Source organism: Carcharodon carcharias, chromosome 32 (assembly GCF_017639515.1).
Source record: "Carcharodon carcharias isolate sCarCar2 chromosome 32, sCarCar2.pri, whole genome shotgun sequence".
NCBI lineage: Eukaryota > Metazoa > Chordata > Chondrichthyes > Lamniformes > Lamnidae > Carcharodon > Carcharodon carcharias.
In genome coordinates this window covers 20,718,897-21,708,439 of record NC_054498.1, presented here as the reverse complement: position 1 = coordinate 21,708,439, position 989,543 = coordinate 20,718,897, and the positions used below count along the sequence as shown (strand labels likewise).

At 42.9% G+C, this 989,543-nt stretch overlaps 3 protein-coding genes and 1 pseudogene across 3 annotated transcripts; 1 reads left to right on the top strand and 3 right to left on the bottom strand.

The window, feature by feature from the left end:
* Positions 1-106,705: 106,705 nt before the first annotated feature.
* On the bottom strand, positions 106,706-745,793 carry LOC121272136 (fibrillin-1-like). Its single transcript, XM_041178628.1, has 65 exons — positions 745,203-745,793; positions 741,265-741,347; positions 740,968-741,066; positions 727,455-727,550; positions 712,543-712,638; positions 612,166-612,363; positions 577,578-577,703; positions 561,336-561,461; positions 479,686-479,838; positions 470,392-470,619; positions 470,163-470,300; positions 469,741-469,860; positions 466,529-466,654; positions 466,157-466,279; positions 445,092-445,214; positions 427,879-428,031; positions 368,318-368,371; positions 367,995-368,120; positions 358,181-358,306; positions 337,740-337,859; positions 336,001-336,138; positions 303,237-303,287; positions 301,734-301,859; positions 297,170-297,394; positions 289,116-289,241; positions 287,558-287,686; positions 283,346-283,471; positions 282,757-282,882; positions 273,723-273,845; positions 264,146-264,271; positions 263,801-263,926; positions 229,377-229,499; positions 228,536-228,658; positions 226,982-227,107; positions 226,583-226,705; positions 226,323-226,445; positions 223,489-223,650; positions 221,793-221,861; positions 221,560-221,685; positions 218,774-218,899; positions 218,487-218,645; positions 218,320-218,388; positions 206,826-206,951; positions 201,195-201,317; positions 199,313-199,438; positions 192,290-192,406; positions 189,525-189,653; positions 179,502-179,621; positions 163,892-164,017; positions 154,892-155,044; positions 150,018-150,086; positions 149,298-149,423; positions 148,360-148,479; positions 147,637-147,759; positions 146,260-146,391; positions 146,027-146,152; positions 141,687-141,893; positions 134,637-134,762; positions 132,576-132,698; positions 126,504-126,620; positions 119,863-119,991; positions 118,612-118,731; positions 110,960-111,191; positions 110,286-110,463; positions 106,706-108,122 (listed from the first exon to the last, which is right to left on the bottom strand). The coding sequence occupies exons 1-65, from the start codon at positions 745,397-745,399 to the stop codon at positions 107,733-107,735; spliced, it is 8,700 nt and encodes a 2,899-aa protein (XP_041034562.1). The 5' UTR covers positions 745,400-745,793; the 3' UTR covers positions 106,706-107,732.
* Positions 416,222-416,372, bottom strand: LOC121272169 (annotated as a pseudogene).
* LOC121272137 (dolichyl-diphosphooligosaccharide--protein glycosyltransferase subunit DAD1-like) lies at positions 695,155-695,613 on the bottom strand. Its single transcript, XM_041178629.1, has one exon. The coding sequence runs from the start codon at positions 695,611-695,613 to the stop codon at positions 695,272-695,274; it is 342 nt and encodes a 113-aa protein (XP_041034563.1). The 3' UTR covers positions 695,155-695,271.
* A 120,590-nt stretch (positions 745,794-866,383) lies between the features above and the next one.
* Positions 866,384-895,333, top strand: LOC121272014 (histone H2A-beta, sperm-like). Its single transcript, XM_041178373.1, has 2 exons — positions 866,384-866,678; positions 895,305-895,333. The coding sequence occupies exons 1-2, from the start codon at positions 866,384-866,386 to the stop codon at positions 895,331-895,333; spliced, it is 324 nt and encodes a 107-aa protein (XP_041034307.1).
* Positions 895,334-989,543: the final 94,210 nt, after the last annotated feature.

Genomic DNA, 989,543 nt, shown 5'->3' with positions numbered 1-989,543 from the left:
TTCCTTTGTGCTTGGCATGACTTCAGACAGTGGACAGTTTTCCCCCGATTCCTATTCACTTGAATTTTGATGAGGCTCCTTGATGTCAAGGGAAATCCCTCTCGCCTCACTTCTGGAATTCAGCTTTTTGTCCCTGTTTGGACTAAAGCTGTTTTGAGGTCTGGAGCCAAGTGGTCCTGGAAAATCTCAAACCAAGAATCTGTGAGCAGATTATTTGGAACATTGGAGTAGGTCTTTCAGTCCTTTGAGCCTGCTGTGCCATTCTACTAGATCATGGCTGATTGTCTACCTCAACACCATTTTTCCATGGGCTGGTTCTAGACTGCCCCTGGTTCTCCACCCAGCCAGGGCAAATATCTTTCCTGCATCTACCCTGTCTAGCCCCTTAAGCATTTTGTAAATTTCAATAAGATCACCTCATTCTTCTAAACTCTAGAGACTACAGCTCTAGTTGCCTCAATCTGTCTTGTAGGACATTCCCACCATCCCAGGAATTAGCCTGATGAACCTCTGCTGCACTCCCTCTATGGCAAGTATATCCTCCCTATGGTAAGGGGACCAAAACTGTACACACTACTCCAGGTGCAGTCTAACCAAGGTTCTAGGCGATTGAAGCAAGACATCTTTACTCCTGTACTCAAGTCCTCTTGCAATAAAGGCCAACATACATTTGCCTTTCTAATTGCTTGCTGCACCTGCATGTTAGCTTTCAGCGCCCTATGAACAAGGACACCCAAGAAGAGTCATACAGACTTGAAACGTTAACTCTGTTTATCTTTCCACTGATGCTGCCAGACCTGCTGAGATTTTCCAGCATTTTCTGCTTTTATTTCAGATTTCCAGCATCTGCAGTATTTTGCTTTAATTATAGCAGTGGAGGCTGGGTCATTAAATATATTCAAGGCTGAGTTATAGATTTTTGATCTACAAGGGAGTGGAGGGTTATGGGGAACGGGCAGGAAAGTGGATTTAAGGGCGTGATCTTACTGAATGGTGGAGCAGGCTCAAGGGGTCAGATGATCTATGTCTTCTTTTTTTCTTATGTTCTTAATTAAAGGCAGCTAATTTACATAAACTTTGTGGATGGGCAGCTACTAGAGGAGTCTGTGGTCATTATATGGAATAAAATTGAATACATTTACAAAGTGTTTACAATGTTGTTTTACCTAAAGGCCAAAATAATTCTTCCCAAATTCAGAGTATTCCACAAGGTGGCAGTGGATGCTTGCAGTAATCCTAGCTCAGTGTGTTGGAGAGAAGACATTTTGTGATCATGTTTTAGATTAAGTTGTATCTAAAATGGTATTAGCTTAATATAAATATGGCATAACTATCTAATGAAGCTTTAACAGTATCCTGTGAAATGCACAATTTGTAATAATGCAGAATCTTTACATTTTCAAGTTTTTTAAATTTCAAAAGGTTTATTTTGGTGAGATTCAATGTTGCCAACTCCAGTTTACATGCCTGCCTGCCTTCACCCACCTTGCCCCATTGAGTGGCCAACCTGTCCATGCTCACCCATGAGAGTTGGAAAGTAAACAGACTCTTCGTTGCACAGTTGAATAACTCCTGACAGTTGGTTAAAGAACACTTTTCCCTGTGTCCAATATTTTTCTAACTAGTTGAGGAAGATGTTCAAAGAAAATTTTTACTTGTGATTTCCCCCACACCTCCCACCCCCACCCTAGATTGCTCACAGCAGCAGTGTCTTGGAGATTCCAGGGTAACTCTATAGGGAGACATTATAAAGCAATGAGCCATAACCTTGCTCTTGAAATTTCAGAGTTAGAGCTGGGTTGATTGGGATCTTGCACCATAGCCAGGTGCCGAATTCTTTGGTTGGGGCAACTGGATATTGCAGATGGCAATTTTTAGTGCCACGGGTACCTGTCTTGGCTGCGGATCAGGCACTGGGTCACCTTGCCACTGTACTTTTTATCTTTTACTGAAACTGGCCTCTTGTAACTTGTCCTATTCACACCAATATCCTTGTGCCCAGCAATATGGAGGCACAGATGATGTAGTGTAATAAATGCCCACCCATTTGGCAAAAACTAGGGAATCGAATACTAATGTAGGCATACATAAAGTGTGCAAGATAATGGCAGGTTCAGATAAGGTAGACACAGAAAAAATTCTTTCCTATTACCTGATGGTAAAAGGACTAGGGGAAATCTGAGGAACAATGTTTTTATTCAGTGAGTATTCATGATCTGGAACTCACTATCTACAAGGAAGGTAGAAGTGGAGATTATCAATGTTTTTGAAAGGAAATTGGACAGGAACTTGAGTCAAATAAACCTACAGGGCTATGGGGATAGAGCAGGGGAATAGGATTGATTGGATTGTTACAGAGAGCTAGCCACTCTAAGCTGAATGGTCTCCTGTGCTATTATAACACGTAACGGAGAGAACTAAACTAAGTTTTGCATGAATGGTGATAAATTTGTTAATTCGAACATATGACTGTTAGTGTAGGGGATAAGTATGTTGGGGAGATGGTAAAGGAAAGGAGAAATTAACCCAGCATGCTAATGTTTGGCAAGCACAATAAAAAAGGCTCATAAAGCTTGTTCATGGGGCAGAAGATTTTGCATTGAAAGTATGGTTGGTCAGACCTTTACTACAACATTAGCTTAAATGGTGGGAGTTCTTCAACATACAGCTTACAGGCCTGTAGTTACCTAATCTGTGAGGATGCTTGTCAACTTGAGACTGCACTGTTAAAGACTCGGGAAACCCACAATGGGAGCAATTTATATTCGTATGTGTATATGCTGACTACATTACATTTGATACAACTGTCACCAGCAGTGATTTGAAATTAGCCAATTACATTAAAAAAATTCAACGTGTTGTCATTACTTGTAGCCAGTGGATCATTTGCAGGCCATGCTACAGTATATGGTAGTGCTTAGCAGCTGCTTCACTGCTGAACAGTAGTTGGTGAAGTTAGGGTTCTTGCAAAATGCCCAAGTTGTTGGGCTTAGGTCATATGATAAAATAAATAGGGTCTGGTCATGTAGTGGAGTTCAGGATGTTACTATACTTGTATCTAGAAAAAAAAGAGTTCATAATTCCAACTGTGGGCTGTGAGAATTTGAAGTCAAAAGCTGGTGCCAGTAAGAAGTGACCAAAAATTAACTGGATTGTTATAACAACTCAAGTGCTATATGTTGTCCTTAACTGTGCTGGTCCAAATGTGATTTCAGCGGTTAGTTCTTCACTGCCCTTTGAAGTGACTTAGAATATACTTCTTTGGAGCTGGTAAGAATTTAAATCCCCCTTCCACACACAATGCTGAACCTAGAAACACACATCCACCAAAACAATACAGTAAACGTTGCCAATTATTTGTGCCCGTGTCAGCCCTGGCACATTTGGTAGCATTGGTGTCTCAGAGTCAGAAGGCTGTGGGTTCAAGGTCCACTCCAAAAATTTAGGCTCGGAATGCTGCACTTTTGGAGGTGTCATATTTTGGATGAGACATTAAATCTAGGCTCTGACTGGTTGCTAAGGGACAAACAATCCCACTGGCTATTTGGAAGAAGCTCAGAGGGTTCTCAAATATTTATTCCTCAATCAACATCACAAAAACAGATATATGGTCATTATCACATTGCTATTTGTCAGAGATTGTGGTACAATGCCTGCTGTGTTTCATAGATCACAATTACACTTTCATACACTGTAAAGTGCTGTAGGACATCCTGAGGTCATGAAAGGTGTTTTATAAATGCAAGTTTTTTTTATTTTAATACAACATATTTGAACTCTGTTATAAAGTTAGAATAATCAACATTCACAGATTCCGGATCAGCTGTGGCTCAGTGGGTAGCACTCTCACATCTTGAATTAGAAGGTTATGGATTCAAGTTCCACTCCAGAGATTTGAGTATAAAATCTAGGCTGACACTCCCGTGCTGCATTGGAGGATTGTTACCCTGTCAGAAGTTCTGGGTAATAATGATACATTAATTGCTGGAGGACTTGAAAGATCCAATAGCAGTACTCAAGAGCAGGGGAGTTCTTCTCAGTGTACTACCTAATATTTACCCTTCATTCACACCAATAACAGATTAATAAGTGAAGAGGGCACTCAATAAAGCCACATTATTACAATTACGCAGTCCTTCCTTCAAGCCTTTCCCTGCTCTGTAACTACAAAATTGAAAAAAAGATCTTTTTATTAACAGCATCCATCTCACTGAGAAGGCTTCAGGCCAATCTACATTCAACAATCTGCTCAGAAAACACTGCTCACGTTTTGACAGCTGTGACAAATTCCACCACAGTAGCTGAGACAATCCACAACATTCTAAAACAATCAACAACATTCTTTTTAAAAAGTCAATTCTGCTATCTCCCAATGCTAAGGGATTCCTTTAAAAATTCCAGGATCTGGATAAGGATCCACTAGATCGACTTCACTAGAAACTAACCTTTTCTTCCTTTGGCCATAACCTATCTATATACAAAATGTTGTTGAAATCCATCCATTCATTTTTGAAATATATTGTTAACAGACTAACAAACGGGAGCTAAAGTGTTACTGTCACCAAGCTTCAGCAGAGGTAAAAACACAAAATGCTGGAATTACTTTGCGAGTCTGGCAGCATTCTGTGGATAGAGAAACAATTAATACTTTGGGTCGATGACCCTTTACAGATGCTGCCAGACCTGAGTATCTACAACATCTTCTATTTTTATTTCAGATTGCCAGCATCTGCAATATTTTGCTGTTCCATCAACAACAGATTAATTGATTCGTTACCTGATTGGTGTTTGTGAGACCTTGTTGCGCTCAAATTGGTTGGTGTGTTTCCAACATTTTGAGAATGACTAAACTTCTAAAATCCTTAATTGGCTGTAAAGTACTTTGGGACGTCCTGAGGTCGTGAAAGGCGCTATATAAACTTAAGCCTTTCACATCCTGTACAGCTCACATTTTATTGTTTTGCTCAGAATAAATTGATGAACCCAAGTGATCCTGAAAATCCCCAGGCTTCTTTGGCAAGAAACTGGCAGAACTCCCAGGAGTGTGGTGGAGACTCAGGTTATGCCAGGTGTCTGTTCTTTCCCATTGGATTACACCGGCAGAGCTCCCACAGAATTTAAGAACCAGTGTTGGAAGAAAATCCTAGGGACCGGTGATTGGAAAGGCCCTTTGCCCAAATTCCTGCATCCACTTACTGAACTTATACTGGGGAACCAGAGCAAAACCTGCCATTTAAGATTTGAGCCCGAATAACAATCAGAAATCGTTTCCAAAAATTAGCTCATTGAGCAATTCACAGCAGCCTCGATCTGTACAATTTGAGGTAGCAATTGCAACTGTTCCATCTCGTATTGTCCATTTTAGCTGTTCACCTTTATTCCACAGAACTTTGCCCAATGGGGAATGTGTAGAATGAACGCGGAATAGTAGAATGTGATCAATTTAATAGAAGAAGTCTTGGCTATGATGGTGCGCAGGACACAAAAGTGATGTGTGTGCATAATCACTTGCTGACATTTTCATAAATGTGCTGTGCCTTTGTTGTAGGGTGGCTGAGTTGTGCTATTAATGATAGAGTTGATCTGCAGACACTTCTTGGTGGAAACTTTTAAGTTTATTTACAATATACTCAGCAGCAACTACATGTGTGCTTTCAACTCCAACTCTATCTCTGCACTGACTCCTGAGGTAGCCCATGCTACTCCAATTGGTTACTACAGATCATGTGATCTTCCTTACGCATTATTCTTAAAGGTATATGGCACATTAAATAAAACCATAATGATTACATTCCTCCCCCTTTAACTCGGCAATGTATATTATATTTACAAGTACATATTTTTCAAGAAAGCATAATATTTACATTGGTTAAGGAATTTATAAGTTCAGTCTTTCAGGCAGTTTCCTGGCACATGTGGAATGTCGCAGCTCCACAACTTCAGATTCTTTGTCGGGAACCTCCATTTCTGGAGTTGCCTGAACATCAGGTGCTTCGGTGGGCACTTGCAGTTCTGTATCCTCAACTCTTCCAGAAACAACAGACATTTCAGTCCTAGGTTGAGTATCCTCAACAGGAAACGAGACCCGGTCATGATTACTGGTGGAACCATATCTTGATGATTTCTCTCACTCTTCCTTAAATGGTCCACATGTTTACAAATGATCTGGGCTTCCACCTCTACATGATAACATAGAGATCCAGTCACTGCTCTTATTTCACCCGGTAAACACCTTGGTCCTTCTCCGAAGTTTTTCACATATTCCGGCTCTCCCATAGTAAATTTCCTCTCATGACTATACCAGTCATGCCTAGTTTTCTGGCTTTCCTGACTCCTTTCACCTTCCCTCTAAATTCGGCATTAGTAAGTTCAATCTCATCCTGAGACAGTGTTTCAACAATAACCCTGTAGGTGTGGCACCTGTTGCTGTATGAGAGGGCCTGTAATGAAAAAGAAAGCATGCTAGCTTGATTGTTAGTTAGCTTATTCATGCCTGTCTTGAATGTTTGAACCACTATTTCGCCCAGTCCATTTGAGGAAGATGGTACGGTGCAATTTTCACGTGTGATACCGTTGAGGCAGATAAACAGTTGAAACTCAGCACTTATAAATGCTGTGCCGTTATCGGAAACGACTACTTCTGGTAATCCAGAATGGCAAAACTCTGACGTAATTTCTCAATTGTAGCAGCCGACATTGGTGACTTCACCTCATATATGTCCAACTATTTTGAATGGGCATCGACAGTTGCCAGGTTTCCAGGAAAGGTCCAATGTAGCCAATGTAACCGCACCCAGGGTCTACCTGGCCACTCCCATGGCTGTAATGGAGCTGTCACTGGCAACTTTTGCAGTTGCTGATATTGCACACAGTGCTTTACTAAACTCTCTATTTTGCCATCCATCCCAGGCCACCATAGATAACTGCGTGCTATGGTCTTCATCTGGGAAATTCTTGGATGGGCACTGTGTAGTTCAATTAAAAGTGGCTCCCTTCCCTTTGAAAGAACCATCACTTGTGCTCCCCAGAATAAAATGCCATCCTGGCTGGTTATTTCATGTCTTCTCTTGAAGCACAGTTTCATTTCATCAGATACAGGCTCCTGTGACCAACCATGTAGCACTTATTCTTGTAACTGAGATAGGACTGGGTCACGACTTGTCCAGTCACTGATCTTCGAGCACATATCAGTGAGGAATCTAAGAAATTTAACAGTAAAACAAGTTCCTGTGGAACTGGGACATGCTCATCATTTTCTTGTAAAGGCAAATGACTAAGGGCATCGGCATTTGCAATTTGATTGCCAGACCTATGTATGAAATGCTGCCAGAATTAAAGCCCATCATTGCATTCTTGCAGAGACTATGGATGGTACAGCCTTGTCCTCATTAAACAATCCTAGCATGGTTTGTGGTCTGAAACGACTGTAAAATGGCAGTCATGTACATACTGGTGAAATTTCTTGACACCAAAGATGACGGACGCCTTCTTTTTCTATCTGTGAATATCCCTTTTCCGCTGTGGTCAGCGTTCTTGTTACGTTACCTATTGGCCGTTCCGAGCCATCGTCCGTCCGATGAAAGAGCACTGTTCCCACTCTAGGGAGATGTGTCACATGTCTGCACCAATTCTTTTGTCTGGTCATAATGTACCGATAGATTGGACGAGTGCAGCAATTATTTAACCTTTATGAGAGCTTCTTTCTGGGGTGCCTCCTAAGATCAATGTTGGTTCTTTTTGAGTAGAGAATGCAAGGGGGCCAGTATTGTAGAAAAATTGGGTAAGAATTGCCCATAATATTTGATCATTCCTAGGAATGATTTGAGCTCTGAGGCGTTCTTTGGTACAGGTGCCTCACTTATGGCTCTCACTTTCTCCTCAACTGAGTGGAGACCCTGTGAATTTACCCAGTAACCCAAATAGACTACCTCCCTTGCTTGGAATATGCACTTTTCTTTTTTAAAAGCACTCCAGCCTGCAAGAAACAATTTAAGACTTCTAAGTTTTCCAAATGCTCTTTTTCAGTGAATCCGGTCGCCTATACATCATCTAAATAGACTTCAACCTGGGCCAGCCCCTGCAGTAAGCTTTCCATTGTTCTCTGAAACATGGCACAAGCAGAGGAGACACTGAAAGGCAATCGTGTCTATTGGTACAACCCTTTGTGGGTATTAATTGAGACAAATTCCTGGGAGGCATTATCCAACTCTTATGTCAAGCTTAGCGTGCGTTGGCCCCCCTGCCAGCCTGGCACACAGGTCTTCGATTTTTGGAATGAGATGCCTGGTCTAACTTAGCTACTTTATTAACCATCAGTTTGTAGTCTCCACAAATTTGGACACTTTGGTCGTGTTAAGGACGGGGACAATGGGCGCTGCCCATTCTGAAAACTGAACAGGTTGTATAACACCCAGTTTCCCTAGTCTCTTCAGCTCTGTCGACTTTTTCTCACAGGGCATACGGTACTGGTCTCAATTTCATGAAGCGAGGGGTTGCTTCCCGATCCACATGAACCTTGGCCTGCAGGCCCTGGATTTTCCCCAGTTCATCCTTGAAGACAGCGGTGTACTTTCTAGCTCTGGTAGCCCACTTGCTCTCAACTGCAAAATTTCAGCCTATTCTAACTTAATCTCCTTTGACCAATTTGGCCCCAGGAGGCTTGGTCCTTCACCTGCTACCACCATCAAAGGTAGTTTTGCTGATTGGCTTCCATAATAGACAGTTACTCTGCTTATGCCTTTTACTTTGTCTTCCCCGTATACGTTTTTAGCTTGGCATCTGTTTCTCCTAAACTTAATGTTCACTATTATTCAAATATCTGAAGGTATGTTCCCAATTACTGTTGTGGAAGCTCCGGTGTCCCCTTCTATTCTAACAGGTTTGCCATTCACTGTGTCAAATTGGTTCTGTCTTTCCAACTTTCAGATTAATAATGAGTAAATGCTTGAATTTGTTGTTTCAGGCTCTTCTACATTGTAGATTTCATTGGGCATCTTCTTTTGGGGGCTTTTTCTCTTGTTTACAAGCCCCCTTGAATCTTTCCTTGCCTCATCATATAGTAGTATTTGATATTTTTTTAAACTGCCAATCGCTAAAAGACTGATTGTTTGCACCTGTATTAAAATTATTCTTTGATTTAGCTGCTAGGTTATTTTTTGACTAACAGAGGCTATGTTCCGCTTCTCAGCAGAGTCTCAATTTTTTGCACCTCTTACGGCTGAGTTTTCCGGCCCAATGTGGAGGATGGCGCCATTTTGCGCACCCTGTATTGCTTTTGAATCTCTTAGCACTGGCCATGGAAAGCAGTATCTCTAGTGCCTTTTTGAAATCCAGATTCACTTTGGACAATAATGTTCTAGACCCAACCATCTTCAGCTGCTTCATTAATGACCTTCCTTCCATCATAAGGTCAGAAGTGGGGATATTTGCTGATGATTGCACAATGTTCAGCACCATTCGTGACTCCTCAGATACTGAAACAGTCCATGTCCAAATGCAGCAAGACCTGGACAATATCCAGGCTTGGGCTGACAAGTGGCAAGTAACATTCGTGCCACACAAATGTCAAACAATGACCATCTCCAACAAGAGAAAATCCAACCATCGCCCCTTGACGTTCACTAGCATTACCATCACTGAATCCCCACTATCAACATCCTGGGGGTTACCATTGACCAGAAACTGAACTGGACTAGCCATTTAAATACTGTGGCTACAAGAGCAGGCCAAAGGCTAGGAATCCTGCGACGAATAATTCACCTCCTGATTCCCCAAAGCGTATTCGCCATCTACAAGGCACAAGTCAGGAATGTGATGGAATACTTCCCACTTGCCTGAACGAATGCAGCTCCTACAACACTCAAGAAACTGGACGCCATCCAGGACAAAGCAGTCCGCTTGATTGGCGCCACATCCATAAACATTCACTCCCTCCACACTGACGCACAGTGGAAGCAGTGTGTACCAACTACAAGATGCACTACAGGAATTCACCAAGGCTCCTTTGACAGCACCTTCCAAACTCACGACCACTACCACCTAGAAGGACAAGGGCAGTAGAGAGATGGGAACACCATCACCTGGAAGTTCCCCTCCAAGTCACTCACCATCCTGAGTTGGAAATAGACCGCTGTTCCTTCGCTATCACTGGGTCAAAATCCTGGAACTCCCTTCCTAACAGCACCTTGGGTGTATCTACACCACTTGGACTACAGAGTTTCAAGAAAGCAGCTCACCACCACCTTCTCAAGGGCAACTAGGGATGGACAATAAATGCTGGCCCAGCCAGCAAAACCCACATCCTGTGACTGAATAAATTTTTAAAAATCTTTTCTGAATAGTGTCCTCTTTTACACCACCCACTAAACAATCCCAGAGCATGTCGTTCAGAGTCGTTCCAAATTCTCAGTGTTCCATTAGCTGCTTCATATTTGCAACATAGCATGCAACTGTCTCACCCGGGGCTCTATTTCGCAAATTAAACCTGAACCTCTGCATTGTGACTAAGGGCTTGGGTTAAAAATGACCCTTCACGAGTTCCACCAATTCATCGAAATTCTTTGAATTTGGTGCACTGGGTGCCGTCAAACTTCAAATCAGTCTGTAGATTTTGCTCCCACTAGTACTCAAGAGGATCGTTCACCTCTTCCCTCGTAATCTCATTCGCTTGAGAAAAGAACGTGAGGCATTCTATGTATTGAGACCAATTGTCTGTGGCAGGTTCGAAAGGGTCAATTCTCCCAAATTGTGGCATTTTGAGAGGGGATAACTTCTTCAATTCTAACAGAGCTTGCTTCTTAACAATCACTGGGTGAGGTACAGTGTCGATTTCTTGCTAACTTGATTTCTTCTGTTCAATCTTATCCCATCCTCGTTGCCAGTTTATTGTAGGGTGGCTGAGATGTGCTATTAATGATAGAGTTGATCTGCAGACACTTCTTGGGTGGAAACTTTAAGTTTATTTACAATATACTCAGCAGCAACTACACGTGTACTTTCAACTCGATTTCTATCTCCACTGACTCCTGAAGTAGCCCACGCTACTCTCCTATTGGTTACTACAGATCATGTGATCTTCCTTAACAAGTATTATTCTTAAAGGTGCATTGCACTCTAAAAATAAAACCATAATTACTACAACATCGAAAGATGGACCAGCTCTATTCCAGCAGCTCAGGTGAGGAGATACTTGCGCTCTACAAACCTGAATCCACAGAGGATGCTGGTGAGGATGAATTTGGGAGGGGTAAATTCACTATGAGTGATAGCATAAAAAGGGTGATGTTGAGCCTGTTATACACATCTCTGTTTTTATTTCTGTTGAAGCCTGGTAGCACTAAAAGCATTTCTCCACAGACTGGTATGGTCTGTACATTTGGGTCCTGCAGTTTCACCAATAATTTAAATAGTTCCTAATGTACTGTTGCAGCTCAAGGTGGTGGATCCCTAATGAACTTGTTCTTATATCTGGACCACAAATGTCAACATCAGCAAAAAGGACTCAATAAAATAGAGGCAAAATAAAAGTGCAGGATGTAAAATGTAGCAAAAGTGGGAGGATTAACTACAAAACCTCAAAAATTGCAAAACCAAATCCAACAATTCAGCTTTGAGAGAATCTCCCCAGCAGTCTAGGACCTGTTCCAACAGTGGTGTCCATGGGTGGGGAATGCACTCAGTAAAGGCTAAACTCCAGAAATTTGGCTTGAAATCCAAATGTCATAATTTAAATATTGAACAATAAGTTATGCTGATCTAACTTTTACCACCAAGATTGTGCCTCAGAAAATCTGGCAAACACACTGCTCTAATTTCACAAACCCTGTCCAGAGAGCCTCAAAATATGCATTCTCATTGGTCTCAATTCATACTGGCACCTCCAAAACCCAATCTTTGTTAACTCTAAATACTTTAGTTGTAGTTTTTTCTCATTTTAACATTATTTGTTACTTTATCTCCGGCAACAAGACGACTTTTTGGGCAAGCAAAATATTTTTTTCCCTGACCCTACTCAAAGTTCATCTTGAGATCTGTGGTGTGGCTTTGAATTAAGCAATTTCTAGGAATAAACAGTTGGGTGCAGGGATTGATCTTCGTTGCCAGACACTTTATACAAAAGCGCTGCATTACTGGAAAGCAGCAGCCATTTCGTAGCGCCCCTAAAACTGTGAATGTACCTTCCTCTTTGCTTAGCCGCATATGTTTTTGCTATTCCTTTTATTCTGAAGTGTTTCCCTTTTTCCCCCATTTACATTCCTGGCCTTTGTTTATGTATGGGTCCAGAGACAGTTGCAGCCCTTTGCTACCTTTTCTAAGTTGGCATCTTTCACCTGCGAGCATTTATTGCTGACAGGCTATTCATCCATGGGTGGCATCACTGTAAAGCTCGATCCTGATCTCATTGATTGCTTACACATGTGCATTTGCAAGCAGGAATTAGAGAACAACATTCAGGAGTGGAAACCTAACTCATTTCACCCACCCCTCCTCCTGCCCGCCTTCCCCAGCCCAAAGACAGGTTGTCTTATGAGGAAAAGTTAGACAGACTGGGCTTGTTTCCACTGGAGTTTAGAAGGGTGAGGGGTGACTTTATTGAAGTATGTAGGATCCTGGACAGTATTGACAAGGTGAACGTGGAAAGGATATTTCCTCTTGTGGGTGAGCCCAGAACTAGGGGGCATTGTTTTAAAATTAGGGGTTGCCCTTTTAGGACAGAGATGAGGAGAAATCTTTTCTCTCGGAGGGTTTTGCGACTTTGGAACTCTCTGCCTCAGAAGGCAGTGGAGGCGGGGTCAGTGAATACTTTTAAAGTGGAGGTAGATAGATTCTTGTTAGACAAAGGAATCAAAGATTATATGTGACATTCAAAACATAAACAGATCAGCCATGATCTTAATGAATGGTGGAGCAGGCTCGAGGGGCCAAATGGCCTACTTCTGCTCCTATTTTGCATGTTCGTATGTAAGCTTACCCGAGATCAGCTGATTGAGGCCAACCAGGAATCCAATCAAGCTTCTACCTCTTTCTCATTTTCTCCCTTGCTATCCCTGAAGGTTTTCTGAGGTACAGTTAAATGCATGGACTATGGCTGTTTCCCATGTGGCGATTATTCATGCTTGAGATTTGTCAGCAGTGTATTGAACCATGGAGAGCGAGAGTGGGAATGGACTGTCACATTCAAGACTGGTCCTGGTCTTAGTTGATCCCCCCATTTCACTTTTAACAATGTTGCCGAGTAATGATTAGGAGCAGCAACTCTGCTCGGTTTCCTCCTCCTCAACTAGGATGCGCGGAGCAGTTGTCAGTCCCTCTCCTCCCTACCGCCAATCAAACTGACGACAGAAAACTTAGCAGAAACCAGGAATCTTTCTTTTCTGTGAGGCTCAGTAACTTGCTGGTTCCAGGAAGCATAACTGGCCAGGTTCATAAGTGTAGTTTGTTTCAAAGACAAGAGCTAGCCTCTTGTCAAGAGGTTGCTAAAGGGTCTTCCCCAAGGTTTAGTAGCCGATTTTTTTTGGGTACAAGCTGTAACCTGATCTATATGAGCTGTCAAAACCTGTGAAGCTGCGACCAAATTACCCCCAATGAAACGGCAGCTGATCCAATAAAACATCTGCATTGTGATTTTACATATGGCTGACTAACTAATAACCGGAGAACAGATTAAAAACCGAGTAGCTTCAGACCCGGAGAAAAATGGAATTTTCGATCCAATTACTTTGAATGGTAAATGACCTTGTTACTTTAGATCGTTCATATGCTTTGCAGACAGATTATTGGGCTGTTTTTTTGAACAATATCAAATTTGTTCTAAAATCCATTAACAAGGAACACATGGTCAGAATTAACCAAACTATATATGGATAGTCTGAGCATTGGCATGAGAATGTAAGTCTGTGACTGAACTTTAATTCATTTCAAACCCCCTCGGAAAAATAGGAAATTGATGACTCATATGTGCAAACAACTTAAGTGGGAACTGATGTTGAAATAATAAATATCAGGCTTTGGATATATCTTCCCAGCTGGGAAAGGAACATTCATCATTTAGTGGTTCTCAGTGTTATGAGGCAATTGACTTTCAGTGTAGAGGGGCTGCTTCAGTGAGCCAGTTAAACCTATGGTTTCACAAATAGGAACATGGCCAGACTATGCAAATATATTCTGTTCTTAATTGTAGTTAGTAAGGTGAGGGGGAGTGGCCTAGATAGGTAACTTGATGTAATTTAGCCAATTTAGTTTGACGGAACAAGTACCGTAAATCGTAGTGTATAAGTCAGCCCAGCATATATAAGGCAATTCCATTTTTCGGCCCCCAAAAATCATGTTTTTTCATATATTTAACCCTCCCTGCCTTTTCAGCCTCAACATGCCTTATTCACATTTGTAGTTGGCCTCAATTTTTCATCCCACAAATGCATGTTTTACTTATTGGTACCTTATAACTGGGAACAAGGGATCAGGCAGATGATACAGGCTGTGTTGTGAAGATGCATAGGACCTATCCACTCTTTGCATTGGGATGCTATTTCAAAATGGCAGCTACCCACACCCACGTGGCGGTTCACTTTTATACTTGGCGTATAAGTCGAACCCTGTTCTTGGAGCGATTTTACAAGGCTTCAAAGGTCGACTTGTACACCGACATCTACGGTGTATTACATTTGCTGGTACTAATACATCTTTCAAATTTATATATTTCATGGTCAACTTATCTCTTTACACAGCAAACCACAGACTAGTGACCGCACAATTTCTATCTGACATCCCACAGCAGATGGTTTGTATTGTAGCGATGCAATCTAATCCCATGAACTGGCTGGAATGAATGTTATTTGGAACATGTCTGGAAGTGTGATGGAAAGGAAGTTAGCGTGGGTCTGGTTTAATATTTTGCAACATATCATCGGCAGTGCTTTGAATTTAAAAGTATTTATTGTTTGTTGTTCTTGGCCCATGTACAAGACTGCAAACATGATCACAGTCTTCTCACATGCTATGCACTGTGTTCTTCTAGTCTGTAATGTTTTAGGGAGCATAGCAACTTTTTGGAATAATAGGTCAAACAAATGAGTTTGAGCTGTCTGTAAGTGCAAGTGTACTGTCTGTAGGGACACCTGTTTTCTCATGTTCTGTGTAATCTGGAGTTGAGTCTCATCCCACCAGTTGCAACAGAGGGTCACAACAACCATTCGTTGAAAGTCAACAAGTCACAGTTCCAGCAGGAACAAACAGTAAGTCAGAAACTTACTAGGTTTGATGAAAGCAACCATTACAGCATAGGGGATTTTTACTTGGACAATTGTGTTCACAGTTTGGTGTCACAACTATTTACCCAATGCTGAAGCTGTTTAGCAAAAATAACCTTGAGATTCCCCTTCTAACCCTAAGTAAATGAGAAAAATAAGATCATCTTCATCTCATCGTGCCCGTGTCAAAAGAACAACCTAATTAGTCCCACTCCTCTGCACTTCCATAGCACTGCAATTCTTCCCCTTTTCAAATACTGATCCAATTCCTTTTTGGAGGTTATTCTTGAATCTTTTCTACTTTAATCTCCAGAAACTAGAACTACCGGTTGCTGTGAAGTGTAGTAATGTGGTGCCTTGTGCTTTAAATGTAAAGTATAAGTTAGATTTTTTTAAAGTTTCACTTAACTCTTATTAACTTCCATTTCTGATAAAGGGTAAGCTGGTGCTCTCTAAATTCAGCAATTGCTGCTGTTAATGTATGTGGCAACATCAGGTAAGCGCAGAGTCAGGATCAGGCACTGGTTCAGCTATAAACCTGATGCTGTTGACTTGCCTTCTGACTGTTCCTGTCAAGGATAATATATGAAAAACTAGATGAATGGGGGAGGGTGCTCTCCGCTGTGGTTTTGTATTCAAATAATTCCCAATACTTAATTGTAATGAAAATATAATAACTTTCATAATGTTATTCGGATTTATGGTAACGTAGGAACAGTGGGGTCTGGATAGTGAGTGTGTGTATGTGTATGTGTGTGTGTGTGTGTGTGTGTGGCTTTGATGTATCACAAGAGAGATTAGGTTTGAAATGCTAAATAAATGTGGCTGAAGTTTTAGAATATGAGGTGTAAAGGAAAATATGCTTTTTTAGATAAACTAGAGTAGTTAAATTTCAAAAGAGGTGAAATGTTACACTTAGCTAGAAGAAGCCAAACTGTGTGTTTATTTTTCGCAAGGCTTACAGATAAAATTGGTACTACAAAATATTTTTATTATTAGAAAGGTAAAGTCTAAAGACATATTGGAACGATGGGATTTACATTTAAAAAGGTGCAACATGTATAAAGAGATGAGGTTATGAAGAGAAGGCATTCTAAGATCTAATAAATGTGAAAAGCCTCCAGCCTTTATGTACCAAGATGCTGCCTATAGGAACTGAAGATAAAAGACTTCACTGTGAATATCCCCATCCAGGGTGTCATGTGCTTTGCCTGGGTCTGTTAAAATCTATTTTGCTTTTACTGATGCCTTATCGGGGGCGTAACTGGGAGTCAGATTAATTAGAGGAGCTAGGAGTTATCATAGTAGTAATTTGTACGCCTACATATGTGCTTAAAATGATTTCTTTTATTATATAAATGTTTAATTTTGTTTTGTAAAAAACCTCTAAGACTTGGTGGAATTATTACCATTGAATTCAAGGCTCGCATCTCGAAATAAAAATACAAATTGCAAAACAGTCGTGGCAGTTGTTTCAAGTTTTCCTCTGGGATTTGAGCAGCTTAGCATTTACCGTCTGCTGTGCCATAACACAATATAATAAATTGGCTGCATCCCTAAGAGTACTGGGTGCTTGAGTCGCTGCACCTAAATGATGCCCAGTGCCCCATTGGCTATAGTCAAAGGTGTTCAAGGTACTTTACACAGCTCAGAGGAGCTCAGTGTCTCTCATGCTGTATCTCAGAAAGGGAGAGAAAATAAGTGAGAAAAACGCATTTGGCTGGTGGTTAAAGAGTGGGATTCTGCCCTAACGTCATGAACCCATGCCTTCATTCAAATAATTTGAAAGATAGCACGTGGTTAGGAAAGAAACTCAGCCTGCCAACTGAATGGTACCTGGATATTGGCAAATAATGTGCGCAACTGCCTGCCAATATAGTTAAGTAAAGTTTTAAGTATAGGTAAAATATAGTTAAGTTTTTAAAACCCAATAACCAGATTCTATTCTGTATTTAAAATGCAGCAGATTGTGTTGTAAGGTGGCTCCGTATTAGGTAATTTTAATCACTGGCTCCTGATTCCAAAGATATCTATGTGCACTGTGACTCATCACTGAAAAATTCAGTTTATTTTAAAACCATGAATACACTCTAACCGCTAATTTAAAAATATCATACGTTGTTTTAGAACACTGAAATCCATCAGACAGTTCATGACAGTGAAGCTTAATAAGCTCCCAGTACTTTCAGATTTGATGCAAAAAGTTTAGATATCAGTGAGAACGGTCAATAGAATTGGGTTGAACATATTAAAGTTTACTAAAATACAACCAGACTTAGTTAGTATTCACCGGAAATGCTGAGAAGTCTAACATGATTTATTTAATCAGGACAATCTCTATTAATTGGTATTTGAACATGAGCTCTTATAGTACAATTAGATTAAAACTATATTATTAAAACATTTATAATATACCTTTATGCCACTTTCAGAACCTTCTCTACTCTTCACCACTACCATTAACACTCCCTTTGTCTTGTGTTCATGACATCTTTGTCAATCTTTCCTTAGCTGTCACCTATCCCTAACCTTCTACCTCCTCTTAAACAGAATAAAATCCATCATATTTTTATTTCTCTTTAGCTCTGAAGAAGAGTCATATGGACTGGAAACGTTAACTCTTGTTTCTCTCTCCACAGGTACTGCCAGACCTGCTGAGTTTTTCCAGCATTTTCTGATTTTATTTCAGATTTCCAGCTTCCTCAATATTTTGCTTTTATATTATTTATTATTAAAACATTTCTGTGTTGCTTCTTTTGAGTGTGCCATTTATCAATGGGAACCATGTAGTATTATCAGTCCTATGTTTCAGACGACAGAGCCACAGCAAAGCATTAAATGGCTGTGCATGTGCTTCCTTCCTGGTTGACATCCACACTCCTGAATCCATCCCAGAGCCAACCTCTCCATTCTGGACAAGGCTGACACTCCTGCACCTCACATAGCATACGTTGACTTCAACAGTCATCACGGCAAGGTTTTAATGTTGGACTGCTCTGTAACTTGTTTACAATTACACCTAAATCTAAGTTTGCCCCTTCATGTTTTGCCTGAAATTTCTCAACCTCCTGTGCATAAGCCTTAGTAAAGGCTTTTCATTGGTTAAGATGGCCCTTAAAACGTTCCAAAAGCTTTATACATTTTTATCAAGATTGACATACTCACAATTCCTTTACATTTCACTTGGACACAGTTCTCTTCCATCACTCACGTCAACCCTGCACTGATTGCTGTGAATAATTATTCAAATAAGATTAGACTAGAAAATTATGCAGAATTTTCACTTGATCTGTCAGGACTTACATCAGTTCTAAAGTATTTAGAACTTAAACCTGAAGATGAAAATTGCTGACAGAGTTTAAAACAAAACAGTTACAGTCAGAATCTTTGTCCCAGCCTAAACCAATACCAATATTACAAGGACAGTTCTGTCTGGTTTTCTAAGCTGTTGGGATAAATTAAGCAACGTTTAAACAAACACATCCTGTGTGATTTTCTCGGTCTGGCTGACAATTATTCAAATTTACAAAGCCCCAAGCAAAGGACCGTTGCGGAGGAGACAAAGAATGTTGGAGATGTGAAGTGGAGAAAGCTATTTGAGATATAAATTAATAATGTTGAAACAACAGATCAGGCAGCATCTGTGCAGGAAGTAACAGAGTTAATAGGTTGGATTTTTGTCTCGAGTTTGGGAAATGCGAGTCACCAACCCGAAGCCATCACCTCGTCTCATGCCTGTTATTTTATCATCTCCTAGAGAGTTGGGTGGGCAAGGTTCGGGTCTGCTTCTTCCCTAGGTAGGCTCGAAGTAGTATGGAGGAGTGTGTGTGCCAAATGGGCTGCTTACAAGGCCCACCTTGGTTCTCGGGGGCATTGACCCAGCTCTTAAAGCTCTTATGCCCCCTGTCATCCCCATGCCCTCTCATATCCTCAGTGCCCACTTATGCTGCCTCCATGCCCCCTCAAAACCCCCCCCCAATGTCTCCTCCATGACTAATTACCCAATATCCATTATGGACGGACCTCAGCAGTCATGCAATAGCAATTGAAGCCCTTGAAATGCACTAGAAAAAAATAAACATCAAACAATTGAGTAAAACTATCAAACACACAGTGATTCATATTGCAGTCCTATTGAGAAAAGTAGTCATTTCTGTTCAGAAACTACATCAAAACTCTATTATAAACTCTTAAAACTGCCAATCATGTTCTCAGTCCTCTGAATAAATGTGTAAAAAAACCGTGCTAAGTTCTTCATAGCTTTTGAAACTCAGACAAGCATTCATAGTGAGCTCAGCTGTCAGAACAAACCATTGCAGTTCAATAGAGCCTAGTGAAACTGAAAGACCAGTTTGTTTTCTATTTCAAAGTAGGTGTCATTAAAAAGAGTGCAGCATGTGGCTGTTATTTCCAGCAACAGGCCAATTTTTTTCTAAGGTAAAGCACTCTAGGCATTTAAATCATTGTTCAGATCATGGCAAGATGGCTCCCATGCACTGTTGTCTTCAATTTTGTATAGATAATAGCACATTTTCCAATGGGAAAAGTACTCTAAAGCTTCTTAATACTTACACAACGCTGATCAATATAATGGACACAGCCCCATGATCAATCACTGTAGTAAAAAACATATCCAAATTATAAGGCAGCATCTAACAATGTCAACTGAAGTTGTCAAAACATTCAACACTTTCCTATCAGAATGTTCCCAATTCCTCAGCATACTTCGCCCAAGGTTCCCGAATCCTCTCACCTGGCGGGTTTTCCAAAGGCTTCCAAAACCGGCCTGATATGACAGAAGTATTATGGGACATGAAAAACAAATTTCTTCCAGGCCTGTGGTTGGCAATCCCATGTGTGCAGGGTCATAACCCAAACCTAACCTGAACATGGACCCACCAATGGGAAATTTATGTGAGGCTCTTTTTGTAGGGGAAATCCAAATCTGTCAAATTTGCCAATCGCTGCACCCTTTCCTGACTTTACTGGAACACAAAAACCCAGCCCAATGACTCTGATATTTTCATGGAAATTTTGTGGAGTACCTGCTGAATTTAATGACAGGACCTGAGTTAAAATTCCTGGCTGTAGATTGAGAGGCTTGCTAGCTGTCCGGCGGGTAGGCCTGTGCCACCAGGCCACAGTCAAGGAGTGGAACAGTGGGAGAAGTTGGGGGTTGGACGCAGGGAAGAAAGGGGGTGGGATTAACATTTTATAAAAAAGGGAAAGCTGATCCCAAGCCAACTACTTCCGAATATAACAGAAGGAGATTGGGGGATAAATGACTAATCTGCTATCCAGTGGCAGGCCTGTCAATAAAATATTTTAATGGGACTATGTCCCTCTAATTTTACCTCCTTTTCAGATTTAATGCTCTCCAGCTGGGTTTCCCAGGGTTCGTGAAGCCTGCCGAGAACGGAGGCAAGAACAGCTGGATTGTATGGGGTGAGTATCTTTCCATCATTGCTTGTGTGCCAGGAGGAGCATTTGTGCTTCCTCTAAGCTAACCTGCTTCCCTTGCTGTTTACGCCCATCCTCTCCCACTTGATTGGACCCCTCCTCCAACCTGCAACCTCTCCTTCCCTCAACTCCACAGCTTTTATTTCAGATTTCCAGCATCTGCAATATTTTGTCTTGGTTCAAGGTATTGGATGAGTTGAAACTGAGTTGAGCTAATTGGCTGGAATTTTCGAGGCAAGATTAGTTGCTGAGATGGACATGCCCAGGACCTGTGTGCAGACTCCTTGTAAGCTTGAGGATGGTCACTTCATTTACATGGTGATGCTGAGTACCTGTGCCATATCTTTGGTGCTCACCAGTAGGTGCAGGCTGGGGTGATTACTCCGAGGTGAGTCCTTGCTTTCCATAGTCTTGAAGGAATAAGTGGCGGCCATTCAGCCCATTGAACCTGTTCCACCATTCAGTAGATGATGACTATTCTGCACCATTACACCATCTATCTACCTTGGTTCTGTAACCCTTAATACCCCTGTATGACCAAAATCTATCATTTTGAGTTTCGAAATTTCCTATTGATCAATCTCAACATATTTTTGGGGGAGAGTTCCAGATTTTAACTATTCTTTTTGTACAAAAAAGCTTTGTGACCGGGCCTCTGAATGTCCTAGTTTTAATTTTAAGTTCATGCCCCTTGTTCTGGACTCTCTCTATCTATTCTATCAAATCATCTTAAAAGCTTCAATTAGATCACTCTTTAATCTTCTAAACTTAAGGGAATACAAGCCTTGTCTGTCTAATCTGCCATCATAATTTAACCCTTTGAGCTCTGGTATCATTCTGGTGAATCTGTACTACCCCACTCCATGGCCAGCATACTTCTCTGGAGGTAGCTTCATGGACTTGAGGTCATGAGAGTTTCTTCACTGGCCCTGACATCTGCCTAAGTTTCTGATGGGATGCTTTTTACAGTAACTTAGTTACTTTTCACTATCTAGGGGTTTTTGGATTGGTTGAGATATTAAAATTTGAAAAATTTCACGCCATCTCGTTTGAATGGAGGTGGAGCAGGGTGCAGCCAGGTGCTCCGTCTGCTACCAGAAGGCAGCTCAGTTAAAAGCTTTTAAGGAAGGTTGTGTTCCAGCATTTTAAGATGCTTTTTAATCTTTGTCCATTTTGGCTTGGTTTCCCATGGTTTGGGAAACCCGCCAGGTAAAAGGAGGCGAGAAGGACCAGCTAGCTTCCTCCAACTCCAACAAGTTTTCCTGCTTCTCTCCCCCACGATTGGCTGACCACTTACCTCCACAATCTCCAACTGTCTTGCCCCTGATATCCCTGTCCCCCTGGATTTCCTGTCCCAAACTTGTTGTCTCTGCTCCCTCACCACCTCCCCATACATACAGGGATAAGGATCACTTCTGTGCCTCCAAATAAATTTTCTTCCACCTTTAAAGTGACAGAGCATCACACCTGACCTTGTTCTTGGATTTTTAATGATGAAGGGAATTTGTTGAATTATATATACACCCCTTCCAGTCCAATCCTACCGGAGCAGGCTCAAGGGGTGGAATGGCCTACTTCTGCTCCTATTTCGTATGTTCGTAATCCAGCAGGAGTTTAGGGCACAAATGTAGTCTGGGCCTTAGGCTTCCATTGGACCTTTGGCTTGTAGGAATTCCATAAAATGTCTTTTCAGTGGTGCTTCTTAGATATGACATTGGAACACACTGGTGACTTGATGTCTTGATGTTTCCTTCACAGTCCTTAGCAGATAGGGAGTAACAACTGATGGTGTTAGATTGCTTCCATCGGCCGGTGAGACAGTGCAAATTTAAGATTATGACACAAAGAATTAGAAAAAAAAATGAGCTGGCTCTTCCTCTTGCTAGGGGTGGCAATGATTTCCATCCACTCCTGTAATAAAGGGTTGTTAAGGTTGAAGGGGCGCCTTCCTACAAGAAGGAGATAATACGACGTTATAGAGAATGAAAATTGTAGACTTTGCAGGTGGGGTGGGGGTGGAGGTTGTGGTGTGTGGTGGGGGTGCATTGCAGCAGCAGAAGAGGTGGAAATGTTCTTAAGGAAGTCGGAAAGTTGTTTTACCAAAGGTCCCGGACAGGACTGAGGCAGTTTGACGCCAATTCCTTAGGTTCAGCCTTTTCCTGTTGAAACTAAATCATTCAGGGGCTTGGCTCCACATCCCTGCCATCTGGTAGGAAAAAGGCAGCTGGCAAACTGCCTGGTGCTATCTTGAGGAGGGAGATTAAGACCAGGGGAGAACATGATGGTTGCCCTCAATGATGTTGCCTACATTTTGGGTGGAATAGTAAAAGAAACCATAGCCCAATTTGTCTACCGAGGGTGGCTAGTGAAGATACTTGTGAATGTCATGAGCAGGGACTCACTGAGATTGGATATAAAATCTAAAGAATGACTTGCATTTGTATGGTGCATTAAATTGAGAAGATTAAGGAGTGACCTAATTGAAGCTTTTAAGATGATTAAAGGATTTGATAGATTAGATAAAGAGAGTCCAGAACAAGGAGCATGTGATTCAAACTGATGGGAACCAGAAGACATGACATGGTGGCAGCCTGTGGATAAGACTCAAATATTTTACATTGATTTGATGTTGAATTAGATTGAGAAAGATCAGTCTAATTGATTTTTATTATTTTATTTTATTATTTAGAAAATTAATACACTTTGAATTAGTGCCAGAGAGAGAGAAAGGGAGAAAAGCTGAGTGTATCATGTGAAAACAAAGTGTCCACTGCTGGAGAAATAAATGCAGTTACAGCTGATAATGAATTGGGAAGCTGATGATGCCTTTTGGCATTAGAGAAATTTACACAAAAGTGCAGACTGACATTTAGTGGCTTTTTTAAAAGGCACTAGTGAAAAGGGCCAGCTACAGGAGAGTAGGAGTTAAATTTGTTTACTAGCTGGGAGATGAGTGAGGACAACTGCAAAAACCCAGACAAATTTTTTTAAAGCCGAAGTCAAATCACCAGGTTCCACCGATATAAATTTCCAAGCCTGAGGCAGGAACCATGTGAACCTGGGTGAGCACAGGGCAACATCGTCCTGCTCAGACTATACCAGAAGATCTTTCCCACAAATTTAAAAGAAAATACCTAAGGAAGGATGCTGTGAAACTGAGCAGCATCATGCTAATAGCATTATGGAGGAACTGACATTCAGCACCTAGGAACAACACAAATTAGAGGGATACACAAAGGAAAAAATGTTAATTGTATGTTTTATTGTATTGTATGTCACTGAAACAGATGGTCCTGCTATCCTGGGGTTGAGCAGTTTCAAAGAGCTGCAAGTAATCTCATTAAACTGTGAATAAAGAAGGAGACACTGAGGGTCGATGGTAGGACACCCATTGAAAAGCGACCCCCAATCAGATGCAAGGAAGATCTGGTAGAAGCGTATCCAGAGTGTTTTGATGAGATCGTTGGATGCTTCGAAGATTTTGAGTATCAATGAGTCCCAATGATCCATCCCCACTGGAAAGCTGGGATCAAGCTAAACTCAGACAAATGTATTATGAAGGTGACAGAATGCCAGTTGTTCGGAATGTCATACACACATGACGGAGTCATGTCGAGTCCTTAAAACAGCATAGCTATCTCTCAGATGGAAGCTCCAAGGAACAAGGGAGAGTTGAGAAGTTTCCTTGGCTCTTTGAAACTGCTCAGCCAGTGCATGAGTCCATTCATGCTTCAGGGCACAGAGCAAACCTACTAGAGCTGATGAGAAGATGTTGAGTACCACTGGTCAGAGTGGACACTCAACAAACTCAAAGAGGTAGTATGCAAGGAGACAAGTCTGTAATACTACAGGGAGAAACCTGTCACTCTGCAAATAGATGCTTCTATAAAAGGCCTGGGAGCAACACTGGTACAAGAAGGAAAGTATTTACAACCAAAGCTCTAACATTAGCTAAGACCAGGTATACCAACATAGACAAAGAGTTCTTGGCAGCCATGTATGAATGTAAGAAACTTCATACTCTATGGGAGAAAGTTCATAGTGGGGAATGATCATCATCCTCTGGAGATCTACAAGAAAAATCTGTCTAGAGCAAGAGCAAGACTGCAGAGGTTACTCTTGATGTTTCAGAGTTACGATTTCGCTCTGAAGTAAAAGCCGCAAAGAGAAATGGTGCTGGCATATACCCTATCTCAGTTGTTGCCTGAGGAGAAACATGAGATAAACGATCATGGTATAAAGATCCATCACCTAGTGAACGTAATACACCAAAGCTGAGTCGAATTAGAGATGGGACCAGCAAAGACAAAGGGTTACAAATGCTGTCTTAGCAAATGATCAAAGGATGCCCTGATACAGCAAACATAGCCTGCAACAAAGCAGCATTGGTCTGTTAAAGATGGCATCTCACTGGAAGATGGTGTTCTGCTAGCCAGATCCAGAATAATCATACCCAAAATGTTGCAGAAAGAACTTCTCCAGAAGAAACATGAAGGCCATATGGGAATGGAGAAGTGTAAGCTCAAAGCCAGATCAGCCATATACTGGTTAGGCATCTACAAAGACATCGGAAGAATGGTGACTACATACAATGTATGCCAGCAGTACAGAAATACACAGCAGAAAGAGGAGGTGATAACTACTGAAGTACCACCCAAACCATGGAAAATTATTTATTCACACAGTATCAAGAATGGTGTCACATAGTTGCAGACTGCTACTTAAAGTTCCCTTTTATCCAAGAGGTGAAAAATTTGAGAGCTGCACCTCAACAATACGAATCCTGTTTTCTGAGCAAGGGATTCCTGAAAGAGTAATATGTGACAATGGAACCCAATTCACCTCCAAAAAATTTAAGGAATTCAATGAACGTATGTATTCGACATTATCACGTTGTCACCACATTACCCAGAGGGAGACAGGTTTATAGAAAGACACATCCAGAGAAGTCAGAAGAACCCTCACTAAATGCCAAGAGACAAAGGAAAAGTCAAACCTGGCCTTATTGTCACTCTGATCTACACCTCTCAAGGCTGACATGAAATCACCTGCAGAGCTGTTGAATGGAAGAAAGTATAAAACAACTCAGCCAAGCAAGATACTCCCTCACAGTGCACAAGAAGAATTAAGTCAACAAATCACTGATTCAGAGGAAGCAGGAGATCAACACTTAAACAAGCATGCCAAATACTTACCTGAACTGTTGAAAGAACAAGTTTTCCATGTATAGGACGCAAGCATGAAAGCCTGAACCCAGCAAAAATTGTTGGTGAAGCTGAGAGTATAAGATCATACATCATTGAGACTGAAATTGATAAGCAAATGAAAAGGAACAGGGTCCATATTTGGCCTACATCTGTTGTGTGATGTTTTCTGTGTCTGCATGCCATTGTAATATAAAGGTGCTCGGCAGAGCAAGGGTTAATGTGAGACTTGAGTAAAGCACTGCCCGCAGTATGATGCATAGAGTTACATGGTAATAGACTCAGAGAGAACAGCCTAGAACTCTGGAATCAGCCTGCATGGAGGTAACAGCACCATGCATGACAGTAACCTGGGATCTGTAAATGGTTAAAGCTTAACAATAAAGGGTTCATGTTTAAATATACAAGTCTCAAGATCTCATCGTTGAGACACCACAGCTGGCACCATATTACAACATGGTTGGCAGTGGTGGGATATCAACCCTATCACCATAATACAACACATCTGGGCTGGGAAAGCAGAAAAGATCATCAGCAACAGCAGGAACATCACTAACCAGCAAGACAGCATCAACAGCATCACCGACGAGAGGAAAAACATCAACAACATCACCAGCAAGTGACACAACATTGGCAACATCAAGCACGACTCCTACAACATCAGGAGCAACACAAACAATATCGCCTGGGCAGTGCGCCAACATCTCTAAGAGCGATGAATGCCAAACCTACAAGATGGAGGCACAGCATCCTACAACCTAAGTGATACTGTTATAATATTTTGAGAAAAGAAAACTTATAACAGATTCTAAAGGTGTTCAGTTTAATTATAAAAATCAATTGTTAATCTCCTTTTAGTTAGATTCACATAAAAAAAAGTTAATGATTGGAACAGTTATATTGATATGGAGGCATATTTTCTAAAGAAGGCGGGATAATATTGTTTTATTATCCATAAAGAACTAGGAATGAATGTGAATGTACATATCAGGTGCCACTTTTACCGGTGCGCTGCACTCAGGCCCTGAGCAACAATGGCCCAGATTTTCTGGTCTTCAGTTCATTGGAGACTGAACATACAACCCAGCTAGGTGTTGGGACCCTGTGGAAGTCCAAATGCACTGACTTCATGGGAAGTACCTCAGAAGTTTGAACTATGAATAGGCAATTCCCTGCTCCCAGGGACCCTCCAAAAAAAATCTCAGAATCTGAGTTAGAGTCAGAGACTTCAGGTGGTTCCACAGTACTTACCTGGATACTCACCCAGGAAATGTTAGAAAGGAAAACTCCTTGGGCAACTATATAACTGACCCCCTCAATCACACACTGACCCCCTTGTAAAAGCACCTTACCCACCTGCCACCGACCACCCTAGCCACCTACTACCTCACTCACCTACCAATTCACTAACATTCATGCTGGACATTTAAACTTACCTTAGCTGGTACTGTAAAAAGGGTGCATGGTTTCTGCACTGATTCTCTTCACTGTTCTCTGCAAGGATTCCTCCGCTGAGGGAGTCCTTCTGCATCGTGGATTGGAAGTTAGGCCTTTTCAAATGTATCCAGGTAAGTGGGTAGTTTTCGGTCTGATCAGTGTTGGATGCAGCGGTTCTAGAACATTTAGGCCAATGCATCAGTCCACCAACCACATGGAGAACTGTAAGAAATGCGCTCAAAGCTGCAGCATATTGAGTCTAAAAGTGTGATTATTTTGAAATTATGGGAATCAGAAAACATAACAGCTTCTGCGCTGTAACATTTAATGATTCTGGATGAAATGGCTGCCCTCAACCTGCCTCTTACCTGCAATAGAAACGCTAAAACTATGGAGTATTGAAAAACTGTCTAGGTATCTCCTTTTAAAACACAATGTCAAATATATTTTCTGTTTAAATGTTATTATAAAAGCATTTGGCAGATAATTTTAATCAGGCCCTAGACCATATTGCTGTTTGTAAGGAGTTTAACTTCCCTTTCCTCTGAGATTATTGAACAGGGCAGCTGCTGTTTGGATTTGGACAGACAGCGAATTTTTTAAAAGGTAAGAATTTTGTATTTTGTGCCATCCTGCACCCCTGATGCACACAATCCCCTACAAGGAAATTTCCTTCTCCAGGGTTCTCCTAATTTGGACCTGATTATTTTGAGAAATATGTGCTGCATTTCTTTCTCCCATTAACCTTTGGAGGCTGTTACATTCACTTATAGGAACTAGAAACATGTGCATGGCAGTCTTTCCCCTGCCATAGAAGATGAGAGACCTCCAGGAATGCTGCATTCTGGCAGATAAAGTAAAAAAAAACTGTAATGATAGTCTTGTAAAACTTCCAAATCTTCAAATCTTTGTAACAAATTTTACAGAGTGTAACAGTAACTGTTAGATTTATTATAAAATGGAGTTTACTGGTTACATCTGGCCAGTCTTTGCTGACACTGCACCATGTTCAAAAATATGGTGATTTATGCAACATCTGAGCTACACAGCTGCAACAAGTCTTGTACACATGGATTAGCCCTTAATCTAATCTTAGAATTTGACTGTAATAAGCAGGTTGAGTTATCAGAAGCCCTCTCCTAAGCTCCTTGATGAAGTCTTATTCTTACTTCTTTCCTAATGTTTTAATTTTTCAATCATTATATTTGTCTCAGCCAGCCCTCTACATAAGTGCACCACTGAGGTTTCTCTTCCCCCCACAATGAGCATATTGACTATTGCTAAGGCATAGCTTTGAGTTTCTGAAGAGCTTCCTGTAACTCATTCAATTGGCCGTAATTCAGGGGTGAGGCCAGACAGTATGGCTTCAATTTTAACTCCCCTTGTCTGTCGAAAACCAGGCTGTTTCTTATTCATCATCCATACATTCTTACCAGAAATGGTCACAAGGTAAAAATAAAGAGCTAGTAATTCTATAGCACCTTTCAACATGCTTTACAGCCAATGAAGTACATTTGGAGTATAGTCACTGTTGTAATGTAGAAAACATGATAGCCAATTTGTGTATAGTAAGATCCCTCAAGCAGCAATGTGGTAACGACAAAATAATTTCTCTTTTTAAGTGAGGTTAGTTGAGAGATAATTATGAACTAGGACGCTGGGGAGAACTCCCCTGCCCGTCCATATTGCCATAGGATCTTTTACATCCACCTGAGACAGCAGACACAGCCTTGATTTATAGTCTCATCCAATAGGCAACATCTTCAACAGTGCAGCACTCCCTCTGTCCTGCACTGGAGGGTCAGCCTAGATTTTGTGCTCAAGTCTCTGGAGTGGGACTTGAACCCACAATCATTTGACTCTGAGGGGAGATTGGTACCTGCTGAGGCATGACCAGCACAATCAGGAATAGGGTCCCTCTCTAGTTCATTTCTTCTTTCCTGAATTCTTTGCTGGGGTCAGGTTCCATGGGCTCAGGTCACCTGGCTCAAGTGATCAATACTCTTAATGGAAGCCTTGGTGGTATGTGATCAGGCTATTCAATTTCTGAGCCAGAAACTGATTTCCACATACATGCATTTTCAGCATAGACTGCGCAGCAGTGCTCAGGGGCAGGAATATGGGCCAAATTTGCCCAGGGTCCTTGGGTGAATTCGAGAGACCCCACTGCTATCCTGGCTAACATCAGCTTACTCAGCTGAGACGGGTCAATCCTGGAACCCCACTCTTGCCCCTTCCTGTGTGACTCAGTAACATACAAAGCCATACATATATTCATTGTTAAAAAGCAGCTATGAAGAGAAGCATTTAAAGATTCTAGTAATGACAGTTTGAGTATATCAGGGGTCAGAATCACAAAATAGGCACTGCTAATCAGTGGGGAATCATCCAATTCTATTCCATCTGAATCCTAGAAGATTTAGGATATAACATAAAGTAAGTCAAATCACATGTTTTATTAAACTATTTTAATATATTTTTTATTCATTCATGGGATGTGCATGTCACTGGCTAAGCCAGCATTTATTGCCCATCCTAATAGCCCTTGTTCAGAGGGCATTTAAGAGTCAATCACATTGCTGTGGGTCTGGAGTCACGTGTAGGCCAGACCAGATAGGACGTCAGATTTCTTTCCCTAAAGTTACGTTTAACACAAATGCAAAATACTGTGGGGGTGCTGGAGATATGGAAATACATCTTTGTGGAAGTCAGGATTGGTTGACACTTGTGCATGGTGACCAGCCAAAGAACCAGATCCCAGTGAAGACCCAACGCCTTCAAGAGAGGAGAGAAAGACGAAAGGTCATTGACCTGAAACATTAAGTCTTTCCGTCTCCACAGATGCTGCCTAACCTGCCGAGTGCTCCCACCATCTTCTGATTTTATTTTATGCTTTCAATATTGCCTCTTTCTGCCCTTCTCCAGTTTTAATATTCGCTGTTACTACCATAGTATAGCAATTTTTGTTTCACGTACAGAGAATACAAGTAGGGTCTAATTTTTATTCCAGACTTTTGTTAATTTGACAGCTGTAATGTGATAATTTAATTCTTCCCTATTTTTTGGATAGATGGACAATGACTTATGATCTACACTGGATTTAGAGGTAAGGACCTAGGCTGAACAGTTGGGTATTTATTTATGGGTTAAGAAAAGAACATAAGCTCCTACATCACAATGCATTTTTGATCCTTTGTCAGGTTTCTTAAATGGAAGCAGTGATGTGCAGCCATTCAGTTCTTATGCTCAGCCTCCAACATCTCTGAGTCTTTTGTTGTTTAAGTACATACCCTGGAGCCCCAGAGGGTCACTTATAAAATTTAGATCTTTATTCTCATTAATTTGCGCATATGTCAAATAACTGTTGCTGACAGACCTTCATCTTCTGATTTAGAATTTATTCACCAGCCCTTTGCTGAATTACAGCCCCACCAAATTCAAACCGAACAAACAACAAGTAAGAGATATAAGCACATGTAGCGCTGATTTGTCCGAGATTTGTGATCTGGATTTCCAAAGCAGGACCCATACTCCAAAAAGCTTCTGGTTCAGGAGGCTGGAGACTTACGCCTCAACAGCCACTCTGAGAAATGGGCGGAAGGTCCAGATAGGAGGCCAGCCACTGTGAGATAATAGAAGCAAATTTGGGATTTTTTTTGGGTGAATATTAGAAGAAAAAAAAGAATGGCCGGGATTCTGGTCCTGGGAATCAGCATGGGCAGGATTGGAAAGTTTGTAAAGCAAATTTGTTGACTTTGGGTAGGAATTTCCGGTCCCGCCGTTGTTTCTTTAAGAGAAAGCTAAATTCCACCAGTAGAGATTCACTTTCCCTTGTATTATTTTGAAGGTTTTCCAACTTTCCTCCCTCCACTGGTTAAGAGCACAGTGTTCCCAGCTGAATGAGATGTTCTTCATTTTGTGAGGAACCTGTTGTGAGATGGTAAAAGATGCCAGTGAAAACCAAATGCAAAATGCCATCACTATGCACAATGTACAGAGCATAGATTTAAAAAATACATTAATAAATGAGGAGCAATATGGAAAACGCCCAAACGGTAAATGGCAGACTGGAATAAAGTTGGAGTATCTGTGTTCTGTAACTCCCAGGCGGCTGGATTGGGACAGACCACAATACCTGTCTCATTGAATTCCCAGAATGCAGGAGATGGGACAGAACTTTGAATAAGAACAGGCTATGTAGTCTCTCGAGCCTGTTTTGCCATTCAACGAGAAAATGGCTGACCTGTGACCAAACCTACCCTTGTCCCACTGACTGCATGCCCATGGTCCTGTACTCCCAGAATGTAAGGGACAGAAACAGACCAGGACAAACGTGTCTAAGGCAATCAAAACTATATTGATAACACCATCCCTGGGATTTAAGGCAGCATTTGCATCATTATCTGTGGGCAGATGGAATTCCTGTTTCTGCCATCAGTAACGACAGGAGCCTGGAATTCTGAAAGCTCAGTTGCAAAAATAGTTGGGGGATTGTGTTGGAAGAGGGGAATAACAAACTGAGGGATTTTTCTGACTTCTGTGTCTGGCAAGGACCCTTGCCCTAGTAGGACTGCCCATCAGAAATTGGGGCTTCCAATGCACAATTTTCCAACCATTAATCTAAACTGAAATGGCTGGAAAATTACTTGTAATGTACAAATAAATTTTTGATATTTCCAAACAGCAAGTTTTCAAGCCACGAACACAAAGTTAGAACGTTAGCCTCAGCTTTTTATTTGTGACCCATGTGGAAATAATCACTTTTCAAATAATGTTCCTTGAGGAAGGAAATCTGCCATCTTTATCTGGTCTGGCCCACATGTGACCCCAGACCCACAGTGATGTGGTTGACTCTTAAGTGCCCTCTGAAAAGGCCTAACAAGCCACTTAGTTGTATAACACTGCTAGAATGTCAATAAGAAATGAAACTGGATGGACCACCCGACATTGACCTGGACACCGGAAATTACAACGGCAAACTCAGCCCTGTCAACGCTTCAAAGTCCTCCTTACTAACATCTGAGGGCTTGTGTCAAAATTGGGAGAGCTCTCTCACAGACTAGTCAAGCAACAGCAACTCATGGAATCATACCTTACAGATAATGCCCCAGACACCACCTTCACCATCCCTGCGTATGCCCTGTCCCACTGGCAGGACAACTCAACAGAGGTAATGGCACAGTGGTATACAGTCAGGAGGGTGTTGCCTTGAGAGTCCTCAACATTGACTCCAGACCCCATGAAGTCTCGTAGCATCAGGTCAAACATGGGCAGGGGAACATCCTGCTGATTACCATGTACTGCCCTCCCTCAGTTGATGAATCAGTGCTGCTCCATGTTGAACACAACTTGGAGGAAGCACTGAGGGTGGCAAGGGTGCAGAATGTACTCTGGGTGGGGGACTTCAATGTCCATCACCAAGAGTGGCTCGGTAGCAGCACTAATGACTGAGCTGGCCGAGTCCTAAAGGAAATAGCTGCTGCAGGTAGTGAGGGAACCAACAAGAGGGGAAAAACATACTTGACTTCATCCTCACCAACCTGCCTGCTGCAGATACATCTGTCCAAGACAGTATTGGTAGGAGTGACCACTGCACAGTAATTGTGGAGACGAAGTCCTGTCTTCACAATGAAGACACCCTCCATTGTGTTGTGTGGCACCACCACCGTGCTAAGTTGGTTCTAACAACTCAAGACTGGGCAACCATCAGGTGCTGTGGGCCATCAGCAGCAACAGAATTGTACTCAACCACAACATATAACTTCATGGTCCAGCATATCCCCTACCATTATCACCAAGCCAGGCGATTGACCCTGGTTCAATGAAGAGTGCAGGGGAGCACATCAGGTGCAGCACCAGGCATACCTAAAATGAGGTGTCAACCTGGTCAATATACAACACAGGACTACTTGCGTGCCAAACAACATAAGCAGCAAGTGATAGACAGAGCTAAGCAATTCCACAACCAACGGATCAGACCTAAGCTTTGCAGTTCTGCCACATTCATTTGTGAATGGTGGAGGCCAACTAAACAACTCACTGGAGGAGGAGGCTCCACAACTATCCCTATCCTCAAAGATGGAGGAGCCCAGCACATCAGTGCAAAAGATAAGGCTGAAACATTTGCAACTATCTTCAGCCAGAAGTGCCGAGTGGATGATCCATCTTGACCTTCTCCACAGCTCCCCAGCATCACAGATGCCAGTCTTCAGCCTATTCGATTCACTCCACATGATATCAAGAAATGGCTGAAGGCACTGGATACTGCAAAGGCTATGGGCCCTGATAGTGTTTCAGCAATAGTATTGAAGACTTATGCTCCAGAATTTGACACGCCCCTAGCCAAGCTGTTCCAGTAGAGCTACAACGCATCACCCAGCAATGTGAAAAATTGCCCAGGTATGTCCTGTACACAAAAAGCAGGACAAATCCAAATTGGCCAGTTAGCGCCCCTCAACCTACTCTTGATCAACAGTAAAGTGATGGAAGGGGTCATCAACAGAGCTATCAAGCGGCACTTGCTTAGCAATAACCTGCTCACTGATGCTCAGTTTGGGATCCACCAGGCCCATTCAGCTCCTGACCTCATTACAGCCTTGGTTCAAACATGGCCAACAGAGTTGAGTTCCAGAAGTGAGGTGAGAGTGACTGCATTTAACAACAAAGCAGCATTTGACTGAGTGTGGCATCAAGGTAGCAAAACTGGAGTCAATGGGAATCAGGAGGAATACTCTCCGCTGGTTGGAGTCATACCTTGCACAAAGGATTATGGTTGTGGTTGTTGGAGGTCAATCATCTCAGTTCCAGGACTTCACTGCAGCAGTACCTCAGGGTAGTGTCCTCGGCCCTACCATCTTCAGCTGCTTCATCAATGACTTCCTTCCATAATAAGGTCAGAAGTGGGGATGTTCACTAATGATTGCACAACGTTCAGCACCATTCGCGACTCCTCAGATACTGAAGCAGTCCATGTCCAAATGCAGCAAGACCTGGACAATATCCAGGCTTGGGCTGACAAGTGGCAAGTAACATTCATGCCACACAAGTGCCAGGCAATGAACATCTCCAACAAAAGAGAATCTAACCATTGCCCCTTGACATTCAATGGCATTACCATCACTGAATCCCCGACTATCAACATCCTGGGGGCTTACCATTGACCAGAAACTGAACTGGACTAGCCATATAAATACTGTGGCTACAAGAGCAGGTCAGAGGCTAGGAATCCTGCAGTGAGTAACTCACCTCCTGACTCTCCAAAGCCTGTCTACCATCTACAAGGCACAAGACAGGATTGTTATGGAATACTCCCCACTTACCTGGATGAGTGCAGCTCCAACACTCAAGAAGCTTGATATCAAGGACAAAGCAGTCCGTTTGATTGGCACTCCATCCGCAAACATTCACTCCCTTCACGAATGATGCAGAAACGAACCAGGGCTTATTGGACAGCACCTTCCAAACCCATGATTGCTACCATCTAGAAGGACTGGGCAGCAGATGCATGGGAACACCACCACCTGGAAGCTCCCCTTCAAGCCACTCACCATCCTGATTTGGAAATATATCGTCGTTCCTTCACTGTCATTGGGTCAAACTCCTGGAACTCCCTCCCTAACAGCAATGTGGATGTACTTACACTAATTGGCCTGCAGCGGTTCAAGAAGGCAGCTCAACGCCACCTTCTCAAGGGCAACCAGGGATGGGCAATAAACACTGGCCTAGCCAGCAACACCCACATGGCATGTGTGAATAAAAAAAAACTGATACCCAGATGCAATCTAAATCACAGCTTATAGAACAATCTCCCAAAAATTGAGAAGTGTGGGTAGCTCAACCTCCTTTAGTGTGTGGCTCTCAACCTGCAGCAGCGGTGAACTGAATTCCGAAGAGACACAAGTCAAAGGTGAGTACAGTGGTTCTGGAGAAGTCAACTTATTCTAATTACTAGCAGGTGTTCCACACAGAATCCCATCCTTTCTTAGGATAAGACGTGATTAAGAGACACTGTGAAGACTCTTTAAGGATATGGGACAAGTCAGCAGACTATAGAGGCCCTATAAGGTAATTCTGAAGCCGTAGCCTCCTGTTTACTCCATCTAATTCAGTAATTACATCCCCTCCAGGGAGCTGGGCAGCTACTGGCTCCAGCAGCATCAATTACTTCTGAGCACTTGGGATCCTATCTGTGCTCTGCAAAGGACTGTTTGTCACTGGCCAATTTGTTCATAGAATGTAGTTTAACTTCGTTTGATTGCATTGATTGCAGATTTGTACCAGCGCCTGCTCAAGGCCAGTTGAGGATAGGCAATATATGCTGGCCTTACCACTGATGCCCACATCCTATGAAAAAATAACAAAAAGGATCAGCAAAATACATACATTTGCACTTTTGAGTAATTCTTCATCTATAAAACCTTCCTCTTTATGATCCTCCTATGATTGACAGATGAGCAAGCTTTGGATCTGTTCCTTGTCTATTTGTGTAGAGAATGCCATTTTGCAGACAGGCTGCATGTTTGGTGTGGAGGCCAATCACACTTTTTGGGCATTGCTCACATTAGGATATTAAAATAGTGATCTAGTGTCCATGGGCGCATTTACATCTGAACAATTTTGCTGGGTAGATCCGCCCTCACTGATCATGTTTCGATAGGGAGGCAGCATGGAAATTTTCCATTTCCTCAAGCCAGACAAACTTCAGGAGCGGGACAGCTCTGCCAGTGGACATCTACGCCAAATTTCAGAAGCAGCAGGCATACTGCTGTGTGACAGATACCTTGTACATCAAGGTAACTCCTTCATCATTAAAGCAGAATACTGGGGATGTTGGAGATCTACAATAGAGATAGAAAGTGCTGGAAAAACTCAGCGGGGAGAATTTTCCCCCTGTTTGGGGGGGTGGGTTGTGCTGGGGTGGGCACGAACCCGATTGGCGCCGCCATTTTACGTGGGCTGGCCAATTAAGGCCTGCCCAGCATGACGCATGCCCGCAAGTGCTGAGCGGACAGGGGGGCAGGATTCGCTGAGTCGGGGCCTGCGTTCTCTCGTGCATGTACACGAAAGAGCGCAGAAACCCCTGTGCCTCAGGGAGGTCACTTTAAGTTTCAAAAATTTAAATAAAGAAAAGAAAAACATTTAGGACATGTCCCCTCATGTGACAGTGCCACATGAGCTGGGACATGTCAACGAAAATTAATGAGAAACTTTATTTAACTAATAAACCCTTCATGAAACCTCGTCCCGTCCGTAGATGAGGTTCCATGAAAAATGCGAAGGCCGCCTGAGCTCTTCACCTGCCACCCGCCACCCCCCCCCGCCCCCTCCAACCCACCCCACCAGCCTTAAGGTTGGACGGGCAGACCAGTTCATTACTTTAATCAATTTTTAAACGGCCTTAACGGGCCTTTGACAGTTCGGCAGGCGTGCTGCCGGTCGGCTGCTTGCCCGCCGACCTGAAAATCTAAACGACGCGCGGTGATGTTGGGACACCTGCCCGGCGTCACCACGCATCAATTTACGCCTCGGCAAACGGGCCCCGCAGCAACGCCCTCCACCTCGCCGAGAAAAAAATTCAGGCCAGCGGGTCTGGCAGCATCTGTGGGGGAGAAAAACAAGAGTCAACGTTTCGAGTCAACGACTCTTCTTCGGAACTCCAAAGTTGACTCTGAAATGCTCGGTGCTGCCAGACTGAGAGCGGGCGCCGGTGTAACCGAGGGTGCGGGTGAGCGTCTTGAGAGAAATCCCTGAATGCAGACCTCATAAAAAGGACCAGAACCCACACATCTCTTATTCTATTTACCTACGTAGGTTTCATCCCACCCTGGATTGAGGTTTGAGCAAAAATGTGAATGCTGCCTGGTAACTGTAAGTCTGGACGGGTCACTTGAAATCGCTGTTGATTGCATCGTTAATGGGCTTAATTGTCCACTTAATTGTTGGCGGGTGCGTCTCTGACTGCTGCGTGTGCCTGCCGAGCGAGATATCAGCCGAGCGCACGCCCGACATCATCTCGCGCCCTTTCACGTCTGTTCAGGTTGGGCGCGCACCCACCCGCTGGACGTAAAATTCTGGCCTTTGTGATTTAAAAAGTTTTCCAGAAAGGCTATTTGTTAAACGTCTACAGAAATCCTAGAAACACAACAGCCGTGAAATGACCACATCTGCTACATCCTCAATATAGCTGTTAGACATGACCTGGCTTTCGTACAGCCACTTTGGCTTGGGGTTCAGCCTGTACTCATTAAACGGTCTTGAATTACTTCCTTTATAACAGACTGCAATATAGTCGCTGCTGCAGATATCAAGCTGACAGACCAATAATATGCTGGATGAAGCTGCTGACCTTGTTTAAAAAAATTGGAAAATAAGCCACTTTCCAATCATCTGGTCCTGTCTACTTTTCTAATGACCTGTAAAACGTTTCAGCCCAATTTTCCCCTTATTTCCACCTGGCTCTGTTTCCGGATGAATATTTTCATTTTTTAATTGGCAGCTCATTACTAACCACTGTTTTGTCCAGGAGATCGATCATATGTGCCTCTTACCCGCCTAATGATCAGAAAGTAGATCATTTTAAGCGATAATGTCATTAAAAATAAATTCAGGAACTCCACATCTTTTTATACTTTTTTCTACATCTAAACATCCCTTTTTCACCCCCAACGTTTCATGAGAATTTATCTTGCTAATTTTAAATTTTTATTCTGGATGATTTGTTTGAATGGTTTAAACAATAGATTTATATGCTTTCTTAATTGAAAACTATTTATCCTTTCTTAAATCTTTTAAGAGATTTATATTTTTAGCTTAGGCTGTGTTTAAATTTCTAATTTAATACTCTGTTCCTCCATAGCTAAGGCTGCACTTTTTGCAATGGGTTGTATGGAGTTTGGAGACACTGCCGAAATAAATCACTGTCTCCTAAAGTCAATGTAAAACTTTATAAATTTGTTGATTTATTTCCTGGAAAGTGAGGGTGACTCATTGGGAACCAGAGGAACAGTTCCATGCCTGATTTGCCGCTCATTCCCACCACAGATTCACCCCAGAGTGGATGGATTTCTAGTGAAAATCTGGGCTTGTTGTCAACTATTTAATTTTATTAGGAAAATGTAATTACAGACACCCTTTTAAACGCAACATCTTGCAATTAATCCAACCCTGGAGTTAGAATGTCTTTTGCAGACTCCACTTATTTAAGACTGCAAAGGGCCAATGTTCTTAATGTGCGCATGTCAGTCATTTTTTAGTCTGTTTAGAGTGGAGGAAAGTTATGAGCAGAACACCAGCAACTTTCGACTGTGCACTGCCAGAGGGCGAGGCTCCACTCTGGGAGCGCACATTCAGAAAACTGTACCCTAGTCTTGTGGATAGGTTTAACTTTCAATATAAATAATGGATTTTTCATGGCATTGCCTACTTTAAATCAGAGCCTATTTTGCTTTGGAAAGAGTAGGTGCCAAAAATATGCACAGCATACAATATCATACAAAACAGCTCATCACCTGTGGAATTCCTCGGGAGTAACACCAACTCTAAATCCCTCATTTTCTAATTATTTCCATATTTGTTTCACTTTCATATTTTCTCTCTCCCCCTCTGTTTGCTTCTATACATTTTCAATATCCATCTATGTCTAAATTCATCTGATCCACTCTCCCTTTTACACATCTCTCCTTAGAACTATGGAAAAGTTACGGCACAGAAAGAGGCCATTCAGCCCATCGTGTCTGCGCCGGCCATAAAAAGAGAAAAAAAGCTAGCCACTCATTTTAATCCCACTTTCCCACACCTGGTCCATAGCCTTGCAGGTTACTGCACTTCAGGTGCATATCCAGGTACCTTTAAAATGTGTTGAGCATTTCAGCCTCAACCACCAATTTAGATAATGAATTCCAGATGCCCATCAGCTTCTGGGTGAAAAAGATTTTTCCTCATGTCCCCTCTAATCCTTCTACCAATCATCTTAAATCTATCTCCTTTCCTCAGTATACTGTCACAGACAGCGTTGGAAGAGAACTGAAACCCTTATCCTCTTATCTTTACTGTCCATAATCTGTGTGATTTTGGAGATTTGATTTTGTGTGTATTTATTAGCCTCCAGAGTGTTTGCAGCAAGCTTTCGTGCATTTAAATGAAGAGGACTATTTATTCACGCATTGACCTTGAAAGTCTAAATGTTACATCACTCACATACATGCTCGAGAAAGATACAGTTCAAGAGAATAGTGCAAGTTGTAAAGTTTTACAACTCGTGAAAAGAATAGTTAATAGTTCACGTATTTGGCTTGTTGTAGGAAAAACAATCATCGCAGGCCTGGTGAAGGCAGTGTTTTCAATCGAAAAGGGTAGCTTAGGTGGTTTCAATAACTGTAGTTGCAAATCAGGGTTTATGGTAGGATTCCCTAGAAGAGATGGATGTTCAGCAGGTTGCTAAATAAGTCACTTGCGGTTTCTTCTTACCAGCAGATCAAGTTTCTTTACAGGTGGGCTTGGAATAGGAATCAGGCTGGGAGACTTTTTGAATGTAACAGTCTCCAAGTTTTAAAAGGTGTGAGTCTACTACTGCCTTTGGTACTGCTGATGTCCTCTGCATGTAGTGTCCTTGTGTAGACTGACAGACCAGTTTCTCTCTGGTTCTTTAAGTCATAAAGGATTTGGTATTGGAAGCTAGTTTCGGTCACATGATGGCAAGTTACAGTGTCTTCCAATGTCTACATAATGGGTTGGAGCCAGGGTGATTGATACACAAGGGGGGAATGATTGGTAACCCATCAACATACCAGCTAGCTCACTGAAGCCTTTATTTGATGTACGATCCTCATGGATCCGACACATCTAGCAGTCTTTGTTTGTTAAGTCTCTTCCATTGAGCTGGCAAGGGTGGTCTCTTCGCACCGGAGAAACCCATTTGCATTTGAGAACTTCTCAGAGCCATTCTCAGACATGAGTTAATCGTTCGTCTGTGCCGAAATTGCAGAAGGACCTTTGGCAGCCTTCTCAACAGTCTTCTTGGTATCCTTTTTTTTAAAAGAAGACAGTCCAAAAAATGATGTACTGACTGAAATCCATGTTAAGTTATGAATAGGACATGCTCTCACTGGGCATGGATGTCTTTCAGACAATATTGCTCTGTCTCTTCATATTCCTTTCTCTCTTTTTATATCTGGTAGTTTCATACTTGCTCACTATACATAATTATTCTGAGCTTTTTATTCTCTCTCACGTGGAGATCTAGGGCCAGATTCAAAACACAAACTTCTGATAATTGTTTCACTCAGTCTCTGGCATTTGGTCTGGGGCTAATATGTGTCATCTTGTTGAAGTTGTCGGAAGAGAGTGGGATGGTTGAGCCTGAGATTAGGCTGGAAACGTTGTTGCTGTATGCTATCTTATCTATATTATTAACACAGTACTGTGCTGTAGCCGTGGTTGTTTTATATAGTGGGCCTGCATTCACTAAAAAATAATAGCATGTGAATGACACATGCTGTTGTTAATGTGCCATTAGGTCAGCAACTTCTGGCAAGGAAGAGCTACCCTGCAAATGGCAATCCCTGGACATTTGCTGGACATTTTGCACCACTCTGCCCTTAGCTTTGTGAAAATGGCATCTCACACTTAACCTTCCCATGACTTTCACTAAACTGCTGCTGCATTTTTACTTTAGTTGCCCATTAACCTTCCCACAGAAAGTTTAAGTCTCGTAGTTAACGGTGTAATGATGTGTTAATTGTTAATGACTACGAGTCAACCTCTGGCCAAGAAAGTGAACAATTAAAAGTGTGGCATATCATTATTTCAAGTAATGAATTGTTGTTGGAGATTTTAAATTAATTTTTTACTTTACCCGTGTGTTTTATTTTTCTTTGTTACTCCAATTATTTCTCTTTTCGTAATTTGACATTGGATTCACCCATTGTAATTCACCCTCTTCTGCTTATTTCTCAATCTCTAAATCTCATTGGTTAAGGAAGTACATTGTTGATCCTTTTGTTCACCATGGTTCCAGCTTCAGCAAATCTCAGTTTATTATTAGTGTGTTTGTATTTCTAAAGTTAATGTACACTGATATTTTTAATAGATACAATTTTACTTATATTTATTATTGCAGTGGATATTTTGCATTATTATCCAGGATCTTGAATGGTCTGCTTGGGTCTAGTGACTGGGAAGCCAGTGAGAAGCAAGAGGGTTGGAAACCAGGAGGCAACAAGGTTGTTGCTAGATTTAAAAAAGTTAAGGAGTCAAAGGAAAAAAAGGCTGAATTTTTAGGTCAACGGGCGGGCGCAATTGGTGGGCCCAGGATCGACCGGGAATGGACCGCTGACTGCAATCGACACCCGACTGCAATTTCATGCTGGTTAGCCAATTAACGGCCAGACAACGTGAAGCGCACGCCGAAATGCTCAGAGCTGCCAGGGTGGGGGGCGGGTTTGGGGGGGTGGGGGGGTGGGGTGTGTGTGCTTGTGTGTGTGTGTGTGTGTGTGTGTGGGGACGGTGAGCGCTGATGTCAGCGAGGTCATGGGTGAACGCTGACAGAAAGCTCCCTGAAGGCAGACAGCTGCCTCGGGGAGGCTCCCGACCCGAAACCAATTAGCTCAAGTTTGTAAAATCAGAAATAAAATGTCCAAGCATCACAATCAATCGGTCACCTGAACATATACATGATAAAAATGTGGTCCACAGATTTTTCATTTAATAACAGAAACCTCCTCGTGCCCTTGGATGAGGCTTCACGAAAAATGCAACTATTAAGGTTGGATGGACCACGAAAAATCAGAGACAATTGCACCTTTAATTACACTGATTGGCCCCTTAATTGTCGGCTGGCGCGCTTCCGACTTCTGCGCAAGCCCGCTGATCGAAATATCGCGCAAGCGCAGGATGATGTTGGGACACTCGCTCAATGTCATCTCGCACGATATCGCATCTGATTGGGCTGGATGCGCATCCGTCCGCTGAGCTAAAAATTCTGGCCAAGGGACATTCTGCCATTCAGTGAGTTCACAGTTGACCTGTGACCTAACTCCAGATGCCCTCCTTTGCCTTATTTCCACTTAACAGAAATCTAATCAATCTCAGATTCTAAATTAATAATTAACCCTGCATCAAAGAGAGTTTCCAAACTCCTCCTGTTCCTTCATGTAGAAGTATTTCCTAACTTCACTCCTGAAAAGGGCTGGCTCTAAATCTTCAGGCTATGTGTCTAGTGCCTAGATTCCCCAACAGGTAAATCTCTATATACCGTTTCAGTTCTTCTTATAATCTTGAAAACTTTAATTAAAATCACCCTTACTCATCTAAATTCCATAAAATTCAATCCACTTTGTGTCATAAAAACAGAAAATGCTGGAAAAATTCAGCAGGTCTGTCAGCATCTGTGGAGAGAGAAACAGAGCTAAGATCTAAAAGCTTTGAAGGAGAGTCATACGGACTTGAAAGGTTTACTCTGTTTCTCGCTCCACAGATGCTGCCAGACCTGCTGCATTTTTCCAGCATTTTCTGTTTTTATTTCGGATTTCCAGCATCCCAATCTCGCCTTACATTTGGAATCTAGGTATCACTCTATGCTGCAACATTTCAAAGACAATATATCCTTCCTTGAACTGAACACTGTAGTCCAGAGATGGTCCAGTCTAACCAGGACTCATGCTTATGTATAGCTTGCTTTGGAACGATTGTAGAATAATTATAAAAAATAATTGGGGAGAATTTTCTCCCTGTTTGGGGGGTGGGGGGGGGGGGCGGGGTTGGGCGGGCGTGGGCAGTGCGCAGCCGATCGCTGCCCGCGATTGGCTGGGTGCCGCCGTTTTACGTGGGCGGGCCAATTAAGGCCCGCCCAGCATGACGTTCGCCTGGAAGCGCTGAGCACTCCCTGTGCAGGCAGGGGTGGGGGGGTGGGGGGGGGGGGGGGGGGGGTGGTGTGGTTGCCTTTGTCAGGGAGTGCGCTCTTTCATGCATGCACGCGAAGGAGTGCACAAATCTCCCTGAGGCACAGAGCTGTCTCAGGGAGCTTAGTTGAAGTTCTGGAAATTTTAGTAAAAAGAAATTAAGACATGTCCCCTCATGTGACAGTGTCTATGCATGTCATTAAAAAATTTTTCTAAAACTTTAAATACCTCCATGAAACCTCATCCCGCCCGTGGATGAGGCTGGATTATAAATGTGAAGGCTGCCTGGGCTCTTTCGACTGCCCGCCAACCTTAAGATTGGATGGGCAGCTCCATTAAGTGTTTTAATTGATATTCAAATGTGGGCAGCTGACTGGGGTGCACGCCCACCGAACTGAAAGAAATTCTGAGTGACGCGCGGTGACCTTGGGACACACGCCCGACATCATCCCACATCATTTACCGTGTCAGCGAGCGGCCCCACCTCCACTCACCAGCCTGAAAATTCAGGCCATTGTTTAGTTAGGGCAGTCAAGAGCCCAGTTAGATTGCCCATTACAGCTACTAAACATGGCCCAAGAAACTCATCAGGCAGGTTCCATCTTAGTAGACTAAACACCAAACATTTCCTACTGGTCCATTTTTACAATGGAAATTTCCAAGATAAAGCTAATTTAGGTGAACCCCTAATTTTATTCATATATTGCAGCAGTAGGGAGTGAGATTTTGCCAGCCATACAAATGGTACTCTCTTAATTATCACAGGGTTGTCTGCAGCACATTCTCAAGTGCCTAAAATATTTTGCCAGGAAAGCCCATTACAACCAAGCCCATTAAAGCCCATTAGGAACCAAGTCGCACTTCCAGCCCAAGTCACACAGGCGGGGTCAGACATGTATAGAGGGAAATTTGTATAGGGATTTCTAAAATAAAACTTAAGATTTCTTTCAGCATCATTAATTATATTATAGATTTAATTTATTGATATATGGAACTGATGTGGTGAAAGCTATGTGGCACTGTTGAAACAAATTATTTTACACAATCTAATTGGTTGGTTTTGTTTTAGAACTATCCTTAGAACCATACACAGGGTACATTTGGGAGAGGCTGGTTCCATATCTTTGTATGTAACACAGAGTGTGCAAGTGTAAAAGTGCTGTATGTACTCCACCAGTCAGTGAAAAACACTGCTGATGAATCCAACGATTGCACCTAATGACCACACCTTGATTATAGGGCTGTCAGTTATGAATGGGTACTTTGAAATATATTCATTACCTGATTTTATGCTCCCTATTTGTCTTTGTTGGTGTGTGCTGCTACATGGAGTGAATGGAACGGCTTTTCATTCATTCTCATTTAGTGAGCAGACATCTAGACGATTGGCAACTTTAATAATAATTTAAGCTTATCATATTTTTGTTCTATGAATGTTTCATTTGTGAGTTGTGTTGCCAGGAGGTACAATAGTTTTGAATTGTGGTGCTTTTTGAGATGCCACCTTAGGACATGCTGTATTTTGAAGTTCTATCTTTTGTGAACCTTGTGAAAGGTGTGTTGCAATGTATACATGCTAAACTTAGAACATTTCATTACATCGATGTAAGTTTTTTGTCCACTTATCACTTTGGCGGGTGCAGGGGGTGTGCTTAAACTTATCCTTGTTCAATGATACCTGCAATGTTGAGTAATGCAGAGCTTCATTCGTTTCTTTGGCAAACAAGACTTAGACCAGATGCTGCCTAGCTCTTCAGCGTTGCTAGAAAGTGTAAAATGAGAAAGCAATTTAACTTGTGACTGAGAGCTCAGTACAGGAGGATCCAAGCACAAAATTAACAAGTCTCAAATGAGGTTAGAATTTGGAATATCTTCCAAATAACGTAATAAATGGTTGGAACTGTCTCCCAGAAAAAGCAATTAACACTTTTAAAAAGAGTCAGATAAACATCAGATCGGGAATGAGAATTGACACCTGGCTTGTGGAACATGATGGTTTTGGAATGATTGGGACACTGGATCTTTCAAATCAAGGGAAATACCCAGTCAACATAAAATAATGATGCAGCTTATATGTAAGTATTCTGGACATAACCTCAGGGGATAGGAAGAAATTTTATACAGCTGTTCCTCAGGAGATTGTATAAATTGAGTGCAACTTATTATACAGCAAGTTGTATGTATTTGGAATTAACGCCTGCCCTTAAAAACCTGAATTTGCATTACAGTGGACCAAATGGCTTTTGCATGTGCCATGCCTCCTTACACTGGTATGACACTAAATATTAATCACTTCTTGTGTCACACTTCCTTTAAGCTTTTCCCGTTATGTTTTGCTGGTCGTCATCGCCCTGTCGTCATTCACCTGTTCACAATCTGCACTGATCCTTGTGGTACCCCACTAGAGACAGCCTGCCATCCTGAGAATGACCCGCTTATTCCTACTCTCTGCTTTCTGTCTGTTAACCAATTCTCAATCCATACTCATATATTACCCACAACCCCATGGGCTCTAATCTTGTTTACTAACCTCCTGTGTGGGACCTTAACAAAAGCCTTCTGAAAAACCAAATACACCACATCCACTGGTTCTCCTTTATCTATCTTTATCTACAAGTAACATCCTCAAAAAACTCCAATAGGTTTCTTAAACATGGTTTTCCTTTCATAAATCCATGTTGACCCTGCCCAATTTTACCATTATTTTCTAAGTGTTCAGATATCATATTCTTTATCGTAGATTCTAACATTTTCCCTAGTACCAAACTACCAGGGCCAGGATTTTGCCCTCATTGGGCAGACTTGACGGGGGTGAGCGGGAGTGGCCGGGAAGCTGACCGCCGCCCGTGATTGGGCTGTAACTGTGATTTCAAGCTAGCGTGGAAGTTCACGCATGCACGTAGGTGTGCGCAGGAAAAGCTCCCTGAGGCACAGAGCTGCCGCGGGGAGATGAACAGTTTTCAAAATAAAAAAGAAAGAATTTAAAAATGTTAAAAACATGCCCCCTCATGCGACTGTCACATGAGCAGGGACACGTGATGAATGAAATTTAAACATTTTTATTTAATTTTTATTTGCTATTGGAAACCCCATCCCGCCCGTGGATGAGGCCAATCCAAAGGCCACTTGGCCTTTTCAATTGGCCACCAACTGTAAGGTTGGACGGCAGTGAAAGATTGAACTTAATTATTACTTTAATGGTCTTAAAAGGCCTTTTGATTGTCGGCGTGCGCACTGCTGACTCCCGCACGTGCCAACTGAGTGAAATATCACGTGGGTGCGCGATGATGTCGGGACGCTTGCCCAATGTCATCGCACGTCATTTTATGCTCATTCAGGTTGGGCACACGCCCGCCCGACGAACGGAAAATTCTGCCAACGTCTCCATTCTCCCCCTCCCTCCCTGGTTAAGTAGTGGGGTTACGTTTGCTACATTCCAGTCTGCAGGAACCTGTCCAGAAGATTAGCTCCACGTGTGTCTGTATCACAGACCCTGGGGGAGAGTTGCTTGGATGGAATGAGATGGAACTGAGCTCTGATACCGGATACAATTGGAGTAAAGGGACACTTATCACATTCTTCAACTGCTCTCTGAACTTAGTCTATGTCAAGGCATAAATGCAAGTGTGCATCCAGCAGCTCAAAAGCTGGAGCATGAAGTCAGTTTCTTGTACATTCGTTGGCATCCATGAGTACCCTAACTCCATAAATATCAGTCAATTATTGACAGAATACACCATAATCTTTGACCATAACAGTATGAAATTCCCTGTGATAACAGTAAAATGATGGATTTCCTTCAGCTTTTAATCTTTGGGATTCTACCTACTGCTGCATGGAGTCTCTTGTGGTCTCCGCTCCTCACTAAAATGTGACTGATGGTAAAAGCAGCAGAATCACAACAAGTGGGACCACTGGGGTTAGAATATAATGAAGAAGCTTAATTGATGCCCAAGTCCTAGAGAACTCATTATACTGTATTATCCCTCAAAACTAGGGTGTGTTCGACAACTAATGTCATCCTGTTAACATAAAATGCCAGAAAACATTCTTTAGACAGCCTAGCATGGTCACTGTTCCCAGAAGCACAGCCACTGTTTCCTCAGTGCAATATTTCCTTTTCAACTTCTGGCAAGGGATGGCCATGAGTCAATCAAAGGTCAAAGTGATGATGAACCAGATAGAACAGTCAGTGACTGTATCAAGTAGGATGGTGTACATATTACACACATGGGCGGACCAAAAGGAAAACAATTGGAATAAACAACAGGAATGTGCCCCAATATCACCTTAAGGGTAATGATCAGGAGATCTGCCAATGCCATGTTCACCTGGTAGCAAATTATACATTTGGAGAGACTGCACTTTCCCTGATTAATGATCACAATTGTCACTAAATTAGTTGTGAGAAGGATAATAAACAGGAAAATTACAGTGGGGAGCAAAGTTACCAGCTTGACTGAGTACTTATTGAAATTTTCAAATGTGTTTTTGTATCCAGTGAATTATTGAAATGATTTTACTTAAAATAAAAAAAATGGGAAGGCCTTTGATAGGGCAGAAGGCAGGAGAAATAAACAATATCGAAATTGTTGAACTCAATGGTTATCATAATCCTCCTTGCTCTCTTTTCCCTGTCTGGCTTAAAAACTGTTACATCTGGGGGGATGGTGACATAATGGTAATGTTACTGGACTAGTAATCCAGAGGCCAGGCTAATTCTCTGGGGACGTATGTTCAAATCCTACAATGGCAGTTGGTGGAATTTAAATTCAACTAATTAATAGACCCAGAATTAAAAGCTAGTCTCAGTAATCGTGACCCCGAAACTATAAAAAAAACCCACCTAGTTAATTCATGTCCTTTAGGGGAGGAAACCTTCCATCCTTACCAGATCTGGCCTATATTTAACTCCAGACTCATAGCAATGTGGTTGACTTTATCTGCCTTCTGAAATGGCCTAGCAAGTCAATCACTTGTAACAAACAGCTACAGAAAAGTCAAAAAGGAATAAAACTGAATGGAGTGACAGCATCAACCTCAGCACCAGAAATGACAATGGCTCACCCAGCCTTGCTGACCCTGCAAAATCTTCCTTACTAACATCTGCGGTCTTGTGCAAAAATTGGGAGAGCTGTCCCACAGAATAATCAAACACAGCCTGACATAGTCATACTCACCAAATCACACCTTGCAGTCAATTTCCCAGACACCACCATCACCATTCTAGGTATGTCCTGTCCCACCGGCAGGACTACCTAGCAGAAGTGACAGCGCAGCTGCAAGTGAGTTGTTTGGGAGCCCCCAAATTTGACTCCAAACCCCGTGAAGTCATATGACATCAGTTCAAACATGGGCAAGGAAACTTCCTGCTGATTACCAACCACCACCCTCCCTCAGCTGATGAATAAGTTTTCCTCCATATTGAACACTGCCTGGAAGAAACACTGAGGGTAGCATGGGCACTTCAATTCCCATCACCAACAGTGACTTGGTACCACCACTATTGACCAAGCTGGCTGAGTTCTGAAGAATGTACTTGTCAGACTGGGCTGTGGCAGGTGGTGAAAGAACCAACAAGAGGAAAAACCCACTTGACCTCACCCTCACTCTCACCAATCTATCTGTCACAAATGCATCTGTCCGTGACTATCGTAGGAGTGACCACTACAAAGACCTTGTGGCAATGTCCCATCTTCACACTGAGGGCACTGTCCATCCTGTTGTGTGGTACTACACTGTGCTAAATGGGGTATATTTGGTTTCAGCAGCTCAAAACTGAGCTCCATGAGGTGCTGTGTGCCATCAGCAGCAGTAGAACTGCATTTAATCACAATCTATAACCTAATGGTCCTTCATATCCCTCACTCTACCATTACCAACAAGCCAAGGGATCAACCATGGTTCAATGAGGAGTGTAGGACAGCATGCTAAGAGGCATAACTAAGAATGAGGTATCAGCCTGATGAAGTTACAACACAGGACAACCGTGGAAGCATCATGCATTTGACAGAGATGAGTGATCCCACAAAGAACAAATAAAAGCTTGCTAGTTGTGAATGGTGACGGATAATTAAACAACTAAGCAGAGCAGGGGGCTCCACAAATAACCCCATCCTCAATGATTGGGGAGCCCAGCACATCAGTGCAAAGACAAGGCTGAAACATTTGCAACAACCTTCAGCCAGAGATGCTGAGTGAATGATCCATCTCGGCCTCCTCCTGAGGTCTGGCATCACAGATGCCAACCTTCAGGCATTCTGAATCACTCTATGTGATATCAAGAAACAGCTGAAGACACTTGACAACATTCCCACAATAGTACTGAAAACCTGTTGTCCAGAACTTGCCGCGCCCCTATCCAAGCTGTTCTAGCACAGCTACAACACTGGCATCTACCCGGCAATGTGGAAAATTTCCCAGGTATGTCCTGTCCACAAAAAGGACAAATCCAACCTGTGCAATTTTCATCCCATCAGTCTACTCTTGTTCATCAGCAAAGTGATGGAAGGTATCGCCAACAGTGCTATCAAGCGACACCTACACAGCAATAACAGGGTCACTAATGCTCAGTTTGGGTCCCACCCAGAGACACATGACTCCTGACCTCATTGTCAAACATGGACAAAAGAAGTGAGGTGAGAATGACTGCCCTGGACATCATTGCAGTATTTGACAGAGTGCGGCATCAAGGAGCCATGGCAAAACTGAAGTCATTGGGAATCAGGGGGAACACCTTCCACTGGTGTCATACATAGCACAAAGAAAATGGTTGTAGTTTGTTGGAGGCCAATCATCTTACCCCCAAGACATTGCTGCAGGAGTTCCTTAGGGTAGTGTCCAAGGCCCACCCATCTTCAGCTGCTTCATCCATTCGGCCTTCCTTCCAGTGTAAGGTCCAAAGTGGGGATATTCACTAATGATTGTACAGTGTTCAGTAACATTAGCAGCTCTTCAGATACTGAAGCGGTCCATGTCCATTTGCAGCAAGACCTGGACAACATTTAGGCTTGGGCTGATAAGTAACAAGTAACATTTGCGCCACACAAGTGCCAGGCAATGAGCACCTCCAACAAGATCGAATCTAACCATATCCCCTTAACATTCAACAACAATACCATCACTGAATTCCCCACCATCAATAACCAGGAAAGGTGGGGGTTGGGGGGATTATCATTGTCTAGAAACTGACCTGGACTAACCATATAAATTCTGCAGCTACAAGAGCAGGTCAAAGGGAACACTGCAGTGAGTATTTCACCTTCTGACTCCCCGAAGCCTGTCCACCATCTACAAGGCACAAGCCAGGAGTGTGATGGAATACCCTCCACTTACCTGGATGAGTGTGGCATCCAGGACAAAGTAGCCTACTTGATTGTTTGCTTGACTATGACTGATTCAGGAACAGAAAGCAGAGAGAAATGGTGAACGGTTATTGTTCAGATTGAAGGGAATTTTATACATTGCTGTCTCTCAGGGGGCAGCAATAGAACCACTGCCCTTTTATAATATTTACTCATCGAAACTTAGAAACTAGGAGCAGGAGTAGACCATTCGGCCCGTCAAGCCTGCTCCACCATTCATTATGATCATGGCTGATCATCCAACTCAATAGCCTGCTCCTGCTTTCTCCCCATACCCTTTGATCCCTTTCACCCCAAGAGCTATATCTAACTCCTTCTTGGAAACATACAATGTTTTGGTCTCAACTACTTTCTGTGGTAATGAATTCCACAGGCTCACCACTCTCTGGGTGAAGAAATTTCTCCTCATCTCATGACATTGACTTGTACATATAAAGGGTGTAATTTCAATATGTGTAGATGACATGAAACTCAGAAATGTAGTGATCAATGTAAGGATTGTGGTAGGCTTCAGGAAGACATAGACAGACTGATGGTTAAATAGACAGACATATGGCAAATGAAATTTAACGCAGTGACTCATTTTGGAGGGGATAATGAGGTTATTGAATATAAACTGAACTGCAACATTTAAAAGGTGGTAAAGGAGCACAGAGACCTGGATGTGCATGTACAAGATCTTTCAGGAAAAAAGGAAAGGTTGTTAAAAAGGCATATGGAATTGCTTAGATTTATAAATAGAGGCATAAAGTAAAAGGGCAAGAAAGATACGCTAAAATTATACAAATTACTGGTTTGGCCTCAGCTGGAGTAATGTGTTCCATTCTGGGCAGCATGCTTTGGGAAGGATGTCAAGGCCTTGGAGGCATGGAGGAGATTTAAATGAGGTGCTCAAAATCATGAGGGGTTTTGACAGGTTAACGAAAGAGAATTTGGTTCCACGAGAAGGAGGATCAGTAATCAGAAGAAACAGTTTTAAGGTGATTGGCAAACAACTGGAGGGGAGATGATGAGAAATTTTGATTACACAGCCAGTTGTTGCATTTTGGAAGGTTGGTGGAAGCAATTTTTCAAAAAAATTAATTAATACCGATAGGGATGATTTGCTGGATTGTGGGAAAAGAACATGGGACAGGGAGCAATAGGAAGAGTCGGCACACACATGATGGGCCAAATAGCCTCACCCTATGCTGTATGATCCTATGACAACAGCAACAATTGAATAAAAGCAAAATACTGCGGATGCTGGAAATCTGAAACAAAAACAAAAATGGCTGGAAAAACTCAGCAGGTCTGAGAGCATCTGTGGATAGGAAGACAGAGTTAACTCTTCATCAGTCACAAGGACTTGAAATGTTAACTCTGTCTTCCTCTCTACAGATACTGTCAGACCTGCTAAGTTTTTCCAGCAATTTTTGTTTTAGCAACAACTGAATCTTTATCTCGTCTGAACAATTGATGTTCAGCAGTTTTTGAGCCAGATTATTTGTTACTTCTACTCTGATAAAGGCAACAGAAGAACAGCAAACACAAGAGGTTGCAGAGCCAAGTTATGTTGACAATCACTTATTGGAACATGAGACCCTGCTCTGATCACAGGCCTCCCTTGGTTTCAATCAGTGAATTATAAAAAGCATGGTTTTTATTCATATACAAAAGCTGAGTATTTTCAGTATTTTCTGTTTTTATTTTGATTTTATTCCTATTTCATTTAATATCTATTTGTTTTCAGAATATGGGTGGATGCAGGCTGAGCCAGCATTACTTGCCCATCCCTAGTTACCCATGAGAAAATGATGGGCCATTATCTTGAACCGTTGCAGTTCAAGTGGTGAATTTGCTCTCACAATACTGTTGCAGCAAGTATTTCAGGCTTTTGACCCAGTGTAATGTGTGTCCAAGTCAGGGTGGTGTTTGGCTTGGAGGAGGGGAACTTGGAATTGCTAGAGTCAAAACTAAATTCTAACCTCCCTCCTCTGTGCCTCCTGTTCACTTGATGCCTGTTTATAGGAATCTAAATGCCACCCTGGGAACAGAAAGTACTTACAGTGAAATATTAAACACAAACAAACTAACATTTGGAATTCTGAGGATTAAGTTCCTTTAAAGGGCACTTTTTAATGAGTTGAACTCAAAAATTAGAATTTTAAAATCCAAGTATTTACCTGATTGGGAGCCAATGTGGGCAGTGAGCACAGGGGCGATGGGTGAACAAGACTTGGTGCAAGTTAATGTATGGGCAGCAGAGATTTGGATGAGCTGAAGTTTATGGAGGGAGGATGCTAGCTGGGAGCCAAATAAGGAAAATGTTGTAATAATCAAGCCCAGAGCTAACAAAGGCATGGATGAGTGTTTCAGCAGCACAGGATCTGACGCAGGGACAGAGACAAGAGAAGTACAGGAAGTGGAAGTAGGTGGTCTTCATGGTGGGGAGAATATGGGGCCGGAAGCCAGTTTGTGGGTCAAATAGGATGCTGTAGTTGTGAATGGTCTAGTTCAGCCTCATACACTGATTGGGAGAGGGATGGAGTCATTGGTTTGGGCACAATGGACACTGGCTATGATGTCACTCATGGTTCAACAGCAACACTCAGCACTGACTCGTGAAGGAGCTCCCATGGGAGTCTGAGCTCAGACAGAAGCAGTAACAGGAAAGTTTTATCATTACTGACCAACCTAAACAATGTCTCAGAATTTAATGGTCAGGAATATGATATGGGAACAGCAGCTATTTTAGTTTAATCTGTTCCCAGGGCAGATACAGCACTAAAGAGAGAGATTATTTCCCCTGGCTGGGGAATCTGCAACATGGAGGCACAGTCTCAGGATAAGGGGTTAATAAAACTGAGGTAAGGAGAAATTTCTTCACGCAAAGGGTGTGAATCTTTGGAATTCTCTATGCCAGAGGATTACGGATGCTCCATTGTTAAATATATTCAAGGCTGACTTAGATTTTTGGTCTTTCAGGAAATCAAGGAATGGGGTAGTGGGTAGGAAAGAGGAGTTGATGCCAAAGATCAGCCACGGTTATATTGAATGGCGGAGCAGGCTCGATGGGCTGTATGGTCTAATCCTGCTCCTATTGTATATCTGTTCCAGGGAGGCCTTTCTGTAAATCAGGAGTAAGCATTTGATGTGTTACCTCGCTGTATAAACAGTAGTCTTGAGTTGTTGGAAACCGAAGGAGCTCATGCACAGCCTAACTTAGTCTGGAATGGAAATTATCCAGCAGAACACTGACTCTGAGATTGGAGTGAAGCTATAGTAACTCTCGTTTGGTGTTCATTTTTTAATGTAATGCTTTGTCATTTGTTTACAACTTATTGGTATCTGTACCATCTGCAACGCAATATAATCAGAAAAACATATCTGCTACTCACGTAGCTACCAGAACAGTATTTTGAAATTGTGCCAACCAGCTATCGTACATTGAAGAGCAACGCAGTATTTATTCCATGCCAATTTTTGAAAATGAAATAGATTCAATAATTGGAACAATATGTTTTCAGAACAATGAAGAATGGTTTGATCCTAACTCTTTTGGCCAGTGATATTTTGGACGGGTGCTGATATCTAAAGGGAAAAGGAAAGGACTTGCATTTATACAGTGCTTTTCCTGAATTCAGGATTTCCCAAAACACAGCACAGCCAAAGAATTACCTTTGAAGTGCAGTCTCCATTGTATTGTAGGGAAATGCAGCAAGGTTCCACCAAAGGTAACAAGATAAATGAACGGAGAGTCTGTTTTCTTTAAGGAGGGATACACATTGGCCAGTCACTAGGAGAATCCTCCTGCTCTTCTTTAAACAATATCATGTTATCTTTTATATTCACTGAGGAGGTAGACTTGGCCGAAGTTTTACATCTCACCAAGACAGCCTTTGGTGACTTTATTAACACAGTATTGACAGTATAACTTTGGTTACCATGCAAGTATCTGTGAAATAGACACAGATATTTAGCAGTAATGACTTAAGACTTTGTGATGCAGTACACGATGAGATAACTAACTCATGGATAAAGTCAAACTATTTTAAAAAACATTAAATCCAGTCATTGTGTTTGTTAAAGTACAATTATCACCTGTATTAGGAATAAAAGCATGGAACAATGACTCTAACCTGTATTAATATTCTGAATTAAGGATGAGATATTTTTTGTGATTTTATTAGTTAGAATTAAGTTTTAGAGGTTGTTGTTTCCTTGTTACAAACGGAAATCCTGCATTTATACTCTGTTTTGGTTTTAAACGTTATTACTCCTGCCAACTAGATAATTCAATCCATGAGAATTTTAAAATATATATAATGCTACCAGCTGCTAAATAAGTCACACGATAAGGGCATTCAAATCTCTGCAGGGCATTAGGTATCATATTACTGCAAATGTGAACATCTTCCATTCAGACTTGCTATGAACATGAACTAATGGATCACTCTTCACTCCACTATATGTATTGAGGTCAAACATCTGAAGAATTTTTATTTAGATGGTCACTGGTTCTGAAAATGGAAGGCTAAAGAGGCAGAGTTAGATATGCCCTGAAAGTTTGAAAGATTTGGGATATTTAATAATTTGTCAGAAATTGAGCATTAACTTGAGTTACCCAACACTTGAAGCGCTGCTTCGAGACACTGGGCGGAATTGTCCGATTTGCATTAAGTGGGGTAGCGGGTGGGGAGAAAAGACGTTTTACCCACCGGCCAGATGGGTGGCTTCTCAGGCCGTATCATCCCAAACCCGCTGCGTTAATTATGCATTCCCGGGAAACCTGCCATTTCAATGGCGGGCGGGCTCTCATTCACCCACCACGTCATCACCCCACTGCTTCATCACACCAGGCGCCATTTTTAAAGTGCAGCCATGGGCACACCTCCCACTGCTTCCAGCCCAGGACAGCTGCACAGAAGAAATGGCACCAAAAGGCAAAAAGACTGCAGCCCCCAGGTTTAATGATGCGTCCCTCGAGTGCCTTTTGGATGCCATGGAGACCAACCATGATGCCTCTACCCCCAGCTCTAGCAGCAGGATGGGCAGCAACATCACCAGTCTGATTTGGGAGGTGGTGACAACGATGGTTCTTGCCAACGCTCTGCAAAAGAGGACAGCCACCCAGTGCCGCAAGAGGATGAATGATCACCTCCATTCCATCAGGGTAAGTCACTCTTCTCAACACTCTTAATTCCCACACTCACAAACCCATCAGACATCAACAGGACCCTCACTCACTGAGAGTTCAAGGGACATCACCATTCACTCTCCCACATACACCATCATTGTCCTCATCCTGTCCATGGGACCACTCACCACTCACAAATGCCAGGCATATTAACATATCTGGCCGGACAGGCGTCCTGCTTACACCCTTTCCATCTCTATTCAGCAGGACAAGCTGGCACACAAGATGGAGAGGTTGCACACCAGTGGATTAATGCCTGAATCCAGCAGTGCAACATCCATCAGACAACCTTGCTGTGAGTGATGTGTCCTGTTTCACAGGCCATAGGGGCATAGCAGTCAGCAGGCTGTCTCCACCTCTGCTGTGGATGTCCAAGGAGCGGCAGGGTTAGGAAGGTGAAGAAGATGTAGTTGCACAGCCTGGGCACAGCCTGTATCACTTGTATATACTGTTCACTATTGTAATAAACTCCCAAGGATGTCTCCCTGCCTGTGGCTCCTTGTTCTGATGAGTAGTGTTCGTGTCACTCAGATGTGAAACCTTTCTGCACAAGATAAAGGCAGGTGTCTCAGTCCAGGGCCTCTTCCCTGTGCGTTGTGTAGCCTTCAGACCACACTCCCTGGACACATTAGTTGATGCCTGCACCTCAGTGGTGCTTGTCATTGCTGCCAGAATGTCATGGGCAGGTGTCACAGAGTTCCTTCATTCTCTTTGTATGTTCTCAGCACTTTTAAGGTGGGGCTGGTCCCCATCTCATCAGCCTTCGTGACCAGTGATGCCGTGCTCCTGAAGGGGTCAGGTGCTAAAGGCAGACAAAGGATCAGATACTTTTAATGTTTCATGGCAGTATCACCATGATATGACCCTGATCACAGAGCGCAAGCGTGCTGCCTTCGGCCAGACAGGAGTCAGACAGTCTCAGATGCTTTGTGAAGATCTATGGAGTGTCCTCACTGCATGTTGTCATCCTCCTCCTGCAATTGAGCGGCTATTAGGGCCACCATTGCGTCTCCATGACAGGAGGATTCTCACAGAGGATATGTGCGCTGCCATAAGCTAGACTGGAGTCAAACATTCATAGATGCAATGTGAGGATCTATGGTGTCTCCTCACTGCATGTTGTCATCCTCCTCCTGCAATTGAGCGGCTATTAGGGCCACCATTGCGTCTCCATGACAGGAGGATTCTCACAGAGGATATGTGCGCTGCCATAAGCTAGACTGGAGTCAAACATTCATAGATGCAATGTGAGGATCTATGGTGTCTCCTCACTGCATGTTGTCATCATCCTCCAGCAATTGAGCAGCTATGAGGGCCTCCTGAGTGTGCCTGCCTCGTCTGGCCAGTGGAAGGGCCTCATCGCTGTCATTGGCGCCTGTTTCCATGCCAGTTTATAAAGGTGACGACGATGCGTGACACTCTCTGTGGACCACATTGCAAGGCTTCACCAGACCGGTCCAGGCACCGGAACCTCATGTTCAGCATCCTGGTTTGCTCCACCAAGTTGCGAGTTGCAGCATGAGCCTCATTATACCTTCGGTCTGCTGCAGTCTAAGGCCACTGCACAGGTGTCATCAGCCATGTCCTCTGCGGGTAGCCCTTGTCCCCTATGAGCCAACCCTGCAGCCTTTGTGAACCCTGAAAGACATCAAGGATCTGTGACCGGCTGAGAATGTAGGAGTCATGGACATTCCATGGAAACCGTGCGTAAACCTGCAGGATGCAGGTCGCACCCCAGCTGCACGTCCAGCCCTTGCAATTGACATAGTTGACCCTTGTTGTGACAGAGATCTGAGCGCCATGTGAGTGCAGTCGATCACACCCTGCACCTATGGGAAACCCAAGATCTGGGCAAATCCAATCGCTCTTGAATCCTGGCTCTCTTGGTCCTGGGCGAAATGCACAAAGTTGTGTGGCCCACGCAAAGATGGCACCTGTGACCTCATGGATGCATTTGTGGATGGAGGCTTGTGATATCCCACAGAGGTCACCTGTGGAGCCCTGAAAGGAGCCACTGCCATAGAAAGTGAGTGCCAGGGTCACTTTCACGGCCACTGCCAGTGGATACCCTCCATGTCCCCTCAGCCCCAAATCCTGCAGTAGCTGTCAGATGTGACCGACCAGTTCCCTAGACATTTGGAGTCTTCTGTGACACTCGTTGTTGGTCATCTGCAGAAATGAAATGTGGTGTTGATAGATCCTGGGTCTCGCTAGGCGCTGCCCAACGACAGCTCACTGTGGCTCTTCAGCAGCATGTGCAGGATCCCCAGCCACCCCTTCTTCATGAAGGTGTTGCTCCTCCCTCTGCGCAGCCTCCATTGCTCTCTTCTCCGTGGTCTCGACTCTCCCATGAGGCATACAGCTAGTTCACCAGGCTCCATGCTCCTGATGTACTTCTCCTGCAGGATGAAAGAGAGAGACACGTGGGATAGTATGGGTCGACTAAGAATCTCTCTTGGTTAAGTCTGAGGGCCCCTTATCGCATCCCGGAGAGTGCAGGCCACCACTTGGATGGTCAGAGTTTAGTGTGCTGTATGGCTGCCCAAAATTCCACCCACCTCTGCCCCACTCCACCTGACCGATTGGCAGCAGCTTTGCCCATTGGGCTGCAGGCTGTGCTCTCAGCTCAGGCACAGGCATTCTCCTAACCCAAGGCTTCAAGGCTGAACTGTTAGCTTGAACCATGCGGGAGAATGGTCCAAACCGGGATTCGGACATTGCAAGGGGCTGTGAGGGTTTCCACCAGTGACTGCTCCATGGCCAGCTTTAGCAAGGAGATTGTACAACATGCCCAGTTGTCCAACTGTTCCGCAGTCCACTAAAATGCTCATTAGTTTGAAGTCTGTGCCTGAGGGGTAAAAATCTCTGGAGCACTTGGTGGCACTTTGATGCCTCTGCGTTGCTAGAGTGGGCAGATAAGCTAGAGGCCTGGCTCCATGCATATCAACGTGGCTGCACCTGAACTGTCTCAGCTGCAGAGGAACGGTCACTTTATACAAGGTTTCCCGAATGCGGGGCTGCTTCCCTCCCCCATAACCCCGCATGTACTTTTGCACCACCTTCAACCACAGAGCAGCCCTTGCCCCCATGCCTCGACCTTGAAGTCCAACAGACGACCCTCACGAATGCTGCGCAACATTACTATGCACTCACCTCATAGTTTCCCTCAAAGTGCAGCCCGCCAAGTGCACGCCTTATATATGCTGTTGTGAAACACCTCGGTGTGAGTGGACAGATGATCCGGCACGAGGGGATGATTTCAGGGGGCCAGCCTCATGCAGACGTATTACAATGAGGTTTCCGATGTCCAATGGACCCACCAACGATGTGCTGAGCGGACAATTGCAACAATGTGAAACCGATTTCTGGTCTTCTCGCCATATTGTCCACTCATGCCGCCAAGGACTCCCAACGCCAACGAGTATGGAAAATTCCATCCACTGTGTCCTGGTAACCGTAGCAACTGTGTTCACCTGCTGGTGGATGGTAAAAGAGTGTCATTAGCCAGAGATGAACAGTAGCTTTTTTCTGTGTATAAAAGACTAATTATACTGGGGCCTTTTAGAAAGTTTCCTAAAAGCTGCAATTTAGTTTAAAGGCTAGCTTATCAATGCTCCTCTCTCCTTATGTTTGTTGAAACAGAAAATAGAAGATCAGATGTGCAAGGTCTTTGTATCAAAGATGAACTACTTACAGTCACCATCATGCAAGAAACAAGCCCCAATCAGCTGAGTGAAAGGAGCCTCTTTAAACATCCAGGCTTCATTTAAATATAGCAGGTTCAATGATTGCCTGAACCCAACATCAGTGACTTGTTGCTGGTGTGAGTGCATCAGGTGAGCACAGCTGGATGCTGCAGCAGAGTGAAGTCCACAAAGGGAAAACATTGACTGCCTGTCACTACACAGGTGCTGATAGACCTGATGTACATGGGTCATGCTCAGGAAGGCAGGTGGGGCAGGGAGGACTAAAGTGTCCCTGTACGTTTTGGAAGAAAACTTCTGTTCCTCTTTGCCCACAAGGAAACTAATTTTTAAAAAAATTAACTCAACTTCTTAGCCTTCTCCTGGGTCTGTTCCTCTGTGACGATGTTTCCTTGGCAAGGCATGCATCAACAGGTGCCTTGCTGCCAATATTTTAAACCTAACCTCCTACAAAACTCTCCTCATAACAATCTTAAAACAATGATCCTTTCTCATTGCTTCACCCACTAGAAGGACAATTTCCTCATTTTAAAAATTACTCTTAAATCTCTTCTTGCCTTCTCTGTTTCACTGGTAATAGTATCAGTGTCTCAAGTCTGCTCACAGTTCTGGTTTCTTACTCCTAGTATCATTGTGGTGACTCTATACTAGATGCCCTCCATGGTTTTAATGTTCTCCCTGTAATGGTATAACCAAACTGAACACAGCACTCGAAGGCCTAACCATTGCTGTGATAAATTTATTGTTGAATCCTTGTCAGTTTGTTGGATCCTGTTTACACACTTGTTGTAAGGGGTGGCCAATTTGATACTAATGATAGAGTTGAGTGGCAGATATTTCGTAGGTAGAAACTCTGTGTTTATTTACAAAGATACTCAGCAGTAATTAAACATGTGCTAACACTTCAAACTCTATCTCTATACTACCGCTGCAACTAGCCATTGACTACAGACTACAAACTATAGGGGTAGCCCACGCTATTCTGCTATTGGATACTAAGATCATGTGATAATCCATATGTCTCCATATGACTCGGCCTTGCACCTTCATGTGGTAACGTAGAAGTCCAGTCACTGCACTTATTTCACCTGGTAATCACTTTGGTCCTTCTCCAAATTTCTTCACATATACTGTTTCTCCCACGATAAATTTCTTCTCGCGACTATGCCAGTCGTGTCTAGCTTTCTGACTTCCCTGACTCCTTTCCACCTTGCCCCTTAAATTTGGCATTATTAAGCTTAATCTTGTCCTGAGATGGCGTTTCATCAATAATTCCACAGGTGTGACACCTGTTGTTGTGTGTGAGGTGGTCCTGTAATGGAAAAGAACGTATACCACCTTGGTTGTAAAGGAATCTCCAGTTAATTTATTCATCCCTGTCTTGAATGTTTCAACTGCCCTTTTGGCCAGTCTATTTGAGGAAGGGCGATGCAGTGAAATTTTTACATGAGTGATACCGTTGAGGCTGATAAACAATTGAAATTCAGCACTCATACATGCCGTGCCGTTATCTGTTAATGGCAAAACTTTGATGTAACTTCTCAATTGTAGCAGAAGACATTGGTGACTTCACCTCATATATGTCCATCCATTTTGAATGGGCATCAACAATGAGCAGAAACACTGTTCCCATGAAAGGTCCCACAGTCAATGTGTAACCGCACCCAGTGTCTTCCTGGCCACTCCCATGGGTGTAATGGAGCTGTTGAAGGTAACTTTTGCAATTGCTGACAATGCACACAATTCTTCACTAAACTCTCTATTTCACCATCCATCCCAGGCCACCATAGATAGCTGCACGCTATGGTCTTCATTCAGGACATTCCTGGATATGCGCTGTGTAGTTCAATTAGCAATGGCTCTCTGCCCTTTGGAGGTACTATCACTTATGCTCCCCACAATAAGATACCATCCTGGCTGGTTATTTCACACCTTCTGTTGAAGTATGGTTTCATTTCGGCAGATACAGGCTCTTGTAACCAACCATGAAGTACTTGTTCTTGTACTTGTGATAGGATTGGGTCCCGACTAGTCCAGCCTCTGATCTGTCGAACACATACTGGTGATGAATCTAAGAAATGTAACAACAAAATAAGTTCTTGTAAAGGCAAATGACTAAGTGCATCAGTGTTTGCAATTTGACTACCAGGCCTATGAAAGTATATTCGTATCCTGCCAGGATTAAAGCCTTATATGTGTTTCTGTGTCTTCTTTCTTGAGCTTACTTTAATCTCAATCTTCTTTTCGACTTCAATATTGGCCTGATTAATCTCAGATGCAAGCTCCGCTTAAGTGAACTCAGTGGTTGAGTCTCCCAGAATTTCATCATCTGTCTGCTTCTTAGAAAATTCTGAGACTTTTGCCTCCAAAGCCTCTTTGGCTTCATTTAGCTGACTCTTCAGCTCTTCCCTCTCTTTTTTGTATTTGTTTGCTGCCTCCTGGAAAATTAAGCATTGTTGTGTCTTCTCTGCCAACTCATCCTTCATTTTGGTCTGAGGGGTGCTGAATTCTTTCCTTTCCTCTTCGTAATTTTCCAGTAGCACAAACTTTGACCTGAGGGAACCTTATAGTCTGCAAAGGTCTGTCAGCAGGTTTCTTTTTTTCTTTCAGAGGTTGCTCACCTCGTCTCGAACTAAGCATGGTCTCTACGAGTTCCTTCTGTTTTTCCATGTTTCGACTCAAGACAGCCTGTTGAACGTTTACACACTCCTTTTCCAAAGTAGAAATGCTCCCTGCTTCCTTTTGGAATCTTAGTGATCCCTCAAGGTTGATTTCCCATAGCCAGTTTTGCCCTTGGAGGCTTGGTCCTGTGCCTCTCAATACCAACACTGGTAGCTTTACCGATTGGCTCCCATAATGAACAGTTACACTACTTGTGTCTTTGACCTGAATGTCTTCACCCGTGTTTGTTTTTAGTTGGGCAGTTACTTCTTACAAATTTAATTGATGCTCCCCATTACCCAGATATCTGTAGTTTTGTTCCCCAATTACTGTAGTGGAAGCTTGTGTCCATTTCCAATCGAAAGTCTACCATTCACTTCCACTGTTACATAGATTGGTTCTGTTCTTCCAACCTTCAAGTTATACAATGGATAAATATCTGAATCTGTTGCTTCAGCCTCATCTACATTGTAGATCTCCCTGTTTAATTTCTTTTGTTTAAAAGTCTGTTTGACTCTTTCCTTACACTGTCTCATTATGTGACCGTTTTCTGACAATAAAAACATTCCACTTTTTTAAACTGCTGATCATTAAGGGATTGTTTATTTCCACCTCTGCTGCTATTACTCCTGGGGCAGTAATTGACACTGTACCGCGATTTTACGCAGGCGTGCCAATTAAGACCCAACCAACGTGGAACGTGAGCAGCAGCACTGAACAAAACTACAGATATCTGGATAATGGGGAACATCAATTAAATTTGGAAGAAATAACTGCCGAATTAAAAACAAACACAGGTGAAGACATTCAGGTCAAAGGCACAAGTAGAGTAACTGTTCATTATGGGAGCCAATTGGTAAAGCTACCAGTGTGGGTATTGAGAGGCAGAGAACCAAGCCTCTTAGGGCGAAATTGAGCTTGGCGGGCAGATGCATGTCCGACCCGGCCAAGCGTAAAATGACGCGCGATATCGGGCGAGCATCATGTTGTCCTGCGATATTTCGTTCGGCGGGCACACACCGGAATCGGCAGTGCGCCACCAACGATTAAAAGGCTTATTAAGGCCATTAAAAAGGTAATTAAATTCAAATTTATGCTGCCCGTCCAACCTTACGATTGGCCGGCGGGCGAAGGCGCCAAGCGGCCTTTGCACATTTTAGGAAACATCATCCATGGGCGGTATGAGGTTTCCTAAAGCAAATAAAAATGGAATAAAAATTTTGCGCTTGAATTAAAAACATGTCCCTGCTCATGCGACAGAGTGTCATCAGACTTCGAATCAAGCCATAACTCTTATTCCCACATGTACTTGAGGACCGCCCGCTTCTTCTCTTCCCCCGAAATCTCATTCGCTAGGAAAAAGAACAAGAGATGCTCAAGATGGTGGGACCAAATCAGCTCCATGCCTCAGGGAGATTGAAGTGCTCTTTTGCACGCATGCTCCCCCTCTCCTTCCTTCCTACCTCTGCACAGGCAGCGCTCAGCGCTGAGCGGGCCTTAATCGGTGGCAATCACGGGCAGCAGTTGTTTTCCCATAAAGCAGCAGGGGTTTGGAGAGAGAGAGAGAGAGTGCCCATAAATCTGCAGGAGTTCGGAGAGAGAGAACCCATAAAACAGTGGGTGTTCGGAGAGAGAGAGAGAACCCATAAAGCAGCAGGAGTTCGGAGAGAGAGAACACATAAAACATCAGGAGTTCGGAGCGAGAGAACCCATAAAGCAGCAGGAGTTCGGAGAGAGAGAACCCATAAAGCAGCAGGAGTTCGGAGAGAGAGAACCCATAAAGCAGCAGGAGTTCGGAGAGAGAGAACCCATAAAGCAGCAGGAGTTCGGAGCGAGAGAACCCATAAAGCAGCAGGAGTTCGGAGCGAGAGAACCCATAAAGCAGCAGGAGTTCGGAGAGAGAGAACCCATAAAGCAGCAGGAGTTCGGAGAGAGAGAACCCATAAAGCAGCAGGAGTTCGGAGAGAGAGAACCCATAAAGCAGCAGGAGTTCGGAGAGAGAGAACCCATAAAGCAGCAGGAGTTCGAGAGAGAGAACCCATAAAGCAGCAGGAGTTCGGAGCGAGAGAACCCATAAAGCAGCAGGAGTTCAGAGAGAGAGAACCTATAAAGCAGCAGGAGTTCGGAGAGAGAGAACCCATAAAGCAGCAGGAGTTTGGAGAGAGAGAGAGTGTCCATAAAGCTGCATGAGTTCAAAGAAAGCGAGATCCCATAAAGCAGTGAGAGTTGAGAGAGAGAGAGGACCCATAAAGCAGTGAGAGTTGAGAGAGAGAGAGAGAGAACCCATAAAGCAGCGGGAATTTGGAGAGAGAGAGAGTGCTCATAAAGCAGCAGGAGTTCGGAGAGAGAGAGACCCATAAAGCAGCAGGAGTTCAGAGAGGGCGAGAGAAAGTCCATGAAGCAGCAGGAGTGGAGAGAGAGAGAGCCTAAAAAGCAGCACAAAGTTCAGAGAGAGAGAACACATAAAGCAGTGGGAGTTCAGAGAGAGAGAGAGAGAGCCCATAAAGCAGCGGGAGGTCAGAGAGAGAGAGCCCATAAAGCAGCGGAAGTAGAGAGAGAGAGAGAGCTCATAAAATACAGGAGTTCAGAGAGAGAGAGAGAGAGCCCATAAAGCAGCGGGAGGTCAGAGAGAGAAAGAGAGAGAGAGCCCATAAAGCTGTGGGAGTAGCGAGAGAGAGAAAGCCCATAAAGCAGTGAGAATTCAGAAAGAGAGAGAACCCATAAAGCAGTGGGAGTTCAGAGACAGAGAGAGAGAGTCCATAAAGCAGCGCAGAGTTCGAAGAGAGGAAGAGAGCCCATAAATCAGCAGGAGTTTGGAGGGAGGGGGAGCCCATAAAGCAGTGGGAGTTCAGAAAGAGAGCCCATAAAACAGCACAGAGTTCAAAGAGAGAGAGAGAAAGAGCCCATAAAGCAGCAGTAGAGAGAGCAAGAGAGAGAGAGAGAGCCCATAAGGCAGCAGGAGTTGAGAGAGAGCCCATAAAACACAGTTCGGTGAGAGAGAGAGCCCATAAAGCAGCAAGAGTTCAGAGAGAGAGAAAGAGCCCATAAAGCAGCAGTAGAGAGAGTAAGAGAGAGAGAGAGAGCCTATAAAGCAGCAGGAGGGCAGAGAGAGAGTCCATAAAGTTTTGGGAGTAGCGAGAGAGAGAGACAGAAAGCCCATAAAGCAGCTGGACTTCAGAGTGCGAGAGTCCATAAAGCAGTGCAGAGTTCGAAGAGAGGGAGAGAGCCCATAAATCAGCAGGATTTTGGAGAGAGGGGAGCCCATAAGGAAGTGGGAGTTCAGAGAGAGAGAGAGAGAGAAAGGGCCCATAAAGCAACATGTTTGAAGAGAGAGAGAGCGCCCATAAAGTAGCACAGAGTTCAAAGAGAGAATGAATGCCTATAAAGCAGCGGGAGTTCAGAGAGAGAGAAAACCCATAAAGCAGCGTGGGCTCACCTAGTATGTTGATTGGCTAGTAAGTGCTTGGTGTAAGGAATAGTATGTAGTCAGCTTAGGATACCAGAGTTAAGGTAGATCTACAAATATAAAGAACTAATACTTTAAAATAAAATAAACAAAAGATAAAATAATTTAAATATTTACCTAAGACACAGCTGTGCAACTAAGAAAAGTATAACTTTTAGTTTTAGGTAGTATTAGCATTTAATAAGCCCAGTAAATTGTAGTATACATAGGAATTATTCTAAGTTAATTAAGAAAATGAATAAATTTAATTAACTAAATATCAAAAGTAACAATGGCAGGACAAGTGTAATGTTGCAGCTGTGGAATGTGGGGTGTTTTGGACGCCAAGGCAATCCCTGACAAACACAATTGCAGAAAGTGTAAGCAGCTAGAGGAATTCTGGATCAGGATTACTGACCTGGAAGCCAAACTGCAGACAATGTGCAACATGAGGGACGGGGAGAAATACTTGGACACTTTGTTCCAGAAGACGGTCACACCTTTTAGATTAGGGTCGTGTGTTCTTTTCAGTGGTGAGAGACAGGAGGATGTGACCATGAGTGAGGCAGGTAAAGGAGCCAAGCAGACAGGAGTGCAGGAGCCTTAGGCTTTGCAATTGTCAAACATGGCCATGGCACTATGTTACAGAAAGCCATTCAAGTGGGGGGAGCAGACAGGAATATAGTGGTAGTAGCGGACACTATAGGGAAGGCGATTGACACTGTTCTCTAAAGCAGAGCGAGAGTCTAGAAGGCTGTGTTGCCTGCCTGGTGCCAGGGTTTGGGACATCTGCTCAGGGCTGGAGTGAAACTTGCAGTGGGAGGGGGAGGATCCAGTTGTCATGGTCCATGTAAGTATCAATGACATAGGGCAGGACAAGGAAGGAGGCTCTGCATAGTCAGTATGAGGATCTTGGAACCAAATTAAGAAGCAGAACCTCAAAGGTAATAATCTCTGGATTATTATCTGAGCCACATGCAAATTGGCATAGGACAAGTAAGACTGGAGAAATGAATGCATGACTCAAAGACTGGTGTGGGAGAAGTGGGTTCCAGTTTGTGGGGCACTGGCACTAGTACTGGGGAAAGTGGAGCCTGTACCATTGGAACACTCCACACCTGAACTGTGCTGGGATAGGTGTTTTTGTGAATTGCATAACTAGGGAAGCCAAAAGGGTTTTAAACTAAATAGTGGGGGCAAGGGAGCAAATGTGGGAAGATCTGGTATATCATAGATGTGGTATATCAAATGCATATGGCAGATACTGAGGGCTCAATTCAGCAGAGACCCTAGAGGAGTATAAAAAGTGCAGGAGGGAACTTAAAAAGGAAATTAGGAAAGCTAAGAGAGTACATGAGAAAGCATTGGTGCATAGAATAAAGGAAAACCCAAAGGGGTTTTTTAAATATATAAAGAGCAAGAGAATAACTAGGGAAAGAGTGGGGCCAATTTGGGACCATAGAGGTAATGTGTGTGTGGACCCGGAAGACATGGGTACAGTCCTCAATAAATATTTTGTGTCTGTTTTCACAATGGAAAAGGACGATGCAGGTATAGACATCAGGGCGGAGGACTGAAATATTAGAAGAAATTAACATAGAGAGAGGAGGTACTAATGGGTTTAGCGGCCTTGGCCCGGATGAGATGTATCCCAGGCTGTTGAGGGAGGCAAGGGAAGAGATATCAGGAACCCTAGCAGTAATTTTCAAATCCTCTCTGGTCACAGGTGAGTTGTCAGAGGATTGGGGGACTGCTAATGCTGTCCCATTATTTAAAAACAGGAGGAAGAGATAGACCAGGAAATTACAGGCCAGTCAGTCTAACCTTGGTGGTGAGGAAGTTATTAGAAAGAATTCTGAGGGACAGAATATATCTGCACTTGGAGAGACATGGATTAACCAGGGATAGGCAGCATGGATTTAATAGAAGGTCATGTTTGACAAATTTGATCACATTTTTTGAGGAGGTAACCAGGAGTGTTGATGAGGGTAATGCATTTGATGTGGTCTACATGGACTTTAGCAAGGCTTTTGATTAGTTCCCTCATTACAGACTGGTCAAGGAAGTAAGAGCCCATGGGATCCAAGGCAAAGTGGCACATTGGATCTAAAATTGGCTGAGAGGCAGGAAGCAGAGAGTGATGGTAGAGGGATGTTTCTGTGACTAGAAGTCTGTTTCCCGTGGGGTTTCGCAAGGCTCAGTGCTGTATGTAAATGATTCGGACTTAAATGCAGGGGGTATGATCAAGAAGTTTGCGGATGACACAAAAATTGTGGTAGGGTGGCAAATAGTGAGGAGGATAGCCGTAAACTGCAGGAAGATATCAGTGGACTGGTCAGGTGGGCAGAGCAGTGGCAAATGGAATTCAACCTGAAAAAGTGTGAGGTAATGCACTTGGGGAGGGCTAACAAGGCAAGGAATTACATTATGAATGGCAGGACACTGGGAAGTACTGAAGATCAGAGGAACCTTGGTGTTCATATCCACAGATCCTTGATGGTAGCAGGGCAGGTAGATAAAGGTGGTTAAGAAGGCATATGGGATACTTGCCTTTATTAGCCGAGGCATAGAATACAAGAGCAGGGAGGTTATGTTGGAACTGTATGGTTAGACCACAACTGGAGTACTGCATGCAGTTCTGGAAACCATATTATAGGAAGGATGTGATTGCACTGGAGATGGTGCAGAGGAGCTTTTCCAGGACGCTGCCTGGCCTGGAGGATCTGAGCTATGAGGAAAGATTGGATAGGCTAGGGTTGTTTTCCTTGGAGCAGCGATGGTTGAGAGGGGACCTGATGGAGGTGTATAAGATTACTGGGACCAGGAGAGCCAGGATGCAAGAGTGATTGGATTTAGCCAGATCTCGGGTTTCCCACAGGTTCAGGGTGCGATCCACTGCACTCAAGTGGCACTCAGGTCTCCGTCTCAACACGCTCAAAGGCCCTAATAGCTGCTAGATTTGTGGAGGATGATGACGACATGCAGTGAGGAGACACTATAGATCCTCACATTGCATCTATGAACATTTGACTCCAGTCATGGGGATGCAGTGGAGGCCCTAATAGTCCCTCAATTGCAGGAGGACGATGATGACATGCAGTGAGGACACTCCATAGATCCTCACATGGCCTCTGAGAATGTCTGACAACTGTCTGTCCAGAGCAACTCGCTTGCACTCTGTGATCAGGGTCATATCATAGAGATGCAGCCATGAAACTTTAAAAGCATCTGATCCTTCATCCACCTTCAGCACCTGAGCCCTTCATGAGCACAGCATCACTGGTTACAGATGCTGAAGAGATGGGGGCCAGCCCCACCTTAAAGGTGCTGGGAGCACACAGAGAGAATGAGGGAACTTTGTGACACCTGCCCACTACAGTCTGACAGCAATGACCAGCACCATCGAGGTGCAGGCATCAGTAACGTGTCCATGGAGTGAGAGGCCGGACCATCACTTTGGTCTGAAGGCTGCACAAAGCACAGGGAAGAGGCCCTGGACTGAGACACCTGCTTTTGTCTTTTGCAGAAATGTTCCACATCTGAGCTGACACGAACACTGCTCATCAGAACAAGGAGCCATTAGCAGGGAGGCATTCCTGGGAGTTTATTGACAATCGTGAACATTATGTACAAGTGATTAACACCCGTGCCCAGGCTGTGCAACTACATCTTCTTCATCTTCCTAACCCTGCCTTGGTGCTCCCTGGACATCCATAGAGGAGGTGGAGGCAGCCTGCTGACTGTTACGTCTTGTCTGTGATGACCTTGGCGCGTGTCCTCTGCTTTTAGGGTTCTTGCTGTGTGGCAGTGCATCCTCCTCGGCCTGTGGAGCTGGAGCTGGAGCTGCTGAGGTCACAGGAAGAGGGGATTCGGATGGGCTGGACACTCTTGGTCATCTGGATGGATGGTCCCGGGCTGTGCACCTGCTGATTCTCCTCCCTATGGGTGCCTGGGGGGCTGACTCCTTGAGGAGAAGAGATAGCTGGAGTGAGATTGGGCTGCCCCACACCCCTCTTGTGTACACAATGTTAGAAGCCAACTATGGCGTCAGTGATGGAATTCAGTCCGCAGGAGCGATGTCCTGGACCAAGGTCTCCACGGCGACCACCAGCCTACCAGTGTTGATCTCAGTACCTTGGCATGCCGGCTCAATCAACGCAGCCTGAAGGAGGATGGACTCTTCCATTGTGCCTTTCAATCTGAGAATTACAGCCGACATCCCTTCCTGATATTCCTGAGCTTGCATTTGCGGCTCCAGCAACTGGGACATGACCAAATCCAGAGGCTTGTCATCTGACTCAGACCCAGCAAACTTCTGGCCTTTAGCAGATCTCTGAGTGCCGCAAACCTGGGAAATCCCTGTCGCTGCCTGCTGTGGATCAGAAAGTGCAATGTGCTCAACTGATTGTGATCCTGAGGCTACTGTAAAGTTAGGTCCCATTGAGTTATGTGTCTCTGCGCTGGTGGAGGGTGTGGGTGAGCGCTGTGACAGGACTTCAAGGAGGTTGCCTCCAGATTCCTCTTCAAAGGTTCCTTCGGGGCCTGATTGCAGGCCCTGGGTCATGGACTCTGTTGGCTGTTTGGCAGATGTACCTGTGAAAGCAAGGGGAGATAATTAGTGCATGACAGTGGCCTGTGAAACAGGACACATCACTCACAGCCTGGTTGTCTGGTGGATGTTGCACTGCTGGATCCTCACTTGGTAGAGCAGCACTGACCTCACTGTCAGCACAGGACCGGTCCCGGTCATCACCAGCCAACTGGATGGCTCTGTTTCAAATTCCGTGAGGATTTTGATTTCAGGCTTTCCTCCAGCAATCTGCAACCTCTGCCTCTTGCTGTGTGCCAGCTCGTCCTGCATGAATTGTTTTGACACAGCTGATGGAAAATGCCAAGCTGTTCAAGAGAGAAACTTAAAACAACTGTCACAAATAATTTTCAATTTGTATAGATTGTATAATTTGTGCCTTGAATTCAGTATTAATAAGGCCAAGTCTTATAGGTTTTTATGGAACTAGATTAAACATTTATTAATAAGAGAAATGATTTTAAATACATATAGGTCTACCAATGCCTACTATAATAACTTCTAAGCCCCCTAAGCAATCTAACTCCCAGTTGCACTTTCATTAAGGCAACAGTAAGACATGTAGATTTTAAAAGACCCAGGCAAAGGAATGTGATACCCTGAACAAGTGGCTTTCCAAGTGAATTTTCTTAACTTCAGTCCTTTGAAATCAGTAGCTTGAGGCATAAATGCTGAAGGCTTTTTCACGTAATATCTTAAAAATGCCTTCACCTACACACAGCCCTTGCTCCTTCTTTATATATCTTCCTCTTTGAATGCAAATACCCATTGTTTCACTGTCTCTTTGGACTTTATCTCCCCGATAATAAAACCCTCTCATAGCACTGTATTTTACCAGTAATCTTGGGGAAAAATAAACATGCTGTTTCAAAACTTCACCTGACTAGGTGACACATTTTACCCCTCCTTTGAAAACAATATAGTCTAGTTTATTTCAAAATGCAAATGATCCCTTGATACCTATATTTCTAAACTTCTCCATGTTTATCTAATTAACATTTCAAACCTAACCTCTCTTCTTAAGTCAAAGCACTTAAACTAACTGCCTCTAATTCAATTAAATCTCTCACACACACATAGACACATCCCACTATTATTCTATTTTATAATAAATTCCAATAACATATCTTCTTGACATGAATAGAGATGGAGAGACTGTAAGCAGGATGCCTGCCAGTCTTAGAGCCACATGTTCATCTCTCTAATTTTATGTACCCTATGCCAATTTGCACATGGCTCAGGTAATAATCCAGAGATTATAACTTTTGAAGTTTTGCTTTTCAATTTAGTACCTTAGCTGCTCAAACTCTCTGTGAAGAACCTCTTTCTTAGTTTTACCTATGTTGTTGGTACCTACATGGACCACGACAACTGGATCTTCCCTCTCCCATTGCAAGTTCCTCTCCAGCCCTGGACAGATGCCCTGAACCCTGGCACCGGGCAGGCAATACAGCCGCCTGGACTCTTGCTCTTTGATGCATGTGTGGGTGGTGAGTGGTCCCATGGATGGGATGAGGACAATAAAGGTGTGTGTGAGAGAGTGAACGGTGATGTCCCTGGAACTGGCAGTGAGTGAGGGCCCTGTGGATGTGTGATGGGTTTGTGAGTGTTTGAGTTGTGAGTGATGAGAAGAGTGACTTACCCTGGCAGAACAGAAGAGATCATTCAAGCACTTGTGGCACCGGGTGGCTGTCCTATTTTGCAGGGCATTGGCATTGACCACCACTGCCACCACCGCCCAAGCTAGATTGGTGGTGTTGCTGCCCATCCTGCGGCCAGAGCAGGAGGAGAGGACATCACAGTGAGCCCCCACAGTGTCCAAAAGGCGTTTGAATGATGCGTCACTGAACCTGGGGGCTGCAGTCTTTTTGCATTTTAGGGTCATTTCTTCCCTGCAGCAGTCATGGGCTGGAAGCACTGAGCATGTGAGTGCATGGCTGCATGTTAAGTATGTTGCCCAGCATAATGAAGTGGCAAGATGATGGCGTGGTGCGTGAATGAGAGCTCGTCGTCCGTGGAAACAGCGTGTTTCCCAGGAATACGTAATGAATGTGGCGGGTTTGGGACAATAGGGCGTGAAAAGCAGGCGGGTAAGACGTTGTTTTACCCGTCTTCCAACACACAGTGCAAATCTGGGAGGATTCTGCCCCTAGTTTCGATTCTTGGTGCTTTATTAGATTTTTTTCTTTTTGTCCCTTCCTGGCATTCTCTGACCTCACTTCCCATTTTACTATTCTCCACTTTCCCCAGTACTGCTGCCAGTGCCCCACAAACCAGAAACCACTTCTCCCACACCAGTCTTTGAGCTACATATTCATCTCTCTAATTTTATGTACCCTATGCCAATTTACACATGGCTCAGGTAATAATCCAGAGATTAGAACCTTTGAAGTTTTGCTTTTCAATTTAGTACCTGGCTGCTCATACTCTCCATGCAGAACTCCTTTCCTAGTTCAACCTATGTCGTTCATACCTACATGGACCACGACAACCAGATCCTTTCCCTCCCACTGCAAGTTCCTCTCCAGACCTGAGCAGATGTCCCGAACACTGGCACCTCTTTGCTACAGAGAACTGTATCAATCCCTTCACTATATCGTCCCCTAATACCACTCCATTCCTTTTTGCTCCCCGCACTTGTAAGGCTTCCTGTATCACGGTGCCATGGTCAGTCAGCTCATCCACCCTGCAAACCCACTCTCATCCAAATGAGCTAAGAGAACCTCAAACCTGTTGGACAATTGCAAAGGCTGAAGCTTCTGCACTCCTGCCCTCTGGTTCCCCTTACCTGCCTCAGCTACAGTCACACCCTCCTGTCCCTGACCACTGACCAAATCAGAAGACTCTATCCTACGGGGTGTGACTGCCTCCTGGTATAAAACATCCAGGTAACTTTCCCCCTCCTTGATGTGTCACAGTGTCTGCAGCTCAGCCTCCAGCTCAATCACTCTGAGCTGAAGTTCCTCAGGCCACAAACACTTACTGCAGACGTTTGCCTGGATCACAATGTTATCCAGGAACGACCACATGCTGCAGTCTTGACACATCACCGGCCTTGCCATCCTTAATGTCTTTTAAATAATTACTTATTTATATTATTCACTTATTTATGTTGCTTTTTCATATATTTTGCTAACTGTACCACCAAATTGTGTACTATTTTAAACCTTAGGAATAGAATAGAACACTTACCAGATACTCACCAGTTAGCTCCTTTCCCTGTAGTAGAGCAGGAACTGATTCCTTCAGAGTGAGAAAGATAGAAAAAGGAAACAAATAGCTCCTTCCCCATCCTCTTCACCAAACCCACCACCCTCCCCTTCCAACTCACCTAACACCAAGTTTGCACTCAGCTTGCCTTAGCTGCACTAATATATATTATATATTTTAACATTTGCTGTGATTACAACAATAACTCTGTGAGTGCATAACTCTAGTATCTGCACAGATACTGAGAGTCCTCTGTATATTTACAATCATCAGCACACACCATAACATCTCAAACTTGCTTAGTGAACTGGACTGGGGCTGAAGTAACTAGATTCAACCAGTTAGCTAATTAACTACTCAGCTCTCACAGCAGAGAGTGTGTTTACCCTGTTTAAGTTGCATGAACAAAAAAACTCAGCCCGCTTGCACAGTATTTTCCAGTTACTGCTAATTATAGACTAGATTAGATTTTAAAAGCAAAATTTAAGAGCTAAATTAACACTTTAAACTCCCGCACTCACCAAACCCCAAGTCTGCATTCAGTATCCTCAGCTGCACTCCATTTTGTGGAGCCTTCTCCTCCAAATGGTTGTTTAATTGCCCACCAACCATTCATGACTGGATGTAGCAGAGCTACAGAGCTTAGATCTGATTGGTTGGCTGTGGGATTGCTCCATTGATTGACAGACATTTTGAAATGGAAATGGGACACCATTTTGATTAGAGGTTGCCTAGGAGTAGATTTTCTGTTGACCTCCCCTTCTCGCTCTCCTCAGTATATTTCTGACAGAATGAACAATTTGGGTTGCCCTCAGCTCCGTGTTCACTGTCACAGAATGTGACTTTCTTAAGCAATAACAAATAAAGCCATTATCAGACTGAAGAAGGCATAGGCGTGGATAGAGAAGGAATCATTGATGGGTCCATTTTTGTTCTCAATTTAAATAGATCATTTGGTCTTGGGGATAAGAATTATGAAATTAAAATTTACTGATGCCACAAAGGTAGGAGGTTTGATAAAAGGAACAGTATTGTAACAGTCTTCAGGAGAAATTAGTCAGGTTAATAGACTGGTCTGCTACGTTAAACTAGTCTGAAAGCCACTTGGTGAAGGAGGAGACAAAAGGCCAGACCTCCTATCCCCCATGGTTGTCTATGCTCAATCCAATCTTCCACCTCCCCTATTTCTTGATTCCCCCAGGAAGGAACATATGCTACCACAGCTATATACTGTACAACTAGGACTATAGTGAGATAAAAATAAAATAAATAGAGTTCAGACGGGGAAGATTTAGAGAGTTAAAGAGAAAGGACAAGATAATAGTACAGGGTAGCAATATGGATAATGGTAATCAGAGTGTGACAGGAAGGGACAGAGCATACAAATGTAAGAGTGCAGAAGCAAATAGGGCCAGAGTAGGGAAAAATGCTAAAAAGATAGAATTAGAAACTCTTTGTCTGAATACATAATTCACAACATGATGGATCAATTGATGGCACAAATAAAAATACACGTGTGATATGATAGCCATTACAGATGCATGTTGCAAAGTGATCAAGGCTGGGAACTGAATGTTCTAGGGAATCTGGCATTTAGAAAGGATAGGAAAAGAGGAAACTGAGGTCAACTAGCTCTGTTCATAATGGATGAGATCAATATAGTAGTGAGAAATAATCTTGGCTTGGAAGATCAAGATGGAGAATCATTTTGAGTGGAGGTAAGAAATAGCAAAGGAAAACATGGGAATAGCTTATATGCCCCCTAACAGTAGCTACACTGTAGGACAGAATATACAGAAAGAAATAATGGGAGCTTGAAAGAAAGATACTGCAATAATCATGGGCAATTTTAATCTTCATATTGGACAAATCAAATTGGTAGCCTCGAGGACAAGCTAATAAGTGTGTGTTCGGAACAGTGTCTTAGAACAATAGGTTTTGAAACCAACTGGGGAACAGACCATTTTATACCTAGTGGTAGGCATAAGATTGAGAAAAATTTATAAACCAGCAAAGGATGATTTAAAAAAAGACTGATAAATTAGCCTATGAGAACAGACTAACAATAAATATAAAAAGAGACATTAATAGCTTCTACAAGTATATAAAAAGGGAATAGCTAAAATAAATGTTGGTCTCTTAGAAAATGAACTGGGGAATTTACAACAGGAAACAAGGAAATGGCAGAGAATGTGAATCAGAATTTTGTATGTCTTCATGGTGGAAGACACAAAAAGCATCCCAATAATAACAGCAACTTGTATTTATGTAGCATCTTTGAAACATTCCAAGGTGCTCCCCAGGGGCACTGTAAAACAAAGTATGACACTGAGCCACATAAGGAGGTTTGAGATCAGATGACTAAAAGCTTGGTCAAATTGATAGGTTTTAAGTAATGCCTCAAAGCAAGAAAGGCATAGGGAGTTATTCCAGAGCTTGGGGCTGATGTAACTGAAGGCAAGGCTGGCAGGTCCCTGGATGGTCTGCATCCTAGGGTCTTAAAAGAGTTGGCTGCAGAGATAGTGGATTCATTGGTTGTAATCTTCCAAAATCCCTTAAATTTTGCAAAGGTCCCAGCAAATTGGAAAACTGCAAGTATAGTGCCCATATTCAAGAAAGAAGGGAGGCAGAAAGCAGGAAACTATAAGCCAGTTGGCCTAATATCTGTCATTAGGAAAATGCTGAAATCCATTATTAAGGAAGTAGTCACTGTTGTGAGCTGTCTTTAAGGGATATTAACATGCCATGACCAGTAGGGAAGCGTGTCCTGTAAGCCAATCTCAGTTTTACTTTTTGCCTATGAGCAGAACGCAGCCCATCTCTGATGTCTTCAAGTTTTGTATCCATGTATATATATGTGCTCATGTACCTAGTTTAAAAAAATGAACCCACAACGTGTTCATTCAATCCCTTATGAGTGATTGGTGCCTTAAGATCATTATAAAAACACGTCATGGTGTGTAATGGTGGTCAAACAGCACGGCAGCAAGATTAAGTACAGATACGACATGGTGAACAGCTTTAGCTCATGCTGATGGCACGAGACCACCCTCAATGTTTTGGTCAGACCACAATGAAGCTTCAGCGTCAGAAAGTGTTGAAATCACAGAGTAGTGACTACACATAAAAGCTTTGAAAACACAAGCCAGGGGTAGTGTTCAAGTAAAGGGCTGGTAAGCAGATGGATCCCTCAGGTGAGATTGCGATCCATAGCCTGGTCAGTTCAGTGAGTGGGATAGCACACTGAGATGACCAGCACTGGGTTAGCTCAGCCAGGAAAGACGAGTGACCGTGGTGTGAGCCGGATCGATAGGGAGGAAGGGAAAGAGAGTCAAACAAAAAAAACAAACAAAACCATCACAGAAAACACATTCCTCAACCAGTAGGCAACTTCTCCCTCTTGTGTGCCAGCTTGTCCTGCATGAATAGAGATGGAGAGAGTGTAAGCAAGAATCCTGCCAAGCCAGATGGTAAGTATGCCTGGAGAGTGGCAGGCGAAAAGGCCAAGCGGCCTTTGCATTTTTTGCGAACCCTCATCCACAGGCGGCACGAGGTTCCAATCTGTCATTAAAAAAAAATCATGCCAAATTCTAACATGTCCCCGCTCCTGTGACAGAGTCACATGAAGGGACATGTTTTCTAACATCTTAAAAAGCTTTTTTAAATTTTTCATATCTTCATTTTGCTGAGGCAGCTCTGCACTCTTGCCCTCCTCCTGCCCCCACCCCCCCTAGTGGGGGTGGGGTGGGGGGAAGGAATCGAAATAGGCTAAAAGGCAGAGATAAAACAATGGATGGAAATACATTTAAAAATAATGGAAATATATAGCCCACTAGGGCTATCTGTACCTTGCTTGTCCTGCTTTCCACCCTTATTTAGCACATTCCTCAGATAATATCATCACCTTCAACACCTCTTTGTGCTTTTGTCTGTGACATCTTTTGGTTATCTCCACCTATAACTGCCCCTCTATCCAGCTCTACCTGTCCCACCCCCCACCCTTAAACCAGCTTATATCTCACCTCTCTTCTATTTTTACTTAGTTCTGTGGAAGAGTCATACAGACTCGAAATGTTAACTGTGTTCTTTCCTCTCCACAGATGCTGCCAGACCTGCTGAGTTTTTCCAAACTTATATTGAGTTTGAACGAGTAAAACAAAGTAATTTTGACCGGTGGATACGGGCATTAAAAATAAAGACAACATATGCAGCCCTTAGGGAAGTAATTCTTTTGGCAGAATTTAAAATAAATAAAATGGTAAGACAAGCAGCATAGTGCATAGAGCTAAACCTTTTTATCACCACCCTGTCCAATCGGAAAAGGATAGAAAGTGTGAAGGTGAAAGGAAGGTGGGTAGTGAGGGAAGAGGAGTAGTAGCTGGAAATTCCCAGGAATTTGTTTTCTCAGAATAAAATGGAAGGTGCTGAGGGTAGAAATGACATTCAAAAGTTGAGGTGTTTTCATTGTAATAAAGTGGGGCACACAAAGTCAATGTGTTGGAGATTGCAGGGAAAATCTGTTGGAATTATTGGGGTGCAGAAAAGTTCTGAAAGTAAAAGGACTGGGTTTTGAGGTTCAGGTACAGGAAAAACCAATGGGTTGTGTACAAGTCAAACAGGGAGAATCAATGATAGGTAAAGAAGTGGGAATGAGTTCACAGTTTATCCAAGAGAATTCTGAGGAGCAGGTTTCAGAAATGTTTAGAGATTTTGTGTGTGAAGGGAAAGTCTTTCCACATGCACAGGGTGGAGCAGGTAAAGATGTTAAAATTTTAAGAGACACAGGGGCTAGTTAATCCTTAATGTTGTGGGATAGTGACATTTGTTGTTCAGACAGAGTATTGCAGGAACAGGTGATAATAAGTGGTGTTCATGGTGATGCTAAAGATGCTTGTAGAAGGTAAATTTAAAAAGTAAGTGGAAAACTGACGAAGTGACTGTTGGGGTGGTGGAAAAATTGTCAATTGCAGGAGTTTAATTTATTCTGGGTAATGATATTGCTGGATCGCAAATGTGGGTGATGCCTACAGTAGTTGAGCAGCCTACAGAAGTGTTTTCAACAGAGATGTTACAGAGAGAGCATCCTGGATTGTTTCCAGATTGTGTGATAAGAAGATCACAGGCACACAGGTTGAAGCAAGAAAAACAAGGAGAAGAGGCAGTTCAAAGGCATGAAGAAGGCATTGAAATCCAATTAGCAGGCACAGTGTTTGATAACATTGTTCAGAAAGACACAGGAGAGGACAATTCGGCTGGAGTGTTTAACTCAAGGCAGTTAATTGAGTTGCAGCAAAAGGATTTGCAATTAACAGTTATATCAGACAGCTTGCTCAGAGACAAAATGTATACCAGAATGTTATTACTTTATAGGTGATATTTTAATGAGAAAATGGAGGCTGGATCATGGGCAGGTTTTTCCAGTCAGCAAGTAGGGGCGGGGCCTACTCGCCAATGCGTCAAATGACATGGGGATACATTGGGCGGGTGTCCTGATGTCACCTTGCGTCATTTAGATTTTCAGTTCAAACTGTCAATGGCCTATTAGGGCCATTTAAAAAACCAATTAACTGGATTGATGGACTGCCCATCCAGCCTTAAGGTTGTCGGGCATGCCAGGAGCCCAGGCAGGCCTCGGAAAAAGCATCAAACCTCATCCAAGGGCAGGATGAGGTTTCATCAGGGCTTTTAAATGTTTATCAAATGTTTAAATAAAAGTTAAGGATACATCCCAACCCATGTGACAGTGTCACTTGAGGGGACATGTCAGGGAAATTTTTTTTATTACCTTTCTGCCAACGTTTTATTTGGAGCCAATCTCCCTGAGGCAGCACTTTGCCTCAGGGAGATCTGTGCGCTCTTTTGCGCGCATGCACGAAAGAGCACACGCCTGGCTGCGGGAATCCCCCCCCCACCCCTGCCTGCACAGGATAGCACTCCCTGGTGGATGTCATGCTGGGTGGGCCTGAATCAGAAGCTGATTGCCACCCACAATCGGCTCTGCACCGCGATTTCACGCAGGTGAGCCAATTAAGGCCCGCCCTGCGTGGATCATGAGTAGCAGCGCTGAGCGCTGCCTGTGCGGGCAAGCAGAGGAGGGAGAGCCAGGCCTCGCGCGCAGTTCACGCATGTGCGAGAAAGAGCGCTTTGATCTCCCTGAGGCACGGAGCTGTCTCAGGGACATTGAAGCGTGTGTAGAAAAAAAAATGAAGAGAATAACCACTTAATAAAACATGTCCCCTCATGTGACTGTCACATGAGCTGGGACATGTTTTTAATTCAAAAATAAAAAGTTTTTGTTTAATGTTTATTTGCTTTAGAAAACCTCATCCCGCTCATGGATGAGGTTTCCTAAAAAATATAAAGGCCACTTGGCCTTTTCGCCTGCCCACCAACTGTTAGGTTTGACGGGCAGCATAAATTTGAAATTTAATTAGATTGTTAATGGCCTTAATAGGCCTTTTAATTATCAATGGGCATGCAGCTGACTCCAGTGCCCACCGGCCGAATGAAATATTGCGAGATTGCATGATGATGTTGGTACGCATGCCCAACATCATCGCGCATTATTTTACATTCGGGCGTGCTGGGCGCATGCCAAGCATAATATTCTGCCCATGATTTTCTTAAGGAAATACATTCAGATCAGGGTTCAAATTTTATGTCATAGCTGTTTAAGGAAGTAATGAACAGTTTTGGGATAAAACAGTTTAAATCAACAGTTTATCATCCGGAGTCACAAGGAGCATTGGAAAGATGGCATCAAACTTTAAAAACTATGACGAGAGCGCACTGTCAGGATTATCCATAGGATTGGGATAGGGGAATTCCATCTGTGTTATTTGCTATTAGAGACGCTCCTAATGCATGGACTAGTTTTAGTCCTTTTGAACTAGCTTATGGTCATGAGGTAAGGGGACCACTTAAATTGATTTATGAGAAATTGGTGGGTCAAAATACAGAAACTACTCTCCTGGATTATGTATCAAACTTCAGAGAGAGAAGTTTTGGCAGTACCCAATTACACCAATAAATTTATGTTGGCTGTTGACCCAAGGGACATAGGCGTTGGGGCCATACTGTTACAAGATGACACTGGAATTGAAAAACCGATAAGGTCTTTTTCACTGTTGAATGCACAACAGAGAAAATATTCAATGATTGAAAAGGAGACGTTGGGTTTGGTGTTAGCATTGCAGCGTTTTGAAATTGATGTGGCAAACAATTCGTCAAAAACAATTGTTTATACAGACTACAATCTTTCAAGGTTCTAGGCAAATTTTGAGACAAAAGTGCAAGGCTATTCAGGTACTCAGGCTATTAATGCAACCATTTACAGAATCATGCAGTGCAGAAAAGATCCTTTGGCCCATCGAGTCTGCACTGACACGTGAAAAACACCTGACCTACCTACCTAATCCCATTTACCAGCACTTGGCCCATAGCCTTGAATGTTATGACGTGCCAAGTGCTCAACTTAATCTACAGATAATACATATTGCTGGATGAGAGAATCTGATGCAGGTGCTTTATCAAGAGTTTGAAGCTTAAAGGGAAAATTGGACATTTTTAAAATCTGGACACTGAACTAGAATTATTTCTGCTGATACCAAAGATTTGTGTATATATATATATATTGTTAATGCATGCATCTGGTAATGTAATAGTGTAAGTATATAGTGAAGTATAGGAGATAGTGTAAGATGGGTTAATAACAAATGAAGCCATCTTTTAGAATTATGACAGTTCATTTTTCAATAAGGAGGGGGATGTCAAGAAGATATAATAATGTTATTGGAAATTATTTTAAAAAAGTTCTGAGGGGTCTGTTTCTACGTGTGTGTCTTAATTGGATTAAAACCAGCAAGCCTGGGTGTTTTGATTTATAGTAGTTTTGAGATGTTAACTAGGTCGATGTAAGGAGAAGAGAAGGTAAAGTGTAAAATTGCATTTGTTAAAAGAAACCATTCAAGACTATAGGTGAAATCTTGCACCTAGCTAGAAGACATCAAGCAATGTGTTTACTTTTTTTAGTTTTCTAATAAAATTGGTGGGATGAAAGGATGTTATTGTTAGAAGAGGCAAAGTTAAAAGCCTAGCGATACGATGGAAAATTTATGTTTAAAGAGAAAGATATGTATAAAGGAAAAGGAGATTGTGTGTAAGATAGAGCCATTGTAAGATCCAACAAATGTGAGAAGCCTCCAGCCTATAAGCCTCAAGTCTGTCCAAAAGGACCCAGAGCTGTAAGAAACTCATTTTGAATGCGACTGTGTGCTCTGCCAGGGGTTTGTTAAATCCATGAGTTTTACTGTTGCCTTAATGGGGGTGTAACTGAGAGTCAGATTAATTAAGGGATTTTTGTAGTTATTATAGCAGTAATTTTGTAGACGTATGTTTGGCCAGAATTTTTCTCTTGTTGGGTGGGTTCAGCGGGAGCGAGTCGGAGCGGTCAAGAAGCTGAATGCTGCCCGCGATTAGGCTGCGACTATGATTTCACACTGGCGGGCCAATTAGAACCCACCCAGCGTGAAATGTGTGCTGCAGCACTCAATGCTGCCTGTGGTTGGGGGTGGGGGTGGGAGGAGGGCGAGTGGGCAATTTCGCACATGCACGCAGGAATAGCTCCCTGAGGCACAGAGCTGCCTCAGGGAGATGAATATTTATGAAAATAAAAAAATAAAGAATTTGGAAATATTAAAAAACATATCCTGACTCTGTCCCATGAGCAGGGACATGTTATTAATGAAAAGTTAAAATTTTTATTTTATTTTTAATCGCTGTGGAAACCTCATCCCACCCATGGATGGGGTTTTCTATAAAATGCAAAGGCCGCTTGGACTTTTCACCTGCCCGCCAACCATAAGGCAGTGAAAAGTTGCATTTAATTGTACTTCAATTGTCAGCGGTCACACTGCTAACCGAAATGTCGCGTGTTGTTTCACGCTTGTTCGGGTCAGGCATGTGCCTGCCCAATGAGTGTAAAATTCTGGCCTATGTGTTCACAATCTTTCTTGTATTAATGTTTAATCTAGTTTTATAAAACCTCTTGAGATTTGGTGGTCTTATTACTACTGAATTCAAAACCTGCATTTCAAAACATACAAATTGCAAAAATGGGTTGTGACAGTTGTTTCAAGTTTCTTTCTGGGATTTGAACAACTCAGCCTTTACCATTGGCTGCGTCATAATAGCCGATTTCATCTGGGGACATCAATATCACTGTAAAAGCAAATCTTAGACCACCAGGCTTCAGCCAGCTGGACTCTGTGAAAGAATTCCTTATGGGACTTTGATTCTGGACACTGGACTCATGTGAAACCATAATTCTTATTTGTATCATGGTCTTTACCCTGAACCCCTTTCTTTCCCTTAGATCTCTTTTACTGTATGAATGGGGAGGACGTTGTGAAATCCCTGCTCACATTTTGTGTGCGTGTGAAATAAACCAACCCTCTTATTTTACCTTATGTCGAGTTTGCTGTGGGGTTATTAATATAGGATTGGATCACTCCAAGCTGAAGGGTTGGGGAACATATGCCACCACTTATAAAAGGGGGAAATCAAAAACACCTCCACAGGCGGGTAGAGAGTGGAGAAATCAGAGCCGGGGAAATCAAAAACACCTCCACAGGCGGGTAGAGAGTGGAGAAATCAGAGCCGGGGAAATCAAAAACACCTCCACAGGCGGGTAGACAGTGGAGAAATCAGAGCCGGGGAAATCAAAAACACCTCCACAGGCGGGTAGAGAGTGGAGAAATCAGAGCCGTTCTAAATTAAGCCCCCGTCTTGCTTGTAACAGTATGTACTGTGATTTTTCAAATGCAGAGCTGGCAGTCAGAATTGTTGAGTTGATGATCGCATCCACTCCCATATACGTTCCAGGAACATCTGCTAAGTAAGCCCAAAACAGATAGCATCAAAGAGCTACTCAAGGATGGACCTAAGTATGAAGCGACCCTCACAGGTCAATGAAGCTTACAGGTCCTATGTACAACCCAATTGTTCACACACTCACTAGAACACATAAACCTAGCAAGACATATGGAAGGTGTGGCCTTCTGCATGCATCAAGGAAATGCCCAGCTTTCCAATAATTCTGAAAGGCACATGACAGAAAGGGCCATTGGCAGTGGCCGTGTACTAGAACAAAGGCTGAAGCAGTTACAAGAGCTGTAAACTGATCCAAACAGATCGTACACAACAGATATTTTCAAGCAATAAGAATAACCATCCAATATCCCATCAGAAACATATAGGTGAGGTGACTGACAAACCAGGAAATGACAACAATGTACATAACGAGACAAAGACCAGTGAACACAGGTTTCACGCCATCAATCTCATGGAAAATGTAAATACTGCCGCACCATCCAAAGTGTTTGCCAAGATTCGAATTATCTGTCCTAAGAAAGTTCATAGCTATTCGTTATTGGCCAAGATTGACACAGGGGCAAGTGCCAACATATTGCCCCTGTGAATTCTAAAAGGCATGTATCCACAGAAATGAAAGGCCATGGTGAAACCTACTGATGTGCAGTTTTCAGCGTACAGTGGTTCACTAATTCCATACCAGGATCCATAGTCCTGGAGTGTAAGTAGAATCAATCCTCCTGCATGTACAGATGTTCTACATCATGGAGGCTAAAGACCCAGTGATCACAGGTCTACTGGCATGCCCTGACCTCGCACTAGTGACCATCCATTGAATCAGTCAGATCACAGACGGCAGATCAACCTCAAAAGCTACTCCTATCACCTTAGTTCATGACCTAACATTGAAATACCCAGAATGTTTCAACAAAATTGGCAGCTTTAAGGAAGCTGCAACATTACGCTTGCAGGAGAATGCAGGTCCAACAACTGATCTGGTACATTTTGCGCAATGTAAAAGCCAACAGCTACAAGAAGAAATGGCTAGAGATTCCACATCACAAAAACTGTTGAAAACCATCATTGAAGGATGGCCTGATTCAATTCAGCACGTCCATGAACACATGTACCCATTTTGGCCTTATTGGGATGAGTTAGACATCTCATGGGGAGGCATTCTTAAGGGCAGGCAAGTCACCATAATGGAATCTCTGTGACTTGATATTCTTCAACAACTTCATCACTCACACATGGACATAGATCAGATGAGATAACTCACAAGGGAGACAGTCTGATGGCTGGGTATGAACAATGACATTGAAGTCACCGTCAAGAAGTGTAAGGCATGTGAAGAGCATATGCCAAGTCAGCACAAAGAACCACTGATTCCACATGAAGTTCCTACCCTTCCTTGGTCCAAAATCAACCTCTTTCATGTCCATGGCACTGACTTCATTGTCATCATTGACTACCTTACCAAGTACCCCATTATTCAACAATTGCACAGTATGTCAAGCACAACTGTTGTGTACACTTGTTTCAGTTTATTTGGTGTGCCTAGATAGATCATTACAGATAAAAGTCCACAATTTATTGATAAGCTATTTCAGGATATACGTGAGAAGTGAAATATCAATCCCATTACTTCTCCTCATTACCCTAGATCTAACAGTCAAGCTGAATGAATGGTTTGCATGTGTAGACAGACTATGCAAGATCTGCACATTGCAATGTCACATTGAGAGTGACACCTTTAAGTACAACTATTCCATCGCTGGCAGGGCTCATATTCAGACCAGTCCATACCAATTTACCTACACTTACCCATTATTCTACTCTCTCAGAAACTAGAGATCAACTTTTAAAACTGCAAGAGGTGATGACCAACGTGCACAATAAAATTGCCGGTACAGAAATGCCAAGTTTACAGTTTGGACAACAAGTTCGCATCCAGGATCCCAAAGAAAGTACATGGCAACCAACTGAGGTTTCCAGAACCATGGAACTATGAAGTGATTGCACACAAAGGGACAATGGTGAAGCATAACCAAGGGCAAATCAGATCTATCCCAGCTCCTCAACCACCGTACTGTCCTATTCCATCTAGGACAAGATCCCCAATGCAACCAGCCAAGAATGACAATCCCACAGATCACTGTGAGCAATTAAAGAAAACTCCAGACAAGGTTACCATTACATGATCCAGGCATACTAGCAGAATTACCTCTATGTTTTAGAGACTTGTAGATTCGCCAGTTCTATACACTTATGTAATGGTCACTAAACATGACATGTATTATAAATAGTTACACTCCTTTGGAAGGGGAGAAATATATTTAAAAAGTAAGGGGGATGTTGTAATATGCCTTTAAGGCATAGTAGCATGCCATCACTAGATGGGAAGTGTCATATGATCCAATCTCAGTTTCTCTTTTTCCTGTGAGCAGAACGTAGCATAGCTCTGATGTTTTCAATCCACATATATATGTTCTCAAGTGCCTAGTTAAAATAAATGAACCCACAACATGTTTACACAATCCTTAACGAGTGCTTAATGGTGCTTTTATTTTATTATAAAAACATGACTGTCACAGACCAGTTAGAAAATCATAATACAATGAAGTAGAGTCAACATGATTTTATGAAAGGGAAATCATGTTTGATGAATATATTAGTTCTTTGAGGATGTAACGAGCAGTGTGGATAAAAGGTAACCAGTAGCTGTAGTGTATTTGAATTTCCAAAAGGCATAAGATGCCACATAAAAGATTAGGACACAAGATATCAGCTCATGGTGGCTCTGAAGAAGTCATATGGACTTGTAATGTTAAGCGTGTTTCTCTCTCCACAGATACTGCCAGACCTGCTGAGATCTTCCAGCATTTTCTGTTTTTATTTCAGATTTCCAGTATCTGCAGTATTTTGTTTTTGTTATAAGAGCCCATGGTGTTGGGGTAATATGTCAGCAGCATGGATACAGGGATAAATAGGTCATTTTCAGGTTGCACACTGTAACTAGTGGAGTGTTAGAGGGATCAGTGCTGGGGCCTCAACTATTTACAATCTATATTAATAACTTGGATGAAAGGACATAGCGTATCGTAGTCGAATTTTCTGATGATACAAAAATAGATGGGAAAACAAGATGTGAGGAAGACACAAAGAGTCTGCAAAGGGTTATAGAAAGGTTAAATGAGTAGGAAAAAAATTGGCAGATGGAAAATAATGTGGAAAATATGAGGCTATCCACTTTGGTAAGACTTGAAAAGCAAAATATTATTTAAATGTAAAGAGAATGTTGAGGTACAGAGAGATTTAGTTGCCCTCGTACATGAATCTCAAATAGCATGCAAGTATGAGTAATTAGGAAGGCAAAGGGAATGTTATTGGCCTTTATTGCAAGGAGATGGAGCACATAAGTAGGGAAGTCTTGCTACTACTGTACAGGGTGTTGATGTGACCACACCTAGACTGTGTACAGTTTTGGTCTCCCTATTTAAGGAAGAGTGTACTTGCATTGGAGGCAGTTCAGAGAAGGTTCAGTTGGTTGATTCCTGGGATGACAATGTTCTTTTATGAGGAAAGCTTGAGCAGACTGGGCCTATACTCATTGGAGGTCGAAGAATGGAAGGTGATCTTATTGAAACATATTATTGAAATGGAGTGATGTCATGAACCACAACATGACGCACGAGTGCAGGGAACGCAGCTGATTGGTGAGCAGGATTGGTGAGCATTCCCAGTCTTTAAAGTAAAAGTAAGGTCTTTAGTTTGTGTTTAGGTCTCAAGCCTTTTTTTCTCTATTTTTCTTAAAAATAGCTTGTTAAGTATAAGATCGATATTAGTGTAAAAAAAAAATTACAATAACATGTAAAGAGTGAGGGATTCTTCAAGTGTAAAGAGCAGGGATACTACAGTAATTAAATAAAATACAATCGTGATGACAGGATGGGTGATGTGTTGCTGCTGCAGCATGTGGGAGCTGCAGGACACCAAGATGATCCAGATTGAACACATCTGTACTAGGTGTTTGCAGCTCGAGGAGCTTTGAATCAGAGTTGAGGAGCTGGAGTCCGAGCTGCAGACATTGTGCCACATCAGGGAGGGAGAAAGTTACCTGGATACTTTACTCCAGGAGGTGGTAATACCCCTAAGATTAGGTCATTCCAATTTGGTCTGTGATCAGGGACAGGAGGGTGTGACTGCAGGTGAGGCAGGTATGGGGACCCAGGGGGTAGCGTTCGAGGAGCCTCAGCCCCTGCAAATGTCCAACAGTTATGAGATTCTTGCAAGCTTTGTGGACGAGAGTGGGGACTGCACGGAGGATGAGCGAACTGATTACGGCACCATGGTATAGGGAGACATTCAAGTTGGTGGGTGGGGGGGGTGGGGTTTGAAATAAGAATGTAGTCATGGCGGGAGACAGTATAATTAGGCGGATAGATACTGTTCGCTGCAGCTGTGAGCATGAGTCCCGAAGGCTGTGTTGCCTGCCCGGTGCCAAGTTAAGGGCATCTCCTTGGGGCTGGAGAGGAACTTGGAGTGAGAGGGGAGGGATCCAGTTGTCCACATTGGTACCAATGACATTGATAGGACTAGAAAGGAGATTCTGCAGAAAGAATTTGAACAGTTAGGAGCTAGATTAAAAAGTGGAACCTCCTAGGTAATAATCTTGGGATTACTCCTGAACCACCGGCAAATTGGCATCGGGTAAATAAAGTTAAATGTGTGGCTCAAAGATTGGTGTGAGAAGAATGGGTTTCAGTTCATGGGGCACTGGCACCAGTGCTGGGGTAGAAGGGAGCTGCTCCGACGGGACGGGCTTCACTTGAACTGTGGACAGTGTTCGAGCGAATCAAATAGCTAGGGCTGTAGGAAGGGCTTTAAACTAAAGGGGGGGGGGTTGGGTGGTGGGGAGGGTTCTGGAAAGGGGATACGTAGGCTTACAAAGCAAAAGGATATGGCAGCCTTGCGGAGCAGCTATTTAGATAATGACACCCAGAGTGTGACAAGAAGGGACAGGGTGTACAAACATAAACAAAACAATAGCAAATAGAGTCAAGGGGGGAAAATGGTAAAAAGGCGAAATCAATTAAGTTCCGAGTAGTATTCGGAACAAAATAAATGAGTTAACATCACAAATAGAGGTTAACGGGTATGATCTTATAGCATTACAGAGACATGGGCCTAAATTTTCTGTTAGGTGGGCGGGCGGAACTGATGCTGACGTGGGCAGCCATGGACCCGATCGCCGGGCACCACCAGTTTGCGCGGGCGGGCCAATTAAGGCCCACCCAGAGTATTTCCCACTCCCGTGGGGAGCGAGTGTCTTAAATTTGCAGTGGGCATGTACAGACCGCCGGGTCCAATGGCGACCTGACAGGCTGTATAAAAAAAGGCCAAGAAGCCTCCTTTAGGCTGTTCACCATGGCCAGCTACAGGTGGCACCGCAGGGGGTCTGCACAGCGGGCTGATGTAGAGGGAAGGCCAGAGGAGCAGGGCAAGCTGCAGGGTGTGGGTCAGGAGCAGGGCAGGCTGCAGGGTAGGCCAGCGGGGGGACAATGTACCCTTCGCTTTTCCAATGACTGCCTTGCGGCCCTTGTGGAGGAGGTGGCAGCACGGCCGGGGGGGGGGCGTGGGGCGGGGGGGAGGGTGCTGTTTTGCCAGGATGAGAGGAGGAAGGCCCCCACATGACGAAGAGTGCCTGGGAGGAGGTGGTGGAGGTGGTGCAGCGAACCTGGATTCAGTGCCATAGGTGGTTCAACGATTTGTTGCGCTCTGGAAGGGTGAGCACCATGTTGGCCTTGGGCATTTAACCCAGCAAGTAGCCTTAGCCTTTGAGGGCCCCCCCAGTAAGTCTTAGTGTTGTGACTGCATTGACTCATGTTGGGCATTTGTTGCATGCTGGGTGGGCAAGCAGATAGTGACCATGCTAACATCAACCGGAGTGGTTCATGAGAAGATGGATTCTCCCTGCACCATGTGTTGGTCTTAGTCGCACGTGAGTAGTCTGGGGGCAACCTACAGAAGATGCAGCTAGGCGCATACTCATAACTCCAACACATGTCCTATTCATGGTGATGAGATGGTGGAAAGGGAGCCTCAAGGCCAAGAGCCATCTGGTGCTGTTGGCGCCGCACCTAGTTGCGCCTCCTTGCCATGGAGGCTAAGACCATGTGTTTCTGAAAGTGACGGACGCAAAATGTGTCCAAGGTGGCCGTTAGGTGGGTGGTTGGGAGCAGCCGTACTATATTTTTGTGACTGATCACCAGTAGCGTGGACAGGAGGCACTGGAGGCACCCCACCTTGGGTGGGGTGCAGCGTGTGAGTGCAGAGTCCATGTGCGATTAGCCCCAATGAATGGTCTTCTCTGTTTTGCAGGAGAAAAATACACATAATGCACACGAACGTTCATGCACTGGAGGAGGCCTGGCCCAGCTCGTCATCTTGACCTGTTTTGATCAGGAGGCCCTGGAGCTAGAAACGCACCATGTGCCCAGGTCCACAGGTGTCAGTGAGGCTGGGAAGCAGCGGCCAGGTATTTGAGGCCCACAGTCCCATCCGCTCTGTCTTGCCCCCATCCAAAGCACTGCTCATTCACAGGCTGATAGAGTCAGACGTGTGGGTCATAGACAAAGGTCCCTTGGCCTTTCAAAGATGCGCTTGTCTAACACCTTCCAAAGTTGTCTTATCCCATTTCTGACCACTATCCCCATGGTCTTGTATGCCATGGCATCGCTACTGCACATCCAAATACTTATGACATCTTAGGAGGGATTGTGCCTCCACCACCCTTTCAGCCAGTGCGTCCCACATTAATCTGTCCAAAAGTTCTTCATCACCTCACCTGTCAACCTCATGCCCCTTTACCTTAAAACTATGCAACCAGGTTGGTCATCCCTTTGCCAAGGGGAAACGTTGCTTTCTGTCCACCCGATCTATGTCCCTCATAATGTTATGAAGCTCAATAATGTCACCCGAATCTCCTATGCTCTGCGGCAAATTTCATCAGTCTATGCTATGTTTCCTCATAACTCCAACTCTCCAGGCCAGCATGCATCCCGCTCACAAACCTCTGCCCTCCCTCCACTCCAATCACATCCCTCCCATGAAGCACTGATCACAACTGAATGCAGAACTATAGCTGTGGCCTCGACAGCGTTTTCTGCACTTGCAACATGACTTCCCTGTTCCTTTATTCTATTCCTCGGCTAATAAAGGCAAGTATGGTTTTTACCTCCTTAAACGCCTTATGTTTCTGTCCCGCTACCTTAACGGGCCTGTCGATATGCCCAGCGAGGTCCCTCTGATCCTCCTTACTTTCCACGGTCCTACCATTCCTCATGTATTCCCGTACCTTGTTTGTCCTGCCCAAGTGCATCACCTCACACTTATCCACATAACATTCCATGTGGCATTCATTAGGCCATCTGACCAGCCCATCGTATCCACCTGTAATGTTTGGGCCTCCTCCTGACTATTTGCCACCCCACCAATGTTTGTCTTGTTAGGTTCTGGAAGGTTGAGCACACAATGAGCCTGGGGGAAAGAGATGAAGTGTGTCATTGTGTGCACGCTAACTGATCCACTGTCCTTGTTGTTAATTTCAGCATCATCAGAGCATGGCCGCCAGGAGGAAGTGCAGATGCCCCTCTCACACCTGAGGGGCCTGAACTGTCACCTGCATCACACCATTTCAGCGAGGCAGGCACCAGCGCAGAGACTAGCACATCAGTGGGAATTGTTACAACAGCTAGTGTCCTGGGGTACAGCGGAGAGGGCACTTCACAATCACTGGAGCAGATGGCAGAGACAGAAAGTGTCGATGACGCCAGCAGCCGGAGGACTCCAGGGGACCAGGCACATGCTGAATTGGGGCAGTGATGAAGTGCCTCTGGAGTCGTCCGCCACCCAGCAGCTGCAGGAAATGCAGCCGGGTGCGCGGGACCATCTGGGAGTGTTGCATGAGAGTGTGCTTCACTTGGTCTCCATGGTGGAAGAATTCACACGGAGTGTCAGTGATGCCATGAGCCTCATGTCAGAGCCTCAGGCTTCCTCCATGGAGAGTTTGGCGACTCTCCTGGAGAGGGGCTTGCAGCGGAACAACCAGCTTCTACTGGGGATATGTTTGGACCTGCAAGTCCTCACAGCGCCAGTGGCCACCGCTGGTCATTGGCAAAATGGGAAAAGATCTGGGCACCAAGTGTCCTAGCTCGGTGCCTATCCATCTACAGTGAGTGGGGAGGTCTGAAGTGACCTCAGGTCAGCACAGCAGCTGCCTGTCGTCTCTGTGGGCTCCTCTCAGGGCTCTCCAGATGAGGGCAGCAGCTTCTCCTGCCCCTCTGCCAGTGACTGTTGCATCCATTGAGGCTGCGACAACTGGGGAGGTGCCAGCTGTGGAATTAGCCACCCATCCCAGGCAGGGCCAGCACAGGCTCCATGGGCCAGAGGACCTCCGCCAAGGTCATTGAGGCCAATAGGATAGCAGAGACAGCAGCTGTTTTTGAAGCCACTCCGAGCGATGGGGTGGCACCAAGATGCAGCACCCGTAAATGTAAACCTAAGCCACCTTAGGCACACCACAGGTTTCTCACTGGTGCTTTTGTGTTGGCCCGAGATTAGGGAATTTTTATTTTTTGACGTTCTAACAACTTTAGGAATTAATTTTGTTGGACCAAAATTAAATCCACATGTTACCATGGCTGAGGGTGGCTCCTTTGTGCTGCATTTGTATGTTTCACAGACACATCATGAGTGTTTGAGTGGACATTGAGGTTTATGTACAAAGCCCTTAGTTGCAGCTGATGAGGTGGCAGGTGTAGCACTTAACTGCGTATGGATGCGCCAGGCAATGCTGGTCCTGCAGATCCATATGTGTGAGGCTAGCTGAAGGTTCGTTGGATTAAAGTCTCCCAGGTGTCCCTGCTTCCTTGATGTAGTTGCGGGTCAGCGTTCAGCCCCTCATCATTCCCCTGTGCTTCCTCATCCTCCGAATCAGTGCTGGAGTCGTCGTGTGTAGTTGCATCCACTGCGTCAAGGTCTCCATCGTCCACTGTGTCCCCCCTTTCCAGCGCAAGATTGTGGAGAGTGCAGCATGCTACCACTATCACAGAGACGCGATCTGGAGGGTACTGGAGTGCGCCCCCTGAGCAGTCCAGGCATTGGAAGCGCACCTTGAGAAGACCGATGGCTCTGTCCACCACAGCCCTTGTGGAGCCGTGGCTCCTATTGTACCGCTGCTCAGCTTCTGTTCTTGGATGGGGAGAGGCGTCATGAGCCACCTTCTGAGGGGATAGCCCTTGTCACCCAGCAGCCGTCCATCCAGCCGGGCTGGAGCACTGAACAGCCCCGGCACCTGGGAGTGTCAGAGGATGTAGGTGTCGTGGGAGCTGCCTGGGTACCTTGCACAGACTTGTAGAATCAGCATCCTGTGATCACACACTATCTGCACATTCATGGAGTGGAAGCCCTTCCTGATGACGAAGGCACCGGGTTCACCTGCTGGTGCCTTGATGGCCACATGTGTACAGTCTATAGCACCCTGGACACGGGGGAAGCCAGCAATGGCCGCGAAGCCTCTGGCTCACTGTGTCTGGCTTGCCTGGTCGGAGCAGAAGTGTGTGAAGGTCAATGCCCATTTGAACAGAGCGTCCGTGACCTGCTTGACACAAGTGTGGACAGCTGATTGGGAGACACTGCAAAGATCACCCACCGAGCCCTGGAAGGAGCCAGAGGCGTAGAGGTGGAGGGCAGCTGTAACCTTCAGAGCTGCTGGCATGGGGTGTCCACCCACACAGTTAGGGGAGATCTCAGGCCCAATCATCTGACAGATATAGTTGACTGTCTCCCTTGACAGTTGGAGCCTCCTTTGGCACTGCACCTCAGTCAGATTGAGATAGCTGCTTCTCTGACTGTATATCCTGGCAGCAGGATAGTGGCGACTTCTGTGGCCCCTTCCAACTTGGACAACCTCTTGGCCCTCTGCCCCTTGTGTCTGCACCTGTCCTCCCAAAGGTGGCTCCCCTGGAGGCTGATTGTCCAGTCCTGGCCTCCTCCTCATTCTAGCCCTCTCTTCCTCCTCAGAGGAGCTGCTACCAGTGGAGATGTCAGAACCCATACCCAGGCTAAAGGGAGGCCTCCAGAAAGCTGCAGGCCCGATAAAGATTACTGACTGCAGAGAGCTGAGCTGAAGGTTCAAAATACACAGAACGCTGCTGGAATTTGTATAGATCACACAGGCAAATTTAAAACACTTGCTGCAATATATACTTCACAGAACAGATTGACAGCTCCACCGTGCCCCCATATCCCATCCGTGGATGAATTTTTTTAAAAAGTCACTTATCCGCCTGCCTGTTGGGCCTGTGCGCCAAGCCGAAGATCGCATGGGGGCCTGAAAATCGGCGTTGATTGCTGAGTTAAGGGCCTTAACTAGTCCTTTAATTAATGGCGGGTGCACCCGCCCAATGAAATATCGTGATGGCGCGCAGTGATGGCGGGATGCTTGCCTGACACCATTGTGCTGACATACAGGCCCCTCCCCCGCACGTCACCCTGAACATTCTGCCCATGGTTACAAGGAGATCAAAACTGGGAACTAAATATTCAGGGGCATGTGACTTTTCAAACGGACAGGCAAGAAGGAAAGGGTGGTGGGTTGGCTTTGTTAGTACGAGATGGAATAAGCACGAAAGCGATAAATGATCTTGGATGAGAAGATGTAGAATTCATATGGCTGGAGGTAAGAAATAACAAGAGGTAGAAGATGCTGGTGGGACTAGTCTATAAGCCCCCTAACAGCAGCTATACTGTAGGGCAGAGGATCAGCAGATAATGAGGTCAAATAAAAAAGGCAGTAATTAATCGTGGGTGACTTGAGACTTCATATAGATTGGGAAAATCAAATTTGCAGAGGTAGCCAATAGCAAGGATTCATAGAGTGTATTCGGGACAGTTTCCTAGAACAATATGTTGTGGATCCAACCAGGGAGCAGGCTATATTGGATCTGGTAATGTGTAATGAGGCAGGTTTAATAAAAAATCTCAGAGTAGAAGATCCCCTAGGAAACAATGACCATAACATGGTAGGATTTAGCATTCAGTTTGCGAGTGAGAAATTTGGGTTGGAAACAAATGTGCTAAATTAAATAAGGGTAATTACAAAGGAACGAGGGCAGAGTTGGCTGGAGTGGATTGGGAAAAGAGTCTAGCAGAAAAGACAGTTGATGAACAATGGCAGACATTTAAGAAAATAGTTCATGGGCAGGATCTTCTGCCTGTCGGGCGGCCGGTTGGGAGCGGGCCCGGAACCTGCGATTGCTGCCTGCGATCGGCTGCGTGCCGCCATTTTACATGGGCGGGCCAATCAAGGCCAGCTCAGCGTGATGCGTGCCCAGTAGCACTCAGTGCTACCTATGAGGGTGGGGGGAAGGAGGGAGAGTTGGAGCCTGCGCTCGTTTATGCATGCGCGTGAAAGAGCACAGAAATCTCCCTGAGGCACAGGGCCGCCTCAGGGAGATTAAGTTCAGTTTTAAAGTTTGAAAAAAAGAAAAATGAAAATTATTCAGACGTTCCCTTCATGTGACAGTGTCACAAGAGCTGGGATATGTTTATGAATTGTCAAAAAATTAAAAATAAATTTAATAAAACATTCATGAAACCTCATCCCGCCCATGGATGAGGTTTCATGAAAAACGCAAAGGCTACTTGGGCTCTTTGCCTGCCCACCAACCTTAAGGTTGGACGGGCAGCATTGAGAATTCGCTTAATTAGTTTATTAATGGCCTTAACAGGCCTTTGACAGTTCGGTGGGCATGTAGCTGCCTTTGGCATGCGCCCGCCAAAGGGAAGATCTGAATGAAATGCGGTGACGTTGAGACACATGCCCGACGTCACCGCGCATCATTTTACGCATCAGCGTGCGGGGCCTGGCCCCGTATGACAATGGCAAAATTCTCCCTCATGACTCGCAACAAAGATATAGCTCAGTGAGGAAGGAGGACTCTAGGAAGGGGATAAACCAACAATGGTTAACCAAGGAAGCTAAGGATAGTATCACATTGACAGAAAAATCATACAACGTGGCAAAGATTAGTGGTAAGCCAGAGGATTGGGAAAGTTTTAAAAGCCAACAAAGGATGACCAAAAGATAATAAAGAAGGAGAAAATAAACTTTGAAGGTAAACTAGCAAGTTATATAAAAATGGACAGTGAGAGCTTCTTTAAATATATAAAAAGGAAGAGAGAGGCCAAAGTGAACTTAGGCCCCTTAGACAATGAGGCTGGGGAAATAATAATGGGGAACCAGGAAATGGCAGAGGAGTTGAATAAATACTTTCCAACAGTCTTCATGGTAGAAGACACTAATAGTATTCCAAAAATACTAAATAATTGAGGGGCAAAAGGTGGGGGGAGGGGAGAGGAAATAAATACAATAACAATCACTAGAGAAGTACTAGGGAAACTTATGGGGCTAAAGGGTGATACATCCCCTGGACCTGATGGGTTGCATCTTAGGATATTAAAGGAAGTAGCTACAGAGATAATGGATACACTTGGATTCTTCCAAGAATCCCTAGATTCTGGAAAAGTCCCAGAGGATTGGAAAACTGCCAATGTAACACCCTTATTCAAAAAGGGAGACAAAAAACTATAGGCCAGTTAGCTTAACATCTGTTATTGGGAAAACGTTAAGAGTCAATTATAAAGAATTTAATAGCAGAGCATTTAGAATTATATAATCTAATCAAGCACAGTCAGCATAGCTTCATGAAGGGAAAATCATGCCTGACAAATTTATTAGGGTTCTTTGAGGAGGTAACAAGCAAGATAGATAAAGGGGAACCAGTAAATGTAATATATTTGGATTTCCAAAAGACGTTTGATAAGGTATCACACATAAGACTACTTAATAAGAGCCCATGGTGTTGGGGGTAGTATATCAGCATGGATAGAGGATTAGCTAACTAATAGAAGACAGAGTGTTGGGATAAGGGGGGTACTTTCAGGATGGCAACCTGTAGCTAGTGGAATGCCACAGAGATCAGTGCTGGGGCCACAATTATTTACAATATATGTTAATGACTTGGATGAGGGAAGTGAACGTTTGCAGATGACACAAAAATCGGTGGGAAGGTGAATGGTGAGGATGACACAAAGAGCCTACAGAGGGATATAGACAGGTTAAGTGAGTGGGCAAAAACTTGGCAGATGGAATGTGGGAAATTTGAGGTTATGCACTTTGGCAAGAAGAAGAGGAGCTGAACATTATTTAAATGGAGAAAGACTGCAGAAAGCTACAGCACAGAGGGATTTGGGGGTCCTCGAGCATGAATCCCAAAAAGTTAACACCCAAGTTCAGCAGGTACTAGGGAAGGCAAATGGAATGCTAGCCTTTATTTCAAAGGGAATAGAGTATGAAAATAGGGAAGCCTTGCTAAAACTATACAAGGGCACAAGTTAGAATACTGTGAACAGTTTTGGTCCCCTTATCTAAAAAAAGATGTACTGGTATTGGAGGTCGTCCAGAGAAGGTTCACGAGGTTGATCCCGGGTATGGAGGGATTTTCTTATGAGGAGAGGTTGAGTAGGTTGGGCCTGTCCTCATTGGAGTTTAGAAGGTTGAGGGCGACCTTATTGAAACATAAAAGTTTCTTAGGGGGCTTGACAGGGTAGATGCTGAGAGGTTGTTTCCCCTTGTGGGAGAGTCTAGGACCAGAAGGCATAATCTCAGAGTAAGGGGTCACCCATTTAAGATAGAGATGAGGAGGAATTTCTTCAGAGGGTAATGAATCTATGGAATTCTTTACAGCAGAGGGCTGTAGAGGCTGTGTCATTAAGTATATTCAAGGCTGAGATAGACATTTTTAATCAGTAAGGAAATCAAGGGTTATGGGGAAAAGAAAGGAAAGTGGAATCGAGGATTATCAGATCAGTCATGATCTCATTGAATGGTGGAGCAGACTTGATGAGCCGAATGGCCTACTTCTGTTCCCACGTCTTATGGTCAAATCCTTCCATGGCTTTGCTCTACACTACATCTGGTAGCCTGGTAGTGTCTCCGATCCTGTGTCCCTGCTCATACATTTCCCTCAACAGTGACTGCACTTCAAAAGCACTTCATTAGCTCTAAAGTACTTTGGGATGTCCTCAGATCATGAGGGGCACTATATAAATGCAAATCCTTTATTTTCTTCCAGTTCTGGCCAACTATGCATCTATGCATCCTCTAGCCATCAACCGCCAAGATTCTGTACTTTGGAATTCTCTCCATAACTCTTGTCCCTGGCCTCCTTCACTTTTCCCATGCCACTGCAGTGTCCAATGGTCTTTTTGCAAAGCACCTTGGGTTGCTATCTAGATGTTGCTATAAGAATATAAGAACTTGCTCCATGCTTCTCAAGTATCTAACAACTTAATTTTTGTAAAGGCCCTAAATTCAGCTGTGTACTGTGCAATGTATTAATAAGCTTAAAAAGCAGAAAACACAGATTTAATCAAGAAATACTGCATTGCCAGACAGACATCTGTTATCTTGTAAACTGAGTCAAATATGAGCATTCACATTCCCCTCTTGATAAACAATGCATTCCTCCTAATCCTCAAAAATGCACTCGCCACAAAAATTATTTCTTTTTTCATTTTATAGGAATTTTACCACCACATATATACATACATCATGAAGGCTTATCTTTATGGAAAAGCTGCACAATGTTGGCATGGAACACTGTCGTAACTTTAAGAACACCCTTTTCCCATGGTGAAGTAAGTCTAAAAGCAATGGGGGTATTAAGTGGGAAAATGCAAAATGTTTTTGCTTATAAATTGTGGTGACATTGAGGTAGAACTTCCCCCTGCTGCTTTGTACAAATACACAGGGCATTGAATAATTAGGGTTGGGCTAAGAGAAGTATTTGACACATAGGGCAGAATTCTCCCTTCGGCAAGCGGGAGTGGGGCCCGCTCGCCGATGCGTAAAATGACGCACGGTGATGTCGGGTGGGTGTCCCAACGTCACCATGCGTCATTTAGATAGTCAAAGGCCTATTAAGGCCAGTTAACAAGCAATTAAAACAATTGCTGCCTGTCCAACCAACCCAGGCGGCCTTCAGAAAAAACATGAAACTTCATCCACTGGTGGGGGGGGAGGGGGGATGAGGCTTCAGGAGGGTTTTAAAATTTGTATACAATGCTTAAATAAAAGAAATTGACATGTCCCAGCTCACGTGACAGTGTCACATGAGGAGACCTGTCAGGAATATTTTTTTCTGCCCTTGACTAACTTTTGAATCTTGAGCCGATCTCCCTGAGGCAGCACTTTGCCTCAGGGAGATCTGTGCGCTCTTTTGTGCGCATGCTCAGGGAATCCACCTCCGCCCGCACAGGGAGCGCACAGTGCTTCCAGGTGGACCGCCCACGAAAAATGGTTGCGCACCCCCAACTGGGGGCGCTGATCGGGAACCTGCCCGCTCACACACAACCCTCCCCTCGATGGGGGAAAATGCTGCCCATAGTGCTTGAATAACCTCAGAGTGATTGCTATGGCCAAAAAGTACAAAGGTGGACAAGAGTTTTTACACTTTTTCTTTCCAATGATGTATGATCCTGAACATAATGCCAATCAGAAGGATTGACTTCCATTTCCCTTTGTACTTGTTGGGCCCCATGTAGAGCCCACTTGTTGAGCTCTAGATCAGAATTGATACCTGCTCTCAGTGGGGATTAAGAGCATGTGATTAAGAATGTGCACGATGGGATTCATGGTAGTCAATATGCCTGCACTCCTTGATTGTGATTTTGTGAATGAGGCAGAATCACACCCCATTCTGTTTCCCAGCTTGTGCAATTTCTACTTATTTATGTTTCTCATTTGTACTGTCCTACAATACATTTAAGAATGGAGAAAATTATGGGTTTCCTGCTTTACCATTACATAAAGCTAAGTAAAGGCACCAATTTGGTCTGTTGGTTTGTTCTTCCTGGAATAGCCCATTAAAACCAACAGGATTTTAGCCTAGAATGCAATCCAAGTCCAAAATTTGCTTTATACTATTTGGAACCAGTGTCTTGCCTTCACTTTAGGCTGAAATAATTTTCTGAAATTACCTTTGTTCTTGTCTATAGGGTGGACCCTCATTTGCTTCCTTTCAAGGCTGAAATGTTTAAATAATCTATAGGAAATTGTGTGGTACGCCCTGACCTTTGCTTAGTGTGGCCTGTTTCATCTCATAATACAAGATTTTGTACTGCTGATCTTTTGGCTGGTTTTTAACTTTTTTGCCCATAATTTCTTAGGTTCCAGGACTTTGTCTTATTCCAGTCCAGCATTTTGTCTTTGATTCTTTGTTATCCATCCCTAACCTTATACTGAATCTATTTCCATTTTTCAATTGTTCTCCTACTTTCACATCAGTTATTTGTCTCACTTCATTTCCCAGAACTTTTACTCATACACATTATTGTGCAGTTCCAAGTGTGTGAGCCACAAATATCCATCTAGCACATAAACATGACAAAGGTTAAGTTCTTGGCTTCTTCTCAAACCTGCGGGTTATCATCTTCTTCCTGCACACATTATGGTCATTGAAGAAGGGAGGGCGTATCAAGTACAGATGGCTGTGAAAAACTCCTATTTATATCAGAAACATTCTGTTCCTCCAGCCTTAAAGTTACCCTGATACATCAGCATATTTCCGTATGTTTGTCCAAGTCGATGTTGTCCCTACAGATAAAAGATCAGAAGGGTTCTCTACTGCCACCTTTAATGGCCTTGGTGTTGGAACAGGTCTACCATCAACCTGTGTTTCTACCAGTAAAATCCAGCTGTTGTCTCACGTCTTAAATGGGTTAAGGCTCCAGCAGCTGCAGTGAGGGCATCTAAGCTGGACAGACACCATGCTGATGGTTCAGCACTCTACTCAAAAGAGGAAAATTTAAGGCCTTTTTCATAGACATGACTGGAGAGATTGAGCATCTCTGATCCTTTCCAAAGACTCTTTGGGTACAGTCAATCACCAATAACGCTGTTACCTTTGTTAAATGAATTCTGCTGTAACTTGCTGTCTTATGAATTTCACCCACAAGATATTTGGAAAGGGGCATACTCCCCTTGTTACTGGGATGCACCATGTGCTGGACTTCTGAACTCTTTCCCTGTGAAGAGAGCACAGCAGAATGCAATTGAGTATAAAAGTTCAGTTGTGGCAGCTGTATGAACGTACAAGATTGAACTTCCCTGGGGGAACATCTGGGAGAACACCATGGAAATCTAGAGGGCTATCTTCAGTACCTTGATGATATGACACATGCCACCGCAGTATTTTGTTTCATACATGGCAAGTTCATAGTAGTCAAGCACACACTTCAGAGCATCTGTGGCCAATAAACTCAACCAAGTACAATTTCTTTCTTTGACCTCTTCCGCCTAGTGTTGCCTCTCGTTTTCTGTTGGTAAACCAGCCTGTCATAGAACAAACAAGTTATTTACTCATGTTGTTAGCAAAGGAAGGTGGGTAGATGCAGCTGTTTTATCTGCCCGAGTGTGTCAGAGAAAGCACATATCTATCATTTATATTGAGGCAAGTTATCTGTAAGAGATATGAATTTATTTACACTATTTCAGGAAAAGAATGCCAGTTAGTGTACATTTATCTTCCTTATGTCATCATTTCCAGAGTCACCTGTCTTTACTGGACAGTATGTGCTTTTCTTACAAACACAAATTAATTAAACCAGTCAGATTACTAGTCAAAATAGGATTTTCACTATTTGTAGCTCATTAATTTCAATGGCATGGTTGTGATGGTAACAGTGCATGGAGACACAGCTTTTATACATGGGGCACTGTAATCTGGTCTTGTTGATGTTAACTCTTGAGAAATGATATAGCCATACTCATGTAAATGCAGTACAAATATCAGTCTGAGGAGACTCTTACCTCATCACATTAGGCTGGATTCAAACCTGCATTCCAAAGAGGAAAAGTTTATATACTTATCCAGTGCATACACATGCTCTTTTCTGGTACCTATCAATAAGTTTCCTGCATCAAGGGGAAGGGATTCAGTTTATTGCAAGCATTTGTTGCAATTTTTTTCCGTGACAGAGTAAATTATCCTCAAGTAGGTGTTGTGAACTTAATGGGACGTAAGGACCTGTACAAGTTGTGGGGTAGAAATTCATTTTGGGGAATACCATAGAACGGATGATGTTGTATTGGCTGTCTGTTACATGCACCACTTGATTTTGAAATAAATGGACCTGAATATTGAGAGGGTGTATAATGGGCACCTATCCATACTATCCATATTGTGCGATCAACCAAAATAAATTTTTACTCCTATTTATTTGGCTATGAAAATAAGAACGTTCCTTGAAGATTTGCTTGTATTACTTTTAGGATATAACAAAGGTGTAACCTTTAGTATTCTTGCATATGATTTGTAATCCCTCTTTTACTTTTTCTTACTGCATCAATGAGGCAGTTTTTGATATTGCTGAAAAAAGAGACATGGCCAAGTTTTTTGTCTTGCACTCATCAGGACACCTTGCAAGAATACCAATATAAGGGGAAAAACAACAATTTATACTGTATGTGAAGAGATTGCTGATTGGTTGGCAAGTGGTGTTGCCATGGAGAATGCACCACTGATGATGACGTGCCTGTTTCAGCTAAACAAAATAAATGACAGCCATTTGCTGATTCATTCCTTAGGGCAATGCCTTGACCAATCAGAGTCACACTGTTTGGCTTAAATTTCAACAATGCTTGGCAGTTAACTGTCAGTCACCATCACTGGGCATTCTCCATGGCCACTTGCCAACAATCCACTCTTTTTACATACAGTATAAATTGTTAATTTTCCCCTTATATTGGTTGTGAGATGTCCTGATGAGTGCAAGACAAAAAGCTTAGACATGTCTCTTTTTTCAGCAATACTCAAGTTCAGTACTACCAAAGGCAGTTTTTCTTTTCGCATGAAAGAGTGTGAGTAGGTGATTGGGCTGTAGAGGCTGAGTCATTAAGTATATTCAAGGCAGAGATAGACAGATTTTTAATCAGTAAAGGAATCAATGGGGAAAAGGCAGTAAAGTAGAGTTGAGGATTATCAGATCAGCCATGATCTCATTGAATTGTGGAGCAGACTCAATGGGCTGAATGGCCTAATTCTGCTCCTACGTCTTATGGTCTTATCTGTAGTTTCATACAATGTCTTTGGTTATGAATCCCTTTTCAAGATTTAACAGCAAGCAAAATTTTTCACGTGGTGCAATAACTGGGTTCCAATATTCTACTGTGGATCACAGTACATGTCTTTAAGGCACCAAATTTATACTTACTATATTCCCCATGTGTGAAGGAGCAGAGAGATGTCAGGCATCTCTAAATACAGAGGGTCAGAGATAAAACCAATGGGAGATAAATCCATTGGTTTTACAGCAATATTGGAGGTCATCACCTAACTCTTGGCTAGTGATGCTGTGTGGTTTGAGAAAATTAAGACAGCGGAGGATGAAATAATTACTTTAAAGTGTGCTGAACAAAGCCTCTTTTAAATGACAGTGTTGGTTTTGTTTATTCAGCATTTAAAAAAGTAATTTTAAAATGTTTTAGAAAGAAGTGTGGACAGGGTTAAACCTAGTCACAGTTATGTTTAAGTAGGACACAGTTTAAAAATAAGGCATCTCCCATTTAAGATGATGAGGAGGAATTTTTTCTCTGAGGGTCATGAGTCTGTGAAACTCACTACTTCAGAGAATGGTGGAGGCAGTGTCATTGAATATTTTTATGACTGAGTTAGATAGATTCTTGATTAACAAGGGAATCAAAGGGCATAGGAGTAGGAAGGAAAGTGGAGTTGAGGCACAATCAGATGAGCCATGATCAGGCTCGAGGGGCCGAACTCTGCTCCTAATTCGTATGTTCGTACATTAGGTGGAATGATTTATAGTCTCATACATTACCTACTTTCATGAATTTCCATTCATGAGATTTAATAGTGAACAAAATTCTTCAAGTAGCACAAAATGGGTAATTTGAGCAAATAGAATTGATGGAAATAAAACAAGGAAATAAATCAATGCAAAGAATCACCCATGGTGAAAATATTTTGTTATTTATCTTATTAATGGGCACAAATATAGGGTTATAATATCTGTGGAGTGGCAATCACAATTGGATTGCCACTCCACTCCTATTTACTTACACTAAAAGGCAGCCTTTCTTGCCAGACCTTCCGACTTGGGCTGGGTGAGAAAATGCAGTGCAGTTGTCCAGGAATCCTCTCAGTTGAGTGCAGGGGATTCAGACGAAAGAAAAACATGCCCCCATTTTTACGGCACTAGCTGTTCATAAAGCAGGTAAATTTAAAGGTCCAGCCACTTTGAGAAGCCGGGGAGAAGGCGAGTATTAGGTAAGTGGGTGGGGTGGGGGAGTTTGGGGAGGGGGGGGGAAATGATGGTCGGGGGAGGTAGGATGGGAGGAGTGGGAGAGTTGGTAGGATGGTGGTGGCAGTGGATGGGTTGGGTGGTCATGGGGGCGGAGGGGTGGGGGCATAGTGTAGCTGGTTGGGGGCGTGCACAGAGGGTCGTGGTCGATTTGGGTAGCCGAGGGGTGGAGGGTACTCGGGAAGGCAGTAGGGGGTAGGGATGTGTAGTCAGGGTGGGGGTTCAGTGGCGATTGGGAGGACTGTCAGGGGGTTGGGATTATTCAGGAGGGGGTCTCGGGGCAGTAGGGGGTGGGGGGGGGAGGTGGTCAGTACTATAGTTACCCAGGAGTTAGAAATGCATTAATTCTTCTAACTTTGACTGTAAGACAGTTGGAACCATCTGAAGACTGTGATTTAAATTGGAGTATCAGTTCCCAGTGCAGGGTAATTGCCCAACGATAGTTTGAACTTAACAGGCAATTGCCACGCACTCCTCACAGAGGGGTTCTTCTGGGGGGAAGGGTGGAACCCCTCAAACCCACCAAAGTACAACATCCTGGAGATCAGAAGTTATGGGCCATAATGAAAGGCTTTATTGCTTTAGAGGGTGTGTGGGATAATGATCTAAGATCATCAACAATGCTATTAATCATGCTTTAGCACTGAAAGGCTGCCCTCTTCAATGGAAAAGTTGTGGTCTTACCAAGATGAAGAGTGGAATCCTTGTGAACTACCTCATCCAGCACTTGTTTAACTGCTAAAATAAGTGTCCCTTTAGGGAAAAGGTTGGAAGGACTTGAGGTTAAATGTTGTGCCTCCCTTACTTTATGAAAAAAGAAAATGACTTGCATTTATATAGCACTTATCACATCCTCATGATGCCCCAAAATACTTCAAGGTCAATAAACTATGTGTAGTGATTGTTGTTAGCAGGCAGACTTTATCAAATATGTGCACCAGAGGCCCAGAGATAGGTAATGAGATAAATTACCAGTTAGGCTGTCTTTACGATGTTGCTTGAGGAATAAGTGCTAGACAAGAATACTGAAGTTTAATAATGAGTAATGCACAATTGAGACCTTATAAAGTTGAAGTTATTAATCTTGCTTTGCAAATCATAGTTAATAATCTTTAATCACCATTTTGTGTTCAATGTAAAGTGAACATAGTAACCAGGTGGAATCTATATAATTGCTTACTGCGCTTAAAGGAACAGTAATGAACATTAAATTAAATTAGAGCAATACTCAGAAACAGGTACTGAAAGGGCCTTTTCCTCAAATATCCATTTGAAATCCACTCCTGATTTTAAATCATTAAAACATGGCAGCTGTGACCCATACAGCATTAATGCCCAACACCTTGGAGTGGGAAGGCACAGGTTTAATTCCAAACCCTGTTCATTTCCAATCTGAACTGTGTCAGACAGTAATACCAGAGGGCAAAAAAAAACAGGCAACAATATTCTGCTTGGGTAGTATTTCGTAGTTCCTGGTCAAAAGAGGAACTGATGGGGAAAGGCACACACCCACCCCGTTAAATTACATGATTCAAACTGACCCAGAGTAGGCACACAAATCATCAACCTCTACAGCAGGTTTCAGTATGCTAATCAGTAATATTGCATCTGCAACCTATTCCCCCAGCACAGAATGAAAAGACATTTAACAGCCTTCTCAAAATTAGACAATGATGTATTTCTGCTGGTGTTCTGACACTGAGTTTGCGTATATTTGATCAATGTGTACCTACAACTTTGGTTACTTACCTCAATATAGTTCTCTTACTAACTTATTCATTTGAGCTTCATATATTTAACTTAGATGTCTGCTTGCTGCTGGATAAATCTAGTACTGTACTGTTCAGTATATGCTCAAGTATTAATCCAGAATTGCAGTAGCTTTTCATCCTGTCAATTCCAAATAAGTACTATAAAATAGATTCTGACAAAATATTGTTTAAACATAGCCAGCTTCCTTAAAGGATATGAATAAGGTAATGTTAACAGCAAAGTCTCAGGAAAAACACTAAACTGAAGACTACTATAGTTAGCAAACATAATGCACAGACATACCTTAGGAGTTGTAATAACTGATTGCATTCATGTAGATTCCCAGTGAGTAGATAAAAATAATCAAAGTCTCCGGAATTCCCTCCCTAAACTTATTTGATTCATATTAGTATCTTTTCCTTTAAGTTGCCCTTTAACCTGTTTATTAACTGTCATTCTAGTACTTATGCAGCTCAGTGTCAAATTTTATTTGATAATGCTACTGGAAAGCACTTTGAGATGTTTTACCACGTTAAATGCACTATATAGATACAAGCTGGGCTGTTTATTGCGAAATATATATCCAGGAATAGCTACCACAAGTGACTGTATAGAATGCCACATACCAGTGTGAGGCATAAGTGCTCACACTGCTGACAGATGAGTGGCAGAGAAGACACGTCATAACCAAGAGGAATATGGTCTAATTTCCAAAATTTAGATCTATGGCAATTCTAAAGACTCCACCGGAAAAGATTTCCTCTGGTTGCTTTTTGTTAGCAGCATCCTAAACAGCAGGAAGATCTACTATGATTAAGAGTAGTTAGTTTATAACATGATTTTATTAGAAATAACAAATAAGAAATCTCTCTGCTTTTTCTAGTATTGTTTGTTGTGTATGGTGCACATTTTATAGTGTGGGAGAGGTTTTCTTTTTTGCATATGAACATAGAGTGCGAAAATTGATGTCACATATTCAAAGAAACATGGGAATAATAAACATGACAGACATTTCTATGCCACAGTATCAGTCTTTTCTTCTGGACATGATTCCTACTCCAGCTTTTTCCCATACCAGACATTTGAGCTTACATGACCATTTGTTTGCTTGAAAGTCACAAAAGAGAAGTTACATTTCCAAATATACTGTGAGATGGTAAGGGATGTCAGGCAGCGGAAAAATTAGAGACAGTAAATTAACCCTTGTCCATATGGAATCATAACAGTTAACACAGTGAGGTATTAAAACTGAAAATACTGTTTTATTGTGGAATTACTGACATTGAAAATCTAAACACTTGTTGACAGTGAACTGCATAAAAATACTGGTACTGTTATATGTTGTTTTACATGAGACTGTGTTTGACAGTTTGATTGTCTCGCTTTAGAGAGTGCTATAAATCCTATGACCTGATTGGTTCCTGTTCATTAAGTCCTCAATGTGTGTTTTATTATTCACAGAGGGATATTGCATCTAATTTTTAGAAGTAGTTGTTCTTAAAGCACCATTACAACACCCTCACTCAGGGTTGGAATGAAAACACACACAGACACACACACACACAGACACACGCACACATACACGCACACATACAAGAAAAATCTGGTATACAAAATTTTCCATGATAAAAAGTAGCATAGTTGCAGTATACACACACTTAATTTACATGAGTGAAAAATGCATAATTGAGATAAGCTATTGAACTAACTTTGGTTCTTTGTAAAGTAATGGAACAAACATCTGGTAATACTTAGACTGAGTAATTGCATTTTTGGCTACCAAGTTTGTAAAATATTACAGTGCAGTCACAATCTAGGTTGACATGTTACTAGCACCAGGTACATATATAAATGTTTGCTCTAGTGAAATGTAACTTGAAAAGTAAAATTTAAAAGATCAAAAATATGAAGTGTCTTTCAATGCAGAGCGAGATCTTATTACTCTGCGAAAAACAATGGAAATTCGTGGCATCAGTGGTCCAACAAGTGGATTGGAAGGTCCATGCATGTATTTTTCAAGATTCAACATATCATCATACAACATCTAAAGCTAGTCATACTGAAATAGCAGCGCTGCATTTATACAAAGCCTGAGTAAGTGGTTTAGAGCTATGGTATGCATCCCCGACTTTACTTTTCTAACATTAGATGTAAGCAGTGCTCAGTCATATTACAATTAATAAGAGATTGTATCCATGATATGTAGAATCTGTTTGGCAATAAAAGAATCCATCTTTTGGCTGAAGCAGTGTGATCTTCTGTTTCTGTATTAATGAAGCACAATCTGAATTTTCATTTGGAGGATTCCACCAAGCTCACCAGTGAGGTAGTCTTTATCATACTTATCTTCAAGACGATCAAGTTCCTTCCTTTTAAAGAGGGGCATACTACTTATTTCTATTGAGTAGGCTCCAGGTACTGGCTTCTTCTTGGTCAGATGCAGATAGCTTATACCATCCTTTTGGTTAATTTTGAAGAGACCCTTTTCATTGCCAAGGTCAATCAAGTAACGTACATGATTTGTCAAGGTAGAAATTGCTGGAATAAACTGTAGGATATGGTCTTTATTGCTGAGTTCAGAAATGTTGAAATTGAAGGTAAATTGATTTTCTGTACTTAAACTGGCAAGGCTCATTGGCAAATCATCTGTACTTTTCTCCTGAAAACAAAAGAATTGGAATGCAAATTTGTTTAATGTGATGAATTATGCATCTGAAAACTACTTTAGGACTTGCAGCATATTTCCAATATGGACCATTTGTTTATTAAACAAGGACCTAATATCTGTGTGTTGCCAAAAGAAAATAGTCCGACTGAATGTTTGGGCAGACATCTTTCAGGTGTCATTTGGGAGCAGGACATTGGTCACAAAATTTACATCACTGCAAATAAAAAATGGGAGCAATGGCCAATTCCTTTTTTACTAAGTCATGTCTGTAAACAAGTGGTGTCTCTTTGATGGTATACTATTCATAGTATTTTGATTTGTGATTATAAACAGAGAAGAGTATTAGTGTTCTGGGGATTTTGGCATTAAAATATTGATATTTTGAATTTTCAATTCAGAAAAAAATTCAAAGAAATAATAATTCCTGTAATAATGAAAGGATGTTACTTCCATGAAGAACTAAATATTTCATAGATACAACATACATGATACAATTCACAATTTATAATAAAATATAAATTGAAGCATTAACTTTTATTCATAAAATATTCTACAAACATGATTAACTCCACTTCTAACACTTGTGCTTTTCTATGTGCAGATTGGTGAGTAATTTTTAAAGTTCTTAAACTTAAAACTATTTTTAATCTTTCAAAGTTTTCTAATTGCTTTCCTCATTACTTCTAAGTTTGTTAAACTTTTATTGTAATGTAACTAAATGTAGGAAAGTCTTGATATGAATTTAAAAAGTACTTAAAATGAAATAAATGGTATAAAATACATTTTACAGTACTGTAAGTGCAACCTAGTAAAATAAGTAACAACTTCTATTTTTTATAAAAACACTCAATTTTGCTTTTATATGTTCTGAGCTTGGACAGCTGCTGATAATAGGACTTGTGCGTTCAAAATGTTTATAGTGAGGATAATAGACTTTTGGATTCATTCCAATTTTCATAATAGATCTTGAGAGTTCAAAATGCTTATACAGTGGATAATAGGTGGGAGTGGGTGGAGTGGTGTTGATTGTTCTGCAAGTTTATTTGCTTATACATTTTGTGTGAGAAAAAGGCTTTCCCAATACAGCTTCCACTGTAAATTACTTCCCACCCTAGTCCTGCACCTGTGATTAAAAGTTCTAGACATTCTGGTGTAAAGTTCTGGCAACTTCAGGGGCACCTAGCCCAAACCTCTGACAGCAAGGTGAGTATCAGGGGCACCCACAGAGGGGTCTGGGCAGTGTACCTCTCCCTGGGTCCTGAAGCTCTTCAACAACAAATGCCTGAATGTTCGCCGCTACTCCAATCGGAAGATCTGGGGTATGATATTTCTAAGAATCACTGCTGTGAGTATGATGTTCTTAAAGAGCCCCAATCTACAATTCAAGGCAAGAGAATTGTGTAAGATCAATTTAAAAGAAAATGCCCTTAGATACAATTTTATTGAAACAAATCTTAGATTTTTTTGCTGCATTCCATTCATGGAAAGTTAAAAGGAAATCAATGAGAAATATATCCTGGCTCTACTTTCCTTTTGTAAGTAAAATCAATTTGACTATAGGGTTACTTTTGCTGAAATAAATTAAAAATGTTTTAGTAATTTAACCAGAGAGGGGCTATGGGAACTGCATCGTTTAGCAAGAATGCATTCCATTAATTGTAATAGGTTCAAAGTACCTTCAGTGAATTACATAGTATCAAAGTAAATCTCTTTTAACCCTTAACCTTTCCTACTCTCCCCATCTCACAAAGTACTCACATCTAACATGAAAGATGGGGTGGGAAGACTGCTAGACCCCTGCTAAAGCAGTTCTGAACTCTACAAGCATAGGCCAACAAACACATATTGATTCTGCTTTTCCCTTTTTCTCTCTGTAAACACCTCCCCTTAACTTGACATTCCTCCCAAAGGAACACGCCAAATATTAAAAATTTGTTGCTGAGAATTAGGGTTGTGGGCCAAATCCACATTACAATATTTCAAGTTATCATATGTTACTAAAATGAGTCATTGTGGCAATGTTCATGATGCCACATGAAGTTTAATGTTGAAGTGAGCACTTTTAAATGTCCAGAACACCACCTGCTAAGTATGTTCTCTTCTGACATACAATGGCAACCATTGCTAACCAACATAAAATTAAGCAGCACTTACCTCTGCATCATTTGAAATCATAGCTTCTTTCTCATTTGTTGTTCTTCGTGTTCGTCCCTTTGGGTAGCCATTAATTTTGCAGTCATAGCACACCTCAGGTGACAGACTGTTGTCCTCTGTGTCGCCTCCTATTGGAAACATCTGGCCTTTGCTGAATCCTACTCCAGAGACACAGTGCCTAGTGAGATGTTAAATACAAAGTAATTTATAGATTACTGCAAATTATTGAAGGTATGGAGTCAATTTTTATCTTCACCACCTGGATGGTAATTCCTGCCTGGTGTTGAATCCTCTCATTTTATTGAAATCAATGCACTGAAAATCAGGTAGGTTATTTGTTTCTCCTGATTACTTTCCAGATGAAGGTGAAGAAAATGTACCCCATGGAAACTACAATTAAAGGTACAAAAATTCACTTTCATACAAATCTAGGCTCATTATCTACCTTATCTTACAAAACGCAATTGAACATTGCTTCCAAATTTGAGGTATAATTTGGTATTAGAAATCTGTAAATAATTGCCGAGCACTTATCGTTGACACTGTAGCTCATATCATATGTCTATATTAAAAAATAAAATTATTGCTTAGAGTTACATTAAGGAAATGATTAGGAAGTCAGTGAAGGAGTTAGTTTTAAGTTGCAATAGTTTTATAATGTTATCTGCTTTTACCCTTGGCCAACTCGGTAGTATCCAGGTGGGCAGCCACATAAGTAACCTCCATCAGTGTTTGAACAGCCATAGTTGCATGGATTTTTGGAGGATGAACACTCATTTACATCATGACAAGACCCAGTAAGCTGCTCAAAGGAGAAGCCTGTTGGACAAAGACACTTGTAGCTTCCCAGTGTATTGTGGCATGAAGCTCCTCCACAAACCTGAGAATTCATGCATTCATTTTCATCTGTTGGACAAGAAAATATTGAAAGAATTATTTAAACAATTTGAGGATTCAAATTTAGATGTTTTTAAAATTTGTTTTTTTTTGTTTCTACTACCAGCTTGTCGTATATATTAGGAAAAAATAAAACATTCAACGCAAATATAAATATTCAATACTTAAATTGCCCATGGTGTTACATTCATCAACTGACTGTGGACAATTCCATAAACTATAACTGCACAGAAACACGAGAATCATTCAAAAGGATCTTTCTGGAAATGAGGGAATAGTAATGCACATCCCTGTGTGTTTAAATTCTCAGGCCTCACACTTGATACTAACACTTTATTTCCCTGGCACAAATTTTGGTCATTTTTCTATCAACGTTTAAATTACCATGTCAACATTTCCCATCCAATTTCGCTATGCAAATATCACAATTTCGTTGCAAGCTCTGGGCATTATGAAACCCTGTGGAGATAGGATAGCTACTTCAGAAACACACTGCACAGGGCTACATAATGCTCAGACCTTGCAACTATATGAGAGCCACGCATGCAGAAGACAGTCAATAGTGGCCCAGAGGTGACTATCATTTATCTCTTTCTGCTTGGCATCTTGACACCTCAGACAATTGATGTTAGCAATAACAAGCCATGAGGGATCAACTCTGCATGTTGGATTCCAATGTATTGCAATGTTGTCCCTTCCCCACCACCCCAAGTTAACTTGAAAATGAAAAGCAGGCCCCTATAAGAAAAGTAATGCTGAAATTCCAACCCAAACAGAAAATTTAATTCAGATAAACTACTTTGCTGGTAGATTTTAAATATTAGTTACTGCTGTTAAATTTCTCAAATATTATTGGAAGAATTTTCTCCTTGTCAGGGGGGAAATGCAGGAGCTAGCATGCCTCCGATTGGCGCCCCCAATCAGATGCGTGCCGCCATTTAATATGGCCTGCCCAGCATGACATCCACCGGGAAGTGCTATGCACTCCCTGTGCGGGCGGGCTGGGGGGGGGGGGGAGACACGACGACTCCCTCAGTCGAGAGTGCGCTCTTTCCCGCATGTGCGCGAAAGAGCGCACTCATCTCTCTGAGGCTAAATGCTGTCTCAGGGAGATCGGCACCAAATTTAAAAATCGTCAAGGTGCACAAAATTTCCGTCATCTCCCCTCGTGTGACACTGTCACATGAGTTGGGACATGTCCATTACTTTTAACCAAACATTTATTAAATTTTTAAAAACCCTCATGAAATCTCATCCTGCCCGTGGATGAGGTTTCATGGTTTTTCAGAAGCCCACCAGGGCTCCCGGCCTGCCCGCCAACCTTAAGGTTGGACGGGCAGGTCCATTAATTATTAATTACTTTATAAATGACCTCAATAGACCGTTGACAGGTTGGCAGGTGCACAGCTGATTCAGCTACACCCACACCGACCTGAAAATCGAAATGACATGGGGTGGTGTTGGGACTTCCGCCCGACGTCATCCCGCGTCATTTTACGCATTGGCAAGCAGGTCGCGCCTCCTGCTCACCGACCTAAAGATCCTGGCCTAAATGTAGCACATTGCCAAAGCCTTTGGGGTAGCAATTTGACTCAAAGTGGCATCTAGTGGGAGGTATAGGATTGGCTGCCCACTATATGCAGTGCCTGATACACGGTTCCATTGACTGCAATGAATTTGAATATCAAGTGCTGAATATAACGGACAGCCAATCCAATATTGACTTTTGCGCTACCATCCGAGACAAATTTCTACCACTCACACACTAAAATGCACTGAAACTAAATTGGTCTACTAGATCGATACTCTAAAATCTATAGTCAGTGTGCTTAGCAAAGACTCTTTCACATAGATTTGGGAAAATATATCTATTTATATTTAAGTCAGCTCACTGCAGTACAGTGAAAACATCAATGCTCCATATGTGTATATTTTCTCCATTCTTTTAATATTTCAAGTGATGTTCATGATATTATCAAGAGTCTGCTGGTGGACTACAGGAAGACAGTTTATGCAATAAATCAAGAAATCTTGCTTAATAAATACATTGTACATATATTTTTTGAGCAGGAATTGATTGATGGCTTATTTTAAAAACCTTGAACATACTCTCATACTCTTTTCACACTGCGCCATTTATAGTCAATGACACTCACCATCTTACCTACTATGTATCTTTGCCTCATTTTCCCCATTTCCTCAATCCTTCTTCCATCCATTTCTTTTGGACTTGCTTGGATTGTACTGATCTCTGTCCCAGAGTTTGCCTGCATTTTTTCATGAACTTGTATTTCTCCCCATACCAGATTAACTTACATGCTTCCTACACAGGAAATCTTTCTTGTTCTTTTTATTAACTTCCATCATCCTCCCCTTTATATCTTGGCCTATTTCTCATTGTTATCCATTCTTCCTTATCAGATTTCTTGATTTGAACATTGGAAGCACTGAACAGTCCAAATTTCTATAATGCCTCAGTATCTTGCATTATGAATATATTAAGAAGTAATTTATTTAACCTTTGTAAAAAATGGTTGTAAAAACTCAGCCATGGATTATACTGGCATTGAACAGATGAGAGTAATGATCTCAAAAGCTGATAATTAAGTAATCATTATGATTATGACCATTAAATGCAATTTATTGTAATGCAAAAGCTGAAATCAGTAGGGCTTTTTGCAAGGGTGTGTATATGGCAATAATTAGATGTTGCACAGAACACTTACATTGAAAGGAAAACTTGAGATGTGGGGAAGTAATTTCAGTGTAAACAACTCACCCTCACAAAGAGTGTAAGGCAACATTCTTAAATATACTTCTTGTCTGACAAAAAAATATTCTGGCTTGTCCAAATCCACTAGCATGTTGTATGAAATGCCCTGGGTAGAAAACACAGACTCTTTACAACATCACCCCTCCCCCCCAGATCCACCCTGCCAAGAGATGTTTAAGTTTGGCACACTGGCTCATCAAACAAAAAAATAAAGCACTGCTGGTCTCCAGAGGATGAAAATCATAAAAATCTTTTAAAAGTAAAGTGAGGCATACATTACAAATATTGAAATTATCAGTTGGTTAAGCAGCAAGGACAGTGGCAACCTTTCTGAGGGTCATCCTCCCTCTCCCTTTTAAAATTTTAGAGTGAGCAGTTATTTTGCCAAATCAATTTTGTTTTATGGCCAGAATCATTTGTGTATTCCTAAAATGCTGAAAACACATGTCAGATCATTCATGGTTTTGAAGAAGTATCCCAAAATGTTCACTTGTATATTCTATCTGCAGATGTTAACTGATCTATTTGTCTCCAGAATCTTGTGCTTTCCTGCATCTGCCGCCAGCATTTTGCCTTTTTATAATGTTTGTCCACTATTCATTTCTCTTTTATTGGTTAATTTGCTTTTTTGCAATTATTATTTTGCTAAAAAGTCAGACATGTTGCTGAAGCTTTTCATCTTGCTCTCATCAAGAAAAATGCAAGAATGCCAAATGTTAAATGGTCACAGTAATTTATGCTACAGGTGAAAAGGGTGCTGACTGGTTGGCAATTCGACTCTGGCTGAGTGTTGCCATGGAGAAAGCAATAGGCTCCCCACACTTCCAGATAATGCAAAATAGGTGCAAGGCTTGAACATATTCCTTTCGCAGAGAACGGGTTCCTGCATATGAATGTATGTTGCTTCTATCAAGCATGAATGACTCACATTACAAACTTGATTATCTTAAATTGGTTCTTAGTGCAGTCCCTGTGCAAGTGCTGCCCAATCATGGAATCATATCTAACTGTAGGTGTTTTCTTTTGGGTTTTGCAAATGCCGGCAGGTTGATTATGGACTGTAAACTGCCTATTATGAATAACCAAAGAGCCATGCAGTTTGATTCGATCAGCCAATCATAACTGGCATCGTACCGGCACTGAAGTTATATATTTAATAGCATTGCTGAGCCATTCTGCAACTACTTTACTCTGCAACTTATTAATTCCCAGGCTCCACTGCAATTCTCATAAAACATTTTCGGGAGGATTGGAAAAATTTGCAAGATATAACTTCAGTGTTGACAATATTGCTAAGAATTTAGAGAAGAATACAGAGATGGCCTAAGAGATGCTTCACAACATGAAATTGCTCAGATAACCAAGTTACACAAGACTTGTGAGTAAATATCATGAGAATGCAAGTAACCACAAATGCTGACATGTGCCTGTTGAGCCGAATGACCTGTTTCTGTTCTGTAAATACTATACAATACTATGCGATAAAAGTAGATAGCTCTGAAATAAGTTCTGAGGACAAAAAACCATCCTATTAGCTGCCAAAATAAGATTACATCATTAAGAACTCAGCTGTCAGGTGTATTTCCTGTTGTAAACATGCCTTAGTGGAGATATCCTCATATAAATGACAACTTGCCAGTGAAGGATGCAGGTCCCTAGTTATTCACTGAGTCAAAGAAATACTTGGGAAATAATTAGTACTGGTCTTATGAGAGATCACATGTGTTTGCTGATTTGGCACTGGAGCAATTATCATATAACTATCAAGATTTAATTAAGTGCCTTGCTTTATCTGCTCTCATCACCTTTGTTGAGAACATTTTATTATTATGATCTCCCTCCATTTTTCCTCCTATTCACTCATCACCCAAAGACCAGCTTCGAACTCTAGCCTTATGGGCGAGTATAACTTGTTTCCAAGCTAAAGTCAATAAAATTTCCTAACTGGCTACCGAAGTATGGCATAGAGGTTAGTTTCTTTTGCTCCAATTTTGCTTGCGTTCATTGTGTCAAGCAGCTTCCACTCACCATTTCAGCAGCAGTGGGACTTGAGCCAGGAATTCACCACTGTGTGGCTGCACACATTACTTGATGGTCTTCTGTGCTGCCTTTCTAACTAGCTTTGACTTTTTAAAATTCTTGCATTATCTCCTGTTTGAAAGAGGCTCATTTTTGAACACTTTTTGGGAATGTTTATTATTGGATATCCTGGAGAGTTATTTGCTGGCTATCTTGGGGAGTTAAGGCTTAATAATCAAATTTTCTATATCTTGGAATTACAGGTTTTCTGCTTTATACATGATGACTCAGGATACCACAGGGGAAAACATAGCTTGCCTTCTGCTTTCGTTATCTGAGCATTACCTATAACAAATGCTTGTACAATGAAATGTGACTAGGAAGACATCAACCATGGGTGATTAAAGTATAATTTTACTGCCTAATGTAATAGATCTGGGTAGGGGGATTCATTTGCTATAATATGGAAAGGTAGTCAATAAAACATATTCTTAAAAGAATTTGAGAACAATTAACGCAGCAAGTCTTGTTTGGAAGAGGGAGCTTTGGAGTAAACAAGCATAATTGTTTACATGAATGGAATTTCTTCAAAGGACTCAGGATATGTCATGAGGTCTTAAGACAATAAGATGTAGGAGCAGAAGTAGGCCATTTAGCTAATCAGGTCTGCTCTGCCATTCAATGAGATCATGGCTGATCTGATAATCCTCAACTCCACTTTCCTGCCTTTTCACCTGATGAAATGGTGCCCACATGTGCCCGCATGGTGGTCTCCATGGGAAAGATGGCGGATGCCATGGAGACCCTGGTCCAGCAGAACGCAGAGATGCACGCAGACCTGCACTCATCATGGTAGCCATGGGTATGTTCCTGCAGTGGCAATGCTAGAGGGAAACGGGGCACCTTGACAACCCTCCAGGTGCTCCTTCTCCTCAAGGAGTCAAGCTGGGTGCCTTGGGTACCCAAATGGAGGAGGGTCTGCAGCTGGACACCCCTTGGTCATCCACTCAGGAATCTCAGAAGCTGTCCCCTTTGTCTCTGAGTCCCCTTTGCTAGTGACCCCCTCAACTTTGTCCTCAGTCACTGCAGAGGGAGCAGCTGGCCCACAGGAGGAAAGCCAACGCCAAAGCCAGGTGGGGCCCCCAAGGCCTCAGCCCTCCAGAAGACCTGTGCCGAAGTCATCAGAGGCAACAGGGCCAACCATTGTTCAGGCTGTCTCCATTCCTGCTGTGGGTGTCAGGGCAGCACCTAGCAGTGTTAGGCCTAGAAAAGTTAGGAAATTCTGATCACAATTGGTTGCATGGGTGAATGCATTTTATCACTTTATAACCTCAAAATATGTTCTCTTTCACTGAATAATGTGTAATGGTGTCTTTCAGCTTCATTGACAGGCTTCACGAGTCCTCCCACTGCAGCCCCCACCCCAACTAGCAGTCCAGTTGCACACACCCACCTCCAGCCTCTTCACCAACACCATATCCCCCCTGCCTAGCCCCCGCCACCTGGGGCTCACCTCCCCTCCCTGAGACCCCCAAAATTTACCTGTTCCTGGACTCCATTAGACTCTGGGACTGCTTGCAGTCCCAGTCCTGTCCACTGCAGCTTCTAGCACTGTTGGGACTACAGAGCTACCAGCCAATCAGATTGGCTGGTAGCCCTCTCAGTCAGGACTTCCTACTGAGCGAGGGACGGAAGTCACGCCTCCAGGCAGTTAATGAATGGCTGCAGGGCAGCCAGTATCTGTGGTGATTTGTTCAGCGCTAACCCTCGGCAGGAAGGGGGACTCACCAACCTGAAAAATCCTGGCCTAGATCTGGAAAATGATGTTGTTAAAGTAATGTGGAGCTCAGATTTTTCTATTTGCAACTCTCTGTTTAGTTGAAAGTAGGATTTCTCTTATTGCCAAACTGTAAACTGACTCTAAAAGCACTTTTAAAACTATCATATACTTTGTTTTGGCTATTTTAATAGTTGCCTTTGTGCTTTGCAAGGAACTATTACAACTTTGGCAATTACAGTATCAAACAGTGATATGGATCCTCAGAGAAGTCTGTTTTCAATAATTTGTCAGCAGATATATGGATACAATAATCACAAAGTGAGTGCAGTTCTTTCTAAACTCCAATTTTTTTAAAATGCGAAAATGAATCTTTTGGTGTTAAACTTTCCTAGACCCTGAACAAAGAGAATTATTTACAGCATCATGCCTTCTACAGTCCTAAATATATTTGAACTTACATGGAATGGGAGCCAAGTAGCTTTAGTGGTAGTATTGGATTACTTGTCAGAAACTGTGCATTCAAAGTTCAAACCCTTTGCTCCCTTAGATGGTTGTTTTGGTTGTTCCTTTGGACTGCCACATAGAACATCCTCCAGTAAGAGAGTGTTCCATCTTTGGCAGAGGCATGATGATACATAGTCAGAGACTGCTAATCTGTCCAACTGAAATAGTAAATTGTGGGCAGCATTGACAGTGTTCATATAAGTATCTCACTGTCCTAAGTAGGGAGGTGGGAGTGCTGAGAAGGAAATTAAAACTGAGCGGAAATAGTTATATATTGTTAACAAAATTATCATAAAGACTCTTCGTTTGAAACATTTATCTTCCTAACATTATTTTAATGGCGAGTTACTTGCCAACGCATTGATTCCATTGATAGTGCTGTAGATAGCCATGTGGACAGCCACATCGATATCCACCAACCAGGTTCTGACAGCCATGTTGGCAACGATGGCTTCCTTCACATTCATCAATATCTAACAAGTGATAAAAAAATACACATATTTAACAACTAAACTCCAAAGTTAATATACACACTGAACAGGAAGTTTTTTTTATGGGATTGTGATTACAATTACAATTACTTTGTATGGTTTTATATGCACAACTTTTCTGTGTGTTTTTTAAATTTTCCATTGCTGCAGACCTCTAGTGAATGCCCTGTTGAGTATTTATGAGCTAACATAGCAAACAATAAAGTTCAGATTGGTCACCAAGATTCAGCTGTTATGTGGGTTATTTTGGCTGTACTTTTATGAGACCAGTATAATAAGATTTATTCCCAAGTGATGTTAGTTGGAATCAGCTGTTGTAACTTCTCCTTGATTCTGGCCAACACAAAACAGTCTGTTCTGAGGATGGTGTCTAACCTAGGCAAAACATAACACACAGCCTGACAATGGTAGTCTTGGTAACAAACTCAACTAAATTAAACAAAGTATTTACACTGATGAATGAAAACTGCCATAGATAAAACTTGCCTGACGGTATTGTAATAGATATAATCCTCAGGGCTCTTATAGACATTAGCAAGCGCATTCTTGGCTTGACAGATAAGTGCCCTGTATAGCATTCACATACTGCACAGTATGGTTTGGAATGTCAAGTCCTTCAATGGCAACGATAAGGTTTTTGATTGTTGAGAAGAGCTTGTGAAATACAGATTCTACAACTGTCAGTAATATTTACAGCTTCATTTGAATCAAGGACTGAATCCTACCAACTGCAGTACCTGGTTACAATTTGTATTAATGTGCAAAGAAAAAAAACTGAAGCCAAAATAACAAAAAAAAAATTTTAACATGAAATTTATATTAATGCAAATGTGTAAATTTTCCCATATAATCTGAATGTGATTTAATAGCTTACAATTGAAACCCTAGTGGCCTCATATTTCTTGCAACTAGAGTTAACTGGTTATGTTGCATCGTTATACAACTGTAAAACATTATTTTTTTTAATAATAATTACAGTTTATTATGCTGGCTTTGGATCTCAACCTATATTTAATGACATTTTAGTACTTAAGATTTTTGACAAAAGGCACAAAATTATTTGAAATGATTGCTATCCAGGATATTTTTTTTCTGGTTCTATTCAAACTCTACCTTCACAGCTGTGGCCAGTTTGATCCAGTGAAAATCCACGTTGGCATTCACAGAGAAAGCTGCCTGGGGTATTCTGGCACACTCCTTTAGTTCCACACACATTTGTTTCAGCGATACATTCATTGTTATCTGCAAAAGGGCATCAATCAAGGCATTTGGTTAGCCAGTGAAGACATTTTTTTGCTGTGACTTAAAGGAAAACTCCAAATTTCAGGTAACTAATACTTGACAAACACAACATCACCTCACTCTTTAGTGATTAAATTGTTTAAGCTACTTTAAGATTATATGAATTGTCTTGATTTTACCTTCTCAAGCGCTAAGATGCTCTATTTTTAATTCATCTGAACAGGCTCCCAAGTTTTAGCAAATAATGGCCCAGCTCTTTTAGTCTCCAGATCATTGGAAACCAGATGTACGACCCAAGATGCTCGTTGGGACCTCGCAACGTCCTGACACACTGACCTCCGTGCGAATTTCTTGGGAACTTCCAATGGGCAATTCCCCTGCTCCCTGGGACCCTCTGCAAATGTCTCCAACTCTTAGTTAGAGTCAAAGACTTCAGACAGCTACACAGTACTTACCTGGATAGTTACCCAGGAAATGTCAGGGCAGAAAAATCCTAGCCTAACTCCCAGATAACAATATAACTGACCCCCGACAGTAATATAGTTGAGGGAGTAGGCCATTCAGCCCATTGAGCCTGCTCTGCCATTCAATCGGATCATGGCTGATCATCCACTTCAAAGCCTTTTTCCCCCACACTACTTTACATCATTGTTATTTAGTATTTTATCACATACACTGATCCCCTAACTCCCTTGACCACCCGACTACCCACCTGGATTACTCCCCCAACCTGACCACTCCACTGACTTAACCTGACTACTCCTGCTGCCCACCCTACCCATGCCACCTCACATACCTGCCACCCTATCCACTCACCACCTCACCCATCTACCTACTTACCTCATCCACCTACCCCTGCTACCACCCTGTCCATTCAATCATTCATCCACTCAACCATTCACTTTCATCCATTTACACATTCACTAACATTCACACTGGACATTTAAACTTTCCTTAGGGCAGCTAGTGCCATAAAAAGGGGGCATGCCTTGTCTTCCCCCTGACACTACAGCTGATATAGAGTTCTTTGTGTGACCATATGCTCTGCATTTCTAAAGAAGGAAGCTCAGAAGACCTGGCCAGGAATACAGAGCGCTATTGGGGTGTTGAAAACTTTGAGCTGAGCAGCAATAGGATGATGACTGCCACTTTGTGGAAGATCTGGGCTAATACTTTAAGTGAAATGTTTCATACAAAAACTGTATTCTACCTCTTGTGAAGAGACTAAGGTAATATTTTAAATAGCTGGAATACCATCACTAATTGTTCATGATTTATGTGGTGACATCACAGTTTGTTACAAATGCAAGTTAAAAAGAAAGCCACCTCTTAATCAGGCTGGGCGTTTTGAACCTTGGGGCTAAAATTCCCCAAGAATTTCCAGAGCGCTAAGTTTCCTCACCAAGCAACAATTAAACTTTGATTGATCTGAAGCTATGTTATTTGAGAACCAGTGGGGCTTGTGGCCTCAAAGGGGCACAGCTGTATCATAACAGCAGAATAATACATTGCGTTACATGCTATATAGCAGTCTTTATGAATCAATGCATCATCAGAATACAATGAGCAATGCCATAGAAAATTTGCTTGCTTTATTTATACAGGGAAACAGTTTTAAATAAATAAAGATATTTTAAATAAAGTTATTTTCTGCAACTTTCTCAAATTGACCACTGAGTGCAAGCGTTATCTATAACTAAAGGTGATATTTAGACAACTTACTCTCAGGCATTTGCCAATGAAGCTCTAAAATTGTGGGCAGAATGCCCTCTCCTCCCATGGCGAGCTTGGTGGTGGGGGATGTAACGAAACTATAATAAGTTTCATAATATTACTGCGGTTTATTGTAAAGTAGGTTTATAGGTGTGAGTGTAGATGGTTCTATCTGTGTGATTTAATTAAATTAGAGTCAGATAGGCTGCAAGCTGGAAATTATCAAAAGAACTTAGGGGTAAAAGACATTTGAAATGCTAATGAGCAAACATGGAGGAGGTCTTAGCTTGTAGGGTGCGAAGGAAATTTGCATTTTTAGATAAGTGAAGGAGTTGTTTGGGTTTCAAAGGGATGGTAGGATGTTTAACAACTAACAAGATAAATAGGGCAAGGTTAGTATGCTAATTTTTCCTAAAAGGAAGTGACCATATTGGTAACATGAAAGATTTTTTATATTATTGGGAAAAATAGATTTCCAAAGACATATAGAACAATGGAATTTACAGATTAAAGAGAGAGAAACGTATATAAAGGAGAAAGGAAGAAAGGTGATGTTGGGGGGCCAAATAAGAACTAAAAGGGGTGTTTTTTTATTCATTCACAGGATATGGGCTTCGCTGGCTGAGCCAGCATTTATTGCCCATCCTTAGTTGCCCTTGAGAAGGTGGTGGTTGAGCTGCCTTTTTGAACCGCTGCAGTCCATGTGGTATAGATACACCCACAGTACTGTTAGGAAGGGTGTTCCAGGATTTTGACCCAGCGACAGTGAAGAAATGGTGATATATTTCCAAGTCAGGATGGTGAGTGACTTGGAGGGGAACTTCTAGGTGGTGGCATTCCCATCTATCTGCTGCCCTTGTCCTTCTAGATGATGGAGGTTGTGGGTTTGGAAGGTGCTGTCAAAGGAGCCTTGGTGAATTATTGCAGTGCATCTTGTAGATGGTACACACTGCTCCTACTGTGCATCGATGGTGGAGGGAGTGAATGTTTGTGGATGTGGTGCCAATCAAGCGGGCTGCTTTGTCTTGGATGGTGTCAAGCTTCTTGAGTATTGTTGGAGCTGCACTCATCCTTGCAAATGGAGAGTATTCCTTGTTGTAAAATAGCCTTGGGGAAGCCTCCAGCCATGTTTGCAAAAGTCTGCTGTGTCCAATAACTAAAGCTGGAGAAAAGCCTTTGGAATTCCACTGTTGAGTGGGTGCTGTGGTAAATTTGCTGGCTTCCTATTTACATTTAAAATCTATATTGGACTGTTGCCTCAAAGTGGGTGTGTAGTTGGGAGTCAGTTTAATTATGAATTTAGGGATTTGCAATAATATTAAGTAACTATAAACTTATGTAAATGCTTGAAATCTTTTTTGTTAATAAATGTTTTAATTTAGTTTTTAAAATATCTAAAGGTGTTAGTGTACTTATTACTTCTGAATTCAGTGCCCAAATCTTCTCGTAATAAATACAAATTTCAAAACCGTTGTGATAGTGTGGCCACGTTTCCCTTGTGGATTTGGTCCGCCTGGCACACATCACCTGCTACTTCTTGCCAGGGTATTTAATCAGGCAGGAGGGTCCTGGGTCTTCACCCTGATTATGTTGGTGGCCAGAAGGTCCATGGATGGCCTTCCTGCCCCACAGGAAATTGAGGCCCTTAAGTGGGCAATTAATGACCACTTAAGGGCCTTATCCTGCCACCTCTGGTACTATCCCAATGGCTTGTAGGGCTCACCATGCGAGAAGCAAACCAAAGGCTCAGTGTCTGAGTCAGGGACTTGTCATTATGAAAGGGAGGGGGGGGGGGGGGGGGGGGGGGGGTGCCCAGTGAGAGCCACACCCTTGCCCTTGCTGCCGACCACCCCCTTCCCACCCTGCAAAACCCCTCCCACCATCACCTGCAGCTCTCAGCAGGTGGGACTTCTGTCCTCAGGGTTCCTGATCCCGGGGAAGGTCCACCACTGACTTTTAAGTGCCTTAGTGGCATTTAATTTGGCAGGTCTTCACTAAAAGAGAGGACTTGAGGCTCCTGCCAGCTCTCTATCGCCTCCATTAAATCCAGCCCTGTATGTGGAGGTACATGATTTTATCTCTGATTTTCCTGCTCTCTCTTACATTGTTCTGAGCCAATAAAAGTAAAATGATTCTGTGTGATAGGTTATAGTTTTACCAATCAAAAGAAATGTAACTAATAACTTAACATAAGTAGTCTAAGAATAAATTATTGAGGAATCATTGCATCTTTATAAAGAAAGGATAAGTGAATCCGAAATGTGTCTATGAAAACTACAGTATATTGCATGTAAAATACATTTGCCAGAATTGGATCCCTTTAAAATCAGAAGACCTATCATTTGATAAAGATACTTTCAGATACTTCAAATCAGCAGTTACAACCATAGCTCTCTATGATGTCACCTCAATCTTGTAACCAGTAACTCCGCATTTCTACAGGATAATGGCAAGCAAAATGTTAAAATGTTGCATGTAGAACATAAAATGAAAAAGAGTCAAAGAACTAATCAAGGGGTGGAATTTAATCCTAGAATCCCAATGATACGAACACTCTTTACTTCCTAAACTCTGTACTTTGTAGCTTTCTCCAGGTATATATTATCTTGATTTATAATCTGTTCTCAGCAAATAACAGTGTTTATAAGTTTTAATGCAATATGACCCCTCCTCAGCACAATTGGCTCTACACTGGCAATGAATCATTGTGAGTCACTACATTTTTGCTTGAGACAAATAACAAATTTGGTACAGTCACTAATTATTATTGGAACAAACATAAATTCAGCAAAGTTAAGGCTAATCATGCTAATTGTTTAAAAATATTAACTACAAGATGCAGCCATTGTTCCTACATTTCTAAGCTTATAATTAAATTTATTATTATGTTGAGAGTTATGGCAAAACTAAATTGGAGTAGTGAATTTAATCCTGGACAACATTAATAAGTTAATGCCATTATGACTGCATTTTTATTCATGCACTGCTCCATTTTAGACACATAATATAGTCCATTTACCAATATTTAGATGATTTTAACATCTTAACAAAAGAGAGAAATGCACAGCTATCATGATCATGTCTTAATGGCAATAAGCCTATGAATGTTTTATATATTCCTATGAGACATATTCTAAACAGGTATAGGTGTATATCACATGTATGTGTGTAGAGATAGAGTTGCTAGCAATTTCAGAAGAAACCATATAGTGTGTATTAAAGAGGTGCAAGCCACTCTCCAACTTTCCAGTTTCTTGATCTATCTCTGGGGTTAGGCTCGCAAGAGGAAAGGTGAATGAAGGGCATGGTAGTATCCTTATTTTTATTCTGGAGATTAGTTCCATCTTTTTTATAGTTTATTAAACATAATCAAACATAATATATTTCACAATAATGAATTGGAGTAACCAGCTTACAACCAATGCCTCAGAATTTTCAATAATATTAACAGTGAGGCTGTAGGCACTTGCCACTATTATTAGGTAAATCTGACGGCAACTTCTGGATCTGCACATGTGCAGTTCATTGGGGAAATCGGAAACTGCTGTCAGAGATGTCCTGGTCCTCCACAGGGTGTGCTGTTGCAATCTTCGCTGATGGAATCAATATAGAATCACTGACGGACGTTAACTTAAACTAGTTGTTTCTGATGGCATACTAAGTCATAAATACTGCTGCACAATCTCCCTGGCCCTAAAAATATAATTTATAAATGTGGTGTCTCATTTTCTCAGAAGAAAATTTAAATGCTGCAGATTTAATATTTTTTAAGTTTGTGTTTTCTTATTTAAATTTCTCCCTTAATCTCATGTGTATCTTTATTTTGCTTTCTGAACAATAATTTAAACATAATTTCTATTTGCTGCTTTTTAATTTGTGCTTTGCAACCTGTGAAAATTCTTCAATCTGATTGGTTGATCAGTTTCCCTAATGCCTGGCTTGTTCACAGACTAAACAGATCCCCTGCAGAAGTTCCCAAATTCAAACTGACTTTGGGAAAGATGTCTGCACTCTCGAGTCTGCTAAAACTTTGGGGGAAGTTATTTTGCAGGTGAACAGCAAGAGCTGTTCCTTTACAGCTGACCACAAAATCTGGGCCATAATGTTTGTGCATAACAGAAATTCCTGGTTTTGGATGTTAATAAATGGCTATTCATGAAAACAAAGTTGCTTTTTGCATTGAAAAATTGATTTCAGCAACATAACTAACACAAAAGTGCAATAAAAATGAAATCATCCAATAATTTGAATTCAGTGGCTTTGGCTTAAGAGAGGTAAACTCCTATATGTAATTATGTTTGTGAGGAATAAATGCAGAATAAAAGGATATATTACTATAATGCCAAATGCATGTGTTATTTGAGCATGCTGCTGTAAAATAAGGCAAAATATTGCCTTCAAATAAATCTCTAAGCAGCTGCAGCTTCCAGCATGCAAATCTTCTTCTCATTTTCCCAATATCTGGTTTGGCTGTAGATTCAACATTGATCACATCATAATGCAAATGGGATTTAAATTTCAGTGAAGGATTTGTTGTAATTAAAGATGACTGGAAATAACAAGCATTACATTGATATGAATATGACAATCGGGTATAGTGTAAATAATTGAGAAGCAATATCAATGCTGTTCTATCAAAGGTATAGCTATTTCTGTGCACTATGCTTAGCATCTACTACTGTGCTGAGGCACAAAATTTATCACACACACTTTGCTTTTAGCACAAAACTTATCTGTGGTTTAACTTTTCCACCACACTCCCTTCCTTGCCTCCTCTCCATCCCCAGTCAGTGACTTACCAATACATGCTGTATGATGCTGTGTGAATCCAGGAGGACACTTGCACGTAAATCCACCAATTGTATTGACACAAAGGAACTGACAATTGTGCTGCTTTGTAGCACATTCATCCAAATCTATAAAAAAGAAAGCAATAGCTTAATCCATAATGGAGTTAAACAGAAAGACAAAGCTTTTTGTTTTTTACTACAGCTTCCCCTTCCCAAGCCCAAAGTATATATCAATGCTATGACGACAATTTCAAGACTTAGCTGCCCTATTATTGATAGTGAGCAGGCAGTCACTACTTGCACCATTTTGTGATTGAAACCCACAGGCCTAATTGTTCTGTAGCCATTTCATTTACATAAGAGATGGGTCAGCAGTAATCACCACTTGCTATGTTTAAACCAGCACTGTTGAAACCAAATTAAAACATATGTTACAACATTGTTTTAGTCGATGAAATTATTTTTAAAATAAATCTTAAAAGCAGATCTAGAGCTCTAGTTCTACATTTACTACAAGAGGGGTTTGGGAGACAGGGCGAGGAGGGGGAGAGGAAAACAAAAAATCCAGTCCATATGGTCCAACTGGACCAAATGCTTCTACTCACCATTACCATCATTGGGAATCTTGATTTCAGATGGACATTGTTTAATTCCAGCCAGTAGTAAATTTAAACCCTTAAGCTAATCAGTTGGACTGCCCAGTGGAAAATAGTCCAAACAAATGCCCAGCTTAATAGACCATGGGCTAGATTTCCTTCTTTCCCCCTTACAGCATCAGGGTGGAACTTAGGCTGGTCACCATAATCTCTTCATAACTCCAATCCATTTACATCAATCAGAGATCATTAGATATTCATAGCAAGTTTCCAGTGGTAATCTGGCCAGTGACCCCAGGAAAGAATCAATAGTGCTGCGGTAAGACTCCTTCTGCAGCACTTTAAGTGCCAGGAACAGTGTTAAAAAGGCAGAAGAGCCCTGAGGAAATCAAATAATTTCTGCCTGAAGGCCTTGACTACAAGGCCCTCTTCTGTCCCTCTTTCTGGAGCCTTCACATTGCTACCCTAGCAAGTACTGCCAGAATTCACCTGGCGGTTCCGTGGAACAGTGCACACAGGGACAAACTGGAGCAAGTTGGGCTTGGAACCAGAACATGGCATTTCTGCCAGAAATTGGGTGCGTCAGGGAAGGAGTGGCCAAATGGTCCTTGGCTGGGACTATGGCAGGAATTGTGAATTCAGAATAGTGTGGAGAGGCAGTGGTAGACCTTGCTGCCCAATTCTGTCACTAATCCATCTAATTTTGGATGGGATGCGGAAGGGGGATTCCAGTCCCATGTGCCTATCAATTACAATGCAAGTTTCATAATCTAAAATGAATTCAGATTTGAAAACTAGATAATAAAAATTGCTGAATATGGAATGGATATGCTAATTCTTCTTAATTCATTAATTATTATTAGAGATTTTCAGTAAAAACATTTAATTCTACATGGTCTATACTTGCATAGAAATTACACAGATTAATACAGTGCCAAAACAAGCCATTTAGCCCTATTAGTTTATGCTGATGTTAACATTCTCCACAAAACTCTTCCCATTGAGAACGAGGAGCTGTTAGAAAGGCTATCTTTACTTAAAATAGATAAGGTACCAAGATGGGATGAGATGCATCCAAGGGTACTGAGGGAAGTGAGAGTGGAAATTGCAGAGGCACTAGCGATAACCTTCTGGTCTTCCTTGGACACAGGGGTGGTGACAGAGGACTGGAGAATTGAGAAAGTTACACCCTTGTTCAAAAAGGGGTGCAAGGATAAAGCCAGCAACTACAGGCCAATCAGTTTAGCCTCAGTGGTAGGGAAACTTCTGGAAACTATAGTTCTGGACCAGACAACAGACTTGTGAGCAAAGTTTTAGCTCATGGGATACAAAGAAAAGTAGGCACTTAGGTAAGAAATTGACTGAGTGACAGGAAACAGAGTGGTGATTACTTGGTGTCTTTCAGATTGGAGGAAAGTTTGTACTGGAGTTACCCAAGGTCAGTGTTGGGACTCTTGCTCTTCCTGATATATTTTAATGACCTAGATTGTGGTATTCAGGACATTGTTTCAAAATTTTCAGATGATACGAAGATTGGAAATTTGTCAACTGTGATGAGGATAGTTTTGAACTTCAAAAGGACATAGATATGTTGGTGTATTGGGCAGACAAGTGGCAGATGAGGTTCAATGCAGAGAAGTGTGGGGTGATTTATTTTGGCAGGAAGAATATGGAGAAACAGTATAAAATAAAATGAGATGCTCTAATAGAGGTGCCGGAACAGAGGGGGATCTCAGTGTATATGTACATAAGTCATTAAAGATGGCAGGGCATGTTAGAGAGCAATTAATAAAGCACATAGTATCTTAGGCTTTATTAATAGGGGCATTGAGTACAAGACTAAGAGGGTCATGTTGAATTTGTATAGGTACTAATTAGGCCTCATCCTGTTTTTTATTCATTCATGGGATGAGGGCATTGCTGGCTAGGCCAGCATTTATTGTCCATCCCTAATTGCCCTTGAGAAGGTGATGGTGAGCTGCCTTCTTGAACTGCTGCAGTCCATGTGGTGTAGGTACACTCACAGTTCTATTAGGGAACAAATTCCAGGATTTTGACCAATGTGGAGTCCAGTTCTGGATGCCATACTTGAGCAAGGATGTGAAGGTATTGAGAGAGTACAGAGGAGATTCATAAGAATGATTCCAGGAATAAAGAACCGTAGCACTGTAAATGTGAGGATAGATTGGAGAGGTTAGAACTGTTTTCCTTGGCGAAAAGAAGGCCGAGAGGAGACTTGATAGAGGTGTTCAAGATCCTGAGATGTATGGGCAGGGTAAATAGTGAGAAACTGTTCCCACTCAAGACAGCATCAAGAACTAGAGGGCACAGATTCAAAATAATTGGCAAAAAGAGTAATCGTGATGCGAGGAAAAATACTTTGACCCAGAGGATTGTTGGAGTCGGGAATGAACTTCCTGAGAGGGTGGTGGACGCAAAAGGGAATTGGATTGCTATCTGAAAAGAAGGAATGTGCAAAGCTATAGGGATAAGGCAGGGTAGTGGGACTCAGTAGAATGCTCTTTCAGAGAGCCAGTGCAAACTTGATGGGCCAAATGGCCTACTTCTGCACTGTAAAGATTCTGTGATTCATTCCATCTACCTCAGTTCGGCCTTTCAGTATATCTTTCTATCCCCTTTCCTCTCATGTACTCATCTTGTTTCCTGTTGAAAGCATCTAAGCTTTTTCCTTCAAACATTTTGTGTAGTACCATGTACAGTCCTGATCTCAATGTTGAAAAAAGGACAAAGAAGCACTGGAGAAAGGCTGGCACCAGAGCAGAAAGGTTACAGCTATCAGGAAAGATTGAACAGGTTGGGCCTTTCTTCTTTAGCAAAGGGAAGACTTCAAGGAGACCTGATAGAGGTGTTTACAAATATGAATGGGTTGGACAGGATAGGTTCTAACTGCTCTCCAAGTAAAGAAATTGTCCCTTATTTCCCTATTGGATTTACACGTTAATATGGCTCCTAGTTTTGGATTCTCCCAGAAGTAGAAACATTCTCTCCACATCTATCCACTCAAAACAAAAATAAGAGAAAAGCAAAAATAAGCAAAGAAAAGGAAAAAAAAAGGGGGCAGAGATTATGGTCTGAAATTGTTGAACTCAATGTTTAGTCTGGAAAGCTGTAAAGTGCTTAATTAAAAGATGAGGTGCAATTCCTAAAGTTTACATTGAGTTTCACTGGAACAGTGTAGTAGACTGAGGACAGAGATGTCAGCATGAAAGTTGGGGATTAAATGACAAGCCACCAGAATGTCATGCTTGTGGACTGAATGGAGGTGTTCTGCAAAGCGGCCACCCAGTCTGCGTATGGTCTCTCCAGTGCAGAGAAGAGCACATTGTGAGCAATGAATACAGTAGGCTAGATTGAAAAAAGTACATGTACATTTCTAAAATGAGTTGAAGGAGAAATTGTTCAATGAGAGAACAAATTCAGCCAGGAGGAGGAGAGTGGTGGTCAATGGGAACTGGTTGAACTTCTGTTCAAGAAAGAAGTGGACAGCCCTCAGACCATCCTGGTGGTGAACAGAAGTGTAGTGAGATTGGACGTCCATGGTAAAGAAGAGATGGCTAGGGCCAGGAAATTGGAAACAGAAAATTGGAGAGCATCAGAAGGTTCACAGATGAAGGTAGGGATAGACTGGACAAGGGGAGAAAAAATAGAATCAAGGTAGGGAGAAATCAATTCAGTTGGACTGGAAGAGGCCGAAATGATAGGTCTACCAGGGCATGTCCTTTTTAGGGATCTTGGGAAGAGGTAGAAGCGAGCTGTTTATGGTTGAAGAACTATGAGGTGGGAAGCCCTGGGAGGAAGATCACCGAAGGAGATGAGGTCAATTATTGTACTGGAAACAATGGCTTGATCTTCAGTGGTAGGGTCATGGTCCAAAGGGAAGTGGGAGGAAGTTTCAGAGAGTTGGGATTCAGCCTCTGCAAGATAGAGGTCAGTTTGCCAGACCTACTGTCTACTTTTAGCTAATTTGCTATCCATTCAGCTATTTGTCTTCTGAAATTAGCAATGCGTGGAATAAAAGGGGAGAAAAAGTCCAGGTCCAGTGGATTGCTTATAGAAATTTAAATATATTTTTTTAAGAGTCCATTTCTCTTAGATGTCTCTAAGCAGAGTAAACATGAGGGAAGTCTGTTCCCCATCTATAAGGAGAAGTATCATAAGCTTAGCCTTTAAAAAAAAAGGAGACTGCCAGGATTTAAAGAATTGGAGGCCTGTCCCATTACTGAACGAGGATTAAAAGATTTTGACAAGTGTTATCGAAAACTTTATGAAGCATGTAGATGCCACTGATAGTTTTTATCCATTTTCTGTGGTGTCGTGAACTAGGGCTCATGGAGTCTGAATAAATGGTCAGCCATTTTGGACTGATATAGGGAGAAATTTATTCACACAAAAAGTTGTGAATCGTTGGAACACTCAACCGCGGGGGATTGTGGATTATCAGTCATTGAGTATATTCAAGACAGACAGATACATTTTTGGATACTAAAGAACAGTGCGGTTAAGGTAGAAGGACAATCAATCATGATCTTAATGAATGGTGTGGCAGGCTTGTAGGACTGAGGTGCCTACTCCTTCTCCTATTTCTTATGTTCTCAGTCCTATGGAGTCATAGGCCAGGATATTGCAGACAGTGCAGACAGAGTGGCCTCGATCAGAAACGCATTAGAGCTCATGAAAGAGAGTTGGAGATGGCCTATCTTTTGCACTTAAGGTTAAGAAAAGGCCTTTGATCGGGTCCCTCATGTGTTTTTTAATATTTTTGGAAGCATTTGGGTTTGTGAAATTTTTATTCAGTGTACTGGAATATTTATTAATGAATTTTTAGCTGTGTTATAGAACTTATTTAATTATAGGTTCTAAATAACTGGAAAACAGCATTTTTACATGTCAGAACACTGAAAATGTCTAGTAATGTCCTCTGTAAATTACCAACTGAAACATCATCAGAAAAAGTAATTATTTTTGGTAACTTCCCCATATTTTCCCACACCATTTCTTCTTGGACTTCATCTGCAGCTGCCTTAACTTTTTTCTTGAATTAATTGTCTACAACTGAGGAAATGGGCGTCCTATTACATGTCAAACCTTGCCCAATCTTGAGTCCAAAAAGCTGTTAGGAGGTGCCATGGAACGAATGTCCTCCTGGAGTTACATAGTTAAGTTCAGCAACTGATAAGGAACTGGCCATCGGAAATTTGACGTTAATTCTCAAAAGCAGCAACCCTGCCATTATTGTTACCACTTACATGATAACTTTGAGTTTAACCATTCTTCGCTGATAAATTGGCCTGCCTTTTAGATGATTAAATTGTGGTGTTTAAATGAAATAAAGCAATAATAGTTGCTGTTTTCAGTAGCTAAAAACGATCAATTTACTCATTTAGGTCAGTTGAACGTAAGTATAGAGACAAATAATCTTTAGATCAGGATAAGTTGTGATGCAAGAACTTAATATTGTATTCACCTTTGCAACTTTTTCCATTTTCTTGCAACAAGTATCCTCTAGGACATGCACATTGGTAACTCCCTTCTGTGTTCTTGCAGATGAAATTACAGGGTTTTGGTGCTTGTACACATTCATCAAGATCTAGAATTTAAGGAAATTATGAATGATAAACTTGCTGATATGTATCATGTGTGTCATGGTTGTTATAGAAAATAGAAGAAAGTATTTTTGGAAAGTTTCAAAGCGAGACTTGCAACTATTAAGAAATTCAAATTAAAGTATAATTTATTGGAATGTCCTGCGGGGAACACACACCATATAAAAACTGATGATACACATACAACAGTTATATGTGCTTTGCTCAACAGATGCATGGTATCTAAGATTCGGATATCTATTGATGTCAGCTTGCCTTCCTCTTAAACGCCAACAATTCTAAGGAAGGGAGAATACTTACCCAGTTTACTGCAGTCGAGGCTTCCATTTCTCTAAGGCAGGATGTCCCTCGATCAAGAGCTGCAGCCCAATCAGAGGACCGGCAGCTCTTCAGTTCCAGCAGTAGCCACCACTCCCAGGGCACCACTGGGCAGCAGGCTCCAGACTAGCAGCCATCTAGGAGGCCTAGAATCCAGGTAAATGGGGTTTGCACTCACCAGCACCAATAAGGCATACCCTAAGGGGGGACACGGCTGATCATTAGGACACAGAGTGTCTGCCAGCATGGACGGCACTTGCTGGTGGAGTGGGGCCCTCCATGGACCATAGGGAGCAAAGGCCCCCTCACATGAGCCTGCAGGAAGGCTGCATCCCGACTATTATCTATAACTTCACTCTATTTCCTTTTCTAGCTGCTGCCTACTCAGGCTGAACCTAAAGATCCTTGGTTGAGCTCAAAAGTGCCTATCCTATACATGACAGAGACTGTCAATCACTCAACTCTGCCTTTATTTAATTTTCATTGCTATTCAAACCCCACCCTTATCCCCATCACTTAGAGGCTCAACTTCTTGTCACTGTCCTGCCGACTCCACCATTCATAAACTCTATCACCACATTCTATTCTCTTTACCCCTCACCCATGTCTTTGCCAGCTTTCATGGCCACCCTATCTTCCAACTTATTGAGTTGAACATCTTTGTTCTCGTTCACAAATCTTACTATGGCAACACCTTGGTCACCTCCTTAACTCTATTGGGACACTGAAGGATGGGGGAGGTCGGCGGGGAGGGTAGGATTTTCAACTTAAAGTCAATGTCACAATAAGTGCTCCAGCTAGCTCTCTGAAAATATTTTTTCGAACTATCTCCATTGGTTAAGCAACTTAGCGCTTAGTACAATTGGGACCTCCTGCGGAGTACATGCTTCACCCATTCATACCCTAAAATTGTCAAGGGAGTCCTACAAAGGCCAAGGACCACAACTTGTATATCTAAATAGCTCCTTACCTCTTTTGTGTTGCAATCCTGAGCATCTATTCAAAGGTTTCTCTGAAAATTGAATTAGATGGACAATCTTTCTCCCCTGGTTTCATTTTTTTCAGGTGAGAATTGAGTAGTTAGCAGTTCAAACCTTCCCTCACTATCTTGTTACTATTTTCTGTACATAACTTTCGACCATCAGTGGCACTGCCTCCAGCCTCTCAGCAGTATTCTCTCTGGAACTCCCTCTCCCCGAATGTCCCTGCATTGCTGCTTCTCACCTTCAAACATTTTCCCTACAATCATGTTCTTTGTTATACAGTAGCATCTAATTTTTCTCCTAATGTTGCTGACATAGGTTTCTCTTCTGTGAAGTATTTTGGGACATTTACTACATTAAAGCTACCTAAATGCATGTTTTTGTGTGTTTGAAAATAGTGTACCTATATACGTTATATACAAATTGGATTAACTATCAAACATGTTTGGATCCTGACTACTAGCTGACATCAGATTTAATGTGTTCAAAAATGAACGGTTACAATTTTCCACATGCATTAAGTTGGTGATTACTTGCATTTGTTATTTTCTTAATGTATCCTAACAACTCTGTATGTATGATCTATCTCCTAGTACCTACAAACATTTTTTAAATACTTGCCCACACAAGATACGCCAGATAGGTCTGTGGTGTAACCAGTCTTGCATAGACATCGATATGATCCTACAGTATTAATACATTGTCCATTCTGACACAGGTTTGCAAGAACTCGACATTCATCAATATCTGAAACAAAATAAAATATTGGTTAAAGGTAGGCCAGATGCAATAAAACTGGGTTAAAAGAATTTTCTGCCCTTTTCTCCTGAAGGTACTGATTGATGCGGTAGAATTCCCACAGCACAATTGCCTATATTACCTTTCCCAATCGGTTATTTCTCCTGTGTTCCCAGACAGTAACTATGAAGTATGTCAAACTGAAATTGGAATTCTCCTTTGCATGACGATGAGGCCAAATATAGCATCTATAACACTCTTCAGCCAAGATCAGAAAACTCAACACAACTCAAGGACTAAAACAAAAGCAAAATAGTGTGGATGCTGGAAACCTGAAATAAAAGCAGAAAGTGCTGGAAAAACTCAGCAGATCTGACAGCATCTGTGCAGAGAGAAACAGAGTTCGCACTTCGAGTTGAATTTGACTCTTCTTAAGAACTCTGTTTCTCTCTCCACAGATGCTGCCTGACCTGTTCAGTTTTTCCAGCATTTTTTTGTTTTTATTATAAATCAAGGACTAATCAGGGACCATTCTAATTGGTGTTATTGGGTTTGTGTGCACACAGACACAAAAATGTGTTTTTATATAAATTATATATTCATTAGAAAAGTCAATGACCTGAAACATTAATTCTGTTTCTCTCTCCACATATAGTTGCCTGACTTACTAAGGACTTCCAGCATTTTCTGTTTTTATTCCAGATTTCCAGCATCTGCAGTATTTAGCTTTTGCCCCAAAATGGTATGCTTGGTATAATCCTGTGGTATAGAAACGAGCACAAACATCTATCCGAAGTTTACCCTTACAGGACTGAATTTAGGACTGCTGCTATATGGTGTCTACATTTAAAGATACATAGCAGTTTTTAATCTTAAGGTAAAACAGTAGTAGAGCTAGCAACATTTTTACTTTGCAAGATAAAACGAGTGAGGAATTTGACAGTGCAGTAAAAGTAAACAAGGGGAGTGTCAAAGCCGAAGACCTTCAAATTCTATTATATCAACAGGTCTGCTGCATGAAATAGGTCCAAACAGGACTGTTCCATTCGTTACTCCACAGCACATATGCCAAAGTACACTTATGAGCAGTGCCTGAGAGCAGGTTGTCACAAGAATTAATATTGCCTCCAGAACCTGAATTCAGAGGAGGAAGAATATATTAGATTTGAAGACAGTAGCGAATGCAAGATGATTCAAAGATGTCACTAACCAAGTAGCTGTGTTGACCACGTATCCCTTAGATTGTTTCCTCACAATTATATGTGCAAGACTGCCTTATGAATTCATTTGGACAAACTAACAACCTTTCCAATTCTTTCATTGCCATACAATAAGGTATAGCTTACTATTCTCACAGTCAAAACTCTCCAAGGGAATGTTGCACCAAATACCCTTGCAACACAATGTAACAGTACAATGTATGTCATACATACATACATACATCACATACATGGAATGCAGGATGGTCAGTTGTGTGAGATTAGGTATGTTTTTCACACTTGCAACTTCTCAATGCTACGTTTTTGTTTGGAGGGCAAATGGGCTCATAAAATGATGGGGCAAACCTGCCCCAGAGAATGACCAACACCTAACACCAATTACATGATTTCATGGGCCCACATTGAACATATTTTTTATTTGTTCATGTGATGTCAGCATTATTTGCAAGGCCAACATTTGTTGTCAACTCTAACTGCTCTTCAGAAGGTGAAGAACTGCTTTCTTGAACCGTCTACAGTCCATGTGGTGTAGGTGTACCCACAGTGCTGTTAGGGTGGGAGTTCCAGGGTTTTGAACCAGTGACAAGGAAAGATCAGCGATACAGTTCCAAGTCAGGATGGTGTGTGGCTTAGAGGGAACTCACAAGTGGTAGTGTTCACATGCATCTCCTGCCCTTGTCCTTCTAGGTGGTAGAGGTTGCAAGTTTGGAAAGCTCTGTTGAAGAAGCCTTGGCGAGTTGCTGCAGTGCATCTTGTATTTGCTGCTGCCACTGTCTACTGGTTTAATTTGATGGATGTGGTGTAAATCAAGCGGGCTGCTTCATCCTGAATAGTGTCGACCTTCTTGAGTGTTGTTGGAGCTGCAATCATCCAGGCAAATGGAGAGTGTTCCATCAAATTCCTGGCTTGTATCTTACAGATGGTGGACAGGATTTGAGGAATCATGAGGTGAGTTAGTCGCCACAGAATTCCCAGCCCCTTATTTGCTCTTAACGCTCCAATATTTATGTGGCTTGTTCTGTTAAGTTTATGGTCAATGGTAACTCCCAAGATGTTGATGGTGGGTCACATTCAGTGATGTAATGCCATTCAATGTCGGGGGAGATGGTTAGATTATCTCTTGTTGGGCATGGTCATTGCCTGGCACCTGCATGGCGCGAATCATCAGCTATGAGCGGATAAACAAAATAATACAATGCGAGGCTAGATTCCTTACCCTAACTCAGAGCTAACAGCATGCTTCTTTCGCTAAGTCCTGCAAATGCTGCTCAGTGACTTATTGTTCCAAAAAGAAGCACTGAGCACAACTGCATGTCAGAAAGTATATTGCCACTGAAACATGTTTGAAGGTTTGTCTTGCAAACAGAATTCCAACATTTCTTCTTCTCTTGTTTCTCTAGGTATATCACTAGAACTAGCTAGAACTTCAAGGACAATTAAAAATAATAGGCCTCACAGCATATTACCTTTATTCAAATCACCGACGGTGAGGTCGGCGGCGAACACCCACCTGATGATCCTGCAACACATCATCCCTCTCTCAATGCAAATGTGAGTGCTCTCTCTCCTGCTTTTGACTCTGCTGCCATTTACTAATGATCTCTACGTTGGTTCACAGGGAGCTCTGCCAAGGGACCGACACCTTCAGCCAGCCAGTTCCTCAGCTCAGTCCACATCCTCATCTGCTGCCAAGAGGACACTTCCTCCAGTGATGAGGTGGAAATAAGCAGCCTGGAATTCCCGTCACAGCGCTTACACACACCCTTCACCAGTGCAGAGAGACACAGCTTGGTGGGACTTAGATCTAGAGAAGGCTCAGGTTCACAATCTGGTGGTCACCACACGGACACATGTCCACAGCAGGAGGAGGCAGGGTCAGCAGAGCTCCCCAGCACTTGGAGAACTGCTGGGGAGGTGGCATCTGTGAGGTCTGAGTCAGATCATGAACCTCTGGGTTTGGCCTTCCAACTCATTCTGGAGAGTCAGCAGAAGGTGGGGAAACATCATGCAGAGCTGTTGAAAGCCCACAACAGAGTGACATGTGAGTTGGAGGAGTGCATCTGCCTGCTCTCTAATGCAATGTTGCCCACATGTGTGTACATGGAGGTCTCCATTGGAAGAATGGCGGATGCCATGGAGGCCCTGGTCCAGCAGAATTCTGAGATGTGCGCAGACCTACACTCCATTGTGGTAGCCATGGGTGAGTTCCTGCAATGGCAACGTGAGAAGGAAAAAGGGCACCTCGATGTGCCTACACGTGGTCTTTCTCCTCAAGGAGGCTGGCCAGGGCCCTCAGGCACCTGAGGGGAGGAAGGGTGACACTGGATACCCTTGGGTCATCCACTGAGGAATCTGAAGCTGTCCTCTCCCTCAGAGTCCCCTTTGCCTGTGGCACCCTCATCCTCTGTCACTGCAAAGGGAGCTGCTGGCCCACGAGTGATTCTGGGAGGAAAAGTGTATGCGTGTGGCAGGGCCTTTCAGAGCCTTGTGCAAGCACTTCCACACGCACGCGGATCCTTCATGTTTCACATTCATCTCAATGTCCTGAGCATTTTGAACGCTGCCTGCTGGGGTTCACTTTCAGTTGTCCAATTGAGCTGACCTGCATCTCCATCCACACAATGATCACACGCACATGCAGCACCTGACCTTGCCTAACAGGACTCTTGTTTCGTTTTCGATTTAGCAAGCATGGTCTGGTTTCACTGCATTGTGCGCTACCCCGTCTTTTCCTCTCCCCCAATCACCTATTTCCCATCCCCATCACAGTTGACCCCCGCCAGCATCAACTTCCACCTCCCCTCCGTTACCTACCAGCACGACCCTTTTACTTTGGGGATGTCCAGGTGAACATGCATGTTCCCTTCCTTCCTGAAAATCCCACCCTCATCCACATTCACCTTCTTCCCACCCCCAGGATCCATGTCTGCCTCCAGGCCACCACCAACCACCCTCGCCGTCCCTTCTGTTACTACTGTTGAACCCTCACCCTGCTACCCCACTCTGCCCTCAGTCATATTCATCCTTCCTCCATACCATGCCTAGCCTCAGTTCGCTCCCCAGGAGGAAGACATGGACCTATCCGACCCTGCTGTTCGTGTTCACCTGAACATCCCCCTTCCTGCACCCCTTCCCCTCCTTCACACACCTTCTCTCCTCTGCACTCCTTCCCCCACGGAACCCCTCCCCTCCCCAGTACTTCCACACCCCCAGACTCCCCCAGCTTAGTCCCTCTCCCTTCCTGACTCCTTCCTCCACCCTCACCTCTTCCCCAGCCTTGCTTCTTCCTCCAGCCTTACTCCTTCCTCCACTCTTACTCCCTCCTCTCTCCCTGCCCCTTCCTCTCCCTGGATACCCTCCCCTCTCCACGCCCCTTCCTCCCCCTGGTCATGCCACCGAGCATGCCCAATGCTGGCGGGCACAGAAAATGATAGCCCATGTGTGCCCAAATAGATGGCATTGCCATGGGATTCCCTTCTAGGCCCAGCTCTCGCAAACATCTTTGTTGGGTTCCATGAGAAATGTGTCTTTGAAGGAATAACACCTAACCATCTACCCCTTGCATATTTCCGATATGTGGAAGATACGTTTGCTATATTTAAATCTGCAGTTGCATGTAATAATTTCCTTACATGTCTCACTGGACTCCATCCTGTGCTCATATTCATCTTTGAAATGGAGCAGTCAAATGAACTAGCTTCCCCTGATGTACTAATTGAGAAATATCACGGTCTATTGCAAGCCTACTATAAATCAATATATGCTTTGAGATTCTTACAGTTCCACAAGATTGGCCTATTGGCAACCTGATAAATAGGGTCCCAGCCATTTGCTCATCATACAAGCTTGATGCCGAAATAGGGCATGCCAAAGGCATCCTGCGAGATAATGGCTACTCTGATCAGATCATTTCGTGTGTATACCATGCAAACTCATGAATGGACCTAAGACCTTGAAAATTGCCCAGGCTACCTCAGATTACCCTGGAAAGGCAAGGTATCTCAAAAATTTGAGCAACAGGCAAAGCAGTAGCAACACGAGTGGTATTCACCACTAACAGGATGCTGCCATTAAGCCAAAAAGACATTCTGCCTATTACACAAATGGGTAATGCGGAGCTGAATTTCAATGCCAGTGTGTTGCTTGGTATGTAGGCCATAGGTCCCAAAGGCAGGCAGATCATATCAAACAGCATGTCCCTTCTGCCGTTCACAACGGGCAAGGTACAGACTGTACCCAACCAACCTGTGTTTGCAAAACTCAAAACAATGTGTCCAAAATGTGATTCCACAATTGGACAACATTTGTTAAACAATCCTCACTGTGCTAAGAATTATGCTGACAACCAATTTAAGGTTGTCAATCAGGCTCACAGTGTGGCACATCTGCGTGTACTGGAAGCTATGTATATTAATACACAGGGCCCTGTTCTTTGCAGACAGAAAGAACATGTACACACATTGCACCAGTTTCAGCTAAACAAAATAACTGACAGCCATTCGCTGGTTCATTCCTCAGGGCAATGCCTTGATCAATCAGAGTCAAGCTTCCGGTTTAAATTTCAAACAATGTTTGTCAGTTAACTGTCAATCACCATCAACTGGTGCATTCTCCATGGCATCACCTGTACCAGAGTTCACTTGCCAACCAATCAGCATTCTCTTCTCATACAGTTTAAATTGTTGTTCCCTTTACATTTGGTATTCTTGCGAATTCAATTGGAGTGTAAGATGAAAAGCTTTGACAAAAAATATCGCCCTTTTCAGCAATATTCAAGTGCTGTATTACCAAATGACTATTTGCTTGTATTTCAGCATTTTCACTTTTTTTTCTTATCTCTTCTTATTTGCTTGCAATAAAATATACATAAACTTATCAAGCAAATGATTTTTTAGTACAATATCTATGCATGTTAAATAGTATCGATAACAACAGATAACATACTGTGAAAGAATACATTGAAGTATTTAACAAGAAAAGATATTAATAAGAAAATATTCCTTAAAAATATTTATATATAGAAATAGATATTAGTTACAACACAGGAACAGTTAAGTCAGACCAACTAGTCTCAACTTCAACGACTGCACTCCCATCCATCCTTAATTTGGAATTTTTACAGTTTCTGCCTAAAGCCAACCTACCACTTTTTATTGCAGTGAAGAGGAACTATATAGATCAGCAGCCAAATGTGAGGAACAATGTTAGAAAAGCATTGTTTTCAATATTAGCTTATGCTTAAATTCATTCATGGCCTTGCCCCTCCCTATCCCTGTAGCCTCCTCCAGTCAAACTCTGTGTTTCTGTCTCTTGTGCATCCCCCATTGCCTTCTATACTCCCAAAATCATTCTACCTTTCTATCATCTTCTCCTTCCCTTAAAGTCCACTACAGTGGCCTCAGCCCTGCTACTACCTCCTCCTTTGACTGAGCATTTATTTTTCCTTTTGTCCTGTGAAGCAACTTGGGACTTTTCTATAGTAAAGGAGCTTTATAGATGCACATTGTTATTGCTCATTTTTCTTCCAAATATCAGAAAATATTTGCAAAATAGAAAACACTAAATTGTTTCAAATTTTAAAACTACTTTTATCTAAAAGCATTAATGCATGGATCATTCAATATATGATATGAAGTGTATTATCCCATATATAAACATTAGCCAAACAATGAAAACATCATGCAGTATCTTTAATCAGCAGGTGATAAATTACCTTTTCCATCTGTGGTGTAACCAGGTCCAAGCGGACAGAGTTTCTTAAAGGGGCCTGTTCCTGGAAATGGGCAGATTTCACATTGTGTGCCCCAGCCACGTCCACCATCACAGCAGCACTCTGATTTTGTAACAAGATTTCTACTACTGGAGGCCATCTGACACATAGTCTGTAGCACTTCCGCAAAACAAAAGCCTTTGCGGTTGTCTGCAATAAATCAAGTGTATCAATATGCAATGGAATCATCATGAATTACATTCCTTTAATAATGCTGTGGATTTTTTTTTAGCCATCATATCTTAGTTAAATCTACCAGTTACCCTCATCCATCTCATTAGATTTATATTTGCATTGAGACCTACATAAAATGGGCAACATTCACTGTTGCTGCTTTCATTTCCCCAAGGTTTTGAACATCATTGCTAATATTGCATTTGAAACAGTTCATAACAATTACTGAAATGGTTTATGAATTTACAAAGCACTGATTCCTTTAAAATTGTACACCAACATACAACCAATACCTACCACTTAGAAACTCACCTCCTCAGGTGGTAATTTAATTAAAATTAACATTAATAGCTAGTAATAATTCATGTTAACATCAACTACAGTTGCCTTCCCCATAAAGGGCTGGATATAAAAACTCCATTTAGGCAGCTGTCACACTATTTTCTGATAAATGTATCCACCTATTACAGGTTTTTTTTTAAACAAAGGAACCATTCAGTTTTTAAATTGCTTCCTAATGCTGTTTAATTTATTTCAAAAGTTGCAAATAAGCAATCCACCAGCTACACAAATAGAACAATGATGGAAGTAATGAACCAGTATAATTTGAACTTTTTCACTTAGGTTAGCATTTATGTATGATAGCTACCTGACAGTTTTGCCTTGTTGAAAGAATTGTGTAGCAGGTTAGTATACTGTCCTTTCACCTTGAGCAGTGAAGCTGCAATCTAGGTTAAAGTGAGAGGAAAAAACTCCTCTTCCCTTTGAGAGTTGTAGATCCCCGAAGTAAATTAGGTTTGTATAGGCCTGGATTTTGCAGTAAAAATGCTAGTGAGACTATCAGCACTATTAAAGAGTAAATCAGATAGCAACTTCAAGCAGCCACACATGCGCAGTTAAATGCAGAAGTCAGGAAGTTGCTGTCCAAGTAGCTCTTTCCTCCAGAAACTTTGTTTTAACAGTGTACTGCTGTATTGGCACTGAAACATGGATGCCATGAAGTTGCAGTACTTGCATGATAGATATACACTCAACTCAACCTTAGGACTTGTCCATTGAAGTATAAATGAATGTTTAATGGCGGGCTATGTCTTAATTACTGACAACTTCTCTGGTACTGAAAATTAATGTTTACAAGTGTAGAGTTTCATTGTTTCAGGCTGTAGCACAAGAATGCAAAAAATCGGAGCAGGAATAGGCTATTTGGCCCCTTGAACCTGCTTCGCCATACAATGAGATCATGGTTGATCCAACGATGGCCTAAACTCCACTTTCCTGCCAATCCCACATAAACATTGATTGCCTTGCAGATCAAAAATCTGTCTAACCCAGCCTTTAATATATTCAATGACCCAGCCTCCACTGCTCTCTGGGCAGAGAATTCTAAAGATTAACAATCTCCTGAGAGGAGAAATTTCTTTGCATCTCATTCTTAAAAAAGCATAGTATGACTAGAGCAAATCAACACGTTTTAATGAAAGGGAAATCCTGTTTAACAAATTTACTAGAGTTCTTGAGGATGTAACTAGCAGGGTAGATAAAGGAGAACCAGTAAATGTACTATACTTGGATTTCCAAAATGTATTCAATAAGGTGCCACACTAAAGGTTAACACATGAGTTAAAGGCTCATGGAGTTGGGGTAATTTATGGATAGAGGATTGGTTAATGGACAGGATGCAAAGAGTAGAGATAAATGGGGTATCTTCAATTTGGCAGGCTGTGTGACTGGTGGACTGTCACAAAGATCAGTGCTGGGACCTCATCTATTTACAATCTAATGACTTAAACAAAGACAAAGGATAACGTATTGAAGTTCACTTAATATACAAAGCTAGGTGGGAAGGCAAGCTGTGAGGAGGACACAATGAGGCTGTAAAGAGATATAGACTAGTTAAGTGGATGGGCAATAAGATGGCAGATGGAGTATAATGTAGTTAAGTGTGACATTATTCACTTTGGTTGGAAAAATAGAAACACAGAATATTTTTTAAAGGTGTGAAACTTGTAAATGTTGTTTAGAGCGACTTGGTGCACTTGCACAAGGAACACAAAAAGTTAGCATGCCAGTACAGTGAGCAATTAGGAAGCAAATGGCATGTTGACCTTTAGTACAAGAATAAAATAGTCTTGCTGCAATTGTATGGGGCTTTGGTGAGCTCACTCCTGGAATAGTGTGTGCAATTTTGCTGTCCATATTTAAGGAAGGATATACTTGCATTGGAGGCAGTACAGTGAAGGTTCACTAGATTGGTCCTTGGATGAGGGAGTTTTCCTACGATGAGAGGCTGAGTAAATTGAGTCTATATTCTCTGGAGTTTAGAAGAATGAGTAGTTGATCTCACTGAAACATTCAAAATTATGAAGAGGCCTGAGAGGGTAGATAATGAGACATTGTTTTCCCTGGCTGGGGAATCTAGAACAAGGAGGCACAGTTTCAGGATGAGGGGCCAATCATTTAGGACTGAGATGAGGAGAAATTTCTTCACTCAAAGGGTTCTGAGTCTTTGGAATTCTCTACCCTAGAGGTTTGTGAATGTGCCATTATTGAATATATTTAAGATTGCGATAGGCAGATTTTTAGTCTCTCGGGATCGAGGGGTATGGGGACTGGGCATGAAAGTGGAGTTGAAGCTCAAGCTCAGCAGAGCAGACTTGACGGACCAAATTGTTTTCTCCTGCTCCTTATTGTTATGTTTTTATCAATGCCTCACAATGACTGTTGGTACTTTGTATAATTTTCCCCTAATCTCACTGAGCATCTTTGGGTATATGCTAAGATAAAAGCAAAAAACTGCGGATGCTGGAAATCCAGAACAAAAACAAAAATAAAAATACCTGGAAAAACTCAGCAGGTCTGACAGCATCTGTGGAGAGGAACACAGTTAACGTTTCGAGTCCGTATGACTCTTCAACAGAACTGAGGAAAAATAGAAGAGAGGTGAGATATAAGCTGGTTGGGGTGGGGGGGGGGGGGGGGCGCGCTGGAACAGGTAGAACTGGATAGAGGGCCAGTGATAGGTGGAGATAACCAAAAGATGTCATAGACAAAAGGACAAAGAGGTGTTGACAGTGGTGATATTAGCTAAGAAATGTGCTGACAGGTGACATTAAGGGTAGAAAGCAGGACGAGAAAGGTACAGATAGCCAGATAGCCCAAGTGGGGGTGGGATGGGGGGAAGGGATCGAAATAGGCTAAAAGGTAGAGATAAAACAATGGATGGAAATACATTTAAAAATAATGGAAATAGGTGGGAAAAGAAAAATCTATATAAATTATTGGAAAAAAAGGGGATTGGAAAGGGGGAGGAGGAAAGAGTTCATGATCTAAAGTTGTTGAACTCAATACTCAGTTCAGAAGGCTGTAAAGTGCCTAGTTGGAAGATGAGGTGCTGTTCCTCCAGTTTGCGTTGAGCTTCACTGGAACATTGCAGCAGATCAAGGACGGACATGTGGGCAAGAGCAGGGTGGAGTGTTGAAATGGCAAGCAATAGGGAGGACTGAAGGTGTTCCGCAAAGCAGTCACCCAGTCTGCGTTTGGTCTCTCCAATGTAGAGGAAACCACATTGGGAGCAGCAAATGCAGTAGACTAAATTGAGGGAAGTGCAAGTGAAATGCTGCTTCACTTGTAAGGAGTGTTTGGGCCCTTGGATGGTGAGGAGGGGGGAAGTAAAGGGGCAGGTGTTGCACCTTCTGCGGTTGCATGGGAAGGTGCTGTGGGAGGGTGTTGAAGTGTAGCGGGTGATGGAGGAGTGGACCAGGGTGTCCCCGAGGGAACGATATACTGTCTGTCTCTGTTAATTTTTGAGCATATTAAGCCTATTTAGACCCTTTTTGTAAATTAAGTTGAAAGTAATTTTGTTTACTTGCATAATCTTCTTGTAACTAGTCTCTCTCTTGTGGTGCATACTTTACCTCATTAAGAAGCCCTCCTTCTGCCCACTCCCCTATCAAAATGTGTAAGTGGGGTTTCCACTGCATTTCCAGTGAAGTTATGGCAGAGCAACAACAAATATTAATGAAATTCAGGCCATAGTATTCCTATTAAAATTACATTTTCCACTAAAACTAATGACGCTTATCATTTAATTAAAAAAAAATCAAACTCACCAAGACATTCAGTTTGCGTGGAACTGGCTGTGAATCCTTCATTGCAATCACACTTGTAACTTCCAGGGGTATTAATGCACCGCCCATTTTGACAGATGCCAGGTTTGGTGCGACATTCATTTTCATCTGGATAAAATAGTTATGGCAATTATTTATTATGGCATGTTGCAAAAATGAACTCAAATATGTTATAAGCTGAAGAGTAAGTTATTTATAAAGACTTATTTCATTACCAATGCATCCTTCACCATCTAATGCGTGCACTAATCCAGTTGGGCAGATACACATGAAAGTTCCAATCAGATTCTTGCAAATCATTCCTCTTGATGCACAGCCATCAAGTTGTTCCTCACATTCATTTTGATCTGTAAAAGTATGAAGCATTTGGTTATTTTCATTAACATTACATGTACTAACTTAAAAAAAATTAAACAAGAACGTCAAGAGTGAAGGAATCTACAACTCAGGATATAAACTTGTATTATGCTTGCTGTGAATTGTCAGTACTTACTACTTAATTGTGTCAGTTTGGGTCAGCTGTTAATGTTCTTGCCTGAGTCAGAACGTTTTGGCTTTAAAACTAAATTAACAACTTGAGCACGTAATCTAGATTGACATAGAGAAAACGCTGCATTTCTTTGGAGTGTCATTCTTTCAATGAGATGCTAAAGTAAAGGTTCCATTTACCTGCACAGCTGGACACTATTCATAGCACTATTCAGAGAAGGAAAACTAGTTTTCTTGGAGTCCTGGCCAGCATTCTTCCCTTAACCAAAATAGTTTTAAGGCCATCCTTCTCTCTGCTGATGGTGGATACTAGCTGTATTTAAATTACTTCAGTGTTTGATAATTTGTTGCATGTAAAGTGCCTTAGAATAGATCTAATAAGGTACTATATAAATGCAAATCTTTCTTTAAATTTGTTGTATATTAAATTATTAATATTCACATTTCTCCTTTTTAAAATCAATGGTGAGATTATTGTAAAATCTTCAAAAAGAGAGTTCAAAAACTAAAATGTTATTTTTTGACTATTTTTGAACAACACTATCAATGGAGCTATCAAAATTATTATATTGAGTATAAGAAAATTAAGTATAGAATTTACAGTCAGTTTTAGTACAAAGTAGTAACTTGTAAATCCTGGGGTTGGATGTTTCATGAGTTGCATTGTCTTTAACCTCCATGGTTTTGGTTCAAATACGACACAATTATTTCACATTAGTCAACACAAGGTCAATGAAAATTGAGAGACATGTAAAGCGAGCTATTAACTATCTATCACCCATTTTAAACTATTGCACAAAATCAATATCTACCCTATGGGTGAAGTCTTGTGACTATAAAGTGGATATATCCTATGGCAAGGCAATATAGATAATTGATGCAGGAAAAATTGCACTGGAACAGATGAACACAGAAAAGTTCATTGAAAGCTGGAATTTTGTCCTAGGTTTAAAGAAAATAGATTGTTTTATTCTATATAAAATCCAAGCAATCCAGGCTTGGTGTTAGCACAAAGTTCAAAATGGAAAATTGTTTTGCTTTCCACAATAAGATGAGCTCAAGACAGAAAGTCATCAAATATTAAAATGGAAATTTGTACTAACCTCGGCACATCTTCCCATCTTGTCTCAGAACATAGCCAGCAGGACATTTACATTCATATCCTCCTATGGTATTAACACAACGGAATGCACAAAGCAAAGGATTTTGCGCACATTCATTGATGTCTGGTAGTGGAAAGAAAAAAAAAGATTATTTTTCTCCTCAAACACTAAAATTGGATATCATTCATGCTGTTCAATTTATGTATCCTTTACTACCTATACCAATTCCTTTCTGTTGAAAGCGTTGACTAACATTGGGGCATAGATTTAAAAGTACTTGCACTTGCTATCCACTATGGCAACCAATGATTGACAATGAGTGGCACTTTAACTGAATGTAACTCCATCTCACTTGCTCTCGAGACATATGCACTATCCAACATGCTAACTGGACAACGATTAAAAGTAGCAACCCTGACTAATGTTTCTGCTCCCAATATCACAGTATTGTTACAGTGCAGGAGGCGGCCATTCGGCTATCGAGTCTGCACTGGCTCTCTGAAAGAGCATTCCACCTACTCCCCACCTCAAAATGCCCATACCACTTGTATTGTTCCCTACAACTGTCATGGTTTACATAAATTGAGGCAAGGCACATCAGGGATTAAACTCAGGACCTCCCTGATCAATGTAGCTCAGTGCCACAAGTTTACTCGTTATGTCAGTTGAAAATCTTAGTTTTATCATGTGTGTATGCAAGTAATATGGAATAAAAGAGCTTACCTTCACAAGTAATCATTGGTCCTGGTTCAAAGCCTTCTTCACATGCGCACTCAAACCCTCCAATCACATTAGTACATGTCCCATTGCCGCAGGGATTACCAACAGAACATTCATCCGTGTCTGTTTAAGCAAAACAAAATAGTAAAAATGAACTGCCATCCTGAAATTTCTGGAGCTCCACTACATTGGAAAAGTGCAGTGGGATGGAATTTTCACTCACCAGTCTTCTCCAACTCTGAACTAGTCCTGAAGCCAAGGGATGGGGTTATTTGTTTAACAGGGTGGGCATCCATGCAATTTATGGCACTTCCTGTATGTTTGCCCATAGTAGGCTAGGAATTTTGAAGAAACAGCTTGCTGTTCTTTTGATTGTGGATGGAGGTAGACCAGGACAACCATAGCCCTTCAATTGTGATGATGAAACTAGCATTCTGATTTCCTCTTCTGCTAGATGTCATCAAAGCACCTGGCTCGCCTCACACAGGCACGCTGTACACTGGAGTCAAAGATGGCAGAACTGATAGGATTTCTGGCAGGTGACTTCATATTGCCAGTTCTGACTGTTCTTTGATCAGTGTGAAAATATTGCCGGGGTTGGGGGGGGGGGGGGGGTGGAGGCGGGGGGGGGGGGGGGGGGGGGGGGGGGGGGGGGGGAAGAGGTGGATACAGGAAGTGTCTGGTCCCAGGAATTCAGAGCAACACATTAAAATTGCTAAAAATTAATGAAAATTGTGTATATATTTTTATTCTCCCCCAGTGAAATCCAAATTATTGTTTACATAGCGCAAACTAGTGTGAATGATGTTGGAGGCAGGTGCAATTAGTCCCTATTGCCTCAAATCCCAAACTAGTTGGGAATTGTCCCTTTCCTATACAAAAGTGACAGGTTAAAGAATGTTGATTGTGCCACTTATTTTTTGTGTTTCAAGAGAACTTACCTACACAGTTGATTCCACTGTAATCGATACTGAAGCCAAATGGACATTCGCAACGGAAAGAACCATCAGTGTTGATGCACTGTCCATTTTTACACATTCCTGGGTCTATAGCACATTCATCCGTATCTTTCATCAAGAAAAAGATGTAGGAAAACGTTTATATTTTAAACTACTGGAATTATTGGAAATATAATCATGTCAATTATAACTGATTCATATTTAAAATAACTCTATAACTAACAAGGAAAGCCTAATATTACAAAGATGATAAAACAGTGAAATTTGCTTACAGCAATATTGGGTATAATGTAACTAGTTAAAATTCACTTTCTATGTAACTGATGGATTAATCTTTCCTTCGAGCGAAATTAACACCCCATTTACAATGACAATTTAAGAGGTCGTTTACTACCGGTCAGCCACAAGGCACGGTGAAGAACCTTGCATTGATTTAGGAGAATCAGTTGTTTCTATCAGCATACAGAAAAATCCCTCAACTTATGAATCATTCATTTTGTTATAGAAAATTCTCTCAGAACAATAACTCTTTTCCCAGTTAGGTTTACAACCACAAGAATAAGAATATGTTAACATTGAGAATGAAGCAATTTCATGTTTAATGTACAGCTTCCAATATTTACATTTATTATTTGTCAATTGCTGGCACTCAGACAATTATTTTGATCTCATAGTATATAAAAAGATGAAGTCAGGCCTTACCTACATGCGAACCATCCATGTCAATGCTGGTTCCAACTAAGCCACCGGGGCACAGTTTTCCAAATGCTTCTAGAATAGAATTGAACAAGGCTAAATAAACTCAGTTTTCTGAACTGATTTATAAATAATTTATAGTTTCTCATACTAACCAAAATAAATTAAAAGTGCATTATATAGCATATTATTTGTTTGTTTTAATTGCTGATAAGTTTATTGGTACTGTGTTTTTCAATTATAGTAGATACTAGATTATTCATACAATTGTGTAAAGAAAACTAAAATGGAAAACCCAAGCAAATGTGTTCCAGATATAACATACTGACTTGGTTATACGGGATAGAAATAATAATTTGTTGAGACATTTTAGGTATATTCTAGACTATTCTGGAAAATTCCAGACCCTTGTGTTTTAGTCACGCTGGTGCTAAGCACTATCCTGTTAAATGTGCAAAATGCTAACCATCATTCTTCACTTCTGCTCCTCCAGAAATGAAAAGGCCTTCCACTTACAATTAAACTAGGCATTATTTTTAGCTTTGGGAAATGCAGGTCCCTGTCTTTCATTGGACTTTGATTGGAATGATAGCAGGAAGTAAAATAAATGGGCAAATTAGGTACATGGAGGTCACAGGTCTCTAGTTGAGCATTGAAATAAAAACAAGTGCTGGAAATACAAAGCAGGTCAGCATCTGTAAAGAGAAAAGGCAGATAAATGACACTTCAGATGCATTCAGATGATTATGTTCAAAAGATTGAAGGTACAGATCCGAAGGATAATAACTTTTTTTTTACAACCTCTGGTTTATCATTAGTGTATTAAATTTGAGCTCTGTTCTCTTCTTTTTGCATTGGCAACTAAAATAATGACCTAGGTTTTCCAATTGTCATTATGTTAATAAAACATAACATTTATTTTTACTTGTAAGAATAAGTAAGTCCCCATTTTAATTTGCCTCATTCAGGGTCATTCTGCTTTAACATCGCAGATATAATTGGGCGGTATGCGCACTTAGGATTGGGATTTCGTCTTTAGTATCAGTTGAGCTGGGAAACCAATGGAGGGTCATGTGACCCGATTGACACCATTTTGCAGCAAGTGCAAGGAGAGGTCTCTCCTTGCACATGAAACAATAGTGACTTTTTCTTTAAACTGTAGTATAGCTTTATGTGAAGGATATCTATATCAGCTGGATTCATTACAGGGCCCGTACTTGCCTTTCCTGCAGCCTGTTCAATGACCCCTCCTCACTTGCTGCCTCTCTCTTGCTCATTGATCCACCTGCTCACTGTCTGTTATACTTGCCTTCTCCCTCTTGCTCTCCACCTCTTTCCTACTCGCCGACCCTCCCGCTTGCCTCTTCTCTCCTGGACCCTCCTGCTCGCTGACTCTCCCACTCGCTGACCTCTCCTCTGCTCACTGTCTGTTCCCTGCTTGCCACTTCCTTCCCTGACCTTCCCACTCACAGTTTCTCTCACTTCCTTGCTTGCTATCTTCCTCTTGTAGCTCTTGCTCACAGCGAGGGTTTGGGAGAGGGAAATGGTAAGCGAGAGGGAGAGTCAAGGAGGAGGGGTGGTGAACAGAAAGGATAGCAAACAGGAGAGGTGGTGAGCAGGAGGTGAATGGAAAGAGCTTGCATATTTTTTAATTTTTTAAATTCTTATTCTAAAGCTATTTCATTTACAAATATTTAGGAATTTAGGAATATAGATTACTTTAACTTGCAGGATATAATTTTTTTCTAAGGAAGGTTCTACAGAATCTAACTACAGCTTTTACATTGGTTGTAATGAGAAAATCTGATTTACTTAACATTGTTTTACTTTAAGTTGCACTTTACAGGAATGCAACTACAATGTTAAGTGAGGAATTGCTGTAAGGGTCAAAATATAATGGAGATATCAGTTGATCATGATCAGTCTATTATAAGTAATGCATGTGTGAATAAATGGAAATATTTCTAAAATTGCATTTTTAATGGAGAACAAAGTCAAAAGCATAGTAATTGAGTCAAATTTACCAATAATACATATATTATCTTGTTGACAGATAAGTTTTACCTCACTTTAAGATTAGATAAATGACACAAGTTCAGTTCTGTTCAGTATCAGAGTGGAAGTAACTAGTTGAAAACTTAACATAAGGAATATCTTCTTCAGATTTACCTTAAGGAACAGATTACGACTGAGTGTTATAAATACTAAATCTGTTGAAGTATTTACAAACGAATTGGTTTGACTTTTGGTTAAGCAGTAAATATAGCAATTTGTATTTATACAAAGCTGTAGTAAAATATCCCAAGACCCTTTGCAAGAGCACTATCAAACAAAATTTGACATATTGACTGTAGTGAGTGTCACACTGACTGTAGGTGGGAATAGTATAATTTACTTTGGCAAGAAACAGATGTGTACCATACAATACTTAAGCTTAGAATTTAGGTAATGGGATATTATCATGCAAATACTTATCCATTACTTTAATAGAAGTATTGACTCATTTAAAATACATAGGTTTTTTGCTTCCAATAAAGTAGCAGAAAGAAAAATTTAATATGAACATGATGATAGGGTAACTTGCACAATGGAATTTCAAAGATTAAACAAATATAACAGTTTTATAGATGAGATTGTGTAGCTAGAAATGTGTGTGGTTGCACTGTTGTCTTGTTGCGAGGGTCTTGATAAGCCTATAGATCTTCTGGTATATGAAATATTGGCTGTTATGAAACTTTTTTAAAAACAGTATGTTCATCAGTTTTTTATAATCTCCAATGGAATAAAGATCCAAAGCTTGATGTGAACAATTTAGTACTGATCACTTCCATCTCCTTGTGTGTAAATCAACATAGGCTGGAGAAGGATTACTTAATCCATGTCACAGCCTATAAGAATGAGATAGCTAGCCAATTCTCTAGCACTAAATTGTCAGCATTAAGACAGACCTCTCTGCTTATTCCAAAAATACAAGAACTGCAGCAACTGTGCCTCAACATTTTTCATAAATCCTGAAACTCTTGCAGAATACCACTGGTGAGACCTCACACATCAATCTGCTGCACACAGCATTTCCTTCTAGTGAGTGCTGTTACCAAAAAGTTTTGATACCTTGCAGGCAGAAGTTCAAAGGCAGAGTTAATAACCACTTGCTAACTAATGAATGTTGAAAATTGCATCAGTCCATAAGAAATCTGAGTCTTGTTGTTGGTACTCATTAGAAGTTCTTCTAGCAATCAGCAGGGTCAAATGCATGAGCCTTTGTTATTTGCCTCCTGTATCTTGTTAATCCACTTAAGTTTTTGATAAAGTAGAATGTAAATTAGAAATCACAAGTTACGGTTCTCTCTGGATTCATTCTATGGGAGAATTAAGGGAGAAAGGCTAACAGCCCTCTAGATAGTTCCAAATGTGGTATTGTTCTGAATCTAATTTTTTGTTCAAAGAACAAAAGCTGTTGGTTATTGCAACTCTGTAGAGCAAGAAAAATCCAGACAATTTCTACACAAATAGATGCAAGCTGATTTGGAAGAATGTGAACTTCACACACTGAGCAGGTAGTCTGGAATTAAGCAGTTCAAAGTTTAAGTATTTATCTCTTTCAAAAAAGCTTGTGATGTTGGTTCCTGCTTGAGGCTTAGGTCAAGATTGATCGGTGTGGTATTAAGAAAGAAACAGTACTGAAGACATTTTTAAAAAGTGCTTTTGAAGTCCTAAACATGACAGTTCACAAGGAATTAATGATACACTGAAGCGTGTCTATGACTGCTCAAGCTACTCGGCAAAATCACAGTAAAAAATACAAGGAACTGTTTTTACCCAGTTCATATATATGGAAAAAAATAGTTCAGCCCAGCATTCTTATTTCCCAGTTTTTACTGTTTTTCATTCTGGGATGGTTCTTTCTCCATAAGTCCACTGACATTAATGATTATGCACCATTTTTACAGCTGGAAAGTGTCCTTGTATTTTGGTGACCAGGATTTGAAGTTTGATCTGCTCGCAACATATATATTTAGAACATAACTTCTTTCTATCTGTATTCTCCTATTTTGACAGCATAGTTCAACAATATTTTCTTTTTTGACTGCTGTTCTCAATGTCCAAAACTATATCGTTTCTTTCAACCTCATCTTTCGCATTAATGGAATATTAATGTCATTATTTCTTATTTGCAGCAAATCACGCTTGTCTGTTACATTGTCATCTACCAATCTTCAAACCATTTAAATATTTTGTTAAGCTTATATTCTAGTTCCTGAACTGTCTCCTCAGATTCAACAGTTTGAAAGTGTCTGTATAACAGAGGCAGTGAGCAGGAAAAGAAGCATTGAGCTTCTGAGTTTAAATCATGAATGCAGATTAGCAATTATAGAGATCACAATATGCATTCACTCAGCACTCATCTTATCCTGACACGAATCGGAAAATAACTCCGTTGCTTTTTATTCTTCAGCCATTTTTTTACCCATTCCGAGAAAGTCTACGTACATTGTGATGTTGGATTTTCCACAGTTCACCATAGGATGTAACTACTCAAGAAAGTTAGAGGTTGGTAAGATAGGAATCTTTTTCTGAATTTACAGTGGCTGCTATTTACTTGGTTGTCATACAGTCTGTTTATGATAATTGATTTTCAGATTATTGTACAAATAAACTGCATATGTACTCTTTATAACTGATTCCATTATTTATCCACTATTAGTACAAAACTAATAGATTAAAAGTTGCCTCATCTATTTATATAGAATAAATGTAATACATTATTCAAAACATTAATATGGATACTCAAAACTTCATCCTAGGGGTTGTGTGCACTTCTGTTACCTTGCCTTGGGTCAATTGTGTAAATGAATTTATTGCACCATTATTTGGCTCACCTGCTCCCTCTTTGGGACAGATCTCGCACGGGGAACCCCATCCTTCTCCAGGCATTAAACTGCAACAGCACGTTGCTTTTGTAATGTTCTTGTACTTGGGTGCGGAGCACACACCATTTTCAAATTTAGAGAAGCAAAAGCTCTCCCTGATATCTACAAATAACATAGAAAATACAAGTATTAGCATAAGATAAGTTAGTTCTGTAACACTTTTACAAAAGCATGCAACTTTCATTATGGTAAAATCACTGAAGATATAATTTTATTTGAACACGATGTTTTAACCTACATTTAGTAAAGTGGATAATAGTTTTTAAAGCAGTATTTCTTTTAATGTGAAAATTATCAATATAAAGATATAACCTATTTTAATACTGATTGCAGCATTCAAAATATACACATCTAGCATCTACAGGCTTGTACATTTGTCAAAGATTTTTTCTGAAGTTTCACCTTCTTTGCATAAAGGGAATGAATTTCATAGGTTATGCACCATTGTGCAGAAGAACTTTGCTTGTGAAAGCTATAAAAGGGGAACTTTTGTTTCCTCCTTCATTTGGGTTGTTTGCAACTAAAAAGGCAGCCGATGCTATAGTATGGTCAGTATGGCACAGTAGAGTAATTCTAGATGCTTTGAGTTTTGTTACAGGTAGAAATTCTGATAAATTCTGCTAACAGTGACAATCTATCTGCAACTCAACAAGTTGTGCTCTTTTTAGTTTTTCTTTTTCAGGTCAGCTGATGAATTTTCGCTGGTTTTAGAATAGAATTCGTAGCAAGTTTGGTTTCTTAGGGACCTTCTGATTGATTGGGTTTGTGCAACTTGCAAAGGCCATGAAAAACTGACAATCCAATTCATTTTAACACTTACAACAATGATCTCATTAAGTGAATCAGGCATAACAAAGTTAAATCTAAAATGTTCTTTGAAGAGAACTGTTGCTTTAATGAAGAAAAGTAACTAAAACATGATCAGTCTTGTTAAAAACATCCGGAAAATTCCTGTGTGTGTCAATGTCTGACAGGAACTTTTGTAACAGTACATAATTGTCCTTTAGTTAAATTTAGGGACAAGAACACTAAGCAGCAGGTATAACAGATTCAAATTTCCAATAAGGACTTGCAGTGGGGTGATGCTAACTGCTGGGAATGCACTTTTGTGAAATCAGCTAGTATGCTTTAGCAATGGCCAAGGAGTCAGCAGTCATCCAAAGTTGGAGCTAAAACTTGTTGACAAGCAACATAACAGAAGGGAGTGTTTTGAAAGTTAAATGAGTTGAAAAGCAAGCATTCCATAATTAATGAAAAAAAGTCATTCATATATTGCTTGAACCAAAAAAAGGGAACTCTTTGCTTTGAATCTCAGAGTAAGAGAACTTCAGTTTAACCTGTGTAATTGTTTACTTATCTAGCAGCTGTAGTTGTTATTGGTGCTACTGAAATCTTAATTGGATAGATGGGTTAAGAAAGATCATCTGGAGAAGAAAGAGAGAAGGAGGATACAAGAGGACAAATAGGATCTTGAACAGCAGTAATGTATCAAGAATACAATGTGCAGGAAATTAATTCAATAGTTCTCAAAGTAGTTGTTTGGAAGTACAGACTGCTGAAAAAATGAGACATGCTATTAAAGCTTTTTGTCTTGCACTCATCAGGATAGCTCAAATGAAGTTACCAACAGTAAAAGTGGAACAACAATTTATACTGCATGAGAAGAGAGTACTGATTGATTGGTGGAGGCACTGCTATCGAGAATGCAGCATGGAACAGTTAACTGCCCAGCTTTGTTCAAATTCAAACTGGATAGGTTGACTCTGATGATCAAGGCATTGCCCTGGAGAATGAACCAGGGAATGATAGTTAAAAGCAAAAAACTGCAGATGCTGGAAATCCAAAACAAAAACAAAAATACCTGGAAAAACTCAGCAGGTCTGGCAGCATCTGCAGAGAGGAACATAGTTAACGTTTCGAGTCCGAATGACCCTTCAACAGAACAGGGAATGATAGTCCCTGTTTAGGTGTTTAGTTGAAAAATGCACAATGTGTGGACATGTTCCTTCTGTCTGCAAAGTACAGGGTCCAGTGTGTGAATATTTGTGGCTTCTAGCATGCGGGTGGTGACCCTGCCATTTTCCAGCCTCCATCCTTACTAAGCTCGGAAAGGGAAGGCCCATAGTTGGCCTACCCATCCTGATGCCAATTGATGTCCTTAAGTGGCCAATAAGGGGGAAGAAGGGAGGTCCCTTGTTGTAAGGCACTCAGTGCCTGATTGAGGGACCTGCCATCGGAAAGGAAGAGCCCTTGCTATCAACTCCCCTAAATAACCCCATCCCTCGTGACCCCCTAATTCCATGAACTCCCTCCCACCTTTACTTACTTGTGACCTGGGTCGAGTGTTTGTTTTTCCGGCAGCAGCCACTGTCTCCACAGTGGCACTGCTGTTCACAAGGGCTTCTGGCTCCGATTGGCTGGTTTGGTAGGCGGGCGTTTCTGCTGGCGTTAAAAAAAGGATTGCAATTTTCCGCTCCTTTTATGGTGGATCGGGTTGCCTGTCGTGTCATGTCGGGAACCGTAATTGCATGCCTTTGCGTCTCGTAAAGGCACATTGAAAACACAGCCCGCTGGTATCACGCTCCCATTCCAAATCAAACAACCACGCTGGCAGCTAATTAGAATCACGACCGGATATAATTGACATGCACCTGGTGAACTGCACTTCATTTGCGACTTCGAAGTTTGTGCACACAATGTTCTCCTACCTTTCACTGTGCTGAACTTGTGGCTGCTCCAACTCTGTGCCAGGGCTGCTCAGGCAGGACCAGTGGGAAGGGAAGGGATAAGGGAAGGGACTGGAAGGTACAGGCTTGACTAGGGTGGGGGAGTTGACTGGTGCCCAGGAAGGAAGAGTGGACACATGAACGTGGGGGTGCGGGGCTGGAGCACAGGAGGGAAGGGGTGACAGAGACCCAGGACTGGGGAGGGTTGGGGGTTGTGGTTAAAAGAGAGGGCATAAGTCTGAGGCAGTCCTGGGGCAGTGTGCACCATATAGTCAGGGCCAGAAAGCAAAGTCAGCCCGGGGCACTGCGCACCAATCTACAAGGCTCTGCCTAGCATGCATGTCCTGGTTCCAGTCCAGAGGGGTGGAGGCCCTGTCTATGCTGTGTCAGTCATGAACAGCATGGTGTGCAGGGTGTGGTTAGTTCCTCACACATTTGGGTCCTGGGATTTGGTGACTTGGTACTGGCTGCAGGTAGCACAATCACAGTTAGGGGAGGCATCTGCAGCCTGTAAACAGGGAACTAAAAGGAGGGCACTCGATGGTCTTGGGTGGGGTGGGGGGGAAGTGGTGGGTGGTGGTTCTTGGTAGGCCACTGTGCATAGGGCCTCAAGGTAGGGAGGGGTGAGGTCAACATGAGGCATCGGAACATCCACAGAAAATGGTTCGGGGGAGGACAGGGATATCTACAAGAATTATGATGGGCTCCAGGATTAATGGGGGAGCCGGGAGAGTGATCAGAGGGAGGGAAACTTGCACACAATGTTCTTCCAGGACAACAGGAGGGACTTGAACGTGACGGGATTTTGGGGGGGGCGGTGGTGAGGGAAGAGATTGAATGCTGGTCTCACAGTAGAAGCAGAGCAGTACCATTTCAGCAGCGGTAGAAAAATAACCTTGGAAAAAATCACCAGGGAGGGTCTGGGGGCTTGTGGTAGGAGTCGACTACTGCAATTTTGGTCCGATTGAATAATAATTACTGCTTCAGGACATGGAGAACAAAGCTCAGCTGAGACATGTTAGGAAGACTCAAATGCCAATTGGAGGATTTGGGCACTTTAACTCAGGGTGCACATTCTTGCACATTACAGCTTGGGGCCAAATGTTGAATGGGTGTGAATGATAATTTTTCCTTCCCATAGAAATATGCAAAGGTCACAAGGGTCCAACTGTAAAGGGGCCACAGCTAAAGTAAATATGCAAAATGCTCCAAAGACCTCTCCACAATGCAGCTGAGAGGTTCAGGCTTTACATGGCTCAATGATTACAGTTATTATGTTAGAGCAAGGCTGGGCTCTAGTCTAATCCAAAGGAGGCAGGCTGATAGTGCCCTCATTGAAGCTTTTAATGTTTGGCTGTGCTCATCCAGGTCCAAACCCTTTTATGAAAACACAGTCATGCCTGGGGCATAGGGGACCAGCGGCAGCTTCCAATGACCCTTAAGGCTACAACCGCAAGGATCTGGGGATGGAATGCCTGGAATGAGGGCAGCCCAATAACTTCACAATGACTTTTTAACTTGGCGATGGAAGGCGATTATTGCAGGGTAATGTTCAATCATGTCTCTTCAATTTTTCCACAGACATGAGTACTGCAGAATGGAGGCAGCAGCCCAAGCTGCCTTTTTCATGGCTCTCATGCAACTGAGGAGGAGAAAGGCCTATTTATTGTCTTCAGACAGGGCAAAGGGAAGAGCCTCACCTTAAGAACATCAGCCACGGAGCCCAATGAAGACCCAAAAGCTGAGCCGGAGAGATCAATTTCATGGAGGCATTTGGCACCACCCAGGCTGTACCGAAGATGCCTCCTATACTTGAAGATGAATGGGTGATAGTGTGAAGACACCTTCACTTGTCAAGGGATGTGGCGGCTCACATCTGTCAAATTCTTCAGGGGGATCTGACACCACACGACCTGGGAGACCATCCATTGCCAGTGGGTCTAAAGGTGACCACTGCACTCAACCTTTTTGCAAGTGGCTCATCCCAGGGCTCCACTGGGGTCCTCCATGGAATATCACATCCCTCCATTCACAAATGCACCTGAGAGATCACTGATGCCCTATTCGGTAAGGCACACAATTATGTTTCCCCTGGATGAAGCCAGCCAGGCTGCCAGAGCAGTGGGATTTGCAGCGATCTGCAGCTTTCCCACAGGTGCAGGGTGCCATTGACTACACACGTGGCCTTAAGAGCCCCCTGGCAGCAGCCACTAAGATTTATCAATAGAAAAGACTTCCATTCTCTCAACATGCAGCTGATCTGTGGTCACTGAAAGCAGATTATGCAGGTTTGTGTGAGGTACCCGCGGAGCTCATGTGACTCTTACATCTTGAGTCACGTCCAGGTGCCACAGATCTTTGAGGGCCCTCAATGCATTTACAGTTGGCTCAAAGACTTGGCTAATGATGCCTGTTCTGTAGCCACAGAGTGCTTCAGAGGAGTAGTACAAAGCAGCTCATTCTGCAACACTCAATCCTTGATTGAACAGACCATTAGCATGTTGAAGATGCCTTTCAGATGTCTGGACTGATCAGGCAGTGCTCTCCAGTACAGGGGGTGTCCTGCATCATATGGTTTGCTGCGCTCTACACAACCTGGCATTCTAAAGGGGGATTGAGTTGCCACATGGAGAGATGGAGAAGCTGCACATCTCCTCCGATGAGGAAGCTGCCGAAAGGGATGACATTGAAGAGCGTGAGGATGTTGACGTCCCACTGTAAGAGGCCATTTCATGGGCCAGATGCAGCAGACATGGCTGTGAGACCCAAGGTTCCATGGCGATGAAGACAACTAGTCATATGAACCAATTTTACCTGTTCCTTCGATGCAGGGTAGGCATTAACAACTTCTTTGCTAACCTCAACATCTTAATGAAGGATATCAATCCCAGAATGAGTAGTATCAACCCTTGCGTGATGATGGCCTCATCCTTAGATGGCTAGGCAGCCTATGAATCATATGGCCATTCTGTAAAGGGATAAGATATCTGAAGTAAACAGACAAGATGCAGTCTTGTCAAGCATTGTGCCAACATTTCACTGTCTATGGCAGTCTTCAAGAGGCAGGAACAGCACTGTGACATCAGTGCACTTATGGAAGTATGTCTGGAGTGTTGCAAGGCGCCTCAAGGCAGCCAATCAGCTTGGTTGTCTGAGGGCTGATCTGAATCCGGACAGCAGCATCTCTCCAAAGGCCATCCCTCATGCATGAATAATGTTCCAGCCTCATCCACATACTGAATTAAGTTGCCAAGATGAGATTGCTCTCCAGGCTGCTGTGATCTGTCACTTCCAGTCATGGATGTGAGCCTGCGAGTCAGGTTACCTTTCTGTGCACAGAAAGAGCTTCAGCAGCACCATCGTCTGAACACTGACAAACGCTCATCATGCTGCTTTCATCGGATGCTTCCCAAGTTCACGTTCAGCATTGCCTTAGCATTTGGGAATGACATGGCCCAGTCAGTCTTGACACTGTATTTAAGGATCGCTTAGTAAAAACCACACAGATGTACTGTTGCTCTCATCGCATTATAGGCCTCCACATTTTCATTCTAGCAGACTGAGATGTGCACGAGGAAGCCTAGGACACTGATGACACTGTCACGATCAGATAACCATGTTGATTGCCTTTATGAGAGCCATGTTAGCCAGATCTTTTGCTGCAAACCAGCATCCTCACATATGTAGGTGGCATCATGAGGCTAGGAACACACCTATAACATTGCAACAGTTGAGGCTGTCCAGCAGACATTTAAAGAGTCATCAAGTGCTAACTAGGTCCATTGGTCTGCTTCATGCAGGTAGAAAGTGGGAACTAATATAGGGGTGAGGTTTAGCCATAAACGCAGTCACGACTTAATGCTGCAGGCCAACATGATAGGCTAAGGTCCACGATGATTACATAAATTGTAACCCACACCCAAACCTGACAGTCATTACATGGAGGCCATTGAAAAGTTCACTTGGTTGAGATGCATGATTGCACCTTACTCTGCAATGATCACCTTCCATTGCCAAGCTACGGAATCACTGTGAAGCCCTTGGGTTGACCTAATTCCAGACATTCCATCTCCAGGCCTTCTCTTGCAGCTGAAGCACATCCTGAAAGATCACAAATAACTGAGCTTCCCCTCCCCATCCCTCACCCTCCAACACCCAAGGCATGACAGCGCATTCACAAAGGGGAATCTGGATGAGTACAGCCAGGGACTATTAACCTCAGTTAGGGCACAATCAGGCTGCCTCCTTTGCAGTAGACTAGAGCCCAGCCTTGCACTAATGCAATATCTGTAACCACAGAGCCATGTAAACCCTGAACCTCCCAACTGTAGGGTTGTATGGAGCATCTTGCATATGTACTGTAGCTGTAGCCCCTTAATAGTTTGATCCTTCTGACCTTTTCATGTTCCTCTGAGGGACAAATGATCAATCATACCAAATCTACATTTTGTCCAAGCCCTAATGGATTCTCGCAAGAATGAGCACCATGAGTTAAGGTGCCCAAATCCTTCAATTGGCATTTCAGTCTTCCTAACAGGTCTCAGCTGAGCCTTGCTCTCCATGTCCTGGACTGATAATTAATAGGGTGTCCCTTCAATCATCCAAAAAGTGTAGTAGTCAACTCCTCCCATTAGCCCTCAGACCTCTCCTCTAATGTTTTCTTCCAATGTTATTTTTCAACTGTGTTATTCAGTCATCCATTGAAATGGTGCTGTTACAATTCTATTTTGAGACCAGCTTCCAATCCAAGTCTCTCCAATAGTCCTAGAAACTCATCATGTACAAGTTTCCCTCCCTCCAATCACTATCCTGCCTCCTCCTTTAATCCTGGAGCCCATCGTTATTGTAGTCAGTAACAGCGTCCTCCCACCGAACCTTTATCTGTGGGTGTCCCCATGCCCCATGTTGACCTCACCCCTCCCATTTTAAGGCACTATGCACAGTTATCTACTGGGAACCCTTCCTCCATGAATCCATCGAATACTTACTCTTACTTACCAATTACCCATTTACAGGCTACAGATGTTTCTCCTGATGGCGAATGAGCCAAGTACCACCCAGTACCAAGCCACCGATCCAGAAGCCAAGTGTGTGAGGCACCGACCATGCCCTGCACACCATGCTATGCACTATGCACGACTGACACAGTAGACAGGCTCTCCCCTTCCCTGGATGAGAAGCAAGACATGCATGCCAGGCATAGCCCTGTAGCATGGTCTGCACTGCCAATGACTGCCTTTAATTTCTGGCCCATGACACTGTGCTGTCCTCTGGCCTCGGACTGCCTCACACTGATCCCTCCTCTTCCTTTAACTGTCTGAGCACCCCACCGCCCCCAGTCATGTGTCTCCATCCACCCCTTTCCTCCTGTGCTCCAGTCACCCACCCCTACAGTCATGTGTCACTATCTACTTCCCTCCTGTGCCCCAGTGACCCCTACCTTCCCTCCTAGGCTCCAGACTCCTCCACCACCCCTCCAAGTCATATGTCTCTGTCCACCCATTACCTTGCCTTTGTCCAGTCACCACCCACCCAATCAGTCAATCTTGGGCCTTCCACCCCTTGCCCCTGTCCAGTCACCCAACCAAACACCAACCTCACCATCACGGTGTGCCTTCCACCCCCTTCCCTTCCCACTGGTCTTGCCTGAGCAGCCTTGGCATGGAATCGGAGCAGCCATGAGAGCAGTGCAGTGAAGGCTAGGCGAAAGCTGCATGTACAAACCCTGAAGTCGTGAGTCGGGTGCAAGTCACCAGGTGCATGCCACTTATAGTCAGTTGTGAATCAGACTAATTATCTGTTGGTGGGGCAATTAGATTTGGAGTGTGAATATGATTCCGGTGTGCTGGGTTTTTAATGAGCATTCATGAGATCCAAAGGAATGCAAATGCAGTTCCTGACATGGAGCAGCGAGAAACTCGACTCTCCATGAACGTTGGGAGGGGAAAACTCTAACTTATTTTCTCACCAGTGAGAAACTGGCTTTTGCCATCACTTCAAATTTTGTGCCCCTACCCACCATAATTTCCACTGCTGGCAAGATTGGAAAATCCAGCCCGGCAAAACTAAGATACTTAAGGCTGGAAGCTTAGGAGAGAAACCAAATCTGTGTTCTACTATTGTGTGAGAGTGCTGTTATGCTGAACAAAAAATTGTTACATTTATAGTTCTGGTGTTGAGATTGTTCTGTAGTAATTGTGGGTGGTTGTGACCACAGACTCACCAATGCACCTTCTTCCACCTGATGACAGTACAGATCCTGGAGGACAGATGCATGTGTAGCTTCCTTCAGTATTACTACATGTACCAGACACGCACAATCCAGGGTCTGAAGCGCATTCATCGATATCTGAGAAATGAAATGAGATAAGATTACATACAATACAGCAATATTAATCTTTTGTTTGGGGAAAACTTAGTAGCGTGTGAGTTTGAAACACTAATCCTGGAACTCTAGCTGCAACATCTACAGGGAGACAGGGACAGTATGGGGAAGTCTAAAATGAACAGCCTGGTAAGGCTGGGGACAGGAAAATCCTCATGATATTAACGACAGGTCCGCATTATTGCATTTTTCTTCTGTTTCCTGCCTTGCATCTGGCCGAATTGACATCCTAGCCAGTTGTCACTGCTACGGCAGGAGGCTGAAGATGGGGATCCTCAAGTTCAGTCCCTGGAAATTCAGGCCAGGATGTGAGGCGCCATTCTGACATGGAAAGGTTGTGATTGGACATGGTGATCCTAGGTGGTGACAAAGGCGATTGTGTGGTGGTGCAGGCGGGTAGGGTGTAAAGGCCATGATTGATATGGGAAATCTGAAGGAGTGTTAGAAAAGGCAAGTATTTTGTGAGGCTGGCAAGTTCCACTTCCCTTTCACTGCCAGGTTTCTCAAGCCTATGGCATCTGTAAAATTTAAATCTGCCTCCAATAGCATTGAGTTTGATTTTAAGTATGTTGATGAAGTGCTCCACTCTTTATGCCAATACACTCAAATGGCTTGTTATCTGTTACCATGAAAGCAAAAAAGGCACATACACACCAGTTTGGAGTTGCATTGCCCGACTTTTTTCATTTTTAACCACCTTTTGCCCATTGTGGTCGAGGTGAATATTGAGGTTCATGAATCTGCTGTTGTTGTGGAGTCTTGCTTAGAAAAACTGCAAATCGAAGAATTGAACACAAAGGTTTGTGCATCTGATTCACTTCTGTGGAGTGAGACTTCAAAATTTCAGTGAAACTGTCCACCAATATAAACATAGCACTTAGAACCAGGAGTAGGCCATTTGGCCCTTCGAGCCTACTCCACCATTCAATATGATAATGGCTGATCTGGTTGTGGTCTCAGCTCCATCTGCACCCCCCCGAAAACCCTTGACTCCCTTGTCTATCAAAAATCTGTCTAACTCAGCCTTGAATAAATTTAAAGATCCAGGGTGGGATTTTTCACACCCACCCACTGCCATGATCCTCTGGTCCCGCTGTAAATCAATGGACTTCTGGCTGGGGCGCCGCTTCGCCCGCGGCAGGTCCCACCTGTGGTGGGGCTGGCCTCCACTACTTTCTGGGGAAGAGAATTCCATAGACTAAAGGCCCTCTTGAGAGAAAAAAAAATTCTCCTCATCTCTGTCTTAAAATTGAGAACTCTTATTCTTAAGCTATGTCCCCTAGTTTTATTCCCCCCCACAACAGGAAACATCCTCCGGGTATCCACCCTTTCAAGTCCTCTCAAGATCTTATATGTTTCAATAAGATCACCTCTCATTATTCTAAACTCTAATGGGTATAGGCTCAACCTGTTCAACCTTTCTTCATAGGATAAGCTCCTTATCTCAGATATTAGTTGAGTAAATCTTTTCCGAACTGTTTCTACCGCATTTATTTTTTTCAAATAAGGAAACCAAAACTATACACAGTACTCCTGATGTGGCCTCAGCAAGGCCCTGTACAGCTGCAGTAAAACTTCCTTACATTTATATTCCATTCCTCTTGCAATAAATGCCAACATTCCATATGCCTTCCTAATCACTTGCTGTACCTGCATACCAACTTCATGTGGTTCATGTACCAGGACATGCAGATCCTTCTGTACCACCGACTTCTGCAATCTTTCTCTATTTAAATTGTATACTCCTTTTCTATTCTTCCTGCCAAAGTGAAGAAGTTCACATTCACCCATGTTATATTCCTTCTGCCAAAATTTTGCCCACTCATTTAACCTGTCTATATCCCTTTGCAAAAAAGCAAAATACTGCGGATGCTGGAAATCTGAAAAAAAAACTGAAAATGCTTAGCTCTGAAGAAGAGACATATGGATTCGAACCGTTAACTCTGCTTCTCTCTCCACGGATGCTGCCAGACCTGCTGAGTTTTTCCAGCATTTTCTATATATTTTTATATTCCTTTGCATACTTGCTACCTCCTCTTGATAACTTACTTTCCTACCTATCTTGCTGTCATTTGTAAATTTAGCCACCATAGGTTCGGCCCCTTCATCCAAAGCATTAACATAGATTGTAAAAAGTTGAGGGCCCTGCATCACTCCACTAGTTACAACTTGTCAATCCGAAAAAGACCCATTCATCCCTAATCTCTGCTTCCTGTTTGCTAACCAATCCTTTATCCATGCTAATATGTTACCCCTTACACCATGTGCTCTTATCTTGTGTAGTAGCCTTTGATGTGGTACCTTATCAAATGCCTTTTGAAAAATCTAAGTACACCACATCTAGCGGTTCCCCTTTATCCAACTTGAATGTCCAAAAACTCTGATAGACCAGTTAAACACGACTCACTTAACCTACATCCCTTTGCAGCCTTAACCTATGCCCCTATGCTCCTTATGACCACAACTTACTTTTCTACCTATCTGCATCACCAGCAAATTTAGCAACCGCGCCTTTGATCTCTTCATCTAAGTCATTTATATAAGTTGTAAAAAGTTGAAGGCCCAGCATTGATCCCTGTGGCACACCACTAGTTACATCGCTGTACCTTTCTGACAAGTTCCCACTGTCTCTTCCTTAATACTCTATCCTACCATGTAGTTGCAATTAGGGGGCCTGTACATCACTTCCACAAGTGACTTTTTGCCTTTATCATTTCTCATCTCGACCCACACTGCTTCTACATCCTGGTTTCCTGAGCTTAGGTCGCTCCTTTCTACTGCACTAATGCCATCATTAATTAGCAGAGCCACCCTTCCGCTTTTTCCTAGCTTCCTGTGCTTCCGAAAAGCCATACACCCTTCAATATTCAGAGCCTGATCTATGTCATCCTATGGCCATGTCTCTGTGGTGGCTATCAGATCGTGCCCACTTATTTCTACTTGCGCTACCCGTTCATCTGTTTTGTTTTGAATGCTACATGCATTCAGAGTCAGAGCCTTTAGTTTTGTCCTTTTATTATTTTTAGAACTTCTAGCTTTTAGTTTTACTCTTAAGATTTGTACTTGCTATCCCTTGCTGTCTTGTTTATCATTTCCCATATTAATACCTTTCTCCCTTGCCTTGTCTCTGCTCTTTGATTTACCACACCTTCTCAAATTTGATTCCTTGTTCCCACTATTTAGTTTAAAACCTTCTTTACTTCCCTAGTTATGTGGCTCGCTAGAACACCAGTCCCAGCACAGTTTAGGTGTAGACTATCCCAGTGGTACAGATCCTATTTTCTCCAGTACTGGTGCCAGTGCCTCAAGAACTGGAACCCACTTCTCTTTGACCCACGCCTTCATTTCCCTAATCTTATTTGTCCTATGCCAATTTGCACATGGCTCAGATAATAACCCAGAAATGATCACCTTTAAGGCTCTGCTTTTTAATTTAGTGTCTAGCACCTCATATTGACTATGCAAAACTTCTTTTCTAGTTCTACCTATGTTGTTGATACCCTCGTGGATCATGACAACTGGATCTTCTCCCTCCCACTGCAAGTTCCTCTCTAGACCCGTGCAGATAACCCGAACCCTGGCACTGGCAGGTAACACAGCTGACTGGATTTTCGCTGTTTGCTGCAGACAAGAGTGTTAATCCCCCTCATTATGCTGTCCCCTACTACTACTACTAAATTCCTTTTTGTTCCCCCCATTTGAATAGCTTCCTGTATCATGGTGGGTCAGATCATCCATCTTGCAGCATCCACTCTCACCCAAACAAACTGAGAGAACCTCAAACCTGTAGGACAATTGCAAAGGATGAGGCTTCTGCACTCCTGCCTTCTGGTTCCCCTTACCTGCCTCAGTTGAAGTCAAACCCTCCTGTCCCTAACCACTGACCAAATCAGAAGATCCTATGCTAAGTGGCGTGACTGCCTCCTGGTACAAAGAATCCAGGTAACTTTCCCCCTCCCTGATGTGTTGCAGTGTCTGCAGCTCAGCCTCAAGTTCAATGACACTGAGCCGAAGCTCCTTGAGTCACAACACTTACTGCAGACATGTTTGCCCTGGATCACAGTAGCATCCAGGAGTCCCCACATGCTGCAGCAGCCTTGACACATCACCTGTCCTGCCACCCTTAATGTGTTTTAATGAATTACTTAATTATATTATTCACTTATTTATTTTCCTTTTTTAAAATATATTTTATTAACCAGACCACCAGTTCGTATTCTTTTTAAACCTTCAGAATAGAGTACACTTTAACCACTTACTAGATACTCGCCAAACAGTTAGCTTCTACTCCTATCGAGCAAGAACCAATTCCTACAGGGTGGAAAAGTTAGAAAGGCAAAAGCAAAGGAGAACCAGCTTCCCCTCCTCTCTGAACTCTGTAATCACCCAGCTCCCTGCAGTCAGTTCAAAGCTTTTATTAACTGAATTCAAATTCAACAGCTGCTGTGGTGGGAAAGTCATACTCCGTGCTAAATCGCACTGAAGTGGCTGTTTACATATCCTGCTCAGATTAAGCAGTTAGCTGACCCCAGTTACAGAAAAACTGATTTAAACTGCTTTCCTTAATTAGCTAACTTCAACTACTCCTGCAGTGGAGTCCTGAAAACTTTGCTTAAAGTTGGGAAACTTGGAAATAAGACAGCAAATTTAAATTAAATGCTAAATACAAACAAAAATGTGATTTTTACAAGGAGATTAACACTCCCTTGCTCACCCAAACCACTCGCAATCATTGCAGATTCATAGTGTTTCTTTTAATTTAATACTGATGCATCTTTCTCAGAGCCTTTTTTTCTCGCTAGGATAAATCTTTGCTAGAATTATTAAATATCTCCTTAAAAGTCTGCCACTGTAATTCAACTGTCCTACCTTTTAATCTACTTTCCCAGAGCACTTTAGCTGCATTCATACCCTTAGTTACCTTTATTTGCGTTTTATACGCTAGTCATGGACCCACACTTCTCCCTTTCAAACTGAACATGAAACTCTATCATGCTGTGATCGCTATCACCTAGAGGCTCCTTTACCATGAGGTTATTGATTAATCTTGACTCATTGCACATTACCAGGTCTAGGATAGCCTGCTCCCTGGTTGGCTCTAGAACATGCTGCTTCAAGAAATCGTCCTGAAAACACTCCATGAACTCATTTTCCAGGCTACCTTTGCCAATTTGATTTGCCCAATCTACACGTAGATTAAAGTCATCCATGATTATTGCTGTACTTTTCTTACACACCTGCTCATTTTCACTGTTTTCAGCCATCTATTCAATTCACTGGAGGCGGTCACCTCCCTGCCACCCAACCCAACAACATCCATCCTCCATCCCCACAAACCCCCATCACTCCCCAATTAGCTGCTTCCCAGCCTCTCTTTCTCCATTCCCATCCCCTAGCCCTCGCCATATCTTTCCTCTCATCTCCAGCCCTTTTATCTCACCATCTCCCTCTTACCTAATCTGCTCTTTCATTCTCGACCCTCAGTTCCTAACTATCCTCTATCCTTTTTCTCTCCAAACCCTTTTTTCACTATCTGCATTTTCACATCCTTTCTCTTCAATCTCCATTTTTATCAATTTTCTTCCACATCTATATATTTACACCTTCATCTTCTCTCCCACATTCCCTCTTCTCTCATCCATCTCCTCAAACCAAATGCTCTTCAATCTCCACATTCCCTCTTTTCCATATCCTAATCTACTCTGTCACATCTACTATAGGGAAAGGTGCTAGCTGTTTGGTGAGTATCTGTTAAGTGGTTAAGGTCTAATCCAGTCCCAAGGTTTAAAATAGTTTTATGAACTGGTGTAAAATTTAATAAAATATACAGAAAAGGGAAAAAAGGAAATAAATAATATAATTAAGTAATTAATTAAAACACATTAAGGATGGCAGGCCAGGTGATGTGGGACCTCCTGGATGCCAGTATGAACCAGGGCAAACATGTCTGCAGTAAGTGTTTGCTGCTCAAGGAGCCTCAGCTCAGAGTCACTGAGCTGGAGGCTGAGCTTCAGACACTGCAACACATCAAGGAGGGGAAAGTTACCTGGATGCTTTGTACCAGGAGGCAGTCACACCTCTTAAGATAGAGCCTTCTGATTTGGTCAGGAAGGTGTGACTGCAAGTGAGGCAGGCAAGGGGATCCAGACAGCAGGAATGCAGAAGCCTCAGCCTTTGCAGTTGTCCAATAGGTTTGAGGTTCTTTCAGCTTGTTTGGATGAGAGTGGCAGTTGCAGGGTGCACGAGCAAACTGACCATGGCACTGTGGTACAAGAAGCCATTCAAGCGGGGGAAGCAAAAATGTTTGTAGTGGTAGTAGGGGACGGTGTAGTGAGAGGGATTGACCTGTTCTCTGCAGCAAAGAGTAAGAGTCCAGGCGGCTGTGTTGCCTGCCCGGTGCCAGGGTTTGATACATCTGCTCAGGGCTGGAGAGAATTTGCAGTGAGGGGGGAGGATCCAGTTGTCATGGTCAATGTAGGTACCAATGACATAGGAAGAACTAGGAAAAAGGTTCTGCATAGACAATGTGAGGAGCGAGGCACTAAATTAAAAATGGAACCTCAAAGTTAATAAACTTTGAGCAACATGCAAATTGGCATAGGGTACATAAAATTAGAGGTGAATACATGGCTCAAAGACTAGTCTGGGACAAGTGGGTTCTGGTTTGTGGGGTATTGGCAGCAGGACTGCAGAAACTGACGGCAGTATCATTGGGATGGTCTACACCTGAACCGTGCTGGGACCAATGTTCTAGCGAGCTGCATAACTAGGGAAGTAGAAAGAGTTTTGAACTAAATAGTGGGGACATGGGATCAAATTTGGGAAGATGTAGTAACTAAAAGAATAGAGAAAAGGCAAGAGAGAAAGGTATTAATGTGGGAAATGATAAACAGATTGTTGCAGGAAGGAACAGAGAGCACAGGGAGTACAAATCTAAGAGTAAATCAGCAGATAAGGCTAGAGGTTACAAGAATAATAAAAGGACAAAACTAAAGTCTCTGTATCTGAATGCATGTAGCATTTAAAACAAAACAGATGAGCTGAGAGCGCAAATAGAAATAAATAAGTACGATCTGATAGCAATTATAGAGACATGGCAGCAGGATGACATAGAGATGATATACTAAATGGGTCAACAAACGAGGCTTTATGGATTGAGCTTAGAAATAAAAAAGGGGCAGTTACACTACTGGGAATATACTGCAGACCCCCAAATAGTGAAAGGGAGATAGAAGAACAAATATGTAGGCAAATTTCTGCTTGTAAGAACAAGAGGACAATAATAGTAGGAGACTTCAACTATCCTAATATCAACTGGGATTCAAACAATATAAGGGGCACTGAGGGAGAAAAATTCTTGCAGTGTGACCAGGAAAATTTTTTCAACCAATTAGTGACAAGCCCAACGAGAGGAGATGCAATTCTAGACCTAGTCTTGGGGAACGAAGAAGGGCAAGTGGGTGAAGTGACAGTTGGCGACCATATCGGGGCCAGTGATCACAATTCAGTTAGATTTAGCATTACCATGGAAAAGGACAGAGATAAGGTCTTGAACTGGGGAAGGCAAATTTTGCAGAAATGAGAAAGGACTTGGCTGAGGTGGACTGGACAGCACTGCTGGAGGATAAAACAGTGGAAAACACCAAAAAGTGAGATCCTAATTGTACAAAGTAGGCATGTCCCCTACAAAAATAAGAGTGGTACTGCCAAATCTAGACCTCCCTGGTTGTCTAGAGGAATACAGGGGAAGATCAAACAGAAATAGAAAGCGTACGATAGGCACAAATAACTAAGCACTGCAGATAGCCTAGACGAATATAGGAAGTGCAGGGACAAAGTAAAAAAGGAAATAAGGAAATCAAAGAGAGGGCATGAAAAAAGATTAAGCAAGTAAAGTTAAAGATAACCCAAAGATGTTTTGCCAATACATTAATGCTAAAAGGTTAGCTAAGGAAAAAGTGGGACCTATCAGAGATGAAGATGGAAACTTGTGTGTCGATGCAGAGGCTGTGGGAAGGGTTTTGAATGAATATTTTGTCTCTGTGTTTACAAAGGAAAGGGAGGATGTAGATATAGCAGTCTAGGAGGAACACTGCAAGATAATCATAAAGAGAGAGGGCTGAAATCCTTGAAAGTGGATAAGTCACCAGGGCCAGATGGATTGTTTCTGAGGCTGCTGAAGGAAGTCAGGGAGGAGATAGCAGATGCTCTGAGGATGATTTTTCAATCTTCACTAGATACAGGGGAGGTACCGGAGGACTGGAGAAATGCAAACATAGTTCCATTGTTTAAAAAGGGATCAAAGGAAATGCCTAACAATTATAGGCCAGTTAGTCTTACATCGGTGGTGAGCAAATTAGTAGATCAATCATGAGAGATAGGATTAACTGTCATGTGGAAAGGCATGGACTAGTCAGGGATGGTCAGCATGGATTTGTTAAAGGAAGGTCTTGCCTCACAAATTTGATTGAATTCTTTGAGGAAGTGACAAGAAGGGTTGATGAAGGTAGTGCAGTAAATGTTGTGTACATGGATTTTAGCAAGGCATTTGACAAGGTCCCACATGGCAGATTGGTCAGGAAAGTAAAAGCCCATGGGATTCAGGGTAATATGGCAAACTGGATAAAAGGTTGGCTTTGTAAAAGGAAACAAAGGGTAATGGTTGATGGATGCCCTTTCGAATGGAAAGTTCCACAGGGCTCGGTGTGGGACCCTTGCTGTTTATGGCATATATTAATGATTTGAACATGAACGTGGGGGGCACAATTGGGAAATTTGCGGACGACACAAAGATTGGCCGAGTAATGGATAGTGTAGATGATAGCCAAAATCTCCAAAACGATATAGATGGGTTGGTGGAGTGGGCAGTAAAGTGGCAGATGGATTTTGACATAGAGAAGTGTGAGGTCATACATTTAGGGAGGCCAAACAGTTTCAGGGATTACACAATAAATGGGAATATACCAAGAGGGGTAGATGAAGTGAGATCTCTTGGCATACAAGTACACAGGTCCCTGAAGGCAGCAGTTCAAGTAGACAAGAAGGCATATGGAATGCTTTCCTCCATTGGCAAAGGTATAGAATATAAAAGTAAGGATATAATGTTGGAATTGTATAAAACACTGGTGAGGCCACAACTGGAGTATTGTGTGCAGTTCAGGTCACCACATTACAGGAAGGACGTAATAGCTCTGGAGAGAGTGCACAGGATGTTTACAAGAATGTTGTCAAGGTTAGAAAAGTGCAGTTATGAGGAGAGACTGGATGATTGGGGTTATTTTCCTTAGAACAAAGAAGGCTGAGAGGTGACTTGATTGAGGTGTACAAAATCATGGGGGGAGTAGATAGAGTGGACAGGATAAAATTGTTTCCCTTGATGGAGAATTCTAGAACCAGGGGCCATAGATTCAAGATAAGTGGCAGAAGGTGTAGGGGGGACATGAAGAAGAACTTTTTTACGCAGAGGGTAGTGGGTGTCTGGAATTCGCTGCCCAAGTTGGTGGTGGAGGCAGAAACTTTAAACTCTTTTAAAAAGTACCTGGATCTGCACCTTAAGTGCTGTAAGCTGCAGGGCTATGGGCCGGATGCAGGAAGGTGAGATTAGAAAAGGCACCTGGGTGTCCTCGGGCTGGCATGGACAAGATGGGATGAATGGCCTCCTTGTGTGCTGTAACTTTTCTATGGTTCTTCAATGGTTCTATTGGGACCTGAATATTGAAGAGTATGTGACATTTACGAAGGACAAGGAGCTAGGAAAAGGTAGAGGGTTGACTCTAGTAATTAATGATGGTACTAGCACAATATAGAGGGATGACCTAAGTTTAGGAAACCACGGTGTAGAAGTGCTTTGGGTAGAGATGAGAAATAATGAAGGGCAGAATTTTACATTTGGCAAGCGGGGCTGGGCCCGACATGCCAGAACGTAAAATGACGCGCGATGATATCAGGCGTGTGTCCCTACGTCATCACAATATTTCATTCGGCAGGCGCGCGCCAGAGTCACCTGCGTGCCCGTCGATAATTGAAAGGCCTATTAAGGCCAATAAGGTACTAATTAACTCCAATTTTACACTGCTCGTCCAACCTAACAGTTGGCGGGCAAGGCTAAAAGGCCAAGTGGCCTTTACGGTTTTTTAGGAAACCTCATCCATGAGCGGGATGAGGTTTCCTAAAGCTAATACTGATTATATAAGGACTTCATTTTGAAAATAAAAACACATCCCATCTCATGTGATACAGTCACATGAGATGGGACATGTTTCATTACATTTTTAATGTTTTTAATAATTGCTTTAAAAAGCGCTTCAATCTCCTCAGGGAGACTGAAGTGCTCTTTTGCGCACATGCACAAAAGAGCACTGGACCCGACTCTCCCTCCTCCCGCACAGGTAGCGGTCAGTGCTACCGCTTAATTGGCCAGCCCACATGAAATCGCGGTGCCGAGCTGATAACGGGTAGCGGTCGGCTCCGTGACCGCTCACTCCCACCGAGCCCGCTTGACTAATGTAAAATCCTGGCCAAAGGCAAGAAGTCACTTGTGGGAGTGGTGTACAACAGTAACCATATGGTAGGGCAGGATATAAAGGAAGAAATAATGGGGCTTGTCGGAAAGGTACTGCGATAACCATGGGGGATTTTAATCTGCATATAGACTGGGAAAATCAGATGGGCAAAAGGTGCCTAGATGAGGAATGCATAGAATGTTTTCTGGATAGTTTCTAAGAACAGCACATACTGTCACCAACCAGATAGCACACTACACTAGACCTGGTACTGTGCAATGTTATAGGGTTAATTAATGACCTCATAGTGAAGGTGCCCCTAGGTAGCAGTGTTCATAATATGATTGAATTTTACATTCAGTTTGAGGGAGAAGAATAGGTCCAAGACTAGTAGATTGAACTGAAAAAAGGGCAATTAGAAGGCATGAAAACAGTGAACTAAAGTGAACTGGCAAATGAGGTTAAAGGATAGGTCCACAGAGATGCAGAAATGGACACTTAAGGGGATATTTCAGAATACACGTAATAGATTCATTCTAACGAGAAAGAAAAATTCCAAGGGGAGGACCCACCATCTGTGGTTAACTAAAAAAATTAAAGATAATATCAAACTTAATGAAAGAGCATATAATTGTGCAAAGATGGGTGACAGAATAGTGGGCAGAATATAAAAAACCGCAAAGTATGACCAAAAGATTGATAAGGAAAGAAAAATTTGAGTACGAGAGAAAGCCAGCTAGAAATATAAAGACAAGATAGTAAGAGTTTCTACAGATATTTAAAAAAGAGTTAACCAAGTGAGCACTGGTCCTATAGAAAGTGAGTCTGGGGAATTAATAATGGAAAATAAGGTGATGGCAGATGAATTGAACCGACATTTCGCATTGATCTTCAATATAGAGAATACAAGTCACATCCTAGAAATAGCTGTAAATCAGGAAATGGAAGGGAGAGAGGACCTCGAGGAAAATTACAGTCACCAGGGAAGTGGTACTGAGCAAATTGTTGGAACTGTGGGCTGACAAGACTCTGGGTCCTGATGGACTTCATCCTAGGGTTTTAAAAGAAGTGGTCAGTGAGATAGTTGATGAGTTGGTTTTAATTTCTAAAATTCCCAAGATTCGGGGAAGGTTCCATTAGATTGGAAAATAGCGAATGTAACTCCTTTATTCAAAAAGGTAGACAGAAAGCAGGAAACTACAGAAACTAAGCCAGTTAGCTTAACATCTGTCAAAGGAAAAATATTAGAAGCTATTATTAAAGATGTTATAGCAACTTGGAAAAATTCAGGGTAATCAGGCAGAGTTAACATGGTTTTGTGAAAGAAAAATCATGGGCAGGATTCTTCGCTGAATGGATGGTCGTGCGCCTGACCCGCTCAAGCATAAAATGATGTATGATGACATCAGGCGAACATCCTGATGTCATTTGCGTGATATTTTGGTCAGCGGGAGTTGGCAGCGCGCCTGCCAACAATTAACAGGCCCAGTAAGGACATTTAAGTAACAACTGAATTAAATTTTTCACTGCCTGTCCAACCTCATGGTTGGTAGGCAGGCGAAAAGGCCAAGAGGAAACCTCATCCACAGATGGGATGAGATTTCCAACAGCAATTAAAAATTAAATAAAACTTTTTAAATTTCATTCATAAGATGTCCCTGCTCATGTGACAGAGTCACATGAGGGGGCATGTTTTTAACAGTGGTAACTTTTGTATTTTTGAAGTTTTAAATCTTTAGCTCCCTGAAGCAGCTCTGTGCCTCAGGGAGCTTTCATTGTGTGTGCCATCTTGCCCTTCTCCCACCCTGCCCCAGCAACACTGAGCGCTGCAGCATGCCTTTCACGCTGGCTGGCCGTTAATTGGCCAGCCAGTGTGAAATTGATGTCGGGGCCTGATTGTGGGTGGCGGTCAGCTTTGCAGCCTCTCCCAGGCCTGCCCACTGCGCCCGCCCGACAATGTAAAAAATTTGCCCCATGTTCAACCAATTTATTGGAGTTCTTTGAAGAAGTAACATATGGTATGGATAAAGGGGAACTGGTGGATGTACTGTATTTAGATTTCCAGGAGGCATTTGATAAGGAACTACATCAAAGGCTATTGCAAAAAATAAAATCTCATGGGTGGTGGTAAAATATTGGCATGGATAGAAGATTGGCTATCTAACAGGGAACAGAGTGTAGGCATAAATGGATCTTTTTCTGGTTGGCAAGATGTAACGAGTGGTGTGCCACAGGGATCAATGTGTTGGGCCTCAACTTTTTACAATTTATGTAAATGACTTGGATGAAGGGACCCAAGGCATGGTTGCTAAAGTTGCTAATGACACAAAGATAGGGAGGATAGTAAGATGTGAAGAGGATATAAGGACACTTTGGCTACAAAGTGACAAAGATAAGTTAAGTGAGTGAGCAAAGACCTTGCAAATGGAGTATAATGTGGGAAAGTGAGAAATTGTTCATTTTGGCTGGAAAAATAAAAAAGAAGCATGTTAACTGAATGGTGACAGATTGCAGAGCTCTGAAATACAAAGGGATCTAGGTGTCCTAGTGCATGAATCACAAAAGGCTAGTATGCAGGTACAGCAAGTAATTAGGAAAGCTCATAGGATGTTATCATTTATTGTGAGGGGAATTGAATATATAAGTAGGGAGGTTATGCTTCAGTTCTGCATGGCATTGGTGAGACCATATCTGGAGTACTATGTACAGTATTGGTCTCCTTATTTAAGGAAGGATGTAAATGTGTTGGAAGCAGTTCAGAGAAGGTTTACAAACACATATCTGGATTGGGCGAAATGTCTTATGAGGAAAGGTTAGACAGGCTAGGCTTGTAGCTGCTGGAATTTAGAAGAGTAAGAGTCGACTTGATTGAAATGTATAAGATCCTGAGGGATCTTGACAGGGTCAACGTGGAGAGGATGTTTCCTGTTGTGGGGAAATCTAGTCCTAGGGACCATTGTCGCCCATTTAGGACAGAGATGAGGAGAATTCTTTTTTCTTCAATGGGTTGGGAGTCTTTGGAACTCTTCCTCAAAAGGCAGTGGAAGCAGAGTCCTTTAATATTTTTAAGGAAGAGGTAGATAGATTCTTGATAAGCAAGAGGTTGAAAGTTATTCGGGGTCGGTGGGAATATGGGGTTGAGGTTAAAACCAGATCAGCTATGATCTTATTGAATGGCGGAGCAGGCTCGAAGGGCTGAGTGGCCCACTCCTGCTCCTAATTCATATGTAAGTACCCATTTATTTCTTCATGTATGCATTGTCCTGCAGTGTAACTACTGTAGCAGGCCTATAAACTACTCCCACAATGGGAGTTAAGCAGATTCAGCCTAAACTGATGGTTTGAAAGTCTCCAATTTTGGCTGGTTGTGAAGGACAATAATGAAATGCTTTTTGTGTGTCCTCCATCCAGCAGCTGTGAGTCAACAATACAAAATTGTTCAAGATTCAATCCTAATAAGCACAGTCTGAATATGAACGTTGATTGTAAGGTCAGCCACACACTGGAATTTCACACAATTTCTTTCTGGGTTATTTTCTGAAGATTAATTACGTTCAATAGATAAATTGTACATCCACTGAAATGGCTTTGCTGGGTCTTTACTCATTCCATGCTTTCTTTCTGCCAATGTAACTCAAGGGTGAACTGGTGAATTCATGTACATGGTTGGAGTAGTGTGTAGGGAGCTTTTCTCTGAATGACAACAACAAGCACAAGGGATAACTGAAAAAAAAACATACTTTAAATTAAAATAGTATAATCTTTCAAATTTAAATTTCTGTAAACCTTTGATTGGGGACAGGGTGCCACAACGGGGTTATCTTTCACTTTTGGAGTGCTGGGTTCAAGTGTTGATTGGTTGAAACTCTCCTCAATATGCTGAATGTAAGGATCCTATCTTCAAGAGCTAGGGTCATCCTAATCTAGGTCCTAGCGGGCATGTGGCACATGATATAAACGCTATTTTAAGATAAATTGCAAATCTTGCTCAGAGATGACAGACTGGTGGGAAAAAAATGGTACAATATTGAGTGAAACACTTTGTTGGTGCAAAGTAGAACAAGCTTTACTCTGTACCTAGCCATGTTGTAGGGAATCTGAGCATGCTCAGCACCAAAATCACATTCCTAAAATAGAAGTATGACCTAGAAATTTGGGTACAGGAATCTGCCATTTGCTGGAGCAGGTCGGCATTTGGCAACCCAATAGGCCTCTAACTTTGTTTAGGTGAGACTCAGCTGCAGACACCTGCAGAACATCAATGAGCAGTTTGGTAGCAAAGAAGATTTCAATTTCATGCATGTGCGTGACCAGCATCGTTACTCAGGCGGGTCCTGGAAGATGAAGGAAATCAAAAAGATTGGTGAAATGATTGGAAAGAACAGAGATGTGAATGGGAGAAGGGGGAAAGCAATCAAGTGGGTAAGGAGGGGAGGGTGGGTTGAATGATCAGGATGGAAGTGAGACTGGAAACTGAGAGTGGAGGGGACAGCTCTTATACATTGCAGCAGTCCTGACAGGCAGATCTCTGCTCTTCTTAGCTCCAGCTTCAGAAAAGTATTTCAAAAGTTACACACCCTTCTTTGACAATGGTCTTGTGTAGTCCGTATAAGTACCACTTGTTAGGCTGAATGTTGACCTCACCTCAGCTTTGTCCAGGGTAGTCCAATTATGTGAATATGGCATCAAGCTGGCATCTGGATCCCTATTTGCATATGCAAAGGTACCAATGTTGTATGAAGAGTGGGCATTGACTGTGTCGTTTTCTGCCTCTACCAATATGGCAGGTGGAGCACTTTTGGTTGCAATTGCATGTGTGCTCCCTGCCCCAATCCAACTTAGTAGATATTTAGGCAGCTGATTCATACCTGAAAAATGGGCACAGGACCATTGAATTTCTTGGCCACTATCCCTCACCTTGATTAACACTAAATAAAACTCCTTACCAATACACTTGTCATCAACCAGTGAGTATCCAGGAGGGCAGATACATCTGTAAGAACCATCCAGGTTTTGACACGTGCCTGGTGTACAAGGGCGGGGTACTGTTAAACACTCATTGACATCTGTTGAAAAAGTGAAACAGTAAGGGAAATGTTAATATAATCACAGAAATCCCACTAGTTAGTAAATTGAAAAAATGACTCATTTTTCTTCCTTAGTACCATGATAAATTTCATTAATTCTTTTATGCAATTTGGAATACCAGTTCCTAACACATACACAGTTTAAAAAGTCCTCCTCTTCCTGATTGTAAGCCAGTTGTTACATCTTTGATATGTTTGTCATCTTTAAAAAAAAGTATTCTCTAAAATTAATTGAAAATCAGAATAAACTATTTTAATTTATTTTTAACATTATATGTGTGATCAATTTATGTAACATCTGACACTTAAATACATGTAATCCTCATTTCAAAAGTGGAAAGGTGCCTTTAAGCCTGAAGTGACCAATTCTGAAATACTGATATATATATATATATATATATATAAAACACATGATATTGGGAAACAATTCAAAACCAGTATAAACAGTAGATTTAACAATTTGATAAAAATTCAGCAGACTCTGATCCGAATTGCTGATACATCTGGTGCAAGAAGTTTCACCTTGGAAGCGTGAATGTGACAATTTCTATTCTTATATTTCCTCAATACATTCTAGGTGTAGTAAACATCCAAACTTATCAGCAAAATACATTATAGAATAACATTTGTCGAATTAAAGTTGAAAGTTGACAGAGGCATCTCAGCTGTAGCTCTCTTGGTAGCACTCTTACCTCTGTGTTGGACGGTTGTGGGTTCAAAGCCCAATTCCAGAGACTTGAGTACAAAATCCATATGGCACTGAGGGAATGGTGTACTGCTGGGAGATGCTGTCTTTCAGTGAGGATGCCTCTCAAGTGGACATAAGATCCCATACCACTTTTTAATGCAAATTGTTGCATTTCCTACATTATAGCAGTGATTACAGTTCAACAGTATTTCACTGGCTGTGAGAAAGGTACAAGAGGAGGAACTAGGAACTTTAGGTCAGTTAATCTAATATTTGGTGTCAAGAATTTACTAGAGGCTACTATTAAGGACTGAGCGAATGAACACCTTGGAAATTTTATCTGATCAGAGAGCTAGCATGGATTTTAAAGGGTAGGTCATGCCTGATGAACCTGGTGGAATTTTTTTGAAGAGGTGACTAAAGTAGTGGGCAGGGGAATATCCATACATGTTATTTATGTGGACTTCCAGAAGGCATTTGATAAAGTTCCACTGAGACTTAGCTAAAGTCAAAGCTTATGGAATTTAAATTATTGAGCTGGTTAGAAAATTAATTGAGTGGCAGATACTCTAATTGACAAGGTGTGACTTGCGGAATTCTGCAAGAATCTGTTTGGGCCTCAACTATTCTCAACATTTATTAATGATTTAGATGGGACAGAAAGCCACACATTCAAATTTGTTGATTACACAACGGTAAGCAGCATTGTCAGCAATGTAGATAGAAGAGTACATTTACAAAAGGATATCAATACATTAAGTGAATGGGCAAAATTGTGGCAAATAGATTTCAATATGCAGGCAAAGTGAGGTCATCCACTTAGGGCCTAAAAAGGATAGATAAAAGTACTTTCTAAATAGTCATAAGCTGAAAACAGTGGAGGTTCAAAGAAACTTGGGGATCCAAGTACACCAAACATAAGAATGTAAGAAATAGGAGTAGGAATAGGAATCAGCCCCTCAGGTCTGCTCTGCCATTCAAAATGATTATGGCTCATCTGATAATGGCCTCAACTCCACTTTCCTCCCTGTCCCTCATAACCCTCAGCTCCCTTGTAGATAAAAGTTCTATCTAACTCAGCTCAAGTATATTCAATGGCCCATCATCCACTGCTCTCTTGATAGAGATTTCCAAAAATTAAGGACTCTGAGAAAAGAAATTCTCTCTCATTTCTATCTTAAATGGGAGACCTCTTATTCTGAAACTATACTTCCTTATTCTTGATTTCTCCATGTGAAGCATCCTGTCAGCATCTATCCTGTCAAGTTCCCTCAGAATCTTTTATATTTCCATAAGATCACCTCTCATTCTTCTAAACGCCAATGAGTATAGGCCCAGTCTGCTCAACCTTCCCTCATAAGACAATCAGTTGATCTCAGGAATCAACCTACTGAACCTTATCTAAATTCCCTCCAATTCAAATATATCCCTGCTTAAATGAGGTGACCATAACTGTACACAGTGGTCCAGGTACAATCTTACCAACGCCCTGTACAGTTATAACAAGACTTATCCACTTTTACATTCATTACATCCCCACGCAATAAAGACCACTATTCTATTTGCCTTCCTAATTACTTGCTATACTTGCATGTTAACTTTTTGTGATTCATGTATGAGAACACTGATCTCTCTGTACCACAGCATTCTGTAGTCTCTTTCCATTTAAATAATATTCTGCTTTTCTACTCTTCCTATCTAAGCAGATGACCTCACATTTTCCCACATTATACTTCATCTGCCAAATTTTTGCCCAATCACTTAACCTACCTATAACCTTTTGCAGTCTCCTTTTGTTGGCCTTACAACTTGTTTTCCCATTTATCTTTTTATTATCAGCAAATTTGGTTACAATACACTCTGTCCTTTCATCCAATTAATATTGATTTTAAATAGTTGAGGCCCCAACTGTGGCAGTTATAGTTGCTAACCTGAAAATGACCCATTTATACCAACCTTTGTTTCCTGTCATTTAGCCAATCCTCTATCCATTACCTCCGGCACCATGAGGTCTTAACCTGTCCTGTAACCTTTTAAGTGGCACCTTATCGATTGCCTTTTGGAAATCCTTTTGCTTTTATCTATCCTTGTTACATCCCCAAAGATGTTACATCCCCAAAGAACTCTAATAAATTTATCAAACATTATTTCCCCTTTATAAAATCACGTTGACATTGCTAATTGTAACATGATCTTCCAAATGTCCTGCTACTACTACCTTAATAATGGATTCCATAATTTCTCCAATGACAGAAGTTAGGTTAACTGGCCTACAGTTTCTTGCTTTCTATCTTCCTCCTTTCTTGAACAGGGGCTTTACATTTGTTGTTTTGTAATTTGCCGGGACCTTTCCAGAATCTAGAGAATTCTGAAAGATTACAACTAATGCATCCACCATCTCTGTAGCCACTTCGTTTAAGACCCAGATTTGCACTATGTGTGGTAGCGGGTGGGTAAACATGCTGTATCATCCCAAACTCGCCGCATTAATTATGCATTTCTGGGAAACACGTTGTTTCCGTGGCAGGTGGGCTCTCATTTGCCCGCTACGCCATCACCTCGCCACTTCATCATGCCGGGAGCCATATTTAAAGTTCAGCTGCGCGCACACTTCTCAGTGCTTCCAGCCCAAGACTGCCGCACTGAAGACAGGATGACCCCAAAAGACAAAATGACTGCAGGCCCTGCTTCAATGATGTTTCCCTCCAGCACCTTTTGAACGCTGTGGAGGCTCGCCAAGATGTCCCCCACCCCTGCTCTGGCCGCAGGATGGGCAGCTGCATTATCAATCCAGCATGGCAGGCGGTGGTTCTTTGCCAAAACCCTGGAAAAGGGGATAGCCACCCAGTGCCCCTATAGGATGAGTGGTCTCATCCTTTCCACCAGGGTAACTCACTTTTCTCATCACTCTCAACTCTCACAGTCACAAATCCAACACACATCCACAGGGATCTCACACCTCAAGGGATAACACCACTAACTCCTACACATACCCTCACATCTCCATCAGGCTCATAAGCTCGATAGCTTACATCCACATCCTATCCTCTGCTCACCACACCAACATTCCACCAAGTGCCATGTGTCCTGCTCACATTCTCTCCATCTGTTCCTACGCAGGAGAAGCCCGCTCAATAAGCAGGGAGAGGTCCCACATCAGGCCCCTCACTCACTTTGAGGAGCGTGCCATTGCGCTGACTGGTGAGGACATGGACCGTGCCTATGGTGATGGTGAGGTCGGTGGTGAACACCCTCGTAAGGATCCTGCACCACATCATCCCCCTCTCAACACAAATTGCTCTCTCTCTTGCTTTTTAGTGTGCTTCCATGCACTATTTATCTCTACTTTGGTTCACAAGTAGCCAACACACTCAGCTAGCCAGTCCCTCAGCTCCATCCAGGTCCTCATCTCCTGCTGGAAATAAGCAGCCTGGTAGACCTGTCACAGCGCTCACCCACACCCTCCACCAGCACAGAGGCACACGCCTCAGTGGGACTTCAATCTAGAGCAGGCTCAGGGTCACAATCTGGTGATCACTGCACAGACACATTTGCAACAGGAGGAGGCAGGTTCAGCTGAGCTCCCCGGCACTCTGAGGACTGCTGGGGAAGAGGCATATGTGAGGTCTCAGTCAGATGACGAGCCTGGAGAGTCAGCAGAAGGCAGGGGAACACCACACAGAGCTGTTGAAAGCCCTCAACAGAGTGGCATGTGAGTAGGAGGAGTGCATTCACCTGCTCTCTGATGAAGTAGTTCCCACATGTGCATGTATAGAGATCTCCATGGGGAGGACGGTGGATGCCATGGAGACCCTGGTCCAACAGAACACGGAGATGTGTGCAGTCCTGCGCTCCATCATGGGAGCCATGGTGAGTTCCTGCAGTGGCAAAGGGAGAGGAAAATGGGGCATCTTGATGTCCCTTCGGGCACTCCTTCCCCTCAAGGAGTCAGATCGGGGTCCCCGGGCACCTGAAGGGAGGAGTGGCAGTTGGACACCCTGGGTCTTCCACTCAGGAATCTCAGAGGTTGTCTTCTCCTTCTGAGTCTCCTTTGCCTGTGAGCCCCTCAACCTCGTCCTCTGTCACCGCAGAGGGAGCAGTTGACCAATGAGTGATTCTGGAGGGACAAGTGTGTGTGTGTGGCAGGGCCTTTCGGAACCTTGTGCAAGCACTCTTCCACACATGTGATCCTTCACATTTCACACACACCTCAATGTCCTGAGCGTTTTCAATGCTAACTGCTGGGGTTTGTTTTCAGTCGTCCATCTGAGCTGACCTGCAACTCTGCCCACCCAATGATCACATTCCCATGCAGCACCTGCTCTCGCCCACCATGACTCTCGTTTCACTTTCGATTTAGACAGAATGTTCTTGATCCGGACTTTTGTGCGCTCCCCCATTCTTTTCCCCTTCCCCAGTCACCCATTTCCTTTCCCCATCACTGTTGACTCGCCTGGCATCACCTTCCACCTCCCCTTTGTAACCTACCAGCCACAACCCTTTTCCTTTGGGGATGTCCAGGTGGCACACGTTCCCTTCCATCCCAGAAGTCCCACCACCATCTATATTCGCCTACACAACCTCCTCCTTCCCACCCCCAGGGTCCGTGTTTGCCTCTGAGTCCCAACCAATCACCCTTGCTGTCCCTTCCACCGTTAACTTCGAATCTTCACCCTCCCACCCTACCGCCTCACTCTGCCCTCTGTCATTCTCATCATTCCCTTGTTCCACGCCCACCCTCAATTCACTCCCCAGGAGGCAGTCATCAGTCCTCCCTTGCTTGTTCATGTGGACATCCCCCCTTCCGGACCTCTTCCCTCCCTTGGAACCCCTTCCCCCACCCTGGATTCCCCCCACCCCCCGGGCTCCACACTGCTTAGTCCTTCCCCCTTCCTGACTCCTTCAGACACTGTACTTCTTCCGCCACCCTTAGTCCTTCCCCCCACACCCCGAATATTTTCCCCAGCCTTACCTCTTTCTCCTGTCTTACTCCCTCTCCTCTCCTCACTCCTTCCTCCCCCGGACTCCCAGCTCTCTCCTTCCCCCACTGAACTCCTTCCATTACACCTTCCACCTACTTCCCTGGTGGCTGTCTTCTCCCGTTACCCCCTCCTCCCCTGTACTCCCTCCCCCCTCTCAACCTCTGCCTGACAGCTACATTACCCCCCTCAACCTCACCCCATCCTGACACCTCCATTCTACCCCCCCTAACCTCACCCCATCCTAACACCTCTTCCTCTCCCAATTGATCCTAGACCTTCCTCTCCCACCCCCAAAGTACATCTTACTCTCCCAAACCCAGCTGGACCTTCCTCTCCAGCTTCTCGATCATCAACTGCTGTGACCAGACCCGCAATGGCGACTTTCCAACTTCTGTGGACTGCTTCGCAGCAGAGTCATGTCCATGAGAATCCACCCAGCATGCCATGGATGTTCCTCCGTTGCTGTCAGGCTCCAGCATTTTTTGCTCCTCTAACATCCATGATGTGGGCAAGGCCCCGTCTGTAAGTCCCGACTTCTGCACGTCTCACTTGTCAAGATGTGTTCTGCACTGGCTTGCAATCATGCTGACGTGGACGGATGATCCAGCAGGGGAGATGATTCTGGCGGCTGGCTTATAATGATTTGCAGATGTGTTACAATGAGGTTCCTGACGTCTGATGGCAGGGAACGCGGCCCACCATCAATGGGTTGAGCAGATGATTGCAAACTGGTTTCACGATGTTGTGAAACCGATTTCTGGCCTTCTCGCCACATAGTCCGCTCACGCCACCAAGCAAGCCCGACACTAGCGGGCACTAAATATTCTGCCTAAGGATGCAGTCCATCAGGTCCAGGGACTTGTCAGCTATTAGTCCCATTAGTTTCCATGACAGCTATAAAAATACCCTGGTTAGACCATACCTGTAGTACAGTGAACAGTTTTGGACATCACACCTTAGAAAGGATATATTGGACAAGGACATATGGATACAGGATATACCGGTCTTGAAGGGACCACAGTGTAGAATTTACCAGGTTACCTGGACTCCAAGGATTAAATTAAATTATGAGGAGAGATTATGCCATTGTGGGTTGCATTCCCTGGTATTTAGAAGGTTAAGGGGTAATTTGATCAATGTTTCCAAGATATTAAGGAGAGAAAATTAAGTAGATAGAAACTATTTTCGCTTGTTAGGGAGGCAAGGACTAGGGGGCATAATTTAAAAATTAGAGTCAGATGTTTCAGGAGTGAAATTAGGAAACACTTCTATATACAAAGGAAGTTGAAGCTTGAAACTCTCTTCCACAAATAACTATTGATGCTCAATCAATTGTTAATTTTAGATCTGAGCAGGATTGGTTTTGTTAACCAATGGTATTAAGGGGTATGGATAAAAGTGAGTATATGGAGTTAAACCACATGCCAGCCATAATCTCACTGATTGGCAGAAAGGCAAGAGGGGCTAAATGGCTTAACCTTGTTCCTGTGTAAAGCACTAGGGACATCTCGAGGTCATGAAAAATGTTATATAATTGTAAGTCTTTCTTACAAAAATCAGTGAAAATGCAGGTGATTCCCCTAAATCTTCTGAAGAACATCATATGGACCTCAGAAAGCAATTTTAAATATGGGAGTATGTGGCCAAATATTGAATTTTATCTGGTATGTGTACTTTATCCTGATTGTCAGCCCAGGGTAATTGAAATATTTACTGAATCCAGTGCCCCCAGAAGAGAAGAAGGTAATGTTCATCCCTGTTATCGATCCCTTTCAGTATCCCTAATATTGGTTTGGATTGTGTGTTAAGCGATTGCATTAGAATGTTTGTTCTGGGCAGGGGAGATCCAGTGCATTTTTGCACATCATCTTGAACACTGGAATAATTGGGATGGAAAGTGCCTTGACTGCTTTGCACATCTCAGTATGGATTCTCAAAGTTAGCGATTGCAAGCCATCTTCTTAAACCCCTCTTTTTTGCATCCTCCACCCTCACCTCCAACAAGTGGGAGGAGCTCATCCAATCAGCTGCCTCTGCCAGCTGCCTCCCTTCACAAGTTCATCATCCCAAAGTTCTTTTAAAATTCCACCCTAACCTAGCCTTGAACTTGCATCTTTCTCTAGTCTCTCTTTCCTATCTCCCCTTGTGCCCTTTCTGAGCTCATCATGAGACCCACATCCTGCTCCTTTGACCCTACTCCCATTAAACTGTTGACCACCCAATTTACCCTCCTGGTCCCCATGTTACTTGATATTTTTAAAAGTTCACTCTCTTTGCATTTTATTCATCTCTCCTTTAAATCTGCCATAATCTTTCCTCTCTTCAAAAAAATCAACCCTTGACCCCACTGTCTTTGCAGACTATCGTCCCATCTCCGACCTCCCTTTTCACTCCAAAACCTTTGAACATGTTTCAGCCTCCCATAACTGTTCCCATCTTTTCCAGAACTTCATTTTTGAATCCCTCCAATTGGGTATCTGCTACAGTACTGAAAAGGCACTTGTGAAAGTCTCAAATGACATCCTTAGGTGACTGTGACAAAGATAAACTAACCCTTCTCAACCTTCTTGACCTGTTTTCAAACTTAGACATGGTTGACCACAGCATCCACCTGGTCGTCTATCTGGGTAGAAGTGCTCTTCCCTGCTTTCATTCTTATCTTTATAATCAAAGCCAGAGTATCACTTAATGATCCTCTTGCTGGTCGACTCTCTTGCTTGCCACCTCTCCAGCTTGTGGCTTACTACAGCAACCCTGAAACTCGAAGATGCTCTCACTTTCTGGCTTGCTTCCTGCCTCTTGCCGCTCATCTCGCGGGCCTTCACTCATAGCGATTTAGAGGGTCAATAAGTGGGAGAGTGAGAGATAAGTGGAAAGTTAGTATATTTCATGTTTTAAAATTTATTTTATTTTAAAAGTTAACAGCTGCTAGCAGGGGAGGCAAAGAATGGAAGAGGCGGTGAGCGGGAGAGACAGCAAGTGGGAGGTAAGTAAAAAGTTAGCATATTTTATATTTTTAAATTTATTTTATTTTTAAATTTTTTAAATTTACAAATATGGTAATTTAGCAATGTACAGAATTTAAATGTATAGGCTTTTAATTTTTTCATGACAGAAAGATCCTATGGAATTTAACTAAAGCTTTTATACTGGTTGTAATGGGCAAATCTAATTCGATTAACATCATTTCATTTAAAATTGCGCTTTTCAGGAATGCAACTAAAATGTTAAGAGAGCAATTAATGTACTGGGCCAGCAATCAGCGAAGGCTCCCATGAAATCATTTCTGACAAACTGCAAGTTCAGGGTTTCAGCATAAACTGGCTCCCCTGAACTTGCAATACTGTTGTGCCTCTGAATAGCAGCAAACATTGACCACTGTTGGGATCAGATGATCTGGGCCTTTGTGTCTGTCCTCATAAAAGACACAAATTACATACCAGAAATAAAGGGTAACCAAGAAGCTAACAAAAGTGAGGAACTTCAGATAATTATTATCAGCAGAGAAGTACTACTAGAGAAGTGTAAGGAACTAAAAGCCAGCAATCCCCAGGATCTGATAGCCTACAAGTTAGGGTTCTAAAAGATATAGTTGCAGAGATAGTGGATGTGCTGCTCATGATTTTTCAAAATTCCCTAGATTTTAAAATGGTCCCAGCAGTTTGGAAGTTGGTAAATGTAATAACACTTTTCAAGAAAGGTGGGAGAGAGAAAACAGGGTACAGGCCAGTCGTCTTGAGATCAGTTGGGAAAATGCTGGAATCTATTGGGAAGGAAATTTTATCAATGCACTTAGAAAATCATTGTAAGATCGTATAAAGTCAACATGGATTTACAAAAGGAAAACTTGATAAATTTGTTAGGGTTTTTCAAGGTTGAAACCAGTAAGATAGATAAAGAGGAGCCAGTAGATGTAGTATAATTGGATTTCCAAAAGGCATTCGATAAGGTGCCACACAAAAGGGTTAATACGCATGATAAGAGCTCATGGTATTGAATCTAATATATTAGCATAGATGGAGGTTAAGATGTAGCACTGTATAATGCTGTGAAATCTTATGAAAAATAGGAAAGCGTGATCACGTGCCACAAAGTAGTGGCTTTTACAACAAGCGTTCACAGCTTTGATGTTAAAATACATATGTAAGTATGAAAATATTAAGTCAAGATGTCTTACAACTTTTTTCCCTTCAATTCATTAGCTTTGCTTACCGACACAACTTCTTCTATCAGCTGTAAGTTCATAGCCTTCACGGCAGAGGCACTGGAATGTTCCAATGGTATTGATGCACTGTCCATTTCTACAGAGTGCACCATTCAAGGAAGTGCACTCATCAACATCTAAAAAAACCACAAAATTATAGTCACGTTTATAGTTTTAGTATTTTGCTTTATTTCATACTGTCACAGGATTGTCTTATTCGATCTGCTTTAATATGATCCTCTATTTTTAATTTTGAACACTTGCTCATTTGCAAAATTGAACCCAATTTTCTACAACATAAAAGAATTAAAGTAATTCAGTGGGAATTATTAACCTATGATTGGTTGTATATTTTGTGTCAACATTTTTAAGTTTTATTCATTCATGGGATGTAGGTGCTGTCATGAAGATATTAATGTACATAATGTTATTAGAAATTATTTTAAAGTGGATTTGTAGTAGGGTCTGTGCCTGTGGATGTGAGCATGTGTGTCTTAATTGGATTAAAGCCAGCTAGTCTGGATGCTTTGATGTTTAGTAGCTTTAAGATGTTAAACAGTAAGGAAGTTAAGGTAAAGAGTACATTTGCATATTGTTGAATAAACCATTCAAAGACTGGGGGCAAAATCTTGCATCTAGCTAGGAGACGCCAAGCAATATGTTTATATTACTAATAAAATTGGTACTATGAAAGGGGTTTTATTGTTAGAAGAGATGGAATTCAAAGGGCCTGGTGATACAATGAGAATTTACACCATCAAAGGGAAGGCTAGGTATATGCAGAAAAGAGTTGTGTGTGTGAGTCAGAGGCACGTAATAACTGTGCCACCTGTAAGCCTACAAACTGTGCAAAGGAACCAGATTGAAAGTAACCTCATTTTGAATTCGTAAGATATAATGTGCTTTGCCTGGCGTCTGTTTAAATCTATGGGTTATTGTTGCCTTGATGAAGATTTTAGGGGTGATTAATTTGGGGATTTGCTTAAAAGTTATTATGGTAGTAATTTGTAGACATGTATATGTGTTTAAATTTGTTGTTAAATTAATAAATGTTTAATTTAATTTATATAAAAAAACCTCTCGAGGACTGGGTGGTTTTATTCCTGAATTCAGAGTTGCATCTCAAACATGCCAATTGAAAATATAGGTTATGACAGTTGTTCAAAGTTTCCTTCAGGGATTTTAAATAACTTAGCCTTTAGCAACTGTGTGTCATAACAGTGTTGTTGGCAAGACAAAATTAATTGTCTTTCCCAAATTGCCCTTAATGTAGTGATGAGCCACATTCTTGAACCCCTGAAACCTGTGGTGAAAGTACTTTCACAGTCTGTTGGGTAGGGAGTTCTAAGTGACAACGAAGGGACAGCAAAATATTTCCAGTTCAGGGTGATGTGTGATTTGGAGGGAAACTTGAGCTGGTGGTCTTCCCACATGCCTACTGTTCTTGTCCTTTTAGGCAGTAACGGTTGTGGGTTTAGGAGCTGGAGTCGAAGAAGTCTTGGGGAGCTGGTAGATAGTGCAGACTACATCCACAGTGTGCTGGTGGTGGAGGAATACCAATAAAGAGGGCTGCTTGTTCTGAATGATGTTGAGCAGCTCTCATCCAAGTAAGTGGAAAGAATTCTATCACACTCCTGATTTGTGCCTTGCAGATGATAGAAAGGCTTTGTGGAGTCAAGAGGTGGGTCACTTGCCACAGAATACCCAATTTTTGAGCTGCAGTCACAATATTTACATGGCCGATCCAGTCAAGTTTCTCATTAATAGTGACTTCAAGGATATTGATGGTGGGGAATTCAGTAATGGTAATGCTGTTGAATTTCAAGAGTTTGGGGGCGGGGGGTTAGACCCTTTCTTGTTGATGATGGTCATTGCCTCGCACTTGTGTGGCACAAATGTTTCTTGCCACTGATATTGTACTCGACTTGTGTTTTTTTAAAATGATACTGGTCTAGCAATTCAGAGATTGTGAATTCAAATCCCATTATGACAATTCAATAAACCTTGCTAATTTGTGGACTAGGGCCAGAAAAAATATCATATTTGTATGGTAAACAATGCCTTGATTGTGTAATTGAATTTTATTTATGTCACAGTGGTTCACATAAAGGTACAACATTAAGAACACAAACTAAAGCTATATAAGCAGTGAATAAGTAGAAGAGTCATACGGACTCAAAACTTTAACTCCGTTTCTCTCTCCACAGATGCTGTCAGACCTGCTGAATTTTTCCAGCATTTTCTATTTTTATTTCAGATTTCCAGCATTCGCAGTATTTTGCTTTTATTTAAGCAGAGAATATGTTCAATATTTAAAAGAAATAAAGTATGACTGTTTGAAAACCACACTTCTACACCTACAGCTTTCTTTAAAGTCCTATTTTATGATTAATATTATGTTTACAGACTTTATCCCTAACTTGATCCAGGTCATGAACTACTTTGTTTAGTATCAATCCACAGGGAGCAATTCAGGGCACAGGAGGGGCATAGGGCGACAACTGGGAGGTTTCAGTTTCCTAAGTGGTGTTCCCAGTGAGTGCAGCTCCCCCTTAGGAACGTGGGTTCCTTTCTTATGTTTTTCTCAATATAAAATAGAGAAATCACTTTAACAGAAAGGATACCCCTATAACTTTCCTTCATCTTACAAAACGAGAAGTAAGAAGAGAGTTAATTATGAGGTACATGGAGCATATCAGATATAAAGCATTTCAATTTGTTTCCTTGTAGACTTCAACATTTGCTTAGCTCAGGAAACACATGATTAACTTACCAATGCAATCATTGTTATGTGAGAGCATGAATCCAGGGAAGCACAAACAACTATAGGAGCCAACCGTGTTCTTACAGGTTCCATTGCCACATGGCTGCCGTTCGCATTCATCAATATCTACACAAATGAAAGGGAAATATCAATGTCTTTTCATTGGGAAAAAAGTTTTATTTAATATCTGAATTTATACAAATCAAAAATGAGCATTCAAGTAAGTAATCAGACCAACAGGCATACATTCATTTGATGTGGCTTTGCTATTGATTGGAGTTCCTTTGCAATATATATATGTGCCACTTTTAGCTGACCTAGTGCCAATGCGAGTCTGAAATTAATTGGTAGAAGGCATACAAGAGCAGTATGGGCTGACTCTCTCACTGACTTTCCCTCCACCTCTGGAACCTCTGCTTAGGACCTCTTTGTGTGACCATAATAAGAGTGGTGGAGTAAATCCATAACCTGTTCCTCAGTGGCATGACATATGGATTAAACCCATGACTCACAAATCAGTGGCTATGTGCAGTCATGATTCAATAGACTGGTCCATCATGTTATCTTTTCTGTTGATTTACTAAGCTCTCTGATTGATTCAGGTCTTTACTCAGGTGCAGAATGCCTCTGATCTTGCTTTATGTACTGTAATGGAGCAATCAGGGCACAATATTCAGATGCACAACGTGCTTTTTATAAGTTCAATTTTTCAATTATGTAATTGTTGTTACTTTGTACCCACCGAGTCATAATTTTCCCCCCATGTCAGTAACAGCGACTGGCAGTACCATCATTAACTTTATGGTCCATCTCATGTTAATGGTGAAGATTAACTGCTACTAAATTTCCAATTTTCATCATCTCTCTAGTGCAGAGTACAAGAAAGGAGGTACCTTGTCATACTCTTAATGTGCTACCATATGGTGTTGTAACCAGTAGTGAAGATTAGACAGGAGAGAGAAGCTTGTCTCATGCCTACGTTACTTTCTATACAACAGCAAAAGCTTGTATTTATACAATGCCTTTAAAAGAGCAAAACATCCCAAAACACTTCACAGCAACATTTTCAAACAAGATTGACAGTAAGTTATATAAAGAGATATTAGGTCAAGTGACCAAAAGCTTGGTCTAAGAACTAAGTTTTAAGGAACATCTTAAAGTAAAATAGAAAGAGAGAGGTGAAGAGGGAATTCCAGAGCTTAGGGCTTAAACAACTGAAGGTATGGCTAGCAATGGTGGAGCAATTAAAATCAGTGATGTGCAAGAGAGCATTACTGCAGGAGGGCAGGGATCTTGGAGGGTTGTAGAGGAGGTTACAGAGATATAGGAGGGGCAAGACCCTGGATGGACTTGAAAACAAGGATGAGCATTTTTAAATCAAAATCTTTCCGGACTGGAAACTATTGTAGGACTGGGACTGATGTCCTTGGGGGAACATTTGCTAGGGTGATTGGGGAGGGTTTAAACTAAAATGGCAGGGGATGAGAATCTATGCATGGAGTCAGAGGAAGGGGAATCAAAGACAAGAACAGAAGACTGAAAGCGGAATAAGAAAAGTGATAGAGAAATCAAGGGCGAGAATCAAACAGAGCCTCAGTGAAAAATAGTGGGAATAGGACAAGTAATGTTAAAAAGACAAGCCTAAAGGCTTTGTGCCTTAACGCGAGGAGCATTTGCAATAATGTGGATGAACTAACTGCGCAAATAGATGTAAACAGGTATGATATAGTTGGGATTACAGAGACATGGCTGCAGGGTGACCAGGGATGGGAACTGAACATCCAGGGGTATTCAGTATTTAGGAAGGACAGACAAAAAGGAAAAGGCAGTGGAGTTGCATTGCTGGTTAAAGAGGAAATTAACGCAATAGTGAGGAAAGATATTAGCTTCGACGATGTGGAATCTGTATGGGTAGAGCTGAGAAGCACTAAGGGGCAAAAAGAAATTAGTGGGGGGTTGTGTATAGACCCCCAAACTGTAATGGTGATGTTGGGAATGGCATTAAACAGGAAATTAGAGATGCATGCAATAAAGGAACATCTGTAATTATGGGTGGCTTTAATCTGCATATAAATTCGGCAAATCAAATTAGTAACAATGCCGTAGAGGAGGAATTCCTGGAGTGTAAACGGGATGTTTTTCTGGACTAATACATTGAGGAACCAACGAGAGAACAGGCAATCCTTGACTGGGTATTGTGTAATGAGAAAGGAATAATTGGCAATCTAGTTGTGCGAGGCCCCTTGGGGATGAGCGACCATACTTTGATAGAATTCTTCATCAAGATGGAGAGTGACGTAGTTGATTCTGAGACTTGGGTCCTGAATCTTAATAAAGGAAACTATAATGGTATGAGGTGCAAGTTGGCTATGATGGATTGGGAAACGTTACTTAAAGGGATGACGGTGGATAGGCAATGGCTAACATTCAAAGAGTGCATGGTTGAACTGCAACAATTGTTTATTCCTGTCTGGCGCAAAAGTAAAACAGGAAAGGTGGCCAAACCATGGCTTACAAGGGAAATTAGAGATAGTACTAGATGCAAGGAAGAGGCATACAAATTGGCTAAAAAAATAACAGCCCTGAGGATTGGGAGCAGTTTAGAATTCAGCAAAGGAGGACCAAGGGATTGATTAAGAAGGGGAAAATAGAGTATGAGAGTAACCTTGCAGGCAACATAAAAACTGACTGTAAAAGTTTCTATAGGTATGTGAAGAGAAAAAGATTGGTGAAGACAAATGTAGGTCCTGTACAGTCAGAAACAAGGGAATTTATAATGGGGAACAAAGAAATGGCTGACCAACTAAACACATACTGTGGTTCTGTCTTCACCAATAACATACCAGAAACGTTGGGGACCACGGGGTTTAGTGAGAGGGAGGAACTGAAAGAAATCATTATTAGTAGGGAAATGGTGTTGGGGAAACTGGTGATGGGATTGAAGGCTGATAAATCCCCGGGGCCTGATAATCTACATCCCAGAGTACTTAAGGAAGTGGCCCTAGAAATAGTGGTGCATTGGTGGTCATCTTCCGAGATTCTATAGATTGTGGAACAGTTCCTACAGATTGGAAGGTAGCTAATGTAACCCCACTATTTAAAAAGGGAGGCAGAGAGAAAACAGGGAATTATAGACCAGTCAGCCTGATGTCGGTAGTGGGGAAAATTCTAGGGTCCATTATAAAAGATTTAATAGCCGATCACGTGGAAAACAGTGGCAGAATTGGACGGAGGCAGCATGGATTTATGAAAGGGAAATCATGCTTGACAAATCTACTAGAATTTTTCAAGGATGTAACTAGAAGAGTTGATGAGGGGGAGCCAGTGGATGTGGTGGTTTATTTGGACTTTCAAAAGGCTTTCGACAAAGTCCCACCTAGAGATTGGTGTGTAAAATTAAAGCGCATGGGATTGGGGGTAGTGTATTGAGATGGAGAGAAAACTGGTTGGCAGACAGGAAACAAAGAGTAGGAATAAACGGGTCTTTTTCCGGATGGCAGGCAGTGACTAGTGGGGTACCGCAGGGATTGGTGCTGGGACCCCAGTTATTCACAATATATATTAATGATTTAGATGAGGGAATTAAATGGAATATCTCCAAATTTTCAGATGACACAAAGGTGGGTGGGAGGGTGAGCTGTGAGGAGGATGCAGAGATGCTTCAGTGTGATTTGGACAAGCTGAGTGATTGGGCAAATGCATGGCAATTGCAGTATAATGTAGATAAATGTGAGGTTATCCATTTTGGTAGCAAAAACAGGAAGGCAGATTATTACCTGAATGGCTATAAATTGAGAGAGGGGAATGTGCAACGAGACCTGGGTGTCCTTGCATACCTGTCGCTGAAGGTAAGCATGCAGGTGCAGCATGCGGTAAAGAAGCAAATGGTATGTTGGCCTTCATAGCCAGAGGATTCGAGTACAGGAACAAGGATGTCTTGCTGCAATTGTACAGGGCCTTGGTGAGATACCTGGAATACTGTGTGCAGTTTTGGTCTCCTTATCTGAAAAAGGATGTACTTGCTATAGAGGGAGTGCAGCGAAGGTTTACCCAACTGATTCCTGGGATGGCAGGACTGACATATGAGGAGAGATTGAGTCGATTAGGATTATATCCGCTGGAGTTCAGAAGAATGAGGAGGGATCTCATAGAAACCTATAAAATCCTAACAGGACTAGACAGGGTAGATGCAGGAAGGATGTTCCCGAAGGTGGGGGAGTCCAGAACCAGGGGTCACAGTCTGAGGATATGGGGTAGACCATTTACGACTGAAAGGAGGAGAAATTTCTTCACCCACATTAGTGAGCCTGTGGAATTCGTTACCACAGAAAGTAGTTGAGACCAAAACATTGTATGCTTTCAAGAAGGAGTTAGATATAGCTCTTGGGGCGAAAGGGATCAAAGGGTATGGGGAGAAAGCGGGAGCAGACTATTGAGTTGGATGATCAGCCATGATCATAATGAATGGTGGAGCAGGCTTGAAGGGCCGAACGGCCTACTCCTGCTCCTAGTTTCTATGTAGGTCAGTGAACACAGGGATGATAGGCGAAAGGACCTGTTAGGATATAGACAGCAGAGTTTTGGATGAGGCAAGTTTACAGAGGTGCAAAGGTTGTTCAAGAGAATTGCAATGGTTGAATTTAGAGGTAAAAAAGACATGGATAAAAGTTTCAGCAGCAGACAAGCTGAAGAATGGGTGGAGATGGGAAATGTTACAGAGATAGAAGTAGGTGGTCTTGAGTGATTGTGAGGCTTTGGGGTCAGAAGCTCAGCTTAAGGTCAAATAAGACACCAAGGTTATAAACAATCTGGTTCAACCATAGACAATGGCCAAGGAGAAGGATGGCATTCAGTAGCTAGGAGATGAATAGAAGTTGTGATAGGCGGGAAGACAACAGCTCAGTATTCCCAATATTTAGTTGAAGGAAATTCTGCTCATCCAATACTGGATGTTGGACAAGCAGTATGACAAATCTGAGGCTGTGGAAAGGTCGAGAAGGGTGGTATTCAAGTAGAGCTAGATGTTAGCATATGTGTGGAGTTTGATGTTACTGAGTGGCATCATATAGGTGAGAAATGGGAGGCAGGGTACAATATAATGCCATAAGGCCTCTTAGGTCATTCAGCTGGAGTTCTTACCCCAAAATGTTTATGACTACAACTGTTAGATCTAATTGGGTGTTAGTTGGGTATTAGTGATGCGCAATTAGTGATGATAGTGCCTCATTTTGCAGGACAACCTCTTCATAATATGGGGGATGTAGGCCATACTGGGAATTCTATTTTTAGGTTATTAGAGGAGGCAAGAAATTAGATATAAGCAATGTAAAAGTTGCTTAATTAAATGGAAAAAATTATGCCCACACATAGGGACAAAAACGCTTGTATCCTTTATAGAGGGTCATAATAATTTCCATGTATATTGATTCGTGCAAAAGCTGTTTAGGTAACAAAAATATCGAGCAATGTCTTTCAGCTAATATAATAAATGCAGAGGGAGGAAAATAAAGTGACCAAATGATGGCATGGTGCAAGGCTCAAATCCTATTTGACAGCAGGCAAAGTGAGGATAGTGCAGAATGAGGTGATCCTACTTTGCACCTTCCACAGAAAAACATAACAGGATGCCTATAAAGATGGAAAGGAAGTTGATTTGATGACACAGCTGACCACTACTAATACTTAACAATATTAACCGTACAAAAATAACTTGCATTTATAAAGTGCCTTTAATGTAATAAAATATTCCAGAACACTTTCACAGGAATGTTATGAAGGAAAATCAGACAGAATGTTCCCCTTGGTGGAATGATCCAGAACCCGAGGACACCAAATTAAAGTGATGAGCAAAAGAAGCAATGGCGACATGAGGAATAACATTTTTATGCAGCACATGGATCTGGAATGCACTGCCTGACAGTGTGGTGGAGGTAGATTCAATCAAGGCCTTCAAAAGAGAATTGGATAATTATCCATGTTGTAACTATTCTATGACTCTTTTCTATGATAAGGCGATATCAGAGCAGATCACAAAAAGCTTGGTCCAAGTGGCAGGTTATAAGGTGTATCTTAAAAGGAAAAAGAGAAGCAGAGAGGCAGAATCCCTGAGCTTAGGGCCGAGGCAGCTGCAGTTATAGCCATCCATGATGCAGCAATTAAAACTGGGAATGCTCAAGAGGCCAAAATTAGAGGAGCAGTGAGGCCATGGAGGGACATGAAAAAAAGGGATGAAAATTTTATAATTGAGGTGTTGGCTTCTGCAGTCAAGCAATGTAGGTCAACGAGCAAAGTGGTGATTAGCAACTAGCAGAAGGACATGATGGCAGAGTTTTGGATGAACTCAAATTCAGCTGGGAGTATATGGAACAGTGCATATTAGCTGAAGTGTCATGGAGCAGGTGGCAGTCCTGAATTTGGTCGTCTGCTATTCCAAAAACTGCATAGCCTATTCCACAAAGCAATTATCAAATTAGATGGACATCTGACTGCAAATGTGTGTTAGGATCTCATAGATGGTCACAGCTTACCTCTGGCATAGCCTAGCCTGTTTGGCATCCCCCCCCCTCTATTTCTCCTCCTTTAGAAAACATAAGTAATAGTGAAAATTCATCAATCTGATATCATTGAATAAATGGCAGACCTACATCTGAAAACAATAGATGCAAAAAGAGAAGTCAGTTTTGGAGAAGACTCGAAGCACAATCTAGAAGCCCTAAACATACATTTTATATGGGCAAGTAGGTCGCTATACAGATGTAAACACTGAACAAATACACAAACAACCAAATAAGGATGAATTTAATATAATTAATTGCTGACTTTTGGCTTATGACCCAAAAGGAAAACCGGATGGACACAAACTCAAAGGAAATCTGGTGTAAGTGATCTTCATCCATTTTACTGACTGGTTATGGCCATGAATGAAGGTACCCAATTGGATTTTAATGGAAGGAATATCATGGACTAGGAGTGTGTAATTTCTTGCCATGCGCTTACAGTGTGTTAGAAGTGCATGACTGGTTGCTTACTTACCCATACACATTGTCTTATCTGGTGTTGCTTTGAAGCCATTGCGACAAGTGCAGTAGTAGCTTCCTACAGTGTCAGTGCATTGACCATGACTGCAAACATTAGGGATATCATGACATTCATTACGATCTGTAGGCAAAAGAAACAGAATTTCCAAAATAGTATCAGAGGAAGTACATATGCAACAATGAGCAGCAATCTTTTACTCATAAAAATGAAGAATGGCTTTAACAGCTAAAAATTAAACAACTGAATACTAAAAATCTGGAATAAAACTGAAAAAAGCTAAAAATGCTGGAATATACAAGTTTGTCAGTATTTGAAAAGAGAAAAGAAGATGGCAATCTTTTAGGCGGAGACCAATTTTGCTGAAGGTTCCTGCCTCATGCATTAATCTGCCTGTTTCCTTTTCAAATTTGATGGATATGCATTCCCAATGTTTTCTGTTTTGCTACACACATTACGTATAGGGTATCACTGGTAAACATCAGAAACTGAATTACTGTAATGTATATGAATTACATATTAATTGAATGCAGGTGGTGGGCATCCACTGGGGATTCACTTGAGCCCTATAAATAAACACAAACTAAAATGATGATTATTGGGGTTAGGAGGCATATCCGTGTAATGCGTGACTCTGTAAATAAATATAAAGGTGTGTAAAAAATTGGTGCAATTCTCTCCTTCACAAACTGGTTTTCTGGAATAGAACAATATATTACATATAGCATAATAAGTACCTCTCCTGTTGCTGCTTGCTGTGAAATCTTAAACATGTGCATGAAGGACACATTTACAATTTAACTACAAGTAGCAAGTGGAGGAAAGCTTCCCCATTATGTACACTGTCTTACTAGGAAAGATCTTGAATTTGGAACAGAATAAGGATTCCAAAGGAAAAAAGCTCAGTTAATTCTAGCTCAATGCTGACATGTGCTACTGGTATGGAACAAATTTCAGAGTATGCTATTCTAAATAATCAAAGTAATCTTAGCTGGCAGGGATATCTTGACATATGTCACACAGCAAATGAGGCAGTCGTATGATTTCATCAAGTGATCTCAATATTAGTGTTATGGATAAAGAAGAATATCATAGTTTCTACTTACTGTGGTACTTGTGACTAAAGAGATGATGATTCTCAACTTAGGGGTAAATATTTTCTTTCCTGGTCCTTGAATGTATATTCCAAAATTGCAAACTTCCAGACCATGATTTTCCCTTCATTAACTTTAATGGATGGAAAATTACAGGTTGGGAATTTGTAAATTAGTGATGTACACTCCTAGTGAAAGTCTGTACCCAATTACAGGCACATCAGAAATTTTCTGTTTTTCTAAGTTAGTTAAATTTATATGAGATAAGAATAATGATATTTACTAGTTTATTGTTTTAACAAGGCCTCAGCTGTTCTATAGAAACATTCTTTAGAGTGTATATTCGGAATAGCCAATATGTCAGTAGGATCTTAATGTGTTAAATCAGTTTTCCTTGGATACTTTCTTGCAATGTTTTAATAGTCTCATTTAAAGCATTCCGATCTGTCCACTGATATGTTAGAATTACTATACACATATCTCTACCCAAAATTCAGCAATGAAAATAATTGCAGGAAATTAATATTTCCTTTTAATTAAAAATGGGTATTGTGGTTCACATTCAATTTTTTTTGCTTTTGTTAATTCTGCCCGACAATCACACACCAGGTTTTTAATGATAAGGTTATATAGCAACCAATCTACATATAACTCAGGGTTCCAAACGTTTATCAAAACTAGGACTTCCATTTTAGAAAATAAGGAAGTCAACCTGATATGCAGGGAAAGCTTTTTCATAGCTGAAAACACACAGCTACATTTAGATTTTAACAGAGATGACCTACCAATACAATGTCCTGTTATTGTGAGCCGGTAACCTGGTAAACATTCACAGCGATAGCTCCCAGGGGTGTTAATGCAATTAGCATTCTGTTGACATAGAGGTCCATTCTGACATTCATCCATATCTGGGTGAACAAAACACCATTAACAAATTAAAATGACTTTGTAACTATGGTCCAACTCAGGGTTTTTAGAATCAATTATTAATTTTAATGACAAATGGGTCTCATCGTCAAAACCCTAACAAAAAAATCAAACAGCTACAAAAAATTATGACACACACCCTTTATTACCTGTGGCTTTTGTTTTGGATATTTTGTTTACCAAGTGTATGTTGGGATGGTGGCCTGAAACTTGAATTCTGCAGAAGCTAACAGTGTCAGTGAGTGGAATTAATGCCATAGAATAACTTTTACACAAATGTACCGCCATTTAAAAAATGGAATTTAGAACATAAACAAACATTGTGGCAGTATTTATACTGCCATGTTCTGACATGTGTAACATTCACTATTCTGATGGGCTAAATGGACCACCTTAATTACTGTGGTGGGAGGGGCGAGAACTATCAACCTAGTTTTCAAAATAGTCACAGTCTGCATATATGGAGCTGTAAGTCACTCTCTACGGTTACAGGAACAAAACAAGGAGTGAGTAAAAGTACCACTTGCACATGGGATGAAGGAGAGCTACAGGAATGTGGAGATGAAATTAATTTGGAAGAAGGCTTGGGGTAGAGGGAATGGAAGAGATGGTTCAATCAAGCAAGTTGATTCAATTTGAGAATTAGTGGCAAGATCTGAAGCTAAAAAACTGCTGCTCTTGAGGGCTCAGCACTTTTGAGTGGGGCTTATACAGATGAGAAGCAATGCTCACCTATTGACCAGCAGTTGACCATAGCTGCCACCAACTTACCTGAGAAGATAGCTGAAGATGGATAAAGTCAGAGCAACCTTCACTCAAGGTTATTTCCAAACTTTCTTCAAGGCTATCTGGTCCTGACCACAGGACTTCTTGGATTCTAACCTTGGGCTGGATTTTCCCTTTAAGAGTTAGGAACCATGAGTCATGCCATTTCCTGGTGTGTATTCCCGGCTTCTGAAAGTTGGTGAACTCCCATGAGATTTTGTTTTCTGGTGTCAGCGTTGGGGTGGAGTGAGGAACGCCGCCCCTCGAAACAGGCCGAATGCAGCAATGGAGCTGTGCAGATGGTGAGGTGGGTTGGCTGGAAGGCCCATTTTGGTTTGCTGGGATATCATTTCAGTAGTGCACATGTTTGCCCTTTAGCTCTCATCAACCTCTCAAGCCCCCTCATATCCCTCATGTCCTCTCATATCCCCACGCCCCCTCATATTCCCTCCATACCATCATGCCCTCTCCACACTGATGCCCCTTTCGTTTACCCGCATGCTCCTTCCATACCAACCACCCCCATGCATCCTTCATGCCCACTCTCCTAGTATCTACCATGTACAGAACCAATGACCCATTGGCAAGCCTGGCAAGTCTTTGAAATGCTCCTGAAACTGATAATCTCCTTTGTAAAGAACTGCTATCTTGCAACCTCATAAAAGTGTCAGTCAATGACAGCCATTCATAGCATGAATGAATAAAGCTTTAATCCTCTTAACACCTCTTAATCTCGTCCAGAAAAACAGGCATTGAAAAACTACAACGAAGGGATTACTTATTACAACCTCATAAAGCTACTAATCAAACACAGCTAGCACTGTCCTTTGTAACTGTGTAAAGAGATCTCTGCTGAGTTGAATCTATTAGCCCCATTGTTGGAGCTCAATCAACCATTCATAATGAGGCAATCCGGAAACTGCTTCTATTGGTGCAGTTACCATATGGCCACATTATCAATGTTTAGCTGAGCTTTCAGACTGATTAATGGACTTAGCCCTCTAGGAAATATTGACACAGCTTGAAGGGAAGTGCTACCTTTCTTTAATTGACACTTGTATGAAGCTTTAATGTTAATCTTTCTTTTATGTGGTTTCTCAATGGCTATTTATTTATTTAGACAAGAGTAATATGTTAAGAGAATTAAAGCTTTACTTATTAAAGGGATAGCTACCAGACTAAAACAGCATAATTATTTCATTTTTGTCACAGGTTGACTGAAGTCAAATTGTGGTGCTACACATGACATAATGGGCTGGATTGTCATCCCCCTGTACCTGCCTGGAACTCATTCGGGAATAGGTAAAATGAGGCCCACGGCCAGCATTTCAAACCTATTGCTCCATCTCCAACCCACGCCATCTTCCTCTAGTCGGGAAACATTTTGAGTCACAATCTTGCCTGTCCTGTAACATTAGTGTTGCCAATTATGGTTGATTGACACCTTTAAGGTCATGGGATAACTTTTTTTCCCAAAGAGGTTCTCCCTAAATGTATTGTGTCAGTTTCAGCAACATTTCAAAAATTTGCTAGAGTTATTATATGGCTCATTAGTTCTGTACATAGTGAATACTGGAAAACTGGGCATGGAGGATGCATAGGGGCATTGGGTAATGAAAAGGGTATGGAAGGGGCATGGGGGTTGAAGGGCCATAGGGATATGGAAGGGATGTGAGGGGCATAGAAGGGCATGGGAGATATGGGGGGCATAGAGGTTGAGGGGACATGAGGTTTAAGTTTCCCTCCAACATTGAGAGGCCCCTGTGTCCTGGAGCAGTACAATAGATTTGCTCACATTTTGGGTTGGGTAGGGGGACACTGTTCCTGATAGGACAAAACTTCAGAAGCTCTCTGGGAGCTTGTCCAGCTCAGGCACACATAGTGTCACTCAAAAGGTCCTTCAAAGGGTCAGTCTAGTAGCAAGAGTCTTTGCCTGCTCAGCTGCATTACCCATTGGGGCGTCCTTCCGGCGACTACTCATCTGGAGTTCTATTAGGCCAACAGGCTTTCCATGCACTCAGGTCTGGAATGGCCTATTTTGTTGTAATGGGAACACACCAGTCACTGGGGGTTTTCCTTTCAGGCTGCAGGAGGGTTTCTTGCACCCTTTTTCGTGGTTTCTTTTCTGGGTGGGATGCCTCTCCCATCTAGATCACCCTACTTATCTTTCCAATGTTCATGGGAATAGTTTTAAAGGGTCTGCCTGAGTTTACAGGCCTATGGGTGAGATCATAGATGCCTACTGTGACTGCTGCATCCTTGGCTGTGAGGATTCTCTGCTCCTCCAAGTGTATTTGCAGGTTGGAGTGTAGCCAATTTTTGAATTCTTCCAACAATACCAACTCACATCCCTTCATAGGTGTGTGACATTCTTAGGGATCTTATCTATTGGTTGAACCCGATTTGCTTCAGCCATTCAAACTTAATGTCAGTTTGGGTTGGCTTCTTACGAACGTTCTGAAATTGTTGGCGAAATGCCTCCAGGACTAACTCGTAGCCACTTAGGATGGCAGCCTTGATCTGCTCATAATTCATGCGCTCATGAGGAGTCAGCATAGACTAGACTCTTGGGCTCACCCTGACAACTGCCCTTGAATTAAAAATCTCCAGATCACCGATGGCAATTTTAGCTGTCCTGCTATTTTCTCAAAAGTGGCAAAGAAAATAATTCCACTCACTCTCTTGCATATTGGAGGGCCTCAGAGAGTGGTTCTGGGTTAGAGAGATAGGGGGTGCTACCAGGTAGATAGAGATTTTCCCTGGCAGCCTCCAGATGTCTGGTCTCTCTATCTCATTAAGCTGCTAGCTCCATTTCCAATTTTTGGAGCTGGAATTCTTCTCTATCCCTTTCTCTCTCTTATTCCCTTGCTCTCTCTTTCCTTTCTCTCTCCTGAAATTCTAGCTGCAATCTGAGCTTTTCCAGCTTGACATTGGCAAGGGGAGGGGATTCAGAGTCATGGCTGAGCTCTACATGTAACCTTTCTACCAGTAACATGAGGTCCAAATGTTCTAACAACAACTAGAATAGTTCATTTCTCTTCACTTCACTGGGCAATTTTAACTGTACCTCCCTAACTACAACTTTCAGCTGTTCTGTGCTAAGTGCTAAGGGCTGCCAAAGTTTCACGGTTCAAATTTCTTTGTTTGATCCACAGACGGGCATCAAAAATTGCCATTTTCATAGTGTTAGGGAAAAGGAAATTGCTGTGTTAAAAAAAGCATTCCAGCCACTGAGATTTCTCCTTCTGCCTTCCAATTGACTCTCATCAGATCTGGTTCATCTCTTAACTTGGACTCTGGTCAAATTCAAATGGGTTATCCCAGACCTGAGCTCCCAATTTCTATTATGGGCAGGATTGATTTCTCCTCTCACCACCTATCCGTAAACAGAAACATGATTTGATTTTAATTTCCCCCTTTATAAATTGTGGCATATTTCCCAACTCCTCAGTTTTGGTGTGATCCAATTGCTATTAATGACCCCACAGCAAACTCGAGATGGGGTATGCTTAGAGGGTTAGTTTATTGGCACACACTCAAAACATGTGGTGGGAAGGGGGTGTCACAACATAGTCTTGTGTGCATTCATACAATAAAAGATGGATAAAGGAAAAAAGATTTACAGGGCAAAGACCACAGAATAAAGAATTATTGTTTCACGTGAGTCCAGAATCAAAGTCCAGTGGTGTATTTTTTCACAGAGCTCAGCAGGCTGAAGATTGATGCTAGATAATTCACTTTTGCAGTAGGGATGACTTCCACGATGGGATAAGCATGTAAAGATGAATTAGTCTTATAAGCGCTGGTACAGCAGTCAGAGGTTCCAGTAGAAACAATGTAGATGGGGGCCAGGCATTCACCTGGACTGAGCCCTTGTTCTGAGCTGCTGCTTGCTAGATGGAAAATGGTGGACTGATTGGCAGTACAGAAAAACAGTGTACCTGGTTCCTCCAGCTAGGGGGTCATGTCACATGACTCCCACCCTGTTTACTTTGGCTTTGACAAAGGATGTATATTCCTTTGTCTAGACTCTTGAGATTGTTAATGTTCCAACCATTAAGATTTTCAAAGGAGGTTGCTATGTTCTTTGTCCTAGCAGATTGGTAGGTTCCAGTGGCTTATGAAATGTAGATGGCCTTTGTAGAATTCACTGTGAATTTGATCTCTGCAGCCAAAGGGGTCATTAGCATCTCTTCAGAGATAACGAGGTGTCAGCTTCTCTGAGGCTGCCAGAAAGTTCATTTTGTTCAGGGATACAGGCTTCAGCCTTTTAAATGTCTTTGTCCAGCTTTTAAAATTTTAGGAAGTAGCCACGTTGATATGTGTGCGTATATATATATATATATATATATATATACATATATATATATATATATATATATATTCATTTCATAAAAATATAGTCTGAGGTCTTAGCTCCGTCACAGCCAACATGGCAGGAATATATCCGATTCAGTTTATTGTATTTTTTAGAAAATAAATCAGTAAGAAAATGACCAATCCACTTTAATAGTTACAAATCATTAAACTGTGCAGTTTTAAAAAACTTTCTTCTATGCCATGCTGAGATATAGATCTAACAAGTACTGTGGTACACGTGTGCCTCATAACCAAAGAGCAGGCATTAAAAAAAGACTATTTACTTCTCTATATATTTTTAAATAAATTGAAGGAATCTATTGTTAACAGATCATTTTACAAATTAAGAAATAGTTCCATAATACCTTCACAGCTGATCAGTTGATCATTATATTGAAACCCCATGGGACATTCACATCGGAAGCTTCCAAGTTGATTAATGCACACACCATTAGCACAAATACCAGGAATCCAACGGCATTCGTCAATGTCTGCAAGGAAGTATATGTACAGATTAAATTTGTAAACATGTTTATATATAACATATCTAGCTATATTTTTCTCTGTTCGCTAACATTAGCAAAATGTTGGTGCAACTTTGTACAGGACATTAACTCCAGGGTGAGTTAGAATGCTTTGAATATTCCAGTACCAGCTTCAATGGAGATGACGACAGATTTAGAAAATGAATTGGAAATTCTTCCAGTCACAATGGCAGAATTATGAAATTGCCACAGAGTTAAACAAGAATCCTGAACAAATAAGAGTAGCAACTCTGTTATTAGCGCTGGGGAAATACAGCTACAAGCTGTATTGCACCCTAGACCTCAATGAGGAGCAGAAAAGGCAGTCTTGTGAAATTTTTGAGGTTTTGAAGACTCACTTTTAACCCTCTACTAACGTTATTTATGAACATTACATGTTCAACACTGGAATTCAGGAAGGGGGGAGAATATTGATCAGTACGTGACTGTACTAATCTAGCTGAATCTTGTGAGTTTAAGCAACTGAACCATGATCCGATTAGAGATAGGATTGTCTTAGGAACAAGAGATCTTGCTGCGAGAGCATGTCTGTTGAGAAAAGAGAAACTGACTCTTAAGAAAGTAACTGACATGCAGAAACTCTGAAGAGGTCAATTATCAACTGAAGAGTGCTAATGGGAGAACTGACGAGGGCTTTGCACAATGCTGAAAGGCAGTTCAGGCCATCCAAGCACTAGAAAATGTAGGAAAGGAAGAACTATTTACAGAATGCCAGTAGAAAGGTCAAAGCCAGAGAGTACTGCATGTAAATGTTGCAGAGGACACTACAAAAGAGAAAAGGAAGCATGTCCAGCATGAGGAAAGCAGTGCTCTAACTGCAAGAAGCTGAATCACCTTGCATGCAAGTGCTGGAAAGAATAAAAGCAAGCCTGTAAAGATGGTTGTTGGAGAGATGTTGGACGATGATTCTGATGAATCATTCCACATCCTAGAACAGGATGGCACCATCAAATATCAAAGTAAAAAAGTGTTTGTGGCTATTGGAATGATGACTGAAGGAGAGCATCAAGTTAATGTGAAATGTCAGATAGACACCGGTGCTACATGGAACATTATGGAATATTTGCAGACCTGTGTGACGATGTTCAAGATGGTGACCTGAAAATGAAGTCCTCGAAGGTAAAGTTGAGGCTTTATAATGAAATGATGCTCACCCAAGAGAACAAACTAAGCTGATAGTCCAATGCAATAAGAACGAAGATGAACTACAGTTCCAGACAGTAGACAATAAACAAAAGCCCCTCATCTCAGCTGAAACAAGTCAAGAGCCTGGGCTGGTAACCCTGCATGTACCAGAAGAGATTTGCAGTATTTCGCATGACGCCAAGCCATTGACTGCTGAACAGTCCTTGACAAATTAAAATATGTTTTCAGATGTTTTGGATGTCTTTCTGATGAATGTCATCTTGAAGTAGTTGGGAGTATGAGAACAATGCAGTATCTTCCAAGGAGAGTTCCAGCTGTCCTAAAGTCCAGCCTTAAAGACAAGATAGAGGAGCTTGAATAGATGGGAGTAAATTGTCTTATGAGGAAAGGCTACACAGATTGGACTGGTTTCCAATGGAGTTTAGAAGTGTGTGGGGTGACTTAATTGAAGTATATAAGATCCTGAAAGGTATTGACAAGGTGGATGTGGAAAGGATGTTTCCTCTTATGTCCAGAACTAGGGGGCACTGTTTTAAAATTAGGGGTTGCCCTTTTAGGACAGATGTGAGGAGAATTTTTTTCTCTCAGAGGGTTGTGCGACTTTAGAACTCTCTGCCTTTGAAGGCGCTGGAGGCAAGGTCATTGAATTTTTTTAAGGCAGAGGTAGATAGATTCTTGTTAGGCAAGGGAATCAAACGTTATCAGGGGTAGATGGGAATGTGGAATTCAAAATACAAAGAGATCAGCCATAATCTTATTTGAATGGCGGAGCAGGCTTGAGGGGCTGAATGGCCTACTTCGACTCCTATTTTGTATTTTCATAAGAAAGTAACAACTCCTACATACTGGATTAGCAGCATGTTAAGCTGAGAGTGTGCATATATCCAAAAGACCTTAATAAAGCTTTGAAGAGAACTCACTACCACATGTCAGTCATTGAAGAAACGTTGCTGCAACTTACCAAGAAAAAGATCTTTACCACCCTAGATGAGAAGGATGGATACTGGCAAGTGAAGTTGGATGAAAGCAGCAGATTTCTGACTACGTGCTGGATGGCATCTGGGAGTACAGGTGGTGCATGCCATTCAGCATTTCTACAGTTCCAGAAGAGTGTCAACACAGACAGCATGAGATAGTCAACGATCTTCCAGGAATGGAAGCAATCATGCATGATCTGCTAGTTTATGGATGTGGGGATAGGATGGAAGAAGCCATCGCAGACCATATTCAGAATCTAGTGAGACTGCTAGACAGAGCTTGACAGTTGAATCTGAAGCTGAACAAGAAAAATTTGCAACTGAAGATCACTTAAATCAAGTACAAAGGTCATGTACTGACAGTGAAAGGGCTTCGCCATAATCCTGATAATGTGTGAGCTGTAGCAGCGATGCAGCAATCAAGAGACATGAAGGCAGTAGACAATGATTTGTTGGATTTGTGAACTGCTTAGCAAAATTCTTGCCCTATTTGCCATCAGGGTGTGAACTTCTATGCAAGTTCACTGCAAAGGATGTTCAGTGGTATTGGCGCACAGAAGCAGCAGCAGCCTTCACTCACTTCAAACATCTAGTGATGACAATGCCAGTGCTGAGGTATTGAAATGCCAGGGAAACAGGACTTGGAGCCGTATACCGCAAGGACAATCAGCTGCATTTACATCCAGAGTGTTAACGAAAACCGAATGATGCTTCACACAGATTGAGAAAGAGTGCCTGTCTGCTCGTGAACATTTTCATCAGTACCTGTTTGGGAGACAAAAAGTGATGGTAGAGTCTGACCACAAGCCACTTCAAAGCAGTTTCTCAAACCGCTTCTATATTCTCCGAAGCACCTGTAAAGGATGTTACTTAATTTGCAGAGATATCATTTGGAAGTGAAATACAAGCAAGGAAAGCAGATGTACATCACTGGCATGCTGTCAAGAGCTACACTCTCTTTGAAGGAAATTGATGATGCTACTTGTCAGGAAGATGTACTTTATGCCAAATAATGTTTTTGAATTCACTGGCTGGAAAGCTGAATTGAACTTTTAAACAGACTTTTAAAAACAAAGACACTAAAGTGATCTGAGCTCAGCTCAAAATGGCTAATTCCAATTTGCATTACTATACGTTCCACATTCCAATTCATTGGAATGGAGTCAGTCTGTCTGCAAAAAACCATCAAAGACTCATGTGAAGGACTCGCAACTCTTGTCTCATTAGCAACACGTCAATAGCAATCATCTGAGGTATTCAACTTCTGGAAACCAACATTAAGACTAATCGCTTGGACAATGGGACCTGGGCTAAATCAGCTTCCAGACATGAACTAATCAAGTCCCCTTTGGAATACATGGACAATGTCTTTTCTTTGAATTATCCCGGCAATTGGAGAAGGAAGGTCAAATGACAAATCAACTCTTTGGATGTTTTAAGCACATGTTTTCTCAGCAGAACTGATGTCAAGCAGTTTAGGGAGAAGACCCACGTGGGGTCCCTGCTGGCTCCTTTTTCACTAATCCACCTGGTAAGCTTCAAGTCCGGTTTGCTGACTGATCATCCAGGGATGCCTTGCTACAGACAGAGATTCCTTAAAAGAATCCAACTAAGCACTACCATCTCCCAAAGAACAACCAACTCAGTCACCTACATCTTAAATTGAAAGCCTCAAGACCATCGATTTCAACCTGAAGCCAGCCAAACTACAGACTGTATATTCTTTCACTTTTTTATGGGCTCTAATTTGGCCAACCTATCCTTCCCCACCCTGTAATCTTTATGCATATGGACTTAAAAGTATGCGAGAGCTGGGGAAAAGAGGTCCTGGAGGCAGTGACCACCATCTAGAACAGTGGGCGAAAAGAGGACCAGGAGGCATTCAACAGCACCTAGAAGAGCTGGCAAAAAGAGGACCCAGAGCAGTAACCATCACCTAGAAGAGCTATCCAATCCATTGCAGTCTGTGGCTTGAGAGTGGAGTGGCCACGTTCAGAGAGAAAGCAAAGCGTGACATCACAAAAAAACAGATAAGGGATTGGTTGGTGAACATTTTGCACGTTGATCTTCAAAACTCACGTAATTTATAAATAATTGCATGGTTTTATTAGTTGTAACATTTACTAGCCGTAGTAAAGATTATTGGGAGTAGCAGTGATTATTAATTATAAATTAATTATGAATACACTAATTAACACATAATAAAGATGGCAGGGCAGGTGATGTGTTGTGACTGCAGAATGTGAGAGTTCCTGGACACTGGGGTGATCCAGCGCAAACAGGTCTGCAGTAAGTCTCTGTGGGTTGAGGTGCTTCAACTCAGAGTCATTGAGCTGGAGGCTGAGCTGCAGACACTGATGCATCAGGGAGGGGGAAAGTTACCTGGATATTTTGTACCAGGAGGCAGTCACATTCCTTATGATAGGGCCTTCTGAATTGGTCAGTGGTCGGGGAAAGGAGGGTGTGATTGTGAGTGAGAGAGGTATGTGACCCAGAATATAGATGTGGAGGAGTCTCAGCCCTTGCAATTGTCCAACAGGTTCGAGATTCTTGCACTTTTATGAACGAAAGTGGCAGCTATAGGGTGGATAAGCAAACTGACCATGGCATTATGGAATAAGAAGCCATTCAAACAGGGGGAGTTAATAGGAATGTAGTCATATTTGGGGAGAGTGTAGTCAGAGGAATAAACACAGTTTTCTGCAGCCGAAGCAGGAGTCCAGATGGCTGTGTTGCCTGCCCAGTGCCAGGGTTTGGGACATCTGCTCTGGGCTGGATAGGAACTTGCAGTGGGAGGGGGAGGATCCAGTGATCGTGGTTCATGTAGGTATCAACACATAGGCAGAACTAGGAAAGAGATTCTGCTGAGTGAGTATGAACAGCTAGAGGTTAAATTAAAAAGCAGAACCTCAAAGGTAATAATCTCTGGATTACTACCTGAGCCACGAGCAAATTGGCGTAAGGTACATCCGATTAGAGTTAAATGAGTGGCTCAAAGATTGGTGTGGAAGAAGTGGGTTTCGACTCTAGGGAAAGGACACACCATTTGTGGCTAACTAGAGAAATTAAAGATAATTGAAACAAAAAGCGTATAATTCCGCAGGTATGATTGGCAGGTCAGAAGATTAGACAGAATATAAAGTACAGCAAAGAATGGCTAAAAGATTAATAAGGAGGGAGAAATTAGAGTATATGAGAAAGCTAGCTAGAAATTATGGGCAGAAAGTAAGAGTTTCTTAAGGTATTTAAAAAGGGAAAGTGTAAGGAAAGTGAGCATTGGGCCTCTTGAGAGTGAGAATAGGGAATTAATAATGGAAAATAAGGAAATGGCAAATGAATTGAAAAGATATTTTGAGTCTGTCTTCACTGCAGAGGATACAAATAACATCCCAGAAATAATTGTAAATCAGGAGGTGAAAGGTAGAGAGGATATTAAAACCATTAAAATCAACAGGGAAAGGGTACTGATAAAATTATTAGAGCTAAAAGCTAACATGTCCTGATGGACTTCATCCTAGAGTCTTAAAAGTGGTTTTAATTTTCCAAAATTCCCTAGATTCGGAAAGGGTCCATCAGATTGGAAAATAGCGAATGTGATTCCTCTATTCAAGAAAGGAATGAGACAGAAAGCAGGAAACTTCAGGCCAATTGGCTTAACATCTGTCATAGGAAATCACTAAGGAGGTTATAGTGGCTCACTTAGAAAATCTCAATGTAATCAAGTAAAGTCAATGAAGTAGAGTGGTTTTGTGAAAAGGAAATCATGTTTGACTAATTTATTGGAATTCCTTGAGGAAGTAACAAGCAATGTGGATAAAGGGGAACCTCTGGATGTGCTGTGCTTAGATTTCCAGAAGGCATTTGACAAGGCTCCACATCAAAGTTTACTGTGCAAAATAAAAGTTCATGGTCTCGGTGGTAACACAATAGCAGGGATAGAGGATTGATTAGCTAACAGGAAGCAGAGAATCTTTTTAAATGCATCTTTTTTGGGTTGGCAAGATGTGATGAGTGGAGTGCCACAGATATTAATGCTGGGCCTTCAACTATTTACAATTTATATTAATGACTTAGATGAAGGGACCGAATGTATGGTTGCTAAATATGCTGATGACATAAAGATAGTAGGAAAGTAAGTTGTGAAGGGGACATAAGGATTCTGCAAAGGGACATTGATAGGTTAAGTGAGTGGTAAAAAAAAAAATGATCAGATGGAGTATAATGTGGGAAAATGTGAATTTTCCCACTTTGGCAGGAAGAATAGAAAAGCAGGAAATTATTTAAATGGAGACAGATTGCCGAACTCTGAGGTACAGGGGGATCACAGAAAGTCAGCAAGTGATTAGGAAGGCAAATGGAATGTTGTCGTTTATTGCAAAAGGAATGGAATATAAAAGGATACAAATACGTTAGAAGTTAGAAGGTTCATTCAACTGATATTTGGTATGGGGAGGTTATCTTATGAAGAAAGATTGGACAGGCTGGGCCTGTATCCTTTGGAGTTTAGAAGACTGAGAGGTGATCTCACTGAAACATACAATATCTTGAAAGTGGGGATGCTGAAAGGCTGCTTCGCCTTGTGGGAAAGGCTAGAACCAGGGGACACAGTTTAAAAATAAGGGGTCTCCCATTTAGTTCAGAGATGAGAAGAATTTTTTCTCTCAGTGGTCCGTGATTCTTTGGAACTCTTCCCCAGAGAGCAGTGGAGGAAAGGTCAATGAATATTTTTAAGGCAGAGGTAGATAGATTCTTGACTAACAAGGGAATCAAAGATTATCGGGGGTAGGCGGAATGAGGGGTTGAGGCCACAATCAGATCAGCCATGATATTACTAGATGGCAGAATAGGTTTGATGGGCCAAATGGCTTACTTCTGGTTCTAATTCGTATGTTTGTATGCAAGTTGGTGCATATTTTATTATTCTACTTAGATTGCTTTAAGTATAATTAACCTCTTTCTTTGCTAAACTCAAGAAAACCTGCCTTATTGGTTATTTTATGATTGCAGCGCATAAACAGTTAAGTACTAACTGAATTGGCAAGTATAGCCTCTCCAAACCAATAAAAAACCTTTTGTGGTCAAAGAAGAAAAGGGCAAAGAGGAGAGCCATTCAACCCCTCCCCACCTGGTTGTAGCATAGTACAGTATGTGAAATCTTCTAGATTTAACGAGAAGGAACAGCACGATATGCTCTGGAAGTCACCAATCCAGCAGAGACACATTAGGCGGAATTTTCCTATCGCACCCGCGGCGGGTTTTGTGGCGGCTGGAGCAGAGAATCCAGGGTAGGCAAAAAGTCGGAAATCCACCAGTGTAAAAACAGTTTGTAATTCTCCAGATGGCGGGTTGGTTATCCCACTGGCCAGTGATGTGAATGCATTTACATTCATTAAAATCTCATGAATGCTTATTAAAACAGCTGGTAACCGGAATCTTGTCAAGCCTTCTAATCTTGCTTCAAGCTAGCGGGAAATTACGTCAGCCTCAAACCCGTTTGAAAAGGAGAGTATGCACAAGTCGGACTTCAGTTTGCCTGTAACTTTGAGGTGAGTATAACATACATAGCCTATCTGCCATAGTGCTGCACCGGTCTTGTTGAGATGAATGCCATAAAGGTGGGGCTTTAGGGTTAGTCTGTCCTGCTCTTTGGCTATGTTGTCCCAGAGAACACGACTGTGCTGTGGTACTCATGCAGGCCTCTACTTTCAGACAGTGGTCAGTACTGCGGTGGGGTTAGACAGTGCAAGGGTCTTCTACTCCGGTGGCTGAGACTGTTGTCCACAAGGGCATCACTGTGTAGTGGTAGTCAGGCAGAACTGCACTTTCATCCAGGGGTGGGCTGTGAGGCAAGGGTGGGGATGATGAACACAAGGTGGGCAATGGAGAAGGAAGGCTGTGGAATGGCAGTGAGGGGGGGAAGGGTGAACATGAGTGGGCCTTTCTGGGGTCACTCTCTAACTTGTTGCTGCAAGAGTGAACAGGAGTCTGCCCAGAAAGAAAGGAGGAAGACCTCCTTGCGATGAAAGCCACTGAAAAAGGCCAACGGCTTCGTTTACATCACAGTTGCTGCATCTCAAGAGTAATGCGTAGGAATTTAGAATTTGGGAATGCAGCAGTAGTGAAGGAGGCATAGCTGCATCATATATGGCATTCCATCAATGAAGGCCTGTCACGTGTTCACCAGATTTGATGTTCCTAATGGGCCAAAGAGCATCCACTCATTGACCCTGAGTATCTGATTGGTCATTAATACATCATATTGGAGATTGGAGCACAGAGCTAAGTTGGGTCACTCATCATAATTAAATCTTAGCATCCCATGCAGGGCTCAAGACGTTACATATCTGTGATACCATCTCAGCCACCTCGATGTGTATGCTAGTGTCTCAGGGACAATGCAGCATCAGCCACCATGCAAGTAGAGCAGGAAAAACTATGGACCCTTACAGTTTCCATACATTTCATCTTCTGAGCTTCACTTTCTTTCCCCTTGAATCATTAATCCCTTCAATGTTTTCTTTCAGAGAGGAGGCCAAAGCACATATGGATCCAGGGCTCAATGTTGCCTTTGTCAGGGTCCTAAATGCAATGGAGGAGACGAAGGAGGGAAAGGAGATGCTGCACTCAGCTCCAGCAGGAGGCCACACTTGATGGACACAGTCAAGCAGAGCCAGAGCGTGAACAGGAATATCAGGAGAAGCCCAGGCAACGGAGGTGAATCGCCAGACTTAGGGTTTATTGTAGAAGAGTATCCTATTTACAAATGAGTAAGAGGCAATGCCATGCACATCTGCGCTTGTCCCGAGCTCTGGTAAAACACATATGCCACATTCTTCGTGAAGACCTGATGCCACGTAGAATTGGAGGGCATCCCCTGCCAGTGGCCTTGAAGGTGACTGCAGCGCTCGATTTCTTTGCCTCTGGGTCTATCCATGGATCAACAGGGGACGTGTGCGGCATCTCTCAGTCTGCAACACATGATGCATAAAGGAAGTTACAGATGTCCTTGACAAGAAGGTCCATCATTATGTCAGGTATTCTCTGGACAGAGGTAGCCAGGCTGCGAGATTCACTGGCTTTGCTGCCATCTCAGGCTTTCTAAGGGTACAGGGTGCAATAGACTGCACCCATGTAGCTATAACAGGCTCAATGGCAGCAGCCCCTAATGTTTATAAACTGCAAAGGCCACCATTCCATCGATGTACAACTGGTGCGTGATCATCAGAAGCACATATTGCATGTTTGTGCATGATACCCTGGGAGCTGCTGTGACTCTTATATCTTGAGTCACCCCCTGGTACCTGAGATTTTCAAGGAGCCATTACCTCTGCAGGGGTGGCTGTTTGGGGATAAGGGGTACCCACTGAAACGTTGGCTGACGACACCGGTGCGTGCCCTCAGAATTGTTCTGAGAGAGGTACAACGCTGTTCACTGCTCCACATGCTCCCTTATAGAGCGGACCATAAGGCTTCTGAAGATGTGCTCTGGTGGCTCACTACAATACACTCCTGATAGGGTTTCCCACATCATCGCAGTGTGTAGTGCCCTTCGCAATCCAGAAATGCAAAGGGGTGAACCCCTGGCAGAGGATGAACTGGGGGAGGATGAGAGATCATCGGAGAATGAAGAGCCAGAGGCCCAGGAACCTCAGGAGGTGGCTGAGGGTCGGTATGAGCACAATGATGCCATGGAGGAAGGAAGATGTGGGAGACATGTCCATGATACAGTAATTGCTGACAGGTTCCAGGAAGAGTAAGGTTAAGTGGCCACATCTCTCCTAGCCCTCAATGTCATTCCCTTTCATCTCAGCCACTTGCAAACGAGAATGAGTCCTGCATCCACACTTGTGCATTCTGGCCTCATGAATCGCCAGCCATGATCTCTGCTTTGGTCAGTGATGCCCTGTGAGTGAGCACATTCTGAGAACTGAAAGTAAACAGAGGAACAAGAGTGATGTGGGAGAAGACTTTGCCGCCATCTAATGATGCAAACACTTATGCGATTCAAGTGTGGATATGCCTGGGAATTTCCTCCCCCCAGTGCATGTCTTGTCTTCTGCCACTACCACTGAGGAGACACAAATGCTGCTAGAATATCAATGCTGATAAGCTGCCCTCACTCAATGCTGTTCCTTGAGGAAAAAAAGGTTAGAAACGCTTATATTACACACTACAAATAAAGATTTAAACACATCACCTTGACATCACACAAGGGTGTGGAGACGAGTTATATTGAGGTTGACATCACAGGAATATTAATCTCACTGTGGGACACTATCACTGAGTGGCAGGATGGCTAAACCTCAAAAGAAGAAGATGCCAAAGTACAAACTAACAATGTCTTCAGTTGTCCAAAACATTCACAAAAACATCAAATATATTCACAAAAGTGCAATTTCTTTACATGTATAGCACACCTGTGACCCAAAAGTAACATCAATTTTCCTAACCCTACCACTATGCCTGGGTGCAGCCCCGACATCAGCAGCAGAGGTGGAGGCAGCCTGCTGACTGCTAGGACCTGATGTCTGCGATGACCTTGGCAGACGTTCTCTGGTGGCCCAAGGCCTGGAGGGCCCCAGCCTGATAAGGGTCACCTGCTCAAGGGCAGAAGTACCCTTGGTGGCCTGAGAAGCTGGAGTGGAATGGAGGTTTCCTAGAGCAAATAAACATTAAATAAAAGCTTTATTTTGGGATTAAAACATATCCCATCTCATGTGACAGTCACATGAGATGGGACATGTTTTTAAATTTTTTTTTATTGTCTTTATTAATTTTTTTCAAAAAGCGCTTCAATCTCCCTGAGGCAGCTCGGTGCCTCAGAGAGATCGAAGTGCTCTTTTGCGCACATGCTCGAACTGTGCGCCAGGTCCATTCTCCCTCCTCCCCCTGCCCGCACAGGTAGTGCTGGGCGCTGCCGCTCGCAATCCACGCAGGGCGGGCCTTAATTGGCCTGTCTGCGTGAAATTGCGGTTTGGAGCCGATTGCGGGTGGCAGTCGGCTTCCCGACAGCCCCCGCCCGCTCCCGCTGAGACTGCCTGATGAGGGAAAAATTCTGGCCATTATTTTTGCTGGAAGCAGTGAACACAGGAAATTTTGCTATGTTTATTCTGTCACCGATACCAATTAAATCTTTCAATGTAACTCATTATAAACTTCTTCTGAATTTCAAACACAAAAAAATCTCTTACCAACTGGTTGTCCACTTATGTCAATAATATAGCCAGGGGTCCGACTCCCGCAGAGAAACATAAATTCATCTGAAACATGATTCAGCATAGATATTGTCAATATACTATACACATCATGAATTCTAATTCTAGTTGTAAATGCCTTAACTTGATACATACAACCATACCTGTGACAGGAAGAGGACACTGTTCACATGGCCTGTTCCAAGCTTTCCCAATCATGTATGAACAGCAGCACAGCTTCTTTGTCATATTAAAGGCCAACTCGCCATCACATGTACCATTTTTAGTGTCAAAATACTTGAAGCAGAAGCTCTTTCTATTATCTGTAGATTAAAAGGATAAAACGTGTCACTAAGCTAAAAGGTTATAGTTAAACACAACTGAACTCAGTTGACTGAAAAAAATGTTTGCAGCTTCTTAATATCCTCCTGACTGGTTGATGAATGCTTACCCATACAGTTGTTTCCACCATTAACCTGCATATAATCTGGTGGACAAATGCAGGTATAATTTCCTACCGTGTTGAAACAAGTACCAGGACCACAAATGCCAGGTGAAGTACTGCACTCATTAAGATCTGGAACAAAGCAGATAAACAAAAGTTTTGGAAGATAACAGTAAGATTTTCTTTCTTGAAAAAATAGCAAATTGAGATCAGTGCTATAGATTTTCTCATTTCTAGCATTTCATTTTATTTAACATTACAAATACCCTAAAATGCGAATGGAATACAAATACCCTGATCTCAATGGAAAGGTTATATCTGGGCAGCGTATACCATGGATCAACTGCTGAAAGATCCATCCCCAGTGTCAAAATTAACTGCTCAGATCAGAATAAACCTTGTGCTACTCCGACCTTAACTCCAACTTCTGTTGGGTCAGTGTAAATTTTTCCACTCCCAAAGCAAAATTGATAGTTTGGCGTCAGTTGTGAGAAGTCGTGTGTGAGCAGCTTACACACATAGTGGGTTTACAGTATCCAATTTCATTTCATGAAGGGTCCTTACATGTTGTTGAAAGTGAGTTTATCCATGTTATTGTGTAAAGAAGGGTTTCTTAAAGGGGCAGGTCAAGCATTTATCTGAACATAATTTGGATAAATGCCTGACACAGTAATATTCCTGGCTACATGAGTATTTGAAATTAACAATAATCAGTATCCTCTTGTTCTGGTTCTGATGTTGACACTGGGGATGGATTTTTCAATGGTTCTCCACTATGAGTAGTTATCATTGCAAAGTGTCAATAGTCATGGCAGAAGAGAGTTGCCCCGGTCCCTGGGAAGCCATCCTTCTAGTCACCAGTTGTCTTCAAATATGCCTGGCACTGGCTGATATATGTTTCTGCCTGAAAGTAGCACTTGACCGCATGATGTGCTCATCGCAGTCACACATTATATGTTCTGAAGAAGTCATACAGACTCGAAAGGTTAATTCTGTTTCTATCTCCACATATGCTGCCAGACCTGCTGAGTTTTTCCAGCATTTTCTGTTTTTATTTCAGATGTTCAGCATCTGCAATATTTTGCTTTTACATTATGTGTATATTTGTGGTAGAACCCTGTACTATTCATGTGACCCATTGCATTATGGCTGATCCACATGTGTGTGTCAATCAATTCTAATGCTTTAGGGGAGTCAATTGTCTGCAGAATTGCACATGCTTGTCATGTTGCTGATCAGTGGGAAAGGAGATCAAGGTGTTGGTCTTCCTGATGAAGGTAGCAGTCACTTTTTCAGGCAACTATAGCTAGTAAACTGGCTGAACTGGTAGCCATACTCTGCTTCCTCTTAAATGACATGATAGCAGTGTATTTGCTGTGTGCTGTGTTTGCTGTCAGCAGCAGTTTTCCTTTGGATTTTAAGGTGTAAGATTAGCTGTGTTTTTTTTTATTCTTCATGGTAAGTGGGTGTTGCTGGCAAGGCCAACATTTGTTGCCCATCTCTAATTGCCCTTGAACTGAGTAGTTTGCCAGGCAGTTTCAGAGGCCAGTTAAGAGTCAACCACATTGCTGTGGCATCTGCCATACGTAGGCCAGACCATGTAAGGATGGCTGATTTCCTTCCCTAAAGGGCATTATTAGTGAACCAGGTGGATTTTTACAACAATTGTTAGTTTTAGATAATTGATAATTTCATGGTCACCATCACTGAGGCTAGCATTCAATTCCAAATTTATTAAATGAATTTAAATTCCACCAGATGACATGGTGCGATTTGAACCTATGTTCCCATTAGCCTGTGATTCTGGATTACTAGTCGAATAAGATTATCATGAGACCACTGTCTCCCCGTCTATTTCATGTGGGTGCTAGGAGTGCACTGCCTGTGTGATATGTGGAGATTGAAAATTTGAGAGCTTTCCTCAATATAATGGCCCATGTATTACTGGCCAACCACTGATATTTGTTATAATGCCAATAGCAATTTCCACACTGTGAATATCTCCTTAAAAACTAAATAAAGCATATTAAGGATATAGTAAAATCTTCTCAGCAATTTTAACTTTTAACACCCTACCGTTTTTCTTTTGGTCATAGGAACTCTCAACTTTCACTTCAGTGTGGAGACCAACTGTGACCTACCTGTTTCCAGGAATCTGCCATTGTCAACATTAAGTTGTCAACCTTTGCTTGAAAGCAACCTTTCTTTGGCTTACCCCACTCTGCCGCTGAAATACACAATGCTTTATTCAATGATCTTCTGCTTCCAGTGCTGAGTCTTGCTGCATACGGTGCAGCTAGAGACAGTGCTTGCAATTTTCCAATCCGTGCGCCTATCTGGAAAAGCGCTGGGTTGGGAGTGTTGGAATGCAGAAATTACCTTATGGCCTCAAGTTAAAAGGTTCTTGCAGCTGCACAGCTGAGATCAGGAGCTCAGTGCAGCTGGGCATACCGAACCAGCTATTGGCAATGCATGCTGATGTTCCAGTGTAGTGCATTATCACGTTGTCAGTCATTTCCATCTACAAAATCCTACATCAGCCTCTTAACTTTGAAGAAGAGCCAGTTGGAATGCACTAACCAAGCACTATTTATTCTACATCTACTCCTACAACTTCTTCTCAAGGTTCAGATTCTGTTTGTGATCTATTTCATCCGAGAAGCATCAAACAGAAAATGGATTTATGTGATCCACAAGTACACTACCAAAGATTGTTTATAAATAAAGAATAATGAACCATAAGGAAAACATTAAAAATTATAAGTATGAATGTCAGGCTTCAATAAATATACCTTCACATACTCTGGTTTCTTCATTCAAATAGAAACCACGTGGACATTCACACTGGAAGCTCCCGAAAGTGTTGACACATGTTCCTCCTTGACAGAGCCCAGGTAATTCTTTACATTCATCAATATCTGTAGAAAGTAGTAACAGATAATGGATGTGCTGTTAACAACACCAAGAGACTGTTCACATTATGTAATATTCAAAATGTCAGTTACAAAAAGGCATGAGTAGTTACCTTCCAATATAACTGTGATTGGGTTAGGACGAAAGCCTTCTCCTCCAGGACAAAGAGTTCTGTACTCAGCTGTTGAAAAAAGGGTTCAATGTGTTATAACAATTCAAACATAAATAGAAACTATCATTTATAAAGCTAAAGTTAACAACATGCATTAAATTGGGAGCAAATAAAACAATTTATATAAGTGGGCGAATAATTTGAATCCTGGTCACCTATCTTAAGCTTTGAACTATTACTATCAGGTTCAGGAAAATTTCTGTCTCTGAAAAAGATACTAATTATATTATAATGAAGTTATGTAACCATAGATGGCTTCACTACTGATCACATACTATGCTTTCATCCACCATTCTTTATTTGCTTCTATGCTCTCAATTCTTTGCTGATAAATATATTCTATTGTATTTACTCTGTCTTGAGTTTAAAAGTATGCTTTTGTTTTAATTCTGCTTTCATGCTTCTACTGTCTATTTTTGGGGTGGAAATGGGATATTCCGCCAATTGGAAGCCTACATTTTTTAGACACTGAGGACAAAATCATCCGTGCCCGCGGGAGTAGAGCGTGCTTGGATCCATGCTGGACAATATGGCAAGAAGGCCAAAAAGTGGTTTCACGACGTCATGAAACCAGTCTGCGATTGTCTGCTCAGCCTGTTGATGGCGGGCCATGTTTCCCGCCATCGGATATTGGGAACCTCATTGTAATATATCTGCATATCATTATAAGGTTAGCCCACTGGACTCATACCCCCCATGCTGGATCGTCCGCCCACATTGTTTCACAACTGCACATAAGTGACATGCGCCTGGCGAGCTGCATCTGGCTCGGGCCTTCAAGGTTTGTTTGCCTATCTTGCTTCGGGCAGCACTCGCAGTCATCAGCACCAGGCTTCGCAGACAGCACCACAGCATTTTTAGGGGGGCTCATGGGCAAGTCTCTACCTACCAGACCAGCTATAAGGTGGGAGTGGATTTGTACAGCTCTCCCCCTTCCCCAAGCAAACCCAAGCCCTTTTCTTTCAGCGCCATGTCTTATTTGCAGCGGCCGTGGGCTGGAAGCACTGAGAGGTGTGCGCTCGGCTGTACTTTAAATGTGGCACCCATGGTGATGAAGCAGTGAGGTGATGATGTGGCAGATGAGTCCAAACCTGCCCGCCATGGAAACGACATGTTTTCCGGTAATGCATAATTAATGAGGTGGGCTTGGGATCATACGGCATGATAAACTGCCACTGCGGCCAGCAGGCAAAACGTTGTTTTACCTGCCTGCCACCGCACTTAGTGCAAATCTGGGACGATTCTACCCTGACGTTTTTATATCTAGATCATGAACGTGTAAAAACAAACTAAAAGGAATTTTATTATGGGTCATTGTGATCATCTCTGGATGAGTAAACACATTTGTAGGACTCAATCCTTGTAGCTTGACCTTTTAAAAATGTAACTATGTTCTAAAGATTGGGTTCATAAAGCTTGTCACTATTTGGAACCCCAACAAGGAAATTAAATCTCATGGATACTCTCCATTACATAAGTCCTTGCAATTATAATGAGAAAACTCATACATCAAAACGGTGATAGATTTTTAAAATTATCTCAATAAAATTATACCATATTAATATTAAATCCAATAATGACATTTCTCAAATAAAGTAGATAGAAAATAGCTTTAAAGCATTTTCTGAACTCTTACATGAATTGATAGAGGGACACAGTTCACATGGAAAGCCCCAGGCTCTGCCCAAAGAACAGCAACAAGATGCTCTTGAAACTCCTACACCAATCTCATTGCTGCAAGAAAGGGTGTTATCTCCACGCAATGAATATTCCAAGAAGCACTTGCCCAAGCGAGGATCTATGTAATAAAATGCATAATTTACAAACATTAATCGATTCTGCTACTGAAAACATTAAGTAGTTTTATAAGGGAAATGCCTTTGAAACACATTCTGCATATTTCTCCATAGGCATTTCTAAGGTTAGCTGTGGTCCTTGAACATTATATTAGAATTGTGTTAGTTAATTGCATTACCTGGCTAATTGGTTCTTCTAGAATTGTATTTATAAATCTAATCGGGGAAATCTAATTTGAGGACTCGAAACGTCAACTCTTTTCTTCTCTGCCGATGCTGCCAGACCTGCTGAGTTTTTCCAGGTATTTCTGTTTTTGTTTTGGATTTCCAGCATCCGCAGTTTTTTGTTTTTATATATGATAAATAAATACATAGCTTTAATTTCTCTTTTTCAATTTTATATTCTCTATGCCATGAAAATGGCTTTTGGGGTCTAATGATGCACCCCAGGATCTCAATCTATGACAAGCTATATTGTTCCCAAATAAGTGACCTGAAAAATATATTTTTCACTTATTCTATTGTCTTGGTTCTATATGCAGTGTATTATTCCTGGCTGAGAGCTTGGGTTAATTGCCTGCTCCCAGGCTAATGGTAGCGTTGCTATGAAATCTGTGTAATACCCTACCTGAGGGGTTTGACATAATTTGTGTTCAACAGCATTCATTTGCACTCATTTTATATCAATTGTGCTCAAAAGCGATTGTTTAGCCATCATTTAACACAATAGCACTCAAAACCAATCATTTAAACATTATTTGGCATCAATTGCACTCAAAACCAATTATTTAGCTATCATTTAATATTACATGTACCAAAACTGACAATGTCATTAATTTCCCCAAACCACAGCACTCAAACATTTGTGATTAATAACATTACTTATTCCGACACCAAAAATGATCATAGAGTTTATTTTCCATATTTCTGAATTACGATAGCTTTAAACATCATAAAACTGAGCTAACTTTAGAAAAAGCAGACCCTATTTTGATTAGGTACTTTTATGTTTTTCTTTATAACCTATAACTTGTGCAGCACAACCCTGCCCACAACCCCCGCCACATCACCCACCATCTTTCCCCTCCACCCCCCACCATGCTGACCCACCACCCTCACCCCCACAACCACTGCCCCCACAACCTTTCCCGTCCACCACCACCCCAAACCCACCAACACCCCCCAGCCCTGCCAACATCTCCCCATCACCCAACCCCCATATTGCCCCCATCCTCCCCACCCCCTCTTATTCCCCTTCCCCCTTCTCCTCTTTCCCCTCTCTCTTCTAACCCCCTCTCCCCCTCCTTCTTCTCCCCATACCCCCTCCCCTTTCTCCCATTCCCCTATTCCATCCCTCCCCTCTTCTGCGCCCCTTTCTCCCCCACTTACGTCCCTTTGCCCTCTTTCCCCTACCCTCTTCTATCGCCCTTCCCCCCTCCCCACTCCAGTCTTCCTTTCCCCTCCCCTCTTCAATCCCTCTTACTCCTCCCCTCTTGAGTTCTTCCCCTCCCTCCCCTCCTCTTCCCACTCCCTTTTTGCACCCAAGGCCTCTCCCCTCTTTTGTCTCCCACTTCTTCCCTTCCTTACCACCCCACCGTGGAGTTTTCTGTTCACAAGGATGGTTAGAAACTGGAAGTGATGCTTTCTGGCCAGCCCTGGTGCAGATTTGAAGTTGGCGCGGGAACAGTGAGGACTGTGGCAATAGGGTAACTATTGGGGAAGTCGTGGGAGATTGAGAGAGGTTGGTGGGGGGTTGGGGGGGTTTGGAAGGCCCGTGGCCTGGAAGGTTGGCGAGGCCTGAGACCTGGAGATTGGTGGATGGGGAGGGGCTGGATTTGAGGGTTGAGTTTGGACACAAGAAGGATAGAGGGGAGAGTTTAGAATCTGTAGGGAGGAGAGAGAGTTTGGAGGCTGGAGGGATGGGAGGAAGAGTTTGGAGGCTGGAGGGATGGGGGGAGAGTTTAGACCCTGAGATTTTGGAGAGTTTGGACCCTGAGACCTGGGGGTGGGGGGTGGTGGTGAATGGGTGTAAATTACAGACCCTGAGATTAAAATGAATTAAGAACTGTTGGAAATCAGGTGGTACTCTCAAACATGTATAGTGGAACCAATTTTTGGACAAAATGAAAAACTGAATGAATTCAGTTGTTATTTAAATAATTAATTTCCTTATATTTTTCAATGCAGATTGTTGAGCGCATTTGATAGCTTTGAGCATGCTGGACAATTTTTAGCACACTGGGCAGCTTTGAGCACATTGGATATAGGTTTGAGTGCACTGGATATCCTTGAATGCACTAATTTGATGTCAAATTCATTCCAAGTTAGAACTTTTGATGTCAAATTGTAATTGAGAGCATTGAATACACTTGAAAGCAAAATTTATGTTAAAATTTTCAGGTAGGGAAGTGTGTCTCAGTCTAACTCTCCCTCCCTGTGGGTATGAATCCATCTTTGCTTGAAATGTCCTAAAAACATGCAAGAAATTAGTAACTATTAACTACACATACATTTAAATCCACATTCAATGCTCTGAAGTATTAAAGTTTGCTGATAATTTTCTTGTAGTGAACAGCTTTCCCATGTTTATTTTAGGTAACTTTGGGGTTATTGCTAAATTATCATCACAATCCAACCATTTAATGCAATCTGTTTAACATGAATTGTAACGTACCAACACAGCCCACACCAGTTGGGTTCAACTCAAATTCAGATGGGCAATTGCAAACGTAGCTTCCAGGGGTGTTAACACAAATTCCATTGATACAATTAACTGGATCTGCACACTCATTGACATCTGTTAAAAAATTTCCAAAATATATTAGATAATGCTTTTTAGTCATGCTCTAAATCATTTTGAAACTTTAATTGCTTGCTCTAAATATGAGAAATAATATGACTGATGTTATTGACCAAAAGAAAGCAACATGTTACCTGTGCAGTTGCCGCCACTCCTATCTAGCTCGTAACCCAAATCACATTCGCATCTGAAGAGTCCTGGAAGATTCTGGCACCTTCCAAACACACAAATGTCAGCGAATGAGCATTCGTCAATATCTGGAAAAGAATTATAAAGAGCTCACTGAAAACAACCTTTTAAAATATATTCAAGTGTTCGTTGTAGTCTTAAACGCACAAATTCTATTTATGCTATCATAAAAAACTTTTGAGAGATACAGAAGAGGACACTCTGGAAAATCTTTTACTTAATTTGCATTAACGGGGTAGGGCAAAACAGGCTTTAACACCATAGCTGTAAAACCTTTATTTCAGGTATGATCAATATATTAGAGAGAAGAGAATCACAATCATAAATAGATAGGTGACCCGTACCTTGACATGCCCTGCCATCCACAGTCGGTGTGAAGCCCATATCACATTCACAACGGTAACCTCCAGGTGCATTTAAACAATGGCCATTCTCACAAAAGTTTACATTTTCAGCACATTCGTCAATATCTAGTACATAGGGGAAAAATGAAAACACACTGAAAACAATGAATTCCTATATCGTATAAAAAAGTTTGAAGATTACATTTTATTCTGATAGAGATGGAGGGAAAATAAAAACAGCACCCACAGGTCGATCACTTTTTACACACAAATTAGGGCTTTTTGGAGGTGCTGCTTATTGTTCAGCTTCATCTATTTTAAGCACATGTTGCGGGTAGTCATCAGGACTGGGAACATGTACAATTTTCTCCTTGCACTGAGGCCAATTTTAGTGTCCTTAATGCTTCCCAGTTAGATCAGATTATTCAGCACAGATCATGGATCAAGCTGAAACGTTCCTGGTCTCTGCATAACAGCTATTCACTGAGGGAATAGGGAGTCAATGGTGAATTAAAAAAAAGATGTCAATACACAATAAATATCAACCATGTTTTCAAGTTGTGCCCCAAGGCTTTCAGCACAACTTTTCAGGGTCAATAATTTGTCCGAGTACTGGAATTTTAAGAATAACAATGATAGAGATTTTGAAAAGATTCAAGAATGGTTCTATAGATTGAGCATTTTAACAGCTGGTACTAAGAAGAAATCAAATAATCTATTATAATTTATTGATCCTAATATTGACTCTGATGAGGAAATGGATGGTCATCAGTCAACATTAATGTTCATTTTTATGACAAAGAAAAATCACACCTACTGCAACATCACTTGCTTCTGCCCTACAATAACTCCTACCACTGTTGGCAAAGCTCTTATCAATAGGACTGTTACTTCCAGGCTCAGCCATTCGAACTTTGCTGCCCTTACGAGATCAATCTTACATAATCCATAATACATCCAAAACTACAACTACACTGCATTCTGCCATCTCATCATCCTTGCCTTTGTGAATATCCTTGGTCCCACAACACACCAAATTCATATTTCTTGTACATATCTACAGTCATATCTCTACCTGCATCTCCAACCTTCTATCGCTCTATGTATTTCTATGAGTTTGGAGTTTTCTGCTTTTGTTTCATCACTGAGTTTTTAAACTACCGTGAACCACATTCTGAACCCACCCCACCCCAAGCCCTCCACTTTGCTAACTCTTTTATTTTGTTTAAACATCTCCTCAAACTTGAATCTTTAACTACATTTTTGATCACTTTCCTTCAAATTTCCTCCCACCACTGTTTAGTTTCAGGTCTGTGACATGCTTTCAATCAATTATCACACTAAAGGTGCTATTTAAGTGAAAGTGACTGCATTAATAACTCTGATGGACAAGAAACCTTCATTTGTCTACTTTAATGTTAAGTCTTAAGAAATAAGAAAACTTCCATCTTGAGTATTAAGGGATAAACACATGAATGACTTGTGTAAATAAATGTTGAAATCATGCATGATAATGAGTAAAAAATAAAAGAAGTATTTCATCTTTGGACTTACCGGTACAAAACAAGCCATCACCTTTGTAACCCTCTTTACAAGTACATTGGTACGATCCATCTGTGTTCATGCATTCAGCACTGGGGCTGCAGTTATGGGTTCCATTTGAACACTCATCTACATCTTTGAAAATAAAATGATACATAGTCAGTGCAAAGAGCATTCACAACAATGAAACTGTTTAAGAATTCCTCGAATTATGTGCAACATTCATTCTGATATAATTCAGTTCAGATAATATTCAGCTCCAATTGTCATCAAATGTAAAATTAATCTTTGGAGAGATCTGACCTCATTTGGAATTGAGTTGAGCATTGAAGTTGTCTGGAGTTTCACAATAGTTTAAAGATAAGGATCAAGGCCAATAATGATACTACACCCTTGTGTGACATGAAAAATATTCATGCTCTATGCTGCATGTGATACTATTAAAGTATAACTGATCCATGATTGTAATGATACCATAAATATTGTACAAAGAAGATACTATTTGAGGTAAGATGCATGACTACTCCATGAAGGGAAGCTTTCAATACAAAATATTTCCTTTGAGTTAGAAATACCTCTGGTGGGAATAACTAGAATCTTGGCCTCATATGATGTGGCACCAGTTGCATGATTCTTTATTCACTTCTGGTAGGGTTGGGATAATGGCCTTTATATATAAGTGGGCAGTAACTCTTGGAAATATTCAAATGCATTTTTTTAAAAACAAGGCCAACTGTTAAAAAATTGAAAATCTGAAAGTAAATCATCAAGAGTTTGAATTCTTCCCACCCCCACCCGGCCCTCCACTTGTTCATAATTAAAACTTACTTGTCCTTCAACAAAACATTCTTACCAGAACACTTGATGCCATTTCCTGACCAGCCATCTGCACAGGCACACTTGAAGCTTCCTGGAGTATTTGTACATATGGCATATTTGTCACAATTATGTGCACTGATCTCACATTCATTAATATCTATAACAGAAAAAAAGTTCATTTAAAATAAAAGGATAAGGCAACGGGTTGTGTTAAAGCCTTCTCATTTAGTGGAATGCAACCTTATACATAGTCCTAGATCATTCTTAATTAAAGAGGTGCTGCTTTATGAAATCATTTTTGCTTTTTGAAAAGGAAACAACTTGAGCTGATTTTTGTTAAGCCGTCATACCCAAAAGAAATGATAAATTGTTTCGAAAGGTTTGTCACTGTTCTGGTAAATAAGTGCCGATAAATAAATGCTAAAAAGCTTGCCAAACACTTTTCATAATGGTGATACCCTTCTAAAATAAGTTAGATTACATTCTTAAATGTATTGTAATAAACCAATAATGACGTTAATACATACAGTAACAAATTTCTTCAATGTTATTTTTAAGCATAATTTTATCACTATTACTGACTGACTCTTACTCAGTTGCTATATATTCAGTAGTTTTACTACACTTCAGTATTAGTATTTTACTTTTGTCTTGCTCTTGTTTAAATATCAACTTGCCTCCATGCAAGGAAAGATAAATAGGTCTCACAGTATTCTTGTACTTTCAGGTACATGACACGTATTATCAGTTTAAGAACAGGCAAAAGGCCACTTTTTCATCTTCCAGATCTGTCCACTATTGTTAGTTGCTAGAGTAAGCAATTTTATCCTTCACACATATTTATCATTTGTGCTATTCAGCACTTAAGGTCTTATATCTGCTGATCTCATGGGAAGAAATTTCTGGTCAGCGAGCAGGGGTAGGCCCCCTCGATGACACGTAAAATGACGTGTGGTGAGGTTGGGCGGGCGTCCCCACGTTACCGTGCGTCATTTAGATTTTCAGGTCGATGGGGGCACAGCCGAGTTGGCTGCACGCCCGCCGAACTGTCAAAGGCCTATTAAGGCCGGTTAAAAACTAGTTAAACAGTTAAATGAGCTGCTCTTCCAACCTTAAGGTTGGTGGGCAGGCGAAGAGGCCAGGCGGCCTTCGCATTTTTCATAATATGATAGAATTCTTCATCAAGATGGAGAGTGACGTAGTTGATTCTGAGACTTGGGTCCTGAATCTTAATAAAGGAAACTAAGATGGTATGAGGCGCGAGTTGGCTATGATGGATTGGGAAACGTTACTTAAAGGGATGACGGTGGATAGGCAATGGCTAACATTCAAAGAGTGCATGGGTGAACTGTGACAATTGTTTATTCCTGTCTGGCGCAAAAATAAAACAGGAAAGGTGGCCAAACCATGGCTTACAAGGGAAATTAGAGATAGTATTAGAGCCAAGGAAGAGGCATATAAATTGGCCAGAAAAAACAACAGACCTGAGGATTGGGAGCATTTTATAATTCAGCAAAGGAGGACCAAGGGATTGATTAAAAAGGGGAAATTGAGTACAAGAGTAAGCTTGCAGGGAACATAAAAACTGACTGTAAAAGTTTCTGTAGGTATGTGAAGAGAAAAAGATTGGCGAAGACAAATGTAGGTCCCTTACAGTCAGAAACAGGGGAATTTATAATGGGGAATAAAGAAATGACTAACCAACTAACTACATACTTTGGTTCTGTCTTCACAGAGGAGGACACAAATAACATACCAGAGATGTTGGGGAACACAGGGTTTAGTGAGAGGGAGGAACTGAAAGAAATCAGTATTAGTAGGGAAATGGTGTTGGGGAAATTGATGGGATTGAAGGCCGATAAATTCCCAGGGCCTGATAATCTACATCACTGAGTACTTAAGGAAATGACCCTAGAAATAGTGGATGCATTGGTGGTCATCTTCCGAGATTCTATAGACTCAGGAACAGTTCCTACAAATTGGAGGGTAGCTAATGTAACCCCACTATTTAAAAAGGGAGGTAGAGAGAAAACAGAGAATTGTAGACCAGTCAGCCTGACGTCTGTAGTGGGGAAAATTCTAGAGTCCATTATAAAAGATTTAATAGCTGGGAACGTGGAAAACAGTGGCAGAATCGGCCAGAGTCACCTGGATTTATGAAAGGGAAATCATGCTTGACAAATCTACTGGAATTTTTCGAGGATGTAACTAGTAGAGTTGATGAGGGGGAGCCAGTGGATGTGGTTTATATGGACTTTCAGAATGCTTTCAACAATGTCCCACATAAGAGATTGGCGTGTAAAATTAAAGCGCATGGGATTGGGTGTAGTGTATTGAGCTCGTTAGAAAACTGGTTGGCAGACAGGAAACAAAGGGTAGGAATAAACGGGTCTTTTTCTGAATGGCAGGCAGTGACTAGTGGGGTACCGCAGGGATCGGTGCTGGGACCCCAGTTATTCACAATATATATTAATGATTTAGATGAAGGAATTTAATGTAATATCTCCAAATTTGCAGATGATACAAAGCTGGGTGGGAGGATGAGCTGTGAGGAGGATGCAGAGATGCTTCAGTGTGATTTGGACAAGCTGAGTGAGTGGGCAAATGCATGGCAGATGCAGTATAATGTGAATAAATGTGAGGTTATCCATTTTGGTAGCAAAAACAGGAAGGCAGATTATTATCTGAATGGCTATAAATTGAGAGAGGGGAATGTGCAACGAGACCTGGGTGTCCTTGTACACCAGTCGCTGAAGGTAAGCATGCAGGTGCAACAGGCGGTAAAGAAGGCAAATGGTATGTTGACCTTCATAGCCAGAGGATTCGAGTACAGGAACAGGGATGTCTTGCTGCAATTGTACAGGGCCTTGGTGAGACCACACCTGGAATACTGTGTGCAGTTTTGATCTCTTTATCTAAGGAAGAATGTACTTGCTATAGAGGGAGTGCAGCGAAGGCTTACCCGTCTGATTCCTGGGATGGTGGGACTGACATATGAGAAGAGATTGAGTCGATTAGGATTATAGTTGCTGGAGTTCAGAAGAATGAGGAGGGATCTCTTGGAAACCTATAAAATTCTAACAGAACTAGACAGGGTGGATGCAGGAAGGATGTTCTCAATGGTGGGGGGGTCCAGAACAAGGGGTCACAGTCTGAGGATACAGGGTAGACCATTTAGGACTGAGATGAGGAGAAATTTCTTCACCCAGAGAGTGGTGTGCCTGTGGAATTCATTACCACAGAAGGTAGTTGAGACCAAAACATTGTATATTTTCAAGAAGGAGTTAGATATAGTTCTTGGGGCGAAAGGAATCAAAGGATATGGGGAGAAAGCAGGAGCAGACTATTGAGTTGGATGATCATAATGAATAGCAGAGCAGGTTCGAAGGGCCGAATGGCTTACCTCTGCTCCTAGTTTCACCTCATTCATGGGTGGGATGAGGTTTCATGAACTATTTTAAAATCTAATAAACATTTATACATTTATTCTTTGACACGTCCCAGCTCATGTGATAGTGTCACATGAGGTGACATGTTTTATAAGCTGAAAAATTCTTTATTTAAAAGTTGAAGACTGAAACAAATCTCCCCTGACACACCTCCATGCCTCAGGGAGATCTCTGCGCTCTTTCGCGCACATGCACAATAGAGCGCAGGGAACCACTCAGGGAATCCGTCCCCTGCCCACAAAACCCAAGAGTTAAAATTACAGTTTGAAATGGATCAAACACAGCGAGTTCCAGTAGTCAATATCACTTTAATTGTAATATTTTCTTGCTGTCAGTAGGTTTTGACAAGCATATATCAATACTTAATTTCAAACAATGCAGCAGTTGCTCTGAAGCGGATCTAAAGTTCCTTTGGGACTAAAAGTGTTAAATGGTGCACTAAGAATCCAAAATTCTAGCATCTGTGGTAGCAAACACAAAAAAACTCCATGTTTCTTTTTTGATTGAAACCTTATCTTAAGAAATATAATTTTATTTTGTATCACTTAGTGAAATAAAGGTACATTTCGAGAAAGTTTTAGAATTGACAGCTCTGACCATGTTCTGTTTAAATGCATTCTGGAACCAAGTTAATATCCTTTATCCTATATCATTGTTTAAAATTTCAAAAGCATCAATATGTTAAAGGAACTATTTTAAACAGAGACTTGCTCTCCGTTATAGATTACAAACAGCAAAAACTTGTAAGTGAACCTAAAGCAGTTTTGTCATCTCAATATTCAATGTTGAATCTCCACGGCAGTATTTACAGTGCCACTACTGAAGCTCACTGATTTTAATTCACTTGCATCAATGATTTTGGGTGTGTCCTTGGATAGTAATAACAAGTCTGTGCATTAACACATGGTTCAAATCTACAATCTTCCATTAATGCCACAACTCTCACAAGTGATTGTTTCACAATTAAGAAATGCCATTCTGATGAAAGGTCATCAGCCTGAAACGCTAACTCGGTTTTTCTTTCCACCAATACAGCCTGACCTTTTGAGTATTGCCAACATTTTCTGTTTCACTTAAGAATTATAGTCTTCAATCTATTCAATGTTATTGTGTTCTAGTGTGCAGGGAACTTCTGGGGTTACACAAGCAGCAGAACTGTGATACAAACATGAAAGTCACAGGTGTTAACAGGCTGAAACTGCTTAATTGCTTGGGGACACACAACAGGGTGCAGCTTCAGCACAGACTGATATTACAACACTGCAATGAGAGAGTAATTCAACCTGAGAAGCTTCAAACTGCAGATACTGGAATTTGACACAGAAACATTAACACAGCAACTAATAGTTTCAGCATTTGTAATCAAATTTTAAAGTGGCAAGAAACAGAGTTTTGGTATTATATAAACTTTGCAATTTGCCACAGCAGATCAGCAGGGGCACCATACTAACAGACTATGATGATAAAGTTGCGAGGTATCACAAGAGTGACTAGGCACAAAGTTGTGTAGAAATTTAAGCATCTGTTTTGACTAAATCTAAAATTACGCAAAATGCGGTGAAACTGAGAAGTAGCAAACAGCAACAAGGTTTAAGATAATTGCATGGCCTGGAGTCCAACCTGTGGTCCGTGGGCTGGATTGTGGCCCCCAGAGCCACTGTTCAAAATGCCAGTAAGTGAAACTGAATATTCTGCAAGCGGCGGCTCTCCCAATCACAGGCCATTCCGCTCCCGCATTTGCTGGTGAGTCTATCAGCAGCAAAGGTGGCAGGGAACAGGCTGTGATTTGAGGAGTGGTCAATACTAGCAACTGTGAATATGCAGAGGGAAAAGGATACAATTTCAGGAGGGGGAGAGACAGAGACACTGCGGCGCACGTGGGGCCCAACAGACTGTCGGGGGGGGGGGGGCATTGGGGTGGAGAGACAGGCTGCCAAGGCTCATGGGAAAAGAGGGTCTGCCCAGGCACGTGGGGGAGACAGAGAAGCTGCCAGGGCACGTGCAGAGCGGTAGAGACTGCTGGAGTCTGAGTGGGGGTGGGGTGACAAGACTCATTGCCGCAGTCTGTGTGTGTGTGAGAGAGATAGGGAGAGCGAGAATGAGAGTGTGTGTGTTTGTGTGCGAGTGAAAAAGGGGGAGAGAGAGAATGTATGCATGTGTGTGTGTAAGAGAGAGAGATAGATAAGAAGGTAGAGAGAGGGTGTGTGTGTATATGTATGTGTGAGAGAGACTGTGTGTGCGTGTGTAAGGGACAGGGGGAGGAGGGGGGAGAGAGAGAGTGTGGGCGTGCGTGTGTGTTAGAGAGAGGGGGCACGTGTGTATGTGTGAGAGAGAGAAAAAGAATGTGTGTGTGAGAGTGAGAGTGTGTATGTGTTTATGTGAGAGAGGGAGTGTGTGTGTGTTTGAGTGTGTGTGTGATAGTGTGTGTGTGATAGTGTGTGTCTGATAGTGTGTGTCTGGCTCACTCCAAGTCTCAGGATTCTCGATCACTTGCACCCCCACTCACCAACACATAACGGTCACACACTCTCACCTTCTCACATTCTAATGGTCATCTTCACCAATTATTTTTTTTTAAATTGTCAATGTATTGGTTTGGCATTGCTTTATTTTTGCTCAGCAAGTTGTTTTTTTGTTCATGCCTCCACATTTCTTTTTTAGAAATTCATGTTTAATGTTGTGCCAAACCCTTACCTTTCTGAAATTTGCTCATCAGTCCCTTGAGTGAAAAATTGGAAATGTGACCTGCAGTTTCCACATTGAAATTGATACAAATCCAGACATCATCCTCTTCTCAGACAAGGGTTGATGCCCATCAGGCTTTTCTTGAGAGAGATGGCCAGAGGAGAGGGTAAAAATGTACTATTTCAGCCAGCTGCAGGACAACTCACTGCTAACCCTATGCATATGACTGTAAGTAAATCAGCAAGCTTATGTTGAAAGGGCAGGCATTCAGTAAAGAAGAAATACTACATTTTGAGAAATTAGACTTGTGCAGAAAACATGTTCCAATTTAAAATATTTGTTCACGAAATGTTCTACTTACATTTTGTCTTTTGAATAACATTTTAAGTTCCTCTTCGAATTTGTATGAATTTTGATATAATGCAGAGCTGTGTGGCTTATAGCAATCTATGGTGAGTCCTTAACTGCTGTAATGATGCTCTTTTTAACATAGAAACTAGGAGCAGGAGTAGGCCATTTGGCCCTTTGAGCCTGCTCCGCCATTCATTATGATCATGGCAGATCATCCAACTCAATAGCCTGCTCCCGCTTTCTCCCCATACCCTTTGATCCCTTTTGCCCCAAGAGCTATATCTAACTCCTTCTTGAAAGCATACAATGTTTTGGTTTCAGCTACTTTCTGTGGGAATGAATTCCACAGGCTCACCACTCTCTGGGTGAAGAAATTTCTCCTCATCTCAGTCTTAAATGGTCTACCCCATATCCTCAGACTGACCCCTGGTTCTGGACTCCCCCACCATTGGGAACATCTTTCGTGCATCTACCCTGTCTAGTTCTGTTAGAATTTTATAGGTTTCCAAGAGATCCCTCCTCATTCTTCTGAACTCCAGCAAATATAATCCTAATCGACTCAATCTCTCCTCATATGTCAATCCCACCATCCCAGGAATCAGTCGGGTAAACCTTTGCTGCACTCCCTCTATAGCAAGTACATCCTTCCTTAGATAAAGAGACCAAAACTGCACACAATATTCTAGGTGTGGTCTCACCAAGGCCCAGTGCAATTGCAGCAAGACATCCCTGTTCCTGTACTCGAATCCTCTGGCTATGAAGGCCAACATACCATTTGCCTTCTTTACCGCCTGCTGTACTAGCATGCTTACCTTCAGCAACTGGTGTACAAGGACACCCAGGTCTCGTTGCACATTCCCCACTCTCAATTTATAGCCATTCAGATAATAATCTGCCTTCCTGTTTTCTTGCTACCAAAATGGATAATCTCACATTTATTCACATTATACTGCATCTGCCATGCATTTGCCCACTCACTCAGCTTGTCCAAATCACACTGAAGCATCTCTGCATCCTCCTCACAGCTCACCCTCCCACCCAGCTTTGTATCATCTGCAAATTTGGAGATATTACATTTAATTCCCTCATCTAAATCATTGATATATATTGTGAATAACTGGGGTCTCAGCACCGATCCCTGCGGTCCCCATTAGTCACTGCCTGCCATTTGGAAAAGACCCGTCTATTCATACTCTTTGTTTCCTGTCTGCCAACCAGTTTCCTATCCACTACACTACAATACACTATCAATACACTACCCCCAATCCCATGCGCTTTAATTTTACACGCCAATCTCTCATGTGGGACTTTGTTGAAAGCCTTCTGAAAGTCCAAATAAACCACATCCACTGGCTCCCCCTCATCAACTCTACTAGTTACATCCTCGAAAAATTCCAGTAGATTTGTCAAGCATGATTTCCCTTTCATAAATCCATGCTGACTCTGTCCAATTCTGCCACTGTTTTCCACATGCTCAGTTATTAAATCTTTTATAATGGACTCTAGAATTTTCCCCACTAATATTCCCAATATATTGCTTTTGTTGACTTGGAAGTGGTAGAGCGGTGCAAGAATTCAGAAAGGAAACAAAGGCTTTTATCCAGACATAGTGAGTCAACTATGGTTGACTGGTTCTTGTGAAATAGTGCAGCAAATCCTGGAGGAAGCTGCAGAAGCCATGATCCTGTTTTACAACACAAGTGGCTGTATTCTGGTAAGAAGAGTTTAAGTGTTCCAAAGCTTTGAAAAGCCACGGAGAGAAAGTATGCATGTAAGGTGAGGGGGTAGGGTGCATAAGGGAGGGTAGGGCATGTGAGGAGAGTAGAGTGTGTGAGGCGAGTGGGGTGCGTGATGGGGCTAAGATGGGTGAGGGGGGGTAGGGTGCGTGAGGGGTAAGGGTACGTGAGGGGGTAAGGGTGCGTGAGGGTAAGGGTGCGTGAGGGTAAGGGTGCGTAAGGGGGGTAAGGTGCATGGGGGTAGGGCACGTGAGGGGTATTGGGCGCATGAGGGGGGTAGGATGCATGGAGGGGTAGGGTGGTGAAGGGGTAGGGTAATGGGCGGGAATAGGATGCGTAAAGGTGTAGGGTGCGTAAAAGGGTATGGTGCCTAAGGGAATAGGGCATCTAAAAGAGTAGGGTGCTTAAGGGAGGTAGGGTGCTTGAGTTAAGGTGTTAGAGTGGAAAATGGGTGAGGTGGGTAGGGGGCTAGTCTGATCGGGTTGGGGAATAGTTGAGTTGGGAAGGGTTGTTGGGTTGGGGGCTAGTCAGGTCGGGTTGGGCGAGTGATTGGGGGATCAATTGTATAGTTATCCAGGATTTAGACTTTTTTTTTCCCTGTCAAATATTTCCATAATTATTATCCAGGCAATTGAGACAGAGCTGTCTGAAGTTGGAGACTTCGGACATTTGTGGGGAGCCTGCGAATTGACTATGGAGGTTCAAATTTCCCAGACAATTCCCTCAGAGTCCTAGAGTTGGGAATTCCAAGGGGTCCCGTGGCGCACTTCTGGGATATGTCTGGTCTCTGAGCATCCAGAGACAAACACCTCTCTCACGATTTACTGTTCGGGTTAAAATATTAAACAGTTGAATGCCTCTTTTTAAATAGAGGAGGGAAAATTGAAAGAATGATAAAGCATATAGTTCGCAGTCATTTTCAAATGTTTGCAACTGTTCCAAAATAAAGAGCTAGATATTGTTTCTGAACCCTGATCACCTCAAGCATGCCTTTCTGTAGAGTCAAGTAATTAGATCATTAACAACAAATTACATTGGAAGTGTGGCATCATTAACTTTTTTTTAATTATTCATGGGCTGTGGGCGTCACTAGCTAGGCCAGCATTTACTGTCTATACCTAACTAACTATCCTTGAGAAGGTGATGATGTGCTGCCTTCTTGAACTGCTGCAGTCCATGTGTTGTCGGAACACCCACAGTGCTGTTAGGAAGAGCACTCCAGGATTTTGACTCAGCCGCAGTGAAGGAACACTCAATAGGAAAAAACAGCTCAGACCAGCACTCTTATTTCCCAATTTTTACTGGTGTTCTATTTTATGGCGTATAAGACCAGTTCGGATTAGCATTCTTATTTCCCAGTTGTTACTGTTTTTTCATTCTGGGCAATGATATAGTTCCAAGTCAGATGGTGTGTGGCTTGGAGGGGAACTTGAAGGTGGTGATGTTCCCATACATCTACTATCTTTGTCCTTCTAGGTGGTAGAGGTCATAGGTTTCAAAGGTGCTTTCGAAGGAGCCTTGGTGTGTTGCTGCAGTGTATCTTGTAGATGGTACACACTGTTGCCACTGTATGTTGGTGGTGAAGGGAGTGAATGCTGAAGGTGAATGGGGTGCCAATCAAGAGGGCTGCTTTGCCTTGGATGGTGTCTTTGACCTGTTGTTGTAGCCACAGTATTTATATGGCTGGGATCAGTTCAGTTTCTGGTCAATGGTAACTCCCAGGATGTTGATAGTGAAATTTAATTCAGTGAAGTATGAAGTGATATATTTTGGCAGGAAGAGCATGGAGAAGCAATATAATTTAAATGGTACAATTTTAAAGGAGATGCAGGAACAGAGACCTGGAAGTATATGTGCAGAAATCGTTAAATGTTGGAGGACAGGTTAGAAAGTGGTTAAAAAGGCAAATTGGATCCTAGGCTTTAAAAATCGATACATAGAGTACAAAAGCAAGGAAGTTATGATGAACCTTTATTTTATAAAACATTGGTTTGACTTTATTGGAGTATTGTGTCTAATTCTGGGTACTGCACTTTAGGAAGGATATGAAGGCTTTAGAGGGGGAGCAGAAAAGGTTTATGAGAATGGTTCCAGGGATAAAAGTTCAGTTATCAGAGTAGACTGGAGAGGCTGGGCTTGTTCTATTTGTGAACAGAAGGTTGAGAGGAGATTTGATAGAAGTGTTCAAAATAATGAGGGGTCTAAACAGGGTATAGGGAGAACCATTCCTATTGGCAGAAGGGCTGAGAACCAGAGGGCACCAATTTAAGGAAATTGGCAAAAAAAAGCAAAGGTAACATGAGGAAAAACTTTTTTTTAAGCAGCATGTGGTTAGGATCTGGAATGCACTGACTGAGAGTGTGTTAGAGGCAGCTTCAATTGTGGCTTTCAAAATAAAATTGGATAAACACCTGAAGAGAAGAAAATTGCTGGGCTGTGGAGAAAGGTTGGGGGAACTTGAACTAGCTAACTTGCTCTTACAGAGAGTCAGCAGAGACACAATAGGCTTATGATCTCCTTCTGTGCTGCAAGAGCACTATAATTCTATTAGCCCAGCCTGGGGTGCAGGATAAGTTGTTATCTAATTTTCATGCCCTAGAAATAGACCTCTAACTGTCATAGGTTGATAAAAATCAGAAAGGGTGATGTCCTAAAGCCACAAGAGCAAATGGGAAAAGAAAGGAGCAGATGTACACCAGTGGAACAATTTTAAGCGAGAGCTTCAACTATCAATTTATATCGGTGTCAGCAAGAAAGCCCCAGAGCATTAGATTTTAAATCTGGTTAAGATGACATTCATTATGAGATACCTTTTTAGCCCTGGACTGTTGGTGGCCTGCTTTACTTTAGGCTGTGCTTAAAACTAATCAGATAATTACATATTTAAAATGTAATGATGAGGAGGAGAGCTCTGTACATGCCTGTTAGAAGTTTAGTGTCTTGCTTTAGATATTCTCTCTGGTACAATGGTGCTAGTCACTTCCATAAGTGATCTAAGTGTAGGGATGTGTCCATACTGCCCAATGCCTGATTATTCAATAGCAAACCCTAGGATTGTAAGAATAGTTTTCCTATGTGATTTGAATTAGATATTCAAATCTTTTGGATGTATGTTTCTTCAATGCCTTCAAAGGTGGACCATGACACTTGAAAAGATGAGACTGGAAATGAATTGTTGCTCAAATTTTAGAGATAGCTTAAATTTCCCGGGGTATTTTGAGGTAGATTGGGCAGCTTACAGGTGTTGAAGTGGTGGCCTTAGGCTCATTCGCAAACATGTGCAATGTACAGTGAGCAACGGGCAACAGGTGAAGCAAGCTGTTTCACTCTGGTGCTATGCAGCAGCAACACAAGTGGTGTTTTCCACTAACAAGATACTGCCAACAAGCCAAAAAGACATTCTGTTTACCACACAAATGAGTAATGTGGTATATGAATTTCAGTACCAGTGCTATGCCAGGTACATTGGCCATATGTTCCAATGACTGTTGGAGCTTAGCAAACTGCATGTCCCTTCGGCTGCTCGAATAGGCAGAGTACTGGCTGTACTCAACTAGCCCGTGCTTGCAAAACTCAAAAAATAATGTCCAACATTAGATATGATTCCATGACTGAACAGCACTTGCTAAACCGTCTTGGGCAGACTAAGAACGACACTAACAAACAATTTAAGATTATCAGATAGTTCCCAATGTTCCCACTTACGCTTGCAGGCAAAAGGAACATGTTCAGGCATTATGCCATTTTTGAATTAAACAAGATCATGGGGGACAATAGTTCCCTGATGCATTCTCCATGGCACTACCTTGACTAAAGAGCTGACTTGCCAGCATTCTTTTCTCATGCAGTATAAATTGTCGCTCCCTTTAAATTTTGGCGTTCTTTCGTTTGTCTTGATGAGTGCAAGATGACAATCTTCGGCAGCATGTCTGTTTGCTCAGCAATACTCAAATTATTAAAGGATTTATACGGAAAATAATTCTGTGTAACTTAACCCACTTAAGTAATTTTAGATTTCTATGGCTGTGACATTTTCAATAGGAGAGAGCTCTTTCCAAGAATGAGCAGCTGTTTCCTCCTCATTGTGACTTGCTATAATACAATCTTGAATGTTGTAAAAATGTTGTTGGAAAAATACTCTGGAAACTGTTGAGTTGATGTCAGCTAATAGTATGCTAATTTCTACTGCATGGTAATTGGACAGTAGTGTGACAGTCAGGAAAAATTGAACAGGTAGATTAAAGTCAAACTTTTAAGCTATTCTTTAAACAAATCCTGATTGGCAATTGTCATACTTTCCATAATTGAGACGGTGTTATTAGATATTGTGATTCTGAAGTATTTGGTTAGTAAAAAGATTTTGCTTTATGATAAGTGGCAAGAAGCGCATATCTTGAAGACAAGAGCTCCTTCTACAACGACCCTTGTGAAAGATGTTTCAAATCATATACCTTTAATTCAAGAAAGGCACGTTTAATGAAGTGTCTTAACAGATAAGGCAAGAGCCTAAATCATAACTGTGATCATAATGACTTATGGGACTTCAAAAGTTTAAAATTAAATCTAAAAGGCTCAATGGGACTTCTCACAGTACCCTACTCAGAACATGAAAACATTATTATATGAATGCTTTTTAAGGTGCCTTTGTCAAGTCATCAGCATTGGCTATTAAAAATATTTAATTAATAATTGTAAGAAACTGGCTAGTAAACAATGAATTTTGCATTTTGCTTTTGGCATTAAGTTTCTATTGAACCAATGACCAACTCTAATGATTACTGAAAGACATATTAAGAGCTAGTTATGCTCATTATAAAAGGGAATAACTGCAGGAAGCATGCCCAGTTTTAAAAAAAAAATCATTCATGGGACGTGGGCATCGCTGGCTAGGCCAGCATTTATTGTGCATCCCTAATTGCCCTTGAGAAGGTGGTGGTGAGCTGTAGTAGCAGTTTGATATAACTAAGTGGCATTTAAGAGTAAACCACATTGCTATTGGTCTTGTGTCACATGTAGGTCAAACCAGGCAAGGACAGCAAATTTCCTTCCCTAAAGGACATGAGTGAACCAGAAGGGTTTTTAACAATAATCAACATTAGACTTTTAATTCCAGATCTTTATTGAATTCAAACTCCATCATTTGCCGTGGCAGGATTCGAAACCGGATGCCCAGAGAATTACCCTGGGTTTCTAGATTACTAGTTCAGTGACAATACTGCTATGCCACTGCCTCCTCAATTTGCAATGTTAAGTTAAACATTTAATTGTGGCATTATTCAGTCCAGCTTAAAACTGACAATAAAGGAGTAATATGCCATAATTAAAACAACTAAGTATTTAAGTAATTTGATAACCCCCTGTTTGTACAGGTCTTACAAATACATTTTTACTTCATCTTGCTATTTTCAAAAGTTGCTTTTATTGATCTTGCCTGACCCAAACATTGGAATCCTGATTCTAATGTGGTAGCCCCTGGTAACTAGTTAATTAATTCCATTATACATATATTTCACTCATAGCACTAAGTAACCTTTATTTTTGTTTTTTAAAAGTATTTTACAAGGTTGTTGAAAAAATAGATCCTGGTCTACAAAATACCACAGTATACATTTCTGACAATATACTGAATTTAAAAAGACAATCAGATTACATTTACAACAAATTACTACAGAACATTATTACCTAGCACAATGGAAAATGGTTGTTGTTGCTGAAGGTCAATCACCTCAGTCCCAAGATATCGCTGCAGGAGTTCCTCAGGGTAGTGTCCTCGGCCCAATCATCTTCAGCTATTTCATCAATGAACTTCCCTCAATCATAAGATCAGAAGTGGGGATGTTCGTGGATGATTTCATAATGTTCAGATGCTGAAGCAGTCTGTAATCATGTGCAGCAAGACCTGGATAATATTCAGGCTTGGGCTGATAATTGGCAAGTAACATTCGTGTCACACATGTGCCAGGCAATAACCAGCTCCAACAAGAGAGAATCAAACCATCTCCCCTTGACATTTAATGGCATTATCATCACTGAATGCTCCACTATCAACATCCTGGGGTTACCATTGACCAGAAACTGAACTGGACCAGCTTTATAAATACTGTGGCTACAAGAACAGGTCAGAGGCTAGGAATTCTGCAGCAAGTAACTCACCTCCTGACTCCCCAAAGCCTGTCTACCATCTACAAGGCACAAGTCAGAAGTGTGATGGAATACTCTCCACTTGCATGGATGAGTGCAGCTCCAACATCACTCAAAAAGCTCAACACCATCCAGGACAAAGCAGCCTGCTTGATTGGCACACCATCCACTACTTTAAACAATCACTCCCTCCATCATCGGCACAGTGGCAGCATTGTGCACCATCTACAAGATGCATTGCCTCGTCAAGGTTCTTTCCACAGCACCTTCCAAACCCGCAAACTCTACCACTGAGATGGGCAGGGAAGCAGATGCATGGAAATACCACTACCTGCAAGTTCTTCTCCAGGCTACACACCATCCTGAGTTGGAATTATGTCACCATTCCTTCACTGTCACTGGATCAAAATCCTGGAACTCTCTTCCTAGCAGCACTGTGAGTATACCTACTCCACATGGACTGTAGTGGTTCAAGAAGGTGGCTCATCATGACCTTCTCAAGGGTTGGGCAATAAATGCTGGCCTAGCCAGTGGTGTGTGGATCCCGTGAACAAATAAAAAAGAAACAAAATTGCCACATGACTGCCTGTTCCATCAGACTGTGTTGAATCTATCACTATCCTTCTTATAATTGACAATACTTCTATATTTTGTGTTCTCTGCAAACTTTGAAATTGTGCCCCTGTACACGCAAGTCTGGGGGCAGAATCTCCTGGCTGGCATGTGGGTGGCGGAGCCCGCACGTCAGCGCTTAAAATGTCGTGTGAGCGTCCTGACGTCAGCGCACGGCATCGTGATATTTCGGTCGGCGGGTGCTATGCAGTGGCCGCACGCCTGTCATTAATTAAAGGCCTCGTTAAGGCCCTTAACTTGCCAATCATCAACGATTTTGAGGGGCCCGTGCGAACTTCGGCTCGGCGCACGGGCCCAATGGACAGGCAGGTAGGTGTTTTTTTTTACAAACCTCATCCAGTGGCGGGATGAGGTTTGATAGCAGTTTTAAGAACGTTTAATAAAGTTTTTATTTAGTTCATTAACATGTCCCATCTCGTGTGACATTTTCACTTGAGGGGGACGTGTTAATGAATTTTTTTAATCTATTTTTTATATTTGCCAGCCTTTCAGCGACCTCCCTGAGACAGCACTTTGCCTCAGGGAGATGTACGCTCCTTCGCGCGAAAGAGCGCACTCTGACAGTTGGGGAATCCCCCCTCCCTCCCGCACAGGAAACCCTATGTGCTTCCTGTCGGGCGGGCCTTAATTGGCCCACCCACTTAAAATGGTGGCAGGGCCCATTTCAGCGGCGGGGATCGGCTGCCTGCCCGCTGCCGAGCCAGTGGGGCCCGCCCACTCATCAAGGGCAAAATTCTGCCCCAATTCATTTATATATATTATGAACAGCAGTGATCCTTGTACCGACCCCTGGGGACCTCCATTGTATACCTTCCCTTGGTTTGAAAACCATCATTCACCATTATTACGCATTCTCTGTCACTCAGCCAATGTCATATCCAACCTGCCACTGTACCTTTTATTTCATGGGCCTAAACTTTGCTGACATGTCTATTATGTGGCACTCTATCAACAGCCATTCGGAAGTCCATGTAACCACATCGACTGCATTACCCTCATCAACCTTCTCTGTAATCTCATCAAAAGATTTAATCAAGTAAATACGGTTTGCCTTTAACAAATCTGTGCTGGCCTTCTCTAATTGATATTTGTCCAAGTGACTGTTAATTTTGCCCCAGATTATTGTTTCTAAAAGTTTTCCCACCACCACTACTGGTCTGTAGTTGCTGGATTTATTCTTAGAACCTTTTTGAACAAGGGTGTAACATTTGCAATTCTCTAATCCTTTGACACTACCCCTGTAACTAAGGAGGATTGGAAGATTATGGCCAGTACCTCCACAAGAGCTACTGTTACATCCCACAGAATCCACATATGCATCCCATTGGGTCCTGGTGACTTATCAATTTTAAGTATAGCTAGCCTTTCTAATATGTACTCTTTATCAATTGTTAGCCCATCCAGTATCTCAATTACTTCCCCTTTCATTATGACTTTGGCAGTACTTCCTTCCTTGACAAAGATAAATGCAAAGTACTCATTTATGCAAAGTCTCACTTTCTGCCTCCATGCATATGCCCTCTTTTTGGTCCCTTATTGAACCTATTCTTCCCCTTGCTACTCTTTTACTATTTATATTCCTATAGAAGACTTTTGGATTTCCTTTTATATTAGCTGTCTGTCTCTTCTCAAACCCCCCAATGCTTCTTTTTTTTAACATATGTCTGCTGAATCCAGAAACAACTTATTTGAAGGAACACAGTAGTGGAACACAGTGAGCTCTCTCAAGAGCCACCAACAACCAGTTTTTTTTAGTAAATACAATTCAGTCCCTCACTCCATGTTGTGATTTTAACCATCTGAAAGGAGTATTGTTTCCTATTCCTGGGCACACCATACATAAACACAATTTTTGGCTCACAATGCTATTTCTTCAGTCTCCTGACCATCCATGACATCATCTGCTAATATCCCTCTGTTAGTTTGATAATGCTTTCAACATGTAGTTGGAATTTATCCATATGACAAATAACTCCAAAACTGCACAAAGTCTCAGTCAGTTAATAATTCTAGATCCTTCACTATAATTATATTCATATGAATTATATTGTTGACTACTCTGTGTGTATGTGTTCAACTAATTAATGCAGAATAGAGTGTAGACTATTCCACTTTTGAACAGGAAGGTGCCAGGATGACAGATTGGATTTGAAATTACTTAGAATGGTACATCTAAAATAAAAAAGTGCTGGCAGGGCCCAGGAGAGGGGTATACACATGGAGCTAATTACTGGTGCCCATGCCTTCGTGGGAGCTGGAGGCGGTGAGCCGGGCTTGTGCAACATCGCACCTTCTCTCAAGTGGCTGCCTCACCCTACAACGTACTTGTATATAAGCCTGTTGTGGGCGTTCTGCTCTGGGACAAAGTTCCAGTGTTCGAGATCCAATTGTCCTGGATTGAAAGCCTGAGTCCATGTGGCTATTTGTTTTGACAGCCAGAGTGCATTCTGGGTGATGTAGCCCGCATTTGCCCTTGGCTGCACTCTTGCCATCCCACACAGTCACCAGCCCACTAAAGGACCCCATGTGATATTTTCAGAGCAAGTTCTCCCCCCATGGGCAATTCAAATGTCTTCACCAGAGCTTGGTAGAGCGAAGATGCAGGTGCTTCCTGTACAATTTCCTCCAATTTATTATAATGGTGTTAGCATTGTTCTAGTTGTTTATTCATACATGACAGGTTACACATAACTAGTAGATCATTACCATTGGATCATTACTCTTATTTCTTTCCTGCTCTCACTTTATTATTTCTTTGATTAACTGCTGATTGGCTAATACCTTAATTACTACCATGAGTCATTTTAATAATCCATTCTTCATTAGCTTTATATTTCTTAACTACTAGCTTTCTTTATAATTTATAAAATCATTTTCCCTGTTTTGACTACTAAAGTTAAATGCCATTGCCATATATCTGTGATATATACGGAATGTTCTTTGCAACTGCATTTCCAGTTCAATTATCTAACTCCTTTCTAAATTACTTTTTCATTTGAAATGGTCATATGCACATTATTTCAAAACAAAATAAGACCAAAATCAAAAATAAATCTTGATGGTGTGTAGCACTGGGCTTGGCCACCTACTTCTCGATGCTGTGGTGTGAGTGTGAATGAGTGCATGTGTGGTCGATGTTAGTTAAATCCAACTTCTTAGCTTGGCTCCGGTCCCTCCCCTTACCTGGTGACCAGGACTTAGGGCCTAGTCTGTTTCTCTCTAGCGCTGCTTCTTAAGCAAAAAGACAAAGAAGGTTTTATTCATTAGTTCTGCTACTTGGCACCATTTAATCATTACTTTTATTAATTACTCACCTTTTTTATTTATCAATTTATTGCTTTGACATTGTTTTTTTTTTGGTCAGCAAGTTGCTTATGTCTTCTTCATATCTTAACGAGAGGCTCAAAAGGCCCATGTTTTTTTGGAGGGTTGGCAAAAAGGGTTATTTTTGCTCCAAAATAAATGGAAAGTATGGGAAATGCTCACTACATCTGGCAGCATCTGTGCAGAGAGAAACAGAGGTCAATGATCCTTCTGCAAAATTAGAGAAGGTTGTGGACCCGAAGGGCTGACTCTGTTTCTCCCTTCACAGATGCTGTGTGGCCTGCTGAGTATTTCCAGCATTTTCTGTTTATATTTAAGATCCCCAGCATCTGTGTACTTTGCTCTCTTATTGTGTGCTCCACACTGGGCATTTATAAGTGCGGTTAGTTTCAATTTAAAATGAAAAAATATTTATCACTCAATGCAAAGTGCAATTTTTCTGTTAACAAAGTCCACTTGTGTGGATAGAAATAGTACATTATTGCAGGTTAATTTATTGCTAATCTACTGAAAGGTTTTGCCATTTTTACACTTGAAAATGAAACCAGGGGTCATGCACCGATAGAATGTGTCACTGTTAGGTCAAGATGTTCTCATTTGTAGATAGGATTGTTGTTTGCCATGCTTGTGAGGTTCAGATCTCTTGGATGATGCAGTCCAGATATTGTATAGGGCCGGATTCAACGAAGATAAGCTGGCTGCGTAATATGGATGACCAAGTTGTATGCAATTGTCAATGCCATGATTGTCAAGTGCATCATACTGAAACTTGAGCTTTCGATGGGATTTATAAATTGACGCATAGAGTAGAAAAGTCAAGAAGTTTTGCTAAACCTATATAAAACGGTTCAACGCCACCTAAAACTATGGTTCCCAATTTTGGGCACCTGAGGGATGAGAAGGAGAGGGTTTGGTTCAGGGTGTGGGCGTGAAAATAAGAGGCTTGGACAGAGACACAAAGGATTGAATTTGACATCTGCCTTATATGCAGTATCACTGAGTTCAATGAACTGAATATCGATAGGGCGCATAACAGGCGGCAGACAATATCACCTCACCCTAGTCAATTTCACCCCCAAGTCACCTTCAGGCAAAGAAAAGATATGGTACAGCAAGTCACAGTTTCTTAACAGACTGTAGACATACAAATTACTCTGCTATCATTAACTGTTGAATTATTTTATACTATATCCACTGGCAATATACAATAATTAGATTCAAGTCAGTTTTTGATTTCTTTATATAAATCCCCTTTACACTTTTGCTAGACTTACTCTGGGATGTGTATGTGGTAGACCTTCAACTGGGTCTTTCCAATTTCGCATATATCAGTAACTAGAAGGCACAAGACCATCCCAGGATGATTCGCCCTCAGAGATTAGTGCACCTTTTATGAAGAAGCAATTACTCATCATTTTTTTAACACAATGCCATTGTAACATTGAAACGAATGGCTTACTATTGACAATACAATGGAGAATCTTAAGCTCTAAACACTTTTCAGTAATTCCCCACATTGATACTGTTGTGATTGGTAACTTAGTAGCATGGGAATTGACATGTAGCACATGGGCCTGGATTTTCATTGATTTGAGTTGACTCAGGAGCCCTTTAAAAATGGTGGGTGGATCCTGATTCTTGGATTTCAACCCCATTATTGAGCTGTCAAATTTTCAGGAGTGCCTTTAAAGGATCTGGTCTAGTTCCTGTCAAAAGTCTGCATCCAGCATTCTTGACCTGGCCCGGTGCATTGCAGGGATAGGCATCTCTTACTCCTCTGTAATTTTCATGGAGTCTGGCCAGGTTTTTAAACAGTTGTGGTTCACAGCCCTTCAGAGGAGTCGTGAACCCAAGTCTGCATGAGGGGACCTTTTAAAAGGTAAGTTCAAAATGTCCCCATCATTCCCCTTTTGCCAAGCTATGGCAAGTTGATGCCCATTGAGCCACTGCACACTTTCTAGAAACAATGAACACTACATGTCCCCTACGCCAAATGCTGAGAGCCCAAATAGTTATTAAAATACCAGAACATCTACTTCCCAGAGCAAACATTGTTTGATTGATAGCTCAGGCTCTCTGATCTCTGCTGTCAATTTCGCAATGTTTGGTTACACTAGCTAAGTGGTTTCAAGGGTTTGTGGTTTTTGTGGCTTTAAAAGGGCCTGGATGATTGGCACTTCTATTAGCTTGTAGTGCAGACTCTTTTTTTCAAACATAGGAGAAAGTTATCAATGGATTACTTCTTTCAAAGCTTTTTTTTACACATACACTATACCTTTCATTGGTTCTAGAAAGTATACAGTGGGTCAATGAGCATTGAAGTGCCACAGCTTGGCATAGGGAGAATGAGAGGCCATAGGGGGTGGATGGAAGGGCAGAGCTTGACATAGGGAGCATGAGGGGCCATAGGAGGTGGGTGTAAAGGCAGAGCTTGGCAAATGGGGGCTTGAGGAGACTTGGGGTTGGGTGAAGGGTAGAGCTTGGCATAGGTGGTGAGAGGAGTCATAGGGTGGGTGGGGGGCATGAGATGAGATCGATAGGGCAAGGTAGTGTTTTGAGGGTGAAGGGGGTGTGAGGAGTGAGGGTTGGAGAGCCTCTGTGTTTTCATTTTAACTAGGACAAAGTCCCACAGCATTGAGGTGGGTCTTTTAAATAGGCCACCTCCATAACTGGCAACAACTGTGGCTCCCTCTGCACTTCTTCCTAGGTTGGCTGGTCTGGCTCCAGCTAGCCCCCCAATCCCCAGCAATGAAGATCCTGCCTTTGCGGGCACATTCTCCTGAGGCGGGTGGGCCGAGCCGGGAATTTTCCTAACTCCCACCACAAGGAAGAAAATCCAGGCCATGGTGTCAGTGCTTCAATATAATTTCTCACTCTGTTGCCTGGTATTTTTTAAACTCTTCCTATATATCTTGACAAAAATTATTGCCACAAGTGGTCATTACCTTGTTAAATGGCCTTGTTTAATGCATGAAATTTTGATCAAATGAGAAAAGTTGTTTAACTAGAAGTCATTAATATGTAACAAATACTAAGAAGGGGTAATTGATCATACAACACAAAATTGTCGTAGTGGAAAGGTGTTTCTGTGTGCCTTGTTAATTGAAGTTAAATGTTTGCCATGTACTAAGCCAAGCTTTGCTTAAACTTTAATGGTTTGACACAGGATGAATGGCAAATTACCATTCACATGGTTTATAGCCTCCACTAAGATTTCTATATGATCTCCCTGTTATTATGATGCAAGTTTGCACAGTTCACCAGAGATTGTTAAGGCTATTCATTTCAAAACAGTTACATACAGCAATTAAAAATACATAAGTGAAAACTGTAGTAATGATACTCTCACTCTTCACAGGAAACAATATTTAGATCTTCTGTGAGATCAAGAGGGCCAGCTTTGGCCCAAAGTTAGAGAGTGATTAACAGAAATTGAGTGAGGTCATGTTTACTCAGCTTAAAGTGGAAAACAAGAAGGAAATGCAAATAGGACAATTTCTTAAAACATCAAGAAAGTATTTAAGATACCAGAAATATAAACCATGATCTGTGTTTAACTGAATAATATATGGGAAACATTTATGTTCTCATATTTCCTTTATTGTTTTTATGAAAACAAAAGAGCACAAAATCCAATTGATGCCAATAACTAAATGCCAAAACTTCCTAAACCAGAAATAAAGTGCAGACATGAAGTCCCTGTATCCAATGCTTATTGAATGAGTCACTGAAGTTTATGACTGTGCCATATTTACAATTAAATAAATACAGCATGCAACAAAAATGTAACACAAGTACGTTTTGAAGGAAAGTGTGTCTGCATTTAATTATGTCCAATAAACTACTTGGGAATGAAATAATGCTTGATTAATGCAAATTGAAGGCTCTATGATGCTTGCCTTAAGTCCAACTAACGTTCCCTTGATTGTGCTTCCTTGTTGGGAGTACAGGATTGGTGGATATATTCTACAAAGAACTATGCAATATGGCAACAAACACTGAATAGCAGGCCTCAATAACCAATAATTCTTAAATACAAAGGCAGCTCAAATGTTTATATTCCTGAATCTCCCGCAGGTGTGCATGGGTTGGAGTCCCAGACCTACTGGTCTGCAAACCTGTTTTGTCCTACTTGAGTTTTGCCAGTTTTCAACTGGGAAGAGCAAGCCATTATTTTCAATAGAGAGAATAAGGAACACAATTTAATTTACCTTTCTAGAACTATATCTCTTAGTGGCCCATCACAGAGCATCACTTCTGGCAGCTTTACATAGATCCCCACTCTGATCAGACTACCCTTCATTCAGAAAATATATATTTGCAAGCATTCTACAATGCTACACAACAAAAAGTAAATTCCAGAATACAGAAATTTCAAAATGTTCTATTTGTATTAATTGTTACTTGTATCAATTAAGTACATACAGGTGGAGGGCATTGATTGGCTGGTTACTTGAATTCACATACACATATATAGGGGGCTTGGCCTAAATAGCCAAGTGGTTATGGTACTGGGCTTGTAACCCCAAGATCAAGAGTTCAAATCTCACAATGGCAAACTATGAAACAATGTAACTTCATCTGAATAGGAACAGATGGAAAAAACGTGTTTGTACTCGAAAGAGTTACACATATATAGGGGGCTTGGCCTAAATAGCCAAGTGGTTATGGTACTGGGTTTGTAACCCCAAGATCAAGAGTTCAAATCTCACAATGGCAAACTATGAAACAATATAACTTCATCTGAATAGGAACAGATGGAAACATGTTTGTACTCGAAAGAGTTACTGGGTTTGTAACCCCAAGATCAAGAGTTCAAATCTCTCAACGGCAAACTATGAAACAATGTAACTTCATCTGAAATAGATGGAAACGGGTTTGTACTTGAAAGAGTTACAACTCCAATCACATTTCCTGACACATCTGTTGCAACATAATTTACGCTTGGCCTAAATAGCCAAGTGGTTATGGTACTGGGTTTGTAACCCCAAGATCAAGAGTTCAAATCTCACAATGACAAACTATGAAACAATGTAACTTCATCTGAAACAGATGGAAACGGGTTTGTACTCGAAAGAGTTACACATATAAAGAATAATTGGTTTAACTCCAAAAGAGTATAAAGAGCAACTGACATGAGTTAGTGGAGTCAGGAAATCTATACCTGCAATGTTTCACTCTGTGAAAAAATCTATTCCGTGTAAAAACTGGCTTTGGTTTCTTCCATCACCAACTGAATATCTGCAGTATAACATTCATTTCCATTTTATTATTACTTTTATTTTTAAACCACTATCTTTGGATCATTCTGGATTGCAAAGATAATGCCTGTCTTCATTTCTCTACTGCAAACCAGCTTCTTTAATCTCTCTCCACGGTCTTCTGCACCCTCATCTCCAACAAGAATTATGAGATGCTCATGGAATTCTTTGCAACATAGGATGAAACAATCCATTCAGCTGCCTCTGCCACTTCCCTCCCTTCCCCTATCCCACTAGGCCAAAATCTCTCTAGAGTTCCACCTTGCCCTAACACTAACTCACATTTTTTGCTAGTTTTTCCCTACTTCTCCTCATGCCTTCTCCAAGCTCATTTTGTCCATAAGACCTATTTCCTGCTCCCTTGACCCTACTCCTACTAAAATACTGACCACACAACTATCCTTCATAATTCCCATGTTAGATGATGGTGTTAACAGTTCTCTTTCTTCAGGTATTATTCCTCTGTCCTTCATGCCTGTTGTCATGACACCTCTTATGAACAAAACAGAGTCCACTGTCTTTGCAAACTACCACCTCTTCTCCAACCTCCGTTTCCTCTCCTTGAATGCATTACCAGCTACCAATCAGTGTTCATCTTTCCTGGAATGTCATGTTTGAATCCATCTTAATAGGTTTTTATCGCTGCCACAGTACCGAAAATGGCTCTTATCAAAAAACACTAGGCTAGATCCTATGTTACTGTGACAAAGGTGAACTATATCAATGTATAAATAATTACACTGCATGGCAATCACCTTGTTAAAGACAATTTCTAGTTAAACAAGTGATGGACATTGATTATCCCATCTAAACAGAATAAAAAGATACGGTTGGAACACTTTGTGTGGAAGCTACTTGGAAGTCAGTAGCACTAAGGAGCTGTCTTGAAAATAAATCAGCTTGAACAAAAAGAACAGCCTGGGTAATTCTTCTACAACCACTTATTGAGAGAAACACAGTGGAAGAGGATGAACTTTTAGCTTTGCTGATTGATTGCTGTATATGAAGTTTTTTGTCTCAATCCTCTGAGGGAAAAGAAGCGTAATGTTGCTGACAATTTAAGTTACGGAATGGCGGTGCAAAATTGCAAGCTTTGACTATCCACCGTTTTTTTCTGACTCTGAACCTTATCAGCAATGGAATCCTGAAGTTGAAATGTGGTCCTGGGTTTCTTCCATACTCTGGGAGAAGCAAGGTTTGGCTTTGGTGTTATCATTACCAGCCAAAACAAAAATAAAGAGTAAGGTATTTTCAGAGTGAAAAGCGGATGATTTGGATCATGAAGAGGGATTGAACATTTTGTTACAATTTTTGGATAAGTTTTACTAAAAGGTGAGCTATTGGAAGCATATGACGCTTGGACGATCTTTGATAGGTTTAGGAAATCAGATGATCAGTCCATGGAAGAATATATCATGGATTTTGATAAATGGTACAGGAGACTAGAGAGGTTTGAACTTGAAATTCCAGAATCTGTATTGGTGCTTAAATTACTGGACTGTACTCTCATTTCCCATGTTGATTGTCTTTTAGTACTAACAGGGATTCAATTCCAGGGGAAAGAATCTCTCCTATGAGAGATATGGCTGCTGCCCTAAAAAAAACGGGTAAACATTCATTCCCTGCCACTTTCTCAGCAAATGCAAACAACTATGCTATGAAGCGAAGGATAGAGGATTCAACGGTGGCTGAATTTCAAGGTCGACCAAATATTAGATGAAGATTCCAATACAAAGATGGGGTTAATGACAAGAGGTCTGAAAATGGTCGTAATCCTAGCCAGTTTGAGAGTCGGGACAAAAAGTGTGTCAGGGATGGTGACCGTAGGCATTTAAACCCAAAAAATGCATGGGGAATGGTTAATCGATGTCTTCAGTGTGATCCCCAGTATCATTACTGGATAACTGCCCATGGTGAAGGAGTCGCGTTTTTGAAGTGACCCACGAGACCGATTCATCTGAAATTGAAAATGATGATTGTGACTTCCATGATGGGATTGTATTGATCATTGAGAGTTTGAGACCAGTGATGAGTATCTTGATGGTAGATTCCTTCAACTGTGCAGTTCTGGACAATGGTTGCACTTCTATGGTGTGTGGCATGGACTGGCTTGGCTGCTTTCTGGAGTCTCTAATGAGGCAGACTAACGAAAGATCAAGGAGTATGGAAGCTCTACCTGCTTCAGGTTCGGAGATGACAATACATCAACATCCTCCAAACTGGCGGTCCTCCCTTGTAAGATAGCAGGGATCAATCTGTTTATCAGTACTAGCGAGATATCGCTACTGTTAAGTTGATCTGCGATGAAGGAGGCTCAGATGGCACTAGATATGAAGAATGATAGAGCAGTCGTGTTTGGAAAAAATGTGGATCTACATTTTACTCAGTGAGGCCATTATTCCTTGCCACTAAGGAAGCCAGAGATTTCTTATCAAAAAGTTCATGAAGTTTTGTTAACTGCTGAGAAAAATTTGGTGGACGAAAAGAAGATCAATTGGAAATTACACAGACAGTTTGCACATCCGGCACCACAGAAATGGAAGAATCTACTTCAAGACACAGGAGTGGTCGATAAAGGATACGATGACCTTAATGAACAAATCACTGCTCAGTGTGAAATTTGTCTTAAATATCGCAAGACACTACCGCATCCTGTTGCGAGTTGCCACTAGTCAGGGAGTTTAGATGCAGTGGCAATGGACTTGAAAGTTTGAGGCAAGGATAAGGGTATTTTTTTTACTACACTTAATAGATATGGCAACTAGATTTAGCCTATCCACTGTGATACACAGTAAAGACAAAGGGACCATTGTCGATAAGGTCATAGAGAAACGGGTAGGAACAGGATTAGGAACACCAATGAAGTTCCTCACAGATAATGGTGGGGAATTTGCCAATGAGAAATTTCGAGATATGTACAAAAATTTAAACATCATAGTTATGCACACTGCAGCTGAGAGCCCGTTTAGTAATGGTCTTTGTGAAAGAAGCCATGTTGTAATAGACGACGTTACATAAAATATTGGCTGATCAACCAGATTGCAGATTGCAAACGATGCTAGCCTGAATGGTGCAGGCAAAGAGCTCTTTGCAAATGGTTGGGGGGTGCAGTCTGTACCAGTTGGCGTATGGAAGAAATCTGAAGTTGCCTTCGGTGTTATTGGTTGCTGCCCCTACTCTGGAAGGCACTAGCATTAGCTCCACATTTTCTGCTCATCTGAACGCTTTGCATGTGGGCAGAAAAGCTTTCATTAAAGTAGAAGTTTCAGAGAAAATTCGGTGAGCCCTACAGCACCGCATAAGACCATCAGGAATTCAGTTTAGACAAGGAGATATGTTATATTATAAAAGGGAAGGCTGGAAAGAGTGAAAAGTACCTGGCAAGGTAATAGAGAGTGATGGGAAAGTAGTAATTGTGCAACACAGCAATCAAACTGTTAGGGTACATTCTTTGCGGTTAATTGGTACTGACTATACCTTTTCAGGTTCTGAACAGACATAGAATGTGAGGAGGCACCATGCACTTCACATACACACACATTTGGTAGTTATAAGGAGCAGATGATGGCCGAAACAGGATTAACTGACTATGAACAAAGTAACACTGAGGTACGGGATAACGCTATTCGTGCAAAAGGGCAGCTACCCAAAGTAGGAACAAAGGTAACATACATGCCAGAAAGGACAAGTGTGTGGAGGGGTGCCACTATCATTGGGAGAGTAGGAAAGGCTACTGGTAAATACAAACATTGGCTAAATGTGCAGGGTGAAGGATAGGAGACAAGACCCATGGATTGGCAAACTGAGGTAAAGACATGGAAACCCAGAAAGTGCACTATGAATTCTGACAATAGACCAGAAGGTGGTTGTGACCTAGAACAAAATCACGCACTTGTGAACAGGGTTCTGCTCGCATGGGAGAAAGATCCTATAGTAGTAGTCCAGAAGGGGAGGGGTATGTGAGTAGAGGCCATACCTTAAGAATGAGGACTAGCGAGCAAGCTAGGAATCTCAACAGAAGTAGAAGTCGTTATGGCTGAGAGATTTTAGTAGCTGCTAATAAATTAGAAAATAAGCTGATAAAGGAAGCCAAGCAGAAAGAGTTGGAAAGTTGGAAGGAATTTGGGGTATATTCTGAAATACCTGACAGAGGACAGCCAGCTTTATCTCACAGATGGATCTGTACAGAAAAGGTACTCCCAGATGGCACATATAAGGCCAAAGCGAGGTTAGTAGCCTGAGGCTTTGAAAGGAGACTACGAGATCAGGATGTCCAAGTGGACTTGCCTACTGCGGGGAAAGTGAGTTTGAAAGTTAGTTTTTTTTTTAAGCTATTCTGGCATCCTATTCCTGGGAGGGCAAATCGATTGATATAAAGGCTGCCATTTTACAGGGAGAGAAGTTTCAAAGGGAAGTTTTTTGAAACTGCCCAAAGAAACCGGTGATGTAGAAGGAAAGCTATGGAAATTGAGCAAGTGTGCTTATGGACTGAATGATGCGTCAAGAGTATGGTATTTTTCTGTGAGGTCTGTCCAGTTGAAAGCAGGTTGCATTCAGTTAAAGGCAGACCCTGCGATGTTCTACTGGTACCATAAGGAGAAACTAGCTGGAATATTTATCATGCATGTTGATGATTTCTTGTAGGGAGGTTCTGTAGAATTTGAACAATGGGTAATCGAGAAGATAAAGAAGGAATTCAAGGTTGGAAGTCAGGCTTCAGGGGCCTTTAAATACATAGGTCTAGACAATAAGCAGAGCAAGTTAGGAGTGACACTGAATCAACAATCTTATCTAGAATATGTAAATCATATGCCAATAACTTGGGTTAGATCCTCATAAAAAGAGGATCCTGCTATCAAGGAAGAAACGGAACAGTTAAGAAGCTTGATTGGGCAGTATGCACTCAGACTAGGCCTGACGCTAGTTATGATGTGTTGGAGCTGTGTACCATGATGAAACATGCTACAGTTGAGGAAGTTCTGAGAGCAAATAAAACACTACAAAAATTAAATTTGGAGAGGTGTGTGCTCAAGTTTCCAGCCATGGGTGATCCAGGAGATATGAGGTTGGTCATTTTTAGCGATGCTTCACATGCCAATCTTCCAGATGGGTACTCTAGCACAGCAGAGTTTATAATATTCTTGGTGGGAAAGAATGATGGATGTTGCCCGCTGGCTTGGGAAGCTAAGAAAATAAAAAGGGTGGTGAAAAGCACCTTAACTGCTGAAATGCTGGCCTTAGTAGAAGTGCTAGATATGGGGGTTTACTTATCCAATATACTGACAGAAATATTATGTAAGGGGCAATATGAGAAAAGTTTACCCATAGAATGTTATGTTAATAACCGGTCCCTTTGGGATAATGTTCATTTGATGAAAAGTGTCACTGAAAAAAGACTAAGAATAGACCTAGCCAGCATAAAAATGTTAGAGAGAAGAGAGATCTCTAAGATACAATGGGTTGACATAAGTCACCAACTATCAGACATTTACAAGAAGAAGTGCCTGCTCTAAGAAATTATTAAACATATTGGAAGAGGGGTGTATTATGTTATAATGATGAAATGGGGAAAAAATGTTTTGTAATTGTTTATATATATTTGGTAAAGGAAATAAGGATATAAATGTGGAAATACGTACATTATTCCCTTCTGTTTGTTTCAAAAAGAATTTTCTTTAATTTTTTTTCAATTTAAACAAGAAAAGAGGGGAATCTGTCAATGTAAAAATAATCACACTGCATGGCAATCACCTTGCTGAAGACAATTACTAGTTAAACAGGTGATGGGCACTGATTATCCCATCTAAACAGAATAAAAAGATAAAGCTGGAACACTTTGTGTGGAAGCTACTTGGAAATCAGTAGCACTGAGGAGCTGTCATGAAAATGAACCAGCTTGAACCAAAATACCAGCCTGGATTAATTCTTCTACAACCACTTATTGAGAGTAACAAGCTATCGTTCCTTGTCCTTCTCAACCTGTATACAGTCTTTGACACGGTTGGCAACACCATCCCCCTCCAAAGAATTGCCATTATTAGCCATCTGAGTAGGGCTGCACTTGCTTGGTTCCATTCTTATCTATCTAATCATAACTGGAGAATCACCTGTAATAGTTTCTCCTCCCACTCTTGCACCATATTTCTGCAAAAGATCTATCCTTGACTCCTGCCTATTTCTCATCTATACTCTAACTTTGAAGACATAGCCCGAAAACACAGCATTACATTTCACAAAGATAAAAACCTCTCTCTCCCCCGCCCCCCCACACACCTTAAACCAGCTTATATTTCAACTCCTTCTTGGACTCGAACTCAAGTTCTGTCGATGGGTCATGAGGACTCGAAACGTCAACTCTCTTCTTCTCCGCCGATGCTGCCAGACCTGCTGAGTTTTTCCAGGTAATTCTGTTTTTGTATTACATTTCACAAGTTCATTGATGATCCCAGCTCTACCTCCCCACCACCATGCTCAACTTCTCCAGTGTTCTCTAAATTCTCAGACTGCTTGTCCGACTTCCAGTACTGACTAAGCAGAAATTTCCTCCAATTAAATATTGGGAAGACCAAAACTATTATATTTGATCCCCACTATAAACTCTTTTCTCTAGCCATCAAATCCATCCCTCTCCCTGGCAACTGACTAAAGCTGAGCCAGGCTGTTAGCAACTTTGGTGTCATATTTGATGCAGATATGAGCTTCTGATCACATATCCATACCATCGCTAAGAATGCCTATTTCTACTTCTGTAACTTGCCTGACTTCACCCCTGCCTCAACTCATCTGTTACTGAAACCCTTATTCATGCCTTTGTTACTTTTAGTCTTGACTGTTCAATGATCTCCTGGCTGGCCTCCCACATTCGTCCCTCCATAAACTTGAGGTAATCTAAAATGCTGCTGCTTGTGTCTACCAATCAATATTGTGCTCATTGACCTGCATTGATTCCCAGTCAAGCAACATCTCGATGTTAAAATTCTCAGCCTTGTTTTCAATCCTTCCATGGCTTTGACCCTCCTCATCTTTGTCACTCTGAGATTAGCTAACAGATCGAGGATCAAACTGAGGATCTTCCTCAGCTGCTTATCTCAACTATTAACTCAAAGACTTACTCAGTCTTCAGAGTGACTGATTTTAATTCCATCTACAAACACTTGTAAGACAGTTGGCTAGAACAACAAAGAAAAGCACAGCACAGGAACAGGCCCTTCGGCCCTCCAAGCCTGCACCGATCACACTGCCTGTCAAACTAAAACATTTTGCAATTCCAGGGTCCGTATCCCTCTATTTCCATCCTATTCATGTATTTGTCAAGCTGCCTCTTAAACACTACTATCGTACCTGCTTCCACCACCTCCTCTGGTAGTGAGTTCCAGACACTCACTACCCTCTGCGTAAAGAACTTCCCCGCACATCTCCTCTAAAGTTTTCTCCTCTCACCTTAAATCTATGTCCCCTAGTAATTGATTCTTCCACCCAGACTCTTCCAGAAAAAGCTTCTATCTACTCTGTCCACGCCACTCATAATTTTGTAAACTTCTATCAAGTTGCCCTTCAATCTCCGCCCGCCGACCTGTCAATGGCCAATTGAGGCCATTGACAGGATAATTAAGATCATTAAAGACCCTGCTCGTCCAACCTTAAGGCTGGTGGGCAGGCCAAGAGCCCCAGCGGGCTTCTGTTAAACATGAAACCTCATCCACTGGCGGGATGATGTTTCATGTTCATGTTTAAAAACTTTAATAAAACTTCAGTGCTTCTTATTAACATGTCCCATCTCATGTGACATTGTCACATGAGGGGGACATGTTAATAATGTTTTTATTTTTAGAGTTTTTTTTAACCTGTCACTTTTCTCCCTGAGAAAGCACTTAGTCTCAGGGAGAAGTGCGCTCTTTTGCATGCATGCGTGAAAGAACACACTTTGACAGTTGGGGATTCCCTCCCCCCCTGCCTCACAGGAAGCGCAAAGTGCTTCCCGTTGGCCAGGCCGCTGGGTGGGCCTTAAATGGCCTACCCACTCAAAATGGCGGCAGGCCCCGTTTCGGTGGCAGGAGTTGGCTGCCCGCCCGCCCACCAAGGGCAAAATTCTGCCCAAAGTAATTTTTTAAAAATTCATTCATGGGATGTGGGCATCACTGGCTAGGGCAGCATTTAATGCCCATCCCTAATTACCCTTTTTCAGAGGACATTTAAGAGTCAACCACACTGCTGTGAGTCTGGAGTCAGATGTAGGCCAGACCAGGTAAGGGTGGCAGATTTCCTTCACTAAAGGACATTAGTGAACCAGATGGGTTTTTACAACAATTGACAATGATTTTGTGGTCATCATCAGATTTTTAATTCCAGATTTTTATTGAATTCAAATTTCACCATCTGCTGTGGTGGGATTCGAACCAGGGTCCCCAGAGCGTTACCCTGGGTCTCTGGAATACCAGTCCAGTGACAATACCACAATAATATCCATCAAGAATATGAGGCCAGATACAAACAATGCTGATTCTATGCAGTCAATCTAAGTTTAGATGGCCAAGATTGCCCATTGTAAAAATAGGGTATATCTGTAGAGAAAACTCAATTTCTTTTTTGTCAGAAAAAAGCTATATCAAAATATTCAGAAACATGACAAATAGGGAGCAGAAGTGGTTGCCAGAATTACAGAAATTTCAGGTTGAAGCTGGCAAATCCTTTCACAAAATAAGCCATGCCAAGTAATACACATTATGGCAAGAGAAATTGGCAGCAGTAATTTATACATTTTTGCAACAGTTGGTCAATAATTGCCTGTAGTTACATATTTACACAATGATAGCAGTTACATTTTTCATTTACGTTCATAAGTAAATGTGGAATTCTGCTTGTCAGCTCATTTTATGCATACACTGGCTTATGTGGATATTAAAAAATATTCTTGCAGATCTTACGGAAATTGCATTTTTATACATATCCATGGAATTTACTTAATTGAAGTAAAAAGGAAGTTGGAATTTTGTAAGTTGTAGTGCACTATAAAATAGCTGCCAAATCAATCAAGGTGGCCATTTAACCTGTGTGCATAAATCAAAATTGAGAATAAAGTTTTACTAAGTCTCCTGATCATCTCTGCAGTACCACAGATATTATATCCCTCACAACAGGTTTGAACACAATAGGCCAGTGGCATCAATCGTATTGGGCAGAGAATTTACAGGTGTAGTTTTGTCACTATATTGTAAAATCTTAACACCGATGATTAGAATCCACGCGAGTCAAACACCACCTGATTGAAAAATAACATTCAGCCCAATTTACCCCAACATTTCAATAATTATGCAGCCAGGTCAAGGGTAAATCAACAGAAAGTACTTTGATAACTCCTGAAAGCAGTAACACTTAACACAAGTCCTAATTGCCTCATGAGTGTCCATTTGCTTTGGAAAACTGCCTTTGGATTTCTGGCTGATAGAACATGGGTGAATTTGTGACAGATTTCATAAAATACTCCCTCTTCAAAGTTTTACAGATTACTATTGACATTGGAATAACTAAAATCATTTAAATCTATCAGATTAATTTGAGGTAAGCAGATACTAATATCAATTTCAAGAAAATTAATTTATCTCCATCATGAATTAAAAATCCAAAGATCAAAGTCAAAACAAACTTTATTTATTAATTATGTAACTTGACTGGGAAGGAATTCTATGAAAGAGACCACCATAAAAGTTTACAGACTGCCATTATGTTCTGATCTTTAATTAAATTGAGAGCAGGCTCTGATGAATTTTATAGGTCACATAAACTGTAACACAACCTGAAAGATGCTCTGTCTCTTGTTTCTTCATCATATCATGAAACATTCGTTACAAGTTCAGATTTAATCTTACAATAACTGAGGAAATGACAGCATTTACACATTGCATTGATATATTTTATATATAATTTTTGCTGTATTGTATTACAATTGTTCTTTGATAACAAAATTTGTTTAGAATGTACAAGGTATGGTATACCTGAAACACTGGGGTAGATTTTAAGGGGAGGCGGTAGGGGGAAGGCGGGTGGAGGGGAGGACTGGGGTTGGTGGGTCTATTCCCTGCCCCACCGACAGAAAGGTCTCTGGTCAGGCTGCTCACCTGAAACCCAGCTTCCTCTGGGATATTACGCTTGGGAAGCATTAATTGAGTCAGAGTGGAACTTCTGCCTCTATCTGGCCAATCTGGCTGCCAGCTCTGTAGTCCAGGTAGTACCAAGATTGAGTAGTGGCCACTGCTGGGGCTAAAAGCAGTCCCTGAAGAAGACGACTGATGGATTCTGGACTTCAGTTAGTCTGGGGAATTAGGACCTAAGTGATGTGGTGGGGTAAGCAGGGGTAGGGGCCATGTTTTAGAGGTTGGGGAGGCTTAAAAGTGGAGTACAATCTTGGGGGATGCATTTTATGAGCTCAGGGGACACCACAAAGGATGTTCCCCCTATTTCTGCAGTAAAAGCTGCTGTGACATTCACCTTCCTTCTGCCTTCCCCTGCTGCACGTATTGTAGCAGTAGAAGCGGAAAGGGCCTCAATAGGCCCAAGGCAGGTAGGTGGGCTGACGGTAATATAGGAGAAGGCCTGAAGTGGATGGGAAAGCAGTGGGCAGGACACCTGTTTTATTTTAATTCCCTCTTCAAATATGCTGGCAGGGAGGCGATAAAATTCAGCCCACTGTGGCGATGTGTGGGCTTTGCTAATTTATTTTCCACTTGACTGATTCTAGAGAATGGAGGCCATTTTTTAAATGATTTAAAAAAAAATACTGTGCAAATGAATGTTCACAAAGGGGTAATTCTTGTAACAATTATACATTTAAATGCCAGATTTAAATGGAGAATATACTGTGCTCGTGAAAGATTTGTTTACCTGTACAACCAGTTGTTCCTTTCTTAACAGAGTAGCCCAATTCACAGTGACAAATGAATGATCCTTTAGTGTTCTCGCAGGAGCCACTGAGACATATATTTGGATTAAGTTCACATTCATTGACATCTGTGGATCAAGGTTAAAACTAAGTTACAGTATCCACTGCTCCAGTATATTGTGCAACTGCTAATTGTTTAAGTAGGTTCAATACAGCTCGAGTGATGCTCTTCTAAACATTACACAATTCTTGACATTGTTTTTAATATATTCTCATGTTATATACTCAGCTTAACACTTGAACAATAATGCTTGAATATTAGTAAGAAAATTACAACCAAGTCTAACCTAGACAAGTCCTCATGTCCTCAGAAGCCATAAATCCATCATAACATAGACATCGATATTCTCCAGGTACATTGGCACATTGCCCTCCATCACAAATATCAGGATTGTCCTCACATTCATCAATATCTGGAAGAAAAAGATTAGTTTATATGATCATTAAATTTTAATCTACATAGCAATATACACTGAAAATATTATTTTGTAAAGTATGCTAACAGAGTTATTACTTAATACACACTGGGGACATGGTGGCAGAGTGGTAATGTCAAGAGACCAGTAATCCAGAGGCCTAGGCTAAATACCGTGGGGATACAGATTTATATCCTATCATGGCAGCCGGAAGAATTTAAATGCAATTAATAAAATCTGGAACTGAAAGCTAATCTCAGTAAGAGTGACCACAAAACTGTCATCGAGTGTCGTAAAAAGCCTCTGGTTCACTCATTTATTTATTATCCTTTTCCCCCAAACTCCCTGCCCCCCCTCAACAGGACCATCTGTCACTTGTTTTTATGTTTTGTTTTCACAAAGCGCTGACCCTTTTTCTGCTATTAACACATTCTGCTATCTTACCTTTATGCCACCAACAGCACCTTCTTTAGTCTTTAACACTACCGTTAACACTCCCTTCGTTCTGTGTCCATGATATCTTTGTCAAATTTCTCCTTAGCTCCCACCTTCTATTCTGTTCCACTTGCTCCACCCCTATATAAAATCCTTCACATTTGTACTTCTTTGAAGAGTCATATTGACTCAAAACATTAACTCTTGTTTCTCTCTCACAGATGCTGTCAGACCTGCTGAGTCTTTCCAGCATTTTCTGTTATTTCTGGTTCACTCATTTTCTTTAGGGGAGGAAATCTGCCATTCTTACCCAGTCTGACCTACATGTGACTCCTGACCCACAGCAATGTGGTTGACTCTTTAATTGCCCTTTGAAATAGCCTAGCAAGCCACTCAGTTCAACAGCAGTTAGGGATGGGCAACAAATGTTAGCCTTGCCAGCAACACCCACATCCCATGGAAGAATAAAAGCAAAACTATTAGAGATGTCATGTTTCAGGTAAGATGTGAAATTGAGGTTACTTTCACCTGTTCAGGAAAAACTTAAAGAACCCATGGAACTATTCAAGCGCATCATCATTTCTCCTTATGCCAACATCACTAAAAATATGAAGGGGTTTGAGACAATTCTCAGGTGTAAGAAGCCAGCATATAAATGACATTCTCATTTAGTATATATAGATGATTGGGGCACAGCAATAAGAACAGCTCTTTCCAAAACTCTAGGTCAACTAAACTTAAAATAGAAATAGAAATGTAGGGTGGAATTTTCCACCCCTGCCAGTGGCGGGAATCGTGGTAAGCTGGGACACTTAATTTGGCAGGAGGCAAAAAATATGTTTCCCAATGGCGGGATAAACTGCAAGTTTTATTCTCCCGATTTTCAAGGTGGGTTAAAGGTGGGTCAAGTTTCCAAACGAACAATGTCAGGAATCTTATTGGCATTCATTAGTATCTCGTGCAAGCTAATTAAAAGGCCACCTCACTGGAATTAAGTGCCCCCTCCAAATTAAGTTCCTCACCAATGAGAATTTCGAACGTTCAGTTTTATGACTACATTTAAGTAGCACGCACCTGACGAGCTTCACCTCTTCACAACTTTGAGGTCAGTAGATGTTGCTTTCTCCTTCCTAGGGACCTCGCATAAATTCACTTGAGAGCCTGTGCCAAGGCAGGATGGAAGGGTGGAGTGCAGGCTGGATCGGGAAGGCAGGCCTACTGAAAGGGTGGGGGAGTGTGTCCGGGGCAGGGTGGGAAGGTGGGGAGAGTGTCTGGGGAATTACAGGGGAGAGAGTGTGTAGGGAAGGGTGAGGAATGCCTGGGAAATGGGGAAAGGGGGATGGCAGAGTGTCTGGGGAAGAGGGAGTGAGGAGAGACTATCCAGGTGAGGATCTGGGAATGGTGTGTGTTTGGGGGCGATGCCCGAGGGAGGAATGTGTCTTAGAGGGTGTGGTCAGTGGTGGGTGCACTCAGGATTCTTGTGACAGGAGGAAACAATCACAGTCAGAGGGCAGAGTGGGATGCAGTCGGGTGGCAGGTACAGGGTGAAAGTCTGGAGGTGAAGGTCTCATCGTGGGGGTGGGTCACAGAGGAGGGCAAGACAGGTGGCTCAGATAACGGGAGAGAGCAGAGAGCACAGGGATCACTCAATAGCGGGTGTCAGCTCTGAGGGGAGGGAAGGCATGTCGAGGCTAATTATGATCAGGTCCAGGTTACCAGGGAGGGGTTCAAGATGACAGAGCGGAGAGGATTGGTGTTTTCTCTTTAGTTTAGATACCTCTTTGCAGAGGATGTGGAGCGAGCTTGAAAGGTAAAGCGCACTTAAAAAAAATCAAATCTGAAGTTGACCACGCAGTTCGTCAGTCAGCGAGATCCCTCAAGCTGGGAGGAGGATCTTTTCGGGTGGATGAAGTTCAAGGTCAGCACAACTAGCTGACTAAAGTAACACCCTAATAATTAAGGCAACTGGATGTCAACCATGCTCAGCTGTGCTCTCCTCTCTGTGGTGAAGCCTGTATTGCAGCAGGTTTGTTCCCAACACATGGGTCTCATAACATTGAGATTCTAGTAAGGTCTGGAGCTGCCATTTTTGTGCCATTTGCCATCAGCTGCAATCAAAGGCAGGGATGAAGGGAGGGAGGGAGGTGGAAGTCTCCAAGGGGCATGACTGGTGGAGGGCAGCCAACTCACAACTCCAAACTATTGTGAGGATTTGTTCAGTAGAACTCACTAAGAGGTTCAGAGGCTTGTAAGGTTGAATAGGGGTGTTTATTGGTAACACAATTAATTACTTATGTACAAAGTACAACCCAAACTAGGAGCTAACTCCATGCTGGTTTTTGCTAGACTGCTATTGTACTCAGTCCACTATCATATGACTCTCTATATCATATTGTGGGTGGTACTGTTTCTCCAATCCCACATTAAGCCTTGCCATACCAAACACCATTATACTACACCTCCCTCCTAGTCTTTACCCAAACATATTTATAATATAATCTTCCTTCATGTGCTACCCCTTCTCCCCTCTCTCAAGTCTCTGGCTTTTTAAATTCAGGTAGTGCGGAGACTTGACAATTCTTCCAGATCTCATTCTGGTCACATCTGGAGGCATGCTAGGCTCATTGCTTTGGGAAAGCTTTTTTGGTTTGGAGTTGAAATTGTGGTACTCTGCTGTTTCAGGCACTTGATTGTCTCCATCTGATTCGCTTTTTGCGCTCCTTGGAGGTGAATTTCTCCTTATTGACAATCCATCCTATTTGTTTAGACTCCGTAGGTTTGTTCCAATCCTTCCAAAGGGAATGTTCACTCCATTCATTCATAGAGTGGAATCAGGTTGGATTTTCTTGTGGGGTCCGCCATGTTCTTCTTAGAAGTTGACGTTTCATAAATGGAACCTCCACTGCCACTTGTTTTGTAATTTCACGAAAATAGTTGTTTATAATTTGTTTTAAAGGTTATTAATCTTTTCATCCAGCTCAGCAACGACTCTGGATGAATTCAGTTGTCTTTGTTCCAGAGTTATTTGCGGAATCCTTACACAAACTTAACAACTGCACCTGGGCATTCAACTCCTATCGGAATCTTTCTTCCATGGTTACTGACTGCTCTGTAGTTTCATTTAGTTCACTCATTAGATCCTCAAAACGTTTCTTAGAATTTTCCTTTTCTGCTTTTAAAGTCTGGATTTGCTCTTTCATGACGCACATCTCATCTTTCACATTCTTCAGATTGGATCAAAGTTCAGGAATTTAATCAGTTTTGGCTGTTAATTCCACATTCAACCAACTGTTCTGATTTATCAGCAATTCCATCTAGCTCACGTCTGTAACTTTACTTCTCCTAATTGTTTCTGAGACTCTTCATACTCCTTCGTGAGAACTTCTACTTTCTCGTGCACCTGTTCAACCTTTTCTTGACATTCTATGTTCTTGATTTTCATTTCAGCCATTTCATCCTTCAGCAACCCAATGGTTCTCAGTAAATTTGAGGCATCCAGTGCTTACTCTTCTTGTTCTTTGATCTTCAGCTTTAGATTTATATTTTCTGATTTTATTTCTGCCTTTTCTTTCTCCACCTGCTGCAGAGCTTTGACCTTGTCTTTCATTTTAGTTTCATTGTTAGGCAGGTCTGTCTCCGGCAAAGCCTTAATTTGTTTCAGTTCTGCAACTGTGCTATTCGTGACTTTATTACCTGCTTGCAGCTTGGAATGCTCTGCGGTTTTCCCTTCAATCAGAGTCATGTGGCTCAGCACTTACACCTGCTGTTGCAGTTTGGGTAACGTTTTCAGTAATATCTTTTCAAAAAATCTATGTTTAAGCCTTCTGGCTGGTTCTCAGCCTCCTCTTTCTTCTGCATTAAACTCTTCAGCTCATGCAATTCATTGCGGTGACATGGTATGCCACTGTCATGTGGTTTGCTTGGATATTGTCTTTTGCCTTTTTGTTGCTTTATTGGGGTTGTTCTGTCCCCCTTTGCAAGCTTTGTGTGCTCCACAACTTGAAGATTAAATTATTTGTCAAAGGGTTTTGATATCGCATCAAAGCGAGCTGAGGATTCATCAATGCATTACATTAGAATCACTTAATCCACAAATACTCCAAACAGGTATAAAGACGTATTGATCCGGTCTTTGCCTGATTTCCTACTTAACCCTGATGTACTCATTCACTTAAAAATTTTCTTCTCCAACTTTGCATCTGGTTTGGCCTGATATCAACCCAAATTCATCTGGTGGAGTTGATTTACTATCTACCTGTTTTTCAGCTCAGCAGAGTACAGCTTTAAATCTTGTTTCTCTTTTAAGGATGGTGCTGCAGTAACGTTTTCTTAATGCTTCTTCCTGCACTTAACAGATTTTGGTGAGCTTCCACAGTAATCATGGACCCCACTTCAAAGGGATTGATTTCTCGCAGTGAATTTTTTGATCAAGGATTTGGGCCCTTCAGAACACTTTTGGAGTATGTTAGGCATGATTAAAAGACAATTCTTGGTTTTGGCTGAGTTTTTAAAAAGTACTTTTTCTTACAATGGAGCTCAGCCGTTGCATAGTATGGCAGTCTCTGTACCTGGGTTGGCCACTGTGATTAATGAAACAGACTGCTGAAAATTGATTAATAGCCTGAAGCATTTTAAAGGCTAGTTCAGCCTTAGAACTGATTTTTTGCCCACGCCTCCTAAGTCCTTTGGCTCTGCAATCGATGGGGACTTACCATGAACCTCCACGAGTTCTTTTACTGCAAGGTGGATTTTTATTCTGCCCTTCAGCATCCACGCCTGCACTGGAACTTTTTATTAAGCAATCTCCAGCTACTCTTCAGTTCAGGTGCACTTCAGTTAGATCAGGATGCTGGTCCTTTAGTTTTATCAGACTCCGAGCTCCTTACCAGCTTCTCCGGTTCTAGGTTCACTCATGAGCTGCCACCATGTTGTGACGGTATGTTTAGTAGGTCTCAATAAGAGGTTCAGAGGTTTGTAAAGTTGAACAGTAGAGTTTATTGCTAACACATAACTATTTACCTATGTACAAAGTATAGCCCAAACTAAGAGCTAACTCCATGCTAGCTTCTACTAGACTACTACTGTAATCAATCCACTTTCATGTGACTCTCTACAGCATACTGTGAGTGGTACTGTTTCCCCAGTCCCCCTTGAACCTTGCTATGTGAACACCCTTATACTACACAAAGCTCCATCCTCCAGGGTGAATGGTCATGGTTGACAAAGGCTCATGCGGTTAGTCTTTCTATGCTGCCAAGGCAATGGTCTCTCTTTAAAGCTTCAAGGGAAGTGGAGACAAGTGGAATAGTGTCAGAGTGAAGCTTCTTGCACATGGCTCTCATCGCCCTGTTCAAAGAGCATGTATCCATATGCATTCATGTATGAACAGAAGGAACACCCACCTCTGGTCCTCCAGGATGTTCTTTACCAGGAAGGGGTGGGGTGGGAATGTCATGTCTAGATGGAGGCCAGCTGAAGGGCTTAGCACTGATTTTCTGGCTTTGGGATGGAGGGAAACCTGTAAAGGACATGTTCACTAAATGTATCACTTCAATTTGTTCACACATCACTGAGATGTGGATGATGCATGCTGCAGGCACCCCTGCCTTGGTAATGGCTCTCATCCAAATGAGGTGGAGGGCATAGGGCCAGGCTGAGCAAGGGCCTAACCAGTAAGAGGCAGTGGGCCTTTAGAAGGTAAGATGTTGGCGAACATGGACAATGCAATGGTGAGCACTGGCCCAACCATTGGTATATTACAGGCAGTGCTCTTATCTAGAGATGAGCGAAAGGCAATGCTGGAGGCACCCTTGTATGCCCCAGGGTGTGGTTGCTCACATCTGTTTCTCTAGTATGAGCTGCAGCCACAAGGACTCTGGAGGAGCTCCTGGCCTCCACTGAGTGAATGTCTGTCTGGTACCCTTTAAATATGGCACAATGACTTTCAACCCCATGAGTTCTTGCCCACCCTGCCACAAGATTCTCCTCACTGATGCATAATGAGTGAGGTAAAAAGTAGAAGATCGCATGTGTTCATCCGCCCCACTGTCCAATGGGAATTACGCCGACTTTCACATCGGACTTAAGTCTCCAGAACAGAAAATTCCATCCATAGACAGAAATAGGTAGTTTGAGCTTCAATGTCTCCAGGGTTTAGTAGTTGTTCTGTGGCTAATCACAATGTGGTCTCCTCTGCACTGGGGAGACGGGACAAACGTTCTGAAGAACACCTCCATTCGGTCCACAAGCATGACCCTGACCTTCCTATTGCTTGTCACTTCAATTCTTCACCTCGCTCCCACTCTGATCTTTCTATCCATTGGTCTGATACAACCTTCCACTGAAGCTCAATCCATGTTGGAAGAACAGCATCTCATCTTTCAAATTGGCTCTCTACAGCCATCTAAGATCAATATTGAGTTTAACAATTTGAACCTCTGTCTCCATTTTGTCTCATTTCTTTCTTCATTTGTTCACTTTACATTTAGATGGCTGCGGTCCAGGCATTCACAGTCCATCTGGACACATATTTAGTCTCTACTTTATCCATTATCATGAAACCTTTTGTCATTTAATCTCTCCTGCTCTTCACCCTATAACAGGCCATCCCTTTTGTTCCCACCCCACATTCACCCTCTTACACTTGCTCAAAACCTATTACATTTCTATCTTTCTTCAGTTCTGATAAAAGATCATCATAAATCTGAAACATTAATTCTGCTTCTTACCATAGATGCTGCCGCTCTTGCTGAATATTTCCAGCCTTTTAGTTTTTATTTCAGTAACTGGGGACTGCTTGTAGTTTTGACATCCCTGCTTTAGCTGAGTAGATACTTAATGTAACAATCAATGTGTTTCAAAAATAACTAGAAGTTGTCAATGTAGTAGCAATTATATTGTCAAGGTCCAATAACAATCATCTTGCTAACTGGCAGTTACTTGCATTGTTAAAACAGGTGATGGGCATTGGCTCACCCATAAATGCGTACAGCTGTAACACAGGGTGGGACTGGGGGTCTGTTACTCTGTTGAGCTGGCTGAAGAATAAACCTTCTTGAGGTAAAAGACCAGCTTCAGACTCATTCTTCCCTTAAATACAATTATTGGAGTTAACCGAAGTGTGCAACACTCAGATGTATTGTTGCCTTAATATACTGCATAGCTTGAAGTGTAAGGAAACATTTTTGTTGAATTACTGTTTACAGACAGTAAATTTTGAAGGAAAATCAGAATGGCTCGTAACTTCTGGTGGAGTGGCAAACGAGTCAGATTGCCACGCTGCTCATAATTACTTACCATAAAATGTAGTTGCTTCTATGTCGCCTTACCTTCTTACTCAGGCCGAGTGAGATCTGTGTAATGTATTGGGTTCCCAAAGCCTACTGTCGAGGGAAGCTCAGTCAAAAGTAAGTAAGCCGCACCCTCTTTTTTTACAGCACTAGCATGGGTGGTCGTGGGACTGGGGGAAGCCCATTTGTTGGCGGGGGGGTCAGTACAATAGTTACCCAGAGGCTAGATGTGGTTTTAATTCTGTTAAGTTTTTCTGGGTAATTATTGCTGTATGACTGTCGGAACCATCTGAAGTTTGTGATTTAAATGGCATTTTTGAATGATTCCTAGTGCAGAGCAATTGCCTGAAGGAGTTTGAAATTCCTGGGCAATTTCCATGCAATCCTCCAGGGGGCAGGGGGAGTTCTGAGTGCATCTCTGGGATAGCCCCCAGATACACTGTCCTGGGGTTTATAAGTTACGGCCCAACATTTCTGTGATATGCTGGTGGCCATAACTCAGCTCCAGCTTCCCAATTGTCTTGATAGGCATTGGGAACATTTTTCTCCAACAGAGCTGTCACTCTTTATTATTGATTGTATCTGGAGTAAGAGCTACTGGCACTGCATGCTACAATCATGGTTCTTCCCCTGCTTTTCAAAGTACAATAACTGCTTTTCTTGGCATTACAATACCATTAATGTTGAACAGCAGTGTTAGTCAGGTCAGTAGCTGATATTTGAAGAAAGCCACATTTATTCTTAGTACAACATATTCTGCTAAATTGATTTACAATCACTAACTGTTAGAAAATGAGGTACCAGACTTTCTAAAGGATCAGTTGTGCTATGTAAGGCTATGGAGCTTGCTGTGAATTAGCTGCACCCATAGATCTGATCTCAATTGGGATGGTGGTAAGGGGGTATTACAATTGGCTGCAGCATCCATGAACTGGGAAACTGAAAATTGGCCAATATTCTATCTCCCAATGGCCCCTGCTGGAATTGCACATGCAGATATTAGGTAAGGATAGGGTTGAGTTTGGCTATGATGCCCCTGTGATAGTCACACACAAAGATCAAGTGAGGTGTCAAAGGGTGCACATTTTTCAGCAAGTAGTCAACATCTTCAGGAAGGGAGTAAAAATACTGCCAGGAAAATAAAAATGGGAGGTATTTATATTTTAAATTAATTTATATTTCAATGAACTCCTTATTAACATTTTATAGTTAGATGTTACATTTTTATCTGAACACAGTTCGTATGGAATGACCCTGATACAACATTATAAAACTGAGAATCTAAGAAAGGGAATGAATGCAGTAGGCCTCACCTATACTCATGACACCATATCAAAATGTCAGACTCTAGCCATTTGTTTTAAAGGAAGGGTTATAATTAGCAAAGAATGATTGAGAGACATCTCAATAATTGGGAGACATTCAGCAGAATATATTTTTCTTTTAAGCTCAGTCCAATTGGTTATATTACATTTCTTACTATAATTGACTTTACTGGGGCACAGCAGAACATTTAGATATTAGCAAGATAATTTCCAATTTCAACATTTTTCATACAGTTAAAAAGCATACCAAAGAATCAATTATAATATCCTTCAATAATATTTCAATGTGAAAAAGCAAATATTCTGAATAGATCAATATATTTGGAAAGCAAGTTATTCCTAAAACTACTTAAAAGTCTGTATTTATACCTAAGTGATATCTGAACAATTATGTTTTACCTGTACAAGATCGCTGGTCTGGGAGCAGAGCATAGCCACTACGACAGCTGCATTCGTAACTACCTTCAGAATTTGTGCAGTAAGTCTCACATCCTCCATTCACAATTGTGCATTCATCAATGTCTGTAATAAAAAGCAACTGGTCTATGAGTTTTACAGTTTAGAACAGATAATGATGACAGTTTCAAATCTGAATTAATGGCAGGTGAGGTGAGTAAAATAATAAGTTAAAGCTTGTAGCATAAGATCTGTTAGCACCACTGACAAAGACTTGAAAGCAATGACTTTGCAATCCAGAAACAGCATGTTTAATGTCAAGAACCCCCAAACGCTATTTCTGCCAGCTTTAATTGCTACAAGGCAGGGTCCTGGTGTACCCATTCATTTGTTCATATGTTTTGATGAATGAAGCAACAAAAATAAAATTTAAAAAAATTAGCAAGTACTCCAGGGTAGTGAAGTAAACTTATACAACCCTTTGTTCCTTTTTTATAGTCAATTAGATTTTGAGTATGAGGTTGATATGCATTTTTCACCTTGCCCCCAGTGGGGAAAAAAAACAAAATTATTAATTTGATGGTTGTAGTGTTTGCCTTTTACATGACCTTTTTTGGTGTCTATACATTGATTTTCCAGAATTTGCTCTGACATTGACTAGGCAGGACTTTCACCAACCACATTGATCCTGTGACTATACATCCCCAGATTAAGTGCCAGGGATTTATTCGCTTCGTAGTAGATTCACTATCAGTATGTGGGAGCCTACCATCAGCTCCGATAAATTCAAGGTAGTGGCATATTGCAAATTTTATGACAGCATGTGAAGATTTGGAATTAAGAAGGACATTAAGGGTGTAAGAAAAAGGAGCAAGATTTGGGCATTCAGTCACTTGAGCCTGCACCATCATTCAATAAGATCTGATGTGGCCTCAACTCCATTTTCCTGCCTGTCCCCTTTAACCCTCGACTTCCTCGTAGATCAAAAATCTGACTATTTTGGATGAATATATTCAATGACCCAGCTTCCACTGCTCTCTGGAGCAAAGAATTCCAAAGATCAAAGGCCTTCAGAGAGGAGGATGCCCCTGGGGGTGGAAGTCCTGTATGGTGAGAGCTGCTAGCCAATCAGAGGCTGGCAGCTCTTTTGAATGGCAGCAAGTAGTCAACACTTTCAGCAAGGAAGGAGAAAAATTGCCATTGTAACACCCACCCACCCAAAGTCAAGGATCATAGCAGGACCCAGGCTAGAAGGGAGTGATGGCAGGAGGAGGCCGTGAGCTGGCAGCAAGGGCAGGGGTTTGGGTCTCAGTGAGAACCCACACTCCCCCTCTTCCAATTCTGGGTCCCCTCTTCCAATTCTGGGTCCCCTATCAGACATAGAGTACCTTTGAAAGTGGGATACACCCTGGGAGCCTGCAAATAATTCCACTACTTGCTAGTCGGGCCCACCACATGCTGAGCCCCCTACCCTGCTTCTGGGTCAATACCAGCAACAGATGGGATGAAGCCCTTAAATGACATTAATGGCTGCCCAGCGTCTTACTGCCATGGACTAAATTGGAGTGGAAGCAGGAGGGTGACAGGGTCCTAACCTGCTACACTCACGCCTGATTAAATGACCCCTGCTACCAAGCTTACCTTGGAGGAAGGCACCAGATTCCACATTTTGTATCCTCCTCACAACTTGCTCTCCCACCTATCTTAGTATTGTTAGCAAGTATGGCAACAAGAAATCTGTCCCTTCATCTAAGGCATTAATATAGATTGCAAATAGTTGAGGATCCCTGTAGCACCCCACTAGTTACAGTTTGCCAACCAGAAGATGACTCATTTATCCTGATCTGTTTTCTGCTAGTTAGCCAATCCTCTATCTATGCTAAAATATTACGCCCAACACTATAAGCTCTTATTTTGTGCACTAATATTTATGTGATATCTTATCGAATGCCATTTGGAACTCCAAACATGCTACATCTACTGGTTTCCCTTTATCCATTCTGCTTGTTACATCCTCAAAAAACTAATAAATTTGTCAAACACAATTTCCCTGTTATAAAACCATGTTAACTCTGCTTGTTTATATTATGGTTTTCTAAGTATCCTGTTAATATTTCCTTAATAATAGATTCCAGCATTTTCCCAATGGCAGGTGTTAGGCTAATGGGCCTATAATTTTCTGATTTCTGTCTCATTTGTGGTTTTACAACCTCTTGGAACTTTTTCCAAACCTAAGGAATTTTGTAAGATTACAACTAATGCATCCACTATCTCTGCAGCCACTTTTTAAAAAACCCTAGAATGCAAGTCATCAGGTCTAAGAGACTAAGAGACAAGAGTGGGGAGTATTCCATCACATTCCTGACTTGTGCCTTGTAGATGATGGACAGGTTTTGGGGAGTCAGGAGGTGAGTTACTCGTTGCATGATTCATAGCCTCTGACCTGCTCTTGTAGTCACAAGTAGCTCTTGTAGCCACCTGCTCTGAGCCTAAGTTCCTTGAGCTGCAGATGTGGTTGATGTGGATCACACTATTGCCCACCAGTTCCCACATGCTACAGCATAGCACCTGCCCTGCCATCTCTATTATATTTTAACTAATTAGGGTTTCAAGTTTTGAATTATCACTCAACTATTAACTGTAGTTTAATTAAGTAGTTTTACCCATTAAACTATAAATTTAATACAATACTTATTTCTCCCAGGTCCGAGTTAAACTATAAAAAAACCAACCAATCGCCTACTTGCTCTCCTAAATAACGCTTCAGGTGTCGCTATCTCTCAGCTGGCATCTACTGGTCCTATTCTTTCACTTGACACATATGGGCTATACCATTCCTACCCCAAGGCTTACTAATTTGATTCATCTGGTGGTTCCAGAGAGTGGTGGAAAAAGACCAGATAAGAAGGGAATGGGTATCTGGGCTCTGTTCTCCTTCATTTCCCCACTGGCATTTGCATGCTATAAACAGGCAAGGAGTGGCCAGCAGTGATCCAGCAAGAAGAATATTTAAGTAGCAACGTGTGGGGCAGCAAAGTCTTCACTGCTGAAATTCATCCTGCTTTCAAACACCCCGAGAGTGACCTTGCTCATCATATTGTAAAGCTGGAAAGCCATGAAACTGTGGTTCTCACGAGACTGAATCAACTGAAAATTTGCTGCAAATCTGTATCAAAATCCACTATATGTATAATCCATCAACAGACTGTGGAGCGCTTATTGCCAGATATCCACATCCAGCTAACTATGATTAAAATAATTATAAAACTATTATTAAATGCACACTACTTGTATTATTTCTCAATGAAATGGATGATCTCAGTCACCAAATTAGTTTTCCCTCAACTATTGCTTACTAACATAATCCATGATGCTATATGGGATCTCAAAAACCAATAACGGCATTCCCCATGCAATGGAATTGGTGCAATTCAGGTGCTGTATGCACTTGCACATAAACTAACTTCTCCCATCTGACAATGCAAGGTCAGCTCATTCAAATGTGTTTTTCTAGCACTCTCAGCACAAGGCTCAAATTTTAGTTACCAGCAACTACTGAAGGACTTTTGGCTGCCTGTGAGCATTTATGTTATTTTTCTGGCAAAGGAGGGCTTGAAATGGGGCCTGGCAAGGAAAATGTCACATTTTAACAAGGCCTGTGCTTCAGCTCTCATTCCAACAGAACTTTATGCCTGGAGCACTGCTCAGGCACTTCAGTGCTTTACGGCGAGCTATAGCTGCAACCATGTTGATGCTTTCTTACCTAAAATAGAAACCCTTTCAAATAAAATCTCACATTATAAACTTCTTATTACTGCTTTTTTAGGTTTGCCTTTTGTCCAAGCCATAAAATTGAAATAGCCCATATCAAAGTTAGAAATGACATTCTATAACTATGACCATGGTAACCCATTACAAATTATTCTTCTTAACCTACCTGCAGTCTTCAACACAACTGATCGTGCCATCCTTCTCCTTCTCCAATGCCTAGACTCTGTCGTCAAGCTGGATGGAACTGCCTTTGCCTGCTTCAATTCTTATCCATTGAATCATAGCTAGAAAATCACCTGTAATGGGTTCTCTTCCCACTCCCCCATGTTAGTCCGGGAGTCCCCCAAAGATTCATCCCTGGCCCCTTCTACTTTTCATCTATGTGCTACACTTTAATGACATCATCGGAAAATATCAAATTCCACACATACACTGATATCACTCAGCTCTCTTAACCTCTCTTGATCCTGCCTCCATCTTTAGTTTGTAACATTGTTTGTCTGGTATCCAGCATTGGATGAGCAGAAATTTTTCTAACTAATTATTGGGAAGACTGAACCCATGTCTTTGGGTCTGCCACAGCCTCCCTTTCCCTGACCATCATTTCTATTCCTCTCCATGGCAACTGTTTGTAGTTGAGCCAGGCCGTTTGTAGCAATGGTGTTGTGTTGGACTCAGAGATGAGCTTCCAAACGCGTAATCGCTCTAAGGATTGCTTACTTCCACTCCGTAACACTGATAAACTTCAACCCTGCCTCAGCTTATCTGCTGTTGAAATTTTGATCCATACTATTTTAGACCTGGTAATGTGTAATGAGACAGGATTAATTAATGACCTCATAGTAAAGGTAAGAATGGTAAGAATGATCAAAGCATTATGAATTTCACATTCCATTTGAGGTGAGGAATTTGAGTCTGACACTAGTGCCTTAAACTTAAATAAAGATAATTGTAAGGGTATGAAGAGAGAGTTGGCTAAAGTGGAATGGAAAATAGATTTAAAGGTAAGATGGAAGAGAAGCAGTTGCCGACATTTAATGAGGTATTTCATAACTCTCAACAATGATGTATTCCATTGAGAAGGAGAGACTCTAGGAGAAGGGTGGACCATCCATGGCTAACTAAGAAAATTAAGGATGTATGAAAAAATATAGTTCATGGTTCATGCTAATATTTTAGAGGTAATGCTTAGCTCTGGGAAGGTTAATATTTACCTGTAGATAATTGAATAAAGCAGCTTGGAGTCTATTACACTTAAAAGGTTGGGGGCATGTTGACTGAAGGGGTTAACAGCTAGGAAAACAAGAGCCATAAAACTGCAAATGGGCTTACTCAGCTGGAGAACTGGAGGCGTGGTGCCTATACTGCTTGAATGCAGTCTAGAGAGATGTTTTGTTTTGGGCACTGGGGCTAAGTTAGTTTAAAAGCATTTAGTGAAGCCTGAAAGGTTACGAGTTCATGGAGATAGGTGGAGCTTAAGAAGGTTCTCTGGTTTTAATTTATCTGACTGTTCTACAGCAGGGGAAGAGGATACTGAAAATGTGCTGCTGTAAGCAGGCTCCAGGCAGTTGGGGTTCAGAGAAGTCCTGGGGAGCCGAGAAGGTGTCTGGTTCCATGCTGGAGGCAGTTAGGGCTCAGGATAAGCCCTGGGAGACATTTATATCTCTGTGCAGCCAGGAGACTGGAGTTCAGAGAAAGCCAGGGGCTGTGCCAGGTTAGTGAAGCCAGCGATCTGCAAGAGTTGGAAGTGTGCCAGTAATTAGAGGCGAGAGTGCAGCTTTGTGATTCCCTTGGAACACAGTCTCAGGAGGAGATTGAACCATCAGTCTTTGGGGCAGTCCAGGTCGGAGGCAGCTTTTGAGAGAATTTAGAGGCCAGATCTTTGAAAGTGAGGAGTTGAAATCCCTTGTGAGGGAAACAGAAGTTTAATGAGATTTTGTGACTCAGGCTGGTCACTGATGCCTGGGTGGGTTGCTGAGTTTGGTCACATCTGCCATTTAATGTGCAGTGTGGTGTGTTTGAGCATAGTTTGTCTGTTAATTCATATTTATCTCATGTTAATTCTGAATGTTAGAGTATAAGATAGATATTGTAGATTGTTTTACTTTTCTGACTTTGTATACTAAGGTTTATTTTGTTTTTTTTTTTAAAAACCATGGAATCTTGTGGCTTTATTCTCCTGGTGCATAACTTGGATTTCAAACCTTGTCTACATTAAACAAAGCGATGCTGGTCCCTAGCTGGATTGTAACAGATGGTATCAAATAAAAGTGAAGATGTACAATGTTGTAAAGATGAGTGGTAGGCCAGAAGATTGGGAAAGTTTCAGAAACCAGAAAGGATGATTTAAAAAAAGAGGAAGAAATTGGACGACGAGAGAAAACTAGCAATAAATATAAAAACAGTAACAAGTTCTATAAGTATATAAAAAGAGAGTAGCTAAAGAAACCATTGGTCCCTTAGAAAGTAAGGCTGGGAAATTAATAAGAGGAAACAAGAAAATGGCACAAACTTTGAACAAGTATTTTATTAGTATACACAATGGAAGACACAGAAAGAATAGGAGAAAAGTAGGGCGCAAAAAGGAGGCAAGAACTTGAAACAATCACAATCATGAGAAAAAAGTACTAGGAAAACTAATGAGATAAAAGGCTGATAGGTTCACTGGATCTGCTTTTTTAAAAATTTATTTACAGCACGTGAGCATAGCTTGCTATGCCAGTATTACCCATCTCTAATTACCCTTGAGAAGGTGGTGGTGAGCTGCCTTCTTGAACAGTTGCAGTCCCTGTGGTGTAGGTACACTCACAGTGCTGTTAGGGAGGGAGTTCCAGGATTTTGACCCAGTGACAGTGAAGGAACAATGATATATTTCCAAGGTTAAAGTTTGGGAATTCTGTGGTGAGTAACTCACCTCCTGCCTCCCCAAAGCCTGCCCACCATCTACAAGGCACAAATCAGGAGTGTGATGAAATACTCTCTGTTTGCCTGGATGAGTGGAGCTCCAACAACACTTAAGAAGCTTGACACCATCCAGGACAAAGCAGCCCACTTGATTGGCACACTTCCACAAATATTCATTCCATCCACCACTGGTGAACAGTGGCAGCAGTGTGCACCATCTACCAGATGCACCTTCTCACCAAAGCTCCTTAGGCAGCACCTTCCAAACTAACGACCACTACCATCTATAAAGATAAGGGCAGCAGATACATGGGGACACCGCCACCTGGAAGTTCCCCTCCATGCCACTCACCATCCTGACTTGGAAATGTATCAGAGAAGATTCACTTGGTTTATTCCTGAGATGAAGGGGTTGTCTTTGAGAAAAAGTGAAGAAAGTTGTGTCTGTATTCATTGGAGTTTAGAAGAATGAGAGGTGACCTTAGTGAAACATCTAAGATTCTGGGCAAGCTTGACAGATGTTGAAAGAATGTTTCTTCTCGTGGGGGAATTTAGAACTAGGAGGCAAAATAAGGGGTTTCCCAATTAAGACAGAGATGAGGAGAATTTTCTCTCAAGAGGGTCATTAGTCTTTGAAATTCTCATCCACAGAAAGCAGTGAAAGCTGGGTCACTGAATATATTCAAGGCTGAGTTAGACAGATTTTTGATTGACAATGGAGACAAGGGTCATGGGGACAGGCAGGAAAGTGGAGTTAAGGCTACAATCAGATCAGCCATGAGCTTATCAAATGATATAGCAGGCTCAATGGGTCAAATGGCCCGCTCCTGCTCATATTTCTTATGATCTTATGAACTCTAGACATTGCTACTCCAATGATCTTTTCACTGTCTTCCCATCTTATCCCCAACATAAACTTGTGCTCATATAAAACTTTGTTGCCTCTAACTTGCACCAAGTCTCATTCATCCATTATTCCTGTGATTTCAGGCCGACACTGCCTCCTGGCCTGACAAGCCTCAATTTTAAACTCCTCATCACTGTTTACCAATTCTTCTATGGCCACAATCCTCCACATTTCTGTAATTTTCTCTAGCCCTATAAGGTTTCAAACTTTGTGTGCTCCTTCAATTCTGGCATCTTGTGCATCTTTGATATTAATTGCTCGATGATTGGCAGCTGTGCTTTCAGTGGTCTTGGCCCTATGCTCTGAAATTCCCTCTCTAAATCTCTCTCTTTTAATTTAAGATGCTCCTTAAAACCTACCTCTTTGATTAAGCTTTTGATTATCTGTCCTGATATCTCATTCTACGGCTCAGTGTCAATTTAAAAAAAAAATAAGGTTCTTAATGCCTTGGGATGTTTGTAATGTAAAAGTATTACATTCATGCAAGTTATTGTTTTCTTCCTTCAATGAACCTCTCCACCCCCAACCCATGCCATCATGAAGCTGGAAACTTAGTATTGACAATACTGATACTGGCTAGCTGCCAGGATGTGCTCACATCTGTGAAGAATTTCCATCTAATTTTGCTTTTTTTCTGATAGATGGAAGGGGTGCCTAACTTGTGCTAAGCACTCCACACAAATGTGGTCTTTAATTTTGTGGGAACAAAGGGTACAAATCACTGTCCCACCAATTAGCAGCACTGCACACTGCTGCTTCAAGGGACTGAACTCCATGGGCTGGATTTTACCATCGGTGAGTGGGGGCAAAATCAGTTGCGTGCCCACCAACCAGTCAATGGCCAATTGAGGCCATTGACAGAGCAATTAAAGTAATTAGTGGACCTGCCCATCCAACCTTAAGGTTGGTGGGCGGGCCAGGAGCCCCGGCGTGCAATAGAAAAAAACATGAAACCTCATCCACGGGCGGGATGGGGTTTCGTGTAGGGTTTAAAAAATTTTAATAATGTTTTTTTGGAAATTATGAACATGTCCCAATTCATGTGACATTGTCACATGTGGGGACATGTTAGGGAAATTTTATTTTTCTATTTTGAGCTTTTTCACATTTAGAGCTGAACTCCCTGAGGCTGTACCTAGCCTCAGGGAGATGAGTACACTCTTTCATGCGCATGTGTGAAAGAGCGCACTCTCGATTTTGGGAAACCACCCCCCCCCTCCGCCCGCATAGGGAGCGCATAACTCTTCTCTGTGGACGTCAAGCTGGGCGGGCCTTAATTGGCCCGCCCATGTAAAATGGCACTGCGCCTCCGATCAGGGGTGCCGACTGGAAGTGCGCCTGTATGCACCCACCCATCAACCTTCCCCCCCGACGGGGGGCAAATTCAGCCCCATGGAAAGTGAATTCCTGTAATTTAGTTAATTTAGTAATTTAATAATTTGAAAGAGTACTTACCAACACAACCTTGTCTGTCAGGTGTTGCTTGGTATCCAGTATTACAGGCACATTGGTATCGTCCAATCATGTTGACACAACGTCCATTTTTACAAAGGTTGTCACTCAACTCACATTCATTAATATCTATAAAAGTGATTGAAATATTTAAACTGGACAATAAGTTTTTTAAAAAAAATTTAAAAGTAAAATGCATTCTGATCTGAAGGATAACTTAGATTCATTAATGTAATACATTTTTTTCACCTTTGGAAATGAAAGGGGTTACTAATTCCAATAAAAAGGTAAATTGCCAAGGGCAAGTTACGCACAAACTGCACCCAATCTGATGTAAAGAATTATCCTCCTGCATTGTGAATAAACACAAACTTTGCCAAATGCTTTATCATGAAATCACTGACTCTCTTTTCACCAAACAAAACCATTAAAACAACAAGCAGGTACCTTTGTTTCCTTTGAAATTTGTGAAATTAGTCAGCCTTTCTATTTCCAAATATGCAAAACTGGGCTGCTTTAATGAGCTGAAATTATCTTTCAATAGCACAACTTGGATTAAGGTTCTCTTCCTAAATCACTCATTGCTGCTTACCTATACATGACGTTCCATCTACAGACACTTCGTGGCCATGAGGACAGGCACACTGGAAGCTTCCATCTGTATTCTCACAGGTACCACCACGACACAGAAGAGGATTTCGTTCACATTCATTAATGTCTGAAATTATAGAAGATTTTTGAGGTTTACAACGTGACACCATATCAGCACTGTAAAGAAAGGATAGCATAACTACATCCCTATATGTGCATACATTTGAAGCATATTATGTTTAAGATCCAGCTTTAATCTCCAGTGTGTTTTTCTTGGAAAAAAATTGCTTTATATGTACACCATTGTAAATACATTTTTCTTTAATGTACTTACATGCTATTACCCAAATGATCAGAAAAAAATCCTCTGTGACATGAACTTTTCTTTTAAAGTGATTACCATGATAAGTGCCCCAACTTTGACACATTTCCAAGGTTACTCTAGACGTCAACTCGCACTACCACATGACACCAACAGCTCAATGTTTTTAGGGGAGCAATGGGGTTATTTGACAATTGAGGCAACAGAAGCCATCATGTGCTATATAACTGCCAGGCAATGACCATCTCCAACAAGACAGAATCTAATCACCCCCCCTTGACAGTCAAAAGCATTACCATCACTGAATAAGAACATAAAAAACAGAAGCAGGAGTAGGCCATTCAGCCCTTCGAGTCCGCTCCACCATTCAATGAGGTCATGGCTGATCTACTTCAACACCATTTTCCTGCACTATCCCTGTATCCCTTGATGTTTTTAATATGTAGAAACCTATCGATCTCAGTCTTAAACATACTTAATGCTCGGGCCTCCACAACTATCTGGGGCAGAGAGTTCCAAAGATTCACCACCCTCTGGGTGAAGAAATTCCTCCACATCTCAGTCCCAAATGTACTTATTCTGAGACTGTGTCCCCTGGTTCTAGATATCCCAGCCAGGGGAAACATCCTTCCTGAATCTATCCCTGTTGAGCCCTGTAAAAATTTTATATGTTTGAATTAGATTACTTCTCATTCTTCTTAACTTCATGGAATAAAAGCCCAGTCTATTTGATTGTTCCTCACAGGACAATCCCTCCATCCCAGGAATTAATTCAGCAGACCTTCACTGCACTCCCTCTATTGCAAGTATATCTTTCCTTAGGTATGGAGACCAAAACTACACACAATACTCCAGGTGAGCTCTCTTCCTCCTTTCTTAAATAGCGGGATTATATTTGCCACCTTCCAATCTGCAGGAACCATTCAAGAGTATGTCGAATTTTGAAAGATGATCACCAATGCATCTACTACTTCTGTAGCCACCTCTTTCAACATCAGGTCCAGGAGATGCGTCTTTTTTTGGAGTCCCATTAATTTTTCTAGTGCTTTTTTTTTTAACTAAAATTGATAACTTTCAGTTCCTCGTTTACACTAGTCCTTTGATTCTCCATTATATCTGGGAGGTTTTTAGTATTTTCCTTTGTGCGTGGGCCGGGGGGGAGCAGGTGCGGAGCTGATCACCATGCGCGATGGGCTCCGTATCGCCATTTTACATGGGTGGGCTAATTAAGGCCCACTCAGTGTAATACACGGCTGGTAGTGCTCAGCATTAGCTATGTGGGTGGGGGGAGGAGGGAGAGTTGGGGCCAGCACTCTTTTGCGCGTGTGCAAAAGAGCATAGCAATCTCCGATGCAGCTCTGTGCCTCAGGGAAATTGAATGGCTATTAAAATAACTTAAAAATTGATTTTAAAATTTATTTAAACATGTCCCCTCATGTGACTGTGTCACATGAGTGGGGACATGTTTTTATATTTATGAAAAATTTTTTTTTTTTAATAAAAGCTTCAGGAAACCTCATCCCGCTCGTGGATGAACTTTCCTGAAAAACGCAAAGGCCACTTGGCTTTCCGCCTGCCCGCCAACCTTTAAGTTGGACGGACAGCATTCTCATGTGGCTCAATTGATTTCTTAATGGCTTAATAGGCTGTTTACATTTCGGCGGACATGCAGTTGACTCTGGTGTGTGCCCGCCGAACAAAATATCATGATGACATCGGGATGCACGCCCGACATCATAGCACGTCATTTTATGTGTTGGCGTGTTGGACCCGCCTCCGCATGCCAACCAGAAAATTCTGCCCAAAGAAGTTTAGTTTCTCTGCCATTTCCTTATTCCCCATTATAAATTCTCCTGACTCCGCTTGCTACGGACCCACATTTGTTTTTGCTAGTCTTTTCCTTTTTACATACCTATAGAAGCTTTCCTAGTCTGTCTTTATGGTAGAATTTTCAGGTCAGCAGGCGACCGTGACCAGCTCCGATTTCACGCTGGCTGGCCAATTAACGGCCAGCCAGCATGAAAGGCATGCTGAATGGCTCAGCGCCACCGGGGCGGGAAGAGGGCAAGTGCTGATGTCAGCACGGATGCGGGGGAGAGCAGAGAGCTGCCCCAGGGAGCCGACGAATTTGAAGTCAATAACGACAGAATCTAAGGTCTGGGAAAAATATCCATGCATCAGAATGAGTCATGGACGTTATAAAAATTCTGTGCAGAGATTTAAAAAAAAATTTTAATTCTGGAAACCTCATTCTGCCCTTGCATGTGGTTTCCTGAAAAATGCAAAGGCCGCCTGATTTGCCCGCCCGCCAACCATAACGGTGGATAGGCAGCGAAAAATCCCTGTTAATTAATACCTTAACGGTCTTAATAGGCCTCTTAACTTTTGGCAGGCATGCTGCCAACTCTTGTGCGCGCCCGCTAACTGAAATACCAGGTGAGTGCACGATGACATCAGGACAGCTTGCTCGACATCATCACGCGCTATTTCACGCTCAAGTATGTTGGATGGGTGCCTGCATGCCAAGTGGAAAATTCTGCCCTATGTTCCTTGCATATTCTATTTCCCCTTTCTCAATCTTTTTACTTGGTCCTCCTTTGCAGAATTCTAAAATGCTCCCAATTCTCACCTTTTTTTTGGCAACTTTATTTGCCTTTTCCTTTGATCTAATGCAATCCTTAATTTCTTTCATAAGCCAAGGTTGGAACACTTTCCTTGCTGGATTTTTATGCATTAAAGGAATGTATTTTTGTTGTAAACTATGCATTAGTTCTTTAAATGTTAGCCAGTGCCTGTCTACCATCATACCTTTTAACATAGTTTCCCAATCAACCAAAGCCAATTTACTCCTTAAACCCTCATAATTTCCTTTGTTTAGATTTAAGGCTCTAGTCTCTGATTGAACTACAAAACTTCCAGCATTTATCATGCCCTTATTATAATCCTGGCTGGGACAAGATAACAAATGGGGAAACAAATACATACACATATACAGAGAAGGGATAAGGAAAATGTGCACAAATGGAAAATGACACAAACAAAGATGAGGGAGAGACAACTGGGTAAATAGATTGGCACATAGACCATATCTCAGGCAAAAACAAACTGACCAATAATAAAGACATAGGACATGTTTAGTAGCACTTAAAGGTCAAACAATACTCAAATCTTTCCAGAGCTATGAAAATGCTGGCCAGTGAAATACATCATACTTTCTTTCGCCTTTGAGAAACGTTTCATCTTATTGTTTGATATTATGCACCAGCTGTAGCAAAACAATGATGTAAACTTGATAATTATCAATTAAAGTAACCTGACCAGTAGTGTTAATCTGCTTGCTATTTGCCCAAGAGAAAATTAGGCTATTGCACGGAACACAGAGTGGACCAACTCTTTTTTAAAAATTATTTCCCCTTTGCTTCACCAAGCCATAAGTCATTTGCAGATAAAGGCTTACTCCAAAGTAGCCTATCAATGGTGCTCCAAAAACAGGCCCTTAGAAATACACAAGATTGATATAAGGTAACAGACACTCTCAACTTGTGGGTAAACAACACACGTCTATTCAAAGTCTCCTCATAGTTTCAGGGATTAGGTAAGGACGCAACAAGTGGGATTGTGTCTTCAATCCTTATTGTTTACTAAATGGACCATGCCACTGATACAGTGGCTAACTAGAACAGCACCACTTCAGTCAACAAAGGAATGTGTATATATAACAAATATATATTACACTATTAGAAGCAGAAATTAAATACAAAATTGATATTACATTTTTGGGTGTTTAAAAGTATATACAAATCCCATGGGCATTCGGTGGCACACTATAGTTTCCTGAAACAGATATATAACTGATCAATTATGTTGCTGTTTCTTTCATTAGTAACATACCCATGCAGTTCTTCATCATCATAAATCCGCTTTCATATCCTTCAAAGCATTCACAATCAAAACTTCCAGGTGTGTTAACACAAGTTCCAGGGCCACATAAATCAGGTGAGATACGACACTCATTAATATCTATAATCAAAAAAAAATTTAGTCAAGGATAAAATGTAATTTTATTTTTTAAAACTAGGCAGTAGGAATACTTTCTTTTAAAGCAGGGATAAATTCAGTAAATATTGTCGCTTGCTGAGGCTTCTTGATTAATATTTTGATTTCAGCTTTTGAGAATTAAAGTCCCTCTTTGTAGTTATATTTAATACAGCACAGGTAAGATCTTAAAACAAATGCATCAGCCAGTGGCAACAGAGCAATTTTCCAAATCCATGTTACAATGAGCAACCTTGCTTGTCAGAGAAGTATGGTGGTGAACATTTCACCTGCAGTTTTACGATATGTGCTGGCAGCAGAGATGTGGCTGCTTGCTGCTAGCATTGGCTTAAAAATGTAACTTTTAGCACATTCATATTGAATTCCTTTCTTTGCTATTTTAACAGATACCTACTCATTTTAAATAATGGAGGAAGGAATTTCATAATACTCTTGAGACCTCACTTATTTTCCTCAGCTGCAAGTTCTTTGAACTAGAACGGTGAAGTCCAAGAACCATTAAATATTGGGCTGGTGGGGGGCAGGGGAGGGTGATGGTGAGAAGGGCAACTAGGAGAGTGTTGATTGTAATGACAGGGGTATGACTGGGAGATAGGGATATGAATAGCAGTTTTTTTCCACCTATACCAATGTGGCCAGTGGCATATCTTGTGCTTGTGGGCTGATGAGATTGCTTCCTGTCCACCTTTTCTATACCTAAGCAGGGAATTCTAACTTAACAAAAAAGTTAATTTGGATCAGGTGTTGGAGTGGGAGTGGGCGCTGTTGAAGTCCGAGAGTCCAGTTTCCTAACCCACGCCCACTTCAAACTTGCCTATTTCCAACTTTAACTTAGGCCAGAAGGAGGGTAAGTGACAAATCTGCTCCAAGGAGGCTGGCTGGTTGGAACTTAAAATGTTGTCATTCTTGTTTTCAACTTTAACTGTTGTCAAGAAATCTAGCTCCATCAAAGTGAGGAATTGGCTAATTCAGGAAGTAAGTGCCTTTATACCTCCTTCCAGCATCCAGGTACCTGCCTGAGGAGACTTTGTGATTGGGCATGTTCTCATGGACTGCTAAAATTATTAATCAGGCTGGTCTCCTGGTGGGGAACAGATCAGTAACGTGATGGATGTGCTGTGGAGTTACAACTCCAGAGTGTGAAGAAATCCTGAATTACGGGTTCCCTACAACTTTCTGACTGACCCATTTCTTGCACGCTATATTTTCAACGCTAGAATATTCTAACAAAATAAAGTGATCTAAAGGCAATATTAAAAAAAATACACCGAGGATTCTACCATGGCTTCAGTTTGTATCAGGTTTCACTTTGTGCAAAAACAATCTTTTGTGAGGTATTCCCCCTCTAAACTAGTTATTATTTCCAGAGGTGATAGGTGAATAAGTGACATACCTGTACAGTTTCTTTCTTCTGAATCAAGGGCGAAGCCACTGTTACATTTGCATCTAAAGCTCCCAATAGTGTTTCTGCACTTCCCATTACTACAGATACCTGGTATTGTCCTGCATTCATTGATATCTGGAAAAAAAGAGATCTGTAATTTTTATTTTGAATGACATCAATTTCAACTGATACACAAAGGTTATTCAAATATGCAGCATTGTACTTTGAAGTCTGATGTTGCAGCAAAAGATTATTTTCCCCTCTTTTCATATACAAGCCGACATGAATGAGCAGTTTATATTTCCAACTGACATCAACTTTTCAATGTCACTAACTTCCACATAAGCCCAGGATCTGTTTCTGCACCCTTTTACTCTCAGTAAAACAAAATGCTAGATAATGTTGAGATGAGGGTTAGGGGGCTGCATTTTGCTCTGCAGGAGAAGTATAATGTGTTGGATTATTTATATACTTTTTTTATTGTGTTGGTAATGGTACTGTCTAAAGTTCCTATCTGCAACTTCTAAAAAATTCAACACAGATGCTGGGCTAATGCATTTTTTTTAAGTAGTATAATGCAATTATATACAAATATCTTAATTAATGTGCAAGAATGCTCAGCAGAGTGAAAACCCTATTGTTTTTAAACAATACTTACAGTGTGAAAAGCAGTCATATCACATAAAAAGAAAACTCAGACTTACATGTTAATTTCTTTGTAGGATGTGTCCAGTATCTCTGTGTTTTACATGGCTTTTATCCAGTTATTTGCTCTTTTAATATCTTCATAATTATTTGATAGATTTTTTTTTAATGTTAATCTTAAACTAATTTATCAAGGGAAACAGAGGGGGATTGGATCAGCTACACATTTTACTTTCAATTGAAGTGAATGGACAGTAATACCAGGCATGGTGAAAATGGGTAACCGATCTGATCCACTGAGTGCATTAGGTTAAAATTACCATCCCACTATCACGTGAAAAAGTATACTGCACAGTGTCAACTTTGCATATCTCATGAGTATTGCAAAAGTACTGGATCTTAACTGATAGTGAAAGACCTTCCCCTCATCTGAATCTCTCTATACCATGAGGAAATGATGTTCCCTGGATCCATGCAATGTTGGTCGAAAACTGGCTGTCTGGAGGTGAGTTTTTCTCCCTCTCTCCCCTTCTGATTTTCTTTTCATTTCTTTCTATGAGGAAGTACTTAACTGTTGCCTAGCAATATTTCAACACGACAGCTACAACAATTGTGATGGAATGTGGCCTTCATGACATGTGGATGTTTGGGTTTTGGATGGAACATTCCTTTTTGGCAATCAGTGATAATATCTACTGCTGTAAACAGGACAATTTACAGTGAAAATAATGTAATAAATAGAGACAATATTTACTGTCATTTGTAAATATTTTAACATTAAAAATTCCTAATCTGCTTGAAAAATTCAAATGCATTTCACTTCATGTGCCCAATGCCCTGCCCCATCACCTTGGCCAGGAAAAGCATACTGATAAAGTAAAATATTACTGTAGTCTTTGTCACTGCAAATGACTCCACTCCCTGGTTTCAATTTTACATTGCTGTTTGTTTACCTCAGATTCTGGGAGAACAGCTTTAGGCTGATAGGCAGCATAAACAACGGTACAAACCAGTTGGGTCAAATGGCCTGCGTCTTGATGTAAGTGCAAATTCAACTCTCATCCTGTTGATAGGTTTTTACAAGATTACAATTCAGCTCAAGTAAGGGAGTCTTTTATGAACATATGAATTAGGACCAATAGGCCATTCGGTCCCTTTGAGCCTGCTTCATCATTTAATTATTTGATTATGGCTGAACTGATTGCAGCCTCAACTCCTCATTCCCACCTCCCCCCAGTACCGTTTGACTCCAATGTTAGTCCAGAATTTATCTACCTATGTCTTAAAATATTCAATGATTCTGTCTCCACCACTCTCTGGGGAAGAGAGTTCCAAAGACTGACAAACCTTGGAAAAAAAATTCTCATTTCCAATTTAAATGGGTGACCCATTATTTTAAAATGTGTCCCCTAGTTCTAGTCTCTCCCACAAGGGGAAATATCCTTTCAGCATCCACCCTGTCAAGTCCCCTCAGGGTCTTATATGTTTTAATAAGGTCACTTCTCATTCTTCTGAACTCCAATGGATACATGCCCAGCCTGTCCTACCTTTCTTAATAAGATAACTGCCTCATCCCAGGTATCAATCGAGTAAACCTTCTCTGAGCTGCCTCTAATGCATTTATATCCTTTCTTAAATAAGGAGACCAAAGCTGTACACAGTACTTCCAATGTAGTCTCACCAATACCTTATACAACTGTAGCAAACCATCCTTATTTTATATTCTATTCCCCTTGCAATAAGCAACAACTCTCCATTCGCCTTCCTAATCACTTGCCGTATTCGCATACCAACTTATGATTCACATACCAGGACACCCAGATCCCTCTGTACCTCAGACCTCTGCAATCTCTCTCCATTTAAATAATATTCTGCTTTTCTATTCATCCTGCCAAAGCGGATAGAGTTTACATTTTCCTTCATTTGCCAAATTTCTGCCCACTCACTTAACCTATCTATATCCCTTTGCAGACTCTATGTCCTCTTCACAACTTACTTTCTTACCCATTTTTGTGTCATCAGCAAATTTGGCAATCATACATTCGGTCCCTTCATTCAAGTCATTGATATAAATTGTAAATAGTTGTGGTCCCAGCATTGATCCCTTTGGTACTCCGCTTGTCACGTCTTACCATCCAGAAAATGACCCATTTATGTCTATTCTCTGTTTCCTTTTAGCTAACCAATCCTCTGTCCATGCTAATGTATCACCCCCAACACCATCAACTCTTATTTTGTGTAGCAACCTTTGATGTGGCACCTTGTCAAATGCCTTCTGGAAATCTAAGTATAGCACATCCACAGGTTCCCCTTTATCCATGTTATTTGTACTTTCTCAAAGAACTGCAATAAATTAGTGAAGCATGATTTTCCTTTCATAAAACCATGTTAACTCTGCTTGATTACAATATGATTTTCTAAGTGCCCCCCTATAACATCCTTAATAATACGTTCCGGCATTTTTTTTCTATGACAGGTGTTAAGCTAACAGTTTCCTGTTTTCTGTCTCTTCCTTTTTTGAATAGGGGAGTCACATTCACTATTTTCCAATCTAATGGGACTTTTCCAAAAACTAGAGAGTTTTGGAAAAATAAAACCAAAGCATCTATATTTTCAGCAGCCAATAATGTAAATGTTCTAGGTTTGGTCACAAACACTGAGTTCTCACAATTCAATCTAAACTATCTAAAAATTTTAACTACTTCTTGATCTAGTCCTATTTTACAAGATAACTCCCAGTAATATGCGTTTTGCATCTTGAGTCAACCCACTGCCAAATTTCAGAGCATTTGAAAATCCAATTATTTTGGATGTACGTGCTTTATTCGTTCAGATTTAATTAAATGAACTGGTTGTAGTATAAATGTTTACTAATTGAATATGTTGTTCGCACTTCACAAAAATCTCAATTTGTGTGGAATCCAGATAGAACCATAAAATAGAAAAGTTACACTGAAGAAAGAGGCCATTCAACCCACCATCTCTGTGCCTGCCAATAAAAGAGGAAAAAGAAACTAGCTGCTCATCTTTAATTCTACTTTCCAGCGCCTGGTCCAAGGCCTTGCAGTTACAGCACTTCAAGTGCAGATCCAGGTACTTATTAAACGAGTTGATGGTTTCAGCCTTAACCATCAATTTAGGCAATGAATTCTAGATGCCCACTACCCTTTACGTGAAAAAGGTTTTTCCTCATGGCACCTCTGATCCTTCTACCAATCACCTTAAATCTGTACCCCCTGAATTGACTGCTCAGCTTGGGGAAACAGGTCTTTCCTGTCTACTCTCTCATGGTCCCTCATAATTTTGTACATTTCAATTAGGTCACCCCTAAGCCTCCTCTGTTCTAAGGCAAATAACCCAAGCCTATCCAATCTTTCCTAGTAACTGCAATTTTCAAGCCCTGGCAACATTCTTGTAAATCTCCTCTGTACTATTTTCAGAGCAATTATGTCCTTCCTGTTATGTGGTGACAAGAACTGTATTCAAAATTCCAGCTGTGGTCTAACAAGCATTTTATACAGTTCCATCATTACATCCCTGCTTTTATATTCAATACCTAATCCAATAAAGAAAAGCATCCCATATGCTTTCTTTACCACCTTATTCACCTGTCCTGCCACCTTCAGTGACCTGTGGATATCCACTCCAAGGTCCCTCACTTCCTCAGCCCCTCTCAATATCCTCCTGTTCATTGAGTATCCCTTGCTTTGTTTGCCCTCCCCAACTGCATTATCTCATACTTTCCTGGATTGAATTCCATTTGCCACTTTACCACCCACTCAACAAAGCCATTGATACAATTCTGGAGACAACAGCTATCCTCTTCACAATCAACTACATGGCCAATTTTTGTGTCATCTGCAAATTTCCCAATCATGCCTCCCACATTTAAGTCCAACTCATTACTATATACAACAAACAGCAAGAACCCCAGCACTGAGCCCCGTGTAATGCCACTGGAAACTGCCTTCCATTTGCAAAAAATCCATCAGCCATTACCCTTTGTTTCATGTTGCTGAGCCAATTTTGCATCCAACTCACCACCTTCCCCTGTATCCCATGCGATCTCACCTTTTTGACCAGTCTGTCACGTGGGACCTTGTCAAATGCCTTCCTAAAATTCATGTAGACAACATCCACTACACTACCCTCATCAATCCTCCTTGTTACTTTCTCAAAAAATTCTATTAAGTTAGTGAGACATGATCTTTCCCTTACAAAACCATGCTGACTATCCCTGATCAATCCATGCCTAAGTGACAGTTTATCCTGTGTCTTAGAATTGATTCCAATAATTTGCCCACCACCGGAGTCAGACTGACTGGCCTATAATTTTTTGGCCTCTCCCTCGCACCCTCTTTAAATATTGCTACAACATTTACAGACCTCCAATTCTCTGGTACCTCACCTGTATCAGAGCATCCTCTAGTTCCTCCCTGGCTTCCTTTAACAACCTGGGATACAATCCATTTGGCCCTGGTGATTTAAGCTTCAAGGATGTCAGTCCCTCAAGTACTTCCTCTCTCATTATGATTATATCTAATATTTCACACTCATCCTCTTTAACTAGAATGTCTGCATCAACCCTCTCCTTAAGTGAAAACAGAGACAAAATATCCATTGAGAACCCTGCCCACATCTTCAGCACAAGTTATCATGTACATTTCTGATAAGCCCTACCCTTTGTCTTAATGTACTGGTAAAACATCTTTGGGTTTTCTTTGATTTCACCTGCCAATATTTTTTGTATCCTCTCTTTGCTTTCCTAATTTTCTATTTTACTTCATCCCTGTACTTTCTATACTCCCTACCCTTTCCTTAGTTATTCTCTTGGTCTTAATGTACCAGTAAAACATCTTTGAGTTTTTTTTTGATTTCACCTGCCAATATTTTTTCGTATCCTTTCTTTGCTTTCCTAATTTCCTTTTTTACTTCATCCCTGTACTTTCTATACTCCTCTAGGCTTTCTACAGTATTTAGCTTTTTGTGACTGTCATAAGCTTTCTTTTACTGTTTTATCTTACTTTGTATGCTTCCGAATAACCAGTGGGTTCTAGATTTGGCAGTACCACTCTTTTTCCTTGTGGGGAAACGTTTACACTGTGCTCATAGGATATCGCTTTTGAATGCCTCTCACTGATTTGACACCAATTTCCCTTCCAGTAGCTGTATCCAGTCCATTTGCGCCAGTTCGCTTCTCAGCTTTGTAAGATTTGTCGTCCCCCAACTTAGAACTTTTACCCTTGTTCTATTTTTGTCCTTGTCCATAGTGATGTTAAATCTAAATGTATTATGGTCACTATCTCTAAATTGGTCACACAGTGCTACTTCATCCACTCGCCCAGCTTCTTTTCCTAAGCCCCCTTTCGTTGGGCTTGTTATGTGCTGGTTAAAATGTTCTCTTGAATGCAGTTCAAGAATTTTGTGCCTTCTGTGCCCTTCACACTATTCATATCCCAATTCATATTAGGGTAGTTGAAGTCCCCAACTATTGCTGCCCCATTGTTTTTGCACTCGGAAATTTGTCTACATATTTGCTCTTTTAACTTGCTTACACTATTTGGGGGTCTATAGTACACTCCTAACAATGTGGCTGCTCCTTTTTTATTTCTGAGCTTAACCCATATGGCCTCATTTGATGCTTCATTTAGTACATCATCCCTCCCCGCAGCTGTAATTGATTCTTTAACCAATAATGCTAAATCCCCCACCTTTCTTTATCTCCCTCTCTATCCTGCCCAAAAACTATATCCAGCGATATTGAGCTGCCATTTTTGCCCTCTTTAGGCCAAGTTTCCATTATAGCGATATCATGCTGCCATGTATTTATTTGTGCCCTCAGGTCATCAGCTTTATTTGCTATACTCCTTGCATTTTCATATACACCTTTTAACACTTTCAAATTCCCGTGCTGTTCACTTTTTAATCTGTGCTTCTGTCTTTCAGAGTTACTCACTAATTCGCCATCTCCTGCTCTGAATTTGCCCTCAGGTTTCCAGCCCCATGCCAATCTAGTCTAAACAGCCCCCCAACAGCACAAGCAAATCTCCCTGTGAGGATATATGTCCCAGTCCTGTTCAGGTGTAGACCGTCTGGCTTGTGCAAGTCCCAACTTCCCCAGAACCAGACCCAATGCCTCAGAAATCTGATGCCTGTTCCCTACACCAACTTTCTAGCCATGTGTTTAATCGCCCAATTCTCCTATTTCTATACCCTATTGCACGTGGACTGGGAGTAATCCTGAAATTACTGCTTTAGAGGTCCTGCTATTCAATCTCCTTCTTAGCTCCCTAAAATCTGCTTTCAGGACCACATCCTCTTTCATACCTAAGTCATCAGTTCCAACATGGACCACAACTGTAGGTGATCACCTTCCCCCAGGAGAATGTCCTGCTGCTGCTCCCCGACATCCCTGACCCTGGCACTAGGGAGGCAACATACCATCCTGGGGTCACGTCTATGGCCACAGAAATGCCTATTTGTTCCCCTTACTAACAATCTGTTATCGCTACTGCTCTTCCCCTCTTCCTCCCCTCCTGTACAGCACAGCCACCTGTGATGCCACAAACCTGGCCCTGACTGCACTCCTCTGAGGAACCAATGCCCTCATCAGTATCCAAAACGGAAAACTGACTGGCAAGCAGGACCCCAGGGGACTCCTGCACTACCTGCCACATTCTCTTAGACAGCCTGGTGGTCACCCATTCCCTTTCTGCCTCCAGGCTCCAAAGCTGCAGTGTGATGACCTCTCTGAACGTGTTATCCACATAGCTGTCAGCCTTGCAGATGCGCCACAGTGACTCCAGCCATCGCTCAAGCTCTGAAATCTGAAGCTCAAGGTTCTGCAGCTGGTGATATTTCCGTATGTGGTCACCTAGGACACCGGTAGCGTCCACGACTTTCCACATATTATAGGACATGCATTCCACATGACCGAGCTGTCCTGCTATGGCTTCAATTTACTTCCCAGATCCTAGTGTAGCTTTTCTTTAAAGCTAATTCTGCATTAATCAGAATTCAGAATTAACAGCAATAGGATTATGGATGTAGAAGTATAAATTCTGTCACATTAAATCATCAGTATCTACAGCATCATTGTTTCTTTCAATTTGTTTTCCTCCTCTCTGTTAGTATTGAGATGGCCAGTTTCGACGTTAAGTCTAGATAACCAAATAATTATTAAACTATGGAGAAGTCTAATATTACCCACATCCAGGGTTGAGGTAGCACTTTTTAAGAACAGGTATTTACCTACCAAACAAGAACAAGAATGTTGCCCAATCTACCGATTAACTGCCCATTCCTCATTTCCTTGAGAAAAGTTTGTATGGCTTATACCATAATATAGTGTATTCATTCCACTTAAGGTTAGAAACATTAAAGTTGCTTTATTAGCTTTTTTTTTGAAACACATTTACCTTTTAACAAAGGTTTCCCATTGGGCTCTCCTCTGCTAGAAAATCCTGATCCACGTGGGCAAAGAGCTTTGTAATCACTTGTGCCTTCCTCAGGACATCTTTCGCAATCTGGTCCCCAAGCAGCACCGACAGAACAGCAGCAAGCATCAACGCGTAATCGGACTGCTAAAGGTTGTGTACATTCATCTTCATCATATTTCAAATAGCATTGCTCCAAACGAATATCTGACAAAATTGAATGTCAATAAAGGTTAACATTAAAGTAAAATACTATGGATACTGCAAATCTGAAATAAAAAGTGAAAATTCTGGAAATATTCAGCAGGGTTAGCAGCTTCTGGGGAGAGAGAAATAAAGCTAATGTTTCAGGTGAATGGCCTTTCATAGAGGCACACATATCTCCGAGCCAAAAAAGTGCAGTTCTGCACTGTTGGGAGGCACCATCTTTCTGACATGGGCTTGATGGGCTGAATGGCCTCCTTCTGTGTCACAATGACTCTATAAAGTGATTGACGAGTTTATATGGATAATTAGGAGAGATTGAGATTAACATGACTATATCTTCATGTCTCCATGTTACTTAAAGCCTGTCTGTCTTTCAATTTACTACGGTTTAGTGTTAGTAGGCACAGAATGTAGAGATCAATGGTAGAATTGTATATGTTTTTAGTACCTCACTGTTTGCTGTAATTAGGCTGGAATTATGATGCATGAGTTTTTATAGTGCATCATGAACTATAGAATCATATTGTATGACAGAGTTATCATGTTGGATTGTGTAATATAAGCTCATTAAAGAGTAAGATCTGATTCTGCAGTTGTGACAACTGAAGTCCGGTTTAAAGTAACAAAAGAAAATAGAACAGAAAATCTGGCAGTCCAACAGTGGGGAGACCACCACTGCTTCACCTTTTAGGCCTCAGTTTAAACTAGCAGTTTGGGTCTCAGTGACATAATCGAAGACTAATCTGCATATTTAAAGATAGCCATCATTGGAATGGGTGCCCTAGCTGCCTATAATTTAATTTTGCATTTGGCTAAATTGCAGCCTAAAGGGAATGGCTAAATTTCTCATTTCATTTTCACCCTTGCTGTGCTTGGTGGAAACTAGGCAGGTGGCTGGCGTTAAAATTAACCCTTTTATCTTAGCTATCTAAGTTCTTAGTGATGTAGTCAAGCCAGGCTGAACATGGCACAATCAAGATGGGGAAGAAAGTGACACATTCTGGACCTAAATAACTTAAACCATGCCTCCTTTCCACAAAAACACCTTGGAGCAGCTTCAACATCAGTTACAAAACTGGAGTCAATGGGAATCAGGGGGAAAACTTTCCACTGGTTGGAGCCATACCTAGCACAAAGGAAGGTGGTTGTGGTTGTTGAAGGTCAGTCATCTCAGCTCCAGGGCATCACTGCAGGAGTTCCTCAGGGTAATGTCCTTGGCCCAACCACTTTCAGCTGTTTCATCAATGACCTTCCTTCCATCATAAGATCAGAAGTGGGGATATTCACTAATGATTGCACAATGTTCAGCACCATTCGCGACTCCTCAGATAGTGAAGCACTCCATGTCCAAATGCAGCAAGACCTGCACAATATCGAGGCTTGGGCTGACAAGTGGCAAAAAACATTCACACCACTCAAGTGTCAAGCAATTACCATCTCCAACAAGAGAAAATCCAGCCATCGCCCCTTGATGTTCAATGGTGTTACCATCACTGAATCCCCCACTAACAAAATCCTTGGAGTTATCATTGACCAGAAACTGAACTGGATTAGCCATATAAATAGCATGGCTACAAGAACAGGTCAGAGGCTAGGGATCCTGCGACAAGTAACTGACCTCCAGACTCTCCAAAGTCTGTCCACATCTACAAGGCACAAGTCAGGAGTGTGATGGAATACTCTCCATTTACCTGGATGAGTGCAGCTCCCACAACACTCAAAAAGCTTGACACCGTACAGGACAAAGCAGCCCGCTTGATTGGCACCACATCCACAAACATTCACTGTCTCCACCACCGATGCACAGTAGCAGCAGTGTATACCATCTACAAGGTGCACTGCAGGAATTCACCAAGACTCCTTCGACAACACCTTCCAAACCCACAAACATTACTATCTAGAAGTACAAGGGCAGCAGGTAGATGGGAACACCACCACCTGTAAGTACCCCTCCAATTCACTCACTATCCTGACTTGGAAATATATTGTCGTTCCTTAACTGTCGCTGGGTTAAAATCCTGGAACTCCCTCCCTAACAGCACTGTGGGTGTACCTACAGCATATGGACTGCAGCGGTTCAAGAAGGCAGCTCACCACCACCTTCTCAAGGGCAACTAGGGATGGGCAATAAATGCTGGCCTAGCCAGCGATGCCCACATCCTATGAATGAATAAAAAAGAAAAATCAGTTACAAAAGATCTGTGATCTCTGCTTTCAGTCTAGTGAACAGTGTATAGTGATAATTAGATAACATTGGAAGAGAAATTAAAACAACTTAAAATGAGGAGAAGTAGTTATATATCTTTTGAAATGTCTATAATTGAAATACTAAATGAATGCTTAAGGACATATCTTGACTAAAGAGTTGAGAGATGATACCATTTTGCACATTATGAAAAACTGCAATGAAAAGCTGAAACAAAAACAGTAAGTGCTGGAAAAATTAAGCAGGTCACCTGTGGAGAGAGCAGACAACTTTCAGGCATGGCCCCTTCATTAGGACTCAATGGGCAGGTTTTACATCCCGTGGGCGGGCACGCACCCAACCTGATCGGGAGTAAAATAGAGCGCAACAACATCAGGCAAGCGTATCAACATCATCGTGCACTTGTGCAATATTTTGGTCAGCGGGCACACTGGAGAGTCAGCAGTGTGTCCGCCAACAATTAAGTGGCCTATTAAGGTCATTAATCAATTTAAACTTATTTTTCACTGCCCGTCCAACCTTACGGTTTGCGGGTGAATGAATCGCCAGGCAGCCTGTGGACTTTTTAGGAAACCTCATCCACGGGTGGGATGATGTTTCCAACATTAATTAAAAAAAATAATTAGGTGAGTGAGTCCTATGTGGGGATATGTTTTGCACATTTTCAGAATCTTTATTTTTGATTTTAATATTTTTCAGCTCCCTGAGGCAGCTCCCTACCTTCAGGGAGTTTTCAGTGCGCACTCCCCCTCGCATGTGCAGACTTTTGCACTCATACTCCTCCACACCAGCAGTGCTGAGCTTCTCAGCAAGCCTTTCATGCTGGCTGGCTGTTAATTGGTCAACCAGTGTGAAATTGCCATTAGGAGCTGATCACGGGTGGCGGACCATTTCCCGGCCGCTCGCGGGCCCACCCGCCCTATGACCTGAAAATCCTGCCCAATGTTTCAGTCCGTTAAGTTGTGTCAGCCAGGCAGTTAGTTTAGACTGTACCTGAAGCAATTTGGACATGGAAAGAAAACGTTTTGAAGGGTCCGTTCCTGAAAAATTTACTTATCTGTCCTCTTCACAAATGATGCCTGATCTGCTGAATATCTCTAGCATTTCCTGTTTTTGTTTCAGATTTCCAACATCTGCAGTAGTTTGCTTTTTGCTCACGGATGAAAACTTGACTCTTTCACCAGTGTTATTGGTGTATCTGATCAAAACTCAGTTATTCTGGTTCTCTCATTGAAAGTGGGTCTGATTGTTTGAGTTGTACTGTTTCCATATTTGTAAGAAATTAAAACTAAATTTGTTTGGTAATGATTATGCACATTGCAGACAGACTTTTATTACTGGACCTATTAAAAAGCTCCCTTATAAAAACACAGCTAACATGGAACAGCTATGTCAAAAGGTTTGGAGGGGTCAATCATTCAGATGGATGATTGTCCATTGGCAATTTAGATATTGGTTCATGCCTTTAAGTCAAGGTTTACGTTTCACAGAACACAAGTAATTCACTATCTTACTTTTTGTTTTCAACTTAAGTAATCACTAAAATTAACATACACAGAATGAGAAAATGCTATTCTTCCCATCAAGATCATATCGTGGGATATTCAATTTTTAAGTTCTTGACAACTAGCAGCTGCATAAATTAAATTAAGTTCAACAAGAAAAACAAATTTGTCTGTTCAGTAAACTATTTCCTGCAGTTTTTTCCAGCAAAATTACAACATTTAATTGAACAGGTTGAAAGGTCTCTCAGTTTAGACATGTTGCAATGCTGATAGATCGCCAAATACAATTTAATAATCCACCCACTGTGCATAATTAAGTAGAATTTCCATTCTGCGTATTACACTTAAATTGACTATTCCACCACCAGGGATGGTTAAGGAGCTCCCTGCAAGTGTAAGGGCACTGAAAACTTTCAGGTATTATGGGGAAATTAATTGGAATGCATTTATATTAAAAATATATTGATTAATGAAAAAATCCCCAGTTTTATTAAGCATAACAATGCTTCAATTTAATTTATAGCACCATTCTAAAAAAAAATCATAATAGATGTTGAAACAAACATGCAATATTTGAATATAGTTGTGATACCAACATATCTGGCTGAAAAATATGGCATATACTTACCAATACATGTGCGTCCACTGCTGTCCAGGGTCATACCATTCGAACAGACACACTTAAATGATCCAGGTGTATTCACACACTCAGCATTGGTGCACACCCCAGGGAACACTGTACACTCATTTACATCTTTAAAGAATTACAAAAAGGATTGCGATTAAAAATGTAATGGTTTGAAAAAAAACACAAGCAGACGCAATACTACACAATTTAATAAATGTTTTACATTATGAAAGTACAAACATTCAAATCCAAGCAGATTAAAAAGTATAACCTGGACTAAATAATCAACAATCTGAAATTATTTCTGGAGTAGCACTATTCTAACTGGATAGAGAAAATTAAAATACTATATTTAGGTGACCACAAAGCTTCCAAACTCATGAGCAATGTCTATTTATGATGCCAATCACAATATAATATGTTTCTCTTTGAGCGAGTGAAGTTATTATTTAAGTGCTCTGTGATCTTAAAGTGATGTCAAATCCATGGCAAATGGCCACTTGCTGGGACTAATCATGAATATACTTGCATTCTGGATAAATGTCCTGTTCTATGAAGAGCACTCCATCCCTCAGATCCAGCCCTAATATAGTCATCAAACTAGCTGACAAGGGTGATGCCGTTGTTGTCTGGCATATCGACCTAGCAGTGGCCGAAAGCCAACTCTCCGAAACTTGTTCCTACTGCCCCTAGACCATGGCCTCACCATGGAACATCAAGCCATTGTATCCAGGACTGTCACTAACCCATCTCCTCTGCAGATCATTCCTCCACATCCTTCAGCCTCAAAGCCCCTAAACCCAAACAGCCTATTTCTACCTCACTCCCAAAATCCATAGCAGGATTGCCCTGGTAGATCCATTGTTTCAGGCTGCTCTTATCCCACTGAACTGATTTCTTCCTATTGTGCTTCTATTTTATCTCCCGTTACCTAGCCTGTTCCTACCCACATCTGTGACCATTCCAATGCCTGTTGTCACTTCAACAGTTTCCGTTATCTGTCTCCAATATTCTCCCTTCACTTGGATCCCTCCCTCAGGCCTCATAACTTCTCTAGATCTTTTCATTGAGAACAACTGGCATGACATCGGCTGTTTCAATTTCTCTGCTCCCGTCACTTACCCTAACCTATCTTCCTCTGAACTGGCAGTGCTTAGTCTTCTCAGGTCCAAACCTAACAATGTCATCAAACCTGCTAGCAAGGTTGTTGACCTGAAGCATTAACTCTTTTTCTCTCTCCACGGATACTCTGCCCAACCTGTTGAGTATTTCCATTATTTTCTGTTTTTATTGCATTAATACAAATGTTCATCCTATTCTTGAGTTTTTAGATGTTACCTGATCAGGCATTTATTTTTATATGCTTTATTTAAATTTCCACAAGTCTGTAGAGTATATTTGTTGTTACTGATGAACTTATATCACATTCTAGTAATTGGATTCGAGAGATAGCAACTAGTGGGCAGAGACACAGAAATATAACAAGATTCAGGAGTAACTTACCCTCACAGATTGTTCCATTAACTCTTGTGTATCCTCTAGGACAAACACTGTCTAAAAACAAAACAAAATTACTTCAATAATCATTTTTAAATGGAAAATGTAACAAAGACATGTAACTAGCTTAAATTAGAGGGAACTGTTGTCCTTTTGGTTAGGCAGAAGTTTGAAGGGTGCAATAGTGTCATCTCAATATTTTTGTGAAATGCAAGTTACCTTTTGCGTTGCAATTTACAAACTTAGCAGGAAAGCCATCAAACTACGATTGGCAACAATCCCTTCTTTTAAAATAATAATTTTTGCATACGTTAAATGAAATTGACAATGAAAAATAACTTTCAGATCAAAGGTATTTCTTATTAATACACCAGCTTAAAGTTAATTTATACTGCTGTGGTACTACAACTAAAAATATAAGATCGAAATACCATGTTAGTTAGCTACATCACCATGTAGGCAATTAAAATCTGTATGAAGATGCAGCTAATAGTTTTACCATTTTATTTTGTAAAACTAAACACATTTTGGTGTGAATCCCCTATTGAATTTACAAGGTACTATCTCATATTTATGGACCTCAATTTTATTCTCCTACTCAAATAGATCCCAAGTCTTTAATGAATTTCTAAGTGACAGTAGTATTTTATTGCCTAATTTTGGTCTCTTCCACAAATACATAATAAGTCCTTATTGAATGTAGCAATTAAAGTTCATCAAAGTTAAACCATATAAAAGATGTATTTTTCTGCTTTTGCAATTATCAGTTTCTGGTACAATTCAAGCCCACCATTAAGTCTTTGCTAATGTTTTATTACAGTGAGCTGAGTTTCTGCCTAAATAGAGGTCAGTTTTCTCACAAGTCATCTAGACAGAAATAACTAGAATTCTTTTAGAAAAACCCAGCTGTTTTTGTAAAGTGACAACCACAAATTTAATTATGTTAAAGCAGCATGAAGAGGGAGAAGACTGGAATGGATTCACATCAATTTTATCATGATGAATTAATGTTTAAGTGGTGTAATGTTTACACCAGGCTTGTGCAACCCTTTTCACATGTGGGGGCACATTTCAATTTTTCTCACACTCGAGAGGCTGAGGGGCAAATTTCAGAAAGATAAGGTTTGGCATAACGTTAAACATGAATTTCAAAAACAAAAGCTGATGTTTGAAAAGAAACAGCTTCCTGAGCAAAAAAAATCACAAACATAAATAATTTATTTATTATTCATTTCTTTTAAATTAAGACAACCATTCGAGTGTTAAAGGTTGAGTTTGTATGTCCAGCTCACTCCCAGTCTCAAGATGCTCACTTACTCATCCTCACTACTGAGTGGGTGAGAGTGCCTGTTGGTGTCTGGGGTGAGGGTGAATGAGAATCCTGAGACTGGGAGTGAGCCAAGACACACACTCTCCTCCCTCCCTATCACCAAGACACACACACAGAATCGCCCTCTCTCTGTCTCAGACACACACACCCACTCACACAAACTCACCCTCTCCTCTCCCACACACTCTCCTCTCCCTCTCCCCCACACACTCTCCTCTCCCTCTCCCCCACACACTCTCCTCTCCCTCTCTCACTCACACACACCCATCCTCTGTCTCTCTCACATCCACACACTCACCCTCACTCTCTCCCACACGTTAACTGTCTCTATATCTCACATGGACAATTCTCTCTCTCTCACACAGGCAGGAGCCCTCTCTCGTATACACACTCCCCCCCCACTCTCTCTCACGCACACATACACACACACACAGGCACACACAACCCCTCCTCTCACACACTCATTGGCACAAACACCCCCTCTCTCACACACACACACACCCTGTTTTTCTCTCTCATGCACATTCACCTTCTGTCTCACTCTTTCTCATGTACATTCACCCTCTGTCTCTTTCTTTCTTACGCGCATTCGCCCTCTCTCTCTTTCACACGTGCATTCACCCTCCCTCTCTCCTTCTCACGTGCATTCACCCTCTCTCTCTCTCTTACGCGCACTCACCCCCTCTCTTTCTCACACACACGCACCCTCACCCACCCTCACCCCCTCTCACCCACCCTCACCCCCTCTCACACACACACTCACCCTCTCACACACACACTCACCCTCTCTCACACACACACTCACCCTCTCTCACACACACTCTCACCCGCTCTCACACACACACTCACCCTCTCTCACACACACTCTCACCCTCTCTCACACACACACGCGCCTTCTCTCTCACACACACGCGCCTTCTCTCTCATGCAGACATGCGCCTTCTCTCTCACACGCACACACGTGCCTTCTCTCTCACACACACACACGCGCCTTCTCTCTCTCTCACACATACGCGCCCTCTCTCTCTCTGACACACGCGCCCTCTCTCTCTGACACACGCGCCCTCTCTCTCTGATACACGCGCCCTCTCTCTCTGACACACGCGCCCTCTCTCTCTGACACACGCGCCCTCTCTCTCTGACACACGCGCCCTCTCTCTCTCACAGACACACGGGCCCTCTCTCTCTCACAGACACACGGGCCCTCTCTCTCTCTCACACACACGCGCCCTCTCTCTCTCTCACACACACACGTGCCCTCTCTCTCTCTCACACACACGCGCCCTCTCTCTCTCTCACACACACACACACGCACCCACTCTCTCGCACACACACACTCACCCTCTCTCACACACACACTCACCCTCTCTCACACACACACTCACCCTCTCTCACACACACACTCACCCTCTCTCACACACACACTCACCCTCTCACACACACACACTCACCCTCTCACACACACACACTCACCCTCTCACACACACACTCACCCTCTCACACACACTCACCCTCTCTCCCATACACACTCACCCTCTCTCACACATACTCACCCTCTCACACACACACACACATGCACCCTCTCTCTCTCTCACACACACGCGCCCTCTCTCCCACACAAACACGCGCCCTCTCTCTCTCTCTCACACACACGCGCCCTCTCTCTCTCTCACACACACGCACCCTCTCTCTCTCTCTCACACACACGCGCCCTCTCTCTCACTCACACACACGCGCCCTCTCTCTCTCTCACACACACGCGCCCTCTCTCTCTCTCACACACACGCACCCTCTCTCTCTCCCTCACACACGCCCTCTCTCTCTCCCACACACACGCGCCCTCTCTCTCTCCCTCACACACGCGCCCTCTCTCTCTCTCACACACACGCGCCCTCTCTCTCTCTCACACACACGCGCCCTCTCTCTCTTTCTCACACACACGCGCCCTCTCTCTCTCACACACACGCGCCCTCTCTCTCTCACACACGCGCCCTCTCTCTCTCACACACACGCGCCCTCTCTCTCTCTCACACACACGCGCCCTCTCTCTCTCACACACACACGCGCCCTCTCTCTCTCTCACACACACGCGCCCTCTCTCTCACACACACGCGCCCTCTCTCTCTCACACACACACGCGCCCTCTCTCTCTCTCACACACACGCGCCCTCTCTCTCTCTCACACACACGCGCCCTCTCTCTCTCTCACACACACGCGCCCTCTCTCTCTCTCTCACACACACATGCGCCCTCTCTCTCTCACACACACGCGCCCTCTCTCTCTCTCTCACACGCGCCCTCTCTCTCTCTCTCTCTCACACGCGCCCTCTCTCTCTCACACACACGCGCCCTCTCTCTCTCACACACGCGCCCTTTCTCTCTCTCACACACGCGCCCTCTCTCTCTCTCACACACGCGCCCTCTCTCTCTCTCACACACGCGCCCTCTCTCTCTCTCACACACGCGCCCTCTCTCCCACACAAACACGCGCCCTCTCTCTCTCTCTCACACACACGCGCCCTCTCTCTCTCACACACACGCGCCCTCTCTCTCTCTCTCACACACACGCGCCCTCTCTCTCACTCACACACACGCGCCCTCTCTCTCTCTCACACACACGCACCCTCTCTCTCTCTCACACACACGCACCCTCTCTCTCTCCCTCACACACGCCCTCTCTCTCTCCCACACACACGCGCCCTCTCTCTCTCCCTCACACACGCGCCCTCTCTCTCTCACACGCGCCCTCTCTCTCTCTCACACGCGCCCTCTCTCTCTCTCACACACACGCGCCCTCTCTCTCACACACACGCGCCCTCTCTCTCTCTCTCACACGCGCCCTCTCTCTCTCACACACACGCGCCCTCTCTCTCTCTCACACACACGCGCCCTCTCTCTCTCACACACACACGCGCCCTCTCTCTCTCTCACACACACGCGCCCTCTCTCTCTCTCACACACACGCGCCCTCTCTCTCTCACACACACACGCGCCCTCTCTCTCTCTCACACACACGCGCCCTCTCTCTCTCTCACACACACGCGCCCTCTCTCTCTCTCACACACACGCGCCCTCTCTCTCTCTCTCACACACACATGCGCCCTCTCTCTCTCTCACACACACATGCGCCCTCTCTCTCTCTCACACACACGCGCCCTCTCTCTCTCTCACACACGCGCCCTCTCTCTCTCTCACACACACGCGCCCTCTCTCTCTCTCACACACACGCGCCCTCTCTCTCTCACACACGCGCCCTCTCTCTCTCTCACACACGCGCCCTCTCTCTCTCTCACACACGCGCCCTCTCTCTCTCTCACACACGCGCCCACTCTCTCTCTCACACACGCGCCCTCTCTCTCTCTCACACACGCGCCCTCTCTCTCTCTCACACACACGCGCCCTCTCTCTCTCACACACACATGCGCCCTCTCTCTCTCTCACACACGCGCCCTCTCTCTCTCTCACACACACGCGCCCTCTCTCTCTCTCACACACACGCGCCCTCTCTCTCTCACACACACGCGCCCTCTCTCTCTCTCACACACACGCGCCCTCTCTCTCTCTCACACACACGCGCCCTCTCTCTCTCTCACACACGCGCCATCTCCCTCTCTCTCACACATATGCACCCTCTCTCTCTCACACACACGCGACCTCTCTCTCTCACACACGCGACTCTCTCTCTCACACACGTGACTCTCTCTCTCACACACGTGACCTCTCTCACACACGCGACCTCACTCTCTCACACACACACGACCTCACTCAACACACCCTCTCTCTCTCTCACACACGCGCCCTCTCTCTCTCTCACACACACGCGCCCTCTCTCTCTCACACACGCGCCCTCTCTCTCTCACACACGCGCCCTCTCTCTCTCTCACACACGCGCCCTCTCTCTCTCTCTCACACACGCGCCCTCTGTCTCTCACACACGCGCCCTCTCTCTCTCACACACACGCGCCCTCTCTCTCTCTCACACGCACGCGCCCTCTCTCTCTCACACGCACGCGCCCTCTCTCTCACACACACACGCGCCCTCTCTCTCTCACACACACACGCGCCCTCTCTCTCTCTCACACACACACACGCCCTCTCTCTCTCTCTCACACACACGTGACCTCTCTCTCTCACACACACGCGACCTCTCTCTCTCACACACGTGACTCTCTCTCTCACACGCGACCTCTCTCTCACACACACGCGACCTCGCTCAACACACCCTCTCTCTCACACACACGTGCCCTCTCTCTCTCTCACACACACGCACCCTCTCTCTCACACACACGTGCCCTCTCTCTCACACACACGTGCCCTCTCTCTCACACACACGTGCCCTCTCACTCTCTCACACACACGCACCCTCTCTCTCACATACACGCGCCCTCTCTCTCTCTCACATACACGCGACCTCTCTCTCTCTCACACACACGCGACCTCGCTCACACACGCGACTCTCTCACACGCGACTCTCTCTCACACGCGACTCTCTCTCACACGCGACCTCTCTCTCTCACACACACACGACCTCGCTCAACACACCCTCTCTCTCTCTCACACACGCGCCCTCTCTCTCTCTCACACACACGCGACCTCTCTCTCTCTCACACACACGCGACCTCTCTCACACACGCGCCCTCTCTCTCTCACACACGCGCCCTCTCTCTCTCACACACGCGCCCTCTCTCTCTCACACACGCGCCCTCTCTCTCTCTCACACACACGCGCCATCTCTCTCTCTCTCACACACACGCGCCATCTCTCTCTCTCTCACACACGCGACCCCCCTCTCTCACACACGCGACCCCCCTCTCTCACACACGCGACCCACCTCTCTCACACACGCGACCTCTCTCTCTCACACACGCGATCTCTCTCTCTCACACACGCGACCTCTCTCTCTCACACACGCGACCTCTCTCTCTCACACACGCGACCTCTCTCACACACACGACCGCTCTCACACACGGAACCTCCCTCACTCACACACGCGCCCTCTCTCTCTCTCACACACACGCGCCCTCTCTCTCTCTCACACACACACGCCCTCTCTCTCTCACACACACGCGACCTCTCTCTCTCTCACACACACGCGCCCTCTCTCTCTCTCTCACACACACATGCGCCCTCTCTCTCTCACACACACGCGCCCTCTCTCTCTCTCACACACGCGCCCTCTCTCTCTCTCTCACACACACGCGCCCTCTCTCTCTCTCACACACACGCGCCCTCTCTCTCTCACACACGCGCCCTTTCTCTCTCTCACACACGCGCCCTCTCTCTCTCTCACACACGCGCCCTCTCTCTCTCTCACACACGCGCCCTCTCTCTCTCTCACACACGCGCCCTCTCTCCCACACAAACACGCGCCCTCTCTCTCTCTCTCACACACACGCGCCCTCTCTCTCTCACACACACGCGCCCTCTCTCTCTCTCTCACACACACGCGCCCTCTCTCTCACTCACACACACGCGCCCTCTCTCTCTCTCACACACACGCACCCTCTCTCTCTCTCACACACACGCACCCTCTCTCTCTCCCTCACACACGCCCTCTCTCTCTCCCACACACACGCGCCCTCTCTCTCTCCCTCACACACGCGCCCTCTCTCTCTCTCACACACACGCGCCCTCTCTCTCTCTCACACACACGCGCCCTCTCTCTCTCTCACACACACGCGCCCTCTCTCACACACACGCGCCCTCTCTCTCTCACACACACGCGCCCTCTCTCTCTCACACACACGCGCCCTCTCTCTCTCTCACACACACGCGCCCTCTCTCTCTCACACACACACGCGCCCTCTCTCTCTCTCACACACACGCGCCCTCTCTCTCTCTCACACACACGCGCCCTCTCTCTCTCACACACACACGCGCCCTCTCTCTCTCTCACACACACGCGCCCTCTCTCTCTCTCACACACACGCGCCCTCTCTCTCTCTCACACACACGCGCCCTCTCTCTCTCTCTCTCACACACACATGCGCCCTCTCTCTCTCTCACACACACATGCGCCCTCTCTCTCTCTCACACACACGCGCCCTCTCTCTCTCTCACACACGCGCCCTCTCTCTCTCTCACACACACGCGCCCTCTCTCTCTCTCACACACACGCGCCCTCTCTCTCTCTCACACGCGCCCTCTCTCTCTCTCTCACACGCGCCCTCTCTCTCTCTCACACACGCGCCCTCTCTCTCTCTCTCACACGCGCCCTCTCTCTCTCTCACACACGCGCCCTCTCTCTCTCTCTCACACGCGCCCTCTCTCTCTCTCTCTCACACGCGCCCTCTCTCTCTCACACACACGCGCCCTCTCTCTCTCTCACACACGCGCCCTCTCTCTCTCTCACACACACGCGCCCTCTCTCTCTCTCTCACACACGCGCCCTCTCTCTCTCACACACACGCGCCCTCTCTCTCTCTCACACACACGCGCCCTCTCTCTCTCTCACACACACGCGCCCTCTCTCTCTCTCACACACGCGCCATCTCCCTCTCTCTCACACATATGCACCCTCTCTCTCTCACACACACGCGACCTCTCTCTCTCACACACGCGACTCTCTCTCTCACACACGTGACTCTCTCTCTCACACACGTGACCTCTCTCACACACGCGACCTCACTCTCTCACACACACACGACCTCACTCAACACACCCTCTCTCTCTCTCACACACGCGCCCTCTCTCTCTCTCACACACACGCGCCCTCTCTCTCTCACACACGCGCCCTCTCTCTCTCACACACGCGCCCTCTCTCTCTCTCACACACGCGCCCTCTCTCTCTCTCTCACACACGCGCCCTCTGTCTCTCACACACGCGCCCTCTCTCTCTCACACACACGCGCCCTCTCTCTCTCTCACACGCACGCGCCCTCTCTCTCTCACACGCACGCGCCCTCTCTCTCACACACACACGCGCCCTCTCTCTCTCACACACACACGCGCCCTCTCTCTCTCTCACACACACACACGCCCTCTCTCTCTCTCTCACACACACGTGACCTCTCTCTCTCACACACACGCGACCTCTCTCTCTCACACACGTGACTCTCTCTCTCACACGCGACCTCTCTCTCACACACACGCGACCTCGCTCAACACACCCTCTCTCTCACACACACGTGCCCTCTCTCTCTCTCACACACACGCACCCTCTCTCTCACACACACGTGCCCTCTCTCTCACACACACGTGCCCTCTCTCTCACACACACGTGCCCTCTCACTCTCTCACACACACGCACCCTCTCTCTCACATACACGCGCCCTCTCTCTCTCTCACATACACGCGACCTCTCTCTCTCTCACACACACGCGACCTCGCTCACACACGCGACTCTCTCACACGCGACTCTCTCTCACACGCGACTCTCTCTCACACGCGACCTCTCTCTCTCACACACACACGACCTCGCTCAACACACCCTCTCTCTCTCTCACACACGCGCCCTCTCTCTCTCTCACACACACGCGACCTCTCTCTCTCTCACACACACGCGACCTCTCTCACACACGCGCCCTCTCTCTCTCACACACGCGCCCTCTCTCTCTCACACACGCGCCCTCTCTCTCTCACACACGCGCCCTCTCTCTCTCTCACACACACGCGCCATCTCTCTCTCTCTCACACACACGCGCCATCTCTCTCTCTCTCACACACGCGACCCCCCTCTCTCACACACGCGACCCCCCTCTCTCACACACGCGACCCACCTCTCTCACACACGCGACCTCTCTCTCTCACACACGCGATCTCTCTCTCTCACACACGCGACCTCTCTCTCTCACACACGCGACCTCTCTCTCTCACACACGCGACCTCTCTCACACACACGACCGCTCTCACACACGGAACCTCCCTCACTCACACACGCGCCCTCTCTCTCTCTCACACACACGCGCCCTCTCTCTCTCTCACACACACACGCCCTCTCTCTCTCACACACACGCGACCTCTCTCTCTCTCACACACACGCGACCTCTCTCTCTCTCACACACACGCGACCTCTCTCTCTCTCACACACACGCGACCTCTCTCTCTCACACACGCGACTCCCTCTCTCACCCACGCGACCTCTCTCACCCACGCGACCTCTCTCTCTCACACACACACGACCTCGCTCAACACACCCTCTCTCTCTCTCACACACGCGCCCTCTCTCTCTCACACGCACGCGCCCTCTCTCGCTCTCACACGCACGCGCCCTCTCTCTCTCTCACACACGCGCCCTCTCTCTCTCTCACACACGCGCCCTCTCTCTCTCTCACACACACACACGACCTCTCTCTCTCTCACACACACACGACCTCTCTCTCTCACACACGCGACCTCTCTCTCTCACACGCGACCTCGCTCTCTCACACACGGGACCTCCCTCTCTCACACACGCGACCTCTCTCTCTCACACGGGACCCCTCTCTCTCACACAGGGGACCTCTCTCTCTCACACACACGACCTCGCTCAACACACCCTCTCTCTCTCACACACGCGCCCTCTCTCTCTCACACACACGCGCCCTCTCTCTCTCTCACACACACGCGCCCTCTCTCTCTCTCTCACACACGCGCCCTCTCTCTCACACACACGCGCTCTCTCTCTCTCACACACACGCGCCCTCTCTCTCTCTCACACACACGCGCCCTCTCACTCTCTCACACACACGCGCCCTCTCACTCTCTCACACACACGCGCCCTCTCTCTCTCACACACACGCGCCCTCTCTCTCTCACACATGCGCCCTCTCTCTCTGACACATGCGCCCTCTCTCTCTCACACACACACGCGCCCTCTCTCCCTCATACACACACGCGCCCTCTCTCTCTCTCACACACACGCGCCCTCTCTCTCTCTCTCACACACACGCGCCCTCTCTCTCTCTCACACACACGCGCCCTCTCTCTCTCTCACACACACGCGCCCTCTCTCTCTCTCACACACACGCGCCCTCTCTCTCTCTCACACACACGCGCCCTCTCTCTCTCTCACACACACGCGCCCTCTCTCTCTCTCACACACACGCGCCCTCTCTCTCTCACACACACGCGCCCTCTCTCTCTCACACACACGCGCCCTCTCTCTCTCACACACGCGCCATCTCTCTCTCACACACGCGCCCTCTCTCTCTCTCACACACACGCGCCCTCTCTCTCTCTCACACACACGCGCCCTCTCTCTCTCCCTCACACACGCGCCCTCTCTCTCACACACGCGCCCTCTCTCTCTCACACACGCGCCCTCTCTCTCTCACACACGCGCCCTCTCTCTCTCACACACGCGCCCTCTCTCTCTCTCACACACACACGCGCCCTCTCTCTCTCACACACACGCGCCCTCTCTCTCTCTCACACACACGCGCCCTCTCTCTCTCTCACACACACGCGCCCTCTCTCTCTCACACACACGCGCCCTCTCTCTCTCTCTCACACACACGCGCCCTCTCTCTCTCTCTCACACACACGCGCCCTCTCTCTCTCACACACACGCGCCCTCTCTCTCTCTCACACACACGCGCCCTCTCTCTCTCTCACACACACGCGCCCTCTCTCTCTCTCACACACACACGCCCTCTCTCTCTCACACACACGCGCCATCTCCCTCTCTCTCACACACATGCACCCTCTCTCACACACACGCGACCTCTCTCTCTCTCACACACACGCGACCTCTCTCTCTCTCACACACACGCGACCTCTCTCTCACACACGCGACTCTCTCTCTCACACACGTGACCTCTCTCACACACGCGACCTCTCTCACACACACACGACCTCGCTCAACACACCCTCTCTCTCTCACACACGCGCCCTCTCTCTCTCTCACACACACGCGCCCTCTCTCTCTCACACACGCGCCCTCTCTCTCTCTCTCACACACGCGCCCTCTCTCTCTCTCTCACACACGCGCCCTCTCTCTCTCTCTCTCACACACGTGCCCTCTCTCTCTCACACACGCGCCCTCTCTCTCTCTCACACGCACGCGCCCTCTCTCTCTCTCACACGCACGCGCCCTCTCTCTCACACGCACGCGCCCTCTCTCTCTCACACGCACGCGCCCTCTCTCTCTCTCACACGCACGCGCCCTCTCTCTCTCTCACACGCACGCGCCCTCTCTCTCTCTCACACACACATGCGCCCTCTCTCTCTCACACACACGCGACCTCTCTCTCTCTCACACACACGCGACCTCTCTCTCTCACACACGTGACTCTCTCTCTCACACGCGACCTCTCTCTCACACACACGCGACCTCGCTCAACACACCCTCTCTCTCACACACGCGCCCTCTCTCTCTCTCACACACACGCGCCCTCTCACTCTCTCACACACACGCGCCCTCTCACTCTCTCACACACACGCGCCCTCTCTCTCACATACACGCGCCCTCTCTCTCTCTCACACACACGCGACCTCTCTCTCTCTCACACACACGCGACCTCTCTCTCTCACACACGCGACTCTCTCTCTCACACGCGACCTCTCTCTCTCACACACACACGACCTCGCTCAACACACCCTCTCTCTCTCTCACACACGCGCCCTCTCTCTCTCGCTCTCATACACACGCGCCCTCTCTCTCACACATGCGCCCTCTCTCTCTCTCACACACACGCGCCCTCTCTCTCTCTCACACACACGCGCCCTCTCTCTCACACACATGCGCCCTCTCTCTCTCACACACACACGCCCTCTCTCTCTCTCACACACACGCGCCCTCTCTCTCTCTCACACACACGCGCCCTCTCTCTCTCACACACACGTGCCCTCTCTCTCTCTCACACACACACACGACCTCGCTCAACACACCCTCTCTCTCTCTCACACACGCGCCCTCTCTCTCTCTCACACACACGCACCCTCTCTCTCACACACACGCGCCCTCTCTCTCACACACACGCGCCCTCTCTCTCTCTCACACACACGCGCCCTCTCTCTCACACACACGCGCCCTCTCTCTCACACACACGCGCCCTCTCTCTCTCACACACGCGCCCTCTCTCTCTCACACACGCGCCCTCTCTCACACACGCGCCCTCTCTCTCTCACACACGCGCCCTCTCTCTCTCACACACATGCGCCATCTCTCTCTCTCACACACACGCGCCATCTCTCTCTCTCACACACACGCGCCATCTCTCTCTCACACACGCGACCCCCCTCTCTCACACACGCGACCCCCCTCTCTCACACACGCGACCCCCCTCTCTCACACACGCGACCCCCCTCTCTCACACACGCGACCTCTCTCTCTCACACACGCGACCTCTCTCTCACACACGCGACCTCTCTCTCTCACACACGCGACCTCTCTCTCACACACGCGACCTCTCTCACACACGGAACCTCCCTCTCTCACACACGCGCCCTCTCTCTCTCTCACACACACGCGCCCTCTCTCTCTCTCTCACACACACACGCCCTCTCTCTCTCTCACACACACGCGCCATCTCTCTCTCTCTCACATACATGCACCCTCTCTCTCACACACACGCGACCTGTCTCTCTCTCTCACACACACGCGACCTCTCTCTCTCACACACGCGACTCTCTCTCACACACGCGACTCTCTCTCACACACGCGACTCTCTCTCACACACGTGACCTCTCTCACCCACGCGACCTCTCTCTCTCACACACACACGACCTCGCTCAACACACCCTCTCTCTCTCTCACACACGCGCCCTCTCTCTCTCACACAGACGCGCCCTCTCTCTCTCTCACACACGCGCCCTCTCTCTCTCTCTCACACACGCGCCCTCTCTCTCTCTCTCACACACGCGCCCTCTCTCTCTCTCACACACACGCGCCCTCTCTCTCTCTCACACACACGCGCCCTCTATCTCTCTCACACGCACGCGCCCTCTCTCTCTCACACGCACGCGCCCTCTCTCTCTCACACGCACGCGCCCTCACTCTCTCACACGCACGCGCCCTCTCTCTCTCTCACACGCACGCGCCCTCTCTCTCTCTCACACACACACGACCTCTCTCTCTCTCACACACACACACGACCTCTCTCTCACACACGCGACCTCTCTCTCTCACACGCGACCTCCCTCTCTCACACACGCGACCTCTCTCTCTCACACACGGGACCCCTCTCTCTCACACACGCGACCTCTCTCTCACACACGCGACCTCGCTCAACACACCCTCTCTCTCTCTCAAACACGCGCCCTCTCTCTCTCTCTCACACACACGCGCCCTCTCTTCTCTCACACACACGCGCCCTCTCTCTCTCTCTCACACACACGCGCCCTCTCTCTCACACACACACACGCGCCCTCTCTCTCTCACACACATGCGCCCTCTCACACACGCGCCCTCTCTCTCTCACACACACACGCGCCCTCTCTCTCACACACACGTGCCCACTCTCTCTCTCACACACACGCGACCTCTCTCACACACACGCGCCCTCTCTCACACACACGCGCCCTCTCTCACACACACGCGCCCTCTCTCTCTCACACACACGCGCCCTCTCTCTCTCACACACACGCGCCCTCTCTCTCTCACACACATGCACCCTCTCTCTCACACACACGCGCCCTCTCTCACACACACGCGCCCCCTCTCTCACACACGCGACCTCTCTCTCTCACACACGCGACCTCTCTCACACACGCGACCTCTCTCACACACGCGACCTCTCTCTCACACACGCGACCTCTCTCTCTCACACACGCGACCTCTCTCTCACACACACGCGCGCTCTCTCTCACACTCACGCGCCCTCTCTCTCTCACACACACGCGCCCTCTCTCTCACACACACACGCGCCCTCTCTCTCACACACACACGCCCTCTCTCTCACACACACGCGCCCTCTTTCTCTCTCTCACACACACGCGCCCTCTTTCTCTCTCTCACATACACGCGACCTCTCTCTCTCACACACACACGCGACCTCTCTCTCACACACACACGCGACCTCTCTCTCTCACACACACACGCGACCTCTCTCTCTCACACACACACGCGACCTCTCTCTCTCACACACACACGCGACCTCTCTCTCTCACACACACACGCGACCTCTCTCACACACGCGACCTCTCTCCCTCACACGCGCCCCCTCTCTCACACACGCGACCCCCCTCACACACGCGACCTCTCTCTCTCACACACGCGACCTCTCTCTCTCACACACACGACCTCTCTCTCTCACACACGCGACCTCTCTCTCTCACACACGCGACCTCTCTCTCTCACACACGCGACCTCTCTCTCTCACACGCGCGACCTCTCTCTCTCACACACGGGACCTCCCTCTCTCACACACGCGACCTCTCTCTCTCACACACGCGACCTCTCTCTCTCACACACGGGACCCCTCTCTCTCACACAGGGGACCTCTCTCTCTCACACACACACACGACCTCGCTCAACACACCCTCTCTCTGTCACACACACGCCCTCTCTCTCTCACACACACGCGCCCTCTCTCTCTCACACACACGCGCCCTCTCTCTCTCACTCACACGCGCCCTCTCTCTCTCACTCACACGCGCCCTCTCTCTCACACACACGCGACCTCTCTCTCTCACACACACACGCGACCTCTCTCACACACGCGCCCTCTCTCTCTCACACACACGCGCCCTCTCTCTCTCACTCACACGCGACCTCTCTCTCTCACACACACACGCAACCTCTCTCTCTCACACACACACGCGACCTCTCTCACACACGCGACCTCTCTCACACACGCGACCTCTCTCACACACGCGACCTCTCTCACACACGCGACCTCTCTCCCTCACACACGCCCCCTCTCTCACACACGCGACCCCCCTCACACACGCGACCTCTCTCTCTCACACACGCGACCTCTCTCTCTCACACACACGACTTCTCTCTCTCACACACGCGACCTCTCTCTCTCACACGCGCGACCTCTCTCTCTCACACGCGCGACCTCTCTCTCTCACACGCGCGACCTCTCTCTCTCACACACGGGACCTCCCTCTCTCACACACGCGACCTCTCTCTCTCACACACGCGACCTCTCTCACACACGCGACCTCTCTCTCTCACACACGGGACCCCTCTCTCTCACACAGGGGACCTCTCTCTCTCACACACACACACGACCTCGCTCAACACACCCTCTCTCTCTCACACACGCGCCCTCTCTCTCTCACACACACGCGCCCTCTCTCTCTCACTCACACGCGCCCTCTCTCTCTCACACACACGCGACCTCTCTCTCTCACACACACACGCGACCTCTCTCACACACGCGCCCTCTCTCTCTCACACACACACGCCCTCTCTCTCTCTCACACGCGCCCTCTCTCTCTCACACACACACGCGACCTCTCTCTCTCACACACACACGCGACCTCTCTCACACACGCCACCTCTCACACACGCGACCTCTCACACACGCGACCTCTCTCCCTCACACACGCCCCCTCTCTCACACACGCGACCCCCCTCACACGCGACCTCTCTCTCTCACACACGCGACCTCTCTCTCTCACACACGCGACCTCTCTCTCTCACACACGCGACCTCTCTCTCTCACACGCGCGACCTCTCTCTCTCACACGCGCGACCTCTCTCTCTCACACACGGGACCTCCCTCTCTCACACACGCGACCTCTCTCTCTCACACACGGGACCCCTCTCTCTCACACAGGGGACCTCTCTCTCTCACACACACACACGACCTCGCTCAACACACCCTCTCTCTCTCACACACGCGCCCTCTCTCTCTCACACACACGCGCCCTCTCTCTCACACACACGCGCCCTCTCTCTCTCACACACACACGCGCCCTCTCTCTCTCTCACACACACGCGCCCTCTTTCTCTCTCACACACACGCGCCCTCCCTCTCTCACACACACGCGCCCTCTCTCTCACACACACGCGCCCTCTCTCTCTCACACACCTGCGCCCTCTTCACACACACACACGCGCCCTTTCTCTCTCTCACACAGGCGCCCTCTCTCTCTCACACACGCGCCCTCTCTCTCACACACGCGACCTCTCTCTCTCTCTCACACACGCGACCTCTCTCTCTCACACACGCGACCCCCCTCTCTCACAGACGCGACCTCTCTCTCTCACACACGCGACCTCTCTCTCTCACACACGCGACCTCTCTCTCTCACACACGCGACCTCTCTCTCTCACACACGCGACCTCTCTCTCTCACACACACGTGCCCTCTCTCTCTCTCACACACGCGACCTCTCTCTCACACACACGCGACCTCTCTCTCACACACGCGACCTCTCTCACACACGCGACTTCGCTCAACACACCCTCTCTCTCTCTCAAACACGCGCCCTCTCTCTCTCTCACACACACGCGCCCTCTCTTCTCTCACACACACGCGCCCTCTCTCTCTCTCACACACACGCGCCCTCTCTCTCACACACACACGCCCTCTCTCTCACACACAGGCGCCCTCTCTCTCACACACACGCGCCCTCTCTCTCTCACACACACACGCGCCCTCTCTCACACACACGTGCCCACTCTCTCTCTCACACACACGCGACCTCTCTCTCTCACACACACGCGACCTCTCTCTCTCACACACACACGTGCCCTCTCTCTCACACACACAGGCCCTCTCTCTCTCACACACACGCGCCCTCTCTCTCACACACGCGCCCTCTCTCTCACACACGCGCCCTCTCTCTCTCTCACACACACGCGCCCTCTCTCTCTCTCACACACACGCGCCCTCTCTCTCTCTCACACACACGCGCCCTCTCTCTCTCTCACACACACGCGCCCTGTCTCTCACACACACGCGCCCCCTCTCTCACACACACGCGCCCCCTCTCTCACACACACACGCGCCCTCTCTCTCTCACACACACACGCCCTCTCTCTCACACACACACGCCCTCTCTCTCACACACACGCGCCCTCTTTCTCTCTCTCACACACACGCGCCCTCTTTCTCTCTCTCACACACACGCGCCCTCTCTCTCACACACACACGCGACCTCTCTCTCTCTCACGCGACCTCTCTCACACACGCGACCTCTCTCTCTCAGACACGCGACCTCTCTCACACACACGACCTCTCTCTCTCACACACACCTCTCTCTCTCACACACGCGACCCCTCTCTCTCACACACACGCGCCATCTCTCTCACACACACGTGCCCTCTCTCACACACACGCGCCCTCTCTCTCTCACACACATGCGCCCTCTCTCTCTCACACACACGCGCCCTCTCTCTCACACACACGCGCCCTCTCTCTCTCACACACACGCGCCCTCTCTCTCACACACACGCGCCCTCTCTCTCACACACACACGCGCCCTCTCTCTCTCACACACACACACGCCCTCTCTCTCACACACACGCGCCCTCTTTCTCTCTCTCACACACACGCGACCTCTCTCTCTCACACACACACGCGACCTCTCTCTCTCACACACACACGCGACCTCTCTCTCTCACACACACACGCCACCTCTCTCTCTCTCACACACACGCGACCTCTCTCTCACACACGCGACCTCTCTCACACACGCGACCCCCCTCTCTCACACACGCGACCTCTCTCACACACGCGACCTCTCTCTCTCTCACACGCGACCTCGCTCTCTCACACACGGGACCTCCCTCTCTCACACACGCGACCTCTCTCTCTCACACACAGGGCCCCTCTCTCTCACACAGGGGACCTCTCTCTCTCACACACACACACACACGACCTCGCTCAACACACCCTCTCTCTCTCACACACGCGCCCTCTCTCTCACACACACGCGCCCTCTCTCTCTCTCACACACACGCGCCCTCTCTCTCTCTCACACACACGCGCCCTCTCTCTCTCTCACACACACGCGCCCTCTCTCTCTCTCACACACACGCGCCCTCCCTCTCTCACACACACGCGCCCTCTCTCTCTCTCTCTCTCACACACACGCGCCCTCTCTCTCTCTCACACATCTGCGCCCTCTCTCACACACACACGCGCCCTCTCTCACACACAGGCGCCCTCTCTCTCTCACACACGCGCCCTCTCTCTCTCACACACGCGCCATCTCTCTCTCTCACACACGCGCCCTCTCTCTCTCACACACGCGACCACCCTCTCTCACAGACGCGACCTCTCTCTCTCACACACGTGACCTCTTTCTCTCACACACGCGACCTCTCTCTCACACACGCGACCTCTCTCTCACACACGCGACCTCTCTCTCTCACACACACGTGCCCTCTCTCTCTCACACACGCGACCTCTCTCTCACACACACGCGCCCTCCCTCTCTCACACACACGCGCCCTCTCTCTCTCTCTCACACACACGCGCCCTCTCTCTCTCTCACACATCTGCGCCCTCTCTCACACACACACGCGCCCTCTCTCTCTCACACACAGGCGCCCTCTCTCTCTCACACACGCGCCCTCTCTCTCTCACACACGCGCCCTCTCTCTCTCACACACGCGCCCTCTCTCTCTCTCTCACACACGCGCCCTCTCTCTCTCACACACGCGACCCCCCTCTCTCACAGACGCGACCTCTCTCTCTCACACACGTGACCTCTTTCTCTCACACACGCGACCTCTCTCTCACACACGCGACCTCTCTCTCTCACACACACGTGCCCTCTCTCTCTCACACACGCGACCTCTCTCTCACACACACGCGACCTCTCTCTCACACACGCGACCTCTCTCTCTCACACACGCGACCTCTCTCACACACGCGACCTCGCTCAACACACCCTCTCTCTCTCTCACACACGTGCCCTCTCTCTCTCTCTCTCACACACACGCGCCCTCTCTTCTCTCACACACACGCGCCCTCTCTCTCTCTCACACACACGCGCCCTCTCTCTCTCACACACACGCGCCCTCTCTCTCTCACACACGCGCCCTCTCTCACACACACGCGCCCTCTCTCTCTCACACACACACGCGCCCTCTCTCTCTCACACACGTGCCCACTCTCTCACACACACGCGACCTCTCTCTCACACACGCGCCCTCTCTCTCACACACACAGGCCCTCTCTCACACACACACAGGCCCTCTCTCTCTCTCACACACACGCGACCTCTCTCACACACACGCGCCCTCTCTCACACACACGCGCCCTCTCTCTCTCTCACACACACGCGCCCTCTCTCACACACACGCGCCATCTCTCTCTCACACACACGCGCCTCTCTCTCACACATGCGCCATCTCTCTCTCACATACGCGCCCTCTCTCTCACACGCGCCCTCTCTCTCTCACACACGCGCCCTCTCTCTCTCACACACGCGCCCTCTCTCTCACACACGCGCCCTCTCTCTCTCACACACGCGCCATCTCTCTCTCTCACACACACGCGCCCTCTCTCTCTCTCTCACACACACGCGCCCTCTCTCTTTCACACACGCGACCTCTCTCTTACACACGCGACCCCCCTCTCTCACACACGCGACCCCCCTCTCTCACACACGCGACCTCTCTCTCTCACACACGCGACCTCTTTCACACACACACACGTGCCCTCTCACACACGCGCCCTCTCTCTCACACACACAGGCCCTCTCTCTCACACACACAGGCCCTCTCTCTCACACACACAGGCCCTCCCTCTCTCTCACACACACGCGCCCTCTCACACACACGCGCCCTCTCTCTCTCACACACACGCGCCCTCTCTCTCTCACACACACGCGCCCTCTCTCTCTCACACACACGCGCCCTCTCTCTCTCACACACACGCGCCCTCTCTCTCTCACACACACGCGCCCTCTTTCTCTCACACACGTGCCCTCTCTCTCTCACACACGCGCCATCTCTCTCTCACACACACGCGCCATCTCTCTCTCTCTCACACACACGCGCCTTCTCTTTCACACATGCGACCTCTCTCACACACGCGACCTCTCTCTCACACACGCGACCTCTCACACACGCGACCTCTCTCTCACACACGCGACCTCTTTCTCTCACACACACGTGACCTCGCTCAACACACCCTCTCTCTCTCTCACACACGCGCCCTCTCTCTCTCTCACACACACGTGCCCTCTCTCTCACACACACGCGCCCTCTCTCTCTCACACACACGCGCCCTCTCTCTCACACACACGCGCCCTCTCTCACACACACGCGCCCTCTCTCTCTCACACACACGCGCCCTCTCTCTCTCACACACACGCGCCCTCTCTCACACACACGCGCCCTCTCTCTCTCACACACACGCCCTCTCTCTCTCACACACACGCGCCCTCTCTCTCTCACACACACGCGCCCTCTCTCTCACACACACGCGCCATCTCTCTCACACACACGCGCCCTCTCTCTCACACACGCGCCATCTCTCTCACACACGCGCCCTCTCTCTCACACACGCGCCCTCTTTCTCTCACACACGCGCCCTCTCTCTCTCACACACGCGCCATCTCTCTCACACACACGCGCCATCTCTCTCTCTCTCTCACACAGACGCGCCCTCTCTCTCACACAGACGCACCCTCTCACTCTCTCACACACACGCACCCTCTCTCTCACACACACGCGACCTCTCTCTCTCACACACGCGACCTCTCTCTCTCACACACGCGACCTCTCTCTCTCACACACGCGACCTCTCTCTCACACACGCGACCTCTCTCTCTCACACACGCGACCTCTCTCTCTCACACACGCGACCTCTCTCACACACGCGACCTCTCTCTCTCACACACAGGACCTCCCTCTCTCACACATACACGACCTCGCTCAACACACCCTCTCTCTCTCTCACACACACGCGCCCTCTCTCTCTCACACACACGCGCTCTCTCTCTCTCACATACACGCGCTCTCTCTCTCTCACATACACGCGACCTCTCCCTCTCACACACACACGTGCCCTCTCTCTCACACACGCGTCCTCTCTCTCACACACAGGCCCTCTCTCTCACACACACGTGCCCTCTCTCTCTCTCACACACACGCGCCCTCTCTCACACACACGCGCCCTCTCACACACACACACACGCGCCCTCTCTCACACACACACACGCGCCCTCTCTCACACACACACACGCGCCCTCTCTCACACACACACACGCGCCCTCTCTCACACACACACACGCGCCCTCTCTCTCACACACACGCGCCCTCTCTCTCTCTCACACACGCGCCATCTCTCTCTCACACACGCGCCATCTCTCTCTCACACACGCGCCATCTCTCTCTCACACACGCGCCCTCTCTCTCACACACGCGCCCTCTCACACACGCGCCATCTCTCTCTCTCACACACACGCGCCATCTCTCTCTCTCTCACACACGCGACCTCTCTCTCTCACACACGCGACTTCTCTCTCTCACACGACCCCCTTCTCTCACACACGCGACCTCTCTCTCACACACGCGACCTCTCTCTCTCACACACGCGACCTCTCTCTCTCACACACGCGACCTCTCTCTCTCACACACGCGACCTCTCTCTCACACACGCGACCTCTCTCTCTCACACACACACGACCTCGCTCAACACACCCTCTCTCTCTCTCTCATACACGCGCCCTCTCTCACACACACGTGCCCTCTCTCTCTCTCACACACACACGCGCTCTCTCTCTCACACACACACGCGCCCTCTCTCACACACACGCGCCCTCTCTCTCTCACACAGACGCGCCCTCTCTCTCACACAGACGCGCCCTCTCTCTCACACACATACACGACCTCGCTCAACACAACCTCTCTCTCTCTCACACACACGCGCCCTCTCTCACTCACACACACGCGCCCTCTCTCACTCACACACACGCGCCCTCTCTCACTCACACACACGCGCCCTCTCTCACAAACACGCGCCCTCTCTCTCACAAACACGCGCCCTCTCTCTCTCTCACACACACGCGCCCTCTCTCTCTCTCACACACACACGCGCCCTCTCTCTCTCACACACACGCGCCCTCTCTCTCTCACACACACGCGCCCTCTCTCTCTCACACACACGCGCCCTCTCTCTCTCTCACACACACACGCGCCCTCTCTCTCTCACACACACGCGCCCTCTCTCTCTCACACACACGCGCCCTCTCTCTCTCACTCACACGCGCCCTCTCTCTCTCTCACACACACGCGCCCTCTCTCTCTCTCACACACACGCGCCCTCCCTCTCTCACACACACGCGCCCTCTCTCTCTCTCTCACACACACGCGCCCTCTCTCTCTCTCACACATCTGCGCCCTCTCTCACACACACACGCACCCTCTCTCTCTCTCACACACGTGCCCTCTCTCTCTCTCTCTCACACACACGCGCCCTCTCTTTTCTCACACACACGCGCCCTCTCTCTCTCTCACACACACGCGCCCTCTCTCTCACACACACACGCCCTCTCTCTCTCACACACACGCGCCCTCTCTCTCACACACACGCGCCCTCTCTCACACACACGCGCCCTCTCTCTCTCACACACACACGCGCCCTCTCTCTCTCACACACGTGCCCACTCTCTCTCTCACACACACGCGACCTCTCTCTCACACACGCGCCCTCTCTCTCACACACACAGGCCCTCTCTCTCACACACACAGGCCCTCTCTCTCTCTCACACACACGCGACCTCTCTCACACACACGCGCCCTCTCTCACACACACGCGCCCTCTCTCTCTCTCACACACACGCGCCCTCTCTCACACACACGCGCCATCTCTCTCACACACACGCGCCCTCTCTCTCACACATGCGCCATCTCTCTCTCACATACGCGCCCTCTCTCTCACACGCGCCCTCTCTCTCTCACACACGCGCCCTCTCTCTCTCACACGCGCCATCTCTCTCTCTCTCACACACACGCGCCCTCTCTCTCTCTCACACACACGCGCCCTCTCTCTTTCACACACGCGACCTCTCTCTCTTACACACGCGACCCCCCTCTCTCACACACGCGACCCCCCTCTCTCACACACGCGACCTCTCTCTCTCACACACGCGACCTCTTTCTCTCACACACACACACGTGCCCTCTCACACACGCGCCCTCTCTCTCACACACACAGGCCCTCTCTCTCACACACACAGGCCCACTCTCTCACACACACAGGCCCTCTCTCTCACACACACAGGCCCTCTCTCTCTCTCTCTCACACACACGCGCCCTCTCTCTCACACACACGCGCCCTCTCTCTCTCACACACACGCGCCCTCTCTCTCTCACACACACGCGCCCTCTCTCTCTCACACACACGCGCCATCTCTCTCACACACACGCGCCCTCTCTCTCACACACGCGCCATCTCTCTCACACACGCGCCCTCTCTCTCACACACGCGCCCTCTTTCTCTCACACACGCGCCCTCTCTCTCTCACACACGCGCCATCTCTCTCTCACACACACACGCGCCATCTCTCTCTCTCTCACACACACGCGCCTTCTCTTTCACACATGCGACCTCTCTCACACACGCGACCTCTCTCTCACACACGCGACCTCTCTCTCACACACGCGACCTCTTTCTCTCACACACACGTGACCTCGCTCAACACACCCTATCTCTCTCTCACACACGCGCCCTCTCTCTCTCTCACACACACGTGCCCTCTCTCTCACACACACGCGCGCTCTCTCTCACACACACGCGCCCTCTCTCTCACACACACGCGCCCTCTCTCTCACACACACGCGCCCTCTCTCTCACACACACGCGCCCTCTCTCTCTCACACACACGCGCCCTCTCTCTCTCACACACACGCGCCCTCTCTCTCTCACACACACGCGCCCTCTCTCTCTCACACACACGCGCCCTCTCTCACACACACGCGCCCTCTCTCTCTCACACACACGCCCTCTCTCTCTCACACACACGCGCCCTCTCTCTCTCACACACACGCGCCCTCTCTCTCTCACACACACGCGCCATCTCTCTCACACACACGCGCCCTCTCTCTCACACACGCGCCATCTCTCTCACACACGCGCCCTCTCTCTCACACACGCGCCCTCTTTCTCTCACACACGCGCCATCTCTCTCTCACACACACGCGCCATCTCTCTCTCTCTCTCACACACACGCACCTTCTCTTTCACACATGCGACCTCTCTCACACACGCGACCTCTCTCTCACACACGCGACCTCTCTCTCACACACGCGACCTCTCTCTCACACACGCGACCTCTTTCTCTCACACACACGTGACCTCGCTCAACACACCCTCTCTCTCTCTCACACACGCGCCCTCTCTCTCACACACACGTGCCCTCTCTCTCACACACACGCGCGCTCTCTCTCACACACAAGCGCGCTCTCTCTCACACACACACGCCCTCTCTCTCACACACACGCGCCCTCTCTCTCACACAGACGCGCCCTCTCTCTCACACAGACGCACCCTCTCTCTCTCTCACACACACGCGACCTCTCTCTCTCACACACGCGACCTCTCTCTCTCACACACGCGACCTCTCTCTCTCACACACGCGACCTCTCTCACACACGCGACCTCTCTCTCTCACACACGCGACCTCTCTCTCTCACACACGCGACCTCTCTCTCTCACACACGCGACCTCTCTCTCTCACACACGCGACCTCTCTCTCTCACACACAGGACCTCCCTCTCTCACACATACACGACCTCGCTCAACACACCCTCTCTCTCTCTCACACACACGCGCCCTCTCTCTCTCTCACACACACGCGCCCTCTCTCTCTCTCACACACACGCGCTCTCTCTCTCTCACACACACGCGACCTCTCTCTCTCACACACACACGTGCCCTCTCTCTCACACACGCGCCCTCTCTCTCACACACAGGCCCTCTCACACACACGTGCCCTCTCTCTCTCTCACACACACGCGCCCTCTCTCACACACACGCGCCCTCTCACACACACACACACGCGCCCTCTCTCACACACACACACGCGCCCTCTCTCACACACACACACGCGCCCTCTCTCACACACACACACGCGCCCTCTCTCACACACACACACGCGCCCTCTCTCACACACACGCGCCCTCTCTCTCTCACACACGCGCCATCTCTCTCTCACACACGCGCCATCTCTCTCTCACACACGCGCCATCTCTCTCTCACACACACGCGCCCTCTCTCACACACGCGCCCTCTCTCTCACACACGCGCCATCTCTCTCTCTCACACACGCGCCATCTCTCTCTCTCACACACACGCGCCATCTCTCTCTCTCTCACACACACGCGCCCTCTCTCTCTCACACACGCGACCTCTCTCTCTCACACACGCGACCTCTCTCTCTCACACGACCCCCTTCTCTCACACACGCGACCTCTCTCTCTCACACACGCGACCTCTCTCTCTCACACACGCGACCTCTCTCTCACACACGCGACCTCTCTCTCTCACACACACACGACCTCGCTCAACACACCCTCTCTCTCTCTCTCATACACGCGCCCTCTCTCACACACACGTGCCCTCTCTCTCTCTCACACACACACGCGCTCTCTCTCTCACACACACACGCGCCCTCTCACACACACACACGCGCCCTCTCTCACACACACGCGCCCTCTCTCTCTCACACAGACGCGCCCTCTCTCTCACACAGACGCGCCCTCTCTCTCACACATACACGACCTCGCTCAACACACCCTCTCTCTCTCTCACACACACGCGCCCTCTCTCACTCACACACACGCGCCCTCTCTCACTCACACACACGCGCCCTCTCTCACTCACACACACGCGCCCTCTCTCACTCACACACACGCGCCCTCTCTCTCACAAACACGCGCCCTCTCTCTCACAAACACGCGCCCTCTCTCTCACAAACACGCGCCCTCTCTCTCACAAACACGCGTCCTCTCTCTCTCTCACACACACGCGCCCTCTCTCTCTCACACACACGCGCCCTCTCTCTCTCTCACACACACGCGCCCTCTCTCTCTCTCACACACACACGCGCCCTCTCTCTCTCACACACACGCGCCCTCTCTCTCTCTCACACACACGCGACCTCTCTCTCACACACGCGACCTCTCTCACACACGCGACTTCGCTCAACACACCCTCTCTCTCTCTCAAACACGCGCCCTCTCTCTCTCTCACACACACGCGCCCTGTCTCTCACACACACGCGCCCCCTCTCTCACACACACACGCGCCCCCTCTCTCACACACACACGCGCCCTCTCTCTCTCACACACACACGCCCTCTCTCTCACACACACGCGCCCTCTTTCTCTCTCTCACACACACGCGCCCTCTCTCTCACACACACACGCGACCTCTCTCTCTCTCACACACACGCGACCTCTCTCTCACACACGCGACCTCTCTCACACACGCGACCTCTCTCTCTCAGACACGCGACCTCTCTCACACACATGACCTCACTCTCACACACCTCTCTCTCTCACACACGCGACCCCTCTCTCTCACACACACGCGCCATCTCTCTCACACACACGCGCCCCCTCTCTCTCACACACACGCGCCCTCTCTCTCACACACACGCGCCCTCTCTCTCACACACACGCGCCCTCTCTCTCACACACACACGCGCCCACTCTCTCTCACACACACACACGCCCTCTCTCTCACACACACGCGCCCTCTCTCTCTCACACACACGCGACCTCTCTCTCTCACACACACACGCGACCTCTCTCTCACACACACACGCCACCTCTCTCTCTCTCACACACACGCGACCTCTCTCACACACGCGACCTCTCTCACACACGCGACCCCCCTCTCTCACACACGCGACCTCTCTCTCTCTCACACGCGACCTCGCTCTCTCTCACACGCGACCTCGCTCTCTCTCACACGCGACCTCGCTCTCTCTCACACGCGACCTCGCTCTCTCACACACGGGACCTCCCTCTCTCACACACGCGACCTCTCTCTCTCACACACGGGGCCCCTCTCTCTCACACAGGGGACCTCTCTCTCTCACACACACACACACACGACCTCGCTCAACACACCCTCTCTCTCTCACACACGTGCCCTCTCTCTCTCACACACACGCGCCCTCTCTCACTCACACGTGCCCTCTCTCTCTCACACACACGCGCCCTCTCTCTCTCTCACACACACGCGCCCTCTCTCTCTCTCACACACACGCGCCCTCTCTCTCTCTCACACACACGCGCCCTCCCTCTCTCACACACACGCGCCCTCTCTCTCTCTCTCTCTCTCACACACACGCGCCCTCTCTCTCTCTCACACATCTGCGCCCTCTCTCACACACACACGCGCCCTCTCTCTCTCTCACACACAGGCGCCCTCTCTCTCTCACACACGCGCCCTCTCTCTCTCACACACGCGCCCTCTCTCTCTCCCTCACACATGCGCCATCTCTCTTTCACACACGCGACCTCTCTCACACACGCGACCTCTCTCTCTCACACACGCGACCCCCCTCTCTCACAGACGCGACCTCTCTCTCTCACACACGTGACCTCTTTCTCTCACACACGCGACCTCTCTCTCTCACACACGCGACCTCTCTCTCTCACACACACGTGCCCTCTCTCTCTCTCACACACGCGACCTCTCTCTCTCACACACACGCGACCTCTCTCTCACACACGCGACCTCTCTCTCTCACACACGCGACCTCGCTCAACACACCCTCTCTCTCTCTCACACACGTGCCCTCTCTCTCTCTCTCTCACACACACGCGCCCTCTCTTCTCTCACACACACGCGCCCTCTCTCTCTCTCACACACACGCGCCCTCTCTCTCACACACACGCGCCCTCTCTCTCTCACACACACGCGCCCTCTCTCTCTCACACACACGCGCCCTCTCTCACACACACGCGCCCTCTCTCACACACACGCGCCCTCTCTCTCTCACACACACACGCGCCCTCTCTCTCTCACACACGTGCCCACTCTCTCACACACACGCGACCTCTCTCTCACACACGCGCCCTCTCTCTCACACACACAGGCCCTCTCTCACACACACACAGGCCCTCTCTCTCTCTCACACACACGCGACCTCACACACACACGTGCCCTCTCCCACACACACGCGCCCTCTCTCTCTCTCACACACACACGCGCCCTCTCTCACACACACGCGCCATCTCTCTCTCACACACACGCGCCCTCTCTCTCACACATGCGCCATCTCTCTCTCACATACGCGCCCTCTCTCTCACACGCGCCCTCTCTCTCTCACACACGCGCCCTCTCTCTCTCACACACGCGCCCTCTCTCACACACGCGCCCTCTCTCTCTCACACACGCGCCATCTCTCTCTCTCTCACACACACGCGCCCTCTCTCTCTCTCTCACACACACGCGCCCTCTCTCTTTCACACACGCGACCTCTCTCTCTTACACACGCGACCCCCCTCTCTCACACACGCGAGCCCCCTCTCTCACACACGCGACCTCTCTCTCTCACACACACGCGCCCTCTCTCTCTCACACACACGCGCCCTCTCTCTCTCACACACACGCGCCCTCTCTCTCTCACACACACGCGCCCTCTCTCTCTCACACACACGCGAGCCCCCTCTCTCACACACGCGACCTCTCTCTCTCACACACACGCGCCCTCTCTCTCTCACACACACGCGCCCTCTCTCTCTCACACACACGCGCCCTCTCTCTCTCACACACACGCGCCCTCTCTCTCTCACACACACGCGCCATCTCTCTCACACACACGCGCCCTCTCTCTCACACACGCGCCATCTCTCTCACACACGCGCCCTCTCTCTCACACACGCGCCCTCTCTCTCACACACGCGCCCTCTTTCTCTCACACACGCGCCATCTCTCTCTCACACACACGCGCCATCTCTCTCTCTCTCACACACACGCGCCTTCTCTTTCACACATGCGACCTCTCTCACACACGCGACCTCTCTCTCACACACGCGACCTCTTTCTCTCACACACACGTGACCTCGCTCAACACACCCTCTCTCTCTCTCACACACGCGCCCTCTCTCTCTCTCTCACACACACGTGCCCTCTCTCTCACACACACGTGCTCTCTCTCTCACACACACGCGCTCTCTCTCTCACACACACGCGCTCTCTCTCACACACACGCGCCCTCTCTCTCACACACACGCGCCCTCTCTCTCTCACACAGACGCGCCCTCTCTCTCACACAGACGCACCCTCTCTCTCACACACACGCGACCTCTCTCTCACACACGCGACCTCTCTCTCTCACACACGCGACCTCTCTCTCTCACACACGCGACCTCTCTCTCTCACACACGCGACCTCTCTCTCTCACACACGCGACCTCTCTCTCTCACACACGCGACCTCTCTCTCTCACACACGCGACCTCTCTCTCTCACACACAGGACCTCCCTCTCTCACACTCAGGACCTCCCTCTCTCACACATACACGACCTCGCTCAACACACCCTCTCTCTCTCTCACACACACGCGCCCTCTCTCTCTCTCACACACACGCGCTCTCTCTCTCACACACACACGTGCCCTCTCTCTCACACACGCGCCCTCTCTCTCACACACAGGCCCTCTCTCTCTCTCACACACACGCGCCCTCTCTCTCACACACGCGCCCTCTCTCTCACACACAGGCCCTCTCTCTCTCTCACACACACGCGCCCTCTCTCACACACACGCGCCCTCTCTCACACACACGCGCCCTCTCTCACACACACACACGCGCCCTCTCTCACACACACACACGCGCCCTCTCTCACACACACACACGCGCCCTCTCTCACACACACACACGCGCCCTCTCTCACACACACACACGCGCCCTCTCTCTCTCTCACACACACGCGCCCTCTCTCTCTCTCACACACACGCGCCCTCTCTCTCTCTCACACACACGCGCCCTCTCTCTCTCTCACACACACGCGCCCTCTCTCTCTCTCACACACGCGCCATCTCTCTCTCACACACGCGCCATCTCTCTCTCACACACGCGCCATCTCTCTCTCACACACGCGCCCTCTCTCTCTCTCACACGCGCCCTCTCTCTCACACACGCGCCATCTCTCTCTCTCACACACACGCGCCATCTCTCTCTCTCACACACACGCGCCATCTCTCTCTCTCACACACACGCGCCATCTCTCTCTCTCACACACACGCGCCATCTCTCTCTCTCACACACACGCGCCATCTCTCTCTCTCTCACACACACGCGCCCTCTCTCTCTCACACACGCGCCCTCTCTCTCTCACACACGCGACCTCTCTCACACACGCGACCTCTCTCTCTCACACGACCCCCTTCTCTCACACACGCGACCTCTCTCACACACGCGACCTCTCTCTCTCACACACGCGACCTCTCTCACACACGCGACCTCTCTCTCTCACACACGCGACCTCTCTCTCTCACACACGCGACCTCTCTCTCTCACACACGCGACCTCTCTCTCTCACACACACACACGACCTCGCTCAACACACCCTCTCTCTCTCATACACGCGCCCTCTCTCACACACACGTGCCCTCTCTCACACACACGTGCCCTCTCTCTCTCACACACACACGCGCTCTCTCTCTCACACACACACGCGCCCTCTCTCACACACACGCGCCCTCTCTCTCTCACACAGACGCGCCCTCTCTCTCACACAGACGCGCCCTCTCTCTCTCTCACCCATACACGACCTCGCTCAACACACCCTCTCTCTCTCTCACACACACGCGCCCTCTCTCACTCACACACACGCGCCCTCTCTCACTCACACACACGCGCCCTCTCTCACTCACACACACGCGCCCTCTCTCACTCACACACACGCGCCCTCTCTCTCACAAACACGCGCCCTCTCTCTCACAAACACGCGCCCTCTCTCTCACAAACACGCGCCCTCTCTCTCTCTCACACACACGCGCCCTCTCTCTCTCTCACACACACGCGCCCTCTCTCTCTCTCACACACACGCGCCCTCTCTCTCTCTCACACACACGCGCCCTCTCTCTCTCTCACACACACGCGCCCTCTCTCTCTCTCACACACACGCGCCCTCTCTCTCTCTCACACACACGCGCCCTCTCTCTCTCTCACACACACGCGCCCTCTCTCTCACACACACGCGCCTTCTCTCTCTCTCACACACACGCGCCCTCTCTCTCTCACACACACGCGCCCTCTCTCTCTCTCACATACACGTGCCTCTCTCTCACACACGCGCCCTCTCTCTCTCTCACACACAGGCCCTCTCTCTCTCACACACACGCGCCCTCTCTCACACACACGCGCCCTCTCTCTCACACACACGCGCCCTCTCTCTCACACACACGCGCCCTCTCTCTCTCTCACACACACGCGCCCTCTCTCTCTCTCACACACGACCTTGCTCAACACACCCTCTCTCTCTCTCACACACACGACCTCGCTCAACACACCCTCTCTCTCTCTCACACACACGACCTCGCTCAACACACCCTCTCTCTCACACGCACACTCTCTCACACGCACACTCTCTCACACGCACACTCTCTCTCACACGCACACTCTCACACGCACATCTTCACCCTCCCTCTTACACACACTCACCCCCTCTTTCACACATACACACTCACCTCTCTCTCACACACACACTCAACCTCTCCCTCTCACACACACACTCACCCTCTCTCTCACACACACACTCACCCTCTCTCTCACACACACACTCACCCTCTCTCTCACACACACACACTCACCCTCTCTCTCACACACACACACTCACCCTCTCTCTCACACACACACACTCACCCTCTCTCTCACACACACACACTCACCCTCTCTCTCACACACACACACTCACCCTCTCTCTCACACACACACACACTCACCCTCTCTCTCACACACACACTCACCCTCTCTCTCACACACACACTCACCCTCTCTCTCTCACACACACACTCACCCCCTTTCTCTCTCACACACACATACTCACACTCTAGTAGCTAGGGCTTCCTAATTCTCTGACCAAAGTAAATCCCGTGCTGAAAACTGTTAATGAAGCAAATGTGCTGCTGTAAGCATTAAGTAATCAAAATTTACCAAGTCTGCCTGAGATATGTGAATGTCAACTGTAGATGGCATAACTTAAAAAACAGATGTGGATCATGAGTTGTAATCCAATAGCCTTATCTTTGTTCCCCCCCCACCCCTCCACTCCCACCTTGCTTTTGTTTTATCATTTATTTAGGTGTTCTTTCTCTCAATAGTCTATCATTTAATTAAAGAAAGTTCAAGTATCTGACCAATTCCCATGTGCCTTTGCTTTAGTGACCTTATCATTTTTCTTGCATTCCTACGTGAATGTAATTTCTCTGCTTGCTGTCTTCTCCTGTTTTTTTGTCTAGAAATGGGGGTAATAGGAATTATCTGTACCTTAACAACGTATGTGACATAGTACTACAGTATAAACTCCCAGAAAAAAGTTCAAGATTCCGGTGATGACACTATTAACACGAGTGGAATATAAATAATCTCAATGCAAAGTAAACTATTCTAATCGAATGGTGTCTATTAGAAACATGATTACCTATTTTACAAGGAATACATGGACTTCCCCATGCAGCACCCAATGTTGAGCAGCACTGGGACTTTAATGTGGCACCATTGATGTTTATTTCGCATTGTCCACCAATGTGTTGCAACCAGCAGGTACCCTTAACCGTTTCTGTAGGGAAAAAAGCATATTTCTAAATCAAAATATTGGCTTGGTAGAATTTCTTTCAGTTAATGCCAGTGGCAGAGACCTGAAAGTTTCCTTAACTTCAGAAATGTACATCAACAGGAAAAACCAGCATGCATATAAAACTTCCTTACAACTGCATTCATGAATGGATGCTTTATTAAGGGACTTCCGCTATCTTATGCATTACAATATGACAACACAAAATGGACAACTCAAAGATCTTAGTTCATTACATTTGCCATGATCCAAATTCCAAATTGTAGTTCTGAAATTTCATTTCTTTTAGTAGCAACTTTGTTTATTTATGGCTCAAATAGTAATCCACTTACGCAACAATTATTTTACGTGGGCTGATTTCAATTTTCTACAAAATGATACAAATTATTTCAAAAAAAGCATGTTTTACATATTATTCTTATTTTGTTGTTATGAATCTTTTTATGTAATATTATAACATGTTTTCTTCTCTTTTATAGGTAATTGCCTGGAAGTTCTCTCCTGGGCTCAAAACAGCACCTCTCAAATCCACAACCTCCACCGCTTAGGACAAGGGCATTACCTTCAAGCTCCCAGGTCATCTTTAGGGCAGATAGTTCATCTGAACCAGTTACTTGAGCAGTTTATAGGTTGGGTATTCTGTAGTGAATGGCTCACCTCCCAACTCCCTAAAATGTTTCTGCCGCCTACAAGGCTTGTCACAAGTGTTACGGAATACACTTTTCTGGATGCATGCAGCTCTAACAACACTACCCAGGACAAAGCAGTCTACTTGATTGGTTCCTCATCCATTAACCTAAACATTCACCTTCACCATTGCTGTACCGTGCTACAATATGTACTATCTACCCAATGCACAGAAGCAAGGCACCAAGGCTTCTTCAGCAGCACCTCTCAAATCCACAACCTCCAACGCTTAGGACAAGGCCATTACTTTCAAGCTCCCAGGTCATTCATCATGCCAGAAATCCGAAACTCCTTAGCAGCATTGTGGGAGTACCTTCATCACACAGTCTATAGTGATTTAACAGGCTGGCTAGGGCCTGGTATCCCTCATTTCGGCGCATTTCCCGGCCTTCTGCACCACAGTCCCAGCATGTTAGGGGCCAGAGTTTCAATTTTAACTTTAACATTTTTAATTTTTTCATTTGCACCTTAATAAAAAGTTGTTAACAACTAATAAATACATTAGTTCAAATTCATTTGAGCAGCGCCAAAAGTGAAATTTCTAGTCATGATAAACATAACATTTACATGCCAGTTTTATTTCTCATTCATAGTAGTTTAATGGTATTATAACTTTCAATTTAGTAAGAATGTATAGGAAATTTTACTCTTAGTAGTACAAGCTCAAAGTAAAAGCTGCTGCCAAGGCCAAACTTAGCAAGTGCAACTAAACAATAATCTGGAGAATTGATTTTGTTTTCTATAGGTAGCTCTATATTGCTTTTACTTTTACGAAAAAAGGTTTGCTAGAGCTTCTCTATGTCCAACAACCAGTAGTTATTTTCACATTTGAGTAACAGGTTCAACTGAAGGAGGCTTTTTCGCATGGTAATAAAAGGTAAAGATTTAAATGGACATACCAATGCAACGAGTTCTTGATGCATCAAGAGTACTTCCTGGGAAACACTGACATGAATAGCTGCCGGGTACATTCTTACAATCTCCATTGATGCACGGATTGGTCTCACATTCATTGATATCTGGGAGGAAAATACATGCATGTTATCTAGCTGGTAAGTCACATTTAAGTAAAGAATTGTCTCTAAATATCTTTGTTAATTTTTTTCAGTTAAACTTACACTTTCAGTATAGTTACCTGTCATTTTAAGGGAGGTGCTAATTTGTTATGAATAAGTTAATATGTTTACATTTGAATATCGCACGGTATGATTTCACTTCATTAATCTAATTTTTGGACCCTCACTCTTTTTAATACTTCCCTAAATCAGGATGGCCAGGACAGCATGACATGTGGAATTGTATTTTCAAAATCCATAACTCCTCAGCCAATTTGTAAACCTTAATTAGTCAGAGGTGCAAGTGGCCCTAGCACCTATGTGTTTGGTGGGAAAGAACAATTGCCAGAGCTGATATAAACCACAGGTATGCTCAGCATTATGGAATCTATCCTCAAATGAGGACAGGTTGCACGGACTAGGTTTGCATTCCCTTGTGTATAGGAGATTAGGTGCTGATCTAACTGATGTGTTCAAGATGCTTACAGAATTTGATGGGTATATAGAGAGAAACTATTTCTTCCAGTGGGACAGTCCAGAATAAGGGCATAATCTGAAAATTGGATATTGGCCACTCAGGGAGGATGTCACAAACACTTAAGCAAAAAGGGTAGTTTAAACCTGGAACTCTCCTGCGAAAAGATGTTGAGGGATCAATTGGAAATTTCAAAACTGGGATCAATAGATTTTTGTTAGGCTAGGGTATTGTTGGATAAGGAATCAAGATGTGTAGCTCAGCCAACTTCTGAACCTGTTTGCTCGCAAGTTTTTGAATTTTTCCTTTGCATGTGAACATAGGGATTCTATCATATAAGTACAGACAATAATCCAAAAAACATCCACACAGCATTTTCCAGCAGCACAAATTCACGTGGTTACACATGTCTCTAACATACAGGAGTATAAGTCTCCAGTTACATGCAATTGAAGCTTTGACTACTTTAGAAATGACCACAAAACAACCCATCTATTTCTGTATTGAATTAAATGGGAGTGAGGTGCTTATTGATCAGTGTTACTAGCAGTAGTAGTGTTGATCCTCCAATTGTTCGGTTTCTGTTCACTAGGCTTTGGTATAGGACACCTGGCTGTCATCCTGAGAATAGAAGTTCTCACAATAGCCGATCGCTAGCTGTAGCACGTTGTACAGGAGATACGTTAGATTATCGAGATTGGATATTTGCTCTTTTTATTATTTGAAAACACTAGAGATACTCAGAGCCATAAACTAAGAAAGATAATACCATTGACCTTTCTGTCAAAATTGTAAGTGAAACTTTGACACAATCTACAGAGAATTTTTAAAGAATCGCAGAATACTGTGTTCACCTGCTCATTAATAAGGACGTCTTAGAGTACATTCAGGAATGCCCTGGGTATGGTCACAGTCTATGCTGAATGGTTACTCTCAAGCAAGGTGGGAGGAGAAGGAGTGGTATAAATATTACAATTGACCTAAGTGTCTCCAGGCTGGGGGCAATTCAGCCAATGTTTGGCTCCTGATTGCCATTTAGTCAACATCTGAAGGAGCATTTGTGTGTGTAATGCCATCTGCAGTAGAATTGCCTATTGACATTCAATTTCTTGGTTCACATGTTAAAAATGGTTACTTGGGCCTTGTGCCTAAGAATATTCTTGGCAACGGCATCAGAGTAGCATTCTTAAGATGCTTGAGAACAGAATGTTTCTTGACCTCTTTTTCCATACGTAGTTTTTTATTTTCTAGAACAAGAAAGTTCTAATTCTCAACTTTTATTTTAAAAGAAGATTTCTTGCACTGAATACAGATTTAAGTGGTAAGATGTTTGCTTATTTATCTTAAAAATAATCAATGGATTTTCACCAGTGAGGAGGGAAAAGAGCTGCATGACATAGCCATCATATTAAAATTATTCACAAAGTGACATGATATTTTTGCAATGCAATCTAATAAGATATCTCGTACGTTATGGTTTAGCAAAAGAATAAAATTTGGCAATTATTTTGTGAAGACTGTGTTTCTTTACAATAAAGGATCCCTGAGGAATAACATCAGTGTGTTTTGCTACTAGTTCAAATGAGACACAAAATGTGGAAGAAATAAAGGATTTAGGATTCAAGGATAGGCTTTGGATGCTTTTCTGGGATCCGTAAATGTGTTGCGTGCCTAAACATTAGTTAGAGCAAAATAAAGTAAAACATTTGAATTACTTTGCAATATTGTGGCCAGCGGAAGAAAAACAGTTCGTAAGCGCATTCCACCACAGCAGAGCAAAAATGCTACAAGGCATTTTTTCATAATCTAGTAAAACAACTATAAAATTTTCTACGGATATTTGTTTCAAAAATCTGTAGAGATCAAAATTGTATGTTTCCTTAGAGCTTTGCAGAATTCTAGTTATTCTTGTAAAATAGTAACCCTACATTCAGATATTCACACATTATTTTTTGGTTTAAAATTCATTTCTCAATGATTTTGTATTGAAATATAAGTAATTCTAGTTTTTTTTGGAGGAAATTTTGATGACAAGGCAGGTCTATGGATGTTGTCTGTTTGGACTTCTAGAAGACAAATTATAAAGTTCCATTTAAGAGATTATTAGAAAAATTGAGTGTGTGCAGAATTGGAGGTAACCTTGGGATTATGGGTTATTAATTGGTTGGGAAGTAGGAGGCAGAGCACGGATAAAAGGAATATTCTCTGGTGGGATGTCAAAAATGGTATTCTACAAGGATCTGTGCTACGCTACCAGTTTTTCATCATGTATGTTAATAAATTGGTGAAAAAAAGCAACTTATTTATTCACACTTGCAGCTGACACTAAATTAGGAGATAGTTTGTTGTGCACAAGGAAGCAGGAAGTTACAAAGGGACAGATTAAGCCTGTATACTTGGAAAATGTGATCATGCAGTAGGAATGAGGGTGAAACCATCAGAATTCACTGCCATCATGCTTTGAAACTGACAGCAACTCCTGGAATCCATGGTGGTAATCTTTCAAGAGTCCTTAGACTCTGGAAAAGTCCCAGAGGATTGGAAAACTGCCAATGTTATTCAAAAGGGGAGGGAGACAAAAACAGGTAAGAAGAGGCCAGTTAGCTTAACATCTGTCATTGGGAAAATGTTAGTATCTATTATAAAGGATATAAAAGCAGAACATTTAGAAATGCATAATCTAATCAAGCAGAGTCAGCATGGCTTCATGAAGGGGAAATCATGCCTGACAAATTTATTAGAATTCTTTAAAGAGGTAACAAGCAAGATAAAGGGGAACTGGTAGATGTAATATATTTGGATTTCCAAAAGGCATTTGATAAGGTACCACACATAAAGCTACTTAATAAGTTAAGAGCCAATGGTGTTGTGGGTAGTATATTAGCATGTTTAGAGGACTGGCTAACTAATAGATGACAGAGAATTGGGATGGTGGGGGGCATTTTCAGGATGGCAACCTGTAACTAGTGGAGTGCCACAGGGATCAGTGCTGGGGCCACAATTATTTACAATATATATTAATGACTTGGATGAGGGAACGGAATGTACTCTCATCAATTTGTGGATGACACAAAAATAAGTGGGAAGGCAAGTGGTGAGGATGACACAAGGATCCTACAGAGGGATATAGGCAGGTTAAATGATGGGCAAAAACTTGGTAGATGGAATATAATGTGGGAAAATGTGAGGTTATGCACTTTGGCAAGAAGAATAGAGGATCTGAATATTATTTAAATGGTGAAAGACTGCAGAAGGCTGCAGCATGAGGGGTTTGGGAGTCCTTGTACATGAATCCCAAAAAGCTAACATACAAGTTCAACAGGTAATAGGGAAGGCTAATGGAATGTTGGCCTTTATTTCAAAGGGAATGGAAATAGGGAAGTCTTGCTAAAACTATATAAGGCACTACTTAGACCACACCTAGAATACTGTAAACACTTTTGGTCCCCTTATCTCAGGAGAGATATTCTGGCATTGGAGGCAGTCCAGAGAAAGTTCACTAGGTTGATCCTGGGGATGGAGGGATTTTCTTATGAGGAGAGGTTGAGTAGGTTGGGCCTGTACTCATTGGAGTTTAGAAGAATGAGAGGCGACCTTATTGAAACATATAACATAATTAGGGGGCTTGACAGGGTAGATGCTGAGAGGTTGTTTTCCCTTGAGGGAGAGTCCAGGTCCAGAGGGCATAATCTCAGAGTAAGAGGGCGCCCATTTAAAACAGAGATGAAGAGGAATTTCTTCTCTCAGAAGGTAGTGAATCGGTGGAATTCTTTAATGCAGAGGGCTGAAGAGGCTGGGTTGTTAAATATATTCAAGGTTGAGATAGGTAGATCTTTAATCAGTAAAGGAAACAAGGGTTATGCGGAAAAGGCAGGGAAGTGGAGTTGAGGATTATCAGATCAGCCATGATCTCATCGAATGGCAGAGCAGACTCGATGGGCCGAATGGCCTACTTCTGCTCCTACATCTTATGGTCTAAGGCTCATTTAAACGTGAAAATCCAGAAGTTGCAGTCAGTGGATCTCTGCTTCCCGGTAGGGTACACCATACCCACCCTCCACCTTCCACAGGCTGCAGTCAAGTAAAAATCATTGAATTGATAAGAACTTCCACTTTTACACTATTGGTCTTATTGTAACAACTGATGAAAAAGCTATTCCTTCTTGAATGAGACGCAACTGGGTTTTTAATGGCATACTAAACTATAATTAATGCTGACAGTCTCACTGGCCTTGAAAAAAATATATATATTTGTGGAATGCCAAATTTCTCCATTTATGATAAAACAGATTTTTAAAATAAAAAAAAATGTTTACTCAGCTTCACAAAAAGCAAAATGATGGCCAGAATTTTCCCGTCGGCGAGTTGGGGGCAGGGCCCACTCGCCGACGCGGGATGATGTCAGGGTCCATTTAAATCTTTAGGAAGGCGGGGGGACAACGAAATCAGCTGTCCACCCACCAACCTGTCAATGGCCAACTGAGGCCATTGACAGGATAATTAAGATAATTAAAGGCCCTGCCTGTCCAAGCTTAAGGTTGATGGGCAGGCCAAGAGCCCCAGCGGGCTTCTGAAAAAACATGAAACCTCATCCACTAGCGGGATGAGGTTTCATGTCCATTTTAAAAAACTTTAATAAAGTTTCTGTGCTTCTTATTAACAAATCCCATCTCGTGTGACATTGTCACATGAGGGGGACATGTTAATAATTTTTTTATTTTTCTATTTTTAAAGTTTTTGAGACTGTCAGTAATCTCCCTGAGACAGCACAGTCTCAGGGAGATGTGCGCTCTTTTGCACGCATGCAAAACAGCACACTTTGACAGTTGGGGAATCCCTCCCCCCCCCCACAAAGGAAATGCATAGCGCTTCCTGTCAGGTAGCCTGCCCACTCAAAATGGCAGCGGGACCTGTTTTGAGGTGGGGGTCGGCTGCCTGCCTGCTGCCAAGCCGGTGGGGCCCGCCTGCCCACCAAGGGCAAAATTTTGCCCGATGCTTCAGCTTCCATCTTAATCTCATGTACATGTTCCAATCATTTATTTTACTCTATAATATTTTAATTAAAAGTGAATGATCCAGTGCATTTTACTTCCTGGTTTGCTGTCTGTGACAATACATCAACGCGATTGATTTCTTAATGACATCACTGTTGCTGGTCAGCTGGATATTCCCTTGACTTGGCGTCAGATTCAAACTGATGTCAGGAAAGGGGAAATCTGCACCAGAGATTGCTAGATCTTTGTGGGTAGCTTTCTTTGAGGTCAGCAGCGAGCGCTGTTACTTTGTTACTGACTGCGAAATGTGAGGTTTAGAGTTAAATTTGGGGAAGTATAAAATCAAAATAAAATAAAATTAAGAAAGAAAAATCTGAATTTTTTTTTTAAATGATGGGAGACTAGGAGCAAAGGGATAGATTTGAGTGACCTTGTGCACAGGTCATTATTATGCTCTGCACAGGTACAGAAAATAATCAAAAAGTGACATCTTGACTGTGTTTACCTTTATCTTAGGAGGGGGGTTCAGAATACAGAAATAAGGAAATTATGCTTCAATTCTATGGAGCGTTTGTCAGACTCCTCCATCTGAAATATTGAGTTCAATTTGTTTTCTTCATTCTTCCATGGAATGTGGGCAATGCTGGCAAGGCCAGTATTTATTGCCCATCCCTAATTGTGCTTGAACTGAGTGGCCTGCCAGGCCATTTCAGAAGGCATTTAACAATCAACCACATTGCTGTGGGTCTGGTCGGCCAGACTGGTAAGGATGGCAGATTTCCTTCCCAAAAGGATATAGTGAACAACTGTAACGCACCTCAGGAAAGATATATATGGCTTTGAGAGGAATACAGTGCCGATCTGCCAAAATGATACCAGCACTTAAAGGGATCAATTATGAGTACAGGTTTTAACACTTAGTTTGTGTTCCCTTGGGATTAGAAGATTGAGGGGCAATCTCATCAAGGTTTTTCAAATTTTAAAGGGATTTTAATAAGGTAGATACAGAGAAACTATTTTTTCTGGTGGGGTGCATAATCATACAATTAAAGCCAGGCATTCAGGAGTGAAATAATGAAACGCAGCGTCCACATAAGGTAGATATCTAGAACTCTTACCCCAAAAAGGCTATGAATGCTGGTTGAATTTACATTTTCAAACCCCAGATGGTTCAATTTATATTTTCAAATGCAAAATTTTGCTAGGTAAGTGATATGGAGGTAAATAGAGTTGAGGTACAGATCCTTCAACCATAAAGAAAATACCTGGTAGAAGAGGTCCAATGACTTGAATGGCCTATCCCTCTTTCTATATTTTATTAGGCAGTATGGTTTCCAGAGTTATTTTGTGACTCTCATAAGCAGCTCTTGACCTGGTACTGACTCAAGTTGTCCTTTCTCAAATAAATGGCAGTACCAGAGTTCATTATAGCAGAAGCTTCATAGCAATATCCTAGCTGATATTAAGTTTCTCCATACTTTGAGAGATTTACTATACCTTTTAACATAAAGTGAAGCATTTTAATCCCCTATGGCATTAAAACATAGATCCAATTTTCAGCTATTTGTGGTTTACACTGCAAACTGTAATAACAAAAGCATGCAGTTTAGAGGAACCTAAACGTTAGGTGTGAGTGTAATCTTATTCAAATAAGTCACAACTAAACAAAGAATGCACCAGATTGACTGTTCCACAATGTGACAGTGTATAGCATATAAATCGCTAAAAGGAAATTACATAAACCCGGTTAAACCATTTCATTCAGAGACGTGAACCAGTAGTACAATGTTATAATTATTTTCTTTTGTTCGATGACTACGGATTTGAAACTATGAAGGAAAAAGAGGATGCTAGGCTTCTGTTATATTGGAATATAAGTTTGGATACTGTACATATACACCAAAGTTACAAAGTTTTGATTTAAAAACGTTAGATTTTCTTAGTAGTGTGTACCATAGCAACATCATGCCTTGCTGGGCTAAGTTACTATCCTATAATCCTATATATATTGGCTCAGTGTGCTTTATTACACAGTTTGGCTTATCACAGAACAATAGCATAGAATTATATGTAGTGGATTTGCATCTGTAGGACTATAATCACTGAGTCATCCATTTAACTGTAAGGCTGTAACCCATAAGGTGTCTTGATCACTTCTGAGTCACTCATTTCAGAATAATATTGGTGGAATCTGAGAACAAGTTATTGTGCTTTGTACAGTGCAGTGGGAAGATCTAGCTGACAATTGAGGAAGAACTAATAATTAAAAAATATACCCATCTCTTCCTGATTGGGAAGTGAGGAGCAGAAAATAACTATGTGCAATTTTAAATTCTACCTATAATATGTCATATTAAAGATGGTGGTTTGCACAATCTCTCTCATTTTTAAATACCTGTGACTACTTATAAAAGAAGAGTACAGGATAACATATCAAGTTCTTCAGTCCATTTCAGGTAAAGCAACAGGAGTTACATCACTATGTACTCCTTTACATTGAGGATGCCCTCCATCATGTTAGGTGGCACTACTCCCATGCTAAATGGGATAGATTCAGAATAGACTTAGCAGCTCAAAACTGGGCATCCATGAGGTGCTATGGGCAACAGAACTGTACTCAATCACAATTTGTAACCTAATGGCCTGGCATATTCTCCACTCTACTGTAACCAACAAGCCAGGGGATTAACCTTGGTTCAATGAGGGGCCCTAGCTGAAAGGTTTGACATCATTTCCATTCAACAGCATTCATTTGCACTTATTTGATATCAACTGCACTCAGAATAAAACATTTAGCTATCATTTGACATCAGTTGTACTCAAAACCAATTATTTAGCTATCATTTAACATTACAAGTACCGTAACTGACATCAATGTTATCAACTGCCCCAAACCACAGTGCTCAAAAACTTGTGATTAGCAAAATCACAAGCATTCGGACACCAAAAACGATCAGTTTATTTTCCATATTTATGAATTTTGAAAACAGAGCTAACTTTAGAAAAAGCAGGCCCTGTTTTGATGAGGTACTTATGATTTTCTTTATATCTTCATAACCTATTACTCGTGTAGCACAACCTACATAACATCCATCACTGCCCACCTCCCCCTGGATTGAAGCAGTTCTTTCCCGATCAATCCGCCACCCGGAGCAATTTTCTCCCCCGCTTTTGCATGCCGAGCAATTTTCTACCCTACTTGCCCTGGAGCAATTTTCTTCCACTCCTCCGCCTCCAAACTTTTCAGGTAGGGTGAGCCAACATAAGGCAGTATTAAATCATATGACCAAAGTTTGGTAAAAGACGTTAAATGGGTTTTAAAGATTCAGGGAAAATCACAGACCACTTTTCCACAATGCAGGCTTCTGATGCCTATTTAACATTGACATTGGTATCCTGAAACCTTTGGGAAAAATCCTAACCTAGGTGTTTGAAAAGTAGGGTGGGATTTTCTGGTCCTGCCAGCGGTGGACCCAGAAAATTCCAGTAGGAAGGTCTTTCAGTCTTTTGCATTTACTTGATAAGTGTAAAAATCCAAACCAGAAAAAAAGCCCCAATCCCTACGCCCCCCAGATTGCAGCAGTTCTCTTCTTCCCTCCCTCCCCCACCCACCTTATTCTACTCCCACTCTCTCCACCCCCTCTTACTCCCCTCCCCCTCTTCCCCATTTTCCCTCCCCTCTCCTCTTACCCCACCTCCCCCTCCCTCTTTTTCCCCTACCCCATTTCTGCTCACCCTTCCTGCTCTTCCCCCCTCCTCTACTTCACCCTCTCCCCTTCACCCCCCAACCCCTTTCCCCATTGCACCCCCTTCCTCCTCCCTCCTCTCTTTCTCCCCCCGCACCCATTCCCTACTTTCCCCTTTTCCACCCCCTTCACTTCCCAACGCCCCCACTCCCCCACCAAACAGAGATCTCCATTTACAGGGCCAGCTGGAAAATTGATATGACCTTTTCCGAGCAGCCCTGCAGAAGATTTGAAGTCGGCGCAAGAGCAGTGAAGGGGAATATTGGGGAGGGCGGGGAGAGAGAGGCACCTTGGAACATCGGTGAGAAAGTGAGGCACCCTGGGACATTGGGGGGAGAGAGAGAGAGAGATGCCCTGGAACATTGGGGAGAGAGAGAGAGAGAGATATGCCCTGGAACATTGTGGGGGGGGGGGGGGGGGGGGGGGGGAGAGAGAGAAGAGAGAGAGAGAGAGAGATATGCCCTGGAACATTGGGGGGAGAGAGAGAGAGGGAAGCTCTGGAACATCAGGGAGGCCTGGAATTTGGCGGCTTCGTTGGGGGCCCAAGACCTGGAGGCTGAAGGGAAGGGAGTGGGGGAGAGTTTGGAGACTGAAGGAAGAGGGGGTGAGTTTGGAGGCTGGAGGGAGGGGAGGATTTTGAAGGCTGGAGGGAGAGGGGTACAATTTGGAGGCTGGAGGGGGAGGGGTTGAGTGTGGAAGCTGGAGGGAGACGGGGAGAGTTTGGAAGCTGGATGGCGGGGGAGAAAAGTCGAACTGGAGGGAGAGAGGGGGAGAGTTTGGAGACTGGTTGGAGAGGGGGGGAAAGTTTGGAGGCTGGAGGCAGAGGAGGGGATAGTTTGGAGGATGGAGGGAGAGGAAGGGAGAGTTTGGAGCCTGCAGGGTGGGGAGGAGAGTTTAGAGGATGGAGGATGAGAGTTTAGAGGCTGGAGGGAGAGGAGGGGAGAGTTTGGAGGCTGGAGGGAGATGGCAGAGGTCTTGGAGGCTGAAGGGAGGATTTGGAGCCTGCAGGTGGGGAGGGGGAGTTTGGAGGCTGGAGGGAGATGAAGGAGAATTTGGAAGCTGGAGGGAGATGGGGAAAGTTTGGAGGCTGGAGGGGGACAGGGAGATATTGGAGGCTGGAGGGAGAGGGGGAGATTTTGGAGGCTGGAGGGAGAGGGGGAGAGTTTGGAGGCTGGAGAGGAGGGGATAATTTGGAGGCTGATGGGAGAGGAGGGGACAGTTTGGAGCCTGCAGGGTGGGGAGGGGGAGAGTTTGGAGGCTGGAGGGAGATAGAAGAGAGTTTGGAGACTAGAGGGAGATGGGGGGAGTGGGTTGTGACTGGAGGGTGACTGGGAGCAAGAGTTTGAAGGCTGGAGGGAGAAGGGGAGAGTTTGGAGGTTGGAGGGGGATGAGGAGAGTTTGGAGGCTGGAGAGAGACTGGAGAGATTGGCAGGAGAGAGTCAAGACTGGAGGGAGGGACTTGAGACTGGAGGAGAAGAGGGGAGAGTTGGGAGGCTGGAGGCTGAGGGGGAGAGTTTGGAGGCTACAGGGGGTGGGGTGGGTAGTTTGGAGACTGGAGGAGAGTTTAGAGACTGGAGAGAGGAGGAGAGTTCGGAGGCTGCGGGGTGAGAGGGGAGAGAGTTTGGAAACTGGAGGGAGAGATGGGGGAAGAGTTTAAAGACTGGAGGGAGAGCAGTGGGGTAGAGAGTCGAGTCTGGAAGGGGAGAGAGGGAGAGTTTAGATCCGGAGACTGAAGGTAGAGTTTTGGTGGAGGGACGGGGGAGGAGGAGGGGTTGCGGTGGAGAGAGAAGTGTTTGGACCCTGAGTTTGGGGCAGGGGGAGAGTTTAGATCCTGAGACTTGAGGGGTTGGGTGGGTGGGTGGCAAGTATAGACCCTGAGACTAAAATGAATTAAGAACTGATGGGGATCAGGTGGTACTGTACTTAGATTTGCAGAAGGCATTTGATAAAGTGCCACATCAAAAATTGTTGTGGAAGTTAAGAATACATGGTACAGTGGGTAACATATTGGCATGGATAGAAGATTGGCTGGCTAACAGGAAGTAGAGAGTAGGCATAAATGGGTCCTTTTCAGGTTGGCAAGATGTAATGAGTGGCGTGCCACAGGGATCAGTGCTGGGACCTCAACTGTTTACAATTGATATAAATGACTTGGATGAAGGGATTGAAGGAATGGTTGCCAAACTTGCTGATGACACAAAGGTAGGTAGGAAAGTAAGCTGTGAAGAAGACCAGGAGAAGGGTGGAGGATCAGAGTTTGGAGGCTACAGAGAGGAGAGTCTGGAGACTGGAGGGTGAGAGGAGAGAGGTTAGGAGGCTACAAACAGACATAGATAAGGTAAGTGAGTGGGCAAAGATCTGGCAGATGGAGTAAAATGTGGGAAATGTAAAATTGTCCATTTTGCTGGGAAGAATAAAAGAGAAGCATATTATCTAAATAGTGAGAGACTGCAGAGCTCTGAGGTGCAGAGGGATCTGGGTGTCCTAGTACATGAATCACAAAAGGCTAGTATGCACATACATCAAGTAATCAGGAAAGCTAATAGAATGTTTTCATTTATTGTGAGGGGAATTGAATACAAAAGTAGGGAGGTTATGCTTCAGTTATACAGGGCACTATTGAGACCACATTTGGAGTACAGTATTGGTCACTTTATTTAAGGAAGGATGTAAATGCATTGGAAACAGTTCAGAGAATGTTTACCAGACTAATACCTGGAATGGGTGGGTTGTCTTATTAGGAAAGGTTGGGCAGACTAGGCTTGTATCCACTGGAGTTTAGAAGAGTAAGAGGTGACTTGATTGAAACATAAGATCCTGAGACGTCTTGACAGGGTGGATGTGGAGAGGATGTTTCCTCTTGTGGGAGAATCTAGAACTAGGGGTCACTGTTTAAAAATAAGAGGTCACCCATTTAAGACAGGGATGAGGTGAAATCTTTTCACTCAGAGGGTTGTGAGTCTTTGGAACTCTCTTCCTGAAAAGGTGGTGGAAGCAGAGTCTTTGAATATTTTTAAGGCAGAGTGGATAGATTCTTGGTAAGCAAAGGGTGATAGGTTATTGGCAGTAGGTGGGATGCTGATTTCAGGTTACTATCATATCAGCCATGATCTTATTAAATGGCGGAGCAGGCTCAAGGGGCTGAATGGCTTACTCCTGCTCCTTGTTCGTATGTTCCTTGTTTGTATGCTCTCAAGAATGGACAACTTTTTTTGGACTAAATGAAAAACTGAATCAATTCAGATATTATTTAAGTAATTAATTTCCTTATATTTTTCAATGCAGGTTGCTGAGCGCATTTGATAGCTTTGACCACACTGGGAATAGCTTTGAGCATGTTGGGGAGATTTGAGCGCACTGGATAGCTTTTGAGCACATTGGATAGCTTTCAGTGCACAAACAAATTTGATGTCAAATTCATTCCAAATTAGAATTTTTGATGACAAATTGTAACTGAATGCTGAGCATACTCGAACGCAAAAATTATGTTAAAATTTTAGGGTAGGGGCTGCAGGAGAGCATGTCAGGGCCAGCAGCAAGAATATATAAAAACGAGGCACCAACCTGGCAAAGCTACAACACAGACCACATGCATGCCAAACAGTGAAAGCAGCATGTAATAAGAGCTAAGCAATCTCACAACCAACGAATCAGATCAAAGCTCTGCATTCCTTCCACATCTAATGGTGGTGGACAATTAAACAATTAACCAGAGGCGACTCCTCCACAAATATCCCAATCCTCAATGATGGAGGAGCCCAGCACATCTGTGCAAAAGACAAGGCTAAATTTGCAACCATCTTCAGCCAGCACCACCGAGTGGACGATTCAAGTTAGCATCCGCCTGAGGCCCCCAACATCACCGATGCCGGTCTTCAGCCAATTCAAACTCAATCCCATGATAAAAAATGATAAATGGCTTTGTTTGTGGATGATATGCTGTGGACTTTAACTGTTTTATACCCAAACTACTCATTATGTTCTGAAAAATTTTAGACATAAAATTGGAACCTTGGTCTGGCTGGATCTTTACCGGTAATCCAAATCAAATAAAAAATTGGATTAACTTCTCTACCACTACTTCAGCAGTAATGGTCCTTAAAGGGATGGCCTTAGAAATTGAGTTGTTGTTAATTGTCAATGATATACTAGCGTCCTGCTTTCGTTTTTGGTAATGTTCCCACACGGTCCACTAACACCGTACTGAATGGTCTTCAAAATTCGGTATAGGAATTAAGGGTGCGGGTTTTATTGCATGTTGTGGTTTTCCTACCATTTGGCATATGTGGCACATTTTACAAAACTGTACCACCTTCTTATGAAGACCAGGCCAATAAAACTGCCGGTTTATCCATGCTTGCGTTTTCTGTATCTGTACATGTCCTGCCATAGGAATTTCATGTGCTATCCATAATATCTCTTTACCTTACTTGGGCAGTACCAGTACATGAACAAGCATCCACTCTTCATCTGCAAGTCTGTGAGGAGGTCTCCACTTCCTCATTACAATTACATTTCTAATATAATAACATTCTGGAACTCCCTTAGCCTCATCTTCAGTTTGGGCTGATAGTGCTATCTTGCTTAACTCTGGATTAGCTTGTTGAGCCTCAACTTGAGAAGATTTGTTAAACATCTCTTTCGGATGATCTAAGTCTGTAAAGAAAGTTTCAGCCAGCCAAGTATCTGTCTGTGGTATCACTTTGATGATGGACTTTGCTTAGCCATTATTCGGGTATCATAACGAAGGAAAAATTCCTGGAACCTTTTTCCTGCAACTGCTCTGTCTCTTTAACCTCACTTGGGCTTTCTGTAATTATGGGAGAAGCTAATACTTTCCCTTCAGCTAAATCATTTCCCAGGAGTAAATCAACTTCATCTACGGGTAACTTCCGAACAACCCCTACCGTCACTGTCCCAGACAATAGGTTGCATTCCAAGTGCACCCAGTACAAAGATACAGGTGTATACTCCCCACCATTGACTAAAACTTTGGCTTTTAATGCACTCGCTGGTGGAAAAGTTATGTCTTTCCCCAGCAAAAGTATTTGAGTGGTTCCTGTATCTCTAAGTATGATTTTAGGTTTAGCTGTCTCATTTGGGGGATAAAGGGTTACTTTTCCCCTCAACTCACAGCAGTGTGCACACTTGATTTCACAGCTGCAGTTTACATTACAACTTGATTTTTTGTACTTTCAGTCAGTGCTCTTTTTCCTGAATCACCCTTATGTACCCCAGTAAGTCCCATGGATTTCCAACGCAACTTCCAGCAGTCAGCATGAACATGTCCCACCTTGTTACAATGGAAACACTTAGGTGTTTGAATATCACTTCCACCCTCAGCACCCTCCTTTCTGGCCTGGGGAGGAGTTTCCAGGGTATTCCCAGCTGTCCCTTCTCTTCCCTGGCTATTTGCCTTCCTTTAACCATCCCATCTTCTATCCTTCTCGGGCTTGTGGGGATGATGGAAAAAGGGTTTAGATTTATGGACCAGTCATTTCCGCTGCCTGTCTGGCTGTTTTAACCCACTGGTCTTCAACATGGGTTCTAACTACAGGAGGAAACTAATTTTTAAATTCTTCTTTTAAATTCTTCCAAGAGAATTATTTCTCTAAGAGCTTCATATCTCTATCTTTAATGCCCATTTCGAACAGTCAAAATTACTTTGCTTTATCCACTCAAACTCAATATAGGTCTGCCCAGGCTGTTGCCTTATATTCCAAAATTTTTGCCTGTATGCCTCAGGGACTAACTCATATGCACTAAGAATAGCCTTTTTACTGTATCATACCTGTGCCGATACCTCTTCTGAAAGTGAAGCATAGCCCTCATGAACTCTACCCCATCAACCTACTCTGTAAGAGCAATGTCCAGATTACTTTTGGCCACTTCATTTACTTAGCCACCTTCTCAAACAAAATAAAAATGCCTCTACATCCCTTTCCTCAAACTTTGGGAGGGCTTGCACAAATTTAAACATCTCCCCACTTGGCTTTGGGTTGGAGGTTTTTCATCATCAGAATCTTTCGCAGCATCCGAAGCCTCTTTTTTCAAGGCCTAGGCTTTTAAGCTGGCATTCCCTTTCTCATTCCTTCTTGTAGGAAGGGGGATAAAACCAACCAAGGAAGTTAAGGATAAATATCAAATTGAAAGAAAAAAACATACAATGTAGCAAAGATTAGTGGTAAGCCAGAGGATTGGGAAAGTTTTAAAAACCAAAAGCTGATGACCAAAAAAATAATAAAGAGGGAGAAAATAAACTTTGAGGGTAAACAAGCAAGTAAAAACAGACCGTAAGAGCCTCGTTAAATATTTAAAAAGGAAGAGAGAGGCGAAGGTCAAAACAGGCTCCATAGAGAGTGAGGCTGGGGAAATAATAATGGGGAACCAGGAAATAGCAGAGGAGTTGAATAAATACTTTGCATCAGTCTTCAAGGTAGAAGACACCAATTGTTTACCAAAAATACTAAATAATCATGGGGCAAAAGGGGGGCAGAAATAAATACAATAACTATCACTAGAGAAAAAGTACCAGGGAAACTAATGGGGCTAATAAGTCACCTGGACCTGATGGGTTGCATTCTAGGATGTTAAAGGAAATAGCTGCAGAAATAGCGGATGCACTGGTAGTAATCTTCCAAGAATCCTTAGATTCTGGAAAAGTCCCAGAGGATTGGAAAACTGCCAATATAACACCCTTATTCAAAGAGGGAGGGACACAAAAACAGGTAACCAAAAGCCAGCTAGCTTAACATCTGTCATTGTGAAATGTTAGAGTCTATTATAAAGGACGTAATAGCAGAGCATTTAGAAATGCATAATCTAATCAAGCAGAGTCAACATGGCTTCATGAAGGGGAAATCATGCCTAACAAATTTATTAGAATTCTTTGACGAGGTAACAAGCAGGGTAGATAAAGGGAAACCAGTAGATGTAATATATTTGGATTTCCAAAAGGTCGATAAGGTACCACACATAAAGCTACTTAATAATATAAGGGCCCATGGTGTTGGGAGTAGTATATTAGCATGGACAGGGGACTGGCTAACTGATAAACAACAGAGCGTTGGGATACAGGGGAGCATTTTCAGGATGGCAACCTGTAATTAATGGAGTGCCACAGGGATTGGTGCTGGGGCCACAATTATTTACAATATATATTAATGACTTGGATGAGGGAAATGAATGTACTATCACTAAGTTTGTGAATGATGCAAAAATAGGTGGGAAGGCAAGTGGTGAAGATGACACAAAGAGTCTACAGAGGGATATAGACAGGTTAAGTGAGTGGGCAAAAACTTGGCAGATGGAATATAATATGGGAAAATGCGAGGTTATGCACTTTGGCAGGAAGAATAGAGGTACTGAATATTACTAAAATGGAGAAAGACTGAAGAAAGCTGCAGCACAGAGGGATTTGGGAGTCCCCATGCATGAATCTCAAAAAGCTAGCATATAGGAAGGCAAATAGAATGTTGGCCTCTATTTCAAGGGGAATGGAGTATAAAAATAGGGAAGTCCTACTAAAACTATACAAGGAACTAGTTAGGCTATACCTAGCATACTGTGAACAGTTTTGGTCCCCTTATCTGAGGGAAGATGTACTGGCATTGGAGGCAGTCCAGAGAAGGTTCACTAGGTTGATCCTGGGTATGGAGGGATTTTATGAGGACAGGTTGAGTAGGTTGGGCCTGTACTAATTGGAGTTTAGAAGAATGAGAGGCGACCTTAATGAAATATATAAGACTCTTAGGGGGCTTGAAAGGGTAGATGCTGAGAGATTGTTTTCCCTTGTGGGAGAGCATAATCTCAGAGTAAGGGGTTACCCATTTAAGACAGAGATGAGGAGTAATTTCTTCTCCCAGGGGGTTGTTAATCTGTGGAATTCTTTACCACAGAGGGCTGTAGAGGCTGGGTCATTAAGTATATTCATGACTGAGATAGACAGATTTTTAACCAGTAAGGGAATCAAAGGTTATGGGAAAAGGCAGTAAAGTGGAATTGAGGATTATCAGGTCAGCCATGATCTCATTGAGTGGCGTAGCAGACACGATGGGTTGAATGGTCTACTTCTGCTCCTACGTCTGATGATCTTTCCTTTGCCTCTCTTTCTTTATCCTTCTCACTTGCCTGAAATTCCAGTTCCAGCTTCCTAAATGCTCTTTCTTTTTCTGCCCTTTCTCTTTCCTTTTCTTCTCTTTCTCTCTCCTTTATCATTTGCTTCCAGCCTTTTCAATTCCAATTCTCTTTCTTTGACTTCTAATTCAAGTTTTTTCAGTTCCTTTCCATGTTCAAGTTGCTTCATTTGCAACTGGATCTTAGCTAACTCAATTGACTCACCCCCTGGAGAGAGTGCTCCCTCTGTTATCCTTTCCAGTTTCAAATGCTGTGCTATTATTTCAATTATGTCTGCTTTCCTCACCCCTTTCAGGTAATTCTAACTCCAGTTTATCCGCCAATTCCATTAGCTTATTCTTGGTTAATTTCTGTAAACCAGTCATGGTTACCTTTTCCATCTGCAACTTCCAACACCATTTTAGTTTATCAATGTGTAAGAAACCTGGTCTCTGTCCTTTAACCCTTACCAATTATTATTCCGTATCCAATCACCCACTGTCCACGTTCCAAATCCTGCAACAGCCCAAAGTTTATGTTACAACCGAATGGGAGGAGTGTGTGAATTATCAAGCCCCACTACTCCACAGGCAACAACATTAATTTAAATGTTTAATTTTCCTACCACAATGACCAATTGTGTACATATACTTCTAGTACCCAGAAGAAAAGAGACTCTGACCAGGCCTCTTTCAAAAATTCAGAATGATTAATTTATTTTAAAACAAAGCTTCTTTTAACAAATTGCAAGTACTAGTTAACACACAATTGTAATCGGGAAATATAGCTATCTATCTCTTCCTAAAGAATTCCCCCAGCACACACACAGACAAAGGACAGATAGAGTGTCTCTGCACAGATAGGCTTTGGAGGATGGGCGTTATAAAATAAAGGATAAAGTTCAGAGGGTCTTGACGCTGTCGACCTGGAGTTCTCTTGTGTAAGCTGGTCTCGGTGGATTTGAAGAAGTCATATGGACACAAAATGTTAACTCTGTTTCTCTCTCCACAGATGCTGTGGAGAGATCATTTTCTGTTTCTATTTCAGATTTCCAGAATCTGCAGTATTTTGCTTTTATTTATAAAATTAATGCATGTTTTACTTACAGCATCACTACTGGGAACAGAGAGTATTCCCATTGGGAACTCTGCAGTTTGACATTTTTAAAAGAAGGGTCCAGGCACATCAGGCTGCAGAAGAGCTTCTCTGTGCCCATACCTGCTTCAGACAGAACTGAATAATTTCAATGGGGCATAGGATTACTGCATGTGTGGGTTTCTATTCCAAAGTGACCTTGGATTGCAGGCCTAATGGCATCAAGAGTATGTGACTAACCATTCTGTGGTATGCTTTCTCAGAAGCACCCCAATTACAGATTTTCCTTCTGCATGAAAGAAGGCATACCATGGTGCTCAATTTCTAGTGTACTTGTCAAGATCCCACCAACCACTTCTGCATACCCTGGCATACTTATCTGCCAATGACCATGGGGGAATGTGTTCTCAGGGTTTCAGGAGAGAGGCAGATAGAAACCTGAACCAATCTACCTTGAGAAAAGCACCAGCACAGGGGTCAGCAACCTTTCAGGAGTGGCGTGATGAGTTTTCATTTATCCACTATAATTTAAGGTTTTGTGCACCAGTAATACATTTTAATGCTTATAAGGCCTCTATGTATAACTATAATATATAATTATGGTATTTAATCTCCCCTTCAACCTCCCCCCAACACCCCATCCCCCCCTCCTCCTCTCCCCACCCCATCCCCTCCTCTCCCTCACCCACCACCCTCCCTACACAGCATCCAATTGGTTCTAAAATTGCAGAGATTTCACCTACCACTTCACCTACCAAGAGCTCTCTCCTGACAGTTGCTGTGCTGCCGCTAACCTTTGGGTACTTTCGGCTTTCTGGCGGGCTTTTCAAAAAAAGTTGTAGCCATACTGTTGCCCAAAGGTTGGAAGCAGCAGTGCAGCAACTCAGTGAAATTGACACTGACAGACCGACTTTAAAAAGTTTGGAACTCTCCGGTTCTGATTTTATTAAGGTGGTCTGTCAGGTGTGTGGCTCGGGATGCTCAGACTGGACAATTATCTCGCGTGCCACCTTTGGCAAGCGTGCCAAAGCTTGTCGACCCCTGCTCTAGATATCCAATGAAATTAATGATCAATTGCAGACTTAAGTATGCTTTCAATCTCCTTATAAGCAATTTGCAACACTGAGCTATGGGGTTCTTGTTGTAGATTGTCAACGAGGTCTACCATCCTTGAAACTTCCTCATGCAGTACCATCTTCACGTCAGTGTAGCCATCAGGCAAGGTGTTAGGTGCGGGGAGGTGCACCATCATTTACCTGCCGACTTGTGCTGATACCCTGGTTTCCTTTCTTTTCATTTCTTAGTCCTTCAGCTTGGCATATGCTGTAAATGGGTTGAAGTACATTTTCAAATCTGGACTTGAAGCTATAATGAGTTGACAGAAAATTTGCTGGGATCAGCTAATTTCTATTTGAGCCTGTCTAAAACAGGGTGGTAACATTGTGTATATGCTGCTGGACTAGTAATCCAGGTGCTTGATCTAGCCACATAGGTGCAAATCACATCACAGCAGCCAGGGAACTTTTACTCTGGACTAAAAAGTTAGTATAAATAATGGTGACCACAAAACCACTGGACTGTCATAATTGCCTATCTGGTAGCATTGCATTATATAGAACTACCCAAATAGTACTTGAAATAGGGAAATTTGTATATTGTCTAATTTAACAGAACTTGCATAGTCATAGCTCCTGAATTAGCACTAAAGGTTGGTTCCGTGGTAGATATAACCATGTTAGCTTCATCCACAGCATTTATCCAGTATCTCAGTTACAATGAGGCATTCACTACAAACCTGATATGAAAACAAGCAAGTTAACTAGTATTCCTGCAGGGGCTTTTTAAAACAATAGATTTTACCTTCGCATGTTTCAGATTCAGGTCTAAATACATATCCCTTTGGGCAGGAACAAGTAAAACTCCCGGGTGTGTTTCTGCACAGGCCATTGTCACACAACAGACTATTAATGAAACACTCATCGATATCTGAAAAAAAAAATAAAGATTCTTTAGTAAGCATCAAACAAGAAATGAATTTCCATTTTATTGTTGAAAAATTAGCAAGAAATTATCTTTCACATACTGTGAAATTAAACTGATCTTAAAGCAATACAGTCACCCATTGAGGTGGGGCCTCCTACACAGCATCAAATAATGGCCTCTACAAAGAGGTACACAGGTGTGATTCCAATCTCTGTCTCACTACTCTAACAAGGTGCTGGATAGAGGCTAAGCATTTCCTAACTACATGACTTTAGGTCTGTGTAGTAGTGGGGTCTGGTATATACAGGATTAATGTGGGACTGAGTAGAGTATTGCCCACACAGTGATGTACAAAGACACATGACCCAGAGTCAGTTTAGAGATGGACGTAGGTGTGTAAAGACCTAGGATTTATTCAACTTCATACCTGTACCTTTACTGTATATATCTATATAGTTATGAGCTGTTAATAATACTATGAAGCCAACTTCCTGGTGTCCGAAGCAGGATCTCCGGTGGGTTTATTGGGAGCTTATAACACTAGAATCTTAGTGAGTGGCCAAGAGAACCCAGGGAGTAGATGTCCTCGTCCACCATCTTGGCCACAAGAGATACATAGTTTATGATATACTGGTGCGGCTGGATTGAGGTATACATGGAACTCAGGGCTTCAGGATATGTCACAATATTCAGAAAGACTGAATGGAGTGCTGTTTGAAAAGGTAGAGTTGACAGACTGGATCTAATATTTTATAATTTGGATGTGAAGTTGAACATGCCTGTTGCATGCATAGGAATCTTGCATTGTATTGATACAAAAGGTTTTAAACATGCATTACCTGCACAACAATAAATGTGTGGTGTGAATTGAACACTCAATAACTGTGAATCTCAGTGAAAGCAGAAATATTAAGCGTATATTTCAGTCAATAATTTTACTGGTATTTGTTTTTGGAATTGCGTAAGGTAGCATAGTGGTTATGTTACTGCACTAGTAATTTTAAATCCATGGATTAATGATCCAGAGACAAGAATTCAATCCCCCAAGTCATCCGGGTGATTTAAATTCAGTTTCTGGTAATTAAATAAAACTGGAATAAAAAGCTTTATCAGAAGTGGTGATCACAAAACTATTGGAAAGTCTTCAAAAACTACCTGGTTCATTAATATTCTTTAGGGAGGGAAATCTACTATCTTTACGCAGTCTTGCCTATATGGAGGGCTTGTGCCAAAATTGGCACCGCTGTCCCACTAATCAAGCAACAGCCTGACAAAGTCATACTCATCAAATTATAATTCACAGCCAATGTCACAGACACCACCATCGCCATCCCTGGGTATGTCCTGTCCATTTGACGGGTGCTGAGGGAGAATTTCCTTTAAAGTCCTCAACACTGAACCCATGAAGTCTCAAGGCATCAGATCAAACATGGGCAATGAAACCTATGCCTTCCCTCAGCTGATAAATCAGTAGTCCTCCATACTGAACACCACTGAATAAGCACAGAGGTTGGCAAGAGCACAGAATATACTCTGTGTGCTGTTGTCATTTTGTTTACTTCAAGAACATCAAACACCATTCAATAACTTAAGAAGTCAAACTCTCATGACGATCAAAATACACTCGCACACTTTAGTTTTACCAACAATTGTACAAAAACATTCATGTACACAAACGTAAGTCATGTGGATATAGATATTGAGATGACAAGGCCAATGACTGAGCATATTACTCAATTTTTTCTTTATTAATCAAATGATATTAGATACAGCTGGATTCCTAATTAGCCACATGCAGGTAGTGGCTGATGCATTGGATAACGCTGGCAAATATGGCAGCAAAATTCACAAACATCAGATGAACAGTTAATTTGTCTTATTTTGAGGGAAGAATGTCAGGGATGCTAGAAGAACTTTCAATTAAAAACAGAAAATATTGGAAATATTTTGCAGGTCATGCAGCATCTGCGGAGACGGATACAGTGTTGACATTTCAGGCCGATGACTTTTCATCAGAACTGGAAAAGGCTTGAGATCCAACAGGTTTTAAGCAAGTACAAAGGCAGGGAAAAGTAGGTGGGGGAGGAACAACAAAAGAGAAAGTCTGAGATAGGGTGGAAAACAGAAAAGGTTAAGTAACAAAAGGGATGGTGGTGCAAGGCAAAAGATGATGATAATGGGACAAGTAAAGAAATATATGATGGATCTAGAGGAAGTGTAATTGGAAAAGCAGTATCATTACCAAAAGCTTCAAAAAATGGGGCAGAAGTTAGATGTGAAATTGTTTTGGATTCTGTGTAAAGTGTTGAAGGTGAAGAAGTGTCCAAATGAAGGATGGGATGCTGTTCCTCATCTTACATTGAGCTTTATTGGAAATAGGGAATTGGAAAGTGGTCACTCAATCTGCATTTGGGCTCCCCAAAATGGGGAGACCACATCATGTGCAATGAAAACAGTATGGCAAATTGAAAGTAGTACAGTTAAATTGCTGTTTCTCTCAGAAGGAGTATCTGAGGTCCTGGACAATGAGAAGGAAGGAAGTAAACAGACAGTAATTGCATCTCCTGAGCTTGAGTGAAAGGGGAAGGGAGGTGAAAATGCATTTGGTGGTGGTGACATCATGCAGGCGGTGGTGGAAATAGAGATAATTCACTAAAGAATGATCCACCAGGTGAATCAATGTCCTTCTTTAACTAGTGCCTTGATACCTTCCATTTTTACCTAAACAGGCACAGCTTCACTAAGGTCATATCTGAAAGACTAGAGTTCTTATAGACTTTCTTTTCAATGCTGTTCCTCCCTTTTCTGATAGTGCAGTCTATTGTCTGGGGTACCAACAGCTCTCTGGAATATTGTGCAAGTGACCATTCTTAAATGTGAGCTTATACAGGTTATTCAACCATAGATCATTACTACCAAGCTGCTCTTTTCTAACATCCATGCATTGTTTCAGATCAGAGTAAATAACTCTGTTAAAATTGTGAAGAGTCAGTGAAAGATAGGGACAGGATGAGAAGGGCTTTCCCTTTCCCCCCCACATTTACCCTCGTACCACTGAAACCTCTTTGCATGGGGGGTGGTGGAATAGTGATATTGTCACTGGATTGTGATCCAGAGACCCAGGGTAATGTTCTGGGGACCTGGGTTCAAATCCCACCATGGCAGATGGAATTTGAATTCAATAAAAATCTGGAATTAAAAGTCTGATGATGACCATGAAATCATTGCCAATTGTTGTAAAAATTCATCTGGTTCACTAATGCCCTTTAGGGAAGGAGGTCTGCTGTCCTTACCTGGTCTGGCCTATATGTGACTCCAGACCCACAGCAATATGCTGGACTCTTAAATGCCCTCTGAACAAGGGCAATTAGGCAATTAAATGTCATGAGATAATGGTTTGCACCTTGGTGGTCAACTCTGTGTAAAGACAGTGGGCTCAGAAAATGCAGGATTTGCTGGCCTCTGTTTACTCTAGGCCCTCTTCTCAGTCAGTTGAGCTTTTAGTTTCTCCTCGCCTCTTCTAATGGCCCTCCAAACAGTCAGCCTCCAGAAGTCATGGCCATCAGCAACTGGCTCCCAGTTGTCTGTGTCTATGTCCAGCATCATCATATCTCATATGCACAAGATCTGTTTTGAATTTATTCATTCATGGGATGTGGCCATTGCTGGCTAGATCAGCACTTATTGCCCATCACTAATTGCCCTTGAGAAGGTTGTGGTGAGCTGCCTTGTTGAACCTCTGCAGTCCATGTGTCGTATAAGCACCCTCGGTGCTGTTAGGAAGAGTTTTGACCCAACGACAGTGAAGGAATGGTGATATAGTTCTCAATCAGGATAGTGTGCAGCTTGGAGGGGAACTTGAAATTGGTGGTGTTCCTACGCATCTGCTGCCTTTGTCCTTCTAGGTGGTGGAGTTTGTGGGTTTGGAAGTTACTGTTGAAGGAACCTTGATGAGTTGCTGAAGTGTATCTAATAGATCATACACACTGCTGGCACTGAACCAGCTGAAGATGGTTGCAAATACGTTGGTGGCGGAGGGAGTAAATGTTTAAGGTGGTGGATGGGGTGCCAATCCCAATCCTGAATGGTGTTGAGCTTCTTGAGTGTTGTTGGAGATGTATTCTAACCAAGTGGAGAGTGTTCCACCACACTCCTGACTTGTGCCTTGTGGACAGGTTTTGGGGAGTCGGGAGGTGAGGTACTTGCCACGCAATTCCCAGCCTCTGACCTGCTCTCGCAGTCATTGTATTTATATAGCTGGTCCAGTTCAGTCCCTGATAAATGGTAACTCCAAGATTGTTGATAGTGGGGGATTCAGTGATGGTAATGCCATTGAATGTTAAGGGGAGATAGTTAGATTCTCTCCTGTTGGAGAAGGTCATTGCCTGGCCTTGTGTGGCATGAATGTTACTTGCCACTTATCAGCCCAAGTCTGAATATTGTCCAGGTCTTACTGTGTATGGACACCGACTGCTTCAGTATCTGAGGAGTCACAAATGAAACTGAAGATTGTGCAATCATCAGTGAATATCCCCACTCCTGATGTGATGATGGAGGGAAGGTCATTGATGAAGCAGCTGTAGCTTGTTGGGCCTAGGACAGTACCCTGAAGAATATCTGCAGCAATATTCTGGGGCTTAGATGATTGACCTCTAACAACCACAACCATCTTCCTTTGTGCTAGGTTTGACTCCAACCAGAGTCATGTTTGGACTAAGGCTGTAATGAGGTCAGGAGCTGAGCGACCCTAGCAGAATGCAACCTGTCAGTGAGCAGGTTATTGCTGTGTAAGTGCCACTTGATAACACTGTTGACGACACCTTACATCACTTTGCTGATGATTGGGAGTAGACTGATGGGACGGTGATTAGCTGGGTTGGACTTGTCCTGCTTTTTGTGGACAGGACACATCTGGGCAGTTTTTCACATTGACAGGGAGATGCCAGTGTTGTAGCTGTATTGGAACAGTTTGGCTAGGGGCATGGCTAGTTCTGGAGCCCAAGTTCTCAGGACTATCACCAGAATGTTGTCAGGTCCCAAAGCCTTTGCAGCATCCAGTGCCTTTAGCCATTTCTTCATATCATGTGGAGTTAATTGAATTGGCTGATGACTGGCTTTTGTGATGCTGGGAACCTTAGAAGGAGGCACAGATGAAGTACTTACTTGGCACTTCAAGCTGAAGATGGTTGCAAGTGCTTCAGCCTTGTCTTTTGAACTGATGTGCTGGGCTTCCCCATCATTGAGATGGGGATATTTATGGAGCCACCCCCTCCAGTTAATTGTTTAATTGTCCACCACCATTCACAACTGGATGTTACATGACTGCAGAGCTTAGATTAGTTATGGGATCGCTTAGATCTGTCTATCGCATGCTGCTTCTGCTGTTTGGCATGCAAGTAGTCCTGTGTTGCAGCTTCACCAGGTTGACACCTCATTTTTAGGTATGCCTGATGCATCTCCTAGCATGCCTTCCTGTACACATCATTGAACCAGGGTTGATTCTCCAGCTTGATGTAATGGTAGAGTGGGGGATATGCCGTGCCATGAGGTTACAGATTGTGTTCGAATACAATTTTGCCACTGCTGATGGCCCACAGTGCCTCATGTATGCCCAGTTTTGACCTAATTCTATTTGAAATGTATCCCATCTAGCATGGGGGTAGTACCACACAATGCAATGCACTATATCCTCAACGTGAAGGAGGGACTTCATCTCCACATGGCCTGTGGGGTGGTCACTCCTACCAATAATGTCACGGACAGATACATCAGCGACAGGGTAGATTGGCGATGATGAGGTCAAGTATGTTTTTCCCTCTTGTTGGTTCCCTCACCACTTGCCGTAGACCCAGTCTAGCACCTATGTCCTTTAGGGCTCAGTCAGCTTGGTCAGCAGTGGTGTTACTGAGCCACTCTTGGTGAAAGTTCATGTAACAAAGGCATGAACATTAAGCAGATTATGACCCAGTGGCCAGTTCATCATGCAGATGGTCTTTGGCCACTTAGCCATCATTCAGCTCATGCATATGGCCAAGGCAGTGCAGATTTTGTTGGTTTAGTAGAGAGTCTGCTGATGGAATTATTACGCCCCAGATTTTCCAGGTTGGAGACCTTGTCCTACCAAGAGATTCCAAAGATACATCTGAGACAGTGAAGGTGGGAACCATTTAGCCTTTTCTCCTGCCTGGCATATATTGTCCAGGTCTCACTACTATAAAAGAGTAGCAGAGTGTATTAAGGACGCAGGCTTGACAGACTCACAGTTTGGTATTCTTGGTCAGGCTGCTGCTGTTCCACATTGTTTTATTCAACCCGGACATAACAGCTTCAACTTTTGGAATCTGTTTGTTGATTTCAGCATCACATAAACTTGTTTGTGATTGTGGAGACTAGATATCTGAAGCTATCAGAACTTCCAGCATCACATTATCTGATCTCAGCATGACAGTATCTTTCCATTTTTTGCTAAAGGTGTTCCTATATATAAAATGCCTCGATCCATTCAGTATTTTTCTGCTCTTGCATCCGATATGTTGAGTGCACTGTATTGTAAATGGTTTCTCAAAGTACGTTTCATTTTGCTTCTGCACTTTGTGTGGGAATGCTGAAGAATGCCTGTTCAATTGAGTCAAGGAGTTCTTATCCGAGTAGGCAGTTTAGCTGAAGTTGATACGTGAGTAGCCTTTCTGCTTTGAATAAAAAAAGCTTCAAGGGTTGCAACCTAACCCTGGGAGTGATCTGTATCGCAGTCAGCAACATGGTAGCTGTGTGTGTTGAGAATGCTGCTGAAAGTATCATGTCTGGCGATGATCAGGTCCATCTGGTGCTAATGTCCTGATCTTGATTGTCTCCAGGAAACCTTGTGACTTGGTTTGCTCTGAAATAAAATGTTAGTTACACAAAACTCGCAGCAGCAGCAAAGCTCAAGTGGTTTCTGTCTGTTCTCATTTATTTTTCTCATACCATGATGCCCAAGGCAGGAGAGCCATGCCTCATGGCCTGTGCCCATTCTTGCGTTGAAATCCCCCAATAGGAAAATGTGTTCTGACTTAAGGAACCCACTGATAGCAGTGTCAAGCTTCTCATAGAACTGGCCTTTGTAGCGGAACACAGTGTTGGAACAGAGATACTCATTTTCCACCAGTTAAGACACTCCTTACAACTTCCCTCTTTGACTAAGCTTTTCTTCATTTGGTGTAATGTTTCCTTATGTGGCTTGGTATAACATTTATAATGCTCTTGGGTAGCCCCTTGGGACGTTTTATTACATTATAAGTGCTAAATAAATATACGTTGTTGTTGTTAGCTGGCCCTGTTTCAGTTGACAGGTGGATAGAGAGAACATGCTCTGAAACATTTTGGGTGGTGGGGGTGGGGCGTGTGCACTTTCATCAAGAGCAGCGGTTTCCTGAAGCGAAGCCTACACCCTGTTCATGCTTTTCCTCTGAACTCTTCCCCTGCCAGATGAACGTAATGTTTTCCTCTGTAATTCACTCTCGGCGATTCTTGTCTTTGTCGGGAGGCTATATTACTGTTCAGCCTATCAAGTTCCATGTCGATCACAGCTATCTTGTGTACATTATTAACCGGCTGTAAATCGTCTGTCGGTCTCATGCGCATAGTCCTGACATTTTTGCTTGCCATTCGAAGAGTTGGCATCTTCTTTCATTTGTTTGCCTGATGGAATGAATGTGCTCCACTAGTTGAGTATAGATGCTAAGGTCTAAGCATCCATTGAAGCAGGTGGACTGTGGCAGGTCAGCAACTTACTAATTTGAGGCTGTCTGACTTGAGGTGGGTGGTGGCTGACCAGTGTGACAAGTTGATCCTTCACACTGCTGGAAACAGCCCCTAGAATTTGTTTTCTACAGAAATCAAGTTAGACTGATCACTTTGAGCAAGAAAATATTACAGGATAGGACATTGAGGGGTAAGAGGAAGTAAGCTAAGAAAATAGCCAGTTGTCCCGTAGCCTACCGAAACCCACCACAGACAAGGAGGAAGACATGAAATGTTAACAATGCTGACTACATTTAACTTGTACCTTATGTACGTGCAGATAAATGTTAAAATGAAATTGTAAGCTTTGTGTGAAAACCAGGAAAGTGTTCTTGGAGAACAAAAACAGAATTACCTGGAAAAACTCAGCAGGTCTGGCAGCATCGGCGGAGAAGAAAAGAGTTGACGTTTCGAGTCCTCATGACCCTTCGACAGAACTTGGAGCATAGCCAGAATAAAATGAACTTTGTGTGCGATTAATTATATAAGTATGGTGGCCAGATTGTTTTTTTAACTTCCCTGTTCTTTGTATTCTATGTCTCATAGGCTGTTGATTGTGATCTAATTTTATGCAACATGTCTTGTAAACTGTCTGTCTTTATAAAACTGTCTGTCTTGCATCTGATGTAATTACTTAGTTAACTTACCGTTTACCTGACATATTGTGAGATATAAATGCGTGCACTGATAACGGTTGATGTATAACTACCTGATTGTTACATGGTTACAACTCAGATAAAAAGGATCAGATGTTGACTCATGGAATGAATAGTACATTGTTAGAAGAGATAAGGGACAATAAAGAAATTGTATGGGTAAGCTAAATCAATTATAAGAGAATAAAGAAGGGCAAGTTAATGAGATCACTCAAGTTAATAGGATTACTGTGTGAATATGCTGGAACCACTGTATAAATACTGCTTGTTGAACACTAACTTCGAGTAGATCCATTGTGATCTGCTCCCAATGGTCATTGTATGGTTCAGCACTTAATAAATCATACTCTTTCCTGAAGTAATGTGCATTTGCTGTATTTATTCTTTGACAGCTTGTACCTGCTGTTTTCCATATTGTGTCAATGCTCTGCACAAGACTGGAGTATCCTCTCCAGGGTACAAGTCTGGGCTGCCCAAACATCAGGGTCCAACCTCCACCCCGCCGAATGGATCCAAAGGAATGTAGAGCACTACTTTTAGCACTAACTTGGCTGCAGGACTTGCTGGAAAGTTGACATATTTAGACATTAGTCCGCCTTTGGGCTCCACTCCAGATTTTTTTGGCAGGGTTTACACCCTTAGCCTTCAACTCTCCCAAGGTACCCCCAAGGCAATGGAGCTATGGCTGAAAGTTTGGTTTGAGTGCCTCACTTTGGTGGGTCTTCACACTGCATTTCTGAGAATCAAACTTCCTCCGAGCTCCTCAGAAGCTTTAACCTGGGGTCATGAGGGACCCAGTTTCTGTAAGTTATCACAAGGAGGATGGGCAGAAGACTTGCTATGTACTGACAGGGCAAGGCTTACACATTTAGCTCTCCTTTTTGCATTGATGCTAGCCAGCAGTGTGGGCTGAAAATAAGAAGCAAGCAAGCACACAAACGTGGGAAGCACACTAACTTTCTTCACCCACACACTAGACCCATCATAATGACCTGAAACCAGGGCAATGAAATTAAAAGTTCAGAAATAAATGAGAGAAAAATACTTTAATATTTAAATGCCAAATTGTAAACTATGTATTTCTATCATTCTTTGGGTTATGGTTATATAAGTGAAGTTGGCTAATTTTAGCTCTTACTAAGTGAAAGCATAGAACTTCATCGATATAGAAGAATCAAGATCAATACATACACTAACTGACATTTTAATTTAATAACTTTGACTGAATTTCTAGTGTCCACTTTTAATATACATACCAATACATTTTTTCCCAGATATGTCAACTTCGTAACCAGAATTGCAAACACATCGGTAACTGCCACGAGTGTTCTCACACACTCCATTAGGACAAATATCAGGATCCAATGCACATTCGTTGATGTCTGTGAAAACAAAGGATTTATCACAAGAGAACTTGCTTTATTTTTACAAGAATAAATTAACCTTAATGCTGTCAGAAGATAATAAAGTAAATAAAGTATAACACAAAAATTTACATTTTTCATACATTGAGTATTATAGTATAGTTTATATGAATAAATGTTTTTCTTTAATAGGAGTTAATTTATTGAACAGTTACCTCTCCCATCACTTGTTATACCAGGTCCACTACTGCAAAGTGCATGATATTCAGCTGTGGGAAAATAAGAAAAATCTTATATTTTCTAGACAAGCATATGCACAGTTACGTTACCTTCCAGGACAAAATGGCATATCCAAACATTGAATTAAGTTCCTATTACTTTGCCTAACACACCTCAACTTCAAATTCCAAACAGCCCCCCTCCGTCTCCTGTACTACTGTGATATTCCCATTTCCTACACAAGCTGTCCTCTAGTTTCACTGGGTGAAACAACCAAATTTTATTGAGACCTTGGGATTTTTGTGTTGTGGACCTATTGCTTTCGAAAAATAAGTCAAAATTCCCAAACTCATTTCACATTTGGCGATTACAACTGAGAGATAGAGAAGTCTTTTAGCTCACCAAATTGAGCTGGAGGAATTTGAGGAAGTAAAAGGAAAGCACAATAGCCTATTGAATGATTTAAGTCAACTTGTTGCCTTTAAAAAAGGGAAATTAATAATGCATTGCATTATTACAAATATTACAAATAATTGAAGGGATAAGATACAACAAAACTTTGACAATGCCCTCACAGAAAAATATGGGTGAGGATAAATAGCAAGTAAAGCAAACATGTATCAAAAGAGTGAAAACAATGGTCATTTACCCTTTAAGATATTATAATGGGCTGGATTTTGCCACCAGAGCATTTGTCCATGACTTTTTATGAGATTTTTCATAGTAAGTGCCTGCCATCCAATGATCTAAAAAGAGCAGTGCCCTCTACAGAGCATCTAGAGCCTGACTAAACAGAGCAAACAACTGCCTTAACCAATCAGATTGAAGAACCGTTAATGAGCTGCACATGATCTGATTCAGGAAGGCTTAGTTAGAATATTTAACTCAATGTTAAATTGAAAACAGAAAATGAAATACACAGAATTGCATTGAATATACGGCTCAGAAATAATTTATTTTGCTCAACTGATCCCATGCCAGTATTGATGCTCCACACGAACCTCCTCTCCTACCCCACTTGATTTAATCCCTTCAGCACAACTTACTATTCTTTTCTTCTTTCTGTTTACTCTAGCCTCTCCGTAATGGATCTCTATGCTATTTGCCTCCAACAACAATTTGTATTTACATAGCATCTTTGACATAATAGAACATCCCAAGGCACTTCATAGGAGAATTATAAAGCAAAGTTTTACACTGAACCATGTAAAGCGACATTAAGACTGATGATCAACAGATTGGTTAAAGAGATAGATTTAATACAAACATAGGAAATAAAAATAGGAGTCGGCCATTCGGCCCCTTGAACCTGCTCTACCTTTGATAAAATCACGGCTAATCTGATTATGGCCCTTGCTTTCCTATAACTTTTGACTTCCTTAGAGGAGGAAAGAAAGGTGGACAAGTTTAGGGAGGAACTTTCAGATCTTAGGGCTTGGGCAGTTAAAGGCACAAAACTAATGGTGAAGTAATTAAAATGAAGAGGCCAGAAAAATATGAGCACAGATATCTCAGAGAGTTATGGGGCTAGTTACAGAGGGTTGAGGCAATGGAGGGATTGAAAACAAGCATGAGAATTTTAAAATCAAGGCATTTTTTGATTGGCAGTCAATGCCAGTCAGTGAGCATAATAGTGACTGGTAGACAGGACTTGGTGTAAATTAAGGGACAGGGAATGCAGAGTTTTGTAAGACCTCAAGTTTATAGAAGGTAGAATGTAGGAGGTTGACCAGAAGTGAGCTGGATAGTCATTTGAGCCATAGAAAAGTTACGGCACAGAAAGAAGCCATTCATCCCATTGTGTCTGTGCCAGCTGAAAAATAAAAAATAAAAAAAACTAGCCATCCATTCTAATCCCACCTTTCAGTACCTGGTCTGCACCTTGCAGGTTACAGCACTTCAGGTGCTGAAACAGGTACCTTTTAAATGAATTGAGGGTTTCTGCCTCCAACACCAAACCAGGCATCGAATTTCAGACAACCACCACCTTCTGGATGAAGAAGTTTTTGCTCATGTCCCCTCTAATCCATCTACCAATCATCTTAAATCTGTGCCCCCTGGTAATTGACTTCTCCGCTAGGGGAAACAGGTTTTTCCTGTCTAGTCTATCCAGACCCCTCATAATCTTGTACACCTCAATCAGGTCACTCCTCAGCCTCATCTGTTCCAAGGAAAACAACCCTAGCCTATCCAATCATTCTTCATAGCTGCAATTTTCAAGCCCTGGCAACATTCTTGTAAATCTCCTCTGTACTCTCTCCAGAGCAATTATGTCCTTCTTGTAATGTGGCGACCAGAGCTGGACACAAAATTCCAGCTGTGGCCTAACCAACATTTTATGCAGTTCGAACATTACGACCCTGCTTTTGTATTCTATGGCCAGAATTTTATGCCCGACCCGAATGGGTGTGAAATTGCGCGAGATGACATTGGGCGAGCGTCCCAATGTCATTGCGCACTTGTACAATATTTCGCTCGACGGGTGCGCGCAAAAGTCAGAAGAGCGCCTGCCAACAATCAAGAGGGTAATTAAGCCCATTAATGGCCCAATTGTCAGCGATTGTTCATGGCCCGTCCAACCTTATGGTTGGCGGATGGGCCAACTGGCCAGGCGGGCTTTATATTTTTGATGAATCCTCATCCAAGGGCAGGATGAAATCTCTGTTAGGATTTAAAATTAAAATAAATATCTGGGGACATTTTTTTTATGAGGTCTGTTTTCAAGTGCTTGATTGTGCTGCATGGACATTTTTTGCAGAGTTTTTGGGCTTTGTTATATTATTTGGAGGTCTGCAGCTCCCTGAGACATCTGTCTACCTTTAGGGAGCTCACTGGAGCGCTCACTAGCACCCGTGGTGACTTTGGCACCCACCCTCTTCCCACCCGCAACAGCAGTGCTGAGCCTTTCTCCAGGCGCGTTTCATGCTGGCTGGTCGTTAATTGGCTAATCAGCATAAGGTCACGGTTGGGGGCTGATCACAGGCGGAAGCGGATTTTGCGTCTGCTTCTGGACTCGTCGATCGCTTGCGCCCAACAGTGCAAAATTCCAGCCGATAATTCATCCAATAAAGGAAAGCATTCCATATGCTTTCTTTCCCACCTTATCCATCTGTCTTACCACCTTCAGGGATCTGTGGACATGCACTTCAACGTCTCTCGCTTCCGCTTTCCCTCTCAATATCTTCCCAGCTATTGTGTATCCCCTTGCTTTGTTTGCCCTCCCCAAATGCATCACCTTACACTTCTCTGGATCGAATTCCATTTGCCACTTTTCCACCCACTCAACCAAACTATTGATATAATTCTGGAGCTGACAGCTATCCTCTTCACAACCAACTACACGGCCAATTTTTGTGTCATCTGCAAATTTCCCAATCATGCTTCCCACATTTAAGTTCAAATAGTTGATATGTACCAAAGGATCCAACACTGAGCCCTGTGGAAAGTCACTGCAAATTACTTTCCATTCATATCAACATCCATTGACCATTACCATTTGTTTGCTGTTGCTGATCCAATTTTGGATCCAACTTGCCACATTTCCCTGTATCCCATGGGCTTTCACTTTTCTGCCATGTGGGACCTTGTAAAATGTCTTACTAAAATCCATGTAGGAAACTTCTACTGCATTACCCTCAATTCTTCTTACTTCCTCAAAAAATTCTATTAAATTAATAAGACACAACATTCCCCTAACAAAACCATGTTTGACTCTCCCTGATTAATCTGTTCCTTTCTAAGAGACAGTTTTTCCTGTGTCTCAGAATTGGTTCTAATAAATTGCCCAACACCGAAGTCAGACTGACTAGCCTATAATTATGTGGCCTATCTCTTGCACCCTTTTTAAATAACAGTACAACATTTACAGACCTCCAATCCTCCAGTACCTTGCCTATTACTAGCGAAGATGGGAAAATGATCTGCAGAGAATCCACTATTTCCTCCCTGGCTTCCTTTTTCAGCTAGGGATACAATCTACCTGGCCCTAGTGATTTATCCATCTTTAAGGATGACAGTCCCTCTAGTACAACCTCTCACATTATGCTTATTGTATCTCATTTTCAAAACCTCCTCTTTAACTAGAATGTCTGCATCATCCCTCTCTGTGAAGACAGAGACAAAGTACTCATCAAGAACCCTGCCCACATTTTCTGCATCCACGCATAAGTTGCCATGTACATCCCTAGAAATCCCTATCCTTTCCTTAGTTATCCTCTTGCTCTTAATGTACTGATAAAACATCCTTGGTTTTTCCTTGATTTTACCTGCCAATATACTTTCATATCCTCTCTTTGCTTTCCTAGTTTCCTTTGTTTATTTCACCCATGTACTTTATATACTCCTCTAGGCTTTCTACAGTATTAGATATTTTGTGACTGTCATAAGCTTTTTTTTTCTGCTTTATCTTACTCTGTATACTTCTGGATAGCCAGAGGGCGCTAGATTTGGCAGTACCACCCTTTGTCTTTGTGGGAACATGTTTACACTGTACCTGTAGAATCTCACTTTTGAATGCCTCCCACTGATTTGTCGCTGATTTTCCTTCAGTAGCCATATCCAATCCACTTTCGCCAGATCAATTCTCAGCTTCATAAAATTTATCTTCCCCCAACTTAGAACTTAGAATCGGCCGGCCGGCTTCTACCTCCTACCCAAAATCCACAAACAGGACTGTCCCGGCAGACTGATTGTGTCAGCCTGTTCCTGTCCCATGGAACTCATTTCTTGCTATCTTGACTCCATTCTCTCTCCCCTTGTCCAGTCCCTTCCCACCTACATCTGTGATTCCTCTGACACCCTACATCACATCAACAATTTCCAGTTCCCTGGCCCCAGCCGCCTCTTCACCATGGACGTCCAATCCCTCTACACCTCCATCTCCTACCGGAATGGTCTGATGGCACTCCGCTTCTTCCTCGAACAGAGGCCCGAACAATCCCCATCTACCACTACTCTCTTCCGTCTGGCTGAACTTGTTTTCACACTGAACAATTTCTCCTTAAATTCCTCTCACTTTCTCCAAAAAAAAAAGATGTGGCTATGGGTACCTGCATGGGCCCCAGTTATGCCTGTCTCTTTATGGGGTATGTGGAACATTCCTTGTTCCAGTCCTACTCCGGCCCCCTCCCACAACTCTTTCTCCAGTACATGGATGATTACTTCGGTGCTGCTTCATGCTCTCGTCTGGACGTGGAAAAAAGGATTAATTTTGCTTCCAATTTCCACCCCTCCGTCATTTTCACATGGTCCTTCTCTGACACTTCCCTTCCCTTCCATGACCTCTCTGTCTCAATCTCTGGTGGTAGACTGTCCACCAATATTCATTACAAGCCTACCAACTCCCACAGCTACCTCGACTACAGGTCCTCACACCCCACTTCCTGTAAGGTCTCCATCCCATTCTCTCAGTTCCTTCGCCTCCGTCACATCTGTTCTGATGATGCCACTTTCAAAAACAGTTCCTTTGACACGCTTTCCTTCTTCCTTAACCGAGGTTTCCCACCCACGACGGTTGACAGGGCCCTCAACCGTGTCCGGCCCATCTCCAACGCATCCGCCCTCACACCTTCCTCTCCCTCCCAGAACCATGATGGGGTCCCCCTTGTCCTCACTTATCACCCCACCAGCCTCCGCATTCAAAGGATCGATCTCTGCCATTTCCGCCAACTCCAGCATGATGCCACCACCAAACATATCTTCCCTTCAGCCCCCGGCGGCATTCCGCAAGGATCATTCCCTCTGGGACACCCTGGTCTACTCCTCCATCACCCCCTACATTTCAGCCGCCTCCCAGGCACCTTCCCATACAACCGCAGAAGGTGCAACACCCCTTTACTTCCCCTCTCCTCACTGTCCAAGGGCCCAAACACTCCTTTCAAGTGAAGCAGCATTTCACTTGCACTTCCCTCAACTTAGTCTACTGCATTCATTGTCCCCAATGTGGTTTCCTCTACATTGGAGAGAACAAACACAGAACACCTTCGGTCTGTCCGCAAGCATGACCCACACCTCCCTGTCGCTTGCCATTTCAACACTCCACCCTGGTCTCATGCCCACACATCCGTTCATGGCATTGTTCCAATGAAGCTCAACGCAAACTGGAGGAACGGCACCTCATCTTCCGACTAGACACTTTACAACCTTCCGGACTGAATATTGAGTTCAACAATTTTAGATCATGAACTCTCTCCTCCATCTCCACCCTCTTTCCGATCCCCCCTTTTTCCCCAATAATTTATATAGATTTTTCTTTTTCCACCTATTTCCATTATTTTTAAATGTATTTCCATCCACTGTTTTATCTCTACCTTTTAGCCTATTTCGATCCCTTCCCTTCACCCCACCCCACCCCCGCTAGGGCTATCTGTACCTTGCTTGTCCTGCTTTCTACCCTTAATTAGCACATTCCTTAGATAATATCACCACCTGCAACACCTCTTTGTCCTTTTGTCTATGACTTCTTTTGGCTATCTCCACCTATCACTAGCCCTCTATCCAGCTCTACCTGTATCACCGACCCCCTTTAAACCAGCTTATATTTCACCTCTTTTCTATTTTAACTTAGTTCTGTTAAAGAGTCATACGGACTCGAAATGTTAACTGCGTTCCTCTCCGCAGATGCTGCCAGACCTGCTGAGTTTTCCCAGGTATTTTTATTTTTGTTTTAGAATTTTTACTCTTGTTCTATCTTTGTCCTTGTCCATAATGATGCTAAATCTAACTGTATTATGGTCACTATCTCCAAATTGGTTTCACGTATTACTTTATCCACTTGCCCTGCTTCATTTTCTAAGACTAAATCTAGAACTGTGCTCCCTCTCATTGGGTGTTACGTCTGGCTAAAGCGTTCTCTCGAATGCAGTTCAAACCTTTTTGGTCCTCTGTGCCTTTCATACTGTTCAGATCCCAGTTGATACTAAGGTAGTTGAAGTCTCCAACTATTATTGCCCTATTGTTTTTGCACCCAGAAATTTGTCTACATATTTGCTTTTCTATCTCCCGCTCATTATTTGAGATTATACAGTACACTCCTAGCACTGTAGCACTCCCATTTTTTATTTTTTGAGCTCAACCCATATGGCCTCATTTGATGATTCATTTAGTATATCATCCCTCCTCACAGCTGTAATTGATTCCTTAATCATTAATGCTACACCCCTACCTTTTTTATTTCCCTCTCTATCCTGCCTGAAGACTCTATATCCAGGGATGTTGAGCTGCCATTTTTTGTTAGAGCAATGATATCATGTTGCCATGTGTCAATCTGTGCCCCCAGCCCACTGGCTTTATTTGCTATGCTCCTTGCATTTTTTAACACTGCCAAAGTCCTGTGCTGTACATGTTTTAATCTTTGCTCTGTCCCTTGTTCAGAGTCACTCACTAATTTTCTGTCTCCTGTTCCCTGCTCTGCATCTGTCCTTCTCAAACTGCCCTTTGGTTCCCAACCTCTGCCAATCTCTGCAAACCCTCCCCAACTGCTCTAGCAAACCTCCCTGTGAGGATTTTCTTCTCGGTCCTGTTCAGGTGTAGGCTTGTACAGATCCCACCTCCCCCAGGAACAGTCTCAATGCTTCAATAATCTGATGCCCTCCCTCCTAAGCCAACTTTCTAGCCCAGTGTTCAATCGCTTAATTTTCCTATTTCTATGCTCACTAGCATGTGGGACTGGGAGTAATCCTGAGATTACTGCTTTAAAGGTCCTGCCATTTAATCTCCTTCCTAGCTCCTTAAAATTAGTTTTCAGGACTTCATCTCCTTTCCTACCTACCTAAGTCATTGGTACCAATGTGGACATGACCTCTGGCTGTTCACCCTCCCCCAGAAGAACGTTCCGCAGCTGCTCCATAACGTCTTTGACCCTGGTAGCAGGGAGGCAACATACCATCCTGGAGTCTATGGCCACAGAAACGCCTGTCTGTTCCCCATACCAACAAATCCCCTATTATTACTGCTCTTCCTTTCTTCTTCCCTTCTGTACAGCTAGGCCACCCATGACTGTGCTCCTCTGAGGGACCAATGCCCTCACCAGTATCCAAAATGGAAAACCGACTAGTGAGCAGGACCATATGGGACATATACTACCTGCCTGGTCCTCTTGGACTGCCTGATGCTCATCCATTCCTTTTCTGCCTCTGGGCTCCTAAGCTGCTTTATGACCACCTCTCTGAATGTGTTATCCATGTAGCTCTCAGCCTCGTGGATGCGCTACAGTGACTCCAGCTTCTGCTTGAGCTCCAAAATCTGAAGCTCAAGTTTTCGCAGCTAGTGACAATTACTCACATGTGGTCATCTAGGTCACTGGGAGCATCCAAAACTTCCCACATACGACAGGATGCACATTCTACACAACCGAGCTGCCCTGCCATGCCTAAACTTTACTTCACTTACTGATGCTGACTGCCTCTGGGTCTTCCTTTCTGCCATTCTTCCAACTGATGCTGACTGTCTCAGGATCTTCCTTTTTGCCGCTCTTCTAACTGATGCTGACTGCCTCTGGATCTTCCTTTCCTCCACTACCACCGCTTTGGAAGTACAGAACTTGAGTATTGCTGAAAAAAGAGACATACTATGAAAGCTTTTTGTCTTACACTCATTAGGACGGCTATGCATGATAAACCAATAGTAAAGGGAATAACAATTTATACTGCATGAGAAGAGAATGCTGATTGGTTGGCAAGTGGACTCTGATTGGCAGAGGCGTTGCCATAGAGAATGCGTGCAGCTGTTCTCTGCTGTATAAAATGTTATTTCCTTCACTATTGGTTAATCTTGCATAGCTGTCCTGATGAATGCAAGACAAAAATCTTTGATAGTATGTCTCAGCAATACTGAGTTGGAATATTCAATTCTAGAGTTAACAAAGAATGAATCAGTCTTCCAGCAGCAGAGATGGGGTAAGGCAGGGGAGCAGCTGGCCAATGTAACAGAGGTAGAAATAGGTGTTCTTAGTAATGCCATATGTGGTTGGAAGCTTGTCTTGGGGTCAGATATGCCACCAAGGTTATGAACAGTCTTTCAGTCTCAGTCAGGGAGAGGGTGTAAGATTTTGATAATACTACTAATTTTTAGGGTGCATTGTTGGATTGAAGTAACATCTATGGATTTTATTTTTAGCCTTTTTTTTAAATAGTTCAGTTTGAATTTCTGCTAGTAAGGACACTTCACAGGATGACAGCTGTTGCTTGTGAGAAATTACACTTAATGGATATAAATTGCCTGAGAGTCTGAGTTTGAGCAGTTGTACGTTGTCTTAATTGTACTGTGGGTAATTAAGAGTCTTTTTATCAGCTTTGCATGAATGGCTGAAAGGGAGCTTACTTAGGATGACACTACCTTTAAACAAAACATAGGCATTGATTTAACTGGCTAACCATGTTTGTAGGGCAAAGCAATTGTATTAGAGGGAAGCTTTCTTTCAGTTTTGACATTATGGTAGGAAGTGTTATTAACATTTGCTCTTATTGGCTTTATTATTTGTGTATCTTGGGTTAAAATATATTGAAGAGGATGTGACATTCTGTATCTGAAGGAAATGTGTAATTTGTTCACAATGAAATGTAAACTCTGGGGCCCCAGGGAACAAGGGATGGACATTTTTCTTCAGGTCTACATGACTTTGCTTACAGAGGTGGAGTGGTACCAGGTGACCCACACCCTAAACCAATGAAAGAGTAGCGAAAAGTGGAGATAACATTTGGAAAATTGGAGTCTTTGTTGGTAGTTTTACCATGGCTTCTATGGCATGATTCTTCTGAGACACAGTTTGATATCATTTCAGAGACAGAAGAAGAGAAAGACATTGATTGTGCTGGCAATGCTCAAGGAATCCTGGAAACATGAGTGATGTTTAATGAATTCTATTTGATTCATAAATACTAGCTATTCATACCTTGTTAGGTCAAGCACAACTGAGGACCCTAGTGTTCAAAATTAAGAACTCAGAACTTAGAGATTTTAATTAGAAGGGTTTTTTTATCTTGAAACCCCAAAATCGTACAATTGGTGCCCAATGTGGGGCCTGACATTGAGAAAGGCTAAAACTGAATGACTGGCAATGAATTTAAGTGGGGACCTTGGTCTAATTTGACTGATCGACTCTTTAGATTCAGGGAAGGGAACCCATAAGGGGAGCACTGGACATAAGTCCACTAGGCCAGTGAATAAGATGTAATTTGAAATACGACGTAACAATTTGGACAGAAGCATAGGAGTAATGTCAGAGGATAAGAGGAAATATTTAGTGTTTTTAACTTTCCAGGAAAAGCTGCACATGACGTGCAAAGTTGAAGAAGTCAAGGAATTACTGAGTGTATGTGCTACCTGCTTAGACTTCAAAGTGAGAATCCTTTTGGAGGGTGTTCATTCAGAGCAGAGTAGAGCAAAAAGAGTTAACGGTTCACTAAATGCTTAAATTTATCAATTATATAGCTGTAGCTATTTATGTGTACAAAGAGAATGTGAAAGATATAAATTTGAGGTTGAAGAAAATGGTTAGGAGAAATTATGTTGGGAGACTCACAGGAAAGCTAAAATGCTGTGTGAAAAGGAAAACTTGTGTTTGAGTAAATTTCTGTTGGTGCAATTTTTATTTCAGTCCTGCTTGATTTTTTATTGATAAGTCAGTGTCTAGTGTGTGTCACTGAATTAAATTAGTTAATCGTCTGTAGTCTGGCTCTGTTAGTTGTCCTAATTTTTGTGCTGTTTAATGTGTGCATGTAGTTGCATTTTAAATTGGTGTAAGCGAGGAAGAGGATATATTACAATAAAATGATAGAGATGGATATTTAAGTTGTTAAATCAATTGTTTTGTTCTGGCAGGAGAGGAGTGCTTCCAGGGAAATGATGGGTAATGACACTCTGGGGCAAAGAAAATGTGAGCTTTGTCAATTTGGTTTTCCTTCTAAGTAAACCTCAAAGGCCCCCTATGGCAGTGAAAGGCTGTTGTTTAGTTTACAAACTTTTGGAATAGAAAGTTTTCTTGTGAGAATTCATCTTTCTCTTTTAGTTTTACTTACAGTGTTTGAAGAAAGAAGAATCAAGACTGCTGACTGACTCTATTTCCTTTGTTTTCTTTGAAAAGCACATGCTATTATATTTTGATTTCAGTTTTAAATTGTTAAGATTGAATGAAAGCAAAGCCAAATACTGCGGAAATGTGTGCAAATATTGAAAGCTTCCAATGTGTGTGTTTGTGTAATAAAGAACTTATGTGGATTTTTTTTTGCATGAGTTTCAAGTTTTAAATTTTTTTTCTAAACTGATTTTTGTGGTAGTAGTTTCTACACTGAGTTAAAAAATGAGAATTGTGAGCTGGATTGAAAGTGTAATTTAAAACATGATAAATGTTTTAAATTATTTAATCTCGAGTTATGGTTGCTGACCACAATCACTGTTGGAGCATATTTATGATGATAACATTTGGGAACTTTACTTTAAATACAATTCTCATAAAAAAAAGGGGATTTATTTTAAGGTCAAAGAATATTAATGGGCATTTGGAAATAGTAGTTTGGGGTTGGAATATATCTCGGGTGCTCTTAATTTAAACTGTCAAAAGAAAATCTAAAACTTGGAATTTGGAAGAGCAGTTTAAAGTTTTGCTTTGTTTAAGGAGCAACTATGTGGTTCTTTGCCCTCACTTCTTTTTAAAAAAAGGTGAGGCGGTGATGTAATTTTGTCCAGTTGAAAACTTTTGTTCCATCCCTTTTTAAAACTAACAGAAATTTAACTATTTACGCTTAGCAATTTAGCTCACCACACATCTAGGTTGCTGAATAAAAATTTATATATATTGGAGATTATGAATTTTAAGTTTTTAATTGACAGATGTATGTAGATCAAATTAACTAATTTGGCTTTAAGCCAAATAGGCCTCGAGTACTTTCTTTTTTAAAATAGGTGGACCATGCGATTACAGAAAACAAGCAATTCTAGCAGCTTCAAGAATTTAAGATTGTTTATCACAGCATAGTGATAATTGGGACTAAAGGCTTTGCTTTCTTTAAAAAAGAGTTGGCCTAAAGTCATTCAGACTCATTTGTTATGATGTTATTTTTTGAGCTAACGGGGAGAAGTAGTAATGGGACATTTGGAAAGACAAAATGCAATCCATCAGAGTCAGCATGGTTTTATGAAGAGTAAATCGTGTTTGACTAATTTGCTAGAGCTCTTTGAAGACGTGACAAGCAAAGTGGATAATGGGGATCCTGTAGGAGTGGTATATCTGGACTTCCAGAAGGCCTTTGATAAGGTGCCGCACAAAAGTTTAATACACAAGATAAGTTCACATGGAGTTAAGGGTAATATATTAGCTTGGATAGAGGATTGGCTAACCAACAGAAAGCAGAGTCTGGATAAATGGGTCTTTTTCTAGATGGCAAGCTGTAACTAGTGGGGTGCCACAGGGTTCGGTCCTTGGGCCCCAACTATTTACGATCTATATTAATGACTTGGATTCCGGGGGAGAAGGTACTATAGCTAAATTTGCAGATGACACCAAAATAGGTGGGAAACTAAGTTGTAATGAAGAAATAAAAAATTCACAAATGGATATGGACAGGTTAGGTGAATGGGCCAAAATTTGGCAGATGGAGTTTAACGTGGATAAGTGTGAGGCTATCCATTTTGGTCGGAAGAATAAAAAGGCGACTTATTATTTAAATGGAGAGAAACTTCAGAATGCTTCAGTTGCAGAGAGATCTGGGTGTCCTCGTGCATGAATTGCTGAAAGCTAGTATGCAGGTACAGCAGGTAATAAGGAAGGCAAATGGAATTTTGGCATTTATTGCTAAAAGAATAGAGCATAAAAATAGGGTAGTGTTGTTACAACTGTACAAGACATTGGTGAGACAGCACCTGGAGTACTGTGCACAGTTTTGGTCCCCTTACTTGAAGAAGGATATAGTTGCACTGGAGGCAGTTCAGAGGAGGTTCACTAGATTGATTCCAGAGATGCGGGGCTTGTCTTATGAGGAGAGGTTGAGCAGTTTAGGCCTATGCTCGCTAGAATTTAGAAGGATGAGAGGAGATCTAATTGAGGTTTATAAGATGCTAAAGGAGATAGACAAAGTAGACGTGGTGCGGATGTTTCCCCTTCTGGGGCTCTCTCGAATGAGAGGCCATAGTTTTAGGATAAGGGGTGGCAGATTTAAATCAGAGATACATAATAATTACTTTTCTCAAAGGGTCGTGAATCTGTGAATTCACTACCTCAGAGTGCAGTGAATGCCAGGATGCTGAATAAATTTAAGGAGGAGATTTTTAATTAGTAATGGGTTGAAAGGTTATAGGCCAAAATGAGATCAGCCATGATGGTAAAGAATGGCGAGGCAGGCTTGTAGGGCTGAATTGCCTACTCCTGCTCCTAGTTCTTATGTTCTCCCGGTTGGGGGGTTTCGGTGGAAGCGCAGCCGATTGCCACCCGCGATCGGCTGCGTGCTGCCATTTTATGTAGGAGGGCCCGGCATGACGCACGCCCAGAAGTGCTGAGTGCTCCCTGTGCAGGCGGGGGGGAAGTAGACTGAGTCAGGGCCTGCACTCTTTTGTGCATGTGTGCCTCAGGGATATCAGTTTGAAATGTAAAAATTTAAATAAAGGGGAAAAAAAAATTTCAATGCATGTTCACTCATGTGACAGTGTCTATAACATGTCAATGAATTTTTTTGAAAATTTTAGTTAAAATTTAAAAACCCTCATGAAACCTCATCCCACTTGTGGATGAGGTTTCATGATAAATGGAAAGGCCACCTGGGCTCTTTGCCTGCTCACCAGGTTTGACGAGCAGTTCAGTTTATTAGTTTATTTGCTGTTTAAGTAGCCTTAATAGGCTTTTGACAGTTCGGTGGGTGCGCAGCCGACTCCAGTGTGCACTTGCCCAACTCAAGATCTGAATGACGCGCCGTGATGTCGGGACGCATGCCTGACGTCACCGCGTGTCATTTTACGCATCGGCGAGCGGGCCCCGCTCCTGCTTGCTGACCTGAAGACTCTGCCCAAAGTGTTTGTAATTGGTTGTAATCAACTTCTATACCAACTGTAGGCACTACTGTTTCTGATAACTTGATTTTAAAACCACCATGTCTGGTTGTGATTGCTCCTGATTTTGAATTGATATGCTATTCCATGCACTTAAAGGGAAAGTTACCTGAAGTTTAAAGGGATAAATACATTTTAATTTTTGAAAAATAAATTGTAATAGAAAGACAGCATGGGCGGTTTCTGAGTATCAGGGAAGAAGTTTATTGTTGTCTGAACAGAGATAAGTTGAATATATTCTCAGCCTATGGTGTCACTATTTGAATTTGGGATAATTTAGGTGAAAGCAATATTTATCTTTTGGTAGATTATCTATAACAAGTAAAATGTTATCTCAGGTAACACATGCGAACATGTATAATCTGTTCTTTTAATTCTATGTACTGATATGCCAATAGTTTAGGAACTATTAACACTCTTGTAGAAGGATAAGGAATGTTATATGCTTATAAGTGAGGGGATCTGCAGGTGGGAAGTGTGTATTAAATCTGGAGAGTATCAAAAAAGTTGCAACAGATAATAGGATTTTCCATCATCAGTTACCTGTGGTTATGGAACGGGAACCGAAATTTTAGGAGGATAAAAGGTAAAATTTGTGCAGATCATGCTACTCATGAACTAGGAAAAAGAATGGTCAAGGACAATGGAGGAGTTTCTTCCACAATATGCATGTGTAAAGGTGGGGTAAAAATTGGTTGAGCTACCTTTTATTAAGGTATTTGAGCTTTAAGGGGACATAGTTTCTGTTTTAAACTAACTTAGATCATGCTAATAGGAGACAAAATTTTGGGCCCTGACTATTGGGAATTTAGAATTACAATGACAGCTGAGACATTGAGACAAAGAAAAAGAAATGTAAGGAATTAAATGAATAAAAAAGACATGTTAAGTGGCCGTATGACCTTTCTTCAGAGCTAAAGAGAAGTAGAGTTGTGATGGATTTTATACTGTTTAAGAGGGTTGGAGCAGGTGGAGCGAAATAGAAGGTCAGGGATAAGTGGGAGCTAAGGAGAAATTTGTATAAAATCCATCACATTCCTACTTCTCTTTAGCTCTGAAGAAGAGTTGTATGGACTTGAACTTTAACTCTGATTCTCTCCACAGATGCTACCAGACTTGCTGAGTTCTTCCAGAATTTTCTGTTTTTATTTAAGATTTCCAGAATCCACAGTATTTTGTTTTTAAAACACATTGACACATACTCTCTAAAGAAGCTGATTTAACGATGATTGGTTAGAGGGAATAAAACAAAATAAAATGAATTTGTGTAAGGCAACTGAAGGGATAGGAAAATAATAGTACGGAATATCCACAAGATAGATTCAAAGGAAGAACTGTAGAATTGAGAACAGAAATTAGGTTTTAGAACAGATTGGAAAGAGATTGTGAAGAGTTATAGAAAAGATTATTATCTTTAAGGGTAAAAGACAGGTACCTAAGGGCTTGTTCATTTATCAATTCGCTATAAATGTTTGTATATTTAAGGGTTTAGCACGGGTCTAACTAGTATAACATGTCTGGGAAACAATTGTCACACTGGAAAAGTAATCAAAGAATTTGTTATTTCTGGTTAGCAAATATCCCTTGCATGCGAAGGTTTTAAGGCACTAGCTTCCACAACTAAAGTCTTAGTCAAAAACAAAAATACCTGGAAAAACTCAGCAGGTCTGGCAGCATCTGCGGAGGGGAGCACAGTTAATGTTTCGAGTCCGTATGACTCTTCAACAGAACTAAGGAAAAATAGAAAAGAGGTGAAATATAAGCTAGTTTAAGGGGAGGGGGGGGGGGGGGGGGGGGGGGGAGAGAGGGTGGGACAAGAAGAGCTGGATAGAGGGCCAGTGATCGGTGGAGATAACCAAAAGATGTCACAGACAAAAGGACAAAGAGGTGTTGAAGGTGGTGATGTTATCTGAGGAATGTGCTAATTAAGGGTAGAAAGCAGGACGAGCAAGGTACAGATAGCCCTTGTGGGGGTGGGGTAGGGGGAAGCGATCGAAATAGGCTAAAAGGTAGAGATAAAACAATGGATGGAAATACATTTAAAAATAATGAAAATAGGTGGGAAAAGAAAAATCTATATAAATTATTGGAAAAAACAAAGAGGGGGAAATTTGGAAAGGGGGTGGGGATGGAGGAGAGAGTTCATGATCTATAGTTGTTGAACTCAATATTCAGTCCAGAAGGCTGTAAAGTGCCTAGTTGGAAGATGAGGTGCTGTTCCTCCAGTTTGCGTTGAACTTCACTGGAACAATGCAGCAAGCCAAGGACAGACATGTGGGCATGAGAGCAGGGTGGAGTGTTGAAATGGCAAGCGACAGGGAGGTCTGGGTCATGCTTGCGGACAGACCGAAGGTGCTCTGCAAAGCAGTCACCCAGTCTACGTTTGGTCTCTCCATTGTAGAGGAAACCACAATGGGAGCAACGAATGCAGTAGACTAAGTTGAGGGAAGTGCAAGTGAAATGCTGCTTCACTTGAAAGGAGTGTTTAGGCCTTTGGACGGTGAGGAGAGGGGAAGTAAAGGGGCAGGCATTGCATCTTCTGTGGTTGCATGGGAAGGTGCCATGGGAGGGGGTTGAGGTGTAGTTTGGTGGTGGCATCATGCTGGAGTTGGCGGAAATGGCGGAGGATGATCCTTTGAATGCGGAGGCTGATGGGGTGAAAAGTGAGATGGGCCGGACACGGTTGAGGGCCCTGTCAACCACCATGGGTGGAAAACCTCGGTTAAGGAAGGAGGAGGACATGTCAGAGGAACTGTTTTTGAAAGTGGCATCATCAGAACAGATGCCACAAAGGCGAAGGAACTGAGAGAATGGGATGGAATCCTTACAGGAAGCGGGATGTGAAGAGCTGTATTCGAGGTAGCTGTGGGAGTCGGTAGGCTTGGAATGGATATTAGTGGACAGTCTTTCACCAGAAATTGAGACAGAGAGGTCAAGGAAGGGAAGGGAAGTGTCAGAGATGGACCATGTGAAGATGATGGAGGGATGGAAATTGGAAGCAAAATTAATAAATTTATCCAGGTCCAGACGAGAGCATGAAGCAGCACTGAAGTAATCATCGATGTACCAGAGAAAGAGTTGTGGGAGGGGGCTGGAGTAGGACTGGAACAAGGAATATTCCACATACCCCATAAAGAGACAGGCATAGCTGGGGCCCATCTCCCGCGCATCCGCCCTCACATCTTCTTCTCCCTCCCAGAAACATGATAGGGTCCCCCTTGTCCTCACTTAGCACCCCACCAGCCTCTGCATTCAAAGGATCATCCTCTGCCATTTTCTCCAACTCCAGCATGATGCCATCACCAAACATATCTTCCCTTCACCCCCCCCGGTGGCATTCCGCAGGGATAGTTCCCTCCGGGATATCCTGGTCTACTTCTCCATCACCCCCTACACCTCAACCCCCTCCCACGACACCTTCCCATGCAACCGCAGAAGATGCAACACCTGTCCCTTTACTTCCCCTCTCCTCACCGTCCAAGGGCCTAAACACTCCTTTCAAGTGAAGCAGCATTTCACTTGCACTTTCCTCAACACTGGGTGACTGCTTTGCAGAACACCTTCGGTCTGTCCGCATGACCCAGACCTCCCTGTCGCTTGCCATTTCAACACTCCACCCTGCTCTCATGCCCACATGTCTGTCCTTGGCTTGTTGCATTGTTCCAGTGAAGCTCAACGCAAACTGGAGGAACAGCACCTCATCTTCCAACTAGGCACTTTACAGCCTTCCAGACTGAATATTGAGTTCAACAATTTTAGATCATGAACTCTCTCCTCCATCCCCACCCCCTTTCCGATTTTCCCCCTCCTTTTTGTTTTTTTCAATAATTTATATAGATTTTTCTTTTCCCACCTTTTTCCATTATTTTTAAATGTATTTCCATCCATTGTTTTATCTCTACCTTTTAGCCTATTTCGATCGCTTCCCCCTACCCCACCCCCACAAGGGCTATCTGTACCTTGCTCGTCCTGCTTTCTACCCTTAATTAGCACATTCCTCAGATAATATCACCACCTTCAACACCTCTTTGACCTTTTGTCTGTGACATCTTTTGGTTATCTCCAACGATCACTGGCCCTCTATCCAGCTCTTCTTGTCCCATCACCCCCCCACCCCCAACTTAAACTAGCTTATATTTCATCTCTTTTCTATTTTTCCTTAGTTCTGTTGAAGAGTCATACGGACTCGAAACATTAACTGTGCTCCTCTCCGCAGATGCTGCCAGACCTGCTGAGTTTTTCCAGGTATTTTTGTTATTGTTTTAGATTTCCAGCATCCACAGTTTTTCGCTTTCATCTTAAAGTCTTGGTCAATCTGACTGACTTATAGCAAAGTTTTTAGTACTGCCCTAGTTTAGCACAGGGAGGTCTAACACGATGTTTCAGTACTAATGTAAAGAATTGGATATTTCCAACAAACATTCAATTTTAAGTGGATACTGTGAAGTTAAATATAGGTTAAGCGAGGAACCAGTGTCAGTACACTTTCTTCCTTGAGGTGGGGACTGTTAAGATTTTGATAATGCTACTAATTTTTAGGGTTTATTGTTGAACGGAAGTAACATCTATGAATTGTATTTTTAACCATTTTTTAGATAGTTCAGTTTGAATTTCTGCTAGTCGGGACATTTTACAGGATGGCAGCTGTTGCTTGTATGAAACTACACTTAATGGATTTATGACTTTAAGTTGCCTGAGAGTCTGGGTTGGAGCAGTTGTATGTTGTCTTAATTGTATTGTGGGCAACTAGAGTCTTCATCAGCTTTGAAGAAATAGCTGAAAGGTAGCTCACTTAGGATGACACAATCTTTATTGATTTAATTGATTAATCATATTTGTAAGGCAGAGCATCTGTTTTAGGGGGAAAACTTTTATTTCTGTTTTGACATAATGGTAGGAAGTGCTATTAACATGTGTTCTTAATGGCTTTAGTATCTGTGGGACTTGGGTTAAAATATGTTGAAGAGGGTGTGACATTGTTTGTAACTTCTGTATCTAAAGGAAATGTGTCATTTGTTCACAATGAAACGTAAACTCTGGGGCCCTAGGGAACAAGGGATGGACATTTCTCTTCAGTCTACATGACCCTTGTTACAGAGGTGGGGTGACACTAGATGACCCAAATCCTTAGCCAATGAGAAGTGGGTATAAAGTTGGAAAATTGAGTGTTTGTTACCATAGCTTTACCATGGCTTCTGTGGTATGATTCCTCTGAGACACAGCTCAATATCACTTCAGAGACAGAAGAGAAAGACACTGATTATGCTGGCAATGCTCAAGGAATCCCAGGAACTTGAGGGATGAGGGACTTCCATGTTGTCTTCACTGTGGTGAAGCAGAACTCGGTGTCATCTGCGCACATGTGAAAACTTACCCTGCATTTTTAGATGATGTCACCGAGGAGTAGCATGTAGATGAAAAAATAAGAGGAGGTCAAGGATACATCCTTGGAAGACACTAGAAGTAACAGTGCGAACAGGCAAAGGAGCCATTACAAGTGATACTTTGGCGATGATTAGATGGAAAAGAATGGAACCAGGCACATGCAGTCCCACCCAGCTGGATGACAGTGGAATGACATGAAAACCAATAGTGTGGTAAGCTGTGTCAAAGGCTGCTGGCAGATTGAGAAGAATGAGTTAGGATAGTTTATCTTTGCCAAAGTCACATTGGGTGTTCTTAATGACTTTGATAAGAGCAGTTTTAGTATTGTAGCAGAGCCAGAAATCTGTCTGGAGGGTTTCAAATCTGGAGTTCCATGAAGGATGGGCATTGATTTGGAAGGTGACGAAATGCTTAAGCACCTTGAAGAAGAAAAGCAATTAGAAATAGGGTAATAGTTTTCAGGTCAATAGGGTCAGGGTTGGCTTTTTTGAGGAAAGGAATGGTGAAGGCAGAATTAAAGGAGAGGGAGAGAGAGAGAGAGTGAGGGAGAGTACCTGAGGAGAGCAACTGTGAACAAAATCAGTTAATATGGAGACAAGGAAGAAAGGTTGACCGTTGCCTAGTGGTAATGTCACTAGGATAGTAATTCAGAGGCCCAGGCTAACAGCCTGGGGACATGGGTTCAAATCCCACTATAGCAGCTAGTGGAATTAAAATTCAATTAACAAAATCTGGAATTATAAAGCTTAGTGTCAGTAATGGTGACTATGAAACTATAATTGATTATCATGAAAGCCCATCTGGTTGACTAATGCCCTTTAGGAAAGGAAGTCTGCCATTCTTACCTGGTCTAGCCTACATGTGACTCCAGACCCATAGCAACGTAGTTGACTTTTAACTGCCCTCTAAAATCGTCTAGCAAACCACTCATTTCAAGGGCAATTAGGGATGGCCTTTCCAGTGACGTCCACATCCCATGAAGGAATAAAGAAGTTACTTCGTTAGCAGTTCAGTGGGTTTAAGGTCCAGGGAGCAGAAAGTGGGTCACATGAAAAAGATGAGGTTGGAGAAGGTAGGAAACTGGAGAAAGATGCAAATTCAGGGCTAGGGCAGGGGGAAACCTAAAATGAAGTACGATCTAGTGGAAGACAGAGATGACGCAGAGGCTGCTGATCAGATGGTCTCAGTCTTACAGACAGAGAAGTCCATGAGCTCCTTGCACTTATTGTTGGAGGTGAGAGTGGAGGAGATAGGGAAGAGGGGTTTAAGAAGATGATTTACGGAAGAGAAGAAGCCAGGGTTATCTTTGTATTCCAAGCTGTTCCTGGAATAGTGAACAGTTGTAGCAGGTGACAGAAAGATCCAACAGCTCTATGTGGATCAATCAGATCAGGTGGTGAATGGCTAAACCCGCTGTTCATGATATTCATTCAAGTCTGTGTCCTTTGGACTTAAGGGAGCAAGAATGAGGGGTACACCAGGGCGAAGTGCCATGTGAGAAAAAGTAATGGTTTTGTTGGCAACTAATGCATCAAAGGTAGAGCTGAGGATCTGGTTGATAAAATCAGGAGCTGCAGAAATATTGTGGCAAACAGAGTCCAAGACAATTGTGAATTTGAAATGCAATTAAGTGAATTGAGGGATAGTTGTTTTTTAGGATGGACACAGGAAGAGGTAGGGTTGGGAAGGGAATGTGGGTGGTGAGTGATACACAAGGGGCAGGATTTTTTCTGCCGACTTTAGAATGCCAGCATCATGGTCAAATTAGCCAATTAATGACCAGTGGGTAAGCTCAAAGTCCAATGAGGTTGCCAGGAAGGTCTTGAAACTGGAGGAGCAATAGAAGGTCCTCCAGTACTAAAGAAACAGCAGGCTTCCCTTTCAGCTCAGTAAAAGAGAGAGCACTCCAAGGCAATTTTAATTTGAAAAATAACTATTAAGGCCTGTGGCAGTAGCTGAAGCCAGGCAGACAAGCAGAACCTCTAAGCCTGTCTGGAGTGCTGGACTCTTGGTCTGTCGTTAGGAGGCCACCTCCAGACAGCTACATTGTTTCACAATACCCCAGGGACCTGAAGGCCATCTGGAAAATTTCAGTTTGCCTCAACACTAGGACTTAATAAGCCTTAAACTAGATTAATTGCCTAGTGACTGCTTGTGGGTGGCTGGCCCTGCTGCCAACCCCCATCCTGCTACTAGGAAGATGTTCTGGGAGTGGGATGCCCCAGGGAAGCAGCATACTGGCCAGCAGCGCGAATTTCACATCTGCCCCATGCCAACCTCTACTAAGATCTAAATATTCATCCCAAGAGATCAGAGATGGCCTTACTGTGATTGAATGATGGAAGCAGCAAGATGATGTTAGATATGAAGGTCGAGGAGGAGTCTGGGAGTATAAGTTGGGGAGTTTATACAGAGGGAAAAATTAAAGGGAGATAAGGGAGCAGTAAACTCAGTGGAGAGAGAACGATGAGATGAGGTGAATGGTGAAATCGAGGAGAAGTTGATGGTGCAGAGACACAGGGAGGACAGCAGTGAAGATATCTTGGTGAGATATTTTACTGTTAACATCAACCCTTGTAGCAAGTCCTGCTCTCTGTTTAAAGAAGTTTCTCCTGAATTCCCTATTGAATTTAAAAGTGGCTATCTTACATTTATTGCCCCTAGTTTTGGTCCCATTCACAAATAGATACCAAGCGCGGAATCGTCCATGCCCACTGGCGTTGGGCCTGCTCTGCGGAGTGAGCAGATAATATGGTGAGAAGGCCAAAAGTCGGTTTCACAATGTCGTGAAACCAGTTCGTGATCATCCACTCAGCCCATTGATGGTGGGCCACGTTTCCCGCCTTCAGACGTCAGGAATCTCGTTGTAATAGATCTGCATATCATTATAAGGCTGGCCTACCAGACTCATCCCACCTCCCTCACCCCGCTGGATCATCTGCCTCCCAGTCACGCTAATGTGTTTCACAACAGCATATATATGGCACGCACTTAGCTGGCTGCACTTTGAGGGGAACTTGGGGGTGTGTACACAGTAACGTTGCGCAGTGCTCGTGAGGGTCGCCTGTTCGACTTCAAGGTTGAGGTGCGTTGGAGGGGGGGTAAGGGCTGCCCTGTGGTTGAAGGTAGTGAGACAGCTCAGGTGCAGCCACATTGACATGCATGGAGTTGGGTCTCTAGCTTATCTGCCCACTTAAGCAATGTGGAGGAATGAAAGTGCTCCCAAGTGCTCCAGAGCTTTTCACCCCTCAGGCACAGACTGAAAACTAATGAGTGTTTTAGTGGACTGCAGAACAGTTCGACGATTGGGCATGTTGTACAACCTCCTTGCTAAAGCTGGCCATGGAGCAGTCACTGATGGAAGCACTCACAGCTCCTTGCAATGTCATCATCCTTGTTTGGACCAGTCTCCCCATGGTTGAAGCTAACAATGAAGCCTTGCAATGTGGGTTAGAAGAATGCCTGCGCCTGAGCTGAGAGCACAGCATGCAGTCAAGTGAGCAAAGCTGTGGTCACCTGGAGTGGGGTGGAGAAAGGTGGGGTCTCGGGCAGCCATGCACTAATCTCTGGTCATCCAAGTGGTGGCCAGCACTTTCTGGGATGTGTTAAGGGGCTCTTAACCAAAAGAGGTTCCTAGTACACGCACGCTACCCATGCATCTCTCTCTTTCATCCTACAGGAGCTAGGTGAACTAGCTGTATGCCTTGTGGCATATAGAGTGCAAAGGTGATGGAAAAGAGAGCAACTGAGGCACCTGGCTGCACAGAGGGAGGGGCAGCACACTCTGGAAGAAGGGGTGGCTGGGGCTCCTGCACACACCACCAAAGAGCCACAGTGAGCCGTTGATGATATGTGCCAAGCTAGACCCAGGGTCTATAGACGCCACCTTTCATTCCTGCAAATGACTGAAAACCAGTGTCACTGAAGACTGGGCATGTCTAGAGAACTGGCAGTCATACCTGCCAGCTACTGGAAGATTTGGCACCATGTGGGCATGGAGGGCATTCACTGCCAGTAGCCGTGACAGCGATGCTCAATTCTTACGCCAGTGGCTCCTTTAGGGCTCCACAGGTGACCTATAGCACAATCCTCCACCCACAAATGCATCCGAGATCATGTGCCATTTTCGTGAGGGCACACAAATTTGTCCATTTCGCCCGGGACTAAGAGAGCCAGGATGCAAGAGCAATTGGATTTTTCCAGATCCCGGGTTTCCCACAGGTGCAGGGTGCGACCAACTGCACTCACGTGGCACTTAGATCTCCATCACAACAAGGCATCAACCATATCAACCCCAAGGGCTTCCATTCGCTGAATGTGCAGCTGGTGTGCGACCACCACAAATGCATCCTGCAGGTCTGTATGGTTTCCAGGGAATGTCCATGACTCCTACATTCTGAGTCGATCACAGATCCCTAATGCCTTCCAGGGTCCATAGATGCTGCAGATTTGGCTCCTAGGGGACGTGGTTAATGACACCTGTGCTGTGGCCTCAGACTGCAGCAGAGCGAAGGTATAATGAGGCTCATGCTGCAACTTGCAACTTGGTGGAGCAAACCATTGAGATGCTGAAAATAAGGTTCCAGTGCTTGGACTGGTCTGGTGGAGCCCTGCAGCATAGTCCACAGAGGGTTCCACGCATCGTCATTGCCTGCTGCGCCTTTTACAACTTGGTGCTGCAACGGGGAGAGAAGCTGGCTGAGGAGCTGCAGCAACATCTGGAAGTCTCCTCCGATGAGGAGGATGGTGATAAGAGTGAGGAGGTCCTCGAAGGTGACGATGATGGTGATGAGACTCTCACACTGGCCAGATGAGGCAGGTGCACTCGGGAGGCACTCATTGCTGCTAGATTTGCAGACGATGATAACAACATGCAGTGAGGAGACACCATACATCCTCATATTGCATCTGTGAGCGTTTGACTCCACTCTGGTTTATGGCAGTGCAAATACCCTCAGTGATAATGCTCCTGTCATGGAGATGCAGTGTCGGCCCTAATAGTCCCTCAGTTGCAGGAGGATGATGACGACATGCAGTGAGGACACTCCATAGATCTTCACATAGTTTCTCAGAGGGTCTGACTCCTGTCTGGCCGAGGGCGGCATGCTTGTGCTCTGTAACCAGGGTCATATCATGGAGATGCAGCCATGAACATTTAGAAGCATCTGATCCTTTGTCTGCCTTCAACACCTGACTCCAGGAGCACAGCATCATTGGTCACAGATGCTGAAGAGATGGGGGCCAGTCCCACCTTAAAGGTGCTGAGAGTACAATGAGAGAACAATGGAACTCTGTGATGCCTGCCCATGACATTCTGATAGCAATGACAAGCACCATCGAGATGCAGGCATAACCAATATATCCAGGGAGTGTGAGGCCGGACCGTCACTTTGTTCTGAAGGCTGCACAACACACAGGGAAGAGGCCCTGGACTGAGATACCTGCCTTTATCTTGTAGAGAAAGGTTTCATATCTGTGTGACATGAATGCTGCTCATCAGAACAAGGAGCCATAGGCAGGGAGGCATTCTGGGGAGTTTATTTACAATACTGGACATTATGTACAAATGATTAACACCCGTACCCAGGCTGTCCAACTACATCTTCTCAACGCTTGGCCTAAGTAGCCAAGTGGTTATGGTACTGGGCTTGCAACCCCAAGATCGAGAGTTCAAATCTCACAATGGCAAACTATGAAACAATGTAACTTCATCTGAATAGGAACAGACGGAAACATGTTTGTACTCGAAAGAGTTACAGCTCATTAAGTTTTCGTCCTCGGGGGGGATTTTAATTGCACCCTCAAGGCCTGGGACCATCACGGTACCCAGCACCGCGCGCTAGGTGTGAGTAAGTTGCGGCACCTCGTCAGGTCCTTCGACTTGGTGGACGTCTGGCGAAATCTCCATCCTGACTCCAGCGTGTTCACCTTTGTGTCACCTGGAGTCGGAGTGTCCAGACTCGACCGCCTTTACGTTTCGAAGGCGTACGTGTCCTGCATTCCGGCTGCTTCTATACAGCAGGTTCCGTGCACGGACCACTGTCTGGTGTGGGCGGAGCTCACTTCGTTCTGCGCTGGGACGGGGTCCGCGTACTGGCATTTTAATAACCTGTTGTTGGAGGACCAGCGGTTCCTGGACTCGTTCCGTCGTTTCTGGGCCGGCTGGAAAAGGAAGTGGGGAGGCTTCCCCTCCTTGAGGCTATGGTGGGACGTGGGCAAGACTCACGTCCGAGTTTTCTGTCAAGAGTACGCAAAGGGGTCGACAAAGAGACGCAAATCCAGGGTCGAGGAGTTGGAGAAGGAGGTGCTCGACCTGGAGGCACGTCTCCATCAGCCCGACGCGGACCCGGCCCTGCGGTCGGTGTATGATGAGAAGAAGGGCGCGCTGCGGGACCTGCAACTGATCGGGTCTCGGGGCGCGCTAGTGAGGTCGCGGATCCGGTTCCTCAAGGAGATGGACCGCGGCTCCCCCTTCTTCTACTCGCTGGAAAAAAGGCACGGGGTCTGTCAGCAGCTCTTTACGCTGCTGGCCGACGACGGATCCCTTGTCTCGGATCCGGAGGGCATCAGGGCCATCGCCCGAGATTACTACACTGCCCTGTTCTCTCCGGATCCGTCCAGCGAGGACACTTGCAGAGTTTTGTGGGAGGACCTGCCGCAGGTCGGCCCGGAGTGCGCCGGAAAGCTTGACTCCCCTATAAGTCTGGGGGAGCTGACTGGCGCACTCGACCGTCTTTCTAGGGGCAAATCCCCAGGACTAGACGGGCTGACCGTGGAGTTCTTCAGGGCGTTCTGGGATGTCTTGGGGAGCGACTTCGCAGTGGTCCTGGGGGAGAGCATTGCTACCGGGGAGATGCCCCTTTCGTGGCGCAGGGCCGTGATTGCCCTGCTGCCGAAGAAGGGAACTCCGCCTTCTTAAAAACTGGCTCCCGGTCTCCCTCCTCAGCACTGACTACAAAATCTTCGCCCGAGCCATGTCTTCTCGGCTCGGCACCGTGCTGGACCACATGATCCACCGTGACCAGTCCTACACCGTCCCGGACCGAACCATTTGTGATAACATCCATCTGGTCCGGGACATCATCCACCATTCCCAGAGGGCTGGTCTGTCGAGCGCCTTCCTGTCTCTTGATCAGGAGAAGGCGTTCGACAGGGTGGATCACGGATACTTACTCGGAACTCTGCGAGCGTTCGGGTTCGGGACTTCTGTACACCGCCGCGGAGTGTCTAGTGAAGGTTAACGGGTCCCTGACAGCATCCCTTCGCTTTGGGAGAGGGGTACGTCAGGGCTGCCCCCTATCTGGCCAGTTGTATTCTATTTGCGTGGAGCCTTTCCTGCGCCTCTTGCGGAGGAGGTTGTCGGGATTGGTTCTGCGCGGGCCGGGCATCGGGGTGGTCCTTTCGGCTTACGCCGATGACGTGCTCCTTATGTTTAGTGACCCGGCTGACCTGCGGAAGATGCGCGAGTGCCAGGAGGTCTACTTTGCCGCTTCTTCTGCCAGGATCAACTGGGGTAAATGTTCTGGACTCTTGGTCGGTCCGTGGCAGATGGATCCCCTACCCGAGGAGCTCAGGCCTTTCACCTGGAGCAGGACCAGCCTCCTCTACCTGGGGGTCCATCTCTGCCCTGCTGAGGAATCCTGGCCGGCGAACTGGCAGGAACTGGAGACGAAAGTCACCGCTCGCCTGCGGCGCTGGACAGGACTGCTCCGAGTGCTATCTTACCGAGGTCGAGTTCTGGTCATAAACCAGCTGATCGCAGCCATGTTGTGGTATCGGCTGGTCACTTTGACCCCTCCCCCGGACTTTGTCACAAGAATCCAGAAATTGTTAGTTGACTTCTTCTGGGACAAAAGATTGCATTGGGTCGCTGCTGAGGTTCTGAGTCTCCCGATTAGGGAGGGTGGTCAGGCGCTAGTGTGCCTACGCACACAGGTGGCGACTTTCCGCCTTCAGACCCTGCAGCGATACCTCTACGTCGAGCCTCCTCCTAGATGGTGTGCCCTGATGACGTATTTCTTCCGTCAGGTGCACGGCCTGAATTATGACGTGCAGCTCCTGTTTATAGAACAGAGGGGCCTCGGTGGCTCCTTGCAGGCGTTGCCCGTCTTTTACCAGGACCTGATCAAAGCCTGGAACATGGTCGCCTCGCGACGCAGCTCTCCTCCGTCAGGAGTAGCGGCTATTGTCAGAGAGCCGCTGCTCAGGAATCCGCCCCTCCGTCCCTTTCAGTGGTTGGCGGAGAGGAGGGCTGTGGCCGCAGGGGTGACTAGGATCGGGGACGTGCTGGGTGGCGGAGGACTGGGCTGGATGCTCCCGCAGGAGTTGGCGCATCACGCGTCTGAGTGTCCAGGTCACAGCCGATGCCATCCAAGACCTGAGAACGGTCGTGCTCGGACCCGATGTAATTTTAGACCTTGAGGTGGCCCAGGTGCGCGGTGGTCTTCCGTCTGAGCGTTCCCCTGTTTGGACGGAATTCCACATTGGCCCCAAGCCCCGAACCCTCCCTCGGGTGCTGGTGCCCCGCAATATGAGCCGCCTCGGGGACCTGCCCTCTGTGCCTTTTGGCACGGCAAAGAGGAGCTTTTTGTATGGACTGCTGCTGCACACCTTTTCTCGCCCTCGTCCGCCGCCCGGACACGCCCTGGCGTGCCTTGTTGCCGTCCGGCGGGGGAGGCCCCCTACGAAAGTGTCCTCCCCCTTTCTATCGGGGACCTGGGTTGGAGGGTGTTGCATGCAGCAGTCCCCTATAATAGGAGAATGCATAGGTTCACAGACCCTCAGGACACATGCCCTTTTTGCGGTCTTGTGGAGTCCGTGGACCATGTATATATAGGGTGTGGTAGGCTGCACTCCCTTTTTAGTTATTTGAAAAACCTTTTATTGATGTTTTGTTTGCACTTCAGCCCCACGCTCCTGATCTATGGGCACCCGGTGCGGAAGGGGGTCGGGAAGGAGGAGGACCTCCTCGTGAACCTGCTCCTGGCCTTGGCCAAGTTGGCCATTAACAGGTCCAGGCAGCGGGCGATCGACAGGGGAGTCCCGCCCGATTGTTTATCCCTCTTCCGCGGCTACGTTCGCGGCCAGATGTCTTTGGAGAGGGAGCACGCGGTGTCTGCTGGCACTCTCGAGGCTTTCCGTGCCCGGTGGGCACCGCGGGGACTGGGGTGTTTTGTTGACCCCTTTAATCACATTTTGATTTAAAGTTTGTAGGTTTCCTTTAAACTTTGTTCTTGGTTTTCCAGCTGACCTGAATTAGGGGCTGTGCCTGATTTATCCCAATTTTGTTAATTTGTTTTTATTGGTTTTAACTCAAAAGAGTTACATCTTCTCAACGCTTGGCCTAAATAGCCAAGTGGTTATGGTACTGGGTTTGTAACCCCAAGATCAAGAGTTCAAATCTCACAATAGCAAACTATGAAACAATGTAACTTCATCTGAAACAGATGGAAACGGGTTTGTACTCGAAAGAGTTACATCTTCTCAACATTCCTAACACTGCCATTACGTCTTGGCGCTCCCCTGACATCCACAAAGGAGAGGGAGGCAGCGTGCAGACTGCCACACCCTGTGATGACACTGGTGGGGAATCCTCTGGAGGGCTGTGGCTTGAAGAGCCCCGGCCTGCTTTGGGGTCCTGTGTGTGGCATTGGCACCTTCCTCGACCTGGAGCTGCTGAGGAAGAGGGAATTCAGATGGGCCGGACACTCCCGGAGTCGCCTGGATGGATGATCCTGGGTGAGGCACCTTCTGATCCTTCTCCCTATGGGTGCCTGGTTGACACCTTGAGGAGAAGGGGTTTGCTGGAGTGAGGTTGGGCTGCCCCACAACCCCCTCGCTGTTGGAGGCCAACTTTGGAGCAATGTCCTGAACCAAGGTCTCCATGGCGGCCGCCATCCCACCAGTATTGATCATGGTGCGGTGGCATGCCAGCGCTATCACCTCAACCTGAAGGCAGACCGACACCTCCATCGTGCCTTGTAATCTGAGGTGTGCAGCAGACCCCTTCCTGATATTCTCGAGTTTTCCTTTCCAGCTCCTGCAACTGTGACATGACCGAGTCCAGATGCTCGTCATCTGACTCAGACTCAGCAAATTTCTAGTCCCCAGGAGTCCTCCAACTGCTGGATAAATGGGAAGACCCTGCCACTGGCTGCTGTGGATGAGAAAGTGTGATGTGCACATTAGATTGTGATCCCGAGGCTACTCTAAAGCTAGGTCCCACCGAGGTGTGTGTTTCTGCAATGGTGGAGGATGTGGGTGAGTGCTGAGATGGTTTTCAGCAGGGAGAGTTTCAGCAGATTCCTCTACTGAGCTTCCCTGAGCTTTATGGCAGGCCCTGGGTCGTGGAGTCTCTTGGCAGTTTCCCAGGTGTGCCTGCAAAATCAAGGAGAGATAATCAGTGCACGGCAGTGGCCTGTGAAACAGGACACGACACTCACAGCATGATTGTCTGATGGATGTTGCACTGCTGCCCCCTCACTTGGTAGTGCTCCACCGACCTCACTGTCAGTACAGTAATGGTCCAGATCCGTGCTGGCCAGATGGATGGCTGTGTTTTCAAGGTCCATGAGGACCTTGATTTCAAGCGTTCCTCCACCAGGCTGTGATCGCCCCTCCTTTTGTTGTATGTCAGCTTGTTCTGCGTGAATAGAGTTGGAGAGAGTGTAAGCTGGATGCTTGCCAGGCGATAAGTATGTCTGGCATGTGTGGGTGGTGAGTGGTCCCATGGATGGGATGAGGACAATGAAGGTGTGTGTGAGAGTGTGAATGGTGATGTCCCTTGAACTGGCAGTGAGTGAGGGCTCTGTGGATGTGTGATGGGTTTGTGAGCATGTGATTCAGAGTGATGAAAAGAGTGACTTACCCTGGCAGAACCGGGGGAGGGGGGAGGATCATTCATCCTCTGTCAGCACTGGGTGGCTGTCCTCTTTTGCAGGGCATTGGTGCTGACCACCGCTGCTACCACCTCCCAAGCGAGATTAGTAATTTTGCTGGCCATCCTGTGGCCAGAATGGGGGGGGGGGGGGGGGGGGACATCACGGCAGGCCTTCCACTGCTTCCAAAAGGTGTTTGAGGGATGGGTCATTGATCTTGGAGGCTGCAGTCTCCTTGCCTTTGAGGACCATGTCTTCTATGCAGCAGTCCTGGGTTGGAATGACTGAGAGGTGTGCATGCGGCTACACTTTGAATATCGCACCCGGTGTGATGATGAACGAATGAGAGCTTGCCTGCCATGGAAATGGCGTGTTTCCCAGGAATGTATAATTAATGCAGCAGGTTTGGGACGATATGGCATGAAAAGCCACCATTGAGGCAAGCTAGTAAAATGTCATTTTACCTGCCTGCTACCACATTTAATGCAAATCTGGAATGATTCCACCCCTCTTCTTCATTGAATTTAGAAATTAAAGTTTATCTCACAACTGCCCAGGATTCTTTTTTCCGATTGATCCTTAAAGTTATTTCACAATTGCCAGTTTCTGGTATAATTTAAGCTCTATCCATTAAGCCTTCACAAACATTTACTTTAAATGTCAAAATATAGATCAACATTTGCAAGACATTTTGACAGCAACCGTAAGTGTTCAATTAGAAAAGCCCAGCTGCATTTATACAGAATGGGGAAGAAAGTTTGAATTAAGAGGGTGATAAAAAAGACATTAAAAAATTTAAACCTCCAACAATACTTAATCTGAAAGAACACGTCTCCATTAAATTATAAGCGCTTGACACCTCTGAATCTTTGAAAATAAACATCGAAACATTGACGAGAAAGATCACCAAAAACATAACTTATTGTAACTTAACAGAGATGTCAGTCAAGCTAAGTCAACACAAGATTAAGATACAAGATAAGATCACACGGAGTTAGGGGTAATATATTAGCTTGGATAGAGGATTGGCTAACCAACAGAAAGCAGAGAGTCGGGATAAATGGGTCTTTTTCTGGATGGCAAGCTGTAACTAGTGGGGTGCCACTGGGTTACGTCATTGGGCCCCAACTATTTACAATCTATATTAATGACTTGGTTTCAGGGATAGAAAGTACTATAGCTAAGTTTGCAGATGACACCAAAATAGGTGGGAAACTAAGTTGTAATGAAGAAATAAGAAATTTACAAATGGATATGGACAGGTTAGGTGAATGGGCCAAAATTTGGCAGATGGAGTTCAATGTGGATAAATGTGACGTTATCCATTTTGGTCGGAAGAATAAAAAGGCGACTTGTTATTTAAACGGTGTGAAACTTCAGAATGCTTCAGTGCAGAGGGATCTGGGTGTCCTTGTGCATGAATCGCTGAAAGCTAGTATGCAGGTACAGCAGGTAATAAGGAAGGCAAATGGAATTTTGGCTAAAGGAATAGAGTATAAAAATAGGGAAGTGTTGTTGCAATAGTACAAGGCATTGGTGAGACAGCACCTGGAGTACTGTGCACAGTTTTGGTCCCCTTACTTGAGGAAGGATGTAGTTGCACTGGAGGCGGTTCAGAGGAGGTTCATTAGATTGATTCCAGAGATGCGGGACTTGTCTTATGAGGAGAGATTGAGCAGTTTAGGTCTATACTCGCTAGAGTTTAGAAGGATGAGAGGAGATCTGATTGAGGTATATAAGTTGCTAAAGAGGATAGACAAAGTAGATGTGGAGCGGATGTTTCCCCTTCTGGGGCATTATAGAATGAGAGGCCATAGTTTTAGGATAAGGGGTGGTAGATTTAAATCAGAGATACGGAGGAATTACTTTTCTCAAAGGGTCGTGAATCTGTGGAATTCACTACCTCAGAGTGTAGTGGATGCCGGGACACTGAATAAATTTAAGGAGGAGATAGAGAGATTTTTAATTAGTAATGGGTTGAAAGGTTATGAAGAGAGGGCAGGAAATTGGGTGTGAGGCCGAAATGAGAGCAGCCATGATCGTAATGAATGGTGGGGCAAGCTCGAGGGGCTGAATTGCTTATTCCTGCTCCTAGTTCTTATGTTCTCTGCACCTGTGTGAACAGAGTTTGGACTTTGAGAGGTGTCAAGTTAAGTTCCAAAGAGAGTCATATTGGACTTGAAACATTAACTCTGTTTCTCTCTCGATGCTGTTATGATACAGTAGGTGGTATTTGCCAGGCTGACCATATCTACAAGGGAAACTTGGTCACGCTATCACAATGGTTCTGCAGTTTGCATTTATTACAAGAAGGTTGTGCATTGAATTCAGAGGTAATGGGTCCACTAATACCTTTAGAGGTTTAAAAAATAAAAACATTTATTAGCAAAAGAATTGAATTAAAACACATACACATCTTTTATTTCTTGAATTGTCCCCTTCCATCTCTCTATGCCTAGACTCACACAAACAGCAGAGTCAATCCTCATTCCTCCAAAGAGGAAAGGCATTGAATTAAGAAATGAACATTATATATCTACAAGAGCCCAGCAAGATCAACGAAAGTTGCTAAGTTCACAAGATGCATAAATCATCTAAAATTATTTATTTTAATAGATTTTTACCTGCACGTTATCAGTTGCTAAATCTGAACATATCAAACATGAAAGTTGTTGGTAGAAATCACTTTCTGGATATAATTTCTATTATACGTGCATGCCATTGTGTTGTGTGGGTGTATTATCTTAAAATGTATAGATGTATAGAAATGTATAGTTTTTTTATGTTAACAGAGCAGTACTCTTTTTTTCTTTGTCTTAGGTATTTTCATGAAAATTTCTTGTGTTGTTATAACTGGCTAGATGTTACTTAGCAAAACATTTGCAGAAAAAGCTTGTTCAATGGTAATGTATGTTAATATTAATCCTTAGAAAGTAAGCAGGCCCAGGGAATTTCAGTCTCCCTGGGTAGTCTGAAATGAAAACAAAAAATGCTGGAAAAACTCAGCAGCATCTGTGGAGAGAGAGACAGAGATAACGTTTCGAGTCCGTATGACTCTTCTTCAGATCTAAAGGGCATTTTTTGTTTTCATTTCAGATTTTCGGCATCTGCAGTATTTTGCCTTTATCCCTGGGTAGTCTATTTATTTTCTTGTTAAGTTTTCAGCTTTTACACTGATGCTCAAGTATCTCATTTTGGATGATGAGTATACATTGATGGGCACCCATACCATTGGAATGCAAATGTAGTGCTGTCCTCAGGCAGGGAGTGTAAATTTGCTGCATTATCTTAGGCATCCTAAATGAGTCACCTGTCATGCCTCATCAATTTAAAATTTCAAAATAGGCTCTGAAAATGGGCCAGGTTTTGAACCATAATAAAAGGCAGATTGGGAAGCCAGCTTTAAAATGTGCGCCTCCATCAACCACCCCCCCGTCCCTTCACCGATTTTCATAACAATGCTGGTGGATTTCAATGACACAATGGTGTATTACAATGTCATGCCATTGAGGGAATTACTTTCTTAATCTGCATGGCATAATATATGCACCCATTAATATAGGGCGATACTATGGACTCAGCCCCAAAGCTGTGGTGAATCCACAACCACATGAAAATATTCTGTGAACACATACATCAGAAGACAGAACGGCTAATGTCTGTTATAAATCTAGTTGATCCACCTGTAATTTATAAACAGCTTTGTTAAATTGAACTAAAATTAAAACAATATGTTACAAGAACTTTCAGGTCATTCCAGATTTATTTATTTGGGTTTAGCCATCCTTTACCTGAATAGTTTTCCATTATTTATGGCCCACTTTTTATAGCTGATTTTGGAGGGATTAGCATAATAGAAACTAAATGTTCCAGTCTTTTGACAAAGATCCACAATTGTTTCCCGGCAAAACAAAGGAGGGTTGAATCACAAAAATTAGTTTAACAAAGGAGTGATGTTTACACTGAATTGTGTTTTCTCCAAAAATTCTCCAAAATGTGAAGTACTTTTTTTTTAACCAATTAAGAATGTGAAATCATCAAATCGTCAAATCATAGAATGGTTACAGCATGGAAGCTATTCACCCATTGTGCCTGTGCTGGATTTTTGCATGAGCAACTCACCTAGTCCCATAACCCTGCCTTTTCCCAGTAGCTCTCCAAATTTTTTCTCTTCACATTCAATTCTCTTGAAAGCCACGATTGAATCAGCCTCTATCACACTCTCAGACAGTATATTTCACTTCCTAACCACTCGCTGTGTAAATTTTTTTTATGTCGTCCCTAGTTCTTTTGTCAACCGCCTTAGGTTAGTGTCCTCTGTCCTCAATCCTTCTACCAACAAGATCCAACCCCCATGATTTTGGGCAACTCTATCAAATTTCCTCTTAATCTTCTGTTCTCCAAGGAAAACAGTCCCAGGTTTTCCAATCTATCCATGTAACTGAAGCTCCTTGTTTCTCGAACCATTTTCATGATCTTTTCTGCACCTGCTCTAAAGCCTTTATATACTCCCTAACTGGGCGCAATACTCCAGTTGAGGCCGGATCAGTATTTAATACAAGCTTATCATAACTTCCTTGCTTTTGTACTCTATGCTCCCACTTAAGCCTAGGATCCCGTATGCTTTATTCACTGCTTTCTCAACCTGCCCATTCACTTTCAGTGATGTCTGCACATATATCCCACAGGTCCCTCTGCTCCTGCATTCTCTTTAAAACTGTACTTTTTATTTTATAGTGTCCCTGTACATCCAAGTCTAGGTCATTACTACATATCAGGAAAAGCAGGGTTCCTAACACTGATCCCAGGAAACTCTACTGTATACCTTCCTCCAGTTTCCTGTCACTCAATCAATTTCATATCCATACTGCCACTGTCTGTTTTATTCCACAGGCTTCAACTTTGCTGGCAAGCCAATTATACAGCACATTATCAAATGCCTTTTGGAAGTCCATATACACTACATCAACCGCATTACCTTCATTAGCTGTCTCTGCTTCCACATCAAAAAACTTAAGCTAGTTGGTCCTGATGACTTATCAACTTAAAGTACAAATATCTAATCTCTATCAATTGTTAGCCCATCCAGTGTCTCAACTACCTCCTCTTTCACTATGACTTGGGAAGCATCTAGTTCCTTGGTAAAGCCAGATGCAAATTACTCATTTAGCACCTCAGCCATGCTTCTGTCGCCATGTGTATATCCCTTTTCAGTCCCTAACGATCCCTTTTCAGTCCCTAACTATCCCCATGCTTCTATTTACTATTTATATGTCGATAGAAGACTTTTGGATTCTCTTTGATGTTAGTTACCTGTCTATTTTCATACTCTCGCTTTGCCTCTCTTTTGTTTTTTCACTTCTGATCTCAACCATCTATATTCGGCATGGCTTTCACTTGTATTATATATCTGACATCTGTTATATGCACCATTTTCTGCTTCATCTTACTATATATTTCTTTTGTCATCCAGGGAGCTCTCTGGATTGATTGCCCTAGCTTTCTCTCTCTCTTAGGAATATACCTCACCGTACCTGAACTATCTCCTCTTTAAAGGCAGCCCATTTTTCCAACGGTCAGTTTTCCCTGCCAATCTTTGATTCCAAGTTATCTGGGCCGGATCCATTCTTACCCCATGGAATTTTCCCTCCTTGCGATACTATGATCATGGTCCCCTAAATGTTCCCGTACTACTCTTGATCCACATGATCCATCTCATTCTCCTGAACATACTCAAAGAACTGTTACCCCTCTCTGTCTTTTCTCTATTACTTTCACAGTCTATATTCAGATAATTAAAGTGGCCTAGAAGCTTTAGTGGCTTACTGGTATAGAATATACCCAGCATCGTAATGGTATCTCTACTGTCTCTTAGCTCTGACCCATAGATCCGGTCCATGATCCCGCCAGGCCAATCTGGAGATTACTACCTTTGTGGTTTTGTTTACTCATTTCTTTCTTAACTCCCTGAAGTCTGTCTGCAGGATCTCATCCTACTTTCTACCTATGTAACTGGTATCAATATAGACCTCGACTTCTGGCTGTTCAGCCTCCCCCATCCACCTCCTCAGAGTGCTCTGCAGCCACTCAGTGACATTCTTGATCCTGGCATCAGTGGGGAAATACACCATGCCAGATCCATGTATGCAGCTGTACAAACTCGTGTCTGATGCCTCAGTATTGAATCCCCTATCACTATTGCTTTTCCAATCTTCCTCCTGCTCTCTCTGTACAGCTGGTGCCATGCATGGTGCAGTGGACTAGGCTCCGGCTGCACTCCCCAGAGGAACCATCGCTCTCACCAGTATTCAGAACAGAATACTGGTTGGAGGGTAAGATGCATTCAATGGACTCCTGCACCACCTGCCTGGCCATGCTTGATTACTTGGCAATCATCCGTTCTTTTCTTGTCTATCCTTAAGCTGCAGAGTGACCACATCTATGAACATGTCATCCACAAAACTTTCATTCTTGAAGATGCAACACAGTGATACCAGATGCTGCCCAAGATCTGCCAACAGGAGTTGCAGCTCCTCTAGCTGGTGACAGATGTTCTGAAGTTCCCACGTGCAACAGGATTCTAAATAGATAGTAAATACTTTCCAGCTACTCCTCCTGTGCTGATGTCACTTTATTTTATAGGGAGGTTAACTGTTTTTATTTAAATTTTATTTAAAAACCTAAGATTTTAATTCACTGAAAAATCCAGACTTTAGTTTTCCTATCCCCTATTATTTAATTTTAACTTTATCATCTCGATCTGATTGAATGCTGACTTTAATTATACATTAAATTATCAAATTGGCTTTAGTATTAATTAACTGATCAAGTCTTACTTTATATTTGATTAATTTAGATTAAATTATAAGCTTACAAATGCCTCCCTGTCCTGTGATGTCACTTGCAATAATTTTTTTATTTTATCCTTTCTTGTTTGGTTCAAATTCATAGATCACAACCGGATCAGCTCTCAATCTGCTTTATACTTCTCCCAGCCTGTTTCACACTACTCTCGACCAGGTTTACACTGTTCTGATTCTGGTCTGCTTCACACTGCCCGGCTTGCTTCACAGGTGTTAAGAGCTTGATAATTGAATGTCTTTCATATCCGATCTCCAGTTTCAGTTTAAAGCACTCTCATGTCAGATACAGTTAGATAAAAAGAAAATTCCCTCTCAACTAAACTAGAATACCACCTTTGATTTCAGTAGTTTTTTGTCCATTTCCTGTATCAGCCATCCTGTGGCCCCTACTTGTAATTGCTAATTCCTGACAAATTAGGTGACATTTTCTCGAGAATCATTCCCGTTACTGGATTAAGATTGCCCTGAAGAAATTTTAACTCTCCTTTTCTCTCCACAGATGCTGCCAGATCTGCTGAGTATTTCCAGCATTTTTTGTTTTTATTTCAGATTTCCAGCATCCACAGTATTCTGTTTTTGTTAAGATTACTCAAGCTCCTTTCACATTGTAACAGAAGACATAGGAGTTTTCATTACATCGATGAGAGTGCCCCAAGATTCCAGTAGCATGAAAGCTGAGGACAGTGGAGGACTTCACTGCAAGATAAATGCCCATGCCTCCCTGATTTGTCACGATCTCTTCGTGCACTACTCTGCTGCCAAACCCATTGAATTCCCATTTAATTGACATTGTGCCAATACCTTCAAAGTGGGGCAGTATGTTTTCATACTCAACAGCATTTATCTTACCTTATTAAGCAAAAAAAGACATTTTTATCGTTTTTCACTTGGCTTTTTTCTTTTATGGATGAGCATATATAGTCACATCATCACAAATCATATTGGCCCTAACGTCGGAGCTCCCCAGAGTCGGATTTGGGGGGTACTCCAGAGATGCACTGGGGAGTCCCTCTGGGAAATTCCCAGTAAGGTTTTGTACAGCAATATCCCAGAAGTGCACACTTCCTCAGATAATTGTGCTGCGCTGCGAACCATTCGAAAATGTAGTTTAAATTGTAAGTTTTGGATGGTTCCACTGCAGTTATACCAATGGTTACCTGGAGAAAGTTGCCCTACTTGAAGCTATTGGCACATGGAAATTCAATGAAAAAGGGGTGCGGCCTCCTTGAATAAGCTGGAGATAGAATTCGCTGGGGCCTGCTAGGAGTCTTTTGATGCAGGCTCCAAGCAGCTCCGGTGAACAGAAGTGTTAATGTTATTTTCAAGGCCAGGTAAGCAGGTATTTATTTCTTCTAATTTCTGCGGGCCAGCACTTTCTGATGCTAGTCAGAGGTTACGGCCCAATGTTTTCTCTCAAAACCTTTGGTTCTCTTTCACTAATATTAGTGATGAGAAAGTGAAAAGAAAATATCATGTATTTGTAGGTGCTTTTAATGAACTTAGGACATTACATTACAGGCAAGGACTTCTTTTCAGTATAGCCACCGTAAGAATAAGTTGCAGCCCATTTTTACAGCAAAGTCCCACAAACAACAATATAATCACAAGATGCCTTCTTATGTTGGTTGAGAGATAATTACTGGCCAGGACACAGGAGTACCTACTCTGTTTGCATTCTCTTTCTATTGTAATGCACCTTAACCTCTTTTTTGCAAGCCCATGTATACAGCTTTATGAGTTCTCGAAGTAAAATCAGTAGAATTGGGAGATTCTACAGCATCACATGGCAATTTTGTGATGTGAACTCATACAAACTGGGAACTAAAATGGAAATAGCATTGATTTTGATTTATGCTTCTTTGGATTTAGCTAAAGTAGATTTTCCTTCCACCCATCCAGTCACAATTCAAATTTCTGAGTTGAAAAAAAACGCTGTAATTTACTAAAACACTCAGTCTGTCTGAAGCTGTTATGCTATTTACTAAGAATAGAATTAAAAAATAATCCAGCTGTGAAGCTTTGTAGTAAACCTCCCAGCAGAGGGCACCAAGTCATGTGTTTTCTTACGATTCCCAGACAGAGAATTTTGTCTTTTATGTTAATCACATTTCCTCTCACAGCCTGTGCAGGATGACCACATAAGCTTTTAAAAGATCTCTATTCGGAAGACTGGTTTTACTAGCTTCGAGGTGAGTTATTAAATCTTTAGTGTTACTAAATTTGATTATTTAACATGAACTGTTGCAAACAGTGACTAGCAACTCTGCTAGTCCACTTTCCTAAAGAAAGGGCAGGAGAGCTGAGTTCTTCTTGAAGAGAACCAGCATGGTGAAGATGGACCAAATCGTCACCTTCTATGCTGTGACCATTCTATGATTCTATGAAATAGTATTAAAATTTTAAACAGGATAAAAGGCAGAAAGAAGCAAAAAGTGATAAGTAGAAAAAACTACATCTGTGGGAATGACCGGCTGTCTGCTGTGTCCCGTCTGCTGATAATGTTTGCATAATCTAGACGAGAACACCTTTACAAGAGGGTGCACGTTCAGAGGAGTGGCAATCACCGTTGGATTGTCACTCCGCTACAATTTTTTTACTCAGCGCCAGAGCTCCACATTTCTGGCCCAGACTTCCGAATCAGGCATTGGAGCGTACCTGTTCTCCGAGTCCTTCTTCATAAAGCAGGATCATCGGGGGAAGCCAAACCACACCCCCTTTTTAAAGTACTAGCTGTTGTATTTTGCTCCATCTTCATTCAGTGGACTTTGGGACATTTAAATAGCTTTTCACTCTTTTAGTCAAAGTGTGTGAATGAGGGAAATGGGTAGGCTGGTATGCAGGTGGCAGAGTGGGCTGGGTGGAGAGTGGTAGGTGGCAGTGTAGGTAGGATGGCAGGCTGGATGTGCCAGCTGGGTAGGGTGGTGAGGTCCAGGGGAGTCATAGAGTCGGGAGGAGTCAGAGGATTGGGGCGGTGGGGGTAGTGGTTTTGGAGTCTCGGCCGGTGGTGGTAGCGTGCAGGAAGGGAGTCAGTGTGAGTGATTATGTACAATTATCCAGCAGTTAGAACTGCTTTTTTTTCTGTCTAACATTTCCTGGGTAACTATCCAGGAAAGTAAGTCAGAGAACCAACTGAAGTCTCTGACTCTATAAATTGGAGATTTTTTTTTGGAGGGTTCTAGATGGAGGTGAATTGCCCATCAGAAGCCCAAACTTCCCAGGCAATTCCTGTGCAGTCAGTGCGTTGGGACTTCTGAGAGGTCCCGTAATGCATCTAGGAGGGGTATGACCATTGGAGATCCGAAGTTCTCTGCCAATGTTTTCTAGGAATATTAAGCTCTGTGGCCACCTGAGAAGTTTAAGGCAGATTATATAGATTAAATATATCGGAGCAACTGGTAATTTTTTTTGACACACAGAGTTATTTTGTAATCTTTTGATATTGTTACCTCAGTTTCAGACTCAGCTTGTGAATATGTGTAACTCTGCAACAAGCTGGAATGAAATGTATTTCTGCCACCGGAAAACTGCTGAGTCAAACTAGACTTTTAAAAAAAACATAATCCTCAACTTGTCATCAGCAAAACTGTTTACGTCTAGCCAGCACTATTCAGCACTGCAACAGCAAACATTTAAAGTGAAATCATGAGGAGCATCTTTTTTTTGTAAGTTTTGGTTAGAGCCACATCAAGGCAACTACTTATAACGCAATTTACAAAATAATGATGCTGCAGTGCAGTTTCAAAAAAAAAAAAACGAAGTCTAGATAACTCTTGGGAGACCTATTTTTTTATAAATTGCTGTAAGTGAAGATTTCTTTAAAAGTGAAAAATGTCACCATCTATGGGTCACTGCATCACTAGCTTTATAATTTGCTAATTTGGTATTAACGTAGGAGAGCGTAAACATTTATTCCAAAGCAGTTAGTTCACTAAATTACAGAGAAGTTGAAGCTTTAAGAATTGCTTTTAAGTTATCTCAGCTTTTCTGCAATGGTGAAAATGCTTTTTATTTCAGCTTCTTGAGAGCTCACTTCTTTTCAGCCAAGTCAAAGGTGTAGGCAATTTAAATTGTGTAAATAAATACTGTGAATAACAAAAACACACAGGAATGTAATTTTTTGAATAATTATGACAAATTAGCACCACAAAAACGTCAACAACTTGTCAATCAACAATAGATTAAAAAGATACACTTGCTGCTGGTTTCACAGCAGGAGGACTGGAATTAAACATTTCACTTTATTACTGTAGTTTCTGTAACATCCAAAATGTCATAGACCACACAAGTTACTTTGTTCTCAGTAATTAACTCCTGAGATAAAAAAAAATGAAATCGGCCTGTTATTTTAAAAGCTGCAGGCCTAGTTAAACTAGAATAGAATTTCTTATCCAAATCATTCCAGATGACAGAATATTTCTGAATATCTAAATCCCTAATCTCTCTCAATTCACTCAATCCAATCTCTTGTCCAACTCTTCTCTCTCCACTTCCCAAAGTGTATGTATCTTTCTCTCTCCCCTTATTGTACTATTTTATCAAAGGGTGAAAACAGACACTACGAGGATCCTGTGTCCTCTTAAAAGTCAGAATTTAGATTGCAATTTTTGGGCTAATAATGGTTATCATGATTCCAACACGCCTGCACAGAGTGAAGTTGATTATAAGCAATTTTCCTGGAGCTGTATATGTAGCCTGCACTCATCTACTTCCCCTGAAGGGTGCTGGCTGGGAGTGGATGAATGGTTCAAGGAACAAGACAGAGGTTGTCCAGGTTCTCTGATGTAACCCTGAAGGTCTGAGTGGAGGAATTAGAGAAGAGAAGAGATGTCCTCTACCTGCCGTGGAAAGGAGGCCACAAAGGCAGCTGATTTGCCACATGAGGGACCAGATCAGCCAGAAGGTCACAGCCAGAAGCCCTCGCCCCAGGACATGGCTCGTTACGGGTGGCCAAAGCCAAATCCCATCAGTCAAGTATATTTCTCAATTATTACACCATTACCACCACCAGCATCACAACCTCAACACAATTCATTCACCATCTAACAATACACAGACATCCCTACTTTTTCCTGCCTCTCTACCTCACTTTCCTCATTTTCTCATGTCACCTTTGATTCTTTTGTCAATCACCTTAAATCAGTATCCTCCTGTTCTTGATTCTTATGGCAATGTGGATAATTTCTCCCTGTCCAGACCCCTCATAATTTGAGCACTTCTACTAAATCCCTTTTCAACCCTCTCTTTTTGAAAGAGAATAGTCTCAGCTTCAACAATCCATAATTGAAATCTTATCCCTGGAGCCATTCTTCCCAAAGTATGGTGCCCAAAGTTAGACACAACACTCTGGTTGAGATCGAACCAATGTTTTAAACTGATTCATCATAACTTCCTTGCTTTTGTTCTCTACGCTTCTATTTGTAAAGCCCAGAATCCCGTAGGCATTGTTAATCACTTGCTCATCCTGCCCTACCAACTTCAACAATTTGTGAACCTTACAGCTCTTTGATGTGGGGCATCACACACGAACAAATACACTTGAAAATACCCTCATTCACAATCACCAATTTTTCTCCTCCAGGAAAAAAATAACACATAACAGGCAGCAACAGGACCTGACTTGGGGAGGTCAACCATGTCTGCATGACATCACTCCCCTTGAAAAGGCAATTTAGGCAGTGATCAGAGGGGAGTGGAGGTGCTATGGCCAGAGACAGAGTAGGGACCATCATGCCTAGAGGTAGGTGGGCATTCAGGCTTCCTTACAGATGTAGAACTATTCATGATATTAAAGCACCCAAAGTTATTCTTACTCCCAAGCTCCATATGGTCTTGTCACACAAATCCTTCTCTATGCACCCTAACCCTTCCAGCTTTATCATGGCAGGCTCCCAGGAGTAAAATCCACCTTGCCCACTAGCAAGTTCAATATGAATAAACCTACCTAGCCCTTTTGAGGAGGAGAGTGAGGCACTGTGTCAATGGCTACCACTATCACAGGTACCAGCTCAGAAATCAGCACCATGTGTAACTTAGAGGCTAGCTTAGAAGAGGGAAGCTCACAGTAGGGTGGACAGAGCACTCCTGAGCAGCAGTCATACAGAGTGAAAAGGACACTAGAGGTGCTACCTTTCCGGCAGCAGGAGCTGAAGGTGGGACCAAAGTCACATAGGACCTCAAAGGACCAAACTTCAGAAGAATGTTGATTGGTGTGACAAACCAAATGTTTAATGGAATTGTGAGCCTGCCAGAAAATTACAAGTCATTGCTGAGAGGGAATAAAGGATCCTCTGCATGCATCTTGGTCTGTAGATGCAGAACCTGGGATTCATCTGCATTAGAGAGGCTGATCACTTCCAGTCTGCGACCTGAGGAGCCTGACATCATTCAGTACCTGAGGTTGCAGTTTCGGCTGCAGTTTGCATGGTGTGGAAAACTGCTGCAATGAGAGTTCAGGCTGCTGCTACGATAGCATGATGGCTCTGGGCTCCTCGGATGAAAGATGTCTGACATCCACAGATCTGTCCTCCACCAGATCACTGGGCAAGCTGAACAAAGGACCTGAGGTAGAGGCATGAGAATCATTGAGGAAGAACCTACTGGCCTCTGTCTGGATGCCAGCATTGCTGTTTCCACCCCACCATTGCCCATGCCCCAGGGTGCTGAAGCTCATGCTGTGATTGTGCAGTCTGAAGTGAGGCTATCATGGCTCACAGCCTCTTGAGGGCAACACAGGAGAGCATCTGAACTGCCCTCTTCAGATTCTCAGCAGCCATGCTGCAGCTGTTACCAGGGTTGCACTTTGTAGAAGCACTAGGTTACGCAAGAACATTTTTGATAGCCGCTATCTATCTATAGTGATAGTTTAATATTCGTATCATGTTTGCATTGTTTGTATTAGATATACACAAATAGTTATTAAGGTAACTGCACAGTGGTAGAATCAGTGGTCCTTTTTGTGATCTTTCTGGAAAAGGGAATGGAAGGACTACGTGCAGATGAATCTCCTAATTTTTTTAATTCTATCACGTGACGTGGGCATTGCTGATTAGGATAGCATTTTCGTTGCCCATCCCTAATTGTGCTTGGAGGTGATGGTATGCTGCCTTCTTGAACCACTGCAGTCCATGTGGTGTAGGTACACCCTGTTAGGGAGGGAGTTCCAGAATTTTGACCCAGTGAAGGAACGGCGATATATTTCCAAATCAGGATGGTGAGTGGCTTGGAGGGGAGCTTCCAGTGGTGGTGTTCCCACGTGTCTGCTGTCCTTGCCCTTCTGTGTCAGGCTTGCCCACCCATGACATGCAGGCTGCATGTGGCTCCCTGAATGATTGTTGAAAATTTTGGTAAGAGGGGTCAGAGAGTTTGAAGATTTCTGCAGGGGACTGTTGCTCTAATCACAGTCTGCTTCTCTCCCATGTTTGCTGCTGATAAGCTCAATAGTGAGCCTATCAGCAGCAAGCATGGAAGAGAAACAGACTGTGATTGGAGAATCAGTGTACACCGGCAGCTGAGAGTTTGTGCAGATAGAGCGGGAGGCTCTGGAGCACGCAGGGCCCCACTCAGCAAGCTTTCCCGTGGCTCTGGGTGCTTCCCCCCAACTTCCGGTGTTCTGGCCCGGCTGCAGCCGCATTCCCCTGACTGTCCCCGGTTCTCCATGCGTTCCCCTGGCTGTCCCCCACATTTCCCATGACTGGCTCTGGTTCTCCCCACATTCCTCTGGTTCTCAGCCCTCCCTCGGTGGGCACTGGCACTTGGATGCCGCTTGGCCTCAGGTCTCGCTCCAGGTCTCTCCGCCACTCTCATTGCACCCACCCTCCACCTCCCCTCCCCCAATGAGAGCCGATTTGGTGAGGGAGGGTGAGTGAGTGAGTGTGTGAGGGTGGCTCAGTGAGAGGTGAGATGGCTGAGTGAGTGAGGGTAAGAGTGAGAGTGGCTTGGTAAGTGAGGGGGGGTGGCTGGGTGAGTAAGGGGGGTGGCTGGGTGATTGAGAGAGGGTAGCTAGGTGAGTGAGAGGTGCATATGGGGAGTAGGGGCAGCGTGTGAGAAGGAGGGGAAAATATATGTCTGGCTCAGTGCCAGTTTCCAGGTTCTGCTTTGTCTTGGACAGTGTCAAGTGTCTTGAGTGTTGTGCGAGCTGCACTCATCCAGGCAAGTGGAGAGTACTCCATCACACTCTTGACTTATGCCTTGTAGATGGTAGACAGGCTTTGGGAGACAGGAGGTGAGTTACTCGCCACAGAATTCTCAGCCTCTGATCTGCTCTTGTAGCCACAGTGTTTATATGGCTGGTCTAGTTCAGTTTTTGGTCAATGTAATCCCCAGGATGTTGACAATAGGGATTCAGTGATGGTAACGCCTTTGAATGTCAAGGGGTGATGGTTAGATTCTCTCTTGCTGGAGATGGCCTTTGCCTGGCGAATGTTACTTGCCACTTATCAGCCCAAGTTCCAGACCTTGCTGCATATGGACACGGACTGCTTCAGTACCTGAGGAATTGGGAATGGTGCTGAACATCATGACTTCTGACCTTATGATGGCAGGAAGGTCATTGATGATGCAGATGAAGCTGGTTGGGCCTAGGACACTACCCTGAGGAACTCCTGCAGTCCTGGGACTGAGATGATTGACTTATAACAATCACAATCATTGTCCTTTGTGTTGGGTATGATTCCAACCAGTGAAGAGTTTTCCCTCTGATTTCCATTAACTCCAATATAGCTGGGACTCCTTGATGCCACACTTGATCAAATGCTGCCTTGCTGTCAAGGGCAGTCACTCTCACCTGACCTCCTCAGTTCAGCTCTTTTGTCCATGTTTGGGCCAAGGCTGTAATGAGGTCAGAAGCTGAGTGGCCCTGGCGGAATCCAAACTAAGCATCAGTGAGCAGGTTATTGCTGAGTAAATGCCGCTTGATAGCATTGTCAATGACACTGGTGATCAAGAGTTGACTGATGGGGCACTAATTGATCGGGTTGGATTTGTGCTGCTTTTTGTGGACAGGACATACCTGGGGAAAGTTTTCCACATTGCCAGGTGGATACCAGTGTTGCAGCTGTACTGGAACGGTTGGCTAAAGGCATAGCTGGTTCTAGAGCACCAGTCTCGAGCAGTATAGTTGGAATGCTTTCGGGGCCCACAGCCTTTGCAGTACCCAGTGTCTTCAGCCATTTCTTGATATCATGTGGAAGTAATTGAATTGGCTGAAGACTGGCATCTATGTTGTTTGGGACCTCAGCAGGAAGCCACAACTTCAAGCTGAAGACTGTTGCAAATGCTTCAGCCTTGTCTTTTGCACCGATGTGCTGGGCTCCCCTATCCTTGAGGATGGGGATATTTGTGCAGCATCCTCCTCCAGTGAGTTGTTTAATTGTCCACCACCATTCATGATTGGATATGGCAGGACTGCAGAGCTTAGATCTGATCCTTTGGTTGTGGGATCGCTTAGCTCAGTCTATTGCATGATGCTTTCACTGTTTGGCATGCAAGTAGTCTTGTGCTGTAGCTTCAGTGGGTTGACACCTCATTTTTAGTTATAAGCTAAGATAAAAGCAAAATACTGTGGATGCTAGAAATCTGAAATGAAAACAGAAAATGCTGGAAAAACTCAGCAGGTCTAACAGCAACTGTGAAGAGAAAAACAGAGTTATCGTTTTGAGTCTGTATGACCTTTCTTCAGAGCTAAAGGGAAGTAGAAATGTAACCTACTAAAATATGACTATGTCAGGATGCTGCTTGACTGTTCTGTGGGACAGCTCTCCCAATTTTAGCACAAGCCCCCAGATGTTCGTAAGGAGGACTTGGCAGAGTTCACAGGACTGAGTTTTCTGATGTCATTTTCCAGTGCTTACATCGATTCCCGGTGATCCGTCCAGTTTCATTCCTTTTTCAGGGTTTGTAGCAGTTTGATACAATCAAATGGTTTGCTAGGCCATTTCGGAGGGCTTTAAAAGTCACCCACATTGCTGTGGGTCTGGAATCACATGTAGGACAGCAGATTTCTTTCCCTAAAGGACATCAATGAACGAGATGGGGTTTTATGACAATGAACACTGATTTCATAGTCACCATTACTAGCTTTTTAATTCCAGTTCCACCAGCTGCCGTGGCGGGATTTGAACAGATGCCCCCAGAGCACTAGCCCGGGCCTCTGGATTACTAGTCTGGTGATAGTACCACCATACAACCGCCTCCTCTTCCATAAGCCATGGAAGATACATCATGTGGCAACAGTGCGCCTCCAGAGTCTGATGATGGAGCACATATCTTGCAAAAGCGTGCTTCAGTTATATAGTAGTTTGTGTCTCCTGCAGGCCATCCTGGTTCCCCCTTTCCTCTTCTTCAAACTCCTCTTCCTCTTGTGGCTTCTGAGCTTGACCTTCTTGTAGAATTGCTTGAGGTAACAGCCAGTCAGTCATGAACGTCAGATTGTGGAGGATACAGCAAATTGCAACAAATCCTGCCTCGGTTTGGTACTGCAGGGCATGTCATGGCTGATCAAGGCATGTAGACCTCTGTTTTAAGACCCCAAGATTCTGCTCAATGATACTCTTAGTGGGTCTCATTGTACCTGTGCTCAGCTGGTGTCTGGGGAATTCACAAGGGAATCATAAATTATGGATGCGAAGGATCAATAGCTGTTTGGCAATAAAGACTGAGACCAAGGCTGGCTTCTTCAAACAGAGTTTTACTTTTAGGACATGAAACTCTTGTCTCACCCGTTATCCCTTTTATATTATTTTTTTTAGAACACGACGCAGTCCCCCGCTACCACAAATTTTGCGGTCGGCATTTGGGAACATTGCAGGCATCAACACAGCCGAAATGCAATGGGCTAGCCTCGTCCTGGGAGAACCATCTTCATGATCATGGTCTCTCCTCTGTCAGGTAAGTATATACAACGAAATGGGTACTTAGGTTGTTCACTAATAATTAGCAATTGAACTATTTTAACTGTTTCCTTCTCCAACAGATTCCCCTCTTCTTAAAAAGAAAGTAATCCTTAAGTTTATATAATCACAAAAAAAATATATTTTTCATTCAATAAATTCACCTTATTCCCCTCCTTAAAAAATACACGTGAATAGATGCGTCCACACAAAAGGAGTATTCTTCCTTTTTTTCTTAAAGAAAAAGTCGTTCCTCTTTGAGGATCTCTAACAACTTCTTGGAATTTGCTCCTCTTTTGGTGAAGCAGCCAGATAATTGGAAGCTGCTAACTATCCATTTGACCTTGGCAATCTCCTTATTCTCAAGCATCTGTTTTAAGCTTGCAATGACAATTTGCAATCTCTTCTCATTAATGCACTTCATAGAGTGAACATTTTCCCACAGTGACTTATTATCTGTAAGACATTTGATACGTACTGTTCCCGAATACTCTTTCTCATTTAACATTTCTGTCAGTATCTTTGATATAAAGAATGCCATTTCTACCGCCTCAACAAGGACAAGAGTCTCCGCTGCCAACGTACTTTTTACAACTCTTCATATCTTTTTAGATTCCCATGTCAAATAGCAGCATTTGCCTTTTTCCCCCATGAGAAATATTCTAAATCCTCCTGCACTCGAAAATCCATCACGTACATTTGCATAAGATGCATCACTAAACACAATCAGTTTCATTTTTCTAAGATCACCTAAATATGGGAATTTCAAAACTCACTGCCTCATTTATAATTTTGACACTGTTTTGTTTGCCCAAATAATTCTTCAACCTTGGGATCATTCATTTTATTGCTCAATTCCAAAATATCAAAACTGACATCTGGCCTTGTTTGTTTGCCTAGCCAATCGAGTTGCCTAACTAGACTTCTGAGTTTCTCTTTTTCTCTTTCAGAAGCCACTGTATCTTTCAGGGAAGCCCTATCACGACTAATTGCAATGGGATTGATGTTCTCCAAGTAGGATTGCTGATGTAAAAGGATGTGTGATCTGCTCTGCCTGATTTCCAATCCAATGTACTTAAACGCACCAGAAGCCTGACTTCCAATTTTAGACTCCGTTCTGTGCCCATTAATGACAACCATTTCATATTTGCTACTACCAACCCACAAAAATCATCTACACGCATCATAAAGCCTGCAAGATTCTCTCCATGGTGCCAATAAAACATTGCCGGGTCAGCTTCCAACTGAAGACAGCCCAACTTTAACAAAACTGATCTCACTGAAAAATACCAAACTCTGGAGGCGCCATTTAAGCCTGATACACATTTATTTTTTATTATTTAGCTTTCCAAGAGTCCCCTCTGCGTTTGGCGCCTCTTTTGGTGGACGGAGAAAAACTTCCCTTTGAAGTTGATGTCCCTGCAAAAAGACAGCTTTAGTATCAATGGAATAACAGTCCCAGGCATTTGTAGTCAATAGAGCCAAGGAGATCTTCAGTATAACTTGTCCTGCTGTAGGTGAATCTACTTTTATATCCTGGTCACCCAATTTTTCTTCAAACTCTCGTGCCACTAACCTGGCTTTAGCTTTATAAGTCCCATCAAGAAGCACCTTTTCCTTGCATATCCATCTATGAGATAGAGCTGGGTTGTCCCCTATCTACCACCTCTGTGTATACCCCAAACTCTTTCCAACTATATAATCATTGTTTGGCATCCATTATTAACTTATCATCTAATCTGTTTGAAGTTACTAAGACTTCTCGATCACATGGACTTCTGCTCCTTGTAGCATTACCAGTCTACGCCATTGTCCTTGACCTTGTTAAGCTACATCCTCTATCCTGCCTTCTATCACACTCTGGACTGTTTCTGTTTCATCTCCTTCTCCCATTTATAGATGTTCTTTCAACAGTCTGCGATCTCTTCCTAGAGGCATGTTCACTCCCAGACCCACTGTCTGAATGATGCTGTGTTTCCGTGCCTTCTATTTTTGTACTTCATGTTCCCAATCAATAGATCCAATCTCCTGTCCTTTATCTCAATACATTTAAACAGTTTTTTACATTTTCCAGTGGCCTTCCCTGCTCTGCCTACAATCGTTGTATTCGGCCACTGACTAGCCCCTTCTGGCAAGTATGTAACATTAGTGATAACTTTCGGCAGTTGTCCTCTGGGACAAATCACCTCATCTTGTTTGTCTGAATTACTGTCCCGATCTTCAGATACCCTGTCAACTTCAGCTACCTGGTCCTCACAATCATGCAACATATGGGTATGAGATGTACATGGTTCCTTGTCCCTTCCTACAACACTTTCCGAATCTGCAAATTTGTAGTCCGCACCAACTAATCTTGATGAGTGCACCCTAATAGTCTGATTCCCATGTTGTAAAATGACTGATTTACCATCTTTACCTATAACCTTTCCCGGGCCTTTCCACTCGTTAAGTCCTTCTCTTTTATAGTATGCCATATCTCCCTGATTGAAAATAGTTTCCGATGGTCGTACATTATGTCTTAGAGCTCGCCGAAATCTTTCTGAAACTTCGGCTTTAACAAACGCTCTTCTACCGCCTGTAGTGCAATTAAATACTCAGAAAAGGTAGAACTAATTGTAGTTCCCTCCCAAGCTGGGGGATGATTATTCAGGACTAAAGGAATTTTCGGGCTCTACCAAAAACCAACTGATATGGGCTATAGCTCCCAACCATCTGCAGTGAATTCTTGGCACGGACAGCCCATGCTAGAGCTGATGTTAATTTACAGCTTGGTCTATTTCCTAATATTTTACCAAGCATCTCATCTATCACCTTTCACACACACTGTTACTAAAGGGACTTTCTGCTGCTGTATTCATAACCATTTTATTCATGTTTTCACACATATCCCGAAAGTCATTGTTATCAAAGTCCCCCTCAATTATCAGTGAGGAATTTCGCTGGTGGCCCCAATCTGGTCCCTATCCACTTCTTCATTACCTGGTCCACAATTATTTTCTTTACTGTATATGATTGTCGACTGGATAATCCTTATTGCCAAATCTACGAAATGTAAAATAAAAATGTTCTTTTCTTTATCCTACACCTTTAAATCCTTTGCCACAACTTCATTGAAACCTCTTGCTAAGGGCAAACTCATTATTGGCTGTGATGGTGTCCTTCAGTATTTCTTACACATATCACATCCATCGCTTATCTCCTCCTCTCTAAGTTTTGTGTACTCTCCATCCCTTATTCCTGCAACCCTTAGCAAAATTTTTAATCTTTGCGAAGAAGGTTGGGCAAATTGCTGATGCAGTTTTAACAGTTTGCTTTTTGTCTTCTAAATTCCTATCCCCTGACGCTAATAACACTTCTTTAATCTCCTTAGTAGAAAAGTTAGGTTTTATTAAAGGAATATTGTCCAGATTGTGTAAATTGTAAATCCCCAGGTTTTCCAAATACAATAGCCTTGTTATTTTCCATGATAAGCTTCATTTGCGCTTTCTTCATCGATGGCCTGGCCAACAGTAATGGTATTTCGCTGAACACTACATGTGTGCTGATGAAATGATTGACTCCATCTTACAGGGAATCACTACCCTTTTTAAAGATTTCAGGATATTATCATCTCCAAATCTAAAACTGGTGGAACTCTCAAATTCTTTAACCTTATTCCGGTCCTTGGTCATTTAAGGAGTCTAGGTAGCATTTTAACCAGTCTATTCCACAGACTGTAGATGTGCATCCACTATCTAGCGCCGCACAGTTGAAGGACTCTGCAACCAAGACATTCATCACCAGGGTGAAACTTCTTGTAACAAATACAATGCCCCCTTTTTGGTCAATATCTCCATCATCTTCTTCTGAGTCTTCTATTCTCACATTTAATATTGACCATCTCATTATATCATTTAAGACAGTTCATTGCATAAGGATATTTTGAATCACATCTAAAACATCAATTGACCACAACCTGGCGTTTCTGGGGTTCATTCTTTTGTTGTAATTCCCTAATTTTTTTCTCCTGCCTTAATTGTCAAAGGTGTTTCTGTCCTCATTGTTTCTAGTTACAAATCTCCTTTCGTACTGATGTCTGCGTCCTGTTTCTAAACGATCTCACCATCCTGTTAACATTGTATCCTCCATTTTCTGTCTTACTGCCAAATGGCTCATTTGTGCCATGAAAGCTGCTGGAAAGGAAGGTTTTCTGAGGAATTTTTTTAGATCTTCTGACATTTGTTCCAGTAGTGTGTCTTTCTGCAAGTTTAACTCCTGTCAGAACTAGAAGCTGTCCATATTCAATACTCTGGCACAGTCTAGTAACTTAAATGCCAGCGTTGATTGGGGAATTTCCAGATGGAACCTCTGCAATCTTGCATACAGTCTACTGAAGTCCGTTATGTAATCTTCTATGGAACTATCCTCCAATTTTCTAATTTCGTCAAAATCTGACCACACTTCGTAAGCACTTAATAAGTCATCCTTCTGGTTGATTTTATCCACAAAATCTAATAATGTTTCCAAACCATCATCTGTGTTCAAATGCTCAGGCTCCAACTCCAAAAATACTTTGCATCTTCTTTTGCTTTTGTATGCTAACGAAGGTGCCAATGCCAATCCTTGTTTTTTTCTTCGGCAAGGACATAACCAGTGTCCACATAGTTACTTCTATGTGCCCTAGTTACTATGTGCCCTAGTTCGAGATTCCCCCACCAGTGGAAACATCTTCTCAACATCTACCCTGTCAAGCCCTCTCAGAATCTTGTATGTTGCAATAAGATCATCCCTCATTCTTCTAAACTCTACTGAATAAAGGCCTAACCTGTTTAGACGATCTTGATAAGTCAACCCCTTCATCACAGGAATCAGCCTTGTGAATCTCTTTTGAACTGCCTCCAATGTCAGTATATCCTTTCTTAAATACGGGGACCAAAACTGTACACAGTAGTCCAGGTGCAGCCTCACCAACACCCTGTACAGTTGTAACAAGACTTCCCTATTTTTAAACTCCAACCCCCTAGCATTCCATTTGCCTTCTTAATTACTTGCTGCAATTGCATGCTAACCTTTTGTGTTTCATGCACAAGAACACCCAGATCCCTCTGTGCTGCACTTTTTTGGAGTCTCTCCCCATTTAAATAATAATCTGCCTTTTGATTCTTCCTACCAAAGTACATGACCTCACACTCCCCTATATTAATTCCATCTGCCAAGTTTTTGCCCACTCACTCAACCTATCTATATCCCCTTGCAGATTCCTTATGTCCTCATCACAACATGCCCACCCATCTTTTTTTGTATCATCAACAGATTTGGATACATTATACTCTGCACCCTCCTCCAAGTCATTAATATAGATAGAAAATAATTAAGGCTCCAGGACTGATCCTTGTGGCACTCCACTAGTACATCTTTCCAACCTGAAAAAGAGCCATTAATCCCAACACTCTGTCTTTTATGTGTTAACAAATCCTCAATTCATGCTAAAAATACATTACCTCCAATATCATGAGCTACTATCTTGTGCAATACCGTTTTTGTGGCACCTTTTCGAATGCCTTCTGGAAATCCAAATACACTACATCTACCGGTTCTCCTTTATCAACTCTGCTTGTTATATCCTCAAAGAGCTCTAGCAAATTTGCCAAACATGATTTTCCTTTCACAAAACCATATTGACTCTATTTGATTGTGTTAAGCTTTTCTAAATGTCCTGTTATTTCTTCCTTAATAATGGACTCTAGCATTTTCCCAACGACAGATGTTAAGCTGACTGGCCTATAGTTTCCTGCTTTTCGTCTCTCCCACTTCTTGAATAGGGGCATCGCATTAGCGGTTTTCCAATTCGCTGGGACCCTCCCTGAATCCAGTGAGTTCTGGAATATTTCAACCAATGCCTCCACTATGTCTGCAGCCACTTCCCTTAAAATCCTTGGGTGCAGTTCATCAGGTCCTGGTAGCTTGTCTGACTTTGGTCCCTTTAGTTTGTCGAATACATTGTCCCTCATGATAGGGACTGTTACAAGATCTTTCCTCCCATTAGCTCCTTGCTTATCTGATATATTTGGGATGTTTATAGTGTCCTCCACCATGAAGACCAATGCAAAATATTGGTTTAAATTATTTGCCATTTCCCTGTTCCCCGTTATCAATTCTCCAGTCACATCCTCCAAGGGTCCCACGTTCACTTTAGCCACTGTCTTTTTACATTCCCGTAGAAGGTCTTGCTGTTTGTTTTTATATTTCTTGCCAATTTACTTTCATAATCAATATTCTCCCTCTTTATTAGCTTTTCAGTCAAGTGCTGCTGGTTCCTAAAAATTCCCAATCCTCTGGCCGACCATTAGCTTTTGCTACTTTGTATGCCTTAGTTTTTGATTGGATACTCTCCTTGACCACCTTTATTAACCATGGGTGGTTCATCCTTCTCATCAAGTCCTTCTTTTTGACCTGAGTAAATTTTTGCTGAGCGTAATGAAATATCTGCTTAAATGTCTGCCACTGCTCATCCACTGACCTTCCCCTTAGTCTATTTTCCCAACCCGCTTTAGACAAGTCTCTCTTCATAATGCTGTAATTACCCTAATTTTAAGTTGAGGACACTGGTTTGAGACTCAAGTTGCTCACCCTCAAACTGAATTTGAAATTCTACCATGTTGTGATCACTACTCCTTAGAGGATCCTTAACTATGATATCTCTTATTAATCCCACCTTATTACACATTACTAGATCTAAAATAGCCTATTCCCGGGTAGGTTCTGCAACATATTGCTGTAACAAACAATCTCTGATGCACTCTACAAGTTCGTCTTCCATGTTACCCCTGCCAATCTGATTTGTCCAGTCAATATGTAGATTAAAATCACCCGTGATAATTGTAGTGCCCTTCTTACATGCTCCATTATTTACCGATTTATACTTTGTTCGACGTTGAGGCAACTCTTCGGGGACCTATAGATGACTCCCACCCGTGACTTCTTCCCCTTGTTATTCCTTATTTCCACCCAAACTGATTCCACATCATAATCTATTACACCTATATCATTACTCACCACTGCATTGATACCTTCCTTTATTAACAAAGCTACCGCACCTCCTTTTCCTTTTTGCCTATTTTTCTGGAATGTCAAATACCCTTGAATATTGAGTTCCCAGTCTTGGCCACCCTGCAACCACGTCTCTGTAATAGCTATCAAGTCATATCCATTTATTTCTATTTGTGCCATCAACTCATCTATCTTGTTACAAATGCTGCGTGCATTCAGATAAATAGCCTTAAGCTTTGACTCTTTACCATTATTACTCATTCTAATTCTGTTGTATTCTTCTGCTTATATTTTGTGCCCCTTCCTGTCACACTTTGGTTATCGTTTGCCTCTTCACTACCCTGCACCTCTGCCGTCTCATTTTTTTTTGATTTTTTTAAACTTCACTTCAATTGAATGACGCCCCCCCCCCCCACCCCCCGCCCCCCCAAACTAATTAGTTTAAACTCCTATCTACAACCCTAGTTATATGATTCGCCAGGACACTGGTCCCAGCATGGTTCAAATGAAGCCTGTCTCAACAGAACAGCTCTCTTCTTCCTCAGTACTGGAGCCAGTGCCCAATGAATTGGAACCCATTTCTCCCACACCAATCTTTGAGCCACGCATATACCTCTCCAATGTTATTTACACCAATTTGCACTTTTTAAATCATTCTTGGGATGTGGAAATCGCAGGCATATCCAGCATTTATTGCCCATCCCTAAGTGCCCTTGAGAAGGTGGTGGCAAACTGCATTCTTGAACCGTTGCAATCCTTATGGTTTAAGTACACCCACAATGTGATTGAGTACTAGGATTTTTACCCAGCTACAGTGAAGGAATGAGGGCAATATAGTCCAAGCTTTGGAGCGACTTGGAGGGGAGCTTGCAGGGGTAGTGTTTCCATGCCTCTGCTGCTCTTGCAGGTGGCAGAGGTCGTGGGTTTGGAAGATGCTGTTGAAGGAGGCTCAGTGGGTTGCATTGGTGCATCTTGCTGGACGCTGGTGTTGGAGGGAGTGAACATTTAAATGACAGATCCCATGCCAATTAAAAAGGTTGCTTTGTCTTAGATGGTGTCGAGCAGCTCGAGCATTACTGGAGCTGCATTCAACCAACAAGGGGCGGACATTCCATCAGGCTCCTCATTAGTGCCTTGTCGATGGTGGGACAGGCTTTGGAGAGTCAAGGAGTGAGTTACTCGCTAGAGAATCCCCAGCCTTTGGCCTGATCTATAGCCACAGTATTTATATGGCTGATATAAAAGCAAAATACTGTGGATGCTGGAAATCTGAAACAAAAACAAAAATTGCTAGAAAAACTCAGCAGGTCTGACCAGCCATATAATTAACAAAAACAAAAATAGCTGGAAAAGCTCAGCAAGTCCGACAGCATCTGTGGAGAGGTAGGCAGAGTTAACATTTCGAGTCCGTATGACTCTTCATACGGATGCTGTCAGGCCTGCTGAGTTTTTCCAGCAATTTTTGTTTTTGTTATTTATATGGCTGGCTCAGTTGAGTTTCTGGTCAATTGTTGTTGTCTGGTGCCTTGGGGCCCCAAGCTTCCAGTTGCTCACCATTTTAATTTATCACCTTGCTCTCCTGCTCACATTTATATCCTTAGTCTGCTGCTGTATTCCAGTGAAGCTCAACACAAGCTTAAGGAACAGCACCTCATCTTTCAATTAGGCATTTTACAGTCTTTTGGATTCAACATTGACTTCAACAATTTCATAGTTACTCTATCCCCCATTTTGATTATTTTTTTGCCATACACCAGCCTGATTCTTGTTTTTCCAAGCTTTTGCTTTTGGACCGGGGTGTTCGTAATTCTGCCATTAACCTTAACTCTGAAAAAATGCATTGTCTCCTTGCTACATCCATTTCCACTCCTTTAGTTTTTTGTTCTGTGACATCTTTGTAATTTAATCTTTTTCGACCTATACTCTATTCATGACCTATCCTCTTGTTCTTCCCCTCCCTACTTACAATGACATAAAACTCATCATGTTTCTACTTTCCTTCAGTTCTGGGCAGGTGTTTCAAGCCCTATCTTCAACACCTTTACCAAGATGATGTCTTGGGCTAAATGTGAGCTAAGCTGATGTTCCAGCTTAAGACTGCACCTTGGTCACCTCTATAGCACCTAAAGTATTTGGCCAAAATGTCTCAGATTCTCATTTTTCTTCTATGTTTCAGATATCCTGATAAAAATCTCACTCATGCATTGATTTTCCTCTTTATTGCACCCCAACATCCAATTCTTAGCTGTAGCTTCAATGCCACCTGTACAAGTACAAAAGTGACCCGGGTGCGCTTGCACCAAGTGTGTGTCCAAACTATGCAAACGTTTGACAGTCTGCCCCTCAGATGCAGCATGCATCTTTCGTATGCTGTACTCGTCAGTGCATAGCAAGAAAAATCAGTTTCTATGTTCTAAGATATTCACTGGCTTGCTGAATAGCTCAGATTTCTCATTTCCTTCTGCCAAGAACTTCCCTGTTGCTGTTCCTTTGCCTGCTCAATTTCCAACTCCGATTTCTCCTATCCAATCCTTACTTCCCTTCCACTGATTCTGTTAACAACTCGAATTAATGTCACAATGACAATGGAGGTATTGTAGATGGTGAAGCTATGCTGGCCGGTTGAGCCCAAATCAGTTACGCTTAGCCTTAATTTCCATTAAAATTTCCTAGATTACAAACTTCCTTGCAACGCTTCCTTTCTTGCTGTACAATGAGCTGAGAGCAGTCATAGTGAAGCTGGCAGCAACAATAGAGGAAATGACAAATGGGCTGCTGTACAGTCTGAGAAATTTCCATCTAAGATCCACTGTGAGCTTCTCTGTGAGCTACTTTCAGTATACTGGTGAACAAATCTGCATCAAGTTGTGTGCGTTATTTAGCTAAATTTATTTGAAATCTATTTGAATTCTAACTTATTTAAAACATCACCTACATGAATCTCACTCACTTTTCCAAAACTGCTTCATCCAATTCAGGGTCGCAGGGAATTGGAGCCTATCCTGACAGGCAATGGGCACTAGGCAGGGTACACCCAGTACAGGATGCCAGTCCATCACAGGGCACACACTCACACAACACACAGACACAGACACACACACTAAGGGGCAATTTTACCTTAGCCAATCCACCTAACCAACTCATCTTTGGATGGTGGAAGGAAACCCATGCGGACATGGGGAGAACATACAAACTGCACACAGACAGACACCGGAGGTCAGAATCGAACCCGGGTCCCTGGAGCTGTGAGGGACTCACATAAATCTGGCATGCACTAAAAAAGAAATTGAACCTCAGGTGAAAAAATGGCTACATCAACACAACACTGCTATCAAACAATCGAACAGCTTGTCTTTTAAGGATAGCTAATGATTTCTGACACATTATAACATAAACAATGCATTCATAAGGGCAGCAATTATAACAAAGATCACTAAGTAAAATAATTTTGTCATAATGTTTTCAAATTCAGTACAATTCTTTAATTGATTTTCCATTCGTACAATGTATTAAATAATAGAGCAAAACCTCTATTATGAAAATAAATCACCACTATAATAGGGCTATTAATGTTGTAGAGCTTGCCAAGTTTGACTGCTCTGCTTTTGTCTAACATTTGAAGAATGTTACTGGTGAGAATGTAAAGCAGGAGATGAACACTAGGATGTCAGTATAGCCCGTTCTTCTGAAGTCACAATGCCAAAGTGGAAGTTTCTTTTCAAGATGTGCCTTTTGGATTTCCTGAGTATGCATTCTTTAACATATGAAGACAGTGTAGAACATCTGCAGCCATAGGATTAAAGAATTTATGTAGGGTCTGGATGTAAGCAACTCTACCACTGCTAGGGATTGAATGGGCCATGGATTTGGGCATTTCCCTTCTCACTGGAAAGTGGTTCTGATAGCTGACAAAAGGCTTCAGACATTGCGCCATATACAATAAGGATTGTGACTGCACACGGTTTTACAATATTTCTGCACTAAACATTTACACTATGATTGCTCATAAATAAGCAGCTCAATAACTCTGTGCAAACTCCAACTCAAGGCAGATGTATTATTTTTGTTCTCTAAAGCCTATTTTGTCAAGGATTCAGCACAAAATCTTTCTTTTTTAACAACTGGATTATGCATTTGTACTGGGATTCAAGCTGTGCCCCACATATTGCTATCAATTGTCTTAATTAAGTTTTTCTGTTTACTTTGGTTTAGATTTAGTAATACCCAACTGGTAAAGCTGAAAGAACTGACTGAGCAGAAATTTGCTTTTTCAATGTTTTAAAATGTAAACGTATATGGGTTCGAGAAATAAGTAACTGGTATTAATGATTTACTTTGTAAATCAGTATGTTACAGTTGCTTTTTCTTCTTTGAAATTTTAAAACTATATTCAGGCTTTTACATTTTGTCTTACTAATTACTGATCAACATAATAAATTAACATAGTTTTTTTGTCAACAGTTTCACCCAGCAAAGTACTCACCAGAATTTATTGCCGGACAAGGTTGACAAGGCTCTCCAAAGGCGTGATCAGTATTGGCACAGCAGCAGTGAGATTTGGTGAAGGCTCCTGGTAATGGCCGATCACACTGGCCTCTCTTGTATCCACCATAGCAGGTGCTTCTCATATGAGTATCTGTAGATCAAAATAAATATTAAAAAAGTAATCATTTACTGTGGGTGAGGAAAGGCCATAAAACAAATCAAGATTTAGGAAAGCGAAATGGAGCAAGTAAGGCAAAAAAATATTGTACTCAGCGAGGAATGGTTAAATAGACACATGAAAGATTATGGTTTTAAAAGCCTAGAGAGAAATTTGGGTTGTTAAGACATAAAGGAGACCTTCAAGCACTTAACAGAGGCAATGCAAAGAGCCAGAGGAACTGAGATTCCAATGGCACTTAGGTGCCACCAACAGTGGGACAGGGCAGGTCTTCTGTTTTCAACTATGTCTTGGCGCTATGTTGTAAACTGCAGAGTTAGATAGTTTGTATTCCAAACGTCAGGTAGGCTCTGTAAATCTAATCTGAAATGTCCAAGAGCTATTGAGATGGTTCTGGTGCTAGTGGGAGGAGGGAATGGGGAAACATAGAAATTTGGTAGAGATGGGAAATAGGCCACAAAGATGAATGATTGTCATGTAGGTGAAGACTGAAAATAGACCAAAAATCTGCAAAAGCTGGAAATCAGGAAAACAAACATGTTGGAACCACTCATTTGGTCAGTCCACATCAGTGGAGGTAACAGTAAGTTAATATTTCAGGGGTAGACCCTTTGTCAGAAAAACTAGCTATTTAAAAATGCAATGGCAGCAGTGCAGCAAGCAGGCAATATCGGCAAGAAGAATAGCAGCTAGATCAAAGAAGCAAGCGGCAAATTTTGAGAGTCCAACCTAGATCTTTTCGTAATAGACATATGGTGCATGAAGAACAAATGGGGCCTAGGAGGCTGGAGAACTGCCAGGCATGTCATCAGCAGTCTGTAGATGGAAGTGATTTTGCAATGAATGCCAGCACCTCGGAGTCCTTTGCAGTACAGGAAGAATTAAGGATCTCACTGTTACAGCCAAGGTAAGCAGTTTCTTTCCACTTGTAGTCCCTTTACATAACTTAAGAACGTAAGATATAGGTGTAGGAAAAGGTTATACGGCCTGATTAGCCTACTCCACCATTGAGAATAATTATGGTTGATCCTGGGCTTCAACTCCAGTGTCCCAACTACTCCCCATTTCCCTTGATTCCCTGAGACCAAAAATCTGCCTATCTCAACCTTAAATATATTCAATCATGACACATCCACAACCCTTAAGGGTAGAGAATGCCAAAGATTCAGAACCCTTTGAGTGAAGATATTTCTCCTGATCTTGTCCTAAATGATTGGAACCTTATCCTGAAACTTTGTCCCCTTGTTCTAGATTCCCCAATAGGAACAATATCTCAATCCCCTTCAGAATCTTGAATGTTTCAATGAGGTCACCAGGCATTCCTCTAAACTCGAGAGAATCTAGACAAAATTTACTCAGGAGCTCCCTCTCATCCCAGGAACCAAGCCAGTGTGTTTTCACTACACCACCTCCAATGCAATTATATCCTTCCTTAAGTATAGAGACCAAAATTGCACAGGAGTGGTCTCACCAAAGCCCTGCACAATGGAGCAAGACTTCTTTTTCCTGTACTCCAATCCACCTTGTAATAAAGACCAAGGTGCCACTTGATTTCCTAATTGCTTGCTGCGCCTGCATGCTAACTTTGTGTTCTTTGTACCAGTACACCCAAGACTCTATGAACATCAACACTTACAATTTTCACACTTTTTGAACAATGTTCTGGTTTTCTATCCTTATGACCAAAGTGAACAACCTCTCACTTATCCACATTAAACTCCGTCTTCTGCCTTGTTGCCCACTCAACCAGTATATACCTCTTTGCATTCCCTGTATCCTCCTGACAGCTTGCATTCCCACTTAGCTTTGTATCATCAGCAAACTTAGATACATTAGCATCTGAATCGTCATTTAAGTCATTTATATAGGTTGTAAATAACTGAGGCCCCTGCACTTATCCTTGCCACATTCCATTAGTTACAGCTTGCCAACTTGAAAATGCTCTATTCATCCCTACACTCTGCTTCCAGTCCATTATCTATCCATGCAAATACATCACCCCCAACTCCCTGAGGCCTATCTGATAAGCTGTCCAGGCCAAGTTTTCTTTCACCCATGCCACATTTAAAATTAGAGTCTCCCAAATCTGAATAATATCTTATAAACCACAAGTTGCAATCCTAAAACATATTAATCTTTAAATTATGCAAGCTCAGTGACATAGCCATATTTTAAATTAACCTTACACAAAGGAATGGGTAAATGATTTTTAAAAAAAAACAACAACCTGTATCAATACTACTTTAGCCAGTTAACTTCTTGGACAGAGTTTTATGTCATCTGCCACCATCAGTGACTATGTTGCTCCTCTATCGCTAAGGAAGACTGCCTCACCAGATACTGTGACTAATGGAGTGCTGCAAGGATAGGTGCAGGGGCCTCAGCTATTTTCAATCTATATAAATGATTTAGATGAGGATTCAGATACTAATGTATCTAAGCACTTCACCCTTAGACAGAAAACTTCTAGAATTTCTTGCACCCTGATTTACTCCATCAGTAAACATAGGAGAACCTACTGGTTTCTCTTTAGCTAGGCCTTCTAGGATATTTTCTGGAAGGACATCGTACAACTGTACTGAGGCTGCAGGCTTGCTTTTCCATTTCCAACATTTTGCCTTTACATGTCCTCTTTTATGACAAGAATAACAGATCTGTCCCTTCAAATCAAACTTATCCTCTGGACTTTCTCTGTCATTAACCTCAGAAGGGCAGGTCTTTTCACTCTGGCATTCTTCCTCACCAGAGCCAGACTTCTTTTCACTATCAATTGCTTGATCTGTCTAGTTCTCCGCAAGTTTCCAAACTGGGACCTTTTACTAATATGCCTGTGAGTCAATTTGTTAATCATCCCCTATTTCTGCAGTATCTTTTATTTTACAAATTTAACATTCGTCTAGGTGGGACTTTATTCCCAAATGACACAATTTTTAAATTCTTAAATGAGAATTAATTGTCTAAAGTTCTCACAGTCTTCCTCAACCTTCATCCACCCATCAAACACCAATTGCTTCTCTTTAGAAAATTTATCGAAAGTCTGACTCTGTTTTCTTTTCAAATTTCTGCATGTAGGCTCCTGGTACTAACTCATAGGCATTGAGAACAGCATTATTTACTCTGGCATTGTTACTTGATTGCTCTTCTGAAAGAGATGAGTATACCTTCAAAGCTTTTCCTATGAAAATACTCTGTAGGAGCACTGTCCATTTTTCTCAAATTATACAAAGTACAGTTATACTCCTTCCTCACAAGCACTAGGCAAATATTCTTCGCTAAATAAGGTGTTGGCATTGGGCCATCCTCAGTGCTCCCTTCCAGTGCACAAGCTTTAATCCATTTGTTTTCCAATTCAATTTCAAGTTTTTTCATTTCTCTTTCACTTTTTAGCTTTTTCCTTACTAATTTTTCTCTCACATTCCTTTTCTCTTTTGAATTCAAGTTTTTGCATTTCTCCTTCTCTCTTGTTTGAATTTCATTCTCTCTTTTTCTAATTTTGACCTGAACAGTAGCAGGCTAGTCCTTTCCTTCCTTAAGTTTCAAGTGCCAGTACTTCAACAATCTCCGCTTTCCCAACTCCTGATTTCAATTCAACCCCTAATTCCTCTGCTATAGCCTTCAAATTAACTTTCATTAAATATTTTAAGGCACTAACAGGCAAATCATCTCTCCCCAAAAATGCCTGAGCAATAGAAGTAGACAAGTTGATTTCTTACTGAATATGGCAAAAGTAAATGTGAAATCTAGTTTGTTTAAGTTCTGGAAAACTCCAGCATATCTATTTTCCTGTTTTCAAAATCCTGGATGAGCCTCCAATTAGCTACGAGCCCTGTAGAAACTGATAGCTTGTTTAAAGTAAGAAATCCCCATGACACCAACAGAAATAAAACCTGTGGACAAGATTTTACTTTTTAAAACTTTTAAACCAACTAAAATCAACATAGGTCAAACATTAATTAACAGATGAAAGATATTTCAAATAAAAATTTCACTTTAAATAGTCCATACAATAAAGATGCGCCACCTGTTGTTATATGTACTCGCATTACTTCCTGCACAAACATGGCATCATGTGCAATCTCATACGTTTTATAACTTAGCTTCCATTATGTAGAATCTCTCACTTCCCAATTGTTTCAGCCTGAGTCACGTTCACCAGCAGCCGTATTTCATCCAAAGTCCCTGCACATGGTTACAATGAACAAGACACATATCTACATATCCTCTCTCACTTGAGTCTCCCAGAGACTCCCTTCTCTGATCCCTTTATGTGGTCTGGCAACACTGAAACAGAGTGGGTCTTGTCCAGTGCACCATATCTTGCTCTTCTGATCTTAAGCTCTCTGTTCTTTTCAACTGTTAAAACACACAGTAACATAATTTCTGCTATATTTTCAGAGCTCTGCTTCAATACCTGGATCTATGCTGAAATACAGGTTCTGTGCTGAACTGCAGGTTCTCTGCTATATTTTCAAAGCTCTGCTTCAACATCTGGACCAATGCTGAAATACAGGTTCTGTGCTGAACTGCAGGCTCTGTTCTGAACAGTCTGCTGCAAGACAGACTGGATGTCAGGAAGGTATAATAATTTTCATAATGTTATTGGAATTTATTACAAAGTAAATTAATAGTGGAGTCTGTGTTTGTGCGTGTCTGTGGAGGGGGCGAACTTAATTAAATTAAAGGCAGCTGCCTGAAGGCTTTGATGTATCAGAAGATAAGCTAGGTTTGAAATGTTATTTAGGTAAACATGGGGGATGTTCAGAATAAAATGTGTAAAGGGAACACTTGCATTTTTAAATAAACCACTCAAAAGACGGAGTGAAATGTTACACTTAACCAGGAGAGGTTAAGAAACTGTGTGTTTATTTTTCCCGAAGACTGCTGGTAAAATTGGTACTATGATAGATTTTATTATTAGAGAGGTAAAAGTCCAAAGACTTAGTGAAGCAATGGGAATTTGCATTCAAAGGAGGAAATATACATAAAAGGTAGAGAAGGTTTTGTGTAAAGGAGGGAATTCTAAGATCTAACCAATATGAAAAGCCTCCAGCATCTAAGCCTCAAGCTGCTGTTTATAAGGAACTGAAGCTGAGAAAAACTCACTTTGAATTTGACTGTTCAGGGTATTGTATGTTACTTTGCCTGGGTCTTTTAAAATCTGTGTGTTTCACTATTGCCTTAACAGAGGTGTAACTGGGGTTTAGTTTAATTGGGGTATTTAGGAGTTATCATAGCAGTAACTTGTAGATCTATATATGTGTTTAAAATCATCTCTTCTATTATTAAAGATTTAATTTAGTTTTGTAAGAAACCTATAAGGCTTGGTGGCCTTCTTTTACTGAATTCAAAGCCTGCATCTCGAAATAGGTACAAATTGCAAAAATAGTTGTGGCAGCAGCTCCAAGTTTCCCTCTGGGATTTGGGCAGCTTGACATTTGCCATCCGCCTGCCATAACACTGAAATCCAACACCACCGCAATTAGCTTTCTATTTACCTTTTCCTTCGTAGCTTTCTTTCACAAAACTCCCCAGTTAGTTACCTTTGGTCCTAAAGGACACATCATACAGAAAGAAAATACAGGCTTTTCTCAAAGCACACAAGTCATCATAACTGATAAATTTGTAGTACAGAACTTGAATATTGCTGAAAAGAGAAATATGTTGTTAAAGCTTTTCATCTTGTACTCAGGACAAATGGAAGAGAGCCAAATGTCAAATGATCATAACAATTTATACGACAGGAGAAAAGGGTGCTGCTTGGTTGGCAAGTTGATTCTGATTGGTTGAGGCGTTGTCATGGAGAAGACAAAAGTAACATATCTATATGCATCCCCACCCCTTTCATGATATTACACCCCCTTCCTTCCATGCCGTCTGCCTGACAGAAGATGCCATCCCCACCCCATGCTGTGATCCTGCCTCACCATAAAACCTCGAGACTTACCTTCTCAGTGCAGCCATGTTCCTCTAATTAATGCCTTTGTACACTCACCAGCTACTGCAGACTTAAAAGAGGTATAAAAAGCACTTTCTGCCATCCCCTCCATATTGAGTTCCCATCTGCATCAAATTCCCCAGTTAGCACTCATTCTTCATCATCTCCATTCTGTGCTCCCACTGTTTATATGTGTGGTACTCTTTTTATTTATTATATTTACAGTATTGGAGGCTCAGAGGTTAGTAAATGGAAAATGGCTTCCAAAAGCTTTGGGACACCCTCTGTCAGGTCTGCAGATCAAAATACTAGCAGCGTGTCTTCCCTGCCGATTCTCAGTGGAAACTCATTTCTAGGATCCAATACAATTGGCATGCCTAAGACCTGCCTTTCTGCTACCTACTCTCTGCCAATCCTAGAAAAGAATCATAGAATGGGGTTAAAGCATAGGTGGCGGCATTCAGCCCGAAATGGAACTTGTACGCACCTACCCTTTCCCCATCATAGTGCAAATATTTTCTCCTCAGGTGCTTATCCAATTCCTTTTTTAAAGCCATAATTAAATCTTCCTCTGCCACAACCTGAGGTAGTGCATTTCAGATCCTAAACCGCCTAGAAAGAGCTTGCCCTCCCGTCATCATTGCTTCTTTTGCCATTCACCTAAGATCAGCATCCTCTGGTCCTCGACCCATCTGTCAATGGGGACAGTTTCTCCCCATTTACTCTTTCTAGACATCTTAATACCTTTACACATCTTTCAAAACTCCACTCAATTCTCTTGGAGTTTTCCCTCTTGATGCTGAGTGAATCTACATTAGGAGGCCAAAGCCTGAGGTGTGAGAGGTTACAAACATATGAAATCGGAGGAGTAGGCCATTCGGCCCCTTGAGCCTGCTCCATCATTCAATAAGATCATGACTGAGCTGTTTGTGTTTCGAATTCCACATTCCTATCTACCCCCGATAACCTTTGATTCCCTTGCCTAACAAGAATCTATCTACCTCTGCCTTAAAAATATTCAATGACTCTGCTTCCAATGCCTTCTGAGGCAGAGAGTTCCAAAATTGCATAACCCTCAGAGAGAAAGTTTCTCCTCATCTCTGTCCTAAAAGGGCAACCCCTAATTTTAAAACAGTGCCTCCTAGTCCTGGACTCACTCACAAGAGGAAACATCCTTTCCACGTCCACCTTGTCAAGACCATTCAGGATCTTATATACTTTAATCAAGTCACCCCTCACTCTTCTAAACTCCAGCGAAAAAGGCCTAGCCTGTCCAACCAACCACATAAGACAACCCACTCAATCCAGGTGTCAATCTAGTAAACCTCCTCTGAACCGCTTCCAAAGCATTTACATCCTTCCTTAATAGGAAGGCCAAAACTGGACACAATATTTGAGATGTGGTCCCACCAATGCAAAGGAAGCAGGGTTAATCATGATTTCCCTTTCATAAATCCATGCTGACTCTTCCTGATTACCTTGAGTTTTCTAAGTGCCCAGCTACAATATCTTTAATGATCGATTCTAACACCTTCCCCACAACAGACGTCAAGCTAACTGGCTTATAGTTCCCTGCTTTCTGCCTTCCTCCCTTCTTGAACACTTGTTACTTTCCATTCTGATGGAACTTTTCCAGAATCTAAGGAATTTTGGAAAATTAACGCCAATGCGTCTACTACCTTATCAGCCACCTCTTTTAAGACCCTAAGAAGAAGTCCATCTTGACCTGGAGACTTCTCAGCCCACAGCTCCATCAGTTTGCTCAGTACCGCTTCCCTAGTGATTGTAATTTCACCAAGTTCCTCTCTCCCTTCCACCTCTTGATATACAGCTATTACTGGAATGTTTTTTGTATCCTCTGTAGTGAAAACAGAAGCAAAAAATTTGTTCATTTCATCCACCATTTCCTTATTAACTATTAACTCCCCATTCTCTCTCTCTAGAGGATCAATACTCACTTTATTTACTCTTCTTTTTTATACTTGTAGAAACTCTTGCTATCTGTTTTTACATTTCTAGCTAGCTTCCTCTCATACTCTAATTTCTTTCTCTTGATGAACCTTTTAGTCATTCTCTATTATTTATATTCTAACCAATATTCTGAGCTGTCATTCAACTTTACGCAGTTGTATGTTTTTTCCTTATGTTTGATGCTTAAGTTTAAAATACCAGTATTAGACCCACTCTTCTTCATTTCAAACTGGATATAAAATTCAATCATATTGTGGTTGCGGCTATCTAGGGGTACCTTTACCCTGAGGTCATTAATTATTCCTGTCATAATACACAATAGCAAGTCCAATGCAACCTGCTCTCTGGTTGGTTCCAGAATGTGCTGCTCTAAGAAACATCTTGAAAGCATTCTATGAAACTCCTCACCCAGGCTATGACTGCCAATCTGATTTTTCCAGTTTACATATAAATTAAAGTCACTTATGATCCCATCCTTTTATCACATGCACCGAATATTTCTTCTTGTATGCTTTGTTCTACATTGTGGTTACTGTTAGGGGCCTGTACACCACTCCCACCAGTGACTTCTTTCCTCTGCTATTCCTCATCTCCACCTGATCTCCTGAACCAAGGCCATCTCTAACTATTGTACAAATGCCATCCAGACCACTCCAGTGGTCTGCACTGGAGCACTGCTTTGGGCTGCAATAGAGTGCTTAAGTTGGAGTTTGGTGAACGAGGGAATTTATGGGTTAATTTCCATCTAAAGTCTAGTCTTTCATTAATTTAGTAATTAACTAAAAATTGTTGTTTGGGTTGGAAGAAAGTGAGTTTTAGGCCAGCTTTAAAACAGGGTTTATACAGGCTCTGCTTGCAGCTATAACTAGTTAATTAGATAACTGGCTTAAACAGGGGTTTGGAGGCTAGATTCAGAGAGTATAAAAACAGGCCATCTTACAGTGCTGACTTTGTCTGCACTGGAGTGCTGCTTTGAGCTGCAGTAGAGTGCTTAAGTTAGAGTTTGGTGACTGAGGGAGTTCGGTGAGGAGGGAACGAGGTGATCCTTTGAGTACCATGAGTACGGTCGGGTAAGTATTTACTACTTTTATCGCTTATAGTTTTTAAGGTCTTATTTTGTGGTTCAGCGTTTGTAAGGGCTATATTCAGTGACAATGAGGAGCAGGGAAGAAGGGCCCTAGAATAATTGATATTATTTGATATTAAGTATCTTCCAAAAGGTTTAATTTAATTGGGTAGGTCATGCCAGGAGAGCTCAAAGCTGTGGTGTGCACCACCTGCTCTATGTGGGTAGCCGGGAAAATTTCCAGTGCCCAGGGCCAGCATGTGTGCGGGAAGTGTCTCCAGCTGCAGCTCCTGGAAGCCCGGGTTTCGGAGCTGGAGCGGCAACTGGGGACACTGTGGAGCATCCGTGAGGTGGAGAGTATCGTGGATAGCACGTATAGAGAGGTGGTCACACTGCAGGCTAAGAGTCCACAGGCAGGAAGCGAATGGGTAACCACCAGGCAGAGCAAGAGGACTAGGCAGGCAGTGCAGGAATCTCTTGTGGCTATTCCCCTGCAAAACAGATATACTTCTCTGGATTCTGTTGAGGGGAACGGCCTCTCAGGGGAAAGCAGCAACAGCCAAATTCATTGCACCACCGTTGGCTCTGCTGCACAGGGGAGGAATAATAAGTGTGGGAATGCAATAGTTATAGGGGATTCAATTGTAAGGGGAATAAATGTGACATAACATAATAGATATAACATACCAGGATGGTATGTTGCCTCCCTGGTGCTAGGGTCAAGGATGTCTCAGAGCGGCTACAGGACATTCTGAAGTAAGAGGGTGAACAGCCAGTGGTTGTCTTACACATTGGTACAAACGACATAGGTAAAAAAGGGATAAGATCCTAAAAGCAGAATATAGGGAGTTAGGAAGTAAGCTGAAAAGGAGGATCTCAAAGGTAGTGATCTCAGGATTACTATCAGTGCCACGTGCTAGTCAGAGTAGAAATAGCAGGGTATATCGGATGAACACGTGGCTGAAGAGATGGTGTGAGGGGGAGGGTTTCAGATTCCTGGGACATTGGGACCGGTTCTGGGGGAGGTGGGACCAGTACAAACTGGACGGGTTACACTTGGGCAGGACCGGGACTGATGTCCTGGGGGAATATTTGCTAGAGTGGTTGGGGAGGGTTTAAACTAAAATGGCAGAGGGATGGGAACCTATGCAAGGAGTCAGAGGAGGGAGAATCAAGGACAAGAACAAAAGACAGAAAAGGGAATATGACAAGTGATAGGCAGAGAAATCAAGGGCAAGAATCAAACTGGGCCTCAGTGAAAAATAGTGGGAACGGGACAAGTAATGTTAAAAAGACAAGCCTTAAGGCTTTGTGCCTTAACACGAGGAGCAGCTGCAATGAAGTGGATGAATTAACCACGCAAATAGATGTAAATAGGTATGATATAGTCGGGATTACAGAGGCATGGCTGCAGGGTGACCAGGGATGGGACCTGAACATCTAGGGGTATTCAGTATTTAGGAAGGACAGCCAAAAAAGAACAGATGGTGGAGTTACATTGCTGGTTAAAGAGGAAATTAATGCAATAATGAGGAAAGATATTAGCTCAGACGATGTGGAATCTGCATGGGTAGAGCTGAGAAACACTAAGGGGCAAAAAATGTTAGTGGGGGTTGTATATAGACCCCTGAACTGTAGTGGTGATGTTGGGAATGGCATTAAACAGGAAATTAGAGATGCATGCAATAAAGGAACATCTGTATTTATGGGTGACTTTAACCTGCATATAGATTGGGCAAATCAAATTAGTAAATGCCGTGGAGGAGGAATTCATGAAGTGTATACAGGATGGTTTACTGGACCAATATGTTGAGGAACCAACTAGAGAACAGGCCATCCTAGACTGGGTATTGCGTAACGAGAAAGGAATAATTGGCAATCTAGTTGTGAGGGGCCCCTTGGGGATGAGTGACCATTATATGATAGAATTCTTCATCAAGATGGAGAGTGATGTAATTGATTCTGAGCCTAGGGTCCTGAAACTTAATAAAGGAAACTATGATGGTATGAGGCGTGAGTTGGCTATGATGGATTGGGAAACGTTACTTAAAGGGATGATGGTGGATAGGCAATGGCAAACATTCAAAGAGCGTATGGGTGAACTGCAACAATTGTTTATTCCTGTCCGGCGCAAAAGTAAAACAGGAAAGATGGCCAAACCACGCTTACAAGGGAAATTAGTGATAGTATTAGATCCAAGGAAGAGGCATACAAATTGGCCAGAAAAAACAACAGACCTGAGGATTGGGTGCAGTTTAGAATTCAGCAAAGGAGGACCAAGGGATTTATATAAGGGGAAAATAGAGTATGAGAGTAAGCTTACGAGGAACATAAAAACTAACTGTAAAAGTTTCTATAAGTATGTAAAGAGAAAAAGATTGGTGAAGACAAATGTAGGTCCCTTACAGTCTGAAACAGGGGAATTAATAATAGGGAACAAAGAAATAGCTGACTAACTAAATACATATTTTGGTTCTGTCTTCACAAAGGAGGACGCAAATAACATACTAGAAATGTTGGGGACCACAGGGTTTAGTGAGAGGGAGGAACTGAAAGAAATCAGTATTAGTAGGGAAATGGTGTTGGGGAAATTGATGGGATTGAAGGCTGATAAATCCCCAGGGCCTGATAATCTACATCCCAGAGTACTTAAGGAAGTGGCCCTAGAAATAGTGGATGCATTGGTGATCATCTTCCGAGATTCTATAAACTCTGGAACAGCTCCTACAGATTGGAGGGCAGCTAATATAACCCCATTATTTAAAAAGGGAAGTAGAGAGAAAACAGGAATTATACACCACTCAGCCTGATGTCGGTAGTGGGGAAAATCCTAAAGTCCATTATAAAAGATTTAATAGCTGAGCATGTGGAAAACAGTGGCGGAATCGGATAGAGTCAGCATGGATTTATGAAAGGGAAATCATGCTTGACAAATCTACTGGAATTTTTTGAGAATGTAATTAGTAGAGTTGATGAGGAGGAGCCAGTGGATATGGTTTATTTGGACTTTCAGAAGGCTTTCGACAAAGTTCCACAAAAGAGATTAGCACATAAAATTAAAACGCATGGGATTGGGGGTAGTGTATTGAGATGGATAGAAAACTGGTTGGCAGACAGGAGGTAAAGAGTGAGAATAAACGGGTCTTTTTCTGAATGGCAGGCAGTGACTAGTGGGGTACCGCAGGGATCAGTGCTGGGACCCCAGTTATTCACAATATATATTAATGATTTAGATGAGGGAACTAAATGTAGTATCTCCAAATTTGCAGATGACACAAAGCTGGGTGGTAGGGTGAGCTGTGAGAAGGATGCAGGGATGCTTCAGTGTGATTTGGACAAGCTGAATGAGTGGACAAACGCATGGCAGATGCAGTATATTGTGGATAAATGTATAGTTATCCACTTTGGTAGCAAAAACAGGAAGGCAGATTATTATTTGAATGGCTATAAATTGAGAGAGGGGAATGTGCAACGAGACCTGGGTGTCCTCGTACACCAGTCGCTGAAGGTAAGCATGCAGGTGCAGCAGGCAGTAAAGAAGGCATATGGTATGTTGGCCTTCATTGAGAGAGGATTTGAGTACAGGAGCAGGGATGTCTTACTGCAATTGTACAGGGTCTTGGTGAAACCACACCTGGAATATTGTGTGCAGTTTTGGTCTTCTTACCTGAGGAAGGACGTTCTTGCTATAGAGGGAGTGCAGCGAAGCTTTACCAGACTGATTCCTGGGATGGCGGGACATATGAGGAGAGATTGAGTCAGTTAGGATTATATTCGTGGAATTCAGAAGAATGAGGGGGGATCTCATGGAAACCTATAAAATTCTAACAGGACTAGACAGAGTAGATGCAGGAAGGATGTTCCTGATGGTGGGGGAGCCCAGACCCAGAACCAGGGGTCACAGTCTGACGATAGGGGGTATACCATTTAGGACTGAGCTTAGGAGAAATTTCTTCACCCAGAGAGTGGTGAATCTGTGGAATTCGCTACCACAGAAAGTAGTTGGGGACAAAACACTATGTTTTCAAGGAGTTAGATATAGCTCTTGGGGTGGAAGGGGTCAAAGGATACGGGGAGAAAGCGGGAGCAGGCTATTGAATTGGATGATCAGCCATGATCATAATGAATGGCGGAGCAGGCTCGAAGGACCGAATGGCCTACTCCCCTCCTATTTTTTATGTTGAATAACAGTGCTGCCCCGCCACCTTTACCTATCTTCCTATTCTTCTTGAATGTCATATACCCCTCAATATTCAGGACCCAATCCTTGTCAACCTGCAGCTGTGTCTCTGTAATGGCTATCAAATAATATTTATTACTTCAATGTGCACTACCAATTCGTTTACTTTGTTATGAATGCTCAGAGCATTCAGGTACTAAGCCTTTAGTTTTGTCTTTTTATCATCTTTGTAACATATAGTCTTGATCACTGATGCATTCTTAGGCTTTTTCTCTGTCCCTTCCTGCCATTCTTTGAACCCTCATTTCCCATATTACTATTCTCCTCTCTTGCTTTATCTCTACTATTTGATTTACCATATCTTTGCATATTTGATCCCTTGCCCCCACTATGTAGTTTAAAACTCTGTCTACCTTCCTTGTTATGTGGCTCACAAGAACACTGGTCCCAGCACGATTCAGGTGTAGACTGTCCCAATGGTACTGCCCCCATTTTCCCCAGTACTGGTGCCAGTGCCCCACAAACCTGAATGCACTTCTCCCACACCAGTCTTTCAACCATGTAGTCATCTCTCTAATTTTATTTACCCCATGCCAATTTGCACGTGGCTCAGGTAATAATTACCTTTAAGGTTCTGCTTTTTAATTTAGTGCCTAGCTCCTCATACTCCTTATGCAGAACTTCTTTCCTTGTTCTACCAATGCCATTGGTACCTAGATGGACCTTGACAACCAGATCCTCCCCCTCCCACTGCAAGTTCTTCTCTAGCCCTGAACAGATGTCCCAAACCCTGGAACCGGGCAGGCGACACAGCTGTCTGGATTCTGACTCTTTGCTGCAGAGAACAGTGTGAATCCCCCTCACTATACTGCCGCCTACTATCACTGCATTCCTTTTTGCTCCCCGCAGCTTGAATGGTTTCCTGTACCATGTTGCCATTGTCAGTTTGTTCATCCACCTTGCAGCCCCTGCTGATCCTCCGGCCGTCTGGGTCTCCTTACCTGCCTCACTCGCAGACACACGCTCCTGTCCTTGAGCACTGACTAAATCAAAAGACCCTATCCTAAATGGTGTTGTAATTTCCAAGTTGCCATCTGGCAAGTATATCCACAGATCCAGGTCGAGCAGATGGCTAGACATTTGTTTGTTCAGACTGCCTTATTATGAATGCTTAACTGAGCTCTAAGAATGGTTGAAAGACCCAGCTCAGCAAAAGTCTGTTTACACCTTTGCAAAGGGGAGTGCTAACTTTGTTTGATTCATTGCTTTGAGGTTCTTATAAATTATTCTGTTTTTGATTCGGGTTTTCAATGCCCATTAGTTTATTTGGACAAGATTAAGAGGTGTTAAGAAGATTAAACCTCTTGTCATTGATAGCAGGCTGTGTTTGAATAATACTTCTATATGGTTGTAAGATGAGAAGTTTTTTTCTAAGAGATTTCCAAAGCTTATTTTGTCAATTTCAGGAATATTTCAAAGATTTGCTAGGCTTACCAATGGCTCATTAGTTTTATACGTAGTGGATACTGGAAGAGTGGGTATGGAGGATGCACGGGGACACGGAAGGGACTTGGGGATATAAGAGGACAAACACTAATGGAAATGCTATGGAAGCAGCATGGATGATATGAGGAGGAAATGAAAGGCCATGGAGGATAAGGAGGGAGCATGGAGCTAACACGGGGGATATGAGGGGGTATGTTAGTGGGTGGGTGAGGAGTAAGTACTAAGGGACCTAAAAACCACAGGCAGAACTTGGATGATGCCCCAGTACATTGAGGCAGACCTTCTAGCCAGCCCACCTTACAACCCGCACAACTCTGTCGCTGCCTCAGGCCTGCTTCTGGGAGTGGAGTTTCCGACTCCAGCCGAACCCCAACTCCCAGGGACCAAAATCTCGTGGGATTTACCCAACTTTTAGAAGTCAGGAATGTGAAATCAGAAAATAGCCCAATCCATGGTTCCTGAATCCACGGGGAAAACCCAGTCCCTCATCTCTAAGGAAAACAATCCAGCAAGTCCCTCCTTTCTGGAATAATTCCTATAAATCTTTTCTGCACCATCTCCAAAGCCTTCACATCCTTCCTAAAATGTGGTGCCCAAAATTGGACACAAAATTCCAGTTGAGGCTGAACCAGTGTTTTATAAAGGTTCATCATAATTCCTTATTTTGTACTCTATATCTCGATTTATAATTGTCAGTAAAGAGGGTCAGACTGTCCATGTATTTGAAGTGGTGACACAGATTGTTAAAGAATCCTCTTGGGACTCAGAAGCTCTGAGACGAAGGCCAGTTTAGTCCTAAAAGGATTGTGATATTCTACTAAAACCGAGCAGCACTAGCATCTCTCACCTCTGACATCATTTCAGTAGAGCATGAGCGTAGCCTTAAAACAGCACACAGAAATTCAGGGAGAGTGAGAAAAAGCATGCTGTGAAAATACATGTATAAAAACAGTTTGTGTTATGAAGTCTACTGTTGCTAGGTATGCCTGTCCCTTGATTGTTTTTTGCGTTTGATGGTCTGAGTGCAATGCCTCTGCTGAGAGACTTCTCAAGTAGACTTCTTCTAAAAAATGCTCAAAATGGTTGACTTCTTCTTTGGTGCAGGTTTACACTACATACCTCTCCGATCTGCTCATCATATATACATATATGACAAAGTTCTTAGCGAGCCCCATGATAAGGGTTCATGGAAGGAGGGCAGAAATAAAAAGATCTCTTTGCTGAAATTGTTGAAGGCAGCTTGGAGAATATATTCTTAGCACAACCAAGAAGACAGTTTTTACTAATTGATTCGTCAAAGCTGATATTCTAGACAAAATTTTTAAGTTACTCCTTTTATTTACTAATTTTAGTTAAGTCAAAGGCGTAATTCTGAATTAAATGTCAGCTTTTCTGAAACAGCAGTTTTACCCTCATAATTCTAACATTTGTATACATCCACCATTTTGGACGTCAATTGCAGATGCATCTTTTGCCAGTAAGCAATTTCACTATAACTTAGCATGCATTTAAGAATGGGCATATCAAACATAACACAAATTCCAACCATTATGCCAGAACTACCCTACTTCTGCCCATCCAAAAATCACGTAATTTTGAGCGGCTACTGTCAAAGCTCAAAGTTGAGTTCTCCCTCTGTAGATGTGAGCAGACCTACTGAGTATTTCCAGCCTTTTCTGTATTTATTTCAGGTTTCCAACATCTGCAGTACTTTATTCTTGTCAAAGTTATGAAGTCAGATTGGGGAAACTTGGCCTTGGCACGGAAGCCTTGGAGAGGTGATCTTATAATGGTACAGTTAACCGAATAGACAAAATAAATCTGGAATATTAGTTCCAATTATTAAAATTTTAAAAACACAACCTGAAACAAGCATAACTGTTTATGCTAAAACAGTTAGCATAAAGCCTAACTGTATCTAAAAACAACAAATAACATCAACGGTAGCTAATAGACAAAAATGTGAAAATAAACCCCATCAGGGAACAAATAATGTAAGCTGTGGTTTATAAAAGTAAAAATATGAGCTGTACCCAATTCCCAATACTAGTCAAAACTGTTAAATATTATAGTGAATTACATTCGGTGTAGCTAATATTACCTTATATTTGTTGTCACACGCAGCAAATTAAATTACTTTAAGAGAAAAACCATTTTTGATTCTACAGAATGTGACTAATGGTTAACCCCCTCAAAAGAAAAATGTAACTACATATGTTGAAATTTAAAATAGACTTGACCAGGAAAACATGAACATTTTGGAATCTTGTTTATGCAAAGCAGATTTAAACAGTACAATGCACTTTTTATGAATGTTTAGGTAGTTTATGCTCTTTTTAAAAGTTTGATCACTGCGTATATTTCAATTTCCTTACCAACGCAGACTCGCCCATCAATTCCAATAGCCAAGCCAGGAGGACATTCACATCTGTAGGAGCCATCCGTGTTGACACACCGCCCATTCATACAAATTCCTGGTGTAAGGCACTCATCAATGTCTGTTGAAAAGCAAAAGATACACTCATTAAGACAAAATATAAATCATGGAAACATGCATTCCTGTAAGTAAGGTTGGGTGAATCTGGGTTACAGGCAAATCTTCTAAATGATTTACTGGCACCTTGAATGTTACAAGTTGTCTGTACTTCAGAACTCATTCCTAGTACAAGCCATAAGCCCTCTGTGTGTTGTATTTCCTCACAGTACAACTTCATTCTTTGAAGTAGAAAGCATTTCTTGCCTAATTTTTTTTCTGGATATAAACACTAAATAATCAAAATTGGCAATCTGCTGCAATGTTCCAGTGAAGCTCAACGCAAACTGGAGGAACAGCACCTCATCTTCCGACTAGGCACTTTGTTTAATATTGAGTTCAACAACTTCAGATCATGATCTCTCTCCTCCATCCAATACCCCCTTTTCCAATATTTTATAATTTTTAATATATATTTTTCTTTTCCCACCTATTTCCATTATTTTTAAAAGTATTTCCATCCATTTTTTTATCTCTATCTTTTAGCCAATTTCAATCCCTTCCCCCCACCCCACCCCCACTAGGGCTATCTGTCACTTGCTCATCCTGCTTTCTACCCTTAATGTCATCATTAGCACATTCCTCAGCTAATATCACCACCATCAACACCCCTTTGTCCTTTTGACTATGACATCTTTGGCAATCTCTTCTTTGCCTCCACCTATCACTGGCCCTCTATCCAGCTCTACCTGTCCCACCCCCCTCAACCAGCTTATATTCCACCTCATTTCTATACTTCTTAGTTCTGATGAAGAGTCATATGGACTCAAAATGTTAACTGTATTCCTCTCCGCAGATGCTGTCAGACCTGCTGAGTTTTTCCAGCTATTTTTGTTTTTGTTTGCAATTATCTAGTCTTGCTGAAAAAATAGACATGTCTAAGTTTTTACTCATCAAGATACTGCAAGGTTACCAATATAACAACAATTTATACTGTATGTGAAGAGTGCTGATTGGTTGGCAAGTGGCATTGCCATGGAGAATGTACCATTGATGCTGACTGACAGTTAACTGCCAAGCATTGTTTGAAATGTAAATCAGGCAGATTGACCCTGACTGGTCAAAGCATTTCCCTGAAGAATAAGTCAGCGGATGGCTGTCACTTATTTTGTTTAGCTGAAACAGGAGCAATGTATGCACATATTCTTTCTGTGAACAGGGCTCTGTGTATTAATATATGTTGCTCCTAGTACACGCAGCTGCACCACAATGCAAACTTGACTGACAATATTAAATTGGTTGCTAAGAATTACCCCTATGAATCATCCAATGTGGTACTTTTGGAGAGGATACTCCAAGATAGCAAAGTTGAGGGATGTTTTGTTGATTGTGACTATGGCGTCTTGGGAGTTTGTGTCCAGGGAAAAGTTGGTACAAGATCTCCTTCTTTTTCAGATTTATCACAAGGCTGAAGCATTCTGAGGCTTGGGCACCCCAATGGTATCGTCGCACTCTGTGGATTGTTCGTTCAGGAGATTGTTGCAGTGCTTTGCGTTACAAGAGAGAATCTCATATGTTTCCGATAGGAACTGATTGCTGTCCGTGAGAGGATAGGTGTCACACTGTTGGTTTTGGGGCTATAGACAGATCACATACGTTTATGGAAAGCCTTCAGATCATGCTTATCAGCATATTCTAAAACTCTTCCATCATCATGTTAGACTTCACCTTGTTGGCACAGTTGCATCATCAGTCAACCTTAAATTATTAAATAATACTGTACATAAGTTTAGTGATTAAAAGCCCTAATTTGTATGTATTATTGGGATCTTGTTAAGAAGTCTTAAAGTTGGCATCTCTTTAAGTGCCAGGTGCTGTTATGTAGCTTTAATGGGGAAAAAAATCCACAGGAGTGAACTGAGGTTGTAGTTGGGCTCCAGTGAGTCACAGAATTGTTATGGTGCAGAAGGAGGCCATTCGGCCCATCGTGTTTGCACTGACTCTCTGAATGAGCATTATGACTCAGTGCCATTCTCCTACTTTTTCTCCATAACCCTGCATGTTGCTTTCTATTCAAATTATCATCTAATGCCCTCTTGAATGCCTCGATTGAAGCTGCCTCCATCACACTTCCAGGCAGTGCATTCTAACTCTGAATGACTCGCTGTATGAAAAACTTTTTTCTCACATCGCATTTGCTTTTTTTTGTAAATCACTTTAAATCTCATTCTCGATCCTTTTACAAGCAGGAACAGTTTCTCCCTCTCTACTATCTCCAGCCCCTCATGATTTTGAACACCTCTGTCTAATCTCATCTTAGCCTTTTCCTCTCCAAGTAGAACAGTATCAACTTCTCCAATCTATCTTCATAACTGAAGGTTCTCATCCCTAAAACCATTCTTCTAAATCTCTTCTGAACTCTCTCCAATACCTTCACATCCTTCTTTAAATGTGGCACACAGAACTGTAAAGAATACTCTAGCTGAGGTCTAACTATTGTCTTATACAAGGTGAGCATAATCTCCTTACTCTTGTACTCTATGCCACTATTAATAAGGCCTAGGACACTGTATACTTTATTAACTGCTATCTCCTCCTGTCCTGTCACCTTTAATGACTTATGCATATACGCACCCAAGTACCTCTGCTCCTGCACACCCTTTAGAGTTCTATCTCTTATTTTATATTATCTATCCAGGTTCTTCCTACCAAAATAAATCACCTCACACTTCTCTGCATTGAACTTCATCTGCCACCTATCCCTCCACGCCACCAACTTGTCAATGGTCTTTTGAAGTTCTACACTGTTCTCCTCACAGTTTACAATGTACAAACTTTGAAATTGTCCCCTTCACACCAAGATCTAGATCATTAATATATATCAGGAAAAGCAAAGGTCCCAACACCGACCCCTAGGGATCTCCACTACAAACCTTCCTCCAGCTGAAAAAATATCCATTAACTATTACTCACTGTTTTCTATTACTCAGCTAATTTTGTATCCACGTTGTTACTGTCCCTTTTATTCCATGAACTATTACTTTTCTTTCAAGTCTGTTGTGTGACACTGCAGCGAATGCCTTTTAGAAGTCCATGTACACCACATCAACAACATTTCCCTCATCGACCCTTCCTGTTAATTCTTCAAAAAACTCCAGCAAGTTAGTTAAACACGATTTCCCTTAAGTATTCCATGCTGGCTCTTCCTAATCAACCCACATTTTTCCATCTATTAATTCTAACTTGAATAATTGTTTCGAGAAACTTCTCCACCACCAAAGTTAAACTGACTGGTCTGTAATTGTTGGGTTTATCCTTACAACCTTTTTTGGATAAGAGCATAATGTTTGCAATTCTCCAGTGCTCTGGCACCTCCCCTAAGTCTAGGGAAGACTGAAAGATTATGGACAGTGCCCCTGCAATTGCCACTCTCACTTCCTTTAATATCCTTGGGTGCATCTCATTTGGTCCAGGTGCCTTGTCAACTTTAAGTACCGACAGTTTATCCAATAACTCCTCCTTAACAATTTTGAACCGTTTTAGTGACAGAGCTTCCTCTGTGTCACCATGGCCTTGGTAGCATCTGGTTCCTTGGTAAAGACAGATGCAAAGTATTCATTTAACACCTCAGCCATGACACCCCCCCCCACCCCATCTGTAAGTCCCCTTGTTAGTCCCCAATAAGCCCTAGTCCTCATTTTACCACCCTTTCACTATTTAAGTGCCCATAAGACTCTGGGATTCCCCTTTATGATGGTTGCCAGTCTTTTCTTATAATCCCTCTTTGCTTCTCTTATTTGCTTCTACACCTCCCCTCTAAACATTCTGCTTTCAGCTTGGTTTTGAATTGTATTTTCTACTTGTCATAAGCACCCTTTTTCTTCTTTATCTTAAATTCCATCTCCTTTTTCATCTACGGAGCTCAGGGTTTGTTTACCCTACCTTTCCCTTTTGAGGGAATATACCGAACCATTTCTTCTTTGAAGGTAGCCCATTGTTCAGCTACAGTTTTCCCTGCCAACTTTTGGTTCCAGTCTATCCGGCCCAGCACCATCTTGGCTCATTAAAGTTGGCTCTCCTCAAGTTAATTATTCTTATTCTGGATTGCCCATTGTCCTTTTCTACCATCATCCTAAACCTTACGATACAATGATCACTGTCTCCTAAATGTTCCCCAATTGCCACTTGATTTAATTGGCCCACTTCATTTCCAAAGACCAGGTCTAGCAGTGCCTCCTTTCTTGTTGGACTGAATACATACTGCTGTAGATAATTGTCCTTAACACAATCTAGCAATGCGTGCCCCTCTCAGCTCTTTACACTACCACTATCCCAGTCTATATTCAGGTAATTGAAGTCCCCAAGTCCCTAAGTGATCAATAATATTTGTTGTATCTCTGTATTTTCCCTGCAGATTTGTTCCTCTACATCCTTCCCACTAGTTGGTGGTCTACAGACTACACAGAGCACCATAATTGTACCCTTTGTGTTCCTTAGCTCTAGCCAAATTGGTTCTGTCCTTGAACCCTCTAGGACATCCTCTTTCTCCAGCACTGCAATGCTCTCCTTAGCCAATACCACCACCACCCCTCCTCCTTTTCTTCCTTTCCTATCTTTTCTGAACACCTTGTACCCAGGAATATTTAACACCTTGTCCTGCCCTTCCTTGAGCCAGGGCTCTGTTATTCACATAATTATTCCACATGGCAAGGAGACAGAGGGTGATGGTGGAAGGTTGTTTTTCTGATTGGAAGCCTGTGATAAGTGGTGTATTGCACGGATCAGTGCTGGGACCTTACTGTTTTTAGTGTACATTATTGATTTGGCCATGAATATAGGAGGTACGATCAGTAAGTTTGCAGATGACATGAAAATTGGTGGTGTCATAAATAGTGAGGAGGATGATATAGACGGGCTGGTAAGATGGGCAGAGCAGTGGCAAATGGAATTTAATCCTGAGAAGTGTGAGGTGATGCATTTTGGGAGGACTAAGATGGCAAGGGAATACACTATGAATGATAGGATCCTAGGAAGTACAGAGCATCAGAGGGACCTTGGTGTACATGCCCAAAGATCCCTGAAGGCAGTAGCACAGGTAGATAAAGTAGTTAAGAAGGCATATGGGATACTTGCCAAGGCTTAGAATATAACAGCAGGGAGGTTATGTTGGAGCTATATAAAATGCTAGTTAGGCCACAGCTGGAGTACTGTGTGCAGTTCTGGTTGCACACTATAAGGAGGATGTGATTGCACTGGAGAGGGTGCAGGGGAGATTCACCAGGATGCTGCCTGGCTGGAACGTTTCAGCTATGAAGAGAGACTGAATAGGCTAGGTTTATTTTCCTTGGAGCAGAGAAGGCTGAGGGGCATAAATAGAGGCATACAAAATTATGAGGAGCATAAATAGAGTAGATAGGAAGAAACGTTTCCCCTTAGCAGAGGTGTCAATAACCAGGGGGCATAGATTTAAGGTCAGGATCAGGAGGTTAGAGGGAATTTGAGGAAAAAAGATTTTCACCCAGAGGATGGTTGGAATCTAGAATACACTGCCTGAGGGGGTGGTAGAAGCAGGAACCCTCACAACATTTAAGAAGTATTTAGATGAGCACTGGAAACGCCATAGCATACAGGGCTTTGGGCCAAGTGCTGGAAAATGGGATTAGAATAGATAGGTGCTTGATGGCTGGCACGGACACAATGGGCCTGTTTCTGTGCTGTATAACTATGACTTTAACACTCACTAGCTTAGATACAGATTCACATAGATACAGTATAATCTTGATTTAGACTTTGTTACTTTCTCCCTCACTCATACTCCACCTATTAGTTTACTATTCCCTATTCTAGTGCTACCTGTCTTTCCCAGTATCTTGTGCATCCTGGTATTACTTTCTAATATTATCTCCATTCCCATGCCCCTGCCAACTCAGTTTAAGCTCTCTTCAACAGCACCAGCAAAATGCTCTGCAAGGAACTCAGTCCCGGCTCTGCTCAGGTGCAACCCGTCCGGCTTGTGCAGGTGCCATCTCCTCCAGAGCTAGTCCCAGTGTCCCAGGAATCTAAAGTCCTTCCCTCTTGCACCATCTTTCCAGCCACGCATTCATCTGCTTTATCCTCCTATTTCTGTACTCACTTGCACGTAACACTTGGAGTAATCTAGCGGGCACTACTTTTGAGGTCCTGCTTGTTAATTTGCTACCCACTCCCTAAATTCTGACTACAGGACCATATCCCCCTTCCTATCTAAGTCATTGGTATCAATGTGGACCACGACCCCTGGCTGTTTACCCTTGCCCAGAAGAATGTCCTCCAGCTGCTCTGTGACATCCTTGACCCTGGAACCAGGGAGGCAATATAACATCCTGGAGTCACATTTACAGCTGCAGAAACCCTGTCTGTTCCACCAACTAATGAATCTCCGACACTATTGCTCTTCCTTTCTTCTCCCTCCTCTCCTGTACATCCTAGTTAGTCTAGTTTAGCAGGAAACAGAAGCCAAAGATACAATGTTGATTGACCAGGTAGATGGTCTGAGGACTAGATGTTCAGAGGACCTCCAGTTAAGAGATACAAGTTAAGGTTAGATCGTTGTGGGGAGGCCAGGAGCACCCTGCCCTTTGATCATGTGCTGCAAATATTGGGTTAAAAGTTGTGTTGACACAGTTGCACATACTTGGGCTAAATGCTGCAAGGTTACCTTCAAAAATGGCATAAAAATCCAGTCTGTGCATTAATAAGCACTTTGAACTTGCCAAGGGATAGCATTTGTCACAGAACATTGGCTGGGGGACAGTTGTCAGGAGAGTTAGCAGTAGGCATTTACAGCACATTAACATTTGTGTAGGACATTATCGAACCATTTCTTCTTTGAAGGTAGCCCATTGTTCAGCTACAGTTTTCCCCACCAACCTTTGGTTCCAGTCTAACAGGCCCAGTACCGTTCTTGCCCCATTAAAGTCAATGAATTTTTGTCACAGGTTGAGGGGTTGCTGTAAGAACCTAGTATTCAGTTTAGTGACAAAAGTGATCGTCACAGGTTGAGGGTTTGCCGTAAGAACCCAGCATCAGGCTTAGTTAGTGGCTAAAGTAATTGTCACAGGACTAAGGGTTGCTATAAGAATCCAGTGTTAGAGATCAGTTAGTTAAAGACTAACTTGGGAGAATCAGTATTAAATATAGTGTTAGTCATTTTGGGAAGGCTACAGTTTTTTTAGGAAGCTATTTCCATTAGAGAGAGAGAACACTCAACAGCAGGCAGCCATGAAGCATATAGTTTCAACAATTAAGCATATAGTTTCAACAATTAAGGTGGACTGGAAGCTTCAGCGGCTAATGTAGACTGGGAAGTTGTGGGTTGAAAAAGGATCTACGAGAGTTGAAGTTTTAAAGCTGCAAATGGATTTGTATGTATGTTAGAGTTAGGTTGACCAAACAAAATTCTCGAAGGATTTCACAAGTCTGGAGACTAGGTTCAAGGAACCAAGAAGATGCCAGAAGCAGAGAAGTCTCGGGATCCACGGGAAAGATAGCCCGACACGCGATGAACGTGTGTACTGTGCCATGCCTCGACTAGTGAGATATTAAATGTCATAGAAACATAGAAAATAGGAGTAGGAGTAGGTCATTCGGTCCCTCGATCCTGCTCCGCCATTCAATATGATCATGGCTGTCCACTATCTCAATGTCATACTCCCACTCTCTCCCCATTCTCCTTGACGCCTTTAGTGTCTAGAAATCTATCTATTTACTTAAATACATTCAGTGACTTGGCCTTCACAGCCTTCTGTGGTACAGATTTTCACAGGATCACCACCCTCTGAGTGAAGACGTTTCTCCTCATCTCAGTCCTAAATGGCCTAACCCGTATCCAAGTGACCCCTTGTCTAGACACCCCAGCCAGGGGAAACATTATCACTGCATCGAGTCTGTCCAGCCCTGTTAGAATTTTATATGTTTCAATGAGATCCCCTTTCATTCTTCTGAACTCCAGTGAATACAGACTTTGTTGACCCAATCTCTCCTTACATAACAATCCTGCCATCCCAGGAATTAGTTTGGTGTACCTGAAGTGACTAGTGGGACGCCACCACGATCAGTGCTTGGGCCGGAGTATATATCAACGATCTGGATGAGGGAACTAAATGTAATATTTCTAAATTTTCTGACGACACCAAATTTGATGGGAATTTGAGTGGTGAGGAGGATGTTAAGAAGCTTCAAGACGATTTAGGCAAGTTGAGCGAGTGGGCAAATACATGGCAGATGCAGTATAATGTGGATAAGTGTAAAGTTATCCACCTCCGTAGGAAAAACAGAATGGCAGAGTATTATTTATATAGTGCGAGATTGGGAAATTATGATGTACAAAGGGATAAAAGCAAAATACTGCAGATACTGGGAATCTGAAACAAAAACAGAAAATGCTGGAAAAACTCAGCAGGTCTGACAGCATCTGTGGAGAGAGAAACAGAGTTGACCTTTGACATGTGATCCTTCTTCAGAGCTGAGACAGGCTTTGAAGAAGGGTCATACAGACTCGAAACGTCAACTCTGTTTCTCTCTCCACATGTGTGTCAGACCTGCTGAGTTTTTCCAGAATTTTATGTTTTTGTTTTAGATGTACAAAAGGACCTGGGTGTCCTTGTACACCAATCACTGAAACCAGGAATGTAGATGCAGTAAGCAGTTAAGAAGGCAAATGGCATGCTGGCTTTCATTGCGAGAGGACTTGAGTACAGGAGCAAGGATGTCTTACTGCAGCTGTACAGGGCCTTGATGAGACCACATCTGGACTGCTGTGTGCAGTTTTGGTCTCCTTACCTAAAAAAGGACATACTTGCTAGAGGAAGTGCAGTGAAGGTTCATCAAACTGATTCCTGGGATGGCAGGATTGTCATATGAGGAGAGATTGGGTCGAATAGGCCTATATTCACTGTCGTTTAGAAGAGTGAGAGGAGTTCTCATTAAAACATATAAAATCTGACACGACTGGACAGGCTGGAGCCAGGGATGACGTTTTCTCTGGCTGGAGGGTCTAGAACAAGGGGTCACAGCCTCAGGATACGGGGTAGGCCATTTAGGACTGAAATGAGGAGAAACGTCTTCACTCAGAGGGTGGTAAGCCTGTGAAATTCTCTACCACAGGAGGCTGTGGAGGGCAAGTCACTGAATATATTTAAGGAGGGAACAGATAAATTTCTAGACTCTAAAAGTGTCAAGGAGTATGGGGAGAGAGCAGGAGTATGGCGTTGAGCTAGAGGATCAGCCATGATCATATTGAATGGTGGAGGCTCGAAGAATGACCTACTCCTGCTCCTATTTTCTATCTTTTTCTATGTTTCTATCTCATGCCTTTTATTGAAGTTCCCCAATCTATCATAGCCACCTCACCCCTCATACCTTCATAGTTTGCTTTATTTAGATTTAGGACTGTAGTTTCAGATTGGACTACTTCGCTTTCCATCCTAATGGAAAATTCTATCATGTTTTGGTCACCCATGATTACTGTAGCACCCTTGTTACATGCATCTCTAATTTCCTGCTACAATTTGAAGGCCTATATCAACCTTTATTGTCCAATAAACCTTGTTAGTTTGCATTCCAAATTAGTGATTGTCTTTTTTGCCAACAAAGGTATTCCTAAACAAGAATTTTCTTAGTCTGGGGTTTAGTACAGAGTCCAAATCCCTACAATCAGTTCTTCATCTCTCTTAGTTTGGCCAGCAGTATGTGCTTTGCTTGGTGGTATCTGGTTTCTCTTGCTGGTGGTTTTTTGTCAGATATGTAGGATCTGAGAGCATAGGCTATATCTTGGTCGTTATTGTCAAACCAATCTTAGCACTTCTGTTTGACAAATCCAAGGACCTCAGATGGCCTGCTATGAGTGCCTTCCTTTAACAACTTCTGAGAACGCTCAATATCTAAGTTTTTTTCTGGAATACCAGCAAGATTTATGGCTAATTTTTGTTGCACTTTCTGTCTTTTGGCCAAGTCTTTTTAGTTATGGCATAGTTCTTTAAGAGATATCTTCAAGGACATGACGTGTATGTACAAGGTTCTTGCATGCTGTGGATGAGAGCGGGGACTGCAGGGAGGACGAGCAAACTGACCACAGCACTGTGGTACAGGGAGCCATTCAAGTGGAAAGAGGAAATGGGAGCACAGTAGTGGTAGGGGACTGTATAATTAGGGGGATAGATACTGTTCTCTGCAGCCGTGAGTATGAATCCTAAAGGCTGTGTTGCCTGCCCGGTGCCAGGGTTAAGGAACATCTCCTCAGTGCTAGAGAGCAACTTTGAGTTGGAGGGGAAGGTTCCAGTTGTTGTCATCCATATTGGTACAAACGACATTGATAGGACTAGAAGGGAGGTTCTGCTGAAAGAATTTAAACAGTTAGGAGCTAAATTAAAAAGCAGAACCTCTAAGGTAATAATCTCAGGATTGCTACCTGAGCCACAGGCAAACTGGCATAGGGTAAGTAAAGTCAAGGAATTAAATGCATGGCTCAAAGATTGGTGTGGGAGGAATGGGTTTTAGTTCATGGAGTACTGGGATAGAAGGGAGCTGTTCCAGTGGGACAGGCTTCACTTGAACCGTGCTGGGACCAGTGTCCTGGTTAACTGAACAACTAGGGCTGTAGAGTGGGCTTTAAACTAAATAGAGGTGGGGAGGGTTCTGGAAAGGGGATATGTAGGCTTACAAAGCAAAAGGATATGGCAGCCTTGGAGAGCAGCTAATTAGGTAATGATACCCAGAGTGTGACAGGAAGGGATAGAGTGCACAAACATGAAAAAACAGTAGCAAATAGGATCAAAGGGGAAAAAATTGGTAAAAAGGCAAAATTAATGGCCCTTTACTTAAATGTATGTAGTATTCGGAACAAAATAAATGAATTAATGGTACAAAAATAAGTTAAGGTAAATCCACTTTTCATTCTTCTAAACTCCAATGAGTAGAGGCCCACTGTAGAAATCATAAAATGGTTACAGCACAGGGACCATGATGAAAGTGGGCAAGTGCAAGTTGTGGAAATGAGAGTTCTAACTACCTGTGTACCTTGATGTTCTGGGCTGTTTGTGGCGCACAATGAAGCTTGAGATGTGTTGAGCTGTATAAGCAGGCCTGCAATTTGTAAGTGAGCCTAGGAAAGAGTATCTTCTTAGATTGAGAGCCAGAGAAATGTGTGAAATTCACTCATTCATGTCTTTGATGGTCTGGAAGGTGTTTATTATAAATACAAGCAACCAAATTATGAACTGATTGAAGAATTTGTGAGGAAAGAATAACCATAGACCTCAAGAGGGTAACATAACCATTGTAACAGAATGATTAGAGGAGACTGAGAAGACTTAAGTGTGTTGTGCTTGCTCCATGTTATTCTAATGTCACTTTTTGTGCATCTCAGATTTCTGTGATTTTGTGGTAGTATGCATAGAATGTACAGATCAAAGGTAGAATTAGCAATAAGAGTTGCAAGTGAACAACTGAATGCTACATTCATACTAGATTGCAGAGTCTGGAGTACTGATACACTGGAATTGTGAAATAAAATGTAACTAAGCACACACACTGGATTGTGAAGTGTGATGTCTCATTAAAGGCCCAATCCAGCATTGCTAAAGATGCGTATCCATGCACTCCAGCGTTTACAGTAGTGAGGTGAATTTGAATGAGAAAGTGAAACATAAGTCATTTCACCATACTGAAAGCAGATAGCAGCTGAGTAGCCAATTCCTGTGTAGGAAATAATGTGACTTAGTTTGACAGTTGCTAGAAGGTATAACCTGGGAACAGAGATGAAAATACATGCTCATGTATCCAGGGTTTGCTGCCTACCATAAGTGTCACAGAAAGGCAAAAAGATGCTGAGGTTCCACACCTCCAACTGGTGGAACTACTAATTGGATATTGTCAGGAAGAGGTATTAGTGTGTATAATGTTATTGGAATTTTTTTTTTAAAATATAGTTTGTGTGTGTATTAATTGGATTAAAGCCAGCTAGTCTGGGTGCTTTGATGTATAGTAGTTTTGAGATGTAAACAAAGGTAGAGGGTTTGCATTTTGTTGAATAAAGTATTTAAAGACTGGGGGTGAAATCTTGCACTTAGCTAGGAGACACCAAGCAATGTTTATATTACTAATAAAATTGGTACTGTGAAAGGGGTTTTATTGTTCGAAGAGGTGGAGTTCAAAGGGCCTAGTGATACAATGAGAATTTGCATTCAAAAGGGACAGCTAGGTATAACCTGAGCGGAGTTTGTGTGTGCCGATCAGAGGCATGTAAGATCTAAGCCTGTAAGCCTACAACTTGCAAAGGAACCAAATTGAAAGGGACCTCATTTTGAATTCGTAAGGTGAAGATGCTTTGTGGTGTCTGGTTAAGTCTATGGGTTATTGTTGCCTTAGTGGAGATTAATTTGGGAATTTGTTAAAAGTTATGATAGTAGTAATTTGTAGCCATGTGTATGTGTTGAATTCATTGTAAATTAATAAATGTCTCATTTAGTTTGATATAAAACCTCTCGAGAGCAGGTGGTCTTATTCCTGAATTTAGAGCTGCAACTCAAACCACACTAATTGAAAATATAGGTTATGACAGTTGTTTAAATTTTCCCTCTGGGATTATAAATAACTCAGCCTTTACAAACCATGGTGTCATAACAGGTATGGCACGTATAAGGGAGACTTTCTGGAGAATAGACACATATATACAGTTATGCTGCTTATTATGTTACTTGTGGGGTATTCCTGATGTCTACTGTCTGCTTAGTGAGAATTCAAACCTCCATTCATCCTGTGTTCAACATTTTTATGTGCATTTTATAGCTCAGGCATTATTGAGTTGTCCCCAATTTAAATAAACAGCTTGTTCACAGGTTAACTGTTCTCCAGCAACTTGCTTACTCCATTAAGGCATGCTACTGCAAAGGCAAATAGCAAGTTACAACTGACTTGTTATGATTATTTTTCTGTAAATGAGAGAGCGAGAGTACGAGCCAAACGGAAAACAGTACCAGAAAACAAGTGAAGAACAGCGGCAGAAGTCAATGAGAGTCAGAGACAGCGAGTCTGAAGGTAAAAAGTGCCGGAGACCAACAGGTACAGGCAGCAGCAGGGAGTCAGTGAGAGTGGATATAGTAAGCCTGAGAGAAAACAGTGCCGGACACCAAGGGGTAAAGAGCGCTAATTTGAAATAGTTGTGGCCAAAGAGAAGAGGGTGTAATTTTTAAAATAAACTAAAAATGATATTAGCATAAAGTGCTGACTAGTGAGTAGATTGTGTTCTTTTTATATAGGTCCTGAATAAGTCTTCATTTTATTTTGGCTAAGTTTAGTCAGTCTAACACAGTAGGGTAAGCAACCTCAGTACCATGGAGTGCATCTTATGCGCCATGTCAAAACTCAGGATGTTTTTCATGTCCTGGGCAACCACATGTGCAGAACGTGTCATCAACTAGAGAAGTTTGAGTTGTGGGTAAGCTTGAGTAATTGCTGGTGTCACTGTGGTGCATCTGCAAGGCTTACAGCTTTGTGGATAGCACGTCGCTGGATGTGGTCACCCTGCAGCTTAAGAGAGTTCAGGCAGAGAGGGAATGGGTGACTGCTAGAAAGTCAAGGAGGACCAGGCAGTTAGACTCCCTTGAATGTATCTCACTCTCCAGCTAGCATTTAGTTCTAAATACTGGTTTAATGGGGAGTGCAGCCAGGTTCAGGTCCATGGCACCACAGGTGGCTCAGCTGTACAGAGAGGACACAAGAACTATTAGGAAAGCAATAGTAATAGGGGATCTTATAGTTATGGTAACAGAAAGGCTGTTCTTCACTTGTTGTTTTCTGGTACTGTTTTCCCTAAACATTCTTGGATATAAGGTGTTCAAGAAAGACACAGAAGGAAAGAAAGGAAGAGGGGTGGCTGTAATGATTGAGGAGAATATTGCAGCGCTGGAGAGAGAGAGAGAGAGAGAGAGAGAGAGGGGTCAAGGACTGAATCTATTTGGTTAGAGTTAAGAAATAATAGAGGTACCATTACACTACACTACTGGGTATATTCTACAGGCCAACAACTAGTGGAAAAGATATAAATTTGTAGGGAAATAATAGAGGTGCAAAACGTTCATAGGAGTTATAATGGGGGACTTCAATTGTCCTAATATTGACTGGGGTAGTAATAATGTAAAGGGCAGATGGGGGAAGAGTTTCTAAGGAGTATTAAGAAGAAATTCATTGACCTTAACGTTTCCCAGTCCAACAAGGAAGGAGACATTGCTGGATCTGATTCTGCTGGAATGATGTGGATCAAGTATCAGTGTTTTAGGGAACAGTGACCACAGTTTCATATGTCTCTGAAGAAGAGTCATACGGACTCGAAACATTAACTGTTTCTCTCTCCACAGATGCTGTCAGACCTGCTGAGTTTTTCCAGCATTTTCCGTTTTTATTTCAGATCTACAGCATCCGCAGTATTTTGCTTCTTCACAGTTTTGTAAGGTTTAGATTAGTCATGGAAAGGACAAAGCGCAACTTAAAATAAAGATACTAAATTAGAGAATGGCTAATTTCAGTGGAGAGAGAATGGAAGTCTTGATTTTAAAATTCTCATCCTTGATTACAAATCCCTGGCAATTGTACCCAATTCTGGACACTGGACTTTAGGAAGAATGTGAATGCCTTACAAAGGGTGTAGAAAAGATTAACTAGATTGGCTTCAGCAAATAGGTACTTCAGTTACAGGCAAGGACTGGAGAAGCTGGGCTTGTTCTCCTTCAAGAAGGAGAGGTTGATAGGAATTTGATAGAGGTGCTCAAAATCATAAGGGATCTAGACAGAGGAAATAGAGAGAAACTATCCCCATTAGCGGAAGGGCCATGAACTAGAATCAAAGATTGGCAGGCAAAACTTTAATGGAACAATGGGCTGTCTTTAAAAAGATGGCTTGGATACAGCCGAGACACATTCCCAGGAACGGGAAAGGTAAGGGAGCTAACACCAGAGCTCCTTGGATGATGAGAGAGATAGAAAGTGAAGATGAAGCAGGATAAGGGGCCATACAACAGATATCAGGTTGCTACTACAAATGTGAACCCGGCTGAATATAGAAAGTTCAGGGGGTAAGTGAGAAAGGAAATCAGAGAGGCAAAGAGGGCGAGTCTGAGAAGAGCCAACAAAAAGGGAATCAAAGCATTTTCTACAGGCATAAAAACAGCATAAGAGGAAGAGTGGGACCAACTAGGGACCAAAAAACAGATTGTGCATGGAGGCAGAGGGCAAAGTCAGTACCTTGCATCTGGTTTTACTAAGGAAGAAGATCCTACCAAAGTCATCGTGAAAGAGGAGGTAGCTGAAATACTGGATGGGATAAAAAAATTAATAAACAGGAGGCGTTTACAAGGCTGGCTGTACTTAAAAGTTAATAAGTCACCAGAACCAGAAAAGATGTATCTGAGAATGCTGAGGGAAGGAAGGGTAGAAATTGTAGAGGTACTAGTGATAATTTTCTGATCCTTCTTAGATATAGGGGTAGGAGAACTGCAAATGTTACACCATTGTTCAAATACGGATGTAAGGATAAAACAGCAGCTATAAACCAGCCAGTTTAACCTCGATGGTGGGAAAGCTTTTAGAAATAATAATTTGAGACAAAATTAACAGTCATTTGAACAAGTGTGGATTAATTATGGAAAGCCAGCATAGATCTGTTAAAGGCAAATAGTGTTTCACAAGTTTGATTTGAGTTTTCTGGCAATATAGCAGAGATGGTTAATGTGGATAATATGGTTGATGTGGTGTATAAGGACTCCCAAATGATGTTTGATAAAATGCCACATAATAGACTCGCCAGCAAAGCTGAAGCCCATTGAATAAAAAGGAAAGAGGCTGCATAGATACACAGTTGACTAAGTGACAGAAAACAGATTAATGGTGAACAAATATTCAGAATGAAGGAAGGTATGAAGATGGGATCCATAGGCTTCGGTACTTGGACCACTGCTCTTCTTGATATATATTAATGATCCAGAACCTGGCGTGCAGGTTAGATTGGAGAAGCTAGGATAATCTTCCTTAGCGAAGAGAAGGAGGTTTAGTAGACGGGTTCAAAATCATGAGGGGTCTAGACAAAGTAGAAAGAGAGAAACTTCCCATGGTGGAAGGGTTGAGAACGAGGGGATCCCGATTCAAGATGTTTGGACAGACCCAAAAGTGGAATGAGGAAATACTATTTTATGCAGTGAGTGATTCGGATCTGGAATGCTCTAACAGAGAGTGTGGTGGAGGCAGATACAATCGGTGCTTTCAAAGGGAATTGAAGAAACATCTGAAGAGAAAATTTGCAGAGGAATGGTGTGAGATGGAGATAAAGTAAATTGGCAGGGGATCGGCACCAGCACACAGAAGTAGAAAAAAAGTATAAGGTGCACAAAGAAGTCAGAGTTTTGGATAGTACTAAAGAAGGTAGTAGTACCATATTAGATAGGAGCAGACTAAGGACTACAAGGAATACAAAGACATGCTCCTAATGCATGCATGTAAACACAAAGTGGTGTGAATAAGGTTGGTAAGCTACAAGTTAAAAGTAGCCATGTGGGAATATGATGTAGTGGAAATGAAAGAAAAGTGGATGGGGAGAAAATTAATATAATGGACATACTGAAAAAGCTGGTTCTGTTTAGAGTGGATAAGTAGCCTGGTCTAGGTGGCTTGCATCTCAGGTTGCTGAAGGAAGTTAAGAGTGGAGATAGTGAAAGGGCTTGCCAATAATCTTTCAATCTTCCCTAGATATGAAGTAGGTGCCAGAGGATTCGAGAGTGGCAGCTGTGACAGCCTCATTCAAGAAAAGTTCAAAGACATTCCTAAGGGCAGAATATTCTGCTCTCACTGGTGAACTTGGAGGTGGGATGCGCACGTAGTTAAGTTGAATGGTGGCATACCGGAATCCTGCCGCCTTCCCGCCTCTGCCAGAATTAAGTTCTTGACGGGAAGGCCCATAGTTGACCTTCCTGCCTGCTGTTTATTGAGGCCTTTAAGTGGCCAATTAATGACCATTTAAGAGCCTCATTCCACCACTGTTGGTATTAACCCAGCTGCAGGTCGGCCTGTCGACATGCAACATATATGACAAATAAAACTGCGCGAGCTTGCTTGTCATCTCCGGGGTTGGGGGGGGTTGGGGGGGGGGCGTGGTCAGGCTCCCTAGATTAAAGGATCTCAGTGCCTGATCGAGCTACACCACATCAGGAAGTGGGATACTGCTCAGAGCCACCCCCGCTATCCTTGCTGTTGACCCCCCTACACCCTTTTCCCTGCCATCCCCAACCCATTAGTTAACTGTGGTGTGGGTTCCTCTGCGATCCTAGGACTCTGGTGCCTCTCCTTCTGGCAGCAGCCACAGCCTCCACAGTGGCTCTGCGGAGCACAAGTGCTCCTGGCCTCTGATTGGCCAGGAGTCCTTGGGAGTGAGACATCTGTCCCCAGGGTCTTGATTCCAGGGGAAAGCCACCATTCGCTTATGGACCTTCCCGAAAAGCAGCAGCATGGGTCTCTTGCCATCTCTCCAATCAGCAGGCGCGAGATGCCAACACCTCAACAAGATTCTACCCCTGGTAACTACAGGCTGGTCAGTTTAATATTAATGGTGAGTAAGGTTTTAGAAACAATGGGCAGAATCTAATGCCCCCCCCCCACTAGAAGTGGGCTGGGAGACAGGGAGTGGTTGAGCTACCAAATTGGTAGGGAAGGCGTGGGGTGCAGAGGCTGTTACTTTCTGACTCCCACCCCCAATTAAGTGCAGTCTGGGAAAATTGAGGTTAGCCTTCCTGCCTTTAGTCCAATTAATAGCCATTTAAGGCCTCACCCCCTGTTGACGTTGGTATTCTACAAGCAGCACAAGGCGGGCGGGCGGGGGGTGGGGGGGTGCGCGCGGGGAAGCCCATACCATGTGGGCAGGTCAGCCAGTAAAAGGTGGCTGCCTGTCTGTGGACAGGTGGGGGTGTGGGTGAGGCATGGTGAGAGGACCCTCTTGATTGGGAATCCTGTGTCTGAGGGAGGGCTCCACCAGTGCCAAGGGCTGCCCCCAGGGGATGAATACCCCCCCCTCACCTGGGCCTGCCTGACTGGCCCTAGTGGGGCCCTCCTACTTCACTGTGTTCTGGAGCCTCCAGTGGTTCTCCACTTCACAGGTTGCCTGCAGTGCTAGCAATGGCCATTGTTCTCAGTGGCATTGCACCTACTAAGAGCTGCCACCCTCTGATTCGCCAGCAGCTCTTGGAGGCAGGGCATCTGTCCTAGAGAACTGGGGTATCCCAACGACAGGAAGGATAAGTACCTAAATTGAGTCAGGGCATTCAAAAATGGCTGCAGTGGGGTTGCCACCAGCTCTCCAGCTGGTGGGCAGGCTTACCACTGCAACCATTAAATCCAGTCCAATAAGAGGGATGAAAACAGGAACTTGGAGAGGTTTGAGTTAAGTAAGGAAAGCCAGCACGGATTTATAAACGGCAGACTGTGTTTGAATAATCTACAGGCTAAAGTAATAGAGAAGGTTGATGAAGGGAAAGCAATGGATGTTGCCCATATGGATTTTAAGAAAGCATTTAACAAAGTACCACATAAAAGGCTGGTTAACAAAATTGGAACTTCCTGATGGAATAGGAGGATCCATGTCAACTTGATAAAAAATTTGTCTTAAGGCCAGCTAACAGCAAGTTGCAGTAAATAGTTAGTTTTCAGAATGGAGGATAATAGACAAGGTTCAGTACCACGACCACAGCTTTTTTTTGATATATACAAATGACTTGGATATTGAAATACAGAGCAAAATTTCAAAAATTGCCAATGATTCCAAACTTGATGATGCAGCAGTGTTAGGAATACTTAGTTCATAATTTATATGTTTTAGAATATACCTTGTGGTTTAGGAATTTAAGTTTAACTGTAGAGAACCGGGAGAAAATCTAAATTTAAAACTGGTAAATATCTGATGTAAATACGACTCAAAGAATGGGTAGTGTTTATCGAAAGGCTGGGCCATGTTGACTTAAAATGTCAGAGTAGAAGGGTAAGAGTCATAAAATAGCAGATGGAGAAACTTAAACTATGGATGCCTGTGGACCTTTTGGTGGAGACATAACATCTACAATCAGTTCAGTAAGGGCAGTTCAGAGGGTGGTTTTATTTTGGGAGTTATAACTAAATTAGCTTAAAAGCATTTTGTAAACCCTGAAAGGTTGTAGAATCTATTTATTTCTCCAAATCAAAGAAATTGTAAATAATGTACATTTAACCTAAAGGTCAGTTTGAGGACATCCCAGAGCATGCCACATCGTCATGGAGATGAGGAAGGAGATTCTCTGGTTTCAATTTATCTGGCTGTTTGCTGAGAGTTTTGGTCATAGCTTGGATTTTGTGTGGCGCAGCTCACTGAGAGAAGTCAGTCAAATTAAGACAGTTAGTTAAACCTGCAGTTTAAGCAGAGAAAATGCAATTTAAGCAGGGAAAATGGTAACTTCATCATCATGGAATGTGGGTGAAGCTTAATTTCAGTTTGGATTTTGTGAGGAAGCAGAAATTATAGGATTTGTTCTAGCAGCTAGTGGAAATCTACAATGATCTACAATGGTCTTCACTGAGTCTTGTGGCAAAAGAAAGCAACTAGCATGTTAGCTTGGAAGTATTGAGAAAATAATCAGAACTGAGTTGTCCATAGTCAACAGATAGTAAAAGAAAGTTTTAACTCTGAGAATAGCTGGAACTGAGGATAGTTGAAGTAATTCCAAAAGACTGTGGCACACTTATGGGTTGTCCTTACAGAAGTAAATAACTTTAAGATTGATGTGTCTTATAAGGACAAAGCTTGAGGGGGGGCAAGTAAGGAGTGAAACTGAATGCATAACATACATAATTATAACCTACAGTGTTAAGGCTGCTTGTTTTGTTTAATTCTTTTTTAAGTACAATAAAGTTTGTGTTTTGTTTGCAAACATGGAAATCTTGTGCTGTAGTTCTGTTGATAATATTGTGGGTTTCTCTTTAAGTGTTAACAATTTCTAACAGGGTTGTAAGAGCAGACAGTGAGGATGATATCCAAGTGACTGTGACAAATGGCAGATGGAATTGAAGGCAGAGAAATGTGAAGTGATGCATTTTGGCAGAAGGGTAGGGAGAGGCACAGTTCTAAAGTGTGCATAGGGACAGGGGGACCTTGGGATTCATGTGCACAAAACTTTGAAGGTGGAAGGACATATTGAAAGAGCAGTCAGCAAAGCATGATGATCTTGGGTTTCATAGATAGAGGAATGGAGTACAAAAGCAGGGAAGTTATATTGAACTTTTATATAGCTCTGGTTAGGGTCAGGATTATTGTATTGCATCCAGTTCTGGTCACCACACTTTAGGATGGATGTAAGGATCTTTGAGTTGCAGAGGAGATGACCAGGTTCGAGGGATGAGGGATCTTAACTACAAGGTTAGGTTAGAGAAGCTGGTGTCATTCTACTTGGACCAATGGTGATTTGATACAGGCAAATAACAGTATGGTTTCCTATTAGCTGATGTACAAGGACTAGGTGATATAGATTTAAGGTTTTGAGAAAGAGGTGCAAGGAACTTAAGGAAGGACTTTTATTTTTACGCAACAAGTGTTAATACCTGGAACATGCAGCCTACATGAATGGTAGAAGCAGAGATGAATAATTGTTTCAAAAGGAAGTTGGTTGGGCACTTGAAAGAAATAAACTTGCAGGGCTTTAGGGATAGAGAAGGGAAATGGTACTGATTGGATTCGTTAACAGAGAGCCAGTAAGGTCTCATTGGGCTGTATGGCCTCTTTCTATGCTGTAATGATTCTATGCATGGACTAGCTGAATTGTTCTTGCACATAACTGGCAAACAGTATGGCCTAAATGGTCTCCTTTTCTGCTGTAGCCATTCCAAGTACAATTCTTAGAATACAGATAAGTTGTATTAAAAACTTACCAATGCATACACGTCCATTAGATGCTAACTCAAAGCCAGGCTTACAGATGCACTTGAAGCTGCCATCTTCATTGATGCACATTCCATTCATACACATGTTTCTCTGGGAACATTCATCCTGGTCTGAAATCGCAGGTTACAGTAATAAATTGCATGCTTTATAAATATTAACATGTTGAGAGCACTTATATTTTATCTAAAAATTAATCTTACAATAAATAAGTAAACAAAAATGTCTTAATTTACTAGATAGCTCCAAAGGCAAGCTTTAACAGCTTAAAAAATTATTAGAAGTCAAATACTAAAGTTCAAATACCAACATTCTTCATTTTTTGTTTGTACAATTTTATTGCATCTATATGTGTTACATACCCATGCAATTTTTCCCATCTGGTGTCAGCTGAAACCCAGCATTACAAATACATTGGAAACTGCCTTCTGTATTCACACAACGACCATTTTTACAGATTTGACCATTCTGAACACATTCATCAATGTCTGAAAAACAACAAAATCCATCCATGTTAAAGTAATAAGTAACATTATATTAGTGTATTTGAAAAACAGTTAATTTTGAGCAACTGTCCAATTTGATAACTCTTATTTCAAACACCAGATCTGCCATCAGTTGTGGTTAACTATCACTGCTAAATGGATATTATAAGTACAGCATAATCTGACACCATTACTTATTTATAATTATAATGCATTTTGAGCAGAAAAATAATCATTCTATCTAGCCTGCCTATGAATTAACTCTTTCTTCCATTGAGGTGTCTATATTATTCATGAAATTAAACAACCATGACTTCCTTCAGATGTTAGAAGCTTCATTACTAAAAGCCCTGGAAATCTCCTCTTCACCCAGTGTTTTAATCCCGTAGAGATCAATAGCTTTAAAAAGAAATTCAAACTTCCAGTTAAAAGCTGAAAGGATGACGCATGGGTTCACGTTTTAAGACTTTTACTGGAACAAGTAAAATCCAGCCCTATGAGTCTCCATAGTCCAAGAAAAATGTTCAGAATGTCGGGTTATAACCAGTTGTACTTTGAACTGTCCAGTTACTTCCAAGATAAAATTTGGAGTCTCAAGGCAGCTAATCAGCATTTCTATCTGGATACAAGGTCCATGTGATTCACATTACCGTGGAGATCGGCTTTGAGAAGGAAAGGTTTTCTAAGTTATTCATGTAACTTTCAAACAAATTAGTCTGTCAAGATTTGGGAGAGGAAGGGCATCATAGTTCACCACATAGGAATACAGGTTGGAGCTCACAATCAGATTGAAAAGGTCAGATTCATGAGGAGTTAAAATGAGGCTGGAAGATTTGCTTAACTTGCGCTAGAGGAAGAACCTCTGGGTGGTAGGAGGTGGGGAAGTCTCATTGAAAGATACTTCTGAGATTGAATTTTCCCAGGCTAAGAAAGGAAAAGAACAGAAATAAACACTTGGGAGGTAAGAATCACCTTGGACTGGGAGAATTAAATGTCTACTTAAAGGACAGTGTAAAATATATCTATGAAGTTATCTGTTCAAATCTTATGTTATATCATGCTATTGAAGTATTTCTGTTTTGCCTCAGACAGTGTCAGGGAGAGGAAGGACTCCATAGCTAGGGAACAAAGTTTGTAGTGTGGGAGGGAAGATAATGCTTTGAGGCTTCCCAATAGTTAGTTGGAAGAAATTTCTGCTCATCTAGTATTAGGTGTCAAACAAGCAGTCTGACAATCTAGAGGGAGTGAGGAGGGCCGAGAAAGGTGGTGAAGAGGTAAATCTGGGTGTCACCAACATGCATGTAGAAATGGGGGATATTGTAGTTTCAGATGTCACTGGTGGTGAGATTATGCTAGGAATTAATAAATCACTAGTTAGGCCTCAGCTAGACATTATGGACAACTCTGGGCACCACATCTCAGGAGACAAATAAGAAGAACTTAGAAAGAGTACAGAAGAGCTCTACCATTATGTTACAAGGATGAGGAGAGGCTTCAAATATTAGGAGTGTTCTCCTTGGAACAGGAAGGTGACCTAATAGAGATTTTCAAGATAAGAGGTTTTGCTAAAGTAGAGAGAAAAATGTTTGCTCTGTTGAGTGAGTTATTAACTAGAGGTCATAATTCAAGATCATTGGCAAAAGATCTAGAGGGGAGATGAGGAGAAATGTCAGTCAGAAAAGGTGGTAGAAGTTGTTTCCATAACTAGTTTTAAAAGGGATTTGGACGACGATCCTTACAGTTGGGTATAAAACAGAAATATGGAACTAAGCATGACTTCTTTTTCCAAGAGTCAGCATAGGCCCACTGAGCTGAAAGGCCTACTTCTGTGCTGTATGTTTCTATGATTATATAAATAGACCACACATCAATTCTGTATCACTTAATCAATAAACAAAATGGATGTTAGTCTATTAACTATTATTTGTTTTCTTTCAACAAACTATTCCTAAATTCAATTCAATACATTGCTATCTATTCAGTGGGTCTGAAATTTAAGCAGGGAGCTTTTATGTGGGACATGGTTAAATACCTTTATAAAACCTAGGGGTGTATCATCCACTCTCTTACCCTTATCCACAAATAATGACTTCTTAAAAAACACTAAAGGGTGTGTCAAAAATAACTTCCCACTCCAGAAACCAGCCTACTGATATCCCAGCAATCCTCCCTCAAAGTAATTCTTTAAGCTCTTTTTTTGTATTGTTTGAAGCAATTTTCTCAGAATTGATGTGAGACTTACGATCTATAATTAGCTCCACAATCCCCCTAATTGTCTGAGATCTGCCCTGAGTCCAGTGAGCTGCAGAAAATATCCCAACGCATATGCAAAATCACCTATCTCAACACCTTTAAAATCCTTAGATATTACCTAACAGTAGAAAATGAAATCATACATCAGTTGCTAAAAGTAATACCACAATCAAACTATGGTCATCAATAGGAAAACAGTTAAATTGTGTTGTAAATCTCAGACTCAGTTTTCTAAATCAGGGTCAAATTTTGATCGAAGACATTAGTGAATAGAATGATAACAGAACTGAGCGGTTATAACTATCATTAAAGAATGAACAGACTGAGCTTGTTTTCCCTCTAGAAAAGCGAAGGCAAAAGAGGGTAGTAGAGATCTTTAAAATTCTGATGGGGTTTAATAGGATGGATGTATTTCTACATGTGGAAGAGTCCTAAATTAGAAATCACAAATAATAAGATAGTCCAGAATAAAACTAAAAAGAAATTCAGGACCAACTTCTTTATCAGGATTAGAAATTAGAACTTGCTACCACATGGAGTAGTTGAGGCAAGTAGTATAAATGCATTTAAGAGGAAGTTAGCTAAGTATGAGGAAGAAAGGAATAGGAGGATGTGCTGATGGGTTTAGAAGAAGTAGGATGGGAGGAGGCTTGACTGGAGCATAAACGCCAGCACAGAGACTAGTTGGACCTGTTAGTGTGTTGTAAATCCTACGTAATATTGGGCACTTGGACAAAGTATTGAAAAGCAATAATTTTTCCAAAATTAAACCATTGTTCCAATTTAAAGTATAAAAAGCAAAATGGAGTACTGATAATCATAGAACTATAACGTACCCACACATGTAATTTTAGTAGCAGTGCTCTGAAAGCCAGGATTACAACGGCAAAAGTATGAGCCTTGCGTGTTCTCACATTTTCCATGCATACAGGGGTTGCTTATACATTCATCCGTATCTGTTGAAGGAAAATATCACAATTATACAGAAGTACACTGTTTAGATATTAAAATGACTGTTCAGAGATGGTACTTAAAAATGTAACAAACAGCACACAGTTACATATAGCTACTTTAACTGGTAACAAATTTTGATATTTTTGTCCAAGAAACAATTAAAAGACCGACTATGACAGAAACACTGGCATTACACATCCTTTAATGTAAAGACACTCCATCTTCATATTGGGAATAATAAACCCATCCCAACATCACAATGGGATCAACATAATATACTCTAACACAGTGATGTGAATCATACCAACACATTCTCCTCTTGCATCAAGTTTATAACCCATATAACACTCGCAGCGATAACTAGGCCCAGGGAGTGGGATGCAACGTCCATATAAACAGAGGTTTCGATAAATCTGGCAGTAATCAGTTACATTTAAAGGTCCTGAAAAAGAAATGGTGAAAAATTCATAATGAAGTAATGGAGGTAGCTAATAAATATTTAAACAAATCTTCTGAATGATAATAAGTCTTACGAGGTCTATAGTGAGGATGACCCCCATTAGGCCAATAATCAGGTCCACCATCAGGCCTAGGTCCGCCATCAGGCCTGGGTCTAGGTCCAATATCAGGCCCGGGTCTAGGTCCAACATCAGGCCCAGGTCTAGGTACAACATCAGGCCCAGGTCTAGGTACAACATCAGGCCCGGGTCTAGGTCCACCATCAGTCCAAGAAACATCAATGCATAATTTAAGATATTCATCTGAAAGTGCACAGATATAGTTATGTCATTATGTTTAGATAAAGCACAAATAAAACAAAAATCTTTCAACTGATTGAACTTTACAGTGATTTAGTTATGAAGTAACTTTATAAATATATTGGCAATACAAAATAATTTTAAAACTCATCAACAATTTCAAGGCTCTTGCAGCTTGTTTGGACATGAGCAACAGCTGAAGTGTGGATGCGCTGGCTGACCATAGCGCCATGTTACAGGAAGCTATTCAAGTGGGGTGAGTTCAAAGGAATATTGTGGTAGTAGCAGACAATATTGTCAGGGGGATAGACACTGTTCTCCGCAACTGACAGTGAGAATCCAGAAGGCTGTGTTGTCTGCTGGTGTCAGGGTTCAGGATTTCTGCTCAGGGCTGGAGAGGAACTTACACTGGGAGGTGGAGGATCCAGTTATTGTAGTCGATGTAGGCAACAACATAGGTAGAAGAAGGAATGAGGCTCTGCACAGACAGTATGAGGAGTTAGGCACTAAAGAACTTCAAAGATAATAAACTCTGGGTGATCATCTGAGCCGTGTGCGAATTGGCAAAAGGTAGATAAAATTAGAGAGATCAATGCATGGCTCAAAGACTGATGTGGGGGAAGTGGGTTCTGGGGGAATTGGCACCAGTTCTGGGGAAAGCGGAGGCAGTACCACTGGGATGGATTTCACATGAACCGTGCTGGGACCGGTGCTCTGCCGAGTTGTATAACTAGGGAAGTAGAGAGGGCTTTAAACTCAAATTGTGGGGAAGGGATCATGTAGGGGAAGATTAGTAAGTTAAAGGGAAATAACAAGGCAATAGATCAAGGTAGCAATAAGGGTGATGATAATTAGACTATGGCAGGAAGGGACAGTGATTGTAAACTTAAGAGTGTGTCAACGTATCAAGCCAGAGTTTACAAAAACAATAAAAGAAAACTGAATTAAAGTCTCTGTATCTGAATGCCCACAGCATTCGCAATAAAACAGATAAATTGTCAGATGAAATAGAAATTTACGTATGACCTGATAGCCAAAAAAGAGATGTAGCTACAAGGAAATTAAAGCTGGGACCTGAACATCCAAGGAAGGACATTCAGGAAGGATAGAAAGCTGGGAAAAGGCAGTGGGGTAACTCTATTAATTTAAGAGGGCATTAATGTGGTAGTGAGAGATGACGTTAGTTCCAAAGCTCAAGACATAGTTCCACCCAAAGTGACTCTAAGTGTTATGGACAGGTGGGGTTTAATTTTATACAGCTCTGATGTCTCCACTTGCCGTCCATCCATAAACAGAAAGATGTTTTTTGATATTCTGATTTGCCCTTTTGGGCGGAATCGTTCATGTTTGCTGGCGTCAGGCGTGTTCAGTGGAGAGTGGACAATATGGTGAGAAGGCCCAAAATCGGTTTCATGATGTTGTGAAGCTGGTTTGCAATCGTCCACTCAACCCGTCAAGGGTGGGCCGCAGTTCCCGCCATCAGGCGTCAGGAACCTCATTGTAACACATCAGCATATAATTATAAGGCTAGCCCACCAGACTCATTCCCCCCCAACCCCCGATGGATCATCTGCCCATGTTGGTGCGATTGCAGGCCGATGTATTCCACAACAGCACGTAAAAGGTGGGCTGCACTTTGCGGGAAACTTGGAGGTGAGTGCATAGTAATGGGAGCACTCATGAGGGACGCCTGTTGGACTTAAAGGTTGAGGCACATTCGGGGGTGCAAAGGTTGCCTTGCACGGTTGAGGCAACTTAGGGGGGGTAGGGGGGGAAGGCATAGGTTGCCTGTTGATTGAGGTGACTTTATCAGGGGGGGGGGGGGGGGGCAAATGCTGCCCTGCAGTTGATGATAGCACACAAGGATGTGCTGAGATCACAGCATGGGGAAAGCTGCTGCCAATCCGTCAGGTGTATTGGGACGGAGAAAGGTGGGGTTTTGGGCAGTCATACAGCGCGCTAATCTCTGGCCATCCAAGTGGTGGCCAGCACTCTCCGGGATGTGTTAAGGGGCCTTTAGACTTAACCAAGAGAAGTTCTAAGTCCACCTATGCTAACCCACACATCTCTCTCTTTCATCCTGCAGGAGGGGTACATCAGGATCAGGAAGCCTAGTGAACTAGCTACATGCTCTGTGGTGTACAGAACGAAGACGACAGAGAAGAGAGCAACTGAGGTGCCTGGCTGCGCAGAGGGGGGAGGAGCAACCTCTGGAAGAAGGGGCTGCGGGGGTCCCGCATATGCCACCAAAGAGCCACAGCAAGCTGTCGCTGGTCAGCGCCTAGCTAGACGCAGGTTATACAGGCGCTGCCTTTCATTCCAGCAGGTGACCGAGCACCAGTGTTGCTCAAGACTGCACATGTCTAGGGAACTGGTTGGTCACATCTGCCAGCTACTGCAGGATCTGGCACCACGTGGACATGGAGGGCATCCGCTGCCAGTCGCCCTGCAAGTGACAGCAGCACTCAATTTCTATGTCAGTGGCTCCTTTCAGGGCTCCACAGGTGACCTCTGTGGGATATCACCAAGCCTCCACCCACAAATGCATCCGAGGTCTCAGATGCCATCTTTGCAAGGGCACACCACTTTGTGCATTTTACCCGGGACCAGGAGAGCCAGGATGCAAGAACGATTGGATTTGCCTAGATTTCAAGTTTCCCACAGATGCAGGGTGCCATTGATTGCACTCACATGATGCTCAGATCACCGTCGCAACACGAGGTGAACCATGTCAACCGCAAGGGATTCCATTGCTCAAGGTGCAGCTGGTGTGTGACAACCACAAATGCATCCTGCAGGTCTGCGCATGTTTTCCAGGGAGTGTGCATGACTCCTACATTCTCAGTTAGTCACAGATCCCTGATGTCTTTCACAGTCCACAGAGTCTGCAGGGGTGGCTCCTCAGGGACAAGGCCTACCCGCAGAGGATTTGGCTGATGACACCTGTGCAGCGGCCTCAGATTGCAGCAGAGCGAAGGTATAACGAGGCTCATGTTGCAAACTGGCAACTTGGTGGAGTAAACCATTGGGATGCTGAAAATGAGGTTCTGGTACCTGGATCAGTTTGGTGGAGCCCTGCAATATAGTCCACAGAGGATGTCACGCTTCGGCATTGCCTGCTGCGCCATTTATATGATGGTGCACTGGTCAGACGAGGCAGGCATGTTCGGGAGGCCCTCATAGCTGTTAGATTTGTGGAGGATGATGATGACATGCAGTGAGGAGACACCATAAGATCCTCACATTGTATCTATGAACCTTTGACTCCAGTCTGGCTTATGGTAGCGCACATTCCCCTGTGATAATTCTTCTGTCATGGAGGCGCAGTGGAGGCTCAAATAGTCACTTAATTGCAGGAGGATGATGATGATATTCAGTGAGGACACTCCATAGATCTTCACATAGCTTCTGAGAATGTCTGACTCACGTCTGGCCAATGGCAGATCGCTTGCACTCTGTGATCAGGGTCATATCATAGAAAAGCAGCCATGAAACTTTAAAAACATCTGATCCTTTGTCCGCCTTCAGCACCTGAGCCCTTCAGGAGCACAGCTTCACTGGTAACAAATGCTGAAGAGATGGGGGCCAGTCCCACTTTAAAGGTGCTGAGAGGAGAGAGAATGACAAAACTCCGTGGTGCCTGCCCACGACATTCTGGCAGCAATGACAAGCAACATTGAGGTGCAGGAATCAGTAACGTGTCCAGGGAGTGAGAGGCCGGACCATCACTTTGGTCTGAAGGCTGCACAAAGCACAGGGAAGAGGCCCTGGACTGAGACACCAGCGTGTATCTTGTGCAGAAAGGCTTCACATCTGAGTGACACGAGCACTGCTGATCAGAACAAGGAGCCACAGGCAGGGAGACATTCTTGGGAGTTTATTTACAATAGTGAACATTATTTACAAGTGACTAACGCCCATGCCTAGACTGTGCAACTACATCTTCTTAACGTTCCCAATTCTGCCGCTACGTCTTGGTGCTCCCTGGACATCCACAGCGGAGGTGGAGGAACCTGCTGACTGTTATGCCTTGTCAGTGATGACCTTGATGCGCATCCTCTGGAGGACCAAAACCTGGAGGGCCTCAACCTGGAGGGCCTCGGCCTGCTTTAGAAGACCTGGTATGTGGTAGTGGCATCCTCCTTGAGCTGTAGAGCTAAAGCTGCTGGGGTCACAGGAAGAGGGGATTTGGATGAGCTGGACACTCCCGGAGTCACCTGGGTGGATGGCCCCGGAGTGTGCACCTGCTGATCCTCATCCCTGTGAATGCCCTGGCTGACCCATAGGGTCCTTGAGGAGAAGGGGTGGCTGGAATGAGATCGAGCTGCCCGGCTCCCCTATTGTGTACACACTGTTTGAGGCCAACTATGGCATCAGCGATGGAGTTTAGCCTGAGCAGTAGTGCAGGAGCGACGTCCTGGACCAAGGTATCCTTGGCGGCCGCCATCCTACCAGTGCTGACTTCGGTGCATTGGCATGCCGGCATTATCTCGTCGGCCTGAAGGCGGATGGATACTCCATTATGCCTTGCAATCTGAGGGATGCAGCGGACATCCCTTCTTGATGTTCTCAAGCTTGCTCCAGCAACTTCAGCAACTGTGACATAACCAAGCCCAGAGGCTCGTTATCTGACTCGGACTCAGCAAATTTCTGGCCTCCAGGAGTCCTCTGAGTGCCAGGAACCTGGGAAGTCCCTGCCACTGCCTTCTGTGAATCAGAAGGTGTAATGTGCTCCCCAGATTGTGATCCTGTGGCTACCCTAAAGCTACATCCCACCAAGGTGTATTTCTCTGCACTGGTGGAGGGTGTGGAAGCGCTATCACGGGTCTTCAATGAGGGTGCATTCAGATTCCTCTTCAGAGGTTTCTTCGGGGCTTGATTGCAAGCCCTGGGTTATGGACTCCATAGGCTGTTTGGCAGATATGCCTGCAAAAGCATTGAGAGATAATTAGTGCATGGCAGTGGCCCGTGAAACAGAGGACATCACTCACAGCATGGTTGTCTGATGGATGTGGCACTGCTGGATCCTCACTTGTTAGAGCACCACCAACCTCACCATCAGCACAGGAAAGGTCCAGATCCACATCGGCTAGCTAGATGGCTCTGTTTCAAAGTCCATGAGGACCTTGATTTCAGGCATTCCTCCACCGATAAGCAACCTCTCCCTCTTGTTGTCTGCCAGCTTGTCCTGCATATATAGAGATGGAGCGAGCATAAGCAGGATACCTGCCAAGCCAGGTGATAAGTATGCCTGACATGTGTGGGTGTTGAGTACTCCCATGGACGGGATGAGGACAATGAAGGTGTGCTTGAGAGAGTGAATGGTGATGTTCCTTGAACTGGCAGTGAGTGAGGCCCTGTGGACGTGTGGTGGGTTTGTGAGTTGAGAGTGATGAGAAGAGTGACTTATCCTGGCAGAAGGAGCTCATTCATCCTCTTGCAGCACTGGATCACTGTCCTCTTTTGCAGGACATTGACACTGACTACTGCTACAACCACCTCCCAAATTGCTTTAGTGAGGTTGCTGCTCATCCTACGGCCAGAGCGGGAGTAGAGGACATCACACTGAGCATCCACTGTGTCCAAAAGGAACTCGAAGGGCATGTCATATAACCTGGGGATTGCAGTCTTTTGGCCTTTCAGGGCCATGTCTTCTTTGCAGCAGTCATGGGCTGGGAGCACTGAGAGGTGTGCATGTAGCTGCACTTTAAATATGGGGTCTGGCGTGATGAAGCGGTGAAATTATGCCGTGGTGGGCGAATGAGAGTCTGCCCACCTTGGAAACAGCATGTTTCCTGGGAATGCATAATTAATGCAGCGGGAAAAACCTCAATTGCGGCCAGTGGGTAAAAGGTCATTTTATCTGCCCGCCACTGCACTTAGTGCAAATCTGAGACAATTCCGCCCTTTATAAGCAGTGGTGTATTTTCCCCAACCCCTTGGTTTTGGAGTGACTCAATCCTCTACTAATAATCCCACAGCAAAGTTGAGAGAGAGTAAAATCAGAGGATTAGTTTATTTTCCATACATTCAAAATGCAGGGAGGGGTTGTCGTTACGTCACATTGGTACATTCACACAATAAAAGAGGGATAAGGGAAGAAAGAGGTACAAGGAAAAGATCACAGACAAAATAAGAATTATTGTTTCGTGTGAGTCCAGAGTACAGAATCAAAATTCCAATGATGCATTCTTTAACCGGGTTAGCTGGCTGAAACTGATGCAGAGTGATCTACTTTTCCAGTAGCGTTGACTTCCACGATAGGAGAAGCATGTAGAAATGAATCAGTTTTGCACTAGGCACGCTCCAATAGAAAACAGTGTAGATGAGGGCCAGGCAATTTAAACCTGGACTCTGTTTCTGCAGTTGCCTCAATGATGGAAGATGGCAGACTGCCTAGATTCTGCTCTACAAGTAGACTGGCAATGGCTAACATTTAAAGAGCTCATATATAGTTGACAACAAAAATATATTTTTCTAATGCACAAAAACCCAGCAAGGAAAGTGTTTTAACCATGGCTAACGAAATATATCAGGTGCATTAGTTCAAAGGAAGAGACGTATAAAGTTGGCAAAAAAAATGGTTAGCCTGAGAATTGGGAGCATTTTAGAATTCTGCAAAGGAGGACCAAGAAAACGATTAAGGGAGGGAAAACAGAAAATTAGAGTAAACTAGCAGGGAACATAAAAATGGACTGTAAAAGCTTCTATAGGTATGAAGAAAGAAAAAGATTAGCAAAAACAAATGTAGGTTCATTACAAGTGGAGTCAGGAGAATTTATAATGGGGAATGAGGAAATGGCTGGGAAATTAAACTTCTGTGTATCTGTTTTCACAGAGGTAAATACTAAAAACCTCCCAGGAATAATAGTATAGACTAGTAAAAACAAGGAACTGCACGACATTAATATTGGTAAAATGTGCTAGAGAAATTAATGAGACTTAAAGTAGATAAATCCTGATGATCTACATCCCAGGCTGTTAAAAGAGGTGGCTGCAGAGGTAGTAGATACATTGATGGTCATCTTTCAAAATTCTATAGACTCTGGAATGGTTCCTGCAGATTGGAAGGTGGTAAATGTAACCCCGCTATTTAAAAAAGGAGGGAGAAAATGAGGAGATATAGACCCATCAGTCTGACATCCGTAGTATGGAAAATGCTAGAATCTGTAATAAAGAATGTGATAACAGGACATTTAGAAAATAATGGTAGAATTGGGAAGAGTCAACATGGATTTAATAAAGGGAAATCGTGTTTAACATACCTGTTGGGAGTTTTTTGAGGATGTAATGAGCAGAATAGTTAAGGCAGTAGATGTGGTATGCTTAGATTTTCAGAAAGCTTTTGAAAGGTTCCACACAAGGTTGGTAAAGAAAATTAAGAGTACATGGGATTGCAGGAGTACACTGGTATGGATTAAGAACTGGTTAATGGACAGAAAAATGAGAGTAGGAATAAATGGGTCATTTTCAGGTCGGCAAGCTGTGACTCATGGGGTTCCACCAGGATCAGTGCTTGGGCTCCAGCTATTCACAGTCTACATCAATGATGTAGGGATTAAAGTTAATATTTCCAAGTTTGCAGATGACACAAAGCTAGGCGGGAGTTCTGAGGACAATACAAAGACACATCAAGGGGATTTGGAGAAGCTAGGCAAGTGGGCAACATTTGGTAGATGGAATACAATATGGAGAAATGTAACGTTATACTTTGGTAGGAAAAACAGAAAACAGGGCATTTCTTAAATGGTGAAAGGCTGGGAAGTGTTGAACTTCAAAGGTGTCCTTGTTCTTGAGTCACTGAAAACTAACATGTAGGTATAGCAAGCAATTAAGAAGGCAAATGGTATGTTGGCCTTTATTGCAAAAGGATTTGAGTATAGGAGTAAAGATGTCTAATTGCAATTATATAGAACCTTGGTGAGACTGCACCTGGAGTATTGCGTGCAACTTTGGCCTCCTTAAGGAAAGACCTGGTTGCCATAGAGGGAGTGCAATGAAGGCTCACTTAATTAATTCCTGGCATGGAGGGATTGTCTTTGAGGAACGATTAAATAGACTGGGCCTTTATTCTCTTGAGTTTAGAAGGAGGAGAGGTGATTTCATTCAAACATACAAAATTCTGAAAGGCCTGACAGGGTAGATGCACGAAGAATATTTCCCCTGGTTGGGGTGTCTTGCCTAACAAGAATCTAAGGTTATCGGGAGTAGATGGGAATGTGGAATTCGAAATACAGATTAGTTATGATCTTATTAAATGGCAGAGCAGGATCGAGGGGCCGAATGGCCTACTTCTGCTCCTATTACCTATGTTTGCATGTATGTTCGTAATTGGCTCTGAGGCCTGCCTCTGCCCATCACACCATCCAACTCCGCCTCCCACCACCCCTTCAAGGATATCCACCTCAATAACTAATATGTGGCCGGAGCCCCTTACTTCTTTGGCATTGAGTGGCCAATAATGGCAGTATTTTTGCCCAGACTTTTGTTGGCACATGCCAAAGGATTGCAATAACCAGCCATTTTCCATAAGTACAGTACAGGGGGAAAAGGGCTCTGGGGGCTCAGAACTTGGTGCCGTTGGCCACTCCTGTTTCCACTGGCTCCCAGTGCGTAGGCTTATTCCCTTTTATTTTAAAGTGCCTTTCTCTCTCTTTTTTTGCTTCATTTGTGTGAGTGTGCCATTGTTCAGCTTAAACCAAAGCTTGGCCAACAAGCCCAGGTTCTGAAAAAAAACTTGTAGCTACTTCTTGCAATATATACCATAGTTCAATGTAACTATATGAATGAACCAGATTTTGCTGGAGCAGGACATCTTGCAACATAAAATCATAGAATAATACTGCACTAAAGGAGGTAATTTGGCCCATTGTGCTTGTATTCAGTAGAGCTTTCTGATTAATCGCACTATCCTACACTTTCCCCAATGTCCTATAAATGTTTTCCCTTGAAATATTTTTCAATTTTTCTCAGAAAGAACACCTGAGAACAGCTGCAGCGGGCAGTGAACTATGCACACATCTTTAAAAATTACAGTGATGATTATAAAAAGACACAAACAAGACATACCAGTTCCACGCATTGGACACATCTCTGGAATCGTACCAGCTGACCAACACCGACCACTGTCACAACAGCACTGCAATTTGGTGAAAGGTCTTGGAAGTTGATTGGCACAACGACCATTAACCAGACTGGAATAACAAATTCCAGTACGTCCATCTGTTGAAATGGAAATTCAGTTATATTTTTATGCAAAGTAACGCAAAGCTACTAAGAATTTTGCTACGTTTTCAATAAATGTTAGTAATAGCCATTTAACATTATACAATTAGCAATAACTAGGCCACGATAAGTTTTTCTAATTTGCAACTTGTATTCATTTACTGCCAAGACAGTAAACGTAATGGATTTATATTTTGGTAATCTGCTATTAACCAATTATAGCAACAAACTGTCCCTTTTATTTGTCTGATTTTATTTAAAGCATAATATAACAGCCAAAAAATGTCAAGTGATCTAGTTTCTTTAATTTATCAGTATGTACAGGACTTGTGCTTTCATCTCCCTCTTGTCTCAGAGGCACAAGAGGAGTATATTTTACGAGTTGATGCATCTGGCTTAGAACTTCATCCACTGGGAGTGCATTCTGTGAACATGGGTGTATGCCAACCACAATTCTCTGTTCCTTTAATTCAATAGATGAAAATTGCAGAGTGGTTTGGGGTGTCTGAGTGTGATGTGCCTAAATTCCCAATGCTCCAAAGATGGGTAAGGTTCCCATGGGAACATGAACTTGTGAAATTATCCATTCTATTCCTTCACTCCACTGAATCAGGGTTTCCTTCAGTATCACAGGACATGCAGGGGTCCCTTTACTCAAATTATAATCATTCACACTGAAATTAACAAAACTCGAATTTTAAAAAATTTGGAAATCTGAATATGCTATTTTTTTATATCTCTGGCAGACCTCTAGGTGTTTCTCTGTTGGATTTACTATTGTTAACTGGGTAGCTATTAGCCAATCAGCAAATCCAACTATGAAATAAAGTGGAGCTTCTGAAACAGAAGGTCTCCACAGAACATTCAATAAAATGCAGTTTTGAAACTTCCAAATTTCCAGATTGCAACCAGTTTCACAACTTCCTCCCTAAATAAAGGCAGTTTCAGAATCCCAAAAAGCTAGCACACAAGTTCAACTGGTAATAGGGAAGGCAAATGGAATTTTGGCCTTTATTTCAAAGGGAATGGGGTATAAAAATAGGGTATTGCTAAAACTACTCAAGGCACTAATTTGACCACATCTAGAATACTATGAACAGTTTTGATCCCCTCATCTAAGGAAAGATGTACTGGCATTGGAGGCAGACCAGAGAAGGTTCACTAGGTTGATCCCACGTATGGAGGGATTTTCTTATGAGAAGAGGTTGAGTAGGCTGAGCCTGTACTCATTGGAGTATAGAAGAATGAGAGGCGACCTTATTGCAACATATAAAATTCTTAGCGGGCTTGACAGGGTGGATGCTGAGAGGTTGTTTTCCCTTGTGGGAGAGTCTAGGACCAGAGGGCATAATCTCAGAGTAAGGGGTCACCCATTTAAGGCAGAGATGAGGAGGAATTTCTTCTCTCAGAGGGTAGCTAATCTGTGGAATTCTTTAGCGCAGAGGGCTGTAGAGACTGGGTCATTAAGTATATTCAAGGCTGAGATAGACAGATTTTTAATCAGTAAGAGAATCAAAGGTTATGGGGAAAAGGCAGGAAAGTGGAGTTGAGCATTATCAAATCAGCCATGATCTCATTGAATGACGGAGCTGACTCGGTGGGCCGAATGGCCTACTTCTGCTCCTATGTCTTATGGGGTGAGTGGCAGAACATGGGAGGGCAGAATGGGGTATGTGGATGGGATAGCATAGGATGGATAGTATGGGGGATGGGGTGGCAAGGGAGGGATAGAATGGAGGATGGGATGGCACAGGAAGAAAGGGTGGGTTGGAGGATGGAATGGGAATGATATAAGACGGATGAAAGGAATGGTATGAGAGAGATAGCATGGGAAGGATGAAATGGCATAAGATGGGATTTAAAGAAGTTTGTTGCAATAAAGATACTAATTTCACCACAAGTATTTGTGGGTCTCTGCTAATTACTGAATATTTTGCTTTTCTTTCCTTGGCATTCTCATTTTTAAATTATCATAACTTGCACCCAGTCCCATTTATCTATCACACCTGTGTTGCTGCTGACCTACGTTTGCTCCCAGTCAAGTAACTTCTTAATGTTGAAACTCTCATCCATATTTTCAAGTCCTTTCATATATAGCCTCATCCTCTCTAACTTTGTAATTTCCTCCAGCCCCCAGCTTTCCAAGATATCTGTGCTCATCTAATTTTGGCCTCATAAGCATTCCTGATTTTAATGGCTCTACCTTTGGTAGTCATGGCTTTAGTTGTCTAGGCCCTAAGTCCTGGGATTCCCTCCTTACAGCTCTCAGCCTCTCTACCTCACTATCACGTTTTAAGAAACTCCTTAAAACCCAACTCTTTGACCAAGCTTTTGTAGTGCAGTGACATGCTTCTGTGAGGCACTTTGGGACATTTTATTATGTTAAAGGTGCTATATAAATAGAAGTTGTTGTTAAATTGTCATTTTTTTTTTTCTTTTGTGGCAACAAAGTGAGTATTGGGGAAGTTGGAAGGGTGGTCGAGAGAGGTCAGAGGGTCAGGTGCAGTCAGGATGGAAGAAAAGGAGGAGTTTGAGAGTTTAGGGAAAGAGAAGGTTCAGGAGACCTTGTCCTGGATTGTCGATGTGGCCCTGTCCTGGGTCGGCGAAGCCCACAGCCTTGAGACTGAAGGGTAAGGGAAGGGTGGGATGAGAGTTTGGACACTGGAGAGATAGAGGAGGAGAGATTGGAGGGAAAGGGGAAGAGTTTGGAGGCCAGAAGGAGACGGGGGTGAGTTTGGAGGCTGAATGGCGATGAAGGAGGAATTTGCAGGCTGGAAGGAGAGGGGTGAGAAGTTTGTAGGCCAGAAGGAGGGGTGTATGTTTCAAGGTTGGAGGGAAGGGGAGAGTTTGGAGGCTGGAGGGAGGGGGGCTGTTTTGAGGCTGGAGGGAGGGGAACAGTTTGTTGGCTGGAGGGAGGGGAGGGAGGAGTTTGCAGGCTTGAGGGAGAGGGGTGAGAAATTTGGAGACTGGAGGGAGGGGGGACAGTTGGAGGCTAGAGAGAGGGGAGGACATTTGGAGGTTGTACGGAGAGGGGGGAAGTTTAGAGGTTGTAGGGAGAGAAGACACAGTTTGGAGATTGGAGGGAGAGTTTGGAGGCTGGAAGGAGGGGGGAACTGATTGGAACCTGAAGGGCAAGAGGGGGTGAGTTTGAAGACTGGAGAGAAAGAGAGAGGATAGATTGGAGAGATGGGTAAGAATTTGGAGACGAGCGGGAAGAGTTTGGAGGCTGGAGGCAGGATGGACAGTTTGGACCCAGAGCGAGGGGGAACAGTTTAGAGGCTGGAGGGTGGGGGGCAAGTTTGGAGGTTCAAGGGAGGGTGAGAGTTTGGAGGTTAGAGGGAGAGGTGGAGAATTCGGAGTTTGGAGGGAGAATTTGGAGGCTGGAAGGAGAGACAGTGGAGAGTTTGGGGGTTGGAGAGAGGGAGAGTTTGGAGGCTGAAAGGAGGGGGTCTGTTTGGAAGCTAGAGGGCAAGAGGGGGTGAGTTTGGAGACTGGAGACAGAGAGACAGGATAGATTGGAGACTGGATGGAGAGATGAGTAAGAGTTTGGAGACTGGAGGGAGGATGGACAGTTTGGAGCCAGATTGAGGGGGAACCGTTTGGAGGCTGTGGGGAGGGGGGCTGAGTTTGGAGGCTGGATGGAGAGGGGGGGAGTTTTGAATTTGGAGGGAAAGGAGATTTTGGAGACTGGAAGGAGGAGTGAGAGTTTGAAGGCTGGAGGGAGGAGCAAGGGTTTGGAGGCTGGAGAGAGAATCTGGCAGCTGGAAGGAGAGATAGTGGTGTGTTTGGAGGTTGGAGGGTGAGGGAGGAGAGTTTGGTGACTGGAGGGAGAGAGGGTGGGGAGTTTGGAGACTAGATGAAGAGAGGGGTAGAGTTTGGAGACTGGAGGGAGAGAGTTGAGACTGGAGGGGGAGAGAGTGGAGAGAGTTTAGGCCCTGATGCTAGAGGCATGGAGGGGAGGGGAAGGGAAGTGGGGTTTATGAGTTTAGAGACTGGGGGAGAGAGTGTATTTAGATCCTGACACTGGGCTGGGGGCAGTAAAGTGTTTAGGTCCCGAGACCAGGGGAGTGGGTGGGTGAAAAATATGGACACTGAGACTAAAATGAATTAAGAACTGATGGGGATTAGGCGGTGCTCTCAAGCATGTACAGTAGTGGAATTATTTTTCTATACTAAATCAAAAACCAAATAAATTCAATTATCATTTAAGCAATTAATTTCTTTGTATTTTTCAACGCAGATTGCCAAGGGCATTTAATAGCTTTGAGCGCACTGGATAGTTTTGAGCACATTGGATAGCTTTGAGCACATTGGATATAAGTTTGAGTGTAGTGGATAGCTTCGAGCGCACTATCAAATTTGAGGTCAGATTGGATTCATTCCAAATTCGAACTTCTGATGTCAAACTGTAATTGAGTGCAATGGGCACACTTGAACACAAAAATATTTTTAAAATTTTCCAGTAGGGATAGCAATGCCGGCCGCCCTACTCCATAGATTATGATTTTACCAGTTGTAGTTGCAGAACTTCTATAGCATTTGTATGTTTTAGGCAACCAATGTTTCAATATGAGGCTGAATATTTTTCCACATAATTCTTGTGCACTAAGTACTCTTACATCAATTATAATATTTTAAAATGGATCTTAACTACAACATTTCTCCTGCACCAATTTCCATTTTTTTTGCCAATTTCCCCTTCTGACCTATAGGTAAAAATGCCAATTTCTTACTAATTTTGAACAACCCCACTGAAACCGGTAAAACAAATTTACTTTGGGCTTACGGCTGGCAGAGAAAGACAGGCAACTTTAACTCCATCAATCTGTGCTACATTAAAATTGAGATAACACATTCTAATCTACTACAATGCCTACTCCTGAAATCTTACCTGAATTTTGCACATTTGAATTTGAGTATGAAAGATTTTCTAGGTGTCAGAAACCAATTCTTTGACATGAAAAGCAAGAAACATGTTGCCTATATTTTTTTTCGTTCAAGAGCAATGTCGTCAAGTATCAACATATTGAATCTAGCCATCCAGGTGAGCAAGGGTTAAAAACCTATTTACACTCAACTCTGGTGAGGTCCAAGATTTATTTGACTTTGAGTTGCGTGCTTGTGCTTGATTCCAGATTTCCATCAATACAACCCAGGGTCTGGAGGCTCACTCTTGGTACATAGAGGGCACTGTAACGCAAAGCCATCCAACTTGAGATAACATTCTCGAATTTGTATTGCTTATTTTGTGTCCATTTGAAGAAATGAGATGGTACTTGCGATCTTCATGCTAAATCAGGTAACCACAGCTAGAGTACTTCATATAATTCTGGTCAATGCATTAGAGGAAGGATGTGATTTGCACTAGACAGGGTATAGAGGAGGTTTACGAGGATGTTGCCAGAAGTGGAGAATTTTAGCTATGAGGAAAGATTAAACATGTTGGGGTTGTTCTCTTTGGGACAGAGGAAGCTGACAGGGGATTTATTTGGGGTGTACAAAATTATGAGGAGCCTAGATAGAGTCAATAGGAAGGGCTTATTTTCCTTAGTAGAGAGATCAATAACAAGAAGGCATAGATTTAAAGTAATTGGTAAAAGAATCAGAGGAGAGTTGAGGATTTACTTTTCACCAGGGCCAGGACTTTGTTAGGCCGACAAGGCTCTCGCTTACCAGTCAAAGAACTTGGGGCGGTGGGGGTGTGTGTGTGTGTGTGTGTGTGTGTGTAGCGTGGTAGTGGTGGTGAGTGCCAGACGGAACTAAGTGATTTTCAGTCACTTAAGTGGTCATCCCCACAATTGAGGCCCCTATCAAGACCTGTCACCCACAGACCAGCAATTTCTTGTGCCACTGGTGCCAGTACTCATCAGAGACCCAGGGTCATTGTGGGACCCCAAACCAAAGGTGAGTAAAAGTGGGATGGGAATCACAGTGTGGATGTCATAGGCATTAGAAGGGAGTTTGGAGCCCAGGGCAGGGGGTGGCTTTCAGTGGCCACCCCACTACCTGATGCCAGATCCCTTGATTGGGCACAGAGTACGTGACAGGTAGGAAAACCCCTGGGAGACCACCAGCAAACCTGCCAGGCCTCTCCCACAATTACGCTGGCATAGTCGCCATGTTTCCCGCCACTGTGGAGTGCATTAAATCCAGTCCCCAGAGGATAGTGGGTACCTGGTACTCACTGCTGAAATGGTAGTAGAGGAAGAAATCCTCATTGCATTGGATATGTGCTTGAAGTGTTGTAATCTATATGGCTACAGACCAAAAGCTGGAAAGTGACATTAGGCTGAATAGCTCTTTTTTGGTTTGCATAGACATGATGGGACAAAAAGCCTTATTCTGTGCATTAAATTTCTATGATTTGATGATAACAAAAGTGCAGACTCTGATCATCATTACTTGGAAATGTCCTGTGACAGTAATTACAATTCTTGAAGCTCAATAAAGGGCCAAAGAAGCATTTTTATCTAGACAGAAAATGGTTTTAAAAAATGAGAGTGCTCAAATAAAGGAGAATCAGTGATAGAAGAGGAATTCAAAGGAAGGAGAAGGGATACTTGCCTTTATTAGCTGAGGCATAGAATACAAGAGGTTAAGCTGGGACTGTATAAAACGCTGGTTAGGCCGCAACTGGTGTACTGTGTGAAGTTCTGGTCACCACAATATAGGAAGGATGTGATTGCACTGGGGAGAGCGCAGAGGAGATTTACCAGGATGCTGCTTGGGCTGGAGAGTCTGAACTATGAGGAAAGATTGGACAGGCTGGGGTTGTTTTCCTTGGAGCAGTGAAGGTTGAGAGGGGACCTGTTGGAGGTGTATAAGATAGAGGGGTATAGAAAGGGTGGATAGGAAGGCTCTTTTTCCATTAGCAGAGGGGTCAATAACCAGGGGGCACAGATTTAAGGTAAGAGGTAGAAGGTTAAGAGGGGAGTTGCGGAGAAATCTTTTCACCCAGGGGGTGGTGGGACTCTGGAATTCACTGCCTCAAAGGGTACATAACATTTAAAAAGTATTTAGATATTCAACTTGCGTTGTCATGGCCTCCAGGACTATGGGCCAAGCGCTAGAAAATGGGATTAGTGTTGTCAGATCCTTGTTGACCAGCACAGACACGATGGGCTCAATGGCCTCCTTCTGTGCGGTAAAAGTCTGAGTCCATAAAAACACATGATATCTGCATGACTACTACATACAGAAATCTTGAAGTGACCATGACCTTGTGGTTTCTGCTGTTGGACTAATACACCAATAGATGGTGGACAAACAAATGAATATCCTTTCTTGATTACAGTAATAATACGCAACACCTTGGACAGAATTTTCACCTCGGCTGGCAGGCACACGCCTGACCCGCTCGAGCGTGAAATGACATATGCTGACGAGGGCAAGCGCCCTGCCATCAACGCACACTAGTTCGGTCGGCAGGTGTGCATGGGAATCGGCAGCGCGCCTGCCAACAATTAAAAGGCCTGTTAAGGCCATTAAGGTATCTATTAAGTTAAATTTTTCGCTGCCCGTCCAATCTTACAAAAATAGTTGCATCTTGCAGGAGTTCATAGATAAACAAGCAGTGGGGATACCATAAAAGCAAGACACCGGGGATGCTGGAAATCTAAAACAAAAACAGGAAATGCTGGAAAAACTCAGCAGGTCTGACAACATCTGTGGAGAGAGAAACAAAGTGAATGTTTCGAATCTGTATGACCCTTCTCCAAGGGACTCGAAATGTTAACTTTGTTTCGCTCTCCACAGAGGCTGTCAGTTTGGCTGAGCGGGGATGTCATGTATTCTTGACCCAAAAGCAAAGCCAAGATATAATCATGAAAGATGTTTAAATTCTGGGAAAAGTAACTTCAAAACAAAGGTTATTCAGTGGGGTTTAAAGATCAAGAAGGGAGAAAATATATTTAAGGAAAGATTGAAAGCTGTATAGAAGTGGCTATGTGAGATCTTGAAAGGAGGACTGTGTGAAGACAGACTGGTGAAGAAGCAACCTCTAGCCACCCCATAGAAGCATTTGCTTGTTCCAGAAAACAAGGTTTTGTTAACAGCCTTGGATTTCCAATGTTGATTGAGAGGGGGTGGGGGGGGGGGGGGGGGGGGGGGGGGGTGGTGAGAAGCTGTGAAATACCTTCCTTTTAGCAACAGTGGGTACCTTGCAGTAATATTACTGGATGTTTTATATATTAAGAATCTATTTGGGCTGTTGCCTGGAAATTCTTGTTAAGTAGGATTCTCTTGGGAAATGTAAGACTAAATTTAATTGTGTAACTGTAATCTTGTGTGTTTAAGTTTTATTTTCATTTGTTAATAAATATTTTAATTTAATCCTTTAAATTTCCATAAATGGTAGTGGACTCTTTACTTCTGACTTCAATGCACATATCTTCTCATAATAAGAATATAAATTGCAAATCATTGTGATATCTTGGCCAAGTTTCCATTTGGGGTTTGGTCAGCCTGGCAATTACCACCTGCCATATCATAGCACAATTAATAAAGTTACATAGTTTAATAGATCAAGGGTGCCACCAATTTTTCTTCCACTTTAGGCAAACAATCAAATCACTACAGCTGACACTACATTCAATAAGGTTCCCATTTGTGGTTGCCACACATTTGGCATTTTATATTCGCAGGACATTGGTTAAATTCAAGAGCATCTAATGCCACCATTGGGTATGACATGCACACTATATTACAATCTTGTGGAGCACTTGGATTTCAAAAAGGCATTTGATAAGGTATCACATCAAAGGTTACTACATGAAATAATACTCCCTACTTCATGAGCTCTTATGTTAGCATAGATAGAAGATTGGTTAGCTATCAGAAATTAGACAGTAGGGATAAATGGCGCAGTTATGGATTGGCAAGCTATAACTAATGGCGTGCCACAGGGATTAGTGCTGGTTCCTCTATTTACAATCAATATCAATGAGCTGGATGAAGGGACCGCATGTACGATTATTAAATTTGCTAATGACACAAAGATAGGTAGGAGTGTTGTGAAGAGAACATAAGGAGTAAGTGAGTGTGCAAAAATTTGGCAGATGGAGTACTCGTGGTAAAACGTGAACTTATCCACTTTGGCAAGAATAAAGAAAACTATAAAATTATTTAAATGGAGAGAGGTTGCAGAACTCTATAGCACAAAGGGATCTGGGTGTCCTAGTGCATGAATCACAAAAAGCTAGTATCCAGGCACAGCAAGTGATTAGGAAGGCACATGGAATGTTGTTGTTTATTGCAAGGGGAATGGAATATAGAAGTAGGGAAGTTTTGCTGCAGTTACACAGGGAATTGATGAAACCACGCATGGATGTCCAGTTTTGGTCTCCTTACTTAAGAAAGGATATAATTGTATTAGCAGTTCAGAGAAGGTTCACTTGACTGATTTCTGGGATGAAAGAAAGGTTGGACAAGTTGGGCCTCTATCCAACCATTAGAGTTTAAAATAATGAGAGGTAATCTAATGGAAACATATAAGATCCTGAGGGGATTTAAGAGGGTGGGTGCTGAGTGGATGTTTCCCTTTACGGGAAATCTAGAACTGGGGGAAATAGTTTAAAAATAAGGGGTCTCCCAAGGTGAGGTGGAATTTCTTCTCTCAGAGTTAATCTGTGGAATTCTCTTTCCTAGAGAGCAGTAGAGACACAGTCATTGAATATTTTTTAAGACTGAGTTGGATATATTCTTGATTGACAAGATGGTCACAGAGGGTGTGGGGGTAAACAGGAAAGCAGAGTTGAGGCCACAATCAGATCAGCTACAATTTTATCAAATGTTGGAGCAGGCTCAAGGGGCCAAACGGCACACTCCTGCTGCTAAATTCATACATTTATATGTTTAGAAACTTGAGAAAACAACAAAAGTCCAATGCCAAGATATCTGATTTCAGTTTGGACACTGGAATACTTCAATAGGCTTCAAAGATCATGGAATAATGAGCTTAAAAATAAATTGGCACCAGGAGACGACACCAGGAACACCTCACCTTCAATGAAGGCAAAGCCCAACATGTGAGTGCAAAGACAACTGAACTGTTTACAACCATCTTCAACCAGAAATATCAATTGGATGTTCAATCTTGGCCTCCTCCCAAGGCCCCCACTATTGCAGAAGCCAGTCTTTAGCCAAATCAATTCAACTTAAGATATAATTTCATTAGAAACAGTTCAGAGAAGGTTCACTTGACTGACTCCTGGGATGAAGGGGTTATCATATGAGGAAAGATTGGACAGGTTGGGCCTGTATCCATTAGAGGTTAGAAGAATGAGAGGTGATCTTATTGAAACATAAAAGATCCTGAGGGGAATTGATAGGTTGCATGCTGAGAGGATGTTTCTCCTCGTGCGAAAGACTAGAACCAGGGGACACAGTTTAAAAATAAGGGTTCTCCTGAGGCGAGAAAGAATTCCTTCTCTCAGAGCGTTGTTAGCCTGTGGAATTCTCATATGATATCAAGAACAGCTAACAACACTGGATGCAACAAAGCATGTGGGCTCTGAAAATATGCTGGCAGTACAGTTGAAGACTTGTGCTCCAGAACTAGCTGTGACTCTAGCCAAGTTGCTCCAGTCCAGCTACAATACTGGTATCTATCAGACAATGCAGAAAATTGCCCAGATGTGTCCAGTCTACAAAAAGCAGAACAAATCCAAGCCAGTAAATTAGCCTACTTTCAATCATCGTCAAAGTACTGGACGGTGTCATAACACTGTTATCAAGTGGCACTTATCACCAATAACATGCTCACTGAGACCCAATTTGGGTTCTGCAAGGGCCATTCAGCTCCAAGACCTTAACACAGCCTTGGTTCAAACAGGGACAAAAGAGCTGAATTCTGGAGTTAAAGTGAAATTTCCTGCCCTTGACATCAAGGCAGCATTTGACAGAGTGTGACATCCAGGAGCCCTAGAAAAAACAGAAGTCAATGGGAATCAGGGGAAACTCTGCAATGGTTGAACTCATATTTTGCACCATGGACTGTGATGGAATACTCTTTGCTTGCTCAGGTGGGTGCACTCAAGAAGGTCAAAATCTTTAAAGACAAAGTAACCCACTTGACTGGCACCCATTCTAAAACATTCATGCCCTCCATCAACAATGCTGCCATCTACAAGGTGTACTGCAGCAATGCACTAAGGCTTCTGCAATAACACCTTCTAAACCTATGACTTCTGCCACCTAGAAGAAAAATGGCAACAGCTGAATGGGAACTCCAATACCTGCAAGTTTTCCTCCAATCCATTCTGACTTGGAACTATGTACAGTTCCTTCATCGTCTTTGAGTCAAAATCCTAGAAATCTAGCAGCGCTGTGGATGTATCGCCATCACATGGACTGCAGCAGTTCAATAAGGCAGCTCAGCTCCGCCTTCTCAAGGGCAATTAAAGATAGACATAAATACTAGCCTTTCCAGTGACACCCATAAGTGAATTTAAAAACATTAGGAACTTGGAAAAGGTGTCAGAGAAGATCCATTGTCCGGGGACCTGTAATCTAGCATAGGCAATCATCTTCCAGGTAACAGAAAATGGGCAATCATCTTCCAGGTCCTTGAAGGTGTTCAGCTTCTAGAGTGCTGTTGGAGTACCCAATCTGGGCAAGTGGAGAGTATTCAATCATGACCCTGACATGTACCTTGTAGATGATGGATAGACTTTGGGGATTCAGAAGATGAGTTACTTACTGCAGACCTGCTCTTGTAACCATAGTATTTATATGGCTGGTCCAGTTAAGTCTCTGCACAAAAAAAAACTAAAAAAAAACCCTTACAGGTATGATGTAGTTCCAATTCCTCTAGACATTAACATAATATTTCTAAATGTACAAAACCTACATTCAACACCACTAATCAAAGCTGAAACTCCAGTGCAGTAATGAGGGAATGATGCACTCTCTTTCCGATGAGACGTTAAAACTGAAGCTCATCTTCCCTCTCAAATGGGCATAAAAGGCAATATTAAAAGAGAAGGGACATTCTCTCTGAGTCCTGGCCATTATGTATCTCTTGACTAACACCACTAAAAAAAAAGAAAAGCAAAGAAGGGAAGAGAGGTAGGGGGGCAGAGTGGTTTTTGTGAGAGTTCTAGAGCTTCAGGAGTTGGCAGCTGAAAGCATGTCCACTAATGGTTGAGTGAATAAACTTGCGGATGTTCATTAGGCCAGAATTAGAGGAAATATCTCACAGGGTTTTGGGGCTGGGGATAACAGAGATAGGAAAGGGCAAGGCCATGAAGGCATTTGAAAACAAGGATAGGAATTTTAACATTGAAACGTTACTTAACCAGAAGACATTGTAGATTAGCAATGACAGAGATGATGGGTGGATGAGACTTGGTGCGAGTTACAGGTTGAGAGTAGCTGAAGACAGAAAGGTCTGAATTTTCTGTATGACAAGGAATTATGTCATTATAGCACTTTTTATGATATGTAGTGAAATGCAAATGTTTCAAGGCTGCTTCAAGCAGGTGGAATTATTAGACTTCAAGTGGGTAGAAGCATGAGTTTTCCCTCGTTTACCTTCTACTACCATCAAAATAGTGGACCAATGTATGTGCACCAAATCACCATGTGACCTCAGCATTTCAGCATTCAATGCAATTAGTGCATGTAATGAAGGATGAAGTTCACACTAATAATAGAACATGGCCTTGCTAGATTATGTGAAGTGATGCAAAGGCAGTGCTTCACAAGCTATTTTCCAATGTGACGCCATTTTAACCCACCAACACCACCTTCTCAAGGGCAATTAGGCATAGTCAACAAATGCTGGCTTTGCCAATGACACCCACAACCCAAATTACATATTATAATACATCATATAGATATGAAAATCTGTGCTTTTAAAGTACTTCGTAATATTATTTTATGCACTCCTGTAGCGTTTCAGTGAAGCTGTCCATATTCACTGGTGACAGAAGGCTTGGTGAAGACCTCCCCCAGCCCCACCATACATACATTGTAATCAGCCCCTCTCCCTCCACTCCATGCATATGCCCTTATCCCAACCCATTCTTCCCCCACTCACTCAGCAGACCCTATTTCCCCCACAGTGGAACCCTGGAGTCTCAGGCTCCACTGCTCCCCCCTCCCAACATCAGGCTTGCCAAATCCTGCGAAGACCTGGGCTAATACTGGGCCTGCCAAACCCCGCCGTCACCCTGACTCCGCAGCTCCAACCAACCCCTCCAGCCCTGCCTCCACAGGCCTGCTGAGCACAGTGGCTCTACTAATCAGCCAGCAGCAGAGCATGCCCTTCCAGTGGGATGAGTGATGGCAGCCAGGTCCTAGCTGGTGCAAGGCTGAGCGGCGGCTTCCCCAGGTTGTGCTTCTGGCCTTGTTACTGGAAGAGATTTTCCAGGCTGAGACTCTCTCCTCCCAGTATTGACTATGTTGGAGGCAGTGGTTGGAAAAAAAGTTAAAAGGGAGGAATTCCATTTTGCAGAAGCCTAAATTCTGACAAACGGTGCAAATTTCTCATCCTTGGAATTAGGACAGGGCCGCAGAGTTTTGGATGACCTCAAGTTTACAGAGGATGGAGTGTGGGAGGCTGACACCAGGAGCGCTTTGGGATAACCAAGTCTAGAGATTTCTTTACTACATGCTTCTTTGCATTGTGTGATGAAATACGCAGTTTGTGGGACCAGGGGGAAGCTTGTGCATGCTGTTGCCTGCATGGGCAGCTTGTCAAATGTTCTAATGAGTGCACTGTGTTTGGCTTCAAAGCCTGTATTTTTTTTTAAACAGTCCCTAACTGAAAGATAAACTAAAACTTCAAGGTTTCTGGGAAAGTGGGCTGTGACTGTAGGGGCTGAATTTTCCCCCCGTTAGGGGGGAAGTTGATGGTGGGCACATGCGGGCACACTTCCGATTGGCGCCCCTGATCAGAGGCGCAGTGCCATTTTACATGGGCGGGCCATTTAAGGCCTGCCCAGCGTGACGTCCGCAGGGAAGTGCTATGCTCTCCCTCTGCAGGTGGGGGGGTGGGGGGAATGCCTAAAATCGAGAGTGTGCTCTTTCGCGCATGCGCACAAAAGAGTGCACTCATCTCCCTGAGGCTAAGTGCAGCCTCGGGGGATTGCCTCTACTTTCAAAAATATTAATAGAAAAACAAAAATCCCTTAAATGGCCCCTCACGTGACAACATCGCATGAGTTGGGCCATGTTCACAAATTCCAAAAAAGCTTTATTAAAATTCTGCATTAAACCTCATCCCACCTATGGATGTAGTTTCATGTTTTTCTACTTCCCGCCGGGGCTCCTGGCCTGCTCGCCAACCTTAAGGTTGGACAGGCAGGTCCACTAATTACTTTAATTGCTCTATCAATGGCCTCAATTGACCATAGACAGGTCGGTGGGCGTGCAGCTGATTTTGCTGCGCCTCCGCCTTCCTGAAAATTTAAATGGTGTGCGGTGCCATCGGGAGTTCTGCCCGATGTCATGGCATGTCATTTTACACGTTGGCAAGTGGGCCCCGCCCCTGCTTGCCAACAGTAAAATCCAGCCCTTGGTTTCTGGCAGTGAAATCAGATTTCTGGGAAATCAGAATTACTTCAGGCTTCTAAGGAAATGGGGACTTATTGAAGTTCAAAAACACACAGACCTCTCAGAGTTCAGATTTTAGCAGTACAACAGTGCAGGCTGGCTGTGAACAGTATGTGGGGGACAGCTGAAAAGAAAGAATGGCAGTGACAATAACTAAAGCTACTGTTGCTGGTTCAGTTATTTTGAAGGGAGTGATTAGCCAGAGCTGGTCATTTTGGTAAAGATAGTGACCTTGGGACTTGGGTTAGTTGGGAGAGGTTGTTTCAGGAGAATTGGTGATTCAAGGATTTGTAGAGGTAAGAGCTAAAAGTTTACCACAGGAAGACAGAGATTTGAAGGACTTCGTGGCTAACTTTCCAATGTCATATGAACGAGGAGGACTGCCAGTAAATCCACAAGATATACCTTAGTTCTATCAGCTATTTAAAATGCAATTTATGGTTTCCATTGATTACAATTTGCCTGATAATTCATGTTTACGTTGATTTTGGTTAAAGTTAAAAAAAAGAGAAACCTTACCCACTAGTTTCTTCTGATGGGGTCGTTTGGCAAGTTCAATTCTTCTTTTATTTTATTGGTTTCCACAGGGATCATATCAGTTCAGTATTCAAACTATATTTATTGGGATTTTGTTGCTTTTTAAATTCTGTCTGCACATAAGTAAAATTTTCTTTTAATATTAAGAGAAGCTCAAAGGAAGAGAGAGACCAGACAGTTGGAAGCTGTAAGGGAAATTCTCTCTCTACCTGGTAGCACACCCTAACCCAGAACCACTCTGGGGCCCTCAAGTATGCTAGATTTATTTCCAAATTCGAAGACAGTGATATGGAGTCATTTTTTTTGCCACTTTTGAGAAGTAGCAGGACAGCTAAAATTGCCACCTGGACCTTTTTAATTCAAGGGCAGTTGTCAGGGAGAGCCCAAGAGGTCTACACCATGCTGACCTCTGATGTATCCATGAATGATCAAACTTTCTTTCCAAATTTGAGAAGGGACCAAGGGAGTCCCCAAACAGACAAGCAGGCAGGGAGTAAGATGCTTCTCCCAATTGAAAAGTCACAAAGGAGTGTAGCCAGAGCTGCAGCCCCACTTGACGGCAGTGGTGTTCCAGGGTATATAGAACAAGTTAGGAGAGTGCCAACTCCCAATCCGAAAGTACCAGCTAAGAAGCCAGTGATTGGTCTAGCCGGTAGCTTTATGGCAAATTTAAGTGAGGACCAGGAATGTTCCCAGATTGGCACAGAAAGAGTGAGGGTGATGCCTCACTTAATTGAAAAGCCATAGGGAGATACAGCAAGAGCTGATCATCCACCAGAGGACAATAATGTTCCAAAAGACATGGAGCCTACCACACATCTTAGCAGCAGAGAGGTTCCAACTAGATTGGATCTCATACCCAACCACCTTGGTGTAGAATCACGAGGCAACCTGACAGGGCTGGCCATGACATTTAAAATGATCCATAACTGTATGGGTGTAGGCACAGAAGACGTCTTCCTATTATCCAGGCCCAGAAAAGCTGACTACACTCCTTTGTGGCTTTTTGTGCCAGCGATATCAGGAATAGGAGAACAGACCAGATGAATGCAGATAGTAGGAGGGAAGGATTTAGATTTCCGAGGCATTGGGACCGATTCTGGGGAAGATGGGACCTGTACAAGTTGGATGGGTTGCAGCCCAGCAGGACCAGGACCAGTATCCTTGCAGGAGTATTCTCTAGCAATGTTTGGAAGTGTTTAAACTAGAGTGGTGGGGGATGAGAGCCTGAGCAGGGAGCTACAAGAGAGGGAAACAAAGATAGGAATGAAAGATAGAAACGTAGAAAGCAAAAGTAGAAGGTAGAGGAAACAAGGGCCAGCAAACAGGACCATAGTGCTAAAAAAGATGTGAGAAAATTTTAAAAAGACAAGTCTAAAGGCACTGTATCAGAATGAACAGAGCATTCACAATAAGATAGACAAATTAACAGCATAAATAGATGTAAATGGGTACGAAGTGATTCCGATTACAGAGACATGGCTGCAGGGTGACCAAGGCTGGGAACTGAATATCCAAGGGTGCTCGATATTTAGGACAGACAGGTGAAAAGGAGGTGGGGTGGCAATTTTAGTTTAGGATGAAATTAGTGCAACAAGTGAGAGAGGATTGAGAGCAGTTTAGAATTCAGCAAAGGAAGATCAAGAGATAGATTAAAGGGGAAAAGTAGAGTATGAGAGTAAACTTGCAACGGACATAAAAGTGGACTGTAAAAGCTTCTATAGGTGTGGAAAAAGAAAAAGATTGGTGAAGACAAATGCAGGTCCCTTACAGCCTGAAATGGGAGAATCATAATACAGAACAAGGAAATGGCAGAGCAATTAAACAACTACCTTAGTTCTGTCTTTATGGAGGAAGACATAAATGACTTCACAGAAATTCTAGGGAACCAAGGGTCTAGTGAGAAGGAGGAATTGAAGGAAATTAGCATTACTTAAACAAATAGTGCTGGAGAAGGTAATGGGCCTGAAAGCCGATAATCTAGACCCCAGGGTACTAAAGGAGGCGGTTACGGAAATAGTGGATGCATTGGTTGTCATCTTCCAAAATTCTATAGATTCTGGAACAGTCCCAGCATATTGGAGGGTGGCAAATGTAACCCCATTATTAAAAAAGGAGGGAGAAAACAGGGAATTATAGACCGGTTAGCAGAACATTAGTAGTTGGGAAAATGCTAGAGTCTATTATAAAGGACGTGATAACTGGACACTTAGAAAATATCAACGGGATTATACAAAGTCAACATGGATTTATGAAAGGAAAATCATGTTTGACAAACCTACTGGAGTTTTTTTGAGGACATAACTAGTAGAATAGACAAGGGAGAACCAGTGGACATGGAGTATTTGGATTTTCTGAAAGCTTTTGTTAAAGTCCCATGTAAGGGACTTATAAAAGTGTGTAAAAGTAAGGTGCCAGCTACTCACAATATATATCAATGATTTGGATAAAGGAACCAAATGTAATATTTCCAAGTTTGCTGATGACATGAAACTTAGTGGGAATGTGAGTGGCGAGGAGAGTGTTAAGAGGCCTCAAGGCTATTTGGACAAGTTGAGTGAGTGGGCAAGTACATGGCAGATGCAGTATAAAGTGGATAAATGTAAAGTTATCCACTTCTGTAGGAAAAACAGAACGGCAGAGTACTATTTAAATAATGATAGATTGGGAAATGTTGATCTACAAAGGGACCTGGATGTCCTTGTACATCAGTCACTGAAAGCAAGCATACTGGTGTAGCAAGTAGTTAAGAAAGCAAGTGGTATGATGGTCTTCATTACGAGAGGATTTGAGTACAGAAGCAAGGATATCTTACTGCAGCTGTACGGGGCCTTGGTGAGACCACACCTGGAGTATTGTGTGCAGTTCTGGTTTCCTTACCTAACAAAGAATATACTTGCTACAGAGGGAGTGCAGCAAAGGTTCACCAGACTGATCCCTGGATTGGCAGGATTGTCATATGAAGAGAGATTGGGTCGACTAGGCCTGTATTCACTGGAGTTTAGAAGAATCAGAGGAGATCTCATTGAAATGTATAAAATTCTAACATGGCTGGACAGATTGGATGCAGGGATGATGTTTCCTCTGGCTGGGAGGGGATCTAGAACAAGGGGTCACAATGTCAGGATACGGGGTAGGCCATTCAAGACTGAGATGAGGAAAAACGTCTTCACTCAGAGGGTGGTGGACCTGTGGAATTCTTTATCACAGGAGGCTGTGGAGGCCAAGTCACTGAATATATTTAAGGAAGAAATAGATAGATTTCTGGACACTAAAGCCATCAAGGGGAAAGAGTGTCATGAAGGTACAACAAAAGAATATAAGAACTAGGAGCAGGAGTAGGCAATTCAGCCCCTCGAGCCTGCCCCGCCATTCAATACGATCATGGCTGATCTCATTTCGGCCTCAACTCCAATTTCCCACCCTCTCCCCATAACCTTTCAACCCGTTACTAATTAAATCCGTCTATCTCCTCCTCAAATTTATTCAGCGCCCCGGCATCTACTGCACTCTGAGGTAGTGAATTCCACAGATTCATGACCCTTTGAAAAAAGTAATTCCTCTTAATCTCTGAATTAAATCTACCACCCCTTAGCCTAAAACTGTGGTCTCTCGTTCTAGAATGCCCCACAAGGAGAAACATCCGCTCCACATCTACTTTGTCTATCCCCTTTAGCATCTTATATACCTCAGTTAGATCTCCTCTCATTCTTCTAAACTCTGATATTAATGTTATTGGAAATTATTTTAAATTGGACTTGTAGTAGGGTCTGTGTCTGTAGGTGTGAGTGTGTGTGTTTTAATTGGATTAAAGCCAGCTAGTCTGGGTGTTTCGGTGTATGGTAGTTTTGAGATGTTAAACAGTAAAGTATAGGGCACACTTGCATTTTGTTAAATAAGCCATTCAAAGACTGGGAATGAAATCTTGCACCTAGCTAGGAGACACCAAGCAATGTATTTATACTAGTAATGAAATTGATACTATGAAAGGGGTTTTATTATTAGAAGAGGTGGAGTTCAAAGGACCTGGTGATACAATGAGAATTTTCATTCAAAGGGAAGGCTAGGTATATACAGAAAAGAGTTTTATGTGTGTAGTCAGAGGCATGCTGCCTGTAAGCCTACAACTGTGCGAAGGAACCAAATTGAAAGCAACCTCATTTTGAATTCGTAACATAAAATGTGCTTTGCTTGGTGTCTGTTTTAAGTCTATGGGTTATTGATGTCTTGGTGGAGATTTATATAGGACTGATTAATTTGGGGATTTGTTTAAAAGTTATTACGGTAGTAATTTGTAGACATATGTATGTGCTTAGTTCCTTGTTAAATTAATAAATATTCAATTTAATTTATATAAAAAAACCTCTAGAGGCTCGGTGGTTTCATTTCTGAATTCAGAGCTGCATCTCAAAAATACCAATTGAAAATATAAGTTATGACAGTTGATTAAAGTTTCCCTCTGGGTTTTAAATAAGTCAGCCTTTACCAACTGCTACCTCACAACAGAAGGCATGAGTATGATGTTGAGATAGAGGATCAGCCATTATCATGATGGATGGTGCAGCAAGCTTAAGGGGCCGAATGGGCCACACCGGCTCCTATTTTTTATGTTTCAACTGGGGGAGGCATCTCATTCCCCACCTGCTCATCTAGTTTAATAACTTGCCTTTCTTTAGGCTCTTTGGCTATGTGAGGCATCACCCTCATTATCTCTTTCCCTGCTATGGGGCTTCTCTGGTCCCTGTTTAATTCTGGGCTATTCTGAGAATCTGTTTTAAATTCTATTGGCCCTTCCTGGACCTCTTAACTTTACTGGCTTGACTTTGGCCTTGTTCCATTCAAGCATGTCTTGCTTAATTGTTAGGGGTTTTATTTAATCCTTTTAGGCCTCTAAACATTCCCCGGTCTTCTGCACTCCTGCAGATTGGGTCACCTGTTGCTGTGCCAACCCAACATCCATAGTAACTGGAAAACGCAATTGTGCTCACATCCATGCTGGATGTGACTTCCTGAACTGGACTCCCTGAAAGTGGCCAAAGTCCCCTTAAAACACTCCAATCTCCTAACAATAAACCTAACCACAGTCCCTGTATTTGAACAGCTCAACACACAGGTTACCAAGGTAGACAGGAAGGGGTTAAGCTGGACCAGAGCCGCTCAGCACTTTGATCAAAGGTCCTGGCACTCAGAGTGAGATACGTGGCATTCCCCTGCAGTTGGCCCTGAGCAGCACTATTACTAACCCCGTGTGCTAACTACCCTATAAAACCCCCACACCCTTTAGAGGATACTTAATCAGGAGCTGGACAGGTAGAGTTCTCAAACCAATAGCTTTGCTAATGCCTGATCCCCAAGAGAGGAAAATTCAGAACTCCAATCCTGACAAGAAGTTCCATAAAGACAGTTTTGAATCTTCCCAGGATAGGATAATGTCCTTTGGATGCGCTAACAGATTTAAACCCAAAAAAATGCAGAAGAGAACTGCCATTGCTCCTGCTAGCCGTGTGTTTGACGTGCCAGTGTGAACGAGAGTGAATACATACTTCTTTACCTCCTGTTCTTCCTTCATAAAACAATATTAAAAGAATGAAATATAATTCATTTTTTCCCCCAATGCTGCGAGGTCTATGAGGAACTAAAACCTCACACCATATATTTTTATAAAATATATATAGATATCCACATGGCTATGAACAAAGGTTCTTAAAATGGCGGAGAGTGTGTCTGTGACCGCAGAACAAAAGGAGCCACTTTGCAGTTTCAGAAATCTCACACCTCATTATCGCTGAGCAGCCACTAATGGCCCCATATGGACTGTACAGCCCAATTTCAAAGAGAACTATACAAAGGCCATCTGCATTTAATAACCAAGGCTGGCCAGAAGGAGATGGATCATCTGTTAAAGCAAAGGCCCCTCAATCTTCCTTTCAATTCCTAATGAGTAAGACTCTTTGGAATCCAGATGATGGATACACATTCTTTGTCAAAGATGACGAAGTGGGAGTTATGTGACATGAGCCTCTGGCTTGTGGAACAAGTAATATTGCCTTGATAGATGCATAGCTCAGTCTGCTGTTTACCATCTGACTAGTAACCTCAGAGAAAAGTAGCTTTGCCCAGGTTTAACACCTGGCCCCATCTACACTGGTTCTGTTGGAAGTTCTGTGCTGTTACCTACAAGACTGATTCATCTCTGTGTGCCTATCTCATTGTGTGAAGTCAACACCACTGGAAAAGTGAATTATATAGCATTGGTTTTCAGTCCACCGACCTCTGTGAAGGAATACCTCATTGGATTTTGATTCTGGATACCACATGAACCAACATTTATTTTCTCTGTGGTCTCCGTACTGTAGATCCTTCTTTTCTCTTTCCCTCTCTTTCTTGTCTGAGTGTGGAGGCAATATTGCAAACCTCATCTGTTTTGACCGTGTGCAAATAAACTAACTCTTTGACTTCACCGTATCTCAAGTTTGCTGTGGGGTTATCACTAGAAAATTGAATCACACAAAAACCGAGGGGCGGGGGAAATACACCACTGCTTTTAAAGAGGGAAACAAATCAAAACACCTTTCTGTTTACAGATGGCTGGTGAAAGGAGAAAATAGTGCTTTTTAAATGAGCCCTCCTCCTGTCTGTAACAGTGTATACACTTTTCACTTTTGTAAATATATTTCGCTTTTATCCTTCTACATGTCTCAGGTATTGAATGACTCATGGATGTGATACAATGTCTTGCGTTCATTCAAGGGCACCAAATACATCCCCCCCTCACAAAATTATCTTCCATCTTGGCCCTCAGTTCCAAGAGGCCTCACTCAATCTCATCACAGTCCATTGCCTATAGTTCCACATAAGCGACATGAAGGAGGACATTTCCTACATGAAAATGATGGCTGGAGAATGCATCCATAACCCCTGCATTTGAGGCTCATATTCAGTGACCGCTGAGAATTGTTCATGGAAGTTAATGATTATCCTGATGTCGCCGCACTGAAGGGTGTTCTTTGTGTATGTTATAATGTTTGATGGCGACCCATGTTGAAGTTTTTTCACCTAAGTGCACTTTACAATGGCCTTTATTTTCACTGTGAGATTTTGGTAAAAAAGTTAATCATTATGGAGCACCATAGCCTTTCCTGTCTCCCTGCAGTGTTATTTTATCTCCACTTCGAAGGCTCAATATTAGTCCTTTATTAGTTTCCACTCTCCCCATGCATATTGCTGAGTGATGCAAGTTGGTTCTGCTCAGTGATATTTTAAATGTCTGCTAGATGGGCATGAGTGTGTGATGTCAAAGATACGTGCTCATGCTGATCAATCTGTCCAATTAATTGTGAGGATGTTACTTTGCTCCTGAACGGCTGCCTAGCGTTGCCTGATGGAATTCCTCTAAGATAACAGAATGCCAATCGATATGGAATTTCATTAAATGACTGTGCAATGTTTTAGGGTTCATAGTAAGGATTGCTCTTCTTGAGATGGACAATGTCAAGGACTATAATGGGATGAAAGCAATGTTCCGGCACATCTCCTGAGTGCTCTTCGGTGCCTACAAAAGAACTAAGTTATCATTGACTGCTGTGTCAAAACTGACTGGGTCACATTTTTCCCAGATGCTAAAGCAATGCAGGATGTAAACTTGGCAGGCTTCCAATGAACGTAGGGTCATGAGTGATTGATAGTAATCACACAATGGTCCTGCTGGACTACTCTGAGAACAATGCTAACATAACTTGCAGGTTTGTGTCCATGCTGTCGTGTTACAGATCGCTGCGTTGTGATATCCGATGGCATCTTGTGGCTTTATATCAAGATGCGGTCTCTGCATTATTCATGCATGAGAGCTGGTGCTGTCCAGATGTAGGTCAGTCTTCAGATGGTCAAGTAATAACGATCGACGGGTGTTTGTCTGCTTAGAGCTGCCTTGCTAAGCTCCTGTCACACTTGCATGAGTGCATCAACATGTATACTAGAGTTTCTGCCCCTTGAAGGCTGCCACGGCCATTGACTTTTGCGTGTTATGGTTTAAAGGACTGCACCATGTATAGTTGCTTAACGAGGTGCGCCAGTGATGTGCTTATTGCATTACACAGCGGCCACAAGCTCCATAGGCTACTGAGCCTTCCAAGGATGCTCCCTAGGGTTCAAGGTGGCTTATGCTTCCTCCGTTATCATATTCAGATTGATGATCTTTCATGAGATGTTGAGGATGACACTGAAGGCCTTATTGTCTCCCCTACACTGAAGCATGAGGAGAACTGCACTTATATCAATTGGTCTTCACCTTATTCATCCTGGAATTTTATAGCCATGAGGTTGTCACATGCATGCCTTTTTCGTTGTGTGATGTCCATCCTCACGTGGGTCGTCTGAATACTCATCCTCTTCAAATTCATTACCTTCAACGCCCTCCTCGATCGAGGAGATGTTTAGCTCCTCCATGTCTCCCTCTGGCAAAGTATCCCCCATTTTGTAGCAGTAGGCTGTGCATGGGCTCAGCAAACAATGATGATGCAGGACACCCTCTGTGGTGAATACTGGACAGCCCGGCCTGATCAGTCCAAACATCTGAAACGTATCTTTAAAGAGATCTTTAATAGACTGCTATTCAAGGACAGCATGGCTGAATGTGCAGAATTGTATCTCTCATCAGATGCATTCTGTGGACAACGAATAGGTGTCAGTAGCCACGTAGGGGGTACTTATCACCGAGGACCGAACCCTCTATGCACCGAAGGCCCTCAAAGATCTGTGGTACCTGCGAGTAACTCAAGACATAAGAGTTGTGAGAGCTCCCTGGGTACCTAGCACAAACATGCATGATCTGCTGTTTGTGATCATAGATAAGCTGGATGTTTAGAATGAAATCCTCTCCAATTAATGAACCTCAAAGGCTGCTGCCAGGGAGCTCTCAAGGCCACATCTGTGCAGTCAATGGCCCTGCACTTGCAGGAAGCCTGAGATTGCTGCAAATCCCTGAGCTCTGGCAGTCTGGCTTGCTTCATCCTCCGTAATGGTGAGCTTTATTAAAAAGGTCACCTCCCTTAAACATTTATGTGTCGCGATTAAGAGATTCTGCAGCGATCCCCAGTGGAGCCCTAGGAGAATCCACTGGCAAAAAAGTTGAGTGCAGCGGTAACCTTAAGGGCAACCAGCATTGGATGCCCTCCAAGTCTGCAGGCCGTGAGTTCGTTACAGAGATCATGGCAAATATGAGCTATCACATCCCTAGACAAATGAAAATATCTGCGGCAATGTCTTCCGTTCATCTCCATGTATGAGCACTTCTTTTGTAGGCCCTTGGTCACGCCAAGCATCTTTGTGGCTTTGGTTCCTCCTCATCAGCATCTGGTTCTTCCTGGGGCCCTGCTGACTCTTGTTCCTCAGTTTGATGGTCTTCCACGAGCTGTGCCAAACAGCGATGGCCTCTTCCTGTCCTCATTCGCATCAAGGCTATCATGAAGGCAGTGTTGCCTTCAGCCTGCACTCTCAACTCCTCCTTGTTTCTGCAAACTGATACAATTGAGCAATCAATGTTATTTTCTGTTGATTCTTGTTCCTCAAGGCAGCTTTGTATTCTCCAGCCTTTGACTTTCCCTTAGTCTGCACAGTGCACACCAAGGCCATCCCTTGTGGAATAATATCACCCTGTGTCAGGAAAACAAGAAATAGTAATATTTTTCTTTTGTTAATAACCCTGTCATATATCTTATGTACTGGAAGAGAGGCTGTTGGGGGTGTAAATTGGATTAAGAGCCACAGTGATTGCAAGAGTCTAAAGCCAACTGTAAGACATGGTTTTAATATGTTAATAAACCAAGAGGAGCTTCATTCAGAGTTTCACATAAAAAATTAATAGGAGTAATTTTGAATTAAGTAGTTTTAGTTCAAAGGGGGATATATGCAGGTTGTAAAAGGTGTACTTAAGGTAAAGATATGGTAAGTTTGTCTTTACAAGTCTAAGGACTAGGGTAATGAAATAAATTTAATCAATTCTGGGAAGAAAGCATTTCTGAAGAGACTGGTTGAGGCAATGGAGAGATCAAAAGGAAGGCTTTAAGGAAATACTGATGCCTAGGTGGGGGTAACTGGTCAGATATCCCAGAAGACAGCAGGGTAGCTGCTTAAATCTCCAAGACAGCAGGATAGCTGGGCAGAACTCCCAGAAGACAGTGTGAACAAGGCCAGGCCTGAAGACCCAGTTGCTGTCAGCCTTAGAGGACAGCTCAAGGAATAAGGTACTATGTGGTAAAATAATTACTGGAATTCTATAGATTTTAGAATCTATAAGGATAGTTGCTGAACAGGAAAGGGGATGGTTAGTTCTGAGGGTAGTTCAGTTAGGATCTTGTGAAATTGTTTTAAAGTACTGTTTACTGTGTAAAGCCATTCTTGTGTTTGAGTGTAATTGTGTTTTCTTTCCCTTGATTCTTTTAATAAATGTTTAATTTACTATAAAATCACCACAAGTAGTCGGGGAATCATTTCCTGATTTCAGAGCCTCCCCTTGTACTATACACCCCCTTAGCGGAGGAGTCAACAACTAGGGGGCATAGGTTTAGAAGGGATTTGAGGAAATTTTTTTTAACCCAGTGGGTGTTTGGAATCTGGAACACACTGCCTAAGTGGGTGGTGGACGCAGGAATCCTCACAACATTTAAGAAATATTTAGATGAGCACTTGAAACACCATAGAATACAGGGCTATGGGCCAAGTGCTGGAAAATAGGATTAGGATAGATGCTTGATGGTCGGCATGGACACGATAGGCTGAAGGGCCTGTTTCTGTGCTGTATGACTCGAAATTGCGAAATCCATTTTGACAGCTGTTTCCAAGTTTCCATCTGGGGTTTGGGCAGCTCAGCATTTAACATCAGCCATGCCATAATACCTGAGGACAACATGTGGCTGATCCTTCCCCTCAGATGTGAATGCACATTCACAATGAGGGTGTTCATTAGGGTCAAAAGGGCCAAGTCCTAGGAGCCACAGTCACCCTTGTGTTGTTTGTACTCCAGTGGCCTTTACAACAACTATGGATACCCAATCCTCGTACTTCTGCCCTGACTACAAGCATGGCGCTGTGAATGCAATGACCAATGTGCTGGGAAGGAGGCCCATGCTGCCTCTGTGCATCAGCTGTGCCCACTGATTCTTGAAGTCTGCATTTATTCTAACATGCCTCTTTGAGGATCAGATGCCAATTAAGACCATATGCACGGCAGTACCTAAACTTAATGGATTGTTGTCTGAGAGCACACCATTAGAAAAAAAGGCAAGCTCATTCATTCTGCATGAGACCCTCGAGTCCAGCACTCAACTGAACCAGGGTCTCCATGGTTTGAGCAAGACAGTTACAAGGTGCCCCTTCAATTGGTTCAAAAGACTGGTGCACAACACCCCCCACGTGCCTTGAGACCTCTCCCATATTATTTTTTCAAACTGCCTTTCCAACAGTGTTGTTGATCACTGAGGGCAAATATGGTGCTCATTAGATTTGCGAGTCCGACCAGCTTCCAAACCCCCCAACACCCACCAAGTTCCTTCCATCTTCCACCACAGTCACCACTTTCTAATTCCCATTACTATCCAGCCTACCCGTTACCTTTGACCCCATACTGTGTATGTTAATATTCCTGTCCTCCCCCGAATGTTGCTGCTCCCCATGCCCTTTGTTGATTTACATACTCCGCTTCTCGAGGCCACATGCATCTTGACCCACCATGAGACCACCAACACCCCAATATGACTTTTCAGCTCCTGACTTAGGATGCAGATGCATCCCCTGACTGTAACTGTGACTGTGCCATCTGCCTCATGGTGCCATGCTTCTAGCCCCCAGGACCAAATCACTGTGTAAAGGAATTTTCTTTTCCCTAATATTATTGTGGGATACTGAAGCAAGCTTATGGAGTCTGTGTGTATGTATGTTTGTGTGTATCTAGTTTAATTAAACTGCAGACAATCAGACTGCAAGGTTTGAATCATAAAAGAGATTAGGAGTTAAAACAGGCATTTGAAATGGAGTTGGGTAAGCCAGGATGAAGTCTCAGCAGATACGATGTGAATGGAATTTGCATTTTTAGATAAGTTGAGAGGTCATTTGATTTTCAAAGGGACATGGTAAGATGTTTACAACTGGCAAGGTAAATAGATCAAAGTTATTAAATTTATTTTTTTTCGAAAGTAGTGGCCAAACTAACAACATGGAAGATGTTTATATTCTGGGATAAGTAGCTTCCAAAGCAAGGATGAAACAATGGGATTTACAGATCAAAAGGGAGAAAATATATTTAAAGAAAGATGGAAAGCTGTATGAGATGTGGCTGTGTGAGATCTTGAAAGGTGCACTGTGTGAAACAGACTTGTGGAAAAGCTTCTAGCCAGCCTGGAGAAGTTTGCTGTTCCAGTAACCAAGGCTATGTTAAAAGCCTTTGGAGTTCCATTGTTGAGAGAGAGGGAGAGAGAAGCTATGAAATACCTCTCTGAGAGCAGCAGTGGGTGCTAGTGGTAATATTGATAGATTTTTTTTTATAGATTAAGAATCTATTTGGACTGTTGCCTGGAAGGAGTATGTAGTTGGGAGTCTAGCTCAGTAGAATTCCTGAGAGAACTGTTATAAAACTAAATGTAACTATGTAACTGTAGTTTTGTGAGTTTAAGTTTTCTTTTATTTAAAATCTCTAAAGTTGGTAATGGATTCATCATATCTGACCTCAGTGCACAAACCTTCTCGCAATTAATAGAAATTGCAAAATCGTTGTGATAGCTTGGACAAGTTTCCCTTTGGGATTTAGTCAGCTTGGCAAATTCCATCTGCCATATCATAACAATGGGATTTTTAAAATTCCTTGATTGGCTTGGAGTGGTGAATTTCAAGGCTACAAGTATGAGAAGAGCATTAAACTCAGGAGTTGGTGTTGAGGGATTTTAAAGTAGTTAACTGCAAATATGACTTTAACAATTGCTAAAGGCTTTTCTGGGAGTAGAAGGCATAGCCCTGATTTGTTTACAAAAAAGTAACCAAGGCTCAGTTAACAGAATTAGCGGATAAGTTGCAGTTAGCAGACATATTAAGTAATAGCACAGCATTTGAAATTGAAAGGGATGCATGAAACAAGTGAGTCACAGCTGGAGCTAGTGAGATTTCAGTTACAAATGAAGAAGCTTGAACTTGAACAAACAATGGTAATGAAAAAACTTGCATTACAGGAAAAAGAAAAAGAAAGGGAACGAGAATGAGCATTTCAAAGGGAGCAAGCAGAAGGTCAGGAGAGAGAAAGAAAACAGGAAAGGGAATTGGAACTGGAGAAGTTAGCAATGGAAGAAACAGACAAAGAGAGAGAAAATGAATACTTGTTTAAAAAGCTGGACCTTAAAAAAGAGACTTCAGAGGCTAAGTGAGGTTCTGATGTGGAAACAACTACTTTCAACCCAAAACCGAGTGGCAGATGTTTAAATTTGTGCAGACTCTTCCAAAGTTTGAGGAAAGTGATTCTGAGGCATTCTTTGTTTCCTTTGAGAAGATAGATAAGCAAATGAAATGGTCATAAGAAATCTTGACATTGCTTTTACAGTCTAGGTTGGTAGGTAGAGCTCATGAGGTGTATACATCGCTGTCAGAAGACGTATCTGTGTATTATGATACAGTAAAAAAGGTTATTTTGAGTTGGCTCCTGAGGCTTACAGGCAGAAATTTAGGAATGTAAGGAAACAGCCTGGGCACACTTATATTGAATTTGAGAGAATAAAACAAAGTAATTTTGACCAGTGGATACAGGCATTAAAGATAGAGACGACAAATGCAGCTATTAGAGAAGTAATTCTTTTGGAAGAATTCCCAACTTCGGTAGTTAGGACTCATATAGAACAGAGGGGAGAGATAGCTGATGATTATGAGCTAGACCATAGAACAAAACATTTTTTCCATCACCCTTTTAAATCTGAGAGGGATAGGAAGTGGAAAGGTGAAAGGAAAATAGGTAGTCGGGGAAGAGAAGGAGCAGTTGGAAATACTCAGGAAGCTTCTCCTCAAAACAGAAAGGACGCTGCTGAGGGTAGAAGTGACACTCGAAAACTTAAATGTTTCCATTGTAATAAGGTTGGACACACAAAGTCAATGTGTTGGAGGCTACAGGAAAAACCTATTGCAGTAATTGAAACACAAAAAAGTTCTGGAAATAAGAGTACTGTGGGCTCTGAGATCCAGAAGCAAGAAAAACAGTAGTTTGTGTACAGGTAAAATAGGAAGAATCACTGGTAGGTAAAGAAGTGGGAATGTGTTCACATTTTACCCAAGTGAGTTCTGAAAGACAGGTTACAGAAATGTTTAAAGATTTGTTTGTGAAGAGAAAGTCTTTCTATGTTTACAGATTGGAGCAGGCAAAGATATTAAAATTTTAAGGGACTAAAAAGGGACAGGGGCTAGTGAGTCCTTAATGTTATGGGGTAGTGTTATTTGTTGTCTGGGGGGACGGGGCACTGCAGGAAAGAGTGGTAATGAGTGGGATTCATGGAGATGTTAAATCTATTCCATTGCAGAAGGTAAATTTAAGAAGTTGAAAACAGGCAAGGGGCGTTGGGGTAGTGGAAAAATCGCCCATTGCATGGGTTCAATTTATTCTAGGTAATGATATAGCTAGGTAACAGATGTTGGTAATGCCTACTGTAGTGGAGCAGCCTATGAGATGCTTTCAACAGAGGTGTTGCAGAAAGAGCATTCTGGATTATTTCCAGATTATGCAGGGGAAGGATGCTGACACCCATGTAGCTGGACTTGTCTTTGAAAAGTTGTGCAGGAGGAAAAGGTTGAAGAGAATGAGGTAGAAATGTTTAGCTCAGTAAAACTGGTAGAGTTACAGCAGGATTCACAAATAAATAAATGATGTCAGACAGCTTAAACAGACAGCTCAGATATAAAACTGTTAGAGCAGTGGGAAGCATTGAAGGAGATAATAGCGAGTACAGGGCAAATATGTTCCTGTAAAGTCAAAGCGGGGGTCCAAGTCTGGAGAATCCTGGATATCAAGGGACATAAAGGTTAGGATTAAGAAAAAAAGAGAAGCTTATAGCAGATACAAAGGGCTCAATACGGCAGAGTCCCTAGAGGAGTATAAAAAGTGCAGGGGAGAACTTAAAAAAGGAAATTAGGAAAGCTAAGAGAGTACATGAGGAAGCATTAGCGGCTAGAATAAAGGAAAACCCAAAGGGGCTTTTTAAATATATAAAGAGCAAGAAAATAACCAGGGAAAGAGCAGGGCCAATTAGGGACCATAGAGGACGAAGGTACAGTCCTCAATTAATACTTTGCGTCAGTCTTCACGATGGAAAAGGATGACGCAGGCATAGATATCAGGGTGGAGGACTGTGAAATATTAGAGGAAATTAACATAGGCAGAGAGGGGTTACTAGTGGGTTTAGCGGCCTTGAAAGTGGATAAATCCACAGGCCTCGATGAGATGTACCCCAGGCTGTTGAGGGAGGCAAGGGAAGAGATATCAGGAACCCTGCCAGTAATTTTCAAACCGTCTCTGGCCACAGGTGAGGTGCCAGAGGACTGCTAGCATTGTACCATTATTAAAAAAGGGAGGAAGGGATAGGCCAGGGAATTACAGGCCAGTCAGTCTAACTTCGGTGGTGGGGGAGTTACTGGAAAGAATTCTGAGGGACAGAATACTGCACTTGGAGAAACATGGGTTAATCAGGGATAGTCAGCATTGATTTGTTGAGGGAAGGTCATGTTTGACAAATTTGAGCGAATTGTTTGAGGGGGTGACCAAGAGTGTTGATGAGGGTAATGCATTTGATATGGTCTACATGAACTTTAGGCAAGGCTTTTAATAAGGTCCCTCTAGGCAGACTGGTCAAGGAAGTAAGAGCCCATGGGATCTAAGGTAAAGTGACACATTGGATCCAAAATTGGCTGAGAGGCAGGAAGCAGAGGGTGATGGTAGAGGGATGTTTCTGTGACTGGAAGTCTGTTTCCCGTGGGGTTCCACAGGGCTCGGTGCTAGGGACTTTGTTGTTTGTGGTGTACATAAATAACTTGGGCTTAGATGTAGGGAGTACGGTCAAGAGGTTTGCTGATGACACAAAAATTGGTAGGGTGGTAAATGGTGAGGAGGATAGCCATAAATTGCAGGAGGATATCAATGGAATGGTCAGGTGGGCAATGCAGTGGCAAATGGAATTCAACCTGGGAAAGTGTGAGGTAATGCACTTGGGGAGGGCTAACATGGCAAGGGATTATCCTATGAATGGTTGGACCCTGGGAAGTACTGAAGATCAAAGGTTCCTTGATGTGTACATCCACAGATTCCTGAAGGTAGCAAGGCAGATAGATGAGGTAGTTAAGAAGGCATATGGGATACTTGCTTTTATTAGCCAAGGCATAGAATACAAGAGCAGGGAGATTATGCTGTAACTGTATAAAATGTTGGTTACGCCACAAGTTGAATACTGCTTGCAGTTCTGGTCACCACATTATAGAAAGGATGTGATCACATTGGAGAGGGTGCAGAGGAAATTCACCAGGACGTTGCCTGGCTGGAAGGTCCGAGCCATGAGGGAAGACTGGATAGGCTGGGGTTGTTTTCCTTGGAGCAGCGAAAGTTGAGAGGGGACCTGATAAGATTAGGAGGGACATAGAGAGAATGGATAGGAAGGCACTTTTTCCATTAGCAGCAGGGTCAATAATCAGTGAGCACAGATTTAAGGTGAGAGGTAGAAGGCTAAGTGGGCGGGGGGGGGAGTTGAGGGGAAATGTTTTCACCCAGAGGGTGGTGGGAGTCTACAGCTCACTGCCTGAAAGAATGGTTGAGTCAGAAACTCTCGTAACATTTAAGAAGTATTTAGATATTTGCTTGCGTTGCCGTAGCCTCCAGGGCTATGGGCCAAGTGCTGGAAAATGGGATTAGTGTAGTCAGATCTTTGTTGATTGGCACAGATATAATAGGCCGAATGGCCTCCTTCTGTGCTGTAAATGTCTATGAGTCTATAAGCCTATTTGAAAACAGAGGCAGGATGTATTCCAAAATGTTATTACTTTAAAGATAATGTGTTAATGAGGAAATGGGGACCATCTCATATCCCAGCAGATGAGATGTGAGCAGTAGTACATCAAATAATTATGCCATCTGGATACAGAAATGAAATATTGAGAGTGGCTCATGAAATTCCAATAGCTGGATATTTAGGAATTAGGAAAGCTCAGGCAAAAATACAAAAAAATTTCTATTGGCCTGGACCTCATAAAGACGTAGTCAAATTCTGTAGAACATGTCACACACGTCAGGTGACAGGAAAATATCAAGCAGTGATTGAACCTGCACCTTTAATTCCAATTCCAGCATTTGAGGAATCTGATTGATTGTGTAGGGCCTCTTCCTAAGACCAAAAGTAGAAATCAATACTTGCTGACAATCATGGATGTGTCTACGAGATTTTGCAGAAGCAATATCTTTACTAAATATTACAACGAAGAGGATTGTAGAGGGGTTTACCAAATTCTTTACAAGATATAGGTTACTAAAAGAAATACAGTCTGATCAGGGTTCAAATTTCATGTCTTAGCTATTTAAGGAAGTAATGAGCAGCTTGGGGATAAAACAGTTTAAGTCATCAGCTTATCACCCTGAATCACAAGGTGCTTTAGAGAAATGGCATCAAACTTTAAAAACTATGATGAGAATTTTTAGCCAAGACTACCCACAGGACTGGGATTGAGGGATTCTATTCTTATTATTTGCTATTAGGGATGCCCCTAACAAATCAACAGGGTTTAGTCCTTTTGAATTATTCTATGGTCATGAGGTAAGGGGACCACTTAAATTGATTCTGGAGAAACTAGTGGGTCAAAGTTCGAAAACTACTCTCCTGGATTATGTGACAAAATTCAGAGAAAGATTGAACAGAGCATGTGAGTTAGCTAAGGAACATTTAAAGATATCACAGCAGATGAAGACGACAAGCGCAGATAAGAGGGCAAAAGCTTGTAGTTTTGTTGCTGGAGAGAAGGTTTTAGCATTGATGTCAGTGTCAGGTGAACCATTAAAGGCAAGGTTTAGTGGGCTTTACAGTATTGAAAAGAGACTGAGTGAAGTGAGTTATTTAATAAATACTCCAGATAGAAGAAAGAAGCAGAGGGTTTGTCATGTAAATATGCTTAACAAGTACACTGACAGAAGGAGGTATTAGTGGTGATAGATAAGGAGAAAGAGGTAGAAATGAAAGATTCTGAAATTGACTTTCCTCTAATTAAATTGAACAATGAGGGGATACTTAAAAATTTAAATATAATACCGAGTTACCTTCCAGACAGGTGTCAAAGTGATTTGGAAAAGCTATTGCAGTCACACAAAGCTATTTGTGGGAATAAGTTGGGCAAAACAAATTTGGCTGTACATGATGTAGATGTGGGAGATCCAGTTTCAATAAGGCAGCATCCTTATAGACTAAATTCAGTAAAATTAGCTCAAATGCAAAAAGAAATTGATTTCATGCTTCAGAATGACATCATTGGGTTTAGTTGCAGTAACTGGAGTTCACCTATTGTGATGGTGCTAAAATCGGATGGAACACAAAGACTGTGTGTGGATTATCGAAAAGTAAATGCAGTGACAAAAGCAGATTCATATTCTATTCCACTGTTGGAAGATTGTATTGAGAAAGAGGGATAGAGTTTATCACAAAGATTGACACGCTGCAAGGGTATTGGCAAGTACCGTTATTGGAAAGAGCAAAAGAGATATCGGCTTTTGTAATGCCAGATGGATGATATCAGTTTAAAGTTATGCCATTTGGTATGAAGAGGGCACCAGCAACATTTCAAAGACTGACAAACAAAGTAATTGCAGGACTGAGCAATTGTGCTGTTTATATTGATGACTTGGTATTTTTCAGTTAAACATGGGAAGAGCATTTACAACATTTGAAAGAGCTGTTTGATCGACTGCAAGAAGTTAATTTGGTGGTGAGCTTGGCTAAGGGTGAATTTGCAAAAGTGTAAGTTACATATTTAGGCCAGACCGTTAGATGTGGTCAGGTAGCCCCACAAGTTGTGAAAGTGAAAGCCATCGTGAATTTCCCAGTGCCTACAACAAAACAGAAAGTTCTGAGATTTCTAGGCATGAGTGGATTTTATCAGAAGTTTGTACCAAATTTTAGCAATGTGGTTGCTCCATTGACTGAGCTACTAAAAAAGAACAAGAAATTTCAATGGACATAGGGGTGTCAGGATGCATTTGACAGTTTAAAAACTGTGTTGATCACTATATCAGTTTTGGCAGCACCTAATTACGCCAAGCAGTTTAAGTGGGCAATTGATGCAAGTGACTTGGGTATTGTGTTGTTACAAGAAGATGAAAAAGGAATTGAAATGCCGGTAGGATATTTTTCACAGAAGCTCAATGTACATCAGAAAAGATACTCAGCCATCTAGAAAGAGACACTAGGTCTGGTGTTAGCATTTTCAGGTTTATATTGTAAGCAATTCTTCAGAAACAATTGTTTATACAGACCACAATCCTTTAAAATTTCGAGACTGGAATGCAAGACTGTTCAAATGGAGCTTATTACTGTAACCATTTAAGTTACAGATTATACATGTAGCTGGGCAAGAAAAATTTAATTGCAGATGTGTTGTCAAGAGTTTAAAGTTCAAAGGAAATTGGACATTTAAAACATGGACAATGGGCTGAAATGACCTCTGTTGATACAAAGGCTTTGTATATATTGTCATGTCAATGCATGTACTTAGTAGTGTAATTGTTTGCATATATAGATAAGTATAGTTATTAATGTGAAAAGTGTTGAGAAAATGAAACTATCTTTTAGAATGGACGTGTAAAGGAAATATGTTTTTTTTCCTAATATTACTGTGGGATATTGAAGCAGGCTAATGGGGACTGTGTGTATGTATGTTTACATCTGTGCGTGTCTAGTTTAATTAAACTAAAGACAGTTAGACTGCAAGGTTTGAATCATAAAAGGGATAAGGTGTAAAAACAGGCATTTGAAATGGAGTTGGGTAAGCCAAGATGAAGTCTCAGCAGATATGGTGTGAATGGAATTTGCATTTTTAGATAAGTTGAGAGGTTGTTTGACTTTCAGAGGGACATGATAAGACATTTACAAGATAAATAAGGCATTAAGTTTATTTTTCTCAGAAGTGCTGGCCACAATGACAACACGAAAGATTTTTATATCCTGGGATAAGTAACTTCCAAAGCAAGGATGAAACAATGGAAACAATGGTGAAACAGACTTGTGGAAAAGCCACTAGCCAGCTTGGAGAAGTTTGTTGTTCCATTGTTGAGTGAGAGAGAGAGAAACTATGAAATACCTCCCTTATAGCAACAAGGGTGCTTGCGGTAATAATGTCGGATGTTTCATAGATTAAGAATCTATTTGGACTGTTGCCTGGAAGAGATGTTTAGTTGGGAGTCTAGTTAAGTAGAATTCTGGTGAGAACTGTTATAAAACTAAATGTAACTGTGTAACTGTAGTCTTGTGAGTTGAAGTTTTCTTTTAGTTTGTTAATAAAAGTTTTAATGTAATATTTAAAATCTCTGAAGACGGTAGTGAACTCATTACTTCTGACTTCAGTATACAAACTTGCAAAATACAGACTGCAAAATCATGATACTGTGGTCAAGTTTCCTTTTGGGATTTTGTCAGCCCGGCAAATACCACCTACCACATCACAACAACTAACCATGCTCCGCACACCATAATGCGCATGACCGCCAGTGCCCAGAGGGGTCTTCATAGCACCCCACCATCCTCTAAAATGGCCCGTGCAACCCCAGGACAGTCTGTTCAATATGCCCCGGCAGCATGGTCTCAGCCTAGGACAGTCTTCGACTCCTCCTTGGGCAATTTTAGGAGTCTTCCCCCAGGATAGTCTTTCACCATTCATTCTGGGGGGGGTTGTAGAACACGGAAGGGAAGGGGAAGACAGGGGCAGGAGTGTTTGGGGGAGGGGGGGGGGGGGGGGGTGGTGGCGGCAAGGAACAGAGTTGAGCGGTGAAAGGCTGTCCTGGGGGAAGAATTTTAAAATTGTCCAAGGAGGAGTCAGAGACTGCGCTGCGCTGAGATCATGTTGCTGGGGCATATTGAACAGGCTGTCCTGGGGCTGAGGCCACGGTGTGGAAGGACATATTAAACAGGCTGTCCTGGGGCTGCACGGGCCATTTTAGAGGGTTAAAGGTAGGTGACAAAAGCATCTACATACCTCAAAGTTGTTGATGAAGTGAAGCTTGCCAGATGCACGCCACCTTTATATGGTTGGGAAATAGACCATTCTAATTATCCATTAGCGTTGCACTTAATTTGGAGGGGAACATAATTCAAGCAATTTGGCTTTCTGATATGCATTCGTGAAATGGAAATGAAAACAAAGGTAGTACCCAATATAGATCAGCAGAAAATCTGACCCGCCAAAGTTGGTAGAACAAAATTCCAAACTAATTTCCTGCTGGTGGGAAACTGACTTTTCTTATCAAGCCAAAATTTGCATCCCTACCCGCCACGATTTCCGCCGCTGGCGGAAGCGGAAAATTCCGCCCTAAATATGCAAATATATATTTTTAAAATTTCTATTGTCTTCCTGTGCAAGACTGTCAGAACATTCATCAGAAATATCCTAGTCTAGTAACATGAAGGAAAACTCTAGGCAAATAATAAGTATTCTGTTAATGTTAAATGTAAAGAGTAATAAATAGTTGAGCTCATTATATGCTATTATAAGTTGCAATGGAAGGATTTAACACCAAATTGGGCTCAGTTTTCTGATTTAAAACAGCTGACTTATCTTTAGCTCACTCAGCACAGACATCTGATGTCAACTTGTCTGCAGAATTATTAATTTAATTAAGATTTCATTCAGCTGTAAAGCAGGAAAATAATAGTTGCTGTATTGAGTGTAGAAAAGGGCCATTTTCCTGAGACCATTTACTAACGCTTTCTGAAAACTTCTAACTTACTAACTTTCATTCATCTATCAGGAAAAATCCTTAAGATATGTGCTATTCCTACCCACATTCAACTTATTTTGAATCTGAGTTCATGAAGCTAGGCGTTACTGTAATATAGTAGCATGTTGGGAACTGCCTTTGCTTTAAATTGGTCGACAGTGTGATTTCTATTGCAAAAAAGTATTACTTGTTTTAACTTTTTATTTCAATAGTCAACCACAGTATACAGAATGTGTGCTAAATAGACAATCAATCAGAGGAATTTTAATTATTTTACGAGTAGTCTATAAGGCAACAGGCAGATCAAATGTTCTAGCTTGTAAAAAGCATCTTTTATAGGCCATATCAGGTAATTATATTTGATAAAATTCAATTCCTTGCTGTTCAGTTGGTGCTTGTAAAGATAAATTTGGCATTCCCAATGCAGAATCTCACTCAAAGGTAGTGCAAATTGGTAATTGAACAATAACTCCTGACTTGTGGTGCTCTGTATTTTCATTTCTGATGGGTGAAGAATCAACATCAACTCCAAAAAGATATAAAGTAGACTATGTAAAAACTGAAACATTGGACAGAACTTTAATGGAGCTGACCCATTTGTAGCTGGGGGGCAGATATTGGGTTGGGAATCTGATTACTGCAGAAGCAGGCCTTGCAGTTGCTATTTAACTCAGCAACAGGAGTAGAATCTTGCTTCCAGGTTCCCTAACCAATCACAGGGTACCTGATGATGACGGCTTGCACTGTCAATAAAGACTCTGTATTTAAGGAGATCCTGGTGGAGGTCTGAATAGCTGCAGCAAATTTTGCTGGTGAAACATTCAGAAAGGAGGAAAATGCAAGATGTGGGAAGGATACCTCCTCCCACCACCCCAGTTCTCTGACTCTTTTCTGGAGGAGGTAAGGGCCAGGAGAGAAGTCTTCTTCCCGCCCTCAGAGAGGAGAAGGCCAGCTAGCTAAACAAAGCAGGTGTGGTTAGAAAAAGCAGAGGGTGCCAGCAGGAATATGGTTTCCTGGACCTGAATATGGTGCTGCAAAAGTTTAATGGCCTCATTACATCTGGAAAGATGAATGCCATACCACTTGCAGATGGCATCCATCAAACTCTGATCTTCCTAGCAGTCTGCTGCACAGTGCTCCTCTAACTGACACATCTTGTAGTTGCACACTTTCTCTCTAGGCACCTCTTCAAATCTCCATTTCAACAGCCAACACGTGCCCTTATCCTATTGCCCTCTGATATCCATCCCTCACAGGTACAGGTGGGGCAGTCTCTGGCATGGCTCTCATGGGCTCCATGAGTATCTCATGTCTCAGAGCAAGGGACCAGGCCTGCCTCCAGCTCAGGTAAAGCCACAGGGGTTGCACCATGTAGCAGTAAGAGGAATCAGATGAGAAGGACATTTTAATTTCACACAGGAATTTCACTTGGGAGGTTAAACCAATGTTACTTGAGTTATAATATTTATTTTAATGAATGCAATTCTAATTCTCATGGCTTCTACATTTTGTATCCCTCAATCACTCTGCCAAGTGCATTCTTTTGCTAAGTGTTATAATCAACCCTTATGAGGAGGAAAAGGTTTTGAAACTGATAATTGACTGGCTGTCTGTTGGAATAAGGTGCATCTTTGGTGAGGACAGGGTTTCTGAAGGCACTCTCAAATGGCTTTACGCACTCATATTAAATGGAGTTTGCCAGGATCAATTTGCTGGTAGCAGGCACCCAGGCTACATTTGGCTCCTACTCCTCTTCTTTGCCATTTTGCAGCCTCCTTTTGTTGCAGCTCACTCCTCTCTGCAGCACAATGTTATGAAAGGCACAGCAGACTACTTCAATACTGGAGACCTTTAATGGGGCATATTGAAGGGCACCAGATCTATCCAGATAACTGAACTGCATCTTGAGTAACCCACTGACTTGTCCTATTATTACCCTGGTGGTGATGTGGCTCCTGTTATATTTATATTTTGGCTTACTATTAAGATTCCTCATAGGAATCAGCAGCCAGGTCTTCAGAGCCTAGCCCTTGTCTCCCAGAAGCCAGCTGGTGAGGCGGAGGTGAAAAAAACCTGTAGATGTGATTGCTGTAGAATGAATGAGTCGTGGCAGCTCCTTGGATATCTAGTACAGAAATGCATGATCACCTTCCAGTGGTCACAAACTAGCAGAACAATAAGGGAATGGAATTCCTTTTAATTCATGAAGATCCCTGGATGTTCTGAGGGCAACTTGATCACCACATTTGTGTAATCAATGACAACCTGCACATGTGGGCATTTAGCTAATGCAATGAAGCCAACAACCCTCTGAGTTTGACTGGTCTCATCTGTGGCAAGTCCAAATAATTGGAAATTAGAATTGTATAACAAGGTAGTGGTGATCTGGGTGATGCACTTATGTCCAGCAAACTGAGAGATCTTGGAGATGTCTGCAGCAGGTTCCTGCACGAATCTGGAGGAAAGGAAATTCAGGGCTGTAGTGACTTTGATAATCACTGGCAATTCATGACTACCTGATCCTCTTGGGAAGAGGTCTTGTTCCAGGGGCTGAAGAGGTCTTGTTCCAGGAGCTGCAGATGTCTGTCGCTAATTATGGCCTCTTGAGCATCTTCAATTTTACTCGGCCTACCATTGGTGGCTATGCCTTCAGCTGCCTGTGCCTTAAGCTCTGGAATTCCCTCCCAGCGCCTCCCTCCCTTGCTTTCCTCCTTTAAGACATTCCTTAAAACCTATCTTTTTGCCCAAGCATATGGCGATCTGACCTAATTCCTCTTTACATGGCTCAATGTCATATTTTGGTTTATAATGAGCCTTTGAAATGTCCTGGGACATTTTATTATGTTAAAGGTTAAAGGCACAAGTTGCTGTTATTGTTAACAAAAAAAATCAATCCACGATTTAAAATTAACAATTGATCTAGCATTAATTGTCATTTGACGAAAAGTGTTCCAAACTTCTACCATACTTTGTGTGTAGAAGTTTTCCTATTTCACTTCTGAAATGTCTGGGTCTAATTTTCAGACCATGCTCCCTGGTCCTAGACTTTCCAACTACCCGCAATAGTTTCCCTCCATTTACCCTATCTGTTTCCCTTAATGTCTTGAGAACTTAGGCCAATTCACCATTCAAACTTCTAAATTCCGAGTTTGTTTAATCTCTCCTTTCAGCTTAACTCTTGGAGCCCAGATATCATTCTTATAGATTTATAGTTGCATGCCCTCCAAGGCCAATATATACTTCCCAGACTGCTCACAGTTTTCCAGCTGTCGTCAAACCAGAGTTTTGTACCGCTGAAGCATGACTTCTATACCCCTGTATTCTAATTCTCTAGATATAAGAGCCAGCATTCCATTTGTCTTTCTGATTACTTTCTGTATTTGTTTATAACATTTTAATGATTTATGTACCTGGACTCCCAACTCTCTTTGGACTGCAACTGCAACTGATTTAGAAAACACTCTGTTCTAGCCTTCTATTTGCCTTCATTGAAATCCATTTGCCACAGTTGTACCTATTCACTTAATCCATCAATATCTCTTTGCAATTTTATACTTCCCACAATGCCACCTAACTTTGTGTCATCATTTGTGCCATCAGCAAATCTAAATACAAGAGATTCTATCCCATCATTTAAGTCATTAATAAATAGTGACAGTTGAGGCCCCAACACAGATCCTTGTGACACATAAACAGTCACATCTTGCCCATTACTCGTACTCGTCTCCTGCCAGTCAGCCAATCTTCTAGCCCAGGTCAACACTTTTCTTTCAATTCCATGAGCACTCATCACAGTATACAAGGCTCAAATCTGAAGTATGATGGAATACTTAACCCTTACCTGGATTGCTGCAGCAACACTTGAAGCTTGACACCATCTTGTATAGCACAATTCATTTGGCCAGTATCATGTCACTGAAGTCAATATTCACCCTTTCCTTCCATCATTAGTATATTGGGCTACAGTATGAACAAGCTATAGGATGTACTCCAGAAACTCAGCAAGGTTACTTTAACAGCAGGTGTCTTTCCCTATTCTCACTAAGAAAGATGAACTAGAATGTCATGGGAACACAATCAAATCCAGGTAGCACACCAACTTAATGCTGGCAAGGCTTTGTGGAAGGTACACTGCTCATGGCAAATTTCCAGCCTTTGTCTTGGATACATCCACTGTGTTGATACCCAGTTACTTTTCTAGCTTCTAGCCACCAAGGTAAAGGTGATCTTCAATAATTTAAATCAAATTAGTGGAGATGAGAATCTATCAATGAGGTTAAATTGGCTGATCTCCGAAAACGAGCATGGAAGTCGTGGTATGCAATTAACATGCGCTGACTCATTGTGGTGCAGGCAGCACATTAAATTTGTGCTGCCTGCTGTGTTAAATGATTGCTTTGTGCGGCCAGTGCTAATGAAAGTATAACAAACTGCTAGCACTGTTTAAAAGCACCTCTCAACCTCTAACACTCAAAGGGGAGGTGCATCGTGGTTGCAAGTTGTGGTGGGATTTTTTAAAAAGCAACTCTGCACTATAATACTTTAGGAAATGGCTGAACATGCGAGAAAGCAAGCACAAATTGTTTCTGACAAAACACTTGGAGGTCTTGGTGCAAGATGTGGATAGGAGATGCATACTATATCCGGAGGACAGTATATGTTGCAGCACTGCAGAAGAACCTTGTATGAGCACTAGGATAGGCAAAAGCACATGGAAGACAGACACCAACGGACTGCACAAGGGTAATTAGTTTATTTTTGCATGCAGTATGTTATAATTGGATTATAAAATTGGATTGGAATGTGTATTTTCTGGTGGCTTTTGTTTTCATGTTAGAAAACGTGATGATCAGTAATAGAGGTGTGTAGAATTGTTGTTGAGTGGGGAGGTGTGATTAAGTTTACTGGTATTGCTCACAAATTATTTGATTGCTAGAACCCAAGCAAAAAAGAGGTTGTCTATGTTGTCTCCCTTCCTATTCCTGTTGCATTTCTTCCCCTCATGCTCCTACTCTTTGCCAGATATGTGGCGGTACATTAAGGTGAGGTTCAGCAGCTTACAACTGCAAATCTTAACACCCACTCAGCTTGGTACTGTAGGCTCCTCTCAAGTAGTCTAGGCAGCAGAAGCATTGTTTCAAGATGCCAAATGTTTGCACTCTATAATGTTCATTGGAGCAGCATGGCTCTCATTGCATGCCTGCTGTGCATATGTGTGGTTGTTCTTGCAGTATAAGGATCTGGCACATACAGGGATAATGTGGATCTGAGTGCAGAACTGCCCAGGCCTCAGGCCAGTATGGCGTTGAGCAGAGACAAGCAAGACCTAGAAAAGGAGATAGCTCCTTGCTTGTACTCTTTACTGTATATATGTATATACTTACAAGTACTTAATAAAGACTTGTTGTTAACATACAGAAGATAACGAAGATTTCTGTAACAAACATGTTCTGTAACTAACACCATCCCAAGATGGTGGCATCTCGGGATCAAAAACCCTCAGCCTCACAGAAATACTGAAAGACTAAGAAAACGAAAACCTTCAGCAGAAATTCTGATTGAAAGATGCTCCCAGCTGAAGCTAAAGACAAATAAAATTCACCAAAAAAGTTCCAGAGAAAAGAGCATGGAAGCTAAAGGCAGGGTTTTTACTGCAGCAGAAGATTCCATGGAACCCCCTAGGAAATCCAGTTTCAACTCAGAGTCCAGAGCCTCCAAGCGTGAGCCAAATCTTTTTAAGTTCCATGCTGCAGCTAGTCCTGAGGACCCCTTTTACTCATCCAGAGTTAGAAGCACTGTTTGAACGAAACTTTTTGCTAAACCTAATCCCCGACTCTGAGCCGCAACACGTAGCTTCCAAGTTCAAAAAAGAAAGTTGTGACCGTCCAATTAATAAAACAGCAAGCCTGGGTTAAATTTGAACGCCTTGCTACTCACAACAGTAAATCGCTGAATTAAATAAGTCAGCTGACAGCCGACCCATGCAGCCATTGCTAAATTTTTTTTCCCAGAGGCACCGCTGTCATCTTGTGGAGCTTGCCAAACCGACAGTTGAGGGAAATGCTTTGTACTGCAGTGAACAGTGATGCTATCTTGAAAGCCCATGAGCTCTTAAAGTTGTACCCATAATTTAAATATCTTTAACATGGATTACAAATCCACACCTTGGACTCACCCAAGGCCCAGACTAGTCACAAAATTGGGGTCTTTGGAGGAAAATATTTTAAAATGACAGCATTGCTCCAGACTTCGGCAAAAGGTTTGCAGACCTGCAAGCAAAAGATTACCTAACCCCAGACAGGCAATCTGAATAGTTAGACTTGTCTGAGTTAAGCGAGCAACTCAGGAAAATCCTAAAGGGGGAGAATACAACATGGAACAGAAGCCAACCCTCAGTCCAGCTTATCAAGTCACAAAGATGCAGTGTCAATCCAAGTCAGGGAAAGCAATTCCTGAACCACCCAGCAGAGCAACCTTGCCCGCAATGCATGCAAAGCGCCCTCACAGAAGCGAGTACAACCCAATGTTTTCACAGCAACATACAGGGGCACTTTGGCAAATTGAGCATGGCAAAACCCTAGCACTGCACAGACAGCCCAAAAACCCAGAAGAGAGACAGCCATGCTTCATGGGTGAGGTCAAAGATTGTGGTCCTTCATTTTGGAATGGTGACATCCTGGTAAATGGTCATCCAACGAATTTTACATTATATTCAGGTGACAGCATGACAGTCCTGTGGAGGAGACTCCACTTCATGCCACAGGAAGAACCTGCCTTCCAGTGAAGGGCACCCTGCAGGCGAAACTGAGCTATAAGGAAAAAACGATCTAAACAACCCTCTTCGTCGTCCACAACCAGGACTACTCTCTATTAAACCATAACGCATGTATCAAATTCAACCTCCTGCAATGGATGGGTGAGGTCAGCCGACAAGAGCCTGGCTCCAGATAAAGATGAGAGGTCCCAAAGCTCTTCGCAGGACTTAGCCACCTGAAAAATGCATACAGGATTATGCTCAGGGATGACATAGTGTGCCTTTTCACTCCACGGAAAGTCCCCACCCCCTTATTAAAAAAGTACAGCGGCAGCCGGGGGAGATGATGAACATGGGAATCATCTCCACAGTCAAACAACCTACAATATAGTGCTCCAGGATGGCCCCAGTCCAAAAAGTGAACACGTCCCTTCACATCTGCCTCAGTCTGACACAGCTTAACAAGACTGTAGCGAGGGGGTCCATCCCATGTCCTGAGTGGACAGAGGGCAGGAGTGTACCACAAAGATGTGGGGGGGTACCCAAAAGATGGGGGGTGGGGGGGGGGGGGGGGGGTATTCCAAAGATGTGTTTGGAGGAGTGTATCCCAAAGATGCGTGAGAGGGTTCCCGAAAAATGCATGAGGGGGTGTAACCTCAAAGATGCAAGTGAGGATGTAACCCCAAAGATGCACAAGGGGAGGGGTAACCCCAAAGATGCACGAGGGGAGGGGTAACCCCAAAGATGCATGAGGGGAGGGGTAACCCCAAAGATGCACGAGGGGAGGGGTAACCCCAAAGATGCACGAGGGGAGGGGTAACCCCAAAGATGCACGAGGGGAGGGGTAACCCCAAAGATGCACGAGGGGAGGGGTAACCCCAAAGATGCACGAGGGGAGGGGTAACCCCAAAGATGCACGAGGGGAGGGGTAACCCCAAAGATGCACGAGCGGAGGGGTAACCCCAAAGATGCACGAGCGGAGGGGTAACCCCAAAGATGCACGAGCGGAGGGGTAACCCCAAAGATGCACGAGCGGAGGGGTAACCCCAAAGATGCACAAGGGTAGGGGTAACCCCAAAGATGCACGAGGGGAGGGGTAACCCCAAAGATGCACGAGCGGAGGGGTAACCCCAAAGATGCACGAGCGGAGGGGTAACCCCAAAGATGCACGAGCGGAGGGGTAACCCCAAAGATGCACGAGCGGAGGGGTAACCCCAAAGATGCACAAGGGTAGGGGTAACCCCAAAGATGCACAAGGGTAGGGGTAACCCCAAAGATGCACAAGGGGAGGGGTAACCCCAAAGATGCACAAGGGGAGGGGTAACCCCAAAGATGCACAAGGGGAGGGGTAACCCCAAAGAGGAATGGGAGGGGTAATCCCAAAAAGGGATGGGAGGGGTAACCCCAAATGTGCATGGGACAGAGGGGTAACCCCAAAGATGCACTGAGCAGGGTGGGGGAGTGGGTAACCTCAAAGATGCACGAGGCAGGGGGGACAGCCCCAAAGATGCAAGGGGCCGGGGGCTACCCTAAAGATGCACGGGGAATCCCCCTTGGAAGTTCACAGATAAGGTTTGCATGGCAATTGCCCAGAAGTGCAAACTTTCCCTGGGCAATTGCCCTGCACCGGGATTCATCCGAAATTGCGATTTAAATTGCAAACTTCAGATGGTTCCAACGGGGTTACATCAATAGTTACCCAGAAAATGTTTGAAAGAACCACTTCTAACTTCTGGGTAACTGTTGTACAGACCCAGACTGATCCTCTCCCACAATGGGACTCCCTCCGACATCTCCACCTCCAACTATCCCACTGCCAACCCCTCAGGGATCTCTCCCTCCACGGCATGGGATTCCTCCCACCCACACGGCAATCCTCCTCCCCCGAGTGCCTGACTCTAACACCCATCAACCCCCAGACCTGAACGGGCCCAAGTCCCACCCTGAGGCCCAAAACCACTCCCCCCCCCCCCCCCCCCACCCCTGACCCCAACCCAGGTCCAAACTCCCCACCCCGAACTCTGACCCCACCGACCTCTGATCCCCACTACCTCCGATCACACCCCTTGACTTCCAATTGGTCCTCCCGACCTCCGATCGATCTCCCTCAACCTCTGACCAATCCCCCGTCCTCCAATCCACATCACAACCAAATCCTATCGACTCACCTTAGGTACTTACTTTCCCCTGGCTGTCAAGGACCTTTAAATTTCACTGGACCTTTAAACTTAGCTGGTTTATGGCAGGTAGTTCTGTAAAAAAAAAGGGGCATGACCTTCTTTACTTCAACTCTCCTACATTTGGATGCTGGGCACCAGGGATGGGCTGCACTGCCTGGATCTCGCCCGGCCTGAGTCATACGAATAAATGAAATAGGACTAGAAGTAGTCCATTCGGCCCCTTGAGCCTGCTCCGCCATTCAATAAGATCATGGCTAATCTGTTTGTGTTTCAAATTCCACATTTTATCTATCCCCAATAACCTTTGATTCCCTTGCCTAACAAGAATCTGCCTACCTCCGCCTCAAAAATATTCAATGACCCCACCTCCTGAGGCATTTCTAGGGTCAGGCGAGATAGGATGGATGAAATATTGAGGTAAGTAATTGGGCGACACTAACTGCCACTCTGAGGAAGTTCAGGCCGTGAATTTACCAAGAGCACCATTCAGCTCCTGGGCCACATCGTCAGCAACAAAGGCATCACAGCGGACTCACAAAAAAAGCAAGGTGATTACTGACTTCCCCACCCCTTCCTCCATCCGCAAACTCCAGTGACTCCTGGGGACAGTGAACTAGCTGGCAAAGTTTTTACCTAACTTGGTACAAGTCATAGAACTGTTGAGACACCTGCTCAAGAAAGACCAAGCAAGAAATTCCCAGCAACAGCAAGCGTTCACTCACATCAAGACGATGCTGCTCTTCACTGACATTCTGGCCCACTACGGCCTAGCCTTGTCCACCACCATAACGACTGATGCTTCATTCATAGACCCCAGGGCGGTCCTCTTTCAGAAGCAATTGGATGAGCCATCTACTGCACTTCCAAAGGAACGTTGGACATGGAGACAAGATACACCTTAATTGAGAAGGACGCTCTTGCGGTCATGTGGGCATGTGAGAAGTTTTCTGACTACATCATCAGCCTCAAGGTCACAATCTAGACAGACTTAAACCGCTGGTCTCCTTATTGAATGAGGAGGAGCTCGCAAAGATGCCTCATAGAATCCAGAGATTTCGCTATACCTCATGAGTTTCACCTATGAAACTGTCCATGTCCAAGGAAATCAGACGACAGAAGGCACATTTTCAAGGGCCTTCCCAACAAAACAGGATGTCAACTTTGTCGCAGAGTTTGAGGCCTACTCCCAAGCCATTAGCTGGCATCTGTAGGAAACCACAACCAGGTTCCAACAGATCCGTCAGAGGCAACACCACAATGAAGAATGCACACATATCCACACCTATTGCATCAAGGGTGAGGGTGACCTCGACAGAGGCAAAACAGAGGGGCAGCTAAAGCGTGGTTCAAACAGCAAAGTACTTTACAGTAATAAATGACCAGATCTATGATGGCCTCCTGACCTATAACGACCAGCTGGTCATCCCAGCCTCCCTGTGGGCAGACAGACTTCAAAAGATATATCAGCAACATCTGGGCATCACTAAGTGCCAGGCATCTCCAAAGAGATAGAAGAGACCATCTTGAACTGCCAGGTTTTAGCGCAGCATCGCCAGGACCAAAGGGAGCCATGCAATTCACCAATAGGCCTTACAAGGGACTGGGCACAGGCCTGTTTGTCTACAATGGCAAACCTTCCTGATAGTGGTGGTTTACTCTCCTCCAAATGGGTGGAGATAAAACAACTTTATATGACCACCAGAGAGAAGGTCATCAAAGCACTAAAAGAGATGTATACAAGAAATGGCATCCCAGACATGCTCATATCTGATAACGGCCCACAATTCTCGAACACATACTTTGCAGCCATAGCAGGCTTCTGCCACTGCACCAGCTGCCCAAGATACCCACAGTCAAATGGTGAAGCAAACGAGGGGTCTTTTCGGTGAAAGCCTGAAGAAAAGTGGGGACTTCTTCATTGCAATTCTCGCTTACTGGTCTACCCCCTTACAGTGCAGCCTGTCCCCATCTGAGCTCCTGATAGACAGGAAACAACTTCCAATCCTGCTGGAAAAAACTCATGTCAGGGTAGGTAGTCAAGGGCTACCGGGGCACCCAAGCAAATGAACAGTCAGACAGAAGCAAGTTTCTGTCTACAACAGAAGCAAGATTTTGCCTACAACAGGAAGCACCACACTGCAAGGTCTGGATCCCGGACATCAGGAGGCAAGGAATGATCCTCCAACAGAGCAAGCACCAACACCGGTCCTATCAGATTGGCATGGCAGAGGGCACAGTCCAACAAAATAGGAGTCTCCTCCCTCTCCCTAGACTAGCCCCTCGCAGTGCACAGTGGAGGGCCATTGATGATGATACTTAAATGCCAGTCCAATCTTGAAGCCAACAGCAAGAATCTGAACCAACAGAGCCAACCACTCCACCGAAAGAATGGCAAAAGAGATGTGGAAGGGTTATAAGGCCTCCAGAGCACCTGAACCTCGAACTTCAAGGACTTGAAGGGGGAAATGGGGTACTGAGAATATTGTAATAATGTTAATACAATAATAGCAATAATGTTGGAATAGCTATAAGACAGTAACAACAAGGTAAACGCATCAGGCTAATAACAATGTAAGACATGAAATAAACTAGTGTAACTCCGTGTCCATGGGATAAAGACTTGGGGGGAGGCAGTGTAGTATAACTATCTGGCACATACAGGGTTAATGTGGGACTGAGTACAGTACTGCTCACACGGTGATGTAAGACGACACATGACCCAGACGTGGGGTCAATGTGGTGTTGAGTAGAGACATTTTAAGACCTAAACATGGAGATAACTCTTTGCCTGTACCCTTTATTGTAAATATGTATATAGTTACAAGTAGTTAATAAAGACTTGCTGTTAACACACAGAAGACTCCTTTAACAGACGCGTTCTGTAACCAACATCATCCAAAAGTTCTGGCCCAAAGTCATGAGCCATGCAATGAGTGGATAACCCTTGTTACCCAGCAGCCAGGCTTTGACTTTCTATGGTCAGTCAAACAAAGGTGGCAAAGAGGTGGCACAGAAAATTATCATAGTAGAACTGTAACTACTGACAGGTTAATAGGCATTCACCTATACGATGTGCTGCCTGTGGTCACACAAAAGCTTCACATATTGAAGGAGTGAAATTCCTCTTGTTCATAAAAATGGATCTGTTCACATGATACACACAAGCCAATGTGCATGCAGTCATGGATGGACCATGGTAAAACCCACAATCCATGTAAACTTTTGTGCTCACTCTGCTTGCTTGCCTCTGGCAAGAGGGAATGAGAATAAACCATTTCTCTGCGTTTAGAGAGTCTCAGTGATTTTCCTTATGCAGCAGTGCACTGCAAACAGCGAGACCTCCAGCAACAGCCCAGAAGGAGCCAAATTCATTGAAGTTAAGAGTCAGTGTTGTCTAGATAGTCACAGGCAATATTACCGCTGCCCTGCTTTGAGGTTGCAGTTATGGCTACAGCAGTTGGTAGATTTCAGCAACTATCTTTTTTGTGAAGAGAAGGCATTTCATGCAATCTTCCTCACTGAAGATAAAGCGAATTGCTCCCTGAAGACCTTTGATGGATATGGTCTCCTTTCTCCTTCTCACAGCTTCTCTGATCTAGGTGTCCTATCTTCATTCTGCCAGTCAAGTTCAATTACTAGATGAAGCCCTACCAAGTCATCCATGTCTGGAAGCAACTTCTTTCAGCAAAATACATTTAAATGAACAAAAAAGTATGTCAACAACATCTAGACCACTCCTAGTAAACTATTTAAGTGTAACCTAGTGTAGAAAGTTCTAAAATTCAGACAACTGCACCAACAGTCAGAAGAAATAATCCAGCAACTAATCTGTTAGTAGAATATGATCCCTTTATATAGCTGTGGTGGGTGGGGGTAGGGGTGTTGGGGTGGCCTTCATTAAGTTTATCATGTTCGGCTGTGCAAGTTAAGACAGGTAATATGCTGGAATGTAAAGTTGGAAAACGGCAATGCTAGCAACAAATCAGTGCTGCACACTGATTCACATCATGATCCGCTTTCTCTACAGTCAACAATAGTGTGTCCAAGTGTGTGCATCCATCAGGGGCATTAGGTGGTTGTGTAGTGTCTAAAATATAGGCAGTACACAGCCAATTTAGCCCCTAGTGAGGTAGAATAAGATACATGTTCCCGTGAGCAGCATGACACGATACTATCCTTGCTTATATATTTACTATCATGAGGGCATGCTTTCCTCTGTGTAAGGGGTTCCCAAAATAATGTGGTTGGAAATAGTAACAAGGTGACCCATTGCACAAAAATGTACCAACAACATCCTAGCGCACAGATATGAACACCAAAACATCCAGTTTTCATGGTCCTTGAAATTGGGCGGGAACTGTGAACTGGTACAAGATAAAGGCATTGCCTCATGAAAGAGACAGAGTTTCAGGGAGATTGGTTGACACAGAATAACTAACATCTGGGTGGGTTACTGAGAAATCCATCGAATCTGTTTTGGTCTCATCTGTCATTTATTGTGTAATGTGGTGTATCCGACCACAGTTTGCCTGTTAATTCTTATATACTTCATACTTACCCTGAATGTTAGAGTATAACATAGATATTGTAAATTGTTTCATCTTTCTGACCTTGTACAATAAAGTTTATTTTTGTTCGTTCAAAACCCGTGGAATCTTGTGGCTTTCTTCACTGAGCAAGTATCTTAAATTTCATACTTTGTCTACTTTAAACAAAACGTTATTGGTTCCTAACTGGATCCTAACAATAACTTGGGGGTCTGGCCAAGGGTCATAAAAACCGCAAGACATTTTTAAATACATTTTAAAAAAAATTTCAGGCTGTAATGAGGTTCCTGTATACTTATGGCACAGCCTCACAAAAATTCTTTGGCTGTCAAATCCACGCAGGGGCAAATACCTGCCTGATTCTGCAAGGGGTTGTTCCAAGAGTGATGCTCTGGCATCAAACTAAAGATAACAAAGCTTCTGTCACCAGAAAAATGTAAATGCTCGGATATAACCCACAAACTTAATTGTTATTATGAGAAATTCATAAATTGATTTATAGTATCTGGTAGAAAAACTTAAACTCTTGTGAAACCTAAGTGCGTTGACACAGTAACAATTATGTAGAAAAGTCTTAAATCATATGCTGCAGAAAATAAACCCCTCTCCCCATGATTCAGGTGCTATATTATTAAAATTCAAAACAGGAACTATCAACCATGCTCTTATTTAAATTAATTTGAAACCTTGGAGAATACAGTCTAAATTTTCTGGTTGGCATTAACACATTTAAAATGAATGAGTTAAATCTTAGGCTACCGGGTTATGTGATCCTGAACTAGGTCAAACGAATCAAAAAAGTTATGGATTCTAATACTAATGTTCTCCATCTTAGTCTGTCATTAGCTTCAATTCATCCAGAATGCTTCTACCCATGTCCTGACCCATACCAGGTCCCACCCCAAGATGCAATGGTTGCCTTTTCCCCAGCAAGTTATTTTAAAAATTCTCATCTTCTGTTTCAAATGTCCCCATCCCTCCACTCAATCATCCCACCCTATCTTAGTGGTCTTTCTCTGCCTTAGGCAAACACCCTTCTTTCTACCACCAGGCTTTTCCTTGGCCCTATTATGTCTGCTCTGCCGGCAATTGCTGTTCATTTAGTCACAACACTTTGCTCTCTGGAACTCTCTATCTAGTTTCTTCTGTTCTACCAACTCAGTCCGTTTTTAAAAAATCTCCCCAGAACATTTTTTCTTCAATCAAGCCTTTGGTCTCCCACCATAACCACCCCTATTTTCCCCTCCTGCTCTACTGTTTTTCTTTTCTTTATGTCATGTTCTTGTACGGGTTGCGCACTGCAGAAATGTAAACTCCTATTACAATTTTCATCATTATAACATCACATATTAGATATAGTACACAGTGAGTTGTATGTTTGTAGAAAAAAAGTTCCACAAGTTTAAAAGTCCTACCACAACTTTCTTTGGGCATTTAGATATCCCATGTACTTGCACAAGAGAATCCAATGTAGAAACAATGTAATGCTCCTCCTACCTTATTTCACTAGGAACCAAGTTAATCATTTAGTAAAGCCCTGGAAATCCTGTGGCAATGTTACATGGATGGAGATTGTTTTCTCCCTCCAACATATTTTGGAATTGAGCATTCCACAGGTGATTTGAAGATGAATGTTAGCCCCCTGAGTTTGTGTTCATTAATCTCTAAATAGAAATGAAATCTGTAGAAAAGTCTGCATTTAAAACATTGTGCTATGTGAAAGCATGCATGTCATATGGCACGGACAACAGCTTACTAACACAAGAACAATGTCTTAAGTATGCCAAACAATAATTAGAAACAGATCCTTTGTTCTCTTTTGCAGACGTCAAGGTCATTACGGATTTCTGCAACAAACATTGGATATAATTTTGCATTTATATAAGTGCTGGTTTGTTGAAGTTTTATTTGTAAATGTTGTGAAGACCCTAGTATCTTATCTCTACATTTTATTGTTTGTACAGAGAACGACCTGGGTTGGGTATTACCAACTACTTCTTTGTGATAGTGATTTGAGATTCTCCAATTTCCTCATGATAGAATAATTGAATGTTAATGCACAGCCACAGCTATTTTTTTCTCCACAAGGTACCTAGTCTAATTCCACTTTGCTACTTAGTCACCATATCCTTTAATATTCCTTCTTTTTGAGCAACGATGAATTTCATTAAAATAATTTATGAACTCTTCTTCAATAACAATTTATAGCAAATAATTCCACACATTATCGACTGTAGAAATACATTTTTTCCAACCTAGCCTTTTTTTGTTACAATTAGCCAGTCCAAAGTTTGAATAAATTATTACTGTTACACAGAGAATTTCAGCTCTTTCTGAACTTTCTACATCAATTCCTTCCGAAGTTTTTCACTGATTTATAATATACTGTGAAAGAGTAAGAGTGCAATATCTAAAACAGAAATGCTGCTTTGCTTTCAACTTCAGTACTTAATCACAGATTTTTAGAATCCAATTTCTCTCTCTCTCAGACATCTGATGTTCACAGCTCTGCATGAACTACTTATTTATAATGCTGCCTCTATTTTGACCCAGTTTCTGATGGATGATCTTGGCCTGCAAGGTCAGCAAAGATGTGATCCCGGCAGTCATGTCATTTACAGGATATGCCAAGGCTCCTTCAACAACGTCTCCCAAACCCACAACCTCAGCCACCCAGAAGGACAAGAGGTGCCACATGTGGGAATACAAGCTGTTCCAAGTTTCATTCCAAGTTACAGACCATCCTGCCTTAAAAGTATATCTACATTTCTACATTATCATTTGGTCAAAATCCTGGAATTCCCTCCCTAACCTTTATCACATGGACCACAACGTTTCAAGAAGGTGACTCACCACCACATTCTCAAGGGTAATTAGGGATAGACAATAAATGGTGGCCTTGCCAGTGGTGCCCAAATTCAATAAATGAATAAAAATTTCAGTAGGGACGGTCTAAGGGAGCACAAAGAGGGTTTCACATGATGAGCTTGGAGAGAGAATGGGGGAGAGGGTAGAGTAACTGCAAAATGGTAAGAGTCACAGGATAGAGTGAGTAGAAGACCATACACCATGACCAGCTTCTGTAATGGAAGTGAACTTCTTTAAAATGTTCTCACTTTTGTACCCTCCAGTACCAGATGCAAATGGCTGCCTAATGTCATAAATTTCTGCACCCCCCCACACCGAATGGATGTCACAGCTGTGTCAACATTCATAGAGGCAACCAGTCTCTATATGTTAATTGCCCATTCCCCCAAGTATTCCAACAATATCAGGAATGTAAGTCAGAGGTACCATTCTTGCATTATTATATAGCAGCAGAATGGGATTGCAATTTGTAGGGCTAAAAATCCAAGCTTTCCAAAGGCGAATAAATGAAAATCTGATTTATATGATGTCTCCTCTGAGTGCCCGAAAGCTCTCTGTAGTCAATCTAGAAAATCTCAGTGCCATAAAAGCTGAAGGCAGAGGTAACCTACAATGTCACCAATCATGCCTGACAGATGGTCAATTTACTTTTGGGGTATGTGGCACACTTCACTTACACTCTTTTTTCGAAACCCGAGTTTCTGCTCATACACTGATCTTCCATTTGGTGCTGTTGCAGTATGCCAAATGCCTAGTGTAGTTTTCACTGTGATCTGTGACCCTCCAATACCCTCTGCATTCCTAAGATATCTTCTCCTGAATCTCCTATTGAACTGAAGCAATCAACAATGGTCGCTGTGCCAATGCTAGAATGATACTTCTGCATAACTTACAGAATTTCATTTTAATTTCTACTCCTCTTTGCACCACAACTCTGCCACAATCTGATCCAGCACAGACAGTGACACAGTAGTATATAATCAGGAGGGAGTTTGCCCTGGGAGTCCTGAACATTGATTCCATTAAGTCTCATGGCATCAGGTCAAATATGGGCAAGGAAACCTCCGGCTGATAACCGCCTACAACCCTCCCTCAGCTGATGAATCAGCATTCCTCCATATTGAACACCACTTGGAAGAAGCAGTGAGGGCAACAGGGCACAAATATGCTCTAGAAAGGGTTGGGTGGGGGGGGATTTGATGTCCATTACCGACAGTGGCTTGACAGTACCACTTCCAATCGAGATGGCTGAGTCCTCAAGGACTATCTGCCACAGTGGACCTACGGTAGGTAGTGAGGGAACCAACAAGTGGAAAAAACCTACTTGAGTTCACACTCACAAATTTACAGATCACTGATGCATTTGTCCATGACATTTTTGTAAGGAGTGACAACCGCTCAGACCTTGTGGAGATGAAGTCAAGCTTCACACTGAGGATATCATCCATTATGTTGTGTGGCACTACCACCATTCTAAATGGCACAGGTGCAGAATAGATCTAGCAACTCAAAATTGGGCATCCATGAGGTGGTAGGCCATCAGCAGCAGCAGAATTGCATTCAGTCACAATCTATAACTCATGGCTCACATATCCCTCACTCTACCAGTACCATCAACCCAGAGGATCAACAATAGTTCAATGAGGAATGCAGACAGCATGCCAGGAACAGCCGCAAGCATACGAACCTTATGAAGCTATACCACAGGAGTATATGCATGCTAAACAGCAGAAACAGCTTACAATACAGAGCTAAGCGATCCCACAACCAATGCATCAGGTCAAAGTTCTGCAGTCTGGTCATATCCAGTCATGAATATTTTTTTCTTTCATTCTTTCATGGGTTGAGGGTGTCACTGGCAAGGTCAGCATTTGCTGCCCATCCCTAACTGCCCTTGAATTGAGTGGCTTGCCACGTTGCTGTGGGTCTGGAGTCACATGTAGGCCAGAATGGGTAAGGATGGCAGATTTCCTTCCCTTTAAAGAGCATTAGTGAACCAGGTGGGCTTTTACAATGATCGTGATAGCTATCATGATCACAATTACTGAGGTTAGCTTCATATCCCAGATTTATTAATTGAATTTAAATACCACCAGCTAACATGGCCCTCTAGATTACTAGTCCATGATGCCACCATCACCACGCAAAGCAGATAATTAAATAATTAACAAGTAGAAGCAGGTCCAGAAATATTCTGACAACATCCTGGCTGTAGTACTGAAGACTTGAACTCAAGAACTAGCCGTGTCTCCAACCAAGCTGTGCCAATATAGCTACAATGCTAGCATCTACTCAATGCTGTGGCAAATTGCCCAAGAATGTCCTGTCCACAAAAAAAGGGACAAATCCACAGCCATTATTGCAACATCAATTGTCTCTTGATCATCAACAAAACACGAAGTTTGAGTTATCAAGCAGCACTTACACAGCAATAACCTGCTCACTGATGCCCATTTTGAGTATTGCCAGGGCCACACGACTTTTGACTTTATTACAGCCTTGGTCCAAACATAGACTAAAGAGCTGAATTCAAAAGGGAAAATGAGAGCGACTACCCTTGACATCAAGGCAGCATTTGACCCAGTGTACATCAAGGAGACCAGGCAAAAAATAAAGCCAAGAGGAATCAGGGAGAAACTAGTGGAAACTCCACTAGATGGAGTCATATCAAGCACAACAGAAAATGGTTGTGGTTGTTGGAAGCCAATCATCTCAGCCTCAGGGCATCGCTTCAGGAGTTCCCAAGGGTTGTGTCCTAGGCCCAAACATCTTCAGCTGCTTTATCAATAATCTTCCCTCAGCACTCAGTACCATCCACAATTCCTCAGATACTGAAGCAATCCATGGCTATATGCAGCAAGACCTGGACAACATTCATTCTTGGGCTGATAAGTGGCAAGTTGCATTTACAACACACAAGTGTCAGGCAATGACCAACTCCAACAAGAGAGAATCTCAACATTCAACAGCATTACCATCATTGAGTCCCCCATCACCAACATCCTGGGGGTTACTACTGACCAGAAAATTAAATGGACTAGCCATAGAATGCATTAATATATTTTCTGCATGAACAAGCACAAAATTGGATTTTGTCCAGTTTTTCGGTGGGTTGAACCATCTGAGTTATTATATGGGATTCATTTGAGCATGTTTCCTGAGTGGATAGAAATCTGCCAATTATTCAAAGAAATTAACATATATCTTGTTAGGATCAGCCACGAAGGCTAATCTCCACTCAATGGTGGAGTCAAGATCTAATCAGGAGGTTACTTCAATCTCCACAATCTTACAGTCAATTCCACCTTTCTTCCCTGTGGCAATGAAATATATAGCTACCTTAAATCTTGCTGTGGAGTCTTTTCAAATGCCTGAAAGAGATTGAAGTGGTATTACACAAAGAACAGCGTCTAATTTTGTTTAAGGTTCCTGTCTTACATGGTACCTCTCCACATTTCATTCATTTCTCCGAACGAGAACAATTCTCAGAACATTAGAAGCTTTGTTTTATTGCAATGTTAAGCAGGTGTCATTTGAATTTTCAGCTTCAGCCTAATTCTAATAAAGGTGGCAAAACCCTACCCTTTTTTGGTTTGCCGCTGAGGCTGAATGGGATGGGGTATTATATATCAGCAATCATTAAATTGATGGGGCTTAAAGAAATATGGCCATACTTGGGGGCAAAAACTTTGCTAGCCTTTCAAGAAATTTTAAGTATTTCAAATTGCACATTTTGACTTTCCCAAATACTCAGGGCAAAATATTTGTTAACACTATCCAATGCCTACTATTACAAATAAAGATCCAAGTGATGGAGTCTGTGTGCTAATGACGGAGTGGCAATGCACTCAGATTTCTGCTTGATGAGTGACAAAGTGGAGGTGATGCTGTATGAGTTGGATGTTGGCCTGTTCATTCTAGAGAAGTGTTGTCCAATAGGATTTCGATGCTTGTCATACTTGTGACAAACAGATCACTATATTCGCCATATGGTGCAAAATATATGCTATATTAAAACAAAATGCACAATCTTTTGAAAATAGGTTTCAGGTTTCAAAATGTCAGCAATCAAGACGAATACACTCACTGCCAGAGCCAGGAGAGCAGCTTCAAAGAGGCTTTGCAATCTAACTGGTCCACAAACCAAGCCTGCTTTATAATCTCTCAAAGAGTGGTGACAATCTGTTAACTGAAGTGTTGTGTTTCTGAGTGTGCCCTAGTTTATTTAAAAAGAAACAAATTTCTTCAAGAATACACTGTCTATTTTATCGGAAATGTTGTGTTAGGATACTCAGAGAGAAAAGAATTGACAAATCTCCGCGTATTGGCTTCTGCAACATGACTCTTGACCTTCTTAACGGTCTGTTGCCTGCCGTTTCTGAACACATCATCCAAGCAGTTGGTAGGCCATTGGCTCATGAATTTGTTCCTTTTATGTAAATAGCATCCTATTCCTTTCAATCATTTATTTCAACAAATGTAGTAAGATGAAGGCTGAACATATTTGGATGCTGCTGCACTGCCCCAACTTATCAAAATTGCACATTTCAACCCTCAGTGACAGCCATGCAGCACTGTCCATCGCTTATACAACCTTGACTGTTTTGGAAAAACTGCCAACTGCCAGCTAAATAAAACCAAGTTCTTTAGTTAGCAACTCCTGGCTCACTAGATGCCCCAAGAAAATTTCAAAAGCAGTTGGATCACTGTCCATCTGAAGGCTGGTTTTGCTTTCACAGTGCTTCTCAGAGTGGTCCCACAGATCTAAATGCAACATCATATAGAGGCACCCAGACAGAACAGGAACAGAGAAGACTACAAACGGCAGACTGTTTTCTTTGTTTCTTTGAGCAAATGGCCCTTCAGCTTCCTGGTCACTAGAAGGCCAGCACCTAAATTATATTCTGATAAACCTACTCGCAGGCTGACTGATATGTGGCTCCTGTCCAACAACAAATTGGTTGATTCTTCCTTGTTCAACTAGGTGCGTATAACAAATAGCAAGTGAGTGACACACATACTCATAACCATTACTGCAACTTTAACAGAACTCATTAATTTGTAGTTCAAAAAATGAACAGCATCGATTTACCAATGTGGCAAGTAGTGATATATTGGACAATACTGCTCTGGAACACTATCCTCAAAAAATATGCCCCAGTTTGGTTGGGGGTTGGGGGGTGGGGGGGGTGCGTGGGTGGAGAGAGTTGAAGAGCAGCCTCGTGGAGGCGCGCCGCCATTTTACATGGGCAGGCCAATTAAGTGCTGCCTCAGGGAGATCGGCTGTACATTAAAAAATATTAAAAATAGAAAAAAAAAGTTCTCTGAAATGTCCCCTCATGTGACACTGTCAACATGAGTTGGGACATGTCCATAACTTTTAAAAACACTTCAATTAAATTTTTAAAAACTTACATGAAACCTCATCCTGCCCGTGGATGAGGTTTCATGCTTTTTCTAATGCCTGCTAGGGCTCCTGGCCTGCCCTCCAACCTTAGGGGTGGATGGGCAGGTCTATTAATTACTTTAATGACTCTGTCAATGGTCTCAATCGGCAGGCGCACCGTTGATTTTGCTGAGCCCCTGCCTACCTGAAAATTTTAATGGGCCGTGGTGACGTCGGGAGTTCCGCCTGACGTTACCGCGCGCCATTTTACGTGTCGGCGAGTGGACCCCGCACTCCCCCCCCCCCCACCCCCAGCTCGCTGATGGGAAAATCCTGGCCCATGACAATCTACCTAACAGGAGGCAGAGTCCAGGTTCAACAGTGCATGCTCTACCTGCAAGACCTGGGAATAGATGGGGAAGAAGGTGGTAGATTTTAAGGAAGATGCCCCTCCAATGATTTTATTTACTATATTGCATATTTACAAAACATATTTACTCACATTCCAAATATTGATTAAACATTGTAGCTCCCTCATTGCTGAATATTAGTACATAAAACATCATGATGTTTGCAATTTAATATCCTGGCCCATTTACAACTTTAATAGGTTTCACACATGAAAACATATCAGCAGCAACTCATACTTATACAGTGCTTTTAACGTAATAAAACCAAGAACTTCACAGAAGCGTCATAAAAACATGACACCACATATGGAAATATTATGTCAGATCACCAAAAGCTTTGTCAAAAAGTTTAGGGCCTAGGCAATGAAGTCATGGCTAACAATGGTGGATTAATTGAAATTAAGGATGCTCAAGAGACTTAGAGGAGCATAGATATCTTGGAGAGATGGGGGTTGGTGGGAATTTAAGGAATGAAGAGGGGTGAGGCCATGGAGGGGTTTCAAAACAAGGATGATAATTTTAAAATTAAGATGTTACTCGACTGGGAGCCAATTTATGTCAGTGAGGACAGGGGTGATAGGTGAACGGGACTTGTTTCAAGTTAAGCCACAGGCAGAAGAGTTTTGAATGACCTCAAGTTTAGGAAGAGTGGTTTATAGGAGACCAGCCAGGACTGCATTGTAATAGTCAAGTCTAGGGGCAACAGAGGATTGAATGAAGGTTTCCGCAGCAGATGAGCTGAGACGGGGCAAAGTTGGGCAATGTACTAAGATGCATATCGGTAGTCTTAGTGATGGCGCAAGTGATCAGAATCTCATCTTGGGGCCAAATATGACACCAAGGCTGCAAACAGACTGGTTAAGTCTCAGACCGTTTCCAGGGACAGGGATGGATGGAGTCTGTTGCTAGGGAACAGAGATCGAGTGGGGACTGAAAAAGCACTGTAAGACAGCCTAACTGTTCAATGCATGGTAATCTAAAAACATCCAGAAAGGGCTGCAGTTGGACACCTGTTTGCCATAGTGGACTTGCTGATTCAACTTACATGTTAAGTTTATTACTCTATTTACACAAAATGCCACCTATTAAAAGGCAAAAAAACCCAAAATGGAAGAAAGCACCCTGGACATATAGAAGGTTTCCGCAGCAGATGAGCTGAGACGGGGCAAAGTTGGGCAATGTACTAAAATGCATATCGGCAGTCTTAGTGATGGCGCAAGTGATCAGAATCTCATCTTGGGGCCAAATATGACACCAAGGCTGCAAACAGACTGGTTATTGAAGTGATCAGAAAAGGTGAAGCTTCTGGCTTCCCGAAAGCTACAGGCCAGGACTAGGTAAAAGCACTGAAAACAACAGCAAATTATTATACTACTTTAGCAGCAGGAGGACATAAGAACATAAGAAATAGGAACAGGAGTAGTCCATTTGGCCCCTCGAACCTGCTCCGCCATTCAATAACATCATGGTTGATTTTCTTGTGTTTCGATTTCCACATTCCCATCGAACCCTGATAATCTTTGATTCCCTTGCCTAACAAGAATCTTTCTACCCCTGCCTTAAAAATATTCAATGATGCCGCCTCCACCACTTTCTGAGGCAGACTGTTCCAAAGTCGCACAACCCTCTGAGAGAAAAAAATTCTCCTCAGCTCTGTCCTAAAAGGGCGACCCCTAATTTTAAAACAGTGCCCCCTAGTTCTGGACTCACCCACAAGAGGAAACAAGGGGTGTTAAGGAAGAGATAAGATCATTCAGGAAACTAAACAGGCTGAAATTGGGCATGAACAGAGAATAATGAAAATAATGACTGATTCCTTGAAGCATTCATTGCAGATGACATCAGTTCCGTGTCTTGCATAATTGGAGATAACCTCACATGCGGTAATAATCCATTTATTTTTGGGGAGCTAATTTATGTTGGGGGAGGGGAAGGGTAATATCCTGAGCATACACTAGCAGAGAATACAATATTGCCAAGAATTCCTGCTGGTAGCAGGGAATTGCAAAATTATAGACTATGGTTTTTGACCGTCACTCAAAACAAAATACCTTTGTATATAGTAGCCTAGGAACTCAAGAGGAACAAAGTCATCACAAAAACCACTAAATGCTGATAAGATCCCAGTTGGTTGAATAATAGCTAAGATAATGACCATGTTAAAAAAGAGTGACAACTTAATTCAGGAAACTACAGGTTAATTAAGCTTATATTGATAGAGGCTAAAATAAAGGAACCGATCAACTAGAAAATTATTTATAAAATAGTAAACTATAAAATAGTAGCTAAAACAGCTTCAGAAGTGGAAGGTTTGCCAATCTCACTGACACTTTTCAAAGAGATGGCGTATTAACAGGACTAAATAAATCTTGCACTTGGCGACTTTGCTTATAAAATGTTATATCAACGTATACAAGTGGGCATTCATTGTAAAACATGTTAAAAGTGAATGGAATGCTCCATAGTTAAGTTACAACATGCCAACTGTATCTAATTCACATTAGAATTCAATTTAAAATCTTGATCCAAACCAGTCAGATGTTGGCACCACAGCAGAACCTAAGGAAGCAGCCAGTGTATCTATAAAATTAGTTAGATGAGAAAACAAAAATGTTTGGAAAAATGGTAGATGGAAACATAAAGGTATACCACAAATGACTGAAGTTTCTATTGCGAACGTTGAAAATGATCTTGAAGTATTTGCAGACTCCATGGGGGGAATGTTAACTCAAGGGTGGGATGCAAAAAAGTATAACATTTCAAAACCGACCCAACCTACCTACTTCTGATTTTAGTGGAAGCAGGTTGGGGATGGGGAACCATCTACTCTTAGGAGGCAGATCAGTCATTGAAATCTTTTAAGGAGGGTACGTGTATATTATTGTATTGTTGGGTTGGAGCAATTTCAATTAATTCTCGCAGACTGCTGGCTGCAAACACTGTTAACTTTAGTGTAATCTATTTGCAGTTATGAGAACACTCCCCTACACTAGCATCTTTCCATGTTACTTTCTCCACGATACTCAGATCACATGACTACATGCCACTTCCTTCTATGACATCACAGATTATTACAGTTAACCCTTTGTAGGACTTAGTCTAACATATTCCACTATACTACAACGTGATTCAATTTTCACAGGTTTGTTACTTTTAACTCATGTCAAATATGTTTCCCATTGCTTCAGGATCACAGCAGGTATAGGATGCGAGAAGGACTGGATCAATAAGGTGAATTAATTTACAGAATTGCTTATAGGCAAGAAGGAGCAGAGGTGTTTCCTTCAGGCCTAACAAACTTACAACTGTGCCTCACCTATGTGCTTTGAGAAAACCCTATATTTCTTTTTGTGTGATGTCCCCTTCAAGACCAAAGTGGAACTGGAAAGTATTCTGAGAGAGGGGCTATTGGTGTCTTGGTTATGACATCATTAGGTTCCAAGACATCATTAGATTCTAAGAAATACCCATGTGACCTGAGATTGCGATGGAAATAAAAGTTGAAGCAAAATGCAAATAGAAAGCTAATTGAAGTGGTGTCAGGTTCCAGCTTGTCTTGTGGCAGGCTGTTCAGAACAAAGAATTTGTGTGAAAGGAGTAAGTCAAGCTTTCTTTGAATAGATCAATTTTCTCTAAAAAGAAAATACAACTCCAGACATTCTTAGCGAGGCAATACGAGAACCGGACCATGAACTGGGTGTATTGGTTGGTCGGTTTAAAAGGAACTCTAGATAGCTACGCCATCACAACTGTCAGGACCTGAGTGAGAAAGGGTTCACAGCCATGCGCCTTGTCGGTGTTAACCACGTCCAGGGGCTTTGCATGGAATACTGCTGCTGGTGTATGCAACTCAAGGGCCAAAACAATTGAATGGGAATTGAGAGATCCTATATAACAGAGCCAAGTAGAAAGATTGCACATGGTGCCAAATCTGTGCAGGAAGCAATGCAGGAGCTTGTAACTACATTAGAAGTATCCCTGCTTTATTGGCTATTTAAAGTGAAATTTACCTTTCTATTTGAAACATCCATTGCCTCTTAATTAACGTTTGAATTCTGTAGATTTTACTTGGTTTGTTACAGTAAAAGTTCAAAAAAGTAAAACCTTGGTCGATGGCTTTCTTTCTGTTGGTGTCATGGGGATTCCTTTCTTCTAAAAAATGATCATTCTCTACAGGGATTGAAACAAATTGGCAGCTTGCACAGGATCTCGAAAAGCAGAGGCAGTAAACAGGTGCACTGGAATTTCCCAGAATTTAAGTGGACACTGGCCCGTAACTTCCGAGCTCCCCAATGTTGAATTTGGGGGGTACACTTCCTCTGGGCAATTGCACTACACTGGGAGCCATCCAAAAATGTGGTTTAAACTGCAAACTTTGGATGGTTCCACCTGAGTTATGCCAATAGTTACTCAGAAAAGGTTAGAAGAATTAAAATCTCTACTAACTTCTAAGTAACTATTGTAAAGACCCAGACTGACCGCACAGGGCTTCATCCAAACCCCAACCCCCATCCACCCCATTACCCCTCAACCCCACACTGGAATGCTGACTAACCACCTGCCTACGCAGAGACCTCTGTTGCCCCCACCCCCGATCAACCCCCTACCCTGGACCTCAGGCTGACCTCCCACACCCCTGACCGACAGCCCCAGCCCCCTCAGACCTCTGATCCAAACCCCCCTCCCCCCCACCCCAGAACACTCCCGGACATCCTGACCCCCCAAATCCTATCCACTTACCTTCTCCCTAGCCTGTCACTTTCCCTGGCCCTTTAAACTTACCTGCTTTACAGCAGCAAGTGCCATATAAAAGGGGGCATGGCCTCCTTGAATACGCTGGAGTTACACTTCGCTGGGACCTGCGAGGAGTCTTTCGGTGCGGACACTAAGCAGCTCCAGTGAACCGAAGTGGCAACGTAATTTTCAAGACTAGGTATTTGTTTCTTCTAATTCCTGCGGGCTAGCAGTTTCCGACGCCAATCGGAGATTACAGCCCAATATTTTGCATTTACTTTTGCCGTCTTCAGTGAAAAATCGATATTGCTCAGGCGTTTTTGGACAGGGGTGATTTGTCTGCAAGTGCCTTGGAACAGCTGACAAGATTAATTTGAACGGTGTAGCAGAGAAATTAGTAGTCAATTTAAGATCAGGAGCTAGTAAATTGCTGAAGTACTGGCTCAGCGCTTGAAGCTTATGGAAAAAGAGGACTGCTTTACTAAGGTTCAGTTTGAATTATAAAAAATTGACTTGGAAAAAGAGAAATTTGAAAGAGGCAGAAATGCAAAAATCTAATTAAGTTCTTAAAGCAGCGAAAGAGGACTTCACTTGGCAGAAAAACAAACTGCTTGCATATAGGAGGCAGCATTATTCATGCTTCTCTTAGAAAAGAATAACAAAGAGTCTGATTATGGAAAAGGATTTAAAGTTGAAAACAGGAAGGGGTGAATTCAATTGTATTTCACAACAATGCAGATGTTTAATTGGATGATACTTTTTTCAAAGACTTGGACATTAAAATACCTGCAAATAGGGAAGAAAATGAAGATCAGGTGTTATAACCTAAGCAGAATGGCTCAGAGCCCGTTTTAGAAGGCACTAAAGGAAGCCCGGTGGTAGTCTGATGTCCAGTTTTGAAGAAAAGCAGGGGAAATTTCCAAATTCAAAGGGGAAGAGGCAGTATGACAGGGAACTTCTTCTTAAGTTCCAATTTATAACAGTCAATGTCCAAAAGCTGAATGAATTGCCAGCAATTTTGCTCATAATAAAGTTAACCAAACCGAACAAATTGTACAGCCTTTGGATCCATCACAAATGCTATCCCCTAGGTCCAGTCTGTACACAATCCTATATAGATTTTAAAAAATAACATAAGGAACACAAAGTTAATGAATAACCTTTTAACCAAGACAAAGAAACACTGGAAAGATTATATGGAATGGGAAAGGAGACAAAGAACAAAGAAAGAACAAAGAAAAGTACAGCACAGGAACAGGCCCTTCGGCCCTCCAAGCCTGCGCCGATCATATTGCCTGTCAAACTAAAACATTTTGCACTTCCGGGGTCCATACCCCTCTATTCCCATCCTATTCATGTATTTGTCAAGCTGCCTCTTAAACACCACTATCATACCTGCTTCCGCCACCTCCTCTGGCAGCAAATTCCAGACACTCACTACCCTCTGCATAAAAAACCTGCCCCGCACATCTCTAAAGTTTTCTCCTCTCACCTTAAATTTATGTCCCCTAGTAATTGACTCGTCCATCCTGGGAAAAAGCTTCTGACTATCTACTCTGTCCATGCCACTCATAATTTTGTAAACTTCTATCAAGTCGCCCCTGAGTCTCCGTCGGTCTAATGAGAACAATCTGAGTTTCTCCCACCTCTCCTCATAGCTAATAACCCCCAGACCAGGCAGCATCCTGGTAAACCTCCTCTGCACCCTCTCCAACGTCTCCATATCCTTCTGATAATGTGGTGACCAGAATTGCACGCAATATTCCAAGTGTGGCCTAACCAATGTTCTATACAGCTGCAGCATGACTTCCCAGATTTTATACTCAATACCCCTGCCAATGAAGGCAAGCATGCCATATGCCTTCCTGACTACCTTACCCACCTGCGTTGCCTCTTTCAGTGACCTGTGGACCTGTACACCCAGATCCCTCTGCCCATCAATGCACTTAAGGGTTCTGCCATTTACTGTATAATTCCTGCCTGTATTAGACCTTCCAAAATGCATTACCTCGCATTTGTCCGGATTAAACTCCATCTGCCATTTCTCCGCCCAAGTCTCCAATCGATCTATATCATCCCATTGTATCCTTTGACAATCCTCTTCACTTTCTGCAACTCCTCCAGCCTTAGTGTCATCTGCAAACTTACTAATTAGCCCAGTTACATTTTCCTCCAAATCATTTATGTATACTACAAACAGCAAAGATCCCAGCACTGATCCCTGCGGAACTCCACTAGTCACAGCTCTCCATTCAGAAAAGCACCTTTCCACTGTTACCCTCTGTCTTCTATGACCAAGCTAATTCTGTATCCATCTTGCCAGCTCACCTCTGATCCCGTGCAACTTTACCTTCTGTACCAGTCTGCCATGAGGGATCATGTCAAAGGCCTTACTGAAATCCATGTATATAACATCCACTGCCCTTCCATCGTTAATGAGACACAACCTCCCCTTCACAAAACCATGCTGCCTCTCACTAATATGCCCATTTGCTTTCAAACGGTAGTAAATCCTGTCACAAAGAATCTTCTCAATAAATTCCCTACCACTGACATAAGGCTCACCAGCCTGTAATTTCCTGGATTATCCCTGCTACCCTTCTTAAACAATGGAACAACATTGGCATTCTCCAGTCCTCTGGGACCTCACGGTAGCCAGCGAGGATACAAAGATTTCTGTCAAGGCCCCAGTAATCTCCTCCCTTACCTCGCTCAGTACTCTGGGGTAGATCCCATCTGGCCCTGGGGACTTATCCACCTTAATATTCTTCAAGATGCCTAATACCTCCTCTTTTTTGATCTCAACATGATCCAGGCTACCTACACACTCTTCCCTAGACAAATCGACCGCTAAGTCCTTCTCTTTGGTGAATACAGATGAGAAGGATTCATTTAGTATTTCTCCCATTTCTTCTGGCTCCACACACAGATTCCCACCTCTGGCCCTGAGTGGGCCTACTCTTTCCCTGGCTACCCTCTTGCTTTTTACATATGTATAAAAGGCCTTGGGATTTTCCTTAATCCTGGTTGCCAGTGACTTTTCATGACCCCTTTTAGCCCTCCTGACTTGCTTAAGTTTCTTCCTACTTTCTTTATATTCTCCACAGGCTTCATCTGTTCCCAGCCTTCTAGCTCTTATAAATGCTTCCCTTTTCTTTTTGACTAATCTCACAATATCCTTCGTTATCCAAGGTTCCTGAGACCTTTAGAGAAGGTTAAAATAAAGTGAATCAACCAGTAGTAGAAAAAAACTTTTGTTTGCAAGAGCATTGGAACTCTTAAGAAGTCATGAAAGTTGAACTTTGACGCCTAATTGTCATGTCCAGTTGATTTTCCTACAGGTTGAACCTTATAGTGTTGCCAATGCTATATCTTTAATTGTAAAATGTGACAAAGGGAAAAATGGTATATGTACAGTGTATAATAAGGCAGTTGTTAAAGTGTTATAATGTTAAAATGTGTAATGAAAAAATCCTGACTTCAGTAAGGTTTTTTGTTTTTGGGGAACATGTAATCAGCCACATGCTTTGGGAAAAGATGATATTTTCTTTGTGTGCGTCAAGAAGATATAATAATTCTCAGAATGTTATTGGAATTTATTGTAAAATAGAGTAATTGTGGGATGTATGTGTATGTGTACATGTGTGTGTTTATGAATGAGATTTAATCGAATTAGAGGCAGCTAGTCTGGGTGCTTTGACTTAAGAAGAGGTTAGGTTTGAAATGTTAATTAGATAAACCTGGGAAACTTTTTAAACATAGGTGTCAATCTGCATTTTGAAATCAAACAGACTAGATATTTTCAAAGGAGGGGTGAAATGTGTCACCTAGCCAGATGAAGTTTAGAAATGGTATGTTTATTTTTCCCAAAGATTACTGGTAAAACTTAGTGCCACGAGAGGGTTTTATTATCAGGGAAATAAAGTCCAAAGACATTTTGAAACAATGGGTATTTGCATTCAAAGAGAAAGATGTGTATAAAGAAGGAGCAAGGGCTACGTGTAAGGTAAGGCATTTTTAAGGTCTTACAAGTGTGTGAAAAAGCCATCAGCATCTATGCCTCAAAGCTGCTTTCTTCAAAGGACTGAAGTGAAGAAAACTCACTTGGATGTCGCTTTGTTCAGGGTATCATGTTTCTTTGCCTGGGTCTCTTAAAATCTGTGCGTCTTGCTGTTGCCTTAATGAAAGTGTAACTGGGAGTTAGACTGATTAGGGGATTTAAAATTATCATAGTGGTAATTTGTAGATATTTGCATCTATTTAAAATAATTTATTCTATTAATAAATGTTTAACCTAGAGTTGTGGAAACCTATACGGTTTGGTGGTCTTATTACTACTGAATTCAGGGCAGGCATCTCAAAATTTATACAAATTGCAAAACAAGTTGTGGCAGTTGTTTCAAGTTTCCCTTTGGGATTTGAACAACTCAGAATTTACCTTCGGCTTTGCCATAAAGTTGGGGGCTCTTGCGGGATATATTTGAAATTCCTTGATTTTTTTGAAGTTGGTGAATCTTAAGGTTACGAGCATGAGAAGCACTTTGAATTCAGAAGACGGGGTGAGGTTTTTTTGTAGTGGTGAGATTGCAATATAGCCTTGGCAGTTGCTTTGGCTTGTTTGGGAGTGAAGTTATAACATTGGCTGGTTTACTAAAGGTAACTAAAGTTAAGTTACTGGAATTAGTGGATAAATTACAATTGGGGTTACCTGCAGGGGTGAAGAAAGCATATATAATTGAAGGTATAGCACAGCATTTAAAGTTGGAAGTGATACCTGACACTAGTGAGTCACAGCTGGAGATAGTGAGACTTTAGTTAGAAATGAAGAGGCTGGAATTTGAACAAGCAAATGAAATGAGAAAACTTGAATTGGAGGCAAAGGAAAGGGAAAAAGAATTGAAAATGAAAAAACTGGAAATAGAGGGCAGCCGAAAAAGAGAAATTATTTCAAAAAGAAATATAATTGTGAAAACTTGATCTCCAGAGGGAAAAGTTAGCAATGGAAGAGAGAATGAAGGAAAGAGACAGAGAATATCAGCTTAAAAGGCTGGAAGTTAAAAAAGAGACCTCAGATGCTGAGGGAAGTTCGGATGATGAAAAAACCTTTAAATTAAAATCCAATGGGAAGATGTTTAAATTTGTACAAGCTCTTCCAAAGTTTGAGCGAAAAAGATGTTGAAGCATTCTTTATTTCATTTGAGAAGATAGCTAGACAGATGAAATGGCCACAGGAAAATTGAACATTATTGTAGCAATCCAGGTTGGTGGGTAGTTGGTGGGTAGGGCACATGAGGTATGTGCTTCGCTGTCAGAAGATATGTCGGTGAATTATGATGTGGTAAAAAAGACTATTTTGAGTGTACATGAGTTGGCTCCTGAAGCATACAGGCAGAAATTTAGGAATATGAGAAAACAGCCTGGGTAAACTTATATTGAGTTTGAAAGAGTAAAACAAAGTAATTTTGACAAGTGAAAATGGGCACTAAAAGTAGAGACAACATATGCAGCTATTAGATAAATAATTCTTTTGGAAGAATTTAAAGATCCACTTCCTTCGGTAGTTAGAACTCATGTGGAAGAACAGAGGGTTAAAGCGGTTAGGCAGGCAGCAAAGATAACTGATGATTATGGGTTAGTTCATAAAGCGAAACCTTTTCTTTGTCACCCTTTCAAAATGGAAAAGGATGGAAAGTGGGAAGGTGAAAGGTAGGTGGGTAGTCAGGGAAGAGACAGAGTAGGTGGAAATTCCTAGGAAGTTTTTCCTCAGAATAAAAAGGAAGGTGCTGAGGGTACAAGTGGCATCCGAAAATTAAGATGTTTTCATTGTAATAAAGTTGGGCATCCAAAGTCAATGTGCTAGAAATTGCAGGGAAAATCTGTTGGAATTTTAGGGGTAAAGAAAAGTTCTGGAAGTTAGAATACTGCGGGTTCTGAGGTTCAGGCACAGGAATAAACAGTGGTTTGTGTACAGATAAAACAGGAAGAATCAGTGATAGGTAAAGAAGTGGGAACATGTTCACAATTTACCCACAAGATTCAAAGGAGCAGGTTGCAGAAATGTTTAGAGATTTTGTATGTGTAGGGAAAGTCTTTCCATGTGTAAGGGTGGAGTTCGTAAAAGTGTTAAAATTTTAAGAGACACAGGGGCTAGTCAATCCTTAATGTTGTGGGATAGTGACATTTGTTGTTCACAGGGAGTATTGCAAGAACAGATGATAATAAGTGGGATTCAAGGAGATGCTAAACCTATTCCATTGTGGAAGGTAAATGTAAAGAGTAAGTGGAAAAGAGATGATGTGACTGTTGCAGTGGTGGAAAAATTGCCCATTGCAGGGGTTCAATTTATTCTGGGTAATAATATTGCTGGATCACAAATGTGGGTGATGCCTATGGTAGTTGAGCAGCCTGTAGAAGTGTCTTCAACAGAAGTGTTAGAGAGCATCCTGCATTGTTTCCAGATTGTGTGATAACGAGATCACAGGTTCATAGGTTGAAGCAAGGAAACAGGAAGGCCAGGCAGTTCAAAGGCAGAAAGAAGGTGTTGAAATCCAATTAGCTGACACTGTGTTTGATAGCACTGTTCAGGTGGAATGTTTAACTCAAGATAGTTAGTGGAGTTACAGAAAAAAAATTTGCAAATACGATATTTATATCAAGCAGCTTACTCAGAAAGAGAGGCAAAATGTATTCCAGAATGTTATAATCTTAAGAGTAATATTTTAATGAGAAAATGGAGACCATATCATGTTTCAGCAATTGAAAGCTGAAGGGAGGTACATCAGATTGTTATCCCATTTGAGTATAGAAATGAAATTCTTAGGATAGCTCATGAAATTCCAATGAGGGGACAGTTAATAATTAGAAAGGCACAGGCGAAGATACAGAAACATTTTTATTGAACTGGATTGCATAGGGATGTAGTCAAGTTCTGTAGAACATGTCACACATGTCAGATGATAGGGAAACCACAAGCAGTGATTAAGCTGGCACCTTTAATTCCAATTCTAGCATTTGAGGAATCTTTTACTAGGGCCATAACTGATTGTGTAGGACCCCTCCTTAAGACTAAAAGTGGAAATCAGTATTTACTGACAATAATGGATGTGTCTACCTGATTTCTTGAAGCAATACCTTTGAGAAACATTACAACAAAAAAGATTGTTGAAGAGTTAACAAAAATCTTTACAAGATATGGTTTACCATTCAGATCAGAGTTCAAGTTTTATGTCACAGCTGTTTAAGGAAATAATGAACAGCTTGGGGATAAAACAATTTCAGTTAACAGCTTATCATCCTGAGTCACAAGAGGCTTTGGAAAGATGGCATCAAACTCTCAAAACTATGATGAGAGCATATAGTCAGGATTATCCATAGGATTGGGATGGGGAATTCCATTCTTGTTATTTGCTATTAGGGATGTTCCTAATGCATCAGCTGGTTTTAGTCCTTTCAAACTAGTCTACGGTCATGAGGTAAGAGTACCACTGAAATTGATTTATGAGAAATTGGTGGGTCAAAATTCAGGAACTCCTCTCCTGGATTATGTCTCAAACTTCAGAGAGAGATTAGACAAAGTATGTGAGTTGGATAGGGAACATTTAAAGATATCACAGCAAGTGATGAAAATGAAAGTATATAGGAAGGCTACAGCTCAGAATTTTGTTGCTGGAGAGAGAGCGCTAATTCTGTTACCAGTACTAGGTGACTCATTAAAGGTGAGGTTTAGTGGGCCTTACAGGATTGAAAAGAAATTGAGTGAAGTGAATTATTTAATAAATTCTCCAGAAAGAAGAAAGAAGCAGAGGGTGTGTCATGTAAATATGTTTAAAAATATCTTGACAGGGAGGAGGGCCATCTATTAGTGATAATAGATAAAGAGAAAGAAGTAGAAATGTAGGATTTTGAAACTGATTTTCCTCTAATCAAATTGGATAATGAAGTGGTACTTGAAAATTTAAATGCGACATTGACACTTGTCTGGAAGTTGTTTGGAAAAGCTACTGCAGTCATACAAAGCTATTTGTGGAAATAAGTTGTGGAGGACAGGTCTAGCTATGCATGATGTGTCTGTAGAAGTTTTATCTTCAATATGGCAACATCCTTATACGTTAAATCCAGCAAAGTTACACAAGAACAGAAAGAAATTGATTTTGTGCTTCAAAATGATATCATTGTATCTAGCTGCAGTAACTGGAGTTCGCCTATTATATTGTTAACAAAACCAAATAGAACACAAAAACTGCGTGTGGGCTATCGAAAGGTGAATGCAGTGACAAAAGCAGATTCATATCCTATGCCATAGTTGGAGGATTGTATTGAGAAAGTGGGACAATCAAAATTTATTACAAAGATTGACTTGCTAAAAGGGTAGTGGCAAGTATCATTATCAGAGAGAGCACAGGAGATATCAACTTTTGTGATGCCAAATGGACCATATCAGTTTAAAGTCATGCCATTTGGTATGAAGAACGCACCTGCGACATTTCAAAGACTGACAAACAAGGTAATTGCACGTCTAATCAATTGTGCTGTTTATATTGATGATTTGATAGTTTCAGTCCTACATGGGATGAGCATTTACAACATCTGGAAGAATTATTTACTCGATTACAGGAAGCTAATTTGGCTAAAAGTGAATTTGCAAAAGCACAAGTTATGTATGTAGGCCATAGTATTGGACTTGGTAAGGTGGCTGCAAGAGATGTGAAAGTCAAAGCTATTGTGGATTTCTCTGTGCCTACAACAAAACGAGAAGTTTTGACATTTCTGGGCATGAGTAGATTTTATCGGAAATTTGTACCAAATTTTAGCAGTGTGGTTGCTCCACTGACTGAACTATTAAAAAAAGAACAAGAAATTTCAATGGTCCTAGGAGCGTTGGAAGCATTTGACAGTTTGAAAACTGTAATTAACTACGACACCAGTTTTGACAGTACCCAATTACGCCAAGCAATTTAAGTTGACCATTGACGCAAGTGATATAGGCATTCAGGCCGTACTGTTACAAGAAGATAACACTGTAATTGAAAAACCAATAGGGTATTTTTCACAGAAGTTGAATGCACAACAGCGAAGATATTCAACGATCGAAAACGAGACTTTGGGCTTGGTGTTAGTAGTTTGAAATCTATGTGGCAAACAATTCGTCAGAAACAATTGTTTATAAAGGCCACAATCCTTTAGCTTCTGGTCAAATTTCAAGACAGAAGTGCAAGGCTATTCAGATGGAGTTTATTACTGCAACCATTTAATCTACAGATTATACATGTTGCCACTAGGAGAAAATCCGATGGCAGATGTTTTATCAAGAGTTTGAAGCTTAAAGGGAAAATTGGACATTAAAAACTTGGACTCTGAACTGGAATAATTTCTGTTGATGCAAAGGATTTGTATAAGTATATTGTTATGTTAATGTATGCTCATCTTGAAATGTAATAGCGTAAATACGTAGATAAGTATAGGGGAGAAGTGAAGATGGGTTAATAGAAATGAAGCCGTCTTTTTAAATTGTGACGGTTTATTTTTCAGTCTGGAGGGGGGTGTCAAGAAGATATAATTCTCACAATGTTATTGGAATTTATTGTACAATAGAGTAATAGTGGGGTGTGTGTGTTTGTGTGTGAGATTTAATTGAATTAGAGGCAGCTAGTCTGGGTGCTTTGATCCAAGAAGAGAGGTTAGGCTTGAAATGTTAATTAGAAAAACATGGGCAAGTTTAGAAACATGGGTGTCAAGGAAACATTTGCATTTTGAAATAAACCAGACTAGATTGTTTTCAAAAGAGGGGTGAAATGTGTCACCTAGCCAGGTGAAGTTTAGAAACAGCATGGTTATTTTTCCCAAAGTTTACTGGTAAAACTTAGCGCTATGAGAGGGTTTTATTATCAGGGAGATAAAGTCCAAAGAGATAGTGAAACAATAGGTATTTGCATTCAAAGAGAAAGATGTGTATAAAGAAGAAGCAAGCGCTGTGTGTAAGGGAAGGCATTTTTAAGCTCTTAAAAGTGTGTGAAAAAGCCTTCGGCATCCAAGCCTCAAGCTGCTGACTTCAAATAACTAAAGTGAAGAAAACTTACTTGAAAGTCAACTTGTTCAGGGTATCGTGTTTCTTTGCCTGGGTCTCTTAAAATCTGTGTGTCTTACCGTTGCCTTAGCAAAAGTGTAACTGGGAGTTAGATTGATTAGGGGATTTAGAAATTATTTTGGTAGTAATTTGTAGATCTATGTGTGTATTTAAGGTCATTTCTTCTATTAATAAATGTTTAATCTAGTTTTGTATAAAAAACTATAAGGCTTGGTGGTCTTATTACTACTGAATTCAGGGCAGGCATGGCAAAATTTACACAAATTACAAAACAAGTTGTGGCAGTTGTTTCAAGTTTCCCCATGGGATTTGAACAACTCAATATTTACCATTGGCTGTGCCATAACATGTGCAGTGTTCCCTTTAGGACCAAAATGAAACTGGGGAGTATTCTGAGAGAGGGGTAATTGGTTTCCTGGCTATGGTATCATTAGGTTCCAAGAAATGCCCATGTGACCTGAGGTTGCTTTGGGAATGAAAGTTGAAGCAAAAAGTAAATAGAAAGCTGGTTGCAGTGATGTCAGGTTGCAGCTTGTTTTGTGGAAGGCAGTTCAGAAAACAGAATTTGTGTGAGAGCAGCAAGCCAAGCTTACTTTCAATCGATCAGTTTTCTGTTTGGTAGTAAGAAGGAAATAGAACTCCGAACAGTCTTGGTGAAACAACCTGTGAGCGAGCTGAGTGCCTGTATCAGAGTGTTGGTTGGTTGGTTAAAGAGGAACACTGAGTAGCTACGCTATCAGCAGAGTCATGCCCTGAGTGAAAGGGGGTTCGTAGTTGTGCGCTTTGTTGGTGTTAATTGTATCCGGAGATTGTGCATGGAATATGGCTGCTGGTGAATGTGAATGTGAGTGAGAAGTGAGAGATCCTATATAACAGAGGCTGAATTGGAAAGACTATGAGATTGCAAGTGGTGTCACCTTTGGGAAGGAAGTAATGCCAGAGCCTGTAACTCCGTGAGGCATATCTTTGTATTTTTTTAAAATTTACCTTTTTATTTGAAATATCCTTTGTTAAGTAATGTTCAATTGAGATGGTTTGTTATAGTAAAGTTTTAAAAAGTGAAATGTTGTCCATGGATTTTCCTTTAGTTAGGGATTCCTTTCTTTTAAATGTTACTGGTCTCTAGAAAGTTTGTAACACAGCATTCCCAAATGCTCCTGACACTGCCCCATTCTCCCCAGTGTCTGCAACTGCTTTACTCTCCTCACCATCTCTAACACTCCCATTAACCTGGCATATGCACATCTAATTTCCTACCTGAAAGGCAGCCAACTAACAGGTGGGAAACATGCTGAAAAATCCTACAGGTAAATGCTGCAAGTCGTTCAAGAAATTTTTACTTTTGGGTTTCACACCTGGAATCTTTTCTCTGCGACCTTGAGTAAGTCAGCCATTGTTTGTGTTAGGAAACAGAGACAGTTTAAGTAAGTTTTATTGGTAATTGTGGGTGTTAGAAATGATTTTAAGCTTTAATATTTAAGTTTGATTTGTATTTCTGTATCTGTGTATTGAGAAAAGGTCAAATTGAGTCTTAGTTTCACTTTAAAAAGGTGTCTAAATTTCTAATGAGTATTATGACTCCTAAAGAGAAGTTAAGCAAACAGAAGTAGAAGAATTGGGCTGTTGCCTAACTACAAGGGTCCAGAGAGGCAGGTCCCTCCCACTGATATACAGAAAAACTAAAGAAACAGCAGTTTTAAGTTCAGTTTGAAGCCAAGACCCCAGAGAGACTGGACACTGCGGGAGAGAGAGCTACAGATTTCCCAAAAGAACCAAAAGGCTAAACAAGTAAGAAGGAAACAGGGGAAAGTTTCAAGAAGACCTTCTAGTCAAAGGAAGGACAGGAACCTGGAAAAGGTCCTGTTAAGTTAAGATAAGAGTGAGGGGCAGAGAGAAAGGCTCCAAGCTTCAGATTTAAAGAGACAAAAGCTGCAGAATGCAGATTTAAAGTGAGAACAGCTTGCAAGAGGCCAGAAGGTCCAGAAAGATGGGTGAAGGTTTGTAACTCTTTGCTATGGGCATGTAAAACAGTGGCGTACTGTTGATGGCTGAGTCAGATAGTGTCGGTTTGGGAGAAGATTCCAAAATTAGTTCTTCAAGAGTGGTGATTGGAAACCTTCACATGAAAGACGGAGTTCAGTGTGACAGGCATCAGGCGAGAGATGAGGAAAGATCCATAGCATCCGGTTGAGGTGGCTTCTGTGACTTCGTTTCAAAGTGTGGTGTGTCTAACCACAGGATGCCTATTGGTTTACATGGACTGTGTGCTTACTGAGAACATTAGAGTGTAAGATAGCTTTGTAACTTGTGTTATCCTTACAAATCTGTATATATCTATAAAAGGTATAGTAGTGGGTGAAGGAGTATTGTTAATATAGTTCACCTTTTCTTGCTGAATAAATGTTTTATTCTTTTGTTAAAAGTTCATCAGCTGACTCCTGTGACTCTGTTCAATAGCTACTCGCCATGTATCTAAACAAACAAATTAAAAATTAGGATCCATCAAGCTGGTTTCCAATCTGGGATCAGACTTGACCAGGGATAACCTCAGCTGGGAATCATAGCACTTGAAATATTCAATAACTGCAAATAATTAATGAACAAAGCAAATAGAGCTCTGAACTGTATAGACAAAACAGAATACAGATCACAGGAAATTTTGCTTTAAGAGATAATCGTGCAGTCCCATTAGAATACCGGTAGGACTGCATCACACGATATACATGGGGTGCCCAAAAATCGAGGAAAGCTGACCACTTAAGTGTGAGGGTGGCTCATACTGGTCCTAAATAGTTTAAACATGCTTCCTGCACTCAGTGCTGCACATACAAGATAGCTGGTCAGATGTAAATACTTGTTCAAGTACAAAATAGCAAGTATATATATCAAAAAAGTTGCCTAGGAAAATTTAAACTGGTGCAAACACTTAAATGTAAGTAATAGTACAAGACATCAAAAATAAATTCAGAATTCAAAGGCTGTAAATAGCATTTAAATATTTGTAAGCCTTTCTGTAGGTCATACAATGTTAAGAAGGAAGCAGCTCAAAGTTTGATAGCTGGCAAACTGATTTCCAAAAGGCATTCAGTAAGATGTCACTCAAAAATTTAATACACAATATAAGAGCTTATGCAGTTGGGGGCAATATATTAGCAAAGATAAAAGATTATTTAAAAGACTGGAAGCAAAAGAGTAGGCGTGTAAATGGGGCATTTTCAAGTTGGCAGACCTCAACTATTTATGATCCATATCAATGATTTAGGTGAAGAGTTAGTAAGCAATGTATCTAAGTTTGCTGATGATACAAAGGTAGGTAGAAATGTAAGCTGTGAGGCGAATAGTGAGGCTGAACAGAGATATAGACAGGTTAAGTGAGTAAATAAGATGGCAGATGGACTATAATGTGGAGAAGTGAGAGGCTATTCACTTTGGTCAAAAGAATAGAAAAGCAGAATATTTTTTAAAAGACATGAAACTTGTAAATACTGATGTTCATAGGGATTTTTGCTCATACAAGGATCACGGAAAGTTAGCATGTCAGTACAGCAAGCAATTAGGAAGGTAAATGGCATGTTGGTTTTTATTTCAAGGGTATTATTGTACAAGGGTAAAGGAGTATTGCCACAAAAATACTGTGTACAATTTTGGTCTCCATACTTAAGGAAGGATATACTGCACTGGAGTTGGTAGAGCAAAGATTCGCTAGATTGGCCCCTGGGAGGAAAGAGGGGTTTAAGGCCTATGATGAGAGGCTGAGTAACTTGGGCTTATATTCTCTCTTAAAAGTCTAATGATGACCATGAAACCATTGTCGATTGTTGTAAAACCCATATGGTTCACTAATGTCCTTTAGGGAAGGAGGTCCATCATCCAGACAAGTGACTCCAGACACACAGCAATGTGGCTGACTCTTAAATGCCCTCTGAAATGGCCTAGCAAGCCACTCAGTTGTATCAAACCGCTACAAAGTCACAACAAAGGAATGAAACTGGACAGATCACCCGGCATTGACCTAGGCACCGGAAACGACAATGGCAAACTAGCACAGTCATTGTGGAGACAAAGCCCTGCCTTCACAATGAGGATGCCCTCCATCATGTTGCATAGAACTACCACCGTACTAAATGGGATAGATTTCGAACAGGTCTAGTAACTAGCATCCATCAGGTGCTTGAGATATCAGCAGCAGCAGAATTTTATTCAAATACAATCTGTAACCTCTTGGCCCAGCATAAAACCCACTCTACCATTACCATCAAGCCAGGGGATCAACCCTGGTTCAATGAAGAGTGCAGGAGCACATGTCAGGAGCAGCACCAGGCATACCTAAAAATGAGGTGTCAACCTGGCGAAGCTATAACACAAGACCAATTGTGTGCCAAACAGCATAAGCAGCAAGTGATAGATTGGGCTAAGGGATCCCACAACCAATGGATCAGATCTAAGCTCTGCAGATCTGCCACATCCAGTCGTGAATGTTGGTGGACAATTAAACAACTCATTGGTCGCGAAGGCTCCACAAATGATGGAGGAGACCAGCACATCGGTGCAAAAGCTAAGGCTGAAGCATTTGCCGACTGGGTAATCCATCTCGGCCTCCTCCAGAGGTCTCCAGAATCACAGATGCTAGTCTTCAGCCAATTCGATTCACTCCACGTGAAATCAAGAAACGGCTGAAGGCACTGGGTACTGCAAAGGCCCTGACAATATTCTGGCAATAGTACTGTTAAATCTTGTGCTCCAGAACTTGCCGCAGCCCTAGCCAAGCTCTTCCAGTACAGCTACAACACTGGCATCCACCCAGCTATGTGGATTGCCCAGGTATGTCATGTACACAAAAAGCAGAACAAATCCAACCTGGCAAATTACTGCCCCATCAGTCTACTCTCGATCATAAGTAAAGTAATGGAAGGGGTCATCAACAACACTATCAAGCGGCACTTGCTTAGCAAAAACCTGCTCACTGATGCCCAGTTTAGGTTCCACCAGGGCCCTTCAGCTCCTGACATCATTACATTCTTTGTTCAAAAGAACTGAACTCCGGAGGTGAAGTGACAGTGATAGTCCGTGACATCAAGGCAGCATTTGACCAAGTGTGTCATCAAGGAGTCCTAGCAAAACTGGAGTTAATGGGAATCAGGGCAAAAACTGGCTGCTGGTTGGAGTCATACCTAGCACAAAGGAAGGTTGTGGCTGTTGGAGGTCAGTCAGCTCAGCTCCAGGACATTACTGCAGGAATTCCTCAGCCCAACCATCTTCAGCTGCTTCATTAATGATCTTCCTTCCATCACAAGTTCAGAAGTGGGAATGTTCACTGGTGATTGCACAGTGTTCATCACCATTTGCGACTCCTCAGATAACGAAGCAGTCCACGTCCAAATACAGCAAGACCTGGACAATATCCGGGCTTGGGCTGACAAGTGTAAGTAACATTTGCGCGACACAAGTGCCAGGCAATGACTATCTCCAACAAAAGAGAATCTAACCATGCTGCATGATGTTCAAGTGCATTACTATTACTTAATCCCCCACTAACAACATCCTGGGGGTTACCATTGACCAGAAACTGAACTGGACTAGCCATATAAATACTCTGGTTACAAGGGTAGGTCAGAGGCTCGCAAACATGTGACAACTCACCTCCCGACTCCCCAAAGCCTGTCCGCCATCTACAAGGCGCAACTCAGGAGCATGATGGGTTACTCTGCACTTGCCTAGATGAGTGCAGCTGCCACAACATTCAAGAAGCTTGACACCATTCAGAACAAAGCAGCCCGCTTGATTGGCACCACATCCACAAACATTCAATCCCTCCACTACCAATGCACAGTAGTAGCAGTGTGTACCATCTACAAGGTGCACTGGAGGAATTCACCAAGGCTCCTTAGACAACACCTTCCAAGCCCACGACTGCTACTATCTAGGAGGACAAGGGCAGCCGATAGATGGGAACACCACCATCTGGAAGCTCCCCTCCAAATCACTCACCATGCGGACTTGGAAATATATCGTCGTTCCTTCACTGTCGCTGGGTCAAAATCCTGGAACTCCCTACCTAACATCACTGTGGGTGAACCTACACCACATGGACTGCAGCGGTTCAAGAAGGCAACTCACCACCACCTTCTCAAGAGCAACTAGGGATGGGCAAAAAATGCTGGCCCAGCCAGCGAACTCCACATCTTGTGAACGAATGAAAAAAATCATAATACTACATCTGGAGATGTCTGTGCATGATATATGTGAAATATGCAACTTTAATACTATGTTTCTTTTAGCACATTTAACTCATTGGTTTCTGGTCACACTGGGCCTTTCCTAAGTCATCTAAGTGTTGATGATGGTAAGATTAGCAGTTAATATCCTGCATGCTCAGAAAATAAGAGCAAGATATTGGCCCAATTTGCATGCTGCTAGCTAAAACAAAATTTTAGTAATAAAATTAATAAAGGATAACAATGCCTGTAAAACATATTGGAGGATAGGCATGATGTGAAATTTTTTATTTTACAATTAAGTCTTTTTTCCAAACTACTTAAAAAAATTCAAAATCCAAATGGTAAAAACTCAAAGAATTCTAAAATAATTGAAACATATAGAAAGAGTTGAAAAATACAAGATATTTAGGCATTTAGATGCTCTGAGGTCATTCGAATTGGGCACTTTGCCATCTTTTGTGTTAAAATAATTATTGTTTAGCAACTAACATAAATCAAAGGTGACTAACAAAGTAAATTCCAATCTATTACATATATTTATACCAGAGCACTTCACACCAGTCGAATTAGGTTGCAGTTCTGAGTGTTTGTCAAACAGCTAAACAATTCTGACATAACTCTTTACTTATGTTATCTATGTGGTCATTTGTTTATTCTGGTAATTTCTGCTATGATCTTTACATTCATTCTTCAAGCTCCAGTTACTATCTCTTACGATACTTTCAGCTCTCCTAAGTTAAGACCATGATCTACCCCAACATTTCTTACTCCAAATCATTCCCTCCATTGCCTCTAAAATATTGAATATCTTCCTCAGTCTTGCCCACCTACGAGAATCTCAAGCTTTTGAAATCCAAACTTGACAGTTTAATGACTATTTTTAAAATTAATTTGGCCCTGAAATCACACCACAAAATAATAATGAATCAGTTTGAAATTCCTTCTTCTGCTAATTAACCCAATCTATCCCATGGTACAAGCTTGAGGCCTTTTGATTCTCTCAAATTTTCTTCAATCTCAGTCGTGTCCGGCATTTCAAGCTTTGGGTTTCTCATTCTTTTTAAAAAAAGGATTGATTATTCAAGCTAATTTATAAATGAAAAGATTCATTTCATCATCAAAATTTAATTTGATTTACTGACAATCCAATAACAATATCTGAGTAACATGATTGAAAAATGGTATTTATTGCTCCAATCTGACTTGGCCTGACTCCTTATTCCATTTATTTCCCCTTTACTTACCTATGCATCTTGAACCATCTGCAGTGGGTAGGTACCCATGATGACACTTGCAAAAGTAACTGCCAATTGTGTTGGAGCATTCACCTCCATGACATATGCCAGGAATAGTAGCACACTCATCAACATCTAAACAATAAAAGAGTTCAAAGTTAGTAAAATAAATGAAATTTTAACCTGCTGCATCATTTAAATATCTAGTTTTTTTAAAACAAAAACAGAATTACCTGGAAAAACTCAGCAGGTCTGGCAGCATCGGCGGAGAAGAAAAGAGTTGACGTTTCGAGTCCTCATGACCCTTCGACAGTTCTGTCGAAGGGTCATGAGGACTCGAAACGTCAACTCTTTTCTTCTCCGCCGATGCTGCCAGACCTGCTGAGTTTTTCCAGGTAATTCTGTTTTTGTTTTGGATTTCCAGCATCCGCAGTTTTTTTGTTTTTATCTAGTTTTTTTACCCTGTTGATAACAACTGGAGTAATTGTCACTGATATAATTCATCCAGTCTCCAACTATTCTTACTCAATCCTCATCAAAAACAGCCAACCCTTAAGCATATCCACATTCTTATGCATCAAAACTTAACTTTACTAATATAGTGAATAGGATGTAGAAAACCTGAAAGCTAATGAGCTCCCCTTATGGTTTAAACTGAAAATAACAGAGAATACAAACAACGGACGGGATTTTCCATACCCACCCACCGCAAGTCAATGGACTTCTGGTTGGGGCTCTGCCTCGCCCACAGTGGGTGCCGCCCGCAATGGGGCCAGAAAATCCCAACCTATATATTCCTGGTGCCAATCAAGCCAGTTTTGAAACTAGATTTACATAGGTGATCTCAAATGACACTCAGCCTTGGGGCACAAGCACATGATTACTTAACAATAGAGTTTGTGTTTGAATTCTCGTACTGAATTTTATTGAATATTTGACATTCCCTTAGATATTAATGACTTATATATTTGACACTCCCTTATATATTAACACCACAGAATCATCTAGAGTTATTTAAATTGGCAGCCTGTTCAACATTACTAAATATTTCTACTTTGAAAGCAGGCTCAGTTTTCTCCTAATCCCCACTCTCCACCATGTTGCCCCCAAAATCCTCCACCCTCCCCGCCAACCCCACAGTTTGGAAGTTTCAATATTAAGGTTGCCAATTCAAATAAAGTTCAAATGCAAAATACATAAAATCATTAGAATTATTGTTACCATATCATATTAGGCAATTACATGAGAACCATTGCAATACTTTGGTAAATCTGATCTCTAGCAATAATTCAAAGAACTTTTCAGCTATTATATGAAGCTTTCCAGGCAGGTTACAAAACCAAATACAATGATATTCACAGCACACTTTCTATCTGCATAGCAAGATTTAGTTTTAACACTTATAACGCGAATAATTTTATAGCACAGCTCTAAAGATGAAAATAGACATAGCTAATACTTGGCCAGAATTACTATCTTCTTTAAACAGTTGTTTGGCAGTACAGAACTCAAACATTGCTGAAAAAAGAGACGTTCTGTGCTTTTCATCTTGCACGCATCAGGACACTTCACAAGAATACCACTATAAGGGGAAAAAAACAATTTACAATGTACTTGAAGAGAGTGCTGATTGGTTGGCAAGTGGACTCTGATTGGCAGAAGTGTTACCATGGAGAACGCATGGTGACTAACAGTTAACTGCCAAGCATTGTATAAAATTTAAACCAGGCAGCTTGACTCTGAATGGTCAAGGCATTGCCCTGAGGAATGAATCAGCGAATGGCTGTCATTTATTTTATTTAGCTGAAACAGATGCAATATGTGTACATGTTCTTGTTACCTGCAAAGAACAGGGCCCTGTGCATTAAGTTATGTAGCTTCCGGTATATGCAAATGCATCACACTGCGAGCCTGACTGACAATCTTAAATTGGTTGTCAGCGTAATTTTTAGCAGAATGAGGATTATTTAGCGAATATTGTTCAATCGCAGAACCACATCTAATGTTGGACACTGTGTTTTGAGTTTTGCAAGCATGGGTAAAACGGGTATGTTCTGTTCGTTGCTCGTTGCAAGCAGCGGCTAAGGCATGATGTTTGATGTGATCTGCCAGTCGTTGGGACGTACGGCCTACATAGCATCACACTGGCACTGAAATTCATATACCACATTATTCATTTGTACGATGGGCAGAACATATTTTTGGCTTGACAGCAGCATCCTGATAGTGGCGGATTACACTCATGTTGCTACTACATAGTAGCAGCGTGAAATAGCCAGCTTCACCTGTTGTTCAAATTTTTGAGATACTTTGCCCCTCCAGGGTAATCTAACGTGGACTGGGCACTTTTCAGAGCTGAAGCTGATGGCCTTAGGCCCGTTCATGAATTTCTGTGATACATAGCACAAAATGATCTGAGCAGGGTAGCCATTATCCTATAGGATGCTTTTGACGTGCCCTATTTCAATATCAAGCTTGTATGGTGACCAAATATCTCAGGCCCTATTTACAGGGCTGCCGATAAGACTAATCTTATAGCAAGTGGAACTGCAAGAATCCCAACACATATATTGACCATTCAAGGGAGGCTCACAGTAGACTTTGGTAGAAGGCCCCATGGCAGATTTCTCAACTAGCATCCAACCAGACCATACCTGCAAAACCCAAAACACAGTGTCCAACATTATATGTGATTCCACAATGTTTGCTAATTTAATAAAAAAATCATTCAAGGGATGTGGGGTTCACTGGCTTGGCCAGCATTTATTGCTCATCCCTAACTGCCCTTGAGAAATGGTTTCTTGAACCACTGTAATCCAGGCTGTGTAGGTACACCCACAGTGCTGTTAGGGAGTTCCAGGATTTTGACCCAGCGACAGTGAAAGAACGGCGATAAATTTCCAAATCAGGATGTTAGAGGTCAGTCATCTCGATTCCAGGACAACACTGTATGAGTTCCTCAGGGCAGTACCCTAGGCCCAACTATCTTCAGTTGCTTCATCAATGACCTTGGTGAATGGCTTGGAGGGGAACTTCCAGGTGGTGGTGTTCCCATGTATCTGCTGCCCTTGTCTTTCTAGATGGTAATGATCATGGGTTTGGAAAGTGCTGCCTAAGGAGATTTGGTGTGTTTCTGCAGTGCATCTTGTAGATGGTACACACTGCTGCCACTGTGTGTCAATGGTGGAGGGGGTGAATGTTTGTGGATGGGGTGCCAATCAAGCTGGCTGCTTTGTCCTGGGTGGTGTCAAGCTTCTTGAGTATTGTTGGAGCTGCATTCAACCAGGAGAGAGTATTCCATCACACTCCTGACTTGTGCCTTATAAATTGTGGACAGGCTTTGGGGAGTCAGGAGGTGAATTACACACCACAGGATTCCTAGCCTCTGACCTGCTCGTATAGCCACAGTATTTATATGGCTAGTCCAGTTCAGTTTCTGGTCAACAGTATACCCCAGCATGTTGATACTGAGGGACTCAGCTATGGTAATGCCATTGAATGCCAAGGGGCGATGGTTAGATTCTCTCTTGTTAGAGATGGTCATTGCCTGGCACAGGTGCAGCGCAAATGTTACTTGCTGCTTGTCAGCCCGAGCCTGGATATTGTCCAGGTCTTGCTGCATTTGGACATGGACTGCTTCGGTATCTGAGTCGTCGCAAATGGTGCTGAACATTGTGCAATCATTAGTGAACATCCCCACTTCTGACCTTATGATGGAAGGAAGGTCATTGATGAAGCAGCTGAAGATAGTTGGGCCTAGGGTACTGCCCTGGGGAACTCATACAGTGATGTCCTGGAATCGAGATGACTGACCTCTAACAACCACAACCATCTTCCTTTGTGCTAGGTATGACTCCAACCAGCGGAGAGTTTTCCCCTTGATTCCCACTGACTCCAGTTTTGCTAGAGCTCCTTGATGCCATACTTGAGTCAAATGCTGCCCTGATGTCAAGGGCAGTCACTCTCACCTCATGATTTCAGCTCTTTTGTCCATGTTTGGACCAAGGCTGTAATCAGGTCAGGAGCTGAGGGGCCTGATACAACTGTGTGGCTCATTTCAGAGGGTGTTTAAGAGTCAACCAGGTAAGGACAGCAGATTTCCTTCCCTAAAGGGCTTGGTGAAACAGATGGGTTTTTATGACAAAGAACAACGGTTTCATGGTCATCATTAGACTTTTAATTCCAGATTTTTACTGAATTCAAATTTTGGGAATTCGAACATTACCCTAGGTCTCTGGATTACTGGTCCAGAGACAATACCACTAGGCCACCGCCTCCCCCCAATCAGTGTGCTAAGAATTACGCTGACAACCAATTTAAGATTGTCAGTCAGGCTTGCAGTGTGGCACATTTGCATGTACTGGAACCTACATATATTCTACACAGGACCCTGGTTTTTACAGTCAAAAAGGATGTGTACACACATTGTGCCTGTTTCAGTAAACAAAATAAGTAATAGCCATTTGCTGACTCATTCCTCAGGGCAATGCCTTGACCAATCAGGGTCAAGTTGCCTGATTTAAATGTCAAACGATGCTTGGCAGTTAACTGTCAGTAACCATCACTGGTGCATTCTCCATGGCAAGGCCTCAACCAATGAAAGTCCACTTGCCAACCAATTAGTACTCGCTTCATTTACAGTACAAATTGTTGTTTTCCCCTTATATTGGTATTCTTGCAAGTGTCCTGATGGGCACAAAATGAAAAGCTTCAACAGATCTCTTTATTCAGCAATATCTTAATCAATTTATGTTAAATATTTGACATTCTCAAGGGAAAGCTACACAATTGTGGAACACTACCATTTGTAGGTTCCAGTTGCCAGCACATATTTTTCCCTAAAAGCATTGCAGTGAGTTAATTATGCATTAACCCAAAATGGAAAGTTTCAGTGTCATTTTCTTTTAATTGTATTCCAGGGTCAGAAATGCTTTAATTACAACTTACAACAAAATCTGCTGATATGGAAGTCTGAAGCAAGTAAATCCTGGACTCAAGCACAGCAGTATACATGCTTATGAAGGCTCAACTTTATGCAGAATTTGCAGGACAGAAGCCGGTCATTTAGCTCAATATCAATGTAGCTCCAGTTAACAGTAGCCTAGCCATTGCAGTGCTAGAAGGAGTAACACCACACTGTTCATTTAATGATGCTCTGGGTCATTGCATTCTTAACTCAACTCTTTATAAACATGAGTTTCCCGAAGTTCAAATGAAATCAAAGCATATCTCTGGAGGAAGAGACGGAGGGGATGAAAGGAAATCTAGGGTTGAATGAACCTACAAGATGGTCCAATCTTTTATCTTTTCATTATGGCCTGATCTAAAACCAGACTAGTTACAAAACTTAACTACTGTATGTCATTAGGTGCTGTTTAAATAAAAAATCGGTAAATCAAAAATGCACAGGATTTTTTAAATCTTTTCTGGAAGGTGAACATTGCTGACATAGCCAGCATTTGTTGCCTATCCCTAATTGACCTTGAGAAGGTGGTGGTAAGTCACGTTCTTAAACCACAGCAGTCTATCTGATGTAGGTACACCCACAGTGCTATAAGGAAGAGACTTTGACCCAACAACAGTGAAAGGTTAGTTCCAAGTCAGGGTGGTGTGCAGCTTGGAGGGGAACTTGCAGGTGGTGTTCACATACATCTGTTACCCCTGTCCTTCTAGTGGTAGAGGTCACAGATTTGAAAGATGCTGTGAAAGGAGCCGTGGGGAGTTGCTGCTGTGATATTGATTGAGGGATGCCTTAGCTGCTTTTCTTCAAAATAGTTCTATGGGATCTTTAACGTCCACCTGATGGGGCAGACAGGGCTTCTGTTTAACAGAAGATAAAGAATGATTAATCCTACTCCCATTTCTTATGTTCAAAATACAGTACTCTATTTCATAGTGGCAGTTCTTTTAAAATTAAAAAAAAAAATGTTAAGTTCTCCCTCATTATTCAGGCTGCTCCAGTGACACCAAAGAGGAACATTTTAAAATAATTTCAACACTAAAGACTGCATATTGAATTTAGTTTATTTAATGCAGAAAAATGCTCTGGTTTATATGAATTCCATCTGTCCCATATAATTGCCTTAACTTTGCTTTTATCAACATCCATATTTTGTTAAAGCAATTTCCTGGAATACAGAATACCAGTAATTATCACTAACAACTATAACAGACAATAATATTGTTATGTATAGGCTTATCTAGGTAGTTTATTTTAATAAGGGAGATTCAACATTATCATTCCCTTTAAAATCAGTTATAAAGAACTCTTCCCATGTTAAGTATATCATAATTTTTGCTTTTAAAGTTCAATAATGAGTACTGATGACAAAGGGTAACAATTTAGATACTAAGTTGCAAAGTGCAAGAAACCTGATTTACTATTAATTAAACAAGCCTATTTTTATATGGTTTGATCATCATTTATGCTATTTACCCATTATACACCCAATTCACAGAAGGGTATTACATAAATCAGGGATTATGGGTTACAGATCCCTGCACTGGCTAATTGAGATATATGGCAAGTGATAGGAATCACTATCCCTTATGACTTCTTTAACAAAATTATACTTGCATTTATAAAATGCCCTTTCAAGTCAAAATGCCTCAAAGCACTCCAATTAATTTCTTTGGAATGCAGTGACTGCTGTATAGACAAAATGTATAAGATAGGCAGTAGCTTTCAGGACTACTTTGACAATTTAATTTTAAAATTTATTTTATGAATAAAATAACTTGCATTTATATAAAGTCTTTAACATAGTGAAATGTCACAAAGTGATTCGCAGGAACATTATCAAATAACATTTGACACTGATCATACAATGAAATATTCGGGCAGCTGGACTGAACAAAGCGGTAGGTTTTAAGGAGCATCTTAAAGGAGGAGGGAAATATAAAGCAATGATGGAAAACAGGACTTTGTGTGAATCAGGATACAGGCAGCAGATTTTTGGCTGCACTCAAGTTTATGTAGTTTGGAGGATAGGAGGCCAGCCCAGGGAGGCACTGGCACATTCAAGTTGAGATCAATAAAGACATGGATGAGGTTGGATCAGCAGCAAATGAACTACGGCAGATTTGAGTGATGTTGTGGAGGTGCAAGTGCCAGAAATGACTGATATCTATTCCTCAGCAGGACAGGATCCCAGCTGTATCAAATTGCAGAAACCTGGTAGACTCTTTTAACATGTTTTTATGCATATGTCCATTATCAAACGGAAAAAAACAAAATTCAAATGAAAAACAAGACAATGATTATAGGACTGAATAACAAATCAAGAGCAATGGTGTCACAATAAACTAGAAACCACAACAGCCAACAATCAAGAAAAGGAAAATATGTTAATGACGTACATATGAAATATCCACTCTCAGAGAGCATCCTCCAATAAAAGCACTGAGACTAAGAGTTCTGTTTTCAAAGCTTGTGGCTAACCTTTTACTAATCTTGTGCCAGTTATTCATTTGGTTGTTAAACACTGGAATGTCATCATCAGTAAATATGAAAATATAATAAAAGCCTCATTGTCAGGACCAAAAGCAGCTGGAGATATTTCACAAGCATTAAACACTTAGGGCAGAATTCTATCAGTGGCTCACCATTCCTGATGGCTGAACTGGAAGTGTGTGCCACTTCTGCTCTCTTGCTTTCTCCTGTTTCCTTTGTGATTACAATTAAAATTTAAAGTGCCGGTGCCACACATGGGAGACACGTGCGATTCCAGAATTTTTCAGTGGTGCCGTCATCTGACAATGCTGCATCTATGAGCAAGCTATAAAAGAGCCTCCTGGCCAACAAGGCAGCTCTGCACCATAGCCACAATTTTCTGCCCAACTCGATGCCATTAACATAACACTTATTGAGAGCAAAAAGGTGTTTTTTTTTCCAAATTTAAATTTCATTTGTAAAAGTTTCCCATTACATTAGTTTCACTTTATTCATGTTTGCATCATCGTTATTTGTTGTGACTTGCTTAGTCAGAGAGCTGAATGCACTGGCATGTCTCATGGTTGTCACACACTGGTGGTTATAGGGGAATTAGGGAATTTTTTTTTATTGTGGATGAAACAATGTTTTTTTTTGGTCAGTCTCTATTGAATGTTCATGTTAGTGTCAAGTGCTGTACTCACTATTCTGTGGGAAATGACTGAACTTGCAAACTAAGCTGGCACTCCCTTCTATGCATTTCAATGGACATTGTTCAAGATTACTCTCAGCAGCACTAATTTAAATGTTGTAGGGAAGAACTGTAAAGATCTGCCTGCCAACACCCTGAGATGGACCCTCATTTTCTTACCTTGACAGATTGCCCATTACACCCAAGATGCCAGGCCCTTCCTACTTCACTCCTCCATGCACCCAAGCTCATCCTCTCTCCTTCCTTGGATCCCTCTTCCACTCCACCTTGCACCTGAATCCCAACTTTCAAGCCCATCCCCCTCATCCCAACACACTTTTCAGTCCCAAGCCTTCATGCAAGCTGCTATTCTCCTGCTCCCCTTCCTTACAAGTAAAACAAAAATCTTCCTTGCAATATTAAATCATTGCAATAGGGTAAAAGTTCCACCCTGCAGTAAAAGTCCCTATGTTCACACATGATCCCTGAGTGAAGGAGTGTTCTGGAGTGCACTGACAGTGGCAGGAAAGAACTGAAAAGGTGGCTAGTTCTGGTATGTCTATGCAGTACAAAAGAGCCCAGAGACAAGGGTTTTGTAGATTTTATTAAGTAAATTTAACCTGGTCCCTATATATTCCCTTTCCATCAAAGGAAAGTGGCAACTGATGCTAGAAAGTTGCTCCTGGTGATGCTGCTTGCAAACAGGCCAACCTGTGAAGCATAATTATATCTCCATATTCTGGTCCCTGAATCGATTAAGTCTGTTATGGGAGTTTATGGCAATAGGCAGCATTTAGTCTAAAAGGGAACTATATTCGATCTTATTGATAGTTTGTATTCCATTGCCACTGTCCAACAGACCAAGTAACATCTGGTTACAGCTTCGGAGAACATATGCTAAGCAACACTGCTAAGACATTTATTTTATCATCCTAGGGACAGAGAGTTGGCATACTGAGAAGGTAGTTTCCCACTGGCAGCAATAAATTAGGGATTACAGGGAAGGTAGCACAGTGATAATGTTACTATACTAGAACCCATAGGCTTGGACTATTGCTCCAGGGATGCGAATCCAAACCCCATCATGGCAGGTGGGCAAAGTTAAATTCAATTATTTAATAAATCTGGAACAAAAAGCTAGTCTCAGTAATGACGATTGTGAAACGAGCAGACGGTCATAAAAAACCTAACTGGTTCCCTAACGTCCTTTATGGAAGGAAATCTGCCATTCTGACCTGGTCTAGGTTAAACAGCAGTGTGGCTCACTCTTAGCTGCCTTTGAAATAGCCTAGCAAATCGCTTAATTGTAGCAAACCAAAACAGAAAGGTTGCAGTTCAAGGCAGCTCACCGTCATCTTCAAGAGGAATTAGGGTTAGCCAATAAATGCTGGCTTTGCCAGCCATGTTCACATCCCAACAGAGAATTAAAAAATTACTTTGAAATCTGTAATTGAATTAATTACAATAACAGAGTAGTGACTTTTATACCTTACAATCCTTGATTACTTGGGAAGTAAAGACTAATTGCTTGCATATTTTCCAGAACTGTGGGTATGTTATACCAGAGGGAGATGTTTTTTTATTCATTCATTCATGGGATGCGAGCATCACTGGCTAGGCCAACAGCAGGGAATTGAGAAGGCACTTCTGTACCTAGAGAGCAGTAAGAACGTAGAACAGGAGCGATTGAAGCAAACAGTATAGATGTATCTGCATGGAAGCAAGAAAAGTATTTGAAAGAGAAGGGAATAGAGGGGTATATGCTGATAACAGTTAGGTAAGGAAAGATGAGAAGAAGCTCAAGTGGAGCCTAAGCACCAGCATGCATTAGTTGGGCCATTTGGCCTGATTCTTTGCTGTGTATTCTATGTAAAAGAGCCAATGGCAAGTGGTACGTTATTGCTATCATATTCCACAACTTTTTAATATCCATCTATATTACTAAGAATGTTTTTGTAGCAGTTGAAATCCTTCCCAACCAGCAATGGATTTTAAATCGTGCTCATCTTTCTTAATTCTTATTTTTTATCTTATTTTATTGCGAAAAGAGCAAGCCAAGCTGTATTTTTTAATAAAGGAGAACATTTTCACAATTTCAAGGATTGGAGAATTTATTGATACTAATAGGTGCAAATTCAAACTAGAGATGAAAAGAACACAATTGCTGCATGATTTTTGTAAGGAGTAGACAAAAAGGTTACATGTTGACAACAGTACAGATGACATCATGATTGTTTTTTTTTAAACAAGACCAGTATTTATTCCCCAGAAATCAATCAGATGGAGTTCAACCTCTTCGTGTGGAGTGAATGTGTAATGGAGAAGAATTTACACCAGTTAATAATTTAAAAATATTGGCTAAACATCTTAACATTTAAAATGCTATCTTAAAGCTTTCCCTTGATTAAAACCAGAGTGTTATTTGAAATGTCAAGTCATCCTTATTGCCAGACTCAGCAGGAGTAACCTTAGTTAAATAATATACCATTACTTTTTTTAATCTAACAATTCCAAGACAGTAAACTATCTCTTCTAACGATTATCTGTTTCATTCAATTCTTTAATGTTAAGTGGCAAATGTTCCAATTATAACAACTTTGAGTTTTCAACTTGAAGCAAACAGTTCAAATGTTCCACTTCGAAGCATTAGACTTTAATAAATGCAGTTACAAAGCCAAGAATTCTAATCTAGAGAGGAAAAGAATTAATCTATCTTCCACTATTTGCATCCACTAAAGGCTTTTAATTTAATTCTCAGTTAACAATGGCTAATCAGCACATGAAATTCATTGGTATGTATGGGTTATATAATAGAATATTGCTTACATACATGGCAATTTGTTATGTGCTCAATTATACTGATGGTCTGCCTTTCTGGAACTGCTCTTGACCATCCCAACCACCTTCACCACCATCACAGTCAATCCGCACTTTTAAGAACTCCTGAATTTGTCAGGTTTGAAGCAATAAATTCTGAATTAACATGTGATAGCACTGAAACAAACCATCAATGGGTGAGGGGGAATAGCGTCGATTTGCACAATTATACAATCTGCACACCAGATAAGAACAGTGGAAGAGAGAGTTTACTTAATTGATAATAACATGTTTTTGTAACCAGACAGAAATGTTTGTGATGTACAATGTTTACTGCAGTATAAAGCTATTTATACAGCTGCTGTATCTCCCAAGATAACGGACAAATCACTGAAGGACTGACTGTTCCATCACAATCAAAGCTTGTACTTCTTTTAAGTATTAGACTTCTGCAATGGTAGCATTCATGATATTTGCAATCACACTCAATGTATTGAATAAACCACTCATCATCATAATATAGTCAAATATTCTACTAATAATAATAGGATCTTAATTTTAATACAAGCTTTATACGCACGGTACGGAAGATGAGACACTCTTATACCTAATTACAATTGACTAACTTTATTCTGCTGGAGGCAAATAATTTTGGCATGCAGGTATGTACATAAACAGAACAGAAATACTTAGGATTGATAAGATGGACAGTGTGATTGATGCAGGAGGAGCCTGTTATTGAGACAATTGTGTTGATTATATTCAAAAGTTATATATCCCTCCAAAGTGCCACATGCACTATTAAAATGCATTATTAAATAATAATCTAATCAGATCAGTGTGGGGAGGAGAGGAGGAGGTTACATAAATAGCTGAAGATTGCAAAACACAGGGAAAACTGGAGGAGGAGAAAGGCAAATATATCTAGAATTCTGAAACAACATTGAAGCCAATGATGGCTAAACTGAATAAACATTGAGCGAGCAGGCCAGAAGCAGGACACTCAAAGAAACTCATGAGGTTTAGAACCAATTAGAAATTGCTTTTTTGATATTAGTAAAATAACTGACAAATTCAAATGATTGGTAACCTGCTGGCATTGAACAAGAATACTGAATTACAAGAGGCTAAGCAAAGGGGAGCTAAAGCATGAAAGACAAAGAACAATTAATCCAAATACACAAATTAGCACAGGGCAGAACAGTTGACAACAGCTTGTAATAGGTTAACAAGGCCTAAAGGGGCCAGAGGACACCAACCCAACTCCTGCATCCTCAGGCATCCTTTGATACTCTCCCTCACCCCTCCACATTGGGTTTTCTTTGACCTCTAATTCTCTTCTATCTTCCCACCAACCTCTAACCCTGCTCTACCTCCCTGCTTCCTTCCCTTCCCAACATCTAATCTACTCTGTCTCCTCTGCCTCTTACCCCTGACTTCTAACCTTAATCTTTCTTTTGTCTTTAATCCAGCGGTGCCCATCCCACCCTATGATATCCTGTTCTGACCTCTGGCATTGCAGTCACCCTTTGTACAATTACTTCCTGGGGTGGAATTGTGGTGGTAGAGAATACAATTTGGATATAATCCAGGTACACAGGGTTTCAGCCTCACTTAAACTGCATCTCCAGAATACAAATGTTTCTAACGTTTACACTATTCAGGTCAAGTCAGCACTGTGGCTATCCTGAGAATTCCAGCAAAAGTGCCCAATAGCCCCAATGGAATATACATCTGCTGAGAGCCAGAATAGGTCTTATTTCAGGTATAGTGATGGCCATAATAGGGAACAATCCATTTGAAGTCCACATCCTGGCCTTTCTTTTCCACCAAACCTCTAACCCCAGCTCATTATATTTTGATGACCCTTGAAACTGAGTGAAAAAAATCATACCTCAGTCTTCAACCAATCTAGATCTGAGGCTCTCTTCCAAGTAGTGTGTTGCTCTGTGTTTCTGATAGTCTGCAGGGCAACCACTGTGCCAATACAGAAATGGGTGCCTCTCCCCATTATTTAAACAACACTCTCCCTAGGCTGCTGGATAGGGTAATTAGCAGGTGAAAGCAACACGCAGGAGTTCCATTACCACACTTTCACTGGGGCAACAATGCTTCGGCATTTTTAGACGAAAACTATTTTTTTTAAAATCCCCTGAAATTTAGAGTTCTAAAGAGTTATGTTTGACTCAAGACATTAACTCTGTTTTTCTCTTCACAGGTGCTGCCAGGCTAGCTAAGTATTCCCGGCACTGTCTGTCTTTATTTCAGATGCCCAGCATCTGCGGTATTTTGCTTTTATACCCCTAAAATTTCTTTGGTACAGAGATGAACTTCTGCTGAGTACAGTCTATACCAAGTAGCCATCTCTCATGTATGAGGTTTAAGAGGGAACAGCAGATTTTTTAACAGAATAGGGGCCTTAAAGCCAAGCAGTAACCAGTCCTTAACCAGCATCCATATATGGTCTTTCGATTATAGGCAATTTAAGGGAGGCAGTTGAGAGATAGTTGGGGAAAGCAAGCGGAACAAGTGGGAAAGTACTAAAAAGAATATTCTACAAATATATCATTAGAGAGGTTTTAAATGTGAGATTGGACATGAGAAACATTGTACTACACAAAAGGCAAGTATCAGAATAGTTAGTTAAGCAACAGAAAGTAGGGCAAAAATATTGGGGTCTGATAGAATAAATCAAGAATCCTAAGGAAAGAAACTGAAAAAATAAAGGAGGCTTTAGAAATGGTAGCCTGTATTTCTGCTGAATCAGGCCGAGTCTGGAGGTCTTTAAAAACGGGGGGCAGGACAAGGTTCCAGATTTCCGCTCCCATTCCCATTCCTGGAAATTTTCACCAATGCAGGATAATGGTGCGGGTAGTGAACCAACATGTTGCACTCCCACTTTTGCTGGCTCCTTGCAAGGGTGGACATTTTAAACCACGCCCCACCCCCACCTACAACTTTAGTGAAGTCATTCTCGGGCCACTTTTGTAAGCAGACGTGGTCCATGGTCTCTCTGAGACGTTGTGAACCACAGGGAATGCCAGTCCTGAGTCTTCAACCCAAAAAAAACAGGAATTCAACATACTTATTGAAATACACTGACAGCTTTATAAGAAGGTAAGAGGGACAATCAATCACAGCCATTCATAGTTTCAATGTCAGAAGCTTTTATCCATTCTAAGGCTCTTAATAGTGTGTAAATAAACACATAAGCCACAAAGAAAAAAATAACTTATTAGATATGTCAATTAAATAAAGTTCTCACTTCCTTGCAGGTTGTATAAATATTGCCTGTTGAACGAATTCCGTACTTCATTCTTGGAGGTCATTCAAAAATTCATAATGAAGTCATATAGCAAATGCATGGACAGGAGTAGACATTTGTTTTTCCAGATGGCCTAATTATGAATGCTTGACTGAGCTCCAAGAAAGACTAATGCACATGGCTCAACAAGCAATGTTTACACAGCCTGCAAAAGAGTGAGAGCTTTGTTTGACAGCTGTAGTGGTTCAAGAAGGCAGCTCACCACCACCTTCTCAAGAGCAATTGAGGATGGGCAATAAAAGCTGGCCTAGCCAGCAATGCCCACATCCCATGAATGAATAAAGAAAAAAAATCTAATACCCTCAAATAAGATTTCAGAAATGAATATCACACTTGAAAAAACCTGATATGATGCTTAGAGGAGATGAAAGATGTGGCAGATGGCTAAAATGCTTTTGTTGCAATGTTGGTGGAATGCAGGAGATGTGGGACACACAGACTAATAGAAAGCCTTTGACAAGACACAAAAGATTATTTTTAAAAAAAGACTTGCATTTGCAGAGTGCCTTTCATGAACACTGAACATCCCAAAGCATTTTACTGCCAATGAAGTACTGTTGTAATGTAGGAAACAACTGGAGACAATTAAGGGTATGGAATTAGGAAAAGTGCAGAAAATTGGATTTAAAACTGGTTAGATTAGAGGAAACAGGGTTGGATTTAAGGGCAGTTTTTCAGAGCTGTTGCAAGTTGGGTAGTGAGACTGCATCTGTTCATTGTTTATACCAATGATTTGGATAAAAGACTAGAGGTTGTCCAAAATTGAAAACTTTTCAAAATAAGAGAAATAGTAATTAATCCTGAGCATCAAAAGAAACTACAAGGTGATATTGATAAGATGATGAAATAGGCAAAGAAGTGGCAGATGGAATTCAATGTCATTAAATGTGAGGTGTTATATTTTAGTTAAAATAATGAAATAATTGTACAACGAACGGGAGAAAGCTGGATAATGAAGAATAACAGGAATATTTTTAGGGAATCAAACATGCAAGACATTAAAAGCAGTACTTCAAATGGATATGGCCATATAAAAGTTAATGGAATACTGGGTTAAATGACAAGTGGAATAAAATATAAATGTTGAGATGTACCGGTGAATCGATATAAAACCTTAGTAATGCCACTGTTGGAAGGACTGCTTACAGCTCTGGGTTTCACACCAGGCGAAGGGTGTTGAGGCAATTGGGACGGTATACAGATTCACTAGGATGGAAGTGTGTAAAATTATGGTGGGATGGGAGAAGTAAATAGAAAGAGGCTATTTCCAGTATTTGCACATTCTAGTACAGGAGGACATAAATAGATGATTAAATATATGAGATTTCAGGCAGAAAATGAGAATTTTTTTTGCACAAGTGAGCATGAGGCTGTGAAATGCACTGCTGGAATTTGTGACTAAATGAGAGTGCGTGCAATACTGAACAGGTTAGCTAAGTTGTTGAAGAAAGGGAGAAACATGGGATATGGGAACAGAGTGGCACCTGAGGATAAACACCACAGACTGGTTAGACCAAATGTTCTGCCACCATGTAGTAATTTCTGCAGAATTTTAGGATGAGGCAAACTTTTCAACAACAAAATCATAAACTCTTGTGAGCACCTAACAAAAAATTCACAGCTGCAATGGAGATGATTCATAGCTGTTGTAAAGATGAAATGGTGAAGAGAAAATTAGTAACTTCAAAAGGCTGGCACACTGTCAACTGACGTGATGAAGAGCGAAAGGACTCTGGTTGGGAAGCAGGGAACAATGTTAATTTAGTTTACACCAATAGATACCTTCTAGGATAGAATTTATTTAACATGTTTCATTATGGTCTTTGTTTTCGAAATGAGTGAGAAAATGAATGAAGGCAGAATGATTTATTTAGTAATTTGTTTTTGTTGTTATCCATGTGTAAAATTACAGAATGCATGTAGTTTATAACATTAAAATCAGTGGTTCTTAAACACGTGCTGATCCATAACATGCCTTTGTCTTACCTTCACATTTTTGAGTTACTTCACTAAACCTGTGTCCAGCTGGGCATTTGCATTCAAAGGAGCCTACAGTGTTTATGCAATTTCCCCCATTACAGCTTCCTGGAATAGCTTGGCATTCATCCACATCTGTCAAAGGAAGTGAAAATATTTTATTAGATTATCCTTTTATTTTCAACAATTGGACCATCTTAGTGTTACTCAACAACAATTCATCCATAATTATCATCTGTCTATTCACTATCCTCATTGAAACTGGAAATTTTATTAGCAAATTTAAAGGGGTCCAATTTTCAAAGCTCCTCTAGCAGAAATACATCAGCCTAAGAAACCATTATTTACATTTCCCCCCCCCACCCCCACTTCCACTCCATCAACTCCAGCCCATTTCCTGGAATCAGGGGCAATTAGGTTTCTCCAATTACTGCTGGCACCTTTTACCAAGCTACCTCGTAAACTGAAGAGATTAGGACCACCAGTTCCTTCTCTGATCTGATGCCGAAGTGCAAAGGATGATTTTTTTAAAATCCTTTCTTAATTAGTAAAGCTGTCCCACATCCAAATACTTTCTTCAGTGGTAGACGATAGGCAAATGGAATCCATAAATGTAAACAACTGCTAGCAACACTGAATCTCACCAAACAAGATTTGACTGACTTAAATTCAGACTCGGGCACTATTTTTGTAGACTTTCCACAAACTCAACCCAGTCAATCTTTAACAATTCAGCTAATGAAGCCAATTTGAACTCATCATTTACATAGAATATTTTCGGAGTCAAACACTTTATTTGCTTTCTCTCAAACTGAGGAAAAGGAACACAGTTTCTAAAGTCACGGCCTACACATACAAGTTTCGGTGTCCAAGGCAAGCTATAAATTCATACAGAAAACATAGAAGATAGAATTAAGCTACAAATTGAAATTGGACATCTGTTAGGATCCAAGAGGCTTAGCACCTTTGATAAACTCAAGTCACCCCATTTTCATCATGCCTTCATACTTTTGATGTACTGGCCATAATGATCTTATCCATTTAAAAAGCTAATATGGAATGCAATTTAAGCCTGAAGAACCAGTCAGGCTGTTTTTATTGCAAGCAGCTTGATTGGCAATTAGAAGCCTGGAATTCATTTGTGAGACCCAATCTAAAAGGGATACATCGTACATAATACTCAAAGAGGATTGAAGTGTGAAAACAGACCCAAAAGGATTTTCTTATTGTTGCTCCACCACTAAAGAGTCAGAACCATAAACTTCAGTCAATAAATTTTAAATGTATAGGATGGCGTTGAAACAAATTCAGCTGAAAGGGTTATATGAAGTCTCCTTACTGCTCCATCAGTTCCAGGGCTCTAAGGGTAAGTTCTAACTAAGATTCTACTGCTCATTTTTAGAACTATTAGGTGATTTATTTTTAATTTTGAGATTGGTTGCATGACAAGATGGTTATATCTGTTCCAATTTAGAACCTAGCATTGATGAAAATATTATGCTCAATATCAATTCTTCAGGCACATCTTCCAATAAATCTTTGGTAGAAACCTAAGCCATAACTTTTGCTTTCCCTTCACAATACCTGGGTACGAGTCAGAAAAAGTGCACTGCACAATCTGATCTCCATCAAATTCATTTGCAGATTTAGGCCACATAAATTGTCCTGACATAACCCAGGCGCATACTGTTTGAGAAGACCTAGTTTCTGTATGGAGGGTCGAAAGTGAAGATTGCACTCCCTAAGTCAAGATAAATAAGGTGTTATGTCAATAAGACATGAAAAGAAATCAAAACTGTGTGTATCAAAACTATCCTTAAAATGGACTTCTGCTGAACCACAAGGTGGCTGCTACAGGTCACATGACTCAAGGTTGGCCATCTGTCTGGAAGCTTCTAAAAGAGATTACAAAAACAAGAGTTCCACGCTCATCCTTTTGGAATCTCACACTGCATTGTAAGGCTACAGTGTAATCACAAAACTAGACATCTAACAGACTAACTGACTTCCCCCCAGTTGGGGCAATAAGAGAGAGAGAGACATTGAAACTCATTATACCTGAAGAAGTATGAACAGACGCCATTTGGCTCCCATGGGAAACAATGAATTTTGGTCAGAAGCACAGGGACTGCTTGCGAGGCTGCAATTAACTCATTAATGGGCCACATCACATACCCCATGCTTTTAATCTTTTGGATCATTTTACATACGAACACATGAATTAGGAGCAGGAGTAGGCCACGGCACCTCGAGCCTGCTCCACCATTCAATAAGATCATGGCTGATCTGAATGTAACTTCAACCCCACATTCCTGTCTTTCCCCGATAACCTTTTATCCCCTTGTTAATCAAGGATCTCTCTAGCTCTGCCTTAAAAATATTCAAATAATCTGCTTCTACCACCTTTTCAGGAAGAGAGTTCCAAAGACTCTCAACCCTCAGAGAAAACATTTCTCATCTCTGTTTTAAATGAGCGGCCACTTATTTTTAAGCTTTGACCTATAGATCTTGATTCTTCCATAAGAGGAAACATCCTCTCCACATCCATCCTGTCAAGACCCCTCAGGATCTTAAAGGTTTCAATTCAGTCGCCTCTTATTCTTCTAAATTTCAGTGGACGCAAGCTTAAACTGTTCAGCCTTTCCTCGTAAAATAACCTGCCCATTCCGAGTATTAGTCTAGTAAGCCTTTTCTGAACTGTCTAGTTAGGCATCTCGCGAGGACACCAGCCCCAGCACGGTTCAGGTGTAGACCATCCCAAAGATACATATCCCACTTTCACCAATACTGATGCCAGTGCCCCACAAATCGGAACCCATTCCTCCAACACCAGTCTTTCAGCCACACATTAATTTCCCAAATCTTATTTGTCCTATGCCAATTTGCATGTGGCTCAGGTAATAATCTAGTAATTATTAGCTTTGAGGTTCTGCTTCTTAATTTGGTGCCTAGCGCATCATACTGACTATGAAGAGTCTCCTTCCTCATTCTGCCTAAGTCATTGGTACATACATGGACCACGACCACTGGATTCTCCCCTTGCCACTGCAAGTTCCTCTCCAGCCCTGAGCAGATGTCCTGAACCCTGGTACCAGGCAGGCAACAAAGCTGTCTAAACTCTCGCTCTTTGCTACAGAGAACAGTTGTCAATCCCCATTACTATGCTATCCTCTAATACTACCACATTCCTTTTTGCTCCCCTCACTTAGATGGCTTCCTGTACCACGGTGCCATGGTCAGTTTGCTCATCTACCCTGCAACCTCCACGCTCATCCAAACAAGCTGAGAGAACCTCAAACCTGTTGGACAATTGCAGAGGCTCACACTCCTGCCCTCTGGGTCCCCTTACCTGCCTCAATCACACCATCCTGTCCCTGGCCACTGACCAAACCAGATGACCCTGTCCTAAGGGGTGTGACTGCATCCTGGTACAAAGCATCCAGGTAACTTTACCCCTCCCTGATGTGTCTTAGAGTCTGCTGCTCAGCCTCCAGCTCAATGACTCTGATCCGAAGTTCCTCAAGCCGCAAACACTTACTGCAGATGTGTTTGCCCTGGATCACGTTATCCCAGAGTTCCTACATGCTGCAGCCTTGACACGTCACCTGTGCTGCCATTTTTAATGTGTTTTAAATAATTACTTAATTATATTAATCACTTATTCATGTTGCTTTCTTATATATTTGATTAACTTTACCACTAAATTGTGTGCTATTTAAAACTATTTCAGGGATAGAATAGAACTTACCCACTTACTGGATACTCACCAAACAGACAGCTCCTTTCCCTGCAGTAGAGCAAGAACCAATTTCTATGAGGTGAGAAAGATAAAAAGAGGAAACGGACAACTCCTTCTCCCCCTTCATCGAACTCTCCTCTCACCAAAGTTCAAGTCTTCACTCAGTCAGTCAGCTGCACTCCATTTGTCAAGGCTACACTAAAGAACCTTGAATTTATAGTAAAATGAGCTGGGGCTACAGTAACCAGATTCAACCAGTTAGCTAATTGACTACTCAGCTACTACACCAGTTTACCCTGTCTAAACTGAGAGAAAAAATTTAAGCTGCTTACACAGTACTTCTCAGTTACTGCTAATTACAGGCTAAATTAGATTATAAGAGCAAAATTTAAGAACAAAATTAACAATTAGAAGTACTCTCTCAAATTCCCACTCAGTTAGTCAGCTGCACTCTGTTTTAATATTAATTTCTAGCCTCACAGCTCAGTCTGCTGATTTAACATCAACTAAAAAGAACTCCAGCAGATCTCCTGGCAGACCAACAGCCGGCCAGCATCTCTCGAGGCCTCAAAGCTGGTTTGATTTTAGAAGCTTTATCACTCATTTCAAGGATTTTGTGCTGCTGTCTCCAAATCCGCCACAAATGAAACACACACTGGATTTTGACTTCTCAGACTCTGAAAATTGCTTGCCCTAATTTACATTTCCTTGGTTCTTTTACTGTTGTTGTCCATAGTTATAAGTGTGTGTGTGTGAGTGTGTGTGCATGTGTGTGAGTGAGTGTGAGAATGTTCTCGCATGTGTGCATGCATGTGTATGTGAGAGAGAAAGAGAAAAAGAGGTTATGAACACTCTCTCCCCACCCCAGGTTTGAATGTGAACAAATTAATCTTCTGAGTTCATCATAATGCAAGTTTGCTGTGAATTATTTTTAAATTAGATCAAATCAGCAGAGGGTCTGGGGAAACACACCGCAGTCTACCTTAAAAATAATTCAAAAACAGCTCTGCTTATGGACAGACGGGGAGAGGATAAAGAAGTTTGTTTTCTCTCTCCTATCTGTAACAAAGGTCTCATTTGGGATGCAGCTACAGAAATAGCCAAAGCACAGTTCAGTGAGATGGCTCTGACAGTAGGTGCCACCTCACAAAGCAATTCAGTGTTAGAAGGTTAATGATCAGATCTAGGTCTGACCTGGAAATAAGAATACACCTTCCAAGAACTCACTACGCTTGACACTAGCAACTTATTTACCCTTATTACGTTGAAGATTTGCCAAGAGCTTAAACATTAGTATCCAGGAGATTTTACACGGTATTTTATACTCCTAACCTGTCTGCAAGTGTACTTCCACTCACAGCTTGACATAAAACACCAAAGAAAGTGTTTTTAAATTAATTCATGGAATGCGGATGCCAATGGGTAGACCAGCATTTATTGCCCATCTCTAATTGTCCTTAAGGGGGTGGTGGTCTGCTTTCTTGAACCGCTGCAGTCCATATGGTGTAGGTACACCCACAGTGCTGTTAGGGAGGGAGTTCCAGGGTTTTGACACAGTGACACTAAAGTAACGGCGATATACTTCCAAGTCAGGATGGTGATTGGCTTGGAGGGGAACATCCAGCTGGTGGAGGTCCCAACCTCTGCTGCCTTTGTTGTCCTTCTAGATGGTAGAGGTCATGGGTTTGGAGGATGCTGCCTAAGGAGCCTTGGTGACTTCCTGCAGTGCATCTTGAAGATTGTACACACTGCTGCCACCGTGCATCCGTGGTGGAGGGAGTGAATGTTTGTGGATGGGGTGCCAATCAAGAGGGCTGCTCTGTCCTGTATGATGTCAAGCTTCTTAAGTGTTGTTGGAGCTGCACTCAAGTGGAAAGAATTCTATCACACTCCTGACTTGTGCCTTGAAGATTGTGGAAAGGCTTCAAGGAGTCAGGAGGTGAATTACTCCCACAGGACTCCTAGCCTCCGACCTGCTCTTGTCACCACAGTATTTATATGGCTAGTCCAGTTCCGTTTCTGGTCAATGGTAACTCTCAGGGTGTTGATAACGGGGGATTAAGCGATGGTAATGCCATTGTCAAGAGGCAATAGTTAGATTCTCTCCTGTTGGAGATGGTCATTGTCTGGCACTTGTGCAGCGCGAATGTTACTTGCCACTTGTTAGCCCAAGCCTGGATATTGTCCAGGTCTTGCTGCATTTGGACATGAATTGCTTCATTATCTGAGGAGTCGTGAATGGTGCTGAACATTGTGCAATCATCAGCAAACATCCCCATTTCTGATCTTATGATGGAAGGAAAGTCATTGATGAAGCAGCTGAAGGTGGTCAGGCCTTGGACACTACCCTGAGGAACTCCTGCAGTGATGTCCTGGAACTAGGATGATTGACTTCCAATAGTGGTATTGTCACTGGACTCGTATTCCAGAGACCTAGGGTCTCTGGGAACCTGGCTTCGAATCCCACCATGGCAGATGGTGAAATTTGAATTCAATAAAAATCTAGAAATAAAAGTCAGATGATGGCCGTGAAACCATTGCACTAAGATAAAAGCAAAATACTGCTGATGAAGAGGAGTCATACTTGGCTGTTTTGCTCTCCGCAGATGCTGTTAGACCTGCTAAGTTTTTCTAGCACTTTCCGTTTTAGGTTCATGAAACATTGCAGATTGTCTGAAAAACCCATCTGGTTCATTAATGTCCTTTAGGGAAGGAAATCTGCTGTCCTCACCAGGTCTGCCCTACTTCAGACTTCAGACCCATCAGCAATGTGTTTGACTCTTAAATGCTTTCTGAACAAGGGAAATTAGGGATGGGCAATAAATGCTAGCCTAGCCAGCGACACACACATCCCATGAACAATTTTTAAAAAGTGTCGCTGGACATCACTGTTCCATCACTTTGCTAATGATCAAGAGTAGACTGATGGAACAGTAACTTTGCTTTTTGTGTACAGGACATACCTGGGCAATTTTCCACATTGCTGAGTAGATGCCAGTGTGTAGCTATACTGGAACAACTTGGCTAAGGTGCATCATATTCTGGAGCACATCTTCAGTACTATTGTCAGAATACTGTCAGGGCCCATAGTCTTTGCAGTATCCAGTGATATCACGTGGAGTGAATCGAATTGGCTGAAGTCTAGCATCTGTGATGCTGAGGATCTCCAAAGGGGGCCAAGATGGATCATCCATTTGGCAGTCCTGGCAGAAGATTTTGCAAACGCTTCAGCCTTATCTTTTGTACTGATGTGCTGGACACCCCCATCATTGAGGATGGGGATGTTTGTGGTGCCTCCTCCTCCAGACTGGGTATGGCAGGACTGCAGAGCTTGATCCGTTGTGTGTGGAATCACTTAGCTCTGTCTATCACTTGCTGATTATGCTGCTAGGCACACAAGTAGTCCCGTGTTGTAGCTTCACCAGGCTGATACCTCAATTTTTTTTTGAGGTATGCCTGGTGCTGCTCCTGACATGCCCCTCTGCACTTTTCTTTGAACCAGGGTTGATCCCCTGGCTTGGTGGTAATGGTCGGGTGAGGCATATGCTGGACATGAGGTTACAGATTGTGTTGAATACAATTCTGCTGCTGCTGATGGCCCACAGCGCCTCATGGTTGCCCAGTCTTGAGTTGTTAGATCCCATTTAGCATGATGGTAGCATCACACAACACAGTGGAGGGTATCTTCAATGTGAGGACAGGACTTTGTCTCCACAAGGACTGTGCGGTGGTCACTCCTACCGATACTGTCATGGACAAATGCATCTGCGGCAGGCAGGTTGGTGAGGATGAGGTCAAGTATGTTTTTCCCTCACCATTTTCTGCAGACCCAGTCTCGCAGCTATGTCCTTTAGGTCTCGGCCAGCTCAGTCTGTAGTGAAGCCCTTCACCCAGAGTACTTTCTGCACCCTTGCCACCCTCAATGCTTCCTCCAAGTGGTGCTCAACATAGAAGAGTACTGATTCATCAGTTGATGGGAATGTCAGTACTGTTAATCAGCAGAGGTTTACTTGCCCATGTTTGACCTGATGCCATGAGACTTCATGGTGTCCATTGATGATGTTGTGGACTCCCAAGGCAACTCCCTCCTGTCCGTATACCTCTGTGCTGCCGCCTCTGCTAGGTCTGTCCTGCCAATGGGATAAGGCAAACCCAGGGATGGTGATGGTGGTGTCTACGACATAGTCATACTCAAGGAATCATACCTTACAGGATCTTTGCTTGACTAGTCTGTGAGAAAGCTCCCCCAATTTTGTACCTAGGCCTCAGATGTTAGTAAGGAGGACTTTGCAGTGTTGACAGGGCTGAGTTTGCCATTGTTGTTTCCAGTCCTTAGGTTGATGCCTAGTGGTCCATCCAGCTTCATTTCTTTTTGACTTCCTAGCGACAGTTCAGAGGCCATTTAAGAGTCAACTACATTTCTGTGGAGCTGGAGTCACATGTAGGCCAGACCAGGTAAGGACTGCAGATTTTCTTCTCTAAAGAACATTAGTGAACCAAAGGGATTTTTACGACAATGGTTTCACGGTCATCATCAGACATTTAATTCCATATTTTTATTGAATTCAAATTTCACCAACTGCCATGGTGGAATTTGAACCAGGGTCCCCAGAGCATTATCCTGGGTCTCTGGATTACTAGTCCAATGACAATGGGCTAGTGAAGGTGGCGGTGAGCTCCCTTCTTGAACCGCTGCAGTGCATGTGTTGTAGGAACACCCATAGTGCTGTTAGGAAGGGAGTTCCCAGATTGTGACCCACTGATAGTGAAGGAACAGTGATATAGTTCCAAGTCTGGATGGTGTGTGGTTTGGAGAGGAACTTGAAGGTGGTGGTGTTCCAATGCATATGCCTTGCCCTTCTAGGTGGTAGAGGTCATAGGTTTGGAAGGTACTATTGAAGGAGCCTTGGTGAGTTGCTGCAGTGCACATTGTAGTTGGTACGCACCACTGCCACGGTGCATCAGTAGTGGAGGCAGTGAATGTTGAAGGTGGCGGATGGAGTGCCAATAAAGCATGAGTTACTGGCCACAGAATTCTCAGCCTCTAACCTGTTCTTGTAGCCACAATATTTATATGGCTGGTCCAGTTTAGTTTCTGGTCAATGATAACCCCTAGGATGTTCATAGTCTCAAATCATATACAACTGCTTGTTTCATGCACCTTTAATCATATCATAACACTGTGCCCACCGACATAAGAGTTAAGCTGCATCTCATGACAACCAGAAAGCATCACCACTGTCTACATTTTTCATTGCAGAGAATACCATCCTGAAAGAAAAAGGAAGAAAGACTATATACTCTGCAGCTCCAATACTCACCCAGACAAAAGGCATGAGAGCAAATGGGGAGGTAGTCAGTAGGAGGGGGAAAAATATCAGAGGTCAGGTGCTAACTACAGGTTTATCATCACCATTCTGCTTCTCTTTCTTATGCTACATAACCATACCTAAACTGTTAGCAAATTTGATTATGATACCTTCACGTAACTATCTACTCAAGTTAAATGAACTCTCCTGCTCTGAAACGCATTTTTAATTCTGTTCTAGGTGTCACATAGTAGGAAGCATTAGAGGTTCATCGTTTAATCTTTCCCTGCAGTTACTAGCTAAAAGATAGCCACCTAAACTAATGAACAGAACAGGAGTGGCCAGGAAGAGTAGGGGATGGGAGTTGAAATCTCTCAACTTCTTGACTGGTGGAACAGGAGACTTACTGAAGAGCTTTGAGACAAAAATCATGAGATTATCTACTTAAAGGTAGAATGCTTGCAGAGTATTATACACGTGCATGCAACGGGGATGGTCTTCCAGAAAATGCAGATGACAGAGTACCTGGAGCAGTCCACCTATAGCATCAGCCACCCCACATCAGAAGGTGTTGCAGCATTGTAGGCCATTCTGAAACGTGGTAGTTCCATGCAGGTCTGCAGTAAACAAGCTCATTATACAGCATAAAAACAGTCTATGTTCATGTTGATGAACACTGCCAGTTAGTATAGCAGTACCCTGTCCTGCAGCTGCTGATTATTTATAGAGAAGGTGATGAGCTGTTTTTTTTTTACTAACCAAACAATGCATCTCTGACTGTTTGATGGAACCTTGCATAGCCAGTTGAGAAATGTCACTGATGTCCCACAAGGACATCTGGAATGACTCTGTTGCGTAAAAATTTAAATTGGTGGAAACTCTGACAATCATTGACAATGCAGTGCATACTATGATGTTGGAGTAGAGGCCAGATAGCAGCATATGGAATAATACATTAGTGGTTTCCTTGCAAAATTCACCTCCGCATACACTGATTCTGGGCCAACTAGAGGCATGAATGATACGATCTGTATATTCTGCATATTGGCGAGTGAAGACACCTTCAATGGTGTCTGGTCTCTCTCTGTTATGCTCCTCTACTTCCTTCAAAAAGCAGATAGCAAGGTATTCCCCATGGAAATCCCAGTTGTGGCCTCAATAGAATTGATGAGAGATGGTTCCACAGCAAAAGGCAACAAAGATGTCAAAGTAATAGCAAGGGGAAAATAAATGAAAATTGATGGAAATATTTTGCCAATTGCCTGTGACAATTCAAATCGACTTCCATCTTTTCTATGCACAGGACACCGCTTTACGTGGGCATTAGAAGCATCGGGTGTAAATTAAAGCAGTGATGATGAAAAATGGAACATGGTGTTGGCAGGCTTAAAAGTGGACAAATCTCCAGGTCCGGATGATTTGTGTCCCAGGCTGCTGAGGGACGCAAGGGAAGAGATCGCAGGGGCTCTGACCCAAATTTTTTAATTCCTCTCAGGCCACAGGGGAGGTGCCAGAGGACTGGAGAACAGCTAAAGTGGGTCTGCTATTTAAGAAGGGTTGTAGACATAAGCCAGGGAACTACAGGCCAGTGAGTCTCACGTCAATGGTAGGGAAACTATTGGAGAAAATTCTGAAGGAGAGAGTCTATCTCCACTTGGAGAGGCAAGGTTTGATCAAGGATAGTCAGCATGGCTTTGTCAGAGGGAGGTCATGCTGAACAAATTTGATTGAATTTTTTGAGGAGGTGACTAGGTGTGTAGATGAGGGTAGTGCAGTTGATGTAGTTTACATGGATTTCAGCAAAGCCTTTGGCAAGTTCCCACATGGGAAACTTATAAAGAAGGCAAATGCACATGAGATACAGGTAATTTGATAAGGTGGATTCAAAATTGGCTTAGTTGTAGGAGGCAGAGGGTGATGACAGAAGGCTGCTTTAGTGACTGGAAGCCAGTGTCCAGTGGTGTACCACAGGGATCTGTGCTGGGTCCCCTATTACTTGTCATTTATATAAATTAAATAGATGACTATGTGGGGGGTAGGATTAGTAAGTTGGCGGATGACACAAAGATTGGCCGGGTGGTTAACAGTGAGGTTGAGTGGCTTGGGCTACAGGAAGATATAGATGGAATGGTTAAATGGGCAGATAAGTGGCAGATGGAATTTAACCCTGAAAAGTGAGAGGTGATACACTTTGGAAGGAGTAATTTGACAAGGAAGTATTCAATGAACAGCATGGCACTAGGAAGTCCTGAGGAACAAAGGGATCTTGGCGTGTGTGTCTATAGATCTCTGAAGGTGGAGGGGCACATTAGTGGAATGGTGAAAAAGGCATCTGGGACACTTGCCTTTATCAATCAAGGCATAGATTACAAAAGTAGGGAGGTCACGTTGGAGTTTTATAGAACCTTAGCGAGGTCACAGCTGGAGTACTGTGTGCAGTCCTGGTCGCCATATTATAGGAAGCATGTGATTGCATTGGAGGGGGTGCAGAGGAGATTCACCAGGATGTTGCCTGGGATGAAACATTTTAGTTATGAAGAGAGATTGGATAGACTTGGATTGTTTTCGTTGGAGCAGAGAAGACTGAGGGGCGACCCTGATTGAGGTGTACAAGATTATGAGGGGCATGGACAGGGTGGATAGGGAGCAACTGTTCCCCTTAGTTGAAGGGTTAGTCACAAGGGGGCATAAGTTCAAGGTGAGGGGCAGGAGGTTTGGGGGGGGATGTGAAGAAAAACTTTTTTACCCAGAGGGTGGTGACGGTCTGGAATGCACTGCCTTGGAGGCGGGTTGCCTCACATCCTTTAAAAAGTACCTAGATGAGCACTTGGCATGTCATAACATTCAAGGCTATGGGCCAAGTGCTGGTAAATGGGATTAGGTAGGTAGGTAGGTCAGATGTTTTTCATGTGTCGGTGCAGACTCTATGGGCTGAAGGGCCTGTTCTGCACTGTGATTCTGTGATATTACAATGCAATTACTGCCTCATTTAAAACATTCCAGCCATTTATAGATGGTTTCAAGGAGCAGCAGTGAACTTGGGGGAAAAAGTTGGAAGGAATAGGTCCCTCCTCAATTTTTCACTATTCAAGAAGGATTTTGGGTGAGATTTACATAATTTTTTAAGAGGCAGATAAGTGTGTGGAAATTCATGAATTTGTACTCTTGTGCTTTAGATTTTATGATGATATGAATGTTGATTATTCTGTATTTGAAGTTTAACTCCATTACTAATTTTCATCTGATTCAATACTCTAACTTTACTTTCATTTCAGCGAGCATGCTTCTTTATTTTAATTGTAAGAATTACTTGTTCACTAGTTTTGGACATAAATATTTGCAATTTATCTATTTTGTGCATCATCTGAAGGAAACCAAATCTAAAATTTCTGTGTGATGTTTCTTGATGAACTGGCAGCTGCTAAATGTAACTTCAAATCTGCTTCATTGTACTGAATAAGTTATATTAAAACACGCTGTTTGAATATAGACATAGCTCTTTAAGCGACTACACCATTTTCCAAATTCAAATGCATTATATCTGTAAATATATCAGTCCAGGAAAACTCCCCTTTAATCTCCTCGTATTTCCTATCAGACAAACAGGCAATGCAAGAATTTATAAAGCTGGACGAATTAGAATGGAAGCCAAATGTAGCACGGAATCTTTCCAAAGCATGTAGTGAGGCAAGCTGGGATAGGACTAATCAGCAACACAGCTTATACTGAGTGGGCCTCAGTTCAGACAGAGGTTGAAGACTTTTGTTGGAGATAATATAGATTTAAACTCAAGTTTTTGACAATGAAAGTGATAAGACATTTTCCACCCAGATTTTGTATGTCATGTTCACACAAAGCCTAACTTTACATGGTTTCATTATTTTAGATTTCAAATCTCTCATACTATGTCATATTTTGATTTAGATTTTTCATAGCCTTTACATGAATCAAATTTTTAATAAACAAATTCACTGCAATACAAATGTTTCTGGCCAATTTTTGCCAAAAGTCAACTCAATTTAAAATTTATATTAATATGGAAAAGGAAATTAGACACTTTCTTCATTTCAATACAAATTTACAGAAATAGAGATAATGACTTTAGCCTTTGCTGCCTGGGGTTTTGCATCTGTGTGGAGAGAAGGAAATCTGCCAGGTAGGGCCAACACCGTAACACAACTCATCTGATTTCCTTCTCTTTAAATAAGAGGTATGAAAATCCACTGGGTTCTGTAGCACTTGCAATAATCTCCACTAAATTTTCCTTCCTGTCCTCTGCCCAAGTAATGCTTAACATCCAAGTGATGAAAAAGAAAATTCACTCTAAGTGAGAATTCCGAGGAACCTAAATTACAATCCATTTTTATTTTTAAATTTATATTCAATTCAGTAATTACATTCCTTCATGGGTTATGGCATAAATAAGATTTCTCAAATGGTCTTAGAGTGTAGTATATGTGATAGGTGAGGTGAGAGTGACTGCCCTTGACATCAAGGCAGCACTTGACCGAGTGTGGCATCAAGGAGCCCTAGCAAAACTGTAATCAAAGGGAATCGGGGGAAAACTCTCTGCTGGTCGGAGTCACAAAGCAAGATAGTTGTGGTTGTTGAAGATCTATCATCTCAGTTCCAGGACATCGCTGCAGGAGTTCCTCAGGATAGTGTCCTAGTTCCAACCATCTTCAACTGCTTCATCAATGACCTTCCTTCCACCATAAGGTTGGAAGTTGGGATGTTCGCTGATGATTGCACAATGTTCAGCATAATCCACAACTCCTCAGATACTGAAACAGTCCATGTCCAAACACAGCAAGACCTGGACAATATCCAGGCTTGGGCTGACAAGTGGCAAGTAACATTTGCATCACACAAGTGCCAAGCACCAGGCAATAACTATCTCCAATAAGAGAGAATCTAACCATCATCCCTTGACATTCAATGGCATTACCATCACTGAATCCCCCACTAACAACATCCTGGTGGGGTTACAATTGACTAGAAACTGAACTGGGCTAGGCAGATAAATATTGTTACTACAAGAGCAGGTCAGAGGCTAGGAAACTTGCAGCGAGTAACTCACGTTCTGACTCCCTAAAGCCCGTCCACCATCTATAAGACACATGTCAGGTGCGTGATGGAATACTTTCCGCTTGCCTGGATGAATGCAGCTCCAAGAACACTCCAGAAGCTCAGCACCACCTAGGACAAAGCAGCCCGTTTGACTGGCACCCCATCCACAAACATTCACTCCCTCTACCACCCACATACAGTAGCAGCAATGTGTACCATTTACAAGATGCACTGCAGGAACTCACCAAGGCTCCTTAGACAGCACCTTCCAAACCTTCGACCACTACCATCTAGAAGGACAAGGGCGGCAGACACATGGGATAGACAATAAATGCTGACTTAGCCAGCAATACCCACATTCTATGAATGAATAAAATAAAAGACACTGAAGGTGTCATCTTCTGGGTTTTCCATAATTTGAACTAAAAAGATAGTTTTAAGTATTTATATAAATCAGAATGAAAATCTTTGATTGCTTTCAGAATAGTATTTCAATGTTCATGCTGCAGTGAATTTAATTTCCTGCCAGAGGCAAAATTCCTGGATACGTATGGTAAAGACTGAGATTGGAAATAGATGGAGCTCTTTCTGAAGCAGTACGTGTAGGCCCAGAAGGAAGTTGCATGCTGACTTTTCCATTTTCTGAGTAATGAGCTGGGAGTGGAAGTGGAAGGTACAGTCGCAGGTAGGATGTCTGACTGTAATAGGCTGATAGTTTATTTTGTAGCATCCCAGCCCATTCTCATTTGTTCTAGCATTGAGATTGTTCAGCTCATTGTTGGATAGTCCAGTCAATAAAACAATTGGGACTTAACCTACTATAAAAGTAACACTTTTGGCAATACAAGGACTTCAAATAAGGGTATATAAACTTGGGATCAACACAAATTATTAACTTATTTTTAAAAGAAAATTTTCAACTGTTTAAAGCAGGCTGAAGGAAGTTTACCAAATTTGGCAAATGTAATGCTACCACTGACAATTCATATAATAAAACATATAATCTACTTCATTCTAAGGTAGTACTTATGTAGCCCATCAAATCTACACCAGTTTCTTTCCTACTTTTAGGTCAACTTGGAAGTTAAGGTTGGTATTTAATTCAATATTGGGTGTTTGAGAAAATTAAGAACTATAGGTGATCCTATGAAAATGAATTTGGGCAATCTCAAGTTACTCCAACGGCGAGTAGAAGATGGCATTTCTTACAAATACTATCCTGCACTCTCACACTTCAAACCCATAGGATACAAACATCAATTGGACTTCTTGTAGCCACACAGTTTAGAAGTTAAAGAAGAGGTAGCAGAGGTACTATTATACAAAAAATCATTAGAGAAGGGGGAGTCAGGGATTGGCAGTCATCTATTGACGTTCCTATATTTAAAAAGGGAGAGAGAACAAGTCCAGGGAATTGTAGAACCAATAGCTTAATGTTGATGGTAGAACATATAATTCTTATTCAAAGAAATAACAGAAAAAACATTTCAAAACCAAAAATACATTAAGTATGGATTTCAAAAGGAAATATACCTGACTAAATTTAATGAATTCTTGAAAAAGTAACAGAAGAATGGAAAAGACAAGGCAGCAGAAATTTGGATTTTCTAAAGGCCTTTGGTAAGTTACCACATAGTAGACAGGAGGCTAATGTCAGAGTGTGGAGTCAGGGCAACTGGCAGTATACTAAGCTGGTTACAAAACAGGAAACAGAGTGTAAGTGCAAATAGTGGTAAAACATGGAAAGCGGTGTTCCACAAGGATGAGTGCCGGGATCACTGTTGTTCACCATTTATATAAATGATTTGGAGTCGGGAATCATAACTACAATTTCAAACTTGGGCTGACAACGAATTAAGGATCTAGTTAATACTAAGGAAGATGGTGACAAAGCACAAGAAAACCAGGGTGGTATATTTCGGTAGGGCATCCACATACTCCTTCAAAAACAAGACTCTAAATGAGGTACGGGAGCAGAGGGATCTAGGGTTACAGATACATAAAGCAGTTGCAGGTTAATAAGACCATTAATAAATCAGTTCACTGAGGTTCATTTCTAGATGGATTGAACTGAAAAGATTAGAAGTTATGTGAAACTTGTGTAGGACCTTAGTTAGACTAGAGAGCACTATAAACAGTTCTGATCTTCATATTATAAAAATGATATACAGGCAATGGAGAAGGTGCAAAAAAGATTACATGGATGAAAACAGAACTGAGGAATTGAACCTATCAGAAAAGACTGTGAACAGGCTGGGGCTCTTTTCTTGAGTAAAAGGGCTGGGCATGAGGCTTAATTGGGGTCTTTAAGATTATGAAATGGTTTGATAGGGTAGACTTAGAAAAAATGCTTTCACATGTGGAGGAGAACAAAACTAAGGGCCATATAAAATAGTCACTAATACATCTAATAACGGATTCAGAAGAACTGCATTATCTATAGAATGGTAATAATGAGGATCTCACAAACAAAAGACATAGTTGATGAGAATATCTGATGTAATTAAGAGATGAGGGAGACATAAATAGCATGTTTTGCCAATAGGGTTAAATGAAGTAGGGAGGGAGGAGGTTGGTATGGAGCATAAGCACTGGCATGGACCAATTAGGTTGAATAGACTGTTTCTGCTTTATGTTCGATGTACATCTACCGGAAATTAAACTCAACAATACTGGTGTAACGCAATGAAAGCTGTGCACTGCTTAATCCACCTTACAACTAAGGAATATCTGTAGCTGTCATTGAAGAACAGCTTGATTTCACTGTTGTCTATGGATATGATGATGGCTCGTGAACACAAAAACACACACATTGAAGTTTTTTTTTAAATTACTTGGGCCACTATCTCAGAGTTAATTAGCTGTTGGTTTGATTAATTATAAACGATGTAGGAGTTAAATCAAGTGTTTTGGAGACTGGATGGCACAAGCCCAACACAATAAATCACAGAGCTTTGAGCAGGGTATCACTTCCATGATTCTCCATACTGAGTTTTACTGGATAGACTTCTATATGTGGAAGTAGTATCCATCAAGGGTACTAGGATTCATCAGAAGAGTTAGCCTTTATAGAGTACAGAATAATTTAAAAATTCAGTAGGCCCCTAATTTACTTCCTGAATATCGTACTAATGCAACTTTACAACTTTAAGGATACCTTGAACTAATTGCCATTCTTCACGTGAAAAAAGGCAGAGAGTGCTGACAAAATACTTACCCATGGTGTGTGTGTGTGTGGGGGGTGGGGGGGGGACACGACATCACAGCCATTCCCCATCATTCATAAACATGCAGTTAAAGTGGACAACTATCAAATCTAAGCTCCCCTTCCTCCTCTCTTATTGGGGTCAATGTGACGAAAGCAGTGGCCATAGAATCAAGAATCACGAACCAAGAATTCAGCTAGGGATCTTCAAGGTCTGTTTTGCTCAATAACATACTAGATTACATGTTCTCATTGTACCACATGGGATACACTTTTTTTTTAATTGTATGATTCTTACAACAACTAATAGCCATTAGAAATCTGTGAGAAGCAGTACTTTGGAACAGTATTTTTTTTAAAAAAACCTGTCAAATATAACAGTTTTAACGATCAACATTTCAATAATTCTGTTCAACTGGTTAAAATTAATTCATGGAATCTGTGACGACAAATATATTTTTGTGATCCAAATTTTAACTTTATAAAGAAAGCTGTTATTTGAAGTTTTGGTGGGCGGTAGCCTACTGGTATTGTCACTGGACTAGTAATCCAGAGACCATGGTAATGCTCTGGGGACTCTGGTTCGAATCCCACCATGGCAGATGGTAAAATTTGAATTCGACAAAAAAAATCTTGGGTTAAGACTGCTAATGACCATGAAACCATTGTCGATTGTAAAAACCAATCTGCTTCACTAATAACTCTTAAATTCCCTTTGAAATGACCTAGCAAACCACTCAGTTGTATCAAACCCCTACAAAGACGCCAAACCACCCAGCATCGACTTAGGCAGCAGAAACGACAATGTCAAACTCAGTCTTGTCGATCCCGCAAAGGCTTCCTTCCTAACATCTGACAACTAATGCCAAAATTGGGACAGCTGTCTCTCAAACTAGTCAAGCAACAGCTTGACATAGTCATACTTGAGGAATCATACAGAGAATGTCCCAAACATTACAATCATCATCCCTGGGTATGCAGTTGAGAGGCGTTTGCCCTGGGAGTCCTCAACATCAACTATGGACACCATGAGCTCTTATGGCATCAGGTCAAACACGGGCAAGGAAACCTGCTGATTATCACGTACCGCATCCCCACCCTCCAAATGGCGCAGAATGTACACTGGGTGGAGGACGTCAATATCCATCACCAAGAGTGGCTCAGCCAAGCCCTAAAGCACATAGGTGGTGAGGGAACCAACAAGAGGGAAAAACATACTTGAATTCATCCTCACCAAACTGCCTGCCACAGATGCATTGTCCATGATGGTATCGGTAGGAGTGACCACTGCACGGTCCTTCTGGAGACAAAGCCCCTTTTCACATTGAGGATAACATCCATCATGTCCCATGGCACTATCACCGTGCTAAATGGGATAGATTTTGAGCAGATCTAGCAACTCAAGACTGGGCAAACATAGGCTGCTGTTGACCATCAGCTTTAGCAGAATTGTACTCAACCACAATCTGTAACCTCATAATCAGGCATCCTCCCCGCTCTACCATTACCACCAAACCACTGGATCAACCCTGGTTCAATGAAGAATGCAGAAGGGCATGCCAGGAATAGCACCAGGCATATCAAAAATGAAGTGTCAACCTGGTGAAGCTATAACACAGGACTGCTTGTGTGCCAAACAGCATAAGCAGAAAGTGATAGACAGAGTTAAGCCATTCCACAAGCAATGGATCAGATCTAAGCACTGCAGCCCTGTTACATCCAGTTGTGAATGGTGGTGGGCGATTAAACAATTCACTGGAAGAAGAGGCTCCACAAATATCCCCATCATCCCAGCACAACAGTGCAAAAGGCTGAAGCATTTGCAAGAATCTTCAGCCAGAAGTGCCGAGTGGATGATCCATCTTGGCCTGTTCCGGAGGTCCTCAGTCTTCAGTCAATTCAATTCACTCCATGTGATATGAATAAATGGCTGAAGGCACTGGATACTGGAAAGGCTATGGGCCCTGACAATATTTCGGCAATAGTACTGAAGACATGTACTCCAGAGCATGCTGCGCCCCTAGCCAAGCTACTCCAGTACTGCCATAACACTGGCATTTATCCAGCAATGTGGAAAATTGCCCAGGTATGTCCTGCACACAAAAGCAGGACAAATCCAAACCAGCCAATTACCACCTGATTAGTCTACTCTCGATCATTAGTAAAGCGATGGAAGAGGTCATCAGCAGGGCTATCAAGTGGCACTTACGTAGCAATAACCAGTTCACTGAGCCCAGTTTGGGTTCCGCCAGTGTCACACAGCTCCTGACCTCATTATAGCCTTGGTTCAAACATGGGCAAAAGAACTGAACTCCAGAAGTGAGGTGACAGTGACTGTATGTGTGTCAATCGAAGCAGTATTTGTGGCATCAAGGACCCCTAGCAATGGGAATCAGGGGAAAACTCTCCAATGGTTGCAATCACACCTAGCACAAGGGAAGATGGTTATGGTTGTTGGGGGTCAATCACCTCAGTTCCAGTACATCACTGCAAGGGTTCCTCAGGGAAGTGTCCTAGGCCCAACATATTTAATGGCTTCAACAATAGCCTTCCTTCCATCATAAAGTCAGAAGCGAAGATGTTCGCTGATGATTGTACAATGTTCAGCAACATCCACGACTCACACGAATATACATACGTACGGACATACAAATTAGGAGTAGGCCACAAGATACTGAAGCAGTCCATGTCCAAATGGAGGAACACTGGACAACATCCAGGCTTGGACTGACAAGTAGTAAGTACCATTCACGCCACACAAGCGCTAGGCAATAACTATCTCCAACAAGTGAGAATCTAACCATCATCCTTTGACATTCAATGGCATTGCCATCACTGAATACCCCACTATCAATATCCTTTGTGGGGGGAGGGGGGGGGGTTAACCATTGACCAGAAACTGAACTGGGCTAGCCATATAAATACTGTGGCTACAAGAGCACGTCAGAGGCTAGAAATCCTGTGGTGAGCAACTCACCTCCTGACTCATACAAACCTACAAATTGGAGAAGTAGGCCATTCAGTCCTTTGAGCCTGCTCCGCCATTCAATAAGATCATGGTTTATCTGTTTGTGTCGAGTTCCATATACCCATCTACCCCTGATAAAATTTGGTTCCCTTGCCTAACAAGGATCTATCTGCCTCTGCCTTAAAAATATTAGTGACCCTGCCTCCACCGCCTTCTGAGGCAGGGTTCCAAAGTTGCACAAACCTCAGAAAAAATTTCTCTTCATCCCTGTCCTATAAGGGAGACCCCTAATTTGAAAACAGTGGCCCCAAGTTTTGGGCTCACTCACACGAGGCAACATCCTTTCCACATCCACTTTGTCAAGACCATTCAGGAACTTACATATTTCAATCAAGTCACCCCTCAGTCTTCTAAATTCCAGTAGAAACAAGCTCTGCCTGTCCAATCTATCCTCATAAGACAGCCCACTCATTCCAGGTATCAATCTAGTAAACCTCCTCTGAACTGCCTCCCAAATATTTACATCCTTCCTTACATAAAGAGACCAAAATTGCACACAGTATTCGAGATGCAGTCTCACCAATGCCCTAAATAACTGAAGCATAACATCCTTACTTTTGTAATTAAAACAAAAATAGCTGGAAAAGCTCAGCAGGTCTGACAGCAGCTGTGGAGAGGAAGACAGAGTTAACATTTTGAGTCCGTATGACTCTTCATCAGAACTCAACTCACTTACTTTTGTGTTCAATTCCTCTCGTAATAAGGGTAGCATTCCATTAGCCTTCTCGATGGCATGCTGTACCTGCATACTAACTTTTTGTGACTCATGCACTCAAACACGTAGATCCCGCTGCACCTCAGAATTCTGCAGCCGTTCTCCGTTTAAGTAATACTACGTTTTTCATTCTTTCAGTGATAGCGACCACAACATGGTACAATTTAAACTTCTTATGGGCAAAGAAATAGACAAGCTGCAAAAAAATGTTTGGAATTGGGGGAGAGCGGATTTTAGTAAAATAAGGCAGGATCTGGCCAAAGTAGAGTGGGAATAACTACTTGTGGGGAAATCTACAGAAGACCAGTGGGGGGTGGGGGAAGTTCAAAAAGGAAATGGGGAGGGTACAGGTTCAACATGTTCCCTCTAGGGTGATAGGAAGGAGTAACAAGCCCAGAGAACCATGCTTGACCAGAGATATTCAGGATACGATGATAAGAAAAAGAGAGGCTTTTAGCAGGTACAAGGGGAGCAAATCAGCAGAGGCAGTTTCGCACATTTGTGGTTTCCTCTACAATGGAGACACCAAACGCAGACTGGGTGACTGCTTTGCAGAATACCTTCAGTCTGTCCGCAAGCGTTACCCAGACCTCCCTGTCGCTTGCCATTTCAACACTCCACCCTGCTCTCATGCCCACATGTCCATCCTTGGCCTGCTGCATTGCTCCAGTGAAGCTCAACGCAAACCAGAGAAACAGCACCTCATCTTCCGACTAGGCACTTTACAGCCTTCCGGACTGAATATTGAGTTCAACAATTTTAGATCATGAACTCTCTCCTCCATCCCCACCCCCTTTCCGTTTCCCCCCCCCCCTTTTTTTCCCAATAATTTATATAGATTTTTATTTTCCCACCTATTTCCATTATTTTAAATGTATTTCCATCCATTGTTTTATCTCTACCTTTTAGCCTTTTTTGATCCCTTCACCCCACCCCAACCCCACTAGGGTTATCTGTACCTTGCTCGTCCTGCTTTCTACCCTTAATTAGCACATTCCTTTATCACCACCTTCAACACCTCTTTGTCCTTTTGTCTGTGACATCTTTTGGTTATCTCCACCTATCACTGGCCCTCTATCCAGCTCTACTTGTCCCACCCCGCCTTAAACCAGTTTATATTTCACCTCTCTTCTATTTTTGCTTAGTTCTGTTGAAGGGTCATTCGGATTCGAAACGTTAACTGTGTTCCTCTCCGCAGATGCTGCCAGACCTGCTGAGTTTTTCCAGGTATTTTTGTTTTTTTGTCAGCAAAGGCATTAGTGGAATACAGAAAGTGCAGGGTGGAGCTTAAGAAAGCAATTAGGAGAGCAAAGAGGGGATATGAGAAAGCTCTGGCTGGTAAAAATAGAGAAAATCCCAAGATATTCTATAAGTATAGCAATGGGAAGAGGATAACCAGGGAAAGAGTAGGGCCCACTAGGGACCAAGGGGACAATCTATGGGTGGAGCCAGAGGACATTGCTAGAGGGTTGAATGAATACTTCACATCCATCTTCACCCAAGAGAATGAGGGTGAAGGTATGGAACTCGGGGAGAGAGACTGCGAAGTTCTGGAGCAAATTAATATAGGGAGTGACAAGGTATTGGAGGTGGTGGCAGGCTTAAAAGTGGACAAATCTCCAGGTCCGGATGATTTGTGTCCCAGGCTGCTGAGGGACGCAAGGGAGGAGATTGCAGGGGCTCTGACCTGAATTTTTAATTTCTCTCTGGCCACGGGGGAGATGCCAGAGGACTGGAGAACAGCTAAAGTGGTTCTGCTATTTAAGAAGGGTTGTAGACATAAGCCAGGGAACTACAGTCCAGTGAGTCTCACGTCAGTGGTAGGGAAACTATTGGAGAAAATTCTGAAGGAGAGGGTCTATCTCCACTTGGAGAGGCAAGGTTTGATCAGGGATAGTCAGCATGGCTTTGTCAGAGGGAGGTCATGCTGAACAAATTTGATTAAATTCTTTGAGGTGACCAGGTGTGTAGATGAGGGTAATGCAGTTAATGTAGTTTATATGGATTTCAGCAAAGCCTTTGACAAGGTCCCACATGGGAGGCTTATAAAGAAGGCAAATGCACATGGAATACAGGGTAATTTGATAAGGTGGATTCGAAATTGGCTTAGTTGTAGGAGACAGAGGGTGATGACAGAAGGATGTTTTAGTGACTGGAAGCCAGTGTCCAGTGGCATACCACAGGGGTCTGTGCTGGGTCCCCTATTATTTATCATTTATATAAACGACATAGATGATTATATGGGGGGTAGGATTAATAAGTTTGCGGATGACAAAGATTGGCCAGGTGGTTAACAGTGAGGTTGAGTGTCTTGGGAAGATATAGATGGGATGGTCAAATGGGCAGATAAGTGGCAGATGTGGTTGAACCCTGAAAAGTGAGAGGTGATACACTTTGGAAGGAGTAATTTGACAAGGAAGTATTCAATGAACGGCATGACAGTAGGAAGTTCTGAGGAACAAAGGGACCTTGCCGTGTGTCCATAGATCTCTGAAGGCGGAGGGGCATGTTAGTGGGGCGGTGAAAATGGCATATGGGACATTTGCCTTTATCAATCGAGGCATAGATTACAAAAGTAGGGAGGTCATGTTGGAGTTGTATAGAACCTTGGTGAGGCCACAGCTGAAGTACTGCGTGCCGTTCTGGTCGCCGCATTATAGGAAGGATGTGATTGCACTGGAGAGGGTGCAGGGGAGATTCACCAGGATGTTGCCTGGGATGAAACATTTAAGTTATGAAGAGAGATTGGATAGACTCGGAACAAAAACAAAAATAGCTGGAAAAACTCAGCAGGTCTGACAGCATCTGCAAAGAGGAATACAGTTAACGTTTCAAGTCCGTTAAACGTTAAACATTAACTGTATTCCTCTCTGCAGATGCTGTCAGACCTGCTGAGTTTTTCCAGCTATTTTTGTTTTTGTTTCAGATTTCCAGCATCAGCAGTATTTTGCTTTTATCTTTGGATAGACTTGGGTTGTTTTCATTGGAGCAGAGAAGACTGAAGGGCGACCTGATCGAGGTGTACAAGATTATGAAGGGCATGAGCAGGGTGGATAGGGAGCAGCTGTTCCCCTTAGTAGAAGGGTCAGTCACAAGGGGACACAAGTTCAAGATGAGGGACAGGACGTTTAGAGGGGATATGAGGAAAAACTTTTTTACCCAGAGGGTGGTGACGGTCTGCAATGCGCTGCCTGGGAGGGTGGTGGAGGCGGGTTGCTTCGCATCCTTTAAACAGTACCTGGTTGAGCACTTGGCATGTGATAACATTCAAGGCTATGGGCCAAGTGCTGGTAAATGGGATTAGGTAGGTAGGGCAGGTGTTTTTCACGTGTCGGTGTGGACTCGATGGGCTGAAGGGCCTCTCCTGCACCGTGAGATTCTGTGATTCTTCCAGCCAAAGTGAACATCTTCACATTTTCCCACATTATACTCCATCTGCCAGATTTTTGCCTGCTCACTCAACTTATCTTTATCAGTCTGCAAACTCCTTATGTTTATTTCACAACATACTTTCCCACCTATCTTTGTCTCATCTGCAAATTTAGCTACTATGCCTTCACTCCCCTCATCTAAGTCATTGATGTAAATTGTAAAAATTTGAGGCCCCTGCACAGACCCCTGTGGGACTCCACTCGTCATATCCTGCTAATCTGAAAAAGAACCATTTATGCATACTCTCTGTTTTTTGCCAGCCAGCCAATCTTCTATCCAGGCTAATATGTTATGCCCTACACCATGAGTTTTTATTTTCTGCAATAACCTTTGATGTGGCACCTTATCAAATGTTTTTTGGAAATCCAAGTACAGTACTTCTACATGCTCCCCTCTATCCACTGCACATGCTACTCCTTCAAAGAACTCTAATAAATTGGTTAAACACGATTGCCCTTTCATAAAAACATACCAACTCTTCCCGATTACCTTGTGTTTTTCTAAGTGCCCAGCTATAACCTCTTTAATAATTGCCCCTAACACCTTCCCCATGACAGATATCAAGATAACTGGCCTACAGTTTCCTGTTACTGCCTCCGTCCCTTGTTAAATAGAGGGATTATAGTTGCTATTTTCTAGCCTGATGGAGTTTTTCCAGAATCTAGCCAATCTTGGAAAATTAACACCAATACATCTGCCACCTCTTTTAAGACCCTAGGGTGAAGCGTCCATCTGGATCCGGAGACTTGTCAGCCCACAACCCAATCAGTTTTCTCAGTACTGCTTCCCTAGTGATTGCAATTTCACCAAGTTCCTCTCTCCCCTCCACCTCCTGATTTACAGCTAACACTGGAATGTTTTTGTATCCCCTATAGTGAAGACAGAAGCAAAATATTTGTTCATTTCATCCACCGTTTCCTTATTATCTAGTATTAACTCCCCATTCTCACTCTCTAGAGGACCAACACTCACTTTACCTACTCTTTTCCTGTTCAAATACCTGTACAAACTCTTGCTGCCTGTTTTTACATTTCTAACTAGCTTCCTCTAATACTCCAGTTTCTTTCTCCTGATTAACCTTTTAGTCATTCTCTGCTGTTCTTTATATTCTGACCAATCATCCAACCTGTGCAGTTATATGCTTTTTCCTTATGTTTGATGCTTTCCCTAACTTCTGTAGCTAACCATGGATGGTGCGTCGCCCCTTTAGAATATTTCTTTATAGTATGAATATACTTATTCTGAATATTCTGAAATATCTCCTGAAATGTCTGCCATTGCTTCTCTATTGATCTATCCCCTAGCTAGTATCCCAGTTCACTTCAGCTAGTTCAGCTTTCATACCCACATAGTTGCCATTATTTAAGTTTAAAGTACTAGTCTTAGACCCGCTCTCTTCCCCTTCAAACTGGATGTAAAATTCAACCATATTGCAGTCTCTGCTAGCTAGGGGTGCCTTCACTCTGAGGTCATTAATTAATCTTGTCATATTACACAATACCAAGTCTAATATAACCTGCTCTCTGGTTGGTTCCAGAATGTGTTGCTCTAAGAACCTATCTCAAAAGCATTCTATGAACTCCTCATCCAGGCTACTACTGCCAATCTGATCTTCCCAGTTTATATGGAGATTAAAGTCACCCATGATTATTGCCATTCCTTTATCACAAGCATGCAATATTTATTCTTGTATACTTTGTCCTACATTGTGGTTACTGTTAGGGGGGCTGTAGACCACTACCACTAGTGACTTCTTTCCCCTACTATTCCTCATCTCCACCCATACAGATTCTACATCCTGATCTCCTGAACCAAGGTCTTCTCTAACTATTGCACAAATGCCATCCTTGGGTTAACAGTGCTACCCTTCCACCTTTAGCTAGCTTCCTATCCTTCTTGAAGGTCATATACCCTTCAATATTCAGAACCCAATCCCTGTTATCTTCCAGCCAGATCTCTGTAATGGCTATCAGATCATACTTATTTACTTCTCCTTTTAATGTGCGCTGTCAAATCATTTACTTTATTATGAATGCTATGTGAATTCAGATAGAGCCTTTAGTTTAGCATTCAGATAGAGTCTTTAGTTTAGTCTTTGTTATTTTTGCAACATCTAGTCTTGATGCTTTGTGTATTCTTAGGTTTTTTGCTCTATGTCACTTCCTGCCATTCTCCGACCTTCATTTCCCATATTGCTGTTTTCCTCTCTTACTTTGTGTCTACTCTTTGATATATCACATCTCTCCACTTCCGTTATACAATTCCCTAGAACTCTGGTCCCAGCCAGGTTCAGGCATAGACGGTCCCAATGGTACAGCCCCCACTTTCCCTTAACTGGTGCCAGTGTCCCACAAGCCAGGACCCACTTCTCCCATACCAGTCTTTGAGTCATGTATTCATCTCTCTAATTTGCAAAGGCTCAGGTAGTAATCCAGAGATTATAACCTTTGAGGTTCTGCTTTTCAATTTAGTGCCTAGCACCTCATACTCTATGCAGAGCCTCTTTCCTAGTCCTACCTAGGTCATTGGTATCTTTATGGACCACAACAACTGGATCCTCCCCCTCCCATTACAAGTTCATCTCCATCACTGAGCAGATATCCTAAACCCTAACACCGGGCAGGCAACACAGCCTTCTGGACTTTCGCTCTTTGCTACAGAGAACACTGTCTTCCTTTTTGCTCTGAAGAAGCTCTTTAGCTCTGAGGAAGTCATATGGACTCAAAACGTTAACTCTATTTCTCTCTCCACAAATGCTGACAGACCTGCTGAGTTTTACCAGTTTTTATTCACCCATTTGAATGGCTTTCTGTACCACGATGCCATGGTCAGTTCGTTCATCCACCCTATAGTGCCTATCTGGGTTTGGAAGATGCTCTCAAACGAATACAGCAGGCAATGAACTGATCAGGGTAGCCATTATCTAGCAGGATGGCTTTGAAGTGCCCTATTTCAGCATCAAGCTTGCATGGTGAGCAAATGGTTCAGGCCCCATTTACAAGGTTGCTGATAAGGCCAATCTTATAAGAACAGTAGGAATCCCAAAGCATATATTGACCCATGAAGGTAGGCTTGTGGTAGGTACACGTAGAGAACCCCCTGGCAGATTTCTCAACTAGCACATCAAGGGATCTAACTGCTCCATTTCTAAGGTGAATTTTAGTGCAGATGGAGTCCAGTAAGGTGTGCAAGCAAATTTTTACATGCAGCTGCAGATTCAAATATAGCAAATGCATCATCTACATACTGGAAATACATAAGGGGTAGGTGGATGGGTGTTATTCCATCGAAAACATGTTTCTCATGGAACCCAACAAAGATGTTTGCAAGAGCTGGGCTAGATGGGATCTCATGGCAACACCATCTATTTGGGTACACATGGTGTTGTTAAAACTGAGCTCAACCGCGCGAGTTGCTCAGTTCATAAGTTCAATTAACATTGATTCACACAACGGTAGTGGATCTAGATTGCGGTGATATAGTGCTGCAGTGCAAGTGTCTGTGGCTTCCCTGAATGGTACATTGATGAGTAAGCCAGGAATGTCAAATGAGCACACGGACACGGCTTTGCTATTGGTATGCAAGTCCTGTATGGTCTTCACAAATATGAAGGAATCCTTCACCATGTATGTAGAAAACTTGCTCAAAATTGGTTATAGCAATTCATCCGACCACTTGACCAATTCATGCTGTGCAGAACCAGTCATAGATAAGATAGGGTATAAAGGGACACTTTTGTGTGTCTTGGGTTGCCTATACAGCAGGGAATTTGAGCCCTGTGGAAATGGAAAATTCAACTTTTTAAAAAAAACTTACCATTTCTTTATCGCTCAAGCCACTTGCCCCAACATTCTTTAATGAGACCCACTTATGCCCATCTGGAGGCCAGAAAGCCTCACCTTAGCATATCAGCTTCCCTCAATCCCTCAACTGAGCCAGAGAAACAAGCGCTCACTTCAATGGAAATACCTGCTCCTGGGCTGCATTCTTACATCTTTGGGCTTAAGGGGAGTGGGTGCAGGTTCCATACTTTACAAGGCTGACTGTGAAATCCTGAATTCAGCAGCAACCAAAGATATCTGAACTCTTGACATTGTCTGATGGATTCTACAGATGAAAATTTCAAAGGATTATAATTTAAACTAAATAATCAACAGCCACAACATTTTCTAGAACTTTTCTTACTAGGTTAAGATGATTGCCAAAACCCCAACTGATAAGGATGCATGGCATCACTAGTCAGGTAATCCGAAAAGGTTTCATGGATCATGGACTGGCTTACCTCACTGAAGTATTAACTGCAGCTTAGCACATTGAGTTTTGCCTATTTCCCTATTAATGTCTATTATCAGAATTTAATTGGTGCAGAATGTGACAAAAACAGAAAAAATCTCTTTTCATATTATGTGGATGAAGGAAATGTTTTGCTACGTACATAGCCAGGTGGTTTCCTGCCTGCTGCAGTAGTTGGATTCTCAGTTCCCTAAATTAGCTTGATTGCTTCCGATGGGTGCTTATGAATCATAGAATGGTTACAGCACAGTTGGAGGCCATACAACCTGTCAAGCCCATGCCGGCACTCTGCAAGAATAATTTAGCTAGTCCCACTCCCCTATCATTTTCCCATTTGTCCTGCAAATCTTTCCCCTTCAAATGCATATCCAATTTCCTTTTGAAAACCATGATTGAGTCAGACATTGCATTCCAAATTCTAACCACTCATTGCATAAAAAAGGTTCTCCCTTCACGGCTGTTGCTTCTGCTGCCAGTCACTTTAAATTGGCGTCCTCTGGTTCTCAACCCTTCTGCCAATAGGGACAGTTTCTCTCTATTTACTCTGTCCAGACTCATTATTTTGAACACCCATGTCACATGTCTTCTTTCAGAACCCCTGCCTCTCCAATCTATCCATTTTCCTGATGTCCCTTATCCCTGAAAACATGCTCAGAAATCTTTTTGGCACCCTCTCTAAAGCTTTCAGATCCTTCCTAATGTGTGGTGTCATCGTACACCGGGAACTTCATGGTAATACATCAGCATATCATTAAGGCCAGTTCGCTGGGCTCATTCCCGTTTGCCCCCACTGGATCACCGCCCACGTCAGTGCAGAACATGTCTTGACAACTGTGACGTGCAGAAGTCAGGACTTGCCGCTGGGGCCATGCTCACATTGCGGACATCCGAGGAGCAGAAGACACTGGAGCCCCACAGCAACGGCACACTGGGGGGACATCCATAATATGCTGGGTGGATTCTCATGGACATGGCTCTGCTGCAAAGCAGCTCACGGGAAGTTGGAAAGTCACCGCTGATGCTCACAATGCATGATGGTCAAGGGGTTGGGAGAGAAAGGTCTAGGATCAAATGGAAGAGGAAGATGTGTCGGTGGAGAGGGCAGGGAATGGGTGATGTTGGGAGAGGGGAATAAAGGTGACAGGGGGGAATAAAGGTGTTGCGGGGAATGAAGTTGTCAGGAGGAGGGAGTACGGTGTGGTGGGTAATGGGGAAGATGATGGCAACTGGGGAGGGAGGTGGAAAGTGTAAGGGAAGCAGCTCAAAGGGGAAAGAGTCCAGGGAGGAAGGAGTGCAAAGAGGGGAGGGAATAAGGGTGGAGGGAGTAAGGGTGGGGGAAGAAGTAAGGGTAGGGGAAGGAGTCAGGGAGGGGGAAGGTGTAAAACTGGAGGAAGAAGCAAGTGTGTCTGAGGGAGTCAGGAAGGGAGAAGGAGTTGGGAGGGTAGGAAGGACTAAGGGTGGCAGAGTTAGTAAGGGTGTCTAAGGAAGTCAGGAAGCAGGAGGGACTAAACAGGGGTTGGAGTCCTGAGGTGTGTGGGGGGTGAAGGACTGAGGGGAAGGGGTCTTGGGGGGGGGAATGGGGAGAAGGTGTTCTGGGGGAAAGAGGTTTGGGGGTGGAAGGGGTTTGGGAGTGGAGGGCATCGGAAGTGGTTCGGGGGTGGGGGGGTGCAATGGAAGGGGTTCTGGGGTGGAAGGTGTTCTGGGGTGGAAGGGTTCCAGGGGCAGATGTCCAGGTGAATGTGCAAGGGAGGTATCTGATGGATCCATGACTGCCTCATGGGGAGAAAACTGAGGATGGGAGTGGTATGAGGGAATGGTGAGAATGACCTGGGGCAGAGTGAGACAGTAGGGTGCTGCCGCACTTACTGTCCTCTTGATGTTTATCACTATCCTCCACACAGTTCACTATACCTTCAAGTCTTGTGGCATCTGCAAATTTAAAAATTGTTTACAAATTGATTTTGATCTTGCACAATATTCAGCACCATTCACGTCTCCTTAGATACTGAAGCAGTCCATGTCAAATGCAGCAAGACCTGGGAAATATTCAGGCTTGGGTTGACAAGTGGCAAGTAACATTCATGCCACACAAGTGTCAGGCAATGACCATTTACAACAAGAGAGAATCTAAGCATCACCCCTTGACATTCAATGGCCATCAACGAATCCCTCACTATCAATACCATGGGGGCTAGCATTGACCGGAAATTGAACTGGACTAGCCATATAAATACTGTGGCCACAAGAGCAGGTCAGAGGCTAGGAATCCTGTGGCGAATAACTCACCTCCTCGAGTCCCCAAAGCCTGTCCACCACCCACGAGGCATAAGTCAGAAGCGAGATGGAATGCTCTCTACTTGCCTGGATGAATGCAGCTCCAACAATACTCAAGAAGCTCAACACCATCTAGGATAAATCAACCCGCTTGATTGGCACCCCATCCACAAACACTCACTCCCTCCACCACCAACACAGAGTGGCAGCAGTGTGTACCATCTACAAGATACAAGATGCACTGCGAGAACTCACCAAGCCTCCTTAGACAGCACCTTCTAAACCCACGATCTTAACCATCTAGCAGGACAAGGACAGCAGACAGATGGTATCATCACCACCTGGAAATTCCCCTCCAAATCACTCACCATCCTGACTTGGAAATATACCACCATTCCTTCACGGTCACTGGGTCAAAATCCTGGAACTGCCTCCCTAACAGATGGTTGTACCTACACCACATGGACTGCAGCCGTTCAAGAAAGTAGTTCACCACCACCTTCTCAAGGGATGGGCAATAAATGCTGGCCTAGCCTGCGACACTCACATTCCGTGAACAAATAAAAAGAAATTTTGAAATTGTGCCCTATACGCCTAAGTTCAAAAAAAGCAGTGGTCTTCGTACTGATTGCTGGGGATCCCCACTGCATACCTTCTTCCAGTCTGCAAAAACAACAGTTCAGCCACAACTCTGTTTGCTGACACTTAGTGAATTTTGTACCAATTCTGCCACTGTCCCTTTTATTCCATGGGCTTTCACTATGCTGGCAAGCCAATTATATAGCACTTTACCAACACTTTTTGGAAATTTATATATACCACACCAACCGCATTATCCTCATCAACCTTCTGTTATCTTATCCAAAATCTCAATCAAATTAGTTAAACATGATTTTCTTTTAACAAATCTACACTTGTCCAAGTGACTGCTAGTTTTGTCCCAGATTACTGTTTCTAAAAGCTTTCCCACCACCAAGGTTAAACTGACCTGCCTGTAGTTTCTGAGCTTATCCTTACACTGCTTTTTGAACAAGGCTGTAACATTTGCAATTCTCCCGTCTTCTGGCACCAGCTGCCTATCAAAGGATTGGAAAATTATGGACAACATGCAATTTTCCCTCTTACTTCCCTCAGCATTCTCGGATGTATCCTATCTAATCCTGGCAATCGGTTTTTGTAGCACCTCCTCTTTAGCAGTTTTTAGCCTATCCAGTATTTTAGCGACCTTCTCTTTCATATTGACTGTAGCAGCATCTTCTTGCTTGGTAAAGACAGATGCAAAGCAATCATTTAGTATCTTAAGTCATGTCTTCTGCCTCTATGCAAACGTGTCCTTTTTTTAGGTCCCTAATCAACTGCACCCTTCCTCTCACTACCTGACTTGGAAATATATTGCCATTCCTTCACTGTCGCTGGGTCAAAATCCTGGAACTCCCTTCCTCACAGCACTGTATGTGTACCTACACCACATAGACTGCAGCATTCAAGAGGGATAAGCAATAAATGCTGGCTCAGCCAGCGAAGCCTACATCCTAAAAAAAAATGTACATGCCGAGAGACGACTTTCGAATTCCCTTAAAGTTAGCTGCCAGTCTCTTTTCTCATAATTTCTCTTTGCCCCTCCTTTTGCCTTTTCCAACTCCTCTTTGAATTTTCTATTTTCAGCAAGGTTCTCACTTGTATTATCAACCTGATATCTGTCATGCACTTCCTTTTTCCGATTCATCTCATCCAGGGAGCCCTGGCTTTGGTGGCTCTAACGTTCACCCCCATGGGATTGTACCTTGACTCTATCCAAACAGTCTGCTCTTGAAAGACAGCTTATTGCTCCATTACAGTTTTTCCTGTCAGTCTGATTCCAGGTTACTTGTAATAATGCTGTTCTTGATCTACTGAAATTTCCCTCTTCCAATTAAGTATTTTCATTCTAGATTGTTTCTTTCCTCTTTCCATGGTTAATACTATAATCACTGTGTGCTAAATACTGTATTCCCCTGTTGACACTTAACTTACTTGACCTACCTCATTCCCCCAAACCAGCTGCAGATTTGCCGCCAAACTTGTTGGGCCGGCAAAGAGCTAATCAAGAAAATTTCCCTAAACACACCTTAGAAATTCTTCTCCCTCTCTGCCCTTTAGACTATTAGTATCCAAATATATTCTCAAAAAAATTGAAGTCTTTCATTATCACTACTCCATAACTTTTACACCTGACAGTAATTTCCCTGAAAATTTGCTCCTCTATATCTTTCACACCTATCGGTGGCCTATAGAATGCCCTCGTAGTGTAATGGTACCTCTATTGTTTCTTGATGCTAACAAAATAGATTCTGTCCTTGACTCCTCTAGGACATCCTCTCTCTCCAGCAGTATAATATTCTCCTTGATCAATAATGTTACCCCTCCTCCTTTCTTCCCTTCTTTATCTTCCATGAACACCTTGTGCAAACAAGTATTTCGTGTCTAGTCTTGCCCATTTTGAGCCAGGTCTCCAGTATCACCATAACATAATACTCCCATATGGCTATTTGCACCTGCAGCTCACCTTGTTTTGTGCTTTTACACATGCATTGTAAATCTAGTTTAGACTTCACTGGCTTGAGTCCACCTAATACCTTACTATTACATTGTCTAGTACTATTGGTCTCTCCTAATCCTTTGCTCACCTTGTTCATCCTTTCTAATGCTACACCCTGCTTCCCATCTCCCTGCCAATTTAGTTTAAACCCTCTCCATCAACACCAACAAACAGCCACAGAAGGTAATCCGATCTCTACAGGTCCCACCTCCCACAGAACCAGTCCCAGTAGCTCAGGAATTGAAAGCCTTCCCATCTGCACCATCTCTCCAACCATGCATTCACCTGCTCTATCCTCTTTTTTTCTATACATTAGCGCAATCCCTTCCTATACATATAAAAACTTGCCAGTTTTCCTGACCAAGATATGCAAAATGTGCTGTCACTAGAACCGCTTCAAAGAATTATTCTCCAAGAGATGGCTATTCCATACTTAGCTCCTCTGGAGGAATTTCATTTTTGGCCTTCAACTTGTTACTATGGTTAATCAGTTAGTACTGTTAGTTCTGTTTATATTATTTCTAGTTTCATGAGTTTCTGTTCTCAAAATGCGAAAGATGTTATATTTAAAGTACTTATTTGATATTTTACATAAATTACAATTTAAAAATGTATTCTTTTTGGCCAAGTGTCTGCAAATAAAATAAAATCAGTCCAATCAAAAGAGGTCTCTTTCAGCTTGTTGTTAATGAATGAGCACTAAAATGATCATAAAATAAGTATTGGCAAAAGTTGATTATTAAGATATTAGCTACAGTCAGACATTACAATTAAGCAGTCATTGCTCATTACTCCAGCTCAAAACTGTGACTCTTTTGCAAGTTTAGTGAACCATGCAGTAAGGATAATGACCTCCCAAAGATTGTTTTCAGTTAGCAATGTAATGTATTTCATTTAAACTTAATGCTTGGTTACAGTTCAAAAATTTCTGCACATGATTAATGCATCTCTTACCTTGACAAGCTCCGGTTCGGATATTGGGAATAAAGCCACGACGACATGGTTGTGGCTGGGCAGGACACATTTCACAAGGATGCCCCCAGGCTCGCCCAACTGTTGCACAGCAAAGGATTTTGGTGCAGACAATGCCGGTCAGTTGCCCTTGGCACATCTGGTTCTCTACTGATGTGAAACATGGTCCAGTTCTGTAATCTAAAATAAAAAATATAACATTAGAATATACCACCATGGTAAAATGGCAATTTTAAGAAACAAGTTCCCAAAAATTTATTGCTTAATAGCTGCAGTATTTACACATAAGTTCAATTCTTTTTTTTGGTAAGCGCATTGTTTAATTTAACAAACACAAACAGCCATCAACAAGGAACCATTAAAATAATGTCCACCTGGCTATATAATACGATAACATCAATGTAGCAATAGATTATGCTGCTGATACACTTGGCCACTTGTGGGCCTAGCCAAAAAGAAATCAAGTAACCTCGGTGACGTGTCGCATTGACTAATAATACTCACTGAAGCATACTTTATAGTTATTGTCCCGGTTTTCTTCATCACCACCCCAGGCTAGTTCCGGCCCCCTCAATTGCACAGACTGAACAGAAGTGGGGGAATAGTGGTATGTAGTCAGGAGGGATTGGCCCTGGGAGACCCCAACATTTGATCTGGACCACATTAAGTCTCGTAGCATCAGGTCAAACACAGGAAAGGAAACCTCCCGCTGATCACCACCTACGGTCCTACATTTACTTCAACAAATCAGTGCTCTTCCTTGTTGAACACAACTTGGAAGAAGCACTGAGGATAGCAAGGGCACAGAATGTACTCTGGGGTCAACCTGGTGAAGCTACAACACTACTTGCATGTAAACAGCAGAAGCAGAACGTGATAGACAGATCTAAGCAATCCCACAACCAAAGGATCTGATCAAAGCTCTGCAGTCCTGCCACATCCAGTTGGCGGTGGACAGTGAAACAACTAACAAGAGGAGTAGGCTCCACAAATATCCCCACTCTCAATGATGAGGGAGCCCAGCACATCAACAAAAGACAAGACTAAAGCATTTGTAACCATCTTCAGTGAAAGTGCCAAGTGGGTGACCCATCTTGGCCTTCTCCCGAGTTTCCCTAGTATCACAGATGCCAATCAACAGCCAGTTCAATTCACTCCACATGATATCAAGAAATAGCTGAATACTGCAAAGGCTATGGGTCCTGACAACATCCTGGTTGCAGTACTGAGGACCTCAGTCATGTTCCCTAGCCAAGCTGTTCTCATACAGCTACAACACTGGCATCTATCCGACAATGTGGAAAATTACCCAGGTACGTCCTGTCCACAAAATGCAGGGCGAATTTAATTCAGCCATTTACCACCCCCTCAATCATCAGCAAAGTGATAAAAGGTGTCGTTGACAGTGTTATCAAGTGGCATTACTGATGCTAAGTTTTCTCCTCCAAAAGGTGCGGTGAGAGTGGCTTCCTTTGACATCAAGCCAGCATATGACTGAGTGTGGTATTAAGGAGCCTAGCAAAATTGAAGTAATTAAGAATCAGGGGAAAACTCTCTACTGGTTGGAGTCATACGTAGCACAAAGGAAGGCTAGTTGTTGGAAGCCAATCATCTCAGACCTAGGACATCGCTGCAAGAATTCCTCAGGGTAGTGCCCTAGGCCCAGCCATTTTCAGTTGCTTCATCAATGACCTTCCTTCCATCATAAGGTCAGAAATGGGAATGTTCACTGATGATTTCACAATATTCATCACCATTCACAACTCCTCAAATACTGAAATAATCTATGCCAATATGCAGCAAGACCTGGGCAACATTCAGGCTTGGATTGATAAGTGGCAAGTAACATTCACATCACACAAGTGTCAGGCAATGACATCTCCAACAAGAGAGAATCTAACCATCTCCCTTTGACATTCAGTGGCATTACCATCATTGAATTCCCCACTGTCAAAATCCTGGTGGTTACCATTGACCAGAAACTGAACTAGACCAGCCATTATAGCCACTGTGGCTACAGGTCAGGGGCTGGGAATTTTGAGGTAAATAACTCAACTCCTGACTCCCCAAAGCCTGTCCACCATCTACAAGGCCTAAGTCAGGATTGTGATGCCTGTATGAGTGTGGCTCGAACAACCTCAAGAACCTCAACATCATCCAGGACAAAGCAGCCCACTAGATTGGTACCCCGTCCATCACCTTAAAGATTCACTCCCTCCACTACTGATGTACAGTGGCAGCAGTGAGTACCATATACAAGATGCATTGCAACAATTCACCAAGGCTCCTTCACCAGCAACTCCCAAACCCGTGACCTCTACCACCTATAAGGAAAAGGGCAGCGGATACTTAGGAGCACTATAGCCTGCAAGTTCCCCTCTAAGTGGCATATCATTCTGCCTTGGAATTCATTGTTGTGGTATCAAAATCCTGGAACTCCCTTCCCAGGAGCACTTGCACCAGATGTACTGCAGTGGTTCAAGAAGTGGCTCATCATCATCTTCTCAAGGGTAATAAGGAATGGGCAAATGCTGGCCCAGTCAGTGGCACCCACATCAAGTAAAATAATTTAAAAAAAAAAATTCTGGGTGCAGGGCTTGAATGCCCATCACCAAGAGTGGCATGGCAGGACAACAACTGACTGAGCTGGCCAAATCCTGAAGAATATCTCTACCAAACTTGGCTTACAGCAGGTGGTGAGGGAGCCAACAAGGGGGAAAAACCTACTTGACTCATCCTCATCAATTAACCTGTTAATGATGCATCTGACCATTACAGCATTGGTAGGAATAACCACCCCACAGTCCTTGAGGGGACAAAGCCCTGTCTTCACAACAAGGATACCCTCCAATGTAGCATTACCACTGTGCTAAATGGATGGATTCAGAACAGGTCTAGCAGTTCAAAACTGGATATCTGAGAGGCAGTAGGCCACCAACAACAGCAGACTTGTATTCAACCCCAATCTGTTACTGCATAGCCCAACATCTCTCACTCAAGCTATTCACTTGGCTTGAAAGAACAGAAGAGATAAAAAGGAGAGAAACTTAAATGTTGATGTTCAAAGAGGCTTGGGTGCACTCGTACAAGGAACACAAAGTTAACATACAGATACAGCAAACAATTAAGACGACAAATAACATGTTGGCTGTTATTGCAAGGAGATTGGAGAACAGGAATAAAGAAGTCTTGCTAGAATTGTACAGGATTTTGGTGAGGCCACATTCAGAGTAGTGTGCGCCGTTTTGGCCTCCTCATTTAAGAAAAGATATACTTGCATTGGAAGTGATACCGTGAAGGTCCAATAAATTGGATGAGGGGTTGTCCTATTGTCAGAAGCTGAGCAAATTGGGTCTATTTTCTCTGGAGTTTAGAAGAATGAGAGGCAATCTCATTGAAACGTACAAGATTCTGAAGGGACTTGCTAGGGTAGGTACTGAGAGATTTTTTTCCGCTGGTCGGGGAATCTGAAACATGGAGGCACAGTCTCAGGATAAGGGGTCGATCATTTAGGAATGAGGTTACTTCATTCAGAGGGTTGTGAATCTTTGGAATTCTCTGCCCCAGAGGATTGTGCTCCATAAGGCTGGGATAGGCATATTTTTGGTCTGTCAGGGAATTGAGGGATATGGGGAATGGACAGGGAAGCGGAGTTGAAGCCCAAGATCAGCCATGAGCATATCAAGTGGCGGAAAAGGCTCGACAGGCAATATGGTCTACACCTGCTTCTATTTCTTGTGTTTTTGTGTTCAACATCATTACCATCAAGTCATGGGACCAACCCTGGTTCAATGAGAAGTATTGGAGCAGCACCAACATGCCTAAAAAGAGATGCCAACCTGGTGAAGCCACAACACATGCATGCTATTTAGCGGAACCACCATGCTGTAGACAGAGATCATTGATCCCACAACCAATTCATCAGATCAATGCTCTGCAGTTCTGCCACATCAAGTCATGAATGGTGGTGTACAATTTAAAAAAAAAACTAACTCAAGGAGCAGCTCCACAAACATTCCCATCCTCAAAAATAGGTCAACCCAGCATATCAGTGGAAGAAACTAGGCTGAAGGGTTTGCAACCATGTTCAACCAGAAGTGAAGAGTCAATGACCCAGCTCAGTCTCAAGTTCCACTCAGCTCCTGACCTCATTACAACCTTGGTCCAATTATGCATAAAAGAACCAAACTCCAGGGGAGAGGTGAGAGTGACTATCCTTGACATCAAGGTAGCCTTTGACCGAGTGCGGCATCAAGGGCCCCTAGCAAAATTGACGTTAATGGAAATCAGGAGAAGATTCTCCTCTGGTTGGAGTCATACACAACACAAGGGAAAATGGTTCTGATTGTTGGCAGCCAATTATCTCAGACCTAGGAATTGCTGCAGGACTTCCTCAGAGTAGTTTCCAGGGCCCCACAATCTTCAGTTGCTTCACCAATGACCTTCTCTTCCAACAGGTGGTCAGAATTGGGGATGTTCGCTGATTATTGTACTGTGTTCAGCACCATTTGCAACTCCTTAGTTACTGAGCAGTCTGTGCCCACATGCAGCACAAGTTGGACAACATTTGGGCTTAGATTGATAAGCAGAAGTAACATTTGCTCCACACAACTGCTAGGCAATGACCATCTCCAAAAGAGAGAATCTAACCACCTCCTCCAGGAATTCAATGGCACCGCCTTTGCTGAATACCCACCGTCAACATCATGGGGTTTACAATTGGCCAGGAATTTAATTGGACCAGCCATATAAATACTGTTTATTACAAGAACCAGTCAGAGGCTGGGGATTCTGCAACAAGTAACACACTTCCTGATTCCTAAAAGCCAGTCCACCATCAATAAGACAGAAGTCAGGAGTGTGGTGGAATACACTTCACTTGTATGGATGAGTGCAGCTCCAAAAACAATCAGGAAGCTTGACACCATCCAGAACAAAGCAACTCACTTGATCAGCACCCCATCCACCATCAGCACACAGTGGCAGCAGTGTGTACCATATGCAAGCTGCACTGCAACAACTCACCAAAGCTACTTCGGCAGCACCTTTTAAACACAGGACCCATACCATCCAGGAGAACAGGAGCAACACATGCATGTGAAAATAGCCACCTTCAAGTTTTCCTCCAAGTTACATCCTATATCACTGTTCCTTCATTGCCACTGGATCAAAATTCTGGAAATCCTTCCCTGACAGTACTGCAGGCATACCTATACCATATGGACTGCAGCAATTCAAGGAGGCTGCTAACCACCATCTTCTCAAGGGCAGTTAGGGATGGGCAATAAATGCTGGCTTTGCCAGTGATGTCCACATCCCATGAATGAATAAAAATTCTGTGGCTATTTTCAGTCCCACCAAAAATAACCCACACAAACCACTTTAATATGTGCTCTGGATAGAGGTTTACTTCAAGCCAGTTATTTTCTCAGATAGCTACATATTGGATTAACTACTAATAGGCAGACACAGAGATGATTTACTTGCGGGATAATCAGTTGTTTTGCATAGATTTTTGTTCATTGCTCAAGCAATTTACAATAACTGATCACTCAGGACAACGTCTAGCAGCTCAGAGTTGATAACTTTTTTTTATTCATTCAGGGGATGTGGGCTTCGCTGGCTGGGCCAGCATTTTTTGCCCAACCTTAGTTGCCCTTGAGAAGGTGGTGGTGAGCTGCCTTCTTGAACTGCTGCAGTCCATGCGGTGTAGGGACACCCACAGTGCTGTGAGGATGGGAGTTCCAGGATTTTGACTCAGCGACAGTGAAGGAACGGTGATATATTTCCAAATCAGGATGGTGAGTTACTTGAAGGGGAACTTCCAGGTGGTGGTGTTCCCATCTATCTGCTACCCTTGTCCTTTTAAATGGTAGTGATCGTGGGTCTGGAAGGTGCTGTGTAAGGAGCCTTGGTGAATTCCTGCAGTGCATCTTGTAGATGGTACTCATTGCTGCTACTGTGCATCAGTGGTGGAGGGAGTGAATTTTTGTGGATGTTTTTGCAGAGGCTCTGGAAGTTTCTAAAGCGCTACATATTAGGAGTCAGCACAGATAGCAGAAGTAGTCAAGGCAGCAAAAGAATTAAAACAGCAGAAAATCTGCACATGAATTTGATGGCAGTTTAAAAACCACAAAAGAGAAATAAAACTTTATTGTTATGAGAAGGACAGATAACAGCATAAATCTGTTTTTCTATGAAGTAAGTAGGGCATAAAGCATTGCCTTCTTTTATAAGCATAAGTTATTGATGCACTGAAATTGTGTACATAGCTGTCCCAGAAATGCATATGTGCAAATGAGCAAACAGGAAATGAAAAACAATGTCTGAAGAATTAGAGGTGTGAATACAAGGGCAAAATTGATATCTAAACTACAAAAGTGCAAGACAGTTCTTAAATTGAACATGTTGAAAAATATATAAAAGTTATGTTTCAAATTGATCAGGATTAAAATTTAGGCCAAAGAGAAAACAGAGAGAAGGAGAAAAGAATGGATGATACAATCTTAGAAGGATAAAGTGTTTATTGAAATATATTTTGACAGAACATGTAGTATTAAATGTAAAATGTGACCATTAAATAGTAGAAGCTCCTTCAATGATTTATTGCGTCCTACTGAGTCCTACTGACAAGGAAAGTCTCACAACCATTCAATGCTTGCTCCTACAAGTTCACTATATTGGGCACAGAAACCGTTATTAGGGATGATAACTGAAATAAAATGGTGATGTGCAACAAGATGGGGATTGGATTGAAGAAAGGGACAAGAAGGAAATGCAGTAGCCGATTTGAATACATAAAATTCTGCAAATAGCATTGAAATAAATGAGTAGATCATCTGTTTTAGGTGTTTGCTGAAGGGTAAGTGTTGACCAGTAAACTGGGAGCTTTCCTTGATCTTCGTCAAGTAGTTTTGCTGGACCTTTTGCATCGATCTGAGAGGGCAAGCAAGGCCATGCTGTGAAGCCAAAAGATAGCACTCCGACCATGCACTCCCTGAGCACTGCATTGAAGTGATGGGCTTAGATAGATTAAGTATTCAAGTCTCTGAATTGAGGACTTGAACCCATGACCTGCTGCCTCAGGTGTTAGAGTACTACCACTGAGCTAAAGCTGACATTTTTAGATAATATCACCACTGTGAACACCCCTTTGTCCTTTTGTCTATGACATCTTTGGTAGTCTCTTCTTGGCCTCCACCTATCATTGGCCCCCTATCGAGCTCTCCTGTCCCACCCCCTTCTACCAGCTTATGTTTCATCTAATTTTTATATGTCTTATTCTGATGAAGGGTCATACAGACTCGAAACGTCAACTGTATCCCTCTCCACAGATGCTGTCAGACCTGCTGAGTTTTTCCAGGTATTTTTGTTTTTGCTCTAGATTTACAGCATCTGCAGTATTTTGCTTTTATCTAGGAAATAAGGCAAGTTTCAAATTTAATTTTACTTTTTTGAAATGTTATTTACCTCAGAGAAGGGAGTTCACACTTGATCAGTGTCCCATAGAGATCAGTTTTATATGTACACAAAAACTGCAGTGTAAAACATTACAGTAGTTGTATTTTTTACACCTTAAAATTGTTCTAATGGGAAAATCAGATTTAACAATGGAATTATTAGTAACAGTAGAATCAGGATTGGTGGGAGGGAATGTGATGGCAACTGGCACTCATAATAATATTGGGAATGGCAGTAGGAAAAACAGATATCTACCACCACAGCCATGAAGGTACATAGGCACTGTTATTGACACATAATGGTAAGCTGAAACTTAATTTAATAAATGGTCACTTGGGCAAATTATCACATGGTTGCTGACACTCTCAAAGACATTACTCAGTTTTCTGAAGAGCAGGGGAAGTAACTTGTAAGGAAAATATTTGGGTTAGCGAATTATTTTAGAATTAGTGTCTCTGAAATAATGCATATGTAATATTAAATAAAAACGGAAAATGCTGGAAAAACTCAGCAGGTCTGGCAGCATCTGGTGGGAAGAGAAAGAGAGTTAACGAGTTTGTATGAGGGAGAGTTTTTCCAGCATTATCTGTTTTTATTTCAAATTTCCAGCATCCGCAGAATTTTGCTTTTACACATGTAATATTGTTAAATTGGGGTAATTTCACAATACCATGAATCAGTAAAGGGCCATATTTGAAGAAAGCAGTTTAAAACAATATAGCCATGATTCTCTGATTCACACTCCTGACAAGCACAATGCTCCACTTGAAGTGAGAGATTGTAGAATCACCCTTATTTATTCTTCAATTAGCAATATTATATCTTTTGCAGTAATAGACGGAATACTTTGAGCAGAAAGTAGAATTACAAATTACAATTACAATCAACTGATTACAACTGACATTGTCTGTAATAAGAAAATACTACTTATAGTTAGTAAGAGCTCTTTTTCAACATTGATAAAAGCATTACTACATTCCAAGGTTATAAAATTCAGGCAAATAAAATATGAAAGCTAGCTAGCTATAGACCATAGATATAGACTATGGTCTTTGGTACTATTAAAAAAACACAATATCTCACGGATACACTACAAAATATTGCTATTATCAAAATACAGAGTGACATTTAAACAGTCAGCTATGTAATAAAAACTGAACAGTTGCCAAACAAAGGTGTATATTAATCTTGCATGTAATTTTGGTTAAACCACACTCGGAGTGAACAGAACAAAAACAGAATTACCTTGAAAAACTCAGCAGGTCTGGCAGCATCAGCGGAGAAGAAAAGAGTTGACATTTCGAGTCCTCATGACCCTTCAACAGAACTAGGTGAATCCAAGGAGAGGGGTGAAATATAAGCTGGTTTAAGGTGGGGGGGGGGTGGGTGGGTGTGTGTGTGTGTGTGTGTGTGTGTGTGTGTGTGTGAGAGAGAGAGAGAGAAGTGGGGGGGGGGTGGTGTGGTTGTAGGGACAAGCAAGCAGTGATAGGAGCAGATAATCAAAAAATGTCACAGAGAAAAGAACAAAAGAACACAGAGGTATTGAAGTTGGTGATATTATCTAAATGAATGTGCTAATTAAGAATGTAATCAGTTCTGTTGAAGGGTCATGAGGACTCGAAACATCAATTCTTTTCTTCTCCGCCAATGCTGCCAGACCTGCTGAGTTTTTCCAGGTAATTCTGTTTTTGTTTTGGATTTCCAGCATCCGCAGTTTTTTGTTTTTATCTTGGAGTGAACAGGTCTGGTTTCCATGTTATAAAGAAGTATATAGAGACACCAGAGAAAGTGAAAATAAATATACTGGGATAATACCAGAACTGAGAGTTTATGTCTCTTAGAAAAGTTTAAACAAGCTAGAGATTCTTTCTCTAGAAAAGAGAAGACTGAGAGGTGATCTGATAGAGTTATTCAAGAAAATGAAAGGGTTTGATCAGGTAAAACTATCAAAGATGCTTTCCACTGGGGCAACCAGAACTAGAAACCATCAATATAAGATGGTCACAAATAAATCCAAAAAGGAATTCAGGAGAAAATTTGTTACTCGAGAGTATGGTCAGAATGTGAAAATCCCCAGAAGTAACTGAAACGACTACTGTAACTCTTTCGAGTACAAACACGTTTCCATCTGTTTCAGATGAAGTTACATTGTTTCATAGTTTGCCATTGTGAGATTTGAACTCTTGATCTTGGGGTTACAAACCCAGTACCATAACCACTTGGCTATTTAGGCCAAGCGAAGTTACATTGTTTCATAGTTTGCCATTGTGAGATTTGAACTCTTGATCTTGGGGTTACAAGCCCAGTACCATAACCACTTGGCTACTTAGGCCAAGCTCTTTTAGATGTAACTCTTTCGAGTACAAACCCGTTTCCATCTGTTTCAGATGAAGTTACATTGTTTCATAGTTTGCCATTGTGAGATTTGAACTCTTGATCTTGGGGTTACAAACCCAGGAGATAGGAACAGAAGATACACTGTTGAGATTAGATAAGGAAGGGTGGGAGGAGACTCATGTGAAGCATTAACACTGATGGATCTGCTGAACTGAATGGCTTGTTTCTGTGCTCATATACTGTGCACTGTTGGAAACAGTACACTAAGAAATTGCCTTCTTGCTTTTCGGCTCACTTTTTTGTGTAATTAGCCTAAACATTGTTCAACATTTTCCATATCAGCAATAAAAATGACTTCGCTCACATTAACTCAACATGGCATTGCAGCGAAGTGCACATATTTCAACAGGAAGCTACACTATTCATGCTCTAAAGTCATCAAGTAATTTCAATTAATTACTATTCTGTAAATATCATCAATTTGCATGTATGCATATTTGCAAAGCAAGTTCCATAAGTAAATGTAATTTAATTTCTAAGAAAATATACTGTACTGTGTGTGTATGTATGGAAAGCAAATGGCTTCTTGCCCAGGAAAAACTTGTCAAAGCTTTATATTAATTGTACAGTAATTAATATAACAAATCCAACATTGAAACATGCTAACCATTCTTAATTTTCCTACATGACATAAAAATTACAAGTAGCTGCAAATAATTAATTTAACACAACTTTCTCTTATGTAATTCTAAGCATTATTCCAAGTTTCAAAGCCATTCATATTGTTCATCAGACACTACTTCATTCAAAATTATTTCTAGCTAGCCTTCATAATGTTTGCAATAAGTAAACAATATTTTTATAATAGCTGATTGCTGTTTACAGCAAGTCTATTAGGGGTTGTTTCATTATTCTGCATGGCTTGCAAAATACTGCACAGGAATTGTGTCACTTTAACTTTAAAGCAAATCTGATTATTAAGCATCTTGTGCTCATTTTAAAACAGACTGAATGTTCCACCTTACAGACATGTTGGCTCCAGCTGAATACAGGATCTCCATTTCAAAAATCTCTGACAAAAGTGCCACGTTGAAGCAAACTTGAACCATGCACTAAAGAAAAAAAACAGGAACTTCTGATATTAGGGATGACAGTTAGACCTGTGTTTAAATTTGGCCAGAATAAAGCCTTACATCTTAGCTGGAGTTCTGATGCAAGTATTTCCTCTCATCATGCACTTATGCAAACTAATCAGAAACACAACTTCAAATAAAGTTGAACATAGGCTCAGGCACCACCAAACACGTCCAGAAGTTCGTAAATATAGATACAGCGAATCAAAAAAGTCACTGATGTGCTCATTTCTAAAGAGGCACACTTCAAGGTTGTTCAATACTTATCATAGTGGCAATGTTTGCTAGGCCAGTACTAAAATCCATCAATATCTATTTCATAACGGCATAGAATAACAAAGTAATGCCAAGTGTAAAGGGTCAAACTAGCATAAATTACTATTGACGAAAACTATCATGGTTATTGACGCTGATATGATAAAATAACTAAGTTATTCATATGAGACAACTTCTTGTAAAGGGATGGTCTAATAATTAACAAAGCCTCAATACCCTGGTTTGGATCAGAACAAAATTTAATAGGCCAGTCAAAACATGTTTGCTACAGTTCTAAGAAGAAAAGCTTCATTTTTATACACATTCACAATGCTTTCCTTGTTTCAAAATCATACAACAAATACTCTTTGTACAGCTGCCATCACTGTCAGTATGTTACAAACTTTGGTCATAATTCTCCCAGAAACACCACACTCTAACCCCTCATCCATGATTTCCTGCAATTTGAGGAACAGCTGTGTTCACTCCAGTTGCCTTTCCTACATATTCCATCTGGACAGCTCTCAGGTCACGTTGATTGCTTCTGCAACATCTGGAAGCAATCATGCTTTGTGATGCCTTAAAGAGAGCTAATAACGCCTACAAACAATAGCAGTCTCTCACCTAGTCTTTTTCATTGCCTTCTTAATATGAATATTGATGTTTTAAATGCAAAATTGCACTTATAACTGTAACTCTCCATGTTATAATGGATCACTTATCAACCATTAAATTCAGCTCTAATGTCACCTCCTGCGGGCAGGTGAACTGCCTGCTTTTTAAAATTCATTCATGGGATGTTGGCTTCGCTGGCTGGGCCAGCATTTATTGCCCATCCCTAACTGCCGTTGAGATGGTAGTGGTGAGCTACATTCTTGAACTGCTGCAGTACAAATGGTATAGGTACACCCACAGTGCTGTTAGGCAGGGAGTTCCAGGATTTTGACCCAGGGCTCTGTCAATTCCTCCATAAGCCCTACCTTGTGCCTTTTAAAAATTTCCTTCCTGGTTAAATTTAGTGCGTATTTCAAGTTGTGGGTCATCGATTTTACAAATTTAAAACTTTTTAAAATGCTTTTATTTGTCAGTTCTGATGAAAGGCCACTAATCTGAAATGTTAACTATGTTTCTTTCTCCACAGATGCTGCCAGATCAACTATTTCAAGTATTTTCTGCGTTTATTTCAGATGTCCAGCAACTGCAGCATTTTGCTTTTGTATTCACATTAATAAATGCTGAAAAGTAGGTATTTTTCTGTTATAGGTCTATTTCCGATATGAGCTGAGCCAATCCATGAACATAGGAACATAGGAGAAGGGTAGGCCAGTTAACCTACTCTGCCATTCAATATGATCATGGCTGATCATCCAATTCGATGTCTTTTTCCCCCACTGCCCGCATTTCCCTTTACGTCATTGGTATTCAGAAATCTGTCAATTCTCCTTTAAACATACTCAACGACTGAGCTTCCACAGCCTTTTGGGGTAGAGAATTCCAATAATTAACAACCTTCTGAGTAAAAACATTTCTTCCCATCTCAGTCCTAATTGGCTTCCCCCTTATTTTGAAATTGCATCCCCTGGTTCTAGACTCCCCAACCAGGGAAACACCTTACCTGCATCTATCCAATCTATCGCTTTAAGTATTTTGTAGGTTTCAATGAGGTCATCTCTCATTCTTCGAAACTCTAAAGAATACAGGCCCAGTTTCTCCAATCTCTTCATAGGACAGTCCCACAATTCTGGGAACGAGTCTGGTGAACCTTTGCCGCACTCCCTCTATGATAATATTCTTCCTAAGGTTAGAGGACCAAAACTATACACAGTACTCCAGGTGCAGTCTAGCCAAGATTCTATACAATTCTTGCAATACTTCACTACTCTTGTACTCAAATCCTCTTGTGATAAGAGCTAACATACCATTAGCCGTCCTAATTAATTGCTGCATCTGCATTTTAGCTTTCAGTGACTTATTGACGAGGACACCCAGATTCCTCTGTACTCTTTCGAATCTCTCACCATTTAAGAAATACTCTGCACATCTGTTCCTCTTACCAAAGTGGATAATGTCACATTTTTGCACATTATATTCCATCTGCCAGGATTCTTGCCCACTCATAGATCTGTCCGAATCCCCTTGCAGCCATTTTGCATCATCTTCACAATACACATTCCCAACTAGCTTTATGTCATCTGTGAACTCGGAAATATTACAATTGGTCGGCACATCCAAATCATTGATATAGATTTGTAAACAGCTGGGCCCCAAGTATTGATCCTTGAGGTGCCCTACTATTCGCAACCTGTTGAGAATGACTTATTTATTCCTACTCTCTGTTTTCTGCCTGTTAATTAATCCTTAATCCATGCCAGTATATTACCTCCTATCCCAAGTGCTTTAATTTTGCTAAGCAACCTCCTGTGGGGGACTTTATTGGAAGCCTTCTGAAAATCCAAGGACACTACGTTAACCAAATCTCCTTTATCAATTCTGTTAGTAACATCCTCAAAAAAACTCCAACAGGTACATCAAACATGATTTCCCATTCATAAATCCATGTTGACTATGTCCAATCAGATCATTATTATCTAAGTGTCAATTAATTGCATCCTTCATAACAGATTCCTGCATTTTCCCTACTGCTGATGTAAGGCTAACGGGTCTGTAAGTTCCCCATTTTCTCTCTCCCTCCCTTCTTAAATAGTGGATTGACATTTGCTACCTTCCTATCTGCAAGAAATGTTCTAGAATCTATAGCATTTTGAAAGATGATCACCAATGCATCCATAGCTACCTCTTTCAGCACTCTTGGATATAGAATATCAGGTCCTGGAGACTTATCAACCTTCAGTCCCAATAATTTCTCCAATACAACCTTCTCACTAATTTCCTTCAACTCCTCATTCACCCTCGTCCCTTAGATCTCTAATTATGGGAGTTTTCTTGTATTTTCCTCAGAGAAAACAGACACCAAGTAAGTTCAGCTTCTCTGCCATTTCTCTAGTCCCCATTATAAATTCTCATGACTCTCCCTGTAATGGACCCACATTTTCCTCAGCTAAACGTTTCCTTTTTACATGCCTATAAAAGCTTTTACATTCTGTTTTTATGTTTTCTGCTATTTTACATGCATATTCTATTCTCCCTTTCTTTGTCCTCCTTTCCTGTATTCTAAAATGTTCCCAATTCTCAGGTTTACTACTATTTCTGGCAACTTTATAGGCCTTTCCTTTTAATCATATAAAATCCTTAACTTTCTTTTTTTAGTTACAATTGACTGACATTTCTTTTTGGGTTTTCATACCTTGAAGGAGTCTATAATTGCTGGAAACTATGTAATAATTCTTTAAAGACTATCCGTTGCTTGTGTACTGTCATAACTTCTAACGTATTTTCCCAATCTACCTCAGCCCCTCATACCTTCATAATTTCCTTTGTTCAGATTTAACACCCTGGCTTCAGATTGAATTTGGAAGCTGAAGCAAAGGTGTTAAATTTGAACAAGAGGAATTATGGAAGTATTAGGGACAAATTGGCTGAGGTGGATTGGGAAAATACATTAAATGGTATGCCGGTACACAAGCAATGGATAGTCTTTAATGAATTAGTACATAGTTTACAGCAATTTTTTACTATACATTTATATTATATATGTACATACACACATTACATATTTTATACATTATATACTGTCAAGGAGCTATCGTATTTTTCCTAATATTATTGTGGGATACTTTAAAGCAGGCTTATGTGTGTGTGTATTATTCTGTGTGTGTGGCTAATTTAATTAAACTAGAGAAAGTTAGACCACAAGGTTTAAATTATCGAGGAAGTGAGGTGTAAAATAGGCATTTGAAATTGAGATAGGTAAACAAGAGTGAGGTCTCAGCAGAGATGGTGTGAATGAAATTTGCATTTTTAGGTAAGTGGGAGAGTTGTTTGATTTTCAAAGGGCCATGAAAAATGTTTACAACTGGCAGGATAAATAAGGAAAAGTGACTGTGGATTTTTCCCAAAAGTGCTAGCCATAATGATAACATGAAAGGTGTTTATATTCTGGGAAAAGTAACTTCTAAAGACCAATTGAAACAAGAGGATTTGCAGATCAAAAAGGGAGAAATATATTTAAAGAAGGATGGAAGGCTGTGAGAGGTGAGGCAATGTGAGATCTTGAAAGGTGACTGTGAAACAGACTTGGAGAAAAGCCTCTAGCCACTCTGAAAGAGTTTTGCTGTTCCAGTAACCAAAGTTGTGTTAAAAACCTTTGGAATTTCATTGTCCAGTGGGTGTTTGTGGAAATATTGCTGGATGGCTTTATAAATTTGGAATCTATTTGGACTGTTGCTTTAAAGCGGTTGTGTAGCTGGGAGTCTGGTTAAGTAGAAATTTTGGGAACGATTATAACTATGTAACTGTAATCTTATGTATGTTTAAATTTTTTTCTTCTTTTGTTAATAAATATTTTAATTTAATCTTTAAAATCTCTAAGGGTGGTAGTGGACTCATTACTTCTGACTTCCTGTAATAAATTTCAAATTTCAAAAGCATTGTGATAGCGTGGCCAAGTTTCCCCCGTGGATTTGGTCAGCCTGGCAAATACCACTTGCCATATCATAACAAAATAACCTATATATACTATATCCACATGAACACAAGAACAAGGTTATGAGCAAGATATAAAAATAATAAATTGTGCAATAAAGCTCAGGTCTAAGCTTGATGATACAAAGCTAGGTGTGAAAGTATGCTTTGTTAAATTCTTCCATTTGCTACCAACCCTAATTGCCCCTAAAATGAGTGGCATGCTTTCAGAGGGTAGTTAAGAGTCAACCATATTACTATGAGTGTGGAGTCACATGTAGACTAAATCAGGATTTGATGGCAGATTTCCTTCCCCAAAGGACATTAGTGAACCAGGTAGGTTTTTAGATCAATCAATGAGAGTTGTTATGGTCACCATTACCGAGACTAGCTTTATATCCTAGGTTTATTATTGAATTTCAATTTTGGCAGCTGCCATGGTAGGATTTCAAACTATGTTCCCTTGGCATTAGCTTGAACCTCTGGATTACTAGTCCAGCGGCATTACCACTACACTCCCCAAGCTGTGAGAAGAACACAAAGGACTGGATTTAATGTTCCTGAAATGGGTCCTGATCATGAGGAGGATTAAGAATGGAGGCAGTGGGCATGGATGAGGTATTCAGTAAATACTTTGCATTTGTCTTTACCAAGGAACGAGATGCTGCACAGGTCACGATGAAAGGATAGGTAATTCGGACACTTGAAGGCTTTAAAGTTGATGATGAGGTACTGGATAGGCTGTCTGTACTTAAAGTTGATAAGGCACCGGGACTGGATGGGATGCATTCAGGGATATTAAAGGAATTGAGCATGGAAATTGCAGAGTCACTAGCCATAATTTTCCAGTCTGTCTTAGATTCAGGGATGGTGCCAGAGGACTGGAGAATTGCAAATGCTACACCCTTGTTCAAAAAAGAATGTAAAGATGAGCCCAGCAATTACAGGCCAGTCAGTTTAACTTTGGTGATGAGGAATCTTCTGGAAACAATAATTCGGGACAAAATTAATTGTCACTTGGGCAAATGTGGATTCATTAAGGAAAACTAGCACTGATTTGTTAACGGTAAATGCATTAGAAATAGCTCAGAGAAGGTTCACTTGACTGATATCTGGGATGGGGTCAAGTTGGTGGGGGGTGGGTATTACCTTATGTGGAAAGATCCTGTATCCACTGGAGTTTAGAAGATTGAGAAGTGATAGTACTGAAACAAATAAGATTCTGCGGGAACTGGATGGATGTTGAAAGGAGGTTTTCCCTATGGGAGAGACTAAAACTACAGAACACCGTTTAAAAACTAAAGGGTCTTCCACTTAAGATGAAAAGGAGAAGAATTTTTTTCCCTCAGAGGGTCGTGAATCTTTGGGGCAGTGGAGGCCAGGTCAATGAATATTTTTAAAGCAGAGGTAGATAAATTTTGACTAACAAGAGAGTCAAAGGTTATTGGGGGTAGGCTGAATGTGAAGCAGAGGCCACAATCAGATTAGTCATGATTCCTATCTCGTGGAAGGCCTCTCACCAGCCATGATCTGATTGAATAGCAGAGCAGGCTCAAGGGACTAAGTGGCCTACTCCTGCTCCTAATTCATATGTTCAATTAGCAGCAAGGTGCAAAGGTTGTCCATGGATCTTCCCACCATGGGTTTAATCGGGGTAGGGGTGGGAAGGTAATGGACTCCCAAACTTTTTTAAATTACTCATTTACGGAATGTGGGCATCACTGGCTAGGTCAGTATTTATTGTCCATCCCTAAATGCCCTTGAGGTGTGGTGGTGAGCTGCCTTCTTGAGCTGCTGTAGTCCATGTGATGTGTGCTGTTGGGGAGGGAGTTCCAGGATTTTGACCTAGTGGCAGTGAAGGAACAGCGATATATTTCCAGGTCAGGGTGTTGTGTGACTTGGAGGGGAACTTCCAGTTGGTGATGTTCCCATGCATCTGCTGCCCTTATCCTTCTAGATCATAGCAGTCATAGGTTTGGAAGGTGCCGCCCAAGGAGTCTTGGTGAGTTTCTGCAATGCATCTTGTAGATGGTACACACTGCTGCCACTGTTCGTCGGTGGTGGAGGGAGTGACTGTTTATGGAAGGGGTGCAAATCAAGCGGGCTACTTTGTTATCAGTGTTGTTACAGCAGCACTCATTCCATCACATTCCTGACGTGTGCCTTGTAGATCATGGACAGGCTTTGGGGAGTCAGGAGGTGAGTTACTCACCGCAGGACTCCTAGCCTCTGACCTGCTCTTGTAGCCACAATATTTATATGGCTAGTCCAGTTCAGTTTCTGGTCAATGGTAACCCTCAGGATATTGATAGTGGGGGATTCAGCGATGGTAAGGCCATTGAAAGTCAAGTGATGATGGTTAGATTCTCTCTTGTTGGAGATGGTCATTGCTTGGCACTTATGCGGCATGAATGTTACTTGCCTCTTGTTAGCCCAAGCCTGGATATTTTCCAGTTCTTGCGCATTTGGACATGGACTGCTTCAGTATCTAAGTAGTCACAAATGGTGCTGAACATTGCACAATCATCAGTGAAAATCCCCACTTCTGAGCTTCTGATGAAAGGAAGGTCATTGATGAAGCAGCTGAAGATGTTTGGGCCTAGGACACTACCCTTAGAAACACCTGCAGTGATGTCCTGCTACCTTCCAGCCCAATTAAATGCCCTCCCCACCTCCAAACGCACCAAAGGAGAGAGCATAAAATACCGCCTTCTCCCTTTGCTTCTCTTGTATTCTTTCTCAACTTCCCTTTGAACTTTCTATATTCAGCCTGGTTCTTAACTGTACTGTCAGCCTGGCATCCATCATAAGCACACTTTTTCTTCATCTTAATCTTTATCTCTTTGTTCATCTAGGGAGTTCTGGATTTGTTTGCCCTTCCTTTCCACCACGGAAATATATCTTGTATGAGCCCAGAACTCTTTCTTCTCTAAAGACAGTTCATTGTTCAGATACCATTTTGCCTGTCAACCCTTTATTACAATTGATCTGGGCCAGATCCATTCTCACCCTGCTGAAGTTGGCTTTCCCCCAGTTAATTATCCTTACTATGGATTGTTCCTTGTCCTTTTCCATAACCATCCTAAACCAAATGATACAACGATTACTGTCCCCTAAATGTTCCCCTTCTGACACTTGATCCACTGGGCCTACCTCATTCCCAAGAAGCAGGTCCAGCAGTGTCTCCTTTTTTCATTGGATTGGAAACATATTGCTGTAGAAAATTTTCTTGAATAAAATCGAGGAACTTTTGCTCATCCTTGCCCTTTACACTGCTACTATCCCAATCTATATTCAGATAATTGAAGTCTCCTATGATACCTACTTTATAACTCTTGCACCTCTCTAATTGCTTTGCAAATCTGTTCCTCTAAAGTTTCCCCACTGAATGGTGGCCTATAGACTACACCAAGCTATGTAACTGCATCTTTTTTTCTCCTTAGTTCTGACTCCTCTGGGATATCTTCTCTCTCCAGCATTGAAATGTTATCCTTGATCAATACTGCTTCCCCCCCTTCCTTTTCCCACCTTTCCTGAACACCTTGTATCTATAAATATTTAATACCCAAGCATGCCTTTATTTCAAAGATCGCTGTTATCCCACTCCACACATTCACATATATGCACAACTCTAATTTTGACTTTACTATTTTATCCATTATTCTGAACCACCTAACAAATAACTTACTATTTCCCCTTGGTCTGCTCCTATTTAATAGGAAACTATTCCCTTCTCTAACAGGCAAAGATGAAAAGCAAGAAATGAGCGTATGACAGATGTCAGGTAGAAAATACAATGGAGAATCAGGCTGAATATAGAAGAACCAGAGGGGAAGTGAAGAAACTAATAAGGCAAGCACGGAGAGAGCATGAAAAGAGGCTGACAACGAACATAAAAGGGAATCCTGAGGTCTTCTATGAACATGTAAATTGTAAAAGGGTAGTTAAAGAAAGAGTCAGGCCAATTAGGGACAAAAAAGGGGATTTACATGTGGAGGCTGCAGAAATAGCAGAGGTGTTGAACGAGTACTTTGCATCTATCTTTACAAAGGAATGTCTTGCTACCCAGGCCGAGGTGAGAGAGGAGGTAACTTGTACACTAGAAGAACTTACAATTGAGAGGAAGGTGGAAAGGCTATCATTACTTAAAATAGATAAGTTATCAGGACCAGATGAGGTGCATCCAAGGATACTTTGGTAAGTGAGGGTGGAAATTGCAGAGGTACTAGTGATAATCTTCCAGTCTCCCATAGACACAAGGTGGGGGATGGGGGGCTGCCAGAGGACTGGAGAACTGTGAATGTTACAGCCTTGTTCAAAAAGGGGTGCAAGGATAAAGCTAGCAACTGCAAGCCAATCAGTTTGACCTTAGTGGTAGGGAAACTTCTGGAAACTATAAACGGGATAAAATCAATAATCACTTAGATAAGTGCAGGATAATTAAGGAAAGCCAGCATGACTCATCAAGGGAAAATCATGTTTAACTAGCCTGCTGGACTTTTTTGAGGAGGTAACAGAAAAGGAAAATACTGTTGATGTGGTGTATATGGATTTTCAAAAGGCATTTGATACAGTGCCACATAACAGACTTGTGAGCAAAACTCTAGGTCATAGAATAAAAGGAAAAGTATACATTTGGATAAGAAATTAACTGAGTGACAGCAAACAGAGTACTGATAAATGGTTATTTTTCAGATTGGAGGAAGGTTTGTAGTGGAGTTCCTCAGGGATCAGTGTTGGGACCTTTGCTCTTGCTATTCTAATGACCTAGACTGTGGTGTGCAGGGCATGATTTCAAAATTTGCAGATTATACCAAGGTTGGAAATGTCAACTGTGAAGGGGGATAGTCTTGAACTTCAAAAGGACATAGACATGTTGATGGATTGGGCAGACAAATGGCAGATGAAGTTCAATGCAGAGTGTGAGAGGTGATTCATTTTGGCAGAAAAGATATGGTGAGACAGTATAAAATAAAGGGAGAGTCTCTAAAAGAGGTGCAGGAACAGGAAGACCTCAGTGTATGCATACATACACTGAAAATGGCAGGGCACGCTTTATTTGTAGGGGCATTGAGTATAAGAGTAAGGAGGTCATGTTGAACTTGTATAAGGCACAAGTTAGGCCTCATCTGGAGTACTGCATCCAGTTCTGGGTGCCATACTTGATGAAGGATGTGAAGGCTTTGGAGAGAATACAGAGACGATTCACAAGAATGATGCCCGGGATGAAGAACTGTAGCTGTGAGGATAGATTGGAGAGATTGGGACTCTTTTCCTTGGAGAAAAGGCTGAGGGGAGACTTGATAGGGGTATTCAAGATCCTGAGGGGTATGGGCAGGGTAAATAGTGAGAAACTGCTTCCACTCAAGAGAACATCAAGAACTAGAGGGCACAGAGTCAAAATAATTGGCAGAAGGAGTAAATGTGATATGAGGAAAAAAAATTTCACCCAAAGGGTGGTTGGAGTCTTGAACAAGCTTCCTTGAAAGGATGGTGGAGGCAGGTTCGATTGAGGTATTCAAAAGGGAATTGGATTGCTACCTGCAAAGAGGGAATGTGAAAGTTACGAGGATAAGGCAGGGGAGTAAAGATACTGTAAAGATACTGTGGAGGCAGCCAAGTATTCTAACTTTATGCACCTTATTCATCTTTTCTACTTCTATATGCTGGTGCCTATACACTTGTGAATTTAGTTTAAACCCTTACCAACCACACTAGTGAACCTCACCCAGAGGACACACATCCCAGTCCTGTTGAGATGAAACCTGTCTCTTTTGAATAGGTATTTTCTTCCCCAGAACTGCTCCCAATGCCCCAGGAACTTAAGCCCTCCCTCCTGCACCATGCTTCAAGCCATGAATTGACCCTTGCCATCTACTCTACATTTCTACTCTTGCTTGCGTGTGGGACTGGGAGTAATCCAGCTATCTTTGAAATCTTTTCTAATTTCCCCACTACCTCCTGAATATCTCACTGTAGGACCTTGATGCCTGCCCTCTCTACATTGTTGGTAGCAACCTGTACAACAACCTTCCCCCTTCAGAATATTCTGCACTCTCTCTTTGATGTCCTTTACCAGGGAGACAATCGGCGATGTGGGGTTCACAATGGCGGTTACAGAAATGCCTATCTATCGCCAGACTATGGAATCTCCATATAATAACCACAGTTCTACACTTTGCTGTTCCCATCTATACAGTCTCTTGACAACTGGTGCCATAGTCTGGACTGCACTCCTTCAATTTATTGTCACTCTGAACAATCTCCAAAACTGAGTGTCTGTTTGCGAGTGGTGCACGGACTGAAGACTCCTGTACTTCCTGCATTTTCTTATTCTTCCTGATGATGATTTGTCTACTATTCTGAACGCTTACTGCCTATGGGGGTGGCCACCTCCTGGAATGTACGATCCAGGAAACTCTCATCCTGAGCCTGAGCATAAGCAGCTGGAGGCACTTTCTATACTCCTGGTATAGTGTCCTGAAGTTCCCACATGGCACAGGAATTGCAGCCAACAAATTGCAGGTGCCCATCTGTGATGAAAAAAAACCCTCTATTTCCTCTTTAACAATTTAGCTAGTGCCTGCTTGAATTATTAATTTCAATTTATATCTTTGGACCTGCTCTGGGCTTTCTAACCTTATTAATTTACTTACTATGAGTAAACCAATTTAAATTCTTAATTCCCTAGCTCCTAATTTGAAACGATTACCCGAGTTGACAGAAAAGAGAAAAATGCTCATCTACCACTTATCCAGTTTCCTGTGAAGTCACACTTGAATTTTCTTTGGAGGCCTCCCACTGGCTCTCTCACACTCTCCACTGCTCCTTTTATCCCCACTGTGCTCTTGCCTCTCCCACTGATTTCGCAGTGAATCACCCACTCTCTCCACCGTACTTTTATCCTCACTCTGTTCTCGCCTCTCCCAATGGTCTTGCAGTAACTCTCTTGCCGCTACTCCTTCTATCCCCGCTGTGCTCTCGCCTCTCCCAATGGTCTCGCAGTGACTTCCTCATTCTTTCTGCTACTCCTTTTATCCCCACTGCGCTCTCACCTCTCCCACTGGTCTCAGTGACTCCCTCGTACTCTTTGCTGTTCCTTTTATCCCCACTGTTCACTTGCCTCTCCTGCTGGTCTCACAGTGAATTTTGAAGTGTCTTATGATTTTAGGATGTCCCAAATTGTTTTACAACATTAATTACTTTTGATATGGAGTCACTTTTTGACAGGCAAATATAACAGCTAATTTTAAGGGGAAAACAGTTTTGGAAATATAACTGAGCCCAGCAGAGTGCAGAGTGGAAACTTGAGAGGTGCAGTTTTTAGAATTTTGCCAAAAATTCCCAATTCCCTTGGCCACCCTCCCATTTCTCAATAACATGCTGTAGCTCAGCAACATTATCCAAAAAGTGGCCAGTTCTACATTACCACTACCTCTTTCGATGATTCCACTGCTTGTGTTATCAACTACTTTTCCAACATACAGTCCTGGATGAGCTGAAATTTCCTCCAATTAAACATTGGGAAGACTGATGCCATTGTCTCTGTCCCTGTCAAAAACCCAGTTTCCTTAGTCATCTGACTAGATTCCATCTTCCTATTTTTTCAAACTGAACTAGGCTGCTCGCAACTTCAGTGTCCTTTATCAGATTGATCAGAGTTTCTGACCCATTATATTTCCATTACAAATATTGTCTACTTCCACCTCCATAATATCACTTGTCTCCACTTGCCTCAGCCCACCTGCTTCTGAAATTATCAGCCATTCTTCTGTTACCTGCAGACTTGACCATTCAAATGGTCTCCTGGCCTGCCTCCCACTTTCCAGAAACTTAAGCTCATTTGTAACTCTGCTGTATGTATCCTAATTCACATTAAGTTCCATTCACCCCTAGGCCTTCTACTCACTGAAATACATTGCCTACTCATCCAGCAAGGCCTTCCTTTTAAAATTCTCAACCTCATGTTTAAAATCTCTCCATGGCCTCACTTCCACCTCTAACCTCCTTCAGCCCTACAATGCTCCAAAAATTGTGAACTCTTTGATTTTTGTACAGCTCCCACTTTCTACGTCCAAACCATTAGCACTGAGTGTCAAGCCATCTCATCTCTAAATCCTTTATTTTAACTACTTGTTCCTGGGAAATAAGCATCACAGGCAAGGCCAATATTTATTGCCCATTCCTAACTACCCTCGAGTAGGTGTTGGTGAGCCTCCTTTTTGAACTGCTGCAGTCCATGTTGTGTAACAGCCACAGAGCTGTTAGGGAGGGAGTGTCAGGTCTTTGAGCCTGTAACAGTGAAGTAACAATGATATAGTTCAAAGTCAGGATGGTCTGTGACTTGTAGAGGAACTTGCTGGTGGTGATGTTCCCATACAGCTGCGGCTCTTATTCTTCGACATGGTACAGGTCACGGGTTTGCTGTCAAAGGAGGCCTGGTGAGTTCTTGCAGTGCATCTTGTAGTTGGTACACACTACTGCCACTGTGCGTGGAGGGAGTAAATGTTCAAGGTGGTGGAGGGAGTGCTGATCAACTGGGCTGCTTTGTCTTGGATAGAATCAAGCATCTGGACTGTTGTTGGAGTTGCAGTTTTCTAGGCAAGCAAAGATTTTTTGTCACACACCTGACTTATGCCTTGTAGATTGTGGGAAGTCTGGCGTCAAGAGGTTAGTTACTCGTAGCAGAATTCCCAGATTCCAACATGCTCTTGTCAGCCACAATTCAATGTCTGGCCAATGGTAACCCCCAGGGTGTTGATAGTAAGAGATTTGGTGATTGTGATGCCATTGAGCATCAAAACTGGGGAGAGGGGGCAGGGTTGGTTAGATTCTCTCTTGTTGGAGATGATCAAAGCTTGTGTGACACAAATGTTACTTGCCACTTATCAGACCGAGCCTGAATGTTGTCAAGGTCTTGCTACATGAAGACTGATTCAGTTTCTGAATAGTTATGAAGAATAGTGAACACTGCAATCATTCGCAAACATTCTCACTTCTAACCTTATGATTTGAGAGAAGATAATTGATGCAGCAGCTGAAGATGGTTGGATCTAGGAAACTAATCTGAGAAACTCCTGCAGTGATGTCCTGCAAATGAGACGATTGGCTTCCAAAAACCACAACCATCTTCCTTTGTGCTAAGTATAATTCCAACCAATGGAGAGTTTCCTCCAATTCCCATCAACTTCAGTTTCTCTAGGACTGGGTGAAATGCTGCCTTGACGTCAAGGGCAGTCACTCTCACCTACAGTTGCCAACCCTACAGGGTTGCCCTGGATTCTCCATTAATTGAAGATTAATTGCCATGACACTGAAAATGGTGTGGCTATTTTTAATTTCTTTAAACATTGGTTATCAAAGTTGTTGAGATAAGGAGAAAACTTGTTTGAATTGCCAGGGCAATTTGGAGACAGGAATTAATTGGATGAAATCTCTGGGAATATATCCAGCTAGAGTTGGCGATCCTACTCTCATCACACCTGTGGAGTACAGCCCTTTTGTCCATGTCTGCACCAAGGCTGGAATGAGATCTGGCATCGAGTGGCCCTGACAGAACGAAAACTGAGCATCAGTGAGTAGGTTATTGCTGAGCAAGTGCCACTCGTCAATGACACGTTCCATTTCCCTGCTGGTAATTAAGATTAGACTAATGAAATGGTAATCGGCCAGATTGGATTTGTCCTTTTTTTTGTAGAAGGGACATGCCTGGGCAATTTTCCACATTGTTGGTTAGATGTTTGTGTTGGAGGGAGTCAGCTGTTACAGCCGGGATCGTGTCAGATCCATAACCTTTGCTGTATCTAGGAGCTTCAGCTGTTTCTTGATAGTGCATTGAAAGAATCACACTGGCTGAAGACAGGCATCTGTGGTGCTGGGGGACTCAGGAGGGAGGAGAGATCAATCATCCACTTGGCATCCTGGTGCAGGTGGTTACAAACCTTTCAGCCTGGTTTTTTTCACTGACATGCTGGGCTGTCCCAACATTGAGGATGTTTCTGGAGCCTACTCCTCAGTTAGTAGTTTAACTGTCCATTACCATTCACAACTCGATGTGATAGGTCTGCAGAGCTTTGATCTGATTCGTTGCTTATGGGATCATTTTGCCCCATCTATACATGCCACTTTCACTGCTTAAAATGCATGTAGCCCCATGTTGTAGCTTCACCAGGCTGGAGCCTCATTTTTAAGTTTGCCTGCTGTTGCTGAGGAACATTCTCCTGCTCTCTTCTCCTCCCCTTAAAACCCATTTCTTGGCCAAGTTCTCATGACTCCTCTTTTCAGATTAGTGTCAATTTTGCTCTGATTATGCTTCTGTGCGGCACCTTCAGATTTTTTACTCTGTTAAAAATACCATATAAATGTAAGCTGCTTTATTATTTAAATACTTAGATGCAATGCTACAAATAATTTAAAAATATATTGCATCATAAAAATGTCTACATATCTTCTTTTGTGATACCTCCCAAAAAAATATTGTATACGACAGCTCTCTCAGCCAGTATTGCCTCTTTTACATATTTAATGTTGTTGGATTCTTGAAGTTATTTATGGCTGTATCTCCAAAGATACTTCAGCTCTTAAGTAAGTCCCAGTAGCCTTTTCAAGCCAATATTTCCTAAGCAAACCAAATAAAAGTTGTCAAATGGAAAGAAAACAAAATTATACTAATGCTAATTATGATTTTGTTGTTTTAGAAGAGGTGATGGTGAAACTGCTTCACATGCCAATTTGAGCTTTAAGGGTCAGCAATGGCTCAATGATAACATGCATGTCAGATGGTTCTGTGTTTAAGTCCGGCCCTGCAGATTTGAACAGATAATCTAGACTGACACTTCAATGCAGTATTGATAGATTTAAGTGGAGGCTAGCTATTCACATGAGAGAGAAAAGAACACAAGTAAATAAGTAGCATTAAGTCCGGCTCAACTGAGTAATTCTACACAGAACATTTGCTTAAGCTGTGGAATTTAGAGAGTGAGGGAATTCAACACATAGAGGGAAGAGGTGCTCTTCTTGAGTAGTCTCAGAGAGAAAGCGAGAGACAGAAAGACCTGACAGCCAAGTCTTGGGGCATTAATTACGGAAGAAGATACAGTAGCTGATTGGTTGGTGAGTTTTAAGGTTTCTTTTTCCCTCTAAACTGTGGCCATAGTTCAAACTAGTACTGGAGAGATACAAATAATCTATTAAATTTATAGCTTGGGTAGTTAAGCTACTTGATAAAACTGCAAATAATCATTGAGTGATTTTCCAAACTTGAAAACATAATTAGTTAAACAAAATACAATAGAGATGGCAGGGCAGGTGATGTGTTGCAGATGTAACATGTGGGAGCTGGTGGACACCAGTAAGATCCACAGCAACCACATATACAGTAAGTGTCTGCAGCTCGAGGAATCCTTGGCTTAGAGTTGATGAGCTGGAGTACGAGCTTTGGACACTGCAATGCATCAGGGAGGAGGAAAGTTACCTGGACATTTCGTCTGAGGGCAGTCATGCATCAGATTTGGTCCTTGGTCAGGGACAGGAAGATGTAACTATGAGTAAGGTAAGAATGGGGATCCAGAAGGAAGCACTGGAGAAGCCACAGCCCCCACAATTGTCTAACAAGTGCAAGGATTACAGGGAGGATGAGAAAACTGACCACAGCACTGTGGTAAAAGGGGTCATTCAAGTGGCAGGAGTAAAAAAGATTGTAGTAGTGTTAGTTGGGGACAATAAAGTTAGGCGATAGACATGTTCAATGCAGCTGACAGCATCGAGTCCCAAAGGCTGCACTGCCTGCCCGATGCTAAGTTAAAGGACATCGCCCTCAGGGCTGGAAAGGAACGGAGTGAGAGCAGAGGATCCACTTGCCATGTTCCATGTGCGTACAAACAACATAGTCAGGACTAAGAAAGAGATTCTGCTAATTAAGTATGATTAGCTAGCTGCTAAATTAAATTGCAAAACCACAATCTCTGGATTACTACCTGAGCCATGACCACATGGAATAGGGCAAATAAGTTCAGAGAGTTGAATGCATGTCTCAAAGATTGGTGAGGAAGAAATAGGTTTTGATTCATGGGCCACTGGCACCAGTACTGGGGAAAGATGGAGCTGTATAAGACAATATAAGGAATGATAACCAGACTGTTACAGGAAGGGACAGAGCATACAAATATAAGAGTGCACCAGCAAATAAGGTCAGAGTAGGGAAAAGTGGTAAAAAGACAAAATAAAGGCTCTCCATCTGAATTCATACAGCGTTCATAACAGGGCAGATGAATTGATAGCACAAATTGAAATAACTTGTATAATATGATAGCCATTACAGCGACATTGGTTGCAAGTTGACCAAGTCTGGGAGCTAAACACTCACGGGGATTTCACATTTTAAGGAAGAAAGTAAAAGATGATGGCTGGCTCTCCTAATAAAGGATCAGATTATTACAGTCATGAGAAGTGATCTTGGCTCAAAAGATCAAGACATAGAATCAGTTTGGGGGAATAAGAAATAGCAAGGGAAAGACATCACTGCTGGGAGCAGTTTATAGGCCCCCAACAGTAGTTACACTGTAGGACAGTATCAATCAAGAAATAATGTGGGCTTGTAAGAAAGGTATTGCAATAACTGTGGGAGATTTTTATCTTCATCTCGATTGAAAAAAATCAAATTGGTAAAGGGAGCCGTGAGGATGAGTTCATAGAATGTATTCAGGACAGCTTGTTAGAACAATACCTTCTGGAATGACCCTGAGAACAAGCCATTTTAGATTAGGTAATGTGTAATGAGTCAGGATCATTTAATGATCTCATAGTAAAGGATCCTCTAGGCAAGATAGAATTTCACATTCAGATCGAGGGTGAAAAGTTTGGGTCTGAGATTAGTGCCTTAAACTGAAGTGAAGGCAATTACAAAGGTATAATGATAGTGGTCTGGGGCAACAGGTCAGATCATAGAGAACCAGTAGTAGGCAATAAGAATATATTTCATAATTCTCAATAAAGATATATTCTATTGAGAAAGAAAGACCCTACAAGAAGGATGCACTATCCGTGGCTACCTAAGGACATTAAAGATTATGTCAATTTGTAAAAGGTGTACAATGCTCCAAAGATTAGTGATCGGCCAGAAGATTAGGAAAAGTTGTGAAACCAGCTAAGGATGACTAAAAATAATAGAGGGAGAACTTAGAATGTGAGAGTAGACTAGCAAGAAATATAAAAGCAGACAGCAAGAGCTTCTACAAGGATATAAGCAGAGTAGTTAATGCATTGGTTCCTTAGAGGAAACAACAACGGAATTAACAATGGGAAACAAGAAATTGCCAAAGCTTTTGAACAAATATTTTGTACCTGTTTTCACAGTAGTAGATACAAAAAGTATCCCAATAATTATAACAGGAGAAAATTCTAACCTCTAGTTTACATAAAAGTAATTTTCCTCATGTCGCCTCTGGTTCTTTTGCCAATCACCCTAAATCTGTGCCTTCTGTATATTGAACCTTCAGCAATTGGATTTTTTTTTATTTACTCTATATATAAACCCTTCATGATTTTAAACATTTCAATCTAACCTCATCTCAACCTTGACTGCTCTAAGAAGAACCATCTCAGCTTCTCCAGTCCATCCCTTAACTGTAATCCTTCATTCCTGGATTTATTCAAGCAAATCTCTTGTGTACCCTCTCCAAAGCCTTTGCATCCTTCCTAGAACGTGGCACCTTTATTGGACTTACTCCAGCATGTTAGAAGGTGTTATGCTCAGTATTTGACCTTTTCCTTGGGTTGATACGCAGCCTCATTTAGTTTGTGATGTTAATAATGCTAATAAAGGTTGTTTGTTGTGAAGATCCTTCTCAGAACCATTTCTCAGTATTGTACTGTTCTGTATTAAACATGCAGGACTTTTGAAAGCAACTGTTCTTTCTGACTAGATTCACTATTCCTAAAACGCTGAAAATAACAAAGTATGGTGATCACTAATGCAAAACAAATGCAACATGATGTAATATGAATGTATTAGTTACATATCTGAGCCAAAAGGTGATTTTGAAAGAAAATCTTTACTGCCAATTAAGTATTATTGAAGCGTGATCACTTTTTGACAGTCAATTTGTGCAGAGAAAACAGGAGCAAAATAATAAACCACATCAAATGTTTTAGCTGTTGGTTGAGGTACGAATATTAAACAGGATAAACACACCTGCTCCTTTTCGATTAGTGATGTGGGAACTTCTATATCTATCTGGAAGGGCAGACAAGACATCAGTCAAGTGACAGTTCTGATGAAAGGTAATCACTATCATCATTGTTTTTAAAAAAATATTATGGATAATGATCAAACAGTAAACTTGAGGCCCGATGAAGAGTCATATTAGACTCAAAACGTTAACTAGGGTCGCGAGCTCCAAGACAGCAATGGCTGCTGTGGAGATCGGACTGATTTCTGGCAGTCGCAAGGCTCCTTTAAATGCTTGTGTTTTTTTGATGCTAGGCATGACCTAACGGACTACTCTCTGAGACCCGATTGCTGCTGCTGCAAAAAAGCATGTGAATAGTAGGTGTTTGGGTATTTTTTGGAGAAACCCTACCATTTTACCAGCTTCCCCCCACACTCAGCTCTTTTCCCATCCCTGCTCAACAACTGAAGCCACCCCCAAAATGGGGTCACACCAGGAAAAAGTTTGAAAAATATTGTTGTGGAATGCTTTCATGACAGTTTCCTGAAATAATGTGTTGTGAAATCAACCAGGGCTTAAGCTATTTTAGATGTAACATTATGTAATGAGACAAATTAATTTAGTAATTTAATAGTTAAAGGTCCTTTGGGGAAAAAGTGATCATAATACATTTGAATTTTATATTAAATTTGAAAGCGACATACTCCAATCCCAAACAACAATCTTAAATCTTAAAGCTAATTACTTAGAGTTAGGAATTAGAGGTAAGTTATATTTGTAATTGTGGGTGTTAGGAATGAGTTTCAGCTTTAAGTTTAATTTGTTTTTCTGTATTTTGGTGTTAAGAAAAGGGGGAACTTGGGTTTTGGTTTCACTTTAAAAGGTGCCTGCATTCTAATGACGTTTTATGACTCTTGAAAGGAAGTTACAACAAACATGTCAAAAAACTGTGCTGTTGCCTAGCTGAGGTGTCCAGAGAGTAGTTATAGCTCAGTTGAAACCAGGACTCAGGAGGAGCTGGACAGGAGAGGGAAATGCAGAAAGCAGATTTCCTATAAGAACAGTAGGTGGTCTCAGAAACCAGGGAGTAGGACAAAAAAGAAAGTCCCAAGAAAGTCTTCCAGTCAAAGGAAGGACAGGAATCTGGAAAAGGCTCTGTTAAGTGAAGTCAAGAAGGAGAAGCAGAGGAAGGCTCCACGCTTTAAGGGAGAAAGATGCAGGACACAGACTTAAAGCAAAATAGGCTAGCAAGAAGCCAGAGGATCCAAGGAAACAGCCAAAGGTTGGTGACTCCTTACTGTGGACATGTGAAGCAGCTGTATTCTCTAGGCATGGCCGAGTGTCTGAGAGAGAATGCATGGAAGGCAAAGCTTGAATACACACGATGATCCTGGAGAGAGGAACATGGGAAGGAGAGTTCAAAATCCCTTGTGGAAGGGATCCGAGAGAAAGCACAGTTTGGGAGAAGATTCTCAAGTGAGTTCTTCAAGAGTGGACATTGGAAGCCCTCATGTGTTCAGTTCAGTGAGACAGGTTGGCTTACAATGAGACAGGCCTCTGGGGGAAGTTAATGAGGGATCCTTGGCATCTGTTTGGGGTGGCATCTGACACTTGGTTTCAGAGTGTGGTGTGCCTGACCATAGGTTGTCTATTGGTTTACATGGACTGAGTACTTACTGTGAACATCAGAGTATAAGATAGCTTTTATAACTTGTGTTATCCATACAAATCTATATATATCTATAAAGGTATAGATGGGTGAAGGAATATTGTAATATAGCTAATATTTTCTTGTTTAATAGATGTTTTATTCTTTTGTTAAAAGTTCATCAGCTGACTCCTGTGACTCTGTTCAGTAGCCACCCTCCACATTTCAAAACAAAAAATAAAGTTAGTATCCATCAAGCCGAGTTCCACCCTGAGATCTGGCTTGTCCAGTAGTAACATCAGCTGGCATCATAACAGTAGGTATAAGGAAGGAGCTACGGGTGATTGCGCAAATGTGACCATTGTCAATTGTTTTAAAAACACATCTGGTTCACTAATGGCCTTACGGGAAGGAAATCTGTCATCCTTACCTGGTCTGGCCTACATGTGACTCCAGACTCTCAGTAATGTGGTTGACTCTTAAATTCCCCCGAAATGGCCTAGCAAGCCGCTCAGTTGTATCAAACCACCACAAAGTTACAAAAAGAGAACGAAACCAGACGAACCACCCGGCATCAACCTAGGCACTGGAAACGACAACAGCAATCTCAGCCCTGTCAACCCTGCAAAGTCCTCCTTACTAACATCTGGGGGTAGTGCCAAAATTGGGAGACCTGTCTTACAGACTAGTCAAGCAACAGCCTGACATAGTCATCCTCACAGAATCATGTCTTACAAATAATTTCCCAGACACCACCATCACCATCCCTGGGTATGTCTTGTCCCATCCCACCAACAGGGCAGACCCAGCAGAGGTGGCAGCACAGTGCTATACAGTCGGGCAGGAATTGCCCGGGGAGTCCTCAGCATCGACTCTGGACCCCATGAAGTCTTATGGTATCAGGTCAAACATGGGCAAGGAATACTCCTGCTGATTACCACAGACTGCTTTCCTTCAGCTGATGAATCAGTGCTCTTCCATTTGGAACACCTCTTGGAGGAAGCACTGAAGGTGACAGAATGTACTCTGGGTGGGCCACTTCAATGTCCATCACCAAGAGTGGCTCGGTAGCACCACCACTGACCGAGCTGGCTGAGTCCCAAACGGCATAGCTGCTAGACTGGGGCTGCAGCAGGTGGTGAGGGAGCCAACAAGAGGGAAAAAAATACTTGACCTCATTCTCACCAACCTGCCTGCCGCAGATGCATCTGTCCATAACAGTATCTGCAGGAGTGACCACCGCACAGTTGTTGTGGAGACAAAGTCCCAGCTTCACATTGAGGATACCCTATATCATGTGTGGCACTACCACTGTGCTAAATGGGACAGATGAGATGTCAACCTGGTGAAGCTATAACACAGGACTACTTGCGTGCCAAACAGTATAAGTTGCAAGTGATAGACAGAGCTAAGCAATCCCACAACCAACGGATTAGATCTAAACTCTGCAGTCCTGCCACACCCTTCATGAATGATAGTGGACAATTAAACAATTCGCTGGAGGAGGAAGCTCCACAAATATCCCCATCCTCAAAGATGGAGGAGCCCAGCACATCACTGCAAATGATAATGCATTTGCTACAATCTTCAGCCAAAAGTGCCGCGTGGATGATCCATCTCGGCCTCCTCCAGAGGTCCCCAACATCACAGGTGCTAGTCTTCAGCCAATTTCACTCCACATGAAATCAAGAAACAGCTGAAGACACTGCATACTGCAAAGGCTATGGACCCTGACAATATTCCGGCAATAGTACTGAAGGTTTCTGCTCCAGAACTTGCCGCGCCCCTAGCCAAGCTCTTCCAGTACAGCTACAATACTGGCATCTACCCGGCTATATGGAAAATTACCCAGGTATGTCCTGTACACAAAAAGGACAAATCCACCCCAGACAATTACCACCCCATCAATGTACTCTCGATCATCAGTAAAGTAATGGAAGGGGTCACCTACAATGCTATCAAGTGGCACTTGCTTAGCAATAACCTGCTCACTGACGCTCAGTTTGGGTTCCGCCAAGGCCACTCAGCTCCTGACGTCATTACAGCCTTGGTTCAACATGGACAAAAGAGCTGAGCTCCTGAGGTGAGTTGAGAGTAATTGCCCTTGACATCAAGACCTCATTTGAGTGTGGCATCAAGAAGCCCTAGCAAAACTGGAATCAATGGGAATATGGGTGAAAGTTCTCTACCGGTTGGAGTCATACCTAACACAAAGGAAGGTAGCTGTGGTTGTTGAAGGTCAGTCATCTCAGCTCCAAGACATCACTGCAGGAGTTCCTCAGGGTAGTGCCCTTGGCCCAACCATCTTCAGCTGCTTCATCAATGACCTTCCTTCCATCACAAGGTCAGAAGTGGGGATGTTCGCTAATGACTGCATAACATTCAGCATCATTCATGACTCCTCAGAATCAGTCCATGTCCAAGTGCAGCAAGACCTGGACAATATCCAGGCTTGGACTGACAAGTAGCAAGTAACATTTGCGCCACACAAGTGTTAGGCAATGACCATCTCCAACATGAGAGAATCAAACCATCGCCCCTTGATGTTCAATGGCATTACCATCACTGAATCCTCCACTAACATCCTGGGGGTTACCATTGACCAAAGACTGAACTGGACTAGCCAAATAAATACTGTGGCTACAAGAGGTCAGAGGCTAGGAATCCTGTGACTAGTAACTCACCTCCTGACTCCCCAAAGCCTGCCCATCATCTACAAGGTATAAGTCAGGAGCGTGATGGAATATTCCCCACTTGTCTGGATGAGTGCAGCTCCCACAACACTCGAGAAGCTTGACACCGTCCAGGACAAAGCAATCCGCTTGATTGGCACCACAACCACAAACGTTCACTCCCTCCACTACCAACGCACAGCGGCAGCAGTGTGTACCATCTACAAGAAGAACTGCAGGAATTCACCAAGGATCCTTCCAAACCCAAAACCATGACCATCTAGAAGAACAAGGGCAGCAGATAAATGAGAACACCAGCACCTGGAATTTCCCCTCCAAGTCACTCACCATTCTGACTTGGAAATATATCGTCATTCCTTCACAGTTGCTGGGTCAAAATCCTGGAACTCTTTTGCTAACAGCACCATAGGTGTGCCTACACCACATGGACTGCAGTGATTCAAGAAGGCAGCTCACCACCACCATCTCAGGGGCAACTGGGGATGAGCAATAAATGCTGGCCCAGCCAGCAAAGCCCACATCCCGTGCATGAATAAAAAAGGCTAAAAGGTATATCAGTAAAACAGTGGGAAACATTTAAATAAACAATTCAAAATGTTTAATAAAAATACATACCATTAAGAAACAAAAACTCAGCAGCTTTACTACTGGATTGCTAAATTTCTCATTGCACAAATGCTGGATTAAAAAAATAAAGCTTATGATGTTGCAAGTCTGAAGATTAGGAGTGTTTTAGAAACTAGCATAAGGCAACCAAAGGGTTGATGATAAGAAAAAAGGACAGTAAGTAGCTAGGAATATAAAAACAGATTGTAAAATTTTTACGAGCATATAAAAAGGAGAATAGCTAAAAGTAAATGTTGATCTCTTGAAAGCTGAGAGGGGCAAAATTAACATGGGGAATGAAGAAATGGCAGAGTGGTTAAATAAATAACTTTGTGTCTATCTTTTTATGAGAAGACACAAATTACAGAAATACAGAGTAACCAAGAGGCTAATAAGAGTGAAGAACTTAAGGTAATTAATATCAGCAAAGAAAAACTATTGGAGAAACTTAAGAGTCTAAAAGCCAACTAATATCCAGAACCTGATGGCATACATGGTCACAGAGGCTGTTTCCGCTCGTTGGGGAATGTAGGATACAGGGACAAAGCCTCAGGATAAGGGATTAATAGTTTAGGACTGTTACGAGGAGAAATTTCTTCACTCAGAGGATTGTGAATCTTTGTAATTGTCTACCCAAGAGCGTTGTGGATGCTGCAACACTGAGTATGTTCAAGACTGAGACTGATAGATTTTTGATCTCTCAGGGAATCAAAGGATATAGAGAGCGAGCAAGGAAGTCAAGTTCAGGTAGAAAAAGGAACCATGATTGTATTGAATGACAGGCAAGCAGTTCGACAAATCAGTGGGAAGGAGGTGGCAAGAGAGGTAGTGAAGTAAAATTGTGCAATATCAACTTACGAGTAGAACCTGAAGTTGTGTTTTCTGATGACGTCATCAAAGAGCAGCATGGGGATGAGAAATACAATGGGGGCAAGGACAGATCCTAGGGGTACTCCTGAGGTAACAATGCATGAATGGAAAAAGAAGCCAATGCAGTTGATTCACTGGCTACGACTGGATAAATAAAGTAGTCAACTGTGTCAAAGGCTATAGATGGGTCAAAAAGGATGAGGAGGGATAGTTTAACTTGCTCACAGTCACACAACTTTGGTTAAGGTCATATCAGTACTATAATGGTGTGGAAACTTGCTGGAGGGATTCAAACAGAAATGCGTTGTTCTGATGGTGTCACTTCCCCTTTCTGACCCTACGTTCAAATACTTTGGACAGAAGAGAAAAGGGAGGTTGGCGATGTACAGTAGTACAAGGATTTGCAAGACTAGAGGAGTCATAAACATGAAAGAAAACATCATTACAGCACTGAAAACCTTAGGTACAACTTGAAACAACTGATCATGGGGATAAAATATTGAAGAGTCTCTTCATCTATGTTTCCTTTTGAAAACGGAAATAAAAAAGATTTCATTCTTCTGGTTTCTTTGAATATATTTTTATACAGAGAGCAAATGTAACATATGCTGCTCAGCCTTACGGTTTGACAGACTAAGTTGATATTAATTTCCTAGTGTGCATAACTGATTGAGATTTCAACTGGCAATTTCTAGCACCCTCATACAATTGGGCTCCACTGTGAATTTATTGATCACTACAGTAACTCAAACATTTCAGTGGGCTATTATTAATATGACAATCAGCAGACTTGGGAAAATGCCTCACAATAATCATTGGCCTGAGTGACCATTTAAAAATATTGCCCAAAAATCAAAAACTGTTGAACTTATTAATTTGTAAATGTTTACTCTTCTAGGATTCTGATGACCAGACTCCATGTTCAATCTTAAGTGATAAATATTACTATGAATTTAAAAATAATTTCAAAGCACTTCCATTGCAATTGAGTTATTAACACTAACCAAAGGAGGTTTTCTTATTCTTCCTACTCAAGTAGTTTCTGAATGCCAAAAGGAAATCACAATCATTGTAACAGGCATGGCAAAACCTATTAAAGGCAGAGAGGGTAAGTCATTTGTCATACAAATCAAGGGACATTTGTAGAGTAAAGTGGAAGATGAGAAGGAACAGAGAATTCCCACCTATAAAACACATATGATTTATAAATTATAATAGCATGATTTTTTTTAAGCAGTTGGAGGTCAGTGAAGATACTGTTTCTTTCATTCTCATTCATGCTCAACTCAGTGGTCTGCCTGGCATGATATGATGTAAGCGCAAACTGATCCCACAATGTGGATGCCTTGCAATGAAATCTTGATGCAACAATACTTAGGGGGTAATTTTAAACATGAACAGGTAGACTGGAAACAGGTGGAATCTTAAAATTTTAAAATTCTCACAATCCAACCCCAAACCACCTTCAAGCTACTCACTTCCAGTTTTAATAGATGTGGGCAACCATCCTGCTCCCAAATGTGGTGTTGAGGCTGCATGCCTCATATTTAACCTACCTTTCGGGCTTAATTCTGCCCTCAAGCTTATCCCCCACCCTACCCCTCTAGGAATTGGTGACCACCCCCACTCCCCAAGATCTGGAAGCCCCCTCCACCACACTTCTGCTAACCCAGCTTCAGGCTCCCTATCTGTTCCTGGGCAGCAGCCTCCGCCAGAGCATTCCCTACCCGACAAGGAGTCAAGCCTGTCAGTTAGGCTGGAATCTGGACGAAAAGCCTGCTTGAATAAAAGAACTGTAGAATCAAAACTCCATTGCCCCCCACCACCCTGCCCCATCACCCCACTCATCAGATATGCCCCAGCAAATGTCAGGCCCGCCCCAGCAAATATCAGGCCATCATGTTTACACCTCAAACTAACCTAGCATTTCATTGTCCAGATACACATATCACAGGAACAGATGAGTGAGCATGGCACATTTTTTCAAAATTCAGAGTGAAACTGCCTCAGCATAAACAAGAATCAAAAACTAACATTTTTTGCTAATTTCAAGATGTCTTCAGGGTCACATTACTTGGGAACACTAAAAATTATGACACTTGTCAAGATTTAATGCCATGATAAATCAAAAAAGAGCATATTATAAATGTTTATTGTAAAATATTGTCACTGTTAAAAGAACTTAAAAGATGAGATCATTCCCAAATGACCTACAAAAGCAGCAGCAAGCTGCATTTACTCAGCTAAGCCAAATATGCAGATAAAGAAATGAAAGATTGCCAAAAGGAAACAAAGTGCCAGAACACCAGGTGCAATGAGCTTTGAATGTCACTTTCTTTTTACTCAAGTGCCTAGTAAAGCAGAAGGAAGCAATGAAGGTAGAACAGGAGGAAGAATGATTCCAATGAACTAAGACAAAAATAGCTAATAACGTGATGTTCTTATACAAGATTATTCGGTAGATAAGCTGCAGGCAGGCCTTACTAAAATTAATTTATAGTACATGTATTATCAACCCAGGACTGTACACCTGATGCCCTGAGCCGACAGCGTCCAACTCCACCCTCGACCAACCCAAATTCAGTTCTTCTCATGATTACAAGGCATAATGATTTATTTAAAATGCATTGACAAGGACAACAGAAACTGCATTTTTATAGCATCTTTAACATGTTAAAGCATCCTGTAACGGCACAGCCGATGATAAATGCTGAGTTGCTCAAATCCCAAGGGGAAACTTGAAACAACTGCTTGTTTTGCAATTTGTATAAATTTTGAGATGTGTGCCTTGAATTCAGTCGTAACAAGACCAAGTCTTATAGGTATTTAGAAAACTAGATTAAACACTTATTAATAAGAGAAATGATTTTAAACATAGATCTACAAATTACTATGATGACTTCTAAATCCCCTACCTAATCTGACTCCCAGTTACACTTTCGTTAAGGCAACAGTAAGACACGTAGACTTTAAAAGACCAGGCAAAGTGACACACAATACCCTGAACCAGTCAAATTCAAAGTGAGTTTTCTTAACTTCAGTTCTTTGAAAACAGCAGCTTGAGGCATAGATGCTAAAGGTTTTTCACCCTTGTTAGATCTTAAAATTGCCTACCCTTACACACACCCTTCGCTCCTTTATACATATTTCCCCTTTGAATGCAAATTCCCATTCTTTCACTGTGTCTTTGGACTTTATGGGCAGAATTTCACTCATATAATATAAAATCAAAATACTGCAGATGCTGGAAATCTGAAACAAAAACAAAAATAGCTGGAAAACCTCAGCAAGTCTGACAGCATCTGCGGAGAGGAACACAGTTGACATTTCAAGTCCACATGGCTCTTCATCAGAACTCAGGAAATAGGCTAAAGGGTGGTAGATTTAAATCAGAGATGAGAAGGAATTACTTTTTTCAAAGGGTTGTGAATCTGTGGAATTCACTACCTCAAGAGTGCAGTGGATGCCAGGATGCTGAATAAATTTGAGGAGGAGGTAGACAGATTTTTAATTAGTATTGGGTTGAAAGGTTATGGAAAGAGGGCGGGAAATTGGAGTTGAGGCTGAAATGAGATCAGCCATGATTGTTATGAATGGCGGGGCAGGCTTGAGGGGCTGAATAGCCTACTCCTGCTAGTTCTTATGTTCTTATGTAAATGGTTGACAGAAAATGTAGAGCTGGATAGAGCGCCAGCGATAGATGGAGGCAAAGAAGAGATTGCCAAAGATGTCATAGACAAAAGGACAAAGGGATGTTGACAAAGAAGTGTCAGGCAGGCCCGATGGGGGTGGGCGGGAAGCCAACCGCAATCGGGGCTGGGAGGCAATTTCACCCGGCGTCAAACGCGAGCGGCAGCGCTTGGCATGGCCTGAATGGGTGGGGGGGAGGAGTGCAAGCGTGGTGAATGCGAACTTCGCACATGAGTGCGCTTCATATCACCCTGAGGCACAGAGCTATCTCAGAGAGATGAAGTGTTTTTTTAAAAAAAAATAAAAATGTAATGTAACATGTCCTCTCATGTGACTCTATCACATGAGCAGGGACAAGTTTTAGAATTTTTATTTGTTTTAGGAAACCTCATCCCACCAGTGAATGAGGTTTCCTAAAAAGTGCAAAGGCTGCTTGGCCTTTTCGTCGGCTGCCCACCAACTGTAAGGTTCGACAGGCAGCGAAAAATTCAAGTTAACTTATCATTTAATGTCCTTAACAGACCTTTTAATTGTTGGCGGGCATGCTGCCGACCTCGGCGCGCGCCCGCTGACCGAAATATCGTATGAGTGTGTGATGGCATTGGGATGCTCGCCTGACTTCATCGGGCATCATTTTACACTTGGTTGGGTCAAGAGCTTGCCCAACTGCCAAGCTAAAAATTTTACCCTATCTTTCTGAGAATAAATATCTCTCATAGCACTAAGTTTTACTAGTAATCTTTGGGAAAAATAAACACACTATTTCTAAACTTCACCTGGCTAGGTGACACATTTCACCCCTCCTTTGAAAACAATCTAGTCTAGTTGATTTAAAAATGCAAATGTCCTTATATTCTAAGCTTCCCCCATGTTTACCATGTTTACATCAAAGCCTTCAGACCAGCTGCCTTTAATCCAATTAAGTCTCTCCCACATACACACAGACACCACTGTTTTACAATAAATTCCAATAACATTATGAGAATTATTATACCTTCCTGACAGAAGAGTCAGGAATCATATTGCTTTGTGCATGTATACTTAAGTATACAGGATACCACAACACTCAGTGCTGCACTACAGTCTGTTCACTGAACTAACAATGTTACATTTCAACATCCACATGGAGAGCGTGATCATTTCGAACTTCTGGGAACCACAAGACTTGATTTGCTGGCAGCAGGAAAAACCCAAAAAAATTAAATGGATTTAATACTAAATTAGGTTGAGAAAAATCAACCCGAGTTATTCCCAGGGAGGGGGAGGGAGAGAGAGAGAGAGAGAGAGAAAGAGAGAAAAATTGGGTGAATCATACCTAAACAAAATGGCCACCACCACAGCAATGATCCTGTAACTTCAGCCCAGAGTGAATAGGGAAGCTGATGACGTCAGAGAGGCATTTGAGAAGTTTAAACAAAAGTGTAGATTGACATTCAGTAGTTTTCTAAAAGGTACTAGTGAAGCAGAAAGTGTTGGTTAGATCTTTTTGTGGGCAGGAAAGAAATGTTTACATCTTTTCAATAGCTGGGAGATCTCAATAACAACAGTAAAAACACAGACAATATTTTTGAGAAGTTCAGCACACATCTGCAGCCAAAGTCAAACCATTGGATCCACCAATGTGAATTTCAAAGCATGAGGCAGGAACCAGGTGAGCCTGTTGTCAATTTCTTAGCAAGATTGAGAAATGTAGCCAGCATGTGTAAATTCACAGGAATGAATAAAAGGCTGGTAGATCAACTCATTTGGGGAGCTGCACAACCTAATCTACAAAAAGCTCTGACTAGAAAGGACAAGCCTTTAATATTGCAGGCTGTTGAAACTGCTAGAGCACATGAAGCCACAAGTGACAAATGAAGACACTGACTACTCAAAAGGCTAGCATTAAGTTAAGTCAAGGGAAAAGTAGCACGATTGATGCAGTGAAACAGCAACAAAAGAATGCACACCGACAGAAAGATATGCAAGAGCTGTGGACATGAGCTCACAGGGAGCAGGAAATTTCCCATAATGGGATCAAACTGTTGAGCTTGTGGAAAGCCCAAAACTGGGAAAAGATACACAGAACAAAGAATGAAGATGGCAAAGGAGTTCCCAGTGGCAGAGGAACAAGACGAATGAGAAGGGAAAGAAACCAAAACATGATACCCTGTAAGATGATGATGAGTTTGCATACAAACTAGAAATAAGAACCATGCATGAAATGGCTGGATGTGACAGTTTCTAGAGAAAAGAAGTTCACACAACCATTCATATCAGGAAGGCGGTGAGAAATAAGCCCACAATATAAATTTTAAGCTGGAGCATGACATCGGAGCACAGAGTATCATCCATTCAAACCATCCCAGATAATCTTTTATGAGCATTTGAAAGAAAATGCCTACCCAAAAAGAGATGCTCTGAAACTGAGCAACGTTATGCTGATTACATACAATGTGAGATTCAACAGATTGGAATGACCTAAATAGAAGACAGACAGACACACACACACACAAACACATAGAGAGAAAAAGGAAAATACATTAACAGCAGGTTCTACATCACTGAAACAGATGGTCCTGCTATCCTCAGCTTGAGCTGCTACCAAGTGTTGCACCTGATCTCAGCGAACCAAAGATGAAAGAGGTGTCACCCAGAGTTGAAGGTAGTATACCCTGAATTCAGAAGCAGGAAAAGTCTGGTCCAAATGTATCCAGAGTGTTTTGATGAGATGTTTGGGTGCTTTGGAGATTTTTGAGTATCACATCACTATTGGTCCAGGGAGGAAACCAATCATTCATCCCCCATGTAAAGTACCAACAGAGTTTAAGAAAAAATAGCTTGAAAGAGAGCTCCAAGAGATGGGAGAAAATAAAGTGATTGTCAGAGTCACAGAGGCTACAGATTGGGTAAATTCCATCATGTTAGAGAGAAGTCAAATGGACAATAAAGAATTTGCCTGGATCCCAAAGATCTTAATCAAGCAATAAAGAGGAAGCGCTACCATATTTCAACACTGGAAGAGATCCTTTTTTTATTAATTTATGGGGTGTGGGTGTCACTGGCAAGGCCAGCATTTATTGTCCATCCCTAACTGCCCTTGAGAAGGTGGTGGTGAGCTGCCTTCTTGAATCGCTGCAGCCCCTGTGGTGTAGGTACACTCACAGTGCTGTTAGCGAGGGAGTGCCAGGATTTTGACCCAATGACAATGAAGGAACGGTGAGATATTTCCAAGTCAGGATGGTGAGGGGAACTTGCAGGTGGCGGTGTTTGCTTGTATCTGCTGTCCTTTTCTTTCTAGATGGAAGTGGTGGTGCTTTCAGAAGGTTCTGCCTTAAAAGCCTTGGTTAATTCCTACAGTGCATCTTGTAGATGGTATACACTGCTGTCACTGTGTGTCGGTGGCGGAGGGAATGAATGTTTGTGGCTGGGGTGCCAATCAAGTGTGTTGCTTTGTCCTGGATGGTGTCAAGCTTCTTGAATGCTGTTGAAGCTGCACTCATCCAGGCAAGTATTCCCCAATTCCCAAAGACTCCAGTTTTGCTAGGCTCCTTGATGTCACACTCGGTCAAATGCTGCTTTGATGTCAAGGGCGGTCACTCTGACCTCACCTCCGGAGTTCAGCTTTTTTCTCCATGTTTTAACCAAGGCTGTATTGAGGTCAGAAGCTGAATGCCCCTGGCAAAACCCAAACTGAGTGTCAGTGGGCAGGTTTATCACTAAGCAAGTGCCGCTTGATAGCATTGTTGATTACCCCTTCCATGACTTTACTGATGATCAAGAGTAGACTGATGGGATGGTAATTGTCCAAGTTGGATTTGTCTTGCTTTTTGTGTACAGGGCATACCTGGGCAATTTTCCATATAGCCGGGTAGATGCCAGTGTTGTAACTGTACTGGAAGAGCTTGGCTAGAAGCATGGTAAGTTCTGGAGCACAAGTCTTCAGTACTATTGTCAGAATAAAGTCAGGATCCATAGCCTTTGCAATATCCAGTGCCTTCAGCCATTTCTTGATATCACCTGGAGTGAATTGAACTGGCTGAAGACTGGCATCTGTGATGCTGGGGATCTCTAGAGGAGGACAAGATGGGTCATCAACACAGCACTTCTAGGTGAAGAATGTTGCGAACACCACAGCCTTATCATTGTACTATGTGCTGGGCTCCTCCATCATTGAGGATGGGGATATTTGTGGAGCCTCCTCCTCCAGTGAGTTGTTTAATTGTCCACCACCATTCACGACCGGATGTTACATGACTGCAGAGCTTAGACCTGATCTATTGGTTGTGGAATTGCTTAGCTCTATCACTTGCTGCTTATGCTGGTTGGCACACAAATAGTCCTGTGTTGTAGCTTCGCCAGGTTGACACCTTATTGTTATGTATGCCTGGTGCTGCTCCTGGCGTGCCCTCCTGCACTCTTCATTGCCTTTGCCAGCACTGGCAGAGTCAAAGGTTTTCAGGAAGCTTGATGCCAGAAATGACTACTGGAATGTGAAGCTTGAGGAGACATCTTTGCTGTTCATAACATTCAATGCGTTCTTTGGTCAGTACAAGTCCTGCGCCTACTTTTTGGCATTAAAGTGAGCCAGGATGTGTTCCAGCAGAAAATAGATGAGGCATTCAGACGACTTAAAGGAATAGTCAGCATAGCTGGTGATACCCAGATCGATGATATACATGGAAAATATCATGACTATCATGTAAACTAAACCATGGAGAGAGCCAGGAAAACTGGGCTCAAGCTAAATGCACACAAATGCATTGCGAAGGTGACAGGATGACAGGCCTGATGGAGTCAAGCCAAGTCCTGAAGAAGTCTCAGCTATCTGAGGTGGATGCTCCAAGAGTCAAGAGCTAAGAAGTTTCCTTGGCTTAATCCAGTAGGAATTCTTTTATACTCCACACGTCAGACACACAAAAAAGCTATGAGCTGATGAGAGAATACCAATGGTCAGTCACAAGAGGAATTTCAACAAACTCTAAGTAGGAGTATGAAGGTGGCAATACTGTCAGTCCGCAAGTAGATGCTTCTCCAAAAGGATTAGGACCGGCACTGGTACAAGCAGGGAGGCCAACAGTATTCACATCTAAAATTCAGTTGAGACCAAATACGTCAACATAGAAGAGGAGCTTTTGGCTGTCACGTATGGATTTGAGAAACTCCATACATATTTCTATGTGAAAAAGTTTATCGTAGAGAGTGGTCTTTGTTCAATAGAGCAGATGTATAAGAAAAATCTGGGCAGAGCATGAGCAATACCGCAGTGATTACTCTTGAGGCCTCAGAGTTACAATTTCACTCTGAAATACATGCCAGGAAGAGAAATGTTGCTTGAAAATGTGATATATCATTTGTCGTCACGTGAGCAACACGAGATACAAGATCCAGTTGAAAATATCTAGTGAACGGAACACTGCCAAAACTGAGTCAACTTCGAGATGAGACCAGCAAAGACAAATGTTACAGATGCTCTCTCAGCAAGTGATCCAGGGATTGCCTGATAGGATATGGCAGACACAACCAGCAGTACAGCAGTATTAGTCAATCAGAGATGACATGTCAATAGAAGATGATCTTTTGCTGACCAGATGCAGAATCATCAAAACGAAATACAGAAAACTTCTTCAAAAGGTGCACGAATGCCACATGGGAATGAAGAAGTGTAAGCTCGGAGTCAGATCAGCTATGTGCTGGATAGGCATTTACAAAGACATTGAAAAGGGGATCTACATGAAAATACACAACATGCTGAGCATATATCAAGCAATACACTGATATTTTAAAAAATAATAATTAATAAAAATGACCAGAGTGAGAGAGGGTCAGTGTGTGCCTGGCTCACTCCCAGTCTCAGGGTGCTCAATCACTCAACCTCACCCACTATGTTGGTATGTGGTGTTGAGAGTGAGTGAGAAACTTGAGACTGGGAGTAAGGGGACACACACATACACTCACTAGCACGCCCACTCATTCACTTCCACAGACACAGTCATACACGCACTCACGCATACTCTCACACACGCACACCTGCTCTCACACTCATTCCTTCACACACACACACACACACACACACCCCGTTGCCTTTTCAAAGTAGAACTCATGCCTTGGACTAAAAATGAGAGGTGCTGGTCAGGATGCTGATGTGCTGTTGTTCAAAGTGGCATTCCATATGCACTAGCGTGAACGGATGCATTTATTCAGAACACTAAGTATGATATTTGTTGTTGCACTGCACTACTCAACTGAAATTTGCATTCACTTCATTCCATTATAAAGAGGAAAATCGTATAATCATTTATGTGCAAAATCATATAATATTCAACTATCTAAATTCCCATTCTAGAGGAATTGTTTCTAGGATATTGGTTGGGGAGATGTGATGAATTGTTTTTTTTGTTATATGTTAGCAGCATGACATAACTGATTCAACTTAAAAGCTAGTAAGCATATACTGAGTGGCCCGAAATATTGTTTAAAATTAACCCTTGTTCAGTTGCCCTAATACATCAGGATAGATTTTGGAAAGGGCAGTAGTACCCCAAAAAGATTGGGAAATTGACTTACCACCTCCTTTCCACCATCACTTGTGACCACAGCAAACTCCTTTCATGCCTCCCAAATGAGCTGTTGTTGTTACTGGTTCTCTGCCGCGAGTTCTGTCCGTCTACCCTTCAACACCCCTCTCTTCAAAAAGAACCCTGACTCTTCCATCCTTGCAAATTACTGCCCAATTTCTAACCTCAGTTTCCTTTCCAAAGTCCATGAACATATTGACACCTCCAAAATTCATGCCCTTCTTTCCCAGAACTCTATATTTTAATCCCTCAACAGATTTCCACCCCTGCCACAGAACCAAAACAGCACTTATCCTATGTCACAGTGACAAAGGCAAACTATTCCTCTTCATCCTTCTTGAACTGTTTGCAGCTTCTGACACAGTTAATCACACCATCATCCTCCAGGTCCTCTCCAGTTCAATGGGGCTGCACTCATCTAATTCCATTCTTATCTAATTAATCATAGCCAGGGAATCGCCATTGATGGCTTTCTTCCCATTCTCGCTCGGTTACCTTTAGTATCCCCCAAGGTTCTATCCTCAGCCCCTTCCAATTTCTCAATTATATATTACCCCTCGGTGACATCATCCAAAAACAAGTCAATTTTCACATCTACACTGACAACATCCTGCTTTACCTCACCATCACCTCTCTTGGCTCCTTCAAATTGTCTAAGTACTGGGAAGACTGAAGATCAAGATGAACTTTCAAATATCCACTGACACGAAGACTGGCTATTTCCAGTTTGCCCATCTCCACCCCGCCGCAGTTCACCTGCTGCTGAAATCCTTATGCATGCCCTTGTTACCTTCAGACTTGGCTATTCCTGGCTGGCCTCCCATATTCTCCCCACCATAAACATGAGGTCATTAAAAACTCTGCTGCGCATGTCCTAACTTGCAGAAATTCCTGTGTTCCCTGACCTACACTGGATCCCGGTTAAAGCAATGCTTCAATTTTAAAATTCCCATTCTTGTTTTCAAATCCTTCCATGGCCTGGACCCTTTCCATTTCTAGAACGTTCTCCACAACCCTTTAAGATACTTACAATCTCCAATTTCAGCCTCTTGAGCATCCCAAATTTTAATTGCTCCACCATTGGTTGTTCAGCCTTCAGCTGCCAAAGGCCCAAACTGTGGAATTTTCTCCCTAAACCTCTCTGCTTCTCTACCACATTCTCCTCCTTTAAGATACTCCTTAAAAGCTACATTTACAACAAGATTTTGGTCATCTGTCTGAATATTTCCTTATGTGGTTTGGTGTTATATTTTGTTTAATAACACCTTTGTGAAGCACCTTGGGCTGTTTCATTACATTAAAGATGCTATACAAATACAAGTTGTTGTTGTAGGACTCACTAAATACTGGAGTGGTGTCTGGAGACTCAACAAAAGCAGTGTTGTTCCAGTTTTAAAAAGAAATTATAGCAGCATTGACCCAGGAAACTACGTTAGTGAGTTTAATGCCTATTCTGGATAAAGTTATGGAAGTACTTACAGATAAGATCATGGAACATCTGGATAGAAATGAAATCATAAAAGATAGTTAATATGGGTTCATGAAAGGGAAATCGGTGATCCGGAATAACAATAAAAAGCTGTAGGAACAATGCCTGGTGACAGTAATTAAAGCAAATCAAAATTTGGGAAGTATTAAAAGATCGATATGAAACTGATGCAGTGAGGTAATCCTGCCACCTCATATTATCAGTGCAGCTGTACATTGGAAATGCTATGTACGGTTCTAGTCGCCACAGTCAAAAAAAGGTATTGCAGTTATTAAAAGGACACACGAGAGGGCAAGCCAAATGATTGAAGGAATGATGAGACTATTGTGTGTATCTATTACATGAAATGGACATGGTTTCACTGGAGGGGAAGGTTGAGAGGTAATATGGTTACTGTCCTTGAGATGCTAAATGAACTAGATGATGTGGATCATGACAAGCCGTTTCAGCTGTTGGGTAGAACGGTAGAAGCAGGCAACACATTCTGTACTTGAAGGGAAGCAAATGCAAAATATCTCTCTGGAAACATTATTCCATTGAGCGGGTGATTAATCTAGGAACAAGCTCCCTAAATAGACAGTGGAAGCAAGAAGTGTTGATTCTATTGTTTTCGGGTTATGAGAAAGAATCAAAGGATTGGAAGTGCAATGAGTCATGATTTCTTATAGCAATGATTTGGATACAAAAGTAAATATGCAAAGTAGGATCCTTGACCTTATAAGACAGAAAGGAAAATTCCGAGAACAAGAAATGAAAGTTCAAATAACAACTGCAGAAGCAATAAACTATGGAGAGGGAACGAGTTCCAATGGAGAAAATTTGAAGGCTGGAGACAAAAGAAGAATCAAGCAGCTGCGACAAGCATTTCTTGAAATGTGTCCATAGATTTGAAGGTGGTGTAAGAGTGTCGCTAAGTACAAGAGCAGTTTTGGACTTTATAGGAAGTTAAGCCCCTGTTAAGGGAAAAGAGAGCATGAAGAACTTTAACCATCCCCTCCATCCTAAAGTTTGAAAAAATTTATATCAAAAAGTATTTAATAATTAATGAAGAATTTTATCCAATAAGATAAATGGAGGTGTTATTTAGCTGCATATTATGCAATTAAAACATTTCACTTTCACAATGTTAATGAACAGTATACTCCAATGGCAGTGAACATTTGTTTGTCAGATCTCCTACTTTACCAAAGGGACTGCTGCCTAGAGGAGAAACACATGGCTGCAAAGAGTTAATTCAATATCAGTCATTTTTACTTAAACAAAAATTACACTTCATGCCGTGATTGCATAAATTACAGTATTTCTATGTACAAAACTGTCTGCCATGTTTCCTATACTACAATGGGGACAACCTGTACCGAATTTAATATGTCCTTGAAAGCTTTTTTTCCTTAAACGAAAGCAAAGTACTGCGCATACTTGATCTCTGAAATAAAATAGAATATAAAACTACTTAAAAAAAATGTTACTGGCTGTTAAGGAATTTTGGGGTGTGCTAAGATTGTGAAAAGTTTTATATAAATGCAAGCTACTTTTTTTTTTATACGTAAACATATGCTCAGCCGCTTCTTAAAATAGCCATTCAAAATGAAAAAAGATGTAATTTGTGCAAGCTTGCAACTTCACAGGTTTGGCTAAATTGGGTACATTCAGTCAAAGCTCTTTCCCCATTCATTCTTCAGTGAATATATATGTCATTTGTATCTATGCAGCAGCTAGCACCTTGCCAAATAGAAGTGCTTACATTTATTTATTTTCGTGTTCTATAGCACACTATTCATTAACCTGAAATGCTGCATGCCTAAACTTTCAACTGCTTAAAAAGATTATATACAAAATGTCTGCCTCACTTCCTAAATTTACTGTTCCCTTAAAATACGAAAAACATACACAGTAAGAGAGGTGCAATTAAGAACCCAAAATGAAGCATTTGTCTACACTTTATTTTGAAGAAGGTCTGATTGGTTCACATTAATGTGTTTCTGGGGTAACATGCACCTTAACATCAAAATCATAATATTTCAAATAAAAACTTTACATTTTTCCCACATCCTCCACTCTACCCATTGGTAGTTTTATGACCATGGCCGATGTTAATTGCTGCCCAAACCAACTCCCAGAGGGAAACTTGGCTTACGGGCCATGCCCCTTTTTTTTGCATTCTGAAAATGAGAAGAAAACAAACTGATCTCAGCAGCGAGAAGTCCAGTAACACCATTGGGATTTTAAAAGTTAAATGCAAAAGTTTTAGTAAGAAGAATAAAATAAAACTTAAGCACACAATATTAAAGTTACACAATGAAAAATTAGTCTTATGAAACATTCCCCCAAAAGGCTCCCTACTTGGTCACAGCCACATGTAAAGACCTTCCAGACAATAAAGGTTTAACTATAAAAATCCAGTAATATTACCCAAGGAAAACTGCTGTAACTTTAATAAAAGCATACCACATACCTCTAACTCTCTTCCACTCTGCTGTGAAACATAAAAAAAGGAACAGGAGTAGGCTATTCTGCCCCTCGAGCCTGCTCCGCCATTTAATAAGTTCATGGCTGAAATCTGTATGCCGCTTACTACCGATAATCTATCACCCCCTTGTTTACCAAGAATCTATCCACCTCTGCCTTAAAAATATTCAAAGACTCTGCTTCTACCACTTTTTCAGGAAGAGAGTTCCAAAAACTCACGACACTCATTGAAAAAATATCGCTTCATCTTTGTTTTAAATGGGCAATCCCTTATTTTCAAACAGTGAGCCCTAGTTCTAGATTCTTCCACTAAAAGTAATATCCTCTTCACAACCACCAGTCAAAGCCCCTCAGGATCTTATAAGTTTCAATCAAGTCGCCTCTTACTCTCTGAACTCCAGTAGATACAAGCTTGTTCTGTCCCATCCTTCCTCATAAGACAGCCCACCCAGTCCAGGTATTAGTTTAGTAAACCTTCTCTGAACTGCTTCCAACACATTTACATCCTTCCTTAAATAAAGTGACCAATCTTGTACACAGTATTCCAAATGTGGTCTCAGAAATGCCCTGTACAACTCAAGCATAACTTCCCTACTTTTATATTCAAGTCCCCTCACAATAAATGATAACATTCTATTAGCTTTCCTAATTACTTTGTGATTCATGCACTAGGACACCCAGATCCCTCTGCACCTCAGAGCTCTGCAATCTCTCACCATTTAGATAATATGCTTCTCTTTTATTCTCCCTGCCAAAATGGACAAGTTCACATTTTCCAACAGTAAACTCCATCTGCCAGTCTTTACCCACTCACTTAACCTATTTGTAGCCACCTTACGTCCTCTTCACAACGTACTTCCTACTTATCCTTGCATCATCAGCAAATTTGGCAACCATCCCTTCATCCATGTTATTTATATAAATTGTAAACAGCTGAGGTCCCAGCACTGATCCCTGTGGCATGCCACTCCTTACGTCCTGCCAACCTGAAAAATACCCATTTATGCCTAATCTCTGTTTCCTGTCAACCAGCCAATCTTCTATCCATGTCAATATGTTACCACCTATACTATGACCTTTTATTTTCTGCAATAACCTTTGATGTGGCACACTACCAAATGCCTTCTGGAAATCTAAGTACAGTAAGTCCACTGGTTCTTATCCACAGCACATGTTACGTCCTCAAAGTACTGCAATAAGCAGATTAAACATGATTTCACGTTCACAAAATTATACTGACTCTGCCTTATGACCTTCAGCATATCCAAGTACCCTACTATAACTTCTTTAACAATAGCTTCTAACACTTCCCCTATGGTAGGTAGAGAGAGAGGGAGGGCAGAAGGTGGGAGGGAGAAAGGGGGCAGGGAGGAAGGGAAGAAAGGAGGGTGGGAGGGAAGCAGGGAGGGCAAGAGGGAGGGCCGGGGGAGGGAGGGAGGGAGGGCGGGCGGCAGGGAGGGAGGGAGGGAGGGCGGGCGGCAGGGAGGGAGGGAGGGAGGGCGGGCGGCAGGGATGGAGGGAGGGCAGGAGGGAGGGCGGGAGGGCGGGCGGCAGGGAGGGAGGGAGGGAGGGAGGAAGGGAGGGCGGGCGGCAGGGAGGGAGTGAGGGCGGGCGGGTGGCAGGGAGGGAGGGAGGGCGGGCAGGCAGGCAGGCGGGTGGCAGGGAGGAAGGGCGGGCAGGCGGCAGGGAGGGAGGGAGGGCGGGCAGGCGGCAGGGAGGGAGGGAGGGCGGGCGGGCGGCAGGGAGGGAGGGAGGGCGGGCGGGCGGCAGGGAGGGAGGGAGGGCGGGTGGCAGGGAGGGCGGGAGGGAGGGCGGGCGGGCGGCAGGGAGGGTGGGAGGGCAGGCGGGAGGGAGGTAGGGCGGGCGGCAGGGAGGGAGGGAGGGAGGGAGGGCGGGCGACAGGGAGGGAGGGAGGGAGGGAGGGCGGGAGGGAGGGTGGCAGGGAGGGCGGGAGGGAGGGAGGGAGGGCGGGCAGGCGGGAGGGACGGCGGCCGTGGGGAGAGGGAGGGCGGCCAGAGGAGGGATTGAGGGGAGGGAGGGATTGAGCGAGGAAGGGCAGCTGGGAGGGAGGGAGAGAAGGAGAGAAGGAAAGGAGAGAGGGCGGGAGGGAGGGAAGGAGAGAGGGAGAGAGGGAAGGAAGGAGAGAGGGAGGGAGGGAAGGAAGGAGAGAGGGAGGGAGGGAAGGAGAGAGGGAGGGAGGGAAGTAGAGAGGGAGGGAGGGAAAGAGAGAGGGAGGGAGGGAGGGAAGGAAGGAAGGAGAGAGGGAGGGAGGGAGGGAGTGAGGGTGGCCGGGGGAAGGAGGGAGGGCAGCTGGGGAAGGAGGGAGGGTGGCCGGCGGAAGTAGGGAGGGCGGCCGGGGGAAGGAGGGGGAGCACGGGAGGTCGGCCGGGGGAAAGAGGAAGGGGGGAAGGGCGGCCGGGGGAAGGGGGGAGGGCGGGAGGGCGGCCGGGGGAAGGAGGGAGGGCGGGAGGGCGGGAGGGCGGCCGGGGGAAGGAGGGAGGGCGGGAGGGCGGGAGGGCGGCCGGGGGAAGGAGGGAGGGCGGGCGGGAGGGCGGCCGGGGGAAGGAGGGAGGGCGGGAGGGGGAAGAAGGGAGGGCGGGAGGGCGGCCGGGGGAAGGGGGGAGGGCGGAACGGCGGCCGGGGGAAGGGGGGAGGGCGGAACGGCGGCCGGGGGAAGGAGGGTGGGCGGAAGGGCAGCCGGGGGAGGCGGGATGGCTGCCGGGGGAAGCAGGGAGGGCGGCCGAGGGGAAGGAGGGGGGCGCGGGAGGGCGGCCGGGGGGAAGGAGGGGGACGCAGGAGGGCAGCCGGGTGAAGGAGGGACGGCGGGAGACGGCCGGGGGGAAGGAGCGAGGGCGGGAGGGTGGCTGGGGGAAGGAGGGAGGGCGGCCGGGAGAAGGCAGGAGCGCAGCTGAGGGAAGGAAGGAGGCTTGCAGGGCAGGTGGGGGAAGGAGGGACGGTGGGAGGGCTGGAGGGATGGAGGGGAGGGGAGGCAGTGGAGGGTGGCAGGGATGGGGGGGGTGCGAAGGGAGGAGTTGGAGTGGGAGGGGAGCAGGAAAGGCCGCCAGGGTAGGGAGGGCAGGCTGGTGGGAGTGGGAGGGAGGGCGGGAGGGGCAGGCGGCTGGAGGGCGAAATGGGCGGATGGCTGGGTGGGGGGAGCGAGCGAGCGGAGCATGGGCGGGCGGGCAGCCAGCCAGAGGTGGGAGGGAGGCGAGGGGAGGGGAGGAAGGTAGGGGTTGGAGGACGTCCAGCCAGATGAGGGGGGTGGGAGGCCAGAGGAGAGAGGGCGGGAGGGGATGGCGGGCAGGCGGCCGGAGGAGGGCGGGTGGGCGGAGGAGGGCGCGTAGGCGGGCGGCTGGAGGAGGGCAGGTGCCGGAGTAGGGCAGCAGGGCAGGCGGCTTGAGGGCAGGCGAGTGGCCAGAGGAGGGAGGGAGGTGTGGGCAGTTAGATATCAAGCCAGCGAGAGGAAGCATGAGAAAGAGCGAGCAAGAGAAAGCACAAGAGCAAGAGCGAGCATGAAATGGTGCGAGCGTGAAAAAGTGTGCGCGGCAGAGAGAGGGGTGAGAGAGAATGTGTGTGTGCATGTGAGGGAGAGAGGGTCTGTGTGTTTATGTGCCCATGTGAAAGACAGAGAGAGAGAGTGTGTGTGTGTGTGTGTGTGTGTGTGTGTGTGTGTGTGTGTGTGTGTGTGTGTGTGTGTGTGTGTGTGTGTGTGCTTGTTTGAGAGAGAGGGGTGTGTGCATGTATGTGTGTGTGAGAGAGTGTGAAAGAGAGAGACGGCGGGGGGGTGGAGGGGAGGGAGATAGAACGAGGTCCGAGTGTGCGTATGTGAGAGCTCTTGCTTCCTGTTTGTTGAAAGTGCAGTATTGTAGATGGTGTCTCGAAGTTTGTTCCATTTCACTTCTGCATTGTGTGGGAACGCCATATGTGACTCACGAGGCTGATTATTCTATGAAGCTCATACTCTGTTGCACCTGGCCTTTTAGAAGTATTCAACTAACAAACAGACTATTAACAACATCATCAATCAGATTAAGTTTCTCCTTTGGTCACACTCAACAGCTTCTCCTTTATATCTAATTAATTTAGTTAGAATAGGTGGAAAATAGAAATACAGTAATTCCTCACTTAACATCTAAGGTCTACACTTTAAGCAAAACAATGTTACGTGAATCAGGTTTTCCCATAAGAATTAATGCATAAACTGGAAATAGATTCCACAGCAATTCCCTCCCCTTCTGAAACTTAACTCAGCAGATAACAACTGATGCTAGATCAATTGTTAATTTTAAAATTGATAGATTTTGCTAACAAGAGGTGCTAAGGGATGGGGGGGATGGGCAAGGATGGTATTGGAATTAGGACACAGATTAGTCATGACCCCATTGAATGGCGGGACGCCTTCCGTGCCCGGTGGGCACCGCGGGGACTGGGGTGTTGTGTTGACCCCTTTAATCATATTTTGGTTTGAAGTTTGTAAGGTTCGTATAAACTTTGTTCTTGGTTTTACAACTGACCTGAATTAGGGGCTGTGCTTGATTTGACCTCATTTTGTTGATTTGGTTTAATTGGTTTCACCTGAAAGATTATTGAATGGCAGGACGGGACAAGGGCTAATAAATGGCCTACTCCTATTCCCATGCTTTCTTCATTGGGATAACTGAAGGCACCATTATCACTATTCTGTAGTTCTTGCATCTTTCTGTAATTGGCATCAAATTTCTTCCTTAATTTCCTTCCCACTAACTGATGGGCAGTAGCATTTGCCTAATAGCATAATAGTTCCTCTGTTTTTCCTTAATTCTAACCAAATAGAATCTAGCTCCTCACCATCTATCTCCAAAGATATAATACTTTATTTGAACAATACTGTCATCCCCTCTCCTAAATAACTTGCAGCCAGGAATATTAAGTACCCAATCATGCCATTCTTTGAGCCAGTTCTGTTCTCACTGCTGTATCAAAGACTTATGTGAACTTGTACTTGCAACTCAACAATCAGTCATGAATGATGGTGGATAATTAAACAACTAACAGGAGAAGGAGGAGGCCATTGTCATGCCCAATTTTGGAATTGAACCACAAATTTAAGTTCTAAATTTGGATTCCACGTGCTTGCAACCAAAGTTTTTCATAGAATTCCACAAAAGAAATGCCACCATTTAAATGAAATAAAATATTCCAGTCTGGGCTGATTTAGTTAATCACATCCCATACAAAAGTTACACTTAGTTTTAGTATCCTTGATTAGCGCTTGGACAATTAGTGAGATCACAATCCAGCAGGTCCTGCTGGAATGTGTGCAAGTATGGGATTCAGGTGAAGACAAGATTCAGTTCAGTTCACGGTAACCCTCACAAAAGTATTATTAAAGTATCCCTATAAAGTATCAAGCATAAATAAGAATAAAACTGGATGGAGCATCTGACATCAACCTAGACAAATCCTGCCCAATCAACCTTGCAAAGTCATGAAGTCTGGTGAATTGTGCCAAAACTGGAAGAGCTATCCCACAGACTAGTCAATGAGGTGTCAACCTGGTGAAGCTACACAGGAGTACATGCATACTAAACAGCAGCATGCTACAGATACAGTTAAACAATCCTACAACCAACGGATCAGATCAAAGCTCTGCAGTCCTTCTGCATCCAGATATGAATGGTGGTGGACAATTCAAAACCTCATCAGAGGAGGCAGCTCCACAAACAGCCCCACTCTCAATGATGGGGTAGCCTAGCACGAGTGCAAAAGGCAAGGCTGAAGCATTTACAACCATCTTCCAGCTGGAAACCTGAATTGATGATCCAGCTCAGCCTTCTTCTGATGTCCCCAGCATCAGAGATGCCAGTTTCCATTAGATTCAATTCAATAGCATTACTATTGCTGAATTTGCCACCATCAACATCTTGGGAGTTAACATTGACCAGAAACTTAACTGGACCAGTCACATAAATACTGTGGCTAAAACAGCAGGTCAAAAATCCATCCGTGCAAAAAGAAAATTAAAAATTATCTGGGGTGGAGTTTCTTCCCATATCATTTACATATCCTCCTGAACAGTTAACTATTGCTGGAGCACATTGTCCAAACAATAATAGAAAATAAGATGATCAGACTTTGAGGCAAAGACACCATTTGCAAATATAGTGGGAATGTGCACAAAAGGCAACAGGCATATAAAGGCACACAACAGCAACTTCCATTTAGATAGCAGCTTAAACGCAGTAAAATGTTCCCTGACCTACAGTGATACCTGGTCTAGCAACAGCTCAATTTTAAAATTCTCATCCCAGCTTTCAAATCTCTTCAGCACCTCACAGTTTCCTTTCTCTCTAACCACTTCTAGCCCTACAACCCTCCAAAATCTGAGCTTCTTCAATGTATGGCCTCTTGCACTTACATGATTTGCATCTTCTAACCGAATGGTATCCATACCTTCAGCTCCCTAAGCCCCAAGCTCTGCAATTCCCTCCATAAACCTCTCCGCCTCCTTTAAAATGCTCATTAAAACCTATCACCTTGACCAAAATTGGCCACGTTGTGGTCCAGTGTCAAATTTTATTTGGTAATATTTGTGAAGGGAGTGGGCTATTTTATGATATGAAACACCTTATATAAATGCTATCTGCTGTTATTGTAACAGAACTACTTCCTTTGTTTATTTCTAGCAAAACCATAGACGTTAGAAAATATGCTTATGCTCTACCGAAAAACAAATAAATATTTTCTTTCTTTAAATGTTGCTGACACTTAAAGAAATCTTCTTCTCATGACAAAAGCTCACAAAGAAAACAAAGGCAAATTTAATTTTTAAAATTGTACAAAGACGTTTCTAAACTAGGTTTCTTAATAGTTGTTAGCCAGCATTTCATTTTGGATTGCACCATCAGTAAATGACTAATTCCTGCCAAGTTTATCGAATACAGTAAAAAGCTTTGCATAGAAGAGGACAGTACAAACTTAGCAAATCATAAACATCTTTATATACTATTGGTATTCTCAGGGCATGTTACTGCCTACAGTAGGTAAATACATCTTAAATGTGTTCTTCACAAACCTCAGTGACAGGAATATATTGAACCTTTATGTGTAACATACTGTAATTACATAGACAAATAAATAAAACGATTTACACATTGCAGTGAAAGGAATAAATAAAATTAGTAGACTGATATTTACAGGACAAAGATGACACCTTGAGGCAGCCTGGAATGTGGGAAATGATACCAATGGCAATCTGGATGGGCAGCGACAGGGACGGCAGGGGGGCGGGCAGTGACATAGACTGAGTGGGGGCAGGCAGCGACAGGGGAGGCCGGGGGCGGGGGGGGGGGGGGGGTGTTGGCAGCAACACAGACGGCTTGAGGGGGGTGGGGGGGTCGGGCAGCGACAGGGCGACAGGACCGGTTGGGGGGGCAGGCAGCGACAGAGCCAGCAGGGCTCTTAAATCTAAGCAAAAAAAAAATTATGTTGCAGTAGAACATACAAACATTCAAAATAGGAGCAGGAGTTGGCTATTCGGCCCTTCGAACCTGCTCCACCATCAATAAGATCATGGCTGATCTGTTGTTTCGAATTCCACATTCCCATCTACCTCCGATAACCTTTGATTCCCTTTCCTAACAAGAATCTATCTATCTCTGCCTTAAAAATATTCAGTAACTCCGCCTTCACCACCTTCTGAGGCAAAGTTCCAAAGTCGCACAGCCCTCAGAAAAAAATTCTCCTCATCTCTGTCCTAAAAGGGCAACCCCCTCTTTTAAAACAGATAGAGGATTGGCTGGTTGGCAGAAAACATAGAGTATGCATAAATGGGTCACTGTATAATTGGCAAGCTGTGACGAGTGGAGTCTTGCAGGAGTCTGTGCTGGGGCCTCAACTTGTTACAATTTATATCATAAGAGGAGTGAAGACATGGTAGCAAAATTTGCAAATGACACAAGAGTAGGAAAGTATGTTGTGAAGAGGACGTAAGGAGGATGCAGATGGATATAAATAGGTTGAGTGACTGGGTAAAAGTCTGGCAGATAGAGTATAATATAGGAAAATGTGAAGTTTTTCACTTGGGCAGGAAGAGTGAAAAAGCAGAGTATTGCTTAAACGGACTCCGGCTGCAGAATTCCTAGATGTGGACTCACTCACAAAAGGAAACAACCGTTCCATGACCAACTTGTCAATACCATTCAGGATCTTATGTACCTCAATCAAGTTACCCCTCACTCTTCTAAACTCCAGTGGAAACAAGCCCAATCTGTCTAACATTTCCTTATAAGACAACCCGCTCATTCCAGGTATCAATCTAGTAAACCTCCTCTGAGCCACCTCCAACACGTTTACATCTTTCCTTAAATAAGGAGATCAAAATTGCACACAATATTCAAGGCGTGCTCTCACCAATGGACTGTATAAAAGTAAGGGTGTTATGCTTCAGTTATGTTCAATCCTCTCATAATAAAAGGTAGCATTCCACTATCCTCCTTAATTACTTGCTGTACCTGCACACTAGCTTTTTTGCAACTCATGCACGAGAACTACTAGATCCCTCGGCACCTTGGAATTCTGCAGCCGGAGTCCGTTTAAGCAATACTCTGCTTTTTCACTCTTCCTGCCCAAGTGAAAAACTTCACATTTTCCTACATTATACGCTATCTGCCAGACTTTTACCCAGTCGCTCAACCTATTTATATCCATCTGCATTCTTCACAACATACTTTCCTATTCTTGTGTCATTAGCAAATTTTGCTACCATGTCTTCACTCCTCTTATGATATAAATTGTAACAAGTTGAGGCCCCAGCACAGACTCCTGCAAGACTCCACTCGTCACAGCCTGCCAATTATACAGTGACCCATTTATGCATACTCTATGTTTTCTGCCAACCAGCCAATCCTCTATCCATGCTAATATGTTATCCCCTACACCATGAGCTTTTATTTTCTGCAAAAAACATTGATGTGGCATCTAATCAAAAGCCTCCTGGAAGGCCAAATACAGCACATCTACAGGCTCCCCTTTATCACACGTTACTTCTTCAAAGAACTCCAAAAGATTGGTTAAACATGATTTCCCTTTCACAAAACCATGCTGACTCTTCCCAATTATCTTGAGTTTCTCTAAGTGCTCAGCTATAACCTCCTTAGTGATCAATTCTAACACCTTCCCCATGGTAGACTTAAAGCTAACTGGCCTATAGTTCCCTTTTTCTGCCTCCCTCCCTTCTTGAATAGAAGGGTTATATTTGCTACTTTCCAGTAGAAATTATGGAACCTTTCCAGAATCTAGTGAATTTTGAAAATTAACACCAATGCATCAACTACCTCATTAGTCACCTCTTTTAAGATCCTAGGACGGAGTCTATCAGGACCCAGAGTCTTGTCAGCCTGTAGCTCCATTAGTATGCAATTTCACCAAGTTCCCCTCTCCCTCCCACTTCCTCAGTTACAGCTATTAATGGAATTTTTTTAATATCCTCTATAGTGAAGACAGCTATGATCTCATTGAATGGCAGGGCAGGCTCAAAGGGCTGAATGGCATACTCCTGCTCTTATTTCTTATGGGTTCAAAAGTTCTTGTCTCCGCTTCTCAATCCAGGAGTCCATTCTAGTTATTGATAATGCTTAGTTGAATAAGAATTTCCAGTTATCAGCCTTAAACCCACCTTTTTCTAATCTGAACTACTGTCTCAGTCCTAATTCCACAATTTTATTTAAAAGTAATATTCCACAAACACCTTTTTCATACCCTTAACTATAGAATAGAAGGGTTATAGCATAAGAAGCTAAGCGGCACATTGTGCCAACGCCAGCTCTCTGCAAGCAACTCAGAAAGTTCCACTGCTCCATCTTTTCCCCATAGTTCTGCAATTTTTTTATATTCAGCTAAGTATCCAATTCCCTTCTGAAAACCACATTCAAATCTGCCTCCACCACAATCTCAGGCAGTGCATTCCAGATCCTAACCAACTATTACGTAAAAACATTTTTCCTCATAACACTTTTGGTTCTTAAATTGGTATCCTCTGGTCCTCAGCCCTTCCACCAATGGGAACACTTCTTATCTACTCTGTCCAGGCCAGTCACAATTCTGAACACCTCTATCAAAGCTCCTCTTGAACCTCTCAGTTCTCTAAGGGGAACAAGAGTATACTTCTACAGAATACTAAACTTGGGAATGTAGTGAGTGAGGTAATTCAACCAAGTGATGGAAGAGATGCTGTTCCGGTCTTTTACAAAGCAAGGAGCAGTCAGAGAGGTAGTGGGGGTCAGCGAGACCTGAGAGCTGAGGTCTAGGGGCATTAATTAGGTGAACAGGTCAGTGATTGGTTAGTGAGTTGTATTTTTTTCTCTAAACTAGGGTAGTAGTTTACATTAGGATTGGGGAGATGTTAGTACTGTGTCAAATTTATAGCTTAACTAGTTAAACTTAATATAACTACAATTAGACACAGTGCTTTTTCAAAATTTGAAAACCTAATCAGTTAAATAAAACACAATAAAGATGGCAGAATGATGAGTTGCAGCTATAGTGTGTGGAAGCTGTTGGACACCAGTGTGATCCACAGCAACCGCATCTGCAGGAAGTGTCTGTAATTCGTGGAACTTTGGCTCAGAGTTGATGAGTTTGACTCCGAGCTTCAGGCACTACAATGCTATAAGGGAGGGAGAAAATTACTTGGACACTGTTTCAAGAAGCAGTCACACCCATTAAGTGGTCAGGGACAGGCGGGCGTGACTACAAGTGAGGTAGGTAGATGGTATGTAGTAGCATGGTAGTAGATATGGGGATGCAGAAAGTAGGACTAGAGGACCCTCAGCCCTTACATTGTCCAATAGGTATGTGGTTCTTGTAGCCTGTGCGTGGACAAGAGCAGGAACTGAAGAAAGGATGAGCAAACTGACCACAATATAATAGTACAGCGGAGCACTCAACTTGGGGGAGTAAAAAAACGTAATAGGATTAGGGGGCAGTATAGTTAGGGGAATATATACCATTCTTTGCAGTGATTAAAAGATTCCCAAAGGCTGTGTTGTCTGCCTGATGCCAGAGTTAAGCACATCTTTTCAAAGGTGAAGAGGAACTTGGGAGTGGGAGGAAAAGGATGCAGTTGTCATGGTCCAGACAGGTACCAACAATATATGTAGAACTCAAAGAGATTCTAATCAAGTTGTCTGAGCAGCTAGAGGATAAATTAAGAAACCGAATAACAAAAATAATAATCTCTGGATTACTACCTGAGCCTAGAGCAAATTGGCATGGGGTCTATAAGATCAGAGAGTTGAAAGGCTCAAAGACTGCTGTAAGCAAAATGGGTTTCAATACATGGGCCACTGGAACCAGTACTGGGGAAAGAAGGAGCTCTTGCGTTGGGCTGAGCTTCACTTAAACTACACTGGGACCAGTCCTGGCGAAATGAATAACGAGGGCTTTAAACTAAATATTTGAGGGGGGATGGGGAGAGGAGGGTTCAGGTAAGGGGGAACATAGAAAGTTAAAAAGAAAGCCTGAGGCAATAGTGCAGCCATCATTTTGAAACAATAGGGTTCCTATGCTCACATCACCGGCATCAGTTGCCATTTTGAATGGTTTGTTCAACTTTGGCGCATCCAACACAGGCTCATTTAGTAAGGCAGCATCTAATCTCTCAAGTGCAGTCTTACAAGATTCTGTCTAGTCATATTTGACTTTTCCTTCAATAAGTTTGTTAATGGAGCAGCTACTGTGTTGAAATTCAGGATAAACTTCCTGTAAAATGCACTCATTTCAAGGAACCACAATTCTCTCATTTGGTTTTAGGAATAGGAAAGTCCATAATCGCTTGAACTTTAGTTTCTCTTAGCAATATTCGACCTTTCCCTACATAAGTGACCTGGGCCTTGGCAAATACACTTTTCAGAAAATTTATCAGTCAGCTTTTAGTACTCTCTTGAATAGCACGTTGTAGTGTTTGACATGGTCTTCACAAGAGTCACTTTAGACCAATGCATCGATTTAGACAGCACAGTCGATAGTGCATTAATAATTGATTTGTTAGCCTTTGAAAAGTAGCTGGTGCATTCTTCAGTCCGAATGGCACCACTTTACATTGATACAAAAACAGAGGTTTCCTTGGATTAATCTGTTAGTGGCACTTGCCAGTTTTTAATCAGTGAACATTCATCTGGCAAAGGAAGAAGCTGGACTCAGACTGTCTTCAACATGTTTTTACTAGATTTTGTGAATAAACCTAAGTACAGACTATTTTTGTCTTCCACACCATTCCCACCAAAGGTGGAAACAGGTTATTATATGTGTCCTAATCTTTCCCCAATTAGTTTCAGCTGCTCTTAATCACATGAACACAATTGTCACAACATTTACAATATTAACACCAATATGCCTTTAAAGAGTTTCCACCTCTACTGATGCAATCTTCAATTTGTGGTATAGTGTAAGAATCAGTTTGTTACGGCATTCACTTTATGAAAAGCAATGCAAAATCTTCAAGTTCTGTCAGGTTTTGGTACCAACACAACTAGTGAACTTCAACTGCTTTGGCTCAGTTCCATTGATAGGTTTCTACATATTAAAAACATCAAGGGAAATGGGAATAGTGCAGGAAAATGATGTTGAGTAGAAGTTGAGCCATGATCTCACTGAATGGTGGAGCAGGCTCGAAGGACTGAAAGGCCTGCTCCTGCTCCTACTTTTTATGTTCTTATATCATGAACCAACATGAAGGTGAATTTTTTTCTGACTTGAGCCAATTTCTTAGTGTTAATTCTATAAGGCAAATGTGTAGGAAGTATTCCACTCATCTTACATAGTTAAAGAAGTTCATAAGAGCAAAAGAAATAGGGGGAGTAGGCCCTTTGAGTCTGCTCTGCCATTCAATCAGATCATGGTTGATCTTCTACTTCAATACCATTTTCCTGCACAATACCCATATCCCTTGATATTTTTAATATGAAGAAATCCATCAATCTCAGTCTTGAGCCTACTCAACGACTGTGCCTGCACAGCCCTCAGGGGCAGAGAGTTCCAAAGATTCACCACCCTAAGTGAAGAAATTCCTCCTCATCTCAGTCCTAAGCGGGGTGCCGTTTATTTTGAGACTGTGTCCCCTGGTTTTAGAGCTCCCAGACACGCAAACAGCCTTCCTGCATCTACTGTATCGAGCCCTGTAAGAATTTTGTATGCTTAAATGACATTACTTCTCATTCCACTAGACTCCAAAGGATAAAGGCCCAGTCTATTTAATCTTTTCTCAAAGGACAATCGCTCAATACCAGGAATTAATTTAGTGAACCTTTGTTGCACTCCCTCTATGGCAAGTACATCCTTCCTTCAGTAAGGTGACCAAATCTGCACACAATACAGTGCGGTCTCACCAAGGCTCTATGTAATTGCAGTAAGACATCTTTACTCCTATACTTAAATCGTCTTGTAATAATTGCTAACATACCATTTGCCTTCCCAAAAATGCTAGCTGTACCTACATGTTAGCTTTCAGTGACTTATGAACAAGGACACCCAAATCCCTTTGAAAAACAATACTTCCCAGCCTCTCACAATTTAAAAAATACTGTGTGTCTGTATTTCCTACCCTGCATTTCCCCACATTGTATTCCATCTGCCAAATTCTTGCCCACTTGCTTAGCCTGTCTAAATCCCTTGAAGCATCTTTGCATCCTCCTCACAACTCACACTTCCACCTAGCTTTGTATCATCTGCAAACTTGGAAATATTATATTTAATCCCCACATCCAAATCATTGATATAGATTGTGAACAGCTGGGGCCAAAGCACTGATCCTTGCAGTACCCAACCAGTCACAGCCTGCCAACCTGAAAATGATCCATTTATTCCTACTATGTTTTCTATCCGTTAACCAGTTCTCAATCCATGCCAGTATATTAACCCCAATCCTAAGTGCTCTAATTTTGTTTACCTCCTGTGTGGGACCTCATCAAAAGCTTTCTGAAAATCTAAATATACTACATCCACCAGCTCCTCCTTAACTATTTTACTAATTACATCCTCAAAAGAATCCAACTGGTTTGTTAAACATGATTTCGCTTTCATAAATCCATGTTATCTCTGCCCAATCTGACCATTATTTTCTAAGTGTCCTGTTATCACATCTTTTGCAATAGATTCTAGCACTTTCCCTATCATTGATATCAGGCTGACAGTTCTGTAGTTCCCCATTTTCTCTCTCCCTTCGTTCTTAAATAGTGGGTTTTATTTACCATCTTCCAATCTGCAGGAACTATTCTAGAGTTCATAGATTTTTGAAAGATGACCATCAATGTATCTACTATCTTTGCAGCCACCTTTTTCAACACTCTGGGGTGTAGATCATCAGGTCCAGGAAATTTATCTACTTTAAGTCCCATTAATTTCTCTAACACTTTTTAAAAAACTGATATTAATAACTTGCATTTCCTCATTTACAGTAATCCCTTAATTCTCCATTATTTCTAGGAGGTTTTCCTCTGTAAAGCCAGACACAAGGGGCGGTATTTTGCAGTAAAGGGACTAAGTGCAGCGGTGGGCGGTTTCAGCAGCGCCTGCCCTGCTGGCCGGAATAGTGGGAACTCGCGCCTAATTCCACGCTTGGAGGGTCATTAATTATGTAAAGGTGTGTATTGATCCGAATCACTTGGCAAGTCGGGAGAAGATTTGCCCGCCCACCATCAGGTGGTGGGTTCAAAGGTCCAAGCGCCATATTCAAAGGCCAGTCCAACATAATCTCTCTCTCTCCAGCCCACCAGAGATGTCTTGCAGCCAGAAGGCAGCAGCCAAGGGCCTCAACAAGAAGGCAGCACCCTGCTTCACCCACCAGGCCTTGATCAGAACCAGCAGATTCACAGGCAAGTGCTCTATCCCAGGGATGGCTGCAGGAAGCGCAGCTGCCTCACCTCTCCGGTCTGGGAGGCCGTCGTGGAGCAGATCTGGCGAAGCTGGCGACTGAGCCCAAAATGACATCCAGTGCAGGAAGTGGATGAATGATCTCATCCATTCCGCCGTGGTAAGTCATTCTTCAACTCCCTCCAATATCAAACTCTCATCATGGCATCATGCACTCAAATGGCTACTCCCTTCAGGGATCTCATGCAACCATTAGTGGGAGACACATATCAACACACATTCTCTCACCAAGACTTTCACATCACCACCATCCCATCTATCCTGTTGCACACACTCCATCCTTTGGCCCTTCTGGGGAGGGCTCACCACCCACAAGGGACATGCATCTCACCCAAACTCTGCTGCATCCCTTCTCATCACATGCCTTTCGTTCTTCATGCAGGCCAAGCTGGTGTACAACAGACACAAGAGAGCACAGACCGGGAGGTGGGGGGAGGGACAGCCAACATCATTGCCCTCAGTGAGTTTGAGAAGGCTGCAGCCCAGATGGCTGGGGAGGATAGGGATCGCTCCTGTGGGGAAGGGGAGATCGGCCTCTCCCAGCAACCTAGTATGGATCACAACTCCATCATTTCATCAAATCCTGACAGTAAGTCACATGCAGTCGTAGCTAGCTCATGCTCATTTAACTGAAACTATTTTTTATTTATTAGGCACTAGCAGATTGAGGCCCCCAAGCTAATCCAGCAACAGTGAAAGCCCCCAGACTACATCCAAAGAGGAAACTCCAGAGGAACCGTCACAGCGCTCACATGCACCCTCCACCAACTCAGAGACATACATGTTGTTGGAGCACAGCTGTAGATTAGGCTCGGGCTCACTTTCTGGGGAATACCTCACTGACACGTTCCCACAGCAATCAGAGGCAGGGATAGCCCATGTCTCCGGCATGTGGAGGGCTGCTGGAGACCAGCCACCTGCTCAGTCCAAGTCAGGTGCTGAGCCCCTGGAAACAGCCGCCAAATTAATGCTGGAAATGCAATGACAGGCAGCGGAATGTCAGGCAGAGATTTGACAATCACTCAGCAGACCAGGGCAAACGATGGAGAAGTCTGTCTGCGTTCTGTCTGACGCCATGGCTTTGACATGCGAGCACCCTGAGGTCACCACAGGAAGGCTGGTGACCACCATGAAGGCCTTGGTCCCGCAGGTTGCCGTTTTTGCACTCAACCCTGCACTCAATGGCCACACACCCTGGTGGGCATCATCAAATGTAAGTGACATGGGGACAAGGCACCTTGACTTCTCTCCAGGTGCTCCATCTCCTGCAGGAATCAGGGTGGAGCCCTTGGGAAGCCACAGAAAGGATAAGCGTCAGCCAGACACCCCAGGGGCCTGTTCTCTGAACACACCAAGGGTGTGCAGCCATGCTCAGCCCCCTCTACCTGGGACCCCATCCACTCCAGCTTCTCAGGCCGCCGAGGGCGCTTCTGCCCCTGAACAGGTGATCTTTATCAGGCCAGGGCCCTCCAGGCTTTTGGGCCACCAGAGGACACTCGCCAAGGTCTTCATAGACATCAGGACATAGCAGTCAGCAGGCTACCTCCACCTCTGCTGCTAGTGTCCAGGCTGCACCCAGGCATAGCAGTAGGGTTAGGAAAGTTAAGAAAAATTGATGTCAATTTTGTATCATGGGTGTGCTATACATGTAGAAAAATTGGACTTTTGTGAATACACTTGATGGTTATGTGTAAGTTCTTGGAAAATGAAGGCGTTGTGATTTTGTACTTTGGAATCCTCTTATTTTGAGGTTTAGCCATCCTCCCACTCAGTGTCTTCCCTGTGAGATTCACTTTCCTGTGATGTCAACCTCAGTTGAATTAGTCTCCATACCCTTGTGTGATGTCAGGGTGGTGAGCTTAAATCTTTATTTGAAGTGTGCGATGTAAGCGTTTCGAACCCATCTTCCTTAAGGAACACCATTCAGCTCATCAGCATTGATATTCTAGTAGCATTTGTGTCTCCTCAGTAGCAATGGCAGAATTAAAGACATACACAGGAGGAGAAGATCCCTAGGCATGTCCACATCTCAGTCGCAGCAGCGTTTACATCATTAGATGATGGCAATGGCTTCAAGTCTTCTCTCACGTCGCTCTTGTTCCTAAGTAGACTCTCAGTTCCCAGAGTGAGCTCACTCACAGGGCCCTATGGACCAAAGCAAAGATCATGGCCTGGCTATTCATGAGGCCAGAATGTGCAAGCATGAATGCAGGACTCGTTCTCACTGCAAATGGCAGGACATCCCCTGAAATGAAAGAAAATGGCATTGAGGGCTAGCAGAGATGTGGCCATATTCCCTCACTTTACTTTTCCTGGAACCTGTCAGCAATTAACATATCAAGGGAGTGTCTCCCACGTCTTCCTTCTTCCAGGGTGTGATGCGTTCATGCTGACCCTCAGCAGCCTCCTGAGATCCCTGGGCCTCCGGATCTTCATCCTCCGATGAGCTCTCATCCTCCGATGAGCTCTCATCCTCCGATGAGCTCTCATCCTCCGATGAGCTCTCATCCTCCGATGAGCTCTCATCCTCCGATGAGCTCTCATCCTCCGATGAGCTCTCATCCTCCAGCAGGGGTTCACTTCTTAATATTGCCAGATTCTGAAGGGCACAACACATTACAATGATGCGAAAAACCCTCTCAGCAGTATATTGGAGTGAGCCACTGAGTGATCTAAGCATCTGAAGCTCATCTTCAGAAGTCCTATGGTCTGTTCTATAAAGGGGCATGTGAAGCTGTGAGCAGCATTGTATCGTTCCTCGGACGGACTCCTAGGCAACGCACCGATGTCTTCAGCCAGCGTTTCAGTGGGTAACCCTTATCCCCAAGCAGCCATCCCTGCAGATGTAATGGCCCCTCAAAAATGTCAGGTACCTAGGAGTGACTCAGGATGTAGGAGTCATGGCAACTCCCAGGATACTATGCACAAACGTGCAGTATGTGCTCCCAGTGATCATATACCAGTTGTACATTGATGGTAGCCCTTGCAGTTTATAAACATTAGGACCTGCGGCCTTGGAGCCCGAATAGTCACACAGGTGCAGTCTATTGCACCCTGCACTCTTGGGAAGCCTGAGATGGCGATGAAACCATCCAGAGAAAACCTGACATAGTGATGGGCCTTCCTGTAAGGGGCATCTGTGACCTCCTTTATGCATCAATGTGTTGCAGACTGACAGATGCTGCACAAGTCCCCTGTTGTTCTTTGGAATGAACCAGAGGCCAAGAAATTGAATGCTGTGGTCACCTTCAAAGCCACTGGCAGGGTATGCCCTCCAACTACATGTGGCGTCATGTCTTCACAAAGAATGTGGCATGTGACGTACCAGGGCTCAGGACAAGCACAGACTTTCATGGCATTGCCTTCTTCTCATTTGTAAATACAAGTACGATAAACCCTAGGTCTGGCAAGTCACCCCCATTGTCTGGGTCTCTCTTCCTGACCTCCTGTTCATGCTCTAGTTCCGCTTGACCATGTCCCTCCTGCTGGAGCTGCATGCCAAGTCGCCTCTCCCTCCTTTGCCTCCTCCATTGCATTAGGACCCTGACAAAGGCAGCATTGAGCCCTGGATCCATATGTGCTTTTGCCTTCTCTCTAAAAGGAAACATTGAAGACATTAATGATTCAAGGGGCAAGAGTGAAGCTCAGAAGATGACACATTTGTAAACTGTAAGGATCCATAGATTTTCCCGCCCTACTTGCATGGTGGCTGATGCCACCTTGTTCCTGAGACACAAGCACACACATCAAGGTAACCAAGATGGCCTCGCAGATATGTAACATCTTGAGCCCTGCGTGGGATGCTAAAGGTTAATTGAGATGAGTGCCTAACCTAGCTCTGTGCTCCAATTTCTGATGTGGTATATTATGTCATATATGCCCAATCATATACTCTTAGTCAATGCGTGGACGCCCTTTGGCCCATTAGGAGTATCAAATCTGGTAAACACATGACAGACCTTCATTGATGGAATGTCATATATGGTACAGCTGAGCCTCCTTCACTATTACCTGCACTCTCAAATTCAACATTCCTATGCATTACTCTTGAGATGCAGCGACTGTGATGTAAAGCCAGAGTTCTGAGTAGCTCTTTAACAGTGCCAATGAAGCCTCTGGCTTTCGTCCCAAGGAGGTCTTCCTCCTTTCTTTCTAAACAGACTCCTGCGGCAACAAGAGGTTAGACTGCAACCCCAGAAAGGCCTTCCCTTGTGTTCACCCTTTCCCCAACTGCCATTCCACAGCCTTCCTTTCCCATTGCCACCCCTCCTCGCCTCACAGCCCACTCCTGGTTGAAGTGTTTCTGAAAGTGGAGGCCTGCATGTGTACCACAGCACAGTTGTGTTCTTCAGGACAATGTAGGCAAAGAGCAGGAGCAGACCAACTCTACAGTCCTAGCAATCTGGTATTCATCACAAGACCAGTGCAGCGCTATGGCAGGTAGGCTATGTATGTTCCACTCACCTCAAAGTTACCAGCGAACTGCAGTCCGACTTAAACACGCCATCCCTTTCCGAACAGGTCTGAGGCTGATGTAATTTCCCACTTGAGTGACGCAAGATTGGAAAGCCTGACCAGATTCCAGCAAGCAACTGTTTTAATGAGCATTCATGACATGTTGATGAACACAAATGGCGTTCACACCACTAGTCGGCCGAATGACTGACCTGCCGTAAACCCACCATTGAGAAAATTGCAAGCTGTTTTTGCGCCAGCGGATTTCCAATTTTTTGCCTGCTGCTGCATTCTCCGCTCCTGCCCGCCACGAAACCCGCCATGGGTGGGATGGGAAAATTCCGCCCAAACTAATTGTTTCGTTTTTCTGCCCTTTCCTTATTCCCTTTTATCAATTCTCCTGACCCCGCTTGTAATGGACCTAGGTATGTTTTTGCTAATTTCTCCCTTTTTACATACCTATAGAAGCATTTACAGTCCATTTTTATGTTTCTTGCTAGTTTACTCTAATATTCTGTTTTCCCTTCCCTAATCTTTCTCTTGGTCCTTCTTTGTAGAATTATAAAATGCTCCCAATTCTCAGGCTTAATTTTTTTGGCAACTTTATAAGCTTCTTCCTTTGATCTAGTGCAATGCTTGATTTCTTTCATTAGCTACGATTGGAACACTTTTCCTTGCTGGATTTTTGTCATTAAAGGAATATATTTTTGATGTAAACTATGTATTAGTTCTTTAAGTGTTATCCATTGCCTGTCTACCACCATACTTCTAACAGTTTCCCAATCTACCATAGCCAATTTGTCCCTCATACCTTCATGTTTTCCTTTGTTTACAATTAAGACCCTGGTCTCTGACAGAACTACATCACTTCCAAACTTAATGCAAAATTCCATCACATTATAGTCACTCTTCCCTAAAGGCTCCTTTACAAGAAGATTATTAAATCAGTCATTTTTCATTGAACAATACTAGATCTAAGTTAGCCCTTTCCTTAGTTGGTTCCTCAATGTGCTGCTCTAGAAAACCCTCTTGCATGCATTCTAAGAATTGTTCTCCACAACATCAGTACTAACTAGATTTACCCAGTCTATATGCAGATTGAAAATCTCCAGGATCATTGTATTACCCCTGTTACACGCATCTCTAAATTTCTGATTTATACTGAGACTTACATTAACACTGCTGTTTGGTGGCCTTTAAACAACTCCAACCAATGCTTTATGCCCCTTGCTGTTTCTTAGTTCCACTCAAACTGATTCTATATCTTGATTTTTAGAACTAAGGTAATCTGTCATGACAGTACAAATGTCCTCTAATTAACAGAGCTCCCCACCACTTTTTCCCAGATTCCTGTCCTTCCTGAATGTCACATGCCCTACATGTGACTCCAGTTCCACAGCAATGTGGTTGATTCTTAACTGCTCTCTGAAGTGGCCTAGCAAGCCATTCAATAGTATCAAATCACTAAAAAGTCAATAAAAAGGAATTAAACCAGATGGACCACTCAGCATCAACCTAGGCACCAGAAACGACAATGGCAAACCCAGCCCTGTTTGCCCTGCAAATCTAGGGGCATGTGCCAAAATTGAGAGAGCTGTCTCACAGGCTAGTCAAGCAACAGCCTGACATAGTCATACTCACAGAACCATACCATAGAGATAATGTTCCAGGCACCACCATTACCATCCCTGGGTATGTCTTGTCCCTCTGGCAGGACAGACCCAGCAGAGGTGGAAGCACAGTGGTATGCAATTGGGAGAGAGGTTCCCTGGGAATCCTCAGCATCGACTCCAGACCCCATGAAGTCTCATGGTATCATGGGCAAGGGAACCTCCTGCTGATTACTACATACCACCTCTCCCCCCCCACCACCCCACCCACCCACCCACCAACCCCTGCTGTGGGCCATCCACAGCAACAGAACTGTACTCGACCACAATCTGTAACCTCATGGCCTAACATATCCCCCACTCTACCAGTCACACCAAGCCAGGGAATCAACACTGGTTCGATGAAGAGTGCAGGAGGACATGTCAACCTGGTGAAGCTATAACACAGGGCTACTTATGTGCCAAACAACATAAGCAGCAAGCGATGGACATAGTTAAATGATTCCACAACTAACGGATCAGATCTAAGCTCTGCAGCCCCGCCACATGGAGTCATGAATGGTGGTGGACAATTAAACAACTTACTGGAAGAGGCGGCTCCACAAATATCCCCATCCTCAATGATGGAGGACCAGCACGTCAGTGCAAAATATCAGACTTAACATTTGCAAGAATCTTCAGCCGGAAGTGCCGAGTGGATGATCCATCGCGGCCTCCTCCAGAGTTCTCCAGCATCACAGATGTCAGTCTTCAGCCAATTCAATTCACTCCATGTGAAATCAAGAAATGGCTGAAAGCACTGGATACTGCAAAAGCTCAGAGCCCTGACAACATTCCAGCAATAGTAGTGAAGACTTGTACTCCAGAACTTGCCACATCCCTGGCCAAACTGCTCCAGTACAGCTACAACACTGGCATCTACCCGGCAACTTGGAAAATTGCCCAGGTATGTCCTGTACACAAAATGTAGGACATATCCAACCAGGCCAATTACCGCCCTATCAGTCTACTCTCGATCATCAGCAAATTGATGAAGATGTCATCAACAGCGCTATCAAGCGACACTTGCTTAGCAATAACCTGTTCACTGACGCTCAGTTTGTGTCCTGCCTAGGTCACTCAGCTTCTGACTTCATTATAGCCTTTGTTCAAACAAGGACAAAACCCGAGGTGAGGTGAGAGTGACTGCCCTTGACATCAAGGCAGCATTTGACCAAATGTGGCATCAAGGAACCCAAGCAAAATTGGAGTTAATGGGAATCAAAGGGGAAAGCCCTACGGTGGTTGGAGCCATATTTAGCACAAAGGAAGGTGGTTGTGGTTGTTGGAGATCAATCATCTTTGTTCCAGGACATCATTGCAGGAGTTCCTCTGGTAGTGTCCTACGTCCAACCATCTTCAGCTGCTTCATCAATGGCCCTTCTTCCATCGTAGGGTCAGAAGTGGGGATGCTTGTGGATGATTGCACAATGTTTAGCAGAATTTGCAACTCCTCAGATACTGAGCAGTCCATGCCCAAATGCAGCATGACCTGGATAACATTCAGACTTGGGCTGACAAGCAGCAAGTAACATTCGCACCACACAAATGCCAGGCAATGACTATCACCAACAAGAGAGAATCTAACCAACCCCGCTTGACATTCAATGACATTATCATCGCTGAATCCCCCACTATCAACATCCTGGGGGGTTACCATTGACAGGAACTGAAGTGGACTAGCCATATAAATACTGTGGCCACAAATAGCAAGTAAGGGGCTGGGAGTCCTGCAGCGAGTAACTCACTTCTTGACTCTTCATAGGCTGTCCACCATCTACAAGGCATATGTCAGAAGTGTGATGGAATACTCTCCATTTGCCTGGATGAGTTTAGCTCCTGCAACACACGCAGCTTGACACCATTCAGTACAAAGCAGCCCACTTGATTGGCACCCCATCCACAAACATTCACTCCCTCCATCACAGTCGCACAGTGGCAGAAGTGTGTACCTTCTACAAGATGCACCGCAGCAACTCTCCAACTCTACTGAGACAACACCTTCCAGAGCCACGGCCGCTGACATGTAGAAGGACAAGGGCAGCAGGCACATGGGAACGCCAACACCTGCAATTACCCTCCAAGTCATTCACTATCTTGACTTGAAAATATATTGCCTTTCCTTCAGCATCGCTGGGTCAAAACCCTGGACTCCCTCCTTAACAGCACTGTGGGTGTACCTAAACCACATGGACTGCAGCGGTTCAAGGAGGAGCTCACTATCTTCTCAAGGGCAATGAGAGATGGGCAATAAATGCTGGCCTAGCCAGCAATTCCTGCATCCCATGAATGAATCAAAAAAATGAATAATTTCCACAGCTGAGTAATAGAAAGTTGCACTCACCTAGCTAGGAGGAAAAGGAAACTCAATAATCACTGGACACTGAAAAAATGTAGCAAAAACAGCACTCTTTTCCTCCTGTGCACCAATTTCCACCTCACTCAATCTGCACCCCACTCAGGTTTAGTCTGGTGTCCGTGCACCCCTTTCTGCGTGCGGGATTAAAATCTCCATTTATATAGAGCCCCTGATGACTCACTAGCTAGTTTAGCTTTCTTCCACAGTAATTAACAGCTATTGAGAGAAACTACTTTCAGCTGTTTGACAGAAAAAAATGTTACACTATCTTCCAGAGGAGTCTCAGGGTGGCATAGTAAAATTGCGAAAAGAATATGAGTCACTGTGTAGACAGAGACCAGGATGGGCAGAAAGGGGATTACGGACAGCACTGTGGGTGTACTAAACTACATGGGCTACAGTGCTTCAATAAAGCAACTCCCTGTTTAACTAGGCTATTCAACTAATAATATTTGAGAGTAAGACCTTAACTCTTAATCTAAATTTAAAGTTAAGAAAATCTTACTAGAAATTCTCACCTAAACCAAATTCCCAACTCCTTACTCAATCTACATCTTACTCATGCGTAGTCTTTTTTTGTTCATTCATGGAATGGCGAGGCCAGCATTTATTGTCCATCCCTAATTGCCCTTCAGAACATGGTGGTGAGCTGTCTTCATGAACCACTGCAGTCCATGTGGTGTAGGTGCACCCATAGTGCTGTGCGTGCTCCCCTTTCTGCCATGCTGGTCTTTGTCGACACAGTGACTCATATTCTTTTAGCAATTTTACTATGTCATCCTGAGATTCCTCTGGAAGACAGTGTAGCATTTTTTCTAACTTTTTAACATCTCTATATTGGTTTATCTTATTACTGGGAATTAGATTTCAAAGCTTTCAATCTCGGTCTCATCATCTGAAACCTCAGATATAGTCATATCATTCTCTTCCTTCTTTACTACTTGAAGAACGCTCATTCGTTGATTATCCTCCCTGTCAAAATTCTGTTTCAGCATACCTATGTGACATACTCCTTCTATGTTACTAATAACATAGCCCTTTTTGAATTATCCAGGCACTTGGGAGCTTATAGTTCCCTGCTGCTTTCTCCACAATAACATTTCAGCAAACCAGAGTTGACTTGACAATCATCATCCTTTCTCACCTGTAATATAAATTATTGTATCATTTGAAATGTGGCTTTCTTGCATTTGTCCTGATGAGCACGAGGGGAAAAGTCTCTCTTTTCAGCAACAACATCGTCTACCTCATTAAGTTCCTTTTTAACAGAGTACAGTCCACTAAATCTAGCCAGCAGTTGTCCGCTCTGCATAAGTAACAGAACCCAGTATCTTATTCGCAGTTTTAAAAGTGCATTCTCCAGCTGTCACAGTAATTTTACAGTGCAGGTGGTGGCCATTTGGCCCATGGCCCATCGAGTCTGCACTGGCTTTCTAAAAAAGAGCATTCCACCTAGTCCCATTCCCCTGCATTATCTGTCTTATCAACTTGTTTTTTCATTACCTGTTGGGAAAACCTGAAGTGTTCTCACGCGACTGAACATGCTTTTGACAGACTCTCTCAGAACTTGGACACAGTCTTAGAGACTGATTTCTTCTTTATGATCCACAAATTTCTCTTAAAAAAGTTAAGTGTTCCTCTTGCTTCATACCCCAATACTTACTCAGGGAGACTGAAAACCTGTTAATTCATTAGGTGCATTCCCACTTACAAACAATATGAGATTCCTCTACCCCAGCCTTTTGGCTATCCAAGGCAATAGACATTGATCATTGTCTTTTAAGTTTCGATGGCACCTTCCCAATGTCCCTTGCAACTGTAGGTGATATACAGATGATTGAAGTTATTTTATTCATACATTGCACAATTTCCTAGAATACCCGTGACATAAAATTTGACGATTGGTCAGATTAAACTTCTCAGGACAATTCATACCTAGGGAAAAACTGAATTAGCCCTTCAGTTACCATCTTTGCAGCAATCTTTCTTAAGGGAATGGGCCCTGGGAACCTCAAACAAATCCATGCTAGTTCAAAGATATACTCCGATTTGGTTTTAGGTGAGGGTCCCACACAATCCACTTGAACCCTACTAAACTGTTCATCAAAAGCGGGTATAGGAATCAACTGAGCTGGTTTAATTGACAGCTGGAGTTTTGCAGAGTTCAACCACATCCCTGTGCAATCTCAGCCAGTAAAAATGTTTTGTTATTTTAGCCCGAGTCTTCCTTATTCCTAAATAACCTATCGAAATCTCACATGAAATCCTCAAAATTTCCCTGTGATAATCAGGAGGGACAATTTGATGGACAATGGGCCATTCCTCATCCACTGGTCTTTGAGGTCTCCATTTCCTTTTAATGTATCATCTTTTAGTTAATAACATTCAGGAACCTTTATGGACTCTTCTTCAGAATACACTGTCTGGGATAATCCCCACAAATCAGGATCTACCTGCTGGGCTTCAATTAAAGAAGATTGGCTAAATAAGTCAATAAGTTAATAATAAATAAGCTGAGTTCTTTTCAAGGTCTTTATCCTCATCCAACTTCTTGAAACAAGTCCTGCTAATTGAACACCAGAACCATTCTCCTTTGCAGTTGATGTTCCTCCATCCTATCTTGCCTTACAAGCCTGAGACCACATTACTATGCAATATGGGGAACAATCCAGGATGTTGCTCCTGCAAAATTTTAGTTCCTCACACTTCAGCCGGCTCACTTGAACCTCTTGGAGATGTTAATACCATGTCACATGCCAAATCATTTACCAATGAGAAAGTGACCCCTTCAATAGACAAAAGAGGAACAACAACTACAGTAACGCCTCGAGGAACAACAACTACAGTAACGTCTCTGTGTACTGAGTCACTTCTGTAATTTAATTTTATATAAGGGAATAGGGTGCCTATCTCCTATGAACACCCCTTATTATTAACGTTTCTTTCACCAGATTATCTGCAAGACAAATTGTATCATCAGCTATCATCAATGGCTGAACAGATCTGAAATCTCAAAATATTAATCTGTTTACTTATTTCATTAGCGGAATAAGGGAATGCTTCTCCCTTAGAAACAAAACCTTTATAAACTTCAGTAACCTGACTCACTTCATCAGTGCACATAGAAGAATCCCCTTGACTATCCTAAGCAATCACATCCACCACCGTAGTATGTTCTAAGGGAACACTGTGCAACTGTACTATTGCTATGGTTTTATTACTCATTTCTTTTACTGATACAGTCTTATGACTCCTTGGACATTCCTAATACTGCAACTTGTTTTCCTTTAAGCTTCAACAATTCACTTTTACATGCCCTAGCTAACCACAATGAAAACATACATATTTCTTACACCACTTTTATCTTCGATATTATCATCTTTATGAAAGATAGCCTCAGCCTTCCTCTAAAGTCATAACCTTTTCCAAATTTCTGATTCCTCCAGTTTCCTTGAAGGTTTATAAATGGAGATTTACTACCACCTAGCTGCCTGTGTGTCATATTGTACCTATCAGCTGAAATAGTAGCTTCCCTTATTATACAAACCTCATGGCATTCTAAATGTGTTCTAACAGCTAATGGCTGGCTGTTTTAAATTCATTGATCAAAACCACCAGTCAAACAACATTTATTTCTCCCCAGCAAGTTCCACAAATACTTCAACTATCTTTTCTTCAAAATCCGAAATTTTAATTAAGATGCTTTGGGAACTAGCTCATACGTGTTAAGTATTACATTTTTAACGGTCTCATAATCGGAGGATTGTTCTCCTGAAAGACTGGAATAAACATCTATGGCTTTTGCAATTAAGACAGTTTGTAAAATAAGAGTCCCTATGTTCTGTGGCCATCCTAACTTGGTAGCAATTTACTCAGATGAGACAAAATATCTCTCGACTCGTCCTCAGTGAATTTAGGCACCAGGTGAATGTCATCTGAACTAGTTAGTTTCTCTTTCGCCCTGTAATTTAAGCTTTACTTTAGCCAGTTCACGCTTCCTGACTTCCATCTCTCTCTTTGAAACCCTGTCCCTTTCCGTATTTTTCCTTAAAATCATGAGGGGTCTGGACAGGGTAGATAGGGAAAAACTCCCATTGGTGTAAGGATCGAGAACAAGAGGGAACAAGTAAAAAAAGGAAGACAATAGCTAAAGTAAATGTTGCTGCAAGATGAAACTGGGGAGTTAATAATGGGCAACAAGAATTAGGTAGAGGCTTTGAACATGTATTTTGTATCTGTCTTTAAGATAGAAAACACAAAAATCAAGGGGCAAAAGGGGGAGAGGAACTTAAAACAAGAACTATCATTAAAGAAAACATACTAAGAAAGCTAATGGAACTCCAAGACCCTTGGACTACATGACTTGCATCCTAGGTTATTAAAAGAAGTTGTTATAGAGATAGTGGATGCATTGGTTGTAATCTTCCAAAATTCCCTAGATCCTGGAAAGGTTCTAGCGGATTGGAAAACTGTCAATGTAACATCCCTAATCAAGAAAGCAGGGAGACAGAAATCAGTAAAGTTGAAGAACTTCTTTAAATTGTCCCACTGCACTTAATTGTCAGCCAGAACAGATAGAAAAAGCACTTGTTTAACCCCTCATTCAAATTGCAGCATTTGACAATGCAGCACTCCCTTCGAACTGCACTGGAGTTTGTTTATTTATTCATTCTTGATATGTGAGCAATGTTGGCAAGGCTGCATTTATTGGCCATCACTAGTTGCCTTCAGGTACTGGTGATGCATCTTCTTTCCTAGTTGCATTCCTTGCAATGACGCTGCTCTGACAAATGTTAACTAGGGAATTCTAAGACTCCGATCTACTGACAATGAAGGAACAACAATAGCATTTACATCACATCAGTGCTAGTTTATACTATGAACTAAAATTCCTGTCCAGCCACAAGTTGCTGACCCAAGACATGATTGCTACCATGTCAAATATAAAACAAAGCATATAGGTTTACAGTTAATTCACTGGGCAGATTACATACTACACTGTATCATGTGGACATTGTTTCAACAAAGTAAGCTTTTCATTAAATTCTGCTTTAACTTGATTTTTTTTTAAAAACTGTTGTGTACTTTGTCGTTAATACGTTTAGTCATTTACTGTATTTGAAAGCATGTTTACACTTGTTCTTAAACAATAGTTTTTGTCGTTTCTGGTTTATAATTACATGCATTTCAGAATCAGGGCTATTTCAGAGTTGCAATCATTCTATTTCCAAGGTTTCCAGATATCTAAAATCTAAAATGAAATAAAATATTCCCTGTAGCCTATATTATGAAATTTCAAAACATTAACTTGGTTTCAGGAGTAGTACCACCTGGTAATGACTTTTCAGCAATCACTGAACATTTTTCACCTGCCACATTCTGTAATGTTACATTAAATACTACTAAACCATTTGGAAGTTGCTTCAAATCATACATACATGGTAACTTACTTTCCACATATACTAATATGATAAAGTACGGTACAAGGAAGGGAACTAGCTTCTGTATAAAGAAACATAGTGCTAAATTTATATGATTTTGTGAAATAACTTCAGTAGATAGAACCCTAAGTACATTCATTTATTTTCGTTTGGCACTAGAGAACTTGAGTATTGCTGAAAAAGGAGACATACTATCAAAGCTTTTTGTCTTGCACTCATCAGAACACCTTGTAAGAAATTACCAATAGTAAAGGGGAACAACAATTTATACTTCTACAATTCTATACTCTATATACATGAGAAGAGAGTGCTGACTGGTTGGTAAGTAGACTCTAGTGGAGGCATGGCCATGGAGAATGAAGCATGGAACAGTTAATGCCCAGCTTTGTTCAAGTTCAAATTGGGCAGGCTGACACTGATTGGTCAAGGCAACGCACTCTTCCCAAAGCCTTTGTTTAGCTGAAAAAGGGGCAATGTGTGGACGTGTTTCTTCTGTCTGCAAAGGATAGGGCGCTGTGTGTGAATACACATTGCTTCTAGCATGATTAAGTGAGCCACACTGACAGCCCAGCTGACAATCTTAAACTAATTTTCAGTGAAATTCATAGTTTAGCAAGTGTTTATTTAGGAATGCTTAGCAAGTGTTATCCAATTGTGGAATCACATCTAATGTTGGATGCTATGTTTTGAGTTTCGCAAGCACAGACTGGTTGGGTACAGTCAGTGCTTTGCCTATTGCAAACAGCCGAAGGGATGTGCTGTTTGATATGACCTGCCATCTTTAGGATGTATGGCCTGTATAACTGGTTTCACACTGGCACTGGAATTCATATGCCACATTACTCATCTGTGCCATAGGCAGAGCATCTTTCTGGCTTAATGGCAACATTCTGTTAGGGGAGAATGCCACTTGTGTTGCTATGGCATAGTAACAGCATTCAATGGCTAGCTTCACCTGTTGCTCAAATTTTTGAGACAGCTTACCCTCCCAGGGTAACCGGAGGTAGACTGGGCACTTTGCAGGACCAAAAGTAGCGGCCTTAGGCTGATTCATGAAAACGGTCTTAGAAATGGAATTTAGGACTTCAAAAGGCATAGACAAGTTGGTGAAACGGGTGGGCAGGTGGCACATGAAGTGCAATGTGCAGAAATGTGAAACAATTCATTTTGGTAGGAAGAACACGGAGAGACAAATGTAACATAAAGGTACAATTCTAAAGGGATTGTAGAAGCAAAGGAAACTGGGTGTATATGTGCATAAACCACTGGAGGTGGCCGGACAGGTTGAGAGCGCAGTTAATAATGCATCCAGCATCCTGGGCTTTATCATAGAAGCACAGAGTACAAAGCAAGGAAATTACTTTAAACCTATATAAAACACTGGTTCAGCCTCAACTAGAGTATTGTGTCAAGTTCTGGGCACAATACTTTAGGATGGATGTGAATGCCTTCGAGGGTGCAAAAAAGATTCATGAAAATGGTTCCAAGGATAAGGAACTTCAGTTATGTAGAAAGATTGGAGAAGTCAGGACTGTTCTCCTTGGAGGAGACAGTTTACAGGAGATTTAATAGAAGTATTCAAAATCATGAAGGGTCTGGACAGAGTAGATAGGGAGAAACTATTCCCACTGGTGGAAGGATGGAGAACCAGAGGGCACAGATTTTAGCTAATTGTCAAAAGAAGCAATGATGATATTAGGAAAAACATTTTTTTAATGCAGCAAGTGGTTAGAATCTGGACAGCACTGCCTGAGAGTGCGGAGGAGGTAGGTTCAATCAAGACATTCAAGAAGAAATTGATTATCTGAAAAGGAAGGATGCACAGGGCTATGGGGAGAAGGCAGGAGAGTGGCACTAGGTGAATTGCTCCTTCAGAGAGCCAGCACAAACATGCTGGGCTGAATGGCCTTCATCTGTGCTGTACCATTGTATGATTCTATTAGTATTTGAAGGAATATTATGAGAATTACTCATAAATCAAGACAACCTTAGTGCAAGGCTCTTAAGTCCATGTACCTCAACTACAAAATGACTCAAACTAAAACCAAAGCAAAGTATTTTGGCCCCCTCACAATATGATTCAGCTTAATGGAGATTTTTGAGACCCTTCCTTTCAGTATTCCTTTATTGCAACTTTTTCTTGTAGCATGCAGCTTGATAATTGGTGCATCCAAATCATAGTCTGGGCAGAAAACGCTAACAATTAGTAAACCATGTGTAACATAAGTAACAGATTTCAAATGGCAACAAGGCAAGTGGCAATTTTCCCACATGTGGTGAGAATATTTTTCTGGCATTTAAGTCATTGCTGGTAACACCCATACAATTAGCAGCTATCATCATCAAATCTAACTAAATTTACGAGATAGATTTCTAAAAAGTAAAAATGCTTTAGTTGTATATCGCAGTAGTACACGCGTAGTTAAACTCCTATAAAAACAGCTTTAAAAATACTAAATAAGGTAAGATGAGGTGCACCAAAACAATACAAAAATACATGAACTCTGTGTACAAATAAATATTCCACTGAACCATTAGAAAATTGATAAAAGGGTTGAAGGGTCATGAGGACTCAAAAGGTCAACTCTTTTCTTCTCTGCCGATGCTGCCAGACCTGCTGAGTTTTTCCAGGTAATTCTGTTTTTGTATTAGAAAATTGACCTCATCAACAAAGATACAGCAGAGTCCAATCTAACTGTCAACAGGGAATTACAATGACTTGCATTTATATAGCACTTTTAATACATTAAAACTTCAAGGCACTTTGCTAAAATCTAGCCCAATGGCCAAAAATATTTTTCAGCGCTATTTGTCACAAGGCTATGCCCCTTTAATTTTGAAAATATGATTTTCAAACTTTCAACTGACTTGAAATTTTGCAATTTGAAATGAGACAGAACAAACTGCTTAAAAATGCAAGGCCATCTTTCAAGGTGAAGATGAAAAACAAGCAAGTCCAGAGACCCATCAAAACTCATCACTGTCTAAGGGAGAGACTTTAAAATGCAATGTGCTGGATATTGAAACAATGGCTGTCACAGACAGGCACACCCAAAACCTCCAGGATACACACAATGGGTGAAGCATAATAGGCCAGTCTGCAGCCACTACTGAGAGATTGCAAAAAAGACTTTAGCAGGAGAGCCAGACTGGAAGATCTCACTCTCTCCGTTGGAACAAGTGTATTACCCAGTTCAGAAGTCAACTTTCTACCAGTGAACCAAGATCTCGTAATAATTGTAACATCTACATCTGATTGCATCCACAAAATCAGCTAACCCATATCAGTCACAACTTTTAAAAATCTACACCTCCAAGACAATCAAAGGACACTTAGCTTACATTCTCTTAATTTTTTTTTCTTGGACTCTAATCTCCGTAATTTCTGATACCTGTGTGTGAGACATCGTGATTTTATTTTTTTTTTTGCCTCGGGCTTAATGGTTAATAAAATTTCTCTTTCTTTAACTCAAAGAAAACCTGTTTAATTGACTCCTTATTGCTCACTGCATAAATAGGTCAATACATTCTAATTTCAAAAAGGCATATCCTCGTGAAAAGGAAACTTAAATCTTTGTTGTGCCCAACCTAGGAGGATGAATAGAGGAGAGCCATTTCAACCCTCTCACCTGGTCATAACATATTCCAGTACAACTGAAATTTGCAAATACTACATCATGTAAAAAAGGACAATCCCCTACATTACTCCAAACGTAAAATAGCAAAGCAAATAAAATCTCTCAAGATTTCAGTGGATGTGCTAAAACATGCACTTTTACACCTGAACAGCAGGGAGACATTTAAATTAATTGAGCAGCAGTTCATTGTGATGAACTAACAAACATAGCACAAGGGAGACCAGACGAACCGTTATTGCAACTATTTTGGTGAAGAATGCAACGAGTCAAAATCTACTTCACAGATGACTGCAGGGAACGTTTGCTTGAAGGAATGAGGGAGAAACAAGTGGCACTTGACTGCACAGATGGGCATTCACAACCCCCTGCTTTAAATCACCTGATTACAGCATTCATAGGAACAAATTGCAGAAAAGGGTCAATGTCGTTTGTTCTACTCCAGAAAGGTAGTTAGTGAGGGCTAGTACTAGAGCCAATCTTTATTCAGCCTTACACTTATATGCAGAATTAAACATTAGAAGCTTACATCGCCTAACTCAACCACACTAGTTGCAATAAGTGTTTATTATATGTATATACGGAACAAAACAAAATGTGTAAACAAAGTTCAAACAGATCCATTGCAGCGGCAATACGAGCTTCGGTTCCTCTCATTATTTCTGCTGCATGACAATGTGTACACTCAACCTATGAAGTTGATCACCACTAGATGAAGAATGGTGCTGGCAAAGAGGAAGTCTGCAAATGCTCGCTCAGGTGAGATGCCAATGAAATCTCCTTTGTTCTGAGGGTTGATCTGTATCCGCAAGCAAACTGCCAGCACGAAGACCCCCACACAAGCGATGAATCCGGACAGGAAGGAGTTGAAGGGGAAAGTACCGACCAGCACGCAGTAAAGGAACTGAGCTACTCCGCTCAGCGCCATGTACAGCAGGTACGAGTCCAGCAGCTCGAGCCGGAGCGGAGTCCCCGCCGCGTACTCCTGAGAGAAGCGGCTGAGCACCGACAACACCGACCCACGCATCGATACAGGGAGGCCGAGCTGCAATAAGTGTTTATTTGTGCACAAGTGAAACTCCAGTTAATGCCCACCACCTGCACATAATGAATGTACAATTAACACTGTGTCCCCCATCACCAAGGTATAGAAAGTGCCAAAAGGTTTGAACTGAAAACATTTACAAACTTGACCCTATAGCAGTATAGTCTGAAATATATACTGTTTAAGGGGGGTGGGATAGGTGAAGCTGGATAGAAGGCCAGTGATAGGTGGAGGCAAAGGGGAGATTGCAAAAGATGTCATAAACAATAGGTCGAAGGGGTGTTGATGGAGGTGATACTGGCTAAAGGAGGTGCTAATGGTGACATTAAGAGTAGAAAGAAGAATGAGGAAGTGACAGATGGCCTAGTTGGTGGGGGGGGGGGGGTGGTTGAGAGAACAGCATGGGGGAAAAATATCAAAACAGGCTAAAAGATGGGGATAAAACAATGAATAAAAATGGAAATAAATTTGAAAAGAATAAAAATAGGTGGGAAAAATATACATAGAAAAATTAATAAACGTTTGAAAAAGGGGATCAAAAAGGGGTGAGGATGGAGGAGAGAGTTCATGGTCTGAAGTTGTTGACCTCAATGTTAAGTCCGGAATGCTGTAAAGTGCCTAATCGGAAGATGAGGTGTTGTTCCTCCAGTTTGCGTTGAGCTTCACTGGAACATTGCAGCAGGCCAAGGACGAACATGTGGGCATGAGAGCAGGGTGGCATATTGAAATGGCAAGGGACAGGAAAGTCTGTGTCATGCTTGCAGACAGATCGAAGGTGTTCTGCAAAGTGGTCACCCAGTCTGCATTTGGTCTCTTCAATGCAGAGGAGACCACACTGGGAGCAGCGAATGGAGTAGACCAAATCGAGGAAGTGTGTTTGGGCCCTTGGATGGTGAGGAGCGCGGAAGTAGAGGGGCAGGTGTTGCACCTTCTGCAATTGCTTGGGAAGGTGCCGTGGAAGGGTGTTGGGGGTGATGGAGGAGTGGACCAGGATGTCCTGGAGGTAACAGTTCCTACAGAATGCCGACAAGGGGTGTAAAGGAAAGATATGTTTGCAGGTGGCATTCATGCTGGAGTTGGCAGAAATGGCGGAGGATGACCCTTGAATGTGGAGGCTGGTGGGATGAAAAGTGAGGACAAGAGGGGCCCTATCATAGTTCTGGGAGGGAGAAGGTGGTATGAGGGCAGAGGTGCAGGAGATAGGTCGGACACGGTTGAGGGCCCTATCAACCACCGTGGGTGGGGAACCTCGGTTAAGGAAGAAGGAAAACATGTCAGAAGCACTGTTTTCAAAAGTGGCGGACTGGAAAACCACTAATGTGACGCCCCTGCTCAAGAAGGGAGGGAGACAAAAAGCAGGATATTATAGGCCAATCAGCCTAACATCTGTCATTGAGAAAATGCTAGAGTCCCTTATTAAGGGAGAAATAGCAGGACATTTAGAAAAGCTTAACACAATCAAACAGAGTCAACATGGTTTTGTGAAAGGGAAATCATGTTTGACAAATTTGCTAGAGCTCTTTGAGGATATAACAAGCAGAGTTGATAACGGGGAACCAGTAGATGTAGTGTATTTGGATTTCCAGAAGGCATTCAATAAGGTGCCATATAAAAGGTAAGATAAGAGCACAAGATAAGAGCTCATGGTAGTGGGGGCAATATATTTGCATGGGTTGGGGATTCGTTAACGGACAGAAGACAGAGTCAGGACTAATGGGTCTTTTTTTTTCAGGTTGGAAAGACATAACTAATGGAGTGCCACAAGGAGCAGTTCTAGGGCCTCAATTATTTACTATCTGTTTTAATGACTTGGAGGAGGGGGCAGAATGTAATGTACCCAAATTTGCTGACAATACAAAAATAGGTGGGTGGGCATGTTGTGATGAGGACATAAGGAATCTGCAAGGGAATATAAATAGGTTGAGTGAGTGGGCAAAAAACTTGGCAGATGGAGTTTAATGTAGGAAAATGTGAGGTCACGCACTTTGGTAGGAAGAATCAAAAGGCAGACTATTATTTAAATGGAGACACATTCCAAAAAAGTACAGCACAGAGGGAACTGGGTGTTCTTGTGCATGAAAAACAAAAGGTTAGCAAGCAGATGCAGCAAATAATTAAGGCGACAAATGGAATTATAGCCTGTATTGCTCGGGGGTTAGAGTTTAAAAATAGGGAGGTCTTGTTACAACTGTACGGGTGTTGGTGAGGTCACACCTGGAGTGCTGTATACAGTTTTGGTCCCCATATTTAAGAAAGGATATACTGGCATTGGAGGCAGTTCAAAAGAGATTCACTAGGCTGATTCCTGTGATGAAGGGGGTGACTTATCAAGAACGGCTAAACAGCTTAGGCCTTTATTCATTAGAGTTTAGAAGAATGAGAGGTAATCTTATTGAAACGTATAAGATCCTGAGGGGCCTTGACAGGGTAAATGTCGAGTAGATGTTTTCATTAGTGGGGGAATCTCGAACTAAGGGACATAGTTACAGAATAAGGGGACACTCATTTAAAATTGAGATGCAAAGGAATTTCTTCTCTCAGAGGGTGGTGAATATCTGGTATTCTCTACCCCATAGAATTGTGGAGGCTAGATCACTGAAAGTATTTAAAGAGGAGATAGATAGATTTTTAAAATATCAGAGTATTGAGGGCTATGAATAGCTGTCACAACAGAGGAGTTGAGGTCTGGAGCAGATCAGCCATGATCTTATTGAATGGTGGGGCAGGCTTGAGGGGCCGAATGGCCTACTCCTGCTCCTATTTCTTATGTTCTTATAAAGAATACAGATGTATTTCACAAATTTGTCACATTGTTCTAGGTGCTTTCATTGGACCAGATTTTGTAGTTAACAGTGAACAAATGACATCAGCTATTCGTTACTCACCCATAGACCTTTGTACTAACAGTAACACAGGTAGGTATATAACTTTAGTTTACTAGGATCACAGAAAGTTTCATTCAAAGGAAATTGTACCTAACTGTGATCACAGGCACCAGGGTGATATTTTGTTTCCTTTCATTTTTGGGGGTAATCGATTCCTTCCAGCTAATCTCTGAGCAATTCAGTATCATCTTAAATGAAATTTAGGGATCAGCCATGATTCAGTTAGTAATAATCTCACTTGAGTCAGAAGGTTGTGATTTCAAGCCCACTCCGGATCTGAACACAACAATCTAGGCTGACACCCCAGTGCAGTACTGAGGAAAGTGCAGTCTTTCAGATGAGATGTTAAACCAGGGCCCTCCCAGATGTACATAAAAGATCCCATAATCACTATTTCAGAGGAGCAGGGGAGCTATCCCCAGTTTTCTGACAAATATTTATCCCTCAATCAACTTCACAAAATAGATTATCTGATTATCACACTGCTGTTTATTAGAGTTTTCCATGTGCAAATAGCTGCTGCATTCCTTACATTACAACAGTGACTATAATTCAAAAAAGTATTTCATTGGTTGCAAAGCACTTTGGGCCGTCTGGTGGTCATGAAAGGTGCTACAGTATATGAATTTAAGTCCTTTTATTCAAGCACTTTTAATGTAGAAATAACATTCCTAGATGCTTGGGATCTCTCAGTGCTTCATCAAACACCAGGACAGTTACACAAGGTACAGAAGATCTACATACCAAGGCTGAGGAAATAGCATAAGATGAGTCACAGTGTGTGTCTGATGAGAAGCAAATGGAAGTGGCTACCCAAGGCCATGTGCCAACTGTTTAGAGGTCCAGCAGTTTTCTGGTCACTGTTGCACTGCCTAAGGATTCTAACCTCATATAACCTGCATATAAATGTTGCTGCTGGCCAAGCCAGGCAACCTATGAGTCACTTATGTCCATGTAAAATACACTGCAAGATCTGGAAAATATTAAGGAACAGGCCAGATGTATGCTGCCATGAATGAGCAGCTGTCTGTATTGTAGTCTGCCAAGAAGCATGTGGCAATCCCTGTGGCACTAGTGACAGAGGCTATAGATGCCATGGGAGCATGTCCAACAAATGATCACACTGCTGCTATGGAGCCCTTCAGCTTCAGTCTTAAAGAGACACCCTTGGCTTGTTTAACACACAAGGGAATTACAGAGTCAACTTTGATGCACAGATTCCCAAACCTAATAGGTGCATAAAATTATTTTTTTTAGCCAGGGAATACCTGCATCTAGGTGGCCAACTCTCAACACCACAACTGACTCATCAAGTGTCTGGAAACAACTAACAGCAGATGTGCCAGAACATTATCAGAACTAATCAGCCACAAACAAAGTTTGACAGGCTTAGATGCAGCATCACTGTAATGCATAGCATAAGGAAAAGTAAAGCCATCAGAATTCTACAGGCTGTCGATGAAAGCATGCAAACCTCTTGCTTCTTCTAGGAATCACATAGGAGTAATAGTTCAGGTGTCACATCTCAAAAAAAAACAAGCAGAAAGGGAAAGCACTCCAACAAGAAATGGCTGAAGGCACTGGATACTGTGAAGGTTATGGGGCTTGACAATATTCCAGCAATAGTACTGAAGACTTGTGCTCCAGAATTTGACATCTCCATAATTTGCTGCACCCCTAACCAAGCTGCTCCAGTACAGCTACAACATTGGCATCTCCCCGGCTATGTGGAAAATTGCCCAGGTATGTCCTGTACACAAAAAAGACAAATCCAACCCGGCCAATTAATGCCCCATCAGTCTACTCTCGCTCATCAGTAAAGTGATGGAAGGGCTTATTAACTGTGCTATCAAGCGGCATTTGCTTAGCAATAACATGCTCAGTAACACTCAGTTTGGGTTCTGTCTGGGTCACTCAGCTTCTGAACTCATTACAGCCTTGGTTCAAACATGAGGTGAGGTGAGATTAACTGCCTTTGACATCAAGGCAGCATTTGACCAAGTGTGGTATCAAGGAGCCCTAGCAAAACTGGACTCAATGGGAATCAGGGGGAATATGCTCAACTGGTTGGAGTCAAACCTAGCACAAAGGAAGATGGTTGTGATTGTTGGAGGTCAATCATCTCAGATCCAGGACATTACTGCAGGAGTTCCTCTGGGTAGTGTCTGAGGCCCAGCCATCTTCAGCTGCTTCATCAGTGATCTTCCTTCCATCATAAAAAAATTCTGAGGGACAGAATTAATCCCCATTTGGAGAGGCAAGGATTAATCAAGGTTAGACAGCATGGCTTTGTCAGGGGGAGATCATGTGTAACAAATTTGATTGAATTTTTCAAGGAAGTGACTAGGTCTGTAGATGAGGGTAGTGCAGCTGATGTAGTCTACATGGACTTCAGTAAGGCTTTTAACAAAGTCTCGCATGGGAGACTGGTGAAGAAGCTAAGAGCCCGTGGGATCCAGGGAAATTTGGCAAATTGGATTCAAAATTGGCTTAGTGGCAGGAGACAGAGGGTGATGGTCGAAGGCTGTTTTTGTGACTGGAAGCCGATGGTACAGTGGCATGGCACAGGGTTCGGTGTTGGGTCCCTTGCTGTTTGTAGTGTACATTAATGGTCTAGACTTGAATGTAGAAGGTATGAACAGTAAGTTCGCAGATGATACGAAAATTGGTGGTGTGGTAAATAGCGAGGAAGAAAACTTTAGACAACAGGATGATTATAGACAGGCTGGTCAGATGGGCAAAACAGTGGTAAATGGAGTTTAATCCTGAAAACTGTGAGGTGATGCATTTTGGGAGGGCTAACAAGGCAAGGGAGTGCATGATGAATGGTAGGACCACAAGAAGTACAGAGAATCAGAGGGACCTTGGTGTACATGTCCATAGATCCTTGAAAGCAGCAAGACAGGTAGATAAGGTGGTTAAGGAGGCATATGGGATACTTGCCTTTATTAGTTGAGGCACTGAATACAAGAGCAGGGAAGATATGATGGAGCTGTATAAAATGTTAGTTAGGCCACATCTGGAGTACTGTGTATAGTTCTGGTCGCCACATTACAGGAAGGATATGATTGCACTAGAAAGGGTGCAGAGGAGATTCACCAGGATGTTGCCTGGGCTGGAACGTTGCAGCTATGGAGAGTTGTTGAAATAGACTGGAGCTGTTTTCCTTGGAGCAAAGAAGATTGAGGGAGGATCTGATTGAGGTGTACAAGATAATTAGGGGCATAGATAGGGTGGATGGGAGGAAACTTTTCCCTTTGGTGGAGGGGTCAATAACCAGGGGGCATAGATTTAAGATAAAAGGCTAGAGGTTTAGAGGAAAAAAAACTTTCATCCAGAGGGTGTGGAGTATATGGAACTCACTGCCTGAAAAGGCAATAGAGGCGGCAATCCTCACAACATTTAGGTAGTATTTAGATGAACATTTGAAACACCATAGCATTTAAGGCTACGGGCCAAGTGCTGGAAAATGGAATTAGAGTAGACAGGGGAATGATGACTGGCGTGGACACGATGGGCTGAAGGGCGTCTTTCCATGCTGTAAATTTTTATGACACTATAAGGTCACACAACACAATGGAGGGTATCCTCAATGTGAAGGCAGGACTTCATTTCCACAACGACTGCGCGGTATTGATACTACCATGGATAAATGCATCTGTGGCAGGTGGGTTGGTGAGGGTGAGGTCAAGTATGTTTTTCCCTCTTGTTGGTTCCCTCACCACCTGCCGCAGACCCAGCCTAGCAGCTATGTCATTTAGGACTGGGCCAGCTCGGTCAGTAGTGGTGCTACCAAGCCACTCTTGGTGATGGACATTGAAGTCCCCCGCCCTGAGTACATTCTGTGCCCTTGCCACCCTCAATGCTTCCTCCGAGTGGTGTTCAACATGAAGGAGCATTGATTCATCAGTACGTGGTAACCAGCAAGAGGTTTCCTTGCCCATGTTTGACCTGATGCCATGAGCCTTCATGGGGTCCAGAGACAATGTTGAGGGCTCCCAGGGCAACTACTTCCCGACTGTATACTACTGTGCCGCTTCCTCTGCTGGGCTTGTCCTGCTGGTGGGACAGGACATACCCAGAGATGGCAATGGTGATGTATGGGACATTATCTGTAAAGTATGATTCCATGGGGATGACCATGTCAGGCTGTTGCTTGACTAAGTCTGTGAAACAGCTCTCCTAGATGTTAGTAAGGATGTGGGTAAGTAAGTGTGGGTGTACCTACACCACATGGACTGCAGCAGTTCAAGAAGGCAGCTCACCACCACCTTCTCAAGGGTATTTAGGGGTGGGCAACAAATGCTGGCCTAGCCAGCGACACCCACATCCCATAAATGAATAAAAACGAACATTCTTAAAATTGACAAAATAGATTAAATAAAAGACGGCACTGTCACAGAATTGATTTCCCAATCACAGAGAAAATGATCATGAGATCTCCACTCCTATGCTGCAAGAGCTGGGGAGGTGATGGCATAGTGATATTGTCACTGGGCTAGTAATCCAGAGACCCAGGGTAATGCTCTGGGGACTCGGGTTCGAATCCCGCCACAGCAGTTGATGGAGTTTGAATCCAATAAATACCTGGAATTAAGGGTCTAATGATGACCATGAAACCATTATCAATTGTTGTGAAAACCCATCTGGTTCACTAACGTCCTTTAGGGAAGGAAATCTGGCCTACATGTGACTCCAGACACACAGCAATTTAGCTGACTCTTAAAATGCCCTCTGAAACTTTGCCCATCCCTAAATACCCTTGAGGAGGTGGTGGTGAGCTGCCTTCTTGGTGGTGTAAGTACATTCACACTTACTTACCCACATCCCTACTAACATCTAGGGGCTAGTGCCACTCAGTTTTATCAAATCACTATGAAGTCTCTAAAAAGGAGGGAAACCAGAGGAACCACTCGGCATCAACCAAGGCACCGGAAACAACAATGGCAAACTCGCCCCGTGGACCCTGCAAAGTCCTCCTTATAACATCTGGGGGCTAGTACCAAAATCAGAAGAGCTGTCTCACAGACTAGTCAAGCAACAGCCTGTCACAGTCGTCCTCACGGAATCATATCTTACGGATAATGTCCCAGACACCACCATCACCGTCCCATGGTATGTCCTGTCCCACCTGCAGGACAGACCCACCAGATGTGGCAGCACAGTGGTATACAGTCAGGAGGGAGTTGACCTGGGAGTCCGCAACATTGACTCTGGATCCCATGAAGTCTCAAGGCATCAGCCCAAACATAGGCAAGGAAACCTCCTGTTGATTACCACGTACCGCTGATGAATAAGTGCTCCTCCATGTTGACCACCACATGGAGAAAGCACTGAGGGTGGCAAGGGACTTGATCATAGAGTTATACAGCATGGAAACAGGCCCTTCAGCCCATCATGTCCGTGTCGGCCATCAAGCACCTATCTATTCTAATCCCATTTTCCAGCACTTGACCCGTAGCCCTGTAATGCTATGGCGTTTCAAGTGCTCATCTAAATACTTCTTAAATGTTGTGAGGTTCCTGCCTCTACCACCCCCTTAGGCAGCATGTTCCAGATTCCAACCATCCTCTAGGTGACAAGATTTTTCCTCAAATCCCCTCTAAACCTCTTGCCCCTTGCCTTAAATCAATGCCCCCTGGTTTTTGACACCTTCTCTAAGGGGAAATGTTTTTTCCTATCTATCCTATCCATGCCCCTCATAATTTTGTATACCTCTATCAGGTCCCCCCCTAAGCCTTCCCTGCTCTAAGGAAACCAACCCTAGCCCATCCAATCTCTCTTCAAAGCTGAAACATTCCAGTCTAGGCAACATCCTGGTGAATCTCCTCTACATCGTCTCCAGTGCAATTATATCCTTTCTATAGTGTGGCAACCAGAATTGCACATAGTAGTCCAGCTTTGACCTAACTAGCGTTTTATACAGCTCCAACATAACCTCCCTGCTCTTATATTTTATGCTTTGACTAATTAAGGCAAATATCCCATATGCCTTCTTAACCACCTTATCTACCTGTGCTGCTGCCTTTAGTGATCTATGGACATGTACACCAAGGTCCCTCTGATCCTTTGTACTTCCTAGGGTCAGGCAATTCAACGTGTATTCCCTTGCTGTGTTAATTCTCCCAAAATACATCACCTCACACTTCAATGTCCATCACCAAGAGTGACTCGATAGCACCACCACAGATCAAGCTTGCCAAGTCCTAAAGGAACATAGTCGCTAGACTGGCTCTGCAGCAGGTGGTGAGGGAACCAACAAGAGGGAAAAACATACTTGACCTCATTCTCACCAACCTGCCTGCCGCAGATGCATCTGTCCATGACAGTATTGGTAGGAGTGGCCACCGCATAATCCTTGTGGAGATAAAGTCCCACCTTCACATTGAGGATACCCTCCACTGTGTTGTGTAGCACTACCACCATGCTACACGGGATAGATTTCGAACAGATCTAGCAACTCAAGACTGGGCATCCATGAGGCGCTGTGGGCCATCAGCAGCAGCAGCAATGTACTCGAACACAACCAGTAATCTCATGGCCCGACATATCCCCCACTCTACTATTACCATCAAGCCAGGAGATCAACCCTGGTTCAATGAAGAGTGCAGGAGGGCATGCCAGGAGCAGCATCAGGCATACCTAAAAAAGGTGTCAACCTGGTGAAGCTACAACACAGGACTACTTGTGTGCCAAACAGGATAAGCAGCAAGTGATAAACAGAACTACGCAATTCCACAACAATGGATCAGATCTAAGCTCTGCAGTCCTGCTACATTCAGTCGTGAATGGTGGTGAACAATTAAACAACTCATTGGAGGAGGAGGCTCCACAAATATCTCCATCCTCAATGATGGGGGAGCCAAGCACAACAGTGACAAGACAACAAAAGATAAGATTGAAACATTTTCTACAGTCTTCAGCCAGAAGTGCCAAGTGGATGATCCATCTCTGCCTCCTCCAGAGGTCCCCCAGCATGACAGATGCCAGTCTTCAGTCAATTTGATTCACTCCGTGTGATATCAAGAAACTGCTGAAGGCACTGGATGCTGCAAAGGCTATGAGCCCTGACAGTGTACTTGCAATAGTACAGAAGTCTTGTGCACCCCTTGCCAAGCTGTTCCAGTACACCCTTCCTAACAGCACTGTGGGTGTATCTACAACACATGGACAGCAGCAGTTCAAGAAGGCAGCTCACCACCACCTTGTCAAGGGCAACTAAGGATGGGCCATAAATGCTGGCCCAGCCAGTGAAACACACATCCCGTAAATAATTTAAAAAAGCTACAACACTGGCATCTACCTGGCTATGTGGAAAATTTCCCAGGTGTACCCTGTACACAAAAAGCAGGACAAATCCAACCCAGCCAATTACTGCCCCATCAGTCTACTCTCGCTCATCAGTAAATTGAAGGAGTCTTCAACGGTGCTATCAAGCATCACTTGCTTAACAATAACCTGCTCATGACATCTAGTTTGGGTTCCGCCAGGGCCACGCAGCTCCTGACCTCACTACAGCCTTGGTTCAAACATGGACAAAAGATCTGAACTCCTGAGGTGAGGTGAGGTGAGAGTGACTGCCCTTCACATCAAGGCTGCATTTGACAGAGTGTGGCATCAAGGAGCCCAAGCAAAACTGGACTCAATAGGAATCAAGGGGAAACCTCTCCACTGGTTGGAGTCATACCTAGCACAAAGGAAGATGGTTGCGGTTGTTGGAGGCCAGTCATCTCAGTTCCAGGATATCACTGCAGGATTTCCTCAGGGTAGTGTCTTAGGCCCAACCATCTTCAGCTGCTTCATCAATGACTTTCCTTCCATCATAAGGTCAGAAGTGAGGATGTTCGCTGATGATTGTGCAATGTTCAGCACCATTTGCGACTCCTCAGATACTGAAGCAGTGCATGTCCAAATGCAGCAAGAGCTGGAGAGCATCCAGGCTTGGGCTGACAAGTGGCAAATAACGTTCGCGCCACACAAGTGCCAGCAATGACCATCTCCGAGAGAATCTAACCATCACCCCTTGACATTCAATGGCATTACCACTGAATCCCCCACTATCAACATCCTGTGGGTTACCATTGACCAGAAACTGAACTGGACTAGCCATATAAATACTGTGGCTACAGCAGGCAGGTTAGAGGCTAGGAATCCTGTGACATGTAACTCACCTCCTGTTTCTCCAAAGCCTGTCCCATCTACAAGGCACAGGTCAGGAATGTGATGGAATACTCCCCACTTGCCTGGATCAGTGTAGCTCCAACAACACAAGAAGCTTGACATAATCCAGGACAAAGTTGATTGGCGCCAAATCCACAATCATAATTGTTTTGTCAAAAAGTCATATGATATTTTAGATCATGTTATCACTAGCCACATGTGGGTATTCGAGAATGCAGATGCCATTAATTGCATTTTTTTGTAAATGAAATGGAGGAATAGGTACCTTTGCTGGGCATGGTTATTTCAGCTCAATTGCAAAGTGTATGCACATGTACTTTAACATTTGCTTTTCTTCTGACCAACTAAAAAATCAAAAATGTGCATGTTTTTGGATTGTTATGTACATTTCCTTGCTTGTTGCTCATTGGTTATCTGCTAAAATTATTTGCAACAGGACTGAAAATACTAGAGAAATAGGTATGGAGATGGCAGTTGTAACTGTAGTCAACTCAACTAATCAGAATGACCTTTCAGACCAGCAGAAGCAAGCAAATATTTTAAAATAAGCAAAGCAGATAGTTTCAACAAAAGGCTGTACACAATTGGTGTCAGCCCAGCCAAACCATGGCCACCACCAGGTGTTCATCCTAAAAATCATCAGGTGGCGGCGAAAGAGAAAGAAAATAAAGAGCTAGCATTTATACTATACTTCAACACTTTTCAGAACCTCAAGATGTCCCAATTTACTTTACAGCCAATGAAGTGCTCTTTGAAGCATAGCCACTTTTGAAATGTAGCCAATTTGCACTCAACAATGTCCCAAAACATCAAAGAAATAATGTTTTTTAGTCATTTTGGTTGAGGAGTGAATATTGACCAAGACACTGAGGAAAACACCAATACTCTTCAAATAGTGCCACAGGATCTTTTATGTAATCTGAGGGAACAGATGGGGCATTAGTTTAATGGCTCATCTAAAACCTGGCATCTCTGATAATCCAGCACTCCTTGAGAAGATTATTAAAGTGTCAGACTAGATTGTGTGATCAAGCCTGAAGTGAAATTTGAATCTGCAATCTTCTGACCCAGGCTACTCAGTCACCAAAAAAACCTTAGGGCGAAAGGATACACAAAAAAAAGGAAAGAAATCACTGGACTAACTAAACTTAATTTGTATGTAATATGGTGCTATAACAAGTCTACATCACTCAGCAGTGTCTACGACTTTTGAAAATTTATCTTAAAACTTGGAGCACAACAGTATCAGCACGTAAACCTGACTCAATTCTGCAACATATACCCAGGCAGAATGCATGAGTGTGCCAACAACCAAGAAGCCAATTACTTATCAAAGTGTATACATTTCAATTAAGCCTCCCCTGAAATGCCAACTCAATAGGAGAGCTAGCTGCACACACATTTGCTACACAGTAGCACTGGAATATTGTGTACACTCCTCTCAACTACCTAATATGCCAGCAAATTTCATATGCCAGCAATAAGAAGCTTAATTACTGTACATACATCCACAGTACTGTTTTATACAGAACAAACTCTCTGTATAACAACTTGGAAGCATGCAAAAATAGTTAGAAAGTACAGGCTAACTGCACTCAAAATTAGTGCTCAGTAACTCAATGCGCAGAAACTTGACTTCGCTCCAGCAGCAATTTTCAGGTTTCTCTTAGAATTGAAGTAGCTTTGGTATAACAGTGGGCAGAGCTCGGTACTGACAGTGCTACTTATGGATCTCTGGATGTACCATGTATTTGAAAATGTCCAGAAGATTACATTTTTTTTATTCATTCCTGGGATGTTGGCATCACTGGCTAAGCCAGCATTTATTGCTCATCCCTAATAACCCTTGAGAAGGTGGTGGTAAGCTGCCTCCTTGAACCATTGTAGTCTATGTGGTGTAGGTACACCCACAGTGCTGTTAATGAGAGAGATTTCACTTCTGGGTGAAACAACCTTGGCTAAAATGATTTTAACTCATTGTTCTTGATGACACCACTTGCTTAGAGATTTATAACTGGTTGCTAATTACTGACACAGGACAGAGTGTGGGTTTGTTAGCACTGATAACTCTCATCTTGATGTACGCAAATAGTTGACACGTGATGGTCAACTTTACTTCTTCACTTTTCCTTCTTTGGTAAAAATTTAGAACACCTTTATCATTTTTGTACAAAAGTAAGTTGGAAATACAACCTCACAGGAGTATATACTGGTCATAAAAATAACTGTTGTGAAAAGTAGTAACACTGATGAAATAAGGTGTACTCTTCTAAAATTAGGATTAAGGTCTATTTTGAGGTAGGTTGTTAAATCAGACATAGAAGTAGTTGATGTTATTGTCAGGAAGGTGTTCCAACTCCCACCATTGGCACAAATCACCTTGATAAGGTCAGCAATTTACCACAAAACATACATTCAAAAAACATACTTACATACTTCAAATCATTCATTAGACACTTTTTGAAAAACAAAATGTTTTAACTATGTCACTTCTAATTGGCAATGCTAAACAGAATTTAAATAGTTCCACATAGGATACAGCTCTTATGTAAGAAGGCACTGCACTCATGGAGTCATTGGAAGCAAAGATCAATTACTGTCCCATTGTGGGAGAAACAATCAATCAGTCATCCATCACTCCAGATATTTTCATGTCCTGGAATGCATGACATGCTCAGGTATTGGGCAGCATTCTCAGAGACTTTGGAGCAAGTCATCTGTCCGCTCGTTGGATAGAATGGAAAAAGTGAAAAGTTATATCTTTTTTAGATATTAGCCCAAAAGTGGTAATTCTATTATAATAGCTTGAAATAATAGTGATACTTTAACAGCTAATTTAAAAAAGACATTAACCACTTCAAAATAAACAGACCAACATGTGTACTTAAATGGAAATGTAGTTCAACATAAAATCATATAAAACATTCACATGTTAATATATCACGCTATAATTTCCAGGCTAGTCAATGAAACAAACTCAGGACAGAAAAACAGAAAATGCTGAAAAAAACTCAGCAGGTCTGGCAGTATCTGTGGAGAGAAGAAACAGAGTTAACATTTGAGTCCAATTGACTCTTCAGCTCTGAAGAAGAGGCATATGGACTCGAAATGTTAACTCTGTTTCTCTCTCCACAGATGCTGCCAGGCCTGCTGAGTTTTTCCAGCATTCTCTGTTTTTATTTCAGATTTCCAGCATCTGCAGTATTTTGCTTTTATTGATGCAGAACTGAATTTGGTATTATAAATATAACCTATGCCAGACTGTTGGCACCTTTATGATTAATTTATCCAAGATTTGGGCTGAATTTAAGACAGGCCTGTCTTGTTTTTTTATCATCACACAGCCCAAAAAAGGAAGTCAAATCATCCTTATACTTGTGGTTAAGTACTGCTTATTTTAGGTTCATTAGATGCTGTTTCCTAATTAAAGAATTATCAAAATTGAGAACACTCAAACTTCTTATACAGTTGCTCACACATACATTACCACATCTGAAAATATATTAATAAATTGACAATTTCTGCCATTAGGCTTATTGCATAATAACAACTTGTATTTATAAAGCAGCTTTAACATAATAAAACATTCAAAGTCACTTCACAGAAGCATTGTAAAAATAATACACTGAGTTACATAAGGAGATATTAAGGCAGATGACCAAAAGCTTGGAGAAAATAGAAGTAGAGAGGAAGGTAGGTTTAGGGAGCGAATTCCAGAGCTTACGGCTAGGCAGCTGAAGAACGGCCACCAATGGTACAGCGATTATAACTGGGTGATGCCTAGAAGCTTGAACTAGAGGAGTACAGGTATCTCAGAGGGTTGTAGGGCTGAAGGAGATTATAAAGATAGGGAGGAACCAGGCGATGGAGGGATTTGAGAGACGGGCAATGTTACGGAGGTGGAAATAGACAGTCTTAGTGACAGCACAATGTGTGGTTGAAAGCAAATATGGCACGAGGGTTGCAAATAATCTGGTTCAGCCTCAGACTGTTGTTAGGGAGAGATATGGAAGCAGTGATGAGGAAACAGAATTGGTGGCAGAGTCCAAAGATAATGGCTACAATCTTCTGAAACTTAGCTGGAGGAAATTTCTGCACATCCAGTACTGGATGTTGAATAAGCATTCTGACAATTTAGAGACCATGGAGGAGTCCGGAGAGGTGAATCTGAGATGGAGCTGATTCTGTCAGTGTATATGTAGAAACTGACATGTTTTTAGATGACGTCACCAAGGGGCAGCACATAGATAAAAAATAGAAGGCTGCCAAGTATAGATCTTTTGGGGACACCAGAGGTAACTGTGAGGAAACGGAAAGAGATGATATCGATGGTGATTCTCTGGCTATGATTAGATTCATAAGAATGGAACAGGGCGAGTGCAGCCCCATCCAGCTGGACAATAACGGATAGGCATTGGATCAACAGGCTGTAGACAGGTCAAGAAGGATGGGGAAGGGTGGGGGGGTGATAGTTTGTCTTTGTTAGTCATATAGGATATGTGACTTTGATAAGAGTTGTTTCGGTACTGCACCAAATTCCAGTGGAAATTTCAAAAGGCAATCCTATACTAGATGACCAGCTTGCAGGAAAAAGGATCAGCATGCAGGGCAAACTTCTTTCAAAGAGTTGGCACAGGAATGACAAGCCTTTTGTACTATAAGATTCAACGAAAAATGGTCAAGATCTACCTAATTTGTCTACTACCATCCTGACAGTTGCATGGTACAACAAAACTGGAGTTAACTAATCATAACAATCAAACTCTATCCAATCTGTAACAGCAGGCCCAGGCATGAAAAGCAGAAAACCTAGTAGTTGAGTACTTTGGAAATCAAAATTCACCTGTTTCTCCCAAAAAATAATACACTTACCATAGTGTGTCTCAAATTATTCATGTACTGTTTCCCAAATATCTAATTTGCATTTAATTCAATACAAACTGCTTCCACCATCACCCTGAGATTGACCACTTTATCACTGAGATATTACTTCCACAGATTAGGGTTTGAATTTACCTCTTTGAAACACAAGTTGTTCTGGGCAAGATGAAATAGCTTGATATGGTCTGCACTAACTATCCGCTTTAGAATCCTAAAATCAGCCATCATATCAGCCTTCAGTGTTCTGTTTCAATGTACATAATCACTCTTCATATTCAAATCCTTCCATCCCCTAAATCATTCCCTTTTGTATCTTTCAGTAGCTACAATATGTTTTTAGTACGGTGGTAACCAGGATCGTAAAAACCAAAATAGGTAAACAGTACAATTGCTGACAACTACAAGGCAACAACAAATAAAACGGGAAATAGATCTTATGTTAAGATAGTACTCTGACTATGAGCACAAGAACAGAAGAATGAGGAGTAGGCCATTTGGCCCCTCAAGCCTGTTCTGCCATTCGATAATATCATGGCTAATCTGATTGTGGTTTCAATTCCACTTTCCTGCCTGTCCCCTCATAACCCTCAACTCCCTTGTCAATCAAAAATCTAACTCTACCTTGAATATATTCAGTGACCAAATCTCATTGCTCCCTGGGGAAGAGAATTCCAGGGTAATGATTCTCAAGAGAAATAAATTCTCTTCATCTTAGTCTTAAGTTGGAGATCCCTAGTTTTTAAAACTGTGTCCCCTAGTTCTAGACTCCCCCACAAGGGGAACATCCTCTCAGCATACACACTGTCAAGCCACCTGAGAATCATATATGTTTCAATAAGATCATTCCTCCATTCTAAACTCCAGCAGGTATAGACCAAACCTGCTTAACCTTTCCTCATAAGCTAACCCCTTCATCCCAGGAATCAGTCAAGTTTAGAATCTGTTATTGCACCAATCGCCTTACCTCTTTCACACTGTGCTCCTGTAAATCCATATGTACAGGCACATCGATTGGGAGCAACACATCTTCCACTGTTCAAACATCCATTCTCACAGGTAGCTGAAAAATATTTAATTTTGCAAAATCATTTAAAATCCGTTTAATCTTACAAAAAAGGTTAAGCATTTGTGTCCATCAGTCCTGAATATTTTTCCAAATATGCTAAAGCTGTGTTACATTTGTAGTTTTAAACTTCACACAAAGGCAGCTTTAATCAAGGAAATAAATGCACAACTGGCCCTGTATTTTCTGGTCATGGATAATGTACAGCATGCAAAAACCTGACAAAACTGAATTACTTTTACTGATTTACATATTGCAGTGTTCAGTACTCACTGGACCAGTTATAATATGAAAGTATAATTCTTAACAGCACAATACATTCAACATAATAGTTTAAGATTATGAGCAGAGTAATGCAACAAATTGATCATTCATTGTAACCCTCAGAAAATGCACTTCAATATGAAATCACATACAACATGCCTAATGTGCACAATTATTAATTATAATGAAGTTATTTTGCTAAAGATGTATATTTGTGGCTGGGCAGACAGGACTAGTCCAACATTAGCCCATTTAAATCCTGTACTTAGCAAGTTTTTGATTACTTATTATGCAAATTGGTGGCAAGCATATTTTATAGACAGATCAACAAACTAATTTCTTGCATGTCGAAGCATAAAGTGAGAAACCTTATTATTATTATGCCTCCCAGGGCCATACTCTGCTAATGGGAAATAAAATCAAACACTAAGGATTGATACTAGATATTAAAACAGTGTGTTAAGAACTTTCCATTAAACTGATTTAAGACACAAGTCATCTTCCTTTGCAGAAAGCTGTTTTGGCATCAGTAACGAAATCCAAAGGAGCAGGTTTCCTGAAGTCTATCAACTTTTACCTCCCTTTTCAGACAGATCCTGTGGGCAGTTCAGATTACTATTTTGTGCCAGGATTTTTGGATGAGTTGTCTAAAAGAGAGAGTTAACCTCGTACCATGCAAGGGCAGAAATTATTGATCACGTTTCACTCAGCATCAGAACAGAAACTGCAAATCTTTGCACAAAACAGCTGGAATGCTTCAGTTCAGTCCAGTCATTCACTTTCCATCTGCTGCAGCAATGACAATCAAGAAATTCCTTTCAGCTGTGCATGCTACTGCAGAATGCACGCAGTGCATGCTGCAGATCACTATGAATTAACAATAACTTCAGAGGTGAGATGGAAATACCCTTCCAAAGAGTATATCCAAGCTGTGAACAAATATGGGAACTGAACTCAGTTCGCAGGTCAGAATGTCACATAAAGGACCAACTGAGAACAAGTGTCTAAGGAGGTTTGAGGAATACTGTCTAAGGAGGTTGAGGTACTCCAATAAAGTAATAACTGAATTGTCAAATGCCTGAAGATGATTTGAAGACCTCTGTGAGCAGCTGCTCTGCTTTTGGCTGTGATTCCCACCAGCACCAAGAGACTTTTTTTTAAAAAAAACCACTGGTTTATTCCAATTAACCAGAGTACTATATGCACCTACATTCAAGTTATGTCTGATTACTTATTGCAGAACAGTTGCAATCTCAATTTTTAAAAAGTGGAGAAACAGGATACGGAAAGATGATACCTGTTGTGTTGTTGCTGCCTTTTTTTATATAAAGATATTCCTGTGTGTCATCCACTGTGCACATATAGAAACATAGAAACTAGGAGGAGTAGGCCATTCGGCCCTTTGAGCCTGCTCTGCCATTCATTATGATCATGGCTGATCATTCAACTCAATAGCTGCTCCCGCTTTCTCCCCATACCCTTTGATCCCTTTCGTCCCAAGAGTTATATCTAACTCCTTCTTGAAAGCATACAATGTTTTAGTCTCAACTACTTTCTGTGGTAACGAATTCCACAGGCTCACCACTCTCTGAAGAAATTTCTCCTCATCTCAGTCCTAAATGGTCTACCCCATATCCTCAGACTGTGACCCCTGGTTCTGGACTCCCCTACCATCGGGTATATCCTTCCTGCATCTGCACTCTGTCTAGTCCTGTTAGAATTTTGTAAGTTTCTATGAGATCCCTCCTCATTCTTCTGAACTCCAGCAAATATAATCCTAATCGACTCAATCTCTCCTCATATGTCAGTCCCACCATTCCAGGAATCAGTCGGGTAAACCTTCGCTGCACTCCTTCTACAGCAAGTACATCCTTCCTTTGATAAGGAGACCAAAACTGCACACAATATTCCAGGTGTGGTCTCACCAAGGCCCTGTACAATTGCAGCAAGACATCTCTGTTCCTGTACTCGAATCCTCTGCCTATGAAGGTCAACATACCATTTGCCTTCTTTACTGCCTGCTGCACCTGCATGCTTACCTTCAGCGACTGGTGTCCAAGGACACCCAGGTCTCGTTGCACATTCCCCTCTCTCAATTTATAGCCATTCAGATGACTTCCTGTTTTTGCTACCAAAATGGATAACCTCACATTTATCCACATTATACAGTATCTGCCATGCATTTGCCCACTCACTCAGCTTGTCCAAATCACATTGAAGCATCTCTGCATCCTCCTCATAGCTCACCCTCCCACCCAGCTTTGTGTCATCTGCAAATTTGGAGATATTACATTTAATTCCCTCATCTAAATCATTAATATATATTGTTAATAACTGGGGTCCCAGCACCGATCCCTGCGGTACCCCACTAGTCACTGCCTGCCATTCGGAAAAAGACCCGTTTATTCCTACTCTTTGTTTCCTGTCTGCCAACCAGTTTTCTATTCATCTCAATACACTACCCCCAATGCCATGCGCTTTAATTTTACACGCTATCTCTTATGGATGATACAGAAGGCCAAAGTCAAATCAGTGCCATATACCAACCAAAGATCATTATTGGGGAGATAATTTTAACCTAAGTCACCTGGCATGAAATGTACAAGGTAACATTAGTCATTTGATTTCTATCTGTATCGAAATCAACTTTCTGCTAGGTGGGATAGTTTCCTGATTTTTCTCGAGGAGATATACCAATTTTCCACATTGTCAGGCAGATGTCAGTGTTGAAACTGCACTGAAACAGTTTGCCTAAATGCACTACTAGTTCTGGAGCACAAGTCTTCAGCACTGTGGCCAGATGTTGTCAGAGCCCATTACCGTTGCTGTACCAGCGCACTCAGCCATTTCTTGATGTCACGTAGAGTCAATCAAATTGGCTAAACACTCATACCTGCAATGGTACAGACCTCAGAAGACCAAGAGGGAACTGCATTCAGTCATTCCGGCTGAAAAGGTTCTGGTTATTGGAAGTCAGTCACCTCAGCTCCAGGACATTACTGCAGGAGTTCCTCTGGGTAGTGTCCTCAGCCTAACCATCTTCAGCTGCTTCATCAATGACCTTCCTTCCATCATAAGGTCAGAAGTGGGGATGTTTGCTGATGATTGCACAATGTTCAGCACCATTGTGACCCCTCAGATACTGAAGCAGTCCATATCCAAATGCAGCAAGACCTGGACAACATCCAGACTTGGGCTGACAAGTAGCAAGTAACATTCGTGCCACACAAATGCCTCCTACTTCCATTAGTTGTTTGACTGTCCACCACTATTCACAACTGAATGTGGCAGGAGCTTTGATCTGATTCCTGGAATCACTTAACTCTATCCATAGCATGTTGCTGCCATTCTTTAGTATGTATGTCATCCTGTGTTGTAACTTCACTACATTGGCATCTCATCTTTAGAAGCAATTGGTGCTGCTCCTGTCATGCTCTTCTACACTCCTCATTAGACCAGAGCTATTCCTCCAATTTGTTCATATAGGTAGAGTGAGGGATTTGTTGGGTGATGATATACAGATTATAATTGAATACAATGCTGCTGTTGCAGATGGCCCCCTCACCTCATGGATGCCTGGTTTTGAGCTGCTAGGTATGTTCTGAATACCTCTCATTTAGCAGGGTTGCAGTGACACACAACACAGTGGAGGTGTCCTCTGTGAAAACAAAACGTCATCTCCATCTCATGGGGTAATTGTTCCTGCCAATAATGTCATGGACAGAAGCATGTGCAAAATGGCCTCTACTTAAAGTTGGCAAATCACCTGGATATGAGGAAATGCATCCAAGGATACTGAGGGAAGTAAGGATGGATGTTGTGGATGCACTGGCCATAATTTTCCAATCCTCCTTAGATACAAAGGTGGTGCCAAAGGACTGGAGAATTGCTAATGCGATACCTTGATCAAAAAAGGGTGTAAGGATAAGCCCAGTAATAACAGGCCAACTAGTTTAACTTCAGTGATGGAAAAGGTATTAGGAAAAAATAATTCAGGACAAAAGTAACTGGCACTTGGACAAATGTGGATTAATTAACAAAACCCTGCACAGATTAAGGGAAAATCGCCTTTAATTAACTTGTTTCAGTTTTTCATGAAGTAACAAAAAGGAGAGATGAGGGTAATACAGTTGATGTGGTTTGCATAGACTTCAAAAACGCATGTGATAAAGTGTCACATAACAGGCTTGTCAGCAAAGTTAGAGCTCATGAAATAAAAGGGACAGTAGCAGCATGGATACAAAATTGGTTGAGTGACAGGATGGTAGTGGTATATGGTTGCTTTTCGGATTGGGGAAAGCTATATAGTGGGGTTCCCCAGGGATCAGTGTTAGGCCTCCTGCTGTTTCTAATATTATATTAACGACATACACTTGGGCATATAGAGCACAACTTCAAAGTTGGTGAATGACACAACTTGGAACTACTGTTAACTGTGAAGAAGATAGTAATAAACTTCACAGACAGGCTGGTGGCATGGGCAGGCAAATGGCAAATGAAATTTAATACAGAGGAGAGTGAAGTGAGTCATGTCGGCAGGAAAAACAAGGAGGTAATATAATATGAAGGCTGAAATTCTAAAGGCGTGCAGAAGTAGGGGGGACCTGGGGCTATACAGGACAAACTTGACTGGGAGTTGGAGAGGTGGCGAACCTGCGAGGAAGCAACCCGGTGCGGGAGAGTATAAATCAGGACCGAGATTTGAGGCCTACACCACTTACCCAGGAGTCGGAGGGGCAGCGGGACCAGTCAGCTGCTAGGGAACTGGCCTGCTCTGAGTTTGAAAGGAGGGCGAGAGAAAACTAATAGTGACATCACAGGAAAGCCGAAGTTCATTGGTTGGTAAGAAACTGCTGTTAGGGACTATCTTTAAATTGCTGCAAATTAGAAAAGCGCATTATTTTTCAAAAAGTAACTATACTTGCATTTAAGTGAGAAATGCCAGGAATAAGGGAGGCCACGGCCAGTATAATAAAGTTAGTAATATAAATAAACCAAAGTAAAATAAAGTTAAGACATGGCAGGTCAGCTCGGTTGAGTGGAATGTGTGCCCTGTAATACGTGGGAAGTCATGAATGCTACTGGTGTCCTAGATGACCACATGTGCAGGAATTTCTGCCAGCTGCAGAATCTTGAGCTCTGGGTTTCAGAATATTGAGAGAATAATACCAAGGCGCACGAAATACTGGGAGAGACAGATAGCACTAGTATAGAGAATAGTAAGTTAATAGGCGGAGTCAGAGTAAGGGAGAAATTCATGAAGTCTAAATCAGGGTTACTGTGCATGTATGTGAATGCATGGAGTATAGTAAATAAGATTGGGGAGGTACATGCGCAGATTGCCATGTGGAAATATGATGTTGTGGAAATAACAAAGATCTGGCTCGAGGAAGGGCAGGAATGGGTCTTAAGCATTCCTGGGCATAAAGTGTTCAGAAAAGATAAGAAAAGTAAAGGAGGAGGGGTGACAGTACTGGTTAAGGACAGCATTGCAATGCAATGCTGGAGAAAGGGGGTGTCCCAGAGGGTTCAAGGACAGAATGAATTTGGCTACAGCTAACAAACAAAAAAGGTGCAATTACATTGCTTGGTGTAGTCTGTAGACTGCCAACTAGTGGGAACGATGTAGAGGAACAAATCTGCAGGGAAATTAAAAAGAGAGATGCAGGCATTATAGAATAGTTATAATGGGGAACTTTAATTACCTGAGTATAGACTGGGGCAGTGGTAGTGTAAAGGGCAGAGAGGGGCAAGAGTCCCTAGCTTGTATTCAGGAGAATTTTCTACAGCATTGTGTGAATGTCCAACAAGAATGGATGCACTGTTGGACCTGGTTCTTGGAAATGAGGTGGGCCAAGTAGATCAAGTGTCAGCGGGGGAACATTTAGTAGACAGTGATCATTGTATCCTATGGTTTAGGATGACAGTAGAAAAGGACAATGGGCAATCAAGAGTAAGAATAATTAACGGGGGGGCGGGGGGGGGTGGCGGCCAAGGAAAAGACTTCAATGGGGCAAGAACAGAGCTGGGCCAGTTAGACTGGAACCAAGGGTTGGCTATCTTCAAAGAAGAAATGGTTTGGGCACAGTCAAAGTATATTCCCTCAAAAGGGAAAGGTAGGACAACCAAATCCAGAGCTCCCTGGATGAAAAAGTGTGCTAATGACAGGTGTTAGGTAGAAAATACAATTGAGAACAAAGCTGAATACTGAAGGTTCAGAGGGAAGGGAAAAAGGCAAATAAGAGAAGCACAGAGGGGTTATGAAAAAAGACTGGCAGCCACAGGGTGGTTGGAGGAGTAGGGAAGAATAGGTACCAAAAAAGGGAATTACATATGGAGACAGGGGGCATGGCTGAGGCGTTAAATGAATACTTCGCATCTGTCTTTACCAAGGAAGCAGATGCTACCAAGGCCACGGTAACAGAGGAGGAAACTCTGTCACCAGAAGAGTTCAAAATTGATAAGGAGGAAGTGTTGAATAAATTGTGGGTACTTAAAAATCGACAAGACATCGGGACCGGACGAGATGCATCCAAGGATATCGAAGGAAGTAATAGAGGAAATTGCAAGGGCACTGGTCATAATCTCAGTCTTCTCTAGATTCAGAGGAGGTGCCAGAGGACTGGAAAATTACAAACATTACATCCTTGTTTAAACAAGGTTGTAAGGATAAGCCCAGCAACTGACCAGTCAGTTTAACTTCAGTGGTGGGCAAGATTCTAGAAACAATTATTTGGGATAGAATTAATAGTCATATAGAAAAATGTGGGTTGATAAGGAAGAACCAGCAAAAATTTCTAAAGGGAAAATAGTGTTTATGGAGTTTTTTTGAAGAGATAACAAAGAGGGTTGATGAGGGTAATGCTGTTGATGTGGTGTACATGGAGTTCCAAAAGGCATTTGATACAATGCCACACAACAGACTTGTGAGAAAAGTTATAGCTCATAGAATAAAAGGGACAGTAGCAACATGGATACAAAATTGGCTGAGTAATAGGAAACAGAGGATAATGGTGAATGGATATTTTCGGGCTGGAGGAAGGTTTGAAGTGGAGCGGGTTGGTATTGGGACCCTTGCTTTTCCTGATATATATATTAATGATCTAGCTCTTGGTGTGCAGGAGACAGTTTCAAAGTTTGCAAATGATACGAAACTTGGGAACATTGTAAACTGTGAGGAGGACAGTATAGAACTTCAAAAGAACATAAACAAGTTGGTGGAGTGGGCAGATAGGTGGCAGATGGAGTTCAATGCACAGAAGTGTGAAGTGATGCATTTGCTAGGAAGAACATGGAGAGACAATATAAAGTAATGGATACAATTCTTAAGGGGGTGCGGGAGCAGAGGGACCTGTGTGTATATATGCATAGATCATTGAAGGTGGCAGGACAGGTGGAGAGAGTAGTTAAGAAAGCATACAGTATCCTAGGTTTTATTAAAAGGGGCATAGAGTATAAGAGCAGGGAGATTATGCTGTGCTTATATCAAACACTAGTTAGACCTCAGCTGGAATACTGCACACAGTTCTGGGCACCACACTATAGGAAGGATGTGAACACATTGGAGAGAGTGCAGAAATGGTTTACAAAAATGGTTCCAGGGATGAGAAACTTCAGTTATGAAGATAGATTGAAGAGGTTGGGACTGTTCTCCTTGGAGAGGAAGAGGCTAAGAGGAGATTTGATAGAGGTGTTCAAAATCACGAGGGGGCTGGATAGAGTAGATAGGGAGAAACTATTCCCGCTTGTAAAAGGGTCAAGAACAAGAGGGCACAGATTTAAAGCAATTTTCCAAAGAAGCAAATATGATGTCAGAAAAAACTTTTTCACTCAGTGAGTGGTTCAAGTCTGGAATACACTGCCTGCCTGGAAGTGTGGTGGATGCAGGTTCAATCAAGCATTTAAGAAAGCATTGGATGATTATTTGAATAGAAACAATGTGCAGGGTTATGGGGAAATGGCAGGAGAATGACACAAAGTCGTAATGCTCTTTTGGAGAGTCAGTGCAGAGACAATAGCCTCCTTCTGCACTGTAATGATTCTGTGATTCCGTGAAATCAATGAAGATGACAGGGCAGGTTGAGAAAGTGGTTGATAAAGCATACAGGATAAAGTTTTATATGTGGGGGCATGAAGTATCGAAGGAAATTATGATAAAGTTGTATAAAACACTGGTTTAGCCTCAACTGGAGTAGTATGCCCACATCTGGGCATACTTTCAGAAGGATCTGAAGGCATTAGAGACGGTGCAGAAAAGTTTCACGAGAATTGTTCCAAAATTGAGAAGCTTCACTTACATGGGTAGATTGGAGAAATGTGGGCTCTTCTCCTTGAAAGAATTAAGGAGGTTTGATAGAGATGTTCAAAATCATGAGGGATCTAGACAGAGTGGATAGGGATATACTGTTCCCATTGCAGAAGGATCAAGATTCAGAGGGCACCAATTTAAGACGATTGGCAAAAGAAGCAATGGCGATTTCAGGAAAAGCTTTTTCTAAAAAATGTAGCAAGATGTTAGAATCTGAAATGTACTGCCTGACAATGTGGAGACAGATTCAATTGTGCTTTTCAAAAGATATTTGGACAACTACATGAAGAGAAAAAAAGTGCAAGTCTATGGAGAAAAGGCGGGGGGGGTGGGACTAGGTGAGTTGTTCTAACAGAGACCCTGCATGGACATGATGGGTGGAATGGCTTCCTCCGTGCTGTAAGCATTCTATGATTCTATAACCGGTAGGTTGGTGAGAATGAGATGAAGTAGGCTTTTCCCTCATGTTAGTTCTCTCACCACTTGCCACAGGTCCAATCTGGCAGCTATGAGCTTCAGGATTCAGCCAGCTCAATCAGGAGTGGCGCTAAGAAGCCACTCTTGGTGATAGATATTGAAGGCCCTCAGCCAGAGTACATTCTGTGCCTTTGGTATCCTTAGCATTTCCTCCAAATAGTGTTCAGCAGAGAAGTACTGATTCATCAGTTGAAAGAGGTCAGTAGGTGGTAATCAGAAGGTGGTTTTCTTACCTATGTTTGATCTGGTGCCATAAGACATCATGCAGTCTGCAGTCAATGCTGGGGATTGGCAGGGCCACTCCCTCTCAAACATGTATCACCTAGCCGCCATCTCTGATGGGGTCTGTCCTATCAATAAAAACAGGACATACCCAGGGATAGAACATAGAAAATAGGAGGAATAGGCCATTCAGCCCTTTGAGCCTGCTCCACCATTCATTATGATCACGGCTGATCATCCAACTCAATAGCCTGCTCCCGCTTTCTCCCTATTTCCTTTGATCCCTTTCACCCCAAGAGCTATATCTAACACATTCTTGAAAACATACCATGTTTTGGCCTCAACTACTTTCTGTGGTAGTGAATTCCACAGGCTCACCAGTCTCTGGGTGAAGAAATTTCTCCTCATCTCAGTGATGATAGTGATGATAGTGATGATGGCGATGACAGAGTCTGGGACATTGGCGAAAGGTATGATTGCCTGAGTATGACTATGTCAGACTGTTGCTTGACTAATCTGGGGGCTAGTTCTCCCAATTTTGGCACAAAATCCCCAGACGTTAACAAGGAGGACTTTGCAAGGTCGGCTGGGCTGGTTGTGCCTTTGTCATGGCTGCTGTCCAGGTCATTGCCAGGTGGTCCATCCAGTTTTATTCTTATTAGACTTTTTTGTGGTGGTTTCATACAACTGAGCTCAGAGAGCAATCAACCATATTTTTTTAATTGCAGATAAACTGCAATGCACAACATAGTATCATGCATCTGAAAACATAATACTGGAGATTAAAACAGGACTGGGTTCACTCTCTCCAATTACAACAGTTGAAGGTAATGATAGTTGTGACATTTGAGCTACAACCTGCAACTGTTGCACAGTCACTGGTACAAAAATACTGGAGGTATAACAGAGGACAAGAAATTTCATCATCAAGCCAAAGTAGTCTCCCTTTTTATTGCACGAGCAACCATTTCCAATAAGCAATGTTTCTGTTGCTCTGTTAATATCTCCAAGTATATGTAAGAGGCACTGTTTCAGATCAATTTATTATTTCTTTCCATAAGTGGTCCATGAGCATACTATGCACTTTGTCGAATTCATCTAAATTGGTTGAAAGCCAGCTTCTTCATTTTCCCTACCACCGTATCCCCTCCTCCCTCCACTGTATAAATTTTCTTCCACTAATCTTTATGAACAATAGATCTGAGAGATCAATTCATAGGAAACTTCAGCAAACCTGTTTGATATAGATAAAAATCATTGATCTTGCACTAATAATTCCACTAATTAATGTTCCCGTGACACGAAATCACCCCAAATCTCCATTTTGATTGTCAGTGGATTCCCTCATAGGAAAATACATCAGATAGTAGCAAACACTGGATATTTATGTGGCATTCTTAAAAATTCTTCCTTAATCATTAGTCTATCAAACGTTTCTCTGATTGTTTACCATTTTCCATCTTGGTTTGTTTTCTGAAAGGTGTTTATGATTTCCTTCTTGAAAACTCAGTTGACAATTGTTGCCTTATATTATTTCTTATATGTAGGTTGTGTCCAAAGATAATGCTGAGTCATCCGAGACCCTGCAGTTCATTTTAGGAAGAGGCAGTGGGTAAGTCATGGGAACTCTGTAAAGAAAGGGACAGTAGATAGGGACAGAGTAGTAGTTATGTAGACAGATGAGCAAATAAGATAGGTAAGGCAGCCTAAGATAGATCAGCGAGGAGACTTCAGAAATTTATAGTCTACAAGAAGCAGAATTTTCTTTTATTGAAGAAAATTATTTATAAAAGGAGTCAGTGATTTAACGCTATGTCTTCTACTGAGGAGTGACAGTACTTAGATTTATGTTTGTGCTTCCCAAATGGTGAGTTCGATTTTTAAGCAGTTGTGGAGGAGGGAGTGAAACATTCAAAATGAAGGCAATAGCATTCCATGCAGAAAGGGAGGGCTAGGATGAAGTAAAAGTGTTATAGAATCTCTTGTCACATGCACCCCATTAATAGAACAGTGAAGGGATGACAGCACATCACTTGCTTGTCCCATCAAGTGAGGTTGTTTCATGCACATGGAAATCCAGAAAGCACAACTAAGTTTTACATTTAACAATACATTCTGCAGTATATAGCAGTGGCCCCCTGACAGTGAAAGTCTAATGTTTTCCCAATGAGATCAAAGAAAGTTAAAGGAGCAAGTGCTATTGCACAATTCCTACTAGTTATGTAGAACAAAATGGAAGGTCATTAATATGACAACCAGGAAGATAATAATCAAAGTAAAGTCTATACTAAAAAAAAATTTATTCCGAGAGAAGCTAAGCCAAATGGACCAAAATGTCAAATGTTTGTGCTCTGATTCATGCTGTGGTAGGGCACAACAAATGGCATCAACAGCTATGGGTTAGGATAGGAAAAAGATCATCTCTGTTGGAACTGCATATGTAGGCATTAAGACAAGGATCAAATCCTCTGCTCCCCACTCTCCACACCACCCCTGCCCCTGCACTTGTAAAATAGCTTAACACTCACCATGAAGGCTCAGACATTTAAAAAGGTCATTAGAATGCAATTCATGCCTTTGGAATTGCATCCAAGCAAAGAGGGGGGCAAGAGGAGAAAGGAAAACTTTTGACCCCTCTGTATTTGAGTTTACTTTTTTCCCCATTCTTAGCAGCTTACAAATTGTACAACAGGTTAAACTGAAATCTTACTTATGTAAGGTTAAAAGTAGAAGACTACCAATACAATATAAATTAAATGCATGAAACTTTTCTACGTTGATAATACAAAGTTAGGTGGGAAGTTAAGCTGCTAAGAGGATGCAAAGAGGTTGTAAAGGGATATAGGTCAAGAACATAGCAAATGGAATATAATGTGGAGTAGCGCAATGTTATCACTTTGGAAGAAAAATACAAACAGAACATTTTTTAAATGGTGAAAAACTAGGAAATAGTGATACACAGAGGGACCTGGGTATCCTTGTACATAATCAGAGAAAGTTAATATGTACAGAATGCAAATAGAAAATGGTATGTTGGCCTTTATTACAAAGGGATTGAAGCACAAAAGTAAAGAAGTCTTTACTATAATTATATGTGCCTTGGTGATATCATACCTGGATATAGTCTTGGCCTCCTTACCCAAGAAAGGATAAACTTATCTTAGAAGAAATGCAACCATCACTAGATTGATTCTAGGATGAGGGAGTTGTCCGAAGAGGAGGGACTGAGTAGACCATTCCTTTCTTCGCTAGAGGTTAGAAGGGTGAGCAGTGATCTCATTGAAACAGACACAATTCTTCAGGGGCTTGAAAGGATAAATTCTGGGAAGACGTTTCCCTTGGCTAAGGAGCCAAGAATTAGAGGCCACAGTTTCAGAATAAGGGGTCGGTCATTTAAGACTGAGATGAGGAGAGGTTTCTTCACTCAAAAGGGTGTGAATCTTTGGAATTCTCTATCCCAGCAAGTTGTGGATGCTCAATCATTCGGTGTATTCAACACCAAGGTTGACAGATTTTTTAGTATCAAGGGATCAAGGGATATGGGGATAGTGCAGGAAGTGGAATTGAGGTAGAAAATCAGCCACAATCTGGCTGAAATGCAGAGCAGACTCAAAAAGCCAAATGGCCCTTTTTTTATTATTCATGTGATCTGGGCTTCGCTGACTGGGATAGCTTTTATTGTCCACCCTTAGTTGCCCTTGAGAAAGTGTTGATGAGCTGCCTTCTTGAACTGTTGCAGTCCATGTGGTGTAGGTATACCCACAGTGCTGTTAGGAAGGAAATTCCAGAATTTTGACCCAGCGACAGTGAAGGAACAGCGATATATTTCCAAGTCAGGATGGTGAGCGACTTGGAGGGGAACCTCCAGGTGGTGGTGTTCTCATCTATCTGCTGCCCTTGTCCTTCTAGATGGTAGTGGTCATGGGTTTAGAAGGTGCTGTCTAAGGAGACTTGGTGAATTCCTGCAGTGCATCTTGTAGATGGTACCCACAGCTGCTACTGTGCGTTGTCAGTGGAGGGAGTGAATGTTTGTGGATGTGGTGCCAATCAAGCGGGCTGCTTTGTTCTGGATGGTGTTGAGCTTCTTGTTGGAGCTGTACTTATCCAGTCAAGTGGAGAGTATTCCATCACACTCCTGACTTATGCCTTATGGATGGTGGTCTGGCTTTGGAGAGTCAGGAGGTGAGTTACTCACCACAGGATTCCTAGCCTCTGACCTGCTCTTGTAGCCACAGCATTTACATGGCTAGTCCAGTTCAGTTTCTGGTCAACGGTAACTCCCCAGGATGTTGATAGTGGAGGATTCAGTGATGGTAATGCCATTGAATGTCAGGGGGTGATGGTTAGATTCTCTCTTGCTGGCTCCTATTTCTTAGTTAATGTTCTAACTGATGAGTAAGTAGAAACATAGCAACTGTTTAAAAGTTGGGAGCCCAGCAGGTTTAGTGTAACAATGAGCTAAACAATGAAAGTCTGGACAAGTTTGGCTCTTTGTCAAAGTGAACCCCTAAGACAGCAAGTTCCCAACTCAGACCATTGTGGGAAGTACTCAGCACAGGTTAAGGGCAGAGAAAGTCAGTATCCAGATCATCCTGTGCATTTTTCTACATCCCTCAGCTGTATATTTGCAGCAAAGGAAAATGGCAGACACCTAGGAGCATGTCATATTTTATTAGATGGGAACAAAGGAAATAGTTTAAAACGTATTTTCTAAGATACTTAAAATGTCAAATCAGAAATGACTTTGATAATTTAATTAAATGAGGAAATATTCTTTGACGACACTCTGCAGCCTTCTGGACTCAACACAGAGTTCAACAGCTTTACATACAAATTAGGAGCAGGAGTAGGTATAGATCATAACATCTGCCTTCATTTTGTTCTATGTGTTTTCTTTTAATTTCTTTCTTGTTTTGCTGGGTTGGTCTTGTCTTGTTTCTTTCTTTCCCAACATGTTGCGTTCATATGGTTGCTATGTAGCCATTCATGCCTCATTTGGACATAACTTTTGTTTCTGTACTATACCCATTATCACTGTCTTTGGCTGTTGTATCATGAAATCTTTTGTTATTTAATCTCACCTGCCCTCCACTCTATCACAAAGCTTTCCTTTTGTTCTTCCTGACCTCTCCCACTTTCCAACGACTTAAAACTCTTACAGTTTTATCTTTCTTCAATTCTGATGAAACGTTAACTGTTTCTCTCTACAGAAGCTGCCAGACCTGCTGAGTATTTCCATAATTTTCTATTTTAATTAAGTAAATAAATGTAATGGGAATGCAAACAGTAGTTGATCACATATGCATTGAAGCATATTGAATTAGGAGTTCAGTTTAATTATTTCTTTTTAAATTTGTTTCTGGAAATGGGAGAAGGAAGAAGGGTCAGATTGGGTCCCCTACATCTGCTTAAACAAAACATTGCTATTGCATTATTTTGAAGTACATTTGCAAAATTAAGATTACAGCCCATGTGAATAAGGAAACAAATTTTTAAAATCTGATTTTAAGGAATAATAAAAATAATCTGTAACAATACTTACGCTGTCCACAGTGAGTTCCAACATATCCCTTCTGACAAATACAATGATCCTCAGCACAGGAGCCACCATTCATGCATCTGATGTTGCACTGTTGGACTGCAAAATAAAACATTGCGGGTGCAATTTAGTGCAGTAATAACCAGAATTTTTTCTACAAATCAAACTTTGGTGTATTAAAAAAATTTCAACTCAACAATAATTACAGATTAAAAAGTTGAAAAACTTTAAGATGATTACCCTGGAATACCTGAGCAATACAGTTAAGTAACCATTCTACACAGATTCACTGTGACCAAAGATAAGGCAGAACCAATTAGCTTAAAATAAGCCTGATAAACTCTATTGATAAAATTTCTAAACATGTACATTTAAAAGGTCAGATTCCCAGACGGGCTCCAAAAGTAAACATGGATGTTCCTGTGCTGACTTATTTAGAGGGATATAGCACAGTTGTAGCTTTAGAGCTCAGTGAGTCAGTCAACATTAATTAAAAGTTTGCAACGTCACATCACCTTTATTCTTAAATTGGGGTAATCAATCAGAATAATATACAAAATGGAATATATAATAAAAATAAACTCTCGGTGAATAGTAAGAGGAGCTGTAGGCTGCTAAAGAAGTTTCCTAAGGTTTGTGTATCCACGTTATTGATAATTAGGAAAAGTATAGCATTTTCACTAACAGCGAGTGTCTACATTCATGAAAAAATCAACTAGAAAGCCCTGCTGTGGCACAGGAAGCAACTGAATGCAAATATGGTTATACAATATAGTTAAGGATACAATAAACGCCAGTTTTAGTTGGCATCAGCTTTCACACTTCTCCAGAAGGCAAGTAGATGGCACCACTGGATAGTGATCAAGTGCTTAATTGAAAGAAAAGAAAACTGGCAAACTTTTCACCTTCGATTATACTTCAGCATTCTTCACCAACTGGCCACACAGTGGCTTTGGCAAAGGTTGTGAAGATGTCCTTGGCTACCTGCTTTTCCTTTCAGCTACAAATTATGCAGCTTAGGGAGAAGAGTTAAATGTGAAGGAAAGCCTGGTGAGAAAATGTAATCCAAAATGAATGCTGCGAAAAAGTAAAAACACATCCATTTATGATTTGAGTATATTAATAAAAATTGCAATAAGTTTCCTTCCTTGCCTTTGTTCCTTAATATCTTTGAAAATAAATGTGCACCATAAAATAATTTAAATCCACGCCCAGTTAATTACAAATTAAAAATTCAATGAATTACACATTTGCAATACCATTTGCAAGCACACTTTATATACTTATCTAAAAACAGAATTTCTGGCACAACTAAAAGCTATAGCTGAAACTTCACTAAGGAGCCACCTATAGCACCATAGAAATTGTTGCCACTAATTTTTAACTAATACCTCAGCAGTATAAGCAAACTATACTTCCCTCATTGTCAGTCATGAACATCTGCAATACTGATACTGATCTTTCAAAGATTTAACTTTAAGATTTCCTTCTATTAAATTTGTATTTTGTGACAAACTAATTCCATATCACAAAATGAAGGGGAAATAAACAGCACCAATAATATGATTTCTCTGAAAGTTTCTGGTTAGTTATGGATTTAATATATTAAAGTATATTCACCCCAAGACTATGAAATACAAACAAACAACAGACAGTGAAGACTCACTTGGCATAAATGTAGATCTGAACTGCTTTGCTAAATTCCAACTGATATTCTCCTGCCAAAAACACACATTTTCCTACATCAGTGCATTTTTTCTCTGTTACGCTGAAGCAAAAAAGTCACATGATAGGTTCAAAAGTAGTACTGTTTATGTAAACATGAATGTTCCTAACATAACCATAGGAAATACAGAAAAATGAAACGTGCATATCACACCATTTCCTGTTTAGCAAAGTGTCTAAAATTCCCTAACTCATTGCAAGAATACATCTTCTAACTGCATTAAAACAATACTTATAAAATTATTCATTGTTCGCAATGCATTTAAAAAGTTAACCTTTCAATTTTAAGTGTGCGGTGCAGCATATTATGAAATATATTACTGCAATATACAGAAATATAAGTATAAAACACACTTTGTAGGATATAAGCCAATAAAAACTTGTGTAAATAAAAAAGGTTGATATTACATTGTTAGTCACAGGATCACAATTATCCTTCAGATCCAAAATCTTCAAACGATTAAGTCTGTCCCTATCATTACCAACATGGCTAATAAGACAACTAACCTCAATGTAATTTATAACTCGAGGCTGTTATTGAACTTTAATTATCTTTAACTATGTTTTCTTTCAAAAAAACTATTTGCATGCATGCAGAGCCTTTAACATAGGAAAACATTCCAAAGTGCTTCACAGGAGAGCAATCTGACAAAATAACCCCAGAAATATCTCCTGTGAAGTGCCTACAAAATTTTACCAAGACTATGGAACTCTTCTGGTGACATTTTTTGTAAAACATTAAGTAATTCCATAGTCCTAACTTTATTCCCCGTGTTTTATTAAAATGCGTCCATTAAACCAATATTTTTCTTGCAATTTATTCCATTAAAGATTTTTGTGATTGAATCCACTGTTTGCAGGACCAGTGGGGGAATGTGTATGAGCTGTTGGCTGAACAGATGACTTGTCGAATGTTCTGTCAGGTGCACTGACCCTGATTTAAAAGTTTGTATTTTTTGGGTCAGACCCTAACTGAAAGGAAAACTGAACCTTCAAGTTTCTAGTGAAACTAAAACAGAAACTGGTCGAAACTAAATAAAAGACACAGAGCCATCTTAGCTCAGATGACCAGTGGTGCAGAGCAGAAAAACTGAAGGAAGACAAAAGCTGGATCTGGGTGTGGGGATAAAGGAAAATAAGATTACTGCCACTGCTTCATTTATTTGAAAGGAACTAATTGTGCACAGTATGGTTGGTGCTGGTCAGAGATGTTACTGAGGGGTTTGGATAAAGGTGTTCATGGTGGATCCACGCCATCAAGACTGTTGTGAACACAACTGAGGAAGTCCTGCAGAAGTGCACCATTTTGGTGAAGACTGTGCCCGTGGAACTCTGGTTGGTTCAGAGCTACTTTCAGATGAGGCTCAGTGGCCAAATCTTCGAAGGAAAAGGAGCTGCAATTCTATCTGAAATTGTTCTTAGCTTTGAAGGAGAAAAAGTGAAATCTCATCCATTGGGTAAATTTGGTTCTCAGTTTGTTGGTCTCTACAGAAATCGTACAAAATAAACAAATAAATAATAAACACCTGACAAATATGAGACACAAAGTTTATATCACTCGAATCCCTTCTAATAAATATAGACTTCAAAATAATTCATATATCCACTATTAAATATGTGTTTAATATTATAACCCTAAATCATAATGTATGACATGCATAGAAATGCTTCTCATTATTTTAGCAGCAGCATTAGCCCATTTGTAATCTCCAAATTTAATTTTTTTTTACAACATCTTACTTGGCAGCCTCCCACCTACTACCCTACATAAACTCCAACAAAACTCAGGAATCTTGCATTTTAACCCACGCCCAACACCTCCTCTTTCACTGATCTACTCTCATTCTCTATCCACAAAAACAGTGAATTTAAATTTCTTGTCAAAATTGTCAAATCCTTTTACTGCCACATACTAACTTACACTTGCTCCTTCTCTAATACCACCAGTCCTCAAACTCTGACATACGTGCATGTTCTTCCAATGCCCTGCCAATGATGACAGGATTTCAGTTACTTCAATCCATTTTCTGGGATTCTCTCTAAACAGCTCCATTAAGCTCTCCACTTTTACAAACTCTCTCAAAATCCTTCTTTCCTGACAAGTTTTTGGCTACCTCTCCTAGCTCTCAAACCTTAAACTCTACATCAGAATCTTTATTCCTTTTCTCTTCACACAATCAACCTGAATGCACACTGGAATTATATATCAGAGTTTATGCCTTGAGACAGCATCGCCCAACCTAATTGATGCTTGATGGCAGTCCTTTCAAAATCTCAAGTGGAACATCAGTAAACACAGCGTCAAAATAAGATTCCTCCCAACTCCTCATCACCACAAGTTTGGAAGGGGAAATGGGGTTCCTGACCACAGTTGTGCAAGTTAGGCCTAAAGGAGTGATTTGACGAAGCCCAACAGAGTGATTCTGCAGGCATAAGCACCAATCAGAGATACATTGTAAAATTATGGTCCTAATTCTATTGAGGGTAGCTTCTGAATAAATTGTTGGATTGGATGTTTCCAATTTATCAGAAGGTCAAAAGGAATACTGGGGTTAATCACATTTCTTTTGGTTCTAATTGCTGAGAAGGCACACTCTCTTAAAAAATCATGTATTTTGCAAATTATCATGAAGAGAAAAAAACACTACCACTAACCTCAACTGGAGATACCCTTAAACCCATTACTATGTCAAATACAATTGTGTTACTGTGCTGCAGTAAGAATTATTACACTAACTGTGCAACAGATGGATGATTCTAAAAAAACTAAGAGGAAACTTTATAGTGTGAACTTATTTCAGCTGCACAGGAAAATTGAAAAATTTGTGATTGGCCAGCTAGGCTAACGATAGTGCTCATTAATATTGTTGATACCCTAGCTGACCACCAGTGCTGGGAAATAAAGCATTTTAAATTTTGAGCGCTAAATACCAGCAACGAGCACCCTCAGGTTAGGTACTGCACAGTTACACACACAAGTTTCCTCCACTATATTCCAGTATTTACATAAGGTATAAGCAAATCCCAAACTACTTACAAAGATTTTGCAACACATAATGCACAGAAGAAATCTCCCTACAATATGCTTTAGTTCCCACACTCAAGAGAAGCACTCTTGAGCACACTTGTATGAATACTTTTTAATTTTCAATCTGTGACCTCAAGTGAAATTGTTAATTATTGATAAACTAGCCGAAACCCATAAAATATTTGCAGTCAAATTAGTATCCTCATTGTAACAGCACTTCTTTAAATATAGAGTTTCTAAGACTTTAACAGAATAACGCTTTGGAAAAAATAACATAATGCTGTCCATGTGCAAAAATGGTCCTAGGGATACAAATACAAATTTTGTCAAGAGTCTGGCCCTGTGATTTGTTTGTTGTCATTAAATATAATAGTCTCCTTGGGGACTGTTTTGCTCCTGAATTGAAGATATACCTGATGCTCAATATTATTTGAGAAATCAACATTCTACTTCCTTGAAATATGTTTGTTATAATTTCAGCATCGGTCAAAGAAAACAGCTTCCTATCTACCAATCTTGCTCCATGACAAAATCTTTGTTTAGGATTCAAGTTTCATTGCAACATTATAATTGCTCCTTCCTTCAGTCTAAGTTTCTATGGTGAAATGTCCATTGAAATTAGGCTGTGTAGAAGGTCTGAAGAATATAGACCGATTTTTTAACAACTATTCTTTTATGGGATGTAGGTGTCACTTGCTAGGTCAGCATTAGCTGCCCATCTCTAACTGCCCTTGAGAAGATGGTGGTGAGCCACCTTCATGAACTGCTACAGTCCATCTGACCCAGGTACACCTACGGTACTGCTGGAAAGGGAGCTCCAGGATTTTGGTCCCATGACGGTGATGATATCAGAAGATATCAACTTCTTCATCTATACAATCAATGCTGATGTACACTTGTAATTCACATGACAGCTTTTAAAACTTTTTTTATTCAAAATAAGTGAATCTTCATTTTATCACAAAGAATAGCTTTCGAGTAATAAGTTGTATCAAATAACGGACAACACATCTTGCCAGACTTAGCCAATTCCATCATTTCAGCCACCCCTTCCATGCCATCCACATCCCACAAATGCCATCCCACTCCTGGCATCCCATCCCCATTCTCAACTCTCAGCTACCATATATTAACATCTCCAGAAGTAGAAGTGGAAAGGACAAATCCTGGCAATTCTCGGTGATTCCTGGCCCAACTTTCAAAACAAAAAAACAACCAACCTTAATAACTGTCATTGAGAATCCACACTGCCTCACATACATGGACACAGAATCCATCTTTGCATGAGAACAACAACAGGAGACCAAATATGGCATTCACAAATACATCACATCTCCAGTCCCCTCTTGCGCATCCTACATGCCTCTGCCTGCACCAAGCTCCACACATCAAATTAACCTACAAGACTCGGCCCTTAAACAGGCCAATCAAAACTGTCCAGACAGACAAAAACTAATATTATTATAGACAAGAGGCAGCTTTTTGTTCATTGCCCAATGCTCACCAGGAACTGATTGAGATTACCAATTCATTTCACAAGGTATGCATAACAACAACTCCCATTTATATAGTTATCTTTTAAATAGCAAACTTGCAAAAACAACACAAAATTACCATGCAGGTACAGCAAGCAATTCAGAAGGCAAATGTTGGCCTTTATTGAAAGGTGATGTTTGAGGCTAACTCAATTCATTTCTGGATTGAGAGGCTTTTCCTATGATGAAGGGCTAAGTAAACTAGGATTATACTCTTGAGTTTAGAAGAATGATAGGTGCTTTTAGTGAAACATAGAAGATTCTGAAGGGGCTTGACAGAAGTTGTTTCCCATGGCTGGGGAATCTAGATCACAGGAGCACAGTGTCAGAATAAAGCATCATTTAGATATGAGGAGAAATTTCTTCACTCAGAGGAATCTTGGAATTGTCTGTCTTGGAGGGCTGTGGCTGTTCCATTGTTGAATATTTTTTATTCTTTCATGAGAAGTGAGTGCCACTGGCACAGCCAGAATTTGTTGCTAAGATTCACAACACTCAGTGAAGAAATTGTAGTAACAGGGTATTTAGCATAGCAAGGGTTAATGTGGGACTGGAGAACAGTACCACCCATGATGTGATGTAAAGGCTCACATGACAAGGGACCAGAGCAGTCAGAGAGTATGCTGGGACCCATGTAGAAGCAAGCATGGAGTTAGCTCATAGCCTGGGCTATATTTTGTATTTGTTTAAATAACAATGTTTTACCAATAAACACTACTGTTCAACCTTACAAGCTTCTGAACCTCTTCCTGAGACCTACTGAACAAACCCTTACAATATGGCGGCAGTTCATGAACAAACCCAGAACCAGAGAAGCTGGTGAAAAACCCCGGAGTCTGAAAAACTAAAGGAACAGCATCTTGACCTGACTCAATAAAAGAGACAGCTGGAGATCACCTATAAAGAAACTTCATTGCAGACGTGGAAGCTAAAAGAGCAGAAGAAAAATCCACCGTGCAGTTAAAGGGCTTCACTGGAGCACCTAGAGGTCCATTGTTAATTCCCATCATTTGCAGAGTCAAAGGACCTAGCAAGGGTGAGCAAAAATGTAGTTATAAGGCTGAACTAGCCTTTCAGAGTCTTCAGGCCATTAATCAGTCACAGCAGTCTATTTTATTCATCACTGTGGCCAGCTCAGGTTCAGAGACAGTGCCATACCACGTGGCAACCAAGCTCCGTTGAAAATAAATCAAGTTTTAAAAGCTTAGCCAAAGCTGGGAATCACCTTTTAATTGCCCTAGCATAGTCCAAAAATGTTCTCAAAGGCCTAAATCTTTGATTAAAAAATCCAGTGCAAGAAATGAATCCCTTTGAGGTCGGGTCTGTAATCGCCATGGCAGCCCACCAAAACCCAACAAATGCGGAAAGAAGCATTGAGAAAACATTTACTGCAGTGCCATCTTTAAAAGTGAAACAGCATTTAAAGCTGTACTCCCCTGAGCTGAAAGGCAAACATGGATAATAAATCAATCCTACCAGATCAGTTTGGGCTGATACAAGGGCCAGACCAAGCACAGATTTGGGGGCTTTGGCTAAAAAGATTTTCAAGATAGACGACAGCTTCAAGATAAGACGAGGCTGAACAAGTGATATATTACCGTACACAGTAGGTCCGATAGCAATGACACCATTGCAAGGCAAGGAATAAATGAATCTTCAGTAAATTTGAAGATGTTCTGAAATCCTTCAATACCTACTTTAATTTGGGAAGTAATGAAATTATAGAGCGAGCCAAGTTCAACAAGCGAGTCCAACAGCTTAGAGAACTCTGACTCTTTCATAAACGAATTATACAGGTTGACTGAAGGCTGTGCCTACGGCAACATTAAATCAGAGCTCATACAAGACCGAATTAGTAGTCAGAGTGGCTGATAATGCCCTTTCACACATACTACAGGTAAAAGAAGAGCTGGCTCTAGAAAAGGCCAGCCAACTAGTCAGGCAGTCTGAAACACGCCAACACCAGGCTATTTTTCATGGCGAGATCAAGCCATGGTATAGGGTAATCCCAACTGTCCAGCTCACAAAGCAACAAAAGGGCAGGAGATTCCAGGCCAAGGAAGGTAATACCCAAACAGACCACATGATGGCAGATGACCATTTCAGTGCCATGGAGCCAAAAGACCTCACGGGTGAGAGCAACGTCCAGCGATCTCTGTGCAGTGTTTCAACTGCAACCGGCTCACACACTTTGGTAAGCTGTGCAAGTCTTAAGACATCGAGACCTGCAGAGGATCCCAAATCAGTCCATAAGATTGAGGTACCACACTAGGAAGTCCATCCGTACATCTTCGGCAAGATCAAGAATCCTGGTTTCTCCTTTTGGAATGTTGACATCTCTAAACGGTTACCTCGCCAATTTCAAATTAGGCACTGGAGCCAGTGTTACTATCCTCTTGGATAAGGAACCACGGCTGGTGAAGCAACGCCTGATACCACCCATAACACTTTTGTACAGACCAGGACACATTAAGCTCCCCTTAAAGGTATGTTGCAAGCCATACTCGATACAAAAGCAAACTAATACGGGACATATTATTTGTACTTCACAACCAAGAACTTTCTCTGCAGGTCTAGCAGCATCTGTGTAGAGAGAAACAGAGTTACCGTTTCAAGTCCCTATGACCCTCCTTCAGATCTCTGAAGGAGGGTCTTACAAACTCAAAACATTAACTCTGTTTCGCTCTCCACAGATGCTGCTGGACCTGCTGAGTTTTTCCAGCATTTTCTGTTTTTGTTTCAGATTTCCAGCATCCCCAAATTCTGGCTTTTATCCAAGAATTTTCTCTCTTCAGCTTGAAAGCCTGTGTCAACCTCAACCTCCTTTAGAAAACTGACAAGGTTAACCAGCAAGGGTCTGGTTCCAATTTTAAGAAAGAGTTTCCAAAAACTTTTCACTGGATTGGGGTGATGAAGACTGCATAGTTTTACATTGAGAAAGGATGCCAAGCCTTTGTGCCTGTTCACACAATGGAAAATACCATATCCACTTATGAAGCAAGTCCAGCAACAACTGGACTGGATGATCAAAATGGGGGGTCATCTGCCTGATCATTCAGCTGACATAATGGTGTTCCGGGATGGTTCCAGTTCTGAAGCCAAACGGATCCATTCACATCTTTGTCAACCTAACACAACTCAACAAGGCACATGTGAGTGAAGTCCACCCAATGTCCTTGATGGATGACAGCCTGATCAAGCTCTCCAAAAGCAAAGTGTTTTCAAAGCTTGATGCCAAGAGCAACTTCTGGCAACTTCCACGAGACGAGACATCCAGGTTGCTGATGTTTATCACCCCATTTGGCAAATTCTGTTTCAACCTTTTGCACTTCGGTATTACCATGACGCCTGAGGCTTTTCAAATACACAATGTTGGCCATCTTTCAAGGCCTGGAGGGTGTTATCTGCCCATGGATGATGTTTATATTCACTGTACGACCATTGAGGAACACAACAGGAGGCTCACAGCTGTCTTAGAATGCTTGCAGGTAGCAGGGCTGACAATGAACGAGATATACAAGTCCTCCAAGACCTCTATTCAGTTCTTAGGACATATCATGAGCAGCGAAGGCAACATGGCTGACCCACACAAAACAAAGGCAATCAGCGAGTTACCAACACCACCATCTGTTCCAAATCTTCAAAGATCCCTGGGCACGATAGATCAGTTATGTGAAATTTCTGCACTTCTCCCAATGAATCGAAGTGAAGCTGTTACACATAACCTGGTGCAGATCACAGAGCCACTGCAGCACCTTCTCAAGAAAGGCCAGGGGTGGTGTTGGGATGCACACAAGAAGCAAGCATTCAGTCACAACAAAGACATGCTGCTCTCACCTGATATCTTGGTTCATTACGACCCATCCCTGCCCACTACAATAGCAGCAAATGCTTCCTCTGCAGGCCTAGGGGCAATTTTACTCCAGGAGCAACTGGACCAGTATATTATGCATCTAAAAGATTGTCAGACACAGACTTATGGTATGCTGTTATTGAAAAGAAAGCTCTCACAGTCACATGGGCTAGCGAAAAGTTCCGTGACTACATTGTTGGCCTGAAAGTCATCATCCAAACGAGTCATGAACGATTGGTCTCACTGTTTGACAAGAAGGAACTTGCAAAGATGCTTCCCCCTCTCAGAATTCAGAGGTTCCGCTTGTGTCTCATGCATTTTGCATATGATACTGTGTATGTTCAAGGGAAATGACAGCAGACACACTATCCAGGACCACAGTCGACCTTCCTGCGACACACGATGGCAACCTGGCCATCAAGCTCGAATTGTATTCTTAATTGGTGAGAAAATAACTGCCGGTTGCCTCAGGAAAGTTGAGGAGCAGTTAGGAGATGAGAAGTGTGTCTGCATCTGTCGTTACTGTCAACAATGGTGGCCACAGCAGAGGTCAGGTGACAACATCATGAAAATTTGTTTTGAACAGCAAAAACACTACCATAATAGTGGGTCTGCTAATATATAAAGAGCGGTTGGTCATTCCAGTATCCCGTTGGCCAGAGATTCTCCAACAAATTCACCAAGGCCACCTGGGCATTGCAAGGTTCAGAGCATGGGCCCAGTCTGCAGTGTGGTGGCCGGGAATATTAAGGGAAATTGAAGAAATAATCTCAAGCTGCCAGATGTGCACGCTGCACAAGCCTGACCAGAGGGAGCCTCTTATCCCCATACAGTTCCCTAGCAGGCCGTGGGAATGGTTGGAAAAGGTTTATTAGTGCATAATGGCAGGCCCTTCCTCATCATGGTTGATTACTTCTCCCAACGAATCGAAGTGAAGCTGTTACACATAACAGCCACAGAGGCACTTGTTAGTTCTTAAAGGAAGTATTTGCAAGCTATGGTATCTTGGACCAGATGGTGTCCAATAACAATTTAAAAACAAATGCTTCACTCAATTTGCTATCAGTTAAGGCACTCAACACCTTACGAATTCCCCAAGGTATACGCAATCTAATGGTCCACCCCATTAAAATCCTTTTAAGAAGAAAACAAAGACTTCCCAATGCCACTTTTAACATACAGATCCACCCTACTGCAATGTGGATTGGTCCTGTCAGAACGCCTGATAGGCAGAAAACTTCAGAATCAACTCCCAATGCTGCCAATGAAATTAATCCCAGGGTTGACAGTCAAGGACTACTAGAAGATTCAGGATTGAGAACAGTCCTACACACAGATACAGGCTTCTGCCTAGAATAGGAGGTACTGCACTAGAAACCTGCCCCAGTTACACAAAGGTGACAAGGTTTGGATCAGGATCTTGAAAGAGAGAGCATCATTGTCTGGAGAGATGATGATCAACCAAGGTCATACCTGATACATACCCCGGAAGCACGATGAGGCAGAACAGAAGGCATCTGCTCCTCATCTCCCAAAGCAAGACTATGATTTTAATTCCAAGCCAACAAAGCTTGCCCAAAGCAACTAAGACGACCATTCCTCCAAATGTGACCAGAACAAGATGTGGGAAAATTGTCAAGTCTCCAGACTGTCTAAATTAATGAAGTCAGAGGTTTTTACGCAGGGGCGGGGGGTGATTAGGAGAAGGGGTAATATGTGAAGAAAGGTTGCACCATAAATATGTTGGGTAAAGACTTGGGGGTGGGGTGGGGTGTGAAGTAGAAGGGTGTTTGGCATAGCAAGGGTTAATGTGGGACTGGAGAACAGCGCCACTCAGTGCGATGTAAATGGTCACATGACAAGGGATCTGGGGCAGTCAAAAACAGTATGCAGAGACCTGTGCAGAAGTAAGCATGGAGTTAGCTCACAGTCTGTACTATACCTTGTATATATGTACTTGGTTATGTGTTACTAATAAACACTACTGTTCAACCTTACAAGCCTCCAAACTTCTTGCCGAGACGTAGTGAACAAACCCTTACAACAGAAATTTCTCTTCATCTCAGTCCTAAATGATTGACCTCTTATCCTGAGACTATGCCCCTGTGCTTTAGATTTCCCCAACCTGGAAAAACAACCTCACAGTGTCTACCCTGTCAAGCCCCTCAAGAATTTTGAATGTTTCAATGAAATCACCTCACATTCTTCTAAATTCAAGATAGTTTACTCTGCCTTTCATCATAGGAAAACACTCTCATCCAAGGAACAAATTGAATTAACCTTCAGTGTATTGTCACCAAGGCAGGTATAGCTTTCTTTTGGTACAGACACCAAAACTGAACACAGTACTCCAGATGTGGTTTCACCTAACAAAGTGCTATATAACTGTATCATTGTCTTCCTTATTCCTGTGCTGCATCACCTTGCAATAAAATCCAATGTGCCATTTGCTTTCCTAATTGTTTGCTGTGCCAACATGTTAACTTTGTATTCCCTCTACGAGTACGTCCAAGTCCCTCTGAATGTGGAGACGCCGGCATAGTGGAATTCTCACTGGACTAGTAATCCAGAGACCCACGGTAATGCTCTGGGGTCCTGGGTTCAAATCCCACCATGGCAGGTGGTGAAATTTGAATTCAATAAAAAAAATCTGGAATTAAAAGTTGAATGATGATGATTGTTGTAAAAATCCATCCGAGAAGGAAATCTGCCATCCTTACCTGGTTTGTGACTCCAGTCCCACAGCAATGGTTGACTCTTAAATGCCCTCTGAAATGGCCTAACAAGCCATTCAGCTCTCAAGGGCATTTAGGGATTGGCAATAAATGTTGGCCTGGCCAGCAATGCCACCATCCCATGAACAAATATATGTAAAAAAACAAAATTAACAAGTTTCGTGCCTTGCAAAAAATATTCTGCTTTTCTACCCATACTATAAAGTGAATAACCTCACTCTCCCATCTGTTACCTTGTTGTCCATTCATTTAACCTGTCACTTTGCAGCCTTTTGGTGTCTTCACAGTTTACATTGCCCCCTGGTCTTTTTTTATCATTAGCAAACTTTATTCTTGGTCTTTCTAAGACATTAATATAGATTGCAATTACCAGAGGCTCCAGTACTGATTCCTTAGGCACACCACTAATCACAGCCTGCCAACTTGTTTATCCCAACTTGCTTCTTGTCTGTTAACCAATCTTCCATCAATGCTAATATATTACTCCCAACTCCACAGCCCTTAATATTTTGTGTGGTACCTTGTCAAATAGCTTTTAAATTCAAGTATACTACATCGACTGGTCCCCCTTTACCAACCCTATTAGTTATATCCTCAAAAAAAAACATAATTGCTTCATAAACAAATATATTTCACTCACCTGATTTTGAACCACAAGTTGGTGCTATCTGACCATTCGGGCATGTGCATATGTTTGGCCGTGAACAAAACCCATCACCACATGAGTTCCTGCAAATTGCTGAAATAAGGAAAAGGTATATTTTAATCGGAATGTGTTTTCTTTAAATTACAAAATACAAGATAGAAATAAAAAGTAGAAATGAAAAGTTCAAAAATCTTTTCTTCTCCATTAATACTCCCACCTTTATAAAGTTGCTTGATCTCTGGCATTACTTTACAACTAACTGCCACCCCACTTCCCATTTTGCTTACTTACGGACAATGCATTGGTTTCCACCAGGTAATGTTTTCCATCCTGGACAGCAGTATGAATGGAAACGTGATCCACAAACATTTGGCCTAAAAAAAAGTGAATCAGTTAAACACATTTATTCTGAGATAAAAATGCTTTTATGTTTTCAAAAGATAAATGCTTTACCTTTATGTTGGATGTTTACATCGATACTTCTAGGCATGCCCTAAACACAAATTGTGTCATTATAATTTTTTAGGCTAACTTGGATTAAATATAAAAGTGGTATTACCTAAGTTTTGACAAGTACACATAGAAGACCAATGCCTTGGAAAATTTCTGACCAAGGAATTTTATTACATTCATTCATCAGCACAAGGTCCTACTTTCTATCTGGTTCTACCTCCTTACCAAGTCACAGAAGGTCATAGTTGTAATGGTATGAAGAAATGGGTTGTGTAGAGGTTGATGCATTTAACTGCCATGCACTTATAGTGAAAACACGAACACAAAGCACATTAATAAGGCATGACTGTTCAGGAAAACAACACACCTAAACTTCAAAACATGAAAGAAAATACAAGATCCAACTCAATTGCAATTTCTGTTTTTGACCAGACTCCTAAATAATATGGTAGGCAGTGTTGTTGGGTTAAAAACATCTTGTAGGGTAAAAAAATCTGTATAATCTAAATAAACAGTTTCCCAAAAAAGCTGAATGCAGACTGAAAAACTGCTATTGAAATAAGTTTCAGAGCATGAACATAAAAAGTCTTAAAATTTGTCTTTTTATTAAGGTTAATTAATACTGGTGCAAACATCATCAGTTAGATTTTTGTACTAAATTATGTGGGAGGTTCAATACATATTCAAGGTTAAAAACAGATTCTTCCATATGTTATGTTTGTAAAATTTTAGGCAAGGCTTTAAAACACAAACCAATGGTCAATGAGCACAGTGCCATGTCACAGTTTTACAAAATAGATAAACTAAATGTTAAAGATTCCCAGACTCAAATATTTGGGCTTACTTCGGACTATTAATTGATTTTCCTAGACAATTTTGATAGAAGCAGGAGCTATATAAAGATTACAACATGGATGATCTGCGAATTTATGGCTTATTACTAGTAACAGTATTAGTATTGCATACAATGAAATACCAAATATATTTTAAAGAGCTAATCATTATATAAAAAATAAAGCATGTTCCTCAATTGCATTGAATATTTAAGGGTTTATTTTCAAAACATGCACCACTTGTGTATCAGCCATGGCTCAGCAGGTAGCACTCTTGCCCTCAAGTTCCCACTCCAAGGTTTGAGCGTAGAAGTTAAGGATGATGCTACAGTGCAGTACTTGGGGAGCAGTGCATTGACAGAGGCTCCATCTTCCTGCTTAGGTGGATGCAAAAGATCCCATGGTACTATTTCGAAGAAGGGCAGGGGAGTTATTCTCAGTGACCTGGCTAATATCTATCCCTCAATCAACATCACAAAAACAGAATATCTGGTCAATATCACATTGCTGTTTGTGGCAGATTGTGTGTGCAACTTGGCTGCCTCGTTTCCTACAACAGTGACCTCACTTCAAAAATACTTCATTGGCTGAAGAGTGCTTTGAGACATCCAGCGGTCTTGAAAAACACTAAAAAGACTTGCATTTATAATGTGCCCATAGACTGTGCATATGGGAAATCACAGCCACAGCTCCTATCAGAAAATTCTTCATTTATTGACAGTTTGGATCTGTTGGTAGCACTCTTGCTTCTTAGGGTGGTATTCAAAGCATACTCCAGCTGCAAGGGCTGGAGGCTTGTTCAGATGCTGTCCCATCTGCTGAGTCATGTGGGTGTATTTAAACAAGAGGATTATTCTGGTGTCCTCACCAACATTATTCCAGCCATTCTTTTCACTTGCTGATTGCTGAAATTTAAAAAGTGAAAATTGGCTGCTACATCTGCATATGTAACAATATTTCCAGAAAGTAATTAATTGGCTGTGAAATGTATTGGGTTAGCCTGAAGACCTGATGGAGTTCTACAGAAATGCAAGTTTTTCTTTATAAAGGGAGTATAAAAGTTATAGGACACATGAGACGACCATTCGGCCACAGTGCACTGCCAGCTCTTTGAAAGAGCTGTCCCATTTTTCTCATAGCTCTACATCTCTGAACACAAAATAACACTGAATGGAAAACTCTGGTTATCAAGGACTATGTGTTTCCCTCCAACTTACTTTAGACGCAATCAGTTTCAAACTTGCATTAAAAAGGTTTAGTAGCCGATACATTACAACGCGCAAGTCCCGCACTATAAAGTGGGGGTGGCTTCATTTGGAGCTTAAAAAAGCTTTCGTCAAAGAGCAACTTCAGCACTGTGATGTTGGAAGAAATGGTCAGAACGACTTTTCCCCCCACGGAAAGTTATGAAAGGAATTTGTTCATAGTCGATCTTATTGCGAGGTACATAAAAACAACTTTTCACTGGAGCCATCAGGAGAATCCGGGATCAAAACCATTACAAGGGAACTATTGCAAACGTCTGTTGAAGATGTGCTCCAACAAGGGGCGGGAGTGGGGGGGGGTTTCTTTTGATTTTAAAGGGATATTTTAGTGACCGTAACTCAATCAAAGGAACCCGCAACCCAGCCGCTCTTGTGTCTACTCCCGACCGGTTGAGCTGTATCCCCCCGCCCCCCACCTCCCCCCATCCCCCACCTCCCCCCATCCCATTGCGCTTGTTTTAACTTCAACGCCTGACCCCAGGTGTTGGAAGACAAAAACTGGTTGGGTCAAAGCGCAAGTCTGGTCCCTTCACATTCACCAACGGAGCAATCCCGAGTGCAAGAAATTTCGGACACGTCCAATAATCGATAAGCAAACCGCTCTGCAGATTATAGCTCTTGAGTGCGAGGGTTGCACCGTTATCAAAAGGAAGACCTAAGATGAGAGAAACCCCGTCTGATCAGGGGACACTTTCTCCCCCCCCCCCCCCCCCCCCAATGTTAACAATGTAGCTGGAAACAGCAATGTTTACAGCAAGCAGCAACATAACCAATAACTTCCCCTCTTTCGCCAGTCAGTAAAACTACATCAACGCGGTGAGTATAGCTCGGATCCGATCCGTCCCAACCCTGGGGAGGGGAGGGGAGGGGAGGGGAGGGGGAGAGATAAGCTTTTAACAACAACAACAACAACAACAAAAACAACAACAAAAAAAAAGTTTCACGTATTGCTTAGAACATCCGAGCTTCAGCTAAGCACTTGGGGGCACCGAATCCTGAATTTTAAAAATGCAAATAAGTTCCAGATGGAAAGCAATGCAATGTTAGCAGAACCTTGCGCAGTATCTGCTAAAGGGTTAACATTTTGCGAGAATCAGAGGTACAGACGGGGGGCTCTTTCTGCACCTACACGTCCCTGAAACTTCACATCCAGGAGGAGTCTCTGCGCTGCTTTAAAGGGAGGAGGAGGGGGGGGGGAGAATACAGAGGAGCCTATAGATTTTTTTTATATATATGTGTGTGTGTATATATATATATATACCGATGTGGAAATGCAGTCTTAAACTAAAATTCAGTGAAAAAATGTCTTTACTTTGGCTGAAAAAAATAACGCGTTGGCAACAACCACTTCCAGCAAAGCATTGCACTGATTTCTAAATAAAAAAATATTAATGCAACCTACTCGCCAAGTCCGTTTTTTTTTTATAAGAAAAACATCGTGCTTTTAATTAAAAAGTCTGCCTTGACGTCCGTCGTACCCTTAACTGCTGAAAACGCAGGCTTAGTTGAGAAACAAAAATATCCACCTCGCCGTTAGCTAAAGTTGAATAATTGATTTTATACATTTTTTTTTTGGAGGGGATGGAACAGACCAGAGTATGGAAAATAGGAAGATAAGCTTTGCAGATATATATATATATATAAAAAATAAGCCCCAATCAGTAACGGTAACATTTACCCTTTCAGTACATCCTGGCTTGCTCCGCCTCGTCTTCTTGACCTATTTGCAGTCTTCTGGTTGCTGTTGTTGTTGTTGTTATTGTTATATTTATCAGCACTGGGACTCTGCTCCGCCGCACCTACGCCCGTCTGCACCGCAACAGATAAGAAAGTTGTAAATCCCACGGAAAGTTTCAGCAGCCACCGTATCCACATAGTGTAGTCGGGGCTGGACTCCCTCCCGGTCTCGGTGCTCCGGAGGCAGACAGAGAGAGGGGGGGGTTGTGGTGGTGGTGGTGGTGGTGGCAAGGAACAAAACTCAACTGGATTTGCACCCCCCCCCCCCACACTTTCGAGAGGCAAAAAAAAAGGGGGGTGGGAGAAACAATCTCTTCCAAAGAAAAAGAACTGAGGGAAAAAGTTGAAGCCAAAAAAAAAATTCCAACTTCAGACTTTCCGTTCAGATCCAGTTGAACGGGAGAGAGAGAGAGGAAAAAATACCATGAGTGGAAATTTTTTTCATATAAAAAGTTATGTCTATTCTATATTATACATTTATATACATATATCTTGTCCCCCCCGCGGGCTTGCTGCAGCCGCACGTCTGCAATGTAGTTTGCGCTGCTCGAGACTCGGCTGTGAGGCAGCTCGCTCGCTCCCTCCCTCCCTCCAACCGTCAGCCACCACCGCCCCCCACCCGCCATTCTCCCGCCCCGCGCGCTGCTCTCGCGAGAGCGCCAACGGCCGGCTGGCCGGCCAGCGCGAGCCCCGCGCGCCAGGAGGAGGCGAGAGCTGTCGATGGATGTGGGAAGCTAAGGGCTATTAAAAACAAAAGAGAGCCGGGGAGGGGGAAGACTGGATTCAACAGGTCTGGCAGCATCTATAGAGAGAGAAGCAGAGCTAAGGTTTCGAGTCCAAATGGACTCTTCTTCGGAACTCGTTCTGCAAGGTAAGGACTTGACGCACTGTGCACCGAAAACAAAGCGGCTGGGGTGTGCCCAGGGAAGGAGGGAAGGCTGAACACCAAAATGGAGAGAAATCCGAAACAGAGACAGAAAATGCTGGAAAAATTCAGCAGGTCTGGCAGCACCCGTGGAGAGAGAAATAGAGTTAACGTTTTGGGTGCACTATGACTATTCTTCAGAAATGTTCTGAAGAAGTCATAGTGGACTCAACGTTAACTCTGCTTCTCTCTCAACATATGCTGCTAGACCTGCTGAGTTTTCTCAGCACGTTTTTATTAGAAAAATATTGAAAATAAGAAAGGCGGCTATTTGGCTGACAGTCAAGCGCCATCCTATTGGGTAATGAGTCTTTGTGCTTTCCACTTGGCATTGCTGGAAAGAGTGTCCTGCAGTCAGCATCACATTGAAGCAGTCTGGGAAGAGTGTCCTGCAGTCAGCATCATGGTGAAGCAGTCTGAGAAGAGTGTCCTGCAGTCAGAATCGTAGTGAAACAGTCTGGGAAGAGTGTCCTGCAGCAGCATTGCGTTGAAGCAGTCTGGGAAGAGTGTCCTGCAGTCAGCATCGTGGTGAAGCAGTCTGGGAAGAGTGTCCTGCAGCAGCATTGCGTTGAAGCAGTCTGGGAAGAGTGTCCTGCAGTCAGCATCGTGGTGAAGCAGTCTGGGAAGAGTGTCCTGCAGTCAGCATTGCAGTGAAGCACTTTCGGAAGAGTGTCCTACAGTCAGCATCATGGTGAAGCAGCCTGGGAAGGGTGTCCTGCAGTCAGTTCTTGTTGAAAATAACAAGTGACGTCACAAGACAGCGCGAGAGAGTGGTGGAGAGATCAGAACCAGCGCGAGTAGAGGGAAACTTCAAAAAGTAATGTCAGTACAAATGTGAGAGCTGATTGGTGAGTAGTGGGTAAGTGTTTTTCTCCAGTTTAAAATAGCTTAAGCTAAGAAAAGGTAAGCGTTCTAGATTTTATTTAAATTTCATAAATAATTTAACTTTTGTTACTGTATTTAACTTAAAGTAAGGTTTTTTTCCCAACTAGAGGCATGGCAGGGCAGTTCAGTCCCATATTATGTACCGCCTGCAACATATGGGAAGTCCTAGATGATCCTTGCGCTGTGACAGATCACGTGCAGGAAGTGCTGCCAGCTGCAGCTACTTGAGCTCCGTGTTTCGAAGCTTGAGCGGCAGCTGGAGAAACTGAGGTGCATCCACGAGGCTGAGAGTTTTGTGGGTAGCACGTTTTTAGACGTGGTCACTCCACAGCTTACGGAAGTACAGACAGAGAGGGAATGGATGACCATCAGTCAGAAGAAAGATGTCAGGCAAGTAGTCAGGATATCCCCAGGGCGCATCTCGCTCGAGAACTGTTTTTCTGTGTTGGAAAACGGTGAGAGTGACGGTTCCTCTGGGGAGTGCAGCCATGCTCATGGCACTGTGAGTGACTCAACTGCACAGGATGGGTAGACAAAAGAGGGGAAAAGCAATAGTGGTAGGAGACTCGATAGTAAGAGCAACAGACAGGCATTTCTGCGGCCGTAGACATGACTCCAGGATGGTATGTTGTCTCCCTGGTGCCAGGGTCAAGGATGTCACTGAACTGCTGCAGGGGGAGGGCAAACAGACATAGATCGTGGTACATATTGGTATCAACAACATAGGTAGAAAGAGGGATGAGGTCCTGCAAGCAGACTTTAGGGAGCTAGGAAACATTAAAAAACAAGACCTCTGGATTACTTCCAGGGCCACATGCTAGTGAGTATAGAAATAGGAGCTTAGTCCAAATGAATGTGTGGATGGAGAGATGGTGCAGGAGGGAGGGCTTTAGATTTCTGGGACATTGGGACCGTTTCTTGGGGCAGTGGGGCCTGTACAAGTCAGATGGGTTGCACCTGAACTGGAATGGGACCAGCATCCTTGTGGGGAGGTTTGCCAGTGCTGTTGGGGAGGGTTTAAACTAACTTGGCAAGAGGGTGGGATCCTGGGAGGAGGTTCAGCAGGGGAAGATGCACAGCCAAAATTAGAAGAGAGAGCAAATGAGTCTGGAAGTTAGAGAAATTATAGGCCAGTTAAAGTGCAAGGGAGCTTGGCAAGGTTGGATATTTATTTTGATGCAAGGAGTCTGACGAATAAGGCAGATGAGTTCAGGGCACAAATTAACACATGGAAGTATAATGTCATTGCTGTTACAGAGACATGGTTGAGAGAGGGGCAGGATTGACAGCTCAATATTCCAGGATATAGGGTCTTCAGTTGAGACGGGGGAGGAGATAAAAGAGGAGGAGGTATCGCAATATTGATCAAGGAATCAATTAAAACAGTAAAGAGGAATGACATTTTAGAAGGCTCCTCAAATGAAGCCATATAGGTAGAACTTAAAAACAAAAAAGGAGCAGTCACATTGCTGGGAGTGTACTATAGGCCCCCAAACAGTCAGAAAGAAATAAAGTTGCAGATATGTAGGCAAATTTCAGAGAAGTGTAAAAATAATAGGGTAGTAATAGTGGGGGATTTCAACTTCCCCAACATTAACTGGGTTAGTCACAGTGTGATAGGTTTAGAGGGTGCAGAATTCTTAAAATGCATTCCAGAGAGCTTTTTAAGCCAGTACGTAGAAGGTCCTGTAAGAGAGGGGGTGGTCCTGGACTTAATTTTAGGGAATGAAGCCGGGCAAGTGATCGAGGTATCAGTGGGGGAGCATTTTGCAGATAGTGATCAAAGCTCCATTAGATTCAAGATTGTTATGGAAAAGGACAAGGATGGGCCAAAAATCAGAGTTCTAAATTGGGGGAAGGCTGATTTTAAGAAGATCAGATATGGTTTGGCCAGAGTGGACTGGAAGCAGCTACTTTTAGGTAAATCTGTGTCAGAGCAGTGGGACTCATTCAAGAAGGAAATAGGGAGAGTACAGGGCCAACATATTCCAGTAAAGACAAAGGGTGGGACCAACAAATCCAGGGAATCCTGGATGTCGAGGGATATACAGGATTGGATAAAGAAAGAAAGGGAGGCTTATGGCAGATTCTGAGGACTCAAAACAGTGGAAGCCCTCAAGGAGTATAGAATGTGTAGAGGGGGAACTTAAAAAGGAAATTAGGAGAGCAAAAGGGGGCATGAAAAAACATTGGCAGGTAAAATAAAGGAAAATCCAAAGTTTATTTTACAAGTACATTAAGAGTAACAGGATAACTAGGGAAAGAGTAGGGCCCATTAAGGACCATAGTGGTAATTTGGGTGTGGAGCCAGAAGACGTAGGCAGGATTCTAAATGAATACTTTGTGTCGGTATTCACAAGTGAAAGGGACGATGTGTGTTTGGAAATCAGGCAGGACTGTGATATAATTAAAGAAATTAGCATAGAAAAGGAGGAGATTCTAAGTGGTCTGGCAGGCTTAAAAGTAGATAAATCTCCAGGCCCAGATGAAATGTATCCCAGGCTGTTGAGTGAGGCAAGGGAGGAGATAGCAGGGGCACTGGCAATAATTTTCAATACCTTTCTGGCCACAGGAGAGGTGCCAGAGGACTGGAGGACAGCTAATGTAGTTCCGTTATTCACGAAGGGAGGAAGGGATAAACCAGGGAACTATAGGCCAGTCAGTCGAACCTCAGTGGTGGGGAAACTATTGGAAGGAATTCTGAGGGGCAGAATTAATCTACACTTGGAGAGGCAGGGATTAATCAAGGGCAGTCAGCATGGTTTTGTTAAGGGGAGGTCATGTCAATTTGATTGAATTTTTCAAAGAAGCGACCAGGTGTGTAGATGAGGGCAATGCATTTGATGTAGTCTACTTGGACTTCAGCAAGGCTCTTGATAAGGTCCCGCGTGGGAGACTGATAACGAAGGTAACAGCCCATGGGATCCAAGGCAATTTGGCAAATTGTATCCAGAATTGGCTGAGTGGCAGGAAGCAGAGGGTGATAGTCGAGGGGTGTTTTTGTGACTGGATGCCTGTGTCCAGTGGGGTTCCACAGGGATCGGTGTTGGGTCCCATGCTGTTTGTGGCATATATATAAGCAATTTAGACTTGAATGTAGGAGGGCTGATCAGTAAGATCACGGATGACACGAAAATTGGTGGGGTGGTAAATAATGAAGAGGATAGCCTTAGATTACAAGAGGATATAGATGGGCTGTTCAGTGGCAAATGGAAATTTATCCGGAGAAGTGTGAGGTGATGCACTTGGGCAGGACAAACAAGGCACAGGAATACACGATGATTGGTAGGACCCTGGGAAGTACCAAGGATCAGAGGGACCTTGGTGTGCATGTCCACCGGTCCCTTAAGGTAGTGGGACAGGTAGATAAGGTGGTTAAGAAGGCATATGGGATACTTGCCTTTATTAGCCGAGGCATAGAATATAAGAGCAGGGAGGTTATGCTGGAACTGTATAGAAAGCTGGTTAGACCACAGCTAGAGTATTGCGTGCATTTCTGGAATCCGCATTATAGGAAGGATGTGATTGCACTAGAGAGAGTGCAGAGATTTACCAGGATGCTGCCTGAGCTGGAGAGTTTTAGTTATGAGGAGAGATTGGAAAGACTGGGGTTATTTTCCCTGGAACAGAGGAGATTGAGGGGGGGCACGATTGAGGTATATAAAATTATGAGGGGCATAGATAGGGTAGACAGGAAGGAACTTTTCCCCTTGGTGGAGAGATCAATAATCAGGGGGCATAGATTTAAGGTAAGGGGCAGGAGGTTTAGAGGGGATGTGAGGAATACATTTTTCACCCAGAGGGTGGTGGGAATCTGGAACCCACTGCCTGAAAGGGTGGTGGAGGCAGAAACCCTCATAACATTAAAGAAGTATTTGGCTGTGTACTTGTGATGCCATGGCATACAAGACTATGGGCCTAGTGCTGGAAAATGGAATTAGAATAGTTAGGTACTTGTTTGACCAGCGCAAACTCGGTGGGCCAAAGGGCCTTTTTCTGTGCTGTTGACCTCTGACTCAAAGCAGTACATCACAAGGATGGATGTGTTGGCTGACCAATGGCTGGAGTATGAGGAAAAATCCAGGAATACATTTAATTGCAGTTGGCAGCCCTGAAGTGTAGAAATTTGTCTTGGGGCAGTGTCGGATCACAGCACAGCGCCTGATATTCGCTTCCCTTGCAGCCAGTGAAATTACCCATCTGGCGCTCCTGTAATGGCCGGTTGATTCAATACCACCCCTTTGACATCACCGAGCAAGATAGATTTATATTCCTCTCTTTCTTACCAGTCAGCCTTGGCACTAGTGAATGCGCGAATACATTTGGTTCCATACTCACATGTTAGTTAATGGCATCCAGTGGCACAATGGCAGCATTCCTATGGTCTCAAAAGAGATGGTTAAATATAAAGTGAGAGGAAATCCTATTAAAAATGAGTTAAAATGTCTGTACAGGGATACATGCACTGCCAATAATAAACAGGGGAGCTGGTGGCGATCCTGCGTTGGGAGCACCAGACACACTGTGGATTAGTGAGAGTTGATTTTTTGAATGGTAGGGTTTCCCACCCCGCCACTCAACGAGGTGGGGTCTGTCTCATGGCAGGGAAGAAAGGGCTGGTGCTGGGGAGAGGGGGCTGTGTGACTTTGATGGAGCGCTCAAGGGGAGAGGGAACACCCACAGAGGCAGACCTGTAGAAGGGGCCTGATGTGGAAATTGGACATTTGAGGGAGGCACACACACTACCCCCCCACCCTTCCTACCTGAGGCCCGAGCAGGGTGACTTATTGGGCTTCTCCCTGCCCCTGAGCTCCCCCCGCCAGCCTCAATGTTGAGGCTAGATGGGAAGCAGTCCTTAAGTGGCCAGTAATTGGCCACTCAGAGGCCTCATTTGAGGCGAGGCCAGCGTACCATCCTACTGTGAACAGATCAGGGGTATTCAGGAGGGTGATGGAAAAGCCACCTGGCAAATTTCATGCCTTTAAGCCTACAAACCCACTGACGGGGTGTTACAGCCGGTCCCCAGGCAAGGTCCCCCAATTTGTTAACTTCTCAAATGGGGCCCGAATTTGATTATGCTCACCAGTGGGGAGGGATGAGCTGGCTCCCCTTCTTTATTCAACCCCCTTGGTTGGTCACAACAAGGTTAATTTGAAAGGGATCCCTACTGCACCCCCCCCCCCCCCATCACATTGGATACCTTTTCCTCGTCCAAATGTATTTATGTTTTAGGCTGAGCCAATTTAACCAGGCTCAAGTCGAAGAAAGAGTAAGTTTGTTTGTTACTAAAACCCGAGAAAAAAAATAATAAAAATGCAGCACACGTACACACAGATCAGAAACGAGAAGTTGAATCCAAATAAAAGTTTAAGAAGATATACAAATCGGTCTTTGGCTTGTCCATGAGGCATAGATGACGAAATGTTACGGCCGTTAAGTTGGATGACTCCAGTAGAGTTGACTTTGGCAGTTTAGCAGTTGTCTTGGGGACACTTGATTCTGCAGGTTGGCTGAAGAAGCTGTCCTATTTCCTTTTTGATTGTGGTTTTGCTAACTTGCCTCCAGCAAAAGTAAAAGAGAGAGCCTTTGCCTGCGAGTTGATCTTCATCTGCTGTGACTCTCACAGCACACATAGATCAGGTTGGCAGCTCGCTTTTTAAACCATTCCCTTGTATATTGCTGGAAGGGAAAGAAGAAACATGTCTTTTGCCCAGAGTCCATTTTCTTTCAACTCAGATCATTCCACATTCTAAGAGATAACTTAACAGGAGATGGTTTTGGATATTTGCTGAGATGTAGCAATCAGTCTCCATTGTCTCTGCAACCATAAAGTTCAAATTTTGCATTTCATCTCTTCCTTTCAAGTGTCTCTATCTGAAGTAAGCCTTGACACCATTTTAGGTGCGACATTCCATGTTCTCTCTGGACTAGCCAGTCAAGTGTAATCCACATAGGAATTTTCCAGCAGGTGGTTACTTTACATTCTCAGCTATCTTTTGCTCAGTGTCTTTGTTTGTATGTCATTTTAAAAAACACATCTTCCTTAAAAAGTTCAGTATACCCGTAAGTAATTCAGGGCTGTGATCCACTGTCATGACAGGGGGAAGCATAAGATTCTTCCCATGGCTACATAAAAATCAGGGCTGGAATTTAAATATACTTTGAAGAATATAGAGAGGGAGAAAAGGGAGGTGGAGTAACTATATGTATTAGGGATAACAAAATAGCAGGAGGGAAAGGAACGCAGCTATAAGCAAGACAAAAAATAGAATTCATATGGATCGAAGCATATTAATAAATGTAGTCTACAGGCCACCAAACAGAGGAAGGAAGAAATGTGCAGACAAATTGGGGAATTGTAAAAAAACATAAAATAATCATGGGGTACTTCAACTACGCCAATATTAATTGGACAAAAGAAGTGGTTAAAGGGATAAAGGAATGGGGTTCTTACAATATGTACAGAACTCCTTTTACAATCCCTTTAGAGCCTGATAACTTTAAAAGGATTTCCCAGTGATCAACTTAAGGGAATCATAGAATAAGATTTCAAGCTTTAAGACTTTTACTGTAACAAACAAACTAAAATCAACATTAACTAAATGTTACTCAGGAGGCAACTCATACACTAAACTACAGAAAAGACACACTTCATAAGCATGCTGCATTTATACTTTACAGCATGCTGTCCCAAAATTGCAGCCTTTATAGGGAACAGTCCAAAGTTACTCCCAGCTTCTAATGGACTCACTTCTCACCATTTCGCTGTCATAACTTCCAGGGATCATAACAGCCAGGCACCATTGAATGTCCTTTTTCTCAGTCTTCCATGAAATCCCAAACTGACTTCCAGCACCACACTTCACTCGTGTGATTCCTTCCCTCGGCCATGCCAGAACAAATGTTCCAGGGTCCTTAAATTTCTATGGTTTCGTCTCACCGACCAGAGAATGTCTTCTCAGCCATATTCTGCCTGGAAGTTAACAGAGAAAAATGTCCTTTTTCCCTCTGATGACCACAGCAACTACTGTTCCTCTCTCTCTTGTCAGGACATACACTTTTTCTCTCTCGCTCTCTATCTCTCTCTGTGACCAGGGTTTTATAAATCTGGGGGTCTGTAAATCAGCACAAAGCAAGAACTGCTGCCTCTCTTTGTGTTCAGGTGGGAAATATGACTCTTGAATTTTAGTAAGTCTTGACCTGGGCCCCCTGTTCCATGGTAACTATTGCCAGGCAGAGTCCAATACAACTGCACCATCCCCCTTTACCAGGGCATTCTGTTTAACGTTAAATTAAAAGAGACAGGCTAAAACCTCGCTTTCGTAATACCCGTTTCTAACTCTATGTAAATAGCTTAATGAGGGAAAATTTGCTATTGGATCTAATAATGGGGAATGAATCAAAACAGATAAGAGAAGAAAAATAGGGAAACATCTAACATCTAGGCAAAATAGTGACCACAATATATGTCCTTAGATGATGGTGGAAAAGGAGAGTAAAATGGGCAACTGTTGGTAGACAAGGAAGTAGAACAATAATGAAAACATTTCAAACAATGTTCAACACAGTGCAGGAAAAATAGATCCCACCAAAACAAAAGAGTAAACTAAGTACTGATGGGACTCCATGGATGAATAAAGACATAAGGGAACGATTGAGGGCTCGGAAAGAGGCATAGCTTAAGCATATACACAGCAGAGGAGTACATAATAAGATAGAATGAGATGAGATTAGGAGAGAAGTCATAAAAACAATTCAAAAGGCAAAGAGGAACTATGAAATTAACAAGGGGCAGAAAACAAAATAGTAAAATACTTCAGTGCATCAATAAAAATCAAAGGCTACGATGGGAATAGAACCATTAAGGGAAAGACAGAATAATACCACAAATAACAATAGAGAGATGGTAGAAATATTTTATTATTTTGCTTCAGGGTATTTACCAGAGAGATATAACAGGAATATGTGATATTGAATGAGATGAGCAGTGAAATAATAGCTCCCTTTGAAAATCCAGATAAATTACATCTACTGCATTGCCATTGTATCTCCAAAGCCTTTCCACCATCTGCAAGGCACAAGTCAGGAGTATGATAAAGTACTTCCACTTGCGATAAGTGCAGCTCCAATAGTACTCAGAAAGCTCGACACCATCCAGGACAAAGCAGCACACTTGATTGGCACCCCATCCACCACCTTCAACATTCACTTCCTCCACCACCGACGCACAGTGGCAGCAGCGTGTACCATATACAAGATGCACTACCGCAACTCACCAGGGCGCCTCTAGGTGGGGTAGAGGAACAAAGGGATCTCGGAGTACAAATACACCAATCACTAAAAGTTGCACCATAAGTTAGCCAGGCCATTTTTAAAAAAGCAACTCAAGCACTGGCGGTTTTATTTCGAGAGGGATAGAACTGAAAGGTAGGGAGGTTATGTCAAATCTGTATTAAACCTTGGTTAGACCACTCATAGAGTACTGTGTGCAGTTCTGGTTGCCATATTATAAAGAGATATAGAAGCATCGGAGAAGGTGCAGAGAGGACTAACAAGGATGTTACCAGAAATGCGTGGGTTTTATTACGATCCTGTTAGTGATTGTTAACATTTTAAAGAGGTAATCTGAACACCCAGCAATTAACTGACAGAAGATTTCATACTTTTAAATAAAAACAAACTTTATTATAGATTTAAAAAAAATTAAACAGAGCAAACGCCAATAGCTTAACACTATCATTTATAAATACTTTATACTACAAACTCAGTTTTGAATTTTATTCCCAGCCCCATAGCCCCCTGCCCTCCCCTCCCCAATTCCCCAGGCACCCAAAGAGTTCCTTTATCTCACAAAATGTTGAAGGTTCATACACTTTTTCTGGGACTAACCCAAAAGGCATGCCACAGCCCAGAGAAATTTACTTTACTTTTTTTTTTCTTATTCATTCACAGGATGTGGGCTTCACTGGCTGAGCCAGCATTTATTGTCCATTCCTAGTCGCCCTTGAGAAGGTGGTCGTGAGCTGCCTTCTTGAACCGCTGTAGTCCATGTGGCGTAGATGCACCCACAATACTGTTATGAAGGGAGTGCCAGGATTTTGACCCAGTGACAGTGAAGGAACAGCGATATATATCCAAGTCAGGATGGTGAGTGACTTGGAGGGGAACTTCCAGGCGGCAGTGTTGCTATCCATCTGCCCTTGTCCTACTGGATGGTAGTAGTTGTGGGTTTGGAAGGTGCTTCTAAAGAGCCTTGCTGAGTTTCCACAGTGCATCTTGTAAATGGTACACACTGCTAGTACTGTGCGTTGGTGGCAGAAGCAGTGAATGTTTGTGGGTGTGGTATCAATCGAACGGGCTTCTTTGTCCTGGACGGTGTCAAGCTTCTTGAGTGTTGTGGGAGCTGCATTCATCCAGGCAAGTGAGGAGTATTCCATCACACTTCTGACTTGTGCCTTGTAGATGATGGACACGTTTTGGGAAGTCAAGAGGTGAGTTACTCATCACAAGATTCCTAGTCTCTGACCTGCTCTTTTAGCCACAGTATTTATGTGTCTAGTCCAGTTTAGTTTCTGGCCAATGGTAACTCCCAGGATGTTGATATTGGGGAATTCAGTGATGGTAATGCCATTGAATGTCAAGGGGCGATGGTTGGATTCTCTCTTGTTGGAGATGGTCATTGCCTGACACTTGTGTGGCATGCAAGTTACTTGCCACCTGTCAGCCCAAGCCTGGACATGGACTGCTTCAGTATCTGAAGAATCGTGAACGGTGACAGCATCCCCACTTCTGACCTTGTGATAGAAGGAAGGCCATTGATGAAGCAGCTGGAGATGGTTGGTCCGAGGACACTATCCTGAATAACCCCTGCAGTGATTTCCTGGAGCTGAGAAGACTGATCTCCAACAACCACAATCATCTTCCTTTGTGCTAGGTATGACTCCAACCAGTGGAGAGTTTTCCCCCTATTTCCTATTGACTCCAGTTTTGCTGGGGCTCCTTGATGCCACACTTGGTCAAATGCGGCCTTGATGTCAAGGGCAGTCACTCTTACCTCACCTCGGGAGTTCAAGTCTTTTGTCCATGTTTGAATCAAGGCTGTAGTGAGGTCAGGAGCTGAGTGGCCCTGACAGAATCCAAACTGAGCGTCAGTGAGCAGGTTATTGCTAAGCAAGTGTCACTTGATAGCACTATTGATGACTCCTTCCATCACTTTGTTGATCGTCGAGAATAGACTGATGGGGCGGTAATTGGCCAGGTTGGATTTGACCTGTTTTTTGTGTACAGGGCATAGCTGGGCAATTTTTCACATTGCTGGGTAGATGCCAGTGATGGAATTGTACTGGAACAGCTTGGCTAGCGGCGCGGCAAGTTCTGGAGCACGTCATCAGTACTATTGCCAGAATATTGTCAGGGATCATAGCCTTTGCAGTGTCTAGTACCTTCAGCCATTTCTTGATATCATGTGGAGTGAAGCGAATTGGCTGAAGACTGGCATCTGTGATGTTGGGGACCTCCAACGGAGGACAAGATGGATCGTCCACTCGGCACTTCTGGCTGAAGATTATCAGCCTTATCTTTTGCACTGGTATGCTGGGCTCCCCCATCATTGAGGATAGGGTTATTTGTGGAGCCTCCTCCTCCAGTGAGTTGTTAAATGTTCACCACTGTTCATGACTGGATGTGGCAGTACTGCAAATCTTAGATCTGATTTGTTGGTTGTGGAGTCGCTTATCTCTGCCTATCGCATCCTGCTTTCACTTCGGCATGCAAGTAGGCCTGTGTTGTAGCTTCACCAGGTTGAAGCCTCATTTTTAGGTAGGCCTGATGCTGCTTCTGCTATGCCCACCTGCATTTCAGACAAACATTAATGTGAATTAGGAGCAGGAGTAGGCCATTCAGCCCCTTGAGTTTGCTCCACCATTCAATCAGATCATAGCTGATCTGATTGTAACCTCAACTCCACATTCCTGCCTGCCCCTGATAATCTTTTACCCCCTTGCTTATCAAGAATCTATCTACCTCAGCCTTAAAAAATATTTATTGAGCCTGCTTCCTCTGCCTTTTGAATATGAGTTACACAGATTTATAACCTTCTGAGAGAAAAAAATTCTCCTAATCTCTGCCTTAAATCATCACTTATTTTTAAGCAGTAACCCCTTGTTCCAAGAAGAAACATCTTTTCCACATCCACCCTGCCAAGACCCCTCAGGATCTTCTATGTTTCAATCAAGTCACCACTCAGTCTTCTCAACTCCAGCAGACACAAGCCTAGCCTATCCAACCTTTCCTCATAAGACAACCAGCCTATTCCAGTATTAGTCCACTAAACCTTTGAACTTCTTCCAACTCACTTACATCCTTCATTAAGTAAGCAGACCAACATTGCACACAGTATCCCAGATGTGGTCTCACCAATGCCCTGTATAACTGAAGTATTCTGAAGTAACCCCTTAAATGTCTGCCACTGCATCTCTGTTGACCTATCCATCAACTTAATTTGCCAGTGCACTTTAGTTACCTCTACTTTCATGCCCTCATAATTGCCTCTATTTAAATTTAAAATATTAGTCTTAGACCCATTCTTCTGTCCCTGAAACTGAATGTAAAATTCAACCATATGATCGCAGCTACCTAGGGGCCTTCACTATGAGGTCATTAATTAATCCTTTCTCATTGCATAATACCACGTCTAGTGTAGCCTGCTCTCTGGTTGGTGCCACGATGTGCTGCTCTAAGAAACTATCCTGAAAACATTCTATGAGTTCTTGATCGAGCCTACCTTTGTCCATCAGATCTTTCTATATTGAGATTAAAATCCCCCATGGTTATGGCAATACCTTTCTGAAAAGCTCCCATTATCCATCCATTTTCACACAACTTCTCCTGATGAGGGTCATGCTGGCAGTAAGCTGAGCAGGGCCAACCAGACTTCCCTTTCCTTCACCACAGACTCCAGCTCCTCCCAGGCCAGGCCAGCCGAGAGATGTAATCCCTCCGGTGTGTCCTGGGTTGGTCTTGAGGTCTTCACCCAGCGGGCCATGCTCAGTACAGCTCCAGCGGGAGCTTTATCAGCTCCCATAATTTCTTCCCTTATACTCCTTCCTACTGTGTGTTTACTGTTAGGGGGCTTGTACATCACTCCCACAAGTGAGTTGCCTTTATTATTTCTCATCTCTACCAAAACCGCTTCTAAATGCTGGTTTCCTGAACTTCGATTATCCCTGTCTATTGTGCTAATGTCATCATTAATTAACAGAGCCACTCATCCACCTTTTCTTAGCTTCCTGTCATCCTTAAATGTCATGTACCCTTCAATATTCAAGTCCCAATCTATATCATCCTGCAGCCAGGTCTCTGTAATGGCTATCAGATCGTACTTATTTATTTCTATTTGTGCTATTGGTTCATCTGTTTTGTTTCAAATGCTAAGTGCATTCAGATACAGAGCATTTAGTTTTATGCTTTTATTATTTTTGTGACCTCTAGCCTTACCTGCTGATTTACTCATAGATTTGTACTCCCTGTACTCTGTCCCCTCCTGTCACAGTCTGTTTATCTATTCCCTTATTAATACGTTTCTTGCCTTGATTCTACTCTTTGATTTACTACATTTTCCCAAATTTGATCCCTTGCCCCCACCATTTAGTTTCAAACTCTTTCTACTTCCCTAATAATGCAGCTCGCTAGAACACTGGTCCTAGCACAATTCAGGTGTAGGCTGTCCCAACTGTACAGCCCCCATTTTCCCCAGTACTGGTGCCAGTACTTCTTTCCTAGCCTTATCTATGTGGTTGGTAGCTACATGGACCATGAACACTGGCTCCTCCCCCTCCATGAACAGATATTCCCAACCCTGGCACTGGGCAGACAACGCAGGAGGTGGTGATGCAGTGGTATTGTCACTGGATTGGAATCCAGAGACCCACATAATGTTCTGGGGACCTGGGTTCGAATCCCACCATGGCAGATGGTGGAATTTGAATTCAATAAAAATCCGTAACTAAAACTCTAATGATCACCACAAAACGATTGTTGATTGTCGTAAAAACCCATCTGGTTCATCATGTCTTTACTTTGCAGACACCCTCCATCGTGTTGTGTGGCACTACCATCGTGCTAAATGGGAAAGGTTTCAAACAGATATAACAGCTCAAGACTGGGCCTCCTTCAGCAGCAGCAGAAATGTACTCAACTGCTATCAGTAACCTCATGGCCCAGTATATCCCCTGCTGTACCATTACCATCACATCAGGGGATCAACCCTAGTTCAATGAAGAGTGCAGGAGAGCATGCTAGGAGCAGCCCAAGGCATATCTAAAAATGAGGTGCCAACCTGGTGAAGCTACAACACAAGACTACTTGCATGCCAAACAGCATAAGCAGCAAGTGATAGACAGAGTTAAGCGATCCCACAACCAACGGATCAGGTCTAAACTCTGCAGTCCTTCTACATCCAGTTGTGAATGGTGGTGGACAATTAACTCAGTGGAGGAGAAGACTTACATGGAAACAACATTACCTGGAAGTTCTCCTCCAAGCCACTCACCATCCTAACTTGGCGTACCTTCACTGTTGCTCGGTCAAAATCCTGGAATTCCCTCCCTAACGGTAACAGCACTGTGGGTGTACATACACCACAGTGACTGCAGCAATTCAAGAAGGCAGCCCATCATCACCTTCTCAAGGGCAATTATGGATGGGCAATAAATGCCAGCCTAGCCAGCGATGCCCGCATCCTGAATAAAAAAAGCAGCTGTCTGGACTAGCATTCCCGACTGCTGAGAACAGTATCTAGCCCCCTGACTATACTGTCTCCTATCACTACCACATTCCTCTTCTCTCCCCCCACTTGAATGGCATTCTTCACCATGGCCAGTCCACTCATCCACCTTGCAGTCCTTCTCCCCATCCAAACTGATAGCAAGCACCTCAAACCTGTTGGAAAAAGGTAGGGGCTGAAGCTCCTCCATCACTGCATGCTGGTTCCCCCTTCCTGCCTGACTCACTGTCACATCTTCCTGTCCTTGACCATTGACCAATTCTAAAGTCCTGCCTAACCTAAGGGAAGTGGCTGACTCCTGGAATGAAGTGTCCAGGTAACTATTCCCCCTCCCTGATACCCCACAATGTCTGCAACTCAGAGCCAAAGTTGCCTAAGCTACATACATTTTCTTCAGAGATAGCTGCCTGGTATTGCAGTGCATTCCATAGATTCCCACATGCTGCACTCATGGCACACCACCAGCCCTGTCATTTCTTTCAACCTTTGTATTTAATCAGTCAATTAGTTAATAATAAAGTAATAAAAGATTGCAGTCACTTAGCTTGGAGACAAGGAAGAAAACTCACTAACCACTGGAAGCTGAAAAAAGTACAAAAAGGAGCACCTTGTGCTCTTCTGCCCCAAATTCCCAACTCCTCACTCAATCTACATCTCATTCAGGCATAGCCTCCTATCCACGAGCCCCTTTCTTATTGAAACAGGATTGACCCCCGGCTTGATGGTGAAGGTAGAGTGGAGGATATGCCGTGTCGTGAAGTTACAGATTGCGATAGTATACAATTCTGCTGCTGCTGATGGCCCACAGTACCTTATGGATGCCCAGTTTTGAGTTCTTTGATCTGTTCGAAATCTATCCCATTTAGCATGGTGGTGGTGCCACATAATGTGATTGAGGGTATTCTCAATGTGAAGACAGGACCTCGTCTCCACAAGGACTGTGCAGCGGTCATTCCCATCCATACTTTCGAGGACAGGTAGATTGGTGAGGACGAGGTCAAGTAGGTTTTTCTCTCTTGTTGGTGCCCTCACCACTGACCTAGTCTCAGGGGAGGGGGGATCGGGTGGGGAGGAGCCGCAGTAGGTAGTAAACAGCAGGAGGTTTCCTTGCTCATGTTTGACCTGATGCCATGGGACATCATAGAGTTCAGACTCGATATAAGAACTCACAGAGAAACTCCCTCCTGACTGTATCCCACTGTGCTGTCACCTCTGCTGTGTCTATCCTGTCAGTGGGACAGGAGATACCCAGGGATGATGATGGCGGTGTGTGGGACATTGTCTATAAGGTATGATTCTGTGATTATGAATATGTCAGGCTGTTGCTTGACTAGCTTGTGGGACAGCTCTCCCAATTTTGGCACGAACTCCCAGATGTTAGTGAGGAGGACTTTGCAGGGCCAACAGGACTGGGATTGCCTTTGTAATTTTGAGTGCCTAGGTCGATGCCAGGTGATCCATACGGTTTCATTCTTTTTTGTGACTTTGTAGAGTCCTTCATACAACCAAGCAGCTTGCCAGCCCATTTCAACCACATTGCTAAGGTGTCTAGAGTCACATGTAGGCCAGACCAGGTAAGGACAGCAGATTTCCTTTCCCTAAAGGACATTAGTGAACCAGATGGGTTTTTACAACAATCCAAAAATGGTTTCTTGGTCACTATTATTGATATTAGCTTTTATTTCCAGATTTATTAACTGAATTGATATTCCACCAGCTGCCATGGTGGGATATGAAGCCCCATACCCAGAGTATTAGCCTGGGCCTTTGGATTACTAGTCCGGTGACATTAACACTATGTCACCACCTCCCTCGTTGCCTTTATTTAAGTTTAAAACACGAGTTATGGGCCCATATCTCTCACTGTCAAACTGAATGTGAAATTCTACATGTTATGATCACTCTTGCCTAGAGAATCATTTGCTATGGGGTCCTTAGTTAATCTTGTGCCATTACACATTACCAGGTCCAAAATAGCCTGGCCCATGGTAAAGTCTGGAACGTATTGCTCTAAGAATCTATTCCAAGTACACTCTATGAACTCTTCCTTCAGTCTGCTGTTGTCAATTTGATTTGTCAAATCGATGTGCAAATTAAAGTCACCCACGATTATTGCAGTACTTTCTTGGAAGCCCAGATTATTTCTTGATGCTTACTCTATCCTATTGTATAGCTACTTTTAGAGGGCCTATAAACTACTCCCACCATTGACATCTTTCCTTTGTTATTTCTTACCTCCATCAAAACTGATTCTACATCTTGATCTTCTGAACCAAGAACATTTCTCACTTTTGTACGGAGCTTATCCTTTGTTAACAGAGCTACTCCACGTCCTTTCCCCTTCCTCCTGTGCTTCTGAAATGTCAAATACCCTTGAATATTCAGGTCCCAGTCTTGGCCATATTGCAACCATGTCCCTGTACTGGCTATCATATCACACTCATTTATTTATTTGTGCTAGCAATTCATCCATCTTGTTATGAATGCTGCGAGCATTCAGTTAAGAGCCTTTAATTCTGTCTTTTTACCATTTTTGCTTATTCTGGCCTTATTAGCGGGGCATGCTCATGTTCGTATGCTCTGTCCCTTCCTGTCAGTCTAGTTATCATTCCTTGGACCGCCACCCTGCACTATTGCTTTGTAGTTTCTCTATAACTTCCCAAATCTCCCCTCATGTGAACCCCCCACCTCCACCACTACTCAGGTTAAAGCCCTCTCCAGTCCTAGTTAAATGATTTCCCTGGACAATATTCCCAGCGCAGTTCAAGTAAAGGCTGTCTTAATGGTATAGCTTTGGTACTGGTGCCATGCCCCATGAATCAAAACCCATTTCTCCCATGCAGTCAACTTGTCTTATCTACCCTAAGCCAATTTGCTCATGGCTCAGGTAGTAATCCAGAGGTTATCAGCTTTGTGGCTCTGCTGTCTAATTTAGCTCACATTCCCTTAGCAGAATCACAAAATGGTTACAGCACAGAAGGAGCACATATGGCCTATCATGTCCATGCTAACTTGGGTCCCACTCCCTCACCCTTTTCCTAAGGCCCAGCATTTTTTTTCTCTTCAGGTGTTTATCCAAATTCATTTTGAAAACTATTATTGAATCTGGCTCTACCACACTTTCAGGCAGTGCATTGCGTAAAAAAGCTTTTCCTAATGTGTTTTGATACAGCAAATCCACAAGGGAAACTTACCACGCTATCATAATGGTTTTGCAATTTGTATTTATTGCGTGAAGGTTTGTGCACTGAATCCAGAAGTGATGAGTCCACTGACACCTTTAGAGATTTTAAAAACTTAAATTGAAACATTTATTAACACAAGAAAATAATAAACACATACACAACAGTTAAACGGCTTTTAATATTATAACGATTCCCAAAATTCTTAATTAACCAGATTCCCAACTACACACCCCTTGAAGGCAACAATCCAAAATAGATTTTAAATTTATAGAGACAATCCAACAAAATTACCACTCGACAGTAGAATTCCAAAGGCTTTTAACATAACTTTGGTTTCTAGAACAGCAGACTTCTGCAAAGTGGCTAGAGGCTTTTCCCCAAGTCTGTTTCACACAGTGTACCTTTCAGATCTCACACGGCCACACCCCACACAGGCTCCCATCCTTCTTTAAATATATTTCTTCCTCTTTAATCTGTGAATCCCATTATTCCCAATGTATTTGGAATTTACTTTTCCCATAATATAAAAATCTTTCATATTGTCATGGTCAGCACTTTTGGGAAAAATCAACATAATAACCTTGCTCTTTTTATCTTGCCAGTCATAAAAACCTTAAGATGTCTCTTTGAAAACCAAACACCTCTCCACTTATCTTAAAATGCAAATTTCATTCACACCCTAACTGCTGACTTTACCCAGCTCACTCATTAGCATTTGAAATGCCATTTTACACCTAACTCTTCTGATAATTTCAACCTTACAGTCCACCCGTCTTTAATTTAATTAAATCAGCCACACACAGAACCACACAGACACACATAAGCCTACTTTACAATACCCCATAATAATATTATGAAAAATATGATAGTTTTGTGACACATGTAACCGTTGGTTCTTTTGCCATCATCTTAAATTGGTGTCCTCTGGTTCTCAGCCCTTCTGCCAACTGGAATGGTTCTCCCTATCTACTCTGTCTAGACCCTTCATTATTTTGAACACACCTATCTAATCTCTCAATCTTTTCTTCCCCAAGTAGAACAAGCCCAGCTTCTCCAATCTATCCTCATATTGAAGTCTGTTATCCCTGGAACCATTTTTGTAAACCTTTTCTGCATCCCCTCTAGAGCCTTCAAATGTTGGTACCCACGTGGATGACAACTGGATCATTCCATTTCCACTCCAAGTTCCTCTCCAGCCCTGAGGCGATGTCCTTAAGCCCGGCATTGGGCAGACAGGGACTCTCACTCTCAGCTGCAGAGAAATGTGTCTAACCCCCTAACTATGTTTTCCCCTACTACACTTACATTCTTTTTAACTCCTTTCACCTGAATCGCTTCTTGCATCACAGTGCCGAGGCCAATCTGCTCATCCTCTTTGCAGTCCTTCTCTTGTCCATACAAGCTGCAAGAACATCAAACCTGTTGGACAATTGCAAGGGCTGAGGCTCCTCCAGTGCTACTTTCTGGGTTTTCATGCCTGCCTCACTCGCTACCTGTCCCTGGCTGCAGACCAAATTCAAAGTACGTAGCCTAAGAGGTGTGATTGCCTCTTGGAACAAACCGCCTGGATAACTCCCCCTCCCTGATGCATCACAGCATCCGAAACTCAGACTCCAGCTCATCAACCCTGTGCCAAAGTTCCTCAATCTACAGACACTTGCAGATGTGGTTGCTGTGGATCACACAAGTGTTCACCAGCTCCCACATGCTATTGCTGCAACACATCACATGTTCTGCCATCTTCTTTGTGTTTTATTTAACTAATTATGTTTAGAAATATCACTCAATGATTATCTGTAATTATATCAGGTGGTTTAACTAGTTAAGCTATAAATTTAATGCAATACTTACATCCCCCAGTACTTACTTAAACTGCTGTCCATTTTTAGAGAGGAATAAAACTTAAAACACACCAATCCCTCACCTATCTGCTCACCTAATTAATGATTCAATGCTTTAGCTGTCATGTCCTGCTGCTAGTCTTTGGCTCCCTCTCTCAGCCCACTCCTTTTATGTAAAAGGTCAGAACCTGCTCCCTCACTGCACATAATTTCCAAACTCATCAAATTCCCAAGCTCACTCACTGCCTCAAGCTGTACTCAGTGACAAGCTGTTATTTTTGTGCTTGCTGACAAACACAGGCTACCTTTTAAGCGTAATTAATTCCAAGCTTGTTTGAATTGCAATTACTTCAGGACAGCTTACCAATTTCTTAATAGGATGCCCCCCCCCTCCCCCCATTTATCCTACAGTTAAAACTTCAATTCCTAAAACTAAAACTAGGTTATATTCTAAAACATATAAACCATGAACTAGATTCTCACAACAATATACATATCAGGAAATTATTGACGATTTGGGTTGCTTTTCTCTTGAATAAAGAAGGCAGAGGGATAATCTATTAGAGATATTTAAAATTGTGAAAGGGTAAAGTGCATACAGAGAGAGTGTCTCCTCTTGTGAGAAAGAGCATCTAAAGACCATCAATATAAGATAGTCACTGAGAAATTCAATAGGGAATTCAAAAGAAACTTTGTCATCCAAATATTGATGATAATGTGGACTAACTACCATAGTGAGAGTGGTTGAAGTGAATAGTATAGATACATTTAAAGAGAAGCTAGAGAAGCTTATGACGGAGAAGGCACAGTTTTGGAGAGTAGTATAAGCACAGAATTGTTACAGCGTGGAAGGAGACCATTCGGGCCATTGTGTCTGCATCGGCTCTCTAAGCATTTTAACTTTGTGCCAATCTCCTGCCTTTTCCCTGTAACCCTGCACATTATTTATATTTAAATAATCATCCAATGCCCTTTTGAATGTCTCAATTGAACCCGCCTCCAGCACACTTCCAGGCAGTGCATTCCAAACCTTAACTACTCACTGTGTAAAAAAGCTTTTACTCACCTCACATTTGTTTCTTTTGGAAAACACATTAAAACTATGCCCTTTGGTTCTTGATCCGTTATGAGCAGGAACAGTTTCTCCCTATCAACTCTGTCCAGACTCCTTATGATTTTGAAAACTTCTATCAAGTCTCCTCTTGGTCATCTCTTCTCCAAGGAAATCAGTCCCAACTTCTCCAATCTTTCCTCATAACTGCCGTGTCTCATCTCTGGAACTATTCTCATAAACCTCTTCTGCACTCTCTCCAATGTGTTCACATCCTTCCTATAGTGTAGTGCCCAGAACTGTGCGCAATACTCCAGCTGAGGTCTAACCAGTGTCTTATATAAGTTCATCATAACCTCCCTGCTCTTGTGCTGTATGCCCCTGTTAATGAAGCCTAGAGTACTATATACTTGAGTAACAGCTCTGCCTACCTGCCCTGCCACCTTTAATGACTTACATACATATACACCAGGTCTCTCTGCTCTTGCACACCTTTTAGAATAGTATCCTTTATTTTATACTGTCTCTCCATGTTCTTTGTACTGAAGTGTATCACCTCACACTCCTCTGCATTGAACTTCATCTGTCACCTATCTGCCCACTCCACTGATGTGTCCTTTTGAAGTTCAACACTGTCCACCTCACAGTTTACAATTCTCCCAAGTTTTGTGTCATCTGCAAACTTTGAAATTGTCCCCTGCACACCAAGATCTAGATCATTTATATATATCAGGAAAGCAAGAGTCCCAATACTGACCCCTGGGTAACTCCACTACAAAACCTTTTTCCAACCCGAAAAATGCCCATTAACCATTATTCTCTGTTTCCTATCCCTCAGCCAATTTTGTATCCACGTTGCTACTGCCCCTTTTATTCCATGACCTATAACTTTCCTCACAAGTCTGTTGTGTGGCACTGTAGCAAACGCCTTTTGGAAGTTCATTTATACCACGTCAGTGGCCTTGCCCTCATCAACCATCTCTGTTACCTCTTCAAAAAACCACCGCAAATTAGTTAGACGTGATTTTCCTTTAAAAAGTCCATGCTGACTCTTTGAATCAATCGACATTTTTCCATGTGACTATTAATTCTATTCCGAATAATTGTTTCTAGAAGTCTTCCCACCACCAAAGTTAAACTGACTGGTCTGTAATTACATGGCAGATCTTTACAACCTTTTTTGAACAAGGGTGTAATGTTTGCAATTCTCCAGTACTCCAGCACCTCCCCCACATCCAGGGAGAATTGAAAGATTATTGCCAGTGCCTCTGTAATTTCCAGTCTCACTCCCTTCAATATTCTTGGATGCAGCTCATCTAGTCCCGGTACCTTATTAATTTAAGTACCGACAGCTTATCCAATACCACCTCCTTATCAATTTTAAACCCTTCTAGTGACTGAATTTCCTCCTCTGTCACCATGGCTTGGGCAGCATCTGCCTTGTAGGTAAAGACAGATGCAAAGTTTTCATTTACCACCTCAGCCATGCCTCCGGCCTCTATGTGTATCCACCTTTTAGTCCCTAAAAGGCCCTACTCCTCCTTGTTCCACCCTTTTACTATTGATGTGCTTATAGAATACTTTGGGATTTCCTATTATGTTAGCTGCCAGTCTTTTCTCATAATCCCTCCTTGCTTCTCGTATTTGCTTTTTCACATCTCTTTTGAACCTTCTGTATTCAGCTTGGTTCTCAATTGTATTTGCTACCTGACACCTGTCATAAGCACACTTTTTCTTTTTTAACTTAATTCCTATCTCCTTTGCCATCCAGGGAGCTCTAGATTTGTTTGTCCTACCATTCCTTTTTGAGGGAACATACCTTGACTCTGTCCAAATCAATTTCCTCTTTGAAGGTAGCCCATTGTTCAGCTCGTGTTTTTCCCGCCAGTCTATCTGGCCCAGCTCCATCCTTGCCCCATTGAAGTCCGCTGTCTGCCAGTTGATTATTCTTACTCTGGATTGACCAATGTAATTTTCCACCATCATCCTAAACCTTATGATACAATGATCATTGTCCCATAAATGTCACCCCACTGTCACTTGGTCGACTTGACCCGCTCATTCCCAAGAACGAAGACTAGCAATGCTTCCTTTCTTGTTGGACCGGACACATACTGCTGTAGAAAATTCTCCTGAACACAATCTAGGAAAGCTTCTCCCTCACTGCCCCTTATATTATCACTATCCCAGTCCATATATGGGTAATTAAAGTCCCCCATTAGAACTGCTCTATGATGTTTTCACCCCTCTGTAATTTCCTTGCAGATTTGTTCCGCTATATCCTTTCCTCTAGCTGGTGGTCTATATATTACACCAAGCAATGTAATTGCGCCCTTCTTATTCCTTAGCTCTGGCCAAATCGATTCTGTCCTTGAATCTTCTGACACATCCTCTTTCTCCAGTACTGCAATACTCTCCTTAACCAAAAATGCCACCCCTCCTCCTTTTTTCCCTTTCCTATCTTTTTTGAACACCTTGTAACCAGGAATATTTAACACCCAGATCTGCCCTTCCTTAAGCCAGGTCTCCATTATTGCACAACATCATAATCCCACAAGGCAATCTGTGCCTGTAGCTCCACAATTTTATTAACTGTCCTCAGTGCATTCACGTACATGCAGTGTAGCTCTGATTTAGACTTCATTACTTGCTCCCTTACTCTGACTCTATCTATTAACTTACTATTCTCTGTTTTAGTGCTGTCTGCCTCTCCCAGAATTCCGTGCATCCTGGTATTACTTTCTAATATTCTCTCCTGGTTCCTCCACCCCTGCTGAGTTAACTTAAACCCTACCCAACAACACCAGCAAAAGGTCTACAAGGAAGTCAGTCCCAACTCTGTTCATATGTAAACTGTCCGGCTTATACAGGTGTCACCTCCCCCAGGGCCAGTCCCAGAGTGCCAGGAACCTAAAGCTCTCCCTCCTGCACCATTTTTCCAGCCACATGTTCATCTGTGCTATCTTCCTATTTCTATATTCACTTGCACGTGACATTGAGAGTAATCCGGAGATTACTACTTTAGAGGTCGTGCTTGCTAATTTTCTACCTAGTTCCCTAAATTCCGATTGCAGGATCACATCCCACTTGCTGCCTATGTTGTTATATGGACCATGACCTCTGGATGTTCACCCTCCCCCACAAGAATGTCCTGCAGCCATTCTGTGACATCCTTGTCCCTAGCGTCAGGGAGTCAACAAACCATCCTGGAGTCACGTTGACGACCGCTGAAATGCCTGTCTACTCCCCGAACTAAAGAATTCCCTATCAGTACTGCCCTTCTGCTCTTCTTTCTCCTCTCCTGTACAGCTGGGCCACCCAAGGTGCCACGGGCTTGGATCTTGCTGCATCCCTCCAAGGATCCATTGCCCTCACTGATATCCAGAACGGAAAACCAGTTAGTGAGCAGGACTACTGGGGGCTCCTGCACTACCTGCCTATTTCTCTTGGACTGCCTGGCAGTCACCCATTCCCTATCTGCCTGCTTTCCCCTAACTTCCGGTGTGACCACCTCTTTGAATATGCTATTGACGTAGTTCTCTGCTACAGATGCACCTCAGTGACTCAAGCTGAAACGCAGAGCTCAAGCTAGTGCAGCCAGTCACACTTCCAGCACGTAGGCTCGTCTGGGTCATGAGAAGTGTCCATGACTCCCCACATGCCACAGGACGGGCATTCTGCTTGGCTGAGCTGTCTTGCCTTGCCTTAACCTCAAACTTTTAAAGCACTTTTTTACTTAAACTTTAGTTACTTTTGCTTACTTTAATCTTACTCTTGTTCTATTAACTATATACCAGAAATTAGTAGAAATTCTTCACCATTACTCACAAATCAGCTCTCTCCCCTGTGCCTATAAATTCTTTCTTTCCCTGTGCTCATCTAGAAATTTACGTTTCTGTTCTCACACTGTTTTCAATCTCCTGACTGTCTCTCCACTCGCGTTGTTTTGTCGCCCGACCTCTCGCTGTTTTGTCGTCCAACCTCTCACTGTTTTGTCTCCTGAATCCTGTCCTGAATTTTATCTCCTGAATTCTCCCTGCTGTTCTGGCTGATAATTATCCCTCAATCAATGTTGGAGACTAATCACACCGAGGCATCATTTCGTACGTAGAAACCCCATTTATTACTTGTACACAAGGGAGACAGCACACAAAAGAGCTACTGTACTGTACAGTCTCGTAGCAGAATACATGCAGACCTGTTAAAAGCATTTTTACAGCCAATCAGTAAATTTTGCACAAACCTATCCACTTATTTGCATAAGTTAACTGACCAATCCATATTTCAGTAAATTTTCATTCCCAGCACAACAGATGTTGTGCTTATGCAAGTGCTTATCACAATCCTGACTACATTGGCCTGAGAAAGAACAAAGTGGAATGTCTCAGGGCTCATCCTACAACTGTGGTCAGGCAAGATGGTATTGTTCTCAAGGCTGCAGTATTTTTCTCTTAGGCCTAGGCATATAATTTAACTTCCCCATTAACCCTTTTAGCACTAAATGGGTTCCCTGTAGTTGCCTAGGCCACCACACCAACACCACTGAAACAGATTTTCTGGTCCTCCTGTTACTTATATGAGCTTGCCCTGTGCAAATCAGCTGTGAGTTTTCTACTTTACAACTACATTTCAGAATTACTTCATTAGTTGTAAGGAACCTTTGAAAGATCTTGTTTTAATTTCTGCCTTCTGTCCCATCCAATGTTATTGTGTTATTCGCCTGGATGCTGCCATGTTGCATCCCCATCTCAAAACAATCCCACGGCTGTTGAATAATATCATTAGTGGATATTAATACTTTCATATCATTAATATTTTATTTTTTAAATAATAATGAAAGATATGCTGAATAAATAAGTGAAAAATTTAAATGACCCAGTGGTATACAATTAGGTTAAACATTATAGAAATGATTAGTTATGGGATGGAACTGAGGAACATGTTAAACATCCATTTTTAATGTGAATTGGATGTGAGCCAAGTGTAATATGTATTTAAGTGAAAATAATTTAATCGAACACTAAACAGCATATGGGTTAAAAGGATGAACATTTGTAGGGTGAGGCTATAAAAGGGCTAAATGTTAATTATGCAATGAGGATAAAAAAACTGGGACAGAAGTAGGAAGGGTTCTGGAGATGTGATATCGCAAAATGATTGAGGCAAGGGTGTGAGTCACACCTGGATACCTGATTTCAGGAAAATATATGCACAAAATTGAGTTAAAAGGCAAACCATTGAGGATAGGTAAACAACAAATAATGAAGTTTTACTGGGGAAAGAACAAGTGGGCCTGGAGAGTAGCCAAAATATCATCTTTGATCAAGAAGTAGCAAGAACAACAAACTGGATAAGAATAGTTAGTCTAATATCAATTTTAGGAAAATTCTTAAAAATAATTAAGAGTGAATGAATATTTGGAAAATCATGAGTTAATCAAGAAGTTAGTGTAGATTTAATATTTAAAATTGCTGCTTGGTGAAACGATAGGAGAAATTTCTGTACACAAGTTTGTTAGAACATGGAATGCTTTGCTACAGGAATTATTGAGAATGAAACTAATGCATCATTCATGTGAGTATTAGATAAATACTCAAAGCGGAGGAAGATGCAGGGCTCGTTTTGGAATTACTGGTGGGGCTGGGAATCTGATAGCTGTGGCTCACTTTGTAATTGAAAATCCTATTAAGATGCCACCTTGAGGTGTTGCTCAAAAAGAGTGCATGATATCACATACCAAATGTAATGGCCCAGATTCTCTTGTCAAATTAACAGTGTGGCCAATGGCTTTCACTGCTATTTACAGTGCTATAGCATAGACAGTTGCATGTCTAAACTCAGATATCTAAGATGTGTTGTTCCTCTTTGTCAGCTTCATGAAAATGGCATCTTACTCTCTGTCACATTGTTGAAATGCATTGAGTGTGTGAAAATGTTGAATTTACACAATAGACACAAACTAAACTTGACAAAGTTTAAATCTTATCTATTCCAGTTTAAGTACCCTTTTAATGGTATGATAGGTATTCGTAAACGCCAAACAACCTCTCTGGCACTGAAAATTAACTATTATAAGTGTCAAGTTTCATTCATTCAGGTTTTAACTGTTGAGTTTTCAAAACGTAAAGTTTACATTTTAATTTTTTTCAACTTCCCCTTTGGACTGAGAGAGATAAATAAAAGTTCAAACTTTCTTTCCCTCTGGTTATTTTTCTTTCTGTGCCTGATTTGATGTTGAATTCACCCACTTTATTTTATACGTCCTGATCAGTCCTTACGCTGTTCATTTCAAAGTTCTTCATTCTATGATTAAGGAAATATAGTTTCTTGCCAACCTTCACTCGGGTTTCACTGCAACATTATCAATTTACACTTTCAGCAAAATGCCACACAAAAAAAATGGCAAGGGGCAATTGCCATTAGATGCCCCTACTATTGCCAAATTTGGCCTAATACATTACTAGCCAAGTTTCCATGGCATTGCACATGATGGTGGGGCAGGGGCGGGGCAAAACTAGGAGTCATAAATATAAGATAGTCACTAATAAAACTGATAGGAAAACAAGGAGAAACTTCATTACCTGAAGAGTGGAATGTGCAACTTGCTACCATAAGGAGTAGTTGAGATGAATAACATACTTTCATTTAAAGGGAAGCTAGATGAGAACATGAAGAAGAAAGGAATAAATGAATATACTGATAAAGTGAGATGCAGTAAGATGGGAGGATGCTCGTGTGAAGCATCAAGGCTGGCACAGACATGTGGGGTCAAATGGCCAATTTAAATGCTGTAGATTCTACGTAGTTCAATGTAACAGGAAAATCAAGACAAAGCCTAGTCTTTAAATAACAGAATATTGAAAGGTGAGAAATTCAGATTAAGACATGCAGACATAATTCAGTCCCCATTTTAAATACTGCAATTACAGCATGTATGTTCACATAGGCAGTTTCCATTATAAATGTGAAATTTATAACAAAAAACTTAACAGGATGCATATACCAATGCAAGATTTGTTTCGATACATTAGATAGATAAGCATATTATAGGTTGACTAGTTTATGAACACAGGAGTCTTGGAACAGTGGCGAAATCCAAAGATCAGAACGCTGAAAATGCTAGAAACACAGAATAACATTAAAAAGAAAAGACAAGTTAGGAAGTTGTATATATGAACACTACAGAACACCCAAGACCTGTTCATATTGCTGAAACATAGCTTTTAGTTTTATGGAGGACACCTCTAGAGTTCCTATAACTGGTAGTTATGCATATTGTGAAAGAACAATTGCACTGCCCACAGTTTTCCATTAATTAAAATTAATGATAGAAAAGTTTTGTGTAACGATCTTTGATTTCCCAATATACACAGCCACTGGGTGAGGCTCCCTGTTGGTCAAGTGAACTTGGAAAATCAGCTTAACTTTGGAGGTCCCATGTACATAAAAACTTTAACACTGAGCGACGAAACTCCTTTAAAAAAATGCAGCGCTGTAGAGTATTGTCATACAAAACTACATGGGATTAAACAGTAAAGCCCTGTATCGAACAATCCTGTAAGTCACAGAAGTCAGTTCTGCAAAGAACTCTACAATACAGCAAGTATTGCACAAAATATTATACCTGCCATATGTAATATATTGGATTACACCACATAATCCTCTAATATACAGCGTACACCACCAACATACTGCAGCTGCAGTATGGGCAATCTACAGGATGCGTTCCAGTAGCTTCATTGTCACTGGATCAAACTGGATCAAACTCCTGGATCTTCTAACTGCTGTGAGAGTAACTTCACGATATGGACTGCAGCAGTTTAAGAAGGCAGCTCACCACGACATTCTGAAGGGCATGAGGGATGGTAAATACTGTAAAAGCTTTGCTCAGGTCACTCACAGCCAAGAATAAATTAAAAGGTGTGATTTATGTAGTACTGGGGGAATACAGCCTTGCACAGCATTCTACATTATATTAAGATCCAGACAGTACAGTATATTGCAAACTGCATAATATAATACCATACTGCAGAATATAGAGGTATCAGGTGCTACATTTCAAAAATAATTCATTTGTGTCAAAACATCTCCAAGCAAATCACACAAAGGTGCTATATAAATGCAGATGATACAGCCCTAGATAACACCCACACTGATGAATTGCAATACAGAGCATAGCATCCTCAACATAGTTCTGTATAGCAAAACAGAACTAAGCTACCTATGGCACAGTGAAGCCAAATATATTGCATAATATTACTTAGTATAACATTGAATCTTCCATAAAAACCTTCCAAGGCAAGTGTCCATTTAGGGTAAGTGGACAGTACATTACTGTTTGCAATTATAATCAGGACATCATTCATTGTTTAATCAAGGCCATGGCACCATCAAGACTTCACTGTGCTGGAGTACAAGTGCAAGAGTTCAAAAGCATAGGTAGTCCTGCATAGCACAATATAACTCTTCATAAATCAACACATCTGCCTAGCACAACGCACAAAAGCTCCAGAACTATGCTGTATGTTGAGGCTCGGAGTAACCCAGGATGGTGCAATATAACACTAAATGACACACCCGTGTAATACTCCACTCAATGCACCACATTACATACCTGTCTTAAGCCGAACTGAGGGCTTCCTGGCTAAGTTTGCAGATGATACAAAGATAGGTGGAGAGACAGGTAGTATTGAGGAGGCGGGGAAGGCTGCAGAAGGATTTGGACAGGTTAGGAGAATAGGCAAAGAAGTGGTAGACGGAATACAACATGGGGAAGTGTGAGGTCATGCACTTTGGTAGGAAGAATAGAGGCATAGACTACTTTCTAAATGGGGAGAGAATTCAGAAATCTGGAGTGCCAAGGGACTTGGGAGTCCTAGTCCAGGATTCTCTTAAGGTTAACTTAGAGGTTGAGTCGGTGGTTAGGAAGGCAAATGCAATGTTGGCATTTATTTCGAGAGGACTGGAATATAAAAGCAGGGATGTGCTGCTGAGGCTTTATAAGGCTCTGGTCAGACCACATTTAGAATATTGTGAGCAAATTTGGGCCCCGTATCTCAGGAAGGATGTGCTGGCCCTGGAGAGGGTCCAGAGGAGTTCACAAGAATGATCCCAGGAATGAAAGGTTTAACATATGAGGAAAGTTTGAGGACTCTGGGTCTATACTCGTTGGAATTTAGAAGGATGAGGGGGGATCTGATTGAAACTTACAGAATAATGAAAGGCCTGGATAGAGTGGACGTGGGGAAGATGTTTCCATTAGTAGGAGAGACTAGGACCTGAGGGCACAGCCTCAGAGTAAAGGGAAGACCTTTTAGAACAGAGATGAGGAGAAACTTCTTTAGCCATAGAGTGGTGAATCTATGGAATTCATTGCCACAGAAGGCTGTGGAGGCCAGGTCATTGAGTGTATTTAAGACCGAGATAGGTTCTTGATTGGTAAGGGGATCAAAGGTTACGGGGAGAAGGTGGGAGAATGGGGTTGAAAAACTTATCAGCCATGATTGAATGGCAGAGCAGACTCGATGGGCCGAATGGCCTAATTTCTGCTCCAATGTCTTATGGTCTTATGGAACCCCAGAAAAAGCCTATCCTCATTCACATTGCAACTTGCAGCTGGCACTAAGCGCATTTATATCAAGAAAGAAATCTTCCATCAGTTAAATTGTTTAATATATGGAATTCTGTTAAGTAGTGACAGAAAAATGTACAACACAGAAATAGGCTATTCATCCCAATAAGGGCAATTATCGATTGTGAAGTGGCTGGCGGTAACAAGCCCAAAGTGCTTCACACCCAGACGAGATGCACACTACTCAGACCATGAGTCTGCTCTAACTGGTCAGTCTCATTGTAAGTTAGACTCTGTGAGCTCACTTTTATTTGCTTCTCATGAATTAAAGCCTCTTTGAAAATCTGACAATAATTCAAAGTTACAGTTTTGAAATAAAATGATTAAACTTCCAGTATAATTTTGACAAAATTGTGCTTTTTCCAAAACACACAATCTTTAAGTACCTGGCGGTAATTGTACCTCTATAATAAGGCAATGGAGTATAGCTGGAGCCTATCAAATTATGACAATTCGCTCCTGTTTATTATTCAGATATTTAGCGAATAACTGTTTCCTATCCTTAGCATCATTATAGTCTGGAAATTCGAATTCATCCTTAGTAGAATTTACCTATGCCACTGTGCATGTTTTAGGCAATGGTAAGGTCATTCATCAATTAATTAATTGAAGACTTGACTTAATTAATCAATTAATTACAGCTAATAAAGAAGAGCCAGTGTGGCTAGTATGTTTGTAATCTAACAATTGTACCAGATAGGAAGTAATTGACTAATTGATAAATTAAGAGCAGTTAATGAGCATATGGACCCATTTTACTGAAGCAAAAAATTCTCCATATTATGTTAGCATGGGTTCAAGCTCTCCCCATCAACTTGAACAGGTAATCAGAGGTGACATTGCAGTGGATTGCAGATTGAGTATTGCAACTCCACAAGTGCCATCCTTAAACTAAGACTGCTGGTTCAGGTGGATATTAAAGACCCCATAGCACTGTTTGAACAAGAGCTGGAGTCTTCAGTCTCCTGACCAACATTCCTCCCTTAATGTGCACTGAAAACATATAGCCTGATCATTAATTCCTTTCAGTTTGTGGAACCTCACTGTGTGCAAATCAGCTGTTCCATTTGTCTTTACACTTTAAAAGTCATATATTGGCTGTAAAGTACATTGGGAATGCCTGAGAATATTATAAAGATCTGTTGAAGTGCAAGTTTTTCTTTACTTGATATACTTCATTATTAATCCTACTTTTGTTACTTAAACATTTTATATTGTTTTCTAAATAAAACATTTAAAAGTAGAGACTTTTTATCCTATGGAACATTGTACCAGATAGGAAGTAATTGACTAATTGATAAATTAAGAGCAGTTAATGAGCATATGGACCCATTTTACTGAAGCAAAAAATTCTCCATATTATGTTAGCATGGGTTCAAGCTCTCCCCATCAACTTGAACAGGTAATCAGAGGTGACATTGCAGTGGAAAGCCACTAAACGAGCCAAAGCAAGGAAATCTGTTCCTTTCTTCAGGCAACAAGCTGAAGAAACTTCAGTTTTCTCCTCAAGTACATCAAGGGATGGCATTGCAGAGACCCCATGCAATATAATAGAAGTTCTCCCACCTCATCCATAAATCAACATAATGCAGCCTGCATATTTATAGTATGCTGAGATCAATATCCTTCACATTCAGTGAAATCCCAGCATAGCTCAACACAACACTTTCCTTTATACCTCACTATTACTGTTGCTAGTTATGACTAAAAGATGGTCACAATGCAGTAATGCAAGAATCCAAGATTGTATTAGCATTGAACATTTTGGAACACAGGCCTGTATTTTTCCCTTATTGGGTGCGTGTGATTAAGGCCCGCCCAGCATGAAACATGTCTTTCCAATGGTCGGGAAGAGCCGGACGGTGACCTGTCAGGCACAGATCCAATGGCAACCCGGCGGGCGGTTTAAAATCGGCAGAGGCAGCTCCCTAAAGGCTGCCAAGGGAGAATCATTCTGCGGTCTGGAGATGGAGCAATGGCCTCAACAGCAGCTGGAGGCGTCAGGTGGGAGGGCAGGCTGAGTGGGCACTTGGCCCCCCATTTTTCAGACGAATGCCTCATGGTCTTCATGGGAGAGGTGGGTGTCAGGCAGGACACCCTCATTCCCGGGGATGGCAGGAGGAGGCCACCACACCAGACCAGAAAAGCTTGGGAGGAGGTAGCAGCCGAGGTCAGCAGCCATGGCGTCATGAGATGCACATGGGTGCAGTGCTGCAAAAGGTTCAACAACCTGCTGCGCTTGGCAAGGATGAGTACCGTGTTGGCATGGATCAGTATGGAGAAGGTTTAAGGGCTGGCCATTCCCCCGTGGAGCTGAGGGGTGTTAGAGTCTGATTGCCAACTGTCAGTGACGCCAGAGCTCTCCAAGGGGGTGAACCCTGGCTGCTTGGACTTGAGGGCCTTGCAGCTTGAGGGCCACAACTCAGTTGTGCCCTGCACAGTGTTCCTCAGGTGGGGTTGTCCAAGCTGCAATGGTGCTGCAGGTAGAGAGTGAACTAATCAATACTCCTCTATCCTTTCAGGAGAAAAGGAGCCATAACAACATGGAGAGGTCAAGGACCAGCATAGGACCTCCAAACCTTCTAATTATGGCAAGGGAGGTTTGAAATGGATGCTTTGGAGCTGGAGAGCAGCCACTCACCTCGATCAGATGTTCATGGAGAGGCAGGGACCTCTGACGAAGGTAAGAGTGCAGTGCATGGAGGTGAGAGTTTCGGATTGTACAAACATTCTTGTGTAGTCTCATTATTAATGGGAGCCTCAAAACTGGGAGTCCCCATTGATCATTGAAAGATGATGGCACCGTGATCCGGATCTCCATTGTCTCAACAGGGTGCCCGGCATGCACTGTGACTTAAATTTAATGCCATGTCGTTGTTCTCCCTTAGATTCACCAGCATGCACCCGAATGCAGGACCCTGAAGAGCCATCCTTGATGCCAGAGGACCGCTGGGCTTCAGATGCACCTGCGCCACACTTGCTCTCTGCACCAGGCAGATACCAGCACCTCGGTCAGTGTTAGATCGTCAGCTAGAATGTTGGTGCACGGCAGTGAGGGCACTTCACACTTGCTTGAAGGCAGAGAGTGCCCAGGGTGCCAGCAGTCAGTGGACAGCTAGAGACCAGGACGATGCTGAGCCGAAGGCAGATGATGGGACTCAAGTCATCCATTAAGCGGCAGACGCCGGATGTCCAGTAGGACGTTCAAGAGGATCTGATGGAGATTCATAAGGGTATGCATGCTATGGTATCTGTTGTGGAGGAGTCCATGCGGAGTATGAGCGCTGCTTGACACTTATTGCTGAGCGCATTGCCTCCTCCATTGAGAGAGCAACGACTCTCATGGTGAGGCAGCTCCAGGAACTGAATCAGGGGTTCCTGGGGTTGCGCTCGGGCCTGCAAGCTTTCACACAAGCAATGGCCTCAGGTGGTCAGTGTCAGTGTGGGAGATGGATGAGTCATCCAGTATCCCAGTTAGGTGACCATCTATTCATGGCGAGCAGGGAGGTTCAGAGGGACCTCACGTTGGCACACGAACTGCTTGTCGTCTCTGCTGGCTCCTCTCGGGGCACTCTGGGTGACAGCAGCAGCTCCTCTACCCCTCTACCAGTGACCATGTTGCCTGATGAGGCTGCGATGATAGGGGAGATGCCAGCCGTGGCATTGGCTGCCCCCTCCCAGGCCATGGGCTGCACTGGTCAGAGGACGACCACCAAGGTTATCAAGGCCAACAAGATAGCAGAGTCTGCAGGCTGCCTCCAATGCCGCTGCCAGCGAGCAGGGTGGTGGTGGGAGGTGGCTGCTGGCACTAAGACGCAGCATTCGTAAGCCTAAGTTTAAGGCACCGTGAGTACAAGAGGGACTGTTCACAGTTGATCTTTTCTTCCATGTTTTATTTATATGTTTACTGGTGTTGGCATTAACGCCAGATATGGTAATGTTCATTCGTTTTGAAATTATATAAATTTTGCTTTTGCCTTAATGGCCTGAGTATGCTTCACTATTTTTTTAATGCAGGGTATGCCAGTATCTAATGCTGAACGTGAGTTGCTCTAAACTTTATTGCGCAGACACTGAGTTGTTTGGGTTCAAATGAAAGGGTCATTTCAGACATCTGGGATGGAGGTGGCAGCCCTGGCATGAGGTGGAAGCAGATCTTTGGCAGCGTGGCTGAAGGAGCTTTGGATCAAGGTGTCCCTGTTGTCCCTGCCCCCCTGAAGGATACAGAGTTCTGCCTCCAGATCTTCAGCGTTCTCCTCACTGTACACCTCTTCTGACTCACTACTGGATTCTCCTCTGTGGCCTGTGGAACTGCTCAAGATCCTCTTCCTCCAGTGGATCCCCCTTTGCCAGTGCCAGATTGTGGAGAGCGTAGCATGCAACCACTATCAATGGCACCTGCTCTTGCGGGCGTATTGTAATGCTCCCCCTGAATGGCCCAGGCATCGGAAGCGCATCGTTGGAAGACCTATGGTCCTCTCTATCACAATCCTTGGGGAGACATGACTCCTATTATAACGCTGCTCTGCCTCTGTTTTTGGGTGGCAGAGAGGCGCCATAAGCCACCTTTTCAATGGATGGTTTGGGTCGCCCAGCAGCCATCCATCCAGTCGGGCTGCAGCACTGAATAGCCTTGGCACCTAGGAGTGTCTGAGGATATAAGCATCATGGGAGCTGCCAGGGTACCTTGCACAGACTTGCAGAATCTGCAACTTGTGGTCACAAACTATCTGGATGTTCGTCGAGTAGAATCCCTGCCTGTTGACAAAGGCACCCGGCTGACCCGCTGGCACCTTGATTGCACCCTGGATGCGGGGGAACCCAGCAATCGCTAAAAACCTTCCAGTTCACTCAGCCTGGCTGGCCTCGTCCGTACGGAAATTAATAAATGTCATTACCTGCTTGAACAGAGTTTCTGTCACCAGCTTGACACAACTGTGGACAGCTGATTGGGACAGTCCACAAAGATCCCCCACAGACCCCTGGAAAGAGCTGGAGGCGTAGAAGTTGAGGGCCACTGTGACCTTCAGAGCCACCGGCATGAGGTGTCCATCCACACAGTTGGAGGTGATCTCAGGCCCAATCATATGATAAATGGAGGTCACTGTCTCCGTGGAGAGGCGGTGCCTCCTTTGGCATTGCACCTTGGACATATTGAGGTAGCTGCATCGTTGCCTGTAAACTCTGGCAGCAGGATAGTGGCGTCTTCTGCGGCCCCTTACACCTTGGACTAGCTGCTGGCCCTGCGCCCCTTGCGCCTCTCCTACAGATCACTCCCCTGGAAGCTGCATTGAGACACCTGGCCTCCTCTCCCTTCTGCCCCTCTCTTCCTCCTCAGAGGAGGTGCCTCCAGCAAAGAGCACAATCCCCATTACCAGGGTTACAGAAGGCTGTCTGATACCTGGTCAAAATTCTCCGGGAGCCATGGAGACACCAATGAGTCCTGAAATGAAGCTTGGAAATGCTAAGAATGAAGCTCAGAACAGAGATGAAGTTGTCAAGTTCAAGTAAGCAAACTATCTCCTAAACTCCTCACTGCACACAATGGAAATGCTGTCAACCCTTCTTATCCCACTCTGGGATGAGGTTTTGCAGAAGGTGGGCCCGTTCTGCCCGTGCAAGGAGTGCAAAATCACACAGGCATCATAAAATCACAAACAATTGCCTTTTTAATGGCCTTAAGTCGTCCTTTAATTGATGGTGGGCGTGGTTCCAACACTCATGCATGCCCACCGACCTGAAGATTGCGCACGTGCGGGATGACATCAGGACGCTTGCCCGACATCATCTCGTGCAATTTTAAGCCCAATCAGGTTGGGCACGTGTCGAACCGCAAGGCATAAAATTCTGCCCATAGATTCACTTTTTACTTCCACACCACAACTAATTTAAGTAATGTTATAGATTCTTCCGCCTTTCCTGTCAGTTCTCATACTTTAAACAGTTTTATGCACACCTTTAGTAAGCACAGTCTGGGACTGGTAGCCGCACTGCTTGACAGACATTTGCAGCAGTTAAAGTTGATTGTTTAGAAAATGCAGGCAGCAGCCTTCAACACTCTGTAAATATTTGGATTAACAGGAGGTAGGTTTAAAAATAAATGAGGTCAAATGGATTTACTGTAGTTAACATTGGTATGAAACAGATCATGGGATTTACTGATTTACACTTTAGTATGAATCACAGAATTGTTACGGTACAGAAGGAAGCCATTCAGGCCATTGTGTCTGCACCGGCTCTCCGAATGCACATTATCCTCAGAGCCATTCTCCTGCCTTTTCCCCATAACTCTGTACATTGTTTTTATTTAATCAATCATCTAGTGCCTTCTTGACTACGTTGATTGAACCTGCCTCCACCACACTTCCAGGCAGTGCATTCCAGACCTGAACCACTCGCTGTGTAAAAACGATTTTTCTCACATCGCATTTGCTTCTTTTGCAAATCACTTTAAATCTGTACCCTCTCGTTCTTGATCCTTTTACAAGCGGACACAGTTTCTCCCTATCTGCTCTGTCCAGCCCCCTCATGATTTTGAACACCTCTATCAAATCTCCTCCTAGCCTTCTCTCCAAGGAGAACAGTCCCAATTTCTCCAATCTATCTTCATAACTGAATTTTCTCATCCCTGGAACCGTTGTTGTAAATCTCTTCACAACTTTCCCCAATGTGTTCACATCCTTCCTAAAGTGTGGTGCCCAGAACTGTACACAATATTCCAGCTGAGGTCTAACTAGTATAACCTCTTATATTCTATGCCCCTATTAATAAAGCCTAGGATACTGTATGCTTTATTAACTGCTCTCTCCAACTGCCCTGCCACCTTTAATGACTTATGCACATATACACCTAGGTCCCTCTGCACCTGCACACCCTTTAGAGTTGTATGCTTTATTTTATATTGTCTCTCCATGTTATTCCAACAAAAATGAATCATCTCACACTGCTCTGCATTGAACTTCATCTACCATCTATATGCTCACTCCACCAACTTATCTATGTCCTTTTGAAGTTCTACACTGTTCTTCTCACAGTTTACAATGCTTCCAAGTTTTGTATCATCTGCAAACTTTGAAATTGCCCTCAGCACACCAAGATCTATGTCATCAATATATATCAGGAAAAGCAAATGTCCCAATACTGACCCCTGAGGAATTCCACTCCAAACCTTCCTTCAGCCTGAAAATATCCATTGACCATTGCCCTCTGTTTCCTATTACTCAGCTAATGTTTTTTCCGTGTTGCTACTGCCCCTTCCATTCCACGAGCTATAACTTTTCTCACAAGTCTGTTGTGTGGCACTGTATTGAATGCCTTTTGGAAGCCCGTATGCACCACATCAACAGCATTATCCTCATCACCCCTCTCTCGCTTACCTCTTCAAAAAAAACTCCAGCAAGTTAGTTAAACTCTATTTTCCCTGAACAGATCTATGCTGCCCCTTCCTAATCAATCCACATTTATCCATGTGACTATTAACTTTATCCCGAATAATTGTTTCTAGAAGCTTCCCCACCACCGAAGTTAAACTGACTGGTCTGTAATTGCTGGCTTATCCTTACGTCTTGGTTGAATAAGGACGCAATGTTTGCAATTCTCCAGTCCTCTGGCACCTTCTCTGAGTCTAGGGAAGACTGAAAGATTATGGCCAGTGTTCCTTCAATTTCCGCTCTCACTTCCTTCAATATCCTTGGATGCATCTCATCCAGCCCAGGTGCCTTATCAATTTTAAGTACCAACAGTTTATCCAATGCCTCTTCCTGATCAATTTTGAACCCTTCTAGTGACAGAGTTTCCTCCCCTGTCATCATGGCCTGGGTAGCATCTGCTTCCTTGGTAAAGACAGATGCAAAATATCTGTCAGGCAGCCATGCCCCTTACGTCCATGTGTAAATCCTCTTTTTGGAGCCTAATCGGCCTATCCTCCTTTTACCATTCTCATACTATTTATGTGCCTATAGAAGACTTTGGGATTATCCTTTATGTTGGCTGCCAAGCTTTTCACATAATCCATCTTCGCTTCTTTTATTTCCTTCTTCACATCACCTCAACTTTCTGTGTTCAGCTTGGTTTTTAATTGTATTTTCTACCTGACACCTGTCATAAGCACATTTTTCTTCTTCGTCTTAATTTCTATCTCCTTTTTCATCCAGGGAGCTCTGGATTTGTTTGCCCCACCTTTCCCTTTTGAGGGAATATACTATTACTGTGTCCAAACCATTTCTTCTTTGAATGTAGCCCATTGTTCAGCTATAGTTTTTCCCGCCAGCCTAAATTCCGACTGCAGTACCACATCCCCCTTCCCATCTAAGTCATTGGTACCAACGTGGACCACAACCTCTGGCTGTTCACCCTTCCCCAGAAGAAAGTCCTGCAGCGTCTCGGTGACATCCTTGACCGTGGCACCAAGGAGGCAGCATACCATCCTGGAGTCACGTCTACAGCCTGTCTACTCCCCAACTAATGAATCTCCTATCACTATTGCTCGTCCTTTCTTCTTCCTCCCCTGCTGTGCAGTCAAGCCACTCGTGCCACAAACCTGGCTCTGACTGCATTCCTCTGAGGAACCAATGCCCTCACCATGATCCAAAACAGAAAACTGATTAGTGAGCGGGACCCCAGGGGATTCGTGCACTACCTGCTTGGCGGTCACATTCCCTTTCTGCCACCATGTTCCTAATCTGCGGTGTGACCACCTCTCTGAATTTGCTATCCACATAGCTCTCAGCCTCCCAGATGCGCCACAGTGACTCTAGCCACTGCTTGAGCTCCAAAACCCAGGGCTTAAGTTTCTTCAGCTGGCAGCACTTCCTGCACGTGTGGTCATCCACGTCACTAGTATTATCCACAACTTCCCACATATTACAGGACATGCATTCTACACAACCGAGCTGCCCTGCCATACCTTAACTTTACTTCCCTTATGTTAGCTTTATTTTACTTTGATTGCTTATATTACTTTACGTTACTGGCCCCAACTTCCCCTTATTTCTAGTATTTCTTATTCAAATCCAAGTAGCTACCTTCTTTAAAAATAATACGCTTTTCTAACTTACAGCTATTTAAAGTCACTCCCTAACAGCAGTTTCTTACCAACCAATGAACTTATAGTTTTCCTGTGATGTCAATGTTGGATTTTTTTTTTTCCAAACACAGCTCCGTAAGTAAGGTTTATACCCAGGTCCATTTCTGCTTAGCTGCTGCTGTTTCCTACTTAGAATAATTCCTGTATATACTACACCTCATTCCCCTGTGCACTGAATTCCCACATGAGCCTAATTCGCTCCTCACTCGGTCTTTGAACCACTACCAAGCAGTTCCCTGTTTAACAAGGTAGTCTGACTTATTTGAAGGTTGTTAGTTCTATGTCAAAGCTTGACTCTTATTCTATATTTGAATCTGAAAAAGACTTAACACGTGAGCCTAACTCGCTACTCACTTGGTTTCCATCTCACTCCAGCCTAGTCGCCTGTCTCCTTGTGTGCCACTTACTGAAAAGGATCACGGATTTATTGAAGCTACATCCTAAGCCATGTCAAAGGAGCCAAAGGTTTTACACCCGATGTGGTGTCAAATTGAAGTACTTTGATGCTGCTTCTTCCAAGACCACTTCTCTCTGAATCTAGTTCAATCGAGGCATTCAAGAGGGCATTAGATGATTATTTGAATAGAAACAATGTGCAAGGGTACGGGGAAAAGGCAGGACAATGGCACTAGGTCATAATGCTCATTTGGCGAGCCGGTATAGACACAATGGGTGGAATGGTCTCCTTCCATGCTGTTAAAATTCTATGATTCTGTGATCATGGCAGGCCTTACTCTGGATTCACTCTACCAAATTGTAAATGCATCTGAAGAACATAGGTGAATACCTCTTCCAATCAAAATTGAGAGAATACCTGTTTTGCTCCAGTATTATTGACCCACTAACAAATGTCTTCTCAGATGTGATGTTTTAAAGCCATATCAAATTCTGGTAGCAACTCATTTTGTCAAAAACAAAATTTCGCCTCAGGGTACCCCTTGGGGTAGGTGACAATGTTTAACAGTAATTTCAGCCCAACAGAGATAATTGAGAAAACAAAGTAGATATCCTGCTGGATCAAGTACCAACCAACTACAGACTGTAGAAAAACACGAAAAGGGGGAAGATTGATCTAAGAGAATGTCAAAGGAAGTGATTATCACAAATAAAATGGAAAGCACTGAACAGATTCAAAGAAACAATAGAGGTACCATTAGACAAATGGGTGCATTGTATAGGCCACCAACTAGTGGGAAAGAAATAAAGCAGCAAATTTTCAGGGAAATGAACAGTGGGTATAAAACTAGAGTGGTGACACTGGGGGACTTTGTTTATCCAAATATAGATTCTGATAATGTAAAGGGCAGAGAGTAGGAAGAGATTTTGAAGTGCATTCAGGAGAATTTTCTTGATCAATATGTTTTCCAGCTCAATGAGGAAGAAGGCATTGCTGGTTTTGGGGAGTGAGGTGGGTAGAGTGGCTCCAGTGTCGCTAGGGCAACATTTTGGGAACACGGATTATTGTATTATACGATTAAGGTTAGCCATGGAAAAGGTCAAGGAGCAGTCTAGAATAAAAATACTAAATTGATGGAGGGCAGTCACTCTCACTTCACCTCTTGAATTTAGCTTTTTTGTTTATGTTTGGACAAAGGCTGTAATGAGGCCTGGAGCCAAGTGACCCTGCTGAAACCCAAACTGAGCATCAGTGAGCAGGTTATTGCAGAGTAAGTGCTGCTTGATTGCACTGTTGATGTTACCTTCATCACTTTGCTGATGATTGAGAGTAGACTGATGGGGCAATTATTTGCAAGATCATATTTGTCGTGCTTTTTGCAGACTGGACATACCTGTGTAATTTTCCAGATTGTTGGACAGGTGCCAATGTTGTAGCTGTGCTGGAACAGTTTGGCTAGGCATGCCACTAGTTCTAGAGCACAAGTTGTCATTGTCATTTCAATTACATTGTTAAGGTTGGTTCATGTCAATTATGGGAAATAGGTGATGGGCATTTGAACACATAAATAGTGGATAGCTGGGATACTGGATGAATGTGAGGAATGTTGACACTGAACAAAGTCAATAAACTCTCAGCAAGGAAAGGCTCCACCAACCGGCGTGGATCCATTTAACATTGGTAGCAGAGGATCATTAGCCTAAAAGTGAAGATTGGAAACAGACAGAAAATATAATTGGAGTTATTTTGGAGAAGAATAGCTGAAACCAAGGGCAGGATCTTGCACTTGGATGGCGGGCGGGCCCCACCGACTTGGCAGCGGGCAGGCAGCCGACCCCCGCCACTGAAGCGGGGCCCGCCCCCATTTTAAGTGGGCGGGCCAATTAAGGCCCGCCTAACGGCATCCCCAGCGGGAAGCACTATGCGCTTCCTGTGCGGGGAGGGATTCCCCATCTGTCAAAGTGCGCTCTTTCGCGCATGCGCACGAAAGAGCACACTTCTCCCTGAGGCAAAGTCCTGTCTCAGGGAGATTAGTGACAGTGGTAAAAACTTTAAAAATAGAAACATTAAAAAATTAATAACATGTCCCCCTGATGTGACAATGTCACACGAGATGGGACATGTTAATAAAGAACAGATAAACTTTATTATTTTTGTACAAAACAGACATGAAACTTCATCCCACCAGTGGATGAAGTTTCATGAATAATCTGGAGCCCGCTGGGGCTCCTGGCCTGCCCACCAGCCTTAAGGTTGGCCAGGCAGGTCTTTAAATACTTTAACTAGCCAGTCAATGGCCTCATTTGGCCATTAACAGGTCGGTGGGTGGACAGCTGATTTCGCTGTCCGCCCACCTTCTTAAAAATTTAAATGGCCCGGGATGATGTCGAGGATTCCTCATGACATCATCCCATGTCATTTTCCCCTTGGCGACCGGGCCCCGCCCCCAAATCACCGAGGGGAGAATCCTGGCCCAAGTGTAAAGTATTGGGGTATGATTTTCCACTGTTGTTCTGTGAAGCTGAACCTTATGACCAATGGAAGAATGAAGTTGATATATGGACACGGGTTACGTCCTTACCAAAGAAAAAGCAAGGTATGGCCTTGGTAATTGTGTTTCCCACCAGAAGCAGGATTAGGTGCAAAGGATTTTCAGAGCTAGAGGTTCATCATTTGGACACTGAGGAAGATTTGGATAATCTCTTATAATTTATGGACAAGATTTATAAGAAAGATGACCTGTTAACTGCATAAGAGGAATGGTCAAATTTTGATAAATTTAGAAGGATGGACGGTTATTCCATTGAAGAATATATCATGTAATTTAACAGGTCATATAACAGATTGCAGAAATTCTATTTGGAGATCCCTAATTCAGTACTTGCTTTCAAGTTGTTGGATTGTGCTGAAGTATCGAACATGGTTAGGCTTATGGAGTTAGATTCTCAAAAAAATATGCTTTTGGATCAGATGTCTAAAATTTATATGAAAAAAAGTTGGGAAGACATTCATTCTTAGCCACTGGAAATGGAACATTCAGAGATAACACAAAAGATGAAGGATTCAATGCTGGGCAGCACTTTGCGACCATTTAGATATGGGGTGCAGGCATCAATAGGACAGGTAGGCCACAATCAAAAGAAATGAGGATAGAGAGCCTTTTGGTAGCTCTAACAGATGACAGTAACTTTGCCAGGAGAATGAACCCCAGAAACAACCAAAGAAATGGTAAACAGGTGCTTCAGATGTGACTCGAAATATCATTATGGGATGAATTACCCAAAATGGAATAACAGGGTTTTTGAAATGACACATAACATGAACAAGGCATTTATCAAGGCTGAGGTTTCAGAGTAAATTCAGCGAGCCTTATGGCACCACATAAGGCCATCAGATACAGCGGACATGATATATTGCAAAAGAGAAAACCAGATAGAATGGAAAGGTTTGGGTAAGATTATAGGCATTGATGGAAAAATAATTTTGTAACATGGCAATCAAGCTGTTCAAGTCCATTCCTCGATGCTGATTGGCACTGATTACACATTTGCAGAATCTGAACAGGTAACAGAAGGTGAAGAGGTACCATGCACTTCACATACATATATGTTGAACAATTACGAGGAGCAGATTATGGCAGATAAAGGAATGACTAAATATAAACAAAGTGACACTGAAGCACAGGTTAAGGCTACTCAAAAGTTGGCACGAGAGTAACATATATGCCAGTAGGGGTCAGTAAATGGAGGGTTGTCACCATTATAGGGAGACTAGGAAAAACCATCAGCAAATACAAACATTAGCTAATTGTGCAAGACGAGGGAAAGAAGGTAAAATGTACGGATTGGCAAAATGAGGTAGAAACGTGGAAGGCCAGTAAATACAGTGAGAGTTCTGATAGTGGACTGAGAAGTGATTACGGACTTGCAAAAGGGATCCTGATCATAGGAAGGAGAGATCATGTGGTAATAGTCCAGAAAGAGATAGAAGGGTGAGTAAAGGTCATAGTTTGACAAGAACAAGGATCATAGAACAGGCTAGGAATGCTACTAGAAATAGAAGCCCTTATGATTGAGAAGTTTTAGTGGCTACTAGCAAATTAGAAGATAAGTTGAGAAAGGATGCCAAACAAAAAGAGTTGGAAAGAGTTTGATGTATACACTTAAATACCAGGCAGGGGACAACCAGTCATATCATACATGTGGATATGTACAGAAAAGGTGGCACTTGATGACACGCAAAATGCTAGAGCTAGACTGGTAGCTTAGGGTTTCGAAGAAAGACTTGGTGATCAAGATGTCAGAGTGCACTCCCCCACTGCAGGAAAAATGAGCTTGAAGATTTTCTTAGCCTTTTAAGCAACATATTCCTGGGAATGTAAATCAATTGATGTCAAAGCTGCATTTTTGCAGGGTAAGAAATTTCAAAGGGAAGTGTTTTTGAAACCGCCTAAAGAAGCTGTTGATATAGAAGTATGTTTATGGGTTGAATGATGCATCAAGGGCATGACATTTCTCACTTAAGTCCATCCTGCTGAAAATAGGTTGTATTGAGCTAAAGGCAGACCAAACAAAGTTCTTTTGATATCACAAGTGGAGAAACTAACAGATATTTTTAGAATGCACGTTGCTAATTTTCTTTCGGGAGGTTCTACAGAATTTGTGCAATGGACGATAGATAAAATAAAGAAGGAATTTAGTATTGGAAGTCAGGCTTCGGGGGCCTTTAAATATATAGGGTTAAACATCAAGCAGAATAAGCCAGGAGTGACCTTGAATCAACAATCTTATTTAGAAATTGTCAATTACATCTCAATAAATTGGGCCAGGTCCTCACAGAAAGATGATCTTGCGTATTAGGAAGAAACAGACCAATTAAAAAGTTTGTTTGGATAGTTGAACTGGTTGTGCACTCAGACAAGACCTGATGCCAGTTATGACTTATTGGAACTGAGTACTATGATGAAATATGATGCTAAAGTTGAGGAAGTTCTGAGAGAAAATAAAACATTAAAGAAATTAAATTCAGGGAAATGTGCACTAAATGTTCCAGCCTTTGGTGATCCAGAGATATGAGTTTAGTCATTTTTAGCAATGCTTCACATGCCAATCTTCTGGATGGAAGATCGAACAGCCTGGGGACCAGAAATTGAACTGGACTAGCCATATTAATACTGTGGCTACAAGAGCAGGTCAGAAGCTAGGAATCCTGCAGCTAGTAACTCACCTCCTGACTCCCCAAAGCATGTCCACGATCTATAAGGCATAAGTCAAGAGTGTGTTGGAATACTCTACGCTTGCCTGGATGAGTGCAGCTTCAACAACACTCAAGAGGCCTGCTTGGTTAGCATCCCGTCCACAAACATTCACTCCCTCCACCACTGACAAACAGTAGCAGCAGTGTGTACCATATACAAGATGCACTGCAGAACCTCACCAAGGCTGCTGAGGCAGCACTTTCCAAAGCCACAACCACTACCACCTAGAAGGACAAGGGCAGTAGATACATGGGAATACCATCACCTGGAAGTTCCCCTCCAAGCCATTCACCATCCTGACTTGAAAATATATCGCTGTTCCTTCACTGTTGCTGGGTCAAGATCCTGGAACTCCCTCACGAAAGCACTGTGTGTGTACCTATACCACAGGAACTGCAGTGGTTCAAGAAAGCAGCTCACCACCACCTTCTCAAGGGCAATTAGGGATGGGCAATAAATGCTGACCTAGCCAACGATGCCCACATCTCGTAAATGAATTTTTTAAAATTCCAGCACAGCAGGAAGATTAATAAATGTTGTCCATTGGCCTGGGAAGTGAAGAAAATAAAAAGGGCAGTTAAAAACACCTTAGCTGCTGAAACACTGGCATGAATGGAAGCAATAGATATGGGGGTGTACTAATATATTATTGAAGGAAATCCTATACAAGGTACAATCTAAGAAATGTTTACCCATAAAACTCTATGTGGATAACTTCTCTTTCAACAAAGAGTATCAATGAATAAAGGTTGAAGATTGATCTTGCTCGCGTAAATTAAATGTTGGAAAGGAGACAGATTTCCAAAATAAAATGGGTGGATGCAAGTCTCCAATTGCCAAACTGTTTTACGAAGAGGAGTGCTTGCTCCAATAAATTATTATATGTACTGGAAGAGGGACACCTTGTGTTATAATGAGAATGTAAATGCCCAATATTTATACATGGTAAGAAGAAAATACATTATTTAACGAAGGAGGAATATGGAATCTATTAATGGTTGGTTGTATAGAAGGTGAATGAAATATATATATATAATTGTTTCTTTTCGACTAATTTGAAAGAGTGTTCTTGTGTTTTCAAAAGTTTTAATTTAAAGAAATGACGGGAATTTGTCAATGTCTAACGTTGTTAAGGGAAACAAGTGATGGGTATTTGAACACATAAATAAGGGATAGCTGGAATACTGGTTGAATGTGAGAAGTGTTGACACTGAACAAAGTTAATAAACTCTCTCAGCAAGGAAATGCTCAGTGTTTTCGTTTTGACTTCACCAACCAGCATGGATCCATTTAACGAAAGTCTTCGGCACTACAGCCCAATGTTTTCAGGGACAATAACCTTGTTGTATCCAGGGCCTATAGCTATTTCTTGACATTACATGAAATCTATTAAATTGGTTGAATACTGACACCTGGGATGCCAGGAATTCCAGGAAGATGCCGAGATGGATCATCCGCTCAGCATATTTGGCTGAAGATGGTTGCAAACACTGCGACCTTGCCTTTAGCACAGATATTCTGGATTTTGCCATCAAATAGGCAGGGGTTGTTTTCGGAGCCTTCTCCTTGCCAACTAGTTCTGTTAGTTGTGGATGCTGCTGCTTCTGCTGTTTGTAAGTAAGTAATCCAGTGTTGTACCTTCACCACACTGGCATTTCGTTTTTAGGTATGCCCGGTGCTGCTCCCTCTTGCAGTCTTCATTGAACCAGCGTTGACCCCTTGGCTTGATAGTTATGGTAGAGTGAGGGATATGCCGGGCCATGAAGTTACAGATTGTGGTTGAATATAATGCTACTGCTGATGATGATCCACAGCAAGACCTGGACAATATTCAGGCAGGGGCTGATAAGTGGCAAGTAACATTCACACCACACAAGTGCCAGGCAAAGACTATCTCCAACAAGAGAATATTATGACACAGCCAATGGTCAAGGCTGAGTTGTTCAAATCCCAAGGGAAACTTGAAACAATTGTCATAACTAATTTCCTGCAATTTGTATGTTTCAAGATGCAGGCTTTGAATTCAGTAGTAATAAGACCACAGAGTCTCAAGAGATTTTATAAAACTAAATTAAACATTTATTAATAAAAGAAATATTGTAAACACATACATAGTCTACAAAATTACTACTATAATAATGCCAAAAATCCCCTAATTAACCTGATCCTCAGTTACACCCCTGTTAAGGCAGCAGTAAATCTCATAGATTTAAACAGACACCTGGCAAAACATACCCTGGGCAGTCTCATCAGCTCTGGGACCTTGCAGACAGCAACTTGAGGCTTGCAGACTGGAGGTTTCTCACACTTGATGGATCTTAAAATGCCTCTACCTTACACACAATCTCCTTTACACATATCTCTCTCTTTGAAAACTTGCAGAAGACTTATGAGAATGGTTCCAGGGCTGAAGGAATTCAGTTATGTGGATAGATTGGAGAAGCTGAGGTTGTTCTCCCTGTGAGAAGAGAAAATTGGGAGGAGATTTGCTAGACTTGTTCAAAATCATGAGAGTTTTAGAGTGGGTGGAGAAACTCTACCCATTGGTAGAACGGTAGAAAACCAGAGGACACCAATTTGAGATGATTGACAAAAGAACCAGAGGTGACATAAGGAAAAACTTTTTTACACAGCAAGCAGTTAGGATCTGCAATGCACTGACTGAGAGTGTATTGAAGGCAGATTCAATTGTGGCTTTCAAAAGGAAATTGGATAAGCACCTGAGAAGAACAAAATGTAGGGCTAAGCTGGGGGCTGGAATTGGGGCTAGTTGAGTTGCTCTTGCAGAGAGCTGGCATGGACACACAGTAGGCTGAAGAACCTTCTGTGGTGTAATCATTCTATGACTACACAGATTCTAATTGTATCTAGTCATCTAGCATTAGCCATATTTAGTTCATTGCCAATATTATACTAGAGTGTCAAGTATTCTCAATCATTTCTCCCTATAATTATTTCTTAATCTTAAACTTATAACAGGAAATATAGAAAAATAAAGAGACTGATATGGATGTCCAGTAATTTATGAAGTGACTTTGACTCCAGCATAAGTGGTCCATTTTCTGCACCAAGACTTGTTCATCCATCATCCTTATGCTTACTGACCTACATTAACTTCACTTATCTATATTTAACTCAATTTTGAAATTCTCATCCTCATGTTCAAATCCCTTCACTTCCTCACTGTTCTCTATCTTTGTAACCTCCTTCAGCTGTACAACCCGCCAAAGATTCGGCATTCCTCCAGCGATGGCCTCCTGTGCTTTCCCTGCTTCCTTCACATCTCCACTGATGGCCATGCCCGGACTCCAGCAAAAATTCCATGCTGTCCCGGACTCCAGCAAAAACAAAACAGCAATAAAGCAACATATTAGCATTCAGCATATAATTACTAAAGTTCACATAATATAGATCAACAATCATACATCATATAAACAAGTGAAGAGGGTACTCGGTAGAGTGCCTCTGCCATATTATGTTAACTCAATACTTACACAGATTTCTTTGGCTTGATATATCTTATTGTCCAATTACACTTCTGTGAAATAGCTTGGGATATTTTACTACATTAAAAATGCTATGTAAATGTAAGGTGTTATTGTTGTTGTTTAGAGAGGGCAAGTGGAGTTTTGAGAAAAATGCCCTTCCACCCAGTGGAGACTCTCACAAATAACGGCAAGTTCAGCACCCCCTGAGTTTGTAGCTGGTGGACAAGGGAATCAAATATGAAATGATATCAGAAATGCACTTCTAATAACAAATACAATTTATCAAAGCATGCTGTGTCTATAGTGCCTGTCAAGACTGGGATTGACAGAATGTTTGAGTGTATGAAAATCGAGGGAAAGGAAGAAATGGATACATGCTCAGAGCTTGGCCTTCTGCATATCTTTTTCCAATGAGGTCATCAAATCCAGGCCAATGATTTGCTGAATCATTTCCTTTAGGTGGTTTAAGGCTTCAATCTGGCTCACCCTACATCTGTTACTCACATCTTCCATAGGTTATGGGCTTCCTTTTCGTATAATCGTAAAGAGATTAATGAGTTAGTGTATTAGTGAATTGTCCAGATATTGCCATGCATTTGGTCACCTTGCCTCTGAAAACTTGAGTCTATTAGGATGCAACATGGTTGCTGATGGACAAAGTTTAGGGCCCACACTTTCTGATAAACGCACTTATCACTGGGAGAGCAGAGATAAGGGAAGCATAAAGGACTGGAGGAGGAGGTTGCAGCGGTATGGAATAGCGTGGATGTAAAGCCAAGAAGGGGGATTTTGAAACCTACATGCTATAAAATGGAGAGGTTGGCATGGATAGGGTTGTATGTGAGCAGGACTTATAGCAAAATAAGATATTACTGTGAACTTTGGACATCATATTGAGAGTTTTAGAAAAGTCAAGCTTGGAGGTGACAAAAATGTGAATGATAGGTGAGTTAGTGAAGGAAGTAGGAAATGTTTTGAAAGAAAATAGATTAAAATATCTCAACTATGACCTTTTTGGAGGAATTATCCTATAGATTGTTATTAAGCTGCTTGCACCTATTATTGATTAATTCTTAGTGAACGGCTTTGTCAGAGCCAGGAAAACAGAAAATGAATTCACAGGCTACCCAGCCTAGTAATGTCAGTAATGTATTTATTTGTAATACATTCCTGCTGAGTTTTGCCACAAACAATGCAACACTGAAATTTACTGACTAATTAATGTTGATGCTTTTCTATGTTAAAGCACTATTACCAGGGTCAGTTAGTTTTGCATCTGTAGCACTGCATATTGCCTTCACTATCATTGCTGCCAACATGACAGCGCCAGACATTGATCTCTCAGTGTTGTGCAGTACCAAGTAACTTGACAATTACAGTGACTTTATGGGAGTAAGTGCAATCAAATGTCCAACACATGGACCCCAATGCTGTCAATGTTCAACCATCTCAAGTGGTGCACTCATTGTGTTTGTGCTGTTTATTCACCTACCTGTAAAAACAGTTGTGATATTACATTAATATCAACAATATAGGGGTAGCAAGAATCTTAGAAAGGACTAAGCCAAGAAGAGAATGGCTCCTGATTAAACTGCATACAAGTTAATTCTAGTTCTCAATGACAGCTAATGGAAATGTTCCATAAGAATTCTTACCTGATTCATGTGGACAACATCTGCTTTGCTTCTGCTTCATTTGAAACAAAGGATTATTCAACAAATGTAGTTGGCAGTTAAAATGAGGGTATGGGACAAAAGGAGGGAAAGTATTTCCCTTCTGTAGTAATTTTTGGCTTTAAATGAACCCAAACTGAATACCAAGAACATTACTTTTGTTTCCTGCATTGTTTCAACTATGGTGTCCTGCTCAGGGCCAAATCAGTTAATTAGCAGCCGACTAAAGAGCTGGTTCAACACATTTTTTAACTATTTGTTTAATTCTTTTGATGTTCTCTGTTGATTAGTTGCCCCAGTAATGATTAGATGATGTGTCCTGATATACTGAGAAAATCAGCATAATTAATTAACAAGTGCACAAAATCATCACATTGTTAGCATATAATGGGTGCACTGTATTTGAAGGAGACTGTGTCCTATTCATACATAAATGTCACTAGTTCACTCAGAGAGAATCCTCTATCTACTGTGCAGAATTGCATGTAGCTGTACCATGGAACAAGTTAGCCTATAACATTCCAGTTCATTACCATTTAATACTTCATGTCTGACATTGGGATGACACTCTCTTTGTACTGGACCAATGTCGAAAGTGCAATGAAATGGCGGTTTACCATTACAATGATAATTGGTACAAAACCATCTGGGAAATTCCTCAAAACATTAGCCACTTCACTAGTGTTACTTGCTGAAAGTGCAGCAGAAACCCTGTTTACATTCATATTGGTGATACAGGGAGGTGCTGGCATAGTGGTATTGTCACTGGACTAGTATGCCAGAGACCCAGGGAAATGCTCTGGGGACCTGGGTTCAAATGCCATGACAGTGAAATTTGAATCCAATAAAAAATCTGGCATTAAGAGTTAAAAACAAAAAAACTGCGGATGCTGGAAATCCAAAACAAAAACAGAATTACCTGGAAAAACTCAGCAGGTCTAGCAGCATTGGCGGAGAAGAAAAGAGTTGACGTTTCGAGTCCTCATGACCCTTCGACAGAACTTGAGTTCGAGTCCAAGAAAAAGTTGAAATATAAGCTGGTTTAAGGTGTGTGTGTGGGGGGCGGAGAGATAGAGAGAGAGAGAGAGGTGGGGGGGGTGGTGTGGTTGTAGGGACAAACAAGCAGTGATAGAAGCAGCTCATCAAAAGATGTCAACGACAATAGTACAATAGAACACATAGGTGTTAAAGTTGGTGATATTATCTAAACGAATGTGCTAATTAAGAATGGATGGTAGGGCACTCAAGGTATAGCTCTGAAGCCCAACGCAAACTGGAGGAACAACACCTCATCTTCCGACTAGGGACTTTACAGCCTTCCGGACTGAATATTGAATTCAACAACTTTAGGTCGTGAGCTCCCTCCCCCATCCCCACCCCCTTTCTGTTTCCCCCTTCCTTTTTTTTCCAATAAATTATAAAGATTTTCCTTTTCCCACCTATTTCCATTATTTAAAAAAAATAAAAACCCCACTAGAGCTATACCTTGAGTGCCCTACCATCCATTCTTAATTAGCACATTCGTTTAGATAATATCACCAACTTTAACTTTAACACCTATGTGTTCTATTGTACTATTGTCGTTGACATCTTTTGATGATCTGCTTCTATCACTGCTTGTTTGTCCCTACAACCACACCACCCCCCACCTCTCTCTCTCTCTATCTCTCCGCCCCCCACACACACACCTTAAACCAGCTTATATTTCAACTCTTTCTTGGACTCGAACTCAAGTTCTGTCGAAGGGTCATGAGGACTCGAAACGTCAACTCTTTTCTTCTCCGCCGATGCTGCCAGACCTGCTGAGTTTTTCCAGGTAATTCTGTTTTTGTTCTGGCATTAAGAGTGATGACCACGAAATTATTGCTAATTGTTATAAAAACCTATTTGGTTCACCAATGTCCTTTAGGGAAGGAAATCTGCCGTCCATGTGACAACAATCTGGTTGACTCTTAAATGCCCTGTGAACAAGGGCAATAAGGTGCCAGAGACAGCCACAAATAAGAAAACACTTTTGACAAAATAACACTGGTGAAGCGATTTTCAGTAATCTAATGTTCAAACAGAACTTGTCCTTGGTTCAGTGTCTAGTGTTCAGGTAGGAAAGCCCTGACTATGCCATTTACTTACGTTTATGCGGTGATTTACTTCCCTCATCTCATGTGCGTTGTTCATGCTGGATCCTTGTTCCAAAGATCATGTGAAATGCAAGTGTTGCATTGTTATTTTTCCATTTACAAATGGACTTTGTTGTAGATGGGTTTTCCAGGTTAAATAACCCCAAGCAGTGTGAATAATGGCAATATTAAATTTTGACTAATTGGGATGAACATAAAATATAAGAAGAACCCTCACATTGAAACTGTACTATTCTTGTGAATTTCCTTTTCTGAAGAAAATAAAAGAATAATGTACTATTCTAGAGATCATTAAGTAGTGAATTTAAGTATGGGATGATGGGTAATGGCTCTATGTTGAATATAAAAGCATCAATACTATTACTTTGATGCAGAAATATTTAAAAGACTGCAAAATGTCTTATTTCTTTAAAATGGAAATACATCCTATTTATGTGCAGAATATTTCTATCTACTCCTGTTTGTACAGGAGGCTGCCTGCAGGAGTTTACTCACAGCTGAGAAGAATTTCATCACAGAGCTGTAACTATTTAAAAAACTGCATTATTGATTCAAGAGGATGGCACAGTGGAGTAAACTGAAGGCAAGACACAGAGCAGTTACCAATGTAGCACTCCAAAGAACACTTTCCATGGTTCATGGATACAGCAGCTGTGGTGCAGCCACTTGACACTAAGAATAGCTTCCTTGTTTGGCACTGAAAATCACCTTTACCAAAAGAGTGATGAACAAAATACCTGACAGGGAATGGAGAGGTTAAACACCAAGAGAACATAGAAAACCTGAGGAAAGCTACCAAGGTGAGGATATCTGACAATTTTACATACCAAAAAGATGGGCAAAGCCACAAAGTGTTCTCTCACGCTTACTTTTTATTAACTGTTACCCATACAGAATACTCAGAAACCCTTTATAGCTCTTTTATTGTTTACCACACATACCTGTAATACAGCCAGGCATACATTCAAGATGCAAATTATGACATGGAAATATGGCCCCACTAATTTCTTTAAAAGGCTTACCCTAGAAGCCTTCTAACAAAACATAGTGCATGTTAAGTAACTAGTGTGTGCCAAAGGGCTGCATATGTTCTGGAAACTTGTAACATTTATAGATAACAGTCTACAAATTCTGGTGGTATCATTATGCTACCGGAAGAGAACTTCTTTGTCCTTGCTATAATTCTGGCGTGAGATCTTTTAAACATATGAAATGAGTGCCTGAACCAGGTGCAGCACAGTAGGACACCCACCCAACACATTGAGCGGAATTTCAGAGCAGCACCATGTTACTAAAAGGGTGGCAGAATGGAGCCATAGACTGGTGATCAGTCCCTCTTTTTGTGGTAGTATAGCCCTGTTTTATAGAGGCGTGCATACTACTGGTTGTAAATGGACACCGCCCCCCCCCCGCCCCCCGATCTATGGAGGAGAAATGGGCAGAAGACCCCATCTTCTATCCCCTCAGCTGTATTTTGCCAATGAAACTCTCAAGGTGGAAACCCTGAGGAGATGGGATCAGCCTACATTGGTGTTTATGACTCCCTGCCCCATGTAAACAAGCTGTCCTTTCAGGAATTCGGACAGGGCCAGCATAACAGGGCAATGATAGGTGTATTCCTGGCATCACTATTGAAATCATGACCAGAGAGATATTTTGGCCCCAACTTATAGACAGATGAGAGAATTGAACTATCTTTTAACTCACATTTTAAATGGACAAGATCTGTATGGGAAAGAGTGGGAAAACAGAAAATTCAGGAGAGTTTCATAAGGTTTTTAAGTGCTATAGACACTAGAGGACAATCACCACAGATGTTTGTGCTTTATACAAAATGAATGAAAGGCTACACTTGTGATTTTCCAGCCTCACCTCACCTATTACCATGAATAAAACTGCTTTAACAGGTAGGGTTTGTTGGTCCTACATTTTAAAGTAGTACATCTAAAGTCTGTGCTTTTTACCCTGCAATACAGTCAGAGCTAGGTATGATGATAGAAGATATTTGAGGACTAAGTGGATGGGAACCCTATGTCTGTGCCAAGACACAGTACAGAATGATGAAAAGACCGTCTCATCAATTCACCAGACAGACAGGGTCTGCTTCAAACTGAGATAATTCTCAGACTGGCTCCAAACAATGACAAAAGAGTCAAATCTGTGGCATAAATATAATAAATGATAGGAAACAGCAGTTTACTTTTACTAGGATAAGCAGCCAGGCTTCATATCTGGGGTACTCATGAGTCATTAGACCCTAGGCAATTGGTAGTTTATTTCCTTGTAAACCATCACTTCCTACTGTATACTCCAATTGTAAATAGTAGGAGTTAGAATACAGAATTTTAATATTTAAGCCTCAGGCTTCGTTTTGGCAATCCTAAAGTTCAGCTTCTTACACAATTGCTTCCGCTACCCAGTGCATAAGCATCCCCAGGCTGCTAGAGAATCTGAACTTTTACGTGTCTTAACAAAGGCTCGTGATTCCCTCAGTAATGTTATTGATGAAGTTCAGAACAGCCTCTACCTGTAATGACCAGCCTCCCACCGAAACTTCAAGAAAAATAGACTAATATTCATCATCAGAAAAATGATGCATGCTTAGCATTCAGTATTAAAAAATGGATGCACACTGGAGTTTTCAGCTGGAAAATAATAAGAAAATGAGATTATATATGTTGTTATAAGATTCAGCTGAAAAAGCAACTATATTTGTTTCATCTTCCATGATGGTGACAGAGTCATTAAAATGATGCTGCAGCCTTTGAAAAGGCTTATCTCTACCCAAATTGTGTAGAATTTAGATGTTCACGCATGGAATCAAAAGGACTCATTTTGGTCACTTCATGCTTGGAACTGGATTTGGCAAAAGGTCATCGAGCTGAAACCTTGGCCAGGATGTTTGGGGGGGGGGGCGGGGCCTGGTCACCAACGTGTAAAATGACGCAGGATGACGTTGGCAGGGGCGCAGCCGAATCAACTGTGCGCCGGCCGACCTGTCAACAGCCTATTGAGGCCATTTAAAAAGTAATTGACATAATTAATGGACCTGCCATCCAACCTTAAGGTTGGCAGGCTTCAGAAAAACCATGAAACTTCATCCACGGGCGGGATGAGGTTTCATGAGGGTTTTTAGAAATTTAATAAATGTTTGATTTGAAGTGATGGACATGTCCCAACTCATGTGACAGTGTCACATAAGGGGACATGTCGGGGAAATTTTGTTTGTGCACATTTACCATTTTTAAATTTGGTGCTGATCTCCCTGAGGCAGCACTTAGCCTCAGGGAGATGAGTGCGTTCTTTTGCGCGCATGCGTGAAAGAACGCACTCCCGGTTGAGGGAATTCCTTCCCCCGCCCACAAAGGAAGCGCATAGCGCTTCCTGGCAGACGTCATGCTGGGCAGGCCTTAATTGACTCGCCCACGTAAAATGGCGGCACGCCCCCGATCGGGGGCGCTGATCAGACACACGCCTGCCCGCACCCGCTCCTGCACTTCGCCGATAAGGGGAAAATTCTTCTTAACTCTGTTTCTCTCTGCACAGATGTTGCCTGACCTACTGAATATTTGCAGCATTTTCAGTTTCTATTTCAGATTACCAGCATCTGCATAATTTTGCTTTTGTCCCCAGGATTCCTATTTGCCAAAGCTGAAAATTAAAAATCAGTTTAAAACTGGATAATTCTCAGATGTTCATAAATTTCTTCTCAGATTTGTTCAACCTTCCACTGCAATTTTCTCTACATCCAGTTTATGCCCTGCAATCCCCCAAACTCCGGCCTGCTGTATATTTCTTCCCTCCCAGCATTCCTCATATGGGGCAGAGCTTTCGGCCAGCCAGGTTTTACCCTACAGGTTTTTAAACCTCTTCCCCTGCTATTTGCTTCTTTTCAAAATCTTTTTGGTAGTGCATTCAGTCACGACTCCAAATTTTTTTCTACCACTTCATGTTCTGTTCTCTCCTTTGTGAAGCACCTGGGCACATTGTATTAAGTTGTTGATGCTGTTGTTGCCATTGTTTTGTATTTGTTTTGGTGAATGACCATTTGTTCTCATTCTTGAATGAACTGTGATAAAGATTTGATTGTTGTGTGAAAGATGCTGAGCCTCAGTCAATTAAGTAGACTACGCAGTTGCAGGGAAGATGCTGAACATAGATTCCAACCTACCCATCTTGAAATACATCTTTGTGGATAAAATAATACATTTAAATAATTAATCAGATCCCTATAGTCTTGAATACCAAAACTATGCAACATAATGTAACAAATCTACAAAATAATTAAGATATAGCAAGGCAACTTTACTGCAAATGAGATTGTGATATTTTACTTTGATATTGACTTACATTTATGTAGTTCCTTTTCAGAGTAAGAAACCCAAATCACTTCATAGAAAGGCAAGAAGAAATGGACACCGAACTAAAAAGATATTGGCGGAGAAGAAAAGAGTTGACGTTTCAAGTCCTCATGACCCTTCAACAGAACATTTACAGAACATTAAGTTCTGTTGAAGGGTCATGAGGACTCGAAACGTCAACTCTTTTCTTCTCGGCTGAAGCTGCCAGACCTGCTCAGTTTTTCCAGGTAATTCTGTTTCTGTTTTGGATTTCCAGCATCCGCAGTTTTTTGTTTTTAAAAAGATATTATGCTGGGGAGGATGTCTTGATCAAAAAGGTAGGTTTTAAGGTGGAGCTTAAAAGAGCAGAAGGTGGAGAAGAAGAAGGGGTGTAAGGAGGACATTCCAAAGCGTAGGACTTAGATGAATGAAGGCATGACTGCCAGTGGCCGACAAAGGGATTAGTATGCACAAGAGGCCAAAATCTGAGGAATAGAGGGAGAGAAAGTTTGAGATGCTGGTGATGGTGGAACTTTAGGGTTGGAGAATATTATAGAAGCAGGGAGGGGTGAGGCCACAAAATAATTTAAACATAAGAATGAGAATTATAAATTTGAGGCGTTGGAGGATCAAGAGCCTTTTTAGGTCAGCAAAGACAAGGGTAATGTATGACTAGTATTTCAATGAGGCTTAGGATACAGGCAGTAGAGTTTTAGATGAACTGAAGTTTAAGGAGAGTGGAAGATGAAAGATCACCAGGAGAACATTAGAGTAGTTGAATCTGGAGGCGATAAGGGCATAGATGTGGATTTTAGCTGCAGGTATACTGAGGCAGATACAAAGGAAGTGATCATTGTGATGGAGAAGATATGCAGTCAGAAACTCATCAAATTCAATGATGATGATGAAGGATGAACAGCCTGATTATCACAGAATAATTAATGCTCAGTTTTTTTAAAAGGTCCTCACAGAACTTGAGTTTTGTTTCACTTACTTCACAGTTACTCCTTAGCCTTTTATCTCAAGGGGCTGATACATTTAATGTTTCTTTGATTTGTGTTTAGTATTATTACAATTGTTTGCATAAGTATAATCAGGTTGAAGCAGTGTCCTGGCATTTTAACAAACCAAGTGAATTTTTTTAATTGCTCGCCCCCTCCTATAACCATGCACCCTCCTGTAAGGGTATCTTTAAATCTATTTTCTTTCCCTTTTCATCCCATGTGCATCTCCTGTGTCAGAGATGGAGATGCAAGTGGCTGCCTCTCAGGCCTTCATCGATACTGTGCTAGGGTGGCCATCAAGAGTCTCACAATTATCTTCTCCATCTGGCATCAGCCCAGCAGTTCCCTATCTGGGGAAGCAGAAATCACAGGCGTCGGGCTGAATTTTCCAGATGTAGTTTTTCTTGATGTCAGGCCCATTTTCAATTCATGGCCCAAATTGTTGGAATTGCAGGCCTTCTGGTTGCTCTTTGCCAGGGCAAAGCAATTAAGAGCCTGTCTCTGGGCTTCCCAACCAATTGGCAGGATGACGCAGTCATATTGTCAGAAGTGGAATTTCTAAATGAGTCTTCAGAGAAGCTCACCAGGACTTGAAATTTTTAGGCTGCTGTACCCACGCGCATCATGAGGAGGCCTGAGAAGACTGGCTCCTGGACCTCGTACTCTTACCTGGAGATCCACCTGAGGAAGCTGTGAGGCTGCAGACAGGTGAACACTAAGCGCGGTAGCAGATGGGGAAAAGGATGTTTTACCTGGCAGCTTTACGCACCATATTGTCCCATTCTCGGCACATCCCACCTCATTAATTATGCATTTATGAGGAACACGCCAGCTCAGATTTGCCCTCCATGCTGTGACCTCAGCACTTCCTCGTTTAGGGCACTGTGGATGTACCTACACCACATGGACTACAGCGGTTCACCACCACCTTCTCAAGGGCAACTAGGGATGGGCAATAAATGCTGGCCCAGCTAGCGAAGCCCACACCCTGTGAATGAATTTTTAAAAACCTTAATTTCTTCAAACCCGGACTGCTCCAGGTGACAGGTGGCCCTGAAAGCAAAGAAGACAGCAGCCCCCAGATTTAGTGACGCCTCTCTGGGGCGCCTGCTGGACGCAGTAGAAGGCTGCCGCGATATCTTCTACCCCTGCTCTGACCACAGGAGGTCCACCGGAGTCACCAGTCCAGCCTGTGAGGCAGTAGCAGTGGTGGTCAGCACCACCAGAGCGCAGAGGAGGTCAGCCTTCCAGTACAGGAAGAGGATGAATGCTCTCATCCATTTCACCAGGGTAAGTAAACCACCTCATCACTCTCAACTCACACACTCACAAACCTATAACAAATTGATAGGGATCTCACACCTTAAGAGACAACACCACTAACTCTCACACACACCCTCACATCTCCATCAGACTCATATCCACTGGTTGGTAGGTGACGGTGGGAAGGGGAAAGGACGGGGGAGCTGAGCAGAAACGTGACAACTACTAGTTTTCTCAAATCGAATCTAGAGCAGTGAGATTTACACTGCAACATACAACAGGATCAGCAACAGTAGGTCCTCATCCCATCCATGGCTCCACTCACCACACAAACATTCCACACAGTGCCATGTGTCCTGCTCACATTCTCTCTATCAGTTTTCATGCAGGAAAAGCTGGCTGACCAACAACAGGGAGAGGTCCCAGACTTGAAGTGGAATGGCCCACATTAGACCATTCACTCACTTTGAGGAGGGTGCCATCACGTGAGGATGTGGACCGTGCCTGCGAGGACGGTGAGTTCGGCAGCGAACACACACATGATGATCCTGCATCACATCATCCTTCTCTCAACACAACTGTGAGTTCCCCCTCTCTTGCTTTTGACTCTTCTGCCATGCACTAATTATCTCTAATTTGGTTCACAGGAGCTCTGCCAAGCAACCAACACTCTCAGCCAGCCAGTCCCTCAGCTCCACTCAGGCCCTTACCTCCAGCCAAGAGGACACCTCCTCCATTGAAGAGCTGGAAATAAGTAACCTGGAAGACCAGTTACAGCACTTACCCACACCTTCAACCAGTGCAGAGACACAACCTTGCTGGGACCTAGATCTAGAGCAGGCTTGGGTTCACTATCTGGTGGCACTACATAGACACTTGTCCGCAGCAGGAGGAGGCAGGTTCAGCCAAGCTCCCCGGCACTCCAAGGACTGCTAGGGAAGAGGCAAATGTGAGGTCCAAATTAGATGACAATCCTCTGGATTTGGCCTTCTAACTCATCATGGAAAGTCAGCAGAAGGCGGGGGAACATCATGCTGAGCTGTTGGAAGCCCTCAACAGAGTGACATGCAAGTCAGAGGAGTGCGTCCACCTGCTCTCTGATGAACTGGTGCCCACATGTGCGCGTATGGGGTTCTCCATGGGAAGGATGGCAGACGCCATGGAGATCCTGGTGCATCAGAATGCGGAGATGCATGCAGACCTGCACTCCAGCACGATAGCCTTGGGTGAGTTCCTGTAGCGGCAACGCAAGAGGTAAACGGGGCACCTCAATGTCCCTCCAGGTACTCCTTCACCTCAAGCAGTCAGGCCGAGCTCCTCAGGCATCCAAAGGGAGGAGGAGCGGCAGCTGGACTCCCCTGGGTCATCCATTCAGAAATCTCAAAGGCTGTCCTCTCCCTCCAAGTCCCTTTTACCTGTGACCCCCCTCAACCTTGTGCTCTGTCACTGCAGACGGAGCAGCTGGCCCACAGGAGAAAAGATAAAGCAAGGCTCTCCAGAGGGCACATGCTAAAGTCAGCAGAGGCAACAGGGCTAACGATTGCACAGGCTGTTTCCACCGCTCCTGCAGATGTCAGGACAGCACCTAGAAAAGTTAAGAATTTCTGATCACAACTGTTTGCATGGGTGAATGCATTTTTCCACTTTATAATCTGAAAATATATTCACTTTCACTGAATAATGTGTAACGGTATCTTTCAGCTTTATTTACAGGCTTCACGAGTCCTCCCACTGCATCCCTCCCCACTAGCAGTTTAGCTGCACGCAGACGGACCACAAGTGATTCTGGAGGGAGAAATGTGTGTGACAGGGGCTTTCAGAGCCCCATGAAAGCATTCTCCCACGCATACGGAGCCTTCCTCAATCACGCTCATCTCAATGTCCTGAGCATTTTCAATGCTGCCTGCTGGAGTTCTCTTTCAGTTGTCCATTTGAGCCGACCTGCATCTCCGCCCACTCACTGATTGCACTCCCATGCAGCAGGTCTGTTCTTCTGCTCACTTTTGATTTTTTAAAAAATGGTAGTCGTCATTTTTCTGCTCAACTCCCCTGTCCTTTCCGCACATTCCCCAGTCACCCATATCCTTCCCCTCATCACCTTCCACCTTCACACCATCAGCTACCAACTTTTCTTTCCAGGATGTCCATGTGAATGTGCATTTTCCCAACCTTCCTAAGAATCCCACCCCCGACCACAGTGACCTCCCCGACCTCCTTCCCAACCCCAGGCTCCGTGTCTGCCTCTGAGTCCGCACCAACCACCCTTACCGTCCCTCCTACCGCTGCTGTCACACCCTCAGTCTCCCTCCCTTCTGACTCACTCTGCCCCCTCTCGTACTCACCAGTCCCTCCCATGCCACTCTCAGTTCACTCTCCAGGCATTGACTCCACAGACCCCTCCCTTGCACATTCACCTGAACATTCCCCAACCTTACTCCCTCCTCCGCCCTTACTCCCTCCTTCCCCCCAGACTCCTTCCCCCCTCCAAACTCGTCTCCTTACACCTACCTCCCTAGTTGCTGCATTCTTCCCTCTCATCCCCACCCTCCCCCTTCCCACCCAGCACACCTTCCTCTCCTACTCACGGCTGGACCTTCCCCTCCACCATCCCCCTTGCCGATCATCCATAGCAACCCATGGCCAAGACCATGATGTCTCGAAGCAGACCCCAATGGAGATCTCCCACCTTCCAAGAGCTGCTTCGCACCAGAGCCACGTCCATGAAAATCCACCCAGTGTGCGGTGCACGTGTTCCTCTAGAGTCCAGTAGATGTAGGGTACCAGCATCTTCTGCTCCTCGGATGTCCGCAATGTGAGCAAGGTCCTAACGCTAAGTCCTGACTTCTGTACTTCACACTTGTCCAGACTTGTTCTGGATGGCGGGTTTTTCCCACCGACGTGGGCAGTAAATTTGACATGGGGGAATGATTCCGGCAAACAGGCAAGATGATAAGATGTAAATGTATTGAAATTAGATTCCCAACGTTAGACGGTGGGAAAGGTGGCCTGCCATTGGTGGACAAAGTAGGCAATCACAAACTGATTTCACGACAGCTTAAAACTGACTTTTGGTCTTCTCGCCATATTGTTTGCTCACATACACCATGATGCCTGACACCAATAGGGGGGGTAGATAATTCCAGCCACAGGTCACTAAAGGTAATAGCCTAAGTAACATGGCCATAAAAAAGACTGAATGGAATCCTTGGAGGAGGAGTGCAAGGAGGTAATAAATTTGTATAACACCTTCATATCCTGCAGTTCAAGTATTCAGTTTTGGCACACCACTTGTAGGATGGATATGAAAGTATTGCAGTTTAGATATACTAGGAGGTCACGAGGGATTAATGTGTAAGAGATATAAAGGGAGACTGGAGAACTTCAATTTTGTTCACAGGAAATGAAAAGTTTGAAAGATGACCTGTTGGAGGTCTTCAGGATTATTTAAGTTTCTAATGATGAGGGATTGTTTCCAGTGATCAGTGAGATGGGTAACACAAATTTAAGGCAGTTACAAAGAGGACAAAAAAGGATGTTAAAACAGTTTTTTAAGCACAGTGTTGGTTAAAATGCTAAATTCTCTGTCACAAACCATTGTTAATGAAGAAACAGTAAATTATGATTTAAAGAAAAATCATTTGCTTGAAAAGGAGGAACATTGAAGGATCTGAGGAGCACACAAGGAGAGTTGAATCAGACTGTGGTTCATAATAGAGAAAAATGATAGAGAATAGTTTGTTTCTGTACATTCAATAATCCAATGACTCAGTAAAGTGAGAAAATTAAAATCTTTAGGTCTACTTGGTTATAATTGACAGTATTAACTATCAGTGTCTGATTTTTCATTTGCTTCATGTCATGAAATCTCAGATTTTTTTTATTCCCCACTTATGTGAGTAATTTAATACGTTTGCAAGGGAAGATTGCTAAGTCTGGTTCAATTTATATCATGCACATAATAGGTGGAATTTTAATCGTGTCGCGCTGTTCATGATGGCAGAACTGGAAGTGGCGCCACTTCTGCTGTCTTGCTTTTTGCTGGTTCGCATGCATTTACAATTAAAATTTAAAGTGCTAGCAGCATGCACAGGAGACTTATGCATGCTGCCGGCACTTAAAATTTTATTTATAAATGCATGCAAACCAGCAAAAAGCAAGACAGTAGGATTGCGGCTGGGTAAGATTTTCAGTGGTGAGATTCACCATCAGCTGACAATGCTGCAGATAAGAGTGGACTATAAAAGAGCCTCCTGGACAAACAGTGAGGCTCTGCATCACTTTTATGCCCAACTCCATTGCCATTAACTTGAGACTTATTGAGACCACAAAGGTGCACGGATGTTTTTCAAAATTAAATTTCACTTGTAAACATTTCAGATTACATTGGTTTCACTTTATTCATCTGTGCATCATTGTTATTTGTTGGGACTAGCTTAGTCAGAAAGCTAAATGTACTGACATGCTCCATGGTCTGGGATTTTCTGGCCCCATTGTGGCGGCCCAGCCAAAAGTCCATTGACTTTTAGAGGGACCTGACAATCCTGGTGGTGGGTGGGGCCAGAAAATCCCACCCAAGGTTGGCACACATTGATGGTTACAGGGAAGTTGGGAACATTTCTTTATTGTGGAGCAAACAAATGTTTGTTTTTGCATTCATACTTTGTTGTACTCACCTTTCTGTGGGACATTGCTGAACTTGTGTGTTCACCTGGCCCTCACTCCTATACAGTGTAAAGGACATTGTCCGAGATCACTCTTAGCAGGGATAATTGAAATGTTGTAGGTGCAGTCAAAGCCCTGTAAGGACTCTGCCAGCCAATGCCGTGAGATAGAACCACATGTGGACAGCACAGATATCGCCCTTTAGGCCCCTCATTTTTTTAAACAAAAACAGAATTACCTGCAAAAACTCAGCAGGTCTGGCAGCATCGACGGAGAAGAAAAGAGTTGACGTTTCGAGTCCTCATGACCTTTCAACAGAACTGAGTGAATATTAGGAGAGGGGTGAAATATAAGCTGGTTTAAGGTATGGCGGGGGTGGGGGGGGAGAGAGAAGTGGGGGGGGTGTGGTTGTAGGGACAAGCAAGCAGTGATAGGAGCAGATAATCAAAAGATGTCACAGACAAAGAAACAAAGAGTTGAAGGTGGTGATATTATCTAAAATGTGCTAATTAAGAATGGATGGCAGGGCACTCAAGGTACAGCTCTAGTGGGGGTGGGGTGGAAAGACTAGCAGGGCATACAAGATTTAAAAATAATGGAAATAGGTGGGAAAAGAAAAATCTATATAAATTATTGGAAAAAAACAAAAGGAATGGGGAAGCAACAGAAAGGGGTAGGGGATGGAGGAGGGAGTTCAAGATCTAAAGTTGTTGAATTCAATATTCAGTCCAGAAGGCTGTAAAGTACCTACTCGGAAGATGAGGTGCTGTTCTTCCAGTTTGCGTTGGGCTTCACTGGAACATTGCAGCAAGCCAAGGACAGACGTGGGCAAGAGAGCAGGGTAGAGTGTTAAAATGGCAAGCGACAGGGAGGTTTGGGTCTTTCTTGCGGACAGACCGCAGGTGTTCTGCAAAGTGATCGCTCAGTTTACATTTGGTCTCTCCAATGTAGGGGAGACCGCATTGGGAGCAATGAATGCAGTAAGTTGGGGGAAATGCAAGTGAAATGCTGCTTCACTGGTGAGGAGAGAGGAAGTGAAGGGGCAGGTGTTGCATCTTTTGCATGGACATGGGGAGGTGCCATAGGTAGGGGTTGAGGAGTAGGGGGTGATGGAGGAGTGGACCAGGGTGTCCCGGAGGGAATGATCCCTACGGAATGCTGTCGGGGGGGTGAAGAGAAGATGTGTTTGGTGGTGGCATCGTGCTGGAGTTGGCGGAAATGACGGAGGATGATCCTTTGAATGCGGAGGCTGGTGGGGTGATAAGTGAGGACAAGGGGGACCCTATCATGTTTCTGGGAGGGAGGAGAAGGCGTGAGGGCGGATGCGCAGGAGATGGGCCGGACACGGTTGAGGGCCCTGTCAATGACTGTGGGTGGAAGACCTCGGTTAAGGAAGAAGGAGGACATGTCAGAGGAACTGTTTTTGAAGGTAGCATCATCAGAACAGAGGCGAAGGAACTGAGAGAATGGGATGGAGTCCTTACAGGAAGCGGGGTGTGAGGAGCTGTAGTCGAGGTAGCTGTGGGAGTCGGTAGGCTTGTAATGGATATTGGTGGATAGTCTATCACCAAAAATTAAGACAGAGAGGTCAAGGAAGGGAATGGAAGTGTCAGAGATGGACCATGTGAAAATGATGGAGGGGTGGAGATTGGAAGCAAAATTAATGAATTTTTCCAAGTCCCGACGAGAGCATGAAACAGCACCGAAGTAATCATCGATGTACCGGAGAAAGAGTTGTGGGAGGGGGCCAGAGTAGGACTGGAACAAGGAATGTTCCACATACCCCATAAAGAGACAGGCATAGCTGGGGCCCATGCGGGTACCCATAGCCACACCTTTTATTTGGAGGAAGTGAGAGGAGTTGAAGGAGAAATTGTTCAGTGTGAGAACAAGTTCAGCCAGACGGAGGAGAGTAGTGGTAGATGGGGATTGTTCAGGCCTCTGTTCGAGGAAGAAGCTAAGGGCCCTCGGACCATCCTGGTGGGGAATGGAGGTGTAGAGGGATTGGACGTCCATGGTGAAGAGGAAGCGGTTGGGGCCAGGGAACTGGAAATTGTTGATGTGATGTAAGGTGTCAGAGGAATCACGGATGTAGGTGGGATGGGACTGGACAAGGGGAGAGAGAAGGGAGTCAAGATAACGAGAAATGAGTTCCGTGGGGCAGGAACAGGCTGACACGATCGGTCTGCCGGGACAGTTCTGTTTGTGGATTTTGGGTAGGAGGTAGAAGGGGGCCTTCTGAGGTTGGGCGACTATCAGGTTGGAAGTTGTGGGAGGAAGATCTCCAGAGGAGATGAAATCAGTGACAGTCCTGGAAACAATGGCTTGATGTTCAGTGGTGGGGGTCATGGTCCAGGGAGAGGTAGGAGGAAGTGTCTGCGGGTTGACGTTCAGCCTCTGTCAGGTAGAGGTCAGTGCGCCAGACAACAACAGCATCACCCTTGTCAGCGGGTTTGATGACAATGTTGGGGTTGGACCTGAGAGAACAGAGTGCAGTAAGTTCAGAGAGAGACAGATTAGAATGGGTGAGAGGAGCGGAGAAATTGAGACGACTAATGTCACGCTGACAGTTCTCAATGAAAAGATCAAGAGAAGGTAAGAATCCAGAGGGAGGGGTCCAGGTGGAGGGAGAATATTGGAGGTGGGTAAAAGGATCCGTTGAACGGGGAGAGGACTCCTGCCCAAATAAGTGAGCACGGAGATGAAGACGGCAGATGAAGAGTTCAGCATCGTGCTGAGCCCGAAATTCATTGAGATGAGGGCGTAAGGGTATGAAACTAAGTCCTTTGCTGAGCACTGAACGTTCAGCGTCGGAGAGGGGAAGGTCAAGGTGTATAGTGAATACACGGCCAGGGCTGGGATTGGAAGATGGGGGTGGGGAAAGGCAGGGGTGGAGGGTGCTAGATGGGTGTTGGTGTCGATGAGTTGTTGGAGCTTACGTTCCTTAGCACTTGAGAGAAAGAGAAAAAGTTTCTTGTTGAGGCGTCATTTTCTTACCTTGGCCAATTGTTCCCCCCACCATCCCCATCACACCCTGGATGCAAGGTCCTGCTTACTTTTCTCCTCCATGCCCCTGACCCCGCCCTCTGTCCTCCCTTGGATCCCTCCTCCACACTTCCATGCCCCTGATCCCATTCCACCTCCCCCACAACCACTGACGCGCCGTTTCCAGTAATGGGCCTGCATGCAAGCTGCCATTCTCCTGCTCCCCTCTCTTGTGCCACAGAGTTCAACAAGGAAAACAGGTGACCTCAGACACAAAGCAGACTCTTGCATGCCACCTTTAAACGAATGTTAACCAGGTGCCACAAGATTCTCGTGCACCATTGACTTTATAATAAAGGAAGGATATAATTACAAAAAATTTTAGGGCATGAAATGTAAGAATCTGCCATAGGACAGCATGAGACCAAACACGCCGTTGACTTATTCTCTGCACCTCAACCCGCTGTCAGGAAATCAAAGTTTCAGCTCATGCCTAATTCAGTCATCCCACACGCCAAGTTTCCTGCTCTTGCAGGCTCCGTCAAATCTCCCCCAATAATATTCTATATATTGCACTTGTGGCAATTCTGTAATAATTTACTAAAACTTAATTCTTCTCGAGAACAAACAGGATTATTCACATAAATTTGCTGTTATCAAAATTGCATTTAAAAAGATTTCATGCTCCCATGATTACTAATTGATGCAAAAATGGTATCTGAAATCATTTATTCTTAAGTACAGCATGGTTAATTTAATAAAGAATGAAACAAAGCAAACTTTATTTAGTGTTGGCAGTTGGACAACTCATTGGAAACATCTTAGACATAACAATATGTGCTACTGTATTAAGCTGACACATCAGCTTATTCTCACCCTTTATGAATCGTCTGTGAGCACATTCCGAAGCTTTCATCGCTTGCTGTTAATGGGCCATTAATGTGCCAAGTTAAAGGACAAAAGGATGAAAGGTCGTGCTAGAATGTTGCGGTGCACTGGAGCTGAAGAAAAATAAGTTTGTGATTGGAATAACTACCATTTTACAAAAATGCCATAACATTGAAAGAGATAAAGTAAAGAAAGTGGATCAATTCTACTTGCAAGTGAAACTAGTTTGTATGTGGCAGCAGCATATGGACAGTTATGTAATGGTTAATTTAAAAATTGTATCATTCTATGATTCTATATAAATACTCGAAAAAGAAAAATTTGCTCAGCTTTGTGGAAAGATCTGGGGAATGGGACTAATTGGATAGCTTTTTCACAGAGCTGACGCAGGCACATGGTGGACCGAATGGCCTCCTTCTTTGCTGTATTAGTCTATGATTCTGTATAAATATTACTTGCTATTAAAGGAAAAATCTGATAAGTACCTAGAGTGCCAAACTAACTGTCATTACTTCGTTACAATCACATAACGAGCAAATGGCATAGTGACATCTCAATGAAATTACTTGATGACTTTATAAAGCAAACGATGCCATCACCACTTTCAAGTTCCCCCCTAATTCACATACCATCCTGACTTTGAAATATATTGTTGCTTCTTCACTGTCGCTGAATCAAGGTCTTCGAACTCCTTCCCTTAACAGCACTGTGGGTCTACCTACATCACATTAACTGCAGCAGTTCAAGAAGGTGGCTCACCACCAACTTCTGAAGGGCAATTAGAGATGAGTAATAAATTTTGGCCTTACTAGCGACGCTCACATCCCATGGGCAAATTTTAAAGAATAGTTTTTAAAGAAAGATTGAATGAAACTCCAACAACTGAGTAGTTCATGATGATACTTTGAGTTGACCAAATTTTATTTGTCTTATTCCTCCTCTGCGCCACCACCACCACTAATAACATGTTTTTACATAATATCTTTAACATTCCAACACTAAGCCAAGAATGAGAAGATTTTAAGAGGACAATTTAAAGTTTGTTGAGCAGATGAGTATTGAGAAAATTTTTAAATGTGAGAAGAGAGGTGCAGGCAATGAGGTTTAGGGAATGCAATGTGCGGAAATTGACAAAACTATAGTGGGATAAAGAGACATGGAATACACGGAGACAAAAGCAAAATTCTGCAGATGCTGGAAACCTGAAGTAAAACAAAAAGTGATGGAAGGATTTAAAGATGTCAAGCATTTATTTTTAATGTTTTCTGAGGACTGAAAGACATGGGATGTTTCTTGAATGGGACTTAGTGCAGGAGGGGATACATGAAGCATTTTTTTACAAATTAGAACTTATGGAGGATGGTAGGCCAGCAAGGGATAGTGAAGTTTAAAGGTAACGGTGGCATGTATAAGGGCTTCAATAGCCGAGTGCGAGGGATGCGTTAAGAGTAGAGATAGGCAATGTGGAGATGGAAAGGATAGATGTTGGGTTTAAAACTCCGCTTAGGGTCAAACAAGCTGATTTTGACTATAGGGCACTGGCAATGACCATAGCAAAGAGGCTGCCATAATTTTGAGGCCCAGATGGATTTGAATCTGACCGGTGAATAATGGTACACCAAATAACATTCCAAGACATCTCAGTTTTGGGCCACAAAAATGTTGGTTGGCTAAGATGATGGTGTCAACTGTTAGTTATGTCTAGGAAAGAGGAGTGCAGGGGGAGATTCCTGATAACATAAAAATAATGTGAAACGTACCTTTCAAGGACCTCTTCAGCTCTAATACCTATTCTCTCCTAAAATAGTAATCCAAATCCTCTCTGTACATCATAGGGCTGCTGTGCATTTGAAATAGACATACAGCATGGCACGGGGGGTGGGGGGGGGGTGCTCTCCAATTGTCCAGTGGTAAGAATGGAAAACAACAACTCATGGTTGATGGTTATTTTTCAAACTGGAGGATGGTAGACAGTGGTGCTCCCAAAAATTAAGTACTAAGCCCACTGTATTTTTTGCTATATATAAATGACTTGGATCTTAGAATACAGAATAGAATATCAATTTTTGCCAATAATACCAAACTTTGAGTGGCAAGCAGTGAAGATGATACAAATCACCATCAACATGAACATGCTATTGATAGGTTAACATAATGGGTAGGTAGATGGCAGATTGAATTTAATACAGAGAAGTGTGAGGTGATGCAGGGATAGGAAGAGGTAACATGGCACAATTCTGAAGAGTGTACAGGGACTTGGGGGTGCATGTGCATTGATCTTTGAAGGTGGCTAGGCATGTTGAGAGAGTGGTTAGCAAAGCATATGAGATCTTGGGCTTCATCAATAGAGATATTGAGTACAAAAGCAGTGAACCTATGCTGAACCTTTATAAAGCTCTGGTTGGCCTCTGGCTGGAGGATTGCTTCTAATTGTGGTCACCATGTTGGGAAGGAGGGGTCTTTGAGAGGGTGCAGAAGAGATTCACCAGACTGGTTTCAGGAATGGGGGATTTTAGTTACAAAGTAAGGCTGGAAAAGCCTTGGAGCAAAGTAGATTGAGGTGAGATTTGATAGAAGTGTACAGCCCAGATCTTGCAGTCTCCAGATGTTTGGAGTTGCATCCAAATGGGTACCTTTTCCCCAACAGCCCTCAGAAGTCCCAATGCAGTGACTCCGTGGTGTTACAATCCTTGGCCAAACCCCGTGACTTAGGAGGGAGATCCAGTTAGAGACCAAGTAACGTTTTGTTTAAAGTATAAAAGCTGAGATTCAAGGCATCTTCTTTTGGAATAAAGTCACAAGATTCCATGGGTTTTGAACAAACATTAAAAAAACAAACTTTACTCTAAAGTTTAGACAGATAAAACAGTTTACAACATGTATCTTATACTTACCGAGAATGTTAAGAGCATGAGGTACATGTAAACTAACTGATGAACTGTGGTCAGACACACGACATACAGAATAAATGACAGATGCAACCAAAACAGATTCCATAAATTTCTCAACAAATCACCCAGACATTTTTGCCGCTGTGAGTCAAACCAATCTCACTGAAACTTCATCTTTCTCACGAGGATTTCCAATCTTCACAATTGAAGACCCTGCCTTAGAATTCTCTCCAAAAGTTGCTACCACTCAGATGGTGTCACGACACTATAATGTATATAATATGATTGGAAAATATTTTTCTTTAAAATAGAGGTTTAGTACATGGGCGTGTCATAATTTGATTAAAGCCAGCTAGTCTGGGTACTTTGATGTGTGCTAGTTTTGAGATGTAAGAGAGGTAGAATGCATTTGCATTTTTTGAACAGAGCATTCAAGAAGGCAAGTGAAATCTAGCACAAAACAAAAATAAAAATACCTGGAAAAACTCAGCAGGTCTGGCAGCATCTACGGAGAGGAACACAGTTAACGTTTCGAGTCCGTATGACTCTTCAACAGAACTAAGTAAAAATAGAAAAGCGGTGAAATATAAGCTGGTTTAAGGGGTGGGGGGAGGGGGGGTGGGACAGGTAGAGCTGGATAGAGGGCCAGTGATAGGTGGAGATAGCCAAAAGATGTCATAGACAAAAGGACAAAGAGGTGTTGAAGGTGGTGATATTATCTAAGGAATGTGCTAATTAAGGGTAGAAAGCAGGCCAAGCAAGGTACAGATAGCCCTAGTGGGGGTGGGGTGGGATGAAGGGAAGGGATCGAAATAGGCTAAAAGGTAGAGATAAAGCAATGGATGGAAATACATTTAAAAATAATGGAAATAGGTGGGAAAAGAAAAATCTATATAAATTATTGGGAAAAAAGGGGGGGATCGGAAAGGGGGTGGGGATGGAGGAGAGAGCTCATGATCTAAAATTATCGAACTCAATATTCAGTCCGGAAGGCTGTAAAGTGCCTAGCTGGAAGATGAGGTGCTGTTTCTCCAGTTTGCGTTGAGCTACACTGGTACAATGCAGCAGGCCAAGGACGGACATGTGGGCATGAGAGCAGGGTGGAGTGTTGAAATGGCAAGCGACAGGGAAGTCTGGGTCATGCTTGCGTCAGACCGAAGGTGTTCTGCAAAGCGGTCACCCAGTCTGCATTTGGTCTCTCCAATGTAGAGGAAACCGCACTGGGAGCAACGAATGCAGTAGACTAAATTGAGGGAAGTGCAAGTGAAATGCTGCTTCACTTGAAAGGAGTGTTTGGGCCCTTGGACGGTGAGGAGAGGGGAAGTAAAGGAGCAGGTGTTGCACCTACTGCGTTTGCATGGGAAAGTGCTGTAGGAGGGGGTTGAGGTGTAGGGGGTGATGAAGGAGTGGACCAGGGTGTCCCAGAGGGAACAATCCCTGCGGAATACCCTACCTGTCCCACACCCCACCCCCCCTGCTTAAACCAGCTTATATTTCACCTCTTTTTTATTTTTACTTATTTCTGTTGAAGAGTCACATGGACTCGAAATATTAATTGTGTTCCTCTCCGCAGATGCTGCCAGACCTGCTGAGTTTTTCCAGGTATTTTTATTTCTGTTTTCGATTTCCAGCATCTGCAGTTTTTTGCTTTTATCTAAGTGAAATCTGGTACCTAGTGAGCAGAGACCAAGCAATATGATTATATTGCTTATAAAATTGGTACTTTGAAAGAGGTTTTATTGTTAGAAGAAGTGGGTTCAAAGAGGCTGGAGATACAATGAGCATTTACATTCAATGAGCTGTGTGAGGTATAACTTCAGTTTTGTATGTGTGGGGCAGAGTAACGTAAGATCAAAGCAGCTGTAAGCCTACAACTGTCTCCACAGGAACCAAAGTGAAAGGAACCTCATTTTGTATTTGTAAGGTGAAAATGTTTTGCTTGGTGTCTTAAAAATTTAGGGTTGCTATTGCCTTAATGGAGATTAGTTTAGGAATGTGTTAAAAGTTATGATAGTAGTAATTTTTAGCCTTGTATATGTATTTAACTTGTGTAAATTAATAAAATGTTTCATTTAGTTTAATATAAAACCTCTAGAGAACTGGTGGTTTGATTCCCGAATTTAGAATTGCATCTCAAACATACCACTTAAAAACATAGATTATGACAGTTGTTTAAAGTTTCCCTCTGGGATTTTTAAATAACTCAGCTTTACTGAAAGACTACCTCATGAAAATGGCTTTAATAATGGTCCACCTCACAGGGTTTTAATCTCACCTTCTGAAATTCCTTCTACTTGGATTCTTGAGTACACTCAAACGCTAGCTCACAGATGGCTTTGGCAAGCAGAACACCACTGCTCCAAAGGGGTACCTTTGCCCCAACAACCCTCTTTACTTAAAGACTGCCCCGCAGCTCTTCCTTTAACTTAACTGGGATCTGTTTCTTTCACTTTTGTCTTTGTGACACTTATTAGCTGGCAGACTGCCTCAAACTGACTGCCTTAAGAGGAGATGTTCACTGACCCTTGAGCTGATCTGGTGACCTATCAAAACACTCTCAGAGGTCCCACCCTGTTACTAGGATGTAACCAATGGACACACTATACTATAAATGTTACAATCTCCACAGGCTGTGAATTTAACACCCATGGTGATCTGATCCACAGATCAATGGATTTCATGACAGAGGAAATTGTCAGGGAAGTTTGAACTTCCAATGGGCAATTATCCTATTCCCTGTGACCTTCCGAAAATGTCTCCGACTCTGAGTTAGATTCAGAGGCTTCAGGCAGCACTTGGATAGGAAATGTTATACGGAAAAATCCTAATCTAGCTCCAGCAAAACAATACAGCTGACCCTCCGTTTCCCCCCATGAACCCCGACTCCCACACCCAACCTGACTAGCGCCCACCACCTGACTCCCCCGACCCAACCTCACCACCCTCCCAGCTACCACTCTACCTAGCTGCCACTCTACACAGCTACCACCCTACCCACTTACTTTACCCACCCTATCCCTTAATACTTAACTCCCACACACTACTCACCTTACACACCTACACATTCACCCATACACTCATTCACTAACACATTAGAAGCTTTAGGACATTTAAACTCTCACATACCAGAATACGGCAATTAGTGTCATAAAAAGGGTGCAGCTTCTATGTAGATTCTCTCCGCTCCAAGGTTTCCACCCTGAATAAATTTTGCAGGATCCTCCATTGGAAGATTGGCCTCAAAAATCGGAGGAAGGTAAGTGGATAGTTTTTTTTGTCTGATCAGGGTTGGGAACATGGGGTTCCAATCCTGAACAGAAGATCTGGGGACTACAAGATCATGACAGGTTTGAATAAGGTAGACAAGGAAAGACCAAAGACTCTGCGGACTATTAGCTGAAAACACAAAGAGTAGGTGACACAGATTTAAGGTTCTGGACAAGAAATGCAGGGGGAATGTGAAGCAGAAATTTTTTACACTGAGTGTGCTAATGACCTGGAATTCAGTGCCCATGAGGATGTTGGAAGCGGAAATAACAAATGGTATCAAAAGGAAATTGGATGGGCACCTGAAGGAAATAGATCTGCAGGGCTATAGGGATCAAGCAGAGGAGGAGAACTGACTGGATTGCTCCTTGGAGAATCAGCGTAGACTTGATGGACCAAATAGCCTCATTATGTTCTGTAAATGACTCTATGGGCTGGATTTTATGCTCTCCTGCCAGTGGGTATGAAGGCCGGAGGTATGTAAAATCTAGTGGGTGGCCTTGCCACCACTTATGTTCCCACCCTCGACTTCTGAAATTTTTCGGGGGCAGAGCTGGCGTTAGGTGGCCTACCCACCTTTGGGCCTATACAGCTGCCACTGAATTTGCCCACAGCGGGGGAATGGGGAGCACAGGGAAGGCTCATGCCATGCAGGGAACCAGCATGGGCTGTTTTCGGGTCAGGGTCATCTCCCATTTAACCCCACCCCGAGTCTCTTGGACCAAGCCTCTCACCCCCTCACAGACCCCCGATCCCGGATTTATCTGGACTCCTCAGCGTGATGGAACTGTCTGTGGTCCCAGCAATGGCTACTGCTACCAATTGGTGTTTTGGAACTACAGAACGCCAGATCAATCAGCCATTCAATTGGCTGACAGTTCTCCAAGTGGGACTTCTCACCTTAAAGCAATTAAAGCTGCTCCCAGCATTAAATTGCTCCGGGGTGGCCGTTGGAATTGTCGGCAGGATCCCCCCCGACTTTTTAGCTGGAGGGGTTGGGCACTGCGTCACCCTGTAAGATCCAGCCCTGTGACTTCATCACTCTATATAGATGTAAGATAAGTATTAGTTTCTCAGAAAATTATTCTGATGATTTTATAACGCAATGCTTTAGATAAACGTGTTCTCTTTTAACATTGAAAATGTCTAAACTTCTGCTTCTGGCATGAATTAATAATTTACTTATGACATTTAATAAAATTAATGTGCATAAATTTGTTACATTTACAAGTGAAAAAAACAACAAAATGCTTATAGTTTCCATAAATTTCCATTAATTTTGAGGAGTTTTTTTTGCAGAGGCAAGTGAAATCAGATTGGCTAGAACCAGTAGGTGGTCCGCAGAGTCTTTGGCACTGTCTAAGTGGTCAGCAGGAGAAAAAGTTTGAGAAACACTGTCCTAAAATAATCCATCAGTTGTGAAATGCCTTGAGGACATTGAGTCAGGTTATAAATGCCAAGCTCTTTTTTTAAATTAAATGATTACTGTAATGTGGAAAGATAACAACTAAGATCTATAATGAGATCTATTACACTTACGTTGTCTTCTTTCCCACTGGTTGCTATGAATATCTGCAGCTAGTGGTAGCAGTGCAGCTTTGTCCTCCTGGCCTTTAATGCTGTTGTTTATTTGAGTACAGTATAAGGTCTTTGTGGTGATATTGTGCATTGTGCAGTACACTGTTATAACTTGCCCAGCCTCCAATACAAGATTACCCTGTACCTTTCCATATTCCAGGAAACTCAGACATTTTTGCAACATCCTAACATTAGACTCATTGAGATCTCTGTTTGTGCAGAGGTAGCATGAGTCACCATCTTGCCACACAGCCCCTTTCCATTCTCTTTCTTCAAAGAATTGTGTGACATTTGATTGGTTTAGAATAAAAGCATATGGGTACTCCCCAGGAAGAGCATTGATGTGCATTACTTTATGGCAAGGTTCCATATCATTTATAGAATATTTGCCTTTCTGTTTAGGTATGCCATCAGATAGTTGCAGGTACAACATGAATGAATATGTGGTTCTGAATTCCCTTCCTAAATCTGTCCAGCTTCTACTTCCACTTTTCTCACTTTTTTTGAAACTATCTCAAAATCCACCTCTTTGGCATGATTTTGGTTGCCTCTCCTAACCTTTCCATGGTTCACCATTTATTTTACTTATATCTATCTGTAAACTACCTTGAGATATTCAACCAAAGGTGTTGTTGCAAACCATCATGTACTTTAGGGAAGTTAACAGAATTTTAGCTGTCACTGCTGGTATATATAGAAGGATATTTTATGGAACAGGCTTCTTTATTGGAGAAATGTGTTGCAAAGGAGCAGCCTCCTGTGGTATCTCAATTTATGGCTGAAAGGCTAAAGGTTGAGAGCAGTGGCAATCAGTCCACTGCTCCAGTCCAGTGCAGATTGACCTTGGAGGTTCTCATCAATCAGGTTGCACAACTCAGCCATAGCCCTTGCTAAATCTGATCCTCAATATGCTGTCGTCTTCCACCAAATAACCTATTGTCTGAGGTAGCTCACTATGCTATTAGGGAAGGAAACAGTTAACTGTCAATGAGTGTTTAAGTGATAATTGTAAGTTAACAAGCTAAGTACTTCACTTGCTGTGTATATAAAGTGAAAAACAGATGAGACAATGTGTCTGTGGAGTTTTATGCATCAGAATAAAACTCTGTTTTGAGAGGTCAGACTTGGTCTCTGCCCTTGTTATCAAGGAGCTATTGGAACTTAACACATGCTGCACATAGATATAAAATTATGTGCTAGAGATTGAGGACAAAGATAAGGAGAAACCATTTTACTCAGAAGGTCATAAGGTTGAGGACACTACAGGTGTTAATGATTGAAACAAAGATCAGATCATAGACATTGTTGAAGGAAAAGGGGTTAAAGAGATGTGGGAACTGGATAGATACATGGGATTAAGACTAAAGCTCAAATGGACTATAGACAGCAGCATAGATCTGGTTGGGCTGAATGACTTGCTTCTGTGTCGTAATTTCTAAGTAGTTCTGTATAATTTATAAAGCTTCTATGGGCTTTGTGGTCTACCACAAGTTGGCCAGGAATCATTATTGCTTTGTAGTGTCCTCTTTCGTCACTTCTAGTTTGCTAAAGTTAACACACTGACACATAGTGCTTCAAAAGACACCACAGCTTTAAATTATTCATGAACATTTTGACAAAGCCAAAATTTACAATGTTGGATAACATTGCCTTCTCAGGGCAAGATCCTTTAGCACTATTCAACGAAGAGCAAGGGGCATCCTGGTATCCGATTTATCCCCCAGCCAGTGTCAGTAAAACAGATTATCTGATCATTATCTCATTGCTGTTTGTGGGATGTTGCTGTGCATAAATTGTGCTGAGTTTCCCTACATCACAGTAGTGACCACGTTGCAAAAGTAATTAATTGGCTATAAAATGCTTTGAACCATACAAAAATCATGAAAGGTGCTATATAAATGTAAATCTTTCTTTCCATTACCAGAGATACCAGCATCTCCATGTGGTTCACCTGGCAATGTTGACAATACTGATTTAGTCTGTGTAAAAACTACCAACAAGAGCAGCTATTAGTTCTTTCCTGGCCAAGGATTCACACTTTAAATCATTGCTTCCCAAACTTTTTCCAGATGTGACCCCATTTTAATGCCCCAGACTTTGTGTGATCCCATAGTGAAAATCTGGGGGATGTGAGTGTTGTTGAGTGGGAGGGGTGGGCCTTTATCTGCTGAATGGTAGGGGAGAGAGGTGGGGCTCTGCTGCTGTGCAGGTGAGTATGTGGGAGTGAGGTTGAGCATAGTAGGAAGTGTTTTATACAGCAGCGTTTTATTTTAAATATGACATTTTCACAGGCTTTTTTGCAGCATCAATAAGGCCTCAAATATCTGCTCATAGGGCCACACCCAACATTTGAGAACAATGTGAGGATTTAAAGGGGCCTTGCTACTTTCAGCATTCAGTCCATGCTCCACAGCACTTGTGACCCCAAAATCTCATTTCACAGCCCCACTGGGAGTTGGAATGCAGAGTTTGGGAATCCTGCTTTAAATTGTGGTGGCATTCACTTTCTGTCAATTTGCAGAAATCCCAAGTGACCGCATTCTGAGAGTATCTAATTTATAAAGCCAGCCCAGCCATTAGTTTAGCCTCACCCTGCCAGTCACAGGGCAACTATATTAATTTCTACCCTTACCCACCCTGTAGAATTTTGTTAGTTAGCCCTCTAAACATTGTGACCTTGAGGTGGCCCCTGTCTTATTCAGTGAAGCTGGCGACAAAATCAGTGAAGGGATAATACATGAATACATGTCAAGCTGCCTTTAGTTAAAGTAAACAGGAGCAATTGCAGGCTGACATGGGAGTGTGGTAACAGGATTAACCTCAGTTGAGGTATCAGATTGTTAAATGGGATAATAGTGATTACATTTTCCTCACCAGCTCCGAATTATTGGCAAATCCAGGAACTTCATTATACGGTGGAGGCAGGGTCATTGAATATTTTTAAGGCAGAGGTAGATAGATTCTTGTTAGGCAAGGGAATCAAAGGTTATTGGGGTTAGATAGGAATGTGGAAATCGAAACACAAGATGATCAGCCATGATCCTATTGAATGGAGGAGCAGGCTCGAGGGGCCGAATGGTCCACTCCTGTTCCTATTTCTTATGTTCTTAATATACGAATTAGAAGTAGGTAATTCGGCCCTTTTGAGCCTGCTCTGCCAGTCAATAAGATCATGACTGACCTGAATGTAACCTCAACCCACATTCCTGCCTACCCCCAATAACCTTTCACCCCCTTGTTACTCAAAAACCTATCTAGTTCTGCCTTAAAAATATTCAAATATTCAAAGACTCTGCTTCTTTGAGAAAGAGAGTTTCAAAGACTCCCAACACTCTGAGAGAAAAAAAAATCTCATCTCTGTCTTAAACAGGCAACCTGTTCTAGTTCTAGATTCTCCCATAAGAGGAAACATCCTCTCTACATCCACCCTGTCAAGACTCCTCAGAATCTTAAAGGTTTCAATTAAGTCGCCTCTTACTCTTCTAGATTCCAGTGGATACAAGGCTAACCTGTCCAGCCTTTCCTCATAAGACAACCCACCCATTCCTGGTATTAGTCTAGTAAACCTTCTCTGAACTGCTTCTAACGCATTTACATCTTTCCTTAAATAAGGAGCCAATACTGTACACTATACTCTAGATATGTTCTCACCAATGCCCTGTACAACTGAAGCATAACCTCCCTACTTTTGTAATCGATTCCTCCCACAATAAATGATAACATCCCTGCATACTAACCTTCTGTGATTCATACACTAGGACACCCAGATCCCTCTGAATCTCGGAGTTCTGCAATCTCTGACCATTTAGATAATAAGCTTCTTCTTTATTCTAAACAAAAATAGAATTACCTGGAAAAACTCAGCAGGTCTGGCAGCATCAGCGCAGAAGAAAAAAGTTGATGTTTCGAGTCCACATGACCCTTCAACAGAACTGAGTGAAATTAGGAGAGGAGTAAAATATAAGATGATTTAAGGTGGGGGGAGGGAGGTGGGGGGAGAGAAGTGGCGGGGCGGGGGGGTGTGGTTGTAGGGACTAACAAGCAGTGAAAGGAGCAGATAATCAAAAGATGTCACAGACAAAAGAACAAAGAGGTGTTGAAGGTGGTGATATTATCTAAACGAATGTGCTAATTAAGAATGGATGGCAGGACACATTCTTCCTGCCAAAATGAATGATTTCACATTTGCCCACATTATACTCCGTTTGCCAGATCTTTGCCCACTCACTTAACCTATCTATGTCACTTTGTAGCCTCCTTACATCCTCTTCACAATTTACTTTCCTACCTATCTTTGTGTCATCAACAAATTTAGCAACCATTCCTTTGGTCCCTTCATCCAAGTCATTTATATAAATTGTAAAAAGTTGAGGCCCCAGTATTGATCCCTGTGGCACACCACTCGTCACATCCTGCCAACCAGATAAAGATCCACTTATGCCAACTCTCTGCTTCCTGTTAGCCAGCCAATCTTCTACCAATGCCAACATGTTACTCCTTTTCCATGAGCTTTTATTTTCTGCAATAACCTTTGATACAGCAACTTATCAAATGCCTCCTGAAATCTAAGAACAGTACATCCACCCCTTTATTCACAGCATATTTGACTCCTTCAAAGAACTCTAATAAATTGGTTAAACATAATTTCCCTTTTACAAAACCATGCTTACTCTGCCTGATTGCCTTGAATTTTTCAGTGCCTTGCTATAACATCTTTAATAACAGCTTGAAACATTTTCCCTCTGACAGATGTTAGGCCAATTGGCCTATAGTTTCCTGCTTTCTGCCTCCCTTTTTGACTAAAGGAGTTATATTTACTATTTTCCAACCTAATGGAACCTTCCCTGAACCTAGGGAATTTTGGAAAATTAAAACCAGTGCATCAACTATCTCACTAGCCACTTCTTTCAAGACCTCATGGTGCGTTCCATCCAGACCTGGGGATTTGTCAGCCCGCAGCCCCAACAATTTGCTCAATACCACTTCCCTAGTAATTGTAAGTTTCCCAAGTTCCTCCCTCCCTTCCATTTCCTGATTTACAGCCATTTCCAGGATGTTACTTGTGTCCTCTATAGTGAAGACTGAAGCAAAATACCTGTTTAGTTCATCCACCAACTCCCTACTTTCCATTATCAATTCCCCAGACTTTCTATCTGAACAATGCTCACTTTATTAACTCTTCTTATTTAAATATCTATAGAAACTCTTACTATCTATCTTAGTATTACTAGCTAGCTTTCTCTCATACTCTTATTTTTCCCTCTTTAATCTTTTTGTCATTATTTGCTGTTCTTTATATTTTTTCCAGTCTTCTGACCTACTACCCATCTTTGCATAATTATATGCTTTTTCTTTAAGTTTGATATTCTTTAACTTTTTTAGGTAATCACGGATGGTGGGCCCTCCCCTTAGAATTTTTCTTTCTCATTGGAATGTATAATTTCTGTGTATTCTGAAATATCCCTTTAAATATCTGCCACTGAACTTCTATTGACATATCCCTTAACCTCATTAGCCAGTTCACTTTAGCTAGCTCTGCTTTCATGCCCTCATAATTGTTCTTCTTTAAGTTAAAGATACTAGTCTTGGCAGCACACGTTTCTCCCTCAAAATAAATGTAAAATTCAATCATATTATGATCGCTGCTACCTAGGGGTGCCATCACTAGGGGTTATCAATTAATCCCATCTTGCTAAATATCTGGTCTAGTATGCTCTCTGCTTGGCTCCAGAATGTGAAGTTCTAAGAAACTATCCCAAAAACATTCTATAAACTCCTCATTTATGCTTCCTTTGCCCATCTGATTTTTCCAGTCTATATGTAGATTAAAATACCCCATGGGCAGAATCTTCTGCCCGTCAGTCAGGGGTGGGCGCTGAGCTGATCGCTACCCGCGATCGACTGTGCGCCGCCATTTTACGTGGGCGGGCCAGTTAAGGCCCACCCAGCGTGATGCATGCCCGGTAGTGCTCAGCACTACCTGTGCGGGCGGGGGGAGGAGGAATAGTCAGGGCCTGCATGAAAGAGAGCAAAAATCTCCCTGAGGCACGGAGCTGCCTAAGGAAGATAAAGTTCAAATTGAAAGTTTGTAAAAAAAGGAAAGATAAAAGTTATTCAAGCAGTCCCCTCATGTGATAATGTCACATGAGCAGGGACATGTTTATGAAGTGTCAAAATTTTAAAAATTAACTTAATAAAACCTTCATGAAACCTCATCCCGCCCGAGGATGAGGTTTCATGCAAAACATGAACGCCGCTTGGGCTCTTCGTCTGCCCTCCAACCTTAAGGTTGGATGGGCAGCCCTGTCAATTTGGTTCATTGGTTCATTAATGGCCTTAACAGGCCTTTGACAGTTTGGCGGGTGAGCAGCCAATTCCGGTGCATGCCCGCTGAACAAAAGATCAGAATGACGCGCAATGATGTGGGGACGCATGCCCCATGTTTTTTTTTTACAAGCTCCCATTATCTCTTCTTTTATACACTGTATACTTGTAATTAGGGGGCCTGAATACCACTCCCACAAATGACTTCTTGCCTTTATCATTGGTCATCTCAACCCAAACCACTTCTACATCCTGGTTTTCTTAACTGAGGTCATCCCTTTCAATCGTATTAATAGAGTCACCTCCTACCTTTTCCTAACTTCCTGTCCTTCCTAAATGTCACATGCCCGTCAATATTTAGATCCCAATCTATGTCACCCTGTAATGGCTATCAGATCGCACTTATTTATTTCTACTTGTGCTATTAGTTCATCTGTTTTGTTTCAAACACTAAATGCATTTAGATACAGAGCCTTTAGTTTTTGTCCTTCTATTATTTTTGTAGTGTTTAGCCTTATCTACTGATTTACTCTTAGATTTGTACTCTCTGTCCCTTCCTGTCACAGTCTGTTTATCATTTCCCATATTAATACCTCTCTTGCCTTGACTCTACTCTTTGGTTTACCACATCTTCCCAGCTTTGATCCCTTTCCTGCACTACTCAGTTTAAAACCCTCTCTACTTCCCTAGTTAGATGGCTCTTGAGGCCACCAGCTCCAGCATGGTTCAGATGTAGACCATCCCAACGGTACAGATTCCACTTTCCCCAATACTGGTGCCAACACCCGACAAGCCAGAACCCACTTCTCCCACACCAGTCTTTGAGCCATGCATTCATTTCTAAAATCTTATTTGTCCTATGCCAATTTGCACGTGGCTCAGGTGATAATCCAGAAATTATTACTTTTGAGGTTCTGCTTCTTAATTTGGTGCCTAGCTCTTCATACTGACTATGCAGAGCCTCCTTCCTCATCCTGCCTATGTCGTTGGTATCTACATGGACCACGACCACTGGATCCTCGTTCTGCCATTGCAAGTTCCTCTCCAACCCTGAGCAGATATCACAAACCTTGGCACCGAGCAGGCAACAAAGCCGTCTGGGCTCTCACTCTTTGCTACAGAGAACAGTGTCAATCCCTCTTACTATACTGTCCTCTACTAACACTACATTACTTTTTTGCTCCCCCAACTTGGATGGCTTCCTATACCACGGTGTCATGGTCAGTTTGCTCATCCATCTTGCAACCTCCACGCTCATCCAAACAAGCTAAGAGAACCTCAAACCTGTTGGACAATTGCAGAGGCTCTTGCTCCTGCCCTTATCTGCCTCACTCGCAGTCACACCCTCATGTCCCTAGCCACTGACCAAATCAGAAGACCTTATCCTAAGTGGTGTGACTGCATCCAGGTAACTTTCCCCCTCCCTGATGTGTCACAGAGTCTGCAGCTCAGCCTCCAGCTCAATGACCCTGAGCTGAAGTTCCTCAGGCCGCAAACACTTACTGCAGATAAGTTTTCCTCGATCACAATGTTATCCAAGAGCACCCACTTGCTGCAGTTTTGACACATTACCTGTCCTGCCATCCTTAATGTGTTTTAAATAAAAACTTAATTATATTAATCATTTATGTTGCTTTCTTATATATTTGATTTACTTTACTGCCAAATAGTATACTATTTTAAAGCTTAGGGATAGAATAGAACTTACCCATTTACCTGATACTCACCAAACAACTAGCTCCTTTCACTGTAGTAGAGCAAGAACCAATTTCTATGGGGGAAAAAGATAAAAAGAGGAAATGAGCACCTCCATCTCCCCCTTCATTGAACTCCCCTCTCATCAAACTCCAAGTCTTCACTCAGTTAGTCAGCTGCACTCAATGTTTGCCTATTGTGTAGTTAAGATTTTATTATTCTAAATATTAAATACAAATCTTCAACCATCAATAACCGTAGTGTATTCACTTGGAATGTGATCTCTCAATCTGAGTGCCCTTTACGCTGTGTTCAACATTTCCTGTATCCATTTAAAAATATTTACTGCTAAAAGAACATGAAGACACCCTGCAAAGTCAATTTACTTTGTAATTTCTTTTTTTAGTTAAGTATGGAATTTTACAATAAACTGGGGAACTGTAAGAGGTAACTAGAGGACATTATCTACAATAAAAAGAAAGCCTTGAAAGATCCCACAGCTGGAGACTTAGTTTAGTTTTAGTGTCTGTAACACTGCTTAGGCGTCAACTTAGTTACATATTGTTGATGTTTGTTTGACAGCAACAACATGACTGCAGTCAAGTTAATGTCATTTGCGTATGCTATTCCCATTGTAACATTTGTTCATTATATGAGAGCTATTATGTTTTACAAGTTTAAAAAATAACTAGCATTACTACCTTTCACAGAGAAATTTTACTGTGTCATAATTTTTGTGGGCTTTATTCTTTATATTATTTTTTCCTGATTGTTTACCTTTATGCTTTTGAACTGTGCCATCCATTCCACTGTTGCGTGAGCAACACACACCTGTTTTATGACATAACAGCTTGTAGAATCAAGTATTCCACAGTTACCACCCGGGAACAAGCAGCATGAAAGGGATGACATCAACTACTATTAGAATGAAAACCAGACTTTTCACAGATGCACAGTAATTATATTAAACTCTGAGAATTACAGTGAAGGGTGTCTAAATTAAGGTTATACCCAATTAAAATGTATTGTAGAATAAAAGACACTGAAAGCTTCACTTAAGTACATTCCCATTTAATGTTTAAGCCCTTATGTGACTTTAAACTTCATGTACCTGAAATATTTGAGAACCTGCCTTTGTTAGCCTTCAAAGAAAATGCATTTAATTCAGCAACTGAGTTTTTATTGATGTTCGGAAGTTGTGCAAATCATTTTCTACTAGTTGGTGAAGAACATGTTGGACGGTATTTAATTTAGGCGATGAGGGTCTCAGAGTTGGCGTTGCCTACTTTTGGGAAGGTCTGGGCAGTAACAGGCCTTCCCTGGGATCAAGGATCCCGGGTTGGAAATCCCACCACCTGAGAGTTGATGACTAATCAGAGGCCAACAGCTATGCATTGCTCAGCCGCACCCTGGTGGAACAGTGGCAGCTGCCTGTAATGCACCCATCCAAGGTCCAGATTCGTCAATGGACCAGGCCACAGGTAGTTGATGGCAGGAGGAGGGTCACGGGGTTGGGATCACAGGGGTGTGGGGGGAGGGATAGTCAGCAGCAAGGACAGTGGGGTGGCACTCAGTGGGTCCTGCCTTCCCAATGCCAGGTCTCTCGATCAGGCATTGAATGCCTTTGAACGAGAAACCACTCCAAGGAGCCTGCAGGTAACTCCAACAGGTTTTGCTTTTCAGGCTTCCTGTTTGGCGAGTCCCTTGCCTGCTGCTGGGTGAATACCAGTGATGCCTGGATGAGGCCCTTAAGTGTGCCCACTTAAGGGCCTGGATTGATGGAAGGGTGGGAAGTCTTCCTGTCCCAGACTTATTTGGAACAGAGGAGGACTCCCACTAACCACCCCCCCAACCGCCTGATTAAATGCCTTCCACCACCAAACTCGCCACAAGGGAAAGCATTAAGCTCTATCCATCAAAATTTCAGCAGCATTGTTGTAAAAGTGGACTGAAAGCTGATTAAAGCAAGTACCATAGACAAGTGCTCAAAGCTCCATAATTCAATAGAAAACTTACTGTAATTATCACATAATTATTTGTGGGTGGCAAAATATCAAATACTAAATACTTTCACAATATTCCTTCTCTCATTAAGGATTGATAATTCCTTAACAAGTATTATCAACAGAAGTAAGCTGAATTCTTTTTCTTTCTAACGATCTAAAGAGGAAAAGCTAAGGTGATTTAGTGCCCCTAAAGGTTTTGGTAAATCTTTGGAATGTTATGACTTTTTTCCCCTATGGAATTGACACATTTCCATTCTTTTTCTTTCAATTTTCTTTTCATTTCAAATGACTTCACTTGAAAACCCATTACAGAAATGCCCAATCCTGTACTTACTTGGTTGAGTTTTTTTCTCACCCTCTCCCAAGAGCAAAGAGACCATTGCAACACTCTTAGATTATTTTTAAGGGCCGATTTTAACTCCTGGAAAGAAAATTTGGCAGACTTTGTCTAATCCTCCTTAGTCAATGGCTTCTCCGGCGTAGTACAGACAAAAATCTATCCTTTGTCTGCAACTGTTTTTCTGTACAGACAGCACTCCTCTGAAGATTTCAGCTATTCAGTCTCCTTTTGGAAGACAGTGAAGGTTGCAGGTAGGCAAAATAAAAAAATTTAAAACGTGAGAGACTAGGAAATGTTAGTGTCCATAAGAACACAAAAATAGGAGCAGCGGTAGATCATACAGCTTCTTGAGCCTGCCATTCAATATGATAGTGGTTAATCATCTGCCTCAACTCCACTTTCCTGCCAATTCTCCATGTTCCTTACTTTGCTGAGAGATCAAATTCTATCCATCTCAGTAACACAAATGCTCAATAATGGAGCATCCCTCTTCAGTAGACAATTCCAATGATTCAAGCCCTCTGAATGAAGAAATTTCACTTCATCTCAGTACTACATGATTAATCCTTTATCCTGACACCGTGCCCCTGTAGCCTAGATTCCCCTCCTAAGGGAAACAACCTATCAGTGTCTACCCTGTCAAGCCAGAATCTTATATGTTTCTATATCTTTCATTCTTCTAAATTCATGAGTATAGGCTAATTTATTCAGCCTCTCTTCATAGGACAATCCTCTCATCCCAGGAACCAACCAATTGAACCTTGCTGTAGCGCCTTCAAGGCAGCTATATCCTTCTTAAATATGAAGATCAAACTGTGCACAGTATACCAGATGTGATCTCACCAAAGTCCTATATAATTGTGGCAAGACATCCATTTTCATGTACTCTAATTCCCTTGCAATAAAAGCCAACGTGGCATTTCACTTCCTAAATGCTTGCTGTACCAGCATGCTAACTTTTTGTGTTCCTTGAACGTCAACAGTTAAAAGTTTCACGTATTTAAAAATTATTCTGCTTTTCTATTACAACCAAAGTGAATAACCTCACACTTCCTCACATTATACTCTATCTGCCATCTTGCTGCCCACTTATTTCACCTGTGCCATGATGATGTGATGTGTGCATGTGGAATATTAGTTTTTAATTTCATCAGCTGATCAAATATTTGCTAAACTTCTTTAAAAGGACTTTTTAAAACAAGCAAATGCACTGACTTAAGATGGCTGACACAGGTCACCTGACATGTCTGATATGACAAGTTGGTCAGTTATTGGAAGTTTCCAATGTGGATTATGATTAGGACTTGCCAAAGCAAACCTATGGAATTTCACTGCTGCTGATGTCAAGAATTACTTCAAAGATTAACTGAAGCTTGTACCTGGCTCTCACCATTTGTATTTCTATGAAGCTACCTTTCAGGCAGAGACAGAAAGTCTACCAGGACAATGGCTGTATAGGTGTTGTTATGTTCTTCCTAGCTCATCGCAGGGAAGAATAGTCTATTCAGATGTGATGTTTGGGACATTAAAGAAATTAATCACCTAGGCGATAACATAATAGCCATGGTCTGAGCAGACATGAGCTAATGAATTACCTTCTGTGGAATACTCACCATTGAGAGAGAAATCATGTGACCAGAATGACAATTTTGAAATATCTTTTATTACAACACTCTGGTTGTTTTGGGGTATTTAGAAGAAGAAACCTGCAAATGGGCTAGTAACACCACCTCCCTCCATGCTGTAATAACATTCATAGACATGTCCCAGCTCATATGACACTTTCACATGAGGGGACATGTCTTAATTTTTCTTTCCTTTCTTAAAACTTTCGGAACTTCAACTAAGCTCCCTGTGGCAGCTCTGTGTTCTTTCGTGTTTGCACGAAGGAGCGCACTCTTCGACTCAGGCAACCCACCCACCCCCCACCCACACAGGGAGCACTCAGCTGGCCTTAATTGGCCAGCCCACGTAAAATAGCGACACCCAGCCAATCGTGGGCTGCGACTGGCTGCACGCTCATCCACGCCCGCTCCCAACTAACACCCCAACGGGGAGAAAATTGTTCCCCATGTGTACAGGGTGGAGTAGGTAAGGATGTTAAAATTTTAAAAGACACACTGGCTAGTCAATCCTTAATGTTGTCGGGTAGTGACATTTGTTGTTTAGAGGGAGTATTGCAGGAATAGTTGATAATAAGTGGGGTTTATGGAAATGCTAAACCTACTCCATTGTGGAAGGTAAATTTAAAGAGTAAGTGGAATATAGGTGAGGTAATTGTTGGAGTAGCAGAAAACTTGTCCATTGCAGGAGTTCAATTTATTCTGGGTAATGATATAGCTGGATCGCATATGTGGGTGATGCCTATAATAGTTGAGCAGCCTGTAGAAGTGTTATAAACAGAAGTGTTTCAGAGAAAGTACTCTGCTTTGTTTCCAGATTGTGTGATAATGAGATCACAGGCTCATAGGTTGAAGCAAGAAGAACAGGAAATTCAAAGGCAGGGAAAAGGTGTGGAAATCCAATTAGCTGACATTGTATTTGGTAAGATTGTTCAGGAAGAAACACTGGAAGACAATTCAGCTGAAGTGTTTAACTCAAGGAGGTTAGTGGAGTTACAGAAAAGGGATTTGCAAATACATCATTTATATCAGACAGGTTACTCAGAAACAGAGGCAAAATGTATTCCAGAATGTTATTACTTTAAGGGTTAAGTTTTAATGAGAAAATGGAGGCTTTATCATGCTTTAGCAAATGAAAGCTGAAGGGAGGTGCATCAGATTGTAATGCCAATTGGATATAGACATGAGATTCTGAGGGTAGCTCATGAAATTCCAATGGGGGGATATTTAGGAATTAGAAAGACACAGGTTAAGATGCAAAAACATTTATTTTGACCTGGATTGCATAGGAATGTAGTCAAATTCTGTAGAACATATCACACATGTCAGGTGATAGGGAAACCACAAGCAGTGATTAAGCCAGCACCTTTAATTCCAATTACAACATTTGAAGAACCTTTTCACTAGGGTCATGATTGATTGTGTAGGATCCCTTCCTAAAACTAAAAGTGGAAATCAGTATTACTGACAACAATGGATGTATCTATCAGGTTTCCTGAACAATAACTTAGAGAAATATTACAACAAAGAAAATTGTGAAAGAGTTAACTAAATCTTTTACAAGATATGGTTTGCCTAAAGAAATACAATCAGATCAGGGTTCAAATTTCATGTCACAGCTTGTTTAGGGAAGTAATGAACAGTTTGGGAATAAAACAGTTGAAGTCAACAGCTTATCATCCTGAGTCACAAGGGGCTTTGGAAAGATAGCATCAAACTCTAAAAACTACAATGAAAGCATACAGTCAGGATTATCCACAGGATTGGGATGGTGGAATTCCATTCTTGTTGTTTGCTTTTAGGGACGCTTCTAATGCACCTGAATGCATTTTGAACTAGTTTATGGGTCATGAGTTGAGGGGACCACTGAAATTGACTCATGAGAAATTGCTGGGTCAAAACTCAGAAACTTTGCTCCTGGATTATGTATCAAACTTCAGAGAGAGATTGGACAGAGCATGTGAGTTAGCTAAGGAACGTTTAAAGATATCACATCAAGTGATGAAAATGAAAGCAGGCAGGAAAGCTACATCTCGTGGTTTTGTTGCAGGGGAGAAAGTATTAGTTCTGTTACCAGTACTAGGTGACTCATTGAAGGCAAGGTTTAGTGGGCCTTACAGGATTGAAAAGAAGCCAAGTGAAATGAATCATTTAATAAATACTCCAGATAGAAGAAAGAAGCAGTGGGAAAGTTGTGTAAATATGTTTAAAACGATTTTGACAGGGAAAAGGACCAGAAGGAGGTGTTAGTGGTGGTATATAATGAGAAAGAAGTGGAAATGCATTATTCTGAAATTGATTTCCCTCTAATCAAATTGGATAATGAGGAGTACTTGAAAAATTACTAATTGGATTATTGAGTTACCTTCCAGACAAGTGTCAAAGTGATTTGGAGAAGCTATTGCGGTCATGCATAGATATTTATGGAAGTAAGCTGGGAAGACGAATTTAGCAATACATGACGCATCTGTAGAAGTTTAATCTTCACTAAGGCAACATCCTTATAGATTAAATCTGCAAAGTTATCACAAGTACTGAAAGAAATTGAGTTCATGCATCAAAATGATATAATTGAGTCTAGTTGCAGTAACTGGAGTTTGCCTATTGTGCTGGTACTGAAACCAAATGGAACACAAAGATTGTGTGTGGACTATCGAAAGGTGAATGCAGTGACAAAAGCGGATTCATATCCTATACCATGGTTGGAAGATTATATTGAGAAAATAGGACAATCAAAATTTATCACAAAGATTGACTTGCTAAAAGGATATTGGCAAGTACCATTATCGGAGAGAGCAAATATACATATCGTTGCATCTGGTAATGTAATAGTATAAGTATATAGATAGGTATAGGAAATAGTATAAGATGGATTAATAAAAATGAAGCTGCCTTTTTAAATTACGACATTTAATTTTTCAAAAGGAGGGGGACGTCAGGAAGATATAATAGGGCAGGATTTCCGCCCCGTTGGGGTGGGTGGGGGGGGGAGTTGAAGTGTGGGTGCGCAGAGGCACCATTTTATGTGGGCGGGTCAATTAAGGCCCGCCCAGCGCAGCGTCCGCACAGAAGTGCTGTGCGCTCCCTGTGCGGACGGAGTGGGGGAAATCCCTAAACCTGAGAGTGTGCTCTTTCGTACATGCGCACGAAAGAGCGTACTCATCTGCCTGAGGCTAAGTGCTGCCTGAGGGAGATCGGCTCTACAATAAAAAATATTTAAAATAGAAAAAAAAATCCCTGACATGTCCCGTCACGTGACACTGTCACATGAGTTGGGACATGTCCATAACTTTTTAAGAAACTTTAATTAAATTTTTAAAAACCTACATGAAACCTCATCCCACCCGTGGATGAGGTTTCATACTTTTTCTAATGCCCGCCAATCTTAAGGTTGGATGGTCAGGTCTATTAATAACTTAAATGACTCTGTCAACAGCTTCATTTGGCCATTGACAGGTTGGCAGGCGCACAGCTGATTTTGCTGAGCCCCCACCTACCTAAAAATTTAAACAGGGTGCAGCGACATCGGGAGTTCTGCCTGACATCACCGTGCATCATTTTATGCATCGGCAAGCACCACCAACCCCCCCCCCCCCGCTGATGTGAAATCCTGCCCATAATGTTATTGCAATTCATTGTAAATTAGTGGCATCTGTGTCTATGTAACTCTTTCGAGTACAAACCCATTTCCATCTGTTTCAGATGAAGTTACATTGTTTCACAGTTTGTCACTGTGAGATTTGAACTCTTGATCTTACAAACCCAGTACCATAACCACTTGGCTATTTAGGCCAAGCTTATGTGTCTCTGTAAGTGTGTGTGAGACTTAATTGGATTATAAGCAGCTGGTCTGAAGGCTTTGATGTATTAGAAGATAAATTGGGTTTGAAATGTTAAGTAGGTAAACTTTGGGGGGATCTTTGGAGTGTAAGGTGTAAAAGGACATCTGCGTTTTTAATAAAACCAGACTAGATTGTTTTCAAAGGAGGGATGAAATGTGTCACCCAGCCAGGTGAAGTTCAGAAATAGTGTGTTTATTTTTCCCAGAGTTTACTGGTAAAATGGATGGTATGATCATTTTTTATGATCAGGGAGATAAAGTCCAAAGACGTAATGAAACATCAGGAATTTGCATTCAAAGGGAAAAATATATTTAAAGGAATCTTAAGATCTAACAAGTGTGAAAAGCCTTCAGCATCTACACCTCAATCTGCTGTCTACAAAGAACTGAAGTTAAGGAAATACACTTTGAATTGGATTGTTCATTGTTTCTTTTCCTGGGCCTTTTAAAATCTATGTGTCTTACTGTTGCCTTAAGGAAAGTGTAACTCTCAGTTAGATTAATTAGAGGATTTAGAAGTTATCATTGTAGCAATTTATAGATCTCTGTATGTATTTAAAATAATTTCTTCTATTAATGAAGGTTTAATTTAGCTTGGTAAGAAACCTCTAAGACTTGGTGGTCTTATTACTACTGAATTCATGGCGTGCATCTTGAAATTTATACAAATTGCAAAACAAGTTGTGGCAGTTGTTTCAAGTTTCCCTTTGGAATTTGAACAACTCAGCATTTACCATCGGCTTTACTATAACAGCTATTCAGATTCCTGCAGTTCCTTTAACTCTTATTTACAGCACCTGATTAAAAGTGATTTAAATCTCTGAAATTTCAAGATGAATTAAACATTGGAAAAGTGATGCAGTGTTAGCACTTGAACTACCTCATGCTTGGTGCTTCCATTTCCTAGAAATCAGCACAATGGCTAATTTATTATCCTCTATCTATTAATGGTGCCTTCCGGGACATTCACATGGAATGTAGATTGCAGTTCAGAGAGAAAAAGGAAATTCCTGTGATGCATTATTAGATTAAAATGTTGAAGCAGATACATAAAAATATGTATCAGATCTGTTAGTGGAGCAGATTTGTCAAATATAATTACAGGAATCTTTGGTCTTTGATTTAAAAAAAGTAATTCCCAGGATTCATTCTTGCTAGCAAGGCAGACATTATTGCCCATCCCCAATTGCCTTGGCTGGGTAGCTTGCTCAGCCATTTCAAATGATAGTTAAGAGATTTAGAGCAGAATTTTATGGTTTTATGCCCCCGATCTGTCTCGCGTTTTACAGGGGGTGGTGGAGGTGTTGGCTGGCCTGCCCACCCTGTTGATTGGCCAATTAAGTGGCTAGCCAGGCCCTGCCAATACCTCGGATTTACCTACAGTCAGGTCTCCATTAATTCTTCTTTGGGGACTGGCTGTAGCCCCAGCAGTGGCCACCGTTTGAACCTGAGCTGCTGGGACTATGATTGGCCATCAGCTCCCTGAGGTAGGACTTCCTCCCATGTAGTGACGGTAGTCTCGCCCTTTGCCAGTTAACACCCTGCCGACTGTTCCCCGCCAACTCTTTGGGTGGCAAGGATGGTGGTTAACCTTGCCATCTGAAAAATCCTGCCCATGGAATCATATCTTAAAGCACTGAAGTAGCCTTTCAGACTATCATGTCCCTGCCAGCTCTTTGAAAAAAATATCCAATTAGTCCCACTCCCCTGCTCTTTCCTCATAGCTCTGCAATTTTTCCCTTTTTCAGTATATATCCAATTCCCTTTTGAAAGTTACTATTGATTCTACTTCCATGATCCTTTCAGGCAATGCATTTCAAATCAAAGCAACTTGTTGAGTAAAAAAGAATTTTTCTCATCTCCCCCTTGATTCTTTTGTCAACTATCTTAAAGCTGCTAACCAAATTGGGTGTGGGACTGGAATCACAAATAAGCCAGGTAATAATAGCCTGTTTCCTTTCCCAAAGAATGTTCTGTGAACTGGTTCAGTTTTTAGCAACAATCCAACAACTTTATGGTCACTTTTGCTGACAAACATCTGCCCCAAGGCAGATTTTTTGTTTACTCATTCATGGGATGTGGTCGTCGCTGGCTAGGCCAGCATTATTTCTCACTCCTAACTGCCCTTGAGAAGGTGGTGGTGAGCTGCCCTCTTGAACCACTGGAGTCTGTGTGGTGTAGGTACACCCACAGTGCTGTTAGGGAAGAAATTCCAGGAATTTGACCCAGTGACAGATGAAGGAACAGCGATACAGTTCCAAGCCAGGATGGTGAGTGGCATGAAGGGGAACTTCCAGGTGGTGGTGTTTCCATGTTTCTGCTACCCTTGTCCTTCTAGATGGTAGCGGTCGTGGGTTTGGAAGGTGCTGTCTAAGGAGCCTTTGTGAGTTCCTGCAGTGCATCTTGTAGATGGTACACACTGCTGCCACTGTGTCAGTGGTGGAGGAAGTGAATGTTTGTGGATGGAGTGCCAATCAAGCGGGCTGCTTTGTCCTGGATGAGTCTTGTGTTGGTGGCAGGGAGGCATTTAATCAGATGGGAGAGTGGCAGGTGGGGACCCCACCACTTTCCAGCCTCTGCCCCAATTAAGTCTGGGGCAGGAAAGCTAGTTTACAGCCTACTGCTGTCAGTTGAAGCCCTTAGGTGGGCAACTAATGTAAAACCCCATCTGGTTCACGAATGCTCTTTAGGAAAGGAAATCTGCTATTCTTACCTGGTCTGGCCTATATGTGACTCCAGATCCACAACAATGTAGTTGATCCTTAACATCCTCTGAAATGGCCTAGCAAGCCACTCAGTTCAAGGGCAATTAGGGATGGGGAACAAATGCTGGTCTTGCTAGCGATGCCACACCTCAAAGCATTAAAAAAGTGTCTGTTTGGCACTTACTTTGGGGCTTCCCCAAAGGAGGTGATGCAGGGCTTTCTCTCCAGCTTGCAGGCGAGACCCCCTTCACTGACATTAAATTCTACCCCATATTTTTATTTCTAGGGTTTTTTAAAACTGAATTGAAATGCTAAACTTGAATGGTGGGACTTGAACTAGTGTTCTTTGGATTAGTAGTCCAAGTCTCTGGATTACTAGACTAGTAACATTACCATTATACTACTGTATCATAAAAATTCCATTTGCATTATTTGGCAATGGGTATACCCAACTTACAGGTTAGATCTCCCCTGAAGAGCCACGGAAGCAATGATTTGTACTGTTTTTCTGAGTTTCTATGGCTCTTTTGCAGGAGTAATGGGAGAGCCCTGGCCTGCATTCATCCCCACCCAATACTCATACCTTTTTCAGTGACACGTGCCATCTTCCAACATTTTTTTTATATTAGAAAAATCCACATGAAGGAATAAGATCTAAAGTGCACAACACCACCAAGGTTGAAAAGAACATAGGAGAGAAGACTAGCTAGAGTGATGGCTAGGCCTATAGATAAGGGAAAAAATGTTTCTGGTAGAGATAGAATAGAGGAACGTAAAGCATACATTCAACTTTAGAAAAAGATTGTGAATTTTTATGCCTTGATGAGATCTAAAAAAAATGCTAGCCTCAGTAAATGAGCAGGTGACTCATTCTGATACTGATGTGATGTAGTTCTGCAATAGGTTACTAGGAGGCACTCAGTAGCTGCATGGGTCTGTGATTTTCCAACCCCTCTTTTGGGAGCATTTACATGCCTCTCATCTTTTGACAATGTCCAGACTGAGATAAGGAACTCACCAATTGTTGAATTGTGGAGCTGACGACAGCTTGTCAGCATGTTGGTATAAATGACAGTTTTCCCACTACAGTGAAATACTTTTGAAGGTTTGGAAGCAATTTCCTCAAATATTTCAGTTGTACAGTTTGAAAAGTTATTTTGTATTTAAGACATATCACGGCCTGAATTTCACATTCTCCTACCAGCGGGTTTTTAGGTGGTGGGGTAGGGAGCGTGAAATAGCATGAATGGGCTTCCCCCCAGATTCCCCGCCTGCCCTGACCTCTCAATGATTTTACTCTGCTGGGGCAGGCAAGGCCTCAGACGGGCTGTCTGCCCTTCCCCCAATTGAGGCCCTTAAGTAGCCACTTATTGGCCACTTAAGGGCCATATTCCAGCCAGCCTCAATTTTTAGTCTGGTTGGAAGAATTCCCAGGTATGCGGGAAACCCAAAAATAATCGGGTTTAGGCCTCAGGTAGGGTGGGGAGGGTGGTGCTCCATCAGAAAACTTTTCTAACTTCTGGCACCCACCACCTTCCCCCCCCCTTCCCCACCCCGCCCCTTAAGGTCCAGTAGCCACTGGATCTCCCTCCTCCCCTCCCCACCCACCCCCCTCTGCCGGCCTCTTCCCCCAACACCCCAAACCCCCTCTATCCACCCCCCACCCAGACCTTCCCTACCCTCCCTGCCCTGAGACCCTAAGAACTCACCTTTCCCTGCACTTCCAGGACTTAGACTCCATGGACTGCATGAAGTTCCACATTTGTCTGTAGCTTCTGGCGCTATAGGGACTAGAGAGAGTGGCCAGTAGCTCTCTAAGGTAGAACTTCCTCCCGAGTGAGGGAAGGAAGTTCCGCCTGCAGCCAATTAACGCTCATTGGAGTGTGAAATGGCTGCGGGGCAGACAGTGTCAGCGGGGATACGTTCCCCACCGACTCTGGATGGCAGCACGGGAAATACCGCCATCTGAAATACCCTGGCAGGCATTTGATGTGAAGCAAGAAGCCAATCACAAAGGCATTCCTCATCTTAAAAATGCGTAAAACTGGAGTTATTTCAATGTAACATTTGCTGCTCAAACAAAATCCAAAGCCTTGCATGGAAGAAAAAGGCATAAAAATCTACACATTACTATTTACTCAGTAAACTAATAGATAAAGGAAGAAAATTTAATTCATAATGATGATTCATTATTACAGGGCAACTATAAATCTTTGGTTACAGTATCCCAATATCCATCTCATTCTATGTAACCAGTAAATAGTGGGTGAGAAATCCATTCACATTCTGGCACTCTATAGAGCTACCTCAATTTCCCTGGGGCAGGCACCCCACCTACTACCTACACATCATCGATCTTTGATATGGGTGTGTGCAGATGCACCCCCTGCGCACACCTGAATACGTGAAAATATTTCTATCCTGATGTCACACAGACAAACCAGATGATGTGATGCCATAATATCAAAATTTGACAACACAGGTGCTGGCTTTAGCCAGAAATGAAAAAGAAGATTGAAACAGCAAGATAGGCCCTGCAGTAGCATTATCTAAAGAACCAGGCACCCTGATTAGAGATAGGTTACATTTTTGGAATTTTTTCTATTGGAATGTGTCTAAAAGTACTCTGGAATTTTTTTTGAACCATTTTGGTCCATTTGTCAGAGAATGTTGCCATATGGGATGGCAGAGAAGAAGTCAACCTGTCTGCACAAAGGTTGCACCAGGTATGCAGTACCTCTGGGTCTACAGGACCACAGGGAGACAGAACAGAGGCTGTGAAGAGGGCAAACTCTGAACCACGCCCTCTGCAATCTTGGAGCCGGACTTCTCCATGCTCCTCGACACTAATAGAAGTTGTCTCACAGGCTGGCCAATATACCCAGCATCTCATTGTGGATACCGATCAGTGCTCACCTGAGCCCTCTGCAACAGAATTCAACTGTGACCTTGTTCTCCAGAGAGCTAGTAACCAAAATGACCTTTAGCACTGCTCTGGTTGTATGACATTGGTGCCCATATAGTTCTCATGTTGATCTCAACTTTATACTAACCTCCATGGTTCATACAGTGCCAGTAAGGGGTGACTGAGCATCAATTTAAATGACAGGACATTTTCAACAAAGCTGTGCTGTTGCTGTCCTTCTTCTTCTTTGAATAGCTGGGGCTAGACAGGCAGCAGTTCTTGTGTATCTGAAAACAGGAAATCAGAAGGGGAAGTTTGGTGTGAGGGAAGAGGGGTGAGGTGTGAAGCAAGAGATTTGTGGTCACCCTATCATCAGCTTGCTTATCAAGCCAGGTAGCAGGATGAAGGTCTGCTGGGAATTGAAAAATGGCATTAGGCAATTACAAGACATTATTCTTGATGTTCTCAGAGATGTTGGATGCTACGAACCCAGATGCAGCTGCATCATGATGCTGAGAGCCATCTCCTCTGTGGGACTCAGGAGATACTGGCACCCTCGTGCTGGTTCTGCTCTGCTCCCTTCCATTGTGTGCCACCTGCAAAAGAGGGGGCAGAATTTTAATGATGTTGTAGCAGTTTGTTTGGGCAATGTGCCTACCATAGCTGATTAGCTGGAATATGTGGAGACGGTGACAGGTGGAGGCTGGTAGCATTGGTAGGCGTGTGAGAGTGTGGTGAAGTATCTGATGTTCGGGGTTAGTCCTGAGTGCTGCTGGATGAGTAATGGATGCATGGTGTATTGAGCAGTGTGAGAGGCTGTTATTGGGTAAAAGGTATCATGTGAAGTGTGTTCACTGATGTTGACCAACTGCATGAGGTCATTACACCTCATGCAGCATGCTACCAGGTCCTCGGGTCCAAACTCTGGAAGTTGACCTTCCTGGCCAATTGCTCCTACTCCCTTTTGAGGGTAGTCCTTGGCGGTGTCCTGGCATTCTGGGAACCATGTTGTGTATCCTGTCAACCTGCACCACTAATGCTTCTAGCACTACATCTGCAGTCAGCTGGATTCTTCCATATACTCCATATACTGGTGTTCATTTCTCCAGAACTTCCAGTTCAGCAGTTTCCTCCCATCTTCCCTTTAAGAAAAAGCAGGCTGCCTATAACATGTAATTGGTAAGCAACGCTGCCAGCACCACCTGCTATGCGCAGACACATAAGCAGCTTTCAGAAGGAGAAACAAGAGCTGGAGTCACAGGTTTTATCCTGAAAACATGAAAATGAGGTGGGTAGACCAATTTTGTGTCTTACCTACCTCAAACTAAATGGGCATGCACGCACAATCACAATCACCAAGGAGAAGGTACTGGAAAAATTTAAAGTCCCCAGGACTTGATGGCCTACATCCTAAGATCTTAAAATAAATGGCTGCAGAGATAGTAGATGCATTGGTTGTGATCTTCCAAAATTCCCTAGATACTGGAAAGGTCCCAGCAGATTGGAAAATAGCCACTGTAACACCACTATTCAAGAAAGGAGGGAATCAGAAAGCAGGAAACTATAGGCCAGTTAGCTAACATCTGTCATACGGGAAATGCTAGAATCCATTATTAAGGAGATTATTTAGAATTTAAACATTTAGAAAATCATATTGTGATCACACAGAGTGAACATGGTTTTGTGGAAGGGAAATCATGTTTGACTAATTTAATTGAATTCTTTGAGGAAGTAACAAGCAATGTGGATAAAGGAGAATCTGTAGATGTGGTGCACTTGGATTTCCAAGAGACATTCTATAAGGTGCAACACCAAAGGTTACTGCACAAAATGAGAGCCCATGGCATAGGGGAAATATATTAACATGTATAGAGGATTGTTTAACTAACAGGAAGCAGAGAGTAGTGATAAATGGGGCTTATTTTTGGGTTGGCAGGATGTGACTAAGGGGCTGGGGCCTCAACTATTTACAATCTACATTAGTGACTTGGATGAAGCGATTGAATGCATGGTAGCTAAATTTGCAAATGACACAATGATAGGTAGGAAAGTAAGTTGTCAAGAGGACAAAAAGAGTCTACAGAGGGATATAGATAGAGTAAGTGAGTGGGCAAAAGTTTGGCAGATGGAGCATCATGTGGGAAAATATGAGCTTGTCCACTTTGGCAGGAATAATAGAAAAGCAGAAAATGATTTAAATGGAGAGAGACTGCAGGACTGTGCGGTACAGAGGGATCTGGGTGTGCTGGTACATTAGTCACAAAAATTAGGTACAGCAAGTGATTAGGAAGGCAACTGGAATTTTGTCTTTTATTGCAAGGGAAATGGAATATAAAAGTAGGGAAGTTTTGCTACATCTGTACAGGGCTTTAGTGAGACCACATATAGAATACTGTGTGCAGTTTTGGTCTCCCTACTTAAGAAATGATAAAATTGCCTTAGAAGCAGTACCTGACAGATTCCTGGTAGAAAAGGATTTTCTTATAAGGGAAGGTTGAATAGGTGGGGCCCATACCCTTTGGAGTTCAGAAGAATGAGAGGTAATCTTACTGAAACATAAAAGATCTTGAGGGGACTTGATAGGATGAATGCTGAGAGGATGTTTCCACTATGGGCAAGACCAGAATTAGGGGACACAGTTTAAAAATAAGAGGTCTCCTATTTCGAAAAGAGATGAGAATTAAGTTTTTTTCCCTCAGAAGGTTGTTAGCCGATGGAATTCACTTCCTCAGAGAGCAGCTGGTCATTGAATATATTTAAGGCTAAGCTAGATTCTTGCTTGACAAAGGAGTCAAGTGTTTTGGGGGGCATTCAGGAAAGTGGAGTTGAGACCAAGTTCAGATCAGCCATGATCTTATCAAATGGCAGAGCAGCTCAAGGAGCCGAATGGCCTACTCCTGCTCCTAATTCGTTTGTTCATATGCTGCAAACTGCAGTTCCCATACCCAAAAATTAGGGCAATTGAATTTCGTGCCCAGTATGTCATTATCAAGTTCCAAATAAAATAGAATACCTGACACTCCTATCCAGTGTAGGGGTAATGTCATTGGGCTAGTAACCCAGAGGCCCAGGCTAATGCTCTGGGTACATAGGTTCAAATCCCACCTTGGCAGCTGGTGGAATTTAAATTCAATTTATAAATCTGAAAAATAAAGCTAGTCTCAGTAATGATGTAAAAACCTATCTGGTTCACTAATGTGCAGTAGGGAAGGAAATACCAGGTCTGGCCTACATGTGACTCCAGACCAACAGCAATGTGGTTGACTCTTAACTGCCCCCTGAAATGGCCTAGCAAGTGGCTCAGTTCAAGGGCAATTAGGGATGGGTAACAAATGTTGGCCTTGCCAGTGAGGCCCACAACCCATGGAAGAAAAAAAAAGCGTGAGCTCAGAGGAATGGGCTATAGTGACTGTATATATGTAGCTTGCTCAGGCTGTTAGTGGCTGTAGAGGTGTATTGAAGCTGTTTCTCAATCGCTTCTTTTGACACTCTTTCCTAGAATAAAGGTTTCTTAAAGCTGTTCTGATGGAGCAGCATCCTGTTGCTAGCTTTGTAATTGGATGTTTTTTTTTAATTTCATGACTAAAACAGCACTGTGTCTTGCTGGGTAATAAATTCATCCAGTGTACATAAGCCAAAATATATGTTAACTACTGGTTTCCCAATTTTCAAAAATCTGGGCAATCGAACCAAAAAAAACACCCAAGTAAACATACCCTAGCACAAATTCAGGCATCATCAGAACAGCAGGAGCTGCAATATATTTTGGCAAAAAAATGGGCCACAAATCTAACATTAGACATAAACTTTTCTGTCCTGTATATTTCAGAAAAGTAACACAAACTCAAGAGCTTTGAACTTTGTCACCTAGGTTAACCTTTTCTTTTCTTTTCAGACTTTTCCCATGCCTTTTGTTTTCCTTGGCTACAAAGATCTTTTTTTGTTCCCATTTAATATTTTTTCTTGTCTATAAGAACTATTGCCAATAGAATGGACAAGCGCCAAAACAGTTTAAGAAATGTTTTTAGGCCTCAAGTGCTGTTGTAATTGAAACAATGAAAACCTGCATAAAAACAGCTGAACCAACAGAAAACAATGGCAGGTCTCTCACAACTACAGCACACTGTGGTGGACACCATGGGCAATAGCCTGCTGTAAATTAAAGCATTAGTTATTTGGGGCTGCCGTACAAATCAATGTTTTTAATCAAATTGTTAAAAGAATTTTTTGATTAATTTTGAGAAATGTACCTGCAAAATGCTATTCATTGAGGTTTTTTTATCCCCTTCTAATGTGTGTCATTATAACAACAAAACTGTAATTTTATCCAGAATATGAATACTGTAGTACACTAGCAGATGTGTATATGCTACAGGGAGTAGTTTGTCTAAAGATCTGACAGTATGGCATTTATATTCTGCAGGGGTATGTATAACCATGTCCAAAGAACTCAGCCAATACAAATATGGCCAGATCAGAGCAACATGCTAGAAAGAGGCTTTCTGTAACTGTGTAAGGGAATGGTAGAAAACACAAGATGTTGAAGTCTTGCTGTAGTAAGGGATGCATAAGGATTGATTTTTGAAAAGACTTATTATCATTTCTGCATGTTATTTTACTTTTGCCCTCTCAGTAGCTCTGATGGCTTCATCTGCCCCATATGTAATATGTATATACTCATTGAAATTTCACTGTTGGGTGTTTTTCCATCAGAGTTTCTCTCTTCTATTTCTCACCTGCCATTGCCTCACCTGACACTTTTGTTTGGCGGTATAATAGCAGAGATTGTAATTCTATCATGGCACTGAACCATGGAGGGAATAGATCAGCTGAAAGCACAAGGCTGCCAGAAGGGAGGTTCGCACGAGGGAAATGCAAGTTGGAGAATTAGCAATATGGTATTGTAACCTTATCACTGACACATGTTCTCATTGATCAGAGTTTAACAATGTGAGTGTGGGATCACTGATTTTACCCTTTATTTATTGTTCATTTATAAACATTAGGAAATGTATAAAACATAAGATGTTAATAATTTTGTTGGTAGAAAGGGACATTCAAGGAATAATTTCTGAAAAACTTTGATATTTCCTGCGCCATTTTTTGCTTTTGTTCTATCACTCGTTCTAATGGCTTAAGTGTTCTATGTATAACATGGCACAGAATTATAGATGGTTTCTGATAAGGTTGAAGTTCATTTGAACATTGATATTGAAGGCAGCTAACATACGAAATAGGAGCAGAAGTAAGCCATTCTGCCTCTAGAGCCTGCTCCACCGTTCAATAAGATCATGGCTCATCTGTGTGTGTTTCGAATTCCACATTCCCACCTACCTTTGATAACCTTTGATTCCCTTGCCTAACAAGAATCTTTCAACTCTGCCTTAAAAATATTCAGTGAACCCCCCACCTCCACCACCTTCAGAGGCAGAGAATTCCAAAGTTGCACAACCCTCTGAGAGAAAAAAAGCTCTCCTCATCTCTGCCCTAAAAGGGCAACTCCTAATTTTAAAACAGTGCCCCTTAGTTCTGGACTCACCCACAAGAGAAAACTTTCTTTCCATGTCCGCCTTGTCAAGACCGTTCAGGATCTTATATACTTCAGTCAAATCACCCCTCACCCTTCTAAATTCCAGTGGAAACATGCCCAGCCTGTCCATCCTATCCTCATAAAACAGCCAACTCATTCCATGTATCAAACTAGTAAACGTCCTCTGAACTGCCTCTAATGCATTTACATCCTTCCTTGAATAGGGAGACCAAAACTACACACACTATTTCAGATGCAGTCTCACCAATGCCCTGTATAGCTGAAACATAACATCCTTACTTTTATGTTCATTTCCTCTCGTAATAAAAGATAGCATTCCATTAGCTTTCTTGATTACATGCTGTACCTGCACACTAACTTTTTCTGACTCATGCACGAGAACACCTAGATCCTTCTGCACCTTGGAATTCTGCAATCATTCTCTGTTTAAGTAATACTCTGCTTTTTTATTCTTCCTGACAAAGTGAACAATTTCACATTTTCCGACATTATACTCCCTCTGCCAGATTTTTGCTGACTCGCTCAACTCATCTATATCCGTCTGCAAACTCCATGGGCTGAATTCTGCGCTTGATGGGCGGGCGGGCCCAACCAACTCGGCGGCAGACGGGCAGCCGATCGCTGCCGCCCAAACGGGCCGCGCCACCATTTTGCGCGGGTGGGCCAATTAAGGCCCACCCAGCGGGTTTACGACTCCTGTGTACATCGGGAAAATCCAATCGGCGGCGGGTGTGTTCAGACCACTGGTTCCAATGGGGATCCAGCAGTCTATATAAAGAGCGGCCAGACAGCCTCCTTTAAGCTCTTCACCATGGCCACTCATAGGGAAGGACATGATTTGAGGGCAGGGGAGGAGGGGGGCAGGCTGCAGGATTTGCCAGCGGGGGCCACTGTGCCCCTCAGTTCTCAGATGCTTGCCTTGCTATCCTCCTCCAAGAGGTGTCCAACCATCGGGATGTCTTGTTTCCAGAGGATGGGAGGAGGAGCGCCCCCCACGTCACCAGGCAGGCGTGGCAGGGGGTGGCGGAGGCTGTAAGCACCCATGATGATGTGCGGCACACTGGAACACAGTGTGGCAAGCGCTTCAATGATTTGTTGTGCTTTGGAAGGGTGAGTACCAAGTCAGCCTTGGCCATTTGACCCAGCCTTAACATTTGAGACCCCCCCTCCCTAAAGTCTTAGTGTCGTTACTGCATTGGGCATTTGGGGAGGAGGTAGACGGCCAGGGTGGCAGGAGTCGGCAAGGCTGGGGTGCAGTGGCCAGGTATTTGAGGGCCACGGACCCATCCACTCTGTCTCCCCACCATCCAAAGCACTGATGTTGCTGCAATCGTTAATGCTGCAACACTGCTCATTCATAGACTGATACAGTCAGACGTGTAGGTCATACACAAAGGTCCCTTGGCCCCTTGAGAATGCGTGTCTCTAGCACCTTCCAAAGTCGCCTTATCCCATTTTTGACCACTATCCCCATGGCCTAACATGCCATGGCATTGCTGCTGCACATCCAAAGACTTATTGCATCTTAGGAAGATTTGTACCTCCACCACCCTTTCAGCCAGTGCGTCCCACATTACTCTGTCCAAAAGGTCCTCAGCACCTCACTTGTCAACCTCATGGCACTCAACTTAAATAAGTGCCACCACGTTAGTCATCCCTGCGCCAAGGGGAAATGTTGCCTTGTGTCCATCCATTCTATGCCCCTCATAACGGTATGAAGGTCAATCTCCAGTGCTCCATGGCAAATATCACAAGTGTATGCAATGTTTCCTCATCACTCCAACTCTCCAGGCCAGCATGCATCCAGGTCAGGAAACTCTGCAGTCTCCCCACTCCAATACCATCCCTTCCATGAAGCACAGGTCACAACTGGATGCAGAAGTGTAGATGTGGCCTCGACAGCATATTCTGCACTTGGAACATGATCTCCCTTTTCCTACGTTCTATTCCTCGGCTAATGAAGGCACGTCTGGCTTCAACCTTGTTAAATGCCTTATGCTCCTGTTCTGCTACCTTAATGAGTCTGCCCAGCAAGGTCCCTGTAATTGTCGTGACTTCCCATGGTCCTACCATTACTCATGTATTCCCGTACCTTGCTTGTCTTGCCCAAGTGCTTAACCGAACACTTATCCACATAACATTCCATGTGGCATTCCTTAGGCCATCTGACTAGCCTGTCTGTATGTGCATGTAATGTTTGGGCCTCATCTTGACTATTTACCACCCCACTAATGTTCGTCTCCTTAGGTTCTTGAAGGGTAAGTGACTTTATGAGGCTGGGGGGGAAAGGGATGAAAGGTGTTACTGACTGAACGCTAATTGATGCACTGTCCTTGTTGTTAATTTCTGTATCACCACCGCATGGCCGCCCCCAACACACCCCCCACCCCCCTCCCCACACCACCACCACCACTTCCACACCTGAGGGCCACGACTTATAACTTGTGTCACATCATTTCAGCCAGCCAGGCACCAGCGCAGCGACAAACACTTCGGTGGGGAATATAACGTCGGCTAGTGTCGCGGGGCACAGTGGAGAGGACACTTCACAATCGCTGGAGGAGATGGCACGGACAGAGAGTGCCGATGGCGCCAGCAGCAGGAGGACTTCAGGGGACCAGGCACATGCTGAGTCCAGCAGTGATGATGTGCCTCTGGATTTGTCACCAATGCAGCAGCTGCTGGACAAGCGGCAGGGTGCGCGGGAGCATCTGGCAGGGTTGCATGAGGGTGTGCTTCAGTTGATCTCTGTGGTGGAGGAATCCAGGCAGAGTGTCAATGATGGCATGAACCTCAGGACAGAGCTTCAGACTTCCTCCACTGAGAGATTGGGGACTCTCATGGAGAGGGGCTTCAATCGGATTGAGATTCTTCTGATTGGGTTACACTCTGACCTGCTAGCCGTCACAGCGCTAATGGCCATTTGTAATGTGGGAAATATTCTGGGCACCAAGTGTTGCCACTTAGTGCCCATTCATCTGCGGTGAGCAGGGAGGTCCAATGTGACCTTACATCGGCGCAGCAGCTGCCTGTCATCAACATGATCTCCTCTCAGGGCACTCCGGATGAGGGCAGCAGCTCCTCTGCCCCTCTGCCAGTGACCGTTGCATCCGTTGAGACTGCAACAACTGCCACTCCCTCCCAGGCGGGGCCATCACAGGCTCCACGGGCCAGAGGACACCCGCCAAGGTCATTGAGGTCAACAGGACAGCAGAGTCAGCAGGGTGTCTCACAAGCCACTCCAAGCGATGGGGCAGCACCTATATGTAGCACCTGCAAACGTAAGCATAAGGCACGTTAGGCACTCGACGGGTTTGTCACTGGTGATTTTGTGTTGGCCCTAGATTAGGGAAAATATATTTATGTAAATCTGAGCGACGTTTGTGTTTTATTTTGGACGGAATAAAGTCCACTTTTCTGACCATGGCCTAGGGTGTTTCCTTTGTGCTGCATTTGTATGTTTCACAGACATCTCATGAGTGTTTGAGTGGAAATTGATGCTTCTGTACTAAGCCCTTAGTTGTAGCTGATGAGGTGGAAGATGTAGCACCTAAGTTCCACGTGTGGAAGCACCAGGCAATGCTGGTCCTGCTGATCCATGTGTGTGAAGGTAGCTGAAGGTTTGTTGGATTAAAGTGTCCCGGGTGTCCCTTGGTGTAGTAGCGGGTCGGCGTGCTGCCCCTTACCATTGCCCTGTGCTTCCTCATCCTCTGAGCCACTGCTGGATTCATCATGTGCAGCCTCATCCAGTGCATCAAGGTCTTCATCGTCAACTGCAGCCCCCCTTTCCAGTGCAAAATTGTGCAGAGCCCAGCACGCTACCACTATCACAGAGACGCGATCTGGGGGGTACTGGAGTGCGCCCCCTGAGCGGTCCAGGCAACGGAAGCACACCTTGAGAAGACCAATGGCTCTCTCCACCACAGCCCTTGTGGTGCCATGGCTCCTATTGTAGCGCTCCTCAGCTTCTGTTCTTGGATGGCGGAGAAGCATCATGAGCCACCTTCTGAGGGGATAGCCCTTGTCACACAGCAGCCAATCATCCAGCCGAGCCAGAGCACTGAAGAACGCTGGCGCCTGGGAGTGTCTGAGGATGTAGACATTGTGGGAGCTGCCTGGGTACCTTGCACAAATTTGCAAAATCTGCATCCTGTGATCACACACTATCTGCACATTCATGGAGTGGAAGTCCTTCCTGTTGCCGAAGGCGGGCTCACCTGCTGTTGCCTTGATGGCCACATGTGTGCAGTCTATTGCACCCTGGACGCGGGGAAAGCCAGCAATGGCCGCGAAGCTTCTGGCTCACTGTATCTGACTTGCCTGGTCGGAGCGGAAGTCGATGAAGGTCAATGCCAGTCTGAACAGAGCGTCTGTAACCTGCTTGACACAAGTGTGTTCAGCTGATTGGGAGACACCACAAAGATCACCCACCGAGCCCTGGAAGGAGCCAGATGCATAGAAGTGGAGGGCAGCTGTGACCTTCAGAGCCGCTGGCATGGGGTGTCCACCCACACAGTTAGGGGAGATCTCAGGCCCTATCATCTGACAGATATAGTTCACTGTCTCCCTTGACAATTGGAGCCTCCTTCGGCCCTGCACCTCAGTCATACTGAGGTAGCTGCTTCGCCGCCCGTATAACCTGGCAACAGGGTAGTGGAGTCTTTTGAGGCCCCTTCTACCTTGAACAACCTCTTGGCCCTGCGCCCCTTGTGCCTGCGCCTGGCCTCCCAGAGGTGGCTCCCCTGGAGGCTGATTATCCACTCCTGGCCTCCTCCTTATTCTATTCCCCCCTTCCTCCTCAGAGGAGCTGCCTCCAGTGGAGATGTCAGAACCCATACCAAGGCTAAATGGAGGCCTCCGGAAAGCTGCAGGCCCGATAAAGATTATTGTCTGCAGACTGGTGAGCTGAAGATTCAAAGTGCAAAGAAAGCTACTGGAAATCAATCTGAACTGCTAACAATCACACAGGCAAGTTTAAAACACTTGCTGCATTAAATGCTTCAGAAAAAGCATGAACAACCCCTCTGAGCCCACATATCCCGCCTGTGGATGAGGTTTGTTAAAAAATCAGTTACCCACCTGCCCGTTGGGCCCGTGCGCCGAGCTGAAGTTCACACGGGCTCCTCAAAATTGGCTTCAATTGCCGAGTTAAGGGCCTTAACAAGGCCTTTAACTAATGTGGGCGCAAGTCACACTTCATAGTGTGCCCGCCCACCTAAATATCACAGTGCCACGCGCTGACATCATGCGAGCGTCCCAACATCAGCGCGCGACATTTTAAGCACTGACATGCTGGCTCCGCTACACGCGCGTCAGCCATAAAATTCAGCCCCATATGTCTTCTTCACAACATACCTTCCTACTTATCTTTGTGTTATCTGCAAATTTAGCTATCATGATTTGCTCCCCTCATTTAAGTGAATTGTAAAAAGTTGAGGCCCCAACCGAGACTCCTGCAGGACTCCACTTGTCACATCCTGCCAATCAGACAAAGGCCCATTTTTGCATACTCTCCGATTTTTGCCAGCCAGCCAATCTTCCATCTATGCTAACATGTTGCCCTTAACCATGAACTTTTATTTTCCACAGTTACATTTGATGAGGCACCTTATCCAATGCCATCTGGAAATCCAAGTACAGTACGTCTACAGGCTCCCCTTTATCCACAGCACATGTTACTCCTTTAAAGAACTCTAATAAATTGGTTAAACATAATTTCCCTTTCACAAAACCATGCTGATTCTTCCCAATTACCTTGCGTTTTTCTACATGCCCAGCTATAACCTGTTGAATGATCGATTTTAACACTTTCCCCATTCCCCACAGTCAAGCTAACTGATCTATAGTTTCTTGTCTTCTGCCTCCCCGCCTTGTTGAATAAAGGGGTTATATTTGCTACTTTCCAGTCTGATGGAACTTTTCCAGAATCTAGCGAGTTTTGGAAAATTAACACCAATGTATCAACTACCTCATTAACCATCTCTTTGAAGACCATAGGATGAAGTCCATCTGGACTCAGAGACTTGTCAGCCTGCAGCTCCATCAGTTTGCTCAGTACTGCTTCCCTGGTAATTGTAATTTCAGTAAGTTCCTCTGTCCCCTCCATCACCCAATTTACAGATATTACTGGAATGTTTTTTGTATCTTCTATAGTGGAGACAGAAGCAAAATATTTGTTCATTTCAATCGCCATTTCCTTAATATCTACTATTAACTCCCCATTCTCACTCTCTAGAGGACCAACACTCACTTTACCTACTCTTTCCTGTCTAAATACCTGTAGAAACTCTTGCTATCTGTTTTTACATTTCTAGCTAGCTTCCTCTCATACTCTTAATTTCTTCCTCCTGATTAACCTTTTAGTCATTCTCTGCTGTTCTTTATATTCTGACTGATCATCTGACCTGCCACTCATCTTTACATGCATTTTCCTTAAGTTTGATGCTTTCCCTAACTTCTTTAGTTAACCATGGATGGTGGGTCCACCCTTTAGAATTTTTCTTTATAATAGGAATATACTTATTCTGAGTATTCTGAAATATCCCCTGAAATGTCTACCACTGCTTCTCCATTGATCTATCCCCTAGCTTAGTATCCCAGCTCACTTCAGCTAGCTCAGCTTTCATACTTATATAGTTGCCCTTATTTAATTTTAAAATGCTAGCCTTAGACCCACTCTTCTCCCTTTCAAGTTGGATGTAAAATTCAATCATATTGTAGTCTCTGCTACCTAGGGGTGCCATTACTCTGAGGTCATTGATTAATCCTGTCACATTACACAATATCAAGTCTAATATAACCTGTTGTTTGGCTGGTTCCAGAACATGCTGCTCTAAGAAACTATCTCGAACGCATTCTATGAAACTCCTCATCCAGGCTACGACTGCCAATCTGATTTTTCCAGTTTATATGTGGATTGATGTCACCCATGATTATTGCTATCCCTCTATCACAAGATTTATTTTTGTATGCTTTATCCTACATTGTGGTTACTGTTAGGGGGCCTGTACACCACTCCCGCTAGTGATTTCTTTCCCCTACTATTCTCCATCTCCACTCAAACTGATTCTACACCCTGATCTCCCAAACTAAGGTCATCTCTAACTATTGCACAAATGCCATCCTTGATTAACAGTGCTACCCCTCCACCTTCACCCAGGTTTCTATTCTTCTTGAAGGTCATATACCCCTCAATATTCAGGACCCAATTCCTGTCACCTTGCAGCCAGATCTCTGTAATGGCCATCAGATCATGTTTATTTACTTCAATGTGTGCAATCAATTCATTTACTTTGTTATGAATGCTACACGCATTCAGATACAGAGTCTTTAGTTTAGTCTTTTTGTTGCCTTTGTAACATCAAGACTTGATTCTTTGTGTATTCTTTGGTATTTTCTCTCTGCCCCTTCCTGCCATTCTCCAACCCTCATTTCCTAAATTATTATTTTCCTCCCTTACCTTGTCTCTACTCTTTGCTATACCACATCTTTCCACATTTGGTCCCTTGCCCCCAACTATTTAGTTTAAAGCCCTCCCTACTTCCTTAATTATGCAGTTTGCAAGAACACTGGTCCTAGCCCAACTCAGGTATGGACCATTCCAATGGTACAGCCAAACAGTTTCCCCAGTACTGGTGCCAATGCCCCACAAACCAAAACCCACTTCTCTTTTTTACAACATTACTGTACATAAAAATTTTGAAGTGCATTATAATGATTAATAAGCCAATGTTGTGAGGCTATAGAATCAATTCCATGACCCTGCACCTCTTGAGCAGAAATTCCACTCTCAGAAATAAAGCTACAATGTTGCAGCCCTAGGTATCAGCCTCCAAATTTTCTTATTCTTTTCTCGCACCGCTTTTAGATTGTGTGCCAAGACGTAGATGTATTTGCTTGTCATTGGACATTGGCTGCCGGTCTCCTTACAACTCATGGTAAAGTTCTGTAAATGCCTTGTGCTAACCTAGAACTGTTGAATAGTTTGACCTGGTCATTGACAGAAAGGTATGCCAGGACCTGCAGATATTGTAGTTAGCATAATGATGGATGAGGTTATTTTGTTTCTGCTGCCCACTGATCTTCCTTCTTTGATCTACAACTTGAAGTATTAAAACCTATAGAAGATCCGTATTTCATGAAAAATTGTCATTCAATAGAAAGGGCTGCACTTTAAAGCTCTGCTTAGGCCACAATTAGAGTATAGCATCCAGTTCTGGTCACCACATTTTAGGAAAGATACGAGGGACCTTGCGAGGGTGCAGAGGACATTAACCAGAATGGTTCCACGGATGAGTGATTTTAACTACAAGGTTAGATTGGAGAGGCTGGTGTTGTCCTCATTGGAGCAAAGGAGAATGGGGGAAGGTTTTATGGAGGTGCATAAGATCATGACAGATTTGGACGAGATAGATAAGGAAAAACTGTTCCCATTAGCTGACAGTATAAGGGCTAGGGAACTCAAATTAAGGTTTTCAGCAAGAGATGCAGGGAGAATGTGAGGAGGAACATTTTTTATACAGTGAGTAATAATGACCTGGAACTCACTGTCCACAATGGTGGAAGCAGAGACAATCAATGATTTAAAAAGGAAATTGAATAGGCGTTTGAACGAAATAACCTTGCAGGGCTATGAGGATAAAATGAAAGAATGGAAACAGCAGACTCTATGGGGAGAACGGCCCATTCGGGAACCGGCGCGCCACCATTTTATGTGGGTGGGCCAATTAAGGCCCGCCCAGCTTGACGTGCACCTGGAATACCTATGCAGGTGGGGGGAGGAGGGAGAGTCAGGGCCTGCGCTCTTTCACACATGTATGTGAAAGAGGGCAGAAATCTCCCTGAGGCTTGGAGCTGCCTCAGGGAGATTAATTTCATTATGAAAAATTGAAAAAAAAATTATTCAGTCATGTCCCCTCATGTGACCGTGTCACATGAGCTGGGACATGTTTATGAATTTTAATAAAAAATTTTATTCCATTAATAAATCCTTCATGAAACCTCATCCCACCCGTGGATGAGGTTCCATGAAAAATACAAAGGCCGCGTAGGCTCGTCGCCTGCCCCCCAACCTTAACGTTGGACGGGCAGTCCTGACAGCTACTTTAATGAGTTTATTAATGGCCTTAACAGGCCTTTGATAGTCCAGCGGGCATGCAGCTGAGTCCGGTGAGTGCCCACCAAACTGAAGATTGGAATGACGCGCGGTGACGTCAGGACACACGCCCAACGTCACCCTGTATTATTTTACACGTCAGTGTGCAGGGCCCTCCCTCACATACCGAACAGAAGATTCTGCCTTATGGGTCAATTGGCCCCCTTGTGTACCATAAATGATTCTATATAGCACTTCCTTCTCCACACAATTTGAATTGGTAGGCTTAACATTGAGCAAGATTTGCATGTGAAAATCAGAAATTGGACAGTTGGATATCAATATCCTGGTTTTCCTTTCTTAAATATTCTGTACAGGAAGCTGAGTTTCAAAATGGTGTGCTGCTTCAAGAAAGGGAGATCAAGTGAGACAGTTAATTGCCTGATTCGCACACAAAGATTCATGGCAACAGAATTGTACCCGCTTATCAAAATTTCTAGACGCACTACAAGTGATTTACCATTACACTACAACCAGACTCAGCAGCCTAGTGGTTTTGAATTAGAAATCCAGATGTCTGTAAGTTCAGATAATAAGTTGTAAAATTAGTAATTTTTGGACTGAAAGTTGCTGGATTATTGTCAAAAGCCTAACTGGTTCAGTCATGCCCTTTAGGAGCAAAAATCTGCCACCCTTACCTGGTTTCGTCTTGCCTAAATGCGACTGCAGTTGCCTGTACCTTGACTGTTAATAACCACAGAGCAACTAGAGATGGGCAACAAATACTGCCCTGGCAGTATGTCCCACATTCCTAGAACAAAGCAAAGGAACTTGTTGAAAAAAGAGGGACCATTTAAGCAGTTGCACTCCACTGAATATCATACCTTGATCATGGCTCTGAATTTAGTTGAAGTCTGTTTCTAGTATAATCTTTCTAAAATGTTCAAGACTGGCTGGTTTTGAGGCTGAGTTTACGAGTATCTTGTGGCAAGTATAATTGTTGGGCAAACTGTGCATGATTTCATTGACTCAGTATAACTCCTAAATTGCAAAACCTACTTGTGGTGTAACTGGGATGAATCAGAAGTGCTATGGATTTTGCCTGTCAGAATCTGAAATGCCCAGGCGTAAAGCAGTGAGTTTTTGTTCATTTTTTTCCCTTATATTTAAATTGAGAATTGGGCAGATTGTTTCTCTTGTGAATTTCTTAGAAATTCTTTCTGCCAATTCTTCTGAAAGGCAGTAATGTTTCATTCACAGATGGTACATTACAAAAGACAAACAAAAGTTAAAAAGCTTACAAAAGTTTTTTTAAAGGGTGGGAGGGAATGAGTCACTTTACAAACACATGGGGAGGGGAAAAGAAAGAACCAGAGGGGAGGAGGAGGGAGAGGAAAGAACTACACTACGTTCTGCAAAACAGGGGGAAAACATGTATGCATTGCAGGCGGGAGAGAAAGGCACATTGCAAAGAGAGGGAGGAGGGTGGCAGAAATACTTTTAAGAGAAAAAACAATTACATATGGCAAGCTGAGGAGAGAAATAAGGCAGTTACACATTGCAAGGAAAATGAAGGGCCATCACAAATTCCAAGTTGGGAGGTGTAAAATATCCTGATGATAATCAGTTCATAAACAACTATTTACAATTTAACATCATTCAAGTGGAGTTTACTAAAAAAAATGTAAATGTTTGTGCTTAAAATTAAGTACTTCATAAATGCCATTTGTTTCAACTAAATAGTCCTTATGAAGGCACAGGCTTCTTGCCATTACTGTGATAAATGGCGGAGTTGTTCTGTGTTGCAAATGGGAGGTTCCATAACATTGCAGCTCAAGTACTTCGAAATGCTAGTTACAATCAGTTATGAAGTTGAAAAGATTTCATTGCTTTGGATGGTAGCCCAAGTGGTACAAATTGATTCACCTCCATATATAGATTTATTAATCCTTTATTCAGTGCAGTACGGCTTGTAATTGGCATGAATAAACAATACTAAAACATGAAAGATTGGCAGCAGGCACTGATGAGCTTTGGGGTAATGCCAATGTTTTCCCAATCAGCCATTCCCCATTCTCAACCGTACTGATTAGTGAGATGTCAGACTGAGGACAATGTTATGAAATCCAGCCTTACTTCATCAGCTGGTAGGGGCCAGGAACTAGTTTTGTGCTTGTGCAATCTGACATTTTGTGGTTCTTCAGGCCAAAGATGCCCCAGTGCAACGCTGCAGAAAGAAAACGGCATGTAAACCCAGATCATGTGATTGGGAGCAGGGTACCATTTTCAGAAAAGGAAGACCCAGGCAGGTGACGGAGTGAAACAGGGAGAGGACCCAGTTAAGAAGAAAGAGGAGAAGAGAAAGAAGCTCCAAGTAGAAACAGGGCTGAGGTTGGCAGACCTTAAGCGGAGTGGGCTCAGGAGAAGTCCTGGCAATTGAAGAGGGCTCAGAAGAAGCCCTGGTGATTGAAGGAGGCAGCAGAAGGTTAGTGACTACATGCTGTAGGCCGTTGAGGCTTTGGAGCACTAGTGTTCTGCTCGGTGTGGCTCAAGAGCTGAAGTTGTGCTTTGAGTTACAAGATGCAGCTGGAGTGCAGACTTGGGAATCCAGGGGAATGGAGTCTCGAGAGACAAAATTGAAACCCTGCGAGACAGGCTGTCATTTAGGCTGACCACATTGTAGCGACTTTTGGAGAGACATCCACGAGAAAACCTTTGAAGGTGAAGATTAAAAGCCCTCATGAGAGAGACAGAGTTTCAGTGAGATTGGTTGACTCACAGCATTTACTGACGTCTGGGTGGGTTGTTGAGAAAATTGTGGAATCCATCTTGGTTGCATCTGCCATTTATTGAGCAGTGATATGTTCAACCACAGTTTACCTATTAATTCACATGTACCTCATATTATCCCTGAATTTTAGAGTATAAGAGTGATATTATAAATTGTTTTATCTTTCTGACCTTGTATAGGAAAATGTATTATTATTTGTTCAAAACTCGTGGTACGTTGTGGCTTTATTCTCTTAGCAAACGGCTTGAATCTCAAACTTCGTTTACTTTAGATAGAAAGTTATTGGTCCCTAACTAGATCTTATCAAAAACTTGGGGGACTGGTCCAGGATCATAACAACAGATACATCCTCACATGAAGTAGGAAAGATTCATAGGGTGAGTTATCCAATTCTTTTCATATGGCTTAAAAGAATTTTCATTTGCCTGGATGTAGCTACTGTGCACATCTCAGAACAGGAAGCTGTGGGCTTGGTAATAATATATTCAACCACAATAAACTGAGACATAAATTATTTCTATGTTCAGAATGGCAATGAAATTGAGCCAAACCAGAAATGTCAAAACCATTCCCAAAATTAATTCTAAAAACAAAAAAAGAAGCGCAACTCTGAGGAAGTTAGTTCAAATGGAAATTAGTCAGTTAGTTCAAATTCCATTTATTCAAATGGAAATTTTATGTTACGTCTCTAGTGAGTTACAGCATACAATGATTTAGGGCTGTATATGCCAGTACTTTTCTCTAGTTTCTCTTCCATCTCCCCTCATCTTGTCCAAGAGCCCCACCTCCTGTTCCCTTGACCTGATTCCCATTAAACTCCCTTCCGGGTCTCCATGTTAGCTGATATTATTTACGGTTCTCACTCTCCAGGTTCTGTCCCTCTCAACTCTTTCAATCCTGCCATCACCATCCCTCTCCTCAAAAAAAACAACCATTAACTCCTCCATCCTCACAAGCTACTGTCCAACCTCCTTTTCCTCACCAAAGTCCTTGAATGTGTTGCGCCCACACACCCCGCTTCCTGCCCCAAAATCCATTCCCATCTTTCCTGGAACTCTGTGTTTGAATCTCTCCAATCAGGTTTCTGCCCCCGCCACAGTACTAAACATTTTATCAAAGTCACAAAGGACATCCTATAAGATTGTGACAAAGGTAAACTTTCCCTCCTTGTCCTTGTCTGTCTGTAGCCTTTGACACAGTTGATGCACCATTTTTCTCGAGAGCCTCTCCATGGTGGCAAAAATAGCGGAACTGCCCAAAAATCATAAGTTCTGCCCCCAAACCACCATTTCCCATTTTTATGGGGGTGGGGCGCATTATGTGTATGTGTGTTTTAAGGAAGCCATTTAAATCAGCAGCTGCCACAACTCCTTCATACTAAGGAGTCAACAATGTGGATGCGTGGTTGGTTTCTTGGTGACAAGTACTTGTCATTGACCCCCAAGCTGAGGGAAAGTGTAACTACAACAACAACCATGTTGTCACCAGGAGAACCATCATGCAGGCAATTGGCATTTTAGATAAGCGCTTCGGGTGGCTTGATCACTCAGGTGGAGATCTGCAATATTCCCTAGCGTAGTTAGCAAGAATAATGATGATGTGCTGCATGCTGCACAACATTGTGCAGCAAAGGGGCACATAAATCGGTGACAACGACACATGGGCAGAACTCCAACCTCAGAGGAGGAGGAAGCCACTATCCATTCAGAAGATTCTGAAATGGATCAGGTTGTGGAGGCCGCCAATGGCAGAGAGATGGGAGGCATGGTCATGTAGCCAGGGCTGACTCTGTGCAAGAGGGGATCGTCGCCAGATGGATCCTTGTGCAAAATGGATTCTCATAAGGACCTCCCATTAACAACCACAATAAACTGAGACATAAATTATTTATTTGTTCAGAAAGGCAATGAAATTTAGCCAAACCAGAAATGTCAAAACCATTCCCAAAATTAATTCTGAAAACAAAAAAGAGCAATCCCGAGGAAGTTAGCTCAAACGGAAATTAGTCAGTTAATTCAAATTCCATTCAGTTAGTTGCCATCAGACAGTCCCTGATGACATACTTCCACCTAAAGAACCTTGAACATTGTCTCCACAATTACTCAAGGGGCTGCCCATCATCCACAAGGAAGAGAATAAATGTAAATGAGTTAATTCAGTCACATTCATATGGCTGAAACCCTCACCATTATAACCATTGGCCTCATCATATTGCAAACAAACATGGTAATAAGTCATTCACAACCTGGCCCCCTCACAGGAACGCCAGTGACTTAAATGACCGGTCCATGCTGCCAAACTGTCCAGAATCAAACCATGCCCACAATGTTGAGAGTGACATGATGTCAGAGTTCAAACCCTAAATATGTTGATAGGATTGTATGTTGTAGTATTCATGCGGATAAGGCATCTCACACTTAAGGAGCCCATTATTGGCAACAACAGCTTTTTGAAATAACTGTGTACCATTCATTATGGTTAATGGTCCAGTTTCTGATGTGGGCAGCACATGAAACATTCCTCGCTTCCATATACCTCTGCTTACTGCGCAAAGCACATCCTGTGAAACCTGGAATGCAAATGCAGCCAAAATAGAGCACACAGCAGATGACCAATACTACCTGCACGATGGATATATGGCTTTTTGAGCTGTGATGCCTACACCTAGGCCAATGCATACCACTGCAGTGCAGATGAATGCCTTGCATCCAGCACTCATGCTTGAGATGCACCTACTGCCCAGCACCTGCTCATGGAGTCTGATCAATGAACCTCCCTTAAAGTCAAGTTTGAATGGACAATGAAAGATGCCCACTCCTGTTCTGAGCATGTTTAAAAGCTCCGAGGTCCATAGGGAGTTGAAGTTCCCAACCTCCACTCTCAGCGTTAAGCTAAGTTTGACTTTCATGTAATGTTGCAGCTATGACTCCAAGGTAGCATGCTGTGCTCAGCAACCACTGACAGCCCTACTGGTTTCCTCCCTCTTAGTTACACTGTTGTGCCATGACAGTGTGCAGCTGTGAGGGATCTGGTCAAGGGTCAACAGTTTGGGTGCATGCTTATAAATGGGTGGCAGGAGAGCATGTGGATGGGATAATGAGCATGGCAGTGCTCATAATTCATCCACCCACTAAGTCTTGCCAGCTAACTACATGACTGCATAATATCTGTACCAGGTAGGTCAAAAGACAGTGCCATCTCCATGACTGTGTCATGTGAATTTATTCCACGCTTTCAGTAGAATATACTTTGATTAGGCAGCAACAGTGACATTTCTCATGCAGGGAAAACCCATGATAGGCCATCACTTCCTGGGTCAGCTAACAGTTGGACAACATTTACGGCTTGGACACTCACCTGACAAGGCAATGATGACTCCTCCGAGGCACAGTGACTTCAACATTGACGACTTAGCTCTCAAATGGGTCCATCTGAATGCCCATTTTTTATCTGCGCTCAAATCGCCCAACCTGTGCTTGGCCTACCTTTGACCCCTCACTAGTTCCAGGGTCACCCACCCCACTCCTAGCTCACCACCCCCCAAACTAAAAGTCAGAAGTTCAGGCAGACATTTTTAGCAGTTGGGTTTACGGAGCCAGGAATTCTCCCATCTCTGCACACCCGACCCAGGACAAAAATCTGAACCTTGGTATCACATTTGATTCTGAGATGAGCTGCTGATCTCATATTCATGCCATCTCTAAGACCACCTCTTTCCACCTCCATAATCACTCTTTTCTCAGCTCTGCTTTCTGCTGCTGAAACTTTCATGCATGTCTTTGTTACCTCTAGTCTTGACTTTTTCGACACACTCGTGGCTGGTTTCCCACATTCTGCCCTCTGTCACCTTGAGATTATCCAAAACCCTGCTGCCTATGTTTTAACTTGCACCATCACGCCTGTGCTTGCTAACTTTCATTGGCTCCTAATGAAGCAACATCTTGATTTTAAAATTCTCATCCTTGTTTCTAACCCCTTATCTCTGTAATCTCCTTCAACCTCACAACCCTCTGAGATATTTCCGCTCCTCTAATTCTGGCCTCCTGTGCATTCCTAATCATAATTGCTTCACCATTGATGACTGTGCCTTCAGTTGCCTAAGCCCCAAGCTCTGGAATTCCCTCCCTACACCTCTCCACCTTGAATTCTTGTTTTTCTCCTTTAAGACACTTCTTAAAACCTACCTGACCAAGTTTTTTGTCATCTGACCTAATATCTCCTTATGTGGCTCATATCAGACTTTGTTTTATAATGCTCCTGTTAAATGCCTTGGGATGCTTCAGTGCATTAAAAGTGCTGTATAAATATAAGTTTGTGCTGTTGATGGTGGTGATGGTACACATACAGTAAAGTAGGAGTAATGTTGCTGAGTTGCTGCTCAGATAAAAATGCAGCTGCTCTGTATATTTGGAACTAATGTTAATTGATCCAAACAATTAAATGCTGTGGGCCATTAACAGCAGCAGAATTATATTCAACCATAATATAATCAGAATTGTATTCAACCACAGGACTACTTGCATGCCAAACAGCAAAAGCAGCATTCAGTAGACAGATCCCACAACCAACGGATCAGATCTAAGCTCCGCCAGTTCAATTCACTCCACATGATATCAAGAAACAAGTGAAGGCACTGGATACTGCTAGGATATGGGCCTTGACAACATTTCAGCAATAGTACTGAAGACTTGTTCTCCAGAACTAGCTGCACCCATAGCCAAGCTATTCCAGTACAGCTACAGCACTGGCATCTACCAGTGTAGAAAACTGCCCAGGTATGCCCTATCCACAAAAAGCAGGACACATCCAACCCAGCCAGTTACCGGCCCATCAGTATACCCTCAATCATCAGTGAAATGATGGAAGGGGTCATCAACAGTTCTATCAAGCAGCACTTACTCAGCAATAACCTGGTCACTGATATTCAGTTTGCGTTCCGCCAGGGCCACTCAGTTCCTGACCTCATTGCAGCCTTGGTCTAAACATGAACAGAGCTGAACTCAAAAGGTGAGATGAGAGTGAATGCCCTTGGCATCAAGGATTTGACAGAATGTGACCCAGCCATGGTGCTGAAGCCTCTGGTTTTCTTGGCCTGACGGCATCAGTTCTGAACTTGATGTACTGGTTGACCCTCCTGAAGAGGGCACCAGCCACAACCTTGATGCAGTGATTAGGAGATGCCACACATGTCTCCTTTGGGCCCCAGAGTGAGCCTTGGCCATAGAAATTCAGGGCCACAGTGACCTTGAGAGCCACTGGCACGGATGCCCACCATTGCAATCGAAGCTCACCTCTACTGCCACAATGGCAGACAGATCAACCACAACCTCTTGGGTCAGGCACAGTGTTCAGCGTAACGGCGTATCCAACATCTAGGGAGCTTGTCTGTTCTCTGTATGCCCTGGCCACTAGATACTCTCATCACCTCACCACTCCCTGTGCCCCATCCGCCCTGCAGCCCTCCTGTCGCTTCTCCATTACCAGCCTGCCCCTGCAAGTGACCAGGAGGTAACTGATGCCCAGTTCCATTTGCCTGCTCCTCCCTTTCTCTCAGGTTGTTATCCTCGCTGGAGGAACCTCCTCCAGAGTGCATGATGCCCATGCCTCTTGGGTACTGCTCCTATTATGGAACTACCCTTCTTGTGTTTGCTGAACTGCTACCCAGTAAGCCACCCCAATCACCTATTAGGCCACCCTCCAATGAGCTACCTGCAAGGAGAAATAACTGATTGTGGGGCCTCAAGCCCAAACAAATGGTTGCCCTAGTCCTTCCTCACTATGAAAGAAAGCCTCAATGATTGGCTGCCAAGTGCAGCAAAACCAATTAAGTCCAGGGAGGGAAGGTCCATGGTTGGCCTTCCCACCCCACTGCCAATTAAGGCTCTTAAGTGGACAATTAATAATGCTAATAGTCTTGGGACACAGGCTCAAATCCCACTATGGTATCTGATGGAATTTAACTTCAATTAATAAACCTGGAATTGAAAGCTAGTCTCAGTAATGGGTCGGGGAAGTGTTTTGAAGGGGAGACATGTCCGGTCGCGGTAAAACCGGAGGCAAAGGGCGCGCCAAGGCCAAGACTCGCTCGTCCAGAGCCGGGCTCCAGTTCCCCGTTGGCCGTATCCATCGGCTGCTGCGCAAGGGCCACTATGCCGAGTGGGTCGGGGCCGGAGCCCCCGTCTACCTGGCCACCGTCCTCGAGTACCTGACGGCCGAGATCCTCGAGCTGGCCGGCAACGCGGCCCGGGACAACAAGAAGACCCGCATCATCCCCCGCCACCTGCAGCTCGCCATCCGCAACGACGAGGAGCTCAACAAGCTGCTGGGCGGGGTCACCATAGCCCAGAGTGGGGTCCTGCCCAACATCCAGGCTGTGCTGCTGCCCAAGAAAACCGGCCACCCCAGCAAGGTTTACGCCTGAAGGGGAGACACCGGGAACAGATCAAATCCACAAACCACGCAAAGCTATCATTGATTGTTGTAGGGAAGGAAATCTGTCATCCTAACCTGATCTGGGCTACATGCCACTACTGACCCACAGCAATGTGGTTGATTCTTAACTGCCCTTTGAAATGGCCCAGCAAGCCATTCAGTTCAAGGGCAAAAAGGGATGGGCAGTAAATGCTGGCCTCGCCACAAAAGAGGAAAAAAGAAAAAGAATCATTGGAGATCTGTTACAGACCATTAAACAATGTCTTGGTCTTTTGTTGCACACAACAGAATTTTGCTGACCAACAAGATTTGTGACTTTCAGCCTTTCTGTGGAGGTGTATTACTGCTTGCAGCCTTTGCATGGATAACTAGTTCCACTTCCAGCCTCTGTGCAGAGATCCAGCTCTGCTTCTGGCCTCTAAAAGGAGGCCCAGCTCAACTTTAGCACTGGATGGAAGACCAGTCATGGAAATCCAGTACTATATCAGTTGTTGTGGAAAATCAGCATGACTCCCACTTTTCACAGAAGAGTGAATCTCCCAGCAGTAGGACTTCTTATAATAAAACATAATAAAATATCAAAGATGCATGCAATATTCATTATATATCTGCTTATTATACAATAGCTAATATATGTTTTTCACACCAAAGGCAGATCAGTCTCTACTGAATGTATTTTTTAAAATTGACTGGAAACTAAATTATATAATTTATACAAATGCTGTGACATTTAAGAACTAAGCTGCATTGTTGAATTTTTTAGTAAAATGAAAGATTAATGTCAATCTCTTTAGACCATTTATTTTTTAAAAAGAGGAGGTGGTTGTGTAGTGGTAATGTCACTAGGCTATAATCCAGAGGCCCAGGCTAATGCTCTGAGGGCCTGGGTTCAAGTCCCACCATAGCAGCCAGTAGAGCTTAAATTCAATTGATAACTCTGGAATTAGAAGCTAGTCTCATGGTGACCATAAAACCATTGCCATAAAAACGCATCTGGTTCACTAATGCCCTTCAGGAAAGGCAATCTGCTGTCCTTACCTGGTCTGGCCTACATGTGACTCCAGCCCCACAATAAGGTGGTTGACATTTAACCGTCCTCTGAAATGGCCTAGCAAGCCACTCAGTTGTGGTAAACCATCACGAAGTCTAAAAGGAACGAAACGACAGACCACCCAGCATCGACCTAGTTACTGGAAATGAGAACAGCACACCCAGCCATGTCAATCCTGCAAAGTCATTCTTAATAACACCTGGCGGTGCTCGTGTGAACATTGGGAGAGCTGTCTCACAGACTAGTTAAGCATAAGCCTGACATAGTCATCCTCACAGAATCATACCTTACAGATAATGTCCCCTGCACCAGCGTCGCCATCCCTGAGTATGTCATCCCACCGGCAGCAAGACACCAGAGATGGTGGCACAGTGGTATACCATTGTGAGAGAGTTGCCCTAGGAGTCCTCAACATTGACTCTGGACTCTATGACAAAGGGTCAAACATGGGCAAGGAAACCTCCTCTGGTTACCACCTATCGTTGCCCCTTCAGCTGATAGATCAGTACTCCTCCATGTTTAACACCACTTGGAAGAAGCACTGAGGGTGGCAAGGGCACAGAATGTACTATTGGGGGGGGGGGGATTTCAATGTCTATCACCGAGTGGCTCGGTAACACCACAACTGACCAAGCTGGCTGAGTCCTAAAGGACATAGCTGCTAGACTGAGTCTTCAGCAAGTGCTGAGGGAACCAACAAGAGGGTAAAACCCACTTGACCTCGTCATCACCAATCTATCTGTCGCAGATGCATCTGTCCGTGACAGTATTGGTAGGAGTGATAACTGCACAGTCCTTGTGGAGACTAAGTCTTATCTACACATTGTGGATACCCTCCATCCTGTTATGTGCCACTACCACCGTACTAAATGGGATAGATTTCAAACAGATCTAGTAACTCAAGGCGTTGTGGGCCATCAGCAGCAGCAGAATTGTATGCAACTACAATCTATAACTTCATGGCCCAGTATATTCCCCACTCTACCATTACCATCAAACCGGGGGATCAACCCAACCCTGGTTCAATGAAGAATGCAGGTCAGTGTGCCAGGAGCAGAACCAGGCATACCTAAAAATGAGGTGGCAAGCTGGTGAAGCTACAACACATCTGCATGCCAAACAGTGAAAGCTGCATGCGACAGACAGAGCTAAGCAATCCCACAACCAATGGATCACATCTAAACTCTGCAGCCCTGCGACATCCAGTCTTGAATGGTGATGGACAATTAAACAACTGGAGGAGGAGGCACCACAAATATCCCCATCTTTAATAATAGGGAAGCCCAGCACATCAGTGCAAAAGACAAGGCTGAAGCATTTGTAGCCATCAGCCAGGAGTGCCGAGTGGATAATCCATCTTGACCTCCTCCTGAGGTCCCCAAAATCACAGGTGCCAATCTCTAGCCAATTCAATTCATTCCACAGACAGAATTTTGCCGTCGGCGAGCAGAGTAGAGCCCACTCGCCAACACGTAAAATGACGCGGGATGATGTCAGGGGGAACCCCCAACGTCATCCCACCCCATTTAAATTTTCAGGAAGGCAGGGCACAGCCAAATCAGTTGTGCGCCAATTGAGGCCATTGACAGGACCATTTAAACAATTAAAGGACCTGCCTGTCCAACCTTAAGGTTGGCGGGCGGGCCAGGAGCCCCGGCGGGCAATAGAAAAAACATGAAACCTCATCCATCGGCGGGATGAGGTTTCATGTAGGGATTTAAAAAGTTTAATAAACTTATAATGTAAATTATGAACGTGTCCCATCTCATGTGACATTGTCACATGAGGGGGACATGTTAGGGAATTTTTTTTTTCTAATTTTCATATTTTTAGAAGTGTCAGCAATCTCCCTGAGGTAGCACTTAGCCTCAGGGAGATGTGTGCTCTTTCGTGCGCATGCACGAAAGAGCGCACTCTCGCTTTTGGGCAATCCCCCCCCTTAATTGGCCTGTCCACGTAAAATGGTGGCAGGGCCCGCTTCTCCAGCAGGGATCGGCTCCCTGCCCACCCGGCAGGCAGAAAATTCTGCCCCACATGATATCAAGAAACAGCTGAAGGCTGACAACATTCCGGCAATGGTATTGAAGACTTGTACTCCAGGTGTAGCCATACCCCTACCCAAGCTGTTCCAGCACGGCTGCAACACTGACATCGACCCGCCAATGCAGAAGATTGCCCAGGTATTCCTGACCACAAAAAGCAAGATAAATCCAACCAGACCAATTAACACCCCATCAGCCTACTCTCGATCATCAGTAAAGTGATGGGAAGTATCGTCAGCTGTGCTATCAAGTGGCAGTTACTCAGCAATAATCTACTCACTGACACTCAGTTTGGGTGCCGCCAGGATCACTCAGCTCCTGACCTCATTACAGCCTGGTCCACACATGAAAAAAAGAGCTGATCTTGAGGTGAGGTGAGAGTGACTGCCTCTTTACACCAAGGCAGCATTTGACCGAGTGTGCCTTCAAGGACCCTGAGTAAAATTGAAGTCAATGAGAATTGGGAAAACACTCTACTGGTTGGGGTCATACCTAGCACAATGGAAGATGGTTGTTGTTGTTTTAGGTCAATCATCTCAGCCCAGGGACATCACACCAGGAGTTCCTCAGAGTAGTGACCTTGGCCCTACCATCTTCAGCTGATTCACCAATTACCTTCCTTCCATCATAAGGTCAGAGGTGGGGCTGTTTGCTGATGGTTACACAATGTTCAGCACCATTCGTGACTCTTTAGATACTGAAGCAGTCTGTATCCTTCTGCAGCAAAGACCTGGACAATATTCGGCCTGGGTTCTTAAGTGGCAAGTGACATTTGCGCTACACAAGTGCCAGGCAATGAACATCTCCAACAAGAGAGAATCTAACCATCTCCCTTTGACATTCAATGACATTACCATAACTGAATCCCTCACTATCAACAACTTGGGAATTACCGTTGACCAGAAACTGAACTGGACAATTCATATAAATACTGTGGCTACAAGAACAGGCCAGAGGCTGGGAATTCTCTGGAGAGTAATTCACCTCCTGACTCCTAAAACCTGTCTACATGGCAGAAGTTAGGAGTGTAATGGAATACTCTCCACTTGCCTGAATGAGTGCAGCTCCAACAGCACTCAAGAAGCTTGGCACTATCTAGAACAAAGCAGCCCACTTGATTAGCACCCCATCCCCCAACTTCAGCATTCACTCCCTCCGCCACCAGCTCACTGTGTGCCATCATCAAGGTGCACTTCAGCAATTCGCCAAGGCTCCTTCAAACAGCACCTTCCAAACTTGCAACCTCTACTGCCTAGAAAGAAAAGGGCAGCAGATGCATAGGAACACCATCATCTGCAGTTCTTCTCCAAGTCACACACCATCCTGACTTGGAACTTCATTGCCGTTCCTTCACTGTTGTTGGGTTAAAACCGTTGAACTCACTTCCTAACAGCACTGTGGATGTTCCAACACCACATGGACTGCAGCGGTTCAAGAAGGCAGCTCACCATCACCTTCTCAAGGGCAATTAGGGATGGGAAACAAATGTTGGTCTAGCCAGCAACAGCCCATATCTCATGAGTAAATTTAAAAAAAATAATAGCTGAGATTTTCCAATCAGCTACCAATGTCTGCACTACTGCCCTTTCCAAAGTACAGGAGATTAATGGTGGAGGTCATGTGATCAGCACACCTGTTCCTCTGCCACCGTTCCTTGTTCTCCTCATCTGCACACTTTGATGTACCTGCTGCTAGCTCCATAGGTTCACGAATTACATCCTCCGGAATGTATGCAGCAAAACTAGGTATGTGAGATGTAGAATCCAATGTGGTTCTGTCTCCCTTATAAACTCTCCTTATCCACATTCACGGCCGTCCATTGTTATCTGCATGGCCTCTATATTTCCATGATCTTGGGCACAAACAAGATCATCTCTGACACTTTCTTGTATGCTGCACCAAATACATCCCCTTACCCTCTGCCAAAGCCACTTCTGCATGGACTCCTGAAAGAAACTTGCCTAACAGCTGTACTTCAAACATCCAACTGCTTTATTTTTGACCCTCTATTTCTCACAATACCTGTGCTGCAATCATTTTGCTCAATGACTGTCTCACCTTGGCAGACAAAATCTTCACTGTCTTCCAGTCCAGTTGTCCCTCTTCAAATGGCCCCCATTTTTTGCTCCATCAAGTTGAAATATGGCAGAGTTGAGCATATCTGGTGCATTTTAGCTGGCCAAAGATCACATCATAAGTAAACAGATAAACAAAAAATGAATGTGTCATGTATGTGGTCTTCTGGACTGCTTTCAGTCACCTGAGGAGGTCAGAGATGTTCCTGAGCTTTCACCCCTTATTGACCCTGGGCTTTTTCTTTGGCCTCTCTCAGGAGATTACATTGTAGTGAGAGGGGCAGAAATATTGGAAGTGCCTAGTCACAATGCCTCAGTCATCCTGAGTCTGCAGCAAATTCGATAGACTAGCTGGTCTTTTCCTGCCTGCCATTTTCGTTTGTTCATATGTAACTGGTTTAGATATTATTCATCAGATTTGGCTGGAACACATCAAGCACTAGTGGGCCTCACTCCCTTCTGCTAAAATTGCCATCAACTCTAGTGTCGTCCTGGTGATTAAAGGAAACTCCAGGCTTCTTTCCTTCACTACCAATTGTCTCACTAAACCTTTCTGATCTGCCATATTCATCTTTATCTCAAATAACGTGAGGAATGCATGAACTTCTTTGTCACTAAGATTAAATAATATGTTCAGCTGCCTCTGTTGTTTCCTCCTTTTTCATTGCTCACCAAGCCAATTTTCCCAGCCCATGCACCTCTTTCTTGAGCCTTGAACCTCCCATATCTCCCTCATTTTTCTCCTTTCTCCCCCTCCTTCTCCAACCTTGTCCTGTCCATTAGGCCCACCTCTTGCTCTCTTGATTGCATTCCCATTATACTGTTAACCAACTTACTTTCCTGGCCTTCATGCTAGCTGATATTGTAAATCATTCTTTCTCCTTAGGTATTGTACCTCAAACCAGTTCTCCAATGTTTAAATCTAAGCTTACCATAATAAGGAAGTGAAGATTATCCCCCCTGCAAAAAAAGTCACTAGTTCAACTTATTCATTTTAGAAACACTGAATATTTTTAAATATAAAAAAATTATTAAAAGGTACTTTAAGCACCACAACAAAAGCATTTGTTTTCCTTTACAAACTTCATAAAATATTTTCTCGCACCCATTCAAAATGGACTCAATAGAGGAAAAGTGAAATCCTGGTGCAAATATCATGAAATTTTTGCTGATATTTAAATATTTCCACACATATTCCAGGCAAACAGAGGCCATGACACCAAATCTGTGCATGCATTCTAGCAAAAAAAAGTAAATGACAGGATCCACAAGGAGAAAGATTCAGTCACAGAATGTGCCAATGGCCTGCTCATTCAATTCTACAATTCACCCTTCCCCTATTCTGGGCATTTGCAGTTTAGTAAAATAACACTGGTATCATACACATAAATGCATGCACAAATGCCGCATACATTATCACAAGGCCATGCACCTTTATTTTTGAAAATATGATTTTTCAACTTTCAACTGATAGGAAATTTTGCAATTTGACCTGAGACATAGCAAACTGCTTAAAAATATAAGGCCACACTCCAAGAAACAGACATATTACCCTATAAAGAAAATATATTTTTTCCCATTATTACTGTGAGATACTCACAGTGAGACACAAGCAGGCTTGTGGGGTCTGTGTGCATGTTCTGTGTGGTTGTGTGGCTAATTTAAGTAGATGGAAGACAGTCAGACTGCAAGGTTTAAATCATCAAAGGGGTCAGGTATAAAAGCAGGCATTTTGAAGTGGAGATGAACGAGCTAAGATGGGATCCCAGGAGGTACAGCCTGAATAGGAATTTGCATTGGGAGATAAATGAGTGAATTTTTAGCTGTTGAATTTCAAAGAGACAGAAAGGAACTTCTACAACTGGCAAAGATCATAAATAAATAAAGCAAAGTTATTAAGTTTATTTTTTCCCAAAGAGCTGGTCACAATGACAAAGATGTTTAGATTCTAGGAAAGATAACTTTCTAATGAAGGTTAAGATTAATGGGTTTAAAAGATAAAAGGGGAGAAAATATATTTAAGGAAAGATTGAAAGCTGTATGGGGTGAGTGGCCATTTGAGATCTTGAAGGGTGGGCTGTGCAAAGACCACCCTGTGAAAAAGCAGCTTCTAGTCACCCCAGAAAAGTGTCTGGTTGTTGCAGAAAGCAAGCTTTTGCTACAAGCCTTAGATTTCAATTGTCGAGTGAAAGGAAGAGAGAAGCTTGTGAAATACTTCCCTTTTATCAACAATGGGTGCCTTGCAGTAATATAACTTGATGTTTTATAGATTAAGAATCTATAGGGACTGTTGCCTAGAAAAGGGTGTTTATTTGTGAATCTAGCTATGTAGAAAACTTTTGGAAAATATTTTAAGACTAATTCTAACTGTGTAACTGTAATCTTGTGTGTTTAAGTTTTCTTTTAAAATATTAAATTAAAACACTTTTTAACAAATCTGCAAAAATGGTAGTGGAACCTTTACCTCTGACTTCAGTTCACATACCTTCTTGTAATAAAATACAAATTGCAAATAATTGTGATAGCTTGGCCAAGTTTCCCTTTGGGATTTGGTCAGCCCAGCAATTACCAACTGCCATATCATAACAACCCTCGGGGAGTGTGAAGAGAGAGACATTTCCTATAATCCAGGCACCCATCGAAACTCGTAACTGCCTAAGGAAGAGACATTAAAAATGTGAAGTACTAGATATTGAAACAATGGTTGCCACAGACAGACACACCCAAAACCTCTTAGAAATTCACAACGGGTGAAGAATTTCAAGGCAATGCTACCCAGCCACCAGAGAGAGATTGCAAGTGACACAGGCAGTCTTCTAAAAAAAAGTCTTCAGCAGAGGAAGCAAGCTAAGGGCTGCTGCACTCTCCCTCTCTTTTGGGATAAGAGTGTTGCCCAGTTCGAGAAGCCAACTCTACCAGAAACCTTCCAGTGAACTGAGATCTCGTAATAATTGTAACATCTTCTATGTCTGACCGCATCAAAGAAATCAGCTAACCCAAATTTGCCACAGCATTTAAAATCAACACCTCAAGGGCAATCAAAGGACACTTGACTGTACATTTTTTTTTTGGACTCTAACTTACCTTATTTCTGAGTCCTGTGTATGTGCGTGTGGACCAAAATGACTGCATGAGGGCTGTATGCTTGACATTGCATTTTTATTATTTTTCTCAGATTTAGTGGTTAGTAAATATGCTCTTTTTTGACTCAAGAAACCATTGTTTGATTGGCTCCTTATTGCTCACAGCTTGAGTGGTTAAATACACTCTGATTTGGAAAAGGCATATCCTTGTGAAAAAGAAACTTAAACCTTTGTTGTGACCAACGGAGAAGGTTGAATACAGGGGAGCCAGTTCACTCCTTCTTACCTAGTCATAACAGCATGCACAGTCACAGATGCCACATGCTTGTAGAAACTCAATACACAGATGTGTTCTTGCTGATAGAATTTGGCCAATCATCAGAATTTGTGCAATTACTTGGCACAGAGGAAGAAGCACTACTGTCCTCCTAGGGCAGAGAGGCAGGCCTATTGTCTCATCTTGGTAAAGCAGAAATAGTGGATCTGAGGTTACTGGGCTAGCCTTTAAATTAAGGGTGTCAAAGCAACAGCAAACTATCAGGTGAGATTGTTATGGCGCAGCTGATGGTAAATACTGATTTGTTCAAATGCCAACAAGAAACTTGAAACAACTGCCACAGCTTGTTTTGCAATTTGTATAAATTTTGAGATGCGTGCCCTGAATTCAGTAGTAATAAGACCACCAAGCCTTATAGGTTTTTTATAAAACTGGATTAAACACTGATCAATAGAAGAAATGACTTTAAATACATACATAGATCTACAAATTACTGCATGATAATTTCTAAATCCCATCCCAGTTACACTTTTGTTAAGGCAATAGGAAAACACATACATTTTAAAAGACACAGGCAAAGAAGTATGATACCCTGAACAAGTCAACTTCCAAGTGAGTTTTCTTAACTTCAATCCTTTGAGAACAGTAGTTTAAGGCATAGATGCTGAAGGCTTTTCACACACTTGTAAGATTCTAAAAATGCCTTCTTTTACACACAGCCCTTGCTCCTTCTTCCTCTTTGAATGTAAATTCCCATACCAAGGCGGTCCTGTTTAGATTGGACAATGCCAATGAGAAAATAATTGTGCATGAGGGAAAGGAGATTTTGGTTGATGATGTTTAGAACGGAACAGTTTGTGACCTTCTGCAGGCCTTTATTGTTATGCTTCAAAATGAAGATTGCTGCTACACTCTCTTTGATGCATCCTTTGAGACAAAAAAAGACCAAGAAGAAAAAGCTGATTTTGATCCATTGGCAAGCAAACTGGTCATATTCAGGGGAAAGGGGAAAACAAATGCCTGCTGCTATACCTGGTGGAGTGGTACCTGACTGACCAACACCGAGATCCTAAAGTCTTAACACAAAGAAATCTCAGTCAGTGGCTCCTGGAAGCTCCTCATCACGTGAGATAGTAAATGATACAAAAGGAGTTTACGAAATATGCCTTTGGACGTTATCTCCCTGATAATAAAACCCTCTCATAGCACTAAGCTTTACCAATAATCTTGGGGAATAATAAACACATGTTTCTAAACTTCACCTGGCTAGGTGACACATTTCACTATTCCTTTGAAAACAATCTAGTCTGGTTTATTTCAAAATGCAAATGTTTCCTTGACACCCATGTTTCTAAACTTCCCCATGTTTATCTAATTAACATTTTAAACCTAACCTCTCTTCTCAGATCAAAGCACCCAGACTAGCTGCCTCTAATTCAATTAAATCTCACAGACACACATATTCCACTATTACTCTATTTTACAATAAATTCCAATAACACTATGCGAATTATTATATCTCCTTGACAGAGGTGCACAACAAGACTGATCAGAGATTGGCATCAGTCGAGGGATTTGACTGACACGTCAGTATCTTCCCTCTCTGGCAATCATTGTACTTTAACAGCCAATAATTGTGACTCAGTCAGGCACAGCAGAATGTCAGCAATAACCTGCGGTGACACATGGGTTTAGGTACTAGGATATTTCTTCCGTAGCTCTTGAGTCAACACTGGGAAATTTTGATGAAAAAATATAATCCAAATGCAAGGCAAGATTGGCGGAAAGAGGAGAGCTTGCAGATCATCAGCTGAGACAAACTGTTAGAGGCACGATCCCCAATGCCAGGCTTACACTTGGCAGCAAGTTGAAAATCTCACTTGGTGATGCCAAAAGTTTTGAGGACATTATTAGCCTTTTTGACGAATCCCTGTCAATCACTGTGTAGATTTTTTTCAGCAAGCACAGATCTGTTAATGCTGAGACCTGTTACACCTGTTTATCCCTGCTTCAGAGCTGGCCAGAAACTTGTTATCATCCATTAATATGAAACGTGCACAAGGCCATTTCACAAGACCCTGCTGCCACGTGGAGCCTCAATAGTGAGTCTAAAATGGAAAATTAAACTGAGAGTATTGGATTATATCGCCAATCCTTGGTTGCATCTAGTGAGTCTCCATACTGGCAGCAAACCACGAGACCATTTTCAAAGAAAAATTGACACTGAGCCAAAGGAGATATTAGGATAGATGACCAAAGGCTTGATCATTGAGGTTTAGTAGATAGTAAACAGTCTTAGAGACACAACAAAATGCACAGATGAAGAACCCCCAAGTGATCCCCTCCAGCTGTCTAATATGCAGGAGATGATGTATGCTGTCTGCACTTCATGGTAGCTTAAATCAAAACAGTCTAATGATTCATTAACGTCGCAGTGCTATACCTGCATTTAAATTCCAAAAACACATCACTCGGCACAACATTGTTTTACAATCCTGATTAACGCAACAGCTTGATCAGTGCCAAGAAAGTGAACCAGATGTGATGCAATGAGAAACCTATTTAGATTGTGAAAAAAAAAACCTGGCCAAGAGATGTCTAAATCCCTTGTAAAAGAGGCTAGACATTTTAAATGCTGAGACTGTCCATTGACTGGCCTCCTCAGATCACAGCAAAGAACCTGTTTTTGATTAAAATTAGCTTCTAGAATGTTTATAGAATAGTGATTCTTAAAACTTTTTTAGTTGAAGGACCCCTTTTCAAATGAATTAACAGTCATAGAATCTAAATTATAATACTATATAATATTTATGATATGAAAGTGCTGAGTGTAAAGAGTGCTTTAATAATGTGTTTTCTGAAAACAGGTGTTTAATTACAGATATTTAGTTATAAATTAGTTCCACGTATAGCGACCTTTATGCTGACCTCAGCAATCCTCCTTAAGCTCTCCCATCCTCAATGAGACAACTGACCCACTCTGCGCTGCACATGCAGCAGCCTCACTCATAGGAACAAAGGAGCAGGAGTAGGCCATTCAGCCCATCAAGCCTGCTCTGCCAATCAATTACATCATGGCTGATCATCTACCTCAACGCCATTTTCCCATACTATCCCCATATCCCTTGATGTCCATTAGTATCCATAAATTTACCAATTTCTATCTTAAACATGCTCAATGCTTGAGCTTTCACAGTCCTCTGTGGTAGAGAATTCAAAAGATTCACCAATCTCTGAGTGAAGAAATTCCTCCTCATCTCCATCTTAAGTGGCCTGCCTCTTATTCTGAGACCATGCCCCCTGGTTCTGGACTCACCTGTCATGATAATAGCTGATTGTGGTAGCGGGCTCCATAATTAGATACTATACAGTACACTGTACTAGATAGGGGGTCACCTGACCTGGGGATTGAAGGTCAGATAGCATATGTTGGAGCCTGTGTGATAGAATTCAGTTACTGCAGATGTATTTATGTTAGGAAAATGTATTATCAACAAAGTTAACTCAGCTACAATGTCGATGGCCTGTGTGCATCATTGAAACAAAAAACAAGATATCACCAGCCAGGGTAAACATACTATCAACATCTACTTTGTCATGCCCTGTAAGAATTTTGTAAGTTTCAATTAGATCACCTCTCATTCTTTCAAACGCTAGAGAATATAGGCCCAGTTTCCTCAATCTCTCCTCATAAGACTATCCCGCCATCCCAGTGATAGTCTGGTAAACCTCTGTTGCACTCCCTCTATGGCAAGTATATCCTTCCTTGGATAAGGAGACCAAAACTGTACACAATACTTCCGGTGCGGTCTCTCCAAGGCTCTAAACAATTGTAGCAAGACACCTTTATTCCTTTACTCAAATCCCCTTGCAATGAAGGCTATTTGCCTTCCTAAGTGCTTGTTGCACCTGCATGCTAGCTTTCAATGACTCGTGAACAAGGACACCCAGGTCCCTTTGGACATCAACACTTCCTAACCTCCCACTATTTAGGAAATACACTGCCTTTCTGTTTTTCCTACCAAAGTGGATAACTTCACACTTATTCACATTGCATTCTATCTGCCATGTTCTTGCCTATTCACTTAGCCTGTCAAAGTCCCCTGAAGCCTCCTTCCATCCTCCTCACAACTTACATCCCCACCCAGTTTTGTGTCATCAGCAAATTTGGAAGTATTACGTTTGGTCCCCACATCCAAATCATTTATATAGATTGTGAACAGCTGTGGTCCCAGTACTGTTGCTTTCCAGTCTGCAGGAACCCTTCCTGGATCTATAAAATTTTGAAAGATAACCACCAATGTATCCATTATCTCTATAGCTATCTCCTTCAATAATCTGGGATGTAGTTCATCAGTTCCAGGGGATTTACAACCTTCAGCCCAATTAATTTTTTGAGTACTACCTCAGTATTACTACTAATTTCTTTTAGTTCCTTGTTTTCAAAAGCCCCTTGGTTCCATAGTATTTCTAGGAGATTTTCTGTATCTTCCTACGTGAAGACAGACATAAGGTAAATATTTACTTTCTCCTCCATTTCCCTATTCTCCATTATGAATTCTTCTGTCTCCGCCTGTAATGGGCCCACATTTGTCCTTGTTAACCTTTTCCTTTTCACACACATGAAGAAGCTTTTACAGTCCACCTTAATGTTTCTTTGCTGGTTTGTATTCATGTTCTGTTTTTCCTTTATCAGTTCCTTGGTCTTCCTTTGCTTGATTCTGAATTGCTCCCAATCCTCCGGCTTACCACTTTTTCTGACAACCTTAGAAGCCATTTCCTTTGATCTAATGCAATCTTTAATTTATTTTGTTAACCACAGCTGATTCACCTTTCCCGGTGGGTTTTTTTTTATCTTAGAGGAATATGTATTTTTTTGTAGACCAAGTAATACTTCTTTAAATGCCTGTCTACTGTCAAGTGTGTTAGTGTATTTTTCCAATCCACCATAGCAAACTTAGCCCTCATTCTTCATAGTTTCCTTTGCGCAGATTTAAGACCCTGGTTTTAGAATGAACTATACCACTTTCAAACTTAATGTAAAATTTTATCATATTATGATCACTATTTCCTAATGGCTCCTTTGCAGCAAGGTTATTAATTAGCCCTTTTTCATTACATACTAAATCTGAAATAGTCCAATCCCTAGTTGGTCCTTCAATGTACTGCTCTTGAAACCCATCTCATACACATTCTAGGAATTCATTCTCCACAGTATTAGTGGTAATTAGGTTTTCCTAGTCTATATGTAAATTTAAGTCACCCATTATTACGGCATTACCCATTTTACATGCAGCTCTTATTTCTTGATTTATACTGTGCTCAATTTTACCACTACAGTGATGGCCTATAAACCACTCTCACCAATATTTGCTGCCCCTTGCTGTTTCTTAACTCCACCCAAATTGATTCCGTATCTTGATCCTTCAATCTAAGACACTCTTTCACTAACATACTGATCTTATCCCTTATTAACAGCGCTACCCTACCTCCTTTCCTTTTTACCTATCCTTTCTAAATGACCAAATTTCTTGATAATTAGTTCCCAGTCTCAATCACCCTGTAACCACACCTCTGTAATGGCAAATAAATCATGCCCATTTACCTCTATTTGTGCCTTCAAATTATCTACCTTGTTATGACTGTTGTGTGCATTCAGATAGAGTGCACTTAATGTTGTCTTTTTAACACTATTCCACATTTTGATCCTATTTGATGCTTGCCTTTGCTTTGTCTGCCTTCTAATTTTGCTTACTACTTTTCTACTTCCTCTTACCAGTTTTGCTTTCCTCCGATCTGAGCTCCATCTCAGGTTCCCATTCCCCTGCCAATATAGGGTTAAACGCTCCCCAGGACCACTAGCAAATCTCCCTGCGAGGATTTTAGTCCCAGTCCTGCTAAGGTGCAACTCACACATCTTGTACAGGTCCCATCTGCTCCAAAACTGGTCCCAATGCTTCATAAATCTGATGCCCTCCCTCCTACACCAATTCTCCAGCCATGTGTACAATCATTCAATCCTTCTATTCCTATGCTGACCAACGTGGCATTGAGAGTAATCCTGAGATTACTGTTTTTAATTTCTTTCCTAACTCCCTAAAACCTGCTTTCAGAACCTCATCCCTCTTTCTACCTATGTTGTTGGTACCAATGTGGACCATGATCTATGGCTGTTCACCCTCCCCAAGAAGAATGAGGAACCTTCGCCCTCACCAGTATCCAAAATGGACAACCGGCTATCAAGTGAGATTGACACAGGGGACACCTGCGCTACCTGCCTGGTTGTCTTAGACTGTCTGGCAGTCATCCATTCCCTCTCCGTCTGCATGCTCCTAACCTGCAGTGTGACCACCTCCCTAATCATGTTATCCATGTAGTTCTCTGCCTCGCAGAAGCACCACAGTGACTCCAGCTGCCACTTGAGGTTAGAAACATGGAGCTCAAGCTTCTGCAGCCAGTGGCACTTCCCGCAGATGTGTTCATCTAGGATACATGATTCATCCATGACTTCCCACATGTCACAGGATGCATGTTCCACTTGGCCAAGCTGCCCTGCCATACCTTAACTTTATAAATTATTATAAGTAGAAAAAATAGAAAGCTTACCAGTTACTCACCAGTTCCTTGCCCTGTACTGAAGTAAAAGCCAAATATTGGAGGCTAAAAAAGGTAGAAGAAAGTAGCACCTTCTTCCCCACTCACCAAACTCCCTCATTCGCCAAACTCTCAGCTGATCACTCTGGGAAGTCACACTCAGCGCAAGTCACAGTGGGACCCCTGTATTTATACTAGCTGAGACTCGGATGAGTCAACTATACTATAGCTACAGAAACTAGTAGCACGCTTGTTTATCCCTGCTTAAAACTGAAAGATATTTAAACTTAAACAGTATTTTTAGTGAAATGCTAAATGTAAACAAAACTAGATTTTTAGAAAGAGATTGACCCTTAAAATTCCCTCACTCACCAAACCCCCGGCTGCTCACTCTGTCAAGTCGCACTCCACTCCCACATCCTGCTTGCACCAAGCACACCTTGAAGCCTCAATGCTAAGTTCATTCACATTATTTTGTGGATCCCTGGAAAATATCAATGGACCCCCAAACTGTCCACAGACACCAGTGCAGCATGGCAGCAGCTTATGTGGCTCAACTTTGGACCACTGACAAGGAACAGGAGGAGCAGCACCAGAAACAATGCCAACAGTAGCAGCAGCTGCCCTCTCTTCAGCCACATGCCATTCCACAGAGCAGAGCGGATGGACTCTAGTTTGAAGTAGACCAGGGGTTCCCAAAGCATAGGTCATAACACCTGTTGGTGTGGCAGGATGATCACTTGGGGTTGCAAAATCCAAGGCAGCAAAGGCCAGTGGCAAGCTGAGACTCTGGCAGGACAGTAATGGGATTGACATTGAGACTCCATTACATGTGCACACGTGATTTTTAGCTCCAACGTCCCATCAGAAACTTCAAAAGGGGTGTGAAAAAGCCAATGGACCCTGACCAACAACTTCCCCCCCAACCACCATTCCCACACACCCCCGCCCTACTCTCAGTATGATGTAGCACTAATTTTCAAGCATTAAAATGAGGTCACAGTGGGAGATAGTTTGGGAAGCACTGAAGTAGACGATACCCCTAGCATAGGATATACAAACAGAGGAACAGAGTTAACATTTCAGGTCTGTGACTTTTTGTCAGTTTAGAGCCCACTTTTGATGAAAGATCAGACTAGACACCTTAACCTGTTTCTCTCTCCACAGATGCTGCTAGACCTGCTGGGTATTTCAAATATTTTTTGCTTTTATTTCAGATTTCCAGCCTCTAGGGGAAAATTTTCTCCCCGTCAGGGGGGTTTGAGCGGAAGCAGGCGGGCGCGCAGCCAACCACCGCCATTTTATGTGAGCTGGCCAATTAAGGCCCGCCCAGTGTGACACGCACCCGGAAGCACTGAGCGCTCCCTGTGCAAGCAAGTGGAGGAGGGAGAGTCAGGGTCAGAGCTGCCTCAGGGAAATTAGTTTGATTATGAAGAATTAAAACAAAGAAAGAAAAATATTCAGACATGTCCCCTCATGTGACAGTGTCACATGAGCTGGGACATGTCAATGAATTTTAATAAAAATTTTTATTCAATTTATAAACACTTCATGAAACCTCATCCCGCCCATGGACGAGGTTTCATGATAAATGCAAAGGCCGCCTGGGCTCTTCACCTGCCCGCCAACCTTAAGGTTGGATGGGCAGCCCAGAGAACCAGCATAATTAGATTATTAACAGCCTTAATAAGCCTTTGACAGTTTGACCGGCGTGCAGCCAACTCTGGTGCGTGCCCACAGAACTGAAGAACGGAATGACGCACGGTGACATCGGGACGTATGCTCAATGTCACCGGGTGTCATTTTACACGAGCGGGGCCTGCCCTCGCACACCAGCAAGAAGATTCAGGCCCAGCAGCATTTTGCTTTTGTAGACAGACAGAGGATCAGCTTTCTCGACATACTGAGTAGCGGTGTCTCAGCAGGTTCAAACTTTCAGGTGGTCAGAGAAGTGGCAAATGGAATTCAACCCGGAGAACTGAGAGGTGATGCATTTGGGGAAGTCAAACAAAGAAAAGGATTACACAATAAATTGGGAGGATATTGAGAGGTGTAGAGCAAGTGAGGGATCTTGGACAGAATGTCCACAGATCCCTGAAAGCAGCCTTCAATCGTGTGAGACAATGGTTTGTGCCATGGTGGTCAACTCTGTGTTAAACGTCACCTGGTGCGATTCAGCATCCTCATCCTGGCATGACGATCTCTGCCACATTTGTTGCAGATGTAGACAGTGGGCTGAGAAAGTGCACGATTTGTTGGTCACTCTTTTCTCTAGGCCCTGTTCTTGGCCAGTTGAGTTCATTCTTCTAAATTCTAGTGAATACAGGCCTAGTCGGCCCAATCTCTCCTCATACCTGCCATCCCAGGAATCAGTCTGGTGAACCTTCACTGCACTGCCTCTATGGCAAGAATATCCTTTTTTAGGTAAGGAGACCAAAACTGCGCACAATACTCCGGGTGTGGAGGTTCTTCAGGGTAGCGTCTTAGGCCCAACCAACAGCTGTAGTAAGACATCCTTGCTCCTGTACTCAAGTCCTCTCGCAATGAAGGCCATCATGCCATTTGCCTTCTTAACTGCTTACTGCACCTGCAGGCTTGCTTTAAGTGGTCGGTGTACAAGGACACCCAGGTCCCTTTGTACATCAACATTTCACAATCTAACACCATTTAAATAATATTTTGCCATTCTGTTTTTTCCTACTGAAGTAGATAACTTCGCACTTATCCATGTTATACTGCATCTGCCATGTATCTGCCCACTCACTCAACCTGTCTAAATCGCCTTGAAGCCTCTTAACACCCTCCTCATTGCTCACATTCCCACAAAGTTTCGTGACATCAGCAGACTTGGAAATATTACATTTGGTTCCCACATCCAAATCATTGATGTATATTGTGAATAGCTGGGGCCCAAGCACTGATCCCTGTGGTACTCCACTAGCTACCACCCGCCACTCTGAAAAAGATCCATTTACTCCTACTCTCTGCCAACCAATTTTCAATCCATGCCAATTACCCCCAATCCCACGTGCTTTAATTTTACACACTAACCTCTTATGTGGGACTTTATCAAAAGCGTTCTGAAAATCCAAATACACCACATCCACTGGTTCTCCCTTATCTATTCTGTTAGTTACATCCTCAAAGAGCTCCAGTAGGTTTGTCAAACATGATTTCCCTTTCATAAATCCTTGTTGACTTTGTCTAACCCTATTGATATTTTCTAAGTGTCCTCTTATCATATCCTTTATAATAGAAGCTATAATTTTCCCTACTACTGATGTTAGACTAAACGATCTGTAATTCCCTGCTTTCTCCCTTATTCCTTTTTTAAATAGTGCCGTTATATTTGCCATCCTCCAGTCTGCCAGGACTGTTCTAGATTCTACAGAATTCTACCTTCATTCTGAGCCAATCACAACTTCTACAGGTTTTTGCACCACCAAGCAGAGTCAGCAGGAAGCTACTTGGAGATAAGGACTACCCTGCAAGGATGTGACTCATGACAGCAGTGAGAATCCCTACCTCTTATGCAGAGGAAAGATACAAACAAAGTCATATGAGCACATGGGCTGTTGAGAATGTGTTTCAGGTGCCTGGACACATCCCGGAAGGTACTTCATTATCTACTAACAAGTGTATCCAAAATAGTAGTGCTCTACTGTGCCTTGCACAACATAGCTCTGCAGAGAGGACTGTAACAGCAAAAGGTGAACTTGAGGACTACTTTGTATCCTTGGAGAAGGTGCAGGATAAAAAGCAGCCTGATCAGGCCAGATTGCCTGCACTCACACAGCCAGCTGCCAGAGGAGCCCACAACAGACTCATGCAGACATACTTCAGGTAACCTGAGTCTGTAAAGCCTTAATGCTCACCAGTGCTGAACCCACTGCCCCCGTCCCAATACAAATCATTCCCAACAATCAAAAATCCTGCCATCTAATTCACACCCTCTACTTGTTTTCCACTTTGGTCATACTATTGTCCCCAAGGCTAATGTCCATTTGGAAGGCTGGAAGCAACAATGGAAATGATTGGACAGTGGAGACCTGAAATAAAGTGGGTGATTTGTTTACATTTTCAAGTATGTTAAGATAGTGACATTGTTGTAAACACTCAAGTGAATCCCTTTGCGCAACTGAAAAAGTCTTTTCATTTTGCAATCATTTTCATATAATGCTGCCCTGTGACTTTAGCAGAGATAGAGGCACCTGCTGTGAAAGCTGAGATGCCAGTAGCTGAAGTTCTTTGGGTTTTAGGGCCCTTGAGGACCTCTCCAGAGACTGTGCATCCCCCCATTGCCCACACCCCACCCCTCCCCAGGGCAGGGACAGACTTGGGTGAATGGGACAGGAGGCAGTACGTGGGGTCCTGACTGAGGCCAAGGTTGGGGGATGGTAAGAGATGAGAAGTGGGAGCATCTTGAGCAGAGTTCCAACCTCCTTATACCCTTTATCTATCTTCTGTCTCTCATGGTCAGCCCACGTTTCTCTGCTAGCCAAGAGCTGGAGAGCATTTTGCTGCACTTCAATGAATGGTCAAGATGAGGCTTTCTACCATCCTATTTAAAGTGACAGATTGAGTGTGCAGGCTGTCGGTTGCCTGCCATATCTAATTCTCCATACAAGTGGCTACTCTTTCCATGGAGGGGGACATCAGCACAAATACCTGAGGCACCATGGCACTCATGTTTGAAACCAACTCTTCCAATTTCTCTCCAAGAGTTTGCAATGCCTCTGGAAATGCTGACAGCACCTCATACATTTACTGCTGAAACTCCAGAATTGTCCACTTCATGGATGAGCCCCCCCCCCCCACTGTGGCGTAGTGTAATGTCATTTGACTAGTAATCCAGAGGCCTAGACTAATGCCATGAGGACAAAGGGTTCAAGCATGGCAGCTGGCAGAATTTAAATTCAATTAATTAATTAAATTCACTAATAAAAAAAATCTGGAATTGAAAGCTAGTCTCAGTAATGGTACCTTGAAACTAGGTGATTGTCATAAAAAATCACCTGGTTCACTAATGTCCTTTAGGGAAGGGAATCTGCTATCTTTACCTGCCTTGGTCTACATGTGACTCCTAACACTCTTCAATGGCTTAGCAAACTACTCAGTACCAAATCACTACAGAAAAGCCAAAAAAGAGTAAAACCGGATGGACTACCTGGCATCGACTTAGCACTGGAAATGGCAACAGTACCTTCAGCCCTGTCATCCCCTCAAAGTCCTCCTTGCTAACATATGGGGACTTGTGCCAAAATTGGGAGAGCTGTCTCACAGACTAGTCAAGCAATAGCCTCACATAGTCATACTCACCAAGTCATAACTTACATATGAAGCAGTCCATGTACAAATGCAGCAAGATCTGGACAATATTCAGGCTTGGGCTGACAAGTGGCAAGTAATATTTGCACCACACAAGTGCCAAGCAATGACCATCTCCAACAAGAGAGAATCCAACTATCGCCCCTTGACATTCAATAGCATCACCATCACTGAATCCCCCACTATCAACATCCTGGGGGTTACCATTGACCAGAAATTGAACTGGACTAGCCATATAAATACTATGCTACCAGAGCAGGTCAGAGGCTGGGAATCCTGCGGTGAGTAACTCACCTCCTGACTCCCCAAAGCCTGTCCACCATCTACAAGCCAGAAGTGTGATGGAATACTCCCCACTTGCCTGGATGAGTGCAGCTTTCACAACACTCAAGAAGTTTGACACCATCCAGGACAAAACAGTCCACTTGATTGACACCACATCCACAAACATTCATTCCCTCCACCACCGATGCACAGTAGCAGCAGTGTATACATCTACAAGATGCACTGCAGGAATTCTCCAAGGCTCCTTAGACAGCACCTTCCAAACCCACAACCACTATCATCTAGAAGGACAAGGGCAGCCAATACATGGGAACACCACACCTGGAATTTCCCCTCTAAGGCACTCACCATCCTGACTTAGAAATATATCGCTGTTCCTTCACTGTTGCTGGATCAAAATCCTGGAACTCCCTTCCTAACAGCACTGTGGGTGTACTTACACCACATGGACTGCAGCGGTTCAAGAAGGCAGCTCACCACTACCTTTTCAAGGGCAACTAGGGATGGGCAATAAATACTGGCCCAGCCAGTGAAGCCCATATCCCGTGAATGAATAAAAAAAAGCAATGTCCCAGACACCATCATCACCACCCTTGTGTATTGCCTGTCCCACTGGCAGGATAGACCCACCAGAGGTGGTGGCATGGCAGTAGACAATCGGGAGGGAGTTCCCTAGGTGTCCCCAACATTGACTCTGGTCCCCAAAATGTCTCATGGCATTAGGCCAAGATGGGCAAAGAAACCTCCTACTGATTACCACCTACTGCCCTCCCTTAGCTGGTGAATCAGTATTCCTCTACATTGAATACACTTGGAGGAAGCACTAAGGGTTGCAAGGGCACAGAATGTACCCTGAGTGGGGGATTTCACTGTCCATCACCAAGATTGGCTTGGGTAGCACTACTACTGTCTGACTGAGTCCTGAAGAACATAGCTGCCAGTCTAGGCCAGCAGCAGGTGCTGAGGGAGTCAGTAAGAGGGAAACCTATGAGACCTTGTCCACACCAATCTACATATTGGAGATGCATTTGTCCATGACAATACAGGTAGGATTGACCACTCGAGTTCCACCTTCACACTGAGTATAGCCTCCATCATTCTGTGTGGTATGATCACTGTGCCAAATGGGACAGATTCAGAAACAGATCCAGGAGCTCAAAACTAGACATCCATGAGACACTGTTGGCCATCAGCAGCAACAGAATTGTATTTAACCACAATCTGTAACCTCATGGCTCATCATATCCTTCACTCTACCATTATCATCAACCCTGGTTCAAAGGAGAATGCAGAAGGGCATGCAGGAATGCTCAGCATACCTAAAAAGGCTCTAAAAATATCCCCATCTTAAATGATGGGAGATCTTAGCACATCAGTGCAAAAGACAAGGCTGAAACTATGTAACCATCTGCAGCCAAAAGTGCTAGGTAGATGATCCATCTCATCCTCCTCCAGGGGCCCTCGGCTTCACAGCTGCCAGTCTTCTGCCACTTTGATTCAGTCATAAATGATATCAAGAAATGGCTGCAGGCACTGGATACTACAAAGGCTATGGGCCCTGACAATATCCCAGCAATAATACTGAAGACTTGTGCTGCAGAACCAGTCACACCCCAAGCTAAGCTGTTCCAATGCAGCTACACCACTGGCAGCTACCCGACAATGTGGAAAATTGCCCAGGTATATCCTGCGCACAAAAGGCAGGACAAATCCAATCTTGCCAATTATTGCCCCATCAGCCTCCTCTCAATCACCAGCCAAGTGATGGAAGGTGTCATCAACAGTGTTGTCAAGTGGCACTTACACAGCAATTAATTGCTCACTGGCACTCAGTTTGGGTTCTGCCAGGGACACTCGGCTGGTAACCTCCTTAGTCCAAACATGGACAAAAGAGCTAAACTCAAGAGGTGATATGAGAGTGACTGTTCTTGACATTGAGATGGCTTTTGAATGAATGTGACATCAAGGAGGCCTGGCAAAATTGAAGCCAATAGGAATCGGCGGGAAACTCCACTGGTTTGAGTCATACCTAGCACAAGGGAAGATGGTTGTAGTTGTTGGAGATCAATCATCTCAATCCCAGGATATCATGGCAGGAGTTCGTCACGTTAGTGCCTTAGGTCCAACCAATTGCAGGTGCTTCACAAATGACCTTCCTTCCATTATAAGGTCAAAAGTGGGGATGTTCACTGATGATTGCACAATGCTCAGTATCATGCGCAACTTCCCAGATACTGGAGTCACATGTAGGCCAGACCAGGAGGAATGGCTGATTTCCTTTCCTAAAGGTATTGGTGAACCAGGTAAATTTTTATCACAATCTGGTAGTTTCATGGTCACCATTACTTAGACTAGCTTTATATTCCAGATGTATTAATTAATTTGGCCCCTCAGCTGGCTTCTCAAATTCAATTATGGATGAGCAACAAATGCTGGCCTTGCCCGCAACACTTACATCCCATGAAAGAATAAAAAAAAAATCACATATTGTATGCCAAATCAACCCATCTATTGATGTGTAATTGCGCTTCATTTCACTAGATTCTGCTCCATGTGCTGGCAGGTGCTCCCCTTCTATCTCTGATTGTTTCTCTCTCCCTTTCAATTTTTTCCCCATCTTCATTCCTTTTTAATCTCTCCCTCTAGCACGGAAAGCATGGCATTTTTATTATTTTAATGGATGATCCTGCCTTCAGCTGCTTGGGTCCTAAGCTCTGGAATACTTACCCTACATGTAGCTCTTCACCTCTCCTCATTTTCCTTTTTTAAGGAACTCCTTAAAATCTACCTCTTTAACCAATCTTTTGGTCATCTGCCCTAATTTCTCTTTTTATGGCTCAGTGTCATATTTTGATTTATAATGCCCATGTGATGTTGAATGTTTTATTATGTTAAAGATGCTAAATAAACACAAGTTGTTCAGAAGTGACTGAACTTAAGCTTAAGGAATATCAGACCGGGTACCTTTACTTAAAAACAAAAAAACTGCGGAAGCTGGAAATCCAGAACAAAAACAGAATTACCTGGAAAAACTCAGCAGGTCTGGCAGCATCGGCAGAGAAGAAAAGAGTTGACGTTTCGAGTCCTCATGACCCTTCAACAGTTCATGAGGACTCGAAACATCAACTCTTTTCTTCTCTGCCGATGCTGCCAGACCTGCTGAGTTTTTCCAGGTAATTCTGTTTTTGTTTTGGGTACCTTTACTTGTTGACTGTAAATCAGTTTAACAATTTATACCTGGCCTTGCCTTGCTAAAATATGAATCAACCATCTTTCAGAAGATTGCAGAAGTGGATTTAAAGGCTTTGTATGTCCCTGGGTCACACTGTGGTGTGAGTAGATATTAGGCAGTACAATTGAGTTCCTGACCTTAAGGGGCACAAGGTCTACCTACAGAGTCCGAGTCACTGAACCTGGAATCAAGGGCAGACCTGGACTTTGGAATAGAGCCTTTTTGGAGCTGTTGCCTCGCTGAATTTTTGCTCCTTAATCATTTATGCTACCGGCCAAGTCATTGCACAAGCTATTACTTAATTGAGGGGGAGTGATAGCATAGTGGTATTGTCACTGGGTTAGTATTCCAGAGACCCAGGGTAATGGTCTGGGGACCTGGTTTTAAATCCCACTATAGCAGATGGTGAAATTTGAATTCAATAAAAATCTGTAATTAATATTCTAATGATGACCATGAAACCATTGTCAATTGTCATAAAAACCCATCTGGTTCACTAATGTCATTTAGGGAAGGAAGTCTGCCACCCTTACCTAAGGGTGTGACTCCAGACCCACAGCCACGTGGTTGATTCTTAACTGCCCTCTGAACAATGGCATTTAGGGATGGGCAGTAAACGCTGGCCTGGCCATGAATTTTAAAAAAAATGTATTCTACTCAAATTCGGGAGTTTCCTCAAATACTATGGCTAGACTTTGTTTTAATTATTTCTAATAAAGCTTTTGCACTGCATAGCAAAAGGCAGTCCTAACTGGAAAGATTTTTGCACGTTTCGGATCAAAGATTACAAAAACGGATGATCATACCTCACCATCACTATTTGAATCTCCCTGATAATGAATTTCACATCAATTGTTGAGCATGGGAGATAACGGAGATTTATCAAGTTATGAAGTTTTAGCAATGTGATTTGTAAATCAGGAATTTGTAAATAAGCAATCCTATCTTTTTCCTCCCTCTGCTTTCCGTCTTGATCTAATTATGATTTTATGATGAATAATTTGGGACGATCTACCCACTGTTCATATATTTATGCAAGTGCAATACCACCCAGATGCAGCTGTTGTAAATGATGTTTTTGGAGGCATATTAAATACTGAGAGGTACAGTGTAAGGATGCCAGAGTAACAGAGTCACTAACTCAGGTTGAGTAACCCGGCTGAGTTCAGCGTCGTGTTTCCGAGCCTGCTGTTTTGCTTCGAAGCAGAGTTGAAGCCAAGAAGCAAATCTGGGAGAGGGCGGAGGAGCCCAGCTCCAATGACTGTAGCATTACCCAATTTTTTGGGTGTAACAAATTCCTTAAACTCTCGAACAAATTTTACAATTAATTACATCATTCAACTTATGAGTACGTCCGCGTTAAATAGAAAATGCAAAGCTGAATTGTGCAGAAGCTTAAATGTTTCGTCTTTCATTCACCTGAATGCAGTTGTCATGTGTATTTCTGTTTAACAATCGCCCGTGCCACAGACAAGTTGCCTTTCGGGTTATCATGGAAGAGGTAATCCAATATAAAGGATGACAAAAGGAACAGAATCCAATACTTAAAAGGTTGAAAGAAGTTTTAATTTAGATGGGCTGGATCTTGGATATGAGTGAAAGCCTCCATTCCTGGGTAACAATCTCCGCACAAAGCTACTGAGAAACCCACACTGAAAGGACACTACCTTCCCATAGACATACACCTAGCTAATCCAAGTGCAGAAGAGCTTCCACGCAGGTTGCCAGAACAAAAGATGTTTGTAACTATGTCTCTGATGATCTGTAAAGAAAGACTTGCATTTTTATAGCGCCTTTCACAACCTCAAGACATCCCAAACCGTGTTACAACCACTTTTGAAGTATAGTAACTGTTGTAGTGCAGGATGTGCAGCAGTCAATTTGCGCACCCACAAGGAACACCTAATGCAGGAGGCAGTGGAATATCTTCTGTTTCCAGCTTTTGCAGCCTTTATTCTGGTGGCCACATGTACTCGAAATCTAATCTGAAGAAAAACTCTTTGTACAGTACTGGAAGAACACAAGTCTCACCACAGAATACCAACATCAGCAAATATTTACTCGTGGTCTGATTTTATTTGTGCATTCTTTCCCAGCATCTATTGCCTGGACATTTTCTATGATCATATAGGCAGGGAGGAGAAAGGACGTTGCAGGACAGAGGTAACTGAACCATCCAAACATAATTCAGGGCCCATTTTAATGTCTGCGTCCTGTCTTCAATTTTATGTCAAGCTTTGACAAAATACACAGCAACTTGGGAAGTAGGGACATGAAGTGAGTTTTAGATTAGTGGGATCTCCACATTGCAGGCTAAGGAATTAGCAGATATAAAACTAGGGTACAAAGCACCATCATTGGCAGATTGGAGTAATTACAGTGTGACAAGTTTACATAGGCAATTTTCATTGTAAGTGTGGACATGAGAAATTATAATGGGAAAAGATTGACACGGGAAATGGATTATAATTTTTTTCTGATGTAACAGCAAGCTGCAACTGGAGACAACTCCAAGGATAAATGTGTCTGAATTTGAATCCTGGTGTTTAGAGGTTTAATAATAAATAATGCCAATCTTGGCTTAGCAATTGACGATTAGCTTTTCATTTTGGCTTCTGTGGATAATAAATAGGAGACAGTCCCATAGTATTATAAAATGATGTGCCAGAAGCTGGTTTTCTATGTGGCTACTTAAATTCACTATGGAATCCAGCTGATCTCGTATGTCGCCTGCTTGGAGTTTGGTGAATAATGTTTAGTGTAATCACATTCCAAACGAGATGTGTATCATAACACAAAATTAAGATAATACACAGCAGAGAAGCTTTGCGGGACTGAGGATAGGAGTGTAAAATTGGATCCAGGGTTGGGGAGGACAGGGGGGGCTTTTCTGTTCTGTTGGAGAAGAGGCAAACTGTGACTCTTTTTTCTCCTGAATCTGATTTTCAATTTCAGGTGAAGAACATGTTTAACCAATCAGAAAATTGGTTCGAAAGCAAAGTTCTGCAGATGCTGAATATCTGTGTCTTCAAAGCTCCAGATTTTTTTTATGATTGACAACAAGATTGACCATTAATGGAGTATACAAAACTCTCTGTTGATAATCCCCACCTCAATGTTAGATGGTAAAATGTTTAAGCTACATTCTGGGAGTTGTACCGCAGACTTACCTCCACTCAAATTTTTGATATGTTCTACTTTGCACCAGGAATACCAATTGTAAGACTGATCCCCTATTTCCAAAAATGTTAAGCTGATGTATTGGAGAGAGTGCAAAGCAAAGAAGACACAGCTAAAGTGAGATATCCTGGGACTTACATCCCTTGGGAAGAAAAGATGGGATGATTAAAAAGTGCTTAAGACTATAGGAAAGAGAATTAAAACTATAAACAAGTACAACGATGAAAAATGCCCCAAATCCTATAGGTTTCCAACCAATTCATTCTAATTTATCACATTTCAAGAGGGGAAAATCAAACAAAAGCTTGAAATGTTCACAGAACATTCAAGCTGATCAAAACCATTTAACTAGTAAAAGGAAAACCAATGTACATATGTTGCATTAATATCTCTTTATAATAATGATCTTTACATCAATTCAGTTGCTCAGGCAATAAAATTCCAAGGAGAATGGAAGGAAAGATTTCTCAGTAGGTCTGGGCAACACAATAAAAAGCAGTTTGGGCAATAGAAGCTCCTGAGATCGATGTGAAGATTTGGCTGCAGCTCATCTCCTTTATATATGGGAAAACAAGTCAGCTTAGGTTGAGCCTTCTTTCCACTGCTGGCTGGGAAAGCATTAGTCAGTGCGTCAAACACTACAATTAAAAAAGTTTACATGCTTTTAAATTACTCTCTGTGCCTTTTGCTGTCACTTCATAATACTGTGGTCAATGTAGCTGGAAGACATGACGGCCGATACAATAATATTTGAGAGTGAATAAGTGTGTGTCTCTAAAAGGTTCCTTGACAAGTGGCTGCAGTCTGAGGTTTGGTGACCCAGCTGGCTATTAGCTTGGGATCTGTTCACCGTCCAGCTGCTGAGAGCTTGCTGAACCTGAGCCAGGAGGCCCCACCTGTCTAGGTTCCATTCCTCATAACTGAGTTATCTAACGGGCTTTCAGTCAGGGAATGGACGTGCAGCGCCATAAAACAAATTCTTTGTCTAACTTCTTGGACAAAGACAGCGTGATCTGTCGCTAAAGTATTTGCGAGCACGGAGCCATCCGACTGAAGCAGAGGCTGACAGCATTTTCAAGGAAAGTTCTTTTAATGTCCAGCTGAACATGCTCCCTTAAGGCTTCGAGAAGAATTTGGCACGCTGACAATGCTGCATTTGACAGGCTATGTGGAATAAGCTATGTAACTTGGCGTCAATGAGCCTCCAAAGACTATTCAAAAACAACTGGGGGTTCTTTAATCTGTGTGAAACACTGAAACATTTCAGTGAATGAAATAAGATGCCTTGCTTTAACCTGCAAACATACTTGCACAATACCTTATTCCCTGATTTTGAAGTAATTGAAGTAATTATGTGGATTTTTTTTTCGTAGAAAGCGTGCACATTAATTTTCTGAAATAAACTTGTCTTGAACCCTAGAAACATTCCTCAGAAGTTGTCTTACCGCTTGGGTTTGTTCCACTCCAAATGGATACAATGTGTAACGAAACCACACGGAAGGCGATCGTGAGTAAATAGTTCATTAGGAAATGACAATGTGCTGAGAAAGTCACGACATTCAACTACAGAACAAGTTGTGATGTTATAAAAATGGAGCAAATTACATTTTTCTGCTCCAACTCTAGGCAGATTGATGAAGCAGCTTCTCGGTAACATTTAACCCATTACACTGACAACTACTGCACGACTCTTAAAATCAATTACCGGAACGCATGCAGTGTCTGATCGTTCTCGCACTTCTGAATTTGAAAGTTGCGAATTCAGGTTAAATCCAGATTTTGCATGCACGCTCCTAGAAGTGTCGTACTGTCGGAGGTGCCGTCTTTCAGAGGCCCAGCCTACCTCATCAGATGGATGTAAAGATCCCATGGCACTATTTGAAGAAGAAGAGGACAATCCACAGGTCAATACTGCTAAAAAGAAAGCAACTAGCCATTGCTCCTGTTGCTGTTTATGGGATCTTGTTGTGCTGTCATATTTGCTACCTATCAACAATGATCAAAAATATTTCATTGGCAGCACTTTGGAACATTTTGAGGATTGCTCCATGAATGCAAGTTCTTTCTTTGTACAACTATACAAACATACGCCTCACAATACCACCCACCCTGCCAAACATCTTCCTGTAATGGATGACTCTTCAACTGTAAGGATATTCAGCATTTTTCCACAAACAGCATGAGTTAAAATTCCCATTATTGCATTCTATTGGAAACCATCAGTACAGTTTCTGATCATTATGATGGCGCTCTGATTATGTTATTATATAACTAGTAACCCAATAATCAGAGTTCAGATTTCACCATGCTAATTTCAGAATTTGCATTTCATCTGAAATCTGATGCCAGTAAATGTGACCACAAAAGCCATTGGATTGTGTTTTAAAATCCAACTGGTTTGCTAATACTCTTCAAGGAAGGAAACCTGCCGTCCTTATCAATGACTGCAAAGCCACACCAATATTAACTGCCTTTTGAATGGCCTATCAAGCCATTCAATGGTATCACCATCTATTGAGGGAAACTGAAATTAAGGAATAAATTATAGCCTTAGGAGTGATGCCCACACCCTTAGAGTGAATAAAAAAGATGAATTTGATCTTTAAATCTTTGATGAATAACCATATGAATTAGGTTTTCTTTATTAAGTTGGTAATTGAGTTCAATTTTAAAGGGTTAACACACTTGGCAGTGTAAACCCTGCAGTGCAAGAGAAATGCAGTAATTTTAGTTTGTTAGCTTTGTGTCACACATCATTACTTAAATAAGAAAAAAGACTCCTTGGCCTTGGTTTAATGTTGATGGTAATCCATTGAAATGAATGGGTCACTGGCAGTGTTCTGGACAGCAAACAAGGCTCCAGTCTAATTTCTGTTTGAAATATTGAGGAGGATAATGGGTAAGTTGCTAGTACTCTTAACATTTCATTTAAGAAGTAGGAAAACTTGATGGGAGTTCTTGCCAAAAATAAAACTCTCTTCCCTTAGAGGCAGTGACAGAAAAAAACTCAGCCAGCAGTCCCTGATCTCCAGGAAGGTTTGTTCATGTGGATATTGGGTGAGGACAGGAACAGCTTCAGCTGTGGAACAGAGCTGGAATACTCAGGGTGGCCTGTTCCACTCTCTTCCTTACTCCCTGACTGCTCCACTTCCTCCCTCGCCCTCTGAGCACTCCAGCTGTGCTCCACCTCCTCCCTCACATCCTGAGCACTCAAGCTCTGCCCCACTTCCTCCCTCACCACCTCCTCCCCCCAACCCCCAGTGCACTCTAGCTCTGCTCCGCTTCCTCCTTCGCCCCCCCAAGCGCTCCAGCTCTGCTCCACTTCCTTCCTCCCCCACCAAGGGCTCCAGCTCTGCCCTATTTCATCACTCTGAGAGCTTCAACTCTACTCTACTTCCTCCCTCACTCACTGAGCACTCCAACTTTGCTCCACTTGCTCACTCCCTGAGCACTTCAGCTCTGTTGCACTCCCTGCCTCCTGCTGAGACCTATCCCAGGAACTTCAGTTTTATCCCACACTCTCCCATCCACTATCCAAATACTCTAGCTGTAGTGATTTTCAATGAACGGACAGTCCATTGATACTCAAGGCAAGAGTTTCCAATCATTCTTCACCACTTATCCTTACTCGATGCACATCCTTGTGCCTGCCTTACTTTCTACTGAGTATAGAATCATGTCAGAAGCACACAGTCAAATATGGTGGGAAAATGCTAATCAGGCAGTAGTTACAGCTACACTAGAATTAAAAATCATTAAATTTAAATTATACATAGGACTCCAGAGATTTTTTGGAATGCACCATATTGCCTATGACCACTAAAAGAGTGGATACATCTGGTACTGAGCTCAGCCAAAGTTATCCTAGTCTCTTAGCCTACATAAGAACTCATTAGATGACTTTTGTGATGCCTATCACTAGGTTCCTGCTTATTGCATAGATTTGGAAGAAGGAAATGTTCTTCATTCTAAGGCAAAAGTCTCTTGTGCATCACATGACATGATTAATTAAAGGTGTGGAGCTAATTGCTAGATTGTGCAGGTGATTTGTGTCAGAGGCTTTCTACCACTAGACCTTAATCAGAGACCAGCTGTAGGGGGGAGTGCCTGTTTCCTTTTCATAGGCCCAGGCCCAGGGCCAGGAATGAGCAATTCCTGCAGACACCAGTCACTAGTGTGGAATTTCTTTTCATTTCCCACCCCTGTATATACCCATTTAGCAGCTGGGTAAATAGGAGGAAAAGTGTGCTGAGTCCTTTGCTCAGACTTCTGATGATGGAACCCTGGGGTGAGAAACCCAACTCAAGCTCCAGACCACGTCAGCCTGTGATGGTGTTAAGTGAAAAGTGTTCATTTTCAGACCTGGTTGTTTAATGTTGGACGAAGAGCCTCTTTCTTTAGTGAAACCAAACAGATGAGATGAAGTATTTGATTACTTACATCATAAAAGAACTAGAATAGATGTTCTCAAGGAGATGTGGATGGAAAATGATGCCTGAACTTAGAGAACTTGAAATAAATAAATGTGACCGGATTCCAATGGCCAAAATATGGGATTATTTTTTTAACTAGGTGTAGGGAGGAATATTTGTGTCCTTTAATATAGTTGGCTTAGCAGGTAGGCCTGAGGCAGGAAAGTAAAGCAACCCAATACACAACAGGTATGCTGCAGTTAAAGAGCTGGGACCTAGGACACAGTATAGTGTTTCCAATAAGGGCATGCTTTGTAATTATTTGGGCTTTGCCAGGGAAAATAATTCCCAGGCACCATCCCATAACTGCCCAGCCTACATATGGAGTAAATTGTTTTCAAGTTCCACGTTTCATTCTAAGCATAAAAACTTTAAGAAAATATCACCTGATGCTTAGATAAAAGCAAAAAACTGCAGATGCTGTAAATCCAAAACAAAAACAAAAATACCTGGAAAAACTCAGCAGGTCTGGCAGCATCTGCGGAGAGGAGCACGGTTAACGTTTCAAGTCCGTATGACTCTTCCACAGAACTAAGGAAAAATAGAAAAGGGGTGAAATATAAGCTGGTTGAAGGGGGCGGGGGTGGGACAAGAAGAACTGGATAGAGGGCCAGTGATAGGCGGAGATAACCAAAAGATGTCACAGACAAAAGGACAAAGAGGTGTTGAAGGTGATGATATCTAAAGGAATCGAAAAAGGCTAAAAGGTAGAGATAAAACAATGGGTGGAAATACATTTAAAAATAATGGAAATAAGTGGCAAAAGAAAAATCTATATAAATTATTGGAAAAAAACAAAAAGGAGGGGGAAAATCGGAAAGGGGGTGGGGATGGAGGAGAGAGTTCATGATCTAAAATTATCAAACTCAATATTCAGTCTGGAAGGCTGTAAAGTGCCTAGTCGGAAGATGAGGTGCTGTTCCTCCAGTTTGCGTTGAGCTTCACTGGAACAATGCAGCAGGCCAAGGATGGCCATGTGGGCATGGGATCAGGGTGGAGTGTTGAAATGGCAAGCAACAGGGAGGTCTGGGTAATGCTTGCGGACAGACCAAAGGTATTCTGCAAAGCAGTCAGCCAGTCTGCGTTTGGTCTCTCCAATGTAGAGAAAACCACATTGGGAGCAACGAATGCAGTAGACTAAGTTGAGGGAAGTGCAAGTGAAATGCTGCTTCACTTGAAAGGAGTGTTTGGGTCCTTGGACGGTGAGGAGAGGGGAAGTAAAGGGGCAGGTGTTGCATCTTCTGCAGTTGCATGGAAAGGTTGCATGGGAGGGGGTTGATGTGTAGGGGGTGATGGAGGAGTGGACTAGGGTGTCACGGAGGGAACAATCCCTATGGAATGCCGCCGGGGGGGGTGGTGAAGAGAAGATGTGTTTGGTGGTGGCATTGTGCTGGAGTTGGCGGAAATGGCGGAGAAATGATCCTTTGAATGCGGAGGCTGGTGGGGTGATAAGTGAGGACAAAGGGGACTCTATCATGTTTCTAGGAGGGAGAAGAAGGTGAGGGCGGATGCGCGGGAGATGGGCCGGACACGGTTGAGGGCCCTGTCAACGATTGTGGATGGAAAACCTCGGTTAAGGATGAAGGAGGACATGTCAGAGGAACTGTTTTTGAAAGTGGCATCATCAGAACAGATGCGATGGAGGCGAAGGAACTGAGAGAATGAGATGGAGTCCTTACAGGAAGCGGGGTGTGACGAGCTGTAGTCGAGGTAGCTGTGGGAGTTGGTAGGCTTGTAATGGATATTGGTGGACAGTCTATCACCAGAAATTGAGACAGAGAGGTCAAGGAAGGGAAGGGAAGTGTCAGAGATGGACCATGTGAAAATGATGGAGGGGTGGAAATTGGAAGCAAAATTAATAAATTTTTCCAGGTCCAGACGAGAGCATGAAGCAGCACCGAAGTAATCATTGATGTACCGGAAAAAGAGTTGTGGGAGGGGGCCGGAGTAGGACTGGAACAAGGAATGTTCCACATGCCCCGTAAAGAGACAGGCATAGCTGGGCCCATGCGGGTACCCATAGCCACACCTTTTATTTGGAGAAAGTGAGAGGAGTTTAAGGAGAAATTGTTCAGTGTGAGAACAAATTCAGCCAGACAGAGGAGAGTAGTGGTAGATGGGGATTGTTCGGGCCTCTGCTCGAGGAAGAAGCGGAGAGCCATCAGACCATCCCGGTGGGGGATGGAGGTGTAGAGGGATTGGATGTCCATGGTGAAGAGGAGGCGGTTGGGGCCAGGGAACTGGAAATTGTTGATATGATGTAGGGTATCAGAGGAATCACGGAAGTAGGTGGGAAGGGACTGGACAAGGGAAGAGAGAATGGAGTCAAGATAGCAAGAGAAGAGTTCTGTGGGGCAGGAACAGGCTGACACGATCGGTCTGCCGGGACAGTCCTGTTTGTGGATTTTGAGTAGAAGGGAGCAGCGGGCAGTCCGAGGTTGGGAGACTGATCAGGTTTGAAGCTGCGAAAGGAAGATCTCCAGAGGAGATGAGGTCAGTAACAGTCCTGGAAACAATGGCTTGATGTTCAGTGGTGGGGTCACGGTCCAGGGAGAGGTAGGAGGAAGTGTCTGTGAGTTGACGCTCAGCCTCTGCGAGGTAGAGGTCAGTGCGCCAGAAAACAACAGCACCACCCTTGTCAGCGGGTTTGATGACAATGTCAGGGTTGGACCTGAGAGAACGGAGTTCAGCAAGTTCAGAGAAAGACAGGTTAGAATGAGTGAGAGGAGCAGAGAAATTGAGATGACTAATGTCACGCTGACAGTTCTCAATGAAAATCAGCTGATGCTTACTTCTTTTTGGTTGTAGAAACAAACACGACCTGAATTATGCATTTTGCACTCAACTAAACTTAGACCAACAGAAGCCAAATAAAAAGTGACCAAAAGGAACTATCTACATTGGTTAAAATCTTGCCCCTGAATTTCTATGGGAATTCTGCCACTCTCCACCCATAAACTTGGTAAGTGCTTGATGCAATCCCTGTGAAATAATGTAGTTGCATTTAGCTATTTATGCTTTTTCAGAAATTCCACTGATCTCCAACCAGAGGACCCTGGTGGAAATTCTAAGAGCTTGTTTAGTACAGTAACTGTTATACAATGTACAGTGTGACTGAAAGGTAGTGTGTTTGTAATACAGTGTGATTGTAAAATTGTGTGGAATTGTGGTCAAACTGTGAAGTTAGTGATCGGTTACATAGCTAACATGAACCAATGGATCATTGGTTGGCAATTGGTTGAGAAGTAGAAGATTTAGAGTGAAGTAATGGAAATGTAGTCATTGGTGGATGTCACAAATAGTGGAATCAAGTATTTGGGTCTCAGCTTTTCACCATATATTTCAATGACTTAGATGAAGGAATAGAGTTACATATCCAAGTTTGCAAATGACACTAAATTAGAAGGAACTGGAAATTACAAAGCAACATAGATTAAGTGAATGAACAAAACTGTGGTAGACTGAGAAAAATGTGGGGAAGTATGAAGTCGTTTTGCACCCAAGGAAGACCAGTTGGGATAGTTTCTTAACATAAAGAGACTAGAAACTGCAGCGGAACAAAGTGATTTGGGTGTCCAAGTACTCAAAAATTACAAAAAGGCAAATGGAATGTCGATGTTATCTGAAGGGTGTCAAAATACAAAGAGGCAGAAGTTATTCTTCAGTTATAAGCAGCATTGGTCGGACCCCCATTTGGAGTAATTGTGCATGCATCTGAGGAAGACCAACTGCTCTCCCTTACATGCAAAATGACTTCATACTTCCCCACATTGAACTCAGTCTAAGGAGGAATTTATTGGCTTTGTAGGAGTGCAAATTCACTAGAATATCAGCACTAAAGAGCTAAATTATAAAACCTGGGTCTTAATTGGCTTTATATGCAGCCAAACTGTGTTCCTCAGTTTCCTTCACGTCTATGTGGATTGCAATGGATCTTGAACAAACCAGTACTCAGCATGCAAGGACTGGATTCACTAAAACATGAACAGGAGAATATCCTGGCTAGGATACAAGAAACTGCTCTCTGGATTCTCTGATCCCTCTCAAGACACACTCTGGCATCCTGCACTCCAAGCACTGGATCCTTGTGGCCTGAGCTGTCCTCCCTGGACTCCTCCCAGCATAGACCCCAATCTCTGTGTGAGTTATTGTACCTGTTAGGAGGGATCTTCCTTATCCTATTCCTGATCTCTCCCCATTAGGCTCAGATCCCCAATTTTGACCAAGTTGTATTGTTCCCAGTTTTACAACAAAACAGTTTAAAACATAGACTCAGTAAAGAAATTTACATGATCTGCAGACTGACATAGTGCAAACAGTTAAAAGAGATAGGAAGTGCAGGATAGGATAGGATTAAAGAGAGAGTGAGGGAAGGAATAGTGAGGAGATAGATACAGAAATAATGAATGTGAGAGAATCGTACGGAGAAGGAAAGAATTTGAGAAACAGAGACAGTTACATGGAGAATCACTGATTTTCTCAGTGACCAATGTCACAGAAGTCATACAACATATGAAATAGGAGCAGAAGTAGGCCATTTGGCCCCTCAAGCTTGCTCAGCCATTCAATAAGATCATGGCTGATCTGTTGGTGTTTTGAATTCCACATTCCCATCTACCTCCAATAACCTTAGATTCCCTTGCCTAACAAGAATCTATCTACCTCTGCCTTAAAACTTTTAATGTCCCCGCCTTCACTGTCTATGGAAGCAGAGAGTTCCAAAGTCTCACAACCCTCAGAGAAAAAATTTCTCCTCATCTCTGTCCTAAAGGGCAATCTCTAATTTTAAAACAGAGCCCCCTAGTTCTGGTCTCACCCATAAGAGCAACCATCATTTCCACATCCACCTGTCAATACCATTCAGGATCTTGTATCCTTCAATCACCCCTCACTCTTCTAAACTCCATTGGAAACCAGCCCAGTCTGTCCAACCTTTCTTCATAAGATAACCCGCTCATTCCAGGTATCAATCTAGTAAACCTCCTCTGAACAGCCTCCAACACATTTACATCCTTCCTTAAATGAAGAGACCAAAACTGCACACAATATTCAAGATGTGGTCTCACCAATGCCCTGTATAGCTGAAGCATAATGTCCTTACTTTTATGTTCAATTCCTCTAGTAATAAAGGATAGCATTCCATTAACCTTCTTTAACTACTTTATTAAAACAAAGAAATTGCATTCCCTCAATCTAGGCTTGAATATGTTCAATTTTCTTTGCACCACCATTGCCTCCAATGCATTCGGCTCGTAATATCACCTTTTGTAGCTTGGCTTCTAATTTTGTCTGATAGCTCTCCTGTGAAGTACCTTGGGACATTTGTTACATTAAAGTCCCTATATAAATGCGAGTATTTGTTGTTGATACCTTCAAGGAATTAAATAGGTTTATGACACACAAAAAGGAAAACTTCAGAGGCAAGGTTTCCAACAATTTACAACAAATGGGACAGTAGTGATGCATCACATGTACTTCGATGTTTTACAAAAAAAATTTTAAGCATCTGATGTGAATTACTTGGCTGATTCTTAGCAAGGAAGAGGAGGGAGGGGGAGCTTGGAGTTCCTGTTATGTCCTGGAGAAGGGCTCCTCCTATTGGTAGAGCAGGGAACAGCTCTGGCTCCAGGCCATCGAAGCTAGAGAATGAAACATCACAAGGAGCTGGGTAATCCATGGGGAAATACAATTACAAAGAGGGGAATTGGAGGTGGAAATGTAACCTTAAAAACTGTGATTTATTAATAACACATTATTACAACAGGTTAATTATAGCCATATCCCACATTATGTTCTTGAAAAAGAAAAGTGATTATCATTAATACCTTCTTCCTGTTTCTCATGTTATGTTCACAAATTTAGCATATTTATAAAGATCCGAAATGGAATTTAGATTTATATAGTTTTTGTAATTTTAAATGTAATTAATTATAAATTAGAGTTTTAATGCTGTTTGAGGCGTGCTCCAAAAAAAACTGTTATGCCGATGAAAAATCTGAGTTGTTAATGGTTGAGCATTGTCAAGGTTTTAAAAGCTCCGCACATAATACACCAAGATGTGTTTCCGTGAGATACGTTAATTCTGTCTGCAAGCTGAATTACAGAACGGAAGAATAGGGATGAAAGGGCCTCTGGTAGGCAGAAACTGACAGCACAGCCTTTTGCAAGTGAAATGGTTGATGACGACCATTACAGTCCTGTTGAAAAATTTTTGCACTTGTAGCACTTTAGTGTTATCTGCTGAAACAGCCGACTTCACTAAACAAACATGATGGACAGCAGTACACAAGAGTAAAAAATAAGCACCACACTTCACAAGTATCAACTGTGGTTCAGTGGCTAGCACTCTTACCTCTGAGTCAGAAGGTATGAGTTTAAGCCCCATTCCAGTGACCTAGACCAAATCTATTTTTTTTCAAATCTAGGCCAACATTCCCAGTTCAGTGTTGAAGGAGTGCATTGTTGGAGATGTTGTCTCTTGGCTCAGTATCTAACCTCTCAAGTGAATGCAAAAATCCATGGCACTATTTGAAGAAGAGCGAGGGATTTTTCCCAAAGTCCTGGCCAATGTTTTTTCCTCAACAGACATCACTAAAATTGATTACCTAGCCATTATCTCATTGCTGTTTTTGGGAGCTTATTGGCTGTCATGTTTTCCTATATTACAACAGTAACTACACTTTAAAAGTACTTCATTAGCTATAAAGTGCTTTGGGATGTCCTGAGATTGTGAAAAATGCTATATGAATGCAAGTCTTTTAGCTTTTATTCAGTGGGCCTCCCTCTTACACCACAGTCCTCCTGCCCTGATAGAATTTTTACTTGTGACAGTCTCATGCCAAGGAGTGGAGAGATCAAAGCAACTGCAGCATCAGGGGATTTACGCAGAATACTCTTAACATCATCAGGGCTGCTATTTTTCCATCATGTCCGAGTTGGGCTTGAATAAGCTGCCAATACAATCAGTCCACTATTACCAACAATCTGTAATTAAGTTTATAAATTCAGTCCAATCAGTTAACTGAAGGAAACTGCTGATTCAGTGATGGCTATCAGTGATCATTTCCTCTGGCCTAGACAGAACAGATGCCAATAGTCTAATTTCAATGTGGAAACAGTATTATTTTGTGTTGCAAGTACGGAATGTTCTGAAGTAGAATGTCACATCACAAATGAGCACAGGGTTCAACAAGTGTAATTAGGCACAGCTAATAAAGGTAAATACTTCTGAGAGTTAATAAAGTCAAAACATGCAAATAAATTCCACAAATTATCTGTGCAATTTTAAAATTACAGATTTTGTCTTCTCTTCTTCCTCCTCCGTAGTTTGGAGCTAAGGAAACCGTTCTGCTGAGGGAGTATGAGCCGCTTGGGCCTAAATTAAAAAAGCAGAATCACAAAGTTAACAATCTGTAGATTACAACTTGATTCATGAGCAAAATGACATAGGGGCTTTGAGATCAGAAAGTTGAAATTGTGGCTCTAAGACTGATGGGAGAAATGTTGGGGCTTTTACTGTTAACTTCCATAAATGATCTTCCCAATAAGTTTTTAAAAAATAGCGTGCAACTATTTGCAGATGACTGCATGGCAGGGAAAATGTAAGGTCATATTAATTGCTGCAAGATAATCTGGGATTGCAAAAATGGCAGGATCAATGAGAGATGGCATTCAATGCCAAAAAATGTTATGTCATGTGCATTACCACCAAAAAGGATCCATCAACAGATAGCTTTAAGCTCTGCAATCAAATTGTCCAACTGGTATTCTCCATCCATACTTGGGGGTTCATCTTAAAAACAATCTTCAATGGGGATTCCACATTCAGCACATAACATCCAAAGCAAACAGGGTTCTTGCATTTCTGAGAAGGAATCTTTAGTATTGCAACAAAAATATCAGAGTTATACCTTACCAAACATTTGCTCATCCAATCTTGAAGTACGTAAATTGTGTGTGTGGGAGGCGAGAGACGTAAATAAGATTGAAGCAATCCAAAGATGTGCTGCACGATTCTGCACAGATCAGGATGGGGAATACACCAGTGTCACATCCTTGGTCAACAATTTGGAATGGGAATCACTACAGGAAAGGAAGGAGAAAAACAGAGTGTCCATGTTCTATAAAATATGGAATGGACTAGTGGAAATTGACAGAAACAGTACCTGGTGCCCTCTGGCAATGACAAAACATGAGATAGCCATCCACACAAACTACAGACCATTTGTTTCCAAGACAGTGCATCAACAATCTGTCTTCCCAAGGACAATCCCACAATGGAACAAGCTGCCAAAGGACATAGTCGTAGGCCCCCCCCACCCCCGCCATGACTTGAAATTTTCAAGACCCATCTTTAGATTATTTCCATTTAAAAGCTTTCATTATCAGGGCTACCATTTCAGAAGATCATGTCAGGTTTAGCTAGTGCTCCCTATATAAATGTTGGTGGAAAATGGATATTAATCTGTGATACCAACACAACTAAAGCAGAAGAATGGGTTTCAATTCATAGGCCACCAACACCTGTATTGGGAAAAGAGGGAGCTGTACCATTGGGACGGGCTTCACTTGAACCACACTAAAACCAGTGTCTTGTCAAATCCAATAACTAGGGTGGTAGAGAAGGTTCTAAACTACATATTGAGAGTGAGGGTTCAGGTGAGAGGAAATTTAGAAAATTAAAGAGAAATGACAAGATAATAATGCAGGGTAGTGATATGGGTAATGATAGCTAGAGAGTGATAAGAAGGGACAAAGTGTACTAACATAAGAATGCAACAGCAAATAGGATCAGAGTAGAGAAAAAATGGACAAACGCCACTAACTCATTACAGCAACTGGTGGAATTTAAATTCAATTCATTAATAAATGTGGAATTAAAAGCTAGTCTCAGTGATGGTAACCATGAACTATCAGATCGTCGTAAAATCCCATCTGGTTCACTAATGTCCCTGAGAGAAGGAAATCTGCCGTCCTTACCCAATCTGGCCGACGTGGTTAACTCTTAGCTGCCCTCTGAAATGGCCTAACAAGCCATTGAGTTGTATCAGACTGCTGCAGAAAAGTTGAAAAGGAGTAAAACCAGACAGACCACCCAGCATTGACCTAGGCACTGGAAAGCACAAAGGCGCATCCTGGCCAATCAACCCTGCAAAATTCCTTTACTAACATCTGAAGCTTGTGCTAAAACTGGGAGAGTTATCCCACAGACTAGTCAAGCAACACTCTGACAGTTTTACTCACTGACTCGTACCTTACAGCCAATGGAGGGGTGTTTAATAAAGGTGATGCGGAACTTGCTTGCCAGCTGGAGAGCTGGAAAGAGCCCAGCGTCATCTCTGTTAGGGAAGGCCGCCATATTAAGGGTGACTCAGGAACTTAATTGGACAGTGGTAGGCTTTACCCAGGATCAAGGACTGCAGAGGCAAAAGTCCTGCCTGTTGAGAGCTGCTAGTAAAACAGAGGTCAGCAACTCTTTTGAACGACAGTACCACTGGGGAGCGATGGCTGCCAATATGACAACCACCTGAGGCTGAGGATTGTCGCTGAATCCCAGGCCCAGATGAGTGATAGTGGGAGGGGTGGGGGTCAACAGGTGGGGTGGGTGGGGGATTCGGCATGAGTGGTCGCCAGCAAGGGCAGAAGGGGGTGGCACCCAGCATGCCCAGCCCTTCCAAATGCTGGGCACCTTGATTAGGCACTGAGTGCCTTAGACCAAAGGGTCTCCCTGGGAGCATGCATGCAACTTCACATGGGTTTGCTTGTCGTACCTCCTGAATGGAAAGCCTCCAGCCTTTGCTGGGTTAATACCAGTGGTAGCAAGATGGGCATTAATTGCCCACTTTATGCCTCCAATTGGCAGTGGGTTGGGAAGGCTGCCCATGAGCCCCACCTGCCACCCTCGTACATAATCAAATGCTCCTCCAACCAAACTCGTCAAGGGGGAGGGCATTAAATTGTGTCCAATGTCCCAGACATTGCCATCACCATCCCTAGATATGTCTTGTCCTACTGAAGGACAAATCACCAGACGTGGCAGCACAGTGTTATACATTCAGTAGTGAGGGACCATGGGAGTCCTCAACATTGATTCTGGACCCCATGAATTCTCATAGCAACAGGGGCAACATGGGCAACGAAACCTTCTGCTGATTACCAACCCTGCCCTCCATCAACTGACGATAACAACTCCTTCATGTCGGACACCAAGAGGAAGAAGCATGAGGATAGCAAAGAATATACCCTGGGTGTGGACTTCAAGGTCCATCACCAAGAGTGGCTTAGTAGCTACTAACCAAGGTTGATGAGTCCTGCTGGATATATCTGTCAAACAGGGCCTGCGGAAGGTGGTGAGGGAACCAACAAGAGAGAAAAACATTGTTTTTATGGAGACAAAGTGCTCTTAACACTGAGGATACTATCCATCATGTTGTATGGAACTACCACCTTGCTAAATGGGATGAATTCAGAACAGATTTAGCAACACAAAACTGGGCATTCATAAAGCGTTGTGGGCTATCAGCAGCAGAATAGTATTCAACTACAATCTGTAACATCATAGCCTGGCATACCCTTCACTCTACCATTATCCATAAAGCCAGATCAACCCTGGTTCAATGAAGAGTGCTATGTAGGAGAGCATGCCAGGAGCAGCACCAGGCATACCTAAAAATGAGGTGCTGGTGAAGCTACAACACATGACTAGCTGCATACTAAACCACAGAAGCAGCAGTTGATAGAACTAAGCAATCCCACAACCAATGGATCAGATCAAAGCACTGCAATCCTGCCACATATAATCGTGAATGGTGATGGACAATTTATCAACCAACCAGAGGAGGAGGCTCCACAAATAACCATGTTCACAAAGATGAGATAGCCCAATACATCAGTACAAAAGACAAGGCTGTGAAGCATTTGCAACCTCTTCAGCCAGAAGTGTTGAGTTTCGATACATCTTGGCCTCTTTCTGAGGCCCCCAACACCTCAGATGCCAGCCTTTAGCCAATTCGATTCACTCCGCTTGGCCACATTACATTTCTCCTGCTTTTTGTGGACACGCCACATGATATCAAGAAATAGCTGAAGGTGCTGGATGTATCAAAGGCTATAGGCTCTGACAACATCCTAGCAATGGCATTGAAGACTTGTGCTGCACAATTAGCCCTGCCCCTACCAAGCTACTCCAATACAACTGGCATCTACCTGACAATGTGAAACATTGGCCAGGTATGTCCAGTCCACAAAAAGTAGAACGAGTCCAGTCCGGCCAATTACCGCCCCATCAACCTACTCTCAATCGACAGCAAAGTGATGAAAACGCTGCTGACAGTGCTATCAAGCAACTTATAAAGCAAACTATTTTACTTAAACTGGTGCTGTGGAACCTTTAGATCCACCGAATAGACAGACAGGGCTTTGATTTAACATCTTTCCTAAAAAGTAGCACCTCTGACAATACTGCACTTTGTGTTCTGTACTGGAGTATCAGCCTAGATTCTGTGTTTGAGTTGCTGAATGGCTGGATGGGGTGGAGGGTTGGGGGGGTCAATGGGGGGAGGTGCACTTGAACCTACAACGTTCTGACTCAGATACAAGAGTGTTACTGACTGAGACACGGTTGACCCTCCCCTAGGGTATGGCATCTAGACAGATGACCATGTTGCCAAACAATGCAGCTGCCCAAAAGTGACATTTTAAATGATCAGATTCTTTAAAAAATCGTGTTAAATCATGAAAATCAGGAACACGGTGAACTGAAGGATGTAGACAAATATTAACAGCAACCTATTGACAATCAATTTTAAAGGGCTGGGAACAATGTTAAGTGTAACTGGTTCTGACCTTTTACTGGATTCGATCATCCCTTTACCCAAGGATAACCCTGGCCTGCTCAATGTGATATAGAAAATGATTGCAGTGACTACAATACTCAAACTAGAACTGATGTGAAAGCTGCACTACACAATCAAACGCCTCCGCAGGTTTGTGCCTCTGTTCAGGGCCAGGAGGAGTTTGAAATGCAAACCTAATGTCTTTGGGAATTTCCTATTTCAATTCTGCAAACACATTCTTGTGATGTCTGGGAAAGTTATATGAATTCTGCATTTTCTCATTTTTAAAATTCGATGCTAGGATGTTTCCAGCCAGGCTTCTGCTGCCAACTGTCCTACTATCCACTCATAATTCAATCCTTTCACTTCCACAGACTATTCACAGACCCATCAACCACTATTAAACAACAGTCCATAATATTCAGCAGTAAGAATGTGCGTGATTGATCTGGCAACTCACAACGAGACGGTGTGAGTCTGAGTTCCTTGGCCATCTATCACTTCAGCTCACACACTTCCACTGAGTGTCTTGCATCAGTTCTGAATGAGGCTGCCAAATGGAAGATCATTCAAGGGATTGGGAGGTATGGTGCTGGGGATGTGGAAAAACTGACTTACCCCCCAGGCTTCTCATCATCAGTCCCATCTTCTGCTGGTTTATCAGTGGGAACTGATGCTGCAGAGAAGTCTACAAGGAGGAGGGGTCCCATTGGCCTTGCATCCTATCTCTTCCTAGTAATATATAGAATTACATACAATCCACAGCACAGTAACAGGCCATTTGGCTGAACAGGTCCACACGAGTGTTTATGCTCCATATGTTTCTTCCCGCCCCTCCTCATCTAACCCTTTCAGCACAACCTCCTATTCCTTTCTTGCTTGTGTACTTTTTGAGCTTCCCCTTAAATCTGAGTGTGCTAATTAGTTCTGCTACTCCACATGGTAGCAAGTTCTCTTTGGGTAAAGAAATTTCCCTTGAATTGCCTGTTGGATTTACTGGCAGCTAGCCGATTATTTATGGCTTCTAGTTTTGATAAAAAGGAGATAAATGGAAGCTGATTTGCAAGAGAACCAGGAAAGCGGCCAAATATCATATTCCAGGGACTGCGGCCACTGAGTTCAAATGATACCCGACACAGAACTTTCTAGGCCCATTGGTGAGCTCAGTTCTAACTTGATGTTCATTCTCTTTATTTAGCTGCTGCCGTCTTTCTCAGTGGGCTTTATTTCTCAGGTTAGAACACTCTGTACTCTCATTTCTTTTTCAATAACAGTTATAAATAAATGTCAAATAGGATTCATAGCTGTATTATTAAACCAATACTATGATACGGCTCTCAATGAAAGAAAAATTTATTATAGTCTGCTCAGTAATCAGCTTCAGCCTTTGCTCTTACTTGTAGCCACTCACCACAGCCAATCCCATTCAGCCTCTTAAAGACGAAGTGTCAAGTCCCTAAAAATATGAGATACTGCTCCTGCATGACTTTTTACTTTTATGATTTTATTTTTCAGCCATGAGTGCATATTTAGTATAAAGCAGAAGTGTTGCATTGGATAAATGGCTGTATTTCAACATTGTTTAGCAAAGAATGTATGCTGGTATATGTCAATAATGACATGAGGCTTGTACAGTATTTGTAATTCCAGCCATCATCCTGCATTCATGCATGTATATAACACATTGATCCACTACCAATATCAGCCAGGCTAGCAAGAAAATCAATGGGGGTATATTAAAGGCAGACTAGCATATTAGGTGCCAATCATGACTCAGTGATAGCCCTTTCAAATCCAAGTCAGAAGGTCATGGGTTCAAGAGACATAAAAAATAGGAGCAGGAGTCGACCATGCTGCCTCTTGGGCCCACTCTGCCATTCAATAGGATGATCTTGTACTTCAACTCCACTTTTCAACATACGCTGCGCAAAAGTCTTGAATGTACACAACAACTAGACATACATATACTTCTGTGGTAAAGAATTCCAAAGACTCACAAACCACTGAGCAAACAAATTTGTCATCATCTCAATCCTAAATAGCCAACCCCTTATCCTGAGACTAAGACCTCTAGTTCTATATTCTGCAGCTAGGGGAAACAGCCTCTAGCATCTGTTCTGTAAAGCCCTCTAAGAACAAGATCATCTCTGATTCTTCTAAACTTCAGAGAATATTGGCCTATTCTACTCAACATCACTTCATAGGACAGCCTATTTTTCTGGAATCAACCTAGTGAACTTTCATTGCACCCCTTCTACAGCAAGTATATACTTCCTTAGGTAAGGAAAACAAAACTAGACATTACTCCAGGTGTGGTACCTTTTTAATTGCTGCAAGATTTATTTGTAGATAGGGATTTAAACTAAATAGTGATGGGATGGGGGGAGAGGGGGAGGGTTCATGTGAGGGGAGATTTGGTAATTTAAAGAAAGGAAAAGGCAATAGTGTAGGGTACCAATGCAAGCAATGATAACCAGAGTGTGACAGGAAGGGACAGAGCGTACAAACCTAAGAGCGCATCAGTAAATATTGTCAGAGTAGGGAAAAATAGTAGAAAGACAAAATTAAAGGTGCTTTATCTGAATGCATGTAGCATTCATAACTATATGGATGAACTGATAAACCAAATAGAAATAAATGAGTATGATATGATTGCCATTACAGAGACATGGGGCAGAATTTTCTGCCTGGTGGGCGGGTGGGCCTGAACCAATCTCCGGCGGCGGGGGAGCCTATCCCCGCTGGAGAAGTGGGCCCCGCCGCCAATTTATGTGGGCAGGCCAATTAAGGCCCGCAAAGTGCTGCCTCAGGGAGATCTTTTACACTTTTAATAATATTAAAAATAGAAAAAAAAATTCCCTAACATGTCCCCCTCATGGGACAATTTCACTTGAGATGGGACATGTTCATAATTTACATTCCATTACTCACAGCATGATTGCCTGAAGGATTTTGCACTGCTGGATCCTCACTTGATAGAACAGCGTCAACATTACTGCCAGCAAAGGACTGGTCCTGGTCATCGCCAGCCAGCTGGATGGCTCTGTTTTCGAATTCTGTCAGAATTTTGATCTCCAACATCCCTCCACCTGTCTGCAACCTTTCCCTCCGATTGTATGTCAGTTTGTCCTGCATGGATAGAGATGGGGAGGGTGGCCTTTGTGGGTGGTGAGTAGTTTCATAGATGGGATGTGGACAATGACGGTTTGTGTGAGAGAGTGAATGGTGATGTCCCTTGCACTGGCAGTGAATGAGGGCCCTGTGGATGTGTGATGGGTTTGTGAGTGTGTGAGTTGGGAGTGATGAAAAGAGTGACTTACCCTGGTGGAACCGAAGAGATTATTCATCCTTTTGCGGCACTGGGTGGCTGTCCTCCTCTGCAGGGTGTTTGAGTTGAGCACCGCTGCCACCACCTCCCAAGCCAGACTGGTGACTTTGCTGCCCATCCTGTGGCCAGAGCAGGGGTAGCGGACATCCTGGCAGGTGTTCACGGCCTCGAAGGACCCGTCATTGAAGCAAGGGCTACACTATTTTTTTCTTTGCTGGCCATGGCTCCTGGGCAGCGCTAGTGAGCTGGTGGCAATGAGCACTTTGCTGGCGGCTGCCTTTTAAAAATGGTGGCTGGTGCGATGCAACAACGGGGTGATGGCAGATGGGCAAATGACAGCCCGTTCACCATGGAAATGGCGTGTTTTGCAGGAGTGAATAAATAATGAGGCGAGCTTGGGAAGATAAGGTGTGAAAACCCGTCATTTTCGTCAGCGGGTAAGACTCCATTTTACCCACTGCTACCACACACAGTGCAATTCTGGGAAAATTCCGCCCAGTGTTCTTCGAGAGTTTAGTCAGGTTTTCATCCACTGAAGACATGGGATGTACTTCCCTGGCTACAGTTTTATTGAGCTGTGTCAGGATGACACAAATACGGATGGACCAGTTTGGTTTTGGGACTAAGACCATCCCGGAACACCATGTGGTTGGTTGTGTGGCTGGGGAGACAACTCGCTTGTTTGTCATCTTGTCCAGCTGCTGCTGCGTAGTTTCATGAGTGGATGGTGAATCTTTTGTGGTGTGAGTAGGCACACGGGCTTAACATCCCCTCTCAGCGCGATTTTGCATGCATTTTCAGTCACCCCAGTCCTATAAAGAGCTTTGGGAGCTCACTTTTACGTTTGGAGCCAGGTCCTTGTTGGTTGACCTCATCAATTTTTTGTAGGTTAAATTCAACACAGGCTTTGTAGCTGAATAGTGGCTTAGTAGTGAACAGTCCTGGTTCTGGACCACGAACAGGGTCTCTCGGATTATTTTATCCCTGTACCTCTGTGTTGTCTACAAGGTACCTTTCACCAGGAGTTTAATGCCTCCTGCTCCATTTTTATTTTATTCATTCATTCATGGGATGTGGGCACCATTGCCTAGGCCAGCTTTATTGCCCATCCCTAATTGCCCTTGAGAAGGTGGTGGTGAGCTGTCTTCTTGAACCTCTGCAGTACCTGTGGTGCTTTTAGGGAGGGAGTTCCAGGATTTTGACACAGTGACAGTGAGCGTACAGCGATATATACAGGATAGTGAGTGGCTTGAAGGGAACTTCCAGGTGGTGGTGTTCTCATGTGTCTGCTGTCCTTGTTCTTCTAGATGGTAGTGGTCATGGGTTTGGAAGGTGCTTTCTAAGGAGCCTGGCGAGTTCCTGCAGTGCATCTTGTAGATGGTACACAATGCTGCTACTGTGCGTCGGTGATGGAGGGAGTTAATATTTGTGGTTGGGGTGCTTTGTTTGGGATGGTGTCGAGCTTCTTGAGTGTTATTGGAGCCGCACTCATCCAGGCAAGTGGGGAGTATTCCATCACACTCCTGACATGTGCCCTGTAGATTGTGGACAGACTTTGGGGAATCAGAAGGTCAGTTACTTGCTGCAGGATTCCTAGCCTCTGACCTATTCTTGTAGCCACAGTATTTATATGGCTAGTCCAGTTCAGTTTCTGATCAATGGTAACCCACAGGATGTTGATAGTGGGAGATTCACTGATGGTAATGCCATTGATAACAAGGGGTGATGGTTGGATTCTCTGTCGTTGGACATGGTCATTGCCTGACATATGTGTGACTCGAATGTTACTTGCCACTTGTCAGCCCAAGCCTGGATATTGTCCAGGTCTTGCTGCATTTGGACATGGAGTGCTTCAGTATCTGAGGAGTCATGAATGGTGCTGAACATTTTGCAATCATCTGTGAACATCCCCACTTCTGACGTTCTGATGGAAGGAAGGTATTTGATGAAGCAGCTGAAGATGGTTGGGCCTAGAACAGTACCCAGTGATGTCCTGGAGCTGAGATGACTGACCTCCAACAACCACAACCATCTTCCTTTGTGCTAGGTATGACTCCAACCAGTGGAGAGTTTTCCCCCTGATTTCCATTGACTTCAGTTTTGCTAGGGCTCCTTGATGTTACACTCTGTCAAATACTCACCTCGGGAGTAATGAGATCAGGAGCTGAGTGGCCCTAACGGAACCTAAATTGGGTATCTGTGAGCAGGTTATTGCTAAGCAAGTGCCACTTGAAAGCACTGTTGATGACCCCTTCCATTACTTTACTGATGATTGAGAGTAGACTGATGGGATGGTAATTGGTCGGGTTGAATTTGCCCTGTTTTTTGTGTATAGGACATACCTGGGCAACTTTCCACATAGTCGGACAGGTGCCAGTCTTATAGCTGTCCTGGAACTTGGCTAGGGGCACAGCAAGTTCTGAAGCACAAGTCTTCAGTACTATTGCTGGAATATTGTCAGGGCCTATAGCCTTTGGAGTATACAGTGCCTTCAGCTGTTTCTTGATATCAGGTGGAGTGAATCAAATTGGCTGAACACTGGCATCTGTGACGCTGGGGACCTCCAGAGGAGGCCGAGATGGATCATCCACTTGGCACTTCTGGCTAACGATTGTTGCGAATGCTTCAACCTTATCTTTTGCACTGCTGTGCTGGGCTCCTCCATCATTGAGGATGGGGATATTTATGGAGCCTCCTGCTCCAGTGAGTTGTTTAATTGTCCACCATCATTCATAACTGGATGTGGCAGGACCATAGAGCTTAGATCTGATCTGTTGGTTGTGGGATCGCTTAGATCTGTCTATCACTTGCTGCTTATGCTATTTGGCACGCATGTAGTCCTGTGTTTTAGCTTCACCAGGTTTACACCTCATTTTTAGGTATGCCCGGTGCTGCTCCTGGCACATTCTCCTGCACTGTTCATTGAACCAGAGTTGATCCCTTGGCTTGATGGTAATGGTAGAGTGGGACATATGCCAGGCCATGAGGCTACAGATTGTGTTCGAGTACATATCTGCTGCTGCTGATGGCCCACAGCGCCTCATGGATGCCCAGTCTTGAGTTGCTAGATCTGGTTGAAATCTATCCCATTTAGTGTAGTAGTGCCACACAACACGATGGAAGGCGGCCTTCATCTCCACATGACTGTGTGGTGGTCGCTCCTACTGATACTGTCATGGACAGATGCATCTGCAGCAGGCAGGTTGGTGAGGATGAGGTCAAGTATATTTTTTCCTCACCACCTGCTGTAGACCCAGTCTAGCAGTTATGTCATTTAGGACTCGGCCAGCTCGGACAGTAGTGGTGCTACCAAGCCACTCTTGGTCATGGACTTTGAAGTCTCCCACCTCAGAGTACATTCTGCACCTTTGCCACCCTCAGTGCTTCCTCCAAGTGGTGTTCAACAGGTAGGAGCACTGATTCATCAGCTGGTGGGGGGAAGGGGGGCTGGTACGTTGTAATCAGCAGGAAGTTTCCTCACCCATGTTTGACCTGATGCCGTGAGACTTAATGGGGGCTGGAGTCGATGTTGAGGGGTCCCAGGGCAACTCCCTCCTGATTGTATACCACTGTGCCGCCACCTCTGCTGGGTCTGTCCTGCCAGTGGGAAGGGACAAGATATACCCAGGGATGGTGATGGTGGAGTCTGGGACATTATCTGTAAGGTATGATTCCGTGAGGATGATTATAAGCTCTTGCTTGAATCATCTGTGAGACAGCTCTCCCAATTTTGGCACTAGCCCCCAGATGTTGGTAAGGAGGACCTTGCAGGGTCGACAGGTCTGCAATTACCACTGCTGCCTAGGTCGATGCCGGGTGGTCCGTCCGGTTTCATTTCTTTCTTTTGACTTTGTAGCAGTTTGTTACAACTGAGTAGCTTGCTAGGCCATTTCAGAGGCTGTCTAAGAGTCAACATTTAGGCCAGACCAGTTAAGGATGACAGATTTTCTTCCCTAATGGTCATTAGTGAACTAGATGGGTTTTTGCAGCAATCGACAATGGTCATCATTAGAATTCAAATTCTACCATTTGCTGTGGCGGGATTCAAACCCAGGTCTCCAGAGCATTACCCTGAGTCTCTGGATTACTAGTCCAGTGACAATCGGCAAGCTACTCAGGATGTAGGTGTCATGCAAGCTCCCTTGAAACTGTGCGCACAGTTGCAGGATGCGTTTCAGGTGTCGCATACCAGCGGCACGTTGAGTGAGGGGAAGCCCTTGCAGTTGATGAAGTCCATCAAATGTAGCGATGGAGACCTGAGCGCCACATGAGTGCAGTCAATCCTGAGCACCCTGCACCTGTGGGAATCCCAAGATCAGGGGTGAATCCCATGGCCCTTGCATCCTGGCTGTCCCGGTCCCAGGCAAAATGCACAAAGTTGTGTGCCATGGAGAAGATGGCATCCATGACCTCCTGGATACATTTGTGGGTGGTGGATTGTGAAATCCCACAGAGGTCACCTGTGAAGCCCTGAAAGGAACCACTGGCATAGAAATTGAGTGCCGTGGTTACTTTCACAGCCACTGGCAGTGGATGCCCTCCATGGCACCAAGTCCTGCAGTAAGTAGCAGATGTGAGCCACCAGGTCCCTAGACATGTTCAGTCGTTGGTCACACTAGTTCTCAGTCATCTGCAGGGATAGCAGGCGGCGTCCATAGATCCTGGGTGTCGCTAGGCACTGACCAGCTACTCACTATCGCTCCTGAGAAGCGTGCAGGAGCCCCTGCTGCCCCTCCTTCATGAGGTTTGCACAGCCAAGAGCCTCCGTCGCTCTCTCCTCAGTCTTCTATGGTCTCTATAGGCCATCGGGCATACAGCTAGATCACCAGGATCCAAGATCCTGACGTGGTCCTCCTGCAGCATGAAAGAGAGAGAGAGAGACATGGTTATCATGGCTGTAGTCAGCACCTTTCCTGGTCCTGTGTGACCGCCCCATAATGCCTCCCGGAGAGTGCTAGTCATCCCTTGAACGGGCAGAGAAGAGTGCACTGCAAGGCTGCCCTGTCAATCCACGACTTGGGGGACACTGGTCCAAACCAGGAGGCTGAGATTGCAAAAGGCTGTGAGCGCCTCCAGCAGTGACTGCTACATGGCCAGCGTTGGCAAGGAGATTGTACAAAGTGGCAGCCCAACTGCTCTATGGTCCAATAAAGTGGTAGTAGACTTAAGTCTGTGCCAGGAGGTGGGGGGGTGCAAGGTATGGAGTGCTTGGTGGCCCTTTTGTGCCTATGCATTGCTTGCATGGGCGGGCAGGCTATGAGCCTGACCCCAATCATATCACTGTGACTGTATCTGATCTGTCTCAGTTGCAGAGGCATGGTCCGTTTATACAGGTGTCCCTAATGTGTGGCCACTTCCCTCACTTACCCTAACCCCCACCTCAATTGCCTGTGCGCGGGATACAGTGCCAGGGCAGCACTTGACCTCCCATAGCAGTTGCCTCCGATGTTCGCCAGCACTTGCCCCTGCCAACTGTATTTTCAAAGCAGGATGTCAACAGCGGCTTTTGGCAACTTCCCCTTGGTGAAGAGTCCAGGGTGCTGACTACATTCATTGCCCACTTTGGCAGATTCTGCTTTATATGCCTGCCATTTGGAATTACTTTGACACCAGAAATATTTCAACATATGATGTCAGCCAATTTGCAATGCCTACAGGGGGTCATTTGCCAGATGGATGATGTATTGGTTCACAGTACAAGGGTGGAGGAACATTACAAGAGACTCACAGCAGTCTTAGAGCACCTGCAGGAAGCAGGGCTGCAGTGGAATGAGAAATGTGAGTTCTCCAAAATACCAATTCAGTTTCTGAGCCACATCAAGAGCAACAAAGGTATCACAGTGGACCCACAGAAAACTAAAGCTTTTAGAGAGTTTCCAACCCCATCCTCGATTCCAGACCTCCAGAGATTCTTGGGGATGGTAAAGCAGCTGGCAAAATTTTACCAAATTTGGCACAGGTCACAGAACCTTTGAGACATCTGCTTAAGAAGGACCAGGCTTGGTGCTGGGACTCACATCAAGAACAAGCATTCACTCACATCAAGGCTATTCTTCTCTCTACTAACATTCTGGCCCACTACAACCCATCCCTGCCCACCACCATCGCAGCAGATGCTTTGTCGACGCCTTGAAACAGCCCTATTCCAGGAACATCTGGACGGGAGTCGCCGACTGGTTTACTAGACAGCCAGAGGGCTGTTGGACACGGAGACGTGATACGCTGAGTCATGGATGGGAGGAGGATTAATTTAAACAGCTGTGATTTTCCCACTCACCACCCGTCTGTAAACAGAAAGATGTTCTGATTTTGATTTCCCCCTTTATAAGAGGTGGTGTATTTTTTCCCAACCCTTCAGTTTTGGTGTGACCTAATTTCTATTAACTCCACAGCCAACTCAAGATAGGGTAAACTCAGAGTGGTAGTTTATTCACCCACATTTAAACACGAAAGGAGAGGTTACAACATGGTCTCCTTTTTCATTCATACAATAAAAGAAAAGGTGAATAGGGAAAGGAAGGGGTTTAACAGGCAAAAATCACAGAATAAAGAATTATCATTTCTCGTGAGTCCAGAGTCTAGAATCAAAGTCCATGGTGTATTCTTTCCCAGAATCAGCAGGTTAAAGACTGATGCTGGACAATTCACTTTTACGCTAGCCATGATTTCCACAATGAGATAGGCATGTAGAGATGAATTAGTCTTGTAGGCACTAGTTCAGAAGTTCTAATAGAAACAGTGTAGATGGGGAGCCAGGACCGAGCCCTCTTTCTAAGCTGCTGCTTGCTTGACGTAAAATGACAGTCTGAGCTTTGTAGCTCTATAAGGCAATATTACAGGTTCCACCAGCTTGGGGGTGGGGAATGGGGGTGGGAGTGGTAGGGAGAAGTCATGTGACTCCCACTTCTCCACTTTGGCTTAGACAAGGGATGTATATTCCTTAGGCTGGATTCTTGAGATTGGTAATGTTTCAACCATTAAACATTTCAAAAGGGGTTTCAGGATCCTTTGTCCTTCCAGGCTGGTAATCTTCATTGGCAGACCTGGCCTTAGAAATGTAAATGGCTTTTGTACAATTCACTTGGATTTGATCTCTGCCGTCACAGTGGTCATTAGCATCTCTTTAGAGATAATTAGGTATCAGCTTCTCTAAATGTTAGAACGTTCATTTTGTTTGAGTCATAACCAGCCATGGCTTCAGTCATTTTAAAGCCTTTGTCCAATTTTTAAAAAAAATGAGAAATTAGCCATGATGGTACTAGAGTGAGGACTTAGCCCCCTGACAGCTTTCATAGAAAAGAAAGCCCTCGCAGTAACGTGGGCATGCTAGAAGTTTTCAGACTATAACTTCGACCTCAAGGTCATAATTCAAACAGACCAAAAGCCACTCGTCTCATTACTGGATGGGAAAGAGCTAGCAGAGATGCCTCCCAGAATTCAAAGTTTCCACCTAAGTCTCATGAGGTTCGCCAATGAGATGGTATATGTCCATGGTAAAAAAGCAATCAATGGAGGTATAGCTTTCAGGGTCAGAGTAGGCACTCCAACAAAACAAGATGTCAATCTCATTGAAGAGCTAGAAGCTTACTCCCAATTGACAAGGAGACACCTACCAGTGACAAGTAGACTCCAACAGATTCACTAGGAGCAAATGCGTGATGAGGAGTGTGCCCGCATCTGCCATTACTGCCAACAAGGATAGCCACAACAGAGATCAAGCAGCCGTACCATGAAAGCTTGCTTTGCACAATAAAAACATTTTATTGTCATAGACAATCTCCTGGTCTATGATGAATGGCTGGTGATCCCGGTTTGCCTTCAGCTGGAGATCCTTCAAAAAATACGCCAGGGGGTGAATAATACAGTTCAAAACTGTGACTGTCCTGCGCCCGGGCTGAGGTATTATCATGCGCGATAACGTCAGGTCGCATTCCCAACGTCCTCAAGCCCGATCTGGATAATACGGCAGGCATGCAGGCCTAGAAATGAGGAGCCCACCCACCTTATTCAAATTTAATTACGTTGGATATTTAAGCTTTTTAATGCCCCAATTGACTCAAATAATACATGGTGGGAGCAGCAAAATGCTTGGAGGGTGCCATTCATGCCAGGTGAAGATCTCATTTTTTTTAACAGTAAGCTTGTAAAGGCGGGTTTAAAGTTTCCAGCTGAGTCCTCATTTTGAGCTCAGCAGTTCAGGGTGCTGTCACTGTTGGCAGTGCTTAATATAGAAAATTGAGTTTCTATGTTATACTTTTGTTATTTTGAGGCCTAATTCTTCCTGCTGAGATGTGAATTTAGACCCTCATCAGCACCTCAGCCTTCTCACTAGGGGCTGAAGTGCTGATGAGGGTCTAAATTCACATCTCAGCAGGAAGAATTAGGCCTCAAAATAACAATGGAATAGTTGTCACTGTGGGGGATATATCCTCCAGTAAGGAGGAGGGGAGGAGGAGATTGAGAGTAACAGGAAGAAGGGGAGATCGAGAGGTTCAGGATGCACTGGTGGTGCCTGAGGGTGGCAGAGCTGCGCAGCACCAAGAAGGTGATGCATGCATCATGATGCATCAGCAGAGGTGCAGAAGGACTTATGCTGCCCCTTATGTATATAGGCAAAGGCTGAACTACCTTCAGATGACCAACACCTAGTGCCAGAGGGGGCTCAGGCTCTCAAGAGCCACAGTGACCTCCCTTTGTGACATGCTGGCAGGGGAGATCTCTTCCAACAGCGTTGATGGTCACCCAATGCCTGTTGTTGTAAAGGTGACGATTGTCCTGAATTTCTTGGCAACAGGATTTTTTTAGGCTACGTGTGGAGACCTCAGTGGCATTGCACAGCCTGCTGCACACCACTGTATCAAATTCTTCACAGCTGCTATGTTCAGAAGGGCAGGTAATTACACTTCATTCTCAATGGACCACCAGAGTCAACTCAAAAGAACCAGAGGGTTTGTGGTAGTCATAGGTTTCTCCAGGGTCCAGGGAGCAATTGAGTGTATGCATGTTGCCATAAAAGCCCCAAGTGGCCAGCCTTTACATTTACTTACAGGAAGGGATTTCACTCAATGAACGTCCAGCTGGTCTATGACCATAATTGATGATTACACGGGCATGCATAAGGTACCCAGGCAACAGCCATAACACGTACATTCTGCATAACTCCTAGGTTCCAGGCATATTCAGCAGATCAGATGCCCTGAATGTTTAGCTCTGAGGTGACAAGGGTTATCCTTTGAAGAGATGGTTCATGACTCCAGTGAGGGCCCTGAGAACAGACGCAGAGAGGAGCTACAACAACAGCTACGGAAGCACCAGGGCCATTATAGAGCAGACAGTTGGGCTTGACATGTCGAGGAGCATTGCAGCTCCATCACGAGTGTCACGCATGGTTCTAGTATGCTGCGCCATGCATAACATCGCCATTTAGAGAGAGGATGCCCTTGAGGAAGAGGGGACTCCAAATAGTGCCCATTCATCTGATGATGAGAGCTAAGACAAAATGAAGGAGCACCCCAAAGTAGTGGTGCAAAGCCCTGGACTTGATCATATGGATGGCTGTGACATAAGGGATGCCTTGATATGGCAGAGATTTCAATAAATTAGGACAATGATCAATCTCGGTCCTACCAGAGGGTATAGTCAGGAGAAACAGAAGGAGTCTCCATCTCATCTCTAGACCACCTGTTCCCAAAAGTACAGTGGAGAGACATGGAGGAAGATACCTAGATGCCAGAACAACCTGAAAATCAACAGAGGTTAGCTGCAACAACAGAGCTTACCACTCCTCTGACAGTAGTGCGAATGAGATATGGAAGGGTTATAAGACCTCCAGACCGCCTGACCTATGACTGGAAGGGGGGAGATGGGATAGTGATAACGATGTAAGTACATAGGGTAAACTAGAATAACTTGAAAAATGCTGGATAAAACTTGGGGGTGTAGTATAAGGGTCTGGCACACATATAGGGTTAATGTGAGTCAGTATAGTGTTGGACAGAGCTGTGTGCACAAGCAAGCATGGAGACAGCTCCTAACTTGAACCCTTTATATATGTATGTTGTTCTTGTAGTTAATAAATACATACATTTAACCTACTTAAAACTACGAAGACCTACCAAACAGTATCCAAGATCTTACAACAGGTTGTAATCTTCCAAAATTCCCTAGAAAGATTCTGTAAAGGTCCCAACGCATTGTAAAACTACAAATGTAACACCACTATTCAAAAAGGAGAGAGCAGAAAGCAGGAAACTGTAGACTAATATCTGTCATCGGGAAAATGCTAAAGTCCATTGTATTAAGGAGGTAGTAGCAGGATATTTAGAAAATCATAATACAATCAGACAGAGTCAACATGACTTTGTGAAACAGAAATCGTGTTTGACAAGTTTATTAAAGTTCTTTGAGGATGTAGCAAGCAATGTGGATAAATGGGATCCAGTAATTGTAGTGTATTTGGATTTCCAAAAGGCATTCAAAAAGGCGCCACATAAAAGGTTACTACCCAAGATGAGAGCTCATTATGTTGAGAGTGATTTATTTGCATGGATAGAGGAATGGCTAACTTATAGGAAACCGAGATTCGGGTTAAATGGGCCGTTTTTAGATTGGCAAACAGTAATAATGGAGTGTCACAGGGATCAGTACTGGGGTCTCAACTATTTACGATCTATATTAATGACTTGGATGAAGGGACTGACTGTATTGAAGCCAAATTTACTGATGATACAAAGGTAGATAGGAAAACAAGTTGTGAAGGAGATACAAAGAGTCTTCAAAAGGATATAGATAGGTTAAGTGAGTGAGTAAAAATTTGGCAGATGGAGTATAATTTGGGAAAATGTGAGATTTTCCACTTTAGTGGGAAGAAGAAGTCGAATATTATTTAAATAGAGAGAGACTGCAGAATGCTGCAGTACAGAGGGATCTGGGTGACCTCATACACAAATCACAAAAAGTTAACATGTAGGTACAACAAATAATTAGGAAAACAAGTGGAATTTTGGCCTTTATGGCAAGGGGGGTGGAGTACAAAAGTAGGGAAGTCTTGCTACAACTTCACAGGGCATTGGTGAGCACCTAAAGTACTGGTACAGTTCTGGTCACCTTACTTAAGGAGGGGTATACTTATATTGGCAGGAGTTCAGAGAAGTTTCACTAGGCTGATTCCTGGGATGAGGAAAGGTTGAGCAGGTTTAGCCTATACTCACTGGAGTTTAGGAGAATGTGATGTGATCTTATTGAAACACATAAGATTCTGAAGGAGCTTGACAGTGTAGATGCTGAGAGAATGTTTCTCCTAGTAGGGAGTCCAGAACTTGGGGAACAGGTTATTAATAAGGGTCTCCCATTTAAGATGGAGATGTGGAGGAATTTCTTCTCTCGGAGGGTCATTAGTCTTTGGACTTCTCTTCCTCAGAAGCAGTGGAGGTGAGTAATTGAATATATTCAAGGCTGAATTAGACAGATTTTTGATTGATAAGGGAGTCAAGGGTTATTGGGGGAGGGGGGCAGACAGGAAAGTGGAGTTAAGTCCACAACCAGATCAGCCATGATCTTATTGAATGGTGGAGCAGACTAGATGGGCCGATGGCCTATTCCTGCTCCTAGTTCTTATGAGATTATATTATTGACACTTTGGGGTGAATTTTATATCTAGAAATCTAGACAATAGCCATCTCACGCATGTGTAAAATTTGGCATGAGGCTAACCTTACGTCATTATGCTGGTCTCCAATATTACGGAAGTCAGGTGGTGCTGAAATTGGCAGCCTGCCTGCCATTTTGGCTGCATAGAGGTGGAAGAATTTCATACTGGTGTAACTTTGATTTTTCATAGTTTTTAGCCTGCATTAGGACATTTTCTCAGTGAGGAGGACATGCAGAAGTGTTACAATCAAGTATGTGCACTCCAGCATTGACCCTTCGATCGCTGTCCCTCATGGAAATTGTTAATTTTGTAGAAGGCTCTTTCTCCAGTGAGGATGAGAAGGAAATGGATAAGGAGGAGGGCAGCTGACCAGGGACAGGTGCGCCCTCTGGCCCAGCAAGAGGTGCAATCTGCTGCAGCACAAGGGACTGCGGAAGACAGACAGCAACCTCAGGCAGGCAGAGATAGGCAAAGGCACTACCCTGCTAACCATGTCTACAGGGTGAGGAAGACATACCTCCAGATGTCCAAACACTAGTTCATAATTAGAGGACTCGTCTCTTAAAAGAGACAGTCACATCCATGTGCGACATGCTGTCTGGGGAGGTAGCCTCCTATTGTTGGTGGTAACCATCAGGTCTATGGCCTTGAATTTCTTCGCTCTCTGGGCCGTCCAGGCATCATGGAATTTCACTATTACAGTTATCATGACCACGGATCCTATCCCAGAATTACTTATGGACATATTGAACTTTGAAGTAAGACGTGTTTTTTTTTTAAAAAAAAGACATACAAGCAAAAGCTGGCTGAGACTGTAAAGTAACCACTTGCTGGAAAATTCCTATGTGGATTACTTAACCTACTAGTTCAGAGAGAACGGAATATCGTACCTAAAATGTGTGACATGGCCTACTTCAGACAGAGGTACTTAAAAGGAAAAGGTACAATGCAAACAAACTGTAATCTCCTGTGGTTGTAGAGATAATGGAATTGATTACCATCTCAGCTGAAAGCATCCCCTTTTGAGTTATATCCCAGACTGTGAACATGAACTGAGTTGAAAAGAAGACAGATCTGGGTGAAATACATGTTTATTTTTTCCCTTCCAGGAATAAACAAGGAAAGGGGTTTAAAAAAGCCAACTGCAACCCTGTATCGTGTACTAGTCTGATGTTCTGTTTTGATGTGTGTGTGGTGCGAAGGTCACAGCTGAAGAACATCAACTGGGCATCTCTGAGCTTGCAGTTAAAATGTCCTTTCTCTCTGATTGCTGGAAACAAGTCAGCAAAGCCACTGTTGAAAAAGGAAACAAGACAACTCCTTTCAGCTAACCTGCAGAACCAAGAATCTCCAACCCAACTGCTCAACTGCCAAAGTCAGCATTACTGGAATCACCCCAAATTAATGGCTTCAATGTTTCACCATCGACACCTCAGAGACAAGCCAAGGGACTGATTCGTATATCTTTTTTAACTTTTATTTTTGGACTCAATTTCTCATTTCTAATCTGTGTGTATATGTGTTGCGTTTTTATTATTTTTCTTCATATTTAGTAATTAATAATCTCACTCTTTGACTCAAGACAGCCTGGTTAAATTGGCTCCTTCTAAAACATAAAAACATTTGGACTGGGAAAAGGTATTCACAAGGGAGTTGAATAAAGAAAGGGAACCAGGTCGTCCCTCCTCACCTGGGAGCATAACAATTTGGGGTACCTCGTCCGGGATCATAACAAATTGGTGGAACCTCGTCTGGTGACCGGTCTTAACACAGGTTTTTATAGATGCCATATTCAGACATGCCCATGAGTACATCTCATTTACCATTGACAATGCCAGTGCAAGCAGAAAGAGCCAGAGGATTTGCAGCAAAAACAAAAATTGCTGGAAAAACTCAGCAGGTCTGACAGCATCTGTGGAGAGAAAGACTGAGTTAACGTTTCAAATCTGTATGACTCTTCTTCAGAACTAAAGAGATGTAAAAATGTGGTGAAATGTATATTGTTTAAAGGGGGGTGGAACAGGTGAAGCTGGATAGCAGGCCAGCAATAGGTGGAGGCAAAGAAGAGATTGTGAAAGATGTCATAAACAAAAGGTCGAAGGGGTGTTGATGGTGGTGATACTGGCTAAAGGAGGTGTTAATGTTGACATTAAGAGTAGAAAACAGGATGAGCCAGTGACAGATGGCCCTAGTGGGGCTGGGGTGGGGGGAGGGGACGGTGTGGGAGAAAAGATCAAAATAGGCTAAAAATTGGGATAAAACAATGAAAGGAAATAAATTTTAAAATAATAATAATAGAAATAGGTGGGAAAAAATGTAATATATAAAAATTAAAAATAAATATTTGAAAAAAGGGATCAAAAAGGGGTGAGGATAGAAGAGAGAGTTCATGATCTGAAGTTGTTGAACTCAATGTTAAGTCTGGAAGGCTGTAAAGTGCCTATTCGGAAAATGAGGTGCTGTTCCTCCAGTTTGCGTTGAGCTTCACTGGAACAATGCAGCAGGCCAAGGACAGACATGTTGGCATGAGAGCAGGGTTGAAATGGCAAGCGACAGGAAGGTCTAGTTCCTGCTTGTAGATAGACCGAAAGTGTTCGCTTCGCTTGCCATTTCAACACACCACCCTGCTCTCATGCCCAAATGTCCGTCCTTGGCCTGCTGCAATGTCCCAGTGAAGCTCAACACAAACTGGAGGAACAGCACCTCATCTTCCGATTAGGCACTTTATAGCCTTCCAGATTTAACATTGAGTTCAACAACTTCAGATTATGAACTCTCTCCTCTATCCTCACCCCTTTTTTCAAACATTTATTTTTTAATTTTTATATATTACATATTTTTCCCACCCAGTAATAATATTTCTATTATTATTTTTAAAATTTATTTCCATTCATTGTTTTATCCCCAGCTTTTAGCCTATTTCGATCTTTTCTCCCACACTGTCCCCTCCCCTCCACCCCAGCCCCACTAGGGTCATCTGTCACTTGCTCATCCTGTTTTCTACTCTTAATGACACCATTAGCATCTCCTTTAGCCAGTATCACCACCAACAACACCCCTTAGACCTTTTGTTTATGGCATCTTTCGCAATCCCTTCTTTGCCTCCACCTATCTTGGCCTTCTATCCAGCTTCACCTGTTCCACCACCCCCGCGCCCCACCCTTAAACAGTATATATTTCACCACATTCTTACATCTCTTTAGTTCTGAAGAAAAGTTATACAGACTTGAAATGTTAACTCTGTCTTTCTGTCCACAGATGATGTCAGACCTGCTGAGTTTTTCCAGCAATTTTTGTTTTTGTTTCAGATTTCCAGCATCTGCAGTATTTTGCTTTTATCAGAGGATTTTCAGCCATGACTGGATTTCTGAAGGTGCAAGCTGTCATTGATTGCATATATGTTGCAATAAAAGTTCCATCTGGACAGCCAGGGGCTATTGTAAATAGAAAAGGATATCACTCAATCAATGTCCGTATTGTGTGCGACCAAAAACAAAGAATAATGCAAGTGTGTTCATGGTATCCAGGTAGCAGTCACGATGCACACATACTTAGGTACTCCCAAGTGCCAGGGATGTTCAGTGGCCTGGAACCTTTGGATGACTGGCTTCTGGAGGATAAAGTTTACCCTCTCAAGGAATCGCTAATGACCCCAGTGAGAAATACATGCACAGGGCCTGGGTGGCGGTATGACAATAGCCACATATCCACCAGAGCCATAATTGAGCAGGTGCACTTTAGATATTTGGATCTATCAGATGGTGGTCTTCAACATTCTCCTGCTGGTGTCTCACTCATGGTCATGGTCTGATGTGCCTTGCACTACCAGGCCCTCAAGAGAGGGGAAGCCCTGCCAGAGGAGGACCTGATGGAGAGAGCTGCATTCTCTGATGATGATTCTGATGACGGGGAGGGTGAGCTATGCCAACCAGCTATACAAGGCGCTGTACAGAATGTTTTTGATACCTGAGAGACATGAGATTCTCTAATACCGTGAAGATTCCACTAGATCTGTGCTATCTGATCAGGCATAACATGTTGGCTATATTCACCTTTTCCTGGCATTTTCCATGCATGAACATCGGGGCCGCCTTTACTTGTGCCAGTGTAGAAGTATTTAATGAGGCTGATCAGAGGGACCCACATGAGCAAAATTCTCTTGACAGCATGCAATAAAAACCATCACATCACACACATAAAACACAAATGCAGCCAAAGCATTAATTGAAAAGAACAATTATGTAATAAATCTCAATACCATTGTGAACCCATGTGTGACTAATGTGATGTTTTCTTAAATTGTTTCCAGGTGCTGCAGCATGGTGTTCCCCCCTTACCGCCAGCTGTGCTGGAGTAAAACTGCTGACCCTTATGCCCCTTTGCCTGGGATGATCTTGACCGCTGTCCACTGGTCACCTGAAGCCGTGTGGGCCCCAGCATGCTGGGCGTCTCTGGCACAGTGGCAGGAGGCTCATCTGTTGCCATGGCACTCTGAAGCATTTGTGTCATTGGCAGAGGGGCAGATGAGAGATTGTCCCCATGAGAAGCACTCCCCTGATGGCAGCAGCAGCTGCTTATCTGCCATCATGCGGACCATTTGGCCCTCCCTACTTTCCTGAGAGGAACCAGGACCTGGATGTGACTCCAGGAACCTTATCCCCTTCGCACCCTGGATCTGGGTGCTAGAACTCAGAGGCAATTTAGTCCTTTTGAATTAGTTAATGGTCATGAAGTAAGGGGACCACAAGTTTATTCAGGAGAAACTAGTGGGTCAGAATTCAAAACCTACTCTGTTGGATTATGTGACAAAATTGAGAGAAATATTGAACAGAGCATGTGAGTTAGCTAAGCAACATTTAAAGATGTCACAGCAGGTGAAGAAGACAAATGCAGATAAGAGGGCAAAAGCTCATAGTTTTGTTGCTGGGGAAAAGGTGTTAGTTTTGTTATCAGTGTCAGGTAAACCATTAAAAGCACTGTTTAGTAGGCCTTACAGGATTGAAAAGGGACTCAGTGAAGTTATTTATGTAATAAATACTCTAGATAGAAAAAAGAAGCAGAGGGTGTGTCACGTAAATATGTTTAAAAAGTACTTTGACAGGGAAGATAACCAAAGGAGGTATTAGTAGTGGAAGATAAAGAGAAACAGGTAGGAACAAATGATTCTGAAATTGATTTTCCACTAATCAAATTGGACAATGAGGAGGTGCTTAAAAATTTTAATGTAAAATTGAGTTACCTTCCAGACAAGTGTCAAAGTGATTTGACAAAGATTTTGCAGTCACACAAAGCTATTTGGGAATACACTGGGCAAAACAAATTTAGCTACATGTGATGTAGATGTGGGAGTTTCAGTTTCAATAAGACAACAGCCTTATAGACTAAATCCAGTAAAATTAGCTCATGTACAAAAAGAAATTGAATTCATGCTTCTGAATGACATCATAGAGTCTAGTTGCAGTAACTGGAGTTCACCTATTGTGATGGTGCCGAAGCCAGATGGAACACAAAGACAAGGTCTCCTATAAGCATGTAAATAATAAGAGGGTGGTAAAAGAAAGAGTAGAACCGATTATGGACAAAAAGGGGACTTACATATGGAGGCTGGAGAAATAACACAGGCGTTGAACGAGTACTTTGCACCTGTCTTTACAAAGGAAGAGGATGTTACCCAGGCCAAGGTGGGATAAAAGGTAACTGGTACACTAGAAGAACTTGTAATTGAGAGGAAGGTGGTGTTGGAGAGGCTATCGTTACTTAAAATAGACAAGGTACCAGGACCGGATGAGATGCATCCAAGAATACTGAGGGAAGTTTTATGGACAGTAGATGGTAAATGCTGAGCTGCTCAAATCCCAGATGGAAACTTGAAACAGCTATTTTGCAATTTGTGTTTTTATTTCAAGATGTGTGACTTGAATTCAGTAGTAATAAGACCACCGAGTCTTAGAGGTTTTTTTACAAAACTAAATTAAACATTTAATAATAAAAGAAATGATTTTAAGTACATACTTAGGTCTACAAATTACTACTGCGATAACACCTAGCTCCTCTAATTAATCTGACTCCCAGTTACAGCTCCATTAAGGCAATAATAAAACAGCATAGATTTCAACAGACCCAGCAAAGCACACAATATCCTGGACAATGATATTCAAAGTAAATTCTCTTAGCTTCAGTTCCTATAGGGAGCAGCTTGGTATATAGAGGCTGGAGGCTTTTTAAAAATGTTAGATCTTAGAATTCCCCCTTTGCTTACACGTAATCTCATCTCCTTTATACATGTTCCTCCCTTTTTAATGTAAATTCCATTATCCCAAAATGTCTTTGCAACTTTACTTTTTCCATAATATAAATCTTCCACAGTATTCATGTACTATGAATATCAGTAACCTTTGGGAAAAATAAACACATTGTTTGGCTTAGCCTCTGCTGGCTAGGTGTAATACCTTACCATCTCTTTGAAATTCAGGACTCTGGTTTATCTAAAAATGCAAATGTTCTTCACACCTCACATTCTAAAACTTAAACCATCTTTACATATTTAGTATTTCATATCTAGCTTCTCTTCAGATACTTCAAAGCACCCAGACCAGCTGTCTGTAATTCAGTTAAAACCCCTCCACACACAACCTCACACAGAAACTAATCCAAACCCCACTATTAACCTACCTTAACCAACAATAAATCACAATAATATTATGAAAATTATTATATTTTCATGACAGAAGTAAGAGTGGAAATTGTAGAAGCACTAGTGATAATCTCAGTCTTCCTTAGACACAGGGGAGGTGCCAGAGGACTAGAGAATTGTGAATGTTACACCCTTGTTCAAAAAAAGGTGCAAGGATAAAGCCAGCAACTACAGACCAGTTTGACCTCGGTGGCAGCGAAACTTCTGGAAACTATAATACAGGATAAAATTAATAGTCACTTGGACAAGTGCAGGACAGTTAAGGAAAGCCAGCATGGATTCATTAAGGGAAAATCATGTTTAACTAGCTTGCTGGAATTTTTTGAGGAGTTGACAGAGAAGGTTGATAAGGGAAACACTGTTGATGTGGTGTATATGGATTTCTAAAAGACATTTGATACAGCGCCACACAACAGACTTATGAGCAAAATTCTAGGTCATGGAATAAAAGGGAAAGTAGACTTGGGTAAGAAATTTGCTGAGTGACAGGAAACAAAGAGTAATGATAAATGGTTGTTTTTCAGATTGGAGGAAGGTTTGTAGTGGAGTTCCCCAGGGCTCAGTGTTGGGACCCTTGCTCTTCCTGATAAATATTAATGACTTAGACTGCAGTGTGCAGGGCAAAATTTCAAAATTTGCAGATGATGCAAAAATTGGAAATGTCATAAATTGTGATGAGGATAGTCTTGAATTTCAAAAGGATATAGACATGTTGGTGGATTGGGCAGACAAGTGGCAAATGAAGTTCAATGCAGAGAAGTGTGAGGTGATTCATTTTGATAGGAAAAATTTGGTGAGACAATATAAAATAAAGGGAGAGCCTCTAAAGGAGGTGAAGGAACAGAAGGACTTCGGTGTATACAGACATAGACCATTGAAGATGGCAGTGCATGTTGAGAGCAGTTAATAAAGCATATAGTATCTTAGGTTTTATTAATAGGGGCATTGAGTACAAGAGTAAGGAGGTCATATTGAACTTGTAAAAGACACTAGTTACATCTCACTGGAGTACTGTGTCCAGTTCTGGGTGCCATACGTGGGGAAGGATATGAAGCATTGAAGAGAGTACAGAGGAGATTCACAAGAATTATCCCAGGGATAAAGAACTGTAGCTATGAGGATAGATTGGAGAGGTTGGGACTGTTTTCCTTGGAGAAAAGAAGGCTGAGAGGAAAATTAATAGAGGTATTCAAGATCCTGAGGGTAAACAGTGAGAAACTGTTCCCACTTAAGAGAACATCAAGAACTAAAGGGCATAGATTCAAAATAATTGGAAAAGGAGTAAAAGTGATGTGAGGAAAAATGTTTTCACTCAGAGGGTGATTGAAGTCTGGATCAAACGTCCTGAAAGGGTGGTGGAGGCAGGTTCAATTGAGGTATTCAAAGGGGGATGGACAGCTATCTGAAAAGAGAGAAAATGCAAGGTTTCGGGGTTAAGGCAGGGGCCTAGGACCAGATGGAATGCTTTTTCAGAGAGCCATTACAGACTTGATGGGCTGAATGGCCCCCTTCTGCAGAGGTAAAGATACTGTGATACAAAACAATGGATTGCAAGTAGAACGCATACCCAGTATCCCACTAATGAGCTGTTGGGTTTGACCGTCCATGGCAGTTTGTAGTCTCTCACCGGAAGAAGCCATGCGTTCTGCAGAGTGAGTGATCACAGGGCTCATGGTCCGCATGGACTTCTCCACTGTCTTCATCAGTGTGGACAACCCCCCTGGAACCTCTGCCAAATCTCCACCTACCTCATGCTACACATCCAGCATCTGCTGCCTGACGAAGGACTCCAGAGTCTCATCACCAGCCTGGGGCTCAGCATCTAGGTCTTCTCCAGGACTCCTCCAATTGCCAGAGACATGCTCTATCTCAGTGTTTGCTTTTGTGACTGTGATGTGCTCTCACCAGTGTGTGGATCCCTTACAGCCGACCTGCACATACCAACCGAGTTGTGTGTATTTACACTGGTTCTAGATGTGGAGTAATGCAGCACCCCCTGAGGCTCCGTCCTCCTCCTTAGATGAGGTCCCTCAAGGCTTATGGCTGTAGCTATGGATGTTTCACCTGTGGAAGAAATAAATAAGGAGAATAAAGGGCACCATCATCATTTGACAAGACTTCAGAGAGACACACTTCTTAAAAACACACACCAGCGATATTGGGAAATGGAAACTATGGTTTGAACCTTAGGCTCTTCAACACTTAGACACACATTCCTTCTGCAAGCTTCCAAAATCAAGAGCCATCAATGTCACCTTCCCTAGTTTCCAACACCACCCCTTCAGCACTTTTTGCAGGACAGAGCTATGCATCATTGGAACCTCATCACCCCTAGCAATTTCATCCAACCTCACCTTGCCCGATGGTGCAGTTCCACTGGTTTGCTGACAGCCCCCGCATTTCCTCCTCGAAAGGGGTGAAAATGGCTACGTTAACTTGACAACCTCCGGTCCTGGCACTTTCTCGGGCATTATGTGCCCTCTTCTCCTGCAAATAAAAAGGGACATTGTAATGAATATGCTGTGCTAAAATCATGCATTCAAGTGTTTGGCCAACATATCATTTGTCAGCAGCCAACAATTTTCTATGCTCCTTGCTAACTAACAGGTGTGGCAGTTCAGAACCCTTAGGTTCTTCCTAAAAAATACACACCCTGCCACCCCAAGATCCCCTGGTACAATGCAAAATGGTATGTCTGCTTCATGCCACCTTGTTCACTTGCCCAGGACACTAGGCAATCCCACATTTGATACATCACACACTCTCACATATGTCCATCTGTGAATGGTTACACACTCATCTGGGCAGAGTGTAAGAGATCATTGAGCCTCTTATAGCACTGTAACCAAGTTCTTTGGATGACCCCACAGCTGCTGACTTCTTCTGTGACCTCCATCCAGGTTGCTTTGGTCTGGCTTGGAGGTCTCCTCTTCCCGTAAGAAGGCATCCCATCGACAAGGACTCTTAGGGCATCATCATCAAGTCTTTGTTTGGGTCCTTTAACAAATGGCCTCTCATACATACATATGAACATATGAAATAGGAACAGAAGTAGCTCATTTGACTCCTCGAGCCTGCTCCACCATTCAATAAGATCATGGTTGATCTGTTTGTGTTTCAAGTTCCACATTCCCATCTACCTCCGATAACCTCTGATTCCTTTGTCTAACAAGAATCTATCTATCCCTGCCTGAAAAATATTCAATGACCTCGCCACCACCACCTTCTGAGGCAGAGAGTTCCAAATTTGAAAAAAAATTTCTCCGCATCTCTGTCCCATAAGGGCGACCCCTAATTTTAAAACAATGTCCCCTAATTCTGGACTCACCCATAAGAGGAAACATCCTTTCCACATCCACCTTGTCAAGACCATTCAGGATCTTATATACCTCAGTCAAGTCACCCCTCACTCTTCACTCTTCTGGAAACAAGCCCTGTCTGTTCAATCTATCCTCATAAGACAACCCACTCATTCCAGGTAACAATCTAGTAAATCTCCGCTGAACTGCCTCTGCATTTACATCCTTCCTTAAATAAGGAGACTAAAACTGCGCACAGTATTCGAGATGTGGTCTCACCAATGCCCCTTATAACTGAAGCATTACATCCTTTCTTTTATGTTCAATTCCTCTCACAGTAAAGGATAGCATTACATTAATATTCTTGATTACAAACTGTACCACTTTTTGTGACACGTACTCAAACACCTAGATCACTCTGCACCTCAGAATTCTGCAATCGTTCTTTGTTTAAGTAATACTCTACTTTTTTATTCTTCCTGCCAAAGTGAACAACTTCACATTTGCCCGCATTATATTCCATCTGCCAGATTTTTGCCCACTTCCTCAACCTATCTATATCTGTCTGAAAACTCCTTATGTCTTCTTCCCAACATACATTCCTATCTAGCTTTATGTCATCTGCAAATTTAGCTACCATGCCTTCGCTCCCCTCATCTAATTGATGTAAATTGTAAAAATTTGAGGTGCCAGCACAGATTCCTGTGGGACTCCACTCATCACATCCTACCAATCAGACAAAGACCCATTTATGCATACTCTCGGTTTTCTGCCAGCCAGCCAATCTTCTATCCATGCTAATATGTTACCCCCTACACCATGAGCTTTTATTTCCCGCAGTTACATTTGATGAGGCACCTTATCAAATGCCATCTGGAAATCCAAGTACAGTACATCCTCAGGCTCTCCTCTATCTACCGCACATGTTACCTCTTCAAAGAATGCTAATAAATCCGTTAAACATGATTTCCCTTTCATAAAACCATGCCAACTGTTCCCAATTACCTTAAGGTTTTCTAAATGCCCAGCTATAACCTCTGTAATGATCGACTCTAATACCTTCCCCACGACAGAAGTCAAGCTAACTGGCCTATAGTTTCCTGTTTTCTGCCACACTCCCTTCTTGAATAGTGGAATTATATTTGCTACCTTCCAGTCTGAAGGAACCTTTCCAGAATTTAGCAAATTTTGGAAAATTAACACCAATTGTTCTACTACCTCATCCACCACCTCTTTTAAGAACCTAGGATGAAGTACATCAAGACCCAGAGACCTGTCAGCCCGCAGCTCCAATAATTTGCTCAACACCACTTCCGTAGTGATTCTAATTTCACCAAGTTTATCTTTCTCTTCCACCTCCTGATTTACAGCTATCACTGGAATGTATTTTGTATCCTCTATAGTGAAAATAGAAGCAAAATATTTGTTCCTTTCATCTGCCATTTCCTTATTATCTAGTATTAACTCCCCATTCTCAATCTCTCGAGGACCAACACTCATTTTACTCATTCTTTTCCTTTTTAAATACCTGTAGAAGCTCTTGCTATCTGTTTTTACATTTCTAGCCAGCTTCCTCTCAAACTCTAATTTATTTCTATAACATTTTAGCCATTCTCTGCCGTTCTTTAAATTCTGACCAATCACCTGACCTGCCACTCATCTCCGCACAGTTTAATTGCCTTTTCCTTAAGTTTGATGCTTTCCCTAACTTCTTTAGTTAACCACGGATGGTGGGTCCTCCCTGTAGAATTTTCTTTTATGCTAGGAATATAATTATTCTGAGTTTTCAGTAATATCCCTTTAAATGTCTTCCACTGTTTCTCTATTGATCCATCCCCTAGGCTGGTATCCCAGTTCACTTCAACTACCTTAGCTTTCATGCCCACATGGTTGGCCTTATCTAAGCTTAAAAAACTAGTCTTAGACTCACTCTTCTTGCTGTCAAGCTGGATGTAAAATTCAATCATATTGTGGTCGCTGCTACCTAGGAGTGCCTTTACTCTGAGGTCATTAATTAATCCTGTTACATTACACAATATCAAGTCTAATATAACCTGCTGTCTGGTTGGTTCCAGAACGTGCTGCTCTAAGAAGCTATCTTGAAGGCATGCTATGAGCTCCTCATACAGGCTACTACTGTCAATCTGATTTTTCCAATTTATATGTAGATTAAAGTCACCTATGATTATTGCCATCCCTTTATCACATGCACCCTATATTTCTTCTTGAGTTTTTCTCCCGTTTCTTCCATTTTTTTCTTCTTCCATTCTCTCCGCCATATGATGGCCTTACATCTTCTGTGGAGAGACAAAGAGGGTTAAAAGATAGAATTTGAGTCTTTTCCTTAACACTTGTTATTCAGAAGAGGAATGGGATGGATGTGCTCAAATGTTCTTTCCTCCTGGCAAGGCTCCTGAGTGAGACAGTGCTGGCACAATAGTCACCAAAATTTAAAAACAAGCTCTTATCCCTGCCTCTGCTCCAGAAGTTCAAAGGATTTCACAGACTTCTGGTTCTAAATTTCAACTGACAACCACTAATTATGGTGCAGCTACCATCAGTCCATGTCAGGGTGTCTTTAAATAGGTGGCCATGAGTGATTTCCGGTTCATGGCCTGCCCCCTCTCTCCCTGGAGGCCCAGTTGGGTGAGCTGACAACCTTCCCTTTCCTAGTTGGCTGACTTCCCACTTTGCAGCTGTTAATTGGCTGAAAGGCTCTTTATTTTCCGTCTTTAACAGGCGGGGACGGGAGTTGGTGAACCATGCACTTCCAGGTCAGAGTTCTGCCTACAGCTGAGAAGCTTAAAGTTCACTCTTGGACTCCAAACCCCTTACAATAAAATCTAACATACTATTTGCCTTTGAAATGACTTACTGTACCTGCATGTTGACTTCTGTGATTTGTGTACAAGAACAACATTAACCTTCGGCACACCAACATTCACTGGCCTCTCTCCTTTTAAAATACGTTCTGCTTTTCTATTCTAGAGCATTATAGAGGCTGACATTTCAGTGTGTGCTGTCAAAGACACTGTCTTTCAGATAATACATTAAATGAAGCTCCATCTGCTCTCTGCTGGATATAAAAGATCCCATTGCGTATTCAAAGAAGAACATGAGAGTTCTCCCAATTTCCTGGCCAATATTTATCCCTCAACCAACATCACTCAAACAGATTATCTGACCATTGTCACTTTGCTGTTTGTGGAACTTTGCTGTGCATACAATTGCTGCCACAGTTTCTGACATAACAGTACATCACTTCAATAAGTTATTCATCAGCTGTAAAGCCCTTTGGGATGTCCTGAAGTCATGAAAGTCACAATAGAAATGCAAGTTCTTTATTTCCTTTTACAGAAACCAAAGTCCTTTTTCTCAGGATGTAGGCAACATTAAGACAAGAATACATATTTCCCATTCACATCTGCCTTAAAGGCATTAAGAGTCAACCACATATTGTGGGACTGGAGTCATGTTAAGGCCAGACCAGGTAGAGGTTGCAGGTTCCCTGCCCTGTAGGACGTTACTCTACTAGTTAGGTTTTCGTGACCATTTTATGGTACTGCCAGAGTTATTGAATTCAATTTCACAATTTGCAATGAGGGAATTTGAACTTGTGACCTTGGGGTTACTGATCCAGCACCAAAACCACTACATTACTGTACCCACCAACTTTGGCTCTGCTACAGTTAAAGCAGACAGCTCTTGTTGTATGGCCGGATGTTCACTCACTCTTTTAACAAAAATATTATTATGTAGTTAGTTGAAGTGTAAAGCCTTTGAATGGTGACCTGGGCCAGCTAGCTGATCTGCTGAAACTCAATTACAGAATTTGCCTCAAATATACTTGGCAGATCAACGTGTCAAATTCCATCTTCATAGGATTTAATCCCAAATCCAGTGATTGAAGGGAACGATTTACCTCCTACTGACCGTGACTAAAAATTCCATCTACTCCTACCAGGCTGATGTTGTTACTGTGGTGATACTGCCACTAATGAGCTGGCTTTTTAAAAAGAATTTCAGGGCTGGTGTGCTGTCTCCAGTAGACAAAGGATTTTTCATGGGGCGGCACATTAACCCCGTATTGTTCACTGCTATTTTATGATTTTATTGTACAGTATTGTGCCATGTTATGTTTAGCCTTGTAACTAGCTCATTTCATACTTTGAATACTGATCTTCTTCAAGATGAAGTGAAGTGCTAGAATCATAGGAAGTTAGAGAACAGAAGGAGCCCATTTGGCCTATTGTGCCTGTGCTGGTTCTTGAAAGAAGAGTTCTCCTTAGTACTACATTCCTTTCTTTTTGCCCATAACCCTTTGGGTCCCTCATCTTCAATGGCTGTGCAACTCCTCTTTAAAATTGTTTATGGAATCACCTTTCAGGTCGAGCAATTCCCCTCTAGATCTATTGCCAATGAGTCTAAATCTGTGATCTCAAGTTATTGACCAACTCGTCAGAGGGAATAGTTTTTCATGACCTTGAAAACTTCTATTAGGACAACTCTTACCCTTATTTGTTCCAAGGAGAACAGTCCTTCCTTTTCCAAACTCTCCTCATAACTGGTAACATCCTGGTTACCATCTCTGTACCCTATCTAATCCTTTTACATATTTCCTGAAATATGGGCCTGAATTTTCCCCTCGTTGGGAGCATGCGATCATTGGACCCGGGAGCGGCTGGGAAATGGGCCCCTGACTGTGATCATCCCCCAACCACGATTTCATGCTGGCTGGCCAGTTAATGGCCGGGGTGGGGGGGGCGGGGGCGGCAAGAGAGCAAGTGCTGACGTGGGTGAGAGCTGCGAGAGACCTCCCTGAAGGCAGACAGCTGCCTCAGGGAGCTGCAGACCTGCAAATAATAAAATCAAGCATTAAAACGCTACAAAAAAAAAAATGCCCATGCACCACAATCAAGCACCTGAAAGCATACCCCATAAAAATGCTGTCCCCAGATATTTCTTTTTATTTTATTTTCTAACAGATTTCATCCCGCTCTTGGATGAGGTTTTGTGAAAAACGTAAAGGCCGCCCGGCCGATTTGCCTGTCTGCCAACCTTAGGGTTGGACGGGCCATGAAAAATCGCAAACAATTGCGCCGTTAATGGGCTTAATCACCTGCTAAATTGTTGGCAGCGTGCTTCTGATTTTTTGCATGCCTGCCAAGCGAAATAGCACGCAAATGCGTGATGACATCAGGATGCTCGTCCAACATCATCTTGTGCTGATTGGGTCAGGCCTGTGCCCGCCTGCTGGATGTAAGATTCTGCCCGTGGTGTCCAGAATTGACCACAATCCTCCGACTGAGGCCTAACCGGTTATTTAAGTTATAGCATGATCTCTGCTTTTGTTTTCTATGGGCAGGAATTTTCCCTCAGCGCACTAACTGTGATGGCAGGCGTGAAAATCGGCATTTTAGCCAACAGCCGCAATGGCGTGTTTTTGTGCCGTATTGTCCGCTTCCCACCTCATTGAATATGCACACATGGGAAACACGCCGGATCACTGGTGGGCGGCCTCTGATTTTCCCACCCCACAGTGAGCTTACCGCTTCCTCACTCCGGATGCCATATTTGAAGTGCAGCCACGCATAGCGTTCTCAATGTCTGCGGTCTAGTACTGCTCCACTGAAGACCTGGCCCCAAAAGCCAAGAAGACAGTAGCCCCCACATTCAGTGATGTCTCACTGGAACACCTTTTGGAAGGTTGGAAGGTGGTTATGCTGAGGCCTCATTACCAGACCAGCTTGGATCCTACCTGTGTGAGTGTGGAAGTCCCTCCCACATCCTTCAGGAGCTTAATGTTCAGGTTTCCCTCCCTCCACAAACCTCCCCCTGTATTCCTTGATCCCGTCATAATCATGGTGGATATCCCTTTGTTTTCCCTGGAACATGGTGAGATAGATGTGCCTATAACCCATATGGAGCTCACCCCTCCCCATCTTGAGGACACTTGCACAGTCAGACATTTACCACTCCCTTCCGAAATCCTTGAATGCCCCCTCCAATACCTTTCTCCCATCTAAAGGCTGCAGATGCCTCCCCTGACTGTGTTTGCCATATGTGGTCCAGTATGATGCCAGAAACCCCCTGGACCAATGCATGTGATGTTACGACAATGCCCTGTGCACAACATCCTGGGCACGGCTGACATGCACTGACATGCCCCCTCTGCACTGGGACAAAGACAGGCTTTGTAAGCTCAACATAGAAGTACCTCTTCACTCAGCGATCCTCCCATTCTGGCTCAAAGTTGTTCATGTCATTCTGTGACTGACCTTTTCCCCATCCTGGCGCTGAGAACACTTCCCCACTGTCCCTACCCACTCTTCCCCCAGCCATGTGTCTGAGTGTAACCTTCCCCACTCTTGACCCCAGTGGAGGTCTTGCCCTGCAGTGCAGCCCCTTCCCATGCCTCTGGTCAGCTTCTCCCCTTCCCGAGTGGAGGCCTTGCCCTGCAGCTCCTTCCCATGCCTCAGGCCAGTTTCCCCCGCCTTTCCCCAATGGAGGCTCTGCAGCACATTAAAAGCCACTCACCCTTACCATTGTTCTGGTAGGTAGAGACTTGCCTCTGACAACCCCCTGAAAGTGACGTGGTGCTGCCTGCAAAGCCTGGCGATGAGCGCTGCATAGTAAGGTAGGCGAATAAACTTCGAAGTCATGAGGGAAGTGCCGGTCACCAGGTGTATGTTGCTTATATACCATTGTGAAACACATCGATCTAATTGGACACCAACCAACTCATGATCCAGCGTGGGGGGATGATTCCGGTAAGCAGCCCTTATAATGAGATGCAAATGTATTAAAATGATGTCCCCGATGTGCCGTGGCAGAAACCGGAGCCTGCCATTGACAACCGGAGTGGACGATCCCAGACTGTTTTTATGATGGCAGTGAACTGATTTTTCCAATCTCACGATATTTTCTGCTCCTGCCCTGCTGGTGGGGCCGGAACATCCCACCCAATGCCTCTATTTATAAGCCCAAATAACTTATATACATTTTTTCGCCACCTTATCAACTCACCCTGTCACCTTATGTAAGCTTTAGAAAGCTTGTCCTGCTGCTCACTTATTCATCCAAAATTGTGAAATTTATGTTTTTCCAATTTAGTCTTACCAACATGCATCACTTCACACTTCGACTTTTGTACTCCATTTGCCATACTTCTACTCTTTTCACCATCTTGTCATCCTGCAGCCTACAACTGTCCTCATCAATATCTACTACACTGTCAATTTTTGTATCATCTATAAACTTTATAATTATGTTTGCTACACATTAGTCTAGGTCATTTATAAAAATTGGAACAAGTAATGACCCAAAACTAACTTTGGGCACCCCCACTGTGAACCATTTCCCTGTTGGAAAACCATTCATCTGCCACTGCTATCTGCGTCCAGCCACTAAACCAATTCCATATCTATACTCCCAATTTCCTTTTAATTCCATGAATGTCCATACTTCTAACATGCCTCATGTGTAGCACTTTGTTGAATGCCTTCCAAAAGTTCACATAAACAACATCCACTGCACTAACTTGATCAAACTTCTCTGTACCTCATCAATGAATTTAATTAAGTTAATCAGACACAATTTGCTTTTACTTTGCTTTTGCATGATTAGCACATGCCTTTCCAAATTAAAGTTTACTTTGTTTCTGTTAATGGTTCCCAGTAATTTTCTCATTTCCCAAAGTTAGGCTGAACAGACCTGTAGTTTCCGGGTCCCTCTCCTCTTTCTTGGATAGTGGTATTACATTAACAATTCTCCAGTCCTCTGCTACTACTCTTGTATCCATTGAGGATTGAAATATTGTGACGAATGCCTCTTCTATTCCCACCTTTGCTTCTTTCAGCAACCTAGAATGCAAACCATCTGGACCAGGTCACTTCCCAACATTCAGTAATACTGAATGTCTTTTCTATGTCTTTTCTACCTGATACTATTCCGTCCATAACTTCTCTCTCTGTTTTTCATGTAGCCTTCATATCATCCATTTCCTTTATGAAGGCAAGCGGAAAATATTAATCTAATATATTAGCCAGGCCTTTTACTTTACGTGAAGACTTCCCTTTGATCCTTAATAAGTAATAATTACTCTGAACCAAATTATGTTTTGATACTGTTAACTAGATATTCTCCCACTGTAACATACTCCACTTGCCCTACTACTTTTCCCAAAACCAGATCCAACCCTGCTTCCTTCCTTGTTGATAACACTCAGCAGGTCAGCTAGCATGCATGGAGAGAAAAACACAGTTAACATTTCAGGTCTGTGACCTTTCATCATTACTTTTGCTATTTTGGGTGACATTTCTAGTTTTACTGCTGTTTCCTCTGTCTTCTGATCTCATTGTTGCCCTTTTTACTTTTTTCTGATTCTTTTCCACCTACCGAGTTACTTTATACCATCTGCAACAATAATAGTTAACTTGGCTTCTTCTGTTGGCATCTAACTAGATTTACCTCTGAGAAATACTTTGAGTAAATATGAGATGTGAGTTTATCTGTTGTAATCTCTAAACTCTGAGTGGGGCGGGAGGAGTGATCATTTTTCAAGATCACAGTCAGTCATACCTGCCTGCTCTGTATGTTGGGCTCTCCTGCACATTATTTTCCTGCTGCATGTCTGCCAGGGCCATAAACTCCACCAAGGAAATATAAACATATTCATAAGCAGAAAGGTGCATCTCAGTTAGTGAACAAAGGACAATCAAGAATCAACAACATATTCATCCTCTCTGCTCCCTTCTCTCCTTTTCTTTGATCACTTGTCTCCTCCCCTTCCCACTCCTCCCCACTCCTCTCCACTCTTCCCCAATCCCCTCTCCCTTCACCTCTGTTCCTCTGTTTTTCCTTTTCCACTGTTAAATTGTAACATTGGAACAGGAGTAGGTCATTTAGCCCATCTAACCTGTTCACCATTTAATTACATCATGGCTGAAATGTACCTGAACTCTGTTTACCTATAATACAAGGTTCTAGCACATATAAAGTTAATGTGGGACCGCGTACAGTACCGCCCACACAGTGATGTAGGAGAACACATGATGAGCACCCAGGGCCATGTGTACCAGCAATCATGAAGACAGCTCCTAGCTTGTACCCTTTACTGTACATTTGTAAATAGTTCTAAGAGTCAATAAAGACTTACAGTTAACCTACGTATGACTACGAAAACTTCTTCAGACCTACCAAAATGTAACAAAAACCCTACAACGTTACACACCATTTTTCCATTTCTCTTGGAATCCTTACCAAACACTCAAGGGAATATAAGCCTAGTCTATGCAACCTATCCTTAGAATTTAACCTTTTAAGCTCCAGTTTCTTTCTGCTGAATCTGTGCTGTACCCTTTATAGTATATACTTGCTGAAATGCAGTGCTCAAAACTGAACACAATACTCCAGATGGTGTCTGACCAAGGCTCTGTACCACCAAAATATTACTGAGTCACTCTTAAATTCCAGCCCTCAGCAGAATTCCATTAGAAATTTTGTACCTGTGCACTAACTTTTGGTAATCTGTGGACATGGACATCTTTGCATCTCCATAGTTCCTGCCATTAAGAAATTTTCTGATTTGTGTTTCCTGGATCTAAAGTGGATAACCTCACATTTTCCCACATTGAACTGTCATGGTTTTTCCCACTCACTTAATCTATATATTCCTTTGTAACTTCCTGCTCCCATCCACACAGCTCACTCCTAATTTATTGTTTCCTCATATTCTGCCTAGACATAAGTTTGCATGTGTATTCACTTGTTTTCTTTAATTGAAGAACTAGAGGAAGTTAGAGGCAACAGTGGAGGTGTTGCTATCCCAGCATGCTTAGTTGTCATGAAAAGCCTCTGTTAAAGCTATTGAAAAGAAATGTTGGCATTATTGCTGGTCAGAACAGGTGGCATTCTCAGGAGAGGGTCACCCATTGAGTGCAGGAGGGTTGGCAGTCCCACGTATAATAATCAGCAAAGGAATAATACAATCCAATACAGTACATTGTTGTATAAACTTCCACCCCAAATTATTCTTCACCTTCTTGAAGGATGTGCATCATGTGGATATACCGTTCCACATACCAGCAGCCTTCTGGCACGTTACTGAAGTGGGCCTACTAAGTGCAGCCCATGGAGCCCATTCAGAATATTACACCCATAGTTTGAGAACTGGCAGGTAAGTGGCAACAAGTAGTTGAACCATGGGAACACTGTTTTTACCTAAGACTGCTTTCCAACAGGGGCCATCGATGATGAGTGGAAACCTTGGCTAGTCTCCTCTTCCTAACCAAAGGGCACTGAAGGCCAAGAAGCAATTTGCTGCTGCCTTAAGTGAGCCTACGTTTCCTCATGCAGTATAACTCAAAAAAGAAAGACATGCATTTACGTAGCACCTTTCAAACCAAAGCATATCCCAAAATGTTTTAAACCAGTTAAATAATTTTGAAGCGTAGTCACAATTTTAATGTAAGAAATACAGCAGCCAGTTTATGCACATAAAAATCCCAAAAACAGCAATTAGATATTGACCAGTTAATCTGTTTTAAGGATTTGGTTGAGGAATAATTATCGGCTAAGATGAACATGCTCTCCTTCTAAATAGCACCATGGGATCTTCTACATCCACCTAAAAGGGCAGACAGGGCCTTGGTTTAATGTTTCATCTGAAAGACAGCATCACTCCCTTACTGCCACTTTGGGTGTGTTAGCCTAGATTTTATGCTCAAGCCTTGAACCTACTACCTGCTGATTCAGAGGTGACAGTACTACCAACTGAGCCACAGCTGACATTTAAAAGTTATTTTGTTATTCTGGGGAGGGGGAGCCATTTTCTCCCAGCCTTTAGGCTTGAGGATTAGACACTATGGGCAGAATCTTATCATCTTGGTCTCTGGCGCAACAGTGTGGCTATTTTTGGCTTGTGAACCCAATTAGCAGGCATTCCATTTGCTCATTACCAGAGTAAGTCAATAAGGAAAAAAGCAAAAAACTGCGGATGCTGGAAATCCAAAACGAAAATAAAAATACCTGGAAAAACTCAGCAGGTCTGGCAGCATCTGCGGAGAGGAACATAGTTAACGTTTCGAGTCCGTATGACTCTTCAACAGAACTAAGTAAAAATGGAAATTTCACCTCTTTTCTATTTTTACTCAGTTCTGTTGAAGAGTCATACGGACTCGAAATGTTAATTGTTTTCCTCTCCGTAGATGCTGCCAGACCTGCTGAGTTTTTCCAAGTCAACAAAGAACCTGACTACAGCTTATCAACAAATTAGGAAAGGTGAGTGAGATGACATGACCACTTTGTTAGAGAAAGGATTTCTGTTTAAAGGGACCACAGCATATGGTGTGTTTTTTCAGGCTGCAGGACTGACAGGGAAAAGAAAGCTTAATAAATAGGAGCAGGAGTAGACCATACGGTCCCTCAAGCCTGCTCTGCCATTCAATAAATTCATGACTGATCTAATCTTTTCCTCAACTTCAGTGGAGAGGAGACCTGGGAACACAAATCACTCACTGACCTTGGAATTCCCACACTTTCCCAGCCATTCTGAAGATTTGGGAACAGTTGACTGTTTGTTGATAAGCCCCACCCTTCATTGCTCAGCAGCCACAAGTGGAAAAGAGTCAGAAATGTTCCATTTTGTTACCAGAGGAAGTTAATTGCACTGGGAAAGTCTTGGCACATGTCCTTGTGAATAGCAGCATTCTACCAAAATGTACAGGCCCTTTCTGTGGGAACGAAAGAGAAGCCAATTGAGCTGACCATTCCTTCTCAACCCCCTGGCCTCCAACCGTCATGCTAGATTGAAGGTTTATACCATCTTTCCTTTAACAAAACCATCTGTATTGCAAACATTACTTTAATATCATGAGTCAACAACTTATAGGTTATAAGTGATACAAAAATCACTTTAATATTGGCAGATAGTCTTTGAACTTAATGGCTGCCAGAAATAATTGTGTCATTAACTCATCTGCTTACTGAGCAGACAGACTGAGAGAGGTCATTCCTTCATCTGTGTCAGTCCATCATTTTATTTGCTTAGAAACAAAGTTCTATGTGTTTATGTTGAGTTGGACAGCTGGTAAATTAAGTTAATTAAATAAGATTCAGGCCATGGATATTCAACGTATGGAGCAAGAAGGGAACAATTGGAATGTTTCATGCAGGGAGCACTGCAGGTCAGCAATCTTTCGTTACTGCTTACACAAGAGTGGCTGAAATGTTAAGTGGGGTCATTTTCAGAACAAATGCTGGGGTCCCTCATCCACTGTAAGTGCCTATTGGAAAAACATGGTGCGCTGTCCATAATTTCTGAAGCTTCACTCCCAGTGAATGTACATAAACGGAAGGTCACTGGAGCAAACTCAGTGAATCAAAACATCATATTGACTCCTTTTATGAAAAATTAACTTATAGTTCTTTAGCACTTTTCACATCCTTAGGACATAACAAGCCCTTCATAGCTAGGGATTATTTTTGAATTAGTGTCTTAAAGGCTGGATTTTAAACTCCCCACCAGCATGTTTGAAGGCAGAGAGCTCGTAAAATGCAATGGGTGATCTACCCGCCTCCTACCTGCCTGCCCCTGACCTGTCTCCCATTTTACAGGCGATGGTGGAGATGTCAGGTGGCCCATAGCCCTTGGACTTGTTGAGACCCTTAAGTGACCAATTAATGGCCTCTTAAGTGCCTCATTCTTCCCCCACTGCTATTTTATCCACAGCAGGGAGAGGTCTTCATCAAGCAGAGAGCCTTTCAGCTTTTACTGGGCAGGCTGGTGCCAGACAAGGGTGTGGGAAACCTCCTTTGAGGGTACTCTGTGGCCGCCAGAGGCCAATTGGATTGGATGACGACTCTCTAAGGTGGGATTTCTCCCCAGATGGGGGTGGACATCTCGCCCTGAGCCAAGTATAAAATGGCTGCGGGGCAACCAGCTTTATCGTGAGCCAGCTCCTGACTGACTTTTAGTTGAGATGCTGTGGGCACGGAGAACAAGGCACCCTGTAAAATTCAGTTCATAAAGTCAGAGAGTCATTTACAGCACAGAAGGAGGACATTCAGCCCATCAAGTTCATGCAGGGTCTCCATGGAGTAAACTAGCCAGTCCCACTGTTCTGCATGATCCCCATAGTCCTGCAAGTTTATTCCCTTAAATTGCCATCCACTTTCCTTTTGAAATCACTGTTTCAGCTTCCTTGTGGGCAGTGAGCTCCAGGATGTTACCACTCGCTGTGTACTAATGTTCTTCCTCACTTCCATTTCTTTACCAAAATCACAAATCTGTGTCCACTAGTCCTTGTACCATCAGTTAATGGGAAGAACTTTTCCTTGTCCACTTTATCTATGCTTGTCATAATCTTATACACCTTGATCAAATCTTCGCTTAATCTCCTTTGCTGCAAAAGAGAACATGCCATCCTGTCCAATCTTACCTTGTAACTAAAACGCCACTCCTCACCACCCCCACCCCACCCTCCCACTACCCTACCATCTCTGGAACCATTCTAGTAAATCTCCTCAGCACTGTGTCAGGGACCTTTACATCTTTCCTAAAGTGTGGTGACTGGAACTGGATTCAAAACTCCAGTTAGGGCCTAACTAGAGCTTAAAGGTTCAGCATAATTCCCCTACTTTTATATTCAATGCCTCTATTTATGAAGACCAAGATCCCATATGCTTTGCTAATCACTCTCGCAATGTGTTCTGCCACCTTCAAAGGTGGATGTGCATGCACCCTGTCACAACTCTCTGGGGTTAATGCTCTTCAAAATCAAGCCCCACTGCCCCCCAAGCTGCAACAAATGTGAAAAAGTGTGATCAACCCACCTAATTGTTTAATTTAGATTAACAGAATACGAGCACCAGGTTTGTAAACGTAATAAGGAAATAACTATTTATTGAACAAATTGCCTTTAACCAGTGGCAAAAGAAAGAAGTATGAACTGCTAATTTCTAACTCTATAACCTAAACTCTACCCCTTCTTAAATCCCTATACACACATATACAAGACACATTAGACACACAAAAACATGGATTTCAAGGGTGAGATAAAACAGTTCAATAGTACCAATCCTGGAGTACCGGATTCGATGGGTTGATTTTGATCAATGTCTTCCAAATTCCTTTCAGTTCTTTCTTGATGACACGGGGTGGCCTTCCAGCACTTTCAGTCTTTAGTTCACTGGTTGAGTACTTGCCTTTCAATGTTTCTAACATTTTCCCCTTTGCCTCTTGACAGGGGTTTTCAGAGAAAGAGCAGCTTAGAGATGTGAGGAGAAAAAGCCAGCTAGCTTTTGTATTAGAATTACTGGAACCTTACACACACAGGAAAGAGATTATAGGTCTTTTTTCCTTTCAGGCTAGGAGCTATTCTGCTGCATTGCTCTCACACAAACCCTGGTCAGGAGCCAATTAACATGTTGTCAGGCAGTTCCCCATTAGACCAGATTCCTCCTCAGCACCATCCTGTCTTTCATAGCACACTCTGTTCCAGGATAGCAAAATTGCATATATCCCTCACACTGTTCCAATGGACTTGTCCTTCAAACTGCAACCATTGTAATTTTAGTTCACAGTCCAACTGAAAAAAAAATGTTCTTTACAACCTCCAGGTCCCCTGTTCCTGCACACTCTGTTGAATAGTGCCTTTAGGTCTATATTGCATCTTCCTATCCCTGCTACCAAAATGCATCACTTCACATTTCTAATTGTAGGCATCAGATATGACAACCAAGGCCCAACAAACATCAGTCATATGACTAGATCATCTCTCTTAGTGATTGATATTGGTTGAAGGATAAATATTGGCCAGGACACCAGGGAGAACTCTGCTGTCCTTTGAATATTGTTGTGTGATCTTTCAGGTCCACCTGAGAAGGCAGAGTGAACCTTGGTTTAATGCCTCATCTGAAAGATGGCATCTCTAACAGTGCAAGACTCCTTCAGTATGGCACTGAAGTGTGAAGCTAGTTTATGGGCACAACTGCTGAAGTGGGACTTGAACTCACATCTAATGTATAGTAAATATGACAACTCTCTATGCCACATTACCATTTCCTGTCAAACCTGTACACACCTCTCCCTGTCTCTGTGTCACTGTGAGAGGGCTGTCAGCATCCCATCAATGGCAGAGAGTATCAATGGCTGTGTGGTGCCTCATCCAACTCAGATTTGACTTGAAGACAGTGGGAGCATCAGCACTTCCTGATGGAGAGGGAGAAGCTTGAACCAGTGGTTGCAGTGCATGGCTGATAAATGCAGGAGATACTATAATATATGAAATATATACTTAAAAGTGTATCAATTGTCTTCAATTAAATTATCATTTGTATACAAACATGTAGAAACAAGAGTAGCCCATTCAGTTCCTCAAGCTACAACACTCCCTTTATTTAATTAGATCACGGTTAATCTGACTCTTAACTCCATTCATCCACCTTTGTTCCATTTTCCTTGGGATCTTACCCAAAATATTCTATTGATCTCAGTCTTGAAAATTCCAATCGCCTCCCAGTATCTACAGCCTTTTGATGGAGAATTCCAAATTTCCACTTCCTTTGTGTGAATAAGTGCTCCCTGATTTTCCTCCTGAATGGTCCAATTTAATAATATTATGGGCAGAATTTTCCCAAATTTGCACTAGGTGTTCTAGTGGGCAGGTAAAGCAGCATGCTGCCCACCGATGGCGATGGTGGGTTTTCACGCCGTCCCGAGTCTGACTCATTATTTATGCACTCCGGGAAGCACGCTATTTCCATGCCAGTTGGGATCCTCATTCGCCTGCCTGCCGTCACCCTGCCATTGCCTAACGCTGGGTGCCATGTTTAAAGGCCAGCCACAAACACAGTGCTCATCGCTTCCAGCTCACCGCTGCTGCCCGGGAGACATGGCCCTCAAAGGAAAGAAGACTGCAGCCGCCCAGTTTAATGACAGGTCCCTCGAGCAACTGCTGGATGCCATGGAGGCCCACCAGGATGTCCTGTTACCCCTGCTCTGGCTGCCGGATGGGCCGCAATGTGACCAATCTGGCTTGGGAGGCGGTGGCAGCGGTGGTCAGTGCCAAAGCCCTTTAGAAGAGGACAGCCACCCAGTGCCGCAAGAGGATGAATAATCTCTTCCATTCCGCCAGGGTACGTCACTCTTCATCACTCTCAACATGCACACTCACAAACCCAGCACACATCCACAGGGCCCTTACTCACTGCCAGTTCTCATTGTCCTCATCCCGTCCATGGGACCACTCACCAGCCGCACAGGCCAGGCACATTTATCATCTGGCCTGACAGACGTCCTGCTCACACTTTCTCCATCTCTATCCATGCAGGATGAGCTGGCACACAACAAGAAAGAGAGGTTGCAGACCAGTGGTGGAATGCCCGAAATCACAGACTTTGAAAACAGAGCCAGGCAGCTGGCTGGCGAGGACCTGGACCGGTCCTGAGCTGATGGTGAGGTCGGCGCTGCTCTACTAAGTGAGGATCCAACAGTGCAACATCCATTAGACAACCATGCTGTGAGTGATGTCCTCTTTCACTGGCCATTGCCTTGCACTAATTATCTCTCCTTGCTTTCGCAGGCATATCTGCCAAACAGCGGACAGAGTCCATGACCCAGGGCCTCCAAACAAGCCCCAAAAAATTCTCTGAAGAGGAATCTGGAGGCACCCTTTCTGAAGTCCCATCGCAGCACTCACCCACACCCTCCACCAGCGCAGAGACACACATCTTGGTGGGTCCTGGCTTTAAAGTAACCTCGGGGTCACAATCTGGTGAGCACATTGCACTGTCTGATGGCAGGGACTTTCCAGGTGTCCGACACTCGAAGGACTCCTGGAGGCCAGAAATTTGCTGAGTCTGAGTCAGATGACAAGACTCTGGACTTGATCATGTCACAGTTGCTGGAGCTGCAAAGGCAAGCTCGGGAACATCAGGAAGGGATGTCTGTTGCACTCCTCAGATTACAGGACACGATGGAGGAGTCTTCAGTCTGAGGTGATAGCGCCGGCATGTCAACGCAGCACAGTCAACACTGATAGGATGTCGGCCGCCATGGAGACCCTGGTCCAGGACTTCACCTGCACTGCTGCATGGGCTCAACTCCATCACTGATGCCATATTTGGCCTCCAACAGTGTGTATGTGAGAGGGGTGTCGGGCAGCTCAATATCACTCCAGCTACCCCTGCTCCTCAAGGAGTCAGCCTGGGGCCCCTGTGCACCCATAGGGAGGAGGATCCGCAGGCGCACACTCCGGGCCCATCCATCCAGGTGACTCCAAGAGTGTCCAGCCCATCCGACTCCCTCTTCCTGTGATCTCAGCAGCTCTAGCTCCACGGGCTGAGGAGCTAGAGGCAACCAGAACTGCACACAGTACTTCAAGTGTGGTCTAACCAAGGTTTGATATAGATTTAGCATAAATCTCCACTTTTCAATTCTATCCATCTAGAAATAGAGCCTAGTTTGGTTTGCTTTTTTATGGCTTAGCTAGCCAGTGCTGCAACGTTTAGTGATTGTTGTATTTGTACTCCGAGATCCCTTTATTCCTCTACCCCACCAAGACTTGCACCTTCCAAGTAATAAGTGACTTCCCTATTCTTCCTACCAAAATGTACTACCTCATATTTAAATTAAACTTAATATGCCAATTATTTGCCCAATTTGCTGGTTAACTGATGTCCTCCTTTAATTTGTTGCAGTCCTCCTCAATATTGACTATCTCCCCAATTTGGTGGTATCTGCAAATTTAGAAATTGTGTTTTGGACTCCAAAGTCCAAATTGTTAATTAAATTATGAACAGCAGTGGTCCCAGTACTTATCCTTATGGAACACCACTTCACACCTTCTGCCATTCTGAAACTGCCCTTTGATTCCCACTCTATGCTTTCTGTTTTGAAGTCAACTAGCAACTCATTCTGCCACTTGTTCCCTGACTCCATATTCTCTGAGCTTATTTATTAGCCTATTCTAGGGCACCTTATCAGGGGCTTTTTGAAAATCCAGATAAATTATTTCAACTACATTACCATTGTCTTCTCTTTCTGTTACCTCCTAAAAAAAACAATAAAATGGCCAAGTAAAATTTTCCCTCTTGAAATCTATGCTGACTATTTATTATTATATTTCTAATTTCTAGATGTTCTATTCTCACCTTTAGTAGAGATCCCATTATTTTTCCAACCACCAATGTTAAGCTGACTGGTCTATAATCTCCTGGACATGTTCTGTCCCTCTCCTTAAATATAGGAATTACATTAGCTTTCCATCAAATATGAGTAATAATGCCTCTGCTATCTCTTTCCTAAATTATTTTAAAACATGTAGATACATCCCATCTGGACCAGGAATTTTATTCTCTTTGCGCTGGTTTGGTTTATTCAATATATCCCTTTTTGCATTTTAAGTGCACTTATCTCCTTGCTCATCTCATCATTCAATGTCTATCTGTTCTATCTCCCTGGTAAATACCAAAGCAAAATAATACCTGTGATATTATCCTGCCTATCCCTTAATGGTCCTATTCCCAGTACAGCCTTCCTTTTTTATTGATGTGTCTATAAAATATTTTGTTTTGTTCTATGTTCCTTGGTAATTTAATTTCATAGCTCCTCTTTGCCTTCCTAATCATTTTTTTTACTTCTTCCCTAATCTCTTCATATTCTCTCTCATCATATACTCCTTTGCTTTCTGTGTCATGTTAAATATATCACTTTAGTAGTTTAATAAATATCCACCTCCTCCTTTTGTCTCAAACAGTCCTTTTGGCACTTCTTATAAACTGTCATTTGGATATCTGGCTAGACTGTATAGAGACAGTCACTGCTGTAAAAGCGACCCCTTGTGAGTCACTTTGGGCTCACACACTATTATTCTCATTCAATAATTAAATATTGCAATTGTAATCTGGAAAAGTAATAAGGGCAAATACATTTTATATTAAAATGATGACCGCATGTAGAGCTTATTCATTGAGTCATCACACTTGCCTTTTCTGCTCTACAATCTGAAAGAAAGAAGCAACTTGCATTTTTCATAAATAGGAACAGTTTTGAATTTTCATTCTGGGATCAGGATTTCCCTACATCGGCTTTAGACGTGTGATGCAATTTTGAAGTAAAATACTATTAATTGGCCCAATGTCAAGATTGGGGGTGGCAGTGAATGCAATGCAACACCCTGATGAGAGGCCCACAGGTCTGTAGTCACCAGCATTCACATGAACTGAGCAGCCTGAAGTCGCATATTGTTCCTAAACATAGGAGAAATGTGTGGCCAGGAACATTACTGAGTCATGAGCAAAGCTCATAACCATAGTGCTACTGTGGGGGAGGCAACACTGAAAACTGTAACATCTCATGTGATTGTTCCACTGGAAGTGGTGAAGAACAGCAGCATTGTCTTAAGTCTCTCTCTTGACCTTTCAGGAGAAAAGACTGCAAGATGCCAGAGAGAAATAGTGCGAGCTCAGGTAGTGGAGTGCTCCAGCATGCTATTCTTACTTGCATGGAGAAGGCAGCCCTCAAAATTTCTAGGATGGCATGACATAAAGGAGTGGGAGATGAAGGGATAGGATTACATCCAAGACAAGGTGAAATGGTCTCAAAATCTCCAGGTGAGGGGGATGGAGTGCACTCCTCCCCTGTTAATCCATGCCAATCTATCAACTGTAATAATAATTTCATGATTTTAAAAACCTCGATCATATCATCTCTGTTTTTTTCTTTTCAGAGAGAAAAGCTCAGCGTTGTCAATCTTTCCTGTCGTGTCATCCCCTTAAATTCAGCAATTGACTTTTTCTGTTCTCCATCCAATATCTGAATATTCTTTTCTATAGCCTCTCCAATCACTGAATATCCTTCTCAGTGCCCCCTCCAATCACTGAATACCTTTCTCTGTATGACAGCCAATAACTTAATATTCTTTTTTAAACAGGGAGATCAAAACTGCACACAGAACTCCAGATGTGGTGTCACCAGGGCCAAATGCAATTTTAAAATGACCTCTCTGGATTTATATGTTAAGACTCTTGCTATGCATCGCAACATTCTGTTTGCTTTCTTAACAGCCTGGGAACATTGTGCTGATGGTTTTAGTAAGCTGTCCAGTAAAACCCCAAGAAGTTCCAAAACATCTGCCTGTGATTTGATGTAATAGGACCTGTGCACAACAAAAAGGAGTGGGGAGGTATTTGTGGCCAATAATTTGTGTCATCTATGAATAAAACCATTAAAGTTACCACAGATTCAATGGAAAATTGATAAAAAAAACTCTCTTAAATGTTTAGCCATTAATTGCTTCATGAAGCTAAATCACCAACAGTGCACAGCTCAGCATCCCCCAACATTTGACTCAATGTTCTGAATAATGTTTCCGCTCAGAAAGCCCCTTGTTTTCTCTCTGCCCAACTCCACCTTCTGGGTTCTTGCTGTTCCACCTGGCAAGCTAAGGAAGCCTAACTTTGTTTAGGTCTCACTAAAGGCCCTATTAACATGTTGCATTTCAATAAGGTTTCTGACAGTACCCAAATCTTGCTCTGAAACCTGATTTTAACTCAGAGCAAGTTTTAGGAATGTGGACAATTTGAAACTCTTGAGCCTCATTACCATCTCCCAAGTGAGTCTCCTGCACAGTCTCAATGGAAATCAGTACCTGGTGAGAGACCGTCTTGGGTGAGGTAGGAGTTTGGGTGACTGGAAGCCTCTGCTGGGGACATGTCGATTAGTGTTGGGGATGAGGGAGGGAATGGCCAAAGGTAGGGGTGGACTCAGGTTTCCTTGTAGGGCTCGACAGAGCACTTCTCGCCTACAAGTAGGTCTACAAGGAAACAAAACATTTTTTAAAAAAGTACATTCCCACTTCCATTCATCTGCCTGCTCCTGCTCGAGGGTTCTGGAAAGCATGACCTGAGATTAAAATGGTATCAGGGGTTCTATGGAGGTCAGAGGATCCTAAATCTTGCATTTTAATGAAGTCTGCAGCACTGCTTGAAACTCTCCTGTTAAAGTGCTGTGGAGCACAAGGTTAGAGCAAAAAAGGTGAGTCCTTCACTGTCCAATTTTAAGCCCCTTTGCATGCACTATTCCTGTCAGGCTCAAAGGGTTAAAATTGGGCCTTGATGCAGGCATGAGACCTTTGGCCCATTTAGCCCACATGTCCACACTATTACCTTCCTATATCATAACCCAAATCCAACTTATTGACCAGACCAGTCTAATTCCTTCTTGAAACCTATTAAGATTTATTGTTTTGTGACCCTTTCCAATAATTACCACCCATTTAGTAAAAATGTTCCTCCTACATTTCCTTAAATCTTGTAAATGGATGGAAAGCCTCTTTGCATCCAATTTGTCCAAACCTTTCATAATTTTAAAAACCTCTATCATATCATCTCAGTTTTCTCTTTTCAGAGAGAAAAGCCGAGCGTTGTCAACCTTTCCTGTCATGTCATCCCCTTAAGTTCAGCAATTGATTTTTTTTTACTTTAAAAGGCATGGGCTGGCAGGTGACTGAGGTGAACCTCTGATGGTGTAAGTGTCTCTTGGCCCACACTAACTTGATGCCTTCAAAATGATGCACTGATTTTCAGGCCAGTACTTCACCCCTCCTCCTCCGCCACCCCCTTTGCCTGTGAGATACTAATTGCAGCTTGAAATGTCACCACTTGAAAATCTCTTGGATATTCAGCGTGTTACGACCAGGGAGGACACATGTCAGGATTTCCCTTTTCTTTTCACTCCTCGATTGATTGTAACAGGGTTTTATGTAATTAAGGATGAAGGTATTAATTCAATGTCTTTGTTTAACCATTTGCATGGTGATTACAAAGAAAACAAACCAACAGTCTTTCTTGTATTTAAACAAAAAGGGGTAGTTTTTTTATTGAGTTAATAACCCACGCAGGTAGAAACATAAAGATATTTAAAAAGGTAAACCCACACCCTGACCTTCACAACGCACACACTCACACACACACACACACACACACACACGTACAAGCATGCAAAATAAGAAGTCATACAGTAGGAGGTTACTTTTTAGTCAAATTAAATTTCAATGATAAAAGTAAAAAATTGAGACTTCACTGTTTCTGAGTCCCTCGCTGGTATCAATGGCTGCAGCAGAAATTTTCCACAGTGATCTTGAAATTTCAGTGGTGTTGAAGTCAATTTCTGGAAACAGTATTTTTTTATGTGTAATTTGTCTTTTCCCTATGTTGATGATTTTTACACTTGATGTTCCTTTTGTTTTAAAATTCTCTACCTCTGCTGGATTTCAAACTGTAATAGAGATGGGGGTGGAATCGTCCCAGATTTGTTCGAATTGTGGTAGTGGGTGGGAAAAATGACATTGTAACCACCGGCCACAATGGCGGCTTCTCATGCTGTATCATCCCAAACCCACCACATTAACAATACATTCCTGGGATACACACCATTTCGATGGAGGCCAGTCTCCAATTCGCCTGCCATGCCGTCACCTCACTGCTTCATCAAGCCAGGCACCACAATTAAAGCACAGCCATGCTCAGTGCTTCCAGAACAGGACCGCTGCAAAGAAGATCTAGTCCTGAAAGGCAAGAAGGCTGCAGCCCTTGCGTACCTTTTGGATGCTGTGGAGACCTACTGTGATGTCCTCTACCCCCGCACTCTGGCTTGGTGGGTGATGGCAGTGGTGATCAGTGCCAATGCTGCACAGAAGAATTTGGCCATCCAATTGTTAGGAAATAGAGATATTTTAAGTAAGTTATATTGGTATTTGTAGGTGTTAGGAATGAGTTTTAGCTTTAAAATTTAAGCTTGATTTGTATTTCTGTATCTGTGTGTGAAGAAAGGGTAAATGGAGTTTTAGTTTCAATTTAAAAAGGTGCCTGCATTTCTAATGAGGTTTTTCATGACTGTTGCAGTTAAGGTAAACAAACAAGGGTAGAAGAATTGGTCTATTGCCTAGCAACAGGGGTCCAGAGAGGCAGGTCCCTCCCACAGACACACACAGGAAAACTAAAGAAACAGCGGTTTCAGTTTGAAGCCAAGACTCCAGAGAGACTGGACACTGGGAGAGGGAGCTGAAGATTCCCCAAAATAACCAAAAGGTCCCAAGGAGTGAGACAGAAACAGGGGACGATCCCAAGCAGACTTTCTAGCCAAAGGAGAGACAGGAACCTAGAAAAGATCCTGTTAATGAAGTTAAGAGTAAGGGGCAGAGAGAAAGGCTCCAAGCTTCAGATTTAAAGAGACAAAAGCGAAAAGCAGATTTAAAGTGAGAACAGCTTGCAAGAGGCAAGAAGCTCCAAAGAGATGGCTGAAGATTTGTAACTCTTTGCTACGGGCATGTGAAGCAGTGGTACTGTTGGTGGCTGAGTCAGTGAGAGAGAGTGCGTGAAAGACGGCTTGATTGCATGTGATGACCCAGGGGAGAGGAACATCAGAAGGAGAGTTCAAAACCCTGGAGGTAAACCCTTGCGGAAGACATCTGAGAGAAAGCATCGCTTGGGAGAAGATTCTAAGGCGAGGTCTTGGAGAGTGGAGATTGGAAACCCTTATGTGAAAGATGGAGTTCAGTGAGACAAGTTGATTCATGGTGTGACAAGCGTCTGGTTGGTGGGTGGGGGGGGCGGGGGGGCTGCAGCTGAGGAGAGATCCATAGCTTCTGTTTGAGGTGCCATCTGTCACTTGGTTTCAGAGTGTGGGGTGTCTGACCACAGAGTGTCTATTGGTTTACATGGACTGTGTACTTACTGTGAACATTAAAACATAAGATAGATTTTGTAACCTGTGTTATCCTTACAAATCTGTATATATCTGTAACAGTATAGTTGTGGGCAAAGGAGTATTGTAATAAAATTCATCTTTTCTTGCTGAATAAATGTTTTATTCTTTTGTTAAAAGTTCTTCAGCTGACTTGTATGACTCTGCTTGGTAGCTCTCTCCATGTATTTAAACAAACAAATAAAAGTTAGGATCTATAAAACTGGGATCAGGCTTGTCCGGGGCAATCTCAGTGCAGGATCATAACATAATGCAGATAGAGGATGAATGAGCTCACCCATGCCATCAGGTAACGGCAACCATCTCGCCACTCTAAACTCACACACTCAAGCCCATCACACATTCACTGGCATCTCACTTGCTGCCAGCTCAAGGGACATCACCACCCATTCTCATACACATACCCTCACATGTCCATCTGACCTCATCTCCTCTGGAGACTGCCTCCTCAACCCTCACAATTTGAGGTCACTTGTGCAGATCAACATGTGCCCTCACACACACCCTGGGACACCCTCATTCCCCAGTACCGCCCTTATCCTGCAGCCTCTTCCCTTGCCTGAGACCACATCTCCCCTTTCTCCAAGCAAGTCCTAAGCCTGCAACCATTGAAAAGCCACCCAAATATGGCTGATCTGGCAGGTAGAGACCTGCCCCCCCATGAGCCCCCCTAAAAGTGATATGGTACTGTCTGAGAAGCCTGATGCTGATGACCCACAAGAACTGACCAAAGCAAGGTAGGCAATCAAACCTTGAAGTCCCAAGTGAAGTTCAGCCTGCTGTTGTGAAACACATCGGCATGTTTTCCTGCTGATGTGGGTGGACGATCCAGCAGGAGGAGATTATTCTGGCAGGCTGACCTAATAATGATATGCAAATGCATTACAAGAGGTTCCCAATATCCAATGGCAGGAAATGCGAGCCGCCATCAGCAAGCTGAGCGGATGATTGCAAACTGGTTCCACACTGTCATGAAACCAATCGCGTCATATTGTCCATTCATGCCACTTAAAATGCCTGATGCCAGTGGGCATGGAAAGTCCCAGCCAGGGTCTTGAACTTGAGAGAAGTGAGAAATGGTTACTGCTCTATTGGCAGATTTCTTCCAGACTCCTGTTAAACTGTTTGGGTGATGTAATAAATGACTTTTCAAAATGGTTATTCCAATTACATGACCTCTCTCCCCTCAATGATTTCAGAAGATAATTGATTAGCTCATGACTGGATAAACCATAGCTATTGTTTTATGGCCTAGGTGATTAGATTCTGTAATGTCCCAGACATTTACTCCTGAATAATACATCCTCCATCTTGATGAGATAGGAAGAATACCTTCCATATAGCTGTTGTCCCAGTAAACTTTCCGTCTCCACTTGAAAGGTAGCTTTATAGAAATGCAAATGGTAGAGCCCTATAGTTCCAGTTTACCATTTGAAGTAGTATTGACATCTGGAGGTATGAAATTCCAAAGGAGGTTGTCTTGGGCATGTCTTAATTGTAATTCACATTGGAACATTCCAGAAACTGGTCAACTTGCAAAAGCAAACATCAGGTGACCTGTGGTAGCCACCTTAAGTCAGTGTATTTGCTTGCTTTTTGAAAGTCCTTTTAAAGCAATTCAATATATATTTGACCGGTCAATGAAGTTAAAGACTAATATCACACATGTACATATCAAATCATCATGACAAATGATTGGAGGGCCCCCTCCTGCAGCATTGTTTTTTTTTTTGCTATTTCAGAATCATGCATGTATTATCCAAACTTTTATTGCATTTTCAGTACAGTATTAACATACTGCCAAGAGATTTTTTCTGAAGAGATCAGTTTGTAAGGATGATCAACACCAGTGAACTTTGTATACCCTCATTGGTGTGACTCAGACCTGAGCCGAATGGACCCAAGCATCTAATAGGGTTACAATCTCCCTTCTTGCAAACAGTGTAGACAGGTTAAAGGTTAAATGCATAGGCAATGATGTCTGGACATTGGAGCAGTGCTTCAGTGTTCTAATACAAACAAGTTTTGATGGCCAATGTTCTCAGAGCCTCCCATGCATGATTGAATAAATTTGCTGTGTCGGAAGAGCACCCTGAAATACATACTCCCAAATTTCTAAGGCAATTACATCTTTACAGGAAGATTAAAGGCAGAAGAAGATACAGTTATTGGAAGAATTCAAAGTAGTAGGATTCTTGGGATGTGGGCATCACTGGCAAGGCTGGCATTAATTGCCCATCCCTAGTTACCCCCGAGAAGGTCATTGTGATGAGTCTTGTGCCATTTTTTGCCACAGTGAAATCAGATTGAAGTCTCAGATTGACATGTTTTCACACTTGTTATGGGCAGGAGGGGTTTTAATTTAAACAGCCCTAATTTCTCCACTCACCACCTGTCCCTAAACAGAAAGGTGTTTAGATTTTGATTTCCCCTTTATATGCAATGGCATATTTCCCAACACCTCAGTTTTGGGTGTGATCCAATTTCTATTAATAACCCCTTGGTAAACTTGAGTTAGGGTGAACTCAGAGGGTTCGTTTATTTGCGCACACTCAAAACATATGAGGGGTGTTGCTATGTAGCCCCCTGTGCATTCATACAATAAACAAAGGATAGGGAAAGAAAGACTTACAGGGCAAAGACCACAGAGCAAAGAATTATTGTTTCATGTGAGTCCAGAGTCCAGAATCAAAAGTCCAATGGTGTATTCCTTCACAGAGGTTGGCAGGCTGAATTGATGCTGGATAATTCACTTTTTCAGTAGAGCTGATTTCCACAATGAGGTATGCATGCAGAGGTGAATAAGGCAATGGTATAGAAGTTCCAGTAGAAACAGTGTAGATGGGGGCAGGCATTCAAACCTGGACAAAGGCTTATTTTCTAAGCTGCTGCTTGGTAGGTGGAAGATGGTAGACTGATTTGCAGTAAAGCAAGACAGTATAACTGGTTCTCCCTGCTAGAGGGGGGCCATGTCACATGACTCCCACCTCTCTACCTAGGCTTTAACAAAGGATGTGTATTCCTTTGTCTAGGTTCCTGAGATTGTTAATGTTCCAACCATTAAGAATTTGAGGGGCTCTTTGTCCTAGCAGACAAGTAGACTCCAGTGGCCAAGCCTGGCTTATGATATGTAGATGGCCTTTGTATAATTTCCTTTGAATTTTGTCTCTGCAGCCCACAGGGGTCGTTAGAGTCTCTTCAGACATAACGGAGTGCAAGGTGCTGTGATACTGCCAAATAGCTCTTATTATTCATGGGTCACTGCCAGACATAACTTCAGTCATTTTAAAAGATCGTTGTCCAGTTTTAAAATTTTAGAAAGCAACTATAAGGATATAAAAATATAGAGTGTGAGGCCTTAGCCCTGTTACACACTGTTCTGACATGAATTTGGAATAAAAAGGCTTGTCAAATGTCTTTTTTGAAAGCTGTTCTCTTTTAAAGGTTTAAATCCTATTCTTCAACCCATAGGCCCTTTCTGACCAATCATTCCGATTTTACTGTGTCCTTTTTCAATTTTGTACACAAGAATGCAAAACACAAGACTCATTGGGTACTTTTAGAAAATTAATGCTTGTTTTTAGGTGAAGTACTTGTATGAATGTTTATTTCTCAAATTCCTCATTGTTACATAGAGCATGGGATAGTTTTCATTGAAGTTGTGATCTTGATCTTTGCTTCTAAATATCCCACGTCTACACCAAAGGGTAGGTTAATTGTAATGTAGAGAAATTTAAATGTCAAAATGAAAGACACTGGGCAGAATGTTACCGCCCTTGAAAATAATCTTCTCAGGGAATCAAGGAGTATCGGGAGAGGCCAGAAAAGTGCTGTTAATGCAGAAGATCAACCATGTTCATGTTGAATGGCAGAGCACACTCAAAGGGCCATAAGGTCTACTCCTACTCCTATTACTTATGGTCTGTGCTCCAACTGGAGCCAAATGCAGGCTCAACCTTGAGTCCAGCCCACCTGTGCGATCTTTCTGGAGGTGGTTGATTAAGACGCTGCCTCGGAGAGCCCCATCCAATTAAGGATAATGGGCAGATTGCCGAGACCACAGACCTAATCAGAGGGCCTGCAGCTTTTAAGAGCCAGCAGCCCCACTGTGAGATGTAGGCGTTATTCAGGCAACAAGGAGAGCATGAAGACACCTCAAACTGGACATGTTCTCAGAGAGGCATATAAAAATCAATGATGAGGTCCCAAGCCACTGGGCCCCTTGAATTGGAGGGAAAGCCTCTTACGGGGAATTTTTTGGGCTACAGATGCGGCCGTTCCTGGCCTCAACTCCGTCATTGGGGCATGGTGCCATCAGCTCTGATAGCCCCCTAGTTTGCTGCCAGGAGGTCACCTTCACAGAGCCACCAAGTCAGTATCCTGTGGGAGATTGTACCGATGCCAGGAAGATCCCAGAGGAGCCCTCCCCAAAACCCTCTATAGGCTCCTAATCGCTAATTATTGGTTCCCCGCCACTTCCGGGTGGGTAGTTGCTTCTATTGTTCACCTGCCTCTGGCAAGTTTGCCCAGAGGCAGGAACACATCATGCCACTGACCTGACACCATAACCTACAAGTTTGCTCCTTGTCCTACTTTCAAATTAACCTCTGCAGGATTGGGAAGATTCCGCCCTTTGTTTCCCCCTTAACTTAACTGGCACTTCAGAGTTTTGTGAACATATAATATAATAATTGCCAAAGTGCCAAAGTGTTGCGGAAATATTTGTATACGTTGTTATTGCATATGAATTTATTGCGTCCCATCCATATGTAAGGATTGTCTATTCCTGAAACAGCCAGCTGTGGCTAGTTTTACTGCCGCCATATTCATTGACATAAATGTATACTACACATGAGGTAAAGTGTTGAGATGTAAATATAAAAGAAAATAAGAAAGACATCATTATATGGCACATTTCCTGTTCCCTCAGGACATCACAAAGCTCTTTGTAGTTAATGAAGCACATTTGAATTATTATTAGTGTTGTATTGTGAGAAACACAGCAGCAAATTTGAACACAACAAGCTCCCATAAACAGCAATGCGTTTTGAATGAAAATGAGCAGTTAATCAATTTCGATGATGTCAGTTGAGGAATAATTTCCCTGTTCTTAGTGCCAGAGGATCATTTATATTTATCTGAGAGAGCAGACAGGGCTTCAGCTTAACACATCATTTAAAAGATGGCTTCTCTGAGAGATTCCCTTACTACTGCACTGGAGTATCAGTCCAGATTTTATGCTCAAGTCTCTGGAGTGGGGATTGAACTCATCATCATCTTCTGCGTCAGATGTAAGAGTGCTACCCACAGAGCCATGGCTGACACCTAACAGTAAGTGGGGAGTATATTGAAAGCTGTTGTGATAAATCATTAATGCCTTTGCTTTAAATTGATTGAAGTGGTTTATTTGCATGGTGTTAAACAGGAAACCCATATACTTCCTTCTTATTAGCATAAATCTAGCAGCCTATTTAATGGCTGGAAAATTTTTTGAAACTTTCCTTTGGTTTATTCTGAAAACATGATGATTCTCATTACGTTAAACTGGCTGGCATTTCTCACAGAAGCTCAAGGTACAATTTTATGATTTAGTTTAATATAATAGTTATTTTCACACTCAGTTTTATGTATTTTTTGTCTCTCATTCTAAAACAGTTCTGAGTAATTTTGAGGTTCGACACGTCCTAAGGGCAGCAGGCTCAGGACAAACAGGTGACTTTGGACCTATGGTTCCCAAAGCTCTCCCCCACAGGAATTTTCTGAGCCTCATGCCTGGGTCTGTTGTAGACCACTTGTTAGAGATTGATTGCTATAAGTCAACAATTCCATAATCATGATATATGCTACCAAGTTGATAGAAAGATAAACTCGATGGACCACTGATTTTTCTCAATTGGCAGTTCCTATATTCCTGAGTTTATAATGGTTATATTCTCCAGCTGCAGTATGTTACTGCAATGTTCGGATGGTCTAGGTATTGGTCAGGGTCTGTGATTTATTTTGATTTGATAGTTATGAAAGCTTGGCTTCCAAAATGATCACATAATCCACATCTTGACTGTGACTAGGTGCCGTAGGACTGCTGTGGGAACCATGAATGAATGAGAGGACATGAGGGCACACTGATAAACCTACAAATCTACAGCAGGTATTCCATCAAATAAGTAAAGAGAAAAAGCATATGCAAGAAAAAGCAGTCAAAAGAAAGGATGAAAGGATAACGAGAGAAAACCACAAACAGAATAGTTAAAAAAAAATTAAGAACAGTAGTGAGAAATGTATAAGTACATTCAATAGAGGAGAAAGAACTGTTAGAGGATGTCTTATGGATCTAAATATAAAAATCTCTTATCAGTAAAAAGTAACTGTGAAGCTATCAGATTGTTGTAAAAACTCAACTGTTCACTAATGTCCTTTCAGTAAGGAAATCTGCCATTCTTACATGGTCTGGCCTAAACATGACTAATTCCACACAAATGTGGTTGACTCTTAACTGCCCTCTGAAGCAGCCTAACATGCCAGTCAGTTGTATCAGCATTTACACTCCAAGAAAGATTTAGATAAAAGTTCTCTGAGTCAGTGCTCCTGAAAGAAGCCTTGTGGAGAGCAGAATGAACAGTCAGGGCAGCAGTCTGTGCGTTTGATATGTGACCTTCCTGACCCTTTTGTGTCACTGAAATTAATAACTGCCAAATTGGGAGGGCCATGAATCCGGCACCTTCAGACCCGATTGTCCAATCTGTTCCGGGAGAAACAACAGTTAATGTTTATTACTAAATGTTGAACATGCCGAGGTAATCGTAAACAAACTATGGATCACAGAAATGTTTGAAATGAATGGGTTTCCAAGTGAGATAGAAATTAGGAAAAAAATGACTTCCCTTTCGTAACCTCAGACTATCCCGTAGTGCTTTACTTTTGAAGTGTAGTTATAGCTGTAATATATGAAAATTGGCATCCAACATGCTCACAGCAAGCTCCCACAAACAACAATGTGATAATACCTAGGTAATCCATTTTATTGATTTTGTTTAAGGCATAAATATTGGCCAGGACACTGGAGAAATCTCTTCTGTTCTTCTTCAAAGAAATGCTGGAGGATCTTATACATCTACCTGAGAGGACAGGCAGGCCTTGGTTTAACACAGGCTCACCAACCATCCCTTATTTTACAGGATCGTCCTGTACTTAAGGCCATTGTCCTGGGTGGCATGCTGCCGGATGCAGTTTTTCCCATAATTTGGCCCTTTAAATTTCACACATGCACAGTACTTTCTTCCGCCCTTTTTGTGCACTCTCACAACTCTGCCAGCACACCACTGGCCTCACCACCCATCCCCCCAACCACCCCCGCCCCCCTCCCCCCTCCCCACCCCCCATCCCACCCCCTGTTCTCATGAACTCCCATTCCAGAGCCTCCCTTAATTTTCTCAGCGAGAGCTGATCACACTGGTTTAACATCTCATCTGAAAGACACTGGATGGTATTTGATGCGGGCAATGGGGGGTTTCGCCTGTTACCTGGAGAGCCGATGAGGTCCCTGCATGTCAATCAGGCACTTAACCGGGTAGTGGTGGGCCTTTTCCAGGATCAAGGACCCTAGAGCCAGAAATCCTGCCTCCTGAGAGCTGCCAGCCAATCAAAGGCTGGCAGCTGTGCATTGCTCAGCAACGCCACCAAGGGAATGGTGTTAGTTGCTAGCAGTGCATCCAACGGAGGCCCAGAATCAGTGAGGCACCCAGGCCAGAGGTAGGATAGCGGGATAGGGGACAAGCGGTGCGGGCCGCAGGCAGGGGATAAACGGATCAGCAGCAAGGGGGTAGCTCCGGCATCTCTGCTCAATGCCGGGTCCGTTGATCAGATATTGGGTGCCTTTGAACAAGGGACCGTATCCCTCCCCCCACCGGGAGCCCTCAAGCAAGCCTGACAGGGTTTGCTTTTTGGGCTTCCTGCATGACAGGTCCCCCACCGACGCTGGATGAATACCAATGGTGGATGAATGAAGCTATTAAGTGGGCATTCCCACCCTGGACATAATCAGGGCAGAAGTGGGAAGGTGATAGGGTTCTCCCAGATGATTAAATACCCCCATGCCACCAGGCTATAGGCCCTGAAAACATTCCAGCAACAGTACTGAAGACTTGTGCACCAGAACTATCTGTGTGCTTAATCAAGTCATTCCAGTATAGCTACAACACTGACATCCACTTGGCAATGTGGAAAGATGTCCAGATATATCCTGTCCACAAAAAGTAGGACAAATCCAACCAGGCCAATTACCGCCCCATCAATCTACTCTCAATCATCGGCAAAGCTCCATCAAACGGCACTTGCCTAGCAACAACCTGCTCACTGACGCTCAGTTTGGGTTCTGCCAGGGACACTCAGCCCTTGACCTCATTACAACCTTAGTCCAAACATGGACAAAAGAGCTGAACTCCAGAGGTGAGGTGAGAGTAACTGCCCTTGGCATCAAGGCAGCATTTGACCGAGTGTGGCAATAAAGAGCCCTAGCAAAACTGGAGTCACTTGGAATCGGAAAACTCTCATACCTAGCACAAAGAAAGATGGTGTGGTTGTTGAAGGTCAATTATCTCAGTCCCAGGACATCACTGCGGGAGTTCCACAAGGTAGTGTCCTAGGCCCAACCATTTTCAACTGCTTCGTTAATGACCCTCCTTCCATCATAAGGTCAGAGGTGGGGATGTTTGCTGATGATTGCACAATGTTCAGCACCATTCCCAATTCCTCAGATACTGAAGCAGTCTGTGCCCATATGCAGCAAGATCTGGATAACATTCAGGTTTGGGCTGATAAGTTGCAAGTAATATTAATGTCACACAAGTGTCAGGCAATGAATATCTCCAACAACCCAATCATCTCCCCTTGACATCCAATGGCATTACCTTCGCTGAATTCCCCCCAATCAAAATCCTGGGGCAGTTTGACCAGAAGCAGAACTGGACCAGCCATATAAATACTGTGGCTACAAGAACAGGTCAGAGGCTGAGAATTCTGCAGTGAGTAACTCACCTCCTTGCTCCCCAAAGCCTGTCCCCCACCTATAAGTCAGGAGTGTGATGGAATATTCTCCACTTGCCTGGATGAGTGCTCGAACAACACTCAAGAAGCTCAACACCATTCAGGACAAAGCAGCCCACTTGATAGGCACCTGATCCATCGCATCCAACATCCACGCCCTCCACCACTGGCGCACAGTAGCAGCAGTGTGTACCATCTACAAGATGCACTGCAGTAACTCACCAAGGCTCCTTCAACTGCACCTACCAAACCCGTGACCTCCACCCCCCTAGAAGGACAAGGGTAGCAGATGTATGGGAATGCCACCACCTGCAAGTTCCCCACCAAGTCACACACCATCTTGACTTGGAATTATATCACTGTTCCTTCATTATGGCTGAGTCAAAGTCCTGGAACTCCCTTCCTAACAGCACTGTGGGTATATCTACACTGCATGGACTGCAGCTCAACACCACCTTCTCAAAGGCAACTAGGGATGGGCAATAAAAACATCGGCCTAGCCATTGAGATCCACATCCCATGAAAGAATTTTTAAAAACTCACCTTGGGAGAAAGCATTAAATTCCACCCATCATTTCTACAGCACAGAGCTCCCTCAGTACTGATCAGCTTTGATTTGCATTATGATCACAGCCGGTATTAATTCCTGTGCAAACCAAATCCCAGAGGGAAACTTGGTTTATAAGCCACAGCCTTTTTTCTTGTATTCTAATAGCGAGAAGAAATCATACCAATCTCAGCAGTTAGAGATCCAGTAAAACCTTTGGGTTTTTAAAAATTAAAAGTAAAAGTTTTATTAACAAAAAAAATTAAGCACACAAGATTACAGTTACACAATTAAGGTTAGTCTTACAAAACATTCCCACAAAAACTCTCTACTTGGTCAAAGTAAACACCTCTGGGCAACACTTACTTATAGATGTTTAAATATGAAAGAAAATCCAGTAATATTACACAAGGCAAATTGCTGTAGCTTCAGTAAAGCTGTACCATATGACTTCTACCCTCTTCCACTTTGGGGTGGAACTCACTTCAGAATGAACTGCTTGCTGTAGCCCAAGACTTCTCAGCAGCTCAAACAGCTCCAGCTACCTCCAGCCATCTCCAGCTTAACATCTACCCAGCCCAATAGCTAACTCCAGCTATCCACAGTAACTCTAATATACATTTTTTCCCTTTCACCTCAGTCCCATTCTTCTCACAACCCTTTGAAACTCTGACCCTTCCAAATATAAGATCTTTCATGTTTCCATCTTGTCTTTGCTTTTGGGTCGATAAAAACATGATAGCTCCACTATTATTTACCTATGGATTCCTGCAAGATGCAAAAATTTTTCTTGTTACCTCTGACACCCCTTGGAAATTCAAACAACCTCTCAACTTATCTAAAAATGCAAATATTGGATTCAACCTATTTACTTATGCCTCAAACTTCACACCTCTAACCTTTTCATGTTTCCAAACTTCAGACAACCTGACTCCTATCAAACTCTTGCCCAGCTTGTTTACATTACACACACCCAGTCTTTTTTACGGAATACCACAATATTCCCCAAAATATTTTTAAAACTCCATTCTCACATTTGTGCTGAAGTCTCTGAGGTGAGAATCCACAATCCCTTGACTCAGATGCAAGAAGGCTACCATTGCGTTCCCAGAAGATTGTAGAATTTTGAATAGATTCCCAGCAAAGTTTTGTTTCTGTGTCAGTCAGCTCCTTCCAACAGCAACCTAATAAATATGTGTTAGGGGGCTGTAGTGGAGCCAGGTGATTCAGGGGATTTGATTTTGGAAGTAATTTTCACAACTGAAAGCTGGATAAGTTGAATTGCCTCGAATTTAAAATTCTCATTCTAGTGTATAAATCACTTAATTGTCTGCCCCCACCTTAAACATGTTCACTACTCCACCTGCACTTCTCCTCTAAAACCCTTCTTAAATCTCACCTCTTAAAGTGAACTTTTAGTTACCACCCCACCTCTTTCAAGATGGGCATACAGCTTTTTGGACTACACCTCTGTGAAGCGCCTTAGGACATTTTTCTACACACTTGAATGCAAGTTGTTGCTCGTAGACTCCTTCCAGCAATTGCAGTCACAACCCATCCTGGATCAGGTCTTATCTGGGCTCATTTTTTTTAAGTTAGCTCTGCCTGACTTTGCGTGCTTTTGCCCTTCTCCCATTTCCTGGCCATGCTAAGTGCACCTGCTCATACATAGAATTATGCATCACTGAATGAGGCCACTTGACCTATTGTTCCTGTGCTGGCTCTTTAAAAGTGCTTTCTAATTAGTCTCAATCCTTCTCCTCTTTCGCATATCCCTGCAACTTTCACTTTTTCAAGTATTTGTCCAATTCCCTTTTCAAAATTATGATTGAATCTATTTCCACCGTGCTTTCAAGAAATGCATTCCAGACCATAAAAACTTGCAATGTAAAAAAAAACTCCTCTGATTTTTTTGCCAATTATCTAACTCTGCGTCCTCAGATTACTGGTCCTCCTGCCAGTGGAAATAGTTTCTCCTTATCTAATCTATCAAATCCCCAAACAATGTTTAACACTTCCATTAAATCTCCTCTTAACATTCTATGCTCCAAGGAGAACAAACCCAGCTACACTAGTCTTTCTGCATAGCTGAAGTCCCTCATCCCAGGCACCATTCTAGTAAACCTCTTCGGCACCCGCTCCAAGCCTTGACTTCATTCCTAAAGTGTAATGTTGCCAACCTTTCAGGATTTCTCTGGAGTCTCCAGGCATTAAGGATTAATCTTCTGGACTCTGCTGAGACCAACTCATTTTCCCTGAGCAATGTTGTTTGTTAGTTATAAAAATATTAGAGATTGGAAAACGGCCGTTTGACTGGGTGGGCAGCTGAAGGCGGAGATCATGCGATGAAGCCTCCAGGAATACTTCCAATCCAAGTTGGCAACCCTACTGAAGTGTGATGAATTGATTGCAATACACCAGTTGAGACCTAACCTGTGATTTATAAAGGTTTAGCATAACTTCCTTGGTTTTTAACTCTATGCCTCTATTGTTAAAACTAAGAATCCCGTATGCTTTTTTAACAGCTTTCTGAACATGTCCTGCCATCTTTAAAGATTTATTTTTGTATGTACATGGGCAAATGTATGTTAAATCCATTGGCATCATTTGAGCACCAAATTTAAGGGCCACCTATTAAACCCTGGCACCTGGCGAAGTGAGGTTGGCCGAATTCTTGGGGTTTCCCAAGTATGCACAATATACGGGTATGCTTAGGTCATGAAGGAGAGGGTAAATGTAACTCTTTCATCAATAATTTTGGAAGATCCCCGGGAGTCCAGGTTGCACTTGCTTCTAGATGGAAGTGACCCTCCCCCCAAAGGCTTAAAATTTGACCAGGATTAAAGGTAGCATCTCTGTTCACTGAGAGATCCTAACCATCTGAGGGAGATCTTTAGAAAGTGAATAATTTTAGAGATAATCACTGAAAGAAAAAAAAGAAATAAAGTCAAAGCTACAGGTTCAGAGTGAACATAAAGTAATTAACTCAGGACAGGGGTTGGAGTTAGTTTATTGAATAATGTGCCCTGGATAATCACAGGCAGAAGTTAGCTAATCCAGTCCCTTAAGCCTGCTCCACCATTCAATTAGATCAAGGTTGATAAGAACATAAGAAACGAGTAAGAGTAGGCCATACGTCCCCTCAAGCCTACTATGCTATTCGACAAGATCACGACTGATCTTTGACCTCAATATATTTCCTGCCTGATCCCCATATCCCTTGATTCCACTAAAGTCCAAAAGTTGATCTTTCTCAGCCTTCAGTATTTGCAATGGTCTCTGGGGTATCTGTTCCTGGTGGAATTTGAAATGTACTAGCAAGCTACTTAGTTCAAGGGCAATTAGGGATGGACAACAAATGCTGTCCCACGCAGTGATGCCCACATCCCATGAAAGAATAAAGAACCCTACATTGTGGGGAGCAGTCATCCAGCAGTGTTATTTTCTTGAATTAGCCAATTAGATCGTGAGTAGGCTCTCGAAGCTGGAAGGCCAATAGGAGGCCCTTCAGCCCAGAAAAAGCTGCACCCTCACCATTTCAGATAAGTTCCACCTTTAGGTGCCCTTTCTGCTACTTTTAAAACATTTAGGGCCTGATCTTCCGTGGAGTGACAATCAAACTCAGATCCTTTCTTGTCCGATCTTCTGACTCAGGCCAGATGGAAACGGTTTAGGGCAGCGTACTCCTGAGGTCTTCAGTCAAGAGCTGGACAGTCGGAGTTAAGGAGGCCATGCCCCCTTGTATCTGACACTAGCTGCCATAAAGCAAGTAAGTTTAAAGGTCCAGCCATTTTCAAGCCAGGGAGAGGGTAGGTTTGTAAGTTAAGTGGGTAGGATTGTGTGAGGGGAGGGGGTGTTGATGGGGGGTGTCATTCGAGGGGTGGGAGGAGGGGGGAGGGTGATCAGTGGGCGGTTCAGTTGGGAGGATTGGGCGGTCGTTGGGTGGGCTTGGGTATTTGGAGGGCTTGGGTTTGGGGGTTGGTTGGTTGGTTGGCCAGGTGTTCGGGGGCATGGGAGTTGGGTGCTCAGTGGAGGGGATAGGGTGTTCATGGGTGAGGGGATTGGGTGGTCGGTGGTGGGGGATTGGCTGTTCGGGGGGGTTGGGTAGTCAGTCAGGGGGTCGGGTGGTTGGTGGAGAGGTGGGGATTGGGTGACTGGGGGATTTGGTCAGTGGGGGCTTGGTCAGTGAGGGGGTCAGATGGTTGGGTGGGGGTTACTTGGGAGAGGAGGAGTTTCGTGGGGCTTCATGGGGGGTAGTATAGTTACCCTGGAGTTAAAAGTGGTTTTAATTCTTCTAACATTTCCTGGGTAACTATTAGACCTGGGTAACTGTAAGACAATTGGAACCATTTTAATTTGGCAGGTTACATCGTACTTTCAGATGATTCCAATTGCAGGGCAATTGCCCATCGGAAGTTTGAACATGCTGGGCAATTACTGGGCTATCCTTACTTGGGACTCCTGGGGTTGTGGGGGGATGGAGCAGTGTTCCCCAGGGCAGGTACACCCCATTTTCGACTCCAGGAAGCTCAGAAGTTACAGGCCTTAAATTAAAATATGGCATAGCTGCCAGGCCACCATTATGGAAGGTGAGTCCTTTCACAGGGTGACCTGTGGCCCTATTATGGCCAAGGTAGATGGGGAAGACTTCAAAGCCTGCCTGGAGCACTGGCATCACCACCTCCCCACCACTCTCTCGCTCCCCCCTCCCCAATGCCTGTCTGCTTCCGAGAGGCCACCTCCAGGCAGCTGGATGGCCTGTTCCCCATACTGCAGGGGGCTTGCGGGCCAACTAGAAAATTCCAATTGACCTCTGATAATTGGTCTTAATTGAATATTTAATTACTTTAATTGACACCCACAGCTGGCAGGTGGGTAGCCCTGCCACCTCTGATCCCCATATGGGGGTGAAAGTGCAGCCTAGATTTCTGCTATCCTGATTTTGCTCCTGAACAGCCTAGCTCTAATTTTAAGATTATGACCCTAATTGTTGATATTTGACCTGAGGAAATAGTTTTTCTGTATCTACCATGTTGTTTCCTTTGTAAATTTTAAACACAAGTCAGCACCAACTCAGTAAATTGCACAATGTAGTTCAGTAACAGTGAGCAGGATTAAACCTATACTTATCGTACCTACTGCCAGAATTATGGAATAGCTATCAGACCTGGCCCAGTAACTGGAACACTGAGGAAAAGTAGTGTCTCTGTCTTGACTGAAACCCAATTTGTTCACAGACAGCAAACTTGTACAATATGACAGACTCATTAACAGGGAATTGAAAATCCAGATGATTTAAGCCTTCTCATATAACGGTCTGATTAATAACCTTGCTAGGACACAGCTGCGTAATTGATATCATCAGGTACTCATCCAGACACTGACAGAAATAATTAAGAAAATCACAGACGGATAATGAATTACAAATGCAGACACGCTACAGTCACAACTTCTTCCTCCTTGAATAGAGTTATTAAATGGAATTTAGAAAAGCAAAGACAAAATACTGCGGGTGTTGGAAACCTGAAATAAAAACAGAAAATGCTGGTAACGCTCAGCAGGCCAGGCAGCATCTGTGGAGAGAGGAACAGAGTTAATGAGGTGAGTTTAACCCCCCAAAATGAGTGTGTTTGGGTTGGTTGAGAGATTAAAATGTTAAAAATATGAAACAGACATCCATCCCTCCTTGAACTCTCCCACTTCTGGTTTTAATGGAGACAGGACTAGGGGCAGGCCAAATCACCTTCAAGGGTTGGGTCAGTTATTTAAACCTTTTAATAGCGATACAGAAACTAGAGTTGTATTCCTTGGTATTTATGAGACTAAGGCCAGGATTTTCCAGCCCCACCGTGGTGAGTTTCCTCCCAGCAGATGCGGTGAGCCATTCAAATCTCCATTGACTTTGGCGGGACTGGAAGATCCTGCCCTAAGGGATGAATTTTTAAATCTGAAATCAATAGATTTTTGCTAATCAAAGGCATTAACAGACATTAGGCTAAGGTGGGTTGTTTGGAACTAGGTCACAGATCAGTCATAATCTCATTGGCCAAGATTTTACATTGGTCGGGTGGGCTCGGCGGGAGCAGGCGGAGGTGGTTGTGGAGTTGACCACCGCCTGCGATCGACTCGGCACCCGCCATTTTATGTGGGATGGCCAATTATGGCCCACCCAGCATGGATCGCGAGCGGTGGCGTAAGCGCTACCTGTGCAGGTGGAGGGAGGAGGGAGAGTCAGGTCCAGCGCACTTTCACGCATGCGCATGAGCACTTCAATCTCCCTGAGACAGCTCCATGCCTCAGGGAGAATGAAGCGCTTTTTACAGAAATTATTAAAAGTATTAAAAGTTTAATGAAACATGTCCCCTCACGTGTGACTGTGTCACATGAGATGGAACATATTTTTATTTTCAAAATAAAGTTCTTATGTAATCAGTATTAGCTTTAGGAAACCTCATCCCGCTCGCGGATGAGGTTTCCTAAAAAACGTAAAGGCCGCTTGGCCTTTTCACCTGCCTGCCTGCCAACAGTTAGGTTGGACAGGCTGCGAACATTTGGAGTTAATTAGAACATTAATGGCCTTAATAGGCCTTTCAATTATTGGCGGGCATGCAGCCAATTCTGGCACGTGCCCGCTGAATGAAATATCACGAGACAGTGTGATGATATCAGGACACACGCCCGACGCCATCGCACGTCATTTTACATTCCGGCTTGTCAGGCCCACCCCCGCAAGCCGAATATAAAATTCTGCCCATTGAATGGTGGAATAGGCTCGAGGCGCTAAATGCCCCCTCCTGGTGCTATGTTTCAGATGCTTGAGGACAAAATCTATGCTGATGCTGTAATGCAGTACTGAGGGAGTGTTGCACTGTCAGAACTGCTATCTTGTATGAGACATTAAACAAATAACACATCTGCCTTCTCAAGTGCATGGAAACAATTCCATGACATTCTTTCATTGAAGAGCAGGGAGTTCTTTTTGGTGCTATGGCCAATATTTATCCCTCAACCAGCATCACTAAAACAAATGATTACAAATGACATCCTATGTGATTGTGACAAAGGTAAACTATTTCTCTTCACTCATTTTGACCTGGTCTGCAGCTTTAACATGGTTGACAACACCGTCCTCCTCCATTGCATCTTCACTGTTGTCCAGCTGAGTAGGACTACACTTGCCTAGTTCCATTCTTATCTATCTTACCATACCCAGAGTATCACTTGCGTGGTTTCTCTTCCTCTCCCATGCAATTATTTCTGGTAACTCCCAAGGTTCTACCTTTGCCTGCCTCCTATTTCTCATCTACATGTTATCACTCAACAATATTATCCGAAAGCACAATGTTAGTTTGCACATGAACGTTGACAACTCTTGGCCCTACCTCCACCACCACTCTGAGTGCTCCACTGAATTATCAGACTCTTTATCTGACATTCAGTACTGGATGACCAAAAATTTTCCCCAACTGAAACATTGGGAATGCTGAAACCATTGTCTTTAATCCCAGGTGTACACTCCTTTACTACCAACTAGTGACTGACTCCCTGACTGAGACTGAACCAGACTTTTCGCAACCTTGGTGTTGTATTTGACCCCGAGATGAGCTAACAATCACATATATGCACCATCACCATGACCATGTATTTCCACCTCCATAACATCACTTGGTTGCACTGCTCCCTCAGCTTATCAGCTGCTGAAACCCTGATCCATGCCTTTGTTACATCTAGGCTGGGACTAGGTTCCCTGCCAAGCAACACCTCAATTTTAAAATTCTCAGCCTTGTTTTCAAGTCCCTCATGGCTTCCCTAATCTATAATCTCCTTCAACCCCACAATGGTCCAAGATATCTAAGCTCCTCCAATTCTGGTCTCTTGAGCACTCACAGTTTTAATTGGTCCACCACTTGGGTATGACTGCCCAGGCCCCTTGCTTTGGAATTCCCTCCCTAAACCTCTCAGTTTCTCTGCCTCACTTTCCCCCTTTAAGGTGATCCTTAAAACCTACCTCTTTGACCAAGTTTTTGGTCATTTGCCTTAATTTTGACTTATATAGCTATGTGTAAATTCACTTCATAATACTCTTGTGAAGCACCTTGGGATATTTTATTGTTAAAGGTACTAAACATTGTTGTTTTTGTTATTGCTGATGATGATGAATAGACATACAAGGCCTTAGTTTAACATTTCATTGCAAATCAGCATTTCTAACAGTGTATGTTGGCCTAGATTATAGCCTTAATCTTCGGGTCGGCGTGCAGGGGCGGGTCCTGCTCATCAACACATGTCGGGGTATGTGTCCCAATGTCACTGCGCGTCATTCCGATCTTCGGCTTGGTGGGCGTGCACTGTCACATGAGGGGACATGTCTGAATAATTTTTTCTATTTTTTTTCAAGTTTTCATACTGAAATTAATCTCCCTGAGGCTGCTCTGTGCCTCAGGGGAGATTTCTGCGAGCGCAGGCCCCGACTCCCTCCTCCCCGCCCGCACAGGGAGCGCTGAGCACTTCTGGGTGCATGTCACGCTGGGAGGGCCTTGATTGGCCCGCCCACGTAAAATGGCGGCGCACGGCTGATTGCGGGCGGCGATCGGCTGCGCACTTGCCCACGCCCGCTCCCATCCAGCCCACACGGTGGGGAGAAAATTCTCCCTTTTGTGTTCAAGCCCCTGGAGTGGGGCTAAAACCAACAACCTTCTGACTCAGGGACAAGAGTACTACAAACTGCGCCATGGCTCAACAAATGGAGACCAGTAGTTGCCAACCCTGGTCATGCATTTGGGTTTCATCAGAATTAGGTGCCCTATTCATTTTAATATTATTTAATTGTCCATGGCCAGAATTTGACACGCTCTTCCCAGTGCACCCACCCACCTGGCGGGTTCTGAGGCTGGGGGGAGCGGGGGAGCATGAAATTGCATGTATGGGTCTCCCTCTAGGTGTCCACCTAACCGACCTCGTAGTGATTTTACATTGGGCAGGGCTTCGGACCTTGGACCGGAAACACGCCCTTGCCCCAATTAAGGCCCTTAAATGGCCACTTATGGGCTGTTTCCCATCCAGCCTCAGTTTTTAGGCTGGTGGATGGATGACAGCTCGGTGGGGTGGGGGTGGAGAATCCGAAAATAAAGTAAGTTCGCTCATACGGGAAGTGGGGAAGTGCCTCCTTCTGATTGGGGCCGCCCTCCCCTTAAGGCCGGATCTTCCTCTCCCCAACGGCCTAGCCCCTGAGATCCCGATTGCTCCCCTCGCTACCCCCTACCCTCCCTATCCTCCCCATTCTGGGATCCATGCTGCTTAACTGTCCTCCAGTTCCTGGGACTTAGGTGCTTTATCCGGCCACTGCAGCGCTGTGCCTGGAGGGACTGGTGAGCTGCCAGCCAATCTGAGTGTAACATGGCATCGGGCTGCTGGAGTCAGGGGGGGATGTGTTCCCTGTTGACTATTCTGATGGTGGGGACTGAGACCCGCCACCATGAAAATTCAGGCCATGTTTGTTCTCTACAATCCTGTCGTTGCTTAAGGACAAATTGACTGAATGTCTCTCTCATGCTCTTCTTTTTGAAGCAAACTAGTCAACAACAATGAACCACGAGACATGCAGCCTTACACCCACAGTGAGGTATGTTGTGATTGTGACAGGAGCCCTGACCATAATCATCCTTTGGCTTCTGAAGTTTCTAAAGGTTCGACTGTACAAGGAGAGGTATGTGGGCATCTGACGGGTTGGGAGGAGGGTGGAGGGTGCATTAAAATAGCAGGAAGCCACATTGGGATGGCTCACAGGCACAGTCCTGCCTCTAGAGCATTTTCCCAACAGCAGGACCAGATGTGGAGTGGGTGCCTACTCCAAGGAGATGGATAGCTAATTAGTATACATAAAGGTCTTGTTAAAGGTCATTTTACGGGGCAGCCGTCACTTTGCCAACAGTGATTTGGCTTTCCACTACGTTGGGATGCCACTTGTTTAATGGAGGCAGACATCCTGCGGCGATCCTGGGCTGCAGGAGGGTGGGGGCCATCCGAGCCAGAGGTTCCACTGCCTAAACAGGGCTGTCAGGGGCAGGGAAGGTAGTTCCCATGACCACAAAAATTCTCCCTGGAGGGTTTCACCTCTGGCCCTCAGCCTCTGAATTTTTAATTTTTAAAAAATCTACCTGGCCTAGCTCCCAAGGTTCACCAGGGCCGCTGCTGAGGCTTCAGAACTGCAGGCCTCTGACTGGGCTGGCAACATGGAGAACCCGCCTGCTGCCCTTAATTGGATGTGGGTCTGCAGATAGCCAATTAGGAGACAGCCTGTGGTAAAATTACCAATGTGTTTCCGCTGCTGGCGAGTGGGGGCTTAGCACCTGTTTTTCTCCCTGACTTCGGGTCCTAATGCCCACGATAAAATTCAGGCATTTGCCTCTCTTGGCTGTCAGCCTTGGCTCAGTGAACTGCACTCTCATATTCCTGAGGGATTGTTGTGCTGCCAGAGGTGCTGCACTTCAGATGGGAACTTAAACCAAGGCCCTATCAGGTGAACATAAAATATTCCATGGCACTATTTCAAAGAAGAGAAGCAGGGTTCAATCAACTTTACAAAAAATAATGTACCTGGCCGCTATCGCATTGCTGCTTGTGGGGAGTTTGCTGCTTGTGGGGAGCTTGCTGCCTGTAAATTGGCTGTCACATATCCTGCACCACAACAGTGAGTATACTTCAAAAGTATTTAATTGGCTGTAAAGTACTTTAGGACATCTTGAGATCATGAAAGGTGATATATAAATACAAATCTTCCTTTCTTTAAGAGAATAATCTGCTCTATGATATGTCAAAGATTGTATTGTTGCCTCACTTAAATGTAAAAGAAAACAGTACAATCTTACAGCACAGAATTAGGCGATTTGGCCCATTGTGCTTGTGCTGACTCTTTGAGAGAGCTATCCAACTCTCCTTCTCTCTCTCCATAGCATTACAACCTTTCCTTAATTTTCAAGTGTATATCCAACACCCATTGAACTTTCTATTGAATCTGATGGAAAGGAGGTCAAAAACGTCAGTAACCTTTCTTATTCTTTGTTTGTATATCCACAGGTTGCCCTCAGCCAGAACTCAGGAGTTCCAGGTTACACCCACTAATGGTGTGCCCTTTCCTCCTCTCTATCACAGTATTAATTAGAAAGAAGCTGTGCTAATGATTCTTTAATTCTGAAGAAAATTGAAGAACTTGCACTTCATGTGAATAGTTTTGCTGAAGAAGAGACAACATAAGATTCTACTCAAACAAAAAGCAGCTTCAGGATGTTCTAGATATTTACGTATATTTATAGGGTACACAATGGACTTTGGCCATTTCAGCTGGGTTCACCATTGGTGTTCATCATTGTGTGCTGGAGGTGGTTTAGAGATAATTCAGTTTACTAAAGACCCAATGGAGTCATACCCTGCACAAAGGAAAATGGTTGTGGTTGTTGGATATCAATCATCTTGGTTCCAGGATATCACTGCAGGAGTTCCTCAAGGTAGTGTCCTAGATCCAATCATCTTCAGCTGCTTCATCAATGACCTTCCTTCCATCATTAGGTCAGAAGTTAGGATGTTAATGATGATTGCACAATGTTCAGCACCATTCGTGACTACTCAGATACTGAATCAGTCCATGTCTAAATGCAGCAAGACCTGGACAATATCCAAGTTTTGGCTAGAAAGTGGCAATTAATATTCATGCCATTTTCAGGCAATCCAACAAGAGAGAATCTAACTATCACCCCTTGACACTGAATGGCATTTCCATTACTGAATCCCCCAGTATCAATAACCATTGACCAGAAACTGAACTGGGCTAGCCATGTAAATAACTGGCTACAAGAGCAGGTCAGAGGTTAGAAATCCTGTAGCGAGTAGCTCACCTACTGACTCCCCAAAGCCTGTCCACCATCTACAAAGCACAAGTCAGGAGTGTGTTGCAATACTCTCCATCTGCCTGGATAAGTGTGACTCCAACAACACTCAAGAAGCTTGACACCACCCAGGACAAAGCAGCCCGCTTGACTGACACCCCATCCACAAAAACTCACTCCCTCCACCACTGACGCACTGTGGCAGCAGTGTGTACCATCTTCAAGATGCACTGGAGGAACTCACCAATGCTCCTTAGACAGCACCTTCCAAACCCACAACTGCTACCATCTAGAAGGACAAGGGCAGCAGATGCATGGGAACACCACCACCTGGAAGCTCCCCTTCAAGCCACTCACCATCCTGACTTAGAACTATATCACCGCTCTTTTACTGTCGTTGGGACAAAATCCTGGAACCCCCCTTTCTAACAGCACTGTGGATGTACCTACACCACATGGACTGTAGCAGTTCAAGAAGGCAGCTCATCACCACCTTCTCAAGAGCAATTAGGGATGGGCAATAATTGCTGGCCTAGACAGTGATGCCCACATCCCATGAATGAAAAAAAAATGATATTCATTCACTGTAACTTTGCAAGTGGCAGGTTTGAGGGCAGTCTAAATCTTCTGACACACACAATGCTTTGCTTCACATTGTTACACCTCAGTGCTGGCACTAAATGGGGAGCTTGGTGACAGCACTGAGTGTCTATATTACATCCCTAACAGGGTACCAGAGAAAGATGATAATCCCACCACTTCTGGCCTCACTCTCTCTTTCCCTTCCTCCCTCACTCCCTCTCTCTGTTTTAAAAAAAAATATTGTCCTTATTTTATCAATAATGCCATAGTAGAAGAAGAAAGAACTTGCACTTATATAAAGTAAGCCCCCCCGTTTAACGCGACTCACTTAATGTTGTTTTGCTTTAACATAGTTAATAGATTAGTGACAATATATCTGTTTAATGTTGCAAGTTTTGCTTTAACATCATTTACCACAGAATTTCTGTTCTGTGTCTGCTCGCTCCCTCAATGCTAAAATCGCTCTTCCCCACCCTCACACACCCCCCCCAACCTGCCACACCTCTCCCACCCTCCATTCTTACTTGTAAAGTCACTAGTGTCTGTTGCCACCACCAGAGACTTCTTCAGCTACTCCTCTTCTCCTTGCTTCTGTTCCACTCTGAACTTGTACTGAAGTCCTGGGAATTCAGCTACTCCCTGCACCGACCAGCTTCTGGCACTAGATAGAACCTGGTCAATCCAAAACCAGGAAAATGTAATTTCTTTTATATCTATTTACTTTTACTGTATATTCTATTTCTTTTACATTTTAAATTTATTTTATTTTAAATGTTATTTCATTTTTGAATGTAGGTATTGGGGAATGTGCAGCATTTCAACTTACAATGTTTTAATGGTTATTTCAACTGAGAAAATTCCTTAAAAAACCTAACAATAATTTATTGTTTTATATTTAGTGATTTATTTTATTTTGCAAGTTATTTCAACTAGGAATGCACAGTACAATGCATGTATGATGCAGTATTTCAACCTATGCGTTAGTTTCTCCGGGTGAGAAATGTCCAAAAGAAACCTAACTCTGGTTTTAAAATGATGCCTATGATTGATTCACTTAAAGTCTCGATTTCCAGGAACGCAACCACAACTATAAGCAAGGACTTGTAGCGCGTTTTGTAACTTCAGGTTACAGTCTATGAAGGACTTTTGATGTGTATTCACTGAGTAGTGCTGTTCAGAATTTCCCCTTCTTTTCCTTTCTCAATACCACATCCTCATTATGTGAAATCAATAGCCATCTCAATCTAATTTATTCTGTTCGAAGATCTCAAACTGTGGAGCTCCTTACCCCCTCAGTTTCCACAGCAACCATAACAATACCTACATTTTAGAGGAACTCTGAAAAATTTTGAAGCAGCAAGGCACTATATAAACACAGATATTGTAATGAAAAGCCTTCCTTCCTTCCTCTCACTACTTTTTGGGCTTTTATCATCCTAATCACTACTTCCTGATGTTTAATTTAACTTCCTGTTTACTTTGTCAGCCATGACTTATCATTTCAGCTCTCAATAAAAAAAAACTCCCAAATTTTTACTCTCTGGCTTCCCCCCACAGATCCCTCCCACCCTACATACCACCTCACTATCATTGTGCAGAATGTACCGCATCACCCCACCCTCCCCCACCCAACCTCAACTCACTGCATAAACCTCCCCTCATCTTACCCCTCAAAACCTCAGACCACACAAAGCAAAAATCACAAATGACATTCCCTCTGTGACTCGGATCATGGAAACTATGTTTGATCTCTCTGCAGCCTTTTACGTGGTTTGCTGGGACTGCACACAACTGGACTGTATCCAATGGTTTCTCTTCCTGATCCTGCACTGTTACTCTGGTGTTCCTCAAGGATCTAATCTTGGCTGCCTCCTCTTTCTTACCTACATGCTGTCCCTTGGTGGCATCATGCAAGGACAGAGAACAGAATTTTTACTCACCTTACCTGCAAGGAGCAATTTAGTCAGACATTTGTGGGGAGTCCACAATTCGAGATACCCTCAAAAGCTCCACAGTCTGACTGATGTCACTGATCAGTTGCCTGCCAGAGGCCAGCCTGATAAACAGGGAGCAAGTCAGTGAAGATCATTTCAGCATGTATGGAGGATGGGGTCAACTAGAGGTTGGATGGGTGATGGTCACTGGAGGCCAATGACTGTGGGTGGGGGGTCAATTGGAGCAGTAGTCAACCGTGGTGCAATTTGCTGTGGTGGGAGGTGGGGAGAAATGATTGGAGGGGGATTAAGGGGGCATGTGATTGGAGGTGGGAGAGGATGGGTTGGTTGACCATAAGGACATAAGGAGGGAAGTTTGGACCCTGGTTAGGGGGGATCAAAAGCTTGGAGGGTATCAAAGGCCTGGAGGGAATTGGAGACCTTCGGGTGGTGGTGGTGGGGGGTGGCGGTGGTTGGGGAGGAGGTTGGGGGAGATCATAGGCCTTGGGGGGATTGGAGTGCTGGGGGTGATCAAAGCCCAGGGGGGAGGGGCTTGGAAGTCTGGAGTGGGGGGAGTCTGAGGTCATGGCGGGGGGGTGGGAGTGGGGTTTGGAGAGCTGGGTGAGGAGATTGAACGCCTGGGGTGAGAGGACTCCTGGGGAGTTTTCTCAGGCAGGCACCTGGATCCCTGAGGTAGGTGCAAAGGCACTTAACTCCTGAATCTGCCAAGTCTTCACCTTGATGATGCTACCAGGTTTCTGGATACTTGGTAAAGTCGTTGACAGCTGTTAATGTTTAAAACCTGAATGCCAATGTAGTTCACAGCCTCATTATCACATTTAAGGTTCAATCTGCCTCTGTGGAAGGGGTTAGCTGGTGTCCTCCACCATTTGGACTCAGTTAAAGCCAGAAATGGGTGGGTTGGAGGCAGGATTGCATTGGGAAACAGATTTTCCTGATTTTAAGTCCCATTCCAACCCAAACATATTGGCCAGAATGTTCTTGTTGGCCTGCAGGGACAAGCCCTAAACGCCAAAGTGTAAAATCATGTGTGGTGATGTTGGGCAAGCGTCCCAATGTCAACACGTGCCATCACGATATTTCGGTGGTTTGCGGGGGGGGGGGTGCGCTATGATCTCGGATGCGCACCCACCATTAATTAACGGGCCACTTAAGGCTCTTGAGGCACCAATTGATGGCGATTTTTCGGCGCCCGTGCAATCTTCAGGTCGTCGCACAGGTGCAACGGGCAGGCGGGTAGAAGACATTTGTATAAACCTCATCCACAGGATAAGAGGGGTGAGTGGGATCGCGAGTGTTTATTTTTCAGACATTTAATGCTTAAACTCACTGATACTTAACTGTGTGAGCAGGAGTACTTCAAAACCCTTCACAGCTGCTTGGACAGCTCAGGACCTTGAGTAAACATCATTTCTGGGGCCTTGCTGATTTCAGGAAGCCTTCCCTCAGCCTGGGATTGGGAGTTGTGCCATCCATTGGAGGCACCTCCTCTGAGGAGGAAGGGAGGGCCAGAAGGGGGAGGAGGCCAGGAATCCACATTCAGCCTCCAGGGGATCCACCTGTGGGAGGACAGGTGCAGGCACAAGGGGCACTGGGCCAAGGGATTGTCCAAGGCGGAAGGGGCCGCAGAAGACACCACTATCCTACTGCCAGGGTTTACAGGCGGCGAAGCAGCTACCTCAATATGCCTGAGGTACAGTGCCGAAGGAGGCTCCATCTTTTAAGGGAGATAGTCACCTCCATCTGTCAGATGATAGGCTCTGAGATCTGCGCCAACTGTGTGGGTGGGCACCCCATGCCAATGGTACTGAAGGTAATGGCTGTCCTCAACTTCTATGCTCTTTCCAGGAGTCGGTGGGTGATCTTTGCGAAGTCTCCCAGTCAGCTGTCCACAATTGTGTCAAGCAGGTGACAGATGCTCTGTTCAGGCGTGCATTGACCTTCATCCACTACCACTCGGATGAGGCCAGCCAGTCAGAATGAGCCAGAGGCTACGCAGCAATTGCTGGCTTCCCCGCATCCAGGGTGCAATCAACTACACACAAAGCTGCACATGTGGCCATCAAGGCACCAGTGGGTGAGTTGGGTGCCTTCATCAACAGGAAGAGCTTCCACTCCATGAACATGCAAATAGTGCGTGATCACAAGATGCAAATTCTTCAAATCTTTGCAAGGTACCCAGGCCGCTCCCACGACGCCTACGTCCTCAGACACTCCCAGGTGCCGGGGCTCTTCAGTGCTCCAGCCCGGCTGGATGGATGGCTGCTGGGTGACAAGGGCTATCCCCTCAAAAGGTGGCTCATGACGTCTCTCCGCCATCCAAGAACAGATGCTGAGCAGTGGTACAATAGGAGCCACGCCTCCACAAGGGCCGTGGTAGAGAGAACCATTGGCCTTTTGAAGATGCGCTTCTGATATCTGGACCGTTCAGGGGGCGCACTCCAATATCCCCCAGATTGTGTGTCACTGATAGTGGTTGCATGCTGCGCTCTCCACAATCTGGCACTGGATAGGGGTGACTCAGTGGAGGAAGAAGATGTAGACACAGCTGCTCTGGCTGCACACGATCAGTCCAGTAGTGAGTCCGAGGATGAGCTCGCACAGGAGAATGCTGAGGGGGTAGACACTGACTCAGACATCCTCCAGGGAGGCAGGGACACCAAGGAGGCTTTAATCCAACGAACCTTCAGTTAGCCCACTACAGATGGACCTCCAACACAAGCCAGGGCTGCAAGCTCCAGACTCGATACCTGAGAGCAACATCTGCCTGGTTAGGAACATTAACTTTGTGCCTTGTCAATAAAGCTCAATGTCAGACAAGTCACTTATAACATCATGGGTTCCTGTCCATCTGCAGAAGAAAGGAATCATCCTGAACCATACTCACCTATCAAAATTTAATGATTTAGCAAATGAAGTACAAAAAAAAAATTGCAAAGGTTTCACGCATCACACTGAATGGTCATCAACTAATAACGGGGCAACATACAACCACCAGTGAGAAACCTGTGGTGTGCCTAAGGTGCCTCAAGTTTATGTTTCCGGGTATTATGTCTAGGTTCTCCCCCCTCACTGGCACTAGCATCTGAGACAGCCTGCTCACTGTGCTGTCCTGTTGGCCTCGATGACCTTGGCGGACGTACTCTGGCCCGTGGAGCCTTTGATGGCCTCATCTAGGAGGGAGCGGCCAGTTCCACAGCTGGCATCTCCCCAGTCTCCGCAGCCTAATTGGATACCACAGTCGCTGGCAGAGGGGTGTAGGAGCTGCTGCCCTCATCCAGAACGCCGTGAGAGGAGCCCGCAGAGACGACAGGCAGCTCCTGCGCCGACGTGAGGTTGCTTTGGACCTCCCTGCTCACCGTTGATGGATGGGCACTGAGCTGGGATACTTGGTGCCCAAACCACCTCCCACACTGGCACTGACCAGCTGAGGTCAATGCCGCTCTGAGGGCTTGCAGGTCTGAGCGCAACCCCAGGAGGAGCCTCTCCACGAGAATCGCCACTAGCTCCGTGGAGGAAGCATGACGCTCGGCCATGAGGCTCATTGTCTCGGTGATGTTCTACGTGAACTCCTCCAGCATAGGCACCATGCCACGCATTGCCTCATGTATCTCCGCCAGGTCCTTCCACATACCCTGCTGCACTTCCAGCATCTGCTGCCTCACGATGACTCCAGAGGCACATCATCAGCCACCGACTGAGCCTATGCCCGGTCCCCAGCAGTCTTCACCACTGTGCCCCGGGACACTAGCTGATGATCTAATTCCCACTGAGGTGCTAGTATCTGCGTTGGCAGAGATGGTGTGATGCTGGTGAGTCCAACTGTTCAGGCCCCTCAGGTGTGAGAAGTGGCCCCTCTACCTCCTCCTCCTGGCCCTGCTCCGGTAATGCTGAAAGGAAGAACAAGGACATTTGATTAGTTAAAGTGGAGACAATATCAATGTGCATGTCTATCCCCCGGATCAGTTTGAACTCATCCTTCCATAATCAATGGTCAACCCATGTTGCAAGCTTCAATCACTGAGCATTCAGCAGTGCCATGGCTGCAGGGACGCACATAGTTACCTCAGTGCTCAGCAATCTTACCTCCTCATGACACCCCAGCCTCACTGCCACCGGTGGACCTGGGTGCATGGTGCCTCTCCAGATCCATCATCTCCTGCTCGTATCTGGTGATGATGGCCAACTGGGCCTGGCCTCCGCCATTCTGCATCCGCTCGGTGGCATTGTGAGCAGTCTTCTCCTGAAAAGGAGAGAGGAGCATTGATTAGTCCACCATGTACCTGGATTCCCGTCGCATCCTTGCCACCCCAACCAGAGTGGGACATTGCAGAGCTCCAGTGATTCGTCACCCTGCAGCTGCCGCACACTCACAAGAAGCCACGGCTGACACCACCTTGCCCACATGCTGCCTCCATCACATTTGGCACCACATGGTCTACACTTGCAAAGCAAGGAGGCACAAGCACGTGGAACCCCAAGGACAGCAGATGGATTGGTGTCCCACCACCTGGAAGCTCCCCTCCCAGCATGTCAGCACCTTGAATTTGACATGTTTCGCAGTTCCAGCACTGAGCCTAGGTGCAGATCCTTGAGGTTGCCCCCAAAACAGTTCCCTGGGTGTCAGTGTCACACATGCTGAAGGTGCAGAACCCACTTCAGCACCACCCTCTCAGGGTGAACTAGGCATGGACAATATCTGCTGGCCCACCCACCGAGGGAAACAGGTCATGAAGGATTCAATGCTGTAACTGCACTCAGAGTTGGGGGGGTGGGGGGGCACGGCTTGCGGGGAAGGCCCACCTGCTATGTTAAGTGGCTTCTGCCAACATGGTACTCACCCTTCTGGAGTGCAAGAGGTCATTGAATCGCTTGCAGCACTGGACCCACGTGCTTCGCACCACATCCAGGGAGCTGACTATCTCCGCCACCTCCTCCCAGGTTTGGTCAGGTGGGGGAGCCTCCTCCTCCCATACCTCAGAACGAGGACTTCCCGCCACACTGCTGCCTCCTCCAGGAGAGCAGGTAATCACTCATCAGAAAACCGAGGGTCTCTCTGCCCCGCTGCCCTACCTTCCTGCATGGCCTGCTCTCCAGCAGCGCTCTGGGGAGCCCTGCTACTGGCCGTGATGAACAGCCTTTGCAAGGCTGCCAGAGCTCTACTTGAACAGGCCGCCTGGTCGCCATTAGACCCGGTGGTCATTGCACTCCCACCGCTGCCCGCCCACTCCCACTATCCACGGGAGCCGCGTTTCACGCTGGGTGGGCCTTAATTGGCCCACCTACATAAAATGGTGCAGAGCCGATCGCAGGTGGCGTTCGGCTCCACGCCCACCCATGCCAGCTCCCAAATGGCCCACCCGACATGGGGAAAATTCTTCCCATTAGATTTTTTTAGGTTAAAATTCACCCCATTGTATTCAGCCTCCACCACAAACTCCGTTTCCCAGTCACAGATCCCAGCTCCCTCTAACCTGATGAGATGGTGCTCCAACTTACCTGCTGAGAAGGCTGAGCTGCCTTCTTGAACCACTGCAGTCCCTGTGGTGTAGGTACACCCACAGTACTCTTAGGAAGGGAGCTCCAGGATTTTGACTCAGAGGCAATGAAGGAGCGGCGATATATTTCCAAGTCAGGATGGCGTGTGGCTTGGGAGAAGGTGGTCATGTTCCAGTGTGTCTCTTACCCTTGTTATTCTAGGTGGTAGAGGTAATGGGTCTTGGAGGTTCTGTGGAGGGGGGTTGGTGAGTTGCTGCAGTGCATCTTGTAGATGGTACACATTTGCTGCCACTGTGTGTCGGTGGTGGAGGCCGTGAATGTTTAAGGTGATTGATGGGCATCAAGCGCTGCTTTGATCTGATGATGTTGAGCTTCTTGGATGTTGTTGGAGCTGCACTCATCCAAGCAAGTGAAGAGTGTTCATGACACTCCTAACTTGAGCCTTGTAGATGGTGGACATGGGAGCAAAAGATCTTTTGAAAGCCTGTGATGCAGGCAGCTGAAATCTTGAAAGTCTTTTTGATTCCAGCTCATTAATGAAACAAGTCAATACACATCTCATTAATAAACCTCTGAATATTCTTTGCCGTTGAATATTATGGAGCCGTGAAACATTGCTCTTAAACTATAACTTCTGAGAAACAAAAGGCAGTTAAACTTCTTTAACTAGATCCATTGCCTGTGTGCCCTTATCACTCACAGTTCCCATTCTACGTACTTCCTTGGGGCTGGCAATTCATTGCTGTTCAAATATCTGTTGGGAAGCATATGTCACTAAGCAAATCCAACAAAAGGTCATTCAACTGGGAAGGCTGAAGTGTTGCTTGTTCCAATACGGTATGTTGGAGAGACACCACTTCCTCTTAACATTAACAAGGCCCTCGGGCAGTAAGGTCTGTAGTCTATTATAAACAGTGTAATGGTACAGGTTTCAGCTGTTGGTTCACTGAGTTGCACTCTTGCCTCTGAGTCAGTGAATTGTGGGTTCTAGCTGCACTTCAGAGAGCACAAAATCTAGGCTGACACTTTAGTGCAGTACTGAGGAAGTGCTGCATTGCTCA

Coding starts and splice junctions, on each gene's coding strand:
- LOC121272137 (XM_041178629.1), bottom strand. CDS start 695,613: ATGCGTGGGTCGGTGTTGTCGGTGCTCAGCCGCTTCTCTCAGGAGTAC.
- LOC121272136 (XM_041178628.1), bottom strand. CDS start 745,399: ATGTGGATACGGTGGCTGCTGAAACTTTCCGTGGGATTTACAACTTTC. Junction 221,862..223,488: donor GTGTCCCTCTATCAATTCAT/GTAAGAGTTCAG, acceptor TTTTTTCAACAG/CTGAGTACAGAACTCTTTGT. Junction 147,760..148,359: donor ACCAATGATTACTTGTGAAG/GTAAGCTCTTTT, acceptor TTCCACTACCAG/ACATCAATGAATGTGCGCAA.
- LOC121272014 (XM_041178373.1), top strand. CDS start 866,384: ATGTCCGGTCGCGGTAAAACCGGAGGCAAAGGGCGCGCCAAGGCCAAG. Junction 866,679..895,304: donor GGAGCTCAACAAGCTGCTGG/GCGGGGTCACCA, acceptor TTTTTTTCGTAG/AAAGCGTGCACATTAATTTT.